The sequence below is a fragment of the Lagenorhynchus albirostris genome, chromosome 15, assembly GCF_949774975.1.
Source record: "Lagenorhynchus albirostris chromosome 15, mLagAlb1.1, whole genome shotgun sequence".
In the NCBI taxonomy this organism is placed as follows: domain Eukaryota; kingdom Metazoa; phylum Chordata; class Mammalia; order Artiodactyla; family Delphinidae; genus Lagenorhynchus; species Lagenorhynchus albirostris.
Window position 1 is genome coordinate 59185291 of NC_083109.1, and position 923832 is coordinate 60109122.

Consider the following 923832-nt stretch of genomic DNA (forward strand, 5'->3'; position numbering starts at 1 on the left):
GGCGTGGGGAGCGCGGGGAGTGCGGCCTCATCATTCACCTGCCGGGTGACCTTGGGCGAACCTAGCCACAGTCCCCGCCATGGCCAGGGTGGCGGGCCCCTCCCCGCTGACTGGTGAGGATTCCGTGGTCTCGTGCGCGGGAAACACCAGGCGCGTCGTTAAGCGGTGTGGAGCCCGAGCGGTGAGCCGGAGCCAGTCTCCTGAGCTTCGGGGCTCACAGAGGGGGGAGGTAAGAGCATGTACACGTAAAGGTGCAGGCTGGAGAACGGGAGGAAGCCTCCCTTCCTCCCCATGGCCCCAGAGGTGACCACTGTTACCTGTTTCTCCTGGAACCTTCCAGGGATGTGCTAGGCATATTTAGGAAATACTTACACTTTTTTCTCTTTAGCGATGGCTGGGTTTCAATTTTCTTTTCTTTTCTTTTTTAAACACAAGTAGTAGCCTGTACGCCCATTGTTCTGTACGTTGTAGAACATATAATATATTGGAGGTTGTCCAAGTCAGTACCTAAGGCTATGCCTCTTTTTTAACAGCCGTATGGCCTTTCACCATGTAAATAAACAAGAGGTAATTTAGGAACTTTTTGATGGATATTCAGGATGGTTATTTTTGCAATTAGCTACAGAAGATTTTGAGAGATCAAAGAATGGGAGTAGGATGCTTTCCGTGTCAGTTGCTTCCAAAGAAATGCTCCTTCCATATTGCCAAAGCTGGAGGAAGGGGTGTTTTGCTGCTGATCTCTAATACTGGCTTTGTCTTTTTTTTTTTTAATTTTAATTGGGGTATAGCTGATTACCAGTGTTACGTCTGGCTTTGTCTTTTTATTTTAATTAATTAATTTTTGGCTGCATTGTGTCTTCCTTGCAGTGCGCGGGCTTCTCATTGTGGTGGCTTCTCTTGCTGCAGAGCACGGGCTCTAGGCGCACGGGCTCAGTAGCTGTGGCCCATGGGCTTAGTTGCTCTGCAGCTTGTGGGATCTTCCCGGACCAGGGCTTGAACCCATGTCCCCTGCATTGGCAGGTGGATTCTTAACCACTGTGCCACCTGGGAAGTCCTGTCTGGCTTTGTCTTTAACCAGAAACTTGTAGGAGAAGTGTTCTAAACCTTTGGCACCTACTCGCACTTGTCTGTTTTAGAATCTAGTATAAGATGGAATTCGTTTTAGCATGATATTATGAATTGTCACGTTAGGCTTCATGTATCTGTGTTTCCTAGTATTCTGAAGAGAGCATCGGGGCTGTCACATGTTGTGTCACCTGAATTCAAGTTTGAGAACCAGACTTTCGGGCCAGGGGAACAGCATGAATTCAGGTGAAAGAGGATGGTGGTGTTTGGAAGTAGTAAGTGGCTGGAGTAGGGATGGCAGAGGAAAGAAATGGGAGATGAGGCTAGAGTGGGGAGGTTAAGGAATTTATTATCAAGCTGAAGGTTTATATTTTGGAGAAATCATACAGATACAAGGTTTTTGAACTGGTACTAGGGAAGAAGAGGAGGTGATGAATTATGCTTTAGGAAAGCTAATATTGCTGTGGTATTGTAGTGGTTAAAAAAAAATGTCATATGCCCACAAATTCTTTGAAACTTAAGTGATGGAGTTTCGTTCCCCTCCCCTTGAGTATGGGCTGGACTGAGTAGACTTGCTTCTAGCAAATAGAATAGAGCAGAAGTGATGGGATGTCACTTTGGAGATTAGATTATAAAAAGACTATAGTTTCCACCTTAAGTGTTCTTTTCCCCTCCATCTTCCCCCCCACCTCTCCCTCCGTCTTTCCTTTGTTCAAAATTACTTTCTCTGGGTGAAGCCAGCTACCAAGTCCTGAGACTACTCAGGCAACCTGCCAGCAAGTGAGCTTGGAAGTGGATCCTCCTCCAATCGATCCTGCAAAGTTTTTTTTTTTTTTTTTTTTTATTTATTTTTGGCTGCGCTGCGTTTTCATTGCTGCATGCGGGCTTTCTCTAGTCGCGGCGAGCGGGGGCTACTCTTCATTGCAGTGCATGGGCTTCTCATTGCGGTGGCTTCTCTTGTCGCAGAGCATGGGCTCTAGGCGCACAGGCTTCCGTAGTTGTGGTTTGCAGGCTCTAGAGCACAGGCTCAGTAGTTATGGCGCACGGGCTTTGTTGCTCCGCGGCATGTGGGATCTTCCCAGACCAGAGCTCGAACCCGTGTTCCCTGCATTGGCAGGCGGATTCTTAACCACTGCGCCACCAGGGAAGCCGATCCTGCAAAGTTTTGAGAGATCCTGAGCCAGAACCATCTAAGCTATGCTGCTTCCAGATTCCTGACCCACACACATAAACTATGAGATAATAAATGTTTGTTATTTTAAGCCACTAAATTTGGGCTTGGTAATTTGTTATCCAAAAATAGATAACTAGTGGAAATGTGTAGCCCTCCCATCTTAGACCCATCAGCTGTGTTGATGTAAAAGTCCTGTTAGGACCTCACACCCAAAACAAGTTCCACCATGAACTCATCTTCCTCTCAAACCTGCTCTTCGTATGTTTTCTGTCTCAGTTCATGGCACCACAAACTCACTGCCTAGTTGCCCAAGCCAGAATATGGGAATCCTCAATTCTTTTCTCCTCATCCTCCATATATGGTCAATAACAAAGTCCTGTTGTTTATTTCTTCTAAATATTTCTTGCATTCATCCAATCCTTTTTATCCCTTCCAGCTTGTGATGCAAACTATCATTACTTTTTTTCCTAGACTACTGTACCAGCCTCCTAAGTTGTCCTCCTACCTCCAGTTTTGCATATTATAGTCCATTCTTTGCCCTTCGGTGGGAGTGATCTTTGTAAAGGGCAGATGTGGTCCTATCAAACCTGATCATGCTTAACCAACTTCCTTGCAATATCATTGTCATTAGGATGAAATACAGATTCCTTAATTTGCCTTCTACATATCCAAGTGTGCATTTGTTTTCTTGTGTCCCATCTGGTTTAGAATTTGTCCTGGAAAAAAGTGTCCCAGTTTGAAAAATAAATTTTATGGTCAACCTCAACATATTAGGCACTCTTCATCTGCTGCCTCCCTTATTACCTCCCTGACTTCATACCCTGCCTCTCACCCCTTCAGTCTTTAGATCCTGGTTTCAACTCTGCAGTTCCCACTTGTCTTCATACCTTCTAACATGCTGTAACTTCTTCCTGGAGCACTACCACCTGCAAAGTCGTCCTACCATAATTGGCTGTCCCCTGCTTGAGAATAAGCTCTGAGAGGGCAGGGGAGAGCCAATTAATGGTAGGAAAACTATAAATGATATCTTCACCATTGTATCCTTAGCACCTAGCCCATATATAACATAATGAATATTCACTTGAAGAATGAGTAATGCATTGTAATGGCCTGAGACAGGGCTTAGGTTGACAAGAATAGGAAACTATTGTGGTTTTCTAGGTATTGATCTAATAGCGTGATAGCAGTGAGGACAAAGTATAAGACTTGAACAAAAATTGGATAAACAAGAAGGGAAATTCAGATTATTCCCAAATTCTGAATAACTGGGCAAATCGGTGGTTTTGTTAATAGAGCTTGGGAAGGCAGGAGGAGCAGTAGATTTGGAAAGAAAAATATGATATTCTTTTTCAATACTGAGTTTGAAGTTCCAGGGGTACATCTATGTGGATCTGGAACGTGGAGGAGAAGGTTCCTGAACTTAAATAGGAAATGTGAAAGTCATGGAAATGATAGTTAAAATTGTGGAGAGACTTCCCTGGCGGTCCAGTGGTTAAGACTCCACACTTCCACTGCAGGGGGCACTGGTTCGATTTCTGGTTGGGGAACTAAGATCCCGCATGCCATGTGGTGCAGCAGAAAAAAAAAGCTTTGGAAATAGATGAGATAGCAAAGAGAAGAAGCATAGAGTCAGAATAGGGCTATGGAGAAACCCTCAGTAGGGGACAGGAGGAAAAAGAGCCTGTAAAAGAGAACTAGTTGATGTAAAAGAGGGTGCTTAGGAATGGAGAAGTGAGGATGTGTTAATACCGTCAAATACTGAAGAACTTCTAAAAGGCCAATTTGTTGGGCAGTTAGGTCATGGCGACCTTACAGAAAGCAATTTCAGTAAAGGATTATGAGGAATGTGAGTGAGAGAGGAAAACTGGAACATTGGTATATTTTAAACTTTTACCATTAAGGCAAATGAAGTGAAAATATTTTTGTGTCCCAGAGAATTCTTTATATTGACAATTCTCTTTACTATCAACGATAACGTATATAATAGCACTTGCCCATCTCTCTATATGGCATTTATTTTTAAAATTTTATTTATTTATTTATGGCTGTGTTGGGTCTTCGTCGCTGCGCACGGGCTTTCTCTAGTTGGGGCGAGCAGGGGCTACTCTTCGTTGTGGTGTGCGGACTTCTCATTGCGGTGGTTTCTCTTGTTGTGGGGCATGGGCTCTAGGCATGCGAGCTTCAGTGGTTGTGGCACACGAGCTTAGTTGCTCCGTGGCATGTGGGATCTTCCCGGACCAGGGCTCGAACCCGTGTCCCCTGCATTGGCAGGCGGATTCTTAACCACTGCACCACCAGGGAAGTCCCTATATGGCATTTATTGAGTTGTTAGCATTTTTGATTTCTCCAAAGTTTGAACGTCTGTGGCCTTATCCTATTCACTTTCAATCCATAGGGCCCAACTCATGTGTAGGTGCTTACCACCAGTGAGCTTACAACTTAACAGGGCAAAATAAGGCATACGAGGCAGGAAGTGATAAATGCTGAAAGTGGTATAAGATGCCACATGAACTCAGATTACTTAAAAACTGAAAGAATAGCAGTAGGAAGAAGAGTTCTTAAAATTAGTGTTTCACCTGCTTTGATAATAACTGTTGCTTAGTTTGTTTTCTCTGTGTACTAGATTGAATCTTTGAGGACCAGAACTAGAGTTTAGTTATTTTGGTACACACAGGGTATGCCTGGCCTGAGGTGAGCAGACACTGCGTCTGTGAATCCCTTTCTGCTGCCTTAAGGCTTTACTCTTAATTTTCCTCTTCCTGTTCTGTTTTCTTCATTTTCCCCTTCTCCAGTAGCTGTCTTTGTTTCATGTGTGTTATTAAGAGGTAGTGTCATGCTACTTCTCCTTTTTTCCCTCTACGTTTTTTTTGTCCTTTTGTAGTCAAGTGGTTTCTCCTGACTCCTTGGTTTCAATCACACTATTCCTATTCCCTTTAAAGTCACCAGTGACCTTTTAAGTCAAATAATTTAAAAAAAATCCTTGTTCTTCTTGACCTGTTGTATTTGAAACCATTCTAATGTACACTGAAATTTCTCAAGGAATTTTATCCCTTCCTAAATATCCGTGCCTGCTGTTTATTAAGACCTGGGTTAGCCATTAGTGAGCACTAGTTTTAAATCTGAGATGTACTCAATTTTTTCTGTGTAAGTATAGTTGCCGTAATATGTTATTTAACTTTGGGATTTATGTTGGAAAATATTTTACTCCACCAGTTCGTCTTTTATTTTTATTTATTTATTTTTGGCCACACCATGCGGCATGCGGGATCTTATTTCTCCCACCAGGGATTGAACCCAGGCCCTCTGCAGTGGAAGCGTGGATTCTTAACCACTGGACCACCAGGGAAATCCCCCAAATGGTCCTTTAAAACAAGCTAATCTGAAAAACTAATCCATATTATTTTATCAAATTTCACTCAATAGCCTGAGGGTAGATAGTTCATTAATAAATTAAATAACTTAAAATTTTCTTAAACTGCTGTCAGTTCTACCTTTTCTTTTTAAGGCTTTTCAAACTCAAGATACTGCTGAGCACACACAAGATTAATACTATGTAAACTCTCTCTATCCAGACTCCACATATTAAATTACATTATTTATGCCTGTCTATCCTTTACCCCCTAAAAATAATGAATTTTTAAAAGAATTAAATATGGTAATTGCCAGCCAAAATGAACATAGTATTGTACTTGTAAAGGAATACTATAGGTAGTCCTAATAATGGAGATTGAGTTAAAGGAAAACTAAATGTAATTAAGTATCCTGAACCATGTATGTGAATTACTTTTTAAAAATTAATACATACATTAACATCTGGGAAGAAATGAAAGTAATTAGCATGTACATTTCTAATGGAACAATTACTAAGTTTTGTGGTATGATTTCTTTTTATAGTAAACATACATTAAGGAAGAGACATTCAATATTTTGAGTACCCAGGTCTCACTGAATACCATTAAGTTGTTTCTCTGAAGGTACTGAAAGAGGTTTCTGTTTAAACTTCTTGAAATTTTTTTTTTTTTTTTTGCGGTACGTGGGCCTTTCACTGTTGTGGCCTCTCCCGTTGTGGAGCACAGGCTCCAGATGCGCAGGCTCAGCGGCCATGGCTCACGGGCCTAGCCACTCCGCGGCATGTGAGATCTTCCCGGACCGGGGCACGAACCCACGTCCCCTGCATCGGCAGGCAGACTCCCAACCACTGCGCCACCAGGGAAGCCCTGAAATTTTTTTTTAGTAGTTGCAAAATCTGCCTGCTTAACAAAATGGCATTAACTGTATGCAAAGTAGTATAAATCATAGTGCAACTACCTGCAAAGAATGTATGAAGATGTTGCTAGACGGTAAACAAAGTTTAAGAAACAGCAAACTTAATAATGGAGCTCAAATTCCAGTTATTTGAAAATAAATATTTGCTAGAATCAACTAGTAAATCTAAACAACCCTGCAAAATTAGAATAATTACAAATGACAGAACAACAACAAACAAGCCATATAATTATCCATGTCTGGGTTATCTAAAAGCAATTTTAAAAATCTTAGTGTCCTCAAGATACTCATCCTGGTATTGAAATCTGCTAGGAGATATTAACCTAGATGTAGTAGAATTAAGAGGTGAAACAATATTGCTCAAATACAGAATGTGACATTTTAAGGAAGGTAGGAAGAGCATGGTCTTTTTGGTCAGAAAGATCTGAGTCTGAATCCCAACTCAGCGATATACTAGTTATTTAGCTTTGGACAAGTTAGCTAATCTCCCAAGCCTCAGTTTCTTTATCTGTAAAATGAAGCTAGTTCTCCATTGGAATTGTAAGAGATTAAATGAGATATCATATATATCAACATAGTACCTGGCACATACATAATAGCACAGGGCCCTTTGCTGAAAATAATCATTAAATGGATTAGAAAGTGAAATGTGCATCTTAGGGCCTGAAAGAGGGGAGGCCTGTACCTAAACTCAAGCAGGGAAGAAGAGGCTGGTAAGTCAAGAAATTTTTATTAGATTCTAATTTAAAAAAAAAAAAAAATGGGGAGGGCCCTAGGGAAGGAGAAGCAAGAGAACAATGAGATCACCAGAAAGGAGAGAAGAAAATGAAAAGGTTTTCAGTAGAGAAACTTTATCAACCTGTTTGCTGTTCCTCTTTAGCTCTCTTCTTGTACCTATATAGCTGTGTGGGTACCTTGAGCACCTCTTGTTGCTCAGTCTCATGATGTACACCAACCCTTCCTTGTACACCATTTAGGTAGACAACTTTTTAATCCAGTTAGTCTCAATTTAGAGGAATTATATTCCTTGAGAAATGTTATTAAGGCTATTAAAAAAAAAATCTTACTTATCTGGCTGTGCCGGGTCTTAGTTGTGAGATGCGGGATCTTTAGTTGTGGCATGTGGTATCTAGTTCCCTGACCAGGTATTGACCCGGGCCCACTGCATTAGGAGCGTGGAGTCTTAGCCACTGGATCACCGGGAAGTCCCATTAAGGCTATTTTAAAAAGTGACCTCTAGGCTTTAAAAAGAAAAAGCCTTTTCAGTACCACTGATCATCTTTTATCTTCGAAGATAAGCAGCTGACAACTTCTTGGAGGACTGTGTTCTTTTAACCATACCAGTATATAACTGGTGAATGTTACTGACAGTTCAAAGTGCATCTTTACTCAAATTAGGAAGGCTTTCAATAGCCACTGAAAGTATTATGCTAGGTCATCAATAAGGGATCAGTAAAAGAACTTCTAGAAGTTATTCATACATGTAATTTAATAAAATAAATCTACCAAAAAAGAAAACAAGGACTTAGCCCTGAGGTTTAAAAGAGTTAATCAGTAGAGGTACAAGTCAGGTGAATTTGCCTCTAGCAACATGAAAGTGTGATAGGGACAATCCAGTTTTATAATTGACAGGGCACATCAAAGGGAACAGAGTGAAGCAAGCACTCAAGACTGATAGGGAGATCAGAAGGGAGCTCACGTTTTTTCACCTTTGGGGAGGCTAAATAGTCTGTTTCTGTTTGGTAACAGCTTTACAAAAGCAGATAAAGGGAGAAGAAGTAAAGCTTTTCTCTCTGGTTTATTTACTCATTTGCATTTCTAATGATAAATTCAAACGAGGCTGTTTGTATTGGCAACCAACAGGAGAAAAATCCTAATTGGAAAACAAAATTAAAATTTTCAAGGACGGACAAAAATTTATGGGATATACATCAAATAAAATTATTACCCAGCAAATATAAAGAGAATAAACTGTTAAGACATGTGGGTTAATCTCTAAAACATGCTTAAAAAAAAGACAATTGGGTGCATAATATGATTCCATTTATGTGGAGTTCATAAATGGGCAAAACTGGGACTTCCCCAGTGGTCCAGTGGTTAAAACTCTGCTCTTCCACTGCAGGGGGTGCTGGTTCCATCCCTGGTCCGGGAAGAACTAAGATCCCACATGCCACAAGGTGAGGCCAAAAAAAACAACCAGGCAAAACTAATCTCTGGCAGAACCGTGATTGCCTTGGCAGGAGGAAGGGATGGATTGGAAACAGGCAGAAAGAAACTTCCTGTAGTGATGAAAATGTTCTATATGTTGATGGGGGTGTTTACATAATTGTATACACTTGACAGACTCGTTGTAAACTTGAGATCTGTGCATTTCACTGTATGCAAGCTTTATCTTAATAAAAAAGCACTCTTGTGTACACCTTCTGTTTGCTGGACCTTCTTTAAAACAGTAATTACTCCTACGAACCTAATCCTTTCAAAATTGCTTTCTCACCCTAAAACTTAGTGTATTTGCCAGGGAAATAGCAAAGATGGTGGAGATTGCTTTTGTTCTAAGTAACTTGTGTAGTTTGGAAGCAAACAAAGTCCTTTAGGAGGATTGTACTACTCAATTCAGAGGGGTGAAATCTCAACCTAAATATAATCACAAATAAGGGTGCAAAGCAAGTTCAGTATATGTTTTCTTCCATTATGCCCTCTCTAGCTAATCTATTTTGCCAGTAGACATATTATCAGTAGCCTCACTCTTCTCTAAACTCAAAGAATACAACTTATTTCATTGTAATTTGGCCATCATTTATTCTAGACTGGGAGATACAGTTCTTCACTACAAAGCTACAACATCCAGGGTACTGATGCTACTTTTCTCCTTTAAGATACATTGATAGAGAGAACTTGTGTATCTGAAACTGGTTCCACAGGCCATGAAGTGTAAAATCTTGTACACACTGCAGTACCGTGCCTATGTGTGGTCTGATGCCCAAACACGACATTGAGCATTGTAGAGAAAACAGGTTCACTCAGTGTATGATACAATACAGGTGATATAAAGAGACAAATCCTTCAAAAGGGAAGATGACAATTTTTATTGTTATTACAAAAGCAAATTTTTTTTAACATCTTTATTGGGGTATAATTGCTTTACAATGGTGTGTTAGTTTCTGCTTTATAAAAAGCAAATTTTTTTAACTTCAGTCATTTGAATAATTGCAAGAGCAGACTAAGGGCTTAATCCTCACACAGGCACCAAGTCAGGCACAGTAGGTAGCTACAAATCATAAGAAAAAGGTTTCTTTACCTTGGATTCCTGTAATTCCTACCTAGAGCATTCTGCCATGCTTTGGAATTAGTTAAAAACCCAGCAAACCTAATCAGTTCCCTTTAATTCTGCTTTTTAAAAAATGAGAGCTAGGTATTAACCTGCTGTCTAGTGAAAACTAGTCACTAAATCCTGGCCTGAGAGAGAGCCACATTTGTTTTAGAGCAAAGAGAAGAAAGTAGTTAACTAAGAGGTGTGTCAATTTCTGAGAGCCCCATATGAGTCCTTAAGATATAGACCTTCTGGACTCAGACCTCAGTTTCACCTAATGCATGTGGATGGTCACCTGAGGAGTGCAGGAGCTCCAGCTCCAGCACAGACACTCTTTCCGGGGAAGCAGGAAAGGAGGTAGCAGGGACTTGGGCTGACATCTGAAGCACTAAGGTAATGTGCCTGGCAGAGGGTAGCCTCAGGAAGCACAAAATGTAATTCTACCTTTGCTGTCCACAAACCTGAGGTTTAAAGGGCACAGTGGCATGTGTGGCAAGGCAGAAAAGACAATTACCATTCTGAGAATTGATGAAGAAATCCTGCCTAATTTTCTGCCTAATCAGACATGGTGCCTATCTGCTTCTCCCTTATTTTGGAGAACACTCCCAACACTCCCACACCTCCAGGCCCTTAAAACATTTCTTAGTAAACAACTCAGCTAGCATATTACTGTTTCAAGGAAGCATAGGATTAGAGGTATGTGAAAAGTGTATTTACTGAAAGGAAGACTCAATATGTTCTAGCATATTGAAAATTAAGAATATCCTAGAGCCAAAACCATCACAAGTTGAACCATATTTACCCTACCTGAAATTTGGCAGTAAACTGGTTCAAATGGAATCCACTGAACTACAGGAAAATAACACTTCCTATTCCATTTACCATGAAATCTAATATAATCAACTGACTGCTGAAGTTAAACCTACTAGGTTTTTGAACTCAAAGTTGTGCATGTGTAATTACATTTATATAACAAGTTGCTGCCATGGCAAGATTTCTAGAGAAAGAAACAAGATCATAAATGTATTAGATGGCATCTGCTATAATCACTGAAAAATTAGCTGGAGGAAATATAAGCCATATTATTTGGAGACAGAAAATCGTCCCCTAAATTCTGTTGATTGCTATCTACCTTAAGTGTATATGTCTGTGAGAGGATTAATGGCACAGTTTATTCTGATAAGATAGGCCAACGCTGAAAATTTAGTCATCCTACAGTCAGAGCTATAGTGCTGTTACCAGAATTTTCACAAAGGGTTTTTAAAAGCTGAAAGTTGCGTGACGTTAAGAGCTACAATAAAAACTGTCCCTTGACTACCTTAAATTCCTACCCAAAGCAGTGAAGCTGTCATCCACGAAGCAGCGGTCCACAAGGAAGTCCATGCCAATGAGGAAAGGTGCTAGAGTGCTGTCATGTGGAACAGCCATCAAAGACCACAGAGTAATTACAGTCGTAACTAGTGTTTTCTGAAGATTGCCAGGGAGTTTAGTTGATTTTTTTCAAAAATTCATCATGGAAGCAGTTTTCGACCATAAGTTCACCTTTTTCTTGGGTTGCAAAACTGCGGCTGGTTGAAAGTATGACCCAGAGTATCTGCAGTACTTCAGCTGAGGATGCCTGTAACTGTTCAGTTGCATCACGTTCAAAGTCCATCCCATATTGTAAAAGCAGTTCTTGTAGTTTATGTAACTAGCAGACAAGTATGAATTACCTCGTTACAGTGAACAACCTGTATCCTTTTATAATTTACAAAATTTTTACATTCAATTATCACATTTCAATTCAAAACAAATATACATGGGCTTATTTACCCAAGAACACTTTACTATTTGTCACTTAGTTTCGTGGCATTATATACTCAGTCCATCTCTTTTGGTTTGATTTTACATAATTTTCATTGGATGAGTTGTTTGCAAATTAAAAACAAGAAGCAAATGCTGTATTTCCCCTTCTCCCACAGTAAGAAATAGGATTTAAAATGGCCATTACTTAGATGTTTATTTCAGTATCTTTCTTAAATTCATTTCATTAATTTAAAAAACTATAATTAAATAATATATCATGAAAGCTGTATAAAGAACATCATTAATGCAAAGAAAATTGTGATTCTAACATATCTATGCTAAAGAGGAAAAAAATGTTTAGGTCTGTAATATCCTAAGTCTACAGCCAATTACCCTATTTTTGCCTTGTCAACAATGTAAACACGTTTGTACTTACAGAAGACAAAATGACAGCGTAGGAATCTGTATTGCTTTTTAAAGGTCCAACATCTCCACACACTCCCAGTTCACTTCAGACATTATATTTGCCCATCCAAGTAACCAGGCAGTGTAATGAGTTTAAAATGCATCAAGTTTAAGTGAGCATTCTTCCCAAAGAACTTAAAAGCCCATAAAAATGTATGGTGTTGATTAACAATGAGGTTTCTTCTAAATAATCTTATTTGCATAAATATACAAGAATCCATTGAATTTTATTTCATAATTATCCTTTTTTTTTTTTTAGAGGTAGGCCCTTCACAGTTGATATCCATGTCATTTTACTTGAGTCTTGGCAACATACACATAATATCCTAAAAGTGTAAATGTTTTAATAGCAAACATAACTGTTTTTTAAAAAATGTGTTCAGTTTAAAAATGGAAATCTCTGGAATTAATTTCAATGACTCTTGAGCTTTTAAAGATTCATTAAAATCCAAGCAATTGCTAGTATTTTGTTCTTAATAACTTGGAAGTAGAAAAAGAGTTACTATGCACTGATTAAAGCTCCCACATATCCCAGAAAAATAAAAGCCCAGAGATTTGCAGACATAATAAATTTTATTTAAATTTCATGCAGTTTTAATAGCCATGAGTATAGTTATAGGAAGCTGGAGGACAGTAACTATGCTCTGTCCATAAGATGTGGCCTCATTCATGAAATGAATGGGAATTTTACAGTTAAGAAAACAGGATTAGATTAATTTTTATGTTTTGTGACTGGAAATACAGTCTGACTAGGCTTTTCTTTTCTGAGGCAGATGATTACATGGAAGGGACATGTCATTAAATACACAATTACAAAGTATCTTATTCAGAGATAAACCAATCTAAAAGAGGCCAAGTCTTTGATAAAGGGGGCATCCAATAAACCCAGAAAGTGTCCCCTCCATTTCCCATTTATTCTCATTAAAAAATTTCAAAGTTGTGACACAGTTTTAACAGAAAGTCAGCCTTTGATCTAAAATCCACAATGCTGCATTGCGGTTCATCCAAATCATAATTTAGCAAATTTCAAGAAAACAGTCAATTTCGAAAAATTGAGAAAAACTTACACTGTGCTTGATTCTATTTATCACTGTTAACTTTAGTCTGTGCAGATTCTGATGGTTCTAAAAATATGTTCATTTAGTTGCTGGATGAGATTTAGCTTTAATCAGCAAGAATCATCCAGCCTTTAAAATTACTAATACAAACAATAAACTGAGTAATTTGTAGAACTGGCACTTGCAGTTGATACAGTTTTCATATTAGATGCATGCAGCTCTTATAAATACTAAAGGAGGCATTTCTGCCACGTCTCAACATGCTGTCTTTATTGTAAATTCCATTAATTTAACAAGTTAATGGAATTTTTCGTAGGGGTACAATTTTATTATGCTTTATACTTATAAAAACTACAGTATGCTGTTCTTGTATTTTAAAACCACTTACTGTGTTTAAGAAATCATGTTAAAATATAAATTGGCAGAAACTGGTAGACCTAATAAAGCAGTGTCACAGTTGCCTAAAGATACTGTATGTATGCATTAACCATCAAAAGAATGGGGTCAAACTAATTCTTTCTTTTAATACAAACTTGAACATTGTTTGTAAATGCCTCATTTAAAGTAGTGGATAAGGAAAGTTTAGAAAAGTCCAAGTAATAAAATGTACTCAATTACTTGGTAAAGTTAAAAAGCTAATGCAACAATGTTACATCCAGATAAAAAACATTATTCAAAAGCAATTCAAATACCGAAAAGGGTTTCAAATTGAATATTTTATTAACATGGTAGTTGTCTTTGTAACATGTGCACACACACTCGCACACTCAGAATGATCTGCCTGGGGGAAAAAAAGACTAAGTATGCCTAAGGGAAATGAAAAATTAAAAAATTCCTGGTAGGTTTTCATTATTGTAGGCAATTATGTCCACATCACTTACAAAGCTATTGCCAAATCTGTCCAAGGAAGCAGAGTTTGAGAGGGGAAGAAAAAAATCTTGGGAAAAATTCAACAGTGGCATAGCAGAGCTCTCAATATGAGAAAGCTGACATAATGTGGACTTTTGCTGTGAATTTTTGTCTTTGCAAAACATGGGGAGAGGTTTGTCAATGGGCAGAAAATAAGAGTAGGCGGTGTGAAGTAGGCTTTTGCAGTCAGTTTTCCTCACAGTATTGTGCAGGGTCATCAAGAAAATGCTTAGTCTTTCTCTGGAACCAGTTTCAGAACTTTTCCAATTGCAATGGTCTTACCTAGAAATGAAATTTTTAAAAAACCTTTTCAGTAGTTAACAGCAAGGCTATGTAAGATATTAAAATTTATTATTTTAAATCATATTTTAAATCATTATTTTACAATGTAAATGACTAATTAACTGGCTTTACCATCAAAGACATGATTTCTGATTAATGGAGGGGAACTGAAGATATGATTTTCTTTCAAAAATCTATGCTTGGAGAAGTAAAATGTGGATATCCGTACAATGGAATACTATTTGGCAATAAAGAGGAATGAATTACATACAGTACAAGCCACAACATGACTGAAGCTCAAAAACATGCTGAGTAAAATAAACTAGACACTAAAGGCCACAAACTATATGATTCTATTTTATATGTCGTGTCCCAAAAAAGGCAAACAGAGAGAAAAAGTAGGTTTATGGTTGCCTAAGGCTAGGGGTGGGAATAGGTGGTGACTTTGTAAACAGGTATTAGGGTTCCGTTCTAGATGTTATAAAATTAGAATGCGGGGATGACTGTACAACTCTGTAAACATATAATTCACTGAATTGTATACTTAAAACAGGTCAATTTCATGGTATGTAAATTATCTCATTAAAAGCTGTTAAACAGGGCTCTCAGTCCTATTATAAGAGATAGAAAACCCATGTAGATCTTGTGAAAAACCGAAAAGCCAACTACTCTTTAGAAAGAAAAAAAATTCTGGGGTTAAAAATTCTTGCTACATTAATTTCTTCTGCCTGATTTTATCAGGTAACTAAAATTCTCGTTTTGTTATATTAATGGGACAAACCCAGTAACCAGTTTCACCAAGAAGAGTTTTAAGATAATGACTTCAAATGGATACCACCTTTACACAGATTTCTCCAAAATAAGGCTCAGGGACCATATTCATCATATTCCCAGTGCTTGGCATGGCTCCTGCCATGCAGTAGATATACAGTAAAGTTACTGCTGAATGAAACTGGAACTAATATGTGAACTGACTATTCTATATTTCAAGTGAACCATGAAGTTTTATGTAAAGTTTTCCATAGTCTTAAAAGTTATCTAAGTTAATATAATAATCTATAGAGAAATGTCATTTTGTTTCCATAATACCAGAGTTTCATGGCTGTGAGATAAGAAAATTACAGCTGTTCCAATCCACTCAGATAGGCAGAAATGGACACACACACACAAAAGAACATGAATATTAAACTTCTGAAATATTAGGTGTTAAGACTATCAATCTATGTACCCCTTTTATCTCCCCCCATTTCGATGTGGTTAATGTTTATCATATTTGATTTTAAAATGATTTCTTCTGAGCATAAAAAAAGATGTCTACCTCAGAGGCTTGCTTAGTAAAAATTTTCTCTACAGGATAGAGTCCTTCAAGATGAGGGTTTTTTTTTTTTTTTTTTTTTTTTTGCGGTATGCGGGCCTCTCACTGCTGTGGCCTCTCCTGTTGCGGAGCACAGGCTCCAGACGCGCAGGGCTCAGCAGCCATGGCTCACGGGCCCAGCCACTCCGCGGCATGTGGGATCCTCCCGGACCGGGGCACGAACCCGTGTCCCCTGCATCGGCAGGCGGACTCTCAACCACTGCGCCACCAGGGAAGCCCCAAGATGAGTTTTAATCACACATATTACAGAGGATTTCATCATAGAAATGTCTTATTTAGTAATAAATAAAATGACTCTCAAAATCCACTGCTTGCAAAATATTAAAATTAAGATTATTCATTTAGAGCATCACTACTAAGATGTGTTGTCAAGTCTGTCTGCTGTTCAACTCATTCAACTCATAAAACATTTATTATATGAATATATTATAAAACAAGTATCCAAGTTTCCTATGAACTTGCAATGTGCGCTGCACTCAGATGAAGATTACCAAAGCTAAGCATCTTAGATATAACACTAGACATCAATTTAAAGGCTTACCCTCATCTCTTAAAGTAAAACGACCCATCTGAGGGAAGTCTTTAAAGGTCTCAAGGCAGATGGTTCCTGCTGTTCTCAAGCGGGCAATGCATACTTGATCTTGTTTCACAAAGCGGGGTCGAGTCTTACTTTTTTCTCCTGATTTTTTGTCTACCAAGCAGATTAAGGCCTATCCAAGAAAAAAGGATGAGATTGGAATAATGTCAAATAAAAATCTTTAATACTAGAAGTGCAAATAAGAATACATCACTGTTGCTGATCAAAAATTATCAAGATGAAATGGTCTTAAAACAAAAACCTCAGTTATCTTAAAACTCACTGTTATTTCGACTTCTTCAATACAGGTATGGATATGCAGCACCGCATTATAACCTGGGCAGATGATGGATTTGTGCTCTATAATCACTATCTGTCAAACAAAAAAATTCACATCTTTATCCCTAGGTAAAAAAGAATTGAATGTGTAACTCACAATCTCAGTAGGGCACCAACTTATTTTTGTGTTGGATCAGGTTGCCTTACCTCCAAGGATGAACTTTGTGTATCCTTACCTCACTGATCTTCTTGGCAAGCACACAAACTTTAAAGACACAGGCAGACTTTCTTCTCTGGGAAGGCTTTCCTCTATACTCCCCACCAAGGAATTAATCATTGCTGCTCACATGCTAGGTTTTTTCCTCCTAGATGTGAACTTATAGTTTTATCCGTTTCCCAGTATCCAAGGTCCAAAGTTAACAACCTTGTATCTGACATCAAAATCTAACTTGATTAGTCATCGTATCTTAGAACTCAAAAATTCTGCGAGCTGTACCAATCACTTACTCTTTCATTGTCCTGGGGAGGTCAGGTTGCTAATAACATCGAGAAATTATGTGTGTTTTTCTGTCTGGAAAGTTATTTGCTCTGAATGAACAGACAAACCATGACTTCCACAGCAACTACTCTCTACTTAAAGTGAAAAACACTTTGAGCAAAATGTAAGTATCAATATATATTATCAACAGGAAATAAATAGGGAACTTACAAAGCATACTACCTACCCAGTACTTGTACCATCTTAAAGACTTTATGTGTATGAGATATACATCACAGTTGTGATCTCTATATATGGTTTATTCTATTTTAGTTCCCCTTCTGCACACAATGGCATGTCACCAATAATCAGGACAAAGGAGATTTAAATTCTAGTTTCATTTAGACAGTGAACATCATCATAATAATTACAACAATTGGTTTACCTGGGCATCAAATGTGCGACCAGAATGACAAAGATTATTAGGATCACAAAGTATGAACCCTGGAAGAATCTCCTCCTCTTCAATTCCTTTCAGTCTGATTTTGAGGTTTTCACCTGGGGCTACAGAATCAGTTTCTACATCATCAGAAAGGATTCCAAGAACTTCCACGTTGTGCTTAAAAAGAAACCAAGATTGGAGATTTTTTGACACATTCACTGCATTATAGAACAGAAAATTATCTGTTTGCTGAAGACTTGCAAGTCACATTTTTCTGTGGTTGTTGACTAGCCAAAATAATTCTTTGAGTGTGAAACTTTATAACATTTGTATGACACGAACTTAATGAAAAAAATCATATCCTAGAAGTACAAACTGCCAATTAGAAGATTTATCTGTCACATCCTAATAATTTCCAAATAGAACAAGTATAAAGTAACATTTGTCTTTTTCAAAATTACAACATTAAATCTAAAATTTGGATTTTAATTTTATGGATGTAATTATTATTATTATTATTGTTAAATTCCAGGAGTTAACAGACATAGTTTCCATTACCTATCAATCCCCCAAACATCCAAAGAATGTACTTTTCTAAGGTTATTTGAACAGCTAAGCTTTAAAGCACATTGACTGTTTAATAGGTAGTTTCCTTTTGGGGTGATGAAAATGTTCTGGAACTAGACAGTGGTGACGGCTGCACAAAACTGTGAATGTACCTAAATGTCATTAAATGGTAAAATTTATATGTCTTTTACCACAATAATTTTTTTTTAAAGAGCATATAGATGGGGAAAAAAATGTTAAAAGCAATACTCACTAGTATTCCCTCATTTTATTCCACTTCTGCCCTTAGAAGTAATTCATATTTTTAAAACACATGGCAGAAAACAAACAAAATAAAGCCTTCAGGACAAAAATGAACTTTCTCATGATGGTGGACATACAGTAGAGAATCCAGAATCACTATATTCCATACGAGAATTCTACAAACTGTCACTTGCTAAACTCTAGTAGTTTCCCCATACACACACATACACAAATAATGGCTTTCTTTCCCAAAAGGCAGCTTATACCTTACTGATACCTGTTTGTTGAAATTCATTCCAAGAACTGGTAATATAGCCATATTTGCTAGCAAATTCTTTACAGTAATGGGATAAAGGGGTAGAAACTAGCAGTTCCACCATACACAACTAAACAAGTATTGTTTAATACTTTTTGCCCAAATAATCCAGCATAATTAATTCCTCTCCCCAAATAAGGACTTTTATAGCTAAACAAAATAGAGCAAGTCTAATCTCTAATCCATACTTATGAAAAATTAAGACCAACAAATTCTTAGTTTATGAAAGGTATTAAGGATTTTACCTACTCTAAGTACCTCACATAAGTGGAGTCATACATGATTTATCTTTTTGTGTCTGGCATATTTCACTTAGTATAATGCCCTCCAGGTTCATCCATGTTGTAGCCTATGTTAGAATTTCCTTCCTTTTTAAGCTGAGGTAGTATTCTGTTGTACGTATACACCACATTTTGTTTGCTTATTCATCCATCAATGGACACTACAGGTTGCTTCCACATTTTGGCTATTATGAATAATGCTGCTATGAACATCAGTTCTTTTAAAATTTATTTTTGGCTGCGTTGGATCTTTGTTGCTGTGCGCTGGCTTTCTCTAGTTGCGGCGAGTTGGGGCTACTCTTCATTGCAGTGCGCGAGCTTCTTGTTGTGGAACACGGGCTCTAGGTGCACGGGCTCTAGAGCGCAGGCTCAGTAGTTGTGGTGCACGGACTTAGTTGCTCCGCAGCACGTGGGATTTTCCTGGACCAGGGCTCGAACCCGTGTCCCTTGCATTGGCAGGCGGATTATTAACCACTGCGCCACCAGGGAAGTCCCTGAACATCAGTTATTCAAGGTCTGCTTCCAGTTCTTTAGGGTATATACCCAGATGTGGAACTGCTGGATCATGATTATTCTATTTTTAATTTTTTTGAAGAAATGCCATTATGTTTTCCACAGCAGCTGCACAATTTTACATTCTTGCCAACACTGCACAAAGGTTCCAATTTCTCCACATCCTCACCGGCATTTGTTATTTTCTGGGGTTTTTGATAGTAGCCATCCAGATGGGTGTGAGGTCTCACTGTGGCTTTGATTTGCATTTTCCTAACGATTAGTGACGTTAAGTATCTTTTCATGTGCTTTTTGGCCACTGTACCTCTTTGTAGAAACGTCTATTTAAGTTCTTCGCTCATTTTTTAGTCAGCTTGTTTTTTTTTTTGCGGTACATGGGCCTCTCACTGTTGTGGCCTCTCCCTTTGCGGAGCACAGGCTCCGGACGCGCAGGCCCAGCGGCCATGGCTCATGGGCCTAGCCTGCTCCGCGGCATGTGGGATCTTCCCAGACCGGGGCACGAACCCGTGTCTCCGGCATCGGCAGGCGGACTCTCAACCACTGCGCCACCAGGGAAGCCCAGCTTGTTTTCTTTTTGTTGTTGAGTTGTAGGAGTTCTTGATATATTATGGATAGTAACCCCATATCAGATTTATGATATACAATTTTTTACCCACATTCTGTAGGGTGCCTACCTATTAATTTTTAAATGTAAAATAGCCTGGCATCTACATCTTTTAAAACATTTCATTCTATTCCACTGAGACTCAGGGGACTAGTGAACTCAGTGAACAGAGTTTTTAAGGCTTGATTAACAACTGTAAGATATGCTACATTGACCTGCTTAGTCATTAGTATAAAGGGACAGCTTCTACAAGAACTAGTATATTAAGGCCCTTTACCTTTAGCTATAGCCCAGCTCTAGGTTCACTTGCCCATAATAAGTACTTTTCTTTTCTTTATTGTGATAAAATACTCATAAAATTTACCTTTTTAAACCATTTTACATTGTACAATTCAGTGGCATCTACGTTCACAATGGTGTACAACCATCACCAGTATCTGGCTCCAAAACACCTTCATCACCCCAAAAGAAAACTCTATACGCATTAAGCAATCACTCCCCATTCTTCTTCCCCAAGCCCCTTGCTACCATCTCTACAAGCACACTCAACTTCTGTGACTGCTGAACAAAATAGAGCAAGGATTCAAACTGACCATTATTTCCATTCATTTATCATTGACCTTCAAGTTGCAGAGGTAATTACCTTAGAAAAAAGATTCTATGATAGGATACTCTGATCTCCAAGGCATCAAGAAACCCCAAAGTAGGGCTTCCCTGGTGGTGCAGTGGTTGGGAGTCCACCTGCCGATGCGGGGGACACGGGTTCGTGCCCCGGTCTGGGAAGACCCCACATGCCACGGAGTGGCTGGGCCCGTAAGCCGTGGCCGCTGAGCCTGTGCGTCCGGAGCCTGTGCTCCACAACGGGAGAGGCCACAGCAGTGAGAGGCCCGCGTACAGCAAAAAAAAAAAAAGAAACCCCAATTATACCTAAACAGTACATTGACAATTACCTTTTGTAATTCACTGTGCCTGGAATAAGCATGGTAAAGAAATTCTCAGGGGACCTCCCTGGTGGCACAGTGGTTAAGAATCCGCCTGCCAATGCAGGTTCAAGCCCTGGTCCAGGAAGATCCCACATGCCGCAGAGCAACTAAGCCCATGTGCCACAACTATTCAGCCTGCGCTCTAGAGCCCACGAGCCACAAATACTGAAGCCCATGTGGCTGGAGTCCGTGCTCCACAACAAAAGAAGCCACCATAATGAGAAGCCTGCACACCGCAACAAAGAGTAGCCCCCGCTCGCCACAACTAGAGAAAGCCTGTGCGCAGCAGCAAAGACCCAACACAGCCAAAAATAAATAAATTTATGAAAAAAAAAAAGAAAGAAAGAAATTCTCAGTTAAATCTTAACAAAGTCTCTATTTGGAAGTTCTGATGATTCAGGCCTGTTTTCCTACATAACTAATACCTCTAGATTGTTAGAGAAGTCCTCTGGAAAACAGGTAACAGTTTCTTAGTAACACGTCATGTGCAATTATCAGCAACTGAGCAGTCAGAAATAACACAAAGGAATAGCTTGAGATTTTTGCATGTTACTTAATGAAACCCTCTCCAATAATGAAGAAATTACAATAAGGTAGAAAGAAAGAGTTAGGAACAGACCCATTTATGATAAAGGCAAATCCTCTTCTCCCAAAATAAATCAGGAACATAGGTTAGACACATTATTTTATAGTACCCAACATAACGATGTACAAAAAATAAAAGGAAGCTAATTATATCATGATTAAAGCTGAGTTTTCATCCCTGGCTCACTTACTAATCCAGTGTGTTAACAGAAGCAAGTCACTTAATCACTTCAGATTTCTATTTACTTCCTGTAAAATAATGGAGTTGGGCTTCCCTGGTGGCACAGTGGTTAAGAATCCGCCTGCCAATGCAGGGGACACGGGTTCAAGCCCTGGTCAAGGAAGATCCCACATGCCGCGGAGCAACTAAGCCTGTGTGCCACAACTACTGAGCATGTGCTCTAGAGCCCGCGCACCGCAACTACTGAGCCCACGTGCTCCAACTACTGAAGCCCGTGTGCCTAGAGCCCGTGCTCCACAACAAGAGAAGCCACTGCAATGAGAAGCCTGCTCACTGCAACTAAGAGTAGCCCCTGCACGCAGCAACGAAGACCCAATGCATTCAAGAATAAATAAATAAATAAACAAAAACGGAGTTGAAGCTTTCATGATGATGAACCTTTTTTTTTCTTTGCGGTACGCAGGCCTCTCACTGCTGTGGCCTCTCCCGTTGCAGAGCACAGGCTCCGGACGCACAGGCTTAGCGGCCGTGGCTCACGGGCCCAGCCACTCCGCGGCATGTGGGATCTTCCCAGACCGGGGCACGAACCCGTGGTCCCCTGCATCGGCAGGCGGACTCTCAACCACTGTGCCACCAGGGAAGCCAGATGGTGCACGTTTTAACTCTAACATGGAGCTAATACTGTCCCTTCTCCATTTGTCAATAAATAACATCACATATTCTTGATTAAATTTTGTACTTGACATTAATAAAACATAATCCTGGATTTAAAAAGTTGTTTCTTTTAATGAAATCCCTAAGACTGAAAAGTTCTGGCTCCTTGCTAATATTTTCAAGAGAAAATTTAAATGAGCAAGAGCATTACTAATTCTTACCTTGTTTGGCATCATAACAAGCTGCTGACCTTTACAAATAGATCCTGATTCTAGCTTTCCCAGGACCACAGTGCCCATATCCTGTTTAAATTTAAAATGAAAAACCAAATGTCAGACTTCTATTACTACTCTACAGCAGTTCAACAACCCAAAGTGAAATCTTGCAGGGCTTACTCATAAAAGAAAATCTTTAGCTCAAGTGGTAGAATGCTTAGGATTAATCTCAAACACAGGTAAATACTCTATATCTGTGTCATAAGCATATGTATAATTATAATACTGAAAAAAAGGAGGCTTAGGATTTAAAAAGAAAGCACACTGCAGGAGACAGGGCAGAATTTTGTTTGAAGATCTGAATTATTTGTTCAAATTCAGGTTCTCTCAAAAATATCTGAGACTTTTCTCTCTTTTATAAAATTGGAAAAATACTTGTTCAAGAAATTTAACATGAAGCTAATCAAAGAATGAAGTGTTTGAGAAGGGCAAAATATTACATATTGATAGTGCAATACTTAAAAACCTAGTTAAAAATAGTGAAGCTTATTTTTTTAAAGATTAACATCCAGTTGGTTGGTGAGGCTATGGGAAAACTAGCACTCATATACTGCTTGCTGGTGGTCATGTAAGTTAGCACTGTATTCTGGAAGGCTGTTTGTCAGTATCCATCAACGTTAATACACAAACCCTTCCAGCAGTTTTACTTATAGGAGTCTCTCTCTAAAACTGATCATTGGCTCACTGGAAAATAGCTGAAATAAACTAAGTTTGTTGATTAAATTATTGTCTATCTATATCACTGAATAATATATAACCATTAAAAAAGAGACATCTATGTTATGTTGTTAATTATTAAAGTTATTTCATAATTTAAAACAAAACAATTTATCACCTCCCATAAAACCCAAGTTCTTGAACATTTTGGGTACCTTGTACTTATCCACAATTGGCAGCCTGATTGGTCCATCAACTGATCTACTGAAGTTTGGCAAATTATCCAGATATGGAATAAATGGTAATCCACTGAGAACATAACAATATCCATTAAAGAGAGTCAACATAAATGTTAAAGTTTTAAGAAATTACATGACTCTAACTTTATATAAAAAAAAGTGGTTATAACAATATTTCCATTCTACCCATGTAGTCTTCTTATTCAACCTTTTTATTATCCAGTTCATTTCACTTATTCCTCAGAAAAATTTAAAAAAATAACAAAATAGCTCAATATAATGAAAAAGCTTCCCCATAAACTTATTTTATTAAAATTGAGAAAACTATTTTATGGCAAATAGCCCACATGTAATAAAATGACTCCACTCTATTACTTAATTTTTATGGAGTTTTCCAGCTCTGAAATCAGGATTCTATAAAATATTAATAGTTTCCCCTTTAAAACTACAGTATATGGATTGGGAGGCTTAATATTGCCAAGATCGCAATGCTCCCCCCAAACCAATCTACAAATTCAATGAAATCCTTAGTAAAATCCCAGCTGCCTTTTGGCAGAAATTGATGAGCTGATCCTAATATTCATATGGAAATTCAAGGGACCCAGAACAGCCAAAATAATTTTGGGGAAAAAAATAACAAAATTCAAAGACTCACACTTCCCAATTTAAACACTCATGAAGCTAAAGTAATCAAGACTTTACCTTACAAAAAATTAATCCAAAATGAAACACTCCCCTAAGAGCTTCAATAGGCTTAAATGAAAATAACAGGGCTAACTCTTTATGACCGGATTAGGCAACACTTCCCTAGGCATGACACCAAAAGCACAATTAAGAAAAAAAATAAACTAGACTTCATCAAAATTAAGACCTTTTGTGCTTCAAAGGACACCATCAAGAAAGTAAAAAGACAGCCCACAGAATGGGAGAAAATACTTGTAAATCGCATATCTGATAAGGGACTTGTATCAGGTGAGTAAAGTACCCTTAACAACTCAATAACAAAAAGACAACCCAATTAAAAGACAAAGGTCATGGTATTTTTAACGCCAAGGTTACAGTCAATATTTTCTTAAATTACTTACTAAGACACAAACTTTTAAAAAGGTTACTTACATGTACCAAGGACAGAAATCTGATTGCTCTTTAAGATTTGCTCCAGTCAGTCCTGAGCAGGGCATGAAGTGAATGTCCTTTTTGGGATTGAAGCCAACTTTTTTCAAAAACGGCACTAGTTTCTCTTTACATTCTTCATATCTATTAATATTTATAAATAACTCAATTATAATGTAAAGCAACTGAACTCTAGTTTCAACACTACACAAATTAAGGTTTAGAAAAACCCCAGGGGAAAAAAAGCATACAGTAACAAAACCATCCTTTATTCCACTAACATGTCTCTTAAAAAAAAAAAACAGTAAGACATCCAAACTTACCTCTCATTGCTCCAATTTACTGTTGGATCATCCATCTTATTAATAAGCACAATTAAGTGTTTTACACCTGCTGTCTTTGCCAACATTGCATGTTCTCTCGTCTGTCCTCCTTTTTCAAATCCAGTTTCGAACTCTCCTTTCCTGGCAGAGATTACCTATTCCAAGAAATTAAACAGTTTATTCTTACACATTCAGGTACACTCTTCTAGCAATAAAACATCTTTCCTTTCAGTTTTATTAGAAGCTTCTTCCAAGAAAATATAAGTAAATTAGTTATAACATACATACTTTTGAACATCACAATGTCTAAATGCTTTAAGATTTTGGTAAATGTTTCTTGATTCCCAATTTTCCAAAATCTAGTACGCCTTTATATTTTAAAATTCTATGTATGTGATTTAGTGCTAGTACACTGACCACCCCCCGCCAAAAAAAATTGCAAAATGACTGAAGACCTTAAAACGGATAATTTCTTATTCATTTTTGTACCCACAGTACATTTATTGACTACAAAATGGATTAGGCTTGGCAGTCAGTGGACACTAATTTCTGGCACAGTAAGAGGTAATAAAGGGCAGAGAAAAACTGGAACATTTTCATGAGTAAATCAAATTATGAAGATTTATTGGGCAGATTAGAGAGACAAAAGTGAAAATTGTGACTATGTATATATTATAGTTCACTGTAACCTAAATTCTAGCTTTTAGAAGGTAAATTCAAATGTTTACATTTTAGGATTTCCCTGGTGGCGCAGTGGTTAAGAATCCGCCTGCCAATGCAGGGGACACAGGTTCAAGCCCTGGTCCGGGAAGATCCCACATGCCACGGAGCAACTAAGCCTGTGTGCCACAACTACTGAGCCTGCTCTCTAGAGCCCGCGAGCCACAACTACTGAGCCAATGTACCTAGAGCCCGTGCTCCTCAACAAGAGAAGCCACCGCAATGAGAAGCCCACGCACCGCAACTAGAGAAAGCCTGCGTGCAGCAACGAAGGCCCAACGCAGCCAAAAAAGAAAAATTTACATTTTAAGTTGGGCTGTTAACAAATACACAGATGAATTGGAAATGTCTTCCCTTACCAGTACAGCCAAATCTGCTTGAGAAGCACCACCAATCATATTTGGGACAAAACTCTTGTGGCCAGGGGCATCTAGAATTGTAAAATGCTTCTTTTCTGTTTCAAAATAGGCACGACCCACTTCTACTGTTTTACCCTTGTCTCGTTCTTCCTGATTTGTGTCTAAGGCCCAAGATAAGTACCTGAAATAATTTTAAAATAAGAATTATACTGGTAAGTACATGAAAGTTTTAAAAACATTCTTCTACCAACATTTAAATCATGAACAAGACTGGGTAGAAATAAAAATTAAATGACTAAAACTTGTATTCTTGTGACTCAAACACTCAGTGCTTTTATATATATCCAGTGTCAATTATATATTCTATAAGCAAACATTATGTATGAGAACAAGCTGACAACAAAGAAAGATTATTTAGTACCAATGCCAATATCACCATGAGTTAAGTAATAAGTTCCTTTATATTTCATTTTAAAAATCATCTAGCACAAAGTATAATACAAATAAGGCTGTCTAAGGGTATCTTTCAAAAGTAAAGGCCACTAATCCACCATTTGGGAGCAATGGTTACTTGCTAAAAATTATTTTGATATTTCTTCGCTATATAAGAATTACTTATATAAATTTAAACCATCTCTAACAGTAGGTGTTAATTTAGATGACATCATCTGTATTTCATAGTAAGTAATCCATTTTTTAGTATTATACTGATTAGGATTTTTTCCCTTAACACAGAAATACAATTAAAAAAAAAAAAGACCATCAATGTCCTATTTAGATAAAGCTTGTTAACTTAAATAAGGTTAGAAAGAAGAAAAAAGCTGACCCTTTCTCTCACCATGCAAAGGCAACCACTGTCAATAATTCCATCTATTCTTTTTTCATTATTCACATAATGATCATACCCTAAAGTACTATTATGTTACCTGCTTTCTCCCCAAATTCCACTGTAACATCAGTTCTATTCCTGGTTCCTATAAATTCTATAAATGAAATTTTAGTGGCCAGATAATGACTTAATTAAATAGATATTTTATAATTTATCCCACAAGCCTCCTATTATTATCCTGGATGTTTGGATATTTCCAGATTTTCTCTGGGTAAAGTTATGAAGTCATCAGGAACTGATCTACTAGGTAGTATGAGGGGAAGGGAAACTTTTCCTTTGTTATGACACCATTTTAGACCTCATGAACTTACATCTTAGTAGACTACAAAAGCATTAAGTAGGCAGAGTTTCCTTAAAAGTAATTTATAGTGTCATAAAAGTTTACCAAGTTTCTCTGTTTTTTTCTTTAGCTTCTCTTTCATATTTCTCAAGTGTCCTCTTGTCAACCATTCCAGTCAAATACCTGAAAATGTTGAAAGAAAAGAGAACATTTAGTTACTCACAAATTATTCAGTTGTGAAGTGAGGAAGCCTTTAAACCTCTTTTGAGTGGAATTTGAACTCCACAAAAAGCTACTTTAAAGTACAAGTACCACTGGGATAGATGCTGAATTAACGTTTCAGTGGAAAAGATATTTACAGTCTCAAATTACTTCCCCCAAGATAATGGGGAAAAAAATAACTTTCCAGTGGAGAATTCTGGCAGACAACACCTTAACTAAGTAGTCATGGCTATTATCACCAGTAATAAATAAAACATACTGAATATTGCTATTTTGTGCGCCCTGATAGGATGCTCTGTTAAGAGCACAACATACCTTCTGTGACATTCTTATCCAAAATGCATACCCTCTATCTAATTGTTAACATCAGTCAAACCCAAATTGAGGAACATCTCATAAAATAACCAAATAACACTCTTCAAATTATGAAGGTCATGAAAGACAAGACTGAGAAAATGTCACAAGTTGGAGGAGACTAAGGAGACGTAACAATTAAATGCAATGTGGAACTCCAGAACAGAAAAAAATGACACTGGTGGAAAAACTGGTAAAATTCAAGTAAGATCTGTAGTTTAGTAAACAGTTATTGTGCCAGTGTTAACTCCCTAGTTGTGATGATTGTACTATGGTTATTTAATATGGTAAAATTAGTTGTATAGCAACTCTGTACTGTTTTTGCAACCTTTCTGTTAAGTCTAAAATTATTTCAGAATAAAAGTTTAAAAAAGCAAATGTAAATACTGTATAAAATAATTCCAACTGTTGTCCAAGCAATTATGTCTTACTAATACATTTCAATATTTAATATTTTAAAAATATTAGTCAAAATGAGATTATAAATTTTTAAATAATTCTTTAGTAATACCTAACTGCTTCCCTTGACTCAATCCAAATCAAATCCTGTTCTTAGCTTTAGTCTCTATGTGTTGTTCTCTGCAGAGTCATCTACAGTGCATACTTCTAACCATTTCGGTATAGAATCTTGGTGAAATGCCAATGAAAATTCCAGCCCATAAGCAAAAAATATACACTCTCTCCTAAAACACAACATCAACTGGGCCTGTCACTTCCTTCCACAGAGCCTTAGGTAATAAGGATTCCTGTGTAACGGCCTGCTTTAGGGTCTGTTGTGGAAATTTTTGAAAGTAATTGGCAAGATTACTGATTAAGATTACTTAACAAGGCAAGAAGACAATGAAGATATGCCCTCTGGATCCTCTGATGACACAGTTTAAAAAAATGAGTCTAATTTAGGAGAGATTAAAAAGACATTTTAATTATTTTTCAATTCTAGAACACATCACTAAAAGTCAACCATGGCATTGTCATACCTAGATACCTTCTGTATGTGTGATAAAAAAAACTATTCAGCATGTTAGCCAGACTGTCTGATTAAATCCACATATATTCAAGGAGTTGATGAATGAGGAAAAACCAGTTCCCCAGATTCATTATTCCCAAGAAAATCATATTTAAAGCAGACTAAGATTTCTTATAATCTAGGGTTCTATATTTTTATACACAAATCTAAAAGCTATTAGAAATACATTTAATTAATGTTCCATGAGTCTTAAGATATTTAACAAAAAATATACTTACATTATTTGTCCTCCAATGGTTGACTTGCCAGCATCTAAAAAGTAACAACATCATCAACAATAGGCAAACCACAGGTGTAATAAAAACAAAACAAAACACCATCACTATATAGGAATACAACTAAAGTGGTTTAACATCATAATTACAGCTTGAAAAAGCAACTGCAATGATAGGAATTTGGGTCATAAGCTCTGGTTAGTCACCTTCTCCCTTTGAAGCTAAGACCCCCTGCAGCTCTACGGTGACTTAGCGCTACTTTACTGATAAAGAAAGAAAGACTTTAACAGATTGCTCCTTGACCTTCTGCAGCAGCAACAGAATATGAATTACCCAAGAGGAGCCTCGAAGGAGAAAAAAAGTAGCCAAAGACCCATGAACTACATTTAGGTAGTCTGCTTTTTCACTTTTAGCCAGTATAGATGTTCCTTTACAAATTTCAAAGGAGTTCTTGCTACTAAAAAAAAGTAGAATGGTATATCGTCAGGTCAAGGCAGAGATAAGATAAAGGGAAGAAAAAGGGGCACATAATTCCCTTATTTTCTTCTCACTTCTCTCTGGCAAGTGAGATTGGCAGAGAATATCTGAATAAATGAAATAGGGTTTTGTTTTGTGTGCTAAACGAACAAGCTGACAACATCCAGAAGTTACTCCAAATTATTCATTTTTTGCACACACAAAATTAAACTACCTAGTAAAGTTAATACCGCAAAATCAACTGAAGTTCACACAAAAAATATAGGTACATTTTCTATATTAATTAACAGATGTCGTAATATGTTGAGCCATCATCAGTGGTCTATAGACCAGTTACTCATTACATACAAATATACTGAAGCTTATTTTCTTCCAGCTTCCATGCCATCACAACCTTCAAAAATAAAGCACTGGCAATGTCTTGCCAGCTAAAAAAAAAAATCTATTGAGGGCTTCCCTGGTGGCACAGTGGTTGAGAGCCCGCCTGCCGATGCAGGGGACACAGGTTCGTGCCCCGGTCCGGGAAGATCCCACATGCCGCGGAACGGCTGGGCCCGTGAGCCATGGCCGCTAAGCCTGCGCGTCTGGAGCCTGTGCTCCGTAACGGGAGAGGCCACAGCAGTGAGAGGCCCGCGTACTGCAAAAAAAAAAAAAAAAAAATCTATTGAGTTAAAAATCAAGACATTTTAGGGCTTCCCTTGGTGGTGTCGTGGTTGAGAGTCTGCCTCCCGATGCAGGGGACTCGGGTTCGTGTCCCGGTCCGGGAAGATCCCACATGCCACGGAGCAGCTGGGCCCGTGAGCCATGGCCGCTGAGCCTGTGCATCTGGAGCCTGTGCTCCGCAACAGGAGAGGCCGCAACAGTGAGAGGCCCACGTAACACCAAAAAAAAAAAAAAAAAAAAAATCAAGACATTTTAGATTAATTTAGTTCAGTTTCACGAAACACTTCCAAGTAGCTAAATAAGATGTTCTATGTTTGATGTACCCAATAACTTTGGTCATTTCTTATCACTGCTATGAGTACAACTTACCTACATGCCCAATGAATACTACATTTACGTGTTCTTTCTTAGGAGCACCTGGTGGTGCAACCACAGATTTAGGTTTTGGTATTTCCTCTTCCTCCTCCATCATTTCCTGGGCACTTTCCTCTGTGGGCCTTCCATCTCCCAAAGAACCACCCCCCGGCTCTGCTTCACTTATTTCTTCTTTGTGCTCCCATGATTCTTCTGGGGACATTTCTGTCTCCCCGTTTTCTACTGAAATAAGACATTTTAGCTTAGTATCCCGAAAAACGTTTATCATCTGTACTTTAAAACACAGATGCTTTCAAATAACAAATAGAACTTAACATATTCAGTTCCATTTCCTAACCTCTAGTGACACACAAGCAAGAAAATCTCTTTCACAACAGAAACGGACAAGCTAGCCTCCTCACTGCTGACATCAGAGCTCTGACTCAGAGACTAGAAGAGACTATTTTAACGTAGCATCTTCATAAGGACAAACAAAACATGAACAGCAGATCCAACATTCCTAACAGCCCAGTTATTCCATCGTCAAGATGTCCTGACAGTAGAAGAAAGGGGAAGTTCCAAATCAGAATACAAAAAAGTGTGAAAAGATTTAGATCTTTTCTTTCTCCTCTGCAAGTAACAGAACTTTGATATCGACGTTATTAATCACCTTGGGAATATGAAACCCTTAAGGGTAAGAACATTACAAAAAAGAAGAAAATTTTCACAAAGTAAATGGATCAAGTACAACTATTCAAAGTGACTTTTGCATTTCCTCCATTCAATTCTTTTATATTTGCTATCATGGGGCTTCCCTGGTGGCGCAGTGGTTGAGAGTCTGCCTGCCGATGCAGGGGACACGGGTTCGTGTCCCGGTCCGGGAAGATCCCACATGCCCCAGTAGGGGCTGGGCCCGTGAGCCATGGCCGCTGAGCCTGCGCGTCCGGAGCCTGTGCTCCGCAATGGGAGAGGCCGCAACAGTGAGAGGCCCGCGTACCGCAAAAATAAATAAATAAATAAATAAATTTATCATGGCAGTATTAATGCCCAATTAGTTCTGTTTTCTAAATCCTAACAGCAAAGATTCAGTTTTAAATGTAGGCATTATAATAAGCATAACACTTACATTTGTACCTTAAATCTTGAGAGTGAAAGAGTTTCATATTACTGTATTAATATGGTCAGAAATTTTCTTACCAACAGGTTCTGAAAGTTCCATGCTAACAGCTGAATTTGAACCTAGACAAGAAATTGAGATATAATATATATTTACAAAATAGCATCTAGCTTTACACACCACAGACAACTTAATGTTTTCTGAATTAGATGTTCAAAGAGTCACATCATAGAAAATTACCTTCACACAACAATGACTGTTCCTCTTGAGAAGGTTCCACAGGTGCTGTTTAATAGAAATAGCTTCTATTAAAAATTGAGACCTATACATCCATTTTACTTATCTTTTAAAATACAGGAAAAATAGAAGTTCAATAACAAAACAAAAACCTCAATAATTCAGAACAATGGCAACTAATTTAGGCTTTCAAATTAGAAGCCTCTGTTTAACTTATTAAAAAATCTACCCATCACAGCCAGTTTTAAAACATTTTCAGTAACTAAAATGTATTCACAAAACCATGTTTATTCTCTGAATTTGCTTCATAAACTTTTCCTTTACAGATATTATAAAAGTAATCTACAGCCCAGCACAGATCAAATAAGTAAGATTCTGCTCAACAAATACACATTACTTCTCTAGATTCTCCCTTGGTAGCTCTAGCCCAAGAAGGCAATGATCAGTCCTTTTTAAGATTCTATAATCATATGTATTATCAAGAACCTTGAATAAATTCTATTCAATACCAATAAAATTAAAAGGACATTTATATAGTCTCTGAAATGCATATAGGCCCTTACATCATCTCATAAAAAGTGACTACAATGATGACAGTTTTGTCATATATTAGAATTCTAAGGTCAAGCAACAATCCAGTTTCCACAAGTGTCATACTGCAAATCTTATGACATCACTGGAAGAGATGTATGTGAAATATACTCTAATACCCCAATACATAAGTTTATTTTTTATATCTGATAAACCTAAATGATACTCCAATATCTAAGTACTCTTGCTTTAAAGAATACACAAGGGCTTCCCTGGTGGCGCAGTGGTTGAGAGTCCACCTGCCGATGCGGGGGACGCGGGTTCATGCCCCGGTCCGGGAAGATCCCACATGCCGCGGAGCGGCTGGGCCCGTGAACCATGGCCGCTGAGCCTGCGCGTCTGGAGCCTGTGCTCCGCAAAGGGAGAGGCCACAACAGTGAGAGGCCTGCGTACCGCCAAAAAAAAAAAAAAAAAACACACAAGATGCACAAAGACATCAAAGAATTTGAAGTCACATGAATCCTGCACACCAATAAAGAATAACCTGCAAAACTCACATTTAAAATCATTGCTCAGAGGACACGGGGTGGGGGGAAGGGTAAGCTGGGACTAAGTGAGAGAGTGGCATGGACATATATACTCTACCAAATGTAAAACTTATAGCTAGTGGGAAGCAGCCGCATAGCACAGGGAGATCAGCTCGGTGCTTTGTGACCACCTAGAGGGGTGGGATAGGGAGGGTGGGAGGGAGATGCAAGAGGGAGGAGATATGGGGATAGATGTATACGTACAGCTGATTCACTTTGTTATAAAGCAGAAACTAACAAAAAAATTAAAAATTTTTAAAAATAAAATCAACACTAATATTGTATTATGGAATAGAATCTGGAATTCTACAGCTGCAATTTTATTAGATCTAAAATAACTGAAATACATTGTTGATTTGTGTGAAAAAAATAAAATCAATGCCCAGAAAGTATTAACACCCATAAGTCAACAAAATTTTGGGCCCAATCTTCAATAACATGAAGTGCTGAAGAAAGTAATTCCTGGGAGTTCCCTGGTGGTCTAGTAGTTAGGATTCCAGACTTTCACTGCCATGGCCCTGGGTTCAATCCCTGGTCAGGGAACTGGGATTTTGCAAGCCAGCACGGCATGGCCAAAAAAGAAGAAAAAAAAAAATGTAATTCCTATCCCTGAAAGGTAAAGGGCAACCAATTTTTTGAGGAAAGAAGTGACATACCAGCCAAGTGTTACTTAGGAGGATCATTCTATGGTAGTGCATAGATGAACCAGAGAGGTAAAGACTACAAGGCAGAAAGACCAAAAACACTACTTATAAAAAGTATGCCATCAGGACAAATAAGCAGTACAGTTAGAGGAGGTGTTAAGTGCAAAGATAATGGGAGCAATATCTGACAGGAGTAGGAAGAAAGGAAGTATGCAAAGTCTAAGATGACCCCAACTTATGTGGTTAAGCAGGGTATTTTAACAGAAACTGGGGGGAAAAATCCTTTGAACTCGGTTTGGAAGGTAACAGGAATTGTACTTCAGACGTAATATACTTATTTTGTTTTCCTATTTAAAAAGTTTATAGGTAAGATAAGGAAAAACTACTCAATTTTCAGAGAAAGCCAGGCAGTGCTATAAATGAATCAAGTTCACATACCACCCTAGGGATGGAGGAGGTGGCACAGGGTAGTAGCAAGAGGGCAGAACTGAGCTGACTCCTGGCTTTAAATCCTGGCTTGTCATTTATAAATTATGAGATACAATTATTTCACTGGAATCATGGAAATGGCATGCCATCTGCCAGACAAGATTAAATGAGAGAATACATTTGTATAGTATCAATTAAATAACTTGTGGCACCTAGTAGATATTCAACAAATATGAGTCTCCACCTCCAAACATGACTGAGTATCAATTCAATTCTATCAGCTAACATGCACTGAGTGTCTATTATGGGCTAGACAAGGATAAGAAGCACTCACCAATCCATACAGTGCTGGAGATAGGGGTGAAGTTGGTGGCAAATTACCCTAACTCCAGTTAATTTTTATTGAGCCCTTATGTGCTAACTGCTATCTCATTTAATTTCCCTGAAGACCCTATGAAATAGATAACTACTATCTAACATATCAGACTCAACTGGGCTTTTCCAAGTTATGTAAGTGTCATCTTGCCCTTCCTCAGACAGCCCCTGTTGAAAATCACTCAGAAAAAGTAAACCGAGGGCTTCCCTGGTGGTGCAGTGGTTGAGAGTCTGCCTGCCGATGCAGGGGACACAGGTTCGTGCCTCGGTCCGGGAGGATCCCACATGCCACGGAGCGGCTGGGCCCGTGAGCCATGGCCGCTCAGCCAGCGCGTCCGGAGCCTGTGCTCCGCAACGGGAGAGGCCACAGCAGTGAGAAGCCCGCGTACCGCAAAAAAAAAAAAAAAAAAAAAAAAGAAAAGAAAAAGTAAACAGAGTAAGTGATGATGTACAAATATTTTAAGGCAGGAAAAGACTGAGATGACTGGTATGGTGGGCTCTCCTGTCACTTATTAAGATGACCCAAACTGCAAGTGAGCAATGAAGTAGTACATACACCTGATCACCTAGTTCTAGAACCAACTCTTAAATTTACAAGTATACAATACATGCATTAGGCTGTAAGGCACTTCTCATGACAGTGACATCAGTCATGAAATCACCCCCATGGATGCATAATGCAAAATCTGGTCATGGTTTTTCAAAATATCTTAACTTTTATAGTATGTTTGTTTTAAGTTTATAAAGCTTACAGAGTCAAGTACCAAAAGCAATTAAATGCTTAATATACACCTCATGATATTATTAAAGGGGCCCCAAATAAGAAGTTGACCATAGTTTTCCCATAGTGGAAAAAAGCTTTCCATGCATTCAGACCACGGATAACATTATAAACTTAATAGCAATGCTAGAGACATCTGCAAAGTGATGGATGTTTTTGGAATAATGAACCAGAAAAATCACAGATATAATAATAAGATGTTCCCTAAGTTTAAGCTTCTCAGTATGGCTGTACCCAGTCTCCACACACACACACACACACACACACATGCAACCCCTTCTTGTTCATTCTACTCTGGTCTTACTCAAAGTGCATATCACATCCAGATTTACTGGCTACTATTGATCCTGGACTTAGAATTCTACTAGGCCCAAAGTCATTTGTTTATGGTTAGCAAACAGGTGACTATTAGTGCTTGATTTCTCAAGTCCTGCATGGTTCATATCTGTTAGTGAAAGAGAAGTAAACCTCCCAAGGAATGAAATTATGGTTTCATATTTTCCAATGGTATCTCCATGTTCAGAAACATAACCTTATCAAGTGTTCAAAGGAATAATTCTAATTAAGTAGGAAAGTTATCAGTGTATGAGTGAATAAAACTGCCACACCCTAAGTTAAAAAGAGAAGTAACTATGGTAAAATTATTACCACAATTTTTAAAACAAGAAAAGATTTTACCAAAAAACAGTCGGGCAACAGTACTGACTGTGGTTTAACACAGATGATAATCTGGGTCTTAAAATTGCTAGTTAAATTTGACCATGGTGAAATAAGCCAGTCACAAAAGGTCACATGTTATACCATTCCACTTACAAGAAATATTCAGAATAGGTAAATCCAGAGAGGCAGAAAGCAGATTGGTGGTTGCCAGAAGCTGCAAGGAAAGGGGAATGGGAAGTAACTGCTTAATGGGTACAGGTTTCCTTTTGGGGTGATGAAAATATTTTTAAACTAGACAGAGGTGGGGACTTCCCTGGTGGTGCAGTGGCTAAGAATCCGCCTGCCAACGCAGGGGACACGGGTTCGAGCCCTGGTCCAGGAAGATCCCACATCCCGCGGAGCAACTAAGCCCATGCGCCACAATTATGGAGCCTGCGCTCTAGAGCCCGTGAGCCACAACTACTGAGCCCATGTGCCACAACTACTGAAGCCCATGGGCCTAGAGCCCATGCTCCACAGCAAGAGAAGCCACCGCAATGAGAAGCCCACACACTGCAACGAAGAGTAGCCCCCGCTCGCCGCAACTAGAGAAAGCCCGCGTGAAGCAACAAAGACCCAACGCAGCCAAAAATAAATAAAATAAATTTATATATTAAAAAAAAACTAGACAGAGGTGATGGTTTTTACAACACTGAATGTCACTGAATTGTTCACTTTAAAATGGTTAATTTTATGTTATATGGATTTCAGCTCGATTTTTTTAAAGAATATAAAAAAGTTTTTAAAGATTTGATCATGGATCAAAGGACTTCAACATGGAGACTCCTATTTTGCCAGTTCACAGTACAGGTTAGTCAAGAACATACATGTGTCAGGTAATGAAAACCATGTTTTAATTCCTTCCGGCTACATGTTTTAAACACAAACGTATGGCCAATTCTTTTTTTTTTTTTTGCGGTACGTGGGCCTCTCACTGTTGTGGCCTCTCCCATTGCGGAGATCAGGCTCCGGACGCGCAGGCTCAGCGGCCATGGCTCACGGGCCCAGCCACTCGGCAGCATGTGGGATCTTCCCAGACCGGGGCACGAACCTGTGTCCCCCCCCTGCATCGGCAGGCAGACTCTCAACCACTGCGCCACTAGGGAAGCCCCAAACGTATGGCCAATTCTAGAAAAGTGCTTAATCCATATATTTCATAAATAAGCAATTTAAATCTGCACTGCTTTAGATATAAAACCAATCTCTAATCCTCTTTACACACTAAATACAGATATTTAAAATAGCCATCCTAACTAAAATATCTTACGCCTGTTAGCTAAATGGTGTGTTCATTAAAGAAAAAAAATAAAAACTTCAGTGTTGTCACAGAAGTCACAAATGTCCTACACTGCATGGAAGTGAGAAACAGTGTGACAATTCTGTCCAATACGAGTTTCTACAATGGTGGAAATGTGCTATATCTGTGCTGTGATGATAGTCACTAGCCACATGTGGCTATTAAAGCACTTGCAAGGTAGCTACTGTGACCGAGGAACTGAATTTTAGATTTTATTTAATTTTAAAATTAAATAGCCACATGTACACAGTTCTAGTTCCTCTGAAGGAGTAGTCTCCTCAATTGCGGTAGGAACTTGCCTTATCTGGTTTTCCACTTCTATCCCATTCCCGGTCCACCCCACCACCCCGAAGGGCTAATGAGCTCTCTTCTGCACTCCTCTAGGATATGACCCTTCTTTCAATTATAGACCCACCTACACACATAGCTTAGTTCTTGTTCCCTAGGAGATTATGGACTGCCAGAATGACTCGTTTTCTGAAATATGGAGGCTTTTTTGTCTCTACTCTTGTAATCTCCACAGGTTGGCACAGTGTACTGTATAGAATAAATATACAGTTAATTTTTACTGAATTAACTCAAGCAGTTTCCGTTAGGGTTCAGTAGAGTAAAAACAATTTTATATGTGCCAATTTTCTAAGAAAGGAGCTAGAGAAACAATACCCAAGAGGTGTTAAAGTACAGCTTGAATAAAAAACTAAAATTCTCTAGCACACAGGTGACCATATAGTCTTACCAAAACTGCACGTTGAGGCATTTTTCTCCCACAGACAACACTGTTAAATAGTAAAGGCAGACATCAGAAAGAAAAGCCCACAGAACATATACAAGTGTCCCTGGTTTTGCCTTAACTACCTAACACTCTAAAAATAAAAACACACAATGTTACAGACAGTGGTGAACAGAGCTGTTTAAAGTATTCTACATGATTTCCTAAAATGTATGAAGAAGTAATTTCAAAATATTACTTTAAATTAGAGCATTGCCTACTTATGACAATGTCACCCAGCTACTACTGAGAAAGAACATAGAGACGGTGCCATAGTGCACAAACTCATAGGCCCAGTTTCTGAAAAAGTGTCTCAGCCAAAAAGGTCTTTTAATATCCAATCACAAGGAAACTAGGAGTTACTATTACTAGGAATAAGCTTTGAAATCAGACCTAGATTCTAATCCTAACTCCTCCATTTATTCATGGATGTCACCTCACCTGTTTATTTAGCTTCTCTGAACCTTAATTTTCTAATCCGTAAAAATGGGTCAACAGTACCTATACCTCAAGAGGTTGTTGTGAAGATAAGGGCATATTAACCACATGGTAACTGCTCAATAAATTTATTATTACGAGGGCTTCCCTGGTGGCGCAGTGGTTGAGAGTCCGCCTGCCGATGCAGGGGACACGGGTTCGTGCCCCAGTCCGGGAAGATCCCACATGCCGCAGAGCGGCTGGGCCCGTGAACCATGGCCGCTGAGCCTGCGCGTCCGGAGCCTGTGCTCCGCAACGGGAGAGGCCACAACAGTGAGAGGCCGACGTACCACAAAAAAAAAAAAAAAAAAAAAAAAATTATTACAAGCATTTCAAAGCCCCATAATAATTACAAAAACTTTTAAGAATGAAATAAAGAAAAGCAAATTCCAGGGCCACTCTCTCAGAAAATCCATGCAGGTTGTAGTAATTAGCTCTAGGCATGCCCTTTTTCCCCATTAAACAGCATGGTGTGGCAGTGAGAGCACTATATTAGCGCTGGCAAATTTGGATTCTAGACTCAACTGTGTCCTTAAATCTGTGAGTGACCTTAGGCATTCACTCAGCATCTGTAGGGTTCAGTTTCTTCATCTGAAAATGAGGCTGTATTACTGCCAGGTCATTTCTAGCCCTAACATTCTAAGAACCTATTTACTCAGTCACTAAAGCAATGCCACATATCAACCTGATTAGGCTTTTCTGTAGAGTAACTAAAATTCCCCTCTTTTAAAACAAACCTAAAAGATAGTCTTATTTATGATTTATATCCTATCTACTGCAAAAACAATGAGATATTTAATTTCAGATACCACAAAAAAGTACAAAGAAAACAGAAAAACACCCATGTGCAACCAAACTCTGCAAAGAAGATGGACACAGACTACTTAGCAGTACAGTAACCCACTGGAGTTCTATAGAACTAGTCAACTGGGAATTTTCCCCAGTGACATCCTAAGGTACGCACTTTTTTTTTTAATTGAGGTAGAGTTGATACACGATATTACATAAGTTTCAGGTGTACAACACAGTGATTCACAATTTTTAAAGGTTATACTCCATTTATAGTTGTTATAAAATACTGGCTATATTCCCTGTGCTGTACAATATATCCTTGTAGTTTATTTATTTTATACATAGTAGTTTGCTAAGGTATGCTTTTTTTGTTTCAAGTGAAGTGACATACAATTACTTTTTCAGAACGTGGTCTGGAATTTGGTGTGACCACTCTCAAGCTAGGCTAGTGAAAGATGCTCAAAAAATCCTTGCTAAGTGTTTCTCTCACCTAGGAAGTAGAGTATAATGGGCACTGGTTTAACTTAGAGTACTGTAATGACTAGGTTTCCTTAGAACAAAGTGATTTATGGAAAAAACCAACTACACATCTGTAGTCCAGCCACGCTTTGTTAAAATCTACTGAAAACAAGGACACACCTTTTAAGAAGCTTTGGTATGAATCAGCAACTGACAGCTAAAAAAGGAGTCTGAGGACGGCAGAAAGATCAAGGACCTTCAACTAGTAGCCAAATTCTTGCTTCCCCAACATTTCTAAGAACTGTGAATAGAATGATGAAATTCTAAATTAACATGCCCAATAGACAGCCAGAATCACAGTAACTCACTCCTGTTTGATATGAAATTAACAAGCTTCTACTTACAAGTAGTGTAAAGAGAAATTTGCTCTACTTTAGCAAATTTCTAACAAACTTAAAGGATGAATTTTATATGTTAATTATAGCTCAAAAAACTCACCCCCAATCTTATGGTATTCACAAAGAACACTTAGTAGAAAACAGATCTTTGGTTTTAAGATTTCACGACTGAATATATACAAGGGTACCTGTGAACAATTCTTCTCAGCTTTGAAAGCCCTCTACACCCTGTACCTGGCCCTCTTACCAAGAAGTGTCTTCCATTAGAGTAAACTGGGTATCTGATCCCTTTTTAGACTCCTTGAGAAACAGTTCTCCATTTTGGTGGTACCGCTTCAAGTGCCTAGCACAGCATCTTGCCTTCTGTAGGCAGGCAAATGTCTGTTCACTAATTGCTATACATATATCTGAGCAAAACCAGAGATTCATATCTCAAAAAATTTCATTCTAATACTGCTAACTCACCCCAAAAGTTTATCAAATCTCTTCTTCCTTCCTTTCTCTCCAATCAGAAAGACAACGCTATTTTAACTTTCCTCCCCAGCAAAAAAAACAAGGCTAAAATCTGTTCTCTACAATATTTCCCTAACTCGCTGTGATATGTTTTAATTGTTATCTTTTCATGCAGTACAATTCCAGAAAAGGTGAAAAATAAACAAAGGACACACACACACACAGAAGCAAAAAGCACTGAATAAAACCTGCTCTAAAGAAGGTTTATTCACATGGGATTTCCCTGGCAGTCCAGTGGTTATGACTCTGCTCTTCTACTGCAGGGGGCACGGGTTCCATCCCTGGTCAGGGAACTAAGATCCCACATGCAGTGACATGGCCAAAAAAATAAATAAATAAAAAATAAAGAAGGTTTATTCCCGATCAAAATTTCTAACAGTTTAAACAGCTGCTCAACATGGCATAGCACTAGCGGATGCCCTCACTTGTTCCCTATATCCTCACACCTGAGCCGTTCCAACATGTAAAATCATGAAACAAGAGCCAAAACCGAATGATCTCTAATAATCAGTAAGTCAAGGTAGGAAAAGAAATAATACTCCAGGAACAATACTTTCTCTAATCTCCTCAACCCACGTATCCCATTCACTGTCCCATCTGAAAAATCCTTTCTATTAGAATTGTTATTGCAGGCATTTCAGTCACATAGGAAAAGAAAAACAAGTGTCAAGTGGAGAACCATATCTATCATCTATGTAAACTTAACTATCAGTCAGCTGGTGTTCTTTAACATAAAGTGTAAGAGCCCTTCTGGACAAAACAACCATTACTTTGACTCTGGATCTTCTCTACTCTGGTGGCCCTGAGGAGGTCACCTTTGGGAAAATTCAGTGATTAACAAGCATCCACCAAGTGGGGACGGTAGCACAACTTTGTGAATATACTAAAAAACCGCTGAACTTTTAAAAGGTGAATTTTATGGTATGTGAATCGTAACAATCATCAAAAAAAAGTCCCTTCTCCACAAGGCATTCAGCAAAAACCAAACACTACAAAACAGAACATTTCTCTTTAAAATTCAATATAATTCGTTATATTTGGGAGATAAGCCCCCTCTAAGGGCTCACTGGGGACTGCTACTTTTATTCTATACCCATTTTACAACCGCAGAGTTTTGAGAGGCATTGAGGGTGGGATGACAGAAAGAACTGTACGAACTCTACACCATTACTTTAGAAGCTCTGGCAGTGTCTAAAAGTCCAGATTCTATGGCCTGAATGTTTTGCGTTCCTCCCAAAATTCGTATGTTGAAATCCTAATGCCCAAAGTGATGGTATTAGGTGGGGCCTTTGGGAGGCCTTAGGTCATGAGGGCAGAGCCCTCATGAATGGGATTAGTGCCTTTCTAAAAGAAGCCCCAGAGAGCTCCTTTGCCTCTTCAGCCCTGTGAGGACACAGAAAGAAGTCAGTATGCATTCTGTTATCCAGAAGAGGAAAGAGGGCCCTCACCCATCCAGGCTGGCACCCTGATCTCAGACTTCCAGGCTTCAGAACTGTGAGCAATAGATTTCTGTTGCTGACAAGCTACCAAGTCTACAGTATTTTGTTATAGCAGCCCAAACAGACCAAGACACCAAGTAACCCTGATTAACACTGCTGAACCTGTTTCTCATTTCACACTAAAAAAGACAGAGCAAGACTGAACTTGGTGCAAATTGAAACTGAAAATAAGTACATTCGATCACAGAAAATGTTTGTTCTAGCACACACAACCTTTGTCTACATTTTCATTCATTTCAGGGACTCTAAACGACCATCACTTAGCCACTTTACTTGCATCTGTAGAGAACTGCTCTTAAGTGAATTATACTTAATTACACTTACATGAGTTCTACTTAATCATTTCTCTGGAAACCTATATTAAAAATTTTCAAAGGGATCCAAGGTCAACACTGAATCCCAAGTTCTGACTCGAGATAGCTGAATATAAGCATTAACCAGCAGCCTGCCAGTGAAAGTGAATGACGCTTTGTGCCAAAGCATCTTCCTCTACCTGCTGCTCAAAGCACCACTGAAATAATTTAAAAAAAAAAAAAAGAAAGAAAAAAGAAAGGAAGAGAGAAAAAGAGAAAACTAGCCCTCTTTCCAGAGAATGACAGATATTCATACTAGACACATACATTTTAAAAGTCGTTCATTCATTTTAAAAGTCATTCATTCTAGTGCTCTACCTCTAGACTCCTTCAAGAGCTCCCCTGGTATCTAGTTTAAAAACACACCCACCACCAATTTCAGCTATGGGTTAACAACAGAAGAAAACATGCTAGCCCTACAGTCCGTTTCCTCAGTATAAAAAACTTGCAAACTTTATGGTTTCCCCTTTGTAAATTTCAGCCTAAGTGCTATTTCCAATTTTTTCCCTGCTTCTTCCATAGTTCTCTGCTCTGATGCTGGTAATTTATGGACCTGAATGAGCTGGAACATGCAATCCAACGGTGCCACATTAACTCTGGACCTCAATTTAGAAAATCCATTCTTTTCCAAACAGACATCCTACAGAGGATGGGTTGTTGTTGTTGCTGTTGTTGTTTTAACATTAACTGGCATTTTGCAGAAGCAGCTGATAGAGTCAGTAACACCAAGATAGGTTTCTGATTAAAAAAAGAAAAAACTGACCACAATGTAGGGACCATAAGGTAGGGACAACCACTTTCCTATACATTCTTACATCTCCAATTTCTAGCAGTGTCACAGAGCAAAGGATTAAAACTGCAAATTGGCAAATACCGGGAAGAGAAAAGACAGTCCTTCTACATAAGAGGTAATGCCTACTTACTCAAGAATGACCACCATTCCAGACCACTGCTCTAAGGACGATGGTCCCTTGATGACTGGCAACTCCAGAGTTAGGAGGGAGGGCCAAAAAATAAAATGGCTGGATAAAAGCAAACTTCATGATAAGGTTTGGGGAAAGAGGCACTTTTAGGAGTTAGTAAGCGAACTAGTTTATGTGGCCCAAAGGACTTGGTCTAAGCAAAGCTAAGCTTCCTTATTCAAAGGGCAAACTTCAATGGCTTCACACAGTAAAAGAAATACCAGTCAATAAAACAAGCAAATCCGAACTGTGTGCTCACAGACATACTTCCCAGAAACATTTCCCCAAACTCGCTTTTTGCCTCTAGAGAGAAAACTGTAGCCAAAGTCTCTAAAGAAACTAAACTCCTAGAGCACTTTTACAATGTCTACTTGTCCAAGAAATGCTACAATATAGAACTTTAAAGAGAAGTCAAGTTCACTCATTTGACATTCCTACAAAATCAGTACCTGAAAGCATGCCATCACTTAAGCAGCCCCTAAATACTCAAAGAGTTTTGAAGACAACTTAACTTGAAACCACAGAAAGCCTATCTACTCGCTATGGTCAAAACGACGTGTGACACCTAATAAGTTTGAACAGACTAATTCCTGACACAGGAGCACAGAGAGAGAGTTACACCAAGCAACCTTAATAAGGCAAACGATTTTAACGCAATAAAAATTCTAAACGTGTCACCAACTAAGGAGAAGAGTCCAAATCCCACTTATAAAAAGGGCACACAAATCAGCGTAGTCTCCTACACACTTTAATGTTAAGTGAGGAACTCTAACTTTGGGACACTGTGAACTTCACAAGCTTACAAAATGCTAAGGGTGAAAAAGATCTATAGATAGCCAACAGTTTCTGCCCCATCGCAAGACTGCAATGCATCCTGGGATTCCTTCAGGACGGTTCAGTGCCGTAGATCTGTTAAATGTAATTACAGTTTCAGTAATAGAAATTGCAGCGAGAGACGCCCTCTCGCCTAGGCCCAAGGTGAAGGGAAAACGCGACCAGTCGTCCTCCCCAACTCCTCATCTCTCTCAACGCCCATCCGGCCGACTCCTCCTGGCTCCATCTGTCCTCGCTTCTAGGCCTCGTGGCACTGACCCGCGGCCGTCCCCCTCTCCGTCCCATACTGTTCCCACTTCCAGCGGGGAACTGCGGCCCCGGGGGGGAGGAGCGGACACCAGGCCCCTCCGGTGTGCCCGGCACCCTGCTCCCGCCCCGACCGGCCCTCCGCCGCGGTCAGCCTACGTATTCCGCCTCCCCGGACCGGGGCCGCCCCACCCAGGACAGCGGGCGCCGCTGTCAGCACCCCACGTGCCGCCCGGCCCCACGGCCACGCGTCCCCGGCCCGGCGAGGCGCGCCCTCGACCCCATCCCGGGCCCCATCCCAGGTGAGCTCCGGCCCCCAGGCCGGCTGCTCCCGCTCTCGCAGCCCGGCTACCTCCCGCGTCCCGGGGCTGCCCCGCGTCCCGGCCCTTTACCCGAAGGGCCTCCCGCGCCGCTGCCGGCTCCGTGGTTGTTGGCGGCGACGCCAGGTGGGGGTGCCGGCGACTGGGCCGGGCCCCGCAGGAAGGACGGCACGAACTCGGCGGCGTGGACGTTGGGCACGAAGGGCTTGGCGTTGACGTTGAGTTGCCGGCTGAAGGCCGCGCTGAGGTGCTCACGCTGGGCCTCGGCCGCCGCCGCCAAGAGACCGCCGGCGCCGCCGCACGAGCCTGGCCCGGGGGCTTCCATGTCTGCCTGGTCCCAGCAGTCCGGTGCTGAGTCGCTGCTGCTGCTGCTCCCGCCGCCGCCACCGCCACCACCGCCGCCACCACTGCCAGGATCCATGATCGGGGGGGCCGTGTGTGTGGTAAAGCGAGGGCGGGAAATGGAGGCGGGGACTATGGGCCGGGGAGGAGCAGGCCGCGCTGACCCAGGGAAGCGGCGAGGCAGAAAGCCCGGGGGCTAGCGGCACAATTCCCGGCGTCGTCGCGGCAGCAGCTCCAGTCCCGACTCCGCACTCGCGACGACAACGGCAGCAGCGGCTCAACCCTCCTCGTGTGTGCGAGCGGATCTCCTCCCACCCAGCCCCAACCACCTCCGACCGTCTCAGCGCCAACCCCACGCCCGGAGCAGATTGACCCCTCGCCGCTACCCGTACCTTCGCCTCGGTAGTTCTCGGCCCCGGTCAACCCCGTTTCCACCTATGAAGCGCGGCAGAAGGCGGAACTACGAGTTCCGACAGGACCCGCGCGACGCCTCTGCGGTTTTCCCGGGGGCCGACGGGAGTCGGAGTTCGGGGCCCGGAGCAACCGGAAGCGGCGCCGGCTCCCGGCATGCAGCGCGAGGAGGCGGAGGTCTGGTCGAAGCTCGGCTGCCCCACCTGTCACCGGGTGGGGGCAGGGGTGAGAGCGAGCCCTGGTGCGATTCGGCGCGGGGCGGCGGACCGTGAGTCTCTCAGCTCGCGGGGGTGGCCCGCTCCGTCCTGTTCTACACAGGACGCGGGAAAACGAACAGCAGTTCTAAGGTGGAGAAAAAAGCTTTCAACTCCTGAAAATTCCTTCTTTCTCTTTTCATCAGCCCTCTGCGTTCCCTGCCTTACAGCCTCCGTACAGTGTTCTCTTTCTTTCCACCTTCCTCCTCCCCGCCCCCAGCCAGAGTTTGCCCTACATTTCAAAGGCGACGCAGGGCGTCCTTCATTTTCTGTATTCATTTGGTGGAAGAGACAATAAAACCGTGACCCATTACCACTAAAACTGCAAAGTGGCTCATAAAGCGCTCTGGCCCAGGTTCTACCCCGGCAGAGGGGATTATTAACTGGAAACTTACAATGACTCACTGTCTGTATGACTAGTCATTTAAAGCCTTCACTCAAACTTTTCCGTCCCTTCCTCCTCCCGGCCAAGGGCTTTGCAAACTAAACAGAAGTTTGCCATATTCCATGATGTAGCCAGCTGGACCCAACTGACAGGGTTATTTTTGTGCGTCCAGCGTCGTTATACACCTTCAGGTGAAGTGGTTTTCTTTTGAATGGTCGGATTTGCTCAGGTTTTCCCGAAATACTTGATTGACTGCATCTCACGCTGCCAGGTTGCGGTTCCGTAAACATGGGAAAAGAAAAAAAAGCGAAAGATAAATACGTAGACCCAACTGCTCGAAGTAGGAAAGTACCTGTTAAGTTTTCTTTTAATTCACCCTCGTGGAGCCCAAGACAGAGAAAAACATATTGTTGATATTTTTCTGCAAGAAGTCTAGACAGAGTGCAACTAACCTGTTAGCTAGAAATAACAGAGTACAGGGGGGGAACACAGAAAGAATGTTTAACAGCCTTATGTTAAGGTCCAAAATCTAGATCTAGGTATTAATTTTAAACATCTATTTTAAAGGTAAAAGAGGACTCAGCCTAATGAGACAAATCAAAAACAAAGCTGTCAGTTACCTTTGAAAACCAGTCCTAAGTGGTTTGAAATTGTGTTTAATATTAAATTAGCAAATTTGATGGATGTTTTGTTTCTTTAACACATAACACTTGGGAAATTGAGCTCTATAAATGTAAAGAAACCAGTGACCTCAATTATCACAAGGCTGGCTTTAAGTTTCTCGACAGGTCTGTGGTTCATGCTCCCTGAAATCTTCTGGACATGGATTTTTTTTTCCTCCCGACAACAGAGGATTTATTCCTTTGATTAATACAAAAATCTGCTTACAGCCTATTAATATAGTTCTCTGAAGACCCCACTGGATCTTTCTTATGTGACCTGCTTTAAAGTTAGTATTAAGTGATTGCCCTCAGGTTTACAGAGAATTTACCAATGATTGATATAAAAATCAGACCTTCTTCCATATATAGGAGACCTGCCTTGCTATTGACTCAGAGTCACAAGAAGAAGAAAACACAATGTGTCAGAAATAAAGTGCCTAAAGTGACTTCTGACTCAAGATTTGCTCTCCCCAACCTACTCCTAAGAAAGTGTCAACACAAGCAACTGACTCAGATGGTGAACCACACTGTCCTTCTTCAACCCTTGTCATCAGATACCATACTTCAAGAGGAATCACCCGGAGGGCACTGGGTGATCACTCTGATAGGTTAGTTCTTCACATCTAATTAAATTAGCAGAGTTTCTTTTGGTGCTTTTTGTAGGGACAAAGAAACTGCTAAGACTGCAGCTTAGAAAAGTTGATGTCATTAACTGTCCCTGAATAGGATAATTATTCAGGAAAGAATCCACTCTGTTTTCAAAAGCTTTGACCTGCCTGAGTAGAGACACTGTTCCAAGCAGGAAAGAGAGAAGCTCTTTTTTTTTTTCCCACGTTTTTCTTTTTTTTAAAAAAATTGAAGTATAGTTGATTTACAATGTCTTGGTAATTACTGTTGTGTTAAGACTGGGCAACTTGAGGTCAGAATCTTTTATTCATCTTCTTTATATTTGTAATGCCCAGTATAATGCCTGGCATAAAAAACATTCTTAATAAATTTTGAATGCAGGAATCAGTAGGGAGTCTGGGACGATACTGCCCTTTTACATTCATCTGGGGCTGTTGAGACACAGGATTGTCAACTTTAAGAGATAGTTTTCCAAGGACGTCCTGCTATTCCCTGTGATACACACACAAGGTTAGCTTGACAACAGCTTAACTTTGCAAAGCTATGCTTGTTCAAGTCTGAGCCATTTTACCACAGATATTCCCATCTTCCAATGCAAATCCCCCCTGCTGGCATTCCTAGTCTCAGTCTCTCTCTCTCTCTCTCTCTCTCTCTCTCTCTCTCTCTCTCTCTCTCTCCCTCTCTCTCTCTCTCTCTCTCTCTCATTCTCTGTGGTCATCCAAGCCCCCCGCTTAGTTATTCTGCCTTTAAATCAGGGTCACAGCATTAGCACCTTTAATCAAATACACAGTAGTTTGTTTTGTTTTTTTAACCTAAGAGTTTATCTTTTATACTTCTGAATATGAGACTGATATGAAAAGTCAAAGCTGTCCCGGGCTTTTAGTGGGTGAAAATGTGTGCACACAAATGGACACTGATGTAGCAGTCCCACTCCACGAGATGTTTTCTACAGAAATATGAACACAAGTGTGAAAAGCTGTTCTTTCCAGCATTTTTTGCAGTAGCTCCAAACTGGAAACAACCTGAATGTCCATCAACAGGGAAATGGTTAAGTGATGGTGTATCAATATTATGGAATAACATGCAGCTATTAAAAAGAGTGAGAGGCCAACATGGAAATACATGTATAATATATGGCAAAGTAGGGGAAAAGCAAAATATCTAATATGTGTACATTGTACCTAGTGGATCAATGTACCTAGTGGATCAATGTACCTAGTACACTCCTATTTCTGTAAAGATATCTAGCTTTTTTTCCTCTCCCTTGAATGCTCTTTCCCTAGATCTTCACTTCTCTAGCTTGTTGTCATTCAGCTCACATGTTGTGTCCTCAGCTCAGAGACCTCTCCTAGCCACCCTGGCCCTCCGCCAACCATCACTCTCTACCATCTTATCTACTTTTAGTTTTTCACATTTTTTCACAATCTGAAATTCATATTCATTCCCATGCTTACTGCCCACCTCTTACTAGAAAATTAATTCCATCAGTCTGTCTTATTCACCATGGAGTTTCCCATCAGGTACAACATTGCCTGCCTGACATGGATAAAGTGCTCAGTAAACATTCAGGAGAGAAGAAAACATATGTATCTCTCTGTATGTTATAAAGCTTTTTAAAACATGGGCTGTTACCTATTAAGCAGTTAAGGGAAGGTGTATTTGTGCTGTGGGATTGGATGTGGAGAGGCGAGCAGCTGGGAGAAGAAAAAATTGTCAATTTTTGCTTATACTTTTATGTTTGGACTTCTCTACAACAAGCAAATTGCTTTTAAAATGTTTTTATTGAGATGAAATTCAAATAACATAAAACTGACCATTTCAAAGTGAACAATCCAGTGGTATTTAGTGCATTTACAGTGTTGTGCAACTACCACCTCTATATAGTTCCAAAACATTTTCATCATGGCATAAGGAAACCCATAACTGTTGTGGTAACGGTTCCCATTCCCATGGGAACATGCTCCCCATCTCCTCTCCCCAATGCCGCTGAAAACCACCAATCTCCTTTCTATCTCTAGGATTTACCTAATCTGGTCATTTCATATAAATGGAATCATACAATATATAACCTTTTTTATCTGGCTTCTTTCACTTAGCAAAATGTTTTCAAAATGTTGTAGTATGTATCAGTACTTCATTCCTTTTTATGGTGGAGAAATATTCCCTTGTATGGATGTACCACTTCTTGTTTATCCATTAATTCGTTGATGAGCAAATTGTTTTTATAACTTAAAGACATTAAAGGGAGTTCCCTGGTGGTCTAATGGTTAGGATTCCACGCTTTCAGCTTTTACTGCTGTGGCCCAGGTTCAACCCTGGTTGGGGAATTGAGATCCTGCAGGCTGTGCAGTGCAACCAAACAGGTGAAGTCCCAGTAAGGTATAGAATCTACTTAATTGTATTGTGGCAATGTCGATTTCCTTGTTTTGATAGTGTACTATAGTTATGTAAGATGTTACCATGGGGAAAGCTGGGTAGTGGGGACATAGGACCTCTTGTAATATTTTTGCAAATTCTTATGAGCCTCTAATTACCTCAAAATAAAAAGTTAAAAGGTTAAAAACTCTCATACTAACAAAAAGCCATGTTTTCTGAACTCTTAGAGCCCACTTGTAATTATACAGACGTTAGCCTCAGTTCCCAAGTCTTTACCAAAAGAATGGTTTTTTTTCTGCCTTTCTTAATTAAATTTGTTTGGGCCAGGGGTAGCATTGGGGGAGGGAGTTTTTTTTCACCTTTGAGGATTTTATAAATATAGAATGTACAAAGAATCACAAACTCTCACATAGCTACATACAATCGCAGGATTGTCAATTTCTTTTTCACTTTTTATTTTGTGTTGGAGTATAGTTGATTAACAGTGTTCTGTTAGTTTCAGGTGTACAGCAGAATAATTCAGTTATACATATACATGTATCCTTTTTCAAATTCTTTTCCCATTTAGGTTGTTACATAATACTGAGCAGAGTTCCCAGTGCTAAAAGTAGGTCGATGTTAGTTATCCATTTTAAATATAGCAGCGTGTGCATGTCAGGATTGTCAATTTTTTTTTAATCCTTCTTCCTTCCTTCCTTCCCTCCTTCCTCCCACCCCCCTCCCTCCCTCTGTCCCTCCCTTCCTGTGTTGGGTCTTTGTTGCAGCGCACAGGCTTTTCTCTAATTGCGTTGAGCAGGGTCTACTCTTCATTGTGGTGTGCAGGCTTCTCATTGTGGTGGCTTCTCTTGTTGTGGAGCACGGGCTCAAGGCGTGCGGGCTTCAGTAGTTGTGGCATGCGGATTCCAGTAGTTGTGGCTCGCAGACTCTAGAGCACAGGTTCAGTAGTTGTGGCACATGGGCTTTGTCGCTCCGCGGCATGTGGGATCTTCCTGGACCAGGGCTCGGAACCGTGTCCCTTGCGTTGGCAGGTGGATTCTTAACCGCTGCACCACCAGGGAAGTCCAGGATTGTCAATTTTTAACATTATCTTGATTCATGTTTTAAGAACAGAAATAGAACAATTCCAGTGCACAGGCCACCTCTTTACACCCAACCCTGTCCTATTCTACCCCCTCAAAAAAGGCAACCACTCATATATTTAATGTGATCCATTGAATCTATTTAAAGACATATTTATATACATATAACATACAAATCAATGAAAGATACACTGTGTTGTTTTAAGATTTACATATAGTATACAAAATCTCTTTCATGTGTTTATCTTTTAACTGCTATACAATAACTCCATCTATTTATACTTTTTTTTTTTTTACCCATTTCCCTATTGATAGACTTTTAGGTTATTGCCAGTTTTTTGTTACACTGACAGTACTTGTACACCTGTCAGGATCCTTGCAGAAGCAAGTTACAGAAATTTCAATTCAAACTAGATTTAACCATGAGCAATGTATTATCTTACATAACTATAAACCCTAAGATAGGACTGACTTCTTAGTCCATTTGTTTGGGAGCTTAATGACATCACCAATGACCTACATCTTTCCATCTGTCTGCTGCTCTGGGTGTTGGCTTCATCCTCAGGCTGGTCCCAAGATGGCTGCAGGACTCCAGATAAGAGTTCCAGATGCCATGTCCAGAGAAGCAAGAGAGAGCATATCATCCTGCAGCCCTCTTCTAGGAATGAGGAAACTTTTCCCAGAAGGCCTCTATGAGGTATCTCCTCTCATGTCATTGGCCAGAATTTGATCACCTTCTCATTCTTTTTTTTAAAAATAAATAAATTTATTTATTTATTTTTAGCTCCATTGGGTCTTCGTTGCTGCGCGTGGGCTTTCTCTAGTTGCAGTGAGCGGGGGCTACTCTTTGTTGCGGTGCACAGGCTTCTCAATGCGGTGGCTTCTCTTGTTGCGGAGTACGGGCTGTAGGCGCACGGGCTCAGGAGTTGTGGTGCACGGGCTTAGTTGCTCCGCGGCATGTGGGATCTTCCTGGACCAGGGATCGAACCTGTGTCCCCTGCATTGGCAGGCAGATTCTTAACCACTGTGCCACCAGGGAAGTCCCCACTTTACCATTCTTGAAAAGAATATATATATATTCTTTTTCAGTTTCTTTTCCCTTATGGGTTATTACAAAATACTGAGTATAGTTCCCAGTGCTATACAGTAGGTCCTTATTGGTTATCTATTTTACATATAGTAGTGTGTATATGTTAACGCTAAACTCCTAATTTATCCCTCCCTGCCCCGCCAGAGTTTTTGTTCTTGCTAAATGTAGCCAACTCTGAATTATTCATAGAAATTTGGAACCAGAGGGGCATGCCAGCCCAGATAGCAATAATGAATAGAAAATACACTGCTTGCTGCTTGATTTCCTCACCCAGCAAACATTTTGTTGAAATTGGCAACAAATACTGTGGTAAATTGACTGGTTCTGCATTTTGGCTAGACTTTCTCATTTTGTGTGGTTTGTTTGTTTTTAACAGCTTATTGAGATTTAATTTGCATGCCATACAATTTGCCTATTTAAAGGGTACAACTCAGGACTTCTCTGGTGGCACAGTGGTTAAGACTCCATGCTCCCAGTGCAGAGGGCCTGGATTCGATCCCTGGTGAGGGAACGAGATCCCACATGCATGCTGCAACTAAGAGTTTGCATGCCACAACTAAGGAGCCAGCAAGCTGCAACTAAGGAGACCGCGAGCTGCAACTAAGATCCAGCGCAACCAAATAAATAAATAAAATAAATATTTAAAAATTAACAATAAAGGGTACAACTCAGTGGTTTTTAGTATATTCACAGGTGTGACACCATCACCAAACTTCGTGGTATTTGTTTGGTTTTTATTTATTTAGTTTTAAATATTTATTTATTTATTTGGCTGCGTCGGGTCTTTGTTGTGGCATGGAGGCTTCTCTCTAGTTGTGGTGTGTGGGTTTTCTCTCTCTAGTTGTGGCGCGGGCTGCAGAGCACGTAGGGTCTGTAGTTTGTGGCACATGGGCTCTTTAGTTGAGGCACACGAGTTCAATAGTTGTGGCGCACAAGCTTAATTGCCGCATGGCACATGGGATCCTAGTTCCCTGACAAGGGATCGAACCCACGTTGGCAGGCGGATTCTTTACCACTAGACCACCAGGGAAGTCCCTGTTTGTTTTTTAAGTCTAGATTAATGGAAATGCAGTTTGAAATGAAATGACCTAAGAGGTGACATCAAAAGGGGTCTCAATGAGTCACAAATGCATAAACAATTCTTCACAAAGAAGATTGCATTGTAAAAGATTTAAAAGGTAAGGGAAAAGGGCTTTCCTGGTGGTGCAGTGGTTAAGAATCTGCCTGCCAACAGAGGGGACACGGGTTCGAGCCCTGGTCTGGGAAGATCCCACATGGTGCGGGGCAACTAAGCCTGTGTGCCACAACTACTGAGCCTGTGCTCTAGAGCCGCAAGCCACGACTACTGAGCCCGCGTGCTGCAACTACTGAAACCCACGTTCCTAGAGCCGGTGCTCTGCAGCAAGCCATTGCAATGAGAAGCCCGCGCACCACAAGGAAGAGTAGCCCCTGCTCGCCGCAACTAGAGAAAAACCCGCGTGCAGCAACAAAGACCCAACACAGCCAAAAATAAAATAAATAAAATAAATAAATTTAAAAAAAAAAAGGTAAGGGAAGACTGAATTGATAGCAGATGACGATGATGATGATGACAGTGATATTGTTACCTGAAAAACTCGATTCACCTCTGGGTGGGTGTCCAGCCAAAAGACACAACCAAGCCAAAGAGCAGGGAAAGGAAGGATTTATCATCTGCAGCAAGTATAGAAAACACCGGGGATCTTTCCCAAAGCAGTGTCTCCCTGAACAGCAAAATTGGGGAGGTTTTAAGCATGCATAAGCATGCATATTCATGAAGGAGCTTGCGCAGAGGAGAAGTCAGCATAGAATTGGGGCCAAGGTCAACAGAGTCCAATCTTCAGTTGATTGAAGTCACGAGGGTCAACATCATTCTGTCCTCCACCTGAGTTCCTGCAGAACTCAAAGACTGTATTAGATTGTGATGTGTATCCCTTGAGAAGGAACTAGGACTCTGTTTTATCGCTGAACTATTGTTTCTTGACTGTTTTTCCTTCGTTCCTGCATTCCCTCACTTCCCTTAAGATCACTAATTACTGAGACCTGTTCAAGGGCAAGCCTTGTGGCCAGGCTTAGATCACAAAATGGCTTAGACCCAAAATGCCTTCTTTTATGTCAAGAAAGTCATGCCTGTTTCTGTTTCTCTGGGGACCCTACCCTATCTACTTACAATGTTGTTAAAACTTGGTGATGCCAACAAGATCACAATGACTTTGAGCCTGAGAACTCCGTCTTGGTTAATCAACTGGTTCTTGTCCTGAAATTGGCTTCCTCACCGGCTCCTGTGTGTTAACCACCTTCCCAATGAACTGCTAGGAAAACTCGTTGTTCTGGTTTCCCCAGGAATCAGAGATGCTTCTGTGAGTAAGTGTTTTACGTCACTTTGCCCATTCATCTGAAGGAAATGCTTCTATTCAGAGATCTTAGCCAAGGTAATCCCAGTGCCCTCCGTGGCCAAAATCCAAGAAGTTTAATGATCGCGGACCTCCTGGGGTTCCCTGTAAATGGGTTTGTCCCCCTGAAGCAGAATGAAGCTACAAGGACCACCCTAAGAGCTGCCTGTTTCCTCAGCCAGCATGGCCCAACTTTCTCCCTGGGTTAGCAGAGGTTGGCCATTAAGAGGTGTCTACGGCTTCCCTGGTGGCGCAGTTGTTGAGAGTCCGCCTGCCGATGCAGGGGACACGGGTTCGTGAAGATCCCACATGCCGCGGAGCGGCTGGGCCCGTGAGCCATGGACGCTGAGCCTGCGCGTCCGGAGCCTGTGCTCCGCAACGGGAGAGGCCACAGCAGTGAGAGGCCCGTGTACCGCAAAAAAAAAAAAAAAAAGGTGTCTAAATAGCAGCAGCCCCCAGGTTCCACGGGCTTATTGATTTACATTTGAAATAGCTGTCTGAGGGCTAATGATTATCTCATTACATTCCCTTTGTGAACGTAAAAGACCCATAACAGAGAGCACAGAGAAAGTCTGATAGTAATCAGCTGACTCAGATGAACAGTTGATTCATTCTGCAGAAATCAGAGTTCGTTATTCCTGAGGTATTACCGTAGTGCTTGTGATGTTTTACACCTAAGAGCCTGCACCTTTCTTTCCAGGGTCCCCGCACGTTTCTACAGACCCCTTGCTGAGAAAGGTCTGGTACAGGTAAGACGAGGAAAACTCCGACTAGGTTCAGTAGTTTTAAGCTGCACAGCTAGCCTACAAATCATGTATATATTATACAAATATGTAATGACAGCAATTATAATTTATTAACAAAAATAACTATCTTTATTATCTTTAATTTTTTATTTTTAAAGAATTGGGGTAAAATATACCTAACAAAAATTTACCATTTTAATCACTTTTAGTTCAGTGGCATTAAGTACATCCATACTGTTCTGCAACCCTCACCACCATCCATCTCCAGAACTTTTTCATCATCCCTAACAGAAACTTTGTAAACCATAACTCCCTTCCCCCAGCCCCCAATAACCTCTATTTTATTTTCTGTCTCTATTAATTTGCCTATGCTAGGCACCTCATATGTAGAATCATACAGTATTTGTCCCTTTGTGTCTGGTGAGTTTCACTTAGCATGTTTTCAAGGTTCATCCATGTTGTATCAGAATCTGATTCCTTTGTGAGGCTGAATAATATTCCATTGTAGGTTTATACCACATTTTGTTTATCCATTTGTTGCAGGAAGGGGGACGCCTTCCAGGGCCCCAGAGTGGGCTCTTGTCTAACACTTGGAAATGAATTGTCCGAGGAGACACACGTGCTGATAAAGCAAGAGACTTTATTGGGAAGGAGCGCCTGGGAGGAGAGCAGCGGGGTAAGGGAACCCGGGAGAATTGCTCTGCCATGTGGCTCGCAGTCTCGGGTTTTATGGTGATGGGGTTAGTTTCCAGGTTGTCTCTGGCCAATCATTCTGACTCAGGGTCCTTCCTGGTGGCGCACACATCGCTCAGCCAAGACGGATTCCAGTGAGAAGGATTCTGGGAGGTTGGTAGGACATATGGACTAGAGTCTCTCCTTTTGACCTTTCCCGAATTCTTGGTGGTAGCTTGTTAGTTCCACTTTCCTTACCAGGACCTGCTGTTGTAAGATAACTCATGCAAGTGGCTACTATCTTGCCTGGCCAGGGTTTCAGTTAGTGTTTCCCCTAACACTTTCACCTGTTGATGGACACTCGGTGGTTTCCACCTTTTGGCTATTGTGAATAATGCTGCTGTGAACATTGGTATACAAGTATCTTTGAGTCCTGGCTCTCGATTCTTTTGGGTATATACCCAGAAGTGGAATTGCTGGCTCTTACGGTTATTATCTTTACTGTAACTTCAAAATTTATTTATCTTTAGTGTCACAACAGCCCTGAAGGGTCATATCTCCGTTGTCAAAGGGAGAAAATTCAACTTCAGAGAAATTGAATGACTTGAACCCGGATCTGTCAGACTGCAAAGCTGGGGCTCATCCTCCACATCTTCACACATAATGCTAACATCACTCGTGTGTCTTGCATAGGGACTCAATCAGAAACTGCACAAACTAGCTCCTGTAAAGAATCTTTTAAAGCTTTGCTTTAACAAATAAGCTGTTTTCTGATCAGTTGGATTAAAAACAAATCTGTGGTTTTAAAACCGTCACTGATTCCAACAGGATGGCCGCACATTCTAAAAATGTCACTGATTCGAAACCCTATCAATTTCCAAAGATTGGAAGCATTTTACAATAAAACAGTAGGGACAATAATGCCAAAAAGCATGAAACAAGAGAAAAGTCAGAAACCAAGATATAAAAAGGGGAGAAGGGAGAAAGGATGTCAAGATTTGTTGATTGAGGAAGGCTGCATGGACTTATCACAATATTTAGGTCCAATTACTCAGCACAGGGAAATGATCCTCAATATAAACTCTGCATAATATGCATAATTCATAGAGACCTTGGGGAAGTGTATGGTCCAATAATTCTATAGCAGAATAAGTTTTATTTATTGAAAATGACCTAATTATTGAAGGGTAGCAGAATGTCCACCCAACGTGGACACAGCATGACAAATGCCAGGGCATGGCTACTGCCTGACAAATGCCACGTCATTTGTCCCCTCAGCCAAACTAGCAGAATGTGATCCTTCCTGGTTTGTCATTCATTTAACAAATGTTATTTCACATCTACTATTTTCAGGATTTAAATAATATTAATATGCCGTAGGTTATACACTGAACCGACTCTTGCTGATTATAAACTTTGCAAATAAGAATAAGCCATAGAGACTGACTCTATTTATTTATTTATATTGGAATATAGTTGATTTACAATGTTGTGTTAGTTTCAGGTATACAGCAAAGTGATTTAGTTATATATATATTTTTTATATTCTCTTATAGGTTATTACAAGATATTGAGTATAGTTCCCTGTGCTATACAGTAGGTCCTTGTTGGTTATCTGTTTTGTATATAGTAGTGTGTATAGAGACTGACTCTTGATTCAACCTGTACAGGGCAAGGTATGGGGAACAAGAAAAGCCACCTAGTTGTTTATATATAGATAAATCAGGTTATTGTGACCATCCATAAAGAGCAGTGTTGAGAGTCTGTACGTTTGAGAAGAGCCAGGGGAGGGAAGTAGAACATAACAGAAAGAGTTCAGCTTGGAGTTAGATAGAACTGGGTCTGAATCTTCCTGCAGCATTTAGCTGTGTGACTTTTGACAAGTTACTTAACCTCTCTGAGCCTTTCCCCTTAAAGCTCTTAGCATATTGCTTGTGCTCAGAAAGTGCTAATTGTAATATGTTAAGGAATTGTAATATATTAAGGATGGTGATGGTAACTCCCCTATAGTGTTACTTAAGACAACAGAAAATGGATTTGAATTGTTGCAACACTGATTTAGGTTATACATAAGAAAGAACTTCCTACTTGTTAGCATGCCCAAGGTAGAGAGAGAGCAGGGTCTGGGCTGCCAGGGGGAGCCAGCCAGGGCTACTTGGGAGGGTCCATCAGAGGTAGGAGCTGAGGGTAGGACCATGGGGGTGGCCAGAAAGGAGCCCCTTGTCTAGAGGAAGATCTGAGTTTTATATAGGTGATGGGCCAGGATCTATGTGGGCTTGAGGACCAACCCACCTCAACCTCACTTCTGCAACTTCATCTCCTGCCTCTCTCCCCATCACGGGCTACTCTCTACACTTCAGCTGCTCCTTTCTGATTCCCCGACTCGCCAAGCTTTTTTCTTTCTCCCGTCCTGTACTCTTGCTGCTCCTTCTGCCTGGCACACTGTGTCCCCTGAACCTCACATGACTGGCTTCATCTCATCATTCAAGTTTCAGCTGAGATGTTACCTCTTCCTCAGAGAGATTCCCCATTGAATATTGAAACCACCTCCTCCTCACTATCACATCACACTAATTTACAGTTAGTCCTCATTATTTGCAGATTTGATATTGCGAATACGTCTGCTCACTAGAATTTATTTGTAACCCCCAAATCAATACTCGAAACACTTTCTTGGTCATTCTTGGACACGTGTAGAGTGACAAAAAATTTCTGTCATCTGACATGCACATTCCCCACTGAGCTGGGGAAAAGCTGTCTTCTGCCTTCTTGTTTCTGCTCTCACATTGTAAGCAAGTGTCCTTTTCAGGAGGAGATCAGGGCACAAACTATCTGAAAGTGTTCCATGTCTGTGTCTTCTTGTTGATTACTGCTCATCTGCATTCATCCGCAGTGGAGGTGCTCTGAGAGCTGCGGCTCGGCTTCCACGGTCAGTGCTGTCTCCCCTGTGCCTGACAGGCGCTTAATAAGTACGTGTCCCATTAATGAAGAAATGAATGGAAAGATCGGGCTGTCTGCACTCAGGAGGGAAGGTCAGGAGCTGGGAGAGTCCACTGATGGATGACCATGGAAGAGATGAAGGCAGAGAGCATCCAGGCATGCCAGTGTGGGGCTCATCCAGAAATAGCCTTTTCTGTGTTGCTTATGTGGCCAGGGATGGACCCTTGTGGGGGCAGACTCCTCAGTCTGGAAAGCAAACACAGCTTGTGGTCCAGAGTTAGGCGGGGCAATAGTCATACCAAAAGTATCCATTGAGTGGGCTGCTTTTATGAGTCACATACCTTGCTCGGTGATGCGCTTCCATATTTAATTCACATATTTAATCCATGCAACTACTCCATAGGGAATGGATTGTCCCCTCAAACAAGTGAAATAACTGGCCCAGGATCCCAGAGCTACCAAGTGGCACAGCCAAAATTCAAACCTAGGCCATTCTTTTTTGTTTTTTTTTTTACATCTTTATTGGAGTATAATTGCTTTACAATGGTGTGTTAGTTTCTGCTATATAACAAAGTGAATCAGCTATACGTATACATATATCCCCATATCCCCTCCCTCTTGCGTCTCCCTCCCACCCTCCCTATCCCATCCCTCTAGGGGGACACAAAGCACCGAGCTGATATCCCTGTGCTATTGCATCTGACCCCAAACCAGGACCCCAGCTTCAGTCTTCACATTTTTGCCATCTGTGCTTACCATCTGTACTATTATTTACTTAATGCTTTTTTCTTTAAATGGACACCCTTTCTTCACCAAGTTTATTTTAAAAGGAAACTTTATTTACTATAGTAAATAGAAAACAAGCCTCCCGTACCATGAAAAAAAGATAATTTAAAAACTACATACAAATGAAACAAAATATTATTACATTTTGGCCAGATACTGTTACCTGCTTGAGGTCCACTTTCTCTGTGTTCAAGGTGGAGGTTAGCAGGCCTTGGAGATGCATTAAAAACAGGGTAGAATTCACCAGGGACTGTCTTCTAGAACTGATCAAAGGGTAATTGAATGGAGAATAATTGTCACACTGTGTGACTTAATGTTATTTAATAGCATGCCTCTTTATCATACACAGTCTTCTCATATTCCTTCTAAATCATTTCATGTACCATGCCAGGCTTCTGGAAATAGCAACTGACCTTTGTGGCCTGAGACCCTGATGATCTTTCACTCCTGAACAGTGTGAGTAGGCAAAGTTTATGTTATGGAAAGTTGTAGAGGGAATTTAAGGAGGTAGAAATGCAACTCCTTGAGCTGACATCTGATTCAGCCCCAGAGAACAGTCCAAGGGATCAGTAGCCCCAGACAATGAGTACTCTGCTGTGTTTGCTTTCTAGGGATGCATCCAGGTCATGATGTATGGCTTTGAGAATGTTGATAAAGGTCATCAGAGGACATCAAAATTCATACTAAGGGCACAGCAGGGGACTGGTAATTGTGGAGTGGCACACAGTCAGTCCATAATAGGTGGAGAGTCAGTTTAGAAGATCTACAAAATATCTCTGTTTCCCACTCTGAGTCTTCCTCTGCAGACCTGGAAAACAAGTCAGTTATTTGATGTGCAAAGAGGAAGTGAAGTCACACCCAAATGAACAAGAGCAGAGAGGAGGGGGCGTCATGTGAAGCTGGAAAGGCTACAGGATTCCTCGTGGAGTCTTTTTTTTTTTTTTTAATTTATTTATTTATTTTTGGCTACATTGGGTCTTTGTTGCTGTGCCTGGGCTTCCTCTAGTTGCAGCGAGCAGGGGCTACTCTTCATTGAGGTGCGCGGTTTCTCATTGCGGTGGCTTCTCCTGTTGCAGAGCACGGGCTCTAGGCGCATGGGCTTCAGTAGTTGTAGCATGTGGGCTCAGTAGTTGTGGCTTGTGGGCTCTAGAGCACAGGCTCAGTAGTTGTGGCGCATGGGCTTAGTTGCTCTGTGGCATCTTCCTGGACCAGGGATCGAATCTGTGTCCCCTGCATTGGCAGGTGGATTCTTAACCATTGTGCCACCAGGGAAGTACCCCCTCATGGAGTCTTAAGTTACAGAGCCTGATGTGAGATGTGTTATCAGAGAATAAGATGCCTTTGTGGTAATTCATGTGAGACTGGGGTTTAAGTCAAGGGTGATCTTGCGACATCTCAGTACGGGGAGATAGCTTGGATGGTTGAGGGGAGAGGTTGCTAGAAAGGTTTTACGGAGAGAAGAAGGGGTGTATTTGTCTTCTACTCCTCTCTCTCATACTCCTCACCCTTAGTCATTTTATAATGACCGCGCCATCAGTTAAAATGTGAGATAAGGAGATCCGAGGCATCTCTATCTGTGTTCCATTATAATTTAATTATTCAGCACATAATATCATTCAGAGGTTATTAGATTCAAAGACTGACTCATAATTACGAAAATCTTAAGAACCTGATATAGAAAGAAAAATATCAGTTCATTACTGTACCTAGAAAAATGTCACTGCTGAGGCGATTGGAATCCTGTGCTGGTTTGATCAGCAGATCTCTGCTCTACAGAAAAGGGTACATGGGAGTCATAAAGTATTTACCTTTTTTGTGTTTGGCTTATTTCACTTAGCAGAATGTCCTCTAGGTTCATCCATGTTGTAGCGAGTCCGTGCTTTCAGTTCTTTTGCGTATATACCCAGAAGTGGAAATGCAGAATCATATAGTACTTCTAAGTTAAAATTTTGGAGGAATCACCATACCGTTTCCCACAGTGGCTGCACGCTGTTATATTCCCACCAATAGTGCATAAGTGTTCCAACTTCTCCCCATCCTCATCAACACTTGTTTTCTGTTTTGGTTTTTCTTTTTTTTTTTAATAGTAGCCATCCTAGTGGGTGTGAAATGGTGTCTCATTGCAGTTTTGATTGGCATTTCTGTAATGATTAGTGATGTTGAAAATTTTTAAAGTGTTTGTTACCATTTGCAGATCTTCTTTGAAAAAAAAAGTCTCTTCTTTATGCGTCAGGGTGTCTAGTTCTGTAGCATCTTTTTTCACAGCTACATAGTACTCCATTGTATAGATGCTCTATACAGTTGATTAAACCAATTTCTCACAGTTTTAAACAACATGATGATGAACATTCTTGTAACCAAATCTTTGACGGCTTCCTTAATTCTATAAAATAAATTCCTGGATGTGAACTTCTGGGTCAAAGAATATATATTTTTTCAGACCCTTTCAACCCACATTCCCTAATGCCTCGTGGAGCAGTTGCGCTGCTTACACTGCTGCCCACAGTGTAAATTATAATTATGTCCTGTTTCTTTGGGGTTTCAATTGCCTTTGTCAGATTAGCCCAGCTGGCGGGTGCTAATCCTCGAGGCTCTTACTAAACACTATTAATGTCACCAAGCTAATAACAGCAGCAGGGACTTCCCCGGTGGCACAGTGGATAAGGATCCACCTGCCAATGCAGGGGACATGGGTTGAATTCCTGGTCCGGGAAGATCTCACATGCTGCGGAGCAACTAAGCCCGTGCGCCACAACTACTGAGCCCGTGTGCCACCACTACTGAAGCCTGTGCACCTAGAGCCCGTGCTCCGCAACAAGAGAAACCACCACAATGAGAAGCCCACGCACCGCAACGAAGAGTGGCCCCCACTCGCCGCAACTAGAGAAAGCCCGCATGCAGCAACAAAGACCCAACACAGCCAAAATAAGTAAATAAATACATAAAATTAAAAATCTTAAAAAAAAAAGAATAACAGCAGCAGTATTCGACTCAGCAAGCTTGCATCTCACTTCCAGACAGGCGATTAGAGTCTGTTTATAATTGCTTGGTGGAAAGACTGGCTGATTTCCAGTTAGCAAACCAAACTGTTCATTTGAAAGGTTTGTTTGTGTATAATAAACTGAGTGTTTCCATAATTCAGTTTCTAATTAAACATAAAATCAGAGAATGATAATTTGCCTGATATTTTCTGATACTTCCTGGATAAATATTTGTACCCTTGTTATTGAATATTTTTTTCTGAAGATGCATTTGGTTTTTGTCTCCACTTGCCCATAGTTTTTCAGCCTTGAAGTGTTAGATGTAGCAGGGATACAAAAGACTTGTGCAGATCTGGGCAGTGATATTCAAATGAAAATGGCTTTGTCTTTGTGACAGTGAACCGGCTTCCCACTTTTCTTGTATCTACATGACATTTATTTTATTCTCTTGCATCAGCTCTCATGAATGGATGGTCCAGTTCTAGGAAGATAGCATAAAAAATAGGGGTCTACAGTCAATTAAGATTCTGGTTGAATTCTGAGGTTGAACCCAAACTTCAGTGTGTGCCTAATATTTGTTTATTCTGTAACATGTACTATGGCACTAATATATTATGTACATTATAAAACATACACAAAAATTTTAAATTAGGGACTTCCCTGGCAGTCCAGTGGTTAAGACTCCATGCTTCCAACTCAGGGGGCATGGGTTCGATCCCTGGTTGGAGAACTAAGATCCCGCATGCCAGCGAGGCGTGGCCTAAATAAATAAATAAATAAATGAAAGGATTTAAAAAAAAAAAGCTCCAATCTGATCCTGTCACTCCCCTACTAAAAAATTTTTTTTTAATTAAAGCATAAGATAGAGAAGAAAAAATAATGGTCTAAAGCCCTAGACTCAGAGAGATTTTGTTCTACCGTGTACCAGCCTGAATAAGTAATCAAATCTCTGTGTGCATCAGGTTCATCTATAAAGAGACACAATAATAATCATAATCATAGCCTCCCTTTAATGAGAAAACGAACGTAAAAATGCCTAGTAGGCATCAGGAGTATAAGACTAATCCCTCTGTAAATATTAGCTATTATTATTGTTGCCATTATTATCATCATTGTTGTCAGTGCCTTCGGGATCTTCCTGCAGAAATTTGCAGTAGAACATTTGAGAAGGAAGTAGTATAACAGGAACTGTATTCATGGTGATACAGTTTGCTTCAGGTCTCTTAATGCTTTCTTGGGCGCTAGCGTCCCTGGACCAGAGACATTTGAACCTGTTTTGAACACAATCAAGGCTCTCAGTTCCTGTGAGGGATGTACCTTATCAACTCATAGTCTTTATGTGGGTTAAGTAGAATAGCTGAACCATTGGCACTGAGTTTAAACTCTGGTGCATTCACAGAGTAGGTGCTCGATAAAAACCTGTTGAATGTTGTCCAGGGATTTAGTCATTGGCGCTTTGGGGCACACCATCATCATTATCTCTCTCTTCCTCCCTGTTTTGGGTGACTTTCTTCTTCTTCTTCTTTAATCTTTTGACCGTGCCCCACGGCATGGCATGCGGGAACTTAGTTCCCCCGACCAGGGATCAAACCCGTGCCCCCTGCAGTGGAAGTGCAAAGTCTTAACCACTGGACCACCAGGGAAGTCCCAACTTCCTCCTTCTTTGGAAGTACCCACAATATGCTTTCAAAAGGGGTGCCCCTAGATGGTTGTGTTTGTACTAGTTATTCCACCTACTTACCATGGATGGTTGGACTAAGGATGGTTGGACTTGGCTCAGAAGCTGCCATTCTTCTAAGGAAGAATCCTTCCTTGCCTCTGCTAGCTTCTGGGGATGGCTGGCAACTCTTAGCCTTCCTTGGCTTGTAGAAGCATTACTCCAATCTCTGCCTCTGTTTCCACAAGGCCTGCTCTCTGTGTGACTATGTCCAAATTTCCCTCTTCTTATAAGGACACCAGTATTGGATTAGGGGCCCCCTAATGACCTTATGTTAACCTGATTATATCAGCAAAGACCCCACTTCCAAATAAGGTCACGTCACAGGTACTGGGAATTAGGGCTTCAATATATCTTATTCTAGGGGGACACAATTCAACCCATAACGAGGGGGGTGCATACTGCTCTTTTGGGTTGGGTGCTCTGGGGGGGGACAATTGACAGAGACCAGGGAAGGAGGGCTCCAAGAACAGATTGAGTATAGGACAGGGCCTCTGTCCTTTGTTGGAAAGGAGTGGGGTATGTCTGAGCAAAAGCCTAGAGGACAATGTGGCAGGAACAGAGTTCAAGAAGGAACTGAGTTCAAACAGGTTGAGGGGTGAGGGACCCAGAGGGTGGGGCTCAGGCCTCCGCTAATGGTGCAGACCCTTCCCCCTGCCATGGGGCAGTCCTGGCCCAGGACTACCAAAGTGCCCACATTTTTAAGAGAGGCTAGAAATCTAGATATTTAAAGTGTGCAACCTCTCAATTTTTAAGTGTTAATAACAAAATTCGTTTGAGGCTGGCAGTTTGCAGGATGGAATTGGAGGAGGGGAGGGAGTCAGGAAAGGCATCTCAGAGAAGGTTTGGGATGGTGAATAGGAATGAAAAATAAAGGACAAGTCAAAATGTGGAATGGGTTGGCTCTCTCCTCCATCCCCTCCCCCACCAGTGGCCTTTTCCCTTTTCCTTTCTCCTTTGAAAGTCTGGCGTCATCTTTTCAAGTATCCCCACTTGCCAGCTCTGTGATCATGGTTAAGTCATCTAACCTTGTTGTACCTCAGTTTCCTCATCTGTGAAATGGGGCAAGTCCTTTAACTTCTTTGGGCTTCAGTTTCTGCTCCAAGAAATGAACTAGAGTGAGAGGAGGAGTGGAGGGCGGGGCAGCAGTTGTGAGGATTTAGTAAGATTCGGGTGGTTAATAAAAGCCAGTTCTTGTGGTCTTCCGCCCCTTCCTCTTTACACCACCCCTCACCGGCCCAGCTGTGGAAGGTTCATCAGCCTCCCAGGCCCCTGAATGGAGGGCAGCTGTCTTCCAGCTCTGCCCTCCCCCAGAGGCATTTAGGTACAACCATGGAGACCTGGCAGAGGCTGGTGGAGAGATTTCTTGGCTGTTTCCAGCCGTTTGCCGTGTTTTCCTAGAGAACTGGCAGTGGTCCCAGCATCTCTGCCTAGTGGGCAAACGCATAACCAACCAGCCATTCCTGGTTGGGGAGGAAGGTGGGATTGAAGATTGGATGCCCAGGTACTCCTGTTGCTCTGCCTGGATGACTCTCCGGCCATCAGATACTCTTGGCTCTAATGCTTTTGAAAGCTTTATCTCCGTGATGGTTAATTTTATGTATCAACTCAAGTGGGCACAGGGTGCCCAGATATTTGGTTCAAGCTTATTCTGAATGTGTCTGTGAGAGTATTTCTTTTTCTTTTTTTAAATTTTATTTACTTATTCATTTATTTATTTTTGGCTGCGTTGGGTCTTCGTTGCTGTGTGCAGGCTTTCTCTAGTTTCCGCGAGCGGGGGCTACTCTTCGTTGCAGTGCGCAGGTTTCTCATTGTGGTGGCTTCTCTTGTTGCGGAGCATGGGCTCTAGGTGTGCGGGCTTCAGTAGTTGTGGCACGTGGGCTCAGTAGTTGTGGCGCACAAGCTTAGTTGCTCCATGGCATGTGGGATCTTCCCGGACCAGGGCTTGAACCCGTGTCCCCTGCATTGGCAGGCAGATTCTTAACCACTGTGCCACCAGGGAAGCCCTGTGAGAGTATTTCTGAAGGAGATTCACATTTGAATCCATAGACTGAGTAAATTGGATTGCCCTTCCCAGTGTGAGGGGCCTCATCCAATTCTTTGGAGAACTACTCAGTTCTCCAGACTGAGAACTGGATAAGTAAGGGAGAATTCATGCTCTCTGCCTGGCTGTTTTCAAGCCAGGACATCTGTCTCTTCCTGCCTTGGGACTCAGGACTCACGCTGGAACTTACAACCATCGCCTCTCCTGGGTTTCCAACCCACCAGCTGTAGACATTGAGACTTCGCAACCTCCGAGATCACGTGAGCCAATTCCTTAAAATAAACCTATGTGTGTGGGGGGGGCATTTTTATTATTATTTCAGGCATACCTTGTTTTATTGCATTTCACAGATACTGCGTTTGGTGGGAGCGGGTTGTTTTTTGATAAGCCTTTTTTTTTTTTTTAAAAATATATGTCTCCTATTGGTTCTATTTTTCTGGAGAACCCTGACTAATGCAACCACTTTCACTTACTTCACAACCACTTACTTGAGGCTTTTTTCCTTTCTCCCTGTCATGATCCATAGAGAAATCTTCCAAATGAAATGAGTCTGTGGCTGGTTTGGTTTGGGGACTGGAGCTCATTCTTTCATCCATTTATTTGACAGATCTGTATTGACTGAGTGCCTACTAATAGAGTTCCCTATGTTGTGCACTTCTTGGGGGATGGGGTGCAATTCACAGAGGATACAAAGTACATGGTGCCCCTGGGTTGTACAGCTTGGCAGCCTCATGCCGTGTGCTAGGTTCTGAGGATATAGCAGTGAGCAAAACCGCTTCCTGCCCTCCCAAGCTCACCTTGACCTGTGGAAAATTGCTGGAAACCAGACCAGTTCACTGGTCCCAGATGCTTCTGGCCTAAACATAAGGAAAATTACTAGTTTTGATCACAAGCAGAAGGCTTGCAATTTCAGGAGCCTGTAGGTAAACATTTTCTGACCCTCTTTATTCCCCCAGTCTGAGTTGGATGCCCCCTCTCTTTGCTCCCATCTCAGTCTCTGCTTCCCTGATCACAGCACTTACCTTCCTGTTTGAATTTGCAGACAGAGAGACCAGTTAACAGAACCCAGAAAAAAGAGCTATAGATGTACAACAGGGCTGCCTGGCAAGAGCTGTGGCTTTTGGTAGAGGAATGCAGCCAACATGCTGTGTCTTGGCAGGGAAGGAGCTAAGGATATTAATACCCCAGCCTCTTTCCTCCTGTGGGCTATTCTCCTGCCAATGTCTTCAACTGGCTGAACCCAACTCTGAGCAAGAGAGCAAGGATTAACTACTGTTGATGTGGTCCACACTTCTCAGCATCCTGGGGCAGAAAGCAGGGTAAAGGAGGTAGAGGGTGAATCTGGATGGGTAAGTGGAAACCATTCAGCACAGGAAGCAGCTCCAAATGTCCTCAGCAACAAGGTAGAACTTCCCAATCGTCCAAAAGATGGAACAGGCCACCTGATGGAAGAGAATGGTGTTATAGACAACCTAGTAGGATCAAACATCAGCTGGGAGATTGGGCTACATGACAAAGTCCTTATCAAGGACTTTATGAGATTAAATGATTCTGTGAAAGCTATTGCCACCAGCTGCCCTCCCGCTTTATCCTTAGATGGGACAACAGTAATAGTAATAACAACAACAACAATAACTGCTAACATGTAATTAACATGTAATGGATGCATAGTATGTGAGGCACTGTGCTAAGCCATTTGCATGCATCACCATATTTATTCCTCATGACAACCCTATTAGGTAGCTGTAAACTGAAGCAGTAAACTGAAGCTTATAAAGAAGATCAGTAACTTGCTGGAGGTCACACAGCTAGTAACTAACTGTCAGAGCTGGGATTTGAACCCAGGTTTCCACGATGGATAGAGATAGCCTGAAAGCCAGCAAACAGTGGTGGTCTTGCAGCGAGAGTGGGAAAGATGTATGGAGTTCCTCTGAACAGAATGAACCCCACAGGCATAGGCATCTCTAAGAGTGGGACCCAGAGTTTGCTGTGGTCTCCCTCCAGCGTATGGATGCAGGGGCTTCACTGGCTTCATCTAGTCCAGATATGTGTGTGTCACTCAGACACCAGCTGGGGACCTTCCTGCCACAGTAGAGCTAGATGAAATATGAAATTGTCTTAGAAACACCTTCCATCCTACACCCCAGGGCATGTGGAAACCCAAAGTCCTCCTCTTGATTTCTGCTTCTTCCCAGGAGGTTTACATTTTCCTGGTGTCCGCTGCCTCTTGGGGTTCTGGTTTGTTTATGTGCTGTCTCTTTCCCGCACCATGTCAAACCCAATGTGAATTCAACTTCTTCAGTTTCCACAACAGCCAATCAAGCAGAGATTTTAGGGGAAATTGTAGAGAGTGGCCCCATCATATCGTGCATAGCTTCCTACCATCTTACTGGCTTTGTATCTCCTCTCCCCTTCCTGTCTCTGCCCCCCATCCTCTCCCTCTAGGATTCCCCTGGGGAGTCTAGCTTCTTCTCTTTCTCTTCTTTTGGGTAGTTTCCACTTCCTCTGAAGCCTTGGTACCTAAGGCCTGAGAAAAAAGAGGAGACTCACTTTCTAACCCAAGCACTTATCTAGTCATCTTTACCAACCAAGACAGTTCCCTCCCTAGAAGGGATTCTTAATTTGCTGTTAAAGTCATATAATTTTCTCCATCTTATTTTATCTGTGCAACTATTGGGTATTAATTATCCAACATCTAACCAATATTGGGGCTTTTGGGACTTTATTAAGATGAGAAAAGGATAAATAGAGAATGACTGAACCCATACTATGGAATGAAAACTGTATAACTTAAATAGAAAGGCACGCAGTGGATTATGTGTTCTATACAATGGGATTCATTCTGATATTTCTTGTATTTTCTCACGAAGGACCTTTACACATTTCTTAGCTTGGGCTAAAATAATATTCTAGTTGTGGTTCAGTTTAGTGTTTTCTTCAGCTTCCCACTTTTATCTCATTCTCTTCTCTTACCTTCCTTTATTCTTATTCCTTGATCTCTCTGCTAGAGGCAGTTGCTTCCCTATATCAAGTCCTTTGTGCTATTTGCATTGAATCCTTTGTCCTAACCTCAGCACGCATGCAAAGTTCACTCCAAATGCTTGGTCTTTGCTTCAGAATTGATAAGGAAATGTGCCTTTCTCTACTCTACTCAATAAAATGCAAGTTGAAGAAAATCCATCTCAAGCTGGCTTAAACAATACGAAGGATTTCTTGGCTCCTGTGACTGAAGGAGTCTGGAGGTTGGATGGACTTTGAGTACTGTTTCATCAGTGCTCTGAAACTGTTCCTCTGAGTCACTTGGTCCTAGAATAATGGGAAGGTCACGGACCTCACATCTGTTTAGAAGAAACAAGGCTGCTCTTTCTTCATGCCTTGCTCTTAAGAGTGAGGATGTGCTTTATGAAAAGATGCTAAACAACATTCAGCCTTACAGAAATGCAAATTAAAACCACGAGATACCACTGCATATCTACCAGGATGGCTATAATCAAAAAGACGGAATTAACAGATGGTGAGTGTGTGGAGAAACAGGAACACTCATACGTTTCCGGTAGGAATGTAGAATGGTGCAGCCACTTCAGAACACAGTTTGGCAGTCTATTAAAAACGTCAACATAAATGTACCGTATGATCAATCAATTTCCTAGGTATTTATAATTGAGAGAAATAAAAACATATGTCCCCATAAAGACTTGTACAGAATGTTCACAGCAGCATTACTCATAATAGCCAGAAAATCAAAACAACCCATCAACTGATGAATGGATAAACAAAATGTGGTACATCCTTATGATGAAATATTATTTGGTCATCAGAAGGAGTGAAGTACTGATACCTGCTACAATGTGGAGAAACTTCAAAAATATGCTAAGTAAAATAAGTCGGTCACAAAAGACCGTGCATTGTATGATTCTATTTGTATGAAATGTTCAGGAGAGGCAAATCCATAGAGACAGAACATAGATTGGTGGTTGCCTGGGGCTTGGAGTGGGACTAGAGTTGACTATAAATGAGCATGAGGGGTCTTACTGGGGTGATGAAAATGTTCTAAAGCTGTATTGTGGTGATTGTTGCACAGCTAAGTAAATTTACTAAATATCATTCAATTGTGTGCTTGAAATGGTTCACAGTATGTTAGGAAAAAAAAGAGAGAGAATGTTTTCCCAATGCCCCTAGCAAACCACTTCTTGGGATTCACTGGCCCAAGCTGTGGCTTGGGGAATGGCATGTACTTACTGGTCTGGGCCTTGGTTCTGGAAAGGGAAAGCCCATCCCTGGAGCTGGGGCTGTGGTCAGCTCTTCTGAAGCACTGGGGATGTGAGTAGAGATCACTACCTAGACAAAAATCAGGGTATCGCAAGGAAGGTAGAAATGAAGCTGAGTGGGCAGCCACTGTGTCAACCACACCCAAGACTGGCTGCTTAATACAGCGGCCCTAACCCTGCATTCTCTGATCTGTTACCCACATTTGGTCTCTGAGTTCTCTGCCCAGTATGGCAAAGGGAAGGAGGGGTCATGGGAAGAATCACTTCTTGAGAACATGGAACCTCAGCTAGGGTGACCAACTGACCTGGTTTCCTTGGAACGGAGTGGTTTCCTGGGATGCAGGACTCAAGGTAATAACACTGGGAAAGTCCCAGGCAAACCAGGAGAAGCTGGTCACCCGATGACCTCACCAAATAGAAATATAGAAGCAGTCCTAATGAATTGGTGGATCTTGGCATCAGTGGCTTCTAACACCACAGAAAGACAGTCAGTCATTGTGTGCCTGTGATGAACACACACTCAGCACCATTTCTGAAATAATTTTTTGGCAAAAAACTTGAACCTAAATATAAAGAAGGCTGTAGATCTAACTCTCAGTTAATAGGAAATACAGAGGACCATGGGGGATATGAAATGACTCCACGTAGGCACTCTATAGGACAAATGACAGATGACCTAATTCTTCAACAAGTAAATTGGAAGGGGCAAAAAAAAAAGAGACAGAGGGAGGACCTGTAGATTAAAAGACACTTAAGAAGCATATCAACCAGTTGCAATGTGCGGATCTTATTTGGATCCTGATTTGAAGAGACTAAGAGAAAGAGAGAGGGAATGTGTGTGTCAGGAATGTCTAATAAGATATTTGATGATATTAAGAAATTATTGGTATATATAAAATAGGTAAACAACAAGGGTTTACTGTATAGCACAGCAAACTATATTCAACATCTTGTAATAACCTATAATGGAAAAGAATTGTGAAAAAATTTATATGTATAACTGAATCACTTTGTACACCTGAAACTAACACAATATTGTAAATCAAATATACTTCAATTTTAAAATTTATTGGTATAATACTATATTTTGGCTAGGTTTTCTCAAAAAGAGTCCTTACCTTTTAGACATACATTCTGAAATATTTACAGTCGAAATGATATGATATCTGGGCACTGCTTCCAAATAATCCAGGAGGAAGTAGGTGGGGGTAAAAATAAAGCCAGCTTGGCCCGTAGTGGATAATTTTTGAAGCTAGGTGATGGTCTATGAAGGTTTGTTACACTGTCCTCTTTACTTTTTGAAGGGTTGACGTGTTCCTTCATCAGGACAATTAAAGCAGCAGTGCGGTGCTCTTATCCTGCCTGTGTAACCCTCCCTGCTTGGGGGCTGCTCGTAGTCACAAGTAGGTCAGGGTCTCCCCAGAATTTAGAATTTCACAGATCCGTGAATTTTCCAAAAACTTGGGTAAAGGACAAAGTCAACTTTTCCTTATGCCAAATTAAAACAAAAGAAAACCAAACAAAACTTTAAAACTCCCATCTGCTCCATCATCATATCATAAAAGGAAGATCATATAAACATCAATAACATCTTTTCAGAAAAGTCCAGCCTTTCAACTGGGCACAATTAGCCTTATGGACAAACTTGTTCCATGTCCCTCTTTTGTCAGTTCACCCTGAAACTGGCTACACAAACACCCTGGGGAGAGGAAGGAAGACTTGAGGTCTGGCTGCTCTCACTTCCCTTCCTGCTAATGAGGGAAGGACTTGTATGCTGCTGTCATTACAATGTGCAGGGCTCTCAAACCATCAGCCTCTCAAAGAGTGCAGGTGAAGATCCCCCTAAACCAGGAACTCATGGATGCACTTCCCTTTCATCTAATCCTAGTGATGTGTCCCCGGTGGGGGAAGGGAGCTGCAGACTCAGGGAGGGCTTTCCTGCTGGATGAAATGCTTTGTACTTGAATGGAAAATAACAGCTGGGCCCAAGGCAGCAAGGGCCCTCTGTCTGTGCTCAGCTGGTGGTGAGGGCCCCTTTGAGACCTCAGGAGAGCAGAGCCAGCCTTGCAGGTGGCATCAGTTGGCTGCATGGCTGTGCTCCTGAGACTTAAGCTACCACCTGATACACTGTGACTTGCTCCTCTTTCCTTCGCTTCCTCCTCTCTCTTGCACCCCACCTACCAAGGGGTTCTGGTTTATTTCTTAAGGCAATAAATTTCAGGATCAGATATGAGCGTCCTTTTCCTTGAAACTCAGGCACATGGAAGACAGATTTTTTGGGGTGAAGAAATGTTCTGGAGGTAGATAGTGGTGATAGTTGCACGCACAATGTTATAAATGTACGAAATGCCACTAATGGTAAATTATATGTTATGTGTATTTTACCACAATTAAAAAAATAAACAGACTGTTGGGGGGCAAAGTGTCACCAGGGAAGACACGTGTTCAGCAGCTGCCGTGTTGCCCGGATCGTACTTCCTCCATGTTTCATACTACTTGGGGTCATTCTCCCTTTCTGCTAGCCAGTCTCTTTCTGCTGTTTGCAACCAAAAAAACAAAAACAAAAGCAAAACCTTCCATTATGTAATCTCCCTGAGCCTCAGTTTCTTCACCTGTAAGATAGGGGTAATAATAGTACCTTCCATTTATTCATTTTAACAAAGATTACATCAGTAAACTCAATCAGTGTTCACCAAGATAATGACGAACAAGAGGAGGAAGATGGTACCATGTGTATTTCCTGTTGCTGCTGTAACAAATCACCATAAACTTAATGGCTTAAAACAACCAAATTTATTCTCTTATGGCTCCGGAGATCAGAAGTCCAAGTTGGGTCAGCAGGGCTGCCTTCCTTCTGGAAGCTCTAGAGGAGAATCCATTTCCTCACCTTCTCTAGCTTCTAAAGGCCGCCCACATTCCTTGTCTCGTAGTCCTCCATCACTCCAACCTCTGCTCCGGCTGTCACCTCTCCTTCTCTGACCCTGACCCTCATGGCTTTCTCTTATAAGGACCCTTGTGACGGCATTGAGCCCATAGTCCATGATAACCTCCCTATCACAAGATCCGTAACTCAATCTGCAAACTCATTTGCCAAGTGCCTTTTACCATGTAAGGTAACACTCACAGGTTCTGGGGTTAGGATGTGGATTTCTTTGGGGGATTTCTTTGGGGGGCTTTTATTCAGCCTACCACTCCATGTGTCCAAAGTTTTGATTTATAACTATTTATGTGGTTATGTGGAAGATTCCAAGGAAAATAAGTTATCTTCCCTGGCTTCAATGCTTAGAATACTGTTGGGGAAACAAAATATTTACCAAGTCCACAGAGCCCCAGGCGGTGTGGTGGATGCTACTTTGGGAGGTGAAGTGATGTTTTGAGGATATGAAGATGAGTGCAGGGATCCTTTGTTTCCGCTCTGAGGAGAGGTATCTCCTCTCTTTAGAGCTGTGTAGGCTGTGCCTGCTCAAATCGGGGCACCACTTTTCCAGGAACAATGATCTGAATGTTGTCCCCTGGAGGTGTGTGACACAGCATTCCTGCCTTCTCCTCACAGGAAGTGGGAGCTTTTGGACAGGCAAGGTGGAATCTCTTCACTAGATCAGCAGACATCTTTGCTTTCTACTTTTATAGATTCCTATGGTCTGAGTGTTTGTGTTTCTCCCAAATTCATATGTTGAAATCCTAACCCTAAATAAGATGGTATCAGGAGGTGGGGTGTTTGGGAGGTGCTTAAGTCATGAGGGCCAAGCCCTTGTGAATGGGATTAGTGCCCTTTTAAAAGAGGCGCCAGGGAGCTCCTTTGTCCCCTTTTGTCTTGTGGGGACACAGGGAGAACTCTGTACCACCTTACCTGATCATGCTGGTCCCATGATCTCGGACTTCCAGCCTCCAGAACTGTGAGCAATACATTTCTGTTGTTTATAAAGCAGCCAGTCTATGGTATTTTGTTATAGCAGCCCAAACAGACTAAGACACTGATGATTTGCTAAATTTCATTTGGACCCTAGGGAGGGTTAATTTTAATGTTAGCCTTAATTTTGGCTTAAGGTCTGACAGGTAAGTTGATGGTGAAAAGGGGTGAGGGGCAAGGGAGAAGGCATGTCCCCCTCCTCCAGCTTTCCAGAGTCCTGGAGAAATTGTATCAGTTAGAAACAGGACAGGATGGTCCAAAGAATAAGAAATCAGCTGCTAGATCATCTGCTGTGATACAGTTGCTGGAAAGCATGAACCATGCCCATCTTTCATCAAGAGAGTAAACCGCCACTGAACAGCCATAAAGACAGTCTGTAAGCAATTTAATTGAGGTATCTAGAAGGGAGACGTACCACTACGTGTCCAACTAGGCTTTGCCCAGCCCCCAGCCCTCAGGTAGCTGACTCTGGGTCTGGCATGTTACTAGAATGAGTTGGGTCATTCGCTGGTGAGTTCTTAGTTTTTCAACTGGTGTCTGTCCTGGGACCTGGCCCATGAACTCTGCTTTCCCAGAGTAAAAATTGTGACATGTGTCTCAGTAAGGATTACTTGATGTGTGTGAACTATGTGACAAATACAAAGGTCTTAAAATTTACTTATACACTGAAACTTTTTTTAAAAAGAGATTTATTCACGTACCATACAATTCACACATTTAAAGTGAACAATTCAATTTTTTTGTGTATTCAGAGTTGGGCAACCATCACTACAACCAATTTTAGAACATTTTCTTCATCTTCTTAATAATTAGCAGTCACTCCCCATTTCCGCCCAACATCTACTCCTCAGTCCCTGGCAACCGCTAATCTACTTTGTCTCTATGAGTTTGCCTGTTCTGGACATTTTGTATAAATGGAATCATAAAATGTGTGGTCCTTTGTGACTGACTTCTTTCACTGAACATAATGTTTTCATAGTCCATCCATGTTATAGTATGTATCAGTATTTCATTCCTTTTTATGGCTGAATAATATTCCATTGTGTTGATATACATATATACATGTATACATATATACATATACTATTTTGTTTATCCATTCATCAATGGATGGATATTTGGATTATTTCACTTTTGGGCTATGAACAGAGAGTAAGGGTAGTATATTCATGTACAAGTTTTTGTGTGGACATATGTTTTCGATTCTCTTAAGTATACACCTGGTATACTGGGTCATATGTAACTCTATGTCAATTCTCTCGAGTATACACCTGGAAGTGCTGGGTCATAGAGTAACTCTATGTTTAACCTTTTGAGTAACTACCAGCTTGTCTTGCAAGCTGGCTGTACCATTTGACATTCCCATCAGCAAGGTATGGGGGTTCAAATTTTTCCAAATCCTCACCGACACTTGTTATTTTCCATGTTTGTTGTTGTCCGTGTTGCCTGTTTGTTTTTATGGTCATCTTAGTGGATCTGAAGTGGTATATCATTGTTTTGATTTGCAGTTCCCCGATGGCTAATGATGTTGGGCAGTTGGCCATCTTTTCATGTGCTTACTGACTATTTACTGGCTATTTTATCTTCCTTGGAGAAATGTCTATTCAGATCCTTTGCCTCTTTTTTTTGGCCTGCACAGCATGAAGGATCTTAGTTCCCGACCAGGGATGGAACCAGTGGAAGTGTGGAGTCTTAACCACTGGACCACCGGGGAAGTCCCTGGGTACATTTAATCTTGAATGGCCTCCTAAACAATTTCATACAGGAGCCACTATAGAATAGTGATTCACTATGGGAGCTCTCAGGTTGATAGCCTGGATTTGAATCCTAACTTGGCTGTATATTAGTACACGACCATGACCATTCCCTACAGACCTCAGTTTTCCCCAACTACACAATGAGGATAGAAATATTAGCGACTTCATAGGGTTGTTGCAAGGATTTTAAAAGGCAGCACATGTCAAAGGCTTAGTAAGGCTTAGTAAAGACTCAGTAAGTGTTACCCATAATAGTAACAACATCAACACTTACCAAGCCTTTTCTATTTTATGTGCACATAGGAATCTCATTTAATCTACACAGCAATCTTGCAAAATAGGTATCATCATCTCCATTTTACGAGTGAGAAAAGTGAAGCTCAGGGAGATGAAGGAATGTGTCCCGGGCTACCCAGATGTTAAGAGACAGAGTAGAGATTCCTACCTGCATCTGGATGACTGCAGGGCCCTCCGCAAATGTGTCTCAGGAGAGTTTTTAGGCTTCTGCTGTTCAAATGCAACTGTAATTAAGCAAATGCTATAAGAAAGGAATCAGAGAAGAACCCAGTAATGAAATCGTCACCCGCTTATTCAGGCAGAGAGAAGCCATAGCACCCCCGCCCCCTCCACCAAGGATGTGTTCATTTCGCTTTGAGTGGGTTTTTGAGTCGGAGGGTCTTTTCACACAGCCCGGGCAAGCTCTCCCTGTTTAGCACGGCCTCCCTGAGAACCTCATGGAGTTAACTGAAAAACGAAGAAAGGCAAGCATCCAGTAAGGCTCCCTCTTCTGGAACCATCGTTTAGGATTTCTTTGTAGTTCCCCATAGCGACATTGGGTGTCACCTTCGAGTTGACTGAAGCCAGTCTCCCAGAAATTGTCAAAATGCGACGTTTTGTTCCAAGAGTTTCTGCCTCTCTAAGATCCAGTTTGGAGGCATTCATTACCAGCATTCCTGGCCCCAAGTCAGGCTGGATAATCTGGTTCTCATTTACAGAGCCAAGCGGTGTTCTTAAAGAAGAGGGCGCCCAGCAGCTGGATAAGCTTTGAGTTTGAAAATGAGCTCCATGGCCATGACTTTTGCAACTGACTTCTCTTCTGTTGAAAGGGAGGTGATGACACAAGGATGAGAGACAGTTTATGCAAAGATCCTACTAACTCGGAGTCCTTTTCTCCCAGAGTTCTTTGCGCTGCTCTGTCTCATCTGCTCACACCTGTATCTATACTATGCTGTGAGCAACTGTGGGCGATGAGTGGGCTGGGACTCTCCCTCCCTCTCTCCCTCCCTCCCTTCCTTTCCTTCCTTCCTTCCTTCCTTCTTTCCTTCCTTCCTTCCACCCTCCCTCCGTCCCTCCCTTCCTTCCTTCCTCTGTTCCTTCCTTCCTTCCTTCCTCCCTCCCTTCCTTTCTTCCTTTCTTCCTTCCTTCCATGCCATACATATTAATTGAGTATATATTATGTGCCAGACACTGGAGCTAAAATAGAAACAAAACAGCAAATTCCTCTTCCTTCATGGAATTGACATTCTAATTCCTTATTTATCTGTATGTTCTCGGCACCTAGCACATAGTAGGCACTTAATAACTGCTTTAATGGATTGGTGTATACTCTTCTCTTCCAATTTTTTCCTATGCATATACTAACACAATACATGATATTTAAATTTTAGATAGAAATGAGAGCATGAATTAATACTATTCTGTAACCTTTCCCCCAACTTAATAGTGTCTCATGGCCGTCTTTCCATGTTAGAACATAAAAGTCGACTTCAGGGTTTACATGTCCCCAAGTGCTATCTGGAATCACTCTGCCCCTTGGAGTCTAGAAAAGACTGGCTTGAGCCCAAATCCATTCCCTGTGAATTCTCAGGGTCAGGTTAGGATTGTGAATGGACCAGGGTGCTCACGTTCTCATGGTCACTTCTGGTCACTGTTTATGCTTCTGCTGAATTAATTTCATTCCAATTTATTTAACCAGTCTCCTATTGTTGGACATTTAGGTTGTTTCTAGTCTTCCTATCACAAACAGTGCTGTAGTGAAAAAGCTTGTTCATCCTTTGTTTTATGCAAATTTAATAAATTGCTAGAAGTGGTATTGCTGGGTAAATTTAGCAATAAGTATTGCTATAGACACAGATATTGCAATATCTGTGGATACTGCTAAATTTTCTCCACAGAGTTTGTACTAATTCTCATTCCCAATAAGATGTGTTACCAAATTGTGATCTTTGCTTATCTGTACAAATACACATAACACACACATTTCCTTTTCATAGTCTTTGCCTTTTTTTTTTTTTGGTGAATTGTTGATCTGCAGGAGCTTTTTCATATGTTAGGGAAATTATCCCTTTGTAACTTAAAATACAAATATGTTTTCTTAATTTTTATTTGTTTCTCATCATCTTTTTCTTTAAACAGCTGCCTAGTATTCCATAAGTATTCTTTAAACAGTTTCTTGTTGCTAGACATCTTGGTTGTTTTCAGTTTTTTGCTGTTATAAACTACACAGCTCTTTCTGCTAATCTGCACTGCATCTCTTTATGCTAAATTCCTAAAAGTGGAATTTCTTGTTTAAAGGATATTGACTTTCAAAAGCCTTTTCATACATGTTGAGTATTGAATATTATATTTAAAAAACCTTTTTATTATTTAAAAAGAAACATTTAGTAATTTAAAGCAATGCCCCCCACATCCCAATCGTGCATCCACTCAGACTGACTAGTCTAATCTATCCTTCCACCCCCTTCCACTTGCTCTGTATTACTTTGAAGCAAATAATCTCATCTATAAAGATTTAAGGATGTAGAGAGATGCTGTCTTTGGATGGGAGATTCACCATCTCTCCCCCTCGTTCTTCTAGGTAGCGGCAATGGAAAGTTACCCAACAATGCTGTTTAGCAGCCTTCCTCTTGGAGGCTGCTGGGGGGCAAACGTTTAATCACATTCGTGTGCCCCTTCTCTGGAGCTCTGCTCTTGTTTTGCAGACAGGACAAAACGTTCACCCACATGGATGACTCAGCCAGCCCCAGGCCTCTTTGGTCCATGGCAGAATCTCCACAGACCCAAAAGCTTTGCTTCAACCATAAGTTTTCACTTATTTTCTATTCATCCCAAGAGGCAGGCAGGAAATTGCCCTTGGTCCATGAATCTCACAGGAATCTTTCCTCTGCCCTTTCCCATTTGGATGTTGCTTCCTTGAACAATACCCAGGTGGATGGGCACTTTCTCCACGCGAACTTATCTTGATGTGCACTGACATCTGGCTGGTGGGGGGCTCTGTCTTTCACGCTGAGCCCCTGCAACTCAAGAGTGTTGCCTATGGCCTACCCAGGACTCTCCCAGGATCCTGCAGGCCGTATTCTGAGAACTCCCCTTGCTCCTGACAGGCTCCCAGTTTCCATCCTTAGTTGGCTTCACCCTGGGGGTACTGGGCACTGAGGGGGTCAGGGTGGGCACTGCCAGCCAGGCCCTGCTTCCTCATTTATGCAGCACCAATTATTGCCAAGATGCCCTTGGGATTTGGGAAGCAGAGAACCCATAGGGGTGCAGCAATATCTAGAGTGGCTGCTGGCAGCCTGGCTCTCTCCACACAAATGACTTGACCCTGTGCTGGCCTCCATGGTGCTGGGGCCTTACCCACCTAGCTCACTGAACCCTCCAGCGCCCTGCAGATGGGGATTTCATTATTCTTATTTTACCCAAGAGGAATAGGAGGCTCTCAGAGAGACTAAGGGACTCAATGAAAGTTACATAACTTGAGCAAGTCCCAGTACTGAGATTTTGAATCCAGGTCCTCGAGCTGGAGTTTTGACCCTAAGGCCATCGTTCTTACCTTTTGATTCATTTTTAAGAACAAATATATCAGGTAGAGGTCATAGCAGAAAGGCTGCCCAATCAAATCCCCTTCTGAGGCCCAAGCTGGGAAATCCAAGGGAAGTAAGATCACATTGGGGTTGGCATGAATACTGGCTAATCACACTTTTCCAGGCATAAAGTAGATTCCAGGCAATGGAGGCTTCTACAAGGAAAGTCTGCTTGTCAGTAACAGCTTCTGGCCTCTTTGGGCTGCTATCTGTTTTACCGAGTTCAAGCTCGTACTGTTTGCCACACGACAGGCCAATAAAATAGAGAGATGAATTGTTGGGGCAAGGAATAGCAACTTTATTCAGAAAACCAGCAAACTGAGAAGATGGTGGACTAGTGTCCCAAAGAACCATTTTCCCTGAGTTAGAATTCAGGTTTCTTTTATACTAAAAGGGGAGAGGGTAAAGTCCTGGTTCCAGTCAGACTCCAGAGGGGATGTGCTAATTTCTTTCCTGCAACCATTCACAGGTGGGCCTGGTCAGGAGGTTTCCTATGAGCTAAATAAAGGTACTTTAGCTTAACGTTCTTTATGTGGGAGGCAGGGTTCCCAGAGATGGGCCATTATGTATGATTTAAGCTTATAGGCAACATCCCTTTCGAGATCAACTTGTAGCAAAAGCAATAGAATACAAAGGTTAAAGTAAAAGAAATAGATCCAATATGGAGTCAGATTTGTTCTTCCCTATTGGATCTAGAAATGAGAAGGGGATTTCCTAGTTCAGTGATGGGCAGCACTGGTGGCTTTGGAATGTTCTCCATCCCACCGAATGGGCAGCCCTGTACATCCACGCAGAGTCGAGTACTTTGCCCAAGTGGGGGTGCTGGGGCTGTGGTCTTCTCTGCCACCAGGACTCTGTGCCACCAGGGGAACTATGGAATGTCAATGTGGTAGAAAGAAATTTGCCCTCCTGAGTGTTAAATGCTGGATAATGACCAGAGACTGGATTTCATTGTTCCCGCTCAGACCCATTAAATAGAGGCACCTGATGGGCAGATTTCCAAATGGGAGCTTCCACGTGTGTCAGGGCTCAGTCATCATTCTGCACTGAAGCCCTCCTTCCCCAACCCCAGGCCCTTTGGTGAGTTTGATATCACCCTTCATCCGGGCTCTCAAATGACAAACTCACGCCTCTAACCTTCACCACCTCCCCTGTAGCCAAGCACTCACCACTGACCTCTCCATTCTCTCTCTACATTGTTTCAAAACTTTCAGGAAATCCTATTGGTGTTTCCTTGAAAACACACCTCACATCTTTTGACTCTTTTGCATGTCTATCTTACACCACCCTGGAGGCTCTTGCTCAGGGTCAGGGGCAACAGTCCCCTCATAACTGTCTACAGCTTCCCCCTTTTTCCCCACTGCAGTCTGTTCTCACAACACAGGCAGAATGAGCTCTTGTCAGTCTTCTGCTTAAAATCCTTCAATGGCTGTCTTCCCATTGCATGTAAGAAAAATCCAAACTCCTTCCCTTGGCCTCTAAGACCCTGCCTGGAACTGGTCCCTGCCTGCCTACCAGGCCTTTGTTGCAGACATGCTGGCTTTCTTTTAATTCCCACCTGTTAGCACAGTTTATCCAGCCCCAGGGCATTTGCACTTGCAGCTTCCTCTGCCTGGGCTGCTATGAGTCTGGCCCTTCCTATTTATTTATTTACTATTTAAAACTTTAATTGAAGTATAGCTGATTTATAATGTTATATTAGTTTCAGGTATACCATATAGTGATTCAATATTTTTATAGATTATACTCCATTTAAAGTTATTACAAAACAACGGCTATATTTCCCTGTGCTGTACAATATATCCTTGTTGTTTATCTATTTTATACATGCAGTTTGTACCTCTTAATCCCCTACCCCTAACCTGCCCCTCCCCACTTCCCTCTCCCCATTGGTAACCACTAGCTTGTTCTTTATATCTGTGTCTGTTTCTGTTTAGTTATATACATTTGTTTTATTTTTTAGATTCTGCATATAAGTGATAACAGAGTACTTGTCTTTGACTCATTTTACTAAGCATAATACTCTCTAGGTCCACACATATTGTTGCAAATGGCAGAATTTTATTCTTTTTGCTGAGTAATATTCCATTATATATTATATACACCACATCTCTTCATCCATTTATCTGGACACTTAGGTTGCTTCCATATTTTGGAAAATTTATATGGAACCGCAGAAGACCCTGAAATGCCAAAGCAATCTTGAGAAAAAAGAACAAAGCTGGAGGTATCCCGCTCCTCGACTTCAGGCTATTCTACAAAGCTACAGTACAGTAAGTCCTCTACATATGAACCTTCAAGTTGCAAACTTACAAAGATGTGAACGTGTGTTCGCATGTCCAGTCACGTAAGTGAGTTCACGTGTCTGATGTATGTTGTTATGTGTGTGCTTTGTGTCACATGGTTGTGCTTTTGCGTACTTTACAGTACTGTATAGAGTACAATAGTACAGTATCTTTATAGGTAGAATTGAATCCAGCAGGGAAGCAGAACCTGTGCCATCAGCATCAGGCGTGAGTGAAACTGCAGCTTGCCCTCCGCCTCCTATTGCTGACCATCCTTCAGCTCTACCATCTCCCACCTCCTGTCCCTCCTCCAGTCAGTAACTCTTCTTGCCTGTTCACTCGATGATGCCAGCCCCCGTATGCCAGCTGTTCTACTGTACTTTTCAAGGTGCTGTACTGTAAGATTAAAAATGTTTTCTTCATTTTTTGTGTATGTTTCTTTTTTATGTATTTTTTATGTAAAAGTAGTATAAACCTATTACAGTACAGTACTATATAGCCGATTGTGTTAGTTGGGTACCTAGGCTAACTTTGTTGGACTGACGAACAAATTGGACTTACAAACGTGCTCTTGGAATGGAATTTGTTTGTATGTAGGGGGCTTACTATAATCAAAACAGTATGGTACTGGCACAAAAACAGACACATAGATAAATGGAACAGAATAGAGAGCCCAGAAATAAACCCACACACCTGTGGTCAATTAATCTATGAGGGAGGGGGCAAGAATATATTGGGTTGGCCAAAAAGTTCGTTCGGGTTTTTCTGTAAGATGTTATGGAAAAATCTGAATGAACTTTTTAGCCAACCCAATACAATAGCAAAAAGACAGTCTCTTCAATAAGTAGCCCTTCTTATCTTTTGGTTCTGCTTAAGTGTTAGTCCCTCAGAGAAGCCTTCCCTGATTATCTAAGCAGGTCTCCCTCCTTTCAAAGTAATAGCATCCCTTTCATCTCCTCCCCATAATTTATCACTGGGTTAAATTATGTGCTCTAAAAAGATATGTCCACGTCCTAACCCCCAGTACCTGTGAATGTGGCCTTATTTGGATATAGGCTCTTTGCAGATGTAATCAAGTTAAGATGAGGTCATACTGGATCAGGGTGGGCGCTAATCCAATGACCAGGGGCCTTATAAGAAGAGGGAAATTTGCACATGGAAGAAAGAATACCTCTCAAAACAGAGGCAGAGATTGGACCCAAGGAATGCCAAGGGTTGCTGGCAGCCCCCAGAAGGTGGAAGGAGTGAGGAAGGAGTCTCTCCAGAGTCTCCAGAAGAGCCAACCCTGCCAACTGGCTTCCAGAACTGTGAGAAAAGAAATTTCTGTTGATTAAGCCACCCAGCTGTGCAAATTGTTACCTAGGAAACAAATACAGTTGGTTAATTACTTTGTTTGCTTATTTGTTTATTTTTTGTTTATTTTTGTTTATTTTTAAAATTTTTCTTCCACTTGACAAGCCTTTTATTTCTTTATTCTCTCTTGTCTCCCTAGTGCCCAGCTGTGGGTCTAACACAGAAAGAACTCACCAAATATTTCTGGATGAATCAATTCCCCCACATAATCAGCCATAACATCAACTGTAGCTTGTCTTGTGTTCATTGCTCTGTATCATGTCCATCGCTCCCACTTTTGGTCGTCATCTCCCTCTGAATTTTTGCAAGAGCCTTCCATCTGGTCTATGCGCTGCTTAACTTTTCCTCCCCTTTTTAACAGAAATCCGATCTTCTCACTTTTCCACTTTAAACCCTTTATTCTTTCCCCATTGTCCTATACTAGCTATTGGACCTTGGGCATTTGCCATAAACGCTCAGCCTCAGCCTCAGTCTCCTCATCTGTGGAATGGGAGTAGTAATTGCACCTACCTTACCAGGTTGATGTGAAGATTAGCTGAGAATCAATGCAAAGCACAAAGCACAATGCCCAGCGCATCACAGGAGCCCTGTGAATGCTGGCTTTCACTATTATGGTTAGCATTTCTGTTGGATTGAGGCTAGAGACCTGAGGCTTTATAAAATGAATCCTTTGTTAAGATGGAGAAAAGCATTTTTTCCATCTTGTTTAGTGATTGGATCCTTAAACTAGCAGCACGCATAACTTAGGATTTTTTCTAAGTTATCTAAAAATCATGCATTCAAAGTTGGCTTGCCCAACAAAGTGATTAAAAAGCAGAGTTTGCCTAGCCTTTTGGCCTGTTGAAGTTTGGAAAAGACATCTATTTTGAAAGTGTGAGTTTGCATATCATTAAACACACAATGAAAATACACTAAGTGAAAAACTTAATGTAGGTTCACATTTATATTAAAATTATGTCATTTGTACCATAGACATAATCTTAAATGTAGAAATAAAGGAATTCATTTTAATCATGGCTCAGAACTTATGACCTCCATTTCTGAAAACCTCTTAATCAGGAAATTTCCGAAAGAAAAAAATTGTTTAAAATACATGGTAACTCATTTCAGAGCAATTCCAAAATTTAATGTGTGCAAATTATTCATATATTCATAATTTCATTATAACACATCAGATTTGGGGAGTCAAGCACAGGGTGAAGGGAATATCCATTAACTGCTAAAAAAGGCCCATAAGTGAAATGAATTTAAATATTACAACTACCTTCTTATCGACCCAGAGATCTCACTAACGCACCAGCTATTTAATAAGATAGGAAGGTCTCGTTGATTTGAAAGGCTAAATTGGTGAGAACCTCTCTTTTTGAAAAAGCTTTCTTTCAAAAAGTCAGGCTTTCTGTAGAAATGAACAGTACTGTGATGTGGTCCACTGCTCTTCTGAAGCTGCTTTTGTTTGATACGGCAAGTTTTAAAAATAGTGCCAGCAGGGAAGGTAGTAAATGATTGAAAATGGAAATATGAACATGGCTTGATAGTATTATTATTTACTATTTATTTTCTTTTTTATTTTTATTTTTTTTGCTGTATGCGGGCCTCTCACTGCTGTGGCCTCTCCCGCTGCGGAGCACAGGCTCCGGACGCACAGGCTCAGCGGCCATGGCTCACGGGCCCAGCAGCTCCGCGGCATGTGGGATCCTCCCGGACCGGGGCACGAACCCGTGTCCCCTGCATCGGCAGACGGACTCTCAACCACTGCGCCACCAGGGAAGCCCTACTATTTATTAAAATTAGAAATTCTCTTAAAAGTTAATAGGAGAGACAGAGAGGCTTTTGGCCAAAGGACAGCAGCCTGGGAGGGCACCCTCGTGTGTGTGTGCATGTGTGTGTGTAATGACCTTTCTGCCTTGTGATATATCTATTTCTGGACCCATCCCAGCAGTCATTGTGGGTCCTTGGGTTCCTAGAATCACTGAGAGGAGGTAGAGACTGTTTGACAGGAAGACTAGAGATTTTACTAACACTTGGGAACATACCAGGCCATGAGAATTGAACCATGACCTGGGCCATGCCCAGTAGGAAAGGAGAACTCTCTCCACTGTCTTACTTTATTTAAAAGTAAAATCTTCTAAAATGGTCTTTGGTTGCACAAATATATCTTCACTTTGTATATGATGAAAATAATACGGATAAAATGAGTGTTCCTTGACCCTCTTACTCTCCCGTCACCCTCTCAACTTGGGACCCTAGTTCCTCTCATTCCAAGTTCAGCAGGCTTCAGTGTTACCACTTCCATGCATCTCCTCCCAGATATTTTCTATACATTTGTAAACATACATATGCATAGAGAAACAGACGGTTTGTGCACTATTTCTAATTTACATTAAAAAAAATTCTAAGTTATGCATGCTGCTAGTTTAAGGATCCAATCACTAAACAAATTCTGCAGGAAGAACAGCAGGCCCTGCCCCATTCCTAGCTCCCTGTTCACACTGCCCTAAGGTAAACACTTTCAACTTGTTCCTGAACCCTCTCTAATTCTCAATAACGTGCTTAGACTTCTACTTCAGATTTTTTCATCTTCAGGCATTGTCTTTTGACTTCCCAGGATGGAAGACCAGGCTTTAGACTTCAGTTTTATGCCACCGCCAGCATCCCCCCTACTTTTGTCCTCCTGTCATCGTGGTACCAAAATCTTGGTTAGGTCAATATTTGCATTGTTATAAATATGGATGTGCCTTTCACAGCTGAGCCATGTTGAATACCATGGAGTTTTGGGGCCCATTTTTTAATTTACTTTCTTGACATTAGTAATTGTTAAGTTTTCCCATGTGTGTCATGTTCTGTATTCTTACCACTAATTAAGCTGTAAGCTCTCTCTCCCAGCTGTCCCCACCGCCTCTCCTCACCGCCATGTGCATTAGGTTTTCCATAGCCTCATCTTGGAGTGACTCTCCAGGAGCCTTTTGACCTGCTCCACTTGGGACTGTCTTCTCTCTAAGCCCAGTGCACAGACGTTATCCTGGGAACTTTCTTCTCATCACCCCGAGATTCCTTCCTCTTTCTCTTGAGTTCAGTTTCCTGTTGCCTGGGTCCCATATCTTCCTCTTTTTTGGTTTGTTTATTTATTACCCCCTCCAGTAGATTTCTGAGGAAGGATACACGGGTAGGGTGTGTGCTTTTTCTGTAAGTGGGATCTTATTAGACAATTGCTCTGTATTCTTCCTTTTTTCCCTTAACCTCATGTTTTGACAATCTTTCCCCATTGGTGTGAAAAATTTCCCTCTTATTTTAATGGTTGAGTAGATCATAGAAACCCTGTTAACTGAAACAATTGGCAGTCTCCACTGAATACTTAATTGAAAGTTAGGATCGTAAGAAAGACACACTATGGCAAAGAGTAGCTCAAAGCTCACCAATTCCATCTCCTCACAAGAAGACTGTGGGTCCCAGGCTCCCTTGCAGTTAGGTTAGGGGCCAGGTACCAGGGAGTGACCAAAGATATGTGAAATATGTAGATGTGTGTATTAGGGTTCTCCAGAGGAACAGAACCAATAGGATATATAGAGAGAGATTTATTGTAAGGAATTGATCATGCGATTATGGAGGCTGAGAAGTCCCAAGATCTGTTGTCAGCCAGCTGGACACCCAGGAAAGCCAATGGTTTAGTTCTAGTCCAGGTATGAAGACTGATATCCCAGCTCCAAGACAGTCAGGCACAGGGCGGGTGGGATGAATTGGGAGATGGCGATTGACATACATACGTTATTGATACTATGTATAAAATAGATAACTAATAAGAACCTACTGTATAGCACAGGGAACTCTACTCAGTGCTCTGTGGTGACCTAAATGGGAAGGAAATACAAAAAAGAGGGGATGTATGTATATGTATAGCTGATTCACTTTGCTCTACAGTAGAAATTAACACAACACTGTAAAGTAACTATACTCCAATAAAAATTAAAAAAAAAAAGACAGGCACAGAGAGAAAATTCTCCCTTCCGGGTTTTCAGTGGATTGGATGAGGCCAACCCACATTGGGAAGGGCAATCTGCTTTACCCAGTCTGCCAACTCAAATGCTCATCTCATTCAGCAACACCCTCACAGACACATTCAGAAAAATGTTTGGCCAATATCTGGGCACCTGGTGGCCCAGTCAAGCTGACGCATGAAATTTATCATCACAATGTGACAGGTCACTTCCAGACCTAGCCCTAATGTCCCCTGTGTACTCTTCTGTGTAGTCTTTCTTTCCTCCCTGTGGTGCCTGTGGAGGCCACATGTTAGAGGTGGTGGAGTCAGATGGAAGGTGCCTGGAGCCTTGGTTCACCATTTGTCCATAATGATATTAACAAATAAATGAATGAATAACTGGGTAAGCAGGGAAAGCTCTTCCTTACAGAACAATGCCAACTTATACATGTGCAAGGAACGATGGAATTAGAAAGTCACCATCTGGCAGCCACCACAGTGATGAGTGTTTCAGGCAAAAACCTTCAGTGGGTGCTAAAATTAGTAGGTGAAAGATTGACGAGAAACTGGATATTTGCATAGTTTCAAAGTAAATCCGAGCAAGATATTTATAAATCGGGAAGGTTAAAAAGTAATAACTTTAGAGTGGAGAAACCTGGCTGAGACCATCTTAACCAATAATCCAAATTAACATCACCAGCAATGTGCCAAATATACATCCTGTGCCTTTGATATAATGCACTGAGAAGCACCAATATCAGATGTGTGGTATTCTGATCATACGTGCTTAACCTGAATCTAATCAAGGGAAAAAACATCGGACGAACTCCAAGCAAGGGACATTCTAAAAAATAATGGGCCTGTGCTCTTTGATTATTTATTTATTTATTTATTTATTTATAGACCATGCAGCTTGTGGGATCTTAGTTCCCCATCAGGGATTGAACCCGGGCCCTCGGCAGTGAGAGCATGGAGTCCTAACCACTGGACCACCAGAGAATTCCCAGGAAGAAATTTTACGTTATTTTTTTTAATAGATCTTTATTGGAGTATAATTGCTTCACAATACTGTGTTAGTTTCTGTTGTATGCCGAAGTGAATCAGCCATATGCATATACATGCCCCCATATCCCCTCCCTCTTGAGACTCCCTCCTATCCTCCCTATCCCACCCCTCTAGGTGGTCACAAAACACCGAGCTGGTCTCCCTGTGCTATGCTGCTGCTTCCACTGGCTAATTATTTTACATTTGGTAGTGTAAATATGTCGATGTTACTCTCACTTCACCCCAGCTTCCCCCTCCCACCCCATGTCCTCAAGTCCATTCTCTATGTCTACATCTTTATTCCTGCCCTGCAACTAGGTTCATCAGGTACCATTTTTGGTTTTTTTTTTTTTAGATTCCATATATATGTGTTAGAATACGGTATTTTATTTTCTCTTTCTGACTTACTTCACTCTGTATGACAGACTCTAGGTCCATCCACTTCATTGCATATAACTCAATTTCATTTCTTTTTTTTTTAACATCTTTCTTGGAGTATAATTGCTTTACATTGTTGTGTTAGTTACTGCTGTATAACAAAGTGAATCAGCTATAGTATACATATATCCCTATATCCGCTCCCTCTTGCGTCTCCCTCCCACCCTCCCTACCCTCCCCTCTAGGTGGTTACAGAGCACCGAGCTGATCTCCCTGTGCTATGTGGCTGCATCCCACTAGCTATCTATTTTACATTTGATAGGGTATATATGTCAGTGTTACTCTCTCAGTTTGTCCCAGCTTACCCTTCCCCCTCCCCGTGTTCTCAAGTCCATTCTCTACATCTGCATCTTTATTCCTGTCCAGCCCCTAGGTTCTTCAGAACCTTTTTTTTTCTTAGATTCCACATATATGTGTTAGCATACGGTACTTATTTTTCTCTTTCTGACTTACTTCACTCTGTATGACAGACTCTAGGCCCATCCACCTCACTACAAATAACTCAATTTCATTTCTTTTTATGGCTGAGTAATATTCCATTGTATATATGTGCCACATCTTCTTTATCCATTCATCTGTCGATGGACATTTAGGTGGGTTCCATGTCCTGGCTATTGTGAATAGTGCTGCAATGAACATTGTGGTACGTGTCTCTATTTGAATTATGGTTTTCTCAGGGTATATGCCCAGTAGTGGGATTGCTGGGTCATATGATAGTTCTATGTTTAGTTTTATTTTATTTATTTATTTATTTTTTGGTGGTACGTGGGCCTCTGACTGCTGTGGCCTCTCCCATTGCGGAGCACAGGCTCTGGACACGCAGGCTCAGCGGCCATGGCTCACGGGCCCAGCCGCTCTGCAGCATGTGGGATCTTTCCGGACCGGGGCGTGAACCTGCGTCCTCTGCATCGGCAGGCGGACTCTCAACCACTGCGCCACGAGGGAAGCCCTATGTTTAGTTTTTTTAAGGAACCTCCATACTGTTTTCCATAGTGGTTGTATCAATTTACATTCCCACCAACAGTGCAGGAGTGTTCCCTTTTCACCACACCCTTTCCAGCATTTATTGTTTCTAGATTTTTTTGATAATAGCCATTCTGACTGGTGTGAGGTGATACCTCATGGTGGTTTTGATTTGCATTTCTCTAATGATTAGTGATATTGAGCATCTTTTCATGTGCCTCTTGGCCATCTGTATGTCTTCCTTGGTAAAATGTCTATTTAGGTCTTCTGCCCATTTTTTAATTGGATTGTTTGTTTTTTTGATGTTGAGCTCCATGAGCTGTTTGTATATTTTGGAGATTAATCCTTTGTCTGTTGTTGCATTTGCAAATATTTTCTCCCATTCTGAGGGTTGCCTTTTTGTCTTGTTTATGGTTTCCTTGCTGTGCAAAAGCTTTTGTTTAATTAAGTCCCATTTGTTTGTTTTTATTTCACTAGGAGAAACTCTAGGAGGTGGGTCAAAAAAGATCTTGCTGTGGTTTATGTCAAAGAGTGTTTTTTCTATGTTTTCCTCTGAGAGTTTTATAGTGTCTGATCTTACATTTAGGTCTTTAATCCATTTTGAGTTTATTTTTGTGTATGGTGTTATGTGGTGTTCTAATTTCATTCTTTTACATGTAGCTGTCCAGTTTTCCCAGCACCACTTATTGAATAGGCTGTCCTTTCTCCATTGTATGTTCTTGCCTCCTTTGTCGTAAATTAGGTGCCCATATGTGCGTGGGTTTATCTCTGGGCATTCTGTCCTGTACCATTGACCTATATTTCTGTTTTTGTGCCCGTACCATACTGTCTTGATTACTGTAGATTTGTGGTATAGTTTGACATCGGGAACCTGATTCCTCCAACACTGTTTTTCTTTCCCAAGATTGCTTTGGCTATTTGGGGTCTTTTATGTTTCTATATGGATTGTAAAATTTTTTGTTCTAATTCTGTGAAGAATGTCATTGGTAGTTTGATAGGGATTGCATTGAATCTGTAGACTGCTTTGGGTAATATAGTCACTTTCACAATATTGATTTTTCCAATCCAAGAACATGGTATATTTCTCCATCTGGTTATGTCATCTTTGATTTCTTTCATCAGTGTTTTATAGTTTTCTGAGTCAAGTCTTTCACATCCTTAGGCAGGTTTATTCCTAGGTTTTTTATTCTTTTTGTTGTGATGGTAAATGAGATTGTTTCTTTAATTTCTCTTTCTGATTTTCCATTGTTGGTGTATAGGAATGCCAGAGATTTCTGTGCATTAATTTTGTATCCTGCAACCTTACCAAATTCATTGATTAGTTCTAGTAGTTTTCTGGTGGCATATTTAGGATTTTCTATGTATAGTATCATGTCACCTGCAAACAGTGACAGTTTTACTTCTTCTTTTCCAATTTGTATTTCTTTTATTTCTTTTTCTTCTCTGATTGCCATGGCTAGGACTTCCAAAACTATGTTGAATAAGAGTGGCGAGATTGGATATCCTTGTCTTGTTCCTGATCTTAGTGGAAATGCTTTCAGTTTTTCACCATTGAGTATGATGCTTGCTGTGGGTTTGTCATATATGGCCTTTATTATGTTGAGGTAGGTTCCCTCCATGCCCATTTTCTGGAGAGTTTTTATCATAAATGGGTGTTGAATTTTGTCAAAAGCTTTTTCTGCATCTATTGAAATGATCATATGGTTTTTACTCCTTAATTTGTTAATTTGGTGTATCACATTGATTGATTTGCATGTATTGAAGAACCATTGCATACCTGGGATAAATTCCACTTGATCATGGTGTATGATCCTTTTAATGTGTTGTTGGATTCTGTTTCCTAGTATTTTGTTCAGGATTTTTGCATTTATGTTCATCAGTTATATTGGTCTATAATTTTCTTTTTTTGTGTGATATCTTTTTCTGGTTTTGGTATCAGTGTGGTGGTGGCTTTGTAGAATGAATTTGGTAGTGTTTCTCCCTCTACAATTTTTTGGAAGAGTTTGAGAAGGATTGGTGTTAGCTCTTCTCTAAATGTTTGATAGAATTCACCTGTGAAGCCATCTGATCCTGGACTTTTGTTTGTTGGAAGATTTTTAATTATGATTTCAATTTCATTAGTTGTGATAGGTCTGTTTATTTTTTCTAATTCTTCCTGGTTCAGTCTTGGAACATTGTACCTTTCCAAGAATTTGTCCATTTCTTTGTGGTTGTCTATTTTATTGGCATATAGTTGTTCGTAGTAGTCTCTTATAATCCTTTGTATTTCTGCGGTGTCAGTTGTGATTTCTCTTTTTTCATTTCTAATTTTATTGACTTGCGTCCTCTCCCTTTTTTTCTTGATGAGTCTTGCTAAGGGTTTATCAGTTTTGTTTATCTTCTCAAAGAACCAGCTTTTAGTTTTATTGATCTTTGCTTTTGTTTTCTTCATTTCTACTTCATTTATTTCTGCTCTGATTTTTATGATTTCTTTCCTTCTACTGACTTTGGGTTTTCTTTGTTCTTCTTTCTGTAGTTGTTTTAAGTGTAGGGTTAGATTGTTTATTTGAGATTTTTCTTGTTTCTTGAGGTGAGATTGAATTGCTATAAACTTCCCTCTCAGAACTGCTTTTGCTGCGTCCTGTAGGTTTTGGGTCGTGTATTTGTTGTCATTTGTTTCTATGTATTTTTTAATTTCTTCTTTGATTTGTTCAGTGATCTCTTGGTTATTTAGTAGTGGACTGTTTAGCCTCCGTGCATTTGTGTTTTTTTTCCTGTAATTGATTTCCAATCTCATAGCGTGTGGTCAGAAAAAATGCTTGATATGATTTCAATTTTCTTAAATTTTCCAAGGCTTGCTTTGTGACCCAAGATGTGATCTATCCTGGAGAATGTTCCATGTGCACTTGAGAAGGAACTGTATTCTGCCACTTTTGGGTGGAATGTTCTATAAATATCAATTAAATCTATCTAGTCTATTGTGTCATTTAAAGCTTGTGTTTCCTTATTTATTTTCTGTTTGGATGATCTGTCCATTGGTGTAAGTGGTGTGTTAATTCCCCTACTATTATTGTGTTACTGTCGATTTCTCCTTTCATGGTTGTTAGCATTTGCCTTTTGTATTGAGGTGCTCCTATGCTGGGTGCATAAATGTTTATAATTGTTATATCTTCTTCTTGGATTGATCCTTTGATCATTATGTAGTGTCTCTTGTAAGAGTCTTTATTTTAACGTCTATTTTATCTGATATGAGTATTGCTACTCCAGCTTTCTTTTGACTTCCATCTGCATGGAATATCTTTTTCCATCCCTTCACCTTCAGTATGAAGTGGGTCTCTTGTCGACAGCATGTATATGGGTCTTGGTTTTGTAACCATTGAGCCAGTCTGTGTCTTTTGTTTGGGGCATTTAACCCATTTACATTCAAGGTTATTATTGATATGTATGTTCCTATTACCATTTTCTTAATTGTTTTCTTAATTGTTTTGAGTTTGTTTTTGTGGGTCTTTTTCTTCTCTTGTGTTTCCTGCCTAGAGAAGTTTCTTTAGCATTTGTTGTAAAGCTGGTTTGGTGGTGCTGAATTCTCTTAGCTTTTGCTTGTCTGAAAAGCTTTTGATTTCTCCATTGAATCTCAATGAGATCCTTGCTGGGTAGAGTAATCTTGGTTGTAGGTTTTTCTCTTTCATCCCTTTAAGTATATCCTGCCACTCCCTTCTGGCCTGCAAAGTGTCCACTGAAAAATCAGCTGATAACCTTATGGGGATTCCTCTATATGTTATTTTTTCTTTTTCCCTTGCTGCTTTTAATATTTTTTCTTTGAATTTAATTTTGTTAGTTTGATTAATATGTGTCTTGATGTGTTTTTCTTAGGGTTTATCATGTATGGGAGTCTCTTTGCTTCCTGGACTTGGGTGACTATTTCCTTTCCCATGTTAGGGAAGTTTTTGAGTATGATCTCTTCAGATATTTTCTCAGACCCTTTCTTTTTCTCTTCTTCTTCTGGGACCCCTATAATTTGAATGTTGGTGAGTTTAGTGTTGTCCCCAAGGTCTCTGAGATTGTCTTCAATTCTTTTCATTCTTTTTTCTTTATTCTGCTCCTTGGCAGTTATTTCCACCATTTTGTCTTCCAGTTCACTCATTCGTTCTTCTGCCTCAGTTATTCTGTTAATGATTCCTTATAGTGTATTTTTCATTTCAGTTATTGTGTTGTCCATCTCTGTTTGTTTGTTCTCTAGTTCTTCTAGATCTTTGTTAAACATTTCTTGTATTTTCTCAATCCGTGCCTCCATTCTATTTCTGAGATTCTGGATCATCTTTGCTATCATTACTCTGAATTCTTTTTTGGGTAGATTGCCTATTTCCTCTTCATTTATTTGGTCTTACATGTTTTTACCTTCCTCCTTTATCTGTGACATATTTTTTTGCCATCTCATTTTTTTTTTTTTTTTTTTTTAATGAGTGGGATTGTGTTCCTGTCTTACTTGTTTGGCCTGAGGCTTCCAACACTGGAGTTTGTAGGCTGTTAGGCAGAGATAGGTCTTGGTGCTGAGATGAGGACCTCTGTGATACTTCACTGCAGTGAATATTTCCTGGGGTCTGAGGCTCTCTGTTAGTTCAGTGGTTCTGACATGCAGCTCCCACTGCAGGAGCTTCGGCCTGATCCCCGACTCCCGAACCAAGATCCCACAAGCCATGTGGGGTAGCAAAAAAAAAGAAAAAAAAAAAAAAGAACAATAACAAAGTAAAAAATAAAATTAGACTAGGAAACTAAGAGATATGTTAGGAAGAATATAAAAATAAAAATATAGATGAATCAACGACTGGAAGGTACAACAGTACCACAATAGTAAAAAAGAGGAGGAGGGAAAAGAGAAAACAAAACAAACAAAAAAAACGGGGAAAAGGCCTTGGCTGTGGAGGGCGGGGTCTAAGCAAGGGCGAGGTTTGGGGGTGGTGGACGGGGCCTATGCTCAGGACCCACAGGGCTGGAAAAGGCCCTAGGGGTGTGGGGTGTGGGGCTTAGGCTCCAGGAACAGAAGGGGCCCAGGCGAGCCCTCAACCCCTGGTCTCAGAGGGCGGGGGACCTCACCTGGGAGCCCAGCAGGCTTCCTGGGCTCGAGTGGGTGGGGCAAACACCCTCCTCTCCTCTCTTCCTCCTCTGGTCTGGGGTCTGGGAGGGCCCCTCCCACCTGCCTATCCTGTTCTCCCCTCTGCCTTCTTCTTGTGCTCCCAGGACCAATGCGGCCAGGGGGCGTGATGACCTTGGAGGGCAGGGAACCGGCCTGGGTGTTCAGCAGGCTCCCCGGGCCTGAGTGGGCAGAGCAAACACCCTCCGCTCCTCTCTTGCTCCTCCCAGAGGACCCCTCCCACCTGCCTCTCCCTGATCTCCCTCCTATGACCCCCAAGGACCTACAAGGCCTGGAGGGGGCTTTGGAGGGCAGGGGACCTGCCTGAGAGCTCAGCAGGCTCCACGGCTCGAGTGGGCCAGGCGATCGCCCTCTGCTCCTCTCCCTCACCTCCTGGAGGGACTTTCCTGCCTGCCTCTCCTGATCTCCCCTCGGCCTCCTTCCTATGCCCCCAGGACAAATGTGGCCAGCAGAGGCAGGGGGGCCTTGGAGGGCAGGGGATCGGCCTGGGGGCTCAGCAGGCTCCCTGGGCCGAGTGCACCGAGTGGGCTGGTCGATCACCCTCCGCTCCTCTCCCCTCCTCCTGGAGGGCCCCTCCTGCCTACGTCTCCTGATCTCCCCTGTCTCAGGGGCACCGATCCTGTCTGGTCTCCACTTCTCCTTCCCCCTCTGTCCCCCCACGTCCTACCGGTTCACTTGGGGGTTCCTCCTTTCTCCTTGGGCATCAGGGTCCCCCACCAGTGGCTGGCAGGTGCCCTAGTTGTGGGGAGATGCTAACTTGGTGTCTTCCCACACTGCCATCTTGACTCCACCCCTGTGTTATTTAAAAAACATTTTTTTTTCTGTTTTTTGGCCTCACAGCACGGCATACTGGATCTTAGTTCCCCAGCCAGGGATGGAACCCGTGCCCCTGCAGTGGAAGTGCGGTGTCTTAAACACTGGACTGCCAGGGAAGTCCCAAGGGCCTGGGCTCTTTGAGAAATGCCCAGATTGTGAAAGACAAAGACAGAGGCAGAGTTCCAGATTCAAGGAGACCAGTTCCAGGATAGGATTCTGGACCAGGAAAGTTTTTTTTTCCTTTTGCTGTAGACATTAGTGGGAAATTGGTGAAATCTGAATAAGGTCTTAGATGATAGTATCAGTATTAATTATTATCAATATTAATTTCCTGATTTTGACAATCATACTGTACCTATGTGATAGAATGCCTGTTTGTAGGGAAGACACATTGAAGTATTTAAGGGTGAAGGAGTATCATGTCTGAAAGTTGCTTCCTAAATCGTTGATAAAAATGACAATAATTATGCATATAAATAGAGAGCATGCTCTAGCGAGAGGAAGGTTACAGAGCAAGTGTAAAATGTTAACATTTCTATAAGTATGAAATTATGTCAAAACATAAAGTTAAGGGAATGCCCTGGTGGTCCAGTAGTTAGGACTCAGCGCTTTCACTGCCAAGGGCCTGGTTTCAATCCCTGTTCGGGGAACTAAGATCCCACAAGCTGTGTGGTGCGGCCAAAAAAAAACCCCCAAAACAAAAAACAAAACAAAAACAAAACAAGAAAAACGCACATAAAGTTAAAAACAAAACAGCATAGATAGGGAAAAGTCTGCCATCATAAATTCAATGTTGATTTCACTACAGTGAGTTTTCTGAAAAGTATTTTTCAGGTAAGATGTACTTTTTATCACATAATGACAATTATCATTGTATTTTCTTTATTCTGTGAAGGGATGCATTAATTAAACATTTCTGCTAACGTTAACTGTGTCAAAGAAAATATATAGCAAGTTGCTTTTTTCAAATGCCTAATGCATTTAGGCATTTTTGTGCATATTTTGGGTGGTATACTTGTTTCCACTCAGCCTGAGAGGTTTGGGTTTATGGGGCTTACAAAATACCCCACGATACTGATAGAAACAAAAAATTTATGAAACTAGGAAAACTCAAGAATTGGTTTCTACCAAGAGAGAATATTTAACTAAATAAAAATTGATGTGCTTTTATCAAGTCTTTCCAAAGCAACCAACTTAGTTTTCATATACACACTAACTCTTCTTATTTTTCACATTTTCACTGGTTTATGTGATATTTACACAAACAATTACAAGAACAAGTACAAATGTAAATAGGTTTGGAAACACAGACAGTTAACTTTTGGGATAAGCATAGAGCTCAACTAATAGGAACAAACGTTCACCTACGTGTGATAGCTCAGTATCTCCTCCCATTCTTGCTGTGGGCATCACACTGACTGGTGAGAGCTGATTAATCCAGCTAGAAAGGTAATTGTAGATCATTAAAGAAAATTCATGTTTTATTAAATAGTATGCATTTACTGTACTTTGATTAATCATTCTCCTACTGATGGGCATTTCACCAATATACTCTAGGCCCTGATAAGACAGTGTGTTGTAGTTATGACCCATCTCTACGGCAAAACAGCTAACAAGAGGGGAAAGGGAAGTGGTCCCTGATGCTATCTCATTCAGGGGTTTTCAGTGTTCCAAGGTTGGCAAATTCAGCATGATTATTTAAAGAGCCTGTTGGTAACATTTTCAGTTGATGGGATTGATTGTCTATCAGAGAAAGCCAGAAATAGCTCAATTGTATTGGTAGGACTCTTTAAGGTGCAAGAGATAGAAAAGAAACTCACATGTATTTAAAGGAAAAGGAATTTATTGGCATATATATCTGAAAAGTCTGTGACTTTAGGCACTGCCACCTCCAGGAGTTCAAATTGGTAAACATTTCCATTAAATGTATCTCTTCCCCCCAAATACTGAGATTCATTAAAGGGAGTGAATCATTTACTGGCTGGAGAAATAACACTGATTAGTCACAAATGCCTGTACATTTTAGCCTATGGTGTGTACATCTCTAACAGCATTTCCCAAAATGGGTTCCTTAGGACATCAGTTCTGTTAATGGATGTTCTGTGAAAAGGGGTCCATGATCACATATGTTTGGGAAACACTGAGCTCCGCAGTATTCTTTATGCAGAATATTCACAGAATATTTAATATATTGTCGATGAAAAATTAATCATCCAATATAAGAAAGAAATGGAAAATCTTATTCGAGCCAAATTTGAGGATTATAACCCAGGAAAAGCATCTCAGAAAGCTCTGAGAACTGTTCCACCTGTTAGAAGTGAAAGCACAGTTATGTTAGTTTTTTGAGACAGGGGGCTGTACATCAAATCATATATTATTGACAGTTTACATAATCCAGATCTAAGCATCATTGTGATGGGTCATGTGACCCCTCACAAGCTCAAGAGGAATGTCATCTTTTAAGTTGTCTTGGTGATGCTGGGAGCATGTTGCTCTTTATGGTTGAGCAGGTATTGCTGCTGATGGGGAGGTTTGGTCAATGCATAATGCAGAGACACAGTGCACAGTAGAAGGGAGAGAGGTGGCCAAAGGGCAGGCAAGAATGTTTTATGTTTAAATTTTTCTTGTCTTGGCATAAAATATGAATTTTATTTCACAATGTACATTTGCATTACAAGTCTACAATATGTGGCATACGTCATTTTCTTACACTTTTTTGAATGTGAGATCTATTTCTCATGGAACATCTTTTGGGACTTAGTGTTCCTTAAAAGCCATTTCAGGAAACACTGGTCTCTGGCTATGGATAAGATACCCTTGGAGGTGAGGTAGTTGTGGAAACAAGGAATTGTTGACTAAGATGAAAACCATGGTGAATAATTAAATAAAATGATGGCAGTTCAAAAAGTTAAGCATAGGAACTTCCCTGGCAGTCCAGCGTTAAGACTCTGCACTTCCAATGCAAGGGGCGTGGGTTTGATACCTGGTCGGAGAACTAAGGTCCCACATGCCAAAAAAAAAAAGTTGTATGTAGAGTTACCATTTAGCCCAGAATTCTACTCCTGTGTATACACCCATGAGAACTGAAAATATATGTCCACATAAAGACTTGCACATGAATGCTCAAAAGCATTATTCATAATACCTAAGAAGTGGAAACAACCCAAATGTCCATGAACTGATGAATGGAGAAAGAAAATGGGTCTCGGGTGGATCAACAGAACATTATTCAGCCATCAAGAGGAAAGACATACTAACACCTGCTACAACACACATGAACCTTGAAAGCATTATGCTAAGTGAAAGAAGCCAGACGCAAAAGGGCGTATGTTGTATGATTCCATTTGTATGAAATGTCCAGAATAAGCAAGTCCATAGAGACAGAAAGCAAATTAGTGGTTGCCAGAGAATGGAGAGTGACTGCTAATGGGTAGGAGGTTTTTTAGAGGGTGATGCAAATGTTCCGGAATAAGATAATGGTGATTGATGTATAACTCTGTGAATATACTAAAAACCACCAAACTGCACACTTTAAGAGAATGGACTTTATGGTATGTGAACTCTATCTCCATAGAACTGTTATTAAAATAAAATCAGGTAAAACAATGACATGAACTGAAATTAAATTGAAATTTGTTTTCTTTTTTGGCCATGCCACATGTCTTGAGGGATCTTAGTTCCGCGACCAGGGATTGAACCTGGGCCCCGGCAGCGAAAGTGCCAAGTCCTAACCACTGGACTGCCAGGGAATTCCCTAAATTGAACTTCTAAATGACTGCCATCTATTGAGTCCATACTGAGTGCCAGGTACTGAGTTTCAGTGGTGTCCCAAGACAATTCCAAACAATATCAGTGATTGAATACTTTCCCTCTGGGTGGACCATTCCCACCTCACAGTCGCATCCCTGGTGTCCTAAGTATTTTGTCATTTAATCTTCACGACAACTCATGTGTCAGGTGATTTCATTATTGTTTCTTTTTTACAGAATGTGAAATAAAATTCATATTTTATGGCAAGACAAGAAAAATTTAAACTTTTTTGGGGACCCATGTGTGCCTCCTCCCTCTCCTTTAGTGTATATTGTGCATCTGCATTAACCAGACCTCCTTAGGAGATAACCTTCCTTCTTAATCTTGTAAGGGGCCCTGATGACCCATGACCTACCATTTAGTGCTTTATATGTGAGGTCTGGATTGTGTAAACTGTCAATAAGACGTTATTTGATTCTAACCCTTTGTCTCAAAAACTTATATAATTGTGCTTTGACCTCTAATGGGCGGAAGAGTCCTCAGAGCTTTCTGAAAGACTGTCTCCCTGATTACAATTCTTAGGTTGGCTCAAATAAAATTTTCTATTTCTTTCTTAGTTGGACTATTGATTAATTTTTTTCGTTGACACAGAGTAAGTAGCCAAATCTCCAAAGCTCCAACAAGTTAAAGAAATTTGACAAAGCCACGTGACTAGTAACAGGTGCTTTGCCAGGATCCTAAATCAGGATGTCTGACTCCATGATGTGGTAATTCTATGCAGGAACGTTCCCTGTGGTTTGAAGTCGCTCTTGCATCTAAACGAGAGCAAAGGTCAGGAAAAGAAAGTACTATGTATTAAAAAGGTGAATCAAAAGAAGATGCATGACAGGCACCTTTGCAGTCTGTGTCCTAGAGAGAGGGACAGTCACCTTGAGTCATGGTCATGGCAGGGATTCACTCTTCTCCCTCCCTCCCTTCCTTCCTTCCTTCCTCTATTTATACATACTTTTTGCCGGCCAGGGATTGAACCCACGGCCCCTGCGGTGGAAGCGCGGAGTTTTAACGGCTGGATCACCAGGGAAGTCCCCACTCTACATTTAATCAGAGGCATCTGTTCTGGGGCTTTCTACACCCCTGAGAGGAAACATTACGGAAGATGATTGTGATTAAATGGCAGTGCATATGTATCACAGAACACAACCACTGCTTGGGGCTTGGGATGCCTTCTCAAAGTCAATTTCCTCAGTGCATTTTTTTTTGGTTTTTTTTGGCTGTGTTGGGTCTTTGTTGCGGTGCGCGGGCTTATCGTCGTGGCTTCTCTTGTTGCAGAGCATGGGATCTAGGCACGCAGGCTTCAGCAGTTGTGGCACGTGGGCTCAGCAATTGTGGCCCGAGGGCTCTAGAGCGCAGGCTCAGTAGTTGTGGCGCACAGGCTTAGTTGCTCCACAGTATGTGGGATCTTCCCGAACCAGGGCTTGAACCCATGTCCCCTGCATCAGCAGGCGGATTCTTAACCACTGCGCCACCAGGGAAGCCCCCTCAGTGTGTTTTGTACCCAAATCTCCTTCATGAAGAAACTGAAGTGGAGCAGTTGTGAAACACACACTTTTGCTTTAGATGTTTGAATGACTTCACAACAGGAATGGAGGAAAGCCCAGTCTCACTCTGCTAATTAATTCATCAAATCACAAATGTGTAGGTTTTAAAATTATTTATAGCTTAAGAAAGAGTATTTTCCCAAAAGTACAGGAGAGAACGTAAAAGTTCTTGAACTTGACGGGAGAGAGAAACAACCATAAAATAATTATGCCATCTCTTTTTCTAAGCCATAGGATATTTATAAATAATTTTCTTGGCATGATACTCTTAACCTTTTTGAGGTACAATATGTCTAGGATATTAGACTCCATGTAATACCATTAAATATTTGTAGGTGATCATTGATTGGTGACAAGGTACAAATTGTATTAACAATGATTCTGATATTCACCCAGGTGATGTGGAAGTTGTAGATTATGGAACTACTCAAACTTCAAAAATATTTATCAAACAACATGTATGACGAGCCACTTAGAGATTATTTCTATGTTCTAGGCCCTGTAATAATTGTATTATATAGATTGCTTTGCAATAGTCTTACAACAGCCTTATGGGGTAGATGTTGGCCCCTTTGCAGAGGCGAAGAAATTTGCTCAGGTCAGACATCTAAAAGGTGACAACAGCTGGAATGTAACCAGGCCTGCCTGATTCTAAATGCTATGATCTTCACCTGTATACCACACTGACTTTATTCTATATGTCATTGGTTAAGATTTTAAATAAGGGACTTCCCTGGTGGTGCAGTGGATAAGACTCCGTGCTCCCAATGCAGGGGGCTGGGGTTCAATCCCTGGTGAGGGAACTAGATCCCACATGCATGCCACAACCAAGAGTTCGCATGCCACAACTGGGGAGCCTGAGAGCCGCAACTAAGGAGCCCGCCTGCTGCAACTAAGACCTGCTGCAACCAAATAAATAAATATTTAAAAAGATATTAAATAATTTTTATTTGAAATAACATGGTGTATAGATGGATTTTGTTGGATTTAAACCTAAGGTATCTCAAATTGTGTGCTACTAATAAATACTATTACTGTTCCAAGTACTTTACACTTAAAAAAAATCACTTGAAAATGCCTATTTAAAATTTTATAATTAAAATAACTTTTTTATTATTGTAAAAGTAATATATATTTAGTGGGAAAAATTAATTAATACAGACAAAAATAAGAATCACCCATAAAAGGATACTCAGAGATATGCTTTCTTAATACCTTGGAATAAAGTCTTTCATATACTTTTTTTTTTTTTTAAATACATGGACTCCCGTATTTTTTTAAAATTTATTTTTATTTATTTATTTTTGTGTTGGGTCTTCATTTCTGTGCGAGGGCTTTCTCTAGTTGCGGCAAGCAGGGGCCACTCTTCATCGCGGCATATACTTTTTTTTTTTTGCGGTACACGGGCCTCTCACTGTTGTGGCCTCTCCCGTTGCGGAGCACAGGCTCCGGACGCGCAGGCTCAGCGGCCATGGCTCACGGGCCCAGCAGCTCCGCGGCATGTGGTATCTTCCGGGACCGGGGCACAAACCCGTGTCCCCTGCATCGGCAGGCGGATTCTCAACCACTGCGCCACCAGGGAAGCCCCGGCATATACTTTTAAACTAAAATTTTAAATTTCATAGTATAAAACTTTCATAACATATGCAAAATAGAAAAGATATTATAATGAACCCTAGATACCCATTATCCAATTCAAAAAGCAGTTTCCCCTCATAAGAAAGGCCCTTGGAAATCATGCAGGGCTGCTCCCCAAACAATCCTGTAGGCTGATGGCTGTGTGGGTGACCCCTGGGAGCCCGCCTGCCGGACTATTCCAGCTGCTACTGCTCACCATTGCTTTCCCACTGAGACTTGGCTTCCCCGGGCTGCCCCCAGCCAGGCCCGAGCACGGCCAGGGGACTAGTGCATTGGGCCCATTCCTGTGAGACCCAGGACTCCTCCATGAGCAACTTTGGCTCAAGAACTACCCCCCCCACCCCCACCCCAAATCAGCGTGACCTTGCCCTGCAGCCTGAGACACTTGCTACCCAAGTCCCTTCCTTGCCCTTCTCCTTCAGTGGTGTTAGACCTGCATTATGGTCTGAAGGTTCTTCCCCCTTCTCTGGCTCCCTCCCTGTGTTCTTCACAAGTGTTTTCCCCCCTCAAAACCTGTCGCAATCTAATTCCATCTTGGTGACTGCTTCTCAGAGGGCCCCCAACTAACAGAGGAGTTTCTTTCCCCTGTACCCTCCACCCTCACTCACCTCCTTTCAGGCTCTCTCAGCACCGTGCTTTTTCCTTAATAGCACTTTCACAATTGTAGGTACTTTATTTATTAGTTTCTTTTTTTTTCTGTGTCCCCCATCAGACTGTAAACCCCGTTAGGGCAGGAACCACATCTAAAATGAACTCACTGGTGTACCTCGGTGCCTGGCATAGTGCCTAGTACATAGTGGACACACAATCAATATTTATGGAATGGGAGGATTTGTTTCTGCTTCTCAAGTCATCTAATGATGCAGGCAGCACTATCAGCAAGCTGTGTCCTGTGGTTTTTGGTATTTACAGTGGAGACAAAAAGTGTCACGAGGAGAAGTCAGTGGTTGAAAAACAAGAAATCAAACTTCCCTGATATGACGAGTCTTAGAATTGCAAACAGTCAGGACGCCCTGGAAATCAGTGAACCCACTTTGAAAAGTTCTAAAGAGCTGTCATTTCTGATAGGGCTGAGGGATGGCAGGAGTTCAGAGGAGCAGGTCTTCAAAGGGAATCTTCTTGGAAGACTAACAGACGGCCTTGAGACTTGGCCCCATATCAAATTAGCCTTTTCATGTCCATGAGCAGACAGGCTTCTGAGGGATGTGCAGAGATCTGAGTATGAGGGAGAGATGGGAGGCGAAGGTCTTTGCATTGGAATCTGCCATCGCAGGATTCGCCCAGCAGGAATGCTTCCTTAGAACCTGGCTCTGAGCTGTTTCATCTCCTCCACCTCCCCTTAGCACAAGCCCAGACTCCCCCAGGCTCTGTTTCAAGTTGAATAAGAAACCAAATCATTGGCAGTTTATGAGTACACCAGAGGGCCAGTGTTTCTGCCTTAATGTTCACTGTTACTTTGTGTCCTTGTTAGTTTTGTGTTCTTTTAAGGTTTCTTTCATTTTGGACTGCAGTACACTAGCAGAAGTTTGTTTGGAAATATTTAGTGCTCATAAAGAAGTTTTCAGTGGTAGTGAAGAGGCAATGCTGCACAATGGTTAGTACCATGGCTCTGGACTCTGTTTCAGTCAGGATAGACGAGGTTGTGTTGTAGTAACAAACATCACCCAGATCTCATTCATGCAACGTGTCTCAGGAGGCATGGGTTGCTATCACAAAATATCATAGGCTGGGTGGATTAAACAACAGAAATTTATTTCTCACCATTCAGGAGTCTGGAAAGTCCAAGATCAGGGTGTCAGCAGATTTGGTGTCTGATGAGAGCTCCCTTCCTGGGTTGCAGTTGGCTGCCTTCTCCCTGTGTCCACCTATGACACTCGAGTGCTTGAGAAAGTTCTCTGGTGTCTATAAGGCATTGATTTCATCATAAGGGCCTCCTCTCTCATGACCTCATCTAAACTTAATCATCTCCTAAAGGCCTCACCTCCAAATACCATCATTTTGGGAGTTAGGGCTTCACCAAATGAATTTGGGGGCACAAACATTCAGCCCATAACCTCCCACTGGGTCAGCTGGGGCTGTGCTTCTATTATCCTCCCATTGGAACCCAGGCCCACGGAGCTGTCACCAGCTGGGGCATTGCTCTTCAACATGGCAGAGAGAAAGAGAATGTGGTTGAATTAAGCACTAGTCTCTGTCTTCAAGTGACACATGTCCCTTCTGCTCACATTCAAAAACAAGTTACTCATCTACGTGTAACTTCAAAGAGGGGCATGGAAAGTGCAATCCTGCCTTGTGCTCAGAAGGAGAGAACTGTATTCTTAGGAACAGCTCCCATGATCACCAGAGTTACACAGTCTAGGTGTTGTTGTGAAGATATTTTCTAGACATGACTCACATTCAAACCAGTGGACTTTGAATAAAGCAGATTACCCTCCATAAAGTGGGTGGGCCTCATCCAATCAGTTGAAGGCCTTAAGAGCAAAGACTGAGGTTTACTCTCCCTCCAAAAAGTTTTGGCCTCAAACCTGCAACATAGAAACCCTAGAATTTCCAGCCTGCCTTGCTTGCTCCCTGGATTTTGGACTCAATACTGTAACATCAACGCTTCCCTGCATTTTTGGCCTTCTGGGTTCTGCCCTGTGATTTTTGGACTTGCCAGCTCCCACAGCTGCATGAGCCAATTCCTTGAAATTTCTCTCTCTCTCTCTCCCTCTCATCTCTTTATCTATCTTCCTTTCTGTCTCCTATGGGTTCTGCTTCTCTGGAAAACCTTGATTAATACATAGTTATACCCCAATTATAGAGTTAACCCCACAACCTGTCAACATCCAGTCCAGAGCTAAGCCTGTTTTGTTGCACCGGCTCCCAAATCACCTAATCCAAATCCAGATCCTGTAATAAGAACTGTCTAACCTTCTCTAATTAAAGGAAGCACTAAATAATGATTCTCAGAATAATGTGTCATAATAAATAGCATGTACATCCACCAAAGTAAATGACATTAAAACATCTAGATGTTGATGCAGTATTGCAATGATATTTGAATTTCTGGAAGCTATTTTTCTACTTTGGGAAAAGGTAAGGGTTTTGGACTGATCTTGTAGATTTCCTATAGGCCACTATGCCTGCTCTGTGCTACACATCAGACATCCTGTAAAAAGAGAATGCTCACTTTTGCCTGCTACTCATTACCTTAGTACTAACCCCTTGCCTTAACCCATCTTTCAAACTTAAACACATTCTGCCTTCCACCCTTGCAGTGCCCCTTTGCTTCATCATCCCTTGAAATTCTAGCATTTTAATTAATTTGTTTGAAATTCCAGCAATTAATGCATAATATTGGTTTCCTGACTTTGGTTTGGGGATGATCCCATTTCTGTGGGGTCTCCCCCCGGTTATACTGCTCTAACTAAACTTGGGCAAACAACCTTCCCAGAGGTTGAATGGCTCTGAGCTTCCTGTTAATGATAACAAAATCACTAAAGTTTGCTGAGCACTTCCTCTGGTCCATGAACTGTGCTCATAAATTATTTCCACATAAATTTATTATTTTTAAAAATAAATTTATTTATTTATTTTTGGCTGTGTTGGGTCTTCGTTGCTGCACGCAGGCTTTCTCTAGTTACAGCAAGTGAGGGCTACGCTTTGTTGCGGTGCGCGGACTTCTCATGGTGGTAGCTTCTCTTGTTGCGGAGCACAGGCTCTAGGCGTGTGGGCTTCAGTAGTTGTGGCACGTGGGCTCAGTAGTTGTGGCTTGCAGGCTCTAGAGCGCAGGCTCAGTAGTTGTGGTGCATGGGCTTAGTTGCTCCGCAGCATGTGGAATCTTCCCAGACTGGGGCTTGAACCCATGTCCCCTGCATCAGCAGGATTCTTAACCACTGCGTCACCAGGGAAGTCCTGCACATAAACTTATGAGTTCTAGAGATTATCTTACTTAATCCTGGCAACAATCCCAGGAAGTTGATATATTATCAAGGACATTGTTACAGATAAGGAAACTGAGGCTCAGAGAGGTTAGACCACTTGCCCAAGGCCACACAGGATCCACTGTGGTGAAGCTGGGCTTCAGATTTTTCTGGCTCCAAAACTTGTGCCTTAATCATAATGCTGTGCCACTCTGCGGGCAGGATCTGGACAGTTCTTAGTGAATAATTTCAACTGTAGGTTCAAGACAACAAGATTAAAGAGATGTATCAGTCAAGGATGGTCAGGGGAACTGAGCCACCATGAGTGGTGCAGTGTAAGGGACATAGAGTAGGAATCAGACCTTCCACATTGTGAGAGGAGCTGGGGAGGTGAGGACCAGTGGAATCACCGACCAGTTGATCTGAGAAGTCGGGAACATCCAGTTGCTAACAGAGGGCCGTGAGGGAGAGCTTGTACAGTTGTCTGTGGCCCCCGCCTCTGTGAATCAGCAGGTAAGCTGATGGCAAGATGGTGGGGCTGGGGCTGCTGTTGTTCAGCAGGGCCAGCAGGTGGGAAGAAGAGCTGGAGGTAGAGCAAAGGAGAATGAGGATGTACCTGAACCCATTAGGCATCTTTGTGACCATCCGTCACTGCATGTGACTGTGATGTCCTTCGGAGAACAGTGGCTGCTGCTTCCCATCCGCTTTCCCAGTCTCATTCATGTTCCTCTGTTGGCCAGCTCTATCCTGGAGCCGTGCAGGGATGGGGATTCTGGGAGACACAGCTCCCACAGTAACCAGGTAGCACAGCATAACACAGAGGTTATTCAAGGAGGTCAACAGAAGGCAAGGATTGGATGTGTAGTCAAGGGCCTTGTGATGGTTAATTTTATGTGTCAGTTTGATGGGGCCCAGATATTTGGGCAAAGATTATTCTGGGTGTGTCTGTGTGGGTGTTTTTGGATGTGATTAGCATTTGAATGAGTACACTGAGTAAAAGTAAACTGCCCTCATGCAGAGAGTTGAAGATCTGCCTGACTATTGAGCTGGGACACCAGCCTTTTCCTGTCTTCAGACATTGAAACATCAGCTCTTTTTGTGTCTCGAGCTTGCTGGCTCTTGGACTGGAACTCACACCATTGGCTCTTGAGCTGGAACTTCAGACTTGGACTGAAACTACACCATCGCTGTTGACTTTCCTGGGTCTCCAGCTTGCCAACTGCACATTTTAGGACTTCTCAGCCTCCATAATTGTGTGAACCAGTTTCTTAGAGGAAATCTCTCTCTATATGTACATTCTGTTGGTTCTGTTTCTCTGGAGAACCCGGACTAATGCAGGTCTAGATTTCCCTCTCCAAGTGAAAAATCTACTAAAGTCCTGGGAAGAACTTGTGTACTGTTGGTTTAGAGTTAAGAGCTAAAAGGTCAAAGTGTTCTGGTGTGAAAGCTTGCTGGTAGTTTAGTAATTTGGATAAAGGATCTTTTAAATGGATGGAATTTTCCTTGCAGAACACGCTAATGGCTTTGGAAGTTTGAGGCAGCGTCTCTTCGCTTCTTTAGAGCGTTGAGTGACTGCTGAAGCTTGATGCTGACTTGGGGATTGGTTTTCCTCCCTGTTCTTTCTGTGTAGAGCGAGGTCAGACCCAGCACTCTTTTGGTGATGTTATCATATCAACAAACTTTATCACGAAACTTAAAAAAAAAAATTCTTGCTTTAAAACCATGCTCCTTCTGTTTTACTGTCTCTATGCTAAATCCCCAAATCACAGCCTTTGAGAACTGGAGGAAATTGTGGAGATAATCTGGCCTGATTTTTCCCAAATTATGTTCCATAAAACATATATTCCTAGATGTTCATAGGTGGCCCTTGAAAAAAGGAATTCAATGACCAAGTAGGTTTGAAAAGACTGCATACATTCTTTCCCTTTTGAAGAATCCAAATGCACTTTGATAAAGTTTGAGATGCCTCTTAGACTTGAAATGGATGTACCAAGTAGGCAGTTGGTAAATAGGTTTGGATTTCAGGGCCAAGGTTGGAGTTGGATATATAGATTTGGAAGGTAACACGTTTCAAACCATGGGAGCAGGGAATTCCCTGGTGGCCCAACTCTGCGCTTCCACTGCAGGGGGCATGGGTTTAATCCCTGGTTGGGGAACTAAGATCCCGCAAGCCACATGGCATGGCCAAAAAAACAAAAACGAAAACAAAACAAAAAACAAAAATCAAGCAAACAGTAAAACATGGGAGCAGATGAGATGATGAGGGAGAGTTTAGGAGGAATTAGTGTGTGAGGGCTGCAAGTGCTGCAGCTCTCTGTGACCATGAGGAAAATACCTGGGAATGGAGCCAAGACCCAGAAGATGGCATTGCTGAGGCAAGTGACAGAGAGAAACTTGGTCAAAAGTCGAGCTACTAAGGCTGATTTTACCGTTGGACTTTTCAGCAATAATACCAGTAAATTCTTTTTGAACTTCAGTGTTTATGTCATTTCTTATGGAAAGAGTCCTGACTAGTATGACATCTCCCAAATCCTTTTGCACACTTATCTCTATCTGTCTGTGTTTCCCCACCTCCTTCCCTGTCATGGAGGAGAAGCAGCTGACCCTAAGATGCCAGAATTCACCAGTCACCCCTATCCTGAGGAGCAAAGGGGAAGGCCCTCAATCAGTGTCTATTGTCGACATTTCAGGCAAGAGTGGAGGAATTAGTTAAGAATGGGATAAAACGGTTAAGGATTTATTTTTATTTTTGGATTGTTAGCAACCAACCCAAACTGACTCTGGCTAACTTAAGCCAAAATGGGATTTTATTGGAAGGATCACAGGTTTTCCTCACAGAATCAAAGAGAGAGCTGAACAAGCTGAACAGCAAACCTGGGGAAGGGGAGGGACCAGAGCTACCCTGGGGAGTCTCAGCAGGATGGCATCACCACCCTTTCTGGGCCGCCCATCCATTGATGTGGTACAGCTCCAAGGCCTGTGCTCTCTGGTTCAAGCTTGATACAACTGGGGGAGAGGAGATGCTTGTGGGGAGAGAGCCTGAGGCAAGATGAAGCCTCCCGGCCTGATCCCTGGAAGCCCACCCAGCACGTCTGAGAGGCTTGGCAACATGCCAGGAGATGTCTCAGGTGACCTCTCTGAGGATGGAGCCATTCCTGGGCTTCTTCAAGATGCCCGAGGCCTACAAGGGATTACGAGCAACCTCGGCAGGGCTTCACTGCAGGCCTTCACTGCTCGTAAGGCTCAGTGAGGGTGCCGGGGAAGGGCTTCCTTGGTGCTCTGGCTTTCAGGCCTCACACTGTCTCAGACTTTGCCCATCACTGGTTTCTCTGACTTCTTTAATCTTTACTCTTCCCCCCTTAGCCTATGCTCTTCATCTTTGGGAAACTTTTCTTTCACTCTGCTCTTTTCCCTCCTCCAAGCTCCCCAGTTGCTGTAGACTGAATGTTTGTGCCCCCCGACCCCACATTCTTACGTTGAAACCTAATCCCCAGTGTGATGGCATTTGGAGGTCTTTGGGAGATTATTAGGTTATGAGGGTGGAGCCCTCATGAATGGGATTAGTGTCCTTATAAAAGAGACTCCAGGGAGATCTCCTGCCCCCTCCACCATGAGAGTTTATAGTGAAAAGACAGCTAGCTCTCTGTGGGCTCTCACCAGACATCAAATCTGCTGACACCTTGATCTTGGATTTCCCAGCCTCCAGAACTGTGAGAAATATATTTTTATTGTCTGTAAGCCACCCAGTCGATGGTATTTTGTATAGCAGCCTGAATGGACTAAGACACCACCCTTTAAAAACATGATTCTTATTAAAAAAATAATCATTATTATTAAAAAAGTTATTCAAGCAGTACCAAAGATTTTTCAGTGAAAAGTAAGTTTTTAAAATTTTCTTCCACCCTGGACTTTATGTCTCTTGCCAGAGGCAGTGATTATTATCAGTCTCCTGAGTATCTTTCCAGACGTAGCGTATGTTTATATCTCTATATATAGACCCTACATATTTTATTTTGTAAACACAGGAGAGAAGATTATAAACACACTGTTCAGTACCTTGAATCTTCCACTTGGTGATGTATTGTTCATATCAGAGCACATTGGTCTCATTCTTTTTGATGGCTGTGTCATATTTTACAGTGGATTCCCCACTGATGGACAGGATCTTGTGAATACAAATGATGTTGCAGTGAATGTCCTTCTACATGGGACTGCAGGCACCTGAGCCAGTACATCTGTCAGAAACAGTAGTGCTTTCTTTTCCAAGAGATAGCGAAGCTCAGTTCTGGTTTCCACCAGACTTCCCAGGCGTGGCCCACCTTGGCTACCTCCTCTTTCTCTCCACTCCTTAAATACCTACAATATGCCCACTGACATACTCAAAGGCCACCAATGACCCCCTTCCTTAGTGCACCACCTCTGACTTTTCTGCAGAATTTGACCCTACTTCCTATCCTTTCCTGAAGCTCTCCTTGCTTGGCTGATAGGAGGGGTAATCTTTGTCCTCACCTATCTCTCATCATGCTTTTCCTGTGTCCTTTCCTGTCTCCCAAAGGTCACCATTTGGCAGGAGCATGAGGGCGTGGGACCTGCTGGGCCAGCCCTTTCAGCTCCTGGTTGTCCCACCCAGGGTGTCACACCCACCCGTTGACCTCACTGCCTGGACCCTAGAGGAATGTAAGATTTTGATTTATTTTTCAGTATGGTTAGAAACAAATGCATGTGATTCCATTTATGTAAAAAGGAAAATGGACCTCCCTATATATCTATCTATTTATCTGTCTATCTATCCCTCCATCCACCTACAGAAACTCTCCCAGGAGTTGGCCAAATAGAACACATTGGCAATAGCACAGAGAACGCTACTCAATACTCTGTAATAACCTTTACGGGAAAAGAATCTGAAAAAGAATAGATACAAGTATATGTATAACTAAATCACTTTGCTGTACACCTGAAACCAACACAACATTGTAAATCAACTATACTGTAATATAAAATAAAATTAAAATTAAAAAAAAACACACTGGCAGGCCTGTTTGCAAACTCTGTGTGATACACCAAATACTAACAGCGATTATTTCTGGATGCTATGATTGTGGATAATTTTTCTACATGCTCAACTGTTTTTTTTCTAAAATTTCAACAATGGAACATAGATATTAATAATATATTAATATTCATATATTATTATTATGTCCCAAACCTATCTTCCCCCCAACCCTCCTGCCAATTTAACTTTTACCCTAGAAATTCCTATTTGTCAGAATTCTGGGACTCTTCCTAGGTTTAAAACCTGGTAGGCATGCTTCGTATTCCTTCCCTCTCATATTCTATCTTCCTACTACACTTTGTGGTTATTCGAGTGAATTTCTATCTCCTCTGTTAGATTTTTAGTTCTTAAGGGACACAGACCTTGTCTTATCTCTCTCCCTGGGGCCCATCACACAGCACAGCTCACAAACAGATGCTCCCAAAATGGTTACTGAACCTCCTGCTTGATGCCTCAGGCTTGTTGACATCCTGCAACTGTCACCTGCCTGAGAAATTTCCTCTATAAATAAGCAGTTTCTGTTTCAGGTATAAACCATAGCCCTTGCTACATATGCCCCATCTCTTACCCCACCCAGGCCTCAAACTTAGAAACTGGAATTAGTGTTGGTATTCAAATCCTTAGCCATGGTACCAAGAGTCAGCCCCCATAAGAACCAAGTCATTGATGTGAAGTTCTTTTTTTCCCTCGACATTCTAGCAGCTGTCATTACATTTGCTGGGGAATTCTCGACGAGATTTTACTTGTCCTCCCATGCTGTTCTTTCTGTGGTTTCCTTGTTTCTTTTTGCGATCCGGTTCCAGATGGCTCAACAGTGCTTCCAAAATGAATATTTTGACAGATTGCTGCATGCTTGCAAACCGTGTCACCTTCGATGCCCTAATACCCCTCCTCTAATATGTCAGCGTTATTGTAATACAAGTAAGTAATACTGCTCGAACAATTCCTCATTGGTGTGAAGTCTTCTCTCTGTATTGACTTTATTCAAAGAAGAAATATTACGGGGAAGGTGGTGATATTTTCTGGATCAAAAAGAGGAAGAAAATTAGGCAATCATTTAAATGCCAACAGGAACGAACAATTATTCAGCACTGAACTCAATTTTATTCTGCAATGTTAACAACAGAGATTTTTTATCAGCTCTCCTAATTAAGTATGGTTTAGAATTTAAAAGTCAGTGCTGAGGAATGAGGGGAATTGGACGGCAAATAATCTTTACTTGATGTGGTTATGATGTTATCAGTTCATTATTTCTCTGACATTCTTTTAATTCAGTGAAAGGAACAAATGCAATTCTCTGGACCTGTTTGGGCCTCAGCTTGATCGTTTCTTTGACAGTTTTCGTGTTGATGTTCTTGCTCAGGAAGATGAGCTCCGAGCCATTAAAGGACGAATTTAAAAACACAGGTTGGTTTGATGGTTGATCTTTGAAATCTGTTTCCAAGAGGTGGCTATGGTGAATTTCAGTTCCTTTTCTTTTTTCATGTTGAGTATCTCATCTGGTAAGGGCCCTTCTTAGTGTGTTAGATGACAGGTTAAATGAACTCTTGGAAGAAGCGCGCTTTCTTTTCGATTTTTACACCTTCTTTGCTGATGTCCTACAATGTCAGCCTTCCCCAACATTTTTTCTGATTACTCTTTTGAAGTACTGAGGATTCCTTGGGAAACATCCATCTCTTTGACAAAGTTAGCACATTGATTAAACGTCATGCTATCAGAAACAGCTAGCCAGGTTTGGTACTATTGGGAAAAGTATATTTGGCAAGATCCGTGGCCATATTTTCATACAAATATAAGTGTTGTTTGCTTGAGTGAACATTTTACTGCGAAAAATGCTAGAAATGAATACCAGTTGCTCCTGGATTATGTAAACAATCATCTCAAAGATTTTTATCTTTATTAAGCAGTAGAGAACCAGTCCCAGAGAAGTGGATGTTCTACTTAAAGGCTTTGTAAGATAAAAATATTTCAGCACCTTTGCCCATGATCTAATTCCCGAACACTTTGCAGCCATTGCCCTATTTCTTTATGCGTGTATTTTCCATGCATAATCTGTAAAGCATCCACCTTATTTGCTTTCTAGTGCAGTAAAGGGAGGGAGATGGCTCTTCCATATGATTGACTCATTTCTCGTTTTTTGCCTGGGGTCTGAGAGACAGGTGGGGAGTGACTTTAGTGTGACGTTTTGGAAGATGGAGTTACACTGCAGAAGGTTGAGGAAGTAGTAAACGTGCCTTCATAGACACATATGGGGATGTAGTGGAGACTCCTTCCTTCTGTGATCATGACAGATTCATTTTAAAAAAAAAGTAATCTGCCACAAAATGCTCTGCAAGAGAAGCATCTTTACTGTGAATTCTAAAGTGTCACCCAAGACTGATTTTGGTGTGCTGTAACATATGGTAATTTGTCATTTCACATGTGTAAAAAGGCTCAGTACCTTAATGCATCCAAGGGCCAAGTGTGTGAGAAATGAACATAGTGGGCTGCTTGAGGCTTCGGCGATAGGGGAGCCCATGCCCTGCTTGAAGGAGACAGGTGCTATCGACTCCCAATTGTTTCCGTGTAGGAATGTTGGCTCCTAGTGGCCACATTTTGTTTTCTTAAAAAAAAAAAAAAGAGGCCAGTTGTCTAGATTTGTATGTAAAGTCTCTTGCTTTTCAAATGTGGGCCAATGTAAAACAGACAAGCAAACACTTAAAAACACTGTACGCCCTAAACCAAGCATGTCTTTGAACCCAATGTGGCCCACGGTCTGTCAGTTCATGACTTCTAGTGTAGGACCCACTTATTGGTTCTGTGGGAAGAGACACATCTCACGTTGCTTTGATCCCAGATGTGTGCTGTTAAGTCTGGCACAACCATGCGCCCTGAAAAGTTTAGGTTAACAGTTCTGTTTCTGCATAATCAGGACCGGCTCTCCAGAAGGATGCGAACGCAGACCTGTATGAGAGCGACGATGGCGGGACTGGTGCGGAAACTCTTCTTTCGAGAGGCCTTGGGTACACAGTGGAAGAATGTACGTGTGAAGACTGTGTCAGGAGCAAACCAAAGGTCGACTCTGACCATTTCTTTCCACTCCCAGCCATGGAGGAAGGTGCAACCATTCTTGTCACCACAAAAACAAACGACTACTGCAACAGCCTGCTAGCTGCCTCGAGTGTCACGGGGATGGAGAAATCAGTTTTCCCAGCTAATTAACCATTTCAATGGTATAGAGCTACTTGGAAAACCTTTTGTCAGAAGAAAAGGATGATGTGTCGGATCTGTTTAGGATGATTGTACTTATCAGTGGATGATATGGCTTTTTGTTCTCTAATTCTGGAAAATCTTTGTTAGATATATTTTTCTACCTTACTGTTGGGAGCTTAGCTGTGGAAACTTCCTTGGTTTCATGATTAAATTGACTCACTGAAAAAAAAAAGCACTGCAATGTGTGGATTCCATAGTCACACGTTTCTGTGGCTAGACCACTTCTCTCCTATACGTGTACACATACATTTCACGACAGACTGGATTTCTTTTTATTGTTAAAGGAAAGCAAGGTTATCCTATGTACTTTCTATCTACAGGAGAAGCCTAGAGCCAGCCACACTAATTCAGTGTGCAGTGCATGGCCAGTTCCTGACCTTGTGAGCTTTCAGCTTCATGGAGGCATCAGGCATTATTACAATCATATAAATAAACGTGTAGTTGCAAACTGTGATAAATGGGTACTAGGTATCGTTCTTGCATCTACACGCAGGTAATAAGGATAGCTAGCACTTATTTACCCTTACTAATGTGCTAGGGGTCGTTCCAAGTGTTTTACCTGTACTAACTCATTTAATATATACAACAAACCACAAGGTAGGTGGATCATTATTATCTGCCTGTTACAGATGATGACAGAAACAGAATCAGAGCAAGATCACATAGCCGGTAAATGGCAGGGCCAGATTTAAACCCAGACATTCTGATCTATTCCCTTTTTTCTCTTCACATCAATTTAATTCCATTTCTGAGTTTCCTCATCTCTTTGGGCTACAATCTTAGTCATTATTGGGAGAGGGCGGCCTTCCTTGGGTTGTGCAAAGGTCCTGAGCTGCTATGGAAAGGGCTGTGCAATAGGCAGTGCCCTCTGGTAATCTGTTGACTTTGATCATTGTTAAGATGCCCACTGGCACCACAGCAGAGACCCTCAAGGTCTTGGGGCTTTGTGGCTTTTGTGTCAGGTTTGGGGTATGGGGAAACTTGGTGGGAACTTTTTACCCACTCAGGGCCCATTATGGCTCCATTCCAGGCCTTTGAGGGCCATAGGAGACAACGCAGTATAGTGGTAAAGGCACTGGCTCTTTGAGTTTGACTCCAGACTCTATTACTAGGAAGTTATAGACATTGGGTAACTGTGAGAGTTACTTAACCACTCTAGGCCTCAGTTTCCCCATCTGTAAAATGGGGATAATTATAGTATCTATTTATAACGTTGTTTTAAGGATTAAATGAAAATATACACACACATACATTTATTATTTATTTATTCCCATGAAAAGTTTCTGGTTCATATTAAGTACTTTGTGTTAGTTAGGTTGCCATCATGGTTTTTATTAGTGCTTTGAGGTCTAGTCTCTTTGAGGGCAGGCACACACTCCTTTTCTGTTATATGGCCTGGGAATATTCCTCCTAGTTTCTCACAAGCCTTCTTCCTTCTCCCCTCACCCCCCTCAATGAGTTTAGATTTTTTTCAAAAGCCCAGAAGAGCTGCTGACCTTAGGCTTTTGATTCTTGGTCCTCCAGTACCAGGCTAAATCTCAGGAGGAAGGAATTACAATACTTAAAGGAGGGTGGCTGGTGGTGGAAAATGTAAAGCACCCTCTACAAGTTCAATAACCTATCCCATCTCAAGTGCCATGAAGAAAGGGTACAGGGCGCTAGGAGAAGGTATAACACGTATCCTCATGACAATTCCATGAAGCAAGTATGTGATGTCTCACCAAAAGTCACAGAGGCAGACAGACCTAAACTAGGCTTTCTGCGGGGGAGAGGAGGGATTCAGACACACTGACTCTTTAACTAGAATAACAAATTAGCAAAAACTACAAAGTACAATGTTGAAAATGGGGAAAACAACCCCCCAACCAAACACACAAGTATTTTCATTTTTACATTCTATCATAGTCCCTGCACATGGCTGTATTTTGACTTTGACACAATTGTAATCATGGTGTACAGACCATTTTGCATGGGGCTTTGTGTTTTGTTTTTTTTTTTTTGCCAAACCGTGTGGCATGTGGGATCTTACCAGTTCCCTGACCAGGGATCAAACCCATGCTCTCTGCAGTGGAAGCATGTAGGCTTAACCACTGGACCACGGGGAAGTTCCCTGCATGGGGCTTTTTTAAACTTATTCTATTATCACTGGCCTTTCCTCGCATTTCCATAACCTTTATAATTAGCACTTTAAACTACGAGATTCTTTGTGAGGTGGGCCATGATTTGCTTAGCTATTCTTCTGTAACCTGGCTTTGGTGCTTTTCATTTTTTCTCTATTATAAATAATGCTGCAGAGCATCCTTCTCCAAAGATCTCTTGATTTCTGCTGAATCCAAAAGGTAAATTTCCAGGGGCCAGAGAGTATGTGTTGAGAGGCAATGTAGTAGGAAGACCATGGGGATGTGGGTCACGCAGAACTCGGCTGGAATTCTGGCTCCATTTCCCCGTGGGGGCCTCAATTCACTGTTTTGTGGATCAAGACTTAGGAGTGGATCAATCGTCTCAGTCAGCATTGAAAAAAAGAAAAGGCGAAGAGAATACATTACCTACAGAATTGTTTTGTTAAACAGCTTCTTAAATGTATGTATTTGTGTACTGGGTTGTGGTGTAAAATGCATTTTCTTTTACTCTGGGTTGTGGGCAAAACAAGTTGGGAAAACACTCCTTTAACCTTTCTGAGTCCCCTTTCCCTTATCTGTAAAACGGGGCAGTAACCTGACCTTCTTTCAAACACGACCCATCTACGTTCACACCACTGCCACCACCCTAGCCCCAGGCACTAGTATCTCTTGCCAGACAATTGCAGTGGCCGCCTAACCAGCTGACCCTTCTCCACCCTGCCCCACTACAATTCATTCTCAACCCAGGAAGAGGAATCACCTTAAAATTCACATTGCATCACTCCCCTACTTAAATTCTATAAAGATTTCGCATTCCCTTATCTCCTTAGAGTTAGGCAGGAAGTCCAACCCATTCACCATGGTCTGCAGGGCCCTCCACCTACCTCTTCAGTCTCCTCTCTCACACCCTTTTCTCGCTCACCCTTTCACTCCAGTCAACCCCTCCTTCTGGAACACCCTTCCCATCGATCTTCCCGGGCCGTCTCCCTCTTACCATCCAGGTCTCTGGTCTCTAAAGTCGTCTCCAGAGAGTGGCCCCCCGGGACCGCCCACTTCCCCTGTCCCCACGCTTTGGCTCATTCCTCTTTTAAAATTTCCCCGTTCCGCTTCTAGCGCTCTCTGGAACCGCGTTGTCTCATTTCTCGTGGACACCGTCCCGTCTGGCTCCCCGACAGAGGTGTGAGCCCAGGATGGCGGGGAGGCGTCCCGTCCGGTCCCCGCCTTGCGGATCGCGAGGCGTCGCTGCGGGGGTCTCCGGTCTGCCTCGGGCGCCCAGCAGCCTCGGCTCGTGTAGCATCACCCCAACTCTGCCGCCCGGCACGGGTGTTTACGTTCCGGGTCGGGGGCGGGGCCGCGCCGGCTGGGCTGTACTTCCGGGGCGGGGCGGCAGGCAGGGCGGGGCGCGCCGTCTCCTGGCCTGTCTGGAGGGCGGCAGCGGCAGTGGCGGCAGTGGCGGCGGCACGGCAGGCACCGGCCCGGGGAGCGGCACCATGAGCGGTGAGTGGAGGCCTGGCCGCTGTCACCCGCCCAAGCCGCCCCGGCTCCCGCCGTACCAGCTGCACACTCCGGCCCCCGAGTCCCCGCGTCCCGCTCGCTCGCGGACCCCGTCCCATCGCTCCCAGTTTCCTGACCCCCATGTACGCCCAGTTCCTGGCTTCTGGTCACCTGCACTTTTCTGGCGTCCCCGGTCCAGGCACTCCTAGTCCCTTGACTCCTGTCCATCACTTACAACCAGCTCCTGGACACCTGTCCCCCAGATCCCCCAGTCCCTCCCAATCCTCCGACCCCCCAGTCCAGTTACCGACCCCCAGTTCTCAGACCTCCTGTGTCTCAGTCCCTCCTAACTCCTAGACTCCCTGAGTCCCAGTTCCAGTTACTGATCCCCCTGCTCCCCAGTCATTCCCACTACCCAGGCCCCTGGTCCCAGTCACTCCGATCTACACACAGGCAAAGAGTGTCTCATTCTTAGTTTGCTGCCCCCTGAGCCTTGTGTCCCCCGCTAGCTCTCGGTTTCAGAGGACGCTTGGTTCTCCTCATTTTCCCTCTCTGGTTCTGCTTCTTGTATTTTGGTTATTTTTTCATACTCCAGCTCCTTCCATTTCTTTTCCTAGCTCATTTGAGGTCTCCCTAGTCCTGCCCGGCAGCCCTTCCCCTCTTGTCCAATGCTGAGCTCATTTGGGGACCTCTGCCCTTCCCAGTCTGACCCTGTCCCTCCCACTGGGGAGTGGGGTGGTTTTGGTGGGAGGCTTGAGTTATGTGTGGACAGCTTGCCTTCAGTGTTTCTGAAGTTTAGTCCCTAGACTTGGATGCGTGTTCTCAGCCCTTTCCACTCATGAGGTCCGTTGGTGTTTTGGTGCTAAGTCATTCCTGGGTGTAGTATGTAGAGATGGGAGTGACTCAGGGAAGCCTCGCAGCTGCCCTGACTGGGATCTGGATTTACTTAGGAAGACCCGCCTACCCTCCTTCTGCCTGTTTTCCCCTCACTGTGGAATAGCCTCTACAGAATCCTTGCAACCAGCCCAGCTGGCCCTGGCCTTGGACTCAGGCATTTCTGGAGGTTGAGGCAGGGCAAGGTGAAGGCCATGTGTCTCTCTTCATCTTTAACTTCTAAGTTAACTCTGTGGATCACTTTCCATAACTTAGGTGCCTTTTGTTTTGCTATTCATGAGCAAGATTTGTGAAATTGATGGTCCTGATGCGGGAGCTGGGGAGGGGGGTTTTCCTGGGAGATGGTCCAGCTTCTGTTGTCAGATGATTTTTGGCCGCACTAGAGTTTCTGGTCCTTGAACATTAGTGATACCACAACAAAGATGCAATGAACTCGTTTCCACCCAGGAGGTAATACAGCCTGGAATAAGTGCAGACCTTGGGGGCAGACAGTTTGGGTTCAAATACTTGCTCTTCCACATAAACCTGTGTGATTTAGAGCAAGTTGCTCTGCCGTTCTGAAGTCTCAGCAAAATGAGGATAAATAATAGTACCTGTATCCTAGGCTTGTTGCAATGACTAACGTTACTCACGTAAAGCGATTGGTACTGTGCTCCTTACATGGTATGTAGTCAGGAACTTGAGAGCTGCTATTGTTGTTTCTGTAAGGACCCCTGTGGGGTTCAGGTGGGGTTGTTTTCTGGCCCAGCTCTGGGACAAGGGCTGGGGTAAGAACGCCCTGAGAAACTCTTCTTTTTAATGTGACCATGGAGTCTGCCTTGAGCTCACAGTTCTGGACCATTCTCTCTACTGTCTTCATTGGGAGCAAGTGAAATTGACAAGCCAAGGGAGCCGGACCAATGTATACTTTAAGGAGCAACTTAATATCAAAACTAAGGAAGTTTTAAAATTCAGTTAAAAAACTCATTAGGTCTAAGGTTAAACAAATTACAGAAGGAAACCAACACATGGCTCTTTTAGGAAAAACCATGAAGGGTGAAAGATTTCTTTTGGAAAGATTGTAATTGAGGGAGAAAAAGTGGTTGCTGAGGATTGGAAGGGGAAGTCCAAGGTATTTTCCATCTATGGGATTAATAATTGGCACATAAAATAATGTGGCATGGAAATATTTACTCTCTTTTGCTTTTTTTTTTAAAGAGAATTTCAAGCAAAAAAGAAAAGTGGAGAGAATAGTTTAATGAACAATTACCAACTCATGACACTTCACCCATATACCTGTCTACTTCCTACCTCTCTCCCCAGTTTATTTTGAAGCAAATCCTAGACACCCAGAAAATCCTATCATTTCTTCTTCTTTTTTTTTTGGCTGCGTTGGGTCTTCGTTGCTGTGCGCGGGCTGTAGTTGCGGTGAGCGGGCTTTAGTTGCGGTGAGCGGGGGCTACTTTTCGTTGCGGTTTGCGGGCTTCTCGTTGCGGTGGCTTCTCTTGTGGAGCATGGGCTCTAGGCCCTCAGGCTTCAGTAGTTGCAGCACATGGGCTCAGTAGTTGCAGCACGCAGACTTCAGTAGTTGTGCGTGGGGTCAGTAGTTGTGGTGCACGGGTTCTAGGGCACAGGGGCTTCAGTAGTTGTGGCGCACGGGCTCAGTAGTTGTGGCTTGCGGGCCCTAGAGCTCAGGCTCAGTACTTGTGGTGCATGGGCTTAGTTGCTCTGCAGCATGTGGAATCTCCCCAGACCAGGGATTGAACCCATGTCCCCTGCATTGGCAGGTGGATTCTTAACCACTGTGCCACCAGGGAAGTCCTATATCATTTCATCTGTAAAGTTTTTAAAAAATATTTCTCTCTGAGATACAGGGACTCCTTTTTAAAAAAGCATAACTCAATTCCATTATACGTATAGGAAATGAGCAGTAATTCATTAATATCAGATATTCAATGTTAAATTTCCGTGATTGCCTTATAATTTTATTTTATAATGTATTTTTTTTTTGGCCACGCTGCGTGGCTTGCAGGATCTTAGTTCCCCGACCAGGGATTGGACCCAGGCCCTGGCAGTGAAAGCGCTGAGTCCTAACAACTGGACTGCCAGGGAATTCCCTATAGTGTATTTTTAAAAGTCAGGGTCTAAATATGGTTTAAACAATGCAAATTGGTTTGTCTTTTAATTTTTTTAGGTCTCTTTCTCTCTTTTTAAGGTTTTTTTTTAATGTTTAACATATTTACAGAATTGTACAAACATCACCATAATAAATTTTAGAACATTTTCATTACTCCAAAAAAAGAAACTTCATACCCATTAATAGCTGTTCTTCATTTTCTGTTCCTTCAGCCTCAGGCAACTACTAATCTACTTTCTCTCTCTATGGATTTGCCTATTCCGGATACTTCATATAAATCAAATCATACAATATGTGACCTTTTGTGTCTCTTTTCACTAAGTATCATGTTTTTAAGATTCATCATGTTGTAACATATATCTGTACTTCATTCCTTTTTGTGACTGAATAATATTCTGTTGTATGGACATTCCACATTTTGTTTATCCATTCATCATTTGACAGACATTGACTTGCTTCCACTTTTTGGCTATCATGAATAATGCTGCTGTGAACATTCATGTACAAGTTTTTGTGTGGATAATATGTTTTCATTTCTCTTGGATAGATATCTAAGAGCAGAATTGCTGAGTGTGTTTGAAGAACTGTCAGACTGTTTTCCAAAGCAGCTGCATCATTTTGCATTCCTGCATCATTTACAGTACTGTAAAAAGGTTCTGGTTTCTTCCTGTCCTCACCAATAGTCTTTTTGATAATAACCATTCTAGTGAGTGTAAAGTGGTATCCTTTGTGGCTTTGATTTGCATTTCCCTAATGAGTAATAATATTGAGCATTTTTTCATGTGCTTGTTGGCCATCTGTATATTTTATCTGGAGAGATGTCTGTTCAGTTTCTTTGTCCATTTTTTTTTTTAATTGGGTTGTTTTTATTGTTGAGCTGTAAGAATGCTATATAATTTCTGGCTACAAGTCCCTTATCAGATATCTTTACAAAAAATTTTCTCCTGTTCTGTGGGTTGTTTTTCACTTTCTTGATGGTATCCTTTGAAGCACAAAGTCTTTTTTTAAACTATGGGTTCCCCTTTCATCTCCCTCGTTTTTTTTGCCCCCTTGCCATTTTTTTTTGAAGGAAACAGTTTATCCTGTTAGGTTTCTTTGTGGGATTTTGCTGATGGAATCCTTTTGGTGTACTTTGACATGTTTCTCAGTTTCTCGCGTAGCCTATAAATTGGCAATTAGAGTCTGTTGTGTCTTGCAGCTGAAAATATTAGAGTGGAGGCAGAGGTAAGATGGGTACAAGGCCAAATACATTAAGTGCAAATAACCAGGAAGTGGAATGGTTAGGTAATGCATGCACAAGATAAATGGGCATCATGGGGCCAGGAACAACTAAGATGACCGTTAATAGGGGAGTGGACAAATATATGCGGTATGGTCACTTGATGGAAAACCTCAAAGACGTTAAAAGGAATAAATTAGATTTATACACATCACTGTGGCTATATCTCAACATTAATGTTCTCTAAAAATAAGCAAGGTACAGAATTATATTTAAAATATATACCTTGATGCACATCAAAACATGCACATAAAACAATGTTTATGGATTCACCTATGTGTGTAGAAGTAAACAAATTGCTAGGAGGATGGATACCTGCCGGATGCGGTGGTTGTGTCAGTGTGATAGTGTGATGATTTACTTGTTTCTCTTTAAAGAATCTAGTAGGTGGGAATACTTGATGATCAGCCTCTACTAGCTAAGGAATTCTGATTTTCAGATAATGCTTTTGCTCTTACTGGGGAAAATAGGACTTGTAGAGTCAGAAAGTCATTATGATTCTCAGGCACTGTCTTTGGTAAGACTTTACAGTTGAAGCTACTTGATGCTCATTTCCATCAATAATTACTCTGTCACGAATCCTTCTTAAGTTAGAAAGACCCTGAAACCCCCATTTCAAGGCCTGGGGAAAGCCAGACCCAGAGAGGTCAAATAATGAGTGAAGCAGACAAGCTGTAAGGGCCTGAAACACCAGAGTTGGGGGCTTAGTGGGTAATTTACTGCTGTGTCTTGTCTGATGTTTAGGTTCATTTTGGCAGCTTTTTTCTTATTCTTCTGGAATGTTGAAGGTCATGATTTTTTCTTTGGCATTGACTGCGTCATCTCCAGCAGTGGCTTGTATTTGGAGTAAAGGATCAGCTGATGGTGGAGGGGGAGATAAATTAGGAGTTTGGGAATAACATATACACTAATATATATAAAACAGGTAAACAACAAGGACCTACTGCATAGCACAGAGAAGTATATTCAATATCTTATAATAACCTATAATGGAAAAGAATCTGAAAAGGAATATATATATATATATATATGCCAAATCACTTTGCTGTACACCTGAAACACAACGCCGTAAATTAACTATCCTTCAATTTAGAAAATGGTTAAAAAAGAATCAGCTGAAATGAGTGAACGGAAAAAAGAATAGCTGTGGTCATTCAAAGCAGAAAAAGTGATGATATCACCATTTTCTCCCCCAATGAAGGCACTGGGCTGATCTGTTACGGCAGATTGTCAGAAGAAACTGTTCCACTGTCAGCAAACATTTGACTGCCCGCCTCTCTTGTGAGCCAGTGGCAGTGGACTCAGTCCCACGGATCTCCACTCTCCCACTTCCCGGTTGCATGGCTCTGCCCGGGTGACCAACAGGAAGTCAGATGCTCAGAGGTCTTGAATTTTGGAACTAAATTCTCTAAATTCTGGCAATGTGAACATAATCCCAGATAAAGCACCTCCCGTCCTGCTACCGTCTTGCCTGCACACAGGCCATGCACTCTCAACGGGGTGATATCACCCCTGTGGGGGAGAAACATCTATTCTTGTGTCTGAAGCACAGATATGCATGATGTATGATATATCTGTGGTATTAAAATTTCATGGCGGGGGTGATTAAGGAAAAAATGTCTAAAAAGCATCCTGACGGAGAATGAGAAAAAGCTGGAGAAATGTTGACATAGGCTGAAGTAATTTTATCACTATCATGTAAATTCACATTTTGCTTTTACCCTTAACATTTCTGGATAAAACTTTATCATATTGCTACATGGTCTTCATATTGGTCACTTTTATGGACTTCATAATCCATCAGTAATCCATCATTACACATATGGCATAACTTTTAAATTACTGACTTTACTTGTGGAAACTTATCCCCCCCCTTTTTTTCCTTTTTGTTCCTATTATACATAATGATGCAGTGAACATTTTTGTTCAAGGTAGTTTTTCTTCCTTTTGATGATGTCTTTGGGATGATTTCCCTGAAGTAGTGTTAACACGAAAGTGGTGATGGTTCTTGATTGCTCTTTCCGCCAAAGCAATTGCACCTGTTTAAAACGCTACCAGTGAGGGGATTCCCTGGTGGCACAGTCGTTAAGAACCCGCCTGCCAATACAGGGGACACGGGTTTGATCCCTGGTCCGGGAAGATCCCACATGCCGCGGAGCAACTAAGCCCGTGCACCACAGCTACTGAGCCTGCATGCCACAGCTACTGAAGCCCGCGTGCCTAGAGCCCATGCTCCGCAACAAGAGAAGCCACTGCATTGAGAAGCCTGCGCACTGCAGTGAAGAGTAGCCCCTGCTTGCCGCAACTAGAGAAAGCCCTCGCGCGCGAAGCAACGAAGACCCAGCACAAAAAATGCTGCCAGTGAGAGTGAGGCACTGGTAGCAGCAGAGCCTGGCCAGAAATTCAGGGTTCAACATTCAGCAGTCATTTGTTGGATGACAGTTGGGTGCATCTTCTTAGCAGAGGGCTGTACTGTCAGTGTTTGTTGAAGGGAATTGAAAGAATGTACCCAAAATGTTAGAGTAATGGGTGCGTTAACCAGGACTCTTCCTCCCACACACCCGGCTGTACCACGCAGCCTGTGGGACCTTAGTTTCCCGACCAGGGATCAAACCCGGGCCCCAGCAGTGAAAGCACCGAGTCCTAATGACTGGATCGCCAGGGAATTCCCCAGGACTCTTTTTTCAATTACATGTGGTGGAAGCTGATTCCAGCACAATAGGAGTTTAAAGCATCTTGTGCTGGAAAGGTCTAGGGATAGCCTGGCTTCAGCCTCAGCTGGTGCTTAGAGAGTCATCAGGACCACCTTTCTGTCCGGCTGGCAACTCTCAATACTTTCCTCTCTGTTGGCTTCACCCTCAGGCAGCCTCCCCTCCATGGAGGCAAGACGGCCACTAGCAGCTCTTGGGTCACATCCTACAATGTAGCAACACCCAAGTGGGCAGGCCTTTTCCAGTTGCTCCGGCAGAAGTCCTGGGGCTGACTCATAGTGGTCTGGCTGGCCTCGCGGCCATCCTGGAACCAACCCATCACCGTGGCTCTGGCTGCCTATGCCTGGATCATATGCCCAGTCCAGAGCCCAAGGGTGGCGTCTGTCCCACTTGTTGTCTGGATGGAGGATGAACTGAAGGGGGAGGGTGGCGTCTGTCTCACTTGTTGTCTGGATGGAGGATGAACTGAAGGGGGAGGGAGGGCTCTTGTCATTTGGTGGGGGAGGTGGTCAAGGAAGACCTTGCAGGGAAGGTGATGTCTCAGCAGAGACCCGAGGGAGGCGAGGGTGACTCCTGAGCAGCTGGACAGGTGAGGATGCCTTTTGCTGAGGTGGGAAAGGCTGTGGGAGGAGCAGCCTGAGGCCTCCAGGGGGAGTGAGGACCCTTTCCCAGCCCTGACTTCTGCTCACCCATCCAGAAGCCCTCAGAGGCCTGTGCTCCCCGGCTTCCCACGACAGGGGAAACTTGCCCACTGGCACCCCGTTTCTCCTTGCCTGTGACCGCATAGTTTGGAATCCGCTCTTTCCTCCTCCACCTTAAAAAAAAAAAAAAGCAAAACCCCCAAATGACATTAAAGACTATTATGAAAACAATATACCTATAACTATACCTTTCTAACATATTAAATATTCAGATTTTTAGGTATTCCACTTCTGTGTTCAAAGCATATGCATTTTACCTAATTGCATTGAGTCTACATTTGAATTAGTGTTTTCACTTATTATAGCATTTACCCATGTTCCTTCTCTTCACAATTATTTAAAAATGCTACGTAACGTTCCACTAAATTGACATGCTGCAGTTATTTAACCTTTCTCTCATTGTAGGAAAAGAAAGTAAATTCCGTTTATGATGTTCTAGGATGGAGTTGGCAAGCGTTTTCTGTAAAGGGCCAGATAGTAAATATTTTCTGCTTTGTGGGCCATGTAGCCTCCATCCCAACTACTCATCCCTGTTGTATAAAAGCAGCACTCACTTTCACTTCCATTTTCTGATGAGGGAATTAAGAGTCGGAGAAGTTCAACAACTTGCTCTGGTTCTGTTTTGTAAATAAGTTCATTTGTATAATTTTGTTTTTAGATTCCACATATAAGTGATAACATATGATATTTGTCTTTCTCTGTCTGATTTATTTCACTTAGTATGATAATCGCTAAATTTATCCATGTTGCTGCAAATGCCAATATTTCATTCTTCTTTATGGCTGAGTTGTATTCCATTGTGTATATGTGCCACATCTTCTTTATTCATTCATCTGTCGATGGACATTTAGGCTGCTTGCATGTCTTGGCTATTGTAAATAGTGCTACTGTGAACATGGGGTGCATGTATCTTTTCGGATTAGAGTTTTCTCCAAATATGTGCCTAGGAGTGGGCTTGCTGGATCATATGGCAACTCCATTTTTAGTTTTTTAGGGACCCTCCATACTGTTCTCCATAGTGGCTGTATCAATTTACATTCCCACTGACAGTGCAAGAGGGTTCCTTTTTCTTCACACCCTCTCCAGCATTTGTTATTTGTAGACTTTTTGATGATGGCCATTCTGACCGTTGTGTTTCCCCGGAGCTTTGCCAGCAATGAGGAATTTCAGTTTAAATGTTTCTTGGTGAACTTAGTAGTTATACAGTGGTAACATGTGGTGGTTGATTTGGTAAGCCTATAATTTCCATTTCTCCAACCATGAGGGAAGATACACTTTCTCTTCAAAGTATTTGCACACTGCAGTTATTCTTTTTATTTTCTGCAGCAAGGATTGGGAAACTGGGCTGGCCACCTGTTTTGTAAATAAAGCTTTATTGGAACCCAGCCACACCCATTCTTGCTGTTGTCTCTGGCTGCTTTTGCACTCTGATTGAGTAGCTGGGACAGGGACCATCTGGCTTGAAAAGCCAAAAGTATTTACCATTTTGCTCTTTACAGAAAATATTTGCCGACCTCTGCTCTAGAGGGAATTCTTTGCCCATTTATGAGTCCACTGTTGACCCAGTCTTTGTTTTTATGCATCACAAGTCCACCTGGGTGGCCCGAGCCCATCTGCCTCCAAGCAGAGTCTGCCTCTTTCCATTGTGTGGTGAAGGAAAGTCTGTCCTTTTGTCCTCCTCCAGCTGTGCCACTTTACCCCACAATGCTAGGACCCAGTGCCCTGACTTTGGGGGTGAATGATTGTCCATTTTATCTGTTCATGTGCTAATGCAGACAAAACTAGTGCTTCACTCATGCAATATGCATTGCATGCACGAGGGCATTCTGGTCCTCTCCATTTAAAGCAGCCGCTTGAGGGACTACAGAACCGAACCCCGGAGTCTTGATCCAACAGTTGTCGAGTTCCTTCTGTGAGGAGGGGAACCAGAAACACAAATCATCTGAGACAATGCTCCACATGCTTACAGGGCTCCATAGAAATGCCACGTTAATTGCAGTTTTGCAGGGTGCATTGAACAAATCGTATAATATCATTGAATGTATCATGTGTTTGTTATATAATGTCAGTAAGTCATTTGTTGTGTTCCAGATGTTATGGCCCCTGTGTAGATAATTCGGTGCAGGAGGAGATGGGAACAAAAGGGCCTTTGGCCAGAGCTGGGAACAGCCATTGTGGAAGGGGTGGCCCTCACAGAGGGCCTGGCCGCTCTCGTGAAGGAAGAGCTGTGCTGGACAGGGCAGCAGAGAAATGAACTGGAGGCTGGAGCGGCACGTGGGAGCAAGGCACGGCTTTTATTAAACTTGGGGGAGGTATTATGACATCCCCGTATGCTGTAGGGATTGCCTAGATGATAAGAAAGAATTGACGATGTGGGAAAAAGAGGGACCGTTGCTGGAGTATGTCCTTGAGCAGGTGAGAGGAGATGGGGTTCAGAGCACAAGTAGAGGTTTAAGTTTTTTAACTTCTCGGAGCCTCAGTTTCATCATCTGTGACATGGGACAATCAAACTTAAGTTAGGGCAGAATTTCCCAGTTGTGGCACTGTTGACATTCGGGCTGAATGATTGTCACGTGGGGCTGTCCTGTACACTGTAGTAGATGCCAGGAGCAGCCCCCTAGTTGTGCCAAAAATGTCTCTAGACATTGCCAAATGCCCTTTTTTTTGCGGGGGCGGGGACATGAAATCCTGGTTGAGAATCGCTTCTCGCCACCACTTCTCTGTAGGGCCCCTTTTAAGTAAACCTCCTTGAAGTCTCCTTATTTGAGAGTGCCTGCTGTTTCCTGTTAGGAGCCTGAGTGATGCAGAAGTTAAGGACTTACTAGCCCCTAACAGACACTCCCGTCAGTGTAATCAGAAACATGAGAGAGAAGTGAGCTTGGCTTTTCTTCCCTGTGTTTCAGTGGGGGTCTGGGCACTATCTGAAGTCTTGTCCCACCCCTAGGGGACTCTGCTGTGGTGGCTTCTTTGGCTTAGAATGTGCTCTAATCTACCTGTTGCAGTCCTTTCCATAAAGTATTTTCTTACGGAGGTGAATTTCAGATAATGTGAAACCATGTATGCTTTTAATACAATTAGAACAATGAACAACTGTTAAGTTAGAAATTTAACAGTTATAAAAACAATTAACCATTTAAAAGTGAACAGTTCAGTGGCAATTTAGTACATTTGTAATGTGTAACCACCATGTCTATCTAGTTACAAAGCACTCTCGTCACCCCCAGAGGACACCCTGTACCTATTAAGTAGTAGCGTTCTATCTTTATGGGTTTACCTATTCTGTATTCTAGTTCTTCCTGTTTTTTAAGCGCAGTTCAAGTTCCCGCTTTTTCAGTCAGGCTTCCCTGGCCCCCAGAAGGCCAGCAGTGTGCTGTGGAAGAGGTCAGGCAGATCAGGGTCTCAGCACTGCTTTGCTGCCTGACCTCGGGCAGAATTCCTGGCCTGCAGTGGGCACCCAAAGAACCTTACCATCTTTTTCTTTTCTCCATTATGCCCGCTGAGTGCACTGCAAGGATTGGCCTTCGAGCAGAGAAATGACTTTCCCTCTGCCACTGCATAGAGAGGCAGGGAAATACCGTTGTGTGTGTGTGTGTGTGTGCAGCCTTGCCCAAGTGACCTAACTCCCTCTGTGGATGGGCACCATGATTTCCTTGACCTCCTGGGTTGTGACAGGGATTGGAGAAGGATATATGTAGAGTGCCTTGGGGGCATCTTGCTGGTTTTCCCCTCCCCACATGGCAGAGAAGCTTTTTCACCTTTATACTCCCCCAGGGCAGTGAACACAGAGGCCAGGATTGGATTGCTTTGCCTGTGCTCTGGAGAGAAGGAAGCCTGATGAAAGGACTTGTTAGAGCCAGAGGTATAGGATTGCCCACAGCAACAGCAATAATAGTTAATATGTATAAAGTGTTTGGTGTATACCAGGCACTGTTCTAGGTGCATGGTATCCATTCACTCATTAATAGCTGTAGGAGGGGACTTCCCTGGTGGTGCAGTGGTTAAGAATCCATCTGCCAATGCAGGGGACATGGGTTTGAACCCACACTGTGCGCCACAACTACTGAGCCTGCCCTCTAGGGCCCACGAGCCACAACTACTGAAGCCCATGTGCCGGGAGCCCATGCTCCGCAACAAGAGAAGCCGCCGCAATGAGAAGCCTGCGCGCCGCAACTAGAGAAAGCCCACGCACAGCAACAAATACCCAATGCAGCAAAAAAAAAAAAAAAAAAAAGCTGTAGGAGGTGCAGAGGGGTTAAGTAACTTGTCCTTGGTCACATAGCTGATGATGTAGGATTCAAACCTGCCCTGTCCTACTCTGAATCCCTGCTCTCTCTCCCCAGGAGGTCACTGAAGGCTAGAGATTTGTGGGAAAAAATAGTGTAGGATCTTAAGGATTCTAAACATGAAAGACAACAGCGATGCACCTGAACCAGGTGACTGACTTTCAAACGCAGGTGATTTCTAAGTTAGAGCCTCAGGAGATCACTGCATTTCTCTGACAGGTTTGTGGACCCTGGGTGTATTCCCCGGGGTGCCTTTCTGTTTTCATTTTGATGGTGCTCTATTTTCATTTTGATGGAGCCTGTTCTGTGAATCACTTTGCTGTATACCTGAAACTAACACAATATTGTAAATCAACTATACTCCAATTAAAAAAAAAAAGAAGCCTATTCTGGCTCATCTGGTTGATAGTGTTGACTCAGGGCTATCCTGACAGAAGGGAGGAAGCAGAAAGGCTGGGGTTTCATAGAGAAATCATTCCTGAACTGGCAGTGGGGCTGTCACTGCAGGTTTGTTACAGGGGTTGAGGGTGAGCAGGATTTCACAGATGGCTGAGCCAGTGGACTTGAAATTGAATCCTTCCTTAAGCACTTCCGTGGGTGAAGGTCTTTTCCTCTCAGCCCCAGTGCTCTGTTGAGTGGAGCCACCTTTCCTTCTTTGTCAAGGATTAGATGCCAGTCAGTTAATGGCTTAGCCCACAGTTGAGGCTCAGTAGGTGGGCACTGGCTCCCTACTCCTCTTGAGTGGTTGCAGCCATTGAGGCTGGAAGATTCTTCTTGCCCTGGGAGGGGTCCTGTATTCTCCTCTTGGTCCCTGGGAGAAGGTAGGAAAGAGCCCGCTAGCATCGATTGCTCTGCCTACCTGTCTCCACAGACACCCTACACTCGCAGACTGCAGAGCTAGGAGGGTGTGATCTCATGCAGAAACCAGTGCCCCGAGAAGGGAAGTGACTGTCCGTGTCACGTGTCCAGCAAGCAGCCCGGCCGGGATGAGAACTCCTGATGCCTTGTGACTTCCCACTAGCACTCCTTCCACTGTTCCTCAGGGCCATGGGCCTCCTGGGCACCTCCTGCCATTGGTGAATGCTCCCAAGGCCACCCGTACTCCCTCTGCCCTACAAGACCCCCTTCTCTTCATCCCCGTTCAGACCTGGGATGGCCACAGGTGCCTTTTCAGGGGTCAGGACTGTCTTTTTCAAGTACACTTCTTTTTTTTTTTTTTAAGTTTCCCCAAAGGAATGTGTCTTGCTTATTACTGACATTTCGTATGTTTCATTCATTGGAATATTTCTTTTTTTTTAAAATTTTATTTATTTTACTTATTTATTTTTGGCTGCGTTGGGTCTTCGTTGCTGCATGCGGGCTTTCTCTAGTTGTGTCGACGGGCTTCTCATTGCGGTGGCTTCTCTTGTTGTGGAGCATGGGCTCTAGGCGAGCAGGCTTAAGTAGTTGTGGTGCATGGGCTCAGTAGCTGTGGCTTGCGGGCCCTAGAGAGCAGGCTCAGTAGTTGTAGCGCCCGGGCCTAGCTGCTCTGCAGCGTGTGGGATCTTCCCGGACCAGGGCTCGAACCCGTGTCCCCTGCATTGGCAGGCGGATTCTTAACCGCTGCGCCACCAGGGAAGCCCCAAGTGCACTTCTTGTCTGGGGAGAGATCGCGTCAGCGAGGGTGGGTGTGTGGTGGGCCGAGACCTGCACAACCTCAGGCTGTTTCTCTCTAGAGAACAGGCTTTCTTCCCACGGTGGAGAGGCTTTGCAGGGTGAGGCAGAGGAGGCTGCTGACCTTTCTAGAGAAAGCAGTGGAACAATTCCATCACAGAGATCTGGGATCATCGTGCATATCACTAGGGGTAGCTGCTGTATCCTTGCTCTTCACGGTGGGTCAGGCACCAGCAGCAGCAGCATCATCTGGGACCTTGTGAGAGATACCGAATCCCAGGCCCCACCCAGCCCTTCTGAATTAGAACCTGCTTGGAGATCCGTGTGCATGTGAAAGCTTGAGAATCACTGCGCCAACAATTATCAGTAGTGAGATGATGGAGATTTCTATTTTCTTTGTTTATTTCCCCCTGACTTGTCATTATTGTATTTTTTCACATGAATTACTCTTTTTTTTAAATTGTGGTAAAATACATGTAACATAAAGTTTGCCATCTTAACCATTTTTAAGTGTACAGTTTGGTGGTATTAGATACCTTCACATTGCTGTGCAGCATCCCCACCATCCGTCCCCATGACTCTTTTCATCTTGTTAAACTGCAGATGTGTAGCTATGAAACCCTAACCCCCATTCTCTCCCCTCCCCTCCCCCTGACAGCCACCATTCTACTTTCTTTCTCTATGATTTTGATTGCTCTTAGCACCTCATATAAGTGGAATCATGTGGTATTTATCTCTTTGTGTCTGGTGTGTTTCACTTAGCGTAAGGTCCTTAAGGCTCATCTGTGTTGTAGCATATTGCAGAGTTTCCTTCCTTTTTAAGGCTGAATCATATCTATTGTATGTATATGCATACATATTTTGCTTATCCATTCATCTGTCGGTGTACACTTGGGTTGCTTCCACATTTTAGCTACTGAGAATAATGCTGCTGTGAACATAAGCATACAAATATCTCTTCAAGACCCTGTTTTCAATTCTTTTGTGTATATACCCAGAACTGCTGGGTTATATGATAGTTCTATCACATGAATTACTTTTATGATCAGAAAGAATAGCAAAAGCACTTCAGGGGGAAAACCTTGTCAAGTTTCCAGTTGGCGTTGCCCAAGGGCAAGTAGAGTTGTTGGGTGCAGTACTTGGAAAAAGGAGGAAAGCAAGCCTGACTTCCCAATTCTGGTGTTAGAGAAGAGCTGAAACTAGACCTTCTGCTAAATGAAGAGCAGGGTGTTTTGATAGACACAGGTGTCAAGAGCAATGTTTGAGGGCCTAGGGTCGGTGGGGTCTCTAGCCATCCTGAATGACGCTTCAAGATGGCCTCTGGTCTGGTGGGAAGGATGCGTGAGCTATCCTTTCTCAAGACCTCTTCCAGAAAAAATAGCAGTGGCAGAGTTTGGGAAGTCAGCTGTATTACTGTGTGTCCATGGAGAGTCGACTGACTGGTTTGATCTCCGGGCCTGGGGTGAGGCAGGAGCCCGTGTGGTAGTCCTAACAACGCTTGAGGGGCACGATCTCCAGTCGGGGTCACCATTCCACCTATTTTTTTATGTGTTTTTTTAAAAAATTAATTAATTAACTAATTAATTTTTGGCTGCATTGGGTCTTCATTCCTGTGCGCAGGCTTTCTCTAGTTGCAGTGAGCGGGGGCTACTCTTCATTGCGGTGCGTTGGCTTCTCATTGCAGTGGCTTCTCTTGTTGCAGAGCATGGGCTCTAGGCTCGCAGGCTTCAGTAGTTGCAGCACGTGGGCTCAGTAGTTGTGGCTTGCAGATCTAGAGCGCAGGCTCAGTAGTTGTGGCACATGGGCTTAGTTGCTCCGCAGTGTGGGATCTTCCCGGACCAGGGCTTGAACCCGTGTCCCCTGCATGGGCAGGTGTATTCTTAACCACTGTACCACCAGGGATGTCCAAAGGTTCCAACTATTAGTATTCAAATATAGAACAAAACCTAAACCCATTATCATGGTCCACAAGACCTTTGTTACTGGCCCCTGCCTGTCTGTCTTTGCTTCCCCTTTTCTTTTCTTTTTCCCCTTTTCTGCTTTTTGCTCAAGTCATAAGAGGCTTCCTTTGGGCCCTGGAAGACCAGAAGCCAAGCTGTTCTTTCCTCTCTTCCCTGGCCATTTGCTCTGCCTGGAATGCTGGTCTTCCATATCTTTCCATGGCTGCTCCTTCTTGTTATAAAGGGCTCAACTCAGATACTACGTGTGCAGAGAGGCCTTCCCGGGCTGCCCTGGCTGACGTGGCCCTCTTGCTTCCTCCCTGTCTCATCACCCCATTTTGTTTTTCTTTCTAGTATGACTCTCTAACATCATCTTTATTAGTTTACTTAGGAGCTATTTGTTTCTTCCTAAGAGAATTTTCGCTCCATGAGAAGATGATTCTTTTATACCATTTAACTCCTGTGTCCCCAGCACGTAGAACATCGCCTGGCACACAGTAGAAGTTAAATAATTACCGAGTGGGTCAATGCATGTAATTGCTTGTCTTCTCTGAGCTTCAGTTTCCCCATCTGCGACTCAGGGATCCTACTACCTGGCTGGTAGGGTGGTCGTGAAAATTACAGGGCACAATGCATTCAGAGGACTCAGTTTTGTGCCTGGCATGCAGGAAGTGCTCACCACACGGTTACAGTTGTTAGCAACCGGGTGGCCCTGGCATGACTTCCATGAATCACTGACCATCTCTAAGGTGATGCCCTGCTGGTACTCCCTGGTGAAGCCCAGGCTGAGCTGCCCAAGAGAGAAGCAGCTCAGTGGCAATTCAAGGCCTGCTGTGTGGAGCATCTGCCCTTGTACAAACTCTAAATTTGGGTCTCCTTTGAAACAGTTGTGTTCTGTGTCTGGTGCATCACAGTAGGTAGCTGTGTCTCTGTTGATTGGAGTCACTGGGTCTCTTGTGGAGCATCATATGTGGTTCTGACAGTGGTCTGCCTGGGGCTTTGAAGTGTCCTTGCCCCACACCCTCTTAAATGGGAGTTTGGTGTATGCCATGTGTATCAGTTGAGAATGCTTTTGGCTGTAAGTAACAGCCCAATCAATGTACAATGCTTGAACAAACGGCACTGTTTGTTGTGTGAGAGGTATGAGATTTCTAGTATTGGTTCAGCAGCAAAATGAACATCGGGGCTGGTGTCTCTGTGATTCTCTTGACCTTCGCTGCAGGCTTGTTGCCTCAAGGTAGCAAGATGCTGCTCTGGCTCCACCCGATGTGTTTATGATTAAGGCATGAAGGATGGAAGAAGGAACGAAGCCCTTAACATCTGTTCTTTCATAAGGATGGCATAATTTCCCCAGATGCCTCCCAGTGCTCTCTGCTTACGTGTCATTAGCTAGAACTTCTCACGGGCAGCCTTACAAGAGAGGCTGAGAACAGGAGTAATTAGGTTTTTCATGGAAAAATAATGTTGGAGATGATGGTGAGGTCAGCCAACAAGCAGTGCCTGCAGACTAGGAAACTTACATTTTAAGTTAGACTATTGGTTCTCAACTAGGGGCAATTGTGTTCCCCAGAGGACATTTGGCAGTATCTGGAGACATTTTTGTTGCCACAGCTAGGGTGTGTGTGTGTGTCTGTGTCTGTGTGTGCACACGCTAATGGTGTCTAGTGGGTAGAGGCCAGAGATGCTGACAGACATCTTAACAATTCACAGGGCAGCCACAGAGAATTATCTGGTCCAAATGTCAGTGACACCAAGGTCGAGAAACCCTGAGTTAGACTATTCCAGTAACATCATCCAAATTTGGGGAACACAGTTTAGCTGCTTTCCTGGGTTGCAGTAACAGGAAAGTGGTCCAACTTCATTGTAATGATGTAGATTATTGATACCTGGTCTTGTTATTGATTTTACTAAAGAGAAGGCTGCTGCTACTTGGGCACAGCCGTACACTACATGTCAGAGAGTCTTAACAGAAAGCGAATGTCAAACAAAACTAATTAAGCCTCATTGCATTTTAGGATCACAGAACAATGACATGAAAAGACAATTTCTGCTGGAGCGACTGCTGGATGCAGTGAAACAGGTAAGAAGAAAGCTGACGTTTGACTTTTTGGTCAGGTCATAGTGTCAGATGATCAATGAAGAAGTCATTTCCGCCCTTCTATCTACACAGACTTCCTCCGGCTTTGTATCTGGGAACGGTGAGGCTAATCATTTTCCCCAGCAAATGATAGTTATCAGTGGTAGGGACAAAGGAGCTCCTGCGTCCTGACTTCCTGGACACCCCTGGAGGACCCGGTCCCGTCCTTCACAGATGTCCCCTTGAGAAGGGCACTGAGTGGGTTTCAAAGCCTCATTTCCAAGCAGTTGTGTTTTAGGGCAACTCCTAAGGGTGCTGCAGTCGTGGTTGGAGTTAGGACCCCGTGAGCACGAGAACAGGAGTGAGGCTGTGCTCAGGACTGTGTGGATCCCGCGGGTGGGCTCTGCTTGCTTCGGCTGATGCTATTTTCGATGCCTGGCTCTTGGCTGGGCGTGGAAGCGAGCTTTGACACGAGGCTGGCGTCACTTCGCTTGCTTGCAGCTACCAGACAGGCATCATTTCTTGCACATTCATCGCGTGCCCGATTCTCTGCTAAGTGCTTTACATCTAATCCTTCCAACCACCCCGTGAGATAGTTCTTGCAAATATTGCCATTTTACAGATGAAGAAACTGAAGAACTGAAGCTCAGGTCTGATAACTTGCTGCTGACGTCATAGTTAATAAGCAGCAGAGCTAGGATCCAGCCCTAGGAATTCACATTTTGGAAGGGGCGACTGGCGATTATCTGCGTGTAATCACGATATAGGGAGATAAATATGTACTTTAATGGAAGTGTCTGTTAAGTGTCGATGTGAGTCCAGAGAATTTAGCATCTGCCCAAGCCTCGAGGCGTCCAGGTATGGTGGGAAGGACACAGATTCAGGTGTAGCTGAGGTTGAAGGCCAGCTTCATCTCTTCACAGCTGTGTGTGCTGGGGCAACTCATCCAGCCTCTCTGAGCATCCTTCTCTTTAATTGGGTTACCGATCTCTATAGGGCTGTTGATGGAATTGCATTTGTTAAAGTGGGTAAAGGGCCATGGCCAGCGCCTGTTCCACAATAAATGCACAACCCACATTATTAGTTTCTTCTTTCTTTGCTCCAGAAATGGAAAGTAAAATAAGAAGATGAAGGGTTAAGTCAAGCCACGTCAAATGTAGCAGTTAAGCAGAAATAACTTGGATCTTCTGCCTAGAGCTGCTATTATTATTTTGGGGGTGAAAGTGTTGTATATATGCCTTTTAAAAATCAACTTTATTGTGGTGTAATTTGCATACAATAAAATATACCAATTTTAAGTGTGCAGTTCCATGAGTTTTGACAAAAGTATCATTTAAATGTCTACACACACACACACACACACACACACACACACACACAGACGATAATAAGGAATCTTGCGAACGTGCTACCCACAGTGGCGATTCTACACTTTTGAAGGAGTAGTGGAGAGGGGTGATGGTTGCACAGTATTGTGAAGTGAATTGAATTGCCCAACTAAAAATGGTTAAAACGGTAAATTTTATGTTGTCTATATTTCAGCACAGTTAAAAAAAAAAAAGAACAGTTTGCTTTTGTTTCCACCCTCCCTGGGTGCATTGTGGTTCAGCACAACCAGATGACTTGTTTGAAGCTTGATTTATGCTGTCATAACTTTAGAGCCAGCCATAACAACTTTGGGCCCTGTCAGAAGGGACCCATCTTCACAGATTTGTGGAATTTTTTATTGCTGCCTGTTAAGAGCTCTGTGTTATTGACAGTCAGCTGCTGACAGATAGAAGAAGCTTCCTAGATAATCTGCAGGAAGCCGTGTGCTTCTGTTTTCCTCTCAGCGTTGTCTTTGCACAAGGCTCACTTCTCTGCAAGCTGCAGATAAGGGCTTCCTTCAAGTGGTGGCTGGAAGGCTGGGGTGCCCGCCGTCTTAGGTCTTGGGCTGACACCCAGGGCGTGGGGACACCCTGACTTGGCACCCAGAGTTCCTGGCCTTGTGTCTCTCTTGACCCTGAAGGCCTGTGGGGGAGGTTTTGTATGTCCCATCCCAACAGCTGATCTCAGCAGCTTCTTTTTCCGTGCAGTGCCAGATCCGCTTTGGAGGGAGAAAGGAGATCGCCTCAGATTCCGACAGCAGGTAAATATGTAGCTTCTGAAACCCTTTACCATCAAAGACCAAAAAGGTGGCCAGAGATTGACCAGCTTCTATAGTCTGCCGCTGCAGCCAGGTGCAGTGATTGCATTTGGGGGATCTGTAGATCATCTCTGCAGCGACTACTTGTCTAAAGTATTTCCAACTTCCTGTCATCCTCCTTCTAGGAACCTACTCTGAGTGAATTCCTTGAAATGACTTTCCGCATGAAGTTATTTTCACGGTAATTTAATAATGATGAAAACTCAGAAATCTGAATGCTCAACAATTGGGAAATGGTGAATAAACTACAGTGCATCGATAGAATGGAGTGTTATATAGCCATTACGTTGATGTCCATACAGAATTTGTTTTAAGCAGAAAAATGCAAATGTAGTGATTTAAAAATAATGTATTTAGTAAAAATAAAAAGAGCAGGATACAGGGTTAATATGGATTCAGAGTGATGCTTCCTATGTTAAACAACAACTCTGGCAAAAAACATACCAAAATGTGAATAGAGGTCACGTTGAGGTTAAGATTTGGGAATCTTTATACTTTCTGATATTTTTTTCATATTTTATACTGTGATCGTGTGTCCCTTCTATAATTAAAAAAAAAAGTCCTAAAAATGGCCATTGACCTTCATGACACTTCATGACCTGACATGACTGCATAAGCTTATAACACCGCCTAGGAGGAGAAGCAAATGTTTTGGCAAAGGTAAGAGACACAGGCATTTGCTGGAAATGCCCAGTGAAGTCGTTCAGGGGTAATTCATGCTCTGCAGCCTTGGAGGGGCAGGAGGAACATTCCCGCAAAGGAAGGGGAGGGAAGGGAACTCACTTGCTCAGCATTCACCTCATCCTGGAGACTGCAGGTGTTCCCCACCCTCTGACCCTGACCCACCCGCCCAGCCAGTTCCCTTCTCTGTCCTTCCAGAACCTTTCTCTTTGTGACGCTTTACCAGCCATGAGCAGCGTGTGTAGTGCTACATTTTAATCGAGCTATGGGGACTATTTGAAACTGGTGCAGATTTACAGTTCTACTCCCCACCCTTACACTCTCTGCTTCTTCTTTCTCAGTTTTTCTCCATAACACCAACTAACAACTGTCCACTATGCTTTTTAATTTTGTTTCTTTCTGTCGCCCATACCATAACAGCGGGCAGGGATGTTTGGCTGTCTTGTTCGCGGGTGTATCCCCAGTGCCTAGAAGCATCTAGAAGGTGCTCAGGGAGATTCGTTGTCTGGTTGAGTGTGTGCGTGGCTTTGTACCGCACATGGTCAAGTGTTTTTTAATTTTTAAATATTTATTTATTTATTTATTTGGCTGCCTCGGGTCTTAGTTGCAGCACGTGGGATCTTCGTTGCGGCACGTGGGATCTTCGTTGCAGCATGTGGGAGCTTTCATTGTAGCGCGTGAGCTCTTTGTTGTGGTGTGTGGGCTCCAGGGTGCATGGGTTCAGTAGTTGTGGCACACAGGCTACCTAGTTGTGGCGCACGGGCTCTAGGGTGCGCGGGCTCAGTAATTGCAGCACGTGGGCTTAGTTGCCCCGTGGCATGTGGGATCTAATTTACCTGACCAGGGATTGAACCCGAGTCCCCTGCATTGGAAGGCAGATTCTTAACCACTGCACCACCAGGGAAGCCCCGTGGCATGTAGGATCTTATTTCCCCGACCAGGGATCGAACCCGAGTCCCCTGCATTGGAAGGCAGATTCTTAACTACTGCACCACCGGGGAAGTCCCTGGTCAAGTGTTTAAAGAGGTTGTGAGCTTGGAGGGCAGAGGGGCAGCTTCTCTATTTTTTTCTTTCTCAGTGTTTTGCACAGACATTCTGTGCCCATCACACATTAGGTTCTCTGTATGTTTGTGGCATTAGATCATTAAACTGAATTTTTGCTTCAGTTCTTCCTGAGAGCCTACTATGGGGCCTGGCCTCTGTCAGCACAGGGGTTCTCTATTTGGAACCCAAGGTCCACCTGTGTGAGAATGAGAAGCTTATTAATTAATCATGCAATTCTGTAGCCCATCCTAGATCTCCTGAACCAGGAGGTGTGTATGTGCGAGTGTGTGCGTGCATGTGTGTGTGTATGGGTGTGTGCGTGTGTGGGTGTATGTAGTCAGGAGTTCTTTATCACTTTTCTTCATAATTATTCTTTTCATTTCCTGAGAGAGAGAACCCATTTCTGAATGTTAGGTTAACATGTTGTTATATAATAGAGCTTACTATTACAACTTTTATTATGTAAACTGTTGTGTTTTATAGTAGAATTAACAAAGTTAATTCCTTCCATGGTAACTGGTTTCCGGCTAAAAGGAATATCCTGCTTAATAATGATAATGATAGTTACTGTCTCTTACTGTTCCAGCTGCCCTTTGTTTGTGTCGACTCTTAGTCTCAGTGCAGCCTCAGGAGAAGCGGCGGTGTAATTCTTTACAGATAGGAAAACAGAGGCTCAGAGAGGGCAAGTCAGACAGCCTAGGTGAGTCATCTCGGGAATGTTAGAGTTGGAGGTTGGACCCTAGTTTCTTGGGCTCCAAAGTCTATTCTTCCAATGTTATATCACCGTTAGCGATTATATCGGTTTTGAAGCTGGGTTTAAAAATTTTTTTTGTTTTCTCCCCCCTAGAGGGTTCCTTCTCAATATCAGAGTCTTGGTCTCATCTTGCAATGTGTTTGGCTAAAGGTGGCATCACCTTCACGTAGGAAAGGTCACATCATCCTTATTCTGTGAGAAAGTTTAACCTCAAGAGGGAAAGTCAGTGAATATTTTAAAACAACTGTCGTGAAGTCTGAAAAGAAAGATAAGTCACCTTTCTCCTCACCCCTGACAAACGGCCTGGCACCAGAATGGATCTCAAATCCATTCGCTTCTCTCCAGCTCTGCAGCCATTGCCCTGTCCCAGTCACTACATGGCTCACAGGACAGTTGCTGTAGACCCACTACCGTCTTCCTTCTTGTCCTGCCTCCTGTGCATTGAGAGGGTTCTGCAGAACGCAGATTCCCACCTGTCACTCCCCCATGGAAAACCTTCCACTGGCTTCTCTTTGCTTTGGGAAAAAGACCCACATCCTTAGCAGCCTGGAGGGCCCCATACCTCTCCCCTGGCTCTTTGCTCCTGCCACCCTGCCCTGGCCTTTCTGTTTTTTTTGTTTTTTGTTCTTAAAGCCTTTCAGTAATTTTTCAGGGGAACCTTCCAGACCCCTGATATGAATCCTCCACACTCCTCTCCAGCCCTGGCCATCTGGACCTGTTTTCCTTGCTCTGTACCATGGACTGGCAAACTCTTTCTGTTAAGGCCTGGATTTGGCCTCAGGCTGTATTTTGCTGACCCCTGCTCTGTACTGTTAGATTCTATAAACCTCTGTTTCTCATTACAACACGTCTGTGTGATGAATCGATTACATCTGTCTGCTCCACTGGATGACCAGCTGGAAAGAAGCCTGTTTTGCTCACACTACGTCCACAGCGCCTGACACATAGTAAGTGCTTAGTAAGTACTTAGTGGATTACTCATTTGTTTAACAGTTAGTCACAGACTACTTGGTGTCACAGATACTGGGGCTTTCCAAATATTTCAGACAGATTTCTACCCCTCAGGTGGCTTCGTGTCCACCTGGGAAGATAGTCCAGTGAGGCAGTGATCACAACATGCGATGCCGAGGGCCATATCCAGGGGGCTGTCAGATGCCCTGGGCAGGCTGGTGTGAAGGTTCATGGGCTCTCAAGGCCTGAATCTGGCGCTTCCCCTTTCCAGCTGCATCACTAACTTTTCTAAGCCCAAGAATTAGGTCTACTGTGATACTGTGACTTATAATAAGAAATACACATGATTGTTCTTTGCCCCATTCCTGGTACTGACCTCCTAAAACCCCTGGAATTTCTGAAGTGGTGATAGCCAGAAAGGTGTCTTTTGTTATGTTAATGTAGTGATTTCTGGAAAACACCAGAAGTTGGAGGCTGGTTGCCAGGAGAACCAACCACGTGATTAGAGGGTTGGAACTTTCAGTCCCATCTCACCACCACTAGGGAGGGGAGAGGGGCTGGAGATGGAGTTCAGTTGCTGATGGTCAATGATTTAATCAAGCCTATATAATGAAGCTTCCATAAAAACCCAGGAGGATGGGGTTCAGAGAGCATCTGGGTCGGTGAATACTTGGAAGTGCGAGGAGAGTGGTGTGCTGGGAGAGGGCCTGGAAGCTCTGTGCTCTTTTCCCATACCTTTCTTCCATCTGGCTGTTCCTGAGTTATATCCTTTTTCTTTCTTTTTTTTTTTTAACATCTTTATTGCAGTATAATTCCTTTACAATGGTGTGTTAGTTTCTGCTTTATAACAAAGTGAATCAGCTATATATATACATATGTTCCCATATCTCCTTCCTCTTGCGTCTCCCTCCCACCCTCCCTATCCCACAACTCTAGGTGATCACAGAGAACGGAGCTGATCTCCCTGTGCTATGCAGCTGCTTCCCACTAGGTATTTGTTTTACATTTGGTAGTGTATATAAGTCCATGCCACTCTCTCACTTCATCCAGCTTAACCTTCCCCCTCCCCATGTCCTCAAGTCCATTCTCTACGTCTGCATCTTTATTCCTGTCCGGCCCCTACGTTCTTCAGAACCTTTTTTTTTTAGATTCCATATATATGTGTTAGCATACGGTATTTGTTTTTCTCTTTCTGATTTACTTCATGCTGTGTGACAGCCTCTAGGTCCATCCGCCTCACTACAAATAACTCAATTTCATTTCTTTTTGTGGCTGAGTAATATTCCATTGCATATATGTGCCACATCTTCTTTATCCATTCATCTGTCAATGGACACTTAGGTTGCTTCCATGTCCTGGCTATTGTAAATAGAGCTGCAATGAACATGGTGGTACGTGACTCTTTTTGAATTATGGTTTTCTCAGGGTATATGCCCAGGAGCGATTGCTGGATCATATGGTAATTCTATGTTTAGTTTTTTAAGGAACCTCCATACTGTTCTCCATAGTGGCTGTATCAGTTTACATTCCCACCAACAGTGCAAGAGGGTTCCCTTTTCTCCACACCCTCTCCAGCATTTATTGTTTCTAGATTTTTTGATGATGGCCATTCTAACTGGTGTGAGGTGATACCTCATTGTAGTTTTGATTTGCATTTCTCTAATGCTTAGTGATGTTGAGCATCCTTTCATGTGTTTGTTGGCAATCTGTATATCTTCTTTGGAGAAATGTCTATTTAGGTCTTCTGCCCATTTTTGGATTGGGTTGTTTGTTTTTTTGTTATTGAGCTGCATGAGCTGCTTGTATATTTTGGAGATTAATCCTTTGTCAATTGCTTCATTTGCAAATATTTTCTCCCATTCTGAGGGTTGTCTTTTGGTCTTGTTTATGGTTTCCTTTGCTGTGCAAAAGCTTTTAAGTTTCATTAGGTCTCATTTGTTTATTTTTATTTCCATTTCTGTAGGAGTTGGGTCAAAAAGGATCTTGCTGTGATTTATGTCATAGAGTGTTCTGCCTATGTTTTCCTCTAAGAGTTTTATAGTGTCTGGCTCAGCGGCCATGGCTCACGGGCCCAGCCGCTCCGCGGCATGTGGGATCTTCCCGGACTGGGGCACGAACCAGTGTCTCCTGCATCGACAGGCGGACTCTCAACCACTGCGCCACCAGGGAAGCCCATTTTGAGTTTATTTTTGTGTATGGTGTTAGGGAATTTTCTAATTTCATTCCTTCACATGTAGCTGTCCAGTTTTCCAAGCACCGCTTATTGAAGAAGCCGTCTTTTCTCCATTGTATATTCTTGCCTCCTTTATCAAAAATAAGGTGACTGTATGTGCATGGGTTTATCCCTGGGTTTTCTATCCTGTTCCATTGATCTGTATTTCTGTTTTTGTGCCAGTACCCTACTGTCTTGATTACTGTAGCTTTGTAGTATAGTTTGAAGTCAGGGAGCCTGATTCCTCTAGTTCCATTTTTGTTTCTCAAGATTGCTTTGGCTATTCAGGGTCTTTTGTATTTCCATACAAATTGTGAAATTTTTTGTTCTAGTTCTGTGAAGAATGCCATTGGTAGTTTGATAGGGATTGCATTGAATCTGTAGATTGCTTTGGCTAGTATAGTCATTTTCACAATGTTGATTCTTCCAATCCAAGAACATGGTATATCTCTCCATCTATTTGTATCATCTTTAATTTCTTTCATCAGTGTCTTATAGTTTTCTACATACAGGTCTTTTGTCTCCTTAGGTAGGTTTATTTCTAGGTATTTTATTCTTTTTGTTGCAGTGGTAAATGTTTCCTTAATTTCTCTTTCAGAATTTCTCTTTCAGATTTTGTTGCAGTGGTAAATGTTTCCTTAATTTCTCTTTCAGATTTTTCATCATTAGTGTATAGGAATGCAAGAGATTTGTGTGCATTAATTTTGTATCCTGCTACTTTACCAAATTCATTGATTAGCTCTAGTAGTTTTCTGGTAGCATCTTTAGGATTCTCTATGTATAGTATCATGTCATCTGCAAACAATGACAGCTTTACTTCTTTTCTGATTTGGATTCCTTTTATTTCTTTTTCTTCTCTGATTGCTGTGGCTAAAACTTCCAAAACTGTGTTGAATAATAGTGGTGAGAATGGGCAGCCTTGTCTTGTTCCTGATCTTAGAGGAAATGGTTTCAGTTTTTCACCATTGAGAACAATGTTGGCTGTGGGTTTGTCATATATGGTCTTTATTATGTTGAGGTAAGTTCCCTCTCTGCTTACTTTCTATGCCTACCCATCATAAATGGGTGTTGAATTTTGTCAAAAGCTTTTTGTGCATCTATTGAGATGATCATATGGTTTTTCTCCTACAATTTGTTAATATGGTATATCACATTGGTTGATTTGCATATGTTGAAGAATCCTTGCATTCCTGGGATAAACCCCACTTGATCATGGTGTATGATCCTTTTAATGTGCTGTTGGATTCTGTTTGCTAGTATTTTGTTGAAGATTTTTTTTTTTTTTTTGCGGTACGCGGGCCTCTCACCGTTGCGGCCTCTCCCGTTGTGGAGCACAGGCTCCGGACGCGCAGGCTCAGCAGCCATGGCTCACGGGCCCAGCCACTCCGTGGCATGTGGGATCTTCCCGGACCGGGGCACGAACCCGTGTCCCCTGCATCGGCAGGTGGACTCCCAACCACTGTGCCACCAGGGAAGCCCTGTTGAAGATTTTTGCATCTATGCTCATCAGTGATATTGGCCTGTAGTTTTCTTTCTTTGTGACATCCTTGTGTGGTTTTGGTATCAGGGTGATGGGGACCTCATAGAATGAGTTTGGGAGTGTTCTTCCCTCGCTGTATTTGAGAAGGATAGATGTTAGCTCTTCTCTAAATGTTTGATAGAATTCGCTGGTGAAGCCATCTGGTCCTGGGCTTTTGTTTGTTGGAAGATTTTTAATCACAGTCTCAATTTCAGTGCTTGTGATGGGTCTGTTTATATTTTCTATTTCTTCCTGGTTTGGTCTCGGAAGGTTGTGCCTTTCTAAGAATTTGTCCATTTCTTCCAGGTTGTCCATTTTATTGGCATAGAGTGGCCTGTAGTAATTTCTCATGATCCTTTGTATTTCTGCAGTATCAGTTGTTACTTTTCCTTTTTCATTTCTAATCTGGATGCCATTTTAAATTTACCATCTTAGGAAAAGTTCTAGGCAGGACTGTGAGGGACTGGCTTCTGGTTGCAGCTGGTGAGTCTAGCTGGTTGGATGAATATCAGTAGGAACCTTGGAAAGGATGGTGCACTGGTGTATCTGCCAGGGCTCTTTGGTAAGAGGCAACAGAAATTTACTCCAGTTGAGGATATTGTGAGGATATTGTCATCATGGAATTGATGACAGGTCAGGTTTGGAAACAGGAAGGAGTCAAAGCAGCTTTGGAAGTCTCCTAACCTGGAAGCAGGGTCCACTAAATGGTCTCCTAGCAGGAATGGTCCAGTTAAGGCCCTGCTGCAGGAGTGGACACCAGCTGTTTTCTGACTCGCTCTCATTCTGCCCAAGGCTGGCATTCCAGGGAGGAGGCACCTGAGTGACCAGTCTCAGGTCATGTGGCTGCCTCCTGGCCACCAGCAGAAGGATTGGCTGATGGAGCTTCCTGGGACCCTGTTGACTTACATAGTGCGACGTTGTCTACTTGGGTTCATCATCATCCCCCCAAGACAGTGTCCAGTAAGGAAGAAATAACCCTCCAAAATGAAATCTGTGCTGTTATGAAGGTGGAGTGAATATAGGGTGGCCAAATGCACAGCAGTTATCCCTGTCACTGCCATATTATAATCTTTCCCATGACAGTTCTGTGTGGTTTGAAAATACCTTTAGGCAGTGGAATGGGGCTGGAGCACAGACTGCATATTTTCCCAGCTTCGTCCTCACTCTCTACCACATCCCTTCTTGTTTTCCCAGCACAGAGTTTCCCCAAATGAGAGATTTGTGTCATTGCAGGTACTTAACATTATTTTAAGTGTTAAATATCACAGCATTACATTCTTTTCAATTGCCCAGTGGCTCAGTTATTCTCCTTTCAGTTCCTTTTAAATTGCAGTGATATTGGGGGAAAGACTTGGTTTGGTATTAATATTAAGCTGAATTAAATTAAATTGCCAATATTTGATCATTTTTTGACATACCAGGATAGTAGTATCATACAGTTGAAAACAGTATCTCAAACACCCCCTGCCTCTCTGTAAACAGAGCTTACAGGTTTCAAGCACAGTCCTCCCCTGACAGCAGCAGAGACAGGATTTTATACTTTATTTGCATGGTATTTACTTTTAGGGCTACTCTGTTGAGGGCCCACAATGTTGGCTTTACATTTGCAACTGCGATAGAGTTTTTCCTTTTAAAACAGGTTTATACAAGTCGAAAAAGTGAGTCGGACTCAAGACAAGTAAGTAATAGAAATATCGTCACGAGTGACAGAAGTGGCCGAGGTTTCTGTGGACAGCAGACGTTGAGGAAAGAAAAAGCGGGCTGGACCGCAGTTGTTGGGTATGGGGGCCTACACGATATACAGTACTATTCTGTGAAAATCCCAAGTGTGAGTATGCTCGTGTGTGAGTGTGCCTGCCCGAGTGTGTGAGTGCTTGCGTGCCTGAGAGATTTGTTGGTCTTGCGAGATTACCCGGCAAGATGCAACAGTCCCCACGTGAAGTATAAAACAACATTGACAGGAAGGGAAGTGACAGGCAGCGCTTGTTTTTTCCCATCAGATTTTGTCCTCAGAAACTGGCGGAAGTGGTGGCAGTCATGATGCAAGGGCTCCTTGTCCCATTCTGTTGGCCTTGTTCTCCTGCTTTGTTTTCCCCTAAGGACGACCCGTTCTTGTGCTTCGTTAAAATTATTCCTCATTCTATCAGTCAGACTGGCTTGTGGGGAGGCTGTCTTGTATCTTCTGAATAGTTTGCCTTCTAGAAAGAATGGCCCAAGAGCCCAGCAGGCACTGGAAGTTACCTCTAGATATGCTAGTGCTCCACAGATGCTGCTTCTTCCCATGTGGAATTACAGAACATGCTGAGTTTTCCCGTTGAATTAGAAAGAGCAACCCAAACTGTGGGGCAGCAGAGTGAGCGTGGGATTTGGAGCTCAGGGTTTGAGTCCTGGTGTTGCCAGTTCCCGGTGTTGGACTGCGGGCAAGCTTCTGACTTGCTTGTGCCTCAGTGTTCTTGTATGTAAATGGGGAGAGTAGTGATAATATTCACTTCCTAGAGTTGTGAGTTAGTTCATGTGCAGCCCTTAGAACAGTGCCTGGCAGCTAGTAAGTTTCTAGAAATTGTTAGCTGTTGTTACTGCCATTATAATTTTGTGTGAAGTGTCTTGACATTTGTGTTACTGCCATTATAATTTTGTGTGAAGTGTCTTGACACTCTGCCATTATGGGTGGCAGTGAGTTGGCTTTGGGTGTTTGCCTCATTTAGAAATTGTAAATTTTTGTTACTCGTTCAGGTGACTATGTCAGAAGAAATCAGAGAGGAGAATTTCTTCTCCTTCCAAAACATGCCAGGGAAGAGAGCTTTGTTTTGGTGATTTTTCTTTACCTGTTAAGGAATTCAAAACAGTTTTGAACTTTTTAGGAAGCTAAACAACAAACAGCTGCTCTTTGCTGTTCCCTAACGTTGTTTCTTAGAACAGTTGAAGACTGTCCTGTGTATTCCTCTGGACGCTTATGAAACTGAATGGCTTTTTCAGACATTCCTTTTCCTCTTTTAAATGTCTCTGGATTTCATCACGTGATTTTTTAATCTTCAGTTTGTCACAGGTTTCTCACTAGCCTCTTAGTGGTTTGAGGTGTTGACTGGTTGTTCTAATTCTTCTCATCCTGGCAAAAAGCCCTGGGGTTCATTAATTGGATTTCTTATCTCCCCAGCCCTGTGCACTTGGTTTCCACTTTGAGGCTCTGTGGTAGATAATTCCACATTGCATATTCTTTCATTTTACTTTATTGATCAAATGAATTGATTTCTTTTTGAAAAAGATAATTTTTAGCAAATGGGGAGCCCTAGGGCATTTAGCAAATCTGAGCACATTTCCATGTGAATTTTAATATTTATATTGTTTATATTGATAGCTGCCGAGAGCAGTGCTTGGCCCATAGGAAATCATATGTAAGCACGGTCATCATCAGCATCACCCCTGTCCTGGTGTGGAGAGAGGCCTTGAGCATGAAGTATGAGCTTTGGAGTCAGGCGTACTTATCTTCATGCCCACTCGGTCCACAAATCACCAGTTACCAGCTGTGTAATTTAGGACTTGCTCAGCTTCTCCAGGCCTCTCTTGCACGATCTGTAAAATTAGATGACGATCGTGGTACCCACTTCCTAGGGTTGAAGTGAGGATTAGATGTAATATTATTTGCTTGATACACCCAATGAGAACTTAGTAAGCGCAATACATTTTCTTCCCATGACTAGACATACCAGTGTTTTGGCTAATTTGGAAACTAAAGGCTGGAATGATTGCTCATTAACTCCTTCATTTAGCAGATACTTGTTTATAGGTCACTGGGTTGGCACTGGGGCTGCAAACTGGATGAGATGATTGCTGTTCTCAAGGAACTCAGAATTGAGCCTGGGCAATGGACATGTAAATTGCAGACAGGCATGGTGGCCCGTGGTAATAATTACATAGTGTAGACGTGAGAGGCGAGTACAGGGTCTTTAGTGGTCAAATGGGCAGGATGGGACTTCCAGGCAGCAGGTAGCAAATGTGAAGATGCAGGGGTGTGTGAGAAAGTAGTGGAATCATGGATGATGTGCTGTATGTGTTGGGAGATGGGCTGGAAGGTCAGTAGGTTCTTGGCTTGCTGTCATGAGCAAGTGTTTGAACTTTATCCACTAGGGTATTATTTCTTAAACTATGGCTATGTGTATACTCTTTTCACAATTTTTGCCATTTCCGTATACCATCTGAGCCAGAGATTGGCTTGAGGTGAATTCAAGGCCTTGTCTACTCTGGTCTTGTCATAAGCCGTCAGTGAAATCAAAGATTGATGGCTACTTCTATTTTTTTCTTTTTTTTTGGTACGCGGGCCTCTCACTGTTGTGGCCTCTCCTGTTGCGGAGCACAGGCTCCGGACACGCGGGCTCAGCGGCCATGGCTCATGGGCCCAGCCACTCTGCGGCATGTGGGATCTTCCCGGACCGGGGCACGAACTCGTGTCCCCTGCATCGGCAGGCGGACTCTCAACCACTGCGCCACCAGGGAAGCCCTCTATTTTTTTCTTGACATAGTAAAATGATTAACCTAAAAATGTGCATTTATGGTCCCCCTAAAATTATGTCATGTACCATATACCCATAGTAAACTGTGGTAAGAAAGATAATGACGTTGTCAGATTTGCATTTCAGGAGGGTAGCTGCTGATCAGCATGCCAGGGGGATGGGCAGGTGAGATGGGACCTGGGGTTGGAGCCAGAGGCCGTGGCTCTGTGCAGTAGGCAAGGAAGCTGAGTGGAGGTGGTGGTATTGGGAGAAGGGACGGAAGGCTTAGGACTGAGGCTTGGTAAGATTGACTGACATGGGGGATGAGACATAAATGCTCTGGCTCTAAGAGACGACCAGAAATCAGAACAAATGTATATTGTTTTAAATTTTGTTTGTTTTATTTATTTTTATATTTTTGGCTCTAGTAACAGGCTGTACATTTTATCATGAGTGGCCTTTGCTTTTTCAGAGGTACATCTGTACGTCAGAGTTGCCTGCATCTTATTTGTTTTTTTTAACTGGAGTGTGGATGATTTACAATGTTGTGTTAGTTTTTGCTGTACAGCAAAGTGAGTCAGTTACACATATGGATACATCCACTGTTTTTTAGATTCTTTTCCCATATACGTCATTACAGAGTATTGAATAGAGTTCCCTATGCTATACAGTAGGTCCTTATTAGTTATCTGTTTTATATATGGTAGTGTGTATGTCAATCCCAATCTCCCAATTTATCCCTCCCCACCACCCGTAACCACACGTTTGTTTTCTACATCTGTGACTCTATTGTTTGTTTAAAGGAAGCTTTTGGTGTGGAGTTTTCTTTCTCCTGGGCTATGGACTCTGACCAAACTTGAAGATCCCTTGGCCACTGACTTTGGTTTTTTTTTTTTTTTTTTTTACCACACTGTGCAGCATGCGGGATCTTAGTTCCCCAACCAGGGATCGAACCTATGCCCCTGCAGTGGAAGCTTGGAGTCTTAACCACTGGACCACCTTGGCCACTGACTTGATACACATTAACCGTTTCCTCACCGCTTCTGCATCGAGGGGCTCTTACTTTTCTCCATCCTCTTTTTTCCTTTTGATTTACCAGCTTCTTCAGCTGATTCCTTCTCAGCTGCCATCTCCTGTTCCTGACTTTGAAGCTCCTCATCTGCCCAAAGCATCCCAAGCGGTGTTTGTGTCTAGACCAGAGCTGGAGGGTGTGTGCACCCCAGAGAAGACAGCCACTGTGTTTATATTCGTAACTTTAAAAAATGGTCAGGAATGATGATTTAACCCGTTTAAAAGTTGGTTATTTTTCTAATTTCTGGTTCCTCTGGTAGAACATTCATTTGACTTCATTTTACATGCCTGCCTGCCATCCTCAGGCCTTCACACGAACAGTATCTTTTTTTTTTAATCAATTTTTATTGGAGTATAGTTGCTTTACACACACTGATAGTATCTTGAAAACTACTGGCTTGTGAGTTTTCACTGTTACCAAGCTTGCATTTTTTCTGGTTCTTTGTCAACTGTTTTTTTCCCCCTCTTTTTTCTCTACCATATCCTCTTCTCCCTCCCTCTGGGTAACTTATGTTAATGATCAAGAATCGTTTGTTCTGTGTGTTTCTCCACATTCATTTAATCTTTTACAATTAAAATACATGTGTATACATACACACGCACGCAGGTTTTATTGTCATTGTCTTACAAAAATTGAATTATATATAATGTTCTGCATCTGTATTTTCTCTCTTGGCACTACCCTGACAAAACCTTTCCAAGCTAGAGTTCTAAAAATTCTTTTTAAAAGCCTGCATTATATTGCATGATGCAGATATACCAACAGTTGCCTATGAAGTAATACTGACTTTGTTTCCAATTTTTACTACTATGGACAGTGAAACAACAGACATCCTTGAGCATGTTTTCTTATGTACTAAGGATTTTTTTTGGCAGAGATTTCCAGGTTGGGTTGCTGGGCCAAAGAGAATGTGTTTATTTTTAATAGTTGTGGTCAGGTATCTTTCTAAAAATGTCTACTGGCAGTGCATGAAACTACCCTTTTCTTCCTTCCTAATAATAGTTTTGAGTGTTGTTTTGAAGTTTTCAGTCTGATGGTTGAAAAGTGGTGGCTCACTGTCATTTTAATTTGCATGTTGATTGCTAGTGAATTTCAGTTGTTTTTTTTTTTTAATATTTGTGAGCTATTTGGCTTTGCTCTCTTGGGCAAAGCTGCTTCATATTGTTTGTCCAATTTCTTGTTGGATTATTTGTCTCCTTGTCAATTTGTGAGAGCTCTTTGTATATTATAGTAATTAATTAACCTTTCATCTGTTTTCTGCATTGCAAATATTTTTTTTCAAATCTGTCCATTATCTTTGTAGGCACAGGTAATAGTATCTATTACAATACTACATTTAAAAATTTTTACATGGTTAAATGTCTTTGTACTGATTCCATATACCAACCTACCAGTTTCTGTGTTTTCAGTGTTTTAAGATCTTCCTCGATGTTAGAGTATGCATGTGGTCTTTTACATTTACTTACAAGATTTTTAATGTGTACAGTTAAGCCTTTGATCCATCTGGAATTTATCTCTGTAGGGTTTCTGAGATAAAACTAAAACCAATTTTGGTTTCTTCTAGGTGGCTGCCACCTTTCTCAGAGATCTTTTTGGCTCATTATCTCTGGGCTGCAATTTACTTTCGTTCCATTTACTTAGCACAGAGAGAGGGTGCTCTAGGCCAAAGCATGGAGGACTAATTGAGAGCCCTGCGCTGATCTGATGCACTGGTCCCAGCACCCCTGGCACAGCAAGGAGTGGGAGAGAGCCTTGTACGCTGGTGCCGTCATGCTGAGGAGGAGGAGCCCAGCCTTAACCCCAGCCCTCATTATCCTTGCTCTAGATGAGTTTGCCTGAATTTTCAAGGATGCTTAAGTCTACCCATCTGATGGTAGATGATGCAAATAATTGAGAGGACAGGCTTATGGAAGCCCAGTCCTCTTCCTCTTTCTCTCCCTCCTCCTTCAAATGGGAATCATACCATTTATATGACACTGTAACTTGCTTTTTTTTTTTTTTAAATAACTTGGCCGTGTATTATGGACATTGTTTCAGGTCCCTAGGTAACATAATGGTGCAGCCTACCATCCATGGCTTCTTTATGTGTAATTAAGAAAGAAAAACTAGTGCCAGATTTAATTGGATAAGTTCATCAATTATGAGGCACGCTTGGATTTCCGAGACCTTAAAATGTGGGGAAGAAAGGTGCTTCTAGGTTGTTTAGGTTTGGCGTCTCATTCTTTTAAAATTTCTACATAATATTTTGTAGTGTGGAGGTGCTGTAACTTATTTACTGTTTTCCTGTTAATGGACGTTCAGGTTGTGTCTAGTTGTGTTTCTGCTTTTACTATTATAACAATGCCGCAATAAAAATATTTGTGTATATGTATGTCTTTGCCTACTAATGCTTTTATATTTAATTGTTTATTTCAACTTTAAAAAAAATAAATTTATTTTATTTATTTTTGGCTGCATTGGGTCTTTGTTGCAGTGCGTGGGCTTCTCATTGCGGTGGCTTCTCTTGCTGTGGAGCATGGGCTCTGGGTGCGCAGGCTTCAGTAGTTGTAACATGTGGGCTCAGTAGTTGTGGCTCGCAGGCTGTAGAGCGCGGGCTCAGTAGTTGTGGTGCACGGGCTTAGTCGCTCTGTGGCATGTGGGATCTTCCTGGCCCAGGGCTCGAACCCATGTCCCCTGCATTAGCAGGTGGATTCTTAACCACTGTGCCACCAGGGAAGCCCTATTTCAACTTTTAATTTTGAGATAATTATAGATTCACATGCAGTTGTAAGAAATAATGTAGAAAGATCCCATTTACCCTTTACCCAGTTTTCCCCAGTGGTCACATCTTGTAAAATTCTAGGCCGGCATTTCAAATTTCGCTAGTTTTACTTATACTTATTTGTGTGTGTGTGTGTGTTTACTTCTGTGCAGTTTTATCACTCTGTAGGTTCATGTGTCCCCCACCACAGTCAAGATACAGAATGGTTTCATCACCACAGGGTTCCTCCTGTTGCTTTTTTATAACTATGCCCACCTCCCTCCTGTCCCCTCCCTCCCCATCCCTAACTCCTGGCAACTACCAATCTGTTCTCCATTTCTATAATTTTGTCATTCCAAGAATGTTATGTAAATGGAATCATACAGTGTGTAATTTTTGGGATTGGCTTTTTTTTTTTCACTCAGGGTAATTTCCTTGAGAGTCATCCAGATTGTTGTATGTATCCGTAGCGTGTTTCTTTTTATTGCTGAGTAGTACTCCGTGGTCTGGATGGACCACAATCTGTTTATTCATTGAAGGACATCTGTGTTGTTTTCAGTTTTTGGCTACTGGAAATAATGCTGCTATAAACATTTAAGTACAGGTTGTTTGTGTGAACATAAGTTTTCATTTCTTTGAGATAAGTACTCAAGAGTACAATTGCTGGGTTGTATGATATTTGCATATTTAGTTTTATAAGAAACTGCCGACTGTTTTCCAGACTGGCTGTACCATTTACATTCCCACCAGCAACGTGTGAGTGATCCAGTTTCTCTGCATCCTTGTCAGCATTTAGTACTCTCATGATTTTCTATTTTGGCCATCCCTATGGGTGTGTAGACATATCTCACTGTAGTGTTAATGTGCATTTCCCCAATGGCTAATGATGTTGAATGTATTTTCCTGTTCTTATACGTGTGTATCCTCTGGTGAAATATCTATTCATGGTTTTTGCTCATTTTCTAATTAGTAGTGCTTTTATTTTTATAGGATAAATTCCTAGACGTAGGATTGCTGGGTCAAAGGGTACAGGCATTTAAAAAAATTGTACTGCCTGGTCTCTTTGCAGAAGGATGTAGGAATTCACGTTTATATTCCAATCAGCAGTACCCATTTACATGCACTCTTGCTAGGTCTGTGACTGGTTTGAAATTGATAGTCCTAAGTTGATATCTTAGTATCTGTGACACTTTCCTGGTCACTAGTGAGACTGGATATCTTTTCCTATGTTTATTGGCCAACTGTATTTCCTCCCTTCATGGTTTGTTGGTTCACCTTCTTTAATAATAGTCTTTTAATTTTTTGAGTTGCATGGCTTTTTTTGGTCCATTTGTGGAAGCTCTTCGTGTACTATGGCCCTTAATTTTTTTCAGTTATGTGCTGTAAATATTTTCTCCAGTCTATCATTTATTGTTTTACCATATTTATATCTTTTGCCGTGTTGAAATTTAAACATTTTACGTGGTTAATTCTATGAACCTTTAATAAAATTTTGCTTTGAGAGTATTCTGTCCTGAAGTTCTTCTGTATTTTTCTCTATCATTTTTTCTCCACTTATATATTTTTTTGATCTTAACCCATCTGGAATTTAGCTCTGTGATGGTTTGAGGCAGAAGTTTATTTTTATTTTCTTTCAGCCCTATAACCACTTGGGTCAGTGCCACTGGTTAAATAGCCCATTCTTGCCCATCTGAGTTGAAGGGCTACCATTATTATATATAAAATATTTCCATATTCATTTGGACTTTTGGAGGGCGATTCTCTATACTGCTTCATCAATTTGTTTATCTCTGTACCCAAAACCACACTAGGCCAAGTCCTTCCTGTGATTAGTATTGGAATTGTATTAAATATATACATTAATTTGGGAAGAATTAACATTTTTATTTTAATAAATCTTCTCATTTAGGAAAACAATATTTCTATTTATTTTGAGCTTTACACCTTTTAAGAATGTTTTTCTTCATATAGGACATGTCTTTCTTATTAAAAATATGATTTATTTTACTGTTGTTACTGTTGTGAATGTAGTTTGCCTCCACCATTTTGTTGACTTAAAAAAATCAACTTTTAATGTTACAGTTTCTTTTATTGCAGTATTTTAAATTTGTGGGTTAGAAACTTTTTTATATCTTTTTGTAGATATGCTTTTTTTCACTTAACATTATAATCCAAGCTTTAAAAAAACATGCCATTTCAAGTTTCCAGTAAGCATTTTAATAGTTGCATGTTTTTTTTCATAACTTTTTCTTTCCCTTTTTTTTTTTTTTTTTTTGCGGTACACGGGCCTCTCACTGTTGTGGCCTCTCCCGCTGCGGAGCACAGGCTTCAGACGTGCAGGCTCAGTGGCCATGGCTCACAGGCCTAGCCGCTCTGCAGCATGTGGGATCTTCCTGGACCAGGGCACGAACCTGTGTCCCCTGCATTGGCAGGCGGACTCTCAACCACTGTGCCACCAGGGAAGCCCTCTCACCATAACTTTGATGCCATATTTTTTGATTCTTTTTAGCGCAAGGTAGCAATATTTCTGGTTCTTGATACATGAATACTTTTTAAATGCTTGTTTTAGAAAAAAAAGCTAAGTCAGAAAAGCATAGAGGCAAGAAAGACATCAACAGTAATTATTTTACCAAGTTGCTCTTAATTTTTCACATAATCCCCTTCAGATTTTTTTGTGTTTTTTTTTAGCATAGTTGAAAACATACTTAATATACAGTTTTGTACCCTGCTTATTTTTCATTTTATGTAATAAACCTGTTGGCTTATCATTATAAGCTCTTGGTAAATAAGGGCTAAATGGCATTCGATTTTGTGCTGTATTACCGTTTAACCAATTCCCCAAGTGTCAAATCTTTGTGTTTTTAACTTTCCACAGTTGTAAATAATGTTTTGAATATTTTCATTCTTAAATCTTTATCTGACTTACAGATTACAACTGAGGATTGATTTCTGCCAGTAGAATTCAGCGGTTAAAGGATGTGAACTTTTCTGAAATTTATAACACATAAATGTAGGGCATGGCCCATTTCAAATGACTGTCATGTGATGGCCTTGCTGTAGTTGATGATTGCACTGTCTTAAATCTGAGGTATGGCTAATGCTGTTAATGGCCCGTTTTTATGGGTACAGTCGACTCCGTTCTAGGTGACATTGGAGCTTTCCACACGAGGATGATCCAATCCATTTTCATGATTGTACTTTTCACCAAAAGGTTCTAGTAAAGCTGTAACATAGTGAAAGGATCAATTTGAAATTATGCTGTTAGGAGGTTAATTTGATGCAGTTCTTAAAATGCAGCTTTCATTGCTGATCCTTTCTGTCTCACATTTGCCATAAATGTCTAACATTTGCCATAAAAAAGTACAGGATTCTTAGGATTCTTATTATAGATTAATGTGGCAGGTTAAGCAGTCTTGAAATTTAGGACACAGCTGAGGAAAACCAGTGCTTGCAGAATTTTAGCAGCAAACCAGTTAAGCTCGTGCAATATCCAGCTGTGCCGGCCCTGGTGAGAGAGTTTTAAAGTCAGCAGGAGGAGGTTATTTCATTTTCCACTCGTTAACTCCTTCAGCAAGCTTTTCCCGGGACCTCGAGGGCAGGTTTTTTTAAAACAGCTTAACTGAAGTCTAATTTACTTACCATAAAAATCTACTCCTTGTACATGTACAATGCAGTGATTTTTTTTAAAGTAAATTTATAGAGTTATGTAACCATCACCACAATTCAGGTTCAGAACATTTTCATTGCCCCAGAGAGTTCCCTTGTGCCAATTTACAGTAAATTCCTAATTTCAGCCTTAGGCGACACTAATCCACTTGCAGTTTCTATGTATTTACCTTTTCCCGACATTTCATGGAATCATACAACGTATGGCTTTTGGTGTGACGTCTTTCCCTTAGCGTGATATTTTCAAGGCTCATCCTTGTGTCAATACTTTATTCCTTTTTATTGCTGAATAGTAGTCCATTGTGTCGATATACCACATTTTATTTATCCATTCATCTGGTAAACAGCTATATGCATAAAAACTTGAAGTGATTTTCTTGGCTGGTGCTTTTTAAAAAAATTAAAACATTCACTGTTAAGTGCCCTGCTTAAATTAAGAACATGGCCAATTCATTAACTGATAGTAGAAGTTAGATGTGAGAAAATGCCGTGGAGGCAGCCAATCCTCCCACCGCCTCCCCTCCCCTGCCGCGTGTCAGAGAGCACTCAGCAGAGAGCATTCTGGGAAACAGGAGAGACTGAGCTGAGAAAATAATGAGCTCCATGAAAGCAGGTGCCCCTTTCATTTTTGCAGAAAGTATCATATGCCTGAGTCAAGGTGAGAAGAAATGGAAAATCTTCAGGTGACATGATTATAAATCAGTGCCCAGAGCGTGCCCACTACAAGCTGAAGGGCTTAGATTCATGTAGTTGGACCAGTGTGTTCTCCTTGGTTCCCTAGTCTTTTTAAAAAAAATTTTATTTTTTATTATTATTAATTAATTAATTTTGGCAGCACCAGGTCTTAGTTGCAGCATGCAGGATCTTTTAGTTGCGGCATGTGGACTTCTTAGTTGGAGCATGTGGACTCCTAGTTGTGGCATGCATGTGGGATCTAGTTCCCTGACCAGGGATTGAACCTGGGCCCCCTGCATTGGGAGCGCAGAGTCCTACCCACTGGACCACCAGGGAAGTCCCTTGGTTCCCTAGTCTTAACTGACCTGGATTTGGATTCCAGATTATACAAGATCTCCTGAGATGCATCTCTCACCTAAGTATACATAAAGTCCATGTTCTGAGTTCTTCGAGGGGAGGGACCATATTGGTCACATATACCACAGATGGCAGGCATTGTGCTAGGTGCTGTCGCCACTAAGGTGAATGAGGCGTGATTCTTGCTCTCTGGAAACTCAAGTTAGCAAGAGGAGACAGCTGTGGAAAGCAGATTATTAACAGAGGTTGACCAAGTGCTGCAGCAGAAGGAAGCTCAGCATGAGGAAGCACTCAGGAAGGCTTCCTGGAGGAGGGGACCCTTGAGCTAAGTCTTGAATGACCTGTAAATATAAGCTCAGGTCAAATGGGGAGGTGAAAAGGGGACATGGAAAGGGTGTTAAGTAGAATGGCCTTCAGCAAGGCAGGCATCATAATAAACTAATTATAGGACTAACGCCCACCTGGGTTTTCTGCTGTGTTGGGTTGATTGTGACCTATGTGCATCTAGAAGGGAATGCTGCTGATGTAAGCAAACCCTGGGGACTGGGTTTGTGTTGTTCACCTGTATTCCATTCCCCTTAGGGGCCAGATGTTATTATAGAGTTGGTGGGGCAGTTACTGACTTGTGCACTGGAGCCAAACAAACCGACGGGGATTGTTGGGTTAATCATTGTATTTGCAGATGATTCGTTTAAAGATGTGGTTTATTATGGAGAACTCTAAACACAGACCAAGGTTTTTGCCCTCCTCCCCACCCCACCCTGAAACAGGGCCCTGGTCAGCTCCGTTTTGCTATGCCTTGCTTTTGGTTCCTGTGGGATTTAGATAGTTTTGGCGGGTGTCCCAGCTTTCAGGGAGCCCTCAGATGTGTGCCTGTGTGGATATGCAGAGAGACTAGCATATGCACATCTAATATTTAAGAGTGACATCTGCCACAGCAAAAAGGGCTGTATCAATGTGAGGGAGTATTCTGGGACCCAGGGTTCAAGGTTAATCACCTTTATACCTATCCACTGAAAAAGCATTTACGGAGCACACACTGTGTTCCAGGCACTGAGTGAGCTAGGTGCAGGGGAGCCAGGAGGACAAGGTAGGAGTTGGAAACCAAATAGTGTAGTTGAGGACAAGTTCAGTTTGGGATGCCAGGTAGGGCTCCTTCCTGTGGAGGACGAACTTTTTTTTAAAAAGTTTTTATTTTATATTGGGGTATAACCGATTAACAATGTGATAGTTTCAGGTGCACAGCAAAGTGACTCAGCCATACATATACATGTATCCATTCTCCCCCAAACTCCTGGAGGGCTAACTTTGATTATTGGCAGTAGTAGCCTAGAATTCTGGGATGGATTAGTGATGTCTGTGATGGGCACAGACTAGAGGATAAATATTCGTGTGCTGTGTATTTGCTGATGCTGGGTTAGCGTTTTCTGGTGTAGACAGAAGACTTGAGTAAAGGTGGCATATGGGAGGGAGTTGACTTTTGTCTTAGAATAAAGCATGTTTGTCTTGGTGGCATGGGGTGTAGTGGAAACTACCTTGGATCAGCATGGGGGTGGGTAGGGCTGGAGTACCCATGTTGCTGCTAATTATGTACTTACTAGGTACTGTCTCTTAAATGTCTCTAAGCCTCAGTTTCTTGACGTGTAAAATGGAGATAATAATACCTGCCTCAACCATATCATAATGTTGATGGGAGGAGCTAGTGAGATCATGGATGTGAAGATGTTTTACCACCCACAGAGTGATAGACACTTGTAGTATTATAACTACAGGTGTGGGGGTGGGTGGAGCAGGAAATGCCTGCAGTTACGCAAGGATGAGCCAGATGGTGGTGGCTGCAGGGTCTTTGCACTGGGTCTGTCTGCCCAGCCTGCTGCCTCTTGTCATATCCAGGTCATAAGGTTACCTCCATTCGGGCCACAGAATCTAAGCCTGTTCTTGCCCTGGCTCCACCTGCCACCTCATCCTGTTTTATTTTCTTCAAAGATCTCATCAACTGATATGGTCTGGTTAGCTTATTTGTTTGTGTATCTTCCCCGCTAGAACCATGGAAATGTGGTGAGGCAGAGACCTTTTCTGTCTCACTCCCACCTTCATATCCTCAGAGCCTAGAACAGTGCCTGGCACATAGGAGAAGTTCAGGATTTCTTAACATTTGTTGCATGAATGATTGGAAGGGTCTTTGAAGTCCACAGACCCAATTGGGCTGGGGGCCCAGGATCCCTGTGAGGATTGTTAAGAATTGAGTGTAGTTGCTGTGACCTCATCTCTCTGTGAACATGTTCCTGAATCTCCCATTTCTTTGGTTACTGATAAATCAATTCAGTTAAATGCACAGTAATTGTAACGTAATTGACAATTCCATCAACTCCGGATCTGACTTCACAATGTAATCTCTTACAACAAAATAAAGGACAGGAATCAGAATTCATATTATTTTTTAGGATATGTAACAGGCCATGAAATTACACAGTGTTTCCAATTTGGCAGGCTGGTGAATTCAATCTCTTAAAAGATAATCTTGTTTCATAAAGGACATGATATGAATGAGAGTTGAAACTTGTGAATTGGATACAATTAACACCCAACCCCTCCCCACACAGAACTGATTTGTTTTTAAATTGGCTTTTTTTTTTTTCTTTTCCCCTGCTGGCTGGCACCAGTTCCATTTCCCCTTGTTTCTTGTGAATTGTTACTGTGCTTTCACCAGTCTGATGAACTTGGCTAGACTGTGCAGGTCTTCCCTAAGTTATGTGAAATGAACATGAATGGAGATGGGTGTGGAGTCAGTTACATGTCAGTTACCTGTCTGTAAATCCAGGTGTCTAGTGTGTACCCTCACCAGCTCCCTGGAGATGCCAGGGCCGCCCTGTTGTTTCTCTGCCTTCACAGGGTGGATTGATGAATCATTGGTTCTCTCGCAGGGTAACCTGTCTGTGTGCCCAGTTTGAGGCCGTCCTGCAGCATGGCTTGAAGAGGAGTCGAGGATTAGCACTAACAGCAGCCGCGATCAAACAGGCAGCAGGCTTCTCCAGCAAAACCGAAACAGGTACTGCTCGGCCTGATGCATCCCGGAGGATGTTCCTTTCTCTTGTTCTTTTAATTTGTGTTTATTTTTTAATAGCGGGCAAGGCAATCATCGTGCGGGACTGGTGGGGGCCAGTGGCACGTGGTGGTGCAGAAATCCGTGGTAAGGATGTCTTACTTGCAGTCAGTTAGGGTGTTGTCTGGTTTCTTAATTTAAATGAAGTCAACCTTTGTGCAGAATTCTCAGAGCCATGTGTTGTGGTCTCCGAGGGGCTTGGGGGACCTGCAGCTAAGGTGCTTATCTCACCGACATGGTGTGGCAATTGCTGTGAAACTAATAATCTGTTCTAACTTTATGCACAAGGATAGCACGGCATTTCATAATTAAATCTGTCTTCAACAACAGCAGCAGAAACCAGGCAGGTCTCTGAGCTTATAGTTCTGCTGCCATCCATTTTAAAATTGTCACAGCATTTCCCTTGTCCTGTGCTGCTGTGTCTCTGATGACAGGGATAATGCTACTAATAATAATTCAACACTCATGGGTACTTGGTGCTAGCCTAGCACTTTGTTAGTCTTTTATATAAATTAACTCGCTCAGTTCACACAGTAGCCCTGTGAGTGGTGGGGACCTTCATCTCTCTTCTCTGTGGTACAGATGTGATCTGTCTGAAGCGGTTTGCTTTGGATCTGAACTTTGAAGTGTGTCATGTCGTATAAACAGCATCCTGTGTTCCACCCCACTCGCACATTTAAAAGAGCAGGTTCTTTCAGACCCTGCTTGTGGCTGCCGCCCTGAATTCCCAAATCCTTCTTGTTACTGTGATATCAGTGTCACTGCTGAGTAAAATGTGTCACCTTTTGCTAGTTCACCTCCTTTCACAGCAGAAAATCAGTGCTCACCGTGTTTGGTAGAGGTGTTTGTGGAAATTCTCTGCCCACTGAAGCGAACCCTTTGCCTTTCCCTCTCATGTTGGCGTGTCTCCTTTCCCTTTTCTCTCACCCCTTCAGCAGATCTTTCATCCCTGTTCATCTCACCAGTTGCTCATTTTCAGAAATGAATGTGGGTCCTGTTGGGGTCAGGGGATGGCTGCAAGAGGGATTCCTGTCATCGTTGATTTCTCTTCTGTGTTCCCAGCTCCCTTCCTTAAAAGTCAGGGACATAGGGGGCCAGTTCAGAGAAGAGCCGGTGTCAAGGGCCTCAGTCCTCGTAGAAACCACAGCCAGCTGCCTTGGCCACCTCGGATGTCAGCCTCAGTCGTCTCGGTGACATTTTATGTACAGGATGCTTCCCTGAGCCTCTGTGTGGGGATGCCGTAGGGCTGGTTGATGGCTGTTTGAGGACATGGCATTTCCGAGAGTCCTCCTTGGCTTGCTGGGCCCTTGTGTTTCTTCTCATTTCCTTCTTACCTGACTGGGGGGCAGCTACCTCAGAGGAACTGGTGTGGAATAGACCACCAGGCTCTGGGCAGCTCCTGGGCATGGCAGAGGCAGCCCTGGCTTTGGAGTCAGACTCTGAGGGTAAGTCTGGCATGATCCTGGGAAAATGCCCCTCTGTGCCCTCATTGTTTGCACCTGTAAAGGCAGAGCATCTGGTCTCCCTGCCAGGCTGTCAGGAGGCTTCAGTGAGACTCTCATGTGAAGCACCTGCTTCAGTTCATAGACCCGCCCCCCCATAAATGTTTAACCAGCTACCCTCTTCTCCCAAACACCCTTTAAACTTTTAATCTCTTTCTCCACCTCACCCCCTCTTGAGGCTCTGACCTTTTATTTTTATTTTTTGCAGTACGTGGGCCTCTCACTGTTGTGGCCTCTCCTGTTGCGGAGCACAGGCTCCGGACGCGCAGGCCCAGCGGCCATGGCTCACGGGCCCAGCCGCTCCACTGCATGTGGGATCTTCCCGGACCGGGGCACGAACCCGTGTCCCCTGTATTGGCAGGCGGACTCTCAACCACTGCACCACCAGGGAAGCCCGAGGCTCTGACCTTTTAACCATGAAGAATGGCTCTACCTATTCCCATCCAGACTAGAATTCTTATCTTTTTGTTACTTGGCCCTGATAATCACAGAAGCACCTACACGTTCGCAAGACATCGCCAGGCTTCACCTTCTTGCTGTCTCCCTGCATCTTAGCATGATTTCTACACTTGCATCCTGAAGAGACTGATGAGCAGTCTCTGGCTTTGCTTTTGTCGAGGAGGGTGTGCTGGGCAGCCTCCTGGCCAATTAGAAGCAAAGGAAAGACCAAACTAGCTTAGCTCTGGAGTAGTTGCCGAGGGCTTGTGTCATCATTGTTGGCAGCGTTCATTAACCATTCACGGGTGTAGGATTGGCTGATTAAAACCTCTTTCCTGCCCTTGAGTGTTTGATTAAAAACCTCACGAGAGAGGGGGCAGGTGTTTCTTCAGCTGCTCAGAGTTGGAAAAGATAAGATCAATGACTTCTTATGGTTGTTCTTAAAGCCATTGGAATGACCTTGCCATGCAGAATGAATAAAATGAAGTCTGAAGAGAAGGATCCGACGGGAATGAGCGTTGCTCTGCTCCCTTGTCTCTGCTGGCTGCTGGGCTGGGCCCTCTATGTAGCTTGGCGATCGGACGGCAGGGTTGAAATCCCCGCTCAGCGACTTGTCACACATGAGCTCTCTGGGACACCTTCTCTCTGAGCTTCTGTTTCCTCGTGTGTAAACTAAGGGTGATAACGGGATCCGCCTCGCAGGGTTGTGGTGGGGGCTTGAGGCCTTGGTACTGGGCTGCCCGAGCTGGTGCGTGATGTTAACATGCCAATAACATTCCAGCATAGGTGATGGTGTCTTTACTTTTCGGATGATGACACTGAGCCTCAAGTAAGTTAATACGTGGCCCAAGTTCCCATGGCTGGTAAATGGGCAGAGCTGAGGATTCCAACCCAGGTCAGACTGATGTCAAGAAGTTCCTGGCCCTTCCCCGCTCCCCACCTCCCCTGGCAGCAGGCCTGATGCCCATTATTGCCCCTCTGTAGACCACTCTAACTCAGTGAACTGAATTGAAAGTGACAGGAGAGAATGAATAACGGTGAATTAATCCACAAGCCTGTTTCATTAGCTCTGTTTCTAGATGAAGAGAGAAAAGCTGAACTTCAGAGTAATGACTGAAAAAAATGACATTGTTGAAAATCACAATACAGTAGATAATACCGAGAGTCTGCCAGGGGCATGACTGCATTTGGTTGTCTGCGGTTAGGGAGCCTGTAGGACTGAGTTTGGAAACTGGTGCCCTTGCACAGCGTATTAAAAAAACTTTTTTTTAAAGTTGCCAACATTTAAAAATTATGAGATTTTATGTTGAAATATAGATTTCTAGGTTTTCTTAAACTTGAGGATCTGTGACTCTGGGCCTACATGTACTGTTGACTTTGTTTGGAGCCCAGCACCCCTGCCCTTTGTAGATGGGGCAAAAGTACTCCAGGTCACCAAAGTCTCCACCCCTCCCTATCGCCCCGACACTTGAGACAGAATGTCGGTTGCCATTTATTGTTGTACTGTCATTATTGTTCCCACTGTTCTAATGGGAAATTCAGCAGTTTTCAAGGGTAAACACCTCTCAAGTTGTAAGCCTTTGAAGCCAGTTTCTAGAGTGCTAAAACCGTTGTTTTTGTCAATTTTGTTCAGTTTTATAGTTGCTTTTTGGGGAGAGGATTTGTTAACCTTCTCACTGGCCTGTAGCCAAAAGTCCCTTATTTCTTGTTTTTGTCTTGATTTTGAATACATTCTTGTCTTCGCATGTATCTGGTATTTTCGACTGAATGCCAGATGTTGTGTATGAAGAATCGTAGAGATAATTTGAAGTTTGGAATGATGGTATCTTTTTTCAGAGAGGATTTACTGTTGCTTCCAGACAGTTAGGGTAGAGGGAGATCAGTTTAATCCAGTCAAGGGATCAAGCCAGTTCACACCTGGCCTTTAGCATTTGTGATGCCTGATGTATTTCTAGGATGTAGTTCTTCGGGGTTTCCAGCTTATATCAGTTTCCTGGAGTTGCCATAGCAAATTTGCACACCCTGGGTGGCTTAAAACAACAGAGAGAAATTGACTTTTTCACAGTCTGGAGGCCAGGAGTCCAAAATCTAGGTGTCGGCAGAGTTGGTTCCTTCTGGAAGGCTCTGAGGGGAGGGTGTGTTCCTAGCTTCTGGTGCTTGTTAGCAGTCCCTGCCATTCCTTGGCTTGTAGCTTTATCACTCTAGTCTTGACCCCTCTCTTCACATGGCCTTCTTTCCTTTGTGTCCATGTCTCTCTGTGTCCCCTCCTCTCCTTAGAAGGACACCAGTCGTGTTAGATTAGGTCCAGTATGACCTCATCTCAATAAATTACACCTGCAAAGAGGCTTTCCCCAAATAAAGTCCCATTCTGGGGTTCCAGGTGGACACGAATTTTGGGGGGCACTATTCAGTCCAGTACACAGCTGAATCCCTGAGGTGTTTTCCAGTGCCCTTCCTCATCTGCAGGTCCCGAACTCTAATTCTTTTTTTTTTAAGGCCCTGTGGGAATTCTGAAAGCTCCACTTAACTTCTCATCAGAGAAGCTCTGTAGTTGGGAAAAGCCTTAGGGCAAAATAAGGCCCTATAGACAGGAGTCATGTCTGTCGACTTCCCTTCTCTTTGGGATCTGAGTTCCTCCTGTCTTTCTTGCCTTTGCAGAGCTCCTAGTCCTTCAGTTTTGCTTTAATTAAAAAAAAAAAAGGCTGGCATTTTCAGTTGCTGTTTTTTTCGTGGGGGAGTTGGTCTGGTTCAAGCTAATCTTTCACAGCCGACAGTGGACCCTTGGAGTGATGCTTTCAGCTTGTGCCTTTTCCGGTGGCCAGATGTGCCCCCTCTGTGCATGACCATCTTCTGTTACTTTTCTATAAATCAGGTACCAGCTTTTCCTTCTGAGGTCAACTGTAGCCTGGGAAAGGGAGTTTGCAGGCAGTTTTCCTTCAGTTTTGTGATGATTTTAATCAGTACCCACATACTTCCCCCATTCCCTAGTTTGCTGTCTATTAGGTGGTTTTGTATTGTTTGTTTTTGATTTTAGCTTGGTATTCAGGTTTCTTTTTTTGTGTGTGTGTTATGCGGCCTCTCACTGTTGTGGCCTCTCCCGTTGCAGAGCACAGGCTCCGGACGCACAGGCTCAGCGGCCATGGCTCATGGGCCTAGCCGCTCCGCGGCATGTGGGATCTTCCCGGACCAGGGCACGAACCTGTGTCCCCTGCATCGGCAGGCGGACTCTCAACCACTGTGCCACCAGGAAGCCCCTCTTTTTGTTTTTGACTTGGGAGGTTTTTACCCAAACATCCCTGACCTGTGAAATGTTGGTAAGGTAAAACATCATTCTAAACAGTTATGCTGCCAGCTCAGCAGTTATGCCGTCTTGGCGGGCATGGGAAACAGTGTCCATCCCAAACTGCAATCCCTTTGGATAGATCGTCCAGTTAGTTGAGTTACGCAGGACCCAGAGAAGTTTAGAATAAGGTCACCTGGTGTGTCTTCTTTAGAATTCAGACCCCAGAAGTGAGAGCCTACTGTGCCCGGTAGAGCCGTTTCCTCTGACTTTTGACAAGTGACTGGATTTATCTGCACAGACAGTTGATTTGCCGGTGGTGAGGTGGGAGCCTGCATTTTCCGAGCCTGTCCTGCAGTTTGTTTAACCTTTCCATTCCAGTTATGCAAGGTAGCGTGAATCATTACAGCCAACACTGGTTATTCCCCACCCAGCAGTTCTGTCCCTTCTTTCTTGCTAATAGAACTCTGGTTTTGTTCTGATGCTGGGTGGCCATGAGCTTCAGGCCTGAGGCTAACCACAGGAGGAGTAAATCTGGTTCAGATCAGGCCAGCCATAATAATTTCCAGCCTGCCAGTAGTTGGTTTAGGAATAGACATGTGATGCAATTCTGACCAAAAGGAAAAGTCTGCTGAGGGGCTTCTGAGAAAGCTTCTTGCTGTTTAAACAGAGACACAAGAAGTCTTATTTTATGGCCTTCGGTTGTTTTGTGAGACTGTGATATTTGGAGCTATGGCAGTGATGTTGTGACCATGAGGCAGGACCAAGTCTGAAGATGAAAGCCGGTACATTCAGGATGGCAGCTCAGAAAGATGGAAAGTACTTGGACCCTGATAATGTCACTGAGCTACTGAATTAACCAACTCTGGAACTGCCCTACCTCTGGACTTAATGTTATGTGAGATAATTAGTTCCCTAATATTTTAAGGCATTTTGAGTTGGATTTCTTTTTACTTGCATCCCAAATCATCCTAACTTAAACAATAGAGAAAAGCAAGACAACTTAAAAAAAGAAAGAGACCTATGCTCCAGAAATGGGAGAAACAATGTGATTAGCACATTCATCCTGGAAATGACACTTGGGTGTTTTCTGCTTTTTTCAGTGAACCGCAGGTTTGGCTTTCTTAGCGTTTGCTACTGACTCATATTGAGCAGCTCTTGTGACCCAGGGGATTCGTTAGACCATTCACGCCCATTGTTCCACTTTACTGCTAAAATGATTATGCATAGTCAGTAACAGTGTTCCCATTTTACAGGTGAAGAAAATGAGGCTCAAAGAAATGAAATAATTTCCTTAATGTTCCAGAGTTAAAAAGTGGCAGAGCTGGGATTTCTACTCAGGCAGGCCTACATGATTGTGATTCTGAAGCTCCTACTTTTATTTATAATGGCATATTGTTTCCAGAAAGAGGGCTGTCTGAAAGATCGTGACCCCCTTCCCCCATTTGAACTCATGAGTAAATTAAGCAGCATTTTATTATTTATTTATTTTGGCTGTGCCGGGTCTTAGTTGCTTCATGTGGACTCTTAGTTGTGGCATGCGGACTTCTTAGTTGTGGCATGTGGGATCTTTAGTTGTGGCATGAAGACTCTTAGTTGCGACATGCATGCGGGATCTAGTTCCCCAACCAAGGATCGAACCCGGGCCCCCTGCATTGGGAGCATGGAGTCTTACCCACTGGACCACCAGGGAAGTCCAAGCCGCAAGTATTGAGTAAGTTAGGAGCACTCAGAGCAGAGCTCAGCAAACTATGTCCTACCACCTGTTTTGTAAATAAAGTTTTATTGGAACACAGCCACAAACATTCATCTACTTAGTGCCTAGGGCTGCTTTTAGGCAGAGTTGTGACTGAGACTGTTTGGCCTCCTGACTTTCTAGCTCCTAGCATAGTGTCTAGAAGTATATGGGTTCTTCAGTAAAAATATGTTCAATAAATACCTTTTGGTTGGAAGGAAGGGCATCATCCAATGTGCATAGTACTATATTTCATGATTCCCGAGGTACCTGAAACCAGGATCACTCCAGGGTACTTCCTTTTCCTGGTTCATAACCTGTGCCTTCTTGCTGTGTCTTCACATGGTGGAAGGAGCCTCTTTTATCAGGGCACTAATCCCGTTCATGAGGGCTCCACCCTCATCACCTAAGGGTCCACCCAAAGGCCCCATCTACTAATACTATCATCTTTGTGGGTTAGAATTTCAAGAGGTGAATTTTGAGGGGACACATTCCGATTATAGAAGTGGCATTTCAATGGCATAACCTTGGAGTTTGATGTTCTTGTTAATCACTAAAATATCATCATCAGGTTATGTGTCGGCAGTCTATTACAAGGTGATAGGCATGATTCAGAACATACCAGAGGCACATTTATTATTGAGGTGCCTGTCTTGTAAAATTTACCTGTAACTTTCCTTATCTGTTCAGCAGCCTTTTGGCACCTCTGACCTTGACACTTTGTCTCCCCCTCTCTTCTGGAATGCCACAACCTCTGGGCATACTTTCTACTTCTTTGCAGATCCTTCCTGGCATATCCCTTCTACACCCTCAAACATTAAATATTATTTATCCTCACATTCTGTTGTTGACTCCTGTTTCTACACATACTGTCTGAATTCCTCGGTGAAAATTGCTCTCTGTGTGTCGATTACTCTGAGTTACACCTCCCGCAGATCACTCCTGGTCTTCCTCTTGAGTGTCACTGTTTGGATGTACCATGGGCTTTTCAAGGTCTGCATGACTGAATTCTCATCCCTATCGCACCCCCATGTTTGCTCCTGTGTTCCTTGCTTAGTGAATGGCTCTGCCCTTGACCCAGGTCCCCTGACCAGCCTTGGGCTTCCTCTCAGCCTCCTCCTCCTCCTTCCCCCACAACCGCTCAAACTTCTGTTTTTTTCTCCCTCTCTTTTAAAAATTGTCATAAAGTATACATAACATAAAAATGACCATTTTAACCATTTTCAAATGTAGAGTTCAAAGGCATAAAAGTACATTCACATTGTACAACCGTCACACCATCCATCTCCAGAACCTTTTCATTTTCCCAAATAGAAACCCTGCCCCCATTAAATAATAACGCCCCATTTTCTCCTCCCACTAGCCCCTGACAACCACCACTCTGCTTTATGTCTCTATAAATTTGATTACTTTAGGTACTTCATATAAGTAGAATCATACAATATTTGTCCTCTTGTATTTGGCTTATTTCATTTAGCATAATTTCTTCAAGTTTCATGCATCCTTTTTAAGGTTGGATACTATTCCATTGTATGGATAGACCACCTTTGTTTATCCACTCATCTGTCGATGGACACCTGGGTTGCTTCCACTTATTGGCTATCTTGAAAAGTGCGGCTACAAACATGGGTGTACAAATAACTGTTCGAGTCCCTGCTTTCAATTCTTCTGGTTACATACTCAGAAGTGGAATTTTTGGATCATACAGTAATTCTATGTTTAATTCTTTGAAGAACCACCATATAGTTTTCTGTACTGGGTGCTCCATTTTATTTTATTTTTAATTTTTAAAAAATTTATTTATTTTATTTATTTATTTTTGGCTGTGTTGGGTCTCTGTTGCTGTGTGCAGGCTTTCTCTAGTTGTGGTGAGTGGGGGCTACTCTTCGTTGCTGTGCTCAGGCTTCTCATTGCGGTGGCTTCTCTTGTTGCCGAGCATAGGCTCTAGGCACGCAGGGTTCAGTAGTTGTGGCTTGCAGGCTCTAGAGCGCAGGCTCGGTAGTTGTGGCACCCGGACTTAGTTGCTCCGTGGCATGTGGGATCTTCCCAGACCAGGGCTCGAACCCGTGTCCCCTGCATTGGCAGGCGGATTCTTAACCACTGCACCACCAGGGAAGCCCGGGGTGCTCCATTTTAAATTCCCACCAGCAATGCACAAGGGTTCCAATTTCTCCACATCCTCACCAACACTTGTAATTTTTTGTGTTTTTGATAATAGCTACTCAAATGGGTGTGAAGTGGTGTCTCATCCTGTTTTTTTTGTTTGTTTGTTTTGTTTTGTTTTGTTTGCGGTACGCGGGCCTCTCACTGTTGGGGCCTCTCCTGCTGCGGAGCACAGGCTCCGGACGCGCAGGCTCAGCAGCCATGGCTCACGGGCCCAGCCGCTCCGCAGCATGTGGGATCTTCCCGGACCGGGGCGCGAACCCGTGTCCCCTGCATCGGCAGGCGGACTCTCAACCACTGCGCCACCAGGGAAGCCCTCATCCTGGTTTTGATCTATTGTCTCTTGAAGTTTCAGATTTCTCTCTAAAGTCATTTCATGAGCTCCCTACCAGTTCAGCTGGATGGTGCCCCTCCGATCGGTGATGACCCTCCCCCACCCTGCAATGGTCCTGAGTCCTCTTCTCACCAGACCTCTGTGTGGCACCACCGTTTTCTTGTCTCCCTCTCTCGGTGGTCAGGGACTGGGTCCATCCTTGCTCACATTTGTAGCTCCAGTGTATTGCAAGGAGCCTGCAACTACATTCAGAATAATGACTCGAGGACCCAGATGTCAGGTCATGCTGCTCGTTCTCCTGGGATGCCAAACCCCGCCCCCTTCCGTCTGCATCCTCACAGTTGAAAGCAGGTGGTATTAGTATTAATATAGCCCCAACTGTAAAATTAGAGAAACCTACTTCCTTGATCCTCAGGGGGGATTTCTGAAAGTGGTTGATTGCATTTAACTGAAATTGGAATTTATATTATGCTTCACCGGGGTACCTTGGGTAACAGTTTCATTTCTGTAGAAAATTGATTGCAGAGGAAGCTGCATGTGCCAGGAGAACCCCAGGCCCATCCTTTTAATCGTGAGGGGAAGTCCACTCCCTCACCCTCCCATCCCTATCATGTTTTCAGTTCCCTCTTTGTGTTTCTCTGTTGAATTCGTTAACTTGAAAATCAGCTAGTTCTGGTGAAAGAGAGTTGGGAGGATGTCTGCCAAAGGGGCAGAGAAGATGTCCAGGGTGGCGATAAAAATGTTCAGCAGCTGGTGGGGAAGTGCTGGTCTTAGGGAGGGAGCCAGGGCCAGAGCGCTGTCCCCCACGGGCGAGGTGTTAACCCATGAGTCACTGGATTTGGGCAATGTCCATAGGGTCCTGGGAGGGTTCTTGACTGCTGGAGTGGCTGAGGGCTTGGGCCAGTGGCCATTTATTAAGGGGGATGAAACTGTCCCAGCATATTAGGATTTGTTGTAGCCAGACTGATGCCTCTTGGCCGAAGGGGACCTCTGGCTGTTTCAGAGATGTTTAATCTTTTTTTTTTTTTTTAAATGAATGAATTTATTTTTGGCTGCGTTGGTTTTTTTGTTGTTGTTGCTGTGTGTGGGCTTCCTCTAGCTGCGGCGAGCGGAAGCTACTCTTTGTTCGGTGCAAGGATTTCTCATTGCGGTGGCTTGTCTTTGTTGCAGAGCAGAGGCTCTAGGTGCTCGGGCTTCAGTAGTAGTTGTGGCGCACAGGCTCTAGAGCGCAGGCTCAGTAGTTGTGACACACGGGCTTAGTTGCTCCACGGCATGTGGGATCTTCCCAGACCAGGGCTTGAACCCGTGTCCCCTGCATTGGCAGGCAGATTCTTAACCACTGCGCCACCAGGAAAGTCCCAGGTATTTAATCTTGATGTCGTGTAAATTAAGACTGAGAGCTGGCTTCGGCGTTGTCAGTTTTGAGTTATTATCCAGCCTGTTGGTGTCATGGGTACTTTGCTTCGCTTCTGTCAGCATGAAAATGGCTCTTGCGTGGAGGATGGAGCACACCCCTAAAAGGAAACAGGGCGCAGGTTTTAGAATGGTGGAGAAAGTTCCCACTCATTCATAAAGGAGGTACCATAGGCCCTTGTGTCACGTGGGTGAAGGCCAGCTGCGCTCTGTTGAGGTGTTAGAGCTGGGAACTCAGCCTTCAGATGATCACAGGGGCCAGACAGCTGACAGACATGAGTGAATCGGGCTGGTGAAGGATGCCAGGGAGTAGTGGCACCTGGCCCCTGCAGAGCAGGCTGGGATGTGTAGTCAGTCTGCAGATTCAGGTGGAAGAGAGGATAGATTTGGATGAGCAGCTAGCAGTCTACCACGATGGAGCTTTTCCCCTTCTCCGTAGAGTGGTCAGAGACACCTCTTCATGGGGACATTTGAATAGAGACCTAAGGAAGCGAAGGAATTAGCCATCCTGTTATTGGGGGAAGGAATCCCAGGCGGTTCAACAGGTTCAAAAGCGTGTAGCAGTCAGTCTCTTGTTTGCTCTCAAGTTGACTCCCTGCCCTTGCCCTGCAAACTCTATTTCCCGGGTCCCCTTGCCCATCATTTCAGTGGGAGGTGGTGATATGGTCAGCAGGTGAGAGGAAGAAGGGAGCTGGAATATTTCTTCCTCTCAGCCCTGCTTCAGGGGGCGTCTCTAGCTGTGGCTGTGCTTCCTTCATGGTCCTTGGAGGTCCCCCGTGGCTGCCAGTCAGGCCTTCCTCGTCCCCCCGCTTTCCTCCCAGGTGCCTCTGCACAGTCCAGCTGTTGCCTGCAGCCCTGGTTACAGCGCCTGGGAACACCTTCTGTTCCTCTGGCTTTAGGGGTGGATTAGCCTTCTGACGTCAGTTATCTCTGGGTGCCCTCATTATCTCCTGTTTGGCTTTCTGGCTCTTCCAAAACCTCTGTAACAGGTGTCCTGTTTGAAATTCCTTCAGTGGCCTAACTGGTGTGGTTTCTGTTCTCACGGCTGGGTGGGCCCTGAGGTACAGCAGGCTTGTCTGGTTGCAGGAGCAGCCAGGAGACCAGTGAGGCTGTTGCAGGGTGAGTGGCAGGGAGAGTGGGACGAGGTGAAGTGGAGAGGTAGTGGGGAGCCCAGTCACGTCCGGGCAGTAAGTGGTAATGTATTCTCCTTTTCTTGCTTTATTTTTGTGATCTCCTTTCACCTCTACCAAGATAATTGGCACTTGTTCTGTAGAGTCAGTAGGGGAGTAGGGGTTTAAATCTACTGAAGTCTTCCAAAGCAATCCAGCATCTCAGATCATGGTGCATTTATTCATTCTTTTTTAAAAAAATTTTTATTGGGGTATAGTTGATTTACAATGCTGCTTTAGTTTCAGGTGTACAGCAAAATGGATCTATATTCATTCTTTAAAAATGTATCATGTTCCGGGGCTTCGCTGGTGGTCCAGTGGCTAAGACTCCGCGCTCCCAGTGCAGGGGGCAAAGGTTCGATCCCTAGTTGGGGAACTGCATCCCACATGCCACAACTAAAAGATCCTGAATGCTGCAACTAAACATCCTGCAAGTGGCAATGAAGATCCTGTGTGCCACAACTAAGACCCAATGCAGCTAAATAAATAAATATTTAAAAAATGTATCAAGTTCTGAATTGTACACTTTAAAATGGTGAATTTTATATTAAGTGAATTTTACTACAATTAAAAAAAACTGGAAGTGGCTAAGTTACCTTTAATTGGCAAGTTTTAGTTTTTTTCTGAGTAAAGGGAGTTTAAAAACTAACTGGAAGGAAATTTAATAGCAGAGTTAATTTCAGTTGCAGAGAAATAAAGACAATTCCATCTTTACTCAAAAAAAAAAAGTATCAATGTAAAATGATACAGCTGCTGTGGAAAATAATTTGAATGGTTTTTCAAAAAGTTAAACATAGGGCTTCCCTGGCGGCGCAGTGGTTGATAGTCCGCCTGCTGATGCAGGGGACACGGGTTCGTGCCCTGGTCCGGGAAGATCCCACGTGCCGCAGAGTGGCTGGGCCCATGAGCCATGGCCGCTGAGCCTGCGCGTCCGGAGCCTGTGCTCCGCAACGGGAGAGGCCACAACAGTGAGAGGCCCGCGTACCGCAAAAACAAACAAACAAACAAACAAACAAAAAATGCTGGTCGCGACCTAATAAACTGATATCCATCACAGTAACAGGTTGTGACTTGCAGGGAAAAAAAAAAAAAAAGTTAAACATAGAATTACCCAACGATCCAGCAATTCCACTCCTAGATGCATACCTAAAAAAATTGAAAGCAGGGACTCAGATACTTGCACACAAATATTCATAGCAGCATTATTCACAAGAGCCAGAAGGTAGAAACAACTCAAATGTCTATCAGCAGATGAATGGATAACAAAGTGTGGTATATACTATATATAATGGAATATTTTTCAGCCATAAAGAGAAATGAAGTACTGCTACCTACTATAACATGGATGAACCTTAAAAACATGCTAAGTGAAATTAGCCAGTCACAAAAGGTCACGTGTTGTGTGATTCCACTTATACGTAGAATCTAGAATAGTCAAATTTGTAGAGACAGAAAGTATGTGGAACAGAGGTTACCAGGGGGTGTGGGAGGGGAGGATGGGGGGGATTAGTGTTTAATGGGTATGAAGTTTCTGTTTGGGATGATGAAAAATTTCTGGAAATGGATAGTGGTGATAGTTGCACGACCTTGTGAATGTACTTCATGTCGCTGAATTAGACACTGAAAAATGGTTAAAGTGGTAAATTTTATTATGTATGTTTTACTGCAATTGAAGAAAGCGAAAAAAAAAAAGTCCCAAGTTTACATACTTCGTACAAGTCTTAATTATGTGTTCTTCACGGTTAAAGCACAGCCCCTGTGTTCTAGTTCCAGGAGGCGTCTTGTAGCTGGTTGGGCGATGGCCACGTGACAGAGCCACAGCCCCTCATTGGAAACTCTGCTTTGCCCCTGCGTTTGTGTCTTGTAGTCGGGCTCCTGCAGATTGGGGTGTGACTGGGATTTGGGGGCACCTCTGCTCACCCAGGTCTCAGGCTGGAATATGGAAGCACTTGGTTTTGCCTTTGGTTCCTGGAATGGTTGATACGATGTATGGCTGACTCTGTTAGCTTCCTGCCTAGAATCCCTTCCCCTTTTCTTCTTTGGCTTAACAGAACCCTGATTTTGCTTCCGGCTGTGGGATGTCCTTCTCTAGGTCATGGCTCATGAGTGATTTAGCCAGTCTTGACATGTTCTCCACTCCCTTGTGCTTTTCTGGGGTAGCTTATCCTTGCCTGAAAAGAGGGAGTGATAGAGCTGGCTTTATCTTCTTTCTTTTTTTTTAAAATTATTTATTTATTTTTGACTGCACTGCAGCATGCGGGATCTTAGTTCCCCGACCAGGGATCGAACCTGTGCCCCCTGCAGTGGAAGTGCAGAGTCCTAACCGCTGGACAACCATGGAATTCCCAAGAACTGACTTGTATCTTAACCTCTTTTTTCTCCTCCAATTGTGAATGTGAGACCCAGAGTGTAGACAGTCCTCAGAGACAGCGAGGGTAGAGGGTAGAGATTCTGCCCATGACAGAGCCTTTGAACCAGCTGTCTACCTCCAGACTAAGTAATTAAGAAAAGTAAGCCTTTCTTTGTTTACAAGGAGCCTAGCTCCTTGTAGTTGGGTTTTCTGTTTATTGCTGAGCGGTGCTTTTGTATGTGTGTTTATTTTTGAGGGATGCCATCACCCCTTGAATGTGTGCATGCACTGCTCAGGGCCTGCCATGTTCTCGGCCCCCAAAATGATTGTCAGATGGTTGAAGAACCTGCCCTAGCTCCCTGCATTAGGCTTCTTCTGGTTGCAGGTGACAGCCAAAGGGCACTTACTGACTGAAGTACCCAAGAAAACTAGGGGTTGAGCTGGGTCCAGTGGAGTAGCATCCCCTACATCTGTCCCTTGGTCTCTCCCAGTTCCGCTTCTCTGTGGGTTGGCATCTTTCCCAGGTGGGCCACTCTACCTGACAGGGGAAATGGACCCAGGAAGCGCCAGATTTACATGAGTTATAGTTCCTACTTCTAGAACGGCAGTTGGCAAACTTCCTTAAGGGATCAGATAGTAAGTATTTTAGGCTTTGTGAGCCATAAGTTTCTGTAGCAACGTCCCAGCTCTGCCTTTGTAGCAGGAAAGCAGCCACAGGTGACTTGTAAACAAATGGACGTGACTGTGTTCCAGTAAAACTTTATTTACAGGACTTCCCTGGTGGCACAGTGGTTAAGAATCTGCCTGGCAATGCAGGGGACACGGGTTCTAGCCCCGGGAAGATCCCACGTGCCACGGAGCAACTAAGCCCGTGTGCCACAACGACTGAGCCTGTGCTCTAGAGCCCGCGAGCCACAACTGCTGAGCCTGCGTGCCACACAGCTGAAGCCCGCGTGCCTAGAGCCCGTGCTCCACAACAAGAGAAGCCACCGCCATGAGAAGCCCCCACTCGCCCCAACTAGAGAAAGGCCGTGCAGCAACAAAGACCCAACACAGCCAAATATAAATTTAAAAAAACACACAAACTTTATTTGCAAAAAGAGGGGTGGGGTTGCTGAATTTGGCCCTTGGGCCTTTGTTTGCTGACTTCAGTTCTGGAGGGAGACAAGGCTTCTCTTCTAGCATTTCAGGCAGAAGTTGTGGGGAGGGCCCTGTGGTCCAGGGTGAGGCCAGTGAAGCACTCACTTCAGCCACAGAATTTAAGGGAACACCAAAAGCTCAGCGATCAAGATAAATAATATTTTCATGCAATATTTAAAAAAAATCAAAGTTAATACAGAAAATAATCCATCCCGCAAAGGTCACGCAAAAGTCCCACAAAATATCAAACAGGACCAGGATGAGGGGCTGCTGAGTGAGGCAAGTTGAGGCGCCCGCCCTGCTGTGGCCAGGGGGTTGACCAGCTTGGGTTACCTGCCCACCCCTGTGGGAGGGAGAGTTTGGTAGTGCTAAAAGCAACTTCACAGGGAACCAAATGGAACACGGTTCCCCTAGGAAAGAGGGGTGCAGCTGCCAGAAGAAAGGGAAAGGGATGCCGTTTGCCTGCCTTGGTTCTAAGCACTTCATATCATGCTTTGTTGTCTCATTTTTTTTTCCCTCTTAGCAAACCTCAAAGGCAGGTAGTTCTCCCCATTTTACAGATGAGGAAAATGAAGGACAAACTACGTTGCCGAAGGTCACGCAATGCCTGAAGTAGAATTCGCGCCAGGGATTTTGCCCTCAAAGTATGCATTCTTGAATTCTTGGCATCGATTAAAGTTGAGGCCTGTTAGAAGCTTTGCCAAAGGCCCCGTGCTTTCATCATCCTCTGTCAGCAGGTGCCCCTAGGTAGCTCTCCTCAGTGCCCCTTTCTTGGCTCTTGTTCTTGTCGGCAGATGGCTTTAAGGAGTTGGGGGAACCAGAAGCCCTCACCCACTTTTGGAATCAGCCTCCTGTTTAAAGCAACAAGAGATAAGTGTATATTCCCAAATTAAATTATGGACACTGCAAGTGTTAAGGGCAGGTGAGCTGTGCTTTAAATAGACCACAGTAATTCTGGCAGTGGAAGCGGAGCCCCGCTGGGATAATAATGATTGTCAGCACATCACCCAGGCAGGCTTTAGAAGGATTCTGTATCGGTAAGCAGTTTGCGAAATTGAAAGGTGAAAACACACTTTGAGGTATGTCATGTGTACTCAGGTCAGAGGGAGGTGACTGCAGTTTTAAGGAAAGACAATGCAGGTGAGAGTCACTTGATTGGAATCGTTACGGATGTACTGGTGGTTGTCTGGTGGGTTACAAAACAAGTTTTTGGCTGGTCAGCCGGCCGGCCCAGAGTGGTACTCTTACCAAATACTGAGAGAGGCTTCCAGTAGAAAGAAGGCTGTTTGCACTTGTGTGGTTTGGGCTGATCTAATGGGTTTCGGAAGGGGATTAGTTTGGCTTTTAGGGATTGGGACAGAAGGTATTCTGAGTAAACTGCCCTGCTGGTGGTTTTACCAGTCGTTCCTGAGATGTTTATTCTAAATGATTTCAGAGGTTGACTTGATACACAGATGCATACACACACTCATAAGTACATACACATTTAGATGCTGTTAACAGAAAAAGGAAAAGAGGAAACAGCATGAATGCTCTTGGATAAAAAGATAATTATTTAGCAAACAGTGATTGGTCATCATGGGCTGGACGTCATGCTCAGTGTTCTACCCCCGTTTTCTCCAGAAGGAACCAGTCCTGCCATCATCTTGACTTTATCCCAGTGAAACTGACTTTGGTCATCATGGGCTGGACGTCATGCTCCGTGTTCTACCCCCCTTTTCTCCAGTTACCCCAGTAACCCTAGGTGATTCTGCACTTTGGGGCTTACTTTAAGGGAGAGGAGTCTGAAGCTTAGCATGGTTGAGGGGACCTGCCCAGGGTCCTTCCGCTGAAGACCTCCTCACCTGTTGTCCTGCCTGCTAGACTGGAAGCTTGTTAGGAACGAGTCCTTCTTGTCTACCTGGCGGCCCATAGCCTCGCCCAGCTTGTGGCTACTGGGAAGAATACAGTCTGTGCTACTTGAGCCGAACTGCAAGCTTAGAGTGAGCTTATTAACTTGCTGTCCTGTTTATGGAGATGTGTGTATTCACATCCTTCTGGAAGGAAGGTTCAAAGCTCTTGTCACCTTCTCAGAGGGGTCTGAGCCTATTTAGCTCCTGGATTAGAATCCCCATCTGGCAGCAGAGACTCGGCAGTTTCCCCCTCGGGATATCGAGCAGTTGTGAACATGATCCTTTTCAAGGAGGCAGAGCGCCCCTCACTTTGCAAGGCAGTGTGATGAAGTGGTTTTCAGGGAGACAGCTCTGAGGCCCCTTTCTGCTGTACCACTTATAACCGTGTGTCACTGGGCCAGTTACTTCACTTGTCTGGGCCTCAGCCTTGTCTTTGACATGGAGATGGCCTTGGTGGTTGTGAGGACTGAGGTCGGATGGAAAGTGTTGGGTGCAATGGCTGGCACGTAGTTAATGCTCAATAAGTAGTAGCCGCCATCGCTGTTGTTGCCGTTATTATTGGCAGCATTGAAAAGTGTTGATGACTGTCCTTAAGTAAAGAAGGTTGGTTACAAAATTAGGTATAAACTAGAATTACACCTGTGAAAAACATCTGTGCGCATGTAGACAAGAAAAGCAGGATGTGAGGCGACATGATGACTATTTTATGGATAAAAACAAACTTCTTAGCTTTCCTTAAAGCCTTAAATCTGCTCAGACCTATGGAAATCTCCCCTAAGGAACTAGAAACAAGGACAGTGAGTTATGTACAGGGATGTCTAAAGCATTATACAGGGAAAATTGGCATTATATTATGTTCCCAACAGTCCTGAAATAAATTGTGTTTAACTGGGGAGCTATCAAAAATCACGTTCTCAGAGATCTTTACATGTTACAGGAAAATGTTCATGATCTAGACAAGAAAAGAAACAAGTCAGGATACAAAGCTACGTGTGTGTGTATTTATATATACACACATACATACATATACATATACATATACAACACACAATGTGATGGCGTATTAATTTCTTATGGCTGCTCTAACAAATTACCACAAAGTTTGTGGCTTAAAACAGCACAAACTAATTCTCTTATAGAGGGTAGAAGTCCAAAGTCAGTTTCACTGGGCTAAAGTCAAGGTGATGGCAGGGCTGGTTCCTTCTGGAGGCTCCAGGGCAGGGTCCGTTCCTTGCCTCTTCCGGCTTCTGGTGGCTTCTGGCATTCCTTGGCTGTGGCCACATCACTCCAGGCTGTGCTTCCCTGGTCATGGCACTGCCTTCTCTTCTGCATCAGCTTTCCTTCCCCCTTACTCTTTTAAAGACACTTGTGATTATGGCAGGCCCCCAGAGACTACCCAGGATAATCTCCCCGTTTCAAGATCCTTACAGGGGTCATTCTGCTGTAAGGACACACCTGCACACCTGTAATGACATGACCTGTCACATCTGCAAAGTCTCTTTTGCCATAAAAGGTAACATGCACAGGTTCCAGGGACTAGGGTATGGCTATCTTTGGGGGTCATAATTCAGCTCTCACAGATGTCAATTTTGTATAAAAAAGCAAAGTGCAGGCAAAAAGACTGACTTGAAAATGTTAATGTTGGTCGTCACCTCTGGATGGCGGATGGGGGGTTCATTTTTATTTTCAATATGCTCTCGGGTATCTTCCTTTTTGGTGCTAAGAAGTAACTCTTTTACAACCCTCAAAACTGCCCATGGACATATATACAATTCTTTTTTTTTTTTCTTAATGTTCTTCTCCATTGTGGTAAATCAACTATACTTCAATAAAAAAAACAAAACCAAAGGGTGCCCAAGGGTGTTCCTCTTCAAACGATGCACGTCCCACAGCGCGGTCCCACTGTCTCCACAGAGCCCGTGTTCTGGTTCTATGTGAAGGAGGTCCTCAGCAAGCATGAGCTGCAGCGCTTCTACGCCTTGCGCCACATCGCCTCGGACGTGGGCCGCGGCCGCGCCTGGCTACGCTGCGCCCTCAACGAACACTCCCTGGAGCGCTACCTACACATGCTCCTGGCCGACCACAGCAGGCTCAGGTACCCCAGAGGGGCTCGGGGAGGGGGTGCGCCGAGGGGTGACCATCGTAGTATCTGCCCGCCTGCATCTGGGGCAGCTGGGTTCCCCTATTCCAGCCCCAGCTTGTCCAGCTGTGCTGTGGGGACAGTCGACCAGAGACTAAATGAGGATGCCTGTAAAGGGCTCCCTCCGCATGACAGCTGCATGCAGCAAGCACTCAATAGATGCTTGTTATTATTAAGGCCTGGGGTGTGGAGAGAGCTGTTGTCTTAGGACACAGCCTGTGCCCCACTTGCTGGAATTTTAATCTGGGTTTCTTTTGGATTCAGAATTTCTTTCTCTTTAGATGTTGGGTGTTCAGTGCCCAGTTTCATGGTGTGTCTCACCTTGCGTGCTGCGTACTGTACAGCTCCTTTTGGTTTTTTTGAGGTTAATCAACCCTAAACTGATGGAAAGAAATAAGGAAGTTTTAAGTTGTGGAGACAAGTCATTTGTTATTATAAAACAACATCTCGTTTTATTTTGTTTTCTTTTTTTCTTGATCATAAAGTTCACTCTGTCAGTTCGTATAGGCCAGGTTATGCTATCATAACAAGCATCGTATAAAACTCATTAGCTTGAGACAGCCGAGTTCATTTCTTCCCCCTGCTGCATGTCTGTCATGGGTGGGAGGTCTCATCTCAGGGACCCAGGCTGACAGAGGCTCCGTCTCTACATATGCTTTCTTGATTGCCAAGGCAGGACAAGGGGCTGTGGCTGAGCAAAGCTCTGGGGCTCTTAAAGCCTCTGCCCGCTGTGATGCTCACTCCCGCTCATATTTCACTGGCTGGCAAGTTACACGGCCACAGGCAAGCTCAGCAGGGTGGGTGAGGTATGGTTATCCCACAGCCATGGGGAGACGGCACTGAATGTGCATCAGCGATAGTACAGTCAGCCATATTCCCTTCAGAAACATTTGATGATGCTGTAGAACCCTCTGGGACAAAACTTAAATCACTCATAAATTGCACAGACATAACTCTGCTAACATGTTGGTATTTTTTCTGTCATTTTGCTTGTATGCTGGTGTTTGTGACATTTTTTTTTCTTCTCTCCCTGTCTTCCTCTCCCTGTCCCTTTCTCACTCTCTCTCTCTCGCTGTTATTTTCCCTCTGAGAAGGGTGGACTAGACATGTTGTTTTGTGTCACCTGATGATGCAAAGGGACAGTGGTCAATTCTGCCCTGGACCCTTGAATAACTTCCACATCAGCCCAGATCCTCAACATTGAAGTGTCAGCTAATTCATTAAGCTGGCGTTTCCTCAGTGCCGTGATGCATTTCCGTGATTTCATATCTTGCTGTGCGTTCCCTGGCTCAAGTCTCCTCTTCTGTTTCTCCTGTTGCTTGTGGTCACCTCTCTACCGGTAGTTTGTTAGGTGTTCTGGGATTGTGCACTAAGGCTGTTAAAGATACCCTTGAAGTTCTCCTATTGATGTTGCTTGTGGTACCTTGTCCGGTTGTGTGTTCAGACCCTGTGGATATGAAATGGTAGGGATGGGGGCCAGAACGACTGGCATCAGCTGTACCTGTGTGCTGCTTAGGGTCTGAGTTGGGAGGCTGCGAATGTCTGTGTGTACATCTGAGCATTAACCAGCTTTCATTAAGGAAAACATACTCATGTTTCTTATAATAGTTTGTGTGTGTGTGTGTGTGTGTGTGTGTGTGTGTGTGTGTGTGTGAAGCTCTTTCCAGCAGATCATTTACAAGTGCAGTCTGCCCTCTCTATCCCCAGGTTCTGCATCTGTGGTCTCAGCCATCCGTAGATTGAGTACCGTGTTTAAGATCTGTGGTTGGTGGAATCCGTGGACGCAGAATCTGCAGATTTGGAGAGCCAATTGTACTACACTATTTTATATAAGCATCTGCAAATCTTGGTATCCGAAGCGGGTCCTGGAACCAATCCCCCATGGATACCAAGGGACAGCTGTAGCTCAGAGTTGTGCTCTCATTGTCAAGGTTGAATGTAAGAGTGAGCAGTTGAAGTGAATCAGCTGTTAAGAATCAAAGTTGAACTTACCTGAATCACTAGCCACTCTAACTTGATGTGGGAAAACCAGATTCATTTACATGCATGAAAACTGGCTCCAATTTGCAAAGAATCACGAATTTGGGACTCAGAGGTCTAGTTGCAGTGCCACCTTGAACATGCAGTCTGTGCTTCCGTTGACATTTTTGCCAGGTTGAGTATGTTGAAAATGATGTGTTTCTTTTCTCTTTCTGTTAGTTGTATTCAGTCGCTTCAGCAGTTATGTATCCAGTCTCTTGCTGAACTCCAGGTCACCCGTCACTGACTGTGCTTCAGTGAAATTGGGTTTTGACTCCGTTAGTTTAGGGTTCTCTGACCTGGCGGGGAAGTCTGAGGGGTGAGGGTATTTGCTTGTTATTGCTTAACGGGGGATCAGATAAAGAGCTGGGGAATAAGGCTGGGAGACCTGCTTTGGAGCCCTGGCTGTACCATTTATTGATGAATGACCTTGAACAATGGACTGACCTGTAGGCCTTTCTGTCCCCCTCCTCCCCCACTGCTGTTTAGATCTGTGGGCCTTTTTAGCCTCCCAGCCCTTTCCAGGGGTAACTTGGGCTTTTGGGCTGCAGCCCAAGCTGGTGTTATATACAAATGCCCTGGTTGATGGAGCCATGGAACTATAATTTCTTACTGAAATTGTCTCTTCTTGTATTAACCCAATCAGGGGGGCCTTGTGGGCCGGCTTGGATTTCCTGTCTGTCTCTTAGAGACATAGCTTGAGTGGAAGTCACCCCTCTGTCTGTCCCCTTCTCCTTTTCTGCTTCAGAAATACCACGTGTACATCTCATGCCTATCTCAGTACTTTCAAGCTCAGGGGACTCTGAAGATCTCAGGGGACCAGTGAGGAAGTTGTAGGATATGTGCGCTCAATCCTTTGTTTATAACCAGACGCCTCAGCCCAGCAGAGACCTCGTATATCCACTCTGGGACACCCAGGCGTGGATTTTCCAGGGAACCATGTGTAGGAATTGTTTGGCTGACAGATGCTGAGAACCACTGTTCAGAGTTTTTCCCCTGTTTTCCAATTTGCAGCACTTTTTATGAAGACTGGGCTTTTGTGATGGATGAAGAAAGGTCTAGCATGCTTCCTACCATGGCAGCTGGTAAGCCTGGCCAGGGCCAAGGGCGGGGGCTCCTGTGAAGCTTGGTGAGCAGAAGGGGCTGCCTGGGAGTGAATTTATAACTCCAAGGGATGCTCTGGTTTTCCCTCTCCTCACCGAATTAATAATGAGTCACTTGCCGCTGTCCTTCCTTTAGTGGTGATGAGCAATTGAGTCCATTTATCTAGAATTTGGTGCCCTGGCTGGGAAAGCATGGGGTTGAGGGTGTTTGGCCGTGGCTTTGCAAGTGTAATATAAAGATCCAGGGAACTGGGGGAGGAGACCTGCCTTTGAAGCCTAGCTCTGCCCCTGTCTGGCAGGTGGCCTGGGGCAGATCCTGTGAGCTTTTTTACCTTTACTTTTCTCTTCTGTGACGTGGGAATCCTGATAGCACGGCAGTCACCTGTATAGGGCTGTGAGAGAATGAGATGTGAGAAAGAGTCAAGTACATGATTTGTTACTATGAAAGCCCTGCATTGATGCTAGTTGATGAATTGTTAAATTGTTTAACATTTGACTGTCACTAAAAGGGTAAAGTGGGTAACTTGTTTCTTTCTTCCACATCCTTTGTTGCCTCCTTTTTCTCTCTTCCCTCCAAGTTTGCACTGAGTCCCACCTACTGAGAGTTATGTTAGGCTTGTCCATTGATGAGGAAAAGTCAGGTGACCATGATGTCCTGTGTGGGCCATAGGAGACCAGGGCAAGTTTTTGCCTAAAGTGATAATGGTAATGATACTGGTACACATTTTTTGATTGCTTACTGAGCTGTTTTCGATGGGTGATGGTCTTTAATACTCTGTAAGGGATGCTGCTGTCCCCCTATTATAGATAAGGAAACTGAAGCTCAGAGGTCATGAATGGCTTGACCCAAGGTCTCAGAGCATGTAAGTGGCAGTGCTGGGATTCAACCCAGGCAGTCCGACCTCAGAACTTACTCCTTAACCTCCCCACGGTTGACTTCTTATTTGCATTTGTCTTCCTGACGGATAGGGAGAGAATTTGGAAAGACTCAACTCCAGTGATAGCGGGTATCTCCTGACCCCAGTTTTGTGGGTGGTTTTTATTGCCATTTGAGACGAGTGTGTACCCTCTTGTGTACTATAACGTCTGCAGCTTGTTTATTGTGTTGGAGTGTGACTGTTGAACAGCAGACACACCAGGCTTTTCCCTTTCTGGGGGCAGGTCTGAACTCCATACTCTTCGCGATTAACATCGACAACAAGGATTTAAACGGGCAGAGTAAGTTTGCTCCCACCGTCTCGGACCTCTTGAAGGAATCCACGCAGAATGTGACCTCCCTGCTGAAGGAATCCACGCAAGGAGTGAGCAGCCTTTTCAGGGAGATCACGGCATCCTCGGCTGTCTCCATCCTCATCAGGCCTGAGCAGGAGACCGATCACCTGCCCGTCGTGTCCAAGCACATCAGTGCCGGTGAGCGAGAACGAGGGGAGGACAGAGGGTCGGGTGAGGATGACAGATTGTGTCATCTGAAAGCGCCAAGGGGAGTGAAATCTGATGCACTCATATTTTCAGTTCATGTTTGTGTTTATCTTTTTAATTTTTTTTTGGCTGCACTGTGTGGCATGCAGGGTCTTAGTTCCCTAGCCAGGGATTGAACCTGTGCCCCCTGCAGTGAAAGCACGGAGTCCTAACCACTGGACTGCCAGGGAAGTCCCCATGTGTTTATCTTTCTTACCCTTATTCACTTGGAAAGGGATCTGAGAGCCTTCCTGAAATGTGAAGATGATAGGGTAACCAATCCAGCAGCTCAGTCAGAGCAAACTGAAAGGGTCACATGAAGCCAGGGGAAGTTGATCTTCATTCCTTTATCCATTCATTTCTTTAATTATCCTTCTGATAAGTGGGGTGAAAGCCCAGCTCAGGGTGCTGTGGAGAATGTATACTGTTGCGGGGATGACATTTAAGTGGAGGCCGGGGGAAGGAGGGAGTTGGTTAGCTTTGACTCTAGGCTGTGAGGAGGCAAAGAAAGTTGATTCAGTTCTGATCAATTTTGTGAGAAGTTTACAATACCCCTTGAACTTTCTGGGACATCCAGAATATTGCAACAGCAAAACTGGAAATTTTGGGTATAAGAGCTTAATCCTGGTATTCTCAAATCCCTTAAACAAAGCAGTAATCATGGTCATCCCTTTGGAATTATTAATGATGGTGAAGACTCAGAATCCCATGGAGTCTTTGGTACACACTGGCTTTATCTGTCTTGCCCTCTCTTTCTCGAGCAGAGACCCCACGCAAATGACATAGAAACAGGACTGTTGATAACTTTGTGTACCAGAGATGCTGGAATTTGCATACCCAAAGGAGTATCTTGGGACTTCCCTGGCAGTCCAGTAGTTAAGACTCCGTGCTTCCACTGCAGAGGGTGCGGGTTTGATCCCTGGTCAGGGAACTAGGATCCAGCATGCCATGCAGCATGGACAAAACAAATAAACAAGCAAACAAAAACTGGCCAAAGGAGTATCTTTTCTGTCCATTTTGGGAACCTGCTTCTGACACTGTCTCAGAGTTGGGACACACTGGTGAAGCGTCACCATGTCACACCTTGGTTTAGATGGATTTGACTTTATGGAATCGGCTCCAAAGTGCCTCATACCCAAGGTGGATGATTAAGATGGGTGAACAAACCGGCTCGTCTAAGTGCTGGTCACCAAGGCAGTCTTGACTTCTGTTTTAGTTAGCCTTTGCTGTGTAACAAACGCTCCAAAATGTAGTGGCTTAAAACAAACAACCACAACTTATTTTTTTTTTTATGATTCTGTGGGTTGGCAGGATGGTTCTTCTGGTGGTTTCACCTGGGCTCCCTCATGGGGGTTCATTCAGCTGGTGACTGAGCTGGAAGATTCAAGATGGCCCCACTCATGCACCTGAAGTTGGTGCTGACTCTTGGCTGGGGCATCTCAGTTTTCCCCCACATGGTCTCCCATCCTCCAGTAAGCTAGACCGGCTTCATCCATGGTCATTTCAGGGCAGCATTCCATGAGGGTAATGCCTAGGCTCTAGAACTCACACACTGTTATTTCTGCCACATTCTGTTCTTAAAAGCAGAGCACTAAGCCTGGATTCCAGAGGGTGGAGAAATAGATAGCACCCTTGATGGGGGACAGCAAAGCCCCACTGTAAAGGGGCATCGTGCTGGGCTGGGAGGAATTGTGGCTGTTAAACTGTCGACTACAATCCCTAAACTGATTTTCTTGGTCTCATCTCCCAGCCATGAGAGTATCTTCCAAAGATACTTCCATTTGCTACAATACAATTCATTTCAATAATGATTCACCCTTTAATCAAAGTGCTTGGAAGGATTGCTTAGAAGGAATGAATGTAATATATGCTCTAGGGCATATATGTTCACATCAGAGGTAGAGGCTCACATCCATTTTGCTTGGTCTCCCGTAGACAAATTTTTTTTCCAAGGGTTAAAAGAAATCTGAGTTTATCTCAGATCTAGTTTTTAGTAGAACAGTAGAGATTTTCCACAGTCTAGAGGCAGGATGGCTCCATCATCGCTTTATCTTGCCTGCTTTTTCTTATCTCATATCTTTTGCCAGATGCCAAGTGTAAAAGGGAGAGGAAGAAGAAAAAGAAGGTGACTAACATCATCTCGTTTGATGACGAGGAAGACGAGCAGAGCTCCGGGGATGTTTTTAAGAAGATCCCTGGGGCGGGGGAAAGCTCGGAGGAGAACTCCGACCGCTCCTCGGTCAATATCATGACGGCCTTTGAAAGCCCCTTTGGGCCAAATTCCAACGGAAGTCAGAGCAGCAACTCATGGAAAATCGATTCTCTGTCTTTGAACGGGGAGTTTGGGTACCAGAAGCTCGATGTGAAAAGCATCGATGATGAAGACGTGGACGAGAATGAGGACGACGTGTACGGGAGCACACCTGGAAAGAAGTGCCCGGGCCGCTCGGAGTCGCCGGAGAAGTAAGTTCTGCGTGAGCTTCTGAGGAAGGGTGGCTGGCTCTTTCTATAGTATTGGGTGAAATTAGACTGCAAGTTTTCTGTTTGTTTGGCGCAACATTCGTTTTTCAGATCTTGATTTCAGAAGAAGGAGCATGAGTTTGCTTCACTCCTGAGAACTAAGGAGAAGGGAGCATATATACTATTTGAAGGTACCTACTGCAAAGTTGGTGTCAAGATGTAGGCCTTGAAATTCTTGCTTTATGTCTGTGTCTTTCATTTTTGTTGCTTGGATTTTGCTTGCATCCCTTACTTCCCACTAGCCCAGGAAGCTCAGGAGAGAGGCAGGGTATTCTAGAGAATAGTCTCCAGCTGGTAATTTCTGTGTTTATTTGCAGGGGCGTGAACGGCAGTAACTGGCCTGCACTCGCTGCCTTAACACTGGAGCTGTGGTGCATTTGTACCTGCAGGAGGGGCTTGGTGCAAGTGAAGGCGTAAAACAGAAAAGCATAGTTAGGAGCTTGGATCTTAGAATCAAGACAACCTGGGTTCTCATTTACTAGCTGCGTGGCTTAGGTTAGACTAGGTTGGACGAGTTTCTTCACCGCCCAGAGCTTCAGGCCTCACGTGAGACCTAGAGAAAAACAGCATCTGCTTTGTAGAGTTGTTGTCCAGTTAATGGGACCCTGCGTGTTGGGCCTTGGGCACGGGTGCTGGCACTTTAAGAAAGAATGCAGGCAGCTGTGGCCGCTGTTATACTGTAACTCGTAATAATTCCTGTGCTTGGTCTTACTCTTAATGCCGAATAAACTAGGAACCTCTTCACCTGAGCTCTGTAGTGTGCAGTGCAACCCTAGTCACGGCTGGCTTCAAAACCAGCCCGTGAAAGTGTAAAATGAAGACCCCGAGACCCCCTGGTGCAGTGGAGGGGCACAGTGTGCCTCTAGCCCGAAGCTTTGCGTGTCCATGTGTTGAACTGGAGTTTTTTTTCTTTCTCATGAGACTTTCCCTGTTTTTGTCTTTGATTTTTACTCTCATCCTCACTCACATGCATATCCATGTTAGTATCATTACCTTGTCGATCATCTGGGACAGGCCCGATGAGGCAAACTGCAGATTCACGGTATCCTAATACTTAGAGCTGCCCCGGGGGGTTTGTGGGTGCCAACCCCACCTGATGGATGAAAGGCGAGTTTCTTTAGTCAAGATTTGTCAAACCAGTGGGAAGAACTGGAATTAAGGTTAGGCTGTGTTCCAAAGCTTATAGTACTGTCAGGTATTTTCCATGTTTCTACACAGCCATGAATCTCGATTGGTTGATATTCTGTCAGATCAATGTCATGATTTGCTAACGGTTCCCCTGTTGTTGAGTATTTAGGTTGTTGGCATTGTTTTTGTTTTTTGTTATCAGCCATTCTGAAATGAACATTTTCGTGCACAAGGCTTTTTTCTCCTACTAAAGTATGTTAGGGTAGCTTCCCTCCAGCATTGTTCTTGCGTACTGTGTACGAATGATTTTGTACCTGCATCCAGTCTTGTGACCTGCTATATTAGGGTTCTCCAGAAAAACAGAACCAATAGTGTGTGTGTGTGTGTGTGTGTGTGTGTGTGTGTGTTTCTCGTATGTATGTATGTATGCATTTATCTAGAGAGATTTATCTTAAGGAATTGGCTCATGTGATTGTGGAACTTGACAAGTCCAAAATCTGCAAGGTAGGCTGGCAGGCTGGAGACCCAGGGAAGAACTGCAATTTGAGTCTGAAGACAGTGTGCTGGCAGAATTTCTTCTTCCTTGGGGGAACCTCAGTCTTTTTCTGTGAAGGCCTTCAACTGATTGGATGAGGCCCACCCAAATTATGGAGGGTGATCTGCGTTATTTGAAGTCTCCTGTCTTAAATTTTAATCTCATCAAGACAAATACCTGCACAGAAACATCAAGAAGAATGTTTGATCAAATGTCTGGGTACCACGGCCTAGCCAAGTTGACACATAAAGTTAACCATCACACTTGCCTACAGTTCTTCCTCTGGGCCTTTTAGGAAATGCCATTTGCATTCTCTGTCTCTGTAGGTGAGTGCACCTCTGAGTTGATTCACTCCACGAATCAGTTTTTTGGCCTCAAACACAGTCATTTCTCTTCCTACTGGACTGGTGACATTGAAGGGAGGCTGGAGCTGGGAGGCCAGCTTGCGAGCCAGGATAGCTGCCAGCATTGTGATGTGTGAAACACAAAACAGTGCAGGGTGACCTTTACAGGGCCTGGGCCCTTTGAGGCCATTGGGCCCCCTATGGATTATGGACAGCCACTCCCTGGCATAACGAGGGGATCTTGAGTCAGCATTCTGCAGAACCTCTTGGGGAAAGAGAGAGAAATGATGAGATGGCCTACTGAGTAATACCTTCGTTTTGCTTCTAAGCTAATATTCACGTGAAAGGTCTAGGATCCTGGAGGGGCCAGAACTTTAAAAGTTTAATAGCACAGCCAGGTTTGTGGGAGGAAAGGGGCCAGGCTGGGAGAAGCACATGGTGGGTTGCAGTGGCCTTTGGCAAAGTCGAATGCTCTGATGGCCTTTTAGATGCTCTGTTGGCCAAAGGTTTACACCTCTACTTGCTGGCAGTTAAACCCCTTCTTTGATGACTGAGGAAAAATGTCCGAGGACTGAGGAAAAATCTTGTCCCTCCTACCTCAGTATTTTATTTTTTTTAACATTGCTTTACAATGGTGTGTTAGTTTCTGCTTTGTAACTAAGTGAATCAGCCATACATATACATATATCTCCATATCTCCTCCCTCTTGCGTCTCCCTCCCACCCTCCCTATCCCACCCCTCTAGGTGGTCACAAAGCACCGAGCTGATCTCCCTGTGCTATGCAGCTGCTTCCCACTAGCCATCTATTTTACATTTGGTAGTGTATATATGTCCATGCCACTCTCTCACTTCGTCCCAGGTTACCCTTCCCCCTCCCCGTGTCCTCAAGTCCATTCTCTACGTCTGTGTCTTTATTCCTGTCCAGCCCCTAGGTTCTTCAGAACCATTATTTTTTGACTCCATATATATGTATTAGCATACAGTATTTATTTTTCCCTTTCTGACTTACTTCACTCTGTATGACAGACTCTAGGTCCATCCACCTCACTATAAATAACTCAAGTTCGTTTCTTTTTATGGCTGAGTAATATTCCATTGTATATATCTGCCACATCTTCTTTATCCATTCATCTGTTGATGGACACTTAGGTTGCTTCCGTGTCCTGGCTGTTGTAAATAGAGCTGCAGTGAACATTGTGGTACATGACTCTTGTTGAATTATGGTTTTCTCAGGGTATATGCCCAGTAGTGGGATTGCTGGTCGTATGGTAGTTCTGTTTTTAGTTTTTTAACTACCTCAGTAGTTATAAGTGTTGGCCTTGCTTTTGTTTTTTTCTTAAAGTATTTATTTATTTATTTATTGGCCGCACCAGGTGGCATGCGGGTTCTTAGTTCCCCAACCAGGGATCGAACACGCGCCCCCTGCAGTGGAAGCACAGAGTCTTAACCATTGGACCGCCAGGGAAGTCCCTGTTTTTTCTTAAAAGAGGATATAATATCTTTATTATAGAAAGGGGTTTTCCTGTCACTTTATGTGTGCTCCATGACACCAACAGGAAAGTGGGGTGAAAATATAGTTCAACAAGAATTACAAACATGAAAAACTTTGCACTTCACCAGCAATTAAGCAAACACAAAGTGAAACCAAACACTCTGTTTTGCCCATCATCTTCGTCAAGATTTAAAAAGAGAACTGGGTGGGCTTCCCTGGTGGTGCAGTGGTTGAGAGTCCGCCTGCCGATGCAGGGGACACGGGTTCGTGCCCCAGTGCGGGAAGATCCCACATGCCGCAGAACGGCTAGGCCCGTGACCCATGGCCGCTGAGCCTGCGTGTCCGGAGCCTGTGCTCCGCAACGGGAGAAAAAAAAAAAAAGAACTGGGTGAAAGGCAGCCTTGGGTGAGCGCCCTGCCTGGAAGGCTTGCTCTCAATGTGTCCTCAATGGTTGGAATCTTCCAGACACATAGCAGGCGTTAACTGTGGAATAATGATGAGGTATGGCTGGTGCTAGGGTCATCCTGATAGAGCGCTGGTCATGTCCACAGCCCTTGGGGAAAACAGTTTGACACGATGTCAGGAGCCTTAAAAATGTTTATCCCCCTTGATTTAGTAAGTCCACTGCTGGGAAGCTACCCTGAGGACCAGCCTCAGGAAAAAGCTTGCTGCGTCTAGATACCAACATGCTAATTTAGAAAAGCTAAGCAATGAACCTGACGAAAATGTGCAACCACAGAGGAACAGTTAACCGTGGAATATTTTGTAGTCTAAATCTTAATGTTCCGGATCTTAAACATCTTAAATGACATCTAAGAGTACCTAAGTAGTATGAAGATGAAATTATGAGTTAATATCGAATGAAAAAAGCAAAATATAAAAACCTACATCTAGCTTCATTACAACCTCGTAAAGGAAGGCACGTGAGGAAAGAAAGAAAAAAAAGACACTATGGAAATCGTGTCTACCTCAGTTGTTTTGGGTAATGGGGCTTTGGGTGTATTTTTCCCCCTCCTCTTTATGGCATTTTGTAGGTTTTAAAATAAGTGTCTTACTTTTCTAATGAAAAGCAACACCGGTTCTGTTTCTAAGCCCAACTCTGACCCCGTATTCTGAATTGGTCTCTGCTTTAGGAATCACTTCAGTGTAACTCCTTTTCTAGGTGGAGGCCTTTGGCCACTTTTACTCGGGTCCGAACCTTAGTTGGTGGGAACTGACTTCACTTTGTGCTCTGCATGTGTTGCTGGAAAGTGGCAAGATGTCCCCTTAGAAACAACAGAAAATCCCACCTGCCTGGAGCTGGTGCAGCGGACGGGAAAGGCCTGTGGTTTTGCTGCCGTGTCCCGAGGGGCGCCCCTGGCCACCTCTGGGTGTCTGGGAGTCCCCTTGGTTGCCAGCTGCTGGATCAGAGCCCCGGGCCGGCGGTTCTTTACAGATTGTAGAGGCAGAGCCAAGTTCACCCCAGAACCTAGCTCTGCGGCTGGGCACACAGGTCGGGGGCGCTTCCTCTTCTGTGCCGCGTCCTGTGCGTTACCTGCAGGACTAAATGACACAGGTGGCAAAAATCTGTTAGGGTTATTACCTGATGTGTGTCCTGCTCCGTGTCAAATGTGTGACCAAAAGCTCGAGAGTGCTCAAAGGAGAATGTCTACAGACAGGCCTTAAAAGGGGAGTTGACAGGGCTTCCCTGGTGGCGCAGTGGTTGAGAGTCTGCCTGCCGATGCAGGGGATGCGGGTTCGTGCCCCGGTCTGGGAAGGTCCCACATGCCATGGAGCGGCTGGGCCCATGAGCCATGGCCGCTGAGCCTGTGCGTCCGGAGCCTGTGCTCCGCGACGGGAGAGGGCACAACAGTGAGAGGCCCACCTACCGCAAAAAAAAAAAAAAAAAAAAGAAGAGGAGTTGACAGACTAGCCTGCCGGCCAAATCTGCCCCCAGACGAGAATGGCTGTTACATTTTTTAAAGCGTTGTAAAAAGCAAAAACCAACCAAACAAAAAACCAACAAGGAAGTATACTTATGGCCACAAAGCCTAAAACTGACTATCTGGTCCTTTCCAGAAAAATTTTGTTAATCCCTGCTCTAAATGAAAGAAGAATTATGTACATCATGTCAGTGATGGGGCAGTGGCCAGGAGACCTCATTGTAATTGGATCTGGAAGACCTGGGCTGAAGCCTTGATTCTGGCCAAGTGATGAACTTAGACAAGTCGCATGATCTCTTTGAGTTGTTCTCCTACCCCCTCCCTCCCCTCCCTCCCCTTCTCCCTCTCCCTCCCCCTCCTCTTCCTCTTCATCCCTCCCTCCCTCCCTCCCTCCGTTAAGTAGGTATGATTATGATCTGCTTTGGTCTTCTTTACAACTGATTTGCTACGTGATTTTATAAACTTTCAAGTACTGCACAGATGCTTCCCGGTATTTGTCAGTGGTGCTTGATTGCCCAGAGGCAGATGCTGCAGCGGGCAAATACTTTCTCAAATTTAACTGGACCAGCCTGGCGTTACAAAGACGGCTCAGGTTAGTTTGGTACTTGGTGGATAAGGTGGCAGTATAACAGATCATATGAGCCTGGTTAATATTTGAGCTGACCCCCTTTCTTGGAAGGGACCCAGACACCATCCGGTCTGGTTCTGTCCTTTTACTTGTGAGGGTTTGAGAACCAGCGAGGCATAGGGACCCTAGCCCAAGGTCATTTCAGAGCCTGGAGCCCACGGGGCCTCCTCCTGCTTCAGCACCAGCACGTGCTGCCCCCACCTCCCGCCCCCGTGACTCTGGCTCTTCCCTCCGTCCTCACCTCAAACCTCCCTTCTTCAAGGAAGCCTTCCACCACCTTCCCGACCAGCTCCACAGACCTGAGCTGCCATTTCACACCTTCCTGTGGGATTACATGCCTCGTGTCTGCTTCCCCCAGTAGACTGTAAGCTCCATGAGGGCAGGATGGACCCTGTTGGCTAGTTCTTTGCCAGCACAGAGTGTGTGCGCACTGCCGGGCAGGTAGGAGGTGCTCAGTAAACACGGGCTGAAGGAGTGAGCACCGGAGGGCTGGCTCCCGACTCCCACCCGGGCCTGCTTCTGTTCTCATCCCCCTCATGGCTTGGTTGGTTCCCAAGAGGGGGCTTGTGGAGGCCCATCAGGTGCTGTACTACTCGGGGCCCTTGGGGCTTTCGGCCCTAATGTGCAGCTGTGTTCTCCCCCCGCAGGCCGCTAGACGGGGCTGCCTGCCTCTCCCAGATGCACAGCTGGGCTCCACTGCACGTGCTGCATGGCGACGCCGATGTGCTCTTCCCAGTCAGTGGCGTGGGCTCCTACGGCCCTGCAGGTAGGTGTCTCCCGATTCCTCCTTTCCTCCTGTCACAGCTCTGGCTCGAGAAGCAGCAGGAGTGGCTGGGTTACGTCTGCAGGTGGTGGGGTGGGAGAGTGGGAGAGAGAGCACGGAGGCCAGGGCTCAGGGCAGTCGGGCCTGTTGAGCTCAGGAGCGACAGAGGCTGCTCTCCTTGCTGAGCCTGGGTATTTTGAGGTGCTCTCACCTGAGTGAGTGTTGACAAACCACCAGGGAGCCCCTGGGGCCTGTTTTTCTTCTTGGCAGTGATTTGTTGAACTTGGTCACATGCAAGCTGATCACAAATGGTGAGCATTATTTTTGCCTCTTAGGAGAAGGGAGAAGGTCACAGGACCCGTAGCTCTAAAGGTCCTTGTGCTCTTTGCAGCCAAGTGCTTGCGGGTCAGGGAGTAGCTTGCTTAAAAGTGGCTAAGCATTTCTGACCTGTTCCTTGTGGTCGAGCAGGCTTGCCTGTGGTTCGTGATTGTTTTCTTTAGCTAGAGCAGGTCATGGTGGGGGGTATTGGGGGGGTGGGCGGTGAGGCTGGGAGCATGGATGAGCCCGGCTCCCCTGGTGGGGTAGATATTTGCAGCGCCTGGCGCAGTGAAGTGCTTGGTCACCGTCACTGCCTCACAGCACCAGCGTGTCACGGAGGCCTCGGCCCCCTTGTGTAGGTGCCCTTCTCACCCTCCTAGGCCCAGGTTTAGGGAACCATGGGCCGGGGCCCACCGACTGCCCAGGAAGCTGTTGACATTCTGAACCGGATGATAGACTGTTGTTGTGTCACTGTGTCAGGAACAGAAACCCACTCAAACTAGCTGTGGCATGAGGCAGGGCGGGCACGCTGACTGGCGCAGTCTTGGGGCGGGTGGTCAGCTCAGGCCCAGCTCTAGAAGTTGCTGAGGGAGGCACGTGTCCACCCTGTGAGGCAGTGTTCCCGGTGTAAATTGAGGCTGATGAGAGTGCGGCTAAGTGACTTACGTCCGCCAGGCTGTTCTCTTCTGGAAAGTGTGGATGGCGGTGATGACAGTCCTTGAAGTGAGTCCAGGACTGTAAGGTGATGGATCTGGGTTAGCTCATCCACTCTTGACCACAGCCCGCGAGGGAAGGGCTGGTTATTGTTATACCTCCTCCTTCTGAGACTTGTGGCAAAGGTTCCCTGAGTCAATCTGGGACAAGGTGCCGGGCACATGTGAAGTCCCCAGGCAGGCTTCCTGCAGGCATTGCACTAGTGAGGTCGCCTTGCGGGCACCTGTGGGCTGGAAGCTGGGACTTTGGGATGGAGGGATTCCGGGCCCGGCGAGGTCCTGCTGTCATTCTGGTTCTGTGCCCCACGCTTCCTTGTGGGGATCTGCCCCCACCTCCTCTCCCTCCGGGTCTGTCTCTGCTCCCTCATCATTCTCCGCCTTCTTGTTTGGCCTCTTTGGCTGAGGTGCCAACACTACTGCCTCGGCTGTGTCCTTCCATACCAACTAGAGCTTCTGTCCAGGTGTTGATTGAAACCCCAGAGAGGGGCGGTCCGGTGGGCCTAGCTGGTGTCTGCAGGCCAGGTCGGCCCCTGCAGCTCCTTCCGTTCGGGTGACCAGCCTTGGTCTGAGCCACTGCGCGTTGGAGGTCTGGTCACCTCGCCCTTGCCCGTTCAGCAGCAGTGCAGACGCGAGCAGAATGTCTGAGAAGGCGGGGGGTGGGGTGGTGGCTGGCAGAGAGTAGGTGGTCCCACGTGTGTCTGTGGGACCGCTGGAGGCTTTCCAGTGCTTGTTCAGCATCTGAGTCGGGGCCCAGTTCCCCGTTCCCCTTGCCCTGCTCCCCACGGCGGGCCTTTTGTTAGGGTCATGAACTGTCGCTCGTTGCCGCGTCAGGCTGCTCCTGGGGCTTGGCGGTGTGCCATTCGCATCAGGGATTTAGTCACGGAACGCGGCTTTCTGGCTGGCTTCCAGGATCCTCGCCAGGAGCCACCCCTTCCCCCGCAGATTTCCCACCGACCCTTCTCGGGCCGTCAGCCTCGCAGACCCAGAGGCACCACCTAGTCACTGTTGACGGGAGCCCAGCTCCAGCTGGTCTCGGCTGTCCTCACCAGAGGTGCTGCATGTGGGCTGCTCTGCCAGCTTTTAAACTTACTATTAACAAAGCTGCCAGGAGTCATGGAAGCTTGTGACCGCCTGAGGGGCAAACGCATCATGGTGAGAACACTGCATGGGAAGGCGCGTTATTGTAGGGCTGCCCGAAGATACTAGAATCAGCTGGGGGAAGCCGTGTCCTGGCTGGAGTGCCGAAGCGCATCAAGTCCCTCCTGGCCTGACGCCCCATGTCCGTGGAGGTGTGCGGGCTGGTGGTGCTGAGGCTGGCCTGGCTGCCGGCCCGGCCCCTCCATGGGCAACCCTGGGCGTGCATGGCCAGATTTCTCCCCAAGATTCCTTCTCTTTCACTCCATTTGACTAGTGTCCCTTCTGATTGGCACTTGCCTACTTTAGTGACGTTCAGATCTCCTTTCTCTTTCTGGCCTGGGAGTCATTTCATGTCTTTACCTTGGGGGTTATTTAGAGAAAGAGGGAGGGGATAAAAAAAAGGGAGAGAGGCCTGTGGCGGGGCAGTTTGGATGTTTTAGTAGCTAAGTCTGGGGAGGGAGAAGGCGGCAGAGAAGGGGACCCTGAACAGAGGATCATTATCCTTCTGAACCTTGGGAGAGGCACCTCTGTGGTTTGGGGGGCCATGCCTTGGGCTGCATTTTTGGGGTTAGGGAGGGGCTCAGAGAAGGGAGACACCAGCCCAGGGTCACTGAGACCCTGACAAGCAGATGAAGGATTAGATCCAGTCATTCCTCCGGGCATGTCATTACCTAGAGCAGAGCAAAGCACGTTTACCAACATCTGTTTGAAGCTGCCAGGGAGAAAAAGTCCCCGAAGTTTCTTTCAACTGAGAATCATAAATTGAGGGGGACAGAACACCCATTCCTGCTGACTATGTACGTGGAAGTGTTACTGCTCCTCGCTGAGGGCCTGTGCTTGGAGTTGGGTTTTGGCAAATGCGGAGCTGGTTCACTGGACAGCTTGGGTCCTCGGCCCCTTCCTCTCCCCATCAGGTCCAATGTTCCCCGACTTCTCCCAGTCCTGCTATTGGGTCTGGGGTTGGGGCGCTGCCAGGCTTTGGGGGATCTAAAGGCGAGTCCCCTGGGAGTGCCACAGGCAGGGAGGGGACAGCGACATCATTTTAATCCTCCGACATAGAGGAGGAGGAATGAATGGTCGAAGTGTCCTCTGAATGCTTCCACCACCCTCTTCTAACTCATGCTTCTCTCGCTGGGCTCGTACAAAATAGCCTCTCAACAGCTCTCTATCCCTGTCTGCCATCCATCCATCCTTCTTTCAGCAGCCAGAGTGACTTTTTAGAATGTACATCAGATTGCCTCATTCTCCTGCTCCAAATCCAGAACCCTCACTGTGCCCACCCGGCCCCCACTCACCCCGCAGCCTCACCTCCTCCCGTTTCCCCTCTGCCTGCTGCCCTGGCCATACCAGCCAGCTTTCACTTCCTCCTCCCCTCGAGCTCCTCCTGCCTTTAGGCTGCGGCCCAAGGGCTGCTGCGTTAGAGAATACCGTGGCCCTGCCACCCACCACACCGCATGCGGCGCGGGCCTTGGTTTCACTCTGTTGTAAACCTAGGTGTCTCCACTTCTCCGACCTCGGTGCACCACCTGAAATTGTGTATTTGTGTAATTACCTGATAACGCCTGTCCCCGAACCCCTACCCGCACTAGCCTTTGAGGTACGTGAGGGCAGGACCATGTCTGTTTTGCTTCCAGTGTGACCCTGACCCTAGTCAGAGCCAGGCCCGCAGCTGGGGTTCAGGGGAGCACATCAGTGCCGGGGTGGGGTGTGGGCATGCTGAAGGGAGTGGACGTCTGGCAGTTGGAAAAATGACGTCTGGCTGGGGGCAGAGGAAGAGGGGCCTCGACAGTGTCTGCGATCGCTCTGTGGCCCCAGTGCATCAGGCCCGCTGCACCTGGCACGGGGTCAGGGTCGTGTATTATGACGGGAAATCCACTTGGGCCGGGTAGGCGTGGTGTCCGGAATCCTGGTGCGTGATGCTGGTCTTTACTCCACCCGTGGATTTGCGTTGTGTAGTTGGCATCCTGTCTTTGCTTCAGGGAGTGGAATCTGACGGCTGTGTGTGAGTTAGATTGGAGGCTGAAGCAGAGCTGAGGGGACCTGCTGCAGAAGAGCCCAGGGAGGGCCTGGAGCCCTCGAACTGGGGGGCGGGGGAAGTGGCTGGAGAGCAGGGAGTGGGAGGTGACTGGGTGGGACTGACTGGTCTTGGGCACCGACCAGCTCTGGGATGGGAGGGAGGGTGGTACCACCATCTTCTGAGGTGGGAGCGGTTTTGAAGGTCATGATCAGTTGGGAGGCCAGTACGGTATCCCAGTAGAGCTTTCTGGCGGGCAGTTATAAACGTGGGTTTAGTTATTGAAGATTGAGGGCCTAGCCAGAGGTGAGGGCTCGAGAGCTGTCACCTTCACGGAGCCGAGAGCTGGAGCCAGGACCTTTGCTGGGTTTGCCAAGGGCGTCAGAGGCCACGGAGCCGTGATCCAGCGACACCTTCACGCAGGAATCAGAGAAAGAGACAGTGAGGGGAGGAGGACCACTGTGTTCTGAAGGCTGAGAGCAGAGAGCTCCTAGGAGGACGAGGGGAGGGGTCTTGGTTTCAGGGAGAGCTGATACCAGCCCCCGCTCACTGCACGCTCTCACCGAAATGTATGTGTAATAAAATGTGAAATTAAATTATGTGGCGGGCGTTATTAAAATGTATGAAAAGGGGGCATATATGTATACGTATAGCTGATTCACTTTGCTGTGCAGTATAAACTAACACAATATTGTAAAGCAACTATACTCCAGTAAAAAAAAAAAAAAGTATGGTTGGCACTAGTGTCAGCCCATTTCTTAGAGGAGGCAGCCGAGTCACAAAGAGGCTGGGTAACTTGCTGGATTGAAGTTGGGGAGCAGGGACTTGAACCCAGGCCAGTGGGCGGAGCCTGTACCCTGACCTCACCACGATGCGGGGGAGCGAGAAATAGGAGGCAGAGAGGTGGACACTTTCTCTTCCCTCTGTGAACTTCTTAAAAGAGGTAGCGGTGAGTGGAATAGTTTGGTGGGGACAGCGGGGTAGAAGGAAAGGTGAGAAAACCCCTTAAGGTTCCCTTAGGTCAACCTCTTAAGAGCTGGGGAATCTTGAGCAGGACCAGACCAGGTGTAAGCAGAGGAGGAGGTCACACGACAGATGACTTAGGGCAACGAGACGTGCGTCCTTCCGTGACTTGAACAGCAGCTAATGCACCTATGAAAGTCTTTAGTGCCTCTTGCCTGTTGTTTCTAGAGATGACATAACGGCCTCACTTCTTCCAAATGCCTTTCCCACTTGATGCAGGGCAAGTGGCGCTGTAGAAAGCAGCAGTCACTGGGCTGTGCTGCCCTCGTGTGTCCATCTTCAGACACTGCAGGTGGGAGCGGATCTAGCAGCTCATTTATTATTCCCTGGTTCTGAGGTTGGCTCTGGATATGGACTTCATGCGTAATGCCAGGTGGCTCCAGATCAAAGGGGTTCATAAATGTGTCATGGGATGTAACGCACAGCGTAGGGGATATAGTCCATAATATTGTAATAACTTTGTCGGTGACAGATAACACTACATTCATCCTGGTGATTAATTCGTAGTGTATATAAATGTTGAATCACTATGCTGTCCACCTGAAAGTGATATTATTGTATGTCAGCTATACTCAGTGAAAAAAAAAAGGTTAAGTGGGCAAATAGGGCCTCCGGTCAGTGACTGATACCAAGTCTGAGATTACGGCCCAAAGAGATGAAACAGGGAGCAGGTGAAACTCCAGTGTGCCAGACGGGTAAACATCGTAAGTAAACTGGTTCAGCAGGTGAGCCCGTGTCGGCACTGTGTCCTTGTCTCACGGGGAAAATGAAACGAGAGCAGAACCCTGACTTTCTCTCTGTGGTTGCTGTGTGTGCACAGATACCCGCCTCGGGAGCCTGGAGAACGGGACGGGACCCGATGACCACGTCCTTCCAGAGCCTGGACCTCGGTACAGGTGAGTATTCAGACCCCAAGCTGCCTCTGGCGTTGAACTGTCCTCTTTACAACTCTGCCTTTTATTCTTTTTTAAAGATGGGCGGGCGCCTGCTGGGACTGAAGGGCAAGGCCTCACTTCACGTTAGTTTAGTTTAGGTTTGGTCTGACATCCCAGAGTGCGAAGTGCCCAGGGGTCTCAGGCCCGAGACTTGGTATGTGTCAACGTTCACTTGCATACCACGTTTACTTTTTCCACTTTGGGAACCATATCTGGGTACCTCCACCATCACAATTTGCTTGATTTTACTATTTGATAATGATAACAATATTACAATTTATAATTGTAATATTACATAATATTTAAACCACTTTGATATTATATATCTGTGAAGTGCTTAGTCTGCCATTCAGTAGCAAGCACCACGTTGGTTTTCTTTTTTTCCACATGAAAGTATCTCAAGGGAAAGCTGAGTTGTCCAGAGTCACTGGACATTTGGTGGCAGAGCTGAGATGGACACTGAGGGCTCCCTGACGCCACCGCGATCCTTGTTGCTCTTACAGCTTTTTCCTTCTTCTCTCCATGGGTTTAAATTGGTGTCCCCAGGGTGTAGCATCTGCATTTTCAACTTTGGCTCCAGAGTGGGGTCATTGTTTACCTCCACCCATGCTTGGTGTTCCGGTCTTGCCCTGTGCTCTGAGAATGGCACTCCCTGTAGGAGGCTCGTCCGGATTAGTACGATACCAGGAAGGGTTGGTGTCGCCAGATCCATCCAGGACGCTGAGTCCTTTCTGCTGTTTATTTTAGAAAATTTGGAAAATGCAGCAGTACAGGAAACGACATCACTCTTAACCCCAACTCCATTTCATCGGTGATGTTTTTGGTCCTTTTCCTCCTGGTGTGTGGGTGTGGCTGTGGTAACCGGATTATGGTCTTGCCATTTTCATGACAGATGTGAAGTGCTGTTTTTCCACGTTGCAAATTCTTTGTAACTACACAGTCAACTCTCGTTATTTGTGGTGGTCGTGTTCTGTCAAGGTGGAACCATTGCTCCTAGGTTCCTGGGAGTGTCTGGTCACAACATTTTTGTCAACAGATCTGTCAACAGACCAGTACATACCTATGTTTTATGCCAGTTCCTGTTTAAAGACACCTTATTTAACATATGTTGTTGATGCACTTACGGTGAACTCGAGGCCAACAGCCCTATCCTTAGGCCTGAACAAGGGCCCCCTCACACGTGTATTTTCTCCTCAGGCACTTCGCAGTCTTGCCTTCAGGAACACCAGGCAGCACTTCAGCACTAGCTTGGGGCCATTTTAGATGCAAAATCAGCAACAAAAAGCACAAGAATGTGAACAATGTGGTGCTGAATAGCTCGCCAGAAGGACAGAACGATAGTTGAAAGAAGGCAGAGCTTGCCTTGTTTGGCCTGAGGTGGGAGCACGCACGTCCATGACTCAGCCTTTTGACCGCTCTGTGCGTGTTCACGGGTGACCATGTTATACCTGAGAGCTGGGAGTTTTGGGGTTACAAATAAACTGCAGGGAGTAGGCGAATTTGCAGCTGTGGAACCCACAAATGAGGACCGACTATAATTTCAAAGGGCATCCTTCCCTTCCTTCTAGTTCGTAAACCTGAACAAGCGTAATGCCTGCTGGTTTTTGAATGGTGAGGAGGTGTGTTTTAAGTGGCCGACTATAACTTCCCTCTGCCTGCCTTTCCCAGTGTGGAAGCCAGTCCTCCAGGCCAAGGAAGTCCTCTGAGCAGCCTGTTACCTTCTGCCTCGGTGCCAGAGTCCATGACAATTAGTAAGTACTTTCTGAGCAGCTTCTGCCGATGCCAGGATGACTCTTAGGCCTGCACATCGAGGCAGTGCCTTTGTGCTTGCTCCTGTGTGACCGTGGACTTCACAGAGTGTGGGATGAAGTCAGGTGTGTGTGTGCCTGGTCGTGGGCTTGGAGTGTGGTGCGTGGTCGTAAGCTCCCTGAGCTGTAAAACTTGATACTTGGGTGTGTGAATGCTCTAAAGGACGTGCTTCAGAGGTGGAGCAGGATTGAGGCAGAGGGAAACTTCTGTCGTTCACGGTTTCCGGGTTTGTCTCCTGCAAGGCCGTCAGCTACAGAGGAACTTTCTAGTTGGGTTTCCTTTGTAGCTCTGGAGGAATCACTTTTGTAGGTAAGGGAGAGAGTGTCTCTCAAAGATGAATGAAGGTTGCTAATGATCAGGTTCAAACTGTTTGCAACCTCACCACTCAGTAAAAGTATTAGCGATACAGCAATTACGGTTAGGTTTGAGTGGCTTTATGTAATAAAGAATGAACCAGCAAACTGTGGCTTAATGTGATAGGAATTCATCGCTCTGTCCAGAGGTAGGAAGGCTGGGCCGGTATGTAGCTCCATGGTCATTGGAGACCAGGGCTCCTTCTATCTTGCCTCATAGTCCAAAATGGCTGTTTTAGCTCCAGCCATCCCATTCTCATCCCAGGTACCAGGAAGGAGGAGGGGGCAAAGGAGAGACGTCTTCCATTTCCACAGGTAGGATTCAGGGGTCTGAAGTTGCACAGGGGAAGAAATGATGACTTTTTTCTCTAACCTCTGACTGAAATTTAGTATTTATTTTTTATTGTTTTACTTGATTTTTCAATTGAAGTGTAGTTGTTTACAATATTATTAGTTTCAGGTGTACAACATAGTGATTCAAAATTTTCATAGATTATACTTCATATAAGTTATTGTAATACATTGGCTATAGTCTCTGTGCTGTACAATATGTCCTTGTAGTTTATTTTATCCATAGAAGTTTGTACCGCTTACCCCTCCCCCCATCTTGCCCCTCCCCCTTTCCTCTCCCCACTGGTAACCACTAGTTTGTTCTCTGTATCTATGTCTGTTTCGTTATATTAATTTGTTTGTTTTATTTTTAAGATTCCACATATAAGTGATATCATACAGTATTTGTCTTTTTCTGTCTGACTTATTTCACTAAGCATAGTACCCTCCAGGTCCACCTGTGTTGCTGCAATGGCAAAATTTCATTCTTTTTTATGGCTGAGTAATATTCCAGTGTGTGTGTGTGTGTGTGTGTGTGTGTGTGTGTGTGTGTGTGTGTGTGTGTGTGTGTGTGTGTGTGTGTACCACATCTTCTTTATCCACTTATCTGTCCATGAACAGTTAGGTTGCATTTTCTTTAATTATGAAAGTAGCAGCAAACCATAGGAATCTTAGTAGCCTTGGCAAAATGGGTGACTTGGTCACTGATAGAAGTCACAGGCACCTGTAACAACAGTGATATGGAAAAATCTCACAATGTCATTTCTGCTTGAAAATACAGTAGTTTTTTAATGTGATAAAAAATCCTGTATATTAGTGTGTCACTTTTCCTTTTTACATTTTAATAATTCTATTTCAATTTAATCAGTTTCCTTTGTAATCTTGGGTGTTTTATTTTATGTATTTTAAAACATTTTTCTGAGAAGAGGCCCATGGGCTTCATCACCAGACTGCGGAATGGGTCTGTGACACAAAAAAGATAACCTTCTCCCCTGGCCCAGGCTGTAAGGACCCTTCCTAGAAGGTGCACACAGGTTCCCACTTGTGTGGCCAACAGCCATCCCGAGGCCTCCCCTGGCTGCTAAGGAGGCAGTGTGTCCTATCCGTCCACCTGCCCACCCCCCGCCAAAAAAAAAAAAACACCCATGGCTAAGGAAGGAAGAGGGGTTCGGGGGCAACCAGCATTCTGATTCAAGGGCGAGGAAGGGAGTGAGTAGGCGCCGTGAGGTGGGGTGTGGGGATTGGCTGGTCTCACTGCGTAACCAAGGCACGTGGCTTGCGCTGGCACCTCTCAGCCTCGGGTTCAGCTGAGCAGGTATTTCTGTATCTGCCGGTGTGTGGGACACACGGGCCAGAAGAGCACTAAGGTCACTGGTTTTCAAAGTTCAGTTATTTTTTTACCTCTGTACTATTACCTACCCTGCCATTTTTTAAGAATGGGTGCCCATAAAAACCTGAATGCCTTTATTTAAAAATGGACTTTTATATGCTTACTGTGAACGGAGAGCCACTCTTAGTTGACTTAACTAGCAGGGAACTGTGAAAGTAAAGACAAGAAAAGGAGCCAGTGTTAGTAATTCGGCCTGGATGTTGTTGCCTGTCTAAGCATGAGAAGACATCTCCGTGCTAATCCGCTCAGGTATTTTTCCTGACATCATCGGAAGGAGCGGGAAGGGGAGAGGAGTTCTCTCTGTGGCGCACGGTTAGTTGATGCCTTGTCTTTCTAGCACCTGCAGTGCTGCCTCTTCACGTGGGTCACACCTTGACCTAGAGGGGTGAGACTTTACCCTGGCCCTGAAGTGCATCTACTCTAAAGACCCCGAAATTGAGGATGTGGAGGCCAGGCTTCATGGGCACCTCATCCTAGGCACCACTTGTAGGGATACAGGCATCTCCACACCACCACTTCCCCCCACCCTGTGGTACCTAGCACTGTGCTTCCGCATAGGTCTCCTGCACCCTGGGATGAGGTCCCGCCATCTCAGACACAATTCTCTTTGTCAGCTGCTCTTGGGGTCGACAGAGATCGTGGTCTGTAGGTCTCCCTCAGCCATCTTCTGACCTTGAGGAGGGTGCTGGCCCTGCTTGTGTGTTTTCACTAAGGACATGCCTCTGAGCACACTGGAGTGGTGTTGATGGCAAGGATTTAGACCGTTTTTCTTGTTTTTAGTCGTACACTTTTCTAAAAATGTAAATCCGGTGTTCTTATTTGGTATCTTGGCAAATAGAGGCATACCCAGACTCTACAACCTGCATCTCTGAAGAAAAATGTCACTACATCCACATTTTGACCCTCGACACCCTGTAGTGGTGTGGTTTGTGGGTGATAAGTGTGTATGGCGGGAGGGGGTTCTGTTTTCTGCGGTGGCTGTAAATTTCAGGGAACCTTCAGGGGACAGCACTGTTGTCTGTCCTGTGGGTGTTCCAGATGAGAGATCAGAATCCTGAGAAATTTTGAGCGGTGGGTGGTTTTGACTTGTACCCTCCCCATCCTGCCCCTGCCTCCTATGTCATTGCAAAAAAATAAGAGCGAGTCTCTCTGGGTATCCAGGGTGTGCTCCTTTGCTAGGGTTGTTGTAACAAAATACCACAGACTGGTGGCTTAGACAACAGGAATTTATTTCTCATAGTTCCGGAGGCTGGAAGTCCCCCAAGCTCAAGGCGCCGGCAGTCTTGGTTTCTGGCGAGGCCTCTCTCCCTGGCTTGATGACCTTCTCTCTTTGAGCACGCATCCCTGGTGTCTCTTCCTCTTATAAGGATGCTTTAATTACCTCTTTAAAGGTCCTACCTCCAAATACAGTCAAAACATATGAATTTGGGAGGGATGCAATTCAGTCCATAACAGCGGGTGTCCCAGGAGTGGTGTCCCAAGAGATCTCCAAGTTCAGGATGAGAATTGCATCCCAGCATGTGAAGCATGTAGGATTGCACTCCAGAGGAGATGCCCGACTCTCAAACCCCAGAAGAGCTTGGCAGAGGAACCCCAACTCTGTTCCCTGGAGCGGAGAGTGTTTCCCTCATGTCCCACCAAGTGGCTCCCGGCCTGCACTGAATAATCGGGCCAGGTGGCTGTCTCGGCCCTGTCATCGAGCTGGAGCTTGTGTACTTAACCCTTGGTGCTGCGAGTAATTGACAAGTCCTCTGCCAAGCAGCCTCCCCCCCTTGCATGTCTCTGAAACGGCAAGGGGTTTTGTCCCAGGCTTTTGGGGCATATATTATTGTTATTTAGTGCCCAAGAGAAGATGTGTGATCCCACCCCCATTACTGCTCTCTCTTTAGGCTCTTTGGTACTTAGGAAAACACAAAAGCCTGTTATGAAAAACTAGTCCTTGAGGGGAGTAGTAAAGACAGTTACGAGTAAACCCAGACACCCGTAATTCTGCCTCAGGGGTCCTTTCCATTCCTGCAGGTGAATTTGCGAGCCTGGATTTGGGGCGTGCAGAGTTGTAGCTGGTTGGAATACAGCATGCCTGTTGCTTTAGGAGGACATGCTCTGAAACCAGGCTGCCCAGGTTCAAGTTCTTAAACCTCCCAGGCTCTTGTTTCCTTGTCTAAACATAAGGATTTGATGAATACTTGTCTCGTATGGTCTGGTCGTTGTGAAGGTTAACCGTGCTGTGCTTAGAGAAGTACTTAGATCAGAGTTAAGAGCCATGAATGTTAGCTGTTGTGGATGTGCTTATTTTGTATTCAGCTCTTAACATATATCACAGTTGCCCTTTTTCCCCTCATCTCCCCGTCGTCCTGTTGAACGTGTTGACTGAAGAAAAACGCACAACCTAAAAGTTGTGACTTGTTTTATTCGGATATGTTACTGAGGACTCTAGCCCAGGACGCAGCCTCTGAGGTCGCTCTGAGAAACTGCTCAGAAGGGGTAAGGGAGGAGTCAGGATATATAGGAGTTTTCTGCTGGAAAAAAAAAGCATGTAGTTGAACATCAGGAGACTACTGCTAATCGCAAGAACCAAACATCTCAGGTTAATGATTCTAGTGCTTTTCTATGCATGGGAAGATGCAAGCGTCTGGGCTCCTCGAAATGATCCCTTAGATATGCATCTTATCTAGGGCCAGTATCCAAAGCACAGAATTCTTCCTGTTTTTCTCCATCCTGGATTGTCCTCAGGGTAGCATTCCACTGCAGGGTCGGCTGCAGTTGCCAATGGCTTGATCCTTGTAGAACTAGAGTGGCGGGCAGCAGTCTCTGTTCACAGATGGCTGCATAATATTCCATCACTTGATTTTTTACAGTTTGCTAGGTTATTTTTTGGGAGGATCACCAGCCAGAGTGTTTTTCTCCCCAGGGAGTTTCTTCATTCATTGTAAGGAAGAATTGAAGAGTGCTATTAGTAAGTGCACTCTAAGAATATTGGCTATTATTTTTTTTCTGCTTAAGCATTCCTTTGTGGTAAATTTGTGGGATAGGAGGGCAAGGTTGGGCCATATTTATGGGCTAGTTCTCAACAGCCACTTGTGTTCTGAGTTAGTGTGTTGCCAGGAGTATGACAGCTGCATTTCTTTACCCTCTGCCAACACTAGGTGCTAACATGGTAATGCATTTTTTCTACTTGGAAAATTATCCTTTGTGGTTGGGTGGCTTTGCATTCCCTCCAGGGCAGCCTCTCTTCCCGCTTTTGTTTAACATTTGTATCCCCGGTGTGAGTTGTTGGCTTGGGGCGTGGTCCCCCATTGGGTGTTCTGCCTGACTTGGGAGGCAAAGGAGAAAAGGGGGGATGTGACTCCAACAGTCCATCCTGGCTGCTCTTGGAGCTGGTGGCTCGGGGAGGAGGTCGAAAGGAGGGGCCAACAGTGATATTGTGTAAGAATGTGACCTAGTTAAATAATAACATGATTTAGTAGATCTTACGGTGTGCCAAGCATTGTGCCTAAGCGTTTAAAATGCTGTTTTCTCATTTAATCCCCCAGCAGCCTCCTGCAGATAACATCACTCTTTTTGTTTAAGAAAACAGGCTGAGTGAGGTTAAATAACCTGTCGAGGCCTTACAGCTAGGATATCATTCAATTTATTGAGCATCTACTGTGTGCAGGGTGTGGTTGCTAGGACGAGTAAGTGGTGAAGCTGGTGATGGACCCAGGCTTCCTGACTCCCAAGTCCAGATGACCTAAAGAGTGTTCTACCATCACCCAGCCAGGGCATGCAGTGCTGCCAGTAATGGGGTGGGCATCTAGGTCTGAGAGCCTTAAATTATTTTCATCATTATTTTTTTAATAGAGCAAGGGATTCCTGGGTGAGGACACTAGGTTTTTAGGATGAGCATACCAAACTTGTTTATTTTCAGGGGCACTTTTCACTCTGAGTACTAGAGTCTGAATGTGTCGCCTCCCCAAGTTTATATTTTGAAATCCTAATGTCCAATGTGATGATATTAAGAGATGGGGGCCTTTGAGGTGTGATTAGGTCCCGAGGGCAGAACCCTCACAAAAGAGGTGCCAGAGAGCTCCCTTGTCCCCTTCTGCCGTGTGAGGACACAGCGAGGAGTCTGCAGCCCTCACCTGACCACGCTGGTGCTCTGACCTCCGTCTTCCGGCCTCCAGAAACCGTGAGCAACACATTCCTGTTGTTTGTAAGCCACCCGGTCTGCTGTGTTTTGTTTCTGCAGCCCGAGTGGACTGAGACACTGAGGGTTAGTGGGGCTGTGACGTTGGGACTGCTGACCTCTCATCCATTACCAGCCACTCTTTGCAAGTTGCTGCTTCTCCGCCTTCCAGTTCACCCCTTTCCACTAACACCCCAGATGCCCCAGGTGACGACTAAGTTGTCCAGGTTATTGTGCCACCTAGTGGATGGTCCAGGAACTAGCCCTGTAGTTTCTCTTCCCCATCACCACCTTTTCCTCCTCAGAACACATGACCTTTGCAACTCTTGGTGTGCTTCTCCTTGTAGATGGTTTAGGGAATTTCACTAGAGGTTATCATTTTCACATCTACCTGAAATAATAAATGGTGATGATTGTTATTCAAATCCTTTAAACTCCCTTTCCCTTTCTTTTTTCTCCACCTTTATCTCAAAAATCTTTGTCTCTCTTTTGTGGGATCAAAAATATGACCTTATTTTATTTTATTTTTTTAAAGAAGATGTTGGGGGTAGGAGTTAATTAATTAATTAATTTTAAATTATTTTTTATTTTTTTATTTTGGCTGTGTTGGGTCTTCGTTTCTGTGCGAGGGCTTTGTCTAGTTGTGGCAAGCGGGGGCCACTCTTCATCGCGGTGCGCAGGCCCCTCTTGTTGCGGCCTCTCTTGTTGCGGAGCACAGGCTCCAGACGCGCAGGCTCGGTAGCTGTGGCTCACGGGCCTAGTTGCTCTGTGGCATGTGGGATTCTCCCAGACCAGGGCTTGAACCCGTGTTCCCTGCATTAGCAGGCAGATTCTCAACCACTGCGCCACCAGGGAAGCCCAATATGACCTTATTTTTAATGGGTACATAGAAAAGCAGTTTGCCTAATATACTGAAATGGAAGCAAAAGAAAGTCGTGTACTTTTGAAGTGAAATTAGACACAAGAAATCCGTGTTGTCAACCTCTAATGCCTTTAAAAATACCCAGCAGGCCTTCTCATACCATCTTGGAATTGGCACAGAATAGCTTTCCACCTTGTCATCATTTGCTGTTTAAGATGACTTACTCCAGACACCAAATTTTATCATGAATAAAATTCCATTTTCTATTTTGCAGTTCCATTTAACTTTTGGCATTCTTTTAAACTCAATTTGTGGTAACAATGTTTCAACAGAGTTTTGGATTAAATAGTCCTAGGGTCCTAATCTGGGGTCCAAGAGGGTGCAGATGGGGGTCGTGGGCAAGAGAGAAGCTATGTGAGCTGTCGTGATGGAGACTGACCCAGACCCAGAGCCGTGAGTCTTTTGGAATAACAGGTGTCTCTGCTTTTGGCCGGGAGTGCTTTAGTCTGTGTGATAACAAGCAGAATAGCTAATACTGAGGACTCATAGGCAAATGTGGTTCATGGGGATGGCATAGGAGGGGCTCTTGGTGGTCAGTAATAATTATGATAATGATTAATACTCATTAAATGATATCACCACAGTCTATGCCATAAACATATCCATCACCTCCCAAAGATTCCTCCCACTCTATTGATCAATTGATTGAATGATTAAGAACACTTAACACCTGATCTGCCCTCTTAGCAAATTTTTGGGGAGTGCTTGTCCTGACGAAGAAAAAAGTGCACTTTCTTTCTTTTTATCCTTTTTTTCTCTTTCTTTCTTTCTTTCTTTCTTTCCCTTTCTTTCCTTCCTTCTCTCTCTTTCTCTGTTAGATTTTTTTTTTTTTTTTGCGGTACGCGGGCCTCTCACTGCCGTGGCCTCTCCCGTTGCGGACCACAGGCTCCGGACGTGCAGGCTCAGCGGCCATGGCTCACGGGCCCAGCCGCTCCACGGCATGTGGGATCTTCCCGGACCGGGGCACGAACCCGTGTCCCCTGCATCGGCAGGCAGACTCTCAACCACTGCGCCACCAGGGAAGCCCTGTTAGATGTTTTTTCATCCATCCCAAAACTCTTTGTGCCCGTGCTGACCAGATGACAGACACTGTGCTGCTCCTGGCCTGTGAACTGCTGAGCAAGAGGCCAGAGTGCTGCCCTGGGGACTCGCCACACCAGAGGGAGGACAGACACATGTGGGGGGCTGTTTTAACGTGGGTTACCAGGGAAGCTCTCTCTTGGGAGACAGTGGGACTGAGGCTGCGCGATGAGGGGACTGGGCCGGGTTTGGTGGCCTCTGGGCAGAGGTGAGGGGGGAGAGGCGAGGAGGAGGATGCTGGATTTTATTCCAAGTGCAGCAGGCAGCCGGCAGAGGGCCTGAAGCAGGCGTGACGTGACTCTCCCACTTGGCCTTGCAAAGGGCAGGCTGTTCACTTGTGTGCCTTCCTTCCCCCTTTCTGATGGCCCTTCCTCGCCTGAGTGGTTGTTGGAGGGCCTCCCTTGTGCCTCACAGGGTGGGGACTCCTGGGTTGACTTGGGTGTCCTAACTCTCTCAAGCTGCTGACAGTCCCTAGTGGGTACCCCAAGTGTGGTGTGCTGACACCCGTAATTCAGAGAGACGTGCTAAGGGCTGCAGGGGAGCAGAGTGGGGGAGGTTTGGGGGGCGTGATCTGGAGCCCCTACCCTGGGGTCAAGCCCCAGCTGCAGTACTTCCCAGCTAGGTTGCTCTTCCTTTATCCCCAGATGCTCTGGGCCCTGTTTCCTCATTTGTAAAATGAAGACACTTAACTCTGGCTTTTCAGGGCCGTTTGGAGGGTTAAATGCACTAATGCCGGAAGGCACAAAACCTGAGCCCCCAACCAGGTGTTGTACGGTAGGTCTTGTATCGAGAAGCTTCCACAGGTGGTGAGCATTGCCATTCTAGTTCTTGAGAGTCAGGTCATTGCCCGGGGAGGCCAAGGACCCAGGTCGGTGAGAGAATCAGCGCCGTGTCCAGCGTCATCTCACCATGTGTGGGTGTCAGCCGGTGGCATCCCTCCAGGGAGGCCAGCTCTTCCTGAAAGCTTTTCTGGAGACCCCCTTTGGAGACCAGTTCTGAACCTGTTCAGTAGCCCCAAGGGTCCACGCTGTAAACCCTAGTCAGAGCCAAACCCCCAGGATTCTGGAGTCTTCACGTTTCCATGCTGGTTCTTTCCACATGACATCTGGCAGGCTTCAGATATCAGATCCAGCTGCAAGTTCATACCTATTTCTGGGGCAATTCCAGATCTTCTTTCAGGGAGTGCCTGGAAAATATTAATAATATGGATAGGTCCTCATTTATTTTCCTACTGTGAATCAGGCTATACCTCTACTATCACTCAGTTTTCACAGCATCCCTGCAAAGTGGGAGTGTTGGCTTCATTTTATAATTGGAGAAGCAGAAGCCGAGAGAGGCTGCAGTGAAGGCCCCACTGTGAGCGTGTAGGGGAGCTGGGGTTCACCCCCACCCCCCTGCTGTTCCTGGACACCCTCAGCTTCTGGAATTCTCTGCCCTCAGAGGGAAGCATTCAGGTCTGTTGAAATGACCCTGTTGTAGAGGCTTCCCTTCCCTGACTGCCCGTCTGCTTCCATCACCCACACCTTATCACCCACTTTGTGTCTGAGGGCGCCAGGCTTCCGAAGCCCCTGTGGCCTGAGTGTACTGTTTGTTTCTTTTCCCACCCCTGGAAGGTGAGCTCCTCCAGGGCAGGCGCCTGGCCAGCTTGTTCACTGCGAGGCCCCGGTGCCTGAAACCCTGCCTGCCATGGACTTGCTGCTCAAGACACTTTAGTTGAAGGCGCAAGGAAGGAAGGAATGATTGTTTATTCTAGTTCTAACACACAGGAAAAATTTACAAAGGCTTCTGTAGGAATGAATTGAAAGTGAGTTCCCCGAAGGTGGGCCCACGTCTGTTTTCATCACCTTTGCATCTCTAGCTTGGTCCGCGGTAAAAACCTAGAACTGTGAGCTGCCCGCGGAGTGAAGGAGTGAGTTAATGTTCCGCCTTTCCCCCTGTTGCGTCAGGGAGTGGGCAGCTGGGGTGGAAGGAGCACCAGCCTGGGTTTCGGGAGCACTTGGCTCTGATTCCGGCCCTTATAGTAGTGGGTCCCTGCACCTCCCTGGGCCTCAGTTTCCCCAACTGTAAAGTGGAGGAGGCCGCCCTCCAGGATTCCTTGCGCTTCTAGCCGTCTGTTCTGAGAAGAGTCATGATACTCACATCCTCCTTCTGCAACCATTCCAGGACCAGGTTGTGGAAGTCTGGATATTTCTAGGGTCATGCCTGGTCTTGTTGGCTGTCCCAGTAGCAAGGCAGGCGTCTTCATTTCCCCCTTGCTGACTGTCTCCTTTGCAAATGTGTTGACTGTTGCCTTGACTTTGAGTGACCTTCAGCAGGGCGAGCGGGTCTCCATAAACATACTGGCTCTGACATTTGGCCTGTAACTTCTTCTACTCTGGGCCAGGTGTTGTTCGATGTAGGAAGCATGACGGGTTGGAGAGACAGGATGGTATCTGTGTGAGGGTCCAGGCTCCTCTCCTGGGGACTGCTTTGAAACGACGTTGTCTTCCAGAACGTGTAAAGGAGAATAGTCCTTGCGAAAGGCAAATGTCACCTTCAGGTTTTCATTCTGCGAGGCCAGCAGCCCTTTTATCGTCACTGCCAAATTTCTGTCATCAGTGCTGCTAGATCAGACCTGTAAATCCTTTCTGTCCTTTGCGCATCCTTCATTTTTGTAGTGCCCTGGAGTGGGGTCGTGGACGAATTGAGTTGTGAAGGCAGCCTTTTGGGGAGGAAGGAATGCTGGAGTCAGGCAGACCACAGTGCTGCTGTTCCAGAGCTGTGTGACCTTGGGCAAAGGCCTTAACCTCTCTGAGCTCAGTTTCCCAATCCATGAAATGGAGGTCGTATTACCTGCTTGCAGGACTCTTCTGAAGTCTATGTTGTGTCTAGCACAGAGCCTAGAATATATTGTCTGGGTGCTTCCCGGGAGGCCCATAGATAGTTTGGGAGACTTCAGAAGCCTCTTGCACTTGTGTGCAAAATTATGTTTGTGTGTTTGTGCTCATATGTGGATTTTCCTGGGGAGAAGGTCCTTTGCTTTCATCACTCTCCTTCAAAGGATTGCAGACTTTAGGAAAAAAAAAAAAAAGAAACACTTTGTGATAATTGCACCTAGTATCTGCCGCAGCCCTCATAATTGCGATATCATTATTCTCGCTGTTGCCATTCTGCTCTCTGACGATCTTTCCAGCTAGACTGGCTGTGTTTTTAGCCACCTCCACTCACAGATTAGCAGTGGGAAGTTATTTAACCTGTCCATGCCTCAGTGTTCTCCTCTATGTAAAATGAATCTGCTAATAGTACACATCTGACAGGGTTGTGAGGATTAAATGAATGACTACATGAAAAATGCTCAAGATAGTTTATATAAATTACGCCTCGATAGGAAAAATGGAAAAGAACGTGAACATGCAGTGTGCCTGGCACAGTAAATGCTCACTGACTGGTAGGTGCTATTTTATTGTTAATGTCCTCAAAGGGTACACTGCTGGCTAGTCATCCCGAAAACAGTATCTGGGCCTTCCTGTTGAACTGCAGGTGGATAGATCCGATTTCCTGTTTTAGTGACACCATCCCTCCTGCAGAGGCCCCTCAAGGTGCCTTCCCGTGGCATCTCCTCCTTAACTTCCCTCTCCTCTAGAGGAGATGAAGCTGTACACTCTTTCTGTGAGGCCGGTGGTCTCAAGAATGGGAGTGTGATCAGATAGGACAGTGATTCTCAGCCAGGGGCGATTTCAACCCCCAGGGGGGCATCTGGCAGTGTCTGGGGACATTGTTGGTTGTCACAACTGGGGTAGGGATGCTACGGCATCTAATGGGTGAGCCCAGGGACGCTGCCATACATCCTACAGCACACGGGACAGGCCTCACACTGGAAAATTATCCAGCCCCAAATGTCAGTGCCAAGGATGAGAAACCCTGAACAGGCAATGGGGCTATTTTCCAGGAATCATAGTTTATTTTATACATTTTTTTTTTTTTAACCACTTGCCTCCTGCATGGTTCAGGGAATGAAACAGGATAAAAACGAACCTGAATGAAATGACAGATCCCAGAAAGCGTTTGTTCAGTGTGTACTTGGGAGCTGTTTAGTTCCATCACCCCTGCACTGAAGGTGATTTAGGGGGGCTGAAGGGCACATAAGGATAAACACCTGTAGAAGCTACCAGAATAAATGATCCCAGCCTGATAGCTGTAGTCACCCTCAGCATGTGCAGCTCATTGGTGCTATTTTATTGGAACTTATTGAAAATTCCTTCAGTTGATATTTATTGGCGTTCCTGTCAGCCTTACATTCCTTCACTTCCTCTTTAGAAAATGAGTTTCTACTCTCAAATTAATTTCTTTGAATATATCAATATGATGACCTGGGAGCTGGAGGTTGCAAGAAAGCGGCTCAGTGTGCATCTCTGCCTGTTGCAGGAAGAGCAGCACGGAGCCACCAGGGGGCGCCCTGACCCTTTCTCTGCCTCCCCCTCCCCGCTTTCCTTCTGGGGATTGTTGCTGGCTCAATTTTTGATGTCCAGCGCTGGTGCCCTGTTTTAACGGTGAGGGGGTGGGGGGGAACGATGGTCTTTTCTAGGTGAAAACATCACCCACACACAGACCATCCTACTCGCCGTTAGCACAGCTATCGCCGTACATTGCCAGTGGCTTTCTGAAGGGGAGGTTTAGGTGTCTGGTCCTGTTTTGAAATGGAATATACAGTTAATTAGAAGATAGTTCTCCTTTGTAATTGCTTTTCATGAGATATAATTGATTTTCCAGGGATATTTATTCAGCACTTGAATCCTAATCATTGCCTTCTTTTTCCGATTTGGGGGGTGTGCAGTGATAGGTAGTGGAGAGAGTTAAGCCCAGATAATCAGCCTGATTGTTCCCTTTTGTTTTGGTTTTGGTTTGTTTTTTATTTATTTTATTTTTGGCTGCGTTGGGTCTTCATTGCTGCGCGTGGGCTTTTCTCTAGTTGTGGCGAGCGGGGGCTACTCTTCCTTGAGGTGCGCGGGCTTCTTATTGCGGTGGCTTCTCTTGTTGCGGAGCACGGGCTCTAGGTGCGCGGGCTTTAGTAGTTGTGGCACATGGGCTCAGTAGTTGTGGCTCGTGGGCTGTAGAGCGCAGGCTCAGTAGTTGTGGTGCATGGGTTCAGTTGCTCCGCGGCACGTGGGATCTTCCCGGAACAGGGGCTGAACCCATGTCCCCTGCATTGGCAGGCAGATTCTTCACCGCTGCGCCACCAGGGAAGCTCGTGATTGTTCCCTTTTGATTTCTCCCCACTTTTGATCTTGAGCCAGGGCAGAGGGGGCAAGAAAAACATCCTCAGTTGTCAGTAGGCCTTGTTCTTCTCCCGGCTGTTGTTGGAAGGGATTCTCAATACTAGTGAGGAGGTCTGGCTTGTCGCCTGGCAACGCAGTTCCAAACACTCGGCAGCTTGGAGAGTGCTGTAGTAAGTGTTCCCAGGGAGATGGCGAGGTCCCCAGCTGCCGCCTTCCTGGCTGAGGGTTTCATGATGCAGGTTAGGAGGAGGTGCTGGGGCAGCAGCCGTCACATTGGTTGTGCTCGAGCCCTCTGGCCCTGAACCACAAGGAGGGAAGCTAGTTGGTGCAACCAACCCGAAGCCTCGTGTTGGGCAAGTTTCTTGAAAGGGGAAACGTCCCACTGAATTTTACCTACTAGATCTTCAGCGACTGATTTGGTAATTGGAACGTTCCAGCTGGAATTTAGACGTGTCTCAATTCTTTATTGATCTATTATTCAGCCCACAAACATTTACTGAGTCTCTGTCACGCGCCACACCCTGGGGAGTCAAGGTGAAGGTGATCCAGCTCTGCACTCAGAAGCTCTGTGCCTGAGTTTCACCATCATTCAGATGCAGATTGTGAGAGAGTCAGCATCAGAGTTCCGAGGACCAGACGAGTTAACACAGATAAAGCGCTTATGCCAGCGCTCGCTACCTAGTTGATAGGAGCTCTTACTGCGCAGACCCTGCCCACAAGGAGTTTAAAATCTAGGGGAAATAACAGTGGTCAAAAAATACAGAAGCCAAGAGCCATTGGATGGGGGAAAAGGAAGGCAGTTGGGGCCCTCGGGGGTGATGGGTTCTTTGTCACCTGTGGGCACTGCGTGACCTCCCCGGTGACCTTCCCCCACCCTCACCCTGAATGGGTCCCCCAGAAGTGGGAAATCCTAATCTGAGTTTCAGATCAGTAGTACAGCTTCAGCCCCTTACCTGGAACCCTAGAGGCCTCGAACCTACTGCCGGTGCCGATTGTAAGCAACACAGGCTTTGTTTCCTTGCTCCCCATGCAGCAAGGGGGAAACCGGTGACAGTCAAGAGGGTGAGGGTACCAAGGATGTGGCCTGGCTGAGGAGAGGACGATGGAGGAGGAAAGGGCTCGGGTGGCTGCCGGGCAGTGAAGGAAGCTTGACAAGGAGGGGAGGGTGCTCCCCAGGGAGGGGCAGCCTGTTCAGAGGCCCCACGACAGAGTAACTCTGCAGGACGCCCAGCCGGTCTGGAGGGGCTTTTCCCATCTCCAGAAGAGATGGGGATGCTGCTGCTTGGTCCCTTGCCATGTTCACTTGCCCTCCACAGTGATCCCAGGGGAGGGGCTGCTGGTACCCATGTTACAGAGGGGTGAAGGGACTTGTCCGGGAAGGCCATGTAGCCTTGCCTGGAGCCCCTGCCCAGCCTGCTCCCTGGGGCGTTTCCATGAGCTTCTCTTGCAGGGCGACTGCCTGCTTTAGGGGGTGTCACTGCCCTTGCGAAACTCTCCCCCGACTGCAGTTAAGCAGGCTGTGAGCTCCCCTCATCTCAGCATCGTGTCTGTGCTCATGGTTCTTTTTTGAGCCAAACATGATTTTTTATTTTTTCCTTTTGAATTTCATCCTTCCAGTTGGGGTCTCTTGCATTCCTGCTGACCCCCTTAGCAACTCAGACTCCTAATTTGTTTGCACATGTTGCAGTGAGGGCGCTCGTGACCCCTAAGCCAGGATGACTTTGGACTTGAGCCCTCCCATTCTCTGTCTCTCTCAGCTGGGCTGGTAGCAGCTTATGTAATGGCTTGATGCAGTTCAGAGCGGATCCAAAACAGGCTTCTTGCTCAGCGGATGAGTTATTAGTCACACTTGTTTGAAGTGTCAGCTTTGTTTGAGACATGCCACCAGAAGAACCAGGGTAGCTCGCTTTGTAGAGTTGCAAGAGGAGGGCAGTTACGAGGCTTGACTTGGGGGTGGGAGTCTCCTGGCTGGGCATCGGTGGAACTGGTGACACCGGCCTGTGTTATGAAAGTGGGGGGCAGTGAGAACGCCCCAGCTCCCACAGCCCTGGCCCTGCTGTCCTCATTCCTTACCCTCCCTGGACCCCCTTTTCCTTATTTCTAAAAGGAGGTAGTAACACCCACCTGTGAAGAGCAGCAGCTCGGCTCAGGGGGCCTGATCTCAGCTATGGAAGGGGGCGCTTGTGTGTCACTCCGGCCCCATTCTTCCCCCTCCCCCTCCTTCAGCCCCCCTTCCTCCGCCTCCCCCTCCTCCCCTGGATCTTAAATATTAACTTTAAAAATTACTATTAACATTTTTGTATGGTATATCAATACATTTACGTGGGGGAAAAGCCTCAACAGGTACTGCTGGGCACAGTGAAGTTTCCCTTCCTGCCTCGTCTCAACCCCAGCTCCCCCTGCAGGGCTCTGACCTTTGCGGTTCAACATCTGGAAGAGCACAGCTGCCAGACCGAAGAGGCGGCCAGACGGGCAGAGCTGGCACTTGCCTTGGGCCATCCCCATGCCCTTTGCTGGGAAGCCACGATGTCTCAGCAGGTCTAAGCTGCTCCAGGTCTCTGCAGCTATCAGATTCATGTGCTCCCGACTCTGTCCGTGCTAGTCCGTATGCCCGGGGCACGCTTCCCACTCTCCCTTTTGTGTCGTGCTTCTTCATCCTTTAAGACTCAGCTTAGATGTCGCCTCTTCTAGACAGACAGAAAGATGCAGATCAAAATGGTAGCTTTGGTATTAACTAAGCAGACTGGGAAACAGAGCTTTAAGCCTGTGGGCAGGCAGGCATGCAGAAACGCCATCCCTGAGTTCACTGGTCAGGTGGGCACCCCCCAGGGGCAGCTCCTGAGCATACACCATGGTGGGTGGACAGCGGCTGGGCCCTGAGAGAGAGAGAACCCACAGGGGGCTGAGCTGAGCCCGCCCAGTTCCTCCTCCCAGGCTCCTGATTGGGACCAGTCACCCTCCCTCCTGGGAGCAGTAAGTGAGGGGCAGAGAGATGGGGTGGGGAAGGCGGGGTACTTGTTCCATGTGGAAATGGAAAGTCAGGGACTTGGCAGTTCCCCTCCAAGCTCCTTGCTTGGGAAGAGACATTGAGATTTCAAGCCTGTTTTTTTTTTTTTTTGCGGTACGCGGGCCTCTCACTGCAGTGGCCTGTCCCGTTGCGGAGCACAGGCTCCGGACGCGCAGGCTCAGCGGCCATGGCTCACGGTCCCAGCTGCCCCGCGGCATGTGGGATCTTCCCAGACCGGGGCACGAATCCACGTCCCCTGCATTGGCAGGCGGATTCAACCACTGCGCCACCAGGGAAGCCCTCAAGGCTGTTTTTTAGGTAGGTGATCGAGGGTCAGTGACTTTCCTGAGGCTCTGTTTTCTCTTCTGCAAAATGGAATCGCTAACCCATCCCTCCCAGATTTGCTGGGAACGTTTGGTAAAATAAAGCACGTAAAGCATGGTGCCTGAATCTGCGAGGTGGGCGGCTGTGCGTTCAGTCCTTGTCGTCGAGAGCTTGGCTCCATGTTCTCATGCCACCCTTCTCCCTGACCTTTCTTGAAACCCAAGTCTCATCCTCTCCCTGGAAGCGCAGCTGCTGCCTGGGGTGCGTATCTAGTAGGGAGCAGGGTTCAGTTGAGGAAGGGCCAGCGAGCTGGTGCCGCGTGGCCGGGGCACTAGGTGGCAGCCTGTGGCTCAGCGTGTGGCGGCCCTGGCGTGGTCCTCCTGGGTGCGGGTGTTTGGGGAGGCCACGGCCGGGGCAGGTTTTGACCTCTTCCCCTCCCCACACGTCCACACTCCCCAGCTGAGTCTTCTGACTTTATTTAGCCAAGAATTCAGAACTTAGTGGGAACAAGGAGGCCGCAGGGAACGGGAACAGGTGCAACCTGTCCGAGGGCGGCTTTCCCTGGCCCCGGGGTTCCCTCCACAGTGCTCTGCCGGCCTTGATTCCCAGTGCGGGGACATCCTGCCAGCTTGAGAAGGCAGCCGGTCTGGCCTGGGCCATGGCCCTCTTGTCCAGACTTCCATCGGATTTCGGGAGAAGCTGCACCAGCCTTCTGGGCACTTTTGATTCAGGGGAGGCTCCTCAGTGGGGCTTTCCTGGGGGAGAAAGCTGGGTGCCCAGGTGTGCCTGTGTCCCCAGGAAGCTGGCCTGCCCGCCCCCTGCCGGCCACCCCCTCTCTGTGATTTAGTACCCTGACACCTGGCTGATTCAGATGCAGGCTTTGATCTGAGGCCCCCCGACACACACCCATTCCTCCGGGCGGCATTACGAACAGTAAATGCCAGGTGTAAGGGACTCGTAACAAGTGATAGTAGGTACTTGATGTGCGCTGTGGGCCAGGCACCGTTCTGAGGCCGTTATGTTTATTCCTTATCTGACCTCGCACCAGCTCCACGAGGTGGCTCTGTTGTCACCCGTCTTATTGATGAGCAGAAGCTGAGGCTCGGTGATGAAGGGGCTTGCCCAGCACCACATGGGGAGTCCTCGACAGGAGCATGTGGGGCCTCATCGCCCAGGCTCCTAAACCTGGTGCCCTGCTGCTCCGGCTCGTCAGTGTTCACGCAGGCATCCGTGCAACAGATATTTACTGAGGACCTCCCGTGTGCCAGGCACCGGGTGGGTCTCTAGGGCAGGAATCTCAGCCTCGGCACTGTTGCCTTTGGGTTGGGTTATTCTCTGTCTTGGGGCTGTCGTGCACTGTAGAACGTTTACCAGCATCCCTGGTCTCTTCCCACTTGATGCCAGTACCCTCCTCCCCTCAAGCAGTGACACCTGAAAATGTCTCCAGCATTGCCAAATGTGCCTTGGGGGAAAGGTTTTCACCACCCAGGTGAAAACCACCATTCTAGCAGGTAACATGGAGCTTATGTTCCAGTGGGGGAGCATGGAGACCACAAACATGAATCAAGTGAGGGTCTGTCTGAAGCAAAATGAAGCCAAACAAGAGCATAGATGGAGAGTGGCCAGAGGGGCTGCTGGGTCCTGCTGTCTGTGAAGGCCCATCTGAGAAGGTGACTTCCAAGTAGAGGCCCAGAGGAGTGAGGAAGGGTGTTCCCAGTAGAGGGGGCAGCCAGTGCAAAGGCCCTGGGGTAGGAGGGTGCTGGGCGTGGCTTAAGCAGAATAAGCCTCGGACAGTAGGAGGTAAGGGTAGGGCAGGTGGGGCGGCTTTAGGTTTTACTCTGAATGAGATGGGAACCTATTGGGGACTTCAGAGCAGAGGAGGGACTCCATCTGACCCGTGTCCACTGAGTGGAGAGTTGACTGCGGGGAGTGGCTGGAGGGCCAGGGAGATGGCAGGGGGAGCAGCTGGTCCAGGCAGCAGATGCTGGCCACTTGGAGGCGGGTCTAGGACTCTCTGTGTAAGAGGATGACCTATGGGGCTTTTTCCAAATTCAGATAATCAATGCAATACAAGACCATGGTCGAAGGACCTGGCCCACTTCTTCTCTATCCTAGCCCTGTTCCTCCCAGGATTAAGAGAACCTCTTCATCTTTTAGTTGTTACTTCTGCAGGTCAGCAGTCTTCTTGAACCACCATTTCTTGAGTGAGCACTTTTTAGCTTTATATCACTTAGCTTCCCACTAGGATGGAGAGGGACCGTGCTTCCTGATTTGAGCCCTTTCTGGGCTGAAGGAGGCAGCCTCTTTTGTTCTCCTTGCTCAAGGCTCTGCTGTTTTTTCCTCATCTAAATTGAGGCATCCTAAGGTAGCTTTTTGCCCGATTTTGCCTTTCAGAACCTTTAGTTTCTTTCTCATTGTATTCCTCCCTCTAATGAACAGCTGACCCCTACTTAACTTTAATCATTTTACATTGGCAACTTCAGTTAGTCACAGCTGTCCCTTGATGTCTTTTTAATGCATCCTTATTTCCATTTGTCATCTCTCCACGATGTTCTTGTAATCATTAATTTATTCATTCATTCCTAGAGACCTAACTGTGTGATTACGGCCCTTCTAACGTTTACTGGTAAAAAGATGAAATATACTTGAAAAAAATGACTTCTCCTCACTTCAGTTTCCTGGAATTGGAAACCCATGCCTGGAGACTAAGGCTCTCACTCCAGAGGAGGCAACCCCAGATCAGAATGTGTTTCCTTGAAACTGTGGCTACTCCTTGATCCCAGACCATCTGACAGTTAGTAGCCTCGTTTGAAAATCAAGGTGTCCTTTGATGCTTGTGGGCACTTAGGTGCCAGGAGAATCTTCTCAACGGACACCGGACACAAACATCACCCTTGCCGGAGGTCTCTGAGGCCAGCGCTTTTGGAAAAGTTCTTGCCACCTGAGTTGCCTGGCCGTGTGGCTTCATCCAGGATTACTCCGGGCTTAGCTTTGGGTTTGGGCATCATTTTCGTGCACTGTATTTGGGAACGTTCTTTGTAGCAGACGGAATAGGTGACACACCGATCACCGTGAAAATCGGTTACCTTTTCTGTGAAAATCATTGATAACAATAGTTGGTGACCCTTAGCTTTATTGCTGTATATCATAGAACCTTCTTTGCCTTGCAGAGGTAGGTCCCAAAGACAGATTATGCCGAGGAGAGGGACTTGGAAAGGATGCCAAAGGCTTGCACCACATCCAGTGTCTGCCGGGAACGTGGGGTTGGTCTGACTCCTGCAGGCGTGTCTGGTTGGCTCCAAACTCAGACCTGCTTGCATTTTATCAACGTTTCTTTTTGCCTGTTCCTGGCCATTCAACCCAGGGAGAAGATGGAGGCTTACACTGAGTTTCTGGGAAGTCAGCCTCCATCCTCAGAATGTGAGAAGCACAGCAAACAATTGTCTTCACAGTTAGAGCCACAGTTAACCCAAGTATGAAGCCAGACTGTAATAAGAATCCAATTTTAAAAGAGTATTTTGGAAAAAAATCCACCAACAAATTTTTGATGAAGTTTGACCCTTGAGTCTAAGTTAGATTTTTCTTTCCTCTTCTGAGTAGCACTGATCACTTAACACAGCAGGTGTCTCTTTTCAGGTAATAAGTTAGCAATAGAAAACTCAAAAAATGGTGACAAGTGCCGTCTGTGTTTCCAGGGATTCCTGTTCCCCTCCCTTCCCCAGATTCATCATCTGGTCCTGTCGCGGTCCTTGAAGTGGAGCGATCAGTCTGCAGAGGCGAGTTGGCAGAGTTCTCTTTGTGTGGATAGTTTGTTTGTTTGTTTATAAATTTATTTATTTATTTATTTTTTGGCTGAGTTGGGTCTTCGGTGCTGTGCGCGGGCTTTCTCTAGTTGCGGCAGGTGGGGGCTACTCTTTGTTGCGGTGCGCGGGCTTCTCATTGCGGTGGCTTCTCTTTGTTGCGGAGCATGGGCTCTAGGCACGCAGGCTGCAGTAGTGGCTCGCGGGCTCTAGAGCGCAGGCTCAGTAGTTGTGGCGCACGGGCTTAGTTGCTCCGCAGCACGTGGGATCTTCCTGGGCCAGGGCTCGTACCCGTGTCCCCTGCATCGGCAGGCGGATTCTTAACCACTGTGCCACCAGGGAAGTCCCCTCTTTGTGTGGATATTAAGTTGAGGCGACTGAGCTGAGAAGTTGGGACCAAGGGACCCCGACCGTACGTATTTAATGCTTTTTGGTCTGTGTGGGAGGAGATAGAGTGACTGCTTTCCGGAGGGGAGCCTCCATATCCGCCTTCGCTGAGACGGCCCCTCCGCGGGGACAGCGCGTCTCCACCTAAATCACACGGGGCAGGCGGCAGAGGCACTGAGGCGAGCTCACAGCTTAATACAAGATGCCTCCACCCGGGACCCGAGAGGCTTGGCCTCTGTAAATTTCCCCTGCTCTTCCTGGCTCCCGTGGGCTGAGGGATGGGACTGGACAGTCACTCTGCTAACACATCGGTCACTTCGTCAGGAGATGCATATGTTAGCATATCGGGCAGGAGGTCGCTCCGTGACAAGGACCCGGTGTAACACTGGTTTAAACGGGACAGAATTTTATTTCTTCTCACATAGCCACTTGGGACCCGGTGTCCTTTCATGTGGTTGCTCCGTCGTTTATCTCATGTTGCCCTTGTCCTTGTTGACATTTCCGCCGGAGAGGAGGCCTGGCCCCTTCTCCTGAGGGCACAACACCAGGCTTCCAACATCGCTGCCACCCACCTCACTTCACCTGGTGGTAGTTAGAGGGTCACATCCAGCTGCAAGAGAAGGTGGGAGATGTTTTTATTCCAAATGGTCGTGCGGCCACCTGTGCAAGAGAAGCATGGCCCCTGCTCCAGATGGAGGACAACACGGTCAATCTGACCAGCACACTTTTTTGGGGTGGATGTATATATGTATGTGTGTATACATACACGTAAACGTATGTACACATATATATATCCTCCCAAATTGTGTGTATACACACACACACACACACACATATATATAAAACTTTCTATTTTGAAAGACTTTAAGTCTCACAAGCATTTATAAATTGTAGTAGAGAATGTCCATGTGCCATTCCCCAGGCTACCCCCGATAACATCTTACAGAACCATAGCACATTGGTAAAACCAGGGAACTGACACTGCTACAGACCTTCTCTGGATTCTGCCGTTCTCATGTGAGCTGTTGCACATGTGTGCACGCATGTGTAGCAGTGAGAGGTGTTATCACTGGTGTAGGTCCACGTGGCCAGCACCGTAGGTGGCACTTCTGAAAATCCCTCTGGAGGCAGCCCATCCTCGGGGATCGAGTCTGGGACCTTCCGTGAGCAGCCCCTGCCTCGTCTCCCACCATTCCGTGTTCTTGGCCCTCATGTAAACAGCTGGCCGTTCTCTGGCGCTTACTGTGTGGTCCCCTCACTTTCCGCATTCCCTTATGCCCATAGGGGCCAAACTGGTGGTCTGCAGAGGGGTTTCGTCTGGGCTGCGCGGTGTTGAAAACGTTTTTAGAAATTTAGTTGCCAACACTGAATCATTGGGAGATTTTCATGTTAAAAACAACATCAATAAACCAGTACATCTGACCTCAGTGGAAAAATCAGAACCTCTGTGGTCCCCGGGCATGTTTGCATAGCACCATCACGGTCGCCGGAGAGTGGCTGCCCCCTGTAGCAGGCCGTTGCCGGTTCCTCGCAGCCCCACCCGCTGGCCCCAGGGAGTTGAGTGTGCACTTCCTGACAGAAGCAGTTTCCTCTGTTATGGGGGTCTTACCCAATTTGGGGGTAACTGCTGCTCACCCTCCAAGCCTTTGTGCAGCATCTTTCCTCTGAGGAAGGATTTCTTGGCCCTCCCCAGCGCACAGGCTTTTGGCGGCCTCTGCCGTCTTTGCTGGTCTCCATCACTCCACTCCACTCCACGCTTACTGTTTGCCTGGCAGCCGCCTCGGCAAGTCTGCAAGCTCTTTAAGGGCGGGGGGGGGGGTGGAGCTCAGAAGTTGAGTCTCATCTCTCTTCTCTCATCCACTGTGGGTGGGCAACGTCGTGCCTGGTGCCCCTCGCAAGTGATGCATCATTGTTGGTCTAGTGAACAGAACAGAATCAAGGTGATTAATAGGCAATCAGTAGGTGTCAGTGTGTTGACTGCCCACCTCTGGCCAGACTCTGCCTTCGCATCCTTGCTTATCCTCCCCATGATCCTGTGGGAAGGTGTTCTTTTGTCCATCTTGTGTGTGAAAAAGTGCAGCCTGGAGAGATTACAGAGCTTGTTTTCAGTGATAGAATGAGGTACTGGTGAAGCTATGACATGACTTTGGCCATGGGCTTTTCTTTTTTTAAAGGCCAAGGATTGACTGACAGCCCTGGAATGAGACATAAACATAGGGATGTATTAGGAATTGCTAGAAAAGCATAGGAAATAGGGAAAGGTCAGTGTTAAGCCACAGAGATTTCCTGTTGATGCATCGTGCTGTTTGCAGTCCCAGAGAGGATAACGATGCCACTGCAGCTGAGATGGCAGACAGGCTTGGCATGGAAGGTCAGGCTCTTCCTGGACGATCCTCAGGGCACGAGAAGCCCTCCTGGTGGCACAGGAAGTTGACTTTTCCTGACCTTCCCTGACACTCTTGAGAAGCACTGATGGAAATGAGGAAGGGGCTGCGGTGAGGCTGGGGAGAACGCCACCTGGCTGTTAGGGCTAGCGTGCTGGTCCAGGTGCCTGTTTAGGGGAAGTGCAAGGCCAGGCCCTGGGAAGACTTGGTCGGTGACTTCTGTAAAGCAGGGTGACCTGACCACGGAGACCACGGCAGCAGGTGCTCTGGGAGCACCTGGATGCTGGTTCTGGCTCCGCCCCTTAACCCTTTGGGTCTTGGAGGTGTCGTGTCCTCTCGTCTTTAAGGAGAGGGTTAGAGGTGTCCAGGCTTGTGGGGCACCTGCTGTGGGGCAGAAGCTTTTGTAGCCTGTAATTTATCTCAATCCCCTCGGCAACCCCGTGAGTTGGGTGATCGTATCCCTGTGCCCAGATGACACCGCTGGGGACCAGGGAGGTCGGTTCGCTACTCAGAGTTACACAGCTGGTACTTGCTGGAGCAAGGATTGAACCCAGGCTCAACCCTGAAGCCTCCGCTCCGTTCAGCACCTGCTTCATGGTCCTAACCGCGTACGCGGGGCCCTGTGCACGCGCTGTGGAGCTGCACTGCCTGGAACACGGAGAGGACACGGAGGCAGGAAGCTGTCCAGCTGAGAAGCCTGGCCCTGGCTCCAGGAAGTTCTCACGAGAGAGACGTGGACATCCTTACAGACCCCAGGGCTAGCCTCTTTAGCTTCCAATTTCCTCACCTTGAAAATGGAGTGATCTCATCTGCCTGCTCTCCGCACAGGGCAGAGTGAGTGCGGGGTTTGCAGGTGTGCTGGAAGCCTGGACGGGGCTGTGGGCTGTGAGCCGGAGCTGGTGGGGACTTCTCAGCCGCGGCTTGTCGGTCTCAAGCTAAAGACGGTCTCAGGTGACTCTCTTCCCATGTCCCTGCTCGGGGACATGCCCCCCCACACAAGGTTCCCAAGGCAGGATAGAGGTGGAAATATTATTTGTTTACTTCTGCTCAGGCAGTCCCGGCCCCAATGGGGTCCACCCTCCCCAGTTTCATATCTCTTGCCGCCCACCACGGTGCCTGTGTATTCGCCTGATTAAAGACTAATTTTCTAGCTTTCAAGGTAGAACTTGGCCCAGATTTTCTTCTCTCCAGATGAGTGGGTTTTACACAGATGCCTCAGACCATAGGCTGTGAGGAAGCCAGAAGCAAGCCCCCAGGGCCCCCTCCTGGCCCGCTGAGCCCCACCACGGGGACCATGGGGACCTCGAGGGCCCCGAGGACGGGAGGGCGTCGCCCTGAGGGGGGCAGGTGTGAGGGGTTGGCTGCTTAACCCCCTGGTCTCCAGAAGGCTTTTGAAGACACACAGCCCACCGCCACTTCCCACCAGGCCTGTGCCTAAAGCCACCTCTGGGGCCTGTAGGCCCCGGGCCCCTGGTAGACGGGCTGGCGGCCTGGGGGGCAGGCCTGATTATTAACGGAAAGGGTATTTCCCTCGGGTACCAGGGCTTTAATAAATGGAACGTGTACAAGGACACTTAGAGGTACTGAAGACTTGTCTGCGGCACACCTGTCCTCGGCGGGAGGGCGGTTTACCAGGCCAGATGGGACGCGGGCACATGAACTCCCGCCCTTCCCTGCTCTGATCCCTGCAGTGGCCTTTTTCTGCACGTGGGGCAAAATCTGAATTCCTGCCACGGACTTGAAAACCTGTCTGCCCTTTCTCATCCCTGTCCCCTGTGCTTGTCACTCGCTGTCCTACCACACTGGCCTCTGGGCGGTTCTCAGACTCGCCAGGCCCTTCCCTCTGCTTGGATGCTCTCCTCCCCCCACCCCCTCTGCCCACCTGAGGACTCTTGCTTCATCACCTCCAATTTTCACTTTCATTTTCCTCAGCCTGGCCCGGCCACGCCCCCTCACGTGGTTCACGCCCCCTCACGTGGTTCTCGCTCCCTAGTCTTTCTCTTCCCGGCAGCAGTTTGTGACGGTTTCTTTCTGTGTTTAAAGCCTGCTTCCCCTGCTGGTCTGAAGCTCAGAGAGGGCCTGGTTTCTGCTCCTGCCTCTCCTCGCCTCTCCTCTCCCCTCCCCTCCTTTCCCGTGGTTTTAGGAGCAGCCTGGGCAGATGGACTGTGGCCGGAGTGAGGAGGGCGCCTGCTCTGGGCTCAGGCCTAGCACACTTCTCTTTGTGGCCTTCGGGGACCCCTACCTTGAGGGGTGCCCGCCTCCTGCCTGCTGCTCCTTCTAGCGCCTGGGCCCTTCCTTGTGTGTTCTCACTGGGAGGCCTGCCAACTGACAGTCTGTGGCCTCCACCTTGCACCCTCCTCCCTCCTTCGGGTTTCATTGGGGGTTTGGAGTCTCACTGTGAGGAATCGATGCAGCCCAGGAGTCGTAACTCTCAACACGAAGAGCGCCCAAAGAACACCATCATTCCTCATGCCGCCTCCAGGCTGGCCTCCAGGTATGAGTCCCAGGCCTGCTGCACCATCCGAAAGCAGGATGGCCTGCCTCTGTGGCCTTTTTTTTTCTTTTTGCGGTACGCGGGCCTCTCACTGTTATGGCCTCTCCCGTTGCGGAGCACAGGCTCCGGACGGGCAGGCTCAGCGGCCATGGCTCACGGGCCCAGCTGCTCTGTGGCATGTGGGATCTTCCCGGACCGGGGCGCGAACCCGTGTCCCCTGCATCTGCAGGCGGACTCTCAACCACTGCGCCACCAGGGAAGCCCTCTGCAGCCTTTTAAGTCTTGGGGACAGGGACTCAGCATGAAAGAAGGGAGCTCATTCTCTCGGGCTGCTTTCTGTTAGGTGCAAATCCCCAGCTGAGTCGAGGGTGACCATTTCCACCAGGAGGAGGTTTTCAGCCTGTTCACCTGGGGCAATGCTTTTCCTTCCTGACCTTGTCCAATGTTGGGGAAAGGGAGCCGGAAGGAACTTAGCTGCACAAACTTGGCTGCTCTGAGGCGAGGATTTGCTGTTGTTACTGAACCAGACTTGGGTCCGCTTGCGCACATGCAGTAAAGCCAATCTACTGACACTGGGTTGTGCTGAAGGAAAGTGCAGGGTTTATTGTAGGCACCAACCAGGGAGTCCAAGCAGCTAGTGCTCGAAAGGCCTGAACTCCCGGATGGCTTTCAGGGTGGGAGAGGGGGGTTGTGGGGTATGTGATCAGCTCCTGGACATTCTTCTGACTGGTTGGTGGTGGGGTTCAATTAGGTTCAACATCATCAACTTCTGGTTGCAACCTGGCTGGAGTCTAGGAGCTGGCGGTCAGCATGCAGTTAACTTCTTCCACCTGGTGAGAGTTTCAGTCTCTGCAAAACAGCGCAAAGGATTTGGCTCATAATATTATCTGTAGCCCTTGAGGAGGAACTAAAGGTCTTTGACTTTGTTTAACGGCTAAACTATTATTATTTTGTCCTGCTTGGCTGTTTTCCATTTTTCACTTCTCTGATTAAGTTTATTCTTTGGAACCTGGGGAAGGCCTAGGAGGCTAAAGTTTTTCTGCAAGCAAGAGGCAGGCAGAGGACATGGTGGTGGTGGAGGTCTGTCTGGGAAGGCCCCACAGGGTCCTGCTTGGTTATACTGTGAGGTGATTCTGCCCTGGAGTGGGGGGTGTGAATAGGATGGAGAGAGGGGATGGGCCTTCCGGCTCCTACTGGTGCCCGATGCCTTCTACTTATTCTCCTCTAATTCCCACAGTAGCCGAAGGAGGTGAGTTTGATCTCCCCATTTTACAGGTGAGGAAATGGCTTCAGAGAGGTTAATTCATCTGCCTGAGGTAGAACAGCAGGTACTGACAGAGCCAGGTGCTTCAAACCTAAGCCCATCTGAGCACCAAGCTGGAGTGTGTTTTGGCTGTGCTGTCTCCCAGGGAAGTCAGGGAATATTGAGGCCCTGCTGTGTGCAGATTGTCACACCCCATCAAGTATTTTATCTCGTTTACTCCCCAGGGCCAATCCGTGGCATAGGGAGTGTGACCCCATTGTAACAGGGGACACTGAGGCTCAGGGAGGACAGGTAGCTCAGCTCCCAGTGGGATCTGGGCTCCGTGTGCGGCTGGTCCCAGAGAGGCCTTCAGAGGCAAAGAGGTAGACCCAGGAGGGGTGCTGCGTGGAGGCTGTTAAGTCAGCGAGGAAAGCTTTCAGCTGCAAGTAGTTGAAAATCCACTAACAGTGGCTTAAGCAGGCATTTATCTTCCTCCTAGAAGGGGAAGTGTGGGCGTCAGAGGTTGCCGGCCTGCTTCAGCAGCTCAGTGCTGCCAGGGAAGCAGGTTCTTTCTGCCCGAACCCCTTTGGTTGTTAGTTTTCATCCTAATGTTGGTCGCCTCATGTTTGCAAGGTGGTTGCTGTGCTTCCGGCAGCCATACCCATTTTTGAGCAGGAAGCAAGGGAGAAGGGGTAGCCCTGGCTATTTCTTCCCTTTATCAGCAAAATAGAAGCATTCCCACAAGCCCACTTGGCAGACTTCTCTTTACGTCTCTGCAAGCAGAACCGAGCCACACGGCCCCTCCACTTTTGAGAACTGTCAGGCAAAGCAGCAGGCCGGGCGTGGAGGGAGTCAGAGGTGACAGGCTTACTCCTCCTCCCACAGAATTTGCCACGTAGCAGGGGAGGTGGTGAAAGGTCAAGCTGAGGCCCTGGGCCGCCCCAGCGGCTGAGTTGGGTTTTCAAGGTGCAATAGGAGTGAAGTGTTACATCCGTGAATGTGAAAGGCCACTGCTGGGTCGGTTTCCAGTGATGCTCTTCCTCCAGCGGGGTGGCTCTGAACACCCTCCTGATCTGAGCTTGGGAGTCTCTGTTACCTGTGCTGAGGGCAGCTTGACCTGTGACTCCCGTACCCTGCCCGGTGTTAGAGGTCGCCTCTGCTCCTGAGTCACTGGGACGCTCGGGGGAGTGTGCGTGGCGTTGGGCAGTGGCGAAGGAAAACAGGACGCCCAGGGACAGCGTGGTGGACTCGGCCTCGGGAGAGCCCAGCTGTTTGCATGGTTTCTCGGCCACTTGTGTCCTGGGTGTGTCTCGGGTGTCACTCCACCTTTCTGGGCCTCACTTGCCTCAACTGTAAGACGCGGGAGCATCGTTCTGCCTCGCTTCCCTGTGTTCATGGCTTGAGGGGTGACAGCTCGGCAGACATCAGCTCACCTTTGGCTGACTGAGCTCCGCGTGCCTCCTCTCCCTCTGTAACCTTGGAGGAGGATGAGGTACCATCATGCCCACTTCCGAGGAGGGGAAGCAGGTTCAGAGAGGGCAGGTGACACGCCCATGGCTGCACAGGATGTAAGTGGCAGAGCTGAGCCTGGAACCCGGTCCCTCTTGGCGACAGGGAGCTTGTGTTCTGTGTAGCAGACATCAAAGCGTCCAAGTGTGGAGCAGGACGGTGTAGCGTTGGTGTGACTCAGTCTGGTGTGAGGTCTGCCTGTGCCCTCTCAGTAGCCACGTGCTTCTAATTAATTGCAGATTACGTGTGTGGGTCTGTTTGACAGTTGCCTACACATATGATGCCACAGCCTGAGGGTGGACGGAAGCTGTGCAGCTGATGTCCTGATTATTTATGGGTATTTCACATGCAATTAGTCTTCCTTGCTGTCAGTTAACCCCGCCACCCTGCTGTGCATGAGGCCAGTCTCAGCAGGTGCTGGTGTTGCTGCCCCCTGGGCAGACCCGGGGCTTTAGCCAGGTCTGCTGGTTGCACTTGACAGTCCAGCCAAGTGCAGGCAGCCAGCGGGTAGAGCAGATGAAGGGGTTGCCTGGTGCTTCCCGTTTGCTTATTGGAGCCAGAAGCTAGGGAGGCTCATCTGCTACCCATGATGATCACAGCCTCCCAGAGCCAGGAGGGTTCCAGAGGGTCAGCTTGTCTAACCTCCTCATCTTATAGATTGAACATCTCAGACCCAAAGTGGGTGTGAAATACTTAAAGCACAGCTGGACCAACTGTGGACCTGCCACCCTTACCTGTTCTTGTTGTCACATTGCACATCTTTTCCTGTCCTCTGTGTCTCAGCTTGCCAGCCACACTGACTCCAGTGCCACCTCATGTAGGTTCCAAGGTGCAGCATGTGAGGGATGATTCATTTGGTCACAGGTGCCAGAAACCAGCTTGAACCAGCTTAAATAAAGTGAGGGAATGTGATTGCCCTCAGACCTCCAGCATCCAGGGGGCGTCTTGCGTTTAGGCAGCACTGGATCCCCAGGCTCATTTGGTCTCCAGGGCTCCTCCTGAGGGCTGTTAATGGAGTGATGAGGAGAAGCTGGGGCAAGCACGTCCACGACCTCTGGCCAAGCTGACTCTGCCCAGAATCTGCCAAGGCTTGGTTCTTCTCAAGATGAAAATCTTGAGAATGTTGATTTTGGGGGTAGAATACAGGGCTGGCATGGAGCCCTGGCCTCCTGTTTCTGAGATCCCCCGGTGGGGTTGGGAGGAGAGTATCACATGGTAGTTATGGTTGTGGCTCCCAGTGTCAAATGGCTTATGTTCTGATCTCTGTGTCTGTTTCCTTATTTATTTATTTATTTTTATAAATTCATTTATTATTTGTTTTTGGCTGCGTTGAGTCTTTGTTGCTGCGCGCAGGCTTTCTCTAGTTGTGGCGAGCGGCGGCTACTCTTCGTTGCAGTGCGTGGGCTCCTCCTTGCGGTGGCTTCTCTTGTTGCGGAGCACGGGCTCTAGGCGCGCAGGCTTCAGTAGTTGTGGCACATGGGCTCAGTAGTTGTGGTGCACGGGCTTTGTTGCTCCACGGCACGTGGGATCTTCTGGACCAGGGCTCGAACCCGTGTCCCCTGCATTGGCAGGCAGATTCTTAACCACTGTGCCACCAGGGAAGTCCCTGTTTCCTTATTTATAAAATGGATTTGATTTGAGCACCTACTTTGTGGGGCTGTTTGGAGGGTTTAATGATACAATTTACGCACAGAGTTTCACCCAGTGTCTGGCACGTGGCATGTGCTCTGCTAGCAGCTGCTCTTAGGAAGGTCATTTAATGTCTTGGTTTTCCCACCTGTAAAACAGGGGCTTGGACACCACCCGTTTCTATGAAATGAGGAACTTGGCTCCTTTAATACAGCCAAGCCGAGACCTATGCTTCAAGGTTGGTAGTGGATGAAAAATTACCATGTGCAAAGGGGCAGCTAGACCCTGAGGCCCTGTCTCTCCTCTCCATCGACTTTTCCCTTTTGGGTGCTCCTGTCACACTGAAACCCCATGCCTTCTGTTGGGGGGCACTCTGTCCCCTTTAACACTCCCGCGGTGCCTTGGACAGAGGCCAGGCTGGAATAGTTAATAGGGCTTGTCTGAATGTTGGGGTATAGGTATCAGCCCCCTTTCTGCAAACAGTTCCCCAGAGAAACCACTGTGATTGTTCAGGACCAAGGACAGAGGCCTCTGTAGCTGGCTCTGCAGCCTAGTGGTGAGGAACAGGCGCTAGGCCTAGCAGGTGCCCTAGCTTCCTAGCTGTGTGTCCCTGAGAAGATTGTTTGACCTCTCTGAACCTTGGTTTGCACATCTGACAAATAGGAACTGAGACAGCATGTGCTTGTTCGGAGTATTGATGGAAGTAATGTCTGTAAAGTTCTCTGGATGTCGCCTGGCCCACAGTAGGCGATTTTGAACATTACCTGCTGTCACTGCTGCCATGCTGAGTCGTCTTCAGCTTGGGGTCTCCTGCAGCCCTGCTTCCCAGCCGTGGCTGCACACTGGAATCAGTGAGGAGCTTTGCAAAAAAGCACTGCTGCCCGGGTCCCACCCCAATTCTGGATTAGCTGGTCTGTGGTACAATCAGAGGTTTGGTTTTTGGTGGTTGTTGTTGTTTATTAGCTTCCTAAGTGGTTCTAACGTGCAGCCCAGCGTGGCTGGAGAACCATTCCACTAATGTCTGCCATCTGCTCCATCCCGACATGGCCAAGGCCACCTTCCCCCCCCCTCCACCGCCCCACGTGGGTGCTCCCTTACCCGCTCTAGGCTCTGCCAGGTCCAGACCCTGGAGAGAGAGATCTGGGGGAGAGAGAGGCTTTCCTTTTCCCAGAGCCTGAAGCCTGGAAAGTCACCTCTTTCAATGGAGACTTCATTCTCTGTACTTGTAATCCAGCACCCTGGACAAAGCTTCTGCACCCGTGAAGGAGCTGCACCAGGCAGAATGGGGTGGGTTGCTCTCTTGTCTCGTGATCAAGGTGGTCCACGGACGTCAGGGATGCTGACAGGATCTCGTCAGCCTTGAGAGACCATTCTCTGGGGAGGAACTACTTCTGATTGACTAATACATACCTGAAGTGGTGGGGCCAGAGGATTCTGCCGGTGGACTCTTTGAACTAGTGGGGAAGGGCAGTGCTACCAGCATTGTTTTCCTCTTGGTTGGGAATCCTGTCCTATGATAGGGATTGGAGTCTCCTCCACACCCCAAAGGAAGAAGGTGGCTCCCCGGTTTACCCAGGGGTTATAGACCTGCCTGGCTTCAAGAGCGGGTGGAGGAGACCGGCACGGGTGGGACCCAGCTGGATAGGACATGCTCTGTCCAAAGAGATGAGTTTTTGCCGGCCCCTACTGCACGGCACAGATCGTGTGTGTGTGTGTGTGTGTGTGTGTGTGTGTTGGGGGGGGCGGGGGATATTACTGAGTGGACTCATGCTGTTATAGCAATAGGATGGGCTGAGTTCTGCAGTAGTGCCCACGTGAACACCTGTGTAGGATGTACCGTCTCTCTCTGGGTGCCTGCTGATTGAGCCCCTTTGCAATACAGAGCAGGTAAGCCCTGCTTTCATGGCTTCATATTTGTCTAATACTATCTAGTTAACACCGGTATTCCACTTGTCACCTTAACCCAGACACTTCACTGCTTCTGCTACGTGTTTCTCACTGGGTCTTTCTCATAAAATACTTTTGCACATAACTAGCATCTCCTTGCATGTTGGTGAAGGAGAAGAGGGCGACCTTGGTGTATGACGGCTGAGTGCACACCCTGCCACCCCTGCAGTAGCACCCCACCGGGTGAGCAGCTGGCTTCTACCCCTTTCCTCCCAACCCCCTCCATAATTTATTTTTCAACTATATCTGTAATGTCTTGTTAAAAAATATTTGAAGAGAATATGGCAAAATAATAAGAACTGGCCATGTTGGGTGGTGAGGACGAAGACATTCACCATACAGATTTCTGAACTGTTCCATGAGACGTAGTGATTTTAAGCCACGATGCCTGCTCACTGTGGAAAAGTTTGGCAGTTCTTCAGAAAGTGAGATAGAATCACCACTTGTCCCCAGAATTTCACTCGCAAGCAGAGACCCAAAAGAATTGAAAATGGGGACTCCAGTACATGTACACAGATGTTCACGGGGGCGCTATTCACAACAGCCCAAAGGTAGGAACAGCCCAGATGTCCATCAGTGGTTGAGTGGACGGACAAAATGTGGTCTCTCCGTACGACGGAACATTATTCAGCCATTTAAAGGAATAAAGTGCTGACACCTGCTACGTGGATGAACCTTGAAAACATTATGCTCAGTGAAAGAAGCCAGATACAAAAGGTTACATGTTGTAGGATGCAGTTTATGTGAAGTAGCTGGGATAGGAAATTCCACAGAGCCGGGAAGCAGATTAGTGGCTGTCCGGGTTTGGGGAGGGGGACACATGTGGGAGAAGCCGCTTCGTGGGGGAGGGGTTTTACTTTGGGGTGCTGGAGGTGTGTCAGGACTACACAGAAGTGGCGATTGCACAAAACTCTGAGTGTACTAAAATGCCACCGAATTGTTCACTTTCAAATGGTTAATTTTATGTTATGTGACTTTTACCTCAGTACATTATTTAAAAAAACCGCAATTATCCCCCCACCTCCACCCCACCCGCTTCTTACTGCCCACAAAACTCACTCGGTTCCATTTCTTCTCCTTGAAGCAACTTCACCTTAACAATTGTTTCTGATTTTAGTTCTTCTGGTGGATACCTCTTTAAAGCTGAATGATGTACTGATCCTTTTTTTTTCTTTTTAATTTTTAGAGAATGAATGTAGGCTCTTGACTCCTTGATATGCCGAAAAGCATGAAATTAAGACCCCCCCCCATTTACCCCTTCTAACCTTCTGACGATTTCGTGTGTTCTCAGGTGCTCTCTTTTCTAGGCCTTTCTGAGTGGGGCAGGGCAGGGGTGCTCAGACCCTTTTTGGTCCCTGAGTTAATCGCTTTGGGGTTCTTGGGCAGCTGCCCTGGAGGGTCCAGCCCCTGCCCATTCTCTTCATCTCCTGGGGGTCTCTGCCTCCATTAGAGCCCCATTCAGGCCCCTTCCAGCTCTACACTTTTGACATTCTCTGACGTGGAACAGAAAGCTGATTTTTCAGAAATGGCTCTGTGTTATTGTGTGCCACTTACCTTGACATTTTCAAAATAATTGGCCGTCAGGAACTCAAACTTCAGGGCAGAGGGTCTCAGATGCGGGCCTGGAGCCGTGATGTGTTGGGCCAGCCTGGTAAAAACCTTTGTTAACAGCCTTTAAAATCAGATTTGTGTAGAAACGTGGGTGTTGGCTTCTCAGAGCAGGGCTGCGTCCCTGTGTGGGACAGTGGACTGGAGGCAGGAGTGCTGCCTTTGCTGGGCACATCTGCCCCTCTTCCCACTGTCCCCACGTCCCTTGGAGCACATTACTGCATTCACTAGCATTACTTTTTGGTCCTGTCTGCATTTGCTGTGGGGACACCTGCCTTAACATTTGTATTACAAGTCATTATAAACAAACACTGTACGTGTGTGCGTGTGCACCTATGTGTGTGAGAGAGTGCACACACACCAATGAGCAAGAAAACCCACAATTACACACATGGAAAAGTTCACAAAGATTTAGAACTTTATCAAGATATTGAAAGAGATGTTTCTTATCCGTTGTGATTTTCTCGTTTCTCATTCTGTTTCCATGGGTTCCTCGAACCTTTCCTCTCCTTTCCAGATTATGTAGAAACAATTGTTTTACAGTGGGAGTGGGGTTGGGTATTGGAGGGGCAGAATTTAATCAGATTCCTGATTTTCCTGGAGGGCAGAGAAAGGTTGGGAAAGTTGTTGGAGGCCATGCACCAGGAGCTGGTTGAGTCTCTAGGGCGTGTGCTCCATTCCAGTGGACTGCTAGGCATGGTGCCGCGGCTCGGGGACAGGCTTTCGAGGGAACCTGAGCAGGCTGGGTCCTTGCCCTGCCACCTCCTGGTTGTGTGGCACGGGACAAGTCCCTTCCCTTCTCTGAGCCTCTTTCCTGATTCATATAATGGGTGTAGTAAACTTTGCTTCTTGGGGATGTTGTGAGAATCCAGTGAAATTGTGTATTTCAAGTGCTTTTCGCCTTGCCGGGCGTACAGAAAACAATGCATAGCAGCCACTGGGCATGTGTCCTGGGGTGTTTTAATTTTTTCATTATAACAAATTGCAAGACAGAAACTCTTGGTGGGCAGGGGAAAAGGGGAGGCAGGAAAGAGAAACAGGACAAAGAGCTAGACTGGGCCCGAGAGCGATTTAAAAAGTTATGTTTTGGGCTCAATATAGTTCATCCTTTCTTTTAGAGATAAAAGGAAAGGGAGTGGGTAGGCAGAAAAAGATATAAAAAGCAGTATAAGTTTGGAAAACAGCGGTGTAGGTTAAGTATATATCCACAGAAGAATGCTGTTTATTTCTGTGCATGTGCCCTCGTGAGCCCTCTCTTTAAATATAACTGAGTACGGGCCCCAAGGGAGTGTTTGTAAAGGCTCTCTGAGGTCTTTGCAAAAAAGATGCTATATAAAGCCAAAGAATTATTACACAGATCTATGAATATGGGAGAGAGCGCGTGCGTATACTTGCACATGCCCGCACGTGCCCAGATATCTAGTTACAGTCGTCGAGTTTTCTCCCTTTAATCTTGAAAAGGGAGTTGAAGATCAATTGATCTCAAGATAATTTCCCTCCTGGAAGGCCTTTGATGGCTGGAGATGGGAAGGCTCCTACCTCCACCCTCGATGTCACTGTTTCAGTACTTTATGTAGCGACCTCTGACGCCCATTCTCATTGTGAGAATAGAGCGTTCTCTGTAGTGTGTGTCTTTGTTTCCGTTTGGGTCCTTGGCCAGTGGAGGTTGGCCGCTGCTGCTCTGCTGATCTTGGGACTCGTGTGGTTGGATTCATGTGCCAAGGGGGAGGGAATGGTTTTGCAGGCTTGCCCCGTTTTAGGTCATGGTCGTGAAATATAAGAATTCGTCCCTTCCCTCCCATGTGTATCCATTCATGAGACACATATTGGAAAAAGCTCAATCTGAGCCTGAATTCCTGTCACTGGGGCAGGAACTTACAGCTGTGAACTGGTAGTTAGCTCCTCTGGTGAGTCCTTGAATTTATTATTAAACGCACTAGACATTTCTGCCTGGCCCATCCCATGCTCAGTTCCTGGAGGTGAGGGGCAGATTTTAGCGGCGGGTGTCAGTCAGTCATTCACTCGTTTATTAATCCATTTATTCATCCGCCCCTTGACTCATTCTGCTGGTCTTGTGGGTACTGTGCCCAGGGACTGTGCCGGTCCCCGGGGTCCCCGCTGGCAGGGGCTCACAGGCTTGGGGGCGGGGCTTTGGTAGCCACAACTGCAGAAGAACAAGTCCACCCCGAGGGACAGAGCTTTCATGGGGCTCAGGGAAGGAGGGGTCCATTGCGCTCTCCTTGGCTTGATGGGCTGGAACTCAGAATCTTCTCAGGTTAGCACAGCAGGGTGGAGGATGTGAGGGCTCACAGGGGCCTGGGTTCTGGGTCCCGGCGTGCCTGCCTCATTCCTAGGGCCGCTCCGTCTCTGCTCTCAGAGAGCGAGACTAGTACAGCAAGAGACCGAGCCAGCCAGTGGCGAGTTTACTGAAGCAACAGGGATCCTTTTCAGAGTCTGGGATCCCCTGTGGCTTTGCCCCATTATCAGGCCGAGGGCTCTGTGGCTCATGCCTGGCATTTCAGATGCCAGCCATTTGGCTAAACTCAGCCTTCTCTCTGCATTGAGTGGACTTGTCATCCCGGAGGGGCTTTATTGGCTCTTCTCTTGGGTGGGCTTCCTCCTGGTGCCTGCATCTCATGTTTCCCTGGCCAGGCCTCTGCACCTGGCAACAGAAGCTCAGCAAACCGTCCCTGGCTAAGCTCTCAGCAGGTGGATCTTGGTGGAGCGAGCGACTTAGAACTGTTTGCTCTTGGGCCAGACGCCTCTGCTCCCATCCTCCTTTGTCGGACACTGTGGCCCATCCCAAACTTCTGGAAGTCTCGATCAGGGTCAGCCAGCCACCCTCGGTCTCAGCACCACCTCACCCTGCAGACGCCTGAAGCTCCAGCCCCTGTGCAGTGCGGGCCCTCGGCTGGCTCGCCTCTGGGGAACCAGTGGGGGTAGAAGAAGATGATCTAGGGCAGGAGGCTGAGCAGGGACAGCTGGAGGGACAGAGGCAAAGCTGAGGGACCTTTGACGAGGCAGGAGGGATCCACAGTGTCTGAGGCAGCAGCTGCTCCAGTGCTGTGTCGCATTTATTAAAGCTGGGCCCCCAGCCCCTTGGGTTCCAGCCATGGGGCCCCACCGTCGGTACCGGTGTCTGGCAGGCCGCACACCTAACCGCAGAGGGCCCGCAGTGGAGAAGGCTGGCATGGGGAGCGGGGGCAAGAGCTTCTGCATGTTCCCCTAACTTTTGCTTGAAGGGCCAGCTGGTAAATGTTTTGGGCCGTGCGGCCCCTCCGTCTCTGTCACAGTAGCTCAGATCTGCCTCAGTAGCATGATAGCAGCGTAGACAATATGTAAACAGACAGTGGGGCTGTGTTCCAGTAAAACTGGTGCCGAGCCCTGCCCTGTCCGGGGAGGTCAGTGATATTAGCACCATTTTTCCAGCTGAGGGGACGAGAGGCGAGGAAGGACCGAGAGCTGAGACCTGTGGGATCTGGGATTTGATTAAAAGACCTGTGTTCTTTCCACTCTGCCTGTTTGCTGCCCCGAAGAGCTTAGGAGCTTGGTTTCCACAGTGGACCAGTGTTTTGTTAGATTGGCCCTCAGTGTGCAAAAGTTTTTTTTTTAAAAAAAGCAAAACTATCATTTCCTTAATGGACTTGTTCTTTGCTTGCATGTTAAGATGGGCTTGTGCTGCTACATATGGCATAAATGTTTGTTCCCATATTTATATTGTTTTTATTGCTGCATTTCACATTTAAATTTTTCTGTCTGAACTTTATTTCCATATGTAGTAGCTGCAGAGATTTAAGTCTTGTTTCTTGCTCCCAAAATGGTACCCTGCCTTGGCAACATTTATGGACAAATCCACCCTTTCCGCAGTGATTCAAAATGCTCTGTATCCCAGACTGATTTTCTCCGGTTAACATTCTCCTGTGTTCTTGACTGGATTTGCTGTTCAGTTCTCTGAAGCCGGGCAACGAACTGATTTCGAGATGGATCGTTCTTTGCCGTTCAGACTTAGGAGAGGGAGAGCCCGATTCAGCCGGGCTCTGCAGAGGCTGCAGTACAGAAAGGCTGCCCTGTTTCCCTCGAAATGTGTGCTGAGGCAGGTAATAAAGAGGAAGGAAATCACAATGATAGAGACTAGCAAATAATGGGATGCGCGGTGCCGGGGAGAGGAGAGAAAATTACAAGTTAGGGAGCACCTCTGCCAGTGTGTGTCCCTGGAGCTTGGAGAAGTAGAATGTTTATGTGATGTATGGAAATCAATCCCAGCATTACCTATGCAAGGAAAGTCAGCAAAGCGCCTGCATAGAAAGTTAAAGCCTGTCAAAAGGGTGATTTTTTTTTTTTTTACGGCGGTGTGCGGATACCAGCTCTCAGGCCGTTGCCTTTCTCACCGTTAACCATGAATATTCTGTGATGGTAACTTGGGGAAGGCGGAGAGGACAGTCTGACAGCGATGGATTTTTTTTTTTTTTTTTTTTTTTTAAAGATTTGAGGTATCAGAGTACTGCTTTACCTGTATTTGTGTCCTCAGTCATTTTGATGTTGATGGAGATACAGGGCATGGTCCAAGAGGCTGGAGATGCACAGCGTGTGGGACGGGGGAAGGAGGGGTTATGACAGGATGATGGTGTGCATCAGTCAGCGATGGCCATCCCCCTGCTTCTGTGGCTTCTGTGCAGTGTGATTGTGGCCCCTTCAAGGTGAACTTGTGGCCAAGACGTCTCATTGCAGCTACTCGTGGCTGTTCTTTGCCCAAAGAGCATTCATACCTTTTCTGGGTCCTCCTGGGAAACACTTCCTCCTCCAAGTTTTCTTTCCCCTATGGACTGTACACTTTTCAGCTGCAAAAGCCTGGGTGGTGATGTTTGGGATCCCTGCGTGCTGTGCCTAAAAGTCCAGAACCTGACCTGACACTTGCAGTCTCCTGCAGTTGGCACCTCACTCTTTGGGTCTGATTTCCCACATTGCCCATGCCGAGCTGGTTTGATGGTTCATAAAATTCTGTTGTCTAGTCTGCTGCTCTAGGGCATAGACCACTTAAAAACATTCCTTTTTATTTCCCAAGGTTGAGGTACACAGGAGCTCAGTAAATCCTGTAACTCCTGAAAATGTGACCAGTGGAACCCACTTGTGCTTGGATGGTCACTGCTGCCTTGCCCCCTCCCCCCCTTTCCAGCCCCTACCATTGAAGGGAAAGGCACTAATTATGGTGATCAGTAACATTTGTTGAATGCTTTCTATGTGCTGGGTGTTGAATCCTTAACAATGTTTCTGTGAAAAACAAAAATGCTTCTGTGCGATAGAGACTGTAAAGATCCCATTTATAGATAAGGGAGTCAGGTGCTCAGAGAGGGTGGGTAACTTGCCCAAGGTTACCCAGCTGCAGAGGCAGGATTCGAACCCGAGTCCTGACTCTAGAGATCATGCTCTGAAATACAGGACCCTGAAACCTGCATTCGCTGCAGTGTGAACACCACCGGGAACTTCAGTTTACTCTTTCAGCATCCCACAGGAAATGTGGCTTTATCCCCTTTTGTATTTTGCTGAGGCGGAAACCTGTGCGAGGTTACCAGGCAGTAGGTGGCTGAGCTGGGGCTTGAACACAGATCTCCCCAGCCCTGGGACCTGTTGGTAGCAACCTTCCATGGGTCCTGCTCCTGTCTTTGGAATGGAAGCTACTGGAACCCACACCTGACCTTCTTCTTGCCCCTGGCAGGTCCCCGCTGAAGCACTTTATTTTTCTCCAGCTCTTGGACCTGTTCAGGGCAATTTCCACAATTTTTGGCCTTAGAGAGGGTTTGGAAGGTGACTTGGGGCCCCGCGGGCAGCTTGGCTTGTCCCAGTGTGGGTTCCTGCACTTTGTTTTTGAGTGTCCTCATTAGGTGGTCGTGAGAATTGAAACGAGGCTTTGGTGCTGACGTGTTACTAGACACGGAAGTACCCACCACGTGACAGCTGGTACGTTTGCCCTCCATTTTAGTTGTGTTGTACTCAGATAGGAATCGTCTCTCTGCATCACTTATTTTCCGTAGACCTTGACCAAGCTCCTGGCATGTGGGAGCTCTGGGGACCCCAGATGCATGGCATGCTGTGCGCCTTTAAGGAGTTGTGAGATGATTGCAGGAGACAGAGGCAGTTAGCTACTGCACACTCTGCAGCTTGCTGAGGGGTAGGAGAATCATGGAGGGCTTCCCAGAAGAGGTGCCTTTTCATCTGGCCTGAGTAGATGGGTTTTATCATATTGGGTTGGAGGGGATTGGTGAACACAAGGAAATCCATGAAACAACAGTGTGTTGGAATATCATTCAGCCTTAAAAAGGAAGGAATTCCTGCCATAGGTGACAACATGGATGAACCCGGAGGACATTATGTTAAGTAAAATAAGCTGGACCCAGAAGGACAAACACCGCCTAATTCCACTTATATGAGGTATCTAAAATAGTCGAACTCTGAGTTGCAGAGAGTGGAAGGGGGGTTGCCGGGGGCTGGGGCAGGAGGGAATGGGAGATGCTGTTCACCAGGTGTAAAGCTTCAGGCAAGCAAGACGGGTCAGCTCTAGAGACCTGCTGTATAGCATTGTGCCCGGGCATAACCATTACCATATATGAAGAGGAGAGAGCTCGTGTGAAATGTTTGCACCATAATGAAAAACTCTGTTGGGTTTATTCAGGGAGAGGCGCTCACATTTGTGGGGAGGGACCAAATAGTACAGTCACATCACTCGGGGAAAGTCCCTCGAGAAGGCTCTGTCACAGGCTGCTGGCCCAGGTGGATTGCTGTCTGCAGTAGAGGCCAGGTAAAGGGGTTGGTGACGTCTGGTGACGCCAGGAGAGGGCATGACACCAACATCTCAGGATAAGGATCGTGTTTGTGGGCAGTGAGCTGCTCCCTCCAGGACAGGCTCGGCACAGCCACGGGACTGAGGGCCCTGGAGCACGACCCTCCTGTCCTGTCGGGTCCAGGGTACCCGGTGCCAAGCGCCCTGGTGGTGGGTGTGCGTGTGCTGGGCACATGTGCTCTGCCGAGCTCTCATCCCACTTACATCCAGTGCACGTGGCTCATTAGTGTAAACCAGGCACGCGTGTGCCATGCGCTGCAGAACAGAAGGCTGGCATGATTCCTTTGATTAAGAGGAGATTTCACCAGGGGTTAGTGGCGAGGGAGGATGAGCAGGCAGAGCACAGAGGATTTTTAGGGCAGTGAAACTATTCTGTATGATACTGTCATGGGGGATACATGTTGTCACATAGTTTTCCAAACTCATGGAATATGCAACACCAAGAGCGAAGCCTGACGTAACTGTGGGGGATTATGATGGGTCAGCATGGGTTCATCAGTTGCAGCAAATGTCCCACTCTGGTGGGGGTTATTGATAATGAGGGAGGCTGTGCATGTGTAGGGGCTGCTGGTAGACGAAAAAACCTCTGTACCTTCCTCCCGATTTTGCTGGGAACCTAAAACTGCTTTACAAAATAGTCTATGTTAAAAAAAAAAAAATCACTTCTTCTAGCCTCGTGTTGCAATGATGACTATCCAGTCCTTTGCTCCCATAAGAAGTTTGGGCCAGTTGAGAACTCCAGAAGTCGTCCTCGTTAGAAGATTCAGATTTCAAACAGGCCTTGGAGTAAAGGAGCATTTCCTGAGGCTGCGTCTCCAGTACCTGGCTGCAGCCTTGCCACCTGTTCTGGGTTTCTTGAAGATAAGAACCAAAGAGACGCTACCTGACCTGTCTTCAATGATATATTGTCTTGAATTTTTGTTTTTTTCCCCCATGGCTGTGGTGTCATGGGATTAAATTACTGGCTGTTTTCTGTTTTTACAGATTTATCAGTGTTTTTAGTTAGAAATGTGAAATCTAGCATTACGTTGAGTTCTTCTAGATTATCAGTGCTCCCCACTGCCGTCCACGACAGGCAGTGCCCTGACTTAGTTAGTACTGTCCTGTCTGGTCTCTCCTCTGAACCTTACAGCATCCCAGGGAGGTGGAAAGGTGGGTGCCGTTCACCCCTTGTGCCTGCCAGGAAGGCTCAGAGAGGCTGAGAGCCAGGGCCCTCATTACCTGGTCATGTTCAGAATGCAAAGTCAGACAGACTCTGTCTCCTCGTAGGCACACGTGAATGTGTGTGGTTTTCCTCCATTAAGAAATCCTCTGTTAAGGACTCCTTCCTTAGGTAAGTCGGGGAGCCTGGCTTTCCTCTTGGGAAGGTGCCTTGTAGCCAGTAGTTAGGTGCTCAGTAGATGTTTACTAATGAATGAATGTGTGAGCTGGGGGGGCCGTTGTAACCCCAGGCAGCCCGTGGCTGGGCAGGTAGCACATGGGGACTTTATCTGTGTCTCTGTCAGCTCCCTTCCCCCCTGGACTGAAGGGCAGCGGCTCGGCCTCTTTCCTATCTCTTTAGGCTGATTAACTCTGCTGAGGATAAAATAGATGACTAGTAAGGGCCTACTGTAGAGAACAGGGAGCTCTCCTCAGTACTCTGTAATGAAGTATATGGGAAAAGAACCTGAAAAAGAGTAGATATACATATATGTATAACTGATTCACTTTGCTCTACATCTGAAACTAAAACAACATTGTAAATCAACTCTACTCCAATAAAAATTAAAAAACAAAACAAAAATCTCTGCTGAGGGCCTAACCCTCCTTTCCTCTGTTCTTCCCAGTCTCGCCCTCTCTGCTCTTTCTAACCTTTAGTAGTATCTTGTCTGGAAATGCTTTTTCTGCCCATTGTTTCCCTTTTGCAAATTTTCAGACCTTGTGAAAAGTGCAAAGGGTCCTGTGTGGCTCTGGTCCTACAACCTGTGCCAGGAACTGAGCCCCAGGGGTCCTGGTTGCAGCCTTGTTACCTGGCCCCGTGCCACTCAGCAGCCTCGGTTCTGGACACAGCACACATATCCCACGGGCCAGTTGGAGGCCTCGGTTTCCCTCCTGGCTCTGACATGTAAAGGTGTGTGGTTGTGTAGCTTATTTAATTACCTCTCAGGTTCGTTCTTCTGACTTAATGTCACTGTGCGCTGTCGATGAAATTGTAGCTCTTACGTCCCTGCATGTGAGTGGTGGTAATTATCGCTGTTTCCTGGGGTCGAGTGCAGAGGTTGGAATTGGACAGATTTGGACTCAGATTCCAGTTGTGTCTTTACACTTCCTCCCCCTGAGCCTGTTAGCAGACCTGTGAAAGGGACTCAGAGATAGCTTCCATAGAGTTGCCCTGCGGCACCAAGGAGACAGTGTACCCCGAGTGCTTAGCTGGTGGGTGTTAGAAGCTCCCTGAGGGCAGGGCCACGTGGGCCTCCCCGCCTTCCTCGGGTCACCCTGCCCTCCTCATGTGACCAAGCTCACGCCTGTCCCTGCACCCTTGCACGTGCCTTGTGCCTTGTGGAGTGTTTCCCTCCACAGAGCAGCACGCTGGTTCCCTCCCTTCCTCGGGCCTGTGCTGTCATGTCTTCCCCCAGAGAGGCCTTCCCGGAGCACCCAGGAAGTGGCACCCTCCCACCACCCATCTGTGTACCGCACCGGGCTTTCCTCCTGGCATGTCTTGTCGCCACGACTGCTCCATGCTGCTTTGCTTGTCCCCCTTCAGGGGAGGAGGCCTGCCTGCTGCAGGCAGAGACTTTGATCTCCTCTGTTCACCCTCTGCCCACAGTGCCGAGAGCAGGGCTTGGACTTTGTAGGTGCTCAGTAAGTTCGCAGCGACCCAATGAATTTTGAATCTTCCTTGGTGACACCAGGAGAGGGACACCTCAGACACGCCTCCTCATCAGCACCTTAGGAGGCCCAGTTTCTCACTGTGTGACCTGCAGGTTTCATGCTGTCACAGGTGCGATGGGGAAGCCAGGGCCTGGACCTCCTAGTCGTGTCCTTGTGATGCCCACGTGGCTGCTCTGGGTCAGAAAAGACAGGGAGGGTCTATTTTTTGTCCCATCTCTTCTGAACAGAGTGGCTTCTGGTGTCTGACCCAGAAGCTGAGGAGGAGCCCCCATGATTCCCCTCCTTCTCTTTCTTCCCCTGAGGCCTGGGCTGTGGGCTTTTATCTCCTCTGTAGCAGCCTGAGGGCAGCATGGGTCCTGGGACCTATTTCTTGCCTCAGGGTCTTTGGTGGGCCTCTTTGTGCCTGGGCATCCTGAGTATAAGGGGACCGAGGGACCTGCCTATTTATCTGTGTCCTCTTCCTCCCCCATTTCCCCCTTCTTTCCAATTTATTTGTACCCCAACAGTGTGGGGTAGTGTTTCTTAGGTGTGTGTAAAGGACTAAACAAGATAGCGCCAGTATGGGCTTTGAACAGAACTTGGCAAGTAGAAGCGTTCAAATTTTAGCTAAAAAAAAAAAGAAACCAAAAACCATACTTCTTCCCAAAAGAGGACTTGAAGCAGCATATTAAAACAGGTTGAAAAAAATAGAGATGGGTTATATGTAAATTGGCACCAGGTGGAAATACAGGTTGGCGATCAGAGGGAGGGTTGGGACACGTCGTGGTGGCCACAGGGCCACGTGCACTCACTGGACTTGTAACTTTGGCTGTGAGCTTCCTCACAGCCAGTCCCAAGAGGGACATAAAGTTCACAGGGTTCCTTAGGGAAAAAAATAAAACAAAACTGGCTCTCCAGGAGAAATTCACAAGTTCCTGGTCTTGAGATCTGAGTGTTACGGTAAACAGTCCACCGTGGGTGGACAGTGACAAGTTTTTGATGTAGATAGGAAACGTGGGCGCTTACTGATTTTAAAGGGGGTGATTTTCTATCAGTGAATGCTTTCCAACGTTGAAGATGTCAGGAGAGTCACTCCTATAGGTAATTATGCACTGTGCATTGGAGAGGCCCCACCCCCCTTCAGAGTCTATGGGAGTCAGCGCAGGAAAACCAGATCTCTTAGTGAACTTGAGAATTTCTGTGTCGGTATGGAGTCAGTTGTCATGTGATCTGCTGTCTGATCTGCGGTTGATAAACAGCTGTAACTGGGAACATACTCTTGTTCAAAACAGTTGCTGTCCGGTAGCAGAGACTTGGAAAAGTGCTTAGAAATTACCAGCCTGTTTCTTCTGCAGCGGCTGATTATATTCGCTAAGGAAACGCCTCCACAGTTATTCTCATCCTGCTCTGCCTTTGGGTTTTGTGTGGCTAATGAGAGTGATTGACTGAGCCCACTGGATCTCTTAGACTGTATAGGAATTATTTTTGAAAGGGAAAAGGGAACTTGTCTAGACAAGTGGCCCTAAATAGCACATAATCCAGACCCGTGTGGGGCGGTGTAGCAGGTGGGATCTGCCGGTTAATTTGGACTTGGCTTTCTTCCTTAGGTGAACTGCGACAGGCCATCGTGGCCATGATGACCAGGAAGGATGAACTGGAAGAAGAGAACAGGTATCGAGAGCTCCGTGCTTGAGGGGCAGTCTACCGTGGACATTCTACATCTGGGGCAGAGAGAATATCGCCGTGAAGGAAGTTTTGCTTTATTGGCAGAGTTGTGACCAGTGATGTCTTATTTTTTGGTCAGATGTACCACTTTAGCATATATATTGTGGCTTGAGTGTTAGCAAGGAATGAAAACCGTATGATCCTCGCACTATCTTAGAACAAACTGAGAATTTGTAAAGCCGTCTTTTTTATTTTTTAATTCTTTTTTAAAAAAACAGCCTTTGCGATAGAATTCACATATCATTCACCTATTTAAAGTACTCAACTCAATGGGTTTTAGCATATTCACAGATATGTGCGACCATCACCAGAATTTTAGAACATTTTCACTACCTCAGAAAGAAGCTCCATCCCCATAGCTGTCACCGTGCGACCCTCCTTAAGTAGTGGGTAACCTTTAATTCAGGGTCTACCCGTCACGTTCCAAGCACTAGAATGCTTAAAATTTTCTCAAGTCAGGGACACATAGGGCAAAATGGCATTTGGAGTCTTTTGACTTCCCCAAAAGCCTAGTTGCAGGCACCGAGAGGCCAAAGGGTCTTACTCATTTTTGATTCCCTGTTGAAACCAGGGCTAGATACCAGCCAGGTGTTAGCCATGCTGCTCCTGCTCGGCTGCCCAGACGTGAGCTGCTCCACTGCCAGAACCTCGTCTTGGCCACAGGGTGCTCAGTAGAGGGGTTTGCAGCAGTTGTCTGCCGAGGCTCTGCGAGCATGACGGGCTGCCTCCCTGCGGGCCAGGGGACGGGGGTGTGTGTGAGTGTGTGTGTGTACGCTCATGTCACCCTCTTATTCTTGTGCTCAGAGCAGGAATTGTGTCCCTAGTGACATGCAGTCGTGATTCTCCTTTTGAAGCCTCGATTTGGGCCCCGCTTGACAAGCTTCTCCCTTATCCTTTATGGAAACATATGAAAGCAAATAAGCGTGATTTGGAAAACAAGAGTTTTTAAAAAAAGGAATCTTCAGACAGTGCTATTTTGCAACGAAAATAAATTCCAGTGACAGGCTGTAGACAATGTAGGATGCTTTTTCCTTGATCCAGCTGGGGCCATTATCTTGGAAAAAGCCATAGGTTTTGTCTTACCTTGTAAAGAACAGTCATCACTGTCTGGTAATTTCTTCTCCTTCCCAGCGAGAGAAAAAAAATCACACTGTGTTTGTGTTGGGGGGTTTCCAGGCCCCAAGAGGGGAATTTTCTCAAAACTTTCCAGGAACACACGTCTTGGCGTGGGGGTGGGGTTCAGTGAGCAGTGAGGGTGGGCAGGTTCAGACACTTTTGCTTATGTTCTGATGTCACGTGGCAGATGTCCTCTAGATTTAGGATGTAGCTGCACCAGAGTTAGTAAATGTTCTGTAGAAATAGCCATCTGAGGTCCAGCGACGTAGATGGTCAGAAGAACCTGCTTGGCTCATTTCTAGGTGGTAACTTGTGATTATTTCTGGAAGAGCTTCTGTCTTCTCTGCTGTTTAAGACCAAGGATGACAGATACGCAAGTGAATGTGTTCTGGAGGTTAACACACTCCAAATATAAAACACATTCTATGCAATGTCAGATTGTATAGCTCCATGGGATACTCTCTATGCTTGTTTAACCTGGAGGTGGCGATGGAGCAGGGGTAAGGTGCGCTTTGTGGCAGGAGAAATGAGACTCCCGTTGTCTGTCAGATAACCGGAGCCCGTCTTCTGCTTTTGTGGTTTAGGTGGTTCTTTTGGCCTGTCCTGGCATCCTTTCCTTTGTTGAATCTCCTGCGCCGTGCGGCTGTGACAGGATGTCTCGGTTGAATGTGCTGCACCTCTGCGTGGGATGTCTTGAAGGGGGCTTGCCTGGGATTGGTTCAGCTCATTGTTTTCCCTTGATTTAAGCTGCCCACAGGCTCTCAGGGCCACAGAGCCAGGCCACAGATGGTTCCCGGGGACTCATCCTAATTTTGCTTCAGAAGCTCTTGAGCAGAGTTTGGTATCTCCTCAAATCAGTTTATATGAAATGGACTTGAACTGCAGTTTATGCAGAGCCTTGTGGAAGATGAATGAACTAAGATTTGACTCCATGGACTCTGGGTTGACAGCAGGTGGGCCTCCTCTCCCCAGGTCACTGCGGAACCTGCTTGACGGTGAGATGGAGCACTCAGCCGTGCTCCGCCAAGAGGTCGACACCTTGAAACGGAAGGTGGCCGAACAGGAGGAGCGGCACGTCACAAAGATCCAGGCGTTGGCAAGGTAGGGGAGGGCAGAGGGACTTGGGGGGAGGCTTTGTTCAAACCCCAAGCACACCTTTCATCAATACTTTTTAACTAAAAAAAAAAAGTGACCAATGGAAATAAAATTTATGCATCTGAAATTTAACTTACTACATTAAATATTGAATAGTATGTATGCACGTGGTTCAATATCCAAAAGGTACAAATGGTTAAACTCCGCCACCCCCAGCCACCTGGTTCGCCCCTGGAGGTGGGCAGTGTTGCCGTCCCAGAGATGCTCTGTGCATTCCGTGAGCAGATGCGTACATTCGGACGCACAAACTTTTTCTTCCTTTCACTTCCCTCCCCTCCTTCCTTTCTGCCTTGGTACAAGTGGTCACGTATCCTACGCCCCACTCCCTCCACAGCTTAGAGATTGTTCTGCGCTGGGTACACGGAGCTGCCATCTTTCTAACAGCCCCCGATACCTCATTGCCCGCCTGCACCAGGATTCATTTGGCTGGCACGCCAACAGCCAGGCACCCCGGTTGTTTCTAGCCGTTCGCCTCTTCTAATAATAATAACCTTCGCATTTGTTATTTTGTCCCAATATGACTCTGCTTGCCAGAGAAATTCCTGGAAGTAGAATTGCTGGGTCAAAGCGCAGTGCCTTTCTGAGTTGGATAGAGGTCGGCAAGCTGCCCTCCAGGGAGGCTGGGCCTCACCCAGCACAGCCCTGCGCCCCGGGGCGGATCCGACTTTGAGGTCTTTGATAAAATCACAGGTGAAAGCAGCGCTGGCAGAATATTTTTCACTTGCATTCCCCTAATTCAGAGTACGGTTGAACCTCTTTTTATCTGAGCCATCTTATTATATTTCCTTTTCTGTGACTTTGCTTACATCTTATTAATAATGAGAACTGTAAAGCAACCGCCCCCCGCCAAGCTCCAACTCCCATAATAACATGCATTGTTACTGAATTTGTTCACATGCAAACGTATCTTTATGTACTGTACTTAAAATCTGCAGCCTGTCACTTCTCAGGCCACCTCCCTCCACCACTGAAGCTTCATGGTCACCATTTCTATATGCCTGGATGTGGCATTTCATTGAGTTAATGCACCATATTAAAGTCAGCATTTCTGATTGCTGGACACTTGAATTCCAGTTTTTTCCCCCATTTTAGGTAAAATAAGCAGTTTATCAGGTCATTCTTTAAAACTACTTTAAAATTAGACCAGGAGATAAACCTGACTTGTGGATGTGCAGGGGAGCCCAGGGTTAAGTAAACCGACAGAAGCAGCGTTTACCATCCTCGTGCTGTCAGCAGATGTGAGTGGCACTAATGTAATTGCTGTATACATGTAACTGAAAGTTGGCACCGTGATCCCATATTTAATTTTAATTTGAACTTCTCTCCTTTGTTCACATTTGAAAATGACATCTCAAGAGCATCACAGACCATTAAATGACTATGATAAATACAGTCTCAGGTGCCTAACTTGGCATTTTCTCAACTGGACCCGCATCTTACCTGGCCATGCTAGGGTTCTGTGTTGTAATTGCGTTTTATGTTGTCATAAAGACTGAAGTCTGTGGAGTCTTGGGTTCTGAATCATCGAAGAAAGACAGACTTCTGTCGCCTGTCATTTTTATTGTGTTAGGAGCCAGCTCAGCCTTGAGTCCCTGCTCCATTGCTTGCAAATTGTGCGTTTTGGGTGAACTGCTTCACTGCCACAAGCATGCGCTTCCTCGTTTATGAAACGGAGAGGATGATCTTATCCCCCTGCGCGGGCCCAATGAGGAGGAGTGTGTGTGAAAGTACATAAGGTGCTGGGCAGCGATGTGCTATTGGAGTGTGTTTTACAGTAAATGTATTTTGAGTATATGATAATTTTGGGGTAAATTTTATTTAGCCCATGAATGGAATAGAAAAAAATAACTTCTTAACTGAGCAGGTTTGTAATCTGAAGCCTCCCCATTTAAGCAGTGGGTAGCTGAGCTTTTAAGGTGCCTGGAAGTTTGCAGTTTGCAGGTAGAAGGAACATGTATAAAGCAGGCAGATACTTCAGAAGGAGAAAACAGGAAGAAAGCAAACGGAGCAGTGGGATGTGTAAGTTTTGAAAAACTCAACTGCTGATGTGTTGCAGACAGACTTGACCTCTGCCGACTGTCAGAACTTTCTCCGGGCTTCTGGCTGCAGGAGGAGCAGCTGTCAGTGTTGTCAGGTGGTGGACCCGCTTGGTCAGTTGTGGCTTGGGGGCTGGGGGGTGCTGTCACCGAAGGGACACAGGCAGGATGTGCAGGGTCACAGGCTGGAGGCGAGGCCCGCATGCGTGCACCAGGGCTGCTCTGTTCTAGGTCCCCATGTGTCCAAGTGGCAGGTTTCATAATGCGGGTGGTTTAGCCTAGTGGTTGGTGGCACGGATTCTGGCGTTGGATCCTGAGGGTCCGATCATGGCTCTGCTGCTTAGTAGCTGTGGGACCTCGAGCAGGTTACTTAACTTCTCTGTCTCTGTTTCCTTGGCTATGAAATGAGGATAAGAGAAGTCTCCACCTCGTAGAGTGGTTAAATGATAAAAGGACAGACCATATGTCGGCTCCATGAATGTGCTTCATAAATGCTCAAAAATGTTAACTATCACTATCATTTTTCTCTAGTATAATAATTATATTACTAAGAAACCTTGCCTAATCAATAGTTGTATTTTAACGTCAGTGGTGCAGAAAGAATTAAGAATTAGGCTATTTCCGACTCAAGAAAGTGAAATGATTTCTGCCGTGAGTATGCTAATGCTAAGAAGCATTGTAAAAATGGGAACATCCCTGAGCAAACCTAGCATTTTAGTACATGTTCATTTTGCTCAAAATTAATGGCTTTCCTTTTGTGCTATCATGGCTCAACAAAGAGCAAGGTCATATAACCAGCCCAGTGCCTTTGTGGCGCCAAGCAGCTGCTCCTTGCTGGGCGGAGGCATTGTAATCAGTTGCTGTTCAGGGTCGTAAGTCTCATTCCTTGAATAATTGATTGCCTTATTTCCTGTGGAATTAAGAATACTCAAACTAAACAGCAAGGTCCTATGGTATAAGCACAGGGAACTATATTCAATATCCTGTGATAAACAGGCTATGAAATGGAAAAGAATATGAAAAAGAATATATATATATGTATAACTGAATCACTTTGCTGTTTAGCAGAAACTAACACAACATTGTAAGTCAACTATATATACTTCAAAAAAAAAAAAAAAAAGAAAGCTCAAGCTATGAGACAGGTGTTAGCAGAAAGAAAACACACATTTACCTAAGCAGAAGTACCTTTGAGGGAAGCAAGTGGACAGGGTTGTGGGCTTATTGCAGGGACATTTTCTGCTTCTGCTCTTTGTATTATTTACCCCTGGCTGTGTAACAAATTATCTCCAAACTTGACATCTTAAAACAGTGAACGTTGAGGATCCTCTACGGTTTCTGTGAGTGAAGAATGTGTGAATGGTGCAGAGTTTCTCATAAGGTTGCGGTCAAGCTGTTGGCCAGAGCTGCGGTCATCTGAAGGCTTGACTGGGGCTGGAGGGTCCACTCTCCAGCTCCCTCACGTGGCTGTTGGCGGGAGGCCTCAGTTTCCTGCCATGTGGGCCGCTCCACAGGGCTGCTCACAGCCCAGCAGCTGGCTTTCCAGAGTGAGTAACCCAAGAGCAAGGGAACACACCCCACATGGAAGCCACCACAGTGGCTTTTGTATCCAGTCTCAGAAATGACACACGATCACGTCTGCTGTATTCTGTTGTCACACAGCTCAGCCTGGTTCAGTGTGGGAGGGGTCTGCACATGGATGGACTACCAAGAAGCAGGGTCATTGGGGGCCACCTTGGAGGCTGCCTATCACACCCACCCTGGGACAAACACTACCCCAGTCTTCCTTGGCTGGCTTATCCTTCTCCCCATTCTGTCCCTGTGGTTTGGCAGGAATGACCCCACCACTGCCCCGCCTGCGCTCCAGAGCAGGACGGATGATGCCGGCCTGGTCAGTCAGCTTGTTCCATCCCTTGGCCACGATGATTGGGTCACAGGATGGCGTGTGGCCAAGCTGATCTGGTAAGAGCCAATTCTAGCATTCTTGGGAGGATATGATGGAAGCCAGGGGTTGCTGGCAGCTGTCCTTGCTGCCGTGCGGGAAGATCCTGACCCCACATGGTGACAGACAACACACTGGTGGAGGGAGGGAGGAACCAACAGGTCCTAATGATACTGTTTGAGCTCCTGGATCCCGTCCTCCCTGAATCTGATTTTCCTCTGGACTTGTCAGTTATGGGAGCCGATAAATTCCTTTTGTTACTTGAGCCAGGTTGTGACTGGTCTCTCTGTTGCAGTCCTGAGTCCCGACTAACCAGGCTGCCTTGTGTGGTTATTAGGGGATCAGAGCGAGTTGTTCTCTCTGTGCATGAGTAAAATCGCTCCCTCAGTTACCAACTTGCCAGGGCCGTGATGCAACCTCCTTGTTGTGATTACCGAGGAGGTGAGGAAGGTGTCTCGAGGAGAACCCGCTGGATCATTCCACAGAGCACTGCTCAGGGCCTCTCCTGCCTGTGTCTCATGTCGGAACCAGCCTTCCGAGCGCCCTTTTGTCACGGCTTTTCTCCTCCTGAGGCGTTCTACTAGATGTGTGACTGGGGTCATTCCCTCCCCCTTCTGAGACTCTGGTTCTTCCTCTTTAAAAGTTTGCGGGGGTAGTGGGTGTGGGGCCCTGTCCACACCTCGTGTGCAGAGACGTTAAGCAAGATGCTGTGCATGTGTCTTGGTCACTGCTGGTGTGGAAGGGCCATGTCTCATCCTCAGCAGGGGAAGCAGCACAGACTCCTGGCTCAGCCACTCACTAATTTCTCCAATCTCCGGTTACAACCGGGGCATAATAATCTTAACTAATATTCATGCTTTTGATGGCAGAAACCCAGACCAAATTAGCTCGGGTCCGCAGGGGAATTTTGTGTTGCTGGAATGGTCCCTGGACCTGGGTGCTCCCGTGAGGTCAGTGCTCTTCCCCCCTGCTCTTGGCTCTGTGTTAATGTCGGTCTTAGTGCCTCTGCACTCAGCAGCAAAGATGACCTGTGTGACACCGGGCCCCCTGCAGGATCCAGAGAGAAGAGACTCTTTCTCCAATGTCCATATGTAACATTTCAGGAAGACTCTTCCTTGGGCATGTCGTGGCCAGGAGTGAGCAGAGGCCGTGACTGACGGCCTTGCCAGGTCCCCAGGGCAGGTGGGGGGCAGATGAATCCTGTCTGTTATGCTTCCTCGTAGGATCGTGGGGAAGATGACACGAGCTCATGCTCCTAAAGCACTCAGCGCAGCTCGAAAATTATCACAAGTGCTCCGTGGGCGTTCCCTGATTTCTTCTTCCTAGCTGCTGCCTTGGCCAGGTATGGCGAGGGATGCTGAGGCTTGGCCAGAACCTCGTGGGTCCTTCACTTGACCCATTTTCCCCTGCAACGAGCATCTTGGAGCCTTTGACTACTGGCCTTCATTTACCTTCAGGCCCTCCTGGTGTTATTTTTCCAGCCCTGCCGGCCCAGCATGTGTCCCTTTGTTTATTTGTCCCTGTTGGGCTGCCGAGCAGTGATCTGATGTGACAGCGTTCTGCATGTGAGACAGAACTGGTCTGCACGATCTGTAAGTGAGGCTGGACCAAGGACCTTGGGAGCCCTGCTCATACCACTCCGTCCAGCCCCCGGGAGGCCTTTATTGGCTTTCTATGAAGGTTTTAAATCTCTGTTTCTGCCCTAAGGCTCAGTCTCTTGACTTTTTTTTTTTTTTTTAATTATTGGAGAAAGATGAAGACTGCTTTTTGTGAAAAAGAACAATAAACATCTTGTGTCCATCTAAAGACATTGATTATGTTTTTAATCAAAAGAGGCAAATGGTCAAAGTTGAGAAAGTCAAACATGGAGGATACTGGCTTGAATTCTGAGCCTGTCGTGGGTTAGGGATGGCATTTGGAACCAAGAGTTGGTTCTTTTCATCGCCAATTCCCAGTTGGAATACATTCTATGACAGGGAAAGCCAATAGTAGGTTTCATCCTGTTGCCAACTCTGGGAGTGGCTGACTGGGGTTTTGGGTTGAGAAGGATTCTGGGGTCTCATCTGGGCTCAACAGGAGGGAGTGCTGAATTGGTGATGTCTGTCATGGACAAGAATTTGCCATCCCTACACTAGTGCTGGTATAAAGTCCTGAAGCCAAGAGGGCAGAGTCATACATGAGACTGAAAAAGGAAGAATTTGTCATTCTTTTATGATGTCCCGTTGTTCAGTTCTGTCTCATGAAAGAAACATGCTCTGGAGGACTGTTTCAAACCCATTACGTAAAACAAAGCAAAACTGTAGCCAGGGTGAGTAGAGATCAGAAATAAGGTCCAATTTTTGTCTATATATATTTCAGAAAATTAGCACTTGGTTTGTTGTCTGATTCTAAAAGCCCATGGTTGAGAACTGAGAGTTGGGAAGGCGACTGAGAGTGGGGTTCTTTCATGAGAAGAAGAGTTGCTATAGTGGACATTGTATTGTTTCCTGAAAAGCCCTCCCCTGCATTTTTCCCACACTGGAGAATCATCCATGGCTTGGTTTTTCAATTTTTTTCCTCTTGGTTGGTGGTAGGGGTTGAACTCTCCCAAACACCAAGGGTCAGCCCTGATTTGTCTAATCTGGTCAAGATAATTCCATCTCCTTTCTGAAATGATTGGTTCAGCTAACCATGGCTTGACCCAGCTAGGTGTGGTGATTGGACTTGGTTCAGGAAATGGGCACGTGATCTAATTCTGGAGATGTGGTTGAGGTTTGCTAGGGCTTTGGAAGAAGGTGGTCCCTTGGTCATTGGATGGCTGGAGTGGCTCCCTTTAGAACATGTGCTGTGAGGGTGTAGAGGCTGGAACTGCTGTAGCCATTTTACCACCACGAGGGAGATGGCCTGAGGGTGAAGCTTATGCTACAGCTTGGAATGGAGAGGAGGGGTGAGAGAACTGGTTCTTCCTTATAGTATCAAAAGGCTGTTAGATCAGCCTCCCCTGGAAGGCAGATTTTCCCCTTGTGTTGGCCAGTAAATCCGCTTTGCTAGTTAAGCCATTTTGATTCAGGTTTTCTGTTTCTTGCTTCATCAGGAACACTCACCGACACGGAAGGCTTTGTCCACCATCTCCTGCCCCACCACTGGCTAGGTCACATCCCTCTGTGGCTGTCCTTCCATGGGAACCAGTGTCCCGCTATAGTTGTATTAGTGTCAGTTGTGTCTCTGTATTGTGTTTGCTTTTAGGCTGTAAGCTCCACGAGGTCAAGGACCATATCCCTCTGTGCTTTACCTTGTTTGTCTTCCTTGTCTCTGGCATCACACCTGGCACACAGTAGGTGCTCTGTAATAGTGGTTAAATGAGGGAGGGCAGGGACCATGGGACCCGTGACAGCGCCACTTGGTCCGGGTCTCACTGAGGAGCGTCAGCTCTTTGGTCTCCTGACAGCTCTCCTCCTGTTAGTGCCTTCCCTCAGCACAGAACTGTCACACTGAGCTTAGCTTCAGATCTGTCGATGGTTGTCATTTGCCCCACGGTGATGTTCTGGTCAAGCTTGGTGACTTGTGGCTTTCTGGAAACCCCTCAGCCGTCTACTTAAATCTTATCGATTAAGATAGGTAGGTAGTGTGAGATCTCTCAGTATGAAGTGATGGAAACCCGCTGAAAACTGGTGCTGTTGATTGGCTTGTATAACTGAAAATTTCGGAGAAGAGCTAGCTCTCCGCCCAGCTGGACCCAGGGGCTTGGGGGGGGTGCCTGCGGGACCTGCTTCCTTCCGTGTCTCCCCTTTCTTTCCTTTGCTCACAGCTTCATTCTCAGGCCTGCTCTTCTCTCGTGACGAGAGGGCCCCCCGGCAGCACTAGGCATAAATCCCGTCTGCTTGGCACCCAGTGGAAGGAGAGCATGCCTTCCCGAAAGCTGGAGAGAAAGTCCCGGGATTCACTCTCACTTCAGTTCCCCAGCGGGATGTGTTACTTTTGCTGTCGGGCCTGGGTCACGTGCCCACTGGAGCCAGGAGGCAGCTCGCTTTTCCTCACCTAGCCACGCGGAGCAAGAACAAGCGACAGAGGCGTTTCCTCAAGAGGACAGTCGGGGAGCGTGTCCCATCAGGTGGGGGTGGGTGGTGGGGAGGCAGAACGTGAGCGACCCCTGTGGTGGGCACAGCTCCTCGTTACATTTGCAGAGTGTAGGTTTCCTGAAGTAGAGGTATTGTCGTTCTTGAGCCAGCCCTCCCGTGAGTGATGGTGAAATCTGGGCTTCAGGTCATCCCAGCGTCTCTGCGTGTCTTTCCTTGGTGGGATGTTTATGTCTGATATAATTTGGCCTCGTTAGCAAGCACCTAGTCCAGCCACTTTGGCATGGTTAGACATATAGTTCTCAATTTTAGCCCAGTATCCCTTAAAAAAAACCCAACCCCTTTACTATCCTGAAATGAAGTTCATAGCTAACATACCCTACCTGCACAAATAATTTAACACCCTAACTCTAATATGAAGGAGAAATAATAGGAAAGTAATTTATAATATTAATACAAAGTAGATTACAATATATTTTAGCTGGGCATGAGCTTTGCTAGAAAATCATGATGCAGTTAAGTGCTCATACCTACTTAAAATGCATAAGTTTGGATTTAAAGGCGGTAAGATCAGAAGTCACTCTTTAGAATAAGTACAGAAAATGAAAGCAGAGCATGCGTGGACCCCAGGGTAAAAACTGGTTTATTCAGTGTATAGTTAATGAATTCAAGGACAGGCTGAGATTACAAACAAGCTTTTCACCCACGTAATGGGCCATCAGGACCATTGAAAGCATGGCAGGATGTAGTTTGCTCTTGGTTGTGTGCAACTGTCTTGTCTTTCAGGACAGTTCGTAGCCTTAGTTCTCCCAGTGCTGGTAGCACATTATCCTTGTGGTGACCGAAAGCATCTCGACACTCTGGCCTTGCTTAGGCTTCGCTATGCTTTACAGTCACGCGGGGAGCTTTACAACTGTGTCCACTCCCAGTGAGAATCACCGCTTTGGCCCTTGCTGCAGTGTTCTCATCTTCAAGTTTGTAAACGTACCTTCAGAACTGTGTGTTCAAGAGCCTTGTGGTCCATGTTCACGTGGCCGCTCTTTTAGAATCCTTGTCCGGGGACCGAACCCTGACCACACGGAATTATCTGTTGAGCTCCTGGTGTCCTGGCCCACCCTGCCCCTCCTGTCCTTCACTTTTCCTTGGGTACGAAGCGGCCTTCCCCGAGGTTGCTGGCGCTCGCGCTCCGCTGAGTCTCACTAGCTGAGTGAGTTGTGCTCTTCGTCATTCTCCCGCACGTCCTTGTCAGCAGCTGACAGGTCCTTGGTGACTCACACCAGAGCAGCCAAGGAGAGCGGAGTGCGTGGGGGCGGGACTGGCGTGTGGGGACAGGGGTGAGGACAAGACGCGCCTGTCAGGGCAGGAGACACCATGGCACAGGAGGAGGAGCTGGTTTCCTGAGGTTTAATGCTGCCGGGATCCAGGGAAAGATGGTTGGTTAGTTAATACTCATTTGTTCATTGGTTGATTCACTCATCAAACACCTATTCTGTGTGAAGCTGGATCAGTCAGAGAAACCAGAGACAGCTGACTAACCTCTAGGTGCTGAAAATCAGGGGAGGACTATATAAACACAGACTTTAACCTTTTGGCCAGTAATTCCCTGTGCTCCAGTTGAGGTGGCCATTCTTGGAAGGAGGTACGGGGCAAGCCTGGACTTGAGTCCAGCTTCTGAAGGCCGGGACTAGAGTAAGGTGGGTGAAGCCCCTAGGGTGCAAAAAAAGGGAGGCGCTCGCTCTGAGGGCCCTGCGAGCGCTCCTTCCACTTCCAGATGTGTGATCTCAGCTGGTCATTTCACCCCTGATGCTTCTCCTCTAGAAAACTGCGACATAGTAGTCTCTCCCTTCCAGGTACTATCAATACACAAAAGATAACGCACGAGAAGAGCTCCGCACAGCGAGCACCCTTCATAAGTACTTAGTAAAATGCAGCTGTGACTGTTATTACCGGTTTTGCTCAAGTAAATTATCCCTCCATTCAAGGCTGCAAAGAGCCACTTTCGGGAGTTAATCTAGCCTGCCGTTGCTCGGATGTAACTATCTAATAAAGAATTCTCTGGGCTAAGGAGCTAAATGCCTTATTTAGACTTGGCTGTAGATACATTGCAGTCACCAGGGGAGCTTTTTTAAAAAAATTTTTTATTATTTATTTTTGGCTGCGTTGGGTCTTCGTTGCTGTGCGCGGGCTTTCTCTAGTTGTGGCGAGTGGGGGCTCCTCTTTGTTGTGGTGCGCGGGCTTCTCATTGCAGTGGCTTCTCTTGTTGCGGATCACAGGCTCTAGGCACGTGGGATTCAGTAGTTGTGGCATGTGGGCTCAGTAGTTGTGGCTCGCGGGCTCTAGAGTGCAGGCTCAGTAGTTGTGGCGCACGGGCTTAGTTGCTCCGCGGCATGTGAGATCCTCCCAGACCAGGGCTCGAAGCGTGTCCCCTGCATTGGCAGGCAGATTCTTAATCAGTGTGCCACCAGGGAAGTCCCAGGGGAGCTTTTAAAACTGCTACGACCAGGCCACTGTCCAGACCAATTACATCAGAATCTCTGGAGGCAAAACCCAGACTGCTCAGGTGCAGCCGAAGTTGACAGCCCGTGGCTCAGAGCAGCGCATCTCAAACCGTAACGTGTCCACCAGGCACCTGTGGGTCATGGTGGACCTCGGACTCCTATTCCGCAGGCCTGGGCGGGGCCTGAGAGCGAGTATTTGTAACAAGCTCCTGGGTGGTGCTGATGCTGCCCGAGGCCACACGCCGCTGTGAGTGTCCAGGGCTCACACAGATGCTGGTGATGATCTGAAAGGGGAATTTCAGTGGTTCGAAACCCCTGGGCTCTTAGAACGATGTGAAGGCACTTGTGATTTTTTAAAAATCTCAGAACCAAGTTTGGAGTTAGTTTTTGTTTGTTGGCTTGTTTGAAGAAGGCAAAGCATGCTATGGTCCACTATAAGAATTAGCACTATTAACATTTGTCATGTTTGCTTTTCATTTTACTTTTAACTGAACTATAAACAACATGCAGGCTTGCTTTTTGTGGGTTTTGGAGGATCTGCATGTGGGCTTTTAACACGAGCCCATCATTCTGCAGCTTGCCTTGCTTGCCCACCGTCAGGTTGAATGCTTTTTGGTTAAGATGCCCACAAGGGGGATTCTGGGATGGAATTCAGTCATGACTGGCCAGTGTGAGATTTCTTGAGAAAGCTCTTGTTTCTGTGCTTAGAAAAATTACTTTTGGGACTTCCCTGGTGGTGCAGTGGTTAAGAATCCGCCTGCCAATGCAGGGGGCACGGGTTTGATCCCTGGTCCGGGAAGATCCCACCTGCTGTGGAGCAACTAAGCCCGTGCGCCACAACTACTGAGCCTGCGCTCTAGAGCCCGCGAGCCACAGCTACTGAAGCCTGCGTGCCTAGAGCCCGTGGTCGGAAACGAGAAGCCACCGCAATGAGCAGCCCGCGCATGGCAACAGAGACCCAACGCAGCCAAAAATAAATACATTAATTAATTAAAAAAAAGTTGGAAAAGATAACTTAAAAAAGTTACTTTTAAGTTGTAAAAGCAACATAACAACTTGAAATGAAAAAAAAAAGAGTCCCAAATCTCATGACCTTAGCATAACAGTTATTTCTTAGTTCATTTAAGTACAATTTTTACATAGTTATACCACCATTAGTGTGTCCATGCAATTTTTTTTTTATAGAAGCATAGTTGATTTACAGTGTTGTGTTAGTTTCTGGTGTACAGCAAAGTGATAAATTTTATGTATGCATGATATATATATATACACACACAAACACACACATGTATATATATATTCTTTTTCAGATTCTTTTCCATTATACCTTATAACAAGATATTGAATATAGTAGGGCGTTGTTATTTATCTATTTTATATGTAGTGGTGTGTATCTGTTAATCCCAAGCTCCTAGTTTATCCCCCACCCCGCTCCCACTTTCCCCTCTGGTAACCATAAGTTTGTTTTCTATGTCTGTGAGTCTGTTTCTGTTTCATAAATAAGTTCATTCATGCCTTATCTAATTTAATTAATTAATTTTTTGGGCACATCATGCAGCATGCGGGATCTTAGTTCTCCGACCAGGGATTGAACCTGTGCCCCCTGCAGTGGAAGCGTGGAGTCTTAACCACTGGACCACCAGGGAAGTCCCTCTGTCATATTTCAGATTCCACATAAAAGTGATATCATATGATATTTGTCTTTCTCTGACTCACTTCACTTAGTAGGATAATCTCTAGGTCCATCCACTGTTGCTGCAAATGGCATTATTTCATTCTTTTCTTATGACTAAGTAATATTCTATTGTGTATATATACCACATCGTTATCCATTCATCTGTCGATGGACACTTAGGTTGCTTCCATGTCTTGGCTATTGTAAATAGTGCTGCAGTGAACATTAGGGTGCATGTATCTTTTCAAATTAGAGTTTTCTTCAGATATATGCCCAGGAGTGGGATTACTGGATCATATGGTATCTCTATTTTTAGTTTTTTAAGGAACCTCCATACTGTTTTCCATAGTGGCTACACCAGTTTACATCCCCACCAACAGTGTAGGAGGGTTTATACAGGCAATTTTTATTTTGTTTCTAATATTTTCTTGTGTTTCCCTGTAGACTTCAAACTATGTTTAAGTAGAGATTTTTACCCTTAGAATATAAAAGAAATGCACAAATTACAATCCTTAAGTCTGGGAAGAACAGAAAAGTTTAAAGAAGAAAATCACTTGGACACAGTTACCGTTAATGTGTTTTATTCCAGTTTATTTTATGTGTACATTCACTTTACATAATTCAGATCATTCTGAATCCATAAGTTGATGGTCTGCTTTGAAAACCAGTAAAGTATAAGTAAATGTAAGTAGAATATCCCTATGCTGTTCGCTTACGTGGATGTTACTGTTGACGGCCGTGTAGAATTACATGTTGGGTTATGTCCTTGTTTCTCACACCATTTCCTTTTCTAACCATTTCCCTCTTCCCCTCTTTTTAGAGTTAGTATTTTCATGAACATATTTTTTTGTCCACTCCTTCTTTTATTTAAAAAAAAATCTTGAGCTGGATTTCTAGAAGTGGAATTCTCATTTTAGAAAGTATGAGTATCTGTAAAGACTCTTATTTTTTTAATAGTAATCTTTTATTTATTTTTATATTTTTATTTTTGGCTGTGTTGGGTCTTCGTTTCTGTGCGAGGGCTTTCTCTAGTTGCTGCAAGCACGGGCCACTCTTCATCGCGGTGCACGGGCCTCTTCACTATCGCGGCCTCTCTTGTTGCGGAGCGCAGGCTCAGCAGTCGTGGCTCACGGGCCCAGTTGCTCTGCGGCACGTGGGATCTTCCCAGACCAGGGCTCGAAACCGTGTCTTCTGCATTAGCAGGCAGATTCTCAACCACTGCGCCACCAGGGAAGCCCTGTAAAGACTCTTGATTCCTATTGCCAAAATCCTTTCCAAGAAGAGGCGACTTGATCCCCCCTCCCCCATCAGCCTATGGAGGGCCTGCTTCCTTGGCATTTTTAATGGCTGTGTAGCACACCACAGTTTACTTTGCAGTTTTCATGTGGGTTAGTGTTTAGGCTGCTTCTAGTTTTCTGAGATTGTAGATAAAGGCTCGGATGATATCCCCTTGTCTGTAGCTCGTTCTGCCTCTGTCAGTTTCTTTCCTCAGGCTGTATTCCAGGACTGAGGTCATGGGGCAAAGGATACTAAGGCTTTAATGGCACAAGTTATGTGGTTCTGGCTCCAGGGTGAGGCAGGAGGACCCACCCACTAGAGCTTTAGCTGGTTCCATCATCATTCATCACCACTTGGCTTCTGCTTTTGGGCTGTGGAAGGTGCAGGTATCCTTGGCATGAGTGATTTCCCAGCTGATTTTTCTTTCGGGAGCAGAGCCGTGGGAATCCCTCACAGGCCAGAGAATGGAAATGCCAAATGCATTCATGTCTGAACTTAGAACCATGAACGCTGGAGAGCCGTATACATTCCTTCGTGACCCTTTCAGAAGTTTGTGACCTGTGTCAGTTTCCTAGATACTTTTTCCAAATGAAAATGATGGGCAGGAACAGACAGAGGAACAGGAGCCCTGTACCATCTCTTAAAGCAATCGCGCGCAAGGGAGAAAGCCACGTGCTTGTTTATTTTCTCTAATGCTTCTCGAATCCAATCAAAGACTCAGGTTTTGTTGACGAACTAAAATTTTTAGGGAGTAAGCAGCAAGGTATATTTGCACGCACATCTGCATTTTGAAGCACGTGCCACCGTGGAATGGTTCAGTGTCAGAGCCGTTAGTAGTCGGCGCCAGATGTTCCCCACAAAATGTGCACCAGACACGGAATTGGGTGGTTCATCAAGATGCAAAAAACAGGCAGCTGTTAAGGGAAAAGGGAGGTGGTTGTGTCTGAAATGTTTCTTAAGCCCATCACTTTTCCCCATCAAAGCACAGAAGCAGGAGGAGATAAAAAATTACCCAAACCAATCAATGTGATAGAACTCTCATTAAAAGGTTATGATAATTGTCTGCTGGGGAGGGAAATGTGTTTGCCATTCATCAATGCTCCATTTGCTGTCTTTTTTTTTTTTTTTTTCCTCAATACGCGGGCCTCTCACTGCTGTGGCCTCTCCCGTTGCGGAGCACGGGCTCCAGACGTGCAGGCTCAGCGGCCATGGCTCACGGGCCCAGCCGCTCTGTGGCACGTGGGATCCTCCCTGACCGGGGCACGAACCTGCGTCCCATGCATTGGCAGGCGGACTCTCAACCACCGCGCCACCAGGGAAGCCCCTGTTTGCTGTCTTTTCTAATGAGAGGTAGGTAGAAAAGTCTAGAGGAGTAAACACAAATAACAGAATGGCTTTGAGGGATAACAGAAGAGCGCAGGAAAGGAGACCAACGGGGGGAGAGATGATGCTACCAAGCAGACGTCGGTGTTCGTGTTACTTGAGAGAAATGGTTGAAATTAAACAGCTAGACCTCACTGATCCCGGGAGCTGGGACCCTTTGCTCAGTTTAACGCCCTGGCTTCTTCCTCTTTGTCTTGGAAGAGGCAGAGTTGGTAAGCTGGTTCTCCGTAGAAAATAATTTTTCAAACCTTGCCTTTCCGGTACGATTCACAAGGTGGCAATTTCCATGTCACTGAACATGAAGTCTGGGTCTTAAATATAGCCAGCATGTGAATGCCCTGCAGGCGGTGACAGTGGCAATGACATCACTGCTAAGCAACTTCTTGTTACTTTGGAGCCGGGGAGGGGAGCAGCAGGAAGCTCAGTGGAGGGGAGATATTCTTGGCAGCAGCAGTAATGCACTTTAAAGAGAGACAACTGTCAAGTCTAGTGGCTCTGGAAGTTTGCAAAGTTTATTTGTTCCGCAAGCAAACAAAAGTTCACCGAGTTCGTCCCGGGTGCCAAACGCAGACAAGGCACAGACACAGACATGTGAGATGCTCACCTACCATCACGCGGCTCACGCCAAACAGCCATCACAAAGATGTTTTATTTTAAGCAGAACTGTTTCTTCAAATGCAGTCTTTCTTGGGAGCTCCAAATGTAACCTTGCTGAGAGCTGAGCTGCACGGTTGGAGTGGAGGGCGGGGGTCCTGGAACACCACCTGCTGAACTACTAAACCCCCATGTGAGCCGCACCGAAAAGGCAATTTACAAACGATCAGCTAGTGTGGAACAGGTTTTCCTTTGAGTTTGTTTCTCTTGTTTCTGGTAACGTGGAATAAGGAGTTGTTAGGGCTGGACTAAACCCGCAGATGGTCCCTGCAGCTCTTCTCCATCTTGTGAGGCTGTTGCGTTTCTCAAGGTGGTTTCGCTAGGAGTGGAGTTAACTGTGTCTTATGAAATATTCTTGTTTTCCTCCTCATTTAGTCATTGGTCTGTCAAATCTCATAGTGCAATCTCTCCCTTTCCCGTCATTCTTTTTTCTTTTTTTTTTTGTAGCATTTATCATCTTCTGATATGTTACTTATTACAGTCAGGTGTTACTGCATTTTTCTCTTACGCTGTAGGCCTTGTGGGGGCGGGGAGCTTTGTCCCATCTGTTCACAGATGGATCTATCTTGGGGGCCTGTGCAATGCCTGGCACATAATAGAGCTCAGAAATTTGTCAGATGAACAAATGAGTATTTGTCAATTACTTCTCTGTTGTTGCTCTGCTGTGTTTCTGGCTTAGATTTCTAAGGTCCTTTATGGTCTAAGATGGCTGCTAGAGCACTAGCCATTACATCTACATTCTCAGCAGCAGGAAGGGTGAAGCAGGGGAAGGGTAAAAAGAGTGTGTGCCAACTGCTTTTAAGGAGGTTACATGCAAGTCACTCAATATAGTTTCTCCTACATTTCAGTGGCCTGTACTTATTCTGTTAGGGATGCTGAGAAATGTGTTTTTGTTTTTTAATAGGATACATTGTCACCCTAAATAAAACAGAAGAAGGGAAGAACAGATATTTTGGAAGGTGCATAGCGGTCTGTGTTCAGTGCCTTGCACACTGTAAGCTCTCACAGAACTAAACTAAACATAGAAAACCCCACTTCTGTTGTTACATAGAGTGACGAGGTAGCTTAAGTTCTGTTCTGTGGTCATCAGTATATCAGATTGACCCCGTGGTGATTAACAAAACAGCTTTTGAGTCAGAAGGACCTTGGCTCAAATCCCTGTATGAGCTGTGTGACCTTTGGCAAGTTACTTTAGCTCTCTGAGCCTCAATTTAAAAAAATCTATAAGATGGGGATAATATAAAACTTCCTCAAGGGTGATAGAGAGGATTATGTGATATAATGCAGGTAAAGAAACGTGGCCTGGTGTCTGAAGCCTGGAAAGTTAATAAATGGAAGTTGTTATATGTCATCCCAAGACTTTTATCACTGTCGTCAGTCAAGTGTATTTTCTAGATGTCATCCACAGATGACAAAGACATGATCTCTGTGTACCAGAAGCTCACACAAGGGCATTCCAGGAAGAGAGAACTGTTTGTGCAAAGGGAGAGAGGCAGGAAGCAGGAGGACATGCTGAGAAAGCTTCAGGTAGCTGCAGCACAGCATCCTGGAGTCTGGGGTACATGTGGGGAATGACTAAGGAAGGGTCTTGAAAGGCAACCTGGGGACAGAGTCCAAAGGTCCCAGTGAAGCGTTTGGTCAGTGGGGAACTAAGGAAGGCCTTTAAGGAGGAGGGTAATGCATCAGATCTGTTCTGTGGACAGTTCCTCTTCCTGGGCTCCACAGAGAAGTGGATGGAAGAAGGCCAGCCTTGGAGGGGAGAGTCTGGGCTCCAGGTGCTTTGAGCCATTCAAGCAAGAGTCGATGCTCGTCACATCTAAGCCGGGCCAGCAATTCCAGAGAGAAGATGTGGCGGGTGAGACAGAGGGTGGCATCAGCACTGGCTGGTGGGATGCTGGTTGTCCCTTTCTTGGCTTAGAGTCTGTTTTCCCAGTCGACGTTGTTACGTGGGGGTGAAGGGAGGATAAACAGCATGTAAACGAAGTACTTCACATGCCCAGCGTAGCTTCTCGAGGTAGCAGACGAGCTCCAAGCCAGGTCCTTGCTGGCACCAGTATGTTTACTGCAGACATTTACTTCATTCCTGAACCTGTACATCTTTGTTAACCTGAAGCCGTCAAGTGTCAAGTCCTTTGAAGAGTGAGTCAGCATTGCAACTTTAAAAACCTGCATCCGGTGCCCAGGAATGACCGCTAATGAGCTAATTATTGCCCATCAATCACGTCTTGAGATCGTGTGTGCAAACTGCATCCCTTTGTGATTACCACGGTCACAGGGTCAGCTGGCCCCAAGCTTTCGAGAAGGAGGTTGTCCCTGGGTCACCATTGGGGGTCAGACTGTGATTTTTGGTTCATTTGTGCAGATTGGGGCTAATTTGTTTCGGCTGCTTTATCTGAAATAGAAATTGCTCAGCAGAGACAAGAGATGTGGACATTTAACAAACAGATGTGCTGGGATGGGGAGCGTGAGGTGGGATGTGACCTGGGTTTTCCTCCAGGTTCATTGCTGAGGGGGATATGACCTTGGCTTTGAGAGGACTTTAACCAGGCCAAGATGCCTTTTCCCCCTCTGCCACATGGCCATAGAGTGAAACTTTTAATAACGGATTGCTTATGTTGCTTATTTAACATTTTTTAAGGCATCTTTCAAATACATACTAAAGTAGACGGAAGAGTGTGACAAACCCCCATGCACCCCGTCACCCAGCCTTTGCACTTACCCACATTTTATCACTTGTTTCCACCCCATCCCACTGTCTGCTTTGTTTTCTGCTAGAGTACTTCAAAGCAAATCCTAGATATTATGTCACCAGTAAATGATTCATTACATAGGAGTCTCTAACAGATACGGATTTAAAAAACATAGCCACATAGAACGCTATTATCACACTTACTAAAATGAGCACCAATCCCTTGGTATCATCTAGTGTGTAAGTTCAGAGGTCCTCGGGTTGTCTCAGAGTTTTACAGCAGCTTCATCTGAATTAATTCTGAATTCACTTTCTAAAGTGTAAATCAGCTCCTGTCATTCCCATGCTTAAGACCCTGTGTTGCACACAGAAGAAAAAATCCACACTCCTTCCTGCGGCTGAAGCCCCGCGCTGTCTGACCTGCACCTCCCACTTCCTGCCGAGGAGCTCCGCTGTTGCTCCCGGAGCACCATCCCCCCCAGGTCTTTGTGTGGCTGCCCCTGCCCCTCATCTCTGAAGAGAGGGCCTCCCCCTTCCTCCCCCAGGCATCTTCTCTTACCCTATTCCTCACACTAACTGTTGTCGTCCATTTCTCTGTGTTTTTGTTGGGTACAGACCTTCCGCTCATGGGTGCCGGTTCCCCAAGCTTGGCCACCGCTGTTCCCCCAGTGCCTGGCACCCAGGAGCTGCCCAGCCAGAGTTTGTGAAGTGAGTGGACGATGTACAGCACAGCCCCCTCTGCAGTGTGTGACCTGGAAGCCTGCAGCACTCACCTCTTGGGGAAAAGTACTAAAAAGGGAGTTTCTCCTCCTTTCCTGTTCCTCTTCTTTTCTTTCTGTTTTGTAATGGCAGTGTTGGCAAGGGTGGTTCAGGCTCTCAGAAGCTGTGCCCGTGGTGGTGGTGGTGGTTCACTTGAATAAGACACTCTAGACACCACGTCATAGAATCCTTGGTTTCAAGAACTTTTTCCTTTTAAGAGGAGGTCCCAAACCCGCCTTTGAATCATCACTTCCCACATCCTGGACAGGAAAGTTCTTTACAGGTTGGGAAGCCAGCGTACCTCCAGGCAGTCATTTCAAGGTTCTGCCTCAGGTGGCATCTGGAGAGGAGTCACTTGCCTTCCCTGAACCTCCTGTTGCTCGTGCATAAGTGGGGCGAGCCATCACCCCCAAACCAGCAGGCGGCCAGGCCTTCCTCGGGCTCCTTCTGTGCATCCTGCACAGAGAGACCAGTTTGTTTTAATTGGTGACCGTGTCAGGCCGAGAGATGAAAGCAGCACATGCCCCACAGGTCCCTGGAACAGATGCTGCCCATTAATTATGGGCAAAATGTATTTAAAATTAAAAAAAAAATTTATACAGTTTTTTAAAGGTAACTTTCCATTTACAGTTGTTATGAAATATTGGCTCTATTCCCCATGTTGTACAATATGTCCTTGAGCCTGTCTTACACCCAAGGATTTGTACCTCCCACTCCCCCACCCCTATACTGCCCCTCCCCACCATCCCCACTGGTAACCACTAGTTCTCTATATCCACGCGTCTGCTGCTTTTATGGTAAAACATATTGTGACAGCTAGCTTTTCAGTGTTTTCTGTGCATCAGGGATTGTTCTGTCTCATATACATCTGCTCAGTTAATCCGCACAGCAGTCGAAGCTGAGTACTGGGGTTTTCTCAGGACCGATGAAGCAGCTTGCCTGAGGTCACACGCACGGTGGCAGGGCTGGGGCTTGAACCTCTGTCTGCCTCCAGACCCTGTTGTCAGGCCCCCTTGACATCCACTCTTCCTGGTCATCAGATGGTTTTTGTCCTGTGCGACTGTCACTTGTGACAAGTGTCTCTTGTCATGTCTCTTTCTGTAGGGTTTCTTGGTCCCAGCCCTGGCTGTTTTTAGTCAATGAGAATGATGGTTTAAAAGGGGCCACGTCCTTCATTTTCAGCTGCAGGGAGGGACATTTCATCTTCCAAAATTGTCTGATTCTGAACCTTCTATCTTGTTCCCCTTTCTAAACTTCTCGGCCAGGCTCATGCCAGGTTACAACGTGGGCCAAAAACTTGCCCACATTTTGCCTTTCCCTGAATCTTTATGGCGAATGCATGTTCTTCAGAAAGTTTTATGTAGCGAGACATTGTGATAGGAAGACCAATTGCTGAGCTTTAAATCGAAGAAAAACAGAAGGCAATTTGTCCGATGTGTTCCAGTTCTGTTCTTCTGCCTTCTTCGAGTTTGAATCGTGATTTCCTTTCACTTTGAAGGTTAAGCTGCTGGGAGGTGGTTTCTCGGGGGAATGTTCTATTAAAGCATTAAGAACAATTACATGTAAAGTCCTTTTTTTTAATTTCTATGCATTTTGACATGTAAATAATTGGAAGTGTGGTTCTCTTTTGCTCTTCCTTAAAAGACTTCTAAAAGCACTGGAATGAAATGTGTTTTAGGGGGCACTGGGCGCAGGCTGACCGTAGTTGCCCAGAGAGAGAAAAAACATACTTATTTTTGGAGGTTGAAGCTGATGGCCTAGGCCCAAGTGGTCTTGATATAGGGCAGGCCGTCCCCTCCCCTCAGAGGCCCCTGAGTCGGAGCAGGCTGTTCTCCTCCTCCTTGCCTCACTCTGGTTTATGATTGCGTATTTGTGTGCATCTGTGATGAGAGTGTGTCTCCTCTGCAAGACTCGGAGTCCCGTGAGGGAGGGGGTCCTGGCTCTTCCCCTCATCTCTGGCTCTTCATCCTCAGGCCTGAACCTAACGCACAGCGGCGGATTGGCGTCTTTGGAATTTGGAGGATGATCGATTAGGCTTTCCCTCTTACTCCCCACCCCCTTGCCCTTCCACCAGTGATTCTTCCTGCTGGATGCCCTCGTTCTGGCTTTTCACCTGTCCACTTCCTGTTGGTGCTGGCTGGCTCTCCCTTCCCCACCCCAGGCCGCGCCGGTGCTTGTTGCCATTGTGCTGATCAGAAGCGAAAACTCCATCCCAGAGGATACGGATTCGGTTGGGAGCTTGGAAATATTCTGTGTGTGATGTTTGTAGAAAAACATTGTATTAAGTCAGGGAATGCAGAACACGTACAATTTATCGAGCCTTTGGGAGGAACAGCTGACATTAAGAGTTTATCTTCTTGAGAGCCCAGGGGTGGGGCGAGCCAAGGATATAGCCACTAACAAGTGGAGGAAAGGGTCTGGCTTGGGTGGAAGTACCCCAGACCCCTCAATGGCCTGGTACAGGCCCACTTCTCCAGTGAAAGGCGGCCTCGCTTGGGTTTGAGTAGAGGTTGGTGCCGCGCTTAGATGGAAGATAAAAGGGTGGACTGAGCTGGGTGGCTTGGAGCGCCTTGGGCCCGGAACTTTCTCTGGTTTATCCTGCTTGAGTGGCCACACCAGGCACGATGCGATATGTGCTTCGCAGTCAGGCTGACCTGGGTGGAGTCCTGACCCCTCACTTCCAGCTGTGTGACCCTGGGCACCTTTGAGCCTGGTCCTTCGTGTGTAAAATGGGGGTGTGAGGATGAAACGAAATGGAGCCCGTAGCCCTGTGCTCAGACCTGGTTATTGGCCCTGAAACATAGACCCTGCCCCACTTTCCCCAGTTTGTGCTCAGGGAATTGTTAACTTCATCCCAACTCAAAGCGAAATCTTTTTGTTCTGTGGGGTTAAGTTGTTTCCCTCATCATGGTGGGTGGATTCAGAATGGGATGTGTTCAGTCCTCCTGTCAGGAAAACTCTGGAATTTATATGGCGTGGGTGTTGGTAGAGAGCACATCTTGTTCATTATCTTAGCAATTAGCCCAAACGGTGGTTCCAGGTGACCCCTGATGAGGACACCAGTCCAGCAAAGGGCTTTTTTGGTTCCAGCAATGGCTGGCTTCTCTACTAGGGCGTGATGATTCCCTGCCAAGTTAGTCCGCAGCTCTGCCTAGTCCCCAGTTGCAGGCAGAGGCTGCGGAGTATTACTGGGAGTTGGCTGCGTTCCCCACCCCTCCGTTCTTTCAGAGCTGGTGACTCAGAACGCTGTGTGTTTGGCTGCTTCTCTGAACAGAGGCAAGGCCTGAGCTCTAGTAATCAGAGAGCCCAGCACTGAGCAGATGCAGGAGGATCTGGACAATTCTCACTATTTCACTTGCTAGGCTTTGGCTTCAGATGCCTTGGACTAAACTTTTCCCTCCGAAGATGGAGAAATTTCACCAAATGTGTTGATGAACACATCATCACATTTGTGATGTAGGCCCCCTGGATCACATCTGCTTGGAGACAGGGTGGTGTATTAATCAGAGGAGTTTATCTCACCAGTAGGAGAATAGAAATCTCCACTGACTGGGAGAACTCACGCCTTGTGGGTATGGGACTCCCTGCCCCTGGTGAACACCTGGAGGAGGGATGGAAATACAAGGTCATTTGCTGCTACTGCTGCATCCCATGCCCGTGGCAGACACTGTTAATCAATCTCTGCTCTCTGCCACAGCCCCAGAATCCAGCACCCCTAGTATCTAGTATCCCCAGAATCTAGTATCCCTAGCATCTAAGTGCTCCAGTAACTAGGTAGTCACTTCTGATCAGAGTTGGTTCTTCAGTGAAAATCGATTCTTTGTCTTTCCTATCTCTGTGAACCCTTAGAAGGGCCCTCTCTGGAAAGGGCAGAATAGACAAACATCTCAAACAAACGGTTCTGAGACCGTGTGGGGATGACGAGGCTCACCACAGCTAGGGCCGCCGAGATCGTGATGATGGGCGGGTGTGGTCATGATGCCAGTGAGACTGCGTGTCCCCAGTTGGTTCTATTCCCAGTTCTGCGGGCCCCCAAGAACTGCCTCCATGCCACTTCCTCTCCGTATTTGCACTGCAGGTGGCCATCAGAGGAATAAGTGTCAAGTTTACAGTGAAGAGTCTCTTGTCTGGGTGGAGAATGCTGGGCCTCCATTTGTTTTGGGTCCATCCTCTCAGGATGAGAGGATGACCTCCTGGGTTACATAGTGTATGTGCTCTGCTGACCAGCCCACCAGCTTTGAAAGGCCACAGCCAGAAAGATGGTCGGAACAAAGCAGTTAAGAATCACGTGATGGCCAGAACAGGCAGATTTACTGGGATGGAAGGATGACTGGTTGTCAGGCGCTGGGAGTGGGGTGGGGCAGCTGGGAATGACTGCTGACAGATACGAGTTTCTTCAGGGGTGATGAAAATGCTCTGGAATTAGCGGTGACGGTTGTAGAACCTTGGGAATATACTAAAGACGACTGAATTGTGCTTTTTAAAAGAGTGAATTGTGAATTGTATATATCTCCATAAAAGTAGAAGAAAGTCCATGGGGATTTTAAGCTAAACAAAATCAAATGTTCATAACAGCTACCATTAGTCAAACCCTTAAAAAATAACTTTGCACAAGGGTTAGTGCCATTCCCTGGTTCTTGATGACATTAGAACGTCAACCTGGGCATGGTGGCTTTCTCTTTTGGGTCCGAAGCAGTAGAGACTTGATTGCTTTCATCTCTGGCCCTGTGCTGGGAACAGTTAATGCGTGTGTGATTTTAAGATACGCAGTCATCCTTTTCTTGCTTTCCTAATTCCACTCAGGAATGCTGACATGTTATAAGTGATCAAAGCACATGCCAATTATATTTTTGACAGAGATGCAGTAACAACAATGTCCTCTTTCATTTACTTAATACTTTTCCTCCGAAGAGTGTGTCTGTCTGGTACATCACAACAATCTTGGGGTTGATATGATTAACCCCGCTGACGGCCCTTGAAGTGACGCCGACCTTTTTTCTGACCTTGATGTACAAAGGGTGCCACATAGTGTTTTTCCCTCTCAATTTACTGTCCACTGTTTACCTTGTTCTGAGCCCCAGGAAGTGCACCTTGATGGGCTGGGTCCCTGGACTCCCTTGCCCCCAGCTTCCGGTGGCGCTCGGGTGCTTTCGGTCCAGTGGGAGGCGCTGGCGGGAGGAAGACAAGGTTGGGGCATTTGTTCCTCCAGCTCCCTGCCTGCCAGACCGTGGGTTGTGTTCCTGTCCTGGGGGCTGCAGCTCCTCACATGTCTGCCTGTGTGCCGCTGGGGTCTGGGAACCACTTCCTCCTGCCCCTTCAGGCCTGGCAGAGTATGGAGGAGGGGTTTCCACCATCGCCGGCCCCTGAGTCCCTCCCCATCCCATGCTGGTTTCCCTTCACCTTGCCCCTTGGTAAAGAGTCTCTTCATTAAGTCCCATGACCTCCGCCTTTGTGCCATCTGTTTTCTGCTGGGCTGTGACTGAAACGCCAGGCCTGGTCTAACTTCATGACTTTGCACTTGGCTGTTCCCCTCCAGGAACACTCTTTTCCCAGATCTTGGCATGGTTGGGTCCTTCTCAGGGTCCCCAGGCTCAGTGCAGGTGTCACTGCCTCAGAGGGGCCTTGTCTGTCTGCCCTCCCAGTCCCTCTGTCCTAGTCCCAAGACTTACTTTCTTTACAGTACTTTGACCTTGAAATCATCTTTGACTTGTTGGGCTGGCTGGCCTCATCCAGGGCGTCCTCCTGAGTTGACCAGGGGTCAGCAGACCTTTTCTGTAAAAGGCCAGAGAATAAATATTTTCAGCTTTGCAGGAACACTGTCTCTGTCGCAGCCGCTGAAGTCTGCCTTAATAGTAAGAAAGTGGCCGCAGACAGGATATGAGCGAATGGGTGTATCTGTGTTCCAGTAAAACTATATTTACAAAAACAGGCAGAGCAGAAATTTGTGGTAGGTAAATTTCATCTCAATAAAGCTATTAGTGAACAGCAACAAAATCAGCAGTGCATTTGGCCTGTGGGTCATAGTTTGAGAAGCCTGAACTAGACCGAGAACTCTGTGAGCATTGAGACCTTATTGTTTTACTCACTTTGGGCCCCGGGCTATGAATGGGGCCTGTCCCATGGCAGGTGTGTAATAAATGGTCCCTGAATGCACACACTTACGGAATGCCTCTGTGTAGGTCATTGTGCTGGGCCGTGGCAGCAATGGAAAAATCAGACAAAACCCCTTGACTTTGCAGCCCTGGAAGACACCCAAGTGTGTGTTTATTGCACAGCACAGCTGTTGGTTCTGATGACAGAAGTGCTGTGTGGGAGCTCACAGCTGGATTGACTCATCTGCTGGGGAAATCAGGGACCGGCCTTCAAGGGGAGGATCCTTGAGCTGCATCTTGAAGGATGATCGGGGGTTTGGCAGGTGGACGGCGGGGGAGGGCAGGGAGGAAGCCTTTTCGAGAAGGGTGGGAGGGTGTGGTATGTTCAAGGAACTGGACTCTGCAACCCAGCGTGACAGAGTGACCAAGAGGAACATACTGGACAGAGGCCAGGTTGTGAAGAATCCTGTGTACTGTGCTTCGGGGTTTGGTGGTCGTTGTCCTGTGGGCAGTGGAGGGCACTGAAGGAGGCTGGGCTGCAGTACCATGATTAGCGAAGCATTGTCATCAGGGGTGGTATGGAGGGAGGCCTGGGAGGGGTGGTAGCAGCGGGAGACAGACCGTCTAGAAGTTTCTTGCCCAAGAGTGGGGTCTTGGTCTGGGGTGGGGTCTGGGGACGATGTATAGTTCTTAAAGCTGAACTTTATGTGCAGCCGGGACCAGGGACTGTTCCCTTCCTTGAACTTAGTGTGGAAGAGAATGGACCGGAGGCTGATGCAGATTCCATTTCTGCCTTGATGGATGGCAGTACTCTTGGTGCAGAAGGGTGAGCAGGTGTGGGTGAGCAGTGTTCAGGTCTGGACTTTCTAGTGGGGTGGGGAGGGGAGGAGAGACAGTAACAAGTACTGTTGACCCTTGAACAATGCGTGTTTGAACCGCATGGGTCCACTTACACGCAGATAGTTTTCAGTAGTAAATACTACAGTACTACACGGTCCATGGTTGGTTGATTCCACAGATGCAGAGGGACCGTGGATACAGAGGACTGACTATAAATTATATGCATATTAACCCCTGCGTTGGTCAAGGGTCAGCTGTACCTGAAAAATTGCAGAGTGCAATTGTGAGTACTGAGAAGACAGTAAGAGATGGTTGATGGGAAACTGATGGGGTCATATGGGAGCAGCTGCTTTCTAGTTAGGGAAAGGCTTTTTGCAGGGGGGGGTTCGGGCACAGGGGAGCTGGGACTGGGAAGGTGAGAAGGAGCCAGCTCTCCCAAGATTGGGGGCAGACTGGTCCAGGTGGAGGGAAGGGCACACGCAAAGGCCCTCAGGTAAGAGTGAGCGTGAGGTGTGTAAGGAATGTAAAGAAGGCCAGTGTGACCAGAGCAGAACCCTTGAAGGGGAGTGGGGTACAGAATTAGGCTGGTGACGCTCCAGGAACCCCATCCTGGAGGCCGCCATAAGAAGTCTGGGAGAGAGAATTTCCAGTTAATTGCGATTTCTAGGGAATAGGATGCTAGTTATGCCAGTTTAAGAAAGCTGGTACAATAGTGAATTGCTGCATAATGGGGATTTATAAGATGTACTTGGGAATCCTTGATTGTGTAGGTTGGAGACTTTCAGAAGTTGAGCCGCGGGACTTCCCTGGTGGTGCAGTGGTTACGAATCCGCCTGCCAATGCAGGGGGCACAGGTTCGAGCCCTGGTCTGGGAAGATCCCACGTGCCGTGGAGCAAATAAGCCTGTGCACCGCAACTACTGAGCCTGTGCTGTAGAGCCCACGAGCCACAAGTACTGAAGCCCACGCGCCTAGAGCCTGTGCTCCGCAACGAGAGAAGCCACCGCAATGAGAAGCCTGAGCACCACAACGAAGAGTAGCCCCCGCTCGCCGCAACTAGAGAAAGCTCATGGGCAGCAACGAAGACCCAGTGCAGCCAAAAATAAATGAAGGAAGGAAGAAAGGAAGGACGGAAGAAAGAAAAGAAAGGAAGGGAAGGGAAGGGAGGAAGGAAAGGAAGGAAAGAAAGAAGACGTTGAGCTACTGCGTTTTTCCTTCTGGCCTAGCGTTACAACTTTGAGAAGATCTAGTACTGTTTACAAGTGTGTTCCTTTTTGGTTGTTAATATTTTTTTAAACTTCTCACTTTGAAATGGGCTGGCAATCGAAAGCTCTGTGAGCAGTCTGAGCATTTGGCTTGTTTTTAATCCTGGAATTTTCTTATTTTGGGCAGTGAAATTCACATGGAGTGTGTTTATTCATGCTTTCTTGACTCACTTCTCCCACGGCTGTTCTTGAATTTGCATTGCCACCATATGAATGAATCAAGAATCCATCAGGTTCAGTCTTTTGAGGATCAGATAAGGAGCATTTATCAGAACTTTTGGAGAGGCATTGACTTATTAAGTGGAAAATAACATGGTTTCACACGGGAGTGAGTGTAAATAGAGTAGGCCTGTGTTTCTGCTTTGGAGTCATCATCACTCAGTCTGCCTTGCAGAACATGCTTTTTCTGGGTAATTGTCCTAAAGCATAGAGTAGCTTGAGCGACACCCCGTCTGCAAACACCTTTTTCCTATCGCACTGCACTTTCTAGCTATGAGGTGGCACATATATGGCTTGTCAAGCCGTTCAGCCTTTTAATGGCATGAAAAGGTAACTTGCTGTCATTTTTTTGTCTCAGGTCAACTCACTTATGCCTAAGGAAAGGGGAAGAATGATCTATGAGTCAAAATTGTCCTTTAGTTCCTGAATGCTTATTCAGCTAAACATTTTTTTGTAGGCCTATTTTTATCATTCAAATATTAAAAGTAAACGTTGATTCCCTGAGCACTTCTGGAGGGCCTGTGTGTCATTTAGGGCTCATGACGGTGTCGAAAAATCCAATGCAAATTGACAGAAGCAGAAAGGGGATTCATGGGCTCCCATGACCCAGTTAGATTTTGGCTTCAGGCACAGATGGATCCAGGGTCCACCTCTGTTCTCTGTCTGGGTCTCGTTTCTAGAGAGTTTCCACTCTCCACGTCTTCCAGGCATGAGATGGCCGCAGGAGCTCCAGACCTCCCTTTTTCTCAGTGTTATGTCCAATGGGCAAGACAGAGCTCCTGGACTCACTCTGAGCAGTCATCAAAAGTCTCGGGCTTGACTCTCATTGGCTCATATTAGGGCCAAATGTAGGCCCATCCCTGAGTTGGTCCCTGTTGCTGGGGAGAGTGGAGGCCTGATTAGCCAGCTCCGAATTCTACACCCACCCCTGGAGGTGAGGCGGGTGGAGGGGTCAGCTCCCAGGTGAGCATCCTGGGGGAAAACCGGGCATAGAGGTAATGTTCCTGCTGAGAGCAGAACAGGAGCTGCCCCCTAAGATGTATCCTGTTCACGTGTGTATCCCTCCTTGCGCCCCACAAGTGCCCAGTGCAGTGCCTCACCTGTACTGGTTAGATTCAGTAAATGTCCTCAGAATCTGATTACATGCCCCATGAGAAGGTGCAAGTGAGGCTGTGCTGGCCTGAGGGGGCGCTGCGGTGCTGCGCTGTGTTCCTGAGTTTGCAAACTAGGATGGTTTCTCTTGCTATACGGATGAATATTTAAGTTTTAGAAAATAGAATATAACCCGTCAAATCTGTGACTTTTCAGATTCCATTGCTTAGGGCAAGGTGATGTAAAAAAGTGGGTCATTAGAAAAATATTAAGGAAATATTAGTGTGGTTTCTGTAGGATATGGTAAAAAGCTTGAGAGTGACTGATGTGCATTCAGGCCGGGCTCACTGTCAGGTAAGGGGTGGGTCTTGAGCCAGACTGCCCAGAGTCCCCCAGCTCTGCGCACACGGGCTGTGTGACCTTGGACTCCTTGCCTCACCTCTCTGGGCCGTTCCGCCTGTGAAGTGGGGCTTCCATGGAGGGTGGTTGGGAGAATTGTATGACGTGCTTACGATAGTTCTGATCACATGGTGCATGTTTAGTTAGTATCGGGTATCAGTAATAGTGGTAGTACTCATAGTACTAGTACTAGTAGTAGTAGTATAGATGTGGCTCAAGGTTAAAAATGCGGTTTAGAGGGTCAGTGAAGTACATACGTTAGTTCATTAATGAAACAAGTGTTCACCAAGCCTCTGCCATGTGCCAGGCACTGAGTAGGGCACTGGGGATGCGGAGGTGAGTGGGCAGGGCTCCTGTTCCTGGAGGGCAGCCGTCCAGTGGGAGAGACAATGCGGAGGCCACGATAGGAGTGCAGGGTGGCGAGTCTTGGAGGGTGTTGAGAGGAGGGAGCTGTGGGAGCAAGAGGAAGAAGCCTCCCGAGCTGAGCCTCGACGCCGGAGGATCCAGCGGGTGCAAAGGCACGGGGCACCCACCGCTAAGTCTCCTGGGTGCGGGCGGGATTCAAGCGCCTGGAGCCGAGGAGTGGGGCGCGCATTTTGGTTGGAGATGATTATGTCATTTGGGTCATTTCATCGTCACATCCGTTCCCCACCTACTTCCCAGGTGACTGCTCTGTGCCGTCAGGGAGCAAGGATGGGGGGCGAATTGCAAATCCACGACTCATGGAAAGTGTGAAAACCCTGGGTGTCTTTCCTCCCTCTGAGGCTCTCTTTTTGTTTGAGAACTGCCACCAATAGTTTCAAACATCAGAGTGTGTGTGTGTGTGTGTGTGTGTTTTTAAAATCAGGAGGACATGTTATACTTTTATTAAATGATTCCAGAGACTCTCTGGTCTAACTTAATGCTGTGAATTTTGTAACTGTAACTCATTATTGGTCTGTTTGGACCTTTTATTTATGTTTATTTTGAAAAACAAAATTAACTTTGGACTGCTGCATGGACCTCCCCTTTGGAGGGGTCTGCCAGCGGTCAGTGATGGCGGTCAACCGGGGACATTCTGTTAGGACTCCCCACGTGGTTCATTAGCTTGATACCTGTCTCTTTTGCATCCAAAGGAATGCTTGACTTTATGGGGAACCCTGTAATGAAGTCTTAGCTTTGCTGGCTGAACCAGGAAGACTGACTTCCTGGCCAGCTCTCAGCAGGTGAGGCCCTTGTCCTCATTTGGGAATTGAAGTACCATGTCATTTTCCCTGGCCTCCCTGCCTCTTGAGAAACCTGATTTCAGTGACCTATGACTGTACCAGCTGGTTGGGCGGTCCAGAGCTGGAGTCACCCGATGGTCCTTGTCTGAGCTCTGCCAGGGAAGCAGGTGGGTCAGCTGAGAGAGGTGACTGGAGGGCCACCTGTCTGGCCATGTATCAGATGTCATAGAGCCTCTGTGCGCCCCAGAAGAGTTCTTGAAATCTCTCATTCCTCCCCTGGGCTCGCCTGGTTGCCTCTCTCTGTCAGGGTTGGCTTCATCCTCCTCTGCTTCATCAATGTGGTCACCGTTATGGCAGCCACCACTGACTGCGTGCCTGGGGTTGGGAGGTGCAGTCATTGATTCTCTTATCCCACCACCATTAATTAAGACTTTAATGATTACGGCAGCTCACGTTTATTGAGTGCTTACTGTGTTCCAGCCATTGTTTAATCCTCCCAAAGCCCAGTCTGATTTGACAGATGAGACTGAGGCACAAAGACCTTAAGCCACTTGTCCAAGGTATTGATACCGTTGCTGGGGTGCAGCTTAGTCCGGATTCGAACTCGCATACCGTGACTCTAGAGCAGGAGGTGTCACGCTGTGGCCTGTGGGGCCACCATCTGTTTTTGTAAATAAAGTGTTACTGTAACTCAGCCATGCTCACCTGTTTATGAATTGTCTCTGGTGGCTTTTGCTTTGCAGCAGCAGAAGTGAGTGGTTGTAAGTGGCTCTTTTCTGAAAATGTTTGCCAACCCCTGCTCGGAGCCCAAGCCCTCGGCCACCATGCTATGCTGACTCTCAATGAAAAATAAACGCACAGAGTTCCTACAGCGTGTCCAGCACTGTGCCAGGCCCTGGGAGCCAGTGATGAACCGGTGAACACGTGTCACATTCTGGTGGCGGGGCAGATGGTAGTCAGGTACTCACCCTAGTAAATATATGTTTATAAACAGAAGTGCTCTGAAAGGAGAGTGTAGGCTGTATGAAAGCAGAAAAGAGACTCTTAATGCTGGAACATACATGGTGGAGGGCGGGAGTCAAGGAAGGCTCTCTCATGGAAGTGATACTTGAGCAGATAAAGTTTGAGGGAGGAACCCTCAGGGGGAAGCAACAGGATGTGCAAAGGCCTGGGGGTGAGCAACAGGGAATAGGAGAGGACAGCTCTCCTTCCAGATGAGGAAAGTGAGGCTCAGAAGCTGAAGAAACCCTTGTCCCAGGTCACATGGCAAAGGTCATGCAGAGAACTGAACCCAGGTTTGATTCTCGACCCCATATTGTTCCTCCTGTTCTGTTCCTCCACTCACAGTGTCCGCCTCCTTACATGCAGCGTCCCAGTGGAACCATCTTCTCATAATGGGCAGGCCCGTGTCCTTGGGACACAGCCTGGACTCTGGGTGGGCAGTAGCACAGGTGAACCAGGACCTTGAGAGCCAGGTGTGCCTTTTGGAACCTGACCCACTTTGTGTTCCTTGTTTCTTCCTTGAGAGCGACTTCTTTTCATCCCTCATCACAAGAAGGCAATTCGAACTCAGGAAGTCATTCCTGAGTTCACCTTTGCTGCTAGAATTCTTTAATGATAACATCTTGAGTTATTATTAGATGGTTACATAAATTCCTGTTCATGCACTTTGGTAGCTTGCCCTCTGAAGTGATCCCTTAGAGGGTAAAAGAAATTCATAGGAGAATGATGTGAGAGAGTTAAAGTTGCTTGTGTGTTGGTTTCCTCTTGCGTGGAAGCATCTCGAGAAAGGGCTGAGCAGTTGGCACCTGGGGGTCGGGTGGGGAGGGGGCTGCCCCACTTCTGAACAGTAGCCACTGGGGAGAACAGTCACAAGAAAGGGTTTCCCCTCCTGAAGATCATGGCTGTAACTGAGGGATGACTTTGGAGGTGACCTCAAAACTTCAGCTCACTGCTAAGGGCTACGGGTTTTAGAGGGATGAAATGTTCTGAAATGGATCGTGGTGCTGTTTGCATTAGGACTGACATAAATACACTACCATGTGTAAAATAGGTAGCTAGTGGGAACCTGCAGTACAGCACAGGGAGCTCAGCTCGGTGCTCTGTGATGACCTAGATGGGTGGGATGGGGGGTGGGTGGGAGGGAGGTCCAAGAGGGAGGGGATATATGTATACATACAGCTGATTCACTTCATTGTACAACGGAAACTGACACACATTGTAAAGCAATTATACTCCAAGAAAAAAAAAATTAAATTATACACTTGAAATGGGTGCACTGTATGGTATGTGAATTATATCTTCATAAAACTGTTATTTAAAAAAGAGACTAGAGGGGAGGGAAAACCACTTCAGCTCATTCAGGCTTGATAAACTAGAGGGTGTATGAGGGGCAGGCTGGGGATTTGTTAGTTTAACAGGTTTCCAGGACGCTAGTTGTGGAGGTGGTGGGAATCAGGCCCTGGTTTTAGAGAGGGCACCTCTGATGCTCTCTGGAAGCGGGGCAGCACCCCGTAGGCTCAAAGCACAAGCAAGGCCAGCTGCGCACGGGCCCCCAGAGCCACGCTCTGACATCGAATAAGCCAGAATGCGCCTATGGTGTGCGGAGCTGTCATGGGATTTCTTCCCAGAAACAATCCCATGAGGCTCTGTAGGGCTTGTCGGTGGGGCAGGCTGGGGGGAGTCTGGGCCTGGCTGGGGTCTGCCTCTGCGGCCCTCACCTGAGGGACCTTGGTGAAGTGGCTTCACCTTTGGGTGGGACACATGTGGACGTGCTTTGTGAAGGGGAGAGCTTGGTGGGCATTTAGAGGAATTTGTTCATTTAAAAAATATGCGAACGCCCACTGCACAGGGGCACTGGAAGAAACGGGAGAGGAGATAAATGGGACCTCTCCCCCGGGGCTTACGGTCTAGAGCAGGGTTTCCCAGCCACAGCCCTCCTGACTTCTGGGGTTGTGATTCTGTGTCATAGGCTGTCCTGTGCACTGTAGGAGTCGGTCAGCATCTCTGGCCTCCACCCGCTGGATGCCAGTAGCACCCCCCCAACCCCATTCATGACAGTCAGATGTCTTCAGACGTGGCCCAGCGTCCTTTGGGCTTGAAATTGTCCCCGATTGAGCCGCAGCGCTCTCGATGGCAGAGCAGCCGCATCACGTGGCGGAGGAGCCCTGGTGAGCACGTGGGTGTGAGAGGGGCCGTGAGGGTGACGGCAGGTGGGCGCAGAGGACCCGGGCAGGTGTGTGGCCGTGGAGAGCTGCGGCGTGAAGTCACGGGCAGAGCCTGGTCCGCTTGTCCTCGTGACCCTGGGTGGGGGTCACTTCCCTCTGTGGAACCCCTCACGAGAATGTGGGCTTAGAAAGTGCCACCGAGCTCTGTGGGGTGAGAGTCCAGGTACCGAGGGTGGCACTCAGTGGCCTCTGCCCCACACCTAGCACTTCCACCACGTCCACGCCGAGACTGCCGCGTGGGGTGTGGGGCAGCACGTACTGTGCCCAGGGCTTGGGGAGGTCTCAGGAGGACGCGATGTCTGATTGGTTGGAGCACCGGGGGTGACGGGAGTCATGGGGAGAAGGTGGCTGGTGGGAGGGCGTGGTGGGCACTTGTGTGCCCGTGTGTGGGCCTGTGCCCCTGGGCCTTGGGTAGTCGTGTGTGGGTATGTACTCGTGTGTGAGTGTGCCCTTGCGTGCAGGTGTGTGCGTGTACACACGCCTGCTCGGTAGCAGCGAGGGACGTCTTCTCAGGCACTCCGCTTGTATGACGAGTGCCTGGAGACCAGAGAGCTGGTGGCGCGTTCCGGCAGCTGCTTACGGTTCAGTCCAGTGTGTACGAGGCGGGCCTTTGTCCGTGGGGACGACGGCAGTGCTGTGAGGGAGAACGGCCGCGGTGGCCCCGGGGTGGGGCGGGGAGGCCAGTGAGGAGAGGTGGCCGTGATCCAGGAGGTCCGGTGCGCTGTCCCTGAGGGGCGCTGGGGGGTGGAGGAGGGCACCCAGAGGGGAGATGGGAGGCGGGCTCCGTGATGTGGATTGGTTACGAAGAGGGAGCTGTGGAGGGCGATGGCTGGGCTTCTCTGGAAGGTGAGTATGCACGCGGGTGTGTGTGTGCATGTGTGTTTTGATGGTGACACCAGCTGAGGACTCGACTGTTTGTGGTGCCCCTGAGACGTCCAGGAGCGCTGATGCCCAGGTAGACAGTGGTAGGATTTATTTATGGCTCTGGAGCCCGGGATAAAAATCAGGGCTGGTGTTCGGGTCTTGGGGAAGTGATGTGATTTTATATCTTAGGTTACTCTGGCAGCTTGGAGGAGAGCTGGGGAGACCTTTCACGAGGGCCGCGGGTGCCTGCTGGTGGCCTGAAGTTCCTTCTCCAGCCCCTGATGGACCCCAGAGGAGGGCTCTGACCCTCCTCCCGGTTGGCAGAGGCTCTTGGACGAGCTGAGGGGGTTCCTGCAGAATTGCATCACTCTTGCGGTTAATGGGGGGTTTCACACAGCTGCCCGCATCATCTGCATGTGAAAACTGAGGGCACCGGATTGAACCCGGCTCTGGGATCTGCTGTTGCATAAGCCTTTCCAAAAGGCTGAAGTTTATAAAAAGGGGGGGCAGTCACTGCCAGTCATTTCCATCTGGTGATGAGCCCGGGTCAGGTAGCAGGAACGGTCTGGTCTGGGAGTGTCTTTCTCAGAGCGTGGGTTTGATGGGTGGAATCGGTGGCCTCTCTCATCTTGAGTCTGTGCCGTTGCAGAGAGACTGCGAGAGCGGGTGGGAGCCCCCGGCTCTGGCTGTAGCGTGTTCCAGAGTCCATGTGGTGGTGGTTCTTTGCTGAGGAGGGTGTAGTTCAGGGCTGTAGCCCTCCTCTGTTGTCTGTGGGTGTTCGTTCTCTCGAGGAACGGTGACTGTAGGGGAAACAATGCGTGTGAGGATTCGGGGTTGTAAATCAGATTAGTTTATATAAAACACACAGAACCAAAAACCAAGGAACGTGCCAGGTTAATATAACTGGGAACATCCAAAGGGATGGTGTAGGCGTCCCAGAGATCTGGATCCAGAGCAGTGCTGACGTCACCGGCCTCTGAGTCTTTCCCCTCCGCTTGTTTTCTGGGTTGACGTCATGCTCAGGTGGGCTTTCTCCAGAGGTGGCAAATGTAGCCTTTGGCAGAGCCAGGCTTCCGTTCTTCTTGTTAGGTCAGGGTCTCAGCGAGGTGAGCACATGTGTCCCTCCCCAGAAGGACTCCGGCTACCTCTGTATGGGTCATAGGGCCTCCCCAGCTTGGCTCAGTCTTCAGTTCCAGAGGGGTGGGCCAGCCAGGGTCAGATGCCCACCCCTGGTAGGGAAGGTGGGGCTGTGTGATTGACAGGCCCACTAGAGTCTCATGAGGGGCAGTTCCCAGAAGGAAGAGGAATGGGATGACCCCAAAGTAGAAGAGTTCCCTCCACCTTGGCAAGTGCCCCCAGCCACAGGATCCCAGATTGCAGGTTTATGAAGCAAAGAATAGAGGAATACCGTCTGGCTAAAACGGTAGGGAGCCTTGTTTTTAGGCATAATGCAGCGTTTGGATCAAATTCATATTTCTCCAATGGTTGTTATAAGTACACTTTCGAGATGTCTCCTGTGTTCACAACTCAGGGCATGGTGGGTGGCCCAGCTGTTAAATCTGGTCGAGGACTTAATTTTATTTAATTTAATTTATTTTAATTAATTAATTAATTTTTGGCTGTGTTGGGCCTTCGTTGCTGTGCACGGGCTCTCTCTAGTTGCGGCGAACGGGGGCTACTCTTTGTTGCGGTGTGTGGGCTTCTCTTGTTGCAGAGGAAGGGCTCTAGGTGCGCGGGCTTTAGTAGTTGTGGCTCACGGGCTCTAGAGCGCAGGCTCAGTAGTTGTGGTGCATGGGCTTAGTTGCTTCGTGGCATCTGGGATCTTCCCGGACCAGGGCTTGAACCTGTGTCCCCTGCGTTGACAAGAGGATTCTTAACTGCTGTGCCACCAGGGAAGTCACCGAGGACTTAATTTTAATCCTCAGCTCTGCTCCTTGCTGGCTCTGTGCCTTCAGGCAAGTCTCTTGACCTCTCTGGGCCTTGTTTCCAATGAACACCAAGCCTGCCAACCTCTCACAGTGCTTTTGTGAGGATCACATGAGAATCCTGACTTTGTAAACTGTGCAGTTCGTAGCAGACATCCCTGCTGCTGCTTACTGGTGTAATCATTCTGGGACACGTGTGCTTTTTCTTTTTTTGAAATTGCATCAGAAACTTTGAATCTTTATTCCGGAAGTGTTCCTCGCTCTGATTTTAAAATGTTTTGTGTTTTGTTTTTTTACCTACTTCACAGTGTGAAGTGTTGCATACGAATGAAATGCAGATCAGCACCTGAGGCTTTGCTCACCAGCTGAGGACACAAGATGGCAAACTCTTCTTGGCAACTTAAATGGGGAGGGAGTAGAAGGAAGGAGAGGGACAGGGCTGGAGGGAAAGCGTGGAGGCAGGCCAGGGGGTGCCATGTGGGGCTAAGATCTGTCACTTCAGTGCTCTGGTGGTCAACAACTCCAGCTCCCGAGTCCCCAGGACCTGAAGGAGCAGGGGGTGGTGGATTGGTTAGGAGCTGGGATTGAACCCCAGCTCCACTGTTGACTAGAGGTGTCATCTCTGTGTCCTCATCTATAAAATGGATTCATAATATTACCTTCCTCAAAGTGTTGTAAGGATTAAATAAAATAATCCAGGCAAAGTGCTCAGAATCTTGTCTGGCAGATATCATGGGCTCAAAGACTTGTCATCATCATTAGTATGATGTTTTAATGAATGAATTTGATTTTTATAACCCTTTGAGATACACAGGACGGATGGTTATGCACTTCTTATTTTAAGGATAATGGACACAGATTCAAAGATATAAAATAACTTATGTGAGGTGTCACGTGGCACATGGGTCCACAGACTTTGTCTGTAAAGGGCCAGATAGTAAATATTTTCAGGTTTGTGGGCCATCTGGTCTCTGTTGCAGTGACTCAACTCTGCCGTTGTTGCAGCAGCCACAGATGACATATCAACTAATGGCCGTGACTCTGTACCAATAAAACTTTATTTACAAGAACAGGTGGTAGCTGGATTTGGTCTGTGGGCCGCAGTTTGCCGACCCCTGATGGAGCTGGTAAGTGGACAGGTGCTGAGTTAGGTCTCGAGTCTGGGTTTTCTGGCTTGGAATTCTAACCCTGTCCCCTGTGACGTACAGCTTCCTCCACATGTGGGTCAGGAGAGGTTTGTCCTCCAACTAGGAGCCAAACTCCTGCTTCTGGAGCCAATTAGATGCCAATTAGATAGAGCCTTTGGGAGAAGGGAAGGCTTCATCTTCCAGCCTGTGAGATGCCTGCAGAGACATTTCCTATCTTATGACTTAATGTGTTGTGAGTTTCTCGATGCTCGGGTGGGTGTTGCTGCCCCTCTGCTGCTTGTTGACAGTTCAGCAAACGTGAACCCTAGGAGCTCGAAGTTTTAACCTGGGCCAGCAGGCCCATCTCAGAGTGCAGGGCAGGTCAGCGGCCTCCCTGCCCACTGCTACTGTGCAGCCACCAGTGATGGCATCTCCTGGGAGGCAGCTGGGCATCTCTGTGCTCCTGAGCTGCTGGGATAACCACATGGGAGGGATGGTGGAGTGAAACGCATCAAAGAGAGCAAGCGGCCCACAGCTATCCTGTGGCCACTCTGACTGATGAAAGGAAGGGCAAGGAGAAGAAGTCCCATCTTGGCAAGAGGAGTCATTGGAGACTTTCAGCCTTGACCTCTGTTCAAAGGAAAGGGCGGACCCACTCGGTTGTTGCTGCCGTTGTCAGCTCCCGGCAGATAGGAGGCAGAGAGGTTTGTCGTTGGATTTTAGCCAACCCCGCAGCAGCCTTAGCGCTGGTTGACCTCGGCTGGGCTGGGAGAGGACTTAACGGTGACAGACCAGCTTGCGTGGCAGTCATCAACTTTCAAGGCGGCATTTGAACCGGCACAAAAGAATTCACAAAGCTCATTTAAAAACCAGAGGAATAGGTTTATTTTCCACACGACAACTCTGTTGGTGCTTTATGCATAACAATAAAAAGATCAGGAGGCTGTAGAATAACATGAAAATGGAGTCTGTGCTGGGTGGCTTGTTTGAAAGTTGCTGTGTTCTCCCTCCTCTTAGTAATAAACAGTATGTTTCAGGAGATTTTGTGTTTGGTGGTTTTGCTGTTTGGATTTTGTGGGGGAGGAAAATGGTTCTGTAAATTGAAAGTATTGCTAATATTTCAAAAATCTCAATCCTTTTGTCCCTGAGGTGGGAGGGTTAATACATGGCTTAGTGTCCTCTCTTGAGAAGCCTAATAAAAAACGTTAATTATATTTAATTTACCGCTTAGGTAGTTTCTAAAGGGAGATTGGCTTGGGAATAGTTATTTGGGGATTATTCTGTTTTTAGGGTTGTTGTGGAAGGGTTACCTAAATTGTTCCTAATCTATTTCTAGACTGCGTTCTACTCACTGCCTCAGTTATACATTTGCAGCAGGCTTTGGCCCCCTATTGGAAGTGGGTCACTATTTGCTGTGGACTGCATTATATCCTCCCAGAATTCATATGGTGAAGCTCTAACCCCCAACGTGACTGTATTTGGAGATAAGGTGTTTAAGGAGGTGATTAAAGTTAAATGAGGTCATGAGGGTGGGACCCTACTCCAACATGACAGGTGTTTTTAGTAGAGGAAGAGCTGCCAGGAGTGTGCACACACAGGAACGACCGCGTGAAGACACTGAGAGGAGGCAGCCGTCTGCAAGGCTGGTAGAGAGACCTCAGGAGAATCCAAACCTCCCATACTGTGGTCTTGGGCTTCGGGTGTGCAGAGCTGTGAGAAATAAATATCTATTGTTGAGCCACTCAGTCTGTGGCGTTTCGTTATGGCAACCCTAGGAGATGAACACACTCTTTTTTTTAAAAAAGTAAATTTATTTATTTATTATGGGCTGCGTTGGGTCTTCGCTGCTGTGCGCGGGCTTTCTCTAGTTGCGGTGAATGGGGGTTCGCTGCTGCACGCAGGCTTTCTCTAGTTGCGGTGAATGGGGGCTACTCTTTGTGGTGCGCGGGCTTCTCACTGTGGTGGCTTCTCTTGTTGTGGAGCACGGGCTCTAGGCGCGTGGGCTTCAGTAGTTGTGGTGCATGGGTCTAGAGCACAGGCTCAGTAGTTGTGGTGCAGGGGCTTAGTTGCTCTGCGGCATGTGGGATCTTCCTGGACCAGGGATCAAACCCGTGCCCCCTGTACTGGCAGGCGGATTCTTAACCACTGCACCACCAGGGAAGTCCCATGAACACACTCTTAACTGCTGTCTCTTCTTCCAGTTTTTGACAGGTACAGGTTCATCCTGGGCCCAGTGCTTACCAGCTGTGAGTACTTGGGGCAAGCTGAGTAATCTCTCTGAGCTTCACTTTTCCTTTCTGTAAAATAGGGACTGTGTCCCAGAAATTAGGTGTTATGTGTATATGTGTTGTTTTAGAATTGCAGAAGGGGTTGACTCCAGCTGAGCCTTGCTGTGTCAGGGTAATCCACATTCTGAGGTCCAGTGTCCCTGTGGGATCCTTATATGTTTCCAGTGACTCACATTTGTCCCTGCTGGAGGCAAGCACCTCACTAGGATAGATGACCAAGGCGGTGTGGTATGGGGGGGAAGTGTGCTGGTTCTGGGGTCAGGCTGCTCGGGTGTTCATCTCAGTTCTGCTTCTCTGTTGGCTGTGGCCATTGGCTAGCTGTGGTCCTACTCACAGCCTCAGTGTACTCAGCTGAGAAATGGAGGTGGGCCTGGGCCTGGAGTTGGGCTGGGTCACTAGCATTCTTTTTTTTTTTTTTTTTTTGCGGTACGCAGGCCTCTCACTGTTGTGGCCTCTCCCGTCGCGGAGCACAGGCTCCGGATGCTCAGGCTCAGCGGCCATGGTTCACGGTCCCAGCCGCTCCACGGCATGTGGGATCTTCCTGGACCGGGGCACGAACCCGTGTCCCTGCATCGGCAGGCGGACTCTCAACTACTGCGCCACCAGGGAAGCCCACTAGCATTCTTGTATATGATACAAACTCTGATTTTATGACTCTATTTTAATAACCCAGACATGACTAGGCCCCTCATAACTGTCCTTGTGGTTTTTCTTCCCTCGTGTAGGTATTAGTCTGTATAGGGTCTTAAGTGAAAGCCGTATCGATCTTCTCAAGAGGCAGACCTTGTTGGTTATATTCTCTCACATCCCTGTGTTTGTCTCAGTGTCTGGTATATAGCAGATGCTCAATTACATTTTTGTTTTTAAACAGCTTTATTGAGATACAGTTTGTACATTATACAATTTATCCACCTAAAGAATGCAATTCAGTGATATTTTTAGTATACATACAGTGCTCAATTATTTTCTTTTCTCAGTTGTTTTTTAAAATGAATGAATGCTTTATCTGTTGCTTCATATGTAGTGTTCATTCTTTCATTCATTCATTCAGTGTTTGCTGGGTGTCTGCTGATTGTAAGGTAAGGTGCTAGTTGCAACACTGGGGATGCAGCAGTCTCCCAGTCAGATGAAATTCCTTGCCTTCATGGGGCTCACATTCTTGTCAGGAGGACACTGTGAACCAAGAGTTGGTAGCATTGACTTTGCTTCTCTCACTAGAGTAGCTTCTCTCTAGCTATTGAGCAGACCTGCCTCCCAGTAACCCACAGTCTCTACCCTGTCTTAGACTTCCTTGTCCCTGCCATTCCCCAGCTTGCCAGTATAGGCTCTATGTCATTGTATTAATAGTTTTCATCTGATCAGTATTCGCTGGAGATGGGGAGGGGCCCAAGGGCAGGAATATGAGGCTGGAGCTTACATGACTCTGTGAGCTCCAGAGGGTGAGACGTAACGGGACCTCTCAGGAGGAGCATCTTTTGGTGATAGGGCGTGGCTGCGCTGGGGGGGTCAGCTCCTCTAGTCTTTTCTGAACCTGTTCCCTTCCCTTTGCCGTGATCTGTGAATGGTTCTTGTGCTGGAAGGGGGCTGGTGTAAGCTGTTACTACTGTGGGCAGAGGTGGGAGGTCGAGTCGTGCTCATTAGAGACAGGCATTGCTTTGGTCCCATGGAGCACAGCCCTCAATCCGGACATCAACCAGATCTCAAGGTTCCACAAACCAGCTTGGCTTTCATCCTCTTTTAAGTCAACCCGGGATCACAAAGGGCCAGACCTCCTTCAGAAAAAGGCCTTGTGGTCCCGGAAACAATATGGAACCTGGAATAATCAGGACGCTTGTTTAATAGGCCTTTTTGTCTTTATTTTGGAGAGGAGAATGGTAGGTGATTGGATTCACCAAAGATGAAACAAAACATAATTTTCCAGTGTATACCATGGGGTCCTCTCCTTTTTACCTTCTCCTTTGCTTTGCAACACAAAGACCATCTGTCTTTGTGGACCCTGAGATAATGTCCAAGTCATCACCATTTATACAGTTCAGACTAACTTGGATGGTGTTTGGTTTTCTTTGTACAATTGTGTAATTGCATAGACATGTGTAACTTGGATGTAGCGTATTTGGCTAAAGGGACACATAGACTTCTTGAGTCTCTACGCTGGTAGTATTGTTATTCTGAGACTGCTGTGTATCTATAGTGGTATAAAGCATACAAGTTATGATGGTATATCCTAATTCTATTATCCTGTGCATCCTTGGTGTACATACTTTGTATGAAGAGAAAAAGATATACAATTGTAATATAAAAGAGGTTAAGTAAAAAACTCATCAAATTAGAATTGGAAATACTATGAATAATGAGGTATTTTATCTTAAAATAAATAGGTTTGTGTATCTATGTATATATTCCTATGTATAGCTCATCTGTAAAGTCTCAGAATATAACACAATATAATTGCTGAGAACAGATAAAAAATTTTGCATATCCTTTCTCCATTCTCCTCCATTCTTAAAAAATATTCATTCTATATCTACATTATCTGAGTGCATAGCCAACACATACTTTACTCTTCCCCTTTCATCCTTGTTTAGTCTTAGTTCTGTAAGTTTTCCCACCAGTTCTGTTGCTACCCTGCTAATGGTTTTGTCTGTCTTAAGCTCATCCTCTGATAGATTCTGAGGGGAGGGCTTACCGGACCAGTATTCCCAGAGTTCTTACATGTTGTTACTTGTTTGTACTTGAAAATCAATTTGGTGGCTCTCAAATCCTCAGGGTGCCTCTTCTTGAGACTCTTAAATATGTCACTACATTTGGGGAAGCATTGTTGTCGAAGTTGGATGATAATCTAATTTTTCTTTCCCTTAGAAGTCAGTTGCCCGAAGGAGTTCTTCCCTTTGTTTAAAGTTCAGTAGTTTTACTAGGATGCCTCTTTGTATTAGTCACTCGGAATTAGCACTCTCAGGTACCTGGTGGGCTCTTCCCATACATGATTTCAAATCTCTTTATTTCAACAAAGTTGGCTTGAATCACAGTTTACTCTCTGTTCCTTCCCTTTGCTTTTCCTCCCCGTTGGTTTTCTGTATGTTGGATCCTGTCTTTAATGTTTGTCACTTTCTCTCCGGTCTTTATTCTTTTCTTCACTTCCTTTTAGTCTTTTCTTTTCACCTTCTAGGTGTTCCTTCTAGCTTGGTCTTCATTTCTGAAAATTTTCCTTTAACTTCCTGAGCTTTGTCACCTCATGATTGAGTTTTTCTAATTCTGGTTCGTGTTGTTCTTTCATGTGTCTTACCGTTTCCGCGTTGTCTTCTAGCTTGGATTGAAATAGAAGGCTGCAGTTACGTGGATATTTCTGGCATGCCTTCATTGTCTGTAGAATTGTTCTACTTCTTCCTCTCTTTTTTCTTACAGCTTCTGAATGGGATTTTCTCTGGCCACTTCTTTGTTGCTCTTCTTTTTTTGTAGTCAAGAAACTAAACTTTTAGAGGGGAGTGAGGTTGAGGGCAGCTTTTCGTACCTTCCCTTGTGTTCATGGAGGAGCCAGGTGTGTCGCAGCTCTGAGACCTCCTGGTTCTTTTCTCCCTGACTTTTATCTAGATCTTGTCTTCCCTTTGCCTCTAGCATCTCTGTATTGCCCAATTATGATTCCACTCGAGTAGTTGTTCTTTTTTTCCCCCTCATTGTGCGGCCCTGTCCTGGAACCGAATCCATGGGGGCCAGTTTGGAGAACGAGTAGAGGCCTGCCTGAGGTATCCCCTTGGACTTCACCTTATGTCCCTTGCACTCACCTGCTATTGGGAGAAGGGAAATCCCTTCCAGTTTTATTGTAGTTCTCAACTTGATCCAGCATGCTTTCCTTTCCAGAAATACTAGTTGGTAATTTTGGGGTTCTTTTCTCAGGGTGTCTCATCAGATGCCCTGTTGCTGCTTCCCTCTGCATCCTCCTACACAGATGCTGATGCCCTGCAGGCTTTGTGGCTGTGGGTTTGTCCTTACCTGCTTATATTTTGGGGTTTCAGGGCTTCCTTGTCACCTAGCTTTTTTTGTATTACCCATAGGCTTTTGATTTTGCTATATATATTTAGAGAGATTAAAAATTAGGCTGCCATCATGCCTGTCTTCCCAGAATCCCCTTCTAAATAGACTTTTAAAATAATACAAATAAACACTCCCTTGATATTGATCCCTCCAGACAGGGCATGAAAAGAGGAAGCTGCCCTGAGGGTGAAATTGCAGGTGAACGGTCAGCTGGTAATAGGCTGATTGATTACAGGGTATCAGAACTGATTTTGCTTCACAAAAGTGGTTACCCTTCTGGCTCCTAACAACCTTGGTTCATTCAGAGCAGAGCTTCCCAGCCAGGGTGCTGCAGAGGCTCATGGGGCCGAGATCACGATGCCTTCGGCCCCCAGTACTGTCCGAGGGACCCAGGCGGCAGGACCCCTGCCAGTTCCTCCAGCCTGAGTGGCTTCATCTGTTCATCCTCAGTGGGATACAGAAATATCATTCCGAGCCTCGCTTATGGATATATTTATTCATCAAATATTTCTTATTTTTTAAAAATTCCCTGAATGTTTAATTTTGAAAAATTTCAAACCTACAGAAAAGGTGCAAGACTGGCGCAATGAACTTGGGTACAGACACCCTTTACCTAGATTCACCAGTTGTTAATATTTTGCACATGCATCTTTATTTTCACTTTTTCTTAATAAATAAACAAATGAATAAATGTGTGTATACCTATATATTTATACATATGTATTTTTTCTGTACTGTTGAAAATAGAAGTTGTTTCAGACATTGTGATTCTTTACTCCTCGATCCTTCTACATTTCTCTCCCAAGAACAAGGATAGTCTACCATATTATCATAATATTATCCTACCCAAGGAAATTCACAGTAACTCCATAATATCTAATATGCTGCCCATATTCACAATTCCCTAATTGTTCCTAAAGTGTATTTTCTAGCTACGTCCCCCCTAGATTCAGGATCCAAAAAGGTTTATGCATCACCTTTGGTTGTCACGTCGTCAGACTGCAGCCCGAATCCTGTGCCATGTTCTGTGCCGCATGTTGGGGATACAGGGGTTAGGTAGACCCCAGTGCCTGCTTTTAAGGAGCTCGTGGTCTGGAAACAGCCAGGTTAAAGTAAGAGCAGGACAGATTTGGACTTCCTAGGATCTTCGTGCTGGTAGCTATAATCCTAAGAGTTTCAATTCACCTTTGTCACCAATGGCATCCGGTTCCCACCTGGTCTTCAAGCCCGCTGTGCCTGGTCAGCTTCCTGGAATCCTTGGGAATGCATTCATGTTTGACACTGACATGTATAAAGCCATCTTAAGAGCCTTTCGGGCACATTGTCTTGACCCTCTTGAATATTCTGCCGGGAGCCTGGAGGCCAGAGAACAGACCCTCCTTACTTACATTTAGTAGTGTCTTCTATAGCTTTTCAATAATTTAATCACTGGGCTTCCCTGGTGGCGCAGTGGTTGAGAGTCCACCTGCCAATGCAGGGGACAGGGGTTCGTGCCCCGGTCCGGGAAGATCCCACATGCCGCGGAGCGGCTTGGGCCCGTGAGCCATGGCCGCTGAGCCTGAGCGTCCGGAGCCTGTGCTCCGCAACGGGAGAGGCCACAACAGTGAGAGGCCCGCGTACCACAAAAAAAAAAATAATAATTTATCACCAAGGTGTGCAGTGGAATTGAACACATTGAAATGTTTTAATCAAGTGAAGGCAAGCAGCAGTGACAGGTTGAAGGAGCCTCATTTTCTTTTTTGCTTTGTCAACTTGCAGTCACTAGCTGTTGACAGGGAAATGATTGTGTTTTCTCAGAAACACGCTTTAGTTGGCTAGATCTTTTGGGACTCGTTTTGCATCAAGGCAGAAGTGCCCGTTTGAGCAGGCCAAAGGCAGTTTGCCGTAGTCGCCGAACCATAAGCTACCACACTCGGAGGGCTATTTGTGTGAACCTGAACACGGTGCTATTTGTGTGACTTAGAACACGGTGGTGGCTTAACTTATCTATCATGTTCATGTTTTGACCCTGCAACCCCCATCCCACAGCTGCCTCTGGAATTTGTCGAAGTGCAGTGTTCATGTGCACTGCGGGGCGGGGGCGGGGGCGTGTCTCAAACAGGAATTCCTACAAAGTACCACATGGGTAATGGCAGTGGATAGGAATGGAAGCAGGCCACATGTGAGAGGATGAGGCATGGAGCCCTGGAAAGCACTTGTCCTGTCTGAAGAAGCAGCAGTGCCAGCCACAAGTGGCCTCAAGGGCATGTGGGTTTATGTGGTCAGACACTTGGATTTTTCAAGATAAGGTGGAAACATAGATCTTTTTTTTTTAGAAGATATTGGGGGTAGGAGTTTATTAATTAATTAATTTATTTTTGCTGTGTTGGGTCTTCGTTTCTGTGCGAGGGCTTTCTGTAGTTGTGGCAAGCAGGGGCCACTCTTGCGGTGCGTGGGCCTCTCACTATCGCGGCCTCTCCCGCTGCGGAGCACAGGCTCCAGATGCGCAGGCTCAGTAGTTGTGGCTCACGGGCCCAGCTGCTCCGCGGCATGCAAGATCCTCCCAGACCAGGGCCTGAACCCGTGTCCTCTGCACTAGCAGGCAGACTCTTAATCACTGCGCCACCAGGGAAGCCCGGAAACATAGATCTTTACGGGAAATATCTTGATTTTTAATTATTTACACCTAATTAAAAAACCACATCAGATACACACACACACACACACACACACACGCGCACACACACACACACACACACACACACACACACACACACACACGCGCTCTGAGGGGCACAAGCCAGATGGTCCTTGGGGCTGGGATGAGCCGTGATACCCACCCTCCTTAGGTAACCTTGGTCTTTCTCTCTTTCTCTGCTGCTCGGCCTCCATTGCTGTATTTTGTTGTTACCTTTTTATTTTTGCTTCATTCACAGTCCCTGTTTGCTGCCTGTGGTCTCGAGAGGCTGCGATTTGGTGAGACTATTGTGACTTGTTCAAGAGCCAGTTGAGTTTTCCACTTGGTAGTCAGATGCCGGACGTCTGTCTGTCCAAATGCTGTGTCAGTAACAACAGCTCCTCTGTGACTGATCAGATCTCCAGACACCATGCTGCCTCGTGGAAAGAGAGAGGCCCGTTCTTGGCCTTTACCCCCCTTTCCTGATATGCGGGTTGTGAGATAATAATAGTGATTGAACACCCCTATTCCCGAACGCGGCACAAAGTGTCTTCTAGGTTCTAAGTGGTCCTGCCAGCATTGCCACAAAGGAGGTGGGTGGATTTCGTGAGCTGCACCCGCCTGAGCCACAATATTTATCAAAGTAATAATAGTGGCTGGGCCTTGTTATTCCCACATGCTCTTTAATATTTAATGTGCTGTATTTATATTTACCAAGCAAATTTTCTTGGCTTTTCAGTGCCAGTTACAAGCTATTCACTTAACCCTTGCAACCCTACTGCATGGGCTGTTATGATAAGCCCACGTTTTATTGGTTGGGAGTCTTTCTTTTTCAAGAGTTTCTTTTTAAAAAACGTATTATTTTCAAATAATCTTAAATTTGCTGAAGAGTTGCAAGAATTGTAGAAGAATTCCCATGTATCCTTTACCTAAATTAACTAGTTAATATGTTGCTGTACCTGAGATAGATTTATCTATCATCTGTATCTGCATTTACCCCGTAAGCTTTTTTCCTGACCCATTTAAGAGTTAGTTGTGAACATGATGACCTTTTACCTTTAAGTACTTGTATTTCCTAAGAACAAGGGCACTTTCTTACATCACTACAGTGTGATGATAAAAATTCAGGAAATTTAACATTGATGCAATATTATTATGTAAAGTACAGGCCATATTTGTTTTTCTCCAGTTGGGCCAAAATTGCCTTTTATGGCCATTTTCTTTGCCTGATCCCAGGCACTGGTCCAGAACCAGCCATTGCTTTGAATTGTCCCTTCTCTTTAATCTCCTTTAATCTGGAACACTTCCACAGCTTCTTCGTTTTTCATGGCCTTGACATTTTTTCATTCCTCTTCTGGCCAGTTGCTTTGTAGGACATTCCTCAATTTGGGTTTGTCAGCTGTTTCCTCATGATTAGATTTGGGTTATGCACTTTTGATAGGATCTCAAGAGTTTTAAATCCATTTCCTCTTGGCCTAAGAAAGGGACACAAGCTGGGAGTAGACTTCTGGTCTTATAGTTCGCAAAGCTTGATACCAAGAGGTGAAAGTCAAGGGCAGAGGTAGCATGTGGTGGCCCCAGGTGGAATTTAGCTCACAGATGTGCTTTCCTTGGCAAATGAGATTTTTAAAAAATGTGAATTAGTGTCTTAAGACTTGTAAACTTCACAGAGAAATCCAGATTTCCAGCTATTCTTGAAGAGTTTGACGACCTGGCAACGTTGGGGCCACCCTCCCATGTGCCTGGTGTTGAGCTGTGGATGTGCCCTTCATACAGGCACGTGCTCCTTACTGTGACCTTCACCCCTTACACGATGCCTGCCATGCATTGCTCCCAGCCTGATTCACTCCTTTATGTTACTTGCCTGCCTCCTGTAGGTCCATAACTCGGAAACCTTTGAGATAGTTGTGTGCTCTCTGTATTCTGCTCTTATACGCCATATACATTCTTCTTGGGGCCCATTAGCCAAACAATTTGCCGTTTCATATCTACTCCTCTTACCTATTCTTCCCTCTTTTGGGGAGGTTGGTTAATTTGAATATCCATTCTTATGCAGTGACACTGTTTGCATTCACTCTTCCCCAAGGGAGATTGTCACATGGAGGACCTTCGGGTACTCCAAACTGGCTCCCATAGAAGCCCAATGCAGTGAGAGGCTCCTTTAGCTCCTAGTTAATGTGGGAAATGTCACATCCCTAGAGGGACCTGCACCAGTCTGGGAAATCAGACAAGTATTTTTGAGGAAGTGAGATTGAATTGGTAATGCATTGAGTCAGCCGGGCGACAGGCTGCAGGAAGAGGACTCAGTATGGATGCCTGACCTGGAAATCCTTCCAGGGACAACTTAAACATCACTGTAGGTCTTCCCTAGCCCTTAGCTTCCATGGGGAAAACAGACCTCTTTGGGTTAGAATATAGTGACAGTGGAGCACTAGTTTACAATTTATGACTAATGATAATAATAACAGTAATAATAAAAATAACAGCTAACATTTATTTAGTACTTGTTAGTGCCAGATACTTCTGTCAACTTTAATAAAGCCAGTTATTTTACCATCAGAAGGAAGTTTATTTGGGAGTAGCCAGATGAATTGGAATTTGGGATATGTAAACTATGGTGGACCATAGGCAGATCTGAAGAACTTGCTTTTATGGGGAGACGGGGGGAGTTGGGAGGGCCTCTAATAATCAAAGAGCCCATTGAAGGAATTTAGGAGTCCAAAGTATGGAGGCTTCTCATTGGTTGGGCTACTGCAGTCTCTGATTGGCTGGGCTGTCATTGGGTGGAGAGAAGTTTTCTTCTTCCTGCTGGATAGTAAAATAGGCAGCACCTTTCTGTTTGGAGTAATTGATGATGCATGGTGGATGTGAGAGCTTCCCCTACAGGCCTGTCCTGACTCTAATTTTAGCTGAGGTTTCTTTAATTAATTCCACATTTCCCCCTTTTGATCAAGATCTTTTTTCAAAAGCATTGCTGATGAAGAGTCAGGATCTCCACATGTAGTGGTTTGTCCCTTGGTGCCAGGAGGGGCCTTCTCTGGTTGTCATGTCCCATATTGGAGGGGAAGTACACAAACCAGAACCCTCATGAGGCCATATTTGAGTAACAAGGAAAGGTGGTAGGGAGAACTTTCATATTTGGAGTCTGCTTCATCAGTGTTGTAAGCACTAGAAATTATCTTGAAATGCTGAGCTAGCATTACCTTGTTAGGCATCTCATTTTTACAAAAGTTCAACAAACAATATGTGCAGAACTTAACAATAAGTATACGTAGCAAAATTAAAAACATTCCAGGGACTTCCTGGTGGTGCAGTGGTTAAGAATCCGCCTGCCAATGCAGGGGGCACAGGTTTGGGCCCTGGTCCAGGAAGATCCCACATGCTGCGGAGCACCTAAGCCCACGCGCCACAGCTACTGAGCCTGTGCTCCAGAGCCTGTGAGCCACAACTACTGAGCCCACATGCCACAGCTACTGAAGCCTGCATGCCTAGAGCCCTGCTCCGCAACAAGAGAAGCCACTGCAATGAGAAGCCTGTGCACCGCAATGAAGAGTAGCCCCTGATCGCCACAACTAGAGAAAGCCCACACACAGCAATGAAGACCCAACGCAGCCAAAAATAAATAAATAAACTTATTCAAACAAAAAAACCCATTCCAAACCTAGTTAGCAAGACGGTTCCAAACCAGGAGCCCAGATCTTAAGGAAGCCAGCTGAATAAATCAAAAGACGGTGGATTGTCAGGTGAAATTTGCTGTAACCAATGTGCTTATTCTTTAATTTTATGTAACTGCGTCTCTACTTGCCAAAAGGCATTTTTCTACATCCAAGAGGTGTTTGCTATTACACAGACACTTCCTTGCTCAGCAAGTAGACAATCAAGGGGTCTGCCATTATCCAATGAGTTGAGTGGCCATTGCTGAGCTGAAACTGTGTTGGCTGTGGAGTCAGCTAACTCTCCTCATGTCAGAGAGAGATTTCCGCTTATTTGTTGGTGCTCACTTCTATTTGTGGGAAGAAAGCTCTCCCTGCAGAGGCAAAGCCAGTATCACATATGCCTCCTGGAAGCTCTCACTTAAGGTAGTTATAGAGGTTTAATGGGATGAACCAATCTGAGGCTTCTGTCTGGTTGTGTAGGGAGAACAGGACAGTGAATACAGCAAGGGCACACTGTCCTTGTATTCTCCAGCTGTCAAGGCCATGAGTGGCTTAAGCGTAAAGGCCATTCCCCGAACTTCTGCACATGAAGTTGTGACGGGGGTGCACAGAAAGCCCTTGCATAAAGTGGTGGTATCTGATGGACTCATTCATTGGCATAGAGGCGTTCGCATTATTTAACCAAGCCTCAGACTTTATGTCGTTGTACCCTGAGCAGTTATCTTAGATATGTAGATATGTCAGCCAGTTTACGAATGACCTCGCTTGCACTGCCAACTCCACAGAACCTTTCATACCAGTATTCACCCAGGGCTGGGTAAAACTGAAGCAAAGAATAATTTCAGGCAGGCTCAGCACCCTGACACTCTAAAATGGGCCTGTGGAACAATTTGGAGAGAAAAGAATATCTTGAACCTCAGTGAAATTACCTGTAGGATGAACCAAAGGGTCACTGCTGTCTTGCACAGACTGAGCTTTCTGATGGCAAATCCAGTGATCAGAGAGTTTTCCCCCTTTTGTAAGGGATTGGGAAATATGGATGACGGCATTTCTCATGGAAAAGTGGCAGAAAGCAAGGTAAGAGACAATATTGCAAGAAAGGTATACAGGCCTGGTCCGGACATCTTGGGAAAGCTGTCAGCTTAAGGTTACTGGATGGTGTGCAGGTCCAGTAGGGTTCGGTGCTTTCTTTAGGTGTGACATATGGATCTAGGAGTCTACTCCCTGGAGTTTGGCAGCACAAGGGTTAGTCAACAGGACCTGATAGGGGCCCTTCTAGTAAGCCTGGAGAGAGAGTCCTTTTGGAGGTGCTTTTTCAGTATACAAAATCTCTAGGTTGTAGGGTATGACATCTGGGATCTTTGTCTCCCAGGAACACGCTGCAGAAAGAGTGCTCTACCAGAGCGTGGTTATGTTTAATAGAAGCAATTAGGCCTTTACAATGTAGAATACATGCTTTCCTTTGTTAGTTGTGGATCAAAAGAATCAGGAGCTAAATACATTGGGCATCCTGTGATTATTTCAAAGGGTGAGAGTTTACGATTCCTGAAGGGCTAGGCCTAAGAGTCAGAAGGACTAGTGGCAGTGCTTTTGGCCAGGGTATCTGGAGAGTCTCTGCAGACTTCACCAGTTTATTCTTTTTTTTTAATTTTATTTTTTTATATCTTATTTATTTATTTTTGGCTGTGTTGGGTCTTCATTGCTGCACGCAGGCTTCAGTAGTTGTGGCACGCAGCTCCGTAGTTGTGGCTCACGGGCTCTAGAGCGCAGGCTCAGTAGTTGTGGCACATGGGCTTAGTTGCTCCACGGCATGTGGGATCTTCCCGGACCAGGGCTCGAACCCATGTCCCCTGCATTGGCAGGCAGATTCTTAACCTCTGCGCCACCAGGGAAGTCCCTTCACCAGTTTATTCTTAATGATGCCATTAGTATGTGTGACTAGCCCAGAGGATTGAGGATGATAAGCACAGTGAAAGTGGTGCAGAACTGGCCAAACAGCACAGACCTGCTGTAGTATTTGGCCGGGGTACTGAGTTCCCTGATTACTGAAGTTCAGAAGGGGTTCCCCAGGTGAGAATGAGCTTTTCCAGCAGGACTTAAGCCACAGCAAAGACAGTAGCTTGTCTGCAAGGGAAGGCTTCAGTCCAGTGAGTAAACATACAACCCATGGCCAGAACGTATTTATATCCATAAGATGGGGGAAGCTGGATAAAAGCCAGTTACCAAAACTTGAATGGTCCATTGGGTAATTTAAAATGTAGGAACAGGAATGACAGGTTTCCCCGAATTGTGTATTGGACAGGTAGGGCAAGCAAAATAAATGCTTTCTACAGGTTTATTGATATTTCCCCACCATCGTTGATGCATAAAAGTTAGCCTTTATTGGTGGACCAGTGATTTCAGGGCATGTACAGTGGGCAGAAATGGGAACTTGAAAGTCTCTGGTAGGACCGAGTGGTTATTTGGTCTGAACCAGAGCTGCTTTTTTTTGGTCAAACCGGCAGTTTTTGAATTTTTGATCTTGTTTTTCTTTTTCTGAAGCAAATTGTTGGGTTTACATAGTCAGTTTTTCTAAGCTTTCATTCAGAAAAACTTCCCTTTGGACCATGACAGAGGTTTGGCTGCAGTTGGCTCCTTTTTTGCTGAACTGTCAAGAGGTGGTTTCCTTTAGTCTCCAGGGAGTCAAGTTTAGAATGTCCTGGCATCTGAATAATAGCCAAAGTAGCAGGTAAGATTATGACGTCCAGTAGTTCCTGAACGTAAGGACTGTTCTTGACTTTATCTCCACTGGAAGTGAGGAAACCACTTTGCTTCCAGAGCATCCCAGAGTCACGGGCTTCTCTGAAAGCATACCTGCTATTGATATAAATGTTGGCAGCCTCGCCCCCTGGCTAGTGTACAGGCTTGAGTAAGTGCATATAATTGGCCTCTTGGGCCCAAGTAGCCAAGGGCAAGGGTGTCACTTCAGTTATATCAACAAGTGTTACTGCATATCCAGCACAATATTTGCCATTGTCACATTTTAAATAAGAACCAACAGAACACCATGAGATGCCAGCATTACTCAGAGGAGTTTCTTGTAGGTCCTGGTAGGGGATGGTGGTGGTGGTCAGAAGGTGATTCATCCAGGTTAAGCAGTTGGCTAGCAGAAAGATGCTATGTGTGGTGAGAATTTAGAAGGGTTTCTACTACATGCGGTACAGAAATGGTCAAAGGAGATCCTACAACTATTTCTTCAGTGGCCTTAACCAAAAGGGCAGTGCGGGGATGGCTCTAAGGCAGGGAGGGTATCCTTGTGCTACAGGGTGTAGTTGTTGGCTGTAGTACCTTCTGGGCCAATGGTGTTCTCTGTGCTTTTGAGTGAGTATCCCAAGAGCATCCCCTTCTTTCTCACACATGAAAGGGAAAGGTGGAAGCTGATATTTGGGATGTCTAAATATCAGGGGTGTTCATTAAACTTTCTTTTAAGGCTATAAAGGCTGTGTCATCCTGTTCTCCCCATAGAATCGAGTTGGGATGGTCATTTTTTTAGTAAAAGGGTACAGGGATTTTGCTGTAAGAGAAAAATTTGGAGTCCAATTCGGACAACAGGTAGCCAGCCCGAGAAAACCTCTTAACGGGCATTTAGTTTTGGGTTTTGAGAAGCTCAGGACGCTATGAACCTGGTCTGGATCTAGGTGTAGCCTTTGTTCTGGTATCAGGTGACCCAAACACCAAACCTGGGTTTGGACAAACTGCAATTTCTTTTGGTGACCTTGTGTCCTTTTAGGACTAAAAGTCTTGGTAAATGGATGCTGTCTTCCTGTGAGGGGGCCTGGAGGGAGAACAAAGAAGTAAGTTGTCTAAATATTGTGACAAAGTAGAGCCTCTGGGAAACCTTACATCATCCAGGCCAACCTTCAGGACTTGTGAAACGTAAGAAGGACTTTCAGTAAAGCCCTGAGGCATTGCTGTCCAGGTAAATTGTTTTACCCCCCAAGTGAAAGCCAAAAGGTACTACTGGAAGCCTTCATCAACCAGAATACAAACGAAGGCACTGCCTAAATGAACTATTGTGAAGAATTTGCTTCCAGCTGGGTGGATCCCAGTAATGTACAAGGGTTAGGAACAACGAGGATGGCCATGATATTTATCACTTGCAGGTCCTGGACAAATCTCCATCTTCGGCCATTGGATTTCTTTATGGGTAAAATAGGGATGATGTAGGGACTAGTGCAGGGTGCAGTAAGGCCTTGGGCCTTCCATTTCTCCATTGTCAGCTTAATGCTCTAGAGGGCCTCTTCATTTATAGGGTACTGGTCAATTTTGGGGAGAGGCTTTCCGGGATCTCTTTGGATTTTGATAGGAGGTGCACTGTGGAGTCTGCCAGTATCTGTTGCAGACTTTGCCTACGAGGAGGGCGGTAAGTGATCTAACAGGGACGAATGACTAGTGTTCGAGTTACTTTTGCTAACAGAACAGATAAAAGATGTTTTAGGATCATTTAATTTACCCAAGTGACTGTTTTGGTTGTTGCTGTCACTGCTGTTACCAGACTCTGGGATTATTTCCCCCTTTTGGGAGAAAGAAGTACCAGCATGGTATTTTTCTAGGAAATCTCAGCCCAACAAGTGAACAGGAGCAGAGGGACTAAGAAGAAAAGGGTGGGCATCTCTCAAAGGGCCCAAACAAAAAGGAATGGGTGTAGAAACAAGGATTGTTGAGGTTTGAGACTCACCTGTCTGAACTGTTTAGTGCTCCAAGGCAGGGCTGCTGAGTGGCAGTGGGGCTGAGCACCGGTACCTCCATGGACAGTAAAAAGGTTCAAAGATTCATTCTCAGTCTGGAGAGGGGTTTCCCTGAGCTGATTAACGGGAAGGATTGGGACAAGCTTTGGTTCCTGGGAGCCTCGTCATTGGGGGTTAGGTTGGTTAGAGGGCTGAAGGCATAGTCCTTACGCTTGTCACAGTGCTTTTTTCCAGTGTGCTGGCGTCTTGTAATAATGGCAGAGACCAGGAAGGTTTTGGTTTTGTTTAGGGGTCTCCATTTGGTGTAGTCGAAAATTTGTGTATATTGCCATTTGCATATGCACTTATTTTCATTCTTTCTAGTTTCTTTTTTAATTAGTTTTTATCAGAGTACAGTTAACTTACAATGTTGTGTTAGTTTCTGCTGTACAGCAAAGTGAATCAGTTATACATATACATATATCCACTCTTTGTTAGATTCTTTTCCCATATAGTTCATTACAGAGTATTGAATGGAGTTCCCTGTGCTATACAGTAGGTTCTTATTAGTTATCTGTTTTATATAGAGTAGTGTGCATATGTCAATCCCATTTCCCAATTTATCCCTCCGCCTTGGTAACCGTAAGTTTGTTTTCTACATCTGTGACTCTCTTTCTGTTTTGTAAATAAGTTCATTTGTACCATTTTTTTAGATTCCACATATAAGCAATATCATACGGTATTTGTCTTTCTGTGTCTGTCTGACTTCATTCAGTATGATAATCTCTAGGTCCATCCATGTCGCTGCAAATGGCATTATTTCATTCTTTTTTATGGGCTAGTTTCTGAAGTAGGTACTTTCTGATCACCCCATTTTATAGTTGCTAAAACCAGGATGAGAGAGGTCAGATGACTTACCCAAGATCACACAGAGGCAGAGCCAGCATTCACATTTAGGCCTGTCTGACCTCAAAGCAAACACTTTTTTTTTTTCTTTCGCGGTATGCGGGCCTCTCACTGCTGTGGCCTCTCCCATTGCAGAGCATGGGCTCCGGACGCGCAGGCTCAGCAGCCATGGCTCACGGGCCCAGCCTCTCTGCGGCATGTGGGATCCTCCCGGACTGGGGCACGAACCCATGTCCCCTGCATCGGCAGGCGGACTCTCAACCACTGCGCCACCAGGGAAGCCCAAAGCAAACACTTTTAATGGCACAGAGGACTGAAGTGAGCAGTGAGCTGCCTGCTTGATATATAAATGCACCAAGAAGTAACTTTGGAAACACTTTTGAGTGAAATGACAGTCAAGTATGATTCCGGCTGTTAAGTTTGGAACCCTGTGATTTTCCCGTTGTACTCAGGATATTTTGGGTGTGTGTCATCTGCAATTAATTACCTTCATGAGTTGCTGGAGTTATTTGGGCTCTTTCCCTGGCTCTGGGTATGAAATGTGGGGGCCAGTGTGCCGTTCTGAGGGGAATTTACCAGGTGGCTAATGAGATGGGGCTTATCAAAGAAATAGTGAAATGATGGGAACAGGGGAGCGAGCACAAAAACCAAACAAGCTTTTTACGGCTCCCCAACTCTCTCCAGCTGGCAGATGAGATGCCGCACAGCCCAAGTGAGAGAACAGTCAAGGAGAAATGCAGACTTCCTGGAATTCGAGTTCCCTGGCAGCCCTGGCCCTTGTCCTTTTACTAAATACAGTTGCAAAGAAAGGAGAAGTAGTCAGATATCTTGTGAGTGAGAGGAGACCACTGTTTTCTGCAGACTGTTAGAGGCAGGGTCATTGTCCTTGTCTGGGTTCTCATTCTGATCAGGGTACAGCAGGAGAGCACAGGGCAGCATGTGGTTCTTGGGCTCAAGCGTGGCCCAGAAGTGTCCTGGAGGCTGGTTAAAATGCAGATTCCAGGCCCACCCCAGAGCATGTGACTGCTGACAGCAGAGCCTGGAAGTCTGCTTTCTACTTTCCACTTTTTTTAAACCACAGAATAGTAGGGTGCGTTTCCTACAAACAAAATGTTCTCCTTCATAATTGCACACACCAATCAAAACCAGGAAATCCACAGCGATATGTTTTTACCATTGATTCCTCCCCTCCCATTCAGCTCTCACCAGTTGTCCCAGTAACGCCTGTTCTGGCAAAGTGATTGAGTCCAGACTGACTTGTGGCCTGTAATTGTCAGGTTTCTTCTGTCTGGAACAGTTTCTCTCCTTCCCTGCCTTTCGTGACCTTGACATCTTTGACGATTACAGGCCAGTTTAGTTTGCAGACTGTTGCTCAGTTTGCTTTGTTCGTTGTTTCCTCAGGATGAGATCCAGTTTCTGCGTCTGTGGTATTAATATCACAGGGGTGATGCGTGTTCTTCATAGAGCATCCTGGCGGGTGGTGCCTGGCTTCAGTTCGTTCCTACGATCATGCTAACTTTGATCCCCTGATTAAGGTCGTGTCTGCCCCCTTTCTCCACTGTGAAGTTACTCTTTTCCCCTTTGCAATATTAGTATTTTGTGGGGCGGTAGTTGGAGCCTGTGTAAACATCTCATTATACATTAAACGCTGCATTTATTCATTTTTGGATTCCTGGGTTCCTGTTTCATTCCGTAGGTCATAATCTATTACCATCACTGTTTGGCTGTTCAAATTGCCCCAGATGTGTCCAGTGGGAACACTTCTGAACTGGCTTCCAGGTGCTTCTGAAATGATCCCGTGAGTTTACACCAACACCTTGAATTCCAGTCCAGCACCACAGTGTTGACTCCTGGTTTTCTCCCTGTACATGTGTGTTACTCCCTCCTCTGACAGCATTGTCTGCAGTGTATTGAGGTATTTGCCCACTCTTCTCATATCTGCAGCAGCCTTCAGTGAACAGTTCAGGAAGGGACCAGCAGGCCTTGCAGAGACCTACTTTCTGAATAAGCTTCTCCAGCTGATTCCACTGTAGGAGAACCTCCTTCCTCTGACCCCACTGCAAGAACCCTGGCTGAGTGCTTGAGGGTGTGGACTTTGAAGTTGCCCAGATGCCAATTCCAGCTCCTCTCCTGAGTGACCTTAGCCTGTCACCAACCCCCCTGAGCCTCTGTTTCCTGTTTGGTCAAGTGTGGACAATGGTGATACCTACTCCATGGTTTCAGAGGCTAAAACGAGTAGATAAGGTCCAGCTTCTCTCCTCCAGGTCTCACAGCCTAGCTGAGGGAGATGAGCACAGGCCAGGGCTATTAAAGTCTTAGACTTGAGCGCGGAGCTTGTCTGGGGTGAGGTGGGGGCAGAAGAGGGAGTGGTCGCAACCCCGGATGGTGGACCTAGAGTTAGCCAGAAGGGCTTCGGAGAGAAGACGGCCTCCGAAGAGACTCTTGCAAAAGTCGTAGGTGTTCACCAGGGAGCTGGGGCAGATAGGAGAGTTGGGTCAGCCTTGGCGAGAGCCCAGCTGGTGTGGGCGCCGGTGAGGAGCTGATGGCCACGTCCCAGGGTCGGGGTAGCTTCTGTGTTAGCCCATCACCTGAGCTGCCGAGCTACTTCCGGAGCCCTGGGAGCTGCGAGAGGAGGGGTCCAGCCTGAAGAGCCCTGTGTGTTGGGGTGGGGAGCAGTAGCCTGTGGGAAAGCCTGGGCCAGGCTCCCCACTGCGGCCTGGACGTGGCGCTCTGAAGGGCATCCTTTGCTTCCTACCCTGACCCTCACTGCCTGGATGCTGGCTGGCGGCCTGGGCTTTATTGCTCCAAACCTCTTGTGATGGGTTCCTGTTTCACAAAGGCAGTAGAGAGGAGTGGTCAGGTTCTGACTCCGGAGTCACACTGCCCGGCTTAGAATCCTAGCTCTGCCTCTTGCCTGCTTGTCACTGCCCAGAGAATTACCGAGTCTCCCTGGAGGTGTCTGTGTCTGTAGGAGGCTGAGAGCCTGCCTGACCCGCTTCTGCCTCTCCTCTGCAGTCAGTGCTGGACAAGTGTTAGCTTCCAGTCACTGTTGTGGGGAAGACAGGGTGTGAATGCAGAAGTGTTCTGTGGAAGACGTTGCAGAAATACATGTGCTTATTTTAGCAACAGGCGTGAGAGGTTATATGCTCCCCAAAAGGAGGTGGGGCTGGAGTTGGGGGTCTGAAGACACTAATGGGAACGCACACAGTTTTGGGAAAATGGCTTTTCCACTTTGTGTTGTTTTGCAGTGAACTTGGTGGTGACTGTGAACCCCTCAGAGCCAGGGGATTCATGCCTCCCTTTCTGTCTTTTGTTGGTGGCAGCTTGGGACAGTCATTTTTTGGATCACTTGGTCACCTAGCCACATTCTTCTGGTAATCAGGTGTGGTTGTGGTTAGTGCCTACTTGGTACCCACCAGACCGTTGCTTTGAGTGGGGTACCCTCGTGCCAGTGTCTGGCGGGGGAAGGCAGAATACCTGTAGGTGTGTTTCACTGCAATGTTTCGATGCCTGCAAATTACCGAAGGCGCTTCACAGGTTCCTCGGTTCTGTTTTGAGTAATTGTCCTTTGAGCAGTGCTGTCTGGGGTTGCCAGTTGTTTGTTCTGACAGTGGGGCAGGCATGATTGCTTTGACTTACAAACATTAATTATTGCCGTCACTGGAAGGGTTTGAGAGGTACTTGCCACCTCCCAATGATTTGCTTCCTTTCCTGATGCTTTTAAAGAAAACTGCAGGGTGGCCAACAGGCGTATTTGAGGCTGGGGGTGGGAGCTGGCAAGGCTTTCTGGAATCCTCGAGTTGAGATCTGAATAGTCTCTCTGTCTCCACTGCCACGACCCCAGTCCTCCCGGTCCTGGCCGTCATCATTTCTTGCCTGGATGGATGGTCACAGTAGCTTCCTTCTGGTCTGACACTTGTCCTGTTTCCAGCCCACTCTTTGTTTTCCCACACAGCCTGCCATTCCCCTGCTTAACACCTTTTATTGACTGCCCTTTAAGCTTAGACTAAAGTTCACACTTTGGGGTCCCACATGATTCCTCCCTGTTCCAGCCTCCTTGGCCTCCCTGAGTTCCAGGAACAGGCCTGGCACTGTTGGGGCTTTTTCCTGACTTGTTCCTTGTGGTCCAGGGTCCGGTGATACTGGCATCCCCAGAGGGCCTGGTAGAAATGCAGTCTCAGGCTCCACCCAGACAAGCTGAGTCAGAATCCGCATTTTGCAAGGTCTCCGGTCGCCCCCTTCCCCACTGTCACACAGTCCGCTTCCTTTAGGTCTTGCCTCTTTGTCACCTTTCAGAAAGGCCTTCTCAGATGACCCTACCGAAAATACTCTTTACTCTGCATCTTTTTCTCTTGCTTCATTTATTTATTTTTAAAATAAATTTATTTATTTTTGGCTGCGTTAGGTCTTTGTTGCTGAGCGCGGGCTTTTCTCTACTTGTGGTGAGCGGGGGCTACTCTTCGTTGTGGTGCACGGGCTTCTCATTGCAGTGGCTTCTCTCGTTGCGGAGCACGGGCTCTAGGCGTGCGGGCTTTAGTCGTTGCGGCACGCGGGCTTCAGTAGTTGTGGCTCGCAGGCTCTAGAGCACAGGCTCAGTAGTTGTGGTGCACGGGCTTAGTTGTTCCGCGGCATGTGGGATCTTCCCGGACCAGGGCTCGAACCCGTGTCCCCGCATTGGCAGGCGGATTCTTAACCACTGCGCCACCAGGGAAGCCCCCATTTATTTATTTTGAAATTAATAGACTTTTGGGGGAGCAGCTTTAAACGTGAACAGGAAGTCCAGAGTAGCCGTGTACATCCCTCCCATCCTCCCCAGTTTCCCCTGTATTAGCATCTTGCGTTGGTGTGCTGCATTTGCTACAATTGATGAACAACATGCATCCATTATTATTAACCAAAGTCCCTGTTTACATTAGGGTTCACTCTTGGTGGTGGACATTCTGTGGGTTTGGACAGATGGGTGACATGTGTCTACCATTAGAGTATCATACAGACTAATTTCCTTGCCCTGAAAGTCCTCTGTGCTCCACCTGTTCACCCCTGTCTCCTAACCCCTGGCAACCGCTGATCTTTTTACCGTCTCCATAGTTTTGCCTTTCCCAGAATGTCGTATAGTTGGAATCATAAAGTTAGTAACCTTTCACATGGGCTTCTTTCACTTAGTGTGCATTTCCTCCATGTCTTTTCATAACTTGGTAGCTCATTTCTTTTCATCGCTGAATAATATTCCATTGTCCGGATGTACCACAGTTTGTTTATCCATTCACCTATCAGAGGACATCTTGATTGCCTCCAAGTTTTGGCCATTAGAATAAAACTGCTAAATATTGTGTGCAGGGTTTTGTGGGGTTATGTGTTCTCAACTCCTATGGGTAAACACCATGTGATAAGGGTATTTTAGTTTTGTAAGAAGCTGCCAGACTGTCTTCCAAAGCGGCGGTACCATTTTGCATTCCCACCAGCAGTGAATGAGAGTTCCTGTTGCTCCACAGCTTCGCCAGCATTTGGAGTTCAGTGTTCTGGGATTTAGCTGTTCTTACACGTGTGGCTTTGGCTTTTATCGTCCTCACTGTTATCTGAAGCCTGCTCCTTGACTGGTTTGACCACCTCCCCTTTGTGAGTGTCACTTCGTGAGTGTAGAGAGTTAGTCTTTCTTGTTCCCCCCTCCATTTCTGGGTTCTAAACAATACCTGGTACATAGTGGGTTTAGGAAGGCCTTTGTTGAATAAATTACATACTTTCTGCAACAATCCTGTGAGGCCTCAGTGTTCTTCCATTGTTTGGGGGAGTAGCCGGAGCTGCAGAGAAGGACATCCACCTTGTGCACGGCTGGCTAGATGTGAAATCACTCAGACTGCAGGACTTTGACAGATGAAGGAGTCGAGGGTCAGGAATGAGTTGCCTTCGGCATGTTATTTGTCCTCTTTGTCATTCTTACCTCTCTGTTCCTTGGCCCAAAATTGAGGATCAAAGTACCTCACAGAATAGTTGTAAGGATTAAATGAATTAAGGTATGTAGAACTATATTAGTTATCAACTGTGTAACAAATTGTCCCCAAATTCAGCAGATTAAAAGAACATATTTATTATCTCAGAGTTTCTGTGTGTCAAGAATCTGGACACGGCTTAGCTGGTGCCTCTGGCTCAGGGTCTCTCGTGAGGTTGTAGTCAGGACATTGGGTGGAGCTGCGGTCATTTCAGGGCTCTGCTGGGCTTGGAAAATTTGCTTCTAAGTTCACTCAAGTGGCTGCTGGCAGACCTCATCCCTCACTGTGTGGGCCTCTTTCAGCCTGCCCAGGTGTCCTCAAGACAGGGCAGCTGGTGACCAGAGAGGGACGAGCCTGAGAGCATCCCAAGTAGATGTCATAGTCTTTTTATAACTGATCTCAGAAGTGACAGCTCATCCCTGCTGTTAGAAACAAATAGTGAGACCAATCCGAACTCAAGTCAAGGGGCGGGCATTTGAGTTGTTTCCAGTTTTTGGTGATTATGAATAATGCTGCTGTAAACATTCATGCAGAGATTTTTGTGTGAACAATAAAATTCATTTCTCCAGGAAAAACAGAAGTGAGTTTCTGGGTCATATGACAGGTGTCTGTTTAACTTTATAAAAAGCTGCTCTGCTGTTTTCCAGGGTCACCGAGCTGTTGTGCATTCCTGCCAGCAGTGTTAAGAGGGTTTCAGTTGCTCCAGATTCCCCCGGCACTTGATACTGTCATTAAAAGTTTTTAAAGCTATTTTACTAGGTTTGTAGTGCTGTTTCACCGATTTTGATTTGTATTTACCTAATGACTAATGATGATTAGCATCTTTTCATGTGCTTATTTACTGTCTATCTTCTTTGGTGAATTGTCTGTTCAGATCTTTTGCCCTTCCCCCCTTTTATTGGGTAGTTATGTTTTGTTTTGAGAGTTCTTTATTTCAGATACAAGTTCTTTATTGTTTGTCCGATTTGTTAGTATCTCCTCCCCATCTGTAGCTTGCCTTCTGTTCTTAACAGGGTCTTTCACAGAGCAAATCCAGTTTAACTTTTTTTTTTTTTCTATTCTGGCTCATGCTTTTGGTGTTAATCTAAGAACGCTTTACCTAACCCCAGGTTAGGCATGAAGACTTCCTCAGGTTTTATAGTTTTATATGTCTTCCAGTTCGAGTTAATATTTGTATAAGATGTGAAGTATTAGTTGAAGTTTACTTTTTGGCGTATGCATGTCCAGCTGTTCCCAAACTGTCTGTTGAAAAGACCATCCTTTTTCCTGAATCGCCTTTGTACCTTGGTTAAAAATTATTTGGCCATATTTGTATGAGTCTATTTCTGGACTCTTCTTTCTGTTGGTTCTATAGCTATCATTTGCCTCTACTACATTCCTTGATTGCTGTAGCTTTCTGGAAAGTCTTAAAATTGGGTAGTGTGCATCCTTCACATTTTGCTTCTATTTCACGATGACTTTGGCTACTGTACTTTTTTTTTTGGCCTTTCCATATGAATTTTAGAATCAGGTAGTGTATATGTATAAAATACCCTGCTGGGATTTTTACTGGACTTGCATTCAACCTATAGATCAGTGTGCTGACATCTTAACTATTTTGAGTCTTACAGTCTGTGAACCTGGCATTTACATCGACGTACTTCTGTTTTGATTTCTTGCACCAGTGTTTTACAGTTTTCAGCGTACAGATCCTGCACGTGTTTTGTTGGATTTACACATGTGTATTTCATCTTTTGGAGCTATGATGAATGATTCTTTTTATAATATTGCTTTCTAATTGTCCATTGTTAATATATAGAAATACAATTAATTTCCATATTTGACCTGGAAAAAGTCACTTATTCTAGGATTTTTTTTTTGTAGATTCTTGGAATTTTCTCTGAAGAAATGAGGTCATCTGCCAGTGGGGACAGTTTTAGTTTTCCCTTCATTCTGCATGCCCTTTGAAAAGAAACCTCATTTCACTGGTTAGAACCTCCAGTAGTGTGCTGAATAGGAGAGAGAGGCAAGAGAGACTTTCTAGCTTGCTCTCAGTCCCGTGGGGAAACATTCGGTCTTTCACCACTAAGTATATGTTAAGCTGTAGGGTTGCTTTTGTTTTCTGTAAGTCTGACCTTACTCTTCATACCTTGTTTTTTCTAGTGTGCTAGTAAAGTGTGTTGACGGCATATTAAATTTTTTTCTCCTAATTTCATCGTTCAGAAATAAGCCCTGTTAACATTGTGGTATATATATATTTCTAACGCAAACATATACCAATAAATATACGTGAGGGGTTACAGTAAATACACTTTCTTTGTACTCTGCCACATTCATGTAATGGTGTATTGTAAATGTTCATCTGTGTTAATTAACATGCATATTCATCACAACTTCAGCAGCTTCATAGTGTCCTATTACTGGTGGATACACCATAATTTATCTCTTCACTCCCCCCGTGTCAGACATTTGATTTGTAACCAGTTTCTTTCTGATAACATTCACAACATCCTCATGTGTTTTTTTTGTTGTTGTTGTTGTTTTTGTGGTACGCAGGCCTCTCACTGCTGTGGCCTCTCCCGTTGCGGAGCACAGGCTCCGGATGCGCAGGCTCAGCGGCCATGGCTCACGGGCCCAGCCGCTCCGCGGCATGTGGGATCTTCCCTGACCGGGGCACGAACCCGTGTCCTCTTCATCGGCAGGTGGACTCTCAACCACTGCGCCACCAGGGAAGCCCTCATGTTTATGTTTTGAGCCTTTTGCTCCTTCTTATTTCCTGGGCATAGTTTTCTCGAAGTGGAGTTGTTGGGTCAAAAGGTGTACAGTTCTTGAGGCTGTTGATTCATATTTGGAAAAAGCTCACCTCGGACCAACTGCTTACATTTGTGAGATGTCTGCTGATGGGCAGCAGAGGCTGTGTAACCCCAGGACAGTTCCTTAACCTCTGAACAAAGCTTGCTGATCAGGAGAATCCCGTTCACATTTGCACAGCAGTCTGAGCAGCCGAGAGATTCTGCAGACCCATGCTTATCCGCCCTCATTTCCCAGTGGACTCTTTCAAGGCTTTAAGTTTTCAACTTTATCCAGTTCATTTAATTCCCTAAATTTATATGAACCCAGCGAGAGACTTTGGAGTTATAGGACATGGGTTGGAATCCCAGGTGTGTGTGTAGGTTGTTTCACTCTGCGGGCCTCAGCTTTCCTATCTGCAAAATGAGCCCAGTTAAAACCAACCTTGTGAGGCGCTGTTGATGATCCACTGAGACCAAGTATGTGGCGGGGAGGAGGAAGGAGGCACGGGCTTGGAGATGCTTAAGTGCACATTGTGGCCGTGCCTTGTATAGCTGCGTGAATTCGTTGATCGACCGCTGAGCCTCTCTGAGCATCAGTTCCTTCATCTGTATAATGAGAGTAATAACTCTCGCAGAGTTGCCATGCAGGTTGAACGAGAGCACGTTGTGTCTGCAACATCTTGAACATTCAGAGCCCCACTCGGAGGCAGATACTCTCGTGTTGTGGGTAGAAAAGCGTATTTCCTATTACACATGTAGGGAGGTTTTGAATGAGGCCCCAGTTTTACCCGTAGGAGGTCTTGGCACTGAACTGCTTCTCACTTCTTAACTCACACAGAGGGATTTCAAGGAGGTATAAACATCTCAAATGCCCACCTCTGCCACAGTCCACGTGGGCAGTGTTTTTCTAACATAGATGTGGTTCTTTTCCACCGAGATTTCTCTCCCGCTCATAGAGAGCTGTGCCCAAGGTGAAAATGCAGCATTTCACAAACTGTGAGGTTTGAGGAGTTAGTAGGTGGTCAGTGTACATAAATATATTAAAGGCTTGAGGAGCCCTGGGGAGGAGGGGGAGGGAGAGGGAACTTTCCTAATGTTGATTAGCGCCATCGTTTCCTAAACATACTTAACTCTACTCTCCCGTCCCTGCCTGAGAGCCGTTTGTCATCCCCGGGAATACAGTGTGGGAAGTACACTGTAAGAAAATATCTTCTCCTTATAACCTTATGTAAAGCAAAGATTCTCTTCCTCAGATCTGTCGCTGTGCAGTGCCTTCACGTGTACCGTCTTCGTGTGTACCGCCCATGTTACTCATTCCTTAATATTTGTCTTTCAGTCCACTCACTTTTGAAAGCCTTCACATTTCTTTCCAAAGGATTCTTTTTTTTTTTTTTTTGCGGTACGCCGGCCTTTCACTGTTGTGGCCTCTCGCGTTGCGGAGCACAGGCTCCGGACGCGCAGGCTCAGCGGCCATGGCTCACGGGCCCAGCCGCTCCGCGGCATGTGGGATCTTCCCGGACCGGGGCACGAACCCGTGTCCCCTGCATCGGCAGGCGGACTCTCAACCACTGCGCCACCAGGGAAGCCCCTCCAAAGGATTCTTTATATCACTACCATTAATGGAAAATCGGTTTTTAAAAAACATACCGGAAGAAATGCTTAAGTGTTAAAATAGAAAAAGTTTTGTGAACCCCTTAAATGATCTCGAGCATGTACCACGTTTGGGAGATTCTGTTTTAGTTCATTCTCTTGGCGTTTTTTCTCCTTTCATTGAACTGCGAGGAAGTTGGATCCCATTGCCCTTCAGAGTTGAAAGAACTGGATGATAACTAAAGAGGCGGCGGGGAGGGGTGTTTCTGCAGGGTTATCTTCCCTAGTGGGGTTGGATTCCCACGCAGTTGCCTGGGCCACGAAATAAAGACTAGACCCCATCCCCATCCCCCCTCGCCCCATGGCTTTCTCATCTTCAGCCTTGTAAAGCAGTCGCTGAGGGCATCCCCCATCCACATCCTCCTTTGAGGCAGATGTGGAAATTGCAGCTGAAAGGCTAAATCCTTGGGGAGAGCCCAGCTGTTCTGAGCACTGACACTTCCTTTTCAACAAAGCACTCCTTCCCCCAGCTTTTCTAGATGGTTTTCCAGATGGAGTGTTAGGATTTGATTCAAAGACTCTGTTGGTTGCAGAAGGAGCCAGGTGTCGTGGGTGATCACCTGGGCTGTGTACTCCGAGAGCCAGGGAGGGGGGCACCGCGTGCAGTGGAGAAGAGAGAGTTGCCCTAAGATCTGGCCCACGGGGCTGCAGCCACCTGTGCTGCCTCCCGCAGAGGTCTCATCCTCCCAGGCTCGTGGAGGTGGACGGTGCCTCCCCCCAGAGGGGGAGCAGGCGGAGGGGGGCCCTGCCCCATAGCAGCCTCATCGTCACTCTTAGCAATGAAAAGTTCTAGGCAATGGAAGTGTTCTTTTGTTTTCAAACATTATTTTGTTATGGACAATTAGAGAACATAGCTGAACAACAGCAACCAAAAAAGTTAAAAGTCAGAGCCCTGTGACTGCACTCAGAGATGAGTCTGGTCAGTCCCACCTGTGTGCGTAGCCTCCTGGGCTCTGTGGCCCTCACTTTACCACACATGTGTGTGCTCACGTACACACACACACACACACACACATACACGATAGGCACCCAGGCTCTGAAGCCGGACTCCCTGGGCCTGTGGTGGGTGCTGATGCCTCGGGGCCCTGGGCAGAGTTTGGTCCGCTGTGCTCACCTTGCCTCTGGCCTGTTCAGACCGACGGGCACCCGTGATGTGACTTGTGCTGGGTTGAAGACCCCTGTTGGGATGAGCGTCAGCCACAATCCCGATCTCGTTCGCACACTCGGAGGGTTTCTGAGGCCTTTCACAGTCAGGATGCTCTTAACTCTTGACGCATCCTGTTGTATCATGAGGTGGCAAATAAAATGGCATTCTTACTTGATCGCCAGGAATGGTGCATGCTATACGGTCCTCTGTCTACAAATTAAAGTCCTGTTGCTGGTTGCAAATTAGTCGTTCAGAGCCTGGGAATTATTTTCTCGGGCCATTAACATGTTGCGTTTTTAAAAAATACCTTTTGGTGGGACCACAACTCTCTGGTTGGCCACAGCTCCCACCCCTTAGACCCTCTTGTCTTATGGCTGGTTTGCGTTACTCATGGTCCTCATCTGTCTGCCTGCTTTGGTCATCTGAGTCTGTATCCCATCGCAGATTGTTATGAACATCAGTTAAAATACCAGGCTGGATAGAACTACACACACGATGTGACCGTGTCGGAGTCCTGGATTTGCCATCGGACTGTAGTTATGGAAGATGTAACCATTGGGGGAGGCTGGGCCAAGGGTATACAGGATCTCTCAGTAATATCTTTCCAACTTTCTGAATCTGTAATTACTTCAAAATAAAAATTAAAACATAAAAGGCCTCATCTTGCCTGGGGTCAGGAGCTAGTTGCCTCTTTGGGGCGGTCAGTGTACCCTCCAGGTGTTTGAGTCAGGAGCAGTTCTACTGACCTGAAAGTTCATTTCCCATAAAAGGCAAACAAGTTCATTGGCACAAAGTTGGCTGGGATGAATTTATGTTCCTAAAGATGTCCGTCCATGGTATATTCTCCATGACATCCCGTCATTTCGTTGGAAGTTGGATTTGTATTAAAGTTTTTGGTCTTTATCTGTTAGGTCTGATGTTTAGAAAGTCGTAAGATGCTATTAAAAGATGGCTCCACACCAGAAGAAAAGCAGCCACTTGAATACCTTAGTGCTGGCTACAGAGTTGAAGGTGAACTAGGCAGCTGAGGGTGAGCCTGGATGGTGTGAGCAAACGAGCTGAGACCTGGCAGCCAGACACGGACACGACCCACCTATCAGTCTGCCTGAATGATCCTGCCTCTTGGACAACATTCTGCATGAACCGTTGTTAAATTAGGCCATACAGAAATGCACATCAGTTGCTTTCTCTCCCTTGTTTTAAGGTACTATGTGCCCGGAATTCACATGTGGGGATTAGCAGTAGGTTGGGATGAATGACAAGATCCGGCTTACGGGATCCAAGAAAACCAGCTGTACCAGCATGTCCATCAGGGAGTGTTTTCCCTCCCACAAACCTTCGCAAGACTTGTTAGTTGTTTAGCTTCAGACGTTCACTCTTTGTATCACAGGGAAAGTGCGGCCACGGATAGAAACACCTGTGACAGGCTATCTAGGAGGAGGGCGATAATTAAGAGACTCCATGTTTTACTTTCTCTCAAGCTTCTGAGATGAATGCACAGATCTCAGGCGACACCTAAGTATATGGTAGTGTCTGCAGTCGGTACTTACGTTCTTTCTGACAAATACAGGGCAGAAAAGCAAAATACAAACAAAGTGCTGTCTCTGTGGACTGAGGTATAGTCAGGTGCATCGAAGACAGAGAGAACCTGTGATGGGCAGTCTGCAGTTTTTCCACTGAGCAAATGTGTGGCATATTCGTACCAAGGAATGGCATCTCCATCCATAAATAGACGGAGTCAGAAGCTTACCGTGGTGAATTGTTAAATGAGACAAGCCAGTAGCAGAAAAATTTATAATAGGGTCTGGTTTCATAAAGTAAACTCTGTTTAAGTGTACCAGGTTTGTAGTGACTATGTGAGCATGGAGGAGGTGTGAAATGTGTGTACCAGGTTTTTAACGTTGGTTACCATGGGGAAGGATGAGTGTGACAGTAAACAAAGGAGAAAAGACTTCAAACAAAAAAATTTAGGAGAGTGTGAAAGGTGTTTCATCTGTGAATAATTATATACAGTGTGTGTGTATGTGTGTGCATGCCTGGAGAGGGAGCTGATAGGACAGATAGAAAAATGATAGTGGGGTTTATTTCAAGGTGTTGAATTTTTAGTGGATTTTTTACATTTCTTCTTAAATGTTTTCTGATGGTTTGAGTATTTTGCAATGAGCGTTTTATTTTTTATAATCATAAAAGACACCCAATCTTAAAGCTCTTTTCTTTGTGAGGAAATATTCCAGCATGTGTAAGAGCACACAGGCTCAAGACCTTGTTGGGGGAGGAGCAGGAAGAGAAGATGTGGAAGAGGCACCTGTCTCTGGGGTAGCCAGTGAGAAACCAGTTCTGAATCCCAAAAGAGACAGGGAAGGCAGAGAGACCTGGGCTTGTGTCCGGGCCGTGAGCCTTACGTATGACCTTGGCATTGGCCATGTGACCTTTTCCATGCCCCAGTTCCTCTCCTGCAAAATGAGGAGAATTCTACAGGGTCATTGTGCCTGACATATCATTAGGTACTTAACATTATTCAGTGTTACCATCGAATGAAGAATGGGTGAATGAATACACGTGTGCTTGATTCAGTGAGGTCACATGTGTAAAGTCTGAGCTATGTGGGTAAATACTCAAAAAATGGTAGTTTTCTCTCTGACCCTCATGTCCTGTTCTGCAGCTGGGGTACCTGGGAGTGAATTTAGTAGAGTGGGGTCTTGTCATCGCCTGAGTTCCATGTTTCATTCTGCAGTCTTACATGGGGTGCCGCTGGAGTTGGTCAGCTGCTTCTCATTATACCTCACTTTCCTCATCTGTAAAGTGGGTGTTGTGATAATATATATCTTGGAAGGATTAAATGAGATACATAAAGACTTCACGTGATGCCTGGCGAATAGGAAGTTTTCAGTACATGTAGTAGTTAATAAAAATACTGAGTGTTCCCCAAGTAAACAGTACCTATTATGTGCTTCTGTAAATGGAGAGGATACTACAGAGTGCCTGGCACAGAACAGGCCTCTAACAGATTGATTCAAATAGCCCGAGGGCAACACATGTCAGCATCCTGAATCTGTGGGCACCGCAACCAATTAATGCTTATTTCCATCACGAATGAACAGTTCTCGAAGGCATTCTGCAAACGTGCCTTTGCTAACATAGTCTTTTCCAGCGATGATCTCTAAAACAGAGAATATATTAATATTTATAAGATGCACATTGTGTATTTTTCTTTACACAGATTCTCCTCCTTTCTTGGGTCTAAGTTGCCAATTTTTAAATATACTTTTCTAACGTTCTTGTACCTGCAGAGAAAACGAGGTGCTCAAAGTCCAACTGAAGAAATACGTGGGAGCTGTCCAGATGCTGAAAAGAGAAGGTCAAACAGCTGAAGGTGAGGGGCAGACGGAGCCTGGGTGGGGAGGGGGCCACACCTTTTCATCTTCATCACCCCTGTGCCTGGCATAGCAGACACTCAGCATGGGATGAGTGCACGTGCAGATGAATTAGAAGAACGGGGCTGGCTAGGGTTCCAGAAAATCAATTAAATGGAAAACCCGGCTCTGTATTCTTGCTAAATGCATAATATTATAAGACTTACTTGCCAGATTATTAGCAATACTGTATGAGTTTGTGTACTTAGGGAGTTTTATGTCTAGAGTCTTGAAACATTTGCAAGGTAGTGAACCTTCAGCACGATTGAGTCACATCAGGCCAGGGGTGAAAGCAACAGAACGCCAGAGTGGTGGAGAATCAGAGCTATGGACTTAGGCTGATCAGGCGCCAACCCCAGCTCTGGTTAAATTTCTTAATCTCTGTGTACCTCAGTTTTCTCATCTGTAGAATGAGGTTAGTTGACAGTGCCTACCTCACGAGGCAGTCCATGTAGACATCTTAGCATAATGCCTACTTAGAGTGAGTACTGAGTAGATTTTAGCTATTATTATTAATACTCTTAATCAGAAATACAGGTAGATAGAAAAATGATCGTTTGACCAAGACCTCACTAAATAAAGTAGTGCTATATGCTTCCTCCCTGTGCGGTTTGCCTGCACTTTAACTGTCATGCCTCTACTAAAATGTTTCTCAGGTCAGCCTGAAGAAGGGATAGTTAATTAACTTTGGCTCAAGGGTCTTGCAAACTTCAACCAACTGACCATTACAAGATTTTCTTAAAAATGAGCTCTCAGAGTGTGGACATTTTAACAGAGAGGTGGATGCTCCACGCTCACAGGTCTTGGGAGTCAACCAGACCTGGATTTGACTTCAGGTGCACCCTCCATGACTTGACCTCTTGGAGTTACTTTGCCATCTGGAAGAGGAAACGCCACACCAGTGTAAGAGGAAATGACACCAATGTCACGAGGGCTGTTGTGGGATTTTCCGAAACAATGACTGCAAAGCTTCTAGTATGGCGCCCGGTGTATAGTTGGTGCTCAGTCAATGGTAGTTATTTTTCTGTGTCAGAGAGAGAGAGATAAGATCGGAGTCAGGATTTGGCTTGCGTAGCAATATCATAAAGACTTGAATTTTCTTTGGAGCTTTTGTACTCGATCAGGTTCAACATGTTGATTTTTTGGATAACATACCTCGCCTCATTCCTGCTGGGTCTGTAACAGTTACCGGTCTGGGGGTTTCCATTGCAGAGGTAATCGTGTCTTGACGTGAGGGCTCATCACCCTCTTCATACAGATACTGCTCGTGTCTCCCGGAACCCATCTCATTACGTGGAGTTACGTCTGCCCTGGCCTTCTGCCTTTTCACTTCTTCTCAGCTTTGTTCCCCCAGCACCTGGCTTTTACAGTCATTCATTCCATTCACTGTATGTTTCGAATGAATAGTATATGTTTAGCCCTTTACCCTTTCCAAGCAAGTTCAAGTATATTCACATTTGATTCAGTAGCGCTGTGATGAGTAGGTATGTTCCCTCTATTAAAAAAAATTCATTATTGGAGGCTCAGGAGAGCTTAAGGGGGCTTGTCCATGGATCTGGGGTGGAAATGAACTTGGGTTATTTTCTTCCAAATCCCTCTTCTTTGCCTTATGAAGTTCTTAAACTAGCGTGCAGAGGCTTTTCCTGGGGCGCCTATTAAATACGCTTCTCAGGAGATCTGGGTTGAGGCTGTAGATTCGCACGTCTAGATACGTGACTCTCCTGCAGCTGATCCGTGGACCACGCCATCACCTCTTGAGAAATCTACACTCTACCCACACAGAGCTTTGATTTGATGCAGTAAGAAAATTAAACCAGAGGGTGTGGGAAGCACCACTGGGCTTGCATTTGGTTTAAAACCCACAATACTATAAAGTACATTTCTGAGTAGGAGCATTTTTGGAGTGAGTCCCCCCAAAACAGGTACACAGAACCTACAGCGTACAGAATGGTTTCTCACGGCAGCCAGAGTCCCTTTTCCTAAGACCCAGCCTGAATGCTCTGAGCCAAAGCTAGGTATGAGATAGCCCTTAAATGGAACAGAGCAGAGATAATGAAGCACATTTTGCTATTTCTTTGCTGTCCCTTACCCCTCGGTTTCTTACTGGGTCGTTTAGGACCATTTACCTTATCTGTGAGTCATCCTTAGTGGGAGGTCTTTATGAAAGCCCTCAGATGCGGGCACATACTGGCCGATGCCCTGCGTTTGCTTGTTTAAGTCCTGCAGTTTATTCCTTCGTCCACTTAAGTAATATTCGTGAGCACCAGCTGTATGCCAGACACTAGGAAGCAGCCTCATTAAAAGGCATGCTTTCAAAAATTGCACTCTGGCCTTTCCAGAGCTTTCACCTAATTTTTAAGTGTGTCATCTACTACTCAAAGGAATTGGGACTCATTCCTCAACCCCAGCCAGATGCTGACTCAGTTTGTTGAAAACTATTGAGTATGTGCCCTGGCCAGGTTGGGGTGCCTTGGGGTGCCCTCGTCAGGCTTTGGTAGCTTGGGGTGTCCTGGCCAGGCTAGGGGGGGCTTGGGGTTTCTGGGGAGTTGGAGGAGCAGGGGCAAGTAGAGGTTGGAGAGGGAGAGTCCTTTCTTTCTGATCCAGGATTTCCTTGGCTCCTGACGTTAGGTGGACACAGAGATGTGTACTAGCTTCCCAAATTCAGGTGGGAATTCAGAATGCATTTTCCACGAAAGAAACCTTTTAGTTTGAGGATAAAGATTTTTCTGTCTTTTGGATGACAGATGGTTTATGAAACTGAGCTCATCAGTAGGGGAAAGAGTGAAGAGTCATTTAAGCCCCAAATGCCTTCAGGGCTGAATAGATGGCTGAGGGCTATATTGGGATCATTATATTCATAGTTGTTGTGGAAAGTGCCTTCAGGATTAAGAAAAAAAAATCAGCTTAAAATGGACCTTTAGAATAGACTGTTGACAAACTTTAAGAGGTTAGTAGGTAACTTTGTTTCAGTTCTGAGGTTATAATTAATCATGGCTATTCTTTCCCCCCAAATTCTCTATGAAACACCGATGTAGGAATCAGACAAAAAGTGATCAAAATAACATTTTTTTAAAAAAATTGTGTTTATTTATTTTTGGCTGCGTTGGGTCTTCGTTTCTGTGCGTGGTCTTTCTCTAGTTGCAGCGAGCGGGGGCCACTCTTCATCGCGGTGTGTGGGCCTCTCACTATCGCGGCCTTTCTTGTTGTGGAGCACAAGCTCCAGACGCGCAGGCTCAGTAGTTGTGGCTCACGGGCCTAGTTGCTCCGCGGCATGTGGGATCTTCCCAGACTAGGGCTTGAACCCGCGTCCCCCGCATCAGCAGGCAGACTCTCAACCACTGCGCCACCAGGGAAGCCCCCAAAATAACATTTTTACTACTGTCAGTTGATTGGAAACTCCAGCTTGACCTGAAGCCAGAATCACACTCCCCAATACATTGCCTCCCAGGTGTAGACCCAGGGACCCCCACTGTGAGGCATTGTTGGATCTGCAGAATTACACTCACCCAGCGGGGACCGAGAGGGAAGACAGTCCGTGGAGCTGTTTCCCTTTTTAATACATCATCTCCATTTGATTCAGGATCTCACCAGTCGGGTAGGAGGTGGGGAGTGAGGCCCAGAGCATATTATGATGGATGTCTCCCCATGGAAACATGGCCCAAGGTGGGGGCCCTTCGCTAAGAGCTGTGATGACCACAGCTGCTGGTGCCTCCTGAGGGAGAGGCCAGGGCAGTGGGGCTGGGGCAGGAGTGTGGGTCAGTGAGTGGACACCTCCTCCATTACACCTGTCCATCTGGAGAAAGGCTGTGTCAATGGAAGGAAGGCTTATTTCACCTGTAGCTGCGACTGTTCTCCAAGGGGGTCACTTCATCCTATTCCCTGTACATGTCCCCATGAAAAAGGTAGTCACGGCCAAAACGTCTGGGAAACACTGTGCATTCTACAGTCTTCTTGCACGTCATGATGGATGTTAGTGAATGAATGACCTCTGTGCCAAAGACACTGAGCACTGCCCAGGGCTACTGACTTAGAGGCCATGTAACTTTCTGTGCCCCAGTTTCTTCCTCTGTAAAAGGGGAATTGTAATAGTACCTTCCTTATAGGGTTTTGGGAAGATAAGATAGATGAGTACATGGAAAGCCTTTAGAATAATGTCTGATATGTAGTAGCCACTCAATAAATGTTATTATTATTACTATTTTTACTATCTCACTTTATCTCTCCTGGCCCCTTTGAACAATTGTAAAATTAGGATTTATTAAAATAGTATATACTTTATAGCTTGTTGTTGTGGGGATTAGCTGTTAAGAGGTGTAATTCAGATAACATGCTGGGATCTAGAAAATGCTGTGGTGGACAGAATGTTGGTCCTCCAAAGATGTCCATGTCGTGATCCCCAGAATCTGTGAATATACCCCCTTACATGGCAAAAGGGACTTTTCGGATGTGATTAAGAATCTTGACATGGAGAGATGATCCTGGTTTATCCACATGGCCCCAGTGTAATCACAAGGGCCCTTCTAAGAGAAAGGCAGGAGGGTTGGAGAGGGAGAAGGAGTGACAACAGGAGCAGAGGCAGGAGTGATGCACTTTGAAGATAAAGGAGGGGCCACAAGCCAGGGAATGCGGGCATCCTCCAGGAACTGGAAAAGACAAGGAAACAGGTTCTCCCCTAGAGCCTCTAGAAGGAATGCAGTCCTGCTGACACCTTGAGTCTAGCTTATAGGACCCATTTGAGCCTTCTGACTCCCTGCACTTCAAGATAGTAAATCTGTGTTATTTTAAGCCACTAAGTTTATGGTAACTTGTTACAGCAGCCATAGGGAGCTCATATAAATATTCAGTTAAGTTGAGGTATTGCCTGGATGGACATGGGGATCATCTAATCATCTTATGGAGCTTGTGGTGGGAGGTTGATGTCTTAAAGGTTGGTTTTCTTGGTCAAAGGTCACCTGGTGGACAAACTTGGGACCTCAAGGGAGAGCTGTGGTCTTTGATTTGCAGCCACATCTGGGACAGGAAAGCACACCTCCCCTCTGCCACACCCCTTTGTGCAAGGTGTGTTTGGCCAAGACGGGGAAGTCCTTGTCCCAGGTCACACTCACCCCACCCGGGGGTCACTTGTGTCAGCCCTGGTGGATGAGTCCTGTCACCAGCCAGCTCTGGACGTTGGAGACGAAGCCTCCAGAGCTGTATGGTTGTGGCCTTACTGTCCGGTGGACCCTTGGTGTTACTGTTTGGGTGTGGTCATTGTTGCGTGTGCAGCTGGGGAGTCTGGGTTCTCTGAGTGTCCCGCGGCGGGGGTGGGGCTATTCTCATGAATGCTTTGCTGCATGTTGGGCTTCTCCCAGGCTCTCCCAAGGAGCATTTGCCTGTGAGTTGGAGCTTGCTCTCTGTATTAAGGAAGAGGTTCTCCTACCAGGGGCAGCCGAACGTGGGATTCCGGTAGTGCATGAATCTGCCCTTGTCATATGGCTCCGGTTGCCTCTCCCGTCTGCCTGTGCACGGTGGACATCTGCGACCTCGCGGTGTCAGGTCCCACGTGCTCCAGTTTTCATCAGACCAGCGTCCTCGCTCAGGGTCAGCCCAGTGAGGTAGGTGAGGCTCCACCCTCCGTTCTGCACTTGACCTCAGCTGACTGGCTCCAGCCGGGTCTCGGGACTCTACTAGGCTGTCAAGAGTTCTTTCTTTCCTGGTGGGCCTGGAAGGCTGGGGCCACTGTGGTTACCTTGTCTCCAGGTGGAGCCTGGGCATGAGGCCGTCACACGGAGAGAGAAGCTGGGCTGAGAGGCAGAGAGGAATCAGGGGCTGATCGTGTCCTTCGAGCCCCTGAATCCAGCAGTGCCTGGCGTGACTGTTCAGCCCTGAACGTACTATTAAGAGGAGCAGTAATTCACCAACCTCCCCTGCCCCTGTTTTTGAGCTTGAGTTGGGTTAACAAAGCTCGTATGCTCCACGGCAAAAAATTAGCTCTTTACTGGGTGCAGAGTCCATTCTGTCTTCATGAAGCACTGTTATTTCTCTGGAGTCTTTCCCAATCCACAGTGTCTGTCTCTGTGGTGTGAGGCCCTTCCTCCCGGCCGCCCTCCGTCTCATTAGGTCCACTCCACTGGCATCACCTGTCCCGGCCACCGCAGTCCTGTTCCGCGGTGATGGGTTTTAACACCGCAAGTGCTTGTCGGCATCGCCATTTATTTCATCTGCCGTAGGCTCAGGGGCAGAGGGAGAAGAAATGGCCTGTTGCTGGTGGCAATCAGAGTAATTGGCAGTGAGGGTAGGAGATCCAGTGGGAGGAACTTGACAGATGAGGGAGGCTTGGGAACAGTTTTAAAAATTTACTCTAAGAAAAAAAAGAAACAAAAAAAGGAAGTCATCAGCCTGTCTCCCGTGTCATGTCTCTGCCTGCGTGTGTCATGCCCACTGATGCCCACTCCACTGCTGCCTGTGCCTCATGCCCTCCCCGGGGTCTCAGTTTCCCTGGGCTCCCAGAAAGTGGGGAGGGACAGTTGAGAAGCCTGATTCTGTGAAGATGGACGGTCATGGGCGAGAGGATTCCTGGAGCTGGCATGTTTCAAGGGTGCGTGCGGTGCTGTGTACCCTTTTGTCCTTCAGTCTCAGTCACCGCAGGTGTTGACGCCTCCCCTTGGGTGGCCGCATGTTCTTGCCTGCTGTGTGCACAGAGGTAGAGATGTCTTTGTTTGAGGCAGGCTGCTTTGGTTGCAAGGGAAGCAAGGTCATGAGTCTTGTGTGTCTGTGTCTGGTTCTAGTGGGATAAGCGTGGGACCTCGTGGAAACACTGTTAAGATGTCATCACTCTGCTGTTTAAAACTCAGTCCAGACTTTCTGACCATGGCTTGCGGTACTTGGTGTGATCTGGCTCTTCCCTACTTTCCAGCCCCACCTCCCCTCACCCTCTTGTTCCCTCTCTCAGCCCCGGCCACACCGGGCTTGACTAAGTAATACATCAGGGCCTTTGCACTTGCTGTCCTTCTGCTGGAAAGCTTCTCCCTCAATCTCTGAATGGCTGATTCTGCCTTGTGAGGCAGTTTCCGTTCAGATGTCAACTCCTCTGACCTCCTGCCTCTCCTTCTTTCTTTGTTCCATTACTTCCTTTATCTTCATCACAGCAGCTTTATCAGTACCTCACAGTATCTGGTTGTTTATTCCCTTCCTTGTTCACTGTCTGTGTTCCACCCTGCAGTGTACAGTCCACAGGAGCAGGGACCTTACCTGTTGTTCTTCCTGGCTGTGTTCACAGTGCCTTGCACAGTGCTTGACCCAAGGGGTGTGCTCCATAAAAGTTTATAACATGGGGCTTCCCTGGTGGTGCAGTGATTGAGAGTCCACCTGCCGATGCAGGGGACGCGGGTTCGTGCACTGGTCCGGGAAGATCCCACATGCCGCGGAGCGGCTGGGCCCGTGAGCCGTGGCTGCTGAGCCTGCGCGTCCGGAGCCTGTGCTCTGCAACGGGAGAGGCCACAATAGTGAGAGGCCCGCGTACTGCAAAAAAAAAAAAAAAAAAAAAAAAATTTATAACATGAATGAACAGAAATCCAAGAGGAGCTATTGTAGGACCTGGCCTCCTGGCATTTAGGTGATTGAAAACCCACAGCAGCCAGGGAGAGCTCAGCAGTGGGCGAGGTCACGGGTCTTCATTTTGGGGCTACAGATAATGTGCTGTACCCTGTGTAACCGCTTCCTTCAGTTGTGCCTCCAACCAGATTCTTCTGATCACATATAGTTTTGGCTCCTTGTGACTACAGTTAGCACATGACTTTGACTCTTCCAGGGTTTCATCATTCAGAGATCTTTTGACTACAAGAGTCATAAAGTCCAATTCAGTGTGTTTTAAATGAAAACAATGGAAGTCCAGGAGTGCCTGTCTTCAGGAATGGCTTGATCCAGGGCCTCAAACAATGTCATTAGGAGGATTTTTTGTTTTTGATTTTTTTCATTTCTCAACTCTGTCTCCCTTCCCCCTCGCCCACAAATATTGGCAGTGTGGTGCTGGTGAATGTTTAACAGCTAGCGCTCTAAGGGAAGAAGGCTCTGATTTAAAGTGCTTGCTGATGTCCATGGTGGCGGTGCTACACTGTGGCTGATTTCAAGCTGTCAACACGATGTCACTGAATGCAGAGTTGGGAAGAGGTACATGCACTGGGCTCCTGTGAGCTGGTGTGCCCCAGCTTTACACCCGCCCCGCCTCATGTGTTGGCTCCATTTTCAGGCAGGTGTTCTTATGCTGGCAGAAAGCTGCCAGCAGCTCTTGGTTTAATCTTCCCAGCAACCCAACTGAAGAGAGAGCTCTTCCCCACTAGTTTCCTTATAAAGCACTCTCCCATCTTCCCCCACGAGGAGCGGTGCTTCTCAATCTTGGCTCCATATTCAGTCACCTGGGGAGTTCTAAAAAATCCCAGTGCTTGGCCACTTGGAACCACTGCCTTCAGATTGATGAAGTGATGTGTGCTAATGTGTTTCAAATGTGTCAGTACTCCTTGATTCTTGGCCTGTGGTAGATACCTTGAATCTCACTGACACAAGAAATTAATCGTTACAGTCATCCACCTCTAAAGTGGCTGAGCCAAAATTCCTACCCAGATGTAAGCCAAGTGCACGCTTCCCCCAGTGCCCTGAGTTGATTCTCCCGGAAATGTTCCAGGTGATGAGATACGCTGCACGCTCTGGGCCTCAGAGGTGGTGTATGACACGTGACCGAGAGGTGCTTGGTAGGGGCAGCCTCTGCCTGGGATGCCTGGCTTGATTGGTTCGACTCTACCCCTTAACTTCATCCTGAGAAAAACCCACTCTGTGCCCCTGTCTTTGGTGGGTGACCGAAACCCAGTCATGGACCACATGGGGAGCCGGGTCAGAGCATGAGGTGCTTGGAACTGGACATCAGCTGGGGACAAACAGAAGCGCTGGCTCACCGCTTCTCAGTAGCAGTGGTGTGTGTGGACCAGGCGTGCTGTAGACGTTTTCTTCTTCCTCAATGAAGGCTCCTCCTTCCACGGTAAAGAGAAGCCTTCACCTTGAGAAGGAGCATGGAGAAGGCGATAGCAGGGCTTGGAGGCAAAAGGCAGGCACACATTTTCCAGTTGGGGGGAATCTGGGTTGAACCTCAGCCCTATCATCTACCAGCTCCGAAGTCTTGGAATGAGTTTTAATCTCAGAGCTTCAGTGTTTGTATTTGAACAGAGAGATAATAATGTTGACTTCCTAGCATATTTTGAAGTATAAAAGAGATGACATATATGAAGTACCAAGCAATTGTTGACATTATTTTGGGTTGGAGATGTAGTTTGAAGGGCATCCAGGCTGTGGAAGGTCAGGGACCGTTAGCAGAACACCTGTACATTAATTTCTGAAAGTGGGTGAATAATTGTGGTGATAATTGTAGAGTAAACCTCTTTGAAAGCTTTGTAGTCCATTATGCTGGTAGAACAATATTTGTGTGATTAGCCAGTTTCCTCACCTTTAAATAAAAATCCGAACAGGTAGCCCCAGTACCTGGCCCTTGCTAAGCACTCGGTACTGCCAGCACCAGGAAGATGCTCCAGGGACAGTGACCAAAGCTTTGATATTTTAAAATCAGGACTTGCTGGAGAAGTCCAGGAAGTAAGGTACCCATCACCCAATGTACTCACCACCCAGGTATAACACATACATTTCCATATTGATTGCAGATTAATGAAAAGACTTAAAAGTTACAAATGCAGTTGAGGGTGTCCTTACTGACTGCACGCACAGATGTTTCCAGATTAATTCTGATGGCCCAGCTTGGGTGGCAGGCCTCACTTAAACGAATTCTGGGGACTTGAGTGGCATGGGCGGGGGGGGGGGGGAGTTAGAACTCTGATAGGCCTAGCCATGGTCACATGCCCTTTCCTGGAAGGGAGGGCGTAAGGTGGGAGCAGCCCCATCCAAACATTCTGAATTGAGAATGCAGAGGGGCAGGTCCCCAGAAATAAGAGATGAATTCTGACAAGAGAGGATTTGGGGAGCAAAAGCAGATGGTCTTGCATCTGGAGTGATGTGGGAAGTGGAGGTAACACCAACATTTTTATGTAGGGGGGGTGTGGTGGTTTTGTTGGAAGGGGCTTTGGTGGCATCGTCTTGCTCTGTTTTTATGGAATTTGTAGGTTTCCTTGGGATAGTGTCTCAGGTAGAACTAGACTTGGCTGCATAAAGAAGAGAAACCTAGACAAGACTGACTTCCGTAACGTTTTTCTCTTATCCCACACAAGTCTAGAAGTAAGTAGTCTAGTCCAAGGCTAGTGTGATGATTCCATAGCAGTTGGGAGCTCAGGCTGCTGTTTTCTTTTTGCTCTGCCATCCTCAGTACATGGCTTCTTGTCTTCATGATTACCTCATGGTATCTATCAACGTATTGCGGCTAGTGCTCCAGCCATCACTTCTGTATTTCAGGCAGATAGATGCAGAAGGGGGAAGGGAAGAGAGTGCATTTCACAGCTGAATTCTATAAGGATTTAAAACTTTAAGGATCATAAGCTTTCTTTAAGCAGCTTTCGCCCCAAATGACTTCTGCTTAATGCTGTTGGGCCTCCCCTACTTGTGGGGGAAGCTGGGAAACATGGCTGCTTAACTGGCACCTAGGGAAGGAGGGACAGTGGATATCGGGTAGGCAGCCCGCAGCCCTTGCCCCAGGTGGCTTTGAGGAAGGTGAGGCTGATGACAACTTTGCCGGGGTGGGTGGAGGAGGATGTTTCTGAAGTCCCCCCAAGCCACCCCTTACTAGCCATCACTACTGGGAAAAGCTTCATCAACGATACGGGGTCATAGCTGCAAGAGGATCCATTCCCTGGTTCTAAAAGTGGCCCATGTCTCTCTGGAGACCTCCATACGAGATAATGTTTTATTTGCTCCACCTGATTTTATCCCCTGCAGGATGCTTTCCTCTCATAAGTCATTGCAAAGACAATTGCCTGAAAACGCCAAGTATCGATTCATGATTTTTGTTCATTTCCTTTTTATTGTTCGGCAGGAAACAAAGGCCCAGAAACAGAACAGGAGTACTTGGAGTGCTTCAGCTCCCTCCTTAGAGGACTAGGCCAGACATAACACTTATCGTTGTCATTGTCACTTTTTAGGGCTGTCTCGGCGTTGTGATTCTCGTCCTGCAGTTTTTCAATCAGTGTCTCCGTTGGTGTTCAGCTCCTCCCCTTCCTGGAAGCTGACAGGTGGCTTGTTTTGTTAAATGCCACTTTGGTTCTGAAAACTGCTCTGTTTTAAGTTTCTAATTACAGTTTTCATCAGGCAACTTGGTCATTTTGCTTTGCTTGAGTGGGTAATGATGCTTCTACCTCGGCGGAGAGTGACTTGTCTAAATGTTTTCTTTTTTCTTGGACTGAATAGAAAAATAGACATCCTAGAAAGAGATAAAGCCCACCTCTTGGTCTGGGGTTATTTCACTGGTTTATGGCCTCAATTTCATTCTTTGTGTTTCAGGAGAAATACACTCCTTCCTCACCCCTCTCTGCGGAATGCCTTCTCACCCTCGTACCTTCTGTTCATTCAGTATAGAATCTTCCTTCTGCCCAGTATACCTCCTAGTCACAGTCGGATATCATTGCTCCAGGAAGCCTAAATGATGTCCCCACCATCATTTCCCCTAGTTGGTCACTCCCAGATCTATAGTATTGCTGCGTAATTTGTGCTTTAAAATTTTAATTTCTTCCTTTCTTTAGTGACATATTCCATAAACATTTACCAGGATATAAGCTCTGTGACAGTGGGGACTGACTTGGTTTTGATACTGTTGTACACTCAGCTTCTGAAACAGGTTCCGTACACCTGGTAAGTGATCAGTAGCTGTTTGATGAGTGATGGACTGACTGACTTACTGAGTTTAAATACTAATAATAACTAACGTGGGTTAAGCGCCACATGCCAGGCCCTGTGCTAACTGCTTAAGAGGCCCCCTTCCTGTGAGGCGGGTTCTCTTTATCATCCGCACTTTATAGGTGGGGAAACTGAGGTCAAGAAAGGTCAGAGAGAGTACAGGGGAGTCAAACTGTCTACATTAAAGTCCTTTCCATGTCCTGTGTTAGATTGTTGTTACTACCACCGTCATGGTCAAGTGCTCTGCCCAAGGCACACAGCTGGTGGGTGGGGGGCCGGATCATTGAGGCCCCGAAACAGAAGTGAATGACACACAGTGTCTGCCCCTCTGGAGGTCACAGATGGGGGTGAGTGGGTGGGTCCAGTAACCTGGGCTCCAGGAGAGGGTGGTGCCTGGTCTTTCTAGTCCCAGTTTTCTCCCAGGCAGCCAAGCCGGTGGGCAGAGCAGGCGAGGATGTGGATGCCGAGCCGTGTGAGGTGCTGCTTGGATGCCCTTGACCCGAGTTCCTGGGAGGCATTCTGGGTCCCTGCTGCGCTCCCCATTACCTTTCCATTTCTGACTTAGAGTCTGTTTCTGAGGCCCAGCCCCTCCAAAACAAAACAAAACAAAAGGCCCTCCTCTACCAGGTGGAGCCAATTAGGCCAAGCTCGGCTCTACCTTTAATTACTTTTGCCCTCATTTGCATCTGGTTTGTCTCATTATAATGCCATTAGCAGGGTGGTGACCAGCAATGGTGCGCACACAGTTTTGAGGCCTTGCTTCCGTGGTCTTGGCTTCCTTCTGAGTAAAATGAAGGATTTGGAATAGACACAAGCACACATATACCCCTGGGCCAGAAGCAGCCTGCTGAACTCACCTGGCTTGCCTGAAAATTGTCTTTAGCAACTCGATTGTGGAATAACAATTTGTGTTTTCTTTCCTTGTTAAAAAATGAAGCCATATTCATTGTAGAGAATTTAAAAAGAGAGACAAGCAAGGAAGGAGAAAATAAAAATCACAAACCCTCAAGCGTTGTTAATATTTTGGAGTATATCCTTCCAGACGAGTATAGCACTATGCTGTGAACACTCTTGGGATAAACACATCTTGCCTGAAAAGTTTGGGCATCCCTCACCCCCCTAATTGACACATGGACTTCATGGGCTAAGAAGAAAACTGATGACATTAAAAAAAAAACACCAATAACAAATAATTGATAGGGATTTTAACAGTAAAATCAGGCAGTGATATAAAATGGCTGTAAATTATGCCAAGGTCCTGTCAGTAACCAGTCACATGTGTGCCAAGATGACAGGAAGTGGGGTTTGATGGGCATGCAAGCTGGTTACTGCTCTCTTGCCTCCTTCCTTACCCCTTTTCCAGAGGAAAGCAGGACAGCATTCATGAAGGCTGCCCATCCTGTGTTAGAGCATGAAGGTGTAGTCCATGGGTTTGGCCTGGAAGGTTCTAGCTCTGCCCCTTGCCAGCGGTGTTACCTTGGGCAGATAACCTGGCCTTTTTTGTGTGTTTTATCTTTTTCCTTTCTGTATGTTTTTTGTGGGTTTTTTTTGTGGTATGCGGGCCTCTCACTGTTGTGGCCTCTCCCGTTGCGGAGCACAGGCTCCCGTCGCACAGGCTCAGCGGCCATGGCTCACGGGCCCAGCTGCTCCGCGGCACGTGGGATCTTCCTGGACCGGGGCACAAACCCGTGTCCCCTGCATCAGCAGGCGGACTCTCAACCGCTTGCACCACCAGGGAAGCCCCTGTATGTTTATTTTTTGGATAGTTTCTGTTGCTAAGCCTTGAAGTACACTAATCTTTCTTCTGCATTTAGCTCATGACACTTTATGGTGGCCGTACCTGGCTGCAAGGGATGCTGGGAAACAGTCTCTTAGTTCTGTGCCCAGATGTCCAAGTGCCCAGCAAAAATTGGTGTTTTTCTTACTACATAAGAAACACTGGCTGTTAGGGGATACTTGCCATTTTTGCCACACATGTGAATTAATTGCTACTCTGCTTTTGATGAGCAAGGGGGCGCAAAGTGCTAGCTTTCTGGGCAATGGCAGTAATGGGGTCAGTTTCAGTGGAGAAATGGGGAGAGGTAAAATGTGAAAGATGGTCTCCGCTCAGCACTTGGAAGCTCTCCCCCTGTTCGGGTGAAACAGGAGTCATCCTCCTCTTCATGTTTAAGAAGTAAGGTAGCCAGTTGCTTTGTGTCCCATGCCTGTTTCCCCTGTGAATGTCGGGTGCCCTTGTGGCATGAAGGATTCGATTTACCATGATCCTACTGATCAGCTGGGTCAGTGCCAAGAGAATTTGATTAAACTAGAATCGAGACCCAGGTCCAAATCTTGGCTTAGTGCTCTTGATGCTCATGTTATTTTCAGATGGCATAAACTCACTTGCGCCATCTGTAAGGCACGGATAGTAACTACCTGGCTCAGTTAACAGTGGATCCCAGGTTTACGAGATCAAGTTTTAAACTGCTCTTTCTATATCGTTTAGTCTCCCATAGGGAGAGGAAAATAAACTTTACAGTATTTTCTTGGTTTCCCATGACTTGTTATCGTACTTTCTACCTTCCTTGGGTAATTTCTATCTGGAGAGTACGACAGTTGGCATTCAGTTATATGTGAATTACAGAAGGTCTCTTCTGTTATTTGCAGTGATAAAAAATATTGGTTTAATATATTAGAGTTGATGTCAGTGAAAGCAATCACTTCATAGCTTGTTTTTCATAATTGAGTATTTTATTGGAATTTAAAAAATGAGTTATATATATTTTTTTAACAACAATCCCAATAATACAGAGACGTATAAAGGAGTTAATCTCCCTTAATGCTCCCCACGTTAGAAAACCAGGGTAAATTGATGTATGTGAACTTAGGCAAATCTATACTCTGCAAACGTAAGTATACCCGTTCTACCTATTCCAGTTTTTCCCCTCTAAAATGGGATTAGTCTCTATCAGGGGTTGGCAAACTATGGCCCATGGGCATGCCATCTGTTTTTGTAAATAAAGTTTTATTGGAACACAGCCACATCCATTTGTTATGTATTGTCTGTGTGCTTTGTCTATACAATGGAGGAGTTGAGTGGTTCCAACAGAGACACATGGCCTGAAAAACTGAAAACCACCTAGCCCTTTACAGAAAGTTTGCTGACCCCCGATCTGACCTACTTTGGCTTTCTCAGGTAACAGCATATCACTGAACAGTCATGAATCTTCCTCCAGATCAATAGATACAGATCTAAGTCATTCTTTTTAATATCTGCGTATCAGAGTTGATCATGTGACTGTCCTGTGATTGTTAAAATCATTCCCCCATAGATGGTATTTAGTTTGATTCCAGGTTTTTGCCATCACAAACAGTGCTTCATAAACCCCTGTATACATGTATTTTTTATTTTATTTTATTTTATTATTTATTTATTTTTGGCTGTGTTGGGTCTTCATTTCTGTCCGAGGGCTTTCTCTAGTTGCAGCGAGCGGGGCCACTCTTCATTGCGGTGCGTGGGCCTCTCACTGTCGCGGCCTCTCTTGTTGCGGAGCACAAGCTCCAGATGCTCAGGTTCAGTAGTTGTGGTTCACGGGCCTAGTTGCTCTGCGGCGTGTTGGACCTTCCCAGACCAGGGCTCGAACCCGTGTCCCCTGCATTGGCAGGCAGATTCTCAACCAGTGTGCCACCAGGGAAGCCCTACATGTATTCTTATATCCTGGGCTGCTGCTTTTATGTGGGAAAGATTTACAGAAGTACGGTCGCTGAGGGAAAGCATGGGTACTGTGCCCATCAGTTGCCTTTTGGTTTGAAACCAACATGTCACGTCATCAGATGTTCTCCCTGATCTGACACCATTTTTTTTGGATCTGACATCTTTTTTTGGGATCTGACGTTTTTTAAAAAAGTGATTTTCAATCTCTTTTGACTCTGGCTCACAGTAAGAAATAGGCTTTTGAAGTACACGCTTTCAAGTGTGTATATAATTGAGACATAACCTTCCTGGAATAATACTTAACCTTCACTACGGGCAAAACATTCTCATGTTTTGTATCCTGTTCTATTCCATGTTGACAAACATCAGTTGTGACTCACTGAATTATTTTCACCACCCTACGAAAGGGGCACAACCTGTGGTTTGAGAAACACCATTTTCGAGAAAGGGGTAATATTCTGGAATCTTGTAATCTAGTTAAGTTTGATATTTTATCTGTTGGCCAAGGCCATTCCTCCTCCTTCCCTTCCTTATTTAAGGTAAAAACATTATTCTTCTTAATGAAAATTCATATATATTTTAATGCATAATGTCTTTATAGTACAAGGTGGGATACAGACCAGTTTCCTTTGGAAATGGGAGTTGTGCTTTGGTTTTCGTGTGTTTCCCGGGAGAGACTGAATACTGGGGCTTTGCCACCATGCAGTGTGGACATACCTGTTAGCCAAGCCACCTCACAGGTGATTTGTCCTCTCTCGGGTCTAGCCCAGTTGCTCATACGTTGATCCTGACCACCCCCGACCCCAGTGTTCACACACATCACCACCCCCCGCTCAGCCTTAACTCCCACTCTGTCCTCTGCTGAGTGCTCTGCAGACTTTGGCCTTGACCAGCCGTGAAAACTGTGATTCTGCTATTCCCTCTGGGTCTGTTGAGGCCTGCAGCCTTATTTTAGTAATAGAACTTTTTCCCCCTTTGGCAAACAATGAAGCCAACTGAAGCCAACAAGAAAGGGTATTATCTCACAGAACTTCTTCGGGTGCAGGTCTGGCTGGATCCAGGTGCACAGGCAGTTTACCAGGAAGATTTATCTCTCTTCCCCTTTGTCCTGCTTCAGGTTCTGGTAGGTTTGTTTCATTTTCAGACAGCTTATCTTCCCTGGAGAGAGGAAGAGGTAAGATAGAAGCTGGAGAGACAGGGAAGGGTCAGAGCAAGGATCATTCCATGTGACCTGCAGAGAGGCTTGGGTTTTACCCACAGCCTTGGGAAGCTGGTGAAAAATTTAAAGTGGGAAGTGACATGAGTCAATTTGCATGTTTCCTCCCCTCACACAAAGATCTGCCCCATGTGTCGTATTGTTCTCTGTACGTCAGAAGCTGGATTCTGCCTTTAGAGGGATGGTTACTTTCAGACGCCTAAAATATTTTTTTCCTTCTTTTCTCCTTTTTTTGAAATTTCTGACATTGTTTGAATTTAATGATTCATATTACGAATTATTCATGAAAATGATCTTTTAAGCTTCTTATAATAGCTGAAATTATCCTTCATTAGATACTGACAGTTCCTGTGATGGGTGTAATTATAAAAAAAATATTCTTAGGCTAGTTATATTCTGCAGTGTTAAAATTACGCAAATGAGCAAGGGATAAGAATAGAAGCTGAGTAGGATGGTCAGATTTTATGGGAGAAGGGGGGGTGGCAGCATTGCAGATTTTCTCAAAATGAATAAATATGTGCTGTACACATTAAATACGTTTTTATTACAGTCTGCCTTGATGTTCACCCTTTCCTCATTGGCAGGGGAGCACATTAATTTTAGCGCCCTGAATTGTTTGTAGCTCTTGCCCATGTATGAATCGCATAAAGGAGAAATTTTCTTTTTTTTTCTTTCCTCCTTCGTTCCACTCAGCATTTTCTGCAAGGCAAGCTGTAGTAATCTCTGATAACTCTGCAGAATGTCAGGCTTATTGCTAATACAGAGAAAGCTGAGCAGGGAGTGGGGAGGCTCGAGGGTGGGGGCAGTGAGCCGGGTCCAGTGAGCCGGGGTGGGTCTCTGGGTAATTAGCCTGAGAAATCAGGACCGCATCTTGTTCATGTCCCAAGGATGGCCAAGTGGGATGTTCATGGCTAATAGGGGTCAACCTACTTCTTGGGATTAACCTTGGCAACTTTGTGGGGAAGCACTGGGACGAGAAGAATTGAGGAGCCTTACAAACCACAATGGGCAGGGCCCCACGTGACCTGCCCCTGCCTGCCTCTCCAGGGTCTGTTAATAATGCCCCTTTCTGCCTCTTCCTCACGTGGTCCCATCCCTTCTTGGGGGCTCTACAGAACCCCCACGAGAGCAGTTGGTGAATAGAGCACCATCACTGGCTCTACAATCTAAGATCAACTCACAGGTAAAGCAGATGGAGTGAATTCTCCCACCTCCCTGTCTTTGAACTGGACCAGTTAGCGAAATGTAAGGTGGAGGGTGATTTTAAAAAGGAAGAAAAAGGCTAACGTTTAAGTAGTGTTTTGCATTTGAAGAACTGTCCATGTACTCATTTAATCCTCACATCAATCCGATATGCTAGATGCTTTATGATCTTCAGTCTGCAAGTGAGAAAGCATAAACAGAGAGCTTAAGTCACTCGCTCAAGATCACACAGCAAATTAGGAAGGTGAAACAATGCTGGTAAATTTCCAGTGATTGGTGACAGCACGGGGTGGGGGTCCAATCTGCCCACCCAAGAGGTTTTCAAACAAGCTTGGGTTTGTTCAAGCAGGCATGTCTTCCAGAACTCTCCTTTCACTTTTACCTCTTGGGACCTCTACCCGTTTCCCGTCAGGTTCTGGGTGCCCACCGAGCTGCCTGCTTCTTTGCCCAGTTTGGCATGTGCTACCACCCCTCGTGTAGTATCATATGTCGCTGCACGGTGGGGATGGTTCGGTGTCTTCCTCGCTTGCATCTGGGCAGCCCTCCGCCTTGGTGTTTGGTTTTCTTCCAAAATGTGCACAAACCTCATTATGCCTTCAGATGACAAGCAGTAGATACTTACTTTCCATTATATCTTAGAGACCAGAGGTGGGCAAATATTTATTTTTTTGTAAAGGCCCAGAAGTAAGTATTTTATGCATTGTAGTTGGTCTCTCTCCTCATCCTCTTCTCCTCCTCTTCCTCTCCCTTTTTTCATCCCCTCCCCTAAAATGTACAGTTTTTACAGTAAAATAGACCACAGGCTGGATTTCACCCAGGGGGTATAGTTTGCCAACCCGTCTTGCAGTCATTTGTCGGTATTAAAGTGCCTCTCCTAAAAAATCGAACTGTCCCTGTTCTTGTGGGTCCGATTTTTGGTTCAGGTGGTTCTTCCTGCACTTGTAATGCCTGCTTGTTTCTGAAGTGCCCTGGGCCCACTTGTATGCTTTCTTCCATTCCCTGTTGACCTCTTGCCACTCTTGCCTGTTCCGGTTTTGCTCCAGCCACCCTGGGGCCCTGGAACTTTCTCAGAGATGCAGAGCTAGTGGAGGTAAGGGTGATGGTTATTTGCTTCTTCAGACTTTTCTTTCCACAGTTTCCACGGAAAAACGCTCACTTGATAAAAGGTAACCACCAGCCTGTGTGTTTGCACCAGAGTGTTCCTTTGGAGCGGCTTCTCCCTGAGCGTCTGATGCTGCAGGAGGGGGCATGGGGAGGAAGCTTTGTGGTTTGCAGACGCCGTCCGCGTAGCCATCCTTTGCCAGCCTTCTGAGGTCACTAGTGTAGATCCTTCTTCTCACTTTTTAAGTGAGAAAACTGAGGCTCAGTGTGGGGTTCTGCACACAGCATGTGGCAGAGCTGGAGAGTCTGTTTAGGTCTGTAAAGTCCAAATTTGGGACTCTCGCTGGTACCTCCTTTGGACATGAGTAATTCTGGAATGCTTCTCCTCCGTGTGCTCGTGGTTCAGAGCGGGGTTTCTGGAGCCAGACCATGTGGGGGTGAGCCCAGTTCTACCCTTCAGCAGCTGTGTGACCTTGGGCAAGTTACCTACCCTCTCTGGACCCCAGCTTTCTTACGTGTAAAACTGAGATAGGGGTATCGCCCTCATGGGTTGTAATGACTGTAGAATGAAACCAATGACGTCATGCTCGGGAAACATTAACTATCATTGCTTTTTCTTTTTTAATCAACTTTATCTTTAATCGTAGTAAAATACACATAGCAAAATGTATCGCCTTAACCGTTTCTAAGTGTGCACTTCGATACTGTGAAGTACATTCACATGGTTATGCAGCTGATCCCTGGAACTCTTGTCGTCTGGAGATCTAAAGCTCGGCCCCCAGCTCCTTGCTTCGCTTTTTAAACAATCAGGCGAGAGCAGCAGGCACTTGACTGAGTTGAAAACAGCACCTGCAGTCTGCAGACAGCTGTTGTGCTTTGCCCTGTGGGTGGCCCGGCTCCTGGGCCACGGGGAGGCATTTAGACTTGGGGTCTGTCTCCCTCCCCAGCCATGACACCTACCGTTTATTGCCTGCTTTCTCCTCATGGGCTCTTGACTGAGCACTTCACGGTCAGCATCTCTCGGAATGCCTGCCACAGTACTTTCCGGCATGTTCTCGTGGTTCCCCTATTTTACGTAAGAAGAAACTGAGTCTCAGAGAGGCTCAGCAGCTTATGTCCGCCCACGTGGCTCAGAGAGGGCAGAGCTAGGCTCTTACCCTCATCCAGGGGCTGGCTCTGCATCTGCTAGCCTTGCCCCCCTACCCAGTTTCTTGCTGTTGGACGGCTGTGGTGACATTTTTTTTCTCAATGTTTTCCTCAGCATGTGAAATACTAATCCTTTTGAGTAGTAGGTTATCTGAGCACCTGCTTCTGGCTTCAAGAATGGAATAGATGTGGCAAATTATACATCTCCTCCCCTACTGCCCCTTTCTCCTTTCTTTTCCTTTCCTTCCCTTCCTTTTCTTTCCTCCCTCCCTCCCTCCCTCCCTCCCTCCCTCCCTCCCTTCTTTCCTTCCTTCCTTCCTTCCTTCCTTCCTTCCTTCCTTCCTTCCATCCATCATTCCTTCCTTCCTCCCTCCCTCTCCTGGCTTCACTGCTTTCTCTGACACATCTTTATAGAGGGCCTGCCATGGACCAGGCCCAGTACCTGATGCCCAGAATGCAGACACGAGACAAAGTCACTGCCCTCAGAGCTCGTGGATGAGAAGGACAGAGAGATGAGTAGGAAGAAGTTACAGGTCAGCGTGATAGGCTCCCTAACATGGCACTGAGGGGAGTCTGGGTGCGACAAAAGTATGGCGGAGAGCCTGGCCCGCCCTGGGTCTGGGGAGAGCATCGGGCTCTTAGAGAAAGTACCATCTGATTTGAGGGTTGAAAGTTGAGTGGGAATTCTCCGGGTCAAAAAAGGGAGGATGAGATGGTCAAAGCTTTCTGAAGAATTCTAAAGAAACCATCTGTGCAAAAGCAGGGTAGGTCATTGAATTTGATCTTTATCTAGTCAAAAAAAATTTTTTTAATAGCAAGCAAGCACGAAACCCGGTGACCCACTGAGACAAGCTTGCTGGGGTCCCAGCTCTGTGTCCTTTTGGATGCTTCCATAGCATCTCACGGAAGAGCCCAAGGCAGATGTGACAGTATCCCAGGGCAGGATTGGTTAAGGTTAACTGGGATTCCGATTGGTGGCTGCACGCAAGACCAGGTTAGAATCCAGCCTGGGCACCTCCCAAGGGGGGAAGGCTGTTGGGCTTCCTGGATGTTATACTTTATCCAAGCAAGGACAGAGCTTGGATAGACATTTCTAGGTAATCTGTAAATCTCGGCCTCCCTTTACTTCACTGAAAAATCATTTCTAACACCCATTATTCTACTGAACAAAGCCTTTGGTGGTGATCAGAGACAAAGATGGCTGAAGTCTTAATATAACCTATTGTATCTTTAAAAGGCATCTTACATACTTGGGCCTGGGTATGTTGTAAAGTTTGCAGTAGGCATCTGGGTCAGCCGAGGTCCAGGGTGCAGGGTTAGAAGCAGCACGGAAAGTTTAAGGTCCTTTCCTGAATTGTTTGAAGAGTCAAGGAGCTGAGGGGGAGGGGGTCTGACCAGATCTCAGCAAAGCCTAAACAGCCATAGTTGTGAACTCAGCAAGCCTTCCTCTCTTTGTTAAAAAATTCATTGACTTTCCAGCCTGCAGCCCCATGTTTACTTTGCCACCCTCATTGTAGTTAACTCTACCGTAATACACTGGAGTTAATGAAGAGGCCCGCTTGCCTTTACACTAACCCCAGTTAGGCAGATGAAGCAATTGAACTGTTTTACCAGGCAGCGTTCAGCCCTCATCTGCCGGCATTCCAGCAAGAAGCGAATTCATCCGAGGTATGAAATCCCTCACGTACAAATGACTTCTTTGCTGTCCCACTCCTTCCTCACAATTAATCCTGGTGATGATTAACCTTTTTGCTCTTACTTTATCTAAAGAACAGTCTTGTTCAACATTCTGGAGACCTGAAAAGCACTGTGTGTGTTCAATATTAATATGCAACCACTCAGAAAGGTGCAGAATAAATTGAATTAATATAGTCTGGGAGTTTGGGATGCTGTAACCAGCAGAGGCCTGAAATTGAGGTGTATGCTAGTAGAAAGCATGAATCGAGAGAGGGGGAAGATGGCGGAAGAGTAAGAGGTGGAGATCACCTTCCTCCCCACAGATATATCAGAAATACATCTACACGTGGAACAACTCCTACAGAACACCTTCTGAACGCTGGCAGAAGACCTCAGACCTCCCAAAAGGCAGGAAACTCCCCACGTACCTGGGTAGGGCAAAAGAGAAAAGAATAAACAGAGACAAAAGGATAGGGACGGCACCTGCATCAGTGGGAGGGAGCTGTGAAGGAGGAAAGGTTTCCACACACTAGGAAGCCCCTTCGCGGGCGGAGACTGTGGGTGGTGGAGGGGGGAAGCTTCGGAGCCGCGGAGGAGAGCACAGCCACAGGGGTGCGGGGGGCAAAGCGGAGAGATTCCCGCACAAAGGATCGGTGCCAACCGGCACTCACCAGCCCGAGAGGCTTGTCTGCTCACCCGCTGGGGCGGGCAGGTCTGGGAGCTGAGGCTCAGGCTTTGGTCGGAGCGCAGGGAGAGGACTGGCGGCGTGAACACAGCCAGAAGGGGTTAGTGTACCACGGCTAGCCGGGAGGGAGTCCGGGGAAAAGTCTGGACCTGCCGAAGAGGCAAGAGACTTTTTCTTCCCTCTTTGTTTCCTGGTGCGCGAGGAGAGGGGATTCAGAGCGCTGCTTAAAGGAGCTCCAGCGACGGGCGCGAGCCGCGGCTAACAGCGCGGACACCAGAGACGGGCATGAGATGCTAAGGCAGCTGCTGCCGCCACCAAGAAGCCTGTGTGCGAGCACAGGTCACTCTCCACACCTCCCTTCCAGGGAGCCTGTGCAGCCAGCCACTGCCAGGGTCCCGGCATCCAGGGACAACTTCCCCAGGAGAACGCACGGCGCGCCTCAGGCTGGTGCAACGTCACGCTGGCCTCTGCCACCGCAGGTTCTCCCCGCACTCCGTGCCCCTCCCTCCCCCCGGCCTGAGTGAGCCAGAGCCCCCAAATCAGCGGCTCCTTTAACCCAGTCCTGTTTGAGCGAAGAACAGACGCCCTCCGGTGACCTACACGCAGAGGCAGGGCCAAATCCAAAGCTGAGCCTCGGGAGCTGTGCAAACAAAGAAGAGAAAGGGAAATCTCTCCCAGCAGCCTCAGAAGCAGCGGATTAAAGCTCCACAATCAACCTGACGTACCCTGCATCTGTGGAATACCTGAATACACAACGAATCATCCCAAATTGAGGAGGTGGACTTTGAGAGCAAGATTTATGATTTTTTCCCCTTTTTCTCTTTTTGTGAGTGTGTATGTGTATGCTTCTGTGTGAGGTTTTTGTCTGTATAGCTTTGCTTTCACCATTTGTCCTAGGGTTTTATTCGTCCGTTTTTGTTTTACTTTAAAAAAATTTTTTTTTCGTAATAATTATTTTTTTATTTTAATAACTTTATTTTATTTTACCTTTATTTTATCCTCTTTCTTTCTTTCTTTCTTTCTTCCTTTCTTTCTTTCTTTCTGTCCCTTTTATTCTGAGCTGTGTGGATGAAGGGCTCTTGGTGCTGCAGCCAGGAGTCAGTGCTGTGCCTCTGAGGTGGGAGAGCCAACTTCAGGACACTGGTCCACAAGAGACCTCCCAGCTCCACATAATATCAAATGGCGAAAATCTCCCAGAGATCTTCATGTCAACACCAACACCCAGCTTCACTCAACGACCAGCAAGCTACAGTGCTGGACACCCTGTGCCAAACAACTAGCAAGCCAGGAACACAACCCCACCCATTAGCAGAGAGGCTGCCTAAAATCATAATAAGGCCACAGACACCCCAAAACACACCACCAGACGTGGACCTGCCCACCAGAAAGACAAGATCCAGCCTCATCCACCAGAACACAGGCGCTAGTCCCCTCCACCAGGAAGCCTACACAACCCACTGAACCAACTTTAGCCACTGGGGACAGACACCAAAAACAACGGGAACTACGAACCTGCAGCCTGCAAAAAGGAGACCCCAAACACAGTAAGATAAGCAAAATGAGAAGACAGAAAAACACACAGCAGATGAAGGAGCAAGATAAAAACCCACCAGACCTAACAAATGAAGAGGAAATAGGCAGTCTACCTGAAAAAGAATTCAGAATAATGATCGTAAAGATGATACAAAATCTTGGAAATAGACAAAATGCAAGAAACATTTAACAAGGACCTAGAAGAACTAAAGATGAAACAAGCAATGATGAACAACACAATAAATGAAATTTAAAATACTCTAGGGCTCCCCTGGTGGTGCAGTGGTTGAGAGTCCGCCTGCTGAAGCAGGGGATACGGGTTCGTGCCCCGGCCCGGGAAGATCCCACATGCCGCAGAGCGGCTGGCTTGTGAGCTGTGGCTGCTGAGCCTGTGCGCCCGGAGCCTGTGCTCCGCAACGGGAGAGGCCACGACAGTGAGAGGCCCACACACCGCAAAAAAAAAAAAAAAAAAAAAAAAATACTCTAGAAGGGATCAATAGCAGAATAACTGAGGCAGAAGTATGGATAAGTGACCTGGAAGATAAAATAGTGGAAATAACTACTGCAGAGCAGAATAAAGAATGAACTGAGGACAGTCTCAGAGACCTCTGGGACAACATTAAATGCACCAACATTCAAATTATAGGGGTCCCAGAAGAAGAAGAGAAAAGGAAAGGGACTGAGAAAATATTTGAAGAGATTATAGTTGAAAACTTCCCTAATATGGGAAAGGAAATAGTTAATCAAGTCCAGGAAGCACAGAGAGTCCCATACAGGAAAAATCCAAGGAGAAACACACCAAGACACATATTAATCAAACTGTCAACAATTAAATACAAAGAAAACATATTAAAAGCAGCAAGGGAAAAACAACAAATAACACAGAAGAGAATCCGCATAAGGTTAACAGCTGATCTTTCAGCAGAAACTCTGCAAGCCAGAAGGGAGTGGCAGGACATACTGAAAGTGATGAAGGAGAAAAACCTGCAACCAAGATTACTCTACCCAGCAAGGATCTCATTCAGATTTGATGGAGAAATTAAAACCTTTACAGACAAGCAAAAGCTGAGAAAGTTCAGCACCACCAAACCAGCTTTACAACAAATGTTAAAGGAACTTCTCTAGGCAAGAAACATGAGAGAAGGAAAAGACTTATAATAACAAACCCAAAACAGTTAAGAAAATGGGAATGGGAACATACATATCGATAATTACCTTAAATGAAAATGGATTAAATGCTCCCACCAAAGGACACAGACTGGCTGAATGTATACAAAAACAAGACCCATATATATGCTGTCTACAAGAGACCCACTTCAGACCTAGAGACACATACAGACAGAAAGTGAGGGGATGGAAAAAGATATTCCATGCAAATGGAAACCAAAAGAAAGCTGGAGTAGCAATTCTCATATCAGACAAAATAGACTTTAAAATAAAGACTATTAGAAGAGACAAATAATGATCAAGGGATCGATCCAAGAAGAAGATATAACAAGTGTAAATATTTATGCACCTAACATAGGAGCACCTCAATACATAAGGCAAATACTAACAGCCATAAAAGGGGAAATCGACAGTAACACATTGATAGTAGGGGACTTTAACACCCCACTTTCACCAATGGACAGATCATCCAAAATGAAAATAAAAGAGGAAACACAAGCTTTAAATGATACATTAAACAAGGTGGACTTAATTGATATTTGTAGGACATTCCATCCAAAAACAACAGAATACACATTTTTCTCAAGTGCTCATGGAACATTCTCCAGGATAGATCGTATCTTGGGTCACAAATCAAGCCTTGGTAAATTTTTTTTTTTTGCAGTAGGTGGGCCTCTCACTGTTGTGGCCTCTCTCGTTGCAGAGCACAGGCTCTGGATGCGCAGGCTCAGCAGCCATGGCTCATGGGCCCAGCCACTCTGCGGCATGTGGGATCTTCCCGGACTAGGGCACGAACCCATGTCCCCTGCATTGGCAGGCAGACTCTCAACCACTGTGCCACCAGGGAAGCCCAAGCCTTGGTAAATTTAAGAAAATTGAAATTGTATCAAGTATCTTTTCCGACCACGATGCTATGAGACTAGATATCAATTACAGGAAAAGATCTGCAAAAAATACAAACCCATGGAGGCTAAACAATACACTACTTAATAACGAAGTGATCACTGAAGAAATCAAAGAGGAAATCAAAAAATACCTAGAAACAAATGACAATGGAGACACGATGACCCAAAACCTATGGGATGCAGCAAAAGCAGTTCCAAGAGGGAAGTTTATAGCAGTACAATCTTACCTTAAGAAACAGGAAACATCTCGAACAAACAACCTAACCTTGCACCTAAAGCAATTAGAGAAAGAAGAATAAAAAACCCCAAACTTAGCAGAAGGAAAGAAATCATAAAGATTAGATCAGAAATAAATGAAAAAGAAATGAAGGAAATGATAGCAAAGATCAATAAAACTAAAAGCTGTTTCTTTGAGAAGGTAAACAAAATTGATAAACCATTAGCCAGACTCATCAAGAAAAAAAGGGAGAAGACTCGAATCAATAGAATTAGAAATGAAAAAGGAGAAGTAACAACTGACACTGCAGAAATACAAAAGACCATGAGAGTTTACTGCAAGCAACTCTATGCCAATAATATGGACAACCTGGAAGAAATGGATAAATTTTTAGAAATGCACAACCTGCCAAGACTGATCAGGAAGAAATAGAAAATATGAACAGACCAATGACAATCACTGAAATTGAAACTGTGATTTAAAATCTTCCAACAAACAAAAGCCCAGGACTAGATGGCTTCACAGGTGAATTCTATCAAACATTTAGAGAAGAGCTAACACCTATCCTTCTCAAACTCTTTCAAAATATAGCAGAGGGAGGAACACTCCCAAACTCATTCTACGAGGCCACCATCACCCTGATACCAAAACCAGACAAGGATGTCACAAAGAAAGAAAACTACAGGCCAATATCACTGATGAACGTAGACGCAAAAATCCTCAACAGAATACTAGCAAACAGAATCCAACAGCACATTAAAAGGATCATACACCATGATCAAGTGGGGTTTATTCCAGGAATGCAAGGATTCTTCAATATACGCAAATCAATCAATGTGATACACCATATTAACAAATTGAAGGAGAAAAACCATATGGTCATCTCAGTAGATGCAGAGAAAGCTTTCAACAGAATTCAACACCCACTTATGATAAAAACCCTCGAGAAAGTAGGCATAGAGGGAACTTTCCTCAACATAATAAAGGCCATATATGACAAACCCACAGCCAACATCGTCCTCAATGGTGAAAAAGTGAAAGCATTTCCACTAAGATCAGGAACAAGACAAGGTTGCCCACTCTCACCACTATTATTCAACATAGTTTCGGAAGTTTTAGCCACAGCAATCAGAGAAGAAAAGGAAATAAAAGGAATCCAAATCGGAAAAGAAGAAGTAAAGCTGTCACTGTTTGCAGATGACATGGTACTATACATAGAGAATCCTAAAGATGCTACCAGAAAACTACTAGAGCTAATCAATGAATTTGGTAAAATAGCAGGATACAAAATTAATGCACAGAAATCTCTTGCATTCCTATACACTAATGATGAAAAATCTGAAAGTGAAATCAAGAAAACTCTCCCATTTACCATTGCAACAGAAAGAATAAAATATCTAGGAATAAACCTACCTAAGGAGACAAAAGACCTGTATGCAGAAAATTATAAGACCCTGATGAAAGAAATTAAAGATGATACAAATAGATGGAGAGATATACCATGTTCTTGGATTGGAAGAATCAACATTGTGAAAATGACTCTACTACCCAAAGCAATCTACAGATTCAATGCAATCCCTATCAAACTACCACTGGCATTTTTCACAGAATTAGAGCAAACAATTTCACAATTTGTATGGAAACACAAAAGACCCCAAATAGCCAAAGCAATCTTGAGAACGAAAAACGGAGCTGGTGGAATCAGGCTCCCTGACTTCAGACTATACTACAAAGCTACAGTAATCAAGACAGTATGGTATTGGCACAAAAACAGAAATATAGATCAATGGAACAGGATAGAAAGCCCAGAGATAAACCCACGCACATATGGTCACCTTATCTTTGATAAAGGAGGCAGGAATGTACAGTGGAGAGAGGACAGCCTATTCAATAAGTGGTGCTGGGAAGACTGGACAGGTACATGTAAAAGTATGAGATTAGATCACTCCCTAACACCATACACAAAAATAAGCTCAAAATGGATTAAAGACCTAAATGTAAGGCCAGAAACTATCAAACTCTTAGAGGAAAACATAGGCAGAACACTCTATGATATAAATCACAGCAAGATCCTTTTTGACCCACCTCCTAGAGAAGTGGAAATAAAAACAAAAAGAAACAAATGGGACCTAATGAAACTGCAAAGCTTTTGCACAGCAAAGGGAACCATAAACAAGACCAAAAGACAACCCTCAGAATGGGAGAAAATATTTGCAAATGAAGCAACTGACAAAGGATTAATCTCCAAAATTTACAAGCAGCTCATGCAGCTCAATAACAAAAAAACAAACAACCCAATCCAAAAATGGGCAGAAGACCTAAATAGACATTTCTCCAAAGAAGATACACAGATTGCCAACAAACACATGAAAGAATGCTCAATATCATTAATCATTAGAGAAATGCAAATCAAAACTACAAAGAGATATCATCTCACACCAGTCAGAATGGCCATCATCAAAAAATCTAGAAACAATAAATGCTGGAGAGGCGTGGAGAAAAGGGAACAATCTTGCACTGCTGGTGGGAATGTGAATTGGTACAGCCACTATGGAGAACAGTATGGAGGTTCCTTAAAAAAGTACAAATAGAACTACCATATGACCCAGCAATCCCACTACTGGGCATATACCGTGAGAAAACCATAATTCAAAAAGAGTCATGTACCAAAATGTTCATTGCAGCTCTATTTACAATAGCCAGGAGATGGAAACAACCTAAGTGTCCATCATCGGATGAATGGATAAAGAATATGTGGCACATATATACAATGGAATATTACTCAGCCATAAAAAGAAACGAAATTGAGCTATTTGTCATGAGGTGGATGGACCTAGAGTCTGTCATACAGAGTGAAGTAAGTCAGAAAGAGAAAGGCAAATACCGTATGCTAACACATATATATGGAATTTAACAAAAAAAATGTCATGAAGAACCTAGGGATAAGAAGGGAATAAAGACACAGACCTACTAGAGAATGGACTTGAGGATATGAAGAGCGGGAAGGGTAAGCTGTGACAAAGTGAGAGAGTGGCATGGACATATATACACTACCAAACGTAAGGTAGATAGCTAGTGGGAAGCAGCCGCATAGCACAGGGAGATCAGCTTGATGCTTTGTGACCACCTAGACGGGTGGGATAGGGAGGGTGGGAGGGAGGGAGGGAGGGAGATGCAAGAGGGAAGAGATATGGGAACATATGTATATGTATATGTATAACTGATTCACTTTGTTATAAAGCAGAAACTAACACACCATTGTAAAGCAATTATAGTCCAATAAAGATGTAAAAAAAAGAAAAAAAGCATGAATCACCTCCTTGCAACAGGAGAATGTTCTCATGATTTTTTAATGGCCCCCTGAAAATGAATGTGTGCTATTAAGGTAAACTCTTTAAAAATTAAGGCTTTTGTAATTCTGTGAGTTTAAAAGAGAGAGAGAGAGAGAGACAAGAATATATAGACCGTGTAATTCAGAGGAGGCAGCTCCTGGGACTGACTGGGCTGCCTGGAGCTGTAGGGCCTCTGTTCATTGTAAAAATGAGACTTTGGTTTCCAGGGCAGCTGAATGCCTTGAAGTGAGCCTTCAGGTTTGGGGAACATTTATTTAATACCCAGTCCACTGGCCAGCTGATCCCATCTGCAGACAGCAGGGTCTGGCTACAATCCTTGATTAGAGCTGATTTGCATCTGACTTTGGGAGGGAAATTTGGACTCGGCCAATTCTCATATTATCAATAGTTGTAGTTGGGATTATGGACCAGGAGTGTGGTGGAGTCCAGACACAGGATGCAAACTCCCTTTTGGGGCTTTTTGTTAAGAGCCAGCCTTGCTGTCATGCAGCGCTGCTGGGGGTCCAGCAGGGGGCATGGTGCTGCTCTTCTGGGGACCCAGCTGCAGCTCTTTCTTTCCTTACCGTATTTCCCAATCATTCCACAGAGCTTAGAGTTCAAATAATAACCCCGTGGTTAGAATCAGCCCTGTTAAGCAGATTTCTAGCTTTTGCATTTTCATTGCATTTTCATCTCTTCTTACCCTTACCCTCACCCAAATAATCTTCAGCTCAGTAAGGATGAGGTACAGGTCCACAGACGATGTGTAATACATATGCGTGATGTTATTGGTGATATTCTAGGGTGATGCTTTTTATGGCTAACTACCTGGAATTTTTCAGTTCTTTTTATTTCAGTTGAGGGCTGGAAGTCACACACGTGCAAAACAAAACAAAACCCCCAAAACCAAACCAAAACAAAACAAAAAGACCCCCAACTTGGCCCAGTCATCATTTGTTGAGAGTCCTTTTGTGACGAGCCCTGGGAGCTGGTGTTCATCCTGTGCAAATCTGTGGGGGGAAGAAAAGAGTATAAGCTCCAGACCTGTGCTGTTCAAAGTGACCTCCCTGGACCAGCAGTATTGGCATCATCACCCTGAAATATGATTGAAATGCAGAATCTCAGGCCCACCCTGGCCCCACCGTTTCAAAATCTGTAGTTTAAGGATCTGCAGGTGAGTTGTCACACATTATAGTGTGAGTAGCACTGCTTGAAGTTTCTGTAGACGGAGGATATATATTGACATCTGTTGCTGTTATTCCCTCTCCTGCACCTGTGGCGGTCATCACTAGCCAGATACTTTTTCCCCACTGAACCCTGTCGAAGCTTCATAATCCTTCTCAACGCAGTGGTCCCGGTAGCCACTTTCAGTTGTTCAGAGCAGGTGCTCAAGATCAAGTTCAGTCGCTGTATCCCACCTCCGTCGAGTCCATGATTATCTCTTACCTGGAAAGCAGTGACATTCTGCCTCACCTTCCTTTCTTACCCCACTGTTTTCCTGTTCTCTATAACACAGTCATTTTTTAAAAGTGAAAAACTTCCCTGCTTCAAACCCTTTAGTGACTTTCCATCACAATTTAAATAAATCCGAATTCCTTACCATGACTTGGGAGTCCCTGCCTGACTGGGCCCTGCTCACCCTCCCGCCCTGTCATGTGCCTCCCTCCCCCTTTACCTGCTGTTCTCTGCCCCTCTGGCCTTGTACCAGGTCCTGGAGCATGCCATGCCCTTCCCGCTTAAAGAGTGGGACACACCTAAGTCACCATCTCCCCGTTGTCCCTGTGCAAAAGCGGAGGAGCACGGAGGTTTGGTCTGTCTGAAGCCTTATGAACAGTCAGAACTGGAGCAAGTTCATTTCAGAGCCCGAGATGCTGGTGTAGCCACCCCCACCCCACCCCCCAGTGCTCTGTCTGGAGAAGACGGTAACCTCCATGGTGACAGGATTCCTTTCTGAGTTACCGGCCCCACACCCAAAGCACCAACAGCGTGCCTGGCACATAGAAATAGGTGTTCGGTAAATACAGTCTGAACATATGCACGGATGAGTGATGAAAGTGCAGGACAGTCCTCAAATTTTCGGCTGGATTTGGACCCAAGAGCACATCTAACCAGCCTGTACTTTGTACATAGGGTGACACGGAGAAACAGAGAGGTTTGACCTGCCCGAGGCCAAGCAGCCAGTCAGATCCATAGGGATTTTGTTTAACTGCACGGATGCTTCTTAAAGTTACTGCATCACATAGCCCCAAATATTCTTTATACCATTTTTATCTTTTCTTATTCCCTTTGAAGAATGGTGCTTTTTAAGACTATCAAGTGACCTTTTCCTCAGTCAAGTAAGATCCTTTCTGCGTTCTGCAGAGATCTTCCGTCAACAGGATTTACCTAGAATTTGAATTGGGGAGTTGCTTTTCTTGGGTGGATAGTCTCCACGGGATAGTGTCCGTGAGCTGAATCAGAAGGGATGAACTGTGCTGGCTTGGAGTCCCATCTATGGTCCTATGTCTTGTGCCAAGATCTCTACAAGTAGCTCAGTTCCCGCCGTCTGATGCATGTCTGCTTGGACCCATGAGGTGACTTGAATTGCCTTCATTTTTTCTAGGACAGAGTCAGCAAACTTTTTCTCTAAAGGGCCAGATAGTAAATATTTCTGGCTTTGTTAGCCAGAGGAGTCTTTGTCACAGCTACTCAACTCTGCTGTTGTAGTACAGAAGCAGCCCTAGACATTATGTAAATGTGTAGGCACTGTTGAGTACCAATAAAACTTTATTTACAAAAACTGATGTTAGCCCAGATTTGGCCTGAGGGCCATAGCTTGAGGCCTTTGTTCTAAGATGTCCAAATTAAAAACCAAAACACTTTAAATGTTAGATAGCTTTCATTTCTTGTCAAATTTGTTTGCAAAGTGCCTTGGAAGACAGATTTGAAGCTGTTCTTTGGACTCAGGAACTGGTTCTTAAACTTGAGAAGCATCATTGTTTTTGGCTTCCCGTTTGGGCAGAGTCAAGCAGTGATTTCTCAGTTGCAAAAAATACTTTTCACTTTTCAAATAAACAATCATATTCTCTTCATTAGTCACCCTTCTGCTGGGCCCTCTGCAGTACTGAGGAAAGATTCCTTCGTAAACAGCAGGATCTCATTGTCCAAACTAACCCTGTTTCTTTAGTGGTAGATCTTTTGTGGAAACTGGGCTCTTCTGCCCGGGGGTGCGTCATCCTTGCCCAGATGCTGGGAGGGCCCATTCAGCATTAGTGGAAATGCCAATATACTTCCAGATCGATCAAACAAAACGGCACGTGGACAAGTTTCAGCATTTGTTTTTTGAGCAACCAACAGTTGATAGGCCTTGAATGTCCCAAACGTTTATCTTTGAGTTAGGTTGGAAAAAAATGCAAAACCAAATCCGAAGTGAGAATTAATGCTACTCTACCACCTAGAAATGATTTGGGCTGCAAGTAACAGTTGTGGCTTTCAAGAATAAGAGTTTGTTTTCCTTTGTAAGGAGTCACTTAAAGGTAGGCTAATGAAGAAATTGAGTCTCTGGTTGGTTAAGTAGGGTGCACAGTTCACTCTCCTGGGCTCTGAAGCTTGGTCTCTTTCCACCACACTGAGCCCCTTCACTAGAGAAAATTAGGAAAACAGGACTTCCTTCAAAAGATTTTTCTTCTCTTCAGACAGCTTTGAAAAATATTACTGAACTCACGCCGTACATCCAATTTTGTATCTTGCTTCTTCCCCTGAATTGTCTGTCTCAAGGGTTTTTCTATCGTTGTATAGACTGCATAACTCCAGTCTGTAACAACTGTTTAATGGTCCATTTAGAGGATGGCCAGAGTTTATTTAGTCCATTTCCTATACTTGGGGTTTTTTTCTTTTAAACTGTTATTTTACTGAACATTGCTGCAGGGAATGTCTTTTGTATCCAAAAATTTCCCACGTTTCCAGTTAATTTGGGGGATGTGGTACCATAAACCAAATGGATGATGAAATGCTGTGTTTTTTTCTGAATTTTGTTATGGATTTCCGTGTTGCTCCCCAGAAGGACTGTGTCCATTTAAATGTGTCACCTGACCACAGGGCCTTGTGGCCACTCTCTCCAGCATTAGTGGATGGTTACCATTTGAATTCTAGTAGGCAAAAATATAGCTGGTTGTATTTGTACTTCCTGAGTTGCTATGGAGATGGAATACTTTTTTTTCTGTATTTATAAATTGAATTTCCTTTTGGTGAATTTATCAGCTCATTTCCTTGGTGTTTATGTCTTAAGGATTTTTTCTGTGGGTTATATGAGGGCTTGGCCTCCATAAAGATGCTGGCTCTTTGCTCTGATGGGTTCACAGTTCTAAGGTCTAGAAATAGTCAGAAATTGTCCTCTCCTTTTAGTGTCCCCCAGTCTAGGTTTTCAGCAGGTGGCTTGGTTAAGGCACCTCAACAGGCTGTATTTCGAGAATGAAACGTTCAAGCCTTTGTTTGAAGGTATTTATAGGGGCTTATGGTCATCAAGGGGGAGAAAGCATCAGGCAGACGCATTGAAATCCCCTGCCATCTTTCCCATGGTGTAATTACTTCGGTAGTGGATGTGTCTAAAAGCTTGAATCCTGGGCTTACTTTTCCTTTGGGAAACAAAAGAACAGCTCTGGTTTGTAATCTCCCTCGGAGCCTCACGGTGGGGTAGCTGAAACTTGAGGAAATCTGGCTACTCACAAGAGTGTAATTTTCCCCAAAGCTTCAAGGACTTAGATACCGAGTACTGCGTGCAGCCCGTTGCTGTCAGAACCAGGCAGGGCTTTGGAGACAGCTGGTGTAGAAGGAGTGCTGATGGCCGGCCGTGTTTGAGCCCTTGCTCTGTGCTGAGCCCTGGAGGCGTGGCAGAGAGAGGCTGGCTGCAGGGTGGGTCCTGGCCAGACCCTTTTTTGAGCTGCATGCCTTGACAAGCTGCTTCTCTGAGCTTTATATTCCTTATCTGCAAAATGGATGTGGTAACAGTTTCCTGGCTACTGTCCTGAGATGGAGCCAGTCCAAGCCCGGTCCAAGCCTCTGGTGCAGGAAGGACTCTGATGAACAGTTTTCTTCCATCTCACATTGGTGTGCCTAGAGTTAATAAAGTGCTTTCATATCTGTTACCTCTATTTTTATCTTGAAAATAACTTCATGGGTTCTGGTCTTTGAAACGTGCGAATTGAATTAGACCATCGTGTCACTGCTAAAGAGCCTTCCTTGGTCCCTCGTTGCTCTTGGAGGTCAGCTCTCGTCAGCATTTCCTGGCCTGAGGTCTCCCCACGTCATCCCCTCGTCCCCAGCCCCCCCCCCATGCATGTACCTCTTCCCCCTTAGCTCTCTGCGCTAGCGACACAGGTCTCTATATTCCTCTAGTTTCCAGGAGGTGTGTTCTTTTTCCTCTTAAGACCTTTGCACTGACCATTTTCTTCTTTGCTTGAACCCCCTCCAGGAAAAAAAAAAGCCACTCCTTCCCCTTTCTGACAGGCCAACGCCTGCATCCTTTAGGCCTTGGCCAAAGGTATGAGGCCTACGGAGTTCAGGGGCTGGGCAGTCAGGAGGTGCGGGGACGGGCAGCTCCAGCACTGGAGTTGCCTGCTGGTTCCCCTTAGTCCAGCGGCACTTATGTCATCATCTGTATTCTTCCGCACTCCACTTCTGGCTGCCCCACTGGAAGCAGCCGCTCCCAACCCTCCTCCCTCCAGCCCCTGGCAACCACTCATCTACTCTCTGTCTCTAGAGATATCCCTATTCTGGACATTTTAGATAGACAGAATGATGTAATATGTGACCTTGTGTGTCTAGCTTCTTTCATTCAGCACTGTGTTTTCAAGATTCGTCGACATGGTAGCAAGTATCAGTACTGCATGCCTTTTTATGACTGAATTATGTTCCATTATAAACTCCACATCTTAGTTTATCCATTCATCAGTTCATGGACATTTGGGCTCTTCCCACTTTATGGCTCTTGTGAATAATTTTGCTATGAATGTTCACGTACAGGCTGTTGTAGGGACGTGTTCTTTCATTTGTCTTGGGTACATACTTAGGAGTGGCCTTGCTGGTCAGATGGTGACTGTGTTTAACTTTTGGAGGAACTGCCACACTGTTTTCCAAAGTGACTGCACCTCTCACCAGCAGTGAATGAGGGTTCCAGTGATTCCACATCCTTGCCAACATCGGTTACCATCTGTCTTTTTATTACTGGCATCCTAGTAGGTGGGAAGCGGTGTCTCATTGTGGTTTTGATTTGCATTTCCCTGGTGGCGAGCGGTGCTGAGCATCTCCTCCTGTGCTTACTGGCCATCTGCGTATCTTCTCTAGGGAGATGTCTCTTCAGATCCTTTGCCCATTGTTGGCTTCTTTTTTACTGTTGAGTTGTGAAAGTTATTTGTATATTCTGGACACAAGACCCTTATCAGATATATGATGTGCAAATGTTTTCTCCCATTTTGTGGGTTGTCTTTTCATTTTCTTGATGGTGTCCTTGAAGCATCCATGTTTTTAATTTTGATGAAGTTCATCTGTTTTTTTCTTGTTATTGGTATTTTTGGTGTCATACCAAATTTAGTTTGTTTTTAAATCATTGTTTCTGTCAATTAATTTTATGTCTCAAGATGATTTGATATTTAGAGAGTTGAGTACCCTTTAGCGCTGGCCCAGTGGTTTTGGGGTATCTTGAATGGAGAGCTGTCCGTTCCCTCTTTGGACTCACCATCATGCTGCATTTACACACCTCTGTTACCGTCACCAAGCACCCAGGACTGCAGTTATTGAGAGTAGAGCTGCTTTCCTGCTGAGCATTGTAGTAGGTGCTCAGAAAATATCTGCTGAGTGGATGGTGGAACAACGGACTTCCCATTCGGGCAGGTATCACCCATGCTTTCTTTGTTTCTCTGATGCTGTTTTTCTTCTCCATTATCTCTCTGTGTCTCTGAGTGTGTGTGCGTGTGTGTGCATGTATGTGTGTGTATGTATATGTATGTATGCATGTATGTATGTGTATGCATGTGTGTGTGTGTGTGTGTGTGTGTGTGTGTGTGTCTCTGTCAGCACTCCCTGTCCTCCTCCTCTCACCCCCTCCTTTTTTGTTTTGGTTCTCTCTCTTCTCTTTCTCTCACTCTTTCTGTCTCTCGCTCTCTCCGTCTCTCTTTAGGTCCCTCTGGCTTGGTCTTTGTTTCCTCAGAATCTCTCTGTCTCCTGCTCTCTGTCTTTTTTCATTCTTCTTTCACTTTTTCTTCTAGGCAGTTTACCCCGTCAGATGATCTTTGCAAGTGATTGGAAGCTGACCTGCTCTTCCTCCCCCCATTTCCTTCCTTTCCTGTCTCTTTGATTATCTTTGGTGTTTAATGAGTTTAGGGATGTTGTACACAAACTGTTGATCCCTCTTCGCTCATCGACCCAGGTTGGCAGAAGTTGCTCGGGAACCAGCGGTCCCTGGGCTGCAGCGTTCAGGCTTCCAGCTTGCTGTCTGCGAGTCTGTCCCCCCAGGCCTGCAGTACTTAATTTGAAATTTGGTTTGAAAGCCGCAATGATACGTTTTCACATTCTGAGGCACATTTTTGGTCTGTCGGATGGGAGCAGTGCAGGCATACTTTTCCCTGTGTGTTACTGCTGGTGTTTGTCAGGAGCTCTATTATGGAAATCAACGTTTCTGCCTTTCCATTTTCCCAGGTTACTCTCCTAGACTGATATATTTTCACCTGTGCAATGTTGGGCTGTATTTCAGGGTTCTTGCTTTCTGATTCAGTGGCAAGATTCAAAATAACACAGAGGAAAGAAATGGAAAAACCTTTGGGTAAAAAAGATTTGCACGCCATGCTTCTTTTATTGAAAGCAAAATTAATCAGTGTTTTGAACAGAAAACATAAATGCAATAAAAGGTGGATGAAAACATAGGTTGTAAATTTGATCTGTGTGTCCGTGTATGTTTGGAGCACAGATTCTGATTTATAATCACGGTTCTTTTTGGCAGTATACAGAAACCTGAGGGAACTGAATAGTAACAGGTAAGGATTCAGGAATAAATAACAATTTAGGGGTTATTGGGAAAGTACAATATTCTGTTCCTGTAGGACTTGTTTCTGCCTGGGGGTTAGGGGGGAATATGTGTGACTTAAAATTTGATCTCTTTTTAATATATGCTGCCTCTGCTTGCACAGATAACCCAGAACTGATTTACATATTTATTTCCCAATACTGTAGGTTTGGACTTTGTATCTCTGGTTTCTTCATATCAATCTGACACAAATCTCATTAAATAAGTGTTCATCAGCTCTGTTGCAACAGTTAATACATCGTGTTGGTTGACCCAAAAGACGGGATTGGAGAAAGGAAGGTGGTCGCTTTCAGGTTTTGAGTATTTGTTTTTAAAAGTCTTCACTTGAACGCATGTCTGCGGGAGAAAGCAGAAGGCAGAAAGGGCTTGCTGCTGCCGTCCATCCATCGGTGAAGGAGCTTTCTCGGGAGTCCTGTCTGACAACTTCGTTTCTGTCTCACTGGCCAGACCTAGCGGCACCACCTGGATATAAGGGAGGTGTGAAGTGTGGTCTCTCGGCTTAGTGCATGGCCTTGTTGAATAACACTGGGCTTCTGCCAGGAAGGAAGAAGGAGGGCAGGGATGCCAGGCAGGCTACCCTGCCCTGCTTCTAGAGGTAGTGCCGTCAGCAGCCAGTGTTCATTGAGCGATTACTGTGTGCCAAGAAGTACACTAAACACGGTACATGTATTAGAGGTGGCGTGAGGGTAACCAGATGGTGCCTACACCTGCCCTAGCATCTAGCATTTGATTGTCCAGGAGATTTTTAAATTGTCAACACCATTTCTTTGGTTGTATCTAGCTCACTGGACTGCAGACCCCTTGAGAACAGGGAGTACTTGCTTTTGTCCCTCGAAGTACCTAGCTCAGTGCTGTGTACCTAGGAAATGTCCACCACATCTTGACTTACTAAAACCAAGGCTATCTCTACTGAAGTGTGTGTATACTTGTGTGTTTTCTGATTACAAAGAGCTGTACATTTATTAGAGAAAAATTTTAAAACAGGGACGAGGACAAAAAGGAAAAAGGAATCACTTTTAATCCCATCGCCCAGAAGTAGCCATGGTTAAGATCTTTCAAGTACCTATTTTTGATCTTTTTTCTTTGTTTTTATATGTGTCTGTGTAACACAAATTTGGATCATTCTACATATATCGTTTTGTGTCCTCACATTTCACTTGGGATTATATCATGAGCATTTTTACAGGTGATTAAATGTTTTTTTAACAGTCTTAATGGTCGCATAGTGTCTCATACTCCCTTTGGCTGGGTGTTGTTTTCATTGTTCTTACTGCTGTTGTGACTATGTTTAAGCACACATTTTAGTTTATGGTTCCTCTAGGGTCAGCTCCTATGAAGAGAATCACTAGGTCATTTAAGGCTCTTGACAAAGATTGCCAACATGCTTTCCAGAAAGAGGATTTGATGCCAGCTGTGTGTGTATGTGTGTGTGTGTGTGTGTGCATGTGCGTGTGCACACGCCTGGTTGCTTCTCACTGGTATTCTTAGTATTTTAACTCTTTGCTAATTTGATGGTGAATTTTGTTTTATCTTATATTTCTACAGTGGTTGGGTTTTTTCAAGTGTGCTGACCATTAATTGTTTGTTTTTTTGCTATGAAGAGTCAATTTACTGTCAATCTTTCTTTTTTCTGCATCTGATTTTTAGGTTCTCTGTTTTTGATTTGGGCGTCCTTCTTGTTTATATGAATAAACATTGGCCTTTTGTGGCAAATGCTTGTTTTCTGTTCATTTTTCTGTGTAACGTTTTTTGACATATAACGGTTTTTAATATTTACCAAATCAAATCTGTTGACTTTTCTTTGTGATTTCTTTAATTGATTTAGAAACTTCTTACAGGTACTAAGCACTAGTGTTTTCCTTATTTGACTTACTTTAAACTTTTAAATCTCTTTACTACGTGTGGAATTTATTTTAATGAAAGGTGTAGGGAGGGGGTCTGCCTTGTTCCTGCCCTCACCCCCTAATTAAGCAATTATTGTGTTCTGCATCATTTAGTAATGATTCTTCTCCTTCAGTGATTTGTGATACTGCCTTTCTGTCTTTGTTATAACACTAAAAAAAAAAAAAAAAAAGAACATTCTAGGGCCTGTGTCTGGTTATCTTTTCTGTTGCTGTGAATCTATTGGTGGATACCTGTACTTTATTATGTTAATTATTATAACCTTGTAGGATGTGTAAGTGTTGGGCAAATCCCAATTTACTGTTCTGGAAAAAGTAACTGTTTATTTGATTATTTTCTAGATGAGCTTTAAAATTTAGTAGATTAAAAAAATTAATTAGGATTCCAATATTAATCTCATAAAGATGCCGAGGTGGCTTTTAAGAGGATTAATGATTATTGTCTAGCTTGGCCTGGTGGTCCCTTAGAAGTCATTGTTGTAAACACAGGAAGATAGTTGACTTAGTATTGAGGCAAGGAAACCCTGAAAATGACTAATCCTGTTTTATATTAAAAGGGAGTTTATTGATTTACATAACAAAAGTTTTCTGGCTTCAGGCAATGCTTGTTCGAGGACTTGGTGTTACCAGGACCTAGTCTGTCTCTAGGTCTGTCTGTCTCTGCTTGTGTGCATTTGTCTGTTAGTATCTCTCTTTGTCTCTGTTTCCTTCCTTGTCTGTCTTTCTCTTGCTCTCTCTTTCAATTTTGCTCTATCCCAGGTTGGCTCCGTCATCAGACAGGTCAGTCTCCCCGCGTGACTGTAAGATGATTAAAGCAGCTCCAGGGCTTGGATCCTTTGGTCGGTAATAATTTCTTGTGAGTGGCAGATTATTCACAAGAAATGCACCTTGGGAGAGCGAGGGGCAGGAAGGGGACTGTTGGAGGAAGCTACCCAGTGCCCTGACTTTTTCAGGAGGGGGAATTACATTCAGTCCTGATCTCGAATCCTGCGAGTGTTGATGTTTCTAGCCCTCTTCCTTTTTGTCTTTTCTTTTTTAAATTTTTTTAAAAATTTATTTATCGATTGATTTTTGGCTGTGTTGGGTCTTCGTTGCTGTGCGCGGGCTTTCTCTAGTTGCGGCAATCAGGGGCTACTCTTCGTTCCGGTGTGCGGGTTTCTCATTACGGTGGCTTCTTTTGTTGCGGAGCACAGGCTCTAGGCGTACAGGCTTCAGTAGCTGCAGCACGCAGGCTCAGTAGTTGTGGCTCGCGGGCTCTAGATCGCAGGCTCAGTAGTTGTGGCACACAGGCTTAGTTGCTCCGTGGCATGTGGGATCTTCCCAGACCAGGGATTGAACCCGTGTCCCCTGCATTGGCAGGCGGATTCTTAACTACTGCGCCACCAAGGAGGTCCCTTCTTTTTTATCTTGAAAGCAGCCAACTTTCAAGGAGTGCTAGGTTACTAAATTTCAGGGGGAAGGGCGCCAATCCCAGGAGTTCAGTTTTGTCTGCTGTGGCTGGCTTTCATTATTACCAGAGAATCTAAATCATACGTCATCCACCAGAAAATGAAGACACTCTTGCCAGTTTTTTACCTCTTACAGCTGACTTCTTGTAGGATGAAGCAAAGCAGACGGTAATGGTGTGAACGTTGCTGCGAAGCAAGTTGGTGGTAGTGGTCCACCAGGAAGTCACGCTGGGGCTCTGTGGGTTAGGGATGGATGCAAGGGGAGGAAGATGGGTGCTTTGAAGAAGGCAGTACGTACAGGTTAAAGCAACAGGTTTAAGGAAAGTATGTTCCACTATCAAAAAGCACAATTAATCTCCAAGTTTTTTCTCGTCATTTGTGTTTCTCCAACACATTGTTGTGTGGCCTTGGGTGGCATTTCACTGTTCCTGTGAGAGGTGTGCCAAGCTTCAAAGTAAGTGGACTTTTGATTGAGTCATTAGTGGCCTCCAGAGCCACCTCTAGTCTATCCAGGAAGGCTGATAGCTTATTTAGGCCTTCATCCTGGCCCAGAAACTTGTGGGGCATTTAATTGGGTTGAACAGTTGTTTGGTTGGGTTTCAGATCCATCCACTTAGAAGACTCCGAAGGCTTTGACTGCAGGCCTGGTTCTGACCTCATGGGATCTTGGTGACTGTCAGCATCCCTGAGTACCACGTTGTCCCTCTGCTCAAACAGAAGAACTGCTGGTTGCTCCTGCATTAGTAGGTCATGTGGATTAAGGAGGATACTGCCTACGTAGACTCTGTGTCATTACGAATGTCCATTCATTCAGCACACCCGTGTCCATTGTCACGTCACAGAGTCCTTTGTGGCTCTTGTAGAGGTTTGCTTCTCACCAGCATGGATGGTGACATTCACCAGTAATTAGAATTACTCTGGAAAATCCCTTAGGAAGGTACCATTTTGGAGATGCTCCTTCTTCCAGCAATGGAACAGATTGTTGTTTCTGAAGTCAAACACCAGATGAAGTGGATGGTGGGTATTTAAGGGCATTTAAGAAGTAGGTTATTTTATAAACACACACACACACACTCACACACTCTTTGTTAAACCCTACAACCTCTCACTTCAGCAGGAGCCTCGTACTGGGAGAAGCACTTGGCTGCTGCCTCCTGGGGAGTGGCCATTCCCACACCTGCCCTGAGGGTGTCCTGACACACAGGCTGGAGGAGCGGAACTGTCGGGCAGCACTGACTTTATTTCTCTGCTTTAACTCTCGATATGTATATTTCAGTGCAGGTCCGGCATCTCTCTCACGTACACATGGATCCATGAACATAGTTGATCATGAATAAACTAACTGTGCATTTGATGTCACTCTAGGGCATGTGCTGGACACAGCCAGGCGTCATGCATTGCGTGTGACCAAGCCCTGGTCCCTAGTCTGGGCTGTCCCACGGCTTGTTGTGTGAATACTGGGGCAGGTTTCCCAGCGGCCCTCGCTGACCTCTGAGCTTCTCTCTTTCTGCCACCCGGCTGTTTGTCTCAGACTCCTGGCGTCTCCTTTCACAGTTGGTAATACCATCTGATGCCTTGTAATGAGTTTGCTGATGGTTAAATAAGAACACTTTGGGCCGAGGCTGTTGTGGGATGTGAGGTTGTTGGGTAACTTTAACTGGATCCTGGTTAGCATTCCTGCCCCCTCAGGGTCATAAAGTGGCATCTAGAATCCTGAGAATGGAAGATACGATTCTGTTTTTTCATTCATATAATCCAGTAAGTGACATGTGTTCAATGGAGGGTTTCTTGTGCTTCCTAGAAGCTAAGACATCTTCTCAATACTGATTTGGGCCCAGTATGATCTAAATAAACGGAAGGTGGTTTCCATCTCTGAGGAACTGTTGCACATCTCTGAGAAGCCGGGGCTGGCGGGATGGTGCAGGTGGGTTAACAGGAGGCTCACTGGTTAATGTTCCAATGCAGGTGTGCATCGCCCCCGGAGTCACGTTTCTCACCATTTGGTACTGTTACTTAATTTGAAATGACAGTTTTGTGTTTTCAAAAGAACAGTCACGTTTCTCCTTCCAGATTTGTTGTGGCAACTTATTAGTGGATCTGATTATAATGTTTGTTCCCTGAGGCCTCAGGTAGGCCCCATCTAAGTGGTTATAGCACTGCTTTAAAAACAAGTCCGAAAGGGCATGTTTTCCTTATAATGATAGAGAACATTGATTTTATTTTTCTTCCCCCTACAAAAATCACTAAGCGGTAAACTTAAATTGAGAAATGATGTCTCCCTTTTTTGCTGGATTCCGTATGTGGTGGTTGAGAGCTCGGGCCCTGGAATTGGTCAGTCTCCTGGCAGAATCCTGGCATGGCTCCTTAGTAGCTGCATGACTATGGCCGAGTTGTGTGATGTGGCCCAGCCTCAGTTTCACCTTTGACAAATGGGGTCATGACAGTATGCCCTCACGAGGTCAATGGGATACATACAGGTCTATGATGTGCTGTGACAGTGCGTGTCAAGCACTTAGTGGGATGACTCCCTCTCTAGAAACAGCCCAATACACGTGACTGCTGTTATGATTACTTTTAATTATTATCATCTGCTTGGGTTTTGATTTATAGTGACAGCTTCTTAAGTTTCCTCTAGCATGGGAGATGCTGACTCTTCCTATTTACGTTTGAGGGGCAAGTTCTCTTAAACATGTTTAAACGTATAGTGCTTAAAGACATTTAATTTTGTTCTTTTTCTCCCCTTTGTGACCAGACTAAAACCCTGTGGTTGCCATTTATTATATCACTGCCCACCCCTGACCCCCAAGTTATGGCAGTACTCACAGGCCTCGGTCAATGAATTCTGAAACAGAAGTTGTTTGCTGCTGAAGCATCATCTGTTTCTTTGGCTGGAAACACACTTGTGTTGGCTGCTCCGGGGTTAGGCTGGTTTTCTGGTTGATAGTGTGTTGCGGAGAGGTGAGTTGTCTTGAAGTGGAAGGGTTACATGTTTGGACTTACCAGCCCTTTGACCTTGGGTTAATACAGTAGGTCCCCTATATACGAAACTTCCGGTTGTGAACTTTCAAAGATGAGAACGAGTGTTCGCATGTCCAATCACATGTTAGTTCACATGTCTGGCGTACATCATCACGTGCGTGCATCCTCTACAGGTGGTTGTGCTTTTGTGTATTGTACTGTGTAGAGTACAGTAGTACAGTGTCTTTATTTTAAGCCCAGGATGTCCGGAAGCAAGCATAAAAGCAGCGGTGATGTAGCTGGTACTACTGTACTTTTCAAGGTACTGTACTGTAAGATTAAAAATGTTTTCTTTATTTTTTTGTGTTTGTTTTTTATGTATTATTTGTGTGAAAAGTATTATAAACCTATTACAGTGCAGTACCATATAGCTGATTGTGTTAGTTGGGTACCTAGGCTAACTTTGTTGGACTTATGAACAAACTGTACTTAACGAACGTGCTCTCGAAATGGAAGTCGTTCATATGTAGGGGACTTACTGTAATTTCCTTAAGCCTTATTTTTCTCATCTGTGGAATAGGGGTATTAACAATGGTTACTTTGTAGAGTTTTTGTATAGATTAAAAGAGTCCATGAAAGGTAACTAACACAGTGCCTGGCATGTAGTAAGCACGCCATAAATGTTAGCTGTTGGGTTTTTATTTTGTTATTACTTTCCTTGTAAAGCACTAATGATGACCCAGAGGGTGTCTACATACGTGGACCCTCTCCTTGGAGTCTGTAATTTGGACTGATATATATTAATACTGAAATAAGTTTAGTTATTGGTGAGATAAGGTGATACCCTTAGTTCAGAGATGGGCATATCTCTTGATGGCTCTAAGAACATGTAGCTTGCAGAAGTTTTGACATAGAACTTTGGATGGTCTGAGGAAGGGAGAGGATGCTGCGGGGGAGGCAGAAGTAATAGTAATTAGTTACAGCTAATAATCCCTCCTCCTTTTTGGGTGGTCACAGCTGGGGTAAGTCTTTGGATCAAAAACAGCGCTAAGCTTGAGCCTTAATAATTGAGTCCTAGAGTCAAAGAGTAGCCTTTATGCATGACCAGCACAGAAGGGGCAATGTGTGGTGTGCTGAGAACAGTGACCCCAGGCCCGGCAGTCACTGTCCAAAGCAGCAGCTTCAGAGGATCTCCTCAGGTCTGGGGCTTGGGGGTTTGTATGGGTCATAGACAGCTTCTTGGAGGAAGAGATGGGGGAGCTCAGATCTGAAAGGAGGAGGGTGTTCGCCTTTCCTCACCAGGTTTAAGGCCTGAAGAAGGAGGGGAGCAAGGTGTCAGAGGAGCTGAGGAGAGGCTGGTATGTTGGAGCTCGGAGCTCAAGGGGAATGGTGTGGGGCCCAGAGCACCACAGACCCCATAGGTCCCAGGAAAGGGTTTGATGTTTATTCTAAGAAAAATGAAAAGCCTTTGAAGAGTCATGAATAGAAGACTGACAGGGTCAGATCTGCATGTTAAATTTATCACATTCCCCACACTGTGGAGAGAGAATTGAAGAAGCAGAGGCCAGTGGGTGGGGTGACCAGTGGGCCGCTCAGCAGTCATCCAGCCAGGTGTGGTGGTTGACACTTAGGGTGGAGATGATGGGAATTAAAAGAAGATCAAAGGATCCAGGAGAGATGTGGGAAATAAAATGTATAGGACCAGGAATCCGTGTCTTGTGTTTTTTGATAGAACTCTTTCTTATCGGACTGTATTCTTTCGTTAGTCTTTCTTCCTGTACTTAATTTTCCTATGGCCTGCACAGTCTGCTTCCTTTTGCTTTTCCCTGAAAATGATTCTATGGGTAAAAATAAATATCTTCCAACTTAGAGCAGCTCCTCTTCCACATGAAGCAAATAAATGAGTGCCTGAAATGAACAGTGATTTGTAATGAGAAAGGAGCCAGCGGTCTGTGATTGACACAGGTGCAGTGTTTCCTCCCAGAGAGCCGTTGGGTCCACGTTCCATTTACAAAACGCACAGCAGGGCCTGCATTTGGTAGTGGTGTTATCCAGCAGGGCATTATAATATTGTGTAGTTTATTTTCAGCCTCGATTAAGGTTGAAAAGTCCCATTTCCAAGCAGTCTTCAGACTAGGGTTGCTTTTTCTTTTGGTTGATTTCCTTACATGGCATGCTCAGGAGGTGCTATTGGAGCGAGTCTTAAAAAAAGAAAACCAGCTGTGTGGCGGCCACATGTGTTTCCTGTTCCAACCCTGAAGTTGTATAAGAATGGCAATCAAGCGCATTTTTATCCCAGAGAAGGGCAGGTCAGCCCCTGGGTGTTGCGGACCAGCGTGGGGTTACCATGGGAACAAGGGTAAGGGGAGCATCTCTCAGCCCTCCCACCTCCTAGTCCAAGTCACCATCATATGCCTCCTTGCTGGTCTCTCTGCTTCCTCTGCGGCCAGGCCTGCCCCTTCTCTGCTGCCAGGGTGACGATTTGAGAAGAGACATCAAGTCTGTCACTCCCTAGCCTCTGTCTCTCAGGCTTCCCTTCATCCTGAGGACGCAGTCAGGCCCTGAGCACGGCCCTCCGAGCCCCACGCAGCCTGGCCCTGCCCTCCTTTTCCTCTTTGCCTCCTACCACCATCCTGCCCTAGACGCCTCCCCCTCCTTCCTCTCCGGCGTGGCTCAGTCTCAGGGCCCTTGCTCTTGCTGTCCCTGTGGCCTGGAATGTTTTCCTCCCAGATCTCTGTATGGCCTGCCCTCTTCCTTCAGGTCTCCGCTTAAATATCACATTATCAAGAGGCCGTCCTATCTAGAATAGCACCCCTGACATGGCTCTGTTTTTCTCTGGAGCTCTTGGCACACTGCTTGGCATAAAAATGAATTTATCTGTGGGCTCGTCTGACTCCCTATGAGAATGGAGGCTCTTCGAGGGCAGGGGCTTTGTCTCTTCCGTTCTCTGCCGAAAACTGGGCCCAGGCGGTGACGAGTGCACAGTGCGCTCTGTGACTGTTGTTGAATGAATGAGTATGTGCTTGAGAAGCTCCCCGCTGGGTCGGCCTGATCCTGCCTGTGAAAGTTATCACAGAAAGCACTGCTATTTTTTGCTTCACAAAAAATATTGCTTCACAAATCAGCTCAAAACTCAGTTACTTAAAACCACGACCGTAGCATTTGCTCACTTTTCTGTGAGGCAGGAACCCATCCAGGGCGTAGCTGGATGGCTCAGTGCTTCTGCATGTTGTCTGAGGCCTCAGCTCACTGGCTCGAAGGATTGCAGGCTGCGCCCCGGCTCAGCTGAGGCCTCTGTGTCAGGGCCTCCGTTCTGGCTGTTGGCGGAGGCCGCCCAGTTCTCCTTCCCGTGTTCTCCACGAGCCTGGTCCACACCCCAGTGGTCTCAGAGTTCTGGGGGCGCGTTTCCAAAGGACAAGGCCACGTTTAAGGCTTGTCAAGCCTCTGCTTGTCCCACACTTGCTAATGTCCCATTGGCTGGAGCACGTCTCCAGGCCACGTTAGGGCCGATGTGGGAAGTGACTGCACAGAGGCGGGGATACCAGGAGGGGTGGTTCATTTGGGGCCACTGGTATAACTGGCTGCCATTGGCAGGGTAATATGTAGTTGAAGGGATGGATTTTAGAACCAGCCTGCTGGGTTGGAATCTTTACTCAACCACCCTCCGGTGGTATGACTTTAGGTGAGTTTTCTGATTTTCCTGTGCCTCTCTTTTTTCTCATCTGAAGAATGGGGCAGAGGCTACATCCTAGGGTTCTTACTGAGTTTGGTGAGAAATATATGTGAAAGTTCTTAGACTGCTTGCTGGTGCGTAGTGAACACTGTATAAACTATAGGGTGACCATTAGCTATCTGTGTACTGGGCTGTCCTGTCACCCATTTCCCCATTCATTTCTTTGCTCACTGTTCATTCATTTCATTTCTCAAATATTTATTTATTATAAATTTATTTATTTATTTTTGGCTGTGTTGGGTCTTTGTTGCTGCGCATGGGCTTTCTCTAGTTGCGGCGAGCGGGGGCTACTCTTCCTTTTGGTGCGCAGGCTTCTCACTGCGGTGGCTCTCTTGTTGCGGAGCATGGGCTCTGGGCACGTGGGCTTCAGTAGCTGTGGCTCGCGGGCTCTAGAGCTTAGGCTCAGTAGTTGTGGTGCACGGGCTTAGTTGCTCCGCGGCATATGGGATCTTCCTGGACCAGGGCTCAAACCTGTGTCCCCTGCATTGGCAGGTGGATTCTTAACCTCTGAGCCACCAGGGAAGTCTCTCAAATACTTACTAACCACCTGCTGGGCACGCGCCCTGTGCTGGGCTCTGGGATACAGGAGGGTCCCCCCATGGAGCTGGCGGGGGTTGGGGAAGGCAGACCAAGCAGTCAGAATGCAGTCTCAGTGGAGTGTGAGGTGAACGGGCTTGGGGAGCCCCAGTGGGAGTCCTCTCTTGGGGCTGTGGCAGGAGTGGGCCGGAAAGGCTTCCTGCAGGGAAAAACAGCCCTGGAAGGACACGATGGACTCAAGGGGGCAGAAGGTTCCAGGTAAGTGGAAGAGCGTGTGCAAAGGCCCAGAAACGAGAGAAAGCCTGGTTGATGGAGGACCCGAAAGAGTTAATGGGGGGACGGCCCATGCCCTGCTCCCGCGGAGAGACGGACTAGTGGTCTGCTTACTTCTCAGTCTGGGGAGGCGAGGTGCCTGAGGAAGAGCCCCAGGACGGAGGGCCACAGGTGGGAGCTGGGCAGGTGGCCAGTTGGTCCTCAAGCGGAAGAGCCTGGCAGAGAGAAGAGGGTTTCCAGAAGGAATGAAAGTAGACGTCAGTTGGCCGAGAGCCGGCCTGAAGTGCACATGGGTCGGGTTGGGTGGGTGGGGTACCTGTCCTGCAGGCTGGATCCCCCGGGAGTGCTGTGTGTGCGCTCTCTGCTCACCTGCTTCCCTGGGTGCAGGCTCTTGAAGGAACAACGCAGGGCCTCACACACGTCCTTGGGTAGTGTTTTGGGAAGATTATTATTTCTGTCCATTCTTTACGCACTCACTTTTGTGCCGGAGATGGAAAGCAGATGGCTCTGTGCACAGATGGGTGAAGCACTGGGAGGTAATCGACCCAGTTGCAGCACATGTGAGATGGGGAGGGCATACAGAGCTGGGCTGTAAGGGTGGCCCAGGGCAGGCTTCTGGGAGGAGGTGACGTCTAAGCTCAGTGCAGAAAGACAAACAGGGATTTTCTGAAAGAGCCCTGTGGGCATCCAGGGATACTGCCAGTGGTTTGGTTCTCTTCCAAGAGGAGTCAGGGTCGCTCACAGCCAGCGTGGGGCTGGAGTGCAGACCACTGACCCAGGAGACTGCCGTTACTTACGGAGACTGTGGGGTGCTGGGAAAATGGCACAACGAAGGGCTGCCCGCTGCTCCTTCTCAGAGCTCCCTGAGAGTCCCTTTCTGGCCTCCAGGGCCCTGCATTTTGGGCCACAGGCTATTGTTATAGTTATGCGTGGCCAGGAGCACAGTCAGAAGTCAGACTGCCTGGGGTGGAGTCTTGGCTTTGCCACTACTAGCTTCCTGACCTCAAGTAAACTACCTTTGCCTCAGTTTGCCCACCTGTGAAGTGGGGGCAATATTAGTTCCTGTTTCATAGAGCTTTTCTCAGGTTTAAACGAGATGATGTGTCCTCAACATCGCTAATTAATAGAGAAATGCAGATCAAAACTACAATGAGGTACTACCTCACACCAGTCAGAATGGCCATCACCAAAGAGTCTACAAATAATAAATGCTGGAGAGGGTGTGGTGTAAGGGAACCCTTCTACATTGTTGGTGAGAATGTAAATTGGTGCAGCCACTCTGGAGAACAGAATGGAGGTTCCTTAAAAAACTGAAAATAGAACTACCGTATGACCCAGCAATCCCACTCCTGAGCATGTATCCAGAAAAGACGAAAACTGTAATTCGAAAAGATACATGAACCCCAATGTTCATAGCAACGCTGTTTACAATAGCCAAGACATGGAAGCAACCTAAGTGTCCACCACAGGTGAATGGATAAAGATGTAGTACGTATATACAAAGGAATATTACTCAACCATAAAAAAGAAAAATAATGCCATTTGCAGCAACATGGATGGACCTAGAGATTATCATACTAAGTGAAGTAAGTCAGACAGAGAAAGACAAATATCATATGATATCACTTATATGTGGAATCTAAAAAAAATACTAACGAACTTATTTACAAAACAGAAACAGACTCACAGACATGGAAAACAAACTTATGGTAACCAAAGGGGAAAGGGGGGAGCGATGAATTGGGAATTTGGGATTAACAGATACACACTACTATATACAAAGTAGATAAACAACAAGGTCCTCCTGTATAGCCCAGGGAACTGTATTTAATGTCTTGTAATAACCTATAATGGAAAAGAATCTGAAAAAGAATATATATATACATCATATATTTGTATGTGTGTATATATAACTGAATCAGTTTGCTGTAACGCGAGACACTGTAAATCAACTATACTAAAGTAAAAAAAATAAATAAATGAGATAATGTGTGGCAGACACTTAGAACTGAGGTAAGAACTCAATAAACATAGTTATTTTGGCTCTTACTATTATCGATCCTCAATGGATGCTATCTAGGGTTTTTAATGACCTAAACTTTATGATGCAGAAGCCATTAATCTCAAAGAAAGTTGCAGCCCAGGCCCTACTCATTGTGACAAATAATCTCTTCTCCTGCCCTTACCAGGCTTCCCCCAGTCCACACAGATTTTGGGAAGCAAAGTAAATGACAAGACTGTTCACAAACCCACATCTTCAAACCTCAGAGTGACAGATTTAAAGGAAACCTTACTCCTCTCCCCGGTACAAAAGCATGTGAACTCCCTCCCCAGCTTATAGCTGGAAAACCCGAAGCTGCCAGGCTCCCCGCCTGGCGACTCCCCCGCCCAGAGCCCCTCTCTACCGACTGGCTTCTTGACCTCGTGGGAATTCAGTTCTTGTAGCTCCAAAATGGGGGAATCCATGTGCTTCGTAGCATTGATGAGATAATTCAGTGAGGTTGTGCGCAGGGCTCAGGTCATAGTACGTGCTCAGTCAGTGCTGGCTGAAACAACAGTAATCTGGCCATCAGCCTGTTATTTCTGACCATTAACTCTCTGTGGACAGGTGCTCATTTCTTGGTCCCATGGGTGCCTTTGTGTCTCACTCCTTCCGTGAAGGGTGCCCTCCCCACACCTGCCTCCTGCTGTTGCTGGCAGCTCGCCTCAGCCCCGAGGCATCACAGGGAAGCTTTCCTCCTCGGGTCGTACCCCTAAGAGGCAGCAGCCCCTCGAGGGGCTCTGGGCGCCCAGCCACGTGGAGCCTCAGTGGGCCGCCAGCTGCCTCTCCAAGTGGCGCGGCGCCCACGGCGAGGGAGCAGCTGTCTCTTCCAGCTGTCTAATTGCTCAGCAGATCCACTTGAGCACCAGTTTAACAAATCTTACTCCTCACCCCAAGACATCTTTTCCGTGATCTGCCTGCCAGCTCAGGATCGGAGTCGGGGAGGAGTGTGCCGTTGGGTGGGAGGAGTGTTCAGGCCCAGATGGAGAAGCTGGTGGTGTTTGGGTCTCTGGGTCATCTCTGTGGGCCCGGCGATCCCAAAGGACTGGTTACTTTTGCTCACTCAGCAGAAGTCCTCTAACCCCCTACCACGTGCCAGGCAGGTCTCGAGATGAGAGAGAAAAAGATGGAGAGACACAGTCATCTGGGCCATAACCCCCTGGTAACTGGGCACTCGCCTGCATGTAGTCATTCATTCGTCGTCCATTCATTCATTCGTTATTTTAATAAATACTAAGTGCCTGTCGTGGGCTGGACACCCTTCTGGGCATCTGGGCAAACAGAGCAGGTGAAGATTCCTGCCCCTGTGGAGTTATGTTCCAGCTAGGGGGAGGTGGATGACAGTCACCAAGTGTGATATGTAATGTGTGGCTGGTTGGAAGGTGACGGTAGCTGTGGAAGAAGGGTAAGAACAGAGCAGGCTGAGGGGCTCAGGAGCGTGGGAGGTGATGGCTTCCCACGCGTGAGGGTGGGCTTCACTGAGAAGGTGATGTGTGAGCACTGACTTGAAGGGGGGGAGGAGTGGCCATCAGGCAGGAGAATGTTCCAGGCAGAGGGGATGGCCCCGTGACAGCCTGGGGAGGGAGTGTGCGCGGCGTGTCTCAGGACCATCAAGCAGGCGGTGAGGGGGAGAGTAGGAGCAGGTGAAGTCACAGAAGCTTCCAGCAGGTCAGATCCTGCAGGGCCCTGTGAACTGCTGTGAGGAGGTTATGTTTTCTCTGTATGAAATGAGAAGCCCCTGCAGGATTTTGAGAGAGATTGACTTAACGTTTTCAAGCACTGCTTTGGCTGCTGTCTGGAAACTATAGTGTAGGGGGCAGGGGTGGAAGCTGTGGGCTAGGTTGAGTTTGGCTTTGGGCAGAGCAGGCTTTGTCGGGGCGGGGGTGGGGGGAGGGCGATCAGGATTTCCGGTGTGGATGCGCTGGGTCTGAAATATGTGGACAACTGGAGGGAGACAGGCAGAGTTTAGAGGAGGTGCTGGGGCTACTACAGACTTGGAAGGTGTGGACATATCAAGGTATTTAAAGCCCTGAGACAGGAAGAGCTCCCCGAGAGGGCACGTGTAGATGGACCAGGACTGAGCCCCAGGACCTCCCACGGGAGGAGGTTGCAGGAGAGGAGGAGGCACCAGCAAAGGAGATGGAGAGGGAGTGCCTGGGGAGGAAGCAGGGCAGCCAAGGGAGCGTGGGGGCCCGGAAGCCAGACGGAGAGCCTGCTTGAAGGAGAGGTGAGCAGTTGCGCCAGGTGCTGCTGGTGGCCAAACAAAACGGGGACAGGTGACCTTTGGGACCATCTAGTGGTGAGCATTTAGGGTGACATCTACAAGAGCAGATTGGTAGACTGGTGGGGTGATTGGAGAGCGCTGAAGACAGGATAGGAGAAGAGGAGTTGGGAACAGCAGGTGTAGACAGCTCTTTCCAGGAGGCTGGCTGCAAATGAGAACGAGGAAACGTGGCAGTGAATGGCAGGGATGTACAGTGAGACTCTTTTTTTAAAGAGAGGACCATCAACATTCATTCAACAGTTGTTTATGAAGCACCTGCTGTGTGCCGGGTACTGTGCTCCTGTCTGACTTACCTAGGTCCTGAGTATGTGGGACTTAAAGTCTGCCAGGGATAATGGTGGGAGAGGCAGGTGTGACCGCTGACCTCCCCACTTAGCTCCAGATGTGCATCTTTTTGGTGACAGGCCCCCATCCAGGAGCCCTCCCCACAAGTATCGCCTCCTTAGAACAGAAGACACTTCTCTCACCCGGGAAATTCCAGGGGATTTAGGAGCTTTGTGTCAGGAAGCAGGTCAAAGACCTATATATATTTCTTATTGTTTAACAATTTCTGTCTCTACCTTATTAGCTTAGAGGAAGAAATACTTTCCATCTGCACATATCTCGCGGGACTAGTAAAGGTGTGGGAGTTGGTTCCCGAATTTGATGTCTCCTCAGTCAGAGGTGCCAAGTGTGGAAAGAGTGGTTATTTTTTATCTAATATACAATCAGACACCCTCAAGGACTTCCAGCCTCCCTTGGGAAATTTCCTGGAATCTCAGTAGGAGGAGGACCTCTGTCTTGTGTCATTAGCTGACTGTAATAGTCAAGTGCAAAGAGACATTCTACCAGCAGACAAGAGACATCCCATCAGCGCAGAGGCAGAGAGGTGGATTCAGCCCTCCGGCTTGGAATGTTCCAGTTCCTTCCCCAGGTTCCTCCTCCCCTCTCTCTTCTGTCCTCTGCTTCCTCCAGACTCTTTCTTGCTTTGGGTTCTTAGACATAACTAAGGTTTTCTGGGAAGTTGTCAGAGCTGCAGAACATCTCTGTGAGCTTTTCAAAATGGCCTCTGGTTTGTTGTTGATTACCATGTTGTTCCAAATACGTCAAGGTCTCTTTCTCACGTGGGAAAGACACACGCTCAGCTTCCAGGTGTCAGATCGCAGAGTGCTCAGTGGACCAGGCCGCTGTGTCCTTCAGCCCATCTTTGGTAGGAGGCAGCGTGGTCTCGCTGGCTGGTGTGGGACCCTCCCTCTTTCTGCCCACCCCTGCAGCTCTGTCAAGCCCTAATTATGCTGGGAATGGGGAGTGCTGAGGGTGTGTCTGCCTTCCTTCCTCCCGCAGGGGAGCACTGAGGAGTGGGATTGGGGCCAGCCCTGGAAGAGAAGAAACCTTGGATGTGATTGTTCTCCCATCTCCTAGTCTCTGTCTGTAAGACATTTTCTCATTGCCTTAATGCTCTGGTTCTCACACTTAGTGTGTGCATTGAAATCACCCTGGAATTTATTAAAAATGCAGATTCCTGGCCCTTCCCTCAGACCCATTGAATTAATTTCTGGGAGTGGGGGCCCAGGAACCTGCCTTTGAACAACTTCCTACTCGCATCCCATCCCTCTCCAAGCGATTCTGATGAGGGTGGCCTACAGTTCAACCTTAGAGCCACGCCAGCCTAGTGGACCCCTCTACCGGGGTCCCCAGCACGCCCGCGAGCCCCGTGCCCCGAGTCCCCACGTCAGCAGCCTCCTGCCCCGGCCCCGCGCATGAGGCCCTCCGACCTTTGCTCCTCTCCACGAGTCTCCGCTTCTCGTCGTCTTCTCTTCTGTCCCCTTAGGAGGCAGCTGCCATGTCGGGACTTCTCCTGTGCTTCTCTGTGACCCCTTTTTCCTTTGCATTGTGACCTGAATTCATGAGGTGTGAGCTTTCAGCATGATTTCTTTCTAAACCCATCTTTTCTCACCCCTTGAAACATTAGACTTCCCTGTGACCTTGAGTGTCAGGGATGATGATTTTTCTTTTCCTGCCTGTGTTCTGGGCGTCCCTTGACACTGTTCTCTTGCGGGTCCCTGGAGCAGGAACAGTTTTAGAATTTTCAGCATTAATTGTGTGAGCTTTTTTTTTTCTTAACCCCTCCTCCTGATGAAGTCCTCTTCCTTGCCTTCTGCAGTGAGGCTTTCCTTGGCTGGCTTTGTCAGTCGGGCTTCCGATGGGTGAGCGTCCTCAAGGTACTTGCTGGTGTTCCCTGTGGGCAGAGTAAACCGCCCCACGGAGCCCAGCCCCGTGGCCCCCACGGTGCGGGCTGTCCATGCCCTGCAGCCTGCCAGGCCCTGGGGGACCTGAGATCCTACCCTGGTGCATTTCAGCCTCATGCTGTCTGTGTGCACACTTTCTCCAGCCCCACGTGACTTTGTCATGCTGCCCCTGGGTCTTAAGGTTTAAACAATGAATATTCGAACCAAAATTGACCAGAAAGTCTTCTGCTTGATTCCATCAGTGAGGGTGTTGAGGCCCATGGAAGTGAGGTCATTGTGCAGGGTCACAGGACACTCTGTGGGAATCTGGGGGTTGGGGAGAATTCGTCAGCTCTCAAAATTTAAAGTGCACACCCCTCGACCCAGCAGCTCCATTTTGAGGAATTCATTGCGAAGAAAGCTTTACACGCGTGAGCAAGAAGATGGGTATGAGACTGCGGATGTGGCGTTATTTGAATCGGGATCAATAAAAGATAGGTGAAATATAGATCATGGCTCCTTCCAGACATGCAGCGGCGGTAGAGAATGAGGCTGGTCTGTCTGTGCCATGGGGTGCAATTGTCAGCGCTGGTTGTGGAGGGAAAGGTAACTATGCCACGTGTGCCACTTACGGTTTATGAAGATCAAAACCTGCACGAGTACACCAGTATGTGTATCTGTATATATAAATACACAGGAAACTATACAGCCTGGAAGAATAATCCTGTGACAATAATGGGAGCAGTGGGATTTTGGGGGGAAGGAGGGTGAGCCTTGGTAAAGGATGCCCTGGACCTTCTATGCTCTGTACTGAGGTATTTCAATTTTTTGTTGAGATATTATTTGTATATCATACGATTCGCCTGTTTTAAGTGCACAATTCAGTGTTTTTTAAAGTGTATTCACGAAGTTGTGCAGCCATCACTGCTTTATCGCTCCGTTTTCATCGCACTGAAGAGAAACCCTGTACCTGTTAGCAGTCAGTCCCCAGCCCCTTTTCCCCAGCCTACGGCAACTAAGAAATTACTTTCTGTTTCTATTGATTTCCCTCTTCCGGCATTTCATATAAATGGAATAACACTACGTGTCCTTTTGCATCTGAGTTCTTTTACTTAGTATAACGTTTTCAAGATTCATCCACGTGTGGCATCTGTCAGCACTTCGTTCTTTAAAAAAGATTAAAACATTTTTTTAATTGTGGTAAAATATATATAACATATAATTGACCATCTGTTTTGAAATGTACAGTTTGGTGGTATTAAGCACATTCATACTGCTGTGTAACCATCACCACCATCCATCTCCAGAGCTCTTTCCATCTTACAAAACTGAAACTCTTCCGTTAAACAGTAACTCCCCATTCCTCCCTCCCCTCAGCCCCTGGCAACCACCATTCTCCCTTCTGTCTCTATGAGTTTGACTAATCTAGGTACTTCATATAAGTGGATTCATACGGTGTTTGCCCTTTTGTGACGGGCTTACTTCACATAGCATAATGTCCTCAAGGTTCCTCCATGTTGTAGCATGGGTCAGAATTTCCTGCCCTTTGAAGGCCAAATGACTATTCACTGTATGTACAGACCACGTTGTGTTTATTCATTCAGCCCTGGACACTAGGGCTGCTTCCTTCCACCTTTTGAACATTTGGAGACAATTTTTTTGTATATTTTCAGTTCTCTTGGGTTGAATTTTTTTAAACTATGAACTTGTGCTGATGTATTGCTTTTGAATTTGTAATGAAATGGGGAAGAGAAAATAAGTCACATCCACGATTTCAAGGTTTCCTGCGTTTTTTTTTTCTGGGATGTGGCGCCACATGGGGGGAAAAAACCCCAACATCCTGGAGAAGAACAAACCCAAGTTGTCGGCTGGCTCAGGCTCTGCCTCTGGAAGCCTGACTCCTGTGTGTCTGTGCCAGGCCAGAGCTCCCACGCTGCAGCTCCTGGGCAGAGGTTGTAGCATCGTGGTTCAGATAGCAGCCTCAGAATGCGAAGGCAGATGCTACGTACCAGTGCACGTGAGGTGCTTACTGTAGTGCCAGTGCCTGGGAAGCATCCAGTAAGTATTAACTGTCGTTATTATTGTCTTCTGCTCTTGGCCAGTCGCCCAGTTCCTGAAGAGTTACACAGGCCAAGTGAGAGAGTGAGTGGGTACACACCTTGGCGAGAGTGCAAACTGTCTAGAAATGTAATGGAGTATCTATGACTTGTCGGCTGGGTTGGATTTATTTATGTTAATGGCCCAGTGGTATGGTGTATGTACAACAGGGGCATGAAAATATTAAGATGGATTATTTTTCCTGCAGTGAACATGTGTTACTTTTATAATTTGAGAAAATAAACTTGTGAAAGGAACAAAGAGAAAACATAACCACAAGTTCCGAGAACCATGCTAAACGAGCCTCGTCAGCTGGACGGCATCTGCAGTAAGAGTGGCAGATCTCTGCTGACTGATTTTCTTGGTACGTTGATACATTCAGACTCAAAGAGGTGTCTGTCAGCCCGGAATTATCGAGAATCTGATTTATGCCTCATTGGATTCTGGATGTTTTGTGGGTTCAGAGAAACAGGATGGAGCCTTTGCCTTTTAGGAGCTTCTAGTCTGGGTAGACGGTCAAGGTCACCATCTCACGTTCTGTTAATTACCTGACAGCTCCCACCACCATCGCCATGTATGCAGCATGTTTTCTGCACCAGGCCTCTGCTAGCCGCTTCATCTCTTTTCTCTGGGAATCCTCCATTGTTGCCCTGCAGGATGGGTGTGATTATCCCCTCTTTACCAAGCAGGAGACTGGGCTCAGGGCAGCTGAGGACCTTGCAGAAAGGGGCCCAGCTGGCATTCGAACCCAGGTCAAGCTCTGTGCCTTTTGCACTGTTGTGTCCTTCTCATTCTGTTGACACATTTCCTTTTTTTTTTAAACTGCACCACATTTGCCTGTGGGATGGTGCAGAGTCCTAGGGACCGAGGCAGTTCAGAGAAATCTTCCACATGGGCTTTTGAAATTCCAAGAGCCTCTTCTTAAGGGCAGGTTGTACAGTGATTTCCTAAGGAAGGTTTGATGCCCGTAAACCCAGGGCTTACAGGTGAACAATTCCTGCCTCTGATAAATGTGGCATTGCTGCTGTAAGAATGAATTGCAGAAGTCACACGTGCTTGTTGTTCTAAATAAAATGATTCAGAGCTTTAGAATGAAAACACTGATTGTTATCTACTGCTCTCCACACCCAGGTGACCGGGGTTAATAGTTCGGGTTGGCCCTGTGTCCTTGCTCAGACGACCAGGTAGATGTCCAGCTCGTGCCTTTCCTCCTACCTCCCTCCCCTCTCCCTCCCACCCAAATGGAACCACGTTACACACATTTCTGCTACTAGTGGAAGTCTTGAACCTAGATATATCTGTTTTGGAATGAACAGTGTTGTAAACAACATTTGAAGCCGTCCGTGTCATCTTGTCCCGTTGCTGACAGGCTGACCCTCGTGGGTCTGTAGAGTGTGGTCAGGTCCAGAGTTCTGTTCAGCAAACACTTTTGTACCACTTAGATCACGGCAAGAAATCGCTCCGTCTGGCATGCCCAGCTGCTTGTTTTATTCCAGCAACAGAGTGGTTTTCACTCTCAAACTGCTTTTCACTTAGGGGGAGAAAGACATCTCTCAAGTTTCCATCAGAGCCTCTGCTAGGCTGCATCACATGAGCAGGTGAAAATGTGGTTGGCGAAGGGTGTGATGACAGTTCTGGTTTTATGCACCAGCCATTCCCAGCTGTCCCTGTGCATGTGTTATATATTTAGATGATCCCTTGGAAGAGAGATGTGGCATCTACACAGGCGAGCAGATTTCTCTGGAAGGGCCTAGAGGAGATGGAAACTTCTAATGAAAAGACTTTCTGATTTGAAAAAGAAGGCAGGCTCTCACTTTATATTTGCCTTAAAAAAATTGTCATATCTTTAGTGCTTGGAGTGAGAATATAAAGTAGCTTGTATTCTTTTGTTTAATCCTCACAAGAGGTATTATTATCCCCTTTTACAGATGAGGAAACTGAGGCTCAGAGACTTGAAGTCATGTGCCTACGATCTCACTCTGCTTAGTGACAGCTAAGATTTGAATCCAGGGATGCACTTGTGTCTCTGTCCACACTTCTGTACTTCTGATCGTGTATATAATTCTTTGTCTGTTAGAAAAACAGTATCCCTCTCGATCCCATGGTTCCCGGTCCTGTTCTTGAGGGATACAGACGAGCGTGCACCCCTTGGATAGATGTTGTTGGTGTGGATGTCACGTGTTAAGACATTGTTGGGTAACATTTTCTTAGCTTGGCTATCACGTGTCCCCTGATTTTAACCAGAGAATCATCTATCTGTGAGGTGACTGGGTGTATATCAAGTTTTTGGAGAATCAGGTTTCAGCTTTCTGGAGAGTTTGAAATTTATAGTTACCTGTGAGCAGGCAACCAAAAATGTGAGCATGTGTATGTTTGTGTGTGTGTGTGTGTGTGTGTGTGTGTGTGTGTGTGTGTTTGATGCATGTAGGGAAGTAGGTTTCCTCTGAGGTTTCAGCATGTGGCCTGGGAAGTCTGTCACAGGTGGAAATTGGTGACACAGTGGCCAGTAGGCTCAAGAGGTAGGGAGGCAGTGTGGTGAGTTGGGGAGAGCATGGGGCTTTGAAATCAGGCAGACTGGGGTTTGTAGTACAGTGTTGTCAAAGAACCCACACCTCCGTTTCCTCATCGTTGCAGTGGAGACACCACACAGTGGTATTTCGAGCGGGATATGAAATGATATAAATCATCGGCTCATCGGGCTCCGTAAACAGTAGCTTTTCCCCTTTATTGCTGCCTGTAGATGTTCTGTCTGTGCTGCAGCCTGAGACCATAGCAGGGAGGTGGAAACTTTTCCGGCTCCAGTTGGGAGCGGCCATTCCTTTTCCATGCCACGATCTCTTGTCTGTTTCACCACCTTCTTCCCCAAGTACTATCGCCTGGCTTCTCATGGGAAACTCTAGGTTGAATCAAGATTTCTCAGTCTGGGGGGACTCCCTTCCCCAAGGTCGAAATGAGCTGGCTAGCAGCCAAAGTTCATTGGTTGCCCCGTCCCTAAAAAGCCTGGACGTGTTCAGCGATAGCTCAGAAAGCCCTGGCAGAAGCTCTTCTGAGAGATGCCGGAAACTTGCTGCCCTGGTGACACCTGGTTCTGTGACGCTGGAGCCGTGCAGGGCTGGTGGCAGTGTTGGATCCCCTCTGTCTGCTGTGTAACCTTGGGGCAGGGAGAGAAACCCCTCAGCCTCTCCTTAGCGTTTGGGCCTCATGAATGCCTGCTGGACAAAGGTCTGAACCAGAGAGTGAACGAGTCTCCCTTAGTTACTCAGCTGCTGACGGGGCTGGGGCGGGAGCGTGCTGTGGGGGAAGGAACACGGGCTTGGGTTTCGTCCTGAACCTCCCCTTTGGTACCTGTGTGACCTTGGGCTAGCCCCTTAACGCCTTGGAAACTCATTTTCCTGGGCTAATAACATCTACCGTGCAGGTTTATTGTGAGAACAATACATGATATAATAATGTGCTAGCAGCGTGCCTGGCGAGGCAGAAGCCTGGTAGAAGGACGACCCCAGCAGTAACATCATCTGTGCTCCTGGCTGCACACGGTGCTGAGTGCTTCGCCTGCATGGTGGTGTTTCATCCTGTGGTTCTTTGCGGTTGGGGCTGTTACTGTGACTATTTTGCAACAGGAGGAAACTCAGCTTTCAAAGGTGGGGTGGTCTCACCTAATTCTATGGTTCTTATCCGGATGCTCTTGTCTCCTAATTTTGTGTCTCCAACCCTGACCTCTCCCCTAAACTCTAGACTCATGTGCTACTGCATTTTTGATATTACCTCTTAGACATGCTTGTATCAAACCTAGCTTGTCTGAAAACCAAACTCCTGGCGGTCATTTGCCCTGCTCTTTCCCCAGTCTCCCCGGCTCAGTCAGACGATGGTTCCATTCTGCAGGTTCCGGAGGCCAGAAATCTTGGTGTTACATTGACTCCTGTCTTCACCCAACCCCACATCAAATCTGACTTTTCTTTCTCGACCTCTTCTGCTCCTTGTCACACCCGTTGCTGTCACCATGGTCCAGGCCAGCATCATCACCCCCTGCCTGGACCACTGCCGTAGCGCCCTAACCAGCTCTGTGCCCTGGATTCTCTTGGAAGAAGATGCTGCTACAAAGTTAGGAGCACAGGAGGTGCCCTGGGGGATAATGCCTATGAAATAGAAAGGGGACAGGCAGCACCGGGCCGGGAGAGCCTCAGGTTTGGATGCAGATTTAACAGAGTTCTGCCCACCCACCTTGTTGGGGAGCTCTGTGCAAAGACTGCTCATTAGAGGGGTCCCACGTTGCCCCGAGATACCGCTCTGTGCTCAGCCACTGGCTAGGGCTGCCCTGAAGGAGTAGCGCATCTGGAAGGGGCTGCAGCTGGTGGTTGTCAGCTAACTTCACTCCTTGCTGCTGGTAGAGCAGTGAGTTCTCCCTTGAAGGGAGACCTGAGCTGGGTACATCCCCAGCCACTACACCTCCTCTCCCAGCTTCCACAGTTGCCCCTTCATAGAGCCAGTAGAATGATCTTTAAAAAAAAATAGGTCTGATCATACCACCTTGTGTTCAGTCTTCCAGGGGCTTCCTGTTTTGCTCAGAATAAAATACTATAGCCTGCAAACCCCTGCCATCTCCTCTGTGGTCTCATTTCCTGTCGATCTCTTCCTCATGCATTATCCTTAAGCCACACTGGCCTTCCTACCGTTCCTGGAACACATTAGGCCTGTGCCTACCTCAGGGCCTTTGCACTTGCCATTCTCAGGAATGCTCTCCCCCCCAGGGCTTTGCATGGCTCACTCCCCCACTTTATTCTGGTCTATGCTCAGATGGTACCTCCATGGTGAGGCCTTTCCTTATACTTTATATAATTAGTATTTCTCCACCACCATGCTTTAACCCTCCCAAAGCACGTCTTACAGCCTGACATATTAAAGAGTTATTTTCTGACTCCTCCCACTAGAGTGTAAGCTTCATACTGGCATTCCCCACCGCCCCCCTCCCCGCCCCCATACATCCCTGTATTAAGTATCTAGTGTCTAGTGCCTGGCATGTAATGAATCTTAAGTAGCCAGTTGTTGAGTGAAAGGATGAAACACTTGCCCAAGGTCACTCACTGGTGAGTGGTGGGGCCAGACTTTGCACCTGGTATCTGTCTGATTGCAGCGCTCACGCTGCCTCATTCGCTGTGCTCTCCCCCTGCCTCAGCGAGTGCTTGGAGGACGGTAGATGCTGTTATTATTGAAGACTGTTTCCTTTGCTGGAACAAGTGTGGGTACCTGCTGTTTTGTAAGGATCACTGTCACCTTACCCAGGAGGAACTGTTCTCCTTTGGAACCTGCACGTGTCCCAGATTCCCATCACACCACACCCAGCCCCCTGTTATAGGACCCGGCACACCTCCTTTTGTGCATTAGAATGTTCAAGGGAACCATCTCTGAGTTTTAAATTGTTCTTTATCCTCTTTCACCACCAGCATCGCATACTGTTTGCATCCGGGTCAGGCTAAGCTTGTTCAAATTGAAAGCAGAACAGTAACCTTATCATACTGTTTGCCATGCTGATTTCCATGGTATCTGAAGTTTTGCTTAAAATAATTTAGGCAAAACCCCCCATGTGTTCTCTGGTGCTTTGACTGCCAGTGAGACCAGCATAGCGTCTGCTTATTTCAGGTGACTTATCACAGACACCTCAGCAGGCAGCAAGGAGGTGAAAAACTGTGTCATGTTCCCTAAGTTTAAATGACCTGCTAGTGGTGCTAATAAAACCCACAGCTTTTCTGGAACATGACAGGTAGTTCTGATTTATAGTCAGTGTCTTTGTGCTTCTATCAAACACAGTTTCAGTGTCTATCTGGATTTAAAGAGAGAAGGCTTATTATTTTTGCCAAATTTTTTCCATTTGGAGTCTAACTTCGATAATTATACCGTCAAGGAAATAGCAGAGAAAACTGCTGACTACTCAGAGTATGTGCAAGTGAATGAAGTGTAGATGTTCCTGTGAATAATGTGGCTATTCGCTAGGTTGCTTGGGTTATGGGGCATCCTGTGCTAGACAGATGACGTAGATAGCTTCACCTTTGGCACAGGCCTCAGCTGGCCAGACTGAGTTCTACATGGAGGCTCCAAAGTGCTGTGTAAGATGAAGCAATATCATTGTTTTATTTATATGAGAACCCATCGTGTATGGACGTAGCTTTCAAATTTCGTTTAGCAAATTAAATACAGCCCTTACCCTGTTTTGCTTTTGGACCTGTGTTTATGTTTTGGTCTTTTCAACACAGTCCCCTCCCCGCCCATCCTCCCGGGATAGGTTCCAAGAGCCCAGGGGATGCCTGAAACTGCCCATAGTACCACATTCCATATATGCTGTTTTTTTCCTGTACTAATGGGCAGGTCGTATATACAGCATTGGATACTCTGCCCAAAGAGGTGAGTCATGTCCTGGACAGGACAGAGCAGGGTAGTGCAAGGTCTCACCATGCTACTGAGAATGGTGCATGATTTGAAACTTACAAATTATTTATTTCTGGAATTTTCCATTTAATATGTTTTGGACCGTGGTTGACCACAGGTAACTGAAACCGGGGGGAAGTAAAATTGTAGATAAGGTGGGGGGTGACTACTACACAGCTTAAGTTTCTTATCCACAGTTGAAATATCTAACCATGTGGGTGAAAGTTTCTTTCTGTCCTGTTGGGGACCAGCAGCTGCCCTCTTCGTGCAGTGCTTGAGCAGGGCAGAAGGTCAAGTTCCGAACACTGTCAAAGTAACTCAAAATATGGACCGAGATTGTTAATGAAAAAATTTTAGGTTTACGATGGCATAGTCTTGTACTCTGGAATTCAGAGTGAGCTATTTTGGAAACGAATAGAGTTTCCTCCTGGGCTGTTAAATTGTCTGTCTCTCTGTTCCAAGACTAATGGATCACTCTCAGGAAATAGGTATCTTAAAAGAACAACAACAGACTTGAAGTGTGATCAGTCACAAATGTTTGTATCGGTTGTTCAGATTTGACTTGCAGAATTCAATCACAGTTGATCCTCTCCAAGTTGATTGGTTTACTGGAGGATGTGCAGAGTGTGTGAAATGGGCTGTAAGCTGCCATTTTTGGCTCTCATGACTTGGCGTTACTTACACTTTTATTATGCTGTCTTCCTTGAACGCCTGAATGTTCTCTTGCTCCCGAAGCAGACGAAATCTTCTTGACTTGAAAATACACAAATCAGATGGTGGTGCTTGTACAAACTTCAGCTAAAGGGACAACTAACTTCTGGTGCCTCGCCACAGCTCACCTTGCCAGTAGAGAGGCGGGGAGTGTCTAACCGATGAGATGGCTCCCTTCACTTTCCTAATATTAATCTATAAGCTATAGAGATACATCTTTATCCATTCATATGTTGATGGACACTTAGGTTGCTTCCATATCTTGACAATTGTAAATAATGCTCCTATTTGTATCTTTTCAAATTAGTGTTTTCATTTTCTTCAGATATATACCCAGTAATGGAATTGCTGGATCATATGGTGGTTCTATTTTTAGTTGTTTTGAGGAACCTCCATACTGTTTTTCACAGAGGCTGCAGCAATATATATTCTTGCCGACATTTGTTATTTGTGGTCTCCTGATGATAGCCATTTTGATAGGTGTGAGGTGATGCTGCATTGTGGTTTTGATTTGCATTTCAGTGATGATTAGGAACGTTGAACATCTTTTTGTGTGCCTGTTTGCCATCTGTATATCTCTTTTTGAAAAATGTCTATTCAGGTCTTCTGGCCATTTTAAAGTTGGGTTGTTGTTGTTGTTTGGTATTGAGTTGTATGAGCTGTTTATATATTTTGGATATTAGCCCCCTTTTGGTTATATTATTTGCAAATATTTTCTCCTATTCAATAGGTTGTCTTTTTTTGCTGTTGTTTATGGTTTCCTTTGCTGTGCAAAAGCTTTTAAGTTTAATTAGGTCCCATTTGCTTATTTTTGCTTTTGTTTCCTTTGCCTTAGGAGACGGATCCAAAAAAAATACCACTACAATTTATGTCAAACAGTGTTCTGCCTATGTTTTCTTTTAGGAGTTTTATAGTTTCTGATCTTACATTTAGTTCTTTAACTCATTTTGAATTTATTTTTGTATATGTTGTGAGAAATGTTCTGATTTCATTCTTTTACATGTATCTGTCCAGTTTTCCCAGTACCAGTAATTGAAAAGACTGTCTTTTCTCCATTATATATTCTTGCCTCCTTTGTTGTAGATTAATTGACCAAAAGTGCGTGGGTTTATTTCTGGGCTCTCTCTTCTCCTCCATTGATCTATATGCCTGTTTTTATGCCAGTACTATACTGTTTTGATTGCTGTAGCTTTGTAGTCTTGTCTGAAATCAAGGAGTGTGATGCCTCCAGCTCTGTTCTTTCTCCAGATTGTTTTGGTTAAATGGGGTCTTTTGTATTTCCATACAAATTTTAGAAGTATTTGAGTTCTGTGAAGAATGCCATTGGTATTTTGATAGGGATTGCATTGAATCTGTAGATTGCCTTGGGTATTATGGTCATTTTAACACTACTAATTTTTTCAATCCATGAACACAGTGTATCTTTCTGTCTGTTTGTGTTGTCTTCAGTTTCTTTCATCAGTGTCTTAAAGTTTTCTGAGTACAGGTCTTTTAGGTCTTTTACCTCCTTGGTTAGATTTATTCCTAGGTATTTTATTCTTTTTGATGTGACGGTAAATGGGATTGTTTTTTAAATTTGTCTTTCTTTATAGTTCATTATTAATGTAGAGAAATGCAACAGATTTCTGAATATTATTTTTATATCCTGTAACTTTACTGAGTTCATTAATGCGCTGTAGTCGTTTTTTTGGTGGTATCTTCAGGATTTTCTATGTATAGTATCATGTCATCAGCAAACAGTGCCGGTTTTACTTCTTCCTTTCCAATTTAGACTCCTTTTATTTCTTGTCTGATTGCCATGGCTAGAACTTCCAACACTGTGCTGAATAAAAGTGGCGAGAGTGGGCATCTTTATCTTATTCCTGATCTTAGAGGAAATGCTTTCAGCCTTTCAGCTTTTTATTTAAAAATTAAAAAAAATTTATTTCACCAAATGAAATTGAGTTTAGTTTTTTAAAAAATTGAGCTTTTGTACATAGCCTTGTGGTAAAAGACCTGATACTCTAGCAACCATCTTTCCCCATTTCCCACTCCTCACAAGCAACTGCTTCAGACTTTTTAACTGATTTTTTAGTAGTTACCTTCATATCTCTGAATAATGTATGTCTATTGCCATTTGTTGATTTTTTAGTTGTAGGTGTTGTTTATTGATTTCTCACTGTGGAAGATGAAGGGTAGCATTCTCTGATCCTCCACGCCCTTGAACTGTGTACACACACAGACAGGCATATACACGCACACACCCTCCAGCTGTCATATAATCTAGCACAGTCATGTGCTCATTTTGGTTAGATCCATGATCCACGATTACATTATTATGACTCTGAAAATGCTCTCTACAGTTGAGCCATGAGATACATGATTAGTATTTTCGGACAACTTGTAAATTTCTTTGAAGTTAATACTTATCTGTTTCTTGTTTTTTAAATTTTATTGGTATTCTGCATACTTATCACTAATTCAACTTCAGAATTTCCCTCAGTTATATAAATCTCAATGTTTTCAAACACTTGAGTCATCAGTGTCATCTTGAGGCAGTCTCTCCTGGGGTCCTCTGACCTGTAGCTGGAAGAAACCTGACTACTCTGTGGGCCTGTACTCTCCAATTCACTCCTCCTTTATTGAGATATAATTCATATATTATACAGTTCACCCCTTTAAAGTGCACAGTTCAGTGGTTTTGGTATATTCACAAGGTTGTGCAACCATCATTTTCTGTTTCCAGAACATTTTTTATCACCCCAGAAAGAAACCTGATACTCATTAGCAATCACTCCCCATCACTCCTTCCTCCCAGCCCTTGGAAATCAATACCACTCTGGACATTTCATGGAATCATGCAGTATGAGGCCTTTCACTTAACATCACGTGTGGCTTTTTTCACTTAACATCATGTTTTCAAGGTTCATCCATGTGTGGCCTGTGTCAGTACTTCATTCCTTTTTAAAGCTGAATAGTAACCCATTGTATGGGCATACCACACTTTGTTTATCCGTTTATCCATGATGGCCTGCAGGTTCTTCCCACTTTGGTTATCATTAAGAATTTTCTCAAACTCACTTTTGTGTTGGATCTCCTATATCTTGGCATCTCTGTCTTCCTCTTCCTGGATTTCTTCTCTTCTTTGGGTGGGAGGTAACATTTTTGAGAGGTTGCATGTCTGTAAATGCCTTTACCCGCTTCTCACATGGTTTGGCTTTGTAGATCATTCCGGGTTGGAAATAATTCCACTCAGGACATTGAAGATTCATTGTTTTCTAGCTTACAGTGATGCTGTTCAGAAATCCTATGCCATTTCTGATTTTTTTTATCCTTTGTAAAACTTCTGCTTCCACTCCAGGAGTTTGTACCCTCTCCTCTTTGTCTCCTGTGTTGTGGAATTTCACTGTGAGCACGTGAGCATCGCTTATCATCAAGCTTATCCTCAGTAGAGCTCTTCAGCTTCAACACTCATGTCTGGTGGTTCTGGGACATTTCTTGAATTGTATCTTTGACTTCCTCCTCTCTGAGTTATTTTTTCTTTCTTGAGCTCTTCTCATTTGGTAATTCTTGATTTCCTTTTTTGTTCTCCATTTTGTCATCCTCTGGCTCTATTCTCTAGAAATTTCTTTACCGTCTATCCCTTATACGTGGTGTTCCATTTTTGCTGTCATAGTCTTGCTTTCCAAAGGGCTTTTATACATTCTGTGTGTTCTTTTCAAGTGTCTCCCTCTTCCCGTTTCTCAACTGCACCGTCTCCTCTCTCTCTGGGAGTATTACCGGTAGTTTGCTTTTGAAACGTTCTTCTCACTTAATAATTTTTCTTTCCTACATGTTGATTTCTCTTATTTGTGTATTCTGGTCCCTGTCTTTCATCTTAGGTGCTTGCCTCAAATGTAAGGTGATTTCTGGCCGTCTTCTCAGATGTAGGAGTGGGGCACTAAAACACTGATGGAGGGGCTGTGCCATTTTCCCAGAAAACCCCCCACATTGAGCCCTTTCCTCTTTGGCTGGTAGATTCCTAGGAAATTACTTTCTGTTCCCTTGCTTAGAGGTATATGCCTGATGCCTGCTGCTTCAAAAGTTCAGTGTGTATTATTTTTACCTCTGTTTTTTGTAAGATACCCCTACCTTCAACTCAGGTGCAGCTACTGGGTTTTTTTTTTTAACCTTTTCTGGAGAATAAACCCCTAGTCTTCTGCTAGTTGCTTCTTAAGGCAGACTTTTATCCCTTCTTTGGACTTTTAGCTGGTGTTCATTTCCGCTTCTAGAAGTGTCTCGTGTTAGCAGTTTATGCAAGTTGTTCACTTTAATCAGATTGTGTTTTGCAGTTGCCCACTTGTAGCTGAGAATGAAATTTTCTCAGGTCTGTCAGGTTCCTCACCAGTTACCTACCTTCTTCTCAGCTTCTAAAATTTTGTTGTGTTGTTTTCTCTCTCATTCTCTTTTTCTTTAAGGGTGGTGCCTTTAGAAGGAATTATTTTTAATTGGTATTTTAATGAGATTTTGAGAGGTTGTGAATGTAAATTAACATGTTCAATCTGTCAACTTAAACAGGTTGTTACTGGGTCACTCCTTGCAGTAGTGGCTGGAGCTATAGTCACTGCTGGGATGGAAACCACTTAGGGTTTTATTCCAGTATGTTCTGTGTCGTCACTCAGGGGCCTTGCTACCTCCGGGGCCCTGACCAGCCGTGGCCTGATGGAAGCTCCGTGAAGGGCTGAAGGTGGAGCCACTGGTCAGTTCAGGCCCAGCAGCGAGTCCCATTGTTGCTCAGCTTTTCCCCGTGTTGACTTCTCCCTCAGTGCCTGACCAGAGCCCATGTCTCTCGAATCCCAGTCGCTGGGGGGCTCACCTTAGCTTCCTGTTCTGCCTCATTGCCGTCTCATCACACGTGATGGGGCAGCCAGGAATCTCATCTCAGGACACACAGGCATCTACATCTGCATCCCTGATGCTCGTTTTCAGACGTGCGGTGAATCCATAGTCACACTGACGGGTCTTCTTAACTGCTCGTGCAGGAGTTCTCCACTGCTCTCCTTCTACTTATCTTGGAATTATCTGGCTCTTTCCCAGTTTTTATCTTTTTACTCTTCTCTACAAAGTGAGCATATGTGGGTATATACCTGATAGTAGAAACAATGCCCATGGGCATCTACTGTGCTCTTTTTTTTTCTTTTTTTGAAGTATAGTTGATTTACAATGTTGTGTTAGCTTCAAGTGTACAGCAAAGTGATTCAGTTATACATATATATATATATTTTTCAGATTCTTTTCCATGATAGGTTATTACAGTTCCTTGTGCTATACAGTAGGTCCTTGTTATTTACCTATTTTATATAGTGTGTATCTGTTAAACCCAAATTCCCAATTTATCCTTCCCCTCCTTTCCCCTTTGGTAACCATAACTTGGTTTTCTTTGTCTGTGAGTCTATTTCTGTTTTGTAAATAAGTTCATTTGTATCACTTTTTAAGATTCCATACGTAAGTGATATCATATGGTATTTGTCTTTCTCTGTCTGACTTACTTCACTTAGTATGATAATGTCTAGGTCCATCCGTGTTGCTGCAAATGGCATTATTTCATTCTTTTTTATGGCTGAGTAGTATTCCATTATGTATATACCACATCTTCTTTATCCATTCATCTGTCAATGGACACTTAGGTTGCTTCCATGTTTTGGCTATTGTAAATCATGCTGCTATGAACATGGGGGTGCATGTATCTTTTCAAATTAAAGTTTTCTCCGGATATATGTAACTCGTGTTTTTGGCTCATACAGCTTAGTATAAAAAAAACAAACAACCCAATCAAAAAATGGGCAGAAGACCTAAATAGACATTTCTCTGAAGAAGACATATAGATGGTCAACAGGCATGTGAAAAGATGCTCAATATCACTAATTATTAGAGAAATGCAAATCAAAACTACAGTGAGGTATCACTTCACACCAGTCAAAATGGCCATCATTAAAAAGTCTACAAGCAATAAATGCTGGAGAGGGTGTGGAGAAAAGGGAACCCTCCTCCACCGTTGGTGGGAATGTAAATTGGTGCAGCCACTATGGAAAAGGGTATGGAGGTTCCTTAAAATACTGTGCTAATTCTTGTGCTGACCTGAGAGTCAGTATCTCATGAAGATGTCTTTGCATTGTCATTGTGCATTGGTTTTAGAGTTTTTCCAGAAGATTCCTTGGTTCTAAATATAATCTGAGCCCCATTACCATTTCACTTCAGGCTCTAGGCAGGCGCTATCTCCTGGAAAACTTTTTTGTTGGAGAAAAAGAAATTTGACCAGTATAAAAGATGTAAATGTAGGCTCTTATATTTGCCAAAACATTGTCTGTTTTCCCCTGAAATGGAAAGTAGCTATAGGATTGTTCCCCAGACTCCTGTGCATCTGTCTCTAGGACAGTTATTGCTGTTCTTAAATACAGCTTATCATTTGATTTATTGTACTTCTGTGAAAATGATGCAATGCTGAAGTAATTAGTAATTGTGATCTTTTTTTTCTCCTTTAACAAGAGCTTTCTCTCTGGAGAAGCCATTTGGAAAAGAAGAATTTTCTTTTTTTTTCGAATGGGAGAATTATTTTTGATTACTGTTAAAATACTTATGGAATGTCTTTCTTTTCCTAAAGTTGTACCAAATCTTTGGAATGTCGATGGAGAAGTTACGGTTACTGACCAGAAGCCGGGAGAAGTTGCCGAGGAACTAGCCAGCTCCTATGAAAGGAAGCTCATTGAGGTAAGGGCTGCAGAGTCCGCGTTTATTCCCGACATTGGCTGCTTTGGAGATATTTCAGACAGAGGCCCAGCCTGTTAAACAGATGTCAGCAAAACAAGCAGTCACACACTCCGCCTCCCACAAACAAAACACAAAATGATAAAACCATTGCAATTGATAGAGAAAAGTAAGAAAGACGTGATTCTTTGAAAAATATCATTTAATTAGAAACCTGTGGCAAGGAGATAAGAGAGAAAACGTGAAAAATAAGAAAACAGTTGTACCCTTGGATTTGGAGAATATTCAAAGCAGAAGAGAATATCACATACAACTTTGTGCTGAGAAATGGGGAAATAGGGATGAGATGGACTGTTTTCTAGGATCGCATTCAGTATCAAAATTCCTTGAAGATGAGGCAGGCTACCTGAAGGGACCCAAAACATCTGTGGAAGAAAGTTATAAAAGTTAAGAAAGAACTGTGTCCCAAGAAGGCAGCAAGCCTGGATGCTTCTATGGTGATTTTCAGGGCACCCTTCAAGGTGTATACAAAAGCCCTTCACTATTTATATTTTCTTAGAGCATTTTTTATCTATATCTGTACCTTGGTTCAAGTGTGTATCACTCCAGTATAAAAAATCTGACAGAGATAGCAGAAACAAGAAAAGTATAGACTGGTAGCATTTGTGCATGGATACATAACAATTCCAGAAAGGTATCGCTCTGTCAAATTCAGTCATATATTAAAGGAACAACATATATAAAAAGTTAAAATGTATTTAGGATTTCTAGGATGGTTTAACATTAGGAAATTCATCCATTAAGTCCACCCATTAATAAATCAAAGGAGAAAAACCGGATATTTATCTTGATAGGTACCAAAATGTCCATTTGGTAACACTCATCATCGATATCTGATAAAATATTCTCGGTAAATGAAGAATAAAGGTCCTTTTTTGGTATGATCAAATGCTTTTGTCAGAAACCATTAATTATCACCATACTCAATGGTAAAGCTGGGAGAGTAAGTTTTTGATTAGGTAACTAATACATATACAGGTGTGTGTGTGTGTCGTGGTGATCCAGTGGTGGTAGTATTTATTACAAGTCATGTATGTTTGTGTACATACACACATAAAAGTATACACCTATACTTAGTACTGTCTAAATCTTCTACGGTGAGTAAGTTTTATTTTTGGAATCAGAAAAACACCCACAGTTGCCGTGGAGACATGCCTGACCTGGGGTGGGCTTCAGGGGTAGGGCCTTTGAGGAGCAGCCCCTGAGCTCATTCCGGTTCAGGCTGCCATCCTTGTGGTCTGTTTCCTCTGTCTCTAAATGACCTCGAAAGAAGGGAGCTGACTTTAGAAGCAACTTGAGTTCTAACTCAGGTGAGCTCAAGGGAAAGCAAGCCAAGGTCTCAGCCAAACGGGCAACTGGGTGAAGAGTTAAAAACCGGGATGGGAGGGCCTGGGCACAGGGAGGTGGTCCCTGCAGCGTCTCTGCCCACCACTCTGCCCATCCGTGGACCTTCATTCAGAGGGATCATGAGACCAGAGTTGGCTGTGGCAGAAAGCCTGGGTGGAGAGGGGAGCGGGCCCCTTACCCTCAGAACTGTGACAATCCTAGTGGACTCCGGGTCTCTGGATGGCAGAGACTCTTTCATCGCTGTATTTTCAGTGACTGTTGACAGGCGGTGAATTTAGCTAAATAGCCCTTGAGTGAAAGTATTTGAAATTCTCCTGGGACAGGGGTGGCTCTGGTTTGCTGAATGAAGGAAGGGCTGCTGAGCTAGGAAGGGTGAAGGGTTCTTACTAGAGTGAAAGGGGGTTGGGAGCTTCTGTCCCTTCGGGGGAACCAGGGCAAGGTGTCCACTTGTAAGGATGTGGTCAGACCCGCACAGCTTAGAGACCAGTGCTCGTGTTCCTGGATTCCTTTGGGTGCCGAGCCTGGGGCAGCGATCTGGGGGATTGACATGCTCGTCAGAAACTCGGAGGGGCTTGGGAGGAAGGGACTGGCTGCTTGACCCACTGAGGAAACACTGTAGTTCATTCTTGGGCCGGCTGCTTGGTTGGTTGGTTGGTTGGTTCATTCATTGTTGGTTGGGTGCCCTGTCAGCACCAACCTTCTTTTGTTTTTTTGTGGTACATGGGCCTCTCACTGTTGTGACCTCTCCCATTGTGGAGCACAGGCTCCAGACGCGCAGGCTCAGCGGCCATGGCTCACGGGCCCAGCCGCTCTGTGGCATGTGGGATCTTCCCGGACCGGGGCACGAACCCGTGTCCCCTGCATCGGCAGGCAGACTCTCAACCACTGCGCCACCAGGGAAGCCCCCACCACCCATTTTGACCATGAGAAAGCCTCACCACCTCACTGCACTCCAGCTGCGATGTGCGGGGAAGATCCAGGTGTGATGTGAAGTTACTGTCGGATCCCCTTGCATCGTTGCTCTTGTTGCCTGCAAGAGAGGTAGGTGTTGAACTCCCACATCAGGGTAAAAGACTCTCTTGCCAGCCTTAAGCCTTCTTTCACGTCCTTCTGTGATCCTCTTACGCTGGGAGCAGTGGAGTCGATGGCTGTAGTCAGCAAGCTGGGAGAGAGGTGAGGTTGAAGCAGAGATGGTCCTCCAGTGGCATTTACTACGCCGCACTGATTTTTCATTCTGTTTTTGTTTGCAGAGTGAGATCCTGTCAGTGATCTCTCATCTCTGAATAACATTAGTGTTTCATTTCACCACGACTTTTGCCGAACCCTCTTTGTTGGCATTAATCAAACCCATTCTTCGTGATGCTCGGCTGTCATTTTATTAATGGGTTGGTTTTTACCAAGAAAGAGTTGTAAACGTGTGTTGGAGTGGAGTAGTAAAAGGATGAGGGGGAAGAGTTGAGGCATTGCTCTTCCCATTTCGAAAGGGCAAAGGAAAAAAAATATATCATTTTAAATAATATGACTATTTAAAATACCCCAACAATTGAATAACTCTTCTGTGATTCATCCCAATGAAAAGGGAGTTCCTGAACCTTCTTTCTCTAGGTGTCTTTCAAAGCATTAAAACCATTCCACCTCCCTGCACACATACACAGCACGCTGCATGGACAGCTCAGAACCCAAAGCAACACCGTATGTAGTAGCTGGTGAGAATCACGGGCGCAGGACAGGAAAGATTGTGCAAAGATTGTTCCTGACACCCTGTGGTGGTCAACTTTTGAAAACAAGAGGGAAAAGAGAATTCTGGCAGGTGTAGGTTAATCTGGCAGGGAAAGAACACTGCTATCAAAACACTCATTATGTAAGAGCCGCTGTAATACTAGCAGCTAGCCGTCAGCGCATACTTTCAATTCTGGTTACTGTGCTAAGTCTTTACGTCGATGAACCCTTGCAATCCTCAGCAGGGTTCCTTGAGGGAAGGTACTGTTGACAGATGGGGTTTTGAGAAGTGAAGTAGCTTGTCTAAGATTTCTCAGCTGGTAAGAAGCAGAACTGGGTCCGAATCCCTCAGGCCATCTAGCACCAGAGCCCAAACCCATCGTCCTGCTGTGTTCTGGAAGGCCAGGCTCAGTGAGAAAAAGAGACACCTAAGAGAAGGGCCAGTCACTCGTCCCATTTGAGGGAATACTTGGAGGGAGGTGAGGGTTGCCAGCAGTAGCTGACAGAAACATGGCACGTCGGCCGTTTGGCATGGTGCTGGCGGGGCCTCGTCCCACACCCTCAGTTACTGCAGGAGGAGGGAACGCCTCCCATCCGTGCTCGGACCTACTCGATTCTGAAGCCGCTTGCAGTAGAATGCCAGGCTAGGACGTTATCTTTTTTTTACTGTATGTTCATTGCCTCATTCGGCTCCCGCATACAGTAGGAGCTCTGTAAGTATCGAAGGGGGTGACAGTCCGTCAAGTGGGTTCGGCTGTTCGGGGTCATGTTTAAAGAGTGATGGATGGACTTCTCTCCACTCTCAGGTGGAGAGTGGGTTGTGCAAGGCACCCCTGTAACTCAGCCTCCTGGCAGAAGGGACTCCATATCTAATAAGAGGAAGCACGGCTCTTTGGGGGAGGCACACGTTTTCCTGGCCATCAGTTTTAGGGGGAATTTGAGCTTGGAGAATCTGGAGGGGATCTTGAGAGAAAGATGGGCGCTACCAGCTCATGTAGCACATATTTACTGACTACCTCCTACTGGTCCAGCCTTCAACTTCCTTCCTCTACCCTCAGTGGCCTCCCCTACCCTGGGAGCAGTAGAGTTGATGATTCTAGGAGATGAGCCACGAGAGATGTGAGTCTGAAGCTGAGACGTTCCTCAAGTGGCGTTTTCTTCCCTAGACTGAGTTTGTCCTCTTTTTTTGATTGTAAAGTTATTGATGCTTCACCCGTGGGTAGCATCTGTGTAACCAAGGCTTGTCGTAGGTTACAAAGACGAACAAGACACATAACCTGCCTCTGGGGAAGCTCCTGGCCTGGGGGGTGAGGCAGACACGTCCGTTATGATAATTAGGAAACAGCGTTGACATGCCAGAAGTGCAGACATAGAGCGACGCCTGCCTCATGGGCTCCTAGAGCTGTGTCTTTAACAGCAGTCCTGCAGAGCTTGGGCACCTAACTGGAGCTTCTAAACAGTCCTCCCCTTTTCTTTGGGGTTGTTAGTTATGACACTCGGAAATTTCTTCCTTTTTTTTTTTTTTAACATCTTTATTGGGGTATAATTGCTTTACGATGGTGTGTTAGTTTCTGTTCTATAACAAAGTGGGAAATTTCTTTTGTCCACTTCCCATCCCTCCTGAAGAGCTACACATTAGAGGAAATGGATTTGTTCTCACCAGGGATTTTGAGGATAAAAGATACTGGACACGTCCCAGATAGATCTGCTCTAAGATTCCTCTTTACCTCCCGCAAGTGCAATCCTTTTGGTTTGGATTCGTCTCCGGAGATTTTTCCATTCCTTTCTAGCAGTTGCCATCAAGAAAAGTGTAGAATTGTTGGCGGCATTTGGACTTTGGTCCTGCGTCGCCTCCTGCAGCCTGGTGGCTTGGAGAGCACAGGGGTCCCATGTCAGACTCAGTTCAGATTGGTCCCTCACCGCCGTGCATTCGTTCCTGGGCAGGCCACCTGACCTCTCTAAGCCTCAGTTTCTCTGTCAGTAAAGTTGAGCTGGTAATACCTACTGGTAGGGTTACTTTGAGGATTAAATATAAAGAATCAGGTTCAGTACCCGTAGTGGACAGGAGTGCTTTCTTTTCTTCCTTCTGTCCTGATTTCCTTTGGAGGAATGATGGCCCCACCATGTCTTGCGTCTTGCTAGGAGAGTAGATCTTAGGTACTTTGCCCTACTTTGGCCCCAGGCAGGCATGTGACCTGAGCCAGGGCAGCTGGGGCTTTAACTCCTAAATTAAGCAAGAGCGGCGAGAATCCTTCAGAGGCCACTTACTCAGTAACTGGGTCCTGATGACCCTCCATTTGTTCCTGTGTGAACTGGCCAGAGCTGTTCTGGTTTCAGGTCCTTCTCTGGGCCAGGTTCTCCTAATTTCCTGACTGTTTACAGTAATTCCTTTGTAGCTCAGGTTAGAATCTGTCTCTGTTACTTACCTCCAAAATACCTTAGTTCATGTGAAGTTTTGTAAATGTCTACAATCCATAGATGCTGTTTCCTCTTCCTCTCCTTTGGGGCTCCTTTGTTCTGCCTTTTTCATACTGTACTAAGTCTTGATCACAGCCCTGCTTCCCCATTGTTTGCTCGCCTCTGTGCTGTGTACAGTACTGCCAGTCCATCCTCAGCAAACGGATCTTTACTTCCTCCTGTGTGGAGGGACTCAGCTAGCTGTTGACTGATTTTTCAAATTATAGGATACTTGTCATTTACTGTGTGACTGTAGTTAGCCCCTGAATTTTTGTTCATGGGTGAAATAAATGTGTAAGCGGCATTTGTTTTCATTATAATGGCAGAGTTACTATTAATGGAAAAGTTAGCTTAAGCATCAAGCTGGTGAAAAATACATTCATAATCACACGCTGTGGAAAACTCTGAATGTGACCATCATTTTAATAAAATGGAAAAGTTCCTGAAGCAGCCAGGACCTTGGGGGCAGTTATACCACCAGCACTGGCTTCATAAATTGGCACCCGTGGGTTCCAACACTCTTGATATATCTGGGAGTCATTTTTATGCAAAAGAAAACAGGCTTTTAAATAAAAGACTGGATTCTGTGTAAGGACTCAGGATACAGAACTCTGAGCTGACATCTCCATTAAACTGCTGCTCAAAATGAAGAGTTTGATGTGAATTTGTTTTTGTTTTTTAATATCTCATGATACTGAGCAGATTGAGACAGGGCTCTCACCCCGTCAGGGGAAAAAAGTTTGCTCACCATGCAAAACTGGGTGTTGAAGCAAAATTGTTACGTATGAATGAAAATTGGTAAGGAGTTCTCCCTTCTGGAGGGATAGGGGTAATTCCCACTAAAGTGTGAATGACTAACAAGGCCAAATCTCCAAGGAATTCTTAAAATCTTTTTATTATGGAAAAGATACAAAAATGGAAAATTTAGAGGTTTAATCAGCCTCTAAATACCCATCATCATGCTTCAACCGTTAATAACTCCTGGTCAATTTTGCATCATCTCTGTCCCATCCTACTCCCAGTCTCTTGTGGTATTTTGAAGCAAACCTGAGTTTTCATATCATTCCACTCCTATTTCAATGCTGTATCTGTAAAACATAAGAGCTCTTAACAAAACAAAACAAAACCACAATACCATTAAAAAATCTTCTAAAGGAGGCCCATGCCAGTCCTAGCGAATCTCAGATTGGAATATCAGAGAGAGAGAGAGACTGACTGACTTCTTTTAACAGAGCACCTTTTAGGGGGCCTGAAAAATGGTTCCTCACCCAATTCCAGCGTGTGTGTGTGTGTGTGTGTGTGTGTGTGTGTGTGTGTGTGTGTGTGTGTGTGTGTGTGTGTGTGTCTGTGTGTGTCTGTGTGTGTGTCTGTGTGTCTGTGTGTGTGTATGCTTTCCCACACCAGCGGAGTGTCTGAGAATTCAACTGAATTCTCACTACCCAGAGATAGCATCAGATTCTACAGGTAAGAGGCCTGTCCCACAAGATCACCCTCCACTTCAGACACCAGTTGTGAGCCCAGATTGTTACCTGTGCTTCTGACTGACTGGCTATAAATCAGAGGTTCCCAAGACGATGAATTTGCTAGAGCGTCTCACAGAACTCAAAATTTTACTCACTAGATTACTGGTATATTGTAGAAGGATATAAGTCAGGAAGAGCCAGATGGAAGAGATACATAGGACCAGGTATGGGGAAGGGGCACCGGGCATCCATGCCCTCTCTAGCCACGCCACTCTCCCCAGATCCCCATGTGTTCACCACCCTGGAAGCTTTTGGAACCCTGTCCTATCCATAAAAATAGAAGCTTCATTACAGAGGCAGGAATGATGAAATCATTGACCATTGGTGATTTTTTTTTAACATCTTATTTGGAGTATAATTGCTTTACAAAGGTGTGTTAGTTTCTGCTATATAACAAACTGAATCAGCTATACATATACATATATCCCCGTATCTCCTCCCTCTTGCGTCTCCCTCTCACCCTCCCTATCCCACCCCTCTAGATGTACACAAAGCACCGAGCTGATCTCCCTGTGCTATGCGGCTGCTTCCCACTAGCTATTTACCTTACGTTTGGTAGTGTATATATGTCCATGTCTCTCTCTCGCTTTGTCACAGTTTACCCTTCCCCCTCCCCATATCCTCAAGTCCATTCTCTAGTAGGTCTGTGTCTTTATTCCCATCTTACCCCTAGGTTCTTCATGACATTTTTTTTTTCTTAGATTCCATATATATGTGTTAGCATACGGTATTTGTCTTTCTCTTTCTGACTGACTTCACTCTGTATGACAGACTCTAGGTCCATCCACCTCACTACAAATAACTCAATTTCATTTCTTTTTATGGCTGAGTAATATTCCATTGTATATATGTGCCACATCTTCTTTATGCATTCATCTGTCGATGGACACTTAGGTTGCTTCCGTGTCCTGCCTATTGTAAATAGAGCTGCAATGAACATGGTGGTACATGACTCTTCTTGAATTATGGTTTTCTCAGGGTATATGCCCAGGAGTGGGATTGCTGGGTCTTAGACCATTGGTGATTGACTCAATCTCCAGCGCCTCTCCCCTCCCTGGAGGCCAGGGGGTAGGACCAAAAGTTCTAACCTTCTAATCACAGGATTGGTTCTCCTGGCACCCAGCCCCCATCCTCAGGTGCTTCTAAAAGTCATCTTATTAACATAACAAAAGACACCTTCATCATTCTCAACACTTAGGAAATTCCAAGAGTTTTGGGAGCTGTGAGCTGAGAACTGCAGCCCACAGTAAATCACAGTATCGCAGGACCCCTTGCTTCCTGTTCCTCCCCCTCAGTTTGCTGAGGAAGGAATCTTAGCACCTAATTCCTGTGAGATGGCCAAGCCGAGGTCTTCCTCCCCTTTGTTTGGCTTTCTGTGTTAATTCCGGTTAATATCAGCCATAGCCCTGTCACCAGCATGGCTGCCCTGACTCTTGGAAATGGAACAGGTTGGAGACAAGGAGGTGTTGATTTCGGATCCAGGCAGCAGTAAGTGGCAGCGAGCAGTAGCTGGAAGCAAGATCTTAGTGTCCGGACTGGGAGTCTTAACCACTGGACCACAGGGGCCAGCAGCTAGGGCCTGGATCCCTAGTTCTCGCCTGTCTTGTCAAGAATGAATTCAGGTGAGGAGGCAGAAGGTAAAGAGAAAAGTAAAAAGTTTATTGGCAAGACAAAGTACATGCAGAAAGATGCAGGGGTGAACTCAGAGAGAGTCGCGCCTCTGGGAAGTTTAAACCCTTTATAAGGGCACAGTTTTCCAGGTCTTTGTCTTACTTCCAGCCAATCATCTTGTTTTGCCCCCCCTGGCTAATTTGTCTCAGGACCCTCCCCTTAGGGGTGCAGGCACCTCTCAGCCAAGATGGGTCGCGACATGAAGGCATCTGGGAGAAGCAAGAGTCACCATGACCTGGAGTTGTCCCCTGACTTTTGACCCCCAAGGAGCCTTTCTGCGCATGTGTGGTGTCTCCCTTGCCCCAAGGAGGGCGGAAGCAGAGATCCCTTGATCCTTTACTCAAACAAGGTTTTGCCCCTGTTCCTGCCATGACTGTTATCTTAGGACATCCACAAGAGACAAAGCCTGGCTGTTTACCGTGTCTCTGTCATTGCTTCCATTTTGGAGAACAAACAGGAGGCTGATTTTAAATGTCTAACCTCAAGCCCACCTATCTCCTGTCTCAGGAAATGCGAACAGGAGGCTAGTTGTAAGTGTCCAGCCTGAAACCCACTTTTTCCTGCCCTATGGAGTGTAAACAGGACGCTAGTTGTACATGTCTAACTCGGGGCCCATCTATCTCCTGCTTCAGTGTCACCACGGCTTGCAGGTTTCCCAGTGCTTGGGTTTCCGAACGCTTGGGCACATAGACCTCTGCTGTGCCCTTGTGCGTGAATGAACTAGTTCCCTAATGAAGAGCACAGGCAGTCCAGTACTTTATTCAAAATATTTTGTGTGTGTTTTCTCTTCTTATTTTTAATATTCTATTTTTAAAATTTGAAGTATAGTTGATTTACAATATTGTGTTAGTTTCAGGTGTACAACATAGCGATTCAGTTATACATGTGTGTATGTGTATGTATATATATACACATATGTTCTTCACATTCTCTTCCCTTATTCAAAATATATTTTTATTATGGAAAGTTTGAATGTAAGAATAGCCCGAAGAATATAATGAGCTTTCACGTACCCATCACCCAACTGCAATGGTGGCCAAGTCATGGCTAATCTCGCTTTGTCCACATATCTTCCTACTTCCCCAGCTTCTCATAGATACGCTGAAGCAAGTTCAAAGCACAGCGTTGTTTCCTCCTAAAGTATTGTGAAATATATCTCTAATACAACATAAGGGTCCTCCTATTTTTTAAAAGAAAAAAAATCTTGTAATATCACACCTAAATAAAAATTAGCAGTAATTTCTTAACATGATCAAATATCTGGTGAGTGTTCAAATTTTCATTTCAAACAAATGTTTGAATAAGTTTCCAAATAGGGTCCATCCACACATTGTAATCGGTTAATAGACCTCTTAAATCTCTCTGAATCTGCAGGTTTCCCATCTGTATCTTCCCTTCTCTCCCTTTCTTCTTTACTTGAAATTTATTAGTTAAAGAAATTAGATTGTTGATCCTAGAGAATGTCTCCCACCAGTGTTCTTTAAGAGTCTGTCATGTGCTTGGTGCTCTGTGATCTCTTAGGCTTTTGGTGACATTTACTTAGAGAAAAGCAACCCCCAAACATCGATGACAAGGATGGTAGTAGCAGTTAGCATAAGTTGAGGGCTTATTCTACTTTTAGTCCCTGTGCTAATAGCATCACATTGGATTGTCTAATTTAATGTTTGCTACATCCTTACAGATGAGGAATCTAAGGCTTGGAGATGACAAGTCACCGGCCCAAGGTCACAGGGCTTCACGTGTAGACCTAGGATGGAACCCTGGCTGGCTGACTCCAGAGTTAATGCTCTTCCCCTCACGCTTAGCTAGAAACACGAACTGTTGCCAAATCTTGGCTCCCTGTGCACCCATGCCGAATAAAAATACCGAGACAGAGATTTGGAAGATAAGAAATACAGAGGCTTTTTATTTTCTTTGCCAGGCAAAGGGAAGACACAGTAGGCTAGCGCCTTAAGAACTGTGTGCCCACTCTGCTGAATTACAGGGATTCTTACAGGGGAGTTCACAGTCCAAAGTGAGTGATAAAGATCAAAACAGTGAATGTCTTGCGTTCTTCTTCTTCTTGCATTGTTTCAAAATAGTCACTGCTGGCAGTCAGGAAACCCAGTAATGGGGTCCATTAGTCTCTGGGTTATCAGTGTGGGAGCTCCCTTCTGGAAAGCAAACAGCTACAAGGGGTGATTTGCTACAAGAGATCACAGGGGGAGCAAATACCAGGTGCAGAATGTAAATTACACAGGATTAGGGGTGACAGGTTAGCTTTGTGAAGGACAAATCTAACAACAGACACTATAGATTAGTAACAGTTAAAATAAAACTAGGATTGATTAACTCTTTCAGGCCAGGTTATGTTTCTTCTCTAGCCTGGCACCGTTCCCTTTATTTTCCTTGTTCTCAGGAGAGGGAAAACATTTCCATTTCTGCTGCAACAGAACCAGGCCTTGCTGGCTGGCTGGCTCTAACTTTTAACTCTAAGGGGAGCCGCGGTGATGAAAGCAGCGACGAGCGTGCTGGCTCTGAGCTTGTCACACCCGAGGGAATTATTGAAGGATGAGGAGGGATGATGGGAAGAAATTCTGGCTGACAGACACAATCGCTGCCGTAAGCTGTATTGACACACACAAGCCCAGGCACTGGCTCAGATGGCGGGGCTCTTCTGATGCCTCTTTTATTTCAATTAATTTTTAGTGGAGTGTAGTTGATTTACAGTGTTGTGTTAGTTTCTGCCGCCGATGCCTCTTGTGCCCACCACGTGTCCCCAGCCTGTTCCTGTGTGCTCAGGTGGCCTGCCCAGTGTAGCAGAGGGAAAGGTTCCACGTGTCCCCAGCCTGTTCCTGTGTGCTCAGGTGACCTGCCCAGTGTAGCAGAAGGAAAGGTTCCACTTTGGGCAGTGTGCCCTTCTCGCTGGACGGGCCTTCTTTCTCTCCTGCACGTCCCCAGGCTTTTCATCACTCTTTGCACTTGGCAGGTGTGTGGAGTGGCAGGTGACACCCGGCTCCTGTGACAGACACGCCCACGCTCCAGACTCGTTAGTGTTTGCTCGTTCCTGCCCATCTCCTGGTTTCTCTCATAGATCTTTGGGCGTCTCTTCTCCCGTCTCATGGTGGGGTCAGCACCCTCCATCGACGATGATACCACAGGCCCTGCCGTTTGCTCGGTGTCTCCACCCTGGGTGTTCTGTTCGGCTGCCGTTCCTGTTCCAGCCTCATTTCTGTTTGCGTTTCTGGAGTCTGGAGCACGTGAGATTGAACAGATGAACTTCCTTAGAGACACTTGGAAGATGATCCGCTCCTCCTTTTTGGGTGATGGATAAAAATACTTGTCATTGTGGTGGCTGCTTTTCAGCTTTTCAGACCCACACTATTTTGGGCCTGTTTTATATTTGCTTTCCTTCTTGAGGCGGGAAGTGGCTCCTTGAAGCTGCTTCTTGGGCTCCCAGAGGAGTTGTGTGGTCTCAGTTGGGGAGGGGGGGGATAGGTGGCACTGTCCCATCGAGGTCAGTGTTGAGGATGCGCCAGGTGAAGGGACATGGCTGTCACGTGTGGTGAACCCAGCCCACCGGGAAGATCTAGGGATTGTCCCCAACAGTGTGGAACCATAGCAGTTGGAGATGTGGGGGGCAGATGCAGAGACAGGGAGGAAGGAGGTGGTGAGTTTAATGCACGTGGACGAAATAATGAAAAACTACCCCAGGCCCAGTTGGCTTGGGCCGTTTTCCTGCTTAAGACTCCAGTGGCTCCTCTTTGCCTGTGGAGTCATTAAAATGTAACCCCTTTTTTATGTGTTACCGTAAGACCCTGTGTGCCGTGGCTCTCATCTTCCCCTGCAGCCATGTTGCTCACCTCACCGTGAGCTTGTGTCACCTTTGTACCCATTGGTTTCTTACCTAGAACCCTACCCCTTCTCAGTGTCCCCTTCCCTTCCCATTTTCCTGGGCTGACTCTGAGCTTTCAGATCTCGCCCTAGAGCCCTTCCCCACCAGCCCTCTGCGCTCCCGAAAGCTAAGTTCCGTTACCCCAGGTGTCTTGTTGCTACCCACCTCTCCCGCATCCCCACTTCTCATCCTGACGGTGCCATATGTGTGTTTGCCTGTCTTGTGGGTTCTTGTTTCCCTCATTCTTTGCCCCACCTCTCACTGTGCTGTGGGTTCCATGATGACAGTTCTCACGTCCTGTTCACTGTTGTGGTCCCGGCATATATCATTTTGGAGTCTTTTGGTTGCAGGTGATAGAAAGTGTGGCTGATTCTGTTGCGGCAGAGACTGTGCTGTGTGTTCATCAGGCCTGTCTCACTTGTCTCTCCCTGGACAAGCAGGACTGATGCATTTCCCAGTCTCCCTTAGGTTAGACTGGGACCATGTGACTCATTCTGGCCAATGGGCTATAAGTAGAAGTGGTGAGCGTCCTCCAAGGCTGAAGCGTGGAAGAGCTGGTGTGAATTTTCTTTGATCTCGTTGTGCTTGCTGTGATGACCCTGGGAGCCAGGTGTTCCATGTGGCATAGCTACAGGGTGATGCTAGCCTGGACCCCTGAGTCACCGCCTGGAAGGGATTGGCCCTGTTGTGCTGCTGGGCCCACTGCAGACTTTGTGAGAGCAGGAATAGACCCTATCTGTTCAGCCACTGAGATATCAGGGTTTGCTTGTTATTACAGCCAGAGCATAGCTTACCCTGATTATGCCTAGAAAGAGAATTTCTTGATTGAAGGGAGAATTGGGCTTTAGGTGTGGCTGAATCTTGGGGTGTGAGCTCTGTTACCAGGCTCCTGTCTCTCTCTCTCTCCGGCCCTTACTTCTGCCATGTCTGGGTTGACATCATTTTGGTGGGTTTAATCCCTCCTGATCACAGCTGGCTGTGATAACCCCTGGGCAGGTTCTTCCAGGTTCACATTCAGGGGAGGAAGCAAGAGTCTCTTTCTTGATTCCTGGGAAGAGCCTTGAGTTCCCTCTGATAGAGCCAGCTTAGGTCCCTTCTCCCTCTTCACCCACTCGCAGGATCCCTCTCATGTGCCGAGGGCGAGGGAAGAACCCCCCCGTTCACACGTGGAGAATGAGGGCTGGGGAGAGGGGTGGATCCCCCAGTGAACACGGAGAGTGTTGCTGGACAGGAAACGGGTGCCATAGGGACAGGTGACCAAGGCCCACTTCAGTGCTCAGTGAAGATTTGAGTGCATGTGTGCATGAACGGATGGATGAATGAATGAGCGCCAGATTAGTGGGTACACTGGTGAATCAACCTCTCTCTTGCCCCAGGGGGCTCGCAGCCTGGTAGGGGAGTTAGCGCCATAAAGCAGTAGCCAGTAGCAGCAAGTGATCAGTAAACCAAAAGAAGTAACGCAGGGAAGAGGGGAATTGGCCAGATCTGGTAGTGGAGGGGCATGGTTTGGGGTGTCTCAGAGAAGATATTGCAGAACTGTTCATTTCTAAGTTGGGTTTTGAGGGTAGAATAGGAGTTTGCCAGAGAGACAGGGAAGGGCAGGGTAATCCAGGTTGCAGAATCAGCACGAGCAAAGGCTCGACCAAGTTCCCAGGAGGCGACTGACTGATACATAATAGGGTGAGACGGAGGCAGACGCCTTCAGATTTTCTTTTTATTAGCACTATCCGTTTATCATTCCTATTAGAGTTTTCTGTTTCAGGTCCTACAGTTAATGGTTATTTTTTGGCACACGGTAGAATTGGAAAGCTTTCTCTTTCCTTTGCCTTTTCCTGTCTGTCTGATTCACCCTGACACAGGCACACGCGAACTGCCACACCTGCCACCCCCTCTCCGCTCTCAGCCTTTGGAAAGAAATACCCTTCTAAAGCCCAGGCAGCCATTTCTGACCTTTTCAAGAAGGTGTAGTTTTGTGGGTCAAGCCGGTGGTGCTGAGAGACTTCTGTTTCTTAAAAGGCTCTGCAGTTTGGTCCTCAGGGAGGGAACCTGAAGGCTTCCAGCTTGAAGATTTGTAGCAGTTTTGCTTGGGTATGGTTGGGGCACATCTTGTGAAAAGTGTTGCTTGAGGGTGCCTTTCATTTTAGAAGTGGCCCTTCATTAGACTTGGGACTTTGCCTCCAATAGCTTGATGCTCTTGTTTGTTTTATTTAAAGGATCTAAAACTTTCCGTCACCTGCCTGTTCTCTTGCACCAAGAGGCTGACACACAGCACGGTGGCTCTGGTAATAGGTTTGCAAAAGCCAGGGTTCCACTAACTCTGTCCAAGCTCGTATGTAAACATTGCTGCTACCATCTATTATGTGGAATAAGTCGAAATTTTCCCCAAAGTGGCTCACTCACCTGGAAATGAATGAATAATTGTTAAGTACAAGTTAATACAATTGATACCATTTAATAAGTGCCTACTGTGTGTCAAACACTAATCAGGGGCATCACCTGCATCCTCTCATTTAATTCTTACACCAAGAGGTCAGGAAACAGGTTCAGAAAGGGTGAGTATAATATCCTGAGTCACACAGCAAAGAAGTGGTAGAACCGTGTTTTGTTTTGTTTTTTGTTTTTTTAGATTGAAGTATAGTTAATTTACAGTGTTGTGTTAATTTCTGGTGTACAGCAAAGTGATTCAGTTTTTTATATACGTATTTAAAAAAGTGCTGTACACTTTGTTGTTGTCTACCTATTTTTATATATAGTAGTGTGTATATATTGACCCCAAGCTCCTAGTTTATCTCTCCCTGCCACCCCCTGCAGAACGGATGTTTTTTTTTTTTGAGCCAGTTCTGGCGGCTGCAGGGGCTGAGATCCTGCCACCTTGCTGTTCAGACTGTGCCTTTGTTTACAGAGGTGTCACCGTGAGATGTGACGGCCCTCCTTGGAGGCTAAGCGCACCATTTCTATTTCCTGGCACACTTTATGACTGTCTTCTAGCGGAATCCTCTTCCAGGTCTCGAAATGGCCTCAAAGTTGGACTTGCAGTGACTTTGGGGCTTTGCCGCTTCTGCTGGCTCGCTGCGTGCAGATGAATCAAGTGAATTACGTAGCTCAGGTAATAACTTGCCTTGATGCCGTAGCTCCGTAGAAAAGAATGAGTTGAACGTTTTTTATTTAATCCACTTTGGGGGCATGTTTGAGTGGATTAAAAAAATAAAAAGCACAAAGAATCCTTTTTACCAATTAATTGTGAGCCATTCTGTTCTTTTGGGGGCAGGTGTCTTTCTCAGAAACGGTCCAGATCCTCGTCAGGCTGCCTGCCTTACATCTGTTCCGTGCTTATTGCGTGCCAGGCATTTTTCTGAGCACTTTATCTCACTTTATCCTTAGAATCACTCGATGTGATGAGGCGTGGTGAGATGACTGATGTTTCAGGTCACACAGATGGCAGAGCTGGGAGTGAAATTCCAGGCCCGAAGCTCATAGCTACTCCCTGTTGAAAAGAACCTTAAATCTGAACTACAGGAGCTTGTAGAGGTGGTTTGTCCCCACGTTGGCCAGAGTGTGAGAGTCCCAGTGATGGCCTTGGGTGTGTTCCCTGGCCCTGTTACCCAGCCTCTGTGAGCCTCAGTTGTCCTCATCTGTAGCCTGGAAGTATTGATTTCTGATGTGCACTGCTGACAGATCAGTCGGGGAATCTCCCGCATTGCTTCCTGGCACCCCTCTTCTCCTTGGGTGGCTTGTGTGCTGTGGGGAAGGACTCTCTTGTCTTATTTACCTGCTGCGGGACAGACAGTGGCACTTCTGAGTTGAATGACCCCTGAGCTCCCCAGTCACAGAGCAGCCCCATGTCTCGTCGTGGCTTGGGCCTCCCTCCCCTGGTGGGCCAAGAATGGCCTGGCGAGGGCACTCAGGGAGATGCCTCCTCAGGGAGAGTGAGTCAGTCCCAGTTTCCGAGGACACGCCCCTTCGACCCAAGGTCAGGGAAGTCCATGGCCATCACCCCTCTGCCGTCTACGCAGGAACTTGGGCAGCTTCGGGCTGCTGCTGCCACTGCTACAGCAGAAAGCATTGTCTGTGCTGCATAATAGCTGGACCTGTCTGCCTGCATGACTCTCTTCTTAGACCTGAGCACACGCTTCCTCTCTGGGGTAAGTTCAGGCCCTTCCACAGCCTGGCTCCCCAGGCTGGCTCCCCACCTCTCCCTGGCTTGCCGTCACATGGCTGAGGATGGCTTGTTTCACCACTGGAGCTGCTCTGGACCACTATAGGGCTGAACCACTCTGGGTCTGGACTACTGCTCCCAGTGTAGTTGGAGCCCCAGGGAGAGGATGTCTCTCTCTCCCCCGTCCTTGGTTCTCCACTCTGCCTGTCCGGGGATTGACTTGACCAGGATGAGGAACAGTGGCTTCATCGGTTCTCTTTAGGGAACCCCACACCCCACTACAGGGCAGTGAGGCCTGCCTCCCGCCTTCCTCGGAATCCACTGTTACACTTTCTGAGTGTCATCACCAGTCTTGTTCGGAAAGGCTGCTGGGATCCCTGGCCCTTCCTCCCGCTCCTGCCAGCCTCAGAGCTTTCACTTGCCAAGCTGCCCACAGCTCTCTTAGTTTTGTTTTTCAGAAAACAACTCTGTCTCACAACATCCTTTGTGGCTGATTTTTCCCCATCAGCATCCTGCTTTTTCCGCCGCTTCTGTTAATGCAGGTGAATTTTACCTCTGTACCTGGTGAAGCACAGACCTGAATACACTGTTTCCTCACCTCCTCGATGTGACTCACAGCCTCCATTTCAGTACTGAAAACTCAGCTTCGCCAGGGCAAGCTGTTAGCCTCTTTTATACAGTGACAAGTACTTCTTAAAAATTTCTTTCCCCTTCACAGAACCTTTAAAATGCCCCAGTTCATTTACTTCTCTGGGTCATGCAGGCAACTCTGTGGCCTGCTTTGGGCAAAGAATGATAACTTCTTTTTTAGCAAAGCAGATTGAAATTGGGTTCTCTTGATTTATTTTTTTTCTTCCACGCCCTCCAGGTGGTTTTAAAAAAAGATCCATTTTTAACAGTGTAGAGATAGAGAAGGGAGACCAGTCTTACAAAAACTTGGAAATTTTTCTCCTACAAAGACCAGCTTCTGTGCCCCAGCTCTTTCATTTCCAGGTACCTGAGATTAATGCTTCTGAAAATGAGTCTTTTCAATTCCGTTCCTCCCCTCTAAATGAAATGTGTTCCCAGTTCCTACTACGCAGAAATTATTTTCCTCTTGTGAAGAAAACTGGATTTAAATGCAAAAATATTGCCTTTTTGTCTTCCTGAAAAATCTTTTCTGCTTTGTAGTTAAAAGCTTTTAAAATTAATGGAAAAATTCCTCCGTCCCTTCGCTGTAGCTCAGGAGGAGAGCAAGGTGGTCAGTTTCTCTGTAAATAACATAACAACTGCCTTCCTGACGTTTGAGGTTTGAGCTGCTTGATGGCGTGTATTTTAAAGCAAAGTGGTGGCCAGTTTGGATGTAAAGTGATAAAATTGAGTGGATTAAATTGGCCGTCAGCAGTTAAAATACCATTTTGCATCCAAAACTTTGTGCCAACAGCTTTTACGTATGTGGGAAAAGGAAAGTAAGTTTCCTACAATTCTTTTTTGACACATCAAAATTATAACTTTCTTTTGGTATAGCACTTTGCGGTTTTTAGATATGCGTCAGCAAACTTTTTTTCTATCAAGTGGTAAGTATTTTAGGCATTGCAGGCCACCTAGTATCTGTTGCAGCTACTCACCCCTGCCACTGTAGCGAGAAAGCGGCCTCAGATGATGTGTAAACAAATGGACGTGGTTGTGTTCCAATAAAACTTTACTTATCAAATCAGGCAGCGGGCGGGATTTGGCCAGCAGGTGGCAGCGTGCCAGCTCCTGATCTAGAGGGTTCTCCTGCTTGATGATGATGATGGTGGTAGTGATGGGAGAAGATCACGCGCTCAGCGTCAGTGCCTGTCACGGGCCAGGCAGGATACATATTTAGTGCTCATGACACTTGAGTGAAGGGTAAGTATGATTATTGCCACTTCACAGAGGAATCGAGGCTCAGTTGTGTGCTCCTAAAACTTTATTTATGAAAACTTAATTTCCAAAAAATAAAAGCAACTTACACAGTTAAAAGGAGACCTACTTTTCTCTCTCTCTCTCTCTCTCTATATATATATATATATTTTTTGCACTGATACTATAATTTTCTGTTTATCGTTGTTGATTGTATTATCTGCTCTTCTGTCATTTTGGAAGCTTTCTGCTAAGTAGTACCTTTTACAAAGCACAGTGGACTATCTTGGGGCCACATTTTAGGGTGAATACCTTTTGAAAGAAATCTCACTATTTTCTCAAAGCTTTTCTGATTCATGAGGGTCCATTCTGGGCTCCTTAGGAGCACAGCCATTGCAAATCAAGGTAATTTGATTAGTCACATTCCCGCGTCACTAGGAATAAAAGTAACATAGGATCATTGAAAAAATTACAGATAAGTAAAACTTAAAAAAAAAATCACTTGCAAGTCATCTCAGAGATGATCACGCTCTATACTTTGGGGTCTGTTATGACATTTTTTCCCCCATAATTACCATATAAGTATAGGTGTTATCTGTCACATACTGTATACTTATTTTTGACTGGAATGTATTGAATTTTTCAAACTTGACATCATACTCTCTGCAGAGTTTTGTAACTTTTATCATTGAAGTCAAATTCCCACTCTGGACGCATTGTCAGTAGTGGGTGGTTTAGTAGTGCCATTTCTAGTGCACAGTGTGACCTACTAACAGGTGGTCAGATTTCCAACCCAACAGCCCTTGAAAGGGTAGGGATCGGCCCTTGGTCAGTAGCATGTATGTCTTCCCTCTGGGTTTGTGTGAGTATAAGGTCACACTTTGTTCCTTCCAAAAGCCTCCAAAAGCTTATTTTTAAGATATTCACAAACACTTGCCTGAAGGTCAGATGGTCTGTCCATGTAAGGCCCTTTTGACCTTGAATAAAGCTAGTTAGTGGCAGGAGCACATGTAGCATGAGTCGTCTTCCTCCTTAGAGAATTACTCTTTCGCAATTTACCATGAAGCTGTCAGCCTGTGTTGAAGGCTGCAGACCAGCAGCTGATAGACAGCATCTAGCCCACGGGTGCGTTTTCCTTGCACGTGTACAGTTGATCCAAATGTTCTTCTTAGTTGAAGTTAATTTGGCCAATATTAAAGTCTAGATTTGAGCCCCACCCTAGAGAAATACTTGCCCACAGGCACCAGGAGAGACACAGCCAGCCATGTCCATAGCGTTGCTCATAATGACAGAACATTCAGTGCAACTCTAACATCCATCAACAAGAGAGATTTTAAAAAATAGTGGCGTGGCATAGTGATCAGTATAGCAGTGACACTGGACGAACCTCAGCTGTGCACATCTACATGGGTGGGTCTCAGGAATATTATGTGGCAAATTACAGAACACATTTACATAAAGATGAGAAAAATGTAGAATGGAACTGGAGGTCGGTTAGGAAGTCACCTATGTGGTAAACCATCCAGAAAACCAAAGGGATTACAAATATAAAAATCAGGGTAGTGCTAACAGGGGAGAGGTTCTCAAAAGTTCTGGAAGGTTCTGTATCATAAATGATACAGGCAGTGAGTGGGTACACAGCTATTTATTACTGTTGTTATTTATTTCTTCCGTGTATGTATAATATTTCTTCTTTCGTTTGGTTGAAATATTTCACAATTTACAAAATTGGATTGTCTGGAAGCATTGGGCCCATATTTCTGCACAGCAGCAGTTGGGTGGAGCTGAGTTCCAGCTGCCTCCTTCAGATGCTTTGCAAACTTTCCAGCTTATTACAGTCCTCAACTACCTATTGTTCCCTAGTGTTCCCCCAGCCCAGCCTATCTTGCGTGTTTTCAGTGGCATTTGAGTTTTTGTCCTCCATCCTTGGGGTGTTTGGAGATACGGCCTGCAGAAGAAAATCATTGTTGTATTTTCTGCAAGCATGTAGGTAAGGATGTTGGCGATTACTCACGTTGTGTGTAACGTGAGTAATTTCTATGTTAGAGAAATTTCTCATAGTTATAAGTCCCAGGAATGATTCTCTTGAGTAAGTAGGCAAGTCTTTTGGTTGCTGTGAATGTTGTCACTGATCGTGTTTTCTTCTTCGCCTTGCCTGCTCAGAAGCTCAGAGGCAAGTGTGGGCTCGTCATTAGCTAAAGTGGAGACATTGTAGCCTGTGTGTTATATTCTAACCTTGCTGTTGGCTTCATCTGTTCTCCTGCCTCTCCTCCCTCCTTTATTTCCTCATTTAATTTTAAAATACTATTCCATGATATGCCTGTTTATAAGTGGCCATATTATTTTTGGAAAAAGAGGATGTAAATTATCAATTCTCATTTACCTAGAATGATGGCAGAATATGGGTTTGTGAGAACATTCTGGAAATCTGAGCTTTATCCAGAATGTTTTATTCACAAAGCTGCCTTGGTCATGTATTTCAGCCATGAGGGTTACTAATTTCCCAAGAATGAGAATATAATTAAAATACACTTAACGCTAAAATGCAACTGAAGATAATTTGATCTTCGATAATTTAGAAGGCAGTTAAGGAGCTTGCCTTTCCTCAAGGCCATAATTACGAACATCAGTTATCATAGTGTGACACTATAAAAAATCTGGTTATTTCAGCCTTCTGATTATTTGAAATCTGTAGGAACTAGAATTTAGAGTCAGTGCGTGCAGTGTATATAATGGTCTTTCAACCCACCCCCCCTCCCCATACGAATAGTTCATACATGATTTCATAGCTGATGAGTGTCAGAAAAGGACAGGCAGGTAGTAGGAAGAGTTCAGTTCTCCAAACGTTTGCCAGATAGTTCCTGCCAGGTGCTGAGTGCTGGAAAAGTCTTTGCTTTTTGGTTCGATGCAAAATTCAGGAGTGTAAGTAGATATATATATTTTTAAGTGTTGAATGCCGTGGCAACACAGATTGGTCTCTTACCTGGACATGAAGTGGGTAGTGAAGGAGTCACTGTGCCAGGAAGTAGCACATCATTGGGAAGCAGAGTGTAAGTGGATTGGGGCGTGGAAAGATCCAAGAAGGCACAGAACAGCCTGGTTTGTTTAAGGGGCTTATCTCTTTTTTCATCCTTACCCTCATGGTGATAGGGGAGGTGATGGAGAAGGTGGTATTATTGTTGGAGGAGGAGGTGGTGGTGGTGGAGGAGAAGGAGAAGGTATTATTGATAGAGGTGGTGTTGGTGAAGAAGGTAGTGTCATTGATGGAGGATGTGATGGTGGTGGGGGTGTTATCGATGGAGGTAGATGTGGTGGTGATGGACATGTTATTGGTGGAGGAGGAGGTGGTGATGGAGGTGTTATTGATGGAGGAGGTGGTGGGAAGGGTGATGTTATTGATGGAAGATGGTGATGGAGGTAGAGGTGGTGGTGGAGGCATTACTGATGGAGGAGGTGGTGGTAATTGAGGCGTTACTGACGGAGGAGGTGGTGGAAAGGGTGATCTTATTGATGGAAGATGTTGATGGTGATGGAGGTAGAGGTGGTGGAGGCATTATTGATGGAGGAGGTGATGGTGGAGGCATTACTGACAGAGGAGGTGGTGGTGATGGAGGCGTTATTGATGGAGGAGGTGGTGGTGATGGAGGCGTTATTGATGGAGGTAGAGAGGGTGGTGGATGTGATGGTGTCGGAGATGGGGATGCTGGTTTCAGCACTTATTGAGCACTTCCGTGCCAGGCACTATGCTATACACCCTTTACACACACTATTTCATTCATCCTCATAGCAACCCTCTGAGGGTAGGTATTTTTTGTATTTTCCATTTTCTAGATGAGGAAGCTGAGGCACAAGGAAGTTAAGTACATTCCTCAAGAGATGGGAGTGAGAAGGGGTGCTGCAGGCCTGGATATGGGCTCACCCCCTCACCTCCATCAGGTCTTTACTCAGATACCCACTTCTTAGAGGCCCCTCCCTGACCACCCTGTTTTCCCCCAGCTTAACTGAGAGATTACTGACACAAAATCTATGTAAGTTTAAGAGGCGTAAATGTCGTGATTCAATACACATCTATATTGTGAAACGATTACCACAATAAGGTTAGTTAACATCTCCATCCCCTCACAAAATTTCCTTGTTTGTGTGTGTGTGGTTCAGAACATCTAGGATCTACTCTCTTAACAGCTTTCAAGCATACAATACAGTGGGTTTTTTTTTTAAGATTTATTATTTATTTATTTTTGGCTGTGTCGGGTCTTAGTTGTGGCATGCGATATCTTTGTTGTGGCCTGTGGGCTTCTCTCTAGTTGTGGCGTGTGGGTTTTTCTCTTCTCTAGTTGTGGCGCGCAGGCCTCAGGGTGCATGGGCTCTGTAGTTTGCGCCACGCAGGCTCTCTAGTTGAGGTGCGCGAGCTCAGTAGTTGTGGTGTGTGGGCTTAGTTGCCCCGTGGCACGTGGGATCTTAGTTCCCTGACCAGGGATCAAACCCGCGTCCCCTGCATTGGAAGGCGGATTCTTTACTGCTGGACCACCAGGGAAGTCCCCAATACAGTGTTATTAACTGCAGTCACCACGCGGTACATGAGACCCTCAGAACTTACTCATCTTGTAACTTGTGCCCTTTGAACAGCATCTCCCCATTTCCCCCAGCCCTCGGCAACCATCGCTCTACTCTCTGCTCTGATGAGTTCAGCTCTTTTCGATTCCACGTATAAGTGAGACCACATGGTATTTGTTTTTCTCTGACTCCTTTCACTTAGCACAATGCCCCCCGAGGTCCATCCGTGTTGTCACAAATGGCAGATTTCCTTCTTTTTCTGACCACCCTGTTTAAAACGGCTCCCCTCTCCCCTACAGGTAACTATTCGGATCTCCTCTACCAGCTTTTGCTTTTTTTTCATCTTAATTATCTTTTGATTTACTTTATTTCACCTATTCTGTCCATCATGTGTCCCATCGGAATGGAAACTCCACGAGAGCAGGTATTTTGGTCACTTTTGTCCACTGCTGTGTCCCCAGTACCTTGAACATCGCCCAGCACATGGTGGGGCTGGTGCTGGCCGGAGAGCTTGGGCTTTCTCCACCCCCTCATGGGAAAGTGGGCCCAGTGTTGCCAAAACATTTCTCTGTTAAGAGAAGTCACACATCTCCTTTTTTTCTAAAGTCTTAATTTCAGAATGCTCACAACTGATTTTAACCATAAACACCTGGGGAGTCCAATGAAATACATTGCACTCTGAATTCAACTTGCTGGTTTCCACCAGCCTCCCCTCTCTGGATGTGGGAGGAGCACCTGACCACAACCAGAGAGCTGTGCCCGCCCAGGTTAAATGGACACTTGGTGAAGATCACCTGGCAGCAGTGACATCCAGACTGGAGTGGGGGCGGGTGGGGAGGACAGTGCAGTGACCCCACCCAAGGTGGCAGGGATCCCGAGAGCACAGAGCAGAGGGGGCCTCGAGACCTGGACGTTTTAGTTCCCAGTGACATTGTGACAATGGCAAGGCGTTTTGCTTTTGTGGGCATGTTTAATCATCTTCAGAAAGAGCAGCAGTGCGGAGCCCAGTCTCATCACAGCCTGAGGCTAAAGGAGAAATCAGTACTACTCATCCCGTCTTTATGGGAAGTTTTGCTGTTTTGTTCATTATAGGTTTTTTACATTATTTTGATTTTTCAAAACATTGCACAAAAACGTGATGCCTGATTTTTTTGGCACCCTCTTAAATTTTGCACATGGCCCCTAGTCACCCCAGTCCCACCCTGAAAAGCAGATTGCTGTTGACATTGGGGCCCATCCGGGCTCTGAAAACCTCAGACACGGCAATTACAGTTTCCTAATTATGCTTCTCTGGGCTTTGAATAGGAAAAGACAGTGTTCCCATTTAGAATTTGGTCAAATTAGTTGCCTGTTTTACATGGCAAGGTGGAGTACCAGCAAGCTATAACCTGTCCAGATTTACAACAGGCCTTTAAATACATCTTGCGATTTCTTGAAATAGCAGAATCTTTGGCTGGAGAATTCAAATATTACAGAGCTTTTGAAGTCTTCGTCCTGTTCTGGCCAAGGCTAGCGTGTAAATGTCTTTGAACGCATGTTTCGCCCTCTTTACAACCACACTCCCCTTAGTCGAAATCGAAGGGAACTTGTGTTTAGTGGTGACGGCTCAAAGGAGCGCACCGCTGATGGCAGAGCTGCCGCTGCAGTGGCCTGGCCTTCGGGGATAATGGCAAGATGTTTGATCCCGCTTCCCCAGCACTTTGGAATAACTCTTCAAGAGTTATTAGGGGTCTGACAGCAAAGGCCAGACTTGTCCGCTGAGCTGTCCCGTTGAGCTCACTGGGAGCACCCGCGTCCAGAGGAGGCAGAGTGTTGGTCTTGGTGGGGGTGGGGAGAATTGCTGCTCTTCAAGGCTTTGTCTTAAGACGCAGAGCATTGGGGTCGTGGGAGCGTGGCCCCCTGAGTGCCTGTGCCCCTCTGCACCTCAGTTTCCTTGTCTTTAAATACTCGATGAAGCGTGGATATCAGAAGAGAGCTCCAGAAACTGTGATGGATTTGATAACAGAAAGATACAGGTTCAGATTTGGGGTACTCAGAGCTGTCGCAAGTCTAAATTTTCTCCTCCATCAAATGGGGTCATGATGCCAACTGCATGTTGTCGTGAGGATGAATGATTATACATGTCAGGTGCATGGCAGACCGAGGGTGTGGGATTAGTGGGGTGCAGTGGCAGTAAGGGGACGGAGAGAACTGTCTGCTCTCGCTGCAGTGAGAATGCTGTGATGTCATGAACGCAAGGAGCGGTGTCAGTGCACGTGGAAATGTCACCACACAGGTGCCTCATGAGCAGGGGAGCCAGATGCAGGAGGCCCCTGACTCACGAGGGCTGGTTGGGGTCCCCTTTCCTCACCATTTTATCCCGTGTCTGGCACAGCACCGGGCAGCCTAGCGTCTGTAGGCATTTGCTGGACGCACGTCTAGGCCAGGAAGAGGCAGGAAGCCGTCAACGTAGCATCCGTGGGGGCCACTCGGGCTCCTGAGCGGTCTGTCATGTGTCACAGCCCAAGTGGCTCTGGGAATGCGGGAGGCCTGTCCGCCCAGAGGGCAGTGCCTGGCCGCCTTCTGTCAGGGCTTGGATTTAGCACCGAGGCGGCCGGGCTGGTCATTAAAATGGTCAGATACGCCCCCACCTCTCGCCAAAGTGCTGCCACTGACTCCCCGTGTCGTCCTTCACCTCCCCAGTGACCCTGACCCTCCAGACTCTCAGACCACCAGCCACCACTGCTCTGAGTATGTTTTACAACCAGCAGCAGAGGTGATACCTCGCTGGACCCTGGCAGGCAAATACCTGCGGTTCATTTTCCCCCACCAGCGGGCGCTCCACCTGGTCCCCTCTCCTGGTGGCTTCTGGGACCTGCAGCCTCTGCTCCGTCTGTACTGACTGTTCGGTACTGTGACCGTTCACCCGCAGGGCCTGGGGTGGTCCGGACTCGATTTGGGCCTCAGGTCCACTCGGCGAGCGCTGGGCCGCAGCACCACGTGGGCCCGACAGGTACTGTTCTCGGGCCTCAGCACGCCTGCCCGGTGGTGCTGTCATCATCTCCCCTTATGTGTGTTGACTTATTCTCCAGATACGTACTGAGCACCTACTACGTGCCAGTCACTGTTCTGGGTGCCAGGGGTAAACCGTGAACAAAACAAAAAAATCCTTGACTTCGTAGGTACAGAGCCGATGGCTGCAATGCATGTGTGATATTCACTATTGCTATTTACACATAAATGATCCTAGACGGGTGCAAATTAAAGACAGTTCATCAGTTAGTTTCTCAGCTGGACAGTCTTGACAACACGTTAGGATTTATTTATCTAGCGAGCCAAAGCGACATGGTACGGCGATTATAAGTGTGATTATGTAAGCTGTCAGTTATGTCCACACCCATTAGAAGACCATTAACCTGCTGTGTGTAGAAAAGAGAAGAGTGAGTCAGGGAAATGCAGGTCACGGCTGGCTGGGGATAAGGGGACAAACACGAGTGGTTACGGCAGAGACCGTGTGAAAGGCAGCCTTGCTAGGATGGAAGGGTTGTCTCTCTTTGGGGCATTAGTGTCAACAGAAACTGCTCCAAGGTAAGGTTTCCTGCCAGGTGTGCTTGGGAATGATTTTGGTTTTCAAGGCCCCGCTCTGATTTCTGTGTACCCCGAGAAAGGGGAGGGAAGTGGTGGGTTCCCCTGAGAGTTCTGGGTCTGCTGGAATTGTGCTCAGCTCATAAGACCTTTGGTATAGACAGCGCTTGTTAGCCACTGAGCAGAGATCCTTGTCCTGTCCCCGAGGTGGTCGAGTGGAGAGATGTACAGGTACACCTCCAACTAGCCGTCCCCACACCCCTGCCTGTGCCTGTAGCTGATAATATAACAATAGCCGACAGCCTGCTAGCGTTCACTGCCCTGAAGGTTACATGGTCTCTGCTCAGAGATCTGCCCCTCAGGAAGTCCTTCCTGCCTGATCCTTGGCTCCAAAGTACCCTGCCTCCTCCCACGGTGCTCTGTGCTCCCCCCCGGCTTTATTTTCTTCCCAGCACCTGCACGTAGGCTGATGTCTGTCCCATCTGACTTGGTAAGCTTGCTCATCCGCTCCATGAGAGTGGAGACTGCTCTGTGCACTGTGGTATCCCAGAGCCTCCATGGTTCCTGGCATGTGGCAGGTCCTTTGTAGGACGTGCGTTGAATGAAGGACCACTCACGAGGACTCGGGAGGAGGGCACCATCGTCCTCACTCTGCAGCTCCCGCCCTGGGAACGACGATGAGGCCGGGCACACTCACAGCTTTAAATCACCCGTGTCAGTGACTCCCAGGCTGGAGGTGTGGTGTGGTTTGGAGAAACTGGAAGAGTTTCCTTTAGAAAAGGCAGTGGGGTTGAAGGCACCAACGTGGGTGTCACGTTGCCTTTGATCATCCCTCGCCCTTGGCCTGAAATCCATGTGCATCCCTCTCAACTGCGCAGCTTACGTCCCAGCTCAGTGCTGGGTCATATTTTGTCTTCATATCTCTAAAGTCAAGTATGCAGCAGTTCGAGTTCCGTAAAGGAAGCAGAACCACCAAGAGATCTGTACACACGTGTGTTAAAGAATTTGGTCCGGGAACTTGGCCTTACACAAGTGCAGGAGCAGGTTGAGCCTCTGTAGGGCTGTTGTTTTCACGTCTGATGCTGGAGCCTGAAGTCCTCAGGGCGGCCACCAGGAACGGGGGGACAGGTGTGAAGAGCAGGCTGGCCCCACGCTCAAGCCAAAGCCACGTGCGTTCTTGCTCCTTCACTGGGGTGCTGTGGGTGCCCCGAAGCAGCTGGGCCCTTCATCACGGAGGTAAGCCCACAGCCCCGCCCAGGAGAGGGTGACCCTGAGGAGGACCGGGGAGGATGGAGGAGTTTCAGGCCCAGCTGTTGCTTCACCGAGAGAGGCGAGTCAGCGGGTGAGCAAGAAGGTGCCTGAGCTACGAAAGGGCTGCTTGCTTCACTTCTGCCCCCAGATCTCACGGGAATCTCTTCATGGGCCACCCTAACCGGAAGCTTGCAGGAAAGGGAATTCTGGAAAATGTAGTTCAGGCTAGCCAAGTCGACAAGTGACAAAGCACCACAAAATGCCTGCTATTAAAATACATTGAAGCACTCTGAGGCAGGTTAGCATACTGGTTAAGAATGTGGACTCAGGAGCTGCACTGCCTGGGTTAGGATCCCGCCTCCACGTGGACCTGCTGGGTTGGTCCCCCGGGGCAGGTTACCTCTGCAGCCTCGCCCTTGGTTGCCTTGTCTGCAAAGTGGGGATGAAAATAACCCTCGCTTCCTAAGGCTTTGGGAGGATTCATTTAGTTACTAACTGGAAAGTTTATCACAGCCTGGGATGTATATTAAGTGCTCAAAATGTTAATAGTAATAATACAATAACAATGTTTCCCTCGGCACCACTTCTAGTTCTCTCATGTTAGAGATCATCCATGCATTTGGAGAGACTCATCTCAACACTGATCCCCACATTTGAACCTGAAAAGAGAGAAACACCAAACAGAGAATACTCCACCTTCAGAGGCAAGGTTGCCATTCCACTCCTGGGTTTTTAGCAGGAGAAGGAAATGCCCGTCCACACAGAGATCTCTGCGTGAATGTTCGGAGCATTTTTATTTGTAATAGCCCTAAACTGGAAAAACCCAAATGGCTACCGACAGTGAAGAGATATACAAATTGTAGAATGTCCATCCATTAAACAGGAATGAACCACTGGTACACGCAACAGCATGGATGAATCTCACAGTGATTATGCTGAGTCAATAAAGTCAGACCAAAAATGAATATTATGCCGTATAATTCCATTTACAGAAACTTCTAGAAAATACAAACTCCCCTACAGAGACAGAAAGCAGATCAGTGGTCTCTTGGGGATGGGGGGTGGGGAGGTCAAGAAGGAGGGGAGTTACCAGAGGGCCTGAGGAGACTTTGGAGGTGATGGAGATGTTCAGTGTTGATTGTGGTGATGGTTTCACACAGGTAAACGTACATCAGAACTTACCAAATTACGTGCCTTAAGTATGTGCAGTTTATTGTATGTCAATTAAACCTCAATAAAGTTGCTTAAAAAAAAAAAATAAAAAGCATGACCAGAACTGCCTAGGACATCTGGCGCGCTCAGGAGCAGCGCCGCACCACAGGAGAGACTCACTCAAAATCCACCAGTTCGGAGAAGGATAATTGTGAGCAAGCAGCGCATCCCCCAGAGGGGAAGTTTGTTGTTTCTTCAGTAACCGCCATGGAAGGAGGGAAGGAGGCATATAATGAGATGAGGCTTCCCTGAGAGGACAATCACCTAGTCATAAATTGTGGTGAAAATAAAGTAAATAAGGCTTCCTTTAAGAGGAAAGTTATAAGTTAGGGCTGGTCACGTATGATCAGCTCCACAGAGCAAGGGTGCATCACTAAAAAATCAAGCTCTTCGTTTGAAACTCTGCCAGGGGCTCAGAGGAGTCACTTTCTGGTTTTCTGAAATCCCCCTGAGCTAGGAACTTCTCTTTCCAACCCTTCAGTGCTTCCCCTTCCAGAGGTTGCTGGACATGTGTCCAGGGGTCTTCCAGCAGGTTCCGTCACAAAGGGGACAGACGGGAACTGAAGGCTCGAGGGGCAGCCTCCTGAGCCCCATCTGTTGTACGGTTCCCTCTGATGGAAGCACACCCTCCCTACGTGGATATCATTTGAGATCCTGCCCAGGTCGTGTTTCCTCCAGGCAGAGCTCCTGGGCTTCTCTCGCTGGGTTAGGTGCCTTCCTCCGTCCTCATTTCTGGTTTCGTTCTCCTCTCTCCTCACTGGACAGCCCTGCACTGGCCTCCTTGCACATCTCCCCAAAGCCTACGGGCTGCTGTACTTGCAGTTCCCTCTGCCTGGAATATTCTCCCCAAGGCCAGCGGCTCTTCAGCATTCAGGTCTGAGCTCTCTCACTTCCTAGAGAGGGCGTTTCTGAACGTGCATGCTCGTATAGATTAATCTCAAACCCTTCATCTTCCATCCTTTGGAGCAACACAGTGAATTGTTTCTTGTCTGCCTGCAGTTAGGATGTGAGCCCTGTGGAGCAGAGACTTTGGCTGTCACTGCTGTGTCTCTGGCACCTAGAACAGGTGGGCAGCATAGGTGGGGCTTGTTATAATGAGCTTAACACAGATTATCATTGCATTAAACAAAATGAAGAATTACTTCTCTCTTACATGAAAGTCTGAGCTGGTAAGTGGTCATGCAGGTAGGCAGCTCTTCTCCAGGACATGATTTAGGGACGCAGGACCTAGGTTCCTTCTATCTCATTGCTTTCCTGGCCCTCGGGAAGGGGAACAGGGAAGGGAGAGCCAGCACCTTGGCTGTGGGACCCAGAAGTTGCCCACATCACTTCTTCACATTCCACTGGGCAGAACTTAGTCCCATGGCCACGCTGAGCTGCAAGGGATGCCGGGAAATGTAGTCTTTCTCTGGCAGCCATGTGCCCAGCACAATTTCCTGGCTTTTATTACCATAAAGCAAAAAGGATATTGAGGGATAGTTAGCAGTCTCTCTTACAGTGCTTGATCAGTGTTTGTTGAATAAATGGATGAATGGATGAATGAATGAGTGAATGCTCCCCCCATCCCAGCCCCTTGAGCTTCCTTCTAGCCCAGCACTTACCACACTGTAATTTATTTATGGCTTATCCATCTCAATTCCCAGAGTTTGGCCAGGGTCTGGTGCAGAATAGATGCCTAGCGCAGGTTGAATGGAAAGCCAGCACCTGGGCTGTAAAGGTTTTTCCTTAGCTCTGCGCCATTTGGTGGGAGTTAGGGTCTGTGTATGAGAAAGCTCTGTCTGTGAGCCCGAAGAGCTTTTCTTGTAAACGCAGCTGAAAATGAAGTGTCCCACTGAGGCAGGTTTTGCCAGAAAAAAAGCCCCAGGAGCCAGAGGCAGGGGTGAGGTGTGCAGGGCAGGGGAGCCCAGGGTCTCATGTTTCCTCGGAGCCTAGGATCTGGTGCCTCATCTGCTCCCCTTCCTCAGGAACCCCCTTTGCTGCTTGGCTTGAGCACCGGGGGGGTGGGGGATGCTTTCATATGGTTCTATTGTTTAAAAAATTTATAGACCAAATAACTTCCACGTTAAGGGTGAAAACGTTTTTCTAGATGTTATCCACTCTTAGAAGATGGAGACAGAAGAGCTTTTATAGTTTCCTCTGAGACATTCTTATGGGTATCCAAAGAAAAAGAAAACCAGTTATGCCTGATATGTGTATTGGCTTTGAAAGCCTTTCACAGACAGGAGAATATATTGCCCATTAGGGACAGGATGGCCGTCGAAATCAGGAAGATCTGGCTTTTGGGATTCCGGCGTTGTAATGTAGGAGCTTTGGGACCCTGAGTCTTAATCTTTCAGAAGCTCAGTTGATGCCTCTGTGAAATAAGGATAATTACACCTCCCTCATGGTCTCTGCCAGGGTAAATGGTGGTGCCCAGCCACAGACTGAGCTCAGGACCTTTGCACATGCCTTTCTCTCTTCTGGGAAAGCCCCTGCCACCATGACCTGGTAAATTCCCACCAGATGAGAAGGGCCCTTCCATGACCCACCAGAATAAACTAGGACAGTTCCCATCATACTCCTTGTGGTATCCTGTTTTTTTCCCTTGCCGCATTATCTCTGGTCTTAATCTGTGGTTATTTGTGTGAGCATTTGTTTTATGTCTGTTTCACCACTTGACTGCAAGCCCCTTGAAGGCAGGGTGGTGTCAGTTTTGGTCACCGTTGTATCCCTTGCAACTCACCCAGTGCTGGGTATGGACTAACTGCCTCATTGATACTGGTTCAGAGAATGATTCCGTAAGTAGTAGATTCTCAGTAAATTGAATCCTGCAACAATGGTTTCCTATAATGTAGAGAGTGTTTATGATCTTAGCTCTTTGGTATCTAAGCTAATCATTCGTTCTTTCAGACTTCACTGCTATACATATTCCTAGAACTATATGGAATATTATAGCATTTGTGGATGACTGGACCACAAACGTGACCTATCCACATTGCTCACACCTGAAAGGGAAGAAATACAGAGTGATGGTTGGGGGCAGACTCTGGAGCAGGACAGCATGGGTTGCAATTTTGGCCCTGTGGCTTCCTAGCTATGTGACCTTGGTTGAGCTACTTAGCTTTTCTGAGTCTCTGTTTCCTCATCTGTACAATGAGGATCATAATATTCCCCCAACACACACCCCATCAGTTTGTCATAAGGACTAAATGAGTTAAATGAGATGAAAAAGTTAGAGCAGTGTCTGGCACATGGGAAGCACTAGTTAAGATTTGTTTCAAAACAACTAAAATTGGGTCCTCAGCATCTTCTTCCCTGTGAGCTTTTGAAACTGAGGTTCTTTGACTATAATTGAAATTGTGGTTGAACAGAAAGAAAAAAAACCCAGGAGGAACAGAAGAAGCCAGGCATGTCTGGGGCCCTTGATAGCTCTTGGTGGATAAAAAGTGACACCTCTGGCATCACTCCATCTCATTGCAGAAGGCCTGAACACCAAATTCCTCTGTCCTCCGAACAGTCCTTGAGTGGTTTCTGAATTATGATGGAGGTGCTGTTAGCAAACTGTGTATCCTACAGATTGCTGTGGGGCTGGCATTTGACAGGTAATTCTCTTCCCTCATTTCCTGGATGTATCTTAATTATGGCTTTTGGGCTTGGGCTTTTAATCTCTGGTTTAATACTCTGCAATCATGGGTGCCTCAGGAGCTGACCCAGGGGAGTGACAAAACTCCTGGTAATTGTGAAGCAAAAGAAAATGTCTCGGTGCTTTGCGCTGGGCTTCTCTGGGGTCTTCTAATGGTAAACGCAGCGGGAGCCTTGCTCTAGACCAGGAGTCAGCAAACTTCTGTGAAGGGCTAGATAGGAAATGTTTCCTGCTGTGCAGAGCTGCTGGTCTGGGTCACAACTACTCAACTCTGCCGCTGGAGCATGGAAACAGCCAGAGGCCACATGTCAACCACGGGTGTGGCTGTGTTCTGTTATGTACTGAATTGTGTCCCCGTGCCCACCCCAAATTCCTGTGTTGAAGCCCTAACCCCCCGGTGCAACTGTAGTGGACATGGGGCCTGTAAGGAAGTAATTAAGGTTAAATGAGGTCATAAGAGTGGGGCCCCAAGCTGCCAATAGGACTGATGTCCTCATAAGAAGAGGAAATTTGGATACATAAAGAGACACCAGGGCCGTGCACTCACAGAGGAAAGGCCATATGAGGTGACAGCGAGAAGGTGCTCATCTGCAGGCCAACAAGAGAGGCCTCAGACGAAACAAACCCGCTGACACCTTGATCTTGGACTTCCAGCCTCCAGAGCTGTGAGCAGTAAATTTCTGTTTCTTAAGCCACCCAGTCTGTAGTATGCTGTTATGGCAGCCCTACGAGATGGATACAGTGCCAATAAAACTTCATTGACAAAAGCAGACAGTGAAGGGCCGTCCATGCGAAAGAAATCAGTAGAAGTTTTTGATCACGTACTCTGGACCAGGCGCTGGGGATCTAAGGGGCACATGAGGCACAAGTTCTCTGCTGGAATGGAGGTGACATTCTTGTGGGGGAGACAGTCAACAAAGGCACGAATACAGAGCCACGCTGATTTCAGGTAGAGCCGCCTATCCCGCAGAGAATGGGGTGATGCGATTGGGGGACTGCTGGGTGGCAGCTGGGGAGAATGGTCAGGGGGTCCTCTGAGGAGGTAATGCTTGAGGTACAAGGTGTAGGAGTGCAGTGTCCCGGGCAGACAGAGTCAAAGGCCAGAGGCAGGGGAAAGCTTGGTAGGGTGGAGGGCCTGGCGGTAGCCTCAGGGGTGGAAGAATTTGGGGCACATGCCCCAGGGATGCGGCTGACTTGTATCTCGACTAGTGTCACTTGTGAAAGTCCCCTTTAGTGGAATCGGTCTTATTCTCTGTTGCCTCAGGGACCAGTGCTGAGGTACTCCCTCCATTCCCACTGCTGTCCCCACCTCGCCCCCACGGGCTCAGAGCGGGCGCATCCCCTTCTCTAACTTCTGCTCCTTCCTTCTCCCGGTTTCTCTGCAATGCTTCTCCTCCTTGGCATTTCCTGCAGCCTCCGTGTGGATAGAATGATAAGGACGGGGCCGCTGCCTGGTGAGCTCGGAAGACAGCAGGAAGTGAGAGCTTCCAAGGCCACTTGGAAAGTCATTGGAGGGTTCTGAGCAGAAGCAGGGTTTAAAAGGCTCCTTCTGGCTGTTGGGTTGAAAATAGACCATGGAGTGGTGGCTAGGGCAGAAGCCCCATGTCCCCAGGGCTTAGACACATCACACTTGATTGTTTTATTAAATGAGATTTGACTTGTACTCTTCTTGCCCAGCTTGCTTCCTGCCTGCTCTGCTTGGAGGAGATCTAATCACAGCCATATTTTGTTTTTCTTTTTCCCCAGTTGTTTCTCTTTCCACCTTGATGTTCTGTAGTAGCCCAGGGTTTCTCCAGGGAAACAACTGGTGGGTGCTCTTCTGGTCCGCAGGGCACAGACACGGCCGCTCCCAGGGCTCCACTCACAGGCCGTAGGCAGGCAGGGGCCACACTTGGCCACAGGCCCAGACACGTGATGCTCCCCGCTTCCTCATCTTGGGTCCTGCCCCCTGAGCAGGTGGTTCCCTTTCTCCATCACCTCCTCATCCCTTCCCCTGCTTTCTGTCGTGGCTGTTTCCCACAGTCCTCACAAACAACCCGTCTTTTCTTTTCCCATCCCTTTCTTTTATGATGGGGCTTAGTGACTCATCTAGAGGTGTTGGGGAGTTTGGGCAGCTGGGGCCCAGACCATTGAACCACTCGAGAACCTGCTGGCCTTTCCTAGGTTCTGTCTGGAGACCCACAGTAGCAGCCACCCTTCCACCCCCCAGAGATGGGAGGCACTGCTTGTAAAGCCACAGAGAACAGCTCACATGGTCTAGCTTTCCATGTCCTGCGCTTTGACAGTCTCACTTCCTTTCTGAGCAAGTCAGTGTACATTTGTTTAATATCTGACACCGTCTGTGAAGGCAGGGACTAAGTGTGTATTATGCACCATTGTATACATGGTGGCTTGCATACGGTGGGCACTTAATAAATGAGGAATGAATGTGAAATGAATCAAACAAGCATTATTATGGATGACCCTGAACGTGTTTCTTAAACTCTCTAAGCCTCAGCCGCCTCATCTGCATAATGGTGATGATTATATACGCTCTGTGTGCTGGGAAGTCGAAATGAGCTAATGCACGTGAAGCGTGCAGCGTCAGTCAGGACCTGCCAGCATCTATCATTTCCTAGTATTTATAGCTGCTTGGGGATGGGGGGCGGGGACCTGGCTTGGATCAGGTGATAGCAGTGGCCGGGTCAGCAGTGGAAATCACAGTGTCATCATCTGTATGTGTATGGAGGAGTTCCGACCTGCATTGGGCTCTGTGCTGGCCGTTTGCACTCCTGGCTTGCAGTGATTCTGTGATTGGGGCATTGCTGGCCCATTTTACGGATGAGTCCGTGGGGCTCGGAGAGGGTGTGCACTAAGTGTGGCTAGAAGCCAGTCCCATGTGGCAGAGCTGGGATTGAAATTCACGTCTCTCTCAGAGCACGCACATACTTGGGAACCTTCGCGTTCTGCCCAGGATCAGAAGTCAGGAGGTGCTTATTGGACCATGAGCAGCAGCCTTGGACCTGGCTGGGTTTTCTGCCCTGAGGTTCCTTGGACGTTGTTACCCTTGGTTTTCTCTGGATGACAGGAGACCCCGTGAGCACTGTATTTTGCGTCATCTGCTCAGGATGGATGGGAACAGCAGGTAGAGAGTGAGGCTTTCTGCCTCAGGTGGGAGATGCACGTGTGTCTTGGATACAGACTCTGCCTGGAGGGAGGAGAGGTGCAGAGAGAGGATTGAGTTGGGAGGGCAGAACCACGCAGCTTTCAGCTTTGTTCATGTTATTTCTTAGGGAGAGAAGAGTGTGGAACCCAGCAGTTAGAACCTCATTTCTAAGGATGTGTAGTCTCTTTTAGGGAAGCAGTCATGGAAGTTTAAAAATTTCAAGCTCCCATCCCACCGCTGCAGAGGGATCCTCATAGAAGTCAAGACATTTCCAGCTGCCATTTGATGAGGGCTGTTGTCTTGAGAGCATGAGCGACAGATTATCTGTGATGCTGCGTTCACTCATCCCAGGAACTGAGCGAGGTAGTGATCATTAGTACCCATTTTACAGATGAGAAGACTGATACCCCAGGAGGAGAGGAAATAGTATTGGCAGCAACCACAGGAAGTATCTGCTCTGCGCTCGACATGTGTTGGCTCACCTTAACCGCCCTGGGAGGGAGGGTTCCTGCTTGCTTTGTGACTGTGGAGGCATTTAATCAGGAAGAAGGAAAGAACAAACATTCTTTCTCTTAGAAATTTCCTGGACGACAAGGACTGCTTGGGCTCAGCCTTAATGAGTTTGTCGGTGGCAGGTTTCTTTAACCTCCCACCAGGAGGAAATCAGGGTATAGTGTTGAAATGCCCCTCCTGCCAGCTCCAGGCTTCCCTCTTCACCATCTTCTCCTGCTCTCCAGGAGCGGCTGCCTTTCCGTAGCTGAGCCCAATGCACTAGACATGGCCACGTCCAACAGTTAGGAAAACCAGTGGCTCCAGGCTGACCTATTGGTGGTAAAACCATTCTTTTATTCAATGAAATATTGAGAGATTGATTAGTGAGTAAGCAGATGGGGCAGACACAGAGGACAAGTGTTTGTCCCAGTGTTCCCAGCAGAGGACCTGAGGAGGAGCCCGTAGGCCCTGACTACGCTGGTGGTGGCAGTGGGGAGGGTTCCCCAACTGGCTAACATCATCATATGTTCCACCCTGGAGCCAGGAGAGGAGCCTCTTGTCCAGAATTACATGGGGTCCCCAGTGGAAATCAGAGGCCAGCACAGGAAGGGCAGGGAATGGATGCTGGGGGCCTGGGGGTGCGCCTAGTGATCACTGCGGCTCTTGTGGGATTCTGCCCCATGGGAAAGTGCGAGGAGTCTAGTCCTGGGTAGACAAGCTTCTTTGATCGAATATGCCAGTCGATAAAAAGAATCTGCAGTGTACATCTTTGTTTGCAATATACATAGTTAGATTATTTGTAACGTACAAAGCAAAAACCTGAGACCTTTAAAGATGACAGGTAAAAATGGATCTAAGTCGGAGCAGTTCCTTTGGTGTCCCAGTGGATTGTCTCCAGCGCCCTGCTCTGACGGCCCCCATTGTGATGCAGTTTACCTGAGGCTGAGTCATCCCCGTCGCCTTGTCCTAATGCCATTACCTTGAGTTGAGTTCTTCCTATGCTACTGTCATGATTTTTGCCATATCTGCCCACCAGTACTGATTTAATCTTTTCTTTAAATTGGCTCTCATTTTTTGCTAAAGTAAATTTATTTATAAAGAAAACCAGGATACTTTGCCGTCAGGAGAAAATAACTGCGAAAGTACCGTGATGAATACGAAACAACTGTTAGTTTCTGGCCAGAAACTGTGGCCTGCCCAGAGGTAAAAAGGGAGATGAGCACCAAACTGAATCTTCATACAGACTGAGAATGTATTAAGGGAAGAACTTTGTCTTTGGGGCGTCAGCGTTGCTCTCTCTGGTGTCCAGGCACTGCAGAAAACGATCCTGGGTTCCGAGTTCCCTGCCTGGGGAAACACCAGTGGGGTGGTTAAGAGTTTGGCCTCTCACGAGGGATGGACGTGAGTTTGAGTACTGACTTTATCACTTCACTCCTGTGCCTCAGTTTCCCCATCTGTAATCTGAGCCTACCTCACAGGCTTTCTGGGATTAGATGGAATCCTATTTTCAAGTCTCTTCACATAACATGCAGTTGCTAGATGCAAGCTTTTATTATTAGTGGTTGGTTATTTGAGCTGTCCCATGTTTCTTCATGACTCAGTCCCCTTTCTCAGCATTCCCTGGGCTCTTAGGGGACCCTTTAGTTTTGAGGATCATATCCTTGGAGCCTCAGAAATCAGAGCAGCTCATCACCAACTGGTCCCTGGATGCTGTAAAGGCAGGCCTCACCAACAGAGACGCCAGCGAGGTCCAGGCTGGGGGCATTGGTGAGGGATGGAGGCCACGGGAGGACTGTGAAGAAGACAGGAGCGTCCAAAGAGGATGGCCTTCGGTCAGTACCAGCTGATTCTTGCCCCAGGGGAGTGCTTTTGGCATTTAAATGTCGGCACCTGGCTAATGTTTTCCTTCTGCAGGTTATACAGGGTGAGCAAAACCTATTTGTAATCCCTGGCCCGAGTGCATCTGTTTAACTAATTCCATCCACTGCTTTTGCCCCCACATAGTTGACCTGGAAGTTTAATAAGTCTAGGTTCTTTGGTTATCTCATAGCCCCTTTGATGGTAACCAGTGCCGTGAACAAAACTCAGAGCTGACGAACGGTCCTCCTGACCCAGCAATCCATTTCTCTGGGAAATTCCTGAAACCTCCCAAGCTGCCTAGACATCCTTTTTGTTTTGTTTTTTAACATCGTTATTGGAGTATAACTGCTTTACAATGGTGTGTTAGTTTCTGCTTAGACATCCGTTTTTAAAGCCCCAATAACTCCATCAGGTAATGAGAGATATCGAGGGAAATTAGAGCAGCAGAGAAAATAACAGCAAACTTTCACCCAGGACGCAAGCTCTGAGGGACTTCACCCAGAAGGCTGTTCCTCTCCCTCTGGCCCTTTATATAATCCTCTGTAATGGTAGGTATGTTACAGCAGTATTGCAAAGCGACTGCCTTGTGAAAGGCACAGAAAACACATGACGATGCCCAACTTTTAACTGATTTTCCTTTGCAAAATTTTGCCCTCACCAGCACTTTATCCTGTTTCTGCAGTTCTGAGGCCCCTTCCTAATGGGAAAAGCGAATCAGAATCTAAAAATGCCTACATTTTGACTGTTGCCCTTCCAGTCGGCCCCTATGAAAGGCATTTGTAAGAACGGCAGCATTGTTAGAATGTCACAGGCATTTATTTGCATGGTATCGGAGGAGATTTTAATTTGCCAAGGAGGAATCTGCCGAAAGAGGAAGGAATGGAAAGCCAGCACGAGGTGACTTGGAAAAGGTTTGCTTTGTAAAAATTAGTTAAATGCATCCCAGCAGCTCTTCTTTTAAGGTTAATTGTGATACTGACTGTTAGGAAAAAACTAATTAATAATAACAGGGAAAAAAAAGCTACATTTAAGTAATATTAAGGTTGTGACAAGCACTTTATAAAACCAAGAATTCAGCATTAAGGTTTAGACTTGATCTTCCAACCTGTGGCCCATTGTTCCTAGGTGGCGAAGCAGATAAAATGCATTAATTAAATATTGGGAAGCGCTTTGCTGGTTCTTCTTATTTATTATCTTGTGCGAGGCTGACATCTTGGCAATTTCTGAGAACAAAAGAATCTGCAGAGAATTTGGTTTGCTCTTTATTTTATCAGGAGGATTATATTTAAATACAATTTTTTTCTCTCTCCTTTTTTCTTTTTCTTCTATCAGGGTATGAGGGGCAGCCAGAGTTTCGGAGAGTCCTGGAAGGGTCGAGTGGGGTGGGTGTGGTGTGAGGCCAAGAGTTTACAGCAAGGTTGGCAAACCTTCTGTAAAGGACCAGATAACAAGTTCAGCTTGATGGCCGTGTGGTCACTGTTGCATCTACTCTACCGTGTGGACAACACAGAAAGGAATGGGCAGGGCTGTGTTCCAATAAGACTTGATGTACAGCAGGGCTGGGCTTGGCCCACGGGCTATAGTTTGCCAACCCCAGCTGGCGTCTGACGTCAGAGGACCTGGGTTTGAATCCGGGTCACTCCCAAGTCTGCGACCCTGGACACATGCGTTAGGTTTCTTGGAGTAAAATGGGGGTAATAATAGTACCCAGTCTCAGAGGTGACAGTGAAGGGGCCCGGGGCCGGAAGCAGTGTGTGTATGGGGGGTGCAGCGATTGTACCTGGTGGCCGGGGTCAGTGGCGGTGGCCGCATTTGGCTGGAGCAGGTGCCGTTTACTGCTGTGGGCCATTGTCCATGTGGGAAACAATGGACTGGGGGTGGAGGCAGCTGCTAAGAAGGGAGAGAAATACTTGAGCCTTCCTGTTGAGCAGGTGGAGTTCTGGGCTGTTCTGTTAGGAAACTGGAGGGGTGGTCCTGTAAGGCTCAGGATTTCGTGTCTTTTGTGTGGGTCACGTGGGTGGTCAGTGTTGGTGCTGTAACAGCCCCTGGACAGCTTTATTTGTAGATGATTGGGGTCTTATTAAGGTTCTGAGCCTTCAGCCTTTGCAGCAGGTGGGGAACTCCTCTAATTTGAGGATATTGGATGGAATATTAGTTGGCTCAGGCCACCGTGACAAAGTACCACAGACTGGGTGGCTTAAATGATAGGTGTTTATTTTCCACCAATCCTGGAGGCTGGGAAGGCTGAGAGCAGGGTCTCAGCAGAGTTGGTTTCCTCTGAGGCCTCTCTCCTTGGCTTGCAGACAGCCACCTTCCCCACATGGGCTTCCCTCTGTGCATGTCTGTGTCCTGATCGCCTCTTCTAAGAACATCAGTTGTATTGGCCTAGGGCCCATCCTAGTGACCTCATTTTACCTTAATTACTGCTTTAAAGACGCTGTCTCCAAATACAGTCACATTCTGATATCCTGGGGGTTAGGATTTCAGCATGTGAATTTGGTGGGAACACAATTCAGCCCCTAACAAATGGAGTCTCTAGGCACATAAAAATGGAGTGTGTAAGTGAGAGAAGGTGTGCAGAAATGAGAGAATGTGGGGCACTGGTGTGTGCGGGGAGGAAGCGGAGGTGGGCGCTACATTGGGCCACGTGCTGGGCTTGCTCCAGTGAGGTGGCCATCTTGGATGAGGTCCCAGCACCATGTTACGGAGTGCCAGGCGGGCAGGGCCCTTTGTGCCACCGGCCTGGGTCGTGATCCTCTCGATTTCCGCAAGACCTTTCACTTGGAGCTCAAACCCACTCAGGGGCCATACTCAGACAGCATCATGGGGGCAAGAGCAGACCGGCCTGGCTATCCAAAATCGTCGCGGCCGCTGTGCACCCCTGGGCAGATCCCTACTTTCCTGAGCCTCAGTCTGCTCACCTGGAAACAGAGGTACACATACCTATCTTAGAGTATCGGGAAGATACTGTGAGAACCTGCATGTCAAGCGTTTAGCTCAAGCCTTCCATACAATATGCGTCCGTGAACTTTAGCTGTCCTTTTATTACAGTTACAGTCATACCTGGCTTTACTGCGCTTCGCCGATACTGTGTTTTTACAAACTGAATGTTGGTGGCAACCCTGCATGGAACAACTCTGCAAACAACTCTTGGCGCCATTTTCCAACAGCGTTTGCTCACTTCCCATCTCTGGGTCACATTTTGGTAATTCTCACAATATTTCAAACTCGCATCATTATTATATTTGTTATGGTGATCTGTGATCACTTATCTTTGATGATACTATTGCAAAAAACGTATGACTCACTTAAGGCTCAGATGACGGTTAGCATTTTTTAGCAATCAAGTATTTTTAAATTAAGATATGCACGTTGTCTTTTTTTTTTTTTTTAGACACAATGCTATTGCGTTCTTGATAGATTACAGTACAGTGTGAGCGTAACTCTTATAGGCACTGGGAAACCAAAAGCCTTGTGTGCCTCACTTTATTGTAATATTCGCTTTATCGTGGTGTTTTGGAACCAAACCTGCAATATGCGAGGTCTGCCTATATTGCTTTTGCTGTTTTACTGCTACAGTTGTTAGTACCCTCAGCCAAAGATGTTTCAAGCTTGTTGGTATCCCTTGGTCTTCGGATAAAGATTGTTTCTTCAAGCAGCTAATTCTCAAACAGACTCAGTGGTGGTTTCAAGAATCTTAGAGCTAAATGTAAAGAAAATTCTTCCACAAGCTCAATGGCAAGGCCTGGGCTGCCTCACACCCCCCAGTGATGGTATTTTTCGTGCTGGCAACAACTCTTAGGACACAGAAGAACAGGCTGTGGCCCTGGCCTCGAAGCAGCGACTCTTGGCAGGGGTGAGGCTGCAGATGGCAAGGCTTCCTGGAGCATGCCTGATTCCTGGGTGCCCGGGATCTGTGGGTCTCTGTCCCCAGAGGACCCACCTCTCTGACTGATCAGTCACCTTCCTTTATCTCACCACGGTCAAGCCTTTTCCTGAAGACGAATCATCCATCCCTTCCCCCGCGCATCCTGTCATCGGAGTACATTTCTATCACAGCTCTGCCGACTGGTCTGGTGTCTTATGCTTTACGTGTGTCTCACTTGTTAAGCTTCCTTTCGTTATGATTGCCAGAAACCCAGCTTAAAACGATTCAGGCATCGTTAAGCAGCGTTTACTGGCTCATGTAGCAGACTGTTCTAAGAGCGGTGGTGGCTCCAGGTCTGGCTGGGTTGGGGCGCTGACGTGTTGCCGTCAGGCCGAGCTCTCCCTGCTGTCTCAGCTGCCTTTCCTCGCTTGGCTGCATCGTCAGGGCGCTCGTCACACGTAGGGGCAGAATAAGCACCGCAGCTCCAGGCTTCCATCCTAGCAGCCCAGCAACCCCAGCTGAAGACCTGGGTTGGAGTCTCGGTGGCCACTTGGAGGGGGACTCAGTTGACTGGCCAGACCCGGACACTTGCGCCAACCCCTGGTGCCATGCGCCCTGGAGATGGGCAAGTCAGGGTTTCCCAAAACAAAATGTGGTGCTGTCACCAGTAGACGGGAGGAGATGCCGGACTGCCACAAACAGCAGACGTCCCCTCAAGCCCCTCAGGGCAGGGAACTCCGGCTTCCTGGGGTTTGTTGTCTCAGGCCCTTGCAGAACGCGTGGCGAATAAATTCCAGGCGTTGAACCAAGTTGTCCCATGAAGATAATTTGGATCCTCACTTGGACTCTCCTATTGGCTTTGGCGATTGTGTCTTTCAGTGGCGTAAATGATCTGAGAGTGACTGGTCCCCTGCACAGCCCTGTTCGGTAAACAGGAGACAGGCCCCACGGCAACGAATTATCTGGCCCCAAATGTCAGCAGTGCCGAGGCTGGGGACCCTGGGCTAGTCTTACCCCTGTGGCATATGCGAAGAAGCTGAGTGCAGAACGGTTACTAGGTCTCCGCAGGTCACGCAGTGAGGGTGGCAGAACCCCAGCTGGAACCAAGCCTGGCCTGGTGGCCGAGTTTCTGCTCTTCCTCGCTGTGCCGTCCTGTGTTTAATGGTAACGATGATGGAGGTGATGGTAACGGCCACCACCTATGGAGCCATGTCTTCCAACTGTTATTCTAAGCCAGAGGTTGACAAACTTTCTCTATAATGAGCCAAAGAATAAGTATTTTAGGCTTTGTGGGCTTACAGGCTGTCATCGTACCGTAAAAGCAGCCACAGATGGTGTGTAAACACAGGGTCATGGCTGTGTTCCAGTAAAACTTTGTTTAGAAAACAGGCCGTGGGCTGGCTTTGGTCTGCAGGCTGGTTCTATGTGGTTTACATGGCGTTTCTCATTTGGGGGCTGTTCGTTAGTCAGAGAGCCTGTGATAGAGTCAAAAGAATGTAGGTTCTGTTTTTTCGAAGATCCAGATGTGAATTTTGTTCTGTCACTTACTGTCTTGTGACCGTGCCACGAAACCTCTCAGGCCCTGGTCTGCGTCTGTAAAAGGCGGACAGCGGCGCTGACCTCACGGTGCTGGTGGGAGACTTGGGAAGCGTGTGGCACAGAGATGCTGCTCAGGGAACAGTGGCCCCCTCGTGGCATGGAGCAAGTGACGTAACCTCTCAGAGCCTCGGTTGCCTCACCTCTGAGATGGGCCTGATGCTCATATAATAGCTAACACTTGTGTGGTCCATCTTTGAGCCAGGCTTTCTGGGGGAAGCGAGCCATTCAGTCCTTCCAGCAACTCTATGAGGGAAGCAGGCACTGCTGTCACTGTTTTACAGAATGTGGAAACTGAGTTCCGGAGAGTTTAAATAGTAGCCCGAGGTGACATCCTGGCAGGTGGTTGAGTGGGCAGCCGAGTCCCAGAGGCTGGTTCTTACCCAGTGCAGGACCCGGGCCTCAGTGCCTCCACCTGTGCAAGTTCCAGAGCTGATATTGGCATCCTGGGTCAGGAAGTCACAGCAAATATTTTTAGCCGTGGCGTCTAATTTTTCCCTAAGCCCATTGTGATCCACTGCCGGAGCAGTTCCATGTTTCGTGTCTTCCCTGCATTTGCTTCCTGAGCTCCTGGGGCAGAGCCCTGGATACAGGACACATTGTCCACTCCATTCCTGATTCCTTTCCTCACTTACGTGTGACTAGAGGATTCCTCAACCCCCCTCCACGTACTGGGAACAGTTCAGTGTCTCATGTTCGTTTCCTCCTTGCTCCACAGCCTGTACCTGTGTCTGGCAGGCGGCTGTGGCTTCACCCCACAGGCTCCCACTCTGGATCCTGGGCTGGTGTGAGTTGGGCAGGGGCCAGGCCCAGATGCCCAGGCCTACCTGGTCTTTCTCCAGAAAGAGCATCTTGGCCTCGGCTGCTCTGGCCCAACTTCCAGGCTGCCGGACTTGGCCACACTTCACTCCCAGAACCTCCTGTCCGGAGAGTCTGAGATTACAGGACAGAAGAGAGACTAACACCTTCTCTGTGTGCTCCAGGTGGGTCCCCTTAGCACGAATTTCCGGGGCCTAGCTGTACCAAAAAATGGTTGCAGAAGCTGCCTCAAACTTGATTTTTTAAATTTATTTGTACCCTGTCTTGTTCCAAAAGGCATTTGAAACGGCATATCTTCCATATAGGTGCTGGGACCGTGGGCAGTGGCATCAGATACACTGTATGATCATGGATGTGTTCCTTAATCTCGCTGAGCCTCAGTTTCCCCCATCTGTGAAATGGGGACAACAGAAGACCTATTGCACCGTGTTGTTTGGAGAATTAAATTTTAATTTACAACATAAGCATTAGTTACTTTTGTTGTTGTTAACTGCTGCTGTTACTATTATACTCACCTTAGAAAGGAATTGGGGATCAGGGGAGATGGGCTTTTAGTCCGGCTCAGAACCAGGGGTGTTTGTGCGCTTGTGTGTAATGTGTGTCCTGACCTCATTGCCAAAGGATTGCATCTGGTTTTCCCCTGCATGCAATGCCATCGTTTTCCATGGATTCTGAGCAAATTAACATTTGCTTCTCGCCGAGATGGCTCATTAGTGTCATGCCTGTTAGGAATGTCTTGTTAAAGCAGTTTTATTGGTGATATTTTAAAAATGGGTTACTCTCTGTGTATCCGTTTTGCCTGTTGGATGATGCCTTCCAGTCCTCCCCCATCCTGATCTTATTTAAGGCCATGATCAAAAAGCTCGAGAAGGACCTGGTGCTTGGTGGGGTGGCCGTGGGCTCCCCTGGGGCCCTTTGGCAGATGCTCTGGCTCGTGAGAACTCCATCTTTAGGCCCACCTGCCGGGTTTGCCTGCATCTCCAGCTCCTGGATGGACACCTGTCTCTGCATTTTCCTCCCAGCCTGATCTGTGTCGCTTCCCTGCTCCAACCGTTGATTCTGCAGACTCTGCTCTCCTCCTCTGTCCTCACAGACCTTTCTGCTCTTCTGCTCTTTCCTCTTGGCTTCGTCTGCCCTCCTTCCTCCTCACGACATCTGCCCCATCCTTCAAGCCTCAACTCCAAGCCAGCTCCTCCCCTGGACCAACTTCCAGGCCCCCGTGCTGGCCCTGCTCATGTTGTTGGCATGTGCTCATACGAGTCAGGAGGAGTTGGAAGGACAGAGGAAGGGAGGGTGGAGAGTGAATATTAACACCTGTGCTGTGCTGGGCGCCATGTTTTATGATCACTGGACAGTGATGATGGTTTTCCTGTTTGAGAGATAAGAAACCTGAAGGTCAGAGACATTCAGTAATTTGACCAATGACTTGTAATGATGAAGTGTTGAATTCAGACTTTGTTGATTTATTCATTCAGTCAGCAGTTTTTCATCAAGCACCTGTGAGGAACCCGGCGCCTTTGCAGATGCTGGGCCGGTAGCCGTGAACAAGAGGTTCTCACCTTTTGGGGCTCACATTCCAGGCTCAGATCCCCTTCTGTCTGACTCCAGGGGCTCTGTTCTTTTTGTGGCACCTCATCACCCATAACGGTTTCTTCCCAAGCAGGTGATCCGGTCCTCCTTGGACCACCATCTCCATCCCCCACAGAGCCTGCATTTGGGGGCCTGGGTGGGAAGGGAGAGCTCCCATAGTGTTGAGTGACTCATTTAGAAAAGAGTGCGTTTGGCCAAGTCCAGTCTGCATCCTCAGAGGCCCAATCAAGAGCGGCAGGGGCAGCTGCCGACCCCAATGCACTCAGCCTTTCTGCGTCCCGTGTTTATCGCTGTCATTTCACTACACTGGGCGCAACCTCACTGAATGCTTACTGTTTCCTTCTGAAGCTGATGGGTCTCTTTGTTAAATATCTGGGTTTTTTAATTTTTGGATAGCCTTTTAGGGGAAAAAAAATGCTGGATCATCCCTTTCAGCTAAAAGGAAACAAGCAGGAAACCACACTTCAAAGACAGGGTCCCTTCTGAAGCGTCCCCTCCAGATTTTCAAGTTTTGACTGAGGACAAGTGCAGTGAAATGGTGAATGTTGATTCAAACCCGTAGGCAGTCTGGAGAGCCTTTGGATGGGATGTTGTAAAAGGAAGCACAAGGGCTTCCCTGGTGGCGCAGTGGTTGAGAGTCCGCCTGCCAATGCAGGGGACGTGGGTTCGTGCCCCGGTCCGGGAAGATCCCACATGCCGCGGAGCAGCTGGGCCCGTGAGCCATGGCCACTGAGCCTGCGCGTCCGGAGCCTGTGCTCCGCAACGGGAGAGGCCACGACAGTGGGAGGCCCGCGTACCGGAAAAAAAAAAAAAAAAAAGCACAACACAGATGAACCCTTTTAGATCGGAGCAGCTTCCACCACAACTGCTTGTTGATGCGCCTTTTGATGGAGAAACTCTAGAGACAGAGGTCTGGGGCTTGGCTTTTGTGAGGCTCCCCCTTCCCCTGTAGGTGGTCCCGCTTTAGGGAAAAATAATACTGAGCCACATTTGAACATTACCATATGCGAGGCACTGCGTAAAGCACTTGACGTGATTATCTCATTTAACCTTGATTTGTAAAGCAGGTGGCTGAAGCGGACGTGGTTCTGATGACAAAGGATTCTTCCCCTCAAAGGTGAACTCATTTGCGGGACTCCTTTAAACCAGAGATCCTTCAATCCACGTCAGGCCCAAAGATCTGTTTCATTTGGCTAATGCCATTTTAAAAATTGAACTTATTGACAGTGTTGAACAACCCATTGTTGAATTTCCCATAAAATCTTCGATTTCCAATTTTCTTGAAAACATGCAACGATCCAACAGCAGTGGGTCTGTGCTCGCTCAGGGCCGAGCAGGTGCCGCCCTGTATCCAGGAGGCAGTCCTGGCTACATCCCTAGCCCACCCAGCCTGATTTTGCCTGCCTGGTCCCTCGAGGCATTCGCATTGGCCCCCTCTGCTTTACATTGTCAGCCTTCCTAGTCTTTCTTTTAAAGCTTTAAAGCAATAGTTTCTCCAATTTTATTTCATATACAGGCTTTCAGACATGTCATTCATTCAGCATATCTGTGCCGGAAGATGAAATCTGCCAAGATGCTTAAGAGGTTGGTTGACTATCGCTTCTCGACTTTTTCTGTGGGAAGTGACTTCAGTTGCAACAGGGGAGAGGCAGCTGGGTGTGTCAGCAGCACTTGCCACAGGGGTGCCCGTGAAGGCCTGGCTTCTTTGGAGATCCGCGTGGTCAGTCATGTCTTAGATGGCCAGGTTATAGATACGCAAGGACTTGGGAATCCAGGTGTGTGTGTGTGGCAGGGGTGGGGGTGTTCTTCCCAACGTGGAAAACAGTCTTTAATTGTACCTGAAACTGTGGCTGTGGCGTGGAGTATGAGAATTCAGTTCATCCATCAGAAAAGGCTCCAAGCAGTGCTGTCCAATAGTAATCATAATAGCAGCTCATGCTGTTTGCATTCTCATTGTATGCTAGATGGTGTGCCGGGCGCCTCACCCAGATTATTTCATTTATTTCTTACAGCAGCCCCATAAGATGGGCACCACGATCATGCCTGTTTTACTGATGAAGAAGTTAAGGCCCAGCAAGGCTTAGTTCGAGCTCATATAGCTCTCAGCTGGCAGGATCAGGATTGAACCCAAGCCGTCGAACCCACCACCTCCACCCTCTCCGGCCTCCCGTAGGTTGAGACACAGCCACGAAGACAGTCTGTCTGGGTCTGAGTTGTAACAGTGGCCAGGGCACTTTCTGTCTTCATTAAGCCGTCATCATATTTGAAGAAGAAACGGGTTGGCCTCGAGGGAGGTAGAAAAACGTGATATTTACATTTTAAATCAAATTAAATTAAACCATCGCCAGAGACCCAGAGGCACTGACTGTTCCCAGAGCAGCTAACAGAAGGTTGAAATGACTTAATAGTATGGTCTTTCAGCTTTTACGGAGACAGTTTTGGTTTGGAACTCAGTGCAGCACAGGTAGAGATGGCGTTCAAAATAGAGTCTCTGCTTAGCATCTCAAGATGGCATGGGAGCCATAAATAAATTTGACTGCAGAGAAGTTCTTGGCAGGAATTTAAAAAAAACCCTTTAAGCAGGTGGCACTGTGGCATGACGTGGAGAAACTGTGTGCCCTGCCCCGTGCGCGTCACGCCGCCGCCGGGCTTGGCCCGGGCCTGCTGGCACTTTTCGCCGACTGCTCTTTGTGTTGTGGTGACTCTAATACCTTAACGTTCTGTCCTCTTAGAGAAAAGGTATGGGGAGACTGTGTTTTTCTTTATCCAGGGTTCGCATCTTAACGGGTGACATTTGTGCTGCTTTGTGTATTCCAAAGGGACACATCACCTGTTGCCCCATTGTCGACGTGGACCATCAAGGTACGGGGAAGCTGAGTCTTCCTGCAGCCGTCCCCTGAGGCTGGTACTGGAGGGGGCCGCAGAAGGCAAAGGGCTGGGTATTCATTTAGCACCAGCCTTGGCCAGGCCCTGGAGAATCTTTTTTCGATTTTATCTTCTTAACCAGCCTAGGCAGCTCCTTATTGGTTATCTATTTTAAATATAGCAGTGTGTACATGTCAATCTCAAACTCCCAGTCTATGGGATGCAAATCTAGATTTGTCTTCTCTCCCGTTCATGTCACAGTGCCGCATCGCTCCCAAAGCTGTGAGATGGGGATCATTTATTTATTTATTTATTTATTTATTTTTGGCTGTGTTGGGTCTTCGTTTCTGTGCGCGGGCTTTCTCTAGTTGCGGCAAGCGGGGGCCACTCTTCATCGCGGTACACGGGCCTCTCTTGTTGCGGAGCACAGACTCCAGACGCGCAGGCTCAGTAGTTGTGGCTCACGGGCCTAGTTGCTCCGCGGCATGTGGGATCTTCCCAGACCAGGGCTCGAACCCGTGTCCCCTGCATTGGCAGGCAGATTCTCAACCACTGCGCCACCAGGGAAGCCCGAGATGTGGATCTTTTAAAGCACCCACCAAGGCTTCACTTTCCGGCAGGGCCCCAGTTTGACTATTGGCCTTGATCCCCGAGCTGCCTTTCCAAAATGTCCTGAAGAAGGCAGCGGCAGGTGCGGCATGGTCCAGCAAGATGGAAGCAGTCACGAAGGACTAAAGTCCTCCCCCCGCCCCCGCCCCTGCTTCCGAGGCGTGCACCTCTGTCTCCCCACACACCTCCTGACTGTCTCCAGAGCTCCCAGCCCCTGGTCACAGCACCCAGAGGAGGCAGCCAACTTCTCTTTCCAGAAGCTTCCACAAACGTCTCCCTTCTCCTAGACTCCTGATGGTGCCATCCCTGATGGTGCCATCCCTGAGCCAGTCCCTCGGGATGGGGGCGAGCTCGATCCTCCCGAAAGCCTGTGGTGGAGAAAGGGTGGGGGCCCTCCGACTCGGTCATTTGTGAGAGCTCTTTGTCATCCGTATTCTAGAAATATTTTCCTTAGATCTGTCATTTGTCTAGTGCGGGGCTGGCTGCATAATTTGCAGGGCCCAGTGCAAAATGAAAATACTGGTCTTTGTTCAAAAATTAGGGTAAAAAACGTCTTCCTTCCTTCTGTAGTCTGTCTCTTGACCTGTTGGGGTGTTTTTAAAAAATTTTATTTGCTATTTAATGTCACCCTTCCTTGGACGTGGGGGTACTTGCAGGGCAAGTGCAGACCCTCCCAGGCACCTGGGGCCCTGCCTGGGACCTGACACATGGGGGCACGGGTCCACAGCAGGCCCGTGTTAGGGTGGCGATGGAGCGTGGCAGCGCCTGCTCTGGGAGGGTGGGGAAGCAGACGGCCAAGAACCCGTGTCCTCTGCTCATACACACGCTCCATGGTCCCATCAGACTTCACGTACAAATCGGCAATTCAGAGATCAAATGACTAAGAATTTCAAGATGGTGAACACAGAGCATTAGGCCCCAAGTGCAGGCTCCTCCCCCTCTTTGAAGCTCAGACCCCGTGTGAGTGCGCTGGCCACAGGCCCAGGAGGCTGGTCCTAGCCTATGGCCTTTATGCCATGCCAAAGTGTTAACTTTACATCTAGTGAAACATCTCTCTGTGTTTTGTTTTGTTTTTTTCTGCGGTACGCGGGCCTCTCACTGTTGTGGCCTCTCCCGTTGCGGAGCACAGGCTCCGGACGCGCAGGCTCAGCGGCCATGGCTCACGGGCCCAGCCGCTCCGCGGCATGTGAGATCCTCCCGGACCGGGGCACGAACCCGCGTCCCCTGCATCGGCAGGCGGCCTCTCAACCACTGCACTACCAGGGAAGCCCTCTCTGTGTTATTTTAGCTCAGGTTTTGCAAAGGCAAGTCCAGGTTCTATTGCAAGAAAGAGGAGTAAGAGCTGGGCAGTAAACGCCCATTGCAAGGAGCTGCTGATGGAAGGCTGGAGGCCACGTGTGTGTGTGTGTGTGTGTGTGTGTGTGTGTGTGTGTGTGTGTGTGTGTGTGTGTGTGTGTGTGTGTGTGTGTGTGTGTGTGTGTGTGTTGGTTGGTGGGTCTTGTCAAGGACTGGATGAGACATAGGGATATGGGGGTGACCTTCAAGTTATTTTTCGATGTAGTAAACCTGTTGCCACCATATGAGCTCAGACGTGCCTGTCAGTTGAACAGCATCCCCTCGAGGGCTCTGTCCTTGGTACAGGCAGGGTTTTCTTTGACTACAGGCGGCTCCTTCCAGCCGCCATCCTGTCCATTGGGAGCTGCTCATACCTTCCTTGGCAACTGAGGAAATGGACGCTAGCGTGGCGCCACACGTTCCCTGACGAGCAAAACACCTTCCCTGCAGGGAGGAGCCGCGTTGGAAAGTGGACAACAGCGTTCCATCCCCGCTCCCTCACCCACCCAGCCCGTGCAGCCCCCAGAGTGTGGGGCGGAGGTGGGAGCCTCTGAAGTGACATCCCCCCACCCGCCCCGCCCAAGTCTCTTCTTTGGATGAAGCCTTTTTTCAAAACAGCAAGTTGTGTTTGAAAGGCCTGTTCATTTCTGGCTAAATTTACAAAGCAAGTCGTGTCGATATTACTCTGTCGGTACGAAAATCACATGTCAGTTCCTTCCCCGGAGTAAACTGGTCACAGAGGGGGCGTCTGCAGAGTCGCCGCGACTCTCCCAGCCTCCTTTTGCCGGTGCAGTGATTTGAGGTTCGGTGTTGTGAAGTGAGTAGCTCCCCACTTTGGGAATCAGGCAGACCAGGCTTCGAACCTGACTCTAGCAGGGTGGCTTGGGCCAGTTCCTTTGGCTCTGCGGGTCTCATTTTCCTCATCTTAAAGAGGGAGGTTGATGTGGAAGGTTGAGGTGAGGCAGCTCATGTAAAGGGCTTGGCACATGTGGGCAGATGGCAGCTGTCCCCCCTTGCCCATCATTTCTGAGTGTCCTCTCCCATGTGCGCAGCCCCACAGAAGAGCTTCCCAGGAGGCTCTCCCAGGAAGGCATTTCCAAGTGTGGCTGAGGTCACAGACTCCTAATACCAAAGACCTTCTGACCTCACCTGCTGACTCCCATGGAAATTGTGTCGATGCCACTTTTGCATGTCACAAATATTTATCGAGAGCCTTCGTCAAGCACTGGGGTGTCTGTGTGTCTGTGTGTGTGTGTGTGTGTGTGTGTGTGTGTGTGCGCGCGCGCGCGCGCACGCACGCACAAAACAGACTTGGTCTTGCCTTTATGGAGTTTATATTCTAGCAAATCAAATAGAGTGCAAACAAGTCATCAACAAGTAAGTTAATCTATTTCTATGTAACATTTACTTGCAAACTTAGTAGTTTAAAAGAATGTGTTACTTATTGTTGACTTGTGGCTAAATTTGCTATCCAGCACATGTATGTACCAGTCCGTCAGTACCAGATCACGTGCCCCTTCCCTTTTGGGCTTCAGGTTCTGATGCTCAGGACAGCTGACGTAGCTGAGCATCCCATCGTAGGGAGCGGTGACGAGCAGCTGTGAGGGTGACGGCAGGAGGGAAGTCAGCCTTTGTAACCTCATCTTAGCAGTAGCAGCTCAATGCCGTTCCGTCTTCTGTTCTTTGAGAAGCAAGTCACTGGGTCCAGCCACCCTCACGGGAAGGGGATTCCGTGCAGGCGTGAGGTGAACAGAACCCATGCTGAGAAGAGCCACTGCACACAGCGTGGCCTCTCTGCAGAGGCGACCTTTGAACTGAGTCTCCAGTGATGAGAAAGAGAGAAAGGAAGAGTAGAAAGCAGAAGAAACAGCAGATGGAGTCTCTGGAATGGGGAAGGGCTCCTTGGAGAGCTGGGAGACCACTGTGTTGGGCCATAGCGAGTTAACCAAAAAAAAAAGTGTGGAATTGTGCTGGGAAGGTTGGCAGGGACCAGCCTTTGCTCAGGATCCCCTGGTGGCAGGGAGCTCACCTCGTGTCCCGCTGAGGGTTAACAGTCGTTGTTGGGAATTTTCTGTTGAGCTGGAACTGTCCTCTCGCACTGGCTACAGGGCCCCCGGGCCTGGTTTTCTGCACTTGGAGTCGTGAAACTTACTGGACACATGGGCCTCCAGTGTGCCACGTGCTGGGCTGAGCATCACAGGGTTTGTGCTGTGGGGACGCAGCGGCATTCCTGACCTCAGGGAGCTCACAGGGCTGAAGAGAAGGGCACAGCACAGAATGGAGGGTCCGTGACACACGGCAGACTGATGCCATCCAGCTGGGCGAGGTACATGGACGTTTCTGGAGGAGAGAACGTGGAAGGATGTGGCACATGGGGCTGCCTGGTGGGAGGAACAGAACGTGTGACCTCAGAGGAGCCGGGCACTGGCCGCTGTGAAGAGGGCGATGGAGGTGGTCCAGGTGGGGGTCCTGGGATGACCGGGGGGAGATTTCTCAGCGGTGGGGAGTGGCTCAGAGATGATGTCATATGTGGAAATTCACTGTTGCCTCTGTTGCAAAGGCCCCAGGGCATCCTCTAACTTCAGAACTAGCCTTCCTCCCTGCGGTGGACGTTCCGGAGGCCGGGAGCCGGTGTCCAGGGATGTGCGTCATCTGTGTGTTTTCCTCCCCTCTCTTCCTCACTCCCCTGCACTGCACGCTTGCTGTGTTCTCGGCACTGTCCCTGGGGCTTTATGTACACGGTGTATTGGGTTGATTCTTCGCACCCACTCCCCCAGTGAGGTAGGCACCGTCACCCTGTTTTAGTGTGGGAGCTGAGGCCCCCCCTCATGGGGGGATGATGGAGGCTGTCCTCCCTGAGGCCCCCTTGCCTCTGAAGCCTGTCCCTATCCAGCGCCCACACGCCTTCTTGTCTCTTCCATTTCAAACCTCTTGGGTCAGAACATCATTGGTGTTTGTTTAAAAATCCCTCAAAGAAATTTCCAGAAACCCCTAGGGCAGGAGTTGAGAGGGTCTTGTATTTATGTGGAAGAACATCCTTCAAGCAGATGGGAGTGGGGGTAGGCGTTGCCGTCCCTTCTTCTCGGTGTCAGAGCCCCTGGGCTGCCTGCAGGGACTGACAGGCCATTCATCGGTGGGCTTTGAGGACAGATCGCTGTGTTTTGACCCAGAGACAGAGCAGTGAGCCCAAGTGCAGCCCTTGCCTGGATGGCAACACCTCCAGTCCAGGGGCGGGAGATGCCGATGTGCAAAAAGCAAGTTAAAGTCGTTTGCTAAGTACTGTGCTCGGGAAGGGAGAGGCGGCCACCTTCTGCTTTCCTGCTGGTGATTCGGTGACCTGAGCTGGGCTGACAGGGTTGTGCAAGCAGGACCTGGGAGCCCTAGGACATGGGCTGGGCCTGTGGCAGCCTGGTCAACAAGACAGGCCCTGCTTGCCTGCAGGGAAGCACCACCAGGCCTTGGCCCTGGCCGGAGGCTTGTGGTCCCCACCTTGCCGGATCCTCCCGCGTCACCTTTCTCTTCTTTCCGCAAGCAGAGGAGAGCCGCTGAGTGAGGCGTCTTAGTCCGTTCAGGGTGCAGGAACAACATGCCACAGACGGGGCGCCTTACAAACAACAGGCATTGATTTCTCACGGTTCGGGGGCTGGAAGTCCGAGATCAGGGCACCAGCACGTCCGGTTCTTGGGAAAGGGTCAGCTTCCTGGTTTGCAGATGAGCATCTTCTCGTGTCCTCGCGTGGTGGAGATCAAGCTTTCTTGTCTCTTCTTAAAGGGCACTGCTGTGGTGTGAATGTTCGTGGTCCCCCTGCCCCAATCCATACGATGAAAACCTAACGCCCAAGGTGATGGTACTAGGAGGTGGGGCTCATGGGAGGTGCTGAGGTCATGAGGACAGAGCCCTCAGGAGTGAACTTATAGAAGAGGCCTGGAGAGAGCCACCTTGCTCCTTCTACCACGTGAGGACACAGTGAGGAGTCGGCCGTCTGCACCCTAGGAGAGGGCCTTCACCCCACAAAGCTGGCACCCCAATCTTGGACTTCAGCTTCCAGAACTATAAGAAATAAGTGTCTGTTCATCATCTGCCCAGTCTGTGGCATTTTGTTATAGCAGCCCGAATGGGCTACGACTGGCACTAACCCCATTCACGAGGGCTCCACCCTCCTGACCTAATCACCTCCCAGAGGTCTCGTCTCCTCACACCGTCACATTGGGGGTTAGACTTTGACACATGAATTGTGGTCGGGGGACACACATGTTCATTCTATAGCACTAACTTCATTGCAGGCAGAGGTCATTCACTGTGGATATAAGCCCTGGAGTTCTAACGTGGTTGAATGTTTTTTAACATTTAAAAACACTCATAGGTAATTTCTGTTCCTCTCTGCCCATATGCTACACACCCTTACTGCACGCTTACTGTGTGTCAGGCACTGTTCCAGGCCCTGGGGGACAGCAGTACACACATGCCCAGAGATCGCTGCCTTCCTTTGCTTCTCCCTTGTGAGGATCAAGTGAGTTTGAAGAAATAGTAGTCAGATGGGAGTGAGGGCCGCATAAAAATCAGAACAAGCGCAGGGAGTGATGGGGCTGGGAGGACTAGTTTATACAGGGTGCACTTGGAAAGCCATGCTGGCCAGGTAGTCTTGGAGTAAAGGCCCAAAGGTGGAGGAGTGAATGTGCCTGGTGGTTAGTTACCTGGGAGAGGGAATTCCTCTGCAAAGGCAACAGCAGGTGCAAAGGCCCTGGTGTTTCAGAAACAGACATGAGGCTGGTGAAGAAGGGAGGGGCCGTAGGATCCGAGGTCAGAGATGTATGGGCTGGATGGACCGGCTTTGACCTGAGTGACATGGGGAGCCACTGGTGAGTTTCTTTTTTTTTTTTTTGGCTGCATTGGGTCTTTGTTGTGGCATGCGGGATCCTCGTTGAGGCATTCAGGATCTTTCGTTGTAGCATGACAGCTTCTCTCTAGTTGTGGCATGCGGGTTTTTCCCCTCTCTGGTTGTGGCACTTGGGCTCTGTAGTTTGCGGCACGTAGGCTCTCTAGTTGAGGCGCACAAGCTCAGTAGTTGCGACACGCGGGCTTAGTTGCCCTGCAGCATGTGGGATCTTAGTTCCCAGACCAGGGATCGAACCCACGTCCCCTGCATGGGAAGGCAGATTCTTTACCACTGGACCACCAGGGAAGTCCCCACTGGTGAGTTTTTGAGCAGAGCGACAGTGGCCAGTCTGTTGAAAGCAGATGGATGGTAGCCAGGGGCCTCTTGCCGGGGTCCAGGTGAGACGGCCTGGTGGCTGGGCCCGGTGTGCTGACAGAGGAAGTAGTGAGAGGTGGCTGGATTCTAGATCTGCTTTGAAAGGAAAGCCATCAGAACTTGCTGTGGACTGCATGTGGGCTATGCGAGAAAGAAGAGTCCGGGGTGGCTCCAAAGTTTCTGGCCTGAGCAGACGGAAGGAAGCTGGGAATTGTCAAGTGGGAGGAGGCTTGAGGGGGGAAATCAAGAGTTGGCTTTTCAGGCCATTTCCTTTGAAGTATGGGATGCCGATTGCATATGCAAGTGAAGGGAATTCCCTGGCAGTCCAGTGCTTAGGACTCCGTGCTTCAACTGCAGGGGGCACAGGTTTGATCCCTGGTTGAGGAACTAAGATTCCACAAGCTGCACGGCCAGAAAAATAAAAGATAAAATGGTTAAAATGGTAAATTAAACAAATATTCCAAGTGGGGCTGCTGAGTGAGCAGTTGAATGTATGAGCCTGGGGGTCCCAGTGGGAGATGTGTATTTAGCGGTCATCAGGGTGCAGGTGCTATCTAAAATCGTGGGACTGGCTGAGGTCATCTAAGGAGGTTTTCAAACATCTTGCTTTGAAGAAGAAAGCTTGTGGCCATCTCCCAGATGGTCGCATCCAGATGCTTAGTTGGAGATGAGAAGGATTGTCCTACTGTGCAGTGAGGGTGGTCCGCCCCACAGTGCAAGGGCGACAGCCTCCTGGGAGAACCTGCGAACCGGCAGTCCTGACCCAGCAGCCGGCACTCATCCCAGGTCTGGGACAATCAGGTTCTAGGAATACAAGCACCGAGGAAGCAGACATCTTGCCACGAAACTGGTGCAAAGTGAAAGTTTCCGGGGCTGAGTCACCGTGGCGTGACACCTCCAGGGCCCTTCCTCGGCCGCTTCAACCTGATGTGCTGCATCCTTGAGCCAAACTCGTGTTCTCTCTGCAGCAGCTTCCAGAGGAACCCCTGAGGCCTCTGCAGGTGGAGCGTATTCAGTGTGTGGTGCAATTGGATGTATGATGCATTTTCTTTCTTGGCATAAATAGATTTCTACCTGAATGTCTCATCGGTGTTTTGGGGGCTGAGTCATTATGAAAGTGGGAGTTCAATCAATTTTTTAGGCCAGGCATGGCCTGTTTAGCGCGCTGAAGGCAAGACCTTTGTTTCTTTGGCAAGGAACGTGTTGGAGAGCAGTCCACGTCCCTCACCGTATGGAGGTGCTCCAAGTTCATCCTCCAGTACCCGCCCACACTGCACACTTGTACCTCAGCAGCACTGTCCTTCTGTCCAGCTGTCTGTGTCCACAGTTCACTGCTCAGCATGACTGTGTCCACCCTGGAGAAGCAAGGTGGTCGTTACTGAAGGGGGCTCCTCTCAGCTTTAAGGCAGTGCTGTTTGGTATGAGAAAGAGACCATCCAGGGAGAGAAACATTTTTCGATGCTCATAAAATTGAATGTTTTTCATTTGCTGTCTTTCTTTCAAAACGTGGGCATAATTTATCGAGCCGTGTTTAAAATATTCAGGAGGGCTCTATGTATTCCTTCTGAAGGAATATGATTAAAAATGCACCGGCCTCCCCTGATTCCTGGAAGACATTAGAATGTGACAAAGAGCCACATAATTTCAGGATTTACATCTTTATATGAAATCCTGTGCTTTCCAGCACCTGCACAATAAACTTAAAAACAGCACTTCAGGGTGATACATCTTCTGGAGAAACCTCTGAATTGGGGAGCGAGTGGTAGATCTGTGATATTATGTAACTTCCTAGGTGTGGCGTCCAGTTCTCAAGAATGAGAAGAAGCTGCCCCAGGGTGAGCCCCTCCTGTGTGCCAGGCTGGGGCTCTGAGGTCAGCTCTTGTCCCATCTGCGCCTCCCACCAGCCCTGCCCGCTCAGCACGAGGGGTCCCCACTTTATAGCACAGGAGGCTGGGGGGCACAGGAATGCTGCGGCTCAGACGCGGCTGGGCCTGGGTGTGACCTGGTTCTCCTGCCTCCTGCTGGCCAACCTCCTCCCGCCCCGCCAGCCTCGCCTTGTGTACAGTCTCCTGGACCCCTCCCCTGGCCCCCGGGACCCCACTGTGTCCTGGCTGGGACACTGGCTGTGCTGTGTGGGGACCGTCAGTGTCTGAATCCCTCGGGGGCAGGGAGCTCCCTGAGGTCACCACTGATGCCAGAACCTGGAGAGAAGGTGGCATATCCACCAGCTCCACTATCGGTGAGGGTGAGCTCCCAGTGAGAACCCAGGACAGCGCCTGGCACACCAGCGAATGACTGCATAGGCGAAAGAAGTCATTCCGGAAGTGGCTGCAGACAGGAGGAACTTCATAAATGAACCACCCCAGGGCCAAGAGATGGTCCCTCGTGGTGGTGGTGAGCGTGGGCTCCAAGTTCAGAGCCCAAGGCCTCAGCTCGTTAGTCTTGACGAGGACTGAACCTCCGTGCACCTCCGTCTCCTCGTCGGGGTAGGGTGGTGTCGCTGCTAGAATGGAGAAACCACCAAGGCAGGGATTTTTCTCTCTCATTTGCTGCTATGTCTGTAGTACTTGATAGATGTACAGGGCTTGGTAGATGCAAATAGAAATTTGTTGAATGAATGAATCTCTGAGAATTTTCGGATACTGAAGATGAATTTCCAAAGAAGAGACAGTGCCGTGGCTGGGCCCCAAAAGGTTGTCTGTGGATGAGCTCACAGAGGGACGATGCTGGGAGCTGGGGCCGGCCCAGGGTGTGCGCTCAGCAGATGTTTGCTCTTGATGATGATGGCCTCTCCCCTTCCTCCTTCCACCTCCCCACCCCGCCACCAGCAGGCTGGAGAAAGCTTTCTGTGCTGGGGGGACAGACAAGGCCAGCACCGAGCTGCCTTCCAAGCCCAGGATCCCTGGGAATCGATAGCTGTCCTCTGTGAACAAGCCTGTAACAGCAGTTGACAGTCGAAAGGAGAGGGCAGCAAAGCCATTTTTTAAGACTTTAAAAAAAAATGATTGATTGATTGCTGTGTTGGGTCTTCGTTGCTGCATGCGGGCTTTCTCTGGTTACGGAGAGCCAGGGCTACTCTTCGTTGCGGTGCACAGGCTTCTCGTTGCAGTGCGCAGGCTTCTCATTGCGGTGGCTTCTCTTGTTGCGGAACACGGGCTCTAGGCACACGGGCTTCAGTAGTTGTGGCTCGCGGGCTCAGTAGTTGTGGCTTGCGGGCTCTAGAGCGCAGGCTCAGTAGTTGTGGCGCACGGGCTTAGTTGCTCCGCGGCATGTGGGATCTTCTTGGACCAGGGCTTGAACCCGTGTTCCCTGCATTGGCAGGCTGATTCTTAACCACTGTGCCACCAGGGACACCTAGCAAAGCCTTTCAAAGTAATTCTTGGGCTTCACTGGTGGCGCAGTGGTTGAGAGTCCGCCTGCCGATGCAGGGGACACAGGTTCGTGTCCCGGTCCGGGAAGATCCCACATGCCGTGGAGCGGCTGGGCCCGTGAGCCATGGCCGCTGAGCCTGCGCGTCCGGAGCCTGTGCTCCGCAACGGGAGAGGCCACAACAGTGAGAGGCCCGCGTACCGCAAAAAAAAAAAAAAAAGAAAAGAAAAAGAAAGAAAGAAGAAAGTAATTCTTGACCCATTTTCACAAGCCCGGCTGAGCACAGTGTTTTGTACTTGTAATGGGTTATAATTACGACCATTGTTTGATGGCAGGTAAACGACACTATGTGCTGTGTTAACAGAAAGGACCTTCACCGTCTTCTCCTCTGTTGCCCCCCACCCTTCACTGATCCACAGAAATAAGCTCTGGAAGTGTCTGGTGGTGTCAGTGGCTTTGGCCGCCACCCCTAGGAAGACACGTGGAGTCGGGTGAGGTCTTGCGTTCCATGACAGGCCTGGGAGGCGGCACTGTATGCTGGGGTGCATGGAGGCTGGCCACGCAGGGCCACACCTCCTCCTGTGGGTACCTTGTGTAAGAAAGGGAGCGTGGGTCTGGCGTCACCTAGTGCCCTCATCTCTGTGTGACCATGGGCGAATGTTCTAGCTGCTTTGGGCCTCAGTTTCCTCCCCTGTAAGATGGGAGAAGCAGGGCACCTAGCGAAGTGTCTAAGGCCTCTGTGTGTCATTGTGCAGGTTGTACACTGCGCGAGGGCATGAGGCTGTCAGGACCAGTGGGAGCTGTGTCAGCCCGTGCGCCGCTCACTGAGCCCCTGCGGGGCTGTGGCTGCTCAGAGACACCTTTTCTTACAAAAGAGCCTTTTTCTGTGGCCCTGAAAGTGCTTGACATGTAGTAAGTGCTCAGAAAACAGTAACTGCTCTTACACTCTTGAGGAATCATTTATGGAGAACATGGATAAACGTGTCAGAGGATCTGGGGAGTAAGGTAAACTGAGATATGAATTCATCTTCGAAGGATGGATAGCATTCTAGGAGATGTGCACAGAGGGAAGTGTAGGGGCAGGATGAATTCTCATATGATCAGTGTCGGTTTTTCCCTTGAAATAAATTTCCCTTTTCCCTTTCTCTCCCCTCCCTTCCCCACCTTGCCCCTCCTCCCATCGCTTGTACGCCATGCCAGGGAAATTCGTGGAAAGCCGTTGAAAGATATTTTTAAACTTTGGATTATGGAGAAATTTAATGTAGGCAGAATAGTGTATCGTACCCCCTGTACCCATCACACAGTCTCGTCCAGCTCCAGCTGCCAAGGCCAATCCTACTCCATGCCTAACCCTCCATTGCCTTCACCTCCATATTCTTCTGAAGCAAATTGCAGACCTCTTGTCATTTCTTCATCAACATCAGTGAAACGTTTTAAGCAGAGAAGGGATGTGCTCGGGTTTGGGTCACAGGGAGGCCATTTGAGCGCCACCTTGGGGGTGGGGCAGAGGACAAGGGGGCAGCGGGGTGGCAGCTGGAGACTGTTGTGTTTGTCCAGGTGGGAGATGGGGGGCTTCTCAACCAAGGCTTGGGTGACAGAGATGGAAGAGTGGGGACAGACCTGAAGGTGGTGAAGGCTGTAGATTCTGTGGGACCAGTGACACCGGGTGTTTTTCTTGGGGCCGGTTTAATGGCACAATAATGGCCAACAGTTACGGAGCGCTCAGTGCCTGTGGGCTCCTAGCTGAGCACCTCTTGCGTGTATATCACCTTGCTCAGATCTCACAAAAACCCTGTGAAATCTGCACTGTTAACCTCATTTTATGAATGAGAAACTGAGACCCAGGTTGGTGAAAGCTTCTTCCCGGAAGTCACAGCTAGAAGGGGGGGATTCCCAGGTCGCTGGGCTCTGGAGTTGGTGCCTTGAACACCAGGCTGTGCGACCCCTCTGGTCATGCCGCCAGGATGGGTGACCAGGTTTTGTTTTTCAGCCGTGCTGCGCGGCACGCTGGATCTTAGTTCCCTGACCAGGGATCAAACCCGTGCCCCCCGCAGCGGAAGCACGGATTCTTAACCACTGGACCGCCAGGGAAGTCCCAGGATGGGTGACGGCTGATGGAACCTGTTTAAAAGCCTCCACAGATGCATGATGCCTCTTGTGTTATTCTTCTGATAGGAGCGTGTCTTTCGGCAGAGCTGGGGCTCAGGGTTTTGTTTTTGCTTTTCTTCCCCTGTCCTTGCTCATTTGTCTCAAACGACCACCAGGAAGGTGTTGGCTGCTCTTTTATTATTGCCATTTCTGTATATTCTGCCTTTGTTCTTTAAGGGCCATTAGTGGAAAGCAGGAAAGAAAAGGTGTTATCTGGGTGGGTAGCAGCTGCTGCCATGTGTGACCTTTCTCAACAGCTTGCCCGGTGTATTCTCTGAATGGTCGGGTGTCGGGAGAAATGAGGGCAGACGTCGGGGACCGGGACCCGGCAGCTCTGTGGCTGGGCTTTAACAGTTACGTAACATCTGTTTCTCAGAGGCGTCCCGTAATTAAGTAGTTCTGGGTGTTTCCTCCTCCCCCATTAGACCATAATACCAGCCGAGTGTTTTTAAACATCCGTTCTCTCAAGCCCGGCGTTCTGAGCACAGAACGGCTCGTTACAGAGGAGATGAAGGAAGTCTCTCTTCCACAGGAACGTATCCCTCGGCCTCCTCGCAGGCTTCTGCTTATCTCAGTGGTGCTGTGGATGGAGCCCAAGTGGGGCTGTCTCAGTGCACTTGAGGGTGGAGCTGCTCCCTGGGCTCCTGGTGAACCTGTCACTTGGCAGCTTGACAGTGATCCAGGAGGATCAGTCCCGAGATCCCAGAGCTCTGCCTCGTCAGGGCGAGCCTGCACGCCTTCCCGGGGTCAGCCCCACACAGCACAATCAGAGCGCAAGGTGGGCTGGAAGGCACAAGGAAACAGGAGACTCGGGGAGATGCAGGGCCCCGAGCCCCGCAGTCACACCGGCCCCCTCTTGCAGACTGGTTTTGGGCAATGCTTTACCTTGCTGAGGCTTGCTTTCCTCATCTGTAAAATGGGCATAAAGCTCGACCTCCCAGGCCGTGGTGCCTGCTCCTGTAAAGCACCTGGGACACTGCCGGACCTGAGGAGGCGCTCCGTTACGATAAATTAAGGATCACTCCTGTGGCAGGCACTGGGCGCTCCCCAAACTCTGTCATCCCTTTGTTCCTCATGACAAATCTGGACAATGGGGAACAATACCCCCATTTTACAAAGAAGGTACCGAGAGTCAGAGGTGTGAAGTAATTTACTCCAGGTCACACGGCAGTGAATAGACAGGACCTGGGTTTGACCTTCACGCCCCTCGTTTTTCTACACCTGATTCGAGGCCCTGCCTAGAGGGCTCGTTGATGCCAAACATCTCCAAGCATTCCTTGACAGTCCCCTGGAATGTCTTCATGTTGGAATTTTCATTTACACACTGGTTTGCACAATGCCTTCATATGAAGCAATGACCACTTTGAAGAAGGCCCATCTTGGCTGCCGGCCAAGTTTCTGGGTTTCTCCTTGGACCCTGAGTTTCACAGTAGTTCCTGCCTTTGCTAAGGTTCTTGTTTACTCTGGGCGCTGCTTCCCTTACTGTCAGGGTCCCCCTGAGGGGGGCTGGTTGCAGACCGGTCTGTGATAAGCCAGACTGGGCCTCGGGAGCAGCCAGAGACGGTGCCTTTTCCCAGAGCGTGCGCGTGTGTGCGCGTGCTTGTGTGTGATGGTGCCCCTTATCTGGGTAATGCTGTCTGTACTTGATCCCAGGCTTATCACCTCCTCCAGGTCCTCTGGTATCTTGAGATGCTAGCTCAGCATCCTGGTCATGGCATATGCAGAGAAGCAGGGTGGAAAGTCCAAAACATGGGCTCAGAAGTTTGAACACCAGTTCTGCTACTTGCTTCCTGTGTGGCCTTGGGCGAGGTGTCTGCCTTCTTTGTGCCTCTGTTTTGGTTTGCAGCTCGGTTCCTGAGCCTCTCCTTCCTCCTCTGGGAGATGGGCATGATCAGGCACCTGCGGGCAAGGCCCACCATCAGTCTCAGAGAGAGCGATGGCAGCTGTAATTTTTTTTTTCAAAACATCTGTGACCTCGGCTAGGTCTGGACGTGTGTTGTTTCAGCTAACGTTCCTGATTTTCTTAGTCTTCAAGCCTAAATTGACTCTGTACAAGGAAACAGGGTATATACATCTAAAAGACCAACAGATGTTGATAACATTGGTTCTTACTTTTCTTTTCAATTCTCTTCACAAATTTTATCCAAAAATGGTCGTATTTTGGCTTTTTTCATTGTTATTATTAGTCATTGTGTCTAATAATTACTAATGCAAAACGTTGTTTCAAGTATAGCATCTGTGTTGTCGATAGGTGCTTCTCAAACTTTCTGGGCTGAAGAGCCAGTTTTTTTGGTTTTGGTTTTGGTTTTGTTTGTTTGTTTGCGGTACGCGGGCCTCTCACTTCTGTGGCCTCTCCCGTTGCGGAGCACAGGCTCTGGACGCGCAGGCTCAGCGGCCATGGCTCACGGGCGCAGCGGCTCCAAGGCATGTGGGATCCTCCCGGACCGGGGCACGAACCCGAGTCCCCTGCATCGGCAGGCGGACTCCCAACCACTGCGCCACCAGGGAAGCCCTGGTTTTGTTTGTTTTTAAGTATTTCCAATTCATTGCAAACTGGTACTTGTGTAAAATACAAAAACAAAAAAAAACCAACTAGAAAAATTCCGGAATTCCTGGATTTCATACCAATATGAAATTGCTTCAGATGTTTCGAAATGCTTATTGTGAATTTCTGTGCTTGCCTCAGGTGGGTAGCAGACAGCTCACATCCCTGCCCCAGTTCACGGCCCCCTCGGTTGCAGACTTAACTCTGCCATCGCAGGAGTAACAGCGCTGCGCGTGGTGGTTGCTGCCATCTGGTGTTGGCCGGCAGGCTTGATGCGGTTTTTCTCTGGCTGTGCCTTTGTTCACCTCCTTGAGAATCTGGAAGTTGAGAGCTGACAAGTGGAGGAGCTTCCGTGACATCCCAGTTTTACAAATGATGAACTGAAAAACCTAGGTTTCTAAAACTAGGGAGTGGCCCCACTGCAGTTCACACCTGAGTGTGTGACATCCTTCCCCTTTGTCTTTGACAGTGGTTCCCAAGTCTGATTGATCATCACAGTCACTGGGGTCTTTAAAAAGTATTGCTCTGGGACTTCGCTGGTGGCGCAGTGGTTGAGAGTCCACCTGCCAATGCAGGGGACACGGGTTCATGCCCCGGTCCGGGAAGATCCCACATGCCACGGAGCGGCTGGGCCCGTGAGCCATGGCCGCTGAGCCTGCGCGTCCGGAGCCTGTGCTCCGCAACAGGAGAGGCCACAACAGCAAGAAGCCCATGTACAGCTAAAAAAAAAAAAAAAAAAAAAAAAAAAAAAGTATTGTTCTGGACTCCCGCACATTGAATCAGCATTTCTGGGAGTGAAGCCCAGAAATCTGCATTTCTCAGAAGCCCTCCGAGCAACTAATGATCAGCTTGCTTTGAGAGCCACTGGTCCACACTGTGCTGCTTCCCTCTGCTCTGCAGGACTGACTCATCTCCTTAACCCCTGAAGGGCTCCTGTGCCCCAGGGTGGAGGGCAGGGAACACAGACAGTGGCTCAGACTCTGATGCCTTCGGCTCACAGCCTGACCTCTCTGAGCCTCGAGGCCCCATCCATAGGAAGCCCTGCCCACCTTACAGGAGGGTGGCAAGGGTCACATGAGCTGATGGATATAATAGTTGGTGTTCAAAAGTATGTTAAGGCAAGTGGGCACTGGGGCTAGGGCTTTGTCTTTACCTAGGCGGGTGCAGTGTCTTCACCGCAAAGGGAGGTTCTAGATCCCTGCCCACAGCCAGTATCACTGGGACCCACAAACAGTTTGTGTGTTTTATAAAACTGAGGTAGATTCTGAGGCATCAAGTGAACATTCTCAGAGAGTTTGAGTATGTGACCAAAAGAGTCTCAGTTGCTGTTAAAATTTGGGGGTGTCTTGGTCTAATAAATCAGGAAGTGTCTAATTTGGTATGATAGCCAAAGGAGGGGTGAAGCAAGATTTACTGGAATGTGATTAGATAGAACATTCTGATATAAAAGGAAGTGCCAGAGGCTTTTTTTTTTTAATTTATAATCTTTTCATGATTTGGCAGGTAATTATGATAATTCCTGGGATTTTCACAGACTTAAAAGCTTTTTCACAGACACATTATTTTTGGAGATCATCTTCCCTGATGCTTCAGCTGGAAGGGATTGCTCAGTCTCTTGAAGCTCCAAAGGCATCATCTTACAATCCCCAACTCATATGTCACCTTGATGATGCCTTTCCCCATCAATGATGACCCTTTATGCCAGGGATACTAAAAAGGTGTCATCGCGTAGGCCAACACACTGATCAGTTGGTTAGGGCTGACTGGGTATCTTCTTGAGGAAGGTAGCAGTGATTGACTAGTGATGTCTGCCAAGTGGCAGGCAGTGGGAGAGAGCAGTGGAACCTGATAGATCGCACCAGTTCCCTGTGGTTGGGCATTTAGGTGGGTTCCAGCCATTTGGAGCTAAACTTCTGCTTGAGCACATGTGCAAGTAGAGGCACAGGCTCCTCCACAGCAGGGGTTTGCTAAGCCACAGGTGAGTGATTTCAAAAGTTTGACAGATGTTGCCAAACAGCCTAGTGACTTAAACTTCTTAATCTTTCTACCGTCTTCTCTCCAGCCTAAACGACAAAACCCAAATGTTGACTGACAAGCATTCACACCTTATTAGCTCATGAGCTGTGCACCTGCCAGATATAACTTGGGAACCGTACCTGCTGCCATCCGCGTGTTCCCTTGGGCCTTTCAGAGAATCGGGGCTCAGTTCCCAGTGCTGTGCCCATGTTGGGCTCTGTTGGAAGCTGCATCAGCTGTGGTCAGTGTATCTCCACCTGGCATTTGCCTCTGACTCTGTCGCCGTCATTAGTGTTGTCCAGTGGCACCTCCCCCTTAACCGCCTTCCGATTAGTTTTCGAGGATATACACCTGCTGAGAGTAGTAAGAAACACGACAGACTTCTCAAGTGGCCCTGAGCACAGTGAGTGCCCGGCTCTGACTTAGGGCCTGGATCTGCCGCAGGAGGCTGCCTGGCACGTGTCAAGGCCAATTCGAGAAGTGACTCCGGAGTCTTGTCTCCGGGCGAGGCCTTTCCCGATCCCCCATCTTCCAAGTCCTCCTCTCTCTCTGAGCTCTAGTCCAGTTTGTCTGACCTCTAGGATGTGAACCCCGTGACTTTCCTGCACCCCAGCACCGAGAACAGTGCCTGGCGGACGGTTAGCAATTCTCTTGGTGACATTCCTGCTTTGGAGACGGTGAGCCGTCTGAGCCACTTGTTATGGAACATGTGGCCCTTTTCCATGCGGCTTCCGGAGACCTGCCTCTCCTCCTCCTCCTCTTTCATGTCCCTTTCACGTGATCACCCACCATGTAAAATGAGCTTTCATTCACTGAGCATTTGCCATGCGCAGACATGGTGCCAAGCCTGCTAAGGGCGGCAGCTCATTTCATCCACACGGCGGCCCCGTGAAGTGAGCACTTTTGTTTGTTTTTTTGTTTTGTTTTGTTTTTAACATCTTTATTGGAGTATAATTGTTTACAATGTTGTGTTAGTTTCTGCTGTATAACAAAGTGAATCAGCTATACGTATACATATATCCCCATATCCCCTCCCTCTTGCGTCTCCCTCCCACCCTCCCTATCCCGCCCCTCTAGGTGGTCACAAAGCACCCAGCTGATCTCCTTGTGCTATGCGGCTGCTTCCCACTAGCTCTCTGTTTTACATTTGGTAGTGTATATAAGTCCATGCCACTCTCTCACTTCATCCCAGCTTCCCCCTCCCACCCCATGTCCTCAAGTCCATTCTCTATGTCTGTGTCTTTATTCCTGCCCTGCAACTAGGTTCATCAGGTACCATTTTTAGTTTTTTAGATTCCATATATATGTGTTAACATATGGTATTTGTTTTTCTCTTTCTGACTTACTTCACTCTGTATGACAGACTCTAGGTCCGTCCACCTCACTGCAAATAACCAATTTTGTTCCTTTTTATGGCTGAGTAATATTCCATTGTGTATACGTGCCGCATCTTCTTTATCCATTCATCTGTCGATGGACACTTAGGTTGCTGCCATGTCCTGGTGAGCGTGGTTTTTAATCCCCCTTTTGTAGGTGACAGGCCTCAGGCTCACAGAGGTTAAGTGACTCGTACAGGAGCACACTGTTAAGTAATCCAGCCAAGACCAGTCTTGCACTGGAGTCTGAGCCCTTAACTGCCTCTCTCAGCTACCTCCCTGCCAACCTCTGGGCCTTTGCACCTGCTGTTTTCTCTGCTGGTTGTGTCTTTTTGTCCACAGGATGACCTCCTAGAGCTCAGCATGTTTATGGAACGTAGAAGACCCGTGGGGCTGAGTGACATTAGGGAGAGTTGTTGGGAGGAGAGGGGCAGGAGATGGTGTTAGGGAGAGAGGCCGGGCCCGGACCTGGAAGGAGGGTGGATTTTTATCCTTAGGGCAGTTAGAAGCATTGAAGGTTTTAAACAGCAGGTGACAACATCAGCTGTTGCTTTGGGAAGACCACTCTTGCTGCTTGGTGAAGAAAGGATTGGAGGGCCCCTGTCTCTCTCTCTATCTTATTCCCTGCAGCTATTGAGAATAACGAAGGAAGGTCCGGTGAAACCTGTAAATGCCCTCAGAGCCTCATAGAAATTCTGGTAGGCAGTGGTTGTGCCTTTTATTTTGATGATAATGGGAACCATTTGTGATCTCACATTTCTCTTCTGAGGCTCTCTCTGAGTCTTGAATTCATTTCTAGTTATACTAGAGTTTGGAAAGAGTTGTTTGAGGAACAGTAAGCTCAGTATGGTTTATGTAAGATGAAAGCTGTTTATATCAGTAAGTGTTTGTAGGGATATGTAATGGAGAAATTCAGGGTTTCAGAGCTTCGCCTAGTAACAATGAGCATTGCCATTTTAATGACTGCAGGAAATTATTTCATCAAATTTTGTCTCCTCAGTTCCATAGGATTTCCGCGCCCCCCCCCCCCCCCATTCCCTAGTGAAATGAAAGCTTTGTCTGATGTGGTCAAGTTACTCTCTGGCTGCAAAAGAGAACCAGCGTTTTGACAGCTCATGATAAACACCGCTTGAAGCTGGGATGTGTCAGTGTTTTATGCACTTATGGAAAATTGTTTTAACACTCTGGTTTCCACTGCCAAACAAAACAAAACAAAACAAAGCAAAACCCTGCCTTGCTTTAGAAATGACAGTGGCCCTTATTTAAAGCTTGCATGTTGTGGGGGCATATTAGCAGGTATTTAGCAGTGATATTGGCAGTTGTGTATGTTTCCTCCTTGCTGTGTGGTAAATGGATTCTCAGCCCTGAGGAGACTCGTGGAGGGTTTATGTGATTTCTGTGCGTAGGAGTCGAACAGTCATTATTAGTGATGTTGTATTTGTTTGTGAAAGGCCAAAAGATCATCTTAAGCTTTTTTTATACAAAAGGAATAAGGCAACCGGGGAATATTAACTTCAGGTCTGTATGATCCAAAAAAGTCGTTAAAAGACTCAGTGACTTATTCTCCGTTTGTTAATCGCATGGCTACTGCAGTGTCTTTTATGCCATTTTCACTTTGCATTTCACACTGGTTTGAAAAAGGTGAGCATCTGAGGGACAGAGAGGGGATCACATCTGAGTGGAGATTCCCAGAGCAAATTAATGGATGCATCAGAATTATGGTTGGGAACCTGATACATTTCATGTTGATTACACCTGGCTCCCCTTACTTTCAGGTGAAAAATTTTAATTCTTTTAAAGAGGCTAAGTGGTTGTTCTCTCTGATAAATTATTAGGAAACTAAAAAGTAAAGAAAAGTAGAAAGAATGGAAAGAAAAATACGCCTTGACTCATGTTCATATCTTCATTTATTTCCTCTATGCCTTTTACCCTTTATATAACATATCCAAAAAATAAAAATAAAAAGGAGGGCTTCCCTTTGTTCCTCCTGAAGCATTGAGATTCAGGTTACTCTTTTTTTCCCCACAGAGCTTCTCCTTACATCCTTTCTTTATTCTGACAGTATGTTTTATATTTCACATAGAATACTTATTATAAATGGTCTGATACTATTTATGTATTATATAGAATGTAGTAAGTACCTGGCTGAAGTCTGGGGTGTAGGAGGGATGATCTGAGAAGGGCAGAGGGACAGGGGCTAGTGGGGGTCTGCCTGACCTCTGCATTCTGGGGGGCTTCTCTGTAAGATGCTTGCCAGATTCTTCCTTCAGGGCTCCTGATGAGCATGGCAAGATTACATTCTCACATTTCTCTAAAACATTTAAATAAATTACAGTTGAATTTGATTTTAAGCCCCAGTAAGATCACTCTTGTAATCAGAGAAATTACTGTATGTTTTGACCATATGGAATATCTTTGTTCTGTTTGTAAGTTACAGCTCGAAAGATCTGTTATTGATTCTGGACATCAGTCATGGGCTATCTTATCGCAACCTCCATTTTTATTTATTTGGGATCAGCCAAGTGTATTGAAACGTGGATACATTCGCAGGCTCTTGGCAGGCCTGAACGGGCTAAAGAGTGGAGCGGCAGGATTGTGGAGTGTGGCCCGGTGGTCAAGAGGCAGGGCTGCGGAGTCAGCCCTTTAATAGCTGTGTGACTGTGGCCCGGCTCCTTAAACACCTCTGACATTGTTCCTCTTTCTGTGAGGTAGGAGCAGTGATATCTTCCTCAAGTATTTTCCTGGCATAGAATGAGCAGTGACCATAGGGCAGCTGTGCTGCTGCAGGTGTGTCTGTCACCCTCACTGTCACCATCCTCAACAAGGCTCCGGTTCTGTTTTCTTGGTTTTCAGAACCAAGGCCCTGATGAACAGAAATGGCGGTCATTCTACTTGTACCATTAGCGGGGAAATTCTTAACAGGCACAACTCGGATGAGAAAGAAAGCCTTTGCCAGAAAATTATTCATTTGTTAAGAACAAAAGCCTAAGGTCCAAAAATGACATGATACAGTCATATTGTGACCATAAACTGGGGACCGTTGAGTCCATAATGTGAAAATCAACCAAGTCAAAAACATATTCAACTTCTGAGTGGATTGCGTAGCTAATCCGTAAGTATAAGCAGTGTTACTGTTTCCAGCCTGACAACCTCCTGATGCCTTGCTGACAAGTGATGGGCTCGGAGAGAGCGGGGCGAATCGTGGGGAGGGTCTGCCCTCCGAGCCTCACTACATGGTGCTTGTGTGTTGCAGGTGGCAGAGATGCACGGGGAGCTGATCGAGTTCAATGAGCGCCTGCACCGGGCCCTGGTGGCCAAGGAAGCCCTCGTGTCCCAGATGAGGCAGGAGCTCATCGACCTTCGGGGGCCGGTGAGTGTTCCCACCCAGCAAGGCCCTGGCCTTGCCATTCTGCCCACACTGTCTGTTGGTCCACCCGGCCTGTGCTGCTCACAACCATGCTGTTATGTTTGTTCAATGTCAAGGGTATGGAAAAGTACAGAGACTAAAAGAGGGAGCATCCAGGTACCCACCATCTAGATTTTACGTGCATTAGCCTTTACCACATTTGCTTTCCTTTGGGTGGGAGGGGGTAAAGTAAATAAAATGCTACAAACTCTGTCACAGTCCCCTTGGCACCATTTCATGCCCTGTACCCATAATCGATATTCTGAAATTGGCATATAGCCTTCTCCTCCCTGTTTTTATAGTTACTACATGGATAAATTTCCATAGAAATAAATAGTTTCAGTTTTGTGTAACTTTTACCTACATGGTATACTTGTACATATCTGTTTGCCTCGTGTGTATGTGTGTTTATGTTTATTTAGTATTATGGTTTGAGGACCATCCCACATAGAGCTAATAGAGGATTTTAAACTGCAGCACTCTTGATACTTTGAGCCATTTAATTCTTTGGTGGTGGCTGTCCTGCGCATTGTAGGACGTTTAACAGCATCCCTGACTCCTACTCACTAGAGGCCAGTAGCACCCCACCCAATCATGGCAACCAAAGATGTCTCCAGACATTGTCAAAATATCCCCTGGGGGACAGAATCACCCCTGGTTGAGAGCTGCTGACCTAGTTTGTTCACTTTCTTGATTCTTTAATTCTCTGTTGAATGAAATACTACAATATTTTAAATCTGGTTGTGTTCATAAACATTTAGGTTGTTTCCAGTATTTTGTTACTGCAAATCATATTGCTGAGAGCATCTTGTCCTTTTTGCACATTTATAATAGCTTCTTCTTTGCTTTAAAACTTTCTTATGATGTCAAATGTTAAACACCTGAAGGTCGGCGGATGTGTGATGCACTCTCACGTAACCATTGTTCAAACGAGCTATTGTCAGTCATGGTCAATCTTATTTCAAGTTACCAGTACCTGCTTTTCCCCTCCATGTTGGTTTGAATCAAATACCAGGCAGTTTCATCTGTAGACTTTTCAGTGTGTAGCTGTAAAAATGAAGAAAACAAATAGAATATCATGGTCAGGCCTCCATTATCAATAATTTGTCTATACCAATGAATATCGGTGTTCAAATTTCTTCTTGTCTCATAATTTTTTTAATAGTTTTTTTGAGTCATGGTGAGGAGTGACAGATCTAGATCTGTCTGCTGTGAAAGACTGAATTTTTTTTTTAAACGATTGAAAATTGTCAAAATTTGGGCTCTTGACAAACCTTGTTACACCCATCCCTGCTGAACAGCGAAGAAGTATAAAAGGGTGTGTTCAGTGAAAAATAAATCTCCTTCCTATCCGGGCCCTTTATTGTCCTGCCCAGAGGCAATAACAGTGATCCGTCCTGGGTTTCTCTTTACAGAGTTGAGCACTGCTTGAGTAAGCTGCGCGCACACACCTACAGGTTTAACAGCCAGTAGCGGCTCTATCCCCTGTTCTCTATATTACTTTCCTCTCACCTATCTATGTACTTTAGACATCATTTTATTGTACTTCACGTGTAGGCCTGCATCCTTCTTTTAAAGAGCTGCATTGTATTCCTTTGAACTGATAATACCAAGGTTTATCTAACCAGGCCCCCATTGATGGATATTGAGTTGTTTCCCATTTTTATTTTTACACCAGAGCCGTCAATAACATCCTTGTGAAATCCACATTTAGAATAGAAGGTTGTCTGGCAGCTCATGGGGCTACACTTGGCTGGGTGTAGACCCAGAGATCTCGTCTTGCAAGCTTTCAGGGCGCTGGGAGGACTAGCATCTTCTTCCATCCTCCTCCATCTGTTGCAGGAAAACCCTTCCTGAGCGCCAGCGTCCGTCAGGAACTCCCGGTTGTCAGAGTGCCGACGGTGTGTCAGGCACACATGGGTCTTCACCTTCATTCTCTCATTGGATTTTGAAGACGAGCCTGTGAGTCGAGTGGGATTAGCATCCTCTTTAATAAACATGGCAGTTGAGATGCAGAAGGGTTCAGGGCCCCGCTGGGCTTCTCATTATATTCCACCGCGGTGCTGGGCCCCCAGCCCATCAGCTTTCTTCTGCTCCGGGTCCCTTGCTTCCTCCTGCTGTCCCCTCTGCCTGGAATAAGGCTCTGGCCTCAGGTAACTCACCCCTCAGTATCTACTCATCGCCTCCTCAGGAAACCTGACCAGGTCAGATTTTCCATGTTGAATGTGATGTTTATATGTATCTCTCCCTTCTTCTCTGGCTGTGATTTTACATTCATCTCTCACTAATCAGTCTCTCCATGAGGGGCCCCTCCTTGAGGGCAAGTTCCATGTCTCTTTCTGCTCCCTTTGAATCCCATTGATTCACATAGTAGGTGCTCAATAAATATAAGTTGACTTATTGAGTGAATGAATGAGTGAAAGAGGGAATGTCACAGGTAGTAAGTGGTGGAGTCCAGATTTTCCCTGGGCGCCTCTGACATGAAAGCCCATCTTCTCTCCTCCTGCCAGGCTCCCTCTTGCTTCCAGTCTGATTGCCCTTCAAGGCAGTGACATCCCTTTACCCAGAGGCAGCTCGAACCATCATCAGATCCTTTCCTGCGGGCAGGTTGTGATGGCCAGAAGTGAGGAGGGAGTAAAGCGGTCCTGAAGGCTGTTGGGAAGAGCTGGCCATTTGGGCATTGGCCCCAGGGGGACATCTTGACCTTGTTGTTACTGCCTCAGGCCCGCTCCAGTCATCTGCCCAGAGCCAGACAGACGGGGCAGAGGAGGGAGGCAGCCGCAAACTCAGCTTCAGTTCTGGAGCCCGTGAGAGGCCTCTCCTGTGGGAGGCTGCCCTACCCCTTCGTTTCCACTCTCTGCTGATCCCGGACTAGACTTCCTCCCAGACCGCCAGAGTATTTGAGGGCCTCACGGTCAGGACCGGGTCTGCCTTGTTCGGAAACCCCGGTTTCCTCTTCCATCAAGTGGAGAGTAACGTGGCACTAGCCGCTTGGGCGGCTCCACGAGATGCTGCCGGTAAAGGTGCTTGGTGTCGGGCACGTGGTAGGGGCCCCGTTTTCATCTTTGAGTCCCCAGTGCCCAGCACCCTGCCTGGCACGTCGTAGGTGGTCCATAAATGTTTGCTAAGTGAGAACTTCATTTTCACAGAGCAGAGGATGACTCCATGCACCAAATAATAAATTTTTTAAAAGATAGGTGCAGGGACACGGTTTCTTCTCAGTGTTACCTTTTCATGATATTATAGACTTGTAAGAAGTCACTTATTTTAAGGAGAAGGGTTAAATTCTTATTTTAAGGATTAAGGGTTGAATTTTTTCCTTTTCTTTTTTTGAATGTAAGTATTTTTAGGACTCTCTCCTCATTATACACCCCCTGCCCCCAGTATAACATGTGAATGAATGCTGTAGTTTTTTGTTTTTGTTTTTGTTTTTACCTTTTAGCAGGATTTGATTACGGCCCTGAAAGTTCTCTGGGAGAACAGCTCCTATTTTGAATAATAAATGGAGACAGAGAAATAGAACCTTGTAAGATGACGGGATGTAGAGGTCAATTACAGTCACAGCACAGGGAAAGCTGAAGGCAAAACAACTCATTAAGTGCAAGTTTGTTCCCACAGGGGAAGCAAACTTGGTCTCACTTTATGTAATTGAAGTTGGATTCCTCTCTCTCCTGCCCCTTCTGTGGGTCTCTATTTCTTTGTCCTAAGTACTGTTTAAGTGGGTCACCTCCACTTAAGCAGAAAAGACACCCTGCCTGGTGTGGCTTGAGGTCTGTAGAATCGCTTCCCTGATTCAAAGCACCAGCCCTGTTGGTTTGTCCTCCTGTCACCAGTCTCTCACCTGTCCCCTCCCTTGTCTGTTTGGTGAGGGCCATGTACTATGTGCTTGGTGTTGGCGTGCATTTTTATCCTTTCCCCTCAGAACAACCCTGTATAGTATATAATGGACCTAATAAGGTCCATTTTTCAGCTTAGCAAACCGAGGCACAGAGAGGTCTCAGGACTCACCGTGAGGCACACAGCTCCGCAGTTGCACCAGATCCAGGACCATCTCATTCTTCAACACCATGCTGTTTACTCTTCTGTGTTCTTTCCTTTTTTCATTTCAAGCAACATTTAGTGTCTGTTGTGCTCCAAGCACAACCCTCCTGGGGATTTTAAAGATTCAGATCCCTCTTTGGTGAAGCTCTCGCACATTCCACTCCCTGACTGCATCTCCCCCTTCCTTGTCTCCCCCTCTCGCTTTGTACATCAAAGTTGGTTGGTTTTTTTTTTTTTTCTTATCACTTAATTTTGATATCAGACAGGCTCTTTGGAAATTTGGAATCTGGAGAAGGCAGAGTTTCGGAAGAGTAGAATAATAATTCAAAGGGTGCAGGCAGGTGGTGCATATAAAAAAGGAGGGGGTGCTGTGATAAATCATCTTGAAAAAGGATAGTCAGTAGGCTTCTTTGCTGTAGCAGTTTCTGCCAGGTTGCCTCATGGCCGTCCATGAAGGGGAGCTCCGGCATGCTTTGTAGGCATTATTTCCCCAGGGACCATCTTTTCTAAGATATTTTTCAAGGGATGCATTTAGGAAAGTTAGGGCCGAGTTACGTATCATGTTCTTTACCCCACACGCCAGCTGCAGGGAGGTCCCGGCAGCGCGGGTTGTCCCGTGAACCTGCCCTGGCCTGGGCTTCACAGGGCCCGGAGGGGAGGAGGTGGCATTGCCTGGCCGTGGGGCGCACTGGGCCTGCACCCGCTCTACCCGGGGTGAGTGGCCGGCCAGGCGTTCAGTCTTGGGTCCCACTGGCCTTCTACTGACTCCCCAGCTGGCCAGGGTCTCAGTCATCTGAACGCCAGGCACTTTGGGCCTCCTCCACACTGGCTCCCAGACAGCGGACTGTGCGGTTCTCTTGGATTCTCTATGCTCTCTTTTGCTGTCTCTGTTTTTTAATCTCTGTTTCTTCTTCTGTCTCTTTGTGTCTCTCTCTCCCTGCTCCTCTTGGTTTCTCACTCTCTGCTCCTTTCTTTCTTGGTCTGCCTCTGCCTCTCTTTCCCTGTCTCTCTCTTTCACCCCCTGTGTGCGTGTTGGTTTCTCTGCCTCTGTCTGGCTGTCTCTCCCCGGTTCTGAGTCTCTCTCTGCCACTGTCTCAGGCTCTGTCTCTCCCCTCCCCCTTCCCTTCCCATTGTCTCTAGTTTCATAGACATTTGCATTGCTCTGTGGCATGATGATGACGATGCTGTTCGTTGCAATTGCCTTGAAAAACTGCAAATCCTTTCCGTTTCGGGCTCCCTGAAGTGGCTTACAGTAGAATCAGCTTCCACGGAAGTCTTTGCAGACTCTCCCTTCTTGCTTGCATCCTTCCTGAGCTCCTGCCTGGCCCTTAATCTGTTTCAGTGGCCCTTCGTGCCCCAGCATCTGTCACTCTGTATTACCACTTTGTGTTGAATTTTCTTTTTTTAACCCGTGGCTAGATAGCCACCCTGTGACAGGGGCCGTGTTTATTTCCCCCTTCTCGGAGGCTGGCACGCAGTCACTCAGGGAGCAGATGCTGTCTGAGTCGGGCCACGCACCTGCAGCATCTATGGAAACGCTGTTAACCACAGTATCTGATCATCCAGAAAGGTGCTGTCCTGGAGGCTGCTGGATGCCAGAGACTTCCCATTAATCCTCGCTGCAAGCTGCATGGTGTTTCCATGGGCCACCTCCCCTCCGTTATTGAAATGACTGAGCTGGTGGGAGAGAAAGACGAGGAATTTAAATCTCAGGGGTGAGACATGGACAAAGCTCGTCTCAAGTTTTGCGATAAGGTCCTACTTTGAAATAAAATGCTTCCTGGGACTTTCTTGGTGTGTTTAAAACCTTCCGAGGGAGGGATCTCATTTGAGGGCTGATGCTATTTAAGTCCAGAGCTTAAAAGAAATATATTTTCCAGCCGGTGGCACTTCCGAATGTCTAATGATCAAGTACCAAATTGTCTGCGGCCCCACAGCAGCTCTCAACAGCGCGTTCCAAATTATAAGAGGCTTTTTAATTCGGCACTTGGACATCCGTGTTCTAATCGTCTGCCGTCTTGAAGGAGATTATTTTTAAAAGTGCCATTTAAGAGAGGCTGCTAAAAATATGTCTCACATAGAGGCTTAAGTCAGAAATATTAGTTTTTGTTACAAAATCATCCGGAAAGATGCTTGCAGAACCCACTTTAAACAGCTCAGTGCCAGAGAATCAAAGCCCCTCTTTGAGTCCAGTCACCCTTTTCTGTCAACGGGTAAATTGCCCACCTGATCCCACGCCCCTCGGCATTCATGCTGGACTCACAGGTCTGTCTGCCCCCATGTGCCCAGGTCTTGCCCCTGGTTTATGCCTGGTTCACTCATGGCTGTGGGTAGTTGGGTTCCTTTGGGGAGCCCTGAGGGGCTACAGTTTAGCCTTTGGGTAGACAGAGCCTGGCTACCCAAGGCTTACGGGTGTGGAACTTTGAAATTACATTTCCAGTAAGATCAGAGTTTTGTGTCAATTGACAAATGCAGCGCGTGCAAGCTTTGCCACAAGGCTGATCCCTTACTGATGCAAGTAGGAAACACTGGCAAGGTACAGAGTCATCAAGACATGTGCACATCGGGCTCCCTAATGACTTCAGCTGTGGGTTCAGGGAGGCATTTGCTGCCTGTCCGTCACTCGTGTGTTGTGAGGCTGTTTTTACACAGAGTGTGGGGCATGCTGCAGGGTTGTGGAGGACATGGGCTCCGCCCCTGAGAAGGTCAAGAGCAGAATATGTTTTGCCTGACTTGCGTCTCTCTGGTTTGACTGCATTGTGACTTGGCGCGGAGACAGGTAACTCAGAGACCTTTCCTGCCACCGACCCTGAAGAGATAGAAGCCAGGTTTACAAAGCAACTCTTGCTCCCCTTTTTGCCTGCTTGCTCACGTGGCCATGTGATCACTCGGCTTAAGTTCGCTGCTCACGGCCCCACCAGCAGGAAAAATGACAGGCAGCGACAGTCAGGGAGCTCTCGGGGCTCCCAGGCCCTGTGCTCCCCTTCTTTAACCACCGCGTCCTTCCTGACAGCAGCTCGCTCTTTCTTCTTTTGTTTTCACCTGACCCAGGAACTCGGATGAATTGAAATCCTGAGCTCATGACCCACACCCACCTATTATAGGTGCAAACAAGGCCTACTCTTCTTTATTTAACATGGTAGCCCTGATCTCACTCTTTGCCTTCTATGGAAGCTGCTCCCAGACTCTACCCTCACCACTCCTGCGGGTTCAACCTCAAGACTTCGGGTTGCTTGGCTCCTAACGTCTGTGTATTTTATTGGCATGTAGGTGTCTCAGTCTTATGTTGTTGGCCTGGAAAAGCTGTTCTTGAGGGTCAAGCAGCCATGTGGCCTGGGCTTGGACCTCTGTCCCGTGCTGTCAGACTGTGGTGCTGTCCTTGACTCATGTCATTTTTGTCATCCTCAAAATGTAGACCCCCCCCAGCCTCTTCCATCCTGTCTCCACTGTGCCTTGTCAATCCTACTGACTAAGGCATGTCCATCTAAATCCTAATTTAATTGATTCGATTTCTGCTAAATTAACACACACTGTATTTCCAAGGATACGTAATAGCCACGTGATTATACTTGTATAAACCCTCTAAATATATTATATGTGCTTATTTCTTAATAAATATCTTTCTCCAGGATAACAGAGTTCCCATCTGATTAGTCCTCCTCCCCCACCAATTGCATGTGACTCACATATTTTTTTTAAAGATTTCTTCCTATTTTTTATAATATTTTTTTAAAAAAAGGCCCATCTCTTCTTCTTTCTCTCCTGGTCCATCATTAACTTGGGGCTGCCGAAGTGGAGAGTGGCATCTGGGCATCAGAGGGATCTTACAGTTTGTTCTGGGAGCGTTCCCAATCTCCTTGAAGTGGATCTATGTAATCTTCCAGTGGAAATAAATGCTGTTTTTCCTGTATGTGTCATGCAGGTTGATTCCCTGGTCAGCTGGTTTGTGGGATCCAGAGCCGATTGTGCCTAGATCTGTTGTTGTCATCTTTTCTGGGAAACCGAGCCAAACCACTGGCTGCCTGTTCTTTTGAAAATGACCCCTTCCTGAGGGACGGGTACCATCTTGGAATTGCCTGTGGGGTCTGCAGAGCTTCTGCTTCTGCTTTTCTGAGGAAAAGGATTTTGCTGACCAGGGTTCAAGCTGTGTTCTCCCAGATACACAGAACCTCTGGGCCTCATCCACACCAAAGTGGGTGGCCGTGTTTTGAGATGTGATGGATGTTGCCAGCCAGGCGTTTGAGATCTGACTTTGACAAGGCTTTTGATAAAGTCAGAAAAACCTTGTGTCCACTCAGATTTTTTTTTTTTTTCTGTCCCAGGGTGTCATGGCCTTTGCCAGCATGAGAGCATGTGTCTCCAATGAGAATCACCTCCTTCCCCTGTTACAGTGAGACTCACAGCCAGCTGTGGCTCCCAGTGCCTCCATACATGCAGATCTTTTTTGGGCCTTTTTTTTTTTCTATTGAAGTAGAGTTGATTTACAGTGTTGTGTTAGTTTCAGGTGTACAGCAATGTGATTCAGTTGTATATATTCTTTTTCAGATTCTTTTCCATTGTAGGTTATTACAGGGTATTGAGTAGAGTTCCCTGTGCTGTGTAGTAGGTCCTTGTTGTTTATCTATTTTATATATAGTATTAGTATTAGCCTTGTTTTAGAAAGAATCTGGCAGGTGCTGCAGCAGGACCTGACTCTGGCCTTGTCCTTGCCTCTCGCTCTTGGGCCACGGAGCCCTGCTCCTCACCTTTGCTCGTACCCTTCTACTTGCATTGCCTTGCTTCTCTGCCTTTTGTCTTTCAGAAGACATGCTTTAAATTTTTTTTTTTATTAAATTACACAAATAATATAAGAATCTATTTTCGAAAGAAATTAAGTACTATACAACTGAAGAGAGTATAAAATACAAGTGTCCCTCTCCCAGAGATCCTTACTCTAAGAGTTTGGGTATGTGTTGCCTTCTCCTTTCTTCCCACCCTTACAGATCTTCCCCACCCTTCAAAATCCAGCTCATTCTAAAGCCCTCAGTGGCCTGGTCAGTACTGAGTTGTTTTTATTTTTAACTTCTTCTGAATTCCTGTAATCCTTTTCCCCCTCTGAACCACCCATTTTGTCTACTTTTCTTATGTTGTCCTTTGTTTACTTATTAATGAATTTGTTCTGTGGACTTAGACCCAGTTGATTTTTTTCTGCCGCTGGACAGAAGTTTGTTATCCAGTGGAGGACACACAGAGACATGTTACCACGTAGTTGCAGTGGAGTATGAGGAGGGTCTGGCAGAGGGCAGGCTCTTGATATGTATTTGTTGAATGACTGAAGTAACAAACAAATAAGAGAATTATGTACAATCAGGTGTAATGGTGGCACAGTGTTGGGTTAATTAACTGCTGGGATTGTCCTGGAAGGCTTCAGAGAGGAAAGGCTTGACTTGGGTTTTGAAGGATGAGTAGAACTTGGTCGGGAAGATGGGCCTATCAGGCGGGGGGACGGGTGGTGTAAATCAATATGGTGCGTTCATGGATATTGTCGTCCACTAGCTTCATGGGTGTATCCTTTGGCTTCTCCATCAGATAATGAAGTCCTTAAAAGTGGGAGTGACATTTACACTCCTACCTCCAACAGGAAGCTGCTCCCAGACTTTTTATATACCAAATCTTTCCCCAAGTGTTTTACATGTAGTAGCAAGCCCATGAGGTAGATATTACTGATTCCATTTTAGAGATAAGGAAACTAAGGCACAAGTAAGATAGCTAATGTCCCCAAGTCCTTAGGACTAGTAAGCGTGGAGCTGGTAGGTCTTAACTTTTTGAGTCTCCATGTCCCCATCCCTAAATGGGGTGATGCCCACAAGAGAGAGTTGTGTGAGGTTTGAATTAAATGAGATAATACCTCTAAATCACCCAAAGTCGGGGCCAAATATCAGCTTATCATAACCTTGAATAAAATAGCACCTCCACCCCCTGCTTTATTTTTCTTCATGGCATTTATCACTGCTTGGCATAGAGCTGTTGATTTGCTGTCTCCCTTTGTCTGTTGTATACTTGACTGTGTCCCCAGTACCTGGTAAAGAGTACTAAATATTTGTGGCATGAATGAATGAATATTAGTTCTCACTTCCCACCATAGCATCCTGACTATGGATGCTCAGAAAACACTTGTTGGGGCTTCCCTGGTGGTGCAGTGGTTAAGAATCCGCCTGCTAGTGCAGGGGACACGGGTTCGAGCCCTGGTCTGGGAAGGTCCCACATGCCACGGAGCAACTAAGCCCGTGCGCCACAACTACTGAGCCTGTGCTCTAGAGCCCGCAAGCCACAACTACTGAGCCTGCGTGCCAAAGCTACTGAAGCCCACACGTCTAGAGCCCGTGCTCCACAACAAGAGAAGCCACCACAATGAGATGCCCGTGTACCGCAACAAAGAGTAGCCCCCGCTAGCCGCAACTAGAGAAAGCCTGCGTGCAGCAATGAAGACCCAACACAACCAAAAATAAATAAATTTATTAAAAAAAAATACTTGATGAATTTAAAGCAAAACATTCTATGCCAGTTCCCTACACCTACAAGGGACCATGGATTTATATGTCATGAGATGATCAACATTGCTGTTTTCATTTTTTATTTGCTGTCATGTTCAGGGAACTATCATACGTCTCCCACCCCGATTTTCGTGATGTCTCAGTTTAAGCGTTTCCAATTTGAGTATGAAATTATCCATCAGTCACAGAGAGAATTTGTGTTGTCCTAACTGGGGAAACTGTTGATGGAAGAGCAAGGGCTGGCTGGAGGAGGCTTGCCCCCTCTGCCCCAGGCCCCCATCAGGAATATCACTTCTACCCCTGGACAGCGGTCCGATCTTGCCCATCCCCAGGATCCAGGATGATACCTCGTTTATTTATTCACTGCATACACAGTAGCATCCTCCATGTGTCGGGGGTTGACCCGAGCACCAGTGATGCAGAGAATGGACTGTTCCCTGGGCCCTCCTGGTCAGCAGTGTGGTGGAGGAGACACTCACGTGAGCTGAGCTGAGATGATGGCATCCAGGCCCTCGCCAGAGCCCATACGCTACGAGTATCTATTCTCGGGTATCTAGACCCCAGCTCAGCAGAAGGAGAATCTCTGCAGTGGGGTCGGCGCACCCCCCTCATTGCCTTGGGTGATGCTAACGCAGATGGTATTGAGAACCAGTGGCACCTAGAATTTAATAGAGTTTTGGTTTCATTGGATTCAGTTTGCCTTCTCTGTATAGCAAGTGTAGTTGGTTTTCTATTTGCTAGAGTGATTTCCTTTTGAGTAAATTTTATAACTAAAAAAGGTGAGTTGATTTAAAAAATAACATTAATAAACAGTAGTGCAGGTAGTACACAAATGTGGCAAACATCACGACGGTGCCTCGTGATGGGCTGATGTGTGGGAAGTACTTCTCTTTGTTTTATCACAGGATCAAAGTTTTAGGTCCCCTTATTTTGGTTCCCGTAGCATCACTGGGACGGATTGGGCAGTATGCCACCGATTCATGAAGGGGTAACACAGAAACAGTGAACAAAACTCATCATTATACTTGTTTAGGGACTGTGCTAGCTGTCTGTTTCTGCATAACGAATTGTCCCAAAACGTAGAGGCAGAAACAACATTTTGAAATAGCAACACTTACGATCTTACGGTTTCAGGAATCCATGTGGTTTAGTTGGTTCTTTCTCTGGGTCCAGGCCACAGACATCTCAGGCCTGATGGGGGAAGGGTCTGTTTCCATACTCACCCGTGTGCTTGTTGGCAGGACTCAGTTTCTCAGGGGCTCTTAGACTGAGGGCCTTAGTTCCTCCTGGGCTGTTGGCTGGAGGCCGTCTCTCACCACCCTGGTTCATCATAGCCACTTGCTTCACTGCAGTGAGCGAGCCACGAAAACATGAGAGAGACCAGCAAGATGGAAGTCGCGGTCTTTTATAACCTCGGAACTGGTTTCCCATCGCTTCTGCCTTCATCTGTTGGTTAGAAGTGAGTCAGTAGGGCCCACCCACCCTCAGGGAAAGGGATGACACAGGGCACGGACGCCAGGACGGGGGCCACCGGCCCGTATGTTAGGAGGCTGCCTAGCATGGGACTACGCTGAAGACACCCACTAATTCACATCCCTGTCACCTTGAGGGGCACCCATGGGAGGGCGTTCTCGCAGGTCCTAACGCCAGGAGAAGCTGTGCTTCCTCTTAGCATTCACTGTTTGTTGTTTGTTTGTTTGTTTTGTGGACACAGTGAATCTTGTAGCTAGTTTTGTTTCACTCTTTGGTCAAGAGATATTTGAGTCAAAATTAGTGCTGCTTTTTGATTATAGAGAAATGATTGTATAGAAATTTATGATCTGGAAATTCTATGGCAGGACTTTGTGCATACTGACGTTCTCTGGTATGGTCTTCCATAGTGGTTCTGTTTTATTTCTTTCATCACTCTCCTCCATGCTTTTTGTATTATTATACTGAATTGTATATATTCTTACATGTCTCTACTTTGGGGAACTTGGTATTTGTCAGTTTTGCTGTTTCAGGGTGGACTCTTGGTTTCTGAGGTACAGAGGGACCAACACCTCTGTTTTCCTAGTGCCCGGGGTTTCCAACCAAGAGTGTGTGGGCAAGGCTGGCAGTGAAAGCCCTAAGTCACCTGGTTGTGGAGTGGGGGTGGATCACAGCTCCTCAGAACTTGACCAACAGTGGCCAAGTCTGTGTTCTCCAGGCCTACACGTGCCTCTCTGCTTCAGTAACAGCATGGTTTGGCACAAGGCCCTTCACCTCTTTGAGCCTCAGTTTTCCCGTCTGTAAAATGGGGTGTGGTATATTAGGGTGGGCTGGGTTATGCTGCAGTAACAAAGAACTCCAAAATGCCATTATAGAAAACAATGGTTTCTGTCTCATCCATGTTGCATGTCCTTCACCGGTTTGCTGGCCCTCTGCTGCATCTTGTCATCATTCTCACACCCAGACCCAGGCTGTGGTAGGGGGACAAAACAGCCTGGCCGAGCACACACTCTATCTTCCACCTGGATATGAGACACATCACTTTTCTCTTATTTCATTGGCAAAGCAAGTCCCCTGGACACAGGTCACTGCAGGTAAGTGAGGACGTGCAGTCCTACCAGGCACCTAGAAGGAGCAGAGTTATTTGTGGCTGGCCCTGGTGACTTTCAGAGGTGGCAGCTTACTTGCCTCCTAGGGTGGTGATGGGACCTCAGTCAGATAATCTCTGCAGAGCTTTTGGTGCCTGGCACCTGGGTAGCACTCACTGAACCGTGATACTGGTGATAGTTATGGTGGCTCTGATGGCGCTGCTCATTAGAGAAGTAAAGCTCATCTAGGGGCCCACGGTTTGCAGACCTCCATCTGATTGATGTATCCATTCACTCCACGTGTGTTGAGTTTCTCAGTTTCCCGAGTTCCACGTACTATGCTTTGAACTGGAGATCAGAGACAAGATTGACATGGCCCGTGTCCTGAAGGAGCTCCAGTCTCTCCTCGGCAGCAGGGATTGAAGGCTTTCCTTTGGGTTTTTCTTTTGAGGGCTTGACCTTCCTAGGAAAACATGGAATAAAATAAAATAAATGCCAGACCTGGAAGGGATCATCGTTTCTGTATCAGTTAGGATGCTTTCAGTGGCAGAAACAGAGGACCCAAGCCAAAGTGGCATCAGCAGAACAAGGAATTTGTTACATTAGGCAACTGAAAAGTTCAGAGCCGGATGAGCCGTGGCCCCATCTTCTCAGTAATCATCAAGAGAAAGAACGAGACTGTCCACCGTAGCCAGCAAAATCCCCAGGCTTCACTCTGATTGAACCAGCTTGAACCAGTCACTGTGGCCACAAGGACGGGATATGCTGACTGATCTGTGTTATTTGGTGCTCACCCTTGGATCAAGGCTGGGTAGGGTTTGTTCCGCGCAAATCTCATGGTGGGGTGATTTCCCAGGAGGGGAGTGGATGCCGGGCAGCAAAGAGCCACAGTCCACCCCTTTATCCTGCCTTTTCCTTTCCTTGGGGAGGACATGGAAGCTCAGAGCAGGGAAATGGCTTGCCTGCTGCCACTCAGCATGTTAGAAACAGAGCAGGGACCAGGCTGTGGGTCTAGGACTGTATTCTTGCTGCTTTGACTCGGTTCCAAAAACATCTTCTTGGGAAGTCATCAATTTCAAAGGGGATTGGGGACACGTCGCACTTTGGGAGATGTAATTATAAAACAGATGTTAAATTGCACCGTCCCTGGCATCTTTGATGAGCAGAACTTCATTATTTATTGCTTGTTGATAAAAGACAGATCGAAAATTAGCCAGATTTCTCCGTGGCAGGACTGCTTGTCGTGTCTGATCTCTGCGGGGAGGGGTCTGGGGCTCTAACTGAGGGTGTTGGTGACCCGCTTCCTAAGTCAGCAGTGGCAGCAAGTGGCGGCCGCCCGGCCATGATGAGGCCGTTGTTTAGCTGGTTTGGGAGGCGCTGGTGTGTGTGTGTGTGGCAGGGCTGCTAACTTTGACATGTGAGTATTTCTGGAAGGTGCTGTTTTGGAGTTACTGCTGGTGTTCATCGCTGAACATCCCACAGCAACTTGTCTGGGTGCTGGTTCAGGAATGGGCCTTTTTAGTGTTTGAGGACAGGAGCTCAGCTTGAAGAATTCTTTCTCCCGCTCTGCCATCAATGCCATCTTTTACTCTTGCACAGTGGAACCCCTAAGGCTGACCAACTGCCCGAGCTGTTCTGTGGAATAGATGGACTCATCCATCCATCCTCCCACCCATCTGGTGTTTCCGAGAGCCGATAGCATGGTGGATTGGGTTGGGTGAGTGAATGTAGGAAATAGTTTGCACCTGTAGTCAGCACGTTCCTCATGGAAGATCATGTCTTCCAGCTGTTTCCTACCCCTGGCCTCTGACATGACCGTCCCTGCCTGTGAGTAGCACCCTGACCCGACCCTATTCATGGCTTCAGGAGATGCTAGCTGAGTGCCTTCTCCGTGCCCGGCCCTGGGATACAGTACAGCAGACTCTGTTGGCATTATTTCACTTAATGCGTAATAGGCCTAGCAGGGAAGTATTACTTGCCTGCTTTATACCTTAGGAGAGTGAGGCTGGGAGAGGTCGGGGGCCGCGGCTGGGATGGCACGGTAAGCGCGCAAGCCTAGACCTGTCGAATCCCGAAGCCGTCTTCTTCCACTGCCTGTTACAGCCCAGAGTGGACTCTCCTCGCCACACCTGAGTCCACTCCTGGCTCTGGCCCTTACAGCCCTGTGCCCTTGAGCAGGTTAAGTCAACTCTCTGAGTGTCTGTTTCCTCATCTAGAAAATGAGGATGATAATAGTATCAACCCCTCAGGGTAAGGACGCATTTAAAATGTATAACCCAGGGCCTGGCACCCGGCACGAGATCAATAAATGTAACAAGTCACCACCAGCTTGGGGGCTTAAAACAACACACATTTATTCCCTCACGGTTGTGGAGGCCAGAAGTCTGAAATCAGAGTGTGAGCACCGGCAGGGCCAGGTGTTACCTGGAGATTCCAGGGGAAGAGCCTTCCTGCCTCTTCTAGCTTCTCGCGGGCCTGAGCATTCCTTGGCTTGTGGCCACCTCATTCCAATCTCTGCCTCTGTCTTCACACGGCCTTCTCCTGCTTCTCTCTGTGTGTCTCTTCTAAGGACACTTGTCATTGGGTTTTAGGGCCCACCCAGATAATCCAGGATGATCTCATCTCGAGATCTTTAACCTAGTTACATCTGCACAATTGTTTTTCCAAATAAAGTCACGTTTACCGGTCCTGGGCCTTAAGACATGGACGTACCACTTGTGGGGGGCCACCATTCAAGTCATTACAGCTACTATTATTTTTTATTTTTATTTTTATTTTTTTGCGGTACGTGGGCCTCTTACTGTTGCAGCTTCTCCCCTTGCGGAGCACAGGCTCCGGACACACAGGCTCAGCGGCCATGGCTCACGGGCCCAGCCGCTCCGCGGCATGTGGGATCTTCCCGGACCGGGACACGAACCCGTGTCCCCTGCATCAGCAGGCAGACTCTCAACCACTGCGCCACCAGGGAAGCCCCTACAGCTGCTATTATTTTTAAAAAATGTTTTGGAAGGCACATGTATTACATGAATACATTCTGAATGTAAATATTCAGACATTATGTTAAAATCTCTTTGTCAATCACCCTCAGTTCCATTCCCGTCCCCAGAGACCACCATCCTGATGAGTTTGGTGCTTATCCTTCCAGAACTTTCTGTTAGGATAGAAAGATAGATGTCATCACGGATTATTACGCTGTTGCCAGGCCCCATGATAGGTCCTGGGTGTCTGAGGTGGGTGAAAGCACAGCCTGGTGCCCGGTCAGCTTGCAGGTGTCTAGGGAAGTAGGGAGTAAACCAGTGATCTCCATGCACGTGGGAGGGGCTGTAACAGCCACACGTACAAAGTGCCGTGGGGACACCACGGGGCAGCCTTCAGCTCTCTTTGTAAAAGAGGAACGTCAGGTTCTGAAGGCTTTGCTGAGTGGAGGAACCTCAGCCTTGTAGGGTTTGAAAGATGCCAACCTTGAAAGGCACAAGTCTGGGGAATTGGATGAGGAAGGAACCTAGAGTGGACATGGCCGGTGGCAGGAGTGAATCCAGAGCTCCTGGAGGTTGTGCTTGGGGATTGTCCTCCTCAGGGAACTGGAGGTTTTCTCCAGGGTGATGGGTTTCAAGCTGTGTCCCACGGGGCTCCAGGCCTGTGAGAAGAGGACACAGGGGCTGGGGTGGGTGGGAGGAGGGCAGAGCCCTGGGCTCTCACCCAGCTTGGCCCCAGAAGCCCCTCTCCCTGCTGAGTGACGTGCATGGGAGCTGTGCCCAGTGGCCTGTGGTCCCCTCCCAGCATGGTCTCCAGCTGCCCCAAACCTCAGGAGCAAACATGCAAACGAAGGAAAAGCCATGTGCTTTGGCTGACTGCCGTGTTGACAAATGGTGATGATAGGTCTAGATGGACAAAAAAGACAAGATGAGATGCCTCTGGGTGACTTTTCAAAGTCACCTTTCTGTGCTTTCTCATGTAGAGGACACAGATGGTATCCATCGTGCTGGGAAGTGAGGCAGCCAGATGGACCGTGTTCTCCAGGACTGACGGGAGACCCAGCAGCCCAGACCCAAGCCTCGCCAGCCCTTGAGCCGCTGTGGGTGTGCTGAGTGAGAGGCGCTCAGATCTTCTAGAAGCGTAAGATCCGCTCCACGCCCAGCCCAGTGTACTTGGCCTTGCGAGGACTCCCGCTGGGCCTTCGTGTGCTGGGCTGCTCTGGGTGACGCAGCCATGGCTGCACTTGGACCCCGGCTCCCGGGCACTCTTGCCTGCACTTGACATGAACTGTCTCACTTCTTTGTCAGGACAACCCTGCGAGGGAGGTGGAATTGCTGTATTTATTCTACAGAGAAGGAAATAGAGGCAGAGAGGTCGAGCCACTTGCCAGGCTCACAGCACTGGAAAGAGGGCCCCCAGGCGCTGGGCTCTGCCGTCCGTGCCCTGCGCTCTCGCTGCTCTGCTCTACACTGCGTCCCCCAACCCGCGGCCTCCAGGGTGATGCCCTGCAGAGCAGCCAGGGCACTGCCACTAACGCTGGGCCTCTTGGCAAAACGTCAATCAAAAAAAGTGGTTTGCTTACCAAAAGAATCGAAATCTTGAAAGTACAGGGAAGGGAAAACTCACAGGTATGTTTTCAGCCTGGGCCATATTCACAGACATGTGGAAATACAAGCTCAGTCTTAATAAGAGGGGAGTTGAAGGGTCAGAAATAAAACAGGAAGCTTTCTGTTCCAGCAGAGTGGACAGATCCAATAAAAGAGAGTAGCATCTAGGTTTCTGTTGCTGATGTGTGGAAACCAAGTTGGCCGTTCAGTTTTCAGCGCCTTAGCCCCGACTGGGAGGGACACCAGACTACATCAGTTCTCTTTGCTCCTTGTGGCACAGCTGGATGGGGCTAGAAATGCGGGGCTGAGGAGAACGCAGACAGCCTGCTCGAGCGCACGTTCTTGCTGCTGGGGCCGGCGCTGCTCTGCTCGGCGCAGGTGGTGGGAGGCCCTGTGCTGCCCCGGAGACAGATCAGGAGACATGGTGAATTCTCAGTAGTGGGAAATGGGCTCTGATTTAAAAAAAAACACCCGAGCTGAAGGCAAGATTGCTAAAGTCTGGAGCTGGCCCGAGTTCCCCTTCTTGTTTTGTCCTCTTCCCGCAGGGAGGTGACAGGGAAGGTAAGAAATGGCAGCTGAGGACAATGTACTGTAACCGCACAGGCAGCCTGCTGGGCAGCTTATAAACAGGACGCTGCAGAGGTTGGGGTGGGTGAGTGCTGGCCCCGCTTTACAGAAGAGGAAACTGGGGCATAGGTTTCACAGTTAGTAACTGGCAAAGCCCAGGTCTCCCTGACCTTTCGACACCAGACCCTCCCTGCGTGTTTCCCGAGGACCTGGGCAGCCAAAGGGATTCACTAAAGAACTTCCTGAGAAACTCACCCCTCCAACCCACCTCACGCACCTGAAGCAGCCTCTAAGGTGTGCCTCTCTTATTTGGAAGGGGTAGAAATTAAATCACCAGAAAGAACCCTAGGAGGAAACATTCCAGAGTCATTTTGCTTTTATCTGCAAGTCGGCAGTGCCTGCTCATCTGCTTATGTAATCATCACACTTGTAATGGCAGAAATACAGTCCAGACGTGTCAGTAGCCGCAGGGAGCCCAGGTGTACACATGCTCTGACTGCCCGAGTGTCTTCATTTCCCGTTACAAGGAACAGATTCCTTCCTTCAGGGATTAGCCTGGATTGTCATTTTGCACCCTTGTTTCTTTGCGGGGAGGCGGCAGGTGTAGTAAAAAGAGCACAGCTCCGATTTCAGTCACACTTGGGTTTGAATTCTTGCTGTGTGCATGGGCACATCGCAGAGCCTCTCTGAGCCTCTTGTAGAACATGGGACACGAAATCCTCATGTTAAAAGGTTGCTGTGAGGATGATGTAAATGAATGTAAATAAGGGCCTGGATCCTTAAATGTCATTTCTTATCCCTCTCCCTCCATCCAGATCTGGGGCCTCTCTTTACTCTCAAGTACTGAAAGTCGTTTCACGAAGCTGTGGAGCTCAAACATTTGTTCCTCCCCACCGAGAAGAAGGAAGTGTTTCCTTGAAATTACTGCTGATTTTTCTACATCTGTTCAGCCATCAATGACAGCAGAAATTGGCCAACTTTTTCCGTAAATGCCCAGAGAGCAAATATTTTAGGTGCTGTGGGTTGTACTATCTCTGTCACACGGACTGAACTTTGGGGATAGAGTGTGACAGCAGCCATAGGTGATACACACATGTCATACCAGGGTCACTGTGTTCCAATGAAAATTTATTTACAAACGCAGGCTGGATTTGGCCTGTGGGCCATAGTTTGCCAACTGTTGATTTTGGTTCTGGGGAGGTACTGGGTTTGGGGACCAGGAATGTAAAAATGAACAAGCCCCCCCTCTGCCCTGGAGGGTTTCCCCCAGCAGCACAACTGCCTGTGCGAGCTCATGAGGGCTGTTCTGTTTGCAGGAAGACAGCATTTGGGGTAACAGGCCTGGAGAGGGCCTTCTGTTGTCCTTCCAGCCTAGTGTCTCCAGCGCATCACCAGATCGACTCAGATCCGCTCCTGTCTGCAGTAATGAACTCCGCAGACCTGCCGCTTAAACCTCCTTGATACGTCTTAATGCTGTTAAGTGCTGCTTGGTGGTCCCTGGCTAATTTCTAAGTGACAGTTTCAGTTGTGTTTGCCGTGTATTTAAGGAAATCCTACATTCACTCTCCACTTACACTGCAATCCTGGTGAGAGCAGTTTTGGATTCTAGAGTTTGCACAGTTCTGCTTCTCCTTGGCATCTTCTGGTTGCTCTGTGCCTCCATTTCTCTGGCTGTTCAATGGGAGTTAAAGGTGAAATGATGCAGTTTGTTGAGTGTTTTCTAAACTTCTTTCTTCTTAAGTAAATCATCCTTGTGTACCCTTTTCTTTAAAAGGAGCTCTGCCTTGGAAACTCGATGTGGGAAATGGGTCAAAGTATAATAAAAGCTGCTCTTTTTTTTTCTGGCTGCGTGGCGTGCAGGATCTTAGTTCCCCGGCCAGGGATCGAACCTGCGCCCCCAGCAGTGGAAGTGCAGAGCTTTCACCACTGAGCAGCCCGGGAAGTCCCTAGAAGCTGCTCTTGCTGAAGAAGGGCATTGGGGGAGGGGAGGCTCTGGCCACTAAGCCCTTGCAGCACCTACTAGAAACTTTGGAGATCTGTCAGGAGCAGGCATGACCCCCGTTGTGGTGCGGGGCCAGAAAAACCTGCAGGGGGGGGGCACCCAGCCACTTCTCAGCCCTGGGTGTCCTCATGTGTAGCAGGAGAGGGTTTAGATGAGTCGAATGCTCTCAGCTCCTTCTTAAGAGGCCTGAGTCTTTCGCTAGAGATTGGCTGAGAATTCATAACTGAAGAATAGCTTTCTATTAGTAATTAAGCCTAGAGAAACTGGAGACATTTGTGGATTTGTACTTTCTTTACAGGTGAGGCTTAAAAAAATCTGATGGTGAAAAGGCAATGGGCAGACGTTGGCAAATGATCTGGTGTGCCAAGTTGAGATGGCATCTGCATGTGTGTGTGTGCATATGGGTGTGTGTGTGCATATGGGTATGTGTGCATGTGGGTGTGTGTGTGTGTGCATATGGATGTGTGTGTATGGGTGTGTGTGCATATGGTGGTGTGTGTGTGCATATGGGTGTATGTGTGCATGTGGGTGTGTGTGCATATTGGTGTGTGCGTGCATATGGATGTGTGTGTGTGTGTATGTGTGTGTGTGCATGTGGGTGTGTGTGCGTATGGGGTGTGTGTGCATATGGGTGTGTGTGTGTGCATATGGGTTTGTGTGCACGTGCATGTGGATGTGTGCGTGTGCGTGTGAGTGTGTGTGTGTGTATGGGTGTGCACGTTCGCTCAGCAGCCTCCTGGCTGTTCCCTCTTGCCTGCTGCCCAGAGTGACTTTTCAAACGGGGACTTGCCCAGTCTCTCCCTTGCTGAAATCCTTTTGGAGGCTTCCCTCTACCTGAGCAAAGAGCAGAGCCACGCCGTCCTCCCTCAGGCCTCAGCTCCAGCGCCGGTCCCTCCAAACCTCTTTCCCGAATTGCCTTCCCAGACACCTTAGTTATCTTGATTCTTCTCCATGGACTTTTCACACTGTCATTGTGCTATCAGTTATTTCTAGACTGTCTCCCTGGCTGGATTGTATGCTCCGTGGGCCCCCAGCCTTCATCTCCCCTGCTCCCTGCTGCCTCTCTGGTACCCAGAGTGTCTGGCCCATAAGAGGAACCTAGTACGGATTTGCAGACTAAGTGTCTGAGTAACGGTGTGTGCATCTGTGGTGGAGCAGCTGGCCCTTCACTCGTGCGTGGGGACTGCTGGGCCCCAAACGCCTGTTCTGTTCTGTCCAACATCCTTGAACTCTTGCCCTGAAAAATGAGAGTAACTGCCAGTCAGCAAGCCCTTTGTACGTATGTTGTCCATGCATCTTAATTGCTTGGAAAGAAACTAGATGTCCATTCTTCGTAAATTAGATAATTTTCTCACGCCCCCTCCCTTCTCATCCCTGCCCTCCTCCAACCATCCCGTCCCCCATCTGTCTGTTTGTTCATCTGTACATCTATCCATCCATGGGCAACATGCTCTGAGCAATCAGTATGTGCCTGATACCATCTGGGGCTCTGAGAATATTGTTCCCGAGACCCTCAGAGTCTTTTTGGTAAAAACAGACACATCAAAAACTCATTCACAGAAGTGTGCTAGCCTGCCTTCATGCAAGCTTCCAGGGCTACTCAGAGGATTGAATTAAAGACTCTTTAAAGCTCTTATTTGCCAGTTCTTTACTCCCAGTAGAGAGTCTCGGGCCTCAGCTGATGCCTCTAATTGTGTATTTGTAAAACAAAGAACAAATTAACAGATAACACACAGCCCTGAAAGTGGTGCAGACCTGGCAGCAGCCCCCCTGAGGGGAGGAAAGCCCAGGCCTGCTTTGTGTTCACAGCAGCAGCCCTGAGCCTGTTTGTCCTCTGGCCCGGCGACCAAGCTGGAGATAGAGCCGTGCATTTCACATGTTGTTCCTTCTTAAAAAGTGAGAAGAGAAAGCAAGGTGTTGGTCGGATGGGAAATAGTTGTCGTTTCTGGCAGTGCAAAGTGAGAGCTAATTGCTGAAGGGAGGGCTATGTGAAAAGAGGGATGTGCGAGAAAGTGACTGGAAAACATAAATTATGGGTGTTTTTTCATGACTGGAGCAAAGATTTGTTGTCCTGTATTGTCCGCCTTTTTGCCTTGTCTTTTGAGCAGTGAATCCGAGAGCCCTGTAATTAGAAGACAAGGAATATGGTTCTCTTCCTTTGGTTCCTCTTATCTCCAAACTAACTCATCCTTCTCATGCATGATGATTTCGAATTTGCTCCAGAGCAGTTTAAAACTTGATTGACACTTGTGTGGAAATGGAGCTTCCCTCATCATTCACTTGTTTGCTCAGTCACAAGTGCTCAGTCAGTGCCCACAACATGCCAGGGCGTGTGTGAATGACCTTTCGTGCAAGCTGCTGTCCCCAGGCTCGCAGGGAGGGACAAATACAGGGTGTGGAGTAATTGCAGCCTGAGCACCGGGAATGGTAGAGGGTGGCAGTGTGGAATCTGCGTATTTTTGGTGATCAGGGAAGGTATCTCATAGGACGTCATCTTTTAGCTGAATCTGAAAAGATGTGAAAAGAGCCAGCCATGCAAAGAGGCTGGGGAAAGAAAGGAGGGAAGCATGACTTGCGATAATACATCCTTCACTGTATTTATTTGAGGATTAGTAATGTGCAAATACATTGGCGCGCATAGAAGATGTTCAGCGCACGTTGGCCCCCTCTGCCCTCCATCTTTGTTGCTTTCTAGCAGGACCTTCAGAGAGCCATGTGACTTCTTTCATGATCAGTGGAGGCTGACTTGTATACCCAGAGATGGAAAAGGATTCTGATGGTGGGTCTCGCCTGTCCCTCCACATCCTTGTGTATGCGGCGCCTGGGGTGTTTGCTACAGAAAGACCCAGAAATCCTGGCTGCTCTGTTTCTCCAGCCATGGGCTCTGCCTTCCTCTGCACTCACATACTGACCCCCAAACCCCCAGACCACAGGCCAGATGATGAGCCGCCTTCTCTGCAGGGACAGGGAGAAGCACATGAGGACAACCACACTTACTTGTGCTCCATGTTGGAGGGAATCAAAAAGAAGCCTCCATGGCAGAGATGTGTCCTCCAGGACTTCCCAGGGCTTCAGGAAGGCACGAGGGATGTTTGTGGCCAGCATCAATAGAAAGTTGATTTTTCTTACAAAATCTCTACCCCACAAGCCTTTCACTGCCAGGATATGAAGTCAAATCAGCTTTCTGGATGCTTACTGTAAACCCCAGATGCTATCTAGCTCCAATCTGGGTAGACAGAATGAAAAGAGAGCATGTTAAGATGTTTAATAAGCTTGGCCATCAATTATCATACTGCAGTTGCTGTAGAGCCTGGCCTGATTTTTAAGATCTATTCCACCAAGGTCAGAAAGTTCATGGACTCTTTTTCTAGCCAGCCTCCCTGAACTCAGGCAGACACATAAATGTCTCCTGGCTTGCTGATGCCAATAATGCCAATAATCAGAAGAAAAACTCCTGGCGGCTTCCCGGGTGGCACAGTGGTTAAGAATCTGCCTACCAGTGCAAGGGAAACGGGTTTGAGCCCTTGTCCAGAAAGATACCACATGCCGTGGAGCAGTTAAGCCCTGAGCCACAACTACTGAGCCTGCGCTCTAGAGCCTGCAAGCCACAACTACTGAGCCCGCGTGCCACAACTACTGAAGCCCGTGTGCCTAGAGCCCGTGCTCTGCAACAAGAGAAGCCACCGCAATGAGAAGCCTGCGCACCGCAACAAAGAGTAGCCCCTGCTTGCTGCAACTAGAGAAAAGCCCGCACACAGCACCAAAGACCCAATGCAGCCAAAAATAAAAATAAATAAATAAATAAAAATAAAATTTTAAAAAGAAAAAAATTTTTTTAAAAAGGAAAGATTTTTTTAAAAAAGAAGAAAAACTCTGAGTTGGGAGGATTTAACAACTCCCAGATACTTAATATCCATTGTCCAAGAGGGTCCCCCTACAAATAAACATCCCTGAAGGGAAATTTATCTGTCAGGAAGAAACTTTCTTTTAAAAATTGATTATTTTCAGAAGTTCTTTGTTAATATCATTGTAGAGTGACATCTGTCCTTAAAAACCTCACCTTATCTTTTGCTTCTGGTCACCCTTCCCCTCAGCCTGGTGGGGCAGACAGTCAGAACCTTGCTTCTTGTGAATGAGGTTCCCCGGGTCCAAGCTCTGTTCACATCCCGTCTGAGAAGAGCCTGCATTTAAAGGCAGTGTAATGATGCCGCTCGTGCCTTCACAGTCTGTGGGTCCTTCCTCCGATCTGCTTACCTGATCCTCACGTCGTGCCGAAGGACCCTCCCCAGGCTCAGGTGCTGAGGGAAAGCTCAGAGGAAAAGAGGTGCAGAGTCACCCTGCAGCCCCGCCAGAGAAGGCACTGGGTTCCACGTGGAAGCGCTGAGGGGAGGCTGGTGTCTGGAAGGGGCCGCTTCAGAGCGAGCCTTAGCCCTCGTCCATCCCCCATGAATAGAGGACCTGAGGGCACAGCCTCTCCCATCCTGCGGGGGAGGACTGGAAAGACTATCTTATTCACTTTCCGCGGTAATGCGATACACACTTAATATATTATGTATATAATTAATGTAGGTATATATTATATATGTGTATGTATACAATATAATATGTATCTGTTAGTATTTACACGATTAATGCATCTTCATTGTAGAAAGTACAGGGAAGTTCAGATCCATGCTACAAATCCATCTGGCTCCCCTCTCTCTGATACCCCGCTGTCTTTCGGATCTCTTTCATGCTAATATTGATCCACAGTCATTATGAGTTATATTCAAGACTCGCACTAGGTATTTGCAGTCCGTAGCAGCTTTTTTTTTTCTTTTAAAATTTTTTTTTGGTCGTGTCCTGTGGCTTGCAGGATCCTAGTTTCCCAACCAGGGATTGAACCCAGGCCCTCGGCAGTGAAAGCGCCGAGCCCTAACCACTGGACCACCGGGGAATTCCCCATAGCGGCTTTTTATTAAACAGAGACCAGGAGCTTTTTTTTCTATGCCATTAGAAATTTATCAAAAGCACTCTTTTGGTGGGATAATGCATTCTAATTTACATTTTTAATTGTTAGCATTAGATTATTTCGAAACTCAGAACTATACAAAAGAGTGTTGACTAAATAGCCTCCTCCCACCCCCCCACCCCCACCCCTGGCGCCCACAGGCTGGTGCCCCTTTGATTGGTGCCTTGAACTTCACTTCTCTACCTTCTTGATGCAAAAACAAACAGATACAACCTGATATTCTTCATTCTCTGTCTTCTCACCCAAGGTGGTGTATAGACCCACCGTCTGTACCCTACTTTTGCTTTCACGTGATGATCCATCTTGGAGGTGTTTTCACAACTGCACGTGGAATGCTATCTCATTCTTCAAAAGCACATTTAAATTCTTTTAAAGCAATTCACTCAAAAGATACATTTTTTTAATCTTCCAGAAAGATAGCAAATGAAAAATAAGTATCATTTCTCTCCCCAGTCCCACTCATAATCTATTATCAACGATAGCCACTGTTATTTTCTTAGATCCTTTTCCAGAATTATTTTTGTGCTTGTACCTTCATGAGTGTGTGTGTGTGTGTAACTCGTTTCTTTTTAAACCAGGCATCTCATACGGACATGTCATAATTTCTTGAATCATTCCTCTCTAGTTGGACCTTTAGATCCTTTAGATCCTTTTGGTTGGCGTCTTTGTTTCCTCTGGATAACAGAGGACTGTGATTTCTGGGTCAAAGGATGTAGGTGTCTTTAGGGATCTCAGTACACACAGCCTCGTGTCTTCCCCTGATAGGTTGTACCAGCTCTCACCACAGCCGCCCAGAGGAAAATAACAGTCCCTCTAACAGCAGGGCCACCCCGACCCCCAGCCCAGGGAGTTCCTGATCTTTTGAAACTGATGTTCTCTCAAGCGGTTAGGCGGGTTTCTCCTTGTTGGGCTTGAAAGAATCTCTCAACAGCAGCTCCTTAACAAAGGCTGCAGCCTGGAGCCCAATTGAATTGCTTAGTTCCAGCGACCTGGAAAGGGCTCAGCTTGGGCCATTCTCCCTCAGGGCTGCCATGTATGGGGTGAGACACCCCCAGGTGGTGGGCAGATTCGTGTATGGTGTCAAGAATAACAGACAGCTTCTCAATAGTTGTCATATTATTATAGCGCACAGGTCAGTCAAGGAGACCCTTCTACCTGCCTGGCACTGTTCCACATGCTCTACACGTATCAACTCCTCTTGTTCTCAGAACAACCCTGTGCGTATTAGTATCATACATACCCATTTTACAGACAAGGACAGTGTGATGCAGAGAAGTCAAGTGACTTGCTCGCGGCCACAAAGGAGCTCAGGATTGGATCCTGAGCCGTGTGGTCCCAGAGCCCAGGCTGCATAACCACTGCGTCCTCCTGCCTCCAAAAGGAGCCTGCTCTTTCTCTAAGGACTACCTTCTAGTGTCTTCTTATCCTCTGTACAGGCAAGACTTTGCCAAGTCTTACCTTCTCCTATCACCCTTGAGCTGGCTTTTCCTCTGTTTGCTAAGGGTTTGTTGCAGAAAAGCCTGGACAGACCTGGATTCGTATCCCTTTCCTACATGTGTGGCCTTGGACGAGTTCAGCCCCTGTGATCCTCAGTTCCCTCATCTGGAGGTCAGGGGGCATTACCCACCCCCCAGATCCTTATCACGATTGATGAAGGTTGAGGATAAGGAGAATGCCCTGACAGGTGCACAGTGTGAAACTTTCCCTCGTCACCCTGCACCCTTCTCTATCCCTCTTGGTTCTTCTTAGTTTTGATCCGCAGTCTTAAGTTCTCTCCAGTTCAAATTTGATCCTATTACAAAAGGAAGCTCATTCCCAGGGTCCGATAACATCACGATTTATTGAGCATCTACAAGTGCTGGCCATTCGCTGTCTGCTCTGGATGAGAATTGCCATCCCACCAGGCGTTATAGTTTCCTGCACCCAATCCTGTTCTCATGGGGCCCTTCTGAGTCAGAAGAGAAAGTCATGTTCGACTGCCTTAAATTTCTCACACATGTGAGGGGAAAGGATAGAGCCATTTGGGGGACAGACATTTCCCTTTGTGTTTACACACCACGTGTGTCTGTGCGTGATGATGCGTATTTTTGCCTTTGCACATTTGATACCTTGCCTCTCAGCTCCTAATTAGGCCTCTGTAGCTCCAAAATTACATGCTTTTACACACCCATGATGATCTCAGTAGGATTAACAGTCCTTTTTTTCTGTGAAGGTAATTGAGGTCTTTCATGGTGGCATATTTTTATTACTGTAACTCCGTCTTTAACCATCCTTCCATAAAATCTCTTATTGTTTTCCAGTAACTGCTTCTTCACCTCATTCTGAACAGGAAATGCTCAGGGGTCATTGAGAAGCAGAATTTCCTGTGATTATGCAAACCATGGTAACCATGATGCATTTTCTCTCTCCCCTTCCCCCTCTCCCTATGGCAGGTGCCTGGAGATTTGAGTCAAACATCCGAAGACCAGAGTTTGTCGGATTTTGAAACGTAAGTCCACAGCATGTGCTCGTGAGGGGCCCTTTAGAAGCGAGACTCTGTTACTTGGCTTGCGTCCCAGGAGACCATAGAGGAACCCAGCAAGCGCTGCTGAAATCTGCACGACGGATTTGGTTATTGTAGAGCTGGGGAGTTGTTTGCCCGCAGCCTGCGTCTGGCCTTCAGATGTGTTTTTAGCTCCCTCTTTGGGTATTGAAAAACAATTTTTTTTTTGGCTGACATTTAAGAGTTGGAAGGTATCTCATGAAAATTTAAATTTCTCCATTTTCTTTAAAAGAAGAAATCCCAGCAAGGCCACCATCCGCTAGAGCTGAGCAGCAGCTGCTTCTTCCATCCAGGGCGCGTGCTTGCCAGCTTGCCGCAGTCCCCACTTCTCCCTTTTGTCTGACTGTGGCCCACTCCACTCATTCCACTGTCTGGGTGTCTCCCATTCAAATTTTGAGTTTGCAACTCCTGGGCTGTTGGAAACGACAGTGGTTCAGTACCTTGGTCTGATTTTTGATTGGATTGAATTCTGTCTGGCGCCTCTGCTGTTAACCCCTAAGGAATTTAGTTGGTCTTCAGACGGACTCTTTCTGATCAAGTTGCCTCACTTTTTGGACCTGTAATCCCCTGGGGCTGGGGAAGAGAGGAGTGAGTCCTGAGTTAAGGACAAGCAGAACCTCCCTAGTTGTGCTGAGTAGAGGAAGGTTCAGCTTCCCCAGGAGAGAGGGCGGGGCATCGGAAGAGCATTTTGTTAGAGCCAGGCTGAGCCAAGTTGAAATCTTAACTGCAGGACTCATGCTGGTGTGACCTTGGGCGAGCCACTTAACCTCTCTGAGCCTGAGTTTCCTCATTCATAAGGCGCAGATCACAAGAGTGGGGTTTTGAAAAGCACGGAGGGGATCAAGAGGCCCCGCAGTGCTTGGTAGCGGCGGTAGAGGTGGAGGTGCCTGTTAGATTGGTGAGGGGGGTCGTGGAAGTTAAGAGGCGAAGGATGAAAATCAAAGACGAGTTTGCTTCGCATGGGCCTTTGGGGGGCGGGGTGGAGGGGAGTACATAGTGAAGAGGATCATGGGATGGTGGCCTGGCGGAGGGAAAGGGGGGACCAGCTGGGGAGAGAGGTGAAAGCCGCAGAGGGGACCCCAGAGATGAGCCACTCGTGAGGCGCAAGGAACTCATTCATAAAGCAAGAATTTATCACGTGCCTGCTGCGGGGAGGGGTCGTGCCGGGTCATCGGTGGAGGGGATGAATCAGCCACGGTCCCTGCTCTCAGGCAACCTCTGCCGGGTCCAGCCACCTCATCTCTTCTCCTCCTCCCCCGCAGGTTGATCATCTCCACTAGAGCCAGAGGGAAGCGCCATTTCCCTCTCCCTCTTCTCTTGCAGAGAAGGCCCTGGCTGACCTCAGCTCCATCCCCAGCCTCCCCCGGCCCTCCCTTCATACCAACTGCCCTGGTAGATTTGACTCCTCCAGCTTATTTGGTCTTCCATACTCGGGATCATTATTTTATTCCCTTAACTCACACTTCTGAGTCTAGGAGAGAGAGGACAATCAATTCTAATACAGCGAGCTATGTGCTCTGAAAGGGAGAGCATGTTTGGGGGGACCTGGGGGACCTCCTGGAGCCCTGGGAGGTGGTCCAGCCCTCACCAATCCTGGGAGGTTAATGAAAACCAGAGTGTCAGTTACACTTCTACACCCCTCCCACTCCCGACAGAAATGAAAGGGGAGCACTCTAGTCACTAGCACAGTTTTGGGGACCTTTCCAGGAGGGGTGTCTTTAGATATCCAAATCAGTTTGGATGCCTCAGGATGGAGCCCTGGGGAGGTGATCAATAGGGTGTATTTTGCCCCATGAAGGCGGTCAGCACCTGGGCTCAAAGCTTAGAAGAAATGCTGCTTCAGGAGAGAAGCATTCCTTTGTGAAAATGAAATGCCCTTTACTGTGGAGATTGTGAGGCTGTTGAGTCATGGACTCTTCCATCATCAGTGTCTCAAACTGTGTTCTAAGCACAGGAGGCTGGCGAATTTTTAAGAGCTGCTCTTCAGAGATAAGGAGAGCTCCAGGAAAAGCGCTTAGCCCTGGAGCAACTCCTAGCAGAAACAGGGGCTAGGACCTCCCAGCCCTTCCAGAATTGCACAGCACTGCTGTGAGAGCTGTTAATGATTGATCTGGAAGTTTCAGTGACAGTTAACTTATCAGCTTCACATGGTGTAGATCCAGCTGGTGGAAGAGTGGTGGTGGTGGGTGTGTGCGCCCAGTGACTCAGAGTTAGGTTCAAGTCATCTCGCAAGGCGGGACTGTCACATAACTGAAAGAACCCTTGAAGTTCTCTCAAATAGCCGCGAGGATCAGCCGAGATAATCTAGGTGACAGCACGGAGCCGTGCAGTGTATGTGCTCAGGAAGTGATTTTGCTCTATTCGAGCCACACACAGTGTTTTTGGAAAAGTTGCAAGAGCGGTTATTGGTGCCTGGCTTCCTGGAATCCCCTCTCCCCACCCCAAAGAGCTGTCTCTTGCATCGCGTGAGTGTTGGTCTCCTGAGCTCTTCGTGGAGCCTGACCTTAAAGTGGGGCTCAGGGTCTAAAGTGGGCATGGTGAGGAGGCATCGTGACTCCTCCAAACGCTCCAGAAGCCCTGTGGGCGTGCTCTTGACACTCCCCCGCCTCGTGGGGGCTTCCGGTGATCGTCCCCCTCTTCAGATGAGCAAACTGAGGTTCAGATAAACTATGGGCCACGGTCACTCAGTTAGGAAGGACTGAAGGGCAGCTCTTTCTCATTCCAGAATACAAACTGCATTATATAAATTTTATATATATATATATATATATTTTAAACTAAGTCCCTGAAAGATAATCTTGGGGGACCAGGTAATGAGATGGAAGCTGATGCTTTAGCTTACAGTTAAGTGTAATAGATGTTGCCGTACGTCGTGTGCCTCTTAGGGGAGAAAATAGCTTCCTCCCTTTTTCTGGCAAATTGAAATGACCACTCTGCATCTTTCTTTTGTTCAGATCAAACCGAGCGCTGATCAACGTCTGGATCCCGTCCGTGTTTCTCCGGGGCAAGGCCACCAATGCATTCCACGTGTATCAGGTAATCACCTGGTTTTCAGTTAGATGTCACCGCTGGGGTGGGGACACACTTGTTTGTTACTCTCTGGTGCTTTTGCGTCTTGGCGATGGAGTGCCATACGGAGAAGCCACAGCCTCCAGATGCCAGCATCCACCTGCCCAGCCTCCCCGAGGAAATGATCCTTCTGTCAGACAGAAGGAGGCAGGGTGGAGCTTTCTTGTGCTGTCGGGCCTCCTAGCGTGGCCATGACCGCTCAGCTCGGACTGCTTGAGCAGAAATGGGATTTGTTGGCTCGTGTTGCAACTGAAACATCCAGGCGTGGGTCTGGCCTCAGACCTGCCTGGACCTGTGGTCAGACATCTGCTCCCATTTCCCCTGGTTTCCTCTGCTTGGGCGTCCTTTTCAGGCTGGCGCCCTCTGTGGGTGGACCAGGCAGCTCCCAGCAGCACCAGACTCTCAGCCTGTCCGGGCATCTCTCAGGAGTCTGTCTTGGATCCCAAGCCCATCCCTAAACCCCAGTGTTGGGAGATGGACTTCTGTGATGGGCCAGCTTCGAATCATGTGACCCCCACTGGCACTGGGGTTGGAGTTGCCCTCATGTGACCATGTGACTGAGAGAGGGGTGAGGGGGCTCCCCAGATGAAAACCAGGCCACTCTTTGCCAAAGAAGGGGCAACAGCCACTTGGCAAGTGGACACTGCAGATGTGCCCTCTGCTTGCTTGAGGTAGAGCTGATCACCCCCTCCCCGGCTGAGGACTGAGTGTCTGAAACCAGGGGACCTTTGTTTTGGAGGTGGTTTTGCCCCAACAGTTGGGACCCCAGTTGTCCATCTTTTCTCTGATTTTCTGATGCCTCTTCCAGCCCTGCCTACCTACCCTCTTCTTGGCTTTCTTGTTTCTCTTTCTTTTTCTTACCTGATCTGCAGCTGTTGGCGTTCACTTGTCCTGGGACTGTTTTGTTTTAAGCTTTGACTCTTAGCCACTTCTGGTTCTGCTGTTGAATTATCACAACAACTTTCACTACGCTTTGTTCTGATTCCCCATGAGCTCCGTGAAGAGCCTTGAGTTTTGTTGCCATTTTTCTTAGTGGGGAATTGACCATTGAAGAAGTCTTCTCAGCTATTAGGATAGTTTCCCCAGAGACGGGGGTGGTGCAAAAAGGACCCTTGAACCTGAGGATAGAAGCCCTGGTTTCAGTTTTGTGGCCTTAGGTAAATCTCAGTTTCCTCATCTGTAAAACAGAAATAATAATAATGCTTACTTTGCAAAGCTGTTGTTATTGGAGTTAGAAATACATGGTGTCCAGTAGGCACTTGGTATTCGTTTCTCATCTTCCAAAATGATCGCCGTGTTTAGTCTTTGATGGCAGGACTGGCAGTGGGCATGGGTTATATAATGGGCTTAAGCATGATACACGCCTCTTACCTGAAATCTTACGGACAAATGAGCTAGAGTTTGGCAAGGAAGTTTGCACTGGAAAGTTATCCTAGTTTACTTGTTCAGCTGGGCGACAGTAGCACTTTAAGAAGAGAATCTGAGTGTTCCTGATGCTCTCAGCTCTGGCTTGAAAAGAGAATTAGATATGACAGATTTCCGAATATCCTTTTCTCCTTTTATCCCAAACCAAACCCCCGCCCCCCCCCCCCAAAATCTCTTATTTGAGCATCCTTCAAGTTCTGCTCTGCGGTCATCAGAAAGCTGGGAGGTGTTGCCTGGAGAATGAAAAAAGTGAAGCAGACAGCTTTATTTTAGAGCAAAATTAAAATGCGAGATCGCTTGAGAGGTTTCCTTGACCTTTCATTTTTCACTCCTCTCCCTCCCCTCACCCCAGGAAGCAAGGGCCCTTTTTAGCTCCTGAAAGCCAGTTAAGGAATGAGATGGACACAGCAAATATGCAGTTGCCTGGGAGATTGTTTCCACAGTGGCCACCGTGGGATTCGAGCCACACTCTCCCCATCCTTGACCATTTCCAGAGCTTTCCTGGGTGTGGTCCAGCCAGTGCGTGGAGGATAAGGCCTGGATTTCATGGAGCCATGAGGCTGACAGCTCCCACATCACGTAGAGCAGCTGCGTCCCACACTGTGGGCTGTCTGAAATCTCTCCTGATCTTGGAGTGTGTTGAATGCAACTGTTTTTCTCCTTTTAGCTAACAACGCTTCTGGTTGGTACCTAAGAGCAAAACTCTGAGCATGTGTTTGGAAGCATTTTAGAAAGTCTTCGTTACAGTGTGATTTTTTTGGGTTTTGTTGTTTTTTAAATGATAAATGGTATTGGAGAGAGAGTGACTCCTGTAAAATACTGCTACTGTTGGACATTATTTTTATTCGTTAAAAAAATGCATTTTATATAATTCTACAAAAGATTTGAGATAATTTCTAGAGAAACTCAGAAGAGAGTGATACAATAGAAGTAAGAAATAAAATATCAAGAGTCAGAGAAGATGTAAACTAAGACTGTTTCCATTAAGGGAACAGTGGAAATCATATATATACATACATACATATATACGAGATCCTATGTGGTTGCTCTCATTGGTTTGTAAGTTTCCTTTGAGCTTCCTGGCAACCAGTGTGAAAATGGAAATGTGGCTATTTTGGATAATTCGATTGCTAATGAGAAGAAAATATGTCAGTTCCTCAAAGGGAGTTCTAAAAGAAATGTCCTCACAGAGCTTTAGATGAAGCAATAATAAAGAATGTGGTAGATGATGCCCTGTTACATCCCTAGGACAAATCACTGTCAGGTTTCCTTAAGATCTCCCTCCAAGGAAGCCAAGGGCATAACCTCAAAATGAACCATAGTTCATTTGAAGAGCCCAGACAAAAGGATCAACACATGTAGCTTTCTCAGTAGATCTGCACTGTCCAGTCCGACAGCCACTAGCCACGTGTGGTCATTTAAATGTTTTTTGTTTTTTTTTTTTTGGCTGTGTTGGGTCTTTGCTGCTGCACGTGGGCTTTCTCTAGTAGCTGCAAGCAGGAGATACTCTTTGTTGCGGAATATGGGCTCTAGGTGCACGGGCTTCAGTAGTTGTGGCGCACGGGCTTAGTTGCTCCGCGGCATGTGGGATCTTCCTGGACCAGGGCTCAAACCTGTGTCCCCTGCATTGGCAGGAGGATTCTTAACCACTGTGCCACGATTGGTGGCATCATTTAAATTTAACTTAATCAAAATGGGAAGAAATTAAACTCTAGTTCCTCAGGCACACCAGCCACATTTCAAGTACTTCTTAGCCACACGTGGCTGGTGACTGCCGTATTGGACAACGCGGATACAGCACATTTCCATCATCTCAGGAAGCTCTGTTGGATGGTGATGATCTAGAACAGTCTCTCCCAGAGTGGCGGAAAGCAAGATGATCTGTGTGATCTGTGTGCTTAGTGAGGTTTTAGAGAGACAGAGACTGGACGTCCAGTAAATAGTTCTGCAGGGAGAAGGCCACTCGCCTTTCAGCTCTTCCATCACTGACAGTGACCTGAAAGAGAAAGTCTCCACATGGCCATTAGGCCTTTAACGCCCTCTAATCATGCATCTTAGCAAAGACAGAGGAAGGCCCAGGATCCACGCCTTTGGCAGGCAACAGACTCCAGCTCTATTAACTACATTGTTTTCTTCCATTGTATTTGTTTTTACATCTGCCTTCTACTATTTTTCCATTTACCACAGTGATGTACAGTTTCCTTTTAAAATAAATTTAAGCAGAAAGAAAGTGAGTCAGCTTAAAGAAAAATACTAAATGTATGATAATGAAAACAGCAAGAAGTTTAGGACGGTGCTATGGAAATGAATAATATTTGGGAAACGCCACCTCTCAGTGGTCTGTGTATGTTACATAAAATAGCTCATTCAATCCTCACAACAACCCAGTGAGGTAACAAATGCTTATTATCCCCATTTTATAGATGAGAAAACAAAGACACAGAGAAGCAGCTCATTCAGTAACATGACTCTCAGCCCTCAAAGCATTTTCTGACAAGGTGCCGGTTTGCACAGATTCTGTGAATGTGGGCAGAGTCCAGATTTAAAAATCCGAGAAGCAGATGGGGCAGTTGCCTTGGAAGGGCCCAGCCTGACCAAGAACTTGCCTGTGTGGATGGCCCCCTGCATCCCTGAGGCCATGGGCCAAGGGCCCCCCTGCTGCCAAGCCAGGGTTTTTCTGTCCATCTGTTCCAGGCCCCCTGCAGTACACACATCAGAGCCAAGCTGTGGGCAAGTTTGCTTTGGAAAGTTGTTAAAGCAGGGCCTGTTGGCCATGACTGCTCTGGCCACAGAAGAGTTTCAGGGACGCTTCCTCAGAACCCCTTGTTTGAGCAGTGGCAGGGTCCCCAGAGCCTGCCCTGGGACGCTTGGGAACTGCGGCACTTCTGACTGCAGAGGAACTCAGCTAGGTCCCCTGCTGCCCGGTGTTGCTGGGCTCTCACCACTTGTCTTGTGGGAGAGGTCTGGGAGTATATTTTGCACAAAGGATCCTGGCCAGAAGTGCTGTCCCTTGACTGGATTGAATGCAAGTTATTAAAAATAGTTTGTATCTCCAAACACCATGGTTTCCACACTCTACTCCCAGGTCCCAAGGTGGGTGCTGAGGTGTGTTCTGGCATCAAAGTAAGAAAAGGCAGCCTTTGACCAGTTTTCAGAGCAAAAGTAAAATTGATGTCCAGAACTTTCCCAATTTCAATTTTTCTTCCACAAATGTTTCTCACTTCTGGCCTCTGCCAGCTAATGCTTGGCTGCCAGCAGACACTAGCCAGAGACGAAATGACTAAATAGCAACAAACAGAATGGAAAAAACCAAAGCAAAACCCTGTTTACTAACTGGTCTTGCTCAGTTTCCCTCTCTCTCTCTCTCTCTCTCTCTCTCTCTCTCTCTCTCTCTCTCTCTCTCTCTCTGTGTGTGTGTGTTAATACACAGTTGTCGTGGTGGGTCTGACTTTCTGTCCCTTCCACATGACATAGTGACATTTGTTGTTAATCAGTTAGTTCCTAGTTTATACCTTTGCAAATGTTTTCTCTTATTTCCCAAATACCCCAACTTCCAAACTGGTTTGACGTCCACTGTCTTAATATCCTACTGTAGTGTTTATAAAGGCATGTTAGGCCTTAAAACAATCTACTTATTTTTTTCCTTATGCAAATATTACAGCCGCTAAATCGGCCTGAAATAATACATCAATACACTTACTCTCTGAACCCTTAGGTCTTTCCCTTTGAAAAGCACTGTTAGTGTAAGTACAGCTGGAATCAGTCCTCTACGTGGGAGTTTATTTCAGCCTTTGAGTTTCGCCACCAGAAACACTGGCTACAGTGCAATATTCCATTTGCCCAGCACAACTAATTAGGTCTCCTTTGTAAAGAAAGTTGCTTTGTTTCAGCAAAGTTTCTTCCTTCTGGAATAAGTCCCCTTTCCTTGGGACCACAGGAGGCTGTCTTGACTTAGAGAAAAGGCGGTACCCCAGGAAGACTCCTTCAGTGTTGGAGGTTCCCCCACCCCCAAAAGGTTATTGTGTAGCCTGGGCAGGTGTTTTCAAGGTTTATTCTAGGGGAGCATATTTATATATGCAGTGCAGGGAAAGCCCATGATTTTTCGTGTTAATAATGGATCACAGGGTCTGGCGGGCTGCATGGGGCTGCAGGTGGTTTGGAGGATGGTCATGTTTTTGCACCTCAGGCTTCGGGTGCTTCAGCCCTTTTCATCTCTGTCCTAAGATGGTTTACTCTTCAGGCCCTCAAGTTTGCTATTACCTACGGTTCCATCTATGCGTACTTAGTGTATAGCTGTGCGAGAGGGAGGGATTCATCAAGTAGAGACGGATGAGATGTTTGAGCCACGCACAGAAATGGGAATGGCAGCTGCAGTGACATGGGCTGATCAGAAGCCTCCGCCCTAGCGGTTACCGTTCCAGGTGTGGGGACATAGGGACCAGTTCTGAGGCGAAGGGATTGTCTCTCGTTCACGTCAGGTCCTTCCCCCCACACCTGCTGTGAACCAGGCAGGCGGGAAAGGCAGCTGCAGATCGTTTGATTTCTGAGTTTCGTTCCAGCCAGGTTGGCTTCTGTGCTGCACGATAAGCGAAACTGGGGGAGGCTTTGCCTTTGTTCTCGCTCTCTCCTTCCTTGAGGACTTTCCATCCCACAAAGTCAAGCACCTCCGCACCTCTGAGGATTACAGCACATTAACCTCCAGGTGTTCTTGGGATGCTCAAGGCTTCTGGGAAAGCCTGATACAGGTGAAAACAAAAAGCCAAACGGAAAAAGCCTGTTTGCCTCCCCCTGGACGTACGTGTCATTATTATTCTGTTACTGCCTTTATCTTTTCAAACAGGAGGAACTTTTTTTTCCCCTTTCATAGTATAATTCCTTTATTTATCCCAAAGCTGTGGATTGAGGGCTGACTAGATGCCAGACATGTGCTAAACGCTGCAGAGCCTGGGGTGAGCAAGACGTGACATTGCACTTACCCTCCCAACCTCACAGTCTAGAGGGGGACAGTTGCTCTCGAGTAAACAGGACAGTCTCGCGAGATAAGGGCTGCAGAGAGAGGTACGGGTGGGAGGGATGGAACACCACTCACCTTGCAAAGTGACAACAGACGATAGATGGATAACGTGGTTGGCACAGCGCCTGGCAGACAGCTACCGTGCAGACACTACCTTTAGTGACCTAAGGACCACTTGACTTGTGATAAGCAATTAGAGCTGAAAGTAAACATAAAAGAGTTACCCCCTGTTGAACTGAATGTCTCTGGGAACGTTTGCGTGTTCAAAAAAGCCTCTAGCATCTACTTGATCAAGGGTTCCACATCTGCCTCCTTAGGGGCGGCAACGAGCAAGATACCTTTGTCCTCAAGGTGTCTGGGTCTGGTGAGGGGACGGAGCCCCGTCAAGCAGCTGAAATGCAAGGGTCGTGTCGAGCGGCTCCGTGGAGGCTTAGCGGAGGGGTGAGCTCTGCTGGAGGGAGAGACCTGGGCTCAGAGGTGAAACCTAGGGTCATAGTTCACTTTCCCAATGGGACTCCCTGGAAGCCTGAAAGCATTGATGCCCAGGCCCCAGTACATTATAGTTTCACCAGCCCAGAGCTGCCCAGTTGGTGCTAGGTTTAGTCTTGTTTTGAATTCAAGTACAGTCCTTACTTATTGAGTACTGGGTTGCACCAGTGACATTATTCACCAGCGTCTCCAAGGTGCCTGTACATGATCCCACAGCGTCATCACCCTCTTGGCCTCCTCCAAGGAGGTTTCCCAAGATGGTACCCCAGTTTAATGCTGCCTCTTTGTGTGGAGCCATAGGCACAGCTGGCGTGTAAATCTGGATGAGCTAAACACATATATGTTCTCGGTTTCTGTTGCTGGAATACAGTTAGGGTGGCCTCAAGGAGGTACCACCTCCAGTTCTGATGTACTACTGGCCGTCTTCTTCACAGGGCACTGCAGCTGGCTTTGGTTATTGTTGATCATTGTCAAGGACGTCTTCTCCTTTGAGATCTGCTTTGTAAAATCTCTAATCTTTGCTAATTAAGGCAATCTGAATTGGCCATAATTCTTACATTGGACTTTCAGGACATCTCCATTTCTGATTTGGTGTAGAAATGGACTCTAGTAAAATTATTGAGTATTAAACATTATATTAGGAACGCTTTTTGCTGCAAGTAACATATTATCTCACTCAAAGTGACTTAACCAATAGGAGTTGATGTACGTAACAAAAAGTTGGGGACTCAGGTATTCAATAGCTTAATCACATCAGTGGCTTCCAGAGCTGTTAGCACTTTCTCTTTACAAGACAGTGTCCAAGTGGGAAGAAGAGAGGTTTTTACTCACACATTGTTTTTTTAATCAAAAAGAAAAATATTTGCCTAAAACCCTCCTGTGGACTTCCCTTAGGTCCCATTGACCCCAGATGAGGTCACATAGCCATGGTTTCGCTGAAAGCAAAGCTGGGAAAATGAGCATCTCCCTGTCTCAGTCCCTGAGCAGATGGAGAGCTCTGCCAGTAGGTGAGACAGGCAGGGAGCTGGCCATTGGGTAGGCAGCTGGGCGTCTGCCACAGGCACTGTAATGTACATTGTGTTGACAGAAATTAATCAGTTGAGGGACTTCCCTGGTGGCTCAGTGGTTAAGAATCTGCCTGCCAATGCAGGGGAACACAGGTTCGAGCCCTGGTCTGGGAAGATACCACATGCCGTGGAGCAACTAAGCCCATGCGCCACAACTACTGAGCCTGCGCTCTAGAGCCTGTGAGCCACAACTACTGAGCCTGCGTGCCACAACTACTGAGCCCTGTGCTGCAACTACTGAAGCCAATGTGCCTAGAGCCTGTGCTCCTCAACAAGAGAAGCCACTGCAATGAGAAGCCCATGCACTGCAACAAAGAGTAGCCCCCACTCGCCGCAACTAGAGAAAGCCTGCTCACAGCAGCAAAGACCCAATGCAGCCAAAAATAAATAAATAAATAAATAAATTAAAAAGAAATCAGTCGATCTAAGAAAGAAATGGAAAATTTTATTCGAGTCAAATTGAGGATTATAACCTGGAAACAGCATCTCAGAAAGCTCTGAGAACCATTCCACCCATTAGAAGTCAAAGCACGGTTATATAAGTTTTTTCGAGACAGAGGGCTGTACCTGAAATGATGCATTACTGACAGTTGACACAGTCCAGATGTGCAAGTACAAAGTGGTGGGTCATCATGACCCCTTAAGAGATGAAGAAGGGGAGAGGAGCTTCAACATGGCAGAAGAGTAAGACGTGAGATCACCTTCCTCCCCACAAATACATCAGAAATACATCTACATGTGGAACAACTCCTACAGAACACCTACTGAATGCTGGCAGAAGACCTCAGACCTCCCAAAAGGCAAGAAACTCCCCACGTAACTGGGTAGGGCAAAAGAGAAAAGAAAAAACAGAGACAAAAGAATAGGGACGGGACCTGCACCAGTGGGAGGGATCCGTGAAGGAGGAAAGGTTTCCACACACTAGGAAGCCCCTTCGCTGGTGGAGACTGCGGGTGGCGGAGGGGGGAAGCTTCGGAGCCACAGAGGAGAGCACAGCAACGGTGAGGAGGGCAAAGCGGAGAGGTTCCCGCACAGAGGAGCCATGCCGACCAGCACTCACCAGCCCAAGAGGTTTGTCTGCTCACCCAGTGGGGCGGGCGGGGGCTGGGAGCTGAGGCTCGGGCTTCAGTCAGATCACAGGGAGAGGACTGGTGTTGGCAGCGTGAACACAGCCTGAAGGGGGCTAGTGCGCCATGGCTAGCCGGGAGGGAGTCTGGGAAAAGGTCTAGAGCTGCAGAAGAGGCAAGAGACGTTTTCTTCCCTCTTTGTTTCCTGGTGTGCGAGTAGAGGGGATTAATAAGCGCCGCTTAAAGGAGCTCCAGAGACGGGCGTGAGCCGTGGCTATCAGCGTGGACCCCAGAGACGGGCATGAGACGCTAAGGCGGCTGCTGCCGCCACCAAGAAGCCTGTGTGCGAGCACAGGTCACTCTCCACACCTCCCCTCCCGGGAGCCTGTGCAGCCTGCCACTGCCAGGGTCCCGTGATCCAGGGACAACTTCCCCAGGAGAACACACGGCACGCCTCAGGCGGTGCAATGTCACGCTGGCCTCTGCCACCGCAGGCTCACCCCGCATCCGTACCCCTTCCTCCCCCCGGCCTGAGTGAGCCAGAGCCCCCGAATCAGCTGCTCCTTTAACCCCATCCTGTCAGGGCAGGGAACAGATGCCTTCAGGAAACCTACATGCAGAGGCGGGGCCAAATCCAAAGCTGAGCCCCGGGAGCTGTGCGAACAAACAAGAGGAAGGGAAATCTCTCCCATCAGCCTCAGGAGCAGCGAATTAAATCTCCACAGTCAACTTGATGTACCCTGTATCTGTGGAATACATGAATAGACAACGATACATCCCAAATTGAGGAGGTGGACTTTGGGAGCAATGATATATTTTTTTTTCCCTTTTTTTCTTTTTGTGAGTGTGTATGTGTATGCTTCTGTGTGTGATTTTGCCTGTATAGCTTTGCTTTTACCATTTGTCCTAGGGTTCTGTCTGTCCGTTTTTTCTTTTCTTTTCTTTTTTTTTAGTATAGTTTTTAGCGCTTCTTATCATTGGTGGATTTGTTTTTTGTTTTGGTTGCTCTCTCTTTCTTTCTTTTTTTATTTTTTTTTTTAAATTTTTTTAATAATTATTTTTTATTTTAGTAACTTTTTATTTTATCTTCTTCTTTCTTTCTTTCATTCTTTTCTCCCTTTTATTCTGAGCCATGTGGATGACAGGCTCTTGGTGCTCCAGCCAGGCGTCAGGGCTGTGCCTCTGAAGTGGGAGAGCCAAGTTCAGGATATTGGTCCACAAGAGACCTCCCAGCTCCACGTAATATCAAACGGTGAAAATCTCCTAGAGATCTCCAGCTCAGTGCCAAGACCCAGCTCCACTCAACAACCAGCAAACTACAGTGCAGGACACCCTATGCCAAACAACTAGCAAGACAGGAACACAACCCCACCCATTAGCAGAGAGGCTGCCTAAAAACATAATAAGGCCACAGACACCCCAAAACACACCACCAGACTCTGGTGGACCTGCCCACCAGAAAGACAAGATCCAGCCTCATTCACCAGAACACTGGCACTAGTCCCCTCCACCAGGAAGCCTACACAACCCCCTGAACCAACCTTAGCCACTGGGGACAGACACCAAAAACAAAGGGAACTGAGAACTTGCAGCCTGCGAAAAAGAGACCCCAAACACAGTAAGTTAAGCAAAATGAGAAGACAGACAAACACACAGCAGATGAAGGAGCAAGGTAAAAACCCACCAGACCTAACAAATGAAGAGGAAATAGGCAGTCTACCTGAAAAAGCATTCAGAGTAATGATAGTAAAGATGATCCAAAATTTTGGAGATAGAATGGAGAAAATACAAGAAACGTTTAACAAGGACCTGAAAGAACTAAAGAGCAAACAAACAGTGATGAACAAGATAATAAATGAAATTAAAAATTCTCTAGTAGGGATCAATAGCAGAATAACTGAGGCAGAAGAACAGATAAGTGACCTGGAAGTTAAAATAGTGGAAATAACTACTGCAGAGCAGAATAAAGAAAAAAGAATGAAAAGAACTGAGGACAGTCTCAGAGACGTCTGGGACAACATTAAATGCACCAACATTCAAATTATAGAGGGTCCCAGAAGAAGAAGAGAAAAAGAAAGGGACTGAGAAAATATTTGAAGAGATTGTAGTTGAAAACTTCCCTAATATGGGAAAGGAAATAGTTAATCAAGTCCAGGAAACACAGAGTGTCCCATACAGGATAAATCCAAGGAGAAACACACCAAGACACATATTAATCAAACTATCAAAAATTAAATACAAAGATAAAATATTAAAAGCAGCAAGGGAAAAACAACAAATAACACATAAGGGAATCCCCATAAGGTTAACAGCTGATCTTTCAGCAGAAGCTCTGCAAGCCAGAAGGGACTGGCAGGACATATTTAAAGTAATGAAAGGAAAAAACCTACAACCAAGATTACTCTACCCAGCAAGGATCTCGTTCAGATTTGACGGAGAAATTAAAACCTTTACAGACAAGCAAAAGCAGAGAGAATTCAGCACCACCAAACCAGCTTTACAACAAATGCTAAAGGAACTTCTCTAGGCAGGAAACACAAAAGAAGGAAAAGACCTACAATAACAAACCCAAAACAATTAAGAAAATGGTAATAGGAACGTACATCTCGATAATCACCTTAAATGTAAATGGATTAATTGCTCCAGCCAAAAGACATAGACTGGCTGAATGGATACAAAAACAAGACCCATATATATGCTGTCTACAAGAGACCCACTTCAGACCTAGGGACACATACAGACTGAAAGTGAGGGGATGGAAAAAGATATTCCATGCAAATGGAAATCAAAAGAAAGCTGGAGTAGCAGTTCTCATATCAGACAAAATAGACTTAAAAGACGATTACAAGAGACAAATAAGGACACTACATAATGATCAAGGGATCAATCTAAGAAGAAGATATAACAATTGTAAATATTTATGCACCCAACATAGGAGCATCTCAATACATAAAGCATATACTAACAGCCATAAAAGGGGAAATCGACAGTAACACATTCATAGTAGGGGACTTGAACACCCCACTTTCACCAATGGGCAGATCAAACAAAATGAAAATAAATAAGGAAGCACAAGCTTTAAATGATACATTAAACAAGATGGACTTAATTGATATTTATAGGACATTCCATCCAAAAACAACAGAATACACTTTCTTCTCAGGTGCTCATGGAACATTCTCCGGGATAGATCACATCTTGGGTCACAAATAACGCCTTGGTAAATTGAAGAAAATTGAAATCATATCAAGTATCTTTTCTGACCATAATGCTATGAGACTAGATATCAATTACAGGAAAAAATCTGTAAAAAAAAGTACGAACACATGGAGGCTAAACAATACACTACTTAATAACCAAGAGATCACTGAAAAATTCAAAGAGGAAATCAAAAATTACCTAGAAACAAACGACAATGAAAACACAATGACCCAAAAACGTATGGGATGCAGCAAAAGCAGTTCTAAGAGGGAAGTTTATAGCAATACAGTCCTACCTCAAGAAACAAGAAACATCTCAAATAAAAAACCTAACCTTATACCTAAAGCAGTTAGAGAAAGAAGAAGAAAAAAACCCCAAAGTTAGCAGAAGGAAAGAAATCATAAAGATCAGATCACAAATAATGAAAAAGAAATGAAGGAAACAATAGCAAAGATCAATAAAACTAAAAGCTGGTTCTTTGAGAAGATAAACAAAATTGATAAACCATTAGCCAGACTCATCAAGAAAAAAAGGAAGAGACTCAAATCAATAGAATTACAAATGAAAAAGGAGAAGTAACAACTGACGCTGCAGAAATAGAAAGGATCATGAGAGATTACTACAAGCAACTATATGCCAATAAAAGAGACAATCTGGAAGAAATGGACAAATTCTTAGAAATGCACAACCTTCCTAGACTGAACCAGGAAGAAATAGAAAATATGAACAGATCAATCCCAAGCACTGAAATTGAGACTGTGGTGAAAACTCTTCCAACGAACAAAAGCCCAGGACCAGATGGCTTCACAGACGAATTCTATCAAACATTTAGAGAAGAGCTATCCTTCTCAAACTCTTCCAAATCTAGCAAGGGGAGGAACACTCCGAAACTCATTCTACGAGGCCACCATCACCCTGATACCAAAACCAGACAAAGATGTCACAAAGAAAGAAAACTACAGGCCAAAATCACTGATGAACATAGATGCAAAAATCCTCAACAAAATACTAGCAAACAGAATCCAACAGCACATTAAAAGGAACATACACCATGATCAAGTGGGGTTTATCCCAGGAATGCAAGGATTCTTTAGTATATGCAAATCAATCAATGTGATACACCATATTAACAAATTGAAGGAGAAAAACCATATGATCATCTCAATTGATGCAGAGAAGTCTTTTGACAAAATTGAACACCCATTTATGATAAAAACCCTCCAGAAAGTAGGCATAGAGGGAACTATAGAGGGATAGCCAGGACATGGAAGCAACCTAAGTGTCCATCGACAGATGAATGGATAAAGAAGATGTGGCACATATATACAATGGAATATTACTTAGCCATAAAAAGAAACGAAATTGAGTTATTTGTAGTGAGGTGGATGGACCTAGAGTCTGTCATACAGAGTGAAGTAAGTCAGAAAGAGAAAAACAAATACCGTATGCTACCACATATATATGGAATCCAAAAAATAATAATAATAATGGTCATGAAGAACCTAGGGGCAAGACGGGAAAAAAAGATGCAGACCTACTAGAGAATGGACTTGAGGATACGGGGAGGGGGAAGGGTAAGCTGGAACAAAGTGAGAGAGTGTCATGGACGTATATACACTGCCAAATGTAAAATAGGTAGCTAGTGGGAAGCAGCCGCATAGCACAGGGAGGTCAGCTCGGTGCTTTGTGACCACCTAGAGAGGTGGGATAGGGAGGCTGGGAGGGAGGGAGACGCAAGAGGGAAGAGAGATGGGGATATATGTATATATATAGCTGATTCACTTTGTTATAAAGCAGAAACTAATACACCTTTGTAAAGTAATTATACTCCAATAAAGATGTTAAAAAAAAAGAGAGATCAAGAAGGAAGGTTATCTTCTAGGAAGTTGTCTTGTTGATGCTGGGAGAATGTCACTCTTTATGGTTGAGCAGGCATTTCTGCTGATGGGGGCGGTTTGGTCGATGCCTAATGCAGATACACAACGCATAGTAGAGGGAAGAGAGGAGGCCGAAGGGCAGAGAAATTTTTTTACGTTTAAAGTTTTCTCGTCTTGCTGTAAAACATGAATTTCATTTTACAATTGTCATTTAATCCTTTTGGCCACCTTCTGTTATAGGCACTAGTTTCATCTCCCCTGTTTTTATAGATGAGGAAGCTGTGACTCCATGAGTTAAGTAACTTCCTCTGGGTCACACACAAGATCCTGCCTGTTCCTCTTGTTATCCCCCCCATGTGGCCCACTGTCTGCCCCATAGGCACGTGCCCTAAGCGTATGTTTCAGTGAAACGAACCCATTTCCATCACCCGTTTCCTCCATTGACCCATCACTCATATGTCAATGACCCATGGGTTTCATTGACCCATCGCTCGTTGTCGTAACTGCCACAGGCAGCTGATATTGGTGACAAGGTAATATCCTCACAGGGTGGAGAGAACAGCGAAGACCAGTGTGTGGAATTTATGGGTCCCTCGGAATTTGAGAAATTCATTAAGGTAGAGATTTTCAGCCTAAATGTATAAAGTCATAGAAGATTAGGGTTTGAATAAAATGGAGAGCTCACCTTTGTGTGTGCACGTGTGTGTGTACATGCATTTTGAAATATGCATTCAGTACTATAATTTAATATTTGAAAAGCTGGGGGGAAAAAAGACAGACGTGGGCTTTGTGAATCAGGTGAGGTGGATATACCATCTTGGCGGGTGGGATGTCTGGTTTTGACCTGCCCTCTTTTATATTTCTTTCTTTTTTTTTTTTTTTTTTTGCGGTATGCGGGCCTCTCACTGTTGTGGCCTCTCCCATTGTGGAGCACAGGCTCCGGACGCGCAGGCTCAGCGGCCACGGCTCACGGGCCCAGCCGCTCCGCGGCATGTGGGATCTTCCCGGACCAGGGCACGAACCCGTGTCCCCTGCATCGGCAGGTGGACTTCCAACCACTGCGCCACCAGGGAAGCCCTGTATTTCTTTCTTATATGAGGAAAGCAAAAGCAGTGACTTGTAGAAGAACATGCTGCCAGCAGCACAGATGTGTTGCCTGGAGCCCTTTGTCTTCCTGTTGTGTCGCAAGACCCCTTCCTAGCTACTGTGTCCCCAAACAGCCCCAGTTTTATCTAGAGCTGCTCGGGGCATTTATCAGGTGGTGACTTGGAAGGTTAGTCGTGGGGCTGATAACTTTGATCATCATGGAGATCTGCAGCTTTTGTTTCTTCTCTGTTCTGCGGTCACTGTCGTCACCTACTGAAAACAGGTTTCCCCCTCTATCAGAAAGCAGAGCGTTCCTGTGAGATCTTCTGTAAGTTGAGATGGCGTCAAGTGAAGAAGCAGTTAGCGTTTTTTGTAAAAGCGAGAATCCTTTTCGGATTTCTTTCAGTTATCGAAAACACGTGCTAATGTAGGTCTTTAGTGAAAGCGAAGTGGCATAAAGCGAACTTTCAAAAAGCTAGGGATGCCGGTGTCTGGTTTTAGTTGGGAAGGGAGGATGGGCTGGGCGAGGTACACTTGTGATTGAAACAGCCACGTTCTAATGGGGAAGGTGGATGTTAATCATTATAAACATGGAGAATGTTTCAGACAGGGAGGTACAAAAGCAAAGCATGTGGCCACGCCACTCTTGCTGACGTGGTGATGGTGCCTCCTAAGGGCAGGCAGACGACCCAAGTGATATTAACTGTCATCCCTGGAAACGAAGGGGCGGGGGCAGGGCAGGGATGGTGTCCAGGGAGGGCCCTGGGAGTGGGGAGCAGAGAGCCTGACTTAATCTTGGCGACCAGAGCTCAGCGATCTCTGTGGGGACACCTGAGGCTGGGGAGGCGGCAGGAAGAGCATCTCAGGAGAGTGCAGTGGGATGCAAGGAGCCAGCGGAGCCAGCAGAGAGGCCCTGTGGAAGAGAGAAGGGAGGGAGGAGTGAAGGAGAACCCAGCCGAGGCCTGGCAGCAGGGCCAGGGTTTCAGGTGTCCCCTGAATGTTTAGCCTCCTGATCTCAGGAAGGCACACTGTGTAGGGAATCTGGCGCCCTGGCTTCCAGGCCTGCCCCGCCGCTGTGTGTCTTGGCCAACTCCTCCTCCCGCCCCCCACTGGCCTCCAGTCTGATGAGATGGCCTCTGAGGCCCCTGAACTCAAAGCCGTGGATCCCTTGCCCCAGCTGGAGCCGAGACTCCCCAGGCCCCCAGGAAGCCCGCCTGGCCTCCCCGCTCCCCCAGTCTTCTAGCTCCTCCTTCGATGAAGAACCAGGGGAGGAAGGGACCGTGGCACCTCTGAGGCAGAGAAGGATGTGCAGTTTTGCTCCTCAAGGCAGCAGAAACAGCCTCGTGCCTCCTAATTGAGGGCCCCCGGCCCTCGCTTCCTGCATCGGCCCAGGGCCCTCAGAGCTGCCTGGCCCAGAGTCACCTCCTTCACGTACTGTTTTTAGATGGTGGTGTCACCTTTTCTAAGCCCACCTTAAAGCTTTTTTCCAGATGAGGCAGGATGTAAGTAATTACATAAAAAAGGAAGAGAGGTGTTCGGAAGTCCTTTCCTTTTCCTGTAGTGCATTGGCACAGCTGAATGGACCTGTGTCAGCTTGGTCCCTGTATCCCACCTTCACCCCCACCACTAGAGAAACAAAACCTAAGAAAAAATAACTTGGCTAAGATGTGAATCTGTTTCCCTCCAGTAATTCCCTTTTCCAGGTTCCTCAGTCACACCCAGCTGGTCCTTTTCTGCTCCCTTGTCTGAAGGGAGATTTCTGGTGAAAATCGAAGTCCCAACAAAGCTGCTTTCCTTCCAGGCTGTTGTTTTCAAAAGCCTGAAGTTTGTTTCTTTTTACAGAGAGACTCCTTTGCATTTTTGTTGGCCTCCTGAGGAGGCAGGTGAGGGTTCATGGGGAATGCGCTGAAGCTCCCAGTGGCCGGGCCCCCGGACAGGTGAGACCTCCAAGAGAGGGTGGGGTCCCAGCGTGGGCAAAAACTCTCCCCTGCCTTGAGTGGTGCGGGAGCAGAAACCAGGACCCCGCAGGCTGGCAGCAAGCATGCCAGTCCCTGCAGGTCCCGTCTGCGTGGTCTGGGTACCACACAAGCGCCCACGGTGTCCGGTAGGCGGGGGGTGGGAGCAGGACCCCCGGAACGGCTGAGATGGCCTTCCCTGCCGACTCAGCAGGACTGTCTCAGAGTCTTGATTGAAGTGCAATCAACAGTTACTTCTGGAAACCTTGATTTTTCATACCCACTCCAAGCACCATGAAGTCTTGTAATTACACAGGAAGAACAGGTTGTTTCTTCTCCCTACCCCGCCGTTGCCTGAACAAAAACTAAAAATATAAAAATTCCACCATGAGTTATTTCAGCCGCGTAGGTCTCCTTGCAGGAGGGTTGGTACTTGTGTCTCAGGATGCCGTGCAGTCCAGGGCCCGGAGTCGGCATCCCTCAAACTTTCCATCCACCTGACACAGGGCTGGTGGGTCATCACATACAGCAGGGGGAAGAGGTGCCCCCCTCCCAGGATGTGATCTCGCTCAGTCAGGGCATGAAGTGAGGCCGGCAGAGTGACCTGGTCCAGGGTGATGGGTAGAAAGATCCTTCTCACCCAGGCCGCGTGCCCCGTGCTCCCTAACCCAGGCCAGGAACGCCTACTCTTCCGTTTTATACACCTGGAAGGTTTTGATTTTGATTTTTTTTTTTTTTTAAATGAGGTGGTGAAAAGCGATGGCCATTAAATTCACATCTCCCCTGCAGAGGAGCTCTTGGGCTAGAGGACGAGAGAGAAAACCGTCCCAGTAAAGCTTCTCTGCGAGCCTGGGTGGTGGGGTGAGCAGCATCTTCCCACACTGTGGCCAGAGCCCACCCCCCTCTCTCTCCTGTCCCCTGTCTTGGCAGGTGGGCTCAGGAGACACGGAGAGATGTGGCTTCGTCCTCAGCTCTGTGAGACTCAAGCAGCCCCTTCACGTTAGCCTGGGGGAGATGAGAAATCCAGAACTGGCCGTGTTCTGCTCAGATTCTGAACCAGTAAGGCCACTGATGGTCCCCCGTCTCCTTCAGCTCTTCTTAAACTTTCCCCTCCAGTTCACTTAGTGCAGAGGCAGAGAAAGCCCAGGAGTTTAGGGTCACAGCGCAGTATGTATTCATTCAACGAACATTTGCTGAGCCTCTCCTGGGGTGGCAGGAGGGACAGAACAGTCTTCCCTCCCAGCCTCCATCCAGCGGGAACTGCAGCCTCCCGGTCCACGTGAGGCAGTCGTGGGCACTGCTCGTGCTATGCCGCATGCATCCAGGTTTTGTCATTTAGACGGTTTTGTGTTTCCCCCAGTTCATCCACGGTGAAAATGCTCCAGGCTTCGTGTGTTTAACCAGACTTCGTTGCCCCCGTGGCATACCCCTTATACTCAGCATCTAGAGGGCCCTTGTTCCAGAAGGAGCTTTCACGGGAGTCACCTCTTGCCAGGTGTACTTGCTGCTTTGGGGCTGTCTGGCTCTTCTGTCTCCAGGCATGTGTCACGAGGGCCGGGCAATGGTGACCTCCCTGCGGGACGTGGAACAGAAAAAGTGCTAAAGTGTCAGCGTGGGGGTCTTCGAGCTTCTGTCCTTTCTCTCCACTCAGCCCCATGATTTCTCTCCCTTTCTCCCCCTCCTCTCCCTCTTGTCCCTCCTTTTCTACTTTACTCTTTCTTATTCTGCTTCCCTCTTCTCCCCCTCCCCACCCATCTCCCTCCTTCCTCCTCCTCTCCTCTCTCCCTTTCTCTTTGGGGCTCCTCTCTCTCCCTCTCTCTCTCTCTCTCTCTCTCTCTCTCTCGCTCTCTCTCTCTCTCTCTCTCTTTCTCTCTTTCTCTCTGTTCCCCCCACTTCTTGGCTTCCCAGCCTTCTCTCTTCTTGTCCGTTCTTAATCCTCGACCCAGAGAGCTAACTCCCTGTATCCACCCATCTTTCTTCTGCCCTGGGAAGAAAAGTTCTGCAAACCACGGATCCGTGAGTGTTTTCTACCTTCAGTCTTTGGATGGCTTCTTGTTGTGCGCCCCATTCTCTCCATTTGGCTGCAGCCTTTCTTCTCTAAGCTTTTGGGAAGAGGGAAGGGAAGGAATCAGGATAAAGTGCAGGGGGCATTTTTCCTCCTGGAGGCCCGGATCGCACGCAGACGTGACAGCCCCGGGCTGCCTGCCTGTGGCGGTTGTTGGAAATCAGAGGATCCCTGCCTGCTGGGAAAGTGCTTTCTGGCACGACTACCTCCTCGCTCCCAATACTGTCCACCTGCAGCTTTTTAATGACCAGTGATTGTTCTGTTACAGGGTTAAAATGGTACAGAGTTGATTGGTTGGTGATACGTTTATTCTTAAAAACTTTACTGCTCTTCATCAATATCTGTAAAACCATCTGCTGGTGCCCCCTAAATGAACCCGATCAGGAAAGAAAACAGCCCCGTTCACCATACAGATCACATATAGAGTGTTCGTGTTGACAGTGAGGATTTTTTTTTTTTTTGCCAGAAAGTTGTTTTCCAAGTGGAGTGAGTAAGAAAGGGAAAGGGCACCTGTTTTGTCTGGTTGTGGTCTCGGATTTCTGGACATGGTTTGGTCCTCTGCACCAGTTTCTGTCCTGCTGTGTTTCTGGGGTTTTTTCCACATGCCACATGCCGGGTAACAACTCTGGTCCCAAGGCCTGGGGACTGTCCTACTCAGAATCAGCTCAGATGTCTCTTCTTTCTTCCCACCCCCAGGAGCACTTGTTTTATGTTTCTCTTGCCAGACCACGCGGGGGCGGGGTGTTCGGGGTGCTGCCCAACCTGCTACACCACAGCCCATTGTTGAGGCGGGGACGCCCCCATGACAGTGATCTGACCCCGAGTATCAACAGTGTCACAGCTGGAAACCCCTGGTCTCCCTGTGCTCGGTCCCTCGTGGGCAGGTTTCCGTGGGGAGTCGTGTCTTGGCGCGCGGGCTGCAAGCGGAGGGGGACCTGAGTAGAGTCCCTGGTAACCTGGACGACAGGGCATCTGATGCAGCCATCTCCTCGGCAGGGCCCAGCCTGATCCTGCGATGTGATCCCCCTTCACATCCAGGCCAGGGATCCTCCAGTTGGGACGGTGTGGACTACTAGCTGACCAGCTGATTCTTCTGTTCAGGGCGCTAATTCCCTACCTATACCTGCACTGTCTTCCTTGTAGGAGAAGGAAACCCAGCTCAATCCAGTGTAAGAAATGGAGGACATTCATTGACTGCCTAATGGAAAAGACCAAGGGCATGCGTAGCTTGAATTTCAGGAGCTCAAGGTTATGAGGACTCCGTCTCCAGTCTTTGGAGAGGGTTGTTTTGCTCTCTGGGCTGGCTCCGTTCACGGCCAGGCTGTGGTGGCGGCATGTCTGTGGGCACCTCCAGGCTTGTATCCCCTCAGCTCAGCTGCCCCCACTGGAAAGGCCTCTGTTTCTCCCAGTGCTGACAAGGACCCTGGATCTGAGCCTTGCTTCCTCTTGGTGGTGGGGGCCATGCCCCTCGTCTGCTAATCTCTGTGTTCACCAGAGTGCTGTACTTGCATACCTCCTCCTAAAGCTACAGACCAGTGGGAGCAGGGTGCTCCCCCAAAGGAAAATGAGGGTGCTCTTACCAGCAGAAGGGGGAGGGGGGTCAGAGCGGCCAAAAGAGCATATGGCCCCCAAAGCCTGCAGGCTGCTCGTAGCCTGGGGTTGTCTCGGGAGCCAGTTTGGTGACATTTAAGTATCTCTACACCAGGGTTTCTCAACTGTAGCACAGTTGACATTTGGGGCCAGATAATTCTTTGTTATGGGGCCTCACCTGTGCATTGTAGGACGTTGAGCAGCATCCCTGGCTTTACCTGGTCCCACCTCTCCCTTCTCCCCAGTTGTGATGACACGAGATATCTGAGGCATTGCCCGTGTCCCCGGGACATGGAACTTCTGCTCTACATGGAGCCGTTGAATGCTGTTGTGGTTTTATCAGACATTTATTGGCCTTCCTCTTCTTGGACATAAATGGGATATGATATATGCCCTCCTCCTCTTTAAATAGACCTCTCTTCTCCTTACTCTTTTTAAGCTTCTGCTTAGTATTTTCTAATATGAAGGACTTGCCCCTAACCCAGGGTGACCCAGAGCAAGGAGTGTGCTCCAGCCTCTTGTTCCATGTCACGGTGGTTCAGCAAAAGCCACTTAGGTTGATGCCACGGTTCTCATGTAGTCAGCATGGCCATGGCTACCACATTTATAGCTCTAGCCTGGGCCTGGCTCCTGAGGTCTAGACCTGGCCCATGGTGTGCCACAATATACAGGCTGTGACCTGCTGCTCACCCAGTAGGTCAGGTCCACAGAGGCACAGCTGAGTGTCAGTTCTGTTCACTGCAGTATCCCCAGTCTCTAGAACAGGGGAGGCAAGCTCATTGTATATTAGACAAATGGATGGATGGATGGGTGGATGGATGGATGGGTGGGTGGATGGATGGGTGGGTGGGTGGATGGATGGATGGATGGATGGACGGATGGATGAACAAACCAATACATGAATCTACAGATGAACGTTTCTAGTGGGAGGGCTGTGGTCTGCCATCTTGACTCCAGTTCTCCAGCTGCAGTGTATCCTGATAGGCCCCTCTCATCAGAGTTCTCATGTTGCATTTCTTATCAAACTGCTCCCTAAATGACCAGTTCCTCCTGGGTCATTCCTCTTGTCATTGAGGTTCAGCCTCTGCCTCCATTTTCTCACTGATTCAAACAGTTTTCCTCACTGCTTATAACTGGCCCAGCCTTGGTTCAGAAAGTTTCACCTGCCCAGGTATTATGCTGTCTTGGGTTTAGTAGTAGTTTAGTTTCTCTAGAATTCAATCGTCAAGGGTAGCCCATGCCTTCATCTGTAATCCCCAAACTTTCCCGTGATCCCCTTTACACACTCAAGGACCAGTCCCAGCACCTGCCCCAACACCTTAGGTACTGGGAGTAAGAGTTCAGGAGGGGCTTTTTTTTTTTTGCGGTACGCGGGCCTCTCACTGTTGTGGCCTCTCCCGTTGCGGAGCACAGGCTCCGGACGCGCAGGCTCAGCGGCCATGGCTCACGCGCCCAGCCGCTCCGCGGCATGCGGGATCCTCCCGGACCGGGGCACGAACCCGCGTCCCCTGCATCGGCAGGCGGACTCTCAACCACTGCGCCACCAGGGAAGCCCAGGAGGGGCTTTTTATGAAGGTCAGACAGTGAGGATTCATTGAGCCACTCATGTGAGTCAGGCACTGTGCTGGGTCCTGAGGATACATCAGTGAGTGTTGTAGACATGATCCCCCTGTCCCAATGGAGCTTGCAGTCTTATCAGAGAAGAGACTTTAAACATATTAATGTGAAAATTATATATGAAGGGATAAATAATTACAAACTGTACGTGCTGTGAAGGAATCATACACAGGGTTCCAGAGATTACAGAAAGGGGCCCACGTAACTGGGGGCAAGGAAGCGATCCTCAGAGGACATCTGCTCATTCCTGAAAGGTGATTTAGAGTTAACTAAGTAAGCAGAAGAGGAATATTCTAGGCAGAAGGAACAATACATACATAGCCCTTGAGACAGGAAGGGGCTTGGTTCACGAGAGGGACTGGAAGGCTGGTATGGCTGGGGCAGAGGGAAGTGGGGCTCAGGGCCCTGCAGCCAGCTGGGTCTGTCTGTCCATCTGGCCGCCCACCCACACAGAGCGGCCGTGGAGAGGAGGGCAGGTGATGTGCCAGAGGTTCACATCCATCAGGATTCCTGGGCAGCTGAGATGGTGGTCCAGATGTGGACTCTGCAGTCAGCCCAGGTGTGAACTGAGATCTGCCACCTGGTTCATAGTTGGGTGACCTTTTAGAACAGAATCTCTATTATCCTGTCCAAGTCACAAATTTCTCACCTTTAAAAATAGGGCTGCTGCTTCCTTCATGGGGCCGTCGTGGGTTGGAAGATGTGTGTGGCATGGGTCTTGACACCCACACATTTGCACTCGTAGGCACACGGCGGCCCCCAATCCTAGAAATAGCTTCCTCTCTAGCAGGGAGTCCAGAACCCAGGTTACGCCATCCTTCATAACAGTTGATGGAGTATTTGTGCACAAGTGTCTGCCTGTCCCTCCTGGGCTTTAAGGTTTAGTTGTGGCCAGAAGACCCAGACCGCGGTCTGGAGCCTCTGAGCTGCATGATGCTGAGCTGCAGTTTGCTCATCTGAAGATCCCGCTCCGGCCCGATGCTCACTCGAGGTGAAGAGAGACAGATGTAGAAACAGTTTGTCAGCCATTAGGCAGCTGTTCAAATGTCGGCTGTCATGATTTATGTTTATGTGATGGATGTTTTCCCAAGGCCTGCGGCACAGGAATAATTATTTCATTCCTGTGTTTAAAAAAACAACCCTGTGCATTGGTGAGTAGATGCCTGTCCTAGCTTGGGTGAGTCCTCTTATGATCTTTAGAACTTGAACTGTACTGGCATTAGGAGGGCTTTTGCATCACCTTGGTAAGCATTCATCTGAACCGATGAACTTCAGCCATGAAGGCTGTTGTGTTTTTGTTTTGTTTTTGTTTTTGCCTCCCTGGTGTGGGCTTGGAGAAGCCTCGGTCTCCTAAGGAAGTCAGTTGCGCGGGGGAAGAGGGGCTGTTGCTTTGTTTGGGATCTTTTTTTCTACCCCTTCCAGATACAGAAAAGCATTTTGAGTCCAACCTTTAAAGGTTATCTCCTCGTGCCGCCGGCAAACTCATCCTGAGAGACTGTGAATTCCAGCGCCTTGCCAGACTTCCCCGCCGAGTGACATTCTGCCAGACTGCTCCGGCTGCCTAGAGCTGGAGGAGGCAGCTCAAGGCGGCGGCCACGTGGGGGCCGCTTTTTTCCGGGGCCAACGGAGAGCGGAATGTGAGAAAGGTGCCGGGTGCTCGACTAGGGGCCTCGGGAGGTCCCGAAGGACAGTGTGATGGCTGTCACACAGGGCGGTGCATGCGGGGAAGAGGAATCTCACCTCTGCGGTTGTGATGCTGCTAGCCTGCTATGGCCCGGACAACAGGAGACAGCCTGGAGCCGGGGAAGACTGAGAGGGAAACGAGCTTTGAACACTTCAATTATTAGAAGACGCAGAAAGGAAAACAAAGTGCATTTTGCAGCACATGATTTAAAGGAAGCTCCTTGCTGGACTGTGGAAGTAAATAACTGAGTCATGTTACCAAGTCTGCCCTGACCCTGCCCATTTTTATGTGAAAAAGGGACGTGGGAAAGAGAGACACAGGCCACTGTTCATTGGAAGCACTTACACTTATTGAGCCTTTGATTCCATAATTCTGATTCCCTGACACCACCTCGTGAGGGGAAGTATTTTCCTCTCTGTTTACAGGTGGATAAACGGAGGTCAGAGAAGTATAGTAACCTGCCCAAGGTAACACAGCTGGTGAGTAGCAGGGATGACCTGTAAACCTAGGTCTAAATGACCTTCCAGCTCTATGTTCTTTAAGAGATAAATGCTGCCTCTTTTTTTTTCGTTTTGTTTTGTTTTTTTGTTTTTTTTGCGGTACGCGGGCCTCTCACCGTTGTGGCCTCTCCCGTTGCGGAGCACAGGCTCCGGACGCGCAGGCTCAGCGGCCATGGCTCACGGGCCCAGCCGCTCCGCGGCATGTGGGATCCTCCCGGACCGGGGCACGAACCCGTGTCCCCTGCATCGGCAGGCGGACTCTCAACCACTGCGCCACCAGGGAAACCCTGCTGCCTCTTTTTTAACTGAGTTTCCCTAAGAAAGGAAGGAGAGAGATGTGGAATACAGATGAGGAGGGGTAGGATGGTAGATGAGGAGGAGGAGGAGGAGAGTTGATGGTGATGATTGATGAGGATGTAGATGGTGGTGGGGGGGGGATGAGGATGGTTGAGGATGGTTGATGAGGATGTAGATGATGGTGGTGGTAGTGGGGGGGATGAGGATGGTCGATGATGAGGAGGAGGATGAAGGTGAGGATGGTGGTGGTGGTTGATGACGATGACTGAGGATGGTGATGGTTGCTGGTGGGAGCACCTGTGTTTCCTGAGCACTTCTCATGTACCAGACGTTGTGCCAAGTTCTCACCACGTTTAATCTCCTTAAACTCACACAGCAGTCCAATGGGAAAGTTCTAATTACAGCTGCAGAAATAAGAAGAGGCCCATGTTCCCTTTGAATACCCCATCATATCAGGAAAGATTTGGGAATCTGTTCACTGTTAAGGTTTTCTGCACGTCACAGCTGGTTTTCAGGCATTCACAGTTAAGGACCCAGCAGAGCCTGGGGAACGGAAAGCCCTGTTTAGTCCTCATACCTCCCTTGGGACCCTAGCGAGTACTCTACCTGACTAGATCTTCGCCTAGACTTGCTAAAAGCACAAACTAGCTGCTTTTCATTTCCGCCCCCCCGGCCCTGGCTTTTAGGAGTGGTGCCCATCACTTTGTACCTCTGGCTCTTTTCATGAAAAATAAAGAAGTTGTGGCCAGCTTGGCTTCTGCTAGTTGGGTTTTTGTTTTTTTTTTTGCTTTTAACACCTTGGGCTTGGGATCAGGAAGCAAAGCCAACCTCTGTTTTTTACCAGCTGTTTGTATTTACCAGATGTGTCCCTCATCTGCAAAATGTAGCTACCGGCCACCTCACATGTAGGATTGACGCAAGAATTAAGTGAGATATATAAGAAAAGTGCCACGCATGGTGCCGGGCACAGAGTAGACACTTAATAGACCCGTGTCTCCTCCGTGCGCCCATCTTGCCGTCACGCTGCAGCACTTAGCTTTCGTTTATTTATGGGTTTGCTTCCTTATCGTCTGTCTCTCACGCTTTCTCCACAAGTGCTGTCTTATTTTTCTGCTGTATCCTGCTGCCTAACCCAATGGCTGTCGACAGATATTTATTAAACGAATTCTTAACAAGAATTTGCATGAAGAGTCAAGGCATGTGGGCTAAAAGATGAAGCTAGTGAGGTGGGCAAGGGCCTCGTGTCCAGGCTATTCAACCTTTTCACCACAGAGCATGAGCTCCATGGAGTGAAGTTGTAAGTTTGTCTTCTGAACTGGTTGGTCAGAGGGGATCAGGACCACAGGTGACCTCACCTGTGCCTGTGTCTGAGTTAGAGCCTCACGGGTAGGATTGAAAAGACTCCGTTTTAAAAGGATGATGTGTACTATACAGATCCCAGAAGCCAATTTCTGTTCCCACGTGACATGCTGTGACTTCCCCTTGTCAACCTCATTGCAGGTAAAAGGAAGAGCCCGTCCAGAGTGGAGGGTGGGGTGTGGCTGCTGACCTGTGAGCCCTGCCCAGGAGGCCCCCTTATCACTTTCTGTTCTCCACCTTGTGCAGGACTTTTGTGTTTGCTTTTTTTTTTTTTTCTACCAGTGCCTATTTTACAAAGATAATTGAATTGTGAGTGGTTTTCTCTCTTGAATGTGCTGACAACATGAAGATGATAATATTCTGTCTTAGGGCCCCTCCCCAGGCAACTGGAATCTTGGTAAGGAGCTTTTTTTTGGGAGCCAGAGACTTCTGGTAGCTACAAATGTTTACTAATAACACTGAAATATCTTTATTGGCAGTAAGAGTCAGGAATCCCATAAGAGCCTAGGGACTTAGTTTAATGTGAAATATGCAAGGAGGGAAGGAGCTTACAGCAAGCAGGAATTAGGAAATTGTTTAACTGGATTGTTGAAACAGACCTTGTATCAGGGGGTGAGGTCCTGTCTTTGGACATCCTGGTAACATGTGTTCCCTTCCTGTCTACTTGCCTCCTTCCCCCTCTCCCTTCTTTCCTGCCTTTCCTCCTGTTATGGATCAGGGGCTGTATTTAGGATTGGATTACAGTAATGAGAAAGTATAAAGCAGGTTCTTCTCATCACGGAGTTACAGTCTAGTGAGGGGAAAACAACTATTAATCAACCCCATAAATAAAAGCAAAATAACAACTGTGACATGCCCAGCCACAGAAAACGGATAATCTGTGACACATTCACACATTACAGCACCAGACAGCCAGGAGAATGAAGATCTATAACGGCATCCAACAGTATGAATGAATCTTACAAACAATGTTGAATGGAAAGGTAGAAAAATACACACCAGATGATTGCATCTGTCTGAATACAAAAGCAGGCAAGACTAATCCACGTTGTTTGAGGTGCCCATTGTGGTTAACAGGAGAAACAAGTTTGACCGCTACACCATCATCGAGTTCCCTCTGACCGCCCAGTCAGCCGTGAAGAAAGTGGAAGGTACCAGCACACTTGTGTTCACTATGGAGGTCAAGGCCAACAAGCACCAGGTCAGACAGGCTGAGAAGAAGCTCCGTGACATTGACATGGCCAAGGTCAATGTCCTGATCAGGCCTGATGGAGACAAGAAGCATATGTTCAACTGGTTTCTGTCTATGGTGCTTTGGATGTTGCCAACAAAGTTGGGATCATCTAAACTTGAGTCCCAGCCAGCTTATTCTAAATATACCTTTTTTCACCATAAAAAAATTCCCCCCTAAACCAAGCCCTCTGGGAGCCTGGGGATGAGGTGTGGCTGATGTGGGTTGCTTAGGCTAGTGGGGCTTAGGGTGACAGTGGAGGGGCCGGAAGAGAGGAGAAAACTAGGTCACCAAGCACATGCTGAGAAACAGGATCAAAACCCAGGCATGGCTGATCTCAGAGCGTTCTTACTCAAAGAGCACGTGTCCCCGTGTGTGCACGAACCACACGGGTGTCGGGGCTCTGCTCCTCCCGTGGTCACTCTTCATTTCTAAGTTCCTTTCGTACTGTGAGCATCTTGCTGCTTAAAGCTACCTGGTTTTTGTACTGCTTTCTTCTTCTTTTGGATGCCACTGACACAAATAACCACCTCTGTCTCAGCCATGAAAGTTGGTGTGTTTCAATATGGACCCTCCTGTCCTGGATCCAGCAGGTGCACGGAGCCACTGTCCCCAGCCACATCCTGCCAAGACCTTCATGGCCAGGCTTGGGCACTGGCCAGAGACCTTTTAAGATGGTTTTATTCAGTTTTTTAGTTATTTCATTTCTAAAAAGTTCTAATGCTTTAGTATATTGATCAGCTGAGGCTAAATTATGCTGTTGTAACAAACACTCCCCAAATCTTGGCAGTGGGCAACGTTAAGTTTATCATGTGTCTGTTTCCAACTCGTGCCACACGTCCATCCCGGGTCAGCTGTGTTTATGCGCCATGTCGTCTGCATGCCAGGATCTAAAGCAAAGAAGCAGCCCTAAGCCGGGGCATCCTGCTCTCATGGCAGAAGAGAAGACGGCAGATCACGCTTGCTTCTGAAAGCTTGTGCTCAGAAGTAACACGTATCACTTCCACAAGACACATGGTCAAGCCTGATGGTTACGGACCAGGAAGAATAATCCTCTTACAGGGAGGATTGCGAGAGGGGGCCCTGCAGAGAGGGGAACTGGACTATCTGGTGGAGTAATAATATGATATACCTCAAAAAGTAATGCTTATTCTTGGAAAAATCAGCCAAGATAGATAAGTATTCTATAGCCATTAAACATGATGATGTAGCTCTTATATCAGCTTGTTGCCGGGAGGGGGACTCCTTCCAGGGCCCGAGAGCGGGCTCGTGTCTAACACTCGGAAATGAAGTGTCCAAGGAGACATACCTACTGATAAAGTATATAAAAGACTTTGTTGAAAAGGGCACTCGAGCGGAGAGCAGTAGGGTAAGAGAACAGGACAGCTCTGCCTCGTGGCTCGCGGTCTCAGGGTTTATGGAGGTGGGGTCAGTTTCCAGCTTGTCTCTGGCCAGTCATCTTGCTTGACCCATATTTGGCCCGACTCAGGGCCCTTCCTGGTGGCGTGCACCTCCCTCAGTCAAGACAGATTCCAGCACAGGGGTTTCTGGCAGGTTGGCAGGACATACTATGAGCTGGTGTCTCCTCCCTCTTTTTGGCCCCTCCCAAATTCTTCTGGTTGGTTTTGGTGGCAGCTTGTCAGTTCTGTGTTCCTTGTTGGGACCTCCTGTTTTGAGACAACTTATACAAGTGCCCAAGGTGAGCAGTTTCGGTCCACAGTTCCCTAACAAGCTTGGAAGGTTCTTCCTTCCTCCCTCCCTCCCTTCCTCCCTCCCTTCCTTCCTTTTTTTTTTAAAAATAATTAATTTATTTGTTTTATTTTTGGCTGCATTGAGTCTTTGTTGCTGCACGCCGGCTTCCTCTACTTGTGGCGAGTGGGGGCTACTCTTTGTTGTGGTGCGCGGGCTTCTCATCGCGGTGGCTTCTCATGTTGCGGAGCACGGGCTCTAGGCACGCAGGCTTCAGTCGTTGTGGCTCGCGGGCTCTAGAGCGCAGGCTCAGTAGTTGTGGCACGGGCTTAGTTGCTCCGTGGCATGTGGGATCTTCCCGGACCAGGGCTCGAACCCATGTCCCCTGCATTGGCAGGTGTATTCTTAACCACTGTGCCACCAGGGAAGCCCTGGAAGGTTATTTCTTATATATGACAAAACAGGGGAAAATAGGTAACCTAAATAGAATATATCATTTAATCCCATTTAAAAAAATAACCTAAACATTTTAAAATGTGTACATTAGCATAAGGAAAATGAAATGGAAAGTTTTAAACCAGCTGTGGTAAACCTCGATGTCCACAGAGCCCAGGCAAGAAATGACTCAGGTCAGCTACTTCTCAGTGCCAGCCGATTGTCACCATGCAGGAATTTGGGCTCTGTGTCCTCTGATCTTTCAGGCCTTTTATTTTAAATGGAAATCTGGATTTAAACACCAAAATCTCTTATTTTTAACTGTTGGCAAGTAATTAAAAGTTTTAACCTGCACGGGCTGCCAGGTTTGCGGTCTTTGATGTGAACCAAAGATGATTTTCTCTGGGCAGTGAGATTTTGTATGTTTTCTTCCTTTTTCCTTATCTTTTTTCTAACTTTATCTCAAAAATGGCCATTTCTTTGTGACAAATAATGGGGAAAGCAAACAAGAATATCACTCAAAAAAGGAAAAATGTGTTTTAGCTGCAGGGATCACTCTTGACTTTGTAGCTTCTATTCAGTTGCCAATTGGTAGTTAATCAAAAACCTAGCGACCTAAAGAATGAGCCATATTTGCAGCTGCCTGATGTTACTAAAACTGCCGGAACACCCAGGTCTGTGATCAGGAAAGGCCAGACCCCTGGGGGAGATTGCGGGGAAGAGAGCCCAGGGGTCCTTTTCAGTGTCTTGGTGGCTTCAAGCAGCGGGATTCTCTTGTGCTGAAAATGATGCCGAGACAAGAGGAAGCCAGCTCTCTTAGGCAGGAGAAAGGAGAACCATTCTGAGGGCAAGCTCCCAGGGCAGTTTGCTTAAAGAAAATCAGATGAAACACATGGACCCCAGCTGCATTTACCAAATGCACCTTTCGCTTTTGAGGACGTGGGAGATTGTGTGGAGGGGAAAGAAACTGTGTTGGGTTTGAATGTGGATGCAGGAGTAGGCTTTACATTAAAGACATGCTGTTGAATATTCAGGGTTTCTTTTTCCATTTCTTTTTATCCCCAACTGTAATTCCCTGCCTCATCACCCATCATGCAAATGTGATTCTTACACATTTTCTGATGTTACTCTTTCCCTAAACAAGTAATCAAAACAAGGTTTTGAGCTGTATTTGAGCTGCAAATAAGTTTAGTAGAAAATGCAATTATTCGCCTCCCAAAATCAACAGAGACAATTTGGATATTTCAAAGGCTTGAATTACCCTTAATCAGAACTCAGAATGGCGTCCATTTCAAGGATTAAAATAAGCTAAGGCTCAGCCCTAGTACATAATAGCCATTTGCTTAAAAAAAAAGAACTTTAAAAAATGCTAAAAGTAGCATATGCTCATTATAGAAAATTTGGAAAATAAAAGAAAGTTAGAACAAAGGAAAACAAATGACTCAGTCCCACTACATAGGTACAGTTACCATTAATATCTCCTTCCAGACTTTTCTCTATGTGTTTTTTCTCTGTGTTTTTTCTCTAGATGGAATCACCCCATGGATGACCTTTTGTGTCCTCCTTTTAATTTCACATAATTGTTGCCATGTCACTCTGTACTTTGTGTCAGAATCATCTTTCACAGCTGTCTAATGTTCTAACATAGCAGTTTAATTTCTTTGGTCATTCTGATAAAAAATAAACCGACTCATGTTAAATTTTTCAAGAGTTTATTTGAACAAACATCAATGCCAATCAAGCAGCACAAAACCGGAAGTGGTTCTCAGCATCCCACCAACAGGAGCTGGGCGGGGTTTTCAGAGAGAGGATGTGGCAGTGAAGCAAGGAATTGTTTGATTGGCTGTAGCTTGAGTGGTTGCATTATTTGGGACAGGCTTACTGGCTATTTGTGACGGGTTGTTCTCAGCCTTGAGGCCATTACAGGGACTGACGGTGGCTTAGGTGTCGCTTTGCTTACGTAGGCTGCCAAAGCACTAAGGCCACCACAGTCTCCGGTTTCCCTGTTGGATTAATTTAACAATTTCTATTGTTCAACATTTAGGTTTTTTCTAGTTTCTCACCGTCCTGAATAATTACAGAGAACCACAGTATCCTTCAGGCCTATGCTGTATTTTAGATTCTTTTTCTAAATACGTCTGTGGTTGGAGAAGGGGGCGGCAGTGTGATATAGTAGGAAAGGCCTGGATTTCTGGAGTAGATGAATACAAGTTCAAGTCAGACCCTCCTGTTTTCTTGCTCTGTGACCACAGGCACCTTATTAAATTGCCCGTGCCTTGCTTTCTTCATCTACACTTTGGGGGCAGTATCACCCAACTTTCAGGTGGTAGTGAAGTTTAGAATAATGACTGTGAAGTCCCCAGCCTCCAGGGGACACATAGATAACTTGGCATGCTGTTGGCTGCAGGGAACAGAGGACCAGATCAGCAATGACCTTGACATCAGACACACCACTTTGGAATCAGGTCATCACACCTCTGCCCTGAGAGGGCTGTAACCTTGGGCAAGTTTTATAACACCCCCAAGGCTCAGTTCATTCATTTATAACATGGGAATGGTGGTACAAAGCTCACAAAGGGGTTTTGAGGATTAAATGAAATTAATGAAATGAGATTACATGTACAGCACTTCGTTATAGTGCCTGGGCTACGTATAGTTCATATTTGGTACATGATGGTCGTTACTGTATCACTCCTATCCTCCTCATTAGTGTCAGTGAGCTCTGCAGAAGCTGCTGTGGGAGAATAAGGAGAGACCCTCACTCTCTTTGCCAGTGGTGGTGAGAGGCCGTGGAAGCTTCCAGGAGGCAGTGGTGCCTGAACCAGCCTTTAATGCTGAGCCGGGATGAGCCAGGCAGGCAAGAGAGGCAGAGGGTCCTGTGGGCTCCCAAGCCCCCAGAGATGAGAGCAAACTGAGGGAGGAATGGCCACACCCCCTGCAGGTGTCGCAGGGGTGCAGACCCGGATGGTGTCACCCTGTTCACTGAGCCATGGGGGTCTGGGAGGAGGAGAATATGAAAGTCCTCCTTGCTGTCTCATTCTCGGGGGCTGGCGCCTTCCTTTTGTTCTTACACTGCTGTGATCGATCCGCGGTACGAGAGTGATGCTCTCTGGCTCTGCGCTGGAATGAAAAACCCAACTCTGACAGAACACGTCAGACAGTGAAACATTCATTCCTCCTTAAAAAAAAAAAAAAAAAAAATCTGACCTTTTGCAGAGTTTCAGAAAATGAGTCCTTCTGCGTTATGTAAAATGCTTTCATTTTCTCCCTGAGTCAAACAAAGTCAAGAAATAACGAAGTAGACGTTTTCTGCTTCAGAGTGTTAAGAATTCAGTGATGCTGCTCTCGTGGCCAGTGTCTTCTGAGCTGTTACCCATGCCGGTCGGGTAACGCTCACAGTGCAGGGATGGGTGGCTCACAAGCTTCTTTCTGGTAGTTTATTTTTTCATTCGTTCATTCATTCATTCTTTGAACCAACCAAACAAGGACCCCACCAACAAATGTTTGTTGAGTACCTTCTGTGCCAGACTTCCTTCCGTGCCCTGGGGATGTGCCCATGACCACAAATGGATACGATCCCTCCTCCCACGGAGCGTACATTCTAGTGCAGAGGCTCCCTAAACACATAAACAAGCTCTGTGGTTTTATTCACGTTAGTGCTGGGAGGAAAATAAAATGAGTGATGTGGTGGAGGGCACTGGGGTGTGTTCCTGTAGAGCTGCTTCCAACGGGGTCTTCGGGGAAGACCTTTCTTCACTGGTCAGCCTGGGAGTAAGTCCTGGGGCTTACCGGCAACCCGGACGGGGTGAATGGTCTTCCCCATTCACACATTCAACAGGCTGGTATTGTTGCTTAACAGCTCTCTGTACTTCTTTGTATTCTAAGACTTGACCCTTGTCCTCAGGGAACGTTATGGTCCGGTGGAGGTAACGGATGCTTTTGGGGGGTAAATGCTGTCATTGTAATACCCCGTGGTCAGTGTAGAAGGACAGGGTTTGGGCACTCAGCTCAGGCCCGGGTAGGGGGGTGTTCAATCAAGACTCCTGGAGAAGAGATGCTTGGGCTGATGGAAGGGTGATCAGGCAAAGATCACCCTGATCTTCGGGCAGGGCATCCCCGAGTGGAGGGAAGGCCCCAAATAGGAGCCCCGAAACAAGACACGAGGCACGAAACAACATCACCGCACTCGCAGCTGCAACTCACACGACATGGGCCGTGAGTCAGGCCCTCTGTTTAACCCATAAAGTCCAAGTACAGGGCCATCTTAGTCTGGATCGTTCACATATCAATGACAAGAGCTTGGTTAGCTTAAACGTTTAAAAAAAAAAAGGTGGGCGAGAGAGCTATCACTTTACACAGAAGAATACCGTGGAAACTCACAGAACACAGAGCAGCAGCAGGCGTCTGATCCCTGAGGCCAGGAAGCTGGACTCATCACCTCCATCTCCACGTGTCACTGTGAGCCTCCCCGTGCTTCCTGCGTGATCTGCGTTCTTCCAGGGGAGCAAGGCCGGTGGGCGGAGAACTCTCTCCAGTGTTGTGACGGTGTATTAGTCTTAGGGAAGAGCTTTGGCGGGGCTCCCCTCGGGCGCACTTTGGCCAGCGGTGGGCACGGGGCATGGGGTGCTGGCGTCGGCCAGGCGTCATGGGGGCGGGTTCCGGGGCCGCCAGCCTGGAACGGGTCTGGTTGGCTCCCAGAGGAGGGCGCACTGCGCAGCCGCTCCGGCCACACTCTTCTGAAAAGCCTGCTCGCCCGCTGCCTTAGGGCCTTTGCAGGGGCCTGCTCCCCCCGGCCCCCTGCCGTGGGTAATTACCGCTGTCACTGTGTGGTGCGCCACAGTTCCCGGCAGCTTTTGTCAGTTAAAAAAAAAAAAATGTGGAATAGGGGAATGTCTTGAGCGAAAATAATAGTCAACATGATGAGCCTCCTTCCTCTGCTCTAATGTCCACTAATTGGAATACTCTCTTTAGTAAGTCTCCTAACAGGAAAATAATGAGAACTGTAGGATCAAAGGCTCCAGTTCAGCTTTCGGGTGTTTGCATGAAAATGCTTCCAGATCCCAGAACTGTTACAGAAGCCGGAAATCAGCAACTCTGCCCACCGCCCTCTCTCATTCCAGCCGAGCTGCCTCGGTGTCTGAAGTTCGGCCCCTCTGCTTGACTCCGCCTGCCAGAGGGTGTGTCCTCTGCCCCCAGTGCTGAGGCCCTCAAGCGGGGTGTCCCTTTTAATTCCTCCCAGACTCCTTCCCTAGATCAAGGGGGTTAGGGGATAGGTGAGTTTACCAGATGCCATTGATTTCCGGGCCTTTGAGGCGCTGGGGCAGCAGGAGTGTGGGCTCGAGTCAAGCCCCATCCCACCGACTCCTTTGTGGCCGCTCCAGGCCTCTGTATACCGGGGATGATAACAGGGACAGCTTGGAAGATGAGGTAAAGGGTTGGGCAGAGTGTCTGCAATGTAGGAAGCGCTCAGTGACTGCTCTTGCTTCTCTGTTTGCCCCGAATAGGGAGTGGCTGGTCAGTGAGCCCCAAGAATGGAGACCTGGGCCCCGGGGACAGCCCTGCACCCCGAGAATGGTGGGGCAGTGTGTCTGGAGGCGAGAGGGGAGGGGTGCTGCCCTTCGTTCATCCTTCCCTCTGTGCCCCATCTCAGAGCTACAGCTGGGTGCCCAGAAGTGCCCCCCGGCCCCCAAGGCCTTGTGATGACCCCACAAAGCCAGCCCCTTCGAGTGCTGGGGCCGTGCTGGTCTCCGGGCTTCAGGTCGGCCTCGCTCGTGGGGCCGCTGCTAGGATCGGGCAAGAGAGGGACCCATGGCTCGGTCAGGGCCACGCTCGACCCCAGAGCTTTGTGTTGAGACGCAGCATCTGTCAAGGTTGATTTCCCAGAGGCTAAAGCCATTTTCTAGGGATGCCCTACAGCCCTGAGTGCTCCCCCACAGGCCCGCGACAGAAGGCGGTGAGTTCAGGAGCGCACAGACAGCCGTTGCTGTTTGGAGAGAAGGGAAGGAATGAAGGCAGGAACACGGCACCGTTTTTAGCACGAGGAGACGCGACAGCTTGGCGTTAGCGCGAGGCGTGACACCTCCGTGTGTAAGGTGTGTGCTGCCTGGTGGGGTGGGGAGCCGGCACCTGACTGCTTGCCTCCTGCCAGATGCCTTTCCAGGAAGACGCCTGCATTGCTCAGACAGGCATTCGCGGCCCCGACTGCTCAGGCGCCAGCCGTGCTCAGGGTGTGGGGCGGCTGAACAGACTCTCTGAGCCCCAGTTGTGCCTGGAAGGGCGATGCTGGGTCCCTGGCCCCCAGCCGGCAGAGACATGGCCATCCCTCCAGGGCACTGTCTGCCTGGGTGGTGGGTGACCTCGGCTGTGCCCTTTCACTTCTGGGAGCCGTGCTTCCCTCATCTGTGAACTTGAGGGTTAGGGTTAGAGCAGGCTGACATCTCCTAGTGTATGAAAGGAGGGTATCAGACCTGAGATTCTGGAAGACCTTTTGTGTTCCAGCTGAGAGTGAGACACAGGCAGACAGCATGGCCGCAAAGACCTGTTATTTTTTGGTAAAATGTTACTGAACTCCTATATTGTTTCACCATAACCAAAATGAATCTGATGTATTTCTTTCTCCCTCCTTCTCTTCCTATTCTTTCTTTCTCTTTTTCTCTTCTTCCTTTCCCATTTATTCACTCACTCATTCATTCATTCTCTTTAACCTCCACGTACTGGTGGGACCGATACTGTGCACAGTGCTAGGGATGGAACGGAGAGGACCAAGGCCCTGCTGCACTATATTCCTGGTCTCACTGGGAAAAGAATCACGTGTTTCAGGCCACCGTGATGCCAGAGATCAGGTGTGGAGAGAGAAGGGTCCCTGGGGTGGTGGGTGTGCAGAGGCCTTCTCGGAGGTCAGGTGTCACCTGAGCGGAGTCTTGGGTCACATGTCTGAAAGAATTTGACACAGAAAATGAGGGGAAGGGTGGGGCTAGCGGTTAGGACACCACCTCTTCTTATACTTAACCCCTGGGAACCAGTCATCTGCTTGCTTTCTCTGGGGGTTTCTGTATAGCTTGCCTTTTTATGACATTTCACATAAATGAAATCATACAGATCTTACAGTATGTGGCTTCTTGTGTCTGACTTCTTTCACTTAGCATAGTGCTTTCAAGGTTCACCTATCTTGCAGCAGGTGTCAAAGCTTCATTCCTTTTTACGGGTGAATAATATTCCACTGTATAGATGGATCACATTTTGTGTCCCCCTTCATCCAATGATGGACGTTTGGGTTGTTTCTACTTTTTGCCTGTTATGAATAATGCTGCTATGAGTATCATGTACCAGTTTTGTGTGGGCATTTGCTTTCAGTTCCCTTTGCTATACACCTAAGAGTGGAACTGCTGGGTCCTACATCAGTTTTATTGATTATAGCCATCCTGTTGGTATGAAGTAGTATCTCATTGTGGTTTTAATTTTCGTTTCCCTAATGGCTAATGATGTTGGGCATCCTCTCATGTGCTTATTAGCTTTTTGTATATCTTCTTTGAGGAATGTCTGTTCAAATCCTTTGCCCATTTTTAAATTGGGTTATTATTTTATTTTATTTTTGAGTTCTAAGGGTTGTATATTCTGGACACAAGTCCCTTATCAGATTTGCAAGTATTTTCTCCCGTCCTGTGGTTGTCTTTTCATTTTGTTGATGGTGTCCTTTGATGCATGAAAATTTTTAGTTTTGATGACTTCCAATGTATCTGTTTCTTTTGTTCCTCATGCTTTGTGTATGATATCTGAGAATCCTTTACCTAACCCAAGGGCATGAAAGTTTAGTCTTGTTTTCCTTCTAGGAGTTTTATAGTTTTAGCTCTTACATTTAGGTCTTGATCCATTTTGACTTAATGTTTGTACATGGTGTAAAGAAGGGATCTTTCTTTGCCAGTGGATCCACTTGTCCTGACACCGTTTGTTGAAAAGACTGTTCTTTCTCCATTGAAAGGTCTTGGCACTCCTGTCAAAAACCAACGTAACATAGATGAATAGGTTTATTTTCAGACTCTCAGCTCTGTTCCGTAGATCTATATGCCTGTGCTTAGGACAGCATCACACTGTCTTGATGCCTGTGGCTTTTCATAAGTTTTGAAACCAGGAAGTATACCCCATCCCTCCCATTTCTTGTCCTTGTCTCTGTTTTTCCTTCCTCTCCTTTATGTTTTTGTGTATTCTTTAGAGCAAGTGCTCACAAATGTTTTCAGTAAAAGGCCAGACAGTAAATATTTCAGGCTCTGCAGGCGATGTGGTCTCTGTCTCAAGGACTCAACTCTGTTCTTGTCATCAAGGACTCAAAGCGCTCATAGTCTGTATATATAATGAATGGGCGTGGCTGTGTTCTAGTAAAAGTTTATGTTTTGTTTTCACTGAAATTTGAATTGCACATACTTTTTACATGACAAGGAATATCATTCTTCTTTTGATTTTTTTTTTCCCCAGCCATTTAAAAATTCAAAAACCATTTTTAGTTTGTGGGTCACACAAAAACAAGCAGCAGGCCAGACTGAGCCTGCAGGCCCAGGGTTGCCAATCCCCATTTGAGAAGAATGAACCTGGAGGGAGGTTTCAGAGGAAGGCTGAGTATTCCCCTTAATCATGTGTGGCCCCAGGCCAGGCTGGGGTTTCTCTGCTAGCCCTCCTCCTCACAGAACCCACTCTTTCTTGTAGAAGAGCTCAGGGGATCTTGTGGGGACATGGCAATACAGATCTTCCTCAGCTTATGGTGGGGATGCATCCCAGTAAACCCCTTGTAAGTCGAAAATAATGTAAGTCAAAAGTGCTTTTTTTTTTTTTAATTTTTTTATTTTTTTAAAAAGTGCTTCTAATACACCTGACCTACTGACCATCATAGCTGAGCCTAGCCTACCTGGAACACTTACATTAGTCTACAGTTGAGCAAAAACATCTCACACAACGCCTATTTCTGTTATGAAGTGTTGAATATCTCACATAATTTACTGAAGACTGTGCTGAAAGTGACAAACAGGATGGTTGTCTGGGTCTAGAGTGGTTGGAAGTGTGCTGGTTGTCTCCCCTCATGATGGCGGGGCTGACCGGGAGCTACGGTTGCTGCTGCTACCCAGCATCGCAAGAGAGGATCACACTGCATGTCGCTCGCCTAGGGAACGATCAAAGTTCAGAATTTGAAGTACGGTTTCTGCTAAACCTGTATCCCTTTCACGCCATCATAATGTCAGAGTCCTAAGTTGAACCATCGTAAGTCAGGGAACATCTGTGCTGCCCTGAGATGTCAGGGCACTGTGTTCTGTGCAGCCAGGGGGAGCTGCACTGCTGGATGGCTCTGTGAGGAAGGAAAAGAACTTTCCTCTGCCCTTGCAGGTTCTTCTGGCCGGTCTAAGAATTAAATTGACATGAGACAGGGTTAGCAGGAGAAAAACAGAAGTTTAATGACATGTATACATGGGAGAGACCCAGGAAAAGTGAGTAACCCACCAAAATGGCCTAAGCCCTCGCCTTAAATACCACCTTCAGCTAAAGACAAAAGAGGATGTCGGGGGGGCTGGGGGTTTGGGACTTCAGAAGGGAGGAAGGCAATTCACATGGAGATGGAAAAATAAATGTTTGGTAAGCAAATGTTTGCTGAGCCGGGCAGAGACAGTGGGACACAGAGTGGACTCTGATCTCTAGGCCCTGCCGAGTTCCCTCCACTCACCTTGTCCATATTCTTCGCAGACATCTCTAGTGATTGGTTCTCATCCTGGACCAGGCTCTTTATCCAAATTCCTTTAGGCTGCTAAGGAACAGGTAAAAAGAAAGACTTCCTGAGTCTTCTGTTTCTTAACAGTAATCAGCCTAAAATAATCCTCATGCCTAAGAGACATGTTTGGGGGTGGCAAATTTTGCTTTCCTGCAGTCTCACCTTTGAAATATCTCCAAAGAAGTTTCACAGTCCAGAAGTTGAGTTTGTAGGTTGTTCCATCTCTCTGAACCAGTCTCTTAGTCCTGACAATACATCAGTCCAGTTAAACTCATTTCAGGAGGCGGTGATGCAGGTGGGCTCCCTAAGTTACGCCTTTGGTGCAAGCAACCAGGTTGGCTAATAAGAGGCACTTCTATGGAAGCAAAAGAAAAACAGTGGCTAATGATGGGAGCAAACCATAATCCCAGTTTCTCAGTTTTGAAGGCAGCCAGTCGAGAAGATTTTTAGCTGTCCTCCTGGAAGCATCTTCAGTTGGAGTGAGGTCAGCTAGTGACAGACGGACAGATCTTCCTAGTTTGCTGGTGATCTTGCCTGAGTGGCCCAGTACAGCAACAGGCCAAAGGTTGTCTGTATATGAGCTGTTGTGTGATTTCTCTGAAGTTTATATCAAGTTGTCTAGCTTCAGTTTATAGGGCTTCAGGAAAAAGGGCAGTTTTAGCTCTTAATGATTCCAAGTCAAAAGGATGGGAGAAGTTAGAAATGTTAGCTTGGAGAGTTGTAGCCAGATATAAAGAAACTATAAGAATGCAGGATCTGGTCCAGTTTATTGGTAGATAACAAACCTCAAAGACAAAGGATAGTATTAGAATCTAATAACCACAAAGGTATATTACTGAAACAATTTTTCTCTCTAAAATGACCCTCATTTCTACCAAAGTAGCTAACTGAAGACTAATTTGTTTGCAAAATAAGTTTAGTTTCATTAAACTTGGTCCAGTTATTGATGTTTACATAAGTACAGCAAGAATAGTGGTGGATCGTATAGGCTCTTTTAAATATGCTTTGCTAGAACTTTTCACAAGGAGTCTCCAGACTGAACTTTTAAATGTCTCTCAAGGCCTGAAAGCCAAGCCAAAGACTTGCTATTAGACTGACCTGTAATACCTATAGATTTGGGTGAATTCTTCTCTTCTCGAGGTCCCCAAAATATCCTGAGGTTCCTGTACCTGCCAGGAAGTGACCTTCCTCACTTACCTGATGAAGCTGCTGGGAACCCTGTAGTCAAAGTACCAGGCTTTTTTTTTCCCCAAAGGACTTTATTGGCTCCACAAAGTCAACCTTAGTTCTTTAAAGCTGTCTGGTCATATCTGAATCTATGCATGTCTCTCTCAAACGTGGCATTCCAGTCAAAGTCCGGTTTCCAAATTGTGTCCTGGTATGATGAGAACAGATTCTTATTGAACTTATGTAAATATAACTATATTGCCAAGAGAAAAAGGGTATTCACTAGGAGTTTCCAAATTCTGGAGGGATCATGTAGAGAGAAAAAGGTAAGTGTTTCAATTCTGCTTACAAAGGTATAATTTACCAAATTGCTTTAGTCATAGCGTAAGAGGAAAGATTTCCTTATATCTGGAAAACAAAGATTAAAAAAGCCAGTAATATTTCAGACAAAAAGTCATAAAATTATAATCATATTCCTCAGTTTATTCAGTCCTGTGTCACTAATTCTTGTTGATCTTGACCTTTTGTTAGTGGTTTTATAAAGTCATCCATTTTTCCATCAGAGTTCTGTAATTTCTTACCCAGTTCAGTGGTATGACTTGAAAGGTATCAGAAACTTGTTTAGAAAACAGAAACTAGCACACCGTTGTAAAGCAATTATACTCCAATAAAGATGTTAAAAAGACAAAAAAGAAACTTGTATTTTAGAGTACTTGTTAGATTCCTTTACGTGAATTTTTCTGAAGATAAAATACATTTGCAGGAAGCTTTTGTAAAAGCATCTGAGTAGAACAATTAACTGTCTGTAAATGAGAAAAAAAAGACTTAAAAAATGGCCATTCCATTGTTGGAGTTCATTGGATAAGGAAGTATAGTTATTTTTGTGATGTACAATGTTTTAAGATAACAGTTGAAATTATGATGACAACATTATATCGGGGTATATCAGAATTTTAGGGATTTCATAAAATTTCTGGAACATTTATAATATATACCTATACAGAGACAGAATAAAGAAGGCTTAGTATTACTTATTTAACATTGCTTCCCATGTAATTTAACATGTCAAATAAGCCTAATTAGTTTAATATCTCCCTTTTATAAGGAGAGAGAACAAATCCTTTGAAATGTTCCAGGGGCCCTCTGAAAACCTCAAAATTGGTTTCAGGTTGGAAAAAAAAAAGGATTTCATATAGGATTTGATTTGGAGGTAGTTTGTGAAAAATATTGGAAGACTTTAAACACTTGATTAAATAGGATCATAGGTCATTGTGGAACAATATTTAGTTGCTCATTTAACCATGGTGACAAAGACTTTGCAGGCAAATATAGAAACTTAAATAGTTGTAAAAAGCCTTAGCTCTTTTAATATTGAAAAGACTCAGTTTTTTTTCTTCTAAGTAATTAGAGACCTGATAAAGACAAAACATAGAATCTTTGTTTTTTCTAGACAGATTACATTAAAGGTAAAGAAGAACCTTTGTTTACAGTTTCTCATTAAGAACAGACCAATAATAAAACTTTGTCTCTCTAAAGGAGAAAAAACAGATTCTAATTTTGCATCAGTGTACCTTTGATAATGAAATTCATTCACTTGATTAAATTTATTCCTATCTTAGCCAGTGTGATCACATGTAAAATTCATTTTCCAAGATTACTTTTTCCCAAACCTTCTACAGCTTTCTGTGTCCATTTTTTTTCCCCTCGTTCTCTTTCCCATTTAGAAATAATCAGCTGTAGGGCAAAAATCACTTTCATTCCCTCAATAAAAATGCATCTCCATATCTCATACCTTTTCTTAGTCCAAAATACCTTTTACTTTACTTGCATACAGAATTGTTTTCCTTATTATTTCTAGTAACATTAATCACATATATTAACTAGAAACCTTAATTTCTTGTGAAAATAAAGAAGCAAGTAATTGTGAACTATTATTAGCATTTTTTGGCTTGGCATATTTATAAATACCTTTTATAATTTCTGTAAACATGTACCCATTTAAATAGTGTAATCTTTCAATGTGGCATGAGACATGGTTACTAACAGACCCTAACTTTTCTTTAGTTTCTCTATAATAGGAAGCCAGAAGTAGACAGACTTATGTTCAGTAACTAATGTTTTATTTTTTGTCTTCCTTGGAAATGATCTAGATATTCAGTGAATTTACCTTAACTCATCATTTAACTCAGCTTAGCAAAACTTTGAGGATTCTAGTAACCAAAAAGATTTTGAAAGCTGTTTTTAAGTATACATATACCATAACACATAATTACTGTTAAAAGATTTACCTAAAAACTTTTTATCCTGCTTACATCTATTTAGTTTTACTTGTTACTAACAAATATGTTCAGATTACCTGCGAAAACTTTCATGAGATATTAGACAAAGTCAGTTATCATCTCAAGCTATATATATTTTTTTCTGAAAAAATTTAGAACAGAGATAACATGAACTTATTTGATTGATAACCCAGGTAGAATAAAAGCTGCATGTCTGTATTATAGTCAGCGCTGGTAACTCTGAAGACATGCTTGTTTTAATTAAGCCACAAACTTAAATAAGCTTTCGTTTACCAAGGATTCTTTTATACCATGTTAACTTGAAAAAAAATTTGGGGTTTGTTTCTATTATATTTTTGAGAATTTTTATGTAAGTACTTGCTTGTTTAAGCCGTTTAAATGGACCTCCTTTACAAACTAATTTTGGCAGTACCATCAGGGGGAGGGGGAATGACACATCTATGCACGTAGACACACACGTGAGCATGCAGACAAAGATCTTAAAGCTTTCATTAAAATTTTTTTTAATCATGAGACGGGTACAATGGTACAGAACTTACTCGTTTGTAAAAGAATAGTTGGATCCACATTTTGTTCTGGCAGCTTGAGAAAGTTAATCTGTTCAGATGCTAAAGCCTTTTTACTATTTGTGGAGAGAGCTTTTAAGACTTGTATTTGACAGGTAATCTCAAGGAGGCTGTGGTCTAGAGTTTGGGCAAAAGAGCTTTTCTTGTAGGTTGTATTTTTAAAAAAGGATTCTTTCCCTCTTTATACCTCCCCCACTTTGGTTTCATGTTCTACTGTTTGAATTAACCCAGCTCAGTCTCAGGAAATTGTGGGTTATGTAGAGATTTGCAAGAGAAAGACAGTTGTTTCTGTTAGCCCTTGGACATTGGCTTCCTGCTTACACCATACCTCACCCTGTGTGGGCTCAGGCAGCCCTACTGGCTCCCTTTAGCACTTTTGTTTAAAGTTGCCCTGAGGGTGGATTTATATGCCCTGTTTTACAATACCAGGCAGGGGAGACCTTCCCCAGTGAGACGCAGTGCCCATCCCCACTCTACAATCAGGCAAAAGAGACGCAACCCTTCTACATAAAGCCCACCAGCGTGCCTACAAACTTTCACCTCAGTTCTGTTAACTTTTTTTTAAATTAAAGTATAATTGATTTACAATGTTATATTAGTTTCTGCTGTACAGCAAAGTAATTCTTTGATGAATGGATAAGAAGTGGTATATATATGTACACTGGAATATTACTCAGCCATAAAAAAGCATGAAATAATGCCATTTGCAGCAACGTGGATGGACCTAGAGATGATCATACTAAATGAAGTAAGTCAGACAGAGAAAGACAAATAGCATATGATATTGCTTATATGTGGAATCTAAAATATGACACAAATGAACTTACCTATGAAACAGACTCACAGACACAGCGAACAAACTTATGGTTTCCATGAACTCTTACACCTCTAAACAGGTGCATTTCACTAGGACCCTATCAACCAGTCTCTGTCTTACAATTTTGGGTAAAGGAAGCATTCCTGGCTGACCCAACATCCATTCCTATAAAACACTCAGGCAGTGCTGACACACCCTCTGCACATAACACCCACTCAGACATTCCAACCTTTATGATCAATCCTTGCATTTTTACATTTTCTCACTCTAACTGTAGCCCAAGTTGGGGCCCCTACAGTGGGTTTTGGTGTCACACCTTAGGGGCTCCCACATCAAGGAGTCCTGGAAACTTCTCTCGACCCGATGGCCACTTTACCCATTTCTGTGCAAAAGGCCTTGGCTCCCAAGTGAGGGGTCCAGCCAAGGGTCCTGGGCCCTTCTGCCAGTCTTAATCTTGATTAATCAGCCCAATCTGTTGCCCAGAAAGATTGCTGGTCAGGTTTCTCAGTGTAATTTTTGCCTTCCAGCCTTTTAAATTTCTCCAAACTGATATAAATAGAGCAGACTTCTTTGGGGCCTTTTAATGTTGGGGGAATGGATAGGAGGTCCCTTTGACCCATGCTACCTTAGGTAGTGCTGTATTAAAACCTTTGTTTTAACCTCATCAATGTCTGTTTTATTTACCCCATTTCTTTCTCTTTTTTGAATTTTATGTATTTATTTTATACAGCAGGTTCTTATTACTTATCTATTTTATGCATATTAGTGTATACATGTCAATCCCAATCGCCCAATTCATCCCACCCCCACCCCCGCTTTCACCCTTGGTGTCCGTACATTTGTTCTTTACATCTGTGTTTCTATTTCTGCCCTGCAAATCAGTTCATCTGTACCATTTTTCTAGGTTCCACATACATGCATTAATATACGATATTTGTTTTTCTCTTTCTGACTTACTTCACTCTGTATGACAGTCTCTAGGTCCATCTACATCTCTACAAATGACCCAATTTCATTCCTTTTTATGGCTGAGTAATATTCCATTGTATACATGTACCACATCTTCTTTATCCATTTGTCTGCAATGGGCATTTAGGTTGCTTCCATGACCTGGCTATTGTAAATAGTGCTGCAATGTTGGGGCGCATGTGTCTTCTTGAATTATGGTTTTCTCTGGGTATATGCCCAGTAGTGGGATTGCTATGTCATACGGTAATTCTATTTTTAGTTTTTTAAGGAACCTCCATACTGTTCTTCATAGTGGCTGTATCAATTCACATTCCCACCAACAGTGCAAGACGGTTCACTTTTCTCCACACCCTCTCCAGCATTTATTGTTTGTAGATTATTTGATGATGGCCATTCTGACTGGTGTGAGGTGATACCTCGTTGTAATTTTGATTTGCATTTCTCTAATAATTAGTGATGTTGAGCAGCTTTTCATGTGCCTCTTGGCCATCTGTATGTCTTCTTTGGAGAAATGGTCTATTTAGGTTTTCTGCCCATTTTTTAATTAGGTTGTTTGTTTTTTTAATATTGAGCTGCATGAGCTGTTTATATATTTTGGAGATCAATCCTTTGTCCATTGATTCATTTGCAAATATTTTCTCCCAGTCTGAGAGTTGTCTTTTCATCTTGTTTATAGTTTCATTTGCTGTACAAAAGCTTTTGTTTCATTAGGTCACATTTGTTCATATTTGTTTTTATTTCCATTACTCTAGAAGGTGGGTCAAAAAAGATCATGCTGTGATTTATGTCAAAGAGAATTCTTCCTATGTTTTCCTTTAAGAGTTTTATAGTGTCCAGTCTTACATTTAGGTCTTTGATCCATTTTGAGTTTATTTTTGTGTATGGTGTTAGGGAGTGTTCTAATTTCATTCTTTTACATGTAGCTTTCCAGTTTTCCCAGCACCATTGATTGAAGAGACTGTATTTTCTCTATTGTATATCCTTAGGTGCGTAGGTTTATCTCTGGGCTTTCTATCCTGTTCCATTGATCTATATTTCTGTTTTTGTGCCAGTACCATATTGTCTTGATTACTGTAGCTTTGTAGTATAGTCTGAAGTCAGGGAGTCTGATTCCTCCAGCTCCGTTTTTTTCCCTCAAGATTGCTTTGGCTATTCGGGGTCTTTTGTGTCTTCACACAAATTTTAAGATTTTTTTTTTTTGTTCTAGTCTTGTAAAAAATGTCATTGGTAATTTGATATGGATTGCAATGAATCTGTAGATTGCTTTGGGTAGTAGAGTCATTTTCACAATGTTGATTCTTCCAATCCAAGAACATGGTATATCTCTCCATCTGTTTGTGTCATCTTTGATTTCTTTCATCAGTGTCTTATAGTTTTCTGAGTACAGGTCTTTTAACTCCTTAGGTAGGTTTATTCCTAGGTATTTTTTTCTTTTTGCTGCAGTGGTAAATGGGATTTTTTCCTTAATTTCTCTTTCTGATCTTTCATTGTTAGTGTATAGGAATGCAAGAGATTTCTGTGCATTAATTTTGTATCCTGCAACTTTACCAAATTCATCAATCAGCTCTAGTAGTTTTCTGTAGGCATCCTTAGGATTCTCTATGTATAGTATCATGTCATCTGCAAACAGTGACGGTCTTACTTCTTTTCCAAGTTGGATTCTTTTTATTTCTTTTTCTTCTCTGATTGCCGTGGCTAAAACTTCCTAAACTATGTCGAATAATAGTGGTGAGAGTGGGCACCCTTGTCTTGTTCCTGATCTTAGTGGAAATGATTTTAGTTTTTCACCATTGAGAATGATATTTGCTGTGGGTTTGTTGTATATGGCCTTTATTATGTTGAGGTAGGTTCCCTCTATGCCCACTTTCTGGAGAGTTTTTTTTTTACCATAAATGGGTGTTGAATTTTGTCAAAAGCTTTTTCTGCATCTATTGAGATGATTATATAATTTTTATTCTTCAATTTGTTAATATGGTGTATCACGTTGATTGATTTGCATATATTGAAGAATCCTTGCATCCCTGGGGTAAATCCCACTTGATCATGGTGTATGATCCTTTTAATGTGTTGTTGGATTCTGTTTGGTAGTATTTTGTTGAGGATTTTTACATCTATATTCATCAGTGATATTGGTCTGTAATTTTCTTTTTTTGTAGTATCTTTGTCTGGTTTTGGTTTCAGGGTGATGGTGGCCTCGGAGAATGAGTTTGGGAGTGTTCCTTTCTCTGCAGTTTTTTGGAACAGTTTGAGAAGGATGGGTGTTAGCTGTTCTCTAAATGTTTGATAGAATTCACCTGTTAAGTCCATCTGTTCCTGGACTTTTGTTTGTTGGAAGATTTTTAACACAGTTACCATTTCATTACTTGTGATTGGTCTGTTCATATTTTCTCTTTCTTCCTGGGTGAGTCTTGGAAGGTTATACCTTTCTAAGAATTTGTCCCTTTCTTCTAGGTTGTCCATTTTACTGGCATAGAGTTGTTTGTAGTAGTCTTTTATGATGCTTGATACTTCTGCCATGTCCATTGTAACTTCTCCTTTTTCATTTCTAATTTTATTGATTTGTGTCTTCTCCCTCTTTTTCTTGGAGAGTCTGGCTAAATATTTATCAATTTTGTTTATCTTCTCTAAGAACCAGCTTTTAGTTTTATTGATCTTTGCTATTGTTTTCATTGTTTCTATTTTATTTCTGCTCTGATCTTTATGATTTCTTTCCTTCTGCTAACTTTGGGCTTTGTTTTTTCTTCTTTCCCTAGTTCCTTTAAGCGTAAGGTTAGATTGTTTATTTGAGATTTTTCTTGTTTCTTGAGGTAGGATTGTATTGCTATAAACTTCCCTCTTAGAACTGCTTTTGCTGCATCCCATAGGTTTTAGATCGTCGTGTTTTCATTGTCACTTGTCTCTAGGTATTTTTTGATTTCCTCTTTGATTTCTTCAGTGATCTCTTGGTTATTTAGTACCATATTGTTTAGCCTCCATGTGTTTGTGTTTTTTACATTTTTTTCCCTGTAATTTGTTTCTAATCTCATAGCACTGTGTTCGGAAAAGATGCTTGATATGATTTCAGTGTTCTTAAATTTACCAGGGCTTGATTTGTGACCCAAGATGTGATCTGTCCTAGAGAATGTTCCGTGCGCACTGAGAAGAAAGTGTAATCTGCTGTTTTTGAATGGAATGTCTTGTAAATGTCAATTATCTATCTGGTCTATTGTGTCATTTAAAGCTTGTGTTTCCTTATTCATTTTCTGTTTGGATGATCTGTCCATTGGTGTAAGTGAGGTGTTAAAGTCTCCCACTATTATTGTGTTACTGTCGATGTCCTCTTTTTTTTTTTTTTTTTTTTGTGGTACGCGGGCCTCTCACTGCTGCGGCCTCTCCCTATGCGGAGCACAGGGTCCGGACGCGCAGGCTGAGCGGCCATGGCTCATGGGCCCAGCCGCTCCGCGGCATGTGGGATCCTCCCAGACCAGGGCACGAACCCATGTCGCCTGCATCGGCAGGCGGACTCTCAACCACTGCACCACCAGGGAAGCCCCAATTTCCTCTTTTATAGCTGTTAGCATTTGCCTTATATATTGGAGTGCCTCTATGTTGGGTGCATATATATTTATAATTGTTATATTTTCTTCTTGGATTGATCCCTTGATCATTATGTAGTGTCCTTCCTTGTCTCTTGTGACATTCTTTATTTTAAAGTCTATTTTATCTGATATGAGAATTGCTACTCCAGCTTTCTTTTCATTTCCATTTGCATGGAATATCTTTTTCCATCCCCTCACTTTCAGTCTGTATGTGCCCCTAGGTCTGAAGTGTGTCTCTTGTAGACAGCATATATATGGGTCTTGTTTATGTATCCATTTAGCAAGCCTGTGTCTTTTGGTTGGAGCATTTAATCCATTTATGTTTAAGGTAATTATTGATATGGATGTTCCTATGACCATTTTCTTAATCGTTTGGGCTTTGTTTTTGTAGGTGCTTTACTTCTCTTGTGTTTCCCACTTAGGGAAGTTCCTTTAGCATTTGTTGTAGAGCTGGTTTGGTGGTGCTGAATTCTCTTAGCTTTTGCTTGTCTGTAAAGCTTTTGATTTCTCCATTGAATCTGAATGAGATCCTTGCCAGGTAGAGTAATCTTGTTTGTAGGTTCTTCCCTTTCATCACTTTAAATATATTGTGCCACTCCCTTCTGGCTTGTAGAGTTTCTGCTGAGAAATCAGCTGTTAACCTTATGGGAGTTCTCTTGTATGTTATTTGTCGTTTTTCACCTGTTGCTTTTAATATTTTTTCTTTGTCTTTAATTTTTGTCCATTTGATTACTATGTGTCTTGGTGTGTTTCTCCTTGGGTTTATCCTGCCTGAGACTCTCTGTGCTTCCTGGACTTGGGTGGCTATTTCCTTTCCCATGTTAGGGAAGTTTTCAACTCCAATCTCTTCAGATATTTTCTCAGGTCCTTTCTCTCTGTCTTCTTCTTCTGGGACCCCTATAATGCGAATGTTGGTGTGCTGTTCTGCGGCAGTGAATTCCACCATTCTGTCTTCCAGGTCACTTATCCATTTTTCTGCCTCAGTTATTCTGCTATTGATTCCTTCTAGTGTATTTTTCATTTCAGTTATTGTATTGTTCATCTCTGTTTATTTGTTCTTTAATTCTTCTAGGTCTTTGTTAAACATTTCTTGCATCTTCTCGATCTTTGCCTCCATTCTTTTTCCAAGGTCCTGTATCATTTTCACTATCATTACTCTGAATTCTTTTTCTGGAATGTTGCCTATCTCCACTTCATTTAGTTGTTTTTCTGGGGTTTTATCTTGTTCCTTCATCTGGTGCAAAGTCCTCTGCCTTTTCATTTTGTCTGTCTTTCTGTGAATGTGGTTTTCCTTCCGCAGGCTACAGGATTGTAGTTCTTCTTGTTTCTGCTGTCTGCCCTCTGGTGGATGAGGCTATCTAAGAGGCTTATGCAAGCTTCCTGATGGGAGGGACTGGTGGTTGGTAGAGTTGCTCTGGTGGGCAGAGCTCAGTAAAACTTTAATGTGCTTGTCTGCTGATGTGGGTGGGGCTGAGTTCCCTCCCTGTTTGTTGTTTGGCCTGAGGTGACCCAGCACTGGAGCCTAGAGGCTCTTTGGTGGGGCTAATGGTGGACTCCTGGAGGGATCATGCCAAGGAGTACTTCCCAGAACTTCTGCTGCCAGTGTCCTTGTCCCTGCAGTAACCCACAGCCACCCCCCACCTCTGTAGGAGACCCTGGAACACGAATAGGTAGGTCTGTTTCAGTCTCCTGTGGGGTCAGCGCTCCTTCCCCGTGGGTCCTGATGAGCACACTACTTTGTGCATGCTCTCCAAGCCTGGAGTCTCTGTTTCCCCCAGTCCTGTCGAAGTCCTGCAGTCACATCCCGCATCCCGCTAGCCTTCAAAGTCTGATTCTCTGGGAATTCCTCCTCCTGTTGCCAGACCCCCAGGTTGGGAGGCCTGACGTGGGGCTCAGAACTTTCACTCCAGTGGGTGGACTTCTGTGGTATAATTGTTCTCCAGTTTGTGAGTCAGCCACCCAGCGGTTATGGGATTTGATTTTATTGTGATTGCCCCTCCTACCGTCTACTTGTGGCACCTGCCTTGTCTTTGGATGTGGGGTATCTTTTTTGGTGAGTTCCAGTGTCTTCTTTCGGTCCACCTTCCTTGCAGTGCCCATGCAGCCTGAGCTCACGGCCTTTACCAGGCCAATTCCTACCCCATTTCTTAATAACCATCTAAAGACTTCCATCCTGCTGAGACCAGTCCTCTGACTCCTCCCTTTCTGATTCTTCTTTGTTCCACCTCTTTCAATATTTGCTTTGTTTACCTTATTTCTTAACAACCAATTAAAAATTTCCACCTTGTTGGGAAGAGTCGCTTGACTCTCCCCTTGACCTCTTCCCATTCTCTGGTTAATTAAACTAATGTTTTTGGGGGGTTTTTTTCTGTTTAAAATTTAATTTTAAAAAGTTTATTGTGGTAGTTGATTTACAATATTATATAAGTTTCAGGTCTACAAAATAGTAATACACAATTTTTAAAGGTTATACTTTGTGTGTGTGTGCGGTATGTGGGCCTCCCACTGTTGTGGCCTCTCCCGTTGCGGAGCACAGGCTCCGGACGCGCAGGCTCAGCGGCCATGGCTCACGGGCCCACCCAGCCGCTCTGCGGCATGTGGGATCTTCCCAGACCGGGGCACGAACCCGTGTCCCCTGCATCGGCAGGCGGACTCTCAACCACTGTGCCACCAGGGAAGCCCCTATACTTCATTTATAGTATTATAAAATATTGCCCATATTCCCTGTGCTGTTCAGTATATCCTCATAGCTTATTATATAGTATGTACCTCTTAATCCCCTACCCCTGTCTTGCCCCTGACTCTTCCCTCTCCCCACTGGTAACCACTTATTTGTTCTCTGTATCTGTGAGTTTGTTTCTTTTGTGTTATATTCACTAGTTTGTTTTAAGATTCTGTGTATAAGTGACAACGTAGAGTACTTGTCTATCTCTGTCTGACTTATTTCACTGAGCATACTACCCTCCAAGTCCATCCACGTTGTTGCAAATGTCAAATTTTCATTCTTTTTATGGCTGAGTAGTATTCCACTGTGTATGTATGCCACATCTTCTGTATCCATTCATCTGTTGATGGACATTTAGGTTGCTTCCATATCTTGCCTTTTGTAAATAGAGCTACTATTAACATTGGGGTGCATTTATCTTTTTGAATTAGCGTTTTTGGGTTTTTTTTCAGATATATTCCCAGGAGTGGAATTGATGTATCCTATGGTAGCTTTATTCTTAGTTTTTTGAGGAATTTTCATACTGTTTTCCACAGTGGCTGCACCAATTTACATTCCCACCAGCAGTGCACAGGGTTCCCTTTTTGCCACATCCTCGCCAACATTAGTTATTTGTGGTGTTTTTGATGATAGCCCATCTGACAGGTGTGAGGTGATATCTCATTGTGCATTTTGCATTTCTCCGACGGTTAGTGATGTTGAGCATCTTTTCATGTGCTTGTGGGCCAACTGCATGTCCTCTTTGGAAAAATGTCTATTCAGGTCTTCTGCCCATTTTTAAAAAAGGTTGTTTGTTTAATATTGAGTTGTAGTAACCTAATGTTTTTGTTAGCATCTGTAAGACCCATGAGGGGAAGCTGACACCATAAATTTTCAAGTTCAATACATCTTCTTGAACTCAAACTGTTTTTTTTTTTAAACATCGTTATTTGAGTATAATTGCTTCACAATGGTGTGTTAGTTTCTGCTTTATAACAAAGTATATCAGCTATATGTATACGTATATCCCCATATCTCCTCCCTCTTGCATCTCCCTCCCACCCTCCCTATCCCACCCCTCTAGGTGGTCACAAAGCACCAAGCTGATCTCCCTGTGCTATGCAGCTACTCAAACTGTTTTTTGTTCTGTTTTAATTGAGGGAGCTCTTAAGGCTAGCCATTATATTTCTTTGTATCCACCTTTTAATTTGATCTTTCCATAGGTACCAATAAAACAGGTGTTTACAACGAGAGCTTTCTAAAAATTTACCAATTTAGAGGTTTTTCCAATTCAGAAGGTCCATCATCTGGCCATTGATAAGGAGGATCGTCATAGCGACTCGAACCAATAAGCCTCTTTATAGCTTAACCAGGGCTGCAAGACGTATCCCCAAAGGAGAGTTCAAAAAGATGCAGGGCTTCCCTGGTGGCGCAGTGGTTGAGAGTCCGCCTGCCGAGGCAGGGGACGCGGGTTCGTGCCCCAGTCTGGGAAGATCCCACATGCCGCGGAGCGGCTGGGCCGGTGAGCCACGGCCGCTGAGCCTGCGCGTCCGGAGCCTGTGCTCCGCAGCGGGAGAGGCCACAACAGTGAGAGGCCTGCGTACCGCAAAAAAAAAAAAAAAAAAAAAAAGATGCAGCTCTCGTAAGATCCATAAAGTTCACTCCTCAAAACAGTCTAAGAAAGCAGAGACCTTGGTTGCACAGGTGTTAAGGATGGTATAGGGCCACAGCACTAACAAAACAATGAAGGTTGAAATGACATAGGCCCCTTAGGGACCGGGACCCCTGATGACGAATTCCCCTGCGATCTGGCTCCGCTGGACAAAGAGGTGTTACCAGTGCTTCTGACCAACTGGCTGTAGCTGCTGAGAATCCCAGTCTATCTGACTGACTGCCAGATGCACACCAGTACACGCACCTTCCAGGTGGTGGAGACCAGAGAGAATGTTCTCACTGGTCATAAAACTAAGCTCTCAGGACACAGAACAGGACCAAAGGAAAAACCTCCTCTGGTTTTTCTCATGTACACACTAACAGCCAAGCCTTGCATCTCTTGGAACCAAACTAATACCTTGGAGGGATGTGCCTTGGGATTGAGGATTGTATGTTGCTTTACAGTGTACCTCGATGCATGGAGATTTTCTTGAGGTTGACAGGTGACCTAGGGTCTATCTAACCCGTTCCGTGACCACCTTATCCTATCACGGGTGCCTCCTTGAGGTGGTGAGCGCCCCAATGGCGCATTATGAGCGCTTAATGCTCAGCTTATGCCCACCAAGTTTTGCAACTTTGACTTCTGAGATTTCCCTTAGCAGTAGCTTTTACCTCATGTGTGTGTTAACCTACAGCAAAATTTGTCAAAACAGACACCATTCTGGTGAAACCTGCAAACTCACCAGCCTGTCGGGCTGGTCTGGGGAGCAGGCTTATAGGGCCTAAGCTTGTATCCTATACTATGGAATTTCCTTCTTATGACAACACATTAGACAAGTCAAAGAAAAACAGTGAAATAAAGGAAGGAGAAAATAAAGCCTAGAATACTCTAAAAAGTTTATCAGAATCGTTAAACCCACAGAACTTGTTCCACAAATATTTTCTCCTACTAATCTAAATTTAGAAAAGAGAAAAAGGGCTCTTGCCACTCTTGCTTCCGGTAGATCTTGTAGGCAGAGATCTGGGAGACTGACATGGTAAGAATGCTTTAATTTTTATTTTTTAATTAATTTAATTTTTTTTGACTGCATTGGGTCTTTGTTGCTGCATGTGGGCTTTCTCTAGTTGTGGCTAGCGGGGGCTACTCTTCATTGTGGTGCGCAGGCTTCTCATTGCGGTGGCTTCTTTTGTTGCAGAGCACGGGCTCTAGGGTGCGCGGGCTTCAGTAGCTGTGGCGTGCGGGCTCTAGGGTGCACGGGCTTCAGTAGTTGTGGCACGTGGGCTCAGTAGTTGTGGCTCGCGGGCTCTAGAGTGCAGGCTCAGTAGTTGTGGCACACAGGCTTAGTTGCTGCGCGGCATGTGGGATCTTCCCAGACCAGGGCTCGAACCCATGTCCCCTGCATTGGCAGGCAGGTTCTTAACCACTGCGCCACCAGGGAAGTCCCATGGTAAGAATTCTTTCCTTCTGCCAGTGCTTGTCAGACGTCCTGGGATCTCTCAGCTTCAGCAGCCTCGGAGGGAGCAGAGTCCAGCCAGGGACATTTAGCCTGTCAAGTATGCCAACTGTGGGGAAAGAGAAAAAAACTTTCCTCTGCCCTTCTAGGTTCTTCTGGCTGGTCTAAGAATTAAATTGACATGAGACAGGTTAACAGGAGAAAAACAAACAAAAGTTTAATAACATATATACCTTGGAGGGACCCAGGAAAACTGAGTAACTTGCCCAAATGGCCAAAACCTTCACCTTAAATACCATCTTCAGCTAAAGATGAAAGAGGACATTGGGGTAGGGGTCTGGGACTTTAAACAGGAGGAAGGCTGTTCGCTTGGAGATGGAAAAGCAAATGTTTGGTAAACAAATGTTTGCTGGGCCAGGCAGAGGCAGTGGGATGCAGGTGGACTCTGATCTCCAGGCCCCACTGAGGACCCCCTCACCTAGCCCATATCTTTGCAGGCGTCTCTACTGACAGTTCTCTCCCTGAACCAGACCCTTTATGCACATTCTTTAGGCAGCCAAGGGAGAAGTGAAAAGAAAGACTTCCTGAGTGTTCTGTTTCTTAAAAATGATCAGCCTGAAATAACCCTCATGCCAGGAGGACGCGTGAGGGGCTGGTACACTTGCTCCCTGCAGCTCCCTTCCTCCCTGGCTACCTCATGAAGCCCTGACCCAGGGAACAGAGAGCCTCCCTGCAGCTCCCTTCCTCCCTGGCTACCTCATGAAGCCCTGACCCAGGGAACAGAGAGCCTCCCTGCAGACTTGGACAAACCAAGCAGGAATGAATACGGGAACAGCTTGTCCCTTTTCATGTGGAAAAACCCTGCTCCCCATTGCATCCCAATTGATGAGCTCTACATCTCGCTCAGGAGGGCATTAATTCCCGAGCCAGTGCAGACCCGGCTGGATGCCATCCTGTGTGACTTTGGCTGGGTCGGTGAGCCCGCGGGAGCCCCAGTTTCCTCACTTGTATAAAGGGGGTGATGATAGTACCTCCTCACTGGGTAGTTGTGAGCTTTCAGTTCTTAACACAGCACCTAGTACACAGCAGGCACTTAATAAAGCTAGTTGCCCCTTTGCTGTTGCTTGTTACCACTGCGTCCCCCGTTGTGATGGGTGGCCAAGCGGGTAAAGGTGGCTGAGTCCAGCACGTGGCAGATCCCTGAGCCCGCTTCCTCATCTGTGACATGTGAGTAGACCCAGATATCAAGCACTAGCCGTGGATCCTGGGATGGAGCAGGTGCCGGCTTCTCCTCTTTGGTCTGAGCTGGATCAGGTGGTCTGGGGGAGTTCTCATCCACACCCGAGTTACTATTTAAGGCCCGCCCTGGCACGGGTATTGGAACAGTTCTCCTGGACCTGTTGAGTGAGAGGGAACATTTTTCTCCCCTGCCTCCAAACCTGACTCCCCAGGTCACAGGCCTTCTCTTGTCTCTTTCTCTTCCCCGCAGCCCCGGCCCCATGCTGCAGGTCTTGTGCATCATATCTAGGTTACTCTAGATCAAGGGTCGGCAGACTATGGCCTGTGACTACATTGGCCCCATGACAGTTTTTGCAAATAAAGCTTTATTGGAACACGGTCATACCCATTCACTTACGTATCATCTATGGCTACTTTTATGCTACAATGGCTGAGTTGAGTCTTTGCAACAGAGCCCATATATTCCACAAAGCCTAAAATGTTTGCTGGCTGGCCCTTTACAGAAAGTCTTTGCCACCCCTGCTCTAGATGTCCCCCTTCAGGGCTCTCTCTCATCCATGGGGGCGTCCTCCGTTTTGCGCGGTTTGTGCTGTGCGGTGATGGGCTGTTCCTGCCATTGTCTCTCCGTCAGATGGGAGCTCCTTGCGGGCAGTGGCTCTTTATCCTGGACCCTCGTCCCTCTCACAGCACAGACACATAGTAGGTGCTTAGTGCCTATGAGATGGATAGACAGCTGATTGGCTGGCTGGCTGGCTGAATGAATGAAGCAAGCGCACTAAATAGTCGGCTAAGATAGAGTCCTTCCTGGGTGAACCTAAGCTAAGCTTCTTCACCTGCAGAAATGTGGCCTCAGTGTCGAGTTGGTCCAGAAATTCTGTCTGCAGCCCCTCAGGTCCCTCCCCAATGCTCACAGTGAGGAGGTGTCACTGTGACTGTGGCTGATATTCAACAGGGCACCTGCTTTGTGCCAGCCTCTTGCACTAAGTGCTTTAGGGATATTAGCCAACGCCAGCCTCAGGACCACCCTAGGAGTGAGGTACCATTACTACTTCCACTCTCCAGATGAGAAAATCGAACATTGGCGGGGGCTCGGTGGCTTTCCCGGGACACCCAGCTGGTAAGCGTGCATGTGTATGGACGGTGGGGTGGGGCTGCGTTCACACCTGTGCAGCTGAGCTCCAGAGGAATGCCCCTCCCAGGGCACACCCTGCTTCGCCGCAGCCCCGGTCGTTCGGTGCAATTACAGCAGCAGCTTCCTGTTCCATTTGCTTTAAGACAAGAAAACTCCTTTTAGCTTCTCTGCTTCAAATCCTAAAAGCACAGCACAGTCAGTAATTGTGCTTTATCATCTGGTGGCATATTTAATGCGTTAACCTCCTTTAACTGAATGGGTAATTTAGGATTGATCTTGCGCTCCAAGAGGCACCCATCGCGCACTCGATGAGCAGAGAGGAGAGTCGAAAGAGCTTGTCAAGAACGTCTCAGAACAGGAGCCAGCGGTAAATGTCTCCATTCAGAAGAGCTGGCCCTGTGGAGGGGTCGCCTCACGAGGCATCACGGCCATGGAGCTCTGGTTTCTCCTGCTGGAGGTGGAGCAGGTCGGCTTGACGCAGGACCCTTAGGGGAAAATCAGGATGCTGGGCCCATAGAACAGGGTGTGGACATACTGGGAAGAAAAGGAAAAATACCAAAGCCAACAGAAAAATGGCTCCTGCCATCACTGGCACAGGTGCAATTAGATTGTGGTGTTTAAGGCGGGTAATGAGACTTGTTTCTGGTACTTCCACTGGGCAGTGGCAGAAAAGTCGACCCAAATCAGCCTAAATGAAACGGGGATCTGTTATTCCTTACAACTGACTAGTCCTGGGGGTAGCGCTGGCTTCAGGCACAGGTTGATCAGGGGCTCACACGAGGTCCACCTGCTCTCAACATCTCCATCCTCTGTTCTCTGTGGACACATTCTCAGACAGGCTTTCTTGTGGGTCAAGTCAACTAACTGTGGCAACTCTGAATATGATCAACTGTAAGTCAGTGGGAAAAGAGTAAGAATCGCTTTCCCAGTAATCCCAGCAAAAGCCCCACCACATCACAGGAGGTCATGTGCCTATTCTTGAACCATTGTCTGTGGCCAGGGGAGTGAGGGAATGAGCGGATTGGCTCAGGCCTGGGTCACAGATGGCATCCAGAGCAGCCACAGGACACAGAGGGCGTCATTTTACCAGGAGGCCCAAGGCAGCCCACGTTCAGTACAGACTGGTGAAGCGGACTTTGCTGTGCCGGGAGCTCGGGCATTGCCCAGGACGTGAGGGGTGATCTGGGCCAGTCCTTGTGGTAGTGAGGAAGGTGAGGTTGGTTGGGTGGCCCTTGGGGGTCCTGGCAAGAGCTGATGAAGGACTGAGCTCGGAAGTGAAGAAGAGGGAACAAACCCAGGACACACGAGGAGGCAGATGCGGCCAGACTTGATGGTTCCTTTGCCCATTGAGGGACGTGATTTGCACTGTGCAGAGCATTCAAGTCAGGGACCTAGTCCTGGGGAGTAACTGGGCTTTCACCCATGATTTTTTTTTTTTAACCCGTGATTTTAAACTGAATGCTTACCTTCCACAAGCAAGGGGGAAAGTCCGTTTATTACCAAAACAGTAGCCACTTTTACCCTTGAATAGGGCTCCAGGAGTACTTACTGCTATTTTTATTTATTCAACAACCCACTCACTACCCAGTGGCCCCCGGACGCTTGAGATGTATGTCCTCATTCCTCCTCACCACATTCCCCTAAGTACACATTAGCTACATAAACACAATTTCAGGGCTGTGAGGAACTGGAGATGCGCTGTAATAGAAAATGAGCTTCCCTGCCAGCCGCACCGGGTTCAGGTTTCCTCTCCTTTGACGGTGGTATTCTTGGTGTGGGGGGAGAGGAGCCCTCGGGCTGGGAGTCCTGGTGACTAGCCGCCGAGTGGTGGCTGCCTCCTGTCACCTGTCATTAACCATCTGGTGGTGGCCTAGTGTGTAGGATGACCTGTGACCCCCTCTGTTTTCTTCACCAGCAAAACAGACCCCATGTAGCAGCCTTTTGGCACTAAAATAAGTATGAAAGGCCACCACGCTGCGATGGCATTGCTGCAAGAAACAGATGCTTTAAAACCAACTGGCCTTGCTGGGCCCCTCCCACTCTTCCTGTCCTAGAATAAGCGGGGGACCGTACGCCAGCAGTTTAGCCATATGGGCCTCTGGATTCAGTTCTAGGAAAGGGCAGTTCCCAGCTGTTTGACTTTCGGAAAGTTCTTGAGTCTCTCTGAACCTCTGTTTTGTTATCTGTAGGATAGAAGTAGCTGTACCCACTCCATTGGACTACAGTGGGGCTGAGATGAGATATGAGAACAGCTGGAAGGTGCCTAATTAGCACAGGAATCAGCTGTGTGGCCCTGGGCAAGGTGCTGGGCTTCTCAGAGATGTTGTCCTTCAGCGGTTCTCAACCAGGAGTGACTTTGCCCCTAACAGGGGACCTTTGGCAATGCCTGGGGGCACTTTTGGTTGTCACAACTGGGGGGCGGGGGCTGCTGCTGGCATCTAGTAAGTAGAGGCCGTGGTTGCTGCTAAACATCCTACAGTGCACAGGGCAGCCCCACAGCAGAGAGTTGTCTGGCCCAGGATGTCAGTGGGGCTGAGGTTGAGAAGCTCTGCTGTACAGAAAATACATAGTACAATGCGTGGCTCTGAGTGTGCTCTCATAGAGGGCAGCCACCAATGGTAGGTGCCGTGTGCCAGGGACTGGGCTCAGCTTAGAGCCAGAGATCGAGACAGACGTGCACGGGCTGCTGGTGGTAAAAGTACTGGAGCTCAGAGGAGAGTCACCTAACCAAGCCTGGGAGGTAGGATGGGTCCCTTCTTGGAGGACGGGGCTCCTGAGCTGAGTTTGGCCGGGTTGATGTGAGAGGAGGGGCACCAGCCCTGGGGACCTGTGGTGTGGAGAAAGGGGGCCTGCCCGTGTGACTCCTGAACCCCTCTGAGTGTCGGTCGCATGGGCCTGTGGGAGGGAGAGGAGGAGCCAGGCGGCCAGGGTGCTGGCAGCGACAGTGCTTCAGGGCAGGACCTGTCACCTCTGCTCCAGTCCAAGATTGTGGCTCTGTCCTTTTAAAGTCGGGTTTTAAAATAAAATTGTACCTTGTTCTGACTATAGCTGTCACTTCTTTTGTTACTTTTGAGGCCATTTGTTAGTAAAAGGAATAATTTGAGGCTTAGAGGTGGCCTTCATCTTAGAAAGTTGCTAAGCTCCCACTTTGTGAAAGCATGGGAGCCCGAAAGGGTTCTTAGTAGCACACCTGGGGCTGTCTCACCTAGTGGCAGCGTGTGCCTCCCCTCCCACCCTCTGTGCAGACGTAGACATCAGAGTGCAAATGCAGCATTTCCATAGACAAAATGACCACCGGAAGTCTTGAATGCAGGACTATGAAATACATGGCACTCGTGCCACAGCTCCCCATTACCATGTCCCTGGCAGACATAGCGAATCAATCACCACCTTTCTCAGTGACCTCAGACCCATTCTCAGAATCCTCCTCCACACAGCCACCACCTTCCCTAGGCAGCCACCACTAATGGACTAGAGCAGGCAGGCAACTCTAGCCTTGGCAGATCTGCCATCCTTGTTCTAAATCCTCACTGGCTGTGTGGCCCTGGGCACATCAAACATAACCCTTCCCAGCTTCTTTCTTCTGCAAAACGGGGATAATAACACCTCCTTTGAATCGTTGTTATGAACACTAAGAGGTAAAAACACAGTATACAGTAAGTGCTCAATAATTAATTGCCTTCTTATTTGCATAGAACTTACCCTGCCAAGGGTGCGCCCTGCACCATGACCTGTGGTCCATTTTATTCCTGCCTGATATTGTCATTTATCTCTTCAGTTGCATTTGTCTTAGTCTTCAATCAGATTGTGGGCACTTAGAGAACAGGGATGGTGTCTTTGGATTCTTTCTGTCTGCTGGCCTTCCATCAAAATGTAGTTCTTGGGTATATAGGAATGTGGCAGAATCTGCTAGTTGCTTGCCCAAAATATCTATTTTTCACTTATCTTTTAGTGACAGAGCAATGTGCCCAAGGGGAAAACACTAAATTTCTCAGCTGCCCTTGTACCTACATATGGCTGTGTGACTAAAATCTGGCCAATGAGATATAGGTGGACATGTGGGCATGGCCTCCCAGGGGGGCTGCTAAAGGAGGATACTTCATCTGGGTGGTACATGCTTTGCCCTTCTCGTTTTTCTCCTTCCTGTTGTCTAGAATTTAGACATGATAGCTGGAGCTCCAGCAGCCGTCTTGGCCCTTGAGGATGGCAGCCAAAGACTAAGGATGACAGAGCAGAAAGATGGACAGTTCTTGGTCCCTGATGATCTTGTGGAGTAGCTGTACTAATCCTGGATTGCCTCTTTCCAGAGTCTAATACAGAAGAAAAGAAACCCCAAATGATTAGGTCCCTGCTGTTTTGGAGCCACATGCAGTTCTTAACTGCTACAATACAACAAGTTCTTTGAAAAAGAGTTAAGAGAATTGCTTTCCCAGCACCCTAGAGGTGATACAGCACATAGCATTTAAGGATCTTGGAGTTCGGTTCATTTTTTCACCAGCTATTTATGAGTTCCCACACAGGTCAGGTGCTGCTAGGCAGTACAGCTCATTGCTGGGTTCTTAAATAGCCCAGAGCAAATAGCCAGGCAAGAATCCGAGGAGAGAGATGGGCAAGGGAAGATCCTGCTGTGCCCTTTAAGCCATGTCCAGATTAAGATTAGACTTGAGCTCCATGGAGCGCCATTAAAGGGCTTTGGTTCGTGCTTCGGAACCGTCGCTCTGTCTGTGGCATGCAGAAGGGGTGGGAAGGGAGAGAACTGCCTTCATCTATCCTGCCCAGGGTTCTTCTTCCTCCTACAATATCTGAGCCTGTCAGCCAGCTCTAAGACTGCCTTTTCCACAGTAGAGCCCCAAGTCTAACTTGGGCGGCCAGTCAGACCTTGGTACATGTCTGGCGTTTTCTAAAGCACCCACAGCTGTTGACATTCTGGGCTGGGCCTTCTAGACCCTTGGTCTGCTCTATCAAAAGCCGTTTAATTGAGAACTTCTATTCCTGGTCAGCCACATGCCAAGTAAACAATGGAAGAGTTTGGCCAGCATCCGCTGTGTCTGTAACTGACCTCTAGGTGGCGGTGGCTGCCCACTGCCGCTCTGGCTCTTGGCACCGTGGCAATTGGAAGTCTTTCCTCCACAGGAGCCAGTGTTCCTTGTGTCTTTCCTCCCTGCAGTTTGGACCCAGGTACCCACCTCTTTCTCTCTCTTTTATGCTGCCCCTCTGACTTCCAAGTTTTCACTGCTGTGGGTATCATGGGTCATCTTTACAAAATCTTTATTTGCACAGAAGGCTAGACGGGGTGTCATGCATAGAAGTCTACATGTGTACACCTTAGTCATACCTGACATACACACACTGTCAAAGACATCAGTCCATTGCTCCCTGTTAGGTAGTCACCAGTGAGTCACTTTTTACCTGGAGGTAGAATTGCAGAGGGGTAACAGGCATCGAATGAGTTGAGTCTTGGGAAATGTGTGGGTTTCTCCTTGGCAGACTGAAGGTAGAAAGGCCTTGCAGGCAGAGGGCCTGGTGTGAACAGAGGCCACATGGGCTGGAGCATCTGCATGGAGGAGGGAAGATTTGGGGTCTCTGGACAGCTCAGCATGTGTGTGGTCCAGGCCACCAGATGGAATGAGAGGGGGTGGGGCTGCCGAGGCAGGCAGGGAGGAGATCGGGAGGGGCCTCAAGTGCTTGATCAAGGAGTGTGGACTTGATCTTCCAATCTGGGGTCTTCCAGACTTGGGACTGTGATGACCTAACACTCCACTGAGGTGCCTCAGATCCACCCTAGCTAGCAAGGGACAGGTGGGGCCCTAACCTCCTCCTTGCTTTTACCAGAGCTGCTCTAGGTCTAACACCTAGGATTTGGTTTGAAAAAGGGGTTTGGCTGCTAAAAGCGTTGCTTGAAAACTAAGAGTGAGAATGGGGAGAATGGGGAGAGATTTTTTGTTGAGCTATTTATTAGCCCGGTGGGCTTTTGTTGTCAGATCTGGCTCTTGGGGGCTCAGTTTATTCATCTGTAAGGTAGGGATAAACAATAGCACCTGCCTCTTGGGGTTTTTATGAGGATTAAACGTGGTATAGAGTAAGATGCTTAGCACCAGTGCTCGTTACACAGTTGGTGCTTAGTAAATGGTGGTGGTGGTTATAATTAGTATTAGTTCTCATGTCTTTTGTTTTTCCTACTTCTTCTCCATTGCTTAGCATAGTTCTGATGCACAGTCAGCACTCACAAAATTAATATTAGTTGTCATTTCTTCTCCTTCCAGCCCAGATCCCATGGCAATAGAGCTCGTCCCCTGGTTCCTCTTTCACAACCAACAAATGGAAGCTGGAGGAAAGACAGTGTAACACAGTAGCTAAAAAGCTCAGGCTCTGAAGGGTCAGACAGGCCGAGGTAGAATCTTTGCTCTGCAACTTTCTACTGTGTGAGTTTGAGCAAGTCATGTAACTCTTCTGAGCCTTAGTTTCCCAATCTGTAAAATGCTTAGGATAATTAAATAAGATGTGTAGAAAGCAGTTAGGACAATGGAAAGCAGTGACCACATCGTAAGTGCTCAGCAGAGTAGCTTCATATGCATTCGTCTTATCCAGTTTCACCTATTCCAACCAAGTGTATCAGTCAGCTACTGCCACAGTAATATGGTATAACAAACAGCCCCCAAACTCAGTGGCTTAAAATAATTCTTGCTCACATGTCTGTGGATTATTTGGGGGTTGGCTAATCTAGGCTGGGCTTGGCTCCAAGCCGCAGTTGGTCCACTCTCATGTCTCTCATCGTTCTCAAACTGGCAGACTGACTAGGGTGTGCCCTCCTGGTGGAGGCAGAGGTGCAAAAACCAGCCAAACCGTGCATGTGCAGAAGCCTCTGCCTAAGTTACATGTGCTGATTCTCTGTTGGCCAAAGCAAGTAACACAGCCAAGCCCAAAGTCAAAGGAAGTACAACCTGCCTGTAGTAGAACGACCTGCAAAGTCACATGCAAATGACTTGGAATATGTGTGTGGGGCGGGGAGGGGATGAAGAACTTGGCCAGTAATTCAGTGGCCCCACAGTAGGCAAAAAAAAAAAGGGAGAAAAAATTTCAATCATGTAACCAGCCTACTTTTCTCTCATTAAGTATCCTCAAAGAAGCATAATAGAGGAGACAATCTGCTGGCCCTTTTCTTGGTCTTCAATGTAAAGTTGCTCCCAGAGTGTAGTGTTTAAAGAGCTGCCTCTTTTATATAATCAAAAATCTTATAAAATTACATTTTGCACATAGCCTTTACTTAGTATATAATACTCTGTGCAATTATACGGTTATATAGCCAAATTACCACTCAGGGTTGTACACCAAACCGAGTTCACTGTACTTCATGGGCAATTTAAGACATCTCCAGGTGGTAATTTTAAACAAGCTCACTTTTTACCTCTGGGCTGACTTTAAAACATAAAGTTCAACTTCCTTTAAATGGACTCTTCTATTAAAGGTCCATAACCCATTATTCAAAATTCTTTTGAGATCAACACAATTCAAGAATACAGGTTTTCATTTTTCTTTTCTTTTTGAATTTTAGAAAGGAATAAGGAGGGCATAATAAGCGGGTCTGGGGCAGCACCTATAATAAGACATTTCAGTGTTTCTACAGTGAAACAGTTACGTTCATACTAAGTGGGATGGGTCGAGTTTATAAACACCCTCATTTCAAGTCAGTCAAGTTTCACTGCCAAATGAGTTTGCACTAAACTTAGTAAGAGCCTTGTGGTTTTCAGAGCTTTTCGGCTTTGGGAGTTGAGGATGGGGGTTGTGGCTGAGGGGTTGGGCCCCTGTTAGCGTTGCTGTTGTTGACATGCCCCCCAGTGACACACAGGCCAGTTGGTCCTGGGCTCTAGGAACAGCCCGCCACTCCAGGGTCGCTTGAGGGCATGTTTTTGCCCAAGTCCATTGACTTGGGTCAGCAGGTACCAGATGTGTGGTTTTCACAGTTCCTTTCTGTAGAGAAAGCTGAGCTGCCAGCTGCTGTGGGCTCAGACACATCTCAGGGGGACCCGGAGAGGAAGTCTTCGGTGCTCAGCCACTAGATCGCACCCGGCTGTCGGGCCATCCTCTGGGGTTAGGGCACAGGCCTTCCCTCCCCGCTCCCCCTCCGTGCATAGAGGGAGGGCCTGGGTGGGCAGCTAGGACCTGGAGCGTGAGGATTCCCTAGAAGCAGGGCTGTAGGTGTCCTCGGGCAGCTGTAGGGCCTTATTTGGACCCTTTTGGAGCCAGAAGTGCCCACTCATCTCTCGGAGGTTGTGTGTCCCCCTTTCTAAAGCAGAGATGCCATTGCCTGCAGGGTTGCTGCAAGGAGTGAATGAGTGAATGAGTGAATGCCCCTGAGCTGGCCCACAGGAGCAGGATGGGGGATGCTCGGGAATTCTAGTTCTTAGATCTGACCGGCGGTGACTTCCTCACTGTGGTGTCTGGATGGGCCCCAACTTTGTTGAATGGTCTGAGATGATTTGTAAAAGTGTATGTACCTGATGGGGCTGTGTGTGTGTGTGTATGTACCTGGTAGGGCTGTGTGTGTGCTTGTGTGTGTGTGTGTGTGTGTGTGTGTGTGTATGCACGTGTGCACCTAGTGGAATGTGTGTATAATTGTCTTTTTTCAGGAAAGAATCCCCAGGCTTTATGAGTTATTTCAGGGAGTTTGTGACCCAGGAAAGGGGGAAGGAGTCCGAATCCTAGCTGCAGGGAGACGTGGCTGAGCAGATAAGAACTGCTCGAGGCTTCCCTGCATATACACTCCTAGAAGGCAGGGGACCTTCATCATCTTTCCACCAAAGACCTCTAGAGAAAATGCTTTGTGCATCTTGGTGCCAAAGGGATGTTTGAATCAGATTGCCAGAGTTGATTGTGACAGCTCCTCTGCCATCGTGCCACCCTCTTTAGTGGGCAGTACGCTGAAAGGCAAGGCCTTTCCCCTCTTTTCTTTCCCTTACCAAGTAGCAGCACATCCTGGTATTCCCAAATGTTCATCCCAGCCCCATCTTGAACATCAGAAACTTTTTTAAAAATGCTATCTTGTTGACATCATTATGAGGAAGAAATGAGTACATGGACCAAATTAACTGTATTACCATATTTGTGGCCTGCAAGCAGGCAAAATTTGCTTGTGTAGGGAGATAAAAGAGGGTTCTTCCTAATGACTAATATGCCTCTTTAAGCGAACATTAGAGAGAGGTGCACAGCGTTCTCATCTGAAATGTTCTATTGTTCTGTTTGTTTTTTCATTACTCTGAAATGATTAGTGCAAAAATTCTTAAATTGGATGCTTTTCAAAGAGGAAGATTAAAGACCGTAAGCACAGGCTCACAGCTGTGTAAAAAAGAACATGCATCTGGGTTGCTTTGGGGAGGGCTGCAGCGGCTTCACCTTGGGCTCTGGATAGCATGTGAAGGAACTTTCAGGCCTGTCGGGGGTGCATCTGCCACGCTCCCTCCGTGAGTCTGTGTGGAGCCGAGTTGGCAGCTGGTAGCGTTTCTGCCCGAGCTCGACGCCATCTTTCTCACGTTATTTAACTAAAGCCTCCGAAGTGCATTTCAGCGAGGGATCGGTTTCCATAACACCAAGACACGGATGCTGAGGCATTCTGGAGAAACCCAGACAGAGACCTTGAATGAATGCACAGGAGGAAGAGAAACCTGGTCTTGACATGCTCACCAAAATACTTTGCAGTGACTGCCTGGGAGTTCGTAGCCATGTGATTAAGGATCATTTCTAATTGGAGAGTCCTATATTTATTATCCACATTTTTTTTGTTAGGCAGTCACCACTTTCCTGTTTCTAGACTGAGGGAGTAAGTATTTGTACTCTTGCCTTGGCTCCAAGGTTATCCCAGCCAGTACTTGCCTGAGTCACTGCAAAGGGCACCAGAAGAAGCTTTGTGTTGTGTGAATAAACTAAAGGCCTCCAAGGAGGAGGGATCCTTGGACGTGCTTTCCCAATCTTCTGCTTCTCTGGGAATTGCCCCCTCCTCCCACATACACACTGCACAGATACCCCAATCTTCTTCTGCTTCTCTGGGAATTGCCCCCCCCCACACATACACACTGCACAGATACCCCAATCTTCTTCTACTTCTCTGGGAATTGCCCCCCACCCCCATACACGCTGCACAGATACCCCAATCTTCTTCTGCTTCTCTGGGAATTGCCCCCTCCTCCCACATACACGCTGCACAGATACACAGAGGCAGGCACTTGCCAAGGCTACTTGGCGCAGAGTGGACACCCACCCAGGGGAAAACTATACAGATACTGGTAATCACATTCTCTTTTGGTTTGAGTTCTTTTGATTGCAAATAGCAAAAAATGTTGTCTTAAAACAGAATTTGTTGGCTTAAGTGACTAACGAGTTCAGGTGTGGCTTGATCCAGGGGCTCAGTCACTCTCCCTCCCTTAACTTTTCTCCATCCTCCTCCTCCTTACCCTCCCTGCCTCCCTTTCTCTTATGGCTTTATTTTCTAGTAGATTCCCTTTCTTGTGGTGTCTCCAACAGCTCTGAGCTTACATCCTCACAGGCCAAATATAACTACAACACGCCTCACCCCTTTCCCGGTCATGCAGGCTCCCAGTTGGCTTGGCTTAGGTGACGTGCCCTTCCTGTGGTGCCCCCAGGGCTCTGACTGGCCACACCTTGATCTCATGCCTGCCTCTAGGGTCAGAGCCGGAGCGGGGTCCACAGGAAGCCCAGGGACTGAGGTTGGGTAGAGAATGGGTCCCTAGAGGAGCATTGAGGTGCTGCTGCCAGAAGGAGGGGACATGGGTGCTCAGCAGAGAGAAACGCCCAGTGTTCTCTGGCGGAACTGTGGAGGCTCTCTCCTGGAACATTTGGGATTGGGCAAGCCATGAATGGGTCAGTCTGAACGTATATGGGCCTGGGTTTGAGGGGTGTCGTGTTTGGACCATGCGCTCAAAAAGTAGAGAAAGCAAGCATGCAGACAGAATGAGCAGAGTGTGGGACGCACAGCACCCTGCCCTGGTTCTGGACGGCTTTCTGGCTCCCGGTCCAGCCCCTCGGAGGGCCCAGTAGCACATCTAGCTCTTGGTTGTCTGAGATACCCTTATATCTTTCCAGTAAGTCCCCATTTCCCTGAAGCCATCGTACATTGGCTTTTTCTTTCTGGCAGTCAAATGGTCCATGACTGGGAAGAGAAAAATCAGGGACAGCGCTAGACTAGCTCGCAGGGTTTCCCTCCAGGAGAGACGCGCCCATCTCCTGCGGGGGATCGATATGCCCGGAGCAGAAGCAGCACGTGATGGAGCCGCGCCTGGTATGGATGGAATTGTGCACATCGAGAGCAGATTCCAGTCCCTTAAAGGACAATTAGCAGAAGGAGGATCATTTAATCACATTAGAAAGTGACACTCACAGCTATCCTTGCTGAATTACTGCCTCCCTAGCCCATCGTTTACGCGAGAACGGCTGGCTTGAAAGATGCTTGATCACACAGCCCGAGGCTTTGGAGGCCAGATGCGGCTGAATAGTCCTGATGTGTCTGAAACTCTTCATTCAGAAGGGGAAACCCTAAAACCATCTTTTGGGGGTAGCCATTTCTTTGGTATCTTCAGAGTTGAGTGTAGTGCTTGTTCAGATACCAAATTCTTTTATAACGATTTCATTTTCACTATTTCTCTATTCTCAGGAACATTTGATTTGGAAAGGTCTCTGTGTAATCAAGCAAAGTAGAAAACTCTGGCAGCTTTGGCCTGGATTGTCCTCTTCCCTCCTTCCCCTCACCCTTCAAGGCTTTGCTTAGACATCACCTCCTCCAGGAAGCTTTCCTTGATGGGCTCCACACTGCATTGCATGCTGCTTCTCCTTATCTCCTGGCCTTCTGTGCTTCCCTCTGTTGTAGCACTGATTCCACCAGACTATAGTTTTTGTCTGTTTATTTGTCTGTCCGCCTCACTAATGTGTGACCTTTAGAGCAGGCCAGAGCTTTGGGGAGTAAGAGCCAACCTTTATTAAATACTTACATGCCAAGCAAAGTAGTCGATCTTAAACACAATCCTAGAAGGTGGGTGCTAAAATTGCCCTCATTTTTACATTAAGAAGTTAAGGCACGTGGAGAGGTTTAGCAAATTACTAAAGTTCACAGCTAATAAAGACGGTGAAATCAAGATGGGAACCCAGGCAGCACTAGTTCCAAACTATTGGTCCACCTCTGTCTCCTTGCAGCCAGCACAGGTCCTGGCACTTAGTAGGTGCTCAGTATACGTTGGGTGAGCTGAAGTAGATTGAATACCTGCGTATGTGCAGCTCAGCTTAGAAGGTCATTGTCAGGTGGTTTTGCTTCTTTTATCGGTGAGACGAGAGTTAGAGGCAGGATTGGTTTCCTACTGAAGCAGAGTTCTGCAGCCGGAGAGCAAGTTCTCACCAGGACCCTTATCTCTGAGGCAAAGGGACTTACTCTATTTTTAAAACCTATTTCCCTCACCAGCAGCCTTCTCCAAGGCTTTAGCTCTGGGAATACAGAGTGACAAATAACTTCCCATCTGTCACAGCAATATCACAGCTGTTTGGGGCTGGGAAGCAATTGGGAACATCAGATCTTCCAAGAGCATTTTCCTTTCAATTTCGTTATATTGACAGAATGCAGGAGTATATGGAGATCAGTATCGCAGATATCCTGGGCCCGGGTTCTGCCTTCACACCCATGCCCAGCTTGGTCTCTTGCCATGGGCAGGGCTGCCTGATCCTCGGGCCCAGGCGACCTCTCACACCCTGGCCCTGGAGCCCAGGCCTGGACCCTGCTTCCCCACCCCGTTCACTCGTGCAGGTTTCTTCCTAAATGACAGAGATGATTGTTTTGTTTTTGCATCTGTGGCCATGCGTTTCAAAACAACTAACATTTATCCAGTGACATTTGGAGAGAAGAGGGAGGGTGAGCTCTTGACTGTCTTCTCAGAGCCCACCAGAAGTCCCACTTACTTGAAATATATCATTTAATTTTTCTATCATCAAAGTCAGTATTCAGTAGAAACAAGAAGTTTGAGAAACTGGGGAAACAATAATGATAATAAAAATTGACCAACATTCCAAAATAACCACTGTTAATGTTTTGATTCGAATCCTGCTGGTTATTTTCAGTGATGTAATTGCACACATACACACATGTGATTGGAATCATACTTGTCATATCATAAGTGGTCTCTAAATGAAATTATTTCAGAGTAAACAGACGTCCAGCTTCTGCTTCCCCCTTTCCCCTACACCCCAGAAGACTTGGCTGTATTTATATCCGTGAAGAGAGAAGCAGAAGACTTCACTGCTTTTTCAGTGAGTCTAAAACCCCGTTTGTAATTTCAGTGCTACAGAGTAGCCAGCTTTTAGAAATAAATGTCTGTTGCCGTGCACGTGGCCCAGGGGTATGAGGTGCATGACTCAGATATCCAGACCGCGGTGTGTGACTGCAAGATGAAGTCATATTTCCTTTTAAAATTTCCCAAACGTGATCATTGGAGCCCCCGGCAGCTTGATTGCTGAAAATGAGCTCCCATCACAATGGCTCCAGCTATTTCTGAGTTTCCTGGGAACTGTCTCACGTGCACGCAGGGAACTGTCCCTTGTGGTTTCCTCTGTGGCCCCTGGTGTTACTACCCGTGCTGAAGATGACCCTCATAGATGGCTGGGCTCCTGGGCACCTGGCCCACCTGTGGTCACCTTTGCTCTAGCTTGGGGTGCGGGAGGGTGGTACGGTGCTTTCTCTAATTTTGCTGTTGAAACCCCAAAAGACAGCTGGCCCTGCTCCCTGTGTCCCCTCCACACAACTGAGACCAGGCTAGAACTTTTAATAAAATTGGGCCAACAGTGTAGGGATCATGGCAGAGAAATACAGCACAGGGGAGAACTCACAGTTGCGGCTGTTGGATGCAGCTGCCCTCAAGTCCAGGGGTCTCGGAAGGGTGACTCTGCCTTCCTTCTGCTCTCCAACTCCCTTGAAAGGGCAGGTGACGGCCCCAGGCGGGGAGGGTTCTGCCCCAGCACGGGGTCAGAGCCATGAAGCCCAGAGCACAGGCAGTTTCACGCTTGTCTTCTCCTCTGGCCGAGGCTGGTGTTAGCAGTGATTGGGACCGAGGGGGCCGCGGTGGGCGTCCAGCGGAGCAGGGGGTCCTAGGTGGGCCTCGGTGGGCCCTAGGCCGTTGGAAGGTCCATTAACAGCAGACGTGACGTAACGTGGAGACTGTCCTCATGGACCCTCTGTGAGAATCCGTCTGTATCTGACCTTCACTGGAAGTGGTCCTGCCCATGACTTATCTAGTCAGAGACTTTATTTTAGAGGCAGAGGGTAGGCTCCAGGGTCAGGAACTCAGCGAGTCAAAGGGACCAGAGTCCCCACTTTTGTCGCCAGCTTAGTGGGTGGGAACGGGAAGACACAGGCCCCAGAGTCAGGCGGACCTGGTGCCATTGTTTACTCCCCTTCTGACTAGCTCGTGTTGGACCAGTGGCTCAGCCTCCCTAAGATAAGATGGCAAATGAAAGTACAGTTGAACGGGCCAGCCATGGTTCATGAGCTGTAGTGTTTAAAAACAGTTTCCTCTCCTCTTAGATACTTACGTCTGTGTTCTCCCTCCAATAATCTAAAAGTAGTATAAGAGCCCTCACTTTTATGTAAATTGCCGTTCACTACAGTGGAGGTCTGTGCTCTCATTATCCCCCCTCCAGATCTGTTAGATCAAGATGACAGTCCTGTGCTCTGAGCAGCCCCTGCTTCGTGCACTGGACGCAGAGCCATCAAGGACACACATGGACACAGGAGGGGACAGACATCCTGCTTTTGTGGGCCTGAGCTTGGAAGTGCTCTCACCGACATCTGAGCACAGCACCTGCGTCCAGTCGGACCTGTCCTTCCATCCATCCACCCATTCCATTCTTTTTAAAAATTTATTTCTGTCAGTGGATGTATACTGAGGGCCTCCTTGGCCTGGGGCGGTGGGTACAACAGTGGATAAAATCAATCCCTGCCCTCATGGAGCGTCCCCTCTGGCTTAGAGTTAGAGAGCCAAACGACAAACAGATGAAGAGGTGGGTACCTAGTGTGCCGGTGCTGGTTGGTGCTGTGGGGCAGCAGGGACAGCTGATGCAGAAGCCTCCGGGAGTGAGGGAGCAGGCACTCCAGGCAGAGGGAGCAGCGAAAGCAAAGGCCCTGAGGCTCCAGCCGCTTTGCTAATCTATGACACCTGAAACCCAGCTCTACCCACCTCCAGCATCTTTTTTTTTTTTTCTGGTACGCGGGCCTCTCACCGCTGTGGCCTCTCCCGTTGAGGAGCACAGGCTCCGGACGCGCAGGTCCAGCGGCCATGGCTCACGGGCCCAGCCGCTCTGTGGCATGTGGGATCTTCCCAAACCGGGGCACGAACCCGTGTCCCCTGCATCGGCAGGCGGACTCTCAACCACCGCGCCACCAGGGAAGCCCAGCCAGCATCTTTTCACATCCATCTTGTTCTCCTGCCCGGCTGCCTTGGCCTCCTTTTACTTCTCCTTCTGCCAGATGTTGGCATCTGAACATGCCCCGCCCTTTGCCCCACAGCCCTTTCCCTTCCATGACTGGTCCATTCTGACTTGTTGCTTTCTGTCCCAGGTCAAAACCTCCCTACTTGGCTAACCTAACCCCATTCCCAGGCCTAGCATAGCTGCAAGAACCATGACATGCTTTGTCCATGTGAAATATGTTCATATGTGTGATTATTTGCATAAGGGCAGCTGTCTTCCCTGGCCAACTTCCCTGGCTCCAGGAGGGCAGGATTATGCCTGGTTTTATTCTCCGTGATACCCCTGGAGCCCAGCCCTGAGCTTGGTACGTAAGAGGCACCAGTGGTTACTCTGAGGAGGGAATGCCCAGTTCTGATTAGGGGCCAGAGGGGGTGGGGGAAGAAGACAACTGCCCTGAGCAGGGTCTGGAAGAAAAAGTCGATGCCCTGATCCCAGCGTCTAGCTCTCATCACTTCCGAAACCAAGCCAGGTGCCGTCTGCTGCAAAGGGTGGCCTTTGGGTCCTCCTGGCCATGCGTGAGATTGGGGACATGTCCAGAGACATTAGAGCTCAGGCTGGAACATGGCGTGTACACCGTGATGCAGTCCCTGAAACGAAGCGTCTGCCCCTCAGCCAGCGTCAGTCATCACTGTAGCGTCGCCGTTCCAGGTGGAGTAGAGACTGGGCGGGGTCTATTCCACTTCTAAGCTGCTAATTCTCTATCCTTCTTTAAAAGGAATGTGGGGTGATGTTGGTGATTCTTGGTAAATAATGGATTTTCGCCTTTACAAGTCTGCCTCATCTACATAACCCAGTGAACCAAAAAGTCGGTATTTTTCTGGCTAAGTTATTCATCTTATTCTCGGCATTTGGCTGCAATAATATCACTCCATCAGCGTGGTCATACGGTAATTCAGGCATTTTGTTCTAGCAACAAGGACACTTATAGTTAATAACACATGAAGCCATTTCACTAAGAGGAAAGTTTTATTCGGATCCATTAACACAGGCCGCCAACCAAAACACAAATCATTTCCTTCCTTGGATATTAAGGAAGCAAAATGAATCAGGAACCTAAAGCCATTTTTAAAAGAGTCTTTCTTATCCTCATGTCGTCTGACTCTTGGCATTTAACAGTCCTCCTAAAGGGCGTCTGAGTGTAGAGTTTATAGTGCTTGCTTTTCTCTGGGGCGGAGACTATGCGACATAGGCTTGGGTGTAGCGGCAATGTAAGGCCCAGTTCTGATTCTTCTCCTTGCTTCCTGGCTCGTTTTGGGCACGATGCTTAGTTACTCCAAGACTCCATTTTTTTAGGCATACAAAATTTCAGGACTTTGGTGAAAATTGTAAGTAAAATGTCTGGCCCACGATTGGCACTACTAAATGGTACATCATCTTCTCTAAGTCTGAGGACGCTCACATAATTTAGCTTGCACTCTTGAATATCACAATACACGTAAAGAAAGCATTTGGTTCTAAGGTGGAGGAGTGTGGATAACAAGAAGTCACCTGAAGCTGGAAACAGAGAGGCGGGCATTGGATCTATGACGAAGGAAGTTTCCAAACAAGCAGTGTGTAAATGAACATTTATTTCAGGGTTCTTGCTGCGTTCACATCAGCAGGTTTTTCTGCAGAGGTTAGTAGCATCCATCATGAGGTCCCTGTCCTAAAATAGCAACTTGTCTGGGAACCTTGGTGCTTGTGTGACAGGGGCTGTATAGGTGCCTGTGCACCGAGCTCGTCTTGAGTCAGAAGCCCCAGCAGCACTTCCTAGGTTTTGTTTGCATACTTGAAAACCCGCCCCAGAAAGTCGTTTACTGAACTCCACTGTTGCTGTTGACAGTTTTTTGGAAGCAGAGGGGATGCTTAACTGCCCAGCCCACAGACCGTGCGCTATGTTTGTTTCCTCGCCTGCCCAGCATTTGACAGTTCATTAGGCATGGTAATTACCTGCTTTAATTTCATGATTGCACACCCTATAATTACCCCTAATTCTGTAATAGCGAAGTTCATGTACACAAAGGCAGATGATGATGAAGGTGATGGGGTTACCATATTAACAGCTGCCATTGCTGCCTGCCTACCAGGCACAGCATCTCACAACCTCCCGGCATGATTGGTCTTGGCCCCATTTTACAGATTGAGAAGCTGAGGCTTGAGGTGGAATATTTGAATCCAGGCCTCGCTCCTTGTATAGCCCATGCCCTTTCTCTGTGCTCTTCTGCCTTGCAGGACAGGCCTCAGACGTGCCTAACATCCAGCATGCTGCTGGCTAAAGAGCCTGTGCTCGGCAGACCCTTGAAGCAGATCTGGGATTTCAGCCCACTGAGAACAAGCTCTTCAATCTTCATTCTCCCTCTCCCCTTCTTCCTTCTCTGCCTGCTCCCTCCCTTCTTCATATATATACATATATATATAGAGAGAGAGAGAGCGAGAGAGAGAGAGAGCGAGAGAGAGAGAGAGAGAGCGAGAGAGAGCGAGAGAGAGAGAGAGAGAGGGAATCGAGGCTTGAAGAGGTGAATTAACCTACCTGGGATGGCTTGGCTAACAAGAGGTGGAACTGGGATTCAGACTCAGGTCTCCCTGAGGCCAGAGTCCCATCCCTGGACCCCCCTCAGCACTGGCATCTGACTGTATGTCAGGTCTACATGGCTGCTCACAGACTAGCTTACATGTCCTACCATCATAAGTTAGGGTAAGACTCACTCTCCTGAGGATAGTGTAGGCACGGCTTTTTTTGACTTTCACTTTTACATCCAGGTTTAATATAAATATCATCAGATGCATAAATTTTTTTTATTGAAGTCTAGTTGATTTACAATGTTGTGCCCATCTCTGCTGTACAGCAAAGTGACACAGTTATACACATAGAGACATTCTTTTTTTATATTCTTTTCCGTTGTGGTTTATCGCAGGGTATTGAATATAGTTCCCTGTGCTGTACATTAGGACCTTGTCGTTTATCCATAGATGCATAAATCTTAAATTTATAGTTCAGTTAACTTTTACTTCTGTGTATATCCATGTAACCACTGCCCAGAGATATAGGACATTTCCAGCACCCAGAATTGTGCGCTTCTGAGCTGTGAGCAGGAATCCTTACCCATCCCCAAGGTCGTGAAGATACCCTTCTAGGTTGTTATCCTGGTAGCTTTCTGATTTTACCTTTCACATTTAGATCTATGATCCCAAAAGAAATGAGTGCAAAAGCCAAGTGTGTCAATGCCCAGAGCTGCCTTACCCATAACAGCCCCAACTGGAAACAACCCAAATGCCCATCCCAGCACAGCGGGTGTATGAGCTGTGGGGTATCCATACCATGGACGGGCAGTGAGCAGGAACACGTGAGTGCTCTCCACACCACATAGAAACATCCCATAAGCACAGTATGGAGTGAAAGGAACCAGACGCCAAGGAGCACATTCTGTGGGAGTCCATTTAGATGAAGTACAAAAGCAGGTGAAAGAAGCTGGGGAGAGCGCCCCGCAGAGCGGATGGGTGGTGCTGACGGCTGAGGGGCACAGGGGGCTGATGGGAATGCCCCAGCCTGGCAGACGGTCTTCATCTTCTCAGTGAGTGTTTCCCAGAGGGACTGTCTACACAAGAGTTTGTTCTGGATTCAGCTCATCCAGGCCGAGGTTTTTGCCTCCTCCCCCACTTAACCTCTCTTCCCCCCCAGGATTATTACAGGCATCCTTGGGGTCATTCTTCCCAATGGAAAAGAAACCTCAAGATTCCAAGTTCCTCTTAAAATAGAGAAAAGAGAATTGGCCCCGATTCCTGATTACAGATATCACCCTCCTATTTTATTTTTCTTTTGCTGAGTCGAGGAAATTGGACTTGGAGTGTCTCTTTATTGCTTATTTTAAAAGGGAACTTGGTTTTGCTAGAAGAGGTCAACTCTTTTTATTGCTCTAAGGATTTGGTATCCTTACGGCTCAAGCAGCAGGAATTGGGGCCCATCGAACCTAATTTAGAGGGGGTAAGCCCTTTAAAAAAACAAAACAAAGCAAGAACAAAAACCTGGTAATTTTGGACATAAGCCCTGTGAGTTCTTCAGTGAAATAATAATAATATATCTCTGGGCAGTGGTTACATGGATAAGGGGCAGTTTGGTTAAGTATAATTCAAGGACAACTTAACTTGCAGAGAAAGTTTCCGCTTTTCAGATCTTAAAAGCATGGCTGCTGAGGGTGGATAGTTCAGGTAATTCTGGGCGATTTTAATGGCATTAGATTCCTGGAGGGAGAGGCATGAGTGAGGAAGCACAATTGAAGCATCTGGTACCAAGGAGACTCTTGTGAAGACACATGATCTGCCCGGGCGAGGGGCATTTGGGCCTCAGACCTGTTGAGCAGGGGCCTTCCTTGCCAGTTGCCAGCGTTGATGGCTTGGGGTCCCTGGGGTCCTCAGGAGCCTGGGTTCTGCAGCAATGTGCTGTAATAGAAAGGGCCGGGCCTTAGACATCGGGCAGACCTGGGTTCAGTCCTCCATTTCCCCACCTCCCCTGCACAAGTGATACACCCCCTCTGAGCCCACGTCTTCATCTGGAGAAGGGGCAAGTTCACACCGTGCCTTGCAGACTCATGTGAGGATAAGAGGTGAGGCGTGCAGAGTGCCCAGCACATAGTAGTTGCTTCATAAATGGCAAGTTTTAGCGTTGAAGGTATTTATCTTATTGGAATTCTGAAAAATACTGTTTTACTCTCTTGGGTCTGTCAGTGTACTTGACTCTTGCTGGGTTTCTCACTGAGCTTCATAACTTTGACTGCTAACCGGAGAGATCAGGATTTGATTGACATCCAGACAACAGCAGAAGCTGAGAACAGGGGGTGCTTGACTGGAAGGGTGTTGCTGGTCTCCACGGGCTCCGTGACTAGCTCCCCTCCCCTCGCTATCAAATGGCCTCCAGCTGGAACAGAGGCAGGTGCCAGAAATGCCCACTGGCCACTTTTCACCTCTGAGAGGGACTCAGTCTAATGATGCTAGCAGAGGCAGGACAGTCTAAACTTGACGGAAGCACCTGGAACCCTCTCTGCCCCTGGTTCTCCCTTGGGCATCAGTTCTCCCCACCCAGTGTTCCCAGGAGGCTGCTCTTCTGCTTGGCAGGGAGACCCAAACAGCTGAGCTTTCAAGAAAGAGGCTCCGGGGATGGTACTGCTGTTGCCTTTCCCGTTGAGTATGAATCCTCCTAACTCAAGCCTGAGGTCAGACCTCCTGCCTGATACCATGAACACCTTGGTCTCCGCAATGAAACGGGAGTGAATGTGGGTGGAAGAGGCCCAGTGAAGTCCATGGGGTTTATGAATCACCTGAGGACTCAGAGGACCAGAACTGGGGGCATGTGAAGGGGCCTAAGGCCGTCTAGTTCGACCCCTGCATTTTATGCAGGAGGAAGCGAGGCCCGGGAGAAGCAGGTGTCCTCCCAGGAGCACACACGGTGGCTAGAGGGGCCATGCCATCCAGTCTCAGGGCCAGAGCTGCTTTCACGTACTCCTGAGAAATGTGTTTGGGGATTTACGTTTGTGGAGCTTTTTAGGGGTGGGGCATGATAATTTGTATTTTTATTTAAAGTTTTTAATGACCCACAGCATGATTTGTTCGAAGCTCTTGGTCTAAGGCTCAGCAGTAACCTGCATACTTGTCCTTTATTAAGCCGAGCTCCTGTGGTGGAGATCGTAACGCTTAGACAGGTGTGACTTCAGTGGCAGTGCTTCCTCCGCTTTGCAGAACTTCATGCTTTTGATGATGGTGGTGGTAACAATAACAGTAATAATAATAGTAGCAACAGCAGTTAACCCTTATGGCATTTTTATGAATGCTTTCAGGCATGGTTTTTTCTTGGATTGTATCCATTTCTCAGATGAGTAAACTGAGACTCAGAAGCAATTTGCCTGACATCACATAACTGGTAGGTGGTGGAGATGGTGAGTTTCTGGGATCCCCCTACAGTTCATGAGCCAGCCAGTTCCCGTCAGTCAAACCATTGGAGGGGATGAACGTTAACGCTGACCACCAAGATCAGAGACTTACGAAATCCAAATCTTCGTCAATTCCCAGCGTCAATCTAACCAATAGGTTACATTTTAAATTATTTATCAAACACTTACATGGCATCTTCTATGTACCAGGCCCTGTTCTAAGCCCATTATACGTGTGAATCCATTTAATCCTCCCAAGACCCAACGAGGGAGGTAATATCTTCATTTCTCAGAGGAGGAAGTGGAGGCACAGGGAAGTGAAGTGACTTCCTCAGGGCACACAGTTAGTGCACCAGCAGAGCCAGGGTTTGAATTCGGGAGTTTGGCTGCAGAGTCTGTGCTCTTAGCCACCTCCATGCATTGCGTCTCCTTACCGATCACACTCTGATGACGTCAGATCCCCTCCTGTCCACCACCAGGATATTGCTCCCCTCCCTGCCCTGGTCATCATGCCTGTGACCTTCCCTGTCTCCGGGGTGTTTATTCAAATCCTCAGTCCAGGTGGCTTTCCCCAAGCCATTGGCCCTCTGGAGCCAGACATCAAGGAGGATATGGGATGAGGAGAGAGTATTTGTCACAGCAGTCCTATGACTTGTGAAAGGAAGGGTTGAACTAATGGTTTCTGAGGTCCTTTCTAATCCTGGCGTTCTGAAATTCTGAGTTCTTGAATGCCTGCTGTCCCCCAGAGCAGGGGGTACAATTCGGAGAGAGTTGGAAGGCGAGGGATGATGCTATTTCTAGGACAGGATATTTGCTCTGATCTGAACATTTTTAAGGATGTTTTAAAGAATGCAAGCAAATTGGCACCATCCTGGTTGTAAAGAAACTTTTAAGGATTTAAGAAATTAAAGGATTTTTTTTTAATTTTAAGAATTAAAGAATTTTAAGAAAATGCAGGCAAGTTGGCATGATCCTGGTTTGCCAGAGTGAAGGGTGGGGCCTGAAGTAAGATGACTGTAATGACGCAAGAGCCTTCCAAGCCCACTGTACCTACCCCCGAACCCAGTCTCTGGCACGAGTGTTCTTCACGGACAGTCACTGAAGGAGTTTGAACAGGGAGGTGAAAATGAATTGAATGGGAAAACAAGGGAGGCCAGAAGAGCAACTGGAAGCCTGCTGTAGTGGTCCAGGCAGGGGCGGGGCTCACTCTGGAGGTGGGCTTGGCAGGCCCTGCTGTTCAGTACTTGGCCGTGGAGGTGAAGAGCAGCGCTGGTCAATGCTGATGCCCAGATTTCTGAGTCAGGCAACTCGGTGGTCCGTTCGCCAAGAGAGCAAGGTGCAGGTCCCGAGTGCAGACGTAGACACGAAGAGCTTTATCAAGTCTGAGTCTGGAGTTTACATCAGAGGTCCAGACTAGAGACAAAAATTTGAGCGTCATTGAGCTAAGAGTGAAATGTACAGGCGTGGGAGTGGACCACTTGTGGAGGGCAGAGGAGGGCCTTGGGAAAATCTCCACGTTTAAGGCATGGGCAGAAGAGGTGCCCACATGGAAAGCCAGGGACGGGCCGTCAGAGAAGCAGGAAGGACTCAACGCTTTCACAGAGTGAAGCATTTGGCTCTTGAATGTGTTATAAAATGTAGAATCACAATTTATAACCCACAGTGGAGCTGCCAATTTTTATCGTTACGTGAGAGGTTTTTAAGATGTGTATCGACATTCACTGATGGCAGATTATAAGAGCTATTTATCACTATTTTACTGTCTGGGCTGTGCTTAACTCATGTAATTTTTTAAATGCATTGATCTCTCTCCTACTGTTTTCCCTTGCGATGTAGTTGCTGGGTGTCCCTAGAAGGTACGAGGGCCTGGAAAAAGCTGATGAAACAGCCCTCGTATGTTGTACCCCCAGAGTGTTCTCTTGATTAAAGTAAAGACATTTTATGCCCCAGTTATGCTTATCCCATCTGGATATGACTTTCCATCCAGTTGGGCTGATCTCAACTCTGGCCTCTCCCTCTTTCCCCAAATCAATTTGCTGGTCTTTGTGATGCCTTGCATAGCTGTATGTCCTATATACCTGAAGATTCTCCATACTGCCTTGCAAGCAGGCACTGTTAATCAGCTCCATTTTATAGACATGGAAACACATAGAGAGGAGGAGTGGTCTGTGCTTTACCTCAGGGGTTCCCCAAATTGCCCATTGTCTAGTCCAGTTGCGCTGCTGTAACAACTATAGACCACAGTTCTGGAGGCTGGGAAGTCCAAGATCAAGGCACCAGCAGATGTAGTGTCTGCTGAAAACCTGCCTCCTAGTTCATAGACAGCTGTCTTCTCACTGTCCTCACGTGGCAGAAGAGGCAAGGGATCGCTCTGGGACCTGTTTCATAAGGGCGCTAATCCTATTCATGAGGACTCCACGCTCATGACCTAATCACCTCCCGATGCCCCACCACACTGGGGTGTGGCTAGAGGGGCCATGCCATCCAGTCTCAGGGCCAGAGCTGCTTTCATTAATCCTAACCCCCACACTGGGGGTTAGGATTTCAACATGTACAGGTGGGGCACAAACATTCAGACTGTAACACCCACTCATCAGAATCACCGGGAAAGCTTTGGAACACTATTCTTGGTTCCCAGATGGTTAATGTGGCCCACCCAAGGGCTGGTAATATTTGGAAAGCACTGCCCCTCTCCACACTAGATTTGGATATGTTGGTAGAAAAATAACAATAATGAGGACTTTCTGAGTATCTAAATCAGGGATCAAAAAAGTTACTTTGTAAAGGGCCAGAAAGTAAATATTTTCAGCTTTGCAGGCCACATGGTCTTTGTTGCAGCTGCTCAACTCTGCCATTGTATTGCGAAAGCAGCTGTGAACAATAGCTAAACAAGTAGATATGGCTGGATTTGAACCACAGGGCCATAGTTTACCTCCTCTGATCTAGATAATTAGTTTTGTGCATGATGATCAGATAAGCAATTGAATTTGCCACTCTCCAGGGCATATTTGAACTTGTGTAAGAATATACTACAGGCAGATACAGTCCATTCAAGATGTATCAGAGCACAATTGTATCCAGCCACTTGTACAAAGACCTCTAAGACATTAGCTTGAACAAATTAGAGGTGAATATGTCTCTTTTGTTTAAAAAAAAACAAGTTTTGAATCAATAGTCTAGGATTTGGTGTGGTGACTCCATAATGCCATCAGAGACCCGTGGTCCTTCTAGCGTCTGCCTCCATTCTCAAGATCGCCTCATGATCAAAAAATGACTGCTGGAGCTCCCGTCTTCACATCTGCGTTTGAGAAAGAAAGAAAAAGAGAGAAGAGTAAAAAGACACTTGTCAGCTGAGTCAGCTCTCTCCTAAGAGCTTTCTCACATCTCATTAGCCACTCTTATCTGCAAGGGACACAGGAAAACGCAGTTAAATTTTTTTTTGCTTTCTGAACACATTGCTATCCCCAGAAATACTGGGGGGAAATGGATACTGAGTGGGCAACTGGCACTTGCTGTGACGTGGGAGGACCCAAAGAATGCCCCAAATGAGCTGCATTAAAGTCCCGTGAGCTCTGCTGCGTTTATTTGCTAACTGATCCATCATGTCTCAGTCTCTGGAGGTTGAATGCCTGAAGTCCCTCTTCTCCACAACTAGCCAGGCCTTTCCAGATACTTCTGGGGTCTAACGTATCCTTCACTGTTGTCAAGCAAATCCTTGCAGAATTGTGTTAGCAGTCCTATTAGTCGTCATACTACTGCTTGAACACCTAGTGCCAAGAAACCTTTGGAGACATACCTTTTCCTCTCTGGGCAGCTTTGGCTGCCACAAAGTTCTTTCCTAATGAAATTTGTCTTCCTCTAGTTTCTATCTGCTGGAAGTTTGTCTCCTGGAATCATCCAGGACACATCATCTTGGTCTTTCCTCTTCCTCATTATAGCCTTCCCAGGAATTCAGAGATCTCTACTTTCTCCACCTTGACACTCAGGGTATCATTCTCCAGTGTCTTCCATCTTCCTTCTGATAATTTGTTTGCAAATCAGCTCCTAGGACCTGTGCTTCTAAACTTTAAAGTGTGTATGAACCACTGGGGGTTCTGCTTAAAATGCAGATTCTGAATCAGTGCACCTGGGTGGAGCCTGAGGTGTAGCATTTCTACCATCTGACCACGTGATGCCGATGCTTCTGGTCTGTGGACCACACTGAGTAGCAAGTGATCTGGGCCTTTCTGAACCTACTTCAGTTCATCTTTTAACAGGTGGCAACCAAAACCTAACTAAGTTGGTGTGGTCGATTTAGAATAGAGCAAGACTTGTCAACCTCTTTATTCTAGAAGTTAAACTGTACCTTTTAATGAGGTCTAAATAGTACATAGGCTTTTTTGGTGGCCCTTTCACATTATTCACTTAGCTTGAATTTACTAAAATCCATAAGTCTTTGTCCCACAGGCCATTGCTGTGCCGTATCTCCCCCACCTTATACTTACAGTGTTGGCTTTTTGGATTATATTGTAAAATCTGACACTGATCTTTTAAAATTTCATCATGTTGCATTAAACTCGTTCCTTAGGCCAGTTGAGATCACTTGATGTCTGTCATTCAGTGTATTTACTGTCTCTTTGTTAGAAGCTTGGGGGCTTCTAACAAACTTGACAGGCCTCTGTTTCTCCATCTAATTCCACCGGCAACTTCCATCCATTGATTGGAATTCTTTGGTTTAAATTATCCTTCCTTCATCATGTTCACAAGGATATTGTGAGAGACGTTGATGGTTGCCTTACCAAAGTTCAAATACATGATGTCTGCATTTGGGGATACAGGGTGGTTTTTATGTAGAGGCAGAATTTATCATTCATATTAGAGATGCCTACTTCTATGGTTAAAGAGATTTTAAGATGTGTATTGACATTCGCTGATTGCAGATTACAATAGCTGTTTATCATCAGAGACTTCACTCTCTGGGTTATTCTTTTTTTTTTTTTTTTTTTTTTTGCTGTACGTGGGCCTCTCACTGTTGTGGCCTCTCCCGTTGCGGAGCACAGGCTCCGGACGCGCAGGCTCAGCAGCCATGGCTCACAGGCCCAGCCGCTCCGCGGCATGTGGGATCTTCCCGGACCGGGGCACGAACCCGTGTCCCCTGCATCGGCAGGCGGAGTCTCAACCACTGCGCCACCAGGGAAGCCCTCTCTGGGTTATTCTTAACTCACGTAATTTTTTAAAAATGTATTGATCTCTCTCTCAGTTCTCTGTTTTGCCTTGAGACGTAGCTGCTGTGTGTCCCTGGAAGGTGTGAGGGCCTGTAAAAAAAAAAAAAGCAGGTGAAATAGCCCTTACATTTTATATCCCTAGAATGTTCTCGAGAGTCACATCTTGATTATAATAAAGAAGTTTCATGCCCCAAGTGTGTTCATCCATCTTGATGTGACCTTCCATCCAGTTGGGCTGATCTCAGTTCTGGCTCCCTCCCTCCCTCCCTCCCTCCCTCCTTCCTTCCTTCCTTCCCTCCCTCCCTCCCTCCCTCCCTCCCTCCCTCCCTCCTTCCCTCCTTCCTTCCTTCCTTCCTTCCTTCCTTCCTTTCCTCCTTCCCTCCTTCCCTCCCTCCCTCCCTCCCGCCTTCCTTCCTTCCTTCCCTCCTTCCTTCCCTCCCGAGATTGATACCGCCCCCTCTGCGTGCTAGTCTGTGTGATCCCAGGCACAGCTGCATGGCTTCTATGTCTGACTGTTCTCTGCACCACCTTGGGAGGAGGTGCTGTTAGCTCCATTTTACAGAAGAGGAACCACATGGCCAGCGAGGATGAATGGTCTCTCCCCCGCAATCCGTCACCATTACAATATGCATGTGACAAAAGTATGAAAAATGTGTCTCTAAGATTCATTGGGCTGCGGATTTCTGCTGATACTGGGAAACTGATGTTCATGAATATGCAGCCTGCCTGATGGAGTCATTCTCTCGTGTACCCATTGGTACACTCAGTACACTGAGTCCCTCCTCCGTGCCGGCGCTGGGCCTCAGTGACACGGGAGGTGGGGTGTGGCCCTGCTCTTGCAGAGCTGGTTTTCCTGAGGGGAGCGTTGCCAGAATCCCACCCCTTTGTAATGAGAGCTTTAAGAGACATTTACATTTTCTTGCTCTTTCCTTTTCTCGAAAGGTCTACATCCGGATAAAAGACAATGAGTGGAACGTCTATCGGCGGTACACGGAGTTCAGGAGTTTGCACCACAAGTTACAGGACAAGTACCCTCAAGTGAGGGCCTACAACTTCCCACCCAAAAAGGCCATTGGAAACAAGGTAGGTACCGTCACTGCCCGGGGCCAGGCAACTCTCCAACTGGTGCCTCTGTCTTCTCCTTCCATTGGTGATTTAAACGTATGTGCTCCTTCATTTAACTCAAAAAGTTGGCTAATATGAGAAAAAATAGGAATGAAGAAAACAGTTACCCATCATTCCGCCCGCCTAAAGACAATCGCATTATGTTTCGTCTGTGTCCGTCCTCTCATTTCTCTAAGGCAGGGGCTGTTCTGTTAAAGGGCCAGAGAGTAAATATTCTGGCTTTGCGCACCGTACCATCAGCCAAAACTACCCAGCTCCGCCCTCGCGGCAGCAGCTGCAGCCAGCATGGGTGCGCGTGGTGCGTCTGTGTGCCGGTGAAACTTTACTTGTAAGAAGAGGTGGCAGCTGGACCTGGCCCGTGGGGCATAGTTTGCCAGCTCCTATTCTGGACCCAAAAAAAAAAAGTTTTCTAGTTTTTATCCATGGTTGTCATGATATTTACTTGGACTTAAGAATATGGAGTTATTTCCCAGGCAGGGCTTTCTCAGAGGAGCTCCTTTTATTATTACTGCCTCGTGAAGTTTAGTCATTGATAATGACCTAATTTGTTTCTATGTATTCTCCAAGTACCCTGGAGAAAGGAGGCGCTTGCCCCGCGCATGCTTGCTGGTCGATTAGCGTTCATTCATTCATCCGGCCGGCATTTATTGAGCACCAGTTAAGTGTCACAGCGCAAGGGGCACCGAAGATGACAGCCGAGCCAGGCGTCGGGCCCCATTGTGTTGTCTGCCTCAGCCGGTCAGCATCGTTCTGTCCTCCATCACGTTTGCAGCCGTTCTCCATCCTGGCTGCGCTTTGGATCACTTGGGAAGCTTTAAAACCTCTGAGACCTGCCCACCCCCCAGCCCCATCCCGAGTTCATTGGTCTGGAGTGAGGCCTGGGCGCTGAGGGATTTAAAAGCTCTCCAGGTGGCTCCCGGATGCGGCCAAGCCGGAGAACCCCTGGCTTCCTGTCAAGTAGGAGACAGAGACACTTCATCAATTGCAGTGTATTAACTAGCTCGGCGGGGCAGTCGAATCAGAGGAGGTAACGTGGACCCTTCTCAGGGCCTGGGAGGAAACGGGCCTTGGATAGGAGGCATTCCTCTCCTCCTGTGGTTCTCAGAGTGTGGCTCCTGGTCAGCAGCGTGGGCCTCACCTGGAGCTTGTTAGCAATACAGATTCTCGGGCTCCATCCTGCACCTGCTGGAATACAGGCTCGGGCTGGGGCCCAGCAGGGCGGGCTAACAAGCTCTCCGGGTGGTGCTGAAGCACAGGAAGTGTGGGGACCAAGCGCCATCACATTGACAAAGCTTGTGCAGATTCCATTAGCCGTGAATTTCCTAGTTTGTCTCTGGAGGAGGCGCCCTGACTAGGATTTCCTACAGTCTTTATCATAGAAAACCCAGAGCAAGAGTTTCCATAACCCACTCCCCACACTTGGGAATTCCAGAGAGAAAACTGTTATTGACCGTTACGTTTACATCTTTAGCGATTTCTGTGTTTAAACCAGATTAGAAACCTGATCACCTCAGGGTGTGCTGGAGCATAATTTAAACAGTTATGAAGCAGGTTTATCTCAGGCCCAGAATAAACCTGTTGTTCTTTTTTTTTTTCTGTTGAAGGAAAGTAGAGTTGAGCCCATAAAAACGGAAGACTTAGAAATTCTATACTTGTTCATAGCAAGGAGTACAATAATTCTTAATGGAAAGAGGTGGGGGGACTGATATACTGATTTAATCTAATGACTTGCAGGCTCATACAGATCTTGGGACCCATCCAGAATGTCTTAAAATGTCACAGAACAAAATTCTACATAACCAGCATATTATCCCTGTAAGATGTTGTCATTTGCAGAGAGCATTACACGGAAGCAGCCCTTCCACGATACCTGCAGGGAATGCGGTATTGCTGAGGGAATTATACGAGGCTGAACTGGGGACATGTCTGTCTTTCCCTGTGTCTTCACTTCCTATGGCGGCTGTAATGAATTCCCACACATTTAGTGGTCTAAAACAGTGCAGGTTTATTATCTAAAACTAGTCTCTCTGGGCTCCAGTTAAGGCACGGGCAGAGCTGCGCTCCTTCTGGAGGCTCCAGAGGAGTCTTGCCTTTTGCAACTTCTAGAGGCCCTTGGCTTGTGGCCCCCTTTGTCTTCAAAGCTGCAGTCACATCACTCTGGTCTCTGCTTCTGTCTAGATAGTAGTCACATCTCCTTCTCTGACTCCTCTTCCTCTAATAAGGACCTTTGTGACCACAGTGCCCTCCCAGCCCCCCGCCCCCGATAATCTACGATCATCTCCTACCTCACGTTCTGCAAAGTCCCTTTTGCCATGTAAGGTAAGATGCTCTCAGGCTCTGGGATTAGGAGGTGGACGCCTTTGGGACCCACACTTGCTGAATGATTTCTCTGCAGCCCAAAGGGACGCCCTCCCCACTCCTTGTCTCCTCAAGCCTTATAGTTAGGCAACACTTACAAGGCAGAGTTGCCAAGAACAACACCAGTCCTAAGTACGTTGGTGTTCGAGGCTCGGGTCTAGTGAGAGGAAGCGTAGGCCTGAGGGGTAGGAGGGGCTTTCCGGAGTTCCGTGACTTAGAAAGAGTGTGAAGCAGTCCTGTCTCTGCTGTGCCGGGAGCAGGGACCGCGAGGGAGTTTCCCCTCTGAGGTGGGTCACCTGCAGCCCTGCCCCCCGCCCTCCCGTCCCTGTCAATCCGGAACTGACCTACAGCAGCAGTGGCCTTTTCGCCTGTGAAATCTGTATCAATAGGGCACCCAGGACAGCCCTATTTGCAAATAAATGAGCTTGGCATTAAGGTACCATCTTGGTGGGTCTGGCGCAGTGATGACCGGCTCGTACACAGGCACTGGCTGGTTCTTAACTAGGTCTTTGGTCCTGCCCCGCATGGTCAGGGGTGGATCTGACAGTTTCCTCTCTTACTCAGGAATCTGACAGCTCAGAGCTGTCCTGAGGTCTCAGCCTCTTTTCTCGTCTGTGCGACCCTTTAGCTTTTAATTGGCTGGTCAGGGTCCGACTGTAGTTTGATTCCCTCCACTCGCCCACACCCCATCCCCCACCAGAGTACACTTGGGCTGATGCCAGGACAGATCTCAGGATCTGTCTGATTTCCAAGGGCAGAATGAGTCAGGATCCAGGACTTGAGTGCCCGAGAGAGGCCGACGACGAACTCTTCTTTAGAGACCAAGCTTGCGTGGCCACAACTGGGTCTGACTGCTCAGTGTACCTGCTTTGGTACCCTGAGGGCAAATTTTCTAGAGAGCTTTGATTCTAAATTGACCCCGAAAAGTGTACTACATCAAAATCTTTTCTTTGATTGGATCACTTCACCAGTGAAACGCTTGCCCACTTGGACCATTAAGGCACGTTGACACAACATCCTTGGGTGGATTGAGTTCCATGCACCTTGTTGCTGTAAGCCTTGGACCCGTTAAATGACTGACTCTGGAATCCACAGTCCTGGACTGTATTCAAGGACATATTAAACATAGTGTAGCCTTTTAAAATTCATCAGATGAGTATCTTTCTAGCCTGAATTTCTAGATATTTCCCCAGCTTTAGAAGTAAAATGTGATCTTAACCCCAGTTTGAACTTTTAAAAAATGGATTAAATTTACACATTTTATAGTTTCTGGCTGCGAAATTTGTCTTCGCCAAATCATTTCTTTTACCTCCATATGCCACGTATGTGTTTAGTTATAAATGGGCAGGGTGCCCAGAGCACTTGCTAAAGATATTTCCATTCTTGCCCTGCCTACAGTCCCTTTCCCTCACTGTAGCCAGAGTGAGGTTTGTATAACGTCAGTCAGATTGTATCACTGTTGATTAAAACCCACCAGCGGCACCAGTTAAATTCAGGACTCTTTGCTGTGGCCTGTGAGGTGTCCCCCAGTAGGTCCCCCACTTCCTCCCCTACCTTATCTCGTGCCCCCCTCCTCTCCCACTACAGACCCAGCCACTCTGACCTCCTAAGACTTCCATGGCATTCTCTGGCCTTTGCACCTGCTGTTCCCTCTGCCTGGAACGGCTTTTCCCCATCTCTGCACGGACAGCTCCTCCAACTTGTGAGGTCTCAGGTCAATTCCACTCCTCAGAGAGAAGCCTTTCCCAGCACCTTTGTCAATGCCACTCTCTAGCCCGTTACTCTGTTTTCATTTTCTTCCAGCCTCTCCTGGCACATACCATGAGTGGAAATGATTTCTTTGTGTACTTGAGTAGCGTCCATCTCTCTGCCCTGGAATGGAACCTCAGGAAACAGGGCCTGGGTCTGTTTCTGTTCACTGCTCTCTCCAGCTCCTAGTATAGAATCTGACACACCAGAGACACTCGTGGCCTGAATGAATGAATAAATGAACAGAAATTAAATGGAAGTTTCCCTTTTATTTTCTTCTTTACTTCACTGGGTCTTGGCACAAATTCAAAACAAATCTGAATTCCAAAAGTGAGTAGAATAACTTTCAGGGTATCTTTGGAGGTTGTTCCCACTCCACTTTTGGCTGAATATTTCTTGCAGAATGAGCAAGAGCCTGGCAAGCCTTTGCAGACAGGAGAGTGGGCTGCCTAGCAACCTGAGGATGTGGACTGGAGCTCGCTGTCCAAAAGGATTTCGCTGGCGTGAGGGCTTAGGTGGAGGATGTGTTTTTGATGTTGTTACTAAAAGTCTACATTATTGCTCAGTGAGCAAATGAGAATTGAGGGACTATCGTTCCTTCCTAGGATAATGGAGTCGGTCTCTGAAAGTTCATTTGGCACTAAGGCAAGGCAAATCGCTTTCCCCCGGGCTGCAGATAATTCAACTTGTTGGAGAAATTATGCGTTAAAATTCTCATTAAAAACACATACGCCAGTGTGCGGTGGAGGAATCGAGGGGCACTCGCTGAGCTGTGGAAAGCGCCTTTGCAGCTCCCGAGAGGCATAGATTGCAATGCAGCCCCAGGGATGATGGCAGGACCCCAGCCAGCAGTGGGAATGAGCAGGCATCTGGAGGAATGCGGAGGCTGATGAATTCTTCCACTTGGCAAACATGTTACAAGTGCAGGGGTGTTCTGCTAGGTGTGGGGAGTCGAAGATGATTTAAAGTATGGTCTCTGCCTTCACAAACTTCAGGTTCTTGTAGGGAGAAAAAGTAGTGAATCCTGTGGGCTGGCGGAGGGTTCTAGTGCACTTGGAGAAGAGCAAGGAGGGGGAAGCAGAGCTTGCTTGCAGCAGGAGGGAAAATGCTCGAAGGGCCAGCAGGGGTCCCGGTGCTGAATCTCACATGAGGGAGCAGGTGGGGACGCAGGCAGTTCAGGGGACGTCCTTCCCGTCCTTGTGCCCATTTCCTCCGTGCATCTGCATTAGGCTCCTATGGCTGCCTTAACAAATACCACAGACCTGGTGGCTTAGAGCAACACACATGTATTGTCTTGTAGTTCAGGAGGTCCGAAGTCTGACACAGGTCTCACTGAGCTAAAGTCAAGGTGTTGGCCAGGTCGGTTCCTTCTGGGGGCTCCAGGGAAGAATCTGTTTCCTGGCCTTTTTGCAGCTTCTAGAGGCTTCCTGCATTCCTTGGCTTGTGGCCCCTTCTGCCTCTTCCGCGCTGCATCTCTCTGACCATTCTTCCATAGTCACATCTTCCACATCTTCAACCTTTCCTGACCACAGCAGGGAAAGGTTCTCCACTTTTGAGATTAGATGTGGTCCAGCCAGATAACCCAGGATCATCTCCCCATCTCAAGGTCCCTAGTCACACCTTGCAAAGTCTCTTTTGCCATGTAAGATAATGTAGTCACAGGTCCTGGAGATTAGGGTGAGAACATCTCTGGGGGAGGCATTATTCTGCCTACGTCGTGCCTCTTTCCTTGCCTGGAGTAAAAGAACATTACTAGTACCTCACTTTACAACTGGGGAAATGGAGACACAGAGAGGTAAAGTGACTTGTCCAAGGTCATCTCGCTTGGCAGTGTCAAGGCTGATGTATGTGCCCAGGCAGACAGTCTGCAGAGCCCTAAGCCTTCACCCTCTCACCACAGATCTGCTGCAGAGGACCCTGGAGGGTGGGTGAGTAGATTATTTAGCCATTGCCCGGTTGGTAGATACTTACATTGATTCCATAATTCAGTTTCTTAACCTCGTTGGTGTAGAAATCAGGGAGCAGGTGACACCGGGGCCCCCAGTTGCCTCTCCCTTCTGCTGAACCATCCAGGCCTCACTTAGGGACCATTTTTAGAGCCAGGAGCTGCTGCCTTCATAGTTGACCCTAAGTGTATGGAGAGTCAGTCATTCATTCCTCTGTGTATGTATTCATTCTGCAGGACTTTGCCAACCCTGAGAGTTAAAAAAAAAAAAAAAAAGATTCTTGCTGGTTCACTAGCTGTGTGGCCTTGGGCAAGTTATCTGACCTCTCTGTGCCGCACTTTCCCTTCTGTGTAACAGGGATGGTCATGGCACTTCCCTCCTAGTGATGTTATGAGGATTTAAGGTGGTAACGTTTCTAAAGTGCTCACAACTGTGCTTGCGTGTGATAAGTACTACGTATGGGCTTGTTAAAGGGGCACATGGTCTGGTTGTGAGATGGAGCAAGCAGACACATAAGCGCGTCCATACTGTAGAGGATGCTGGGACTCTGAGCCTGAGCAGTGGACGAGCCTGACATAGGTGGTCCGTCCAGAACCTCCACACCGTGTGTTTCTGTGTACAGTAATGCCAGCCGTCCTGTGCCCGGCTTGTCATATATGCTGGAGGCTCTGTATTCATTTTCTCATCGTGCAGTTGTTGCTAAGCCCTGTAGAAAAATGTCTTCTAGGTGAGGAAGCTGGGCTCGGATGCTGTAAACACACCGCCCAAGGTCCTGTGGCTCCTGTTAGGGATTGAGTCAGACTCATTCTAATGGCACTGTGCCTCCTGGTCCAGAAGCCTCTAAACCCACACCCAAATCCAGGAGCTGGTACTGCAGGAAGTCACTGTCACCAGAGGTTTCTCTGTGGAGATACCACATCTCACGGGATTCTGCCAGAAACAGCCTCATGTGGAAGAAGATCCAGAAGACAGTGCAGATACCGGCACCCAACTGGAACGGAGACACAAGGAGCTCAGACACCATCCCCTGAAGCTGAAGTTTTTCCAAGAGAAGTTTAGGAGAGAAAAGAAACTCCAGCCGAATGAAGCCATAAACGCAAGGTTGTTTCTTATTTGACACTCTGCCAACCACCGTGTAAATAGTCCCAGTGCTTAATGTATTAAACAAGAAGAAAAAAGAAATTGGGCTCATTATACATCACACATTTGTGTTTCTCTTTAATACAGTAAAGGCCGCTTAAGATGTTCCAGGAGAGCAGTTGCCGAAGTCATCTTGCCAGAAAAATTGTCTCAGGAGAGAGACAGGGCTGAGCCCTAGACCTGGACTATGTATAAGTGTACATATGCAGATATGGATATATATTTAATGAGCGGGGAATTCTTGGGAGGACTTTTCTATAACATCAAATTAAAACCCAATTTTAAAAATCAAGGTCAGGGCTTCCCTAGCGGCGCAGTGGTTAAGAATCTGCCTGCCAATGCAGGGGACACGGGTTCGAACCCTGGTCCGGGAAGATCCCATATGCCGCGGAGCAACTAATCATTACCCTGCACCACAACTACTGAGCCTGCACTCTAGAGCCCGCGAGCCACAACTACTGAGCCTGCATGACACAACTACTGAAGCCCACGCGCCTAGAGCCCGTGCTCTGCAACAAAGACAAGACACCGCAATGAGACGCCCGCACAACTGCAACAAAGAGTAGCCCCCACTCGCCACAACTAGAGAAAGCCCGCGCGCAGCAACAAAGACCCAATGCAGCCAAAAATAAATAAATAAAATAAATTTATTTTAAACAAAATCAAGGTCATCTTATAAACGAATAATCCAGAGCCAGAAGCTAGAGGTGTATTTGCTGCTCTGGTCCCATGCCCCGTGTTTTCTGCATGTAGCATATGCAGAGTTTGATTCCAAGAGAATCATCTTGGCAGTCTCAGGTCACAGACCTTGCAGGTCCCACCTCCTCCAGGAAGCCTTACCTGAACTCAGAGTGTTAGCTGTCCTTCCTCTGGGTTCCTTTCCCATGCTGCCTCTGGGCTGCCTGATGCACAGCCCTTTCCCCCACCCCCCACCCCCATTAGCCATGGAATTAGCAGAAACCAGGCCTGATGAGTCTTTGTCTCCTCAACATCTCTACCTGAGAAGTCTAAGGGTTCTTGTCAGAAAGGCCCTTAAAATAAAACAAATAAATGGAAGCTTCGTTAATTTCCAGATAAACATTCTTTCACTCTTTCATTTCGCAAATCTTTATTGCGTATCTATGGTACACCAAGTCTTATGGCTCCTGAGATGAATGAGATGTGTTTCTTGCCCTCAGGGAGCTCACAGTTTCGTAGGGCAATTGGTAGAACACCCCGTCCCCAGTAAGTGCTATGGGGAAGGTTAAATCCAGGGTTTTGTGGGCGCCAAAGGGAGAGTATATCATCTAGGATGCTTTTCCCTGCAAGTGATAAAAACCAAAATCAAACTATTTTTAGTTTAAAAAGAGGTCTCATTGGCTTCCGTGACTGAGAAGTTGAGGTCTGACTTCAGGAATGGCTGGATTCGGGAGCTCAGGGACATCATCAGAGGTCAGTATTTTGGCCAGTCATTTTCTCTTTTGCTGTCTTGCTTCTTATCTGTCTGCCTATCTCTTTCTCTTGCTCCTTATCTGTCTGCCTATCTGTTTCTCTCTCCATCTGCTTTTTTTCTGAGTTGGCTGCATTTTCAGGCAGGCTCCCCTCTCATGGCAAAGATAGTCACACACCTCTAGGCTTTCTCTCCATCACCTTAGCAGCTCAGGCAGAAAGAGTAAATCTCTTTTCAGTGTTCTGGTCTCAACACTGATGCTCATTGGCCCAGTGAGTGCCACTGGGGACTCACTGAGTCCTGTGCCTATTCCAGGGTCAATTATAATGACTGTGATTGGCCAGGTCATGTGCTCAGCCTTGAGTCAAGGAGTGGAATCAATCCCATCCCAACCCCATGATCTGAGAGTGGGAAAAGGTTGATCTCCCAGGGGAAGATTATAGCACTGCCACCAGGAGAAAAGGGCATGGGTAGTGTGTGTAGGCAAAACAGCAAGGGGGGGGCCAGCCTGGGGGAGAAGGGAAAGAGGGAGATCAGAGAAGTTGCAGAACAGAGCCTTGAAGGAAGAGCCTTGAAGGATGAGCAGGATCCAGCTGTTGAGTGAGATGGGGAATTCCAGGCAAAGGAAACGGCACTTTGGAAGGTGGAGTTCGCGGAGCAGCTTGGCTTCTCAGCCTTCTTGGGAAGCAGTGTGGAGGATGAGTAGCAGGAGACACTGGCCCAGAGAACTGCACAGAGGTCTACAGACTTATTGAGAGGAGCATCATGCATTCACTCATTCATTCAACAGCTCTTTCTTGAGCACCTACTATGTGCCAGCCACTGAGGCCAAACAGTTAAGAGCCCTGCTTGCATAGGGCTTAACAATTCGGGGGGTGGGGAGAAGGGGATGAAGAGGGAAGACAGATGACGTACACTTAAACAAACATACAGATAATTTCTGATGATCTCTGAATAACATACTCAGTAGAAGAGATTTAACACTAGAACTGTCCTGGAACGGTTACCCAGGTCATAGGAGATATTAAGTTATGAACTGAACAGTATGGAATTTCTTTGGCCTGCAACTAAAAAACAAACAAACAAAGAAATAAAATTTTTTGCCCACTGCTGCCAACCACAGTAAAATTACTCAGCTCCCTTTGAAAGACAAGGGTAAAAATAGAGAGGTAGTAGGTTTTCAGCTAGCAATGGACTGTCATTTGGGCTTGACCTTCTGCTGCTTGATGTTCAAAGCAGCTCAGTGCACTGGGTAATGGATCCGTAGTTCGTTTTAGACAGGTGCATAAATCTTTGGGGGAAGCTAGAAAAATGAGCCAGCCAGGCAGCCCTGGCATTCTGCTTAATCCTCATTTCCGCCTTTTATCCTCTCCCCTCGTCCTCTGTTGATTCCGCCCTCTTACAGTGGGGAATCCCCACGGAAAGTGCAGACTGGAGTTTCACACAGGCATTCTTCAAACTAGAGCATCAAAGAAGGAATGGTTTTGCTGTCTGGGGCCTTTCCCTCAGTAATACCATTAGTGTTCAGGCAGGTCTGGAGAGCTGTAAATCATGTCTTTCACCATTGCTTCGGGGACTGTTGCAGATGCCTCAAATGCATTGATTTTGGAAATAATTGGGCATAACTGTTTTTCCCTTTTCCCTTGGATTAGGCATCACTGCTGTGCACCAGACGACCGATGGTGTGCCGGTAAAGCCGGTAACCAAGCAGGGCAAAAGATGGCTGCATCTTTTCAGATTCTCAAACAAAGTGGGAAATTATCGCCTCCCAGCAATCCCCCAAGGCTGTGTTTAGTCCACTTTGCGTGGCACTGGTCAGCACCGTGGAGAGTTCCACCGTGGTTGTCATTTGTCTGATGATTTCCCTCTCTGGATGGGTATGTGAATCATTGGGTTTAAACAGATTCAGATGCTCAGACCACACTTCAGACCTACTGAATTAGAATCTCTAAGGGTGAAGCCCTAGAATCTGTATTTTTGAAAAATCCTTGGAAAGTGCTGACACAGCTGGTCTGCAGATCAGTGATGGGGGTGCCACTGGCCGGAGGCCCAGGAATAGGAAGTAAGTTGCTCGAGGTAACATGACGACGTATTCAGAGAGCCAGGACTGGAACTCCTGCTGAGTCCATTTCCCCTCTGTGGCTTCAGCAGGCTCGCTTATTCCCAACCTTGTGTCTCTGCCAGGGTTTCCAGCCAATATCTGGCTTGAGATTAACGATATCAAATAGGACCTCAAAGGATGGTTTCAAATTCTGTCTCATATCTATTTTTTCTAAAGATCTTGCCACTTAAAGTGTGATTTTTGCACCATCGACATCACCTCACCTGGGAGCCTGTTAAAAATGTGGAAACCCAGCCCCCCCTCCCAGGTCCAGTTGACTCAGAATCTGCATGTTTAACAGGCTTGCCAGGTGAGCTGATACACACCAAAGTTCGAGAAGCAATGTTCCAGGGTTTTTGCTGTTCACTGTCTGACCTGGATGCTTCCAGCAGGGCTCTTCACCACTCCTTCCTTTTCCCCTCCAGGGGGAAGATCTCTGCTCAAGCTGTCAGGTGGGCAGGCTCTGAGCCACACCTGTCAGCGGGCAGAGTCACCGTGTGTTAAGCTGGTGCATCAGGTTGTACCTGTGTCCAGCCCCAACCTCCCTGGTTGAAACAGGAAGCTCCCTAGAAGCAGGCCGGCTCAGTCCCTTGCTACTTTTCCTTCTTCGTATGTGATATTCATTCGTATGCATTAAGTAATTGGTTTAAGTCAGTAGGGAAAGACGTGGTCCCTGCCCTTGTGGAAATTTTAGTTTAGCAGAGGCAGACATTAACAAACAAACCTATAAAGAGAGATACTTTCAAGTGCTTTTAATGAGCTTTTATGTAGGAACAGTGCAGAGAGCTATAACAGAGAAGATCTGATTTAGTCAAGGGGTCCGGGTAGGAACATTTAAAGTGAAATAAAGGGGGCCGTGTAGCAGTTAGCTAGGAAACAACCCAGAAAGCCCACTCCAGGCAGAGGCAGCGGCAGACACAGGCCTGCAGGCAGCTCTATCCTGGGGACTGGGTCAGAGTCTCTTCTCTTCTAAGCTCATTTGGCTTTTTCCTCTCTTTGGGCTGGACAGATTTTAGTTCTTGGTGAAAACTTAGGGTCTCTGTTGTCTTAGGCAGGCTCAGGACTGCCTCACCCGGGCTGAAAATATGTTCCATATAGACATGCAAGGTTTTTGCAACCAAGGCCTCAAGCTCGAAATCAAGTCCGACTCAGCCTTTGAGCCTTTATCTCCCTTGGGTCTCTGGGGTGGTGGGAGTGAGAGGAGCTTGGGTCTCTGGGGTGGTGGAGGAGAGCATGGGTCTGGGGTCCCCTGAGTTGGGACTTGAGTCTGAACCCTGATATACTGGTGTAAACCAGCACATCACCTCGCTGTGCCTTGGTGTCCTCAAGTACTGGCATCTCCCTCCTGAGGTTGCTGCCAGGGTTAAGGGAGGTAACAGGACAGGCTTAGAACACGCCTGGCCCACAGTGAGCTCAGAAACTGCTGGTGGTGGTTGGTACTAGGCCGTCTCCTGGGTCCCCTGGCCACACTGCCCTCTTAATGCCATTCCCCTATACCCCCGCCCCCCCGCACAGTGGGCAGGGCACTGTTCCCAGCCCCATTTTACAGAGGGGAAACCGGCTCAGAGTGGCCTGCTCGAGGGCTCAGCCTGATTTAGCCCAGGAGTTCCTATCCTAGTGTCTGAGGATACAATCCAGGTGATCAGTGAACAAGGATCACACTCCATTTTCACCACTGTCTCACTGACATGTGAACTTAGGCCACAAGCTGTACCAGTGGTTGTGGCATCTGCGACTCTGTCCCCAATAGAAATCAGTTACGTGGATTTCCCTCTCGTGACAGTTGCTGCAGAGGGCTCACCATCCTAAAGCTCGTTAGCACTTTGAAGGCAGTGATTAGACCTGCCATTAGATCTTGTTATCAGTGCCCCAGCAGAGAAACACTTGCACTGGTTTATCATGGTTGTGATAGCTGTGCTTAAAATATAAAAGCCGAGCTTTTCTGTCTAATTCTGTGTATCTTGTTTCGGGAATTTAAAAACACGGTTTCTGACAAAGGGACGGGCGGGCTTCACCAAGGCCATACAGAGAGCCCTGCCAGCGCCCCTCCCTCGCGTCCCCAGGGCCCTGGCGGAGGGCTACCACCCACCTCGGCTGTTTCCAGCTGCCTTGCTCTTTCCAGGCTCTTCTCCCTATTCCTTCCCCTCCAAATTCCTTTTTTGTACCAGCAGGTGCTGGATAAATAATTAATAGGGTGGGAAAACTTGTTGGAAATAGTACAGCCCATGTTTATTTTTAAGCAGCTGAGATATAGAGCTCTGGTCTAGTGCAGTCTAGGTGGGGAAAACGTCTTTGGCTAAAAAGAGGTGCTGTGAGGTTGATGAGGGCTGCCGTGAGCAGGAGACAGAGGATTTTTGGATGAGCCTGGGCGCTGGGAGGCTTGAGGGCTTGGGTGGGAAGCCCAGGGAAGGAGAGTTCTGTGACCTGAACAGTGAGTGGAGGATGTCAGGGGAGAGCCACAGTTTCAATGAGGACCTGAGCAAAAACCCTCCCAGACTGGCAAAGGCGTGAGAGGAATTTGATTTACGTGATTGAAAAGAGCAGGAATGGATTGCAGCTTCAGACATAGCTGGTCCAGGGCTCATAGGATCCCATCAGAACCTTGTCTCTCCCTCCCCCTTTCCCTCCTTCCCTCCCTCCTGTGCTTTCTCTGTGCTGGCTTCGTTCTCAGACAAGCTTTCTGCAAGATGGACTCTGGCAGTTCTAGGCTTATATCACCCCGACAGCAACCCCAGAAGGAAGAGTTTCTTTTCTGGTAGTTCCAGCAGAAATCCTGGAATTAGGCTTCATTTATCTGCCTGGACGTTGTGCTCTTTCTTTTTTTTTTTTTTTTAACAGCTTTAATCTACTTTTTTATCTACAGATTTGCCTGTTCTGGAAATGTTATATGAATGGAGTCACATACGATGTGGTCTTTTGTGACTTCACAGAAGCATGTTTTCAGGGTTCTTCTGTGCTGTGATATGTACCAGCACTTCATTCCTTATTGCCAAGTACTGTTCCATTGTATGGATACAGCACATTGTGTTTATCCATGCATCAGTTGATAGGCATTTGGGTTTCCACTTTGGGGCTATGATGAATAACTCTGCTATGGACCGTTGCGTCTAAGTGTTTGTGTGGGCATATGTTTTCCTTTCTCTTTCGTTTCATTCTTTTGTTTCATTTCATTCCACCTAGGAGTGGAATTGCTGGGTCATGTGGTAGGTCTTCGTTACACATTTTGAAGAACTGTCTGTTTTCCAGAATGGCTGCACCATTTTATATTCCCATCAGCAACGTATGAGGGTTCTAATTCCTCCACATTCTTACCAGCACTTATTATTATCTGCTTTTTTTTTTTTTTTAGCGCCACCCTAGTGGGTGTGAAGTAGTGTCACCTTGTGGTTTCAATTTGTGTTTCCCTAATGACTAATGATATTGATCATCTTTTCATGTCCTTATATATATCTTTGTATATCTTCTTTGGAGAAATATCTATTCACATCCTTTGCATTTTAAAATTGGGTTACTTGTCTTTTTATTGTTGAGTTGCAATAGTTCTTTATGTGTTTTAGATACAAGTCCCTTATCAGATAGATGATTTACAAATATTTTCTTTCATTCTGAGTTGTCTTTTCACTTTCTTGATGATATCCTTTGCAACACAGAAGTTCTTAATATTGATGAAATCCAATGTACTTTTTCTTTCTTTTGTTCCTTATGCTTTTTGTTGTCATATATAAGGAAGCTTTGCCTAACCCCACAAAAACTTATTCCTGATTTCTTCTAACAGTTTTACAGTTTTAGTGCTTTCATTTAGTTTTGTGATTTGTTTGGAGGTAATTCCTGTGTATGGTGTAAAGAAGAGGTCTAACTTCTTTCTTTTGCATGTGGATATCCAGTTGTCCCAGCACCATTTGTTGAAAAGATAGTTCTTTCCCCCATTAAGTTGTCTTGTCATCCTTGTGGAAAATCAACTGACTCTAAATGTGAGAGCTTATTTCTGGACTTTCAGTTCTTTTCCATTGATCTAAATATCTGTCCTCATGGGAGTACCACACTGTCTTGATTACTGAAGTTTTTGTAGTAAGTTCTGGAATTGGGAAACGAGTCCTCCAGCTTTGTTCTTTTTTTCAAGACAGTTTGACTCTTCTGGGTCCCTTAAATTTCCATATGAATTTTAGGATAAGCTTGTCAGTTCTGTAAAAAAGGCACCTGGGATTTTGATAAGGGATTATGTTGAACCTGTAGATCAATGTGAGGGCTATTGTCATCTTTATAATATTACGTCTTCCTTTTTATGAACATGAGATGTTTTTCATTTATTTAGGTCTTCTTTGATTTCATTCAACAATGTTTTGTAGTTGTTGGAATACAAGTTTTGTACTTCTTTCGTTTCTGTGCTCATCCTTGAGCCAATCTCTGTGGCCAGAGGGAATATTGCAGTAGCTGGACCTGTCTCATGTGCCTGCTTCTGCAGCTGGAGTGGGGAGGGCAGCCCTTCCCCAACTATGTGCAATGAAAGTGAGGAACAGGAGATCTTTGAAAGGGTTATTATAGTCCTCTAAACAGAGGCGTGGAGGGGATGATTGCTGGGCAGGCAAAAATAAGAAAGAAGAAAAATTGGCTGTTATAAATTCTTACAATCACAGCCTCAGTGAAGGCATCTAAAGGGATACAGAGGCAATGGAGCCAGGATTTCAAAGGCCATTGTCCACTAGATTACCCCAGAAAAGAAGAGATGAAAGGAAATCACTGACATCTCCAGCATCTTAGGGTACAGCAGGGATTGTTTTTGGAATCTGACGTTCAGCAAAGACCTAAGACATCAAGGCTTCATCAAGGGCTTAAGACAAGGCCAGTTTAAGAGGATAGTAACAAAGAGTTAGCTGGGGAGGTGGGATCTCCTGCCTGGAAAACTTATACTAACCACACCTCCCTCCCAACCAACCCACCAAATCTAGTTGAAACCTGCTCATTCTTTGATCCCTTTCCTGGGGCTTGTCAGCACAACACACTATCTTCCTTCTAATTATCACCAATTTTGCATTCATTTCTCTGACTAGAGCGTGAAGACCACGTCTTTTGTGCTTATCAGTCACTGGGGATAATTATCATACTGAACCCATAGGTTATTGTGAAAATTAAATGGTCCATGGTGAAAAACTGAAAGCATTTCCACTAAGATCAGGAACAAGACAAGGTTGCCCACTCTCACCACTCTTATTCAACATAGTTTTGGAAGTTTTAGCCACAGCAATCAGAGAAGAAAAGGAAATAAAAGGAATCCAAATCGGAAAAGAAGAAGTAAAGCTGTCACTGTTTGCAGATGACATGATCCTATACATAGAGAACCCTAAAGATGCTACCAGAAAACTACTAGAGCTAATCAATGAATTTGGTAAAGTGGCAGGATACAAAATTAATGCACAGAAATCTCTGGCATTCCTATATACTAATGATGAAAAATCTGAAAGTGAAATCAAGAAAACACTCCCATTTACCATTGCAACAAAAAGAATAAAATATCTAGGAATAAACCTACCTAAGGAGACAAAAGATCTGTATGCAGAAAATTATAAGACACTGATGAAAGAAATTAAAGATGATACAAATAGATGGAGAGATATACCATGTTCTTGGATTGGAAGAATCAACATTGTGAAAATGACTCTACTACCCAAAGCAATCTATAGATTCAATGCAATCCCTATCAAACTACCACTGGCATTTTTCACAGAACTAGAACAAAAAATTTCACAATTTGTATGGAAACACAAAAGACCCCGAATAGCCAAAGCAATCTTGAGAACGAAAAAAGGAACTGGAGGAATCAGGCTCCCAGACTTCAGACTATACTACAAAGCTACAGTTATCAAGACGGTATGGTACTGGCACAAAAACAGAAAGATAGATCAATGGAACAGGATAGAAAGCCCAGAGATAAACCCACGCACATATGGTCACCTTATCTTTGACAAAGGAGGCAGAAATGTACAGTGGAGAAAGGACAGCCTCTTCAATAAGTGGTGCTGGGAAAACTGGACAGCTACATGTAAAAGTATGAGATTAGATCACTCCCTAACACCATACACAAAAATAAGCTCAAAATGGATTAAAGACCTAAATGTAAGGCCAGAAACTATTAAACTCTTAGAGGAAAACATAGGCAGAACACTCTATGACATAAATCACAGCAAGGTCCTTTTTGACCCACCTCCTAGAGAAATGGAAATAAAAACAAAAGTAAACAAATGGGACCTAATGAAACTTAAAAGCTTTTGCACAGCAAAGGAAACCATAAAGAAGACCAAAAGACCACCCTCAGAATGGGAGAAAATATTTGCAAATGAAGCAACGGACAAAGGATTAATCTCCAAAATTTATAAGCAGCTCATGCAGCTTAATAACAAAAAAACAAACAACCCAATCCAAAAATGGGCAGAAGACCTAAATAGACATTTCTCCAAAGAAGATATACAGACTGCCAACAAACACATGAAAGAATGCTCAACATCACTAATCATTAGAGAAATGCAAATCAAAACTACAATGAGATATCATCTCACACCAGTCAGAATGGCCATCATCAAAAAATCTAGAAACAATAAATGCTGGAGAGGGTGTGGAGAAAAGGGAACCCTCTTACACTGTTGGTGGGAATGTAAATTGATACAGCCACTGTGGAGAACAGTATGGAGGTTCCTTAAAAAGCTACAAATAGAACTACCATATGACCCAGCAATCCCACTACTGGGCATATACCCTGAGAAAACCATAATTCAAAAAGAGTCATGTACCAAAATGTTCATTGCAGCTCTATTTACAATAGCCCAGAGATGGAAACAACCTAAGTGTCCATCATCGGATGAATGGATAAAGAAGATGTGGCACATATATACAATGGAATATTACTCAGCCATAAAAAGAGACGAAATTGAGCTATTTGTAATGAGGTGGATAGACCTAGAGTCTGTCATACAGAGTGAAGTAAGTCAGAAAGAGAGAGACAAATACCGTATGCTAACACATATATATGGAATTTAAAAAAAAATGTCATGAAAAACCTAGGGGTGAAACAGGAATAGAGACACAGACTTACTAGAGAATGGACTTGAGGCTATGGGGAGGGGGAAGGGTAAACGGTGACAAAGCGATAAAGAGGCATGGACATATATACACTACCAAAAGTAAGGTAGTTAGCTAGTGGGAAGCAGCCGCATAGCACAGGGAGATCAGCTCGGTGCTTTGTGACCGCCTGGAGGGGTGGGATAGGGAGGGTGGGAGGGAGGGAGACGCAAGCGGGAAGAGATATGGGAATATATGTATATATGTGACTGATTCATTTTGTTGTGAAGCTGAAACTAACATACCATTGTAAAGCAATTATACTCCAGTGGAGATGTTAAAAAAAAAAAAAATTAAATGGTCCAACAAAGAAGATAGTAATGATGGTAACACGTAGCCCCACTGAGTGCTTGCTTCGTGCCAGGCACTGCAACTACTACTCTTATCCCTCTTTCAGAGATTATAAAACGGAAGTAACTTTTCCAAGGCCACAGATCTAGGGAGCAGTAGAGCTGGGCTTCAAACCCAGCTGGTCAGACCCCCCATCTCAGGTTCTTCACCACCAATTCGAAGCATTAACACAGGGCCTGGCACAGAGCTAGCCCTCAATACGGGTCGGCTGCTGTGTGTAGTCAGAGAAGGAGAATCTTTACTACTGCGCAGAGTCGCTGATGTTTGTGCACTGGCCCCATTGTCCCAGGGCTGGACCCTCAGTGACCAGGGTAGCAAGGAGCCCTCTACCTCATCCCTTCCTCCACACGTATTAGTGGGGGCAGAGCCAGCTGCTGTGGCGAATTTAAACCCCAGACTCTCAGTTTGTTCCTTGTTGATGTTATTGTCCCACGTTTGTGGTCAGAAGTGCCTTGTGCCTGGGCCCAAGGTCTTTCCATCCTGAGCCTTCATTATGCCCTGGGGCAGGGCTCAGCAAACTTCTTCAGTAAAGAGCTTTGACAGTAAATATTTTCGCCTTTGTAGACCCGATGGTCTGAGCAGCAACTACTCAGTCCTGTTGTTGTAGCATGAAAGCAGCTACAGACAGTGCAGAAACAAACCGGTGGACTGTGTTCCAATAACCTTTATCCACAGAAACAGGCAGCGGGCCGGATTTGGCCCATGAGCTCTCCTTTGCTGACCCTTAGGGCCTTGGAACACTTCACCAGGGGTGGAGAAGGGAGGAGAGAGTGTGAAAAAGACACATCCACTTGTGCCTCGGCCCAAGAGTGGAGCATTGCTTCTCCTTACATTTGATTGGCAGGAGCTAGTCCCTCGGCCTCACGTAGATGCAGAAGGGGCTGGGGAGCGGAGCCTCTGTCTGGGTCACTGCTTTCCAGAAACAAGTCTCCCTCTTGGAGGAGGAGCATGCATTTGGGGGTCAGCCAGCTGGAGTCTCTACCCCATACCCCTGAGGCACCTCCCCATGCTGCAGTGAGTAAACTGGGAATGTCATGGACCCCCAGTTTGAGATACATTTGCCTGTTTATTAAGTAGACAGGCCAGGGTTGGACTTCTGGTTCCTATTGTCCAATGGATGTTTGACCTTGGACAAGTTCTTCACCTCAGTGCCTCCATTTCCCCATCTGTCAAATGGGTCTAATAATAGTGCCTACCACCCAGGATGTGAGGATTAAACAAGGTAATATATGAAAACTGTTTACCCTTGAGCCTGGCACAGAGCTGTCAGTCCATGGCAGCCGTTGTTGTCACCGCCATCACCATCTGCAATTCTCTAAGCAGACACCAGGGGAGCTGACACCCAAGACACTCCCAGGAACCCTTCAGGAACCTCCTTTGAAGACCCCTGAACTCCATGAGATCAGAAGGCCCTTTGATTCTCGGGGACACTGAGTCTAGGAGTCTGGGTTAAATCTTCGCTGCCAGGCAGGTCTGTGCTTCAGTGGCCCCATCTGTGCAGTGGGGTTGGCAACAGTTCTTCTGCCATCAGCACGTCAGCTGAGGCTGGAAGGGAGAAGGGCGGAGAACGTTTTGAAGGAGCGTTGAAGAGAAAGAGGAGGAGGGCAAAGTAATGGCCCCCAGGTCACTGCAGCACGCCCTGCAGGCAGAGGTGGGAGAGACACCAGCCCTGAGCCGCCACCTCCCAGTACCGGTAGGGACCACTTCTGTTCACCACCCGTTGGCCAGAACTGGTCCTGGGACCCCGCCTCACTGCAGAGGTTACTGAGAAATGGAACAGAGCATATAGATTTTTTGTGAGCACCAACTTCCTGTGCTGTAGTCTTAGCCACCACTGGACCTCAGCCCCTGGCACAGTGCCTGGCACGTCGTGTTGGTTGAATAAATGCATGGTGACAGCACCCACTCTCATTTTACAGCTAAAGATGCTAAGACCTCGAGTTGGGACATGTCTTGACATGTGGCTCCTTATTGGACTCTGACTTTATTTTTACTTTGCTTCGGAGAGGAAAACTCCAGAGGCCTTGTCCAGGGTAAATCAAGTTCCCAAGTAAAACTTTAAAATAATCCCTTTATCCTCCCAACTTCATCTTATCCGCTTGGTTTTATGATATTGTGATATAATAAGAAGCATACATTTGCTGTTTGTCCCTGGTTCCCGGCAGAGAGCTCATAAAACCGTTGCAATCTCCTGAGCGATAGGGGCGAAAGGAGCATCTTTTGGTACAATATTTGGTCTGACACAAGAGCTTCTAAGACCCTTAGAAATCCTGGAGTGATAAGAGTGGGTTTTTTGTATGCTAATGAAATGACTAGTGGCTGGAGCTCCAGATAGCTTCAGGATGGGTTCTGGTCCCCAGAAGGACGATGGCATGATTAGAAGGTTGGAACCTTTAGCCTCTGGGGAGGGAGAAGAGCTGGAGATTGAGTTATCACCAGTGGCCAATCATTTAATCAGTCACTGCTGTGTAATGAAATCTCCATAAAAATCCTAAACTCTGACGTTTGGAGAGCTTCTGAGTTGGTGAACATATGGAGGTGCTGGGTGGGAGGTACACCCCGAGGGGGCATGGAAGCCCCGTTCTCCCCCCCTCCCCCGCCCAATACCTTGCCCTATGCCTCTGATCCATTTGGCTGTTCTTGAGTTGTATCCTTCATAATAAACCAGTAATAGTATGTAAGCTGTTTTCCTGAGTTCTCTGATCCAGTCCAGCAAATTATCGAACCTGACAAGGGGGTCGTGGGAACCACTGATTTATAACCAGTTGGTTAGATGTCCCAGTGGCTCAGGCTTGCACTTGGCCTCCGAAGCGAGGGCAGTCTCATGGGCCTGAGCCCTTAGCTTGTGAGAGCTGATGCTAATTTCAGGTAGTTAGTGTCAGAATTAAGTCAAATCGGTGGATACCCAGTTGGTATCCAGAAAGTTTCAGAATTGGTTGTTGGTGCGGAAAAAAAAACCTCCACACGTGGGGTGTCAGAAGCACAGACACCAGTAGATAAGTAGATAAAATAGTTGAGGTTTGTGTTCAACTCAGATGGCCTGAGCAGTAGGGCCCTGCCCTCTACCTCCTCATACCTCCAGCGTCCACCGTGGCACCAGGCACACGGTAGAGGCTCAGTGAAAGTTTTGGAAATGGATGGATTTTTTTTTTTTTAGATTTTTTTTGATGTGGACCATTTTTAAAGTCTTTATTGAATTTGTGACAATACTGCTTCTGTTTTATGTTTTGGTTTTTTTGGCCGTGAGGCATGTAGGATCTTAGCTCCCCGACCAGGGATCGAACCCGCGCCCCCTGCGTTGGAAGGTGAAGTCTCAACCACTGCACCGCCAGGGAAGTCCCTGGATGGATTTTTTGTAAACTTCCCCTGTGTAAACAAAGGAACAGCGTGGAACAGCAGAGTCGCTGGGCCTGGAAGTTGTCTGGACCTGGGTTAAAATTCTAGCTCTGACCACTCTAGCGTGACCATGGACAAGTTAACTCATCTCTGTGAGTCTCAGTGCCCTTACCTGTAAAATGGAGAGACCACCGCCTCCCTGAGAAATGTGTTTGGAGAGTTAAGAAAGATTCTGTATTCGGAATGTCTAGCCCCAGGTGGGTGTGCTGGGCGTTCAGTCTCTAGGAGTACAAGCAAGGGTAGAAGTCCCGAGGAGCGGGCCGTCGTGTATAGTCCCAGCCCTGCTCTGGAGGGTGGGCTGGGCCTCACCCCTTCCCAGGTGTCTGGGTTGTTTCTGTAGAAAGATGCTGGGCCCTTGGAAGCATGGAACCATCCCCACCCCGCCTCAGTAGCACAGCGTGGGGGGACTCAGTCTGCAGAGGTCTGTTTCTGAAGACCTAATGATTTTATTCTCTTGCTTCTGATGGCCTGTGGACGTATGTTGTTTCGTCTGCACCATCATATTCAAGCATGTGAGGTAGCTGCCAACTGATCTGAGAATCGAGAGATTCACCTCACAGTCCAGATTTGCCGCTTCCCTTAAAAAGCGGGGAGTGGCTCTGCAGGCCCCCGTCCCCCCGTCGCAGTGGTCTGCGGGAGCCGCCTTCGCCAGCATTGCCGTCGCTCTTGTGTCTCACGCATCAGGCCTTGGCCCTGGCCGCTGAAGTGTGGGTGTGGCTGGCGGGTGTTGGCCTCTGTCCACCTGCTCTCGGGAGGGACGAAGCTGCCTCACCGCCTTCTCTTCCTTGGCTTTGAAGCCTGCTTGTCCCTCGCAGCCGTGTCCCACCTGAAGGGCCTCCCCGGAGGGCGTGATGACTGAGCAGAGCTGAGGAAGATGGGCTCTCGAGTCAGTTCCTGTCCTGGCACCGCTGCTCCTCAGCTGTGTGGTCCTGGCCACAGTACTTAACGTCTGTGAGCCTCATCTATGAAACGCAGTTGGAGTCAGCAGTGATATTCATAAGCGTCTCCACTCAAGTCCTGGCATTCGACACGCACCGGCTGGTATTAACGTTTTGGCTCCATTTATGCCTCTCTGCCCAAACAGCCGTACCAGCCTGTGGCATCAGCAGTTAAGGATTTATACTGATCGTAGAGGCTACGCCTAAGACAGAGACGGCCCACGCAATGCCGCTGCTGCCGCCACCGCCAAAACCTTCTCTAAACCAGACCCTGTGTGACCATCGCACTTTCAACAGGCTGTGAAAGGGTCCCGGGCGTTGTGGGGGGACGCTCTTGGCGATAACGAGGAAGTGGCTCTGTGGGTGCCATCTGTCTGCCCAGCGATCACCGCGTGGTCAGGAGCCAGCACAGGCAAAACAATTGCATGAGGAGAGAGAGGGGCCCCATGGAGCCCGCAGGAAAGACTGGACATCAAATATATGCGAGCACTCTGCATTTCTGGTTGGGCTTTTACAGCTCAGTCTCAGCCTCTGGAATTGTTGGACTCGGAGATTTTCAGAGCAGGGCACATCTGAACCCAGGATCCCGCTGGGGTTTTTGGGTCCAATGGAGGGAGGTCCTGACAGTAAACAGGTGCAGACAGGAAAATACCGCATCTCTCCTTTTTGATTTTCCTCTTTGGACCTCACGTACAAAACAGCAAGTTCATGCTATCGCCCAGCTCCTGATACGTGGATCTCACTGTCCACTCTGAAACCTTAAGCCTCAAGTTCATCATCTCTTATCCTGTCAGCCTCCTGCTCTTCTCGCTGCCACAAGTGGCTGCTCCGGTGTGTTTGGCTCAGGCTATAAATTTGTGTGTTTCCTTCTAGGATATGTTGCATTATTCATGTTCTTAATTGATTTACACGGCATTGTGCTAGAGTCTTCATTCTTTCACTGTTTTCACCCAGCATCCTGTTTACGCTCTGCTCGTGTGGCCGTGTATGCCTGTGCTTTGCTTCCGTAACTGATCAGTATGTTTGGGGGAGTGTATCCACCACAGTCCGCTTGTCCTTTACTCCAGAGATGCCGCCAAGTGGCTCCTGATTCCTCCGCACTCAGACGCAGCGCGGCAGCCAGTCTCCTTGTATGTGACCCTTATGGTCCATGTGAGAATTTCTCTGGGATAGATACTCAGGCTGGAATTGCTGGGCCGCGTAGTGTACCTTTTTTTGTTTTTTTTTTTTTAATTTTATTGAAGTATTGTTGATTTACAGTGGGTCATGTAGTGTACTATATTTAATTTGACCAAATACTGCCAGACTAAAGAATATGGTAGTTTTAAAGGCAGAGGAACCTGAATTGTGTCTGCTTCTAAAAAGGAAATCACGTGTGTTGAGTGTCTACTGTGTCCTGGGAACACATTAACTCATTTGATCACACAGTAATCCTCTGGGACAGGCACTCTTAACATGTGTGTTGCACAGGTGGAGGAATTGAGGTCCAGAGAGGTGGAGTGACTTACTCAGGGTCACCCAGCTAGACAGTCGCTGGGATGAGCCTGGCTCCGAGTGATTCTTGTGGACATACCATGCTGCTTTCCTAAAGAATCCCAGGTCCTAGGCCTGGCTTCCGTAAATTTGTAGAAAGCGTTCTAAGTTAAGGAGCATCTAATTAGATCAGACGTCTGAAATTGGTGGCTTTGTGTGCCCTGCACTCTTGTTTGTTTGATCCACCTGGTCTTTAAATCTTTTATAATTTTCAGTATTTAAAAATCTGGGATTTCACAGAAAAATCGAGGTGACCTGGCAACAGTGGGCCCACTTTCCCATGAGGCAGCAGTTGCTGGGATTAAAGTCGTGGCTGACCCTGTCCCCACCGGCCCCTCCTGGCCCTGGAGCTTGCAGCTCTGGGAAGAGGCATTTTTGCACGAGGGCAAGGACTTTATTTTCCGCTCTTGAGTTCTTCCCAGTAAGTGCATGAACCAGCCTTTCGCCCGTCCCCGACTCAGCTGTCCAGCCTGCAGTTTCCCTTGGCTGCAAAGTCAATAACAGAGAAAAATAGGCTTTAGCTGTGACAGAGCCTGCTGCTCTCCTGCCAGGAGATCATTTGTTGTGTCCTATCTGGGACCCAGCCTGTGCCAGGCACCACGGAGGGTGGAAGAGACATTGCAGATGGGCTCCCACCTGTGGCGGACAGGCCACCGTATCCAGCCCATCTTGAGCAACAGAGGCTGCTATGAAGCTTCTGTCCGTAACCCCCCCTCCCACAGAAGGTGGGGTTCTGATGGTAGGAAGACGAGACTTCATCCAGACACAAATACGTAGCTCTGTGCTAAGAGGAGAGTTTTTAGAGCCATGGTATTTGGTTCACCCCATGTGAACTGAAGGACTACTTTCTTTTTTTAATTCCTGTTTTTAACAAAGCTGTAGGGCTCCTGCTGTTGTGAACACATTGACCCTAAGAGCCAGGACAGCATCCTGCTTATGGGCTGAACTCAAGACAGACATGGCTCTAAATCCCAGCTCTATTCCTCCCTAGCTGGGTCACCTTACTTCTTGGAGCCTCAGTTTCTTCATCTGCAAAATGGGAATATTAGTATCTACTATACAGAGCTGTAACAGGGGTACATTGAAATAATTCAGGTAGGCACTCCACATAGTGCTCAGCACGTAGTAAACTGGCAATAAAGGGTATTACTATTATTATTATCGTCACTTTGAGAAGCACATGGGCGGAGAATGTCAAGGTACCTTGAGCCCTGGAGGTGGGGATGGGGGCGTGGGGGCGTGTTCCTTTTCTGAAATAGAGACTTACTTTCTTTCCTGTGTTTGCAGTCAAGGTGTGGAATGGGCATGCCTTCATTGCAGGTGGGGGTCAGGACCTATCTTCTGTTCTGACATTTAGCATAATTCACTGACATCATGCAAGTGCTGTTTTACAGTCCCGAAGCTCTGTCACACATTGTGTTCCCTCCTGGAGCTGCCCAGCCCTGAGGGTCTGATCTGTTTCCCCCATTTTAGAGTAAGGTATCGTGAGCAATGGGGCTTGTCCGTAGCCTCACTCGGGGCTTTTTGAGCAGAGGAGGAGGGTCTCTTGGGTCAGCGGGAGGCACAAGCTTGGATTTGGTGTGGCACTAAGCCCCTGGCCTTTCTCGTGAAGCAAGTATGGAGAGGACTTTGGGGTCCGTGGTGTCCCCTTGAGTCTGCCCTTTCTCTTCCTGTCACAGGCAGCGTCTCACCCAGAGGCCGTCAGAGCCTTGGGCCTGCCGACAGGGTCGTACAGCTTCCTGTGTGTCGTATGGGAAGTCCTGTTTCAGATATGATGGGGGAGGTAGAGGCAGTTAGGTCTTCAGTAGCCACTTGCCCTTCCCACGGGAGCATTAGCATATGCCATTGATGGAGCCAGAGGACCTGGCTCCCTAATTTTCCAGATCCATGGGCTTGGGCAAGGCTCTTCCTTTCTCTGCACCTCTGATTCCTCATCTATGACACGGGGGTGATAGTAGATCCTACCTTGGAAAGTCGTTTTGTGGATGAAACCAGATGGATAGGTGTAAAGGGCTTAGTAGGCACTCAAAAGTCAGCCGCTGCTGCTGCCGCTGTTATTGTTGTTCTTGCTGTCGTTCTTTATGCATCTATTGTGAGGATGTGTTTAGCTTCTTGGGAGTTTCTGTTACCCGTTAGAAAGCTGTGGGGGGGGCGGTGTTCATGGTTTTCTTTGCCTTCCCCACACACAGTGTTCCGCACAAAATAGGTGGTGGCGATTTAACAAGTCAGTGCAAAAACAGGAGTAGGGTTTGGATCAGAAAGTCCACAGTTTGAATTCTGGCCCTTCCCCTTTCTGTATGGCCTTGCAGAGTGTGAGTAGCCTCTTCAACTATCTGTCACCGCCTCCCTCCCCCACCCCGTCCCTGTGCAGCAGGGATGAGCCTGCCTGGGGTGCTCAGTGGTTTAGGGGGTTATATGCTTTCCCAGCTATAAATGTGCCTCCTGGCTGTAAAAAGGTCACTGCCTTTAAGAAATGTTGATCTTCTCTTTTAAGTAAATATTATTGAAAATGTTACCAGGTGAATAGGAGCAAGGGCTCTGATGTTGAACCACCTCAGCTCAAATCCCAGCCCCATCACGTTCTCCTTGTTGGCTTTGGGCTTTGATGGCATGTAACATCTCTGAGCCTCAGTTTTCCCAGCTGCGAAATGGGGATAATAAATTCCAGCCTCACTGGAGGCCACAGGAGTAAATAGCTAAACTCATGGAAAGCACATAGAGGGATCCATGTTACATGGCAGGCATCCAATCGTCAACTCCTTTCTATTCCTGCCCTGAGTCTTCATCTCCGGGCCTCCTGAACCCCCAGCGTGTGCACCTGGTCTCTCTCCCAGACCCTCTGCACTGACTTCATGACTTACCACCTGCCTCTTTCCAAAGCCTGGCTGCTTCAGTCCGTACGCCGCCCCCCACCCACTGAGAGGATTTCACCCCACACCCTGAGCCCGGGCTCTCCTCACTCCCTTTAGTCGCTCCGTCTGGATGCCTTTCCTCCCGTCACCGTCTGCTGAAATCCCACCCACCCCTCCAGACCCAGGCCGGAAGTGCCTGCTGATTCCCAGCAGCCCAGCTCAGAGGGAGCACCCCCCCGGCCCCAGGAGCTCTCCTCCTGTCTGCCACAGTTCTGTCACTGGCCTCCCGGCCTGTTGTCCACCACTGGCCCATGAGCTGACACCAGGACGTGTCATCTCATCTCGGGGCCCCCAGCACAGGGCCTGGCCTGTCCCTGTTGGAAGAAGGAAGGGGCTCTCAATTGCGACCTCTGTGAGGGCATCTGTCCTGCTCACCTTCTCTCGCACCTGCTCATCACAGGCCCTGGTGTGGGGTGGGCGCCCGGGGCAGGCGTGGATGGGCAAGTGGAACCTCCTCTACTCTGGTGTCTGGTAGATGCTGGAACATATGAATGAGTGAGATGCCATTCATGCCGTTAGGGCAAGAACTGGGTGTTTTTTCATCCCAACTAACTGGGCCTGGCAGGAGAGGTGTCAAATAAATGTTTGCTTGGATGGATAACTGTGTAATATCTCCGGGACTCAGTAAATGTTTCAAGCAGGAGACACTGAGCTCCCCAGGGCTAGGCCTGTTTCCTGTCTTTCTCTGTCCATCCCAGCCCGTTACCAAGCTACTTGCTTGGTAAATGGTGGCCCAGCTGAGTCGCCGGGGGTAAAGTAATTCAATTAACAGGACTTTGCTTCCCTGTCTCTGTAGGAGGGGCAGTGACTCTGGCCTCTAAATTAGTGGGTATCTGTTGAGGTTTAGGGCCTGAATTTCTCACCAAGGGTGCCTTAGAGACACATGGGCCTTCCTTTCCCCTCCTCTGCCATCCCCTCCCCGAAACCGCTCCAGAGAAAGCCCTCCTCCTTCCCCTCTCATTCACACCTGGTACCATCCAGCTGCTCACTACTTGGAAAAGAACTTGTTAAACAAAACTTGTTTAAAGCAGCCAGGCTGCTCCCCATCTGTTTGACCCAGACGAGAACATCAGGACCTCCATCCTGACCCCCTGGAGCCCACTCTCAGCGTAAAGGTTAGGAGGAGACTTCCCTTTTTTAAGTTCACGATTTTATTATTTCTGAGTTAAGCAAGTGAAGATGTTTGGTGTAGTTTTGCTAAAATCACCCAATCAGACGCTTATCAGAGGGGCTCAGTGATGTTTGGGAAGCTGCTACGAGGGTCCTTCGTGCCCGGCCATTCATTGCTCTCAGATGTCTCTGTCCAGAGTGTTTAGAGTGGCAACAGCAGTCATTGTCTCTTTTCAGGTTCCCATTAACAAGTGCATGACGGTCACCCGAGAAACAACCCTCAGGTGTCAGTGTTGGGAACCCAGGCATCACCCTTGTAACAAAGCCGAGTTCATGGGTTGCAGCGTTTGCCCCAGGATGACAGGATTGGGCCTGCGGTTCAGATGAGCTGCACCCACACCTCACAGCCGACCCACACTTGAAAGAGGAAGGGCAGATTTCAGCATTCCAGGGACAGAATAGAGTGACCGGGACAAAAGAGGGCTTTTTAAAACTGAAGCATCTTCTTTCCATTCTCATGGAAGGAAGAGCTGATTGTCAGTCTCTTGCTTAAAATACCCGTGGCCCTGAGGGTAGAGTCCAGATTCTCTAAAGTGACTTCCCAGGTCTGCCCCTGCCCTCCCGCAGCTCCCTCTCTCTCGGTGCCCCCTCTGATCCTCAGTTCCATGGTTCCTTCTGGCTGTGGTCTTTGGAATCTCCGGGTGGTTCTCTCCCTCTGTCTTAGAGCAGAGCACAGGCTTACTGGGGCCGAGTCCCGTCTGCACCCCTCGGTCGTTAGTGTCTGGGCACTGGCCCTTACCCACTCTGAGTCTCATCTTCTCTCTCTGACATGGGAATACTAAAAAGTACCTATCTCAGTGGGCCTCTGAGAATTCAATAAAATAACATATAAGTGTGATCAGCCCAGTGCCCGGCAGAGAAAATGCTTGGTAAAAGTTAATAGTAACACTTTCTCCCCCTCCTGCTGCTGCTGCTGCTATTATGATAACTATTACATCACACAATCCCTGGGGAGGGCCCACGTGCCCGTGTGCTCCCTACACACCCCCGCAGCAGACCTTGTGCGCACCTTTATCCGGTGTTCCTGGCTTTATAGCGCTGTTTTGTAATGATCTGTCTGTCTTTTCCATCGACTGTAAGCTCTGTGAAGGCAGGATCCGAGTTGCATTTATTCCCTCACTCACAGCACCTGGCTCACAGGGGGCCCCCGAGGAGTATCTGTCACATGAATGAGTGCATTGAATAAACGAATGCAGGATTCCAACCCATCAGCATGTCCCACCTGGGTCATTGACTCTAAACTAGAACTCGAAGTCACTCGCTAATGCTGGGCTCCTTGGGAAGCTAGTCATTGTTCTGGAATTCTCGAGCCATTGAGGTGCCCTGAGATCAGCTGATTCTGCAGCAGCTTTTCTCGACAGGGCCCTGAGCTGCCTGCTTTCCGTTTATTTTATAAAACACCATGATAGGGCTTCCCTGGTGGCGCAGTGGTTGAGAGTCCACCTGCCGATGCAGGGGACACGGGTTCGTGCCCCGGTCTGGGAAGATCCCACATGCCGCGGAGCGGCTGGGCCCGTGAGCCGTGGCTGCTGAGCCTGTGCGTCCGGAGCCTGTGCTCCGCAACGGGAGAGGCCACAACAGTGAGAGGCCCGCGTACCGCAAAAACAAAACAAAACAAAAGACACCATGATATCCTTAGATGAAAATAAAAAGGAACTCTGGAAGTGCAGAATCGTGGGGAAGGTCCCCTTCAAGAGGCGGAATGTGGTCTAGAAAGCACTGTTGTCAGGAACGGCCCAGGAAAGAAAATGTCACAAAGCACAGGGGGCAGGGGGTCTGAGCATCAGTTCCAGGAACTGTAGCTCGTCATCTTGTTCACAACATTCCATCATTTTAAAAATAGCTCTTATTCATTTGATGGCGTCTTTATCTTGTTGAAGCTCAAAATAAAACTAACCTTTTCTGGAGGGAAAAAAAAAACACTCCCATGAAAATAGTCCCGAATGTTCTTTTTTCTTTTTTCTTTTTTCTTTTTTTTTTGCGGTACGCGGGCCTCTCACTGTTGTGGCCTCTCCCGTTGCGGAGCACAGGCTCCAGACGCGCAGGCTCAGCGGCCACGGCTCACGGGCCCAGCCGCTCCGCGGCATGTGGGATCTTCCCGGACCGGGGCACAAAGCCGTGTCCCCTGCATCGGCAGGCGGACTCTCAACCACTGCGCCACCAGGGAAGCCCCTGAATGTTCTTTTTTAAAGCGAGGACAAACTCCCAGTTCTATTATTAGTCCTCAACCATAATTGACAATACTATTATGATAGGAGAGCCGCACAAGACGACAGCAGGGCCACGGGCAGCGAGGACTCATTAAGCGGCCACCAGAGGCGTCTGGCAGATTCCACGAGCTGGGCTTCGGTCCAGCCCATTGCTTCTAATGCTGCGTTTTGGCTGCCGCCTTAGGAGCGCAACCAAAAAACTCACAAACGTTCCTTGGCCCTTTAAGTGCTGGCCCCTGCCCAGCGGGGCAGGCCCTATGTGGACGCTCATGTCCTCCCAGGGGTCCTGGGTGACAGACGGGGTCCCTGCAGGACCAGCTCCCTGTCTTTGCTCACTCGTTACCCGTTGTCTGCCCTTTACTCCCTGCCCACGGGGAGCTGGGAGCCAGGGGGCGCGCTTGCAGCTGCTTCTGTCCATCCTCCTCCCGGGTCAGGGGGCTTTGTCGTCTCTGTTCTGGCCTTGCTCTCCCCGGCGGCCTGCCTTGCTGCTCCTCAGTCCACCTCCCACATTTCTAAGTTCCTGCAACAATGCTGATGGGGCTGCTGTGATCTCCAGGACGCGGGGCGTGTTGCCGGGGGGGTGCGGCCGTGAAGGGAAGTGGTCGGCAGGGCACACTGGGGCCACGTGGAGAAGGTTCCTGCGAGCCGCGCTAAGGGTTTAGATGTGCGTGTTGGGAGGGGGCAGAGTTCATGGGACGCCACTGAAGAATTCCAAGCAGGGGAGTGGCGTGAAGGAGCTCTCTGCCTCAGGCTGCTCTGGCTCATTCCCCACCAACAGTCTTTCCAAATGCACCCCCTGGGTCCCACCCCCATCAGCTTCTTTCTTGGTCCACGAGGCTGTGCGTGATCCTGCTGCTGCTCCAGCTCCAGCCCTGGGGAACCGCTAAGCCTAGCCACGCGGGCCTGCCTTCCGCTGCTCCCGTAAGCTACACTCCTTCTGCCTTCGGCCTTTGCGTTTGCTGTTCCCTCCGCCTGGCATGCCCTTCCCCCACTGAGGGCACCCACCTAGACCCCTGACAGGTGTCTGTCCTCCAAGAGCTGCTGGAGCAGCGCCTTCAGGAGGCCTCCCCTGAGTGAAACGCTCTCTCCGTTCCTCGTGCAAACCTCCGGCGCGCTTCCCTGATCACACATGGATGGCGACGTCCCAGCACTTGCCCCTGCCTGGCTCCCCACTCTCTGTCTGCCTGCCTGTCTCCACCCCGTCGTACACATAGAAACTCTCTGAGGAAAGCTTCCTGGCTGAACGTCCAGAATCATCAGCTTCTATCGCAGAGCTTGGCGGGCGATGCTGGCTACCGGGCACTTAGCCTCGGCTGCCATGAATGACGTAGGCACCATCCTAATCCCCAGTTTACAGGTGAGAAACCCCAGCTCTGCGTCGTTTAGCTGCCAGACGGCAGAGCTGGCCAATGGCAGTGCAGGCCGTTCTTCTGCCTGAGGGAACGTCACCTGGAACGTGGTCACCTGGAACATGATCGTCTCACGGGGTGGCTCTTGGATGGCTCGGTAGGGCCTCAGGCAATCCAGTTGGTACAAGTTCGGGGTCCCACAGAGGCCAGGCCGGGGACGGGACTGAGGGGAGGAGGCTGGGTGGGATGGTAGCCCTGTGCTTCCAGTAATGAGGGCCATTTCTCAAGGGAGGCCAGAAACCTGGATCTGAGGCAGATACACCTTGGTTTTAATGTTTTCAGGCCATTCAAGCTGTTAGCAGCTTGTGGTGAAAAAGGCACCACCATCTTCACCTTTTGGTCAGAACCCACCTGATCCCCGAGGGGGAATCTGATCTGAACGAGGCTGCGTTCAACCTGCTGGAGAATTGCCAGCTTCATTCTGGGATGGAGTCCGCCCCTTTTTAAGAAATCCCAAAAGCAGTAGGCACATTTGAAAATTCAAACGTTCAAACACGGACCAGGTATGAGGTAACACCAACAAATTATCGTTCATTTTGTTAGAGGTGATCATAGTATTGTGGTTCAATTGGAAAACGTTCTTAGTATTTTAGAAATACACCTTGAAGTGTTGAGGTGTAAAATGTCACGATGACTATAATTTACTTTGAAACACCTTCGCAAAAAGGTAAAAATGATGTAACGTGGAAAAGGGTTAAGACTTTATTAGATAAAGGGTTATGGGGGTTCATTATACCATTCGCTCTGCTTTTTGCCCTAATTTGAAATTTTCATAGTAAAAAATGAAATGACAGTAATGGGAAAGAATATAGGCTTCCTTGAGTTGTTCTGAGATCTTCCCGGCCCCACTGCGTCCTGCTAAGTTGTGTGCGGCCACTCGAGGTGTCCATACCTCCAGGATCATATTGAGCCCCAAAGGCAGGACATCTAGGCAGAGGCTGGCCGTCAGCACGCCCATCCCCTCAGTGACTCGCTTCCTTCTGCTACAGCTGACGGGCAGGTGCAAGCTCTGTGAACTGCATCTTGGCTGGGAGACACCTGCAGTTTAGAGGACCTGTAGATTTTTCTTATGTAAATTGGAGAGTGTCTTCTGGATTGAGGGCAGCTCTCACTGCTCACCCATTGATGACCTGGGACCCTGCTCAGCCGCCTGCAGGTCTTGAGCCCTGGGGCAAGTTTCTTACCCTCCCTGAGCCTCCGCTGTGCTGTAAAGATGCAGTGCTAGGAAAGTGCTGAGCGCAGAACGTGAATAAAGACTCCACAAATACCATCGCTTGTTCTGAACAGCTCAGGTAGAAATTGCTCGGCTGTCAGACTCAGATTACTGCCATGTTGGGTTTCCTCAGGAGCTGGCTGGGGTTTCCAGGGACTACCTAGCTTGAGGAATCAGTAGGATTTGTGATTCCTCCAGGGTGATAACCTTTCTGCCAAGTCCCTGTTGGCCTTGGGACCTGGGCGAGAAGAGGCCCAGGTGAAAATGGGCAGATTCGACTCCCGGGTAGGATCCTCTGACCTTCACTTTGGGGGATCCTCACTTCCTAGGACCCCATAGCCCAGCCCCACAAGCAGCACAGGGAGCCATCCCCAGCCTTCCCTTGGTGCTTAGAGAGTTTTGAGCGTCCTCCCCCCGAAAAAGGAGAAATCTCCACGAGTTCTTCTAGGGATGACTAGCCCCTTTCTTGCCTTCCTGCAGCAAAGCCTCTAGAGCCATCCTTGAGGGTATCTTGTGCAGATTGAAAACCAGGCCTGATTAGCTCCTTTGGGCACTAACCTGGCATATTGACCACCTTCCCAAGGAGGAGCGTCTAATTGCTTAACGATGGGTTGAAACTTGGAGACCATGGAGCGGACTCTGGTATCAGATGGGTGAGCGGAGCCGGAGTGGCTGAGCTCCAGCTGAAGACCACGGCTCTCCTAGCCTGGTGCCTTCACTCCCCGCTCTCAGCGCCCCTCCAACCAAGCTGCAGGAGATTTCAGCCCCAGACGGGGACTGCGCTGGCGGTCAAGTTGGAGCGGCCAGCAGCAGTGTTTGAGTGCTGTCCCCCTCTGGAGAAACGTCTGGCTGAGGCAGTGCATCAGGGGGTGGTTTCGGGTGAGAGGACCTTGATGTGACCTTGAAGTGGCCCCCAGGGATCAGCGGCTGCTCTGTGTTCCTTCCTCCCCCCGGTACTCGGAGGAGGATTGCCAGATGAAAGACAGGATGCCCAGTGAAATCGGAATTTCAGATAAACAATGGATAATTTCTTAGTGTAAGTGTATCCCAAATATTACATGGAAAGGGTTTATTGTACAGGCCATACTTGAACCCTGAAAATTATCGAGTCATGAATTATTGAATATGGAGTCATGAATAGTGAGAAGTTCATTGTTTATCTGAAATTCAGATTTCACGGGGCATCCTGGCTTTTTATTTGCTAAATCTGACAACACTTAAGAGGGACTCTCCCTGCTGTGCTCCGGCCCTCGGCAGGGCCTCGTGGGGAGGGCATGTCCTCGGATGTCTCTGAGCACGTGGGCTCATTCTGCACACCGTTCCTGAGCCCCAGGCTGTGGGAGGTGGAGAGGGGGGATGACTGTACTGCTCCATCTCTGGGGCCTCATGGGCGAGCGGCCCGGCCCCGCTCTGGGCTCCAGTTTCCTCGTGTGTCCTGTGAGGCTTCTCGTGTCCCTGTGAAGCTGAGTGACCCTGTTCCTTCTGCTGCCCTCGCTCTGCTCTCCCCTATTCACCCCACTCAGCCTTCAGTCTGGAAGGAGCGTCACTTCCTCAGAGAAAGCCTTTCCTGCCCCACACCGGCCCTGGTTTCCTGGTTCTGAGCCAGGCCCCCAGTGCAGCTGCACATGAGCAGGACAGGCTCCAGGCTCTGTGGGTCCCAGGGCAGCAGGCAGATGTGAGGTCCCTCGTGCCAAAATTACTGAGTTTCAACATGAGGACAGCAGATCACCACACAGGTTGAGTTCTGACCCTGAGGGACTGACCAGAGCACACGCCTAGGAGCTGGCCCTGCCTACGAGGGCCAGGCAGACACAGGGGTGGGTGGCGGGGTGAGTCAGGAGGGTCCTGAGCGCGGATCTGGGGCCCTGTGCCTGCCTCGGGGCGCACTGAGCAGCCCCGGCCCGGAGTAGCCCTGGGGGTGGGACTGCGCTGCTACCTCTCCTAGTTTTTCAGAGAAAATGGAATTTGTTTATTAATGAAATCTTTCTTAAATAGTGGCAACTGATTCATATTTCAGAAAATTCCCATGAAGGCAAAGTTAAGCATCCTCTCTGGAGGGTGGCATTGAGTGTTATGAATAGTTATATGCTGACCTGTGTGGTCACTGGATTTATCGGTGTCTCCCCACTGGCCCTGTGACCTCCACCAGGGCCACAGCAGTGACCCTGTGTGTTTATGGTCTGTCCCGGGTCCCAGCACCATACTCGGCACATTGCAGGTGCTGAGATTTCATTCATTCCTGGGAACACACTGTAGGAAGGTTCGTGGACCTGCCTTCCCCCACTTAACAATAATACTATCACGAGCATCTCCCATTATTAAACGTGATCATACGTGTAAAGCCTGAGGCACCCCTTGCACTCGCTCTGGGTGGTGATGATTGATGGTTGCGTGTTCTCCGGGTCGTCCGTCTCCGAGTGGGTGAGGAAAGCATAGCTGAGCACACCTGTCTGTCCGTCTTCCCAGGACGCCAAGTTTGTGGAGGAACGCAGGAAGCAGCTCCAGAACTACCTGCGCAGCGTCATGAACAAAGTCATCCAGGTGGTCCCCGAGTTTGCCGCCAGCCCCCAGAAAGAGACCCTGGTCCAGCTGATGCCCTTCTTTATGTGAGTACCAGCTGCGTTCACGTGCTCCGCCCCACATCTTCTCTCTCCGGCGGTTGCATGTGTCTGCGTCCTGGACACCCCAGGACCCGGCTGTGCCCCAGAGCCTGCGAGGTGCTGATGTGGAGACTTGGGTCAAGGCATCTGGGGGTTTAAAGGGCTCACGAGAGAATGAGCCCACGAGTGAGCATTGTCGATTTGAGGCTCGCGAAAAACGCAGGGCTCTGTGGTTTTATACTTTGGTACATTTTGATCAAAGGAAAGCTTGCAGCTCACAGGTATTCCAGAGCTAAAGTGGTCTCTGTCAGGCGTTCTTCAGCATGTGGGCAGTGAACCCAAGGAAACTTCTCGCAGACTCCCACTGGTGCCGACTTAGATTACTTTCATGTTAATGTTACCTAAGTATGAACCAACTTAAAACTAGGTATAAATTCCTTGTTCTTATATGTCTTATAAAAGTAAAAAAAAAAAAGAAAATTAAAGAAGTTTACATGTTAAGCGCTTACAAAATCATTGCAATTCAGAATCAGCAGTTAACAGAGCGAATGCTACTTTTTCTGAAACCAAATCTTTGCTCACGACGGTGTGCAGCAGCTTCTCCTGACCTCGCCACATGCCATGTACCGCGCCGGTGGTCCGCATGCTGACCACACCTCCCCCGCCATGACTTTCCTTGGGTCACGTCGCTGGGAAACATGTGTTTGGGCCTCACCTTGGGGGCAGGTGGGCCTCACTGGTGTCACTACGTTATCACTGATCAGTTTCCTCTGTTCTCATAAGTCTCTCATCACACCGCGACATTTATACCCTTGGATTCAGGGAACCCAAATGATGAAGCATCCTTAGTTTTTATAAAGTCTTCAGATGCCAGAGAATATAATTACACTCCACCCTTGAACAATACAGGGGTTAGAGGTGCCAACCCCCCATGTAGTTGAAAATCTGTATAACTTTTGACTCCCTCAAAACTTACTGCTGACCTTACCAATGACATAAGCAGTTAACATATAGTTTGTATGTTACTTGTATCTCTACATTGTATTTGATGCATTCGTGACATACCTAGCTTTTGCTTAATTTTTTCAATATTTCTAGGCTATGCAGTTTATCTGCGAGTTTTTTTCAAATTGTTGCAAATCTCCAAAATTTTTTCCAATATATTTATTGAAAAATATCTGTGTGTAAGTGGACCTGTGTAACTCATACCCATGTTGTCCAAGGGTCAACTGTATATTATTTCTAAAACGTTACCATCGTAGTGGGAATGATCGATGTAAGAATCCATATAGCTAACCTGTGGGCCTCTGAAAGTGGGTTGGGACTTGTCACTTGAAAAACACTGATTTGCTGGGATGAAGCAAGAGTTTCCTTTCCCCAGAGCTCTTTTAAATGGTGTGCTGAGGGTTTGGGGATCTGTTTTGTCCTAACGGTGATGCTATGACTCAAGCCGGGGCTTATTTCTGCATCTGTCTGTGGGGGGAACGGTGTGCCTTTGGCATCACACTTTCCAGAATTTCCAAGTTGAACTTCCAACCAGACAGACATCGGCAGGGCTGCCCCTCTTACCTGCTTAGGGCTTTGAAATTGCAGTCAAGCCACTCGCTTATGTCTTTCTAATTGTTTCAGGACCTTTATGAGAAGGTATAATTGTACTGTGCTATCTGTGATTAAAAAAAAGATGCCTTTTTCCCCCCCACAAACAGAATATACCATATGGAAAGCTGAATTTTTCTTTTACTCAGTTATTTGTGATGCTAGGGCCTTGATCTTGCTGTTTTGAAAATCCACTATAGTTCATGAGAGGAGTCCCCCTTCATCTTTTAAAGGCAGCCCCCTGGCCTGTGATGAGTGTTGGAAATCAACCTCTCACTGGGTCAGGTGTGTTTTGGCCAAATTTCCTGATGAAAATTGAATCCGAGAGGTAGGCCTGAGACCCTAGTGCTAAGAAAGGTTGCCCACCTCACGTGTGAGAAGAAGAGGCTGCCTCGTACGGGAGAGCTGGTGCCCCTACTACCAGGGCAGGTGGTCCAGGCAGCTCTGGTGGAGAGTGTACCAAACATCAGCCGGCCGAATTGTGACAATTGCACTTTAACTCAAGTGTCTCGGCGTGCTGTGAAGTCCCAGCCACTCTGGTTGCCATTGACGAGAGCTGAGGGAGAAAGCGTTGCGCCTAATTAGCAGAGAGAATGTGAGGTTCAATTTCATGGGCTTTAAAAAGTACAAAGCATTTTGGTAGGAGATTGTGGCAAGAGACACAATATTGACACGAGACTCTGGACTCAACATTGGTCTCGACCCCGGTTGAAGTTAAACAGCTTGCCCTTCGGCTTTCCCTGCAGTTCCACAGTTAGCTGCCCTCTCCTCCTTTGTCTTTTTTGAGTGAGATGGGATTACAGGTTGGAGCTTGCAGATTGTTTCATTTGGGGGTGATGGAAGGTGAGCTGCAGCCCAGTTTGTCCATGCTGGTGAGCCTCCACGTGATAACTTCCTGTCTGTGCAGCCCCAGAAAACAGCAAGTCTGGTGTCACAGCTCAGAATCTCACCCTGAGAGATTCCTACTTAAAAAAACATCTCTCTCAACTAAGGAAATAAACTCCCCAAAGTGTGATTATTATAATCTTGACAGATTTCCTCAGGTCTTTCAAATGCTGATTCAGGGCCCTAAGGATCCCTTTCAGCTACTGAACAGGAGTGGACTTGTTGACTAAGGATGGCCTTGCCCGGCTTCCTCCCCTCGCTTATTGAGCATTTACTATAAGCTCTGGCTGTAGGTTTCACCTCATCCAGTCTTCCTGAGAGCCTGTTAATTAGGTGGACACCATATCTTCATTTTATTACATGGAGCCTTACAAAGTTGCCGATGAAAGGGCAATTTCATAAGGTTCCACCTAATACTGACAAGGAAAATGAGGCCAGAGAGGTTACCTTGTGACCCCATGGTTACCTACCAGCACATGGGGGGCCCGGGCTGTTTGGTGCCAGAGCCCATGGCTTGAGGACATGGGTGACAAACCCGCAGCCTGTGGGTGGAGCCTGACCCTCCAACCTCTTTTATTTGACTATTCCGGTGGGGTTTTGTTATTTGTTGTTGTTTTTTTTCTTTTTTTAATATCTATTTTATATATAGTAGTATGTATCTGTTAATCATGGACTCCCAACTTATCCCCCACTTCAGCTTTCCCCTTTGGTAACCATAAGTTTTCTATGTCTGTGAGTCTGTTTCTGTTTTGTAAATAAGTTCATTGGTATCATTTTTTTAGATTCTGCATGCAAGTGATATCATATGATATTTGTCTTTTGCTGTCTGACTTACTTCACTTCGTAGCGTAATCTCTAGGTCCATATTATTACTTTTTCTTTTTTTTTTTTTTTTTTTTTTTGCGGTACACGGGCCCCTCACTGTTGTGGCCTCTCCCGTTGCGGAGCACAGGCTCCAGGCGCACAGCCTCAGCGGCCATGGCTCACGGGCCCAGCCGCTCCGCGGCATGTGGGATCTTCCCGGACCGGGGCACGCACCCGCGTCCCCTGCATTTGCAGGCGGACTCTTAACCACTGCGCCACCAGGGAAGCCCTATTACTTTTTCTTAATTAAAGTGTTGCCAACATCAAAAAATTAGACGGTATCATATTTTTAAAAAAAATCATATATCAGGCTTCTCTGGAAAACTCAGAATTGGTCACACCCTATTATGGACTGAATGTTTGTGCCCCGCCCCCCCAAATTCATATGTTGAAGTCCTAATCCCCGATGTGGTGGCATTTGGAGATGGGGCCTTTGGGAGGTGATTAGGGTTAGATGAGGTTATAAGGGTGGGTCCCCATGATGGGATTAGTGTCCTTAGAAGGAGAGGAAGAGACACCAGAGTTCTCTCCTCTGCCATATGAGGTCACAGTGAAAACGCAGCCACCTGCAGGCCAAGAGGAGAGCCTTCACCCAGAACCGAATCTGCTGGCACCTGGATCATGGACTTCCCAGCCTCCAGAACTGTGAGAAATAACTCTGCTGCTGAAGCCACCCGGTCCATGGTATTTTGTTATGGCGGCCAGAGCAGACACATACCCACCTGCATTCCCACTGGACCACGCTTGGCTACAGCCAGGCTGTGCTGCCCTCTCTGCACTGAGCCCGCCACTCTGCTGCCTCCTGCGCACCGAGCCGAGCCTTCCCTGCCATTGGCTGTTAGCGTTTGGCTGTTTCTCTCCCATAGTCACTCTCATTACCTGCCTGGCCCCCGGAGACACTTGAGTTTGTGGTGCTGGCTCTTACCTGCTGCTCAGCAATATAGGCTTTGACTGTGAGGCACCCATGATGCACTGCTCACACTCTGTGCTCCAAAGTGTGTTCAACAAGCTCATCCGCTGCTGAGCGTCACTCAAGGTGGTGCCTTTCCCATATGGGGCGGGAGACGGAAGGTGTACAGGGGATTAAACCTAGTGGGTAGAATTTGCTCGTTTTTCTTCACCAGAACCCTTAAAACCTTCAGGCTCAGGCAGCCTGGGATCCAGTGTTCCGTGGCACCTGCTTTGACACACACGTTTCCATTTCGTCTTTCCTTTTCACTGTGTCAGTATTTCACTGTGTTCTGCAAGGGGCAGCATGACTTCCAAGGATTCTGCCATCTGCACAAATCTGAGAGTTGAAGAATCAGCAGGTTCAATTTTTTTCTCCAGATCTCTCTGCCGCCCATTGCCTTCCTTGCTAATGCCAGCAGCAGTCTGAATTAGAAAGTAGGACAGTAGGAAGTGGGCCATTTCTTTCGCATTTTGAACCCTGTGTATGTCTGGCCCACGTGGGGACCAGAACCTGCCTCCAAACTAGTGAGCAGACAACACCCCCTAATGCCCTCTTCCTCTGGGGGCCCCGTGTTGTTTTCATCCTCCTGGCGTGTTGGAGGGAAAGGCGAGAACCCCAAGATGTGACACATGGCAGATGTAAGCAGTTACTTAGGGAAATGTCAGGTGCTCCTTTGAAGGTGCATTATTGGAGGGAGACCAGGATTTCAAGAATTCATTCTGCGGAACTGGACTGCAGATCGGTGAAGACTTAAGTGATTTGTGGTGCTGTCATTTAGCGCGTTATTAAAACGTATTTCTGCAGAGTCATTCATCCTTGAGAAATGCATCGTGTTCTGCCATTCCGTGAGGGGAGAGGAAAAGTTCCGGGGGTGGAAGCCAGAGTAATGTAGGTCACAGCACAAATTCTCCACCGGATTCTCAGCAGAAAACACAGTCGATGTTTTCCCCACTCCCCACCCCCATCTGCTGCCATATTTACTCTCAAAGCTGTTAAATATATTTTTGCTGAAATAGGAGCTGCCATGTTCTCCCAGCGAGCGGGGCTTTGGCGTGGGGTTGAGACGCTTCAGCCTGGGTAACGCCAGGATCACGTGGACCCCGGCGGACACGCTGCTTTGCCAGGGGCGCTCACAGGAGTCACGTGGTTCCTTCCTAGGACCCTAGACCCACGTTGCTTTTGTGGCTGATCCACACCTTCAGGTTCCAGAATGGTCTACGGCGGCCAGAAAGGGGTGCAGATCCTGTTCAGAAAATCTCAGTTGTGTGGCCAGACTGGCAGACTGGTTAGGTGTGGGCTGTGTTTTAAAATAAAACACCAATGTGAGTGACTGTGGATGGGAGGAGTGTGCCCCAGCTGGCGCCTCACCCGCCGCTCCCTCTCATGTCGCCCCTGGACCTGCTTCGCAGACGTACCTCAGCTTCCTGGCCCTCGAAGGCAAATGAGCCTGAGACCCCTGGTGTCCAAATGGAATGCGTGGGAATTTGGGAGTCAGCGCTGTTCCACACTACCTCTGCCACGAAGGAGGAGGGTGATCTCGGGCAAGGATCCAGCCTTTCTGGGTCTTAGTTTCCTTATGTGTAAAATGGGAAGATAAGTATTTGACATCACTGTTCTGCTGGGATGTTAGGTGAGGATTCTGTGTGAGAGCAGGACACAGCAGCTTCTCCGTGTCAGTGGCCATTGATAACGAGACTCGTGAGAAAGACCAGGAGAGAAGCCCCACAAAAGCCCTACAGACATTTCTCTATCTGTCTCCTCATCCATCCATCCCTCCTTCCATCCATCCATCCATCCATCCATCCGTGTCTACAGGTGAAAAACTGGAGTGCCAGGAAATTTAAGTGGGTTGCCTAAGGTCCTTGTGAGAGTAAATGGCAGGCCAGGGCAAGAGTCCACTGTGCTTCCCTGAGATACAGGGCACATAGTAGGTGCTCATGAAATGCTGATTTATAACATGAATTATTCTGAAAGTCAGTCTTTCCCTTCCTCCTTCCCCTGTGGGGATCTCTCATCTAGATGGAGTGACTCAGGGCCTGCCCCAGGGAAACTGGGTGCGACAGCTAGGCTCTGGCCTTTCTGGGAGCCCAAGAGCTCAGCCGGGCCTAGATGGCAGTGCTCCCCACTAGGGGCCAGGCCTCCCCTGCAGGAGGATGCCCACTCCTCAGAAGCTCGTTACCCGGAGGCCCCTCCCCAGGGAGACCTGCCACCTTGTCGCCTGGAGAGATGATATGTAAAATGGCACTTAATCACCTCCATCTGCCGGCCTGGCTATTTCAGGGGCCGTGTTAAGGGATGCAGAGAAAGTGCGGTCCCCAGGGTACTGGTCTTCCACGCCCTCAGGGCTCCCACCCACAGAGATCAGAATGAATCACCCTTTCTGAAAATGACCAGGGCGACAGCTACTCTTCTCTGATACGGAGATGGCCTCCCTAGCCCCTGTGCATCCCACCGGTCACAGTAATTATGTTCTACTCCTGCCATTTCTTTTCTGTTTGGTGGTGAAGTGGGGAGAGGTCAGCTCTACAAAGAGGAGGGAGAAGGGGATGATCGTGCAGCTTTTGCAAGTCCCAGAAAAAGTGGGAGAGCCTGGAGCATCTCCAGGGCAGAAACGCTGCTGAGCGGATACACGGAAAGCCTCTGTCAAAGGGGCTTGTGTTCAGCAAACACCTCTTTCATCCAGTCAGTGTTTATTGAGCACCTACTAAGGACTCAACAAGCACTGGGGATGTAACAGAGAACAAAACACAAAAAAGAGGATAAACCACCTTTATGGAGTCGGGGAAATGGAATATAAACGTATAATACACTGCTAAACAAGGTCTTTGAAGAAAAGTAATGCATAGTTAGAGGCTAGAGAGTCACAGTCGCATGGGCAGTGTTTCCACCAAATGGTCAGGAAAGACGTCTCTGAGAGAAGACCTTGTGAATTTCTGGGGGAAGGGTGTTCAGATAGAGGGAACAGTAAGTGCAAAGGCCCTGAAGCAGGAGCAAGCTTGGTGTGTCAGGTAAGGCCAGTTTGGCCAGAACGGAGAGAACAGGGGAATGAGGCTGGAAACATCACCAGGGCCGTATCACATAGGGCCTCGGAGGCTGTAACAATGACTTTGGGATTTACTCCAAACTGAAGGGTTTGGAGCAGAAATGTGGCATAACCCGGTTTGTGTTTTTAAAACCTCACTCTGGATGTGGGGTAGAGAATGGAATAGGCGGGGCCGGGTGGGGAGGCTTTTGTAGGGCCCAGCAGGAGGAGGGCGGTGGCTTGGCCAGGGTGATTGGACCCTGGACATATTTGAGGACTGGCTGTCGGGAGTGAGAGAAGAGAGTTATGACACACCCGGGGTCCTGACAGACCAGGCAGATATAGAGGTGCACCAGGTTATTCCATACAGATGGCCCTGTATTCAAGTCAACAAATGTCTCCTGAGCAGCTGCTCCATGGAGGCCCCTGGGGTAGTGGGGAGGTTGGTGGGGGTATTATTACATATATGACTAAGACAGCGCCCCAGCCCTCAGGGTCAGCAGGTGTGGGGGTCATGTTATCATTCCATGGCAGCATTTCTTTCCCTCATTCCTGTTTTCATTCACTAGGAATTTGCAGAGTGCCTAGACAGGTGTCATACTGCCCTGTTTGTAGCCCAGCTCTGCTATGGACTAGCTGTGTGGCCTCGAGCAACTAACTTAAGCCCTCCTGTGCCTCAGAGTCTTCCTCTGTACAGTGGAGATGTTGCCAGCATCCCTTCCTGGGGCTGCCGAGAGGGTTCCACGAGCGCATGCATGTCAAGCTCGTAGAACAGCGCCTCGCATATAGTAAGCTCTGTATGTGCGTAACTATTTTCTACCAGCAGAAAGGGAGCACGGGAAAAGGAGAGTCTGGGGAGCAGACGTTTTGGAGGAAGTGATAAAATCATGGTATTAAAAAAAAAAACCTGAAACGCAACAGAAAGATATAAGAAGGAGAAGTAAACATCACACCCCACTCTGCTATGCATCGTGCCCCCCACCCCTGTGATCGCTGTCAAGTTTCTTATGTAACTTTGCAGAAATCGTCGATACTTATGTAAGCCAAAGCCAGGCTCTACCCAGCCCTCTGTAGTTTGCCTTTTTAATTTAATAAAGCTGGCTCATTCCCTTTGAAAGCTACAGAGTACTCACTGCAGTGGCTGTTCCATAATTTATTTCACCATCGCTCCATCTGAACACTTAGGAGGTTTCCAGATTTTTCTCCCTCAAACAGTATTGCCAGGGATGTTTCAAATAGATGTACTAGATGTACAGTTTGGCAGGTAGGTCTGTAGAGTTTATTTTTAGAAGCGGTTCTGGCTCGGGGCAGGTACATGTTTAAATTTTGACAGATATCACTAACCCCTACCCTCTCATGCCAATTTGATACTCACCATTTTGTTAGGCATGAAGGGGGAGATGTTCTGTCCAGATATGCAGAACAGCTGCAAAGCTCGGGGGGCCCTCTTCTCCACTGGCGTAGAGCACGCGCTGCCCTTGTGGCCAGGACGCCCTGGAAAGCAGGGCTGGGAGCTGGGGGTGGAAGGTCTTGGAAACCAATACCATCTTGGTCTCTGGGAAGGGAGCCCTCACAGGTCTCTGAGCTCAGGTTCATGCCTTAGGAGCATCCCACTGGCAGCTGGGGGCGGGGGGAGTGAGAGTGGTGGGGAGATGGGGCAGGGTGCTTTCGTAAGAGTCGAGAGAAAGGGTGGGAGGGCCTGAACCAGACGATGCCAAGATTTTGAGGCTAAATATCTGGGCAAAGGGGACGGAGGGGAAACTGGTTTGGGAGCAGCGAGGTGAGCATGAGGCGTGGGATTTAGAAACCACTCTCTGGGGGGTCCTCAAGGCAGGAGAGAGAGCTGAGCGTCTCCTAGCATTGCAGCCTGTGGCTTGGCATCGGGCGTGAATTCCTGACTCCGTTTCTCAGGAAACATAAGTTTTTCCAGGTCTCAAGAAAGATGTCAGGAAATCAGGAAAAAGTATTGTCATTCTCCTGTGAAAATTACAGTGTAACAATCCCTGGTTTGAAGGAATCCACGCCGATGAGGTAAAAGCGAGAGCAGGAAGTGCCACGCATGGAGTTGAAGGCAAAGGTCGACGGTTCCAGGAACCGGGACAGGAGCTCGTAGGAGAGGAACGGTCATGATCTACCTACTTAGTCTTGCCTTTAGCTGATGCCATGTCGTAAGTAGTGTGTTCATGGCTCTGTCTGCTGCAAACAATGAATCATTCTTGCAAATAAAATAAATACTAATAAGTTTATGTACATAGTATACTGCTGTGAGTGGCATTCCAAGAAATACGTTTTGGAAGCACAGAAAGTCCTTAAACTGGCAATTTCGACACAGGAGATTCGCATGTTGCATTATTATCCGAACATGACCCAATAGTGTTTGCTAGCATTTCCCAGCATTTGAATATTTGCTCCAGGCTACGATTCTTTGTGAAATACCACTGAACTTAATATTTCTTATTTATTAAGCAGATCATGTTAGAGTTCCACAATAATGAATAAATAGTATGAAGAATGTTGGGACTATTTTTAGGAATAACGTATGAGTTGGGGAATTTCCGAGAAAACACCCAGGAATTCTGACTTTTGCTCTCCAATCCCAAAGAGTCACGTCCTTCAGGATTTTGGAAACACTCCTTGGGAGACAGTTCCCTAATATGAACTGGGGAATGGGTGTCACAGGTGGGGAAGGGCGCCCAGAGAAACAGGAGGAGGTGGCAGGGTGGAAGCTGGGACAGAGTAGGCCAGGAGCCAGCACAGCAGAGGGGAGGGGAGGCGGAAACTTGGAGAAAGCTGGGTCAGGGTTGCGAGGGGAGAGAGCGTTTCCCAAAGAAGTCTTCCTCTATGTGAAGGAGCTGCCAAATTAACACCTAGTCCCAGAGCAGTAAGAATAGCAAGCTGTCCTCCTTCCTCGCCGCCAAGCTGGCTGAGGACCACGGAGCAGGTGGCGCAGCGCAACTGTGGTGGCATCCCTGCCACCGAGAACAAGTCATCGAGGGCGGCAGGGGGAGGCGCCTGCTAGAGCCCCAGCTGCCTGTCGGGCCTCCTGGTGGGGGGCGGGTCAGCTCCACGGCCCTGCGTAGAAATGTGTGCCTTCCACGGGCAGGCCTCGCTCTGCAGGGACCCATTCGGGATCTGGCAGCTGTCCGAGGTCCTGAAGGACCACTGGCCTTGTCTCGCAGGATGGGGCAGTTTAGTCTGATGTGGAGCACTTTGCACAGGTCAAAGCTTCCTCCTGGGGAGTCAGCTCTGGTGACTTCGGGGCTGGTACCTGGCCCCCCCTTTCAGGAACCATGACACTTCAGGGGTCCTGGAATAACTCACATCAGATCGAGGTCAGCTGGGATTACAGACTCTTTGACTCCTTTTCTGATGTGTTGGTGCTTTGTTTGCGGGCAAAGCACTGATGTCTCACCCCCAGCTCAGAGGGGGACCATGAACAGACTCGGATAAATTGTACAAGTCTTTTTTTCCATTTCAGCCTTTGTCATTGTCTCTTAGCTTCCACCTCTTACCTGCATGATTAGTCAGGTGATTATTGGGAAAGGAGGCACCTCACCACCAGGACTGGCACCCTAAATGGGACAGATATGCCCCGGGGGGAGGCTGCCTTCTGACTTATTTCTGTGATCTTTCGGCATCTTGCTTATCTGGGTTTGGCACCTTCCCAGCATCCAAGGTCAACAGAGCAGACAAGTACCCCAAATGTATCCCTCTTGACTGGAGGACCATGGCAAACTCAGATGGCTGTAGGGTCCAGGCAGGTCATGTAAGTGAATAAAGCCAGTGAGCTGGGACAATAGAGAGGGGTGTGGAGTGGAGCTCAGGGACCGCGTCTAAGAGTTGACCACTACTCAGCCTCGTTGGTTATCATCACGTGAGACTGCAGCTTGCCGATCTGTGGGTTTTCCAAGAGATGGCAGAAGCCCACATCTTGATATAAAATCTGACTTTTAGATTAGTTGGCAACTAGTTTGTCTGTGGGCCAAACACAACAGCTGTGGGCTGCACGTGGCCCACTGGATATCACACGCCTTCTAGAGCCCAAAGGGCCTGCGTTAGATGAATCTGTCTCACACCTGAAGAAATGCAGGGCAGAAGCAGGCAGTGATCCACTCAGTTCCAGAGGACAGTGATGACCAGATATCTGCCAGGGTAGCTCTGACCCCAGGCACTCAGGACTGAGGTTCTGACCGAGGCCTGCGGAGTGACGGGTCCACCAGCACAGGCCACGGGCAGTAGACGTCAGCTCAGCATCCAAGTGCATGCAGCCCATCAGTCCTGCCCTCTCCCTCTGTATGGAAGGTACCGTGTTCCCAGAGAGAGGCCCTTGGCCAGCCAGATGTTCAGCTCCTCCAGGCAAAGCGCCCGCCTGAGTCTCCCACGTCTTCTCTAGGGTGGTTCTTTTGTTTCTTGTCATCTTTGTGTAACCATAGGCCGTGCTTGTTTACCTGTAAAAAGGACGCAGCCAGTAATTATGTGGTTTTCGTCTTAGTAAGAGGAACGTGGGTCCTTGGAGGACAGTTGTGTCTATTCCAGGAGATTGGTCACAGGTTGTCAGGGTTGAAAAGGAAGTCTGGTAATCTCACCTGTTAAGTTCAAGGAACAAATTCTGTTCTTGAGGGCAATTTACCTGAAGGGGTTTTGTGCAGAGCAGCTGTTGTGGGACATTTTCTTATGAGTTTGTTCGTGTCGCTCATTTTTCTCACTCACTGCTCCTGCCCTGCTAACCCCTGTTGGGTCTCCTTGTGCCTCTGACTTTATAGGGCCATTATTACCTTCTTCCCCAGCCCCAGGGACAGTTGGCAATGAATGGAGACATTTTTGGTTATCACAGCTGTGGGTGGAGGCCAGGGATGCCACTCAACATCCTACAGTGCACAGGACAGCCTCCCACCACAGAAAGCCACCTGACCCAAATGTCAGTCGTGCCAAGGTTGAGAAACCCTGATCCAGCCCAAGAAGCTGGTATATCATTGGATCTTGTAGAACCAGCTGCAAACCCTTGTGGTTCCATTGCCAAGAAAGAGATAAGAAGGATACACCAGGAAATGGGCAAGGAGCTGTTCTTTCATTAAGTCCCCACATCTGCCCTCTGAGGTTGGTGTTATTATTGGTTGAGGTTGGTCCCTTTTATTCAGAGGAGGAGACTTGAGCCTCTGACAGTGACGTGACCTGCCACAGTCTCACAGCTGGAGGCGGTGCACTGGGGAGTGTAAGCTGCGTTTGTATGGTTTGGCAGCCTCCACTCTGTGTCACCATTACGTCAAAATGAAGCACATGATACAGCATTCCTAAGTAGCTTCTGATGGGCTGTTTCCAAGTTCAGGATTCTAATTGTGGGTCCTCCACGCCCCTAGGAAAGGAAGCCTGGCTTTGTCACACTTGTCTTTGGCCACCTGCCTCTCCTCTGGAGGGTCTCTGGCATGGGCTACGGCCACTGGTTTAAACGTATCCCCACCGTGGCCTCTTACTGTGCACAGCTGTTGTAGGGCCGCTGCTTGTCTAAGGTCCTACCCTTCTCCGCCTCTTTGGGATTAACTCCCAAAGTAAATGTTGCAGAAAGGAAGGGACATGGGGCTGAGGCGGGTTCAGGAACTCATGAGGGCTCTGACCCAGTTGAGAAAAGCCGCCTTAGACACCTGTTCCTCATGCACTTTCCACCCCCCTCCCCATTCTGAACCGGTTTGCTCACGAGCCTTGGTCCCTTCTTGTTCTTCATGAATCTAATAGTGGCTGTTTTTACTGGACCAGAAAGGAGAACCGAAGTCCTGCTTGGGCCCTGGGAACACTCTCCTTTGGACGCGTCATCTGCTGACTTAGCAAGCATCGCTCAGAAGATAAAGCGGGTCACGGGCTGACTGTGGTCCCTTGTTTTTATTTTTCTTTTTCACACGTGAGAACTTAATGTGACAGAGTTGTGGATGTTTTCCTCACTAGCTTGTTCTGGGAAGGCAGGTTGAGAAATTACTAATGTGACAGGAAGCAAGCCATTCTGTCAGGGTTTGGGATGCGGCGTGTTTTATGACTTCCACATTAAAGGTACAAGCTAACGGCATCATCGTTAAGAGAAAGAGATGCAGTCATGCAGGCCTGGGTTCCACTCGAGGCCATGCTATTTACTAGCTCGGTAATCTCGGATCAGACCCTTTAAGGGCTTTGTGCCTTGACTTCCCCATCTGTAAAATGGGACTGAGAATAGGCCCTCCCTCAGAAGGCTGATTCAGAGCTTTGACAAGACAGTGCTGAAGCACTTACACCAGGCACGCAGTAAGCACTTAATGGGTTAGCTGCGGCTGCGGGAGTAAAATGATTGCTTTTGTTGTTAGCAGGATACACAGCTCATGTCTGGCTCCTTAGGATCAGGGCAGACCTTGGAGCTATGGCATGATGGCCAGAGGAACACACAGCAAGCACACTCGTTGAGGATGTGTGGGAGACAGTATAGATTTCTCTGTGACTCTCCCAGCCGTGGTCCCTTTCTCCCCAAATATCAGTCAAGTTGATCTGGGAGGCTGAGGCTCTGTGACCATGTTAGTGTAAAGATGGCAGCCCCATGGCCAAGCCCTAAACTGCCGAGCCCAGTGACCAGGCAGCAAAGTGCCAGGTTCCTCTAGAGTAGCAGACCTTCTGTTCACCCCCGTAATGTTCAGTATGATGGATAGGTAGCATGATAACAGATGAGCCAGAGCTCTGTTATTAATTTCTTACAGAATTTAAGCAGCAGCTTGGTATCTAACTGAAAGAGCAGTATTTTTTTATTTAAATTGAAGTATAGTTGATTTACAATGTGTGTCAGTTTCTGCTGTACAGCAAAGTGATTCAGTTATACACAGATAGACGTTTTTTATATTTAAAAAGAGCAAGACTTGGAGTCAGACAGATCTGGGCTCAATGTCAACTGCACTACCTAGTGGCCTGTGCCCTTGGCCTCTCTGTGCCTCAGTGTCCCCATCTGTAAAACAGGACCAGTAGCACAGAACTTGCTGCCTTGCTACGAGGATTACATGAAGTATCACCTACTAGGAGCTTCTCCAAGGGGAGCTGTTTTAGCTGCAGTCACGTTCCACTTACTTCTTTGTTCAGGCTCTCACTTCAGTCTCAAAATGATTTGAGTTGGCAGCTTCGAGATTATTACAATCGCTTGCCCTACTTCAGGTCTTTTATTCTTAGACATTGGAGCATCTGAAAATTCAGTTTGGAGCAAGGGAAGCCGATTAAGTTATTTTTGGCACCATTACCTCCATCCGATTTGGTGTTAGTAAAAAATAATAATAATAAAAGTTTTCTAATATCAGGGGGTGAGACCACAACACACGAGAAGTTGATTGCTCGTTGTAGACAGAATTATTCTATTCCACTACATTATAATCAACCTCGGTAACAGCTTTCTTCTCAGTGGGTCAGACAATTTCACAGCTTTCTGCATTTCCCCTTGCACTTTTCAAATGATATCTCTCAGTGGTAACGGAGAATGGTTACTTAATTGGGTGATGTATCAGTTACCTACTGCCACGTTAATACTGTGTAATAAACAACCTTGACACCTTGGTGGCGTACCATAATAATAACGTATTGCTCATGTATTAGGTGATGGGCCAGGAGGCTCAGCTGATCTTGGCTACATTTGCTTCCATGTCTGGGGGGATCAGCTGGCTGTCAGCTGGTCCAGGATGGCCTTGACTGGGAATAATGGGGCAGCTGGGACCAGCGGCCCAGCCTGAGAATGTACGGCAGACAGTGAGAACAGGGAAAACCCAAACACTGCAGCACCTTCCAAGCTCTGACTGTGTCACGTTGGCTAACATCCCATGTCGGGCAAGACACGTCCACAGCAGAGACCAGAGTCAGAGCAGGAGAGCTCTGCAGAGTCATGGGCAAAGGACAAGACACAGGAGGGTAAATAATGGGGGCCATTTGTTCAACTACCACAGATGAATAACTTGTTCTAGGTAGAAGGTGAAAGGGTGTGGGGGAAACACAGCTGTAAAGTTCTACGACAAATAATATTTCAACTAGTAAGAAGATGGAAAGGAGACCAGTGATTAGAGCCCCAAGAGCCCATAAATCAACAATGGGGCTCAGAGAGGGGTCATTCCGCTGCATTCTGGGCAAGGGCCAAGTTAGTATCTTTCATATATTGACCAGAGTCCTGCTGGCCTTGACTTTTTTTAAAAAACTTCTTTTTAAAATCAGCATACAGGGAATTCCCTGGTGGTCCAGTGGTTAGGACTTGGCGCTTTCACTGCCGGGACCCGGGTTCAGTCCCTGGTCAGGGAACTAAGATTCTGCAAGCTGCATGGCACAGCCAAAAAAAAAAAAAAAAAATCTGCATATAGTAAAATGGAATTTTTTTTTGTATTCAGTTCTATGAATTTTAACACATATATAGATTTGAGTAGCCACCATCACAATCAGGATAAAGAACAGTCCCATCACCCCCCAAAAGCTGTCTTCTGCTGTCCCTTTATGGTCACACACTCCCCCATCCCTAAGCCCTGGCCACCGCTGCTCTGTTCTTATCACTAGTTTTGTCTTTCCGAGAATGTCATCTAAATGGAATCACATAGTATCTAAGCTCTTGAGACTGGATTCTCTCACCTGGCACAGCTCCTTTGAGATTCACCCAGGTTGGCAGGTATATCAGTTGTCTGACCCTTTTTATTGCTGAGTAGTGTTCCATCATGTGGATATTCCATAGTTTATCTGTTCACAAAAGACACTTGTGTTCTTTCCAGTTGTCAACAACTTTGAATGGAGCAAATATAAACATTCGTGTGTAGCTTTTTATGTGAACTTAAGTTTTCATTTCTCTAGGGTAATACCTAAGAGTGGGGTGCCTGTGTTATATGGTAAATGTAAAAACTGCCCAACTGTGTCTCCGAGTAGCTGTGCCGTTGTGCATTCGCACAATCAGTGTGTGAGAGTGTCAGATGCTCTGCACCCTCGTCAGTGTTTGGTGTTGTCACAGCTTTTATTTTAGCCACTTGAAAGGATCCATTGTGGTATCTTGTCATGGTCTTCATTGGCATTTCCCTAGTGACTAATGATATGGAGTATCTCTCCATGTGCATATGTTTCTTTGCTGTGTCCTCTTTGGGGACGTATCTATTCAAGTCTTGTGCCCATTTTTAAAAATTGGGTTGTTTGTTGTTTTACTGTTGAGTTTTTCTTAAGTATATTTGATTTATATAATTTACATGCTGTAATGTTTTATTAGTTTCAGGCGTACAACATAGTGATTTGCTATTTTTATAGATTATGCTCAGTTAAAGTTGTTATAAAATATTGGTTATATTCCCTGCATTGTACATTGCATCCTTATATCTTATTTATTTTATATTTATTTATTTATTTGGTTGCACCAGGTCTTAGTTGTGGCAGGCGGTCTCCTTAGTTGCGGCACGTGGGCTCCTTAATTGTGGAATGCATGTGGGATCTAGTTCCCTGACCAGGAATCGAACCTGGGCCCCCTGCACTGGGAGCGCAGAGTCTTAACCACTGCACCACCAGGGAAATCCCTATCTTATTTATTTTAGACCTAGTCGTTTGTACCTCTCAATCCCCTTCCTATATCTGGCCCCTCCCCCCACCCCTCTCCCCACCGGTAACCGCTAGTTCTCTATCTGTGAATCGGTTTCTGTTTTGTTATGTTCGTTTGTTTGCTTTATTTTTTACATTCCACATGTAAGTGAAAACATATAGTATGTGTCTTTGTCTGACTTATTTCACTTAGTATAATATCCTCCAGGTTCATACATGTTGTTACAAATGGCAAATTTTCATTCTTAAATGGCTGAGTAGTATTCCATTGTATGTATATACCAGAACTTCCTTATCCATTCATCTGTTGATGGACACTTAGGTTGCTTCCATATCTTGGCTATTGTAAATAATGCTGCTGTGAACACTGAGGTGCATATATCTTTTCGAATTAGTGTTTTTGTCCTCTTGATATACACCGAGAAGTAGAATTGCTGGATCATATGGTAGTTCTATTTTTAATTTTTTGAGGAACCTCCATACTGTTTTCCACAGTGGCTGTACTGATTTACATTCCCACCAACATGAACGAGGGTTCCCTTTTTCCACATCCTCACCAACATTTGTTATTTGTGGGGTTTTTTGACAATAGCCATTCTGACAGTTGTGGGGTGATGTCTCATTGTGGTTCTGATTTGCATTCCCCTAATGAGTAGTGATGTTGAGCATCTTTCCATGTGCCTCTTGGCCATCTGTATGTCTTCCTTGGAAAAATGTCTATTCAGGTCTTCTGCCCATATTTTAATAAGGTTTTTTTTGATATTGAGTTGTATGAGCTCTTTATATATTTTGGATATGTTGCGTTTTGATGGTTCTTTATATATTCTGTATACAAGTTCTTTGTCAGTAGGTAATTTGCAAACATTTTCTCCCCGTCCGTAGCTTGTCTTCTCATTTTCAAAAGTGTTTTTTGCTTTACAAAGCTTCTAAATTTTGCTGAAATTGTTTCTTAATTTTTTCTATCGCAAGTTATGCTTTTGGTGTCACGTCTAAGAATTCTTTGCCTAAACCAAGGTCACAAAGGTTTTCTCCTAGGCTTTCTGCTAAAAGTTTTATAATTTTATATTTAGATCTGCGATTCATTTCGAGTTAACTTTTGGATAAGGTGTGAGGATTGGGTTAAGGTTCACATACCTCCCATGACTGTATCCGTGTCCAGGGCCAAGTGCAGGGGAACAGAGAGATAAAAAGCACTGAGGGTTTGTCCTGCCCTTGTGGGACCACAGCTCTTTCATTTGAAGAGTATTTCCCCCATATTAGTTTCCTATGTCCACTGTAACAAACCTACTGCAAACTTAGTGACTTAAGACAGCTCAAGTGTCTTGCCTTCGAGTTCTAGAGGTCACACAGGACTGAAGTCAAGACGTCAGCAGGGCTGGTTTCTTCTGGAGGTTCTAGGGCAGAATCTGTTTGCCTGCACTTTCCAGCTTCTAGAAGCTGCCCGTGCTGTGGCACCTTCCTTGCATCACTCAGCCTCTGCTGCCATCAGCTGCTCTGTGACTCTGACCTCCAGTCTCCTTATGAGAACCTTGTAATCACACTGGGCCCACCCAGATAATCCAGGATCATCTCCTCATCTCAAAGCCTTAAACTGCAAAGACCCTTTCATCATATAAAGTAACAGGGATTAATACAGGACATCTTTAGGGAACTGTTATTCATCTTACCTCACCCTTCCTCAGAGTTCTAGGTGCTTCAGGCCCAGACTGAGGCATGAGAGCATAGAGGAAGGAGAGAAAAGAAACACAGGGGACTTCCCTAGTGGCACAGTGGTTAAGAATCCACCTGCCAGTGCAGGGGACACGGGTTCAATCCCTGGTCCGGGAAGATCCCCATGCTGTGGAGCAACTAAGCCTGTGCGCCACAACTATTGAGCCTGCGCTCTAGAGCCCGCAAGCCACAACTACTGAGCCCGAGCACCGCAACTACTGAAGCCTGCGCGCCTAGAGCTCATGCTCCACAACAAGAGAAGCCACCGCAGTGAGAAGCCCGCGCACCGCAATGAAGAGTAGCCCCCGCTCGCTGCAATGAAGAGTAGCCCCCGCTCGCTGCAACTAGAGAAAGCCTGCGCACAGCAACCAAGACCCAACGCGGCCAAAAATAAACAAATAAGAAAAGAAACACGGGTGTCCCCTACTCTTTCTGACCATTAGGAACCCCCTTTCCTGCCTCTTGAGTAGAACCAGAGGGCTTGCCCAGAGCGCTCTCTGTCCACCCCTCCCCACTCTCAGGTGTCCGGCTCCCTTGAGTCCAGGCTGAAGGATTCCAGACGTTCACGATGGTGAACTCACTTGAGGTTTAATGGTTCATCAAATTCTGGTCACCTTCCTCAGTCCACCTGCTACTATGACTTTTCAGGCTCCTGGAATAGCTGCCTCGTGCATTCTCTCCAGGTTTTATAACCACATTTGGTGGGAGGCCCAGGGTGGGGTGAGATTACTCTATCTTCCCCAGATCTGGACGCCTTCTTTTACATTTTCTGCACCAAAGTATCATGGAATAGTTGTGCATGCAAAGAAGAGTATGCTATGTAAACATGTATTGTGTCAGGGAGTGAATGCTCAGTGCCGGGGAATGTTACTAGGAATTATGTTAGTCAGCATTTATCAAGCGCTTTCTGTCTGCCAGAATTCTCTCTGTCTGCTTGAATTATCTTGCTTAATTTTTGTAATACTCCCTCTGAGGGCAGTTACCATGTTTAGGCCCATTTTACAGATGAATAAACTGAGGCTCAGAGAGGCTAATGAACTTGCCAAAGGATCCATCCATAGTAATGGGGACAGCATCTCGGACTCAGATGTGTGTGACTCCAGGGTCCCAGGTCGTAACCGCTCTGTCATGTGGTTTTTAACCACCCTGCCCTAGCAGGGACTGCCAAACCTCTCTCCACGGCCCGGTCTCTCTCCCGAGTTCATACCTTGGCCACGTCTCCATCTGGCCCTGTCAAGTCTTCCTTTAGCTGTCCTGATACCCTGTTACCACCACCATCAGGCAGGGGTGGCAGGGCCCTCTCCTGATTCCCATCACCTCGTGTTCTTCCCTCCGTCGAGGCCACTAGCGCCTCGTGCTGACCTGCCACGTGGACGTGTGTCTCTCACCCGCTCCAGTGTAACCATCCAGAGGGCAGGAACCCCCCTCGCCTTCTATCTCTGCTGTGGAGCACAGGGCTGGGCAATGGCCAGTGCTCAGTGAATGTTTATTGTAATGAACCAAAAGCTACTTTCCATTGATTCCCCACAGTGGGGACCTCCCCAGACGAGAGGTCCATTTAAGGAGACTTATCTGATAAATCCAGAAGGGTTCCTGTGTGGGACACTGCCTCTCTCTGTTTTCTTTTTCTTTCTTTTTTTTTTTTTTTCAAATTAGTATAGCAGAGATAGACCTAATCACCAGTTAGCTCAAATTCTGCAATATTGTCTCTTCCCAGGCCGATTGATCCCTGAAAGGGGCCACCATTTCAGATTCAGCCACGTCACCCGGTGCTCCTTCCGTGTGTCAGGCCTTGTGTTACACATTTTACAGGCAGGACCTCATTTCATCTGCAGTTTTAAGAGAGGTGGGACCCATCCTTATTCCCAGGCTGTAGATGAGGAAGTTGAGGCCTAGAGTGATTGAAGGACTTGCCCAAGATGACACAGCTGGCAGGTTTCAGAGCTGGCATTGAACTTGGGTCTAACTCCTCAACTTGTGCTGCTCGAAGGCAAAGTATTAGGAGCATGGACTTTGGTCCGAGGCAGGTTTTGATCCCTGGCCTCTGACTCGAAGGTCATTCATGCATGGAAACACTATATTCTCACTGCTTTTTACAAAAATAAATTACTAGCTAAGTGGAAAAATGAGGTAAAGGCCTCCCGTCAGGTTATCTGGACCCATGATAGGCATTCAAAATGCTAAATATCTGAGTCTCTGAAGGCCCCAGAATCATGACATATGTCATGAGGGACTCTGGTTTGTAAAATTTAAGAAACCTACTTTGAATTATCCTCAGCTGAAAAGAAGTACTTTTTAGTTCACGTAACTGTAAAGCCCAGGGATAGTGGTGGCTTCAAAGGCTGGATCCAAAGTTTCATATAATGTCAACAGGACACTGTGTTGGCTCCATTTTCAAGCAGGTTTTCTCTGTCAGATGGAAGATGGCCCCTGGCAGCTACAGGCTCTTATGGACCCTACAGATGCAGGCCCTGAAGAATAAGTATCCTATTCACTGGCTTCTGCTGAAGTCCCAGGGAAGATTCTGATTGGCCGAGCTTTGGGTCATTGGCTCGTCTCCAAGCCAGTCACTGTGGCCCAGGGAATGGAGTGCCTTGATTAGCTGAATCCGGGCCAAAGGGGAGGGGCATTCAGCCACCTTGACTCATGGACTGAGCATGATGGTTACAGAAGGAGGGAGGGTGGTTTCCTGAAGGAAGAGAAACATATGTGGACAAACATATGTTCGTTCGGTAGGTCTGTTGTAAAGCCACAGCCAACTACTGTGGTAAATTTTTGTGTAAGAAGCTTGTGACAGCTCTGGGCCAGCCTTCCACGCCCACTGAGCCACGAGATCAGACTTCTGCACAGGAATCTTCTGCGTGGCCCCAGCTTATCGCTCCTCGTGGAGTGGGAAGTGTGCCTTACCGCTCCCAGCAGGCGTCGCCTCTCTTTAGACGTGCTTCCAGCTGTGTTGGTACGGCATTCTGAGTGTAACATGTTCACCAGGATGGATTAGTGGATTTGGGGGTTGCATAGGTTTGATTGGGATTGTAGAGTAGATTTCCCAGGTCGTTTCCTCCCAGCCCCTGGGGTGGAGGTGTGAGGGAATCTCTCTGTGTTTGGAGGAGGGCAGTCTAGGCTGAAAGGTCTCTTACCACGCTACAGGAACCCTCGTGTCCCTTTGCCCTGGGTCACAAAGGTAGGATCCGGTGCCGTCTTGTTGCAGATGAGGAACAGAGATGGTGAGAGAGGTGGGGGACGGGAGGGAAGGGACTCAGCCAAGGTCACACCACAGCTCAGCTGCAGAGGCCCTGGACTTCAGGCCTCCAGCTCTGACTTGTCACATCCCGAAGCCACAGGAATTCCTGTTGCTCACGTCAGCAGGGGCAAAGGTCTTTCAGCAGGTTTGGGTGCTGAAGGCTGTTGTGAAAGATAAGTCCACAGTCCTAGATTTTAAAATAGGGTTTTGTCGTCGTTGAGAACACACAGCAGGAGGGAGGGGGAGGCGTGAGCATCAACCGGGAACTAGACACCTGGTTCTTTAACCCCCAGGGCACAGCTCAGGGTGTTAGACTGTCCCTGAGAACTGCCTCAGGGCTCCCAGGGACAGGTGTCCCCTGACACTCAGGCAAGGTCGGGGACGCAGACCCTGTAGTCTCGGGGCAGCAAACGTCAAGAGTGTTGGAAAAGGGGAGCTGATGTTGGAAGGGGTCCTGGGGCTTGTCTGCTGAAACTCAAAGTCTCTGTCATCTGTGGAGACTCTAAACTTCCTTTCTAGCCTTTGTCTTCTGAAGAGGCGGGTCCCTTACTGGGGCCTGGATGGAATGTTTATGTGCGCACTGCGTGGACCAGGGCCGTTCTCCCAGGATACTCCATTAAGTGGCTCATTTGTCCTGCAGGTGTTTATTAATCAGTGCCATTCCTTATTCCCTGTCAGACCCTGGGATTGGTGGGTTCGTGGGAGATCCCATTCATTTCTCCCTACAGCCCTTGAGAGAGCTACTACTCGAATTATCTTCACTTACCATCCTTTCCATAGGGGCAGGAAAATTAAGCCCAGAGATGTGGTCACTTGCTGTGGGTCAAACAGCTGGTGAACAGCAGAGCCGAGATTCCGAAGCTCAAGCTCTTAACCCTTCCAGGGCCTCGTGCCAGGGAATTCAGCAAGATGTCCTCGGTGGGATGCCCAGAGCTTCCGAGGGAAGGGTGATAAACTAACTCATTTATATTCAAGTTGAAGAATTTCGGAGCTGCACGAATCCCAGAGGGTAGGTGTAGCAGGGGATGTAGATCAGGCTCAGAAATCCAGGAAGTGGGGACGGTCACTAACAGCTAGTTCCTCAGAGAAGAACCCTGACCATCAAGGCGATAACACACCACCTGTGTGTGGACTGCCCCTTGCCCGTGGTGGGGGGCCCAATAATCAGCAGCTGTTAGATATTATCCTCACCATTCTCAGATGAGGAAGCTGAGGCTCACAAAAGTTAAGCAACTTGCCCAAGCTCCCACAGCCAGGAAGCGGCAGAACTGGGCTTTCATAGCCATTCTGTGAGGCTCCACAGCCCAGGCACGCTCTTCCCACTCTACTAGCACAGTTACCAAGTGCACACACTCTGCTAGCCCCCAGAGAAATAGGAATGATTAGGAAAAAGGGTGGGGGGGGGCAAGGAGAAAGCCCCTGGTTCCAAATAGCTCCACAGAGTTTTGATGAGTAGCTGGCTTGCCATGTGGACCTGTTTAAACATGGAGGCCCTGCAGCCCCAAGGAGGGGGCGACATTGCCTTCCAGTGCACACGGACGGCAGGCGGCACCTCGCTGCCCGATACCAGATACACAGTCACCTTCCCAGCCCGCCCCCGCCTGGCTCCACCCCTGGGACTATTTCTGTCTGGCTCATGGGCTGATATAATACCACTTCGCTGGCTCTAGGGCCTGCAGCCTCGAGCAGGACTTTGCCCTCCTGTAGACGGTGTGTCTTGAGAGAGCAGCGTTCGGCTCCCAGTGGGAGCTAGTGATGAGGGCCTCTGCCAGCAGGGGCTTTTTGGAAAGAGCTACTTGGAAACAGACCGAGGAGCCTGTTTCCTCCAGAATCTGTACATTCAGAAAACAAAGGTCTGGCTGTTTTCTTCTGTTCTCTGAGCCCAGACTGTGGCCCTTCTCTGGCCTGTGGCCTCCAAATAAAGGAGAGTGGATGGTTCAAAATTGGCCCCATTATTGCTTAAACTAGGGGTCCACAGACAAAACCCCAGGGCCAGGTCCACCTTGCTGCTTGTTTTCATAGATCAAGTTTTATTGGAACGCAGCCACGCCCATCTGTTATGTACAGTCTGTGGCTGCTTTCACACTGCAATGGCAGAGGTGAGCGGTTCAGAGACTGTGTGACTCTTACAGCCTAAAATATTTACTATCTGGCCCTTCACAAAAGCTTGACGACCTCTGCGCTACACAGTTCCCAGCAGTGATCTCAGGGGTGGTTAATCCTGGGAAGGATGACCTTATAATTCAGAGTGCAAGTTAAAGAGGGAGGTTGGTTCCCACCTCAGCAGACAGTATAGGACAGTGACCAAGAGCATGGGCCTGGGAGCCAGGTCTGGGTTCCAGCCTGGACCCTGCCCCCACCTAGCCATCAGACCTTGATCAAGTTACTTCACCTCTCCGGGTCTCAGATTCCTTGTCTGTAAAATGGAGTTAACAGTAGCACCCGGCTTGCTGGCTTGTAGTGAGGATTAAACCTAGAACAGTGCCTGGCCCATGGTGAACGTGATGTATGCTTTTGCTATCTCCACTGCTGCTGCTGCTGCTGCTATGATTGTTATTATCAGGAGCATGGACATGATGTCAAAGCATGGACCAAGTCTTCTGTTGTTTAATAGCTGTGTGAATCTGGGTGAGTCACTTAACCTCACTGGGCCTCAGTTTTCACCTTTATAGAATGGGCACAATTGTAGTTCCTCCCTCTTGGGGTTGCTAAGAGGACTGAGTGAGACTAATGCATTTAAAGTCCTTGCTGCACAGTCAGGCCCAGGGTTGTGCTCCGGAAGTCAAGGGTGTTTTTATTGTGAAAGAGTGTCGGATTTTGTCAAATACTTTTTCTGCGTCAATTGAGATGATCTTTTTTTATCCTTCATACTGTTAGTGTGGTATGTTACATTGATCAATTTTTGTATGTTGAGCTATCCTTGCATTCCAAGAATAAATCTTACTTGGTCATGGTATGTAATCCTTTTACTATGCTGCTGAATTCGGTTTGCTAGTCTTTTGTTGAAGGTTTTTGCATCAATATTCTTCAGGGATTTGAGTCTGTAGTGTCTTTGTCTGGCTTTGTGCCAGGGCAATGCTGGCCTCATAGATGAGTTAGGAAGGGTTCCCTCCTCTTCCATTTTTGGGAAAAGTTTGAAAAGTATTGGCATTAGTTCTTTAAATGTTTGGCAGAATTCACCAGTGAGGCTATCAGGTCCAGGCCTTTCCTTTGTCAGGAAATGTTTAATTACTGATTTATTCTCGTTACTAGTCATACATCTATTTGGATTTCTTATTTCTTTCATGCATTCGGTCTTGGTAGGTTTTTTGTTTCTAAGAATTTGTCCTAGGTTGTCCTAAGCATTTCACCTAGGTTATCCAATTTGTTGGCATACAGCATGTCATAGCACTCTTATAATCCTTTTTATTTCTGTAGAAAAAGTAATAATGTCCATATTTTCATCTCTGATTTCAGTAATTTGAGTCTTTTATCTTTTTTTTCGTAGTCCATCTAGCTAAAGGTTTGTCAATTTTGTTGATCTTTACAAAGAACCAACTTTTGGTTTCATTAATTTTCTCTACTGCTTTTCTGTTCTCTATTTTGTTTTTCTCTGCTCTCATCCTTATTTTCTTCCTCCTGCTGACTTTGAGTTTAGTTTGCTCTGCTTCCAGTTCCTGAAGTCATAAAATTAGCGTTCTGATTTTACATCTTTTTAATATAAGCATTTATAGCTATAAATTTCCCCCTTAGCACTGCTTTCACTGCATCTCATAGGTTTTGGTATATTGGGATTTTGTTTTCACTCTTGAATTATTTTCTAATTTCCCTTGTGATTTCTTCTTTGATCCAATTGTTGTTTAAGAGTGTGTTTAATTTCCACAACAATTTGTGAATTTTCCAGTTTTCCTTCTGTTATTGATTTCTAACTTCATCCTCTTGTGGTCGAAGAAGATACTTTGTATGAAATCCATCTTTTAAAAATCTGTTTAGACTTGGTTTGGGGCTTAACGTATGGTTTATCCTGGGTAATGTCCCTTGTGGCCTTGAGAAGCATGTGCGTGTGGTGGTTGGGTGAGTGTTCTGTGTGCGTCTGTTATCTCCAGTTGGCTTCTCATATTATGTCTTCTGTTTCCTTACTTATCTTCCCTCTGGTGGTTCTTGTCCACTGTTGGGAGGCGGGGTATTGAAGTCTCCACCTGTAACTGTAGAGCTGTCTATTTCTCCCTTTGATCCTGTCCATCTTTGCTTCATATTTTTGATGGTCTGTTAGGGGGGAAAATGTTTATAATTTGTTTTATATAATTATTTCTTCTTGCTGTATTGAGCCTTTTGTTAATCTATAATGTCCTTCTCTTTGTAACCTTTGATTTAAAGTCTATTTTGTCAGATATCAGTGTAGCCATATCAAGGGTGCAGGGGTGAAAAGGAGACTTGCAGTCCCCCCCGCTTTGAGATTAATTCCTTTATTTAAAGCTACATGTTGAGTCCCCTCTGCCCCTCCCAGGCCCCAGGCACCAGGCACCATGCTGGGCTTAGGGAAGACACAACCGTCTGTGGTCAGGGAGCTTTGGGTCAGCCTGGAGGCTCAGCTGGGGGCCAGGAGGCACAGTCGGTGGCGGGGTCTGTCTGACCTGTGCTTTACACCACTGGGGATGGGTGTTATGAGGGTGGCCCCTTGGCACTGGCACCCTTAGAGCAAGGCATGACCCCCTTACCCAGGGAAGGGTTAAAGGGGTCAGTTACACCTGTAGGTGCCGCACAGGACCCACATGCGGTGCCCTAAGACATGACATGGGAGCCTCGGCTGGTCTGGGGTCAGGGAGGTGTTTGCTGAATGGGGAGGATGACGGGAGTCAGGCAGCCAAAGAGGGCGGAGGGAGAGAGGAGTGAGGAGTGAGGCTGGAGGGTGAGGGCCGTGAGCCAGGGCCGGCAGGTGGAGGAGATGAGGGCAGTGTCCAGGCCAGGGCTTCAGGGGTCACGGTGCGGCCTTTCGATTCCAGCCTGAGACCCAGGGGCAGCCTTTGAAAAGCAGCTCTCTCTCCTTCGCTGGGCACGTGGGCGCTCTGGGTGGCTTCCTCATCAGGCTCTGAGCGCCCGCTCTACAGGCTGCCGGGGGCGGGGAGGGACCACCCTCGGCCGAGCCGGTGAGGTCTTGCAGGCACCAGGCCTGGGCTCCTCCCGCTGTGGCCGGCTGCCTCCGCCAGTTTTCCAGATCTGTACTTCGCGGCCTTCCAGCCTCAGCGGGACACAGGGCAGCATCAGCGTGCTGCTGAGCGAGGCCGCCCCCCCTCATCACAGGGGCCCTGTGGTCTGGCTCTCGAGATGTCCCCACCCCTCCCCCGCAGGGCTGCCTGGGGGCGGAGGGAGGGGGCGTGACACCTTTAGGTGTGGGAAACCCTTCTGAGAGAAGAAATTCGGTCACACCTCATTTTATTGAGCTTCACAAGTATTGCTTTTTTTTTTTTTTAACCAACTGAAGGTTTGTGGCAACCCTACATCAAGCAAGTCTGTTGGCCCCATTTTCCAACAGCATTTGCTCACTTTACTTCTCTGTCACATTTTGGTAGTTCTCACAATATTTCAAACTTGTTCATGACTATAACTGTTATGGTGATCTGTGATCTTTCATGTTACTGTTGCAAAAAGATTACAGCTCACTGAAGGCGCAGATGATGGTTAGCATTTTTTAGCAATGAAGTATTTTTTAATTAAGGTATGTACATTTTTTAAAGACATAATGCTATTGCACACTTCATAGACTACAGTATAGTGTAAACCTAACTTTTATAAGCACCGGGAAACCAAAAAATTTGTGTGATTTGCTTTACTGCAATATTCACTTTATTGCGGTGGTTTGGACCACTGCACCCACGGTATCTCCAGGGCGTGCCTCTATCAGGAAGGGATGAATCTCGGAGGGGAGCCTGAGCAACCCAGATCTCTGGGGGTATTTATTTATTTATTCTTTACTTCGGTGGGGACTGTAGTTTGAATATCTGAATATCAGTAAAATACAACTGGAAAGAGTGGGGCAGTCCTGGGTTCAGGTCCCCAGCCTGTCACTTAGTTACGTGACCTTAGGCAATTTATTCTCTTCTATGCACCTCACATTTCTTCATCCATAAAATGGAGCCAATAACTGAGACCTCATAGCATGGCGGTGGGTGCTGATGCAGTGAATATGAAGCATCCAGGCATGTAGCAGGTGCTGTCTGCCATAAAGTATCGATAAAACGTAATTTCCCTTCTCCACCCTTTGTTCAACCCAAGAAGGATGATACGAGTTGAGTATAAACACTAACTTGATCGATCGATAATTAAATGATATAGAACAAAGGGGGAAAAACTTTATTTCCTAATACATATAGAACCACTGTGATTAGAGCTGTTATTTTCACTGGAAAACTAAGAAAACATGATGAGAAAATTACAGAGACATTTGAGCAGCTACCTTCTACGCAGGTACATTTATTACAGGAGATTTTAAATATAAACAATTAGGACTGCTTTCAAAATACGTAAAAATAAAGAGATTAAAATTAGTCTAGGGCTTCCCTGGTGGCGCAGTGGTTGGGATTCCGCCTGCCGACGCGGGGGACGCGGGTTCGTGCCCCGGTCTGGGGGGATCCCATATGCCGCGGAGCGGCTGGGCCCGTGGGCCATGGCCGCTGAGCCTGCGCGTCTGGATGACTGTGCTCTGCGACTGGAGAGGCCACAGCAGTGAGGGGCCCGCATACCGCAAAAAAAAAAAAAAAAAAAAAAAATTAGTCTAAACACTAAAAGGTCCGCTCAGGCTATCTTGGTTCTCCCCAGGATCTGTCAGAGTTCCAGGGAGGAAGAATCACAGCTGCTTCAGCCTCGGCTGGGACAGCAGGGGGACTGAAGTCATGGTGGGATTGGAGCAGGGATGATGGGGAGGAAAATCCCTCAGTCTGTCCATCTGTCCATCTACCCCACCCAGCAAATATTTATTGTGCACCTACTGCGTGCACCATTTCAGATACTGATAGTTCAACAGTGACTAAAACAAAGTCTGCCCTCATGGACCTTAAATGAACATGTAAACATATGTATGTCAGATGGTAATTACTATGGAGAAGAATAAAACAGGAAAGGGCACCCTAGGGGGTGTGTCCCGTATGGTTGGAGGAAGGCCACAAGGATAGTTTGACAACGTGGAGACCTGAGGGACTGATTCAGGCGGCAGAAACAGCGAGTGCAAAGGCCCTGAGGCAGAGCCTGTTCAGCCTGCTTGAAAAATAGCAGGGAAGCCAGTATAGCAGGAGCAGAGTGAATGAGGGGGAGAGTGTCAGAGGCGAGGTCAGGGAGGCGATGAGGACAGTCGAGGGGGCACTCTGGCTGCCATCTGGGGTGAAATGGGAGCCATCAGAGGGGATCAGAAGAGAAGCAGGCAGGCCAAGCAGGGGACGATGTGGTCACCGAGGAGAGGAGGTGGTGGCTGGGCCCAGCCGGGAGGGGCCGTGGTGCGAGCAGCAGTTAGATTCTGGATGTGTCCTGAAAGTAGAGCAGACAGGATTTGCCTGTGGGTCAATGTGGGCTTCAGGGAAAGAGAGCAGTCAGGCTGGCCCCAAGGCTGCTGGTGTGAGGAACTGGAAGAAGAGAGTTGCCATTTACAAAGTGGAGATGGCCAAAGGTAGCGGGGGAACCAAGAGGTGGCCTTGGACTTGTTGGGTTTGCCATACTTGTCAGACGTCTGGGTGGCGACTGAGTCTAAGAGCCTGGAGTTCAGGATGAAGGGCTGGACTGGGGCTGGAATCTTAGGAGTCATCTCACACAGACGGCACCTAAGGCCACCAGCCTGGGGGGGGTTGCCTAGGGAGGGAGGATGGAGCCCTGCCGGCCCACCTTGTAGAGGTTGGTACCTGAGAGGGACCAGCCGAGAAGATGGAGAAGCCTGGGAGTTCTGAGCGGGATCCAACTGGAGACCAAAGGAGAATGAGCACAGGCGGGGGGGGCAGACACAATGAGGGCCGGGCTCTTTCCCCCGGGAACACCCTCTGACCTTTGTCCAGGAGGCTGCCATGCAGTAGGAAGAGCCGCCTTTGGGAGTCAGGCAGCCCTGAGCCTGAGATGCAGTCGCACGCTTGCCAGCCACGGGGGTGCTGCGGCAGCGACCCTCTCTGGAGCCTCGTCTGTAACAGGACGCTAACGTCCATTTCTAAATTAGTTTCTTGACCCTCTTGGTCCACACCCCAGAGCTGCTGTTCCCCGTTACACCGTTCAGGTGACCAGTCTTTGACCCTCGAGAGTAACCAGCAGCCTCCAGACGCTGCTTGGAGCATTTGGAGAGAAGCGTGGTGGGATGGACGAGGTTGGCGAAGCCCTCGGCCAAGCGGGCAGGGCTCTTCCCCCAAAGCTGCGAGCATCTTCTCTCTGTCACCTATGTGAGGCGCTTTCTCTGCTTCAGCCTGGGGTCTACCCCATCATCTTTTTTTTTTTTTTATTGAGGTGTAGTTGATTTACAATGTTGTGTTAATTACTGCTGTACAGCAGTGATTCCATTGTACATATATATACATTCTTTTTTTAATATTCTTTTCTATTATGGTTTATCATAGGATACTGCATATAGTTCTCTGTGCTGTACAGTAGGACCTTGTGGTCTCTCCATCCTTTATATAAAAGCACCTGCTAACCCCAACCTCCCACTCCATCCCTCTCCCACCCCACCCCCACCCTTGGCAACCCTCAGTCTGTTCTCTCTGTCTGTGATTCTGTTTCTGTTTCATAGATAGGTTCATTTGTGTCATATTTTAGATTCCACATATAAGTGATATATGGCATTTGTCTTTCTCTTTCTGACTTACGTCACTGTATGACATTCTCTAGGTCCATCCACCTCACTACAAATAACTCAATTTTGTTCCTTTTTATGGCTAATATTCCATTGTATATATGTACACATCTTCTTTATCCATTCATCTGTCGATGGTAGGTTGTTTCCACGTGTTGGCTATTGTGAATAGTGCTGCTGTGAACATAGGGGTGCCAGGTACCTTTTTGAATTAGAGTTTTGTCTAGATATATGCCCTGCTCCATCACCGTCATTCTCTTCCAAACAGTACCCTTGACTTGTGAAAGCAGCAGTGACATCAACAAGAGTATGCTCTCCTGGGGCCACGTTCTACCTCTTCAGCTTCCAAATTAGTAAAGATCCCTTCTGAAGCCAGGAAATGCCCAAGGGCGTCTGATGTCAGGCAAGGAGCCCAGGCAGGGGCAGGAAGAAGGTCCACTGGGCAGAGGAGGTGCTGGACGTGTCCTTAAAGAGCTGGAGGGAACCCTTTGATGCCTCACGTCCCTCCCCTCTCTGAGCCTCAGCTCCTGGCTTCTAAAATGGGTATATTGCACTAAGGGCATTAAGACCCTCCCTCTCCTATGCCCACCTTGAGCAGGTTTTGCAGAGGATGAGAATTAGCAGGGTCTTCCTTGACTCAGAGGAAATACAGCCACGTACAGGCTGATGTATCAGAGCCCAGCAGGCTCCTTGGAGGAGGTGGCTTCAATCCCAAAGCGGCTTTACCTCGGCCGTGTCGAGTGGGCACCCAGGGTGCTCATCCATTGGGTCCAGCTGTGGACCACTGTCCCAATCACGCTGGTATGCGCCATCCCAGGCTGACGCCGCTGGCGATGCACAGCCTCTCTCTGGCTGAGCCCAGAGGTGGCATCAGCATGCTTGTCAAGACCGTACTCAGGGCAGCCGGTACTAGTGGAGCAGGGCTGGGGCCAGAGATGAAACTGATTAGTGGTTTTTATAAAACGATAGCAGTAGTAATAATAGTAACGGTAGCTGTCATTCACGGAGAGCCCCTTGTCTCTGAGACTGTGAGAGACACTCGATAGGCCTTTTCTGTTCTCATCCTCAACCCTGTGACGTAGCTACCATTGTTGCCATTTTACAGGTGAGCAAGCTGAGGCTTCACAGATTGAGTGACTTGCCTGAGACCCCAAAGCAGACCCTGCTGACTCCAGAGTCCAGGCCTTCCCATTCCCTGCCGCAGCCCCTCTTCAGAGGGTCACCCCCAGAAGTACACGAGGGCTGTGTGTTGCATGGCAGCTAAAAGCAGCATCGGGGCTGTTATGCCTGCTGTGTATATAGGAAGAGGGTGGCAGAGAAATCCTAACAGAGAGAAGTCGCTCCTTGCATGCCTGACCTAGAAAGGTCACTGCTATTAGGGCTCCAGTGCAGAAAGCGTGGGCGCTGCACCTTGGTTTGCCTTTTTCCAGCTGCGAGCGGCCGTCAGCTGCTGCTGTGCCCTTACTGTGGGCTGGTCATGGGCCAGTTGCCCTAATTACTTTCTCGGTTCTGCTTCACGAGACGCTCGCTACTTCTCGCCGTGGGTCTTCTCTGACACTGAGCGTCCTCATCTATAAGATGGGCTTCTTATTACCCTCCCTCAAAGGGAAGCAGCAGTGGTAACAACTCGTCTGAGCGTCCCTGCACCAGAGCCTGCGCTGAGCACCTTACATGTACTCACTCATTTGACCCTTTCGACTTCAGGGCCATCGTGGTCCCAGCCTCACCTCACAGAGGACAGCACAGCGGCGAGGTGAGGAGCCCACCCCAGGCCCTCAGCCTCTCTGTGAGAGCAGGGATGTGAAGCCAGGCCATTTGCTTCAGATCCTCTCACTCAGTTAGACATGATGCTCCAGGAGCCTGGCATGTTACTAGGCGAACAGTAGGTGCTCAATGTACGTTAGTTTTCTTCTCTTTAGTGAGCGCTCTAAAGCAATTCCTAAAGGCTGCCACGGGAGGGCTGGGCAGCCTGTCCGCTGCCCAGGTTGATCTTGAGGAGAATCTGTTCCCCTGGCACTTCTGTCCCTCTGAGTCTGTCCAGAGCTTCTCCACGGCCTTGGGCCGGACCAGCCAGGCTGAAAGCCGCTTGAGTGGCACAGTGAGTGGGGGCCAGGCCGCGGGCAGCCACCCAGCTAACGCATCAGGCCTGCATTCTCCACAGAACCTTATTTTCCTGGCTTCCTCCCCACAACCACGGCCTCAGCCCAGCATCCTGCACCCCATGGGGCTCAGCGGGCAGCCTCCCCAGGCCAGGCAGGTCAGAGCACTGACGGGCTCCCCACAGGCAGGGCCTGCAGCCATGAGGTATGGGGTCTCTCCTGCAGCTCCCATCTTCTGGTCAAGGGGACTGACATGCCGCCCCGTTGGTGGAGGCCTCCCTTACACCATGCTGGGCTCACGCCTGCAGGTGTCTGAGAAGTGGGTACATTGGTTTCCCAGAGGGCTGAGCTCTTACTCCCTGCAGAGGAGCCAGACCGAGTCGGGCTGGATCCCAGGCGGGATGTCATCAGCCTGAAGCAAGTCCCTGAGCTGGACGCTCTCAGCCGCTGCTCGCTGAGGCCCCTTCTCCCTCAGAGGAGAAGGTTCTCGCTTTTGTTTTTCCTACTCCTAGCACCTCTGGGAGGCCGGGCTCCCCCTGACGGAGGAGAGAGGGTGGGGAAGGGGTGTGCAGAGTGCCCCCGTTTGACACAGGCTGGGTTCAGGGGAACATGAAATCAAGGACCCACCTGGGAACTGGGGCACCCGTGTCCTAACCTTGACTCTGCACGCTTCACTCTCCTCGTGCACAAGGCCAGAGGCTGGACTTAGAGCCGGGCTGTCCTGACAAGGCGCTTCCTCGTGCAGCGGCCAGTGAGCCCCTTCCTTGTGCCAGAAACGGAGCAATAATCCAGGCACGCTTGGTCCCCACTCTCCCAGAACTCATGGTAAGTGCAGGGAAAGGGTGGGGTGTCTGGAGTCCAGAGACCACCCCCAGGTCCAGTGATTCACTAGGAGAACTCAAAGACCCAGCGTAGACTTGCACTCATGGCTCTGATTTATTCTGCTGAACGGAAGGTGAGCAAACAGGAAAGGCGCAGGGGCTGGAGTCCAAGGAGGACCAGGTGCAAGCTTGCAAGGTCCTCACCCGGGGGCTCACACTGGATGCACCTAATTCCCCCAGCATCAGATTGTGACAACACACATGAACTCTAGCCAACGAGGAAAGCTCTTCAGAGACTCTGCAGCCAGGGCGTTTACTGGGGGCTGGGCATTCACATGCTGGGCAGACCCAGAGATGGCTTAGGCCAGAGGTGGAGGGTGCAGAGTCAGTGGTCAAACTGCCTTTAGTCCACTGACAGCATCACCGGCTACTAACTCTGGGACCAGAACGAGGTCTCCCCCCAAGCCTTCACTGACTCATCTATAAAATGGAGATAATGTTATCAGCCTCATGGTACTGTTGTGGGGGTTAAATATGGGAATGTGGGTAAAGTGTCGAGCACATAGTAGGTGGTGAATGAATGGTGGTTGCTGTTAAACTGAATTACCCACCTGTGGTGAGTGGAAGAGCATCCCTCTACAGATGTCCCTGTCTCAATCCCCAGAACCTGTGAATATGTTATGCGGTAAAGGACAATCGAGGTTGCTAGTCAGCTGACCTTAACATGAAGAGATGATCCTGAGGTTCCTGGGTGGGCCCAGCGTAATCACAAAGGTCCTGGAAAGTGGAAGAGAGAGGCAGAAGCGCAGCCAGTGTCAGAGTGATGCGATGTGGCAGGGACCTGTCCTGCCCTTTCTGGCTTTGGAGATGGAAGCGGCCCCTAGAAGCTGGAAAAGGCAAGATAACAGATTCTCCCCCAGAAGTTCCAGGAGGAACACAGCCCTGCCAACACTGTTACAGAACCTGGGGTCCATACACCTGCATGCAATAAAGCCAGTCTGCTGGCTTTGTGGATTGTGGTGAAGGAGAAAGTGATGTGGTGAGGGAAAGCACAGCGTTTATTGCAGGGCACCAAGCAAGGAGAATGGGCAGCTTGTGCTCAAAAGACCCGAACTCCCCAGTGGCTTTCCAGGAAGGGGTTTTAACGGCAGTGTGAGGGAGGGAGCTGCAGTTGCATAATCAGCTCATGCACAGCTCTCTGACTGGTTGGCATCAAGGTGAAGTTTCAAGCATCATCAATCTTCTGGCTTCAACCGGCCTGGGATCTACCTGCTTGCAGTCAGCATTTTCCATCTGGTGACGGTCTGCTTCTTGGAAAAACAACTGAGGACTGTGTGTCAGGCCTTTATATCCTTCAAGGAACTGGGACTTCAGTGATTCTATACAGATAGTTTACAGTCTAAATTGCTACCAGTGTCCTGGCCCTACAGCTATGCTTTGTTTCTACACCTTCACATTCCTTAATCATTACCTCTTGAGCCAGCAGCCCTTTGAGACACAGGGGAGGTCCAGGAGACTAAAGCAAAAGCCTTTTACTTCAATGGACAGGGACACTGGGGTTTATATATGGTTTTAATCCCCCCTTTTCTTTGATACTCCTCAACCTTCACAGGAATGGGTTTGGGTCAAGAAAGGGAATAAAATTTTGGATAGAGAAGTTAATCATAAACTCAGCAGAGGAACTCAGTATCACCACCTGGGTTTTAGCCCAGTGAGACCCATCTGGAACTTTGGATCCCCAGAATTCTAAGAGAATAAATACATCTGTGTTGTTGGAAGGGAGTATGTGTTAGGGTCGTACGGCTGCTGTAACGAGCTACCTGATACACCACTGTTTCCCCTCTGTCCTAGATCCTGCTGTCTCCCCTGCCTGATCCTCTTTTGCAATCCCCTACCTTCCGAGGCCCAGTTCAGATGTCACCTTCTATGTGACCGGCCCCACCTGCCCTTCCTGCTGAATTCCTGTGGCAGGTGAGGCATTTTTCTCCGACAGCACTGTCATCGTCTGGCTTCTACTGGAATGTAGGGACAGTTGGTGACAGTTTGTGTCTCCTCTGACCCGTGTGCCTTGAGGGTGAGGCCCTCTGGGAATTACCTCTGTCTGGTGCCTTCTGTCGGCTCTCGATAAAGTTGGCCTGAATCAGTCTCTTCCCTTTAAGCCCCATGAACTCGGCAGGCCAGTGTGCTCTGCCCAGGCTCCCATCTGGTCCCGGCACAGCAGGGTGTCGGTGTGAGTCCTGCTCTCCAGCCAGACCTTTGGGAGCTCGGAGTCAGAGGATGGCCCTGGCCAGCTCTCAGTTCCTTTAGTCTCCAGCCAGCGTCCTGGGTGTGTGTCCCGCAGATGCCTGCATTCATTCTAGCAGCTGATGTTTTCCAGGGACCTGCGATGGGCCAGGTGACCGGGAAACCACAGAAAATATGATAGCTGAGTGCCCGCTCTCCTGGTGTTTTTGGTCTGCTGAGGGCAGCAAAAAAAAAATTGAACAGGTGATTGTAACTACAGGCCAAGGGGTCAGAGCAGAGATGTCCAAAGAAGGGACAGCTGGTCACATCAGGACATCTGGGCAGGCATTCCAACATGAAGCAAAGAGCGGGGGGCAAAAGCAAACAGGTCCTGGAATGTCCTGAAACTTAATGGCCACACTTGTAGCTGGCTGTTCATTGTAGCACCTGGGTTTGTGTTAAATGATGTCGTTTCTTGGGGAAATGGTAGATGGAAAATCCTGGGGTTGAATTTCGGCCTTTTTTTTTTTTTTTTTTTTTGACCTTTTATTCAACAACTTTCTTCCTCACCCTCATATTGCTGTCAATTGAGCGTCTACAGGCCAGGGCCCCTCAAGATGCTTTGCATTAGTCTCATTTTTGATTCTCCCACACGGCTGGGAAGGGCTGGAATGGGGCTCACACCTTGCCCCAGGACCCAGTCCTGAAGCCCAGGCCTCTCCTACCCCAGGCCTTCCGCAGTCTCAGTGCTGTCAACCTCTGCACGCTTCTCTGAAAAGAAAACAGAGCTGCTTAAACCAACTCGAGACAGTCCCTGTGCCTGGCATTTTGGCGTCCTGGATACTGTTCAGGGGGCCAGCGGAGTCGCCAAGCAAAACCTTTTCCACATTTAGCTTGAAGCGTGTTGGGTGATAAACAGATGGCCGATTTCTGTTTGCAGTCAAGTGCTCGTAGAACAGAGAAAGACCCATTCCTGGTCCTGCCCCCTCGGTGCTGTGCAGCCATTGATGGATGGATCCAGCTGTGACCAGACAGCCACAGAGCGTTTAGAACAGGGGTCAGTAAACTGTGGCCCATGAGCCGACTCCCACCCACTGCCTGTTTTTGCAAATAAGGATTTGCTGGAACACATTCCCTCCCATTTATTCACAGACTGTCTGTGGTGCTTTTGTGCTACAAGGGCAGAGCTGGGTAGGTACAACAGAGACCAGAGGGCCCGCGAAGCCTGAGATGTTTACTATCAGACCCTTTAGAGAAGAAGTTGGCCCACCCCTGAACTAGAACGTTGGGGCTGATGTATGTGTAGTGATATGGAAGATCTCCAGGATACATCTTTAAGAGGAAACAGCAAGATGGAGCACAGTGCGTGCATTTCCATTTTTAGAAATAGCAAACAAGAAATGTATGTATGCATAGTGTGTGTGTGTCTGTGTGTGTGTGTGTGTGTGTGTGTCTGTGTACATGCACACCTGTGTACATGCTCTGTATGTGATGGGTAGCTCTAGAAAGATGCATTAAAAAGTCACCATGGGGCTTCCCTGGTGGCGCAGTGGTTGAGAGTCCGCCTGCTGATGCAGGGGACACGGGTTCGTGCCCTGGTCCGGGAAGATCCCACATGCTGCGGAGTGGCTGGGCCCGTGAGCCATGGCCGCTGAGCCTGCGCGTCCGGAGCCTGTGCCCCGCAACGGGAGAGTCCACAACAGTGAGAGGCCCGCGTACCGCAAAAAAAAAAAAAAAGAAAAATCACCATGGTTGCCTGGAGGATGGGGGTGGGGAGACTCAGTTTTTATACATTTCCTCTGCATGCTTTTTCATTTTACACCACTTTATATGTTCCTTATTCAAAAGAAGAGAAATAATTTTGTTCCAAAGTACATTGAGGCCAAAGAGTTGAGATAAGGAAGGTGCAGGAAGGAACACCTTTTGCCTTATTTTCTTTAACTTTTTTGGGAAGATGGAGCTACTACGTTTTTTGGTTTTTTGGGTTTTTTTAACAGGACTTTTTTTTTATTTGAATGGTATTTTCATAACAGACTCCTTTTGGGAAGAAGCCGGCAAGAGAAACTCAGAATTGTCAGTTATATTGAAATAGAAATAAATCTCCAGTTGACCCGTAGAAGTAGAAGGCGTTTCTCCATCTCATGCAAACTGATCTGTGCCCCTAAGCGGGTGCATCCTGGTACAAGGAGCAGAGCATCTTCATCTTCTAGTGACGAGGCCTGAATTGGTGTGGAGTGATGAAACCAGGGCCCACAACTGCTGGGAAAATATTGGAAAGCCCTCGGTACTGTCCATGAGCCGCTCCCACCGGCAAAGGTCCATGCACCGTGCTCAGACCTGCCCTCTTCCAAGGATGGTTCAAATTGTTTCTCCAGAGAGTTCTGACACTATCAAATGTTCTACCAGTTTGCCAACCCACCAGAAACCCACCTTTGACTTCAGAGATAAAGGGGATCATTCTCTTTTTAGCTGGTCTTTCCATTTGCGGCTCTCAGCCCTGGCCTGCACAGCGGACGGCCTGGCGCACTTCCGGATAATACAGAGGCCCTGTCCGGTGCTGTGCAGCCCTGGTGGGGGGAGTGTGGCCTTGGCAGCAGGCTGTAAGGAGTGTGGGGTCTATTCAGAGCGCAGCAGGCAGCCTCTGAAGGGCTATCGTCAGGGGAGTGTGCTGTGATCAGCCTTCTGTCTTAAGTTATCTAAGGGACTTCCCTGGTGGCGCAGTGGTAAAGAATCCATCTGCCAACACAGGGGACACGGGTTCGAGCCCTGGTCCGGGAAGATCCTGCATGCCGAGGGGCAACTAAGCCCATACGCCTAGAGCCTGTGCTCCACAGCAAGAGAAGCCACCGCAATGAGAAGCCTGTGCACCACAATGAAGAGTAGCCCCCACTCGCCGCAGCTAGAGAAAGCCCGCGCGCAGCAACGAAGACCCAGCGCAGCCAAAAAAAAAAAAAAAAAAAGCCTAGTTAGAGGTGATCATCCTGATGCCATTAGCCGACTCTCATCAGAACTGCCCCATTGTGTGGGTTGTGCCTTGGGGTGCAAGCTGGGGCAGTCGCGGGCATCTGGCTCTGGGGTTCTTTGAATCCTTAGTCAGTGCCCAGCTGCACTTCTTTCTAGGGGCAATGCTAGAGGATGGGGACTCAGGAAAATGGAGGGAGACTCTTCCAGATCACCGTTGCCTGGAGGTACCCAGGCTGTGCAGAAAGGCAAAATCGAGAGAGTGGGGCAAACACGGATGGAAACACAACACGGCTGGAAACTCAGCAACAAGGGAAGCAGAGAAGACGGAGTCTTCCCAGAGCTTGCTGGGGACGGTGGTATATTGAACTGAAAAACAGCTTAGGCACAGAGACACTCCTGCTGGTTGAGGCCACCCCAGGCCCACTCAGGCTCTGAATGGCTTCAGCCTGGCGCAACTGCCCATGCTCGCCATCCCCGTACAGAAAAATGGAACCCAGTGAAGCTGGGGATCTCCAGGCAGCAGCTCAGATGCTCTTCCATGCAATGTTTTGGGTTTCATTGTGTTATTTATTTACTAACTTATTGTTTTTTTGTTTTTTGTTTTTATTTCGCTACGTGGGCCTCTCACTGTTGTGGCCTCTCCTGTTGCGGAGCACAGGCTCCGGACGCGCAGGCTCAGCGGCCATGGCTCACGGGCCCAGCCGCTGCGCAGCATGTGGGATCTTCCCAGACCGGGGCACGAACCTGTGTCCCCTGCATCGGCAGGCGGACTCTCAACCGCTGCGCCACCAGGGAAGCCCCTAACTTATTGGGTTTTTTTGGCCATGTTGGGTCTTCATTGCTGCGTGCAGGCTTTCTCTAGCTGCAGCGAGCAGGGGCTATTCTTTGTTGCGGCGTGCAGGCTTCAGCAGTTGTGGCTCGCGGGCTCCAGAGCGCAGGCTCACTAGTCGTGGCACACGGGCTTAGGTGCTTCATGGCATGTGGGATCTTCCCAGATCAGGGTTTGAACCCGTGCCCCCTCATTGGCAGGAGGATTCTTAACCACTGCACCACCAGGGAAGTCCCCTATTGTGTTTTTATTAAATGAGTAATGTATTCTAGTTGAAAAAGTTTAAACAAAGTGAATATACAGGAAAAACACAAGTATGGCCTTTCACCCCCATCCTTCTGGTCTCTGCATTTAGACACGTTTATGTGCACATGCATTTTGAGGTTTTTTAAAAATAAAAATAGGATCCTATCCTACACTGTCTTGTTCTGAAACCTGTTTTCACGTAATTGTACCTTGAAGATGTTTTCTTGTCCGTGCGCGTTGGTGTGTTGCGTCCTCTGTGATGGCAGCGTTGCTGTTTACCCATGTGCCGTCGTGCATTTACTGCGTCTCCTGCCTCCGGGCAGGCAGGTTATTTCCACACTTCCTCGTTAGAAACCACGCTGTCTTGAACACCCTTGCACACACAAGTGTGTCCGTAGGAGAGACGCCTAGAAGTAATGTTCCTTAGTCAGAGGGCTTGCACATGTATATTTGTGTGTGTAAACACGCACACGCATGCACACACAGCTCCCTCGGCTTTCCTAAAAGCTTTCACCTGTTTGTACGTTTGCAACTGCATGACCACCCGCTTCCCAGCGTCCCCAGCAAGGCTTGGTCACGGCTCTCTCCCCTTTGGCCGGTTCGCATTCTCCTGATGACTCATGAGCGGGACTCTCTCTGGGTGTGTTGGGTCCTTCTCTAGGACTCATTCATTCCACAAATCGTCCTTGAGCACTACTGTGTCATTGTCTCTACATGCTGGGTTACCGCCACGAACCAGACCCACATCAACATAACACGCCAAGTGACAGTGCAGAGTAGCGGGGGAGAGGTGGGAGGTGGGCGGTGGCAAGGAAGGCAGCACCGAGCGCGTCCCAGAAGAGGGAAGACCTGGAGGAGGAGGGCGAGAACCCGGCAGGAGATCCCTGCAGGCTTTGGGGTGAAGAGACAGTAACTGCAAAGGCCCCGGGACAGGCGTTCGCCCAGCCCCCGCTGCGGAGCCCAAGGCAGGGAATGGAGTGAGGAAGGGGACGCCCAGTCGGGCATGGCCCGGGAGAGCACTGTAACCATTTTACTCGGCGGTAGGTGAAAGCCTGGAGCTTTTGGAGCAAAAGAGGCCACAGTCGGGCTTGTTTTGTTAGCTGGGTTGCTCAGCGCTGGAGGACAGTAGCCGCAGGCTGGACACGGGAGGGCAGGTAGGGGGATTCAGGCGAGAGAAGACGGCGCCTGGGGTCACGAGGCCGCCTCCCCAAGAGCAGGGGCTCTGTCTGCTACGTGGCACACAGTGTGGCTTGAACAAATAGCAGAATTACTGAGAAACCTAAAACCTGTTTCTGTTTCTTCTGTCACGTGCTCACTGTATCCCTTCCCTGTGTGCTGTTGGGCCGTAGCTGCTTTCTCGTGCGTTTGTAGGAGCCCTGCACACACGCTGGACATTTCATTCCCCGCCCCTCCCAGTCTGTCTGTCATGTAAGGGAGTCACATTTCGCAGTCTTTTCCTTAACGTATTTCTGCAGATGGTATTAGGATGGAATTTTATGCCACTTTAATGTTCTCTTTGCACCCCTACTGTCATAACCACTGTAGCTTTTGCCTGATGGGACAAGCCTGGGTGATGCTTTGGACGCAGTTATTTTTCTTATTGCCAATGTCATAAAAGTAATATTACCTCCACTTTCTATGAGAGAAGTGAATATGGACTATTACTCCTGTTTTTTCGAATTGAATCACAGAGGCATTCAACGGCTTTCTCACAGTCACCTGCTGGTACTTTATAGAGTCAGGTATCAACCTGGGGCTTTCTGATTCTGAGGCCTCCTCCTCTGAGTTGGGTGAGGACAAGGTCTGGTGGGGATGAGCTTGGCGTTTGCAGCCCACTTTGACCTCACCCAAAAGGTTAAGTGGAGCAGGCACAATTCTAGGCACTGGGGTTAGGTTGGTAAAGATAACACTTCAGAGAGTGACAGGTACTGTAAAGAAACTAAAACAGTGACGCATGACTGGCGGTGACTTGAGTGAGACTTGAAGGAGGACTTCCGAGCAATCCAGGCGGTCTCAGTACAGCTGGAGGAGGTGAGGGTGAGGTGTAGCCCTGGTAAGGATTTGACTGAATGCAGAGGGAAGCCATGGAGGTGGGGAAATAATGGGATAACTTTGACGAGTTGCAGAGGAATCAAGTGGAAGCAGGGAGAACACATGGGAATGTGTCACGAGAGTCCAGGCAAGAGGTGATGGTGGCCAGACCTAGGACGGTCACAGCGGAGTGGAGAGAAGTGGAGCATCGAGCACGTGTCTACAGGCAGAACTCAAAGGGTACATGGATGGATTAGGTGTGGAATGTAAGGGAAAGGGAGAAACCAGGGCGATGTGTTCGGTCCTGGTTTGAGCAGTGGGGTAGGGAATTGCACCATTTACAAAAGTGAAGACCAGAGAAGGAACAGAAGTTGGACGGGGAAATCAGAATGCCCATTTTGGCCACATTCAAGGTACGAATGCCTGTCAAACATCCAAGTGGAAATGCCAAAAAGGCCAAGGGGTCCATTGACTCTGGCGCTTGAGGGCAGTCGGGGCTGAAGCGTAAATACGGGAATCCTTGGCATTCAGACGTATGTGATGCTGTGGGTCTGGACGAGATCCCACCTAGGCACTGTAGACAGACGAGGAGAGAAGCGAGGCCTTGGGACCCTCCACAGTTTAGTGGCCAAGCAGCAGAGTCCGGAGGAGCATCAGAAGAGGATGGAGATGCTGCTGGGGGGGTCAGGGTGACCGCTGGCTTTGACAACGTGGAGGTAGCCAGAGGGGCTCGAGGCCGAGGAGGGCTTTAAGCTGAGAGATACCAGGACATGGTGACATTTGAAGGGACGGTGCAGGAGGCAGGACAGGACAGGCAGGACAGGGCAGGGCCAAGTCCTTGAGAAAGTCCTGAGGGAACTGCCCCTGGGCCCCATGGAGGGCTTGGCCTCAAGTAGGAGCAGGGATAGGTGATCCTGTGTCACAGGGAGGAGAGGAGCCCCCCGGCTGCTTTCTGGGTGACCTGCCAGGCAGAGCGTCCAGGATGGAGATGGTCTGAGAAGAGGGAAGGAACAAAATAGTCACTTCAGCGAGAGAGGGAGGGGCCAGGTGGGGAACTGGGGCAGGATCGTTGGGGCCTGCAGGGTCAGCCGTGAACCGAAAATGCAGCCGGCCAGCCAGCCCCGTCTTGGGCTTTTCCTCTCTGGTCTGCTGCTCGGCTTAACCAGGGCAGGGCTTGGCCAGGCTTTATGACCGGGGAGAGCACCGCGAGGGGGCGGGCAGTGACTAGCATGGAGATGTGATGAGGGCTGACCTGTGCGAAGGGGACTGAGACGGGGTCAGTGGCAGGATTCAGAGAGGGGGCGTTGAGGAGGGTCTGACCTGTGCGAAGGGGACTGAGAAGGCGTCAGTGGCAGGATTCAGAGAGGGGGTGTTGAGGAGGGTCTGACCTGTGCGAAGGGGACTGAGAAGGCGTCAGTGGCAGGATTCAGAGAGGGGGTGTTGAGGAGGGTCCGGCAGAGGAGGTACTAGGGGGAGCGAGCAGGAGAACGACCCAGCCCCTTTGCGGAAGAGCCTTTCAGGTACTGGTCCCCAACCCAGGACATGATGTACAGACCTCCTGAAATGTCGGCCGAGTCAGCTCAGGAGCCCCGGAAGCCCCACTCCGGGGAACAAGGAGCTGTAACTGGAGAGGCTCCCAGCCAGGCACCCGGTGCAGCCCCGTTAGCATCACGGCCATTCGTAACGATCAGAATCTCATCTTTCATGGTTTGTAGCCATGAAGTAATGAAAGCTGATGTGTCTGGGCTCACAGGCAGGCAGTGCAGTGTTTGTATGGACTTGTGCGATCTTCCTCGCAAAAAGGTAAAATGTATCTTTACTTTTTTAAATAGCATAATTTATCCCAGAGATACACATGCCCCCATCCACCTGTCACTTTCTGTACCTTCCCCCACAAGCTCGGCCACTCCCTGTAATCCAGTTTCCAAGCACAAATGAAACCTGCTCTCGCTTCCCCCCTCTGATCGGTCATGGAGCCCTCGGGATGCTCTCTCTGCAACACCTTTGATCATCATCCCCACCCCTGCTGCGCTGCCACTGCCCCGTCTCGGGTCTGTCCTCAGGATCTTTCTCCCAGAGGGGCTACACCAGCCCCACAAGGCTCCCTGTCTCTGGGGCTCATCTCTGTCCTATGGCTCCCGGCCCCGTCAGGAGATCTTTAGAAGCGGTACCTTCAAACGCAGCCCGCAGTGAACGGACCTGTTATAATTACACATCGTCACTGTCACCACTGTTTTCCAGGCCACATCACCAACATCTGTGGCATTCCATGAACAGAATGCCTTGATTTAAAAGAACATCAGATTTCAAAGCAGGTTTATTTAGGAAGTAACCATGTTCATATTGAAAGATGCACCATAAGAAATGCACATAGAAAATGACCTGAAAAATCTACACTCCTGCACTAACAGCGGTCGTCCGCGGAGGGCAGGATTACAGGCTATTTCTGTTCCCTTCTTCACACCTGCGTGTATTGGTTCCATTTCCTCCCCTGCCATGAGCCTGTGTCACTACTCTTTAACGTCTGTTAATGATGAGAGGGTTCTCTACATCCTCTGCTTCCCTGTTTACCATCATTTAACTTGTGCGTATTCAACTACCAGGCCAGAGCTTGGAGTAGAAAAATTTAAAGCTAAAATATTAAAAATCCGTCAGCAGAGAGCAGCAGTTACATCAGAGCACTATTGAAAGCACGTGCGAAAGATCTTGAGCATATAATACGGGATTTACTGAAATGGGGTTTGTGGTCACCTGGGGACAGATGCGCCCTCCGTAGTTCCAATTGTTTCCAAAGGTCAGACGGTCTGTGCTGAAGGCACAGCCTCTCAGATGAGTACCAGCGGCCCCAGCCTGACTGCGTGGTCTCTTGTGTCGTCTAGTTGTGGGCTCTGGGGACAGACTGCATGTTCAAGACCAGCGTCTGCTCCTCACTTGCTCAGGGGACCCCGGACAAGTGGCTTCTGCGCTCTGATGTCCCCAGCTGTGAAACCACTCCTCCTTCACAAGGCTGGCATGCAGATTACATGAGAATTGGTGTAATTTTTAGCCCAGGACCTGACAAGCAGTGGTCCCCTTTAATCTATCCAAAAGGGTTAAATCACCAAGTGCTTTATTGGGGTGAGGACCCAAAGAAGAACCAGACCAAGTCCTGCCTTCAGGGAACCCTTGGTACTGCCACGGCCATTTCTGGGTCACATCCAGATGGTGACACTCTTTAGACCCAGGTCAAACTGAGGGACAGGAAACAGAGAGGAAATGCCACAGAGGCCTCCTTCCTCAAATCCACAGGGTACAGCTCACAGAGAGAAATCTTCGTGGATGTTGGCAGAGTGACGGAGTGCGTGGGTAGAGGTGGGTCCCCATCGTGTGGTCCTGAGCCTGAAGATGTGCCTACGAGCCAAGTCAAAGGCTGACTAGCCTGGCGCGCCTTGACTGATGGTGGGGGGAAGGGCAAGGCCTCCCCTCCCATCCCACAGACCGGAGGGCACAAGATGCAGGGTGTGTACATCCCGGAGGCAGTTCTCCCAACTCCTGCAAACACAGGCTTTGTCAGGGAGCCGGATACAGGAGGATGGCAGCCACATCTTCTATAGAGGGCCGCTCAGTCCCAGCTGTGTTCCAGGGTCCAGCCCAGCAGCAGGCATGGCCCCTGCAAAGCCACCCTCCCAGCTGCAGAAGGCAGCTCCCAGCAAATGGACTATTGACCGGCCCTTGAAAGCCACTTTACAAGTGAAATGAACAGCAAATCTCTCCTCATGGTCATTTTCACTGAGGAGCGGTGGAGACCGGCGGATCAATTTCACCGGTGTGCTGGGGACGGAGACGCCATGGCAGTGTGCCCCAGAGGCTTATTAAAAGGAACTGTCCCCCCTGAGGCTCCTGGCAGGGGCCACCTCCACAGACACAGACTCCCCTGGCACCTTGATGGTAGCCAGCAGTGGGGAGAGAGTGTTGCTGAATGTGTCTGAGGAACGGAAGACCGACAGGAGGAGGGGGCTCCAAACATCCCTGCCAAATACCCATCTCTCTTCCATCTCTATAGATTTTTGGGCACCTGTTCCAGAAAGCCTAGTACGGTCTCTTCAGAGAAGGTTCCTTCCTCTGCCTTCCAGCCTCCTGCCCCCAGGTCAGACAGATGGAAGACTTGAGTTATGCTGCGGAAAGGAACGGGAGGTCTTGAGGTATATTCCTGTAGTTTTTAAAATCTTTGTAAAAGCCTCTATCCACTTCCCTTGATATATTGATGCCTCGGCCATCAAAGTTCTTAAGATTTTGGTGGCCAGACTCTGCCTGTGCCTCTGTTATTTCCGTGATCTAGGGGCCTTGAAAGAGCCAACTCTATTCCTATTTGTAACAGACTCAATAAATATGTGTTGAATGATACATGAGCAGTAGAAAGGACCGATATTATGCCCATTTCACAGATCAGAAAACTGAGTCTTGGGGAGGTTACAGATCTTCCTCAAAGGTCCTAAGGTGTCTAACTGAAGGCACACAGGTTTTCTGACTTTGAATATGGAGCTTCTATTACTCCACACGGCCTCTGGGAGTCTATTTTTATGGTGGAAGTGGGGCCTTTCTTGCTCTCCACACTTCCCTTTTCTTGTCTGCAAAACTGGGGTAGACATACCTCCTGCATTAAAACAGAATCGGGTGGATCAGGAACGTAATTTTACCTTGCTCAGTGGTTCTGCTCCTGCCCAGATCCAGAGCCACCAGCCTGCTTTATTATAAGAACACAGGCCGGAGGAAAGAAGAGCTTCTCCGTGGCCTGATTCCTATCAATGGGGCTGGGTAAGAAACGGCACTATTCTCCTTTAAATCTCACTAGTGCACGAGGCCAACAAAGGCTGTGAGCAATGAGAATTTCAGCCTGAGGACACAGAAATGTGATGGCATGCACGGTGGCAACTGCAGTGAGCTTTGGTGTAAAAAAAATCAGTGGTCCTTATTTAAGGCTCTCCTTGCAACTGTGAGACCTTCCTGCTTCCCTGGAGCTGCATGTGCACAGCCCTGGGCTCTGCTGATGGACCTCAGTCCTGGGGTGCATGTGGCCTTGGCCCTGGCTCTCTCCTAGAGGGAAGGGACCGGGGAGAATCCCAGCTCTCTTTCCCATTCAGAGCAGGCCGCCATCCTTTTCTCCATCCACCCCGGACCCCTGTCACCTCCCAGTTTATACTTACCAACAATCCCATGCCTTCAGATACTACTGTCAAACCATGTGAAATTGCCGATACTAGACTTATTTTTTGTTGTTGTTTTTGTGGCAAGAGGATTTAACCTAAGACCTTCCGCCTTCACAAATTTTAAGGGTACAATACAGGACTGTTGACTGTAGGTACAGTGCTGTACAGCAGGTCTCTAGAGCTTATTCCTCTCTCTTTTAAATTTAAATTTTATATTGGAGTACAGTTGATTTACAATGTTGTGTTAGTTTCAGGTGTACAGCAAAGTGATTCAGTTATACATATAGCCATTCTTTTTCAGATTCTTTTCCCTTATTACAAAATATCGAGGATAGTTCCCTATGCTATACAGTAGGTCCTCGTTGATTATTTTATATATATTGGGTTGGCCAAAAAGTACCTTCGGTTTTTTAGTAAAAATAAGACATTTTTCATTTTCACCAAGAACTTTATTGAGCAACGTATTCACCCTTTTGTTCTACTACTATCTGCCGTTTTTCAGGCAACTTCATAATTCCATCTTCCCAAAACTTTTTATCTTTTTGAGCAAAGAACTGTGCCAGGTGCCTTTTACAGTCTTCCAGGAAATTGAATTTTTTTCCATTAAGAGAATTTTGGAAAGGTGGAAATAAATGGAAATTCGACGGTGCAATGTCTGGTGAATACGGCAGATGAATCAGAACTTCCCAGCCAAGCTGTAACAGTTTTTTGCCTGGTCATCAAAGAAACATGCGGTCTTGCGTTATCCTGATGGAAGATTATGCGTTTTCTGTTGACTAATTCCGGATGCCTTTCGTCGAGTGCTGCTTTCAGTTGGTTTAATTGGGAGCAGTACTTGTTGGAATTAATCGTTTGGTTTTCTGAAGGGAGGTCACAATAGAGGACTCCCTTCTAATCCTACCATATACATAGCCTCACCTTCTTTGGATGAAGATCGGCCTTTGGTGTGGTTGGTGGTGGTTCATTTCACTTGCCCCACGATCTCTTCCGTTCCACATTATTGTACAGTATCCACTTTTCATCGCCTGTCACAATTTGTTTTAAAAATGGAACGTCTTTACGTTTCAGTAGAGAATTGCTTGTGGAAATATGTCAAGAAGGTTTCTTTTCACTGAACTTACGTGGAACCCAAACATCAAAGCGATTAACATAACCAAGCTGGTGCAGATGATTTTCAGCGCTTGATTTGGGTATTTTGAGTATGTTGGCCATCTCTTGCGTGGTATAACGTTGATTGTTCTCAATTAGTGTCTTGATGTGATCACTATCAACTTCAACTGGTCTACCCAACCGTGGCGCATCATCCAGTGAGAAATCTCCAGCACAAAACTTCGCAACCCACTTTTGACATGTTTCATCAGTCACAGCACCTTCTCCATACACTGCACAGATCTATTTTTGCACTTCAGTTGCGTTTTAACCTTTCTTGAGATAAAGCATAATATGCTGAAAATGTTTTCTTCCACCTTCAATATTAAAATGGCTACACAAAAATTCACCAGTTTTGATAAGTGTTCATTTTTAAGTGCACACTGATATGACAGCTGTCACACACAATCTAAAAAAATTGTTTTGAATGAAGTTAAAGACAACTAAGTGCTACTAGAGCCATCTTACGGAAAAAAAACGAAGGAACCTTTTGGCCAATCCAATAGTAGTATGTATCTGCTAATCCCAACCTCCTAATTTATCCCTCCCCCCAACATTTCCCCTTTGGTAACCAAAGTTTGTTTTCCAAGTCTGTGAGTCTGTTTCTGTTGTAAATAAGTTCATTTGTATCATTTCTTTTAGATTCCACATATAAGTGATATCATATGATATTTGTCTTTCTCTGTCTTACTTCACTTAGTATGATAATCTCTAGGTCCATCCATGTTGCTGCAAATGGCATTATTTCGTTCTTTTCTATGGCTAATATTCCATTGTGTATATATACCACATCTTCTTTAAACATTCCTCTGTCGATGGACATTTAGGTTGCTTCCATGTCTTGGCTATTGTAAATAGTGCTGCAGTGAACATTGGGGTGCGTGTGTCTTTTTGAATTATGGCTTTCTCTGGATATATGCCCAGGAGTGGGATTGCTGGATCATATGGTAGTTCTGTTTTTAGTTTTTTAAGGAACATCCATACTGTCCTCCATTGTGGTTGTACCAGTTTACATTCCCACCAACAGTGTAGGAGGGTCTCCAGCATTTATCGTTTGTAGGCTTTTTGGTGATGGCCGTTCTGACCAGTGCGAGGTGATACCTCATTGTAGTTTTGAATTGCATTTCTCTAATCATTAGCATTGCTGAGCCTCTTTTCATGTGCTTTTTGGCCATCTGTATATCTTCTTTGGAGAAATGTCTGTTTAGGTCTTCTGCCCATTTTTTGATTGGGTTTTTGTTTGTTGACAGAGTTGCATGAGCTAGCTGTTTGTAAATTTTGGAGATTAATCCTTTGTTGGTTGCTTCATTTTGTAGATATTTCCTCCCATTCTGTGGGTTGTCTTTTCATTTTGTTTATGGTTTCCTTTGCTGTGCAAAAGCTTTGAAGTTTAATTAGGTCCCAGTTGTTTGTTTTTATTTTGATTATTCTAGGAGGTGGATCCCAAAAGATACTGCTGCGATTTATGTCAAAGACTGTTCTGCCTATGTTTTCCTCTAGGAGGTTTATAGTATCCAGTCTTACATTTAGGTCCTTAATCCATTTTGAGTTTAGAACTTATTCATCTTATTCAACTGCAACATTATGCCTGTCAGTTAGTAACTCCCTACTTGCCCCTCCCCCTGCCTCTACTAACCACCATTCCAGGCTTTGGTTCTCCAAGTTTGACTATTTCAGATGCGTCATATAAGTGGAATCATACAGTAGCTGTCCTTGTAACTGGCTTGTTTCATCTAGCGTAGTGTCCTCAGCATTCATCCATGTTTTCACATATGTCAGAATTTCCTCTTTTTTTTAAAGGCTTGAATATTCCATTGTATGGATGGACCACATTTTTTATCCATTCACGGAGATTAGGTTATTTGCACATCTTCCCTGTTGTGAAGAGTGCTGCGGTGAACCTGAGGGTGCAGAGAGACTTCTTCCAGATCCTGATTTCTGTTCTTTTGGATACTTATTCTACCCTAGAAGCCTTGGCTCAAAGCCACCAAGACACTTGCCTAAGGAAACGCAGCTGGTTAGTGGCTCCACGTGGGGTGAACTCTCCCGCCGTTGCCACAGCGCTGTGAGGGCCAAGCGATCATCATCCCCGTGTGGCAGGCAGCCCAGGGCACGAGGCTCAAGGGCAGCGAGCAGAGCCCGTTGGCGGGGGACCCGAGGGTGTCCTGGCTCAGAGGCCCCGCCCTCACCCACTGCGCTGCTACCCACACAGGTGCCTTTGGTGAAACGAAATAAAATGCCAGGATCCTGGCCCCGCTGTCTCGTAACTGTCCCCTCGCGCCAGCCAGCCTCCCGCCTCTCCCGGGCCCTCCCAGGAGCCAGCTCTGGGGACCACGGGCTCTGGTCACTCCTCCTGGCCTCACACATCATGCCCAGTGATGACAGCAGCCACGGGCACAGGGGCAACTGGCTGGACCCCGGACAGTATGAGGGGAGGCCAGCGGTTTACAATGACCTTTACACCTGAGCCCACCTGCACACTTGTAATCAACAGCCTCTCACAGGGGGGCAAAGATTCCTTCCAGCATCGCCTGCCCATCCTCTAAGCGGTGTTCGGGGATAGAGGCTTTTGGTAATGTGTTTGGGAAGAAGAGAGGGCCGTGGCGGCTTTGGGCCCATGGCCAGTGTCATTCTGAAGGATGTACCCAGAGGACAAGGTCAGATGCTTCTCTTTTCTCCATGTACAGAAGATAAGCACACCCTGGCCCCCATGGGAGAAGGTGGTAATTAGAAGGATTTTTCACTTTATTACCTTACTGAGATGTCGTCCCAAATGGGAAATGAGGGACATCTCACTGAGCACAGTGTCTGGGTCCCTGAAAAGGCGTGAAGTGGCCATTTCAGGGCCCTCTGCGGGGACCATTCCTCTTTGGATATGATCCATTCCTTTGCTTATCTGGACTGGGCCTGGAGACAGCTGGTGGTGATCCTGGATCTGCCACTTACTAGCTGGTGGCTGTGTCCTCCCTGAGCCTCGGGGCTCAGCTCTAGCTAGGCTCTGTCTTCCCTTGCAGAATCCTCTAGGACTTGCGCCCGGAAAGCCCTTGGCACAGAGCCTGATGCCACAGAGACAGTCGGGATGTGCGAACAACCTTTAATCTTTGTTTTTTAAAAGCATTTTGTATCAGTGAGATACAATCAACGTTTTCTCTTTTATATTTTCTGTCAGCTGTGATCTCACCACTTAGAGGCAGTTATTATTCCATTACCAAGTCGTGTTGATTCTACTTTCTATTCAAATTTCAGTCTGTGGTAGACAAAATGACACCCCCCCCAAATTCTGCACCCTAACCCCTGGAACCTATAAATGTGTCCCCTTACATGGCAAAGGGGACTCAGTAGATTTAAGGATTGGGGCAGAGGGGAGATATCCAGGTGGGTCCAATGTGATCACAAAGGTCTTTATAAGAAGGAGGCAGGAGGGTCAGAGGGAAAGAGAGTTGAAGATGCTGCCCTGTTGGCTTTGAAGATGGAGGCAGGGGCCACGAGCCGAGGCAAGCAGGTGGCCTGCAGGGGCTGGGAAGGGCCAGGAAGGATTCTCCCTTAGAGCGTCCAGGAGGTACACCTTGAATGTAGCCTCATAAGACCATTTGGGACTTCCGGCCTCCAAAACTGTAAGACAGCACAGCATGTTGTTTTAAGCCACCGAGTGTGTGGTAATGTGTTACAGCAGCCGTGGGAAGTAAGACAGAGTCCACCACCTCTGCACTCACAGCCCCAACCCAGGCTTCTGCACGTGCCTAGAGCAGCAGCCTTGGCATCGGGACTTACAAGTGCAACCAGATCATGGAGCCCCCGCCACCGAGAGCCCTCCAGCAGATGCCCTTCACCCTCCAGCTGCTCCCTCCCTGCCTCCCCCCGTGCTCCAGGTGCCCAGAGCCTCCTGGTCCCAAGCTTCACCCAGGCTGGCCCCCTACGCCCACTCTCGGGCACTTCCTGCCATGCCCCAGGCTCCCTGCTCAGGGAGGCTCTGGTGGCATTTGTAACCTAAGTCTTTGAACGTGTGATGTTTTTAACCCTCCTTCGGACTATGAGCTCCACGGGTCCTGGGACAACCCGTTTTGTTCACCATTTATCCCCAGTACCTTGCGCAGTGCTCGGCCCACATGGGTGCGCCAAGATTCACGGAGTAAACAAATGTACCTTCAGGTGTGTTCTGTACACGGCGGGGTTACAGCCTCCCTACTGTGCTTTAACCTGTGTTGGAATCACACGTCCTCACGGGCTCATAAACGCACTCCCGTGCCCCTGTGCGTACTGGCTGCTGCTGTCTCGCGGTTATAGGTGTTTTTTCACCAGTATATCCAGTATCAGTGATGCTTGCATTGGACGCACAAGTTGTTCCGTATTTTTGACTCTTTTGCATACTGCTGTCGTAAACGCCCTGACAATTGGACCCTGGCAGACGTAATTCCCTCTCCTGTGTTTGTTGTTTGTGCATCTTTTATGACTTTAAATGCAGTGTTCTCCCAAGCATTTTCTTTCTTGGACTTTGAAATGTGCCTTTGCTGGAAGATCAATGAAGACAGTGAGAAGACAGCCGGGGCCAGAACCGTCTTTCGTTGACTTAAAAGCGGGTCTAGAGCTGCGGCCCCAGAGCTGTGCTGGGCGCTGCTGACGGACAGGAAGTTCACACGACAACGTGGACGCCCCTCCCCATTTCTCCACGCCGTTCTTGCCACCCAGCCAGGCAGCAGCCATGCCCCGGAGGCCACTCCCACCGTCCACCCCACCCCCAGCCCCTGCCTGTAGCTATTTGCACTTGGAACCCTGACTTAACCCGATTCTCCCCGCTCTGTCTTACAGTGACGTCACCCCTCCCGGAGAACCGCTGACCAAGAACAGCCGGCCCAAAGTGGCTTCCCGCTTCCCCAAGCTGTCCCGAGGTCACCCCAGGGAGACGCGCAACGTGGAGCCCCAGAGCGGCGACCTCTGACCTCGATGGCCACCCAGACTCGGGCCCTGCGTGCTGCGTCAGCTGCCTCCACCCAGGCCACGGCAGCTGGCCCCTTCCACCTCGGAGGGACAACCCTGTCCCCCCAGTGAACCCCAGAGAGCACACCTTCCCCGCCGGTCCCATGACACCCTGATTAAACTGGGCCGTGTGAGAGCAGGGCAGCTCCTCGCTGGACAGACGCAGACATGTGGGCCCTGCTCTCCCCGGGCCCTGCCCTGGGCCGTGAGGGCCAGCTGTTCCCCCCCCTCCAGCTCGGGGGCCGGCAGGAGGGTGGGCGCTGGATCGGGCTCGGAGCCCCCTGGTTGAGATGCACGAGTCTGATGTCTCAGTTGGTCAGAAGGTTCATTGAGAAACCCCCTCTTAACTCTTGCCCATGTGGGAATTCGAATGACTGGTTTGGGGTTTCTTTCCCCTGTTTAATGTAATTGCCTGCTACAACCTATGGACGTGAAGGGTTTGGGTGGAGGCTAGTTCCTTACTATGCACTCCCCACCAGTGGTCAGTAGACACCCTAGTTCTTGCCACCGTGCTCCAGGGAGACAGTCCCGTGGCCTTCGTGTGAAGGAGCCATTAGAGGGATGTGGAACTGTGGTTCTTGGAGAACTTCCCTACCTCCTTATGGTTGGTTCTGGAAGGACCAGCCCCTTTAGGAAACCTGAGGCCCCCTAGGCCCATGTGCACCTGGTCAGGCCAGCCAGCAGCAGCAACCCAGTGACCTGTATTGGAGAGCTCTGGGCTATCCAGGAGTCGGTGGCCTTGGCCTCGAAAGCCTAGAGGAGAGCCCTCAGGCTGTTAGAGACTCAGCTCTGGGAAGCATTCCAGAAGGTTCTGTGGACCTCGGGCTTTCAGACCTGGCCCCAGGGCTCCCAGGCGCTCAGCGTGGCTCTCTGTGAACTTGGACACAAGTGTCCACTCTGCACAGATCATGATCATCCCCTAAAGACGAGGGTGTGCAACACAGCCTCTGTCAGCCAGCATGTTCTCAGCGGGAGCAGGGCCCTGTGTGCCCGAGACCAATCCCTCTGCCCCTCCCATTCAGAGCGGGGGCCCCCCTGGCAGCTCGCCCCATGGGACCAGAGCCATTTAGCCAGCTTTAACATCCAGAATCATGGAACTCTCTCCCACCCTGGGCAAGAGCCATCCTCAGCTGCTGATACAAAGAGAGGCATTTTCTGGGGACAATAGCCGGTATAAATGTGTGTGAAAAATGGTCGGTAGAAGGCTGACCACTCGTCAGCTTACAGCTGGGTGAGCGGTGTGGGTAATCATTGAGCCTTTCCTAGATAGCGGAAAACTCAGGAAGGAATGGCCTGGAAGGTTTGTGTTGCGTGTTCCTCCCATCAGCCAAAAGGAGACTCATCAGAGCCGTTAAGCAGAGCTGAGATCATCTACGCACAGCCCTCCAGAGACTCGGAGGAGGCCCGAGTGACTTCTGAGGGAACATTCTGCCAAGTGAGCGAAACAAGCCAGCTGTGCTCCGCAGATGGAGTGGGGAGTGTCTGGGGGCCCTGCTGTCAGCTCGTGGGGGTCAGAGGACCCGAGGGACCCTGTGTCCTAGAAGGGCAACGTGGTTTCTCTCTTCCGCGTGTGTGCCGACGGAGCCACTGCACGTGCACTTTGTTGGAATCCCGAGTCCCACAGCGCTGCCTTCAACACAGAGCCCTCCTCGACCAGATCCTCCAGGACTGTCTGGAAGCTCCAGCTGCCCCAGATCCCAGCCCCCCGCATTTGGGTCCCTCCACAGCAGTCAGTTTGACGCCAGCTGACAGGCTTCACAGCCGGATCTGTTCCCAAGGTGTCTCCTCTCCGGTTGTACCAGACCCAGAATGGAACTGCTGCCCCGACACCCCCCAGGGCCAAGGGTTCCGATCAGCCAGCCTTTTCTGGCGCCTGACCCGAAACACATCTGAGTGCGAGTCTGGTCTCGCCTTCTCCAGCCACCCCACCAGGAGCCAGCTTTGACATTCTGTGCACGGAGTTTAAAAAAAAGAGCCAAAAAAAAAAAAAAGGCATCCAATAGCTACGGCGGACAGATGCTGAGCTGGGAGATACAAACGCACTCGCAGCCCGTATTTAAAAAGGAGAAACTCTGCCTCCCCATTTTTTTTTTTTTTTTTTTTTTTCCTGTACGCGGGCCTCTCACTGTTGTGGCCTCTCCCGCTGCGGAGCACAGGCTCAGCGGCCATGGCTCACGGGCCCAGCCGCTCCGCGGCATGTGGGATCTTCCCGGGACCGGGGCACGAATCCGTGTCCCCTGCATCGACAGGCGGACTCTCAACCACTGCGCCACCAGGGAAGCCCTGCCTCCCCATTTTTTAAAGCTTAATTATTCATGGAAAACTTGCCCTGTTCTCCCAAAATGTGGATTGTAAAAAGCATGTTCCTGGGGGCCCCACGGGGACCCTCCAGGCTGCTTGCTCTCTGTACCTCCGTTTTCGTGATCCTGCAGAAACCCTGATCTTCAATTGCTTTGATTTCAGCTCAGACATGCATGTGACATGCACATTATAGCACTTCCTCAAAGCCTTAACTTTGGAATCACATGGAATGTTCTGCAGTGATTAGTCCATCCAGCTGCTCAAAATACTCCTGCCCTGCTCTCCAGGGTGGCGGGATGGACTTAGAAGGGGCAGACTCCCCAGCTCCTAGAGAAGGAATAAAACACCAAGGTCCAGGCGGAGATCCGGGACAAATGCCAGCCCCTGAGGATGTGTCATCATCTGCCCATCAATCCACCTCCAATTCAGAGGGTGAGAAATGCCCTGGGACCCATCGGGGGGAAAGACAGCCCTTCAGAAAGGAGCAGTTGGCATTGCTTCTCTCTCCTTGATCAAATTAGAAGATTGTTTGGAGCCTCCAAAGTCGGCGTCTGAGAGAGGAAGCCACCCCCCATTCTGAAAGGAACTGAAGGGCCCGTCTCTCAAGACAGCCTTGACCCTCTGGTACCCCACCTGTACGGGGAGGGAGAGGCCCCTCCAGGTCCCCTCTGCAAAGCCAGGCTGTCTGCTCAGGGGCGGCTTCAGCCAGAACGGGCCGCAGCATCAGCCGGATCCATCTCTGCCATCTTGTTTGCTCCCTCCTATTCCCCCAGATAAAGGAGACCCAGGAAAAGCAGGGCTGGGTAGAGACATCACTCCTTAATAGAGAAAACCAAAGCTCCCAGAAGGGCGGTCCGAGGCTGGTGGAAACCTCGCCCAGAAGCGAGCTTTCCCAGCTCCTGCGCAGCTGGCCTGGAATCCTGGCTTGAAACAGCCCAGCCTCTCTCCACAGTCAGGCCCTGGGCGAGGCGGCGGCTTTCCTGGAAAAGGCTGTTAAACCCCACGGTGGTCGCCTTCAACACCGTCACCAGGCCCATCCAAGGGCTTCCTGGCTACAAAAGGCATCACCTGACTGAGCTGTAGAGACAGTACCATCTTGGGAGACCTGGCAAGGGCGTGAAGGGTGAGGCGGAGGGACGCGGACCAGTGTTTGTGGACAAGGTCTGGTCACACAGCATGGGGCCTACTGAGATGTGTTCTTTGATAACCGCTGGATTTTACAGGCTGTGCTGTGCCTTTAAAACAACAGAGGCAATCAGAGCTGTTTAAGTCTGTCGTGGGACTGATAACACAGATGCAGCTACTGCCCAGAGGCAGCAGGCACCGGAGGCCCAAGAATTAATCCCCGGGTTCTGGGCTCAGAATCAGGAAACAGGAATGAAGACCCACCCGCCAGCCCAGTTGATCCGAAGCACTCCTAACACCTGAACTAGGGCTCTGCGGCCCGGGCGAGCCGGTGGCCTTCCCTCCTCTTTTTCTCCTATTTCCTCAGGACACAGCTTGCCCACTGGAGGACCAGGTCACAGGGTTTCAGGCCTTGGCCCCCCACACCACCTGCTCACCCTCACAGGGGGTGCCACCAGCTGGCCCCCTCACCTGGAGGCCAGGCCCTGACCTCGGGCCCCGGCAGACCTCCCCTAACCGGTCACGCCTGGCATCCTTCCTTCATCCCTCAGCCTGAAGTTGGTACCAGCGCCCATTCATGGGAGGTGCTCTCCCCCAAAGGGGGCACCTCGCCTGGCGTGTCACTGACAGTAAAGAACAGGCTGGATTCTCAGCCTCAAGCTGCGTGGGCATCCCCCAGGACCTGCAGAGAGGACCCTGCCTGGGAGCCTCAGATCGGCTAAGAGGCACCCTAGAAGGAGCACGCCCTGCTCGAGCTTCAACCCCAAAGGCAATAACTATCTTGACCCTGTCTCCGTGTTTCCCTCGGGACACTGCCACCCACGCTGGACCTTCCCCCAGGCTGGGCGCTCCTGGCACGCAGGCATCTGCTCACGAGCAAGGCCTTTTGCAACGATCATTTTTCACAATATTGTGTATTGTTTCATTAAAGCTCACATTAAATGTTTGCTGTTCAGATTGGCTTCTGTGCTAATTTTGCACAACTGTAGCACTGTATATTTTATCTAACATTCCCATGCCAAAAAATTCATTTTTCATGTTTCCCTAACACGTGGTCTTGATTACGTTTCCAAAATAAAACTTCGGCTACTGGATCAATAGAAGTGAGGGTGGAGCCTTGCCGATCTCCGTGCTCTGAGCAGAGCAGCTGTCGGCTCATCCCACAGTGACTGAAACGCCCCTGCCCAGTTCGTGGCGGGATTTCTGACCTTCCCTTCCACCATGCCCGTTGCCTGGATGGGTAGTTCTCAAGTCTGTTAAGGAGCCCTTACTTTCATCTCTGAATCCTAATAACCGCATTAAATGGGTTTCCTTATCTACCCAATCAGTTTAGGAAGAGAAGTGGAAAGAAAAATCTGGTTTCTCTAAAAGATGGTTGAGGCTATAGCAAGGATGAGCGACCCCACTCTAAGGACAAGCTGGACCCATGAGTGTTTCGAGGTCCAGGGATTCAGTTCTTACCGGCACATAAATGTTTTGCCATCATCACTGAAAACCACTAGCTGACCCGCCCAGGCTCCCCGCCTGCCCTCGAATCCCATCAGGTCTGCCTCCTGCTTTCATGAACCGCAAGGGAAGAAGCCATGCACCTCCGACGATTCTTTCCACCATCACCTGAGACCATACAAGGGGACGCCCTTGCAAAAACTGGGACTGAGGACATGGAAGGTTACAAAATGGGGGATCACACGTTTGCACCCAGAGTTGCTAGCCCCTCCAGAGATGAGCTGGAGAACAGGCACAGCCAGGAGTGAGGGGGGGGTGGATTTTTTATTATCTAGGATTCATCCTAGAAAGAATGTCTCTGCCTCTGCAGCCTTAGTGGCACCATCCCTGGCATCGCCATTTGGTAGAACACTTTGCTTAACTCATCAGATGCTGACTTCTTGGAGGAGGGAGTCTTTTGACTACACGTGCCATGGTGACCCAGCCGGAGTCACCGCACGATCGGGTCCCAGTGAGCCGTCTGTCGCAGGGAACAAGGCGACAAATCTAGAGTCTAGTGTCTGGATGTGAGGCCTAGAAGCCCGCGGATTCGCTCTGAAACACATAGTATTATCTTAACTACCCTGTTCTGTTAAGGTTTACACAATAGAATTTTTAAACAAATGTGTTTAATTTTCTAAAATCTCTTGTATTAAAATTTTCTTTTGGAATAAGCTGTGGTAATTTTGTTACAAGCTGGTTAAGACACACCTCTTTACAACTGACAACATTAAAACAGAGACATTTTCTAAATTAGATACTCGGTTTATGGTCTCTCTGATTCTTTGTGTCCATTCTTTTTTCAGCAGTTGGGGATTAGGTGAACTTCCAATATACATGTTATAAAAACTTCCAGAAAGGTCCTTCACCATTGCACATGTTATCCTGAACAACAGGATCTGATTGGAAGAACATCACTTGTATTTGAAGTGGAGCAAAATCCTATTTTGAGTTATTAGGCAGGTCTGTATTCATTGGAGATGCAGAATCAAAATTCTCTACAGAAGAAAAAAAGCCCCTCCTATTCATTCACTCAGAAACAGATAGTTATTGGGCACCTACTATATATACCATCATGCGAGGCACTGGGCATGCAGCAGTGACCAAGACACAAAAGACCCCTGCCATTTTGGACTCACATTCCAAGTAAGGCAGATGGACAATTATATGTATATTTCTTCCTATCTATCTCTCCATCCACCTGTCTGTCTGTACACACACACACTTCTTAAAGTCAGCCGTCCGGATAATTACAGACCACAGTAAGTACCATGAAGGAATAAGCAGGGCTTGAAGAAAGGATCTCCTGTGAACAGTCCAGGCCAGGCTTTCTCACCCTCGGCACTGCTGACATCTGGGGCTGGACAACTCTGTGTCAAGGGAACTGTCCTGTCACTGTAAGATGGTCAGCAGCCCTGGCCTCTAACGCTAAATGCCCCTAGAGCCCTTTCCGTACTGACAACCAGAAATGCCTCCCAGTTCGACCACACGTCCCCGGAGTGAGGAATGGTCCCCCCTTGAGAACCATGAGGCTAGACCAAGGGGTTCTCTTGGCGGATGTGACATGTAAGCTGTGACCTAAAGGATGAGAAAGAAATACTACACTGTCCCCTGCTCCCTACCCCAAATTTACATTGGCTTAAAAATCCATACCCTATAGCAAGGTACTTAACCTTTTTAACCAGGATGATAAGAGCCTAGGCATAAGGTCAGTACATAAAAGTCATACCCGCAAATCCTGGGGAGATTCTGCTCAGGGCCCCACGAAGGGTGCACTGCAGCCTGCTGAGCCCAGTGCTGTGGAAAGGGCACCCCAGGGCTGATAACACAGGAGAAGGGGTGGGACCAACTCTGGACTTTGAGGGCACATTCATGGATCGCACTGCGTCCTGTGCCCTACAGCCTCCAGGTTACTTAACCCTGTGCCAACCCAGTGTATCCTGTATTTGAACATAGGAGAAAACTATACACAGGTTGAGTGCTGGCCCGAGGTCCCCCAGCCTCAAGGTAGAAAAGAAACAGAGGACCCCAATAAAGATGTTAAAAAAAAAAAAAGAAACAGAGGACTGTTTCCACCGTGCCCACAGCCTGGACTGTCTTGGCCACACTCTAATCTGTTCTGGTCTCCCCTCCCTCGCTCCCAGTACGGAACAAACTCCCCGATAATCCTCAACGTCTCCTCCCAGCTTCCCAGCCATCTCCAAGCACGGCTATCTCCCAAGGGCCCTATTCACTCGAGCTCCCCCAAGGAAGCTGTTTTATTCTCCCTCAATCCATATTCCCAATTCTCAATTTCCCTGCTTTCAAACCACTTTGCCTCCTTAAAAACATCAATTCCTTTGACGCTCATGCCATTCACCTGTAACACTCTCTATGCCTACGCTTGGACTTGTATATTGACCTCCGAGCTGCTTCTCACTCACTGATGATCAACGCCTCACTCATCAGGGGCCCCTCCATCCCCCCCGGCCACACCCCGCATCTCGCTTCTCTGAGCTGCTTCCTCTCTAGAGGCTATTCCTCTGTGCCACTTACAGCTCTTCTAGACCAACGCAGCGTCCATCACTGCACCACCTCTGTAATCTTGACGTCAGATTCTCTGCTCTGATCCACTCTGTCCCCCCAGCACTTTGCTCTAGTGCCCTCACAGCAACAACTGTTCAAATTTTTCAGGCCTGCAATCTGTCATTTTTAAAAACCTGTCCTCCTCACATACTCTTGCCAAAGCACCCCATCCCAGCGCTGGTTCTGTGGGCCATGACGATCATCACTCCCTTCGGGGACATCCGTGAGTCCCCTGCCCCTCTTTCACACTTGCTTGGCAAAAACCCAGCCCTAGTCAAGCCCAACTGACAAGCTAGTCTAAAAGCCGGTATTACTTGTAACTTTGGTTTGTAACTCCACATTTTGTTTTCTTCATAATTTAAGAGACTAATGCATTTAAAAAAATTATTTATGTTTGGGAGCACACAATGTACAAAGATGTGTAAAGGGGTGGGGATGGAGCTGTAAAGGAGCAGGAATTTTTTTGTTACTAAAGTTAAGCTGATGTAAATTCAAATCATTATTCAAAGTAACTTTAGGTTGTTAAATGTAATCCTCATGGTAATCACAAAGAAAACAGCTATAGAATATACACAGAAGGAGATGGAAAGGAACAGTTCATGCGAAAAACTAAACACCAGAGACAGCAATGCATGGAATAAGGGACAAAAAAGCTAGAAGGCATATAGAAAATGAATAGCAATGACAGAATAAGTCCCTCCTTATCAGTAATTAAATTTAAATGGATTAAACTTTCCAACCAAGACAAAGATTAGCAGAATGAATAAAAACACATGATCCAACTATATTTTATCTAAAAGAGATTCACTTTAGATCTAAAACCACAAATAGATTTAAAGTGAAAGTATGGAAAAAGATATTCCATGCTAGTAACCAAAAGAGGAGTGGCTATACGATATCAGACAAAATAGATTTTAATGAAAGTTTCAAAACAGGAAGAAGATATAACAGTTATAAACATTTATGTACCTAATAATAATTATCAAAAAATAGAAAGCAAAAACTTACAGAATTGAACAGAGAAACAGACAGTTCTACAATTATAGCTGGTGACCTCGATAACCCACTCTCAATAATGGACAGAACGACCAGACAGAAGATAAGTAAGGAAACAGAGGATTTAACACAATAAACCAACTAAATCTAACAGACATACACAGAGCACTCTACCCAATAGTCGCAGCATATACATGCTTCTGAAGTGCACATGGGACATTTTCCAGGACAGACCATATGTTAGGCCACAAGTCTCAACAGATTCTAAAAGATAGATTTCATACAAAGTGTCCTCTCCAACCTGATGGGATAAAGTTAGAAATCAATAACAGAAGGAAAATGGAAAAATCACAGATTTGTGAAAAACAGTACAAACAACCAATGGATCAAAGAAATCACAAGGGAAATTAGAAAATACTTCAAGACAAATGAAAATGAAAACACGACATACCAAAACCTATGGGATGCAGCAAAAGCAATGCCAAAGGAGAAATTTATAGCTATAAATGCCTATATTAAAAAACTGGAAAGACCTAAATCAGCACTGTAATCTTACAACTTCAGGAACTAGAAAAAGAACAAACTAAACTCAAAGTTAACGGAAGGAAGAAATAATAAAAATTAGAGCAGAAATAAAACAGAGAGTGGAAAAGCAACAGAGAAAATTAATGAAAGTTGTTGAAATGTATCAACAAAACTGAAAAACTTTAGCTAGATGGACCAACGAAAAAAGAAGAAGTTTCGACTTACTAAAATCAGAAATGAAAATGGGGACGTTACTACTGATTCTACAGAAATAAAAGGATTATGAGTACCATGAACAATTTTATGCCAACAAGTTGGATAACCTAGATGAAATGGACAAATTTCTAGAAACACAAAACCTACCAAGGCTGGATCAAAGAAATAGAAAATCTGAATAAACTTATGTATAACTAGTAAGAAGGTTGAATTAGTAATCAATCTCCGCAGAAAGGAAAGTTCTGGACCTGATGACTTCACTGGTGAATTCTGCCAAACATTTAAAGAACCAATGCCAATCCTCAAACTTTTCCAAAAAATTGAAGAAGAGGGACTTCTCACTCATTCAATGAGGGCAGTATTACCCTGATACAAAGGCAGACAAAACAACTACAAAATAAAACTACAAACAATATCCCTGGTGAACACCGATGCAAAAATCCTCAACAAAACACTAACAAAGAATTCAACAGCATATTAAAAATATTATACACCATGACCAAGTGGGATTTATTCCTGGAATGCAAAGATGGTTCAGCATGTGAAAATTGATTAATATGCCACGTGAACAGAATGAAAGGGGGAAAAACCCACTTGATCATCTCAATAGATGCAGAAAAGGCATTTGACAAAATTCAACACCCTTACATAACAAAAACACTCAACAAACTAGGAATAGAAGGAACATACCTCAACATAATAAAAACCATATATTAAAAAAAAAACACAGCAAACACCACATATATTCAGCAGTGAAAGACTGAAAACATTTCCTCTAAGAACAGGAACAAGATGAGGGTGTCCACTTTTGCCACTTCTATTCAAACATAGTACTGGAAGTTCTAACCAGAGCAATTAGGCAAGAAATAAAAAGCATGCAAATTGAAAAGGAAGAAGTAAAATCCTCTCTATTCATAGATGATAGGATCTTATATATAGAAAACCTTAAAGATTCTGCAAAACAAAACAAACAAAAACCCCACAACTGTTAGAGATAATAAACAATTTCAGCAAAGTAGCAGGGTACAAAGTCAGCACACAAAAATCAGTTGCATTTCTGTACATTAACAATGAATAAACTGAAAGGAAAATTATTAAAACAGTTCAACTCACAATAGCATCAAAAAGAATACTTAGGTATTAACCAAAGAGGTAAAAGACTTGTACAATAAACTATAAAACATTGCTGAAAGAAATTAGATAAGACATAAATAAATGGAAACACATACCATGTGTAATCTTCATGGATTAGAAGATTTAATATTGTTAAGATGTCACTACCCAAAGTGATTGACTGATGAATGCAATCCCTATCAAAATCCCAATCATCTTTTTTTTTTTCAGAAATAGAAAAAATCCATTTTAAAATTCATATGGAAGCTCAGGGGACCCAAAATAGCTAAAACAATCTTGAAAAGGAAGAACAAGTCTGGAAGACTCATATTTCTTGATTTCAAAACTTTTAACAAAGCTACAGTCATCAAAACAGTGTGGCAGTTGGACTTTCCTGGTGATCCAGTGGTTAAAACTTTGCCTTCCAACGTGGGGGGTGCAGGTTCAACCCTTGGTTGGGGAGCTAGGATCCCACATGTTCACAGCCAAAGGGCCAAAACATAAAACAGAAGCACTATTGTAACAAATTCAATAAAGACTTTAAAAATGGTCCACATCAAAAAAAAGTCTTTAAAAAAAAAAAAAACAGTGTGGTAGTGGCATGAAGAAAGACATACAGACAAATAGAATAGAATAGAGAACCCATAAATAAGCCCTTGCATATATGGCCAAATGATTCATTGATAAGGGTATCAAGACCATTTGATGGGAAAAGGACAGTCTTTTAACAAATAGGAAAACTGGTTGTCCATGTAGAAAAGGAAGTTGGGGCCTTACATAACACCATATACTAAAATTATCTCAAAAGGGATCAAAGACCTAAATAAATGTATAAAACTCTTAGAAGAAAACACAGGGGGAAGTCTTCACAACACTGGATTTGACAGTGATTTCTTGAATATGACACCAAAGGCACAAGCAACAAAAGAAAAAATAGATTCAACTTATCAAAAATTTTAAAAATTTTGGACATCATAAGACAATATCAACAGAGTAAAAAAGCAGCTCAGAGGATGGAAGAAAATACTGGCAAATCAAATTTGTGATAAGGGATTAATACCCAGAATATGTAGAGAACTCAAAACTCAACAACAACAACAAAAAAACCCAATTCAAAAATGGTCAAAGGACTTGAATAGACAGTTCTCCTAAGATATACAAAGAGCATGTGACCAAAAGCACATGAAAAGATGCTCAACACCGGTAATCATTACAGAAATGCAAATCAAAACTGTAATGAGATAACACCTCATACGCATTTAGATGGCTACCATTTTATTTTATGTTTTTAATTTTTTTTTAATTTTTAAATTTTATTTATTTTTGGTTGCATTGGGTCTTCATTGCCGCATGCAGGCTTTCTCTAGTTGCAGCAAGCGGGGGCTACGCTTCGTTGTGGTGTGCGGGCTTCTCATTGCAGTGGCTTCTCTTGTTGCGGAGCTCAGGCTCTAGGTGCATGGGCTTCAGTAGTTGTAGCACGCGGGCTCAGTAGTTGTGGCTTGCAGGTTCTAGAGCACAGGCTCAGTAGTTGTGGCGCATGGGCTTAGTTGCTCTGTGGCATGTGGGATCTTCCTGGACCAGGGCTCAAACCCATGTCCCCTGCATTGGCAGGCAGATTCTTAATTTATTTATTTTATTTATTTATTTTTGGCTGTGTTGGGTCTTCGTTGCGCACAGGCTTTCTCTAGTTGCAGCAAGTGGGGGCTACTCTTTGTTGAGGTGCGTAGGCTTCTCAATACGGTGGCTTCTCTTGTTGCAGAGCATGGGCTCTAGGTGTGTGAGCTTCAGTAGTTGTGGCACATGGGTTCAGTAGTTGTGGTCCGCAGGCTATAGAGCGTAGGCTCAGTAGTTGTGGCGCACGGGCTTAGTTGCTCCGCGGCTTGTGGGATCTTCCTGGACCAGGGCTCGAACCCGTGTCTCCTGCATTGGCAGGCGGATTCTTAACCACTGCACCACCAGGGAAGCCCCTGGATGGCTACCATTTTTACAAAAGCGAACAGAAAATAACAAGTGTTAGTGAGGATGTAGAGAAACTGGAAACTGCGCATTGTTGGTGGGAATGTAAAATGGTGCAGCTGCTATAAAAACAGTGTGGTGGTTCCTTAAAAAATTAAACATAGAATTACCCATGTGATTCAACAATTCCACTTCTGGATATATATCCAAAAGAATTAAAAGCAGGGTCTTGAAGAGATATTTGTACACCCACGTACACAGCAGCATTACTCAGAGTAGCTGAAACACAGAAGCAACCCAAGCGTCCATTGACAGAATGGTTAAGAAAATGTAGTACATACATACGATGGATAGTACTCAGCCTTAAAAAGGAAGGAAATTCTGACAACCTACAACGTGGATGAACCATGAAGACATTACGCTAAGTGAAATAAGCCAGACACAAGAGGACAAATACTGTCTAATTCCACTTACACGTGGTACTTACTATAGGGACAGAATACAATGGTGGTTGCCAGGGGATGGGAAGAGGGGTTGAGGACTATTGTTTAATGGGTACAGGGTTTTAGTTTTGCAGAATGGAGACAGATAGGGGTGACGGTTGTACAACCATATGAATGTACTTAATGCCACCAAACTGTATACTTAAAAATGGTTAAGACAGTAAATGTTATGTTGTGTGTACTTTTTCACAATTAAAATAAATAATTATACTGATTTCATAGAAGAGATGATTAAAGCCCAGAGGAGTGATTAGCTTGCCCAAGTGTATACGGCTGGGGATTCAGACCCAAATCTGTCCACACCCAAGCGTTAGCTCTTTTCACTAAAGGGCATTGAAAGAATAATGAAAGAAAAGTTGAATGAAAGTTCACTAATGTGTGGTGTTTTCTATCCTATGCTACCGTGGGTCTCTGTCACTAATTTGGACTTCGAAGTTTGAAGACTTTAAGTCAATATAATGGAAAAACGTATAACAGGAACATTTTTCATGGGCTGTATAAAGACTCCTTGAAAGAGGTAAACTTTGTGATCAAATAGAAGTGAGTGGATCACTCTCAAGCGGCTGCTAGAGAATTACTACTCAAGCTGGGGGTTGCAACAGATGACTTCTAAAATCCAGGCATACTTTGTTTTAGTGCACCTCACAGATATTACTTTTTTTAAAAAAAAATTGAAGGTTTGTGATATCCCTGCATTGTCAGATGACAGCATTTTTTAGCAATAAAGTATTTTTTAATTAAGGCATGTACATTGTTTTTTAGACATAATGGTACTGCACACAATAAACTACAGTATAGTGTACACAGGACTTTTATATGCACTGGGAAACCAAAAACTACGTGCGACTTGAGTTATCGCTATGTTGGCTTGTTTGCAGTGGCTGCCTCTATCCTAACAGTCCGCAGGGAAGGGAGATGGGCACGAACCAGGGCCGAAAGCATTGAGGAAAGGAGAGAGAGGCAGGGCCGGCTCCTCTGAGAAGCCCGCCTGCCATAAAGGGCCCCTGGGATTTCCCTCTTTGATGACACGGCCGGCACTTACTGGTTCCTCAAACTTACATAAACATGATGCTCAGACCCAGAAACGCTAGGTGAGTGAAGAAAGCCCTTGAGCACCTCTGATGAAAAAGCATTGACCCCTGCAAGGCAGTGACCTGCATGCCAGCTCTGCCACCTCCTGTGTGACCGTGGGCGCCTCTCTTGCCCTCTCTGGGCCTAAGTGTCCCCATCTGTGAAATGAGGATAACAGCACACCTTCCTTATGGGTCAGTGTATTAAGTGTGTAAAACACACAAAGCCCTTAGAGCACCAGCCCCGCTCAGACATCCCCAGCATCCGCCAACACAGATGCTGTTCAGCGTCTCACATTCATTTATCGTTACCTGTTGATCGTGTATCTTCCCCCGGGCTGCACATGCTGGGTGTACATTTTTTTTTTTTTTTTTTTTTTTTTTTTTTTTGGCTGCGTTGGGTCTTCATTGCTGTGTGCGGGCTTCTCATTGTGGTGGCTTCTCTTGTTGCAGAGCGTGGGCTCTAGGCACGTGGGCTTCAGTAGTTGTGGCACATGGGCTCAGTAGTTGTGAAGGCTCTAGAGCACAGGCTCAGTAGTTGTGGTGCACGGGCTTAGTTGCTCCGCAGCATGTGGGATATTTCTGGACCAGGGGTCGAACCCGTGTCCCCTGCATCGGCAGGCGGGTTCTTAACCACTGTGCCACCAGGGAAGTCCTGCCGGGTGTACACTTGTTTCTCATTTTCTCTGCTCTGACCCCACTGCTCTGCCAAGACGCCCCTGGCACGTTTCAGGAGCAAGAACGTTTTGTAAAGCAAGTGCACTAGCACATCTCCACATCCGCCACCTTAACTTATTTAAAATCCTCACAATCCCACGAGGTGGAGATAACAGATCATCCCCATTCTACCCCGTGGGGAAGGGAAGCGCCTTGCAGACCCAAACACTCTGAAGAAGCTCAACAAAGATCCTGGAAGGACAGGGATTGAGACGCAGGCAGATGCTCACCCCTCTGCAGCCTCAGTCTACCTGTCAGGTGAGAACAATGTTGTTCACCTCACAGCGTGGACGGGAGAACCCAGAGAGAGGACAGTTACAGAGCATGAGCGTACAGCAGGTGCTCAATAAATGGTCCTCACCCCCCCTTGCTGTGGAGACTGGGCAGCCCATTACAGCATCCCATGGAGGAAACAGGCCCAGAGAGGTACGGCAGCGTGCCCAAGGCCGCACAGCACTGAAGGCCAACTTAAACAGAGCACAATATGCTTGTGGGGGAGGGGCTGCTGTGCCCAAGCCTCTCCTTTGCCTGGACTCCCTCCCCGAGGATTGTGGGCGTGTGGAAATGAGCAGATCCACCTCGATGTGTCTTTTCCAGAAAAAATAATAATAATAATTTCCTCTCATTTCACACCGCTATTCTGTGACCGTTCTGGCTTCTGCATCATCTGTCCCCCTGCCGCGTCCCCTGCTGTTTCCTTTCTCTTGCTGTTTCCTAGGCACAGTATTTATCATGTCGTGTTCCTTGTCTTTATGTAATCAGAGTTTTCCGGGAAACAGCTAAGTGATGGATCCAGTAGAGGTCCTGTGTGCGCAGGTTTTTTAATTTGCACACCCCCCGAGGTGGCCTGACAACCTGTCACCTGGGACACTGGCTGGGGCTGAGGTTCAGAGAGGCCACCTTCCGCCTCAGGGACGTCCACATCGTCCCCATCACTCTGGGGGACGGGGCACCTTTCGTGATGAGAACAGGGCCACCCGAGGCCGACAGCCCCGGGGGGCCGGATCCTGGCCCCTCCAGTCCACGACGGGCTTCTTGCACTAAGCATGATGCTTTCAAGGTTCATCTCTATTGTGGCGCGTGTCAGTACTTCATTCCCTTTTATGTCTGAATAGTACTTCATTGTATGGATAAACCACATTTTATTTACCTACTGTTACTTTTTGTGGCTTTGTGGGCTCTTCAGTGCTGCCAGCGTCTGGCCCTCAGCTCCTGGTTCCCTGGGAGTGATGCTCCGACACTCCCCGCCCTCAGTATCCTAGTGGGTCTCACATTTGATGGTACATTGCCATCACACAGATGTTAAAACCCAGCCGCTGGGCCACCCCCAGAACTGCTGCTGCCAGACGGCTGGCTGAGGCTCGAGAACGTGCGTTTCTAACGGGCTCCCAAGCAACGCCCCTTCCCCCAGCCTGGAGACCACCCTGGAGGACCTGGGCAGCAGAGGTCACAGCAGCGGTGACAGGAAAAGAAGTATTAGGCGCAAACAGCTACTGAATGACTGCGAGATTCTGGGCCCTGAATGGAGTCCTTCACATAAATATCTCATCACTCCTCACCCCAACCTTATAAGGCAGGCGCTGTTACTGCCCCCATCTCACAGATGAGCAAACCGAGGCCCAGGGAGATTAAATGGCCTTGCTGCCGAGTCTAGGAATATCTGTACTGGGGACTTCACAGCCTTCCCAAACCAGTGGGGAGGCAGGCATCTGGGTAGAAGGGCACTCATGGCTCCTCCCACAAGGGCAAATGTTCCAAGACAATGGGCCGCAGGTCCCCCCACTGGTGAGAGCCGAGGGCAGGACTGAAACCCAGGCCTGGAGTCTCCGAAGGTTGTGTTTGCATCTGGAGACGTAAGGATAGTCCCAAGAATCCTCTCTGTGCCTCATCCTCTCCCCACCTCCCCTCATCCCTTCTACTCCTCTCCACCCACCTTCTTGATTGTCCCATGGCTCAAGCGTGCTAAGCCCTTACCTACCCCGGTCCCTTTGCACATGCTGCCCCCCCCCCCCCCGCCTGGATTGCTCTTCCTGCCTTTTCTGCCTGGCTCACTCATTCTTTGGGTCCAACTTGAACATCACTTCCCCGGAGAAGCCTTTCCTGACTTCCTGGTCTACCATTATTTCCAGTCTCTCATAAACTGTGTAGTATATATAAATACTTAAACATTTATTTGTGAGTTTGCTTACTTATGATAGCAGCTGCCCCTGCTCTAGAGGGAATGGACCATGTTGGTTTTATGTACCATTGCACCCCCGTTGCTGGAACGTAGTAGACACTCAGTAGATATCTGTTCAGTCAATGAATAGTGAAGTGAACGATCGCTCACTTTTAGGACTCTTCTCCGTATCTCCTGGTTACAAGGAACAATTATCTACCTTCATCTATGAGACTTCTCTGAAAAGCCGGCCAAGATGCTGATTGGACCTTGGCCCTAACTGTAATAGCCCAGAGAGTAAAGGCTCGGACTTAAGCCTTATTGATCACTGCATCCCAGCTCATGCCAGGCCCCCAGCAGATGCTCTGCGAATGGGGGTGATGTGTTGGTCTTCTCAGGTTCACCCATCTTTAAACACCCCACCCAGGTGGCCATGAACCCTGAACTAGGGACGGGGTGCATGTGGGCCCCAAACACATCACTGGGACCATGAGACATCAGTCTACCCTCATCCCCGAGGGGCACTCCACAGACGTTCTCCAAGGATGGGGCTCCCTGTATTCTGTGCTGGGGGATCCTGTGTCTGCCAGAGAGCAGGTCTCTTGAAAATTTTTTTGTGGTTCCCTAACACTGACTAGGAAGAGGAATGCAAAACCTGGATCACCCAGAGGCCGACAATTTTCTGATGCTGAATATTGTAAGAGCTTTTTCATTCTTTACAAAACAGAAGTGTTTCCCTGTCCCACTTGAAACGAATTAGGTGAATTTGAGTGGGTTGTTTTGTCAAGGTACATCAACACGTGGACAATAATTCTGACTTATCTCTGCAGTACAACTACAATGTCTTAAAGCCCACCTTTTTATTGTTATTACAGTAACTTGCATTTCTGTGTCTGTGTGTTTGAGATTCACAAATGCTGCTGGGACTTCCGTCTCTACATTTTGAAACCTCTCAGCATTAAGACTCAAGAATGGGTACTGGCTTCTTCTTTTCTGAGGATGTTACCCATTGCTTACTGTCTCTACACTCATGATACCCCAGTTTACATTCAGGTCTCACGGGAACGTCTAATGGGCATCTCCAACTAAATATGCCCCAAATGGAACTCCTGAGGCCTCCCCCAAACCTGCCCCTCCTCCTTTCCCCTGTGTAGGTGAAGGGCGCCTCTCCCCGGGCTGTTCAACCTGCAACTTGAATCACACGACTTCTCTTCCGTCACCCTCTTCCCACTACATTCGATCCATCAGCAAGTCCCTTCTACTCTGCCTTCAAATTCTATTCATACTGGTTGTTTCATGTCCGCCCAAAAATTCATGTCTACCTGAATCTCAGAATGTGGCCTTACTTGGAAATGGGCTCTTTACAGATGTAATTAGTTATTAAGATGAGGTTACTGAAGTCGGGTATGCTAACTCCAATGACTAGTGTCCTTATAAAAAGAAGAGAAGACACACAGAGACAAAGCCTGTGTGAAGATGGATGAAGAGATTGGAGTGGTGCAGCTACAGGCCAGGGAACACCAAGGATGGATGGCCACCACCAGAAGCTGGAGGACGCAGGAAAGGACCCTTCCCTAGAGGCTTCAGCTGGAGCGTGGCCCTGCCAGAACCTTGATTTGGGACTTGCAGCCTCTAGGATTATTGGAAAATAAGTTTCTGTTATTTTAAGCCATAAAGTTTGTAGTAATTTGTTACAGCAGTCACAGGAAAGTAACACACTATCCGAATCTATCTGCTTCTGCCATCACTCCCTCCAGGTTACCATCACCCTCACCTGGAGACCCAGCAGCCTGCCAGCTGGTCTCTGTTCTATTCCCACATGCATATGTACATATGTATACACACATATACACGTACATATATATACACACAATACATACAAATTATATATAAGTAGGTATGTAAATGTATATGCCATGTGTGTAATATACACTAGTGTATCACATGTATATTACACCTAATAAGATAGAGTATTTCCTTCTTCCCAGAAAGTTCTCTCCTATGGATGCAACTAGAGATTATCATACTAAGTGAAATAAGTCAGAAAGAGAAAGACAAATACCATATGATATCACTTACATGTGGAATCTAAAACATGGCACAAATGAACCTATCTAGGAAACGGAAACAGACTCACTGACAGAGAACAGACTTGTGGTTGTCAAGGGAGAGGGGGGAGGGGAAGGGATGGACTGGGAGTTTGGGGTTGGTAGCTGCAAACTATTATATATACAACGGATAAACAACAAGGTCCTACTGTACAGCACAAGGAACTATATCCAATCTCCTGGGATAAACCATAATAGAAAAGAATATAAAAAAGAATGTACATATGTGCATAACTGAGTCACTTGGCTGTACTGCAGAAATTAACACAACATTGTAAATCAACTATACATTAATTTTTTTTTAAAGTCCAAAAAAAAAGGAAGTTCTCTCCTGCCCCTTTCCAGTTAATTCCCGCCCTACCCCACCAAGCACCCACGTTCTGATTTCTATCACTGTAGATTAGTTTGCCTGTTACTTGGCATCATATAAATCAAATCGTATAGTATGTACTCATTGTATCCGGCTTCTTTTACTTGGCATAATCTTTGGGAGACGCATCCATGGTTCTGTGGATATCAATAATTTAGTCTCTTATTGCTGAGTTATTCCACTGGATCAAATAATGTTTTAAGAATACAATCAGATCATGTCACCCCTGTGTTTAAAACTCACTCACAGCTCTCCGTGGGCTTAGGTTGAAATGCAATCCCTGACTGTGGCCCTGAGTCCTGCTGACCATGCTGAACCTATGACTTGGCATGACCTGCCCTGTGGCCTCCTTCCTCTACCTCAGATATGCCCACCTCACCCTGGACTCTTAGTCTGATGCTCACATCTCTGAATCTTTCTCATTCTCTGTTCTCAAGTCATGTGTCTTCTTCTCAGAGCAGCCATCCCTGGCCATCCTGTTGTAAAACAGCATCACACATACCCCCCACCATGTTCTATTTTATTCTGAATTATCCTACCATTTGCTTGTACGTGACTGGTCCACCCCTACTCCACAAGCTCAGCCTTGCTCACCATTGCAATCTCAGCCCCTAGAGTAATTCCCCAGCATAGTGGGATATTATTCAATATTTGTTGAATAAATGAAGTGATTTGAAAGAAAGTTCACATACAGGTTATGTTTTCTGTTATTCATTAGAGCTATTCATTGATATCCCTGGTTCCCTCCTTCTGGACACTCTTTGATGTTAGGCATAGCCATGTGACTTGCTTTGGCCTGTGAAATTTGAAAGGAAGTGATACGTGTCTATTCCAGGTAGAAGCTTGCATGGTTGGTGCATGATTCCCCTCCCTTCCCTCTGTGATAGTGCAAATTTGTGTTGAGAGAGACCCTCTACTGGCCTGGGCAACCGGGTAGCTCCAATGACCAGCACCCTCTTGCTGACCTCTACTGAACACATATTATGAACAAGAAATAAACTTGTATGAAGACAATGACATTGGGGGATGTTTGTTACTGCAGCATAACCTAACCTGTTGTATCCTGACTTGCTCTCTTCTCCAATGTGTTCTCCACATTCCTCTCCTCCCACTCACTCTTTTTTTCTTTTTAGAAACAGGTTTTTTTTTTTTAAAAAAAAACAAGTTCTTTATTTATTTATTTATTTTCGGCCGCATTGGGTCTTCATTGCTGTGTGCAGTCTTTCTCTAGTTGCAGCAAGCAGGGGCTACTCTTCGTTGTGGTACGTGGGCTTCTCATTGCAGAGCATGGGCTCTAGGCACGCCGGCTTCAGTAGTTGTGGCATGCGGGCTCAGTAGTTGTGGCTCACGGGCTCTAGAGCACAGGCTCAGTAGTTGTGGCACATGGGCTTAGTTGCTCTGTAGCATGTGGGATCTTCCCGGACCAGGGATTGAACCCGTGTCCCCTGCATTGGCAGGAGGATTCTTAACCACTGCACCACCAGGGAAGCCCCCCACTCACTCTTGAGCCCCTCTGATCTAGCATTTCTCGGCCTCTGACCTCAAACGATTCTGTTAAGATTACCAATGACCTCCCCATGGTGAAACCCGATGGTCAAATCTTGGTTCTCATGTGACTTGACCATTACAGCATCTGATCATTCTCTCCTTGTAACCTTTTCTTCACTTGGGAGACAGGATGCCACACCTTCCTGGCTTCCACCCTACTTCTCTGGATACTCTCATCCGTTCTCTCTTGCTGGTTCCTCCTCATCCCCCCCCACCTCTTCCTACAGAGCACCCCAGGGCTTGGTCCCAGACCTCTCCCCACCACTTATGAGTGACTGCATCAGTCTCCTGGCTGCCCCACGCTGATGACCCCCAGATGTATGTCTGTCATCCATGCTGCTCCCTGATCCCCAGCCTGTATTTTCACCTGCTCACTTGACAGCTCCATGTGGCATCTCATCAACATCTCAAACTTAACACATCCAAACAGAGCTCCTGACCATCCCCGCGAGCCTGCTGCATCCCTAACTGTTCCTTCCTCAGGGTCCCTGAATAACTACAATGAGCAGGCCAGAAACTCTGGACTCATCTTTCAGTCCCTTTTTTCCCCCACGCCTCACACATCCTGTTTATTAGCAATTCCTGTCAAAATATATCCAGGGTCCTACCTCTTCCCACCTTGCTTCAAGCCACCTGCCCCTCTCACCTGGATTATTGCGTTAGCCTCATAACTGCCCCGGCTCTCACCCTTGCCCCCATACTGATGATTCTCAACCCAACAGCCTAAAAAAATCCATCAGAAAATGTCACTTTTTCTTAAATCCCTCCAGTTTCTCCCCATTTCTCTCACAATAAAACCTACCCTGTTCTACAATCACAGATGTAGAAAACAAACTTATGGTTACCAGGGAGAAAGGGGGAGTAGAGGGATAAATTGGGAGCTTGGGATGGACATATACACACTACTGTATGTAAAATAGATAACTAATAAGGACCCACTGTATAGCCCAGGGAACTCTACTCAATACTCTGTAACGACCTATATGGGAAAAGAATCTAAAAAAAGAGTGGATATATGTATACATATCACTGATTCACACCTGAAACTAATACAACATTGTAAATCAACTATACTCCAATAAAAATTAATTCTAAAAAATCCCTACCATGTTTAACAATGGCCTATAAGGCACTAACCATACAGCCCCGAACACCCTCCTCCCCGGCCCCAGCCTTCCCTCCCAAGACCCTCCCTCAGTTTCTCCAGCCACCATGACCTCCTGGGGTATCACGCTCCCCCTTCAGAGCCTTGCAGTTGCTATACCTTCTGCTCAGGACACGTTGTCCCTAGATCCTTGCTCAAACGTCACCTTCTCAGTAAGGCCCTCTCTGATCAGTCTATTTAAATACTTGGTGGGCAGGATTCTAAGTCCCCAGTGACCATCTAGAGGGGCTGAAACCTATGAAATGATGGGATGTCAGTCCAGTGATTACATTATCTACACAGGGACAAAAGTGGTTTTGAAGATATAATTAAGGTTACTCATCAGTTGACTTTGAGTTAATTGAAAGGGAGAGCATCTTGTGGGCCTGACCTAATCACAAGGGCCCTTTAAATCTGGCTCTAGAGATGACAGAGAGGAGGCCAGAAGCCCAGAGCATGAGAAAAATCTGGCACCTGTTGCTGCCTTTGCAGATGGAGAGGACCACATGGGAGCAGCTCCCAGCTGACAGCCAGCAAGGAAACGACCTCAGTCCTACAGACAGAAGGGACTGAATTTGCCAATAACAAGGATGAGCTTGGAAGTGGATTTTCCCCATATCTTCTAGAAGAAAACTCAGCCCTGCTGATACCCTGATTTAGCTTGTGATGCCCTGAGCAGAAAACCTAGCCAAACTCTGCTAGACTTCCAATCTACGGATGTGAACTGATACACGTGTGCTGTGTATCAGCAGCTATGTTTGAGGTAATTTTCTACGCAGCAACAGAAAACTAAAACAAATAACAACCTTCAAACCCCTAGAGTGGGAGAATATATTCGCAATCAACATAACCCACAAACAGCTCAGATCCAGGAGATAAAGAACTCCTACCGAACAATAAGAAAAAGACAGGCAACCCAATAGAAAAATGAGCAAAACACCTGCTCAGATGTTTCATGAAAGAGGGTACTCAAGTGGCTGATAAAACATATGAAAAAGTATTAAATGTCATCAGTCATTAAGGAAACATAAATTAAAACTGCATATGTCACGCTTCCCTGGTGGCACAGTGGTTGAGAGTCCGCCTGCCGATGCAGGGGACACAGGTTCGTGCCCCGGTCCGGGAAGATCCCACATGCCACGGAGCGGCTGGGCCCGTGAGCCATGGCTGCTAAGCCTGCACGTCGGAGCCTGTGCTCCGCAACGGGAGAGGCCACAACAGTGAGAGGCCTGCGTACCGCAAAACAACAACAACAAAAAAAAAACTGCATATGTCTGGAGAAAACCATGCTTCAAATAGATACATGCACCCCAGTGTTCATAGCAGCAATATTTACAATAGCCAAGACATGGAAGCAACCTAAATGTCCATTGACAGGTGAATGGATAAAGAAGATGTGGTACATATATACATTGGAATATTACTCAGCCATAAAAAAGAACGAAATAATGCCATTTGCAGCAACATGGATGGATCTAGAAATTATCATACTAAGTGAAGTAAGTCAAAGACAAATATCATGTGATATCACTTATATGTAGAATCTAAAAAAATGATACAGATGAACTTATTTACAAAACAGACTCACAGACATAGAAAACAAACTTATAGTTACCAAAGGGAAAAGGTTCGGGGGAACGATAAGTTAGGAGTTTGGGATTAACATATACACGCTACTATATATAAAATAGATAAACAAGAAGGACCTACTGTATAGCACAGGGAACTATACTCAATACTCTGTAATAACTTATATGGAAAAAGAATCTGAAAAAGAATAGATATACAACTATGTATAAGTGAATCATTTTGCTGTACACCTGAAACACAACATTGCAAATCAACTATACTCCAATACAAAATAATAAATTAAAAAAAAAACACTGAAATGAGACAGCATTCCACAACTACCAAAATCCTAAAATGGAAAAAGACAGGAAATACCAAGTGTTGGCCAGGATGTGGTACAGAATTTTCATCCTGTTGGTGGGAGGACGAATCACTAGAAACATTTTGGAAGACTGACATATCTATCGAGGTTGAACATATGTATCCCCAAGACCCAGTAATTCTGCTCCTGGGTATATACCCAACAGAAATTAGTACACATATCCAATACGAGTCAGGCATAAGAATATTCATACATGCATTATTCATAGTGACTTACAATGGCCAGGCTCTCCAAGGCCTCTCTGACCTCACCTCCCCCTCTACTCTCCCCCTTGCTCCCTCTGCTCCATCCTCGTTGGCTTCCTCACTATTTCTAGAACACAGCAGGAACTCTCCTCCCTGAGCCCTTTGCACTTGCTGTTCTGTCTGCATGGGAATCTCTTGCCTTGGAGTAGTAGTCTGCAATTAGGTGTGATTTGGCCCCCCAGGGGACATTTAGGATGTCTGGAGATGGCTTTGATGAGCACACCTGGGGGGCTGCTACTGGTATCTGGTGGGTAGAGGCTAGGGACGCTGCTAAACATCCTACAGAGCACAGGACGGCCTCCACAACGGAGAATTCCCCAGTTTAGAATGCCCAAGGTGCTGAGGTTGAGAAAGTCCCCAACTCCCTTCAAGTCTTTGCTGGAATGAATGTCACTCCCCCAGTGAGGCCTTCCCAAACCGCCCTGCTGAAAATTGTAAATGACCCTTGAACAGGACACTCCTTCCACACAGCCCTGTCTTTGCTTCTCCATAATAGTCATCACACCATATATTTTACCTATGAATTTATTAGTGTCTCTCTCCACGCTTTTACAAGGCAGTGATTCTGGTTTGCTCTCTGCATTCCTAGCCCCTAGAAGAGGTGCTCCATAAACATTTGTTGGATGGATACCACACTAAACGAGAGGAAAAATAACCAAACTTTACTACTGCGCCCAGCAATTTTATTTACTCTCCTACACTGACAGCAAAGATTGCACTGAAAGGTAGGAGACTATGGTTGAGAAAGCACCAATAAGCAACAATTGAAAAGGAAGGCTTCTCATCTGCCTATGTGTTACTTGTTACAGTTTGCTTTCAAGGTCTAGTGTTTTGCTATTGAAATTGGACTTTGTCCAAGGCAGCTGGCCATCATTGTCAATAAAACAAACTCGCGGCGGGGGGAAAGGGAAAAGCAGAGGCAAGGATCACTCGTGTTCAGAGATCAGATCATGACACTATCTGGATATAAAACCTCTGACGGCCAGAGGATACTCTGTGCTGGATGGTGTGATTCCACTAGACAAATGCTTTCCTTTCTAACGCCATTCATCCCACTCCCTGAGCAGAAGGAGTTGAATTAGCACCACTTTAACTTTACTGTGGAAGATAAACACACCCCCTGACCCCCGCCGCCCATGGTTCTGATGCGAGAGTTTTAGGTAAAGGGACTCAGAACCTGGGCTGGTTCTGACGGACAGCAGGAGCAGAAGGAGGGGCCTGTGAGGGGCCCTACAATGACATCCGCTTCTCTTTGGTGTGTGCTTCCAAAACCCTTGATCATGTGACCTTGTCTGCAAATTTCTGAGCATGAACTCACAACAGTTTTTTTAATTTAAAAATTAAGAAATGTGTTCAAATACGCTGTTTATAATACATACAACCTCCAAAGAAAAGTTTTCAAAGAATGAGATTTTCAAAAGTGAAACTTTTAGGTTTATACTACTCCCCAGTGAACTGTCTTAACTGTCCTCTGGGGCATGTGTACTCTGTCTTGGCAACAACTATGTTAAGTGCAGTTTCTAAGACTCTTCTCAACTGGCTCCATTACAGCAATCACAGTGAATGAATTGGAGGCCCAGCCGCAGAAAGTTTTGTCCCAAGAGGGCCATTAACCTCACAGCTGTCAGCAGCCACATTCATCATGATAAGAGGCTTTGGAACTAAGAACAAGAGAACAGGGCTAAAGACATCTGAGACCATTTCCAGCCTTTCTTTTCTTCTATACATCCTTCACCTTTTCTTCCACCCCCTTCTAGAGCTTCCTATGTAAGACTACTGAATGTGGCTGGGCCAAATTCAAATTCATCCAAATTGGATGGGCTGAGGAAACATGATGGGCCACCTGCACATAGAGGTCAAGGGCCCCTCCCCAATGGCCAGCCAGTATGTTTCTGGAGGCTACTGTGGCAGAGACTTGAAATGCCTCAATATCCATTCTTCCTCCTTCTATAATGACAGAACACCCAATTTTTATGGGACACCTGCCCACCCACCCAGGATATAAACTGTATTTCTTAGACTCTTTGAAGTTAAGTGGGGCCATGTGGCCAAGTTCTGGCCAAGAGAATGTAAGCAGAAGTGAAATGTGTAATTTCTTTAAAAAGAAAGATGTTTGTCCTCCCTCTCTTCCTTCCTGCTGGCTAAAGTGTGGCCATGAAGGGGGGCCATCATCTTGGGCCATGTGGACAAGGGCAACGTCTTAGGGGTGGCAGAGCAACAAGATGGAAGGAGCCTGGGCCCTCGACAACTTTGCAGAGCAGAACCATCTCTGTCTTGTTCAGGCTGCAGGTATTCTGAGTCTCTTGTTTGCAGCTGAGACTATGTAACACAGATAATGACAAACTAGATAAAATCCAGGAAGAGTTCACCATATAATGAGGGGTCTGGGTCTTATGTCTTAAAAATCAATGTTTGAAGGCCTAAAAGCTGTTTTAGCCCAGAAAGAGAAGGTTGAATCGAAACATGGCAACTGTCCTCAAACACCTGAAAGGCTGTCCCCAGCAACAGAAAAGGGTGGCCTCCTCTGTGTAACTCCAAAATATTTGTTGAATTGGTTAATGAATTATTGAGATTTGATGTGTGGCTGTTTCAGTGGGGCATATGTTGGTTCCAAAAGAAAAACCCCTTTTAAACAATTATGATTAATAGAGAAGAAAGGGAAGAAAAGTCACGTTTGAGGACCTGCTATATTCCAGGCAAGGTGTTAAGTGCTCAGCATCCTTCATGCGATGTCACTGCATTCTGACCTGCCCTCCAGTGTGAATTTCCAAAGCACAAATTCATTTTTGGTGTACACTTTAACCCAAAGTCCTTCTCAGTTTCTCCAAAGTTGACAAACGGCCAATAAGCACATGAAAAATACTCAACATCATTAATCTCTAGGGAAATGCAAACTGAAACCACAATGAGATACCACTCTACACTTACTAGGATGGTCATAATTTAAAAGACAGACAATAGCAAGTGCTGGCAAGGATTTGGGGAGGTAGGAATGCTCAAGCATTGCTGGTGGGAATGTTAAAGGTGCAGCTGCCTGGAAAACAGCCTGGCAGTTCCTCAAAAGCTTAAACATGGTTACTATACAACCCGGTACTTGTTCTCCCAGGTATGTATCCAAGAGAACTGAAACATGTGTTCACACAAAAGTCTGTACACAAACATAGTAGCATAATCATAACAGCCAAAAAGGTAGAAACAATTAACATTAAACAAAAGTTAGAAAGTTAGAAACAACCTAACTGTCCATCAGCTGATGAATGTATAAAAGAATGTGGTCTGGGCTTCCCTGGTGGCGAAGTGGTTAAGAATCCGCCTGCAAATGCAGGGGACATGGGTTCAAGCCCTGGTCCGGGAAGATCCCACGTGCCACGGAGCAACTAAGTCTGTGCACCACAACTACTGAGCCTGCACTCTAGAGCCCGCGAGCCACAACTGCTGAGCCCACATGCCACAACTACTGAAGCCCGTGCACCTAGACCCCATGCTCCACAACAAGAGAAGCCACGACAATGAGAAGCCCGCGCACTGCAACGAAGAGTGGCCCCTGCTCACCGCAACTAAAGAAAGCCCGCCTGCAGCAACGAAGACCCAACACAGCCACAAATAAATAAGTAATAAAATAAAAATTAAAAAAAAAAAAGAATGTGGTCTATCCATACAATGGAATAACAGTCGGCTATAATAGGGAATAAAGTACCAATATCCATTACAACATGGATATGCCTTGAAAACATTATGTGACAAAAACCAGACACAACAGGACAAATATTGTCTGAGTCCATTGATATGAAATGTCCATAACAGGCAAATTCAGAGACACAGAAAACAGACTGCTGGTTGCCAGGGGCTGCGGGGAGGAAGGGAATGGGGAGTGATGATCAATGGGTGTATCAGCTTTCTTTTTGGGGTGATGAAAATACTGTAAAATTAAATAGTGATGACGGTTGCAGCATCCCTGTGAATATGCTAAGAACGGCCTGCTTTAAAGGAGTAAACTGTGTGTTATGCGAGCTCTCTCTCAATGACGCTGTTTCTAAAAACTCCTTTGGCAGCTCTCTGTTGCCTTATGCTATATCCACATGCACCATTATTTATTTAATATTTTCCTTTAAAGCCACTCATTTTTTTTTACTGAATATTTCTTTTAAAAAGAAAAGTGTTTATTAAATGAAAGGCTAATATCACTTGAGAGAAATAAGGGAACTATTGACAAGCTCAATCTGTTCCGACTGGTCAGCGTCCATGCCACCCGTTACGAAATATTTTGAATTTAAGTAAATAAAACCCACGACTAACTTCTAAGATGCGTTGTCTGAAGCCTGCTCTCAATTTGTTAAAGAAAAAGGTGTGGGGGTGGGGGTGGGGGTGGGGGTGGGGGGAGGGGGATTAGTATTAGGTGTTGAAGACAAATTAGCACCTACATGAGAGTTTCTCCTTGGTGTGATCAGGCTAGAAAGGGACAGGAAAAAGGAATAATTTCCTCTTTATGTGATTTGATAATTTAATGTGGCCGCCGTGATGTCTACCTGAAGGATATATACCAACCCTTTTGGAGACACTGACCTTGATGAGAAAGGCTAGCGTCCAGCCCTAAATACATTTAAACTCCTTGGGTGTTGTGACAGTGTCTCATTCATCCCTGGATCCCCCCTGTGCCTAGAATCCTTTAGGGGACACGCTTAGCACTAAACATACTCTAGTTGTTGCTGTCAGTCCTCCCAGGAGTCTCCTATGGATTTGTGTTACTCTAAAGGCTGTGGTTTCAAATTTATGGTTACCAAACTCTACTCAATATCTCGTAACAACATACAGTGGAAATGAATCTGAAAAAGAATGTGTGTGTGTGTGTGTGTGTGTGTGTGTGTGTGTGTGTGTGTAACTGAGTTACTTTGCTGTACACCTGAAACTAACACAACACTGTAAATTAACTACGCTTCGATTTAAAAACAGGTCTTGAAGAAAGATAAAGGCTGTGGTTTCTCTCAATCAGGGTTGAGTTTTCCATGAAGAAACTCTTTTCATGTAGAGGTGAGACATCATCTGTCAGAAATATGCAACGGACTCCTGGTACAGGAGCGCCTGTGATCTTGCACAAGCCCAAAGACTCTTCCAAGACTAAGAAGAATGAATATACATGAAACCACCCACGTGGAAAGAGCGGAAAGCAGCAGAAAGAGCACAGCCTCTGCAGGCAAGGAGCTGTGCTGAGTGCTGTTAGCTTAGCCATCTCCCCCAGACTCAGTTGTTCCATCTGTGAAATGGGACACCATGCCTAGCTTTCAGGGCCATTTTAAGGATTAGCTATATAACTGAAAGGTGGAGAATTCAGGGGGAAAAAGGACAATAGGAAGGCTCTGAATTGTGGCCAAACCAGGTTTCAAGCATTGCCCTGGTCCTGAGGACAAGAAGGGAAAACAGAAAAAGCAGACCCAGGAGCCTAGTGTCCTCACTGTGTTTCTTCGAGGTAGAGGTGAGCTAAGGTTTTGGCTCCATCTTCACTTCTCTTATCAACAAGTACTTCACCTCATCAGGCTGTCCAGAAGTGGAACTACTGCCCTCTCTTCCACCTCCAGCCATGATGGGATAACTGGGACCCAAATAACCCTCCTCCGTAAACAACTATAATACTGGCAAAATATATGAAATAACTGTGCCCAGACTTCATGCAGCTGACTGTGCTGGACTGTGATCCCTGCGACACCAGGAACAAGGGAGTGCCCAGCTCTCTGCCTGAGATCCCTTCTGTTCACAGCAAAGGAAGGCAGAGTCCAAACAGAGCAAGGAGAGAGACTGGAGATTGGAGGAGCTGAACTGGCTGGAATCTGTGGGGAAGGGTCCTGGAGAGAAGGGGCTGCAGAGATCAGCAACGGGTCCCTTCAGTATTTGACTGAGCACGAGGCTGTGAACGCAAAGGCCAGTCCTCCATGACGATGGCAGTGAGCACCTGCTGGGGAAAGAACTACCCAGGAAATAAATGTACTAGGGAGCTGTGAGCTGAACAAATAGCAGAGCTCAGAGGTCTAGGAAGCATTCGTGTTCCAGCCATCCAGAGTGAAGAGGCCCCACTGAAGACATGGAGCTTTCAGGGGAGACCCCAGGGAGGCTGCACGTAGGAGTAGGGCTGATCTAGGCTTAGAGCAAAGGCTAGTCGAGATGCACACTAACGAATTTCTAAAGGATCGAGCTCGTTCGCGAGTAGGTAACTGCCTGCTGAAAGGCCAGAGAATCCAGACACTCGGCAACACAGAATCCATCGTGTCCAACATACAATGAAACACACACTACATACGAAAAAGCAGGAAAAGGTAGCCATAACCCAGAGGATCATCAGTCAATAGAAACACATCCAGAAGGAAGACGAGATGGAATTAGCAGACAGGGACTTTAAAACACCTGTGATCAATATATTCCAGGATTTAAAGGGAAATAAGAGCACGAAGAGGGAATAGGGAATCTCGATACAGAAATGAAAATATTACAAATAATAAATGCTGGAGAGGGTGTGGAGGAAAAGGAACCCTCTTACACTGTTGGTGGGAATGAAAATTGGTGCAGCCCCTGTGGAAAACAGTATGGAGGGTCCTTAACAAACTTAAAATAGTGTTGCCATATGATCCTGCAATCCCACTCCTGGGCATATATCAGGAGAAAACTCTAATTCAAAGGCATATGTGCACCCCAGCGTTCACAGCAGCACTATTCACAATAGCCAAGACGTGGAAACGACCTAAGCGTCCATCGACAGATGAATGGATAAAGAAGATGTGGTAATACATATACAACGGAATATTACTCAGCCATAAGAAAGAACAAAATAAAGCCATCTGCAGCCCCATGGATGGACCTAGAGATTATCATACTAAGTGAAATAAGTCAGACAGAGAAAGACAAATACCATATCACTTATACATGTAATCTAAACAAATGATATGAGTGAACTTATTTACAAAACAGAAATAGACTCACAGACATAGAAAACAAACTATGGTTACCAGAGGAGATAGTGGGGGGGAGGGAGGGAGATAACTTAGGAGTTTGGGATTAACATATACACAAGTATACATATATATATGTATATCTGAATCACTTTGCTGTACACCTGAAGCTAACACAACATTGTAAATTAACTGTATTTCAATTTTAAAAATGGTTAGAAAAAAGAAATGAAAAAAATTTTTTTAAATTAGAAATTTTAGAAATGAAAACTACGATATCTGGGCTTCCCTGGTGGCACAGTGGTTGAGAGTCCGCCTGCCAATGCAGGGGATGTGGGTTCGTGCCCCGGTCCGGGAAGATGCACATGCTGCAGAGCGGCTGGGCCCGTGAGCCATGGCCGCTGGGCCTGCGTGTCCAGAGCCTGTGCTCCGCAACGGGAGAGGCCACAGCAGTGAGAGGCCCGCGTACCGCAAAAAAAAAGAAAAAAGAAAACTACGATATCTAAAGTGGAGATTTTTCCCGCGATAGAATTAAAAAAAGATCAGACATTGCGTGGAAAGAAAGATTAATGAACTTGAAAAGAGAGCAATAGAAATTATCCAAACTGAAGCAGAGAAGGGAATAAAAGAAACCAGAGCCTTGGGGACCTGTGGGAGAAAAATCAAGGAGTCTAACTTGTGTCGGAGGAGAAGAAAGATTGGGGCAGGGTTTCGATTGTTACAGCAGTGCTTAGATGGAATGTATAGCTCTAAAAGGAGAAGTCTGTGAAATCAGTGATTCAGGTCTCTATCTTAAGACGTTAGAAAAAGAAACATAAATTAAACCCAGAGCTAGCAGAAGGAAGGGAGCGATAGAGAATGAGAATCAATGAAAGAGAAAACATAAAATAAAAACTTCAATTAAAAAAAAGAGACATGGGGAGGGGGAACGGTAATCTGGGACAAAGTGAGAGAGTGGCATGGACATATATACACTACCAAATGTAGAATCGATAGCTAGTGGGAAGCAGCCGCATAGCACAGGGAGATCAGCTCAGTGCTTTGTGACCACCTAGAGGGGTGGGATAGGGAGGGTGGGAGGGAGATGCAAGAGGGAGGGGATATGGGGATATATGTATATGTATAGCTGATTCACTTTGTTATAAAGCAAAAACTAACATAACATTGTAAAGCAATTATACTCCAGTAAAGATGTTTAAAAAAAAAAAGAGTTGAGGAGGTATCTGATTGCGGTTTTGATTTACATTTGCCTGATGATCAGTGACGTTGAGTACCTTTTCATAAGTTACAAGGATGTAATGTACAGTAGAGGGAATAGAGTCAACCTTTTATAAATTTGGATGGAGTATAATCTATAAAAATATTGAATTACTATTTGAACCCCTGAAACTAATATTGTAGGTCAACTATACTTTTTTTTTTAAAAAAGCTGGGAAAAAAGTTGATTCTTGGAAAACAGTGATAAAACTGATATGCCACTAGGCTAGACTGATTAAGATATAAAAAGAATAAAATTAATTAATCAACATTAGGAAAAAAAGAAGGACATTGCTACAATCTTAGAGATGTTAAAAGGACAGCAAGAGAATTTTATGAACAATTATTTCGATAAATTTGACAACTTAAATTAAAAAACCAATCAATTCCCTGAATGAAACAAATTACCGGAACTGACCAGGAATAGAAAACCTAAATAGCTCTATTAAACTATTCAAATTCGTAATTAAAATGCATCCCACAAAGAAAACTTCAGGCCCAGAGGGCTTCAGTGGTGAATGTTATCAAACATTTAAGGAATTTTGTCAAACCATATGAATGCTATAGAGACCTCTATCTCTCTAGACGCACGGGCTTCAGTAGTTGTGGCACGTGGGCTCGGTAGTTGTGGCTCACAGGCTTAGTTGCTCGGCAGCATGTGGGATCTTCCCGGACCAGGGCGTGAACCCATGTCCCCTGCATTGGCAGGTGGGTTCTTAACCACTGTGCCACCAGGGAAGCCCGGAAATGCAATTTTAAATCAATAAGATACCACTGCACACGCGTCAGAATGGCTAAAATTGAAGATCATCAACCTCATGTTGGCGAGAACGTAGAGCCACTCAACTCCCACACACAGTGGAGGTGTGTAAAATGGTACAACCAGAATGACCGTTTCTCATAACATCAAACATAAACCTTCTCCATGATCCAGAAATTTCACTCATAAAATAAATGAAAATACAAATCCAAAAGAAGCCTTGTACAAGAATGGTCACAGCAACTTTATTCATTGTAGCCCAAACCCAAGAATTACCCAAATGCTCAACAACAGGTGAATAGATAAATGATGCTACATTCATACAGTGGAACACTGTTTAGCAAGAAAAGAATGGACTGCTGATAAAACTCACACCATGGAAGGACCCCAAAACAGCCTGCATGAAAAAGGCTGGACTCAAAAAGAGTACACACTGTATGATTCTGTTACATGAAGTCCTAGAAGAGGCAAAACTAGTCCACAGCAAAAGAAATCGGAATAATGGTAGCCACTCAGCTGGGGGTGGGAGTTGACTGGGAAAGGACATGAACCATCTTCTCGGGGATGAAAACATTCTATATCTTGTTAAGTGTGTGGGTTACACAGATGTGTGAATCTGTCATTGAACTGTATGCTTAAGATCTGTGCAGTTTCCTGCATCTCAATCTTAAAAAGCTTTAAAAATTAAAAACAAAAAACACTTCTGCCAGTCCTGAAGTTTCTAGTTCCCTTGAGCCAAAGTTCCAGTGCAGAGAAAGCCATATTGTAGATTTCTCGTTTCCATCAGCATCATAGCAGCCCCCGTTTATTGAGCACTTACTATGCACCGGGCACTCTTCTAAGTGCGTTATGCAGATTAACTTCCCAATATTCACAAACGGTCTTCGTGATATTAATCATTTTCAGTTTATAGATGGGAAAGAAGACCTACACATTCCCACGGGCAGCCTCACCTGGGAGACCTTTACAGATTTCAGTTAACGATGGTGGCAGCACCACATCCTGGGGTGACCTGGCTTTGCCATTGGCAAGGTGATGTCACACTCTGTGTTTAACTAAATCAAGTTCATGGGTGAAGGTTGTAGTCCTAAGAAACAAAGCTAATCAAGACAAGACTGAAATACCGGTTTTCTGGAGCACATGATGCACTGGTCCCCTGAGGAATAGGACTATTGGGGAGGCTGAGGCTGGTGAGGAAGGGTACTTACTGCCTGGGGGCCCCGGGGGCCACGTACGGGTCATGCTAGGTCCTCCCATCCAATCTTTTACATCCTACATGCAACCCCACCCAGACCATGAGGGACAAACCCAACAGGGCAGGCTGTCATGGAGGGACTTCAGGAGAACCCCAAAGTCCCATGATGTCAATTTGTAAATTTACCATTTACCTTGCGAAACAGCTGAGTTATAAATGGAGTCCTTTATTTTTAAGCACACCAATAACTGTGTGTCCATTGCTACATGTGGCCAAAAAGTAAGAAAAGTGCTTTAGGGTCCCTGCTTGCTTTCCAGGTATCTGTTGGACATTGGGGGAATACTTGCCCCTCGCTACCCCAAATACATTAAGAGAGCTCTGGTTGCCTGTAACATGCACTTGTGCAAATGAAAAAGACATGTGCCTCCCCCTGGGCAGATGCAGCCCCACGCTCAAATGCACACACTTGGCAAGTGGGTAACGGGTTGGGTTTCACCTCCCATTTACCCCACCATGGGACATCCTGGGGTTATGTACGGACCTGCCCAGTTACACCCAGCAGCCCTTAACGGAGGTCTAGGATATTTCCATCCAAGGGTAGGTAGAAAAAGGGATCAGAACCCCAAACGGTTGCTGTCTCTTACCCACACAGCTTACCTACGGTAAGTGAACCTCTTAGTAACCACACCTCAAACAAGAGCCCTGCTTAGACAGTGAAGAATCCACCTTTGGCTGATGGCAAAGGGCTGGCTGCTGTGTGGATAATTATGAGTGTTACTGGTCAGTCTCCTGATACCACAAAACTTTATCCCTTCACAATGAGAAGAATCAAGGCAAAACCAAGCCTACAGAGACAGGCTAGCTGGTGTGTTATTGGGTTCCCAGATCCTGGATTCCTTTGCTCGGGGAACCTCTGTCTTCTTCTCATTCTCACCCAACAGATCCCAACTTGATCCTGTTCATCTCACCTGGTTTAAGTAAAAGTCATTGGTTTTTGTTTTGTTTTTTAATTAATTTAAAAACCACTCTGTAAGCTGAGAAATGAGACCCAGAGAGGAAAGGTGTGTCCGCAGTCACACAGCTGATAGAGTCACAGCCAAATTTAGGCTCAGGGCTAAACTCCAAATTCAGTGGTCTTCCCATGTGTCCATCTCACTTGGGGTCCAGACCAGGAAGGCACCCCCAAATATCAATATTAATGACACTTAAGAAAACGGTGTTGATGCCTCTAAGCCCAAAACATGCATCAAGTGAATCCAAATTAAAACCATAATGATCCATCATTTTACACAGGCCAGGCTGGCAAAAATTAAAGTCTAATAAATTGTGGCAGGCGGCAAAATGGCCCCAGAGACGTCCATGTCCCAATCCCTGGAACATACGAGTATGTTCTGTTACATGGCAAGGGCGAGTTAAAGGTGCAGATGGAAAGAAGGATGCTTGTCAGTTGATCTGAGATGGGGAGATTGTCCGGGTGGGCCCAGCATCGTCACGGGGTCCTTCAGAATGGGAGAGACAGAAAAGGGCAGAGAGATGTGATGTGAGAGGATTCTACCTGCTGTCACTGGCATTGAAGGAGGCGGGAGGGGCAACAGGCCAAGGAGTGCAGGTGGCCTCTAGAAGCAGGAAAGGGCAAGGAAAAGCATTCTCCCAGAGAGCCAGAAGGAATGTGGCCTTGCTGACACCTTGATTTTTAGCCCAGTAAGACCCATTTCAGACTCCTGAACTACAGAACTGTAAGATGATAACTTTGTGTTGTTAAGCCACTAACTTAGTAATAATTTGTTACAGCAGCAATGGGACGCCAAACACCCAGCATCTTTCCCGGCACATAGTAGGTGCTGGGTGCTATGGGAACATAAGATCACCAAACCCAGTCTTGGGGGAGAAGAAAGGGGTAGAATGAAGGGGAATTTCTAGAGGAGGCAATGTCTGAGCTAAAGCTTGAGGTTCGAGCCACAGAAGGAAGGGGCTGTGGTTTTCACAGAGATCTCTGTGGAAGGGCGAACTAGGAGGAGGTGCCCGGGGAATTACAAGCCGTTGGTTCTCTGCAAGGGAGGATGGAGCGGACACTGAACGTGGATGTGGATGGTGGCCACATTCAGGGTCATGGACTTTATTCCCAAAGCAGCGGGGAGCCTGCAGGGGATTTTAGTTGGGTCGTGCTTGGCCTCATCAAATTTGCCTTTTACATAGCCCACCCTGGCTGTGTAGTGTAGATGGGAAAGTGGGACTGGAGGCAGGCTGACCACACGAAAGGCCACTACAGCATCCAAGCAGACGGCGACGAAGGCCCGGACCAGGTGCTGGTTCAGATTCATGTGTTCATGGCGGCGGCTCGCCTGGACCTGGGAGGGGTGGAGGAGCTACGTGGAAGTCTTGTTTTAGGTTCTTGGAACGTCCCTTCCACATCCTTTCCACCACAGCCTACCTTGAGTCTCCAAAAGCTGCCCTGTGCTCCTTGAAGCCACCGCAAGCTCCTTCCCTGTCCCCAGAGAAACGTTTGACGCGGAACATAGGTTGTCATTTACCATCTGCTGAGAGAGGCCCCAGCGAAGGACGAGGCATGTTAATTAGAAGCGGGGCAGAGGAGAGTGAAAGAAAATGACCGCCATCTGCTCTGGTGCTTTGGGGGAAGGGGCGGGACTAGGATGGGGAGACGGAATTGGTGGCCCCAATTTAGTTAAAAGTACAGCGGTCTCGAGGTCTGAGCTAGAGGGACCCAGATGTCCTTGGCAGTGCCCTTAGCAGACAGACAGAGTTTCCCACCTAGAAAGTGGCTCTGGGTCTTCTCAAACAGAGCAGGGTAACCGGGTAGGGTCTGTCCACACAGTGAGGTTGGGGGGCGGGGGGGTGGTCCATGGAAGGGCACCTGGGCAGGAACCACAACCAGGTAAATGTATGGTAGTGGGAGGATGAGTCTGTTGGCGACAGAAGATGCTATGTACAGGGAAGAGGAGGAAGGAAGGGTGGGAAGCTGGCTCCAGGACAAACAGATTCAGGGTCATTCTAAGAAGGATGGACACCATTTTCCAGGCCAAGTTGGGAAAAGGGTAAGAGATTATTTTATCTTAAATACAGTGTGAGTTAAGAATTAAAAAAAAATAACTCATTTAGTCTTTACAACAATCATACGGAGGGAAGGGGTGAGTTCTATTATTATGACCATTTGATAGATGGGCAAACTGAGGCCCAGACAGATTAAAATGTCAAAGCTAGTCAGTGCACAAGACTGAAGGTCTGGTCTGCGGCTCGCACGTACTTTATCTACAAAGTGGACCGTAAGCTTCCTGAGAGCAGGGCCATGTGTGTTGATCCTGTGACCCCCCTCTCCAAACACTGGGCCCATAGCAATTATCCTTACTGGCTGACTTGGCCCATCGAATGAACCTTTGCTAGCTCTGATTACACAAGCTGATAACAGTGTAAATCCCAGCTCAGGAAGAATTTGTTGCTCTAAGCCAAGGGTTGGCAAACATTTTCCTTAAAGGGTGAGTTAGTATTTTAGGCATTGCAGGATGTTAAACCTTCATTTCAACTACTCAACTTGGATGCCTGGGCATGGCCATGTTCAAATAAAAGTCTATAAAATGGGAGGACTGGCTGGATTTGGCCCACAGGCCCACACACTATAAGCAATTTACTAAAAAGCCAGCTGTGGGGATGGGGGCAGATATTAGATCTCAAATAATGAGGCACGGGTTCTTTCTTCATCCCTTCTGTAAGAAAATGAGCAAAATCTGCACTGAAGACAGGAGAATAATGACATTTACCCATAATTTGGTGTCTACAGCCTGTCTGGTGCCTTATAGGCATTTGTTGTAATCCTCAAAATCATTCTGAGGAAGAAGGGTTTAGCTCCATTTTCCAGATAAATGAAGATGCTCAGAAAAGTTAAGGAAGTTGCCAAAGATCACACAGCTAGGAAGGGGTAGAGTCAGGATTCCAACACAAAAGCCTCCTCTCTTCCCACTATACCCTGCTGGCTCTCATCTGGTCCTGGCCTCAGTCCCCCTACATGTGGAGTGGCTTCATGATAGCCACTGATGACCCTGAAAGGTCACTGCTGGGCGTTCAGGGCACAGCAGACACAAAAGCTACAGGAGGCGAAAAAATAAGAACCACAGTGCTTTTGTGTCTGCTGTGCCTTGAACGCCCAGCAGGCTGTGTGCTGACCACTTCAACCCAGATAAGAACTTGATGGAAGGTTCTTGTGGCCCTTCCTTTGTGTGCACACAGTTTTGGTGTCTCTTCCTCTTCTGTTGGATGAGAGCTCCACCCTCATGACCTCATTTAACCTTAATTGCCTCCTGAAATGTCCCATCTCCATATATTCTTTTTTTTCTCTTTTTTTGGCCATGCCATGCAGCCTGTGGGATCTTAGCTGCCCGACCAGGGATGGAACCCGGGCCCCCTGCAGTGGAAGCACAGAGTCCTAACCACTGGACCGCCAGGGAAGTCCCTCCAAATACAGTCACATTGGCAGTTAGGGCTTCCATATATGAATGGGGGGTGGAGGTGGGGAGAGACACAACTCAACCCATAACACGTGGATTATCTTAGTGCTCACCACTGTCCCACAGGTAGGTACTATTACTGTCCATTTGACATTTCACAGCTCTAGTAACTGAGGCTTTACGTACACAGTGGGCAACCTGAGATTTAAACTACGCACTATGAGTCTAGAGCCTATACTCTTGACCACCGGGCGGTCCTGCCTTTCACAGGCCCTAGCGTGCACCTCCTATCTATCAAGAATACTTTTAGGAAGGTACCTGGGCATTTCAATGATCAGCTAATTTGAGGACCAGGAGTTAAGAAACGCAGGCTCTGCCTTCACCAGTGGGTTGTGACGTGAGTAGCTACAGAACAGCCTTAGGTCACGTCATCTGCACATATGGGGTACGGACCCCTCCAGTGCATGACTGTGGCAATCAAATCAGATGGCGTGTATCAGAGCACTCAATCAGAAGAGATATGCAAAAGATTCCATTGTTATTCTCAGTCTTAGTGTAAGAGTTCTTAGTGATGAAAAAGACCTTAAGAAATCATTTGTGTCTACATAGAGCCGTGCCCAAAGAGTCCCTTTTTATAGAAGAGATGAAGACATTGAACCAATGACTCAACAGCATTGGAGGTAACGAGCAGAACTGACCCATCAGACGATTCATTTGCCCCACAAAGCAGAAGAAAGGCCAGAAAGCAAAGGAGAAGATAATGATGAGGGAGGAGAAAAAAAGAAGAGTGACCTTTAAAACTGTTGGTTTTCCCAAGAAATTAAAACAGAAAGAATAAACAAAGACATAGTTGAGGAAATTATTTGGCCCTGAAGAACATTCTTAAGGTTTTTATTATGAGGAAATAAATTCTGAAACTATCCAGGAAGATAAAATAAAGGTTAACCCACAACAGGCCAGAAATTTTTCTGAAAAAAAAAAAAAAAAAACCCAGAATACAATAGAAAGAAATCTAAAGGATTTTGAGAGGAAAAGCCATGATGTAGCAATTTAATGCCCAACCAAGCTGTTGTTGGTTCTTAAAGCTGAGAAAAAGACATTATCAGAAGAATAAAAAGGCAACATTAAAGAAAAAATGAATAATAATTGGTGGTGACTAAGTCATCCATATATTAAAACAATATAAAGCTGCAATACATACAGCAGTGTCATACTAGTTTAAGAATTAATCCTCCCATCAATGGAACTGAATCAATAACCTTAAAATGGATCCCAGTATAATTTTGTAAAAGTTAGAGACAATGCAAAGATTCATGCTATCTTTCTGCTACTTTTCAAAACTGTACTGGAAGTTGTAGTCTATGTAAGAGGAATAAGAACTTTTAACATAGAAAGGGAGATACAAAGCTAATTATTTACAAAAGATATAATAGAAAATATTCCCTAGAAAATTCTAAGGGAACAAATTGACAAACCCTTTATAAGTAAGAGAGCAAACTGGTCAGATATTAGACAAACATAAAGACAAATAGAAGATTAAAAAAATGGAAAGCTAAAATCTAAAAAACAAAGTAGAAGATGCAATAGGAAATTTTTAAAAAATTGAATACTACCAAACTTTAAGAAATAAGATCTTTATCGAGACAATGCTAGATCTTTACTGAAAAAGAGAATTCTAAGTGGGGTGATATACCGTGTACATGAATAAGAAGACACATAAAAATGTTAGTCAATTCTTCCCAAATTATTTTACAGTTTTAATGCAGTCCCAAAGTCCCAATAAGACTTTTCATAGAATTTGACAAGCTTATTCTGAAATTCAAAAGAACAGCCAAGAGAATTTGGGGGAGAAAAGACCAAAGAGAACCTTCTCCTGCCAGATATCAAAAATATATGTATTATAAAGCTATGTGATACAAGCTACTGTGATACACAAACCAATGAAGAGAATACAAACACAAGTAGAAACGAAGGTTTAATATGTTAAAAGGAGGTATTTCTCATGAGCAGAGAAAGACAGACGCTTCAATAATCTGTGTTGAGACAACTGGCTGGGCATTTAGAAAAAATATAAGCTGGATCCCTATCTCATACGACACATGAAAATAAATTTTAGTAAAAACCAAAGCTATTAAAATATTACAATAAAATATGAGCAAATATTTGACTTTGGGGTTTTTAAGGCCTGTAGAGATAAGATGTTTTGAAAGCCATAAAAAACCGATAAATTTGACCATACTAAAATGTTAAGGTTATGTGTAACAAAATATAAACAAAGTGAAAAGGCAAGCAACACTGAAGATATCTGTAGCATCTGTAACAATAATTATTACCTAGAGAATATACATACATACATATATATATAAATAAAATTTGGAGGGGAGAGAGCCCTTTTACACTGGTTCAAATAAATCAAAAGGGAAAATTTGAGCAGTGGTTATGAATGACCAATTTGCAGAAGATGATCATATGAAATGATCATATGAAAAGACATCCAACCTCATTAGCAATCAGAGAAATAAAAATTTAAACAATGAAATAACCTATTAAATTGCCCAAAACTTAAATATGATGATTACTTTCATACATTGCTGGTGGTAAATTGCTATAACCCTTTGAGAATATTTTGGCAGTAAAATAAGTGCATACCCTAGGTACGTTTAACTACCTCCCCCTGGAAAAGCATTTGCCCATGTTAACAAGAAAGCCTTAACAAGTGTGTCCATCACACCGTGTGTAACAGCAAAATCAGAAGACCATCCAAATGCCCAGCACTGGGTGAATGACTAGACAGACTGATGTATCTGTACCATAATACACCGTATAGCAGTTAGAAAGAAAGAAGTCTAAGTATATTGATATCATTTTGAGATATAAATGGTGAACAAAGCATGTTGAAGAACAATACATACATCATATATGCATACTGTTGACACCAAACAAGAATAGATCCTAAGGGTATGGATATTAACACGTAGGAAAAGGTCTGGAAAGGCACACTCTAAACCAATGACAGAGATCACACCAGAGGAGGGAAAGGAGGGGAGACCTTGGATCATGGCTAGTGGTCCAAGATGACCTTAGTCTTTTACGCCACCCTTTAAAACATCCAGGTTGTGATGAATGTAATTCTCTGAAAGGACTGAGAAAACCTCACAAGTGGTCAATATGTTTCAAGTCTTGCAAAGGATCTTGAGAAATAGCTGCTTGAATCCTAAGAAAACAGGCGATGGATGTGAGTGGGGGACCAGGCTCAGGTGTGTGAGGGCGGGTCTACTTAACTCGAGGAAACAAATTTTAGGAGTAAGATGTTCTGCTTAAGTTCCTGGAGAATCAACCCAACGACCTAAGAAAGTAGTATTTCTTCTGGTCCCCAGTGACTCAGCACAAATCCAGTTACAAAAATCAGAATTCCCGTATTCAAGTGCCAACTCCATCACTTCTAAACGGGCAATCTTTGGGCAAGTCTATGATTTCTATATGCATAGAATGGGATAACGTGGCATGCCCCATCTACCTTCCTGGGTTATTTTGAATGTTACATGAGATAATACAAGCAAAAGTGTTACGAAGGTGATAAAACTATAAAGACATAAAATATGACACCCCCCCAAAAAAAACCCCAAATACAACAAGATAAAGTATACACATACTGAGTAATTAAAAATATTTTAAAATAGCTGTTTTTCCTTCAGAATTTCTCATCAGTTCAATATCTCACACCATATTCTTTTAAAAAGGCCCAGATGAAATAATCAAATAGTAAAAATGAAACCATAAAATAACCCCAACAATATGGTTTTGAACACACAGGAAATATTTGACCACGTAAAAACTTTAAACTCCTTTACATCAAATTATATAAGCAAAAAATAAACGGCAGACAACAAACTTCGAAAGCAATAGATACCACATTTACAATCGCCCACGATCCAATGAAAAACACAAATTCTCTAACAGCAAAGTGGACATAAACAATTTCCAGAATTATAAGCTTATAAACACAAGAGAACATCTCACCTCAGGAAAGAAAAATCGAAAACAAATGAGATACTATTTTTTGGCTACGAAATTGTTCAAAATTTAAAATACCATTAATACTTAATGTTGCCAAAAATAAAGTGGGATGGACCTTCTACAGAAGTGCTGTCCAAGGAAATACATGTAAACCATATACATAATTTAATACTTTCCAGGATCCAGGTTAAAAATAAAAATAGGTGAAATTAATTTTAATAATATATTTAACCCAATATATTGAAACTGTTATTTTAACTTGCTATAATGTTAATGAGATATCTACATTCTTGTTTGGAGGGGTACTAATTCTTTGATAGTATGAATTTTATACTTTCAGCATCTTAATCCAGATGCTAATTATTATTGGAAATATATTTTAAATTTTGTAACATTTTCGGTTGAAAAGGGAGATTCACGTACCCAAGTTGCTCCAAACATACTTTAAAACTTTTTCCAGTAACCGGAGTATCAGGTTTTAAAATTTATTCTAAATTAAAATTAAACCTCAGTTTCTCAGTCCCACTAGCCTGAAAGCCACATGTGCTGCTTTCTGACCAATATTCATGAATATTTCAAGACCTACCTTCCTCCTCGATGGGTGGGTCCATCTGGACATTGTCTTCCATTCCTGCTGTGACTCTTCCCATGAGGCCCACAGCCCAGGCCATCACCGGCACACCTTGAGTTCTCAGGTTCTACATGGTAAAGAACAATGCGAATTAAGAATAAGAATAATAATAAAGCACAATGGGTTCTATCTGTTGAGCAGACCATGGTGTCAAACGCTTTCCATTCTTTATCAATAACCCATACCCCTCCCATTACAGACAGGAAACTGAGGCTTAGAAAAGGAACATGTTAGGGTCAGGCTATCAGTAAGCGGCAGAGCCTCTCACTGCTGGAACCAGAGCTGACTGTCCCTAGCCCCTGCCCTCCCCTTCCCCACGTTGTTCTGTTTGCGTGTTAAGGCTCCCTCCCCCACCCCCATGAAGTCACCCACAGGGGCCCCCAACCCTCCTTGGGGGATCCGGGGCATTGGGATCCCACCCACGGCATTGCTTCTTCTCAGAGTGTCATTAGGCCAAGTGGAAGGAGCCACCATGTGAGATCCTTACTGGGTGGCAGCCCCTTTGCAATAGGAACCATCACTTCTCCCACGTTATAGAGAACAACCGACTTGCCTAAGAGCAAAAAGCTAGGAAGTGAGGTGGGGGTGGGCTGAGATTTCATTGTCGAATCAGTGTTCCATGTGACCGGTGATGCAGGGTGTTTCCCCCCTGCCTCAGTCTCCACCTCTGAGTTTATATAACCCCCTCTGGGGATCTGTGGTCATAACTGAGTATCATAACCCATAATGTGTCAGGCAAAGGTATTCTTAATTATTGCTGTGTGTCTACATACGAGGAACCATTTCAAAGGTGTGTCGGGGTGGATCACTGAGCACCTACTGTGCCCTTCCCCTGCACTAAGCACGTACACGCATCTTCATGCCTAAGTCTCATTAACAGCCCTGTAGGCTGGGTGCCGTCCACTGCATTTCACAGATTAGAAAACTAAGGCTACAAACACTGGGGTGCATCTAAGATCACAAAGCAAGTGTGCAAATTGCAGAGTCAGGGTACAAAGCCCCATCCTGAAGCATGAGTTCACCTTTAAGGCTCATTCCTTCAGGCAAACAGCACTTTTTGTCACCTGCTATGGGTCTGGCTCTGACTAGGCAGGCAGGATACAGGAATAGGACAGACATGATCCCCAGTCGCAGGAGGTCAGTCCCTAGCAGGTGGCTGTGCTGACATGTACCGACACCAGGTCTCCGTGTGCTGCCTCCCTCACTTGCCAGGCCCTGGCCCCACTGCAGCTGGGTGTGTGGGACCCTGTGATTGGGTCCAGCCTACAAGCTCTAAGTGGCAGTGAGGTGAGGCTGTCGGCTCCAGGTTGACCCACTTAGGAGTTGAGGCAGGACCCTCAGCTCTCCTCACAGGCCGAGTACTGAGCAGGTGGAGCCGGCCTGGAGCCTGAGTCCCCACGTGGAGCACAGTTGAGTGTCTTCACACGAGAGCAAGGCCTCGGTGTGTGAAGCCAGTAAGATGAAGGGCTTGCTTGTTACAGCAGCAGAGCTTAACACATCTGGAGAAGCACAGTGAAACAGACATTCAAATAGCTCACAAATAATTATAACTTACATAAGAAGGGCACAAGGAGAGATTTTTAACAAGGAGACTGATTTGGTCTTGCAGGGAAGACAAGGGTTGGGAATGGGAGGATGGAGCTGAGACTTGCAGGTAATAATGATGGCAGGTGACAGTCACTGAACATATGTGCCAGGCACTGTGCTGAGTCCTTCACAAACATCCAAGCAAAAGCCATTCCCGGGAAGAGACTAAAGCCTGGGGGACTTGCGAGTCAGCCCTCCGAGTGTGGTTTCTCTCCCCTTTATCTGTCAGGCACTGAGCAGCTGTTATGCGCCAGGCAAAGCCAAGCCTCTGCTTTCACATCTCACACCCTGGAAGGTGTGAAGGGGAAAAACAAGGATGACATGTCAGGAGGTAATAAGTGCTACGAGGGTAGAGAACAAGGTAGGGGGCCCATAGTGACCCAGGCTAGTTGAGATGGAACATACAGGAAAGCCTCTCTGCAGAGGTGACAATGGAGCTGAGGGTTGGAGGGGAACCGTGAGCCCTGGGCACGGGCATCTGAAGAAGGACATTCTCAAGGGAACTGTAGGTGCAAACGGGGTGCCTGGTGGGTTTGAGAACCAGCAAGGGGGCAATGGCGGCTGGAAGAGTGAAGCGGGGGAAGATGACGTCAGACACAGGGCTCTGGATGCAACTGCAAGTGATACAGGAAGCTCTGGAGGGTTCTGAGCAGACAAGGACCATTGTGTACTTCATGCTTCAGGAGGAGGCGCAGTGGTTCTCAACCAGGGGACATTTGGCCATTTCTGGAGACTTGTCACAAACAAGGGGTTGCTACCAGACTCTAGTGGGTCAAGGCAGGGATGCTAAATGTCCCCAGTGCACAGGACGCCCCGCCCCCCCAGCAAAGGATGATCCAGCCTCACATGTCAATAGAGTCAAGGTTGAGAAATCCTACTGTCAGCGCTTGATAGCAAAGAGACCGTAGCGGGGGAAGTGGATGCCAGCAACCCATTTAGGCTACTGAACAGTCCAGACAGGAAGCAGCGGTGCTGGATGGACCTAGAGATTATCATACTAAATGAAGTCAGACAGAGAAAGACAGATACCATATGATATCATTTATATGTGGAACCTAAGAAAAACGATAAAAGTAAACTTATTTATGGAACAGAAATAGACTCACAGACATAGAAAACAAACTTATGGTTACCAAAGGGGATAGTGGAGTGGGGTGTGGGGGAGGGAGATTAGATTGGGATTAACACATGCACACTACTGTATGTAAAACAGGTAACCAACAAGGACCTGCTGTAGAGCACAGGGAACTCTACTCAGTATCTGGTAACAACCTACAACGGAAAAGAATCTGAAAAATATACATGACTTAGTCACTTTTCTGTACAGTTGAAACTAACACAACATTGTAAATTAACTACACCTCAATAATGATAATAAAAAAAGAAACAGTGGTGGTTTGGACCAGGGTGGCCGGAAGTTATCAGACTGGGAATGCACTTTGAAGAACAGCTCTGGACGCTACTCAGAGTTTACTGAAGCCATGGCACTAAAATATGGGAGAAAGGGGGGATTCCAGGGCAATGTCTACAATCAGAGCAAGGAGAGAAGAGAGGCACTTACATGCCAACAGTGTAGCTGAGGACCTCCTGTGAACCAGACACCGTTAGGTGCCAAGGACACAGGAAGAAGAAAACAAAATCACTGCCCTCCCTGGCACTTAGACTTGAAGGGGGAAGGAAACTGACAGATAAGCCAACAAATTAGTAAGTCATTTCGGATCACAAGAAGCCCTCTGAAGAAAATAAAAAGGGGTGATTCGATAGAGAGGGGGTTACTTGGTACAGGGTAGTCGGGAGTTTCTCTGAAAAGCTGACATCTGAACGACTAAAGGTCTGGGGTGAAGGCACACCAGGCAGAGGGCCCTGGAGGCGCAGAGGCCTGGAGGCGGAACGTGCACGGCATGTTTGCGCACGGCATGTTTACAGACCTGCAGGCAGACCAGTGCGGCTGGAGCGACAGGGCGCTGGACAGGCAGGTTGGGGTGCAAACTCGGAAGGTCCTCTGGCCACACAAGAGTTCAGATTTCACGTCCAGGGCAGTTGGCTGCCATTCGTGGTTTTAGGCAAAGAACAGTATCAGCTGACCTTTGGACATCTTCCAAGGATGTCTCTTGGCTGCCATGGGGGAAGGGACCGTGGGGGCATCAGGGAAAGTGGGGAGACCCCCAGGGAGGCTATGCAGGTATCAGGAGAGGGGATTCCCTCTCAGGACCTGGAAGTCAGATGGGCTTGCATGATATAAAGAAGAAAATGCCGCCAGCCGGGCTGGGGCCTCCTCCGCGCCCTTGCTGGGTTCACATGGGTGTGTTCAGGCAGTGACCAGGCCCCGCTACAAGGTATCTCGCTCCAGGCGGGCTCACTGGGAGCAGTGGCTCAGAAGCCCATGGCCTGGGGGTCGGCCCTGCCCTGCCCACCAGACCCCGGTCAGTCCTGTGAGTTGCAACAGCCATGGCGCAGTGGTGGGGTATCCCCAGAGCTGTGATCAGGCAGACTCAGATTAGGGTCCTGATCCCGCCAGCCACACGCTCCAGCTCCCTCCCCTGTAATAATGGAAATAGGACCTGCCTCAGGGAGCCCAGCGTCTGCAAAGTACTCAGCCCAGAGCAAGTACCCAGGAAGTTACAGCGATGATCATCTGTGTGGTGCTGAGATTCGGCCTATGATTTATGTGTGCTGCCCACCCTCTTTCAGTTAAGAAACAGGAGGCCGGCAGAAGAAGGGGGCAGATGGGAAGGATAGACGATGGATGGGTCTGTGTCCCTAGAGCCAGGATGCCTGGGTTGGGAACTGACTGAGGGCTCATACGCAGCTCATTTGAAATTGATGAACCTCAGTTTTCTCATCTGCAAAGTGGGAATAACACGGCAACTACAGTCATACCTCATCTTACTGCACTTCATAGATATTACGTTTGCTGAGACAAATTGAAGAACAGTGGCAGCCCTGCATCTAGCAAGTCCATCGGTGCTACTATCGGTGCCATGTTTAGCAACATCATTTGATCACTTTGTGTCTGTGTCACATTTTGGTAATTCTCGCAATATTTCAAATTTACATTGTTATTATTATCATTGTTATTTCATTATTATTGCTTGCCATGGTGACACGTGGTCAGTGATCTTTGATGTTACGATTGCAAAAAGATTACAGCTTACTGAAGGCTCAGGTGATGGTTAGCATTCTTTAACAAATAAAGTCCTTTTAAATTAAGGTATGAACACTGTCTTTTCGGACACACTGCTGCACACTAACTAGACTACAGGATAGTGTAAACACAACTTTTACATGTGCTGGGAAACTACAAAATTCGTGTGACTTGCTTTATCGTGACACTTGCTTTATTGCAGCGGTCTGGAACCAAACCTGCAATATCTGAGGTCTGCCTGTACTTCCAGGGTTGATGAGAGCCCTTCATGAGGGGATGCACAAAAGGTGCTTAGCACCGCACCTGGCCATTAATAAAAAAATTATGAGGATGGAAGGCAATGATACTCTGTAAACTGTAGAGTCCTAATCCACACATTGGAATATACTGGAATATGCTATTTCCATTTCCAGAAATACTGTTCTTATTTTTCTTATTCTGGACACTAAGACAGTACTCTAAGGGCAAGCCCCAAACTGACAGCATCAGCATCACCTGGGAGGCAGCTCCGGCTTCACAGACGTGCTTATGCAGTCATCCAGGCCCTACGCTCCGAAGGGCCCCCTGCTTGGTTTCAGGTCCTGCTGTCACCATCTTGAGACTCTTAATTTAAACAAGGCACCCTGTAAACTGTGTAGCTGGGCCTGCCTGGAAGCTAGAGAGGCAAACTCTCGGTTCCCACTGCAGACCTACTGAATCAAACCCTGGGCGGGGCCCCGCCAGCCGTGTTTAATAAGCATGACGTGCCTCCCCATCTGCGGTAAGCAAGCAACAAGGCATCTTCCTGACCGTCTACGTAAGCCACGCAGAATTTCTCCACCGGGGCAAAACCACGGGCCAACTGGTGGGTTAAAGTGTCCTGTGCTTTCTGCTTCCAGCATCTACCTTCCCTCTGCCGACACTGAGAGCTGTCCATCCAGAGGCAAGCTTAACACGAGGCTAATGAGGTTTCAGCTTCCCTCACTGGCAAGGGCCCCTTCCGGAACCCAGTAACTGATTTGGCATCTATGATTCCGCAATCTTTTCTTAAAGAGGCCCACCAAACCGTACGAGCTTCAGGCCCTGGAGCGCCCAGACCTGCTGTGGTCTAGACAGGCAGGTGGGATCATCTGAGCTGTGACATTTCAGTTGCTAAGTAACTAGGTGACACTGCTTCTCAGACGTCCTATACATCAGCATCACCTGGAAGGTTTGTTAAAATCCAGATGGCTGGGCCCCACCCTCAGTTTGTCAGGAGGCCTGGGTGGGGCCCGAGAATGTGCATTTCTAACAATCTCCGGGGCGATGCTGCGACTGCTGATCCGGGGACCACACTTTGAGAATCAGCATCTTTGAGGATTCTTCCCACCTCCACCTTGATTTCTGCCTCCGAGGGGCCAACCCCTGCTTGTCTACCCCCCTCCAGGAAACCCTCCCTGACCTCCCAGGCTGGGCTTGGGGTGCCTTCTTTGGGCAGCTCTAGCCCTTTTCTCTCAAGCTATCTTGGGATGGTCAGTTGCCACCACCAGACCATGAAAATCTGTCCTTTAACTGGATTCTCTGTGCCCACCTCCACGCCTGCAGATGAACAGGAAGGCCACTCTTGGACTTATGATACCCACTCCCTGCCCAGGGCCCTGCTCCATCCCCAGCTAGGCTGCTGCAGGAAGCCTCAGGCTCCTCCTGGGAGGACCTCCCAGTCAAGGAGAGAGAGGGGAGCCAGGTGGAGACACAGGTGCTGCAGGAGCCAGGGACGTAGAAACTGTGTCCCCCAGGCTGAGTTATTACCTGGGAGGGGGCAGCTGCTCCCAGCACAGCAATCTCAGCTGCTTCCTAATTAGGTCGCAGCCAGTGCAGGGGACAAAGGGACAGGGCTGCTGCTCTCTTTTCCACGCACCCCTCCTCTCTCTCTAACAACAGGGCCCAGAGTGCGGAGCTTACTGTTTAAAAAGCCTTCATATCCAGCATGGGGCCTCCGGTCCCTCCTCCCTCTCCCAGCAATTCTGTCCCTGCCTGTCCCTGCAGTGTCACAGGTGCCAGGGGTTCTCCTCTGCTTGCCCGTCACCGGCACAGGCTAGCCTTTGTCCCCTCAGCCACCCCACCACAACCGCCTTCCCCTCTCCTCCCTACCCTCCAGCAGTGAGTTGCGTCAGGAAGTTGAGTGAAAGCTCAGAGGCCTGGCCCAAGGCCAGGTCCCCGGGTTCACAGACACACGTCTGAGGTACACAGAGCTGCCCCAGCCCCACCCGTGTCCCCCTGTGGATGGAGGGGGGGATACTCACCTCTCTGGCTTCCAGAGACATCCTCCAGGGCCTGCGGGAGATCCGGAAGGCCCAGCCACAACGGGCTGGGGTCACGTGGGCTTTAAGGCAAGCCGGGTAATACGGCCCACACCTGGTGGAGCCCCGGGCCAACCCTCGGGCCAACTCGCGGCTGGCTTCTCAAGCCCCAGGGCCCGATCTCCATCACCTGGGTCAGATTCACCCGATTCCCGGTCCCGCCCCCGTCCCCACCCCCACCCCAGACCCACCGAGTCACGACCGCTGCTGGTGGGGACTGGGGGCCCGCATTGTCACAAGCAACCCGACACCCTCAGGGAACTCAGGACCACTGCTCTGAGATCTCCAGCATTAGGTGCATGTTTTCAGGCTCTTCACTACCAGGCCATCTGAGGGGCCCCGGCTGTGAGGGGTGGGGGGTGGGGGGGGGTTTCTTCTCTCTTCAGGTTTTATTTATTTGCATTGTCTTAATGAGCAAAGGTGGGGAATGGTCGTCAGCTCTTACCAGGAGCCAGAGGCTTCACAGACAAAGAAGCAAAGCTTTATTATTACAAACCACCCCTTTTAAAAATAGTGGTTCCCTCTGTTTATTCAAGTCTTGCACGTCTTGCAAATTACATCAAATTATAAAAATAAAATGATAGTCACCTATAATCCCACTAGCTACAGATACCAACATCATTTTGATTTATTTCCATCCATTTTTCCTAATGCCTGTATTTGAACATAATGGAGAGTTTACCAAATACCATTTTTCTTAAAAAAGAAGCTCGATCAAGGTATAATTAACATATAATAAACTGCACATATTTAATGTGTATAATTTAAAATGTTTTCACATGTGTATACACTCGTGGAACCACCACCACAAAGAAGATAATGAACAGATCCAACACTCCCAGTTTTTTAAATGGAGTTTTTATTTTGGAATTCTTTTAGATTTACAGAAAAGTTGCTAAGATAGTATAGAGAGTTCCGGTATAGCCCAGACCCAGTTCCCCCTAATATTAATATCCTACATACCATGATACATTTATTAAAACCAAGAATTTAATATTGGTACACAGTTATTAACTCAACTACAGACTTTATCTGAATTTCACCAGCTCTTCCACTGACATCCTTTTTCTGTTCTAGGATCCAAGTTAGGATACCAAATTGCATTTAGCCAAATGTAGTTTGATACCTTAGCTTTCATTACTTAGCATTTGGTGGTGAAAATCTCTTGAAAAACTTGCTTTAAATGAATGCCTCATATTTCTTGATATCAATTTACTATAGTGCTTGACTTTCCAATTTTGCTCTTATTAACAACGTTGCCATGAAAATCTTTGTACCCAAATCTTTGTTCACATCTTATATTGCTTCCTTGAGATATTTTCCCTTTTTCTCCCCCAGCTTTATTGAGATATAATTGACATACAACACGATTTTCCTTGAAATATAACTAGTAGGTCAAGGACTTCCCTGGTGGCGCAGTGGTTAAGTATCAGCCTGCCAGTGCAGGGGATACTGGTTTGAGCCCTGGTCCGGGAAGATCCCACATGCCGCGGAGCAACTAAGCCCGTGTGCCACAACTACTGAAGCCTGCGCTCTAGAGCCCGCAAGCCACAACTACTGAGCCCGCACGCCAAAACAACTGAAGCCCCTGCGCCCTAAGGCCCGCGTGCCGCAACTACTGCACCTGTGTGCTGCAACTACTGAAGCCTGCGCCACCTAGAGCCCATGCTCTGCAGCAAGAGAAGCCACCGCAATGAGAGGCCCGCGCACTGCAATGAATAGTAGGCCCTGCTCACTGCAACTAGAGAAAGCCCACGCGCAGCTACAAAGACCCAATTTGTTAAAGAAAATAACTAGTAGGTCAAGTCCTTTGATATATACTTGCTTTTAATCCTTTCAACAATGAGGTAAGATTTGGCAACCATCATAATACTTGTTTCAGTGGAGAACTGTCAGTGGAAGCTAAAATGGAAGAGTGAAAGTTTGATAAGGAAAAGGATAGTCATATGGTCTCAAAATAACTCCCCACAGATTCCTGGTTGGTTACAAAGGCAGGAGTAGCCCACTCGACGGTGGAGAAAACCAGCAGGCACCACCTAAATTGGGCGATCAAAGTTAAGGACATCAGGATGAGACGAACCACACCGTGAGTCTCCTCCTCTGACCTGCAAAGAAAAACACAAGATCAGGTTGGGGCATTCCTGCCAAAGCTGCATTACCTGAATCTAACAATGAGAAAACGTCAGGCAAACCCAAATCGAGGAACATTCTACACGATAATTGGCTTGTACTCTGCAAAATGTCAGGGTCCTGAAAAGCAAAGAAAGGCTGAGGAACATTCTAGATGAAAGGCGATTAAAGTGACATGACCACCAAATGCAATATATAATCCTGGGTTGGATCCTGAATGAGAAAATACACTTTAAAAATTTGTATGTAGGGCTTCCCTGGTGGCGCAGTGGTTGAGAGTCCGCCTGCCAATGCAGGAGACGCGGGTTCATGCCCCGGTCCGGGAAGATCCCACATGCCGCGGAGCGGCTGGGCCCGTGAGCCATGGCCGCTGAGCCTGCGCGTCCGGAGCCTGTGCTCCGCAACGGGAGAGGCCACAGCAGTGAGAGGCCCGCGTACCGCAAAAAAACAACAAAAAAATTTTGTATGTAAAAGACATTATTGGGAAAATTGATCCATGGATTGGATAATGGTACCACATCAATGTTAATTTCCTGACTTCGATAAATATTTTTTATGGCGGAAGATTCATGGACTTCCATCAACAAGGTATTCCAGAAAGACCCAAAAGGAGACTTTTTTTTTTTTAAGTATGGAGGCATATTATGATGCTTTAGAATTCAAGCTACAGAAAAGCTTTATTATCTCACCAAGGTGATGGTGAGATGCTTCCATAAAGTCTTGGAGCTTTCAACTTACATAAAAGTTGCACAATTATAACAAAGAACTCCCATACGCCTCTCACCCTTTATGCACGTTTTGATAATTGCCCCGATGATGTTCTTTACGACAAACCCATCCAATCCAGGATCAGGTATTATAACCAAGTTTCACACCCTTCTAGTCTTCTTCAATCTAGGATGAATCAGGAAGGAAAGAAATAGTGGAGGGAGGGAGAAAAGGTGGGGACAGATTTCTAGAGCATCCTTTTATTTTCTGAACATCAGATTTTCTGAGTCGGAAAATTTGGAAAACACAGCAAAGCGCCGAGAAGAAACTAGCGCAGACTCACTCCACCCAGAGATAAGCATTGTTCACTCTTTGATGAACCCCATTTTTTGTTCTTTGATCATATTTGAGATTATAGTGGATATATAACATTTTAAGAATGTACAGCATGTCTTGGTGAGCTTGTTAAAAATAGAGATTTTTCCCCTGGCCCTATCCCAAGTCTACTGAGTCAGGACCTGTAGGGCTGGGGTCCTGATGTCTGTATTTTTAACTAGATCCCAGGGATGCTGATACAGACCCGAGTTTAAGAATCACTCTTGGCATTCTATATTTGCTATTTACTATCATGTTGTAAACATGTCCCTTCACTGTTAGGAGGTCTATTCAATCACTTATGTGAGCATGCATTATTTATATTATCCAAATGATATTTAAAAAAAATCTTTTAAAGGCCAGCCTGCCTCATAATCCTGGTTAATAACTTGTGTTAGAGGATCTAGGTAGAGGTGGACACCTAGCAGGGGCTGAGGGAACGTTTGTGGAATCTCAAAGAGACAAGCTGGACCCACATATTAGGAAATGGAGTGAAGTGGATCCTGCCCCAGAGACTCTCACACATTTTGGGGAAAGAGTGAGTTGGTGACATTGCATTGGGTGGTGATATCTACTGAAATTAAAAATACACTTAGCCATTGACCCAGCATTTCCATGACTAGGAATTGGTTTCCTATGGATATTCTGACATCACTCAAAGACGGATGATCTAAAGAGCTCATTGAAGAAACACTTGTAATAACAAATGATCGGGCATAACATAAATATCATCAGATGACCTGGAAATCAAGAAGTCATGGGGTGCTGGGCAGCCATGAACAGAATGTAACAGCTCGTCATGTGGTGTTATTCGGAGATGTCCAAAATGCCTTATGAACTGGGAAAAATTGTGTGTATGTGGTTTTGTTTTTTTTTTTTTTCGTTACACCAGGTCTTAGTTGCAGCACTCGGGCTCCTTAGTTGCGGCAGGCGGGCTCCTGTGTATATGTTTTTAAAAATTGGAGGCAATAACATTTGCACATTTGTGTATGCATAAGACATTTCTGGAAGGACACACAAGAAACTTAAAATAGCCATGGTTGGGAGGAGGTGGCCTCAGAGGTCTGGCGTGAAAGGGGGATCTACTTTTTGTCGTATATCTTCTTGTGCTGTTTGACAATTTTACCATGTGGCTGTATTATCTGCTTGATTCAAAAAAATTACAGGGAACTGTATTCAATATCTTGTAATAACTTATAATGGAAATGAATCTGAAAAAGAATATATATATAACTGAGTCACTTTGCTGTACACCTGAAGCTAACACAACATTGTAAATCAACTACACTTCAATAAAAAAAAATAAAAATGATTAATACTTAAAAAAATACTAGCAATAAAGGAATGAATGCATGAATGAATAAATGTTGATGAAACACTAGCTGGGGTGGGAAGGCAGAGTTCTGGAGTGTGCGCAGGTGCTGGTCCCAGCATGGAATTCCCAGGTGATCCTAATGGGTCTTGACACCTCCTCCTAATTAAAGTGGGTGAGCAAGGGGTGTCTGCTGGGTCGCGCTGCATCTGTCACCAGCCCCAATTGCAGGGGGCGGTTTGCGTGATGAGCGTGTCGAAGGCAGAGCCCCTGCCCTGCCAACTCGGAAGCACAGGTCCAATCCGGAAGTTTCCAGATCAGCTCCCAGATCACTTGGCTTCTTCCCGCCACCTCCATGTAGCCCACTTGTCCTTTCAAACTCTTGACTCCTCCTCCTGGTTTAGGAAGTCGCTCCCGTGCCTTGAAGCCGACCCCGTGTCCAGTCTAATGTGGTGGTTATAGGTATAAGCACAGAGGGCAGAGACAGCAGGGTTTAAGGCCTGCTTCCACCACTTACTGTATGACTTTGGGAAAGTGACCCAGCTTCTCTGAGCCTTCCTTTCCTCATCTGTAAGATGGCATTAATACTAATATCTATCTGAGTTCCCTGGTGGCCTAGTGGTTAGGATTCGGCGCTTTCACTGCCGTGGCCCAGGTTCAATCCCTGATTGGGGAACTGAGATCCTGCTAGCCACTAGGCATGGCCAAAAAGAGAAAAAAATTATAATATCTATCTGTCTTAAGGTGCTGTAAGTATTAAATGAGATAATCTCTAATAAGAGCTCACCAAATATCAACTATTTATTTCATTAACAAACATTTATCAAGCACCCTAGCCTGTGCCAAATCCTTTGCTAAGAACTGGGGATTAAAACAATTTTTAAGGTGAAGTGCTCTTTGCTCACAGTTTAACAGGAACAGGGTCATACATAATTTTTAATAGCTTTTTTTTCCTTCAAAATGCTTCCAGATTTATCTTCTTTAATTTTGATTACAATCCTATGAGGTAGCTCTGATTATTTATATTTTATGGATGAGGAAATGAAGGTTCAGAGAGGACCCGAGCAGTGGGCTGGGATGAAGAGGAGGCTTCTGGGAAAAGCACCGCTGCGTTTCTCCCCTGCTCCCTCACTGCTACCACATTTTGCTTCTAACACCAGATGTGTGGGTTTTTCACGTATCAGGCAATTCTCTGCAACACCAGCTAGGTATGCTACAATCCACTTCTGACACTACTCAGAGTTAGTGCAGACCCTACAGATTAAAGGATCCATCCCACACGACTGTCCCCAACAACTTCAGACAACGATGAAAAGTAGTACGTCCCCAGGTTACCCACAAAGTCTGTCCGACTTGGCTGCATTTAAATAGGAGGTTCCCATGACCCCTTCCTTGGGTTCCATCATTTGCTAGAATAGTTCACAAAACTCAAACAACAGATCACAGGTGGCATCACAGGAACACAGCTCGTTTGCAGGCTAAGAGATGCTGCAGTGTGTAGGGGCCAGGTACACGTGACCCTATGATCTCGCAAAGCTTCCTCTCTGCCTGGACCAAGTTCTGAGTCATGGGCTTTTCTGAGTGGGAGGGCTGCTGAGGGCATTGGCTTGGTAGTCAGGCACCCAGCTGTTTGTTTCCCCTTGGCCAGTCCTCCAATTCTCTTCTGAAAAAACAGTGCAATACTTTTGGGCTGCAAGTAACAGAATGCCTGGCTAAAAGTGTCCCAAACAACAAAGACATTTATTCTGTCCTTGAATGAGCAGCCTGGGGGTAGGTGGTTCCAAAGTGCTTCATTCAGCCCTTTGACGATATCCACATGGACTCTGGGGTAGTTTCCCTGCAATTTGTGTTTTGTTTTGTTTTACCTCCCTCTGAGGATTGCACAAACGCCACAACCTCATGATGCCCAAAAGCGGGCAGGGAGGGAGGGGTTCCCTTGGAACACAACCTTCCTTTTAACCAAGGAGGAAACTCTTTCCCCAGAGCCCCTGCAGAATTCACCTTACATCTCATTGGCCAGAACTGGGTCACATGCCCCAGGCCTCAAAATTTCACCCTAAGCTTCTTTGCCGTAGACATCTTTGCCTCAACCATTTTTGCTGCAAACATTTCACCACATAACTAAATGGCCATCAGGCAATTTTGCCACCAAAGATAAAATAACTGGTTGACAGTGTGTTTTGACAGTTGGGTTTTCAACTGGTTGAAATGTTTTAGCACTTCCTCCATCAGCGACGTTATTGGTGGCGTTACTGAGCTGACTGATGAGGAGGATTTGCCCAAGAGTTGGTTTCTTATTTTGAAATACACCCATCAAAGGAGAAAGAGACCGAGGGCCTTTGAAGGACCAGAGTTGAACCCGCATGTCCCACAGAACTATGGAATGTCTATCGATGAATATATGACCATACGCCAAGAACACAAACAGTGTAGAAGGTTTTTGTGTTGCATTACAAATATGCATCCTAGTATTGGGAAACTGATACTTCTCAACGAAGGAAGAAATTTTGGCAAAAATGCATGATGCTGCATAAGGAAACAAATCAACAAGCAAAAAACAAACAAAAAAGCATAATATTATGAACAAAAGACTTGGAAGACAGCTGCTTTGGTACAACCCACAAAATAAAATCAGTTTTTTTGCACACTACTGCCATGAATCCACGCACATTTTAAATGTATTCAAATATTTTGTAGTTCATGATAAACTCTTTTTAATTTTGTTAATCATTTCTCATGTTTCATCATGTCCTCTTTAATGTCCCTCTTTTATTTTTCATTATTTTATCTCTTACAGCAAAATTGCCTTACAGCCAATCGGTTACTCGGCAAAAATGTGTATGGAAAAATTGCTGCAGCAAAGGTGTCTATGGCAAAGATGTTTATGGCCAAAGTACCTAGAACCCACATGCCCGTGCCTGGACCAATCACTGGGTGCTGCCCGCCTCATCAAATGCCACTATCCCCATGGTGTTCCTTGCATGACATGGTTCCCTCCTGCTATAGGACCTCCACAGTCCCTGTGTTTGGAGTGGTCTCCCCTGTTAATACCAATGCACCCTTCATATCACAATTAAGTTTTTCAAGGAATTTACTGAACCTCTCTATGCCTCACTTTCCTCCTCAGTAAAATGCATTCCCATTATTTGCTTCTCTGTGGGGAGGCTGTGCTCAGCTGGGTGGTTCTTCAGCTGCTCTCACCTGGTCTCATGCAGTTGCAGTGCAATGGCAGCTATGGTGGTTCTGACAAGATGACCTCACTCGCGCATGTGGTGCCTTGGAGGGGACAGCTGGAGGGCTGGCACTCTTCTCTCTCTCCTCATGTGGTCCTTTTCATATGACTTGGGCTTCTCGGATCCAGAACTGGCATGCTGTTACTTCTGCCATATTTCACGTGGTTAAAATGAGTCACAGGACCACCCCTGGTAGGAGTAAATGTCTGGCACAGGTGTGAGAGGGGAGATGATGGAAAGAGTGCCCCTTACTGGCCATTGCTAGACTAGATTTTCTTACAGGGTCTTCCTCGCTCTAACATTCCAGAATTATACATTCTTCCCTAAACCTTCAGTAGAACTTAGTGCCCACTTAATGATCTAACTCACGACGCAATGGAAATATTTGTCTCTGGTCTCTGTGTTCCTTTTAAAACCTTGTACCGTCTACTTCTTTCCTGATAAATGTAGAGACTATTGACTACAGGGATTAACTTTAAAGCATTTACCCACATCTACGTGCATTTGTCCCGAAACTAATGATTTCAGGCTTGTGAGATGTGAGTCACCTTCTCCTCTTCTCCGGAAAGACACCGAAAAGCCACCTCTTGAGAGGCAGGGGGTCATTACCAACGGGAAAGGGAAGGACCCCTTCTGTTTAATGTGTGGATAAAAGTGGGATGCTGGAAATAGCTTTTTAATATGTGACTGCAGAGGTGGGACAGGCTGTCACAGGCTTCAGCTGTCTTGGAGAGGAAGCCAAAGGTGCCACTGTGGGGAAGGGAGCAGGGTGTGGAGCAGCATTCTCCCCAGAGCACCAGGAAGGCTGACAGCTCTCCCCCAGCTCTCCCCCAGTGTCCCTGCCGGGAATGGAGGGACGGGTCATGGGGCTGACCCCGGCTGCCATTTCTGACAGCTTTATAATTACACCATCTGTTTGTTAAATTACTGGTAAACTTTTGATCCTCTCACTGGGGAGCCTGTGTGTTTTTGATGTGTCTTTTATCTTAGTCTGATAGTCTAATCATTGTTTTCTTTTTCTTTTTTTTCCCTCACTTAACTTCTTTATCATGTGGACCACAACACTGGATTCTCAGGGCCCACTTGGCTTCTCTTTCCTTCCGCTTTTTCCTATTGTTGAATTACCTTGAATAAGCCTCATCACCTCTCTGAAGTCAGTTTCCCATTAATGAAATAAAATATTTTGATTGGATCATAAGAATTGGTGACATAGAACATCTGACTCGGCCTGCCATGTCTCTGTCCAAGTCCTCATCCTCTGTCATAGGCGGGACCATTGTCCGAACATCCCCAGATGGCATCCCCATGGGCATTTGAGCTCTGCCCCGCCCCTCCGAATCCAGTCTCCACCTGAGCCAGAGTGATCTTTTCAAACTGCAAATTGGATCATTTCAATCTCCCACACCATCCTCATACTTTCCAAGACCAACCTCCCTAACGTGTTCTCGGAGGCCCCACGTGGTCCAGCATCTGCCCACCTCTCCTACCTATTCCATGTCACTTCCTCTCTGTCCTCCAGCCATCCCAGCCTTTCAGGTCCCCTATCCTAGAACAGGGGTTCTCAAACGTGACTGAACATTACAATCAATATGGAAAGTTAAAAAAAAAATCCCGATGCCCAGGCTTCACTTCCAAAGACCTTTTAGAGTCTTTGGAGGTACATTCTTGGCATCAGTATTTTTAACATCTCCTAAGATGACTCCAGTGAGCAGCCAAGATGGAGAACGAATGGTCTGAGGCACCTTGTTTCCTTCCTCCATTTCTCTTACTAATCATCTCCTGCCATCCCAGAGGCCGTTGTCAAAGTGCCACCCCTGACCCCCACCTATGTCTGCGTTAGACCTCATGTTATTCCTTTCACAAAACCAGGGTCTGTACTTTCAGAGCACACACCTCAGTTTTCAATTGTATATTCATTAGTGTGATATTTGATTACTGTCACCACGACTGTGGTGGCCAGCCTCCAAGACAGCCTCCAATACTCTCAACTTCCTGGTATTCACACCTTGTGGGGTCTATTCCCACAAGGTACCAGGATTGGATTCTGTGACCAATAGCATATGGCAGAAGTGATGGTAGGCCACCTTCAAGATTAGGTTTTAAAAGACTAAGGCTTCCCTCTTGGGGATTCTCTTTCTCTTGGGTCACTTACTTTGGGGGGTGCCAGCCACCCTGTCAAAAGGACTCTCCAGACAGCCTATGGAGAGACCCATGTGTTGAGGACTAGGGCCTCTGATCAACAGCCAGCAAAAAGTTGAGGCCTGGTGCTTCCCTGGTGGTGCAGTGGCTAAGAATCCGCCTGCCAATGCAGGGGACATAGGTTCGAGCCCTCGTCCGGGAAGATCCCACATGCTACGGAGTAGCTAAGCCCATGCACCACAGCTACTGAGTCTGCGCTCTAGAGCCCGCGAGCCACAGCTACTGAAGCCCGCGTGCCACAGCTACTGAAGCCCACATGCCTAGAGTCCGGGCTCCGCAACAATAGAAGCCACTGCAATGAGAAGCCCCTGCACCACAACCAAGAGTAGCCCCCGCTCGCCGCAACTAGAGAAAGCCCATGTGTAGCCGCGAAGATCCAGCACAGACAAAAATTTCAAAATAAATAAACAAATTTGTAAAAAAAAAGTTGAGGCCTGCCAAGAGCCACATGAGTGAGCTTGGAAGCAGATTCCACAGCTTTCAGATAATTGCTGTCCCAGACAACAGCTTGACAACAACCTCATGACAGACTGAGCCAGAACCACTCAGCAGGGGACTTCCCTGGTGGTCCAGTGGTTAAGAATCCACCTTCCAATGCAGGGGACAAGGTTTCAATCCCTGGATGGGGAACTAAGATCCCACATGCCGCGGGGCAACTAAGCCCACACGCCACAACTACTGAGCCCACACACTCTGGAGCCTGCACGCCACAACTGGAGAGGAGCCTGCATGCCACAAGTAGAGAGAAGCCTGCACACCGCAACAAAGAGCCCACGTGCAGCAACAAAAAGATCCCACGTGCTGCAACTAAGACCTGATGCAGCCAAAAATAAAATAAATAAATATTAAAAGAAGAAAAAGAACCACTCAGCAGAGCTGCTCCTATATCCCCAACCTTCAGAAAATGTGAGATAATAAATGTTTATTGCTTTGAGCTGGTAAGTTTTGGGGTGATTTGTTACACAGCAGTAAATTACTAACACATTCTGATAGTTCTGTGAGCATGGAGACCACGGCTGTGACTACTCACCACTCTATCTCCAGAGTCTGTAGGAAGGCTCAACAAATATTTTTTAGAATTTTTCAATCAACAAACACTTCTTTAGCACCTACTCTGGGCAGGTGCTGGTCTAGGCAAAGGAGATACAGTGGAGAAGGGGACAGTGTCCTGTCCTCAGGGAACTTACATTCCAGGGGGATTTGATGAATAGGAAGGGGAAACGGAGCAAGGGTGGGGAAGTTTGGAACACAGAGATGTGTGGTGGGGTAGAGGGAATTCAGTCATGAGCAAAGGGGTTTGGGGCTTCTCAGGCCCATGGATGGGCCTCAGGGAGGCCATGAACCCATTAGTCTTGTGTGTAAAATGATGTGCAGATGTGCCTTGGAAGATGGAGGGATTCTACATGGCATCAAATTCTCGAAAGGAAGGCTAAGAACAACTGGCCTAGATGAATGTTACAGGTGAGTGCTGTGGACTGAATGTTTGTGTCTCCGCCACCCTTGCAAATCCCTATTTTGAAGTCCTAACCCCCGAGGTGATGGTATTTGATGATGGGGCCATTGGGAGGTAATTAGATCACTAGGGAGGAGCCCTCATGATTGAGATTAGTGCCCTTATAAAGAGATAGGAGAGAGCCTGCTTCCTCTCTCTGCTCTCTGCCATGTGAGGACACAACGAAAAGGTAGCCATCCACAAACTAGCAAGCGGTCCCTCATCAGACACCAGATCTGCCAGCACCTTGATCTTAGACTTTCCAGCCTCCAGAACTATGAGAACTAAATGTCTGTTGTTTAAGTCACCCAGTCAGTGGTAACTGGTTACAGCAGCCAAAACTAAGACAGCGAGGCAGGTGGTGACCTTCCAGTGCAGCCAGTTCCTATTCTTGTTGTGGGCAGAAGAACAGAATGGGGAGAAAACTGGACTTTAAATATTTGCTCTGACATCCACCATCTGCAGACTCTGGACAAGTTATCATCTAAAGCCTCAGTTTCTGCACCTGTAAGCTGAGTATAAGAGCAATGGCTTCATAAGGTTCTTATGAAAATGAAATAGGATGTGTATGTAAAGTCAGAGCCCAGAGCCTGCTGTCTAGCAAATGCTTTCTGACAGCTGTTAAGTTCCTTAATGGGGTGAAAGAGATTTGGGTTCTGATACCTTTTTTCTCAATATTTTTAAATGAAAAATTTTCATATATATCTTCTTTATCCATTCATCTGTCGATGGACATTTAGGTTGTTTCCATGTCCTGGCTATTATAAATACTGCTGCAATGAATATTAATCAGCCATAAAAAGAAATGAAATTGGGTCATTTGTAGAGACGTGGATGGACCTAGAGTCTGTCATACAGGGTGAAGTAAGTCAGAAAGAGAAAAACAAATACCGTATATTAATGCATATATGTGGAATCTAGAAAAATGGTACAGATGAACCTATCTGCAGGGTAGGAATACAAAGGCAGACATAGAGAATGGACGTGTGGACCCGGGGGGTAGAGGAGGGTGGGATGAACTGGGAGATTAGGATTGACATAAATACACTACCATGTGTAAAATAGATAGCTAGTGGGAACCTGCTGTATAGCACAGGGAACTCAGCTCAGTGCTCTGTGATGACCTAAATGTGGGGGATGGAGGGTGAGGTCCAAGAAGGAGGGCGTGTGGGTATGTGTATGGCTGATTCACTTCACTGTGCGGCAGAAACTAACACAACATTGTAAAGAAATTATACTCCAATAAAAAAAATTTTCAAATATAATGAAATGTTGTAAAGGTTTTGCAGTGAACATGAATATACCCACCGCCTAGGTTCTACCATTAAAGTTTTGCTGTATTTGCTTTATTCCATATCTATCCACTGCTGTCTAGCAGACAGTGCTATTGCCAGACTGATGTTCTCAGACTGTAGTTAACTTTGATAAAAATACTTACTCCTTCAAAACTCAATGGAACCCTGCCACAGGGGAATTCAAACGAGTCCCCTGCTCTTTTTCCTTTTCAAAGAAAAGCACATTGTGAAATTTATCAGTATCAATTACTATTTGTATATGCTCTAATCCTTTAGGTGTTGGACGGGTTTCCTTTCTGCTGGGTTCGATTTCATGACGATAAATGGTACCCAGGGGCACGATGATTGCATTGGTGGTTTGATCCGAATTTCTGATGCTTGGCAAAATTCACCCCAAAGCAGACAATTGGTGTTAGAGCCCGTGAAGGACCCAACCTGAGCCAAGATCGGTGAGGTGTCCAGGACAGAGAAGCAGAGATGAGCTCCTAATTTCTAGTTCTCCAGGATCTGGTGTTATCACCTTCAGAAAAACACATCATGCACTGAAAGGGTGTTACAATTACCAGCCCTGTTGGAGAGATGATGCTGAACTGTCTACACAACATCAAAAAGCTTGTTTTCTTCAATGATAATTAGAGCATCTCCATAGGAGAGCTAGTTCATAAAGACGCTCCCTGTGACATTGCTCCCTGCACACAAACAAGCCAGATGGGAAACTGCGACCAGGAGGGCAGAGGCCGCCACTAATTAGTCGTGACATCAGCATTTAGACTGTGCTGGCCAATTACGTCGGGAGAAGTGAATAAAGCTAATGAAACTTTCATCTGCGCCAGGAGCTGCAGTGTCTCCATAGGTGAGTGGGGTTTGCCCAGAAACCCCCTCTGCTGGAGATCTTTGGGGGAATGTGTGACCTTATTGCTAGAATTTGTTGGAGAGAGGAAAAAAATACCTAACTAAATCAAACAGTTAAATGGATAAACTTGGTTCCATGTGTCAGAGGAGACATACTTTTAGCATGGAAAGAATTTGCTTTCCAAGCTGACTCCAAGATAAGCAGAAGGACTTGCACGTCCGAGGACAGGCTGGGGTCCTGTTTGGTAACACGGTCCTCCTTCCACTGCAGGGGGCTGGAGGCTTGCCCCCCCTGCCAGCCCCCGGAGGACCACTTTGAGACCTGGGACAGTGTAGGGGTCATGGGTTCCGGAAACACACGGCTGGGTTTTGGTTCCCAGCTCCGCCACTTATGAGCTGTGTGATCCTGGGCAAGTTCCTTAACGTTTCTGTGCTTTCACTTCCTTTTCTGTAAAATGGGGATAATAAAAGTACTTACTTTAGTAGGGTTGTTTCCAGCATTCAGTGAGCTCAGGCACATGAAGCGATTAGAAGAGTGTTAGAAGAGTGACGGGCCACTTAGCTGGCGTCCCCCTGCCTCGGCTCCCCCCTCCCCTACCGACCAGAGGGCGCTTTCTTTTTTCCTTTCGAGGCTGAATTGTAAAAACACCGACTGCTGCTCTGCTAGTCATTGCTCTTGCCTTCCCTCTGCCCTTCCCCAGTGCCATGCCCATCCTCACTGCCTGTTGTAATGATCACCAACGATGTTATCCTGGGAATTCAGGAATATAAATCTATTTTTATTTTATTTATTATTACTTTTAAAATTTATTTATTTTATTGGTTTATTTTTGGCTGCGTTGGGTCTTTGTTGCTGCGCGCGGGCCGTCTCTAGTTGCAGTGAGAGGGGGCTACTGTTCGTTGCTGTGCGCAGGCTTCTTATTGCGGTGGCCTCTCTTGTTGCAGAGCACGGGCTCTAGGCGTGTGGGCTTCACTAGTTGTGGCTCAAGTGCTCTGCAGCGCAGCTCAGTAGCTGTGGCGCGCGGGCTTAGTTGCTCCACAGCATGTGGGATCTTCCCGGACCAGGGATTGGACCCGTGTCCCCTGCATTGGCAGGCGGATTCTTAACCACTGCGCCACCAGGGAAGCCCCTATAAATCTATTTTTAAGCAGTCACTCTAGGAGGCTCAGCACAGGAGGGGTTGGGGTGGTGTGGGCCCTTCGTGATGCACTACTGGGCTGTATGCTGGGGTCGGGGTGGGGAGTCAAACTGTGAAGTTTGATGATGGTTAGCATGGTTACTCTCTACAGGCGCATATTCTGCATCTAATAGGCCAACACACTAAAGAATAAGCTCATTTCATCTTTATGGGGAAGGTATTATATTGTACCCATTTTAAAGATAAAGGAACTAAGTTCCCCAAACAGGACCTTACGCGCCCAAGGCCACAGAGAGTGAGTAGCAGAGCCAGGACTCAAGCCCAGATGCGCTGACTCTGTCCCATTAACACGTTTTCCTCCCTGGCCTGGAAAGACATACTGGAGGCAGGGAGATGGGCTGGGAGGCTGCGGCAATAGTTCAGTGACCTGGATGGAAGCCGTGGCTATGGGGATGCCATTCACTGAATGCCCACTGTGTGCCTGCCACGAGCTTGACATGCATTGTTTCACTTAATCCTCACCCGCATACCATTATTATCCTACAGATAAGGATGTGAAGGTTTGCAGGGGCTTAAAACACCCAAAGTTGGGCAACCACTAGTGGCCCAGATGGGATTTGGGTTCAAAGTCTGCCTTCGGGGCTGTCAACCACTGCGCCGAGGATCTGGGGGGGCACTGGGGTGTTTGGAATCGTGAGAGATTGGACACAGGGCAGATGGAGAGGGAGAAGCTGGGTTCCTGATTCACGGCAGAGGGTGGGGGTGTTTGCGCCTGTCAAAACAGGGAACAACAGAAGAGAAAGTAGTTTCAGAAAGGAGATGGATTCAGTTCTGGACATGGCGTGCCTGAGCCCTCTCTGGGTCTCTGTTATGCTGTCCGCTTGGCATTTGGAGGATGTGACTCATGGGCTTAGAAGTCGTCTCATCTTAGAAATGGCTTATGTGGGAATTGTCATCACAAAAGTGGCAACTGATGCTATTGGTGCTTATGCTTCCCAAGGACAGAAGGGAGCAGAGAGGGCTGCCCGGGATGCAGGAAACATCAATATTTAAATTGTCTCACTGCTCTCCATTCAGCGGACAACAAGAGGCCGTCCTGTCCCCAGGGGCTCATGATCTTTTCTGACAAACAAGGGAGACCAGCAAGGTGCAGGTCTACGTGGTAAGTACCGTACAATGTCATTTACATGGCTTTTCAGGTAATCTGTGACAGCGAAAATAGGTGGTTTAGGGATACAATGTTCCAGCTTGGTAGTTTCCACAAAAAGCAAATCCAGTCTTTCGAAGACATTCTATAAGAGATGAAATGGATGAATTTCTCCATGAAATCTTGAAAGAACATCTTCAGAGCCCAAGGGGAGACTTTGATAGGCCCGGGAGTAAGCCACACCCTGAATGTGCTCTCCTTCAATGTCTAAAACACATCCCATAGGATCTACCCAGGGCAGAGATTCTGTGAAAGCCAGATGGTCGCCAGTCTATGCAGACGGTGGTCTTTGCCTGACAAGACAGAGAGGTGAACTGAGCATAAATCCAGAAAGTCTCACCTCTTCACAGTGAAGCACAAGCACAGAGCACCCCCGAGAAACGCATTCTCGGGGCACAGAATATGCCTGTCAATCAACCAACCAACCAGTCCATCAACCAACCAACCCCAAGGCTCCTCCACTCTTAGGGTCACCACCCTCTCCATCCTCCTCCCTCCTGTCTCACGGCCAAGGCTGTGCTCCTCTTCCAATGAATATCCCTGTTCCACCAGTATTTTCCTTTCCCACGTCCGTCTTCACCCTCCTTCTCTTGACTGCTGCTTCCTCTGTTAACATGCTCAACTCACACTTTCTCCACTTTGCTCTCAGTCTACTCCCCTCCCGAGGTCCCTGGAATAACTGGTCTTTGTGGATTCTCTTTTCTTTCTCACTATTCATTTTTTCAGCAACTTGTGGTGTGGCATCCATGTACTCAGTGAGGCGAGCGTTCATAGTCACCAACGGTCCTTATCCTCCCCGTATTTTTTGTGATCAGCGACGGCTGTTGGGTTGTATTGTTGGCATTTCTGGTTCTGGCCAAGGGGACCTATGGAGACTTTGTTGGGGTCTCCAGGAGATACTTTCCTCTCAGATAGAAAAAAGCAACTCTGTAGGTAAAGACCCACCCCACCAGCCCTGTCTTCCTGTCTTTGAACACAGTTCTATAAGGATGTGATGCTTGGAGCTGGGCAGCCACCTTGTCAATAGGAGTCACGACGGCATCTTCGACATGCAGACCTGACAGGTTGAGCTGATGGAACATCTCAAAACCACCGACTTCAGTTCCCTTTTAATGCTGAATAGTATCCCATCGTAGGAATGTACCACATTTTACTCATTCATTCAGTTATTGATGGACATTTGGGTTGTTTCTAGTTTGGGGTTATTATTACAAATAAGCTGCTATGGACAAATTTTTGGTGGAAATAGCCTACATTCTTCCTGGGTCAATACCTAGGAGTGGAACTGCTGGGTCATATGGTGGACTTTCATTTTTAAGAAACTGTCGAACTCTTTTCTAACGTGGTTGTACCATTTAATATTCTTGCCAAGAATGTATATGAGTTAGTGGACAGGAAAAAGGCTGGTTTTTCTTTACTCACCATTCACGGAATACTTCACTTCTGGTATTTAGGCTCACCATACGTGTGGGTTTCTTTTCCCCACACCAAGCAATTCTGCAACACGGGCTGGGTGTACTACAATGTACCTCAACTCTGAGATTATCTACCTAGAGATCACATCAGATCCCAAAGGTTAAGGTTCAGTCCCACAAGACTGCCCCATGCCCCACTTTAGATGCAAGTCCAGGTTGTCATGTGTGCTTCTGACTCCTCAGCTCTAAAGTGGAGGTTCCCACAATGCCCTTGTAGGGTTAAATGAATTTGCTAGAGAGCTCACAGAACTCAGGGAAACATTTTACTTACTAGATCATCGGTTTATTACAAAAGGATATAACTCAGGAACAGCCAGATGAAGAGATGCATAGGGCAATCTACAGCTATACTACCCTGAACCCGCCTAATCTCATCTGATCTTGGAATTTACAAAAGGTCAGGCTGGTTAGTACTTGGATGAGAGATGCACAGGGCATGGTGTGTGGGAAGGGGCAGAGCGTCCATGCTCTCTCCAGATGTGCCACTTCCAGCACCATCACCCTGGAAGCTCCAGGAATCCCATCCTTTGGGTTTTTATGGAAACTTTGTTACATGGCATGATTGCTTAAATCATCATTTGCTGGTGATTAATTCAATTTCCAGCCTCTTGGCCCTCCCCTGAGGATGGGCAATGGGCCTGAAAGTTCCAACCCTCTAGTCTGCTTCCATTAACGTAAATTCAGGTGTGGCAGAAAGGGGTTTCTTAGGAATAACAAAAGGCATCCTCATCTCTCTTAGTGTTTAGGAAATTCCAAGGGTTTTAAGAACTCTGCCAGGGACAGGGATGAGACCAAATCCATATTTCTTATTATGAATCGCAATATCACAGAGTTGTACCGAATTCTCACTAACATTTGGTATTAATCTTTTCCATTTGGGTGAGTGACAGATGGCATCTCATTGTAGTTTTAATTTGTGCTTGCATGTTGGCTGTGATGATGAGCATTTTTCATGTGTTTTTTGGCCATTCATGTATTTTCTTTTGCTAAGTGTCTGTTCAAATATTTTCCCCAGCTTTTTCATTAGCGTTTTAAAAATTGAGCTGTAAGAGTTCTTTACATACTCTGGACACAAGCCTTTTATGTGATAAATGTGTTGTCAATATAGCCTTCCCGCCTGTGGCTTGCCTACCATTTTCTTAGCGATGTCTTTTGAAGAGCAGAAGCTTTTATAAAGTCCAATTTGGCAATATTTTATGGCTCATGTTTTCTGTGTTTGCTGAGCAGCTGGAATTTGTAAACTTTTGTCTTTTACCAAATATGGGAAGTTGTTGGCTTTAGTTTCTCCACATAATTTTCTGCTCCATGATTCCTTTCTTTTGGGGGACTCATACTAGCTGTATATTAGACATTTTGACATTGTCCCACAGGCCCCTGAGGCTTAATTTTTTCCAACCCTTTTTCTCTTTCTCTTTAAACTGGTTGGTGTCTATTCATCTATCTTCATGTTCACCCATCCCCACTGTGATATTAAACCCATCCAGGGAATTTTTCAATTTCAGATATTGTATTTTTTCAGTTCTGAAATTTCCATTTGATTGTTATTATTATTTTGTATTTTTTTTTTTTTTTGCGGTACGCGGGCCTCTCACTGTTGTGGCCTCTCCCGTTGTGGAGCACAGGCTCTGGACACGCAGGCTCAGCGGCCATGGCTCACGGGCCCAGCCGCTCCGCGGCATGTGGGATCTTCCTGGACCGGGGCACGAACCCGCGTCCCCTGCATCGGCAGGCGGACTCTCAACCACTGCACTACCAAGGAAGCCCATCCATTTGATTATTTTTATACATTCTATTTCTCATGTGAGATATCCTTTATATTCATTCATTTAAAGCATGTTTTTTAACTTTATTTCGTTGAGCATTGTTATCATAGCTGCTTTACTACCCTAGTGTGATAATTCCAACATCTGGGGTATCTTGAGGTTGACTGCCTTTTCCTTTGTGAGTGAATCAAATTTTCTTGTTTTGTTTTTTTTGTACATCAAGTGATTTGGGTTGTATCCTGGGAATCGTGCACGTCATATTGTGGAGAATTGGAATTCTGTTATATTCCCCTGAATGTTGAGGTTTTTGCTTTAGCAGGAAGTTAACTTGATTACTTAAGTTGTAAGTTCTCTATTGCTTGCCTTAAGCAGTAGTTCAAATCTCAGTTCCATTCTTTAAGCTTTTGCTGCTCTATCCTGCTCATGTACACTTAGAGGTAAGCCAGAGATTTGTGTGAAGTTCACATAGAAAATCAGGGGATTTCCATTCCCACCTCTCTGGGATTCCTCACTCTCCAGTGACCTGGGCTTCTTCCCTGGCTTCTCTGGGCAAAGAGATGGTGGGTTTTGGGGAAACACTTTATCCATCCCAGTTGTGTTGCTCTACAACTGTGGTTTGCTCTCAGGACAAAGTGGAACAGGGAGAGGGGAAGTTTTGAGCTCCTGGTTTTTGTTCACTCTCCAAATCACCAAGTAGGCTTTTTGAGTCTATAGTTATCTGCAGCAGTGCTGGTCTGCAGGGGAAAAGCACTCAGCTCCGAGTGGAGCCCATTCCTTTTTCTGTTTACTCAGTGTGCACCAGTCTCAACTTTTCAGAAAGATTCCCCTTCACTCCTTCCGTGGCTTCCATCTTTCTCTTCTCGTGCTGAAACGAAGATGTTCCCTAAAGGTCTACTTTAAGGTTCTGTCCTCAGGTCTCTTCCAGTGCTGCTAAATTTTCTCAGGAATCTCATTCATTCACGTAGTCTCTCTGGGTATCACTTCCAAGGTGTATTGTTCACTTCCGAGTCCCACACTTGTACTTCCAGCCATCTCCTTCATATATTCCCATGTAACCTTTAGTCTAAAATCAGTCCCTTCTCTGGGCTCACCTGCTTTGGTTACTGGCACAGCATTCATTCAGCGAGCAGGGCTTAGAATTACTAAGAGTCAAGAACACTTCTCTCTTTATCCCCAGTTTCTTCACTGTGAGTGGAGAACCAAAGATAACACTGCTGCTGTTATTTACTGACCTGTTGACAATACCTAACTTTGAGGACGATTCCCAAAGAACTACCACAAGGCTTAGGAATGTGGCCTCTTTCCCTTCCCTGTATTGTGTTAATGTTGATAATTAGTATTGCTATCTATCTTCACTTATTTATTCCACATTCATGGTATAAGTATTCATTGAGCAGCTCCTCTGTCCCAGGCAGGGTTCTAGGCATTGGGAAGAATGGCCGATGAGACAGACAAGGTCCCTGCTGTTCCGAAGCTTGCATTTGGGGGTGGGCATGGGGGGGGATATAAAGATCAAGAAAAACAAGCAAATTTCTTAGTGACATGCTAGGAAGAAAGTAAACAAGGGAGTGGGGAGGTGATGCCTGGGGCTGAGGAACATAACCGCAGACAGGTGGGGAAGGAAGGATACTCTGAGGACTTCTGAGCTGAGGTCAAAATAATAGGAAGCCAATTCCCATCAGAGGAAACAGGAAGTGCACAGGGCAGTGGGACGGTCAGCAAGGGCAGGGTGGCAGAGCCGACGCTGAGAGATACGGGCGGGGCTGGGGCAGAGTGGGAGGGGCCTGGGAAGTCGTAGGAAGGAGTCTGGACTTTGTTGTAAGTGAGATGCAAAGCCCTATTAATGAAGAAAATTACTTTTTAAAGACAAATATCAGAACAGAATAATAAAAGGTAACTTGTGAATATTCACATTCAATACAATTTATTTACATAGGTTTTTTACTTACATTGTTGTTTTAGGTGTTATCTAAAGAAAAAAACCAATCTGTATATATTTGTGTGTGTATGGGTATAGTCACTAACATTAAAATAAAAAAAAGGAAATAAAATCCATTGAAGGCAAAAGATAATTTAGTCAGTAAAATGTTTTCTAGAAAGATGCTAGAAATCATTTATTATTCCAAGAAAAAAATCCTCCATTGTGCCTATATATAAATATACCTAAGAGCTCTCCAATGGTGTAAGACAGTATTTTATGAAATTATTAAAAAAAAACAGTATTACCTGTCAAGTACTATCTCTTGCATGTGCAACCAAAACTGCTAAAGTTATCTGAACAAGAAATCCCTGGTGTCTATTACAGAGAGCTTTTAATAGAACTTGCCTTGACAATTTATTCCTAAATCTTTTTTCCCCTTAGCTCAATACTATATTGTTACTTAATTTCATGACTGCACAAAACTGTTTTAGACACTACTTGGGGAATAAGTATTAAGAGTTCAAGTAAATGCAAATGATGTTTTTGCTACCTTTTCTCAAAAGATTTCACATTAGAAGACAGACTATAATATTAAACTGTATTATGTGTATATAGATTCTACAGTTATATGTAACTCAGTATCTTTTGCAGGTACATAAGGTAAATGGTCCTAGTGTTTTTTTGGTTTATTTTTTATAGTGCTGCTATGAACATAGGGGTGCATGTACCTTTTTTGTTTTTAATAGATCTTTACTGGAGTATAATTGCTTCACTATACTGTGTTAGTTTCTGTTGCACAAGGCTTATCAGCCATATGCATACACATGTCCCCATATCCCCTCCCTCTTGTGTCTACCTCCCACCCTCCCTATCCCACCCCTCTAGGTCATCACAAAGCACCGAGCTGATCTCCCTGTGCTATGCTGCTGCTTCCCACTAGCCAACTATTTTACATTGGGTAGTGCATATATGTCAATGCTACTCTCACTTCACCCTCCCACCCCATGTCCTCGAGTCCATTTTCTATGTCTACCTCCTTATTCCTGCCCTGCAACTACGTTCATCAGTACCTTTTTTTTTTTTAGATTCCATATATATATATGCTTTTAATAGAACTGTTAGCATACGGTATTTGTTTTTCTCTTTCTGACTTACTTCACTCGGTATGACAGACTCTAGGTCCATCCACCACACTACAAGTAACTCAATTTCGTTTCTTTTTATGGCTGAGTAATATTCCATTGTATATATGTGCCACATCTTCTTTATCCATTCATCCAATGATGGACATTTAGGTTGCTTCCATGTCCTGGCTATTGTAAATAGTGCTTCAATGAACATTGTGGTACATGACTCTTTTTGAATTATGGTTTTCTCAGGGTATATGCCCAGTAGTGGGATTGCTGGGTCATATGGTAGTTCTATTTTTAGTTTTTTAAGGAACCTCCATACTGTAATTTTTATCGGAGTATAGTTGATTTACAATGTTGTGTTAGTTTCTGCTGTACAGCAAAGTGAATCAGTTATATATATACATATGTCCACTCTTTTTTAGATCCTTTTCCCAGTCCTAGTGTCATTAGTCAGGCTTAAAACTAGTGTTTGCCTCATACCCCTCTATTAGGGACTGACTAACTAGCAATGCTGAAAAATCAGGATATTATGAAATGTTCTGTTAGTGCCATGAAGTTTACTACATTTTTTCCCCCTGTTCTCCAACTTGAGGGGAAACATGCCTGAAGACTTGAGATAAACTTACTTATTGTAAAAACCAAATGCAGTTAGATGATCATCTCCCCACCTGCTACTCACAAACCCACCCTTGAGTCCTGACAGTCCAGTTCTAGATCATTTTAAATAAGCTTCCTCCATTAGCAGCCCCTTGTTTTTTCCCCAATTAAAATGATTAATTGAAGGGGGGGAGCATTAGGTGGCCCTCTCTGCCCTGAGAGAGATGCTGGCTTCCTACCCGCTGGGGTGAAAACTATAAACAAGGAAGGAAGCTTCATCTGATGAAGTGTTTACTGTTGTGGCCAGAGCTGTGTCCTGTGGCCCATTACGGTTCAATTCAGCTTTTCAATCTCCTCCAGTGAAAATTCCCTGCCTGGAACGACCTGCTCCTTGGACAGGCTTTTGCCACCCTGAACCTGGTGTCAGAGAAGGGGCTTCTGGGCCTTGCCTAGGCTTTACAAACGCTGGGATGAAGTCCCAGGGCCTCCAGCTAACTGGGTGCCGTGTTGCCAAGAGCGGGTACGAACCTCTCACCTGTGAAAAACGTTTTCCGGGAAAGAGGATAATGTCAGGGAGCGTAGGCTCAACAGCTAGACTGCTTGCATCTCAGTCCTTCGCTCCCCACTGGTGAGGTGAGTGACCTTGGCCAAGGGGCCCCACCTCTCTGAGCCAAAGGACTTAAAACAGTACTTAACACCTAATAAACATTCGAAACCACAGCACTTATGATCATGGTGTGTTTTATTGTTTATCCCAGTATAAGGCACTTAAAAAATGTCTTTTTTTTTTTAAAGAAAAAGGACTCATAAGTGAACGCATTGGTAATTATTATCAGAATGATACACTATCGTTTCCTAACTGCTTTCTGAACCTATCACCACTGGGGAATACTGCTGTTTGGTTACTTTAAAAATGGTGAGAATTTCATAGGATTCCCTATTCGTAGCATATTCTTGCTGTGTTTTGAATCAATTATCTTCCTTATTAGGTTTTTGGAGAAGGAGATTTAGAAGTTTCATTTCAATTACTTTTAATTATTCCCATATCCTTCCCCAAACCCAAGTGCCACAGTCTAGAGCATTTTGCACAGGTGACGTGACTAAGAGAGCTCCAGTCCGTGGTGATTAAACTCTCCCCGTTTCCCCCAGGAGACCCACATCCGCACTGATGGTCCTGGTTCACGTTGCTCACGTCCGATTCTGAAGTTACCACATCTCAGGCCTCAAACGCATGGCTTATGCGTTACGCCTCTTACTGAATTCCCCTTCTTGATCTCTTCTATCCCCATCTGTTGTAAAGAAAGACGAATGCGAAGCAAGAATGCAGCAGAACTCTAAAACAGGAGCATTCTAATTTTGAAAATTTTTAATTTCTTGCCACATAACAATGAGCTATGGTGTGTCACTGATCTGTAGTAAAATTAACTTCTTGTCTTTTGTTCCTTATGAATTTATATATCCAGTTACCTTTCTATTTAATTTCACATGGTTTTGCTACACTGACTGAAGCTTTTTAACATGAAAGTCTTTTAATTTAATGGACTTTGCAGTTCATTTGCAACCAGTTTTTTGTGTTTTTGTTTTGTTTTGTTAGAATGACTGAATGCTACTGCATAACACTGTGAAGTTTTCCTGGCAGGATGGCGAGTACCCAGGCTCCCTGTCCACCAGGATGACTGCTGGAAAAGGCGGCATGGATAAAATTACGCAGTGGTCGGGAGCCGCAGAGAAGCAGCAGCGAGGTAGATTAAACAAAGACAATGCTGATTTTAACCCATCCACGCTCCTTGGTCAAGGGATCCTGCACCAGCACATCTAATCAAAATTGGTGCCAATTTAGATAACGTGGCTGAAAGCACTGTTTTGGCCCCACAGGAATTTCTGCTTGGTTTCTGAAGAACTCTGCATCAATTCCCATGTTTTCTGTCAAAGTAGACAGAGCTAAGAGTCTCATAAACGGAGGATGATTCCGATCACACGAGAACATCCACCTGCGGAGGGAGTTACTGCAGCAGCGAATGCGAACGTGAGTGAATCAGACGTGCTGCCCATGACTGCAGAGGCGGCCTTTTAGGGCTTCGGTTCTAGTCTCCGGGATGAGGTTTTTGAATGTGGACGATTTATGTGCAAAGGTGACTTTTCTAGCCGCCATGAAGGTAAACTCGAGCTTTGACTTGTATCCGCTTCATCATCGGCCATAACAGACGTCCCAGACTTTAACAGTAAATGTCGGCTACCCAGCTCCTCAGCCAGATGAGTTTCTGGCTCTGGTAACGGAACACAATTATTTGTTTTGTTAGGAAGGAAAGGAGATGATCTTCATTTTGCCTAGCATTTTGGGAGTTGTGACCACGGTTTACTATAATCAGATGACTTTTGTTCAAAGAATCATCAGAGATCACACTTGGATATCAGGGTGTGACTGAAATCGATAGGTTGACATTTACCATATGATGCCAGAAAACCATCTAATTCAGAGCAGAGTTGAGAGACACATCATTAGGAGAACTTATTCAATCACCCATGCAGAGAGATTCTAATAATATCATTTATTCTTTCATTCCCAGGCTCCTCCCCTCTCTTTTGCATAGGGAGGGCAGTTCTATTTTAAATATCATTTACGACAGGACCTAGCTCTCTGATTGAAGCGAAAGGACATAAATTCACAAATCTGCCTGGTACACTTTTTTATTTCAATATGGGGTTGTGTGCAGCTGCCGTTTCTTCCAAAATGAAAAACCAGTAGAAGTGAAAAGTGAATAAATCATAATCGGCAATCATTTTTTCTTCAACAAATCCATCAGATCGTCTTCTATTCCCTTCTCACTCAGCTCATCTAAACTGTAGTATCGATGGACGATCTTCTCAGCGGTGACCACCACGACCCGGAGCCCGTGGGTGTCTTTGCCCAGCTGGCATCCAATGGCAGATGATACCACCATGTCGAGGTCCTGGTAGGTGCCCCCGGCATTTCTGTGGTAGTGGCCTGAGAACACAGCTTTGATACCTGCAGGGAAGGGAAAAAACATTAGGGGGCCAAGGATTTCCATTTAGGTAACTTGGGGGCTCCAGTGGTTTCTTCTGTGAACAACACATATTATTATAGTAAATGCATAATATTATTCAGCATATGATAAATAAGAAGGCAGCATATGTGACATCCACAATCTTTTCAAGGATAATTCATATATATATAATACATTATTAACCTGTTTCTTGTAACTCATACAGGAAAGTACTAGGGGACAAGGAGAGAAGGGAGAAAAGGTGAATGACCTTGGGAGAGATGAAGGAAATATTTTGAGGCCTATATAACAGCCATAGAGTAGAAGGTACATGCCCATGAAAAATAATGTTTATCAGAAATATAGATCAATGGAACAGGATAGAAAGCCCAGAGATAAACCCACACACATAAGGTCACCTTATCTTTGATAAAGGAGGCAAGAATATACAATGGAAAGACAGCCTCTTCAATAAGTGGTGCTGGGAAAACTGGACAGCTACATGTAAAAGAATGAAATTAGAACACTCCCTAATACCACACACAAAAATAAACTCAAAATGGATTAAAGACCTAAATGTAAGGCTAGACACTATAAAACTCTTAGAGGAAAACATAGGCAGAACACTCTATGACATAAATCACAGCAAGATCCTTTTTGACCCACCTCCTAGAGAAATGGAAATAAAAACAAAAATAAACAAATGGGACCTAATGAAACTTAAAAGCTTTTTGCACAGCAAAGGAAACCATAAACAAGACAAAAAGACAATCCTGAGAATGGGAGAAAATATCTGCAAACGAAGAAACTGACAAAGGATTAATCTCAAAAATAAACAAGCAGCTCAATATCAAAACAACAAACAACCCAATCCAAAAATGGGCAGAAGACCTAAACAGACATTTCTCCAAAGAAGATATACAGATTGCCAACAAACACATGAAAGGATGCTCAACATCACTAATCATTAGAGAAATGCAAATCAAAACTACAATGAGGTATCACCTCACACCAGTCAGAACAGTCATCATCAAAAAGTCTACAAATAATAAATGCTGGAGAGGGTGTGGAGAAAAGGGAACCCTCTTGCACTGTTGGTGGGGATATAAACTGATACAACCACTATGGAGAACAGTATGGAGGTTCCTTAAAAGACTAAAAATAGAACTACCATATGATCCAGAAATCTCACTGCTGGGCACATACCTGGAGAAAACCATAATTCAAAAAGAGTCATGTGGGCTTCCCTGGTGGCGCAGTGGTTGAGAATCCGCCTGCCGATGCAGGGGACAGGGGTTCGTGTCCCGGTCCGGGAAGATACCACATGCCGCGGAGCGGCTAGGCCCGTGAGCCATGGCCGCTGAGCCTGCGCGTCCGGAGCCTGTGCTCCGCAACGGGAGAGGCCACAGCAGTGAGAGGCCCGCGTACCGCAAAAAAAAAAAAAAGAAAAAAAGAGTCATGTACCACAATGTTCATTGCAGCTCTATTTACAATAGTCAGGGCATGGAAGCAAACTAAGCGTCCATCAACAGATGAATGGATAAAAGATGTGGCACATATATACAATGGAATATTACTCAACCATAAAAAGAAATGAAATTGAGTTATTTGTAGTGAGGCGGATGGACCTAGAGTCTGTCATACAGAGGGAAGTAAGTCAGAAAGAGAAAAACAAATACCGTATGCTAACAAATATATATGGAATCTAAAAAAAAAAAAAGGTTCTGAAGAACCTAGGGGCAGAACAGCAATAAAGACGCAGACATAGAGAATGGACTTGAGGACACGGGGAGGGGGAAGGGTTAGCTGGGAAGAAGTGAGAGAGTGGCATGGACATACACTACCAAATGTAAAACTGATAGCTAGTGGGAAGCAGCCGCATAGCACAGGGAGATCAGCTTGGTGCTTTGTGTCCACCTAGAGGGGTGGGATAGAGAGGGTGGGAGGGAAACGCAAGAGGGAGGAGATATGGGAACGTATGTATATGTATAGTTGATTCACATTGTGATACAGCACAAACTAACACATCATTGTGAAGCAATTATACTCCAATAAAGATATTAAAAAAATAAATAAAATAAAGGAATAGCTGGATGGAAGGAGAAAAAGGTTTGAAATAGGAGAAGGGATAAGGAGGTGGACTTGTCCCTCTCTTTTAAACAGATACTTTTTACTCATTAACTCCTTCATATTTCTCAGGAATCTCTGAGTCCAGGAGCCAAAGATAGGGCCAGTGAAATAACAAAACGTGAAGACATGTATGCAGCAAGGAGAAGGTACACGTTCCACACCACGAGAGAACAAGCTATTTACAAGCACTCCTTCAAATCTCTATAACTGACACCCAATTCAAATGCCCACTGTTATTCATTGTTCATAGGATACAGCTTTATTTTGGAAGCTGCAGTGTTCTCATTGTGAAAACGGAGATGGGATTTAGTAGGTAACATCTTCTCTGTTTTAAGTGTCCTTCTGGTATTTTGTGTGTGCAAAGCTGTCCTTACCCCTAGCCAGGAGTCCTGACTTAGGAAAAGCTGTTTTAACTTATCACTGGTTGCTTAGTGTCGCAGAGATCAGCCGCCCAGGACTGGACTTGCTGGTTAGCCAACAGGCATCTAAAGGACTTCTGGTGTATCTTATTCATCTTAGGACGTGGAAAGTACACCTCTAAGAATTTTTAAAAGCGTAAATCATATACTATGGTATATGTAATCATTTGTTGTCTAGCATCAAGATTATTGACAGCTATATTAAAATCTTTTTGGAAAAAAATAACGTTTATGGAGTTCTAATCAAGATAGCACAGCATGGTCAACATTTAATGTACCTCCTCCTCTCCAAACTTAGACCTATGAAGGATAAAATATAAAAAAAAAACCCAAAGGACAGAGATAGCTTCAATACCAAAATAAATAGCTCTATGGACCAGAAAAAAAGCAGGAAGGCAGAGTAATGAGTGGGAGTTGAGCTCTTACAAGATAATCAAGATTGAAAGCACTTTCTCTGAGATGAGGCAATAAAGGCTGGCTCCCGGCTGGAAACAGGGGTGGTGTTAATACCTCCGTTTATGGAAGGAGACTGAAGAAAACCACCGCTGCCCTGTTCCAGGGTGGTGGTGGGCTAGTACACCCTGGTACAAGCACTCCAGAAAAAAAAAAAAGGACCTGATTTGTAATGTTTACTCATTTCCATGGAGTTAACATTCTCACGGTGGCCGATTTCAAATGACCAACGTGATGTCACTGAACCAGAGTGGTCAAGAGATGCCCAGGAGCACACCCACCACCACGGAGTATTCCCAACACACATACGAGAGCTGTACGCAGCCAAAGAGCAGGGGTGAGAGTAATACGGAGCAAGATAATTAGAAAATGGTTAAGTGTCGAGTATGAGCATTTATTACCCTTGCGTCTTAATATAATTTACTTAATGATGAGTTTGTATAATTAAATTCTAACAATGGCTGTTTAACAACCAACTCACACAATTCTCTAACACTTAATCATTGGTTTTCATGTGTTGGTAGGAGCTGTCTCCAGCACAGCACTGGGTGAAGGCTTATAGCAACCCACGGGTCTAGGGAGGAAGGACAGACACAGGTTCAAGTCAAGAAACCGAAACACGGTTTCGCAGGATGACTGGAGGGCCAGGACTCTAAAGCACTATCGTGAGGCCTGGTCCCCGATGGGGGCCGAAACCCCTGCACAGGGAGAAGTCGGTCAAGAGGAAAAGTGAGGGAAAAACCACCGCCTCCTCTGCTGCAAATACCACTTAACCAAACTGAACCTGAAATAAAAAATTCCACCATCCGTGAAAATCTCATGCTAAGTAAGACAGTCTTCAAACTCTTCAATCGGGAATATGAATTCACTTCAGGGGAAATCAATGATATAAACTGTCTGAGAAATACTTAAAATAAATGTTTAGGATATCAAACGTACTCAATAAAGGACAAATATCCATTAAAAAGAACAAGATGTTGTGAAACGAAACGGGCATGAATTGAATGAGAAGGGTTGGTAACGGAAATTTAGAAATGGTGGACATAAAACATATGAATTAAAATTTTAAAACAAAACCCTCAATAAATGGGATAAATTCTAGACTAGACACGAATCAGACAGGGAATTAGTGAATGAAAAGGTAGAAATGTGGAGCTGAATCAGAAAACAACACAGACACCCAGACATAAGCAATAAGAATGAGAAGTTCAAAGAACCCAAAGGATGGGTTATTTGGAATTTTCCAGAAAGGAGGAACATATGGGTCTTCAAATGAAAAGTACTAGTAGGATAAATAAAAATCAATTTATACTGACACATGCCATGGTAAAATTATGGAGCATCAGAAAGAAAAGTCTTAAAAAGATATCATGATGGGACTTCCCTGGTGGTGCAGTGGTTAAGAATCTTCCTGCCAACGCAGGGGACATGGGTTCGAGCCCTGGTCTGGGAGGATCCCACATGCCACAGAGCAGCTGGGCCCGTGAGCCACAGCTGCTGAGCCTGCGTTCCAGAGCCCATGAGCCACAGCTGCTGAGCACGTGTGCCACAACTGCTGAGGCCCGTGCGCCTAGAACCCGTGCTCCGCAGCAAGAGAAGCCACAGCAATGAGAAGCCCGCGCACTGCAACGAAGACCCAACACAGCCAAAAAAAAAAAAAAAAAAAAAGATATCATGGCAAAAGTACTATAAAGGGATGACAATTAGACAGGTAGCAGGCATCTCAGCCATAAAAGAATCAGAGAGTAATACTTTCAAAATGCTGAAGGCAAGTACTTGTGAACCTCAAATTTTGTACCTAGCTAAACCATCATTCAAGTTTAAGGGCAAAACAGATACATGTTTGGACATATAAAGACTAAGAGTTTACCACTTCTCAAAACATTATGCCGAGTTAAAGAAGTCAGATGCAGAAGGCCACATATTGTATAACTCCATTTATAAGAAATGTCCCGAATGGGCAAATCCATAGCGAAAGAAAGTATATTAGTGGTTGCTGGGTGAAGAGGGGAAAGAGGGAGTGGGAATGACTGCTAACGAGCACAGGGTTTCTTTGCAGAATGGTAAAAATGGTCTGGAATTAGACAGTGGCAATGGTTGCACAGTCTTGTGAATATATTAAAGCCACTGAATTTTGGAGTAAATTGTACGGTATGTGAATTATACAGCTCAATAAAAAAAGATTGTTTTTTTTTTTAAACCCGTATGGGAAGGGGAGGAGGCTAGAATGATCCATGTGGTAATGGATTAGAGTTGGAGACATCAGTATGAACTTGTGTTTACCTTAACGTGTAAACCCTGCTGACGTCTGGAAATATATATAGATGTGTATGTACACAGGTTAGTAGAGAGACACACATTTCTTGCTCTGTCAGGTGCAAGTGCCTAGGAGCAAGGACACATGCTAGCAGGGAGCACACGTAGCAGCCACATCTTGGTTTCTACTTCTATTCTCCAACAAAAGGAACTATGGATCCTTGGAGAAATGGGTGTCTGTAAGACTGGGGCAGGAAATTTATTTAAAAAGCCACGAGTCTATACTAATACAAATAACTGATTGAATAAATGTGGGGAAAAGAGACAAACATCCCATACAGAAGACTAACAGATAATTTATGTGGAAATTCCTCTTTTAAGGAGGTGGAGTGTAACTCCCTACCCCTTAGGTATGGGCTGTGCATAGCGACTTCCTTCAAAGAGTAAAGTATAAAGAGGGTTTTTTTTTTTTTTTAAAAGTAACTTTACAGTGGAGAAACTGACGAACATCAACAGTGATGATACGTCAGGTTGATGGTATGTACCTTGATATGACTGGGATTAAAACAGTAATTGACCTGTGTGGTCTTCCTCCCTTAAACCCATAATTCTGGCATGAAAAAGACATCAGACAGATCCCAATAGACATTCTATAGAATACCCGACCAGTACTTCTCAAAACTGTAAAGGTCATCAAAAATAAGCAAAGTCTAAGAAATGGTCACAGTCAAGAGGCACCCACACCAATGGAATACTACTCAGCAATAAAAAGGAATCAACTGTTGACACAGGCCACGTCTTGAGTGGATATCAAGGAGATTATGCTGATTTTAAAAAGCCAACTCAAAAGGTTCCATACAGTATGATTCCACTTACATAACATTCTTAAAGTGACAAAAATTATAGATATAGTTGCTAGGAGTTAGGGACAGGGATGAAGGGGGCTGGGAGTGGGTGTGGCTACAGGAGGGACCCTCGTGGTGAGAGAACTGTTCTGCATTTGACAATGATTCAAAAAAGGTATGAAGGAAATACGATCAAATTGTTTAACCCTTCTTGTTAGTAGGGTTCTGGGAGACTTTGAACAGAGCTCTGGAGACTACAGCCACTCTCCAGCAGCAAGAACTGAGACCCACCTGCGGGCAGGTGTGGGTCTGCCAGCCCTGGACCATGGCTAGGGATGGAAAAGAAGATGACCCAGGTTTCCCTACTTAAAACAGCCAAGGGTGGAGAGAAACAGCTATTTCCATTGACTGTTATTAGGATGCAAACAGATACAACTCATTTCAGAGGGTAATTAGGTGCTATTAGGTTCTGACATTTTGCTGTGCATTCCCCTTGACCCAACACCACCATTTTCATATAAATTTATCCTTCAGAGATACCCAGAGAAGAGCCCACAGATGTAGGTGTGTTTGTGGAGACAAATAAACAGTGCTCACAGAGGCACTGTTTGTAATATTCGTTTATGGGAGACTGGATAAATTATACTGTGTGTATTTAAAAAAAAAAAAAAAGAGGTTGCTTTACATGTACCGGCACTGAAAGGCACCAAATATATTATTAAGTATGAATAGCAAGATGTAAAAAGAAGTGTTGTGTGATCCTGTTTTTGTAAAATAAAGATAACGCCCGTATAAGAGGGTGTGTGCTTGAGTTTGTACCCCCAGCTGAATGGGGGAGAAACAGACACTAAACTCACACAGGTGATTTCACCACCAGGGTGGTGGGGTGGGATTAGCAAGGGCGGGCATCACTTTCTACGTTTTTATTACTATAATGTTTGCAGTGATCATGCATTGATTTGGCGATCACAAACAAACACCAAGGTGACGTGCACTGGGAAAGAACGATGACAGGAGGGACGGAGGTGCTGCCACACCAGGGCCGGAGCTGCGTGGCTAAAAGCTGCAGCTGGAACCGCTGGGTTGGGTGTATCGCCGTTAAGTTGGGGAAGTGAACAGCTCCTGATCACGCAGGCTGGAGGGCCGTGAAAATGACTGCTTCCTCCACTGCCTTCCTGGGGTTTCCGAGCCTTACGGCCTGTGCCGTCAGACGCCCAAATGGGAGAGTGTGCGATTAGACCCACCTCGGGGAGCTGCTAACGGCCGGTCGGAAAGCACTTAGTATTATTATTTGGCTGTATGCTAAATTACGTTTATGAAATTTGGCTCTTTAGGCCTAATTCATAGTTGCAAAATGTACTATTCTGGAAGGAATGTTTGGCAATTTTGAAAGTTGCTCGCATTAGCCGTAATTAGCTGTGAAAACTCATTTATGTTTAGATTTCACGCCGTTATTTGTTGGCATTCGCAGAGACAGGAGTGTTAACGGGGACTGTGCAAGTGACCGGCAGACCTTTCAGAAGGGGTCTCGGTGGACTGTGGAGAGCTGGGCTTCTCTGCCATCAGCGTGTCCCATCCATTTCCCGTCCCAGGTCCCCGGGGGCTCATCATTTACTGATAATGTCCCAAGTCACAGAAATGTGACCAGATGAGGATTTTTAGATGAGCAAAGAAGCCTAAAGAGGACTAGAAATAAAGATGAAAGAGCTGTCGGCAAGCAGAGCTGTTGTGTTCAGAATCTTCCTGCTTCTGGTAAAAGAGATCCCCACCTCCCCCCTGCCCAGTACAATGAGGAACTTGACATTTCGGAGTCCTGAACAGGAAATCAGGCAATGACCATGTGATAAACTTACAACAGGATGGTCAGGCAGGAGGCTAAAGTCTGTCTCAAAGTAGGGACGTATGAAAGACTCTCCACTCTCCTGGGTTCTGGTGCAGAGTTCAAGGCTCTGAGATATTCCCAGTTGGCCCAGGGAAAAGCAAAACACAGGGATGAGACTCAGGTGGGAAGTGAGGGAGCCTACTCTTGGGTTGGAACCGCACCCAGGAGCCTGGTATTTGGTAGTGGGAGTTTCTACTTCCCACCTCCTGGGAGGTCCAGGAGTTCTTAACCCCAAAAATGTCTCCTGATTCTGTCCCAAAGAAGGGCAAACACTGAGGCAGAGTGGGTCGAGGGCAGCAGCAGCAGGACCCTAAGAATTTTTTATTTTTTATTTTTTGCAGTACGCGGGCCTCTCCCTGCTGTGGCCTCTCCCGTTGCGGAGCACGGGCTCCGGACGTGCAGGCTCAGCGGCCATGGCTCACGGGCCCAGCCGCTCCGCGGCATGCGGGATCCTCCCAGACTGGGGCACGAACCCGTGTCCCCTGCATCGGCAGGCGGACTCTCAACCACTGCGCCACCAGGGAAGCCCCTAAGGACTTTTTAATCCATCATCTCCTGAATCCTCCCAATAGACCTTTGTCCTAGGGACACAGGAGTCATCTCCATTTTACAGATGAGAAGACTAGGCACGGAGAAGTTAAGGAACCAAGGCAAAGTTACTCAGTTAGAAATCAGGGCAGCCAGGATCAGAACCATGGTACTCGGATGTAAGAGCTCAGGTTCTTGCAGACTCAGGTTCTGCCCTTTGGGATCTTGGGCAGGTTACTGACCTTTGTGAACCTCGACTTCCTCATTTGTAAGACAATAATAATACCTGTCTCACGGGTGGCAGAGAGGTTTGGATGACAGCTCGGACGCTGGCAACGTGTGCCCAGTAAACAGCAGGTGCTCATCATGCCCCGAGGCCCCCCTCCTGGAGTGGGACGCAGACATGACCAGCTGGCCTTGCAACGTCCAGGCCCTGCCACCAGGACTTGCAAGAGGTTTTACTTATGTTGGTTTTCTACTAGCTTTTTAAAAAATAATTAATTAATTTCATTTTTGGCTCTGTTGGATCTTCGTTGCTGCGCGTGGGTTTTTTCTAGTTGCAGCGAGCGGGGGCTACTCTTCGTTGCGGTGCGCGGGCTTCTCATTGCGGTGGCTTCTCTTGTTGTGGAGCACGGGCTCTAGGCACACGGGCTTCAGTAGTTGTGACACGCGGACTCAGTAGTTGTGGCTTGCGGACTCGGTAGTTGTGGCTCACAGCCTCTAGAGCACAGGCTCAGTAGTTGTGGCGCGCAGGCTTAGTTGCTCCGCGGCACGTGGGATCTTCCCGGACCAGGGCTCGAACCCGTGTCCCCTGCATTGGCAGGCGGATTCTTAACCACTGCGCCACAAGGGAAGTCCTCTACTTGGGGACGCATTGATTCACAACTCGATAGCGGTAGAGAATATATTAATAAATCATGGTTTTCCTGATGGGGGATTGATTTTAGTGGTGTTTTCAAGAGTTGTGCAGAATTTCCATTCGGACTGTTCATCAGTCATCTGTGGCCGACATGCCTCTATGGTGCCTTAATTGAGCATCACGTATAGATTGTTTTTAAATTATGAACTGCTGTAAGGAGGTGACAAGCATCTCCTTAATTACCACCAGGAAAATCCGCAGCAGAGACAGCCCCTGCATCAAGAGTACGCCCTCCGTGGCATTAGCTTCATATTTATTTCTCCATGGTATCAAGTCATAAAGATGCTATAAAAGCAATTTTTAAGCTGTCCTGATTCAAATTCATTTCAAATCAATCAGAGGATTGGGATACAATCTCCATATAACTTAATATTCTAATATCAGAAATGTGCCTCACATCAACCAGGAAATCGGGATGCACCCCGGTACAATTTGGGGCTTAAAAACTGATGTCCTTAATGTCTTTAGTGTTACTTAGCCTTGGAAAGTGTGAACAGATTCTAATTGGGCAGTTTTTTCTTTTATCCTGAGTATACACTTATGAAAATGCTTGGCATCTTTACCTTGCCAGCTGTAGCAGTGAAACTTGTGTCACAAATCATTAGTCACACTCAATTTATTCTGTCTCAGTGGTAAGGAAAAATATGGGACTCATAAAAGAAAAAAAGAAAAGGAAAATTTTAAAAAGGAAATGGTTGGTGTGAACACACAGAAAGCAGGCATAAATAATCCCTCCTGCAGGTAAGGAATTTCCTCAGCAGGCAGCCAAGAGGCAGGCCTGGAGACGGTGATCCCTGCTGGCGGCCAGTGGCCTGGGATGGCTGTGAGGCAAAGGGGAAGCAGATGTTTCTTAGGCAGGGCTGGAACGTCAGCTGCTGATCCAATATCGGGGTTAAGGCCCACCTGACTCATTCAGTACGACATTCTTCATATTAAATTACGATTTTGAGTTGCCAATTTGGGAGTTATAGATTCCAGTATAATCACGCTCAGAATTTTCCTGGCAGGTATCTTTCCAGATGCCTAAGTGTCCATGGCCCATGGCTGCCAGGGACTGTGGAGAAAGGCAACGGCCTGCTCCCCGTTCTTCGGCTGAGGCAGGATGCTGTTTCTTCAGCCAGTTCGAGGCAATGAACATTTGCAGAGCTCCCTCTCGATGCCAGGTGTTGGTGGAGCCTAGCGGGCACCCAGATCAACCATTCCTAGCAATCAAGAGCTTAAAGTCTACAGCTGGGTAGTACTGGAAAGTGCTTTCATAATAAAATGCAGAAAGTAAAACTAACACGGTTTAGCGGTGTTTTATTTACAGAATATCTGCTCTGAGCTGAGCACTTTGCACGTGTATCATCTCAGGTAAGCCTCATAAGGACCCCCCACGAGGAAGATACTGTCCCCTTTTACAGATGATGGGATCAGGCACAGAGAGGTTAAGTAACTTGTCCAGGGTCACACAGCTAGGATTTGTTACCTAGATCAGACTGACTCAGAAGTAGATGCTCTGTCTACCACCCTGGAGGTCCAAAGTGCCACGGATCACAGATGATGCTGGGGCCCAGTAAGAAGGCTTCCTGGAGAGGGTGGCTTCGACCTAAACACACCCTCAGCTTCTTCCAGTTCTTTGCTTGTGCCTGACCTGGGACTTGAAGGGAGGTCATGATTAGGGTAGTAATAATAACAACAAGAAGCAGCAGCAGCAGCAGCATTACTTATGGAGTGTGCACCATCTGCCAGACATTGTGCTGAGCTACTTTACATGTTTTTTTAATTTTAATTTTAATTTTTTTTTGCGGTACGCGGGCCTCTCACTGTTGTGGCCTCTCCCGTTGTGGAGCACAGGCTCCGGACGCGCAGGTTCAGCGGCCATGGCTCACGGGCCCAGCCGCTCCGTGGCATGTGGGATCTTCCCGGACCGGGACACGAACCTGTGTCCCCTGCATCGGCAGGCGGACTCTCAACCACTGCGCCACCAGGGAAGCCCCATGGACCTCCTTTTGAGGATCACCTGTAACTTAATTGACCCGGGGTCTGCCAACCTTTTCCGTAAAGGGCCAGATAGTAAATATTTTAGGCTATTCAGTCTCTGTCGCAACTACTCAACTCTGCCTTCCTTTGTGACATGGAAGCAGCCGTAGAAAGTGTGTGAACACATGTGTGTGATCCAATAAAACTTTATTTACAAAACTAGAAGGAGGGCCACCCTCAGTAATGGGGGAAAAGTATACCAACTTAAAAAATACATTTGGGTGATCAAAGGTCAGTCACGATTTCTTGATTCTTCAAAAACTGGAAGCTTCTGTGCTTCTCCCAGATAAAGTAAACAACAAAGGACAAAGTAATTTGTAGTTTAGTTTATAAAACTATGGATGCCATTCCAACCAGAAGACACCAGCATATTTGCCCAAAAGAGAACACTGCTTTAAAGAACACAAAACTGGTCAATTATTCTATAAACAGGAGCACCTGTCCTGATGGTCAGAGACTTCTGTATCTACCTTAAACTAAGAGTGTTCACATCCTTCCATCTAAAAAAGTAATCCAGACCTGAAATATGGAAAAAATTGTTTGCTGACAATTTTTGCTTGAAATTAAGTAGCTAATGGACTTACAGAGTAAACAAATGTACCAATAAGGGAAACTATAAAATTTAACCAGCATACATTTTACACTCAATAAATATAAATATACGCTGTTGAATTAACCTCCTAGTTGTCTCTCACATAGACAACATGATGTGGAAAGAGCTCTGAGGTAGCGCTGGTCAAAAAGAAATGTAATGTGAGCCTCACGTGTAATTTTTGAATTTTCTAGCAACTCCATTAAAAAAAGTAAAGAAATAACAGGTGAAATTAATTTTAGTTATGTACTTTATTTAACCCAATGTATCTAAAATATTATCATTTCAACACCTATTCAGTATATAAAATATTACTAATTTTACATCCTTACTTCCACACTAAGTTCTGGAAAATTCAGTGTGTATTTTACACTTAGAGCCCATCTCAAGTTCTTGAAAATTCACTGTGCATTTTACACTTAGAGCCTATATTGAACAGTGTGGGGCAGATGTGGAAATCCAATTCCAGCATTGGTACTTTTTAACTGAATGGCCTTAGTTTCATCATCTATAAAATGGGGATAATAACAGCTACTCTGCAAAGCTGCTATTGTGAGAAACAGCTCTGCTGTGCCTGGCACACAGTAGGCACCAAATGAATGAAAGCCATTTTTATATTAATTAATTAAAGCACTGAATATTTATTTAATAGAAGTTCTTAATTATGAATATCATACAACAAGGCACAAATACAACAAGGCACTTTTGCAGAGCAAAAATGATAACTACACCACATATACAAGTAGAAAAAAAAGGCTGGCTCCAGGGTCATCAGTTTCCAAAGTTTACAAGGAGGTTGAACTGCTGGGTCAAAACACACCTCCCCCTTTTGGGTACAGCTTAAGGTATAACTGAAGAACCATAAACTGTGCATATTGGATCAGTTTTAACATATGTACACTCCTGGAAACCATCACCAAGATCAAGGTCATGAATGCACCCATCACTGCCAGTTTCCTGGTGCTCCTCTGGAGTCACTCCCTCCCTCCATCCCTGTCCCAGGCAACCACCAACTTGATTTTTGTTTCTATAGATTAATTTGGATTTTATATAAATGTAATCGCACAGTATGCACCTTTCGGCGGGGGCGGGGGGGTGGTTCTGGTGTCTTTCATCCAGCATACTTTTTAAAGATTTCATGAAAGAATCACGGAAGCATTAATTTTGAAAGATTCATCCATGTATCAATAGTTCATTTTTTCATTGCTGAGAACTATTCCATTGTATAGATATCCCATAATTTGTTTACCCATTCAACTGTTGATGGACACTGGAAGTTGTTTCCAGAACTGCCTCAGCACTTTTGATGAAAATTGATTAACCATATAAATTTGGGTCTATTTCTGAACTCTCTTTTCTGTTCCACTGATCCATTTATCTTTTAATACCAAATGCCTAACAGTCTTGATCACTGTAGGTTCATAGCTAATCTTGAAATCAGATAGGATAGGTCTTTCAAATTTGTTCTTCTTTTTCAAAACTGTTCTTCTATTATAGGTACTTTGCATTTCCATAGAAATTTTAGAATCAGCTTGTGGATTTCTACCCAAAATAAAACTGCAGGAATTCTGATTGGTATTATGTTGACTCTATAGATCAATTTGGGGAAAATGCCATATTAACAAGTCTTCTGATCCATGAACGTGGTCTATCTTTTCATTTACTTAGGTCTTTAATTACTCTCTGTAATGTTTTATAATTTTTAGGGTAGAGAACTTAAGATATTTTTTGTTATTCCTAGGCATTTTATGGTTTTTGGTGCTACTGTAAATTGAATTATTTTTACAATTTCACTTGACAATTGTTTGCTGCTCGTGTATATTGTACATAACTGTATTAAGAATACAACTGATTTTTGTCTATTAAGTTTATATCTGGGGACCTTGTTAAATTCATTTTTTAGTTCTAGAGATTGTTTTGTAGATTCCTACGATTTTCTAAGTAAACAATCATATCATCTGCAAATAGGGACAGCTTTACTTCTTTTGAACCTTATGCTTTTTCTTGCTTTTTGTAATGGCTGGAACCTCCAATAAGCTGTAAAACAGGAGTCCTGATCTTAGGGGAATCATTTAGTCTTTCATATTCCCATAGTTTAGGCTTTTGAAATAACTGTCAAATGATCCTTCAGAAAATGAACCAATTAAAATTCCCACCAAGGGTGTGAGAGTTTGGTCACCGAGATTCCATTCCCTGCTTGATCTTTCGAGGAAGAGCCTTGAAGAGGTTAAAAAGGGACCCTGCCCAGGACAACATACGTTTCTGTTTACCCAGAACTTCTGAGTAACTGCTGCTGTTATTCTATTATGCTGGGTAATCCCTTTCATTTCACTCTTAACGAAGCCCATTCACACGATTTACTCTGCGGGACTCTAATGGCGTCCCCACTAGGCTCCTTCACAGGCTGGTGTGTCCGTCCGCCAGCTGCTGGGCAGGTTGGCTGCTAATGGCTCACAGCTGCCCTTCTCTGAAGACCTGAATGACTGAACCGAAGCCACGGCACGCAAGTGGTGACCACCCCTTGAGGGCTGGGGGTGGGAGAGGGGCATAGCCCACGACAGAACAACAGGAGCGTGCAAAAGGCCAGCCCCCAAACCATATATAGTATGACTCCATTTACACGACATGTCCAGAACCGGCACATCTACAGAGGCAGAAAGTAGATTTCTAGGGCAGGGAGGGAGGAAGGGGTTGGGGAGGAAATGGGGCAGTGACCGCTAATGGGATAGGATTTCTTTATAGGGTCGTGAAAACGTTTTAAGATTGACTCTGGTGGTGGATGCACAACTCTGTGAATATACTAAAATCCACTGAACTGGACATCTTAAATAAGTGAATTGTATGTTAATGGTATGGTATGTCAATAAAGCTGTCATGAAAAAAATAAAAGGAAAAAAGGGAAGAATGACTATAATAGTATTAGCTATCATTTGCTGAAGATCTCCTACAGGCCAAGCACCAGGAACAAGACCCATTATATGCATTAATTTGAACTCTTCGACATTCTCAAAGTACATTACCGTATATGGGGGATGGGGGAGTCCCCCACCACCACCACTCAAGGTGGGACCACCTCTGGTGAGATCCCTGCTCTGGAGCTCCTGCAGGATCAGGCTGAAGTCTGACTCCAGCTGAGCACATATCCTTCTTAGCTCTGTCGCCTGCCCTGTCCCGTTGTTACTTCCTTGTTCCCTCACATGTCCTCCAATCCCAGTCTCAGGCTCTGCCTCCAGAGACCGCGACCTAAGAGAGTTACTTCGTGTGGACCCCTTGCCATCACTATTGCTCTATTTGTGAAGCTCAAGGGCTCACCAGCCACCTGGCTTCTCCCATGGTCCCACCCACGTTAAAAACGACAGACTTTCTATTAGAGCCTCAGCTTGCTCTCTTCAGTGGTTTTAAATTTTCCATTTCACTAGTTATCTTTGTTTTTCTGCTTTCAAAAGTAATGCATGCGTGGGCTTCCCTGGTGGCGCAGTGGTTGAGAATCTGCCTGCTAATGCAGGGGACACGGGTTCGAGCCCTGGTCTGGGAGGATCCCACATGCCGCGGAGCAACTAGGCCCGTGAGCCACAACTACTGAGCCTGTGCTGGAGCCTGTGCTCTGGAGCCTGTGCTCCGCAACAAGAGAGGCCGCGATAGTGAGAGGCGCGCGCACCACGATGAAGAGTGGCCCCAGCTTGCCACAGCTAGAGAAAGCCCTGGCACAGAAACGAAGACCCAACACAGCAAAAATAAATAAATTAATTAAAAGTAATGCATGCCTTAGGAGAGCAGTTGAATAAACTGTGGTACACTCACAGTTGTAAACAAACAAACCGAGGAAGATCTCCATAAACTGATACTGAATGATTGCAAAGAAAAATGTGAATAATGTGCAGGAAAGCATATATAGGAGCCTACCTTTTGTGTAAGGAAGGGAAAATAAAACACACATTGATGCATGCAACATACCCTATGCGAATAGATCAGAAAAACAGATCAGAAAAATATACTTGCAATATCTATTGCAAACAATAAAAAAATCAAGCAATTGGGGTAAAATGCCAGATAAATCCGGGTAAAGGGTATATAGGTGTTCTTTTTACTTGCAACTTTTCTGTAAGTTTGAAAATATTTCCGGACAAAAAGGTTTTTTTCAAAAAACAAGGCATGCTTGCTAAAAATAAAATCAAATATTATAAAAATACAAGGCACTTTAAAAAAGGAGGAGGGAAATCTCTTGAAATCTCTCTTTCCATTTTAGGAGTTCCATGTGTCTTGTCCAGATAATATGAATGGCTGTACTTATAAAAAACAGATGTAAGATATAGGTCTATAGAAAAACACACATTCACAAATACATATAATTTCACAAAAATGGAAGATGCTATCTGTGAATTTGATCCTTGCTTTTATTCACTCAACAATCTGTCTTTTAATTGTTCCCCTCAGGACATACGGCTCTATCTCAGAGCTGCCGTATAAAACCCTGAAAACTGTATCTGTAGTGTGTACAATCTAGGTTGTCAGATGATCATTCTATACTTTAAACTGGGAGGTCAGGACATTCAGTCTTCCGGCCCTCCAGGGACTGTTCAGGTACTTGGGGACACTCAGTGCAGCTTCTCAGAGAGCCTCGGGGGCCCTGGGGCAGTGACTCCGCAGGGAGGAAGGTGTCCATTTGCCCAGCCCCAATGGCCAGCTCTCCAGGGAGGGGCCCATCCATTCCTGTTTGCTGCAGGATCAACAGCGCAAGAAAAGACTCTCTCAGGTTAAAAAGCACCCAAGCCGGGCAGCCCTGCCTCTGTACCACTCGACCTGGGGTAGGGGTTTGGGGGGTTAGCTGCTACGGGAGTTGAACCCCAATCTTCTGAAGGGCATGAGCAGCCATAGAAGGCTGGAGATGACTTCACTGCCAGGGGGTCAGGCGCTCCCGGGCTGGGCCTCCGCTGGAAGCCTGGGTGGGGTTCATGCCACCCTTTCTTTTGTGGGTGCTATGCAACACACGAACATCTGGCCACCTCAGGCATTTGCTCAGATGTCTGGTCCACATGCTGCGAGAAGCATCTGGCTTGTCCTGAGGATTCATAGCCTCCTCTTGGGATTTCTCCTCTCTCTCTTTTTTTGTTTTGCTTGCGTTGAAAGTAATGGCCCAGCTATTGAAATGACCCTTCACCCGAGGCCAAGAGATTTCTTTTCTCTATAGAGTAGGAGCTGGTGTCAGGCGAAGAGATTTCTTTTGTTTTAAATTTTCTCCCCAGTTTCGTCTCCTAAAAAAATAGCCATGTAAATTCCACTTTTACCTCCCCTAGATAATCATCAACAAAATGATACTCTTCCCTTCCCAAGGCTCCTACAAGAAGGTGGGAGGGTGGCGGGATGAAACCACAATTCTCAGTGGCAGAGAAGTAGCTCAGAGAACACCGAGGGGCTGTGCATTTCCCGCTCAATCAGGAAGGGAGTGGTTTTGCTGAAAAAGTTCCCAAGAAGCGCGGGTGGAGAGAGATCCACTGATCCGTCATCACGCCCACACGGGAGGCGGTGGGGAGGGCCCCGCTCCTGTTTGTCACACGCATCTCCACCTTCACCACCACACCCCCTCACGAATGTCAAGGCCTGCACTCCCGCCTTGGGAGAACGTGAGCTCCCAGTCCCGGGCACAGAGCGGTGCTGCTGGGACATAATTCCACTCGGGGGCTGGAGATGCCTGGCTGCCCTCATGCGTGCAAAGCCTCCAGAGTCTGCAGTGAAGCATCGCTTCTCCACCTGGAGTTGAGGATTAATTATGCTCCTACCACCTTCAGACTCACTCCCCTTTATTCTTCTTCTACATGGGAAGTATGAACAACTTTTTAATTTTCCCCTTTCCTGATGACCTGGAAATTCAAAACCTGCGTGTAGTATGCAAGAGGAGAGCTGTATTTTCTTAATATTAATATTTGGTGGCTAGAAAAGCAGTGGCAGCTTGGGGCAGGGGCTCAGGAGATGAAGGCTTGAACCCCAGCCTGCCACTGCCAAGCTGTGAGCGTGGCATGTGCGTCCACCTCTCTGAGCCTCCGTTTCCCCCACTTGGAAGGTAGGACTAATGCCAACCACCCCCAGGTTCAGAGCTGTGCCCAAGGTCACACGGCAGGAAGCTGCATGTGACATACTCAGGCAACGCTCAATAATTATACCTTCCTCTCATCCTTCTCTAAGATTCTGATCAGAAGATCTTTTTTTTCATTTGCACAAATTACATCTCTTTCGCTATTCACAATTTCCTCTTTATTTTTAAAAGAAGATGGCAGGCTTGTGTGTGAGCTGGAGCGTGGGGCACACAGTAAGGTTTCAATCCAGAATGGACAATTTTCTAGATTTCCATTACCCAGTTTCCATGCCCTATCTTAAACACAGCTGTCAGGACAAGAGCCTCATTAAAAAAGATTGTTTTGACTGACGGCATGCTCATCTATCAAATTGGAAATCCGTCCAAAAATACTGGAGGGAGGTAGACAGAGGTGGCAGCAAGCCACGGAAGGGAGATGTTGAGCAGCGTGGCTGAAGATGAAACTTACTGGGGAAAAGGGGCTCTAGCTCGGGCGAGGTAGGTCCACGAGGGGAGCTCTGCGCCATCGAAATATCAGGATCTTGGGAGAGTCAGCTTCTGTTTTAATAACTGGGGAAAGAAAGATTCCAATCAGGCAGAGATGCCTTAAAGAACACAGCATTTGCCTGATTAGCGTGCTTTTCCATGAGCCCTTTAGATAGCAGCCTTCCCTGGGCTCTGCCCATGCCCTTCTCTGCTCGCTGGATGACCACAGCCTGTCGTGACCTCAGTCACCCCACCTGCTGACGACCCCGAATCATTTCCCGGCCCAGACTTAGTTCTCTCACTGCTCGGAGGACCTCTCTTCCTGATGTCCCTGCAAGTACTGCCAACTCACTCTTTCTGCCCCATGCCTGCTCCTCCTTGTGGGCTTCCCTGGGCCAGCACACAGCCACCTGCTCCAGGGATGTGGGCTGTGCATCCCATTGGTTTTTCTGCCTGAACATGCTCACAGCCCTTTCTGTTCTCCATCCTCAGGGTGGTCTTTGTGGCCACCTGCTCGTCCCTCCTTTCTGCCCCCAGGTGTGTCAGGATGACATTCAGCTGTCAGCGGCTTAAACAAGCAAAGGGTGTGCTTGTATTTACCTCTGATCTGTCCATCAGACAGGAGGTGGGCAGTCAGGGTGGGTGCAGCTACTCAACAATTTCACTGAGAATCCAGGCTCCTTCTGCTCTGCCATCCCCAGCTTGTGGCTTTGTCCTCAAGACTGCAAGATGGCTGCAGGGCTTCCAGGCATTATGTCCAAGTTCCAAGCAGGAAGAAGAGGGAAGGGCCAATGAACGCTTTCCAGGAAGCCCCACCTGCTAAATTCCAGGACTGGGACATGTAGCCACACTAGGTGTAAGGAGGGCTATAGGTGTTTCCAGCCTGTCATACGGTGCCCTGAATAAAACCAGGGAAAGAAGGAAGAAAAATGCATCCTGGACAGACCGGGCAAGGTTGACTTTCTCAAATGCAAAACCCGATTGTGCCACTTCTCCACCTAAAACCCTTCCATGCTTCTCCATCACCTTGGGGCCGGATCTGGCTCCTGTTCCGTGTCATCCAACACCTGAGCCACACTCTGGTCACCAAGCAGCTCCAGTGCCGGGCCCAGTACATGCCCGGCTGTTCTGTGGCTCCGGCCTCAGCTCATGCTCTGCCCTGTGTCTTGAGTGCCCACTTCCTGCCCACATCTGCCTGCTGAACTCTCACTCGTCCTTTACGACCCTGCCTGCTCCTCTTCGCGGGGAAAACATCCCTGGCCAAGGCGGACTGGGCTGATTCTCCTTCCTCCCGTGCTTTGCACACTCCTCTACTTTTGTCCTGAGGTTTCTTGCTCCCATCCTGGTGTCCCCTGCTGGCCTGTGAGGACAGAGACCAAGGCTATCTAACTAAATATCCATCCCTAGAATGAAGGTAACAGGGCTGCTGCTCTATAAATGACTGTTGAAGGATGGATGGATGGATAGAGAACGAATATATCAAACTTGTGGCAACTCATAAGCTGCATTTTAGTAGGTGTCCTGGAGAAGAAACTCAAATCTCCCCTCTGCCAATATTATCTAAGGAAAAGCAGAGTACCAGTATTTACTGATATTAAAAAAGAATTGCCATGTTCCTTATAAACGTCCGCTTCCCCAATTTTAAAAAGGGAGTGTTAACAGATCCCTCACAGAGTTGCTGTGAGTTTCAGAGATGATGTGTTTGAGCCCCAGCGCGGGCTCACTAACGCGCCCTGCGGACACAACACTTTTTGGTCCTGTTTCTGAAATAAAGTGTAAATGGGGGTCCTTCCTTCCTTGCTGTGCGAAGCAGTGCTGGTTGCCTCCCAATATCCATGCCCTTCCTTTTCCTCTTTGCTAAGAGGATCCTGATTCTGCTCTGGCAGGTCATGGGCTGCGTCCGCAGAACCAGGATGGAGGCAGTTCTCTTCCTATGACCACCCACGGGGCTAGGAAAGGGTCTGTGGCCAGGTCTCGGTATGCCGCTGTGGGAGGATACATGCTGAGGGTCCATCCTGGGAAAGGTGTTGCTTCCTTTTTTTTTAAAGCCCACTTTTCTGCCTCTTGGGGGTTGTCAAGTCTGAACGTTATGCCCAGAACTACAGCAGCCATCTGAGAAGGTCCAAACTAAAGAAAGGGCCACACTGGGTGTGTGTGTGCAAGGGGGGCGGTGGCGGGGACAGGACAGCAGAATCACAGTAAGATCCTGGTCCCTAAGTTAGGCTTGTCTGAGAGCCTGAACCACACGAGATCATAAACTTCCTTATTCTCTGAGCTGGGCAGGTTGGAGTTTCCGATTACGTACAGCCAAAAGGAGCGAATACTATCCTATCCTTTTTAGAGCAGTTAACTCGTCTTTTGGAGTGACCAGTGATCTGCTTTTAGACACGACATACGTTGGCCTTTGGAAGCTCTTACAAGATAATACAAAACGTCCCAGGATGTTTCCTTCATAGGGTGGGGTTCAACAGGACTCCAGCAGAGTGTTGTCTTGTCAGGGATCTTTTTTTTTTTTTTTTAATAAATTTATTTATTTATGGCTGCATTGGGTCTTCGTTGCTACTTGTGGGCTTTCTCTGGTTGCGGCGAGCAGGGGCTACTCTTCATTGTGGTACACGGTCTTCTCATTGCGGTGGCTTCTCTTGTTGTGGATCACGGGCTCTAGGCACGCGGATTTCAGCAGTTGTGGCACGTGGGCTCAGAAGTTGTGGCTCACAGGCTCTAGAGCGCAGGCTCAGTAGTTGCGGCACACAGGCTTAGCTGCTCCACGGCACATGGGATCTTCCCAGACCAGGGCTCGAACACTTGTCCCCTGCATTAGCAGGCGGATTCTTAACCACTGTGCCACCAGGGAAGCCCCTGTCAGGGATCTGCTTGACATGCTTTCTAAGCCTTTGTGAAATTGCTTTCTCAAGCATCAAGCACTCAACAGGACCCAAGGCACAGACCCAAGGCAGTGCCTGGCACAGAGGAGGGGGCAGGGCTCTGGGTAACCTTCGGCCATGTCTATATGACAACTTGGAGGCAATTTGGAAGTGAGAAACAGACAACACACCACAGAGTCAGAGTGTGCTATTATTAAAGACCCCAAACATAGTCAGCTATAAAGAAAATCTCCTCCTCCCTTAGATTTTAGTCTTTCACTTGTGGGTAGAAGATATGAAGTGTGGAAAATGCTAAGTGGCATAATCTTTTGAAAATAATTGGTGGCTCTGTAACTATTATCCCTAAACACAAGTGTCAGTGGAGACTGATCTTACGTTTCCAGACCAGAGGCTGGGAAACCACAGCTCATTGTCTATTAGCTTCTAAGGAGTGCGAACTAAGAACGCTTCCCATATTTTTAAATGGCTCCATTTAGGTTTATATAAGCCCCTCTGTATTCTCTTCAGTTTTGCCTCTTGGCCCACAAGGCCTAAGATATTTACTATCTGGCCCTTTACAGAAACAGTCTGCCAACCCCTGACCCTGACTTCATTACAGGGATTCTTTTATTATTCTTTTTTCATTTTTTGAGAAACTTAGAAGATTCAGATGAGGAAAAAAAATAATGTAACATTTATATTCTCACCACCCACAAATAATAAATATTAACATCTTGTAAGATCTCCTTTTACAGTTTTTAAGAAAAAAAATTATAATTATATAACTTGTATAAAATTATAACCCATGTCCCCTTTGACCAGCCCCTGCTGTCCCAGAGGCACCTGGCTTCACCTCTAAGGAACGGGCACCTTTGGCCAGAGGGTCAGTAGCTTCAACAAGGTTGAGAGCAGCTGTCCTGTAACCTTGATCAGAAGATAGGAAAGAGGGACACTAATCACAATGCTTCTGGGCGTTGACGTATCGATCACACAGAAAGGTTTCTTTTCCTTGAAAGCACTCTTTGCCATGATACGCGGGCTCAGCACAGGGTAGGCAAACTCCAACCTACTGGATTAACTGAATGAGTGCCCCCAAAGCAAACATTTCATGGAGCAGCTTCATGAAGACACAGCCGTGAAGTAAAGGTTGTTATGAATTAAAGTAAAGGAAGGAAGCGGGGCGGGGGCGGGCAATGAAGAAGGAGAAAGGAAATGCAATGCAACTCACACAATCTTAAGGGAAACCACGCCCCTATCAAATAGGTAGCAAGCAAAGTACATACATATCTTTAAATGTGACTTATGGAGAGAGGAATTTAAATATTAAAAACGAATCTCTCATGTGTCAGGAAGTACCCACTCTAAGGCTTCCACATTGGTTGTAATTCTCTGGTTCCCTCCGACTTTGCCCCTAGGATTGAGCTTAAGCTTAAGCTAGGATTGATCTTCTTGAGGGTAAGACCAAAGCTTACTCATCTTTGTTCCCCTAGTTTCCAAATGCAGAGAACACGTGCAATGTGTTCAAAAGGCAAAGATGAATGTGACCACAAGCAGCACGCGATGCCAGGGTCAAGAGCTCCATAACTCTTCCAGTCAGAGTGTCGAACCTCTTCAGCAAAACATGACTCCAGGTCACGCCTGGCCTTACCGTGACCAATTTCAGGCATTCATTTCATAAATAAAAAACATGTAAGCGTACTTATTTTAAGATTTGGGCCTGTTTGTGCACAAAGAACTTCATAACAGTAGTATTTATCACAGAGAAAAATCAAACATAACTTAAGTGTCCAATAGTGGCAAAAGAGTTCAATGAACATGGTATGTCTACATGGTATAAAACATCTGTGGTCTGGAGAATATTTTTAATGACACGAGATAATGCTCTGTATGACATAATCTTATGCTTCTAAAATGCTATGATCTTAGCTGTATGAAAAGAGAACTTCTCAGTAACAAGAAAACATTAATGAATGGATTACTTATAAACCAAGCCCCTACTAAACCCCACCCCCCAACCTGTACAACCAGGCAGAGGAAGCTTTCTGTTAAACCACAAAGACACAGGATTTTATATAAAGCCAATGAAAAGTGACACCAGGGAACTGCCTGAATCACGGGGGAAGTCATTAACAAACAAGGCTCCGGCAGAATACACACACACACACACACACTCAGGCGCAAACACGTTCCAGAGAAGGGCAATGATTGGACTACTGATAGATTCAGAAAAAGACCCTTGAGAAAACTGACGAAACCTGAAAATATTTTTTCTCTTATAAAAATGACCCTCAATTATGCTACTGCCAATGTCAAATGCAGGATGCTGTCAAACAATTATTTCAGACAATTTAGGCCAAGGAAACCAAATTGCCACTTGATTCATTCTTTGTTCATCCTAAGAGTTGGTGCATATTTGCAATAACAACCAACATTTTATCAAATACAAGTTGAAATAAACTGATTGCCATAATATGTCTCTTTTCTCAAGATAGTGTCTCAAAGCAACCTTTATTTTTATTTTATCACTATTTTCTATGAGCTACAGCTGCCATTTTTAAAATAAGCTTTTTCTGGTGCCCATAATCCTCTGATAGGAGCCCACTTGCACTTGTATCCCAGGGGAGCCAGTCAGAGTCTGCGAGGGGTTGGGGGGGGTAGGGCGGGGTGTACAGATCCCTTCCTGTTTCAAGCAGCATCTCTGTCTGCAGAAGGCACAGTCCACCCACTCTAGATGAGAGGATGAGGTGAGGGGCTTACTCTGAAAAAAGACTGCTGCTTGCTGAGGCCAGAGAGGAATTCCACACCCTGAGTGGACTCCCTGGACCCTCACCCAGCAGGACCCCTTCAGATGTTGTGATTCTAAGCCTCCATGGCTGGCTGCACCAGCTCCTTCCCCGGGGCAGCCCATGAAGGAGCGCAGGTAGAGAGAGGAAGTGGTTTGCAAGCAGGTGGGAATCGTCCCAACACAAGCTGGCCTGGCTCTTCTCACCTTGCCCAAAGTGCATTCTACTCATTACCCCGAAAGCATGATTAACAGGCCAGGGGTCAGAGCCAGAGCCCTGGGACTGGAGCCGAGCTGTGTGAAGCTGGGTAAGCTGAGGTGTCTCTCTGTGCCTCAGTTTCCTTATCTATAAAATCAGAGCAATAGTACCTGTAGCATAGTATTTAGTAAGTGGGAAATATTATTAGTATGTGAATCTAAAGTTAATTGTGTTTTAAATGGCTTATAAAGCAAAACTGATAGTCAAGGAAGTTGGTTGCCCTGGGGTCTTTAGCACCCACAGGTGGCACATGGTGGGGCTGACTCAGGGACGTGGGACCCTGGTGTGGTGGGCAGAGAAGTAGAAGGAACAGTGTCAGAAAGACTTGGGTTCCAACTTCGGCAACATTCTAGCCACCAGCAGTGGGTGAGAGGTGTGAACTTGTGCAAGGGAGAAAATAGGTTCCTTACACATCAATTTCTCTGATGTTAAGTCACCTAAAATATTTTTATGATAATAATGAAAACGATGATAGTAAGATGGATAATACTAAGAGCACCATCATCATTGAACACTTAACAGGAACCAGATACTGTGTCAAGGTACTGGATTATCTTATCTGATGCGTACAAAAAACAGAGATATTCTATCCCTGCTTCCTAGCTTTGTGACCTGAAGAAGTGATTCAGCCTCCAGGACTTTGCTTGTCAGTAAAATGGCAAGAACGCCAACACCTTGAGGGGCGCTGTGTAGGCTACGGTGACAGTGTGAGCAGCCGCTGACAATAATGTGAGGAATAAAAAAACTGAATATTGGGCTTCCCTGGTGGTGCAGTGGATAAGAATCCGCCTGCCAATGCGGGGGACACGGATTCGAGCCCTGGTCCGGGAAGATCCCACATGCTGCGGAGCAACTAAGCCCGTGTGCCACAACTACTGAGCCTGTGCTCTAGAGCCCACGAGCCACAACGACTGAAGTCCGTGCGCCTAGAGCCCGTGCTCTGAAACAAGAGAAGCCACTGCAATGAGAAGCCCGCGCACTGCAATGAAGAGTAGCCCCCACTCACCGCAACTAGAGAAGGCCCGCGCACAGCAACGAAGACCCAACACAGCCAAAAATAAATAAATTAATAAAACAAAACAAAACAAAAAACTGAATATTAGCCATGGCTCTCAATAAGCTTGTTCATCTTCTGCCTTTTTCAGGAGAAAAAAACTGCTCTATTAGGTGCCTTCAGTGGCATCCCGGAGGATGTGAGGTTAGGAAGTGAGGTTACAGTCCCCCAAGGGAGAGGGACCACAAGGCCCCACCCAGCAGGTGGCCCGGCAGGAGGCTGGTGGCTGAGGCAGCATCACACCGGTCAGGACTCGGCCCCTTCCACCTAGGCAGCGGTGCTGCAGGGACTCCTCACCTGCACTTCCACCAGTGCGTAGGGGAGGGCCTTGTGTATAGGAGACATATAAGAGAAGTTCTTTTCCTTCCTCTCGTGTGTCTGTACTTTAAATCTGAAATGGACTCAGGTTTCTCACTGCTGTGTGCTCAGGTTCCTCACCTGGACTGCAGACACCTGTATTCACAGGACCCTGGGTTGTGACGACAGGGCACATGGGAGGCTTTACCCAAATGGGTGCCGTTCTTTTACTTCCAAATGAGTCATCAATATGCAAACATTTCTGTTAAGTAAAATTGTAAAACAAAACTAAAGCAATTTCCAGCTTATTTTACGTAGCAATATTCTAAATTTTCATGTACAGTGTTAACCATAGTCGGGGCAAGTGTCTTTTAAGTGACGGCAAGTCCAGTAAATAAAAAAATACTTGAACTAGTATAGGAAGTAAGAGTGTTTAGCACCAGAGGGCAGACAGCAGAAGAAAGAAGAACTACGATCCTGCAGCCTGTGGAACAAAAAACACATTCACAGAAAGAGAGACAAGATGAAAAGGCAGAGGGCTATATACCAGATGAAGGAACAAGATAAAATCCCAGAAAAACAACTAAACGAAGTGGAGATAGGCGACCTTCCAGAAAAAGAATTCAGAATAATGATAGTGAAGATGATCCAGGACCTCGGAAAAAGAATGGAGGCAAAGGTCGAGAAGATGCAAGAAATGTTTAACAAAGACCTAGGAGAATTAAAGAACAAACAAACAGAGATGAACAATACAATAACTGAAATGAAAACTACACTAGAAGGCATCAATAGCAGAATAACTGAGGCAGAAGAACGGATAAGTGACCTGGAAGACAGAATGGTGGAACTCACTGCTGCGTAACAGACTAAAGAAAAAGAATGGAAAGAAATGAAGACAGCCTAAGAGACCTCTGGGACAACATTAAACCCAACAACATTCGCATTATAGGGGTCCCAGAAGGAGAAGAGAGAAAGGACCAGAGAAAATATCTGAAGAGATTATAGTCGAAAACTTCCCTAACATGGGAAAGGAAATAGCCACCCAAGTCCAGGAAGCGCAGAGAGTCCCATACAGGATAAATCCAAGGAGAAACATGCCAAGACACATAGTAATCAAATTGGCAAAAATTAAAGACAAAGGAAAATTATTGAAAGCAGCAAGGGAAAAATGACAAATAACATACAAGGGAACTCCCATAAGGTTAACAGCTGATTTCTCAGCAGAAACTCTACAAGCCAGAAGGGAGTGGCATGATATACTTAAAGTGAAGAACCTACAACCAACATTACTCTACCCGGCAAGGATCTCATTCAGATTCAATGGAGAAATCAAAAGCTTTACAGACAAGCAAGAGCTAAGAGAATTCAGCACCACCAAACCAGCTGTACAACAAATGCTAAAGGAACTTCTCTTAAACAATTACCTTAAACATAAATGGATTAAATGCTCCAACCAAAAGACACAGGCTCGCTGAATGGATACAAAAACAAGACCCATATATATGCTGTCTACAAGAGACCCACTTCAGACCTAGGGACACATACAGACTGAAAGTGAGGGGATGGAAAAAGATATTGCATGCAAATGGAAATCAAAAGAAAGCTGGAGTAGCTATACTCATAACAGATAAAATAGACTTTAAAATAAAGAATGTTACAAGAGACAAGGAAGGGCACTACATAATGATCAAGGGATCAATCCAAGAAGAAGATATAACAATTATAAATACATGTGCACCCAACATAGGAGCACCTCAATACATAAGGCAACTGCTAACAGCTATAAAAGAGGATATCGACAGTAACACAATAATAGTGGGGGACATTAACACCTCATCTACACCAATGGACAGATCATCCAAAATGAAAATAAATAAATAAACAGAAGCTTTAAATGACACAATAGACCAGATAGATTTAATTGATATTTATAGGACATTCCATCCAAATACAGCAGATTACACTTTCTTCTCAAGTGCGCACGGAACGTTCTCCAGGGTAGATCACATCTTGGGTCACAAATAAAGCCTCAGAAAATTTAAGAAAACTGAAATCATATCAAGCATCTCTTCTGACCACAACACTATGAGATTAGAAATGAATTACAGGGAAAAAAATGTAAAAAACACAAACACATGGAGGCTAAAGAATATGTGACTAAATAACCAAGAGATCACTGAAGAAATCAAAGAGGAAATCAAAAAATACCTAGAGACAAATGATAATGAAAACACGACGATCCAAAACCTATGGGAAGCAGCAAAAGCAGTTCTAAGAGGGAAGTTTATAGCTATACAAGCCTACCTCAAGAAACAAGAAAAATCTCAAGTAAACAATCTAACCTTACAACTAAAGGAACTAGAGAAAGAAGAACAAACAAAACCCAAAGTTAGTAGAAGGAAAGAAATCATAAAGATCAGAGCAGAAATAAATGAAATAGAAAAAAAGAAAACAATAGCAAAGATCAATAAAACTAAAAGCTGGTTCTTTGAGAAGATAAACAAAACTGATACACCATTAGCCAGACTCATCAAGAAGAAGAGGGAGAGGACTCAAACCAATAAAATTAGAAATGAAAAAGAAGAAGTTACAACAGACACCGTAGAAATACAACGCATCCTAAGAGACTACTACAAGCAACTCTATGCCAATAAAATGGACAACCTGGAAGAAATGGACCAATTCTTAGAAAGGTATAACCTTCCAAGGCTGAACCAGGAAGAAACAGAATATATGAACAGACCAATCAAAAGTAATGAAATTGAAACTGTGATTAAAAATCTTCCAACAAACAAAAATCCAGGACCAGATGGCTTCACAGGTGAATTCTATCAAACATTTAGAGAAGAGCTAACATCCATCCTTCTCAAACTCTTCCAAAAAATTGCAGAGGAAGGAACACTCCCAAACTCATTCTACGAGGCCACCATCACCCTGACACCAAAACCAGACAAAGATACTACAAAAAAAGAAAAGTACAGACCAGTATCACTGATGAATATAGATGCAATAATCCTCAACAAAATACTAGCAAACAGAATCCAACAGCACATTAAAAGGATCATACACCATGATCAAGTGGGATTTATCCCAGGGATGTAAGGATTCTTCAATATATGCATATCAATCAATGTGATACACCATATTAACAAACTGAAGGATAAAAACCATATGTTCATCTCAACAGATGCAGAAAAAGCTTTTGACAAAATTCAACACCCATTTATGATAAAAACTCTCCAGAAAGTGGGCATAGAGGGAACCTACCTCAACATAATAAAGGCCATATACGACAAACCCACAGCAAACATCATTCTCAATGTTGAAAAGCTGAAAGCATTTCCTCTAAGATCAGGAACGAGACAAGGATGTCCACTCTCACCACTATTATTCAACATAGTTTTGGAACTCCTAGCCACGGCAATCAGAGAAGAAAAAGAAATAAAAGGAATACAAGTTGGAAAAGAAGAAGTAAAACTGTCACTGTTTGCAGATGACATGATACTATACACAGAGAATCCTAAAAATGTCACCAGAAAACTCCTAGAGCTGATCAATGAATTTCGTAAAGTAGCAGGATACAAAATTAATGCATGGAAATCTCTTGCACTCCTATACACTAATGATGAAAAATCTGAAAGAGAAATTATGGAAACACTCCCATTTACCATTGCAACAAAAAGAATAAAATACCTAGGAATAAACCTACCTAGGGAAACAAAAGATCTGTATGCAGAAAACTAGAAGCCACTGATGAAAGAAATTAAAGATGATACCAACAGCTGGAGAGATATACCTTGTTCTTGGATTGGAAGAAACAATACTGTGAAAATGACTATACTACCCAGAGCAATCTACAGATTCAATGCAATCCCTATCAAATTACCAATGGCATTTTTACGGAACTGGAACAAATCATCTTAAAATCTGTATGGAGACACAAAAGACCCCGAATAGCCAAAGCAATCTTGAGGGAAAAAAATGGAGCTGAAGGAATCAGACTCCCTGACCTCAGACTATACTACAAAGCTACAGTAATCAAGACAATATGGTACTGGCACAAAAACAGAAACGTAGATCAATGAAACAAGATAGAAAGCCCAGAGATAAACCCACGCACCTATGGTCAACTAATCTATGACAAAGGAGGCAAAGATATACAATGGAGAAAAGACAGCCTCTTCAATAAGTGGTGCTGGGAAAACTGGACAGCTACATGTAAAAGAATGAAATCAGAACATTCCCTAACACCATACACAAAAGTAAACTCAAAATGGATTCGAGACCTAAATGTAAGACCGGACACTATAAAACTTTTAGAGGAAAACATAAGAAGAACACTCTTTGACATAAATCATAGCAAGATCTTTTTTGATCCACCTCCTAGAGTAATGGAAATAAAAACAAAAAGAAACAAATGGGACCTAATGAAACTTCAAAGCTTTTGCACAGCAAAGGAAACCATATACAAGACGAAAAGACAACCCTCAGAATGGCAGAAAATACTTGCAAATGAATCAACGGACAAAGGATTAATCTCCAAAATATATAAACAGCTCATGCAGCTCAATATTAAAGAAGCAAACAACCAATCCAAAAATGGGCAGAAGACCTAAACAGACATTTCTCCAAAGAAGATATACAGATTGCCAACAAACACATGAAAGGATGCTCAACATCACTAATCATTAGAGAAATGCAAATCAAAACTACAATGAGGTATCACCTCACACCAGTTAGAATGGGCATCATTAGAAAATCTACAAACAACAAATGCTGGAGAGGGTGTGGAGAAAGGGGAACCCTCTTGCACTGTTAGTGGGAATGTAAATTGATACAGCCACTATGGAGAACAGTATGGAGGTTCCTTGAAAAACTAAAAATAGAACTACCATACAACCCAGCAATCCCACTACTGGGCATATACCCAGAGAAAACCATAATTCAAAAAGACACATGCACCCCAATGTTCATTGCAGCACTATTTACAATAGCCAGGTCATGGAAGCAACCTAAATGCCCATCGACAGACGAATGGATAAAGAAGTTGTGGTACATATATACAATGGAATATTACTCAGCCATAAAAAGGAATGAAATTGAGTCATTTGTTGAGACCTGGATGGATCTAGAGACTGTCATACAGAGTGAAGTCAGTCAGAAAGAGAAAAACAAATATCGTATATTAATGCATGTATGTGGAGCCTAGAAAAATGGTACAGATGAACCGGTTTGCAGGGCAGAAGCTGAGACACAGATGTAGAGAACAAATGTATGGACACCAAGGGGGGAAAACTGCGGTGGGGTGGGGATGGTGGTGTGATGAATTGGGCGATTGGGATTGACATGTATACACTGATGTGTATAAAACTGATGACTAATAAGAACCTGCAGTATAAAAAAGACAAAAAAAAAAAAGAAAAAACAAACACACACAAAAAAAGAGTGTTTAGCTAAGCGAGGGATATTTCAATTTTACAAAGGAATCCCACTGCTCATTTGAAAATGACACTAATTGCTATTTTTAAAACGTGACCTAGAAAGAAAAGATATAATATTTTGACTTCACACGCTTAAACAGACATTGCTGTTTCCCATGTACTTGTGGCTCCTTTTTGAAATGCTGCAATGGGATTTTTCCACAAGATTTTGAGTTTTTAGTTTGAGGGTGACCTACAATACTCTGTTTTGTGCATTGCTGCCCTGGGTGCCCAGCACAGGGCCCAGGCTATTTGTTGAATGGATAAATGCTGACTTAACTTTGGGAACAGGCAGCACTCAGATACACATGCCAGATTCTCAATTTATAAATAGTTACTATCAGGACTTGATTTTAACTTTAATTAGCCCAACTGTTAAGGATACGTCCAAAGTGAGAAATGTAATCCACCACTTCGCACCAGATGTAGCTTCCGTAGTTGGTCTTTTATCTTGGTTTACAGTGAATGAAACACAGACATAAAATGACTAAAGCATGATGTTTTATGGTGAACTGATTGAAACATACAGCAGACCAAACCTGGACGATGAATTCAAGACCAAATGTAAATTAAAGAGGGTAGAATTCCTCAAGCTGACATGCCCCCAGAAACTCTGAATTCTGCAGATGCTCAAAAAAAGGACTGTTTGTTGAGTTCTCACTTGGAAGTCAGTTAAAAAAAGAACCAATGAGATAGATTTTTTAGTGCATTTTAAACAGAGAGCATTGGGACTTCCCTGGCAGTCCCTAAGCGCTTCCACTGCAGGGGGCGCGAGTTCCATCCCTGGTCAGGGAACTAAGATTCCCACATTGCCGTGTGGCCAAAAACAAACAAACAAACAAAGGGTGTTTTCTGATGACAGCCACTGCCTTGTGGACCCACTTGCTGGATTCAGAAAAATCTGACTGTGAGATTACGCATTCCAAAGTGTGTTTATTAGCACATTAATTGGTGAGGTGTGTGCTTTAAAAAAATAAATGCAGAGTCAAATCCTCTCACTAAGTTCCATAGGAATTTTCCATCTAGTTCAATGTTTCCCAACCTTTTAAACGAATACCCCTTTCGACAAAACTGAAAATAGTGTACATTCCTCATTCACCCCGAAAAACCTCAGACTCTGAGGCACAGCCTATCTTCCTGCGTAGCCCAGAAGCCAAGAGGTTTCTTGTCTAGCTTCACTTCCTTAGTTTGTATTCTAAAAAGAATTGCTAATTCCTCTCCCTTTTTCAATATATAAAGTTATGTTAGCAAACTGCAGGCACGTCCCCAGACTCGACGTGCCTCTCCGTGCCTTGTGCCCCCTCACGTACACCCTCCCAAGAAGACGCTGCCTGCTCCGGGCAGCACCAGGAGTGAGAAGCGCTGCTCTCATGAAAGGAAGAAGCCAGACCCCGGGTAAAGCTAACTTGCCAGCTGTGGGCTCGCACCACGGTCCAGGGCCAGGTGACGACAAACCACCCTTCATCAAGCACGTGCCACGTCCCAGGCATGGGGCTAAGTGCTCTTATACACGCCTCCCTTTACTTGATTCTCACACCAACACTATGAGGTTGGGACGAGTACCCTCCTTTAACAAGTGAGTAAACTAAGGCAGAAAGATGTTCAGCAGATTACAGGAAGCCGCTTCACCGGGGAGGAGCACCAAAGGATTGGAATCCAGGTCTGTCTGAAGCCAAGCCCACCCGCTGACCTGTGGCCTTAAACGGTCTTACAGCCCACCCTCATGAGCACGGCACCCCTTGTACCGCCATCACAAGTTCGGCCTTACCCGCACACTACCCACGCTACCTGTCATTTATTATTTTTCTTTCACTTGATGAGCTAGTTATAGTTTTTTTTCTAACACATGTTAAACACCCAAGCGTCTGATTTTCAGTGCCCCAGGAGCCCTCCCACCTTCACCACATCATGGGCCTCCAGCGGGATGAGCTGCACCCAGGCATGCTCTCCACTGAGGAACCTGGGGCCCCTTCTGGGCAGACCTTCGGTGAGTCGGCAGTTGTGACAGGGGGGTCATCAGAAGCAGCCTGGAATTAGACGCGTGCATGTTGTCTCACGGGAGAGAAAGAGCCTCCCGCTGTATCAGGAACGTCTCTTTAAGCCAAGGATGGGAAAACTATGGCCTGCAGGCCCACCACCTGTTAGTGTAAAGTTTTACCAGAACCCAGTCACACCCACTTGCTTACGTACCATTTGTGGCTATTTCCATGCTACAGAGGCCAAGTTGAGCAGTCGCTACAGAGACCACAGCCCAAAACATTCACTGTCTGACCCTTTGCAGGGAAAGTTTGCTTTCCTAGACCCCTGCTCTAGGTGATGCATTTCCCATCCAAAAGTCAGCTGGTAAATACCAATCCAGAGGTAACATGGACATTACCTGTGATTCTGCTGATTAGTAGATATGAATCAAGTTTACCTCAATTCCGTATTTATTTATTGAGAGGCTACTATGTGATAGTCTAGGCTAGGGGCTGGGTTTGTAGAGGTGAACAAAGCTGGGACTCCATTTCCTGGAGGAATCAGGATGGAAACAAATAATTTCAATACAACTCAATATTAGATGTCAGAGTAGGATTTGATGTTTCATTCTTCCTGTGAAGTAGACCCTGGAAACCTGACCTTTTTGTTCTTTAAAACTTGGAAATTCTAAAACCATAACGGTACATGGGCTAAGATCTCTTTCTAGTTTTTTTTTTAAAGCATAAATAGAGGTGAAACTATAATTCTGTGAAATTACTCATTAGCTTTTACAGGAAAGATGAACTTACTGGAATTCTTCATTATTGCCAAATTCACTCTGGGCTTTCTACTACACAGTTCTAATCTCTATGTTGAGAATGGAAAAAAGAAAAGGTATCGAGACATCAAGGGAAACAGGGTCAGTTAAAGAGCCAGACTTTTGTTTTTTAAGACTGAGTTTTTAAATTGAAATCTGTATTAACTGGGTCACATATTAACCTTCTGCTGAAAAAGGCATGACGGATACAGACAATGGCCAGGAGGTTCGACCAAGATTTCATTATCTACTGTCTTTGTAACTCCAACTAGGTATCAGGTGAATTAAGGGGAAAACCAATTTCTACATCCCGTGGATGTGATGAAACTGATTATCCTCAGGCAGAGCAAAGAAGACGGAAAATAACTGTGCCGCTTCACATCTGTGCATCTGTCCTGCCCCGATAACTGTTTATTTGTACTGGCTATTGACAACATTTTCGCATCATACAGAGAAGGTTTTTTTATTGAGCTTCAAAAGGAGAAACAGAATGCATCTGTTTCTAGGGAAACCTGAGCTCGGAGGCTGGAGGCTTTGATTCAAAGAACGCATCCCTACACACATGGTGGCCCATTGTATAGTAACAGCCCTCCTCCTCATTTACCTCATCCCGTTTAGAAAATTAATGCCACAATGTGAGATGATTGTTGATGCTCATTATTAAATCATTTATTCATCCCACACAATGATTCAGAATTATTCATTAAGCTTGCTGGAAGGAAGCTGGGTGTTACCTCCATGGGAGTTTGAGGAGGGATGTGCTCTTTAAAAGGATATTTTATAACAACACAATTATCATAATTAAAAGCTACCCTGATATTCTGATAAGCTTTTGACATATTTTTGAGTACTGGCATTTTAGCACAAGGAGATAAATGAGACTGAAATAGTATTAGGGAATAATATTGCTGTGGGGAGAAAAAGCTGGAGGCAGTATTAAATACCATCTGTCATCATCACCCCCAATTTGATCATGGTCTTTAAGTTAATGAATTTCACAGAATGTCACCTGAACTTCCGGCTTTCCAAAATGAGTTCAAGAACGACATAGCTGTGACCTGAGCGATCTCCGGCATTACTGAGTCGTGGGGGCCTACATTCCCCATGACAGCCCACCTACCTGTGCTCCCAAACCAAGCTGGCCCCTCAGGCTGCCACGGAGCTGTGACTGCATCTTATCCCGATATCTTCCCAACGCTGCCGATGCTTTGTTCTGAGTTTGAAAGGCCATTAAGCAAAGGGCCTGGTTTGGGAAGCCACTCAAAGTGACAGGTGACTGCAGGAAGGGCACTCTTCTCTCTGCTTTTGCCTGGTCAATCAGGTCTAAGGGAAGGTCCTAAGGCCAGTGACCAAGAAGAGCACACCTGCCTATAAGTGAAGGTGGTACCTGATGGGAACAGCAGGGGACCACTTGGGAAGAGAGCAACTGACTGCTGGGTGAGCCTGGAAAGTCAGCATGTGGGTCAGAGCAGAGTCACACGCATGGCCTGACCCAAAACCGAAGGACCAGGAGGCTGCATGATGTGTGCCCAACACTGGGAACACACCACGCAGAGGCTGTGCCCAGGAGTTCCACCGAGTGGGACCTGGTCTGCTCTGTGCCAGGTGCACAGTGGGTGCTAAACCGAGAAATGAGCTGGGCTGGTTGGCCACCGAGGGAAGGAGCCTGCATCAGAGGTTCATCCTTCACTCATTCCACAAACACTGATGAAGCATTTATTACAGGCTAAGACCCGAGCCAGGCCTCCCCTGCACTCAAGGAGCTGAGAGTCTAGGGGGGCTTCAGACAGGCTGACACTTACAAATGCACTGGGAGCAAGGGAAGCTGAGGAAGAACCTGGTGGGGCAGGGCGGGGGGCACCTCATACAGAAAGCTGAGGCGGCGTTGGCCAGGTGAAATGGAAGAGGCAGAGACAGTGACAAAGGGTGAGGACAGCCTTATCCTATGTATGAAGGGGCCTCAGAAGGGTAGATGCTGTTGGGCTACATACTCCTCTGGATGTAGTGGAGAATGGACCAGAATGGGGCAAGAGTGGGGCAGGCGGACCAAGTGAAAGCTGTTGCTACCACCCAGCTGAGAGGCAATGGTGGCCTAAAGAAGTGGACAGGCCGGAGAGCTATTAAAGAGGCAGAATTAAAGGCACATGAAGTATCAATCTTCCTGGGCAAGGAGGCCCTACTGGAGAAGAATCCATCAGAGTTCCAGAACCAGAGGCCATTAAGAGCTGATAAGATTATTTACAGTAGCCAAGACATGGAAGCAACTCAAGTGCCCATCAATAGACAACTGGATTAAGAAGATGTGATACACACACACACACACACACACACACACGAATATTACTCAGCCATAAAAAAGGAATACTGCCATCTGCAGCAACACGGATGGACCTAAAGACTATTATGCCCAGTGACATAAGTCAGACAGAGAAAGACAAATACTATATGATATCACTTATATGTGGAATCTAAAAAATAATACCAATGAGTGTATATGCAAAACAGAAACAGACTTACAGACATAGAAAACAAACTTGTGGTTATCAAAGGGGAGAGGGAAGGGAGAAGGGACAAATTAGGGGTATGGAATTAACAGATACCAACCACTATATATAAAATACGTAAGTAACAAGGATGTACTGTACAACACAGGGAATTATACCCAATATCTTGTAATAATTTATAATGGAGCATAATCTGCAAAAATACTGAATCGCTATGTTGTATACTTGAAACTAACACAGTATTGCAAATCAATTATACTTCTGTTGAAAAATAAAGAGCAGATAAGAAAACTAGTCCCTCTGCTCTGTCTCATGCCCGGCAAGCAACCTCCTGATTATAACTGGGCCTCCCATGCTGTTTTGTCTACGGGAAGAGACTGCACTGCTAGGGTTAAGGGGAGGATTTCAGCCTTGCTCTAAATTAATAAAATGTAAAATAGATAGCCAACGGGAAGCAGCCGCACAGCAGAGCGAGATCAGCCTGGTGCTTGGTGACTACCTAGAGGGGTGGGATAGGGAGGGTGGGAGGGAGATGCGAGAGGGAGAAGATATGGGGATATACGTATATGCATAGCTGATTCACTTTGTTATAAAGCAGAAACTAACACACCAATGTAAAGCAATTATACTCCAATAAAGATGTTTAAAAAATTTTTTTTTTTTAATTAATAAAATGCCATTCTGGTGGTAGGTATCAGTCTCTGTGAGCTGGGGCAATTGGAGCCCACCTCCGAGACACAGACCAGCTCTGGGGGTGCCGACAAATCCTCCCTGCGCTTACAGGGCTGCAGGCCTGACGGGGGAGGTGGCTGGTGCATCCCAGATGCGATGTCACCCTCTGGGGTTCCTGGTGGGTGGGCAGCAGGATTCCCCCGAGGATGCGCTGTTAGAGCTGGGATCACCCTCTTTATAAACGTCTCCAGGTCTCAGTATCTGGGGCTGCTCCTGGACCGCATGTGCTCCGTCCTACAGTGGGACACCCAGAACCCCATGCCACTCAAGGATGTGGCTGACAGCAAAGGGCAGCCATGGGGACGGCACTTGCGTCATTTAACATTTGATATAAAAGGAATCATTTCAGTGGCACTAAGTGTTCTCTCCGGCATTATTCTCTGTTACAAAATAGTCTCCGTGGTGGTGCTGATGCCATCTTGACACTTCATTTCCTTGTCAACAAAAACAAAAAAAGTTGGTTTTCTGCACCAACTCAAGCATGGCATAGAATTTCAAAGGCTTTGATAAAAGTTTTCCAACTTCATCTCCATGGAACAGTTGGAAAACGTCTCTAATTATGCAAGCTTTTTGTAAAATGTCTCGAAAATACAGAAGGGCCTATTGTACTTTTCACAAGTAAATGTGAACACATTTAATGCTCAAAGGTGAAAAGAGTGCCAGGATTTTTTTTTAATGAATGCTTGCTACTTATTGGGTCAGGCCCTCTCCCTCTCCCTACCCCCTAACAAATAAAAGAATGCATTGATATTTTAGAGGCGTCTGATGAAGTACACTCTGGAAAGATCTGAAAGGAGGCATTAGGACCCAAACAAGAGACACAGCAGCCGTCAAAACTGGAATCCTGCCAAGGCAGTGGTAACGCAGGGAACCGGCCGAGAACGCACCATTTCTCGTGAGAGGAAAGCTGCAGGTGCTCCCAGGAGGAGGAATGAGGTGTGTGGGCTGGCGGTGCACACAGCGCCACCGGAACTGAGATCTCTAGAAATGGAGTGTCCTCACTGTGTGTGTGTGTGTGTGCTCACGTAGGTGTCATGTGTATGATTAGCTTAAAATTCACAGCAGGGTTAAGGTCAGACTAAACAGATTTCTCCTCTTACTTCTGGAGGAGAACTCAGTCCACCTCACTAAAGGAACACTGATGAGGCTCCAGGACCTGCCCTATAGCCACATTCCAGGATTTCCCGGGTTACATCTAATACTGGTAGGGTTTGGCTCTTAAATATCATCTGCCCTTGGGCAAGTTCCTGCTTCCCAGAGAAATGAGAAAAGATACTCCTGGCGTCTTCCTTTGCCTGGGGCACATACAGCCACACTCAGACCAGACCCGCCCGGCCCCCCCCACCCCCCAATAACCCCCAACCTGCAGGGTCCCCATCCTCAGCTGTGAGCAGCTATGACTTCAGTACTCAGCTTGGGGCTGTTCTAATCTAATCCTGTCCAGGCCCCTTCTCACTGAATCCTCACAGCCACCCCACGAGAGAGCTGCTTCTGCTACTCCTACTTTACCGACGAGGAAGCTGAGGCTCGGAGGGCAAGGCAGCTCATCTAAGGCCACACAGCCATGAGTGCTAGAGCTGGGATTAGAATCCAGTCCTGCCCAAAGCCCCATCCTCCCTCCCCTTTGCCAGGCCGCAGAGGGGCAGGAGAAGGATCTGGACACCTCCTCTCCAGATCACCCGGACACCTGGGCCCCGGGCCTACCTGCTAGGGAGAACTTGTCTGCCATCTCCTTCCGCACCAGCTTGGTGAGGTTGAAGTAGCTGTCGTCCTCGTCGACGCTCTGCAGGAACAGCGGGATGTGCTGGAAGACGATGGCGTGCTGGCACTTCCGCTGCCCTGCGATGCTCAGCTGCTGGTCCAGCCACTGGGCCTGGGCCTGCTTCAAGGCAGGGCACATGGAGGCATCGTATAAGAACTGGGAGTTGAGGACGAGGAACAGGACGCCCCCAACCCAGAAGCTGAAATAGTCATCTCCCCAAGTCTGCTGGAACTCCGCGATGGTCTCGGGGGTGGGGACATTGCCCACGTCATGGTTGCCGCTGACAAGGACCAGTGGGATCTCGCTGTCCACGGTCCTGAGCACCCGCTGCAGGTCCTCCGTCTGCTCCTTCCGCCAGGGCATCCCTGGAAGAGTGAGGGTCATGTCCTGAAACAGCTGAGGCTGTTTGTGCCTTTATAATATCGAATTAGAGAATAATCTAGAAATCCACTCAACTGGACACATGGAAACTGCAAAAAGCAGTCGTATGTTAAAAACAAATCAACAAGTGAGATGGGAACTTCTGTCCTCCTTCCCCTGGAAATTCAGTGTCTAACTGGCCATCTGACCCAAAACTGCTGATTGAGCGATGGTGTAGAGTCATTCTAATTGTAAATATTAGTGAAGCTGAATTTCTATCTTTTATTTAGAAAATAAATATAAATAGTTGTGACTTTTCTGCCCTGTTTCAAGGGGTCATCAAATGCACCCCTGAGGTGTGTGGACCCAGCTCTGAACGCTAACCTCAAACGACAGCTATTTAAGATTTTCTTACCATACACACGACCGTGCAGACTGTGTGACCACTTTTATGGGAAAAATTCTTAGAGTCCAAACGGCTACATCAACTGGCATGTGTATCTTGCCAAACCTTCCCCATACAGCGGAAGAGGCATTTTATATTCTACTAGCAGTGTGTTAGAGAGCAGGGGCTCAGTGCCTTAATATGAAGCACATTCCCCCTGGCACTCAGGAGTCAGTGTGGAGATGATTATTTGGACAAACGGTGGGTTCCCTCCTCCCTCAGATTCCTGGCTTCCACGCTTCCTGTAATAATGTATTAAAACCTTAATAAATGGGCTTTGAGATGACCAATTTAATTCCAGATCTGGTTTTTTTTTTGGTGCTAATTTATTCAACAAATATTTATCGAGTACTGACTATGTATAAGGTACTGATTTAGCTACCAGGGTCAGCTGTGAGTCAAAGAGACACAAACCGTTCCTTTCAAACTAGTGAGTCAGACAATCTGTCAAGTAAATTATAGAAGCACACCCATCTGTATCAGATGTTATTAAGCATGACTGAGAAAAGCAAAGCAGGGAAAGGACATGATTCCTGATAGTCCTGCGGAATAAGCTCAGCATCCTGCAAAGACAGCATATGAAAAATGATGAAAGAGAGAAGCCCACCTTCACGAGGGATGATAAAATTTACCTGAAAAATGCTGCCATGAGCCGATGAAAATTAGACCCCACATTTCCATCATGAATTAAAAAGAAAGCAGCAAAGTCTTTACAAAGCAATTATAGCTAAGAAAGAAGAACATAAAGCAGAAATAAAGGAATTCAGTTTAGATGGTCAGAAAATAGGCAGATGTGAAATAGGAACTGGTAGAACTAACTCAGGAAAGAAAGAGAGGGAAATGACAAAGCCACTTCAGAAATTACAACCACAAGATTAGCAGTGAGATTTCCTTTACAGCAAGTATATGCCTGCTTTTCTAAACATCCCATGAGAGTGTGTACAGAACGTGCACTCTGTTGAATACAGAATCCCTCATATTTCCACTCAATCAAACTTGTTAATGGGGTGATTCAAACCTCCTATGTCATTATTCTTTGCTTTTGGCCTATTGATCTGTATCAGTTTCTGAAAGACCTGGTTAGGTCATCACTCTAATTATGGATCGATCGATTTATCTCGGTAATTCTGCCAAGTTTGGTGTTCACTTACTTTTAGCTATGTTGTTAGACACTTAAGAGTTCAGAACACCCATATTTCACTGATATATTTTTATTATTATTTTTATTATTATTAATAAAATAAATAAATGAAGAGAAAATAAAGAGGTAGATCTGCACGGATGTTCTGGAAAGATCTGTAATATATATTAAATTAAAAAGGTAAGACATGGAGGAGTAAAAATCACACATAAATTTTAAAAAGGCTTACACATATTCATATATTATGGATAGAACTTCTCCAAAGATACAAAGGAAACTATCAACTCTGGTTAAATCTGGGAAACAGAAGCGGGGAGTGAAGGAGACTTTCACATTTCGTTGAAAACCTTTTATACTATATATATATATATATATTTTTTTTTTTTTTTTGCGGTATGCGGGCCTCTCACTGTTGTGGCCTCTCCCGTTGCGGAGCACAGGCTCCGGACGCGCAGGCTCAGCAGCCATGGCTCACGGGCCCAGCCGCTCCGCGGCACGTGGGATCTTCCCAGACCGGGGCACGAACCCGCGCCCCCTGCATCGGCAGGCGGACTCTCAACCACTGCGCCACCAGGGAAGCCCTATACTATATTTTTAAAGTTCCTTCCTTTCTTCCTCACTTTTTCCAAGCTTATGTATCAGTTTCATTTTTAAAAAGAATTAAATTTTAGAAAGCTTATGTATTATTTTCATTTTTAAAAAAAGAATTAAAAAAAATCCTTAGCCTCAGGATCCTAAGGATTAAAGAAGATTGAGGGGAGGCCAGTCAGGCGGCTGCATTTCCAGGAGACCCCAATCTCGGGGTGAGTGGAATCTACTGGGGAAAGGCTGGCTGATCCCCACAGAAAGAGCTCAGGCGAGGGGAGAAGCAGGGCCTGCCTAGCACTGGGGACCAGGAGCCTCTCCCTCAGTGGTGCTGGGGATTTGCCTACAGACAGCATCTGCTTCCTCACTGGTCTGGGCTGGCCCTGGGGCTCCTGGTTTGAAGAGGCCATTGACTGATGTTGCTTCCTTAGCTGAACTTGGACTGTGGGTATCTGTGTTGACTCTAAACCCCTCTAAGACCCCATGGTCTGTTCTTTTCCCATTGGAGAACCTGAACTTGGTGCTCCGGCTCAGAGTGCTGCCTCTCATTACAGTGTCCTGGTGACAGTGTATTATGAAGTCCTGATCCACACGACAAGGACTTTATAATACACTGGGGTGCAGAGTGTCTCCCATTCTTGATTTTCAAAAGACATTTCATCACAATGCTTCATACACTGGCTGAGGAAGACACAAAGAATGTTCAAGTAGCTAACGACCATACACAGAAAAGTTAAAACTGAGCACCTCAAAAGACAGACTTAGGGGCTTCCCTGGTGGCGCAGGGGTTGAGAGTCCGCCTGCCGATGCAGGGGACACGGGTTCGTGCCCCAGTCCGGGAAGATCCCACGTGCCACGGAGCGGCTGGGCCCGTGAGCCATGGCCGCTGAGCCTGTGCGTCTGGAGCCTGTGCTCCGCAACGGGAGAGGCCACAGCAGTGAGAGGCCCGCGTACCGCAAAAAAAAAGCCAGACTTATTCAAACCTTGGAAAGGAGACCCTGTCTACAAAGCAATCTACAGTGAAGAGCTGTGAATTATACACAACAGGATGTTTGTCTGTTTCCAAACTTCAGAGGGATGCTGCTCTTGGAGAAATCACAAATAATCCCCAATAACCTGTTAAAAACCATGAAGCCCATCTTCCCTGGATCCCTTCAATCAAAGATAAGTCTCTCTTGCGCAGCTTTTCCAGGACTTTCTATACCCACCCCCCATCTGGCAAGGTGTGGATGGGGAGAGTCTGTGACACATGGGTTTGGACCTTGGCTCTTGCCCTTCACAAGCTGTGTGGCCTTGAATGAGTCACCTGGGTCCTCTGAGCCTTGGCCTCAGTATGTGTGAAATGAGAATGATAACCCCACAATTCAGAGGGCAGCGGTAAGGACTCATACCAAGATAATTTCCAGAATTTGGTACAAACAGGTATAGAAAAGGTGATCTGTCTTCCCTCCACCCCACACCTGAACGTAGTAATTCTTCCCTCTTTATCAGTAACCCAACCATGTACACAGAGCAATCAGTGTATCATTTCTGGGGACTTCCCTGGCGGTCCAGTGGTTAGGACTCCGCATTTCCACTGCAGGGGCATGGGTTCAATCCCTGGTCAGGGAGCTAAGATCCTGCAAGCCGTGAGGTGCAGCCAAAAAAAAAAAAAAAAAAAAAATTATTTCTAAAGGAATAAAAACATTCTCCAGGGATATAAATAATTTTTAGGTAAGAATTTCAAAGTGAAGGAGTAAATTCTAGACGGTAAAAAGCCAAGTTTAATGAAAACACCTGCATTACATTCAACACACTCATTTGTGTATATCAGAATTTCTTTTTTTTTTTTCTTTTTTTGGGGGGGCTTCCCTGGTGGCGCAGTGGTTGAGAGTCCGCCTGCCGATGCAGGGGACACGGGTTCGTGCCCCGGTCCGGGAAGATCCCACATGCCGCGGAGCGGCTGGGCCCGTGAGCCATGGCCGCTGAGCCTGCGCGTCCGGAGCCTGTGTTCCACAACGGGAGAGGCCACAACAGTGAGAGGCCTGCGTACCGCAAAAAAATAAATAAATAACTAAAAAATAAACACATATAACTAACTGCATGTATATTAATTACACATACATCACACTGCGTGTACGCACACACACACGTTTATGTTTCTAATCAGAAAGTCATTAGAACTGAACTAAACTGGATGACTTTCCATAGATGCTGGACAAGCCCAGACGTCTCTGCAAGGCTCGTCATCTTCAGGGGATGTGCAGTAGGTTTGGTGAGTACCTGGCATCATTTTTCTCCCCAGGGGATGGCACCCCAGAGAGACTGCTCAGAGCAGTGTGGGACCAGGCTTTTCTCATCTGTGGCTTTTTCCACTGTGGAGAAGGAAGCCTGTGCCCTTAAAAAACAAATATTGGATTCTCTTCCGTATTCTTCTTAACTGTCCCTGATATCAGACCCCTGTGTGTGGCTTGGCTTCAGCTGCTAGCAAGCCTTTCTCAAAGAGGTGTTCAGGGTCTGTGTTCTCAGCGTTCTCTCCCAGGGATTTGTGTCGCAGCTAAAGAACCTTCTTCTTCTCGGAACTTCTGACATTAACTTGGGTTTTCAATTTTATGCAGGTCTATCAAAGCTTAGTTTACAGCTCAACATGATTAAACAAAATTATATGTTGTTACTAGGATAAAACTCCCACGCCCGGTTCATTTATTCCACAATTAAACTCTTGCGGGCACGGCACATTAAAAGTAAATATCAGAATGTACCTGGGATGGCTATTCGTGGAATATTGCCATAATATTTCAGAAGCAATGGTAAAACCCTTGGAAGGATGAGATGAACTCTTGGCCATGTAGCTTTTCTTAGGATTGTAACGCACTGCAGTTTATCGTTTATTGAGAACCCAAGTGGTTACTTCATTTCCAAGAACAGAGGTGTCCATGTTATTGCCATTTTCCACCCCCAGACTAGGGCTCCAACTCCTGAAGGGAAAATAACCACCACGCGTCACTTAAAGTATATCTCAACCAGAAGTGCAGGCAGCTACTGCAGAAATTTTTGTGCGTACCTGCCAAGCACAAAACATCATGATAATACACATTTGTTTCCCCCTTTGGGGGTAAAGGAAAACAGAAGCTGCTGCAAAGCACCGGAGAATATAGCCTGGTTACAGAAAAGATAGAACAAGAAACAAGCATTGAACTCACGTGCTTCCATTTCCCTTGAACCACCCACCCCAGCCAGCAACACACAGTGATGCAAAATCCCACCAGCAGATTACTTAGAAGAACCATCCACCTCTGAGACCTTCACAGCATTTTCTCTCCTCTGTGGAGGTCGTCTGAAGAAGAGATACTGCGAAATGATTTCAACAGGGTTATTAATCTATTCACTGTTTTAGTAAGAAGATTTTCTTCCTTTTTTAAATACAAACAAGGAAACCAACGTTCTCTGCAGCGAAGCGACAGGAAAGGATGCTGCTTAGTAAATGAAAATAAGACCTCTATATTCCCCAGTCCCTGAAGGCACAAGAACTCAAACGAGAACTGATGATAACACACTCAACCACTGGCAGGAAGAGATAAATGAAATAGTGGAAGAGTAGAGAAACAGTCAGGTGAGGTAATGGGCTACTCATTCAGGGGGATCTAGAGTGGACTTCCCAGTTCAATACCAGCAGCAGCGAAAAGAACAACAAAATCAAGGCGGCCCTCGAGTAAGCCCATGCTGAGCAGTTACTTGCAAACCAAACGACTTCTCCAGCTGAGGCCGGTGCAGGGGAGGCAGGTGACTCAGCCTGTGATGGGGAAGGATTTCCTGGCAGAGAGACCGCTGCTGCTGCTGCACTCTGTCAAATCCTTTCACACCCACAGAGCCTCCTGCCTGCCCCAGCTCCTAGGTGTACCCTCCCACCTGGGACCTCACACAGACCCTGGCTTCCCCACGGCACCCTCAGGCTGGGCTGTTAAGTGATGGGTGGTCTCCAGCAGCATTTTCTTTGCACAGTGAAGATGCTTGGTAGATATGTGTATGGATTTGGTCTAATTTGACTGAATACAGAAATTAATAGGAGGGACTTCCCTAGAGGTCCAGTGGTTAAGACTTAGCCTTCTAACGCAGGGGGTGCGGCTTCGATCCCTGGTGGGGGAGCTAAGATCCCACATGCCTCAGGGCCGAAGAATCAAAACATAAAACAGAAGGAACATTGTAACAAATTCAGTGAAGACTTAAAAAAGAAATGGTGTACATCAAAAAATCTTTAAAAAAAAAGTAATTAATAGGAAGATACTGGGATATGCATGGAACACCATTTCTCACCCCTCCTCTTCCTAATTTCAGCAGCAGGTTATCGGCGGGGCAGCCTTAGAACCCTTGCTCCTCAGTCCAGGCCTTCTGACAAGAACAGAAGTCCAGCAGCTTCTCCACCCAGTTCCAAACCAACTTCTACACACACACACTGTTTCTCTGGTCTTCTAAAGTCTCTTTTCCTAACAGAGTTGTGGCCAATTTTTAGGCAATTGAAGGCATGACGTATGGCTTCTTGCAGTCTGCGAAGCTGTAAACAGGTAGCAGCATCTGCCTCCTATGGACTGAATTGCTCCCACACCCCCAAAATTCATACACTGAAATCCTAACCCCTGTCCAGGAAAGCTAACCCTTTCTCCTCTACTTAAATTCCTCTCTACCCATCCTTTCCGCATCCTAGAACCGGCAAGACCATGTTTCCTCTCCCCTGGTTATAGCTCACTGCCCAGAGGACCGCAATACCCTCCTGACTGGCCCATCTGCCACGAGCACCCCTGGACAAGCTGTTCTCACACAGCCATTGGCATGAGTTTTTTTTTCAGCCAGGCCACCAGCGTGTTGAATCATTCACCTCTCCCGATCACAAACTATTCAAAGTTTCATAAACTTAATCTCATCTTCTTATACTTTATCCCATCTGATCCTCACATTGTCCCTTTGGTGGCCCAATGCATGGCCTTGTGGCACCTTACGCAAGAGACATCTTCTGAAAACCTTGCCCAATTCACAACTTGCATATTTCCAGACTATGCCTGAAACAGAAAGGTACTTCTTACCAGCTGAAGTGTCCCTGCCACTTTGCAAAAACAACCAAGAGTTTTGTACTTACAGTAAGTCCCCTACATATGAACCTTCAAGTTGTGAACTTTCAAACATGCTAACATGTGTTCGCATGTCCAATCACATAAGTTAGCTCACGTGTCTGGCGCACACTGTCACGAGCGTGTATCCTCTACGAGTGGTTGTGCTTTTGTGTACTTTACTGTCTAGCAGTGTATAGAGTATAGTAGTACAGTATCTTTATTTCAAGTCCAAGATGTCCAGAAGCAAGCGTAAAAGCAGTGGTGATGTAGCGGGTACTGCTAAGAAGTGCCAAGCAATAACGATGGAAACAAAAGTGAAATTAATTGAGGGAGTGAGTGACAAGAGGAAAAGGAAGTAACTGCAGCACTGAAGAGATTCACGACGCAGGAAATGGCAAGGGGACTTTCTTTATCTGAGGAGGCACTGTTAGTTTTTTTTTTTTTTTTTGCGGTACGTGGGCCTCTCACTGTTGGGGCCTCTCCCATTGCGGAGCACAGGCTCCGGACGCGCAGGCTCAGCGGCCATGGCTCACGGGCCCAGCTGCTGAGCGGCATGTGGGATCTTCCCGGACCGGGGCACGAACCCGTGTGCCCTGCATCGGCAGGCGGACTCTCAACCACTGCGCCACCAGGGAAGCCCAGCACTGTTAGTTTTTGAGGCACAGGACCCCAACACAGAACGGTACATGAAGGTGGCAGCAGCCGTTCAGAATGCAATCCAGTGCTACCGTGTCATCTGTGATGAGGGAAAAAAAGAGCTACGACCCAGACATCACTGGATCGTTTCTTCAAGAGAGTCAATAGAACTGAATCCACCAAGGGACCAGACCTGTGCCATCCACGTCAGGCGTGAGTGGAACTGCAGCTCGCCCTCGTCTCCTACTGCTGACCGTCCTTCAGCTCTACCACCTCCCACCTCCTGTCCCTCCTCCAGTCAGTAGCTCTTCTTGCCTGTTCACTCGATGCCAGCCCCCGTATGCCAGCTGTTCTACTGCACTTTTCAAGGCGCTGTACTGTAAGATTAAAAATGTCTTTATTTTTTGTTTGTTTTCCATGTATTTGTGTGAAAAGTTTTATAAACTTATTACAGTACAGCACTATATAGCCGATTGTGTTAGGCTCACTTTGTTCGACTCACGAACAAACTGGACTTAACGGACGCGCTCTTGGAATGGAACTCGTTCGTATGCAGGGGACTTACTGTACTCATCAATAGCTTCACCAGCTCTAAAATGGCACGGTTCTTGACAAAGGTTTGATTTGAAGGGATCTGTATTACTTCAAAGCTAAAGCATAAAGAGAGGCTTTTTTTTTTTTGGTATCACACTATTTGGGGTTCACACAGCATCCATCCCATTGTTCTGTTACCACTGTTTACAGGCAAGCAAACCAAGGCTTACTGCAGTCACGGGGGAGGGGACGGGGCGTGAGGACTCAGAGCCGAGCTACGTGGAGCCCAGGGCTCAGCCATGGAGGACTGGCTTGGGAATGGGACCATCAGTGGGGCTCACTGCTGGGGACTCAGGGAGTGGGGAGACTCGGTTCTAAATCTCACTCTGTGACCAACTGGCTGTGCTCTTTTGGCAACAATCAATCATAAACATGGCCCGTGCTATCATCAGTGAGGGTTTCTATCTGCCAGGGCACCAAGGAAAGCACTTCACACATAATATTTCATCATGACAACAGTCCTGTCACCACGACACCACTTCTTACTTAACTGTGTGCTGCCCTCATTTCTCCACGCATAAAGTAGCAATAGGAAACTTGCTGTATCTACTTTCAATGAATGGAAAAAAAACAAAGACATGGGGCTTCCCTGGCAATCCAGTGGTTAAGACTTCGCACTTCCACTGCAAGGGGCACGGGTGCGATCCCTGGTTGGGGAACAAGATCCTGTATGACGAGCAGTGTGGCCAAAAAACGCACACAAAAAAACCGATGACATAATGTGTACACAGCTAGGTGGCCTGGACAGTGTGAGGAATGAGATGGACACAGTCCCTTTCCTCATGAAGCTCAGCGTGGGTACACGAGGCTATGCTGGAGCCATCAGGAGGAGGGCACTGCTTCCACTTGGTGCTGAGGACCATCCTCGTAGCACCGATCAAGGAACCATCGATTCAGTAACAACAAAGAACAAACAGCCTTCAGGCTTTCAGCCATAAACAACTTGGCCCCTGGGTTTATGAGGTATGGTTAGTACATCCAAATGTGTGCCAGATATAGGGGGATTCTAGACATTCTTGAAATATATCCATTTAATCTGTTTAATCATTCAGACAGGCACTGCAGGTCATGGTAATAGGGAATATAGAGTAGCAAACCCTTGGACCAAAGCATCAAATCTGCCAAACGGAGGTCGCTGGAATTGTAGGGGAGATTCTGGGTATCACAACCAATCTTTTTAAGCATTCCATTCTGATGGAGTAATGTCATTTCTCCAAATAAAGATGAGGCTCTACAGTTTCTGAATTCATCATAATTCTGCACTTATGAACATTATAGTATGGATTTACTAACTTGCAAAGTTTATAAATTATCCCCTTTGTAGCATCCAGCAGTATTAAAAGAAAAGGGGAAGACACTAGAATTATAAAACTTTTTTTTTTTTTTTTGCGGTACGCAGGCCTCCCACTGTCGTGGCCTCTCCCGTTGCGGAGCACAGGCTCCAGACGTGCAGGCTCAGCAGCCATGGCTCACGGGCCCAGCCGCTCCGCGGCATGTGGGATCCTCCCGGACCGGGGCACGAACCCGTGTCCCCTGCATCAGCAGGCGGACTCTCAACCACTGCGCCACCAGGGAAGCCCTATAAAACTTTTTTTAACCTCTTAGAGTGGTCTTCATTTTAAAAATGTACTGTGGGGGGACTTCCCTGGTGGCACAGTGGTTAAGACTCTGCACTCCCAATGCAGGGGGCCCAGGTTTGTTCCCTGGTCAGGGAACTAGATCCTACATGCACACCGCAACTAAGAGTTCGCATGCCACAACTAAGGAGCCCGCCAGCCACAACTAAGACTGGGAGCAACCAAATAAATAAATAAAATAAACAAAATAAATATTAAAGAAAAATGTATTGTATGCAGAAGTTCGTTCATAAACTGGCTGTTTGGAATGTAACTAGGGTTTGTCACAGAAATAACACTGTAATTGGTGATTAGATCTCAGGCCAAATCACAAAAACCTAGTTTTTTTCATCACAACACGGATGAATGTATTAATTCAACTACATAAGAGTTATAATCAAGCTTTTCTCCCTAGCCACTCTGTTTACTTTCTAGTAAAACATTTGAGATTTCTGTTTTTGTTGCCAGATTCTGTGTCTTTTCTTCCCTTCAAAATTCTCTTACCAGCTAGCATAGGAAACTAACCACTATTTATACCCATAGGTAACAATGATCATAAGGGAATTTAATATACTAGACGAGAGAAATGTATTATGTAAGGTAGTAAGTATATTAAATGCATCTGATTAGAGAGTCGATAAAGGTATAATCGTGGTTATTTATACTTCGAAATATTATTTGTTACATTAGAAGTAAGCTGTATGAAATTAGTGGTTTGGGGATAACATATCTCTGATATATGATGAAGCAGGGAAGATAAAGATAAAGGGTCTGCAGGCTGATTATATTCTTGAGACTCTGAAGAAAGAGTCAGGTAAGCCAAGGTCACTATTTGAGTTTGACCAAGTGAAGCATATAACTCTCCTGGTTACTCAAAAGCTCACTCTATAAGAAGCAATAACAAACATAATATCAGCTCTCATTCATGGAATTCTAACCATGTGCTAATTAGCACCTGCATGACTGCACCCTGACAAGCCTGTTACTTTACTACAACACGCGACACATCTGGTTAACCAGCTGACTGGGGCCCCTCCTCATGCTAATACTATTCTAATGAGTAAAACCATATCAGATGAAGCGAACTGTAACCAGGGGATAAGAAACATGGTCGTGCCAGTTCTGGGATGCAGGAGGGATGGATAAAGAGGAATTTAAGCACAGGACAAAGGGTCAGCTCTCCTGAGGAAGAGCCTGAGTGGTAAATGGACGGGGACATCCAGAGTCTGGGAGCTTGGGAGCACCTCAGGCACTGAGGGTGCCTGTCACCTTGTCTGCCTCATGGTCACCACCACTGTCAGCAAAGATGTCTGGGACTCCTTGCTGCCATCCTGCCCTGCCAGTTGCCATCTCTGCATAGGAAGGAGGCCCCACAGGGGGCCCAGAGGGTCAGTGGGGGTCAACATACACCACCGGTTCTTTGGGAAAACATGATCTGACTCCCAATTCACGGCTCTAGGAGTTCCACTGTGCCTCCTGGTCCTGGTGTACAAACCAAAATGGTGAAGAAGTTTCAAGGGCAATGGGAACACCTGGGACACAGGCTTGGGATATTACAAGATTAAATGTTGGGATGCTACAAGGTTAAATGTTGGGATGCTGCAAGGTTAAATGTTGGGATGCTGCAAGGTTAAATGTTGGGATGCTGCAAGGTTAAATGTTGGGATGCTACAAGGTTAAATGTTGGGATGCTGCAAGGTTAAATGTTGGGTCATTGCAAGGTTAAATACTGGGATACTGCAAGGTTAAATGTTAGGATGCTACAAGGTTAAATTCTGGGATGCTACAGGTTAAATGTTGGGATATTACGAGATTAAATATTGGGATATTACAAGGTTGAATGCTATAGTATTCGGATTTGCCTGGACTTGGACATTATCTGATCAGCTTAAAAATCCTAAATACAATAGTATACTCAGAGTTTTACAAACTGAAGAAAAAAATTTAAGGGAAAGAATCCTAACAGACTATACCTTCAGTTTGTGTTCATTATTAATCACTATATATGATAAAGACATGGAATCATAATGATCTTATTATTGTGTTCACAATGCAGAACGCAGAAAATAATGTCTACAGTAGCTGTGAAAGGCTGAGAGTCACAAAACCACGTTTTTATAAAACCATTAAGCAGAAATGACTCAGAAAAAACACAGGGATAATTATGTTTGGTGAGACTGAGAGAGCTAAAAGCCATCTTAAAATCACAACAGACGGGCTTCCCTCGTGGCACAGTGGTTAAGAATCTGCCTGCCAATGCAGGGGACATGGGTTTGATCCCTGGTCCGGGAAGATCCCACACGCCGAGGAGCAGATAAGCCCATGCACCAAAACTACTGAGCCTAAGCTCTAGAGCCCACGAGCCACAACTACTGAAGCCCACGTGCCTAGAGCCCGTGCTCCGCAACAAAAGAAGCCACCGCAATGGGAAGTCCGCGCACCGCAAGGAAGAGTAACGCCTGCTCGCCGCAACTAGACAAAGCCCATGCGCAGTAACGAAGACCCAACGCAGCCAAAAATAAATAAAATAAATTTTTAAAAATTAAAAAAAAAAATCACAACAGAGGCTTCCAGTTAAAGATGGTGGATTGAAAACACACACTTAGCTCTGTTCCTTCCACAAATCCTACTGCAAAGACAGTAAATTTCCCAGGACAGAGATAACAGGGGAAGAGAAAACAGCCACAGATATTTGGAAACCAGAAAGCAGATGGACAAGTGGTAATGGGCTTAGCCAATTTATAAAGGTAAATATTCATCTGGCAGTGGGAAAAGTCAAGAAGCAAATGGCTTGGTACAACCACTTTGGAAAACACTTTGGTGGTATTTACCAAAGCTAAACCTACATCTTCCTGATGGCCCAGCAATTCCACTCCCATGAATACACTCAAAGAAAATGAGTGCACAGGTCTATTAAAAGACATGAACAAGAATGTTTATGGTAGCTTTATTCATAGGAGTCCCAAAAGAGAAATGACCCAGATAACCGTATCAACAGTGGAATGAGTAAATAAGCTATGATATAATAACTAGATGGATACTATATAGCAATAACAAAGAACTAATTGCTGCTACATGCAATAACATGGATGAATCTTCGACATTATGTACAGTAGAAGCCAGAAGAGTACATACTGTATGGTTCTGTTTTTATTAAGTTCAAGAACAGGCAAAACGAACTGATAGTGACAGAAAGGTTACTGATAGAGAAGAGACACGAGGGAGGATTCTGGCGTGTGGCAAATGTTCTCCATCTCTGAGTGGTGGCTAAGGGTGGACTCACATTTTCAAGCTCTTCACTTCGCATTGATTGCATTTCACTTTATTTATACTAAATCTCAATTTTTTTAGAAAAAGTAAAGAAAATGAATGAAAAGAAAAAACTTTGCTTTGGGATGTCCCTGGTGGCGCAGTGGTTAAGAATCCGCCTGCCAATGCAGGGGACACGGGTTCGAACCCTGGTCCGGGAAGATCCCACATGCCACCAAGCAACTAAGCCCGTGTGCCACAACTACTGAGCCTGCAAGCCACAACTACTGAAGCCCGTGCGCCCTAGAGCCCACACGCCTCAACTACTGAGCCTACACACCACAACTACTGAAGCTCACACGCTCTAGGGCCCGCGAGCCACAACTATTGAGCCTGCGTGCTGCAACTACTGAAGCCCACACGCCTAGAGCCCATGCTCCAAAACAAGAGAAGCCACTGCAATGAGAAGCCCACGCACCGCAACGAAGAGTAACCCCCCCGCTCGCTGCAACCAGAAAAAGCCCGCATGCAGCAATGAAGACCCAATGCAGCCAAAAAATAATAAATTAAAAGAAAAAAAGGCAATAAAGTTAATCAGCCCCTAATACCTTGGTGCACTGATGAGGAGGACACAAGGTAATTATAAACACAAAACAAAGAAAAACAAACAAAAGAATTCTGCTTTACATTACAGAAACCTCACAGGCCCAGGAATTTGTGGTGACAGGTATCCTTGGAAATGGGAGTAAAAGAGCCAAAAAAGAAAGACCTACAGACACCGATACTGGGGACAGGGGAAGCCTTCACTATGGTGAAGATCATGGAATACAAGCCCTCCTACAAAAAGGGTCCAATCAGCTTTCTAGTGCTGCACTGGTTTTGTGTGTGTGCTACACCCTTAAACTAGCAGGCAGCCAGGTCAACAAGACACCTAAGGAAAGTGTACAACAAACAACCAAAATGGGAGGAAACAGACTATTTGGAGAAAAAATAAAACTATCATTAATATTCTCAGAGAGGGAAAAGAAGATATTGCCTCCACTAAACAATGGTAGGATGCTTTTTTTTTTTGCTGTACACGGGCCTCTCACTGTTGTGGCCTCTCCCCTTGCAGAGCACAGGCTCCGGACGCGCAGGCTCAGCGGCCATGGCTCACAGGCCAAGCTGCTCCGTGGCATGTGGGATCTTCCCGGACCGGGGCACGAACCCCTGTCCCCTGCATCGGCAGGCAGACTCTCAACCACCGCGCCACCAGGGAAGCCCCATAGGATGCTATTTTTAAAAGGCATTTAATGACCAAAAAAGCTCTTGGAAATAAAAACTATGGTAGCAGAAATGAAAATCTCAGTAGAAAGCTTAAAAGATAAAGTTGAGGAATTATCTCAGAAAGTACAATATGCAAGGAAATGGAAAAACAGGAAATAATATTTGAGGACAAGTATAGGAAGTGCAGCATCCAAAGAATTCAAGTACCAGAGACTATAGAAAAAAATCACAGAGGGAAAATCATCAATGAAATAATTCAAAAAGATTTCAGAACCAAAGGCATGACTTTAAACAGATTAAGCAGATTCACACAAGGTACGTCACAGCGTTATTTTAGAATCCTGGATACAAAGAGAAGATCCTACATGTTGCCAATGCCACATAAAGGATCAAGAATCAGAACAGAATCAAACATCTTAATATGCATACTGAGCGAGTAAAGGCAAGGAAGCAAAGCTTTTGAAATTCTGAGAGAACGATGACTCCTTACCTAACATTCTATACCCAGCCTAACTACCAAACTACCAATTTAATGTGAGGGTAGATTGAAGATATTTTCAGATATAATTTCTTCTCCAGAAGCTGCAAGAGGATATAATCCATCTACAAAGGAAAGAAAAGAGGATCCAACATGAGAGAGAGGTAGTCAGTCCCTCGAATAGGAATGGAAATCCTAAGATGACAGCTGTTAGAGAATGACCAGTGAGGAAACAGAGGGCTTTAGGAGAAATTTCTTCAAGAAGCTGAAACTGATAGAATGCCTTATATTTCTTTAATGTATTGACATATCTTCCAAAGGTATGTGCACTTAAACCTTTTGAAGGAGAGATTGAGGTTGATCCAGTCCATTTAAAAAACTAAGAAATTTTATTTTAAAAATGCAAATAAAATCTGCAGGAGAAATAATCATGGCTTATTAAATGGCTCAGCTGTGAGTAGTGTTTAAAATACTGTATATATAGATGAACTATTAGAAACACTAAATACCAATATAACCAAAATTAGGATTTAGCAAAGATGCACATTCAATAAACAACGAGATCCAGAAATAGCAGCATAAACATGTTATTTAGAATTATGTATGTGATTGTAAACAAAATTAGCTAAAGTCATTGATAGTGGTGGCCTCTGGGAAGTGACCAATGGGCAGGTGAGAAGTCGTAAGCTATGCTTCTCACCACATCCTGTGTACGATCTGACTCATTAACCTGTGTGCATATATAACACTGACAAAGATGAAAAACTAAATCAATAAAAGCAAAACTTTCTATTATAACTCTATTTTTGTTTTCTATAAAATAGCGAGTCTATAACCTATATAAACCACTACACAATAATTTTTATAATTAAAAAAATCACTTTCCTGTCCCTGAAGGCATGTAAATGTCTGGCTCCACAAGGTAGTTCAACTCCCCGAAGTGTCTGTAGGGTCCCCATGACCCCTCATCAGAGCAGGTGAGGAAAGCGGCGGAAGCTGAACACAGAGGGTCACAAATCACAGTGGGTACCCCGTGAAGACCACAAAGCAAGTGAGCCTCTGGGCAAACAGAGATCAGCCAGGGCCTGAGACGAAAGGGCTCCTCTGTCTTACCTGTGCTCGACCACTCTCCCGCACCCAGCACCAGACTTCAGAGAGCAGTCAAGGCAGGGAAATGCAGGATGTGGGGTGAGCCCTGCCAACAGGCAGAGAAGTGGGGTCTTCTGAATGTCTGAAGACTAGAGTCACTGCCATCACAGGTATACAGATGTCCGGGAGACCCTGGGTACAACTCCTTTTCATGGGCCTGAAAATCTGCTTCTCTGACGCACTCCGTGGAACGATGATTATTTTTCCCTTTTCATCTCTTGGGAAAAGAGAGGGGATGAGCAGCCTATGACCATAAAACAATTTGCACCGAGATCCAGGTGCCCCTTCCCCAAAGATAAATTACACGCAGTGTAGCAGTATGTCTAATTATACTGCCTGCTTTATAGGACTGTTATGAAGACGAAGTGAGTTCATCCTTGCAAAGCACTTAGAACAATGCCTGGCACCTAGCGAGCTGTATAAATGTTAGTTATATAAATAAAATAAAATGAGGGAAGAGAACATGGCGTGTTTGCAAAGGTGTTATGAGAAGTCTCCATCCACAGGCTGATGAAGTGTTTCTATAAGAGTTTAAACAGGGCCTGCCCCCTCGGGGCCCCAGTGAGGAGAGAAAGTTACACTTGGATTAAACCAAATGGTGGAAGAGAGGTAGGCCTGGGTAACATTATGGGCCACCGTTTCAGCCCTAGGGGGAGGTATAAGTACAGCAGACCACTTCCCAGCTTCGAAACAAGAGCCCCTGGGCCCTTGGTGCCTGACTGAAGACTTCTGTGTTCTGACTTTGTTGCACTGAGGTAGGCATGGGAGAGTGGGGGCTGGGAGGGGGCCCCTACGTCCAGGGTGGCTTTGACCTTCAGAGAACCATCTTCCCAGTCAGTGGGCTACATATCCCAATATTGCTTAGCACTGTCCACAGGTGAGGGGAAGCCTTAAATACCTTTGGATTCTGGCTCTTGTGGTCTAGAAACTTCCAGTGTTTAAAAGAATCAAAGTAAATACCCAGAGAGAAGACTACATACAAAGAAAATGGAGGAGTGACTTAGATTTAATACTCCCCCATCAGCTTAATAACAATTTACTAAACGACTACTCTGGACCCAGCACTATGCTAGGCCCAAAAACAGAGATGAAAACAGAACAAAGAAAAATTCTTGCCCTCTTGGAACTTACACAATAGTGGAGAGAGAGAGAGAGACTATCAGTACAGTTAATAGGGACTTCCTTGGTGGCACAGTGGTTAAGAATCCACCTACAAATGCAGGGGTCTGGGAAGATCCCACATGACGTGGAGCAACTAAGCCCGTGCACCTGCACTCTAGAGCCCGCATGCCACAACTACTGAAGCCCATGCTTCGCAACAAAAGAAGCAACTGCAATGAGAAGCCCGCGCACCGCAACGAAGAGTAGCCCCCGGCCCCGCTCGCTGCAACCAGAAAGCCCACGTGCAGCAATAAAGACCCAATGCAGCTCCCCCAAAAATTAATTAATTAATCTTTAAAAAAGTATGCTTAATAAGTAAAAAAAATGTAGGATGTTAGATGGTACTAACTGTTATGGAAAAAAATCAGGCAGGGTAGGTGTTAAGGAGAGCCGGTGGGGATGGGAAGAATTATAATTTTAAAATCAGAGACAATCTCAACGAAAAGGTGACATGAGAATAAAGACTTGAGGGTAAGACAACAAATAACCGGAGGATCGGCAGGAGTTCAGGTACCGGAAGAAGGGAAAGGAGGAAGATGGAACAGTTTTCAGGAAGAGGGAACAGTATGTGTGAGAACAGAATGTCAAAGGAACGCGGCCCAGTGAGGAAGCAAAAAGCAGTTGGTATGGCTGGAGGCCAGAGTGCTGAGGGGAGAGGGACAGGAGGTGCAGCAGGCAGGGCCAGATCAGGCAGAGCCTTGTGGCCCACCTTAGGGACCTGGCTGGATTCCAAGAGCAATGGGCAGCCCCCAAAGGGTTTTAAGCAGGGATGGGCATGTTCAGGACTGAGGTTTCAAATAAAAAAGAACTAAATAATGCCATCTGTAGCAACAGGGATAGACCTAGACATTATCATACTAAGTGAACTAAATCAGTCAGAGAAAGACAAATACGTGGTATCATACATATGTGGAATCTAATTTTAAAAATGATACAATGAAACTGCTGTGGCCTCTCCCGTCGCGGAGCACAGGCTCCAGACGCGCAGGCCCAGCGGCCATGCTCATGGGGGCAGCCGCTCCGCGGCATGTGGGATCCTCCCGGACCGGGGCAGGAACCCGTGTCCCCTGCATCGGCAGGTGGACTCTCAACCACTGCGCCACCAGGGAAGCCCCAGACTCACAGATTTTGAAAACAAACTTATGGTTACCAAAGGAGAAAGGGTGGGGGAGGGATAAATTAGGAGCTTGGGGTTAACATACACACACTACTACATATAAAATAGATAATCAACAAGGACCTACTGTAGAGCACAGGGAACTCTACTCAATATTCTGTAATAACCTATATGGGTAAAAATCTGAAAAACAATGAACATATGTATATGTATAACTGAATCACTTTGCTGTACACCTGAAACTAACACAACATTGTAAATCAACTCTACTCCAATAAAATTAAAAACAAACAAAACTCTCCAGCTGCAATGCTCTTACTGCCCACAACTTTTCTGAAGAATGAAAAGTTAACAGAGGGTCTAAGTTTACCGTTGCCTTACCAAAGGATTCTATTAACCATGTGACGCTGCAGGGACCAGAGGGGCCGGCTGAGCCACAAGAAGAAAAGGGACACCGGAGATGGGTGGCAATGGAGCTCGAAGCCACCAGATGGAGACCAGATAGGAAACAGCGGAAGGGAACAGCTGGAGGAAACACGTGAGGAATTTTCTGACTCCTTGGTATTCATCCTCTTGGTGTCAGGGACACCTGCCTGCAAGACTGAAGGATCTGGCTGGTTTTTTAAATATAAAAATTACCAAGGAAAAGTCATCATGACAATAAGAATGACTGATGCTCATCTGTGATAAATTGTTAACATGGTATTTGATGCAGTAGAGGGCCTGTTAGCAGATGTGTCAGGATGTAGGTTATTCTTCCTTTGGAAAACGTTAGCAATTCAAGGCTCACATCACAACATCCATGAGATAATCCAAACGTGTATCAATAAAGGAGGGTATGTTTGGGGAGTGGAGGGTGAAGAGGAGTTCCTTAAGCTATGGATATGGAATGGCAGGCACCCTTCCGTTATAAATAATTTTCTATAAAGAGCCAGACGCGGTGCCAAAGGCAGGAATAAAGGAATGCACAATTCAAAGGCTGTGCTCACTTTCGGTAAAGACAGCCTCAGACCACTCTATGCTCACCATCGAGCCACCCTGTGTAGCACCCGAGCCTGCAAATCTACAACCTCATCCCCACGATGAGAGAGGAAAGCATGGCTGGTTTGTAGTCACACTATTCTCTAGGAGACCAGTTGCCTGGAAAAGCCCAGGCATGCCCACGCGACAGAGCAAAACAGGGAAGGATCTTGAAGTTCTTTTCAATGCTTGGTTAGTAACAGGCCCGGGAACTGGACTCCCATGTACAAAGCCGCTGGAAGACTGGCAGGCTTTCTGCTAATGAACATGTGAGTTATCTGCAGAGAAATCATCAGACTCAAGTCTCTATAAGGCAGCAATTATTTCTGTGTTGGAAACAACCACTTGCAAACTCCAGAAGCACTTTAGGCTATTTGACAATAGTGATGCAATCATATGCAGGTTCATATAGGCAGAGAGGAAGAAAATGAAAGGTCACAGGCAAGAGCTCAGAACTGGAAGAAAAACACAAGGTACCAGTTCTTAATTCTTCTTCATAACACAGGGCTGGGATACACCCTGCAGATTTGTTGCTTAAAAAAAAATCACTCCTCAAATTACACATTCCACGTAGGAGGAAATGATGTCTTTTGAAGGAAACAGATGACATTTTTTTCTAAAAATTAAAAAAATCGCTCATCTGATGGGTTCTCATAGTTGTAGCACCCATCATATCACAGAGTAGAATACATTATTTGCCAGGGCTTGAACTGCAAAACCAAAACAAACATAACCAAAAATATTTTCTCCATACTAACTTTAGCATCAGCCCCGGCCGCGGAAATTACAGTATCCCTCCCCAGACACGCGCTGCACTTACTCAGAATCCTAGTAGCTGTCAGTTTGGTACTCTGCAGCTCTGAGGGCCCTGGTTCAGGTGTTTGTGAGTCACTCTATTTGGAGGTAATTTGAACAGAAACGTTGGGAAGAGGAAAGGAGGAATGAGGATGGCCAAGCAGAGGGTGCATTTTCCCACTGCTATCTTGGTAAATTTGGACTTGAGGTCAGCACCCTAGTGCCTGCTGGGCAGGAGGAAATCAAGACATATAAAACGGGCCAAGAAGACAGGAAGCAATCACAGTGAACCATAAAATGAGGAAGACACCGAACATTCAGAAAGAGAACAAACATTGCTGGAGTAAAGGGGACACTGGCAAAGAGAGGACGATGCCTACCTTAGTATGAACCACCACAGAACACACTTTTACCAAACCTTCTTAAAATGAAAAGGCAGATCCTGAAGCATATCTAATCAAGAAAATGTTTCTATTTTGAAGTATAAAAAATACTATTGAAAATATTTTTACTTAAGGGGATCTACCATTGTTAGTGAGCATTTAAATAAAAATTATGAATGATGGTGTGTTCTTAATGAAGAAACATTATGCAGCCATTCACAATGATGCTTATAACAAGGAGGTTTGTTTATGTTCCATGAAAAATCGCAGCACGTAAAACTGCAAATAATGCATGAACTCAGCTGTGCCAAAAAGATTTAAGAAAATATTAGGAAGGACATATGCCAAAAATGTTAATACTGTCTCTGGGTAGTATAGAATTATGAGTGATTTTTCTCATTATTCTTCTTCCCAAATTTCTTTCAACTGAGCATCTATTACTTTTATAATCACAAAAACCACACACATTAAAAAACATGTTGCAGGGATGAAATGTCTCTACATATTTTAGTTCACAAATGCATAACTGTAAGCTGTGAACATGAATATAGATGATCCTTGTTTCATTTATCCTGAAATAAGAATGCTGGGGTTTTCCAGAATAATAAAGGGCAGAAGCTCCTGGCAAAGTGCCTTACCTACTTAACAGGAAAAGATTATGCAAATTACTGAGTCTTAAAAGAGTATGGACTAACCATGGGGTAAATGCTTATTAACTAGCCTACCATACAAGGCCCTGTACTAAAATTATAACCCTGCTCATAGAATGAACGTCACCTCATTAGACCCCAAATATCAAATTACAGCTGCAATATTATTAGTGACCTGTTTTTGCCAAAACATGTTTAATGTAGAAGCTTAACTCTGTCAGGCTAACAATCATTGCGCCCTGGTAGAAAAAAAATCAAATGCAGGAGTCTTCATCCCAGAGGCAGTGTAGCATCGTGGAAGGTGAGATCCGGAGGGATGGAGGGAGGGAGTGAGGGAGGTTCGGGTTTGAGCCTTGGTTCTGCCACTTACAGAGCTTCATAACCTTAGGCCAGTCATTTATTCTTCCTGAGATTCCATTTCTAATTGCAAAATAAGTATAATAATGTCTACCTTGCCAGAACTGCCATGAGAATAAGAAAAATGTATCTGAGAGTGGCTAACGGCTGGCTCACACTGAACAGTGGATGAGTGAACAAAAGAACAAATAACCAAAGCAGGTGGGTTTTTCCTACTCATCCACTAACACCAAAGTACTTGTTCTGGTAAATACTGGGGCAACCGGGGTGGGGCAGACCACTCCTTGTGGGCTAGCCTAACTCCCATTTCTTCCCTTTTCCTCCCTGTTCACTTCCAGTAGAGAGGCTGGAAAAGCTACACACATGGTTTCCAGACTCCTTTCTAGCTAGAAATGGCCAAGTAACAAGGTGACATAAACAGAGAGTAGCTGTCTCCCTACCTTCTCTCTTCTCTTAAATATGGAGGAGATGGCTGGGCTACAGCAGCCATCTTGCAACCAGGAAGAAAGTAACAAGAACATGGCAGAGACCCCATCATGACAGCGTTAAGCAACTTAATCAATGCCAGGAGCTGCCTATCTTTAGGCTTGTTATTATGTAAGAAAAATAAGCCCTACCTTATTTATGCTACTTAAAAAAAGAAAGAAAAAAAGAACAACCCTGCAACCAAAGCATTCTTAAATATAGAAATCATGAGTATAATGGTGCTTGCTCTCATGGAGCTTACTGTCTACTGAGGATAAGGAAAATAAAAAGGGCTCACAAATAAATATAAAATTAGAATGTACAGTCAGCCCTCCAAATCTACAGGTTCTAAATGTATGGATTCAATCAACTGCAGATGGAAAATATTTGGGAAAAAAATTCTAGAATATTCCAAAAAGGAAAACTTAAATTTGCTGTGCTGGCAACTATTTACATAGCATTTACATTGTATTTACAACTATTTTGATAGCATTTACATCATATTAGGTATTATAAGTAATCTAGAGATGACTGAAAGTATACTGGAGGATGTTAGCAGTTTATATGCAAATACTACATCATTTTACAGAAGGAAATTGAGAATCCACAGATTTGAGCATCTGAAGTGGGGAGGGGTCCTGGACCAAATCCCCCGTGGATAACGAGGGCTGACTATATTATTAGTGTTTGAAGAAGGGGGGGTGCTTGAAACTCTCTCCTTGATATATGAGGGCATTTGAACCTGCTGAGGTGGTCAGGGGCAACTTCCTTGACTGGGTCATGATGATGTTGAGGAAGGAGGGGGTAAAGGACAGGATTCTCAGCAGAGTGAAGAGCAGGTGCAAGGCCCTGTGGCAGGAAGGAGAGTACAAAGTATGAGGATCTTAAAAAAGGACTGTGGGCTGGTGTACAGAGAGCAGGGAGAAGTACAGTACAAGATCAGACCGTGGAGACGGGCAGGGTCAGACCTCTTTGGACCTTGTATTTATTTTAAGCATTTAGTGTTTTGGGTTTTTTGTTTTTCTGTATTTTGTTATTCCCTAAAAGCAAGGGAAGCTATGTGAGTCTCGCAGAGGGGTGACGTGTTCAGATTTGATTCTAGTGGTTGTATGATATCTATCTGCAGGTGTGGTGTGGTGTATGAGAGAAAGAGAGAGATTGAGAATACATACTTGTGGCCAACACTAACACCTGTGTACCCAGTAGCCATCCTCCGTCCTCCCTTGCCAACAGAAACCCAATTTTGTTGAGGGCAACCATGTGTTGGGCCCAGCTAAAGAGCAATGATGGGTCCACACCAATAGGCACATTCCTCTTTCCAGCTTTCCAAGACTCCCTGGGGGGTCCATGAATGGCCACGTGACCCAGATCTGCCTGGTGAGACCTCAGCAGAAGTCTGCCAAACACTGGGGGTGGGGTGAGGGTAGAGGTGTGTGCAAAGGGCATAGTTCTAGGGAAGCTATAAAAGGGGACCCATATGTGGCCAATACAGCCAACTTGAGACAAGGTAAGAAGCAGGAATTTGAAAGCCAGCATGCTAAGGATGATGGCGCTTGAAGTTAGAAATACTCTGGGTCCCTGAGGGCACTGCTTGGGCTGCTGAACTGCAGACCCCTATTTGTTTAGGCTGCCAATACTTGGGTGGTCTACTAATTGCAGCCAAACACTTTCCTAAGTGATATACCAGCTTTGCTCACCTAACTGAAGGAGAAAAGGCTAAGGGTCCACACTTATTCAACATGCTTGAAAGTCATTTGCTTAATAGCTCTAAGGAGCCAGCACTGCACTAGGTAACATTCCCATTTTGAAACCAGGAAAACTGCCTGACACAGCGATATAACAAGACCCAATTGTGACAAAATACAACAACTTCAGGTCAACTAGCTGGATGATAATTATAATATAGTGGGCAGAACAGAAGAGTAAGTCATCAGAGAGAACTATCCTGCCTCATAAATGGCACCAGAGATGCTCAGAATGGTTTTATATCAGACTTTTTAAAAATGGGCAGAAAAAATAAATCCTCCTTTGGATGTTTTTCTGTAGGATAAGTGAATTGAGACAGACCTGTTTCTAGAAACCTGCAGAGAATCGCATGTGATCAGAGAGACATGGCAGTCGTCCAGAGTGATAAAGAGACTCCGTTCGCTGTTGGTGTGATTTAAGGCATTAAGCTCAGTTCAGAGCAGTTTCTGAAACGGGCATGATTATTTGCTTCCCCTCATTAGGGGAAGAAATTAGTTGGGCACTAGTGATCTCTTCATACAAGCCACCAGGGAGAATCACTATCAAAAAGCAGGTTGGGCGTGTGAATTCCTATGAGACAAAATACACTGAATGGACAAATAAGACATCTCTTGGAATTTTATAAGAGCGTTCACAGTTAACCGTGCTGCAACTTACAATTTTTAGTATGTAATGCCAATCACTGTACGTGTGTTTACCTCACATCTGTGGTCAAACAAAGTCAACAGTATTTAAAACATGACAGAATAGAGATGTTCTTATAAGCACACGAAGAGAAACATGTAGAGATGACCATAATACTTGTAGAAAACATATTTTAAATAACTGTAGACACGTCTTTCAAAACACGTTAATGAAATCGCTCAACTAATAATGAACTACTACCTACAGAAACATTACATGAATAAAAGCAGCTGGTTGGATGAACAGCTGGCTTGCTATGTTAGAAATATGGAGACAAGTCGTAGTTCAGCTGCTGTAACAAAGTGCCACAGACTGGGTGGCTCATAAACAACAGAAGTTTATTGCTCACAGTTCTGGAAGCTGGAAGTCTAAGATCAGGATGCCAGCCTGGCCAGGTTCTGGTGAGAAACCTCTTGCAGATTGCTAACTTCTGGCAATGTCCTCACATGGCAGAAAGAGGAGTAAGAGAGCTCTCTGGGGTCTCTTTTATAAGAACGCTAAGCCCAATTATGAGAGCTCCACGCTCATGACCACCTCCTAATATTATCACATTGGGGGTTAGGAATTCAACCTGTGAATTTGGGGGACACACACACATTCAGTCCATAGCTGTACACAAAGGCAGAAATGTGAAGCATGTTGAATAATAGGATTTTAAATTCTCAGACAAGGTTAAGAAGATAGAAAATTCCTAACTTGGGATACTACAGGAACTATAAATGTTCCAAGATGATAAAAAATAATTATGATTGCTAACCTTAAATAGATATGGGAAAATTTATTTCACTAATTGCAAAAACATAAAATATGCCCATCTGAAAGACTTACAGCTGAATATTTAACCTTTCTCAAACTACCATAGCACTTTACCTATTCCTTTCTTACGGTTATTAATGATCATTTATTGAGTGATAAACACCTGAAAGCGAAGGGGGGCTTAGATGCTTAGATAAAGAAACGAATGTTTAACAGTAGTTAAGAACACTGCCCAATATCTGCTTCTCAGGATTATTTTAACATCAGCAGGGAAAGGATAGTGTGTTGGGGGTCCTCAGGACCACCGCCGGGTTTGATGACTCAGGAGGAGGACTTACAGGACTCAGCACCTAGTACTCACGGTGTAATTCATCCCAGCAAAAGCATACAGAGCAAGAGCAGCAAAGGGATCAGGTGCGTGGGGTGACGTGTGCCAGGTCCCGAGACTCCTCTCCCAATGGACTCACAGAGGATGTGCTCACCTCCTCCAGCAATGAGCTGTGACAGCACATGTGACATGTTTGTATCAAAGAAGCTCATTAGAGACCCTGTGCCCAGGCTTCTCACTGGGGGCCGGTCACGTAGGAGCCTCTGCCTGGCACAGACCAACATTCCAGACTCGCAGAAGGAAAGGGGGTGTTCAGCATAAACCACATTGTTCGTGCAATCCAGGCACAGTGAGGCCCTCTTATCAGGTCTGGGAATGGTGGGAACCCTCCCAAAATCCAGGTTCCCAGACGCCAGCCAAGGGCCTAACTTGTGAACAGGCCTTTCATATGGGAAGTCTCAGGCCTGCCGGGCTAAGCCTTTTCTGCACAGATAGACTATTCATTAAACAGTGATGGAGCAACTGGTAATCCCAACTGGAAAAAAATAGAATAAATTGGGTCTCTATCCCTATCACACACAAAAATCAGTTCCAAATGAATTAAAGACGTAAATACACAAAAACTTTCAAGCTTTCAGAAGAAAATATTAGTAGAATATCTGAATAACTTCAGGGTTAAGCATTTCCTAACTAAAGTAAAACAAAATGCACTGACCTTATTAAAGGAAACTGACAAACTGGACTATATTAAAACTTTAAACTTCTGTTCATCAAAAAACAATATAATTTTTAAAATGAAAAGATAATTAAATCTAAGAAAAGTTAGCAACAACCAATTTAAGCTGACAAAAGATTAATCTGTAAAATATATAAAGAACTATTCCAAGTTACTAGAAAAAGACATATATATTTCAATGGAAAAAAACAGGCTGAGATGAAAATGTGGTCGGAAAACATGTGAAAAGATGCTTAATCTCTCCAGTAATTACAAAAAGGAAATTAAAACCACAATGAGGACTCACTTCTGCTTCCATCCAAGGAGGAGGAACAGACACCAGGTTTACCTTTTTGCCTGGAACTATTAAAACAACGGACAAACTATACGACCTGATGGCACTCAAGACAGTGAACTGGGCCATGGCCCTCAGGGACCATAAGAGACAGGAAGCAAGTGAGGTGAGCCCTACAACTGCCCAGATACTGCATGGACAGTTTCCAGGCCATGCTGCAGGGAAGGGAGACCCAAGTAGACCCAGTCTCCCTAAGTTAAGAAAATAGAGCTGGGAGTCCAGGCGTCAAGAGTTGCAGGGCAGAGAACAAGCAAGGAGAGTCTCATTGACAAAGAACCCCAGATATCTGCTGAGTGTCCCCACTTGAGCCTTCAGTGAGAACTGATCAAGGCAGGTGAGGAAACTATCCCAGGCCAAGGAAAGAAACACTTGAAAGGACTAGTGGGAACAATCCCCAGTGCTCACACAGGGCCAGAAACAATTCCCATTCCCACCCGTCAGAAGGGAAAACCTCATAATTCATGGGCAATCAGGCAGAAGACCTGAAGAGGTTTGCTTTAGTAGTGGGGGCAAAATTAGTCCCAAACCAAACTCTGTGCTGGTCCTGCATAACAAGCAAGACTGAAAGGATTAGCTGTTTCCAAATAACTTAACTGTGTCCTAGAACTCCTCAAAAATATTTATAGGGACTTCCCTGGTGGCGCAGTGGTTAAGAATCTGCCTGCCAATGCAGGGGACACGGGTTCGAGCTCTGGTCCGGAAAGATCCCACATGCCGCGGAGCCACTACGCCTGTACACCACAACTACTGAGCCTGCGCTCTAGAGCCCATAAGCCACAACTACTGAGCCCATGTGCCACAACTACTGAAGCCAGTGCGCCTAAGAGCCCATGCTCTGCAACAAGAAGCCACCGCAATGAGAAGCCTGCGCACCTTAACGAAGAGTAGCCCCCGCTCACCGCAACTAGAGAAAGCCCGAACGCAGCAACGAAGACCCAACGCAGCCAAAATAAATAAATAAATTTATTTATTTATTTTTAAAAATTTATAGGAAGATAAAAATATCTAGCATCCAACCAGGTAAAATTCACTATGTCTGGAATCCAACTAAAAATTACCAGAATTGCAAAGAAGTATGAAAACAACACCCATAGCAAGAAGACAAATCAATCAACTAATTGATTAATAGAATAGAAGAGAATAAATATAGTAGCAAAAAGCTGAAAACATCTTACATGTCCAACAACAACATAATGGATAATGGTAAATTATCGTACAGTCATATACTGGAATACTCTACAGCAGTAAAAAGTAAATGAACCAGAATGATCATGTGAATGTGGATGACTTTAACATACAGCTGAATGAGGGAAAAAAGCAAGTTGTGGAAGAACATACACAGAATGCAATACCATTTACATGAAGTTTAAAAACTTGTAAAATAAGCCTATATACTTCTGAGGGATACATACACATACAGCAAAAATATAAAGAGACAATTTTTTGAAAACCTCTTAATTTAGGATAGTGTTTACCTCTCAAGGAGAAGCTGCCAGCTGCCGACCTAATAACCCTTCTTTTCTTACCAGCAGAACCTACACTTTGATGGCAGTGAAAATGATCTCTGCTGATAATTACTATTTCCAGTACAATTCTGGTCTCTGGGATGAAAGTCATTGGATGGGCCTTCCTGAAAAGCCCTTTTGCCAGCAGTGTTTCCTCCTTCATGGAACTCGAATGTGATGGCTGCAGCTCCAGCAGCCATTCTATCATGCATGGAAACGAGGGCCACAGCCTAAAGATGAAGGAGCACGAAGCTAGGACAGCCTGGGTCCCAGGAATGCCTGCCCCAACACTTATTACCCGAGAGAAAATATATACTTGCCACTTTTATTTGGAATTTCTGTCACATGCCCTTTATCTCTAACTGAACCTGGCACACAGCGGGCTTCAACAGCGTTGTTAATGTTTTATTTTGTAAGCTGGCTGGTAGATACATGCGTATGCATTATATTAATCTCTAGGCTATTTTTGGTGTTCTTTATGCTTTTTCGTTTTTCAGTCTTTCTAAAATGCTCAAATTTTTAAATGCTCATTTAAAACTCTTAGCCCAATACTTAATCCTCAGTAAGATTTTGAAGGCTCGATGATAAAATATATGAGAAATGCCTACAGTAGGCAACTCAATGAATAAACTGAACCAGAAATAAAAAGAAAGCTTCCTAGAGTCACCAAGCTAGTAGACGGTGGTGCCGGAACTCAAACCCAGTTTTATCTGACCTCCAGTTCCAAGCAATTCCCAATACACCCTAAGTTAATGAGTAAACACAACTTTGCCTTGAAGATAAAAGTGTCTCATAATAAACTAGTTCTGGCTTATAAAAATCAACAGGAATAGAGCAGAGGTTAAAGTGCTATTTTAAAATGAAAAGGCTCATTCTTTCTTTAAGAAAATCTATTCAAAGAACATCATGGGCTGTAAGTGGATTTTGGCAAAAAACATTCTTTGGATCTTAAAAAGCCGACTTGATGTTAGTTTATAACATAAACGTGGCACCTGAATTGCTGTTCGGGTTTTAATGAGCTGGCATGCAGGATAAGAAACTCTCATGTTGTGTATTACTCGACCACACAAACAGGGAAGCTTTGTTTAATCTTGACAGCTCCCACTTAATTCTCCCTAACTGCCTTCTGTTCAACCACCCTTGTCTTCCGATTGGTGGGAATAAATCAATTTGCGTCAGCTTGAGTAGATCAAATTTATTAAACTCTGAAAACCAGTTACTTGAGGGCTACCCTGGCAGGTAAACAAATGAATAAACAGAGAGAGACTGTTTGGAATGGTATGAAAAATTATCTATATAGTTTATTCTGCCTGGGTGGCAATACCAACTTCAAACTCTCTTGCCTTTCAGATTTACAAGCTGAAGACAGCAAAATGAAGCTTTCCAAGCAAATCTGAACTGTCTGAACTACCATAAATTCAGTACAGTGTGAGTTTATCTTTAATCTTTTTTTCTTATTTTCCTATTACTTTATCAAACACCAAAAATATTTCTCTGAAAAATTACTGGATTTCTTAGCATGCTGTTATGGACTGAATGTTTATGTCCCCCGCCAAATTCCTATGTTGAAATTCTAACCCCCAATGTGATGGAATTAGGAGACTGGGGGTGGGGGGGCTTTGGGAGATAATTAGATCATAAGGGTAGAGGTCTCATGAATGGGATTAGTGCCCTGGTAAGAACTGACCCAAGAGAGAGCGTGTTTCCTCTCTGCTCTCCACATGTGGGGATTTAACGAGAAGGCGGCTGTCTGCAAACCAGGAGAAGGGCCCTCACCAGACCCCAGATCAGAACAATGCATAAGCAGAGGCACCTGGACAGCAGTGCTGTGGAGAGAGCTTCCATTAAGCTCTGCTTCCCAGCTCCCCAGAGCTGGTCAGTTCCTTCTGCTTTCCAGATGCCTATTTTTCAGCTTTTCCTTCAATCCTGTGAACCACCTCTTATTCTTTCCATTAATTGCTTTTATTTTTTTCTTCTTAAATTGGCCACCGGGTTTCTGGTGCTTTGCAGCCAAAGAACCTTGAGCAACAAACTGAAATGCCCTCCTCCCTCCTCTAAGCAGATTCCTGGGATACCTTCTGGTAGATGACACCAGCCCATTCCTGCCTTCCCGCCTCCACCTGCACACATTTATGGGGACAAGTGCCTGTCGCCCATGTCTATACAGCATGAACTTAAGCACCTGGCAGTGGCTGGGTGGTGTCGGGAGACATCTGACCCCAGCTGAGCCAATCACACGTTCTCTTCTGGGAGTCTGAAATTGGACCTTTTGATTTCGATGCACCTCAATGAAGAGCTGAGATGTGAAATAACGTGAAGGCAGACGGGGATCATCCTGTACGTGCACCCAAGCCGAGAAAGCTGTCTTCCACAAAGCAGAGGCCAGGCAGACCCAGGGATGCACAAGTCACTGACGGATGCCCTTCCTGTCTCTGTCCCCACACTTCCTTGCCTTCCACGGTCTCAATGCACTCCTGCCCTCGGATTCCATGAAATCCTCCTGAGACCCAACCCCCTGCCACCCCTACCCTCAGTGCTTATTTTTTTCTCAAGCTAGTCTGAGTGGGCTTCTCTTTCTTATAATAGAATCACCTTTCTTCCACATCCTCATAAACTCCCTCTTTCTCCAAAATCCCCGACGCCCACCCCACCATCCTGTCCCCACTGCACAGGCTGATTTGAACATAGGCCCTATTTTCTACATGGAGCCTGTGCTTGCTTTGCCTGGATCACACGCCCTGTGGGAGCCCCTCACCCCCGTATGGTTAGAGTCTAGCCTTTGGGAAATCGAACCCTATTTAGTGACTGATCTAAGGAAAAGAGGAAATGCGGATGTTCCTCCAGTGTGGAACAGGTTCTCATGGAGAACCTGGACAAGAATGAACCACAACAGCCAAGAACGAGGCTCTGCGTCACTGGAAAGTTTAATTGTGGTCATTTCTTTTATAGTGCATGCAACCTCCCTGGGGTTCTTGACCCCTTTCCTCTCTGGCTGTAGGTTCTTTAAGGCTCTGATTCTTTCTTTCTTTGTGTGGCACTCTTTGTCGGATAGAAGAAAACAGAGAGATATTTGGTCCTCAAATTGCATCTCAATAACGGAGAGCCACTCCCAGGTACACTGTGCCCTTTGAATTCAGTCATTTGAGGTTTCATAGTCTCAGTGTTGACGACAAATGAAATAGTAAATATAGGTCTGAAAACCTGCTTTGTCTCTAGATCATTTTGACAGGATGCTTTCAAGCCAAACCAAAACCAGATTGAAGCCCTCTTAGTTCAAGGTAGCTTTCACGAGCAACTGCTTGTTGGTTTCGGGGGGAGGGGGATGGGTTCCTCCTCCTATGAGAAGCCTCCCCCCACACCGACTAACAGCAGTCATATTCAATACACTGTTGGGGGGAGCACAATTTCTAAATCTGATTAAACAAACTGAGGGGATGGGTGCACAGTACAAGTGCATTCTTGGCCTTAGAAAAGGATAAAGTGCAGAGGCCCTCTGAGATCCTCTGCTGCATTCTATTTATACTATAAATAGAATTTTCACAGGTACTTCTCTACTGCCTGTGAGGAAGAGGCCAAGAGGGAGAATACCAGCTCTTCTTTGACCTCACAGTAGATCAAATTAAAGAAAGTATTAAAGTACAGCAGGAAAAGGTGGGGTCAGACTCGCTGTAAAACTTCTGCACGCTGGAAGTGGTGGGGCAGGAGCCATATTCCAGACTAAGATGAACAGTTTTCTCTCTCTTCCTCTCTCTTTCTCTCTCTCTCTCTCTCTCTCTCAGGCATGAGGCAGCAAAAATGGGGTCAAACGGTCTCCAGTGGGTGTCTTTTGGCATTGAAGTTGCATCATCTTTATGACTACGATCACAGTGACCCTCATGGATTACCTCTGAAATTCTCTCAGGGTGACCCTCTTACGAGTATTTCAATACACATCTTTATATATCTACCAGCTATGCAGTTAGATCACTTTGGGAATGGGTCTAAATACTTTTGAGAAGGTTCATATCCATACAGTAAAATTAATTCCCTCTCTGTTGCTTTATCATATGAAAATGGCTAGACACATTCAGCAAATTTGGAAGATATGTTTCAGACAGTATGACGTAATACCCAGGTTAAGTGGCATATTTGAAATTTGTACTAGGGGCTCTGCCAGGTGCCTCGAAGAAGCAGAAGTGGGTTCAGATGCAGATCCTCTGAAGTAGGTACAATGATACGTCTGTAGAGCAGGCGATTGGGAAGGCATGCTGTCCATACTGAGAAGCTGTGGACGCAGGCAGCTGTGGTTTTAAATAAGAGCCCCAAACGGAAAGTCACAAGGGCAAAGGCGGCAAATGAGAGGATCGATCTGCAACAGAGCTGCGTCTGTGCAAACTGCTCCGGGTGAAGCAGCAGCAGAGACGTATTTATTTAACAACAGCTAGTGATCCTCCCGAGAAATGCCAGGAAAGCCAGCCATCGACAAAATAAATCAGACAAAAGTAAGCAATTAAAGGGTATTATGGGAAGCTTAGGGTACAACTTTAACCCTTGAGATGGAAGTTATAGACCTCAACTACGCTGCTCTCCCAAAATATATCCCTGATGGGTTCTTTTCCCTATAGAGTGGTGAACATTTATATTAAATGCATGGATCAACCATTTTCCAGGTCTCGCTTCTGAAGTTTTTAGTTACAATGCCCTGAAAAATGTTTTTCTTCATAAACTACCATCTAGGTCTGGGAGAACCCTACTGTCACACATCGAGGATGACCACCCATCTCAGCTTGCCCAGAACTGAGGGGTTTCTCAGGATGGGAGACTTTTCGGTACTATTACTGGGATAGTCCCCATCAAACCAGGCTGGCTGCCTGGCTGGCTGCCCTAAATTGGAGCAATACAGAACTCTAAAGTACAACTACAAACATCACCACGGATGCTAAAAGAGCATCATATTTTGCAGTCTGCCTATAGGGTCTGCCTACCTGAATGGTACAGAAGGACCTTAACACGCTTGAAAACAAAAACTCGTAAATAATTCTCGGGAATGTAATGTATAGCATGGTGATTATAGTTAATAATGCTGCACTGCATATTAGAAAGTTGTTAAAAGAGTCGATCTTAAAAGTTCTCACCACAAGAAAAAAAACTGTGTGACTATGTGTGGGGACAGATGTTAACTAGACGTATTGTGGGGATCACTTCACGATACATGCAAGTATCAAATCATTATGTTGTATGCCTAAAATGAATATAACATTACATGCAAGTATACCTCAATTTAAAAAAAATATTCAAATTCAAAAATGAAAACAAAAAAGAAAATAAAGGCCCACATGACTTAATGCCTTGGGTTATTTTATAGATGGAGCCTCAGACCCCAGGCACTGATATTCCACATGGGGGTCTTAGCAGCAGAGATGTCGTGAAGGAACAACAGTTTACACTGGTGACGAGCTGCATTCCATCCAGATCAAACCAGTCCTAGTGATCAACCAAACCAGTCCTAATGGCAACCTTTTAAAAAGTCCTCCTAGCATGCTGTCAGATGACGCCAGATGAAAACGCTGTCATCATTTACAGGAGATGGTGGTGTGTCAGAGCATTTGGCTGAAAAGACCATGTTTCCAGATAAATTTGGTAGCTTGCTAGGGCTGCTTCAAAGCACAGCAAAATCTATGGCAAGGAAAGGCAGAAGAGGAACTAGTCATTTGGGCGAATCATGTGATCAAATACCCAGTTTTCATCACAGGGCTCTCTTGGCTGTTGTTTTTCCATGTAAGCTTTCAGAATATTCTGAATAAGAGCTGCAAGGTCAAAGAAAGAAAAAACAAAGCCCCTTTCTATTTCTCACATTTCCACTTCCTGCAGGAAAAAGGACGGGGTACTACTGCATGGTCCAGCATGGCATCAAGTGAGGATAAAGGAAAACAAGCGAGGACATCACTCTCTTACTGCTGCCACCAAGGTCTGTCACAGACCCTGTAATTAACAACCTTGTTTGATCCTCCAAACAATCCAGAAACATAGATACCATCTCCTCTGGCTTCCAGATAAGGAAGCAGACGCTCAGTGAAGTCTACGACCTTGCCCACAGCCAAATAGCTCTTAAATGACACCTAGTCTTTTTTTTTTTTTAATTGGAGTATAATTGCTTTACAATGTTGTGTTAGTTTCTGCTGTACAATGAAGTGAATCAGCTCTATGTACACCTATATCCCCTCCCTCTTGGACCTCCCTCCCAACCCCTACATCCCATCCATCTAGGTCGTCACAAAGCACCAAGCTGAGGCTCCTGTGCTTTACAGCAGGTTCCCACTAGCTATCTATTTTACGCATGGTAGTGTACATATGTCAATCCTCATCTCCCAATTCATCCCAGCCTCCCCTTCCCCCACCCCACATCATGTCCACATGTCCGTTCTCTACATAAATGACACTTAGTTTTTTGGTTTTGTTTTTTTGGCGGTACGCGGGCCTCTCACTGTTGTGGCCTCTCCTGTTGCGGAGCACAGGCTCCGGACGCGCAGGCTCAGCGGCCATGGCTCACGGGCCCAGCCGCTCCGCGGCATGTGGGATCTTCCCGGACCGGGGCACGAACCCGTGTCCCCTGCATCGGCAGGCGGACTCTCAACCACTGCACCACCAGGGAAGCCCAATGACACTTAGTTTTAACCCAGGTCTCCCTCCTTCCAAAAAGCTTATATGCTTTGAGCACCTGCCATGTGTCAGATACTGTGATAGGTTCTGGGATACAAATGGATAAATGGCAGAGAACCTGTCTTCAAGAGGTTCACAAGCTGGGAGAAAATACAAGAAGAAGCACCGTAACAGTCATTACAATGACGGAGTGCTTATAAGGTGCCAGATACTGTGCGAAATGTTTCCCAGGCAGTATTTCAGTTAATCCTCCCACCTGTTCATAGATACACCTATCACTTGGCATGTTTTACAGAGTCTGAGGCTTAGACAGTTGAGTAACTAACCCAAAGTCACAGTGTGAATTAGTCACATCTTCTGACTCCAAAACCCAGACTCTTCATGGGACGGCACATCAGACAGATGCAGAGGATGGTCTGAGCTTAAAACCACATCAGTGAAGCAGACCACCGAGTTTAAGGCAGAAAGAATCACTAAAAAACTGGTACTTCTAAGATAGGAAGTGGAGCTGAATCTCAAAAGAAGGTGTGATGATGAGGATGGCAATGACGGCAGCATAATGAAGACCGAGGGTAATGCGGGGGGTGGTTCAGCCACTGTTTATTCAATGCCTCTGTTGTGCCAGCCCTTGTATCAATACGTCCATCATCTCGCCTCATCTCCACAACTAGCCTCTCAAGTGGGTGCCACTGTCAGTCTCATTTAACAGAGGAGGAGGCCAAGGTCACATGGCCTGTGCTCTTGACCAGCACCTCTGCGGACACAAGGTGAAAGGAACAAGGGAAACACACTCCACCTCCGGATGGGAGAGCTGCGAAGGCATGCTGCAGGGTGGGGTGCAGGACTGAGGCCATTTTGTGATAAGAACACCACAAGGGTGATGAGGCTGAGTATATGACGCAGGAGAGGTGGAACAGGTGGGCAATGAATGGGACCGTTTGATGAGGGCCACGCTGTAGAGAGCACACAAGGAGGCAGCTGCACGAGTCCTGGCGTGAGTGTCTGGGGCTGACAGGACGGGGGGGCAGGGCTATAGGGGGACTGGGCAGGACTGGGCAGGAGCTGGGTGCGGAGGGAAAGACGGCTCAGGGGACTTCCCTGGTGGTCCAGTGGTGTCCAGTGGTTAAGACTCCGCACTCCCAATGCAGGGGGCCCAGGTTCGATCCCTGGTCAGAGAACTAGATCCCACACGCCTTAACGAAAAGAGCCCACACACCACAACTAAAGATTCCACATGCCACAACGAAGACCAGGAACAGCCAAGTAAGTAAATTATTATTTTTTTTTAAAGAAGAATGAATTCAAAAAGGTCACATCCTTATGACTGAGGGAACAATGAGAAGGAAGCTCTAAGAAGAGAGTAGGTTCGGTTTTCACATGATGACACTGAGGGGGAGAAGCACAGAGCAGAATCTGCCCCAGGGTGGTAACTGGGCAGCACTAGAAGAAGGTGCCGTGGAAGCTTCCATCAGTCAGGTTCTTTGTTGCACACAACTGACTCTGGCTAGTCTGAATAGAGAAGCAATTTATAAAGGATATCAGGTAGCTGGGAGTCTTACAGAGAGCTGGAAAACCAGGTCTCGAGGCTAAGAAGGCAGCACCTCCAATCACATTCAAAAATGCTTCCAGGAAAAAAAAAAAAAAAATGCTTCCAGGGAGAAGCGCTGGCCTGGGCACAGACGCTCCCAGGCTGCCCACTGACACAGTTGATGGTGATGCTGGATGTGAATAATGCTGGGACCCCGCCCACTGCTGCCCCCTGAAGGTAGACGCAGCTGCCAACCCCTTCACCGGGACAGATCCTGCCCCCTCTGTGTCAACAGCTGAAGATTCAAAATCTGCTTCAGGGGGGTCTGGGTGGTTGGGACGGGGTCACAAGCCTGAGTCCTAGCTGCACGGGAGGCTGGAAAGAGCAACAGGGCACCTGGCTTCAGTCACAGCAGGTGGTTTCTGCCTCCCTCCAAGACACACACCGGAGGGAAAGTGCGGTTCAAAGTAGTGGAAGGTCAAGACAAAGGACAAATGTCCATTGCAAGTGCCTTGTTCTGTCTTTTCTAAATAACTGATGGTTAAATTTGCCTTTCACAGGTAGAAACATTTTCTATGTTTCGGAATGAACAAAGAGTTTAAGATGGCAATGCTAAGATTTGGGACCTGATGGCAACGTTCATCTTCAGAGGAGTCTGGGGGCTGCTGTAATGATACGGTCTGTTTTTCTGCTGTTGGGGGCCCAGTGGCCCCGGGGCAGCAGACCTGGTCACTGAGAATAACAAAACTGTGTTCTGCTCAGAAGTGTTGCGAAGCTCCCACAGCATGTGCCAGTGTTTGGAGATCCCTGGATTAGGGACTCTGGGGACTACTTTTAATTTACCGACAAGGAGAATTTTAAAATGTGACATCTTTGAGTACCGCTGCCCTGGTCTATTAAACAAAGAGGAGCAATTCTCATGGCGGCATCGTCCTAGTAACCTAAAGCTGATAGTGCTGCGGTGGCCCAGGGCCGGCAGGATGGCCTCGACTGCGACTAAGCGGCGCTTGTTTCCACTCACAGAAACACGGCTTCACCCCTACTACAGAGCTGCATCTGGAATACGGAGACGGACCATCTTAGATTTTGTAGTTTTGGCTCCAAAAGCACAGCTAGGGCCGTCATCAGATTCCCCCAAGGAGGGAACACTTGTCCTCCCCCTCCAGCACCTCTCTCCCTAGTTTCATGCGGCCTTGGCCTGTTGGTTGGCAGCAGATAAGGAACTCACTCTAGGACGGCTGTAACTCCTTGAGGGTCCAGTAAAGGGAGTCTAGGCTCACAGTTACTGAATGGACCTCAGCGCCAGCAACACCTCCCCAGCAGGCGGAGCTGGGCAAGCTGTCTGACCTGACAGTTTGCTCATCTGGAAAAAGGGATAAAAGCACTATTCTTTGATCATAACACAGCTACCTTAGTGGCTCTGCACTACCACGAGCCCTACTCTTTAGAGTACACGCTCTTCCCAATTGCTGGTGGCCACTGAGTTGACCTAACGATAAGGAAGGAATCAAGGAAGACTGTTTTTTGAAGTGCTTACATAAGAAATAATAGGCGGCTACAGATACTCAACTAAACTTAGTAAATTTGCTCTTTATTTCCCAAAAGTTTGGGTTTTATTTTCAGACAAAAATATTCTTAATAAAAACTGTGGGGCTTCCCTGGTGGCGCAGTGGTTGAGAGTCTGCCTGCCAATGCAGGGGACACGGCTTCGTGTCCCGGGCCGGGAAGATCCCACATGCCGCGGAGCGGCTGGGCCCGTGAGCCATCGCTGCTGAGCCTGCGCGTCCAGAGCCTGTGCTCCGCAACGGGAGAGGCTACCACAGTGAGAGGCCTGCGTACCGCAACAACAAAAAAAAAACTGTGAAAAAATGAAGAGTTAAGAATCTTATTAAAAAAAAAATAGGCTCTCAGCTATTTGAGATGGCAAACTGGGGTTTGCCTGAAGGTAGGGAGACGGCCCACTCCCCATCGTCTCCCTTCTACCTAGTGACGAGGGTAGGGATGTTATTTAGTAATGGAATAAAAATATTAAAATATAGGGACTTCCCTGGCGGTCCAGTAAGATCCCACAAGCCACGGGTCACAGCCAAAAAATAAAAATTAAAATATATTAGTTGAGAACTTCCCTGGAGGTGCAGTGGTTAAGAATCGCCTGCCAATGCAGGGGACACGGGCTGGAGCCCTGGTCCAGGAAGATTCCACATGCCATGGAGCAACTAAGCCCGTGTGCCACAACTACTGAGCCTGCTCTTTAGAGCCGGCGAGCCACAACTACTGAGCCCACGTGCCACAACTACTAAAGCCCGCACACCTAGAGCCCATGCTCCGCAACAAGAGAAGCCACCACAATGAGAAGTCGGTGCAACACAACGAAGAGTAGCCCCCGCTCGCCGCAGCTAGGGAAAGCCCGCGCACAGCAACGAAAACCCGATGCAGCCAAAAATAAATAAATAAATAAAATGTATTAGTTGACCATATATTAGGACAAAGGCCTAATTTCCACTTTCCTTAATATTAACATTTGGTTCAACAGTCTATTTCTAAGAATTCATCTCACAGAATAACAACAAAAAGTAAAAGTAGGTAAATGAAATGCAGTCTATCCGTACAATTATTCAGACATAAAAGAGGAATGAAGTACTGACACCTGCTACAATACAGATGAACCCTGAAAACATCATGCTCAATGAAAGAAGCCAGTCACAAAGGATCACATATTATATGATTCCACTTACACAAAATGTCTAGAACAGGCAAATCCATAAACACAAAACGTAGATTAGTGGTTGCCTAGGGCTGGGGATGAGGATGGGGTGGAGGGGTATGGAGAGGAGTGGTTAATAGTATGAAACAAGGCTTCTTTTTGGGTTGATGAAAATGTTCTAAAATTGATGGTGGTGTTGTCTGCACAATGCTGTGAATAAACAAAAAGCCACTGAATTACACATCTTAAATGGGTGAATTACATGATATGGGAATTAGATCTCAATAATGCTTTTATTAAAAACAAAAACAAAACCTAACTAGTGGAAGTAATTGTAGTTACTGGACGGTACTAAACGCCAGACAGTGTTCTGAGCACTTTAAGCTTTATGAGAAGCCTACCAAGTAGTATCATCATTATCTGCATTTTACAGATAAGGAAACTCAGCTACTGAGAGAGAAGGTAAATTGCCCAAGGTTACCCAGTCAGTAAACAAGGGACCCAGGATGTGAATCTGAGCAAGCTGACTTCAGAGCCACATCCTTAACAGCTGCTTGTGCACACAGAGGTGCACTGGTCACGCAGAACACAGGGCACAACATAAATGCCCCCCAGTCAGGGGCAGTTCAAACACAGGCTGGTATCTTGTCCACTGAAAAGAGTGACGCATGTCTATACCTCCTGCTACAGAAAGATAACAGAAATGACATAAACAGATACTGTGTCTTTTTTTCTTCCATTTGTACTTTTTACAAAACACTCTACATGCAAGTGTACATAAGCTTGACAATTTTCTGCCATTTTTCGTGAAAAATTAATAACCATGGGTTTCCTCTAAGAAGTAGGTCAGTGGTGGCTGGAACGCTGACTTTTATCTTCCTGAATACCTTTTAGTACTGTTTGATTCGATTTGATTTTTTGAACGATGAGCAGGGCAGAGGCTACGTAATATTACTCCGGTTTCAAGGCAGCCTTCGCTAACCCACCGATCAGGGCTGCATCCTGCATCTGCTCACAGCACCACACACCACGCCTGGAATCACTCACTAAGGCTGCTGCTTTATTTCATTTATAGAGATTTTTGCTTCCCTCCCCTCTCCCTAACTGGAAGCTTCCTGAGGACAGGCACTGGGCTTGTTTCTTGCTAAGCAGTGCCAGGCACATAAGCAGACCCTCCACATTTATTTGCTATTATTGACCAGACAAACAAATGAGTAAATGAATTAGGGTCGAATTACCTAACTCCAACTGCCAATAGTCAAGGGCACGAGCAGCGATGATGGAACAGGTGGACATCTGGCTGGAAAACACTAGGGCTAGGGACACAGTGGCACAAGCAGCCTTGAGCGGAACTTAAGAAAATGATTTACTCCTTCAATTCAAAACATTTACTTTCATCTAGTCCCAGAGAATTTATGGAGCCATAATCCTTTCCATCTCAAATCCTTTCCATTATCTTTTCCTAATTAATTGAGGCATGTAACTTCATTTGATCTAAATCTTTGCAAGCATAAACGTTACTCACGTGGTGATTCGGCAGCACATAGCTAGCAGATCAAGTTTAATCTGGTTCTACTGGTTTTTAAATTATACATGATATTAAACAAGATTCATTTAACTTTGCATCTAACAGCTACAACTTATTACACTGGCTGCTCCCAGACATTTATAGCAAATCACTGTTGAATCTGTACAGTGAACCAACTTAGGATACAATTAATAAAATAAACTGTTTGACACTATAGGAGCTTTTGGTATGATATAAAATTTAATATTTTTTGGGGAAAAAAAAGATTAAGGAAAGTATATTATCCAAGTGAAATTTCTAAAGCTGCCACCTTACAGATCAATACAAAATCTCTTCACAAGAATATTTATGGATTATGACAGCAGTATTTCACCCAAATAATACATAAAGAAAGGAATAATACATTTTTTATACAACCCAAATAACATATATTGAAAAGAATCTACCATGGTTTTCCAATAAACTATTTCGGAACTGAAGGGAGTGATACATAATTCCAGACATGCAGGTGAGTGTCTAAATTATGGAAGTTACAAAATAGGCATCCTCAGCAGTTTTGGCCTGAAATATATGCTCCCTTTTCTAACCTCTCATTATTTTTTTCATTTCACATTCTGATCACTTGACCAATTAACTGGTAATTGAACTCCTTTGGGATCCTGCTTCTTTTTCCTATTTCATTTAGTTGTAGATAATAGGCCCATTAAGGAAGTGAAATGTCCCAATTCCAGAAAATGAGTATTCAGAGCAAAAACAACGAAAGGAAAGATGTAACTATTCCAATGAGCTAAGCACAAGCTAGAAAGACGTTGGTTTTGTCTACACTGTATTGGTTTGCCAGGGACTCTGCAAGCTTCTGTAGCATCCCTCTGCCGCCTCCAGGAAACCCCCCAGGATGTGGGGGAGGGTGGAAGTGAGCTCCCTAGCTGTTCTGCTCAGTGGCCTGCGCCACTCAGAGGGCTGGCCGGGGTCGCGGAGCAGACTGCCACAGGTTCTTTGCCTAATGGCCTCTACAATCATGGTCTGCTACAAAGCAAAGAAACGGGGATCCAACCTGAGAGAGGTTGTCAGTCCCTAGAACAGGGATGGAAATGCCAATATGACAGCTGTTAGGCTTAGACAATAATGAGCCAGGAAACAGAGGGCTCTAGGAGAAATTTCTTCAAGACGCTGAAACTGATAGAATGCCTAATAGTTTTAAATGTACTGACAGGAGGGACTTCTCTGGTGGCGCAGTGGTTAACAATCCGCCTACCAATGCAGGGGACAGGTGTTCGAGCCCTGGTCTGGGAAGATCCCACATGCCGCGGAGCAACTAAGCCTATGCGCCACAACTACTGAGCCTGCGCTCTAGAGCCCGTGAGCCACAACTACTGAGCCCATGTGCGTAGAGCCCGTGCTCCCCAACAATAGAAGCTACCGCAATGAGAAGCCCGCGCACCGCAACGAAGAGTAGCCCCGGCTCACCACTAGAGAAAGCCCGCGCGCAGCAACGAAGACCCAACGCAGCCAAAAATAAATAAATAAAGTAAATAAATTTACAAAAGACAATTGTTAACTAGCTCCTGTTACTCAGCTCATTTCTTTTCAGGGAATAATCAGAGGTCCACATTTTCCTAGCTACAATTAAGAAGCGTTTTAGCCTTTAATTCAAGGTAGAGTTTCTGCCATTGAGTTTATACTGTGGGCAATTATAACATCCATACATTGACTATGAAGAGAAAGCTCTGACTAGTCAAACAAGAGTATATCCGCATGTGCACATGGATAAGGGCCCTTAACCTGGAGTCCACGGGGATCTGTGAACCTAGATGGGGAAAAAGCCTATATTTTCACTGACCTATAACTGACATTTAGCATTTCCCTCTACTATGAAGTTAGGCAGAAAGCCACAGAGGTATTCACGCTCCTGTGATTCTGTCCACCAACAGAAATCACGAGGATTTTTCATATTCCATTACAGTTGTTGCAATACCTCACAACGTTGCTTAAGCTCAAGCACCACTTTGAAAATACAGTAGTTATTAGCCTTGCTGTTAGACTGTATTATATAACAATAGATCAACAAAGAGGCATGCATTTTACTCTATCAAATAAATTTTAAAATATTTTGATGACTATATTTCAATATAATTGGTTTCTGAGAAACCCCATGCATTTTATTTTATGCATTTAGAAACATTATTATGAGAGGCGGTCCAGAGGCTTCAGCAAGCTGCCACAGGGGTCTGGGCACAGAACAAGCTGAGATGCCCAGCAGCGGGCACAGGGCCTCTGCCATGAGGCCACGTGGCAGATGCTGGCGGGGGCAGGAGGGCGATCACCGCTCCCAGCAGTGCTGCTTCAGACCACACACATCAGAAACAGTGGCATGGACATATATACACTACCAAATGTAAAACAGATAGCTAGTGGGAAGCAGCCGCATAGCATCAGCTCGGTGCTTTGTGACCACGTAGAGGGGTGGGATAGGGAGGGTGGGAGGGAGATGCAAGAGGGAGGAGATATGGGGATATATGTATACGTATAGCTGATTCACTTTGTTATAAAGCAGAAACTAACACACCATTGTAAAGCAATTATACTCCAATAAAGATGTTAAAAAAAAAGTCACAAGAAAAATTTGTAACTATGTATTGTGACAGATGGTAACTAGACTTACTGTGATCCTTTCACAGTATATACAAATATTGAATCACTATGTTATACACCTGAAACTAATATAATGTTGTATGTCAACTGTATCTCAATAAAAAATCCTCTCTCCATGAACAACAAGAACAAAAAAGAAACAACTCTGCAAGTAACGCTCAGTTCCCTAATTAGTAATATCAGGTAAATTAGTTCAAACCACTTTCAATCAGCCCCAGCAGAAGGGAGGCATTGATTGTTCCTGATCGCCTGGATGCTTCAACAGCGCTTATACGCTTATAATGCATGTGAAGGAGCCCGGAAGCCCGGGGCTGGCTGATTGCTCCGGGTCACCACGGCTCAACATTCGGCCCGCACACAACCTGCTGGAAGAGCTGAAGACAGCAGCCCGGCCCAGTCCAGGGCCTGGTGATATTTCAACCAAGGCGGGTCACTTTCTTGCACCCACAGAACCCCCCTTTAATGTTTCTGTATGTTAAGCTGTGTGGTAAATTGTCTTTAAATCATGGCATTTCTTGGAGCCTGGAATATGCACTTAAAAATAACAATGCAAGGCTAATTATACAGCCAAGGAACTGAACATGAGTTAACTGAGCTGCTTTTAAAAACAACAACAACAACAGGAACAAATCCTGTTAATAGGGACAAAAGGGTTTCCGTTCAGTGGAAACTTTCTGAGTACCTAGGGTGTGGTGGGCAGTGCAGGCAGAGATGCTGCTGCACAGCAGAGATGGTACAGAAGGAAAGTGCAGCCAGTCCCTGAGAGGGGTCCTCCTGGGAACTGCAGAGCGAACCGCCTGGTGTTCACTCCCTCCAAGTGCTAGAGCAGGTCCCGAACCAGCCAACCCATTTTGACTTCAAGCCTAAAGAAAAGCTGACCTGAGTACACAAGAAGAACCTCTGCTAGCGGTACTGTTTAGATTATCACTCCTAGTGATGGTGAGGAGAGAGGACTAATCAATTAGGAGATTCCAACCCACGGAACTCACCACAGTTATTAAAAGCCTGACATAAACCTCTGTGTATCAACGTAAAAGCGTTTTCCAGATGGATGCAAGGGGGAAAAGCGAGGCACAGAACAGTGTGTGCAGAATGATGACACTTATGTAAGACCAGGTTGCTCACCAACACACATACTTTTAACTATGGTGACCCCAAGGGATGGACCTGGTTGGGGGTTACGGTTTATTCTAGATACAGATTTTAAATCTTCACAAAGAGAACGTATTCACATATTACTCGTATAATTTAAAAAGCTAATAAAATAACAAAACAGATCCATAGCTACACGAGTTTGAATCCTACAAAAGATAAGAATGACAAAAAATAATACTTTCATGTTTCCATGCGTCCCTATTCCTTATTTCTAGGTCAAGCACAGGTTTTGATCTCTTCTATTCACTTATGTAGCACAGGCATCTGGAACAGTGCCTGGCTCAGAGTAAGCACTCAACAGAGATTTGTTAAATAAATGAATTGATTACTCATCTAATCCAGAAATTCGTACTGGGGGCCTACCATGTGCCAGCTACTTGCTAAGGACCCCGGGAAACATAACAGTGATTCACTTGACCTGCATTCATTCACACCGTTCACATGCCCACAGTGCTGGACGCTTGATGTAAACACACACCAACACAGATACACACACTCGCTGCCCTTTAGGAACTTAGAATTCAGCTTGGGGGAAGGTGAATCATAGAGGCTGGAGGGCAGACGTAAGGCCTTTTCCTGGCCACAGCCTTAATCCTGGCTTTGGTTTTCAAAAGTGTGCCTCTGAGGCTTTGCTTATCATAGTCTGTCTTGTACCAGAATTACGTTCACATGTTTGTGCCTGCCCAGCTGGGGAAAAATAAACACCAACCTTCCTGGATTGTGTGAACACAGAAGGACAAATGGCTTATTCTCTGCCTGAAGCCCAGCGTACCAAAGCATTCCATCTTGCTTTATTTCCCAATTCTACCCATTCATCATAGAATTAGAAATCTAAGTGGGGAAGAGCCTGATGGCCATTTAGCCAGGGCTACTCTTATCTGGACCTTGGCCTAGCCCTTCACATCTAATTTAAGGTGAGGGGCTACCAAACTAGATGAAATAGAACCTTTCAGCTCTCGCTTGGGTCTTGCAGGAAAACCACAATTCAGCGGTTCTGCTTTACATTCCCAGAGTGTCTCCCATCCTAAACACCATGCCACTAATCCCCTTAATCTCCAGCCTTTTGCGGCCATATCTGCAGAAGCCCAGTCCTTCTCTACCCTGAAGTGAAGATTCTTCCACCTAAGTGGATTGATTAGTCTGCACTTATCTGTAGCAAACATCACCTTTGTGTACATACCCTCTCTTTCAATTTGTCAGAATGATTTCTGAACGCAACTCCATTTTCATATTCAGTCACTTTGGTCCCAACAGGAATGGTCCCCAAAATTCAAATATAAGATGCCTGGGAACATTTTTAACTTTGAAACTAAAATGTGGCCACGGTGCAATGGGTGTACACAAGTGAACTTGGGGGTGTGACATTAAATGGGAAGGAAGGAAGAGCCTTCTGCTTCTGGTGATGAAAGGTTTCTTCATCTATAAATTCCAAATGATCAACACTGCAGATTCATGTGTTCTTATCCAAAATGCTTTGGGCCAGATCTGGTTTGAAATCTGGAGTTTTTCAAACTTAAAAATAGCAATACCAGGCAGAGGGCACATATTAAATAATGCCTCCAGCTGGGTCTCAGGCACCACCCCATCATGGAACACGGTAATATTTCACTAGCAAAATATATGAATGTTCTAAGTAGGATAAATAGAGACTATAAATAGCTTCATGTCAGTTCAGGTCAGTTTTGTTGCCAACTGAGTTAGTTCCAAACTTAAGCAAAAAACGTTTAGGTGTTCAGAGCTTTGTGAACTTTGGAATGGCAGATAAGGGACCATGCACACAGACAGGACCCAAAGAACCAGCGCTAGCCCTCCTGACCTTTCTGCATAAAGATACTTTTAAAGCATATAGGTGTGGCTGCTTTCCTGAATATTTCTGTCAGGTTCTGTTTGGGAAGCCCTGCATAGCAGAGGTCATTCGGCTTTAGTTATTCAAACTGTTGTTTAGAAAGCAAAATAAAAACCTACAAACTTAAAGCATTTCCCTTTGAAGCTGAGCACCATTATCTTTAAAAGCTAAAGTGAATTTTCACAAACCACTTGCACACACACAAAATGGTACGTAGTACACAAAGAAGCCAAACACCCAGGCACTGTGCATATCAGTCTATTAAGTGCTTCTCAGACTTAATTGTCCATAAGATTCATCTGCGGATCTTGTTGAGATGCTGATTATGTCTCATTAGGTCTGGGTGGGGCAGAAATCCTACATTTCAAACAAGCTCCTGGATACAGCTCTGAGGACCAGCCTTTGAGTAGCAAGGCTGCAGCAGAAGTGCATTAAGTTTGGAAACAGACGAACCTGAGTAAGATCCTGACTCCACCACTTACAAGCTAAGTGACCCTGGGAAAATGGAAATAACAATGACACTTTTTCAAGCCCATAATGAGTGAGCTAGCAGCACAGTTCCTGGCACATAACAGACCCCGAATTCATCCTTTGCCAATCTGTGGTTGGCTGAATAATGGTCCCCCAAAGATGTCCACATACCAGTCCCCCAAATCTATGAATATGTTACCTTACAAGGCAAAAGGGAATTTGCAGATGTGATAAAGTTAAGGATTTTGAGATGAAGAGATTATCCTGGGCTATCTGAACAGGCCAACATGATCACAAGGGTGTTGATAAGAGGGAAGCAGGAGGATAGGAGTAAGAGAATATGAGAGGGTGAATCAAAGGTCAGTGAGGCGAGAAGATGCTATGTTGCTGGCTTTGAAGACAGAGGAAGGGGCCTTGACCCAGGACATGTGCACAGCCTCTAGAAGCTGGAACCTCCCAGAAAGGATGCAGCCCTGCACACCCATTTTATACTCTGTCCTCCAGAACTATAAGAGAATAAATGTGTTGTTTTAGACCACTAAGTCTATAGTAATTGTTTACAGCAGCCATAGGAAACTAATACACCACCTATTGAAATAATGCTAACGCAGGCTTACCTCACTTTATGTAACAGAGGACTTCCTGGGGCTGAATCAACTGAAACATCATGTAACAGCTGCCCCAGTGGAGGTCAGTAAACAAAGAACTCTTCAAGGAGACTTTGTATCAAGGAAGGAATTCCTCCCGCTTTATCTGTTTTGTTTGGTTATAGCCCTTGCTACCAAACAGGGACAGACACACCAACCCATTGCAAAGACTAAAGGGACTCTCCTGCTCTCTAACTGTATCATCACATTCCAGCTTCTCATGTAATTGTCGAAACCTAATAAGGCTCCTGGGGACAGCATCAGTGGGTCGATGCCTCAACATCAGGAGGACCGAAGAAAGTCATCCTGGGCTCAAGAGTGAAGGATTGAAAATCAATGGTCTCAGTATTTGTACAAGTCTTCATTTGCTACTTATAATGTGGTTTATCCCACAGAGACGCTTTATAAAATAAGAAAATACCAAGATAACCCAAAAGACGCCTGCAGAATGAAAACTGCATATGTTTCAAAACTAAATGGGCCTTGTCCTGCATTTCTCAGGCTTTTTCCTGCAGGCCTTGGCACCAACAGCACCCCTTAACCATCCTGGGTTTTACACTTCCCTTACCAGACTCTAAGCTCCGTGGAAGGGCTGGTCTCTCATTTCTAACTATCGTATCCACAGCATCTGTAACTGACACTTAGTTTGCACACAATAAATGTTTGTAGATGAACGAATATTATGATGGATATTTATAATAGAAAAGCATATTCGGACTTTCATTAACAAAAGCATTACTTGTAAAGTTCTTTTTCTCCAATTTGAACTTAAAACTACTTGGCCCAAGATATTATTTATGGTGGAATTAAAAGTATGCTCTCCGATTTTATCTGCCTATTAATATATGCATTTGATAATTAACAATGTGCTAAGCAGTCAAAGCAAATAATTACTTTTCTAATGTCTGCCCCTGCGTATGAGCTAAATGAGGGGGAAGCCACTAATTGCATATTAAAAAACGCAATTAAATGCAAAAAAAAATGGTAACTAGATTCAAAATGTTTTGTTTAAACCTCAGACCACAATATTCAAAAACAGTTACAATCCTTTCACTGGGTCAGTTACAATCCCACAAAACAGTCCAAATCTTCAGAATTCTGTTCGGGTCACAATGAATATAAAACAAGTTCTCAAAAGTTTGCTAGTTCACATTTTCGAGGTCTTCTGACCAACTGGTAGGGTTGATCATAAAAACTCTATCTTTTAATTTACTTATGTTCAGTACACTTTATTTAAGAAGCAGTGTAATCACATGGAATGCTTTTATTTTAAACCTTATTTTGAAATATGACTGAATACATTAACATAATTCAGAACAAGTCAGTAAACATCTACAAGAACATGTTATATAATTCTAGTGAGTCTCATAATATTCTATTTTCAAAGGAAAAAAAAAAAAACACTGGACAGAAAAGCAGTAAATTTGGAATCTGAGGGTTCTCCCTGCTGGCCATACTCCCTAGACTTCAAGGAGAGCCATTCTGAGCAGCCCCTTCTCCATCCTCACACGTTCACTCTGGGATTGTTCTAGATAGGTAGGTTACCAGACAAGTGAGTCCTGGAGGGGAGGAATTAATGTACCCAGGCTTCCTGCAGAGTGCCTTGGATTCTAAAGACATTAGAAATCATAGCAGGACTCAAGAGTCTTGGTTTACAAGGTAACGTTAGCCAAAAACAAACACCCAGAGCAACTAGAGTGTTTTTTGCAGTTGTCTTTGGGTCATCTCTGTCCACTAAGCAGAGACCAAGACACAGACAAGAGTGGTCTTGGGTGCCTGCTCTGCCTCCCAGATGGGCAGGGGCGGTTTCCACTTTCTTATACTTGCTCACTGGGCTTTATCTTTGCCTGGGAGAGAAGGATATCAAAGGAAAGGGGAATAAATAAAGGAAGCGAGTTCTAAAAAGGATCTGTTATGTTCCCGTTCCTACTATCTCACTTTTCTTCAGGGGAACCATCCTGTTCTTCTGACCACTTGGCTGCAGGGGAGCTGACCCCACACCCCGGCTTCATGGGGCTATGTGAGCTGGATGGGTGCTGGTCTGTAACTCTGATTGGACCACTAAGAATAAGGCACTTTCAGGGGCTTCCCTGGTGGCGCAGTGGTTAAGAATCCACCTGCCAATGCAGGAGACACGGGTTCGAGCCCTGGTCCGGGAAGATCCCACATGCCGCAGAGCAACCAAGCCCGTGGGCCACAGCTACTGAGCCCCTGTGCCACAACTACTGAAGCCCGTGTGCCTGGAGCCCGTGCTCCGCAACAAGAGAAGCCACCACAATGAAAAGCCTGCACACTGCAATGAAGAGTAGCCCCCACTCGCCACAACTAGAGAAAGCCCGTGCACAGCAACAAAGACCCAGTGCAGCCAAAAATAAATTAATTATTTTTTAAAAAAAGAATAAGGCACTTTCTTTCTGTTGTGGTTTCAGTAAGAAGGACATAAACCTAAAGCTCCCTGGAGCCACTACCTGGAAAGAGCCTGCATGAGAATAAATTCAACCCAGAGGAAAGCAAGGCTGAGCGAGGAAGAGACCAAGCCCTGACAGCAACCTCTGAGCCCCTGGATCCGGCCGTACCCGAAGCCCAAATCTGCCCTTGGACTTTACAGTCCCATAGGGTAACACAAACTTTAAAAAAAAATTAATCTAGTTCAAGTTAGGTTGTCATCTGAAACTGAAAAAGCACTAACAAATACAGGAGAAATAAAAGCACAAGAAGAAGGGAAACGAAAGGAGAAGATTACGTTTATGGATATGGGATCTGAAAGTAGTTCAAGTTTGCCCCCTGGAAATGAAGAAAGGTGACACGTAGGAAACTGTTCCATTTTTCATAGTCAGCTCAGACCGTAAGAACTGTAGCTCTGCCTAATTACTGTGATTAATCTTGCCAAATTCTAAAAATAAAATGAGCGTGTATTTTCTGATGTTTGATGATACTGCAACCGTCGTGAAGAGAAAGAATGAGCCGTTACTGAATAGAGTCGTCTTTTAAGACAAATGATTATTTTCTGGCTGTGGGGAGAAGACAAGGTCACAATGACGACCCCAGTCTTACCGGGCATGGCATGGACGAGGTCCCCGCACAGAACAAAGAACTTGGGCTTGGGGCCCAGCTTGTTGATAGCCTGGACGGCCTGCTCAGTCAGACGGATCTCCTGCTTCCACTCGTCGCCACCGCTGTCACAGTCCCCAGTGGACCAGGCCTTCATCAGTCCGAACTGTGGGTCTGCACCTTGGATGAAGTAGAACGGGCCTTTCCATTCCCTTTCCTTTTCTTTAATTAAAAAAAAAAAAAAGAATGAATGAAAGGAAGGAAGGGAGGGAGGAAGGAAGAAATATTATAAAATCTGTCAGGGAAAGCACCCAGGTTACCCTGCGAGTGGATACAATATTTTTCTTAAATTAAGTAGGTCATTTTAATAAGCTGCTGTTCAAACACACCATTTTCCTGTCATCAGCCAGAGGATTTTGATTTATACTAATTATGCCTGGACCTGGTGATTCCCAAAGGCCAGGGAAAAACCACATGGGCCGTTAACAGCTATGCAACCAAGCTGTCTGTCTAAAAGCCAGATGGCCAAAATGGAGCACAGAGGCACCACGGCACGCTGTATAGAGGCTATTAATGTTCAATAGTTTTTTAATTAGAATTAAAAATACCCCAAATTGAAAGCTGTCAGAAGTTATTATGTTTAAACGACGAGATGAAGTGCTTTCAAATCGTTTACGCCAGGCTTAATGGCACAATTTGCACTGTTTCAGGGGATGTGACAGAAAAACTTGGAGCTCAGAAGCTCCGGCTATCCGGTGGGAAAGGCGGGGCCAGAAATGAAATCTTAATATGGAAAAAAAAAATGATGCTAACATTTCCAAGGCAGCATGATGTGGGCATAGGTGAGGTGTGAGGCTGCAGGGGAGGGCGGGGGGACGAGATTCTTTCATTCTTTATGTCCTTGGAAAGCACTTAGGTCGCCTGAAGGTAAACTGTCAGGCTGCTCTTCCTATTGGTTCTGCCAAAGCTTCAAGGGCCACGGGTCTCCACCCTGATCTGCCCAAAACACTGCCACCAGTGTCTGCATTTACAGAGCTGGAATGCCCATCAGTGGGTGCGTGGGTTTCAAACTTTTCTTTGGCCACAGAATCCTTTCTTCAAACAAAACCACAGGTGGCTGACCAGTGTTGAAAACACGTAGCCTCCTCTGCCTGAGTGGGTTCTGGGGACAGAGCAGTCTGAACACACCCACTCATCAGCCCAGATTTTATCCTCAGCCCAGAGAGGTGACGTGACTTGCCTCATGGACACCAGCCATCAGCTGCAGGGACAAAACTAACTACCCCACAATCTTGAGACTGTTTTCTTCTCTTTAACAAATGAACGTATTTTGCAGGTGAGCTGAATAAATGGCATTTCCTTTGGAAGTCATGAAGATACTAGAATTTCCCAAAAGCTCCTTGAAGTCATTTCACGTCTTTGTGTTCACTTCACTCATTTATTCAGTATTTACCGAAAGCCTACTGTTTGCCGGGCCCCGTGCGAGGTGCTGATGACACACAAGTGGACCAAGACAGGTGAGGGCTTGGCTCTCGGGGGCTTAGTTCTCACAGAGGGAGAGAGAGCAAACAAGGAAATTCGCAGAGAATAGAGCCGAGGGTGCTAAGGGCTCTGCGAGGATTACGGCGAAAGCAATGGTTAATTTAAATTGGATGCACAGGGAAGGCCTCTCTGAGGTGGGGTCATTTAAGCTGAGATCTAGATGTAGCACCTAAGCTTTTAAAATTCCACGACCACCCTCCCACCCACCATGCCTAGCTTACTATCATCTCAGAATGGATCTCAGGCTTTAGGCCTCCTTTCCTTAATTCCTCTTCCAGAACTTAAGAAGACAAGCATGTAAACAAACAAAATTACCCATCCATACTTTCCAGAACAAATTATGTATGTGTGTTAACCTGCCAGTTCTTGAACTACAGCTTAAAATGCTAGCTGCTCAGTCAAATCACAACCTACCTAAACTCACCCTGAACAAGGACTGCAATGAAACCCTGTTGTGTGCATCTCAGTGCCAAGGACAGCGATCCAGCACTGCAACGGATCTGACTCACACTCATTGAGCCCTTACTACATGTGGCAGAAAGACTCCAAAACACCCCCGCAAGACCCCTGAGTCCTGATACTCACATCCTGTGTGATCCCCTCCCCTCGAGTGTGGGCTGGACTGCTTCTAATAAGCAGAATACAGTTATGGGATGTGCCTTCAGAGACTGGCTAGACCAAGATATGGAAACAACCTAAACGTTCCTCAGTGGATGAATGGATAAAGAAAAGGTGGTATATACATACAACAGATTTTAAAAAAGGAAATCCTGCCATTTGGGACAAAATGGATGAACCCGGAGACACTAAGCTACCTGCAATAAGCCAGTCGCAGACAGACAAATACTGCCTGATCCTCAGCTTGTATGCAGAATCCAAACAGTCAAACTCATAGAAGCAGACAGTAGAACGATGGTTTCCAGGGGCTGGGGGGTAGGTAGGGGAAATGGGGAGGGGAGGATCAAAGTTTCAATTATGCAAGATAAGTGCTGGAGATCTACTATACAGGATGGTGCCTAGCTAACAATACTGTATTGGACACTTAAAATTTGCTAAGAAGGTAGATCTTAAGTGTTCCTATCACACACACACACACACACACACACAACAACAACAACAATAAAGCGGGAAGAAACTTTAAGAGGAGATGGATGTTTATGATAGACGTTGATGGTAGTGATGGTTTCACAGGTCTGTACTTATCCCCAAACTCACTGAGTTGTACACATTATATATGTACAGCATTTCATGGCATCATATCTCAATACAGTAGTTTTGAAAAAAGAGAGAGAGAAGGCTAAAAAAAAGACCCTGACTTTCACCTTGCTCACTCTCCCTCACTCTCTCTCGGAGCCCTTCTCCTGGAGGGAACAGGCTGTCATGATGAGTAGCCTCCTGGAAAGGCCAACATGGCAAGGAATTGAGGGAGGGCTCTGGCCAACAGCCTGTGAAGAACAGAGCCCCCCGCCCTCCCATGCAACAACCTGAAAGAAACCAAATTCTGCCAACAAGCATGGGAGTAAACTTGGAAGAGGATTCGCCCTAGGTGAGCTTTCGGATGAGACCACACCCCAGGTGACACCTTGACGGAACCCTCATGAGGCCCTGCAGCAGAAGGACCCAGCTAGGCTGCACCCAGATTCCTGATGGAACTGGGAGATAGATAATGCACATTAGTTTTCTCAAGCTGCCAAGTTTCTGGGTAACTTGTTACACAGACCCGACTTAAAGGGCCAAGAAGGAGTCAGCAAAACTTCTTCAAGAGCTCAAGGTTGGTGTCATGAAAAAAACTGAGATTCTGATTTGAGTTTTAAAGTTAATTGTTGGCACTGTTCATTTATTTTACTTTAATAATAACCATTTTGCACTGATGAATGCTTTTAGCTATGTTTCTGAGGCAGTTTGCAAAGCTGTTTAAACTGGATAAATTAATCAGGGAGATAGATGACTGTCACCCCAAAGTTGGGGCATAAATCAATCTGCTACAACAACCAGAATTTAGAAGGTTTTCTACAGTGAACCTTTTAACAGTTATAGTTGCCTATCACAAATAGTCATAGTCTCGAAAAGTTGTCCTTAGAGGTATTAAATCTTTCATTTTTACTGGTTTACTAAGTAAAATCTCAGAAAGAATCTCAATTTTATGATGACAAGGTACAAAATAAACAGATTTGACCTAAAATGAATGACAGCTGCATGTCACTGTTCCATCTACCTTATCTATCTAATAAAGGCAACCTGCTGACTCAGGGTTCTGCATTCTCAAAAGCACCTGGAACCTCTTAAAGTTCCTGCTACAGAAGTCTGTGGTGTTTGGCCTCATCTTAATTTTAATCAAGGCTGAATTTAAGATATTTGAGGCTTGTAAGACTTAGTACTAGATGGAGGGATCTTTTGTAAACTTATACCTCCCCCACCCCTCAGAAGGGCAGACTTTTATATTAGGAAAGCGAATTCTTAAAAACATTTGCATTAAATTATTTCACCGAAGTCCAGAATTACCCCAAGGACAGGGCATAGGTATTAGCCGACTGACACCTACAAGGGCCTGAGAATGCTTACGATGATGCCTCCCTTCCAGGGCAGAGCAAATGTCTGGCCCCAGCTTCTCTCTTTAGACTCTGGAAAGCACTGTCCTGGCAGCTCTAACTGTGGAAGTCTAGATGTGGTAAGGACCACCCCTAAAGCAACCTGATACACAGTCAGGGCATTTAAAAACCACTTAAGGGTCTGGTGGTTTATTGCTTGTTGTTTTGTTTTGTTTTTAATTTTCCTAGTCAAAGAACCTAAAGGTGAGACAGCCTGGTAAATGACTGACAACCCATTTGGAGCAGAAGTACCTGGAAATGGAGGCTGAGGGAGAAGGTGAGGATGACGAGAGAGCAGCATTATGCAGGCCGTACTTGGGCACAGGGGGCTGGGCTGGGCCTCCACCTCAGTCCTCAAGGTGTGGCAACGGACCAGCAACATCACCATCACCTGTGAGCTTAGGAAGCCCGCCCCAGACCTACTGAGTCAGAATCTGCACTTTAACAAATTCCCAGGTGATTTTATGCAAATCCAAGTGTGAGAAGTACTGGCATGCAACTAATCAAGGACCTGTTTAAATGTGTTTTATATCAAACAGATGTAAAGTGATTGTTTCCCTAAATTGAAACAACGTCTGGGAGGGGTTTTGCTGTTGTTAGTGGCTGTGTTTTTTGTTCTATTTTGTTTTTTTTTGTTTTGTTTTCTTTTTAACATCTTCATTGGAGTATAATTGCTTTACAATGGTGTGTTAGTTTCTGCTTTATAACAAAGTGAATCAGTTATACATATACATATGTTCCCATGTCTCTTCCCTCTTGCATCTCCCTCCCTCCCACCCTCCCTATCCCACCCCTCCAGGCTGTCACAAAGCACCGAGCCAATATCCCTGTGCCATGCGGCTGCTTCCCACTAGCTATCTACCTTACTACGTTTGTTAGTGTGTATATGTCCATGACTCTCTCCCGCCCTGTCACAGCTCACCCTTCCCCCTCCCCATAACCTCAAGTCCGTTCTCTAGGAGGTTTGCGTCTTTATTCCTGCCTTACCCCTAGGTTCTTCATGACATTTTTTTTTTCTTAAATTCCATATATATGTGTTAGCATACAGTATTTGTCTTTTTCTTTCTGACTTACTTCACTCTGTATGACAGACTCTAGGTCCATCCACCTCATTACAAATAGCTCAATTTCGTTTCTTTTTATGGCTGAGTAATATTCCATTGTATATATGTGCCACATCTTCTTTATCCATTCATCCGATGATGGGCACTTAGGTTGTTTCCATCTCCGGGCTACTGTAAATAGAGCTGCAATGAACATTTTGGTACATGACTCTTTTTGAATTTCGGTTTTCTCAGGGTATATGCCCAGTAGTGGGATTGCTGGGTCATATGGTAGGTCTATTTGTAGTTTTTTAAGGAACCTCCATACTGTTCTCCATAGTGGCTGAACCAATTCACATTCCCACCAGCAGTGCAAGAGTGTTCCCTTTTCTCCACACCCTCTCCAGCATTTATTGTTTCTAGATTTTTTGATGATGGCCATTCTGACTGGTGTGAGATGATATCTCATTGTAGTTTTGATTTGCATTTCTCTAATGATTAATGATGTTGAGCATTCTTTCATGTGTTTGTTGGCAGTCTGTATATCTTCTTTGGAGAAATGTCTATTTAGGTCTTCTGCCCATTTTTGGATTGGGTTGTTTGTTTTTTTGTTATTGAGCTGCATGAGCTGCTTGTAAATTTTGGAGATTAATCCTTTGTCAGTTGCTTCATTTGCAAATATTTTCTCCCATTCTGAGGGTTGTCTTTTGGTCTTGTTTATGGTTTCCTTTGCTGTGCAAAAGCTTTGAAGTTTCATTAGGTCCCATTTGTTTATTTTTGTTTTTATTTCCATTACTCTAGGAGGTGTCATTTTGTTTTTGTTTTGCATATTTTCCTATTCATTCTGACATCCTGCCTATGTCCAGCTCAGGTATTTGGTCCTAAACATTTCTTGGTCTTATCCATTACTGTCTAATCAACTCCCTTTAAATCACCTTTCAAAATCAATTCAGTTTTCTTGGTAAGAATTCCAAGATTCCAGGTAAGAACTTACTCAGGGAATTCATTACTAATTAGTGAGTCCTAACACTTTAGATTTTTCACATGACATCATGACATACAGTGAAAGCACCTGCTAGCAACTGTGTGTGTGCAGCATACACAAATGTGTGTTTTCAAAAGCACAACAGAGAGGTAATTTTCTTTTGTCCAAATTTGATACAAGAATGCAGTCAGGGACTCTAATTGACAACTATGATAAGACCAAGGTCAAATTTTTGAGATAAACTAAGTATTTTGAATGAATGGATTAAAGAATAAAGTGAGTTGATTAAATTAAGATCTCATTTCTGACCCTGATGGTGCTAAAACCAGACTGTAATCTTTTGAAACATTTGACACAAAGCTCTGGATAATGCCTATATGGTTCTTAGTGTTAAGACACAATAATGCATACATTCATTTAACTAAAACACTTCAATCTGCTATGAATAAGAATGTCTACAGTGAATGTAATTTTTTCAATGTTAATTTTTTAAACAAATTCAAAGAGACGGTGTAATAGCCATCTACTGCTGTGTGACAAATCACCACGAATGCAGCACCTTGAAACAAGACACATGATTTATCTCACAGTTTCTGTTGGTCAGGAATCTGGGCACAGCTAAGCTGGACCTTCTGCTCAACATCTCTCAAAAGCTGCAATCAAAGTGTTGGCTGGGGCTGGAGTCTCATCTGAAGACTCAGGTCAGGCAGGATGTGCTTCCCCGCTCACTTAGGTGGCTGTGGACTGAGGGATTGAGGGCACCTGTTCCTTCCTGGCTGTCAACCAGAGGCCACCTGTTCCTTGACACGTGGGCCTCTCCAACGTGGCAGCTCATAACGTGGAAACTTGTTCATCAGAGGCGGCAAGAAAGAGGGTTTGCTAGGAAACGGAAGTTACGATCTTATGTAACATGATAATAGAAGTGACTGCCCATCACTTCTACCAGGTTCAATTCATTACAACCAAGTCGCTAGGCCAGCCCACGCTCAAAAGCAGGGGCTCATGCAGGGAGGCAGGTCCTGTCTGCCACAGATGATAATGTTAACTAACATAATTAACTAATCTCAGGTAACCACAAGTTTAACGTGACCCTCCTGTACTGAGCTGAGTGAGCTCATTTGTTGCAGCCCATCCTATGAAGGCTGAAGGCTCACCTCATACAAGCCCACCTTTTCCCCCTAAAGAACTGGAAATTGTGCTGGAGGGATTCTCAGGGTTACTTTAACCAACACTCTCATTTAACCAAGGAGGGAATACTGAGGCCTGGCTAGGGATCTTAGCCATGGCTCAAGTTCAAGGTTACAGTTTATGAGCAGCAGCATCTCAGTGTTGCCGGGCTGGCCTGGAGAGGAGAGAGCCATGAAGAAGACGGAATGTTCCCTAGGCTGCCTGCAAGTTGCCCACCTCCATAAAGACATTTTTTGTCTCCAAAAAGTTTCCTTTAAATGGCGCATCTTGATGAGTGCGAAGACAGCACACAAAGATAATGCTGACAAGGTGCTCACAGACCCTGCCAACAGCAAAGGGCCCAGGACATCTATTTTCTGTGGGATGCTAACTGGTGATCTCCTCAAGACATTACAAACTTCAGGTCTCTCGATGCGATCTGATTAGCAGGTGTATTCTGTTTGGCACACGCCGTGTTTATAAAATTTTGAATTTGTTGCCAACAATTTACATGCATGAGTTTCATATATACAACTGGCTTTCTGGATTCTCATGGAAAATATGGCCACACCAGGCCCAAATGGAGTGTGCCAACGATTGGCTGGGACGGAGCAGTAACTGCCCCTTTACTGGCATGAATGCTCTGGAATTCACTGCGGTCCACACCTGGCCCCATTCACCACCTGGCCCCTGAAGACATCTGGGATGAGAAGCCCTTATCCACAGTAACCCTTCCATTTTGCTTAGAGGTACAGAAGAGGAGACTCACAAGGGCAAGGGTAAATAACTTGATCAAGACTAACAAGGCGTGAGGGGCAGAACCAGGCCAATTACACCACAGAGCCCTGACTTCAGGGCAGGTGATCACACAAGTGAGATTAAAGAGAAGACTCATCGGCTAGGAGTGCCAAGGTCTGCTCAAATGACAAGCTGGAAGAAAACAAGCCCCAAGCTACCAAAATAAATTGCCATAATTTAGTATGTTACCGTAGCCTGAATCAAAATTTAAGATTAATTGAAAAATACTTTTTAAAGAAAAAACGGGCCTTAGAAGGAAATCTGACTCATCCGTCATATACAGAGTAACAAGATTTGGCCACTTCCAATTTTCAGCTAATGGATAGAGACTGTCATAGAAACAATCTTTCAAAATCGAGGGATGAAAAGGACACTGGATTTGGTATTAAATCATGGTCAGGAAAGGCCTGTGAGTCTCCTTTAAGCATTACTGAGTACAAAGCAACTGTACACAGAAAAGAATCTTAAAAACCTTTTAAAATTCACATGATTCTTTACCATTAAGCCTTCCTATGAGATTCTGTTTATGTGCCAATATCTTGCCTGAAAAACAGACATTCAAATTGCAATTGTTCTTTACAGTTTGCACCTTTAATATCACGAACTAAATGTTTTCTTGAATTTGTCTCTGACAATATATTTCCTCTCACTCATTTTATTATACCTTTTGGGCACATTTTTCAATTGTTAATGAAAGTTGACTTTTTAATATACACCAAGAATCAGAAATCGCATTGATCCTTTCATTCTTACCAGTTAATCAATAACTAACTATAATGCATGCACCCCCCCCCACAAAAGCAAATGAATCACTACTTCCATCGCCCAACTAGGAAAAGGCCTACGGGAGTCAGCCATGTCACTAATCAACACCTAATACTCTAATAATTTATATTTTCATGATGTGCTAAACCTGCCACTTTATAGGCAGCCCCAAATAATTCAAGGTGGAATACAATGACAAACAGCTTTCTTAATTTACTGTTTATAAATTAGAGTCTCATTTTCTAAACCTAGTTTGACTTTCAGAAGACAGAATTAAAATCACAAGATAGTGGTTAAGAAGTGTGAGAGCTACAACACATCACTGCATTGTAAGAATGTTTAAGAATTCAATGTTCTGACTCCTGTTAACGAATCTGACTCAAAATAATACATAAATTGGGACTACAGAGGCCACATTTCTCCACTGGACTGTAAAGTTAGAGAATTAACTCAGCATTAACTGAGAGCGTCACTGTCTTGGGTCAGGCGTCCACCATCCCCACCTGGAGCTACCAAGACAGCTCCATGCAGGACTCCCTGCTCGGATCCATCTCAGTCAATCACTGCCATCGTGACTTTATAAAATGCTCACCCTGGTCATCAAACTCCCTCGCTGAAGGGCCACTACCTTCTAACCTCCATAAGGAAAGGCCCACATTTGCTTTCCCTTTCCAGTATTCTGTCAGCATGTTATCATTTGGTCCCTGGCAGGTGGGAGGCATTCAGTAAACATCTGGTGAAGGGATAAATGAAGATGTCAGTGGATCCTCGCTCATTCCGGCACCTGGTGCTAAAACACAGCCCGAAATTTTCCCAACTGTACCGATTACTGTTCCCACTAGACCAGTGGCTCTAAACCGGGGATGATTTTGATCCCCAGGGCACATCTGATGTCTGGAGACATTTCTGGATATCACACTGGGAGGGGGATGGTGCTTCCGGCGTCCAGTGGACAAAAGCCGGGATGGTGCTAAACATCCCACATTACACAGGGCAGCCCCACAAAAGAATCCAGTCCATGTCAACAGCGAGACTGAAGAACCCTGCACAAGACATACCACAGGATCCCACCACATGGACCCTTCCCTGCTCCTCAAACACGCCCCGTGCTTTCCCGCCCCTTCCTCCAGGGGGTGCTCTCCATTGTACCAGCTCCTCCTGCTGAGGTGCTGGCTATCCTTCCGGGCCCAGCTCACATGCCACTTCCTCCTCCCCGGCAAGCGGATGCAGCTCTGACTCTTCCCCTCATTCAGAAAGTTTGTTCTGAGGACGGGTGTCATATTAGTCACCAGACATTCAACTAGTGGGCAAGGCCACAGGTCCCATTCCTTAAGACCTTACAAGGACTTCCCTGGTGGCGCAGTGGTTAAGAATCCGCCTGCCAATGCAGCAGACAAGGGTTCGATCCCTGGTGCTGTGGAGCAACTAAGCCCGTGCGCCACAACTACTGAGCCTGCGCTCTAGAGCCCACGAGCCACAACTACTGAGCCCACGCGCCACAGCTACTGAAGCCCACGCACCTAGAGCCCATGCTCCGCAACAAGAGAAGCCACCGCAATGAGAAGCCCGCACACTGCAACGAAGAGCAGCCCCCACTCGCCGCAACTAGAGAAAGCCCGCGCGCAGCAATGAAGACCCAATGCAGCCAAATAATAAATTAAAATAAATTAATTAATTTAAAAGAAAAGACCTTCAGAATGGTGGTGAGACAGACAACGAACAGGTCAACAACTAAGCTCATTACACACTGTGCTCCTTGGTACCGCAGAAGTAATCAGGGTGATCACGGACGGAGCAACTGTTGGGTGGGAGAGCTCTGTGGTAGATGGAGGAGTGAGGCAACACAGGAGATCTGAGGACGAGACAAAGCCAGGCGGGGGGCTGGGGAGATGCACCCCAGACAGAGGGCACAGCAAGGACCAGACACTGAGACCAGGGGTAAATATGAATATTGGGGATAAAACAGATCATACCCAGACATGTGGGCTTGGGGAAGGGCTTCAAGCCCCTGTACCACTTCGGGCCTCCATCTCCCAAAGCCCTAACCTTGTTCCAGGACAGCCCAGACTCTGAGGCTTGAGTGCCAGGATCAAATCCCATTTCCACCCTTTACCAACTCTGTGACGTGATGCAAGTTCCTTAACCTCTCAGGGCCTCAGTTTCCTTATCTGTAAAGTAAGAATAACTCACCTACCTCAAAAGGGTTGTTGTGAAGAATTAACTGAGCTAATACATGTGAAGCATTTGGACTTGGCACATACTAAGCAGTCAAGTGTGCGCTTCTATTACCATGACTGTTATCCACGGTAACTCCTACCCGTCTCAGCAGACAGCGTTCTCAAAATCTTACCCATTTCTTTGTTTCCCATAGCACATAGTGGGGCTCAGAAAATATCTGATGGTATATATGTGTATGTGTGTGTGTGTGTGTGTGTGTGTGTGTGTGTGTGTGTGTGTGTGTGTATGCTTTGGTCTTAACATCTTTTCCTTTATATACTGTGGATATTGCTTTGGTTATAAAATGGCAAAGATGGGTTGCTTTACAGCTGCCCAGAAGCTTTGTAGCTAAAGAGCAAACGCCAACGAAATGCAATTTTTGCAGTTTCTCACAGCAGCGATCTGCACAGTGAATCACAATCTAAATGTCTTCAGCAATGCCCCTCATCTTCTCTGGGGACTAATCTTATTTCAGTGGTTAAAAAACAAAAACACACAACAGCAGCAAAACAATCTTCACCGCTTTGGGACTCTTTCTGGTTTAACAATCCAAATGTCCCAAAGGTAAGACTGCCAGAACTTAATGCAGCAGTTAACAGTGTCTTTCACTAGTGGTTGCCTAGGGCTGGGGGGCTGGGGGTGGGTCGGGGTGTGGGGTTTCTTTTTGGGGTGGTGAACATGTTCCAAAATTTGTGGCAATGGTGGTACAGCTCTGTGAATAGACTAAAAGCCACCGAATCGCTCACTTTGAAAGGGTGAATTGCGCGGTATGTGAAGCTGTTTAAAAAAGTAGTGTCCTTCAGGGCCCCTCCGCCCCCAAAATAATTCAGTGCGACAGCAAAATACTCAGAGTCTCCAAATTACGTTCCCTAAGTACCAAAGTGAATTTACCCAACCTCTTCTCAGCCCACATGCATCCAAAAGGTAGCATTTTGAGATACGCAAAAGCTTCTGAGTCATAGCTTGGCTGCCACACTTGCCGTTTGGGGATGAGGGGCCTGCCAGCATCTTTATCTGCAACCCTTCAGAGAAGTAAGAAAGCAGATGCGCCAGGACTACTTGGCCAGGCGGCTTTCAGCATTCCTGGCTTTGGCCAACGCTGTTCTGGACAACGTCTAAGCGGGGAAAAAGACATTTTCCATACCTCTCTCACTTTTCAAAAGCAGAACTCCATTGAGGGTCTGCATGTTTTGGGTGGAGGTTTGCTATGACTTTTGCGCCATTCCCCGTGTTTCACTGCCAAGAGAGCCTGTGGCTGCTGGCCCAGGGGGTGGTGCTTCGGGGAGAACTGGAAGAAGGTGCTCGCTCTGGACAGGGGCAGCCCTGCAGGCACAGGCTGAGCAAACGGAGGCCCTGGATGGGAGGAGAAGGCCACCCTTACTTGGGGCAGATGCAGCTCCGAGAGGGGGCAAGGAGAGGAAGGACCCGCCTGCAAACAAGCACCGGCCCCAGCGGGTGCCTCTGAGTACGGCACCAACTGCCCAGTGGTGCGTGGTTTGCAAGGGTCCTGTTGATTGGCTCAATACCTTGGTTTCTGTTGGTTTTGTCCAGAGAAAACATGATGTGTGTAAGCTGTGGGTTAGGTGGATACACACACATGATCCTGTGGGCATTGTACTCATTTTCATTCATTTATTCACATAATGAAAGGCCACTGAAGGTCCACTACTGCCAGACACTGTCCTAGGCCTGGGCTTCCTGCTCCACCCCCAAGGAATTTATCACCTACGGGCAGGAAAGGACAACAAAGTCAGAGGAGTAAAGACACAACTCTAAGTTGTAACAAGTATCATAAAGGAAAAGAACGGGTGAAGGCGAATGGCAGAGAACCTAACTTAGAATAGGAGAAGCAGCACAGGCCTGAAGAATGAGGAAGAGAGGGAAGAGGAGGGGGACAGAGAAAAGCCACGGCAAGGGCTGACAGACCCAGTTTTTGTTTCAAAGACATGACTCTGGATGCTGTCCAGGGAAGAGACTGGAGGGACAAGAGGGACTCAGAGGCTGCTGGGACTGTCCGGCTGAGAGGCAGGGTAGGTGGGGTGGCCGGGCTCACGGTGGTGGGAGCCGGGAAGCAGCGAAGTAGATGAAGCCCAGGTGTGCCCTGGGGGTGCGTGGATGGGACTGTGGGCGGCCGGGACACGGAGAGCAGGGCGAAGCAGAGGTCAGGAGCGACTCCCAGGCTGCTGGTCGGACAGAGCTAGGGGAGACTGGGAAGGGGCAGACTTGGGGGAAGATGAGGTGCTCCGTCCTGCTCCACTGTATTCTGGGGGCGGGGCCAGAGGGCAGGAAGCCTGAAGAGCTGCGTCCTCCTCTGGATCCTCCCACTTATTAGTTTGGGGCCTGAAATCACCAAAGCGTCCCCACATAGATGAAATCAATGCACTTGTCATCCTGGCTGCTCCTTAAGACAGATCTAGCCAACACTCGGCCTCCTTCTTACAAATGAGGACCTGTGCCATTAGCTTGACAAAGAATTTTCTTCTTTTCCTTTAAACAAGGCTACGTGGGGGAGTCTGGACGTTCTTTCGCTCAACAAATATTTCCTGGGTGTCTGACTCCACATTCTCTTGGTCCTGAGAGTGGCTGGCAGCAGTTCTGGGGCTTCTGGAGTCTCCAGGTGCCCTGGCCCCGTGTTACTGCCCCTTGCTCGTTGGAGGGTTTGACAAAGTTAAAACTCACACACTGCACAAATATAAAAAGTTGTCAGTTAGTCCCCTCTGTGAAGAAGATACTCTCTTAACAGACGTCCACTAGACCAATGTGAAGGAGTCATCAACACTCTCCATGCCTCCACGAAGGCTCTGACCACGGCCCAGGGCAAGCTGATGGCCTTCCCGTGCTCTACGCACCTCTGCCCCGCCCCTCATGGAGTGTCTGTCAGGAGGTGCCCCCAAGTCTGTTCATGCCAGCACTTAGTTTTAAATCACCTAATTTAATCAAACATGTAAGCCAGAGAAATACAAATGTAAAAAGGGTTGTTTCTAATAAAGCAACGACGGATGCTTTGGGAAGACTCAATAAAAGCAAGCTGGTAAAAATAAAATACTATTGAATTAGGTGTCGGGGAGGCAAGTGTGAAAGATCTGATGAGAAAGTGTAAAGCTAGAAGAATCCTTCGCTCAGACTGCTCTTTAGGTGATTTTTAACTGACTGCTCCACTGGAAAAAAACCCAAACTGGAAAAGATTTGCTATGGGTGTTGTTTATGCAAGAAAGGCTCCCGGGCAGGCCCATCTGTAAACCCATGCTCCAAGACATGACCTTGGCCTGACCTCAAAAGATCAGTAACTGAATTTACATTTATAGTTTACATTACAATGAAATGTCAAAAATGTGTAATTTTTTTAATGATTCCCCTCTTTAGCTTATTTTTTCTATTCATTGACAAACTACCAGGCTTCTACTGTGGTTAAAAAAAAAAAAAGGAAAACTTCTAATAAGACGCTTACTCCACATCATACGTAAAAATTTATTCAATAGGGACCCAGACCTAAATGTAACAGCTCCAACTATAATACTCTTAAAAGAAAACACAGGAGTAAATATTCACAATTTGGGTTTAGGTAAAGATTTCTTAGATATGGCATCGAAAGTACAAGTAATAAAAGAAAAAGTTGATAACTGGGACTTCATCAGAATTAAAAACTTGGGTCCTACAAATGATATCATCAAGAAAGTGAAAAGACAAGCCACAGAATGGGAGAAAATATTTTCAAATCATATATTTGACAAGGGACTTGTACCCAGAACACATAAAGAACTCTTACAACTCAATAATAAAAACATAAATAACTCAGGCAAAGGATCTGAACAGACATTTCTTCAAAGACTACAAATAGCCAACAAGCACATGAAAAGGTGTTCAACATCATTAGGCATTAGGAAAATGCAAATCAAAACCACAATGAGGACTTCCCTGGTGGTGCAGTGGTTAAGAATCTGCCTGCCAATGCAGGGACAGGGGTTTGATCCCTTGGTCTGGGAAGACCCCACATGCCGCGGAGCAACTAAGCCCGTGCACCACAACTACTGAGCCTGCGCTCTAGAGCCCGCGAGCCACAACTACTGAGCCCGTGAGCCACAACTACTGAGCCCGTGCACCTAGAGCCCGTGCTCTGCAACAAGAGAAGACACTGCAGTGAGAAGCCCACGCACCACAACGAAGAGTAGCCCCCGCTCGCCACAACTAGAGAAAGCCTGCGCGTAGCAATAAAGACCCAACGCAGCCAAAAATAAAATAAATTAAATAAATTTATTAAAAAAAAAACCACAGTGAGATTCCACTTCACACGCATTTGCTTGGTTATAATCAAAAAGACAGACAATATCAAGTGTGAATGAGCATATGGAGAAATTTGAACCTGTATGCACTGCTGCTGGGAATGTAAATGGTGCAGCTGCTTTGGAAAAGTTTGGTGGTTCCTTAAAATGTTAAACACAGTTACTTATACGACCCAGCAACTCCAATCCTAGGTGTCTACCCAAGAGAAATGAAACATATGTCCATACAAAAAGACCTCTAGGGCTTCCCTGGTGGCGCAGTGGTTGAGAGTCTGCCTGCCGATGCAGGGGACATGGGTTAGTGCCCCGGTCCGGGGAGATTCCACATGCCGCGGAGCAGCTGGGCCCTTGAGCCATGGCCGCTGAGCCTGTGCATCCGGAGCCTGTGCTCCGCAAAGGGAGAGGCCACAACAGTGAGAGGCCCGTGTACTGCAAAAAAAAAAAAAAAAAAAAGACCTATAATGTGGATGTTCATAACAGCTTTATTCATGATAGCCAGTGTCCAAATGGGGGAATGTCCATCAATGTCCAAAAAATATCGAAATGTTCACCAACAGGTAAACGGATAACAAAATGTGGTAATCCATACACTGGAATACTGTTCAGTAACAAGGAACAAAGTGCTGATACACACTGCAACATGGCTGAATCTTAAAAAGATTATGTTAAGGGAAAGAAGCCAGTCACAAAAAACCACAGATTATATGATTCCATTTATATGAAACGTCCAGAAAAGGCAAAGCAGGGAGGTAAATTAGTAGCTGACTGTGCTGGGATTGGAAACATAAAGAGACTGAAAATGGACACAAAGTATCCTTTTTGGGGGAGACTGAGAGCTTCTAAAATTCTGATGTTGTACCACTCTGTAAATTTATTAAAAACCAGTGAAACTTGAAATTAGTGAATCCACATACCGCGGAGCAACTAAGCCCATGTGCCACAACTACTGAGCCTGCGCTCTAGAGCCCGCAAGCCACAACTACTGAAGCCCATGCGCCTAGGGCCCATGCTCCGCAACAAGAGAAGCCACCACAATGAGAAGCCCGCGCACCGCAACGAAGAGTAGCCCCCACTCGCTGCAACTAGAGAAAGCCCGTGCGCAGCAACGAAGACCCAACGCAGCCAAAAATAAATTAATTAATTTAAAAAATTAATTAAAAGCATTCATTTCATTTCCTTCATTGATAAGTTTGAATTTTTTACGCCACAATATTTTCAACCCTCTTCAGACTTGAACAAACATTTCCAGGCCTACTGTTTCTAGAGAGGTTCTTAGGTGAGACCTGGAAGGGATGAAGTACATTATTCTTTAGAGATTTCACTTATTCTCTGCGAGACGGTTTCCAGAAGGGACCAAGAAACATTCAGAATCAGTGAATAGAGTTGGCTCCTCTGAAACAGCTGTGGAGGTTTAAAATGTCCAAGGAAATCATCATTTTAGGTAAACCACTGAAGATCCCTGTTCTCTAAGGGGGAAAATACTCCAGTGGTAAAATGAACTGGAAAAACTGATTAGGACCTGAAAACAATTAAAGATAGGTAATTTTGAAAACATATTTTATCTTGATATTTCTCCCTTTGAGAATTTCTTCAAAACTGATGTTGTAAACTTTTCAGAAAGACAATTATTTGTTAGGAGAAAGTAGTCTTAATTAGGATACGTCAAGGAAATATAATTATTAATTTGCCTAATTAAAATGAATATTTGAACATGCCTGAGGATTGTGAGCCTTCTCAGGTGAGACACGTACAACTTACTTTCTATAAACATCTGTTGACAGAGCCTAGCAGGTTGTGTTAACAGGAAATGGATGACTGAAGCCAGGCTTCACATACAACACTCCCGGAAGAAGTGCGTGGGAATACTGTTACTCAAAAACTATCGGGGGAAGTGGTCTTAAAGTGCTTGCCATGGACTGTTTGTGTCCCCCCAAAATTCTTACATTGAAATCTAACCCCAAATGTGATGATATTTGCAGATGGGGACTTTGGAGGTGATTAAATCCTGCGGGCTTAGTACTGGAATTACTGCCCTTATGAAAGAGACCCTAGATCACTCACTCCCGCTTTCCTCCATGGGGGGACACAGCAAGAAGACAGCCATCTACTACAATGATGGTCACATGTTATTATACAGTACATGTACATTGTACATAAAATGTACAACTCTAAGAGTGCACTGTAAGGTAAAGTGTGGACTTTGGGTGATTATGTTGTGTCACTGTATGTTCAGTTGTAACAAACATACCACTCTGGCGGGGGATGCTGATGATGGGCAGGCTGTGCACGTGTGTGGACAGGGGATGTATGAGAACTCTCTGTACCTTCCGCTCAATTTTGCTATGAACCTAAAACTGCTCTAAAAAATAAAGTCTTAAAAAAAAGAAAAAGAAAAAAAAAAGACAGCCATCTATGCACCAGGAAGAGGGTTCGCCCCAGACACTGAATCTGCAGGTTCCTTGACCTTGGACTTCCAGCCTTCAGAGTGTGAACAATATATTTCTGTTGTTTTTAAGCCATCCAGCCTATGGTGTTCTGTTATAGCAGCCTGAGCTGGGTAAGACAGCACTCTTTCATTTACGTGACAAGCTTCACTTGAGAAAGAAACTGTTTAATTCTGGAGGGGGCTTCCAGGAGGGAGTGTGAGGGTGATCAGGGTTGTGATTTGAGGCACAGTTGCTTGAGTTCACCAAAACCTCTTTGAGAGGCAATGTGTATTTTGGCAAGAGAGAAAAAGCCAGTTCCTTTCCTTTCTCTTCCAAGCCTGCCCTTGGGGCAGCTCTACCAGCTTACCACCTGCCCACAGAGCCTGAACTGGCCATGGACCCTCCAAGAGGATCGCTCAAAGTCACCAGCAACACTAATAGGGAACTAGGACCCAGGTAAGTCAGTGACAGCAGTAGAGGCAGCTCAGGGGTAGACTAGGTGCTCAACTTCTAGTGAAGGGTTCTGAGCCTGACCCTCCAAGGCCGGGCGTCTAGAAGCCCTGAGCTGTATGACGCATACTGGGCATGCCCACTGGGGCTGCTCAACCCACAGAGGAGACCAAGTGCAGGCCCCACTTCTAGAAGTCCAGGGTCATTTTCCCTCCTCCTATCTCAATTTATCTTCTCTGTCTCTCTCCACCCCCTCGTGCGGGTGGAGTCTCTCTCCACCCCCTCTTTTTTTTTTTTTCTCCACCCCACTCTTTTCCAGGTGAGCACCTCTCCTGCTCTCTGGTCCCACGGCAGCCCTGGGGCAGCTCCAGTGGGCTAGGAAGCTTCACACCTCAGCGCCCCCATCACCTCCTCCAGAAGCCCCCCACCACCACCACATGCCCCTCCAGCTGCTGGAAGTCAACAAATTCAAAGTGAACAATGTGTGCCTTGGAAATGCTGCTTCAAGGCGAGTGGCTGAGCTCCAGCTTCCAATCAGATTGCACCCCAAGTTCCTCGCAAGCAGAGACTCTTCTGTTGTTACTGCTGCAGCCAGACCATTCTTTCCAAAATGGAAATCAGACCATGTGTCCTTGTGTCCTCACACATGCAGCTTAAAGACAAAACCTCCCCAATGACCCCTTCCCCATGCTCCAGTCTCATCCTGCACCACCCAGCTCCAGACTCAGGGGCTTCTTTCTCCTCTCACCCTTCCCTTTCCTGTCCCACCATGTCAGACTTTCACACTTGCTCCACCTGTGGTCTACAACGGTCCTCCCCCTCCCTTCAGAGCCCAGGTACCTCCTACTCATCCTTCAGCAATCAGATGACACACCCCTTCCCCAGGGGAGCCCTCCCTGCAGGGCCTTATTAAGATGCCCCTCACTTCCTGACAAGTGACATTCCTCACTTCCCTGACACTTGCCACAGCTGGGATTTATGATGGTTTGTGTGATTGGCAGGTTAATGGTAGGCTCTCCAAGTAGCTACAGGCCAGAGGTGAGGAATCACATCTGGTTTTCACTCATCACTGCACTCTGGGATCTAGCACAATGCCTGGGACAAGGGAGGTGCTTAGTACATTTGATGAGTGGGCAAGTGGATGAACCAATAGACAAATGGATGGACAGACAGATGAAAAGATGGACATATGATGGACAGACTGGTGGATGGACCGTCTGGTAGATAGATGGATAGACAGAAAAACAGTTAGATAGAAGGAGGGAGAGATGGTCGAAGAAGAAATTTGTTCCCAGGGCCAACCCCTCTTCTGAGCCCTCAATGCCAGCTTTTCCCATCTCCTCAGATATTGCTCTCCAACAATTATCCTGCCTTTTGCATTTTTCAACCCCAGATCCATCTCAGACCAATCATGTGACCTTGGGCAAGTTGCCTAGCCTTCCTGAGATTGATTTTCTCCCACTGTAAAAAGAGGGTAACCCTAATAGCTAGCTCAACAGCACTACTTTGAAGATTACATGAGATAATCCACACACAGCACAGAGGATAGTGCCTGGCACGCCGTAAACACCTGATAAACGTTAGATGCTCCTGCTGTTCTTATCACCATTAGTACTACCGCAAACCCTTCAGCCCTCCTTCAGCATTGCTCCTCCTTCAAACTGCTACGACCCTATGTCTACCCTGGATCACCAAACGGCTCCAAACAGAATCCTGCCTTCGCTGACTGCACATCCTCAATCTCCACCATTCCTCAAAAGCCATGCACCAGGCTTCCTCCTACAAACTGCACTGAAACTGTCCTGAAGGCGACATAACAAACCTGCCATCCTCTGCTCAGCTAACACTCACCTAGATGTCTGCAGCATCTGAGCCTGCGGACCACCCTGCCTTAAGCCCTCCTCCCCAACTTTGGTACCAAGGCTGGCTCCTGGATTTATCTTCCAAAATTTCTGGTTGTTTCCTGCTCTGAGGCCTTCAGTGTGTCTTTTCCTTCTTCTGACCCCCTAAACGATGGCACATCCTAAGGTTACACACACACACCCCGTCCACTACTCCACACCTTGCCCCTCAGGAACGCCGCCGACTCCTACAGCGATATCATCTACTTGCCTCTCTGTGGGTGGCACCCACACCTCCATCCCCAGCTGTGCGCCGCACCCTGCAAGTTGCCTCAGATTTCCTGACCGCAACTCAAAGCCACCACTTCCCAAATTAATCCCATCAAACCTGGCCCTACTCCTTACTCCCTGATTTCAATTAACAGTCTCACCATCACCCAGGACCAATGCTTAAAATCCCGATTCCCAGGCTTCCCTGGTGGTGCAGTGGTTAAGAATCCACCTGCTGATGCAGGGCACACGGGTTCGAGCCCTGGTCCAGGAAGATCCCACATGCCGCGGAGCAACTAAGCCCGTGCGCCACAGCTACTGAACCTGCGCTTTAGAGCCCGTGAGCCACAACTACTGAAGCCCGCGTGCCTAGAGCCCGTGCTCTGCAACAAAAGAAGCCACCGCAATGAGAAGCCCGCGCACGGTAACAAAGAGTAGCCCCTGCTCGCCGCAACTGGAGAAAGCCCACGCACAGCAACGAAGACCCAACACAGCCAAAAATAAATAAAATAAAATTAATTAATTAAGAAAAAAAAGCTTAAAAAAAATCCCGATTCCCACTGCAGTGGCCTACAGAGCCCACCAGTTGCCAAGAATTATTTTTTGTGCCACAGCTCTGTGCTTAGATTATGAGCCCTTGCCTTCCCCTTGACTTTTTTTTACTCATCACAAGATACTAGAGAGTGCAACAGGAACACAGTAAATACTTCCTGAACTGAAAAGAGACAGTGCAGAGTCACAAGGATCTCTCATAGCCCGCTAGTGGGAGCATAAGTTGGTGCAAACATTCTGGAAGGAGATTTGACAAGATCTAGCAAAGCTGGAAAAGATCATACCCTACAACTCAGAATTTCGCTCCTCTGGGTACATGCCCTGGAGAAATGTTTCCCTGTGTCCACAAGAAGGCTTGTACCAGAATGTTCATAAGAGCACCGTTACCAAGAGTGGAAAACAGAAATAACTGAATGTCCATCATATCAGGATCCCAGCAGGAAATAGCTGGCATACTCAAATCAGGATAACTAAAGGAGCGTTTAATTACTTGGGATGAGTTGAGTATCGAAAAACACCAAAGGACAGTTCAGTAGTCCAACACAGAAAAGCAGAACTACATCTGAAAAGAGTTCCAGCAGAAAGCCTACCTTGAAAGCAGCAGTGAATTTCAGGTAAGGAATACAGTCAGGTTGAGGCAACCCCACAGGGACTAAACCAGGGGAATAAACACGCTGACAATTGTTTTCCCCACCCTCTAATCTCCAGTCAGGACTTCCCACCAGCTGAACCCAACAGCAGGCCAGAGGACAAGGCGCCCCTGGATGAAGCCCAAAGATGTCAACCTCCTGGGGCATGGTGGAGCAGGGAGAGAGTGGATATGGAGAAGCAAGAAGATCCTCGCCATATCCAGCAACAGAATGTATCAATATATGCTGATACAATGGCTACTGCCCAGCAGGAAAATGAGCAGACTAGAGCTACTTAGACCAATATGGATAAATCCCCAAAACCTCACATTGGTTTGAAACTGAGTGGGATCCTGTGGCGCCCGCCAGGGCACAAAAGCCCTTCTACATCTCCCATTTCTTGTTTGCAGAAAAAGGCTTTAGTATCCTAAACCTTCCCTGAGTTCCAAAGGGCAGATTCAAGGGGTTACTAATTAGGGAAGTGAGGAAATGCAGAAACAAAGGAAAAGCAGTCAACAAACAATAGTTCAGCTATAACAGAGTCTCAGTTCCTAACTGGACAGATACATGTAAAAGAATGAAGTTAGAACACTCCCTAACACCACACAAAATAAACTCAAAATGGATTAAAGACCTAAATGTAAGGCCAGACACTATCAAACTCTTAGAGGAAAATATAGGCAGAACACTCTTATGACATAAATCACAGCAAGATCCTTTTTGATCTACCTCCTAGAGAAATGGAAATTAAAACAAAAATAAACAAATGGGACCTAATGAAACTTAAAAGCTTTGCACAGCAAAGGAAACCATAAACAAGACAAAAATACAGCCCTCAGAATGGGAGAAAATATTTGCAAATGAAGCCACTGACAAAGGATTAATCTCCAAAATTTACAAGCGGCTCATGCAGCTCAATAGCAAAAAAACAAACAACCCAATCCAAAAATGGGCAGAAGACATAAATAGACATTTCTCCAAAGAAGATATACAGATTGCCAACAAACACATGAAAGGATGCTCAACATCACTAATCATTAGAGAAATGCAAATCAAAACTACTGAGGTATCACCTCACACCAGTCAGAACAGCCATCGCCAAAAAATCTACAAACGATAAATGCTGGAGAGGGTGTGGAGAAAAGGGAACCCACATGCACTGTTGGTGGGGATGTAAATTGATACAGCCACTATGGAGAACAGGATGGAGGTTCCTTAAAAAACTAAAAATAGAACTACCATACGACCCAGCAATCCCACTACTGGGCATATAACCTGAGAAAACCATAATTCAGAAAGAGTCATGTACCACAATGTTCATTGCAGCTCTATTTACAATAGCCAGGACATGGAAGCAACCTAAGTGTCCATCGACAGATAAATGGATAAAGAAGATGTGGCACATATATACAATGGAATATTACTCAGCCATAAAAAGAAACGAAATTGAGTTATTTGTAGTGAGGTGGATAGACTGAGAGATTGTCATACAGAGTGAAGTAAGTCAGAAAGAGAAAAACAAATACCGTATGCTAACACATATATATATGGAATCTTAAAAAAAAAAATTGGTTCTGAAGAACCTAGGGGCAGGACAGGAATAAAGACGCAGAAGTAGAGAACGGACGTAGAGAATGGACGTGAGGACGTGGGGAGGGGGAAGGGTAAACTGGGAAGAAGTGAGAGAGTGGCATTAACATATATACACTACCAAATGTAAAATAGATAGCTAGTGGGAGGCAGCCGCATAGCACAGGGAGATCAGCTCAGTGCTTTGTGACCACCTAGAGGGGTGGGATAGGGAGGGTGGGAGGGAGACGCAAGAGGGAGGAGATATGGGGATATATGTATATGTATAGCTGACTCACTTTGTTATAAAGCAGAAACTAACACACCACTGTAAAGCAATTATACTCCAATAAAGATGTTTTTTTAAAAAAAAGAGTCTTAATTCCTTAGTCTTATAGTTCCCTCAAGAGATGTGCCTAACAATCTGATACAGTCTTCAAGTTCTGCAGGCCCCCACCCAGGTGAGGGATGGTAAGTAACTGCTGAGACCCCAGACTGGTCAGAACCAGAAGGCTGATGCTTGAGATTCCTGGACCACCATCCTGTTACCTCACCAGCAACCAATCAGAAGAAAGTCATTCACCCTGCAGCTGTCACCCCAAATGTTGCCTTTTAAAACTCTTCCCTGCTTCTCCATTGGGGATTTCCCTGGCGGTCCAGTGGTTAGGACCCTGTGCTTTCACTGTCGGGGCCCAGGTTCAATCCCCGGTTCGGGAACTAAGATCCCACGGGCCACGTAGCGTGGCAAAAACAAAAACCTCTTCCCTGAAAACTACAGGGAGAGCTCGGGTCTTTTGAGTACAAGTTACCTGTTCTCCTAGCTTGGCCCTGCAATAAACCTTTCTCTGCTCCAAACTCTGATATTTTGTTTGTTTGGCCTCACTGTGCATGGGGCGCACAAGCTTGGGTTTGAAAACAGGTTGAAAAAGGCGAATTAAAATATTTAGAGAATGGTCACCACAACAGACTATTTTCTAAAATCCACCTCAGCTAGATTTCTGGCCTTACATGCTCTTCCAGAACCTTGCCACTCCCCACCAACAGCTGCAAAGAAAGAAAAGAATAAGGCTTTCGGACAGGAGTTACAGGAGAAACCCACTTTAGTAAGGGTAGCCAGGGAAAATCTGTCTGAGAAAGTGACTGAACTTTAAATAAAGTGTGAAGGTTCAGAAAGTGCTATTAGCTAGGCGAGCAAAGAGCAAGCACAAAAGCCCTACGGAAATAAAGGACTTGGACCTTTAAAATTGGAGTTAAGAAAACCAGTGAAGCAGGAGAACTGGGCAAGGGGAAGAATGGTGAGCATGAAGCAAGAAAGGTGAGTACAAGTCAGATCACGCAGCGTGTCTGGGGTGACTGCCCCGGGGTGACAAAAACTGGAATTTGACCACGCAGCAAAAGACGCAGGGAGGACCAATAAAACGGGCAACAATGGTCCCTTTTATAGCTCTAGGGCTAACATTCACTTAGCACCTAGCCTATCAGGCACTTGGATACAGAAATCCTTTTAATCTGCTAACCCTCCCCTATGCGGTAAGTATTAACAAACCCATTTTCACAGCGAGGCAGATTATCTAAATCCAAAATCCAAGCACTTAACCCCACACGGCTCTTCTGCCTCCCCTCTCCAGTTCTGATGGGCACTGCTAACATTTTGGTGGATGACTCATATTATAGAAGGTAACCATGATTATGGAGTATAAACTACATCGTGGTGAATGACCATAATAAAAATAACCGCATCTCACGTGCACCCAGCGCTTATCCTGTGCCACACACAACCTCGCTGCGATTATTCCCCTTTTACAGATGAGGAAACTGAGACCAATACTCGCTGAGCAACGTGTCCAAGGCAGGGCTTGGAAACCAAGTCCAACTGCAGAGCCCACGCTATTAACTATGCTTTGCTGCCTCACTCTATCTTCTCTCAGGGAACCTTGGTCAAGGCCAGCGAGGCTCCACGACCGTACCCCTTGCCCAGACACTCTTCTTCCAAAAGCGCCCCTGGAAGCCCCAAGTGCGGGCGGTGCGGCCTCTATTGCCGTCCCCAGCCCCCGGGTGCAGCCCCCGCTGGGGTCCGGCTGGAGGCGCACATCCCGACCGAACGTTCCCGCCGAAGGTTCCGCAGCCCTGAAACCATCACCTTCCCAGGCGAAGGGCAGGCAGTACCTGAGGAAAACGCGTCCAGGGTCCTGCCCCGAGCTCTGCGGAAAACACCTCCCGCCTCCGCAGCCGACATGGCAAGTTTTCCGCCTCGAAAGAGTCCACTGCGTAGGAGGGAGCGGCGCCACTCCTAACCGCCCAACTGCCGCTTGGGGCCTGCCCGGCTGGGGGCTGCGCCCTCTGCTCGGGGCGGGGCGGGGCCGGCGGGCGCGCGGGGCTCGGTCGCTCGGGGCGCCACTAGTGCTGCCTGAACGGGCGGAAGCGTGAGGGGCCCCTCTAGGATCGACTGGGGCTCCTGGCGAGGGAGCCAACTTGCCTGGCGCCTGCGTGAGCAGAGTGAGCGCCTTTGGACTCAAGGTTTGGGGGGGGCAGCCATTCCCTAAAAGTGGGGTCTGCAGGTTTAACAAATAAGAATACAGGACGCCTAGTTAAATTGGAATTTCAGATAAGCAATAAATGATAAGTATGTGCTATGCAATTTGGGAGATGCTTGTCTAAATTTTTTGTGGTTTATCTGAAATAATTTAAGTGGGACCTGTATTTTATCTGGGAATCGTACCTTACGGTCCAAAGGACCCGGCCCTGTCCTTGGAGCACTCGACAGGACAGTCCTCCGAGCCACCAGGTGTGATCTCTGTCACAGTTCTGAGGCATATTCAGTTTCCTAGTCATCATCACCATCATTCCATTTCAAACCAAGTCCCCCTAAAACTGAGCTCCCTTACTGAATTATGATTAATCTCACTATGCCAAATTTTATTCTCTTTCTTGTCTGGCCCCTGTTCCCCTCAGGATTGAGGACTGTCAAAGAAAAGGGGAGATGGAAACCAAGCAAGACACTGTAGGGCCTTACCGGGTACAAAAGCCCCACTGTGTCCCCTGTTGCTTTTTTTTTTTTAACATTTTTTTAAATTTTATTTTTTCTTCATTTATTTGGCTGCGTTGGGCTTCTCATTGCAGTGGCTTCTCTTGTTGCGGAGCACGGGCTCTAGGCGTGCGGGCTTCAGTAGTTGTGGCTCGTGAGCTCTAGAGCTCAGGCTTACTCAGTAGTTGTGGCACACGAGCTTAGTTGCTCCGCGGCATGTGGGATCTTCCTGGACCAGGCCTATGAACCTGTGTCCCCTGCATTGGCAGGCGGATTCTTAACCACTGTGCCACCAGGGAAGCCCTCCCCTGTTTCTTGTTTGTAGAAAAAAAGGCTTTAGACTCCTATGCCTTTCCTGAGTTCCAAAGAGCAGGCTCAAGCAGTTGATGATTAAGACAATAGAGTCACAGAACTCCTAGTTCCTTCTGGAAGGATATAGATAACAATCTGATGGATTGCAAGACCCCCCACCCAGGTGGAGGGTGGTAACTACAAGCTGACCACAAGCCTCGACTCCAAACTGGTTGGAACCAGAAGGTTGAAATTCCAGAAACATCACCCCGTTACCTCCTCACCAACCAATCAGAAGAAAGTCCACGAGCTGATCACACATCCTATGACCCTCTCCCCTAATACTGTCTTTAAAATCCCTTGCCTGAAAACCATTGGCTAGTTCAGGTCTTCTGGGTATGAGTTCCTTGGTCGGCGCCCTGCAAATAAACCCTGACTTTGCTGCAAACACCTGATGTCAGAGTGTGGCTTTCTGTGCCACGGGCATAGGAGCCCTTGCTTGGTGCCACGGTACTGTCATCATTGCTCCCTAAGCATCAGGCATTGCTCTGAGCACTTTGCACCAGCTCACTTAATCCACTTAACAGCCTTAGAAGATGGTACTATCATTAGCTTCATTTATCAGAAGGGGAAACTGATGCCCAGAGGGGTGAGATTGTGTGCACAAGGTGACACACATCCAGGAAAGTAGTGAAGCAGCCACCCACCCAAACTGGAATCTGTCCAGCAAAAAGCCATCGAACTGAACTACTAAGCCAGCGTTTGTCAAACTTGCTAAAAATACAAAATCCAGGGTGGACCTACGGAGTCTAAATCTCCAGGAGAAGCTTCTGTTTCCAACTCCTCAGGGAGTTCTTACGACACGCCAAGTGTGGGAAATTCTCTTAACTAGCTGCCTGCATCTGAAGCATTGTTTGGGGTGGCTAACATGACCGGGAGAACTGTCCTCTAATCTTAGATAAGAGCCAGTAAATCATAGCGGTTAAGAATACAAGTGCCAAAAAAAAAAAAAGAATACAAGTGCCTAGGAGTTCTGGAGTCAGACTGCTACCACTTGCTTGTTGTATGATCTTGAAAATTACTTAGTTTCTCCATGCCTCAATTTCCCTATCTGTCAAACAAAAACAATGGTAGTATCTTGGTCATAGAGTTGCTGGGAGGCCTAAATGAGTTGGTGCATCAAAGTGCTTAAAACGAAAATGGTACAGATGAACTTACTTGCATAGCAGAAATAGAGTCACAGATGTAGAACACCGACTTATGTTTTCCCCCCAAGGGGGGGGGCGGGTGAGATGAATTGGGAGATTGGGATTGACATATATACACTACTATGTATAAAATAGACAACTAATGAGAGCCTACTGTATAGCACAGGGAACTCTATTCAATGCTCTGTGGTGACCTAAATGGGAAGGAAATCTAAAAAAGAGTGGATATATGTATAACTGATTCACTTTGCTGTACAGCAGAAACTAACACAACATTGTAAAGCAACTCTACTCCAATAAATTTAAAAAAATAATCAAGTGTACTGGAATGAAAAAGTGCTTAAAACAATAGTTCTAATAGCAAATGGTAAGTACTCAATGAATATTGGCCATTATTATTATCATCATTATTAATCACTGTATCTCTACTCACTGCCCATGGCCAGGTCCAGCAGGAAATTCTCAGGAAATGTTCAAGGAAGGAATGAGTAAGTGAGGATCAAAAGTCCTAATGTTGGCCTCTAGGCCCTGCGAGATCCAGCCTGCTTCTCACCCGCTAACTTTGCAGTCACTGTCTTCCTTAAACATGTTCCTTAAACATGAAAATCCATTCCCCTCTTTGCCTTTTTGGTTCCTTCTATTGACAGTGTATCTGCTCATTTGAATATCAAGGCCTCTGCTTAACTCATACGTCCACGGAGAGACCTTACCCTACACACTTGCACACGTTCTTCAGAGCTAAACTAGGTCTTCCTCATTCTTTCTGTAGCGCTCGGCTCATGATCATCGTAGCCCTTTGCACAGCTGGTTATCATATGTTTACAGATGTAACGACTGGTTTCCTGTTGTCTCTCCCAGTTCAAATGTAAGGTTTGTGAGGGCAGTTACTTTGACTGTCTTGCCCATCAAGCAGGGGGCTTAACGCATAGACACAGATGGCTGTTGCATGAGAAATAAATGGATGATGACTATCTTGGCAAGATAACCCTGTTTCGAACCTGGGCAGTGATGGTGAGTAACGTCAGAGCTGCATGGGTGCCACTTCCTGGTAGTTATGGCCGCAAGTACACTTTGTCCACCACTGGGACCAGCAAACTCTGAGCTTCATTGCCTGCCACATCCTCCCCTGATCACTGTGCAGCTCAGTGTTTCCACTCTCCCCAACCGTGCTCTTTCAGCCCATACACTCTTATTTTCAGCTGTCTGCCTGGAAGGTAAGAGGGGGAAGACAAGCACCATAAGAACGGCATATTCCTGAGCAGCAGGCTGACCTGTTCAGTCCACTTCTCAGCTGTGTGACCTTCGGCATGTCACTTAATCTTTCTGAGCTTCTGATTCTTCATCTAAAAGGAGTTTCCTGGCGGTCCAGTGGTTAGGACTCGGCAATTTCACCATGGATGTGGCCCGGGTTCAATCCCTGGTTGTGGAACTAAGATCCCGCAAGCCATTGCTGTGGCCAAATAAAATAAAATAATATAATATAAATAAATACATAGAGATAATCACAGCACCAACCTCATATGGTTTTTCGGGGTTTTCTTTAACATCTTTATTGGAGTATAATTGCTTTACAGTGTTGTGTTAGTTTCTGCTGTATAACAAAGTGAATCAGCTATACATATACATATATCCCCATATCTCCTCCCTCTTGCGTCTCCCTCCCACCCTCCCTATCCCACCCCTCTAGGTGGTCACAAAGCACCGAGCTGATCTCCCTGTGCTATGCGGCTGCTTCCCACTAGCCATCTATTTTACATTTGGTAGTATATATGTCTATGCCACTCTCTCACTTCGTCCCAGCTTACCTCATATGGGTTTTGTGAGGAGTAAATGATCCTCTAGGCAGTTTCTGGAGCATACTCAGTGCTTGATACATTTTTGCTGTCATTGATACTGTTAATATCGTTGTTGGAATACACTTCAACTCATTTTTTTCTAGTCAAAATTCTACTCTTTCAAGATTCTTTTAGGGAATTCCCTAGTGGTCCAGTGGTTAGGGCTCAGCACTCTCACTGCCAGGGCCCCGGGTTCGGTCCCTGGTCAGGGAACTAAGATCCTGCAAGCCGTATAGCGCAGCCAAAAAAAAAAAAAAAATTCTTTTAATCAACTATGCTTCAATAAAAAATTTAGGGACTTCCCTTGTGGTGCAGTGGTTAATAATCCGTCTGGCAATGCAGGGGACATGGGTTTGAGCCCTGGTCCGGGAAGATCCCACATGCCACGGAGCAACCAAGCCCGTGCGCCACAACTACTGAAGCCCACGTGCCTAGAGCCTGTGCTCTGCAACAAGAGAAGCCACCGCAATGAGAAGCCTGCGCACCGCAATGAAGAGTAGCCCCCGCTCGCCGCAACTAGAGAAAGCCCGCGCGCAGCAATGAAGACCCAACGCAGCCAAAGATAAATAAATAAAATAAATAAATTAATTTTTTTTAAAAAAGAGTCTATTCAGGTGTCACCTCTTACATCAGCCAGGTATCATTTCATTGCAAATAACAAAATCAGTTCAAATTGGTTTGATCAGAAAAAGGAATTCATTGGCATACATAAATGAAAACTCTGCTATGTGTGGCCAACACGGTGGAGTAGGAAGACCAAGCTCACCTCCTCCCACAGGTACACCAAAATTACAACTATTTACACAGCAACTACTGATGAGAATGACCGGAAGACTCAAAGAAAAAGATCCTCTACGACTAAAGATATAAAGACGGAACCATAACGAGATGGGTAGGAGGGGTGGAGATGTGCTATAGTCCAGACCTTCCACCCTCGAGTAGGCAAACCACAAGTGGGAGGATAATCACAATTGCAGAGATTCTCCCCAAGGAGCGAGGAGTCTTAGCTCCACATCAGGTTCCTCAGCCTGGGGGTCTTACACCGGGAACATCAGCCCCCAGGATGGCTGGATTTAAAGGCCAGTGGGGCTTGCATACAGGAGAGCTAAAAGGTTGTAGGAAACAGGAACTCCACTCAAAGAGTGCACACAAAATCTCATGTGCTTTGAGTCCCAACCCAGACTAATCTGAAAGGAGTCAGACCTACTTGCTGATCTTGGAGAGCCTCCCAGAGAGGCAGGAGGCAAATGGGACTCCCCCTGGGGACATAGACATGGGTGGCAGCCGTCTGGGGGGAGCTCGTTCTACCATAAGGACACTGGTGCTGGCTAGAGCCATTTTGGAATCCTCCCCCTATAGCCTATGGGGGCTTACCCACCCATCAGTGCTCCAGCATTAGTCCAAGGACACCGTGGACCCCACAGCCAGCCAACCCAGAACCCAGCCACTTCCACCAGCAGGCTGGCACCAGCCCCAGGACTCCCTGGGCTGAGCAGCTAGTCATGCCAGGGCTCAGCCCTGCCCACCAGCAGACTGGCAGCTTCCACACAAGGCATGGCCTGGCAGACACCTGGGCCAAGGGCCAGCCTTGCCTACCAGCATTCCCACAGTAACTGGCTCTGCCGCAACAGAAGGGCCCGTGCAGCCCACGTAGGGGGCACCCCTAGAGCATGACGCTCTGGTGACCAGAGGGCAGTGTGCTGCTGGGCAGCATACCAGCTAGTGACTATTATGCCCCCTTCCCCACCCTTTAAAAACTGCCCCTTTTCTTCCATCCTCCCCCTTGTAACAGCTAATCCAAATGTGCTGTAATTTAGAGACTTAGGTATATTACTAAGAACATCAGTTGCTGTTCTGGCCTGTATTACAGCCTCACTCCAGGAAGCAAGCAGAACCGTTTCTCCTAACGCTCAGGGGCCCTATAGGCAGATGAGCTTTTTTTTTTTTTAACATCTTTATTGGAGTATAATCGCTTTACAATGGTGTGTTAGTTTCTGCTTTATAACAAAGTGAATCAGTTATACATATACATATGTTCCCATATCTCTTCCCTCTTGCGTCTCCCTCCCTCCCACCCTCCCTATCCCACAGCCCCTATTCCACAGCCAGGACATGGAAACAACCTAAGTGTCCATCAACAGATGAATGGATAAAGAAGTTGTGGCACATATATACAATGGAATATTACTCAGCCATAAAAAGAAACGAAATTGAGTTATTTGTAGTGAGGTGGATAGACCTAGAGTCTGTCATACAGAGTGAAGTAAGTCAGAAAGAGAAAGACAGATACCGTATGCTAACACATATATATGGAATCTTAAAAAAAAAATGTCATGAAGAACCTAGGGGTAAGACGGGAATAAAGACACAGACCTACTAGAGCATGGACTTGAGGATGTGGGGAGGGGGAAGGGTAAGCTGGGACAGATGAGCTTTTATAAATCTTCTCTGTCCTCCTCACTGTCAGGCCGTGAGCTGTCCCTTCTCACTGCTCTGGCATCTGCCTCTAGCGGGTCCTCACGCTTTACGTTCTTCCCTCATTTCTCACCTGCCCAGGTTTCTAAAACCAGACAATAATGGTTGTTAGGATTCTGAGCCAGGTTCGTTTGTGGATTTCAGCCAGTAGGCTTGGCCTAAGACCCTGAGGCCTCATTTAGAGAAGAATGCCTGGGCTTTACTTTAATGAGCATGGTCATTCCTGGTTAGACTGCGTGATAGTTAATTTTATGTGACAACCTGGCTGCTTCCCCACCCCCACCTTGGACCCAGATATTTGTGCAAACATTATTCTGCATGTTTCTGGTTCTTCTTTTTTTTTTTGGCCACGCAGCGTGGCATGCAGGATCTTAATTCCCCGACCAGGGATTGAACCCTTGCCCCCTGCAGTGGAAGCGTGGAGTCTTAACCACTGGACCGCCACGGATGTCCCCAATGGAATTTATTCACATGAATATTTTTCCATGTTTATACATATATATGGACCTTATTACTCTTAACAGTTGCCTATTATTCTATTGTATGGATGGACCACACTTTATTTAACCATACTTCTTTTTTTTTTTAACCATACTTCTATATATGAATATTTAGGTTATCCCAGTTTGTCTCTTGAAAAACAAAACTGGAGTAAGTATCAACATACATGTATTTTGAGTCCTGAGTATCACAGGTACACTTGCGGATACACCCTAGTTTACTTAATTGGACACATGAGCCAATATGTGTCCTACATTTGGACACATTTTCCTACAATTGGACACATGAACCATTTCCAATTTTTTTAATATTTTCCATGCAGTGGTTTTACTGTTAACAACTATTTGTTTGAAACTTTTGGGCTATGTGGGGGTTATTTATTTAAGATAGAGACTCCAACATGGTATTAATGGATCAAAGGGTTGGGCATCTTCAAGGCTGTTGATGCATGTTGGCATGATTCTATCTTAGAGACTCCTTTTTCAGCAGGAATTCTCCTGGTGTCTGTGGTTGTTTTACACATAGAGAGTGACAGGGATCTGAATTGCCCATCATCAACTATTCCTCCTCAAGGCTACCTAAGGAACCAATCAATCTAGGCATGAAAAACTCAGTTAATACTGATAGACTAATTTTTTATTTAGTAGTTAGCATTTTGCTTATTTTCTTTAGTTTTATTTTCGAGGCATTGATGTATTTCTTTGTTTTTAAACAAAGTTGTTACACTGGACACTTTACACATAAGATTTCACACCTGAATTGGCCTTGAGCCCAGTAGGGCACACCTACTGGGTTTTCCTGATGAGTTCTCTTTCTTACTCTCCAAGACAATAGTCCCTATCTTCTCCTCTCATCTTCCCACTGCCATACCTATCACCTCCCTGCATCCGTACCACTTTCCCTCTATCACCTCCCTGCATCTGTACCACCTTCCCCCTTCCCTCCCTCCAATGATAATGATGGGACAGACATTGATACCCACAAAAGGAACCCCTTACCTTGTGCACTGCATCCTCTTCCCTCTTCCCTGTTCAGCAGGTAGTAGTTCTCCTTCTTGCTACTCTGTCTTTCACTTCAGCATGCAATGCTGGAGAGATTTTTGTTGTAGCAGAAGTTAAGCTACAAAAGTGCCTGGTCTTCCTCTCTGGAAAAGGAATAAAAAAACAATGCAAAGGGCAACATCTTGTCAGGTTTTCTAACCAAATCAGGACTCCTCTGAAACAATGTGGGCTGCAGCTGTCCCCTCCTGGAGAGTTTGCCTGTGGGACAAACCAGCTGCTGCCTGCATGGCAGGATGCCCCACACAAGCTGTGGATTTCTAACTGCCCGTGGTTACTCTATTCCCAGCCCACAGAGTTTCTGGTATGACATTCAGAATCCCTAGTTTTCATGAGATCCGCAGAGCAGATGAACTGGAAAAATGAAATCCTATTGTCTCACTCTTCACGCAGTACTGTTATAGGCTTTCCCAGTTAAATAAATATGCAGAATTCCAAGATAGGTTGATGGGCATTGAGAGTGTTTCTTCTTTGGGACATTCATTGATTTGTTCTGCAAATACCTATTGCATGTCTACTTTGTTCCAGGCATTGCTTTGGGGGACTTGGGATACATGAGTGAATAAAACAAATACATCTGTCCTCATGGAGTTTACATTCTGTCAGGGGAATTCAGACAATACATATAATAGATGGATGATATAGTGTGATTGAAGATGATATTGATGCTATGGAAAAAGACAAAGTAGAACAAGGCAACGGGGACTGAGCACACTACAGCTGGGGAGAAGGAGGGTTGCATTATTAAATAGGGCGGTCGGGGTGGCCCTCATTGAGAAGGTAGAATTTCAGCAAAGATCTGGAGGAGGTGAGAGAATTAGCCAAGTAGATATCTGTGGGGGAAGAGTGTCCCAATAGAGAGAAAAGCTAGAGCAAAGGCTCCAAGGAGGTGGAAAGGAATGCTTGGAACATGCAAGAGCAGCAAGGAGACCCATGTTCCAGGAGCAGATGAACAAGGGGAGAGTAGTAAGAGAAGCAGTCATAGAGGTGATAGGAGTACGTCACATGAAGTCCTTTTATGCCATCATAAGACTTTGGTTTTACTTTGAGTGAAACAGGGTGCCACTGCAAAATTTGGAGCGGAGGCATGACATGATACGACTTATATTTTTAAAGGCTCACTCTGTCTGCTGTGTTGAGAGTTGACTAGAGAAAAGGAAAGAAGCTGGGAAGCCTGTTAAGAGGCTATTGCTGGGATCCAGGCAAGAGTTAACAATGTCTCAGAACAGGATGCTAAAGGTGGAGGCAGAGTCAAGTGGTTGCGTCCTGAATGTATTCTGAGAACAAAGTCAACACGATTTTATGAGAGCTTGGATGCCAAGAGAAGACAAGGATGCTTCTGAGATTTTGTCCTGAGCCACTCGAAGGATGGAGTTGTCAGGACATGAGATGGAAACAATGGTGCAGTTTTTTTGGGGGGAAGATCAGGCGTTCAGTCTGGGGCATGTTGAGTTTGAGATGCCTGCTAGATACCCAAGTAGAGATGCTCATAGACAGTTGGATAAATGCATCTGGGATACAGGGGAAAGGTCTGGGTTGAAGTCAACAAAGCGCACAATTTTTTTTTTCTATTTCTATAAGTCAAAGTTTCTGTTATTCAAAAGCATATTAACCACCTTTTTTGGTTTGTTTGTTTTCCAAGTGTCTCTCATCAGTAATAATGTGCAGAACACCGAACACAAGACCTATAAAACCCTCAAATACCTTCTGATTCATTGGTGAAATAAAATCAAGTTACGGGGCTTCCCTGGTGGCGCAGTGGTTGAGAGTCCGCCTGCCCATGCAGGGGACACGGGTTCGTGCCCCGGTCCGGGAGGATCCCACATGCCGCGGAGCGGCTAGGCCCGTGAGCCATGGCTGCTGAGCCTGCGTGTCCGGAGCCTGTGCTCCGCAACGGGAGAGGCTGCAACAGTGAGAGGCCCGCGTACCGCAAAAAAAAAAAAATTTCTGAATCCCCAAATCTTCACTGTAAAAGGGGAATAACACCCATCTTGGAGGGATATCAAGGAAAATGCCACACTTGATACTTTATAATCATTGTTTTTGTGATTTACATCTTTCCCATAAGGTGAGTGTCCAATAAACCATCTTATTCCAGCTCCTCCTCTTCCCAGCACCCACAGAATGCCTAGCATATAGTAAGTGTTCAATAAATGCTTATGATTCATGACTCAGATGACCCCCACCCCGTCAGAGGAATCCTCAATTCTCTCTCCATTCTTCTGCTATATATTTGTTTATTTCCCTGCCACCATGTGGCCTGACATGACACATTTACCTGTTTACTCTCTGCCTCACCCATGACATGTAAGCTCCAAGAGGGTAAGAAATTGTATTTATTCAATCCCTATATCTCTAGTGCCTAGGACTGTGTCTGGTACATTGTTGGGGTTCAACAAAAGTTTATGGAATAAATTAGGAGATGAATGAATGATTTCAGCCAACAAACCAGCTCTACCATTTCCTAGACAAAGTGAAACTTCAAGGACCATCAACAAAATCACCTTGAAAAATCCTCTGCCCAGAAAAGGACAGACTGGACATTGTTTCCAGCAGTAAGGGTTTACAAATTAATTGATTTTTCTGACTCAGTGTGGGTTTCAACCATTTATCTGAAAGCGCTGTAATATATTCTTTGAATTACTCTAACAATAAGAGACACAAAAGCTGAAATAATGAGTTAAACACTTAGTTGAGCCATCTCTATTAGCCCCTCATGTTTATTGCCTGTCAGTATCACCTCTGCAGTGCCAGCTTCAATGCACATTTGGTTCTTCTGGGGACAGATGCGTTGAGTTTTCTCCCCATTTCCCTCCCAGCTCGTTTGAGAAAACTGCAGACCTGCCCTTTGGTGACATCACCTGCTCTCAGATCAAGAGCCTTTGGTGGAGGCCTGCCAGACCTTCTGAAGAAGGCTGCTGCCTTGTCCTAGCCCTGGTGTGCCACCCACTCCTGCAGCAGCAATATTTAATAACACAAAGAATACTAAGCCCAGCTGGTGAGTCACTGTTGTGAGTGACCCACCAAACTGAAATCTCCTTTAATAAAATGGCCTTGAAAGGCAGGAAGAAAAAAAACCACTCCTTTAAGTTCCGCTTTTAATGGGGATGCTATGCATTTCCAGGGACAATGCCTGTGCTTTCTTCTTCCTGGTTGATGTCATAAAATGCCTCCGAATCCGCGTTAGGTTCAGAGTTCTTTCTTAACCCAGTGTTCTGCAAACTTCAGGCATGTGCAAACTGTCTTCTGCCACTTTCTTTGCCCTGTCTGCATACCACCTGCATGACTATTTACTTCCTAGTTTTCTTTACTATAACTCACTTTGGTTACTTAAACATCTTCTTTCAAAAGACAAAAATTTCATCTCACTCCTCCTGATTCTGGTAAACCAGTATTTCCTACCAGAAATAGACAGTAAAATTAGAGGGGAAACCAAAATACTATCAATTCTTGTTAAACAGTTTCTGTGGTCTGCTGGGGACTCTGAGGCTGGGATTTGGGATGTCTCTGATAAAGAGGGAGAGTGGAAAGCATTAGGTGTTAAAGATACGGTGACTGCAGATGCAGATGGTCTCATGAAGTGAACTGAGGAGGGAATACAGATGAGGGGCGCCTTTGTGGTAATCCATTCTGAATCAAGATTGTGATGGTGGTTACACAAAACTATGCATGGAATAAAATTGCACAGAGCTGTGCACGCACACACACATATACATGTCAAAAAACTGGTGAAATCTGAATAGGGTCTATAGTGGGGTTAACAATATTGTACCAATGTCAATTTCCTGGCTTTGATATAGAACTTAAGGTGTCACCATTTGAGGGCTTCCCTGGTGGCACAGTGGTTAAGAATCCACCTGCCAACGCAGGGGACATGGGTTCGAGCTCTAGTCTGGGAAGATCCCGCATGCCACGGAGCAACTAAGCCCGTGTGCCACAACTACTGAGCCTGAGAGCCACAACTACTGAGCCCGTGTGCCACAAGTACTGAAGCCCACGCGCCTAGAGCCTGTGCTCTGCAACAAAAGAAGCCACCGCAATGAGAAGCCTGCGCACCGAAACGAAGAGCAGCCCCTGCTCGCTGCAACTAGAGAAAGCCCACGCGCAGCAACGAAGACCCAACGCAGCCATAAATAAATAAATAAATTTATCTTTAAAAAAAAAGATGCCACCATTTGAGGCAGCCAGGTGAAGAGTTTGTGGGATTCCATGTATGGTTTTTGCAGCAACTTCCTGTGACCCCACAATTTTTTTTAAGTTGCATATTTTAAAAAAGAGTACTAAAAAAAAAAAAAAGAGTACTGTCCCCCCATGTGGCTTGATTCTGTGTATCACCTAAAATCTACAAGTGTACTACCAGTGGTATATGTCCCCCTTTGGGCAAAAATTGCTTTATTATTCTTTGGAGGGAAAAATCTAAGAAGAAGATACATTTATCAGACTTTGAAACCCTCAAGTGTAGGATGCGGTACTGTAAGAAGCAAGACAGCGTTGTGGTTTAGAAGCTTTGGCTGGGGGCTCCCATCAGAACTAGGGTGAATTGCAGATTCACTCTACCAGTAGTGAGACCTCAGGCCACACTCTTAGCCTCTCAGAGCCTATGTTTCTTTGGTTGAAAATGAGAATAAGAACGTGGTACGTTTATCATACGTTTTCTAAGGGGATTGTATGAAATCATTCAGACAAAGCACTTAGGATACTGCATGGCACTTAATAAGGCTCAATAATTATTTGTCTTGTCCTAACTTATCGTCTTTCTCTTATTCTCCTCCCTCCCATCACCACCACCACCACCATCATCTTCACCACCACCATAATCATCACCATCATCATACTCATCTTGTACCAAGAGGAACTAGCATTTGGGAAATACTAACTTCATCTCATTTCACAATTAAGAAGGCTAAGAACCAGTGAGAGTAGTTGACTTGTTCTAAGTCATAGCGTGAAACTAATGTCATACCTGGAATTAGAACTCAGTTCTCTCTGATACTCTGTCTTAACAGCAACAAAATAATAATCAATCGTTGAGCCATGGAATTTTAACTGTCAGGGCCTCAGAGCTCATCTAGTCCAAATTCTTCCTGAGGAAACTGAGGCCCAAAGAGAATCGATTTCCCAAAGTCACAAAGTTAGCTGCTGTGGTTTTCTCACACCCACAAAATATACATCCAAATTACCCAGCAATCAAAGAAAAATCGTAGTTGATGCTGCCCCTAGTGGCCAAGCTCTGCAATACAAACCATCACAGCACAGATATTTTTAAAGGTAGATTTCTTAACAAAAATAATAAACCACAGACCACACAGCACATCCGGGGGAAAGTAAGGTTAATTCCTTAATATATTAGATTTAAATTTATGATTACTCTACCTTTGATATGGAACTTTAATCACTGGTGCCCAAATATTTCTTTTAGCTGATTTTATATCTTTTTTTCTAGGTTAGTACAATATTATTGCACATCCAGAGCTAATAATTTTCTATTAGATTTTAACACACAGTTAAATGTACTTAAATCAACTAAAAACTAGTGTGTTACTCCCAACAGAACTACTTTAAAATCACTTTCAATACATGTTATACATGTAATGCAGAATTGGGATGTATTTTATATACCTGCATGGCTTATGTGCCAACAAAAATGGTAGTAACACAGAACAACCGTTTTTTTAAAAAATATGTATCTCAATGGGGAATCTTTTGTTTTTTTCTTTAAAATCATCCTGCCTTTAACTTCCTAATCAATACTTATATGAATTTCAGCAAAAAAGTAATTGGCAAACAGGGTACTTAACACACTCCCCCTCCCCAACTCCGACGAGCAATTAATCCAGACATACAGATATGTGATCTACTTTTTGAGGACCACAGGAATAGAATGGGTCTGAGGAGTTGCTTTTCTGGAAAAAATCAGAAAGTCCTCATTACCTCTGGTTCATGTACTTGGCAAATAGCTTTAGAAATTAGCAAGCCCTGGGGACTTCCCTGGCGGTCCAGTGGTTAAGACTCCCTGCTCCCACCTCAGGGGGTGCGGTTCCATCCCTGGTCTGGGAACTAAGATCCCCCATGCTGTGGGTGGTGGGGAAAGGAAATGAGCACAACCCTAACTCTGGTTCTGTCCTCTCAAAAATAGAATTATGATGCTATTAGGTTAAAGGGGAAAAAAGAAGAGTTCATATTGATGTTGCCTTGAATATCTTCCACTAAGAATAGGAAGGCTAAAGGAAACCAATTGTTGTGCTGGATAAGCACTGTAAGTACTTTATCTTTTAAAATTCTAAGAGTATACGTGTGAAAGATGCCAATCTCATTTTTATTTTTATTTATTTATTTTTATATCTTTATTGGATATATAATTGTTTTACAATGTTGTGTTAGTTTCTGCTGTACAACAAAGTGAATCAGCTATATGTATGCATATATCCCAATACCTCCTCCCTCTTGTGTCTCCCTCCCACCCTCCCTATCCCACCCATCTAGGTGGTCACAAAGCACTGAGCTGATCTCCCTGTGCTATGCAGCAGCTTCCCACTAGACATCCCTTTTAAATTTGGTAGTGTATGTATATCAATGCTACTTTCTCACTTCATCCCAGCTTCCCCTGCCCACCCCCACCCGAGTCCTCAAGTCTGTTCTACATCTGCATCTTTATTCCTGCCCTGCCACTAGGTTCATCAGTACCATTTTTTTTAGATTCCATATATGTGCGTTAGCACACAGTATTTGTTTTTCTCTTTTTGACTTACTTCACTCTGTATGACAGACTCTAGGTCCATCCACCTTATAACAAATAATTTCATTCCTTTTTATGGCTAAGTAATATTCCATTGTATATATGTGCCACATCTTCTTTATCCATTTATCTGTCGATGGACATTTAGGTTGCTTCCATGTCCTGGCTATTATAAATAGTGCTGCAATGAACATTGTGGTATGTGCACTTTTTTTTAATTAATTAATTTATTTTTGGCTGCGTTTGGTCTTTGTTGCTGCATGCGGGCTTTCTGTAGTTGCGGTAAGCAGGGGCTACGTTTGGTCGCAGTGCGCAGGCTTCTCATCGTGGTGGCTTTTCTTGTTGCAGAGCACGAGCTCTACGCACGGAGTTTTCATTAGTTGTGACTCGTGAGCTTCAATAGTTGTCACTTGTGCGCTCTAGAGCACAGGCTCAGTAGTTGTGGCGCACGGGCTTAGTTGCTCCACAGCATGTGGGATCTTCCCAGACCAGGGATTGAACCCTGTTCCCTTGCATGGGCAGGTGGATTCTCAACCACTGCACCACCAGGGAAGCCCGGTACATGTATCTTTTTGAATTATGGTTTTCTCAGGATATATGCCAGTAGTGGGATTGCTGGGTCATACGGTAGTTCTATTTTTAGTTTTTTAAGGAACCTCCATACTGTTCTCCGTAGTGGCTGTATCAATTTACATTCCCACTAACAGAACAGAACGGTTCCCTTTCTCCACACCATCTCCAGCATTTACTGTTTGTAGATTTATTGATGACGGCCATTCTGACCAGTGTGAGGTAATACCTCATTGTGGTTTTGATTTGCATTTCTCTAATGATAGTGATGTTGAGCATCTTTTCATGTGTTTGTTGGCAATCTGTATGTCTTTTTTGGAGAAATGTCTATTTAGGTCTTCCACCCATTTTTGGATTGGGTTGTTTGTGTTTTTGATATTGAGCTGCATGAGCTGCTTGTATATTTTGGAGATTAATCTTTTGTCAGTTGCTTTGTTTGCAAAATTTTTCTCCCATTCTGAGGGTTATCTTTTCGTCTTGTTTATGGTTTCCTTTGCTGTGCAAAAGCTTTGAAGTTTCATTAGGTCCCATTTGTTTATTTTTGCTTTTATTTCCAATACTTTAAGAGGTAGGTCAAAAAGGATCTTGCTGTGATTTTTTTTTTTTTTTTTTTTTTTTGGGCAGCATTTGGTCTTCGTTGCTGCATGCGGGCTTTCTCTAGTTGTGGTGAGTGGGGCTACTCTTTGTTGCAGTGCACAGGCTTCTCATTGCAGTAGCTTCTCCTGTTGCAGAGCATGGGCTCTAGGTGCGCAGGCTTCAGTAGTTGTGGCACGCGGGCTCTAGAGCTCAGGCTCAGTACTTGTGGCGCACGGACTTAGTTGCTCCGCGGCATGTGAGATCTTCCTGGACCAGGGCTCAAACCTGTGTCCCCTGCGTCGGCAGGCGGATTCCTAACCCCTGTGCCACCAGGGAAGCCCTTGCTGTAATTTATGTCAGAGTGTTCTGCCTATGTTTTCCTCTAAGAGTTTTATAGTGTCTGGCCTCACATTTAGGTCTTTAATCCATTTTGAGTTTATTTTCCTGTACGGTGTTAGGAAGTGTTCTAATTTCATTCTTTTACATGTAGCTGTCCGGTTTTCCCAGCACCACTTATTAAAGAGGCTGTCTTTTCTCCATATATTCTTGCCTCCTTTGTAAAATATAAGGTGACCATATGTGCGTGGGTTTATCTCTGGGCTTTCTATCCTGTTCCATTGATCTATGTTTCTGTTTTTGTGCCAGTACCATACTGTCTTGATTACTGTAGCTTTGTAGTATAGTCTGAAGTCAGGGAGTCTGATTCCTCCAGCTCCGTTTTTTTCCCTCAGATTACTTTGGCTACTCGGGGTCTTTTGTGTCTCCATACAAATTTTAAGATTTTTTGTTCTAGTTCTGTAAAAAATGTCACTGGTAATTTCATAGGGATTGCATTGAATCAGTACATTGCTTTGGGTAGTATAATCATTTTCACAGTGTTGATTCCAAACAATCCAAACACATGATATATCCAAACACATGATATATCTCTCCATCTGTTTGTGTCATCTTTGATTTCTTTCATCAGTGTCTTATAGTTTTCTGAATACAGGTCTTTTGCCTTGTTGGGTAGGTGTATTCCTAGGTATTTTATTCTTTTTGCTGCAATGGTAAATGGGAGTGTTTCCTTAATTTCTATATACTTCCCTCTTAGAACTGCTTTTGCTGCATCCCATAGGTTTTGGATCATCGTGTTTTTGTTGTCCTTTGTCTCTAGGTATTCTTTGATTTCCTCTTGGATTTCTTCAGTGATCTCTTGGTTATTTAGCAACGTATTGTTTAGCCTCCATATGTTTGTGTTTTTTACGTTTTTTTCCCTTAATTTGTTTCTAATCTCATAGCATTGTGGTCGAAAAATATGCTTGATATGATTTAAATTTCTTAAATTTACTGAGGCTTGATTTGTGACCCAAGCTGTGATCTCTCCTGGAGAATGTTCCATGTGCACTCGAGAAGAAAGTGTAATCTGTTGTTTTTGGATGGAATGTCCTATAAATATCAATTATGTGCATCTGGTCTAATGTGTCATTTAAAGCTTCTGTTTCCTCATTTATTTTTTGTTTGGATGATCTGTCCATTGGTGTAAATTGGGTGCTAAAGTCCTACTATTATTGTGTTACTGTCGATTTCCCCTTTTATAGCTGTTAGCATTTGCCTTATGTATTGAGGTGCTCCTATGTTGGGTGCATATATATTTATAATTGCTATATCTTCTTGGATTGATCCCTTGATCATTAGGTAGTGTCCTTCCTTGTCTCTTGTAACATTCTTTATTTTAAAGTCTATTTTATCTGATATGAGGACTGCTACTCCAGCTTTCTTTTGATTTCCATTTGCATGGAATATCTTTTTCCATCCCCTCACTTTCAGTCTGTATGTGTCCCTAGGTCTGAAGTGGGTGTCTTGTAGACAGCATACAGATGGGTCTTGTTTTTGTATCCATTCAGCAAGCCTGTGTCTTTTGGTTGGAGCATGTAATCCATTCATGTTTAAGGTAATTATCTATATGTATGTTCCTATTACCAATTGTTATGGGTTTGTTTCTGTAGGTCTTTTCCTTCTCTTGTGTTCCTGCCTAGAGAAGTTCCTTTAGCATTTGTTGTAGAGCTGGTTTGGTGGTGCTGAATTTTCTTAACTTTTGTTTGTCTGTAAAGCTTTTGATCTCTCCATCAAATCTGAATGAGATCCTTGCTGGGTAATCTTGGTAGTAGGTTTTCCCTTTTCATCACTTTAAATATATCTTGCCACTCCCATTCTGGCCTGTACAGGTTCTGCCAAAAGATCAGCTGTTAACCTTATGGAGATTCCCTTGTATGTCATTTGTTGCTTTTCCCTTGCTGTTTTTTTTTTTTTTTTTTTTTTTTTTTTTTTTTTTTGCGGTACGCGGGCCTCTCACCGCTGTGGCCTCTCCCGTTGCAGAGCACAGGCTCTGGACGCGCAGGCTCAGCGGCCATGGCTCTCGGGCCCAGCCGCTCCACGGCATGTGGGATCTTCCCAGACTGGGGCACGAACCCGTGTCCCCTGCATCGGCAGACGGACTCTCAACCACTGCGCCACCAGGGAAGCCCTCCCTTGCTGCTTTTAATACTTTTTCTTTGTGTTTAATTTTTGTTCGTTTGATTAATATGTGTCCTGGCATGTTTCTCCTTGGGTTTATCCTGTATGGAACTCTCTGCACTTCCTGGACTTGATTGACTATTTCCTTTCGCATGTTGGGGAAGTTTTCGACTATAATCTCCTCAAATATTTTCTCAGACCCTTTCTTTCTTTCTTCTTCTTCTGGCATGCATATAATTAAAATGCTGGTGCACTAAATGTTGTCCCAGAGGTCTCTGGGTCTGTCCTCCTTTCTTTTCATTCTTGTTTCTGCTCTGCAGCAGTTATTTCCACCATTCTATCTTCCAGCTCACTTATCCGTTCTCCTGCCTCAGTTATTCTGCTATTGATTCCTTCTAGAGTATTTTCAGTTTCAGTTATTGTGTTGTTCATTACTGTTTGTTTGCTCTTTAGTTCTCCTAGTTCCTTGTTAAACGTTTCTTGTATTTTCTGTATTCTATTTCTGAGATTTCAGATCATCTTTACTATCATTACTCTGAATTCTTTATCAGGTAGTTTGCCTATTTCTTCTTCATTTATTTGGTCTTGTGGGTTTTTATCTTGCTCCTTCGCCTGCAAGATATTTCTCTGTCTTCTCATTTTGTCTAATTTACAGTATTTGAGGTCTCCTTTCCCCAGGCTGCAGAGTCATAGTTCCTCTTGCTTCTGTTCTCTGCCCCTGGTGGTGAGGTTGGTCCAGTGGCTTGCATAGGCTTCCTGATGGGAGGGACTTGTGCCTGCGTTCTGGTGGGTGGAGCTGAGTCTTTTCCCTCTGATGAGCAGGGCCATGTCAGGTGGTGTGTTTTGGGGTGTCTGTGAGCTTCGTATCTTTAGGTAGTCTGTGTGCTGATGGGTGGGTTTGTGTTCCTGTCTTGTCTGTTGGTTGGTGTGAGGTGTCCAGTGCTGGGAGCTGCTGGTAGTTGGGTGGAGCTGGGTCTTGGATTCAGATAGAGGCCTCTGTGAGAGCTCTTGGCAATTAGTCTTCCCTGGGGCCAGGAATGCTCTACTGGTCCAGCGTCCTGGACTTGGTGCTCCCACTCTGGAGCCTCAGGCCTGACTCCTGGTCGAGGAACCAAGACCCTGCAAGTGGCTTCTCCTGGCAATAAAGGGGATTAAAAAAAAAAGACTAACAAAACCCCAGACAAATGGTAAAAAGTAAAATCAAACAAACAAAAAGAGAAACAAGGAAACACACACACGTAAAAGAAACAAAAATAGAACCAAATAAATGAAAAAGCAAGAAAACAACCAGACAAATGGAAGAACTCAAAAACAAAATCAACCAATTCGGATTAAAACTAACAAAAACACACAACTCATAAACAAAAGCAAAGCAGTGTGCCAACCGAAGAATAAAGCAAGGAAACAGAATTAACTGATAAAAATGATTAAAAACATAATAATAAAATAAAACAAAATTGGAAAAAACACAGGACAACAGAAAAGCAAAGTAGAAATGGAAATATTAAAAATATATGTTAAAGAAAAAGAAGAAGAAAATAAGGAAAAAGAACATAGAGTAACAGAAAAACAAAGTAAAAATAGAAATAAATTTTTAAAATAAAAATTAAAAATATACTATAAAAGATGGAGATCCCAGGGCTTCCCTGGTGGCGCAGTGGTTGAGAGTCCGCCTGCCGATGCAGGGGACATGGGTTCGTGCCCCGGTCCGGGAGGATCCCATGTGCCGCGGAGCGGCTGGGCCCGTGAGCCATGGCCGCTGAGCCTGCGCGTCCGGAGCCTGTGCTCTGCAACAGGAGAGGCCACAACAGTGAGAGGCCCGTGTACCGCAAAAAAAAAAAAAAAAAAGATGGAGATCCCAAAAGACTAAATAAGAAAAAATACTACAACAACAAGAACAAACAAACAAACCAAAAAAATAAGAAAGAAAACCCCTCCCAAAAAAGCCAGAACCAACAACAGAATGGATCAAAACAGAATTAGTAATAATAATTATGTCTCCCTGGAGTCTCTGCTGTAAGTGTCCTTGCACATGCCGTGAGCCTCAGCCAACCTCTGCCTCCCCACGAGGCTCTCCTGCCTCTGGGCTGCTCTCTGGACCTGCTGTGGGCCCTGTGGGGACCTCTCAGACTCTGATGTGGCCAAGTTCCTGCATGTGCTGCCCTCAAAGTCCACAGCTGCCAGAGCTAGACCGTTTTAATTTGTGGGAACATTCATTGTCTACTCAGATATTCCATAGATGCGGTCACAATCTATATGATTGTGGGGATTTAATCTGCAGCTTGTACAGCTGTTGGAAAGATTTTTGATCTTCTTCCTTAGTCACCCCATCCCTGGGGTTCAGCTTTGGTTTTTTTTGTTTTTGTTTTTTTGAATTTTATTTATTTTTTTATACAGCATGTTCTTATTAGTTATCCATTTTATACATATTAGTGTATATATGTCAATCCCAATCTCCCAATTCATCACACCACCACCATCAGCTTTGGTTTTATCCCCACCTCTGTGTGTGGTCCACTCACAGGAGTCTGGTCCTGAGGCCACCTTGGAGCTCTTGGGTCTGCCCCAGTGAGGACAGGGCGCAGAGGTGGTATGACTGCTTGGATCATGGGAGCCCTGGCGGCACCAAATGTGCAGGGAAGCCTGTGGCCATGGGCACAGGAGATATGGCCCTAGTGAGGGCCTTTTCTGGTGCCCAGCGTAAGGCGCGTGAGGGCCAGCCCTGAGGGGGCTTCTCTTATTATCATCAGCAAGCACCCGCGTGTGCAGGGAGAGAGGTTACAATAGTGGCTCCTCCCCCTGCATGAGATTCAGCAGCAGCGCCTGCTTCCACAGCAGTCTGGCCTTCCTCTGTAGGCATTCCCTGCTGTGGATTTCCTCCCTCCCATCCCCTCAGTCTGTCTCCCCACAGCCAACGGCAGTTCTCGCTCCAAGCCTGTTCTCCAGTCCCCATGCTTCAGCTCCCAGCCCCCTTGCACACCTGTGAACATACGTCCCAGTCCGGGCCACACAGGGCTGTGGTATGGACCATCTGTGTATTTCTCACTCTGTACCATCCGCCACAGATCGGCCACTTCACCCTCTTCCGACAGCCTCAAATGTTTCCCTCCTGTCCCAATCGATTTCCCCGTTGGAGAGGGGGTTTCCCCAAATTCGGAACTCTCTCCTCCTCCTCAGCTCCCCCACCCTGGGATGCAGGTCCCATCCTGCTTCTGCTCCTCCTCCTTCTCCCTTCTTTTTCCATCCTACCCAGTTATGCAGGGATCTTTTTTTTTTTTTTTTTTTTTTTTTTTTTTTTTTTTGCGGTACGCGGGCCTCTCACTGTTGCGGCCTCTCCCGTTGCGGAGCACAGGCTCCGGACGCGCAGGCTCAGCGGCCATGGCTCATGGGCGCAGCCGCTCTGCGGCATGCGGGATCTTCCCAGACCGGGGCACAAACCCACGTCCCCTGCATCGGCAGGCGGACTCTCAACCACTGCGCCACCAGGGAAGCCCATGCAGGGATCTTTATAGTCCTTTCCAGTGTCCACGGTCTTCTGCTAGTTTTCAGCCAGTGTTCTATGAGAATTATTGCATCTATAGATGTATTCCTGATGCATCCGTGGAGACAGGTGAACTCCACGTCCTCCTATTCCTCTGCCATCTTGAATCCCCACCCACCCCCAATCTCATTTTTAAAATGAGGAAACAAGCTGAAAGAGGCTCATCTGTCCTTGGTGTAATGTTGCCAACCAGCATTTGTTGAGTCCTCGCTATGTGCCAGGATCAGTGCAATTCTTTTACGTGTATTATTCCCTTTCATCTTCAAAATCTGTGTGGCATCATCCATATTTCTCAGAGGAGGAAATTGAGACTAGAAAATATTCAAACTTCTACAGTCTTAAGGGAGAAACAGATAAGTTTCCCTGGGACAAATTGCAATTCGGGGGACAGGGGTTAGAAACATGGAGATCAAAACACCAAGTGAAAAACCAGAGGCTGAGTGGATGGAGGTCCCCTCCCAACACATCACATGGCCAAGGTCACACAGCTTGTAAGCAGAGAATGTAGAATTCGAACTCTGATCTGCATGCCTCAAAGCCCAGACTCTTATCCACCACTCTGTCCTGTCCTTATTCTTTTTCTTTTTCAGAAAAATATGGGATAAGAAAGACATCCTACAAACACCAGTTTCACCCATGCAAACCTTGGCTACCTACAGGGGATTCTAACTACTGTCATTAACTGGTTAACTAAGGGTTAATGAATACTTTATTTTTTTAAATAATCCTTGGAAAAGAAAAATCTACTGAAAAATGGTCCTCTACCCAAATTAGCAAATATAACCAGGACGCTTAACTGCCAGTAATAGGAGCACAACTTCAACAAACGTAAACTAAAGGGTATGTTTATTAAAAAGGCACTTGAGAGTCAGACAAAGAAAGAAAATGTTCTCAAACTGGGAGAAAGCAGAGATGCTTCTGAGGTTCTATTTGACAGTGAGAAGAAGAAAGATCTTCTAGAAAGATTGGCTTCTCCAGCAGCAAGGCATGTATTAGTGTCCTACTGCTGCTGTCGCAAGTGACCACAAACTTAGTGGCTTAAGACCACACAAATCTAATATCTTATAGCTCTGGAGGTCAGAAGTCTGCCATAGGTCTCATTAGGCTGAAATGAAGATGTGAACAGGGCTGTGTTCCTTTCTGGAAGCTCTGGGGGAGGGTGTATTTTCTCACCTTTCTCAGTTTCTAGACACCACCTGCTTTCCTTGGCTCATGGCCCCCTCCCTCCATCTTCAAAGCCAAGCAAAGCTGCATCTCTCCCTGAATGTTTTTCTGTTTCTCCCATCTGCCTGACTCTCCTCTTCTTCCTCGCTCTTCCATTCTTAAGCACCCTTCTGATTACAGCGACCCCCACCTGTTTTATCCAGGATACTCTCCCTGTTCTAAGGCTGGCTGACTAGCAACCTTAATTCCTCCTGAAACTCTAATTCCCCTTTGCCACATACTGTAATATACTCATGGATTGGGAGCATTGGGTATGGATACGTTTGAGGGCCACCATTACTCTGCCTACCGTAAGAGGTGTTGGGCTGCTCCCCGCAGATGTACAAGGCCTGCACTTGCCCAGCTTTAAGACTGAAGAAAGAGCCCAGAGTCAGTAATACAGACATCAAAGGTTTAATGGATGGGAGAGCTTACACATCTGAAGCAAGGTCCTGGTGCAACATCCCACCATGCAGCAGACAGCAGGCGGGACATGGTGGCAGTCTTTGCTCGGAGTGTGGCGGGGGGGATGGGATAGGGAGATTACCAGCTATCTGGGGAATTGATGTCAGGTGGGCTCATTAGTTACCAGGGAAACCAGTGGAGGGGCAGGCGGCACCCATTCCCCCGTTTTTTAAACATCTTTATTGGAGTATAATTGCTTTACAATGGTGCATTAGTTTCTGCTGTATAACAAAGTGAATCAGCTATATGTATACATATATCCCCATATCCCCTCCCTCTTGTGTCCCCCTCCCACCCTCCCTATCCTACCCCTCTAGGTGGTCACAAAGCATTGAGCTGATCTCCCCGTGACAGGCAGCTGCTTTGATAAGAACCATTACTAGCTGGGGCCTGGGGCAATTACGTAGGAAAGTCAGTCACCTGTGTAGGGTGTAGGTGAAGCAGGCCCTGGCTGGGCAGGGGATGTACGGAGAGCAAGAGAACAGCTATCTTGGGACTTCCGTGGCAGTCCAGTGGTTAGGAGTCTGTTCTTCCACTGCAGGGGGCGTGGGTTCAATCCCTGGTTGGGAAACTAAGATCCTGCATGCCACGAGGCACGGTGAAAACAAAAGAACAGCCATCTTGAGTGGCCTGACCATACAAGAGGGTAGACACCTGGATTTACCAATCAGGGATTCTGAACACAAAGGGTGAGGGGTAAACTTCCAGAAGGAAGTTGGAGCGTTGGAAGAGGGGGAATAATTTATAAGTGGCCAAAAGTGACAAAAGTCCTCAACGAATGGGGAGTCATTTCAGAAGATGGAAGGGCCGCTGAGTGAACATAACTGTAGCTATCTACTTGGAGCAACATCACCGAACTACAGAGCGAAATCTCTCTTCGATCATTTGTGCTCTCTCAATGTCTCAAGACCAGGCTTATGACTACCGCCAACTGTATGTAGCGCTCAACAGGAAATACCAGGGAAGGGGTTCTGTATTGGCTTGTAAAATACCCTGACTTAAAAAAAATTCCAGCATAAGTTGTTTTCTTGTTGTTTGTCCTTGTCTTAGAAAAGTGGACTGTAGAATTCATAAAAATGATTATGTGAGGGCACCAGTGCATTGAAATTTTCTTCTGCTGTGTTTAAGACAATACAACTTCTTTCAAATAAATGGTAGTAAGACCTTTCTCTCAATTTAAGGCATAAACATTCTTATCTTTATTCACTCAAACTTGGTGAATTTTCTTGGCCAGAGAAAACAATTTGTTCACATTCTGGGCTGCTGGAATCCCCTTATCTCACTCTATTGCCAATAGGTAACTAGATGATTTACAGTTTGGTGTGTGTATTGTTCTAGATCTTTTTCTATTGGATTCATATGTAGAAACATGCAATAAAAAAGTTTGACTAGAATTTTTCTCATGTAACAATGCTCTTTAGAGAACATTGTAGGTCAGGCCAGATAGCTCTACCTTGTTTTTTGAAATAGACAACTGCAAGATCTTCTGAATGTCTTGAGAGGAGCTCTAGATTCAGATATTTATGGGAAAAGTTCTGATTTTTTATATGTTGGCAACTAATTTAAAAATGTATAGTAGAGTGTGAAAGCATAACAGAAGATGCCTGTGGCGTTGATTCATCCCATCAATGGCCAGTCTGAGACCTCGGAATGGATATGCTCTTCAATGTAGCCACACATGCCTGGTGTTGGTAGAATCTGCTGAGGTCTGGGCGTAAGAGGATGAAGGAGGACAGTACTCTGATGGTTGTAGTTGAGATGATGATTATTCACCAGTGAAGGGAGATTGAACTTCTCAGCCTCCTTGACCTTAGTCAAAGCCATATGACTAGTTCTGGTGAATAGGTTGTGGGCAGAAGGGACATGTGTGATTGCCAGGCTGTGGTGAAAACCCTTTGCCTGCTCTTCTCCCAGCAATTATAGAAGCACATCCTAAAAAGGAGCCTCCAACATACTGGATCCCTGAGTGGCTATTCTGAGAGGAGCCCTTCTAATAAAACACATCAGACATTTGTGTGAGTGAGAGGTAAACCTTGGTTGTTTTATGATTCTGAAAGTCTGTGTTTTTTAAAAATAATTTTAAAATTGTAATATTACTCAGTTTATCCTAATTTGGGGCATATTCATTTTCTATTGCTGTTTGACAAATTACCATAAACTTAGCAGCTTGAAATAACACCCTTTTATCAGCTCAGACTTCTGTAGGTCAGGAGCTGCATTCTAATCTGATGGTTCAACTAGGTAAAGTGTCCCTTCCAAGCTCCCTTGGGTCATTGGCAGAATTCATGTCCTTGTGGTTGTAGTACTGAGGTTCCCACTGTCTTTCTAGTTGTTGATCTGGGACCATTCTCAGCTTCTAGAGGCTCATCTCAGGTTCTTGCTATGTAGCCTCCTCCTTTGACAACCAAGAATCTTCCTGAAATTGAATCCTTTTCATTCTTTGCATTTCCCTGACTTCCCTTTCTATGACCAGCAAGAGGAAACTCTCTGCTTTTTAAAGCCTCGTGTGATTAGATTAGTGTGATTGGGATTATGTCTTTATTCAAGGTCAACTGTACCAAGTAATATAACCTAATCATGGGAATAAAATCCATCATGTTTATAGTCCTGGGAATTAGGCAGGGCAATTTACACCAAAGGGGCAGAAAAGCTTGGGATCCATATTAAGAGTCTGTCTTACACATGGGGAGAAAGTAAGAATGAGAGCAAGTGAGTGAGAAAGAGTATTTGTTGGTCTATTTCTGCCTGGGGAAGAATCTATACGCTTATCTCCTTTTTAATGACTCTAATTCATTCCTGAAAATTCTGATGCTAAGTAAAAAGTCACTAAATGGGAAAATTTTTTTCCATTACTTTTAATGGGAAAATTATGATGTATTCCATCTCAATCTAAAATACCCTCATGATTTTCAAAGATAGAAAATATATCAATTGAACAATGGAAACAAGTTTATATAAGTAATAATTTTTAAATGGAGAGTAAATATAGTTGTTCACAAGATATAATGCAAAGAAGCTTCATTGTACTTGCCAAAAGAGGAAGGTAAAACTTAATTGAAAAATTGGCAGAAGACCTAAATAGACATTTCTCCAAAGAAGATATACAGATTGCCACCAAACACATGAAAGGATGCTCAACATCACTAATCATTAGAGAAATGCAAATCAAAACTACAATGAGGTATCACCTCACACCAGTCAGAATGGCCATCATCAAAAAATCTAGAAACAATACATGCTGGAGAGGGTGTGGAGAAAAGGGAACCCTCTTACACTGTTGGTGGGAATGTAAATTGATACAGCCACTATGGAGAACAGTATGGAGGTTCCTTAAAAAACTAAAAATAGAACTACCATAGGACCCAGCAATCCCACTACTGGGCATATACCCTGAGAAAACCATAATTCTGAAAGAGTCATGTACCACAATGTTCATTGCAGCTCTATTTGCAATAGCCAGAACATGGAACCAACCTAAGTGTCCATCAACAGATGAATAGATAAAGAAGATGTGGCACATATATACAATGGAATATTACTCAGCCACAAAAAGAAATGAAATTGAGTTATTTGTAGTGAGGTGGATGGACCTAGAGTCTGTCATACAGAGTGAAGTCAGTCAGAAAGAGAAAAACAAGTATCATATGCTAACACATATATATGGAATCTAAAAAAAAAAAAAAAGGTTCTGAAGAACCTAGGGGCAGGACAGGAATAAAGACGCGGATGTAGAGAATAGACTTGAGGACATGGGGAGGGGGAAGGGTAAGCTGGAACGAAATGAGAGAGTGGCATGGACATATATACACTACCAAATGTAAAATAGCTAGTGAGAAGCAGCCGCATAGCATAGGGAGATCAGCTCGGTGCTTTGTGTCCACCTAGAGGGGTGAGATAGGGAGGGTGGGAGGGAGACGCAAGAGGGAGGAGATATGGGGATATATGTATATGTATAGCTGATTCACTTTGTTATAAAGCAGAAACTAACACACCATCGTAAAGCGATTATATTCCAATAAAGATGTTAAAAAAAAACTTAATTGAGAAGGAAATACAAAAGGGAATGGTGCATTTTTCTTTCTGCACCATGTTCTTCAGTAATTTCTGAACAATCTGGGGGCTGATGGGTTGGTTATCTTGTATTCAGATTGTACCAAAAAATTACACTAGAGCTCAGATAAACACCTTTAGGACAAAACAACACTGAACATGAGAGTGATCATGGAAATAGTACATGTGCCAAGTACACTGGAGAGCTATAGAAGATGCTGCCTTTTTATCCCTCACTGTTGGTGTATATATGCAGGGAAAATCTTCAGAGTTCGTTCCAAACATGGCTTGCAATTCAAATTTGTTCCACTTAGTATTTTCTGACTTGAAACTGTTGTGTTGGGTAAATTGGAAAGTGTGTCTTTGCCGGAAACCGTAGTGTCAAACTATCACTTCTTATAGTATATTTATTTAATGTGTTTTGGGGAAAAAACATTGGTATTAAAAAATAAATAAAAAGAGTGGTTGTCCAAAAAGTAGCATAAATTTTCAAGAGCCATTATGACAGAAATTGATTGAACAGCTATAATGTGATCTAGTAATTAAATCTAGTCCTAGGGTACATAGTTTAGGGACCTTCTGAAATACATAGGCCCATAGTTGGTTTCTATTTGTTAGCTGTCATTGAAAAAAATCCCTCTTCTTTTTCATAGTTACATTGAAAATTAACAACTATCATAAAGAAAAAAATAAGATTAAATCAAGTCAAAATGACCCATTTGGGGGTTCTCACTGATTAGAAATTGCTGGAAGAACCATGCTTCAGAAATAAATGTAGAGCTTAAGGTAGATAGTTATTGGCTTTTATAAATCTTTTAATATTTTAAAAAGGAAATTTCAAAGTTAAATGTCAATTTCATATTTCAGGGTGCTATTTACTGTAGCACAAAAACATGATAATGAAAATACAGTTTTAAAAAGTCAGCACAAAAGCAATAATAATGAAATTCTGTATCTTCCTTTAAAATATTTTAGTAGGAACTGTCCATTTATGTTATAGTATTATACCTCTGTTTTCTAAATGCTAGGTAGGGTAGTTTTTTTGGATTTTGAATGAGATAGAAAAAGGCTGTAAACCTCAGCATTTCTCTTGCTGTTTTTCCAGGTTAGCCTTACTTTAAAAATTCTCGGATATAAGTTTATGTTTACCTAAAATGGACAAAAGAATATTTTTAGTAAAGTCCCTTGACTTTCTCAAGGAGAGAAAATAGAGGTTTTTGTTTTTTTGTTTTTATTTATTTATTTTTGGCTGCGTTGGGTCTTCGTTGCTACATGCGGGCTTTCTTTAGTTGCGGTGAGCGGGGGGCTACTCTTCATTGCCGTGCGCGGGCTTCTCATTGCAGTGGCTCCTTTTGTTGCGGAGCACGGGCTCTAGGCGCGCCGCCTTCAGTAGTTGTGGCACGTGCGCTCAGTAGTTGTGGCACACGGGCTCTAGAGCACAGGCTCAGTAGTTGTGGCGCACGGGCTTAGTTGCTCTGCAGCATATGGGATCCTCCCTGACCAGGGCTGGAACCTGTGTCCCCTGCATTGGCAGGCGGGTTCTTAACCACTGTGCCACCAGGGAAGCCCAGAAAATACAGTTTTAAGTATACTACAGAAATGTAGTACATTTAAAATAATGTTTATAAAAGACGTTTTGTGCATGCCCTCAATACATTTATAATTCCAAACTATTTACTTTGCTTCAATTCTGATCTTTTTTAATAGCCTTATTGAGAACTAGCCCAAGCACTGTACTTATGGAGAAGCAGGTAAAGCACTTTCTCTTGACCTCTCTTCCCCACATTCCATCTTAGTTTATTGCTTTGAGGATGAATGCTGAGCAAAGCGAAGGGGAAGTCAATATTTGACTTTGATGTGCACTGAATCTCAGTGTTTAGTGAAACCAGAGATCGACACCAATTGTTTCAGGAAGAATTCCATTATGCATTCCCTTTGAATGAGCTATGTATTTATGTGTATTGCCTTATGCAATCTGATTCCTCCAAGGTTTTCTGAGGTAGTTTTAGGACTTCTTCCTCAAGTGATGACAGATTTGAAGGCATCTTGTTATAGTAACATAATAGAATGAAGTTCAGCTGCAATAAAACCCTAATGATGGTGACTTGAACAATAGAAATGTATTTCTTTTTCCTATAAATGAAGCCTAGAGGCAGGTAGCCTGATGCTGGTATGGCAGCTCCATAGTTCTCAGGGACTCATGCTCATTCTATACAGAACACATGACTTTTACCTCATTGCCCAAGATGGTTGCTGGTGCTCCAGCCAGCAGGAAGAAGAAAGGGAGGAAAAAGAGGCAAAATATACATGGAAGCTATCTTTTAGGAAGCTTTCGTAGAAGCCACTATAGATTACTATAGATTACTATAGATTACTTCCTCTCACACCTAGGATTTAGTTTCATGGCCATACCTAATTACAGGGGAGGCTGGGATGGGTAATCTTTGTTCTTGGTGACTATATATTAATAAAATGTGCCTAAGTAAAAATCTGGGATTTTATTCCCACAAGAAAAGGGGAGAAGGCATCTTGGTCTCTGCCACTAGCAGAAAGAACATGGTCTTTGAAGTCAGACACATCTAGATTCACATCTAGCACTGATTAATTCTGTGACCTTGTGAAAGTGACACAGTTAAGCCTCCATTTTAATACAAGGATGATACCATCTAGCTCTTATGGTTATTATGGTCTTTCTTCCTAACTTCCATGAAGTATTTCTGTATAATAATAAAACTCTGGATCCTGATATGTGCACCTTACATCATAAGTTCTAAAACATTCAAACATCTTTGGAAACAACTCTTTAGGGAATTCCCTGGCAGTCCAGTGGTTAGGACTCAGCACTTTCACTGCTGTGGTCTGGGTTCATTCCCTGGTCCGGGAACTAAGATCCTTCATGCTGCAGGGCATGGCCAAGAAAAAAAAAAATTTTAATAAATAAATAAATAACTTCAAAGTCACATGAATCTCATTAAATTAGAATACAATGCTTAACAGAGTGTTTTTATAGTAAATGTGGACTGAAAGAATAGATATATTTGAAGAATTCTCCCATGAACACTGTTATACAAACTGTATGATAGATATTGACTGGATGAAAATTAAAGAAAAAAACAACTACTCAGATTCTTTATTCGGTCAATAGTTTTGAGCAAAATTATGCGGGCTCTGGGTCAGCCCTTCCTTGATTCCATCCTTATTGTGAAGAGAGGGATTTTTTTTTAAATTAATTTTTTATTACAAAAGTCAGGGTTCAGAAACAGAACCAATAAGAGATATTTAGATAGATATAGACCTCTCTCTCTCTCTCTCTATATATATATATAAATCTGTATCTATATCTATATCACCTATATCTATTTTTATATCTGTGTCTGTATCTGTGTCTATATGTATATGTATGTCTATATCTAGAACAAGATTTAGGATAAGGAATTAGCTATGCAATTATAGAGGCTGAGAATTCTCATGATCTGTCACCTGCAAGCTGGAGACCCAGGAAAGCCAGTGGTTTCATTCAGAGGCCTGAGAGCTAGGAAGTCGGTGGTGTAGAATCCATACCGAGTCTGAAGGCCTGAGAACCAGGAATCCTGAGAGCAGGAGTAGGTGGATGTCCCATCTCAGACAGACAGTGAATCCCCACTTCCCCTCTGCCATTTTGCTCTATGGGACCTTCAACAGATGGGGTGATGCTCACCCACATCCACTTCACTCAGTCCCCCAAGTTAAATGTTAACCTCCACACAGCCACTCCTGGAAATACCTCACAGACACACCTGGAAATGATGTTTAAGCATATATCTGGATACCCCATGTCCCAGTCAAACTGACACATAAAATTAACCATCTCATAAAGTAACAAAAAAAATTGGTTGCAAACAATTTGGAGTACAGAAATGTTTAAAATAAACTATTGACGCTCATCACTGTCTTCATCCTTTAGCTTCATTCTCCAAAGATAATTGCTGTTTGTAGTGTGGGCTTTTTCCTTTCTGACATTTTTTACTATACATATTCAAAAATATAAATATAGTGATAATACCAAACACTATTCTGCAATAGTATTGCAAGTATTCTGCAATACTTTTTTTCCTTACAATACATCTTGGACCACTGAGCAACATCTGTGTGTAAAAGCTGCCCTCACTGTTTTTTACTGCTGCATACTACTCCACTGTATGGATTTCCCCCTACATTTCTTAAGTAGTGCCTGAATGTGGATGTTTACACTCTGTCCAGTTTTTCTCTAGGACAAACAATGTTGCCAGGAATATCTTGTACAAATATTTTTGCTTGCATCTATGGCTAAAATTCCTAGAAACTGAGATCACTTGCCTAAGGATGTGTTCATTTGGCACTGAAACATAGAATGACAAAATGCCAGAAGACATTTAGACATTTTTGATTGCCATTATCTGAGTGGTATCTGGGCTGACAAGAAATTTCCCACTGGACAGAGATATACAGAGTCTTTCGTATTTCTAATGCTCACTTCTCCTTGCCACCTCTTTGCCCCAACAGCCCAGCGGGTTAACCACTTCTTGACCACTATCATGTTGGCAAGAGAAAAACAAGCCTGTTCACTGTGTCCCTAAAGTACTGCTAGCATTTTTTTAATATATAATTCAAAAAGATACATGCATACCAGTGTTTATTGCAGCACTATTTACAATAGCCAAGACATGGAAGCAACCTAAGTGTCCAGAGACAGATGAATGGATAAAGATGTGGTATATATTATATATGGTGGAATATTTCTCAGCCATAAAAAAGAATGAAATAATGCCACTTGCAGCAACAATGGATGGACCTAGAGATTATCATACTAAGTGAAGTAGGTCAGATAGAGAGAGATAAATATCATATGATATCACTTATATGTGGAATCTAAAATATGATACAAACAAACCTATCTACAAAACAGAAACAGACTCACAGACTTTGAAAACAAACTTTTGGTTACCAAAGGGGAAAGGCTGGGGGAGGGATAAATTAAGAATTTGTGATTTACACATACATACCACTATATATAAAACAGGTAAGCAAAAAGAACCTACTGTATAGCACAGGGAACTACATTCAGTATCTTGTAATGATCTATAAGGGAAAAGAATCTGAAAAAGAACAGACCTATATATGTATAACTGAATCACTTTGCTGTACCCCTGAAACTAACACAATATTTTAAACCAATTATACTTCAATTAAAACATAACTGGGGCTTCCCTGGTGGTGCAGGGGTTGAGAGTCCGCCTGCCGATGCAGGGGACACGGGTTCGTGCCCTGGTCCGGGAAGATCCCACATGCCGCGGAGCGGCTGGGCCCGTAAGTCATGGCCGCTGGGCCTGCGCGTCCGGAGCCTGTGCTCCGCAATGGGAGAGACCACAACAGTAAGAGGCCCGCGTACCGCAAAAAAAACCCCAAACAAACAAAAATAAAAACCATAACTGACAGCATTTTTAAAAATTTTATTTATTTGTTTGGCTGAGTTGGGTCTTCATTGCTGTCGCGGGCTTTCTCTAGTTGTGGAGAGTGGGGACTACTCTTCATTGCAGTGCACAGGCTTCTCATTGTGGTGGCTTCTCTTGTTGCGGAGCACGGGCTCTAGGCACGCAGGCTTCAGAAGTTGTGGCACGTGGGCTCAGTAGTTGTGGCGCATGGGCTTCATTGCTCTGCGGCATGTAGGATCTTCCCAGACCAGGGCTCGAACCCGTGTGGCCTGTATTGGCAGGTGGATTCTTAACCACTGTGCCACCAGGGAAGTTCCTGATAACATTTTTGAAAGCAGAGATGATGCTTCAATTAAACTGTTTTCTTTAGGTCAGGGGTGAGCAAACCAAAACCTGTGGGCCAAATCCAGCTACCATTTCTTTTTATACAGTCCGTGAGTTAAAAATGGTTTTTACATTTATAAGTAGTTGGGAAAAAAATTAAAAGATAAATAATATTGGTGATGGGCAAAAATTACATGAAATTCAAATTTCACATCCACACGTGAAGTTTTGTTGGAGCACAGTCATACACACTCATTCACATACTGTCTGTGGCTGCTTTCACAGAACAAGGATGGAGTCCAGTGGTTGCAACAGAAACTCTATGGCCCACAAAGCTGAAAATATTTACTATCTGGCCTTTTACAGAAAATATTTTCCAACTGTTCCTTTAGGTCTACAGTGTTATTTTTTCTTGCGTATCTGTCTCATTTTTTTCCTCTAAATTTTTCTCTATAATTGTTACTTCTTTTTTTCTTCAACTCTTCTGCAAAGATTATACTGCAAGTTAGCAAAGTCCATTTTAATAGTGAACTGTACTTTCCTACTTGCCAGGTTTCTGAAGGTAAAATATATTTTAGGGAAAATAAAGAGTAATGGCTTTGACTTTGGTCTAAAATTAATTTTGGTCACAATATTAACACAAAGGTAATGAATTTCAGAAGGAAGGGTTTTTTTGGTTTTGTTTTGTTTTTAGTGAATGAAACAATGTAGCTCTGAATCCTTCTAGTTTTATGTTTCTCTAGAGAGAAACATTTAATTTGAGGGTAGGAGCCAGAGGAACCCCTTCACATTTGGGGTCCACTGAAACAAAAACAAATAATTAACTCTTTCTGAATCAGAGCTGGTCAGAGGCGGAACAGCTGCTAAAGTATCTCTGAAAAATTCTACCTCTCAACTCAGGGATGCAGAGAGGGGCTTGGTCTTTTTAGATTCATTCCTTGGCTATCTGGTGATTGTAAGGTGACAGGGTCGCCTTTAGCATCAAAGGAGAGGAGTGAGAAGGCATTCTGGTGGTCTCTTTCCAGGGGGGCTCCCACATTGAGAGGGCTGTATGGGGCAGTGAGAATGGACCATGGTTGATGGCTGGCTAATGGGGCCAGAGCTTGGAAATGAGATGGCTCCCTGAGAATTAGACTATTAAACAGATGGTTCGAAGTGTGTTCCCAGGGCCTTCCCCGGCCGTCCAGTGGTTAGGACTCCGCGCTTCCACTGCAGGGGGCTCGGGTTGGATCCCTGGTCAGGGGACTAGGATCCCCTGTGCCGGCGGCATGGCCAAAAAAAGAAAAAACAACAGTGTGTTCCCAGACCCACAGCACGAGCTTCTCCTGGGACTCGTTACAAATGCAAGTCATCAGACCTATACCCTAGACCAACTGACTCAGAAGCCCTGAGGGCAAGGCCCACCTCTCTGTTTTAACAAGCCTCCAGGTGATGGTGATGCTTGCTTCAACCTAGGAACAGCTGGGTCCAATCCACGCCTAATGGTTCAGCTGCATCCAATCCACGCCTAATGGTTCAGAGTGGAGGCAGCTCTCAAGGGACCGCAGCTCTCAAGGGACCGCAGCTCCTACACTGTTGGTGGGAATGTAAATTGGGGCAGTCGCTGTGGAAGATGGTACAGAGGTTCCTTAAAAAACTACAAGTAGAATTACCACATGATCCTGAAATCCCACTCTTAGCATATATCTGGAGAAAATGCTGTTTCGAAAAGAAACGTGTACCCCAGTGTTCATTGCAGCACTATTTACAATAGTCAGGGCATGGAAGCAAACTAAATTTTCATTGACAGATGAATGGATAGAGAAGATATGATATATATCTTATATATATCATTATATATGATATATATCTTATATATATCATTATATATGATATATCTTATATGATATATATCATATATATCATTATATATGATATATATCTTATATATCATTTATATATGATATATATGTATAATGTAATATTACTCAACCATAAAGAAGGATGAAATAATGCCATTTGCAGCAAGATGGATAGAGCTAGAGATTATCATACTGAGGTAAGCCAGACAATGACAAATATCATAATATCACTTATATGTGGAGTCCTAAAAAAAAAAGATACAAATAAACTTATTTACAAAACAGAAATAAACCTACAGACATAGAAAACAAACTTATGGTTATCAAAGAGGAAGGGGGGAGGGATAAATTAGGAGTTTGACATTAACACATACACACTACCAAATATAAGGTAAACGACAAGGACCTACTGTATGGCACAGGGAACTACACTCAATATTTTGTAATAACCTATAAGGGAAAAGAGTCTGAAGGAGAATATAGATACATATATGTATAACTGAATCACTTTGCTGTGCACCTGAAACAAACACAAAATTGTAACTCAACTATACTTCAATTAAAAAAGAAAAAAGGAGAGAGAGAGACTGTATGTCTCCTAGGGCTGTTAAGGTTGAAGTTTTCCGTTTGTTGGTTGGTTGTTTCTACTAATGACAATGGTAACAGTCTAGCTAGAGCTTAGTGAGTCTCGGGTGCTCTGGTACATTGAAATAATAATAGCCGCCACCTACTGAGTGCTCAATGTGCTCCAAAGTGCTTTATTCTACCAACTCACTTGATTTCGAGAATAATTTCATGAGGTAGGTGTTGTCATTACCTCCATAATACAAATGAGAAAACTGGGGTGCAGAGAAGTTATGCCCTTTGGTGAAAGGTAATAAAGGATGTGACCCAGGATGTGAGCCAGGTGGTCAGGCTCCAGAGCCCTCACCTGTGACCACTATGTATTGTCAATGGTGTTCTGAGATGCATTAATGAATTCATTTTATCCTCTCCATATTACTTAGAATGTGAAATTCATTAAACAAATGTTATTTTATTTTAATTGAAGTATAGTTCATTTACAATGTTTCAGGTGTATAGCAAAGCGATTCAGTTAAACACAACTGTTTGTGTGCATATATATTTTTTTTTTTTCAGATTCTCTTCCATTATAGGTTATTACAAGATATTGAATATAGTTCCCTGTGCTACACAGTAGGTCTTTGTTTTCATTAAACAAATTTTATAGTGGAAGAGTCAGAGGAGGTTTAGGAGGAGGTACATTTCCTAATTAAAGGCTCAGCCGGACGGAGAAGCTGTCCTGCCTCCTGTGCTCAGTTGTCTGGTCTATCCCCCATGCTTTCTCCTCACTCTTGCCATTGTGTTGGCACACAGCAGGTCATCGTCGCTGAGTGCTGCCAGCTGTTGATTCAGAGACCGTGTCCCAACCCTGTTTGTGGGCAGCCTGACCTGTTCCTTAGGTCATATAAAGAACAGGTCCTACAATTACCCCCAAACTGAGTACTACCAGAAAGAAGATTCCCCAGGAGCCTCCTTGAAGCTTGCTGTAAACCAGCAGAGACAAGTCCTGATTCAAGCATGATTCATTTGTACGGTTTTCATTAGTAAATAAATTGGGTGGGGGGAAAGACATCAATTAGAATATGTGGTTAAATAATCAGAAAGATGCAGAAAGTTCTGTGCCTGGAGGAAATCAGTGTGTTCCATTAACACTAAGAAACACAGAATATCCTTCCAGGCTGCGTGAGGCTCAGGACTCAGGAACACTGGGTGGTATAGAAAGTCTGGCTGCTTTCAAGTTTGAGAATCTGGTCATTTCAGGGTATCGGGCTCAGATTCTGACCACCCATGTGAGCTGGAGGGTACGGGGTGGGTGGGGAGTGGGGCATGAATCACTTTTCAGAGTTCACCGGGGGCTATCTTGGAGGCTGGCTATTGAAACCGAGCAGGAGCCGGTGGGGCTCCTGGGCACAAATCCTTTCTTCCTCCCTCTTTCTTGTTTATAGGAAATGGGCTTCATTCAGCCTCCTAGACCTTCCCTGAGTTCCAAAGGGCAGATTCAAACAGTTGTTAATCAGGGAAGGGATGCAGAAATAAGGGAGGAGCAGTCAAGAAACAGTAGTGCAGGGCTTCCCTGGTGGCGCAGTGGTTGAGAGTCCGCCTGCCGATGCGGGGAACATGGGTTCGTGCCCTGGTCCGGGAGGATCCCACATGCCGCGGAGCGGCTGGGCCCGTGAGCCAGCGCGTCCGGAGCCTGTGCTCTGCAGCGGGAGAGGCCACTACAGTGAGAGGCCCGCGTACCGCAAAAAAAAAAAAAAAAAAACAATAGTGCAGCCTTGGGGCAAGGTCCTGTTTCCTCCTCAAGGAACATACAGGGACTTCCCTGGCAGTCCAGTGGTTAGGACTGCACTCTCACTGCCGAAGGCCTGGGTTCAATCCCTGGTTGGGGAACTAAGATCCCACAAGCCGTGTGCGGCACAGCCAAAAACAACAACAACAAAGGAATATGCATAACAGTATCTTTGAGTTCTTCTGCAGAAAATAAGGCCTCCACCCATATGGAGGAGGGTAACTTCAGGCTGAGCACAAGATCCTGGAGCACCGCCATTTACCTCCCCACCAACCAATCAGAAGAAAGTCACACACCCTGCAGTCCTCACCCCAGTTATTGCCTATAAAAATTTCTCCCCCACCAAGCCAACAGAGAGTTCAGGGTTTTTGAGCACGAGCTGCCTGTTCTCCTAGCTGGGCCCTGCAGTAAAACTTTCTCTGCTCCAAACTCCCGACATTTCGGTTTATTTGGCATCAGTGTGCGTCAGGCACGCGAACTTGAGTTCAGTAACATCACTACAACGAGCAACTTCTCTGATTCTGACTCCCGGGAACTCACTCTGCTCTCATTACACTGACCATCCTTCTGTTTTTCTAACATGCTACACTGGTTCCAAACCCGGGCCCTTTGCCAGCTCTTCCTTCCACTTGGATACCCTTTCCTCTGATCTTTGCTTCCACCTAACATTCAGGTTTTGGCTCAAGACATCCTTAGAGAAGTGTTTCCTAATCATTCTAATACTGCTCTTCCTCATGGCCTCCACTCCAGGCCAATCCACCACAATCAACCTATGTATTCTCTTCACTCTCTGAAATCATCTCAATTACTCATTGGTTCGCTTAGCCTCTGTCTCCCTGCGCTGGACCTCAGCATCCTGAGAGCAGGGCCTCACCATTGGGCACACTCACCACAGCTTCCTCAGCACCTGCAAAGCACCTGGTACATAGTAACTGAACCACTTGCATTAGCCTGGAGCTTCCCTGGGGGAAAAATTCCAGATTCCTCACATTTCCTCACTCCCTCCTGCTATCATGGACCTGATCTGAAATCTGATCCTGTGTTGGTATTAAGCATTATTCACTGTGCCGACCCACAAGTCTGCACAGCCCTGCTGTCCCCCTGGGGAGGGGAGGGGAGGGTAAGAACAGCCTGGCTTACTGGCTGAGGAGCTGCCTTGCTTCAGCCTTGTCTGAAACTGGCAGCCTGAGCTCACCCTCCCAGCCCAGAAGGCTTTTTTTTTTTTCTGATGGTGATTATTTGAATGAGGCACTTTTAACTGCACATCCCCAGCAAGGGCTTCTTGGCAGGGGACCCATTAACACTGGCCTAAATGGGAATCACCTGGAGGGAGTGAAGCCCCAGGGACCACTCAGAAAGCTCTAGCGAGCTCCGGCCTCCTCCTACACTGCAGTTTCCCCAGGCAATTAGATGGGCAGCAACTTGATTGCTCCCTTAGCATCTCCAGCCTCTGGGGCTCAGAGGCTGCTGGAGATGGTTGGTCCCTGCTGCCTGCAAATCAACCATCTGCCTATCAGACTCCCTTCCACCCTCTCTCCATCCTTCCCTATCCCCTTCCTCCCTTGCTCCCTCTCTCCCTCCTTCCCTCCCTCCCTCTCTTCCTTCTTTCCTTTCCTCCCTTCCCAGTCTAAGAAAGTTACAAAGTCTGAATTCTCCAGCTCTCCACCTCTTAGCCCTAGCTGTTGGCTCTACCCACTCCATCCTTTTCTCCTGTATCTCACCTGCCTCTAAAATCTGAAATATCGAGGTGACCTACTTTCGCTTTATAAGGGGAGGCCGTGGAGCTGTGGGCCAGGTGAATGGGAGAAGTGGGCAGAGGCGTGCAGAGGCGTCCAGCTAGCAAGAAAGTGGGGCCCCAAGGGTTATCCAGCCAGGCTGCTGGTGGCTGCTGGCAGGTGTAGATTTTCAAAGCTTGGCATCTTGGGCAGCATTCATGCACCTGGAGTTCCTGACCTGCAGCATTTTAGGGGCAGCTCTTTTGGTAGCAAATTGAACAGACGCTGGGATTTCTATAGCCAGAGTGCTATGTTGGACCTGGCATTTACTGAGAGTTGCCACCACAGTGCTAAGCAAGGTGATCCAATTAAGAATACTTGTGAGCACTTTATAAGGCAAGAACTTTGCACACACCATCTGGCTTGAATTCTCCCCAAAGCTCCGTGAGATGGGAATGATTTGTGCCCATCTTTCACATGAGGAAACTGAGGTGCCAAGAGGTTAATCTGTACTGTTTCTCAAGTTACCAGAACTCTGAGAGATGAGAATCATAATCTCCATTTTATGCATGAAAATCCTGAGTCTTGAGGGTAAAGGTCACAGGCAGGGCCAGTACGTGGGAAATCTAGCACTCACCAGCAGTCTCCTAGGCATGTTGTCCTGAACTGCGGTGCTCAGATAAACCGCTACCATTTGCAACATTTTATTTTATTGATTTTTTAATTGGCGTATAACTGCATTACAATATTGTGTTAGTTTCTGCTGTACAATGAAGTGAGTCAGCTATATGTATACCTATATCCCCTCCCTCTTGGACCTCCTTCCCACGCCCAACCCCAAATCCCACCCATCTAGGTCGTCACAGAGCACTGAGCTGAGCTCCCTGTGCCATACTGCACGTTCTTACTAGCTATCTATTTTACACATGGTAGTGTATATATGTCAAACCTAATCTCCCAGTTCATCCCACCCTCCCCTTCCCCTGCTGTGTCCACACATACATTCTCTACATCTGCGTCTCTATTCCTGCCATGCAAATAGGTTCTTCTGTACCATTTTTCTAGATTCCACATATATGTGTTAATATACGATATTTGTTTTTCTCTTTCTGACTTACTTCACTCTGTATGACAGACTCTAGGTCCATCCACATCTCTACAAATGACCCAATTTCTTTCCTTTTTATGGCTGAGTAATATTCCATTGTACATATGTATCACATCTTCTTTATCCATTCATGTAAAATTTTAAAGCTCAGTTGCTAGGAGAATTATTTACTCATTCAGTGAGTATTTTCTGCACACCATTTAGATGTTAAGACCCAGTGGTGGTGAAGTAGATTGCAAACCTGACTTCTCATGCATCTTTCCTCTTTAGCCACACCCCTTTGCAACATGACAGAGTGCCAGCCTAGACCTCAGGAGGCCTTGCAGCTCTGCTCTCTCTTGGAACACTATGAGCTCCATGGGAACAGTCCTGGGCTCAGCAGCCAAGGCATGAGAGACAAATGGCCCAGTTACACATGTCACCTTAGCTGGCAGCCAGCAAACCACCCCCGAGAAACAGAGCTGCATGGCTAACCAGCCGCTGATCATAGATGCATAAGTGAGCACAGCCCAGACCAGAAGAACTGCCCTGCTGAGTCCAGCCCAAAGTGCCAACCCACACAATCATGAACTCAGTGATTCTCAGAGTGTATCCTCCAGCCCAGCAGCATCAGCATCACCTGGGAGCCTGTTAGAAATGCAAATTTTCAGACTCATCTAAAACTACTGAATCATAAACTCTAGGAGTGGGCCCAAGTGACATTTTTAAACAAGCCGTCTGGGTGACTGTGATGCATGCTAAAGTTTAAGAACCATTAAATACGTGGTGTTATTTATTTATTTATTTATTTGCGGTACGCGGGCCTCTCACTGTTGTGGCCTCTCCCGTTGTGGAGCACAGGCTCCTGATGCACAAGCTCACTGGCCATGGCTCACGGGCCCAGCCGCTCCGTGGCATGTGGGATCTTCCTGGACCGGGGCATGAACCCGTGTCCCTTGCATAGGCAGGCGATTCTCAACCACTGCGCCACCAGGGAAGACCTACGTGGTGCTATTTTAAGCCACTAAGTTTTGGGGTGGTTTGTTACCCAGCAGAAGCTAACTAATACAGGTGAGGAAGTGGAGCTCACCAATGCCCTTGAGATGCTCAAAGTTCATCAGGGGAGACAACATATTCTTAAACATAAAAATTCTGTGATGTATAAGGCCAGATATTAAAATTATGAACCACTCTCAAATTGCATAATAATAATAATTAATATTTAAATAAGCACTTACTATGTGCCTGGCTGTGAAGTACTTTGCATTCATTATTTCATTTAGTTCTCATAGGAACTTTTTGAGGTCAGTGCTCCTTTTATTTTTTTAATTTTTAAATTTTATTTATTTATTTTTGGCTACATTGGATCTTCATTGATGCACGCAGGTTCTCTCTAACTGTGGCGAGCGGGGGCTACTCTTTGTTGCTGTGCGCGGCTTCTCATTGTGGTGGCTTCTCTTGTTGTGGAGCATGGGCTCTAGGCATGCAGGCTTCAGTAGTTGCAGGACGTGGGCTCAGTAGTCGTGGCTCCTGGGCTCTAGAGTGTAGGCTCAGTAGTTGTGGCTCATGGGCTTAGTTGCTCTGCGGCATGTGGGATCTTCCTGGACTAGGGATCGAACCCATGTCCCCTGCATTGGCAGGCGGATTCCTAACCACTGTGCTACCAGGGAAGCCCCAGTGCTCTTTTTTTTTTTTTTTTTTTCTGTACGCGGGCCTCTCACTGTTGTGGCCTCTCCCGCTGCAGAGCACAGGCTCCGGACGTGCAGGCTCAGCGGCCATGGCTCATGGGCCCAGCCACTCCGCGGCATGTGGGATCCTCCCGGACCGGGACACGAACCCGCGTCCCCTGCATCCGCAGGCAGACTCTCAACCACTGCGCCACCAGGGAAGCCCCCAGTGCTCTTTTTAATGCCCATTTTATAGATGAAGAAATTGAGGCCTAAAGAAGATAAGAGCTTTGCCGGAGGTCACTTAACCAGCCAGTGGCAGAGCCAGGATTCTGCCCCAGGTGCCTGCCAGACCCTGAAGCCCACACTCTTGTGTGTTGCGGGATCTGCACCCTAAATGTGGTGCAGAAAGTGTGGCCATACAGAGGGAAAACCTCACTGTTCCACAGGCGAGTCAGGAGAGTTTTTATGGAAGAGGAAGTCCCTGGGTTGACCTCAAAGGCCAGGCAGTATCGGGACACGTGGCAGCAGAAGAGAAAAAGAGTTTCAGTGGAGGAAACAACTTGAGCAAAGGTGAGGGAGCAAGCAAACCTCAGGAAGAGCAAGTAGCTTCACTGACAGAAGAGAGTGTTCCAAGGAAGGACTGGAGTGGAATTTTAAATTCAGAGCATTACAAAGATCCAGCATTAATCATGTTGTTGGACACGAGGTGTGGAAAGGTTATTTGAAATATTAAATTATTCAACCCAGCATTAACAGAATGTCTTCTGAATTTTGGGTAGTGTGGTCTCTGAATTGATTTCCCTCCACCATTTGACTAGAAATAGTTTGAAGATGTTTGACTTGAAAGGGTAGCAGAAATATTTTGTTGTTGTTTTAGTTTAATCTCTCACCTGAATTTTTTATTTAGATAGTTTTTTCTTGAATCGTATGGAGCAGGTAAGACCTTCTTCCTTCCGCTTTCCTCTCTTTATACATTAACAATCAAAGGAGGGACTACTTTGGGACTTCCCTGGTGGTCCAGTGGGTAAGACTCCATGCTCCCAGTTCAGGGGACCCGGATTCAATCCCTGGTTGGGGAACTAGACCCCGCATGCATGCCGCAACTGAAGAGTTTGCATGCAGCAACTAAGAAGACTGCATGCCACAACTAAAGATCCCACGTGCCGCAACGAAGATCCTACATACCACAACTAAGACCTGGAGCAGCCAAAATAAATAAATACATAAATAAATTAATTAAAAAAAGAGGGACTAATTCAGTGAGCCTTGAAGAATGGTGAATGTGGGCAGGATTCTGCCATGTTTACCATAAGTTAAGATGCTTCTCCTGCTCCCAAGGAACTTAGAAATTTAACTGGACCCTAAACTGTCTGGCACAAATTCTAAAGACCATTGACAGTGAGAGAAGAGAAAAACCAGCATAGATTGGAGAAACCAGGAAGACCTTCAGGGAGAAGTTAGTACCGGTGGAGGAGAAAAACATTCAGCTTCACACTGACATTCAGTATGTTAGTGCCATCCTTAGAATCAAGTAGAATATACCCTTATCTAATTTAGAAAAACAAAGAGATGACCCTTTGCCTAAACATTTCTTGGAATCTTTTCAATCTGAAATAGTAAATGTGTTTTACCTGTTGGGTAAATTCTGCTTGGAGTGCTATCTTGAAAAGGATTTTGAGTCTCTGACACTCTCAGGGGAAATGAGTGCTGGAATCAATTAGTGATGTCTGCCACAGGTATGGGAGGAGCAAGGAAGATTATCCTACATGTATGACTTCTCTCTTCCATACTTTTCTCAGCAAATTATAATAACATTTTTGTTTTAATATACCCAACTAGCTGAAATCTTTAACTGGATATCACATCTTGCTTTTGACTTTTAGGACAGAGACACGTAAGAAAAATTAAACAATTATTCAAAAGGAGAATCTTCCAGTACATTTCTGTTCAGCTAGTTAAATTTTAAACTGATATCCTGCACTTTATTTAGAGGATTGTAAGTTGATTCCTTTATATTCTGAAAGATGACTCGAGGTACAACAAATCCTGGATAATGTAAGGATAAACTATATATCTGTATAAATACCAAGTTGTGTTCTGTTGAAAATATATGTTCTTGGCTGAGAATCTACTTGTATTAAGAAGGGAACACTCATTTAAGGATATAGTTACTTGCCAGAGTGGTATTAGGTGATTCTAAAGTGTTTGATTCTAATTAACTTAAGATAGCAACTCTATGTGCTGGAGGATAGAAATCAGGAAGAGAAGTGGGTCACACGGAGGACATTTTTTCTTGATTAGCTAACAACAATAGCAAGAGGCATGGTGGGAGATTAGCAGGGTTGCACACTGCACAACTCTAGGACAGGTTATCTGTAACACAGTCATTTGAGACATACTGAATGGGACTCCCTAGCATTGCACTGTCCAGGGAATTCCCTGGCAGTCCAGAGATTAGAACTCAGTGCTTTCACTGAGGTGGGCCTGGGTTCGAACCCTGGTCAGGGAACTAAGATCCCACAAGCCTCATGGTGAGGCCAAAAAACAAAACAAAACAAATCAAAGCAACCCCCCCAAAAACAAACAAACAAACAAGAAACAAACCAAAAAACCCCCCTCCCCCCAAAAACCAAAACCAAAACCAAAACCAAACCAAACAAACAAGCAAACAAAAGAACATATTCCGTAATAAAAAAGGCAGAGAAAGTAGGAAAAGAAATTTTGGATAACCAACAAGGACCTAGCACAGAGAACTATACTCAATATTCTGTAATAACCAATAAGGGAATAGAATGTGAACAAAAATAGATATATATGTGTATACAACTGAATCACTTTGCTGTACACCTGAAACTAATACAACATTATAAATCAATGATACTTCAATTAAAGAAAAAAGAAATTTTGATCACATCAGATAAAATAAAGTAGTAATAGGGGAAAAGGTTAGGGGAGGGAAATTTGGCAATATGCCAGGGCATTTTTCCCCCAGTTTCATTGAGAGAAAACAGACATACATCACTGTATAAGTTTAGGGTATACAGCATGATGGTATGATTTACATGCCAAAGCATTGCTCAAAACTTTGTATCACATTTGTTTATAATGTAACACAGTGATTTATTTTGCTGTCACGCTTTCTTCCTCAAAATTTGTTTCACACACACACACACATATAGAACTGTGGCCTCCATAATGTGACTTAAGTCTAGGTGTGTAGCAATCTCAACTCTTTAAGCTATGCAGAGAAATCTAGACACTACCTGGGGATCGAGGACAGGCAGCTCCATGAATTCCAAGGCATGGTGCCTAAAACCCTCTCAAAGATTGGTCCTGCAAATTCAAACTTCCAAAGAGATGACAGATTCAGTGCTATAAAAGGAAAACATGTTTATGTTTGCTTAATGTCCCTTGGAAGAGAGGGCAAAATCATCCCCACTTGGGAACCACTGCTCTAGAATAGCTCTGCTCAACAGAAATATTATGTGAGCCACGTATGTAATTTTAAGCTTTCTAGTAGCTACACTAAAAAAGGAAAAAGAAGCGGGTGAGATTACTTTTAATAACATATTTTACTTGACCCAATAGCATCAAAATATCATCATTCTGCTATGTAATCAATAGGAAAAACTGACATACCTTATACTCTCTTTTTTCTTTAATACTAAGTCTTAGAAATCCTGTATTCTACATACACAGCACATCTCAGTTGGGACTAACTCCTTTCCAAGTTCTCAACAGCCCATGTGGCTTGTGGCTGCCATACTTGACAGTATAGTTCTAGAACATAAGATCCACGAGGGTCTGTTTTTTCACATGGCTGTATCTTTAGTGCCTAATACCATGTATGCATAAACCATAGCAGACCCTTAATAGATATTTTAAAGTAAATGATGAAGTGCATATCCAATTCTATTTGTAAGGGAGAGGAAGGGCACTCTTGTCTAAAGTAGGGCACTTTATTTATCTTATTTTATTTTTTGGCCGTGCAGCGCTGCATGCCGGATCTTAGTTTCCCGACCATGGATTGAACCCACGCCCCCAGCAGTGGAAGCGCGGAGTCTTAACCACCAGACTGCCAGGGAAGTCCCTAAAGTAGGGCACTTTAAAAGCAGCAGTGAGGGCAAACCAAAGCAAGTCAGAGTAATAATCCCATCTGGTGAGGGTTTAAATCCTGCACAAGATGAAATTCATAAAACTACTATTAAGGAGGCCAGTTGGCTGTTAGGTGGATGAAGTGTGAGGGTGGAGCGTGTACACACACACACACACACACACACACACACACACACACCCTGATTTCCTGCTATCTCCCACACTGCCCAATAAGATGCTGAGTCGTTCTCTTCTAAGCATCCTCCTGTCACAACCCTCCCCAAAATGTGGTTTTGATATCCAAATCATTGTCTCTTTGCCTCAGATACTGTGTTAAGAACTACAGCTTTCTTCTAGCTGTCTGGTCTAAAAAATATTGGCTTGCTGTACCTGCCTTTGAGATTAAATTTTTTTAAATTGGCTAACACCACGGTCTCCTGTGTATGTGTAGGCAGTTAAGTGTGTTATTAAAATGAGATGGTGTTTTGCTCTTTACATATGACATGCTGATGCAAGCAAATTGACCACAAGAAGATACAACCAGGACCTTCTCTCAGCAACATTTCCACATCTTCTCCCAACGTCTTAATGTACTTTTCAAATTAGACTCCCAAGTCCTTTTGGGTCTTGCCTCAATTTTTTTTTTCTTCAGGAATAGGAGCACTGCAATTCTGGGCAAGCCAGTTGCAGAAGATGACACTGGATTTATTTCATGGACTTTTCTTTTTCTGCCCTCCCTGGCATTGATAAACAAGCATATACAAATGGACTAGATTTTTTTTTTCAGTCGAAGACAAAGATTCTTCTCTGTTGACAAATAGCAAGGGAGAAATCTAATTGCACTAACTGAGGTACTACATTTTGCATCAAGAAATCCTCTATATTATATTGGATTTTCCCTTTTCAACAATCTGCCATTTGGCCCTTACTCCTGTCAGCACATCTGGCTGGTAGATGTTACACTAACCTGTTGTCTCCCTGGAGGATGAGGAGACACATTTTTCTAAAGCTGCTTCTAATGCCAACCTTTTTGCTCTCTGTTAAATGGTGACAGTCCAGGCTTGCATTCTCCGGCTAACATGGTTTACAGAAAATTAACCCACAGCTGAACCGGAGAACTCTCCAGTGAGGACAGATCAATGGTTTTGAGATTTTCTGAGTCAATTTAAGGAAAATGCATCCCTGAGGTTTACCACAACTACCCTTGTTCATTTCAGGGGGGAAGAAAAGGCTACTACCTTAAAACCAGATACTCACACAGACACATTACACGTTTAGCTATATTAGCACTGAAAAACAAAAACAGACATACGTGACATTCCCTCACTATTGGTAAGAGGCACTTTCCTGCTGACTCATGAGAGCAGCCAGACTCTGGTCCCCAAATGTGGGTGATCAGTAGAATCATTTGGAGGGCTTTTAATGAAGATAGATTCTACTGCTAGTGAACATGAGATCTATTTGTGCAAACAGTCCTCCCCCCTTCTTCTGGCAACAAGCCACTTATTTCTTGGGGGAAACCCATTTACGTGACTTAGGTGGAGTCAACACTGACATCTCTGCCACAGGAATGGACATGTGACTCAAGCTTCACCTATCAGAGCACTATATCCTTCTGGCTACTGATTGGTTAAAAGATGGGCATGTGACCCAAGCTAGACCAATCAGATAGCTCCCAGAGACTTCTGCTGAAACCACCAGAAAAGATATACACTCCTATCTTTATGGATCACTAGCATAAAGACAAGGTGAGACAGAGCTGCTGGTGGCTATCATTTCATCATACGGGGAGCCCATGAATGAAGCCAAATGATAAGATAAAGAGCCAGGAGATAGAGCAGGGGTCCCCAACCCCCAGTCTGTAGACCAATGCTGGTTCATGGCCTATTAGGAACCAGGCCGCACAGCTGGAGGCGAGCAGCAGGCAAACAAGCGAAGCTTCTTCTGCTGCTCCCCATTGCTCCCCATCGCTCGCATTACCACCTGAACCGTCCCCCCCCCGCCCCCCACCCCAGTCAATGGAAAAATTGTCTTCCATGAAACCAGTCCCTGGTGCCAGAAAGCTTGGGGACCGCTGAGATAGAGGAAAGAGAGAATCTTGAAGGCAGCATTTGAGTCCTTGGCTCTAGCCAGGCCTAAACCTAACCTTAGACTTTTTAGTTTTGTGAATAAATCTTCCCAATTCTTTTTTTTCCTTTAGCTTAAGTTAGTTTTACTTGAGTTTCTGTCATTTTCAAAGTCATTCTGATTAACACACTGTGTTCTCATGATCACTCTAGTTGGAAGCCACTGAATGAGAGCGAGCGATTTCTAAACTTTAGAATGCATGCAATTGAGACAGAGGGCTTTACAAAATGCTATTTCTGAGTCTTTCCCAGAGATTCTGATTCAGAAGGATGAAGCCCAGAAATCTGCATTGGCTAAGCACTCCAGGTGATTCTCACATGGGACCGCACTTTGGGAATCACAGAACTAGAATAACCTCATAGGCTATAGCTTCAGAATGTAGGAAGGTGACTAATTGACTGGGTGCTTACCATGAGCCATAACTCTGGACCAGGTTCTGTACTTAACCTCATTTAATCCCTAGAACAACCTAGTGAGGTCCCCCCAAAGAGAAATAAGATCTCTCCCCTTAGACATGCAAAATGATTTTGGATTGAAGTAGAACAGCAATTCTACTCTTTAAACAAGGGCAGACAGATGCAAGAAATAAACGAACCCACTAAATTTTCATTGACTTTCCAGGTGGTGATAATCCCAAGGATACATGTAATTAGGAGAACTTAATTGATTACTTCAATGGAACCTACTGGTCTTATGCACATCGGACAAGAGAAGATAATGCATCTTTCAATAGACAGAATCATTAGCAGGTTAGAGTCTAAGTAGTAGATACAAGGGTTGAAGCTGTGAGAAGCTGTCCTTGTATCAGCCATGATTTGAATCATCCCGTTTTGTGAAAACCTAGAACTGGGTCTTTCTTTTTTTTTTTTTTTTTACAATGGTGTGTTAGTTTCTGCTTTATAACAAAGTGAATCAGCTATACATATACATATAACCCCAATATCTCCGCCCTCGTGCATCTCCCTCCCACCCTCCTTATCCCACCCCTCTAGGTGGTCACAAAGCACCGAGCTGATCTCCCTGTGCTATGCGGCTGCTTCTCACTAGCTATCTATTCTACATTTGGTAGTGTATATACGTCCATGCCACTCTCTCACTTCATCCCATCTTACCCTTCCCCCTCCCCGTGTCCTCAAGTCCATTCTGTACATCTGCGTCTTTATTCCTGTCCTGCCACTAGGTTCTTCAGAACCAATTTTTTTTTAAGATTCCATATATATATGTGTTAGCATACAGTATTTGTTTTTCTCTTTCTGACTTACTTCACTCTGTATGACAGTCTCTTGGTCCATCCACCTCACTACAAATAACTCAATTTTGCTTCTTTTTATGGCTGAGTAATATTCCATTGTATATATGTGCCACATCTTCTTTATCCATTCATCTGTCGATGGACACTTAGGTTGCTTCCATGTCCTGGCTATTGTAAACAGAGCTGCAGCGAACATTGTGGTACATGACTCTTTTTGAATTATGGTTTTCTCAGGGTATATGCCCAGTAGTGGGATTGCTGGGTCGTATGGTAGTGGAACTGGGTCTTTCTGAAGCTGGTCTTGGATCAATGGTTTTTGTGCTTTTGGTTTCTGATTTTGAGTTTAAAATTATATGAATGATCGCCTGAGGCTGAATTCTACAGAAGATGACCCTGAGGTGAGAATTCATATGTAGTTGTTTTATTAAGGAAGCACTTCCCATAAAGTAAGGACAAGAAGCCAAGCAAAAGTGTGATTGTGGGCAAAGTTCCACAGAGGGTAACTCCAGCCTGATTCTGCAGGGGACTCTGGAGTGTAAGGTATACCTGAGTTTGTTCTGACCCAAGGCAAGAGAGCTGGCATTTCATACTCCTGCACTCATAAGTCCTTGACCAAAGGGAGGTAACCTCTGAGTACTTCTGGTTTGGAACATCCAAGAAAATCCATTCCAGTAGCCTGAGATAGTTTTCCTCCTCTAAAGACTTCCTTGTGCATGGCATCAGGAGCAAAAGCACATCAATGCAGGCAAGGGTCACAAGATATGGCCAACGGGATCCAAGGGGATTTGGGTGGAGCACCAACAGTGCCTGGTCCAATAACACTGATTCTGTTGCTGACTTGACAAATCTAGTCATTTTTATGCATTTTATGAATTCACCAAGGGACAACTAGTAGATGACAGACACTGGGTTTTTTTAACATGGCCCTGATCTAATTTAAGAATGCAAGATTAGGAAGTATCCTTCAGGTGGCTATCTCTAAAACATGCCCAGCTTTTAATATTTTTGTGCCCCAAATGTGCATAAGATAAGCACAGACTTTGTTTTTTTCCCATTAATGTTGTTCCATTCAATAAAGTGAGTAATCTAAGTTGAAGAATACACATATTTTCCGTGGGACTCAATAAAGCCATGTTTGATTAAAGAAAACTTGTGGATTTATTAAAGTTACAAAAGTAAGGCATGCCACAAGAAATCAAGTAAGAAATGAAAATATTAAATGGAAAAATCTCCCTCTTAAGTAGCACTGCCTAGAGGTAACCAAATTCTAGCAGTCTATCCTATTTATTCTTCTATTTGTTTAGCCAGTTTCCTACGTATGGACATTTGGGTGGTTTCCAATTTTTCACTAATACAATGTTACAATAAACTTTTTTGTCTATAGTCTTGTATACAAGGATAAAAGCTTCTTTTGCACAAAGATAGATTCTTAAAGGAGAATTGTTGATCAAAAAGATACATGTACCCCAATGTTCATAGCTGCACTATTTACAATAGCCAAGATATGGAAGCAACCTAAATAAATGTCCATCCACAGATGAATGGATAAAGAAGATGAATGGAATATTACCATAAAAAAGAATGAAATAATGCCACTTGCAGCAACATGGATGGACCTAGAGATTATCATACTAAGTGAAGGAAGTCAGACAAAGACAAATATCATATGATATCACTTATATGTGGAATTTAAAAAATGATACAAATGAACTTATTTACAAAACAGAAATAGACTCACAGTCATAGAAAACAAATTTATGGTTACCAAAGGGGAAGGGGGGGAGGGATAAATTAGGAGTTTGTGATTAACAGATACACACTACTATATATAAAATAGATAAACAAGGACCTGCTGTATAGCACAGGGAACTATTCAGTATATTGTAATAACCTATAATGGAAAAGAATCTGAAAAAGTGTATTCATATCTGTATCTCATTTTGCTGTATACCTGAAACATTGTAAACCAACTATACTTCAATTTAAAAACTTTATTATTTTTATTTTTTTATTTTTGGCTGCACCATGTGGCTTGTGGGGTCTTAGTTCCCTGACCAGGGATCGAACTTGGGCCCTTGGCAGTGAAAGCGTGAAGTCCTAACCACTGGACCGCCAGAGAACACCCCCCACCCGCCCGCAAAAAAAAGAAAAAAAAAAATTTTTTTTTTTAGAAGGAGAATCCTTGATACCAAAATTCATGCAGTAAATATTCTGGAAGATGGAGTCAAATGTTCAGCACTACCACCCCCCCCCACTCAGCACACACCCTGCAAATGACGGTGCTCTCATATACTTTCACCAACAGGGATTGAATGCCCATTTCCTCAGTTATTTTACTCTTAAATGAAGAAAAATTTTAAAAGGTTGTCCATATATATCATTGTATTTATTGAACTGGCCCCGTGTATAAACCAGCTGTCAGGCATCAGGCCTCAGCCCTGTCAGTATCATCTGCCTTAGAATCCCCCCTTGTTTAAGCTCAAGCTTGAGTCCTTTTTTCCCCAGCTATTTTAAAATGCACAATTCATTGGCTTTTCGTACCTTCACAGTGTTGTACAACAGTCACAGCTCTCTAGTTCCAGAACATTTTCATCACTCCAAAGAGAATCATTGTTAACCAATTTTATGTGGTGCTGAGTGAGCATCTCCTGCTTATTGGATGTTTTGGGGAAGGAACAATGCACATTTTGAGTAGAAAAAGTGACCATTATTGAGATTAGAGTTCTGATGATCTTTCTCCTTCTGTGTTATGGAGTTTCTAAGACTTCATGTGCTCCTTTCAGCACTTGGAGACTTGCCAAATGTGCTACTCTTCTTAAAGAATCCCTATTGGCCTGAATAATTTAAAACCCTGGGCTGGGATCTTTCTGAAAAAACACGGTTCACTCTCATAGTTTCCTCTTACCCTTCTAGCCTAGTCTTCCACTTCATTCTACCATGTAGCCCCACTAAGCACCAGTGTTCCTTCGCTCCCTGTCTTTATTTGAAGTGTTCTCTCTGCCCAGAATACACTTTCCCTGGGACATCCTACTCATTCTTCAAAGCCCATCTTCAGGGTTACCTCCTCTGTGAAGTCTTCCTTGATATTGATTCCTTTCTCCCGTTTACACCCATAGGGCATTGTTTAAACCTCCTCTTTCAGGTGATCTGCTGTTGGAATGGCTTAACTGTGTGTCTTTCTCCATCTCAATGTGAGCTTCCTGATGGTAGGGACATTGCCCTACTTATCTTTCAGTTGTCCTGTACTTCCTAGCTTAATATGTGTTTTCTGAACTGAATTTGAACCGTGAACATGCTGTGAATTTTTTTTCTTTTTAAAATTAATTTATTTTTGGCTCCATTGGGTCTTCATTGCTGCAGGTGGGCTTTTCTCTAGTTGCGGTGAGTGGGGGCTTCTCTTCGTTGCAGTGCGCGGGCTTCTCATTGCAGTGGCTTCTCTTGTTGCAGAGCATGGGTTCTAGGCATGCGAGCTTCAGTAGTTGTGGCACGCAGGCTCAGTAGTGTGGCCTGTGGACTCTAGAGCGCGGGCTCAGTACTTGTGGCTCACGGGCTTAGTTGCTCCATGGCATGTGGAATCTTCCCCATCCAGGGCTCAAACCCATGTCCCCTGCATTGGCAGGTGGATTCTTAACCACTGCGCTACCAGGGAAGTCCTACTATGAATTTTGGTAACATTTAATTTTAAAAAGTTATCTCAGGAAAAAAAAACTGATTCATATAACTGGGGGAAAAAATACTTGCCTTAGGGTTTTTCTGGGTGAAAGAAACCAAAATCTGTTTAGATTAGCTTAGGGGTAAGTGGGTTTTTAAAGAAAGATAAAAATCCCATAAAATTCCAAGAAAAGCTGGAAATCTAGTTCTCAAAAGGAAACGAGCTAGGGTGGTACCAGCGATCTGGAGCAATAAGAATTTATGGACCTTTTGGCTAGTGATTCTTTTTTTCTTTCGACTAATATTTACTGAGCACCTACTGTATGCCAGAATGGTGGCAGACCCCAGGCCTGTAGCAGTGAATGAGACTGTCACGATCTCTGCCCTCATGCTACTTTCAATCTGGTTGCTAAGCATTCACGTAATGGGCCTCTTCACCTGCATCCTCCCCCAATCTATGTTTCTTAGTTCAAGTTCTTGAGGGGGAATCTAATTGGCTTTGGGCAGCGTTATAACTGACTGGATCCTTCTGGGTCAGGCATCTGGGGCCATCTCTGACCAGGTTACAGAGGGTAGGAAAGCAGAGACTTCGCTGAAGAGGGTCAAGGACTGGTCAGGCACTCAAAGGTGCCTCTTGTAAAAAAAAAAAAAAAAATCATCCTTATTCTACAGGATTTGCAAATATATTATTTATGATTCATTTTCTACCTTTTAAGGCTCCAGATTCCAAAGATGACTCTAATAAAGAAAAGGTCATTTCATATTATGATGGTTCCATCATAGGTGGCTGTGGGAAGCCAGCACAATTACTGCTTTAATTTGAAAGTTCTGCCAGAGCAATTAGCTCTGCTGGTGAATTTTTGGAGTTGGGACCTTGGAGAGCATCAAATTCTGCTGACCTATTTTCCAGAGGAAAAAACCGAGGCCCAAAGAAGGGAAATGATTTGGTCAAGGTCAGGGATCTGTGGTCAGAGAGGCATTAGGAACGGAACTCAGGTGGTTGCTACTGTTAAGATGTTTGATGCTTTTTTTTTTTTTTTTGCGGTATGTGGGCCTCTCACTGTTGTGGCCTCTATTGTTGCGGAGCACAGGCTCCGGACACACAGGCTCAGCGGCCATGGCTCATGGGCGCAGCCGCTCTGCGGCATGCGGGATCTTCCCAGACCGGGGCACGAACCTGTGTCCCCTGCATCGGCAGGCGGACTCTCAACCACTGCGCCACCAGGGAAGCCCGATGCTCTTTCTTTTCTTTTCATCTCTCCTCATCCATTCCTCCTCTTTCTTTCCTTTTAACACACTTTGATTACTTTTCTTGAATAGGTAAAGCATACAGATGGTTTAAAACACAGTACACAAAAGTATAAGGAGGAAAGTATAATAATTGTTCCTCCCTTCCAGTTCCTATCCCTAGAGGCCACCACTGTGTCTAGTATATCTTTCCAGAAATGGTCCATATATTCTAACAGTAAGTATGCTTTTATTTTTGCCTTGGTTTTTTTTTTTTTACTATATCTTGAAAAGTGTGTGTGTGTGTGTGTGTGTGTGTGTGTGTGTGTGTGTGTGTAAATATATATATTTAACATCCTGGGGATCAGTAAGGCAAAACTGTACAAGCAGAAGCAGGAAATCAGAGTCAGAAGAGATTAGGAGAAATATCAATCCCTATTTATCATGGGGCGGGGTGGAGGTGGGGATTAATGCTGGATTTCCCATTGTATGGAGATGGTATTTGAACTATTTTACTCAAATTACAAAGGGCATGGTGGACCTGATAAGCAACAGGATTTGGGGGAGGACATCCAAGGGTTAGTACCTGGGTTTCCTAGGCACTTTCCCTGTTCCTTCAGTCCTCCCTGTTTCATCTGTGTCCTGAATAGGTGGCTAAGCTGGTTAGGGCCTCTGAAGATAATATTGGTCATCAGAGTTGGTACAACTGATACTGATGGAGGAGATGTCCCTTTTGCCCTTGGTCAACAGTTGGAGCCCAGGAAGTCCATCACAAACTCCTACTGAGTCCACCTACATATTCAGTTAGTCCTCTGCCATGACCCTGGATTTCTGCCTTTCTACTTTTCTTCTGGAATAAAGCAAATGACTGATTTCCATCTCCAGCATTGATTCCCCTGGTCTGTGCTCCAAGGAGGAGGCAGAGTCATCCTTCAAAAATGTAAATCTTGTCAGGTCACACCTGCTTCTAGGCCACCCCAGTGCCCTTAAAATTCAACCCTCTTACCAAATCCTATTAGATCTGGACCTTGGCTACCTCTCGGCCTTAACCTCCACCCCCTCCCTGCCTTCCTGTCCTTTTGCCTAACTCATTAATGAGTGATACCTATCTGGAACTCAGTGTTGGCATGACTGCCTGTATTAGTTTCCTCTTACTGTTGTAGCAAATTACCACAAATTTAATGTTTTAAAACAGGAAAAATGTATTCTCTTACTTTTCTGAAGGCCAGAAGTCCAAACTGAGTCTGAATGAGCTAGAATAAAGGTTTCAGCCGGACTGATTTGTTCTGGAGGCTCCAGGGGAGAATCTATCCCGTGCCTTTTCAGCTTCAAGTGTCCTTTCTCAGCTTCCCGGGCTTGTGGACCCTTCTTCATCTTCAAAGAGCATCACCCCAATCTCTGTATCAGTCATCACATTTCCTTTTCCTCTTCTGTAGTCAAATCTTCCTCTGTCTCCCTTTTATAAGAACACTGGTGATTACATTTAGGGCCCACTTGGATAATCCAGGGTAATTTCTCCATCTCAAGATCCTTAACTTAATCACATCTACAAAGTCCCTTTTGCTAAGTACTGGGTTTCAGCTTCCAGGGATTAGGACTTGGATATCTTTGGGGGCCACTATTCAGTCTACCACCATACCTTCTTGAATCCCAGGATATATTAAATGTATTAAACCCTCCCCTGGCTCCGACAGGATGCTATACTTTTCCAACCACATAACATCTATTACACGTATTACAATGATCTGTTGAGACAAGGACTGGTTATATACTGAGCAATTCTCTTTCTTTCTCTGAGCGCATAGGAAGACTACATTTTCCAGCTTCCTTTGTGCTTAAGTTGGGACCATGTGATCAAGTTCAGCTAATGAGATATGGTGGGAATGATGTATGCCCCATTCAGGCATGGCCATAAATTGCCTCACTCAATCTTTCTGCTCTTTCATCCACATACATGGCTCCACATGGTATCCACATGGCTAAAAGTAAATGATTTCAGAATGGTGGCGCTACATCACGGGAGGGACTTGGATTCCTAAGTCGTCATTTACTATGTTAAGACCCTGAGATCTTGGGTTTGTGTGTTATAGCAGATGACCTAATCTGACTAATAAATTTGTTTTCTTGCTTCTTTTGTTTACCAAACTATAGGGTCTCTCTTATTTCTTCTTGTACCCGCCTGTTCCTAGCACAGTGCTTGGCACAAAGTGATCATTCAATAAAGGGTTGTTAAGTGAATGAAAGGCAGTTGGATTCAGGAGGAGGACATAGGGGGTTAGGTGAAACTAGGGGCAAGTGTAATTGTCACTGTGAGAAGTGATGAGGGCTGAACTGAAGCCGTGACAATGGGGATGAAAGGAGAGGAAGGATCTGATATTTATTTAGGAGGGAGAATTGACAGAACTTGGTGATTAATAGGACATGGAAGTTGAAATAAAAGTTGGTATTAAAGACCTTCCAGTTTACTGGTTTGGACACATGGCTGGGCACTGATGCACTGAACTTTCAAATGTCCAAGGGAACATGTGGGTGAAAACACAGCTCTATGTGACTGTTGCTTATTTGGTTGCAGCACAATTCATGTATATAAGTTTCTCCTTGAATATTGTTGGTTCGGCAATCTTGGTGATATGGAGATTTTTAAGTCTACTGTGGTTAGTAGTAATGGGATTTGATATATGTGGTAGGTTGATGCTGTGGTCTGAACGTTTGTGTCCCTAACACATTCATATGTTGAGATCCAGCTACCCAATGTGATGTATTAGAAAGTGGGGCCTGTGGGAGGTGCTTAGGTCATGAGCATGAAGCCCTCATAATGGGATTGTTGTTCGTACAAATGAGATCCCCCCACCTCTTCCACCATGTGAGAATATGATGAGAAGGTGCTGGCTATGAACCAGGAAGAGGGCTCTCACCGGAATGTGACCATGCTCCTGCCTTGATCTTAGAGTCCCCAGCCTCCGGACTGTGAGAAATAACTTTCTGTTGTCTAGAAACCATCTAGTCTAAGATATTTTGTTATAGCAGCCCAAACAGACTGAGACAGTTGATATAAAAATAGCTGCCGTCATTCACACATCCTTGTAGGCAGGCCCCTTTTCAATGTGACTTTTTGCAGCTTTTCCCATCAAGAGAAGAAGTCTATTTCTCTACACCTTGAATAGGGACTTTTTTTTTTTTTTTTTTGCGGTACGCAGGCCTCTCACTGTTGCGGCCTCTCCCGTGGCGGAGCACAGGCTCCGGACGCGCAGGCTCAGCGGCCATGGCTCACCGGCCTAGCCACTCCGCGGCATGTGGGATCTTCCCGGACTGGGGCACGAACCCATGTCCCCTGCATCAGCAGGTGGACTCTCAACCACTGCGCCACCAGGGAAGCCCTAGGGACTGGTTTTATGGTTTGCTTTGAGCCAACAGAATGTGGCAGAAGTGATGGTGTGATTGTTCCGACCCGGGTCTCAGTAGGGCTTTCATGCCTTCTCTCAAAAGGAAACCTGCCCAGGCACCGTGTGAAATATCCTGGGCTAGCCTGATGGCATATGAGAAACCTCATGGGATGGAGAGGAACTTTCCCAGCTGAAGGCTGTCCCAGACCAACCAGCACCCTGAGGACCTGGCAGCTAATAGCAAATCTTAGTGAGTCCAGCCAAGACCAGAAGAACCATTGAGTTGAAGCCAATTTAAAAGTTTCCAATTCACAGAACTATTAGTTAAATAAATAGCAGTTGTTTTAAGCCACTAAGTTTTCGGATGATTTGTTACATGTTAAAAACTAACTAATACAATCTGTATTTATAGGTATTTGAGCAGAGAGACAGGGTCTGGGGAGTAAACAGCTGTGGGTTTTTCATCTAGTCTCAGGGTTAAAGTTCCTAGGGTTAAAGTTAGTTGTTTTAACCCATGTAGCTAGCTGGAAAATTCATGACTCCAAAACCTATTTTGATTTCACAAGTATAGTTGGATGGACTTAAATTATTCAGATCATTGCTTCAACCTACCACTTTACTTGTAAACAGAAGCTACTGTGATGTTTTTAAATTAGTTGTCCCAGCCTCTGGGATTTCATCTATAGTAAAATGACCAAAATTGGGAAGGATAGGTTTCCAATTCTTCTCTGGTAAGAAATATTTTAAAAATCACACACACACACACACACACACACACACACACACACACACACACTATAAATATGAAACTAACATGGAGTAACTCCAACATTACCTTAGAAAGAAAATTTTAATACAAACAGAATATATAACAATTAAAAGAGGTGTTTTTGAACACATTTCATCAGCCTTACTTTTTCTCAATTTTCTATGGCTTAGTGAAAACCTCGACACACATTGGTATTGTTCTGTGGACTAGCTTTTGAGAACTACTTTTAAAGAGGGTCTACCAAAATTCTGCCTGCTATGTTTCTGAGAATGCTTACACACATTTAACTTAAGTTAACTTAATGTTAACTCAAATGTCACCACCTCTGGGAAGTCCTCCTTTCCTGGGTTGGTGGAGCTAAACATCCTCCTCTAAGCTTCCATAAGCTTGACCTCTGTTTCTGCTGGAGTTGCATTACCTATACACAGGACCGGTTACATAATTGGTGGGACCACGTGTTCAAAAATCATTTGGAATTTCAAGAAGACAACTGTAGAGCATTAAATCAAGCATGGAGCCTTCCGGAGCATGGGTCTCTGTAAGGCTGCACAGATTGCACGCCCAGGAAAATTCTGCCCTGCCTCTATATTCTATCTCAACCTGGAGATGTTGTGATCCTGGAAAGCAAGATCTTGTCTCAGTCATCTGTCTCCTCAGTGTCCAGTGCAGTGCCTGACACATTGTAGACTCTTCAGGTTTACTGTAGTGAGTGTTTCACTGCTAAGTGTGAAACTGAATAATGGAAACCTCATTTAAAACGGAGTCTGGGGCTTCCCTGGTGGCGCAGTGATTGAGAGTCTGCCTGCCGATGCAGGGGACACGGGTTCGTGCCCCGGTCTGGGAGGATCCCACATGCCTCGGAGCGGCTGGGCCCGTGAGCCATGGCCGCTGAGCCTGCGCGTCCGGAGCCTGTGCTCCGCAACAGGAGAGGCCACAGCAGTGAGAGGCCCGCGTACCGCAAAACAAAAACAAAAACAAATAAAATGGAGTCTGGAGGCCAGAAGGGGGAACTCTCAGGCACTACCACTCCATTCAGTTACAGACCCCAACAGAAAGAAACATACCTTGCATTCCCAGCCTGAAGATGTCACTTCTTTCCTACCCCAGCAGGAGGAAGGAAGATTTCTTCCCCCAACCCCAGCAACAAGCCCAGCCAATGGGAACTGTCCAAACTCAGCCAATGGAAAGCCATCACCACCCTGAATCTCGCGATCCTTCGAGGGGACCTTTGTTCCAAGCACCGAATCCTAACTTCCTCCTTTTCGCTATAAAATAACACTCCTCTCCTTTGTTTGCTGGACTTGCGTAGAGCTTTCGCTTGTATCAAATTGCAATTCTGATATTCCCAAACTAACGCATTTTGCTGGTAAAATAACTGGCTGCTTTACTTTTAAGGTCAACATAAGGTTACTTTCACTGCGCTGATCTCTCCACACAAGGTATGGAATGTATGTAATATGCCTGGGGAGAGGCACCATTCTTATCCCCATCTTATAGATGAGGAAACTGAGGCTTAGAGAGCTTAAGTGACTTATTCGAGGTCATAATCTCATTTGAGAAAGAGCCGGGATTTAAACATAGGCAAGACTCAGTGGTTCTTGATCAGTTTTGCCCCCTGGGGATGTTTTGTCAACAGTTTTTCGTTGCCAAAACTAGGAGGTGCTGCTGGCATCCAGTGGGTAGAGTCCAGGGATGCTGCTAAACATCCTACAGTGCACAGGACAGCCCCCCAATGGAGAATTAATTAACCGCTCCAAAGTATCAGCAGTGCTGAAGTTGAGAAACCCCGTCCTGTTGCTAAAGCCGAAGCTTCCTAAACCTTGGTTTTCAGTACCAGCCACTTTATATTCTTTATTCGTATTTCACTTCATTAATAAATACTATATTATTTTTAAAAAATTGACTTTAAATTGTTGTACTTGAAAGAATTAACTATACCTTAAACATTTAAGCCATGTGTTTGATAGGTCATTTTTTTCTGATACACATTGAAATAAATATGTCAGTGAAAAAATGTTGCCTGCCATGTCAGTAAACAAAGGACGTTGCAGCCATCAAGCCACTACAGACTTCCTGGACAACCAGCCCTGAAGGAACTCAGGATGGAGTAAAATGGGGTGCCCACTGCCAAGCCCTTAGCCATTGCAGTCAACTCAAACGGTGCACCCTGAGGGGATTCGGAGTGGAGAAAAGCAGGATTCCGGTCCCAGGTAGCTGAGGAGCGTATCAAAAGAATGATTTCAGTGAGCCCAGACTCTTCCATCTTCCCAGACATAGAAAAGCGCTAAATTCATTAACTTGAGATATCTGGTTTTCTTTAATTAACAGTAATTTGTTTTTAATTAATTTTGGCTGCGTTGGGTTTTCATTGCTGCATGCGGGCTTTTTCTAGTTGTGGTGAGCTGGGGCTACTCCTCGTTGTGGTGCGGGGGCTTCTCACTGATGAGCACGGCCTCTAGGCACGTGGGCTTCAGTAGTTGTGGTGCACGGGCTCTAGAGCGCAGGCTCAGTAGTTGTGGTGCATGGGCTTAATTGCTCTGTGGCATGTGGGATCTTCCCGGACCAGGGCTCGAACCTGTGTCCCCTGCATTGACAGGTGGATTCTTAACCACTGTGCCACCAGAAAAGTCCCCAATTAACAGTAATCTTTTGATGTTCCGACTGCCTGGTCTTTGTTGCAAAAACTCCTGTATATTCTGGCTCCTCCCTTACCTCTTTGGAGCAGTCCCTCAGAGCGGTCTGAGAGTCCTGTCTCCCTGGCTTGAAGTCCTCAGATTGTCCAACCAAATAAAACATAATTCTCAGCTTTTAGGTTGTGCATTTTTTTCCTCAACAAATATAAAACTGTTTAAAAAATCTTTGTTGGGGTACCACCAAAAATCATCTCACACACCACCTCTAGTCTTAGAGAACCCTACTGCAGACCCACTTCACTTCTTTTATAAGGCTTCTCTTATCTTTTCAGAACAAGAGACTAAAATACATCAAATCAGTGTGTTGCTTGAAGCTGGCAAGGTACTAGCTACATTTTGGCTTCTGTCGGGGAAAGTCTTCGAGAGGATGTGACCACCCATTAACCAGAGAGCTGGACCTGGGCAATCTGAGGCTCCTCTCTCCCTCCTCTGTCCTTGAAATGTACATTCCACCCACTGTTCCCTCACTAGAAGCTGTTCCAAGGAGGCAAAAGCCTAAATAAACTGTTAAGATTCTGGCAGATGGGTGCAGAGATCTACTCCTCTTGCAGCCGCCCAAGACAAACTCTACTATAAGTTCCCTTGTTTATTAATTCTGCCAATCTGGAGTGGCTGCTGCTTTCTTCCCTCTCTCCTGAGATGGGCCAGTTTCGAATTTCACCGGGGAAGCTCCCTGAGGTTATAAACTAAAGCTTCTTTCAACTCTTTTATTTTTTCTCAAGGCTAACAGTTGCTTAGAAACTGCTTTGAAGCCCTAAGGACCACCTGATGGGACAATTAACAAACAGCTCCTTGGAGTGAGGGCCACAGCTGCAAATAATCTAATTTGTTGAGCTGCTTCTGGACATTGATTGCAAGTCCTGGTAAGCGAACATCCTTCCTTGCATTGCTGTCTCCCCTAATTGTTGGGGAGTACAATTGCATTCTCGCTGTTACATGCACTGCAGTCTGACATAATTAAGGCTAGAGCCAATGAGATTCTTCTTTAGATATTAAAAGCCCCTGTGTTGTAAATAATAATGTTATCATGTCTTTCATAGAAAGCACTTTCATTAAGAGCTACATTTTAATTTCAACACGTGTGCACGAATTCATTTGGGTAGTGGTAGGGGGTGGCATTTACTAATGATTTTTCATCTTCCATTAACTTGCCAGGTGTTTCAAATGCCCCCCCCACCCCCCAGCCTCCAAAGCCCTGAAAGAAATATATTCTCAATCACATGTTCCAAATGGGGGCATGTTCCCAATAATCACACGTCTAGTACGAAGTAATGAATCTATTTACTGACTTGACATACCCAGAGGAAATCAACTTTTTTCCTTTGAGGAGTAAAAGGAACCAAGATGATTCCTCTCTCTTCTAAATATTTTTCAAATTCTTGGGAAATAGGCTCGGGCAGTGTTCCAGGGGGCAGTGACAGCCACGGCCGGCGGGAGCAGGAAGGGAATTTGGTTTGGGCAAAGCTCATGGGGCTTCAGGTATGGAATGTGGTAAATAAGCCACGCAGAGTGGATTAGGTCCGCTTCTTTCCAAAGCAAGATTCCTGCACTCTCCCTGTGACAAACAGGGGGCAGTCTCTGTTAATTAAAGCCGGGAGCAGCCGCCAGAGCCAGTCTCCGAGGACCAGACTCAAATGTCCTGGTGACAGGCAATATTTTACAGAGATTGGAGGCAGATTCTGAAATGGACTTTTCTGTCTAGATTTTGTCTCTTTTCGCTAAGATTGTTCTTTTTTAAAAAAATCAAATTTAGAAGGGCCTTCAAACCCCCAACTCTTGCGGGAAGGTGTCTGTGACCTAGCCCTCAGTGGTTCGTTGCCCTCAGCTCTCAGCCGTGATGCTTGCTGGGAAGAGTCACGTGGGGTGCAGTGGGGTAGGATGGCAGGAGACCTGGGGTTAGGAGCCCGGCACTCTGCATCCAGCTGTGCATTTCCCCTTTGCTGGCCATATGACCTTGGACAAAGCCCTTATTTGAGCCTCAGCTTCCTGGACTGTTGTAAACATGCTGGAGCAGAACTTCCTAATTCTGAATTAGTATGTGGAAATGTCCCAACCCCTCTGCATATCTGTCTCAGCCCTAGGTGTTCCTTTCCTCTCTCAGTTTAAGACAGGGTCTTGCATAAAAGATCTTAGTTCATTAAAACAGCCTGTACATATTTTTCAAGTGTTTCCCGTATCCACATTGTTCTAGATGCTGGGGGACCCTGTGAGAGTCAAGGCCCTTTCTGCCATGGACTTTACATTTCAATGTGGGAAGACAGAAAAAAAAAACCCCATAATGTCAGGTGGATGGAGAGTCTGGAGGCCTATTTTAGGAAGGCACTACCTGCGGTGGTTAGAACATAGGCTCCTGAGTCAAATTTCTTGGGTCAAATGCCAACGGCAGCACTTCCTTGCTGTGCTTCCTTGGGCACCTGGTTTAATTGCTTTGGGCCTCAGTCTCTCCCTCTGTTGTGTGAGCTTGGTAAGATTACCTAAAAGGTAGAGTTAAATGAAGTCAGTCATTCAATGGTTCAGCAAATATTCCCAGATTGTCTGCTAGATGCTAGGCACTGCTCTAAGCATCCTCGAGGAGGTGATTTTAGAACAAGCAAGCTTAGTGGGTATGTTACAAGCATTGAATAAACGTCAGCTGTGGTCAGCTCTCCCACACCAATGCCTGTGTTTGTAGAGACTTACACAGTGCTGGTGTGTGTGGGTGGACAGACAGTCCACACTGTCCTGTTTTGGGGATCCCATTATGATGAATCCGATGAGTTCAGACT

At 46.0% G+C, this 923832-nt stretch overlaps 4 protein-coding genes and 1 non-coding gene across 12 annotated transcripts; 2 read left to right on the forward strand and 3 right to left on the reverse strand.

Annotated features, from left to right (window-relative positions):
* Positions 1–13824: 13824 nt before the first annotated feature.
* On the reverse strand, positions 13825–45561 carry GSPT1 (G1 to S phase transition 1). 3 transcript variants are annotated; one of them, XM_060125145.1, is made up of 15 exons: positions 44951–45561; positions 31917–31961; positions 31757–31798; positions 30575–30799; positions 29069–29102; positions 27353–27430; positions 26079–26259; positions 25000–25154; positions 24680–24820; positions 23540–23633; positions 22614–22694; positions 17469–17642; positions 16550–16639; positions 16231–16399; positions 13825–14314 (listed from the first exon to the last, which is right to left on the reverse strand). In XM_060125145.1, exons 1-15 carry the CDS (start codon positions 45297–45299, stop codon positions 14262–14264), a joined length of 1911 nt encoding a protein of 636 aa, XP_059981128.1. In that variant the 5' UTR covers positions 45300–45561; the 3' UTR covers positions 13825–14261. The 3 variants fall into 3 exon arrangements, with proteins under 3 accessions (XP_059981128.1, XP_059981127.1, XP_059981129.1); XM_060125144.1 differs by having other exon boundaries at positions 30575–30802; positions 44951–45560; XM_060125146.1 differs by lacking the exon at positions 22614–22694 and having other exon boundaries at positions 30575–30802.
* TNFRSF17 (TNF receptor superfamily member 17) lies at positions 45279–115460 on the forward strand. 3 transcript variants are annotated; one of them, XM_060125147.1, is made up of 4 exons: positions 45279–45978; positions 47302–47540; positions 113416–113547; positions 115052–115460. In XM_060125147.1, exons 1-4 carry the CDS (start codon positions 45788–45790, stop codon positions 115339–115341), a joined length of 852 nt encoding a protein of 283 aa, XP_059981130.1. In that variant the 5' UTR covers positions 45279–45787; the 3' UTR covers positions 115342–115460. The 3 variants fall into 3 exon arrangements, with proteins under 3 accessions (XP_059981130.1, XP_059981132.1, XP_059981131.1); XM_060125149.1 differs by lacking the exons at positions 45279–45978; positions 47302–47540 and adding exons at positions 111746–111764; positions 112840–113061; XM_060125148.1 differs by lacking the exons at positions 45279–45978; positions 47302–47540 and adding an exon at positions 112767–113061.
* A 3477-nt stretch (positions 115461–118937) lies between these two features.
* On the forward strand, positions 118938–673738 carry SNX29 (sorting nexin 29). Of its 2 annotated transcripts, XM_060123064.1 has the most exons (23): positions 118938–119009; positions 136599–136663; positions 138736–138788; positions 161928–162052; positions 162128–162193; positions 181437–181617; positions 184696–184766; positions 185946–186194; positions 188330–188705; positions 195460–195578; positions 201601–201676; positions 203384–203466; positions 248644–248707; positions 250850–250978; positions 321342–321424; positions 392485–392591; positions 463602–463718; positions 491482–491537; positions 494546–494627; positions 579195–579335; positions 614809–614948; positions 667904–669506; positions 670535–673738. In XM_060123064.1, exons 1-22 carry the CDS (start codon positions 119003–119005, stop codon positions 668031–668033), a joined length of 2520 nt encoding a protein of 839 aa, XP_059979047.1. In that variant the 5' UTR covers positions 118938–119002; the 3' UTR covers positions 668034–669506; positions 670535–673738. The 2 variants fall into 2 exon arrangements, with proteins under 2 accessions (XP_059979047.1, XP_059979048.1); XM_060123065.1 differs by lacking the exon at positions 162128–162193.
* On the reverse strand, positions 158910–158982 carry TRNAG-CCC (transfer RNA glycine (anticodon CCC)). Its single transcript has one exon. It is a non-coding gene; the product is annotated as a tRNA-Gly (tRNA).
* Positions 673739–743974: 70236 nt separating the features above from the next.
* Positions 743975–859776, reverse strand: CPPED1 (calcineurin like phosphoesterase domain containing 1). 3 transcript variants are annotated; one of them, XM_060122808.1, is made up of 4 exons: positions 859567–859776; positions 834282–834500; positions 783360–783782; positions 743975–744307 (listed from the first exon to the last, which is right to left on the reverse strand). In XM_060122808.1, exons 1-4 carry the CDS (start codon positions 859634–859636, stop codon positions 744078–744080), a joined length of 942 nt encoding a protein of 313 aa, XP_059978791.1. In that variant the 5' UTR covers positions 859637–859776; the 3' UTR covers positions 743975–744077. The 3 variants fall into 3 exon arrangements, with proteins under 3 accessions (XP_059978791.1, XP_059978792.1, XP_059978793.1); XM_060122809.1 differs by lacking the exon at positions 834282–834500; XM_060122810.1 differs by lacking the exon at positions 783360–783782.
* Positions 859777–923832: the final 64056 nt, after the last annotated feature.

What these genes read in the sequence shown, in the direction of transcription:
- GSPT1 (XM_060125144.1), bottom strand. Translation starts at nt 45,299, where the DNA reads ATGGATCCTGGCAGTGGTGGCGGCGGTGGTGGCGGTGGCGGCGGCGGG. An exon ending in GAAAAAAACAGAGAAACTTG is followed by an intron (nt 26,260 to 27,352) that starts GTAAACTTTTAT and finishes AAATTATTTCAG; the next exon opens with GTACTTATCTTGGGCCTTAG. An exon ending in GTCGCACATTTGATGCCCAG is followed by an intron (nt 16,640 to 17,468) that starts GTAAACCAATTG and finishes TTTGTTTGACAG; the next exon opens with ATAGTGATTATAGAGCACAA.
- TNFRSF17 (XM_060125147.1), top strand. Translation starts at nt 45,788, where the DNA reads ATGCAGCGCGAGGAGGCGGAGGTCTGGTCGAAGCTCGGCTGCCCCACC. An exon ending in CTGGGTGATCACTCTGATAG is followed by an intron (nt 47,541 to 113,415) that starts GTTAGTTCTTCA and finishes CTTTTAATTCAG; the next exon opens with TGAAAGGAACAAATGCAATT. An exon ending in GGACGAATTTAAAAACACAG is followed by an intron (nt 113,548 to 115,051) that starts GTTGGTTTGATG and finishes CTGCATAATCAG; the next exon opens with GACCGGCTCTCCAGAAGGAT.
- SNX29 (XM_060123064.1), top strand. An exon ending in CTCCAGCAAAACCGAAACAG is followed by an intron (nt 162,053 to 162,127) that starts GTACTGCTCGGC and finishes ATTTTTTAATAG; the next exon opens with CGGGCAAGGCAATCATCGTG. An exon ending in GAACTGGAAGAAGAGAACAG is followed by an intron (nt 248,708 to 250,849) that starts GTATCGAGAGCT and finishes TCCTCTCCCCAG; the next exon opens with GTCACTGCGGAACCTGCTTG.
- CPPED1 (XM_060122808.1), bottom strand. Translation starts at nt 859,636, where the DNA reads ATGTCGGCTGCGGAGGCGGGAGGTGTTTTCCGCAGAGCTCGGGGCAGG. An exon ending in CCTGGACGCGTTTTCCTCAG is followed by an intron (nt 834,501 to 859,566) that starts GTACTGCCTGCC and finishes TTTTAATTAAAG; the next exon opens with AAAAGGAAAGGGAATGGAAA. An exon ending in AGACAAGTTCTCCCTAGCAG is followed by an intron (nt 744,308 to 783,359) that starts GTAGGCCCGGGG and finishes CCTTCCCTGCAG; the next exon opens with GTATCAAAGCTGTGTTCTCA.